Source organism: Mauremys mutica, chromosome 6 (assembly GCF_020497125.1).
Source record: "Mauremys mutica isolate MM-2020 ecotype Southern chromosome 6, ASM2049712v1, whole genome shotgun sequence".
Lineage (NCBI taxonomy): Eukaryota > Metazoa > Chordata > Testudines > Geoemydidae > Mauremys > Mauremys mutica.
This window is the reverse complement of record NC_059077.1, coordinates 5,764,352-6,917,784: the sequence shown is the minus strand read 5'-3', so window position 1 is coordinate 6,917,784 and position 1,153,433 is coordinate 5,764,352. Positions and strand designations below refer to the sequence as shown.

Here is a 1,153,433-nt window from a genome sequence, read left to right as displayed (position 1 = left end):
AATACAAAGTGTACGGTGCTCACTTTATATTTATTTTTGATTGCAGATATTTGCACTGTAAAAACAAAAGAAATAGGTTTTTCAATTCATTAATAAGTACTGTAATGTAATCTCTTTATCATGAAAGTTAAACTTACAAATTTAGAATTATGTACAAAAATAACTGCATTCAAAAATAAAACAATGTGAAACTTTAGAGCCTACAAGTCCACTCAGTCCTACTTCTTGTTCAGCCAATCACTCAGGCAAACAATTTTCTTTACATTTGCAGGAGACAATGCTGCCCACTTTTTGTTTACAGTGTCACCTAAAAGTGAGAACAGGCATTCACCTGGCACTGTTGTAGCTAGTGTTGCAAGATGTTTAAGTGTCAGATGCGCTAAAGATTCATATGTCCATTCATGCTTCAACCATCTTTTCAGAGGACATGCATCCATTCTGATGATGCTCATTAAAAATAATGTGTTAATTAAATTTGTGACTGAATTCCTTGGGGGAGAATTGTTTGTCTCCTGCTCTGTGTTTTACCAGCCCCATTCCAGAGCCTGGCAGCTGTGACACAATGCCATCCGAGATTGCCTGGTAGAGCCGTCCCGCCACCTGTGGGGAAGGTGGCTGTAAACTCTGCCATGTCCCTTAAAGAAAACTTGTTAAGCAAGCAGTTCCAATGGGCAAGCATGAGGCTCCTTCTGATTATTGATTAACCAGGTGTGGGTTTTTCCAGAGTTTGCAGCCTTGAGACCCCAATAGACATTCCTGGGGTACATCCTGTTCTTCTAAAATGCATTTATCAGTAACGTCAACACAATTTGTATCAGGAAGGACATGGGGTCAACCTGCCGTTTCTGAGGCACCCAAAACTTCCCCCGCTCCCCCGCCTTGGTCAAGCTGAGACTGCTGAATGGCCAATTTACAGCTTGCTGACTAGGCTGCCCTTAACAATACGCCATAGTGATTTCTGGCACTTTACCGGTTTGCCAAAGTCTCCCCGTACACAGGGACAATCTTCACTCTTTTATATATTTTGCTTTCCACCACTAACTGTCTGTGTAACTTTTTTCATGAGTAATGTACCCGAATACTTAGATGCTAAATATCTAAACTATATTCTTAAATTCATTCACCTAAATTTGGGTTAATGCTGATTATGCACTATATGTATCTTATGACTTTAAAAACAAACTTTGTAGTTGTGGATTTAAGCACTATACCCAGATATACAAACACTCTTTTTTCAACCTGTATATTATATAATTTTAACATTAGCTTTAATAATTTGTTTATATCTGGCATATAAATACCTTGCAATGCCAGCTACAAAAATGCCATGTGACTTTCAGGTGACATTGTAAATAAGAAGTGGGCAGCATTATCACCCGTAAATGTAAACAAACTTGTTTCTCTTAGTGATCAGCTGAACAAGAAATAGGACTGAGTGGACTTGTAGGCTCTAAAATTTTACATTGTTTTGGTTTTGAGTGCAGTTATGTTAAAAAAAATCTACATTTGTAAGTTGCACTTTCACGACGAAGAGATTGCACTACAGTACTTGTATGAGGTGCATTAAAAATATGATTTCTTTTTATCATTTTTACAGTGCAAATATTTGTAATAAAATAATATAAAGTGAGCAGATGACACTTTGTATTCTGTGTTGTAATAGAAATCAATATATTTGAAAATGTAGAAAAACATCCAAAATATTTAATAAATTTCAATTGGTATTCTATTGTTTAACAGTGTGATTAAAACTGAGATTAATAGTGATTAATTTTTTTAATCACAGTTAATTTTTTGAGTTAATCGCGTGAGTTAACTGCAGTTAATCAACAGCCCTTTATTTCAAGGGGACCAGTTGCTGAGTAAATTATTATTCACTGTAAGATTGGCAGAATCTAGTGTGAGAATACTTTCAGACTCAGAATTTCTTGTGATTTGGCCAAAAATTCATGGTTTCAGTACAGCCAAAGGTACTACATGAGCAAAGGAGCCTTCTTTATTCACAACTGCACCTCCTAACAGCATCTTGGACTGAAAGAAATTCTTCAAGAAAGCCTAAGACATACTGTCAAGTATCAGAGGGGTAGCCGTGTTAGTCTGGATCTGTAAAAGCAGCAAAGAATCCTGTGGCACCTTATAGACTAACAGACGTTTTGGAGCATGAGCTTTCGTGGGTGAATACCCACTTTGTCGGATGCATGTAGTGGAAATTTAGTATTCACCCACGAAAGCTCATGCTCCAAAACGTCTGTTAGTCTATAAGGTGCCACAGGATTCTTTGCTGCTAAGACATACTGGGCTATGGTCCCAACTCACCATCTTGGGAGTTTGCCTTTATTTCCAATTAATGTATCAAAGCCCTGAGACAGGATGGTACTTCTTACAAATACAAACATTAGCCTGAGCTTGGTTGAGCTAGGATTTCTCTCAACACGTCTTCTTGTCTCTCCCCTTGGCCCTCTCTTGCCTCAGAGAGACAAGAGACTCCTGAATTAACATGAATGTGACACCCACCTCATCTGGCTGTCAGTGTGAGGCAGCAGTATAGCTCTGCACAGGCACCTGGAGCCGGGTGATTAGGTATGTAACAAAGTTATTAGTGCTTCTCAGGACTGAACAGAATTTTTAAGCCTTTCCTGTTCACCCATCACTAGTTCTTGTAGGACATATGCTAAACAGAAGGAAAAATGAGTAAAATTGTGGGCTTGATCCTGAACTCAGTATAACTCTGGAGTAACTCCACTGAAATCCGTAGAATTATTCTGGATTTACTCTGGTATAACTGGATGCAGAATTCAGCGTCTTATCTGGGTCATCATAGTCAATACTTTCCAAGTGCTAGTGCCACCAGATTGCTACTGAGGCTAGAAATCTTGGAGTGAAATGAATTTCCTCAGAATTTATTACATAATCCCTGCTGAAATATCTCTGCCCAGTAAAGAGTCTACACTTCCTTTCAGAGCAGTGCACCTGGACTGTGGAAGAGTGGCCTCTGGATTTTCATCCAACTCAATTATTTGATATGAATTAATTACTCCCACCAGAAGGCCCAGCAGTTATTATAACTCTGCTTAGGAAAAAAAGGAGAGGAAAAACTCAGTGCTTTGTTTACTTACAATGTTGCTCCTGATGCATGAAGACACACCAAAATAACTGCTGTTTATTTTACAAGATGGAAAAAATATTGAACGCCCTCTGGTCACAGAAGCCATTTTCTTTTGGGATTACAAGTGCAGAGATGAATTAGGTACACTTAGGATCAATATCTGTTTCTCTTCTCGGCTCAAGATGGGATTTGTCAAAATTCCAGAGCAGCTTCTATTGAGTGTCAGCTACAAATCCTACCAGTACTGAGTCAGACACTCATTGAAAGTTGAAATATAAATGGCAAAGGGCTTTTTCAGCTACAATATCTGAGGTCAGAATGCTAGATCACCTTTCTTCTTTCCTTTTAATGAGCTTTAGTTTGATGAAGTGACCTTGCAGGTCTGGAATGTGAGGAAGTAAAGTGTCTTTACACGCTTTGGCCATGTTAGGTTTTGCCTAGTGTGACTCCTGCAAACCGAAAGCCCCACACATTGTAATGGGGTTTTCAGGACCTGGTCATTATTGTTGATCGGTGAAAGATGCAGCAAATGCTGAGGAGATTTTAATTAAACCGTGAATGTGGCTTGAATATGAGTGGAGGCATTAGCAATCGCTACATGGTTTCTACGCTGCCAACGAGTGTTAATCAACTGCATGACCATTGCTGGGTGCTGCATATGAGAAATGAGTGAATATCACCAATTTTAATGTCTTCCAGACAAATTCTGGCCACCGAAGACCGCAGAATAGTGACATCCCACTGCACAGATTGGGGACTGGGAAGCCAAGACCCCACAAGTGTGTCATCACTAGGGTGACCAGATGTCCCGATTTTATAGGGACAGTCCCAATTTTTGGGTCTTTTTCTTATATAGGCTCCTATTACCCCCCATCCCCTGTACTGATTTTTTAATTTTGCTGTCTGGTCACTCTAGTCATCACTGTTCTGCTTCCTGGAACACACCGCTCCAGGGACTTCCTAAGAAGGTTGAGGCCAGTGGATATATGACCACTGAATCTACCAGCTGATAGCAAAACTTAAACTGGTCAGTTCCTCTTTATGTTTCTTCTCTGTTTCTCTACAATCGCCAATGGAGCTAGAAAGTGTCTGTCTAGCTAGGCTGGTGGGCAAGCTCACAGATGCAGAGTAGACATAGTCTAACATACCTGTCCATGGCCTATAGGGTATGGGCCATCAGGAGAATTTTCCCCATGGCTGGACTCTGCCTTCATCGCTCTGAATTTCTCTTTCATTGCAGGGAGGGTGCAGAGAGAGCTGTGACATATAATAATGTCAAAGGTTTCATCCATTTTCCTCTTGTATCAGGAAAACACTGTATCCCCAAGTGAACTGGCCAGTGGTGGGGTTTAAGAGTTGGAGAGTGCACCAGTATTTTCTGTAGCTCATTTTCACTTTCTGGGACCCCTGTGATATCTACAGCAATGCCCTGGCACTATGGAAGTATCTGAGATTTGGGGTGCAGTCATGGGGGTTTGAGAAATGTTGCAAAAATTTACATCTCATGCTAAAATCTGGAGGTTTCTCAGTACACGAGGCTGCAAGAGATAGTTGAGAGGCAGTTTAAACCCAGTCCAATTTTTTTCTCAATTTTCGATGAAATTTCAAATACAAAAATTGACAAATTGGCACAAATTTTTAATAGTCATGGACGTGGTGGATTCAGTTTCCCTTGACGTCATCAGATCAAGATGGATACCTTTCTGGAAGCTACTGTTTAGCCAAACACAAACAGAAGTTACTGAGCTCAATACAGGGGTAATGAGATTAAACATAATGGCCTATTATGGAGGTCAGACGAGGTGTTCTAAAGGTCCCTTCTGGCCTTAAACTCTATGAATCCATGAATATAAGACTGTGTTAGTATTTGTAAAGAATTGTGATTGAAGACTTTGAGTAAGTTAGAATCCCGCTATTGATTTCGCATCATAGACTTATATACACTAATGCTCCAGCCCCTCATTGTGCACAGTCTGTATGAAACATGATCATGTGCCTGTCTCTCTTCCTCCTTGACCACTCGATTGTTTCATCCGCCCATTCCGACTTGTCTTTAACTGAGATTGTCAGCCATAGTGGGCAGGAATGTCTTCCATTATGCATATACACAGCACCTAACACAATGGGGCTCTGGCCTGAATGGTGTTTCTAGGTGCTACTGTAGTACAAATAATAGTAATAAGTAAAATGAGTCAGATGATATTTTCTGGGGAAAACAAAGAGAGGGTTCCCTCCCCCCAATTTTTCAAATAAAAAAATGCACAGATGTTTGAAATCCAAAAATATTGTTATGAGCTGGGTGAAACCTTGTTACGGGTTAAGTCAAACTGATGTGTGAATGTGCCCTTCATTTAAGATAGTTGTAAGAAACACATAAGGAGCACACATAACACAAGGGGGCCACACTTATAACAAAGCCTAATAGAATCTGCCCAAAACTAGCACCGGGTTGAGGGAGGAGTTTCACTGTGTATTGTAACCAGGGGTCGTGTGTGGATGGGTGTGTGTCTGAAAGAGACAGAGAGAGAGAGAGCGCACAAACTGAGAACAGACAAGAACAGAAAGAGAATCAAAGGCAACAAGGCAAGGAAGCCAAGTGATAGTCTGTGAGCACTGTGTGACTCTTAAAAGAGCTGGAGAGAAAGCTGTTGGGTCTGAAGTTGGCTGAAGAGGCTTGAGGCTACACGGTAAGAAAATTCTCCTTTTGTGTTTGGTTCCTCCTGTGTTCGGAGAAGCAGGACTTTCTACCTTCCTTGTAAATCAGCAAGGTTGCATCAAAGAAAATACCAGACTCTGTCTATTGCTGCTTCCACTTCACCCATACCAAGGTCCCCAAACTTTGACTAGCCACTCAGGTCAAAAAGGGGCGACAATATTCAGTCATTCAATTCATTCATTTCAGTTTTGCCAAACTGCAAATGGTTTGATTTTCAATTTATACATATAATGTTTTCGGTGTCTTCACTGGAAAATCTTAACATTTCTAATTTTTCCTTGAAACATTCTGAGCAAACAGATTTTTTCCAAACATTTTGCACAAAACATACTGGCAGTTTTTCATCCTGTTCTGCCATAGTGTATTGCTATGGACACAGTCTTGTTTCCCAGTAGTTCCTGTCTTCGGGACCATCTGTCCCTGTCTTCATATCATCCACCTTCAGGGTTAAAACATCTGACTTTGAAGCCACTCAGATACCACTCTGATGGGTGAACTTATGAAAACCTAGATTGATAGTTAGACTGATAATTTGTAATGCCAGAAGGACCATTACATCATCTGGTCTGACTTCCTGTATAGTACAGGCCATAGAATATTACTAGATAGATAGATAGAGGGGGTTTATGGGGATAGATAGATAGATAGATAGATAGATAGATAGATAGATAGATAGATAGATAGATAGATAGATAGATAGATAGATAGAGGGGGTGTATGGGGATAGATAGATAGATAGATAGATAGATAGATGGGGTGTATGGGGATAAATAGATAGATAGATAGATCTCTGTAGAGCACATTGCGTTATCAGAACGAACATTTTAATTACCTTTTCCTATTCACAGGGGATAGAATTCATACCTGAGCTACCTATGGGTCACTAGGCACTCTATTTCCAGAGGCAGTTAAATCTTCTACAAGTACTGTAGGCCAGTGCACCTCTAATTGGCGAATGCATTGCGTCTGTGTCATATGCATACATTATCATCTTACAGAAATTAACTGGGGAATTTGGATTGAAGGAACTGAGTCTTTCTGTTAAGTGGAAAAATACTGTATAATTAATATTAAAGGCAATAACAATGCACAAACTAGGCTTCTTATCCTTGAAATTTCAGTGACTGGAAAAATTAGCCTCCTGTTTCCTTTTTTTTTTTTTAATTATAACTTGCCGAGGCACTAGATAATACCCTTTAATCTCTTTTAATAACTACCCTATACCAGATTCCTCTAAGCATCCCTTTGCACAGCAGCCACAAATCCAAGAATGAATTGCTCTTAAGATTGACTGACTGACTCTGATCTCTGCTGATTTACTGAGCCATGGTTCATTCCTGCAGCTCGAAAGATTCAGGATAAACTGAAGGAGGGGGGAAGAAAAAGACTTTATAGACCAGCCACGTGTATTCAACCTAAATGGCTAAGCCATGTGACTTGATGATAGAACTTGAGGCAGTCAACTGAACTGAGATTCAAATTGACCTTGAAATTTCCAGACTTAGCAGAAACATGGTTTTGTACGTCCATGGAGAAGGAGAAGGGGAGAGAACAATAAATGGACTGACTTGACAGCCTTGCTGTACAGCTGGTTGTGTTTTACCTCCCCAAGTTTCCATGGAGGGTTTGACTGGTAACAGTAATTGTCTTCACTTCCTGTCCTAAATCATCAGAACATGTTACTGAGCACTGTTAAAGGGCTGTCAAATTCCACTCCAAAGGAGTTGCTTTCTTGTAGTACTTGAAGTGATTCCTGCTGGTTAAGACTCTTACTATTCAATGGGCTATTATATATATTGTGATTTTTATTGTACATTTGCACAGCTTTATTTTGACTACCGTGCATTGGAATCTAGCGTTCCTCATTCTCCAGTATTTCCATACTGCTGACATCTCCTCTATCTAACTCTCAAATTCTAAGAATACATTTGAATGATTAAAGATGCCTTGATTCCTTGATAATAACAGAGTGGCATTAAAAGTGTTGCGTGCAGATCAAAATGTCAAATGTTGACTTTCTGACGTTAGTGCTGAGAGACAAAATGAATCACCATCTACTTCGCATACTGGTGCAATTTTGCAAATTTTTTCACATAAAACGAAAGGTCAGTTTCATTTGCAAACAGGTACACTAGTCATGACTTAGCCTTAGCCATCGACTTCAGTGGGAGGTTCCTTACCCAAGACTCAGTAAACACAGATTATACCAAGTAAGGTAAAAATATAACATAAAACCCACCCTGCAGAAAGATCATGGAACTAACATGATTGCAAACCATCACATTGTGCACTCGGCTTTTCTGGGATAGCCCTTCTCACTACTCTTTGTCTTCCTTACCCATTTAGAGCATAAGCTCTTACAAGCAGAGACTGTCTACTATTGTGTTCGCAATGTTCCTAGAAGACTGGGGCCCCATGCTTCGCTGGCCCCTGTGTGCTATCAAAAAACAAATAATAAATAATAATGATTGATGACCTCAAGATTAGGCCTGATGTCTGGAAATGATATTGTACGGCCATAGCTTCCAAATGAGAGCTGAACATTAGGGAAATGGCAACCGTCCCTAGAAAATAGCAGCTTATTGCTCATGAAAGAAGGCAGAGCAGATAGGAGGGCTGCATTGGCAATGTTCCTAAGTTTCTCAAAGAAGATATGATAGGTCTGACAGCCACAACCGAGATGAGGCCAGGTCTATAATACAGTCCCGGAAGACTCAATTGGATGGGACCTAGGTCTGAGAATAACCCAACTACAGGACCAATTTACGACAAAAGATGTTTTGCCCAAGGATAGGATATGTGTCCAGACATTGAAAAGAGGAAATGCAACTAGTCACAAATAGGCTCTGCAAAGAATATACGTTTCAAGGTAGCTATATCATAGAACCATAGAAATGCAGAGATCTCAAGATGTCATTTTGTCTCACGCCTTGTGCTGAGGCAGGACTAAGTATCCCGAAGCCATCCCTGACAGCTGTTTGTCCCTGACGGGTGATATTGTATGTAGAAAAAGGAGAAAGATTTGGAGGTGCAAGTTGCTTAGTAAATGAAGAGAGCTTATTTACAGAAGTGTAGGGGAATCTCAATGTTCTGAGGTTAAGGATTAATTCATATTCACATGAAAGCAACCCTTTTTGCTCTGCAGCATTGGGCTGGAAATCTCCAAAAACAGTTTCATTTTACATCAATCAATTCTGTCTCTTCTCCTAGCTGTAGACAGGATGTGGGAAAATATCATCAAATCATTTCAGACCTTGAACAATATTTGGTTTAAATTTACTTAAAAAATGATGAAGGTCCAGGTGTGGGTAGAGATGGGCTGTTCAAATCAATAATGTCCACCGGATAGTCCTGCATGAGGTGGTGTCATGAAATTAGTCTAAGCTGAAGGTCCAGTTTGACAACTAGAAGGAAATTGAATGACTCAGATAATTGAGATAGGAACATTTTGAGGATGGAGAGAGAGTGTGATCCAGTGGATAGAATTCTGGACCAGGAGACCTGGGTTCTCAGCTGGTCAGCTCTACCACTGATCAGCTGTGTGACCTTGGGCAAATTGCTGCACCTCTTTTTGCCCCTGTTCCTCTTATGTTTCTCTGTCTTGTGTATTTAGATTGACATCTTTTCAGGGACTGTCTCACACTATATTTTGGTACAGTGCTTTGTACCATGGCACCATCGTCTTGGTTTGGGGGCCCTAGAAATCACTGAAATTCAACTAACAATAAGAGGAAAGAAGACTTAAACCTCAGCCGTGCAGAGTGAAATCGGCAAGTGCAGTACTCTCCATTGCAATGCTTGACTGCCTTATTATTAATTAACAAACAGCAGTGCTACATTTTTTCTTTCTTTTCCCTCCTTGAGATGAGTTGCAGCATCAAGTCAGCTCCTGCTGACAACACTTTTTAATTTCATGGTATAAATTGGGATTTTTACGCTTGTTAGCAATAAATAAACAAAGACTTTCTGAATGATTAAAATGGAGTTTCTGAAGGAAAGAGCAATAAATAATTAGACTTCTCTATCAGTAATTGTTATTGGTGGTTTGAGTAAAAATATATTTCTGGCCTATTGAATTTCTAACGTGCAGTGTCAGAGCATCATAATACAATGTCTTCAAGCAGATTTATTTTAGTTGATTTGTTCCCAGCCACCAGATGGAGTCTCCCATCAAGTTTGAAATACCAGTATGTGGTTGGCAATGCTCATCCATCAAACTTCTGATACTGGGTATCTGTGATCCCTATCTTTAACTATATTAATTAATTATTAATTATTATTATTATTATTTAGTGTTATTTTATTCATTGTCCGTACTGCAATAGTGCCTAGAAGCTTCAGCTGTGCCCCAGAACCCCATTGTGCTAGGGGCTGTACAAACACAGAAGAACAATCGCTTCTAAGAGCTTGCAACATAAGTAAAAAATTCCAGCCAATTGATTGATTATGAGCCTCTGTGGTTGGCTGTAGGGGATCGCTGCTGCTTCTCTCCCATTCTGTTGTACGTGCTAATTGGCAATAGATTTATAATCATATGACTGGGGTTTGGTTCAACTGTAGGGCAGAGCACACCAACTGGAACGGGAGAAGATGGTCATAGCATGGTATAGCTGATGACTTAGTCTGATAAGCATGGAAAAGTTACTTAGCGTGTTGGGAACCACTAGGTGATTGCTTGAACTCTAAAGGCCAAACGCTGCTCTCAGTTGCCCGCGTGTCCACATGGAGAAACTCTGATAGATTCCCATGAAAAGAAGTAAATCTTTACACTAGAAACTGATCCAAACCACAAAAGTTGGACAAAGTTCTGAACTGCCCCAGAGTTCAGTGGATTGAGACCCAGGCTTTCAGATCAGTCCATTACTGAGAGAAGACAGCGCCCAACCTCAGATTCGCCTCTGAATTTCACTGATGTTGAAAGGTGCATGGATCTGGAGGTTTAGTTTAGGCCTCTCTCTTGTGTACCATTTGTAGGCAACCAGTGGAGTTCAGTGTCTCAGGAGACAGACAAACACTGGAGCTGGACTTTTTAGAAAGGTCACTTCTATGGTGAATGATTAAAAAAAACTGTGTAGTGATGTTAGCTACTGCTAGCTAATTATATTGGTAATCTATGTTATTTACAACATCTTAGTACCTGAATGCCTCATACTCTTCACTGTATATATTTGTATAGCACTCCTGTGAGGTAGGGCAGTGCTATTAATCCCATTTTACAGTTGGGAAGCTGAGGGAGAAAGAAACTAACGACTTGACCAATCTGGGTAGGAGCAGTGCAGAGTTTCCCTCTCCCCCCACCTCCCACAGAGACTCTGATTGGCAGAGGGAAGAAGAGGCCGCCAACCCTCCTGAGTCCCCTCTCCTCCATTTTAATTCTATTATGGATGCAAGATGGCTGCAAGTGCTTGGGATGGCTGCAAGCGATTGTCTATGGAAAGCCCAAGCCCCGTTGGACTAGACAGGCATAACTCTGGAAGAGAGACAAGTGACGGGCAATGGGAGGACTGGGTCCCTTTGGCCAGTGAGGTTGTCACCCCAAAACAACAGCAAGGTATTAACTGTGACCTAGGTGGATGCTGAACCAATGATTACCAGAGAGATGGGCACTGGGTGGAAGCCCCTGCTTGGAAGTGGGAGTTTTGGTTGGAGCAGCAGCACTCAGGCTGGAGGAGGAGAGAGAGCCCAGCTGAGGACAGCCAGCACAGCCAGGCAGACTGACCACAGCTAGCCCAGGTCCAAGCAGCAGAACCAAGGAGCAACATCCTGAGCTTGTGGCAAACCCAGAACTCACCGAGGCTGGGGACCTGGAGCAGAAAGCGGGGAAGCTGGACTGCTAGGGACTCAGTTCAGGCTAGAGAGCACTGGCTTGTCTAGCCAGGCGTGCAGTACTTGGTGCGTTGTATTACTGGGGTGTGTCTGGGGGATTGCCCCTTGCAGGACCAGGGCCTGTTGTAAGTCGCAGTAGGGCTCTGCCACTGGGGTTTCTCTGGTAATGATAGATAGAAGTCTTGTCCTATTGCTAAGTGTGGTGTCTGTACCTTCTCTTCCCCAAAAGGGGATTGGTGTGCAGTCAGCGCTTGGAGCCCTGGGATTCAGGTTCACCAATCCATAGGGGCCCCCTCCTCACATCTATGACAGAGCAGGCTTTTGAACCTGGGCTCCCCCCAGGTCCTAGGTTAGTGCCCTACCCCCTGTACCATCCTACCTCTCTCTGTCACTGAACCTCATGCTTCAAAGGCATAAATGAACCACTTATGGGAATCAGAACGATCCCGCTCATCTTCCGCCATGCACATCATGGGAAGCATGGCACAATGGGGTAGGCGCATTATGGGAGGCTTTTATGGACCTCAGCACCCTCAGATGCTGGAAATGGGGTCCCAATAGACACGAAGGGCCAATATTCTGAGCCAGTGTAACAGTGGCATGTGGTGACATTTTTCGGGAGACATGCAACATTTTTTTCATGACAGATAAAGAGAGATTTTTTTCTAGTGTACACATAGGAATTAATAAACCAAATACATTTGTTTTGGCAAATACTAGTAGTCACATGTGTACACCGCTTCACTGAAATGGCATTTCAGCTCTTTCCCTGTAAGTCCTCACTAATTGCAGTTTCAGTTTTACCCTTCTAGTTCTTATAATTTATGATTTTGTTGCATAGTCTTGTGCACTAAATAAATTAATGAACAAATTTCGCACTAAACTTTCCCTCTTGATGAAGGGTTCGTGCCGCTAGCTCTGTTCAATCACAGACGATTCCATTCTACACTTGCATGCCTTTTTAGTTCGCCATGCAGAAATGCATTAGATTAACTCACCGCAAGAACTTAACAATGTTTCCATATAGGTGCATTCTAATTGATCGTATCTGCATGTGGGAAGTTTCGGCAGAGGCATGGTATCAGAATGCAAAGAGCGATGTTAAACATCTATGGTGCACTTAATCTAATCATCTGCCAGAAATGTACAGAGGCATGCGTCTTATTAACAATTATTGAATCACTGTGTGATGCAGAGAGAAATGTTCCTTCTTTTTGTACAGAATTGCAAAGCCCAGTTAAAACCTTGGGTGTTCAATTCAACACTTGCATGCCGTTTTAGTGACGTTCTAGAAAATGACATCCTCCCTTTGAGGTGAGCTCGCACCTACACTGGTCACGCTGTGCAAAGGACTCCATTTTGTTTTACAAAATGGTGTCCTCCATGCACATTCGAGGGCCAGATGGAATCACCCCATGGGCTGGACATGGCCTAGGGCTGCCAGTTGGACTAGGTTTTAATTCTGGGGCCTGTAATGCATTCATTGCATACACAGAGAACATGCTCCTGGAGTGCAGCACATCCTATTTTCTTTTGGAAGAGAGAATTTATTCTGAGTACATTTCAGGGACTTTAGGAGAGATCCCAAAGACAGCAGCATTCCTACAGAGAAAGCCACCTCAGGATAGAGGCTAATACTGTCAGACCAATCCCACACAAATGACCGTGCCTGGCTCTGCTACAGTGTACTAAACAACTGTAGAAGGTAACAAATCACCATGGTGTTTGTCAGGCCAACCCAGCTAAATCAAGTTGTCATTTATTTTTGACTTGTTTTTGCCCCAGGATCAGCAGCTGTTGCTTTCAGGTTGAGAATGGAGCAATTTGAAAGCGCAAAAGCCTATTAGAAAAAATGGCATGAAGGGTTAGTTATAGTGTTGGTGGTTGCACTTTGTCATCTGTTGTTAACCCTTTTGCCCCAGGGCGTGGGAGGCTTTCTGCATGGCTCACGGGTCACGCAAACGCTCGGCTGCGAGAAAGCACTTCAAGGAGAGCCCCAAGATCAGAACGGCTATGGAGTCTTGGCCTGCCGTCCCAGGCAGCATTTTTAATGCAAGGCAACGCAGCAACAAAAGCAAAGCAGATTTGTTTCTTAAATATGGAAGTGCTAACATGACGACTCTCAGGGAGGAAGAAATGTAGATTCATAGAAACACTTTGACATGTAGAATTGCCATAATGCATTCTTCCTCTTTGCATTCCCATAGCCACCAGGGCCCCAACCAAAATCAGGACCCCATTGTGTTAGGGGCTGTGCAAACACACGGTTAGAGATAATCCCTGCCCTGAGGAGCTTATAGTCTACACAGACAAGAGGTGTGGAGGGCAAAGACCAATGAAATGAGTTGCCCAAGGCCACACAGCAGAGTCAGAAATAGAGCCTACTGCTCTATCCACTTGACCACCCTGCTTCTCAGTATCTCATATGGTATCAAACCAGGATCCTGCTCTGGTCTCACATGATAGCAGGTGATTCAGAAGAAGGTGAGAGTTGGGACCCGATTTTCTCTACGGTGCCCCCTTGTGGCCCATTGGGGCACAACTCACCCAGCTGCAGGTCACCACTGGTAGGAGGTCTGAGGTAACTGTGCTTCGGCCCTCCAGCCAAAGGACACTGCAGTTACCCCTTCGGGGAGTTAGGGCCCCAAGGGAAATCAGGAACAAAAACAAATGGAGAAAAACACCACAGCTCAAAACCGTTTGATGACTCTTTAGTGGGACCCCATGATGCTGTTCAGGGCTTGACTCCAAACAATCCACTGATCCTCCTGGGTCGGATCATCCCTTCTAGGAGAGGCTCATCGAGCCAGCAAACTAGCTCAATCTCTGGGCAGCAATCTGGGTTCCCTCTCATCAAGAGAAGCCCTGCTCTGCTCTCCTTCCTAGTCAGCCCTGACCTAGGGTAATTCTCCTTCTTTTCACACCCCTCCATGCCTGACATTTGCTGCTGGTGTGACCAGTTCAGCCCACAGACTCTCCTTAACCCTCTCATTGCCATTGTGGGCCTATCTGCCTCATCACAAAACCATATATTGGAGAGTTATGGAATAAACATCCCAGAGTAGAAGTTTCTTCCTGACCCCTTTCAATTAGTGGTTGGCTTTTGCCATGAAGCATGTGGGTTTATATCCTTTTAAAAAAGACGTGTATCCCGTCTACTGTAACTGTGGACATTCTCATTACAGCATAAATGCTCAGTCCTAAGCAATTTGCCATAGTGACTTTTGTGGCTATGAGTTCCACTGGTTAACTTCCTAGTATGGAAGGAAGAGAAACAGGTGCTCAGCCATTTGAAGTACACCCACCTGAGAGAGGAGAGGAGAGGAGGGGAGCACCCCCCCACACACACACACATTTGTTGCACACCTGCCGAGTTCCCACATCCTGCCAAACTCCAGGCTGAGAAGCTCCAAACTTTCCCCAGTTGGGTGGGTGGGAGTGGGCGAGGCAAGGAGGGCTGCAGGCTGTGATTGGCTGGGGGGGTCAGGGTGCTGAGCTTGATTGGCTGGGCTCCATCTCCTTCCTCACGAGAGTGGCGAGCGTTTACTGGGTAAAAGTCTCTCAGTGGGTTGACTTCAAACTGGCAGTGAGCAGTTTCCAAGTTAAAATTTTTCGGGTGGAAACCCTATGTAGAGCTGGTCATTGCTGGGCTGGCTGCCATCCTCAATGCTTTATAGCTAGATTGTGTCTGTGCCCTGCTTGTGTGCATTAGTGTGTGTGTGGTGCAGGGGAAGGTTCCCTGCTCTTCTTTACTCTCTGGTGTCCATGTTAGGATTTTCACCCAGACAGTTCAGGTTTCGGCTTGTGTGTCCAGAGGCCATTTGGACGAGCACCTGTTTCTCTTCCTCCCACACTCCCACTGTGTGTGCAAGCGGGTGGGATCTTCTTCCCTCTCCGATACTAGTGCAAATAAGGGGAGTCTCTCCCCCTAGCTGGGCATCCATGCAAATGTAGGGGGATTCCTCCCTTTCACCCCAGCTGACCATGCAAAAGGGGGAGCTCCCTTGCCCTGCTCCGCAGTACAGTGCTAATGAAGCAAACCTCCCACTCTGTCTGTGCGTGTGTTTGTGTAAATGGAGAAGTTCAAATGAGCATCTGTAAATGAAAATCCCCCTGTGTGTGTGTAAATTGTGCTTATTACCCCTAGGATATATGGGCAGATGTACCCTACTGACTGGGAGGGGAGGAGAGGAGTGAATGATGGAGGAGGGGAGGAGGTAGAGCAGGGGTGGGCCCTTGGCGGGGAGAAGAGGGGTAGGGAGTGGGACCTCGGGGGTCTGGTTACCAACCATTGGAAAGGTGGCAATCCTAGCCCACGTGGAAAGCGCACCATAGTCTGCTCTTGGGAGCTTCCAATGTGGGGGTTGTTAGCATACAGAAGATTTGGGGGAAATGGCATCCCTCATCATTGTGTTGTATCAGGCGCTGGGCTGGTATAAACAGCATGTGTCTATGAGGCCAGCGTGTGAGAGGACGAAGAGGAATGTTTTGCATTTTGCTCATGCTTGTCAAGCTGATCTCTGTAACCGAGATGTGTATTAAGAGTGAATAAAGTGGCTCCAACTACTACACGGCTTGTTTATTCAAACATTTGTGCAAGAGCACACGTCAGAAGGGCTTACCTTAACGGCACCAGCATGTTATTCTCCGTTAGGGGACGTGCCCTTTCCAAGAGGCTGCATGGCAGTAATCGCTAACAGTGTCAGTGTAATTACAAAATCGTCCGTGAGCAGTGGTGTGGGCCTTTTTCCAGGCCTCTCTTCTCTGCATAAACATGTCGGAATCTGCGTCTCACTCTGCAAACCTGGGACGGGGGTAGCACCGGCTGTCCTGGTGACCAGAAGGAGAACAGGTTTCACTTTCCTTTCCCCAAGGCTCAGCTCCCCGGTGCCTTTAGCGTGACAGTCCAAGTGTCTGCCTCATCCCTTCTTTGCTCTCCTTGCAGGTGTTGTCATCTCTTTTCTCTTCTTTTTAAATCCACCCCTTCCAAAGCTCCTGAGGCGGGCTGCTTTTGCTTTTAAAACACAACCAAACAAACGCATTTTGACTCATCCCTGGTATCATGAGGGCAGGGGGAGGGGGCCAAACAAAAACCCAGAACAAGCGTCATTTTGTGTCAGTGCAATTTGGAGACGGTATGAGCTGCAGTTTAGTATCAGTTGAATTCTTGGAGCTGGCATTATTATCAAGTATGAATTAGAGCCAAGAAGGCTAACGGCATGTTGGGCTGTATAAGTAGGGGCATTGCCAGCAGATCGAGGGATGTGATCATTCCCCTCTATTCGACATTGGTGAGGCCTCAGCTGGAGTACTGTGTCCAGTTTTGGGCCCCACACTACAAGAAGGATGTGGAAAAATTGGAAAGAGTCCAGCGGAGGGCAACAAAAATGATTAGGGTGCTGAGCTTGATTGGCTGGGCTCCATCTCCTTCCTCACGAGAGTGGCGAGCGTTTACTGGGTAAAAGTCTCTCAGTGGGTTGAATTCAAACTGGCAGTGAGCAGTTTCCAAGTTAAAATTTTTGAGGAGAGGCTGAGGGAACTGGGCTTGTTTAGTCTGCAGAAGAGAAGAATGAGAGGTGGATTTGATAGCAGCCTTCAACTACCTGAAGGGAGGTTCCAAAGAGGATGGAGCTCGGCTGTTCTCAGATGACAGAACAAGGAGCAATGGTCTCAAGTTGCAGTGGGGGAGGTTTAGGTTGGATATTAGGAAAAACTTTTTCACTAGGAGGGTGGTGAAGCACTGGAATGGGTTACCTAGGGAGGTGGTGGAATCTCCTTCCTGAAAGGTTTTTAAGGTCAGGCTTGACAAAGCCCTGGCTGGGATGATTTAGCTGGGGATTGGCCCTGCTCTGAGCAGGGGGTTGGACTAGATCCCTCCTGAGGTCCCTTCCAACCCTGAGATTCTACGATACATGCCCGTTAAGCTGCTAACTCCAGAGATGAGGGGTGATCTAAAGTTTCCCATAGTTCAGGTTTGCTAGTTCAAGCCTTTTCCGGTTAAAATTTCATCATTACAAACATCTGCAATTAATAGAGCAGATAATATAAAATCCAGTTGTTTTGCTATTCTTTGAAGCATTGAAACCTGTACATGAGAGGCAGGGACTTGCAGGTCAAATGTCAAAGCAGATACCATTGCTTACTAGAGCATGTTCTATCAAGCGAAGGCAGTGCCCAACCCAAGCAGCTGCAGTGACACTCACAGCAGGGAAAACGTTGGCTTGTTAACAGCATCACCAGAAGTGCTGGGGAAAGCAACAGAGAAACATTTCCGGATCGGGGGAGCTTCACTGCCTGTGCTGAAGCTGGATAGAAGGCAGCAGCAGAGAGAGGGCATCAGTAGACATGAACGTTGCAACTGTGGTAGCAGTGGAGGCAGACAGCAGAGGCTACAGCCAAGGGGCCTATACCGGCAATGGCTGCAGCCATGGTAGTGGGAAAGATAGAAGGCAGATACTGAAATCAGAGCAATTGGAGAGGTTATAGCAGCTGAACAGGCACAGGCTGTGCCCACAGCAGTAATGGAGGCTGAGCTGAGGCAGAGGCGGCTGTAATTAGAACGGCAGAGGGCAGTGGATTGCAGCCCTGGAGCAGGGAAAGAAGTTGCATCCATGAAGGCAGCGGAAGCAGAAGCTGCAGTGCTAGAGGCAGAAGACAGGCCATAGCCATGGGAGCAGTAACGGACGAGGCCATGAATATGCATGAGGATCTCAGATATTAAAGTGATGGGGGCCATATAAGAGTCTAGACAGACACGCTGCTAAAATCTGGTACCACATCTGTGCTCATCGCACTCCTTTCTACTTTTAACTTTTTCATTGCAGGGAGTCACGGGTTTTGTTTGAGGGATAAGCAAAGCTTCAGGCAGTTTTTGTTCCAAACCAACCCAATCCCTGAATACTTCTCATACATCTCAATAGCATTTCTTTTTATTTTTCTTTCAGAGCAAGATTGCAGCTCTGTTGTGTGAAGTGCTGTACAATAGAAGGGGTTATGGAGTTAATGTAAGGGGTATGTGGAACAGATATGCCTTGAATGATTAATAACTACTGACTCAGTTGCAGCTGAAGAAGTGAGGTTTTTTACCCATGAAAGCTTATGCCCAAATAAATCTCTTAGTCTTTAAGGCGCCACTGGACTCCTCATTGTTTTTGCGGATACAGATGAACACGGCTACCCCCTGATACCGACTCATTCTGGCCCTCAAAAATTAAAAGAACTATCGACCTCTGTTTATCCCAGAATAGGATCCAAATATGAAAACAACAAGAAAATGGTTCACATTATGTGAGACACTTTGTCTAAGGGTCCAGAGATCAGGCAACTATAGAAACTAAAATGGATGAAAAAGAGCAATGTTAATCATCTTGGCAAGAATCTTTCATAATACGGATAAAAGCTTTTCTCCCTCGCAACCTAGCTAGAAAGACCTCCAAGCTACCACACAAGAGTCTAACCCTACTTTCCTATGCAAAGTGATCCACTGAACATTGATGGCTCAAGAAATGGGTTGGGGAATCTGCAAGCTCAAAAAACCAGCAATGTGGTTGTAAGATTGAAAGTCAAATTGGGCAAAGTGTTACCCCAAGAAATCCAAGCCACATGTTTTCACCCCAAATTATAAACTATCTATTGTTTCCTTGTAAATCTAATAAACTGTGAATAATTTGTCGTACACCCCAAATTAGAATCTGCATGTCAGTCAGATCTACATTCTTCTACATCCGGAAAATGTCTTTTGTTCCCAAGTTCTAAATAATGTGAAATGCTGATGTGCAATCAACGAATGTATGGAGTATGTCCTCCAGATTTAGAAGTCTCTAAGGATTTTGTTGATTCTCACTGTAAATAGTTGTTGCACTCTAGAAGTAAGAGAAATTGGCATAAAGAAGAAAAAATGTTAAAAAAAATATTAACCAGCATATAACTTTGGCACATTAAGAGGAATTGCTTACAAGTGGGGCTTCCAATTGGTGGTAGGGGCTAATATTGAAATGCAGGCCTTGAAATGAAACAAACCTAAAAAGCCTTCGACCAGAAAAGGATTGAAAGAATTTGTCACATACTGCCGCCATCTACTGAATACCAGTGGAAGCATCAAAGAAACTGAAAAAGCTAAAGCCTAAGCACTCCCTTGGCATATGTCCAATAGGAATAAGAGGGTAGTCCACTTTTATGAGCCCTGAAACTAGGGTATTGTAATGTATTGCAAACTCCATATTAAGCAGAGATAAGAGATAAGAGTCTTCTGGGTGACCATAAGCAATCAGGCTGACCACACCCCGACACAGCCAGTCGTGGAGACATGCACCCATGACTGTGACTAATTAAGAAAACAAGCCCAGCTATAAAGGGGGGAGAATAGAGAGGGGAAAGAGGGTAGAAAGGCCTGGGATAGAAGAAGGTCAACAGTCCCATGCTAGGCTGCCTCTAAAAAAGTGACAGGGAGACCAAAGCAAACCTGGAGTTTAAAGGCTGATAACTTAGACCAGTCTATAACCACTTGGACTCAATTTAACCGTAGATGAATTGAAGGGGACCAGTTAGGAGAAAGCTGGGACTCTGCGAGGTTACACCAAGAGCAGCAGACAGTATGTAAACTGAGGTCAACGTGAGCTCAAGGGAGTTGACTGAACCCAACACAAGAAACTGCAGAATCCTAAGTGCAACTGACGTCTGGACCAGCCGCGAGGAAAAGGTTCTTCCTCCATCCCAGGGTTCAGAGGATAAGAAGAATTGGTAAGATTTCATTTAAAAGATTGTATTTCCCCTTCTATTCTTTAATATGAATAACTCTAGGTTATCTTGCTGAGTCTACACTCTCTAGTGAGACTTCAAGTAACCATATTGTAGAATTTAATTCCTTTATGAATCCAAGCAAACTGAGCTAAGAGAGAGTGAAAAGAATTGTTTTAAGCAATTGCTTTTAATATTCTAAATTTGTCCCTTTTGGACCAATGTAGTCAAAGAGAAGTAACCATACTCTTCAAAGTTCCTTAAAGACAAGTGCACCCTGGGAAGGGTGATAAATGTGTTAGGTACTAAAGAATTCAGAATTGTTGATCATTAATCAAATTAAGAAGAAATTTTGTATGCAGTGTTGTTGTAGCTGTTTCAGTCCCAGGAGTTAAAGGGACAAGGTGGGTAAGGTAATATCTTTTATTGGACCAACTTTTATTGGTGAGAGAGACAAGCTTTCCACCTTACACAGGGTGACCTGAAGAGGAAAGCTATATAATCTTGAAAGCGTGTTTCTCTCACCAACAGAAGTTGGTCCAACAGAAGAGATTACCTCACCCATAAGAAATATTGGTAATTTCCACTGTACTTTGATATAACTGCTGAGGTAAGTGTGATAAGTGCTTGCAGGAATGGATTGTGGTGTGTGTCGTACGTACAATTGGTTGCGTCTACATTTGAGGGCTAAACTTTCAATTATCTATGAGTGTGGTTCTGGATGAATTAATAAATGGTTGGTTAAGAATAGGTAAGTGTGCTGGTTTGAGAAATTCTGTTCAAGTTAAACATTGACCTGAGAAGAATCCAGCATTACACTAGCCAGCTAATGCTCCCTGGACTCGATAAAAAGGGGTTATCCTATTGGACTTCATTATGTATCGGCAAAGTAATGGCCCCAAGGTAATGGACAGAACCAGGAATGGAATCCCTGATTCCAATGCAGTATACTATCCACTGGACAACATTGTCTCTCTCAGCAGGCTTCAACTCCCCTCACCCTCCTCATGTCTCCCACGTTTCACACCGGTGGTGGAGCAAAGTCATGGGTTAACCCCAGCTTGCTGGTTCTGAGATACTTTCTTTCTCTAATGCAGCATTAACAAGCCACGGTCATGCAACATAACACCTCACTCTTACAGAGCCCCTTTTCAACAGCTGATCTCAATGCACTTTACGAAGGAAGTCAGTATCCTTGTGCTCATTTTGCTGATGAGGAAACTGAGGCACAGAGCGATGAAGTCATTTGCTAAGGGCAGCAAGCAGAACCAGGAATAGAACTCAGCTCACCTGAGCCCCACTCAAATTTGCTGCCATGTAATGGATAGCACATTGATCTGGAGAAACATACTACAGATTCACATAAGAAAAAAAATGTCCTTTAAACTATTGCACATAACCCATTTTAATAGGGTAAAGTTAATGGTTATTAATTGCCCAGGTTTTCTCCTTAGAGAGTTTCATTGTCTGGGCTTTAAAATATAGAGCTTGACAAGAAAAGATGGTGGCAATACACTTGTATATCTGAAATGTAACTCGAGATCTTTGGCACGAGGAGGCCAGACTGTGCCTGGATATTCAGTGCTGTACAAAATAATTTAGTGGCTTCGTCTACCATCTCAAGTTGGTCTTATTCACTGAGTGCTGACACTTCACCGTCATTCTGCATGATTTCTGCACTGCACAGTTATGTCAAATATCACATTTCATTACATTCCTTGCAGCCAGTCACTCTCCATAAATGTAAGCATTTTTATCAGGTGAATGCCAGTGTACAGCAGACTCCTTACCTGCAGGAGGATTTGGGATAGTCAGGGGGGAGGTTCAAGGTTGGGTGAATCAGCCCTGGCTCACTGCAAAACAAAAGCTTATGTTTATGCTAGAGCAATGTCATTGTATCAGCTCCATTTTACTCTTGCACATCTGTCTGACCCTAAAGATGTGATCCTGGATTTTTAAAGGTGTTGCGGCGCACAGTACCACAATGCCTAACTGATTTAGGAGATGTGGCTTTTCAATTGGCTTGTGAATCAGCTAGGTGTTGCAATACAATGCCTAAATACCTTTACGATTCTTAGATTAGGTGGGTGAGGTGATATCTTTTATTAGACCATAAAAGAGCAAATGCAAAAACAGAACATCCTCCCCAGAGGACTCACCATCTGTAACCCTCTTACAACTCTGTACGACTGCAGATATGCTGAACAGCTTTGCAGAAGAAGTTCAGAAAAACTGAGAAACCATCTCCTGCACCTCACATTCCAGAAGAGATCACCTCAAACAAGAAATCATCACATGCTCTCACACACTGGAAGAAAAAAAAATCCAGAAAACTACCTGGATATCATGCAGGTAACCCAAAACAATATTTAAAAAATATATACCCTGAAGACAGTTACCCAACACAAAAAGTAGAAACATACTACAGATTCACATAAGAAAAAAAAATGTCCTTTAAACTATTGCACATAACCCATTTTAATAGGGTAAAGTTAATGGTTATTAATTGCCCAGGTTTTCTCCTTAGAGAGTTTCATTGTCTGGGCTTTAAAATATAGAGCTTGACAAGAAAAGATGGTGGCAATACACAAAAAGTAGAAACAGCTACAACAACTTCACAATCAACAGAACACCACCTCCAGGAGAAACCATGACACCAGGACCCACCACATAGGCCATCAACAACAACCCAACATCATCCAACTATCAAGACAACCCCTAAACAGAACTGAATTATCTGTGCCCTCCAAGAGACTAAACTTCTGCACCACCACAGAACCTGATGGCCCAATAAAAGATATTACCTAACCCTCCTTGTCTGCCTCATATCCTGCCACCAGCACAGCTACAACAACATTTAAAAAAAAGTGGGCCTTTGTGCACTCAGTCACACCTGGTAGTGCCTGGATGCACACACACACTGAGTTACTTCCTAGAGGTGTGAATCAGCAAGATGCTTAAGCACACAAGCAGTCAATGGGAGTACTTACATGCTTCCAGTTAGGCATATGTTCAAGTGCCTTGATTAATCAGGGCTACTGGCCTATTCTCATATTTCTTAGGGCTGATTTACACTGAAATTCACTTTGGCACAGCTACATCTCCCAGGGGTGAGAAATCCCCATCCCTGAAAGATGTAGGCCATGTCTACAGTACAAACTTATGCTGATTCAAGTTACGCTGGCATACCGCTGCCACAGTTAGTATATCACTTGTGCGTGTGTGTCCTTGGCTCCTTGTGTCAGCAGTGCACGTACTCACGAGAAGTGCTTGTGTCAATACAGAGTCAGGTGCATCGTGGGTATGTATCCCAGTGCGCAACTCACCACTGTCCACTTCTTTTGGGAAGTTTTGGCAACGCAGGCATGGGGCCAAAACAAGTCATGATTGGGAGCATAGAGTCAACTTCCCAATTTGCAACTGTCTCCATCCCATAATGTTACCTGTGTCCCACAATCTTCACGCCTTTTTTTTCAAAATCCCACAACCCACATGTCCACCATCTCTGTCAGAAGCATGGAGTCTGCACAACTCTACACTATTGTCCTGAGCATTGCAAGCACACAGTGCATGGTTTTGCAGTATCCGCAGAGCCACACGAAGAACCGAATGAGTGGGGAATATGATGATTTCTCGGAGGGCAGATTGCTGTGGAACATTGTGAGAACCGATTTGAAGTTGCTGATGGCATTCACAGAGCAGCTGCAGATGGTAGACCACCACTTCTAGGCCCAAGAAATGAGCTCTAACTGATGGGATCGCATCATAATGCAGGTTTGGGATGATGAGCAGTAGCTGCAGAACATTCAGATATGCAAGGCCACATTCCTGGATCTGTGTGCAGAGCTCATCCCTGCCAGGTATCGCAGGGACACCAAAATGAGTGCTGCACTGACAGTGGAGAAGCAACTGGTGATCACATTGTGGAAACTTGAAATGCTGGATTTCTACAGGTCAGTTGGGAATCTATTCGGAATCAGGAAATCCATTGTGGGAACTGTTGTCCGGCAAGTGTGCTCGGACATTAATCTCCTCCTGTTTCACAGGAGTGTGACACTCAGCGATGTCCAGGACATAGTGGATGGATCAACAGCAATGGGGTTCCTGAACGGGGTGCAGGGAGTGTGGTAACAGACAGCACGGATATCCCAGTTTTGGCACTGGAGCACCTTACCATGGATATAGCAACAGAAAGGGTTACTTTTCTATGTTTATGCAAGCGCTGTGCTTCTCTGACACCAGTGTGAGCAGGTCAGGGAAGATGCATGATACTTGCATCTTTAAGAATGCAGAACTGTTCAGAAAGCTGTAAACAGGGACTTTCTTTCCCAACCAGCAGATTACCATTGGCAATGTTGAGATGCCAATAGTGATCCTGGCAATTTTTGAGATTCCAGTGATGATCATGGCAATTTTTAAGGCCGAGTTTGACAAAGCCCTGGCTGGGATGATTTAGTTGGTGTTGGTCCTGCTTTGAGCAGGGGGTTGGACTAGATGACCTCCTGTGGTCACTTCCAACCTTAATCTTCTATGATTCTATGGGGGATCCAGCCTATCCTTTAATCCCCTGGCTCATGATCCAAACACCAGCCACCTTGGCAGCATGAAGGAAAGATTCAACTACCAGCTCAGCAGGTGCAGAATAAGAATTGAATGTGCTTTCGGTCATTTGAAGGGACACTGGGATTGTTTACTCACAAGATTGGACCTCAGTGAGAAAAAAATCCCAATGGTTATAGCTACCTGTTGTGTCCTGCCTAATATCTGTGAAGCGTAATGGGGGGAAAGTTCCCACTGGGGTGGCGGGTGGAGGTGGAGTGGCTGTCTGCTGAATTTGAATAGTCGGACACAAGAGCTAATAGAAGAGTTCAGCGCAGAGCTATATGAGTTAGGGAGGCTTTGAAAGAACATTTTAACAGTGAGCCGGAATAACATATTGTTATAGTTTGCTTTACCTGGCACTGCTCTTTTGTGGCCCGATAAGAATTGCGTGGTGATAGCTGTATATGTTGGAATATAACATTGTCAATGCACCTATTAATTTTATTTGTGACCAAGCCTATGAGCTGTGTGACACTGTGCAGTAATAGGTAACTGGTCGCTTTTAGAACTGCTGAGAACTTGGCAGCATATGTTTGGAACTAATACAGTTGAATTATGTTCCAAGGAATAGAATTTTATTTTGTAACAAAACCAGTGCAAAAAAACCCATGCAATTTTACAACAAGTACATTAAAACTTAATATATTCATAGAACAGAATTTATTAAAAGGGAAAGAACATTTGTGTCCATTTCAGTTACACAAATTATTTCCATTTCTTGGAAAGCTGCATTTGTTTGTTTGTTTTAAACCATTTTTTTCAGTTTTTGATTGTTGAAAATTATTTATTATTTAAATTTGTTTGTTTGTTTGTTTTTGACAAAAAATAAAAGTTCTTTGAATTTTTTTTAATGCAAAAATATTTCCCTCAAACGTCTATGGATTTTCCCAACCAACTGTAGTTAGCAGAAACACACATATACTCCCTGAATCTTCTCCCACTTTTAGACTCAACCCTTTTTTGAAATGATTTGATATTTTTCTTTTTTATTTCCCACTTTTAGTTTTTGTCAGAGATGGGATAACAGGGGAAATATTTTGTGATATTCCTAATCAGGAGAAGTGAAAGTGTCTTAATTTTCCCAAGAAAACCTGTGAACATAAGATCTCTATGCCACTTTTAAAGGCTGGAGAAGTTTGGATGGGAAACGGTAGATAAGCATCCAAGCCTTTGAATGCCTGTATAAGGAGAGGCAAAGTTCTGATTCTTTTCAGGGTCACCCAATCACTAACTCACACATAACTGTAGATACATGCATAATTGTGGACACATGCTCATAAAAACAAAAAACCTGTAGCTCAGTGTACAAGCGCACATACACGGTATGCAACAGCTGCCACTTACAAATTGTCATCACCGTTCTCATTAGAGTGCACTGGAAAAAAGTTTTCCATACCATAAGACTTTTCAAGATTTCAAACTTTTTACCCATTCCAGACTGGAATGGAAAGTTGAAATCTCAAAATTGTTGGTGAATGGATAATCAGGGGGAAAAAATGTATTGGGGCAGTCAAAACATTTCATTGTGATCATGTTGAAATATTTTGTGTTCAACTCTTTTTTTTAGTATAAATTAACTAATATTTTTTTTAAAAACATAATGTCATTTTGAACCAAAATCAACAACTTTTCTTTCTAAAATATAGAAACAGGACCCTTAGGGGCCAGGAGGCCTGGAGCTAGTGAGCCCTGATCAATTAGCCTCACCAGGCTACACTGGTATGGGGTGCTGGATTTAAGAGGGAGAAAGCCCAGCACTGAGGGTAGGAGGGGGGACAGACAGGCTGCTCATATGTGAGTCAAGAAACCTGGCTCAGGCTAGGAACTGTCTGAAGGCCTGGCCTGCTTGGTACCTTGGGTAGGAAAGTAGATCTGACAGTAAGACAGACTGTTTCCACTGAGGCCCACATGCAAGGGAGTGAGCTGGAGGCTGAGTCCAGCAAGGCAAAGATTCTTTCATTTGGGTGTTGTTCTCGGACTTAAACTAAGGGATCTGTTACCCCAGAAGGGGTGAGAACATCAATGTGACTAGGCTAGAGAGCCAAGTCACCTCCCTAGACCACGGGAGCCCCACTGAAGAGAGCCAGGTGGAGAGACTGCCATGATAGGTTTCACCACATCTCACACAGACATTTTGATAATTTGGGGGGGGATTTTTTTTTTAATTGGGAGCGTCATCGAAACCGACCCTTTCCTGTAAAGTTTTGGTTTTGACAAATCAATATTTTCTGAGAAGAAAAACGTTTTGTCAGAAAACCCCCAACCAGCCCTAATCCCAACCCACCACCTTCAGCTGGTGCTCCAGTAATAGAGCTAAATGAACAATTCCATTGTTATTAATAATAGGCTGTACGTCTAATAGCGGGCCAGCCACTAAAGGGGGACATGACACTTTGCCAATGGGTTCGCAATCACACAGGCATTGGAACAGCATTGTTTTCAAAATAATACAATGCCAGAAAACATCTCCTTGGAGAGCTGGCCATTAGAGCTTATGAGGAATTTTTCGATGAAGGGTTTCTTTATCAGAAAATGCCGATTTGTTGAAACCAGAACTTTTTGCAGAAATGTAGTGGTTTTGATAAAAGCTGTATGGGGAACATATCTCAGGTCCGAGATGGAATTTCAGGTGAAAAGGAACATGACAAAGAGTGCCCCTCCTGCATACCCAATTGCCCAGTGGTTAGGGCACTCACTTGGGATGAAGGAGATGTGGAAACTACAGAACCCAAACCACCAAAACAGAAAATCAACCTTCTGCTGGTGGCATTTGACTCAGATGATGAAAATGAACAAGTGTTGGTCTACACTGCTTTGGATAGTTATCAAGCAGAACCCGTCATTGGCATGGACACATGTCTTCTGGAATGGTGGTTGAAGCATGAAGCATGAACATTTGTAAGTTCAACTTTCATGATAAAAATATTTCATTACAGTACTTGTATTAAGTGAATTGGAAAATACTATTTCTTTTGTTTTTTACAATGCAAATATTTGTAATAAAAATAAATACAAAGTGAGCCCTGTTCACTTTGAATTCTGTGTTGTAATTGGAATCAGTATATTTGAAAATGTAGAAAACATCCAAAATATTTAATACATTTCAATTGGTATTCTATTGTTTAACAGTGTGACTAATCACCATAAACTTTTTAAATCATGATTAATTTTTTGGAGTTATTCACGAGTTAACTGCGATTAATCGACAGCCCTAGTTTTTATTTTAATGAAAAAGTTCAATTTTGTTCTTCACTGGATCGAAAACAAATTTGGAAACTTCCATTTTTTTCACAAAATGGAATTCGCTTTAAACAGCTCTCCCTATTGACCCCAGAGCCCTTTGACTCCATTCATTCTGGAGACAAGCAGCTGTTACAATTTTCCAGAGGATCTATAGGCAGCAACTCACTCCTTGTCATGAATCACCCTAGGTGAACTGACGCAAGGGGCTCAGACACCCACATCGGCACCTCCTATTTGCAGTCCAGTGACTCTCTCTCCTCCACACCCCTAATGTTGCCCTATGAGATATAAATATGTGACCTTATTTTGAAAGGGAAATCCTTCCTTGCGTGCAGCTCCATCACTTATGCATTATAGACTTTCTACTGAATTGCAGCATAATCTCGTAGAAATTTATTATGCATCCTGTATATAAAACAGTATGTACCCTCTACAGAGACCATCAAAAGGTAGTTAATAGAGATGTTAAATTATTATTGGTTGAAAGGCGCTGATGCCCCAGAGTAATCAGATTCCCTCTTTCTCGCGCTTGCTTCATATACTGTATATAACGTATACAATTAATAGCGCACATATATCAGTCTCTAAATATATCTCTATGAAGCCTGCTTGCATGTTAGAGAAACTGATGCATAAAACACGTGGAGTCAAGCAAAGATGTCACACTAGGGCACATTACAAGTGCTAGCAAAAGAGTTGATGGATATGGTAATGGAGGCACTGAAGAGCCCTGAAAAAAAGGTTATTTTACAGTTTCCTCCTCCCACCATTTATTTGTGCGGGAAACCAGTCGAAGAGTTGAAAGTGGCTGAGCAGGGTAAATAGTTGCTTTGCAGTTTATTAATGGTCCTTTAAAGGTGTAAAAGGAGACCTGCCCCAAGCTGCCTGGACATTGGGAAGGCAAAGAGTGTGTTATTAGATTAGGCTCAAGGGTCTGATGATTAGACTAGATAAACCTCGTGGTCCATTGGACAGGGTGCTCGGCTGGAACTCAGGGAACATATATTCTCCTCTCAGCTCTGTCACTGACCTGCTGTGTGACCTTGGCAAAATTACTTCATCTCTATTATTTTCTATTCTGCTTAGATTTCTAAGCTCCTCAGGTCCATTACTATGTGCAACAAATAGGTCCCAAACTTATCTGGGACTTCCACACTATTGTAATACAAGTAAATATTACTACTACTAATAATTATAACAACTCATACATATAAATAGTAACTATGGAAAGTAAAAACAAAATATCCTAGATGTAACAATGTCTGATATATTGTAGGGGCAAAATGATTCAAAGAAATCCATCCAATAGCAAATATAACATGGCAACAGGGGGAAGTGGCATAGCTGCCAGAGAAGAGAGAAAATGTCAGTGTATAAAAAGCACTGCAAACCAGAGGAACACATCTCAGCAGCAACCGTGCCCATAATCATGCACAATTCTACATGGTGCTGCGAATTCAGACTTTAGATTTCATGTATTTAGTGTTTTGTCTCCACTCTGCTTGGAGGGAAACATGATGGGGTCCATTTTTGATATGTCTCTGCCATTCTGCCAGATCCCTTTCATTCTCAGGACACACCCACAGGAGTATGGCATTGGAGGAATCAAAGAGGAGAGTCAGGGTAATGTGCATTTTGTAAGTTGTTACATAATGTATGAAAGGAGGGTTTATGCTCATTGTGGTCTCCAGAAGCAGCCTTGGATTAGGCTTTTCTCAGGTGCAAAAAACTCAGGCCAGAAGAAGCAAAACCGGTGTTAAGCAATGGTAGGATTGGTGCAAGAGTCAACGGCAGGCCAGCTGTTTCTGTGGACAGGTCACTGGTGCCTGATCCAAGCTTTCTGAAAAGGGAAATTGTCTGTGAGAAGTTTCTTGCCCACCTGTGATCATGGGTACAGGACTCGTGTACATTAAATAAATAAACAAATTGAGACCAGACTGAGTCCCATCTAACAATGGAAGGCAAGTGCAAATGGAAAAGAAAATACATAGATGAAAATCGAGGCTTCCAACAGGAGTGGGAGAATAAGTTCTTTTCCGTTGAACGCAATAGTAAGGCCATGTGTCTTCTTTGCCAGACGTGAATCTCTCAGTTCAAATCTTCAAACTTGCAGCGTCATTTCACTTCTAGGCATGCACATATGGATCAAGAATTCCCATGAGGATCTGAATGCCGCACTTTAAAACTGAAAACTTTGAAAAAAACCACACAGATATAGAAGCCCAGTTCTTCACCAGATTTGCCAACCGATCGCAGACTGTAGCATTAGCCTCCTATTATGTGGCCTGGCACATAGCCCATGCAAAAAAGCCCTACTCTGAAGGTGAGTTTATAAAAATATGCTTCACTGATGCGGTTTCAGTCCTGTCACCAGAGAACAAGAATCTACAGAAGAAAATTTTTGGCCTGCAGCTTTCACCCCACACAACAGAATGCAGAATCTCCAACCTGAGCAGTGGCATCAAATCGCAACTGCACTCACTTCAGCAGTGTGAGTATTTGAGCACAACTTTGGATGAGTCGTGTGATGTACAGGATAAACCTCAATTATCGGTATTTGTACAGACCGTGTCTAACGACTGTGTTGTAAGGGAAGAACTCCTTGATATCGTGCCACTAAAGGACAGAACTCGCGGACGAGATGTAAAGGAGGCATTGATGTTGTTAGTTGTGAAACATCACTTCCCTTTACCGAAGCTCGCTGCCATTGCAACAGAAGGGTCTCCGTCCATGTGGGGATCTGTGAATGGATCAGTAGGGCTTTGTACGTCTGACAAGAGCTTTCCCAAATATTGGACATTTCATTGTATTATTCATCAGGAGCAACTGGTATCTAAAAATCTCAAATTTCATCATATCATAAAACCTGTCTTGCACATTGTGAATTTCATTCACTCAAATGCACTCAATCACAGACAATTTCAAAATTGATTCAAAGAACTGGATGAAGACGACTCCCCTGCCGATTTGCCATTTCACTGTGCAGTTCGATGGCTCTCGAGTAGTAAAGTTATTTCCCATTTTTTCAAGCTCCTGGAACCAGTGAAATTGTTTATGGAAGAGAAGCACAGAATACACCCTGAGCTTACAGATCCTGGGAGGGTTCTAGACTTGGCCTTTCTTTCAGACATGCTGCTGCATTTGGATAAACTAAACGTGGACTTACAAGGAAAATTCTAGTTGCTGTCTGATCTAGTGCAAAGCATATTTGCATTCATGAACAAACTGCAGTTGTTCCACAGACAAATGCTTGAGGGACAGCTGACACACTTTCCCTCAATGTCACAACTTCCAGCCAGATCAAAAGAAGATGCAGCAGAACCCCTAAAACGGAGCACAACTAGATATGCGAGCGTGATTAAAGATCTTAAGGACAGTTTTCAGGAAAGATTCCAAGATTTGCAGTGGAAAATACCTCAAATCAGATTTCTAATTGACCCTTTTAGTGGTGAAGCTGATTGTCTGAATCCGCCTTTAGTCACTGACGAAGCAACATCTCAGATGGAAATAGTAGAACTTTTGGAAGATGACAGATTGAAATCTGTTCAGCAGACAGAGAGGACCCTTACTTTCTATAAATCTGTACCAAAGGATAAATGCCCCAACATCAGAGGTGCAGCTCTAAAATTAATCTCGATGTTTGCCTTGACCTATCTTTGTGAGTCTGTTTTCTTGACACTCAAACATGTGAAATCCAGGCACTGATCCATTTTGACAGATAGCCACTTAAGAGAACTGCTGCATGTGAGCACAACTGAACACAAACCAAACTTCAAGGGAATTGTTGAAAGGAAAGGTTGCCAGAAGTCCGACTAGGTAAAAGGTTAAGATAAGTTGTTATTATTATCATTAACTATACATTATAAATGCATAATAAATATACATTATCAAATTATATAATGAGACTCAAAGAGCTTGGCTTGATTTGCCTAACCAAAAGTAGGCTGAGGGGAGATATGATTGCTCTCTATAAATATATCAGAGGGAAAAATACCAGGGAAGGAGAGGAATTATTTAAGCTCAGTACCAATGTGGACACAAGAACAAATAGATATAAACTGGCCATCAGGAAGTTTAGACTTGAAATTAGACGAAGGTTTCTAACCATCAGAGGAGTGAAGTTCTGGAACAGCCTTCCAAGGGGAGCAGTGGAGGCAAAAGACATATCTGGCTTCAAGACTAAGCTTGACAAGTTTATGGAGGAGATGGTATGATGGGATAGCCTAATTTTGGCAATTAATTGATCTTTGACTATTAGCGGTAAATATGCCCAATGGCCTATAATGGGACACTAGAGAGGGTGGGGTCTGAGTTACTACAGATAATTCTTTCCTGGGTGTCTAGCTGGTGAGTCTTTCCCACATGCTCAGGGCTTAGCTGATCGCCATATTTGGGGTCGGGAAGGAATTTTCCTCCAGGGCAGATTGGCAGAGGCCCGGGGGGGGGCAGGGTTTGTTGCCTTCCTCTGCGGCATGGGTCACTTGCTGGAGGATTCTCTGCACCTTGAAGTCTTTAAACCACAAGCTGAGGACTTCAATAGCTCAGACATAGATCAGGAGTTTGTTACAGGAGTTGGCTGGTGAGATTCTGTGGCTGCGTTGTGCAGGAGGTCAGACTGGAAGATCATAATGGTCCCTTCTGACCTTAAAGTCTATGAGTCTATATACGTATATAATCATTACATAATACTGTGGCTTTTTGGCAATGTACATCGGTAAATTCTGGCTCCTTTTCAGGCTCAGGTTGGCCACCTCTACTCTATAGAGTGAGTAACACTGAACCCTGCTAACAACCAATGAGTAGGGTCATTAACCTTGTGACAAGGGCTCATTCAAATGATTTTGTCCAGGACCCCAGCAATGGTTGGAGTAATCTCTTGAAAATAGTTCCATTGACTTCAATTTAGCATCATGTCACTTTCAAAACACGCTCTGAGATTAAAGAGTTGCCAAGACTTCTGAATCATATTACAACTCTATGGGTTTTGGGGTTTTTTTTTGTATATATAACATATGCTTGGTGTCTTTAAACACAATTACTTTTGTATAATAAAAGTGTTGATTTGATGATGCGACATTTTCTGCAAGTGTGTTTAACTCAGTTTATGTTTTCATAAGTTGCAATGAAACTCAATTATGTATGTGTAATAAGGCTCTTGATTGTTACACTTCTACTTTTCTGTATAATGAAGCCAGCAATTAGAATTTGGTTGCTCTATGGCTTAGGAAAACATACTTGTTTTGTAGACAAAAGACTCTTAATGAGCATGCCTTTTTTGAAAGTGTTTGAGAAAAGGTCAATAACTCAAACATATAATTAGAATTCTTTTTAAAAAAATGTTTCCAGACAATACAATATTTTTTGAGGACAAACAGTCCAGATTACATAAATGTATGCCTTAAAGTGGACACAGAAATAAATCAGAACACATTTCAGTGTCAAGGTTATGCACACACAGAGCTATATTGCTTAACTTGCACCTGTAAAATATTCATGTCTGGGTGCATGCTAAATATGGTAATGGGCCCAGAAAGGGTGTCTCCAGGAGGGGAGATTTAGGACTGATCAGAGACTGGCACAGTGGTAGACAGCTGAGTACCTCTCTCCTAGCAAATCAACTCTCTTTGCATAAGAGAGTGGATTTGCTAGGGGAGGGGTGGAACTAGTGACAGGAGTAATCTTGGAAGGTCAGAGAGGGTGGCAGAACAGAGCAGGAAAAGCAATAGGAGTTTGGCTTATCACCTGGGAGAACTGGAGTCTTGATTAGGGAAAGGTCTAAATCAGGAAGCCTCAGCTGGATAGACTGAAGAATCCTTGTTTGGGGAAGATATAGGGTGAAATCCTGGCTCAGTGAGAAGAACAGGAGGACTTGTGGCACCTTAGAGACTAACACATTTATTTGAGCATAAGCTTTCGTGGGCTACAGCTCACTTCATCGGATGCATGCAGTGGAAAATACAGTAGGAAGATATATATATCTTCCTACTGTATTCATATATATTCATATATATATACACAGAGATCATGAAACAATGGGTGTTACCATACACACTCTAGATTAACATGGCTCAGTGAGGTCAGTGATAAAACTCCCATTGATTTCAATGGGGCCAGATTACACCTGTAGGCTACATCTACACCATGAGTAAAGGGTGTGATTGCCCTGGCCGTGTACACATTCTCCTACTAGCTCTCATCAAGCCAGCACAAGCACAAATAGTAGTGGAGCTGTGGTACCTTGGGTAGCAGCAGTGGTGGCACAGCTGAACCAATGCCAAGTACCTACTGACCAGTTTGAGGCAAGTTTGCACTCAACACAACTCAGCCAGAGTTCTCCTACTGCAAGCATTGCTACCATGGGTGCCCTGCCACTTATACTCATGTTCGTTCCCTGAGAGAAGGGGAATCGCACTCCTAGCTTGTAGTGTAAACATATCCTTAGTTTTTAGCTGTGTTCCTCTCACTCACATCCCTGGGCCTGGAGCAATAGACTCTCAGTGTTATTCATAAAGCTGGTCAGAATATTTTCATTGAAAGAGTTTTTCTATTGGAATTTGCCATTTTGACAAATCATTTTTTTTTTTTTACAAAATTTTATCTTGGGGGGAGGTAAAGGAAAAATTAATTGAAATGTCCCATTTTGACATTTTCAGAATGAAAAGTTTGGGGGTTTTTTTAACTTGGAAGTGACTTTGTTTTGAAAATTATTTTCTATATAAAAAAACTAAAAGACCCCCAAAAGGGTTGAAACTGAAACAAAATGTTGCAGATTTATCAAAATGAAATAATGTGACCTGAAGGGTTTTTTTTTTCATAATTTTGTTTTTTGAACAATTTAAAATTTTGGATTTTTATTCCAAGTTGGAATGATTTTTTTTTTAAATCTTGAAACTTTTTATGGGATGGACAGTTGGAAATTAGATTTGCTCTAGTTAGTCACTATTATGTGAGTCATTCATTGGGTTTAGGGCTCATTGAAATCTTTTCAAGAGAAGTATTTATGGTGAAAAATGGCCCTTTGTGAAAAACCATTTTTTGCCAAAAACAAAATTTCAGTGAATGTCATTGATATTTTTCATTAAAAATGTAACTATTTTCTAGCAACATTTTTATTGAAATTGTTTTTAAAGTGTTACACTTGTTTCATAAAAAAAATTACTTTTTCTTTCTGAAACCTATGTTTTCAGTAAGTATTTTTTCAAAATAAATTTCAATAAAATCATTGGTAAAATAGATTCCCAGAACTTAATGAAAAATGTGTTTATTTAGGACCTAGTGAAATGGAAAAAAACCCTCACAATTTCATGTTTGAAACTTCTTTTCCCCATTTTCTGACCAGCTCTCCATTGTGTTTGTTTCTATTATTTAAGAGGAATTTATTTTTAATTATTCAATTTTATCCAAAAATATTTAAACCTAATTTTAATCTGAATAGGCAAAATGCCTCTTTTTTAAATTCCTGGGCTTATCTTTGTAATAGCGCACTATGCTGAATTTCTCTTCATAGGGGATGGTAGGATGTCACTAGAGTTGTGTGACATTTTTTTGGCAAAGTCTTTTTCCAATAAAAAATGTAGATTTGGTACCACAAACACTTCTTGAATTTGTGTTGATTCTGATGAATTGTTTCAACTGGGAAAAAAACCCCTAAAAGCCAAAAAAACAAAATGAAACACTTTGATTCAAAAGAACTTTTCATTTCAAAATTTCCTTCTTTTTTTTTTTTAATAAAAATGTAGAAGAAACAGTTTGAAATCAAAATGAAACATTTTGTTCGGCTCACAATGACACTTTTTTTTCAACTTTTTAATTGGTCAGAAATTTTAAAAGGATTAATTTTTTGGATTGATTCTCCCCGCCCTTTTTTTTTTTTTTGTAATTTCCGGTGAACTGGAAAATCTGTTATTTGCACAGCCCTAGATGTGACTTGCGTATACAGATGTGAATTTTAAAAAGTCTCATCACTTCCTGAAAACTCTTTGTACTGAAAGGCTTTAAACTATAACAACTTTCATATTATATTGATGTTATTGCTTACTTTATCTATTTATTTAGAGTCTATATTCACTTGCCTTACATTTTCGGTGCATTGCCGACAATCAAATTACAAATTCTAATAAAATAGAAAATACCTCCTTTAATCCATAAATCCTAAAAGACAGACCTTCTGAAGTCTTTTCTGACAAATAACGTGATTAGAAAACTTGACCTATGAGGAAAAGTTACAAAAACTGGGATCTTTAGTCTTGAGAAAAGAAGAGTGAAGGGGGATCTGATAACTGTCTTCAAATATTTTAAGGTCTGTTGTAAAAAGAAAAGGGATCAATTGTTTTCCACGTCCATGGAAGGACAAGAATTAATGGGCTTAATCTACAGCAAAGTACATTTAGGTTAGATACTAGGAAGAACTTTCTAACTATAAGGGTAGTTAAGCTGTGAAATAGGCTTCCAAGGGAGGTTGTGGAATCCCCATCACTGGAAGTTTTTAAAAGCAGGTTGGCCAAACACCTGTCTGGGATGGTCTAGGTTTCCTTGGTCCTGCCTTGGCGACTTCTCGAGGTCTCTTCCAAACCTACATTTCCACGATAATGTACCTCATGTTGTCTCTCAGAATACCCCCACAGGTGGTTTACTCTTGTGAATAAAGTTACTCATGATTAAGTCTTTGCATACACAGTCTTAACTCTGCCCCAGAATGCTTATGTACTGCAACTCAGGGTGCGAACCTTAACCCCAATTCCAACCCCTTTATACTGGGCAAAGGGCCAGCACATCATAATGGAACCTTAAAAACGTTGTATAAAGCCAAGGTGGATTCCTCCAATGCAGGCACTCCTAGGACAGACAGAAGGCCCGCCTTCTCAGCCCACTTTGCTAGTTAGGCAGAGAGGTGTGTTGAGGACATGCCCCTGCTGCCTCCATCCCTCCTAGCATGCCATCAGAAGTGTCTCTTCATCACACAGCACCGCCGTGCTTCAGGGCGGTGCTGCGGCCCACGGAGCAGCCCTGGGAAGCTGTTGCAATTTAGATGGGCTCTTAGGTCTGTCTACATTATACAGGGTCTCTCCAACCTGGATTTGGTGGGGGACTAAAGGTGGCTTAAAGCTTCCTTAGCCCCCCTGCACTGTGAGTTCTGTCCTCTGCCTTTTAGGGGTGTAGCACAGCATCTTACCTGCAGTCACTGATTACACGATCATATACAGCTTCTCAAATACATACCATACACATAATACAGTTTCTTCTACACATGGGTACCCAAGACCGTAGAATCTAATGATCTATGTATGTCAGACCCAGGCCATGAAAGTGATCTGTATGAAAGGTACATAGTCCATAGACTTACTATGAAAGATTTACAACAGACTGTAATAGGGGGAATGTATTGATAAATACAGAGATTAGAAAGAAATTACCAGATTAATTATCAGCTACTACCATACTCTCTATGGTGCCTCAGCAATACAATTACACAGAAGCGAGCTTAATACAATTAAATACTTTGAATCCCAAGAAACATACATGCTTTTTATGTCATTTTATGGGAAAAAAATCCATTTTCCATTTCCTTGTACTTGTACAATTAGAGATACATTGATAGTAGCATGCAAGTATAAATTCTGTACACAGATTCTCATTAAAGAGAATTCAGAACAATATATTTTTTGAAGAAATTACATACAATGGTTCAAAAAGGATAATATTTTATTCAGACAAGTTTGAGGGTAGAATATATATACTGTATATATGTTCCTTGTTAAAATTACTCTGTTTCTGCAAAATAGTTTCTGAAATAATAAATTGCTGTTCAGAGGGGTATCTGTCTTTAAAAAAAAATCCTTTTAAATGTCCTTGGCACTTGTATACTATGCATTATTAAATTATGCACAAAAATATTACATTAAAAGAACATTATTAAGGTTGCAAAGTCAAGTACTCAAAAGCCGGAAAATGCCATAATTAAGGTTGCCAGTGTGACCTTAATTGAGCCCATTTGTGTGTATATGCATTATGATATAGTCTTCAGTTACACGATCACGTATTATGCCTCCCCCACCCACAAAAAATCAATGAGAGTTAGACACGTAGGCACTTTTGAAAATTCCACTAGGCATCTACCTGCATCTTTATTTTTTTAAAATGTTTACAAATCTGACCCCAAGCACCCAAGTCCCATTGACTTTCAATGGGAGTTAGGCACCTAACCTGCTTAAGTGATTTCGTTTAAATCCTTCTAGGTCCCCAATCCTCGAAGGAATTTAGGCATATAACTCCCTCTGATTTTGAACTTTTGAGGATCTGGACTTAGGTGCCTATCTGTATCTTTACTCACCTAAATATCTTTGTAAATCTGCCCCAAAGGCTCTGAATCAGCAAAGAACTTAAGCACACACTTACCTTTAAATACCATTAACATTCACTGGGACTTGAGTACATACTTGAAGTCAAATATGCGTGTAAACACTTTCCAGAATAGGGATGCTTTCCTGAGTCAGGAGTTTGCCCTAATTATCTCAATGTGTTGATAACTCTGAATACTAATGCTAAGCGGTAGAGCGGATTGAAAAATTCCCATTCTTTTTCTTTTCCCAACGGAAAATGGCTTTTCTACTAAATGGACATTTTTTAAAAAGCCATTTTCATTCCCCAAACCTGGGTTTTCATTGAAAAACCAACCCTCCCTCCCACAACCCGAATATTGCATCAGCCTTTCGCACTAGTTAAAATAAATGTGTTTGAAAGTCACATCTCAGAGTTAAACCGCTGCTACTTTCTCATGCAGATATGCCCTTAAAGTAGTTTTTGTCTGCTGCTTCGGATTCATGCATGAAAGAAGGTTGGTCTCCTGATTAATGCACCGGGTTGCACTCATGAGATCTGCGTTCAGTTCCTAACTCGACCACAGACTTCCTGTGTGGTCTTGGGCAAGTCACTTCACCTCTCTATTCCTCAGTTCTCCATCTGGGAATGGGAGTAATAATACTTGGGACTAATTGACTGGGAAGCATGGGACTAATTGACTGGGAAGCATTCAGATGTTACAGTCAGAGGAGCCCTGTAAAAAGATACACAGGTTTACAATTTAGTTGTCCCGTTAGAGTACCGTTCTTGATGGCCATCCCATGAACTGTTTTCCAACTCTTCGCATGTGTAGCCAAGTAGAAAGTGTGGGATCATCTAGTACCAGCAAACAACCCTGAATATTTAGACTGTAAGCTCTTATTTAGATGGTAAGCTCTTTGGGGCATAGATTGTGTGCTATTCTGGGTTTTGACAGCACCTACACACAATGTGGCCCCACTCTTGGTTGGTCCTGAGGCACTACTGTCATAAACACGGTTATTAATAATATGATTGCTCGGCATGACAGTCATCAGCTTCCTTTGCTTAAGGTATAAAAAAGAAACGAACGCCTGGGGAGAAGTTCCATTTACAGCAACATTTTACATTTTATAAGCACTTGTCCCCAAATGAATGGATAAATGACCCCCCAAAAATATGAACAAAAACTCCTAGTGCATCTGCATCTCCAGCACTGGGCTGTGTAAATTAAATATACCCTCAAATAAATAAACAGTCTTCTAAATCTTATTATAACAAGTGACTGCACCATTAAATAAAGGGCAGATGCTCCTTAAGGAATCATTTCAGGAGGGGCTGTGTCTTCTCCTATGTGTTTTATCTCTTTATCCATTAGCCGACATTACAGAGAAGGTGGTTTGTGTTTCGAGCCCTGACTTTCTTTGTTAAATACTTGGCATAGCACAGAAGTGATAGGATGTATTTTTAAAAGGCTGTCTAGGGTTTTTTTAGCTTGTAACTTAGCCCTCCTGGGATGTGGCTGCTCTTATGGGCCAGTTCAGCAAAGCACTTAAACGTGTGCTTAACTTTAAGTGCATGCTCAAATCCTATTGAAGTCAATGGGACTGAAGCACATGTGTAAGTGCAGGGTCCTACTCAAGCCTGCAAGTTGCTGAGCATCTCCTGAGAGGTTCTGAGCACCTCAACTCCTTTTCATTTTAAGGGGAGTTAATGATGCTCAGCAGTGCACCTTGCAGAATCAAGATGGGTTGAGCTGACACAGCTCTAGAATGAAAGATCTCCATGGGAAAAAGCCCAGGGAGCTATAAGAAGCTAGGCACCCAGAAGCTGTTATTTTTTCCTCTGAAGCACCACTGACTCAATGCCCCAGCAATGAGTCAACAAAGCTTGACCCATACCCATGAAGTGACGCTGCACCAGTTTTGCTCCATCTGGGCCCAGAGGTGGCAAGCAGGATTAGATGTATGTGCATTGTCATGTCTCTTAACCATGAAACTCATCTGCATAACTGACCCCAAGAGAAGCCCATCAAGAAAGGAGAGCATCGGCAGACCTGGTGGGGGGACTTGTCAAGGTTCTATGCTACCTGCCTTCAGAGTTTTATTTTTATAACTAGTATCTGGTTTTCAAGAGCGCTGAATTTATTCAGAAGAATTGTAAAGAGTGAAATCCAGTACAAAGCACTGAAGACATTTACAGTGGAAATGACCTTGGCTCACACAAGGACTAAACAGCTGCATGAGGTGTTATTTTATAATGATTTCAGACAAACATTAATGTTTAAAAGTTAATGTTAAAATGTTTAAAAGTTAGTATTTTAATGGATGTGCATGATCCTGATGATGCAGAGAAATTGGATGTGGCTTTTAAATTGCTTTGCTCGCACACCTCACATACAGAAAGCAGACAGGCAGCATAATCCTCTTTTGAGCTTTGGGTACAAAACAAATCATTATAGTTTTTCATGTATGCTAAGTTTAAACAAACACCTGTAATGCTTAGTGATTTAAGTGGCTCCATATACTATATCAGTGTCAGCTTCCCTTAAGGACTTGACGAAGTGAGCTAGTTTTGAGTGTATGGGGGAGGTCATGAATCCCCCCAATACATACTCATAGTGCATGGACTACCATGTTTTTAGTGGCATGATCTTTCCGCTATTGATATCAGTAGCAAAGCTCTCAAACTTCAGTTGTGTAAAGTCAGGGCTTAGCTGAATAACACCTCCCAGTGTGTATTTCCAGAGGGACAGGAAATTAAGAGTCTTGTTTATACAAAAATTCATGGAATCTGCAGGAGAGGGATGTGGTTTTATCAGATGATGGTGCAGAACATTGTTATCAGTAGGACTGGCTGAAATTTTTTCATCAAAAAACACTTTTGACAGAAAATGGCCTTATTCGTTCCACGTAACATGTTCATGGGCTTTTTTTTAATTATTATTTTTAATTTTAAACATAAAAAACAAAAAAATAAAATGAAAACCCAATTTGTTTGGCTTTAATTTTTAAACGTCCACTTTTTTGGATTCTGCTACTGGGAAAGAAAGGGGAGGAAAATGGGTGAGAGAAAAAGAAAAAAAACCAAATAAGTTCATATTTCAGTTTATCTCCAAACACCATGAAAAAACCATTAAAAAACCCCCTAAGATTTCCCGTGTAAAACAACTGTTATTTATTACCAGCTCTAATTCTGATTATTTATGTTACTTTAGAACAGAGTCCTCTACTTAAATAGGAGGCCTATTTTGCACTAGGAACTTGCAAACATAGACTAGGAGACAGCCCCTTTTCATTCATAAATGAGCCTCATCGCAGGCTGGCTGGCTCTTTATGGGGAATTGGTCTCAGCTTTTCCTGTAACACAGCAAGTATCTCCCAGCTGACCCTGATCAGATGCAATCATTGGACACAGCTGGGAAAGGGTCAGGAAGGCCTGCTGAGTTGGGAAGAGAGAGATCCAGGAGAGACAAGCCTAGGTGTTCCCTCTCTTGGGGAACGGCATGATAGGAGTCAGGAAGAAGGAGAACTGGGGAGAGCTCACGGGGAAGGATGTTCCCTACTGGCTTTTTCCCACCTGTTTGAGCCTCCACAGTTTCCCTACCTGGTTGATGACTCTGTTCACTGGCTAAATGCAAATTAAGCAGAGCACACATTCCTTTGTTTGCCAATTTCTGTTTGGACGGGTGTCATAAACATACAGCTAAGGGTAACATAAAATCCCTCTTTACCATGTAAGGGGTTAATCCCTCTTTTCCCTGTAAAAGGTTAAGAAGCTCAGGTGACCTAGCTGACACTTGACCACAAGGACCAATAAGGGAACAAGATACTTTCAAATTTGGGAGGGGCAGGCTTTGTCTGTCTGTGTGTGGGCTTTTGCCAGACACAGATCAAGGAAGCAAGCAAGCAATCCAGCTCCTATAAAGTTAGTAAATATTTAGCAAGGAAATGTGTTAGTTTACTTTTATTTTGGTTTGTGTTTTCCTTTGCGTAAGAGGGAGGTTTATGCCTGGTTTTGCAACTTTAAGGTTTTGCCTAGAGGGGAGATCCTCTGTGTTCTTAAGTCTTTTGTTATTCTGTAAAAGCAGCAAAGAATCCTGTGGCACCTTATAGACTAACAGACATTTTAGAGCATGAGCTTTCGTGGGTGAATACCCACTTCGTCAGATGCAACAGCAAAGATTATTTATTTTTATGATTGACACCCCCCCCGTAAGAGAGGATCACTCTTGGGTGAAACGGCTAAGTGCTAGACAAGGATAACTGAGGAGGCATCATGGTCTAATGAGTCAGATATGGTGTGGAGAGGGAGCGTGGTCCAGCAGATAGGACACTGGGCCTGCCATCACCAATGATTCTGCCATTGACCAGCTGTGCCACCTCTGGCAAGTCATTTAATCTCTCTGTGCCTCTGTGTTCTTCTCCACCCTTTATCTGCCTTATCTGTTTAGACTGTTAGCTATTTGGAGTAGGGACTGTTGGTGTGTGTACAGTGCCTGGCACAATGGGCGCTGATCTCAGCTGAGGTCTATAGGTACTACGAACAGAAAAACAGTAATCATGGTTTGCCGTGTGTTTGTATTGCTCCGTGTAAACTTGGCATGCTCTAAGAGGGCTATCTAATCTACTGATAGGGATACTCTGCCACTCACCCTAGTATCTGAGCACCTGACAAGCTGTTATTCATGTAATCAGTCCTTCCTTGTGTGAGCCGTCCCACTGAAGTAAACGGGGCCTCTTAAATTGCAGGATTGTGCCTCGAGTGATATGTATGACCTGAACCTGTTCCCACTGAGTTCAATGGAAAACCTCCCATTGGCTTTGGTCAGAGCAGTATTGGTCTTGCAATAACAAAGCGCCTGCTCCTGCTCCCTTTGGACTCTGTGAAAATTCGGCCTCTCCCTGGAAATCTGGCGTGGGTGCTGCGTAACTATGGAACGTTGCCACCGTCTCAGGCACAGGATTAGGTGTGCATGAGGCAAGAGAGGGCCAGCAGCTACAATGGGGTGAAGGCAACGAAGCAGTATGAGAACAAACAAATCCAGACATGCCTTAAGCAGCAACTAGAGAACTCCCTGGCCAGGAAGTTCCTATATTTATTAAGCTCCCCCTGCAACACATCCTGACTAACTGGGGGGGCCCAGGAATTGTATAACCCCTCCACACAGAGGGGAAAGAAGGTTCTCTGCTAAATTATGTTTCCTCAGCCTCCTATTCCAGCCTTACACCCTATGTCATGTAGACAGATAGGTTTTAAGGCCAGAAAGGACCATTACAATCATCTGGTCCGATTTCCTGCATTACACAGGTGATAGAATTTCACCAAGTGGCTCCCTGAATCAACCTTTTGATGGAGTTAGCGTATAGTTTGTAGAAAGACAGAAGACAGATTGCGAGCAACTTAGAGGAGGAACTGGTTTCTTTGTTACTTACCTGTATAGCGCCTCGTGCAATGGGATCTGATCCTGGAGTGAGGTCCTATGCACTATCATGATAATAAATAAGAAAAATCAGTTACAACAAAAATCACTTGCCCAGATCCTCATCTGATATAAACAGACACTGCTTCATGGACTATATGGGAGCTCCTCCAATTTACATCAGCTGAGGATCTGACTTAGTGGGAAAACAACTGTTTAGCGATTCCTGCTTTCTTCTCCTTTTATTTTGGGCTGCACTGATCAGTATCCACATTTTATCTGCTACTTTTTTATTTACCTCAGTGCTGGTAGCGTTCCCTAATTTAATGATCAAGTTGTTAAATTTTCCTGATTGGGCTGTGTCTTCCCTTGATTTAGCGACGCCTTTCTGGAGTGCGGTTGTTGCACACTTTGCTGATTGAGATGCATAATTTAATTTAATAAATGGAGTGAGTTTACTATCATTTTTGCATATTTTATTATTAGGGAAGATTCATATTTTGCAGCTCTAGCTTATTCATTCCCCTTATTTATTTATTTTTGGCAAAGCCAGCTGCGTAGACAACACTTGTTCAGCTGCAAAACTCCGCTGACCAAGCTGTGCAATTCAGGCACTGAACTTTTTAATCTTTTCCTTATTAAGGTGCATAGACTAGCAGTGGAAATTCCAGATGCTTTTACTTCAGCTGCCTGAGCTTATGTGCTAAGCTGTCGACAAATCTGTTGAGGATATCATTTGTTTTAAGACCATTAAAGTGCATTTTCTGTAGTTTTAGCTATGATTTTAGATTCTTTGATAAAGCAAATAAAGATGCAATCAGTTGCTTTGTAAATCTCTCTATTTTGCATATAGTAAGTGGCACAAGCTCTCCATAACCAGTGGCATCAATCTTTGGAGAAACGTTTATCCTACTGTTTGAAAGAAAACCTAAGCATTTTGCTATCTGAGATTCTGAAGACACAGCAGGTTGGAAATACTCTAATTCCTGTTCAGTTTATTTTGCATAATATATTGGGGTAAGGGGAGGGGGAAACCAGCCAGAAACTGGACTAGCAAGCACAGAATGTAATAGCTATATAAACAGTGATAACAGGCAGCTCAATCAGCAAAGAATGCAGCATGATTATGTATAAAATTTCATCCACTAAAGTTCACAGCATGATCAGAAAAAGTAGGCAGCCCAATCAACAGAGCATAGAGCTCCGCTGGTGATGAATATGTTTTGAAAACTCAGCTATCCAAAGTATTCAACAGGATCAGCAAAGTTCTAAAAGGTGCACTTGGAGACTTGGTGGATACAGTTGGATAAAGGCGGTAGAATGTTACCCTGTCTGTGATGTCCTGCTTCCAACTCTATGTCCAGCACAGAACAGTCAATGGGTTCCTGTCTCAGTCATTTTGTGGATACAGTAGTAAATGCTAAGGTCGCATTCAGGGTGGAACTTTCCACCTTGCAAAATTGTTGCGGAAACTGGTTACTGCAGCTTTTCGGGCACACAAAATCCTGTGTTGGGGCATACAGCTACACATGCATGAATCAGGTATCACTATTACTATTTATTATTACTACAAGCTTTTATCATTACCCGTCATACCTGAATGGCTTCCAACACATTCAAGATTTCACTAAGTGAGCCCCAAAACCCTGCTGCCTGCAACTTTATTCCTCAGCTAAGGAAATCAGGCTTTAGGTCCCAAATCAGCCAGGTGTATGCAAGCATATGCCTAATTTTAAGCCAATAGGAATATTTGCATGCTTAAAGTTAGGCACATGCTCAAGTCCCTTGCTGAATCAGGATCTTTATTGTTTGGGAAAGCTTGGGCAGAGAGGTGAAGTCTCACAGCACCATGATCTAGAAGTGACTGAGTATGTGTCTAATGACATTTTGTTGAGGGAGCTATTTAGAGATGTGGGCCTGCTGCTAAAAATATCTGGTGAACACCCAGCTGCCCCATTTGACGGCTTCAACTGAGACCACCTTTTGGAAATGTGATTTTGTAAGGTGACACTTCTCACGCAATGAACAAGGCAACTAACTAAGGCAATGGTTCTCAAACTTGGGTCGGGACCCCAAAGTGGGTCGGGACCCCATTTTAAAGGGGTCGCCAGGGCTGGCTTAGACTTGCTGGGGTCTAGGGCCAAAGCTGAAGCCTCAGGGCTTCAGCCCTGGGTGGTGAGGCTCAGGTTACAGGCCCCCTGCCTGGGGTTGAAACCCTTGGGCATCGGCTTTGCCCCCTCCCCCCTGACTTGGGGCAGTGAAGATTGGGCAGGCTCAGGCTTCAGTCTCCCCTCCTTGGATGGTGTAGTAATTTTTGTTGTCAGAAGGGGGTCATGGTACAATGAAGTTTGAGACCCCCTGAACTAAGGACTAGATTCTGTTACCTTTATTCCTGTTGGGTGGAAAAAAAATACTTGCCAGCATGAATGAGGGTATCAGGATTGAACCCTGACTGAATATCCGACAAGGGCTCTAACCAAAACCCCAGCTAGAGCACCCAAAGGCAAATCTAGATCTGAATGTTGTGGTCTCTCCCCACTTCTATTAAATATCCTAAACTTGGACAATAAGCAGTGCAGTCAGATATAAATAAGTAGTGACTCAAGCTCAGGATTCAGACCAATCCTGACAGAGGCTGCCCTACCTTTGGGATACCTGGGAGACTGGCTCACCACCAAAATGAAATGAAAGCAAAACAAATTTCCCTTGATCCTCCTCCCACTTTGTGGGCCAGCTTACCTCTATTGTATTCACTGCTTTGCATTATATTTGGCTTTTTCAGATTTAGCAGTAATGCCAGGAACCTACAGACTTGTATCCTGGAAGACATTGGCTTCAGAAATTAGCGTGATACTTTAGGCCTACAATCTTTGGCATAGATAAACTTAGGTAACCCATGAGTTTTGGGGAACTGGAAGTAGCGTGTAGGAAGGAATGTTGTCCATAATGACATCAGCCAACCACAGAGACATGACCTAACACCAGCTTCTGGAAGGTTTTGGACAGAACATCCAACAGCAAGAGTCCCATGGCAACGAATTCATGTATATGACAATGGGGTTAAATCATAAATATACTAACCTATAGAAATACACCTTAACATTGGTAAGGGGAGAAAATACAAATAAGGAAGAGGTGAGAAACCTCTACTGAATATGCATTAGACACGGTAACATCAGCGTAACATATTATAAAAATGGTATCCCAGCCTTTGGGCAGTAGGAGAGAGGGGCCAGAATGATGGCCAATGGTGAAGATGAGGAAGGTGATGGTGATGAGGAAGATAATGGCTAACATTGCGGGTTGTTCTGCAAGGGATGGTGTGACTATGAATGTTCAGACGTACTTTCTGCATTATCTCTATCTACATATGAGTTAGTGTGTGTAACTTTGCCAAATGTATTAATAGATTATTTATTTGTAAATATAAAAGAGTTCCTATCGTGTGAGTGTTGCAACTGTGCACATTGGGATTCCCAACTATATAATAATTTTAATAATACTGGACCTGATCTTGGAACAAGAACCTGTCAACCCTCAGAGTGATAACTGGGAATTCTTATTCATAATCTATAGATCAGGCTATAGATGAGTTAAGACTGTTTTCTGTCTGTTTACTTGCCTGTTTTAAGAAAATAAAGAGTCTTTAAGGAGATTTGGTGTGGCAGTGTGTTCTGGGAAGCTGGGGAGAAGCCCTTCTCTGTACTAGCTTCATTCTCCAGGGTGCTCGTACCAGCATTTTTTTTGAACAGTGCTTTTTCGCATTCACACCCGTGTGACTGTGACATAGTAAGATTGTTTCTGTTTTCGAGAGTACAGAAAAAACCTGTTATAATCAGTCTCGTTAGGACATCTCTTTTCATCATATTCCCGCTGTCTCTCCCACCATGTGCAATGGCCACCCTCTTGGCTGACACAGCTGGGATTGAACCAGGGACCTCTAGAACTAAGAGCATAATGTGCTACAGCATAAGTGAGAATGCCCTAGGTGAGGCTGTGATGGACTCATCACTTCTGAGCCAGGGGCATGGCAGAGGGCCTATAACACACCTCAACTTGGACACACATGAAAGATTGGCAGTACTGAAAACTGAGATCTTTACTTACCTATAGACCAAGTGCCTCATGGCAGCTGCTTATGCAAAACTTTCCACCCCTTGCCTGCTAACAGGAGAGAGATTAGTTCAATGTCTGTACCCAGTGCCTCCTAGACATTTCTGCTGAGACTGTTACCAGGATGGCAAATGTGCCATATATGCCTGTCTATTAGGAAATAGACAGAGACCCCCAGCACATTTCATGTAGGCTCCTGACCAGTCAGCTGATATAGGAATGACTTTCAGAGCCCTAAAGGGTAAAAGGTCTTTATTTCCAGTCTCCAAAGCCTTCCACTCCCCTTACACCAAATAAGCTAGATGGAAGCAACTCTGAAGAGGGAAACTCTCAATGTTGCAAGTCACTGCGGCTCTGCAAGATCAGATATTGATCTGCAAGATCAAATATTTTCCATCCAGGTTTGTGTCTGTACAGATTGTGTACTGGCCAGCTCTACCTTCCTCTCTGTGGCATGCTAAAGCTGATGGTGGCTGAAAAACGGTTGCTGGGGAGCATGTCTTCTAGTACGGACTACATCATGATGGAGAAACAGAGGAAAGAAGCAGCAGAAAAGAAAGAAATTAGACATGACAGTAAGGAACAGAAAAAAAATTAGCAGAGGGAATATAAAACTGTGGCTCAGCAAGTGGCGGCGTGTCTGTACTTGAAAATCTGGCATGTTTGACACTCAGTGTGAAACACAATGTGTGTGCTCTCACAATATTCCTCACCTCTATCGCTTCCAAACTGATGTTGAAAACAGATGTCCCTCTAATGCAGGCAGGGTCAAAGAAGGCCAACACTCACGCTAGTAACGCCTGTTATGCATCACGGGTTACTGGGCTTGAGGCAGGAATTGCTGGGTAAAATTATATAGCTGGCACTACGCAAGAGGTCAGAGCAGAAAATCATAATGGTCCTTTCCAGCCTTAAAATCTACAATTCTACAGATTTGCTTCTATCAAGCAAAAAGCACAATTTGCTACAATGAATTCTGAATTCAACTGACCTTGTCCACACCAGTTAAACAACCATGTTGAACACTAGCTCAGGAACAATGAGGGAATTGCTATATTTTATGGAGGATGTCAAACATGGCACCTTGTCTAAAAAAGAGACACACCAACATTTTCAAAAAACATTTCCTAGTAACAACCTGATTTTCAAAATTCCTGAGCCTGCAGCAGCTACCACTGACTAGAAGGACTTGAAACTCTTGAAAATCAGGCCACATATTTAAATAGCTATGAACTTAGGATTCTAACTTTATACACCCATTTTTGGTTTGCTGTCAAACAGAAAAAGCACATATAGTGGGGTCCAGCAAGTGTCAGATTGTGGGTCTGGGAACCGCAGCAAATGGGAGCTGTAGAGGTGGTGCCTGTGGATAGGGCAGCATGCAGAGCTGCCTGGCCATGCCCCCGTGTAGGAGCCGGAGTAGGGACATGCCACTGCATCCGGAAGCCGCTTGAGGTAAGTGGTGCCCAGAGCATGCACCCCCAAGCCTCTCCCCGAGCCCCAACCCTGATCCCTCTCCCACACTCCAAACACTCAATCCCAGCCCAGATCACCCTTCTGCACCCCAAACCTCTCATCCCCAGCCACACCCCAGAGCCCGCACCCCCAGCCAGAACCTGCACCCCTTCCTGCACCCCAACCCCTGCCCCAGCCCTGATTCCCCTCCTGCCCTCTGAACCCCTCAGTCCCAGCACAGAACTTCCTCCTACACCCCAAACGACTCATTCCCAGTCCCACCCCAGAACCCGCACCCCCAGCCAGAGCTCTCACCCCCCTGCATTCCCCCACCTGCCCAGAGTCCCCTCCTGCACCCTGAACTCCTCATTTCTGGCCCCACCCCAGAGCCTGTACCCCCAACCAGAGCCCTCTCCCACCCCCCACCCCCAATTTTGTGAGCATTCATGGCTCGCCATACATTTTCTATTCCCAGATGTGGCCCTTGGGCCAAAAAGTTTGCCCACCCCTGAACCAGGTGGTAGTACTGCTGAAAAGGATCTGGGTTTTATAGTGGATCACAAATTAAATATGAGTCAACAATGTGATGAAGTTATGAAAAAGGCTAATATTCTGGGGTATATTAAGAGGAGTGTCATATGGTCAGACACAGGAGGTAATTGTCCCACTCTGCTTGGCTCGGGTGAGGCCTCAGATGGAGCACAGTATCCAATTATGGGCACCACATTTTAGGAAAGACGTGGACAAATCGTGAGACTCCATGAGGAGAGCAACAAAGATGATAAAAGATTTAGAAAACCTGACCAATGAGAAAAGGTTAAAAAAACTGGGCATGTTTAGCCTTGAGAAACGAAGAGTGAAGGGAGCCTGATAAGTCTTCACATATGTGAAGGGCTGTTATAAACAGAACAGAGCGATTGCTGTCAATGTCTACTCAAGGTAGGACAAGTAGTAATGGGCTTAATCTGCAGCAAGGAAAAAACTTCCTAACTACCGTGATGGGTTTCCCCCACCCTCCTGGGTTCCACCTGATGTGCTGGGGTACCATTGAGCCCGCCAGTTCCACCCGTCTGGGTTCCCTTACACTGCCCTTCTGAGCCAGGCCCTCAAGCCGCCTCCAGCACACACACAGGTAGGGCCACACCCGGCTGCAGAAAGAAACAGACACTGAGATCAGCTCTGTGGGGGAAGACTCAGCTTGGGGATTGCTCAGCACTCAAGTGCATAACCCCTCTGGAGTGTAAACCCCAAATTATATTTTCTTGCACTGCATGGAAAACTGTCCAGCATAAGCTCATGAAATTCGCTCCCTCCCTCAAGGTGGAGGAAGAGATGCACAGCTCTTTGGGGCCCCCCCCTCCCAGTTATGAATTGCACAAACTGGTTTAGAGAAAACAAAAACTAGTTTATTAACTACAAAGGAGAGATTTTAAGTGATAACAAATAGATCAAAGTAGATTACTGAGCAAATAAAGCAAACACACACACTCATCTTAATACACTAAAGAAACTGGCTACAAGGAGTAATTTCTTACCCTAAATGTTGTTTAATGGCAGATTGCAGAGTTTCTTGAAGACAAACTATTCTTGCTTGCAGTTTAGAACTCCAGGTTTTCCTTTCACAGGCCAGTCATCTTCTAGCCTGGGTCCAGTGTTTTCTTCCCGAAATCAGTCTAAGGTGTTTTCAGCAGTCATCTTGGGTGGGGGAAAAACTGACCCTCATTAACTCACTTCCTTGCCTTCAATAGGATTTACATATGTCGGGAATCCTTTGTTTCCCAGTTTGCTCCCCACTCCCTTCGTCAAAAAATATTAGTCGTCCCAGATGGAATCCAGTACCAGGTGACATGATCACATGACCCTGCAGTGTCAAAGCAGGCATAAGTCCTCAGGAAGACTTCTCAGGAAGGCGGGAGATTAGCATCTTCAAAGTCCTATTGTTCTCCCTTATGGCCAATCCAGACTGATTGCATTCTGTCTGGTGGGCGTTCCCCAGATGGAAACCCAATTGTAATTGTTACATAGTCAATATTACTCACTTTCCATAAAAAAAAAAGATACATGCATATAAATAGGAAAATCATAGTCAGTACATCATAACCTTTCCACTGATATCTCACATGAACCATCGGGCATCAAACATATCTTAGTTATGCCATATTCATATTATAACAATATTTTTATGAAGAATATGGGACGTCATGTCACAACTACAAGTGTAGTTAAGCTCTGGAACAGGTTTCCAAGGGAGGTTGTGGAATCCCCATCATTGGCGGTTTTTAAGTTGGGCAAACACCTATCAGGGATGGTCTAGGTTTACTTGGGCCTGCCTCAGCATGGGGGGCTGGACTTGATGACTTCTCAAGGTCCCTTCCAGCCCTACATTTCTATGATTGGTTAAGAAAGCTTAGCCACAGCCCGGATAGTGTAATAAAACTTAAGATCCCTTTGTTCCCATGAAAGCAAGTACCTTCATCTTTAGAGGTGTTTGACTTTGTATCACAGGATATTGTGATAAAACTTGGCGCTGTATAATATCAGTACAGCATATGATTAAGCACATATGATTAAGCACAAATTAAGAACTGGCCAACAGTGAGCTCAAAAAGCAGTTCTGAATGGTGAACCATCATCAAATGGGGGTTTGTTTCCAGTGGGGATCTAAAAGGACTGATAGTAGGCCTGACGGTATTGAACATTTTAATCAATGAGCTGGAAATAAATATCAAATCACTGCTGGTAAAATTTGTGGATGACACAAAAATTGCCAGAATGATTAATGATGAGAACAGGCAGTCACAGAAAGAGATCTGGATTGCTTGGAAAGCTAATCACTTTCAAATGAGATGTGTTTCAATACAGCCCAATGAAAGGTCTATGAACAAAGAGTAGGATCAGGAACCTACAGCTACAGAATGAGAACTGTATCCTGGAAAGCAGTGACTCAAAAGGATTTAGGGGTCATAATAGACATTCAAATCAATATGAGATCCCCATGTGATACAGTGGTAAAAAGGAATAATGTGATCCTTGTATGTATAAACACGAGAGGTGATTTTATCTCGGCATTCACCAGTGATGAAAATGATACTAGAATGAATACTGCCTACACTTCTAGTGTCCACATTTTTTAAAGGATGTTGAAAACTTGGAGAGGGTGCAGAAAAGAGCTACAGAAATGATTTGAGAGCAGGAGAAAATGCCTTACAGTGAGAGACTCAGAGCTCAATCTGTTTTGATCATCAAAAAGAAATTGAGGGATGACTTGATTACAGTGTATAAGTACCATCATGGGGAGAAAATACCCTGTATTAAAGGGCTCTTTAATCTAGCAGAGAATGACATAACAAGAAGCAATAGCTGGAAAGTGAAGGCAGATAACTTCAAATTAGAAATAAGACACATTTTGTTTTGTTTTATTTTAAACGGTGAGAGTGATTAACCATTGGCACGAATTATGAAGGGAAGCGATGGATTCTCTATCTCTTGATGTCTTCAGATCAAGGTTGGATACATTTCAGGAAAATATGCTTCATACAAACACAAGTTATTGGACTCAGTACAAAGGAAACTGGGAGAAATGTAATGGCCTGTCATATAAGAAGTCAGACCAGATGTTGTAATGAATGGTCCCTTCTGGTTTTATAATGTGTATTCCAGATTATGATAGATTTCCCATAGGATTATTGGATGGAATCCTACCCTGCTTTTACTGGCAGAAGGACACTTCACAGGCTAACTTTCTAAGTTTGAGGTCCCTTTTCCCCTCCCTCTTTGCAGCCATAATGAGACACATCTAGGTGTGTGTTACCACAAGATAACTCTCATCCTGGGTCATTGAAGGCGCTCCTCCTTGCCTTATTCTTCACAAATCCCCTAAGGCATGTGTTATCTCACAGCAACACATGCCTTGTCGCGTCTTAGTTCTTCACTCCGAAACAGGAAAAACAGTATGGGAGAAAATGAAAGATATTTTCCCCATGGGTTTGTGCATGTGTGTGTGAGCGCGCTTTTTGGGGGAAAGCATTTGAGAGATACAGAGAATTAAGAACTGAAAGAGCACAGAGATAAAGCAAAGAAAGATGTAGGAACAGCAGCACAGCTTCGTTACATAGCAACAACACGGCTGGGATAATGGACTGTGATGAAAGAATTCCAAGAAAATTACATACACACACACAAGAAAAACGATGGTAACAAAACATAGGCAGAAGAAAATAAATAAATGGTGTATAAAGAGCCAGGGTATGCAAGGAAACTAGGAAGAGGAAGTAAATTGGCAATAAATCACACAAAAGCACAACATAGTGGTGCTGTGTGTTCAAGGAGTGACTTTCCCCCCCCCCCCTTTCGTGTGTGATGTCTTAATTATTGCACTGAGGCCAGACGATGGAGCCTAGAGATGTCCTACCTCATAAGTAAAAAGGAGGCCATGCAGTTAAGTACTAAATGAGAAGACTTGGAATCTGGAGGCCAATATTGGGGGTTGAGGGAGAAATGTGACTAGTGGTTTTGGGTTCCTCATTTCTTGGCTGCCTGGTTTCTTCGTTGTCCAGCTTTAGACGTCTTAAAGGGGCCTGGTTTTCATAGGGTGGGTGTGCAACTCCCCTTTGGAGTATTTAGGTACCCGAATATCTTTGAGAATCAGAGCCCGGTTGCTTTTGAAAATATTGGCACTGGTTTTTATCTCTGACTCAGCCACCGCCTCCCTCTGAGTCATTAGCCAAGTGACCTCACCTCTGTGTCTGAGTATCCTTGACTGTAAAAAGTAAATGATGTCATTGACTTGCCTTTGTAAAGCTCTTAGGGATGACCAACTGGTAGGTGTTATATAGTGCATTGGAAAGGGTCATGCCTTGAGTGTAAGCAGCTAGTGGTTCAAATTTCCTCTAAACCATTGCAGGCAAAGAGACAAGAACATTGACCTTTCGAGGTCAGACTCCATGATCTGATGGCCCTGCCCGCCCTTAAAATCTATGAAAGTAAGTGTGAAGTATTATTGTAGGACAATAACATTTATAAAGTGTCCTAACCAGCCGCATGCATACATACAGCTCTTTAGAATCCCTGGGTTACATGGTTCCTACCTCCAATGGTGGAGACGAGGTTTGTCCAGCCCTTGCATAGCTGCATTATGGCTTCATGGTAATTGCAGCTCCTGGAGCATTGCAGATTCTTCTCCCTGGACACAAGTGAGCAGGGAGTGGTCATGGATCAATAGGTCTTTCCTCTTTCCCCACTTGTGTGCTGCGCCTCATAAAATATGTGGCACAAAGTACTTCCCTCCCTAGAGGAGCACTGGGAGCAATTGTGGGCCTAAGAGGGGACCGTGAGGCAATCCACGGGACAGTGAGTCTCCTCATCAGCCCTTTCTCAGGCATAGCCTAGCTTTTTATAGACAGGATTCACTTAATCTACTGCTGAATACAGCCTGCTCTGGAGCACAAGGCAGCAGTGGCCCACAGCTATACACCAGTGGGGCAAAGGACTGGCCAAAAATACCGTGGGACGCCTACCACACACACTTTGATTAAAAGTGATCTAGGAGACTAAATTCATCCCTAAAAGACTGTGCCATGCCACCATGGAAGAATTTGGTCCAGGAACAATAACAATCATTCAGTGTAGACATGATGATTCAGGGTTGAAGGTCTCCTCCAATTGACCATCACACAGGAAAGTGCATGGGAATCTTTTTTTTTTCTGTTGCAGCAATGTGCATGGCTGAGAAGACCCTGTTATATTCCAACTGTTATGCTTGGACCACTCAGACATTCCTCTCTAACAAGCACCATGATTCTCTAGTTACAATGGTCCTCCAGAAGAAAATGTAGCATAACACTGTGTATTCATAGAAATGTAGGACTGGAAGGGACCTTGAAAGATAATTTAGTCCCATACACCCCAAGCTGAAACAGGACCAAATAAACCTAGATCATCTCTGACAGATATTTGACTAACCTGTTCTTAAAACAAATCTCCAGTGAGGGGGATTCCATAACCTCACTCGGTTGCCTGCTAACTGCAGACTGGAGCTTTTAAGATGTAATGTTTGTTATCCATTTGGGGACCGATGAAAAGCTCATTGAAGTCAATGAGAATCTTTTCACTGGTCTCAGTGAACTCTGGATTGGTCCCTTGCTGCAGACACATTGTCTGAATATTGGCAAAGAGTCCTGTGGCACCTTATAGACTAACAGGCGTATTGGAGCATGAGCTTTCGTGGGTGAATACCTACTTAGTCGGATATGTGTAGTGGGCAATGTAGTCTGAATATTATATGCCACATCTTCTGTATGCAGACAGCAACTGTCACGATGTCTAAATTTCAGTGCACAGTTTAGTTTTATTTTCTAGGTCTTGGTGGCATGTACAGAACTTGAAAATAATGTGTGTAGGATTCATGTGGTGCCTCCAGCAAGCATAAGTTCTACAGAGGGAATGTCATCTCATCTGTTTCAGGCTTCTTGTGAGCTGCCATGAAAGAAAGAACTGGAAACTCAGGGGGTCGGGGGAAAGGTTGCAGTCTGGGATATTTCCTAGCATTGGTGGAAAAGATCTCGCTTCGGGCCATTGTGGACCAATAAACTGTTCATTTTTATATTGTTCTAATTAATTTAATTAAGTTAACTTCCAAGGTGTGTTAAGAAGCAATGCCTTGGATGATTAACTGTTCCCATATCAAGGTGTTTTCACAAACACATTTACCTTGATTAGTGTACACATTATTATGTAATTAAATACCTCACACAGAGGAATTTATTAGTGCCTCCTTGTCTCCTAACAAATAAAGCAGCCCTTGAATTCTCTCTGAAAAGAAGCTTTCATAAACTAGGTGAGAAGGACAAACAGAAACTCAGAGACAAACGATAGTCATAGCATCATCATGCGCCCAGGCTCATAGTCATGTATGAAATGATGATTCTGAGCACTCTTGACTTTGTAACATCACAAAGAATAGGAGATTCCTTCAGGGGCCTTTGACTCCTAGAAAACTCTGGCTAATTAAACCCCTTTCTGCACACTTGGCTGTTAATGTCCATCCATCAGAACCTCCTGATCACCAGCTAGTCACTACAATCTCAGAAACAATCTGGCTCAAGTACTGACTCAGCAAAGCACATATTTAACTTGAAGTATTCCTATTGACTTCAAGCATTTGCTCAAGTGCTTTGCTGAGTAGGGTTGGACCATGCTGCAGTGCTTTGCTGAATTGGGTCCAAAGCTAGTCCCACTGGCTTTAGCAAAGCAGTGCCCATGCAATTGAGAGCAGCCTTTGCCCCTATCTCCATACTGAATCTGGTATTTATTAGGCGTGACCACAGTATTTCAGCATTCTCTGCTGGGTTTGTCAGTAGATCATAAATTGCATTCACCATCTGATGAAGCAATGAGGTTTGCTTTATGCCTCATTGATCACTTTTCCAGGCATTAAAGCCTGGAATGTGCAAAACTCAGATGGTTCAGAGGTTCAGTTTGGAGACTCGACCAAACTTTATAAGAATGTATCATGACTGCCTTGTGTCTGGAACGGCTTTTGCTGGGCCATGATTTGTCATTTAGTTCCCTGTAACTAATTACTTATTCAGGGTGAGTTTGAAACACAATGGGCATGAAAGTGGTTCTAAATGGGCCTCAAATACTAATCCCTGAGTCCACATAGGCTTGAAATTCAGTACAGTGTAATTCAGATTGACTTCAATGGGAGTTGCACCAGTTTATTCATGGAAGGTGACATTCAGTTCTGTGCAAACAGGCCACACAAGGTCCTATTAGGAAGACCTTTGAACTGTTCAGGTCTTCTGCTGGCCAATCTTCACCTCGGTGGATTTCACCCAGCCTGAATCGGACCGTATGAATCAAGAATTTCTAGTGATATTTCAGTACCCCTCACGCTTGAACAGCAGCAACAACCCCAACATGGGTTCTTTTCAATATGTGAGCAAGTGTGTTCAGTTATTTTTAAACTTCTCTATTTGCCCATTGTTCATCTCAAGCAGGAAAGACAACAGAATCTAGATCTACCGGGTTTAATACAGAACTCAAACAACTTTATGGAAGATGGGAACAACATAGGATTTGGTAGACTGGATCAGACCAGTCTTCTTGCTGGAAGTTGCAATGTAACACTACTTTTAATCTTAGAATCCACACACAACACACACTAACCAAGACCAGTCTCAGTCTGGGTCCATTTCTCTGGTAAACCATCTCCAGTAGTAGTAAGAACCAGATGCTTCAGAGGACAATGCAAGAAACCTCTCTCTCTCTATTTTGTAAAGATTGATTTAAGCCCTGAAACATAAGGTTTAATCTCTCTTCGAAATACATTTTAGCATTAATTATTCTAACTGTGGACATTCTTGATATCAATAGACGTGTCCAATCCCTCTGAGCCTTACAATGTTCTCGGTCTCCCTAACATCCTGTGACAATGAGTTCCACAGTCTAGTAACACATTTTGTGAAAAGGAGTACCCTTTTACCAGGTTTGAGTTTGCCACCTTTCTATTACATCCACTGTCCCTTTTCTTCTGGTGCTGGGAGAAGGGGAAAAGAGAAGCTGCTGATCTTTCACATAATCTCTCTGTCCCTCAGTTCACGGTCTGCTAAAAACACTTCTTTGGTCTGTCTTGCCCAGTCTGATTTAAACTGTGTAGGGCAGGGACTCTCCTACTATGTGTCTATACAGCACCTAGCACAATAGGGTCCTGACCTTAGTTCTGGCCTCTAGGTGCTACTCAGACTGGGCCCCTTTCCCTCTCTTATATTCCAGGGAGCACAGTGGTATGTCATCAATTGCTGTGTGGACTATCATTGCAGTACCAGTCTTACATGCCTTTAGGGGAAGTGAGAGAATTGATTAGGCAGGGGTATCAGTTTCTTTAATTGCCTTCCCTGTACCAGTAGGGTTCTGTGGCTCATTTCCACTCATTTCACCTCTTCCACCTTCTTCCTATTCAATTAAAACAAAACACATGGGTTTCCTGCCACTCCCTGTCCTTCCCCCCCCCCCCCCCCAATCAATGGAGCATCAGGAGCAACTGCACTGTGAGCAGAGCCTTAGGACCTGCTGTGAATTTGCCTGCACTGTTTACCTAACCTCCAGTAACAGTTTCAGGATTTCCATTATTTCAAGAGTACCTGAACATTTCATTGAGCTAGGCACTGCATGTTATGTTCACAGCACAGACACATCAAAGTTATATAAAAACACCAAATTCTTGCTGGAAGGTTGCAATGTAACACTACTTTTAATCTTAGAATCCGTACACATAACATACTGTAACCAAAACCAGGGAGAGACAAACAGGCTGCTCCCTAAGGCAGAGAGGCACAACTCACCCCATCTTGCTGTATGAGGACTCTTTGTACATTGACTCTGATTGCCTATTTGCCTACAGAGCCCTGTGGCCTGAGAACAAGACAAGGAAAACCTCACTCTTAAAGTAATAGCTTACAATTTAGACACAGTCCTCAGTATGCCACACTATATATACACATAGTAGCATAGCCTTTGTCCTGAAGAGTTTACAGTCTAAAGAGACAAAGGGTGGGAGGGAGGAAATATTATTTATCCTCAGTTTTCAGATGGGAAACTGAGTCACACAGATATTAAGAGAGATTACTGAGGGCAGGTCTACACTATGGCAGGGATTGACACTCTGAGATTGAGCCACTGGCAGTCGATTTAGCGGATCTAGGAAAGACCCACCAAATTGGCTGCAGATTGCTCTCCAGTTGACCTCTGTACTTTACCCCTGATGAGAAGAGTAAGGTAAGTTGATGGGAGATTTTCTCCTGTCGACCCCCAGCAGTCGAGACCCCACAGTAACTTGACCTAAAGTACGTCGATTCCAGCTATGTGAGTAACATAGCTGGAGTTGCATAGCGTAGGTCGACTTACTGCGATAGTGTAGACATAGCCTTAGATTGTAAACTGTTTGGAACAGGAATAATCTTTTTGCTATGTTTGCACATTCCCCAGCGCAATGGAGTCCTGGCCCATGACTGGAGCTTCAAGATGCAACCACAACAATAAACAATTAAATGCCTTGCCCAAAGTCCCACAGGAAACCCATTGGTAGAGCAAAGTTTGAGCCCTGGAAATCCAAATGCCAGGCCAGAGTCTTAACCACGAGACTTTCTCTCTCTTTGCAAAGATTCTAGGTTACCTAAGGCCCTATGTAAACTAGCTTGATGCTGTTTCCCCCCATCAACTTGTAGTGACCTATACACTTGCTTTCCCTATGTATTTACACTATTATATAGAGACATCACCTTCCCCTGTAGAGAGAATAAATTAGGTGATATTTTGGAAAATACTCCTGAATGCCAAGTGAATCAATGTTGAAATAAGAACAAATACAGTCCCTTCAAATGGGACAAGAGCTTTTCAGTACGGTGGCAGTGAGAGAGAATTATGTTTGCCTGGGGCCAGCTCCTCAGGGAGCAAAGATTGATTCTTTTATGATTGATGACTCAGTATGTGAATGCCAAGTCATCAGTTTCCTGTGTTCATGGCATTGACTGCATAAAGATAACTTTTCCCTCGTTCCTAAGCTTGGATATGGTCCTCACCTGGAGTGCAGGTACAAAATGTGAATCAGTTCCTTTAAATAAGAGACAGGTGTAAACGTGGAGTTGGAGCAAGAACCCTGCCCAGCTTTCAGGAATAGACTATATTAGAAAGAGTAAGGGGAAATGCAATGCTTAGGCCTTGGAACATCCACTAGATGCACTGAATGCAAAAAAATCACATCTTCAAAGGAAAGATCACATGTCACTTGCCCTATCATGGTTACATATTCTTAGTGCAAAGTAAATACATACATTTCACATTGATTTTGTTGTCTAAAGCTTTTGTCTAAGAACACTGGATGGCAATTTAATGTTCATTCCACTACATCATCATAAGCCACACAGCTCTATGATACAAAGCCGGTTAAATTGGAAAGCAAAAATATTTAGCTTTAATTCTGTTTATTTTCAAGCATCAAAAACACAATACTCAATACAGTATAGCATTAGGGGCTTGGTTCTTCCTCCACTAAGAAAATTCCACAACTAGAAAAAGAAATTGTTATTCCACCCTCTGAAAATACCTGCCCTCATCCCTCAAACCAGAACCAATAGATGGATATATGGACATCTTCTGTCTGCTAAATTTGGGACTGATCTTAAGTCCTTTCTGCATCTCCATTGGTACCATGGGCACCTAAAGCTGCTTTGTATAGTTGGATCAGTACTCCCCCAGCAGGGAGGAATACTCACTTGGCAAATCTCTTGTCAGCTGCTCCTGCTCATCCAGTGTACGGGACATGTCAGAGATATGGAGAGAAGGGAAGATGTGTTGGGATGCAGAGGAAGTAGAGAAGGAGTATAATGCCCCTATGGTGACCTGGGCTGGCAGAAATGTTCCAATCAGCATTATATTAAAGCAGCCTTGTTGGGTGCTCTACCTTGGACTGGATGAATAGTTTGGCCTTGGTCGGCCACAAGATCAAGGGAGGGAGAGAGCGCATAGTGCGATAACTGGAGCTACAAATGTATCCTAATTGTGATCTCAACTGCGAAAAGGGAGTGAACGTTCATAAGGTGTCACAGAAACCTACAACACTAAATGTTCATGGGAAAAGCCGCAAAAAGGTGGACACACCGAATTAGTCTAAACAAAAAGATCTACTCATATAACTCAAAATCAGTGTTAAGATCATGCCTGGTAAACAAGAGAAGTGCGGGACTGGAAATCAATGGACCAAGATTGATGTGTCAGATATTAGGCCTAATTGTTACAAAATAATGAGGGAGTGGGTTTTCCCACCCGCTATTCCCCTTTTGGGGACCTCAAAAAGATTTTTTTGGGGGAAAATAGACCAGCAGAAGATGCAAGGGGGAAACGTAAGTGCAACAATGGCTGACTGAAACAGGAAAGGGCAAGCTTCACAATCATGGCTGCCACCTCCACCATTTCCTGGGACCCTGGGATCTACTGTGACATTGTTGGGTCTTTGTTGTCCTGATACTGAGAAATGTCTTGATCAGACTGGGCCAAGAGAGGGATCCAGCTGACTTCTCCACCTCCACTGTCTACATCAGAATACCAAATGCCACCTGGGAATGTGAGACTTTTTGCATGTGTCTCCCCAGTCCCAACCCCTTGGTGTACTTTTCCTTCCCCATCTTATATCTTCTCTTTCCTAACCATCACCTTTTCCCTTCTATTTAATAAGAATCTGGCTTAGCCTGCCAAGATTATGTTTCATAGCATTGCTAAGCCTGTTACCAGAGGCTGGTAAAAACAATCCCTAAATAGCCCAATGCTGGTACAAATTTGTTAGGGCTCAGAGTGGTTGGCAAGACCAGTTGCTGTGCCTGTGTTTACTAGCAGTGAGAGCCAATACCAGAGACAGAAGCTGCCTTTTCTATCATGGGTTTTCTTTTCCCTGCCCTTTTGTATGTGTTTGTCATATTTTGTCTTTTAAGCAATGGGCGTGGACTTTAGCAATAACAGCAATTCCAGCCCATCTAAATGAACATTTTCTCTTGTTCCCCAAAAGGACAGTTATTGCCATCTAAAAGACTGCCAGATGGGGGAGGTTTCCTTTTATAAGCTTCCTCCAGCTAGAGGGAACAGGAAAAACAGGATGTTATTAAAAAGACAGCACCAACACATTGCAAACGTAAAGGATTCTTTTTTTGGTATCGTTAATATAAGCTTAAAAATGGCTTTCTAATATGTGTTTGCAGTGGTGCTAAGCCAGCGGAGGTCTCTGTGTACCAAATCCTGAACCTTGTTGAAAACTGTTTAATGTTGCACAGTGACAGGGTCAAGTCAACACCTTTCAATCGTCAGGTGCTGTCATGGATCCACAGGATCAGTGCTACCCCCACCCCCAGCTTTGGAACAGTTTCTTGGAAGAACCCTTTTGATGTGCCAGACCCCTAATGGGTCACATTCTTCCTTCACAGTAGGCTATGCAGGCCTCACCACCTCCTGAGATTGAACCCCTGGGACTTCAGCATTCCTGCTTCACACCATGATTCTGTTCAGTCAGACAGACTCCTGGTAGAGACCTGTCCACTCTTCAGGGACTAATGCACCTCCCTAATTATTTACAGGGACACTCAAGCAGCGTCTTCAAAACAGTTGGGTTAATTAGTCAACTGGAACTAAACACAGGAAGTCAGTCGGTTAGTACAGAGAACTGAAGGTTAAAGCATAGACCAGTCTGGTCACTCCAGAGCCCTAGCCAAGCTCTCATGACTCCATTTTCAGGCATCTCAGTCTGACACCCCTCAGTCAGTTCCCAGGTGAGATCTTCCAACTTCCTCCAGAACTCACTTGTCCCTCACCTTAAAGTCCTTTCTATCCAAGCTGGGGTCTCTGCTCAGCTTACCTGCTGAGAATGTTGATCCATGAATCATTGGAGGTTGCATTGTCTCTCTGGCTCATGTGTTGATCAGGGTCAGTTTCAGCCAGTTCCTTAATGACTATGCATTCGGCCCAGGAATGGGACGGACGGACATACACACACCCCTACCCCTACCTCTTAGCTGCCCCAAGAGCAAACAGTTTTTTCCCCTACTGGGTAGCAATGCACCATATATAGGAAACTGAGGAATACATAGGATTCACAAAAATTAGAAAAATTCCCACTTTGTCACAAGTTCATATATTCTATCTAAATTAATACAACAGTAGTTTAGAGGCATCTTAGCCTCCCTGCCTCCTTAGTTATGCTGAATGCAATTGTAGAGCCAGCCCTTTGTAAACTGGAGTGAATAATGGATTTTTTGGTTCACCTGAAATGTTGAAAAGTCAAAATAATTCAGGGTGGGTGGAGGGATCAGTCCATACACCCCCCACCTCATTAAAATGTTCAATGAATCAAAAACTAGGGGAAAATAGTTTGGGATTGATTGAAATGTTTCATTTCGATTTTGATTTTTTTTTTTACTTTTTTTGTAAATAAAATTGAAGGACATTTTGAAGTGAAAATTTGTTTCAAACCAAAATATTTCATTTTGAAAATGTCAAAATGTTTCTATTATTACTAATTATATTATTTATTATTATGGAACAGTTCAACAAAATTGACCCAAATTTGCAAAACATTTGGTGTTGCCAAACCTTCATTTTTCACTGAAGGAACATGTTGGCTCAAATTTCAGTCAACTCTAAATATAGCAAAAAGAGGTTTCTTGGGGAGGAGCGGGGGGTCTCTTCATTCTTAGCCAGGCCAGCTGTACAGTGAGAATGACCTTTTTGCTGATATTTTTCATCTTAGTTCAGCTATTTTTAGTCTAATTATCAGATGAATTCAAAGCTGGAACTCAAAGCATGACTCCAGCCTGCACAAAACAAAACTAAGGCAAAAGAAGATCCCCAAATCCCCAGTGCAATGAAACAATCAACCACACATATATATCTTATAACAATAAAGACCTTAGAAATGAGTGCTCTTCAGACTAAAGTTCTTTATCCACCTGTGAGGGTGTGTGAATGTTTGGCTCCATGTTTACTAACAATCTGTGCTTAATGTTTATCTGGTGATTCCACTTCCTTGATTAACATTTAATAATGCTGATGTCAAAAATGGTTACCTGGGAGCATTTATAATGCCAGCTTATTAATGTTACAGGAGATGCAATATTACAATCATCCTTTTAATCACATCGCATTGCATTTGTCCTACTCAAAGGCAAGGAGTTATCCCATACCTCATGCTAATATTTTTCTTCACTCAAAGATAATGTGCCATGTGCTATGAAATCTGTATAGAAATAGCTTTGGGTTATTTCTCCCTGCCTGCCCCATCCCTCCCACACTGCTTGATTTCTTTTCCTGGCTTATAAATATATGATGGCTTGTGCATTTAAGTTGCTTTCTAGATTGTTTTTAAGTGGCAAATGCTTGAGGATGAAAGGGTGAGAGGTACATAGTGTATTATCCTCCATGTCAGACTAAAAGGGGTGATACCTTTTGAAGATTCTGAAACCGCTAATGATTTTCCGTGAACTTTTGATGTAAGGCGAGAAGAAAAAAAGATTATACTGAAGAGGGGTGACCCAGTTCAGAACACACCGCAACCAACTCTCCACAACTACACCACATCCTTGCCAAATCAACCCGTTATGTAGGGTCTGAAAGTCCCCCACAAAGGATTGGAACACATGTCTTATAGTGACAGATCCACAACAAACTGCAATCAACGAACTCTCCTTAACCCATGCTGTACCGTGGCCAATTAACCCAACCCAAACTTGCCCTTCAAATCCCCAAATACTGGGAAACATGCTTTATAGTGATAGATTTAAGGAGTTCAGTTTATTTATCTTTAGCAAAAAGAAGGCTAAGGGGGAAGGGGGTGACATGATTAGTCTATAAGTACCTAATGGAGAAATATTTGATACTGGGTTCTTCAATCAGACTAAGATAGAAAATCCAATGTCTGGAAGAGGAAGCTAGACAAATTCAGACTGGAAATAAGACTGCACATTTTTGACCGTAGGTTGGAGCAACTTACCAAAGATTGTGGTAGATCCTCCATCGTTGACAGTGTTGGAATTAAGATTGGATGTTTTTCTGAAAGGAAATTCTCCCATTCAAACAAGGATTATTCCTGAGAAGTTCTCTGGCCTCTGCTATACAGGAGGTCACACTAGATGATCACACTGGTCCCTTCTGGCCTTGGAATCTGAAATTGGTACATTCCTAGGGCTAGATCTTCAGCTGGTATAAATCACTGGAGCTCTGTTACTTCAGTGGAGCTACCCTAATTTACACCACCTCAGGCTCTGTTGGAGATTAAGGCCATTATCATTTAGTATAATCTCTTACATAATAAAGGCCAGCGAATTCCACCCAGTGATTCGTGCAACGGAGTCAATAATTCTTCCCCTTGTACGAACATTGTTACCTGGTTAGGAATATTCTCATTGTTTCTTATTACAACAACTCTAGTCCAAACTGGGTTAGTTGCTTTCTGGGTCAAAAGTTGCTTTTCTCACTCCTTTACCCCCGTATTGTCCACACACACACACGTTTGGAGCACGGTCTTTGTTCCCTAATTGCGGCTTGTCTGAGTGGGAGCAGGGAGGTGCTCCTTGGGGCACAAACCTTGTTTTATAGCTACAGAGCTACGTAAATCAGAAATAACGTCCTAACCTATTAGTGCACTGCTAGGCTCAGAGACTTTGAAGGTCATCTTGTGGATTCTTCAGTTAATAGCTGTAGTTTAAGGCTGAGGTAATAGCATCATTATTATTGTTGTTATCTGACCATCCTGAAGGATCCTGAAGAACTTTACAGACATGAAGGATTATGCACAGGAATCACCCCAGTATTTAGACACATTCTCACCTAGGGTGAGCTGCAGCAGCTATTTAAGTGCACCGATTTTGGACACAAAGCAAAAAAGAAAGTCATGTGCAGTAAATAGCAGTCAGGTGCTTTAGTGATGCGGAGTGAAAAGTGAAGAGCTCCTTTAGAGGATGCCATGCACCAACCGAGGTGGCGGCATGTGAGTAGAAAGCCCCATGCACTAAGAGTTCCAAGATAAACAAAATCCCAAAAGAAGAAAATGCTTAGGATAATGGCTCTCCTATGCAGATAGATGCTCCACTGTTGTAGTTGTGTTGGTTCCAAGATATTAGAGAGACAAAGTGGTGATGTAATAGCAGCAGAAGTCGGTCCAATAAAAGATATTACCTCACCCACCTTGTCTCTCAATAGGTGCTTCCACATTCCAGAATTTCCTACTGCTTTCAGTATTTGCTAAGAGTCCTTGTCAATTTGTTGACAATTTTAATTACAACAAGGCCTGATTGTAACGACTTTACAGACTCCATTGAGTGTTTCCTTCCATTAACATCTTATCTAACTGCTGGCTGGAGTGAACTAGCATCACCTTTTACCTGCCACCATGCTTCATTCAAAATGCAGAGACCACCTCCACTTTAGCCTTGAAATATTCAAGTGGACACAGGCCTTCAAATGCTTCAGTTAACTGTCAAACAGCAAAACCAAAAGAAGAGCCACTGGTCTGCTGATCTTGAACTACTCCCATCATATATAAGGCTGTTCTGGTACAGACCCTTTCTGATTTAAGTCGCGAGCTCCCTTTTAGGGATTATAATGGCATGTCTACCTGGAGAATTAGAGTGCAGCAAGCCAGGCTGTGAATCTACAATGAACCAACTTGCTGCACAGTAACATTCCTTGTGATCACTGGTACAGCACACTGGTAATGCCTATGTCACTTATACTATGCTCATGACTATAGCATTGTAGACCCTTCCAGTAATGCATTAAGCAACATGACTCACATCTGTCTCGTGTTGTCTGTCCTCCCATCCACTTCCCAGGGGGAGACATGCATGTGTAGCAGAGTGTCTTGTTTTGGTGCAAGCTTTTTGTTGCTATTCACCTGTCTGCCTAGATTCACATGTAAATTATGCACTGTCTGCCAACACAACAGAAGTCCTGTTTACATACAAAGTCAACCTGAGGATGTGAAGTCCACATAAAGTAAGCACCCCAGGGAATAAACCACTGGGGACAAAGTTTGTGGTATATGTGGAAAAGGCAAAAGGACGCCTTTTTTATCCTGTACTTGAGGAAGTAATTGAGCAGTACGATTACATTTGTGAAAATAGGATCCCAACCAAGCTGGGTCAGAAGTGCTGCAAGAAGACTTTGGGTGGGATAAGACTTCTTCAGACAGGAGGGTAGCCTGTTACATTTAATTTCTAGAAAGCATGTTATGATTTTGTTTTATATGCAACTTTGCTGTTTCCATCATTATCCTTACTCACTATCTTGTAAATCTTAATCTTTGATAATACTTATAGGATTGATTTCACTATAAATATATCTCAGTGCTGTGATTTTATATCGGCTCTGATCCTCAGCTGAATCAAGGTAGTGTGTGCGCTGTCCCATTGGGGATAGCAAACCAGCTATTTCTGTCAGCATCCAGTGACAGGGGCTGGATATCACAGGGGAAGGCTTCCAAAGGGACTGGGATGCACCTATTGTTTACCTGCAAAGGATAGAGAGGGTTAGCATTGCCCTCAGAGAATTGTTTGGGTGGCTAACAGACTGCTGCTGGTGGTTAAGCACAAACAGTTCTTCCTCTAGCTGGAGGCAGTGGGGAACAAAGTGACTCAGTTCTGGATACTCCGAGAAGCATCACAGCCTCAAAAGCACAATCCCTCCCTGCTATTTAGAGACAGTGAAGTCTTCCCTTCTTTCTAAGTCTGACCAGCTCCATGGGCTTGTGTATGGGTGGCCATGGCCCCACCTCCTTTTCAGTTCCTGGCAGTGGATTGTATCCCAGGACTCATGGAAGGACACAGTCTCTGTTCTACCCTGAGTTCAGGGACTTACGTTCTCCCTAGCCCTTGCAATAAGATCACAAAGGGTGGGGGGAAACCAAGTGTCTTTGCTCATCCCCCATGCACCTATTCAATGGACAATCCAACTCCACTGAGTCTCTGGATATTAGGACAGCAGCATGGTCCCCTTGCGATTGAATGGGGGGTAATGTGGGGTGAGAACCTTGGAGATTTTTGGGGGGGTGTCCCCATTGTAAGGAAATGATGCCCCAACTGTCTTTTCAGTTTGGGGACAGAATTTTAACATGGGGCTCCCATGAGGCCCTCTGAGATTCCACTGATTAAATATGAAGAGTTCTAGCAGGGTGAGAAATAGCCAGCCCCACACTTTAAGCAAAGTTCACCTTGCATAGTTGCACCAGCTTTTCCAGGATAGGCATTGCAATAACCACCCCTTCCATGGAGAAGCCAGAATCTGGCTCTCGGAGTTTATCAATCATATAATGATTAACCTATTAAAACTAAAATAAATGCCTAGTTAACTGTGTTTAGGCCACTTCTCTGCAATTTAATTACAAAGCAAAGTTAATCAGATTTAGGAAGGCAGGAGTCAGCTTTTTTTTCCCTACTCTAATGATAATTTCATTTAGGTTTTTTTCACTCCTTTTTCAAAAGTTAATTTAGCGCTGAAAAAAGGTACTGGGAGGACAGCATGGAGTCTGATATCCTTGATCTCTCCACAGAGCAGATCCAGCATGAGTAGGACAAACTTCCCTCACATATTTCCACCAGTGCCACACACAATATTCTTCAATCCTGACCTAGGACCAACTATAAGGGCAAATATTTTAAAGCCAGAAGGCTCCAGTATTGCCATTCAAAAATCATGTCAGGTCCCCCAGAATCATGAGATCTTAAAAATCATGTGATTTAAAAGTATGTGGCAGCTGTTCACACCACCCTCCCCTAGGTATCTTTTCATTTCCCTTCTGGTTTTAGAACCTTTGTGTCACATTCTCAAGCTTTTCTCTGCAACCACAAGGGCTAGAAATGTTCCTCTTTTCTTAATGAAACTGAGAGTTTCTCCTAATCACATGCCTCCAAACCTATCCAGCATGTGATAAAGTTGATGTGATTAAAGGCTGGAGTTTTAAGAAAAAAAACCAACCACCCAATACCATGATAAAACTGTGAAAGCTGGCAACACTAAATCTACTTGGCTCTCCTTCCATAGCACAGGCAGTGGAATTAAACCCAGTAATCCATGCATCATGCACAGTGACTTGTGGTTGAACAAGTCCTGCATGAGTGAGGGTATCATCCAGTTATCATGGATTCTAATTCCGAGATCTCACCTTCTCTCCCCTCCCCCCAACACACGTCATTCCAGTCCTCGAGTCATGCCAGAATGCTTCGGAATATTGTTCCTGCACTTCATTTTAGGCCAGGGGTTCTCAAACATCATAGCATCACGACCCCCTTCTGACTACAAAAATTACTACACGACCCCTGCAGGGGGGATTGAAGCCTGCGCCCGCCTGATTCCCACTGCCCAGTTTGGCAGAGCCAAAGCCTGAGCCCCACTGTCTTGGGAAGGGAAGGGTGCAAAGATGATGCCCAAAGGCTTCAGCCCCAGCCAGAGGACCTGTAACCTGAGCCCCACCCCAAAGCAAGTCTACGCCAGCTCTGGCAACCCCATTAAAATGGAGTCCCAACCCACAGTTTGACAACCGCTGTTTTAGGAGATGGAACAGCATTCTGGTACTTCTGCCACTCCTGGGCCAGGCATCTCCTTTCCCTTCTGGCTGCAGAGCATCCTCCCAGCTGGCAGGTGCTGGTGCCAGGGCTGGGCGGGGCTTAGTGGCAGGTCAGCAGAGAGCGCCAGGGATGCTTCAGCCAAGACTGGGTGGGGAAGTGCAGAGCCCCGAGCCAGGCAGTAAAGGGAGCCTGGTAGTGGGGATGCCTGGACAGTGAAATGTCTTGTGGGGAACAGGATTAGGGCACAAGTAGTAGGGAGGTGGGGACAGGACAGGTGCTGCAGATTCATCCCCTGCTCCCTGTGTTACCCGGGGTTCTTTCAACCCAAAGCTCTTGGTCACTTTACTCTGTGCGAGGTGGTGTCAGGAAATAAATCAGGGGAGACACGGCCGTCTGACCGATAGATGGCTGGCACAAACAGGACAACGCAAGAGTGCTTTCACTTAAAGCTAAAATTTACTTAGTCTCAAGCACTTACACAGATCCGCAACAACACCCCCAACCCTTGATAATTACCAAAGCTGAGTGTGGCTTTCGAGTGATACAGCGGCAGCCCATCTGCTGCTGGGGAACAGAAGATGCATCCAGAGGGAGAGGCCAGTCCCGAAATGAATCCCACCTGTCTCAAGCTTTTTCCCCTTCTTTATACATTAGTAATTAAAGAAGCCTTGTTAAGTAAGCAGTTTCAAGCAAGAGGTTCCTTCTGATTATTGATTAACCAGGTGTGGGTTTTTCCAGAACTTGCAGCCTTGAGACCTCAATAGACATTCCTGGGGCATATCCTACTCTTTGAAAATGCATGTATCAGCAATTTCAACCCAATTCTTATCAGGAAGGACACAGGGTCAAGCTGCCCTTTCAGTGGCACCCTAAACCCCCCTCCCCTCCTGCCTTGGTCAAGCTGAGACTTGCTTTTAACAGCTTGCTGACTAGGCTGTCTTTAACAATAAGCCATAGTGGTTTCAGGCACTTTACTGGTTTGCCAAAGTCTCCCCGTACACCTGAGGCTTTACCCATCTTCCCCCCCAGCTCTCCCCACTCCCCCCCAGGACCTCCCAATGCCCTGTATTCTGTCACTTCCTGTGTTAGAACGTCAGCATTGTGTAACTCCATCACCTTCCCCAGACCTTATTCACATTGGTGCATGCCAGAGGAGAATCAGATCCTTCCGTTCCTTTCCATCCTCCCCCCCTCAGCTGGGACTGGTTGTGGGAATGCCTGCTGAGATGGCGTTTTTTTCACACCTTGGACATCTGCCTACAGGAAAGGAAAGCACAGACCCTCCGTTCATTTCACAGAGGCTGCTGAACTCCAGTGCACTTTTTAAAGGTGATGTTTCCTGAGCACAATGCATTTGCCTGTTGTTCTGTTTCCCTTCCCCCCCCCCAGTGCCTTGAATTTGTGCTAGCTTTAACAGGCTGCTTCACAACTGCTTTGATCAAACCAAATACTTTCAGCTTCCTGATTCGTGAACAAACAAGAGGCAAATAAAGCTTTCAAACACACACACACGCACGCATTTCCCATTCTCCCCAGTGCATAGTGTGTGAAGGTGAGAAAACACCTCTTTCAAGCTGGCCCACATGGGGCTTTTGTTCTTCCTATTCAAGGGATCTAAACATAGAAGAAAAAAATCTAGCGCTGGGGCGGGGGAAGGTACATTTTGGAAATACTCTCTGAAAGGCCCTTAAAATGATATAAGTTCCCATCTCAGACAAGTTGCTTTTAACACAAAGATACAACAAAGTCATTGCTGCCTTTAATCACATCAACTTTATCACATAACTGGATAGGTTTGTTCAGTCTATATTGTAACACCTGGCACTTATTTAGCTAATGGATAACCTATCCACAGCCACACTAAGATCCTTCACATCCAAAGCTTTCCCAGTAACAGTGGCAACAGGTGTGCATCTTTATAGCTCCTCTGAACACTGTGGATGAAAAGAAAAGGAAAAAAAGAACAGCATTTTGGAGGCTGTATAGCAGAGACTTCATCTTAATGCTACATACCTGGATCCTAGATAATGCAGAAATTACAGATACAAAAGACCTATAGGGATATTCTTTTTAAGTAAAGCTTTTTTATTATGATATTTCAGACCACCAAAACAAGAAGAGGCGCATGAGCCTTTAAAAAAAAAAAACCAACCAAATCCAAAGCATAGGACTTAGTGGTAATGGGGGACTTCAACTACCCAGACAACAGTTGGGAAAATAATTCAGCACATCAGATTATCCAACAAATTCTTGGAATGTATTGGAGATTTTTTTTTATTTCAGAAGGTGGAGAAAGCTACTAGGGGAGAGGCTGCTCTTAATTTGATTTTGACAAATAAGGAGGAACTGGTTGAGAATTTGAAAGTGGAAGGCAGCTTAGGTGAAAGTGACGATTAAATGGTAGAGTTCATGATTCTAAGGAATGGTAGGAGGGAAAACAGAACAATAAAGATAATGGATTTCCAGAAGGCAGACTTCAGCAAACTCATGGAGTTGGTAGGTAAGATCCCAGGGGAAGCAAGTCTAAAGGGAAGAACAGTTCAAGAGAGCTGGCAGTTTTTCAAGGAGACATTATTAAGGGCACAAATCCAAACTATCCCACTGCGTAGCAAAGATAGAAAGTATGGCAAGAGACCACCCTGGTTTAACCAGGAGATCTTCAATGACCTGAAACTCAAAAAAGAGTCCTACAAAAAGTGGAAACTAGGTCAAATTACAAAGAATGAATATATACAAATAACACAAGTATGTTGGGACAAAATTAGAAAGGCCAAGGAATAAAAAAAGAGAGATTAAACTAGCTAGAGACATAAAAGGTAACAAGAAAATATTCTACAAATATGTTAGAAACAAGAGGAAGTTCAAGGACAGGGTAGGCCTGTTACTCAATGGGGGGGGGGAGACAACAGAAAATGTAGGAATGGCAGAAGTTTTAAATGCCTTTTTTGTTTTTGTTTTCATCAAAAAAAGTTAGTAGTGATTTGACATTTAACATAGTGAATTCCAGTAAAAAATGAGGTAGGATCAGAAGCTAAAATAGGGAGGGGACAAGTTAAAAATTATTAGGCAAGTTAGATGTCTTCAAGTCACCAGGGCCAGATGAAATACATCCTAGGATACTAAAGGAGCTGACTGAGAAGATCTGAGCCATTAGTGATTATTTTCAAAAAGTCATGGAAGATGAGAGAGATTCCAGAGGACTTGAAAAGGGAAAATATAGTGCCCATCAATAAAAAGGGAAATAAGGACAGCCCAGGGAATTATAGACCAGTCATTTTAACTTCAGTATCCGGAAAGATTACGGAGCAAATAATTAAGCAACGAATTGTTAAATAGCTACAAGATAATAAGGAGGTAAGTAATAGCATGGATTTGTCAAGATGAAATTGTGTCAAACCAACCTATTAGCTTTCCTGAGACAGGGTGACAAGCATTGTCAATGGGGGGAAGTGGTAGATGTGGTACATCTTGGATTGAGTAAGGCTTTTGATACTGTCTCAGATTACCTTGTCATAAACAAACTAGGTAAATACAACCTGGGTGGAGCTTCTATAAGGTGGGTGCATAACTCTTTGAAAAACCACTCCCAGAGAGTAGTTATCAGTGGTTCATGTCAAGCTGGAGGACATATCCAGTGGGGTCCCACAGGGATCAATTCTTTGTCTGGTTCTGTTCAATATCTTCATCAATAATTTAGATAATGACAGAGAGTACAATTATAAAGTGTGTGGTCAATACCAAGATCGGAAGGATTGCAAATACTTTGGAGGATAGGATTAAAAATCAAAATGATCTGGACAAACTGGAGAAATGGTCTGAAGAAAATAGGATGAAATTCAATAAAGACAAATGCAAAGTACAATCACTTACATGCATATAAAATGGGAAATGACTGTCTAGGAGTACTGCAGAAAGGGATCTGGGGGTCACAGTGGATCACAAGCTAAATATGAGTCAACACTTGTAACACTGTTTCAAAAAAGCAAATGTAATTCCAGGATGTATTAGCAAGAGTATTATAAGGAAGACAGGAAAAGTACAGTAATTCTTTCACTACACTAGGCACTGATTAGACCTCAACTGGAGTATTGTGTCCAGTTCCAGGCACCACATCTTTCCTGAAATGTGGACCAACTGGAGAAAGTCAGAGAAGAGCAACAAAAATCATTAAAGGTCTCAAAAATATGACCTATGAGGGAAGATTGAAAAAAAAATTGAGTTTGTTTAGTCTGGAGATGAGAAGATTGAGGAGGGACATGATAATTTTTCCCTACTCCTTGTAACAACCTTTTATGTACTTGAAAATTGTTCTCATTAACCTTTGAGGATAGGACCGGAAGCAACGGGCTTAAGTTGCAGCAAGGGCAGTTTAGGTTGGACATTAGGAAAAACTTCCTAACTGTCAGGGTGGTTAAGCACTGGAATAAATTGCCTAGGGAGGTTGTGGAATCTCCATCATTGGAGATTTTAAAGAACAGGTTAGAGAACCACCTGCCAGGGATGGTCTAGATAATACTTACTCCTGCCATGAGTGCAGGGGACTGGAGTAGATGATCTCTCAAGTGTCCTTCTTGTCCTACATTTCTGTGATTCTATATTGGAATTAGTGAAGACAGGAATATAATAGGTAAAATGAACACAAGTCTGGACATAAGCAAAGGATTGGATCCTATCTTAGAGCACCTCCTCCTAATGGACCAGGTTTTGCTCTTGCTCAGCCAGCTCACTCCCTGGGGTAATTCTCTCAGAGCTCTCCCACAGAATCCAGGAGAGCTGTTTTCAGCAGGGTTAGATGTTTTAGTTTAAGCCTTCTTAACAAAACTCATCAAAACCTCAGCCTTTTCCCTCAAAAGTCTGTGCAAGCCAAGTAATCTCTTCCCCAAATCTGTCTCTCAAAGCAGTAAATTCAGAAACCCCAAATATCCTGGCTCTTACCTCAGAGCCATAGTAATAAAGGTCTTCATTCAATCTCCCTTCTGTCCACTTGGTTTCTGGTGTAATTCCTCTCTGCTGTAGCTTCCAGTAGCAATCCAATAGGAGCATGGCTCTAGGCCCCTTCCACTTTCTGGAAGTTGTTGTAGTTAGAGTGTGTCCCTCCCTTCCCCTGCAATTTCCTGCTACCCTATTTTATAAGAATCAGCTAATGCAGGTCCAACTCTTTTCTCAGGTGCAGGGGGTGGAGCTAATCAATCAATCAGCCAGCCAGCTGCAGTATTTATTCCAGATTATTGTATCTATATTGTTGTAGCCATGTTGGTCCCAGGATATTACAGACACAAGGTGGGTGTGGTAACGTCTCTGATGAATAGTTTGATGAAAAATTGTTCTTGGCAACTTTTTATTTATATTTTCCTTTAAACACTAGGATTTTTGGCTGAAAATTTGATTTGGTTCCATCCAATGAAAAATCCTTTTTTTAAATGATTTTTAGCTGCAGAAATAATTTTGCCCTGAAAACTCCTGATTAAAAAAGGGAAGCATTTTGTCAAACAATTTTTTGGATCTATTCAATCAAAAATAGATACTTTGAGTGTTTTTCCAAAGGAAAATGATTTAAAAAAAAAGACATTTACTTGGAAAATCAATTTTTAGGAGAAAATGATTCAGTCACTTTTTTTGATGAGGCTTATTATAAAAACATAGTTCTTTTAATTAAAAATGCTTTTCCAATGAGAAATAATATTATTGAAAGGGGAAAAAATCAACTTTTGGCAGGAAAAATAATCTTTTTTGTTTGAAAAACTGATTTTCTGTGCCAAAAGAGTTTGTTGACTTTTTGATAACAAAAAATATAGTTTTGACTAAAATCTGGTTTTCTTCAAATGAAAAATCTTTTTTTCCAAGCTTTCTATTTGCACAATGATTTCTTTTAAGAAAAAAAAATTGATGAAATATTATTTTTCTTTGGAATAGTTTGATGAAATGGGACAAACAAATGGAATTTCCTGCAAAACAGAAATTCCTAAATTTATTTTGAAAAAGTGAAAATGACATTTTGTTTTGATGCCTAGGACTTCCAGGCACCCGGCTCCCTGTCAGCCCATCAGGTGAGCAAGCTGTCAGGAAAACAGGCGGGTTTCAAGGTTCGGTCCGAATTTCACTGAAATCAGCACGTTCCTGCAGAATGTTTTCATTGCGATGAACTGGCATTTTCTGTTGGAAAAAGGTTCCATTTGCAAATTGCCAACCATCTCCTCTCCCTATGTGCTTGTACAGCATAATGAGGAGATGTTAACTGGGGCCTCTTGACCTGATCACAGTGCAAATAACTATAGCATTAAACTGTGCTGGATTTGAACCAGCCATCTAAAGGTGAAATGCTCTATAGTGCAGTCATAATTTCTGGAAACCTCCATTTACTTCAGGAAGCCATTCACGGTGTTGTGCCTAAATAAAATGGTTGATATGGGATAACCCTTCCCTGAGGACTGCTCCTTGACCCATTGGGAAGATTTGTGTGTTCCAGTGACCCAAACCATCTATTCCTGGTAGGGTTGTCAAAGCCGGATAGGTCAAAGGGTAGGACACAGATGAAACGCAGCCCACTAGCCCTCAAGGTTGGGGATTGAGTGTAATAGGCTAGCAACCTATCATCGTAGAACTTTAGGTCAGAGAGACACAACAAGGTAGCCATTCTAGCAAACAGCCATGGGTCAGCCTGCAGCAAGCCAACCTCCTGGCAACCTAATGAGCGTGGCTGGCTCTGATAGACGCTGCCCGATTGACTCCGCTATCTGATTGGCAGGAGAAGTCATCAGGCTGCTACGTAAAGTCAGCAGCTGCACCATCCAGTGGTTGCTTAATGTATTCCTAGCCTGTAGCCACACTTGGTCCTATCCTAGCCTCCGCTGTTTCTAGCCTTCTTCTAGCCCCCATCTTCTTCCTGACTTCTGACTCCTGGCTTAGACCCTCAGCTCTGCCTTCTCACTAAAACTCCGGTTAACACTTCAGTTTGGGCTTTGGTTTCTGCCATTGGCTATGACCCTTGACTTTGCTCCTGGACTTTGCTCCTGTCTGGAGTCATCTCTAACCGGTAGGCCAGACTTTTGCTCCAACCATTAGGCCAGACTACCCATGACTCAGTCATTGACACAAACAGCGTAAAAGCCAGGCAGAGCGGAGCCTTGCTCATGCCTCAAGTGATATCTGACAGAGTGGGAAGGACTCACATTCATGAATGGTGAAAAGCAGTTAACTCCCCATGTATTCTTTAGTTGATCCCAACAACAGTAGTGTTGAAAGCAAAGTACTGTGTAGGAAATTAATCCATTTTTTTAAAATGAAAATAAGGGTCAATGAACCAAGTTTGGAGGTGAAACTAAGGAAGACTTAGACCTCATTCCAGCTTCCTTAGTATATAGGCTATACCAACTTTGGAGCGGATGCTTTGCCCCTCTTCATTCCTTTTGTGCCACTCAGGCAGTGTAAAGGGAGAAGAGATACAGGCCACAACAAGCTTTCTGAGGCAACCCCTTGCAGACAGACTCCCCACCAGGCACAAAGCCAGCAGGACCAGCTCCTATTCCTTCTCCCATCAGTCCTTGGCACATGGGCTGTGGTGGAGGCAAGCTAGGCTATCCTTAGTTGATGCATTGAGACTGTTGTCAGCTGGCACAAATTAAAGTGGTTTAGGGGATGCTCTAACCTATGCCTACAGCAGCTATTGGGCAGAGAATCAGGGAAGTCTAACTAGCAGCTTGATGCACTCCCTCCATCCCCTGGCGTGCCCAGTGCTGGGTGGTGTTAGGTCTATCCAATGTGTGCTAGTTTACACATCATCTCTGAGTATGGCCCAATAGTTCCTATTTCCAGACAATTCTTTTCCCTTCTCCTGGGTAAGAACAGGTAACCAAACCTACCAGCAAATATCTGCCTCTCACCCCCCAGAAAATGTTGTGGTTCAGCTGCCTACATTAGGTTGGAGTGAAGACTTTCTTGATAACATTCAGCATCCTACTTGGCCATACGGAAAGAAAGCCGCCTCGAGACGACACAATGTGATAATGACTCACCAGCTGGTGCACCCCTTCATGGGATGGTTTGGTGTAGCGGGGTCTCCTCTTTAAGCACCTTCCCTGCCAACAGCTGCTTTGGGCCTACTCCTTCTCGTGACTTGGCCCTCCACTCGGCTCACTTGCAGTCCCCTCCCTTCCGGGGTAAGCCAAGTTGTCCTTACGAGTCCAACTTCAGACTTACGAGTCCTTTGCAATCCTTGTCATTGCTGGGCCTTCCCTTTGCTCTGGGTTCTAGCCCAGAGACCCTGTAATAAACAGCTAAGGTCCATCAACTCGGACCTACCACTTCCTCCCTGGGATACTTCCTAATCTGGCCTGTCTCTGGGCCTTTCCACCAGCCTCTTCTCAGGCTCACTCTTCTGCAGATCCCAAAAGGAAATGTACCATAGTCCTAGGGAACCAAGTACCTATAAAAGTCCGGTTCCAGATCTACCTCCCACTAGGGAGGCTCTGGCATCTAGAAGTATCTGGTTCTCTTTCTGGCCCCTGCCAGGACTTCTTTCAAAGGGATAGAACAAGAGATTCCCTCCCTCTCAGTCAGCCCACGACTGAGCTGAGCTTTTCCCCTTTCAGTCCATCCCTCCAGACTCGAGACTTCTCACAATTGAAGCAGGGCAGGGCTAACTGAGCCCACAGGCTCACATTAACTCCTTCCTGCCCAATGCAGGGTGTGTACACCCCATCGCACCCATAAAGCTCGTGTGATGACCACCACCTCGGATGATTCCAGGGGTAGAAACAGGCTCCTCTAGATCTAAAACACCGGTTGCTACCGCTTAAGCTAAAGAAGCAGCCACTGATACCAACCTCTGTAACATACTCACGTGCTCTTTGCACTCAAAGGCATGAATAATGCACACTGACCAATGGGTTACACTAGCAGATTTCACAACGTGAGGCTAGTGCATGTGAACCAGAAAGTGGAAAAAAAACTACCAAGAAAAAGTGAAACTCACTCATTGCATTGTCAGTTTTAGATAAAGTAAACAAACAACAAAAATGGGGCCTGTTTTCCAAAGTCTTCATTTTCTCTTTATCTAAGATTATATTAGTTAACATAGGGAAACTATTTACGTTTTCTAAAAATATATTGGGCCAGAACCTCAAAAATCAGGATAACTCAGCTTAGGCCAATGAGATACCACTGACTTACCCCCACTGAGGATTTACCATTTATATTTAACCTAACAAAAACATTGTTGCTTTATTTCCATATTCAAAGAAAAATATAATATACTGATGCAATCTTCTCTACGTTTCTCTCCTGAGAACAAACACAGTTGAAATAATGATCTTTACGATTTTCAGGGCTCACAAGCCTGAGTCTAGCAGTTTGTACTGTTGTGTCCCAGGATACCCAGAGCTCCTTAGCAGACTCAGTAGTGAGGTATATAACTAGGAGCTTTATTGATCATGTCTGGCTTGCCTGAGCATTCACAAAACATTAACTAAACTCACATAGACCTGTTCCAAAACACACTGGACTCATTGAAAAACCTTGAATGGATTTCTGGAGGGGAGTTTCTTTGGTAGCTATGAAGTCTTGCTCAGGAGCCTGGAGGGATGTTCCCAGGAGAACATTATAGGAATAGCCTATTATTAAGGTTGCCCAACACTTCCCATTATAAGACCATGCATTCAGTTGCTTATACCGTTGCCCAACGTAAACAATTCAGGCTGAAATTTTCTGCTGCAGGCTGAAATATTTTTAGAACACTTCAGCCAAAATGGTTCTGCTGTTTCTGAGAATGAGGCGAGGCATAAATACATTGTTTTGTCCATGTTAAAAATGATGGAGATTTCTTTTTGAAAGCTTTAATGCTCCCATGTTTTGGAGCAGGGGCTTAAAATCTGGCAGGAGAGTACCCTTTTGGCCAGGGATGTGTCTTTTGCTGTCCACCTGAAAACCTGCCCAAATTTGGCCAAGTTATGAGCCTCTGAAACATCATCATCGCACACACTCAGTAGAGACTTCTTAGATTTTAGCAGCTACATTCCCTGAAGATTCTGTCCACACTGAGCATGCTCCATCCCGGAGCTGAGCTTTACTTCTCCTGAAATTGCCACTCTGGGCTGATGCAAGGTCCAGGTCTGGGCACTTGAACTGAGAGTAGGGAGATGGTTTCCTCAGTTAGCTCTCTGCTGAGTTCAGGTGATGTAGAGAAGGAAGCTGCCTAATTCAGAAGCAGAGAGGTCAAGAGCCAGACTGGGGATGGGGAGTAGATTGGAACATGAAGAGACTGGGACTGGCTGTTCAGGAAGACTCAGACTGAACAGGAGTGGGACAGCGGAAGGAAGGGAAGCATGAGGGAGGACAGGTATGACAAGGAACCAGTGTGTGGGGAGAGAAATGGGACCAGTTGGGAAAAGACTCTGGGACAAAGATCTGCAGGGGGACAGTAAGATTAAATGAGAAGCCCCAGGAGGGAGGTTGGGGCTGAGTGCTAGCAGAGATGGGGAATTTAATGGTGGAATGACTGGAGGTGGTGGGGGAATGGATGAGGAACAAGATGGGGGTGGGGAAACTGGGACTGAATGGGCAAAGAGACTGGGTCTGGGAATAGGAAGGAGAGTGGGGCTGGAACAGAGTGTCCAGAGGGGCAGATTTGGACTTGCTGGGCCAGGAGATAGGGGCTAGGATGAGAATCCTAAAGAGGAGAGGCTGTTTCTGGCTAGGTGAGGAGAATGGGACTGGGGCCAGGGATGGTGAAGCAACAAGACTGGGACAGGGTGGAGGAGAGGGAGTAGATGTGGTCGTGTTTTGGGGGAATGGGCAGAAGAGTCTGTGCTGGCCAGAACCGAAATAGAACTCAAGATTCCTGAGTCGCCCTATTCCTCTAGTGCCAGCAAATATCTGTGAAACCTACTTGCAAAGCATGTGTCTCATCCCCGCTAATATTGGTTCAAATAAATCATGCCAACCTACTGTTGCTATCAGTTACTCTGCAAGCTAAAGTAGCAGCAATCTGTTTGGTGGATCTGTTTTCCCCGCTGACCCCCCCGGCCTCATTCAATGCACAGAATAGAGCAGCCCTAGGGACAAACCAGGGCTGCGCAGCGAAAGAGACTTTGGTCTGTAGGACCCCTGCTTCGTTCCTTGCAGAAGTTGGAAGGTGTGTGTGAAAGAGGCAGGGCCACAGAGTCTTGAACGAAGACGAGGGATGGCCCTCCTGATGAAGGCAATTGAATGCTGCCCTGGAGAACTGAATTCTCTCCCTGGAGTTCCTAGGTGATGCTTATCAAGTCACTTTAACCAAACTGCTCACACGTGGTCACTCATTTTCCATGGTTCATTTTTTTTCTGGTGCCTGACTTGAGACCCTGGGGTCTGATTTTTCAGAAGTGCTGAGCACTCACAGCTGCAACCGACGTCAATGAAAGCCGTGCGTTGAACATCTAAAGTGCTTTATAATCTTAAGTATTCTTTAAAATCAAGTCCGAGACGGCTTAAATTGGGCACCCAAAATTAGTGGATATTTTTGGTGCCTCGGTTCCCCAGCTGTAAAATGGGGATGATATCCCCTCATCTCACAGAGCTGTTGTGAGAATAAATTCATGAATGTTTGTGAAATACTCACAGAAAAACCCGGACGGAATGAATAACTCTATCTTGAGAGCAGGGTTTGACTAGTACACAGTAAATAAGACCTGGCACCGCACATTGACCAATGAGGAGAACACAATATTTAATAGCTACTCATTAAGTGAGCACAGTCCATCCCGTGCACTGAATGAGGCAGGGATCCTGTGGAGAAAACAATACGTGATCATGTAATTAAAGACTATATCACACAAGGAGAGGGGAACAAATTCGAGTTGCACAGGCTACCTTATTTCAGGTATTTCCTAACTTCTGTGTGCTTGACTTTTCAGCTTTCAGAATGTTCTTCTAAAAAAATGTGTGTGTGTGTGTGTGTGTATGATAGATGTAAATGTTTTAGTCCACATCTCTTACTCTCTCTCTATATATCATATGCCAGATCCTCAGCTGGTGTAAACTAAAGTAACTCTATGGTCTTCTGTATTGCTATGTCACTCCACACCAGCTGGGGATGGTTCTATCTATATTGTCTGTCTTTTTTCACTCAGACACACACTGCCATATACAGTGAATTGATATGGAGGCTGTAGCTTTCTGCTGCTATACTGGCACAACTCCACTGATAATCCCTGGCATGACTGATCCAGAACTCTTCTAGCTAAGTGGCCTGTACTCAGAGGGTTAACCTCAGTTTGAGCCATTAGTCTGCTGTCTACTATGTGACTTAATAATAAGTTCAAATTATGGAGTACAGTAAGGTCTAGTTCCATTTGCGTCAAACAGCTGACTCTAGCTATGCACAGTTCAATTACAGGATAAGAGATCCTGTAGTTAATGTTATTTTGGGAAACCAAGGAATTTTCGTGCCAAAGAATTCAGAGAGATGGATACCATGACGGACCAACTGTTTGGTACAGCTGTCTAGCTGGTCCACCACACACCCTGCAATTCAAAATCTATAGCTATGCCTATATCCCTGTCTTTACAGAGTGCTAAGCAAAAGGGAACAAAGTTGCACAGGGTTTTCAAAGGGGATGATATATTTGAAGGAGACCCTGCCTTGACACCTGATTTCGAGCGGGGCCTTCTAGAGAGCAGAGGCTCATGTTTAAAGATCCCTCTGGAGGACTTCATATGGCATTTTTCCTTTGTAGATTTCAGAGCCTGTGACAGAGCAAGGGATTTTATAGATGGGTAAAGGGACTTGCTCAATGTTCTTCGAAAGGTCAGTGGCAGAATGGGGAAGAACACCCAAGTCTCTTGGCTTCTACACGATAGCCCAACACAGCCTACCAAGTCACATCACTGTGCGTACAGAGTTACAATATGTTTTCCATTCTTTCCCATGGACTAGAGAATTGTCTTAAGTATGCAACAGAGCTGTGCTGTATTGGGCTTAGAGTACAGGAGAGGCATTCAGGACTCTGGGGTTCATTTCCCAATACAGCATCCAACACCGGGAAAAGCATTTAACCTTTTATCAACTTCTGTATTCGCATCCTCTAAATGATGTTGTTCCACAAACATGCTGTGCAAATGAATTCATATCTGTAGATCCCTTTGGGAACCTCTGGGTTTACTAGGCTATAGAAAGATGAAGCATTGTAATAGCTCTACCAGAGCAAAGTGAACACGGCTCAGGGATTTGAATCCAGAAATTTTAGCCTTATAAGTGAGGTGCACTAACCACTGGACTATAGGCTTATTTTGGGCATAGTTTTCTCAGGGCTCGTCTACACTAAGTGCTACAGCAGCACAGCTGTACAGATGTAGTGCAGACACTCTATGCAGAGAGTAGAGAGCTCTCTTGTTGGCATAATTACTCCACCTCCCCAAGCAGTGGATATCTCTCTTACCAATATAGCGCTGTCCACACTGGGGCTTAGATCGGTGTAACTTACGTCACTCGGGGGGTGGAGGGGAGAGGCATTTCCCATCTCTGAGCGACTTAAGTTATACCGAAGTATGCACTAGTGTGTACAAGCCCTCAGTCTCTCCTGTCTGTATTAAATAATTAAATATTCTTGCACCAAAGGAGACAGATTAACTGACTCTATAGCCAGTGGTTAGGACACTCGCCTGGGAAACTCAAATTCAAGTCCCTGCTCCAATGGTTGTCCCAGGGAAGTTATGTGTTTGAGAATGGGAGGAGTAGCAGAGAGGAGACAATTTTCCTAGGAGGATGTGGTCCATCTCTAAAATGGGAACAACAGCACTTCCCTACCTGACAGGGATGCTGTGAGGTTAAACACAATAAAGGTTGTGAGGTGCTTATGTGCTACGGTAATGGGCTGAATATAGATTCTAAAGCAGGGGTTCCCAAACTGTGGTAATGTACCCCTAGGGGTATACGAGACATCTCTGGGCGGGTACATGGGAGAAACTGTATAACAGTGGATTGTATTTGGTAATTATTTTATTTATTGCATTTTCATGATAGGCTACTCAGATGAAGTTTTAAAACTCGTTAAGAATTTGTTATATAAAATAGAGTCATTAATTTACTTCAAGATGTACCAATGAGAACACCGATACACAGAGACGCTGAGTACAGAGCCCTGACCTCCAATCACCGTACTGCCCAGGCTCATTTCCCAGCGTCTGCCAGTCTAACTGAGCTCAGAACTTAGGGATTTTTTTCAGTTGTATACGTAGCACTATAACTATATTTGTACGTAACAGTGAAATACGGACAGGTGGCTAAGACAGGTGGTGTTCAGAAGAATACACAAAGTATCATCGGTGAGAAGGGTAAGGTACATGGACAGCTGGAAGATCTGGAAGGGGTACGCAACAAGAAAAGTTTGAGAACCTCTGTTCTAAGGAGACTGTCCTCACGGAATTCAGTACATGCTGAGTTTACAAACCAAGTATGTATTTGTCTTATCTGGGGACTCATCCACCCATACCCATTTCTCAGAAACCACCAACAAAAGTGGCTCTTGTTGGCAGCCTCGGAAGCAGAGCAAAGGACTAAACAGGCCTAGGGACTAAAATACCCTGTCATCCTCCGGCTGCAGGGCTTCTGTAACAGCGCAAGGACACTGTGGGGAGGAGTGGCTGATACAGCCTCTGCTGTGCTGTTCTGGGAGCGCATAGACTGGGACAGATCCTCATCTAGCATAAATCAGTGTTGCTCCATTTGTCAGTGTGGCCATGCTGATTTACACCAGCTGAAGATCTGGCCCTGAGAATTTCAACCTGACACCACTCGCCAGCACCAACATCTATTTTAAAACAAAAGAGTCCCGCTCCCCTCATTCCGTAATCTGTAATGCATGGCTGCAGGCTGTATCCTACTCACAGTTGACCTATGGTCTGTGTCTATCCTATAGTAAATAAACTTTCTTTGTCTCCAATCCCAGGCCAGTTAATGTCAAAGAAAAACAGAATCCATTATGGTCACACTGCCCATTCAGCAGGTCTCTGCAAGACACATCAACTGACCCCAACCCCACCCCCAAAAATCTACTGCCTGTAACTTATTTTTGTTCCTTTTCATAAAACAAAGGGGGGGGAAACAGCTGTTCACTCTCCCAAGAGCTCCATTGAAGTTATCTTCCCAAATGCATTTGATTTTCTTTTTTCAAAAATCAGTTTGAGTCTGATTGGTGTAAAGCCTGACTACCCTCCTGCCTTGTCCCTGAAGATCTCTGCTGGCGTGCTAACAAGGGGGCGAGGCACAGCTGTGCTAAGAAACTGCCAACAATTAACAAGTAATTGTTTTTAAAAAAAATCTAACTCAGCGTCGTCTTCTTTAAAACATAGATGTGGAAGATAGGAGGCCTCCTGATGCCTTTCAGGGTATGTCTACAAAGCAGCTGGGAGGTGTAATTCCTACCTTGGGTAGACAGACATGAACTCACTCTGCTTGAGCTACCATGCTAAAATTACCAGTGTGGTCACAGTGCCCGGGGCAGCGGCTTGGGATAGACAGCCAACTACGTCCCCAGGGGTTGGGGTGGGGTTGTACTTGGACAGATAGCTCGAGGCACTGCCCGTGTAGCTCCGGTTACACTGGTAATGTTACTATGCTAGATGGAGCAGCGGTAGCCCATCTCCTACCAGACTCTTCACTCTGGTACCTGAGCACCTGAAGTTGGGTATCCAACCCAGCGTTAAAATCTTGGGGTGCAATCCTGGCCCCGTTGAAACCACTGGTGAAATTCTCATTGCTTTCATTGGGGATGGCCACTTGGCAATTAGACACCCCGGGCCAGGTGACTTGGGCTTGGTCCGCGGGGCTGTTTAATTGCAGTGTGGACAAGCCAGGCCGGGATCTGGGACTCTGCAAGGTGGGAGGCTCCCAGAACTCGAGCGTCTACACTGCTATTGCGCAGCCCGAGCCCAGCGAGCCTGAGTCAGCTGGCACAGACCAGCCAGGGGTGTCTAATTGACATAAAACTGATAGGGGGAGGAGGGATAGCTCAGTGGTTTGAGCATATTGGCCTGCTAAACCCAGGGTTCTGAGTTCAATCCTTGAGGGGGCCATTTAGGGATCTGGGGCAAAAATCTGCCTGGGGATTGATCCTGCTTTGAGCAAGAAGTAGGACTAGATGACCTTCTGAGGTCCTTTCCAACCCTGAGATTCTATGAATTGCAGTGTAGACATACCCATTAAGACTAGGGTGACCAGATAGCAAGCATAAAAATCACAGCAGCAGGATAATAGGAGTCTACATAGGAAAATATCAGGACATCTAGTCACCCTCACTGGGGCTCAATTTTTACCCTAGGCCTGTTGGGTGTAAGGCCAATGCTCAGTGCACTAGCTTGAAATTCTTCTGCTTATTCTCCTCTAGCCCATCAAAGAAGTGGTGAATGAGAGTGCACAAGACAGGCAATCAGTTTGGGGTGGGTGGGGGATGGGGTTTTTGAGGTTGTCAATTGTCAACAAAACTCTGTGTTAGATCATAAAAGATGATGATCACCTACACTGAAGCAAACAGGACATATAGGTGCCCAGCTGAGAGCTAATACCTCCCAGAACTTGATCCTTTGTTGGGGTGTCACCTCTTCACTAGTTTAGAGCCTCTGCCAGTTGTGTGAGCCTGTATTCCATGGTGCTAGAAAAGGAGGCTGGCCCAGGAGGCTGGTTAAGTCACTAACCTAGGACTTGGGAGACCTGGGTCCAAGTCATTGCTCTGCTACAGACATCCTGTATGACCTTGGGCAAGTCTTTCAGTTTCTCTATGCCTTAGTTTCCCCATCTGTACAATGGGGATAATAGCACTGCCCTACCTCATAAGGGTGTTGTAAAGATAAATATATTAAAGACTGTGAGGTGCTCAGTGATTATGGAAATGAGGCCATATAAATATCTAAAATAGACAGATTACTTTTATTTCATTCAGCTTGCTTGTTTCTTGCCTGCCTGATCCAGCTAGTGTCCTCTGAATAACCAATACGCTTCTATCAGGGGATTGCTTCCTGCTCAGGTCTTTTCCATCTCTTCCTGCTATCAGCCTAACTGTAATGTTCACTGTACGTCTGTGAATGCTGATTTCCTTATCAATGGTTGGATTTGCCCAGCAAGAAGGTTTTCTCCAAGTGCTTTTCAGCAGTGCACCCTGGCAGTCTTTACCTAAGCAGTTAATCTAGATTCCAAAACATTGGGCAGAAAAGTGGAACCCTGGCAATTCACTAGTAGACGTCTCCTGCCCCATCCCACCCCCACAAACCTTTTAGAGCAGGGGTTCTCCAACTTCACCGCGACCCGCTTCTGACAGCAAAATATACTACCTGACCCCAAGAGAGGGACCCTAATCCTGAGCCTGCTTGAGCACCACCACCCGAGGTGTGGGTGCCAAAGCCTGATCCCCACCACTCTGGGCAGGGCAGGCCGGGCACAACTGAAGCCCAGGGCTTTTGCCCCAGACAAAGGGCCTGTAACCTGATCCCTGGCATCCAAGGCTTCAGCCCCAGGCAGTGGGGCTCGGGCTTTAGGTTTGGCCTCAGACCCCAGGAAGTCTAATCCAGCCCTGGTGACCCCGTTAAAACAGGATCATGACACACTTTGGGGTCCTGACCCCTAGTTTTAGAGCTAAGTTGGCTATGGCAGCTGGAGAGCCAATCTTTCAGATGGGAACTGCCGTATTTGAACAGAAGTACTGTAAAGAAGGAGAAAATACAAATTCAGGGGATGCGGCTCTGATGGTACATCGGATATCAGTGGCTGAATGGATCTCGGTAGCTGTGCAAAAGTTGTGCGCTCCTCGTTCACCAGGTCGGTGAATGCAATGCTGTAATGTTTGGCTCGTGAGATCAAGACAGGAGAGCTCTCAGGCTTACATTAAGAACCTAAGGGTATAGGTGGATTAAAGACAGAACCAGATGCTGAAGAGGATTTTCAGCATTCACCTTCCAAAGTGTGCTGTGATAACAGTGTACATGACGCACCAGCAAATTGCCTCTCATATGCTTAACCCATCTCCGAGTGCTACATGCTTGATAAGGAAGCTACATCAAACTCCACAAGGACTCCAGTTTATTTATAATGTTTCATCAAGGAAACCACATGAAACTCACGCAGCATCTTTCCAAGGAAGACCTGGGGCTAAAAAGACATGATCAGCATTACATGCAACACAGAAGGTTTACAAGGCAGTCTAATGGCAACAGCCGATAAAAGTGAAGTTGGATAGTGGATTGTAGTGTGAGGGGTAGAGAGCCATTTCTCCCCTCCCGCTTCATTTTTAAATTCTTTCTAAAACACTCTTGATGCCAGCAAGGAGCACACCATATGAGCGAGGGCTAGCCAGTGTGGTGCACCGCTCAGTCCACTAGGTGGCAGCTGGGAGAGCGGGCAGTCTCAGGGGCACCTTCTCGCTCAAATTTGGGACTGGGCCTTTAAAACTTCGTGCTTCTAAAAGAAAAAATAATAAACAAACAATGAAAAAAGAAATTGATACAAACTCCATTACAAAGGGTGATGAGATGAGATTTTTTTATCAAGAAGGCAGGTGCTTCAAGAGTTATGGTCAAAATGTTGAAGAACAAACCCTGTTGTTTCCTGTTGGTACGGAAAAGCAGCCACCGGTCAGGGTGATCTTCTGCCGAAGGGAAACTCAATGGGATCTTATGAATGGTGTTTGGAGTTTGCTCCAAACTTTGTGGCTAACAGTCAGCCTGAGTCAGACATTCAGTGAAATGTTGTTTCTAATATTTTTAGCACAGAATAGTAATAAGGCAGGTGCTTTTCATTAGTGTTCACAAAAGGTAAGTGACTACCAAGCCTGTTATTTCCAACAAAGTTGCCATGTGATCTGAGTTCATGTAGCACCTCAATGGCAGGACTGGATGGCAGGCTGCTGAAACCCAGGATACACATAACTTACTCATCTATGTGTAACCCTTTTGCCAGGTGGAGCCGGCAGCAGCCAGGGCTGGGTTCAATATCTAGGGGTTCCTGTCCATTGACACAACACAGAATTGGCTCAAGCCCTCATCCAGTAACCTGGGAAATTTACACAGCACCCCTGGGAGCCTCTGAGAGGCAATACTTCCCCTCTCGCAAGCACAGAGTCTGAACATAGAAAAGAAACTTTTAATGAAAGGAGGGAAATAACCGGGTGTTAATTTGGGAAAATGCCACAAACGGGGTTCATAAAAATAAACCATGAATAAAAGATCGACCCCCAAGTAAGTTGGGCAGTGTCCTTTTCCCCTCAGGTTCTTAATTCCAGCAAACCAAAAGTCCCTTTCACATGCCCATCCCTTCTCTGCACCCCACTCACAGTTGCTGTCCTTGGTCAGTGCAGACCCAGAGTTCAGAGGTGCATCTGCAGAGTTCACTTCCCACCCTGGGTGGGGTAAAGAGGTATCTAATTTGCTCCACTGCTCAGGCAGTTACTCGCTGTCCCATTCTGCCAGACACCCTGCTGGCTGCTCACCAGCCGTCTGCTCACTGCTCTCGCCACACCTCTCCACCAGCCGCCCTGCTGGCCACTCATCGCACCTCTCTGCCACACCAGCCACTCGTCACCAGCTGACTGCCAGTCACCTTGTGCTGCCACCTGCCTCTCTGCTGTGACCCCTGCACATCAGTCGCTTAGTGATTTTCAGCTCTTTGGAGGCTGGGCAGAAACACTGCCCCATCTCAGATGACTTCAGCTCTCAGCGATTTTTAGCTCTTTGCAGGCTAGGTAGGGGGAGGGATAGCTCGGTGGTTTGAGCATTGGCCTGCTAAATCCAGGGTTGTGAATTCAATCCTTGAGGGGGCCACTTAGAGATCTGGGGCAAAAATTGGTTCTGCTAGTGAAGGCAGGGGACTGGACTCAATGATCTTTCAAGGTCCCTTCCACTTCTAGGAGATTGGTATATCTCCAATTTTTTTTTTTTTTTGGGTAGAAACACAGTCTTACCACAACTGATTTCAGCTCTGATTGGGCATTTAACATAACAAAGAGGCTTCTAATGAAGCCTATTTAGTTCTATTATTTGAACAGTGGAAAGGAACAGGTTAAACCAGTCTAGGGAGAAGTCTTGAGGGTGTGCAGTCTGTCCCCACCCCCCATGCTTTTACAGGGCTCTGACATTCAAGCCCCTGGCTTAACGAGGTTCTTCCAGCTGAGGATGCCCCCTCATTTGGGACAGGTTAAGCACAATCCTGCTTTCCTGTACTCCTACAATAATTACAACCTTAGTAACCATATTTCACTACCCCTGCGTTCAGTACTAAGGTGATTTGTACCCAACACCAGCCAAAGTTGATCACTTAGACACTGCCGTATCTGTTGAATATGTAAGCAAAGCAGGAGCAAACCGTATTTACATAAACACACCCAAGTCTCTTCCCCTCCCAGCTAGCTGTCAAGGAAGCCTTTATTCAGACCCTGTTTACATATGGATAGTACAGTCTGTGCCCTACAGCTGTATGTGACAGCTGCTGTCTTGGCTGACCCTGTGGGACTGAACCTCCATAACTAAATACGAGTGGCTACAACTTGAGCTAAAGAGCCCCACCTCTGTAGCTGTCAACTCACATCCTCTGCAGGTTGGCACAGAGTGGGACCAGTCACTCTCACTCACCGGTGGGTTACATGTACTCAGAAACTTCCTGCATCATAGCATAGTGGAGAGTTATCGTGTCACCTTCTTGGTACTTTTATCTCTAACGTTGTGACTGTCATAAATAAACAGATCAGGGTTAAGGTCCCTTTTTACCTGTAAAGGGTTAACATGTAGTACCTGGTGACCACCTGACCAGAGGACCAATCAGAGACGAGATAATTTCAAATCTCTGTGGAGGGAAGCCTTTGTCTGTGTTCTTTGTGAGAGCTCTTTTTGGATCTAAAAGAGACCAGTCATGTCTCCAAGTTCTCCTGGAGTAGTTTCTACTATTCAATAGTGAGTATTAATTAGAAAGGCGAATTAGTCTTTTGAGTTGCTTTCTATATTTGCAATTGTGTGTTTGCTAAAGGAAATTCTTTATTCCTGTTTGCTGTTATATTGCTTTTACTGAGAAAGAAAGGAGGGGGGATTCTCTCCAGAGATTGATAAGTTTAGACCCTGTATTGTTCTATCTTGAATTACAGAGACAAGTTACTTTCTTTTTATTCTTTAATAAATTCTTTTCTATTAAGGACTTGTTTGGTCTTTCCTTGGGTGGATTCTCAGGGAAAGAGAAGGGGGAGGTATCCCTCTGTAGTTAGATCCCGGTATCTCTCCTAGGAAAAGGGAGGGGGGAGGAAGCAGGGGGAATGGTTTATTTCTCCTGGGTGTAAGAACTCCATGGATTTGGGGCTCTTGGAATCCCCTAGGATTTTGGGGAAGGACTGTGTCTCAATCCACATATCTGATTGAGTAGTGGCAGCTTACTAGATCTAAACTAGGATTTTAGTTTAGAGGGAAACCAAGTCAGGTCCCCACATTGGAGCCCAACAGCTCCAAGTGGGGGTGAGACCTATGACAGTGACCAGGAGTGATACCCCTACGGGGACTGCACTGTACCTGAATGAGTCTTTTACACAGATCCCTTTCTCCCTCCACTGCTATCTCGTTTGTTCATTGAAGGCTTGATCCTGCCGGGTGCTGAGTGCTCTGGCCCTGATCCAGCAAAGAGCAACTACTCACGTGCTGAAAGTTAAGCCCCTGCTGAAGTGCTTTGCTGAATCAGGACCGAAGTGTGTTGATGATGTGAAATGGAGATCTGAACAGAACAGTGCTTAACTAACACAAGCAAGGGACAGAACTATTGAAATATTCTTCAGATCCCTGATCAGAATGTTGACTCAGCAGCTATTACAAAGATCTGATTGCACTCTACTCAGCTAGGGCCATTCAGGTCCTGCCCTACCACAGCTGCTAATCTAGCTGAAGTGAAGAAAATAACGGCAGCGAGTGAGGCAAATACAATCAGTGGATCTGATCCTTTTCCTACTTCTAGCACTGCACTTATGCGATTCCACTGATTTCAATTTGGTTACTACTAAGTTGCACAGGAGGAGCACCAGGCCCAAAGAGAACTGGTTTCTATTCCTTTCCCAGCCACGTACTCGATGTGTGGCCTTCGGTAATTTACTTAGCCTCCTTGTGCCTCAGCTTTCCGAGATGCAAATATTTGTGAGGCTTAGCTCATCAGGGCCAAACTCTACTCTCTCTTACAGTGGTTTCAGTGGAGTGCAGAATTTGGTCCTTGCTGACTGCAAAGTGACAGATCCTTGGATGGAAGGTGAGATAGAATCTGCAACTGCTTTAGCCTTGATCCAGCAAAATACATAGGCATAGACGTCAATGGAACTACCAATATGCTTCAAGTTAAGCATGTTCTTATGTGTGTTGCTGGATGGGGAGCTTAGGCACAATATGAAGGCTGGCCTAGTGAATGTATCTTGTAGAAAGGATGTCTCTAGTTGGCATAGGAGGGGACTCAAGAAATCTACATTCAAATCCTAGTCAGCCACAGACTTCCTGTGTAACTTAGAGCAAGTTACTTAATAGAGCCTGTTCCACATGTGTAAAATTGGTACTTCTTAGGGGTGTTTCCAGGATAAAATCCTGTAATGACTAAGGGGATATGTGCACTTTGAGCTGGGGTTGTGATTCCCAGCTCTCGGAAACATATCCCCGCTAGCTCTCATCACGATAGCTCGCTAACCACAGGGCGTAGCTGCAGCTGTGCGAGCGGCAAGCCAGACTAGTCTCCCCAGGTATGTGTCCGTGGCGGGGATCTGTCATGGATGGGTACATAGGGTGGCCACTCCATGTGCAATGTGCTAGTTGGAGGAGAGCGAGTGTGATTATGTCTCCTCGGGCTGGGAATTACATGCCCAGCTCAAAGCTCAGAGTTACCCTAACAGGTGCTCAGGTGCACCGTGATGACAGCAACATAAGCACATAGGTAAATATCTGGTCTCTGGCTTCCTTTCGGCCCATGAGTCAATGTTATTTCCTCCCTCCCTGCACAGACACGCACCTTTTAAAGCAGAAAACTCCTGTCAACATTCCTTCATTTAGGTTTTTTTGAGGTTTTTTTTAAGTTCTTTAAATTGTAGCCTTTGTGCAAATCAAAAAAAAACCTACTCCGCATTCAATTTGTAAATTGTTTCCATTTACATCATGTTCCAAATATAATGAATGGCGCATTCTGAGTTTCAAAGACTCTGCTTTTAAATGTAATATTTTAGGTTAGTAATCAGAGTCTATTTTGAATATGTGGCGCCTACAGTACATATGAATATGCTAATCAGCTGAACTTAATAGTTCTCATTTGTATTAATGCAAATTAGGTGGCTGTTCTTTCCACCAAATATTTTCCTTGGTATTTATTGGAGAAATCGAAATCCCCCCATAATAAGGTCTAATATTTCATCTTAACACTTTAAAGGGTGTATTTTATTTTAGCTTCATCTAATTTCATTGAACAAAATTGCATCTAACGGCAATATAAAGTTACAATTTGTTCCACATCAAATAATAAAAATGGCCATTAAATTTTACATGAATTTGACCTTTTGGGTTTTTGCATTTCAATTAAACTTCTTTCATAGTGCTGTGGATATAGCCCTGTTTGTAGGTATCTGGCTGGATTCTTGGTACCTCCTCCCATGTGGTATCCACTGACTTCATTGATCATTAGTCTGATCTTGCTTCCACTGAAGTTTGATGTGAGTTTTGCTGTTGACTGTAAGCAGAGCAAGTTCGGGTCCTGTATTTGTACACCTCCACATGAATGGCATCAGGCATCAGAAATGAAAACAAGTATAATTGGACAGTGCTAGAATTGCAAGACATATACAGTCAGAATTTTAAAAGAGCTCAGCGTACTGTGAATCTGAGTTACTTTAGTGCCTATCTAGGAGTCGAGCTCTTCTGAAAATCTGGCTCTTGTTGTTGGGTGCTGAGCACCCAAAAATCTGGCCTTGAACATCTTTGCAAACCTGGCCCAAGCAACCTGAGCTGGCAATTCAGGTGAGCTAGCTTTTTGAACTCCATCAGAAAGGCTAGAGCTAAGCCAGAGGACAATTCAGAAGCAGAGATGATAAAAAGACTATAAGCATCTTGGGGCAGGGACTGTCTCATTGTTCTGAGTTTGTACAGCACCTAGCGCCATGGGGTCCTGGTCCATGACTGAGTCGCCTAGGTTTTGTGGTAATAATAAAAATATCAACATCCAGATAGATGTCCCTGACCTCTAGTGGCTCCATGGAGGTCCCAGAGGATCACAGAAGAATCATGGGACAGATCTCCAGAAGATCTAGCCCCATGTGTTCTCTTAGAGGATGAGGCATTTCCAGCATGGGAATAATCCATGTAAAATAGGGGATAACTTGGCCCCTGGTAAGTGCCTTCTTCAGAACAAGGTTGAGCTAGCGATCCGTTGACCGTAGCACTGCCGCTAAAAGTAGGGTGACCAGATGTCCCGATTGTATAGAGACAATCCCGATTTTGGGGTCTTTTTCTTATATAGGCTTCTATTAAGCCTCCCACACCCCATCCCGATTTTTCACATTTGCTTTCTGGTCACCCTAGCTAAAAGTGGACCTGCTCTATAGCTGATAGTAGTCTCCAGGGCAGGGAAACTGGAACTTTTCTGCAGCCCTAAATGCAGTTTTTGAATAAACTGCTGAAAAAGAAGAAGAGAGTTCATGCCGTTTTTTGTCAGCTAACTAAACCCTGTGCTTCCACAAAGAGCAGCCCCCAGCTCTGACCCAGAGAGCAGGCGGTTCCTGGGTATAACCAGGGGGATTGTTCTCCAGCAGAAATCTATCTCCAGCCTTCTAATGACAAATGCTTGTTTTAAAAGGGCTGGGCGGGGGACTGTCAGAGCAGCTCAGGATCTCCATTAGAATGCAGAGTGCTCCAGAGTAATTACAAAACAGCTGTAATGGAAAATTGGTAGTCAAACCCATTTTCCACCAACTAGAACGGTGAATGGGCTCCATTATGTTCCTAATTCTCATTAACGTAATTTGCATAGGAAACAATGAAGGAATGCCTAATGAGTTAGTCGCTCACAGCGGCTTGATACCCCTGGAGCTGGGGTTTGACCCCTAATTACAGGACAGGTGACAAAGCAGGGGGAGGTTTTTACCCTTACATGGGGGAGAGAAAAAGGTTGGCCCTGATGTTGTCCACTGATGTTTCACTGGAAAGAGAGAGAGAGAGAGAGAGTGACTATAGGCTACTCTCTTAATGTCTCTGTGCCTTAAATCCTCATCTGTAAAAAAGGGATCATAGCACTTCCTTTCTTCATTGTCTCTGTTCAAACTGGAGGCTCTTTCAGAGAGGGTTCATCTGGTACAAGAGGGGTAGATTCTAAGAGAAGACATAACTCTCACTTCCCCGCCCCTGGGGAGGATGAGCTGTGGCTGAGTGCTACCTCCCCAAACCAGGTGAGAACAGGGGGGCTCCTTCTTATATTGGGAGGGAAGAGAAATAGTTCTGCTCCTGACACCCCTCACTACTTTAACCCCTGTCTGTGTCAATGTGTGAAGGGGTGCATGCCCTGACGCTGCTTGGGGCTGCCCCAGAGATGGGTGGCTTTGCAGGATTGAGCCAGACCTGCAAACTTCACTACCCAATGCCTGGTGTGATGCCATCAGCTGTGGTCACTCTTGCTGGGGCAGCAGTCCGCAGTAGACTGTGCCTGGATCATTATGATGATCTTGTTTCGTGTCTGTACAGCGCCTAGCGTAATGGGCCCTAATCTCTCCTGGGGCTTCCGGGCAATGCTGCAATACAAATCATGTCTTTTTTTTAGAATGGTTGAATGCAATGCAGGTAATGCCTTACACTGAAAATGCATCTTAATTGTGGGCTCTATTGTGCTTTTCAGGTGAAATCAGCCCTGTGCATAGAACCTGCACAGGAACTATGCTTCACTCAACACAGGATTTCACTTGCCATTACGGTTTGCTATTTGAATGACAGTTGTGTCTATAGGCTGAGATCAGAGACCTCCTGTGCTAAATGTGAAACAAACATACAGTAAGTTAAAGCCCCCGACCCAAACAGTTTACAAGCTAAATAGATAAGACAAAGACAGTATCATGATGTCCACTTCTGCAGCACAGAATGTTCAGATAGTTTCCCCAGGGTCATACAGGTAGGGTTACCATGTTTCAGGTTCATAAAAAGAGGATACTGCTGGAGAGGGGGGAAAGGGAGCCTGAAGGTACAGTTTGGGGGTGCTGGAGGGGTGTGTGTGTACTGGGGGATATTTGGGGGTGCTGGAGGGGAAATTTGGGGGTGCTGGAGAGGTGTATGTATACTGGGTTTTGGGGGGGTTGGAGAGGCTTGTATACCGGGAGAGGGTATTGGGGGTTTGAGGGAGGATTTGGGGGTGCTGGAGGGTATTTGGAGATGCTGGAGGGGCCTGTGTAGTGGGATAGGGTATTTGAGGGGTGCTGGAGGGGGTACCTGGAGGGTTCTGGAGGGGTCTGTGTACTGGGAAGGGTTATTTGGGGGTGCTGGAGGGGTGTGTGTAGTGGGAGAGAGTATTTGGGGGGTCCTGGGGGTATGTGTGTGTACTGGTAGAAGTACTTGGGGTGTGTTGGAGGGGATACCTGGCATCTCTCTTGAGGTGGGATGTAGGGTCACTCTGTAACTGTGGCAGGGTGGCTGGCGCAGACCCAGAACGTGGCAACAGCTGTCAGTCAGCACCCCCATGCAGGGCTTTTCCCGTCCCCAGGGAGCCAGGACCTGGGTGGGCAGGATCTGGCAGCTGCGAGGCACCAATCAGATGCAGGTTCAAGGGAGGACCCTATCGGGGCTCTCTCTGAGATGCACTGTCTACTCTGCAATTAAAACCCAGACGTTGGCTCTTATTTGCAAAACCTGCCCCAACAGAGGGCGGAGGATCAAAAAAAGAGGCAAGGTCTGGGAAACCCTGGATGTTTGGTAACCCTGCACCCAGGAAATCTGTGGCAGGAACTCTTGGGTTCCTGATTCCAGTGCTTTCCCCCCAAAATCATCCTTCCTCTCTCTTATCTGAGATGTAAATGGTGCATGGGCCTTTTGTGACCCTCATGCTCAGGGGTGAATTTTGTTCATAAGGGAAACCCTTGGTAGAGAGCAATGCAGAGTCACCTCATTGCAGAGAGAGCTCCAGCAGGCATTGTGCTTCCAGCTCCTGCAAAAATCCTCAGTGCCCAGGAAACCCCAGCAACAGGGGCATGATTATTTGACACATATACAACCAAGAACAAACCCCATATTGCTACAATATTTATCCCGCAAGCTGTGTCGCTTATGACACGGAACTGAACAGAACGGCCGGTGTGAGAGTTGCAGTCTGATCCCAAACCCATCAGATACAAACACTCCCATTGATTTCAATGGGCTTTGGATCAGGCTTTTAGTCTGATAAGTGGTTGTAGCAAGGATCATGTTTCTGTCTGTACAGCACTGAGCGTGCTGAATGAACCATAGATAAGACGGAAAATGTTGTTTCATATGACGTTGGCTTCGTATGTGTCTATGGAAAGATAACGGGTTTATCCCCTCCCTCCTGGTGGGGAAGTGGGAGCGGGCTGGATGTGGGGCAGAGAGAGAGAAGCAGGAAGCTGGGCTGGGCAGGGCTGGATGGAGGGCGGAGAGGGTGGAAGAAGGAGGATTGGATGGAGGGCACAGAGGGAGGTGGGGAGCAGGAATGGATGTGGTATAGGGCACCTATTGATTGGGAGGCTCCATTTGCCCCACTGCGAGCCCAGTAAAAGGTTGTGGGAAGGGCCCAAGACAGATCATGGTAAGAAGTGGTCCGAGGAGGAAGCAATGGATCTGTGTAGTCAGGCCTCGTCTGTTTATTAAAGGGTCTCTGGACCAGAACGCAGAGGAGAGGGAGGGTCTGGGACTGGGTTCCTCAGCCACCCACTAAGGAAAGTGGAGCAAAAGGCACCATGGCTACTGAACCCCCCGACCCCAGCGTCAGATCAGAGGCCCAAAGCGAGGGGGAGGGGCTATTGTTTCTTGAACTCTTGGTTTGCCCCAGAAGGGGTGGGACTATTTGTGATGTGGCCGCAGGGCCAAGTCGTAAGAGGGCCGGAGCAGCCGTCAGCAAGGGGCACAAAGGAAGGAGAGCCTGCTATACCATGCCCAGCCACCAGGGGACATGGCCACAGCTGAGTGACACTCATACAGGCCACTATTAAAGCTTTAGGAGCTTTGCTGGGGAAAGACCTGAGTGGCATGAAAGGGGTTGGGCTGAGAGGATGGAGGTAGACATATCTAGCTCAAAGAGGGAGGATAATGAGAGAAGACCGCACAACATTTGGATGGACTGTTTCTTCCCACCCATACTTGATGGCTGTATCAATATCCTCCGAGGCATCCCAGGACTAATGGGGTACCTCTGTCTGAGTCCAAAGCATGCAAAGAGCTAAATCTGACCGACAGCTAGAGCCCATCAGGAGCAGGCTATGCTGCCCAGAGTGCTAACACTCCTAGCTAGTAGACTTGCTGTCACTATCACACAGAGCCTGCTTTGAACTGATGATCCTGAGCTGAAAGGCTCTGTAGCTGCTTCCCATTATCCTGAGCCACCCAGTGACCTTTAGCAACATGAAAACTATTAATGAGCTAATAAGTTCAGTGCTATATTGACACAGAGAAAAACATCCGCTTGTGTCCATCCTAGGGTACAAGTTTTAACCCGCAAAGTCAATCAAGCCCCGTAAAAGCCATTACACATTGTTGCAAAGAGATATTGTCATTGTCCAGATCCTCAGCTGGTGTAAATTGGACTAACTCCATTAAAATGAATAAAGCTTTGATAAATCACTGTGCATTTGGTGTAACTTTTTAGCTTGGTCCAGTAGATAAGTCACTGAGCTGGGACTGAGGAAATCTGGATTCTCTTTCCTGCTCTTCCACTGACTAGCTATGTGACTTTGGGAAAGTCACTTCACTTCTCTTTGTCACTGTTTTCCCTCCCACCCTTTGTCTGTCTTCTGGAAGCTCTCTGGGGCAAGGACTTTCTCCTGTTATGGGTTGGTACTGCACCATGTATTAAATTAATCATATCAGGGCCTCCTGGTACTTCTGCAATACAAATATAACAGGACCACCATAAAGATGGCATTTTAAAATGACATCTGTTAAGGCCAGTCTTTTCAAAAGCAGTCATCGATTGTCAGTTCCCAACCTGATAACCTTGGCCTTGATTTTCAGATGCACAGAGCACTCAGAACTCCAGTAGAAGCTGATAGGTCCTGCAGGTGCTCAGAAGCACTGAAAAATCAGACCCAAGGTGTCTCATATTGGCCAACAAATATTGAGGCCCTCAAAGTCAATGGGCATTTCTTTTTTTTGAAAAATTTGGCCCAAATAAACACGGCTCCGTGTGGTTAATCATATTTGTTTAATTAAGGTAACACATCTGCGGAGTAAATAGCCTGTTCGGTCAGTAACATAACTTTGTACAAGTGCAGCGATAATTGGATAATGTAATGAAATGCATGGTGGATTTTTTTTAAAGGAAATATAATGAGATTTCATCATTTTATATGTGCAGGTAATTAGTTCTTTAGAAATAAGAGGAGAGCAAATTATCTGCAGATTTGAACTAGCAGGAATCAATTCAAATGACGCAGCTGAAGTGGTAAAAATGATCTGCTTTAAATCACTTGAAATTCAAACCAAAACCGTTCCTGGAGGAAATCAGATCAGGGACAGGAGCTGACAGGGTTTGTTTTAGAAAACAGAAGCTATTAGGCCTTCAGAGAATATGGCCTTCATTTGCTTTTGCCCAAACCTCACATAGACAAAACACCCATTGAAGTCCATGGCCCTGATTCTGCACTCACTAAAACTCCTAGCCGTACCCTGTGCCTTTCTAAATGACCTCTCTGAATCAGATTCTAGCTGCATGTGGTGACATGAATATCCTCTTGTGTGCTTAATTTGAGTGCACAGATATCTAATGTGCCTGTGTCGGTCAAGCATAGGCCCCATGCTCCCTCAGATACCTAATTGGCCATGTGCACAACCATAAAGGTGCATGCAGCTACTCGCACCTTGCTTTGAAAGCCTACCCCTCTCTCTGCTCAGGGCGACCCAATATTTTATTGATACACTTCCACCTCTCCTCATCTTTAATATTTAAGCAGGCTCTCAAAGCAGGCAGCACGCAGCTCACGGTATGCAGGTGGCCCTGCCAGCGGTATGCTGGGATAAATGCCTCCTGTGGAATTTGCATTGCTTTTGTTCTTCTCCTCTGAATTCTCACAAACAGTCCCAATTTGAAAATGCAAACAAACAAGAAGAGATCTAAACTTTCTCTGAAGGAAGCCTAACCCCCTTGAAGAAAGTTCCCCTGGGCCACTGCTGATTTGGTTTGGTTGGCTTCACTCTTATTTCTCGCTATTGTTTTCTTTCCTTTGTACTTTGATGTTTCTTTGGGGACTCAAGTTTGAAAAAAATAAAAAAGAAGAACAAACACAAAGGCATTTACAATATATTTTTGCTTGGAACAGGCCTGTCAACAGAGTCAGGGGAAAACAAGGGGGATGAAGGATTAGTGAGAAAGCAGGCGAGAGGGAGGCTGGGATGCTAGCTTCCTTGAGCTAGTCTTCCCCAGGGTTTCCACTCTAGGAATGCATCTCCAAATCCATCCAGCGCTACAGTGGAAACTCCCTGCCTGACACAGACACTCATCCATTGTCCCATCGCCTTGCAGACCCTGCCCCTAGACAGGAGAGTTCTGCCCACCACACCAGCCAGGCCCCCCAGAGGAGCAGGGTTGCAAGCAGCTTGTATAACTGACTTCATTTAGGCCCATAGTGCGGTTTGAACATAGGAGCTTCAGTGTTACAATTTCTACTGCTTGAGCTGAAAGACTAAGGACCAGATCCTCAAAGATATTTAGACACTTAACTCCAACTGGCAACTAGACACCTAAATACCTTCAAGGATCTGGGTCTTAGTCCTTTAGATGAAGGGCTTTCCACTCCTGGGAAGCTATATTCTGAGGTCTTCTAGCATGCAGCAAAGGGCAAAAGCAAGAATGGTCCAGCAGTTGAGGGCTACTTCAGGAAACCCAGATTCAGTTCCATGTTCTGCATCACCTCATCAGTGGTGTAAATATTTCTAGCCCCACTGAAGTGAAAGGATTTCACTTATTGTCTTTGTGATCACATGCAACTTCTCATTTAACTATGCAAATAATAAAGTTGCTTACTGAATATGATATAAGGTGCAGCTTGGGCTGTGTGACTGTGTATTCTGATACTGTGTTCTTGCATTGCTTTACTTTGCAATTTAGGTTTGCCCTAGAATCTGCGGATCCACACTTCTGAACTGAGCTCTCATATTGCTCTTAAATAATATTGACTGTAGCAATTGAAACAATCATCCAGGTAATTGTAAACCCCCAGCTGGTCTTTTGTGGTCCGTGAGTCTGTGGACAAGACCAGTGGTAATTCAGAACATAGGCGGTCTTGCTGGACATAGGCTTGAACTATAATAAAGTTAGATCTTATTTGCTTTAGAGGATGTGGTGACTTCTTCCTAGCTAGAAAGTCATCTCATTTAGTCAGTCTAATTTGTTCTGAGTGTCCTCAGGACCAGATATTGGGCCCCATTCTCCAACTTTGTGCCACCTTGTGTCATTATTTATACTTATGCAAAGTGGACGGTGAATGCTACCAATCACTACGCTTTAGCCTCATTTTGGGCTAGATTGTGGCTCTGCCCAATACAGGGGAGACTCAGGGAGTCATGGCCTGCCCGACCACCACTTAAAGGGCTGGGGAAATAGAAGGTTCCATGAAGAAGTGGGTGGGGCATGGATGGACGGGGCTAGGGAGTGGCTGAGTGGGGTGGGGAGAAAAGAAGGAAAGGGGAATACAGCTGCCTGGAAATTGATTGTTTTCCCCATAGAGATTTTTGACTGAAATAAAAATATTTTTTTCCTAAGAAAGCAGCCATTTACTGTGAAAATTTCCATTTAGTCGAAAGCCCAATTTTTCGACCAGCCCTAATAGTGAATCTCTGAGTCACAATTCCCTCCCAGGGCTCCTCCTGGAGCATTGCAGCTAGTATTATTTTTGTCTTTTGATAACACCTAGGAGTCCTGGTCCTGGTACAGGAGCCCTTCATGGTAGCCATTGTACAAACCCAGAACCGAAAGATGGTCCCTCCCCCAAAAAATTTACAATCTGCAATGCATCATTCCTTACACTGGGCATTGAGGCTCCATATAGCCCTTTCCACAGCTGCATGTGGCTACACCAGGCAATTAAGCCTCATGTGCATTCATCTCATTGCCCTTGGGGTTGCCATCGGTAACATTGAGAGGTTGTTTACATGGCAACAATTGCCATGAAAAAGCATCTTTTCCCTTTCTTTGCTTGGGCCAGAGAAGACATGGTGATGACCCCAGTTCAGTCACAAACAAAGAAAAGTAGTAATAAACACCAAGTGATTTATTTGTGTGGACACAATGATTTGATGTTGTTCCTTGTTGACAGAATGATCTGGCCAGAATTACATTCTATTGATAAAACTGTGAAGAAATGCCATTCATCGACCACATCATGTTAGGGGTTGGGGAAAAAAGCATTTGTCCACAGAATATTATTTTTCCTGAGTTGTCAGTCGTTTCTAGGGATTTGAACAACCTCATGTTTGCAATCACACTCACTTCCACTCTGTCTTCCTTTTATTCATTTAACCATTTAGTTCTTTGCCTATCAGTCTAATCTAATTTGGCCATGCATTTCTAGTACCTGGGCACCCAAGGCGGTGATTAGAGGTCTTAGAATGGTGTCACATTAACTAACAGCTGACATGATGACCTTTGCTTTATACCAAAACATGACCTCTCTTATTAGGGGAGAAAACAATTGAGTTAACTACAAATAAAAGTCACATGCTTCTGTATTCCTGCTTTCCCCCTAAAGCTATTCCAGACCCTGCCAGAACCAGGAAGCCCTGGGGAATTTTTGGAAGAATCTGATCTTGTGAAAAGCCAGCCCAGTGAAGTTTGCCAGGATCCAAAGACGTTTGTATTAAGAAATCCCATATTTTGAATGCTTAGGCCCCTGGATCTCCAGGAAATGTAGCAGTTCCACCATTGCAATCATCAAGACCCTTGAAGATATATTAGTTGTTTTGTGAAATTATCCCAAAACTCCCCTTTCTAATGCACCAGGACCCTAGCCTGAAATAATTGTTCTGAGCTTCTGCTGCACTTGCTACCTCATTCGGAATGTGCCAGCATTCCTCTTCACTTGTATGTGGCTTATGGTTACACTGCTGATGTCTAATAAAGGCTAACCTGCAAAAATATCTGCAGCACAGAGTGGTGGGGGTGGTCAAATTTCAACACTTTGGGCGATTCAGAGAAGAATTTGTAACCAGAAATACCTGATTTATATATATATATATATATATATATATCTTCTGCCTTGGGGGCCTGTCCATGATCTTTTGGTAACATACACACGTTCACACTCACACATGATCTATCGCCCTCAAGTAAGGCGCTGGAAGGGAGAGGAAAGGCGTTCTGATCTGGACCAGTCTTCACCAGAATTAGAAATTGGCTCTAGATCTAAGTAGACGGTGAAGGTTTGATGTTTGCTTCTTATTTTTCCCCATGCTAGTGATCATTAATATGCTAGTTCTATAAAGTAACAAAAAAACCTAATATTGAATACACTGTATATACGCATTCAGTAGCCCGTTCATTTATAAGCCGACCCTCCAAAATGGATAGGTAAAAATAGCAAAAACTGCATGACCATTTCATAAGCCGACCCTATATTTTAGGGGTTGGAAAACTTTGGCTTCTGGCCCGTCAGGGTAAGCAGCTGGTGGGTCTGGACGTTTTGTTTACCTGGAGTGTCTGCAGGCATAGAGCCCCTCAGCTCCCTGCGGCCGTGGTTCGCTGTTCCCAGACAATGGGAGCTGCGGGAAGGGCTCCATGCCTGCAGACACTCCAGGTAAACAAAACGACAGTGTATTAGATATTAAATTCAATGATTCCATTGAGTTTAAAATCATCAAATTTTGGTGTAGACCCATTTATAAGCCGACCCCTGCTCTTTGATACGTCATTTTTTTTACCAAAAATATTCGGCTTATGAATGAGTAAATACGGTAATTAAAATAAGATGAAGTAATATTAAAGGAAAAAATGTAGTCCATAATGTAATCATTAACCCCAGTGTCCTGGCCAAATTTAAATTTGAGTGACTGCTCAATGATTTGCCTATTTATAATTTCCACTCTAGTTTTATCTGGATATTGTAGTCTTCTCTCAATAAAATACTGTGTACCATGATTTTGCAGCTGCTTGCCACCCCAAATGGGGTGCTTTGCAGTGGTGGAGGGAATTATTCTTAGTCATAGAAGGTGAAATCTTGAACCATTTGAAGTCACTGGCAGTTTTGCTATTGTCTTCACTGGGGCCAGAATTTCCCCCATAATATCTATTTTATGCTAGAGATTAGCCTGGGGCACTGAATTCAAATTCCCCTGGAGTCTGGGGGAGTTCAGGTCCAGACTGGAATCCAAATTTTGAAGCTGGTGCTTCTCTTTATAATGACTCTGTGATAAGAAGCTCAGAGGGCAGGCTAGTGGTTAGTGCACAGGAATTCCTGCCCTTGCCTCTCTATAAGGGTGGTAGAGATACCCGTTCTTGACCTTAAGCTGGGGATCTTCAACTTTCCAACCCCTTCTGGATTTAGGCCCTTAAAGGGGTTTTGTAGGGGGACCTAGGCCCTCTGTCTCCACCAGGTCTCAGCCCCGGGCCCTGTGGGAAGCGGTATCAGCAGGGACCTCCCTGCAGTGGGTCTAAGTCACTTTCCTGGACTTCTTCCTACCTATAGAACCCTTCAGTTTGCGCTATGGCCCCTATAGTCCAAACAGTCAATAACCTTTCAACAAAAGAGTCTAAAGGAGCACGGACCTGCAAGTTCTTCAAGGAGGTGATGGTTAGAGAAGGCTCTGCCTGAGGGCCTTACCCACTCTGTGGTCCCTTCTCAAGCGCCATCTTCTGCCTGGCTTCCTAGGTAAGGATTGCTCTCTCCTACAGACCATCCACCACCCTTTGCCTGGGCCTCTGAGCTCCTTTTAACCCACTCCTCCAGTCAGAGCATACTCAGCAGGTCTGGAGGGGCAGGGCTACCTGGGCCCAGTATTGCCTTTTAATCTCTTCAGGCCCAGTGTGGGGCTTATAGGCCCCATCACAGGGTCAAAATCACAGAATCTGAATATCCTGATATTCTGGGTGTTTCATGGTTCTGATCCAAATCTGGCCCTTCTGTATTATATATCACATAGCAAAGCATCCTAGGACACTGTACGGTCCTTAGTAACATATAATCATAAGATATGATGAATAAAAATTCCTAGTAGTGAAAACAATTGGACTGCAGTAAGTAGATTATTGAAGGAATCAGCTGATGTACCATCTCTGCAGATACCCAAGAGCATAGGGGAGTGACATAGTAAACTGTCCTACAAGATGCAGAGTTTCAGAATGGATAAAACAAGTGGTTTAAATGCACAGAACATCAACAATTTAGGACAGGGAATGAGGAATAATATTGTAGCCAATTAAAACTGCAGAAGGAATTTGAATGGTAGAATAAAATGACACTTGTCAGCATATGACCAAGACAAGAGAATGGAGACCCCTCTTCTTGTGAAAAGTAGAATTGGCTTTTTAATTGTTAGAAGTATCCAGGACCTTGATTTTAAGTCTCATCTGAAGGACAGCACCCCCAAAAGAACTTTGGTCCCACATATGATGTCGGGATCTCGCTTTAAAGTGGATTGAGAGCTGAACATACTGAATGGGGGCTCAGGATGATAACTGGTTGGGACATTTCAGAAAAAAACATGTTTTGGTCAGAAAATGTTGATTCATCAAAACCAAAATTGTTCTTGAGAAAGGGTCAATTTTGATGAATCTCCCAATTCCAGAATGTCCCAATTTTATTTTATTTTTTTGGGGGGGGAGAAGCTTTTAAATTGTTGAAACATCCCATTTTTACATTTTTGAAACAAAAATTGTATGGGTTTGATTCAAAATGGCTTTTTGTTTTGAAATAATTATTCTGAAAAGGGTTATTTTTTAAAAAGGTCAAAATTGAAATGCAAATTTTCAAAATTATCAAAATAAAACATTTCAAGTGACCCCATTTTATTTATTTATTTTTAGATTATCAGTTCATGAAAATTTGCATGATTTTGACTTTTAAGCCCATTTTAAGATGAGGAAATATGTCAAACTCTCAAAAACACTCAGAGGACATGAAAACTGACTGCTGCACTGCTCTACTCAGCAGTAGCTATTGGAAGGGAAATGGGAATCTGTTGTAATTATTGGGTCTACAAATATATCTTAATTGTGAGCCCAATTGTAAAAAAATAAGTGAAAGTTCATAAGATGTGAGAACAACCTGTAATAATAGGTGTCAATGGAAAACGGTACAAAAGACAGACAGAAAGACTGAATTAATCCCCCCCAAAAAAGGGCTACTGATATAACTCAAGCGTAACCCACACATCTCCTGGGTGTGGTGTTCTGTCCCGTCTGGTGGCACTGAGATCCCTTAGAAAGAGTTAAATGAGTCTGCTCTACAGCCTAGAGAGGTAGAAGCTCATACACTAAGCTCCAGAAGTTCCCCGGTTTGATCCTGCCTGACAATAACTGGGCTCTGTTAGCGTTACACAAGGACTGTGTTAAGATCATGCCTAGTAAACCAGAAAAGCGAGGAACCAAAAATTAGTGAACCCAAAATCGGTGTGTCAGAAACTAGGCCTAATAGGTAGAAAAAATAATGAGGGGATGGGCTATTCCACTCCCTTTTGAGTTTCTTAAAGAAAGTGACTTCCGGGGGGAAATGGCTACCGAAGTGAGCTTCACCATCATGGCTGCCACCCCTGCCGTCTCCTAGGACCCCAGGCCTTCATCCTCCTGATCGTGAGAAATGCCCTGACCAGAGAAAGGGACCCAGGTGACATCCCCAATGCAACCAGCTCTGGCTGAATCCCAGACACCACCTGGGATGTCAGACTTTGTCTCTCTCTTCCCCGGCCCCCATGTGTACTTTTCTTTCCCCACCTTATGTCTGCTCCTTCCTATCCCTCTCCTTTTTCCTTTTTTCTAATAAGAGTCTGGCTTAGCAGGCCAACAGTGCTGTAAACCCGTGGTCAGGTAGAGATAACTAAGAGCAGTGCCCTAAGCAGCCTGATGCTGGTACAAGTTTTCAAGGTCTCCGTATGGCTGATCAGACCGTGTGCTGTGCCTGTGTTTCTCCAGCTGTGAGGTTGCAAGTGAGAGTCCATGCCAGAGACAGAAGCTGAATTTTCTATCTTTGTTGTTCTTTTCTTCCCCCTTTGTGCGTTTGTCCTGTTTTGCCTTCTAGGAAACGGGAACAGATTCAAACAAAAACAGTTCCAGCCCATCTCAACCCACTTCTCTTTTCCCCAAAAGGATAGTTATTAAAATCTTTAATGCCATCTAACAGACTGTCAAACAAGTGGGGGTAGAAAGGTTCCTTCTAAAATCTCTTTCCAGCTAATGGGAATAATGTTGATAAACTGAAAGTCTGACTTAATACTTTACATTTCAAAGGCTTTAACTCTTTTCTCTTCTTTTCTGGATCTTTAATGGAAGGTTAACATGCTGTTTAATGGTGTGCTTGCCATGGTATTAAGCAGGCTGAGGTTTCTGTATACCAAACCTGAAACTTTGTTTAATGCTGTTTTATGTTGGACAGGGACAGGGGCTTGTTAACCCCTTTAACTCTTTGGGCCCATATATTCCATCTAAATATAACAAATGCCAAGGATGTGTCTGACAATCCAGGAATTCAAGTCAACTGAGTTATTTTATTATCCTAGTAAATTCTTGAATCTATGCATACATTTATGCTCCTGCGTTGGTCCGTAGACTATAGAACCACTGCCATGCCACTCATAGATTTGCAGAAAAACCACCCCTTTTTCAGTTAGTGTGCTTTTTATTAATAATTATTTGTATCTCAGTCACATCTAGAGGCCCTAACCAAAGTCAGGGCCACATGGTTCTAGGAGTAAGAATCTGTCCTTTTCCTGAAGAATTTAGAATCTAAATAGACAAGACAGAGAGACAAAGGATTATTATCCCTGTTTTACAGATGGTGAACTAAGGCACAGAGAGATTAAGTAATTTGCCTGTGGTCACAGAACTACCTAGTGGTAGAGCTGGGCATTAAACTCAGATTTTCTGTATCTCAATTCAATGCCTTAGACAAGGGACCATCCTTCCCCCAGTGATGTGTCATACACAAGGGGGCTCGACTGATTAAGTCCTTACAGATCCAGTAAGAGAGCAGAAAGTGGTTTGATTTTGGTAGATGAGAGAGGCGTAATCTGACCCTCAGACTTCTGAGTTCCTATTTTGGCTTGGATGTTTTTATTTTTATTACAGATGCCCCCTGGGTTACGCAAACCCAACTTATGCAAATCCGCAGTTACGGAAAAAGTTCCGTAAACTAAGAATAGGAGGGTTTGGGGTTTTTTTTGAGTAATTACTGGGTATACGTTTCCGACTAATGCAAAATTCGAGTTACGCAAGGCATTCCGGAATGGAACGCTTGCGTAAATCGGGAAGCATCTGTATTATTTGTACAGCAACACCTAAAGGTTCCAACCATATTGTGCTAGGCGCTGTACAGATATACAATAAAAGACAGTGCCTGCCCAACAGAGCTTACAACTCTACATAGACAAGACAGACACAGCGTGAGAGATGAAACTGGCAAAAGGATTTGCCTAAGGTCACATCAGTGAGAAAACTGGAAATAGAACCCCAATGTCCTGAGACCTACCCACTAGACCATGCTGCCTGATGTTTGGTCTATACAAGGGGCAAGATCTTTTCTTCCAGCCTGTTTAATGGGACAATGCCATCCTTCCCCTCCTCCTTCCCCCCTTCTTCTTTCATTTCATATCCAATCAATATTATCTGACAACACACAGGTCAGCAACGATAGCAGTAATATCAGCAGCATGGAAATTACAAAAGAAACTATTGTTTGCCTTGAAATTAAGGGCTACTGAAATCAATAGTACATTTGAAAATTGATATCGATCACAGTATGTGTGTGTGGTGGAGGGATGCTGGGGGTTAAGTCCCCTCCCAGCTACATAATTTCTGTTTCATTTTGACAAAGCCAATGAAATCAACCTAAAAATTATACACATACAAATCTTTTTGAAGCAATTGAAAGGAAAGAAAAAATATTGACATCTCATAATTGGATTTCCCCACTTACAACAATACCAGAGACTGTTTTTGTGATTATTTTCCAGGGTTGTTGGGTTATTGTTTTTGAAGTTTGTCTGGGTTTGCTTTATTTATTTAAAGGTTTCTACTCAACTCATATGGAGAAGAAGGGAGGAATAAAGTCTGCAAATGCCAGTCAGATCAAACAAGCCAGGAATCTAATAGTTTTTGTTTGGCGTGTTTGAGAGCTATTGTGTGACAAATTGATTTGAAGTCATCATTTGCTTAAAAAGGCAGTAAATGAAACTTTATGAGATGGGGACAAAGTAACAACACAAAATTGCCCATCCAGAACTTCTGATGGCGATCAGTTAAATGAAATAGATTAACTGTTTTTTCCCCCTCTCCGGCAAATGTCGGCAAAAATCAGATGCAGCCAAAAATATTCTTTATCCTTGATCCTGAGTGAACCAACAGCTCATATGCTAGTGGCTAGTGATGCCAGAGTCTGATGGTTAATGACTGAGTGACTGTAAGTAGCTGAGAATACTACAAAATGCCAAACAAATAGTGTCACGGCTTTAATGCTACCTATTCTTTTATTTTAAATTTAGTGCTGGTGAAAGGTGCTGGAGTGACAGCCCTGGACACTGCAATCCTCCATCAAAAAAACAGGTATAGTCCAGGCACTTGGTTCTCCATACTGCCCCAGCATGTGCTTCATGACCTGAAGCTATCTAAGGATAGTTCAGTCTCCATGTTCATTCAGTCCTTGACCTTTCCACTGGGAAGGGTGCTACACTGGGACGGTGGATTTCATGATGTGGACCATTGTTCATTAGGAACTGGACTGAAGATCGCAACTCTATCATCTACTTTCTTACATGCACAAAACAAGTCTAGCTATTTTTAGAGGCAGTGGATAGAAGCATCTGAAACAATTGGGAAGGGATGAAGGCTGTTTTCCAACTTCTTTCTTCACTCTGTTCCAAGGTAAAATGTCTGTCAAGACTGAGAGATGTTCTCAGCGATCAGTTCATAGAGTGGAAAAAAATGGGTAATATTCTTAACCACAGTAATTCCTGATTGGTTAAATACTAAGGAGCACTAAACATCAGATGATAGGCTCTTCCCAAAGGAGAATGCATTACATCCATGGTGTTCCAAGTCAGGGCATGTCTACACTTACCTCCAGAGCGATCAATCCATCTAATGAAGACATGATAAATCGACCGCCGAGCGAGAGGTGCAGGTGGAGTCGATGGGGGAGCATCAGCAGTCAACTTACCACAGTGAAAACAATGCAGTAAGTAGATCTAAGTACTTTGACTTCAGCTACGTTATTCGTGTAGCTGAAGTTGCATAACTTAGGGCAGGTCTACACTAAGGGCGGGGGTCGAACTAGGGTACGCAAGTTCAGCTACGTGAATAGCGTAGCTGAACTCGAAGTACCCTAGTTCGAACTACTCACCCGTCCAGACGCCACGGGATCAAAGTCCGTGGCTCCAAGGTCGACTCCACCACCGCCTTTTGCAGTGGGGGAGTACCGGAGTCGACCGCGGCGCTTCCGGAGTTCGAACTATCACGTCTAGATCAGACGCGATAGTTCGAACTCCGAGAAGTCGAACTCACCGCGTCGACCCGGACGGTAAGTGTAGACTAGCCCTTAGATAGATTCCCCCAGTGTAGACCAGGCCATAGTGTTGGCCTGATGTGGTTTGTTTGTTTTGTTTTGTTTTGTTTTTTTCCCCTAAAGTACCTTTCATGGAATGGAGTTGCTGGAACCCAGTTATTTCTCCTGCTGATTCCATCACTGCCAATTTGTTACATGACAAAAAACCCTGAAACAATGGACAATATGACTATAGTTCATGTGCCAGGCATGACATCCAAAACTGTGTGGTGACTTATGTTCTGATTAAGAAAGAGCCTACACTCACAGGTGTTGTAGATATTATTATTTATTGATATATAGTAGCTATCACAAGCTTTACAGCAACTTTTCCTGAACTATAAACTGCCCAAATTTTGTTCTCTGCTACATCTCAGAATTACAGATCCACAGATGGAAGGCATGGTAGAAGATTGCAAAGTTTAAACAATATTCTTTTGAACATTTAATGTCAGCAAGATGAATCTTATCTATGCAGTGGGACAGACTGTAATGTGAGTTACAGGCTTGTTGGTCTAGAATGACACCACTTACCCATCTCCTACTCTCAGGCCTTCCCAACTCTCAGGCTGCTCTCCACAAGTCTTCTGCTTCCCCAGCCCTGCATTGGCTTCTATTCACCTCACAGACTCTCAAATTCCAATTCTTCATCCTTGCCTGCCAGGCTTTGCACGTATGTCATGATAGAAAGAACAGACTAGCTCCTCATCTGGTGTGAAATGTCATAGTTCCATTGAAGTAAATGGAGATCAATCAATTTACACCAGATAAAGATCTGGCCCACTAATACTAATAATAAGCTCGGAAACCTAAATTCAGACCATGGTATTAACAGAGAGGGACTGATCTTTAATTATCCTGTTTCAAACTGTATTTATATGTCATTTTAAGCCTGCTTATTTCAGCAATTCAGCATTAGGATCTTTTTTTTTTGTATTTCTATATTCTTTTTCTACAAAGTGTTTGTGTTCACCCTTAAGTTATTTATGTATTTATTCTAGAAATCTCAGCTGAGAAGCATATGATTTTCCCTGAGGCTTCTGCTTTTTAGGCAGCATGGTCATAAATATGAAGCTGTGAATACAAGTTGCCTTCAGTCAGTCACCTGAACTGGGTTTGAAGTAGGAAGTGACTTCCAAGACAACTTTTCTTTTTAATGGGGGAGTCTAAAGTTAATTCCTTAAATCCACATTTAGTCACCTCTGTGCTGAATTACAGAAAAGCTGATTAACCGCCAGCTCCTAATGAAGCCAGTTGGATCTGCAACTTTGAAAATCAGGCCACTGGAGGTTAATATCAGGTGCCAAGCACTGACCTAAGTGGCTAGCCCAATGAAGGTCATTCAGCAAAGCAATGGCCCCGCTAAGATTAAAACTCTTAAACCCAGTGATTAATTCGTACCAGGGGTTGCCAGGGCTGAGATCTGGCACCTCTGGGCTTGGCAGTTCATAGCCACGGCACCTCTGGGCTTGCTGCATCACTTGTGAAAGTAAAAAAAAAAAATTACTTGAGCCCCAGCACCTCTTTCATTACAAACGAAGCACTGCTTAAGCCCTAACTGCCATTTTCATACATTCTCCAGTAGAAACATTCCTGCCCAAATCAGAGGTGTAAACTATCCAAATATGCTAGTCAATTCTGGATTTTCATACCAGTAAGATCTGATGCAACTTTTGTATTCTATATATGTGGGTTTGTTATGACACATTTTACTTATCATTGTACCCAAAGAGTGGATTGGGGAAACCTAACCGCTTAAGGAATCTGTCTTAATGGCATCTGAAAGAAAAAATCAAGCAGAGTACGGCATTTGGGGTGGAAGCGAGGGTTGCCTGGATGATTAAAAGCTATGAAAATGTAATGGAACAAGATCCAACTCAATTAAAAATAATAATAATGATAAAAATAACAATTGTGTGGGAGATGGGGAAAAAATGTTCAGTGATGAGTGACTAGCAGAATGGAAGTACACCCAAAGCTGTCCCATGCTAGAGCATGCCAATTTCTTGAAGATTACAGATGATAGAGTTTTCTTTTAGTGCATTCCATAGAAATGCAGTACAGCTCCTTCTCCATTCTCCCAGCTGAATAATGCTGAGTAGGACATTAGTAGATTTCTCAGATATTATTCCCCTGCCATCATTTTTCACCCTCTCCTTCTTTTCCTCTTCTCTTCTCTATCCTTTCCATCATCTGGATCACCCATCACTCCAATGTCAAAAAAACCCAACAACATATTTCCATGCCAATCTGTTGGTGGTACTGATTTTTGTGTCCATTAGAGTTAGTCGATTTTTTTAATGCTGATTTTTCTATGAACGCTTTAATCAAAATTTTGAACTTCAGCAAAAAAGAGAAAAATGTTGATGCAAATTCTGCAATGTTCCTTCTCCCCATTTTTTAGCCAGTTCTTCTCTCTATAGTTGTTGTCCTGTCACCATGGTATTTTAAGTAATGGACAACTAAGATCTGTATAGCATTGTCCATATTGGACTTCATATTAGATTTTTCTCTTCCAAGTATTAGGAATTTTTATAAAATATTTTTCTAGTTTTTATGGCTTCCATATCCACATATTCCTCTCCTATGTGGTGGGAGATCTATAGGAAATAACATGTTCGGAAGCTGGCCAGGTTTGACTTAGTCTTATCTCTTTCAAGTACTCATTCCAAAGTTGGGCACGCTTGACTAAAAATGCTTTAACGCCAGTAATCACAAGCATCACACTAGATCAGTGGTTTTCAATCTTTTCTCATTTGTGAACCCCTAAATAAATGACTGGAGGTGTGGACCCCTTTGGAAATCTCAGACATAGTCTGCAGACCCCCAGGGGTCTGCGGATCACCAGGTGAAAACCACTGCACTAGATCTTGGGGTTTTTTTCAGAAATGGACAGCTCTCTCACAAAGTGGTAGATGGAGATAGTATGATTGTAGTGCACAGGAGTTGGGGAAAATCCCTTTACATAGATTGGAAGCCCTCTCTGTCTCCCATTCAGAACCCTGCCACAGCAGCAGTGCGCATAGATAGCTAGGCCTTTTATATTTCTACATCGATAATAAATAGGGTTACTTAGAATCCAGCTGTGCCAGTCTGGTTTCCTCATATTCTTAATGTTGTGTAGACAGCAAAGACACAACAACTGGCAATGAGGATGGAATCCTAATCCAGGAATAGAATGCACTAAACAGTGTTGTGGTACAACATGGGACTAAAAATGATCCAGTCCTGGCTGAAATGTATGACATTACAATGTGCGGATGCAGTCATGGACACAAACAATGGTGTCTAGCTTCCTTTGCTCAACAGTTAAGCGTATCTCAAGATGACCCCATGTGTGGCACCAGACTGATTATTCCTGTGAAGCTCAGGTCCGACGTACTCCAGTATTTACCAGAAGGCAATTTGGGAATTGTAAAAATAAAAGTCCTGGCCAGGGATTAATACACAAATAGAGGAAATGGCAAAACAATGCCAAGCTTGTCAACAAACGCAACGCTTGCCTGCCTAAACATGTTGCATCCTTGGGAGTGGCCAGCTACCCCAGGGCAGCAAATCCACATAAGCTATGCTGGACCATTTATGGGGCATAGGTTTTGGATTGCAGTAGCTACACATCACATGAGGTGGCACCGTGCTCTGGGAGTCTCCGACAAACCCATCACATACAGCCTAAGCACAGATCCCACTGTAGCTCTGTCTCTCTGCCCTTCCTCTGCCATTTTTTTTGTGTGCACCCAAATCTCTTTCTTTCTTTCTTTCTTTCTCCTGCCTTGGGTTGCTTGGTTGTTCCCCCACGCCCCGCAAGATAAAGTTTTACACCTCTGTCTAACGACAAGCACTTTTGACTTATCTCTAATCTTTTCCTGGGTCAGGATTAATAGCCTAATTTGGGATCAATACGTACAGAAAGGGAAAGACAGAGCGTGGGGAGGAAAAGCCAAAGGTTGGTGGAATAAAAATGAATTGATACGGATCAGTCCATATTTTATGGCTCTTAAATTGTTAAATGGCCTGAACTTTTCTGCATGAACACAACTAGTTCAGCACAGATGGTGGATGTGTTAAGACCCTTCCACCATCAGATTTTAAGCGACAATGGAACACAATTTACATCTGAAGAGTTCTAGTACTTTGTTAAAAGAAATAATATCAGACATTAGAGAGACAGGTGGGTGAGGTAATATCTTTTACTGGGCCAACTCTGTTGGTAAGAGAGACAAGCTTTCGAGCTACACAAATCTCTTCTTCAGGACTTTCTTGAAAGCTTGTCTCTCTCATCAGCAGAAGCTGGTCTAATAAAAGATATTACCTCACCCAACTTGTCTCTTTAATACCCCAGGACCAGCACAGCTACAACCACACCGCCTACAACGATAGTATCAGGCATGTCACATCAGCTTCTTACCATCCTCCCGCAAATGGATAAGTGGAAAAATTTATTCAGACATTCAAGCAAGTGATTCAAGCTATAACCTCAGATGAAGAGAGCTTACAAGACAATGTTGCCAATTTTTTTTTATTGCCCTATAGGAATGCAGTTCATGCTACCCCAAATCATGATTATGGGATGTAATTTAAGGTCTCACTGTGTACATAGGTAGATTGGCCTTGTATATCTATATATAGTTAGTAAACATGGTTACTTAGAATCCTGCGATGCCAGGCTGGTTTCCCCATATTCTTAATGTTGTGTAAGGCGCAAAGACAAAACAGTAATACTGATTTTCTTTTTTTTTTAAGCATATTTTAGGAATTTAGAGCCAATGCATGGAAGTGGAGGCAGTAAAAGATAGTGACACACTCTGGAGATCTGGGTTCCGGTTTTGGACCGGTTGTGTGACTGTGGGCCGACCGCTCCCTCTCTGCCTCTGTTTCCCCTCCTGGTGTTGCCTATGTAGAGTTCTTCTGGGAAGGGACTATTGTTCATTATGCATATGAACAGCACCTAGCAGAAAGGGACCCTGCTCTTGGCCTTTAGTTGCCACTGCAAAACAAATATTAATAAAAATGAAATATTTTGTTCAAAGAAGTCTAGGGCAGAGCTTGGGATACAACCCAGATCTTTCGACTCCCAGTCCTGGGCAGTAACCAAAATATCATCCTTCTCCAAACGAACAGTCGGCCATTGCTACTCTGTGCCTCTCCCAAACTCCAATAGATGATGAACTAACTCTTCATGCCTAAGTGCCAGCTACGTTCTCAGGTTCTTCATGCAGTGAACCAGCTATTGCCAAAGAAAAATGCAGGGGGAGAGAGAGAAACATATTTGTGCTGCATTATTTCCCAGCCACATAATACAGGCAAACGAGTTTGGAAGTACTCAATAAAAGCCACTTGGATACAAACACATGAAAAAGTTGCCACACAAAGAAAGATATTTTTGCGCCCCTCTCTCTTGTCTCACCCGCAGCCTGTCTAGAGGCAGAGAGAGTGACAGTTGTAATATCCTCCCTCTGAAGTTGTCTGCCGGCCGAGGACTAATGAAAGGAATTGGGCTTGTTTCTTGGCTTCCTCAGGAGAGATCAAGGTTCCAAAAGGGAAACTGGTGATGGCGATTGTCTGAACGCTTGTGCCCTGAGCACGGATGAGTTAGTCAATGTCAAAACATGAACCTTCACTCATGAAGCATAGGTAAGCTTGTTTTGCTCCACAACAGCACGCCGTGCTGGGAAAGCTCTTTCGTGTGCTTTTGATACAGGGAGGGCTGTGCTTTTGTAAACAAAAATGTCTGGAGGCAAAACTTGCCCGCCATGTGCAGAAGACATTGCCACTGTACTGGGGGAAGATGGACAATCTTGTAAATAGCACATAGGAGATGTAGGCACTAAGGGGATATGGCTTCATTTCCTGCCTCCACTACAGACTCTTTGTGTGACCTGGACCACGTCACTTAAGGTGTGAATTTCACAAACACTCACGATTGAGCTAACACTACTCCCACTGAAGTCAAAAGGAGTTTTCCCATTGGCAACAGTAGGAGCAGAGTAGGCCAATACTAAGAGTTTTGATCTTAATCTCTCTGTGCCTCAGTTCTCCATCTGTAAAATGAGGGAAATGATACTTCCTTTCTCCCACCCTTTGTGGGTCTTGTCTATTCAGACTGTAAGCTCTTTGGGGCACAGATTGGCTCTTGCTATGTGTTTGTAGAGTGCCAGTCTGGGCTGTGCCCTTGAGAGGCGTGTCTACACTTCATTTGGGGCACGCCTCCCAACCCAGATAGAGAGACTCACCCTAGTTTCCCTGGAGCTAGCGTGCTGACCATAGCAGTGTGGACATTGCGGTTCTGGCACAGACTCAGGCTAGTCACCCACGCTCAGATGCAGGGGGTCAGGTGAGCCAGAGGGCCTGAGCTGTAATGTCCGCAGTGCTCTTTTTAACGCATTAGCTTGAGCACAGCTGGAGCAAGTCCGTCCACTTACTCCCATCTGCAACCTAGACATACTCTACCTGCCATCATAATGTATGCAATAAAATGGTGCCCCTAGCCTCTGTTTGCTGGAAGCTGGGAATGAGTGACAGGGGATGGATCACTTGATGATTACCTGTTCTGTTCATTCCCTCTGGGGCACCTGGCATTGGCCACTGTCAGAAGACAGGATACTTTGCTAGAGGAACCCTGGTCTGACCCAGTAGAGCTGTTCTTATGTTCTTAAAATAAATACATAACAGATAATTTGCAGAAATGAAGTCATTTGGGACCCAGAGCTTAACCCGCCCCCTCCCCGCCCAGAGAGTGGAGATATTTGATCCAGGGTTTTGGTTGGGCCCAGAGGAAAGACAGTTGTGATCCCGGCTGATTGTAAACAATTCCCACGTCGAGATTTCCATCTCATTCTATTCCCAGAAGTTGCTCAGGCTCAGCCTTTTGGATCTGGTCAGTCTCCAGTCGTGCATGGGTTATTATTCTGTAGAACATGGTCTATATATAAAAATCACTTCCTGCATAGTGGCAGGGATGTGAAGTGTAATGAAGTGACTAGGTGGGGCTTGTGTGCACCAGTTCCTCCGCATGGACAAAATCAGAACTGCTAAGGCCAGGATACTCAACCTTAACACACCTAAAACCACCTAGAAGGCTAACGGAATGTTGGACTGTATAAGTGGGGCATTGCCAGCAGATGGAGGGACGTGATCATTCCCCTCTATTCGACATTGGTGAGGCCTCAGCTGGAGTACTGTGCCCAGTTGTGGACCCCCACACTACAAGAAGGATGTGGAAAAATTGGAAAGAGTGCAGAGGAGGGCAACAAAAATGATGAGGGGGCTGGAGCACATGACTTATGAGGAGAGGCTGAGGGAACTGGGATTGTTTAGTCTGCAGAAGAGCAGAATGAGGGGGGATTTGATAGCTGCTTTCAACTACCTGAAAGGGGGTTCCAAAGAGGATGGATCTTGGCTTCTCTCAGTGGTACCTGATAACAGAACAATGAGTAATGGTCTCAAGTTGCAGTTGGGGAGGTTTAGGTTGGATATTAAGTAAAACTTTTTCACTAGGAGGGTGGTGAAGCACTGGAATGAGTTACCTAGGGAGGTGGTGGAATCTCCTTCCTTAGAGGCTTTTAAGGTCAGGTTTGACAAAGCCCCGTTGGGATGATTTAGTTGGGGATTGGTCCTGCTTTGAGCAGGGGGTGGGACTAGATGACCTCCTGAGATCCCTTCCAACCCTGATAGTTTATGATTCTATGATTCACCAAACAAGGACACTCCATCAGAGAAGTAGATTGCATCATAGAATGGGCCACACAAATACCCTGAGAGAAACTGCTTTAAAACAGGACACAAAATACCCCTCCAACCGCATACGCCTAATTATCACCTACCTTCCCACATTGGAATCAAGAGAGGGTATCATTAAATAATTACAATCCATACTCGATAGGGATTACATGCTAAAATAAATCTTTCCCTAACCCCCTCTTCTGGCCTTCAAACAACTCCCAATCTCGCCAAGCTCATTATCAAAAGCAAACTCCTCACAGACCAGGACCTGCCAACTCAAAGCAGCACCGCAATTGCCATAACAACAGATGCAAAACCTGAAGACATATCTCCACTGCTACAATGATCAATACTCCCTGCAACACAACTTTCAAGAGCCTGGATCCTACACATGCCTATCAGAACATGTGGTATAGCTCATCCCGTGAAGTAAATGCCCCAATAACAACCATGTGGGAGAAACCAGACTATCACTGTGCTAAACGAAGTGACACAGAAAAATGATAAATGAAAAACACACCATATCACTTGTAGGTGAAAACTTTTCACAGACTGATAACTCCATTTCTGACTTCTTAATCCTGGTCCTCAAAGGAAACCGGTTCAACAGACACACCTAGGAACATACATTCATAACTTTACTAGACACTAAAAATCATGGTCTTAATAAAGACACTGGATTTGTGGCCTATTACAACAATCTGTAACTCACTAACTCCTGCTTATGTGTCCTATGACTGCAGAGGTGTTAACTGGCCACTTCATCTTACAAGAATGGTATCTTACAATAAGTGTTAACCACTTATGCTAAACAATCCGTTTCATCTGGTATTTAGCTGTGACACTCTTAATACCTGCCCCAGACCTGAAGAAGAGCTCTGTCTAACTCGAAAGCTCATTCACTCACAGAAGTTAGTCCAATAAAAGATATTACCTCACCCACCTTGTTGTTCTAATATCTTGGGACCAACAGAGCTACAACACCACTGCCTAGATTAACTGCCTCAAGATGCTAACACAGCTGCTAGGATTACGGCTACAGCTAGTCAGGAATTTTTCAGTGAAACTATTTTTGCATCGGAAAATGCAGATTTGGCTAAACCAGAACTTTTCAAAAGCTCAACTAGATGGGATTCCCTCTTCAGTTACAGGAATAGAATAGACCCAACTCACATCCTTCTAGCCATCCCAGACACTCTTGGGACCTAGCCGCGGCTCCGTTTCCCTTCCAGAGAGCGTGTCCATCTCTGGAGAACTCCCTTATCTCAAATCTACACCCTGCCTCTGAGCCTTAGCCTAAAGACCATTTGCTCAGTGGCTGTTATTAAAGGACCCAGGTTTGAAGTCTTCTTTTTGCCTCAAACTGGTTTTCCCTAAACGGCCCTCCAAGGGCATGGCACTCTGATGGTGGCTCCATTGTTTGGCCGTTAGACTCATTCAGCCTTCCTGGCTTGCACTCATAGGACTTGTGTCAGTGGCAGGGGCATGCACTGAAAGCATCTGCTTCCCCAACATTGCAACACCCACCACCTCAGAAATTCTAGACATAAAACCCAGTTTGGGATGCAGGTTTGGGATCCACGACCCTGCACCCCTGAAATCTTCATAACCACCCTCTCTCATGGCCTCCTGTGGAGCATCTGCTTTGATTTCGGTGGCAGACGAAGGAACTCGTTGTCATCAGAAACTGATCAGCACTCTGCAGGACTGAGCTGTGGAGGATACGTCTTCTGCCAGCCCCACCAATATTAACCCTCCTGAGAAACTGACATCAGGTTAATTTCTCTCTCCGTTTATGAGCTGGTTTTGTGAGTCACCAAATGCCGTCAACCTTCATCCTCTGCATTCTCACAGGATCTGGAAGTTGAACTGAAAGCCCCATGGGACAGGGTTTGTCTCTTCTTCTGTGCTTTGTGCACGGGTGAAAGCTCTCTCATCCCTCAACTACTAATAAATAATCGTAATAATTAGTACTATTAATAATGCAAGATCTCAGAGGGTATAAACGTTGGTAAAATGGAGCATCTTCAGACTTCTGCGAGCACATAGAGGCCCCCCAAGGAAATAAAATGATCCAATCAGAGGGAAACATCTCGCAGCCAGTGTAACTTTGGGCGAAACTTTATGTATCTAATCGGGTTTTGGTTCTCTCTCAGGAAACACTCATTATTGTGTATTATTGTTAGGCAGGAAGAGTGCACTCGGGGCTGATGGATGATTTTTAATTATCAAAGCCTGTGGTGACCTATGTGAGATGAGTTTGGTGGGTCTCAATCAACTACTGAGTGGACAGGGGTACAGAAAGAACATAATAGCGCCCTGCCCCCACACATACACACACTTAGCACTAGTCAGCCCTCCTGTTGGCAGTCTTAGCAGAGAGACTCTGGACCAAGCAGGTCCTAAGGACTAAACTTCCCTCAGTTGCTGCCTGCATTGCACTTACTTGGGGTGAAATTCCGCCCTGTGCAAAGGGTCAGGGCAAGGACTATGCACCATCTAAGCTCGATTTCAAAGGCTTAAATGAGGCCTACGCCTTTTGCTGGCCCTTTGCACAGAGTGAACTTCATTGTCTGGGACCGGATACAAGCTTTCAGCCTTCAGGGTCAACCCAGCACTTTTCTCAAGGCACTAAAGGGATGGAGAAGCTGTATTGTGTAACCACAGAGATGAGGCCCAGTGGCTGCTGCAAGCAGTTAATACTTACGGGGCCTTTGCCCACTCCGTAGCTAGACTTCTGCCAATAGGGTGAAATTCAGCTCAGTGCAGAAAAGCCACAGGAGGCCTATGCACCCCTTAAGCTCTATTTGGAGGGTGCAGTGTTAGCCCGCTGTGGGGTGGGCACTATCTTAGCCAATACTGGGGGCTTGAGCTGGGGACTTCCAGAGGGGAAACACAGGAGTTGCTCCAGCATGAGCTAAAGAACCAACTTTCTTTAGCTGGGGCTGTAACGGATTCCTATCTTCTGCAGTTCAGCACACGGGAACCCTGGAACACATGCTCACCAGAGAGTTAAATCTGCCCAGCAGTGAAATTTACCACTAGGGTCCTTCACTCCTCATGCCTACCCCCCGTCCTCTTCCTCTCTCCTCCACTTCCCCAGCCTGGTAGATGGGGCTTTATTACAATATGAACTCCTGTTTGCACTGGGAAAGTGGTAACCCTGGGGCTGACTGTCAGTCTCGCAGTGGCTGGTGAGGTTTTTATGAAATTAGACATATTTGTCTTGATGTTTAGTAGAGAGCATAAAATTCAAATCCCTGTGTTTGGCATTCTGCGGGCCAGCGTTTTTAATATTCAATGACATAACTTCATTGCGGTTTTGACAACACTATATAGGAGTTGTGCTTACCATTGAAAATTAAAGCCACTGAAAGAGTTGACAACAGCAGAATTCTGAATGCTTCCAGGCTCCTGAAGTGATTGTTATTCCAGTTTGTCTAGAAGTGCTTATTGTGTTTGTAATACCGTCAGTTCCACTTAAGGGCTACTTGAAGTCAAAGCAATACAGGTAAGTACTCGAGAAACCTTTCATTCTTTCTTCCTGAACCATTTATATCGCTGTGGTTTATTTGCATTTTTATTTTGCCTATTGTTTGATTGAGTAGATTATTTCTTGATATCTCACCAGGCTGACCATTCCTTGCTATCTACCTAGGTACTTATCTAGCTCTCAGCACCACACTATCTGAGCACCTAAGAATCATTAGAATCATAGAATATCAGGGTTGGAAGGGACCTCAGGTGATCATCTAGTCCCACCCCCTGCTTAAAGCCCCAACTAAATCATCCCAGCCAGGGCTTTGTCAAGCCTGACCTTAAAAACCTCTAAAGAAGGAGATTCCACCACCTCTCTAGGTAACCCATTCCAATGCTTCACCACGCTTCTAGTGAAATAGTTTTTCCTAATATCCAACCTAAACTTCCCCCACTGCAACTTGAGATTAACAGATTTTTATCTTCACAAAGCCCTTTGGAGGCAGGGAACTCCTATCCCCATTTTACAGATGAGGGAATCTGTGTGTATGCACATGTGAAATCTCGCTATATTGATTTCCTGAACCTATCCTCCACGGATAATGGTCATGCCACCATGCCTGAGCTGATTATGTGTGTATTACACTTGGAGACCAAACTTAGAGTTAAAAGTTAATTCAAAATATAAAAACCAAACATGTTCAGTCCCCAAATCAAGCAACACTGTAGGTCTGATTTAATATGCACAAAAAGCAAGAACCCAGAGGTCCCCCAGAACTGTAACATCATATCTCAAAGCAAAGTTCTTTGCTGAGATCTGCCCAGCCAATCTCTGTCCTTGTTATTACTGTAGCATTGAGAGACTCCAGTAATGATTAACTGTGTTGTTAAGTGAGGAGGAGCCAGCAGGCACTTACGGTCAAAATAGAAAAAGGGTAGGAGAGGAAATAGAGGCCCAGCTATTTTTCTAAGGTCACCAGCTAAGAACTCATGTTTCCTGTTACCACGCAAGAAAGGTATAAAGCCGCGCACAAGCGACCAGGGAGCTTTGCGAACAGGGAGTTTCGCAAGGGAGTTTAGAAGGGAGTGGGAGTCCCTCGCCGGCCGTAACCCCTTCCCTGTAGCCCCCCCCTAAAATCCTAAAACCTATAAACCAAACTACATTCCAAAACTACTTTCCGTAAACCACCCTTTCACTAACTAGGAGACAATGCAGGCAGAAGCCCAGCAGCAGAGTGGGGGCTATCCAGTTTATTGCACTGACTGTCGCATGTATGATTACCTGCCCTGGGGGCGGGTGGCGTATGTGTGCAGTCGGTGCAAGGAGCTCCTGGCCCTCAGAGACCATGTACGGACTTTGGAGGCCAGGGTGGCAGAACTGGAGGAGCTGAGAGAGGCAGAGAGGTATGTTGATGAGGCTTTCCGGGACACTGTAGAATTGTCCCACCTCCGCTTAGACAGCTCCTGTGCTGTTGAGGAGGAAGAAGGGCCCAGGGAAGTAGAGCAGTCAATGGGAGCAGAGGGAAACCTTCCCGTAGTTGGGACCCTCCTTCCAGATGGTGCTGGGGTTGCCTCTCGCACTGAGGTTGCCTCTCCGGGGGAGGGAACTCCAGTTTCTAGGAAAAGGCAGGTGTTATTAATGGGAGATTCGATTATTAGAAATGTAGATAGCTGGGTCTGTGATGACCGGGAGAACCGTATGGTGACTTGCCTGCCTGGTGCGAAGGTTGCGGATCTCTCGAGGCATCTAGATAGACTTATGTGTAGTGCTGGGGAGGAGCCGGTGGTCGTGGTACATGTAGGTACCAATGACATAGGGAAGGGTAGGAGAGATGTCCTGGAAGCCAAATTTAGGCTGCTAGGGAAGAGACTGAAATCCAGGACCTCTATGGTGGCATTTTCACCAGTTCCACGCGCAGGGCCAGGTAGGCAGGCAGAGCTTCAGAGTCTCAATGCGTGGATGAGACGATGGTGTAGAGAGGAGGGGTTCACGTTCATTAGGAACTGGGGAAACTTCTGGGATGGGAGGAGCCTATACAGGAGAGATGGGCTCCACCTAAACCAAAGTGGAACCAGACTGCTGGCACTAAACATTAAAAAGGTTGTAGAGCAGTTTTTAAACTAGGAGATGAGGGAAAGCCGACTGCTGCAGAGGAGCGTGTGGATCGGACACAGACTTCTCTTAGGGGAGAGTCTGATGATAGAGAATCTCCAGGTTATAGTCAGGAGCAGAGGAATGAGAAGTATAATGTAAGGGCCGGATCAGATGATAAACAGTCACATAAAAAAGAATCTGGCACATTAGAAAAAGGCAGGCTAATAAACAGGGACAAGTTTTTAAAGTGCTTGTACACAAATGCCAGAAGTCTAAATAATAAGATGGGTGAACTAGAGTGCCTTGTGATAAAGGAGGATATAGATATAATAGGCATCACAGAAACCTGGTGGACTGAGAGCAATCAATGGGACACAATCATTCCGGGGAACAAAATATATCGGAAGGACAGAACAGGCCGTGCAGGGGGAGGAGTGGCACTATATGTTAAAGAAAGTGTAGATTCAAATGAAGTTAAAATCTTAAGCGAATCCACAGGTTCCATAGAGTCTCTATGGATAGAAATTTCATGCTCTAGTAAAAATATAACAGTAGGGATCTATTATCGACCACCTGACCAGGATAGTAATAGTGATGATGAAATGCTAAGGGAAATTAGAGAGGCTATCAAAATTAAGAACCCAATAATAGTGGGGGATTTCAATTATCCCCATATTGACTGGGAACATTTCACTTCAGGACAAAATGCAGAGATAAAATTTCTCGATACTTTAAATGACTGCTTCATGGAGCAGCTGGTACGGGAACCCACAAGGGGAGAGGCGACTCTAGATTTAATCCTGAGTGGAGCGCAGGAGCTGGTCCAAGAGATAACTATAGCAGGACCGCTTGGAAATAGTGACCATAATACAATAGCATTCAACATCCCTGTGGTGGGAAGAACATCTCAACTGCCCAACACTGTGGCCTTTAATTTCAAAAGGGGGAACTATACAAAAATGAGGGGGTTAGTTAGACAAAAGTTAAAAGGTACAGTGACTAAAGTGAAATCCCTGCAAGTTGCGTGGGCCCTTTTTAAAGACACCATAATAGAGGCCCAACTTCAATGTATACCCCAAATTAAGAAAAACAGTAAAAGAACTAAAAAAGAGCCACCGTGGCTTAACAACCATGTAAAAGAAGCAGTGAGAGATAAAAAGACTTCTTTTAAAAAGTGGAAGTCAAATCCTAGTGAGGCAAATAGAAAGGAGCACAAACACTGCCAACTTAAGTGCAAGAGTGTAATAAGAAAAGCCAAAGAGGAGTTTGAAGAACGGCTAGCCAAAAACTCCAAAGGTAATAACAAAATGTTTTTTAAGTACATCAGAAGCAGGAAGCCTGCTAAACAACCAGTGGGGCCCCTTGATGATCAAAATTCAAAAGGAGCGCTTAAAGATGATAAAGTCATTGCGGAGAAACTAAATGGATTCTTTGCTTCAGTCTTCACGGCTGAGGATGTTAGGGAGATTCCCAAACCTGAGCTGGCTTTTGTAGGTGACAAATCTGAGGAACTGTCACAGATTGAAGTGTCACTAGAGGAGGTTTTGGAATTAATTGATAAACTCGACATTAACAAGTCACCGGGACCAGATGGCATTCACCCAAGAGTTCTGAAAGAACTCAAATGTGAAGTTGTGGAACTATTAACTAAGGTTTGTAACCTGTCCTTTAAATCGGCTTCGGTACCCAATGACTGGAAGTTAGCTAATGTAACGCCAATATTTAAAAAGGGCTCTAGGGGTGATCCCGGCAATTACAGACCGGTAAGTCTAACGTCGATACCAGGCAAATTAGTTGAAACAATAGTAAAGAATAAAATTGTCAGACACATAGAAAAACATAAACTGTTGAGCAATAGTCAACATGGTTTCTGTAAAGGGAAATCGTGTCTTACTAATCTATTAGAGTTCTTTGAAGGGGTCAACAAACATGTGGACAAGGGGGATCCGGTGGACATAGTGTACTTAGATTTCCAGAAAGCCTTTGACAAGGTCCCTCACCAAAGGCTCTTATGTAAATTAAGCTGTCATGGGATAAAAGGAAAGGTCCTTTCATGGATTGAGAACTGGTTAAAGGACAGGGAACAAAGGGTAGGAATTAATGGTAAATTCTCAGAATGGAGAGGGGTAACTAGTGGTGTTCCCCAAGGGTCAGTCCTAGGACCAATCCTATTCAATTTATTCATAAATGATCTGGAGAAAGGGGTAAACAGTGAGGTGGCAAAGTTTGCAGATGATACTAAACTACTCAAGATAGTTAAGACCAAAGCAGATTGTGAAGAACTTCAAAAAGATCTCACAAAACTAAGTGAGTGGGCAACAAAATGGCAAATGAAATTTAATGTGGATAAATGTAAAGTAATGCACATTGGAAAAAATAACCCCAACTATACATACAACATGATGGGGGCTAATTTAGCTACAACGAGTCAGGAAAAAGATCTTGGAGTTATCGTGGATAGTTCTCTAAAGATGTCCACGCAGTGTGCAGAGGCGGTCAAAAAAGCAAACAGGATGTTAGGAATCATTAAAAAGGGGATAGAGAATAAGACTGAGAATATATTATTGCCCTTATATAAATCCATGGTACGCCCACATCTCGATACTGTGTACAGATGTGGTCTCCTCACCTGAAAAAAGATATTCTAGCACTAGAAAAGGTTCAGAAAAGAGCAACTAAAATGATTAGGGGTTTAGAGAGGGTCCCATATGAGGAAAGATTAAAGAGGCTAGGACTCTTCAGTTTGGAAAAGAGAAGACTAAGGGGGGACATGATAGAGGTATATAAAATCATGAGTGATGTTGAGAAAGTGGATAAGGAAAAGTTATTTACTTATTCCCATAATACAAGAACTAGGGGTCACCAAATGAAATTAATAGGCAGCAGGTTTAAAACAAATAAAAGGAAGTTCTTCTTCACACAGCGCACAGTCAACTTGTGGAACTCCTTACCTGAGGAGGTTGTGAAGGCTAGGACTATAACAATGTTTAAAAGGGGACTGGATAAATTCATGGTAGCTAAGTCCATAAATGGCTATTAGCCAGGATGGGTAAGAATGGTGTCCCTAGCCTCTGTTCGTCAGAGGATGGAGATGGATGGCAGGAGAGAGATCACATGATCATTGCCTGTTAGGTTCACTCCCTCTGGGGCACCTGGCATTGGCCACTGTCGGTAGACAGATACTGGGCTAGATGGACCTTTGGTCTGACCCGGTACGGCCTTTCTTATGTTCTTATGTTCTTATGTATCTTGAAGTCATTGTGGATAGTTCTCTGAAAACATCCACTCAATGAGCAGTGGCAGTCCAAGTGCTAACAGAACATAGGCACCAACTCCATGAGTGCTCCAGTGATGGAGCACCCATGGAAAAAAAATAGTGGGTGCTCAGCACCCACTGGCAGCCCCATGGGTCAGAGCCTCCCCCCCACCCAGTGCCTCCCTCCCAATGGCAGCCCTGATGATCAGCTCCTCCCCCTCCCTCCCAGCGCCTCTGGCCCGCTGTGATCAGCTGTTCTGCGGTATGCATGGGGCGCTGGAGGAGCGGGAAGGAAGAGGCGGAAGGAGGGGCAGAAAGAGGCAGGGTGGGGGTGAGGAAGTATTATTTATTCCTTCTCATAACACAAGAACTAGGGGGTCACCAAATGAAATTAATAGGCACCTGGTTTAAAATAAATAAAAGAAAATATTTCTTCACACAACACACAGCCAACCTGTGGAACTCCTTGCCAAAGGATGTTGTGAAGGTCAAGACTATAGAAGGGTTCAAAAAAGAACTAGATAAATCTAGATAAGCTAGCTAATATGTCCATCAATGGCTATTAGCCAGGATGGCCAGAGATGGTGTCCCTAGCCTCTGTTTGCCAGAAACTGGGTATAGGTGACAGAGGATGAATCACTTGATGTTTTCCCTGTTCTGTTCATTCCCTCTGAAGTACCTGTCGTTGGCCACTGTCGGAAGACAGATTATTTGGCTAGATGGATCTTTGTCCCAGTATGGCTGCTCTTATGTTTTTATGTTCCAAGAGCAGAATTTTGCCACCAATTTGTAAAGAGGATTTGGTTTTAGAGCCTGATCCTGCAAGCACTTGTAACCATGAATAATTTTACTAACCACTTGAGTAACCTTATTGAAATAAATGGAACTAGCCATTAATGTAAAGTTACTTCCCTTTGTAAAAACAACGAGGAGTGTGGTGGCCTTAAGAAGTGGTTTTTTACCCACGAAAGCTTATGCCCAAATAAATCTGTTAGTCTTTAAGGTGCCACTGGACTCCTCATTGTTTTTGTGGATACAGACTAACACGGCTACCCCTCTGCTACTTGTTCCCTTTGTAAGTATTTGCAGGATCAGTACCATTGTGATCACCTCTTCACCTCTTAGACATTCTATCAGGTTGATATCCACCCCTTTGAAAAAGGCCAGAAAAAGGCCTGTGTACCAGGATTAGTTGAAACGTAATGGTGCACAGGCCTGGTGCTGGATTTCTGCTTAGATGTGAATTTCATCCTCAGTGACTATATCATACTGTATAGGTCAAAATCAAAAGGGCAGAATCTGCTCTGGTGCAGAGGTGGAAATCAGCTGCAGTGGAAAAATCCCCAGTAGTGGAACTGGGTGGAAAAGCTGACTCCTATGCCTCTCTGCTTGCAGTCCCTGGTCCAGGGGTTGGGCAGAAGGAGAAGCTGGAACTACTTCATAGAATCCACTAGGAACTTTTCTCTTACTATTGATTGTACGTGGAGGGCGCTCAGAAACAACAGTGGTGGGCAGCAGTGTAAGTCTTAAGATTAGATAGATAGCTTTCTGTGCTCTGCTTATCCCCTGAAGACAAATGGTCCCTCAGGGCCCATAGCCAGGTGGCATAAAATAAAACAGTCCTTCAGATTGCTCTAACCTGCCCCAGGGCAGAGAACCACACAGCTGTATCACCTGTCTGACAGCCACCCCACACAAAGATTCAGGCCCATACTATCTCAGTGGTGTCCTTGGACAAAGCTCTCCTTGACATCATTGAACCTTTGAAGGCTTCAGTGAGAATTTTGCCTTGCGTGAGGGCTGCAAGATGTAGCCACTTTTTGTGTGTGTGTGTGTGTTAAATAGACACAGTGAAATCAAGACCGTATGCGGCTCACAGAGATGAGATTCAAATAAGCATCACACACTGAGCAGGACAGCATGCATTTATCCCTATGAACGATGAGAGACACAAAGGATCACATGCTGAAACCAACACCTATGGGCAAAATTCTGCTTTCACGTCTACCTACACATGCTCTCTGCATTCATTCCAGTGTAGAGTTCACACAGGCTTCAGGCAATAAAAAATGTGCCACAACCCACCTGCAAGGCTTAGGCTAGATTGCACGACCATTGGTTTAACTGGGGCCGCTCACCAACCTGAAGGCTGCACAATAGGAAAACATAGGAGTTGCCATACTGGATCAAACGAGTGGTCCACCCAATCCAGTATCCTATCACTAATAGCAACCAGATCCAGCTGCCTCAGAGGAAAAAACCTTGCAGTAATCAATTATGATGTAACCTGCCCCCAAGGAACACACTCTCCTAGCCTCTAAGAGATGGAGGCTGGCAAATGACTATTGTAACTCTGGATATCCATATCAGGATATCCATAAATGGCTAATTCTCCTTTGGATCTGCTAAATTATTGGCCTGAATGAGATCCTGTGGCACTAGCAATGGATTGCTGTACAGCAATCTACTACCAAGGTGTAAATAAAAACTTACACTTTTGTTGCTAGGGTTGTTGTAGCCAGGCTGGTCCCAGGATATTAAAGAGACGAGGTAGGTTAGGTAACATCCTTTATTAGTTGATCCAATAAAATATAATTACCTCGCCCATCCTGTTACACATAGACCTTTGTTATTTCTAAACCATTTGACCCTACTCCTAAAAAGCAAATTGCTCTCTCCTCAATGAGGACTATCTCCATGTCAAGTCTGAGGGGTTTTCTGGTTTTTTTGGGGGGGTCGGTTTTTTTAAGGGGAGTAATTTCTGCAAAATGAAAGCCTCTGAAAGATGTCTTCAGGCATGAAAAGTACTTTCAATTCCCCGCTGGCAGATATCATAACACTGGGGGGTTGAAACTTGCCACACACAAAAATCTGCTTTGGGCTGAGAGCAAGTGAATCAAATTTGAGTCACCGAAAGTGATTTCCCATTATCACTCCAGAAAGTTTAATAAGCATCTATAACTGCTGGGCCACAGTCCTAAGGGTCTTAGTTTTCACTTACACAAAATTCCCATGAAAGGCAATGGGATTCTTGCCTATGTAGAGAGTGCAATAAAGTGTTCATGACAGGGTTAACTTGAATATCCAGCATATGATGGGTTAGAGCCATGTTCCACTCATCCACCCGCCCACCCCACCCCTGACATACACACTGTTGTGATGCAGTTAAATAAAGCAGCCAGTTCCCAGCCTGCAGTTCCCAGGCAGCAGGCAGTTCCCAGCCTGTGAGTAGAGTTTTTGTTGCACTGAGCAGTCTCTTTACAAACCAGATGGTGAAATTCACCCCAGTGTGGAGAGTCGGCTCACAGCCCAGGCACCACTCATGTCTGACTTAAGACTCCAGAATATATAAGGGTGCATAGGCCTTGCTCTGACACATCAACCTGAGTGCATTGGTAAGGCACAAAGCTCCTCCCCTTTCCCATCATGCTTTGCCAAGAGATTGACAGCCAGGCTTTCCTTCCTCTTCTTTGTTATGAGAGTGGCTCAGATAGCATCCCACAGCTTCCTCCCATGCTCTTTCCAGTTGAGCAAGCCTGCTGTGCACTTGACTTGAAACCAACATATTAAAAGCATGGAAATTTCCCAGTTCCTTCTTCCTGGTCTTGTCATCTCCTGAAACCTAATGTGCTAGTCCTTGAGAAAAGAGGAGCTCTGAGCCACGCTCCTCTGAGACATCCAGCATTGGGGTCCTAACAAGCATACACAGGAAGAATAAGTTTAGCTCATTATCAAGCATAGACATCTGTTCCCTGACATTCTTTCCTTTTTCCCCAATGACAGCTTGCCCCATCACAGGTCCATCTTCCTCCTCCCCACACTGTGCAGCTGTGTCAGGGCCACCAAGAATCTGGCCCTGAGCAAAAAATGGTCAAAAATGTTCATATCTCAAAATTTCAGCAATTTTAATTGTTGATATTTTGAACTTTGACCAAAAAAGGGAGGGGGGGGATATCAGCCAAGTTTTCATGATGTTTTTACTCTATCTTTCAACTAACTTCAGGATTTGGTTCCTACTGCAGCCTTATTCATGTCAGTAACTTTTGATCCTGCAAGTCATCCCATTGGCTTCAATCGTTCCTTCAGGGATGACTCATCTGAGGCATGCAGGGGCGGACCCTATATTAGCACTAAGAAACTAATTCTGAGGTCCTTAGGTAAGAGCCCCCATTGACTTTAATGGGAGTTTTGAATGAGTAAGGGTTGAGTCAACAATGAGAGTCAATCAGAGAAATAGCCCTGTGGTGTATTGAGGGCTATGCTGGAATTGCAAGCTGTCACTTTAAGATTGTTGCAGGCTACAGGCCTCTTTAGTGAAACATGCCATTGGGAGCAGCAGACAGTCTGGAAAGACTTACCCTAGAACAAGGTGGGGTGAGCAATGCCTCGCTGCCTTAGGGGGCAGCCTGTTTTGTCTCTCTCGGGTTTTAGTTACTACATGGTATTGTTCTAGAGTCTCAGGCCTGATCTACACTAGGGGTGGGGATCGATCTAAGTTACGCAACTTCAGCTACATGAATAACGTAGCTGAAGTCGATGTACTTAGATCTACTTACCGCGGTGTCTTCACTGCGGTAAGTCGACGGCTGGTGCTCTCCCGTCAACTCCTCCTGCGCATCTCACCCTGGTGGAGTACCGGAGTCGACGGGAGAGAGGTCGCTGGTCGATTTATTACGTCTAGACTAGACTCAATAAATCGACCCCTGCTGGATCGATCGCAGCCTGTCGATCCAGCGGGTAATGTAGACAAGCCCTAAGAATAAGAGCAGTGTTACATTGCAACCTTTCAGCAAGATGCTTTTATCTACCATCTTTATGTATTTGCCATGAACACAGCAAGCCCTGAGGCTTTTGGGAAGATGTGAATAGTCTCATTGATTTCAGTATGTCAAAGGGGCTACTTACATGAGTCACAATTTGCAGGATTGGGCTCATATTTTTCATTGGTGCTGGAAAAAATATCCCCAGGCTAACACCAGTCTCCATGGGCTTAGTTTCCTGTACAAACTCTTGCAGGCGGACGGACATAAAGCTCACCATTCTCATACAATATTATTCAGATCATGAGGGTTTTGATGAAATTCCTGCTTTGTCCCCAGTCCATTTTATTTTTATCATGGTGATTGCTTACTAGTTTCCCTCAGATTACTTAGGAGCTCAGCATCAATAGATAGCAGTGCTAAAGGGAATAAACTTAAGTGCTTGTACATAGACCATCCATCATGGAGAGATGGGTTTGGGTATTTTTATATGATTCTCCTTGGTGGTCAGCTGAGTGTAGTTCTGTTGCTGTCAACACTGGGGGATTATAGGTGTCTCTCTGCTGCTTTCACATCGCAAAGCAGGGGGTTATTGATGGCATTTCTTTTCCTCATCTCTGAGCCTCTAAGGCTTGCAGTGCCAGGGCAGTGGTTTGTAACTTATATGGGGAAGCACAAATGCATAGGAGGGCTTACTGTGTGTGTGACTTTGCGCCCCTCTGCTGCCTCCATTTCCCCTCCTTCCCCAGTTAATCAGACTTCACACAGTGAGTGTTTTCTCCATAGTTCTTCCCTCTTGCCAGTCTGGTTTATTAACATAAAGTTCAAAACACCGCAGATCTTCCCCCTAGCTTTCATAGCTGGCTCATGACCTTGGGGCACGAGTCTAAGGGCTAGTCTACACTTACCAGCCGGGCCGACGCGGTGAGTTCGACTTCTCAGAGTTCAAACTATCGCGTCTAATCTGGACGCGATAGTTCGAACTCCGGAAGCGCCGCGGTCGACTCCGGTACTCCACCACTGCAAAAGGCGGTGGCGGAGTCGACCTTGGAACTGCGGACTTCGATTCCGCGGCGTCTGGACGGGTGAGTAGTTCGAACTAGGGTACTTCGAATTCAGCTACGCTATTCACGTAGCTGAATTTGCGTACCCTAGTTCGACCCCGCTTCTTAGTGTGGACCAGCCCTGAGTCTTGTCCCAGCTAAGGCTTTCCTCCTGTCAGGCTCCTGCTCCCTCTCACCCCACTATTCTAGTTAAGAGCTCTGGATAGTTACTCAGCCTAGGCCTCCTCACTGGCCTTTTTCTGGCTACCGCCCTGCACTTTAATGGAGCACTCGCGCCCAGGTAGAGCAGTTTGGGAACTTTTCAACCAAACTGTTTTTCACTGGAAAATGCTGATTAGTCAACCCCCCCCCAACTTTTCCTGCGAAAGGGTCTGTTTCGATAAAACTTGTGTCAAGCCGCTTCCTTAGATCCATGGTCAAGTTTCTGAGAGAGAGCCTCTTTGGTATGGCTGATTATCATTAGAGCTGTATAGATTGTTATAGCTGAGCTAGACAGTGGCCTCAGAGGCAGGAAACCGCAGTGAACCCAGTCCTAGTCCCTCCTCTGCTCATTCATATCATGGAGTTGAATGGTATTCTTCCATAGCCCAGCTGAGTGCTTTGGCCACTGAGGGGTGGGACTCCATCAGACCCTCCTCTTGGAGCTGTTGGCTATTTTATAAATAATTAAATACTTATGGGGTCAGAGAGAAAGGTCTTGGCTTTGGCCTGGTGGGGAACAGGATTTTTTTTTTTTTCAAAATTTTCCTCAGGAAAACCGTTTCCAACCCTGGAACCTCTCCTCTGGCTGAATTCAGGCTGCACTCATATCCCCCAGTAATCCTGGCTCTTAGTATCATGCTCTCCATCACATGAGAGTTGTATTTATTCCTTCCACCTGCAGAGCTGGGCTAAGCCCGGCACAGATGTGGCTTGTCTCGTGTACTGTGTTCTGGGTAATACCACGAGAGGATCTAAACTGGATCTTTATTAAAAGAACCGTTTACAGAGGTGCTGTAACTACTGCTAACATTCTAGCCATGTGCACACAGACTGATTTCCTGGTCCGCCTCCAAACTTTCTATCCTGCAACGTGTGCTCCTCCCTCTGAGTTCCATGCAGGTTGTTCCAAAGCTGATCCCAACCCCCTTCTAAATGGCCAGCTCACCCTGTAACTGCTTACAGAAAAATGCAGACTGGGAAAATCGATCTTTCCCTTATATGGGTGCACAGTTAGGGTATGAAGGACCCCCTTTATGCAGCCTGTATAAGGACTACGCAGGATTACAGTCCATGGGGAACTCAGGGACTGATTCCTTCCCAACCCCATTAATGGCACAGAGATGGATGAGTAGGACACAGAACTATGGATCCCCCCACCCCTAACAGAGCTGACTGACTGCATGTCAGAGGGGAATCTGCATCCCATAGGGAGGGGTCAAACCCAGAGCTAATCATAGACTCATAGAACCACACAGTCAGAAGGGACTGCGAGGGTCATAGAATCATAGAATCTCAGGGTTGGAAGGGACCTCAGGAGGTCATCTAGTCGCACCCCCCTGCTCAAAGCAGGACCAATCCCCAATCATCTAGTCTAACGCCTTGGCCACGATGCAAGATTGCTGGTGTCTAAACCATCTAGCCTCCTTTTGAGCTTCCACACCCTCCCTAGGCAGTCTGCGCCACTGTCCTACTCTTACAGTTAGGAAGTTTTGTTCCTGACTATCAAGCTTCCTCTAAAAGAAGAGGTTAGTATGAGCACGGGGGAACTGCCCTGAGTCCTAGGTTAGCGCCCGAACCACCTTTTCTCTGAGCACAACCAAACTGTGCTTGCTGTTTGTGAAACTGGAGGGCTCGTCAATTATTTTTGGTCCTCAGTTGTCAATTATTATCATTCAAAATATCCATTTAGCTCATGCTTTTGGGCATCCATACCTGGCCCTGCTTTGGGTGGTCTCTAGCCCAGAGTAAAGCAAACAATGTGACAGTATGTGTACCGTGTGATGGGGATGGGAGGCATCGGCCATATGTAATAGCATCAGGTGCCAGGCAACAGCTTGAGAATTAACACTAATTCCTCTCAAAGGTTCGGCTGAGGAATTCCAAGCAAGCTCAAGAAGGGAGGGGGATGGGTGGCGGAGAGGGGAAAGGTGAGGTGTTTTGTCATTAACAATATAGCCTCACTTATCACTTACAACTGGAAGTGCAGATAGCAGTTATTACAAGATGTACCATTAGTACAAAAGCTCATTACCGTGCTGTAATCCTTGTAAGCATTTGTTACTGATACCAGTGGAGTTGGCAGCATGGTTTTTTTTTTATAACTGGCATTGAAAAGAGAGCCAGACAATCAAAGCTTGAAACATTTTCAATGAGCATCACACTTTCATCCCTGTTAAATGGGACTGTCGTAAAGTGCTTTAAGCTCAAAAAGTAGGTGTTTTCCCTCCCTCCCAGCCCACAAAATTATTTTATTACATCTCAGAGAAAGAAGTGTGTCCTAGTGAACAGCACAATTGATTTGGGTCTCTGGAGACCTTTGTTCTATTCCTGGCTCTGTTAGGTGACCCGGGACAAGTCATTTTGCCTCTCTCTGCCTCAGTTTTCCCCTCTACAAAATGGGGATAATAATCCTGGCATCCTTTGTAAAGGGCTTTGAAATCTACTGATAAAAACACTGTATAAGATCTAGGCATTAATAACAATAGAGACTGAATGGTTCTGTATTCCAAATTAGAATGATTATACCTTTTTATCATCTATATAAATGAAAATATAATAATAAATAATAAATATCTAGCTCTGTATATTTCCTGCCCAAACCTTAAAGTTTAAATTTAAACTTTGGATAAAGGACCCCGTAGATGAGTTTGTTCAAAGAGGAATTAATTCAGGGATGTTCTACTGTCTGCATTGGGTCCCTTCTTGTCAGGAACAGATGCAGCCACATCAGTAGTGGCTGTTGCAACAGGACTAGAAATGTCTCCAAAATCAGGCATTGTCATCAAGCCCCTTACAGGGACTGAATCCTAGGTGCTGCCGCATAATTTATTCTGCTCTGCCCCCAGACCACAGGGAGCTGTCAGATAATGTCCTACCTTCCCATCACAGTTGGCTCAGTGGCTCTTTCCGCCTTATCACCGGATACTGCAGCTCACACTCATAATTCTTATGAAACTTCCCCCTCCCCGCTGTCCTTTGAATGATTCATGTTGAAGTTGGAAGGATTAAACAATATGTTATCTCATACACTGGTAATCGCTGCGGGTTAAAATCTCACCGTTTGCAAGAGAAATCTTGTTGCTTAAGTTATGCAGAGACCAGGGGCTGGAAAGCAATAGAATCTTTTTTGTAGACTTTTATCATGCCCACTCCTATAATGTATTATAAATCATTACCTTCTTAGTCAGCATCCCAGAGCCACCAGTAGTCTAAAGCATGCTTTTCTGTTCCTAAAAAATCTGTGGGTAAATTGACTGCTCAAAAAAGAGAGGGGTTGATAAGTACCATGGATGGATGTTGCACAAGATTCCCACACACTAGGGTGACCAGATGTCCCTATTTTATAGGGACAGTCCCGATTTTTGGGTCTTTTTCTTATATAGGCTCCTATTACCCCCCACCCCCGTCCCGCTTTTTCACACTTGCTGTCTGATCACCCTACCACACACACAGCTCAGCTCTTGCACTACAGTACAAACTCCCTGTGTTCCAGTGCTGACTAGCTGTGGCCTGTCACCATGGGAGTGTTAAATTCCCTGCTATTCCAGTCTTCTTTCAGCCCCTCCCAGAAGCTTTTTCACTTGAGTTCAGACTTGCAGCACGGCATCTGATTCAAAGCCTGTTGAAGTCAACGGGAGCCTTGCCATTGACTTCAGTGAACTATGGATGAGGGCTACAGTGCTGATGCCCTGTCCAGTTTTGCCAGGGCCCCTCAATTCTGATCCACAACACTCCTTACTACTCCAGTCCTGGCTCACCAAAAAGTTCTGTCAATACTTGGTGTTAAAGCCCCAGCTCCTGGAGTCAGGAGAACCTCAGCTTTCATTTTCAAAGAAAATAAGTTTCTAACTCTCATGGTTATGGAGAAAAGCTTGAATGTGACCCAAGTACACTGTCAACCGGAAAGCAAAGAAAAAGAACCACATAGTTATTATTGTAAAAATATATATATAATTTTAAGAAAATCTTGGGATATTTTTTGGCCTGATGTCTGGGTTTTGAATGCTTGGAGTAGGCAATATTGTGCCAGGCTACCCCTTGCTTTTCTGGTCTTGCCACTTCAACCCAGTGCTGAGCCTGTTATGAGGTTCAAAAATCTTGGCCCAACTTTTTCAATAAACTATTTTCGCTGGTCTTTGTTGATGAAAGCCGTTCCCAGGGTACAATAGACCTTGCCAAACCTACTAGAAATCTCTCAATAAATTATTCCTAGAATAGATTTTCAACAAAGGAAGTTTGGATAATCTCTGGATACAGGCTGCTTGCCTGGTCTATTAATTGTGCATGAGGTATAGCGCTCAATCAGAAATACCAATTAGCACTCTGTAGTTTGGTAGGGTCTTGCCTCGTGATCAGACCCAGAAATATCAGCGTTACTATGAGGACCCCAGTGTTTTTGAGGGAGATAATCACACTTAGGAAAGAAGTTTTTGCCTCGTGATATTTTTATTAGCACAATTAGCAAAAGCACAAATTCTCCAATCCAGCAAAGTAGGGAGAGAGAATACTGAATGGTCAAAACATCCAGCCTCTGAGCATCCATATACTCACACCATCCCCCGCAGAGACATTAAAAGTGGTGAGACAGGTGATCCATAAGTGGTCCTATCTCTGGCATGCCAAGAAGATCAATGGATAGCACTATTTTAGGGCTCTGTGGCTGCCATGAATATTCATAAGGATGTTCAGCCTCCTTCGTCCCTATCTAAACTTTCTCACCCTAATAAAGTTGGGGCCCTCTTTCCTTTCAGGCTAATATAACATTTACCTCAAGGTCATTATCATATACTTCAATGGGTTACCAGAGCACTCTCGCGATTGAACTTCTGAGGATGTTCCTATCCTAAAAGATCCAAAACTAGCACTAATGTAGTTTGTGGTTACCTGTCAGAAGATTCGCCAGACTCGTTTCTGACAGCAGTCTGTCTTATGATACCTTATGACCAGGGCTACTCCCAGTCAGCTGCTTATGCTAAATGTGTGTTAACACTTTTGGGCCTCATGCTTCAACATTGGCTAAGCTGTTGTCTTACAGGCCTTGAACCTTGTAGGTTTCTTGACTTACTGCTTTCACTCATATCTATACCTTACTTATGCCTTACTTAGCAAATACTTATACCTACAGGCGACAGGTTGTTCCTCTGGTGCAAAGTCTGACTGAATCCTTATTAGGATTAATGAGGATGAGAGGGAGTTTCTTTCCACATATTTATTTTCCTGTTCCCTGCTTGTTTGCTTCAGAGAGAGCTTTACCCTGGGATGCTAAATTCAACCCTTCTGAAACCCTACTGGCTTCAAAAGAGTTGCTGACAGTTTCATTGGGGCTGAATTTGGCCTGAGGTGTCTGTCTTTGTGGCATAGGGAAATAAATAACGGGCCAGATCCTCAAGTGCACTGAAGTGAGGCTCAGCATTAACGAAGGGATAACTCTCCATCTCCTCTCTGTCCAGTGATATTTGGGATACCAGGGCACTTGCTGGGCTGCTGATTCAAGTTAGGGCAGCCTCTGGGACAGATGAGGTTAGACAGATTAGAATAGTCCTGTCTGCTCTAATTTATGCCAATCTGGCTCAGCCCATTAGGGGCCATTTTTTAATCCCAAGAGTTTCAGAAGCACAGTATTCTCTGGCCAGTCCCCAACAGGGCGGGAACCTGGGGCATAACACTACCTATGGTGGCTTTACACTCTTTAGAGGTTCCCCTGTGCCAGGTGGATCTCCATCTAGCTTGGTCAACCAGTTTTTTTGTCTCCTTTATGTCCTAAGAGACTGGGTGGGGGAGGGAGGGAGCAGGAGCCAGAGAGGAAGGACGCTCCAGTGGTAAGGGCACTAGTACAGATCTGGGTCCAATTCCATGTTCCACCAAAGTCATCCTCCGTGACCTTGGGGAATTCACTTAGCCTCCTTGTGCCTCAGTTTCCCATCTGTACTGCTCTGGCCTACCTCACAGAGGTGTTGTGAGGATAAATGCATTACAGATAGTGAGCTGCTCAAATGCTGCGGTGATGGGGGCCATCCTGTTACTAAGAGCTATAGTCCATAGTGGGTTAGTGCCTTCTGTAATATCCTCTGGTTCTATATTCCCATCCAATGTTTCCACAGGCTTTTTTAAGAGTAGTTGCATGCAACAGCGATACTGGATTATTGTTTGTTAGGGACTGTTGTGGTGCCCTGAGGGGTCCTTTTATTTGTGCTATAGGGCATCTCGTGGATCGTTCTCATTCTGGACCATAATGCCATGACGGAAAGCTGGTTAGTTCGGTCTATCCTAAATGAACTGTGAATGAGACTCTCTCTATTTCATAGGGTGGCAGACGGATGGCTGAGCTGGAGAGCGCTCACGTGAGACATCCCTTAACCGAGCCAGCCCATAAAGGAGAACCTCAGGTTAAAAAATAATAATAATAAGTGTGTTTGCAGCCCTTCTCCTTGAGAAGGTAGCCTAGAAATGCCAGGCAACCTGATCAGTAGAGCTGATAAGAACATGAAGCTGGGCTATAAACATCTGCTGCAGGAGCCTGGGATGGGGAACACCTAATGATTTTCCTACCACTTAATTATTATTAATTAAGTATTAATTATTATAACTACCATAGCATCTAGGAGCCCTCACCATGGACCATAATCTCATTGTCTTAATAACATGCAATCAGACTGTTCAGATTCGCTTGTGTCCTCAAACGTCCATAGCTGGCCCTCCGCTTAGTGTGCTGGTACAGTGATATACACTGAACCTGGGAGTCAGGAGGGCCTAGCAGGAAGCACTCTGCACTGGAGTCAGGAAATCTGCTGTGTGACAGTGGGCCAGTCCTCCTACCCTTTGTCTCAGTTGTCTATATGCAGAGTAAGTGCTCAGGGCAGGGACTGTCTCTCATTGGGTGCTTGAGCCATGGGCTCTGATCTCAGCTGACCCCTCCATGTGCTACTCTCTGCAAATAATAAGCATGTAGGTATCATCAGTGCTACTGTAAAATTAAGAGAAGATTGTTCCCTTTCGGCATTCCCTATTCATGCTGTTCTATTGCCACTAGATGACTATCTCGGAATACCTATCCAATATAAGGACAGACATTGTTAGTGGTCATTTTAAGGTAGAATATCATGGACAGAGCTGCATGGAATCAGAGCTGCAAAAGAATCAGAAAGAACTGCTCCAACTGCACTACACACCAAGGAGGATCCTCTGAAATTATTTGCTGAACCCAACTGAATAAGATAAATTGGAAGGAACTGTGATCTATACACAGAGAAGGCACAAACAGTAATGTGTGAAATTCACCTAACAAAGGAGCAATTAGAAATAGTCATTCCTCACTGATTATGTAGTTCTATCTCCCCATCCCCTACTGTTTATGCTAGAAAAGAAATAGGCATATTTCTGTAGCTATCTATATTAGGTAATTATGTGCCCCCATTCTCTGGGCATGTCACACTCTTTAATCATAGAATCATAGAATATCAGGGTTGGAAGAGACCTCAGGAGGTCATCTAGTCCAACCCCCTGCTCAAAGCAAGACCAATCCCCAACTAAATCAATGCGTTTATCCTCAGAACACCTCTGTGAGGTAGGGCACTGTTATTATCCCCATTGTACAGATGGTGAAAAGAGGCATAAGGAGACTCCATCACTAGCCTGGGGTCACACAGGAAGCGGGGGGAGAGGACTGAACCTCATGCTCAGATGGCCACTAGGCCATCACCTGACCATGGAAGAAAGGAGTGAGATGGCCTGATGCTATTTACCAACCAGCCATCAGCTTAGGAATGGACTTTACTGGTGAATAGACATAGGAGATCAAACCCAAAACAGAGTGTGGTTGGATCAGATCCATTTCGTACAGGGACTGGTCTCTCTCTCTCTCTTATACTTCCTCAAGCTTGTCTTGCTGATAAAGTCTCACTGAACTGAAGTGCAGGGCTGGGGGTGGGGAATAGCTTTCTCTAAGAGTCTATAACCTTGAATTTCCTTGTGCGCTACCCCCCAAGGGTGGCTGCAATGAGAGCTCCAGGTTTGTGCTTCAGAAATGGCCTATGATGTATGCCAGGGAGCTTAAAGGAAAGAAAGATTATCCTGGCGATGCATTAGAATGAAAGTGTCAGGCCCATGCGTTGAATATATTCTGGCACAACTATTATCCTCACTAATGATGTTTCCATGAAAACATAAAGATCAAGGAAAGAAAAAGGAATAACAACAACATCTTTCATTGTGTTGCTGCATGTCTGATAAAGTCATTAGGGAAAACAAGAAAATGGCTTTTTGATGCTGATGCTGCATAAACATGTTTTCTAGAGGAAAATGTTTTCACATTATCTTAAGAGATGAAAAAGGGGAGAGATTAAACTCCCAGGCCTCCTGTACGCCTCCTGTTTCCCCTCAACCCCCTTTACAGGGGCTGTGTGGTACTGAGAAGTGATGACAAAGGTTGAGGTCATCATCTGAAGGATGTAAACACCAAGGGGAAAAATGAATTCAGGCACCAGATTCTCCAAGGGTACAAACCGACAAAGCTCCATGGAAATGAAAGGAGCGACAACAATATATACATCAGCTGTAGATCTGGTTTGTACTTGTTCAGGGTGGGCAGGAGAGGAAGGATAGTCTTGTTGTGGAATGCTGAATTGGCGCCCAAGAGATATGGGGCCAGGTCCTGCCACAGATCCCTGGCATGTCCGTTGGCAAATCACTTTAATGCTCTGTGCCACAGGTTGTCTATTTCGACGGCATGCTCTTCTATACAGGGATTGCCTCTCTCTGTGTGACGTTGCAATGCTTTCCACAATGGGCTCCTGGTCTGGCTTTAGGGATTACAGCAATGCAAATAATTAGAGCTGGTTGAAAGTTTTAGAAATTTGATATTTAAGGGGGGGAGGGGATTGCTGAAAGTCAGAAGTAAACAAAAAAGGATGGGGTGTGGGGGGTGTCGAGGAAAACCAGCCCCATCACATCAACAGGATGACACAAGCCTGCAGCATCGGATAAGCTTATGTGCAATAGCAAATGCTGGCTATCTTAGCACTGTTGGCCAGTTAAACTCAAAGAACTACTTTTTGGTTGAGAGAATAAGAGTGTGTGTGTGTGTGTGTGTGTGTGTGTGTGTGTGTGTGTGTGTGTGTGTGTGTGTGTGTGTGTGTGTGTGTGTGTGTTTGTGTGCAAATCCGCAGAGAGTTAATCTCATTAATTTTTCACAGGGACGGAAGTTTCCTGAGCTATCTTCTCAAACGCCCATGGTCTGTGCCAAATGTACCCTCAATGCCACCTGCCTCACCAGACCTTTGAAGACACTAATTAGCTCTTCCACTTTATAGGGACTCTAGAAGCAATTTTGCTTTCCTGCTGTCCGTTTCTTTAATTCCAGCCTGCCTATTTTTTCCCTTTCCTTTTCTTTTTTTCTCTTCAACCTCATTTCGAAGGTCTGGCAGCTCAGATCCATAATGGTCTCTCCTGCTGGATGGCATTATAATTGGGACTGCAAAGTTCTAACGGTGTTCTGGATGTGTCGTCATCAAACAGCAAAGCCCTCGTTAGAGCCCAACTTGTGTGTGTGTGTGTGTGTCTTTTTTCAGTGAAACTTTTACATTAATGGCTGGTAGGCGTGTGGGAGCAAAGATCATAGGCTCTTTGTTAGTCAGCCTTTAAATAAAGGTTTTACCCACTGAAGTGAAATAGTTCACTTTGTCCCACTGTGTTTTCCATTGTAAAAGGGATGTGTCGATTTCTCTAAGCTTCAGAAGTAGTGCTTGATATGACAAGGAAGCACTCTCCAAACTCTAATTGTCCTGAGGTTGCATTATTTATGCAGGAGAAGCATAAATGGGCTATTTTAGCATAAAGTTTTCTTCACTGAATTATCAATTTGATCCTTACACATGATAGAGCCACCTTCTCCCTGCTCACGACAGAGCTGCAGCATTTAGTCACAAGAAGTGCACTTCACTAAAAGAGGGTAGTGTAGTCTAATGGTTAGTGTGCCAGACTGGGAGACAGAGCACCTGGTTCTATTCCAGATTCTGCTGCTGATTTGCCTGTGCAAAGCTTCTGTACCTCAATACACCTCTCAGGAAACGGTAATGGGTATATTTCCCTGCCTTACAATGGTACTGTGAGAACTAATGTTTGCACAGTGTTTTGAGATCCTTGGATAAAAGAGTCCTGTGGCACCTTATAGACTAATAGACGTATTGGAGCATGAGCTTTCATGGGTGAATACCCACTTCGTCGATGAAGTGGGTATTCACCTACGAAAGCTCATGCTCCAATACGTCTGTTAGTCTATAAGGTGCCACAGGACTCTTCGCTGCTTTTACAGATCCAGACTAACACGGCTACCCCTGTGATACTTGGATAAAAGAGGCTGCATAAGTGCAAACTAAGTTACCTCTAATATTACCTTCATATTACTGAGCAAGACTGAGGAACAACCCCCTCATTGGGCCCCGCATCACTGTGCGGGGCCCTCATCACTGTGATTTCCGAATAAAGATGGTAGAAAGTTTTCTGACAAAATGTTTCGCCATCAGAAAACGTCAGCTCTTTGAAAGCAAAATGTTTCACAGAAATTTTGTTTCGGGGAAGGGGTGGGGGGAGATAGAACATTCCAAAATGAAACAGAATGTTTTCATTTGTCATTTCAAAATGACTTTTCATTTCATTTTCTAAAACAATATATAAAGTAAAATGTTCAAAATCAAAACTGTTCTATCAAAATGAAAGGTTTTGTTTGACCCCAGATATTTTTTTACAGCATTTTGTTTCATGGTAAATTTAGATTTTTTTTTTCATTTTGTTTCTTTTTAGAACAGGAAAAAGTTCTGGAATTTCCTATGAAATAGGAAATCCAGTTCCCATCCAGCTCTACTAGCAAAGGCAGACCGGACAACAATACTAGTAAATATATAATGGGGAACAATCATCTGTTTGCATGGAAATAGACAATTGTTTTGTTTTGTTTTCTTGTTTTGTGTTCCATCCCTATATTATCTGAGTGTCCAATATATAAAACAGTATAAATATTCAGCTGCTTGGTTACATGTCTGTAGTAGATGTGTAGACATCACCATTCCATGATTTAAAGGACAGCCCTATTATGTTGCTCACAGTAATTAAAATCACGCTGTATTTAGGGGCTCTTAGGCAAGACTCCTGATCTAAGTCACATCAGTCTAAATCCACAGAAGCTCCACAGAAGTCAATGGAACTACACCAATGTGAAGCGGGTGTGAGATCAGATGGTTTAGGGGTTCGAACTGGTCAGCAAAGAAGATGCAAGAGAGAGCAGATGGTTCCCAAGCACCAGTGTCAATTAAAGAAGCCTCAGAAAGGTATAGCTCTACCATGTTGCACTCAATTTGCACAGGTGCAATTGATTGCACAAGGTGCAGGACAAAGAAAAATGAGGCTCTGGGTCTGTGTGAGGGCATGAGTTTCTCCCACTTTTTCCTGCAGGGCAAGATTCTGATTTCAGTTATGCTGATGCAAATCTGCCGTGGAGTTACTCTGATTTACATCACTACAAATGAGATCAGATATCAAAGGAGTGAATAGAAGAAACAGAGAAAAGGGACCCAATGGCGATACACTGATCACACCAGATTAGGCCCATTTTCTCTCTCTCTCCTGCTCATTCCCCTTTTCTATTCTTCTCTCCCAGCCATTCTTAGTCTTTCTTCACCAGTTCCATCTACACCGTTACAATTATTTGGTGCCTTCCTGCCTCTAATAATTCCAATGACGTAAACAACACCAAACATTATCACCTGTAAAATGATACACCTCTACCTCGATATAACGCTGTCCTCAGGAGCCAAACAATCTTACTGCATTATAGATGAAACCGCGTTATATCGAACTTGCTTTGATCCACCAGAGTGCGCAGTCCCCACCCCGGAGTGCTGCTTTATCACATTATATCTGAATATGTGTTATATCAGGTCGCATTATATCGGGTAGAGGTGTATCATTATACAGGTGATAATGTTTGGTGTTGTTTTATTTTAAGTACTGATCTGAGTGCAACTTTTAAGGGGCTGTCTTGGTGATTACACCTATGCCTGGACCCATGAAGGGAACTAACAAAAAAGAGAGAGCCAAATGTCCGCATAAAGGAGGAATAAAAATCAAGAGAGAAAATCAAATGCTGTATATTAACACAGGGAGAAAGTCAATGAGCAAAGTGCTGAGTGTACCACTGACTGGAGTGAAAGAGATTAAAGGACAAATTCATCCCTGGCATTAGTCCAGTGGCTTCCATAGAGTTACACCAGAGATGGCTCTGGCCCTAAAAATTCACTTTCATGGAAAGAAAAGGAAGAAAAGACTCCAGGATGGGATTTTTTTTGCCACATTTGCAGTTGGGTTAAATCCCTCCCAGGAGGTTAGCTGCTGGCATTCACTGGCCATGGAAAGATGCCCTTCACCATTACTGATTATCATTGTTATTATATATTAGTTATAGAAGATTTTTTCCAGTGATATCAGCACCCATCATGCCCCCAGAATGCTCAGCCCCATGGAAAATCTGGCCCTGGTTGTGGGTGCTGAGCATTTTGAAAATTCTAGCCAGAGTGCCCTAAGTGCATATGTCTAGCTATGGACTTCTGGGGCCCATTGTAATGGGGTTTATAGGCCCCACACTAAGACTGAGACAGGGGAAGGGTGGGAACAGTACTGGGCCAGGAAAGCTCCACCCTTCAGGCACAGCCAAGCATGCTCCTGGGGGAAAAACCACTATAGAGCAGCTCAGGCAAGGAGAGGAAGAGAGAATCCATTTTCTGGAGCAACACTGCTCTATAGCAAGAGGGGAAGAAGCCCCTCCGAGGAAGTCTGGCTGGGAACCTCCACCCTGCTTTTGACTTGACCTTAGTGGGAGAGAGAACTGCACACGGGGTCACCTGCATCCACCCACAGACTGTGGGGTTTTGAAGCAAAGGCCTTTAACCCAACGGCAGCCATGCCCCAAACAGTGGTATCAGGGGTGTGGGAAGTGATCAAGAGATGAGCCAACTCCAGGCCATCCCAGGCTGTGACACTTTTATGCCCTGGGCTGGGACCCAATGGAGTCCCCCTAAATTACCCTACTCCTAGGCCTGGATTTGGCAGGACAAGGGGTCACTAGTAAGGAAGCAGATCTAGCTGGGATCCCATCCAGGAGGTCCAGGACACATTGAACTGAAAAAGAGTCTAGAGTTGGAAACCCATATTACTAGGCCTGCTGACTAACCAAACAACCCCACTACACCCCTTTCTCAGTGATAGAGGTGCAATAAGAACACAAGAGGCAAAATCCAGACTCCATTGAAGTCAATGGAAAAAACTCCCCTTGACTTCAGCGGAGCTCTGATTTCATTCAAGTTCTTACCCCCAAACAATTTACAGTCCATGGCCTGATTCTGCAAACACTTGCTGCTGGGGCTAGAGGAAGGATATCTTCCTACTGACTTCATTGTGCTGTGGATCAGGTCAGAAAATGTCCTACTGATAGCACCCCCAGTGACTTCATGAAGGCTATAGACAGAAGAAAGCACTATGGGAAAGAATGGGTTTTGCATTAGCAATAAGCAGACAAGAGCTGAGGAGAAGAGGTTACAGCAAAACAAGACACTGGTCAAGGGGTGGTTTGTGCTTCCAGTTTGTTTCTCAACTCACTTTTTCAGCTAGCAGTTGGGAGTGGAGGATGGGATAGGGATGAATAGGCCACATGCCGCACTCAGGAGGTACCAGGAGTATTATTAATCCCCAGTTCATAACTATGAATAATTTGCCTGTTCTGGGATTGTCCCCAGATAATGAGAAGTGCTTCTGAGATTAGGAGATTAAATCCTGATCCAAAGGATCCCAAAACATTAGGGAAACTGAGATACAAATGCTGGTCCCAATCCTGCATCAAGATACAGCAGTACAGACCCCTGTACTCATGAAGTGTTCCATTCATTTCAATGGTCTGTATGGGCAGATCTCAATGTACATAGCCCCACAGAGAAAATCCTCCATGAGGCAAAGTTAAGGTTGAGAAGGTAAATATGAAAATGTCAGGAGATTCTCTGAATAGAAGCTAGACAAATCTAAACTCCTCTCTGTTGTGTATTTGGTTGTCATGGGTTTTGTTACTATGGCAACTGAGTTAGACTATTAAGGGATAGCTCAGCCGGTTTCAACCGGCTGAGTGAGCTCTCTGTGTCTGTAAATAAAATGGAGGTTTTGGTTAGCTGTCTGCTCTCTGGCCTCAAGTGATTGCTTCCTACACCGGCTGCCCCTAGGACATAACACTCTCCACCCCTCCTTGTTGCCCACGCCAACTTTAAGACTGCATCCCATCATAGGGACTGGAGACCATCTTGCCTCCCTAGGGACCATGAGGTTTTTAGATACTTCCAGCTCCTCCTCTTTGTCTTGCTTGAAAATGTATCCTTCTCATCCTGGTCAGAATTTCCCTTAAGTTAACTCAATGCAAACAATAAATTTAGTCTCTTGATATTTTAGAAAACAAATGGACATATATTTTGCTGGGGGAAGGGGAGAGATGTGTGTGTGTGGGGTCAGAATCCTGTAAAATAGATCAGCCAAAAATCTAATATTTTGGGGGAAAAATGCAGTCAATAATTAATAAAGAAGAAAATATTGTACTGTGCAATACAACTGGGGGGGGAGGTAATAGGGTGATAGCTGGTGTAAATCAATGTAGCTCCATAGCCTTAAGGTGTTCAGATGCCATGGTGATGGGCACAGTATAATAACACAGATAGATTGGATTTGATCCAAGGATGTAGCATTCTTTGAATTGCACGTTTCCCATCTCTTCACCTCTGGCTTCACTGGCATCTTTGCAGAGCTGAGTCTGTTGGGCTGCCTGCTAAAGTCTACAGATTTGACTGGCTCACTGCTCACACCTGAGCTCCAATGTGGGTTAAGTCAGGAGGGCTCTAGAGACCTTTCTATTTAGACAACCCACTTGGCAGTGGGGAAAGAGAGTGAGGTCTTCCTCTGGAGAATATCAAAACTAGGTCAGGCTGTCTGACTGAGTTAAAGGGATCATATGTTACCACAGGTTCTTTCTTCTAGCTCTTTTCTCCTGCTCAAACCCACTACACACCAACACAAGCACCAACAACAATAATTTCCAACTTCTGGCGCATCATTCATTTCAAGACTTTAATGCAATTTTCAAGCAGTAAGTAAACTTCTCAACATGCCTATTCAATACAGAGGTTAGGTCCAAGGGGACAGACTAATTTACTCACTGTGGCCCCTATATATCACTCCAGCGATGTATAGATTCTGTACTGGAGCTGCAATGGCTATGGGGGGTTGGGGTGGGAGATAGCACTTTCTATGCTCCATCTGCGAGAAGACTTGCTGCAATCCCTTTGGAACTCAAGTCAGCTGGATTCAGGAAAGTGCTCTTTGTATTCCTGATATTGCTGCCTCTTTGCCCCAAGCAGTCAGCCAATATTTGGGGGCCTTGCAGGGTTCTTTTTGTAAGGATGAGAAATCAGCCAGAAGAGTCATTTCTATTATCAGTGTAATCTTGTTTGTTTACAACAAATGTGCACACAATCCTCTTTCCCTGAACACAGTAGGCAAAAACATCAGCAGAACATTTCCATGTTCAGAAATCCCCAAGCCTGCCACTCCAGTGAACTCTGTGCCCAAGGCCTTGTCTACACCAGCACTTTTGTCAGTATAACTTATGTCACTTAGGGGTGTGAACCTCCCCTCCCCCGAGCGACGTAAGTTACACCAACAGTAGTGCCGGTGAGGACAGCACTGTCTGCAGGAGAGCTTCTCCCACTGACATAGAATCATGGACATTTAGGGTTGGAAGGGACCTCAGGAGGTCATCTAGTCCAACCCCCTGCTCAAAGCAGGACCAATCCCCAACTAAATCATCCCAGCCAGGGCTTTGTCAAGCCGGGCCTCAGAAACCGCTAAGGATGGAAATTCTACCACCTCTCTAGGTAACCCATTCCAGTGTTTCACCACCCACCTGACATAGCTACTGCTGCTCGTTAGGGGTGGTGTAATTGTGTCGATGGAGAGCTCTGTCCCGTCGGCGTAGCGCGGCTACACAGGAGATCTTACAGTGGCGCAGCTGCATCGATACAGCCGTGCTGCAATAAGCTCTCTCATGTAGACGTGACTCAAGAAGCCCTTTTCTCTCTCTCTGCTTCTTCTCAGGGTGACGCTCCCAACTCCCACTTCAGGCTTTTTGCTCCAACATATACAGGTGGCAATGCAGTCTCACAGCCCTACCTCTGCAATCAGGGAAACCTCTTAGTCCACATGCCTCGGTCCTGAGCTGCCAGGTGATCTAATGCCTGGGTAGTAGCCCCACAGCCACAAGTTATTTTTTACTACACAAAGGGGCACGATTGCTTCTTCAGAAAGAGGGGGCTTGGCACAGCGATTGGCTTTAACAAGATCTGTGATTGTCGGTGGATCTAAGTCACCTGCTGGCAGCCTTTGCCAGTTTTCAGCATAGCTGTACATATGCGGGGGGCCTCTCAAGGCAGGGGGACAGCCTGGTTGGGGCAGACATTCGAGACAAGATTTTGTCCATTAGGCTCTAGCCCTCTTTGGCAACTGAAGAGCTGTGTCAACCCAGGTGGGGCAATTGGGCCTTAGGTTAGTGCATTACCTGCACAAAAGAGTGCGCGTGCAACATCTACCGTCTTAGCCAGCACCACAGACCTCCAGAACAAGAAACATGAGTCTATACAGCTTGAGTTAAAGAGCAAGCTCTGTAGATGGGGCAATGAAGACTCAAATCCTCTGTGGACGGGGGAACACGTAACTGGCCAATGGGTTGCACATACACTCTTCACCATGCCTACAGCATGGGCTCCTCTTTGCAGCCAGCCATTTCTCATGGCCAGTGTGGAGAGTTGTGCTGGCTCATGTCACCCACTTCTCCCTGTCTCCAGTCCCTGTGCTCAAGGGGAAAAAAAGGAGTGCAAATATCCCTGGTCCCTTGAAGCCTCCCCCACCCGCCCTTTCCTGCACTCCCATGCAAGAAGCAGGCACAGATTTGTCCCTAAAGATCCACTGGCACTTTCTGGAAGAGCTGGGGTTTGCCATGTAGTCTATAGTCACCATTTCCTCACCAGTCACATGTTCTGTGCAATTTCTTGTCTGCCTGATTCCTACCCTTGCACCCCCAAAATGGCTCCATTTCAATAGCAGAGGTGAATTAATTTTTTGCATCTGTACAGTTTGTAAAGCACTTTGGGATCATTCCCGGAGAAAGGCTCCATATAACTATATTAGCTTGTAAAGCAAACATGGAGAAATAGCCTGTTGGTCATAAACAAGCTGTCTGCAATTTGTCCTGTGCAATATATGCACTGGATCTTATTCAGAAAACAAGATATGGTTTTTGTTTTTATACTGATGGGCATCGCTCCCAGGGATTCAGTCCTAATATAAATATTGGTAATAGACATTGTATGTCACTCTTTTCAGTAATAGAGTTTGAAAGGCATATAGTGGCAGTATAAATACACATGGTATATCTGAGTACTCTATTAGTTACTGGCAGACTGGTCCCAACTGCTGCTGCTTTTATATTCTTCCACATCATCCAGCACACAGGGCATCCACCAGTTTCTACCATTTATTTCGGTCTTGTGCTGGTCTGTTCAGGCTTCTGAGTGTCACGTTGATGGGTTTGGCATTTTTTTCTGTTGGTCGGTGTCATGTTTCTCTAGGTCATGCTCTTCATTTTTTTCCAGATGGCGTTGTCCATATTGTCATGGAAGTTGTGTCAGTGGCATCCTTAAAGCATATCCTAAATATCTTCTTCTTCTTCTTCGTACCATATTTGATGCTTTAGATTGGTTTGCTCTACTTAGAATTTCTTATGTGGCAAGAAATTCTTTCCAATGAGCTCTGAAGATCTTCCACGGGCATTTACTTTGAATGAATTGATTTTCTGATCAATCTGTTATAGATTTCCATGACTCTGCTCTACAAAGGAGAACAGACATGATGACTAAAAATTCATATCTTTGTGTCAGTGCCAGACATGCTACTTTTCCAAATCTTTTAACGTTATGTAAGCTGTTGGCAGCCTTTGATATTTTTTGCTTGACATATGGCATGGTATCACCATCCTTGCACAGCTCACTCACTTGATAGTTTGTTTATCCATGCTTGTGGTCACTTTGGGAACATTGGTAGCCATATATTTTGTCCTCCTTGTTAAATGAACATACTCGCTTGTTTTGCAGTATCTGCAAAATGCAAGTCTTTGCTTCTATTGAGCAATGTGTTGAACTAAGCTGGAAAATGTCATCAGCAAAAATGAGGTAATCCAAATGTGCTCTATCATTTGCCCAGAAAATTTCTCAGTTGCCCTCTGCAGTTACTTTCCTCATGACGTAGTCAATGAGCAGGCCAAACAATAGTAGGGACATAATACACTCTTGCCTTACTACAATTGCCACTGCAAACCATTGGCTGACGTCGTCAGCATCTCTGGGCTTGTCTACATTACCCACTGGTAAAGCCCACAGGAAGTGTTTTCTCCAACCCCCATTGAGAACTGACAAGCCCTGAGGGGCTCTACTCATCCTTGAACTGGCAAGCTCCTGATCATGTGGCCAATAGGGGCTATGGCCCAAACTGAAGGAGAGTACAAATAGGAAGTGTCTCAAGGTAGCAGATGAGGAGCTTCTGTGTGGAGGGCTCTGTCAATGCTACTCCCCAAGAGAGTCCTGAACTGGGACCCAGAGGAGAGGGAGAATCCAAGTCCCCCTATCCTTCCTAGTTGACAGCAAGGCCCCAACGCAGACCAAGACTGTGATGCCTTCAGTTTAAGATTAGGGGCCAGGCAGCTCTATCCCTTTTGCTTAGGAGATGTGAGACTGGAATCCAGTTGTACTAGCCACTAGGCCCCCTGGGAACTGTACCACAGGCTGGTCAAAAAAAAAAATTCTGTCAAAATGTTTTGGGTGGACATTTTGGTTTTCAGCTAAATGGAGGAAATACAACTGAGTGAATTTCAATTAACGGAAGAGATACAGCATGCTGGGGAAGTTGGCAGTAAGAGTATAATAGAAGAATAAGTGCTAACGCTATACTGATAGCTTCAACTGACTGGGGAAAGGGCCAATGGTAGAATGTTGGCATTTTCAAAGAACCGTGTAAGCGTTGAGATTGCTAATACTTGGTTTGGTTCTGTTTAAATTGTAATGCTCTGATTGGAAAAGTCTCTGGAATTTAGTAGAGTCCAAACCAACAGGGGTTTAATCTGTCTTTCTACTGTATTTATATGGGCATTATTAGCATAGTTTCTGAACATCTCAGTCCTTAATATATTTATTATAACAAACCCCCCCTGAGGGAGAGAAGGGAATTAGTCCCATTTTAGAGGAATTGAGGCACAGAGAGATGAAGTGACTTGCCCAGGGTCGCACAGGAAGTGCCTGGATCCCTGAATAGCACTTTAACCACATTTTTATTCCATAGAAATGTACTAGGGGTCTATAAAAATACTCTAAAAAAATTCCAAATGGAGCTGAGAATGGGTTCCTCCTCTAGATAGGACGAACCATCCCTCAGAATTCTTCCAGGTTTCTAATAGTCTATTAAATGGCATAGAGGGGCACAAAACCTATAGAACGCGCTCAGCGGCTATCAAATTCTATACAACTTTCCCATAAAGGGAGTGGAGGCTCACGTAGAAGGTTAAAGCTAGAGTGCAGTGGTCTGAAATTAAAGCTGTTGCAGGTATATAATTTAATGTGACATTAATTGGATAGTGGGGGAGCATAAATGAGAATCACAGAGTGTGTGTGCTGGAATGTTTTGTTAAAGGAGGAACCTTGCAAACGCTAACCTCGGCAACCCGAAATAAAAAACGGTCGAGTCTCATTCCTCTGGGCAGCCGTTACTGTCAAATGAGTTGTCAAAAAGCATGAGTCTTGGCTGATGTAGATCAGCACAGCTTCAGTGACATTACACATCGTCAATGTCGCTATACCAATTGACGCCAGCTGAGAATCTAGCCAGACTTCACCCTTAGCGGATGGCTCTCAAGGTATGTCTGCACTGCACATTTAATCCAGACTCTTACCAGGGTTTTAGACCAACCTCTCCCATCTGACATGGATTTGGAGATGCTTGAAGCCCAAGTTAGCCCACTGGAGGTGTGGCGTAAGCCTGGGGTCTGGTTTAACTTAGGATGGAACCCGTCCACCTCGTAATGAGGATGCCGACAAAAACACTCTGATGCTGATAGTCCTCCTATGTCCTTCTCACAATTCCCTCTAAAGAACCAACAAGTTCTCTCGCAATTGTCACAATTGACTAGGAAAGAATCCCAGGGAAAAAACCTGCATGATCTGCACCCATAGTTCAACTGTGCTGTAAAGACATACCCAAAGGAACTCAGCTATTGCTGTGTGAAATCCTTGGATGGTTAGCATGAGATCAGGCACTTGAAACTCTCTTCCTTGCTTACTACAAAACAGACCAATGATGCTGAGCTCCTCCTTTGCCCATGAGGAGATGGGAGATAGTTAGCAGGGTGTGTGACTGATGTTCCCATCACAATTGCATATATCTATTTTCTAGCTGGGGAGTTTTGATCTTGGGATGGTTGCTTTGTCTGTTAACTTGGTGGTGCATTTTATAAAAGGCTAATGGATAGAGCTCTGGGCTAGGACTCACAAAACGAGTGTGCTCTCCCACTGAGCTGCTATATGAACTTGGGCAAATCACTTCACCTAACGATGCTGCTGTTTCCCCTCACAAGCAAGCAAACCTGACAAAGACTGGAAGTTCTTTGGGGGCAGAAACGCTCTCTGACTGTGCCTTCCACAACAGAATCCTGCTGTCTTCTGGGGCCTCCATTGGGAGGAATCATGTGCCTCAAACACAAGACCGGGGGTGCCCAGGAACTGCTCAGACTGGCAGCTCACCCAGATCAGTGGAGAAGGAGGCTAGCAAAGCTCTAACTTGCAACGGGCCCTGCCCACAATGGGGGAGACATCCAGCCTCACCATATGGCTGTGACGCACTACCTAAGCCACACAGGAAGTTGTCTGAGCAGCTACATGAATGCCTGTCTGGCTGCTACTATGAATCCTGCTTACTTGTCTAACGCGAGCCCAGCCTCCCACCCCGCTTCCTATCGTCCTTACCCCAGATCCCGATCTGTTCCCGGTTCCTGCTTTCCTGCCTCGCTCCAGGTCCCCGTTCCTATGCCCTTCCTCTGATCCTGACTCCGGCTTCGACGCCTCACTCTGTTTCCAGCTCTGACCTTTGGCTGGGCTCCCGACTGTGACTCCAGCTCTGGTGCCAGGTTCCTGGCCCTAATCATTGGGCCTGACTGCCCGCAGCTTGGTGCTTACATCTGGGTACTATCATAATACAAATAATAGGGATGCCCAAAGCTTTGGAAGGATATTCTTATTGTGCAGTGTAGTAAAAATCAGACTAAAATATAAGTACATTTCTACACTATTTACATTTTCTGGGATCAGTCTCAAATAATGTTGAGTTATTAATCTGATCGTGGCTAGTGTTCCATGGTGCACCATTGAATTGTATAAGGTGAAATTCTTCCATGGACTGTACACAATAGGGCTAGACTGGGTAAAAGTCAGAACAGAACTTGGCCCTATTTATATATGAGAATAAACACACACACACACACACAGATTTTGACTTCATCCCCCCTTCTCACAGTACAGATCTGTTCTACTTTTTTTTTTCTCCATGCAGGGTATCACAGGCTCTGTGATTTGCTGAAAGAAAGCTGTAGAGTATGTTAATTTCTGTGGGACTTAGGCGGACTCATAACTCTTGGAGATTTATAAGAATCCAGGAAGTATCTATCTTCTGGTGATGCTTTCATTTGCGCAGTAATAAAGCTCGCCTTTCTTGTTTAATAAAAACAATGAGGAAACAAATGGGTGTGCAGGTACTGGACTTTTGAGGAATTAATTCAAAAGCACGGAGGAATGCTTTTTATCATGCTGTAAGAACCCAAAAGGTGAAAATCACTCTTCTCTGGAGCTGTTGCCCCAGATGTTACCCCAAACTTAAGGCACGATCCTGCGAGGGTGCTGTGCAACTATTGGAAAGTACAGAATGAGTGTTCTCCTGCAGGTTGCTGAGCACTCAGCATTCCTGCAAGATGCTGAGTCATAATATAGTTGCTATGGTTAGGAAGGGCTGCATCGGCAGTGCCAGCACTGCTCCTCTCACCTCCACCTGTATCCAGACAAAGAACCTGACCATGGATGCCTCTACCCAGATCCTGGTGTGGATTTGCAGAGACTGTGGCCTGCATTTCCCACTCTCAGAGATGGGGGTACCATCCAGTGTGAAAGGTGCCTGCTGGTGGCATCTCTCAGGATGCAGGTGGGAGAGCTACAGGAGGAAGTGTATAGGCAGAGGAACATTTATGCCCATGAGGAATTCCTCTAGAGTATTCACATGGAGACGTCCAAGGCTGAGGAAGCTGTCCAGCTAGAAAGAACTGCTTTCATGCCACTGGGGGAGGTGGATATGGCTCTGTCACAGGGAGGACAATGGCTGTTGATTATGTCTGACAGCAGGTAGTGCTCCACCCCTACTCCCAATCCACCCACCATAGTGATGAAGAATCGTTATCCTACCCTGGCAAACTAGGGACCCCAGGTGGAGGAAGACAAGCTCTGTATTCCCAAAGCTGGGAGGATCTCAGCCACAACTCTCAGGATCAAATGTAGGGTAGAAGTGGTTGGTGACTTTCTTCTGAGGGGGCCAGAGGAGCCCATCTGTTGGCCTGACATGGCATCCCAGGAGGTATGTTGCCTGCCAGGGGCCCATAACCAGATGTTATCAAAGGACTGTTGAGGATCATCCGGCCTTCTGATTACTACCCCATGCTCTTCATCCATGTGGGCACTAATGACACTTCAAGATCTGACCCCAAGCTGATCAGAAGTGACTACAGAGCTCTGGGAGTAAGGGTGAAGGAGTTGCGGGTGTGCTCTATGATCCTTCTCTTCAAAGGTAGGGGCCAAGGCAGAGATAGATGCATCCTGGAGATGAATGCCTGGCTGTGAGGATGGTGTTGCCAGGAGGGCTTTGGCTTCCTCGATCACTGGATGCTGTTCCAGGAGGAAGGATTGCTAAACAGAGATGGGGTCCAACTATTCAGGAAAAGGAAGAGCATATTTGGATACAAACTGGCTAACCTAGTAGGAGGGCTTTAAATTAAGTTCGAAGGGGGCAGGTGACAAAATACCACAAGTAAGTGCAAAACATGGAAACCTGGGAGAAGGGCAGAGTCTCAGCAGAGCATTGGCTGTTATAGCAGGGATAAGGGAGAGGCGAGGGGTGGGGAATCAAATCAATATCTTAGATGTCAGTGAGCGAGTGCAAGAAGTGGGGAATGAGGAGGAAGAATTGAAATGCTAGTAAATAAACAGACTATGATATAGTTGGCATTATGGGTACACATGATTGGAATATTGGTATAGAAGGGTACAGCTCTCTCAATAAGGACAGGCAGGGGAAAATGGAGGAGGTATTGCCTTCTATATTAAAAGTGCATAAACTTGGATCAAGGTTAACATGTAAATGGGAGACAGACTGGGTAAGGATAAAAGGGCTTTAAAAAGGGTGATGCTACAGACCACCTAACCGGGAAGAAGAGGTGGATGAGGCTTTTTTTAAACAACTATCAAAATCATCCAGATCACAGGACTTGGTGGTGATGGGGGACTTCAACTATCCTGATATCAGTTGGGAAAATAACACAGCAGAGCACAGATTATCCAACACGTGCTTGGAATGTATTGGAGATGATTTTTTAGTTCAGAAGGTGGCAAAAGCTACTAGGGGAGAGCCTGTTCTTAATTTGATTTTGACAAATAAGGAGGAACTGGCTGAGAATTTGAAAGTGGAAGGCAGCTTAGGTAAAAGTGATCATGAAATGGTAAGAGTTCATGATTTTAAGGAATGGTAGGAGGGAAAATAGCACAATAAAGATAATGGATTTCCAGAAGGAAGACTTTAGCAAACGCAGGAAGTTGGTAGGTAAGATCCCATGGGAAGCAAGTCTAAAGGGAAGAACAGTTCAAGAGAGTTGGCAGTTTTTCAAAGAGACATTATTAAGGCCACAAGACCAAACTATCCCACTGCGTAGGAGAGATAGAAAGTATGGCAAGAGACCACCCTGGTTTAACCAGGAGATCTTCAGTGACCTGAAAGTCAAAAAAGAGTCCTACAAAAAGTGGAAACTAGGTCAAATTACAAAGGATGAATATAAACAATTAACACAAGTATGTAGGGACAAAATTAGAAAGGCCAAGGAACAAAAAAGAGATTAAACTAGCTAGAGACTTAAACGGTAACAAGAAAATATTCTACAGATATGTTAGAAACAAAAGAAAGACCAAGGACAGAGTAGGCCTGTAACAAAATGAGGATGCGGGGAACGGACAATAACAGAAAATGTGGAAATGTCAGAAGTTTTAAATGCCAGTTTTCACTGAAAAGGTTGGTGGTGATTGGACGTCTAACATAGTGAATGCCAGTGAAAATAAGGTAAGACCAGAGGCTAAAATAGGGAAAGAACAAATTAAAAATTACTTAGACAAGTTAGATGTCTTCAAGTCACCAGGGCCGGATGAAATACATCCTGGAATCCTCAAGGAGCTGACTGAGCAGAAATCTGAGCCATTAGTGATTGCTTTCAAAAAAAGTCATGGAAGATGAGAGAAATTCCAGAGGATTCGAAAAGAGCAAATATAGTGCCTATCTATAAAAAGGGAAATAAGGACAAGCCAGGGAATTATAGACCAGTCAGCTTAACTTCAGTATCCGAAAAGATAATGGAGCAAATAATTAAGCAATGAATTTGCAAATAGCTACAAGATAATAAGGTGATAAGTAACAGTCAACATGGATTTGTCAAGAACAAATTGTGTCAAACCAATGTAATAGTTTTATTTGACAGGGTAACAAGCCTTGTGGATAGGGCCAGGGGGAAGCTGTTGATGTGGTATACCTTGACTTTAGTAAGGCTTTTTTTACTGTCTCACATGACCAACTCATAAACAAACTATAAGTAAATACAACATAGATGGAGCTACTCTAAAGTGGGTGCACAAATGGTTGGAAAACTGTTACCAGAGATAGTTATCAATGGTTCAGTCAACCTGGAAGGGCATATTGAGAGAGGTCCTGCAGTTCTGGGTCCGACTCTGTTCAATATCTTCATCAATAATTTAGATAATGGCATATAGAGAGTACACTTATAAAGTTTGCAGATGATACCATGCAGGGAGGGGTTGCACGTGCTTTGGAGGATAGGATTAAAATTCAGAATGATCCAGAGAAATGGTCTGAAGAAAATAGGATCAAATTCAATAAGGACAAATGCAAAGTACTACACTTAGGAAGGAACAATCAGCTATACACGTACAAACTGGGAAATGACTGCCTAGGAAGGAGTGCAGCAGGAGAGGATCTGGGGGTCATAGTGGGTCTATATATGAGTCAACAGTGTAACATTGTTGCAAAAAAAGAAAACATCATTCTGGGCTGTATTAGCAGGAGTGTTGTAAACAAGACACAAGAAGTAATTCTGCTCTAATCCATTCTGATTAGGCCTCAAGTGGAGTATTGTTTCCAGTTCTGGGAGCCACACTTAGGATAGATGTAGACAAATTGGAGAAAGTCCATGGAAGATTGAAAAAACTGGGTTTGTTCAATCTGGAGAAGAGAAGACTGAGATGGGACATGATCACAGTTTTCAAGTACATAGAAGGCTGTTATAAGGAGGAGAGAAAAAAGTTATTTTCCACCTCTGAGTATAAGACTAGAAGCAATGGGCTTAAATTGCAACAAGGGCAGTTTAGGCTGGACATTAGGAAAAACTTCCTAACTGTCAGGGTGGTTAAATACTGGAATCAATTGCCCATGGACACTGTGGAAACTCCATCAATGGAGATTTTTAAGAGCAGGTTTGACAAACAAACACCTGTCAGTGATGGTCTAGATCAGTGGTTCTCAAACTAGGGCCGCCACGTTCAGGGAAATCCCCTGGCGGGCCAGGCCGGTTTGTTTACCTGCCATGTCTGCAGGTTCGGCTGATTGCGGTTCCCATTGGCCGTGGTTCACCATTCCAGGCCAAGGGGGGCTGCAGGAAGCTTCGTTGGCCGAGGGACGTGCTGGCCGCCCTTCCTGAGGATGCGGCAGGTAAACAAACCGTCCTGGACTGCCAGGAGCTTTCCCTGAACAAGCAGCAGCCCTAGTTTGAGAACCACTGGTCTAGATTAAATTTAGTCCTGTTCTGAGTGCGGGGGATTGGACTAGGTGACCTCATGAGGTCCCTTCCAGTTCTACGGTTATCTGCTGAGCAGCTTTCAGGATCAGATCCCATTGCTTTACCCTGGTGTGTTAAATGTGCTTCATTATTTGTATTATTGCAGCACTGAAGGGCTTAGCTGTGCTAGATGTACACAGAGCAAGAGACAGTCCCTGCTCTGAGAAACTTACAATCTAAATAGGCAACATAGACAATACAGATTAGCAAACCACCTGTGATATATGTTAATCATGGTGTGGAATGCACTGCTGGGGGACGCTCAGATGCGCCCATGATGGGGGCAGTATAAGAACTTCCACAGCATAGAGTACTGGAATTGGTGGGAACCGAATCCAGGTCTACTTGCTCCCGATAAACACATTTTCACCAGTTCCTTTTGCTTAGCTTCATTCCCCTGCCCCAAAATATATTTGTTTGATTGGGGACTGCTGCTGGACTGCCTTTTCCTCTAGTGAAACAAATGAAAACCCCAAAAGCAAATTTCTTGCAAATATGTCACATGACATTATTGCCGTTTAAAATGGTAATTTATGTTTTTTTCTAGAGAAAAGCGATGTTAGGGTTTTCTTTGTTTAGATTTTAAAATACGCCTCTCCCCTTTCTTTAAGTGCATGTATAAGTGGTCAGTGTGTGCTACAGTTCTACCCCCAGGCCTGCTCCACAGAAGAAATTAGTCTGATCCATGCCCTGGCAGCTGGCTATTCAGGTTAAGCTGTGCAAATACGTGTTTATAAGTCTCTCTGGTTCGACCCCTGGTATCAGCAAAGATGGTGGCTCTCACACACATGCAAAGTAGAGTGAGAGTGGATCTGTGCATGGATGGGAGACTTAGCTGGGAAACCAAGGGAACTATAAAAAGTGACAATAGTGGTTTAGTAGGTGTTTCTTCCCCTTCTGAGTCAGTATCAGGCTACTTCTCTAGGAGTGATGCTGTTGTGCTAAATTTCAAAGGCAACATCCTATGGTCATTAATGATTCTTTTCATTGGCACAGGGGGATTAACCCCAGCATGCTGGCCAGATTCCAGCTTGGATCAGCACATTCTCCCTTCTGATATACACTTTGCACTTTCAGTTTGATACCATATTTCCCTTGTCCCTTTTTCAGTTTTACTCTGTGGTGTTAAACAGCTTCCCCCCTCTAGAGGCATTTCAGTGATGGATGGGGTGATTCCATCATGCCTGGAGCAGAAAGGCTTTGGGATCTTTGTAAGCTAGAGTAGCTATCAGTGGCTATAGACAGGAATGACTTTACATAATAATATGCTATTTACTATGGCTGCAGTTGTGACATTTCATTGCACCCCAGGTAAGGGTCGGCCCATGCTTTCGTGACCCACTAGTGATGGCGTGTTCCTGGCCCTCCACTCTGTGCCGCTCCGAAGAGGAGATCAGTTGTTGCACCACCCAACTATAGAGCAGTGGCATTTTTGCAGCTTGTGCTTTTAGTTCTGAAGGTTCCCCAATTCTTTCCCTGCTCATTGGCCAAGATGGCGGCTGTCACACTTTCACGGTCCTGAGAGTACAGCAGGAACCAGGCAGTGAGTCTGGCTTCCCCCGTGTCTCTGAATGGAAAAGCAATGTCAGCTGACCTATGCCTCAAGCTCACACAAGCCTGAGAGTTTCACCCACTTACTGGGTGTTGAGACCAATAGCCTTTCTGTAGCTAAAGCCTATCTTCTAGAAAGGCATCCAGTTTTGACCCGAAGAAAGCAGGAGCTGGAGAAGCCACCACTTCCTCGGCTAGTTTGTTCCAATGGCTAATCACCCTCACCGTAAAAAAATTGTGCCTTGGTTCTTGTTCTGCCTTTCTCTGCTAGATGGAAGGGACCAAAAGATGCACTACTTCACCTACCCCACCAAAGCTGCCTATGGGCTGCTTAGCAGCCGGCATCACCAGAGAATCTCTCTAGCTATCAGTTTTCAACCTTTTTTTCATTTGCAGACCCCTAGAAAATTCTGAATGGAGGTGTAGATGCCTTTGGAACTCTGAGAGATGGTCTGCAGGACCCCAGGTTAATATATGGAGATATACTTATCTCATAGAGCTGGAAAGGACCTTGAAAGGTCAGCAAGTCCAGCTCCCTGCCTTCGCTAGAGGGATCAAGTACTACCCCTGACAGATTTTTGCCCCAGATCCCTAAATAGCCCCCTCCAGGATTGAAATCACAACCCTGGGCTTAGCAGAACAATGCTCAAGCCACTGAGCTATCCCTCCTCCACCAATGTGCTATAGGGAAGCCCCAAAGTAGCCTATTGCAGCTGTACTCAGTATCTGCAAGACAGAGGAATTCTCTACTGGCCAGCAAAGGGGCCTTTGTGGACCCCTTCTGCTGCTACAGTGGCATAGAGATCCTGTAGCGGGGCCTGGGATACCACCCTCCTTAAGGCTTCCACAAATGGATTTTTTCTTGCAATGACCCTGATTCAACAAACACCAATAGCCTAGCTTCCGACAGTCATTTATTTTGGGGCTTATATGCCACAATGATGAGGATGACAGATCATAGAATCATAGAATATTAGGGTTGGCAGGGACCTCAGGAGGTCATCTAGTCCAACCCCCTGCTCAAAGCAGGACCAATCCCCAACTAAATCATCCCAGCCAGGGCTTTGTCAAGCTTGACCTTAAAAACCTCAAAGGAAGGCAATTCCACCTCCTCCCTAGGTAACCCATTCCAGTGCTTCACCACCATCCTAGTGAAAAAGTTTTTCCTAATATCCAACCTAAACCTCCCCCACTTGAGACCATTATTCCTCGTTCTGTCATCTGGTACCACTGAGAACAGTCTTGATCCATCCTCTTTGGAACCCCCTGTCATGAAGTTGAAAGCAGCTATCAAATCCCCGCTCATTCTTCTCTTCTGCACACTAAACAATCCCAGTTCCCTCAGCTTGTCCTCATAAATCATGTGCTCCAGCCCCCTAATCATTTGTGTTGCCCTCCGCTGGACTCTCTCCAATTTATCCACATCCTTCTTGTAGTGTGGGGCCCAAAACTGGACACAGTACTCCAGATGAGGCCTCACCAATGCTGAATAGAGGGGAATGATCACGTCCCTCGATCTGCTGGCAATGCTCCTACTAGTACATCCCAAAATGCCATTAGCTTTCTTGGCAAGAAGGGCACCCTGTTGACTCATATCCAGCTTCTCGTCGACTGTATCCCCTAGGTCCTTCTCTGTAGAACTGCTGCCCAGCTATTCGGTCCCTAGTCTGTAGCAATTCATGGGATTCTTCTGTCCAAAGTGCAGGACTCGGCACTCGTCCTTGTTGAACCTCATCAGATTTCTTTTGGCCCAATCCTCTAATTTGTCTAGGTCCGTCTGTATCCTATCCCTACCTTCCAGCGTATCTACCACTCCTCCCTGTTTAGTGTCATCTGCAAACTTGCTGAGACTGCAATCCACGCCATCCTCCAGATTGTTAATGAAGATATTGAACAAAATCGGCCCCAGAACCGTCCCTTTGGGCACTCCACTTGATACCGGCTGCCAACTAGACATTGAGCCACTGATCACTACCTGTTGAGCCCAGCGATCTAATCAGCTTTCTATCCACCTTATAGTCCATTTATCCAGTCCATATTTCTTTAACTTACTGGCAAGTTTCTTGCTTGCTCGCTAGACAGAAGTTGGTTAATTAGGCCCAGTATTGAATACCAGAATGGACATGTTTCCAATAAAGGGATGGATTGGGTTCCTGGGTTCTATACTCGACTCACAGGGTGATTAAGGGTAAATGACTGAACCTCGATACTGGCCCCTATGTAAAATGGGGCTCCTAATACATCCCTATTTTGGAGTGGCATAGCAAATATTAAAGGTCTTTGAAAGCTGTGGACAAAAGGTGTTCAACGCAAATGGCATGACACATACAATTAATTGGTGGCTTTCATTTTTTGCATCTTTTTTTTCCCTCTAGACTATCCGTAATGCTTACACATCATTTCCATAATAGTGCTTTTAATGATGCTTCTGAGTGGGACACACAAAGGAATTGTTCGGCTAGGTGGAGCAAAGTGCAGTCAAGGTGGAAGTTCTATCCTCTTAAGCCTTTTGGAGCTGACACTACACTTAGCTATGGGTTAGGATATCACCTAAGTAACTGTATTACACTGAGTCTGCTTCTCCTCCTACCAATTTCACTGCTCCTGACTCTAACCTTCACTTAATAAAAATGTGTTCTAGCCACAGGCTATGGGTATTTCAGAGTCCTCGTGACTAGTAAAGCCAGGGACCTTTGCTATACAATAAAAAGGGGAGGAAATATTGTGATAAATAGCACTGCCTATGATTTCTCTTCCCTCCCCCTCCCCAACACAACTCAAATCTCTACTTTGAAAAAGAAATACCTTGTATTTTAAACCACTTGCTTCTTAAATCAAGGACACTGTTAAATATTCTTAAATAAAATACTACTTAAAATGGGTAATATTACACAAAGTGGAAGAGAGATAGCGCAGGCTCATACAGTATATCAGACAGAATTAGTTTTTCATGCTACAAGATGTAAACAAATCTATTTAATTAGAACACCTTGTTGTTATTACATCTAGAGTCATTTTTCATTAAGGCAGGGGGTGGGGGGAAACTGTCTGCAGTGTTCCACCAAAGATCTAAAACTGGGTTATTTTTAAGTTGCCTTTATTTTCTGATTTCCATGTGTATTGCTGTTGTGCCAGGAGGCCCCAAATGCAATACGGGCTCCATTGTGCTAGGTGCTGTATATACATATAGTGAGAGACAGTCCTTATCCTGAAGACCTTACACTCTGAAGAATCAAGATAGAGGCACAGGTAAGTAAAGTGGCTTGCTCAAGGTTATATAGCAGGTCAGTGGCAGAACAAGAACCAAAACCCAAGTCTCCTGACTCCCAGTCCTGTCCCCTAGCCACTAGAAAACACTGCCTCCATAGTTCTAGTGCTGTCTATAGATCGCCTATCACCTTCTTACCTGAGCATATCACAGACATTTAAGTTCATGAAAATATTCTGTGCTAGGGAAGTGTGGTGGGGTGCATAAACCTCACACTGGGACAGAAGGGTTAAGGAACAGTTCTAGTCCCATGTAGTTCCATCCTTCCACACTTACAGAGCTTGCTGCAGCTAGCGGAGGAGCTTAAAGAGAGCCAGACAGCTCAAAAGGGGAGCAGACAGGATAGGAGGAGATACCTATCTTGGGAGCTCCTGAGTAAAGGTACAGCAGCAGTCTTGGCTGAAGAGGAGAGGTCTGCAAGTAGTAGCTACTCCAGGACCTAGGGGTATTTTCTTAGCCCTAAGGAACCCTTCATGCGAACGTTGGGTAGATTATTTGCGAGGTTTTGACCACGTCTTGGACTGGGAGTGTAAGTGGTAGGAAGTGACCCAGGAAAGAAGCCGCAAAGTACACTGGAGTGTTTGCTACCACGGCCTCTCATAGTGCCATGGGTTGGGCCTGGTGGACTGAGCTCCCCTCCCAACTTCAACCCCTAAGAGGGGGCACAAAGCCCCTTCCCCTGGAGATAAGAGTGAGGCGGGACAGAGACATTGTAAATCCTAATGCAAGGGTGTGCAACCATAAGGCCCAGAGGTGGGCTGAAGAATCTTTCTTTTATGGAGACACTGGACTCTATATATTGTGTTGGACTCTTTCCCCCCAGAACTGGGATGCACTCAATTGCTGATCTGGCTGGGGGACCAAGTCGCTACATACTGAAAGGCACACTACCTCAGCGTCAGAGTGACGGTTGGGAAGGGTTGTCGGAGACAGGGCAGAGTTGGGACCCAGTGACCCAGCCACTAGCTGGCACCACCAGTAAGCCCAGCCTCATCACAGGAGATATAATTATCCCTGTTGAATAGAGTGAGGAAGTGACTTGCCCAGACTCACACAACAAGACTATAGCCACACCAGGAATTCAATCCAAATCTCCATACTCCCTAGTCAACTGTCTTGACCATAACACTATCCTTCCTCCATCTCCTTTAGTATCCATGAATGGTGTTCAATTAACAGTCCTGGCATGGCTTGTTAGCCACAACATGAGGAGCAGCACAAGCTTCCCCACCAATGTGCCTCAGCTTGACCTAGACAAGCAATGTCTAGGCAATGAAAAGGGGGGATAATTCTTGATGGCTTATTTAGTTCTTGACTTCTCTCTTCCAGGATTCTAAATTCTCAGTTTGGGCTCTGCTTCTCTTTCTTGACAGCACAAGACCAGCCATTGTACAAACCGGATCATCTTGCTTGCTGATGCCTCCAAGTAAACTAAACGAGGAGTCCTTGTGTCACTTTAGAGACTAATAAATGTATTTGTGCATAAGCTTTCGTGGACTAGAACCCACTTCATCAGATGTATGAAGTAAAAGATACAGGAGCAGGTATAAATACATGAAAGGATGGGGGTTGCTTTACCAATTGTTAGGTCAGTCTAATGAGATGAAACAATTAACATCAGGATACCAAGGGAGGAAAAATAACTATTGAAATGGTAAGAGAGTGGCCTGTTACAGACAGTTGACAAGAAGGTGTGAGTAACAGTAGGGAGAAATTAGTATTGAGGAAATTAAATTTAGGTTTTGTAATGACCCAACTACTCCCAGTCTTTACTCAGGCCTAATCTGATGGTATCTAGTGTGCAAATTAATTCCAGTTCTGCAGATTCACGTTGGAGTCTGTTTCTGAAGATTTTTTTGTTGAAGAATTGCCACTTTGAGGTCTGTTATTGAGTGACCAGAGAGATTGAAGTGTTCTCCTACTGGTTTTTTAATGTTATGATTCCTGACGTCAGATTTGCGTCCATTTCTTCTTTTGCATAGAGACTGTCCAGTTTGGCCAATGTTCATGGCAAAAGGGCATTGCTGGTACATGATGGCATATGTCACTTTGGTAGATGTGCAGGTGGATGAGCCCCAGATGGTGTGGCTAATATACAATCCATTGTCTACAACCAAGCTCTAAGATACAACCGCATTTGCTCTGATCCCTCAGACAGAGACAAACATCTACAGAATCTCTATCAAGCATTCTTAAAACTGCAATACCCACCTGGTGAATTGAAGAAACAGATTGACAGAGCGAGATGGGTACCCAGAAGTCACCTACTACAGGACAGGCCCAACAAAGAAAGTAACAGACATCACTAGCCATCACCTACAGCCCCCAACTAAAACCTCTCCAGCGCATCATCAAGGATCTACAACCTATCCTGAAGGATGATCCCTCTCTCTCACATACCTTGAGAGACAGGCCAGTCCTAGCTTACAGACAGCCTCCTAACCTGAAGCAAATACTCACCAGCAACTACACACCACACAACAAAAACACTAACCCAAGAACCAAACCCTTCTACAAACCCCGGTGCCAACTCTATCCACATATCTATTCAAGGGACATAATCATAGTACCTAAACACATCAGCCACACAGTCCAGGGCTCATTCACCTGCACATCTACCAATGTGATATATGCCATCATGTGCCAGCAATGCCCCTCTGCCATGTACATTGGCCAAACTGGACAGTCTCTATGCAAAAGAATAAATGGAAACAAATCAGACATCAAGAATTATAACATTCAAAAACTAGTAGGAGAACACTTCAGTCTCTCTGGTCCCTCAATAACAGACCTCAAAGTGGCAATTCTTCAACAAAAAAACTTTAAAAACAGACTCCAACGTGAATCTGCAGAACTGGAATTAATTTGCAAACTAGATACCATCAGATTAGGCTACCGCTGAAACCTGTCTCCAAGTAAACTATTACTCAGGTAAAATTAATTGAAAATCAAAGGACTATTCAACTGGCTAGATAGCATTGACACTGAGTAAAACTAGTTCGGGTTCACTCATCTCTAGCAGATATCCTGCCCTTTCTCATGAGAATGCTTGCATACAGTCTAAGTCTACAAATAGTAATAATGGGCCAGAGCTAAAGAGCTTAGAAGCCTTAATATGGTGAAATAGTGGTGGCATGTCCCACACAGGAACAGCTATTAGTACTGCTACACTTTCTCTGTAGACTAGGTTGTATCTGTTAACCTGTCTCAGCTATCCTGCATAGGTTCTAATACCATGCTCATCATTGTAGTATCTCAGTGCCTTCCAGTAGTGCAATAAGCAACATCCCTAGCATATGTCCTGTGTATGTGTATAGAAAGGGATCTACCCTCTTATAGGAATTTTTTTCCCAGCATGCCTTTCTGTTAGCTGGCCCTTTAAATCTCACAGAGACACACGGTTGAAACCCTAAAGTGCCATTTTGCACCTGACTTCTGCTCTCTTTCTTTTCTAGCTGCCGTGAATATTCTTAGCGCCTGTTGTGTTTTCTTTTCTTCTTCCTTTGCCACAGTGCACTTCCATAGGTGCCTTTAGCTCTGGGATCTTGGTGCTGATCCATCTCTGGTTTATATTTGTCAATAACAAGAATATGGACTGTAAAGTAATTCTGAGCCAAATAACAGGCAAAGCACCCTCTGTAAAACTGGCAGACCCCAGAGCACAATTCTTCTCCTGTAAGACTACGCATGAAACCTCTGTAATAAGGCAATTTGTTTAACAGAATTGCCTTGATCACTAATAGTTTTCCTAGCTGCTGTATCTTTTTATAAAAAAAATAGATTGAAATGAATGAATGAAGTCAAGATTTGATAGCTGGCAATAAGGAATCTTTCCAGCATCCTATTATTTAAGGGGAAAGAATGACCGTGCCATTCAAAAATAGTTTTATTTATAATGTTGTGTTTTTATGTAATAGTTCTGTTCTGTTATTGCCCAAAAAGCCTCAGTCAGGACAGGGAACCCATTGGGCCAGATTTTTGAATGTGCTTAGAACCCAGAAGCTCCTGTGGGCCCCCAATCTCAGCTGAGGCATCTAGTCACTACTGTAATATGAATAATAATGACTCTGCACTGGAAATGTCTATCTGGTGTACCGATACGAGGCCTGTTTTGTATTCCTCTGGCTCTGTCATCTTCATTAGCAATGCTTAGATGCAAAACAAAGAGCTGATCATCTTATCGTAATTAAACATTAGGAATGATATTTTAAAGAATGGTGAGTGAACTTCAGTGCTCATGAAAGTGAGGGATGAATAGCACCAGCCCAGTAAATATCCCTAGCAGGGGCTCATGCTATATCTGGACATGCTGTCAGCGGCAGGCTGGCCTTTCAAGGCTCTGCCTCCAGAAGTTGTCAAGCAATAAGCAATCAGATTCTTATCTGAACATTCATGCCCACCCCCTGCTTCTCTCTTCTGACCCGTCTTCTCTTTAGGTTGTTTCCCCTTCTTTTCCTCTAACAGTCTGTCTTCTCTTCAGGGGTCCCTTCTACTAATGGTCCTATTTAAGGGCATTTGGGAAACCTACCTCACCTCTCCAATGCCAGTGGGATCTTTTAGTCTGCTGAGTCTCACTTATGTACCCTGGGGCTTCCCAGGGATTCATTGCCCAGCTTTCAGCATGGGATCATAACATCTGGACGCTTGCCTCTATGCAGAACTGCTGACCTGGCCTGGGAGCTTCCATGCTCTGGAGTTTTGTTGTGTCTCACTGGGCCGTCAATGTACGTGGGTGTATAAATAAGTGGGACGTCCCAAGGTGCTGCTATAATTTCAAGAGGCACTTTCAGCAGAGCCCAATGGAAGGATTATCTATGAATGTATAATACTTATATGGCCCTCAGCATAATAGTGCCTCATAGTCTTTGATGTATTTATCCTCACAACACCCCTCTGAGGCCAGTGAGTACTATTATCCCCATTTTACAAATGAGGAAACTGAGGCAGCGAGAAGGTCTTGGTGGAAGAGGTGCATAGAAGAGCTACTACAATAATGCCAGGAATGGAAAACCCACCTTATGAGAGGAGACTCAAAGAGCTTGGCTTGTTTAGTGAATCCTTGATAGCTCTTCTTTGAGTATGGTTTCACAACAAGTTGTGCACCCACCCAATTTATAGTAATTGCATCTAGACCACAATTCCCTAGTTTGAGTATGAGAATGACATGTGGGACTGTGTCAAAATCTTTATTAAAATCAGGATCTATCACATCTACATCTTCTCCCCTATTCACTAGGCCAGTAACCCTGTCAAAGAAGGCAACAAGGTTGGTTTGGCATGATTGTATTCACTGCTTTGCATTATATTCTGCCTTTCTTGTATTCAGCAGTAATGCAAGGAACCTACGAGCCTATATCCTATAAGACATTAGCTTCAGCAAGTTAGCATAAAGCTGGAGGCCTATGAATTTTGGCACAGATAAATAGCCCAACAGAAACCTCAAGTATTGGGAAGCAGAAAATAGAGTGTTTAAGGGGAATTTTTGGCCACGGGAACATGAATTCAACCACCAGAGGGCCATGGCAACAAATTGACATAGATGATAATAAGTTGAGATCATTGATATACTAACTTATAAGAGCAGGACACTCAACATTAGTAAGGAGGAAGTAGTGAGGAAATGCAAATAAGGAAGAGGGGAGAAACCCCTCTTGACTATTCATCAGACATAGTGGCATCAGCGTAACATATTATAAAAGTGGCATCCCAGCCTATGGGCAGGAGGGGAGAGCTGTAGCCCTGGGGAGGTGCCAGAACGTTGGCCACTAGCGATGATGGGGAAGGTAATGGTTATGAGGAAGATGGTGGCTAACATTTCAGGTTGTTCTGCAAGGGATGACGTGAGTATATGGATGTTCAAGTACATAAAAGGTTGTTACAAGGAGAAGGAAGAAAAATTGTTCTTCTTGACCTCTGAGGATAGGACAAGAAACAATGGGCTTAAGTTGCAGCAAGGGCAGTTTAAGTTGGACATTAGGAAAACTTCCTAACTGTCAGAGTGGTTAAGCACTGGAATAAATTGCCTAGGGAGGTTGTAGAATCTCCATCATTGGAGATTTTAAAGAAGAAGTTGGACAAACACCTGTCAGGGATGGTCTAGATCAGGGGTCCCCAACCTTTTCAGGACCAGGGACCGGTCGGGAGCGCTCGTCCCGCGGCTCAGCTGGACCGCCCGCAGGCGTGCCTGCGGGAGGTCCACCGGCTCCGGTTGAGCTGCCGCAGGCATGACTGCGGACGGTTCGCTGGTCGCGCGGCTCAGCTGGACCGCCCGCAGGCACGCCTGCGGCAGCTCAACCGGAGCCGGTGGACCTCCCGCAGGCACGCCTGCGGGTGGTCCAGCTGAGCCGCGCGACCAGCGAACCGTCCGCAGTCATGCCTGTGGGAGGTCCACCGGAGCCCCGGGAGCAGCGGACCTCCCGCAGGCATGACTGCGGAGGGAGCGCTCGTCCCGCGGCTCGGGTAGACCTCCCGCAGGCACGCCTGCGGGAGGTCCACTGGGTCGGTTCGCGGCCCAGTTTCTAAGAGGCCGCGGCCCGGTACCGGGCCGCGGACTGGGGGTTGGGGACCCCTGGTCTAGATAATACTTAGTCCTGCCTTGAGTGCAGAGGCCTGGACTAGATGACCTCTCGAGGTCCCTTCCAGTTCTACGATTCTATGTTCCGATGTCTGTTCTGTAGCATCTCTACTTACCTTACTGATTTGGAGTGTTTGTCACTGGGTTCAATGTATTAAATTATTTGTAAATATAGAAGTGTTCCTATAGTGTGTGTGTTGCAGCTCTGGGGTTCTCCAGTATATAATAATTTGAATAATACTGGATCCAATCTTTGGACAAGAACCTGTCAACCCTCAAAGTGATAACTGGGAATTCTTAAGTAATTAATGCAATTAATACATAATCTATAGATCAGGCTACAATATATACAATGTAAACCCTGGGCTACACTAATGTGCTACTGACTCACTAGGCTAGATTTTCCACTCGTGTGCATTGAAGAAGCTCCACTAAAGTCAATAGAGCTGGCCCGATTTACATTAACTGGGAATCTGAGTATATTATCCAGGAAAAAATTATAAATATTTTTCAGCAAATGCAATTCAAGGAAGTCTGTTTTCCCAGGGGTTTTGCTTCTTTCCTTAGCCATGGCCCTGAATAATTTTTTTGTTCAAGTGGGAAATCAAAGGCCTAGATTCCAGTCCCTTTCCCTTCTTTCTGTCAGAGCACACACCTCTACTGGATTTGTCTAAGGTACACCGTTCTTGTGGGACATTGGGAGCCCATCGTTAAAATCCGTCTTATTTCCAGATTTTGGTGAAAGCCTTGGGTCGATTCTTACCTAAACGAAAGTTGATTCTCCTTCTACAATGCTTAAAACATGGTGTTTGTGTTTTCCCCAATTCTCTTGGTAATCTGAGGCTGGAACATGATTGCAACCAGGAAAAAAAAATGTTTAAGAATAAGAAATTAAAATCAGGTGTCTCTAGAGGCGATGAGAATTAATAGGGAAGAAGTTTGCTTAAAAGTAAACATTTCTTCTGTATCTGCAATTCATGTACTATGTGTTCTGCACAGAGTTTTTTTTTTAAAAAAGATTGTTGTTTGTATGTATTTGCACTCAAAAATTAGTACAGGATTATCTATAGCCATCTGGAAACACTATTTTCTGTTTGTCTCAAGGGTAAGGGCAGCAAACAGGTTTTCAGAAAATAAGATCTTCCTGGAATCACTGTACCTCTCTAGAATGGAATGTGACTCAAATTGTGTAAGGTTCTGAAATGTTAATAAACTCACAGATTCATAGATTTTGAGGCCCAAAAGGACCATTAGATCATCTAGTCTGACCTCCCGTATAACACAGGCCAGAGAATTTCAACCAGTTATCTCTATATTGAGCCCAATAACTTGTTTGAATAAAGCATGTAGCTATATGCTTTCTACTTCTGTGTTACAGATAGAACTGCAAGCGCAAATGCCAGCATAATGATAAAAGCTGATCTGCTAAAGTTTCAAGACAATTTTTGAGATTTCAGAGGCTTGGGGAAAAGGAAGGATAATCTTGTAGTTTAGGCACTGGAGTAAGTCTCAGGAGATCTGGATTATCTTCCTAGCTCTGCCTTATGTGCACCAATGTAGATGTAACCTGTTCTGGTACTTACCCATGTATATGCACATTCAAGTACCCCATACTCATTCTAAGTGTCACATATGCTGTGCTGGACACGGATACAAGCTGTATGTATGGGTTTAAATGCATCCGCACTGCCACTTTTTGGTACATGTGTTTGGCGTTAGCATTTCAGGGCTGGTGTGCAAGGGTTCTGTGCATCACAGAAGACACTCTTGGAACCACCTTGCTGTGTTTTGTTAGTACTGGCCGCCACCTTCACGCATTTATCGATGTCAATTCTCGCTCATCCCTCTCTCCCTCCCAACTTGGTGGAAGAAATGGAACGAGTGACTGACAATGTGTTTGTGTGTTGCAGTACGCAACCGGTGAGAAGCTTGGGTGAATAGATTTGGACTTGACTCACAAGCTGAAGATTAATGACCGTGATGATGGCTGTTCCACTGCCTCACCATGACCCAGAGATGCAGAAGACTGCCAATGTTGTGACTGTATGTCCATGGGTGGGTTGCCACTTCTAGACAGGAGAACCTGCACAATGAGCTGGGATCACAGTGTCTTGGAAACCTGGAATTCAGACATGACAAACCCATGAAAAAAAGCAGAAATTGGGCTTGTTATTGGCTTACTTGGCTTGTGAGTTGCTTGTTGGCTAGTTTTTGGCTTGTAGCTTGTTGCTTGTTTGGCTTCTGGCTTGTTGCTTCATTTTTTGATTGGCTCCCAGCAAGCAGAGGTGCAGGGGGGCAAGCAGGGTCAAGGGGAAAGCAGGGACAAAGAAGGGAGTCAGTCAGGAGTGCACAGTGGGCCCACCACAGTCCCAGAGTGCACAGCGGGCGGTGGGGGATAGGTAGCATGATATATATATATATATATTTAATTATGTTTAAGTGTGTGATTGGGCTGGAGGGTGCATTTATTTGAGAGGCAATGCTAACAGTTCCCAATGTCTTCTTTTAAAGGCAGGCCATCAGTTGAAGAACATAGCAGTTTTGAAAGTACTAGACTGGAAATGGGAAGTGACTTTCCATTCCTGTGGTGGGGAATCTGGCAATCAGTGCCAGAGAGATATTTATGTTGCTTGTCACCCTCTACATATCACTGGAGGGAGGGTTTGGTGAACTGTGGAGGAGGACCAAGCACATTTTTGCTGCCAAGAGCCTTAAGAACCAGCTGGAGTTTCTGCTGCATTAGAAATTTGCAGACACATGTTTATGAGAAGGGGAGGCAATCCAAATGGAAATGGGCTATATCCTAAGTCAGTGCATGGGACCTGCATGGAATGGGAGAAGAAAACCATTGTAAATAGCCACCAGTCCCCAAACCAGCCCCTGCAGAATCAGGAAAATTCTGGCCCCTTCATCCAATGAAGGGCAAAGAAAGGAACAGGGGAAGAGAGTCACATAGCAACTGTACTTTTTTCCATTAACTTTAAGATCAAGACCCCAAACCATTTGCCTCCCAAATGCAAAAAAACCCACCCACTTTGATTTGCATAGGTTCCAGAACAGATCCACCACTCACTCCCTTTTCTCCTGGCTTCTGCAGCATGGCTTCGAGTAGCGAGATCCTAGACTTCTGGGACAGGGAATGCTTGAGAAGCAAAGGCCCTTCTTCCTGTACATAACCGGCCCTGATATTACCCCTTTCCCACACCTTCCGCACAGCTCCCGTTTATAAAGGTGGGCCGGTGGAGGTACTGTACTGAAAGTTTGTGATCCTGAAAGGAGTAGCAAGCAACTGTAACTTTGCAGACGCATTAATCTAATACAAATGTCTTGTCCCCAAACCAGACCTTTCCACCCCCGCCCTTGCTGTCAGCCTGTTGGCCATCAAACACAGACTCAAGGGAAATATGATAGTTCACTGAAAATCTCTTCTGTAGTTTCTGTCGCCTATAATAAATTGCTGCGGGCTCTGTTGATGTCCAGCTTGCCAAGATAACAAGTATCGTCTTTCTTGTCCCTGGATCTGTTGGAAATCTTGGAGGGTTTTCTGTAACTCCTGTTATTCCACTATCCATCACATGAGTGCCTCCATGCTGTCCCGTCCACCATGCTTTCGTGTTGTCTCTTGTCTCCAACCCTTCTCCTACACCAGAGAGTGGAAGCCCCTGGACAAGCCCCCACTTGTCACAGGGAGGGGTTCCCTCACCCAGGATTTCTTTCTGCAAGCAGTCCTCACACAGCACTCCTGGCAAGTTCAACACCTAGTGTTTTATTTACAGTGTGACTAACACAGAACAAGTTCCCCAGAGCTCAAGGTTCTGACATTCTCCCTAGTCACAAGGTGAGAGATTTCATATCCCTGAGACATTGGGTTTGTCTGGCCCTTCCTTCCAGCCTACCCCTCTCTTCTCTTCCTCTGCCTGTCTCTCTTCTAGCAATCCCCAGCTTAAGAGCTGAGCCACCTGGTTAATCTTTGACCAATTATCTCCCTCATTTGCCCCATGTGGAGTCACTGACCAATTTTCCAGAGTGATGGGTCAGCCTAAGGCTCCTCATTCTTTCACAAAGACCATTTGAGTGAGGGGAGGATGGCCTTAATCATAGAATATCAGGTTTGGAAGGGACCTCAGGAGGTCACCTAGTCCAACCCCCTGCTCAAAGCAGGACCAATCCCCTGACAGATTTTTGCTCCAGATCCCTAAATGGCCCCCTCAAGGACTGAACTCACAACTCTGGGTTTAGCAGGCCAATGCTCGAACCACTGAGCTATCCCTTCCCCCATTTCAGTACTGCATTTAGCCCTGGAGAAAGAGGGAGGGGACATTAGCAGGGAAGGTGGGGATTAATTTAGCAGCCTCAGGTCCTGGTTCCTGCTGAGTCTCAGGGTCATCAAGAAGGGGCTTGCAGAGTTGACTCCTCTGGGTAGCTGTGCAGGATAACTTGCTTCTCTTCCTCTGGGTCTACCAGGGCCACCTCATCCATGTTCCCCACTCCCTCTCTGCCTTGGCCTTCATCACCAGCCTGTCAGATAAGGAGACCAGTAGGCTTGAGGAGCAGGTCATGAGTTACCTCAGGAAAGTACTGGAAGCCCTGGAGATCATTGGGAATGGGCAACTGGGGTGGATCACTTGATGATGACCAGTTCTGTTCATTTCCTGTGGGGCACCTGGCATTGGGCATTGTTGGAAGACAGTATCTGGGCTAGATCGACCTTTGGTCTGACCCAGTATGGCTGTCTTTATGTTCTTATGCAGTCCAGATCTTTGATTCTTCCTGAAGGATTCCTCCTGCAGCTGGAGTCTTTTGCCTTCTGGTACCAGAGCTTGAGGTGCTTTATCCCTTCCCACCACTGGGCCGGAGTTCAGTGAATGTCTGCCTGTGCCATCCTCCCCAAAACTACTCGGTACAGGAACTTACACCTGATGCTGTGACAGAAGTTGTAGAGGCCAGTGTACTCCAACCACACACTGGTAAGCACCCACGGCAGCCCTCAGACCATGTTCCATGTTCATGTGTGCCTGTGAAAAGAGGGCAGTGCAAAACTGTTCTAACGGGGTCAGTGCAGCTCGCTGCTACCGGTGAAGACTGGGACCTTTTAGAGATTTGAGTAAAGGTCAGACAGGAAAGGATCAGTGTGTTGGGGGGATGGGGCTGGAGGACTGTTGAACTCGGGACCTGGTACATGCCATTTAGCCCCATCCACTGTACAAACTGGCATGGGTAGGGGGCCATGCCACTGCCCGAGGCATGTTGATACACACAACCCTCAGGCGTGCTAGCCTTCTTCCCCCATACACACCTTGAAACCTGTGTTTCTGGGATTTAATGTGGACAGTCAGGGGTTTGTGGCACAACCACATGCATGGACCCATGTCCAGTCGCCCAGGTGGATGTAGCCTTGGACACCATGTGCAAGCTTGGGACAGTTGCTTAATCTGTACAGCAGTTCCCTATCTGTAAAGTGGGGATAACAATACTGTACTTCCTTCCTCTCTCACCCCTGGGCTGTCCTCCCTATTTAGATTGTAAGCAATTTGGACCATCATTTCACCATGTGTTTGCACAGCATCTAGCACCATGTGAGAGTCTAGTACCATGAGCACATGCCAAGTGAACCGTGAGTAATGCCTGACCGGGGATATGGGAGGTGTTGGACTATCTGTCTGATGTGCTCCGTAAGCTGCTTGATATGTTTGCCTTTCCCTTTGTCTCCTTTCTCCAAGAAACTTCCTCCTTCAGTGCTTTGCACGAGCAGTTGTTAGGGTTTGTATTCAGGCTGAATAGGGCAGTACAAGCACCTCTGAGGAAGAGTGAGCCCCATTGGGTCCATGCCATGTCAACTGGAGTCATCACACAACTCAGCCACCACATGAGAGTCTGTTGCTGGGGAAAGGATAGTATCACAGACATGGTTGGTATCTCCTGAATCATCGTATCACCCAGCCCTTTGTACCTTTTGCCTAACACAACCTAGCCGAATGCCATTTCTATACAGAGCTTAAAATCTCCTCCTGAAGAGACCATTATTGTCCCATTGGAGAGAGTCCAGCATCCAAGGAGACTGCAGTTGATAAGCTCAGTCTTTACCGCTCCACTCAAAGTGTCTGGACAGCCAGTGGGACTAACGGACATGAGAAAGCTCCCAAAACTTGATGTTAAACCGACAGTAGCACTTGGGTCAGTGAAACTCTCAAAACTGAGAGACAGCCAAAGAAAACCAGTCAATATAGTTTGCGGATGTCTTTTATCATGGAGCTGCACCAAGTCATGACTGGAGAGAGGTGCACATTCGCTGCAGCCTAGGAATAGAGGGAGACAGGTAAAAACAATCACACTCAGATCTCTTTACTCTGCAGTGATTGTGGGAGGCTGTCATTATATACCAAGACTTGCATTCCAGACGGTTAGGGAGCTGGATGGGGATTTGGGGATCTATGTTCTATTCTTACCTGTGCCACTGATCTGCTATCTCACCTTGGCCAACTCATTTCCCCTTTGTTTCCCCTCCCACCCTTTATCTATTCTGCCTACTTGGATTGTAAACTTGATGGAGCAAGGACTGTCTCTCTCTGTGTGATTGTACAGCCCCTGGCACTGAAAATAATAATATCTTATTCTTCTGCAGCGCTCATATAGGATCTCTAGGTGCCGATAAGAATCTTGTAGTACAGTGTGAGATCATGGTTTTTTTTTTTCAAATATTGCATAAATAGAGTCTAGCAGAATAGAATAAAATATAAAGTAAAAATAAATGGCTCAGTCAACTCATCTTTAATGCTTTGCAGCATGACATCTATTTTGTCTAATGGGATGCGACTTTCATACACCAACTGGAAATTTAAACTTGGCCACAAGTTATGATGTCCATTACAATACACTTTTATTATGTTACGCTGTATTGTTGTTGTTTCTTTAATCTATTGCTAAGACCCTAACAGTATGTCTGCGTCGATGAAAGCCATCTGTCAAAAGCACAGTGGGGACATTATTATGTAAATGTTTCTAGGTCCTCCTTTTGGGGGGAGGAATTTAATATACTGTCCTAATATTCCAGCCAGAGGGGAAAATGTTTATGAAAAATTCTTTTTTTTTCCTTGTAGGAAAAAGAGAAAGTCAAGTTGAATTTGTTGTTGGGTTTTTTTTAAATCAGCTCTCTCTCCCCACCCTTTGCAATAATACCTTTAAAGCTAATGATTCTTTCTAATATTTTTTTTCACAAACCAGGAGCTAGGTAGCACAGCTATCTCGTCTATATTACACTCATATTTCAATAACCTAAGTATTTTTTAGCAGGTGCCACCTTGGATTATTTCTCTATTAGATTATGTTGTAAAATATGCAGAAAGGTCTGTAGATTTTTGGGGGGATGGAAGAGGGGAATATTTATGGCAGGCTTTAAAGCACAGCCAAAATCCATACATCTAAATTTTCTTGCCTTGGAGGTTCATTGCCATTAGTTAAAAGAAGTTGTCTAGGTGCTAAAATAAAAACAGACACTGTTTAAAGGAAGTTCCTGGAGAGGCAAAACTCCTGCCCAGAGGAGCAAGGACTGCAGGATTTGTCACAATGTGATCAACAGAATCATGTGTCGCTCTCTCAAAAGGCAACTGTTCTTGATGTCATTGATCTAGTTAAAGTACTTACATGCCCCCTCATCATAGTAGCTCAGCACCTCACCAATCTTTAATCTATTTATCCTCGCCAGACCCTTCTCAGGGAGGGCAGTGCCAATTATTATCCCTATTTTACAGGCTGGGAACCAATGCACAGAGCAACGAAGTGATTTGACCAAGGCCATTCAGAAAGCAGGGATTTGAACACTGGTCTCCTAAGTGCCCTACCCAGGAAGCCATCCTTCTAGACAATCTAGCTGCTCATTTCAGGGGAGCTGGATCAGGCTGCTAGATACCATTCACCAGCAACATTTCATCTGATCTTGCAAATCTTCACTCATTTGAATAATCCATCTTCGGGCAAGTCGAGTAACATTTATATGTCCTATGTATGGTCATCGATTAAGTGTTATCAAGACTGAGCCCCTAGCATAGGGCAGCTAGATTTCTGCTCCTGTCGAAGTCATGTTTGTTTTATGATTGACATCTACAGATAGCCAAAAGTGGTATTCCTGATGAAGTCATGTGGGACTGATGGTAGTAGCTGCCTACCCTCGTATTTGACTCAGCGTTAGGAAGTTATACAAATATGTGATGGGAGAGGTGCAGAGTAAATTCAAAGGGAAGGATAATAGAGGAGAAACTGGAACAGGTTCATAGGTTTGGTTTAGACCAGCACCCAAAAGTTCAGGGAGGGGAGATCTTCAATCTTCAGATTGTCAGGTGGGCAGATACTACAATACTTTGTAATTATCAACATTGAATTTTATCTGCCATTTTGGTGCCCAGTCACCCAGTTTTGTGAGAGCCGTTGTGACTCTTTGCCCCTTATTCCAGATCATTTTTGAATATGTTGAACAGCACAGGTCCCAGTAAAGATCCCAGGGAACTCTGCTATTTACCTTTCTCCACTTTGAAAATTAACCATTTATTTCTACCCTTTGTTTCCTATTTTCTAATCATCTATTGATCCATGAGAGGACCTTCCTTCTTATCCAATGACAGCTGACTTTGCTTCAGAGCCTTTGGTGAGGGACCTTGTCAAAAGTTTTCTAAAATCTAAGGGTAGACTATATCCACTGGATCACCCTTGTCCACATGTTTGTTGACCCCCCTCAAGGAATTCTACTAGATTGGTGAGGCATGATTTCCCTTTACAAAAGCCATGTTGACTGTTCCCCGACATATCATGTTCATCTATGTGTCTGATAATTCTGTTCTTTACTATAATTTCAAATATTTTTCCTAGTACTGAGGTTGGTGTTACCAGCCTGTAATTGTCAAGATCACCTCTGAAGCCTTTTTAAAAAATCAGTGTTACATTAGCTATCCTCCAGTCATCTGGTATAGAGGCTGATTTAAGTGACAGGTAAAATGCCACAGCTCTGCAATTTCATATTTGAGTTCATTCAGAACTCTTGGGTGAATGTCATCTGGTCCTGCTGACCTATTACTGTTTAATTTTATCAGATTGTTCCACAACTTTCTCTACTGACACCTCAATTTGGAACAGTTCCTCACATTTGTCACCTAAAAAGAATGGCTCAGGTGGGGGATTCTCCTTTATATCCTCTGCAGTGAAGCCCAATTGCAAGAATTCATCTCGCTTCGTCACAGCAGCCTGGTCTTCCTTGAGTGCTCCTTTAGCAGCTTGATCATCCAGTGGCCCCACTGATTGTTTGGGCGGCTTCCTGATTCTGATGTACTTTTAAAAATGCTGTTAGTTTTTTGTGTCTTTTGTGAGTTGCTCTTCAAATTCTTTTTTGGCCTGCCTAATTATGCTTTTACTTTTAACTTCCCACAGTTTATGCTCCTTTCTATTCTCCTCAGTAGGCTTTGACTTCCAATTTTTAAATGATGTCTATTTGCCCCTAACTGCCTCTTTTACTCTGTTGTTTAGCCATAGTGTCATTTTTGATCCTCTTACTGTTTATTATTTATGTGTTTATTATTTACGTTATACATTTAGTTTGAGTCTCTATTATGTTTTTTTAACGTTTCCATGCAGCTTGCAGGCATTTCACTCTTGTTACTGTTCCTTTCAATTTCTGTTTAACTAGATACTTCCTCAGTTTTGTGTAGTTTTCCTTTATGAAGTTAAAATGCTCTTGTGGTAGGTTTCTTTGGTATTTCACCCCCTACAAGGACATTAAATTTAATTACATTATGGTTGTTATTACTAGTGGTTTAACTATATTAACCTCTTGCACCACTTAGGATGAAATCAAGAATTGCCTTTCCCCTTGTGATTTCCAAGAAGTAGTCACTTATGGTGCCTATAAATTTTATGTCTTCATCCCATCCTGAGATGACATATAAACAGTCAATATGGAGATAGTTGAAATCCCCCCTTATTATAGAGTTTTCCATTTTTGTAGCCTCTCTAATCTGCCTGGGGTATTCCACTATCGCTGTCATCATCCTGGTCAGGTTTTTCACACAAAGCACAGTCAAACTGTGGAATGCCTTCCCAGAGGATGTTGTGAAGGAGAAGACTGTAACAGGATTAAAAAAAAACTAGATAAGTTCATGGAGGATAGGTCCATCAGTGGTTATTATCCAGGATGGGCAGGAATGGTGTCCCTAGCCTCTGTTTGCCAGAAGCTGAGAATGGGTGACAGGGGATGGATCACTTGATGATAGGGTGAACAGACAGCAAGTGTGAAAAATCGGGACAGGGAGTGGGGAGTAATAGGAGCCTATGTAAGAAAAAGACCCAGAAATCGGGACTATCCCTATAAAATCGGGAATCTGGTCACCCTACTTAATGATAACCTGTTCTGTTCTTTCCCTCTGGGGCACCTGGCATTGGTCACTGTCGGAAGACAGAATACTGGGCTACATGGACCTTTGGTCTGACCCAGCATGGCCATTCTTATGTTCTTATAGTCAGTAGTATATTCCTACTCTACAGTGTTATTATTCAAGCATGGAATTTCTATCGTGGAATATCTCTATCTATCTAGAGATTCTATGTTACAGTTTGATTCATTTAAGAGTTTTACTATAATTTGACTCTATGCTTTCTTTCATAATATTTCCACTCCTCCACTAGCACAACCTACTCTGTCATTCTTATATATTTTGTACCCTGGTATTACCATGTCCCAGGGATTATCCTCATTCAACCAACTTTCTGTGATGCCTATGATATCAATATCCTCATTTAATAGCAAACACTCAAATTCAGCCATCTTAGTATTTAGACTTCTAGCATTTGTATACAAGCATTTATAAAATTTGTTAATATTTAGTTGTCTGCTTTAGATTATGGTGACACCTTATGTCCCACTCAGGGTCCCATTGTGCGAGGAGCTGTACATGCACAAAGCAAGAGATATGCCCATCCCCAAAGAGTTTGCAGTCTATATGGACAAGATGGATACTCGGGGAAGAAAGGAAGAGTGAGGTACAGAGAAATGAATGACTTGTCCACATTCATACAGGAAATCTGTGGGGTGAAGAGATGATGCAAAGAGCAGCCAGAGAAAGCCGTTTGCAGAGCATAGCAAGTCTGATTGGTCCAACAAAAGTCAGGAACTATGTTACATAGTCTTGAGAGCCATCTACTGGTACCTTTTCTATTAACTACATATTTACATATGTAAGTAAGAACACTGCTGTAACTAAGCTCGGAACTGAACCTACCTCTTCTATACCTTAGTCCAGGAACTTAGCCACAAAACAAGTCTTTCTCTCATTTAACACATCACCCTGAAACAGCCTTCAGGTGGACTTACTGCTTGCACCTGGTTTTCCACATACTGACAGCGCTTCACCAGTGCCTCACCAGTGTGATATATATATGACCGAGTGCATAAGGGCTCTAGTTTAGATTAATGAGATACCAAAGACAGAATCAGCCAATCTCTTCTCCTAGATGTTTTTCCTAGGCTCAATCAATAGCATGCCTGGCTTGAAGCATTGCATCATCAGAACAAATGTTCATTGGCTGATTGTATCATGAGTGCCTGGCACTATTTCTAGCAGCTTCCTCTGTTTTCAAACTGGCCCTGTTGGCTGTATACGGTGCCTATAACCCTACAAGGTGCTGAGCTGATGGGGGCCCTTGGCTCCCCTTGAACTTAGATAGAATCAGGGACAGCTAAATATTTTCTGGATCTGGCCCTATAACTGTCCCATGCACCTATCCTCTCTTTTCCCCCTACCCTTGGTCACCTGCTCCTTTAGGAATTTATTAGTCTTGGTAGGGGATGATCAGACATTCCTTTAATCTCCAAAGCCATATGTGATGTGGATGCTTCTGGATGGACTGGCTGTGGGGACTGAACTTTGGACTGCTGGCTAGAAAAAAATACAACGCTTTACTGCCTGAGTTGAAATATGCCACTGCTGTTAGAACAAAGGCTATAACTGACTCATAAACTGCCACAAGATCTATCCTCCAGTGGGGGACAGAGCCACCCCATAAGCAGGTAAAGTAGATTGGCAACCCCATTTTATGCCACTTGTGCTAAGCTTCAGAGAAGAAATGCATACGTCAGAGGAGAAGAGAAGGGGTGTCAGCTCTTTAGCCTGAGGCCTTTCCATTTCAACCCAAGATCCTGTTAAACCTCACAGGTAAACAGGTTGGACCTATTCAGGACTTGGGTGGGAGATTTCCAAAGATAAAAACAAAGTATTTCAGGAAGCACTGTTAGTGAATGAAAAGGTGGAGAGGGCGTTCCCTGTGAGCCATACTAAAGCATGTCAGAAAATTAATATTTTTTTCCTGAGAGTTTTGATGTTTCAATGAACACTCAGATATTGAAAATTCCAGCCCCCCAGAGAAACAAATTAATTCACAAATCCTGCCTTGGTGCCTCCTAGGGGCTGTTGTCCTGGTGCCTCATGATCCCATTCTCCTGTCGGTGGGGATCTCTGGTTGGGCTACATCCCCCAGGATGCAGCACGGTCTCCCCTCTTGGAGAGGGAGGCAATGCATCATGCGAATCTCTGACCATGGTTCATCGAGGGAAATGCAGCCTGTGGAGAAATAAGAACCTTCTGATTTGTTTTATGACAAACGTGACTCAGTTTCACCTCTCACCTTGTATGGCTACCTGTTGAGTATGAAGAGGTAACTGAGGAGGAGTCACCTAGCATGGATGAACTATGCGGAACTAATGTCACTGAGGGTAATGAATCCAAATCCCTAGGTAGGTAAATATGCCTGGAGAAATACCGTCCCCTAGGAGGAATTACATAGGCAGGTTTTGACCAGGTTCAGAGACCCAGAAAACAAAAACTGAGAGCTGTATGAAGTGATCAGCCTGAAACAGAGGCCATTGGATCCAAGAACTGATAAGAGACTGCAACCAAGAGGGACAGACCCAGCAGAGAGGGGTTGGAGGACTTTGAAACCTACCAGGGTCTCCCTGTGGAAAATGATAAGGCGGGAATGCATACAGGCTGGTTATTGGTTTCAGTCTGTGCATTCTCTGTAATGCTTTTGTTCTGAATAAATTGAAGGAACAAAATGGACACCGTGTAGAATCAAGCATGTGGGTTTATTACTCACAGCGCTGGTGGAGTGTCACTTTGCTTATTAGGCTCAGAGACACTGCCAAACAATTGATTACAATGGATTATATGGAATTTTCACGGGTGGAAGGAAGTGACGGGGTGGGAGGTCCTGAGCCCCTGGAAAGGTCTAGCAGCAAGACAAGCACAGTAGCCAATAGTCTAAAGATTACATAATGTCTCCGCCCATGGTTTTAGGTTAACATATAACATATTGTTAATACACAGGTATTTTTCTTTAAACAATGTATAAAGTGTATTAGTATAAAATATATATGTTGAATTCTTATTTGGAGTCCATAGGAATGAGGTAGCCCTTCTGATTGTCCAACAGGTACATTCCTGGGGGTTAAAGAAAAAAGACATTGAAAAGTATATGGCAATATAAATCGTTTTTCACGTTTCTCATTTGTGTTTCTAAAGGCAGACACTGGTATCTGGAGGGAGGATGTCATATCTCCTACTGACTTGCTTGAACCTCTTCCATGAACTCAAGGTTGGTATGTGGGGAGAACATGGCTAACTTTTCTTGCAGAGGAGTGGACAAAGACAGACAAAGGGCCCCTTTCAATTCTTTGGTCTGTTTGCAGCTTCCGATAAGAGTGCCAATTATTGCTCCCCATCTGCCATTTTTCTGACCATGCTTATCTTAGTAAAAAGCAAGGTTGTCTCTTGTTTGTTCTGCTTCTCTTAGCTAATATTGTTCACTGTTTGCTAGGCCTCCCAGCCTCTTGACTAAACTCTGGACTTTGGGCTTGTAAAAGTTGCTGACATAGCCTGTGTCAGGATTTTACATACACAGCACATAGATTTTGGCCCTTCATAAATACTACACTTTATGAAGCTGGCTGGTCACTGGTTAACACTATCGTTCTCCTGAGAGAACAGGACAGCAGGTGCTGATCTAGACTCAACCTTGCTAAGGTTATCACAGTGAGTTGCAGAGGCAACTGGAGCCTAAATCTCCAACCTGAAGGGAGAGGAGTTCTGGCTGCCTCACTGAGAAAGGTGACTGCTTGAGACCTGAGTGGGATGCTGGCAAAGAGGCCACAGAGGCAGTTGTCTCCAGAACTGGGACATACTCCTATCAGGGAGCCTGGCCCATAGAGGAGAACGAGGCAACTGGACTACAACTCCCATGATGCATTGCAGCCCCACTCCCAAATTAAATAGTTTCCAGTTTCAGAGAAAATATTTCATTTTTCAGGCATTTGATTTTCTTTTTGACAAAACAAACAAACAAAAAACAAACTTACCACAGCAAATCCTTTTTTGTGAAAAATGTCATGTAGACGAAAACCCAATTTCCAATGGAAAATTTTGAACCAGTCCTCATCAATACCTTACCCTGTGTCCTGCATCATGTCCTGAGACCCTGAGGTGCTTCCTTTCAGATGAGATATAAAACCAAGGCAATAATAGCACTTCCCTACCTCACAGAGGTGCTGTGAGGCGAAATACATTAAAGACTGTGAGGCTTTCAGATACTGTAGTCAGGGCCGGTTTTAGGACGTGCGGGGCCTGATTTGAAAGAGCTGCCGCTGAAATGCTTCAGCAATTGAGCTGCCGCCGAAGATAGCGGCAGCAATTCGTCAGCAGCTCAATCGGTTGCTGCTGTTTCCAGCGGCACTTCGGTGGAGGGTGTGGGGCCCCTCTTCCGGATGCTGCAGGGCCCTCTTAGGCGCAGAGCCCGATTTCCAGGAATCAGGGGAATTGCCCTAAAGCCGGCCCGTGACAGGAGCTATGTAAGTACCTCAGATAGAATAAACCTGTGGTGACAATGTCCTTTGGTCTTCTCAGGATTCTGCTGTGTGTGAGGATAGCCAGACACCCCTGGGCTCCCAGTAAACCCTCTGTCATAGCAGACCTGCGTGGTGAATGATGCCTCCTATGCATCCTGTTAGACAACTTTGCTGTGTGTAAGCTATTAAAGATGCTGCAGGACAACACACAGCAGGGGGATCAGCTTTTAGTAAGGTCAGCTGTGCTCTGTGATTGGCAGGGCAGCATTTGCTGATCAATAGCTGCAAGAGATTATTGATCCTCCCACCAATCTGAACTCTTAATTACTGACATTTAAATGTCAGAAAATTTAAGATAGTTTATGTCACCTGACTTTAATTTCTTATTCCAGAAGCCTGCACTGGCAAGTTCTCATCTGGGAGGATCAAAACTTCATACTGCTCGGCCCTGATCTCTGCTTTGCCGATGTAAATCTGGAGTAAGTCTACTGACTTCACTGCATTTTCTCTGTATTTGCACTGGTGGAATAGAGATTACAATCTGGTCCACTGTGTCCTTATACCGTGTGTCACTTAAAACTCTGGAAGAATAAAAAAGAAGAGCTTTTTTTCTCCCTATTCATATTCCCTATTCATCATAAGTAAAGTCACCAGGTTTGTCTACACCAGGGGTAGGCAACCTATGGCACAGGTGCCGAAGGCGGCACGCGAGCTGATTTTCAGTGGCACTTACACTGCCCGGGTCCTGGCCACCATTCTGGGGGGCTCTGCATTTTAATTTCATTTTAAATGAAGCTTCTTAAACATTTAAAAAACCTTATTTACTTTACATACAATAATAGTTTAGCTATATATTATAGACTTATAGAAAGAGATCTTCTAAAAATGTTAAAATGTATTACTGGCACGTGAAACCTTAAATTAGAGTGAATAAATGAAGACCTGGCACCCCACTTCTGAAAGGTTGCCGACCTGTGGTCTACACCGTGCGGCCATGTGTACTAGAAGGGTGTGAGTTTTAAAACATCCCAATGTGTTCCACATACCTGCCCCATGCAGACCCTGCTGGCATGCACTAAAAGTTCCCTAGTGCACATTACCATAGTACTTCTGGGCTTTAGGGTTCTAAGTGAGTAAATCACTTTTGAAAATGATATTTATGCTCTAACATGAGATGTTGCAACACTGAGCACTGCAGCACCTAAATACTTCTGAAAATTCGGGCCTAAATGACTTACCCCAGGTCACACAGGAGGTCTGTGACCAGGGGCGGCTCCAGGCACCAGCACGCCAAGCGCGTGCCTGGGGCGGCAAGCCACGGGGGGCGCTCTGCCGGTCGCCGCGAGGGCGGCAGGCAGGTTGCCTTTGGCGGCATGCCTGCGGAGGGTCTGCTGGTCCCGCGGTTTCAAAGGACCTCCCGCAGGCGTGCTGCTGAATCTGCGGGACCGGGGACCTCCCGCAGGCAAGCCGCCGAAGGCAGCCTGCCTGCCGTGCTTGGGGCGGCAAAATACCTAGAGCTGCCCCTGTCTGTGACAGAACTGGGAACGGATCTCAGGTGTCCTGAGTCAGAGCCTGAACCACATCTATCTTTCTTTTCTGTGTGTGTAAGCTGGTGGAGTTCTTCAACGTGGCCCCACAGCAAAATCACAGCAAAAGAAGAACTGTTTCCAGGTTGCAAGAGAAAGAAACCACCACAAATTTGTTTATTAAGCTGCGAGGCAGCTCAGCACTCTCATAATGGATTGTACTCCTCTTATACTGAGTTTAACATATCCTAGAACTACCAGAGACCATGATTTGAAGAGCTGAAGGCAATTAATGGGTGGAGAGGGCAGGAATACTGATTTTAATTTAAAAAAAAAAGAATGTCCGTTCACAAAAATCAAATCTATTTCTGATATTTTAAATGTCCAGCTGGAAGAGGGAACCCTCAACGTGTGTGGTGGCTTAGACAGATATGGAACCAGTAAAGATATTCTTGGAAATACCATTTTCCCCCTTGTATATATGTACCTGATGCTATCTGGAGCATCCAAAAATGTGTTTGTGTATGAAGCCACCATAATAGGATTCTGTGAATTGTTCTTATCTAGGCATTATATATGCATCCAGTGGGAAAACTTTACTTTAACCAGGTACATTATCAGAAAATAACAATCTGGGGCATAAACATCCCAAGTGTGCATCTTTTTTATGAGGTTGAACAGTTCAAACAAAATGCATTTTTCCATTATTTGATTATTATATTTTTCATTATTATGATGATGTTCAGCTGCCAGTGTTGGATTTGTACATGGGCTATGTCTGTTACATTAGAGCGTTCCTCTACTCAAACAAGTATGTTCTGATAATAGTGCCCAACGGTGGAAGAAAGAAAGGGTATAAGTCAGTCACAGTGGTTCTTGGAAAGGACTGTCTCTGTTATTTACACCTCTCAGGTGAGCACTGTGGTGCTGCTGAGCTCTGGGGACAGCAAGGCCCAGTGGGGCAGCATGAACGATGTCTTGTGGCACACAATGTCGAGAACTGAGGTGATAAAATAACTGTGAAGCTCCCACCAGTAGCAATTCCTTCTGCTAAACACCATGGTCCTATGAGAGTAGAATTCCAAGGAAGAGGAGAAAGGGGCACCAGCCGTGTGAATGTACCGAGAGCTGCAGGTTCTGGTACTGTTAAGTAACCTTTTTTTTTCTCCTCTGAGGTGGCCTCCATATACTCCCTATTGTGGTGACAGGAAGATGGGCTGAGTGAGTTCTTATTAAACAAAGTGTGTAGAACTGCTCTCCCAAATCAAGCACTGGAGCTGGAAGCCAAGGTGAGAGATAGCAATTCTGTGTCCATCGTGTATAGAGAGTGGGACGCTCTCTGCATTACTCATATGGCCCTGGATTAAGGATAGACAGACAGGAGAGCTCAACTGATGGATGTTTACAAAGAGCATGGAGTTCTCAGATTACAGAAACTGGGACCCCCTCAGTGCAGACTGGATACATCTGTGATAGCTACAGTCGAAGGAGATTGAGGGATGTGAAGTATGACAGAAGTAGAGGGGGCCATTGGACCCATCTGGCCAGGAAAATCTTGCTGTTCTGAAGGAGTTCGGCTCAGCAAATATCCACAAACCCATGGGAAGGAAAGTGTTGGCTTGTACAGAGATCAGAATTGCCTTGATGAAGGATATCTTCTGGCTGAGGGTCAAGACGGATTCTCCATAGTTTATCTTTAGACCAAGGGACAACAACAGGGCGCATATTCCCTCCATGGACTCTAAACCCTGAGATATCCATGGCCAAACCATCCAGTCTTCCAGATTTGAATATACATGGGTTCACTAATGACTTTGAGATACAGCCACTATGTCCAAGGACTTGATAAACATGCTGGTGCTTGGATTTTGTGGTAGTTAGATGAGGTATAAAATGCTGAATAGAATAAGACACTCAGTGCTGTAGGAAGACTTTTGTCTTGTACCAGCAGAAACATGGAAGACCCAAATTCCCATACACTTCACAAACTACGCTCACGAATGATAGCAGGTGGAGACTCTGTGGCAAAGCCTCGGTCAGTACATATCTCATAGCATGTCAATGGTCTCCCTGGAATATTGCATCCATGTGCATTTATGTAGATTAACACAGATTGCTTCAAAATCCCAAAGGCATCTAAGAAGTATCTGTTGGAAATTTTGAATTAGGAGAAAATCATTGGGTTCAGAGATTCTCTGCTTTGAATGATGGATTTTTCTGTCTACAAATATTTTTCACACTTAAGTGGCAATGGATTGTGTGCCCATTTGCAATGTAATACTTAATGGAGAATAACTCAGGCAGACTCCATCAGCTGTCACACAACAGGGCTTTACAATGGCCTGATTTTCAAAGGTACCCGCACCTGTAGCTTCCATTCAAGTTGGCTGCAGTTGTGAGCATTGCATCTATGAAAATCCTGCACTAAGTACAATCACATCTAACAAAGGCCAATAGTTAGTGTATTGATGTGCATCATTTACTGTCTTTTTGTTACATTTTGTTGTGAGTGTGTGTGTTCTGAAAACCATAATTGATGCATCATAATCAACCATTCCATTTCTCAGCTCTCTCTAGAGTGTGAGTCCCAGCAGGCCTTTCCTAGAGTCCAACTGGTGAATTTGTGTATTCGAGCTTCACTTCCAGCAGTTATGCCTGTAGGTAAATAAGCTGCACAATCAAAGCAATTCTCATTCCAAGGAGTGACTACTACACAAAGGAAGGTAAGAAGGTAGGCCACTAGGGATATGTCTACACTACTGGCCAGATCGGTGGTCAGCGATCGATCCAGCAGGGATCAATTTATCATATCTAGTCTAGACACGATAAATTGACCCCAGAGCGATCTCCTGTCAACTCCTGTACTCCATCGCCATGAGAGGCGCAGGCGGAGTCCATGCGGGAGGAGCAGCAATTGACTCACCACGGTGAAGACACCACGGTAAGTCGGTCTAAGAACGTCGACTTCAACTACAGGTTTCAGAGTAGCAGCTGTGTTAGCCTGTATCTGCAAAAAGAACAGGTGTACTTGTGGCACCTTAGAGACTAACAAAATTATTTGAGCATAAGCTTTCGTGGGCTACAGCCCAGTTCATGCATGCAGTGGAAAATACAGTAGGAAGATATATATATATATATATATATATATATATATACATACACAGAGAACATGAAACAATGGGTGTTACCATACACACTCTAACGAGAGTGATCAGTTAAGGTGAGCTATTACCAGTAGGAGAGAAAAAAAACTTTGTAGTAGTAATCAAAATGGTTCATTTGCAGCAGTTGACAAGAAGTTGTGAGGAACAGTGGGGGGGAATAAACATGGGGAAATAGTTTTACTTTGTATAATGAACCATCCACTCCCAGTCTTTATTTAAGCCTAATTTAATGGTGTCCATTTTGCAAATTAATTCCAATTCAGCAGTCTCTTGTTAGAGTCTCTTTTTGAAGATTTTTCTTGTAATATTGCAACTTTTAGGTCTGTAATCGGGTGACCAGGGAGATTGAAGTGTTCTCCGAGTGGTTTTTGAATGTTATAATTCTTGACGTCTGATTTGTGTCCATTTATTCTTTTATGTAGAGACTGTCCGGTTTGGCCAATGTTATTCATGTAGCTGAAGTTGTGTAATTTAGATCGATCCCCCTGTCCCCCGCAGTGTAGACCAGGGTAGGTTTAAAACTCCTAGAACAGTGTCGTATTTGGGATGCACCGTGAAGCCAGTTCATACAGACAGTTGAGCAGCACCGTATCCTCTCCACACAACAACACAGAACACTGTACAAGCTAGGCGATAACTGAAACCTAGTTCTTCAGGTCCCCGTGATCATCTAGTCCTGAGGCAAAGGAAAATGAAGGTCATTTATTTCTTCTTGTTGCTTTCCTTTTCGTAAGGGGAACTCTTATTCCCACACACCAATTTCAGGCATCTACCACTTTTGCCTGCCCAAAACAAGAGTTAACTTATCGTGTGGTGCTACACAGAGGTCCTGCAGTGATGGTGATACATGGTATGTATCTCTAGGCCAGGAGAGTAAAACCACCTTGAGTTTTTCCAATGAATGTTAATGAGTCAATAAAGCAGTTCTACTACCACAAGATTAGATTCTGCAACCCTTGCATCTGGTGGGGTGGCATTTACTCACTCATCTCATTGATTTCAATGCCTGCCTACATGGTACTCAGCGTGAATGAGGATTGTAGAATCTGATCCATAGACTTTGGAGCTACAGCATCCAGTGGCATTGGAACACTTTTTCAAGTGTTGCATGCCCCCTTACCCCGGCCTGCATCCCCTGCCGCCCCCTAGAACTGGGGACTGGAGCAGGGACCTTGCTCTGGGATGGAGGATGTAGAAGGGCAATGGGGAAGGGCAAGGTTCAGGCCACAGCTGAGGGTGGGTGCAGAGACCCGGGCGTGGGGCTGGTATCGGGGTGCAGAGACCTGGGCGCAGGGCCAGCAGATGGGACCCTGCATTTGGGGCCAGGAGCAGAGACCTGGGCACAGGGCTGGCAGCTGGGGCTCCACATGCGAGGCCAGGAACAGAGCCCTAGGTGCAGGGCTGGCAGGTGGGACCTGGGTGCAGGGCCAGGAGCGGAGCCCCATGTAAAACCTGGGGGTGCTCCAGCACTCCCCACCCCAGTTCCCACACCTATGACAGCATCTGATCTCTGGTAAAATTCCAGGAGGAGGAAGAAAAAAAGTAAGAAAGACTCTTCCTTATTCCTGACATAATTTAAATAAAATTTATTTCACCATTATTGTTCTTATATAGCACTTTTCATCAATAGCTCTCAAAGCACTTTGCGATCTTTAATATATTTTTCCTCACAGCACCCTGTGAAGTAACATGTAGTTGAGTTGGGGCAGTGTGGCAAATAATCAGTTGTCTTGGTTAAGGGTGGGATTTCAACTTCCTTAGGTGTTTTTGGAAGTCCCATCCTAAATGACTTTCTCAATTAAGAGACTTTAATTTTTTTCAGTCCAAAAAATAAACATATTGTTTAGAAAATACTGCCCTGAATAAAATAAAATAAAATAAAAATGAGTTTTACTGTATTTCTTCCTTTGTTTGACTTTTCTTTTCTTCCACTTATTCTTTGACAACTTCTTTATTAAAAGTCCAGAACTCAGAATTTCAGCCTGGCTAATCACCACTTAATCACTTGGCATCTGCAAAATGTATACCCCTGCTACATAGATTCTGCCCCAGACCCCATGCCATAATACGGTTCTGATTAAGCAGCAGGCATTACTGCTCCTTAGTGCTGGCAACATTGGTTTTCTGAGAGATGTCACAGAAAGGCATCCAACCTGACTGACGTTTATCTCACTTCAGTGAAGTACATTGTACAACAAAACCTTCTTTAAAAAAAAAAAACTAATTTTTTGGTGGAGGGGAGATGATTTCTGTCCAACAGTCCCAATAAGGAAATTGCACTGTTTTAATTCTGTCATGAATAATAACACTTTGCACTTCCACACACAGGGCCAGATTGCTAGTATTTATGGACCCGCAGCATTTTGACCTCCGTAATCTTGCTCAAAGCAATTCTGGATGTCATGATGCTAAAAATCATAGAATTATAGAATTGGAAGGGACCTCAAGAGGTCATCTAGTCCACTCCCCTGCACTCATGGGAGGACTAGGTATTATTCTAGACCATCCCTGACAGGTGTTTGTTTAACCTGCTTTTAAAAATCTCCCAGGATGGCAGCAGCTGGACAATGCTATCAGCCCCATAGGCATTAGCACTTTTTCTATACTGAGGATTTTCTCCAATTCACCCATCGGTGCTATTTGGGATTTTGAGGTGCTTTACAAATATTAACTAATTAAGCCTTTGAGACAAGTAGTTACTAGTAACCATAGTTTATAGATGGGTATTGCGAGTCACAAAGAGATTATGCAACTTGTCTATAGACCTAGATGCAGAGATTAGAACACAGCCCCCCTGGATGACTATTGTGCCTTCTTTATGAGCCACTTCCTTCCTCTGTGAGTTGCAAAATCAAGTACAACACAGATTGTAGTGCAGATTTTTCATGGCCATGCTGAGATGCAGAAATTCTGCAAGCAAAGATGGATGCTTGGCATACTGATTTGCAGGGCAACACCCAGAATGCTCTTCCATCTGACAAGTGTGGTCATTGCCTGAGCTCTGGGAGCAAACTGAAAGTTTGGGGCATTGCTTGTGAATGCACTTAGTTATTTTCTATCTGTTTTGCAGCCCCTTATTGCAGAAGGCTTTTCACGCTTTTAGCCTTCAAACTTTTATTGAGTGTGGAAGCACAGTTTATAAATAGGCTAGTTGGTTTTTTTTAATGCCACTTAGATCTAGCATTACTGGAGTTTATAAACATGCTATGTTCAATTTTTATCTCTCTTTTTTTATTGGCTCAAGAAGGCAGTTTGTCTGTCAGCTACTGCTGTTTACCCAGATTGTTTTATGGTAGGTTGTGCTCAGAGACCCACTGTAGAGTAAAATAACTGTTATATAAACAATAGTGTTTTAAGCCAAATATATTTTTCCCCAAATTTGCTTATTTCATATAAAATGCAGCTTACACTTGTGGAGTGGTCCAGCATGAGGCCTGTGCACCTTTTAAAAGCCACCTACTTCCTATTTTAAGGGTGTAGGTTGGATTTTCCTGTCTATAGCTAAGGTGTAGAGGTCATATGTTTGTAAATTTCAGCCATACCAAATTAAGTGATTTCTTTCTTTGAAGAGCAGGAGACATTTGACTTAACTGTTAGCAAATAAAAAAAAACAGGCTACAAAACTGTTCTAAGGAATTGTGTGCTATTTGATGGAGGTAGGTATCAGATTGACAGAGCTGGATACCTAAATCTTCTCTGCACCAATAGGAAAAACAGAGTTGGAGTGACATCATGTAGTAGATGCACTGGCATTATAAACACTAATGTGTTTTAGCCTGGACATGGAGACACCAACTTCAGAGATAAGAGGAAAGTTTATCTCCCATGCCATCCTCTGCTTCAGAGACTGGTGGTTATTTCCTAATGTGGACGTTTGCATACTAGAACCTGGCCTGAAATGGTGTAACAGGGTCTGCTGCTCACCACTCAACTGTGCCTCCTCATGGCTCATCTGGGGATTAGCTCTCCACTGGCCGCGCCCTGTCCTGTGGTCGCTCAGCCTGTTGCCCGAGCCCCTCACTCTGTGAGGAGCAGCACTGCCTCTCCTTCCAGCCACGTCACAATCCTTTTCCGTTTCTGGGGTCTCATCAGAGTCTCCTCCCACAAAGTCCCAGGCAGTCTCCATCTCTGCGCTGACTGCACCACTCCTGCAGGGGCTGGTCAGGGAACCCAGGCCTGCCTCTACTCCAGGTTTCACTCCAGGGACCCTCGACCCAGCAGTTCAAGTCTATACTCCCTCACGTTTTACTGCTCCTCTCTGGGCTGCTTCCTACACTGCCTTCTTCACACTCCTACTCTCCCCCTTGTATCAGGGGGTGTGGCTGCAAGCTCACCTCACTGCAGCCCCCTCTCTAGCCTCAACTCCTGGGCTTCAGAGAAGCCCCTGACCAGGTGAGCTTCATTCGCAATGAGTATCGTTGCCCTTAACGATTGCTGCCTTAACCCCTTCGGTGCTGGTGTGGGATGAACACCGCATCACAGATATTTGTTTCATTTACACCGCCCCGCAGCAATGACAATTTGGGCCTGACTGGTCTGGATTCCAAGTCTTTGACTCCTACTTTGGCAAGGTCACTGATTCCTTCACCAGAGCTTCCCCAATTCACATACATTATGACAAGCGCTTAAGCACGGGTTTAAATCCATCCCTCTTCAGGACAATCACCAAGCACCTGCTTGAGCGCCATTGCCCCAAGCGCAGGTAGGCACTTGTTTAAGTGCTGCCCTGAGCAGGGAGAGGGTCCTTTATTGAGTCCTAAGGGAGTGGGTGGAATCCTGACCCCCTTGGAAACAAGGGCAAAACTCCCACTGACTTCATGGGGCCAGGAGTTTACTCCATTTTTTTTTTAATAATAATTGTTCAGACCTAGGATTATTTGAGAAACAAAGTGAGTGTGGAAAGGCCCCCTCGACTCAGCCCTCTAACGCCTTAGAAATAACATGTCTATATTTACCCCATCCGTGGGCTTGTGCTAGGGATGTATTTGGCCCAGTGTTCTAATGATTAATATATATGTAGTGGAGAAGGGGAGCAAAAACCATTTTCCTTCAGAAGATGAACATACAATATTAAGAAAACTGAAAACTACATTTCTAAAATTGTTTCCATTTCAGCTTCCTCCTGACTACGGAGAATCAATACGCCAGAAGAGCATAGCCTTAAACGTTAATATTACAGAATAAAATTCATTTTTGATGGATTGATGGGCAGATTTTCTTAAGGCCAAGCCATAATGAACATAAACTTTTTCTGATACTCTCTCGCCTTTTTCCTCTCCCCCACAGAGAACTTAGTGAATAATAGGACAGCACTAGCCTGTGCACAGAACCATCTATTATTAGGCACCAAGAGGTTTTGCCAGGACTCATGCCCTCACCCCTGTATATTCACTCATAATCACAAGGGGGAATCAGAATAAGAGAAAGTGCTGTTGTTTGCTCTGCAGTCCTGGCTCCCTAGTCAATCAAGAGAGGCTTGGCTGACGCGATGCTGGCTAATAATTCCCTGGGGAATTTCGCAGCCCGAACTACACAGCCCCTAAATGTGCTGTGCTTAAAAGCAAATCCATGTACACCCTAATTTCGACATGAAGTTTTACATCATGTCACACTTGCTTTTCTTTCCGAATCAGCAATAACCAGCTAGTGCTTCACTAGTAATTCTGTTCAGACACACGGGCTGGGTTTGAAAAATAATAATTCACTCTGCCACCTCCTGCAGCTCTCCTGGCATTTGATGCTTTTATTCGCAGGAGTGGGGCATGATCCCCTTGTTCTTGTGAGCCCCAAAGTCTCATTGACTCTAATGGGAGTTATGGATGTGAAAAGCCTTCAAGATCTTCCCAGTGTCTCTGGGACGGGCTCTGAATTGTTTGCATTGGTTTTCCTCCCCCCTTCACTCCTCCCCACCCCCCTTTTATAGTTAGCAAGGCCCAAATCCTGATTCCACTGGTGCCAGTGACAAAACTCCCATTGAGTTCAGTGAGAGCAGGATCTGGCATACTAGGTTTGTGAGGGATGGCAGCTGATTGGTCAGCAAGATGGGCTACAATGCTATTGAAAAGGGTTGAATGGCCCACAACAGATGCTTCTGTTTTTTCTTTATTTTCTTTTCCCTGTCTTTTTTTAAATTATTTTTTCATCTTATCAATTATACATACAACACCGGGAGCCAAATTCCAATGAACCCTTGAGAAAAAAAGTCATAATGCTCCAATACACTGCATTTGCCCAGCAAAATATTTCAAGATTTTACCTTTTTGTCTCAAATCAGAATGGGAAATTTTTCAAAATCTTGACAAGTCTCATGGGATGCGAAAACAATTTTTTGCCCAACCATAGTTTTTACATGTCTCAGATTTATTCCACATTGGAGAGTTTTTAATACTTCTTCCAATCAGACTTACTACAACTGCTAGATTTCTTAATTCCTCAACATTTCCTTTCCTAATACCAAAGGCTCCATCGAGCAAAGTCCTTAACCTCATGCTTAATTTTAAACATGTGTAGTCCTTGAACTCAATGGTCCTGCACCGCATGGTGAAAATTGAGCATGTGCTTAAGTGTTTTGCTAAATCTGTACTGAAGACCTACATCCTGCTGCATTACTTACCCTGGGGAATTCAAAAGGCAATTCTCCCCTAATACTCTCAATTTTCTCACTTTTTCTTTACCTGGTGTCCACACGTTTCCAGTCATAAAGGGATCTGGGTGGCACACAAGAAAGCTCTTTGTTGAGCCATATTTGTTTGTAGTCATACCAAGCAATACATAGATCTCAGTAGCTAAATTTCTCCCCAGGAGCATGGTATCATGCAGTTTACACCAGCATTTCTTTTTTTGTTTGTTTGCTTTAGTCGCAGCAGCAATTTTTAACAAAGCTCTTCAAGATGCATGCAAAAGAAGAAAGGGAAAAGAAAAATAGGTCCAACCACATATAAGCTTGAAAATCTGTCCTGCACGTGGGAGGGGAAGAAGAGCATGGGTCTCAGATAACCTTACAAAATCCAGGACTCATATTGCCCTTAAATAAAACCTCAAAGTCGAATCTCCTTTGACCTCATCATTTAATGGAATCTTGTTTGGTCACTAAAGAATTCAGCTGACTATCCTGAAGTCAGGCTCGATATTTTCCCTGGCATGAAGCTAATTAAAGGTCAAGGAATATTGTATGTTACACAGTTCCAGTTTGGCTAAGCCTTATGCATAATGCTTCTGTGTCTCTTTCTTGCCGACAGATACAAATCCTTTCTTAAAGCTCACTTCTTCTAGGAGGCTTCTAAAGTGCAGCCTGTTATGTATTTGAACATCAATTAATTCAAATAATTACTAAATAAAAAATGTGTTCAAGTTGCATGCATTAGCCATGCAAGTCAACACGGCCAAGTTCCTAAAAGGTATCTAGATTCCTCCAAGGGAATTAGGCACCTAAATACCTTTGAGGATATTCCCTATGTAAATATATAGGACCAGATCCTCAACTGGTGTAAAGGAACACAGTTCCATTGACTTCAATGTAGCTGCTCCTGTTTACACCAGCTGAGGAGTTGAACTACAGTCCTCTCCTTTCTCTTTCCACTCTCCTCCTCTTCCTTCCCCGTGTTGTCCTCTCTCCATGTTTGCCAGTAGGAGGAGTTGACAGAAAGGGAATGGTTCTGTGATTTGAGCAGAAGGAAGGGGCCCAATGAGAAGTGGGTCTCTGGCCCACAGGTGGTGGAAGGAAAGCAGCTGTGGGAGAAGTTGATAGGAGGAAGATGAGCTTGGGTTACAAACAGGAGAGACTCAAGAAAGTAGTAGTGGAATGGAGCTGGGTACATGACTCAGATTCAGAAGAAGCTTAGAGAAGGCAGCTCAGGCCCTGCAATGAGGACAAGGGGGGAGTTTCAGAGCCTGAGTCTAGCCCCAGTGGAAACATCTACACTGCTATTTTTAGACCTGGGAGCCTGAGTCAGTTGACTCAGCTCTCACGCTTTGGATTTTTTTTGCAGTGTGTGCCACTCACGCTCACAGAATCAGCTTCAGGAAGCTCAAGGCATGTTTTAGTAAAGACAGAAAATGGCTGAAGAGAAGGAACCAGCTGGCACACAGCACTACAGGGATGTGGAATTTTGGCTAAGTAAACCAGGCTGAACCCCTCCTCTTATGGAAAATGATCTGGGATCGTTAATGTCCATAAATGGCCACCAAGGCCTCGGGTTTTATAGTCTCATCTGAAAAACTCAACTACAGGAAAGTGCATGGGACATACACAAACATGCAGGGCTGACACATTGGGAAAAGCTGAACCTGGGATTCCAGAGAGTCGAGATCTCTCATGCTTAAAGCTTCAGCCAGTAAGCCATGAAAACTCATCCATAGTCTGTCAGAATTTTCAGAGACTAGATTTTATTATATTTATAATTGTATTTAATTTTCTAATTCTGTTGTACAGAGAGACCTGGGAGTGAGGGGGAAGAGGATGGTGGCAGAGGGCAAAATGATTAATTACTATTAGTCTAATTTTATTTCTTTTATGATTGATTTGTTTAATGCCTATAGATGGTAATTGCATGATGGATAAAGAGAGATGACTAGCCGTGATTGGCAGGAATAAAACAGTCCTCCTGCACAGGGAAAGCAAACATTTTATTTAAGGAAATGGCAGTGAAACCCATCTTAATAAATAACTGAGCCAAGTTGACTTAAGCACTTATAATGCCACTGTCTGTGATAAGCAATGGAAACATTAATATAAAATGCTTCACCGTAAGCGAGTACAGTCGAGTTCAGGATGATGTATTGCAGCACAGTGGGCTCTAGCATGGCATGCTTTTAAAGTGATGTTTATGATCATTATTATTTTGGTAACAATGGGGGGAAAAAGAACAGAACAGCAAAAATTGTTATCAGCTAAAAAGGAACTGCAATAGCAAGGTTTCCTGATAAGACCCTACATAAAGCTCTGGCCCCAGTGGGAGAACATCTGCGCTAAACTACAAATGCGGTAGCTACCACTGTGGTTGTTCCTAGTGCATTTCCAATCCATAGTGGACAGAGTCTCATGGGCAAATTCAGGTTAGAAATTAGAAGATTTCCAACCATCAGAGGGGTGAGGTTCTGGTACAGCTGCCTAATAGGAGCTGTGGGAGCAAACAACTTTGCTAGTTTGAAGAGAACTGGATATATTTCTGAGTGCAACTGTATGACGGTGTTGCTTGTGATAGTTGGGGGCAGGTCTCAACGGTTTATGTCTTGTGTTCCTAAACTTCAGAATTTCAGCCGGCCACCAGCAGGGGTCAGGAAGGGACTTTTCTCCCAGGGTATTCTGGGAGTTTTTTTTTTTTAATCTCCTTCTTACGAAGCAGCAGGGATAACCATAGCTGGAGATGGGATTATGGGCGGTGATGGCCAGGGCTCTAAAGTGGCATGGGCCATTCTCTCTCTCAGGTGCTTGGATGGCCGGGTCTTGCCCACATGCTCAAAGTCTAATTGATCACCATAGGTAGGGTCTGGAAGGAATTTCACCCCAGATCATATTGGCACTGACCTTGGATGGGAGGAGTTCCACTCTCCTCTGCAGTGTGTGGATGTCGGTCATTTGCCAGGATTATCTGGATCTATCTCACTGAATCCTTTCCCTGCCATTGTGGGGGCCCCAAGCACTGGTGCACCTGGGTCCCTCCTTTCTCTGCCTGTGTCACAGAACAGTCTAGTCTCGTGCAGGCTGCCATATTTTGGTTAATTTCACTTGCGAGGTTTAGTGCGCGGGTGCTGGGTGGAGCTGGTGGCCCGTGATACACACAAAGTCGGACTGATGAGCTAGCAGGCCCTTCTGGCATTAAACTCTAAGACTCAGATATAAATTCCCAAGTGCTGGATCTCTGCCCAGCCTTCCTGGGCTGTAACATGGTAAATGGGGTATAACATCAGACCTCCCAACATTTCAAGTGGCTAAAGCAGGCAGCCCATCCATTCAAGTTTTGCCCTTCTGCCCCCAACCTCGCTCCCCCTTCATTGATGGAAATGGAGGGGTGGATGGGCCAACATGGATTGGGAGCTTGGAGCAGTATGCTCCTCCTCCCCCTCAATTTCAGTGCCTCTTGTCTCCTTATACTGTAACCAAAGGGAGAAGCGGGGAGAGCAACAGGCAGAGTGATTGACTGCTATGTGTTGCCAGTCATCTCCTGCAACAGCAAAGGAATTGGGTAGAGTGGCTAGAATAGCAGTAATAGGCCAAGCATCATGGGAATGGGAGTGGGTATAATATAATATAATATTATGAGGAGTCACTAGACAGAGGTATCACCAAATCTTACAAGTTCTGCTTCACTGAACGTATAGGCAGCTAGATCTTGGAAGAAATGGTGTTAGCGGTGCAGATGTTATTTTTTGTTTGTTTTATGTCATTGTTTTGTAAGCTACTGGACATCACCAGTAAAATACATTCAGTGCCTGAAATATGTTATAGTTGTGGCCTACAGGATATGCTGATGTAAGAAAAGATTACAGAGGTCCTAGGCCTCAGCAGCTGAGTCTGCATGTGGAGCACATTGCTAGACCCTGTCTCACAGGCTAGTTGGCCCTTTAAGTGGAGTTGGGTCCTCACCTGTGGTGGATTAGCTACCCCTGCCTCTCAGCTGATCCTGGTGGACTGGGGAGCAGATGGCTTGGTTCAATTATCTGACACAGCTGGGAAGGAGATGGGTGATTTTTCTAAAAGGCTGGGAGGGCTGAGTTGGGGAGGAGTGCTGCAGGAGGGAGGTTGTCCTCTGGAACTGGTCCTGAAGGGAATGGGCAGCAGGAGAGAAGAAAGTGTCTGTGGCAGGCCCTGGAGAAGTCCAACCCCCAGGCATTCAGCCTAGTGGTAGACTCAGAATAAGGATCCATCCTGAGGAGAACACATGGGGGAAAGGACTCCAGGCAGGAGGCCCTGATGGTCAGTGGTTTGAGTAGGAACTGGGCCTCCAGGGAGAAAGTCCAGAGGGCCAGTACTTGGTATGAGAGTGAGGCGAAAGGGTGGTCCAGCCTTGGTGAGGAGCCCCCAGGAGCAGAGAAGCCTTTATGCATGAGTGACTAAAGATCCCTGTGAGAGTTGGCAGAAACAGAGTTCTCAGTTCATTATACTTCTTTGAGAACTTTGATATTCTAAAGGGGGTGGAACTCTGGTGTGACTCAACTATGGGGGCTGAGCTAGCACATCACTGGACCACTTTGGAGGGGGAAGATGGCCATTCTGAAGCGAAACTGAGGGAGAGTGAGTAATGCCCTGGTGGGCCACAAAGGGGTGCAGTAGAGACTGACCTTGCCTCAGGAGGGAGGGAGCGTGCCCACAGATGACTGATCAACATAAAGGAGGGCACAACAGCCCTCAGACACCATAATTTCCAGAAACAGAGCAAATCCTGTCATTAGCGAGCTCATTCTCCTGACAAAGGGAGTGAGCATGCAGCTATGTACTGAGCTGGGGGTAGGAGCTGCCAACAAGAAATTAAATTAATCGACCAAAAAGGCTGGATCCTGCACCTGCGGAAGTCGATGGAAGCTTTGCCACTGTCTTCCAAATCTGACCAGCTGGTTTTGGTGTCTGAGGATATTGGAGGAAGGGAGTGATTTTCAAGGGCACAAAGGGGAGTGAGGCACCCAGATCCCAAGGATTTTCAAAGAATCCTTTGAAAATCTCCTGCAGGCCCCATGTGTGCTTCTCAGGGTGTATTTTCCTTGCTCTGGGGGAAAGCTCAGGAGCTTACTTTCCACAAGCCTGCCTGTTAAACAATAGATGTTCTAAGCTTTCCACCATTTCTCACCTCAGTTCAGTTTTCACTGGGTGGTGACTAATTAAGCTGGCAGAGGGTCTCACCAACCAGGGAATGTAAATAAAGGTCCAAACCTCAGTCCTCTAAAGGTCTTTCCTCAGGGCTTGTTTGTTAGCCACCAAACAATCGCAAAATCAAAACCAAATCAATCGGAAAATTATGGACAATATTTTCCCCAAGACTTCCACTGCTGTAGCCATTCAGAAAGGGAGCAAACACTCCCTTCCTTTTGACCAGCTTCCCTTTCCTTTTATGCTCTGCCCTGAGCAATCGCATATCCGCCAGGAACCCGTTGACCCTTTACAGGCTACAGTGCTTTTAGCTTGTCACAGAGTAAAGGAGGAAGGATTTTCAGATGGTGGGAACTGTTTAGATGTGGTATGGTGTTGGGCAGATAGAGGGAGCTGAGTTTCTGGGGAGGAAATGGGAATGTATTTCCAGACTGGTTCGGATGCGTGCACTACTTTGCTGTCTGGCTTGGGTCTCGAGGAGGTGTGAGGAGTAGAATTAGCTTGCTAGCTTCCATGCAGACAGTCCAAACAATACATGCCATCCAAGCCTTGTTTCAGTTCAGATCTGAAGTAAAATTGTATAGATTGTTTTGGGGAAAGAGATTAAACTGTAAATGTATATAAGTCCTTTCCTCCTGATTTGCTTATTAATTATTTTGTACTTGACTTCTACTCATTTGAATGCTGTGTTGAATGCTGATAATGCTATTATTTAACATTTACATTATGGTAACCAAAGAAGGGCGTGTAATGGCTCCAGTCCTCTTTGCCATGGTCTTTCCAGCCATGCTCTCCTTTCCATTCCAGGACTTTCAAAGAGGTGTAAACGTCCTGTTTAGATTGGATAGGGGTCTATTCAATTAACAGTGAATTAGGGCCTGCACCAAGGTAATCAAACAGCTATTAAGAGAGTTCCTCTTTGTTTATGACTGTGTCCTCTTTGCACACATGCTCCAGGACATTCAGCTTATCGTGGAGTGCTTTGCTTATTCCTCAAAATGTTTCAGTTTCACAGTCAGCCAGAAAAAGCATCAGATACCAGCATTATGAGTGTCATGATCCCATCGTCACAATTAACTTTATGCCCCTCAGGTCGGTCAGGAAATTCTGCTACCCGAGTAGCATACTTTCCAGCAATGCCATGTTGAATGATGAGATCATTCAGTGCCTATATTCACCCACAGGTTCTGGAGCAAGTGTGGAGTCTGCCTCAGAACAAAGATACAAATCTATTGCAGGGTTGTACTCACCTCACTCCTCTACAGCTGTGAGACATGGACGCTCTACTGACGCCACATCAGACAACTGAAGAGCTTCCACCTTCGCTACCTAAGACCCATATGCAACATCAAGTGGCAGGACAGGATCTCCAACACTGACAGGTACCAAATCCCTAGTAATGAAAGCATGCTCATCAGGGCTCAACTTCACTAGGTCGGACACTGGGTCAGTCCATATGGAGGCTTCCCCTATACCAAAAGCGGTGTTTTACAATCAATTGAGCATGGAAACCAACTCTAAAGGTCAACCCATCCTCAGATATGAAGACACCTTCAAGGCCAACCTCACAGCATGCAAGATAGATATTAAAACCTGGGAACTCGTTGTACTGGACACACCCAGGTGGAGAGGTCTGTGCCATGAGGCCATGCCCACTTTTAAGAAATGGTGTGTGAGGTCTTTCCAGGAGAAGAGAGCCCATCATAAGGCCAACTCCTCAAGCGCTCCCCTCAACAATGACTACACTTGCAAATCCAGGATTGGACTCGCTTCCTATGTGAGAAACCATAAAAACAAATAAACCAACAACTTAGGTCAATACTAGCTGAACACTCATCCGTTGAAATGATAGGAGAATCCATCATTGTTATCCTCATCTTATTATGGCAACGTGTAAAGCCTTAATCAGGTTGGGGCTCAGTTGTACTCAATACAAACACGAGGGACCATTCTTGCCCCAGTGAATCCTAGTTGGGCACATGGGACTTCACACCCAAAGCTCATTGCACAATGAGGACCATAGTTTATTTCATGGGACATGGGGATTATCTACAGGACCAGTAAATTCCCCCATGTGAACACTCTGGGCAAAAACTAAAAGGTACCTAGTTTGTACTCATGTAGGCCTATATTAATGTAAATGAGGCACCTTTTAATTCTCACCTGCAGTGTCTACACGAGGGAGTTACTGCACAGAATTCTAGTGCACCCTGCAATTCACCCGTCCCTAATCTAAATTCTGGGGCCATGTGGACATAGTCTTAAAGTGAAGCACCATAGGAAGATAAGAATTGCCAGACTGGGTCAGACCCATGATCCATTTAAGCCAGTGTCTTGTCTCAGGCAGTGGCCAACACCAGAAGCTTGTGTAAGAATTCCACAGCAGCAGATGTGCAATAATCTTCTCCCCACATTAGGACTCGCCCTGATCTCTAGTAGCTAGAGATTGGCCGAAGCCTTGAAGCGTTAAGTTTATTATCCCTTGAACAGTAAATGTAATGATCAATTATGATAACTGTGGATGTTCTCCTTGTGTTACCCTGGCCTCGAGCTATGTTCTTTTACCCTGTGACTCTGAGATCATTCCACAGCAGGGATAGAATGATAACAACGGCTAACCCCAGAGGAGGTAAACATGGCTGGTGGTAGTGGGAGATCTTCATTTGAGCTGGGTAACTTAGAGAAAGTGGGAACTGCATCCAAATTATTGGATCATCTTCAATCTGCAAAAAGAAGTAGGCTAAGGATTGCATGAGAACCCATGTCAGGTTGCAGTTTCCAAAGGGCCTACAGGTTTGTTGAGAATTGGCCACTTAACTCCCTTACTCTCTTCAGAGAGTTTGCCAGCCTCTAAAATCACCTTGTCTCAGACTGAGCTCCTCAGTCAGAACCCACACATAGGAGTGGGAAAATTAAAGAAAAGGCAAAGGAAGTTTTATTTTTCCCAACTCTCAGAATCAGTGTAGTTTGTTCTTGGTCCTTAAGTATTAGGTTGGTGTTTATTTTGTTTGAATCAGTTAATCCAAACTTAGGGTAAGCAACCTCCCTTCAAGTTAATTCCTTAATCAACCAAATGAGTAAAACTGACAAACTGACCCTATATCTGTGGGGTCGATCAATTAAACATGTTTTGGATTATTACCTTCTTTGGGGGTGGCAGAGGGAGTAGCATGGGTTGTGGAGGATGTTCCCAGAATCCATTTTCATCAGTGGTATTTATATGACCATCTTACCATAACATTTATCCTTACAACTTCCCCATGAAGTAGGGCAGTGCTATTATGCCCATTTTACAGATGGCAAACTGAGGCACAGAGCAATTAGTTGACTTGCCCATGTCGCTCAGGAAGTCTGAGACAAAGGAGAGCTCTGAAGATAGGTCTCCTGAGCTCCAAGTAGTACCCTAACATGCTGGGCACTTGAATATAGATACAGCACAACTTTAAACTGAGAGGCAGAAGGAGAAAAAAATTGTGTTAGAACTTTTAAATGGAAAGATGATGTGCCTCAAAATAAAGTAAAAATCTGACAACACAGAGTGCATGTTATCTGACAGTCATTATGTGTATTCCCAGCCTGCAGTAAAATGTAATTATAAATTTGAACTGAACAGATGTATTATATGGAAGTGCTTAAAAAAATTATTAGGAACAGCTTTTAAATTAGTGGTAATAAAGCGATACCTGCAGTCCCAGCTTGTTTTTCCCAAGTTCAATAGCAAAAAAAACTCTGTTTATGTTGGTTTTATTATATATATGTCCATCTGTCTATCTATATCATCTATCTCTAATTTATTTTCATGTATACCTATATATCCCTCAGTGAGTAGAAAAAAAACCTACAATTCAAAGTTCTTAAATTTGCATTCTAGATAATCACAAAGCAGGAAATCACAGTATTGTGATTACTGGCACAACTTTACTTCTGTTTGTGCATCAAAATCATGATCATATATCCCTTCTCAAATAACACAAGCTGCTGGAAGTGAACCTGGCACCTCTAGAGGTAAACATATATGCCTCTAAAACTTGAGCTAAAGGACTAATTCCCTTCAAGGGGAGCTTCAATAGAATTGTAGCCTTTGTGCATGAGGCAGACAAAAGGGACATGTAACACACACTGAACTGGGAATCACAATTAGAGCTGTTGAGCGAATGGAACCATATTCTATTGGACTATGCAGTACTATGGAATTCAAAATGCTTCATGAAATTAGGTCGATTTCATTTTGGAAGAAAACTGAAAAAAAATATCCTTGCCACTGTCAAAATTGGACATTCTGATGACTATGGAATAAGACATTTTGAATGTTCATTTTGTAATGTCTTTGTTTTGAAACCTTTCTATTTTGGATTATAATACACAATTTTTTTATTTTTTTTAAAGTCAGCCTAGAAAAAAAAAACATTGCAACTGACACACAACAAAACAGACAGTTGAAGTATTTCTTCATGGAGAATTTTGAATTTTTTCATTTTCACTCTGATTCAGAATGAAGCCAAATTTTAAAATCTTGAAATCCTTTCTGAAATGAACCTCTCCCCTCTGCGTGGCTCTAGTTACAACAGCATACATTTGTTTGCTAAAACTTCACACTGATTTGTATAACACCTTATAATGATACTTGAATTGGGATTTTAAACTAATTTTATTGTCATGCTTGTTTATTTCTGCCAGTCAGTGTTACTGATCTGTCTTTGTCCAACATGAAACTACATATGCTGTATGTATCGCTCATTATTATACTTCTTATTCCTGTTATGTATAAAGTACAATCCATAAGAAAAATGTGGGGAATTATCTATGGTACTTAAGTGGCCCGCATTCCTGTAGTGTTTGAGTGCCTGACACTCTTTGTTCTTGCCACCACTTTTTGAGGTAGGGCAGCAGTAGTATCCCCGTGCTACAGAGCGGGAACTGAGGCACAGAAAGGCTAAATGACTTGCCCGTGATCACTTAGGAAGTCTGCCGCAGAGCAGAGACATTAAGTCAAGTCTTCTTAGGCTACTGCTGTAACCACTGAAAAGTTCTTCTCTAGAAGCAGAAGACCCATTGGACTTGTGGGAAGAGGACAGACTGTTCAGGACTAGGAGTCTTGTCTCAACAAATTGACCTAGGCCAGTACTTGAGTGAAATCCAGCTACAAAACCCCAAAGTACTGCAGTGTCACAACTGGGCCAACTGTGGTGCTACAATCACTCCCGGCCTTACTCCACCAGCTGTGGCTGCCTCCTTGGAGCACGGCGACCTGTGCTGTAACCCTGGTGACAATCACCATACAATTAACTAAGGATAACAAGGCTCAGAATTTGGCTGCCTGCACCTTAAACAAGCAAACAAAATCCAAAGGCAAGCAAATCGCTGCAGCACTTGAGGGTAAGGCTCTCAGCTAGCATTTAGGTACTCCATCGCCATCACACTGCCCTGAGGAGAAGCAGGGAAGCCTTCTTAACTGGTCTACTGTCCCCTGATTGGTCAGTTTCTCCTCCTGGCCCTTCTAAGCCTCTGGAGGACTAAGGGTTTTTTTTTGTTTTGTTTTGGGTTTTTTTGTTTTGTTTTGGGTTTTCTGGTCTGAGTGGGTTTTCGTTGACCAGAGAGGTGTCAGGGCAGTAACAGCTCCAGTTGGGGGCAGGTGGGGGGAGTGGCAGAGAAGGCCTGATAGACCCTATCACATGCCGAAAGGGAAGACTGAAAAACATTGGGCTTGTTTAGTCTGGAGAATAGAAGACTGAGAGGGGACATGATAATTTTCAAGGAAGAGGGAGAAAAATTGTTCTTCTTAACCTTTGAGGATAGGACAAGAAGCAATGGGCTTAAATTGCAGCAAAGGAGATTTAGGTTGGACATTAGAAAAAGCTTCCTAACTGTCAGGGTGGTTAAGCACTGGCATAAATTGCCTAGGGAGGTTGTGGAATCTCCATCATTGGAGATTTTTAAGAGCAGGTTGGACAAACACCTATCAAGGATGGTCTAGATAATACTTAGTCCTGCCTTGAGTGCAGAGGACTAGACTAAATGACCTCTTGAGGTCCCTTCCAGTCCTATGATTCTATGAAAATAATGTTGGTGGAACCATTTCCAGAGGGAGTAAGCCAAATCCCATGGAAGTTAATGGGAGTCTTTCAACTGACATCGGTCTATGCATTGCCCCCTTAGTAACTGAAGAGAATAAAAGTTTACTTCCCTTTCCGTGGTGCTCTGGATATGTTGTCCCTGTAAGAGAGAAAATAAAAGGTGCTTTTAAAGAGAGTCATTGTCAGAAATAAATAAGTGACATGTATTGGCATATCTAAGGAATGGCATTCAGTGGAAAAATGAGGAGATATTTATCTGATCTTTATTGCAAAGAGGGTTTATTTCCTGAGAGACTGCTTAGGAGTTAAGTGTCCATGAAACAGCCTTGGAGTAAATAAAAAGACATATTAACTGCAGCCTGGAAAGCAAAGGCTGTGTTAACCCTGGCTGAGTTAGGGTGCTGATTTCAACATAGGGTTTGGTTTTCACTCTCTCTTAAATTGAACTTAGGGGGTGAGTTTGATGCTGATGATAGAGATATACCAGAGGCTAGGGGTAGGTGCAAACTGCACTGCTTGCTTCCTAAGGTGCACCTCTCTTCTTTAATTATTTGTAATGCAGGTGAAAGGTGTTGAACTGGAAGCATCAGCTTCCTCAAGTTTCTATTTATTTAGGGTGGAATTCACTCCACGCACCTAAAGCTCGAGTGTCCAGGTGGAACATGGGATGGTGGTGTAGGTCAGATCTAGCCCTCAAATCAGGGACAGCATGAGGGATGCCCTCTCCTAACTACAGCTGGTAAACAACTGGTTGATTGGTTTTGTTTTTTTGGTCACTAGCAGTCCCAAAAAAACAAAAATAAGTTTGGATTTAACTGAATCTGGACATTATGCAAAATGTTGGCAAATCTGAAAAATCTGTCGTGGGTCAAATGAAACACAATGTTTGATGTGCAACAAAACATTCTGGGGATTTCTGAGGTACATTCGCAAAATGGCCAGGAGGAGGAGGCAGTGCTGGCTTGTAACTTTTAGCCCTGTGGTTAGGGCACTCACTCTGGCTGCCTGAAATGAAGGTTCAGTTCTCCCCTCTGCCTGCTGTGGAGAAGGGGTTTTAAACTGAGAGAATAGGGTACATTGCAGGAGAGTAGAAATGGGAGATATTGGATTTTTCAGTTCACTCACAATTCCTAAAAATGGGGAAAAACACTATTTCAAGTCAGACTAAAATGGAAACATTTCTAAATGTTCAGTGAATCAAAAAAAGGGGGTTGTAATAAAAGATTTCATTTTGATCTTGACCCAACTCAATGTTTTGTTTGTTTTGAGTTTAGGCATTTTGACAAAAGCACAGGAGGATCAGATCCCCAAAACAGGAGTGGGAGCAGAAGCAAGCCACTTCTCTTTAGCCCAGTGGTCAGGGTACTCTTCTGAGAAGTCAGGGTTCCTGGTACAATTACCCCTCTGCCTGGTGCAGAGAAGAGATTTGAACTTGGGTGGTCCATACTGCAGGAAAATAGTTTAGCTACTAAGCTATACGGGAGTCTCTGGGGTGGGTCTTTGTCTGAAACTCCCATGTTAAAGCTATTCTATTGTTAGGGCCCTACCAAATTCGTGGCCATGAGAAAATGCATCACAGACCGTGAAATCTGGTCTCCCTCCAGGAAATCTGGTCTTTTGTGTGCTTTTACCCTATACTATACAGATTTCATAGGGGAGACCAGTGTTTCTCAAACAGGGGTCCTGACTCAAAAGGGAGTTGCAGAGGTGTGACAAGGCTATTTTAGGAGGGTCACAGTATCGCCACCCTTACTTCTGCGCTGTCTTCAGAGCTGGGCAGCCAGAGAGTGGTGGCTGTTAGCCGGGCACCCAGCTCTGAAGGCAGCGCCGTGCCAGCAGCAGCGCAGAAGTAAGGGTGGCAATACCATACCATGCCATCCTTATTTCTGTGCTGCTGCCTTCAGGGCTGGGTAGCCGGAGAGTGGCAGCTACTGACTGGGGGGCCCAGCTCTGCAGGCAGCCGTGCAGATGTAAAGGTGGCAACACCATACCGTGCCACCCTTACATCTGCGCTGCTGCTGGCAACATCTCTGCCTTCAGAGCTGGGCTCCCGGCTGTAGCTGCCTCTCTTCTGCTGCCCAGCTCTGAAGGCAGCGCCGCCACCAGCGGCAGCATAGAAATAAGTAACACCCCCCCCACACACACACACAATAACCTTGTGACCCCTCCACAACTCCTTTATGGGTGTTATATAATTATAACACCATGACCTTTCAGATTTAAATAGCTGAAATCATGAAATTTACGATTTTTAAAATTCTGTGACCAAGAAGTTGACCATTATTGACCATGAATTTGGTAGGCCCTACCACTTGCACCTAAGTCTCCCACATTGTAGGTGAGTGCCCTACTTACAAAACTAGAAAGTCATCTGCATTTTTCCCTAGCCCCTGATTCTTTGTTGCCATTCATGGTGGCAATTCATGGTGCCAGTGACTAGTCGTCTATAGCACCTCATTGCATTTGAACATCCTTAGATATATTTGCCACAGCTAGACCTTATATTTCTAAAGCACCTTTCTGTCTGAAAGATTCTAAAAAAAATCTTTATAAACTGGGGGGGCGGGTTTGGGGGGAGGGGAGCTATATACAGGAATTGTTTCACCTATCACTGAAATGTACCCACCTCTAGGGTGGGTTATAGCAGCTTTTTAACTACTCAAAGCAACTTCACTCAACAATATAAAACTTGAAGTTAAACAATTGGAGTTGATATCTAGTAATTAGATAGTATAAGGCCATTTGAAACTGCAGGATTAATGTACATAGGCAGAATATAATCACCGAAACCAGACTTTGGCTGGGATCCCAGGGTTAACAACATAACCCTTGGAAAAAGATCCCTGGGACTTATGTTGACCAAAAGGGAACTATTCCACTTATTTAATGACTTGTATATCATTAGCACTGAGATGCCCCATTTAGGATCAGGGCACTGTACAAACACCTTGTAAAATACAGTCCTTGCTACCAAAGAACTTACACCCACTCCTTGTATTAAGTTAACCTGTAACCAAGAAGTGGAGTGAATGATGGCAGGAGGCCTGGGTCAGTCTGCACAAATTTTCAAAAACCAGGATGGGAATGGTCAGAGCTAGAATCAACAGTCCAGAGCAGGGGTGAAAGGAGACCAGAGTGAGAGCAAGGCTGGAGCAGGCTAAGGCTTGGGGAAGCTCTGTTGCCACTATCAGGCAGGAGAGAGTTCCAAGTCATGGGACGACCCTGAACAGACTGGGCTTCTGTTCCTACTGTGAGGTTTATATGCCTGCCCTGGTAGTCACCTGACTAGTTCCTGTCTTGGGGATTGGCTAGAGCATAGTACAGGAGTGATTCATCACCTTACGTCTAATATGTACTCATTTCGGCAGGACTCTGCACCACACAGCTCTTGCTGCAAAAGTTGCTGGATGAGGGTCTGGTGTTAGCCCATTACAAAGGGAGAGATTTTGACTCCAACTCAACAGAATATTTAAGCACATGATTTAATCTCCATGTAGTCAATGGGGCAACTCACATGCTTCAAACTAGCTACAAGCTTAGATACTTGGCTGTCAGGGCCACAAAGGAAAAGTGCCTGACATCTTATAAATCTCCCTGAGTCAGTAGCAACTTTTTTACTTGTGAAAGAAGATGATTTAAAATCCCAGCAGAAAAGCATCATGACTCTACCAGAGACCCCAACCTTACAGCTGCGTGGGGCTGCTGTGCTAACCAATACTGTTGCATCTTTCCTTTGGAATTTACTGCAGACTAGCAGTGAGAGTTCCTGATCATAATCAGTTACACGAAAAATGGTTTCTTACAAAAAAATCACTTAAACGAAGGGAATTATAAAATCATTTTACAGTAGTCTTTGGATAATAAATTGCCGCGTCTTAAATATGAGTAGATTCTTTTATCTGAGTTTATCTTGTCGAGATGGATCAGAATGCTTTAATCAATCACTCAGCTTAGCCATAAAATGGTTCCCTCATACATGTGTAGTCTCTTAGAAATAAAGTTGTAACATTTACAAATAACAACTTATTGGGTTTCAAGGTTAGCCTGGCTCCACGTTCAATATTATCTGACATTTTATTGGCTACTGCACAAACTTTTGCCTAATGCAGTCATTTTACTTAGAAAAATTAATTGAAGGGTTGACTGTAATAAAGTAAATTTAGGGCGGGGAATAGCAGGAAGACAGAGAGAAAAATATGGTACAGTGAAGAAATGGCTGAGGAAACAAGCTGTGGAAGGAGAGGGAGGAAAAAGGAAACACTGTTAATCTAAAGAGAAGTGTCACAGGGTGAGCTGATCTTTTAAAGGTTCAACTATGCCCTGTTTGATCAACCTTCCCAGGTGAAGGGAATAAATCCTGGGGTCACATGGTAGATGATGGCAACTCAGAGCCAGGGCAGCTGGGATGGAGCGGACAGTCTGAGTCCAGAATGTAGGCTAAAGACAGGGAGCAAGCAAAGGTGCTTTCCTTAAGCTCTGAGGCAGACAGCTGGCCTGGGAGCATGGGTGCTATCATACCCTGTGGCTTGAAGGGGTTTCTATTATCGACAGGGTTTACAGGGGTCACTGGCTCTCAGCACCCTCCCCCCCACACACACACATTTTTCTAGCACCCCTGCCTGGGAGTGCAAGGCTGCAGGGAGCAGGCTAGAAGACAATCCGTTGGAGGAGAGCCTCAGCAGAAGGGAAGAGAAGCCCTCTCTAACTCCCAGATACAGGGCCTGGGGAGTGAGCTAGGCAGAGAGTAGACAGGAGACCCCCAGGTCAGGGGAAAGGACAAAGGTTATGTGGGGAGCTTGTGCTGAACTGCCTCACTGTGAAGAAATAAAATTCAGGTCCTGAAGAAAAGGGGATGCAATGTTGGGGCTACTGAGATTTCCTTGAGGTGCTTGCCAGGAACTATAGGCTTGACTCCCCACAGCTGAGCCTGGGGCTCGCTGGCTCAGCCCTCAGGCTGCTTACTGAGCTCAGCTGGGCTGGGGAAGAATTGCCTGATTGCCCAGCTCACCTGACTGACTGCAAGCAGGCAACATGTTTGCATTTAAGGTCAGGTCACCAGCAGATCAGTGTCTAGGCCTGTGGTTGCTGTCTCATCTGCCTCATTCCAGCCCTGTTCTGAATTGTTCCAGCCCTGCTCCCTTGCCTGGTTTCTGAATCCAGATCTGACTACTGGTGCTGGCTGCTGTCTTTAACCACTAGGTCAGACTGCCTATGTACCAGTTCTTGACAGCACTGGCTGGTGAGTGGGCTCACAGGGGAATACATAATAATTTAGCAAATGGGCATCAGAATAGCCAATGTTTTGACAAGGGACTAGTGATTGTGAAAGTCTCAATCTATGTGTGTCCAAGGTAAGAAACTTTAAAGGAGCCTTATTTTCAGAAACTGCTGAGCACCTGAAATAGGAGGCAATGCAAATTGCTAGGTAATTGTGGGAAATGTAGGCCTAGAACATTGATTCAAAGCTACTGACCCAACTTGGGAGCACTTAGGACACATTTGCCAATAAAGGATTCTAGAAGAAAATGAAGTACTGAGTGTTCTGAAAAGTAATGAATATGGCCGAGAGTTTCAAAAAATGGGTCCCCGAAGTTAGGCTCCTGAGCCCATATTTAGGCACCCAAGTTCCACAGGTGCCGAGTATCCTGCAGAGCTGATCAGAAATTCCCCAGAAGAATTCTGCTTTTCTGTTGGAGAATACTGGATGGTTGAAGTGTCTTACTGAGATGGTTTGATTTTTTGACAAAGTTGCAATAGAACCTTGCCTAGTTTTCTGCCAGCTTTCCCAGATGCTCAGCAACCACCTGGCAAATTGTTGGGGAGCTTGGAAGCCCAGGTCTTCCATGCTCCTAGCTCCTCTACAGCTTGCCTGACTGCATGGTCAAGCTGCTGCTCCCCATTAGCCTGCCAGGGGGACTGTTGAGGAGCTGGGTGCATGGGACCACTGGCTTCCGAGCGCCGAAACTCCTCGATCAGCTGGGATTGCAGATCCCAGGTTCATGGCAGTTTGGGCTTGCAGCATCCACAGCTCTGGAGCAGCCATCTGCAGACTTCCTCTGAATTGGGGACCCCGGGGTTTCCTGGGCCTCTGGCTCCAAGGTGGAATTCCCTGGAGCCAGGGCTCAGTTTCCTTTCCCAGAGAAGTTAGACATTTTGGGGGCTTTATTCCAAAGCAGAAACAACACCAAATGTCCAAATCTTCCAAAATGAAACTTTGTGCACAGCTCTAGTCCCCGACAGTGGGTGCTCTGAAGCCAGATTGACGGCTCCAGAAACTTAAGTCATCTCTCACAGAAAAGGTGGTGGGAGTGAAAGCTTCCTTCAAAAGGTGCTTTGCCTGACCTCCAGGAGCCAATCCCAGGCATGAGTAGAGCGGCCTCCACAGTCTATTTAATCATTGTCCTCTTTAGTGAGACTGCCAACAAGGCAGGGGGGCAACGGTTATGATGGACATTCTCCACTAGAATTTGAACCTGCTGATTCAGGTAGTACAAACATCTCTGGAAGATGACACTGACCTTCAGTCACTGGCATCGTGGACTGGTTGCAAACCAGTGACCTGCTAGTGACAGTCTCGCTCTATCATTACCAGTCCCTTGTGTCATCAGATCTTCATGCAGCATACAATTCTAGAGCTACGTTCTGTCTTCACGCAAGCGTGTGGATTGGAATGAGTGTCTGCAGTGATAGCTGGATGTATCCCCGTGAGTGTAAATTTTGGCCTTTAACAAGTAGATGGTAATTAGAGATGGGTGAATAACTTTCCTTTCTTTCTTTCTTTTTCTTTTTCCTGACTGTTCTCAAAGAAACAAATGTGTTTCAGGGTGACCACAAATGAATATTAAAAACAAACAAACAAAATAAGTTAACTGAAAAGTTGTTGTTGTTTTTTTAAGAGAAAGAGTGGGAAGAAGAGGATTGAACAAAACATTTCATTTTGATTTTGAGGTTTCTTATTCTATTAATGAAATTGTCTTCAATTTTAAAACAATGTACTTTTGAACTGAAACATTTGGAAAATGTCAATGTTATGTTTGGCGAATTTGCAAAATGCTTTGGTTGACTTGAATCTGCAATTTTTACCAGAAAAAGAAACAGTCAATTTTCCCCCCAGCTCTAGTGGTAATATTTTTCACTTACATTCTTCCTTTTGAGGATCTCAAAGCACTTCATCAAGGCAGCTACGATCTATTAAAGATGTGATTTTTTTAAAAAGTGATCACCATTGACCTGGCTCCGGTCCCATTGAAATGAGGAGTAGATTTATCATTAACTTTAATATGAGTAGAGCTAGGCCAATGCTGACAGCTTTTGCCAATCCTATCCTGTGTGACTTAGTATCTATGCAATAGCTGAGCTGGGAATATAATACAGGTCTCTGGAATTCCCCCATACCCTTGCCCACAAATCACAGATCACTACTCTCAGATACGTATACATACAAAACAAAAGATGATGTAAAGGAATGTATGAGAGAGGAAAGGAATAAAGTGAAATTAAAAGAAAGAGGCAAGAAGAAAAAGGGTTAATAACTTTTATCTATCTTGATTTTTAACACATCCAATGAGATGTTGCCCTGAAAAATTGCTACCTAATTTATTTAATCATTATCATTTTTTAATCTTAATTAGTAAACAAGAAAAATGAATTGCAGAACCCAGTTCTGGTCATGTTCAATTTCTATGCTGTTTGAGGTTTTGTCCCCTTTTAATTTGAGGGGTGCAGGGGACAATGGTCTTAAAGTAACACTAGTAAGCATTGCAACTTTGAAAACTCTAAGTTTATTAAAAGGAGTCTATGATGGGACTTCCTATGAGAGCAGAGACTCATAAAATATCAGAGATGGAAGGGACCTCAGGAGGTATCTAGTCCAACCCCCCCTGCTCAAAGCAGGACCAATCCCCCAACTAAATCATCCCAGCCAGCCAACTAAATCATCCCAGCCTGAGGATGAGTTGATACTCAGGAGGTTCTTTCCAGTCATATGTATCAGAGGGGTAGCCATGTTAGTCTGGATCTGTAAAAGCAGCAAAGAATCCTGTGGCACCTTATAGACTAACAGACGTTTTGGAGCATGAGCTTTCGTGGGTGAATACCCACTTCACCCTTGCATCCAACGAAGTGGGTATTCACCCACGAAAGTTCATGCTCCAAAACGTCTGTTAGTCTATAAGGTGCCACAGGATTCTTTGCTGCTTTTCCAGTCATATGTTCCGCTGTGTGTGTGGTTTAGGTTATTATTGTATATTAATAGTCTTACAGTAGCACCTAGTAAAGAACCCAGATTGAGACCTCGTTGAACTAGGCAAGAATGAAACATAGCCCCTACCCCAAAAAGTTTACAATTGAAATAGACAAGACATTCAGAGGATGAGGAGAAAGGAATATAACATACATGTAGAGTGAACAATGTGGTGACTTGTAAATGTTTTACTAGTTCCACATTTCTTTCCTAGGTGTCTAGCTGGTGGGTCTGGCCCACATGCTCAGTGTCTAACTGATCACCATATCTGGGGTCAGGAAGGAGTCTTCCCCCATGTCATATTAGCAGAGACCCTGAAGTGTGGGGCATGGGTCACTTGCTGGTTTGAACTGGAGTAAATGGTGATTCTCTGTAACTCAAAGTCTTTAAATCAAGATTTAAGGACTTCAGTAACTCAGCCAGAGGTTATGGGCTTATTGCTAGAGTGGGTAGATGAGGTTCTGTGGCCTGCAAAGCACAGGTGATGAGACTAGGTGATCACGATTGTCCCTTCTGGCCTAAAATTGTATGAGTCTTCCAGTTCTACATTTGTGTTTAATTTATTTTATTTTATTTTTACTTTCTGGGTGGGAGTGTGTGTTAGATGGTGGTTAGAAAACCCAGGAAGAGAGAGGAGACATTATATGCAGTGGATTTGTTTGTGTATGTGTATTACATACACATAATATAGATGCTGCATATTAACCATGTGATAGCTCTGTAAAGTAAGAAAGGGCTTTGTCCCAGTGGTTATCATATATCTTCCATTTGAGTGGCTACACTAAAAATATAGTGATTTGTGAAAAATATCCATTGATCTCAGTGACTATTTATTCAATTGGCAATATGTACAGTTATAGGTACTACGATGGACCGAGTGGAGGAAACAGCTTTATCTTCATTCAGTGGGAACCTGCTGCTGCAGGGGTAAATACATGGGCTTTGAGTTCGAACTGTGAGGGCCAAATGTTTGCCGTTTGGTTTCATTCAGGAAATCACTGACACATCCAGGAGGGGCCGGGAAATACCAGCTGCTTCCTATGAGGCATAAATGTCCTATAAAGTGCAAGAGCCAGCTTTGCAACTTAGAGTGGAAAACACAGTTGATTCTGTGAAGCTCTTTGCACCAACCGAAGCTGCTGACTGCTGTTCCTGAGTGAAATCCTGGCCTCATTGGGTATGTCCACACAGCAAAGGAAGACCTGAAGCTGGCCAGTGCCAGCTGATGAGCTAACAGGGCTTGGGCTGCAGGGCTGTTTCATTGCTATGTAGACTTCTGGGCTCAGGATCCTGTGTGGTGGAAGGGTCCCAGAGCTTGGGCTGCAGCCCAAGCCCAGAAGTCTACACAGCAATGAAACAGATCAAGCCCCAAGTTGGCTGTCACAGGCCAGCCACGGGTATCTAGTTGCTGTGTACACGCACTCATTGCAGGCAATGGCAAAACTGTCATTGATTTCGGTAGTCAGGACTTCAGCCCAAGTGTTTGCAGCAGACAATGTTGGTAATGGTTAAAAGACATTAAACAGGCATGTTTTTGCCAGCAGTGAAGTCTTGTAAACAACTGCATGTGTTGTCATTATAATCAACACGTTGGTAATGTTACACTTTTCATTTAGATTTGCAGGTGCAGCAAGAATTCAGAGCTGATTAATTTTTATTTTATTTGTATTTTTTGTAACCTATTCAATACATTTTCCATCTAAATAGACACAAGGGCAGTGAACCAAGGAACGTTTTGGAAGTGATGTCACTGAAACTCATATATGCATAGGCAGACTTAATACATTTTTATCTGGCCCATATTCCTATAACATATCTCTGCAAATGTCATTGCAGGATTGGTGGTGTGGGTCCTAATTCAGAAAAGCATTTAAACAGTTACTTTAAGCATATGCTTAAGTCCTGCACACTTAAGTACCTTGCTGAAATGAGGCAATAGGAACTGATTCTGTAAATATTTACATATATGCTTAGCTTTATGCACTGGGAGTTGTTCCAATTGACTTTAGTGAGGCTACTCATGTACACATGCATGAGTCTTTCCCAGATCAAAGACTAAGTGAACAGGCTGTGCGTTAAAGCAACCTATATTGTTTTGTTTGATCTAATCCAATAGATCCCCCCCACGCAAGCTAATCCATTTCTCATCCTGTCATGGCATATATATATTTTTTTCTCTGATGCTTGACCAAAAGAACATGAAACTAATTCATTTCCATAACAATGACTTTCACTAAATACAAATGGTGCTTTGTTCCAGAGAGTTCAAAGCAAATACGATATTTTTTAATGCCACTTCATCCTCAGAGAGACAAAAATAGGACATCCTGTCAATTAAAACACAGATTTCTCCCCTGGAATCATACTTGGCTCTCTAGTACTATCATCTGTCTATCTCCAGACTTCCCTCCAAAGATCTTAAAGCCCTGACCAACATCAGGTGGTGAGGTGTGATTACAGACTGCTGATTGGCTAACAGTTTGTACATGCTGTGATTTTTATTGCTCCATCTCAAGCCCAGCTCTTCCACCACTCCACTTTTTATACATTTGACACACATTTGGAGCAGGGATGCTCACATATTGTATGTTTGTGCAGGACCTAGTGCAAACTGGGCTCCAAATTTGTTGACTTGTAAGTGCCACTGCAATGTAAATGTTAAACCACAACATCCTGGTAAGGTAGGTAAGTGTTACACCTACTTTACACCCAGCAAGTTAAAGAAGTATGGGCTGGATGAATGGACTATAAGGTGGATAGAAAGCTGGCTAGATCATTGGGCTCAACAGGTAGTGATCAATGGCTCCATGTCTAGTTGGAAGCTGGTATCAAGTGGAGTGCCCCAAGCAGGGGCGGCTCCAGGCCTCAGCATGCCAAGCACGTGCTTGGGGCGGCATGCTGCGGGGGGCGCTCTGCCGGTCACCGGGAGGGTGGCAGTCGGCCCCGGTGGACCTCCCGCAGGCCTGCCTGCAGAGGGTCCGCTAGTCCTGCGGCTTCAGTGGAGCATCTGCAGGCAAGAGTGCCCCCCGTGGCGTGCCGCCGTGCTTGGGGCGGCGAAATGGCTAGAGCCGCCCCTGGCCCCAAGGGTCGGACCTGGGGCTGGTTTTGTTCAATATCTTCATTAATGATCTGGAGGATGGTGTGGATTGCACCCTCAGCAAGTTTGCATATGACACTAAACTGGGAGGAGCAGTAGATATGCTGGAGGGTAGGGATAGGATACAGAGGGACTTAGACAAATTAGAGGATTGGGCCAAAAGAAATTCGATCAGGTTCAACAAGGACAAGTGTAGAGTCCTGTATTCAGGACAGAGAAATCCCACGCACTACTACAGTCTAGGGACCAAGTGGCTAGGCATCAGTTCTGCAGAAAATGACCTAGGGGTTGCAGTGGATGAGAAGCTGGATATGAGTCAACAATGTGCCCTTATTGCCAAGAAGACTAACAGCATATTGGGCTGTATAAGTAGGAGCATTGCCATCAGCTCAAGGGACATGAGCTCAAGGGACATCATTCCCCTCTATTCGGCATTGGTGAGGCCTCATCTGGAGTACTGTGTCCAGTTTTGGGCCCCACACTACAAGAAGGATGTGGAAAAATTGGAAAGAGTCCAGTGGAGGGCAACAAAAATGATTAGGGTGCTGGAGTACATGACTTATGAGGAGACTGGGATTGTTTAGTCTGCAGAAAAGAAGAATGAGGGGGGGGGATTTGATAGCTGCTTTCAACTACCTGAAAGTGGATTCCAAAGAGGATGGATCTAGACTGTTCTCAGTGGTAGCAGATGACAGAACAAGGAGTAACGGTCTCAAGTTGCAGTGGGGGAGGTTTAGGTTGAATAGTAGGAAAAACTTTTTCATTTGGAGGGTGGTGAAGCACTGGAATGGGTTACCCAGGGAGGTGGTAGAATCTCCTTCCTTGGAGGCTTTTAAGGTCAGGCTTGACAAAGCCCTGGCTGGGGTGATTATGTTGGGGATTGGTCCTGCTTTGAGCAGGAGGTTGGACTAGATGACCTCCTGAGGTCCCTTCCAACCCTGATATTCTATGATTCTACATAGAGAGAAACTGGGGTATATAGAAGTTAAGCAACTAGCCCAAGATCACCTGGGTTAGTGGTGAAAAATAAATCTCCACTCTCCTGATTCCCATTCCTCTGCTCTTGCCCTTCAGGCACAGGCCTCTATCAGACACAGGGTTCTGGGCAAGATGGATAATGGTCTGATCCCCTATGGCAGCTCTTACGTTCATCTTCCAAATCTAAGTTTCATTCTCCTGGGACAAGAGGAAAAGTGTGGATGTGATAGGATCACCAAAGTGTCCTCAGGGAATGGTTGTCCTTGTCCCAAAGACCCCAAAGAATTTCTGGAAATTTGGCAGTGTCTGCTCAAAAGTATTTCAGGGCTGCATTATGAGGAGGACACTGCCAAAGATCAGGAGTGAGTCATACAGACATATTGGTGTGGGCTCCAAATTGGACTAATAAAGAGTCATGCACGTTAAGGTGCCCCCAGTCTGTCTGAAGAAAATGCTATTGTTAGTATAAAAAATAATGTATAAAAATAATATAGCACCAGGAACAGGCAAGGAAATAGAGCTGGTGGAATCTTCCCAGATTTTTAATTGGATGAAAAAAATTGTCACAAATCTTAATCAAAAACTGTAAACTTGAGGGAATTTCTACCAGCTCTAGCAAGGAACTTTTTATGCATAAAGAAACAAATGGTCCCTAACAAGCTTGCAATCTCCATAAAACAAGGCACAAGTAAGAGAAGACACAGGGCAACCATTCAGCAGAGGGAGAGTACATAAGACCAACACAGAAGTAATTGCTTGAAGAGAGAATTTTTGAGGAGAACAGAGAGGGGTGCTCAGCAGGTCAGGAAATGAAGACATTGTATAGCTGGGCAACATTTCTGGGGCAAAACTTTTTCTCTGCAAACTGCAGATTTGGTGACACAACCATTTTATGAATTCATGTCTATTTTGCTGACTTGCTTGTTTAGGAAAAAGGCTCTGAACTATTCAAACATTTTTGTTTTGACACTTTTGAAATGAAACTTTTGACTTTTCAGCTGAACCAAATCTTTGTCTCCAATTTCCTTCCATTTTTTTTAAAGTCAAAAGTGGCCAAAATTAACAAAAAACAAGCAATCTTCTTGAAGGAAAAAAACCATTTAGTTCAACTCAAACCAAACTTTGTTTGACTTATTAATTTACCCAAAATGTTTTTCAGTCTTAACCAAAATAATTGTTTTTTCCCGAATTTTTGAAAATGCCAACACACCACACAACCTCTTATTCACCCAGCTCGCTCTCCATGTGTAGGTGGTAACCTCATGGACTTTGCAGAGGCAAGAGGGAGAAGTCATAAGGAACAGAAAGGCAGGGAAGTAAGAGTGGAATAGGAGGAAATAAAAGCAGAGATGTAGGCAGTGGAAAGGTGTTTTTGGGATGAGGAGCTACAGGAGGTCTATGACTCCACCTGAAGGGTGGGCTGGTGTGGCCTGGAAGGGAGAGGATGAGGAAATAAGGTTTTTACTACAAGCTACTCGCATTTTTTAGCAACAAAAGTTTGACTCCAGCTGACCTAAGAAAATGGAAAAAAAGTTTAAAATATGCAGGAGTATTCTTAAAAATGTTACTTTAAAAAAATGCCAATATTTGACATTTCATCCATCTTTTATCTTTGTGGGTGTGGTTTTCAAAAAATCCCACTTTTTTTTTGTTTTGGTGGGGAGAGGCATTTCCAACTAAAAAATTCACTGAGATAGCTAAATATGGTAAAATTTAACCGTCTTTAATTTTGAGCCTGTTTTGTGATTGCAGAGCAATAATGGGGAAACCCTCATGTTCTCTAGGGTTTTCTAGTTTTATTTTGAATATTTTGAACAGGCTCAGCAATCCCCTTCAAGACAAACAGACACAAAAGCTATAGGCCTGATTTCTCAGCTGGTCTAAATCATTGTAGCTCTACTGATGCCAATGAAGATGTGCTGATTGACGCAGCTGAAGATCTAACCCAAGTGAAACTAGAAGCCAACCTGTCTGTGCTCCCCCTCCCCCCATCCTCAGTAGACTATAGAGCATAGCTCCTGTATTTTGTGGCTGAGTACTACGGTGATTGTCACAGTGCAGATTATATTGGGGAAAATAATAGGAAAGAGGGAAAGGAGATGACGACAGGCAGACAGATATGAAAACAGTGTCTCTCTACTACGAGGCTTAATTAATGCTCAAAAAGATTTTTGAGATCCCTGGATAAAAGAGGCTGTCTGTGGCCAGAGCATTCTTTCACCTGTTTTATCATTATAACTTATGTGTATTATTGTGGCATCTAAGAACCCTAGTTTTGACCAGGGCTGCATTGTGTCAGGCGCTGTATAAATGTAGATGATCCCTGCCACAAAGAGCTGACCAGATAGACCAGGCAGGCACAGGTTGGGCGGAATGAACAATGTAACTGAGGCAAGTGTCTTGCTAGTTCCCTGATTTTTTTTATTTTTTTTTTGGTGAGGGTGAAGTGTGGTGGGAAGGGTCAGCTAAATGGGAAGCAGCCAAAAGGGACAGGGCAGTGGAGAAGAAGGTTAGAGGGCCAGACATAGTGTGAATCTGGGGTGTATTAACTGAACAGCAGTTTCCTAAACGTTTGAAGGAACAAAAGTTTGGTTTTCATAATACTGGTGATTGTTTTCCCCCATCAAATACAATTTAAATAATAATGAAGGAGCCTTTTTTTTTTTCCTCCACCTGCAATTGTTTCTTCTTTCCGGCAACAAATAGAAATGTCTCCGGGTGATAAGAAGATTGAACCCTGCGCGGTGTTTTCCTTCGTTAGAATGTTCCCCAAAATGACTTCCATGGGCAATGGGAAAGTGTAAATGAATGTTGCAGTAAGTTGGTTCCTGTAGTGGGGCTAACAACAGAGCAGGCAATCCTTTGACTGTGGAGCATGACCGCTGTGTGTGTGTGTCATCTGGCAAAATGATTCAGTCCCCTTTGGTCTCTGTAGGGATACAGTGTGTTGGCTGATTTTTCAGGGGCCCGAATCCTATGTTTAATACGGTATCCTGAGATCAAGTGAAAAGAAAGACCCTAGCTATCCCTGAATGCCATTAAGGAAATAAGAGGAGGAAGAGGTTGGAGGTGGTATATGGAGACTTGTAGGTCCATAGTTATAGTCCTTCAGTTGGATTATAACTATGGACCTACAAGGTTGTACCTTTCCCCACAGCAGCCTTGAGCAAGCCCACGTAGCATCATGCTTCGGAGGCACCATTCCTTCCCTACTTGCTCCAGTAGGAGGGGGATTAATTTGCTGCTGGCCTACAGCAGCTACGCTGGCCAGTGGATGAAGATGTTGGAGCTAGGACTCCGCCCGTTCCCTGTCCACCTGCTCTGAATGAGGTGTAAATGATCAGTCAGGGCCTTCTTATTCCGGTGCACTAGTTGCAAGCTTTAGGTAGCCCAAGCATAGGATGTAAGAGGAGTTCTTAGCCTACATGCCCATTCAAGGAGGAGTAAGTCGCTATCTAGCCCTAAGTCAAGTTATTAGAAGTCATTGCCATATCCTCCTTTTTAGGAGTTGAACTGGGGACACCAATCACCCATCCAAAGTGGGCACCCAGCCCCCTTGATGGGAGTCTCAGCAGAGGAAAAACCCAGGACCAAGAATTATAATCCTTCTCATTTTATTATTTGTATTGCAAGGGAAAAATCATGTCTCAGGGCCACAGGGCGCTTGACGCTGTATAGAGAAGTAACAAAGAAGAGAGTCCCCGCCCCCGAGAGCTCACAGTCTAGATATCAGACAGGTGGACAAAGCAGAGGGGGAGAGAAAACAGTGCCTAGAGTTCAGCAGAAAAATGGGCTTAGATAGCTGCTTGCTCAGCCAATGGGGCTGCAGATACCAACTCATCATCATCTGAGGCCATTTGAGCTGATGGCACGGCAGGGAAGAATCTCGTGCTGTAGATAAATAGATAAGTTCAGTTACCAGGGCTGTCAATCTGGTGCATTTCATCAACACTAAATTTACCCGAAAGAAAGAAAGGGAGGGAAAACCCCCCACAAAATGTATTGTAGTGGGGGGGTTGTTCTTTGAGGGATGGAAATGCAAGCAGCTTGAATTTAAGCCTAAAGCATATGAGATAATTTCCAGCATGAACAAACAGAAGATTTACAGCTGAGGTGCATTGTCAAAGTGACTTTACAAAAGCTTTCTCCGCCCCCCCATCCCTCTCCCCCTCTCTGCAGCCTCCTTGAGATCTCATGTATCATTGTTTTGTGCACACCACTTTCCATGAGAGGAGTTTAATGGCATTATAAAAGTCACATTGTGCACAAATTGGGAACTTCAGCGCCTCAGAACTGCTCTGATGCATACACACTTTCAAAGTTTTCAAAGCAGAAATGTAGAAGGCACTTCAAGGCACAAAAACAGCCTTGGCTAAATTACTTCCTATTAGTATGTCACATATTTCTTATATACGACTGTGGTTTCATGAAGTGACAGCCGTGCTTGACAATAAAACTTTGCACTCTTTTTTATTTATATTTTTCCTGATTTTTTTTATTCCTTCCTACATTATATAATGTCTGATGCTAACCCACACATATTTCTGCTACCAGTGAGACCAGTGGTGCTTGCTTTGCTTACCAATAAGCTGTGCAGTTCTCTCAACTCAACCTAAGAAATCAGATGCCTGAAATGTTAAATAGTTATAACAGTTGACAGTTATCACAGAGAGCAGAAGGAATCAAGAACAATGTAACACGCATGGAGGTTCTAACTGCCATGACCTGTTTAACGTTAAAGGTGGAGACCCCTGAGAGAGAATTTTTTTATCCAAAACCACATTTGCAGGCCTGTGTAAATTACACCTTAGATCAGTGAGTCTCAATCTTTTTCCTAACATGACCACCCCAATGCAACAGAAAAAAATTCACAACTTTTCTCCCATCTATATGGAAATAGAAGGTAGTTTTGACCCCTGAAACCTCTTTTCAATTTTCCCCGCTCCCCCCTTCATCATGATCCCAAGCTGAGAACCCATGCTTTAGTTTATTGAAAGGAAGAATCCAATTTGCTTTTCACTATCGTTTTACTTCCTGTGTGCTGGCTGGACTTTGAAATTAGAATGGTCAGGTTTTACTTTGTGTTTACAGTCAGTTTCCACTTCCTGGTTCTCAGTTATGTACACAGTGCTCTGTGGTTGAGTTCAAGACATTTTACGGAGGTATTTAAATTCTCAAACCCTGTGTGCTTTTAAATGCTCTCTCTCTAGCTCTGTTTCATGGAGTGGGGAAATTATTTACATTGTTAGAGAACATTTTTGTATCATACTTATATTTTGAACCTAAATTAAGGCTGAAGGGCCTATATCCTTATATGTTAGCATATAAAAAGCTAATGAGCCTATCACAAGGAAACTATGCGTACACCATCACCCTTTCGAATAACGAGTTAAACCTAGAAATTAGCCAACTTGCAGTGGTCTAAAACTGTAAAAAATGTACTATATTTCCAGAAAAAAAAAAAGACACTTGTACAAATCCTGATCTTTATCATCCTCAGAAGCTTTATTTCTCCAGGGTTTTTTTTGACAGCATATGCAATAAAGAACACAACATTTGCGACGAACATAAATTGCTAGAAGCATCCTATTATAATATGGTCGTGTCAGCTAATACAAAGTTCATGGGGAAAAGGAATACATTCAATAAAGGACATGGTGGAAAGTGGTGTTCCGAAATACCACAACTGTAAATCCTTGCTGACTTGTGTGGGTAGGTGCAGCCTGCCATGCCTGATCCAAAGGATATAGGTCTGTTGATGCATTTCTTATATAGTCTGTCTCTTTAGCTCAATCTGTAACTCCTGATGCCTTTAGTTTTGGACATCCCTAGTTCAATTCTGGTATCAACCAAGCTGTTATAAAAGCTCTGTTTCTTTTATCCCTGAAGGCACAGATGAATCCAGCAGGACCACAATGGAACCTGTAGCTCAACCTGACCACAGCAAACGTTGTATCCAAAAGGGGAGCTCCATTGGAAGGGTATAACCCATCCATAGTCTTTGAAGTCAAATCAAATTCCTCATCCTGCAAACTACACATCGCAGACCAGGGGCACCTCTCTGTGGCCCAGTGTTCAGTTCAATGAAGTAGCACTGGCACATATAAGAGGAGAATCTCACCTCAGAGATTTAATTATTAAATCAAGAAAAACAGGAACATTCTCCCATGCTCTGGTTATTCTGTTTCTTTTTACTTTAGTAAATCTGTTTGTGGTGATTCCTAAACTTTCTCATCCATAATATTCAGGTTTTCATGCCATCCTTGTCACATACAATCTTCGCAACTTCCAATAACAAAGTGACTAGCAACAGTCGTTTGGTTCTTTTGTCTTCCTCCCCCTCAGGTGAAAGTTGTATAGAGGATTTATTTTTTTAATTTAAAGCACAATTTGTACACTGTGCTACATGTCTATATGAAAGAGTGAAGAATTGTGCCTTTGGAGATGAAGGTGGTGAGGTTTGTGATGGTCTTTAGTTCCTCCAGGAATTTGTTCCATGCTCTCGGACTGGCTCCCGAGAAAGCTGTGTCTCCTCCACCAATGAGCTTTACCCTTGTAGTGGACAATTTTACTCGCCTGAGGTGTGGAGCTGTTGACTGCAGTCCTCAACCTGAAGCTTTTGGTGATTCTTTAGGTACCTTCATCTGAAACCTTTGAGCGCCTTGAGTAGAAGGATCAAGACCTTGAACTTCACTTCATATTCTATGGGAAACTAGAGTACAGAGCGGAAGATAGGTTGGCAGGGGAATGGATGGTTTGATGGAAGTCTTTATGCAGAGGAAGTAACTGATCAAAAAGGATCTGGATTTTTGCTCTAGAAACACAGAGCTGGGTTCTGACACCCTTCCTTATGGTGCACCATCTTCCACAAAGGGGACCACTGACTCATGGAGTAAGGGACTACTCACTGTGAGTAGGGGCATCAAAATCTATGCCATGATCTCCTAGCAAAAGTGAATGGAAATAAAGCTGTCCTTAATCCATAGCATGCCATATTCCAGCACAAACAACTTCTGAATGTCATCCAGCCACATCCTTGGGCCTAGGGGAATTCAGCCCTTTGCTCTTCTAACTGCCTGGACTCTACCAATGTAGGTTTACCCTTTTAATGGCATTTCCCAGCATGCTCTTCAAGTAGCTGCTCCTTTAAATCTGGACAAGACAACTAGCTGAAGCTCTAGGGTAACCTTATTTTTGGGTTTCCTAGTGGGTTCCCTAGTGGTAGAGAGTTAGAATTATTGTAACAACCTGGATAAGTCACTTGCTCCTTTCTAGTTAGCAAGTATTTTAATCTTGTGGTTATCCTGGTTTTCCCTTTTCTCTTATTCCTGCAGAGGTAGTACATCCTAACACAGAAAACAATGCAGGCCAGACATCCAAGTTTTACCTTTGTAAGTATTAGGTGAAGTAGCATAATCATAGAATGGAATAAGGAGTGATTTGATCAGAAAAAAGACTTATGTTGGTCATCTTAGTTATTATGGAAAAATATACCATAAACATAAAACAATAATATCAGTCTTGTTTTTATGTTCACACACACACACACACACACACACACACACACACACACACACAAAGAAAAGGAAACAAGGTAAATTTGGGCTCGGTTTTTGTAGATGGATAATAAGACTTTCAATTATTATTGCATTATTTGTAAGTACGTGGATGAAAAATCGGGTGACAATATGCAAAATATATTTTCTGCATATTATAATATTTAGTAATGTCATTTGATTTTTTATATGTTTCATTAAATTGTTTTGTGGCTTTATTATCTACCCAGATGCACAGCTCAGAAATACAATTATTCAGATTTAGAAGCAATAAAATTTGGCATGCATTTACTTGTATTCAGAATTCCTGCATGTTAAAGAGAAATTACTGCATTCTCCCCACATAGCTCTATTCTCATGCCTTTGCTGAACCATTCATTAGATGGAGCACATTATAGAAAATACACCATTTATGTTAAGGAGCCCTCTGATAACAGATGTATTTGTACAAAGCAAATATTTCAATATATCATAGCCTTTTGATCATGACTGTAATAGAGGCAAACCTATACACATTTTCTGTAATGCATATCACTGTTATATGGCTATTGAGGAAAAAAATGAGTGCTATATATTATGTGTTGTAAGGAAAGGTACCTGCAGCCATAGTTGCAGCTGTTGACAATGTTTTGAAGACATTATTGAAAGCAATACAAATTGTTCTGCTTTATAATGAATGTCTCAAATCTGCTTTTAAAAGCATGTCTCCCAGTCAAAGCGCAGGGAGTTTTCTGATGGACGTCTTCAGCATGTCCTTTCAGCTGGTTCTGTGAATCAAGTTCTCAAACATATACCCACAAAGGGGCCAATCCTGTCCCAACCCTCTGTAGTTATGACTAGTCAGTGACGACAAGGCCCAGTGTAGGGAATGTGTATGTCCCGGGAGAGCGAAGAACATGCAGAGCTTGAACAGAGATGTATGTGGATATATTCGCGTGGAGGACTGCACTGTGGCCAACAGATCCAGACCAGGCCCTGCAGTAATGGCCACAGGTTGTGGTCTGGGGGAAAAGGATCACACCTGGTGTGCGGTATCTTTGCTCAAAGCCCACTTGGGCTGTGTAGCAGGGATGGGATTTAGCCCCTAAATATTTGCAAGCACTCACACAAATCCTGCAAACACACAGAAGTTCCTACAGTTCACTTTTCTCCCTGCTGGCATGATCTGAGTGCATCCCACTCGCTAACACGTTCATCCTTGATGTATGGAGATATACCGATCTCAGAGAACTGGAAAGGACCCTGAAAGGTCATTGAGTCCAGCCCCCTGCCTCCACTACAAGTACTGATTTTGCCCCAGATCCCTAAGTGGCCTCCTCAAGGATTGAGCTCACAATCCTGAGTTGAACAGCCCGATGCTCAAGCCACTGAGCAATCCCTCTCCCCTCCTTACAACACCCCTGTGACATAGGGCAGTGCCACTATCCCTATTTTGCAGACAGGGTCCTGAGGCACAGAGGAACTTGCCACAATTGATCGGGGAAGTCAGTGGCAGAATTGGGGGTTGAACTCATGTGACTTGGGTACCACATTACTTCCTTAACCATAAGCCCATCTTTCCAGAAGAGTTGACTGGGCCTAAATTCTACTCTGCTTTACACTAGTGGCACACCACTGAATAATGCCAGTTTAAGGAAGAACAGAATTTTGGTCTCTGAGCAACAGCATGAATTATTTAAACATGTCCTAGCAATTTCTTCAAAATGAATAATTCTTCTGCATCTGGTGTAAGTCCATTGACTTCAACAGTGTTCCTTCTTATTTACCCCAGTTTGAGGGCAGCATGTGTGGGCCTTAATATTTGAATGAACAAGTTTATATGAAGTTTTGGGGTCTTTTTTTTTTTAATAAAAAGAAAAGCTCTGAGCTCACATTCAGTAGATTCAGACCAACTTCATGTTGCAGTGTGACATTTAAACAGATTGTAGTGGAATAAGAGCTTCCAGATTTTCAATGTAAGCACTTCTCTACTGATGTATTCTGTCTTTCAGGGACCGCAGCTGCCTTTTGAGGTAACTGTTCACCGCGTTCCATCCACCCTATTTTATTCTCCATTGGGAAAGAAATGTTAGTCATCCACCCTATCAGCTACATAAAAAATGGCTAAAATAAATACAGGGCCTAGTATACATCAGCTGGTGTTATTCTTGGTGTTAGTCAAAAGAATACCATTTCCACAAAGTTTGCTCCAACCTATGCTGTAATATTGCTTGCGTGCTGAGCGCTACAGTTGGGATTTTCAAAGAGGGAGAGGGGCTTAAACACAGAGTCATGCCCCATCACTTGGAATAGAATGGGGTCTAAGAGTGCATACGGCATTTTCAGGCCTACTCACTGGTTCTTGCCCTGTGCCACGTTTGTACTCCCCCAACCCTCGAAGGGGTGGTGTGACAGTTGTAATTTAAATGAAGACTGGCTGCCTTTCCAAAAGGCATGCATTAATTCAACCATGAGTTGTTGGGACTAGGCTGGGTGCAATTCTTTGGCCTCTGTTGTTCAAGAGGTCAGACTAGATGATCATTATGGTCACTTCTGGCCTGAAAATGTTGGTCCAACCAGCATCATTTTCCACATTGGAAATGACTGCTCCCCCTTTCCACTAATTGCTTCTCCACCCAAAGCCCATGGAGCCATTGCCTCTGCTCTTCCTTTCCATGCATTTCAGAGCTTTTCCCCATGTGTTTTGCTCCTGCAGGGGTAGTAGTAGGACCCATGGATGTATCCATCCTCCCATGTGCATAGGTCTTCTATAACTCCTAGGAGGAGTCACAGATAAAAGATGCAAATGGAACCCCAAATGACCAATGGCCAAATTTTACTCTTGAGCACGTGTGCAGCTGCCCTTAGCTTCAATGTGACTGCCCCTGTGCATCTGATGGGAGAAAGTCTGCCCTTGGGAGCCAGAGGCAGGATGTCCTTCCTGGGGTGCTCCAACCTATCCCTTACACAGACCAATGTGAGGGAATAAGACCCCCCAGGTGTTCCCCATACCCTGCTGTGGAAGCTCCAGCTTCCCCAGATGTCAGTGTGCCTCCTGAGCCCTAGGACATCAGCACTGTCCTTGGGCTCCTGTAAAGGGAATTGACTGACTCTGGGAGCAATGACAGTATTTGGACATAGGGAGAAGGGCAAGGGGTAAATCAGGAGCTTCCTGTGTTCCTTTTTTTTATTATATTAAAACCAGCATGGATTGTATTACATAAGAACAGCCATAATGGGTCAGACCAATGGTCTAGCTAGGCCAGTATCTAGCCTACTGACAGTGGCCAGTGCTGGATGCTTCAGAAATAATGAACAGAACACACAAATTTCAGGTGATCCATCCCATCATCCAGGCCCAGCTTCTGGCAGTTGGAGGGTTAAGGATACCCAAAACATGGGGTTGCATCCCAGACCATCTTGACTAATAGCCACTGATGGACCTATTCTCCATGAATTTATTTAATTCTTTTTTAACCTAGTTACACTTTTGGTCTTCACAATAACCCCTGGCAATGAGTTCCACAGGTTGGCTGCATTGTCTGAAGTACTGCCTAATGTTTGTTTTAAACCTGCTGCCTATTAATTGCAACAGATGACCCCTAGTTCAGGTGTTCTAGCATCTACTGAAGGATGGCCTGGTAGCTGGGGCTTAATCTAGGTTTCTAGAAACCTAGGTTCATTTCCTTACTGTGCCATGGACTCCCTGTGGGATGTTGGAAAAAAATGAAGAAAAAAATAAACAGGGATGAAAACTTTGCAAATACCTCCTACACACACACACACACACACACACACACACACTTACTTTTCCTCTCATTAACTCCAATTCTTTATCTGGTAAACAGTGTTACAGCAGTGTCATGGGAAGGTGGGGCTGCATACTGCTCTGAAAATGCTCCATCAGAGCATTATCCTCACTTCTTCAGCTAGGAATTCCATAGGCTGTTTCACCTCGATCACTCTGCTCTAGGCTCTGTCACCTGCACCATCTGTGGAGCACAGCTGTCTTCTGTATTGGCTAGGAATGGAGAGTCAGTCTCAACCACAAACAGGTCATAGCCTTCTCTGGCTCTTATAGACTAGAACTTTTAATTGGATCTGGAAACATATGGGAAGGCAGTGGAGAGTACACATTCCCAAGTGTATTTTAAACTCATCAGGTCTGTTCTTGTCTTGTCCCTCTAGGAGGTGTGATCTAGAAGGAAGAGCCCAGGTAGCTGAGGGTCAATGGTAGATTGAGGCATCTTTGTACTTTCTGGTTTTGGGGCTGTTCTGATGCTTAAATGACATAAATTAGAGCAGCCAGTAATTAGTGTTCAAGCACTACTGCCACTCCCAGCATGATCCGGTGCCTAGGCTTGGAAGTTGACCAGCTGAGGCCCAAAGCTGTGTGCTCAATGGAGGAATATCCTAGTACTAAACTAATGGCCCCTATGTGCTACTGGAATTTCCTATTACTTTTTTGCAGCTGTAGATGGATTTCCCTAAAAAATAAAATACAGTTGGACTCAGAGTTCCAAATTTCTATTTTATTTCCCCCACCCTCTGGACTTTTGACATCTCTTAAAAGTTCTTCCCCGTATGTGCAGCAAGCCAAAGTAGAGAGACAAAACAGTGACAGGGCAGCTACATTCCCCTTGTTTTATCTGTCTGCTCATGTACACAGGCATTGACTACAACTCTGTGCATCTCAGAGAGGATTGTTTTGCAGTTTCCGGAGCTACCACACCGTTATTAGCATTGAGCTTTGAAGCTTTAGAGTCCTCACAATTGCTAATGTCAAAGCACTGTGGACAGGAAACAGGGTGGCTCTGGGGATTTGGGAGATTTGTTCTCTGAGTTCCCCGTTTGAAGCTAGTCCCTGGTAGGTAGCAACCAAACATTATTACTATTTCATAGTTGCTTGGTGCTCTACACATTATAGGCCTCAGATATATAAAAGATTGTTATAAAGAGGACAGAGATCAATTCTTCTCCATGTCTATCAAGAGTAGGACAAGAAGGAATCAGCTGCATTTCCAGCAATGGAGATTTAGGTTAATATTAGGAAAAAACTTTCTAACTCTATGGACTGTTAAGCACTGGAACCTAGGGAAATTGTGGCATTCTCATCATTGGAGGTTCATAAGAACAAATTAGACAGACACCCAGGTATACCCAATCCTGCTTCAGCAGGGGAGTGTGGAGCTGGTCTAGATGACCTCTTGAGGTCCCTTCCAGCCTTACATTTCTATGATTCTATGTCAGGACAATCGGTTGCACCAATGGGTGCTCTGTTGGCAGTCTCGTCATTTAAGACTGAGGGGCCACTGCCCAGATCTAAACTCTACTTCTTGCTCTTCTCATGTGACTTCAGGGGAAACAATCAGGGAAGGTAACAAAATCCAATGCCAGGGTACTTTTGTGCCATGAATAGAACTGGGAGAAATTTTGTTCAACTAATTCACCAAAAATGCATTTGGGTGGCACTGAAACACTTCGTGAATTTGGTGAATAATTTTGGCTGAAAAAAACCCTGAACACAAAACTTTTGGAAATGTCCTCACAGTTCATTTAGAAAGTGCCAAAATAAAGGAAATCTTTATTCAGCCATGTCCTGATTTGTGAGTGGTCAACTTGGCAGCCTTCATAATATCGTCTTAATGTAGGCTTTCCCCCCTCAAGTATCATTTCCTAAACTTATTAAAAAGTAACCTGATATTGACAGATGTGGCATCAAATTGACACCCACTTGGGTCCTTAGCAGAGTTGGAACCTTTAGATTCACCTCAGTACAGCAGTAGTAGGTAGAGCTTATCCTTTTAGGGGATTACTGTAGGGGGATGGGATACTTTGCCAGTGGGTTTTCCATATATTTGCTGACATCAGAGCACTGGTGAGACGTATGCTCTAGTGGGCACAGACTCTTCTGCCTCTCTGCTCCCCTAAGCATAACACTTTGTGCTTCATCCCCATCTGTCCCTGTCCTGGTCCCAATCCTGCCTCTTCCCCTTCCTAAGCTCCTCACCCCAGTCTCACTCTCTTCATCTTGCAAGTCCCAGCCTCTGCTCATCCCAACTCCAGTCTCCTCGCCCAACACATTCTGCTCTGATCCCTCCTGACCCCATGTCCTAATTCCAAGTCTCAACCCCAGTCCCAGTCTCCTTGGCCAGCATTCCCAGTCTCCAGCCTTGGCTCATAGTTATCATCTCCTCACCCAGCCAGTCCGAGTCTCCCCACCCCACCACCCAGTCACAATTTCCCTCTCCCCTTGCCCCCTCCAGGTCCAGTCTCCCCACATCCGAGTCTCCTTGTTCCAATCTGTTCCCACCACCCCCATAAGTTTGGCTCTTGTCCCCTCTGTATTTGAATCAGGCAGCGTTCTCCTCTGTGCTGCCTGGGCCCAGGAGGCGGGTCATGAAGAAGACAGAGGGTATGTCCACCCTGCAATTAAAAACCTGTGGCTGGCCCATGCCAGCTGAGTCAGGCTAAGAGGCTTGGGCTAAGGGGCTGTTTAATTATGGTGTAGAGTTCGGGCTTGGCCTGCAGCCTGAGCTCTGGGACCCGTCCACCTCTCTGGTTCCTAGAGCCCGGGCTCCAGCCCAAGCCCAAATGTCTACACCACAATTAAACAGCCCCATAGCCCAAGCCCGGCAAGCCTGAGTCAGCTGGCACAGGCCAGCTGCCAGCGTCTAATGACAATGTAGACGCACCCACAGAGAGAGTCCCTCAGCTTTCACTTCAGGTTTCCAGCTGCAGCATGGCCTGCAGCAGCACAGAGCTGCAATCGCAGGGAATGTCCCACTTAGCCCTGGGCTAGGCAACGCCCACTATGGATGGAATCTTTGAGGAATTCAGGAGACGGTTTCCTGTGCCTTCTGGCGCTGACTAAATGAACCGTTAGGGATGTGCCTTTTGCTGTCCCTGGGAAAATCTGTCCACATTTTGCCAAGTTATAAGCTGTTGAGTAACAGTTTGCACATGCTCAGTAGAGACTTCTTAGATTTCCATGTCACCAATGGGCAGCCATGTAGTGCCCCGTCCAAGAAACACCGTGGAGATTAGATACCACAGGAAGTACTGCCCAAAGGATCCAGAGTGACAGTACCCTCTAGCCTTCTGATTGGCCCATGCTCACTCTTTAAAATGCGGTTGGCCCAGGAAGTTGTCTGGGCAATGATGCAGACTTCTGGTTTGCTGTGATGCCAGACCTCACCTTGCTTGGTCTCTGACCCCAGTCTGACCCTGGCTCTTGCCTATTGATCCTGGCTCTAGCGATTATGCTGATCCCTGCATGCTGACTGCCACCCCATGACTGTCCTCAACTTAGTGAGATCAGGGCAGCTGTGGCTGCTAGGCCAGACTGCCTACTCCCCAATCCCTTACAGAGGGGGGTGCGAACTAAAATGTTCCTAGTTCACATTAACATAGTGTGATGGAGTAGGGAGTATTAACCTGGTGATGTTGCATGGGAGTTATACTAGTTTATTGTCTGCATTAATACTAGACGGTGGTGGGATATAAGGGTACGACTTCACTGAGGGATGATACTTCACCGCCAACATATAACTTGAGCCCAGGAGGGGGTTGGGGCCAGGTGACACCTTCTGCCCAGAAAACTGGACAAAAGCTAGAGGAGGAACCGGGGGTGGGGCTGGGTGAGGCTGCTTGAGGGAGTTTCAGTTTGGATCTGGCTGTGGAAATAGAGGGAGGCCCAGGGGCTGGGGCTGGGCTCCCCCCCTCCCCAAGATGGACCTGGCGGAGGGGTCCTGTTTTCTGTACCTACAAGCTCTGTTTTAGACAGTGTTCCTGTTATCTAATAAACCTTCTGTTTTACTGGCTGGCTGAGAGTCACGGTGAATCACAGGAAGTGGGGGGGTGCAGGGCCCTGAATCCCCCACACTCCATGACACACAGACTCCTTCAAACAGGACTACATTAATGCAAACTAGGAACCTTTTAGTTTGTGCCCACATGGGGGAGTTACAGCCCTTGGGTGTGCACTGCTATTCACAGCCCTGTAGTGCAAACCGCAGGGCAGCAAAGTCATAGGCTGCATCACTCACCCACAGAGCATGGGATTTAACCCATTTTTTCTCAGTTGCTGGCTAGCACCATAACCACTAGCGCCTCTCCATCCACTAATCTACAGGTGCACTCAGACTGAGGCACCCATGCAGAGCCCAAATGCAGTCAGTGGAGCTCCATGTGGATGCAGCAGTCAGCTTGCCGGTTGGACAAGGTAAGACTGGGGCCCACGGTTGCCATCTCTATCATGGGGAGGCTACTACCTCTGCATTGTAAAGACAAATATCTGCAGAGCTAGGTCTAGATTCCTGAACGCACAGCTCCAAAACGCAAGCTTCTGCTAGCTCAAGAATTAAAGGAAGGACTATGCGCTGTCACCTAAGCAAAGACCATTACGATAAATAATTAATAATAGTAAAGAATGTCTAGTCTAAGCTGCAACCAGCCAGTAGAGGGCAACATAGTCATGCGCGAATAGGTACTGCTTGGTCTTGCTCCCACTGAAATCAATGGTAACATGGCTCCCAGTGGCATCAGTAAGTGCAGGATTGGGCTAGTAATTTCAATTAGAATGAGAGGTGTTTGAAACATTTCAACTTCTGGGATGTCAACCATCTTTCAGATTTCAATCTTTTTATTATTTTTAATTGACAAAACATTCAGTGTTTCCCCCCACGTTTTTGACTTTTTGAAACTTTGAACTGTTAATTTCAGAAATAGAAAAGGGATGTTTGTCCCTTCAAATGGTTAGCAAAATGTTGTTTGCTAACTACCTCTAATTGAAATCAATGCGAACACGATTGGACCCAAATTATCCACAACAAAAATCATTAATTACTTTGTTTAATTATAATCTATGCTCCTCAAATGTAGTGCGTGAGTTTTCAAGGAGACTTAGTTGTCTGTAAAGTTTGAAGGGATAGTAACAAGCTGTTTTTTAACCAGAAAGAGACAAAGAAAGTCAAAATTTCAAATCAGGGTCATTTTCTTTAATGAATCATAGAATATCAGGGTTGGAAGGGACCTCAGGCGGTCATCTAGTCCAACCCCCTGCTCAAAGCATGTTACTGAAAAAATGCATTGGTGAATTTTCTTCTAATTGTATTAGAAGTTCAGAATGCTTTGAGAATAAATCTGGCATATTTTCGACCAAACAAAATTTTCAAGGCAAAATTATGCTGAAAGCGGGCTTTAAATGATTTCAGTTAAACTTTGGTGAAACTGTTGAAGATACAACTTCACTAAGAAAAATGTTTTTTTTAATCTGAACTCAAGTTAACCAACATGTGGCAACTAACAAAAGGTAAACATCTAGTGAGGAAAAGGCAGCTGGCAGTTTGAACGTGATATAGTAGGTCGAGGTAAAGACTATGAGTAGTCTGTGCAGAATTTTATTTTTATGTTTATGTTTATTTTTAGGCATTTTTTTCAATTTTTATCTATTTAAATTTTCACAGTTGCAGGAAATGTATGGATCAGGTCAGAAAATGGAGGGTCAGACAATTATTTAATGACTGTAGATGCTCAGTTGCAAAAAGCTGAAGCTTTATAGCTCTTAAAACACAAATTGTCAAGATCACATGTCAAAATATATAAAGTAAACACCCTTAACTCAAACTCTAATAAGTTCTCCAGCAACATTTTTCTTACTTTGCCTATCTGAAATGTAGATTATTGTGGATGGAAATATTTATTATCAGCTCATGTGTGCACAGTGAATTAGAGGTGTACTTGGATTTACAAATTCAGATTGAGTCCTTTCAGGTCTAACTAGGGGGAAACCTAGGGCTTATGTTGATCTGCCTAGAGTTGACTAGGAATTTACCTTGTTTTAGTTCTTAGCTAATGTGAGTTCAGAACACCCCTTTTCCTTCTAGTGAAGACAAGGCCTATCTCACCATAATATGCAGCCCCAGGGGATGGGAATATTGAGGAAACCAGAAGAGATAGTTGCTCTGCAACAAATGTGAAGGACATTAGCTAGTTACATGATGAGCCCTTTTAGGGGGAGGGCGGTTAGAAGCTATTATTCACCAGAGTATGGGCAGGGAAAGAAAATAAAACAGCCTGTTGGAAATGATAAAATAGCCTGCTAAAGTGGAGGCCTAATTTGGAAAATATTCATAAGACTTCCTAGGCTGGGATATTTGAGACAAAAATAGCACTCTTCTCGTCAATGATGTATAAGATTGCTTTAGAGAGACAAGACAGAACATACCTAGTGAGACAGTGAGCGAAAACACTCTTAATTTTAGACGTGTTGCAATTTAGGGAGTAGCAACACTACTTGCGCTGCTGAATTGTGTATCAACGCTTCCATGATCAGTACAGACCTGGCCTTTGGGGGCTGGTGAAAGTATATAGCCCCAGGTCCTCCCTGAACGGTGAAAGCTAGAAATGCCAGGGTTAATCTCAGCTTCCATTTATAAAGTAGATTTCGAGCCCTTCTTGCAAAAGTAACCTTGAAAATATACACTGACCAATGGGACTGACAATTAGTCGTCCATTTCCCCATACTCCTAAATGGTTAGGATTTCCAAAAGGGATTTGAGTCACACAAGTCCCACTAAAAGTCAATGGGATTTGTGCTTTTAAGTTCACCTAACCCCTTTTGAAAATCCTACCCAATGAGTTATTCAGAGTCTCCTCCCACACACCCCCAGAGAGAGGAAGCTGTCTGTAAATTGTCTTTGCCATGAGGCTTCTAGTTTTTGATAAGACAGCAGATCAGACTGTAAGTGTAGAAGGCAATGCCCTCTAGGCTTCTATAGACGGTACTATGGGCACCACAATCACCCCTCATTTGGCTGTTTCCAGCTAAGCCAGGTCTTCTGCTAGCAGCCAATATGACCTCAAGCTAGAGAGACAGATAGTGATAGAGACAGCGGTCTATGGAGCTGACTGTGGTATTGGAAACAAGTGATTTTGGCAAGCTCTGACACTGACATTTGAATTGGTCTTTGTCAAGCCATTAAACCATTCTCACTTCAGGCCCATCCAACCTCTAATGAAGTCAACAGGTATCTTTGGGAGTCAGGTTAGGCCCAGAGTTTTCCCATCTCTACAATGGCAACAATAATGGATGCCTCTGCGGGGGCAGGGTGGTGCACAGCTGTGGTGATTAACTAAATTTTGAAAATACTCAAATTCACCTTTCGTTAGCTGGAGGCTCAGCAGCTCTCAGAATCCTGCCTCATGTGTTTAATTGCTCCTTTCTTCTAGATATGAAATGAGTCAGCTGCATTCTGCTGTAACCCAGGGTCACCTTGCTAACCCTCCCCAGAATCCTCCAGCATGCTCAACGTAGGACAATGTGATCAGCTTCTGTTGTGCCTGTGGAGCAATCAGCTGATTGGGGTCTCTGAGTCCCAACTCACTGCTCCCCAGGCTGGATCTGAGAGAGGTAGAAGTAGCCAGGGAGAGCAGAGCAGGTGGTGGCAACTTAACAGCAGCAGTGGGGAAAGATGAAGGGGATCAAGACTGGTCTGTGACAGAACCCCTGGGTGGGTTGCCTCAGGGGCTGGAGAGACTGGTGCTGAGCCAACCTGGTTACAGATGAGCCCCGGCTGAAGGGAATTAGGCAAATCCCCCAGAAAGAACAGAAGGTGGCTGTAGTACAGGGAATGAGAGCCAAGCTTAAGTGGTGATAAACACCAGCTGGGCAAAGCTCTGGCGACAGAGAGGGGCCAGGGCCAGGGCCAGGGCCAGGGAGCTAGCTCGCTCAGAAAGTAAGGCAAGCTCTCCAGGCAGGGAGAGACCCTGATTAAGCAGGGAAGAGCTGGAGAGACCCAGAATGGAACTTAAGAGGTTGGGTAGGATGTAGCACAGGGAAAACTATAGCACAAGGAAAGCCACAGACCTAGTTGTTCAGTTCAAGGGCTTGGGACGGAGCCCAGAGTAGAGGGTTGTATTGGGTTTCCCTACTGGCCCCAAAGAGGGCTTACAAGCCTTACAAGCTCACCAGAAGAGTTACTGAGTCCAGCGAGAGGACTACAGGCTGAGCAGAAGACAGGATAAGGCAGAAGTGGGCAAACTACGGCCCGTGGGCCACATCCTGAGCTCCTGGCCAGGGAGGCTGGCTCCTGGCCTCTCCCCGACTGTTCCCCGTCCCCCGCAGCCTCAGCTCGCTGCACCACGGGCGCAATACTCTGGGCAGCGAGGCTCTTGCAGAGTGGTGGCCTGTCCCGGTGCTCTGGGCGGCACGGCTATAGCGCCGCCAGCCACTGGTGCTCCAGGCAGTGCGGTAAGGGGGCAGGGAGCAGCAGGGGTTGTATAGAAGGCAGGGGAGTTCAGAGTGGTGGTCAGGGGGCAGGGATGTGTATAAAGGGCACAGCGGTCAGAGGGCTGGGAACTGGGTGTTGAATTGGGGCAGGGGTCCCGGGGGAGCAATCAGGAAGGGGAGTTAGATGGGGTGGCAGGGGGCCATCAGGGAACAGGGGGGTTGGATGGGGCAGGCATCCCGGGGGGGCCGTCAGGGGGCGAGAAGCAGAGGGGGTTGGATAGGGGGTGGGAGCCAGGCCAGGCCAGGCCTGGCTGTTTGGGGAGGCACAGCCTCCCCTAACTGGCCCTCTGTACAATTTCAGAAACCCGATGTGGCCCTCAGGCCAAAACGTTTGCCCGCCCCAGGATAAGGAGTAGCCCCAGAGAGAGGGGGAAGGATTTTGTTTGTGTTAAAAATGTTTTGGGACTTTTAGTTTGGGTAGGGTGACCCCCGAAGGGGTGGAGCTAAGATGATGACCTGGCCGGAGGGCCGAGTCGCTGACAGGGAAAATGCCGCAGTGTTGGCGTGACCATCGTGGGGGGTGCTAGCCCAGCAAGAAAGAGCTGCCACGCCTCGCCTGGCCATGGGGGGCACCTAGCAGTGAGTGAACTCACGCTTCTTAGCGTGTGCACAACGTGTCTCAGGTGGCAAGTAACAAGGATTCATCACTGAATTTGGTCGGTTGGTTGGATCATTCGCTTCCCCAGCCTGGGCACGAGTGTGACGTGAACCCTGATCTGTGTCCCACAGTGAACTCACTGATATTGTCCAAATCACAACCCTAGCCCCCATCTTCTTCTCCCAGATTCCTCCACTCAGTCCCCTGTTTCACTGCCAGCACCCTAAAGTGACTCAAGCTACCTAGTCATACATGGACATTTCCATGCAGGGGTCTCACCACAGAAGAAATATATTTCAAGCCCTCTCCCCTAACCCTGTCAAAAATAAAACAGTGATTTTCATTGACTGATTATTTGTATTCTTGCCTGTAGGCCCCAGCCAAGGTCCAGGCTTCATTGTGCTAGGTGCTGTACAAACACCTAGCAAGAGTGTCAGGAGTCAGGGCCTGCCACTGAGCCTGGTACCAGCTAGTTGACCTATAGCTGAGGACCCCCATTCAGCAGGCCCCCTGACTAGCTGAAAGACATCACCAGACCTGCTCTTAAGTCTGGCAGCAGCATCAGGCCAGCGGTGCTGGAACAATATTTATAGGGGGGAGGGAGTGCTGAGAGCCATTGAAACAAGCTGTAAACCCTGTATATGATGGAAACCACTTCAAGCCAGGGTGCAGCATCAGCCCCTAGTTCCAGCACCTATGCATCAGGCCTGTAGCTACTCAATGTTTATGTCTGCAGCTGCAATTGCGACTCTGCTCCCAGCCTTGCTTCTGCTTTGCTGCAGTCTGCGCCAGCCCTGCTTGGTCCCTAACCCTCAGCTCTGACACCTGGCTCCTGACTTTGCTGCTCCAGCCACTAGGCTTGACTACCCATACCCTGGACCATGACAAAGAGTCCCTGTCACCAACAGCTGACACTGAATAAATGCAGAATGTAGGAATGTTTATTATCCCCATTTTATTGATGGTGAGTCGAGGCTCAGAGCAACTTGTTTGTGGTAGCTCAGGAGTTCTGCAGCAGAGCCAGGCTCTTCTGGATCCTAGGTCAGAGGCCTTAACTACACGATCATTGTTTTCCTCTTACAAATTGTACTGAGTTATGGAATGGTTAAAACGCATAGGAGACACAAGCTTCAGATGATGCTCTCCATTCCTCCCTTTTAGCTCCAGCCAGATTAATCTTGCTTTACTATGGTCATGATAACTTGCATTGATTTTATGATGTAACCAATCCATGGTTGCAAAGGCATAGAAATCCTATTGGTCAGCTAATTCAGCTTTGTGTGCCAGCCACAAGAGGGCACAGAACCACAACCGTGAAAGCAGGTCTGATTCTCCCTGGGAGGGAACAACGGCATCACACACAAGCCTGCCGTGGTGCTACAATGGCCATGTGTACAAAGGACTGGTGGGAGAATAAAGGCCCACGCCCATTAAATTCGACAGCAAAACTGCTGCTGAAGTCTGCAGAGTTGGACTGAGGATGAGTTTTGCTCATTGGTCTCACTGGGAACAGGACTGAACGCTGCAACGACATGTGGCATTGACAAAATATTGTTTTTTGAATGATCTGTGAAAGTATGTTGAACCCCTTGAGCAACACCCATTTTGTACCTGATCAACAGCCCCCTGAAGTCAAGGGGAGTCGTTCCATTAACTTCAGTGGGCTCTGGAATAGGCCGTAGGTGAACTCAAAGGACACGGCATTCCATTGCGTTCCATATCTCTGTTTTGCAGCCAATGTTATCCCAGTCACTCAGCTATGGAAACATACCAGGCCAAATTCTTCTATGGCTGTAACTCCATGGATTTGCAGAGCATTATGCCAGCAAAGAATATGACCGACTATCACCATCATTATTCCCTTCCTCAAAGGGAAAAAAATAACTTACAAGAAATTTCCAGGACAGCTTCCCCCTACCTCCCCCGCCACCGCCACATTTTTTTTTAGCATAGTGTAAAAATAAATAAATAATTTAACACAAACAAAACCAAGATGAACTAAGGAAGTGAAAAGACAAACAAAAAAAAATTGAATTTGTATTTAAGATTGTGGCACAATTTGACTGCCAAGCCGGGATACCCTGAGTTAAGTCCAGCACTCCTTCCTTCACGCTCACCATTAGCTACTACTAGTAGTAGTATCATTCATATTGGGTCAAATTTTCAAAATCATTTAAGGGCCTTAGGAACCTAAATGCCATTTTCAAAAAGGGATTTAGGCACTTAAACTCTTAAGTCCAACTAATTTCCAGTGAGACTTAGACTTCTACGACTCATAGCTTCCAAGGACAGAAGGGACCACGGTGATTGCCTAGCCTGACCTTTTCTGTAACACAGGCTGTAGATCTTCCCCAAAATAATTCTTAGAGCAGATCTTTCGGGGGGGGGGGGGGGCGGGGGAAACTTGCTTTACAGTGTTTGCCAGTGATGGAGAAACTACCATGATTCTTGGCAAATTGTTAATTACCTTCTCTGCTAAAAAATGATGCATTATCTCCAATCTGAATTTGTCTGGCTCCAACTTCCAGCCATGGGATTGTGTTATACCTGTCTCTGCTACACTAAAGAGCCCATTATCAAACATGTGTTCCCCTTGTATGTATTTATAGACTGTAATCATCACCCCTTAACCTTCTCTTTGTAAAGCTGAATAGATAGATTCAAAGAGATCATTCACTATACGGCATGTTTTCTAAGCCTTTAATTGTTCTTGTGGCTTCTCTGAACCCTCTCCAATTTATCAACATTATTTTTAAATGGTGGACACCAGAACTCAACACAGTATTCCAAGAGCAGTCATAACAGAGCCAAAAACAAAGGTAAAATAACCTCTCTACTTCTACTTAAGGCTCTCCTGTTTGTGTAGCCAAGTTATGCCCAATTCCTAAGTTGCTTCTCAAAATGGGATCTTCCTGACACAATACAGGATTCAAGTTGCCCTAATTGTCCTGAACAGCGGGGAGAATGTCCTCACTTTTCCACTAGGAAAACCAAGAGGGTAAAAATGTAGCTTGGTTATATATGAGGATTGACCAGTGAACAAAATATACATTGGGACTTTAGTATAGAATGCAGCTGCAAACTCAAGGAGTTGTCACAGGATGCAACAGCTGAGGAAGGCCTGTTATAAAGTGATTTTTATGAAGTCTCTGCAGTAGGCCATAGAACTTTTTTTTAAAAAGAAATACAGCAGATGGGGAAATTATAATAGCAGGTTCTACATCAGCAGTGATTTTTTTTTCTGTCTCATCAGCAATGAATCTGGTAGTAAAATCAGCAGAAAGGCAGTGCACAGGTCCAGTGCTGGCAAGAATAAAGTGGGCCGTAGGGAAAGTCTAAATGGACAATAACTGTAGGTTATTATATACTATGCTACAGTACAGTGGAAAGCTGGTCAGCTATTAGCAAGGTTGGAAGGACCAATCAAGAGGACAAGGATAAAGTTTAACATCTTCAAGGTACAGCTACTCGATGGCAAAACTGTGGAGCTGTGGGATGAGAACAGAGACCGAAGACGTGGGCAGGGAATGGTATCCTATACCAGAAAAGGGATTCACTGCTGAGGGAGGAAGGCCACTGGAATTCTCTGAACACATGTTTGTGAGAGGCTGAGATACTATGAGGCCATAAAAGCACCTAAATAGATAGTGTGATGGTGGATCAGAGTTTTTGCCAATGTAAATCAGCAGTAGCCCCATGGAGCTGATGGGAATGACACTGATTTGCCCCAAGTGGAGATCTGGCCTATTGCTTCCCCAAAGCTTGCTATGGTAATCACAAATGAGCAGCAAACGGGGGTTGTGTGCGGCAGTTGTACCAGGGGAAGGAGTTGTACCATGCTGCTTGATGGGTAGTCTTTGATCCCTAATCCCTTTAGGATCCATTAAAGATTAACCAAGGGGCGGGGCTATTCAGGGACAACGGGAGTTTAAAAGGCTAGCTCCAAAACAACCAGAGGAGCTAGCAAATAGGAGCCGCAAACAGGAGTGTTGGTGGGGGAGGAGAGAGAGACAGAAACAGACACACCTAAAACATTCTCTAACATAGGCCAATGACCTCTTGCCCCCACATAAAAACCTCAAACAACAATACCAAACAAAAAAGCTGTGGGAGTAAAATCAATGCAGGCCGAAGTCCAGCAATAGATGGGGGCTCTTCAGATTGTTGCGTTGGGTGAAGCATTTATGATTCCCTGCCTTGTGGGCAAGTGGCATCTTTGTGCATTCCGTGCAAGGAGCTCCTGGCCCTCAGAGACCAAGTAGGGGCTCTGGTGATCAGAGTGGCTGAACTGGAGGAGCTAGGGGAGGCAGAGAGGTACATAGAGGAGACATACTGGGACAAAGTTGGGTGCTTCCATCCCCCATCTGACAGCCTGTGTGCTGCTGAGGAGGATGAAAGCCTCAAGGAAGGACAACATCAAACTGGAGCAGAGGGAAACAATCCCATAGTTGGGACCCTCCCTCCAAACAATGGCATGACATCCTCTCACACTGAGGATACCTCTCTGGAGGAGGAACTCCCACATATTAGGAAGAGCCAGGTTACAGTAATGAGGGGTTTGAACATTAGAAATATAGATAGCTGGGTTTGTGATGACTGGGAGAACCACATGGTGAATTGCCTCCTGAGTGAGAAGGTTGCAGATCTCTCTCAAGACATCTAGACAGACTCATGTGCAGTGCTGGGGAGGAGCCAGTGGTCATGGTACATGTAGGTACCAATGAGATTCGGAAAGAGGTCCCAGAGGCCAAAATTAGGCTGCTAGATAAGAGATTGAAGTCCAACCTCCATGGTAGCATTCTCTGTTCCAGTTCCATGCAGAGGCCAGTTAGAGAGACTCCAGGGTCTCAAGAAGATGGTGTAAGGAAGAGGGGTTTAGGTTTATTTGGAAAGGAGGAGCCTAAACAGGAAGGCAAGTATCAGAGGGGGAGCCGTGTTAGTCTGGATCTGTAAAAGCAGCAAAGAGTCCTGTGGCACCTTATGGACTAACAGATGTATTGGAGCGTGAGCTTTCGTGGGTGAATACCCACTTTGTCATGCATCCGAAGAAGTGGGTATTCACCCACGAAAGCTCATGCTCCAATACATCTGTTAGTCTATAAGGTGCCACAGGACTCTTTGCTGCTTAAACAAGAAGGATGGACTCTACCTAAACCAAAATGGAACCAGACTGTTAGCATGCAAATGTAGAACGGTTTTCAGAGGAGTTTTTAACCTAAGGGCTCATATAAAGGCAACAGGTCCAGAGGAGCACACATTTGAGACAGAGACATCCCGTTGGGGAGGGTCTATTAATGGGGCTGTTGTATAGTAAAGAGGCAAAGATAGAAGTTAATAAAGTACAGGTAGGAATTGAAGAGAAACAGTCAAATGAAAGAGTCTCATCCAATTACATCACATGAGGGCAGACAACTAAAACGTGACAGATTTTGTAAGCATTGTATACAAATGCTGGAAGTTTAAACACTTAAGATGGGTGAACTTGAATGCCTGGTATTAAATGAGGATATTGATATAATAGGCATAACAGAAACTTGGTGTAATGATGACAATCCAAAGGGACATTGTAATACCAGGGTACAAAGTATATAGTAATGACAGAATAGGTCGTGCTGATGGGAGAGTGGCATTACAATGTGAAAGAAAGCATAGAGTCAAATTTAGAAAAAAATCAAATTATAACATAGATCTCTATGCATAAATATGTGTATAGCACTCAGAATACACTACTGACCACCTGACCAAGATGGTGATGGGGATTGTGAAATGCTCAAGGAGATTAGAGAGTCTAGAAAAACAGAAAACTCAGTAATAATGGGGGATTTCAGCTATCCTAATATTGACTAGGCATTGTCACCTCAGGACAGGATGCAGAAGTAAAGTTTCTAGGCACCATTAATGACTGCTTCTGGGACCAGCTTGTCCTGGAACCCACAAGGTGAGAGGCACTTCTTGATTTAGTCCTAAATGGTGCATAGGATCTGGTTATAGCTAAACCAATTAGTAGTAGCGACCGTAATATAATTAAATTTAACATCGTTGTGGGAGGGGGGGAACACCAAAGTCCACCACAGTAGTATTTTAACTTCAGAAAGGGGAACTACACATGAAAGAGAAAGCTAATTAAACAGAATTTAAAAGGAACAGTCACAATAGTGAAATGCCTGCAAGCTGCATGGAAACTTTTTAAAAACACCATAACAGAGGCTCAAATTAAATGTATACCCCCAAATTAAAAAAAAAATAGAAAGAGAACCAAAAAAACCCCCACCCATGGCTAATCAGAGTAAAAGAAGCAGTTAGAGGCAACAAGGCATCCTTTAAAAATTCTTAAATCAAAGCCTCCTGAGGAAAATAGAAAGTAGCATAAACTCTGGCAAGTCAAATGTAAGAGTATAATTAGGCAGGCCAAAAAAGAATTTGAAGAGCTATTATCAAAAGATCAAAAAATAACATTAAAAAAAAAGTACATCAGAAGCAGGAAACTTGCCAGATGACCAGTGGGCCACAGGATGATTGAGGTGCTAAAGGAGCACTCAAGGAAGACAAGGATATGGTGGGAAAGCTACATGAATTCTTTGCATTGATCTTCATTGCAGAGAATGTGAGGGAGAGTTCCACCCATGAGCCATTCCTTTTGGGTGACAAATCTGAGGAACTGTCCCAGAGAGAAGTGTCAATAGAGGCAGTTTTTAAACAAATTGATAAATTAAGCAGTAATAGGTCACCAGGACCAGATACTATTCACCCAAGAGTTATGAAGAAAATCAGATATGGAATTGCAGAACTATTAACTGTGGTACGTAACCTATCAGTTAAATCAGCTTCTTTACCAGATGGCTGGAGAATAGCTATTGTGGCTCCAATTTAAAAAAAAAAGGATCCAGATGTGATCCTGGCAATTAAAGACTAGTAGCCTAACTTTAGTACCAGGCAAATTGTTTGAAACTATAGTAAAGAACAGGATTGTCAGAGACATAGATGAACATGATTTGTTGAAGAGTCAACACTGCTTTTGTAAATGGAAAATCATACCTCACCAGTCTACTAGAATTCTGTGAGAGGGAGGTCAACAAATATGTGGACAAGGATGATGCAGTGCATATAGTGTACGTGGACTTTCAGAAAGCATTTGACAAGCTCCCTCATGAAAGGCTCTGAAGCAAAGTAAGCAGTCAGGGGATAAGAGGGATGGTCCTCTTATGGGTCAGTAACTGTTAAAAGACAAAAAAACAAAGGATAGGAATAAATGGTCAGTTTGCAGAATGGAGGGAGGTAAATAGCAGTGTCCCCCTAGGTATCTGTATGGGGACCATGTTATTCAACATATTCATAAGTGAGCTGGAAAAGGGGGTAAGCTGTGAGGTGGCAAAGTTTGCAGATAATCAAGTCCAAAGCTGCAGAGTTACAAAGGGATCTCACAAAACTAGGTGACTGGGAACAAAATGGCAGATGAAATTCAATGTTGATAAATTCAAAGTAACACACATTGACAAACATAATCCCAACAATACATACAAAATGAGGAGGTCTTAATAAGCGGTTACCACTCAAGAAAAAGATCTGGGAGTCATCATGGATAGTTCTCTGAAAACATCAGCTCAATGTGCAGTGGCAGTCAAAAAAGCTAACAAATGTTAGGAACCGTTAAGAAAGGGATAGATAATAAGACAGAAAATATCACAACTCCACTATATAAACCCATGATACACCCACACCTTGAACGCTGCAGTCAGTTCTGATCACTCCATCTCAAATAAGATATGTTAGATTTGGAAAAGGTACAGAGAAGGGCAACAAAAATGATTAGGGATATGGAACAGCTTCCATACTAGGAGAGATTTAAAAGAATGGGAAAAGAGGCAGCTAAGAGGGGATATGATAGAGGTCTGTAAAATCCTGAATGGAGTGCAGATAGTGAATAAGGAAATGTTATTTACCCCTTCGTATATCACAAGAACCAAGAGTCACCCAATGAGATTAATAAGCAGCAGATTTAAAACAAACAAAAGTAAGTACTTCTTCACACAATGCACAGTCAACTATGGAACTCGTTGCCAGGGGATGTTGTGAAGATGAAAACTATAACTGAATTCAAAAAATAATTAGATAATTTCATGGGGGATAGGTCCATCAGTGACTATTCAACAAGATGGTCAGGGGTAAAACCCCATACTCTGGGTGACCCTAAGCATCTGACTGCCAGATGCTGAGACTGGATGACAGGGGATGGATCACTTGATGCCTGCCCTGTTCTGCTCATTTCTTTTGAACCATCTGGCATTGGCCACTCTCAGAAGACAGCAACAAAGAGTCCTGTGGCACCTTATAGACTAACAGATATATGTTAGTCTATAAGGAGCCACAGGAGTCTTTGTTGCTTTTTACAGATCCAGACTAAGACGGCTACCCCTCTGATACTTGTCAGAAGACAGGATACTGGGCTAGGTGGGCCATTGGTCTGACCAAGTACAGTCATTAAGCCAGAGTGGTCTCTTGCCATACTTCCTATCTTTGCAATGCAGTGACATCTAATTAATATCTGTAGAGAGGTTTGAGATTCTTGGATAAATGTCCATATAAGTACCAAATCTTAGGAGGTTGAATTGTCTTTTGCCTGCTGTCAAATACAAGTAAGAAGTGGCACATGAGTGGGGGTTCGAAAGATAAGCTGGTAAAGAGACAAGATAACCAGATTAGGGCAAATAGGATATAGCTGATAATGAGAGTAATTGAGAGGCCTGAAAAGCAGACAGAGATAACAGGATTTATTGGGGATGGTAAATGTTGGTTGACAAGGTTTGGGGATACTCAGTGGGAAAGAAAAAAAAAAGCAGTCGGAAAAATAATAATCCAAGGACCTGGGAGAAGAAAGAGGAATGATTGTAAGTGAATATAACACAATAGAAAAGACAAATTACCTAGAAGTGGACTGGGAACAGGAGCAATGGATGAAATGAGATAAGGTAAAATGACAGGAGCTGAGGGCTGGGAATGAAACCGTATATATTTTCTTATCCAGGGACCTGAAGAATAAAGTCTAGATCTGTGGTGAATTCAACTCCTTTTCCTGTAAAATCTATTTTGTTGTTCCTGCTTTTATTCCTGCTAATAAATGCCAGAAATGCAACACATGCAGGCTTTACGTCTGAAGAACATGTCCAGCCTTTCAGCTATTCGGCCCGGCACCAGGGAATTCTACTTGGATCAACCATGTCCAATGGCTCTGAAAAGAGAATTACAGGTACCTCACCAATTCCAACTTAAATGCACCATGTAACTTAGGGGCTGAGAGAAGATGGCAGATGCAGTGTAAATGTGTGTGTGTATGTAACCCACAAAAGGGAAAGCCTCATTTATCTTTATGGTGGTTGTTCAGGGTCGTCTCCCCGCCCAGTGTGATAGTGGATCAGGAAAGACCGGTTAATATGGGACTCAATGGGAGCTTTGCTATTGACATCAACAGGTGCAGGTTCAAGCCTGTGGTGAGATAGTAAATGGCCTATATTTGGGGGCTCAAAGAGATTGGAGAGGCAGGATGGTTCAATGGTTAGAGCACTGACTTGGGAGATGTGAAATCAGTTCCCCGCTCCACCACAGACTACCTGAGTGACCATGAGCCTCTCTAGGCCTCAGTTCCCCATCTGTAGAATGGGGTCACAGCACTTTCCACCCTGACAAGGGTGTTGTGAGGATAAATATATTAAAGAACTGTGGGAGGGTCCGATACTACTGTGGTGAGAGCCATGTAAGTATAGATAGACAGTGGAGGAAAAGATTTTCTACTCCCTTGTGCATGTGAGAGAGAGATGGACAGTTGATGGGGAGAGGGAGTGTTAGAGTGGATACTGGGACCATGTTCACTCTTCCAGCACAAATATACACCTGTAATCTGAGCTCTTACAGTGCATTGTGGTCCATGAATAATGAGTAGGGTATTTTGAATGGTAGAACTAATGCTGTTCTCAGGGTTGGGCAAGTTTCAGAGGCAGGACAGATGTCGTGGCTGGAGAGGGACTGTGACTATAAGGGGGTGCAGGCCTAACTACACAGACGCCAGTGCAGAATGCGTTGAGAGGTGAAATACTGGGCAAATGCAAATGATCTTTGCCCCTGATTAGCCAAGGAATTGATTCCTCCTCTCTCCACAGCAGAGCAGGGGAGGCTGGGATAGTTGAGACACACAGTCAAGTTGTGCTGACCACAAATTTAAACTGGGAGGCAGGGAGACCAAAAATGAGTAGAAATGTTTCCCTGATTTAAAAAAAAAGAAGAAATTTCCATTCAAAGAATAGTTTGTGGTCTGATTCTCCTCTCAGCTTTACACCAGCGTGTGTCTACATTAATTTCAGCGGAGTCACTCCTGATTTACACAAAGCAAGAAGAGAAGCTGGCCAATAATCACACCTCAGAAGTGTTACAAACCTAGGCCCCAAAGTATCCACCACCAGGAAGCGAAATGTCTAAAAACAAGGGTGAAACTGACCAGGCCAGTTTAGAATAGAATCATAGAATATCAGGGTTGGAAGAGACCTCAGAAGGTCATCTAGTCCAACCCCCTGCTCAAAGCAGAACCTGTCGCCAATTAAATCATCCCAGCCGGGGCTTTGTCAAGTTTCAGCATTTGTGCTCAGTGAAATGCAAAGTAAACTACTGGCACCACTCTAAGTCATCAGACTGAATCCAACGGTGGCTGCAGTGGTTTGGTGGCCTTCGGGACACAGGTCTGGTGGTCTCTGTCCAGATCCTAGTGTCCGCACTAGTAAAAGCTCTCCCCGGACTGGTACTAAATAGCATTCTTCACTGCCAGTCTCTCCACTAAAGGTGGTCTCTGCTTGTCAATGTAAATTGATGGAGACAGTTTTAGGAGGCTTGAACTACTCCTGTCATGCTGTGGGTGGCGCTAACCTGTAGCTCTCAAAGCGCTAAGGAAGGTAAGTATTGTGATCCCCATTTTACAGAGCTTGAAACTGAGGCACAGAAAAGTGACATGATCTTGGCTCAAGGTCATAGCCGAGAAGAGAACCCACATCCGTTAACACCGTGTGCCCAATCCGCTGGACCATGCTGCCTTTCACAAAGGAAGGACTTCAGCCCGCAGGGCTGTTCATGTGGTATATTTCACCAGCACTACAGTCACAGGAAAAAGGGTGACAGCATAAATGGTGGGAATAAAAACAAGATTTTGAAGGTTTTGCTCAGATTTAATAATCTAACGTGTTTATTAATAGGAGTGCGTGTGTGTGAGAGAGAGTCAAACACTGACAATGTCTCTTTAATTATCTAGGGAGAAGGTGTTCATTACACATACAGTGGAGGGGAACCATTCAGCAGGATGGCAATAGAAAATTTCAAGAGAAGAAAGACATGAATGGATTTTTTTATTCTTTCTTTCGTCTTCTATTATGAACCATTTCTGAAGAATCCTTTTATAGATAGATAATCACGTATGTACTTACTGGGTAACCCAGAAGGGAAGCAGGAACTGTATACACAGAAGAGAGGAACAAAATGAATGCAGCGCTGACCTAGCTCAGGGTGCAGCACCTGGGCATAGAGAAGAATTTGGTTTTATAAATTGAACTCCTTTTCATACCCAATGGGTCCCAAATGCTTTACATACAGTACAATGAGCATGGTGCTGGTAGTGCAGAGGCTGTGTAAGCAAACACAGCAGTCATTGTATGCTCAGAAATAGCTTGCATGTAGCAGTATGTATTAGAATCTGCTTTAATGAGAAAGAGAGAGAATGCTGGCCTTGAGATCGACGTGAACCCTGCCTCCTTTCTGAAAGTGCCAGGGGATCCTGAACTCTCATCTGGGCTGTCACCGGAGAGGAGCACAAAGGGAATGACTCAGTGTAACAGAATCTTGTCTTTCACCCTCATTAGCAAGACACCGCTGTAATCTGGCCCTGGCCTACATTCTTCCCTCCTGCTGCCTAAATAAGTCCCAGGCCTCCCTTCTGTCTAGACCAGGGATCGTCGACCTTTGGCACGCAGCCCACCAGGGTAAGCATGCTGGCGGGACGGGATGGTTTGTTTACCTGCTGTGTCCACAGGTTCAGCCAATCATGGCTCCCACTGGCCGCAATTTATCGCTGCAGGCCAATGGGGGCTGAGGGAAGTGGCGCGGGCCGAGGGAACCACAGCCAGTGGGAGCCACAATCGGCTGAACCTGCCGACACGGCAGGTAAACAAACCGTCCCGTCCCGCCAAGGAGCTTACCCTGGCGGGCCGCGGGCCAAAGGTTGCCGATCTCTGGTCTGGACTGTTCCCAGGCTCTACTTCCCTTATTCTTGGCTTTGGGACAATCCTATGCTCATTGGAGTCAATGGCTTTGTGTGCATTGAAAGTTTTTACAAGCAAAAGTTCTGCCAGCAGAGTGCCACTGAAATAATTATTCCAGCAGAGCATGCTCACGCTCAGCTGCTTGGGCTGGGGCAGTGCGTCTGCACCTCACCAAGCTGCACCAGAAGAATCATGATGCACTGTGTGGGTTATTTATTATCTGTATGATCGTAGTGCTTGGGCCCCGGTCCTGGCTCAAGACACCATCATAGAATCATAGAAGATTAGGGTTGGAAGAGACCTCAGGAGGTCATCTAGTCCAACCTCCTGCTCAAAGCAGGACCAACACCAATCACCATGCTAGGATAGCCCCTGCCTGCCAGCTAAGTAGGCATCCCAGTGTCCTCTGCACCACGTTCGGGGCACTACCTTCTGGGAAATTGTTGCTGTGTGTTGTGGAATGTCTGCATGCCTCTGATGGAATTGTAAGGGGCCGGGGTTTAATGCCCACAATTGCTTATGTTCTAGCCTGAAATCATCCATTCTTACACACCATTCATGAATTTACTGCGGGAGTCTTTCTACTGACTGACATAAATGTTGGATCAGCATCTGCTTCTGCTTGTCTGTACAACAGCCTTCCTTCTCTTCCTCCAGAGTCCATCTTCAACCACCACTTCTTCCGTGGATCCTTCCTCGCTTGATCTCACCTTAACCTGTCCTTGTTTGTTATGTCCGTTTTAGGCTGTCATCCTTTTAGACAGAGAACTGGTCTTACCCCATGTCTGTAACACAGCATGTTACACAGACTGGTATAAAGGATTATTAATAATAAATAACTGGCTATAATATTTTATCCATTTCTCATTCTAAGCCCTTGTGCAGCATTGCTGTGTACTGTTAAACAGATGCTCTGTGCCTCTTCAGAGGTGACTGCATTTCCATGGAGGATGAAGTGACTTTTGTATGGATAAATCAGAAAATATCAGAATGTAAAGATACTTGAGGCTTTGAAAGCTACACCATAAAGTGACCAAAAACTGTGGGTGTTGGTAGAGTTTTTAATTACATTTGGCATTTCCAAGTTTAACTGGCAAGCATCATCTGGCTGGAGTGTGATTGCACTGGCTGCACAGTGCTGGGGGAGCCGTGTAGGAAATTATAACCCCATTTCCTTCTTGCATTGATATGGTCATAAAACAAGAAGATTTGATGAAACATTAAGAGCCTGATGTTCTCATTCAAGTCAACAGCAAGTCTCCCTTGAGTTCAATGGGAACAGAGTCACACCCTCTATTAAAAAAATGCACAGCCAGTGTTCAACCTAACTGGACCTTGGGTTGCCACCTGGGATGTAATAGATTTCCTTACAATTTGTGTCACAAGTGATGCCAGAAGACAAAGGAATGGAATTGAGGCTGTGTTCTCCACTCTTCCCGTGGTTTTACAATGATGCAGCTCCATTGGGATTACTCCTCCATTTACCCTGGTATCAGAATTAGGACCATCATGTTTAAAAAATTAATTTGGAATAGAAGGAATGACTCACACACATCGGTGAGTGCTCACTCACATAAGCATGGCTGCATGAGGAAGTGTTCATCAGAGGGTGTAAAGGTTTTACAGTTGTACCCCAGGGACAAATCCTGAAAAGCTGGGATGCTCAAAAAAGCGCCTGTGAAGTCTGAACATTTTGAGCACATGACAACCATTGGAGAAGGATGACCTTGCACATAAAGCACTGGTGTAGGACTCAGGAGAGCTGAGTTAAATTCCCAGCTTTGCCACAGACTCTCTGTGTAGACTTGGGCATGTCACTTCATCTCTTTCTGCAGGTGCTGTTCTGGAAGTAAGTGTAATGTTGCAGTTGGTCTAAATCTGTGGTGTCACTTGAAGACAGCTTTCAAGACCATTACTTCCAAAATAGTTATGTTATTATCTTGTTTCTCCCATGCCTTCCATCATAGTATCTCAGAATATTTTACACATAACACTATATTAAGGGTGTTAATTGGAGCTGGTTGGGAATTTTCAAAAGAAAAGGGTTAAGGGTTTTTTTTGTGGGGGCGGGGGGTATCTGTCTTGTCAAGAAAATGCTGACTCATCAGAACCAGAATTTTTCACAAGAAAGGACTGATTCTGATTGCATTTTTGTTGGGAAGGGTTTGCAGGCCCAGGTTAGAAGGTCTTTCTAAAAGCAGAGCAAAGCAGACCACAAAATAACCAGGTGATTAAGACTCTCACATGAGATGTGGGAAGACCCAGGTTCAAGTCTTTGGTGGTGGGCATCTTGTTACCTGGGTTCTTTCAGAACCCAAAGCAGTGGAAACTTAAGTGTCGGTGTCAGGAATAAATCAATGGGAACACAGCGCTTCCATCTGATAAATGATCGATACGGGCAAGCATGCTCTTATCTAAAGCTACTGTTTATGAGTTATTAAGCACATACACACATATGCAATAGTTTAGGACATCCCAGATACCCACATTTTGAGATGGTTTCAAGTGATCACCAACCGGGCTTCCAGGGGCCCTCTTTCCATACAGCTGATGGGGAGTTTAAATGTCAGCTCCTTGCCTGAAGAACTGCTCCCTCAGAATGCTCCGAGGTATTTACTTTACCTACTCGTTTATAGCTAACTCTAACAAAGCACGTAACCTATAGTGACTCTACTGAGTCACCGATTCTCCTAATTTCAACAAACTACTCATTACCTCAGAACATCTCTAGTGTTTCTAACCATAACAACACTATGTCAGGCGGCACCTAAAACAAAGGTCGCTATTCACTCACTCCCCTCCATAACTTTCTGTGCCATCCTCCCATTCTGATTAACAAACTGCAAGTATGCAGCTGTCTGACCTTGTCTCACAAAGGCCTAAGATTATTCCTAGCGATGTGATGTTTGGTTTTCAGCTGGCAGTGGCTGACTGCATACAAAATGGCTGACTACAGTACTGTCAAGTTCTGTGGGACATGCAGAGATGTCACATTGCAGGGTAACAGTCTGTCCAATTGTATCTGTCCCGCACTGTATTAAATATTTAAATATTCATTGGGCCGGAGAGAGAGAAACAGTGTGTGTGATCGTACAGTCCTGTGGTTAGGGTTATTCTGTGGTCTTTCTCTCTCTCTGGTTCCCCCCACCTCCCCCCAAAAAATCAAAAGGTATCAGTTTGTGCCTGCTGCAGAAATGGAAAAAAAATAAATCTCAAACATTTTTGTGAGATGGGAAGACTGTTTCCTGCCCAGTTCTATTACCAATACCACTGCACTGAGTACTACTCAGTCCAGTTCACAGAGAGGGAAACTGAGGCATTGAATGCATAAGTGACCTGCCCATGGCCACCTGGTGAATCAGTGGCAGACCTGGGAATGGGAATCCAGTTCTCCTGATTCACAGCCCTGTGTTTTTGCCACATGATCATCCTTCCCCTTTCGACAAAATAACAAATCCAGGTTCAGGACTTTTTTGGGGTTACTCAGACCAAAGCAAAAATTACCCAACCTAGGAATAATACCCAACCCAACTCACCTAGGTGCTGATCGGCAACCAATCAAAGTCAATAAAAGGACCCTCGATTGACTCCAGTGGGGTTTAGAGAGGCCCAAATACAACTGGCTGGTCTGTTCTGAAATAAGTGTTGGGCCTAACTAAGTTTAGGTGTTTCTGGGCCTAACGCTGAGCTGGGTTACCCAGGGGTAAACCCATTGATCATAACAGAGCTACTCCCAGGTTTAAGTAAGACAAAAATCTGTTCCTTCCAATCTAGGTTTAGAAAAATGGAAAGTCAAAAGCAGCATGTGGCAAAAATATGTCCCAGACTATTAAGGCCATTCCCAGGCTATTGGGAAATAAGCGGAGACTGTTAAATTGATGAATTGGTTCATGCAGCGGCGCACTGCCCTCCCAACCTCCCTTCCCTTATTGACTTCTGATTTTCAAAACTACAAAGTGCTATATTGCAAGAATAGCAAAATCAATGAGACACGATAACTGGGGATAATGTGGTGTATAATCTATCATTGACCGAGTCAAGCACTTTGAAAAGGGGTCGAGGGGAGCTGCACCAACTGGTTAAACTCTGTCTTTCTTTTTTTTTTAAATAAAATAAAAATGTCTCGGGGAGACTTTAATAAAAAAAAAACTCATTGGAAAACTTTCAACACCTGTAAACATTTGAAGGGAACTTTATGAATCAAAACAAAGGTTTGTGCGGTGAGATAAGTTCACCGAAGAGGATTGTGTGTTTTGAGGTTTGGGCTGTGTGTTTTTTCCCCCATGGTCCTAATAAAATTATAACCGGGGAAGTGACTGGCTGTGGGGTTTATTAAACAGTAGTTGTTTGGAATGCAAGGGCAAATCCTCAGCTGGTGTAAGTGAGGACAGTTTACAGCTGCAGAGGATCTGCCTTCTTAGCTGCTGTAAAGAGCTGTTCTCTTCAGCTTAGTGTATGCTGTAATCACAGCTGGCCTCTCCGTCCCACTCAGGAGGCACAAATGGCTGGGGAACTGACCGCAGCTGCATAGAAGAAGATTCTCCTCTCAGAGAGGAAAGGCAAGTGTGCCAGCATTGAGCCCTGCGCCTGCTCATCCTTCATCTCGGCTTATTGAGGTGAGACTGGACAGAGAGAGGCATGGTATAGGCTATGCTCTATGCACATAGAGTCCGTTAAGGACCCTGTGTTCATGAGTTGGTGGCTCCTGAAAGCCTAGGCTGGCCTGAGATAGGTAACTGTCTCATGCAGGCTTTTCAGATTGTGAAATTTGATTTTTAGTTTGACAGTGGAAAAAATACAAATACTCTGCCAAAGGAAATGGAGCTGCAGCTCTGAGGCAGCCCGCGTAGTGGGCTGCTCCTGAACTCTGGACCCTGGAAGCCCTGGGGTCTGTGATGCTGAGGCAGTTTGCCTGGATGGCTGCCCCAGAGCTGCACAGGTGACCTGCAGGAAAGGAGGAAGGTTTCAGAATAGGCCTGGCAGACAGGATTCCTGGGGTCTGTTGGACCTTTATTGAAATCCAACTGACTCCACAAAACAGTCTGATTCTGACAAATTGAAAAAATTGCTAAAGGGATAAAAAATGAATATTGACAGAATTTTTTTGACCAGCTCCAGTCAGACCTGAGAATCAATATGGGACTGATCCCCTGACAGTCATCCCGGCTGCACTGATCTCAAGCACAGGAGAGAAACAATCCCTTCAACTCCAAAATCAGACCCCTCTCTTGCTCCTGCAAACCCAGGCCTGATTCTTTCACATTCATGCTGAATCATACTTACATGTGCCAATTGTCCCATACAACTCAGGCCTATGCCGAAGCAGAATCACAGCATGTGCTTGTGGATAGAGCATCAGACGGGGATCCAGGAGCTCATTAGTTATGAGTCTGACCCTGCAACTGACTCCATCTATGGACTTGGGGAAGATATCTGATTTCTCCATAGGCTTGACCCTTTTTGCCATTGAAATCAATAGCAGTTTTTCCAGTGATTTCAATGGGAGGACATTTAAGGCCCTGTCTCTCATTTCCCTCAGACAATGGGCTGAATTAAAGTTGTACAGGTTACCTTAATATTGGCTTTTCCTAACTTTTGAGAGCTTGATTTTACAACATTAATAATATTCTTTTAACATAGGGGTGTGTGTGAGTAATTGAATGTGGTTGGGGTTTGTTTTTTTTAAATCATATGGCATTGCATGGTCACCCACTTGGGTCCTGGAGCCCTTAGGACTGCCTCACTGACCTCTGCCCCTTGATCCAATGGAATAACAAATACCCCTAGTAGTTTGTCATCCTCGATGCAGTCGAGCACTAGAGGGAGATGTGACACTTTGCCAGTGGGTTTCATAGATATTTGCTGACAGCAGAGGAATGGTAAGACTTAGGATTCTTCAGTTCCATACTGAGCTCTGGAGAGGAATGTGCTCTCACAGGCCCAAGTAGTGACCCCTTCTGCTCTGTCCCTCCCAAACGGTCCCAGTCCTGCAACTTCCTGACGCCTGGCCCAGTGTCCTCATCTAGACGCCCTATGTTCTAATCAAGCCGCTCTCCCCTGGGCCCAGCATGCAGTTCACTGAGAATGAAGGAGAGATTCTTTCCTTGCTCTCAGCCCCTGGGCCAGACTCTAGGCACACCTCATGGCATCCCAGATCTGTCATTGCAGGGAAAATCCTGTTCAGCCCCCGGTGGAGCATGACCAGGGACAAAATGTAATTTAGGCCTGGTCTACACTGGGGGGGGGGGCGAACTAAGGTACGCAAGTTCAGCTACGTGAATAGCGTAGCTGAACTCGAACTACCTTAGTTCGAACTACTCACCCGTCCATATGCCGCGGGATCGAAGTCCGCGGCTCCCCCGTCGACTCCGCCACCGCCGTTCGCGGTGGTGGAGTTCCGGAGTCGACGGGAGCGCGTTCGGAGTTCGATATATCGCGTCTAGATGAGACGCGATATATCAAACTCCGAGAAGTCGAACGCTACCCGCCGACCCGGGCGGGTAGTATAGACGTAGCCCCAGTTGCTAAAATCTAAGTCTTTACTGATCATGTGTGAACCGCAATGTTTCAATGGCTTATAAATAGGCCCAATTTGAGCAAATTTTCAGAGGAGTCGGTAGGTACATTCCTGACACAAAGGTCACCCCCCTTTCTCAGAAAGAGCTGAACGATTTTTGCTGAAAGTTTCCCCCAGACTGCAGCCTGAGCGAGACACCTGGCATACAAAATGTTAGCATTTGGCAAAGCTCTAAGCAACTGGAAAAGGGCCTTAAAATGGGAAGTGTTGGCCAACCTTAATAATAGGTGGTGCTTCCAGCCCTGCCTATAACAGAGAGGTAGGAAGGGTGTCGAGCAGAACAGAATTGGTTTTGCACAGAGATATAGAAATATATCAAAATTATCTATTCGATATATATTCACTGATGGTAAGTGGTGTCTAATTTAATCTCTGCACTGGGGTGAAGTTTACCCTTAACTCCTTGGGGCAATGATCTGTTATATTGTCAGCACATTTTACTTCTTCCACAGCATTGCATTAGTTAATGGCACCATATACCGTATATACTCCCTCATAAGCCAAATTTTTTTAGTAAAAAAGTAAAGCTTCAAAGAGCAAGGTTCGGCTTATCAACAGGTCTACACCAAAATGTGATGATTTTAAACTCTATGGAATTATTGAATTGAATATCTAATACATTGTCATTTTGTTTACCTGGAGCGTTCACAGGCATGGAGCCCCTCAGCGCCCAGTGGCTGCAGTTAGCTGTTCCCAGCCAATGGGGGCTGAAGGAAGTGGCGGCCAGCACGTCCTTCGGCCCGTGCCACTTCCTGCAGTTCCCATTGGCTGGGAACAGCAAACCGCAGCCACTGTGAGCTAAGGGGCTCCGTGCCTGTGGACACTCCAAGTAAACAAAATGACAATGTATTAGATATTCAATTCAATAATTCCATAGAGTTTAAAGTGGACACTCCAGGTAAACAAAACATCCTGGCCCACCAGCAGCTTACCCTGACAGGCTGGGAGCCAAAGTTTGTCAACCCCTTAAATATAGGGTCAGCTTATGAAAGGGTCATACAGTTCTTGCTATTTTTACTTATCCATCTTGAGGGGCCAGCTTATAAATGAACAAGCTAATGAACGAGTATATATGAGTGATTGTTCCACATGTAGAATTTGGGTTGGATATTGAGTGCCCCACTGGGAACATTTACATTCATGGTTTGGATTTGATTTGTTATAAGGAGGGGAGCCATTTCCAAATTTATTCTCTGGCTTGTGATATATAGATCAGACTAAATCATCTGATGGTTCCTTCTGGCCTTAAAATTATGACTCTGGGTCGGGGTTTGGATTTTAAACATCTGTAAAGATGGTGAGTGTTCAGGTCTGAGCGTGTGGTTTGGTCAAATAATAATAATAGTGATGAATCATCAAGAGTAATCATGAACAGTTGGTTGTCAAACTGGGGGGATTTATTTAGTGAGGTCCCACAGAGGTCTGGCCTACAGTCAGTATTTTCATTAATGACTTGGATAATGGAGTGCAGCGTGTGCTTATGTGGATGAAACCAAGCTGGGTGGGGTTGCCAGCACTTCAGAGGGCAGCATTACAATTCAAAATGAGAATTGGTCTGAAATCAACCAAATGAAATGCAATAAAGACAAGTTCAAAGTACTGCACTTAGAAAGAAAAAAACAAATGCACCAATACACCCTGGTGAACAACAAGCTAGGCAGTAGTATTGCAGCAAAGGAGCTAGGGTGACAGTGGATCATAAACTGAATATGAGTCAACAGTGTGATGCAGTTCCAGAAAAGACTAATACCATTCTAGGATGTAACAGCAGTGTCACATTTAAGACAAGTTGGACAAACACCTGTCATGGATGTGTGATATTCCCCTGGTGTTATCTGGACCGGTGATCTGCTAAGTCACTCCATTCCTTGACTCTGGGAGCCAGCCTTACCCTGCTCTGCTGTGAGAACCCCCACTCATGAGCCTTCCGAAGACACCCGACATGACAAACTTTGTATTGGATACCACATAATCATATTATAAGGATGAACATGGGGGTGCATGGTGTTCCCCCGAGGTACAGAACATCACAGGATGTTCTAGGTATACTTGAACCTGCTTCAATTGCGGGGGAGCAGGGTAAACTAGATGATTTCCTGAGGTCCCTTCCAGCCCTACATTTCTATGATTCAGTAAAAATGAATAAATACTAAAGAACTGAGATCTTCTTATGTATTTTTCTTCCCTCAATATTACCTGTTGCCAGCATACTGTTTCAGTTTCCATACTGATAAACACAGGGAACTAGCTATCTGTATGTCCCCTATATCAATAAGGCCCCTTTCCCACAAGAGTGCTTCCCAAATATTTAAACATACAGGAACAAGTGCTGTAAAAAGATCAGCCTGAACCAACTCAAAAGTGCAGTTTCCCAAAGATCTGGGGATGCCGGAGCTGAGAACAGCCCAAAATTTTAAAACACTGTAATGAGACTAAGGGCACGTCTACACTTACCTCTGGAGCTATCGATTCAGCGGGGTTGATTTATCACATCTAGTGAAGACACGATAAATCGACCACCGAGCGCTCTCCCATCGACTCCGGTACTCTGCCCGAGCGAGAAGCGCAGGCAGAGTCGACGACTGACGATTCTGCAGTAAGTAGATCTAAGTACGTCAACTTCAGCTACGCTATTCACATAGCTGAAGTTGCGTAACTTAGATCAATTTCCCCCTCCCCCCCCCAGTGTAGACCAGGCCTAAGACTCTACTCTCTCCCAACAATCGCACACACACAGTTATAGCAGCTAAACAGTCTCCTGCCCCCGCTTAATAGGAGTGTGATATTTCCCTGACCATATGCTTGGGTGAGAATCCTCAATGGTCTATTACATTGCTCCTGTGGTCTTGACCATTTTGTAAATCCATGCGTTACACCTTTCCTTTGCTTACCAGTCTCCATCTGCCTTCAAAAGACTCACCCAAAGATCATTCACATTTCTTATGTTGGAGGGGAATGGACAGGATCCCTGGGGAGTGAAAAGTAAAGATATAAGGCTTGATCCAAAGTCCATTAAAGTCAAAGGAAAGACTCTTATGAGTTTCAAAGGGCTTTGGATCGGGCCCATAAATATTAGGAGGGATTGGGCCAGAACTCATTTGTAATACTGGATAAACTAATGCAGTGGTCAGACAATGTGGTGCTAAGTCTGATGATAGATGATCAGGGAAACAAATTTTAAAAAGCAAATAGTTTAACTTTTCTTTAACAATGTAACTAGATTTTAAAATAAAACTCAGTTTGTAGGAAACATTTTTGAAGCTTGGCTGTAGCTTCTCTTTTCATCTCTGTCTACAGTATTTATATACACACAAACATGCACTTTCAACACTTAGTAATCTGCCATACAACTGCACTAGAATGAGGATATATGAAGCCAACGGTGTTAATATCCATCTTTACTTGATATCACAACCCACAAGCAGAAGAGCAAAGCAGAAACATGAATGGGTCTTGCAAGGTGAGCATTGAACTCATGCAAATATACCCGCTATTGAGGTTGTGCTCATTACATTGATAAAGGAATGTCAGAGGCAGATGGCCTAGTAGCTGAAGCAATGCATGGGATATTGGGAAGTCCTGAGTATTCACAGTGGCTCTTCTGCTTCACCTCTTGAGCCAACATTTTCAAAAGTGTCCACTGATCTTTGGAGGACACCTTGAGACATTTAGGGTCTAACTTTTAAAGCTATTGAATACCAAGAGGGACCATTGACATTATAACCTAATTTAAGTGGGCATCCAAAAATGGACTCATTCTCAAGCAGTGAAATGTGTCCCTTTGTATTTCTGTGCCTCAGTTTCCCCACCTGTAAAATAAAGATCATTATACACACACACACACACACACACAAAATACATTAAAAGACCATTATTAAGGTTGCAGAATCAAGCACTGAAAAGCTAGGAAATGCCAGCATGAAGGTTGCCTGTGCAATCTCCATTCAGCCCCTTTCTGCATATGCATTACGATTAGAGCTGAGCAATTAATTAATTTTCAGGTGAGGAGCTAAACTAAAAAATTTGAAGAACAACATGCTCAGTTCAAAATGAAACTGATTTTTTTTCCTTATCAAAACAAAAAAATGCATTTTGGATCAAGCAAAAGGTTTTGTTGAACCCAAAATTATTTTCCCCCAATTTTTAATTTTATTTTTTGTTGTTTTAGGTTGTTGTTCACCTTTTCTTTTTTTTTAATTGGCCAAATGGCTAAGCTAAATACTGGCTTGTAATGACAAGCCAAAACAAAATATTTCAAAATGGCTGAAACAAACATTTAGACTTTTCACATTTTTTTTCAGCCAAAACTATTTGCCAAATTTGATCCAAATTCATGAATAGTTTCAGCCACCCCCAATTCAAGTTTCTGCCCACTTACTATTTGCTGAAAAAAGTTGCCCAGTCCTAATTATCATACAGTCTTTAATTATATGATCACACTTTTTTTCACAGAACCCAGGCCTCATTCTGTGCATACAATGGATGATGCTCACTTAATAATATTTGCTAACAGCAGAGGAATGATGAGGCTTTGGAATCTCAGGTTCCATTTCAGGCTCTGGAGGGAGATGTGCTCTAATGGACATAGACTCTTCTGCCCATCCACCCCCCAAGCATGACCCCTTTTGACCTGTCCCCTCCAACTTGTCCTTATCCTAATACTGCAAATTCCCCATATCTGACTCCTTGCCCCAGTCTCCTCATCTAGCCAGTCCCAATCTCCTATACTCAGGCTTCTCCACTGAGCCTTTGCCCAGCAAAGCCTAGCCTTACCACCCTGGACTTTTCCTCATCCCAGTCTCAGTCTCTCCCCCATTCACAGTCAGTGTCCTTGCCCAGCCAGTCTCGGTTCTCCCCTTTCTGGATTTAATTTCTGGTGGCCAGACCTGGACTCTGATATGTCCTTCTGCAGTCCAGAGCTCTTCTTGCTAGGATTGTTCTGGATTGTTCTGGATAGTGTGGATTGTGCCTAGTGTGGATGGAATATTTGGGGAATGTAGCTGCTGAAATGGATTTACACAGGGAAACAAAAGGCACATCCTTGACACAAAGGCCACTGCCCTGCCAAATGTCAGTTTCCAGCCCCAAAGCACAGAGGCACTAGAACTTTTCAAAAAGCAAGGTCACCACATTTTTTTTTAACATGAGCAAAACAACACATTTTTCCATAGCCTTATTCTCATAAATAGCTCAACAATTTTACTGCAAATTAAAGAAAAAAATCACCTGAGGCAGATACTCACCATGGAAGATTTCAAAGCAAGCGGTTAAAGTATGATGAAATTATTATAAGTAACTGAAAACAGGGTCTTATAATGGGCAATAACATGCAACCTTAATAGCAGGCTCCTACTACACTATTTTTCCCTACCTCACTGAGGTACTGTGAGCATTAATTTGCTAAAGATTGCACACTGATTTGGTGATGAAAAGTGCAGTAGGAATGTGAAGTATCATTGTTCTTGCAATGCAGCCTTGCCTGCTTTCATTACTGATTATGTACAGAGAAATTGTGGCAGAACATATGATGGAAACAGGATGAGGAGATAATCTACTTGATAGCCACTTTCAAAGGGCTAAAACAACATGTTTACAGTGGATACAGCATAGATAATGGGAGTACCTGGGAGATGGTTGTTTAATAGAATTCACCGAGTGGAATTTAGTTTGTGTGCGTGTGTGTAAACAAGTGCCTATGCGGGTGCACACACACACACACAAACTCCCAGTTTTCAACCACTAATAAGAGATTAACACAGTTTTATCGGCTAAAAATCACCATTCCTAGTTTAATAAGAAAAGGCTGAGCTAAGAAATGCTCCCTTTGATTGTGATGAGAATTTTTGCTGCCTGCCTTTGGACTGAGCCCTATCCAAAGTCCGTTCAGCCACAGATATTTCTTGTTCCTCCCCTCAGCCACTCTTTGCTATCCTTCCTACTGCCCGAAAAGCACTGATTCCCGTATTCATTCAGGGCTCCGCCTTGCAAACGCTCATGTGAGTAATCCTTCCTCACATGAATAATCTGTCTGATCTCAATGGACCACTCCCAAGAATGCAGATTACTGCCATGAGTAAGGGGTTTCATGACGGGGCCCATAACCAGGTGCACACATTCTTGCCTGACTTAAGAAGACACAAGCTCTTCTCATTTTGTTGCATGTATCAAGGGCCCAGATGCAGCTAGCATTGATTTTATTTTAATGAGAATACGGCTGGACATTCCTTACCAAGTGTAGTGAATGTATTCCCACTTAGTTTGGTAGACACTGCAGGATTGGGCCCTTCCATAATAACCAGGGGTGTATAGGTTTGGTCTGAGATTTGAACTTGATTTTTTTTTTAAATGATCGCATAGTTTGTTTGGAAATAGATCAGGAAAATAATCAAGTAAACAATCCGTGAATATGTGTGTTGAATTATCAGCCCTGATCTCTAGCTGGGTGAAGATTTTTTTTTTTTTAAATATGTGTATTTTTGAAATGATTTATCTGACATTGTTAAATGTGTCAGATAAATTATTTGACCAATACCAGTTCTATTTATAAATCCTCCCTTCATTAACCCTTAATTGCTATTCATTTATTTCTTCTCTACCTGCTTGTGTGAGTTTTTATATGGGATACAGGTGGTGGGGACTGGGATTTTACCTTTTCTTCGTCAGATGTTGTGCTATGATAACATGTTCACTTCAAGGGCCTGAAATAGTCCTCCCTCCCCACAAAGTCAATGGAAAGCCTCCCACTGACTTCATGAATATTAGGATTATCCTTGGCTGCCCACCACACAATGTACTTTAAGGCTTAATGCCGCAAAAATACTTATGTGTGTCAGTACCTTTACTTATCTGAGTAATCTTATTACCATCAATGGGTCTTCTCACGTGATTAAAGTACCATCCTGGCCCAAGAGTTTGCAGAATTGGGCCCATTGAAAGGAAAATAAAAAATGAAGTAGCATTCCCAAACAAAGTCTTGATCCTGCAAACCTTTTGCACACATGAGTAGTGCTCACCCGTGCGAGTGGTTCCATTGATTTTGCTTCTCCACTGACTTCAGTGGCACTGCATTATGGGTCAGATTCGGTCACCCTTCGGTTGAGCAGAGCCTTACTCTGTGAGGAACCATATTGAAACAAATGGGGCTACTTGCAGAGTAAGATGCTACTGACCAGGAGAAAGGGGGGACAACTGGACCATAGATGTTTGTTTGAAAGTAGACAGCAGAAACTTTAATAAGTAATAATACTTGGATTTAGTTTTTATTTATTCCTTTTATTTCTATGTTCTGAGCAGGAACTGCTTTCCCCTCCCTATGAGCAATAGTAGCTTGTTATTGAAGACTGTAGTCAGACCAAACTCTCATGGACTGCAGAGGTAATCTTGCCTGGTTAAGGGCTAGAGAAGCAGGATTACCTGGGAACAGGTCTCACCTAGGCTCAGTCTATACCTACTTTTTTCCCCCCTTTAACTATAATGGTTTAAAAACCAATGTAGTTAAAGTAATACAACCCTTTATACTGTATAAAGGTGCTTATGGGGGTATTGATTATTTCCATATATTTAATATGCTATATTGCTATAAGCACCTTTTCACCGGTATATCGGCAGCAACAGCATTTTAGGATACCATAGTATCTGAACAGGAGACGGGTCTATCACTTTATATCTGCTTCTAAGCCACAACAGGTATAGACATACAAAAACTGTATGGGAACCAGCCCTAGGTAGAAAATTGTCAAAGGGACACCCTGGCTAAGCAGTAAAATTATTCTTTCCACCAGCCTGTTGTGTGTTTGTTTGTTTGTTTGTTTTGTTTTGTTTTAAATTGACATGCATTTGCAATAGCAGTTGTATGCACAGGGGTTTGCCACATGTAAAATGTGTTAACAGATCTGTCCCTTTTGAACAGGTCACTGTTGGAATCTGTGTCACCTTTTGAGTTCGGTGAATGTTTATTCTTTTAACAAGGCTTAACAAGTATTAATTCAAAGGGCCTTCCTGGCTCCTTGGCATATATTTGATTTAAATCACAGTCTTTCCCCAGATCTCTTCCTTCAGGTATTCTTTTCAGCGAGCTCTTCTGTGTGGTTATACATAGCCTCAGATATGGGCCCCAGTCAGCATTTGAAGGCAAGCAGTGCTTAATTTGTAATGAAAAAGGTGCCAGGGCTCAAGCAAATTTTTTTTTTTTACATTCATAACTGATGCAGCCAGCGCAGGGGCTATGAACTGCCAAGCCCAGAGGTGCTGGGGCTATGAACTGCTGAGCCTAGAGGTGTCAGAGGCTGGCACAAATTAAACACGGAAGGTGAGTAATTCAACAGAAATGAAGATGGGGGGGAGGAGGATTCTTAGCCCGGTCAGTTTCCCAAAGTGTTGGATGCAGCACTTGTGTACACATTGCATTTTGTTGTGAAATTCTCTAGGAAAGGAACGCAAACTTTCACACACACACACACACACACACACACACACACACACACACACACACAAAAATAGCACTACATAATTTAAGTGAGGCACTAAAATAGGATGCCATCCGTCAGAGCTTTGGAGTTCTCTGAAAGAAAGCTCCTTCTCATGACCAGAGTGAGATATTTAAAGAGCAATAAAGAGAAGGACCTGGCACAGGCAGGGCTTTGTAATGTATGTCTGAGTTACCGGGAGAAGGATGATGCAAGGGAAAGGCTCTCCAATGCGGCTCCCACCCTCTCCTGCACCTGCTACCCACGGCGAGGTGCTTGTGTGGACAATGCATTGGCATGTTGACCAGCTGAAGAGCTGAGTGTAGGAGCAAGCAGGATTTCAGGGGATTTTAGGAAGAAAGGAACTGATCCCTGCCTACCCCCCAAGTGAATAAGAGCTGAGGCTGAGCCCGGCTTCACTACTCATTGGCTGGCCCTGAGTTTAGTTTATTTGCAGAAAAATTCTGACCGGATCCTGCAACCTTTTTCCCAATCCCAAATCGAGGGGATCGCCCAGGAATGCAGGATCGGGTCCCTTCCTCACACCCCCAGGGCGGGCTATGCAGCCTCGGCTCATTGAATGCATCACACGAACCTAAGGACTGTTTAATTTAACGTTGTTGTTTTTTTCCCTCCTGCCTTTAATAAAAAAAAAAAGTTTAACCAAAAAACAATCCCTCTACCACACTGGGAGACCAGCTCTGTCAATAGCCATTTAGAAACGCGAATTTTTTTTAAAGGAATAGCCTTTTTACTCCTCTCCCTTCCGTTTACAATAACACGTGTTACACACACACACCCGCACACACACCCCTCCAGAGACCCTGTCTCCCGACTGGAGCTGATGCACAATGCGGTTGCCTCACTGGTGTGGTTTTCTGCGCCCCTCACTGTTGCTCCCTGAAATGATGGGGTGGCGGGGGGGGGGAGATCATGTAAAACCATGACAGCTCCCTCCTCTGCTTCAAATTTGAGTCAAGGCAAGATGAAGATTAGATGACTGATGAATCGATTTGTGGCCCCGTTCTGAGAGGAACGAATAATAGTTTTGAGTGTGTACACACACAGAAAGAGACAGAGAGAGAGAGACACAGAGAGAGACAGAGACACATACAGAGAGAGCGAGAGAGACGCAGAGAGAGAGCGAGAGAGAAACACAGAGAGAGAGAGAAAGAGAGAGAGAGAGAGAGAGACACACACAGAGAGAGAAACACACAGAGACACAGAGAGAGCAAGAGAGACACAAAGAGAGAGAGAGAGAGACAGAAACAGAGTGAGAGAGAAACACACACAAACACAGAGAGCGAGAGACACACACACAGAGAAACACACAGAGACACAGAGAGAGCAAGAGAGACACAAAGAGAGAGAGAGAGAGAAACACACACAGAGACACACAGAGAGAGAGAGTGCGAGACAGAAACAGAGAGAGAGAGAAACACACACAAACACAGAGAGAGAGAGACATAAACACAGAGAGTCAGAGAGAGAGACAGACAGACAGAAACACACACAGAGAAACACATACACAGAGAGACACACACAGAGAGAGAAAGAAACACACACAGAGAGAGAAAGAAACAGAGAGAGGGAGAGAGAAACACACACACACACAGAGAAACACATAGAGAGAGAGAGAGAGATCAGCCAAGAAGGTGCTTTTCTTTTTCGGACCAGGTAACTTGAAGTCTGCAAAGCAGCTTTCATCTCTCCTCCTAATGTTTCCCCTTCTGTGCTGCTAGCAGCAGCCCCCCTCCGCCCCCCCCCAGCAAGCCTCAACAGATTTCACTGAAAAAAATGCTTTGAACGCTGGTAATACCCTTATTTAAACAAAACAAAACAAAACAAAAACCCTTCTGCTTATGGGGGTTTGGTCTTTTTTTTTCCCCCTCCGAACGACAGGAAATGAGATCGTATTTATTTAATAGAGTCCAATTTAATTGTCTATAATGCATTGCTCGGACAAGCATCTCTCAGCCCTGATGAGAACAAAATACGTTTAATGTTTCCATCGCAGAGCTAGAGACAGACGAGTCTGATGGCTTGGGAGCCGAAGAAGGAAATCTTATCTCAGCCGTCTCTTCCCCGGCCCATCCACTCCCTTACAGCCCACTCCCGGCACGGATGGTATGTAAAATCAGTATCCTCCTCCTCAACAGTCCTACAGCTTTCCCCTTCCTCTCCCGAGAGCTACAGGAATACACTCCCCCCCTTCCCGGCTTGGTGGCATAATTACATAACTAAAGAGCAAGCCGGGTATTATTATTTTTTTTCAGCTGCAACAAGATCAGGCAGAGTAAGAGAGAGAGAGAAATTATCCAACCACCACAGTGAGAGCAGCCTGTGATGCTGAGGCTTCCTCCTTCTCTGAACTGCTTTTATGATCAATTTCATCATCATCATCATCATCATATTTAATAGAAGAATAAAGCCAGAACACCTGGGGTCCCCCCTCCCCCCGCACCTCAAATAAAAGGCAGTTTTCCGGGTGATGATTGAGATTAAAACACGACAGCGATTGATCGAAAGGCTTTGCAAAGGAAAAGGGAGGGGGGGGGGAATCATCATCATTGCTCCTAAAAATGCAATCGCTCCCCTTTGCTCACTTGGCACAATAGAAATTGACTCTCTCTCTCTCCAATAGCCATGCGCCTAATGCTATTTATAGCCAGGGGCTGGGCTGGAAGGTACCATTGAGCTTCTCCCAGGCAGGCAGACGGGGGGGGGGAAGGTGGTGGTGGGGAGGGTTGGCTGGATGGGAGGAGGGGGTTTAACCAGGGTGGTGGTGGGGGATCTGCTTTTGCCAAGTCCCTACCCTGCTCATCCACACGCGCACCAACCCCCTAGTCTGGCTGGGCATTTGAACCGCTCCAGCCTGTTTAAACGGAAAGGACACAGATCCTCAATGTAAAAAAAAAAAAAAAAAAAAAAAAAGCAGCCGCCGCCAGCCCAGAGCCGGGGAGCGAGGCGGAGAGGGAGGAGTGTGTGTGTGTGAGTGTGTATGTATGTGTGTGTGAACGCGGGAGAGAGAGAGAGAGAGCGAGAGAAGAGAAGCGAGGGTGGGGGGAACAGGGAAAGAAGATTTTCTCTATGTATATAAAGATGGCCACGTTAGCAAACGGCCAGGCAGACAATAGCAGCCTGAGTAGCAATCACACCAACCCCAGCACCAACGGGCACATGAACGGATTAACCCACAGTCCCGGAAACCCGGCCACCATCCCCATGAAGGACCACGATGCCATTAAGCTCTTCATTGGGCAGATCCCCCGCAACTTGGACGAGAAGGACCTCAAGCCGCTCTTCGAGGAGTTCGGCAAGATCTACGAGCTGACGGTGCTGAAGGACAGGTTCACCGGCATGCACAAAGGTGAGCTCCCCGCCAACTTTCCCGGGGAGTTTGGGGGGCGCAGGGGCCGCCAGAGCCTGGGAAGAGAAGCAGAGAGGGAGAAAAAGGGGGTGGCGGGGGGGTGGGGGACACACACACACATCGCACGCGGGTTATTTATTTTTTTGTTCCTGCTTTTGCTTTTGCTTTCCGCGGCGATGAGCCCGCCGGGGTTGGCCAGAGGCAGCTGTCCCCAGACCGGTGGTGCTGAAAAGACGGAGAGGGCTTATTTATTTCCCTTTCGTGGCGGCACATTTCCACACACGGAGGGGTGTATTCGACAGCGATTCCTTATGAGAGATCCGGGATCTTAACATAAAGGGATGGGGGAGGCTGAGTTCTTTTTTTTTTAAGGGTGGGAGAAAAAAAAAGCAATAAAAGAAATCGCAGGCAGGGTCCGAGACCATTGCAAAGTAGACAGCAGCGGAGCTCATTAAAAAGGAGCATCCCGAGCAAACACAGCATGCACACACCCGGAGACACTTTCCTTAGCGCGGATGGTCAATTCCCCGCGCACGCTGGACGAGATCGGGAACTTTGGGGGGTTTATGTGAATGGTCTGGAGCCGCCTTCATGTAGGGTTTCCTCCCCCCCGGTCTTAGTTGTAGCGGCCGAGTGGGGTCTGCAAATGTTTCATCCCCCGGGCTGGGATGCTGGGACGTGTAGCTGAGATTAGCCGGAGTTTAGTGCTTGCCACCCGATGGATCGCCAGGCACGAAAGTAGGACTAAACTGAGTAACTTGGAGGTAATTTACATAGAAGACCCGCTTACAAACAGGATGCGTTGGTAGCCCAAATGAACGACCTTCTTAACTCCTGATATTATTATTATTATTAATAATTATTATTCTTGTTTATTAATGATTATTTTAGTGTATGGAGTATTGCTTTTAAAAGAGGACGCAGCCTCGATCAAACAGAGCACAAATACGACTCTGTGGTCACTTTAGATCCAGGGCTGGGGGAAGTCAGATTTATGAAATTAGGGGTTTAAATATCAACTTCTGTTAACCCAGCAGACTCCTAGTGGACAGGGTCGCAGGGAACAATTTCATTGGGTTCATATCTATTCAGCTTGCTTGAGGAGTTGTAAATCTTAAAGTTAACGGCATGTTTAGCAGTCAGCTCTCTCCCACCCCCCGCAAAGAATGCAAATATAATCCTATATCCAAGAAAGCAGTATCTAGAGCAAAGAGACTGAGGAGGGCATATAAATTACAGGGCATTTTCCCTCTCCCCAAATAGTCAGTATAACCTAGGAGCTTTTTCACCTTTCAGTCAAGCTTCCTAGAAACCCCATCAAGGTTAGTGTTTGGTGTTTATCGTTTAACCAAGTCGTCGATAAAAATAAGCACCAGGAAGGCGAGGTCCTAGGAGATTGTTTCCAGCAGATGAGGGGTAGTTCCAGTGGGCGGTGTGAGTGAATGATGCGGGTTTCTTTCTTAAGAAAGCGGAAACAATAATAATGAATAATACAAACTTTACGACATAGCTTCGCCTGGATGCAAAACCCAGGCTACCAGGGCATGTGGCGATGGGATCTGGCCAGAGGTTTCTTCTTGTATTTAGTCTGTAATTATTTCTAGCTCTGGGCCAACTTTAATGCCTTCCTCTTTTATATAATATGTATCTCGCCCTGTGGATCAGCCATGGTCCGCAGAGATGTGTGTTTGTGAGCACACGCATAGAGAGAGCGAGCGCTTCTCTTGCTGCCTGAATCATGTGGAGCAAACAGTCCTGAAATCAGCAAGCCGCCTGACTTCATTTTCCTCCAACTCCAGCTGAAGCTGCCACCTAGGATGGGGAATCGGTCAGGGTGGATCAGACCCGGCTGCTCTAGAAACCAAGCTCATTTTCAGCCTCTTCGAACTTCTGCACTTCGGAGTGTGTGTGTGTGTGTGTGGCTGGGGGGGAGGCGGGGATGCTGATGGTTATTGTCAGGGAGCGGGGCTGGGCGCCGAGATCCCAGCGTTTGAGAGATCGGTTTTCTGTAGTCCGTCCGAGAAGTGTTGAACTCCTTTCGGGTGAGGCTGCTGATTTATTAGCTAATCCCGATCAAAATGTGCCTCTGGCTACCTGAAAAAAAATTACTTTCGTGCCACGGGTGATTAATTACTATTAAGTCAAAAAGCATGGCGGGGCTTTGAAAAATTAGGGTTGGGTTTTGCTTCTAGGTTTTTTGTATTTCTTTCTCACTCCCTCTCCCCCCTTTTATTTTCTTCTCATCTAAGTCAGCAACATAAAGTTGACTATTAACTCAGATCCCCCTTTGTGTTCTCGGCATGGTTGAAGAATGGCATAAAGATCCTCTAACTTAGATCCAAGAGCATAGGGTGACGGTATAAAAACCCCAGACGCTTTCCACAACTGCTGCATAAGAGTGTGCATGAACTGATCTCTCACCCTTAGTAGATTTCACGCGCAGACCTAGCCATGGGGGTATCCCAGGGAAGGATGTCAAGGGATAATGGTAGCTCTGGTTTATTCAACCGTGTGGAAAGCGATCCCTTTAATAAATCAATTGGATTATTTAAAAAACAAACAAACAAAAAAAACCCCAAGAACCCGTGGAGTAAAAACATGGAGACAAGTAATCTCAGGTGTAAATCCACTGAAATGAATGGAGTGGAGGTGTGATTCTCAGCAACAGTAAAGAGATCTCTGTAGGGTGTTTCTGGATGACAGGGGAAATTGAGAAGAATAGATCTAAAGGTAAAGTCAGAGATTTGCCCCCCCCCTCAAAAAAAATCCACCTCAAAAGCTTATGAGCTCCCAGGCTCTGTCACAGTGATTCAGCCTCTGACATCCAGCCCAGATACTTGAAAGAAATACATTTGTTTTGCAGGCACATGTGTGTAAGTGTAAGGATCGCCTTATCCCTGCACAGAAAGGCTTTCATGGCATGATCTTAACCCCTCCATCCCCCAATCCACCCTTGCCCACCCTCCTCAATGGGGCAGGAGCACACATTCATATCCTCTGCTACTTTATTGGGAGAGGTTTGTGCGGATGTTTCGCCAGCAGAAATCTAGGCAGCTTTGACCCACCCACACTGATATATACACACACAAAGAGAGAGAGAGAGTCAACTAATCACAGTTGAACAATTTAGCAAGCCATCCATTCATAACTTCCCCCCCCCCCCCTTGTCTAGTAGCAGAGTATGCTTAAAGGTTGAGTTACTGGGAGACATAAAGGTTAGTGCTCTCAGGACAGCCATATTACAATGCATTATTTGAAGTCATTTAAGACCAATTTTAGTGGTATTTAGTATAATATTTATGAATTAATGTAATCAAAATATAGAACTGTCCCAACAGACTGAAGCAGCCTTTCCTACCGATGCATACTTGTACCCAAAGCCTGGAGTGGGTTTTAATTCGAAGCACAGAGGCCTGCATAATATTCTATTTAGGAAGTCAGAATAGATCTGTGTATCCCACTCTCAACTGCGATTCAGTGAAACACAGGCAGGTTAGTGCACTTAAAGAGAGAGGCTGTGGGGGCTGGTAGGTACAGCATTGTCCTGAAAGCTACAATGTCCTCTTAAATCGCCTCTGGAAAAAAAAAAAGAACTCAGATAAAACCACCGTGGCAGTCACATTGTTAGGATGATGTACTCAAATGACCCAAATCTTACTCAACAAATCAGGAAAGGCAGCTAGCAAGATGCAGTACCAAAATAACAGTTTATTTCCCCTGTTTGCTATACCCTCTTCTCAAAAGCATGACTAATTTTGGAATTTCCGACACCTGGGGTAAAGGTATGTAAGGCTTATTTATATTCTCCCATGAGAGAGAGAGAGAGAGAGAGAGATTGCTCAGCATGATGTTAGTTTTTAGGATACCTCAGAAATTCAAAATAATAACAATGACTATTAAATTAAAAGGCACGATAGACAGATAGATTATAAAGATTTTGGGGAATGAACAAAAAGGAACACAACTAAATACAGGTGCTGAATAAACACTTCCATAATTGAAACATAAGGTTTGCCCGGTTGAACACAATGCACGTAGTATTTAGTGCGGTAGTAAAGCAGACAAGTTTTAGGGAGGAGAATGCACAAACTGGAACAAAAGAGTGGAGGCTTTATGCCTGCTGTCTGAAGAACAATCCCTGAAAACAGGCGAAAGACAATTGGCTAGCTTGAGCTAAGAGAGGAAAACAAAACAAGCAAAAGACAGACGAACAAAAAACCTCAAACACAAGCCTCTATACATTAACAACACGCCATATAGATGTATCTAGATCTAAGTACATTTTATGTCAAACAAATAGCCCAGGTTGCTAGATTTTAAGTCTTTTTTTTTTCCAGTGGCCTGGACATGAATTCTGGTTTTGCATAGCATCTGCACCCGGTCCTGTTATGGTTGTTACCGTTGCATCAGCATTTCCAATACAACCGCCAATTTTCAGGGGTCTCTCACTTGGCTGCTAAGTTTTGCACTTAGCTGCAAACTTGTTTTCCTCTCCGTTCCCTTATCAAATGAAATAATAATAATTAACATAACATGCTTAGTTTATAGTTATATAACTGGGGGTGGGGGGGGGGTGAGAAGAAAAAAATTTGTAGTTCAAGGTGCTTTTTTTTTTTGCATTTCTACAGATTAAACCTACATTTCACATATATTTATAAACTGACATTCTTCATGGCAGTCAATAATAACACATATTACTGGGAAGAAAAAGTTTTTTAAGGCACTGACTTATTTTTAAAGTGAGGCCAACAGAGTAACATATATGGGCATCATGAAAGGAAGGCCGTAAAGGCTGTAATCGCTTCCAAATACGTGAAGGATTATTGAGCGTGGTCATTGGAGGAACTGACCAGAAATGACAGTCCTGACGGTAGAAAACACTAGAAACATTGTCGCAGTGAGGACCAAGCCTGTGATCCATCTAGTCCACTCTACGGTCTCTGACAGTGGCCAGTGCCAGATGCTTCAGAGGCAGGTGCAGGGCACCCCATGGGGGATGATTCAAACTGGATATTAGCAGAGTCAGGCAGGCAATGGAACAGTCTCGTTAGGAAAGTTGACAGAGTCACGGGGAATTTTGCCTAAGTGAAGAGGGAGTAAAGCAGCAGGAGCTTTGTCGCATTCAACAGGAATTTGGATGCAACCCTTCGAGAGGGAACTTCTGAGTGTGTTGCAGGTGGGCTCAGGGCGAAGGGGCTGAAAGATCGAGAAAGGGCCCTTCTGGCCTTGAGAGCTGCAAATATGCAGCAACCTTTTTCAGCCAGGCGTAAGAGGGTTTTTTATCATGCGTACCGTATGCGCATGCAGGCCCGCCGCATTGACCTGGCAGACCATGACGACTCTGAAGGAGCTGTTACGGTCCCTCACGTCAATCGAGTGTGACTAACGGAGGGTTTATGCGACAGACAGTTATGGTTTCAAAGGAGAAATGATTGGGGGAGATGATATCTGCATTGGAAAAAAAAACCCCAACAATTCCAGCAACTTAAATATGTCTTGGCTGTGAAGTTACAGTAATAGTCCAGAACAGCAGAAGGCCACGAATTTCATAGTGGCTCACCTGCCAACTCCTTTGCCCTACAATACTTTGTCCCTGTGTTTATCCAAAGCAGGTGAACATGAGCTAAGCTGAGCACAGTCCTCACAGAGAACAGGACGATGAATCTAAGCATCCTCCTCTCTTTAGTACCAAGGCCTGGCCCTCTCGTCCCACCATTGAAGTCAATAGGAGTTTTACCATCTGCTTCAGTGGGAGCAGGATTGGGCCCCAGGTTTGCATGCAGTCAGGTACCTCCCCACACGAGCCCTGCGCTAGCTGTATGGGCCGCATGATTTTTAAAAGCTGTGGGTGGTGGATTTACATCATAAACCACAATATCTCCGGTCGATGTTATCAGCTGTCCTACACTTCCAGGGCTGAGCTTGTCTCTTTTCCTCAATTCCCTTCAATGGAACAAAGTAATACTCAAAGGGAGAAGGGAAACCAACAAGAGAAACAACTCCTATTACAAGTCTCTTCCCTCCTTTCTCACTCACTGACGCCACAGGGAGTTGGGCCAGAGATAGTTGTGAAGGACTGAGCCTTATCTATTAAAAACTGCAGTGGGGATAGGGAGGGGAAGGAATCATGGCAGGTAGAAACCCCACCCTTGCTCTGTGGACTGAGCTGTGGTCTGTATAATAGGGATCTTTTTCTTCCTGAGTCCTCTGTGGCATAACTGAGATCTCATGATCTCAGGGAATTATATTCTGCACGCTCGGTGCTGCAATACTTGGTGTGAGCTGAAGTCAGGGTGTCATCGTGGGATTTGCGTTTGTTTGCTTTTGTCACTTTGAGCCCCAGCTCGGATGCAACATGCAGGTGAATGCAGCTTTTAATACGCATTCATTAGACACAACTGACATCTTCTCTAAGGAAGAGAAGGCTTATTATTGTGGCTGCTTAACATAAAGATGGATGGGAACACTAAGCCGCTCAAATAAAGTGCCTGACCATATGCAGTGGCTAAAAATAAATAATATACAGGCATCTATTCCATGGAAATGAATGGAAAGACATATAGATATAGACATTGTGTTAAGTTTGTCAAGCAGGAGCAGCCAAAAATATTGATCAAGGCAAGGGGAAAAAATTGATAATGAACTGGACTCCAACAAGATTTTAATTGACAGTGACTTCCATGAGCCAGCTTTGGACAGTGTATATAAACTGACCACAATGGAACTTTATTGCAAGGCACTCTCCTTTAATTAATTGTCACCTTTGTTAAGACTGGCTACAGATCAAAGGTTTAAAGATACTTAACAGGTTCTTAGTAACAAACCCTTAACATGCATTAGAAATATCCGACAGCTGAGCCAATGAGGCATACAGATTTCGATCTCCCTCGCCCTTATCTGTTTATTTCTCCCTCCTTTATTCGAACAGGGTCAATCATTGCTTAACATTAACCATTTCATAGGACGGGAATGTTGTTGATGCTCTTGTCACTGGGAGTCTGTTGTTGTCCGGAGAGATGGGCTGTAAAGATATAAGTTAGAGTATTTTGCAGATAGTGGATCACACCAATGTGCATTGCAGATAGACAGACAGACAGACATTTTCTCTTTTGCTTATGCCACACAATCCCTTTTTTCCCTCACTGCTGTTTAAATCTATAATTCTGTTCTTTAACTCTGGAAAACATAATGGGATATCATTTGTATAGAAGGTGCTGTACTGAATAGAATTGTCTATATAATGTTTATAGAGAGAGATATACTAGTGCATATATATACACACACATATGTCTCTATATATACACAATCATACATACATATTCATGAAAACACACGTTCAGTATACACATGGATAAGTATTTATATGTGTGTGTGTACAATATGCACATAGTTGCATATCTCTCTAAATATTTTACTTCTCAAATGTAGCATTACAGAAAGCTTATTCTTAGGTGAAAGTGACAGGTGACTTGACTTCTGGAATCAGTATATGAAGAGTTGACTGTGATATGAAGCTGTTTGTTCATTGTGCTAATTTAATGATACGGTCACACCTAATTAATCCATGTCTTGTTTATGCGTAGCGTGTCTGGGTCTCAAAAATATTTAAAGATAACCAGGCTGAACGTGTGGCTCCTGACATGAGTTTTCTTCAGACAGAAGAAAAATGGAGCTTTGCAGACAATGTTGGTCTGATTAGAACTGACTGCATACTTGGACAGTTTCTAATACAAATATCTACACATATAGTGCACACACAGAGTATGCATGCGCACGTACGTAAAGGACAGACTTCTCTTTGCACATAGTTCCTCTTTGTTTCAATCTCTAAGGGTAGGGTCACGTCATACAATAGGCATCACTCACTGCAAACACACAAATATCTTTGTTGGAGTCGACAGCTTCTTGCAGGTAGATGAATAAAGCAGCATCAGCCTAATAATATCCCTATAAAACAGTGCTTCCTTACCAGGATCCAGAGGGATGAAGGCTTTCAAAAGATCAAAATATATATCACAGAATGCTTGTAGAGCTCCCATGATTATGTTTCCTTTACATAACGTTCTAATTCACCATTTGATTAATTCTAAGGGGACCAGTGTTTTAGGAGGAGCGGGAAGAGCATTACTTTACTATCCTAAGATGCTTGAGGCTGAGTGAAAATCACACCTAAATTATATGTAGCAATACAGTAATGAGCTTATCAATACTTCTTTAAGGAAACTGACAGCCTTATAGGAGAGATTCCGTTCTCTGAGCAAAGGTCACAATGTAGATATTCTTCATTAATAATATCGATAGCTTGGTTGACCAATCTAACCAGAGACTGTATAAAGTAACTGCTGTAACAGTCAGGGGAGGAGGACACTGCAGAATTTACAAAATTGTCCTGTAATGTTAATAACATGGATTGATTCTAATAATATACTAAGGTACCGATGTTTTGAAGCACTTCTTTGAAACATTGCATGCGAGACAGATCCCATTCCTGGGCAGATTGAGTTGGCTTGAAACTCTTTGAAAGCTAACACAGTGAAAACTCTGCTTCACTGCCTATTAAAAGCAGGGCTCATCTCTTCCCCGTTATTCAGAGAAAGGAATTTTCACCCTGTCCAAACAGAAAGTAACCCACTTCTCTGCTATCACACGTCTATCTGTATCTTTCTTTCACATAAGATCTTTGCATGACTGTATCACAGTAGCAAGGGGATCAGAAACATTAGAAAGAGCAAAAACTCTTTGGGCCACCTAGTCTAGCCCTTACCAGTGAAGGATTGATCCCTAAGAGCAATTTTGCTTTGTTATCCTATGTGGTGATGCAGAAAAAAAGTGTCTGGTTATTTTCTTGTTATTTTACTTTATTTTTTTCTTATTTTTAAAATATTTTAATTTAATTATTATGAAAAGAATCAAGGGGGAAGGAATGCTCTCTCTCTCTCTCTCTCTCTCTCTCTCTCTCTCTCTCTCTCTCTTTTTAAAAAGCAGAAAAGGGCCTGATCCCAATCCCATTGAAATCAACAGAAAGACCCCCCCTGATTTCAAGGGGCTTTGGATCAGGCCTCAAGTTAGAAACAATTTTGCAGGATACTGCTCATGAGACAGGAACTCCCAGTAATATGGAATCTGACTGCCTTAAGATTGTTAATCGTATAAATCTAGACACGCAGACCGGCTTGCTTCAGAATCTCCTAACTACTCCCTCTTCAGCTATATGCTGTCTTACCTAGGTTTGCTAGTTCATTCACTCAGTTATACCATTCAGCTCGAAGTGTCTCATTCCAGTCGCCGTACGGTAGTTTCAGAGTGGCTTTGCCTTGCATTATTCCTTGTTTCAGTTTAAAGGGCAAGAATTTTCCTTTTGCAGGGGTTTAATTGCTTTTGAAAGCTATTTATTTGATCACATTCAGTCAGGGAGGTGTCTGATTTTTCACTCTCTTCTGTCACATGTGCAGTTCCTCATTTATGCAACCCCCTCCCTACATCAGAATGTTTTTGCGTTTTGTTTTTTTAAAAGAAGACGAAGCAATGTAGGTCTCATTCAATAGGCTGGCAGTAAAAATAAAATAAAAAAAGTACTTTGGTGGGAAAGTATCTTACAAATGATTTCATTCCAAGTCCATCATGAGCATAAGGGATAAAAAAAACAAAACAACCCAAACCAACCAACCCATCAATACATTGCCGGGGAATTTGCACATAAAGATGTTGCTGGAGATAATGGTGATATAGTGGTGACAGTTTTTACTTTCTACTCGTGGGGATACTAAAAGTTAATGCCATATTAAACAAAACAAAGGAAAACATTGGTGTTCATTCTTTACTATTCACTACTGGCTAATACATGGCAGGGCTGCCCTCTTCAAAATGTTGCCAGTGCTTTCTGTTGTTTTCCAGCTAGGGACCGAGTATGATCTAGAGGTTATGGGCTCACAATGGGCAACCAGAACTCCTGGGTTCTAATCTTAGCTTTGAGAAAGACTCACCAGTACATCCTGAGCAGGTCGTTAAACTCCGAGGCCTGATCCGAAGCTGTGGAAAGACTTCACTGGGTTTTGGATCATAGCCTTAGCTTCTTCATCTGTCAAATGGGAAGGATCGGACTGCTGAGGGATGCTGGGGTGTGATGTGTGGCTTAATCAGGACTGGTAAATGATTGTGAGGATCTTAGATGAAAGATGCAAAATCAGGGCAAATTATTGGGAGCAGAGGAAACGCCCACACCCGAGTTCAGGCTTTCAAACGTGGGGACAGGAGGAAGAAATGGTTCTCAAACGTTTTGTCTGAGCGTCTGTTTGGGCCTGCTGAAGCCAATGGGAGATTTGCCATTAATTTCAGCAGGAAGCAGGAGCAGGCCCTTTCTTTGTAATGTCGGTGCCTACAGAGAAGTCCTCATTCACTAACTCCGGATCTTGAATGGAATATTTTAAAAGGAATCATATAGGAGCTATGTATTGTCATTATTATTGCTCCTTAGGGAACTGTCTGGCTCCGGGCTTTGAGAAAGAGCTATGCCAGGCCTTTCTACTCTATGGGCTTGGTGCAACACCTGTTGATTTCAATGAGCTTTGGATCAGGCTTAAGCCACTGGGTCCATAGCGAGCATGGGTCAGTGGTGACAGGAAGTTGCTCCCGTCTGATGGCTCCTCAGTGGTTTAGGTTAATAATGTTGGTGCTCTCTGTCCATTGGCTAGGACATGACCCAAAGCCCATTGAAGTCAACGGGAATTCTCCCACCTGGCTTCAGTGGGCTTTGGATCAGGTGCCTAGAGAACAGAGGTCCACTTCACAAAACACTACCACCACTATGGGCATGAGAGGACAGGAAAGGAGGCCATGGAGTGTGAACTCCCATTATCCTTCCATGGCAGAGTGGTCCAGTGCAGGGGCAGGGTGGAGGGGGCTTTCGGGGGTTCGCTATGTGGATAAACAGAGGGTTCCAGTGGCCAGTCTGTCAAATCAGCCTGAAACTCATTTGAAAATCATTTCAGTGAAAAGGGGTTTTTCAGGGTATCTCCGACACTAACCAGCTGGCAACCAATAGTAGCAAATAAAACAGGCGGGTTTGGGTTTGGTTTGGTTTTGGGGTGGGATTTTTTTTATTTTTACTTTTTGTTGTTGTTACTACATCAATAGCATGTTTATCATTTCTCATCGTTTGGACAGCCCAATGCAGAGGCAGTGGGGTTGGTGGAAGGGTGGCTCTGAATCGCGGGTGGCATAAACCCGCCCGTCCTGCTTTTTCAGCCTCTGCTTGCTTGCAGTCAGGATGGTCCGCTTTTGTTGCTGATATTCTGCCGAAGGTGGGAAGGCAGGTTTTGTGTGTGTGTGTGTGTGTGCAACATGATGTTGTCTGACGGCCTGAAATCCAACTTAGAGTCTCCGTTTCGCAGGCCCTGGGGCAGCAGGGAAAGTCGGGGTTTAATTATTTATATATTTACTTAGCTTTACCAGCAGCATGAAGGGGAAGAATGGCGGGTTCTTGTTTGAAAAGAGGGGCTCTGTGTTCTCTCCAGTCTGGTCTCCCCAGCAGTGACCACTCGCTCCTGACCGGTTTATAGGCGGGGGGCTGCGAAGGTGCTGATAGAATTTGGACTCAATCTGACTATTCAGAAAAGGATTCATCCCTGCACCCTCGCTTCCCCACCCCCCCTCATACTCTCCCCACTTAGATCCAGTGGCAGGATTCCTGGCAGCAAGTTTATCATTCAAACAACGAGCAACTGGCGCAGTGACCCTGCTATGCTAGAGAACGAGTTTTCATTGCTGGGCGAGCGGCTCGCTCCCCCGGTTCAGTTCTCAGACTCAGGCCTACGCTTTCCCTTCCCAGCCTCTTCCTCACCAGGTTTGGGTCCAAGGCCTGGCTCTTTAAGCTTCGTTCTCAGGCCCAGTCTTTGCCCCCCAAGTGCCAGCTCTCGCTCCAGGAGCTCAGTTCTCAGGCTCGCTCTGCCGAACTCCAGGCTCAATTTCCCAGGGCCCCACGCTTGCCTCTGAGACCCAGTTCTCATGGCTACCTGCTCGTTTGTCCCTTCCCGGGCCTGTGCTCCCCTTTCCCAGGCTCTCATTGTCCTGACCAGATTCCAGGTTCCCTGATCCATGCTAAGGTCTCGCCTCGTGCTCTTGTCAGCCGCTGCGCATGCTCCGTGTCCATTCCTTGGATCTCCAGTTTAACCCCCATCATTCTAGCCTTGCTTCTCTGCCCTCCGCCAAACAGGCAGGGCTGGACGCGTGCTCAGTATTCGTGCAGAAGACACGCCACTCTGGCCAGGTGAAGTAAAAGCCATGGCAAGCATTAGGAAGGATCAGACTCTGTCCATCCGAGGGTGACCAGATGTCCCGATTTTATAGGGACAGTCCCAATATTTGGGGCTTTTTCTTATATATGCTCCTATTACCCCCCACCCCCGTCCCAATTTTTCACACTTGCTGTCTGGTCACCCTAGTCCATCCAAGCCAAAGAAAGCCGTCCCAACGAAGGAGGGAAGGGGTGTAGAGAGAGGATCAAGGCTCTGCGTCCTCCTTTGAAGATCAAAACACAATACAATATATCAAAGGCTATATCATTTCACCATTTTTTTAGTCAAATCAACACCAGATTTCTCCCACCAGAGCAATGATCCCTCACGTACCGGTATTTTCCACAGGATTATGTTTTCCCTGCAGGGCAAGAATGCTGCTTCTTACAAGCAGATTTTCCTGTAGTTCTGAAGCTTTTTCATATCTTAAATCCTTTATTTCCCCTCCTCACCCCCAAAATAAACAAAGAAAACGTCTCAGAGAAGGGATGCAGCATAGTCTGAGACGATGGGGACTGGGAGCCAGGAAAGCTGCGTTCTGTTCCCAGCTAGCATCCTGTGTCGTCTTGAGCACAGTCTTTAAACCAATCTGCGCCTCAATTTCTCTGTGTGTAAGAAAGAGAACCATGATGCTCAGCTTTGCACCGATCGTTGTGTGGAAAGCATCTGTCTGGGTTCAAAGTGTTTATTATTAGTAGTAGGTCTGGCTTATGTCTGTGCTGAAGGACTGGGCATTTCTTGATCTAGCAGGCCGGTGCACAGAACACCGAAGCTAAAATCACCTTTCTTACTATCCACTCTGAAAGCATCAGTGGCTGTTTCATAAGCCATGGCAGTCAATGCGCTCTGAGCCTCAGCTCTGCTTGCTGTTCTCTGCCACCCTTATCTATGTTCCCTTGCAAACACTTGCTTGCCCATCTCCTGCCCCTGCCAGCATGGGTAGTTTGTAAAATTGCTGGCTGTGTGCATATGTGTGTGTATTTGTGTGGGCAACCGCACAAACATCTCCAAGCTGCCGAGCAAGGTGTGGAGCACGTTGTAATGCAAAGGATAATGCAAACCACAGGCAAAAAGTACAGAGAGGAGGAGAGGAAAAATACTTAGAGCCAGGGAAGGTTGTGTGTTTGGAAGGAGGGGGATTTCTCCCCCATTACTAATAAATCACTGCCCCACCTTTGTCTGGGGCAAATGAATACGTTTCCTGGTGTGTTGCTTGTTTGTTTTCGTAGAGGCCGGCTGAAAACACAGAGCAATTGAAAGGAATCCAGAAACATTTAGCAGCTTCTTTAGAGAGGGCAAAATTCAAGTTGCATGCACACGGCAGCGCTAGTCAGAGGATGGCTATTACTTATGCTTGGCTTTACTACCAGGGAAAGTGTCGGATCATCTATTCAGATCAGGATAGTCAGCTATGCCAAAGGTTTAATCAAATATTAAACATGGTCAGTAAACTTGAACCAACGCTGGATGTGCAGCGGCACCGCTCTCTTTCAAGCAAGCACTCTGGAGGAGAAAGTTTTCTCTCGTCGCCATCCGACTGGGGTTTGCTGCGGGCAAAGGGAGCTTGTTTTAGACATGCACACATCTATCTATCTATCTATCTCCTTGTGAGTCTGTGTGCATAAGGTATATTCCTAAATGTGGGATATATGCCCATACATACACATGCAGAAAGAAATAGTGTGTGTATATGTGTTATGCACAAACACATAGGTAGATAGAAGTGTGTGTGTATATTCTATATATACACATATTTACCTACAGGTGTACGTATACACACACAAATCTACCCATATTCTGTGTGAGTGTGTATGTGTACATATGGATGGTATCTATATGTTCCGACATTTATTTATTCTGATTGAAGGGGTACTCTGGGATGGAGTGCTTTGCAGGGAGTTATGGTTTATGACTTTCCGTCTCCCTTCTATTATTCATTCTCTCTGATTTTTATCTAATCTCTCTCTGATTGTCCTGGTGCTGCTTAATAGCCAAAGTGAATTTTTATTACATCATCAATATAATCTCCAGATAATCAGCATCTGTGTGCGCTGCAGTGTACCCGTTAGCTTTTCATCTGTGTTCATAAATAATAAGAATGATAATTTGGGCCTTTTTTTGTTTTGGTTTTTGGTATCAGGCTAAGAGCTCCAGATGTACTGCTTCACTCCAAACAGGTTGTTGTTGCAATTTTATAACCCACTATGTCAGATCAGCCTGACTGTTTCCCAGATTAATTTTTTGGTGCCTAACGTTTAAATCACAGGTGAATTTATATGTGTATTTTCCATGCAATAGAGATCTATGTTAATTGAACTAGAGCATTACGCTGTAAATACACACATGGATCCCTTCATATACAATTTGTTCATCACAAGAATGTGCTGAACTGTTTGCATGTGCGCGCGTGCACACGCACACACACACACACACAATCTAATCTATAGCTTTCTAGAGTACACTTGTACCTATCCCTTTTCTTTGATTTCGTAACCTCTAGTTGTGGAGACTGGGAGGCAGGATTCCTCGGTTCTATTCGTGGTTTTTTTCACTAGCTGGCTGTGTAACATTCATCAAGTCACCAAGTGCTGAGAGTTTTGCAGGCCAAGTCCTTAAAATTCTTTGTACTTCAGTTTCCACTTCTGGAGCCTGAGCTCCAAATAAATGATCAATGCAAAGTAATGAACATTGGAAAGCATAATGCCAGCTGTCCATATAAAACGAGGGGGTCTACATTAGATGCTACCTCTCAAGAAAGAGATCTTGGAGTCATCCTGGATAGTTCTGTGAAAACATCTGCTCAATGTGCAGCAACAGTCAAAAAAGCCAACAGAATGTTAGGAACCTTTAGGGAAGGGCTAGAAAATAGGACAGCAAATATCATAATGCCACTATATAAATCCATGGTTCACCCACACCTTGAATACTGCAGGCAGTTCTGGTTGCCCCATCTCAAAAAAAGACATATTAGAATTGGGAAAAGTACAGAGAAGGGCAACACAAATGATTAGGGGTATGGAACAGCTTCCATATGAGGAGAAAATGAATAAGGAAGTGATATTCACCCATTCATGTAACACCCAGTGAAAATAGGCAGCAGGTTTGAAACAAACATAAGAAAGTATTTCTTCACACAACACAGATTCAACCTGTGGAACTCATTGCCAGGGGATGTTGTGAAGGCCAAAAGCACAATTGTGTTAAAAAAGAATTAGCTATGTTCCTGGAGGCTAGGTCCATCAATGGCTATTAGCGAAGATGGTCAAAGATGCAACCCCATGCTCTGGGGGTCCCTAAACCTCCAACTGACAGAACAATTTATAGACATATCAATCCCTGCTTTCTCCTGAGAGCACACTTATTGTGCAAAGCCCGACAGTGATAATGCATACAAGTTAAATACTGTATTTAAAAATTGGCATCCTGGTTCTTTAAGATTGGACATTCATCCAGCACATAAACTGTAATATCTGTGACTGAACCAACGGGGCTGGGATTGGTTCTTCTGTGTTTGCCCTGCACTGAACATGAGCACATAGCCAGAGCTCAATCAACTAAAATACAATCAAGAAATACAAATTACATACACCTGTGCACACACGGAGTACTTTCAGATCAATGTCCTATACACCAATGTACCCAGGGAGATGGATACTTGTCTTTTTAAGATGAAATGGAGTTGTAGCACATTGGCCTCCATCCAGCAAAGCACATGCTTAATTTAGTCATGTGAGTAGCCGCTCTGAAATCAGGGGGTGTTTTGCTGGATCAGAGACCTTGAGGCCTACCTAAGGTATCTAAGGAAGATCTAAACTAGTAGAAGTTTTCTGAGATCTGGTGAGAAAGCATCAGAAACGATGCACTTTAGACTGCAAGCTATTGGGATTGTAAAGGAAGGCCTCAGCACTGGGACTGCGTGATATGGCTCATCCTACAGTCTCCACAGTGCTTCCTACCTCTTAATAGACCTTCTTTCTGGCTTTCCTTAGAGAGAGTGACAGGTCAGAGCAGATCGGGCAGCGGTTTTGGTTCCTGCAAAAATGTGGCAATGAAAACAACAAAACAGTTGTCAGTCTCATCCAAAGTTTTCATTTTGTCAAGCAACGCCCCTTCCCAAAGTCCATCAAAATCAGACATTTTATCTGGAAGAAAAAGCCCTGTATCATAGAGGGAAGAAAAATTTTTGCATTATAAAATTTTGACCAGTTCTATTGAAGATTAAATAACCTCCCCCCATTCTCCTCCTCCTCCTTCTGCCCACAAAAATCCTTAAATAGGGACTCAGTCCTGTAATCGGGGGGAGTTAGAGGGGCTCAGCACCTTTCAGGCCTGGCCCTTGGCTCCCCGTAGCGCAGGAGAGGGACTCTCTGCATTCCACCTGAGCGAGGATGACACACTGTATAACGTCTCCCAGCTGATTTGCATGTCTTTCTGACTTGTTTGCTTTTTAATTTATTGCATGTGTATTGCCATGGTTTATTTATTTATCCCCCCAACCAACCATCCCCGAATCTACCAGCTAAATCCCCTGGGGTGGTACGAATGCAGCCTCATCCTTGACAAAAAATCTACCTTGAAGAATGAAGAGCATTCCCTGTTTGTAACTGGAAGACATGAAAAAGAACGCCTCACTTATCTGAATTTGCTGTTCATCCAAGCATTGTTTATGGAGATTTACAATACCTCGCCTCTGCAAAGAGCTCCATTGCGCAGCGAGCGCTAGGGGATTTTAGGTGGCGGTATTAGCCGTGGTATTAAAAATGCATTGGAAGGCACGAGGTGGGAGATTAGTTGGATAGAAAGACCCATGAATGAAGGGTTAATTACATTCAAAGAGGCCATAGTAGGGAGCAGAAGAGGCAATAGGTTTCTTTTCTTCAAAATTTACTAAATAGCTGGAAACATGGTTTAATGAATTTTAATGGGATCATTCTGAATCCCATGCATATTGCATCTGCTGACTGTAGGAAGTCAAGGTATTGTTGAAGGGAAGGATATTGCCCTACTTTAGGTTTCACAGTTTGGTTTTTTTTTTTTAAATCCCACAACAAGCACTTTATTCAGAAAATATACATTTCTATACTGATTAAAAAATGCCCTTGCAAATGGAAAATCTTTCACTGTCTGGGAGTCCACAATACCATAGATTATTCTACTGTTCCATAGCGCATGTGCTTTACATTTATTGAATCAAAAAGTGCCATCAAGATAAAGGTGCCTTTAGCATCTCTCCCTACTCAGGAGCCCTCTGTCAGGAGTTCCGCTCTCGGTTACATCGTGTAAATCCGGGGTAACTGATGTCTTCTGGGATTAGACTCATACATAAGAACATAAGAAAGGCCGTACCGGGTCAGACCAAAGGTCCATCTAGCCCAGTATCTGTCTACCGACAGTGGCCAATGCCAGGTGCCCCTGAGGGAGTGAACCTAACAGGCAATGATCAAGTGATCTCTCTCCTGCCATCCATCTCCATCCTCTGACGAACAGAGGCTAGGGACACCATTCTTACCCATCCTGGCTAATAGCCATTTATGGACTTAGCCACCATGAATTTATCCAGTCCCCTTTTAAACATTGTTATAGTCCTAGCCTTCACAACCTCCTCAGGTAAGGAGTTCCACAAGTTGACTGTGCGCTGCGTGAAGAAGAATTTCCTTTTATTTGTTTTAAACCTGCTGCCTATTAATTTCATTTGGTGACCCCTAGTTCTTGTATTATGGGAATAAGTAAATAACTTTTCCTTATCCACTTTCTCAACATCACTCATGATTTTATATACCTCTATCATGTCCCCCCTTAGTCTTCTCTTTTCCAAACTGAAGAGTCCTAGCCTCTTTAATCTTTCCTCATATGGGACCCTCTCTAAACCCCTAATCATTTTAGTTGCTCTTTTCTGAACCTTTTCTAGTGCTAGAATATCTTTTTTGAGGTGAGGAGACCACATCTGTACACAGTATTCGAGATGTGGGCGTACCATGGATTTATATAAGGGCAATAATATATTCTCAGTCTTATTCTCTATCCCCTTTTTAATGATTCCTAACATCCTGTTTGCTTTTTTGACCGCCTCTGCGCACTGCGTGGACATCTTCAGAGAATTATCCACGATAACTCCAAGATCTTTTTCCTGACTCGTTGTAGCTAAATTAGCCCCCATCATGTTGTATGTATAGTTGGGGTTATTTTTTCCAATGTGCATTACTTTACATTTATCCACATTAAATTTCATTTGCCATTTTGTTGCCCAATCACTTAGTTTTGTGAGATCTTTTTGAAGTTCTTCACAATCTGCTTTGGTCTTAACTATCTTGAGTAGTTTAGTATCATCTGCAAACTTTGCCACCTCACTGTTTACCCCTTTCTCCAGATCATTTATGAATAAATTGAATAGGATTGGTCCTAGGACTGACCCTTGGGGAACACCACTAGTTACCCCTCTCCATTCTGAGAATTTACCATTAATTCCTACCCTTTGTTCCCTGTCCTTTAACCAGTTCTCAGTCCATGAAAGGACCTTCCCTTTTATCCCATGACAGCTTAATTTACGTAAGAGCCTTTGGTGAGGGACCTTGTCAAAGGCTTTCTGGAAATCTAAGTACACTATGTCCACCGGATCCCCCTTGTCCACATGTTTGTTGACCCTTCAAAGAACTCTAATAGATTAGTAAGACACGATTTCCCTTTACAGAAACCATGTTGACTATTGCTCAAGAGTTTATGTTTTTCTATGTGTCTGACAATTTTATTCTTTACTATTGTTTCAACTAATTTGCCCGGTACCGACGTTAGACTTACCGGTCTGTAATTGCCGGGATCACCCCTAGAGCCCTTTTTAAATATTGGCGTTACATTAGCTAACTTCCAGTCATTGGGTACCGAAGCCGATTTAAAGGACAGGTTACAAACCTTAGTTAATAGTTCCGCAACTTCACATTTGAGTTCTTTCAGAACTCTTGGGTGAATGCCATCTGGTCCCGGTGACTTGTTAATGTTGAGTTTATCAATTAATTCCAAAACCTCCTCTAGTGATACTTCAATCTGTGACAGTTCCTCAGATTTGTCACCTACAAAAGCCAGCTCAGGTTTGGGAATCTCCCTAACATCCTCAGCCGTGAAGACTGAAGCAAAGAATCCATTTAGTTTCTCCGCAATGACTTTATCATCTTTAAGCGCTCCTTTTGTATTTTCATCGTCAAGGGGCCCCACTGGTTGTTTAGCAGGCTTCCTGCTTCTGATGTACTTAAAAAACATTTTGTTATTACCTTTGGAGTTTTTGGCTAGCCGTTCTTCAAATTCCTCTTTGGCTTTTCTTATTACACTCTTGCACTTAAGTTGGCAGTGTTTGTGCTCCTTTCTATTTGCCTCACTAGGATTTGACTTCCACTTTTTAAAGGAAGTCTTTTTATCTCTCACTGCTTCTTTTACATGGTTGTTAAGCCACGGTGGCTCTTTTTTAGTTCTTTTACTGTTTTTCTTAATTTGGGGTATACATTGAAGTTGGGCCTCTATTATGGTGTCTTTAAAAAGGGCCCACGCGACTTGCAGGGATTTCACTTTAGTCACTGTACCTTTTAACTTTTGTCTAACTAACCCCCTCATTTTTGTATAGTTCCCCCTTTTGAAATTAAAGGCCACAGTGTTGGGCAGTTGAGATGTTCTTCCCACCACAGGGATGTTGAATGCTATTGTATTATGGTCACTATTTCCAAGTGAAATGAAATACAAATGAGAGCAGAATCGGGCCCCTTCTGGGGGGGATGGAAAGAGAGAGATGGAAGAAAGTTTGCTTTTATTGAAAACATAGGTTGTCTGGGCCAGCATCGGGAGCTGCCCGTTCATTTCCATGAGGGCTCCGGCAGGGGCATCGAAAAGACAAGCTGACTCCGGTCCAACACAGCCAACACGATTGTACTATAGGGAGAGCATCCGCTGTAGCAGCTCGTCGTGAACATTGACGGGTTCAGCTTTGTAGTGCCCATTTGAGGTAAGTCAGTAGCACCCTCCCCCCTTTGACACAGAGGGAAACTGAGGCAGGAAAGTTAAAATGACTCGCTCTGGGGTGCATCAGCGTCAGGGTCAAAGCACAGATTAGAACTGAGGAGCATCTGGCTTCCAGTCTTAACTATTTGTCTGTTTCAGATACAACTAGGCTGCCCATTCCCCCGGTATCTGGGCACCAACCTGTGTTCTGCACATAAGGCAGGACACCGTCTCAGATAGCAGATAAAATGAAACAGCCACAATTTCTGATCACTACAGGGCCAGTCCTGAACAGCTGAGACCCCTCATCTCCCATTGAGGTCCTAGTTTCTATTCCCACTGGAGTTGATGGGGATCAGCACCTTTCAGGATTGAGCCCTTTACGGTCAGGGCTTGTCTACACAAAATATACACCGCTTTAACTGGATCAGTATCATTAAAGTGATATAGAGCCCTAGTGTGCATGCAGTTTTACTGGCATACAGATGCTTATAGTGGTCTAGCTTATTCCCATAGGGAAGGGACATGAAACTGGTATAATTGCATACTGGTCTAACTATTTTGATTTAAAAAAAACCCCACCCCTAACTGATATAGTTATACGGGATCAAAAACTGTCTGTAGATGAAACGTCCCAGAGCCTCTTGAGATACGTGACCAAAAACTTCTGAAGAACAGAGCCTGCCTCATGCCGCAAAGCTGGGATCTAGATGTGGGTTCACGCTGCTTGCGAAGCCCAGCAGGCTTGTTTGGATCTGGGATTTTGGTTTGGCATTTTATGGAGACAGAGGCCAGCTACCAAATTCAGATTTGGATCTTCTTCCCCTGTGTTCAGGGTGCACAGATCCATGTTGCTTTTTTCAGACTTGTCTACTTACAAGCAGGCAGCAGAGTGCCTGTTTTAATGGCACCAATATGTTACCCAGGCAGCTAAATGCCAGACAAAATGCCAAACATGTTACCCTAAATGCCAGCGTTCCGGGACCTGAAATCAAACTGAAATACTTGGTCATCAAAGTGATCCTTCACCAGGCCGTTTACTTTGTCTATACTGTCTTAATTCAGCCGGAAGGAACCCCTGTCCCTTTACGTTTTTCCCAGATATATGCTCCTCTTAAGACATTATTAGCTTGCCAGCAGGGTGCTTCCACACTGGCCACAGCTGTTCTGAAGCTGTCAGCGTTCTCCAGTAAAGTGTTAAACAATACTTCAGATGAGATCAGGTTGTTGTTTCTCCCCCCAGCCCACCCCCCAGATGCTGCAGCAAGTGTTTTATGCTTCCTGTGTGCTAAAAATTACACAACGACAATACTTTTTTCTCCTCATGCTCATTTCTGGGGGACTGTTCTCTCCTGGGGAGGAAAACTCAGACAATTGGGCTTCTTCTACAGAATCAGAAAGAACTATGAGTCTTATGAGAAACTGCCTTTTCTGACAGATTGTTCTGTTCATATCAGATGAGCATCCCAACTTACTGGTGCTTAGGCAACCCCTGACCCATCTGGGGACCCTTGTGGAATTTCTCTCATCACTGGTTTCTTCTATTTTACCCACTCCTCTCTACATTCCCAGTGCCGCAGCAATGTACCCTCAGGAGCTGCAAGTCAGCAGATGTGCGTTCTATTCCTAGCCCTGCCTCTGGCTCACTATGTCAGCCTGGGGCACGTCACTTCCAGAGAAAGTTTTCAGATGTGGCCACTAACATTTTTGGTGCCTCTGTGTTTTGGATGCCTAGCTTGAGATGGGTAGGCATCTCCAGTTAGGCTCTCAAAATGAGCAGACACTTTTGCAAATTTGGCTGGTTTAAAAAAAAAAATCATTCTGTGCCTCAGTTTCCCTCTCTGCAAAATGGGGACAATCATACTTCCTCCTTTGTAAAGAGGCCATGGGGGTTTTTCACCTTCCTCTGCAACATAGGGCCCGGGTCACTTTCTGGAGGATTCTCTGCACCTTGAAGTCTTTAAACCACAAGTTGAGGACTTCAGTAGCTCAGACATAGGTTGGGGTTTGTTACAGGAGTGGGTGGGTGAGATTCTGTGGCCTGCATTGTGCAGGAGGTCAGAGTAGACGATCATAATGGTCCCTTCTGATCTTAAAGTCTATGAGTGCTGAGCTCCTCTAGGTGTGCTAGGAGTTATATTACTATATCATCCAAGCACAGGGAACAGACGTGTCTTCTCAGTACTGTAGATATTGAATGAATAGATATTCCCTAGTATCCAGAACTGGTCCTGGGCTGTTGCATCAAGAGGAGGACTGGTCTAGCTTGGAGAATGACCTGTGAAATCACCAAACTCCTTTCCTATTTCAGTCTTATGCTGGGGATAACGATTGAACAACTGATGCCTGAGAATAAACTTTTCTCCTAGGATGTCTATTTGAGCACTGACCCTGTTATTAATCAGCCTGGATTTGCTATAGGAAGGACAGAGGTCAGCACAGCTTGACTCGCTGTGTCTCTCCGACACACCAGATACAATGCTGCCACATTGTGGCTTGTTCCTATCGGTTCTGCCGCACACGATGCACACACCTTATGCTTGCCTCCTGGAATGGAGCATTTTCACTGTCTCTCCAGGGAGGATGCGTCGCTTGATGACTCACACGCCTCTCATTTGCACACGCCACCCAGCCTGATGTTTCTGCGCACACGCCAACAAAAAGACCCTGCACCAATGACTGTAAATTACAAACAGGTTGCATGTTTCAAGAGCTTTTTTTAAGCATGTCTGTTTGGGCTTCATCCCAAGTCAAACAGAATTGTGTGGGATCGGGGCAGGCAGGATTTGACTTCGGTCAGTTTCAGATACAAAGCCGCTCATTGTAACCATTAATGCCGCTTGGGACTCAATCCTCCAAACTCCTGTTCAGGTAAGGAGTTGCTTTCAAGGGGTCTACATGTCCAACGAAATGCTCGCTGGATCAGGCCTCTGCTCTTCCTAAAAAAAATCAACCTCTTGTCTCTTAATCTACTGCCATGTTCCCAATTTTTTCTCCTTCCCTTCCCCACTTCCTTCCTTCCTCTGAAAAATCCCAGAGCAGGGCAGGAAATTAAACCTCTCCATAAAGAAGCTTTGGTGTCACACTGGCTTGTCATTCATTTATTGTACAGTGGTTATTTTGTGGGGGAGGATGGAGAGGGCTGGGCAGGGAGAAGAAAGTTACTTTATTAATTTTGTAGGAATCTTTTTCCCCCCCCTTGCACACAAGGAAGTTCCATTTCAGATGAGCCTTTAAGCAACCGGCAGCGCTCACATGAAATAAACTTGTCGGGTGGGAACTGCTACCATCTGTCTGTGTACCATCAACTTCATAGCTTCCGCCTCGTATTAATATGCTCATTGTGCTGCCTCAGGGCTGGTTCTGGGTGCCCATTACTGGGGGGCCAGGAGGGTATTCTGGGGGGCCTGGATGTCACTATTTTAAAAAAACAATCTTCCAGGGGTTCAGGGGCTAGTTAGATCCCTGGAAAACCTTGGATTTTAAGAGTTTAGAAAAGTAACATTTGGCTACTGTGTCAGTATTTTGTCATTGTCACGTCCACTGCTTAACACTGGATAACTCTGTACATATGTTGGCCTTTCTTACAATAATCGGGGGCATCTTGAAGATCATTTGAAGAGGCGATGTCCCTTTTGTCCCCTTCCCTACTAGCGCTGGGCCTATGTCTGATGTTACCGACTGCTAGGTGCGCTGGAGTATCATCAATGTGTTTGGAGGCTGCTCTAAATCTAGGGAGTAAATGAATGAGCTGTCCAGGAAGGCTGTCTCCAAGCCACGCAGAGCCATTCCCTCGGCTGCTCAAAGCTTTCTCACTTTGCCAGGCCAGAGACATTCCACTACAGCCTGGATGTCTCTGTTCCCTGCTTATTTTCAGATCCTCGGTGTTCTCTGCTGGGAATCCATTTGCCTGTATGTATTGAAATATCTGACGAGTCTGACCTTTTGGGAAACTGCATCCCACTGAGCTCACGGCTGCACTACAGGGCCTGTGCTGGCGTATCTGTGTAGACACAGACTATGCTGACAGAAGGTGCTTTTCTGCTGCTACAGTAATGCCACCTCCGCAAAGGATGTTAGCTAAGCGGACAGCAGCACTTGTCTGTCAGGTGTGTCTACCCTGAGGGTTTTGTCAGCACAGCTGCACTGGGTAGGGGGTGTGATTTTTTCACATTCCTACCTGACATAGCTATGCCAGCACAATTTTGCAGTATACAGAGCCACTGTGCAGTGCGGATTAGTGTGCTTTTAAAAATCCCATGCATATTGAGGCCAGGTAATATTTCAGAGGTGAATACCCCACCAGCTCCTGACAGAGTCAACCAAGAAGACCCCAATACTCCTATATAGGGCTGTCTTGCCATTCTTGGAGCACGGCTATAGGCTCAGTTCTGGGCTGTTACACATTCATGCTCATGAGAGGTGTCACTTGACAGCCTCACTGGCCTCTGACTAGCGGACCACTGCCAGAATCAACACAAGCGCCTCACATCGTGCACTGCAATCAGGTCTGTGGTGTGGACACTTGGGCTGAGAGCCAACAAGTCACTTCACACAGGTCACCACACAACCATCAGGTCATAACAACTTTGGGTAGGTGATGAATGGGACCGGAGTTTATCCAGTTCTTGAATAGAGGCTCTCTATCTCAGCACTAATCACATGAGCTGTCCCGTCTCCGCTGCTGCTTGGTTTCCTGTCCTGCATTGCATAAAACCACATGGAGCACCTCTCACCATGAGATCTTCTGGAGCGATTTTGATAGCTTTGGAATTATTAATGCTCTTATGAAAGAAAGACAGGAGAAAAAACCAGGAGAGAAGAAGTGTGGTTCAGTAATTAGCTCAGAGGAATGGGGACTCAGACTCCAATCCAGGAAAGCCCATAGTGGGAAGGACAGAATAAAAAAAGTCACTTTACCTGACTGGAACACCAGTGTCATTCTGCCAACCTGCCCATTCAGGCCCATGCAAATAACACAGGAAAACGACTGACGAAAGCCATGATCCTGCAAACATGCATGTGCTTGACTGTCGGCCCATTGATGTCATTTGTGTATATCGATGATTGCCCCAGCAGGGTGTGAATACACAGGGGGAAAGGTGAGACATGATACACACAGTGCTGTCACGCATACAAGATAAACATTCTCAAAATATTAGAGACTTTTTTTCCTTCTCTTTCTTTATTATAACAGGCCAGATCCTCAGTGGGTGGGACTTGGGACTACTCCATTGAGTGGAGCTACAGTGATTTTCATCAGCTGACAATCTAGCCAACTGCATGTAGGTGTAGCTCGTAACAACAGGAGGCACAAATGTGACTTTGAAGTTGATGATGTCCCTTCATCACCAACTCTTGTTAATTAAAGGCCAAAATATGAACCCTTTACGCCTACTGATCAGCCGCTACTCATGGGAGTAGCCCCATTGAAGTCAATTTCCATGAGTAACTGCAAGTAAACTGTTCACAATCTGACCCTACCTATCCTATGGTTGCAGTGCACTTGAAGTAGACATGAAAAACAAGTTTGCTCCGGCATCATTGGTTTCAGCGTAGTGAACAATATGTGCATCATACTTACTTTATCATGAATGGCAACGTAAACGAGAGAAGGCATAATATTCGCATACAGTGGTTTTTACTGCTTGGGTTAAGACTGCATTTTTCAGAGTCAATTTTCTAGTTGGAGAATGCACCATTACACATTATGAAGAATTATTATTTAGGGGCAGTCTTAACTGGGATTTCTAAACTATTGTACATTTGACTTTCTTAACTATAACTCTTTCTTAACAACTGTTGTTGTTGTTGTTGTTTCCCAGGTGAGGAATGACTTGTTGATATGCAGCAAACAGTAATAAAGTGTGATTTCCATCCAGTTACAGATATTGGAGCAAAGTGCACGTAATGGATGTATTTTTACATTGTAGAGGTTACATCTGTGTACAAAAACAAAGCCATTTTGGCAGTTACATTACAGATTAAGGGCTGGATTTTGCACCAGCTAAATCAATGGGACTTTTGCCACTGATTTCAGTGAGAGCAGCATTGGGAGCTGAATTGCCATTGTAATGAGTAACTAAGGAATAAATATTGACATAACTAGGTCAATAATGGTGGTGTCTTTTAAGTGCTAAAACTGTGCATTATAACAATAGTGGGTTTTTTCATGCTCATTGTCACTGCAGCTGTAGCTGTAGCTACGGTACCATGAAAGTATAATAATTTATTCCCATTGTTTGTGTTACAGTAGCGCCCGCAGGTCACAACCAAGATCAGGGCCTCGTTGTGCCAGGGGCTGTACGTGCATATAATAAGAAAGAGTTCCTGCCCCAGAGAATGTACAATCTAAATAGACAAGCCATAAAAAGGATGGGAGGGAAAACAAAGCCATGAAGAGACGTGCCCAAGGTCACAAGACAGCTCAGTGACAGAGATGGGACTAGAACGTAATGTTTGCTAACTCCCAGTCCAGAGCCTTAGCCAGAGGGAAATGAGGAGTTATATAACAGTTACCCTCACTCCCCCCCATGCCCAAAAATGAACAGAAATCAGGGAAAATCGAACTAGAAAGGCTTAAGCAAACTCCCAGGAAGGAAAGTCAGCATAATAGGGAAAGGGATTTGTTCTCACAAAAGGGTATTCTTGGTTAAAGCAGCAGCCAGGAATGCTGGGATATGCCTCCAAGAGACACACGCTGGCGTGGACCAGAAATGGAGCCATCCCCACATGAACAGAGAGAGAGAGAGTTGTGCTCTGCCTCCGTGTGATACGTGAAATGTGTAAGTAGTTATGGTCCCTGGAGGCACTCGGGCATATTACTATATATAGGACTGTTCCCAGATTACAGTACATCTTCTCATGGCTGTAGCATTATCAGAGTACAGGGATTTTTAAACCAGCCCACTCCAAGCTATTTTCCTTTGTTCACTATGTAGCCAAGTGTTAATCATTGCATGGAAATGAGATAAAAATCCACGGTGGAAGTAATCAAAGGCAAAACGTGTATATAAATAGAGAGGTTTCTGGGAACTAACCACTGTGTTTTGTTTTTCAAAGCATCATAGTAAAATTATATCTACTTTGAAGAGGGTTAGTTCACCAAAACTCCGTATTTAACCGGTAGTGGATAGAAATAGGTGCTGGTCATCCAATGAACTCTATGGGGCTAACCCATTGACTTTAGTGAGGCTCTATGGTAATGCAATAAAACACCAGTGGTTAGCCCGTGTCAGCTGACTTGGCCTGCGGGGCTGGGGCTGCAGGGCTAAAAAATTGCACTGGAGACATTTGGGCCCAGGCTGGAACCCGGGCTCTGGGACCGTGCAAGGACAGAGGGTCCGAAAGCCTGGGCTCCAGCCCAGACCCAAATGTCTACAGTGCAATTTTATAGCCTCACAGCCCGAGCCCTGCAAGCTTGAGTCAGCTGATGTGGGCCAGCCACTGGTGTTTCATTGCAGTGTAAACATACCCTTAGCGACCCCAGCTTAGGGGCTGGCTGGCTAGCTCAGGAGGTACCTGGGTCAATTCCAGGTATTGGCCAAGATGGCAGCTATCACCCTTGAAGAATGGCAAACAGGAAATTGGCCCTTGCCTGTCAGTGTGTGGACAAAGAACGAGCATTTATAAATGTTTCTTTGGGGGACTGATTCTGCAAGGATGCAGAGAGCCTTCTGGGTATACTTACACCTGCCTCAGGGCGGGGAGGGGGAGGGTAGGACTAGATGACTTCTTGTGGTTCCTTCCAGACTTCCATTTCTATGATTTTATTATTCTGGTAGGTACTGATTTTCATCTTCTTTTGACCTGTAGGGAAGTTGATGCGCCTGGGTTTATTCTCCCTCGTCTTTACATCTGCAATTGATTTCACACGGTACTAGTTCCAAATATTTCCCCCCTATACGTTAGTTGTTTTTTAATGGCTTCCTTCCTTTTCATTATTTTTGTCCAACAGCTATTTGTTCAGTAATCTCCCCTTAGGGATTAGCACACTAATAGGCAGTCAACAGAACAAGAAAGAAAGAAACTTAAAGGATGAATACTTGGGAGAAGAGCATTAATCTTTTCATGTCCTGATTCTAGTCTGGTATATTTGCTATATATATGTCGATTCTACCTGACACATCTACAGCATCATTCAAGCAAAGATTTCGGAGTGCTTTGTAAGCATTAAGGGCACATCTACACTTACAACGCTGCAGGGCACAGCTGTATCCATCCAGCTGTGCTACTGCAGTGAGTGTAGTGAAGACGTTCTAGTCCGACAGGACAGAGCTCTCCTCTCGACATAAAAAAACCACGCCCATGAGCGGCGCAAGCTAATTCTGCATACCAGCGCTTATGTCGGTGTCATTTATATCCCTTGGGGGGGCGGGGGAATGGTTATTCACACTCCTGAGCGATCTAATTTTTGCTGCCATAGGTAGTAGTGTAGACGTAACCTCAGTCTCCCAATGTTCATGTGAGTTAGGGAAGTAGGATCATCCCTATTTTGCAGATGGGCAAATGAAGGTAAGGGGAGATTGACTTTTGCAAGTTTGTTCAATGATTCAGTGACACAGCTGTTCTGACCATTCCACCCACCCTTTTACATCTGTGGCCCCAATCCTGAAAACACTCACTTATACATGTGTTTAGTTTTAACCACATTAATGCTTCCATTAAACTCAATGGGTCTGCTTGCGTGTTGGACTTAAGCACATGTGTAAAAGTTGGCAGGATTGAGGTCTATATTGCTATACTGTTGTTGTTTTCTCCTCCTCAATTTGGACTGGATAAAATACCATCAGATAATCATGCTCTAGTGTCTGAAAAACAGGGCACATGTGCAAATGCACAAGGGAATTCAAGAAAACAAGATGGCTGACAACGGACACCTCAGATTGTGGAGGATTTTCCAAAAAATACACCTCTGCTGCTCTTTTGAAGAAAGTTTACTTTTACATATATGGTCCTTAGTCAGGTTTTATGCTTTTCACTCAGTTCTTTCCCAGAAAAACTATCTATCTAATTTGTCATTTAGGAGTGTATTAAAAGCTTTTGTAAAAGACATTTTTCCTGAAAATTGCTACAACACATTTTGGTAGGAATCTGTTAAAAGCATTCTTCCTCCCTGCCCTCTCGTGACTGCGTATTAAACACTTTTTCAGACTAATTCTTCTCACTTCTACCAAGCAGACAATGGAACTACTCATATGGATACAATTAAGCACAAGGAAAAACAGCTCAATAATTGTGTTTGAAAAACCTTGCATGCTGTTAATATTCCTAAATAACTAATGCCTGTGAATAAATTTACAAAAAGTTGTGCATGCCTTTAGCAGTGTTTTAAAATACCCACAAAACACAGGAGTGTATGAAAGCAAATAATTTTAAAGTCCCTAAAATGATCACACAATCTGTCTTCAGTTACGGGTGTAACTCAGGGCAGAATTTGTGCTCTAATATAGCTCTGATTATAATACTCCTTAGTAGACCTGGTTGGGATTTCTTTACTGAAGATTTTTTCACCAAAAAAATTCAGTTCATTGAAGCAGAAACTGTTCATGAAACAGGGTCAGTTTGGACATATCTCCTGACAAAAAGGTTTTGGAAGAGAAAGTTTTGAAATTATGAAAATGTCCTGTTGTCATAGTTTCAAACCGATTTTTTGTCGAAACTACCTTTGTTTTGAATTTTTAGTACATCTAGACTAAAGAAAGGTTAAAAAAAGAAAGAAAAAGGTCAACATGGAAACAAAATGTTTCCAAATTATTTCAACAAAAAAGTCTTCTGTTGACCTGAGCCAAATGATTGTTTTGGTTTCTCAGTTTGTGAACATTTTTGAGATTTTTGACTTTTTGTCCTGATTCCGAAAAGGAATTTCTGTTGAAATCTCTACAGTTCTCACAGGATGGGAAAATTGTGCCCAGCCTTACATCTTGGTACAGGAAATGCCTGTCAGATGCACTACCCAGAATCCTTCTCAGGAATGTAAGTGTGTTTGTGTTTGGACAGAGAAAATAAAACAAGGTGGATTATTAGCAGCAAATCTCAAGGTACCCAATTAACTATTGGTAATGATCTGGGACTCCTCCTCAGGTCTCATGGTAGCACCTTGCTATGTTAGATACATACAACAGAGGGCGCTAGTATTATTATTCAAAAGGCCATAGAGTTGCTAGATTTGCTCCGGAAAGGTGTATGTGGGTTGCAGGAAACTGCAGTTCAAAGGTTTAATAATGCAGTATTACTAGCCCCTCCCCCCCAAGCATTCAAAAATTGTGACTCAGACTGTGCCAAAATCATGAGTTTAAAAAAAATAACTTTGGGGGTCTTTTTTTTTGCCTTCTGGAGTTCGATCCATGTTAGGGTTCATGTTTTCCAGCTTTTCTAAGCCAGCACAAGAGCTAGAAAATTACTGTTTTTCATGAAAGCCGAAATTCTCACTCATTCACATGCTCCCAAGAACTGGAGCTACCCTAAACCACACCATATTACACGAGACTCCCAGTTGGATCCCAAGAGTTGGAAATACTGGTGAAGGAACAGCAAAAGGAGCCGACTATTTGTTCAATGTATGGAGGTATTCTGAAGCTGACCTCTCATGATTTCACTGCCTCTCTCCTGATTTATTTGCTCTTTATCTTAAAGCCTCAGCTCCTGGAGTCATGTGACTATGAATCTCAGCTTTTTTTTTTTAAGTAATTTTCTAGCCTTCACACTTGTGGAGAAAAGCTTGAGAACACTACTCCTAAAGGCTTGAGAAAGCAGAAGGTAAATAAAAAGAACCCCAAATGTAGTTATTAAAAAAACCCTCATGAATTTGAAGCCAGTCTCAGGATTTTGGTTCCCAGAATGATGATTTTTGAGCAGCTGGAGTTGGTAATAGTGCCATCTACCCCCCTACAGGTAAAGAGAAATATGACATATGCAGCTCCTTGGAGACCTTTAGCAGCTGGAGCTGTGTGAAATGTCTGCCACACAAATAAAACTGATGTATAACTCACCCTGGTTTCATGTTACCTCAGCGACTGGCAACTCAGGCCCAGGTTAGTTTTAAAGCCCATCCATTCCTTCAGCTGAGCCCAGACCCTCATTCAAATGAAACTGTCCTGATGTTTGGTTTTACAACATGTAAAACTTGGGGTCTTGCAGAGAGCTGACAGTGATGGTTCCGTCTGAGAGCAGCTATCAAGGCTTATGTCTCCATTTTATTTGGATTTTTAGAAAAGTTCCTATTCACCGAAATGTGCTGCTGTGTAGGGAGCCCCTTCAGGCTAAGTGGAGTATCGGCTTTGTCCAGGCTTCACTGCTAGGCGATTAACAATAACCACCAATCTTTTCAATACAGCAACAGCCAGCTATTTACTCTGCTCATGCTAACAGCCTGTCGGGAATGATCAATCCCTATCCCTGCCTTCCGGAACCCGCCTCCCTCTTGAAAGCCTGGGAAAGAAGACAGGCCACGACGGATGACCAGAAAGGCAACAAACTTTGGTCTTGCTCCGGGGCAGATTTAAAGACAAAATGCCCCATGGGGCAAATGAAGGGGTAGAGCCCAGAGCCCAGGATTTGGAGTAGGCAGTAGGAGGCAATGAAACAAATCCGGCCCTTGAATTGGTGCAGCATTTCTTACTCCCTTTTTGTTTGTTATTTCTACCTTTTGCCCCTTCAAACTCTCACTTTTATTGTTCTGTTCCTTCCTGGTCTTCTACTATTTTCTCCCTTTATGTACCACTTCCCAGCTAGGTGGCTGGACAGGAATCCTGAGTTCTAGTCCCATCTCTGCGACTAGCTTGGCTGGTGGGCTTGGGCAAGTCACGGCACTGCTCTGTTCCTCAGTTTCCCCATCTGTAAAATGGCAATAATGATCCTGGTCTCTTTTGTAAAGCACTTTGAGATCTAATCTAGCTACACAAACACACACCGGACCTAGTCCTACAGTCATTCTGCACATGGGGTTTCCCACTGAAGCTACACAAGGTGTTACATTTGGAAGGACTGCAGGATAGGCTAGTAGCTTGAGGTGCAGGGATAGCTCAGTGGTTTGAGCATGTTACCTGGGGTTCTTTCAACCCAAAGCTCTTGGCAACTTTTACTCTGTGCGAGGAGGTGTCAGGAAATAAATCAGGGGAGACACGGCCGTCCGACCGATCGATGGCTGGCACAAACAGGACAACGCAAGAGTGCTTTCACTTAAAGCTAAACTTTACTTAGTCTCAAGCACTTACACACGTCCGCAACAAGTTAGTAAAACACCCCCAACCCTTGATAATTACCAAAGCTGAGTGTGGCTTTCGAGTGATACAGCAGCAGCCCGTCTGCCGCTGGGGAACACAAGATGCATCCAGAGGGAGAGGCCAGTCCCGAAATGAGTCCCACCTGTCTCAAGCTTTTTCTCCTTATTTATACATTAGTAATTAAAGAAACCTTGTCAAGTAAGCAGTTTCAAGCAAGAGGTTCCTTCTGATTATTGATTAACCAGGTGTGGGTTTTTCCAGAACTTGCAGCCTTGAGACCTCAATAGACATTCCTGGGGCATATCCTACTCTTTGAAAACGCATGTATCAGCAATTTTAACCCAATTCTTATCAGGAAGGACGTGGGGTCAAGCTGCCCTTTCTGTGGCACCCAAACCCCCCCTCCCCTCCTGCCTTGGTCAAGCTGAGACTTGCTTTTAACAGCTTGCTGACTAGGCTGTCTTTAACAATATGCCATAGTGGTTTCAGGCACTTCACTGGTTTGCCAAAGTCTCCCCGTACAAGCATTGGCCTGTTAAACCCACAGCTGTAAGCTCAATCCCTGAGGGGCCATTTAGGGATCTGGGGCAAAAATCTGTCTGGGGATTGGTCCTGCTTTGAGTAGGGGGTGGGACTAGATGACCTCCTGAGGTCCCTTCCAACCCTGAGATTCTATGATTCTAAGTGCCCTGCATGTAATACACAGAGGCCTGATCCAAAACCCATTGAAGACAGTGGGAATCTTTCTACTGGGTTTGGGCTCAGGCCAACACTGAGCAATTGAAAAGACATTTATTCATCACTATCTCTATGGTCCTCTTAAAGCTACAAAAGGAGTCAGTTTCCCCCCCCCCTGTACCTGGGGTTGCTGTAATATTATGACTGTCTTATTTATGCCCATCAAAGGCACCCAGGCAAAGTTATGGGCTAGTTTAGGTTTATATTCAAACCATTCTTCATCCCCAATCCCCCCCACCACATTGCCTCTTCCCCATCTCCCCCCAGAATACATTTGCATCCTTTAAATGATCTTGTTTATTCTACATGTTGGAATATAGTTATCTGAATATTAATTATGGCTTTAGTGAAGTTCATCGGTTGAATGCAGGAATTGAGAATTCTTCCTCAGTTGCAGCCACCTGCTTAGATTTCTGTGTTTATCTGCTTCACTGAGTTTAAATCAGTTTCTGTAAGTGAAAGTCTGTTGCTTTGAGCAGATGTTAATGCTCAGAAATAGTGTACAGTCTGCTATTAGCATATGTACCGTAATGCTAATAAATAGAGGCATGTAGCACCCTTGAAGGTGATTCTGATTTCGATAACTCTCCCCTCCCTCCACCCAACCCGCCTCCCTTTGGAGAACCTTTGGATTACGTGATGACTGTGAGTAAGCGACCCTTCCTCACCCCAGCTCCCACCCCTGGCGAGACTTTAGGAAATGGTCTGGTCTGTTTATACTACAGTGGGATGATTAATGATATTGTATATTGTAACTAAATTGTACTGCTATTATCATCAGGTCACTGCTGACAACTAGATATATCATCTCTGGGGTTTATATACAGATAACAAATTTAACTATGTGAATAAGTGAAGGCTCGCTGGTCTGCTAACGCTAATGCAAATGTTTCCACCTACTGGACGTCGGTAATGCACCGTAGATGGGGATTTCATTACAGCGGCTGCCATTGGGTTCCCACAGCCAGAGTGGCTGGGGCATCGGTGGTATTCCTATGATCGTCCTTGGTTTTGGGTACCGCTACACGACAAGAGCTAAGCTGCATGTATCAGAGGGGGAGCCGTGTTAGTCTGGATCTGTAAAAGCGGCAAAGAGTTCTGCGGCACCTTATAGACTAACAAACGTATTGGAACATGCGCCTTCGTGGGTGAATACCCACTTCGTCGGATGCATGTAGTGTAGACGCTTACTACAGCGATGGAGGGGGTTTCCCATCACTGTAGGAAATCCACCTCCTTGAGAGGCGGTTGCTAAGTCAACAGAAGAGTTAGTCTGTCAGTCTAGCTGTGTCTACAGTGAGAGAAAGGTTGACCTAACTACAGCACCCAGAATGTGAGATTTTTCACAGCCCTGAGTGATGTAGCTAAGTCAGCCTACATTTTAGGTGTAGACCAGGCCGTTGTTTTTGTTTTCCCCCAAGGATTTGGAATAATCCATCTCTGAAAATAGACAATTGTTTAGAATAAAAGGGGCACAGAGAACAGCCTTCTGCCAAATCTCAAATTAAAATGACTGGGTTTTTGATAAGGTCTGGTTATTTATTTCTAGCTCCCTGCATACCCTCTGCCTTTAAGGGTAGGTCATGAAGCAGTTCCACCAAAAGAAAATCTGATTTCATGTTTTGTTCAGCCCAGTCAGAGTCAGGAGGGTTGAAAACCTCAGGAGAAAGCCAGGTCCTTTGAGATTCCTAGCCTCATTTCTAGAGACCAGTGCTGCAAACCTTACTCCCGCAAGTAGTCGTTCACGTGAGTCTTCCCCCCGCCTGCAACTGGAAGACTTGCACGAGTAAGGACTAGTCGTGTAAGGAAGGGTTTGCAATATCAGGCCTAAAAATTAGTTGGGAAAGCTTTGGCTAAGCAATAATTCACACTGAATGGAGCCTCTGCCCTTTTTGCTACTCATCCATCTGCCAACTGACACCTGCCATGCTAGGTTTCAGCCTAGAAATTAATTACTACTGTTAATATCTAGGAGCATCTTTGGGCCAGACTCTGTCCTCATATGCACCAATATAAATTACGTGCATCTGCAGCGAACTCACTGGTATTACACCAGTGTAATCAGAATCAGGTGTGTGACTTACAAATAATGGGCGTGATTCTCCTCTCCTGGTGGTGTAAACCTGTGCTGACACAGGTCTAGGGAAGTGAAGAGCAGGTTCAGGCTCATTAATTAATACTCACAGCAGCCTTGTGCAATACACTGGCTGCTATTAAAAGTCAATGTTTACCCACAATCCTCCCACCACAGTACAATACTGGAGAGATTGCAGTATCTTCCTCATACTTAGAAAAGGAAATAACGGGTCCCAGATACTGTGATGCAATAGCTATTGGCTTTCTCGTGGCAATCACTGTAGGAAAGTATTCATCCCATTTTCCGCATAGGAAAAGTGAGGCAGAAAACAAGTGATTTCCCCAAGAAGAAAGTGGAAGCAATTCAGTGTCAGAACTGTGGCGTTCCCAGCATGCAGTTCAGTGATCAGACCATACCTTTGCCAGATAATTATATTAGCTCTGATACACCATGCTGCCCATCTTAAAGACACAGTTACATTAATTCTGCCAGCAGGAGATTTCACAATAGTCAGGATTTAAATCAATGGGAATTAGACACCTAAACACCCCTGAGGGCCTGGCCCAGAGTGTGAAAGCTGCTCCAAAGCCAGGGTGGCAAACCAGTTCTAATGGTGTAAGAAACTGACCTGGCCCAGCTCAGTCCGAACTGGTTTCTCAAAAAATTAGAAAGCTTTGTAACATCTCAGCCTTCACAGGACTCTGCCATCTGAATGCTGGGGCCTGATCTAACTGAGCTTCTTGATATCGCCTCATCACTAACCATCACACCAGCCCGCCTGATCATTTAACTTGACAGCATGCACCTTATATCCAGGATATCCATCATCAAGACAGCTCTTCAGCATCTGATCAGAAGCAACAGGCAACTGGTATCTGCGGGGCTTAAAACAAAGAGGAAAGCTGTCCCCTTTTTAAAACCAGCCCATTCAACAATTTAAGAGTCATAAAATACGGACTGATCCGTATCAATTCATTTATATTCCACCGACCTTTGGCTTTTCCTCCCCCCGCTCTATCTTTCCCTTTCTGTACGTATTGATCCCACACTAGGCTATTAATCCTGACCCAGGAAAAGATTAGAGATAAGTCAAAAAGTGCTTGTCGTTAGACAGAGGTGTAAAACTTTATCTTGCGGGCGTGGGGGAAACAACCAAGCAACTCAAGGCAGGAGAGGAAGGGAAAGAAAGAAAGAAAGAAAGATTTAGAGACAGTGCAAATGAGATTTGGGTGCACACACAAAAAAATGGCAGAGGAAGGGCAGAGCGACAGAGCTGCAGTGGGATCTGTGCTTAGGCTGCATGTGGTGGGTTTGTCGGAGACTCTCAGAGCACGGTGCCACCTCCTGTGATGTGTAGCTTTAATGAAAGATGAAGGGGAGGAAAAAGCAGCTGAGACTCGCCGTCTCTTCCTCAGTCTTCCTTTGCAGGGACCTATGGGCCATAACTCTTCCAGGGCAAATAACAAGCGTTCCCCATCCAAACGTAAGCACATTGGCACTTAATCCTATTTTATAAAGGTTATAGTTTTACATAAATCACTCGCTCTAAATGCACTTTAGTCATCCGCCTCGCGTTAAGTTTCTCTTTAAGCCTAACCAGGCAAGGAAGATTTCTCCCACTGGCCCTTTGGACATGACCCCGCTGAGATTGAACTACCCCTGGCCCCAGCTAATATCCCGGGAGGAATTCATACTGATGCCAGAGTCTAAGCAGATTCCCTCGCTGGGGTGGGGGAATTAGAATCTCAGGGTTGGAAGGGACCTCAGGAGGTCATCTAGTCCAACCCCCTGCTCAAAGCAGGACCAAACCCAACTAAGTCATCCCAGCCAGGGCTTTGTCAAGCCTGACCTTAAAAACCTCTAAGGAAGGAGATTCCACTACCTCCCTAGGTAACCCATTCCATTAACTTCATCCTTCCCCCATCTCAGTCAGGTCCAACAACCCACCAGCTTGATTGCCTTAAGGGGCCTTTACGTGTCTCATTCTGGCCTCCGTCGTTAATATTGTGTTGAGGGAGGTGTGATGAAGCCACACACTCTTTCCTTGACCAGCAGAATACAGCCCTTATGGGGCGTGCAAGGAGCCCCTGTAAGCCGAAGGATCAGGCACCAAAAGGGTTGTGCAGCTCTGGACGTGGGAAATCGTAAAGCAGTGGGGCACTCCACTATGGCTGCTTTTGGTTTCTTAATTAGTCTGTCACGCATCCCCAGCGGAGAAAGCAGAGACTCCAGTGCAAACACTGAAGTCTCACATTATAACTTGGAACAAGAGAATGAATTTAAATACCACAACACCACCACAAGAGAAGGGAATAAAAGCCATGTGCTATGCAGGGAGCAGCAGAGGGTTGGAGAAAGCCTGGAGCGGAATCCAAGGAGCAGGGATTTTTTATTGAGGCTGGACACAGAGGCTTAGCACACAGCCGCACCCTGTTAGGAGTGCACAGCAGGATGCTGTCACAGACAAGTGAGGATAATGCGAAGTTTAAATTCCCATGAGTGGTACAACTCGGCGCTTTGCAAGCTGCCTCCTCTCCTGTTCCTGGTGCTCTTGGGCAGTCAAGGGCTACGAGAAAGCTGTTCCAAAGGCCATGCTTGCTTCCGACAGGCTCAGACGCCCACCGGTGCAGGTGAATATACCAGGCGAGGTGGTGAATCTGATGAAATAAGAGTTTTTCTTCTCACTGGGGATAGAAGGGGGAGGTATAGAGCTGCGGGACATTTTCGGGACCAAACTTTTTTTTTTCCCCATCAAAAAATGCAGATTCGGGTCAACCAAATTTGTGTCGAATTCTCCAAATTGTTTGAGTTAAAAAAAAAAAAATCCGGACAAACCAAAACGATGACATTTTCAAGATGAAACATGTTGACACCAAATGACTGCTTGTTTCAAGTTTTCCAATTTCATTATTTTTTCTGAAAAAAAAAGACTTAAAAAAACCCCTTAAAACCAAAATAAAACATTTTGTTTGACCCAAAAATGTTTTTCTGTTCAGCCACAAAACCGAAACAATGGTTATTCACACAGCTGTATGGAGGGGTAATGCCAGATGGAAATTAGGTAAATCCTTTCCATGCAAGGCTTTCTAGTCGTCCCCTCCGTCTCCACGGCAGGACATGCTGTTTCTGATTGTTGTCAGGAAATACAGCGCACTGAATGGAGGATGTTTTCTGCTGTTGCACTGGCACAGTGATGGGTGGTCTTGTGATGTGAGCACTGGACTGTTCACGAAGAGAGGTGACGTCTGTTCCTCCCTTCAGTGCTGGCATGCTGAGGGATGCTGGACAAGCCACATCACTTCTTTGTGCCTCAATTTCCCCTCCCACCTCTTGCCTATTTAGACTGGAAGCTGTATGGGGGAGGGACTGGCTCTGTGTTTGTAAGTACCTAGCATGATGAGGCTGAAATCTTGACTGGGTTTTCTAGGCACTACTGCAACATAAATAATAGTCTTAGTGTCAAACGGTAGGGGTGAACCAAACTCAGAACATTTTCTCCCCATTCCTTCTGAACTTGAGTGAGTCAGCTAGGGTCCAAACCACCTCGCTCTGTGTTTTTGCAAAACCCAGCCGAAAAGGCCTTCCAGACTGAACCCCAAATACCGCTGCCTCAGGCTCTGGCTGCCTGGAATCTCCAAATATGCTCTGCCCTGCTGCTTGTTTTAACTGTTGTGCTGACTCTGTGTTTCTCAGCTCTAAAATGGAAAGCAATGGGGACAAAATGCTGCAAGGGAAAAATGGCCTCTTGATATTGGCATCCTGGCAGCAAAGAGGAAAAACGAGGAGATTCCCATTCAGACTTTCCAGAATTAATAGGTTTGACATAAGCTTCTGGGGCCTATTTCAGAGCCAGTCCAAGCAGACAGAGCCCCATTGAGGTCAGCAATGTTGCAACTCTTTACATCAAGTCTGTGTTTGGCCTTGGACTTTTGGAATATTACCTGAACAGCATTGTCTTGCATCACCAATACACTCTCCACCTTGAGGGACCCAGGACAGTAACAGAACAGAGATGATGAAAGTCACTCCAGTGCAAATGGGCAGTTTAAGTGCTATGTGCCACTTAAGTCCCTGAAAATAGACACTGTGTAGAGGAAGTAGTTTTGTCTAGTGGATAGAGCACTAGGCTAGAACCCCAAAGAGTTAGGCTCAATTCCTATTGGTAGCTTGTGTGAGCTTGGGCAAGTAACTTCATCAGCTCCATGCCTCGGTTTTCCTATCTGTGAAATGGGCATAATGATACTGACCTCCTTATAAAGTGCAGTGAGATCTAGACTTTTTTCCACAAGGTGACTTTGGCACCTAAGACCTCTTAATTTAAATTAAAGTTAGGAATGTGAATACCTTTGAGGATCTAGGCCCTACTATATGAAGCACAGTGTGATTTCCTGATCAAAAGAGCTGTAAAAGAGCACAGTATTATTTTTAACCTTTATAGAGGTGTGACTTGATTTCAGTCTCTAAGGGTCTACATGGGGAACAAATATTTAATAGTGTGCTCTCAATCGAACAGAGAAAGGTACAAAGTGATCCAATGGCTGGAAGTTGAAGCTGGACAGATTCAGACTGGAAATAAGGGGTACATTTTTGACAGTGAGGGTAATTAATCAGGAGAAAAGTTTACCAAAGGTCATGGTCCATCACTGCTCTAGGAATTATTTCAGGGAATTCTCTGGCCTGTGTCATACAGAATTTTATGTGTCATAAAATTGAAGCCAAATTCAAAATGTAAAATGTAAATTTGTTTCAAGTCAAAAAATAATAATTTTTAATGTATTTTGTTGTATTTTTAAATGTATTTCTGTCTGACACAGGCCTATTATTTTTAAGAAGGTTAAAAAAACTCAAAACCAGAATATTTCATCTGACTTTTTTTTTCAACTTTTTTGGTTCAGTGGAAAGTTGACCCAAAACATTTTTTCCTGTTTTTGTTTGTTTGTTTTTGTGATTAATCAGTTAACTGAAAAAAAAATCAGTTCTTTGCATAGGTCTACTCTGAAGTCCTAAGCTCCTAACCACCTTCCTCTCTAACATACATTGGAAAGAAACCATTGTGACAATTTGCTCCTGGGTCGAATTTGCAATGAGACGGAAAAGAAAAGAAATTTCCTTGCACAAAGAGAAGCAAAATGAATTAAAACGGTTGCTTGGCTCAAAGCCCTGATTTCAGAATCAAGACATTAGAGACAGCAATAGCCATGGCTTGTTTCCCTTGCCAATGCAGAATCGCCGAAACACTGGTTGGGTTTCTCTTTGGTGCACGTTGTTTATTTTGGGATCTGTAGTAGTTGTCTGGTCAAATCAGTCGCATGTGCTCAGTGGTGTATGCAGTTACCCAGATTGTTCCAAAGAGCCATCCCTCCATGCTAAGCACATCCACATCAGCAAGTCAGCTGCTTTCCCTCAGCTATGCCCGTGATTCCTAACCAGCCACCCTTTGCACACATATACACGCGCACAGAAGGGATACAGAAATACATTTACATTTTAAAGTCTCTTCCTCTAGGGTTTCTTGTTAAAGCTACGATGGAAATAAAGTTGTGCTAGGTCATGGAAGCACACAGCCTGTGCTTTCTTTAACAGAAAGAGTGAATGCTGTCTTTTTGACAGGGGAGGGATAGCTCAGTGGTTTGAGCATTAGCCTGCTAAACGCAGGGTTGTGAGCTCAATCCATGATGGGATTTAGGGATCTGGGGCAAAAATCTCTCTGGGGTTTGGTCCTGCTTTGAGTAGGGGGTTGGACTAGATGACCTTCTAAGATCCCTTCCAACCCTAATATTCTATGAAATGGAAACTTCCAGCTTGGCCTTGAAGTCATTCCAAGCACTCTAAAAAGGAGTGAGACACTACTTTAAACAAATAACTGATTGAGATCTAAGAAAGAATGAATAGCAAACAGGATTTCCCCTGTCTTAATAGTGTTTCAATGCAGGTTTGGATCTAATTTTCAAACATATGCATGGTAGATTGCTCACGCAAAAAAGCATGCACAGTTGCCATGATTGTGCATGCCAGCTGGGGTTTTGTACATGCAAATGAACAAGTGATTATGTGATACATGACAAGCCAATGACAAGCCAATTCCAAGCTCACATACCCAATGTGAGTGCACAGTCATGGTAACCGCACACACCAGTTTAGGGTTACCAGAGAGCAAGTGTGAAAAATCAGGACAGGGGGAGGGAGAGTAATAGGCACCCATAGAAGGCAAAGCCTCAAATATCAGGACTGTCCCTATGAAATTGGGACATCTGGTCACCCTACACCAGTTAGGCATGCGGCTGGGCACACTTTGGGCACAGGCAGGCGCATGCAGTTTTGAAAATGCAGCACGGGAAATGCAACTCAGTATCTGAATGTTTGAGACAGGCAGGAGGCTTTTAGTGTGGCTGAAAGATAAGTCACAGCTGGCGTAGTTCTCACTGCGTCAAGCCTGCTTTGTGCCACTCCACTGGCCCAAAACAGCACTAAAGCTGGCATAACCAGTTCCCGCGTCAACACATAGCTCCATCTGGGATGGAGGTATAAAGTCACTGTGCAGCAACTGCATTGGAGGCCTGGCCAGAGCAACCCCTTCCGCTTATATCTATCCCTTTGGGCTGTTGGCAGCTGACTGGGCATATCCGTGGCATGTAGACAGCCCAGGGCTGGGACTGAGGAATGCATGCTAGTATAATCTCTTTACCATCCCAGCTATGCCAGCCACCGCTCAGGTGCAACCAAGGATGGGACCATTTTATTTTTTAATAACTGGTTAACTTCATTTCACTTGCTGGAGCATATCAATAAAATGACAGCTCTCACGGAGGGAAACGGAAGCATGACCCACAGTTACAGAGAGATCAGAAAAGCACAAAATATTTTCTAAATGTTGCTTTTAGGTGTATCAAAAGTAGCCGGCAGAAGACAGTGGGGTGGGGTTAAGATTGGAGATTTAATTGCACATACTGTAGGGATTTAGAAAGTAATATGCTTTTCATAATAGCCCAGGACCTGGTCTTGCAATGAGCTCTTTGAAAACAGACTCCTGGAACTACTCAGAGCCCCCAGTGAAGCTGAAGTGGCTTCCCATGGATGCAGCAGCTCAGTGCAGGATTTGGGCTCAATTTCCCCACCTTGCATTTATAAAGCTACCTACTCAAGTGGTATAAATTAGTGTCACTTCGCTGAAGTCAATGGAGCTGCACAGATTCATAGCAGTTGAAGATCTGGCCATATAGTGTATTTTATTACTAGGCAGACTATTAAGTGTCTGTTTACACAGACTAAAGAAGATACACTAAAAGAAAGTTAATGTTACTATGAGAACAATAGCTTTTCTACTTCCTGACTTTTATCAGTTTAAATTTATAACTTCATTACATTTAATTTCCTTGATTTTCCCCTCTAAGATAAGGAGAAAGGCTCAGATCTTCAAAGATATGTAATTTCCACTTATTTCGGTGGAAGTTAGGAGCCTAAATTCCTCTGACCATCTGGCTCAAATTGCCTCTGCTTAATAAAGTTAGTCCACTTAAAGACCGCAGGCTTCAAAGTTTGCATTTCATTGAGATGAAAGAGACAGAGGAGGTATAAACATCCCTTTGCTCTGGCTGTTTGGTGAGCAGCGACCTGGGCTAATGGGGCAGAAACATGCTGGCTTAAAATGCAACAACTCTATGTACATAGTGGAAAGATCCTTTTATTTTTTAAGATTTACAATCTGAAGCAGTTTTATAAAACTGTGAAATCCAGAACATTGTAGTGGCACCGAATCACCATGTGTGCAGGGGATCTTTGGACCAGGATATCAAAGCAGCAATTTGTATTTCATTTAGACATTTACAATCTTCTCCACACAGATTGTCCCAGCTGTACCAGGCAGGCTAGGTCAGGCAAATGAGAAGTTCTCACACCCACTTTGGGGATATCACACATGGGATGAGGCATCATTAGATACTGCTAAGAATCTTAGCCCATGCCTACTGAGCATGCTCAGGATCATTTTTTTTTACATGCTTATGAGTTGTTTATAAATGTCTCCATAGAAAAGAAGCTCCTAGGCCAGAGCAGTTATATTTTCAGCTATAACTGACAAGTGCAAGATTCAAAGCAGCATATAATCAACACCTTCCTTTGCAACTACTTAATTTCCACTAAATTTTACCTAGCTACAGCTGCCCCTTTATAGGACCTTTTTCCCAGCATGCTTTTCTGGGGATGGCCCTTTATATTTGGCAGAGAGCGCTGGCTGCAGCCCTAAGGGCCTAGTTTGCAAATGGTGGTTGCTTCCTGCATCTCTCTGTCCTAGCTGGTGAGTAGTCATAACTTCTGTAATGTTTCTTCTCCTTGAGGTGGATTCCATGTGCTAAAAGGAAGCAAGGTCCAGCTCTACAAAGGTAGACTGAAATCAGTAGAAGTTAGCAGACTAAATACCTTTCTGATTCTGGGCCCAAATTGTATCTTTCTCCTTCTTTAAAGCTTCATAGTTTGGTTTCTCTTCCATATGCATCTGAAGAGATTTTCCTGGAACCGCACCAGACCCCAGATTCACTTCTGACCTGAGATTAAAGCCTGGGCAATTTCAAGTGAATAGGAGAATTGTTCAGAAAGCTGCAAACATGTAAAAAACTGAAGTCCTGTTCTCCCACAGCAGGATACAAGTAATGCTCATTAGTAAAGTGTTAGAATACACTGAACCCTGAACCTGCAGACACTTACATGGACTTAATTTTAGATTGTAAGTGCTTTAGGACTGGGACTGTGTTATACTAAGTGTTTGTACAGCTCCTGGCACAGTAATCTCAACTGGGGAGTTTTTTGATCCCCATAATAAAATAGGATTCTGCATGTGTAAATGTCAGCACATGCACCTATCTTTGCAGTATTGGTGCTTCGGTACCTACATAAGTATTTGATAGATATATTCCTTTCTGTCCTACAGTTCTTGAGCACTGTTCTTTCATTGTAGCATGGTAATAAAACCTCACTGGAAAAAAACTAGAGCATCAGCATTTGATAGGTGGGTAGCTAAGATATGCAAACATAACAGTAAATATTTATTTAGGTTTCTGAGCTACTCTGATGAATGGCTGCATTTTTCCTTTAAAAGTTCCAAGTACTTTTTAATGGCAATTAATGGGTCTGGATGGCATGATTGTTTGATTTATTGTTCTCTCCTTTGCTGCTCACAGTTCCACAGAAACTGGAAACACTGTCATTTCTTTCCCCCTTTGCAATGTCCCAATTTTGCAGCTACATAGAGCTGGTTTCCCTTGTCTGTTTCTTGGGCTGTGCAAACCAACTTGTCTCTGTTCTGTTTATTTCCTTGCATTTATTTTACCACCATCACAATCTCCAACCGGGGAAAATAGGCCCTGATCCTGCAAACACTTAAATGAGTTTTTTAACTTTAAGCACATGACGGGGATTGGTCCTGCTTTGAGCAGGGGGTGGGACTAGATACCTCCTGAGGTCCCTTCCAACCCTGATATTCTATGATTCTATGGTAGGCCATTGAAGTCAATGGGGCTACTCCAGAGCTGAATGTTAAGTGTGTGCCTAAGTGTTTGCAGGAGCTGGGCCTTAGGTGGCTAGCTGACTCTAGCTGCCAGAGATGACTAGCTTGGTTTGCAGTGTCAAGAGGGCTGTTCTTGGACTTCAGTATAATTTGCAATGGTCCAATTTGTCCATGTAGGCCCTACATAAACAGAGGTGATACATTTCTTCCTTTCTTTCTTTTTTAAATGTCTTTGTGCTGTGTGGATTGAAAACGAATAGATGGTTCCAGTGTAAAGTACGCGCCAGATGTTAGGTGTGTAGAACTGAGAGACTCAATGCTAATGGGATGCAGCAGCCCTGTGAACTGGAGAGGGGGGAAATGGTAAAAGCCTTCCTTTGCTTTAGGGCTTGTGCTCTGTGGTCAGTTGTAGTGACTGCAGGTCATCCCACCCCCTGCTGTGGCCCTGAATACACATTTCCAGACCTGGGTAATCCTGTTCTATGCAGAGACCACTTTAAGTCCACAGAAAGGTCCCTCCAACGTGTCTTTAGGTACTTCTGTGGCTCCTGTTACTGTAGTATCTGAGCACACTCTTTAAAGTATTTAGCCTCACAACACCCCTGGGAAAAGGTCAGGCTGTGCTGTTATTCCCATGGTAGAAAAGGGGGACTGAGGCAGAGAGAGGCTAAGTGACTTGGCCAAGGTTGTGGAGGAAGTCTGTGACAGAGCAGGGAATTGCACCCAGGTCTCCCAAATCTCAGGCTAAAATCTTCCCCCTGTTTGAGAGATAGGGATTTATAACAGAGCCCAACCCTGGGACTGTACTTTGTAGCTGTAAAGAGTGGAGCAGCCGCAAATCCGTCTGATCTCAGTGGCAGCTCAGCGAACTCAGGGCTTCACAGAATCAGGGCCGGACAAAGGGGCTGATTATGCAAAGAGCTGAGCAGCCCCAGGGGATTCTCATCTCTTTCTGAATCTGACAAGAATCCAGGGGTGAGGGTGCTCAGCACCCTGCAGGAGCGGGCCCAGATTGAGGATTGCATATGGAAAGCTGGGTTGGGGGGATTATGCCAATCAAAGGAGCAGCCTGAACAATCAATGCCAAGGGACAATCTCACACACAGGCTCTCTCCCTCGTTCACCCGCTGACAGTCCTGATTCAAAGAAACGCAAACAGATGGGAAAATACGATTACTTGCAGAGTCACCAGAAATCCAAACAATATTCCATCACGGGTGCTAGGCCAGAGCGCTAATTCATCGCGTGCACCGTGTTATTGGAAGTGGCCTGGCACGCTAGCAAGGCAATAGATCATGATAAAAAATGTAAGTGCTCTGTTATCACCGGGTTAACGTGCTTTGCTATGCAACCCTGCCGGCTGGACAGAAACATCCTTACATAATGACACACAAATCGGAAGAGGGAGGGAGGGAAGGGAACCCAGCCATTTGCTCCAAGAAGCAAAATCAAATCTTCCTAGCATTTTGTGTGTGTGTGTGTGTGTGTGTGTACACACACACACACACACTTATTTATATATCTATCTATATCTATATATCTATATCTACATATGTTAACATATATATACATCTATATATGTTAACCACTACATATATAGGAAGAAACCCCAGGGAACTCAAGACTAGAAAGCAAAGATGTTAAAGAGTCATTAGCTTTTTGCTATTCTTCCCAGTTCATCTGCATGATTAGGAGTGTTGATAACCATGAAATTCACCAGATATTTGCTATTGTTTCATTTCTCAAGAGCTGACAAGGCTGTTCAGATCCGGATAATCAGGATGCACTTTGTTGATAATGTGGATGAATCAAAAGCCATCTTCCTGGCTGGCAGATGGGCTCTCACAGGCGGAGAGGGAGAGAGAGGGGGGACAGACAAACCCTGTGTGAGAGAGCTGGAGAGCATGGGGGGTGGACTGAGAGAGCGCGAAACGGTGCATCATACACCGTGTGTGTGAGAGAGAAGGCACTGCACGGTGACAGTGAGCATCACGCACAGCCTGCGACGTGCAGAGCATGACACGGATTGAGAGAGTGTCATACCCAGCGCACGTGGGAGTGCGCGACCAGGTGTGAGAGAGACTGAGGCTGAACGTGGTGCCATGGGGGTGTGACACACACATCAGTGTGGCACCTGGGATGGAGGTGTGTCAAAGGGCATAACCCCTGGTGCCTGGTATATATGGGGGAGAGAGTGTGTGTCATGCTCGGCTGTGTGGTTGAGAGGGAAAAGGCATGACTGTGCGTGTGAGCATGTGAATGTGATGCCCAGGGAGAGGCAGTCATGCAAACAGAAACAAACACAGGGAGGCCCCCCTCCATCTGTTGTTCTTGCACGTCTCTCCCCTCCTGTTCCCAAGTGTCCCCTCCCACACCCTGCTAGTTGTGGGGGTGGTGGGGAGAGACCCACCTCGCTCCGCAAGCCAGGAGTGCCATGTCATGGTTCTCTCTTGCCTTGCGGAAGGCATTTGTCTGGGTATTTTTAGCAGGTCCTTTGCAGTGATGAGTTGCCAAATTTTTAACAACGGGTTCCCTCCTCCCTCCAAAATTTTAACAACGGGTTCCCTCCTTCCCCCCCCTCCGTGGGGGGGGGGTCGTGCCCCATCCAACCCCTCATGTTCCTTAACACACACACTCCGAGACCCCTGACCCATCCCCCCCTTCCCTGTCCCCTGACTGCCCCTTGCCACCCCACCCAATCCCTCCTCTCATTCTCAATGGCCCCCCAGAACCCCTACCCCATACAACTACCCCTTCTCTCTGTCCCTGAGTGCCCCCACCACCTCATCCAACCCTGCTCTTTCCTGACTTCTCCCCAGGACCCTTGCCCCCATTCAATCCCCCTGTTCCCTGCCCTCTGACTGCCCTGACCCCTATCCACCCCCCCACAACCCACCCCCTCCCTGCCCCCTTACCACACTGCCTGGGGACCGGGTCCACTCTGCCAGGACCACGACCGGCGCCGTGGGGCCCGACTCCCCGGGCCGGCGCTGGGCTGGAGGGAGCCGTGGTCTGGGACTGGGAGCTGCTGAGCCAGCCGCACCTCCCCTCCCCCTCTGCGCCCCAGCTTACCTGCTGGCTGCCTCCATGCTGCTTGTTCAGGCTTCCCGCGAACATCTGATTCGCGGGAAGCAGGGGAAGGGGAGGAGAAGGGGGCGGAGCAGGAGAGGAGTGGGCGGGAACTTTTGTTAAATTTAGCAGCCCTTAACAAGCGGTTCTAAAATGGCTGCTAAATTTAACAACGGGTTCCCGCGAACCCGTGCGAACCCGCTGCAGCTCACCCCTGGTCCTTTGCGTTCTAAATGCTGCAGGCTTAGCGCTGCCGGGTACGCTCGGTATAATTTACCTTCAGTGTAACAAGAAATAGGAGCTGACTCAGGGATTAAGGCACATCAAGTCAACACAAATAAAAAGTCGGGGAGGATTAGTCAGAGATGAATGCAACACACGGGCTGGGTGTTAACTGCGAGGGAAGAAGACACCTGTTCTCTCTCCTCTGGCTAGTAGTTGGGTAGCGTGCACCATATATGCCGTGGTGTTATGAGGGTGCCATTCCCTAGAGTGATGGCAGCTTCTCAAGACACCCAGCTAGAGGATTCTGCATCTCACTGCCCCCTTCACACCAGTGATCGCTCGAGCTGCGCGTTCCCCTCTTCAACCCAATGGAGAGTTGAGAGGGGGAATGGTGGTCCGTCTGGAGAGGGGGGAGCCATCCTGCCCCACTGAGTAGCAACCATAAGTTCCTCCAAGTGTAGCCCACTGGTCTATGTGTGTTGTGTCCCCCTGTGTACCTCATCCTGTGACGTGAGCCCATGACACCACCTGGCTCGTTAGCTCAAGCAGTAGATTGGTTTTAGTGCTGGAGGCATTGACTGGGCGGGGGTATGTCTGCACTGGAATCTGAGGTGCGATGGTAGCAGGTGTAGACATACCCATGCCAGCTTTCCCAACACTAGTGAGATTCTGCATCAAGCATGTGGAGGAAGATGCAGGAGAGGAAGCATGGTCTAGTGGTTATGGCGCTGCGCTCACAGGGGATCTGCATTCAATTTCCAGTTCTAACACAAACCGCTTTGACAAATCACTTTGTGTCCCTGTGTCTCAGCTCCCCAGCTATAACAAGGGGCTAATAATGCTTCCTTCCTTCACACCCTTTGTCTGCCTTGCTGGCTTAGATGATCAGCCCTTCGGGGCAGAGATGGGCTTTTAGTAGGTGTTTATGCAGCACCTCACGCAGTGGGGCTGCCGTCTTGTTTGGAGCAGCTCGGTGCTGCCGTAATACCAACGCTATGTGCACTACCAATAACAGGACAGACTTTTCAACATGGGGATGCTCGACCCAGATGGAAGATATTTGGAGCTGTGGGTCTTGTGCTACTGTGAACATCGCGATTTTTAGGGCCTGACTTTCAGCCCCCTCCACACACACTCCTCCCGTTTGAGGAGGCTGAAAGCAGGTGGCCTGATTGCGGCCGCCTTTGGGCTGTAGAGAGGCGATGACAGAAATAAAGATGGCTCAGCGTTATTGACCTTCCACCTCTGTTCTGCCTACACTTCGGCCTTGTCAGGAGTAAATGGCCATAATGGGCCATGATACAATACATGTGATAGCCTCTGGTCAGTGTCCCAGGAATTATGTCCTCAATGAAAATGGCTCTTTTCATTTTTTTCCTTTCAACCTTCTACATCCACTGTCAAAAGGATGCAAGGATGAATTGAGAAAGAAAGCCAGTACTGCTGCCTCAATTCCTCTTTCCATCAACCCTGCTGGAGAGACCGGTGTAAGTGCTATTGTCTAATCCCCACCTGGGCTGCGATTTGGACTGGAGGAAAAATAGCTGGTGACGACTTTCTGTTAAATCATGTTCAGGTCTGACCCTGCCCCACCTCCTAGCTAATTCCATTCCGTCCCCAATGCAGGGAATCCAGGCTAACCTCCCACTCTGTTTTATGTAACGTCAATTCACTAGAATGGGTTTTTAACTTAAAAATGGGTGAAGTTGGTGCATAGGACTGGAGAGTTTTATTTATATATTTATTCATCCTTATGTATGTATTCCGTGTTTTTGGAAAGCACCAGATTCAGAGGCAGTTTGATTCAGGAGGCAGGACAGAGGCAGGATCTCTGCTTTCTATTCCCAGCCGTGCCATTGACCTGCTACACAATGTTGGTTAACACATCCCATCTCTCTGCTTCTATTGCCTCTTCCATTCTTTGTCTGTCTTGTCTATTTAAAGTGCAAGCTTTCGAGGGCGGGGACGGTCGCTCGCTAAGTCTTTGTACAGTACCTGGCACAATGGGGCCTTGATATCGACGGTAGCCTGTAGATGCTCCTGTAATCCAAATAAGAAATAATCATAAATTTGAAATTAACTGGCTACACAATAAACCAGCAGCAGAAGCAGTGGCCATATGAGCTTCTCCATGCTTCTGTTTCTTCCCAAAATATAGTTCAACCAGAGCGGTGTGCTAGGGGCCAATATGGTCTCCAAGGCACAGGAATTAGGGGTCTGGAGTTTTATAGGGTCATGAGGTCCTCAGTTCTATGGCTGTCTCAGACAGTGATATACACACGTTAAACATTATGTGGGTGAGTAGTCCAGCGCAGAAGTCTCTGTAGGATGATACAAGTCACTTGTCTGATGTAGTGTAAGGTATATGGTTCGGTATTATTTAGAGTAAATTTGGGCCTGGAGTTCCCAGGCAGGATCAAGGCCCCCTTTATGCTAGGTGCAGTACAAACACATAGTGAGAGTGCCTGTCCTGATGAGATGGCTGAGAAAGAATGGTAAGTGACATGCTGGAGGTCACGCAGTGGGACAGTGGCAGAGCTGGTAATAGGACCCAGGGCTTCTGACTCTCAGCCCAGTGTTCCAGCCACTTAGGGTGTGTCTACAGAGTGAGCGGCAGCCCATGAAAGTGAGTCTCAGAGCTCAGGCCCCTGGGGACTCACGTAACAGTGCTAAAAATTGGTGCCGTGTAGACTTTCCGGCTGGAGCTCGGGATCTGAAACCCACCACCCTCTCTAGGCTTCAGAGCCTGAGCTCCGGCCCAAGGTACGATGACTACACAGCTATTTGAGTGCTGTAGTGTGAGCCCTGTGATCTGATCCTGAGTCTGCCAACTGATCCTGAGTCTGCCAATCCAAGCTTTGAAACTTACTGCCTGCCACTCAGTCTGTAGATACACTGTGTCCCACGTTGTTTAATTATACACACCCAAGCGCGCACACAAATACAAACCGTTCCCATCCACTTGCTCCTTCCTCTTGTCATTAGAGCTCTGTGAATAACCAATTTCTCACTTTGATGGCTAACAGAAAAATTGGGTGGGAGAGGGGCAATTGTTGTGGGTTAATCCAAAGTGGAATTTTTTTTTAAATGTTTTGGCAAAATAAAAAAGTCAACGATATTTTATTTTGGGTTGAAAAACATGTTTTTGACCAGAAATTAAGTATTTTTAAATTTTCACCTTTTTAAAATAAAATCAAGGTAAAAGTTGAAATAGAAAGAGATTTTGAATAGAAAAATTGAAATGTTTCAGAGTGGTAGTCGTGTTAATCTGTATCAGGAAAAAGAACAGGAGTACTTGTGGCACCTTAGAGACTAACACATTTCTTTAAGCATAAGCTTTCGTGGGCTAAAACCCACTTCATCGGATGCATGCAGTGGAAAATACAGTCGGAAGATATATACACACACACACAGAACATGAAAAAATGAGTGTTGCCATACCAACTATACCGAATGTAATCAGTTAAGGTGGGCTATTGTTTCACTTAGAAAATGTTGAAACAGAAGGTTTTGACTTTTTCACTTTCTTGTTGTTGTTTTTTTTTTCCTGGCCAAAACAATTTGATGAATTTGACACAAATTTGCAAAATGGTTCAGTTGACCTGAATCTGGATTTTTTTTTGGTGAAAAACAGTTTTGTCTGAAAAACTTCACCTAGCTTTACTTGTCATGGGTGCTGGTGTTCCCAACAGTCAGCTGGGTTGAAGTGAGGGAACACAGAGATGACCTTTTTGGGTAGATTATTTGGCACAGTCCACAGTCAGTTCATTGTCTGTCCTTGTTTTGACAATATTTAACTAAGGGGAAAGTCTTCACCAATTCTACAGGCTGCATCCTCCTTTGGTATATCTCAAGGTAGCTCCATTGAAGCCAGTGAAGTTATGCCAATTTACACCTGCTGAGGGTGTGCCCTTTGTGAGTATTTCCAATGTTAAATTCCTGCTAGGAAAAGAAGTGGGGGCAGGAAAGGAGTGCATTTATTTCCTTTACTTGTAGTACCATGAAGAGGAGATGTGGAGGGGGTGTGTGCTTGGGCATGGAATATGAAACCAATATCATGGCATCTGAAGACTAAACCAATGAAAATCTCATTCACACAAAATGCTTGATATCTGATCTTTCATTGTAAATGTCATATGAAGAAAGGATCTCTCTGATATTTCAAGGAGCAGCAAAGTCTGTGATGACATGCCAGTATCAAGATTTGCATATTTATTATAGATAAGCTGTCAAAATATATGTTGTCAATTTCACCTTATACTCAGAATTTAATGATGCACATAAAGGACAGAAAATCTTTAATATTAATATTAATATGATTTTAGATTATAAGACTTCATTGTGGATATCAATCACCCAATCCTTAAGGACATGTCCCTCAGGTTGATATAGTTTATAGAAAATGAATGTAATCCATTCTGTATGATCTATTACAGGGGGTGGAGGTTAGACGAGGGTGTGGGGAAGTAGGGGAGTCCATTACTACACTTCTTCACATGTTAACTTCTGCCAGAGCTTAATCCTTGGTGAACTCCGGCATCTGAGAACTTGTTTGTAAGTGGCACTGCTTAGACTCTCACTTCACTGATGGATGTACATTGTCATGTCAATGTTTGCATAAGCAGCTTGTGTTTTATAAACAAGAAATGCTGTAGCAGAACAATTTCAATCCCACCTGCTGTATAATAGCATCATGGAGGTGAGTATAGCAACCTCCATGCACTTGAAGGGTGTAAATACCGAGGAGGAGGGAAAATGTGTAGAGAGCCCCGGTGATTGAGATGACTAGAAGTGTAGCAGGATGCAAATGAGCCCAGGAAAACGGCCTGGAATCAAGGAAAGTTTCCTAAACTTGAGATGTATTAGGCAGCGGAATAATATCCCCAGGGGGAGTGAGGCGAATGCTTGTAGAGTGGCTCCTTTATAACAGAACTGGGCCAAGTGCCGGCGAATGTTCTGTAGGTGCACCTCACTGACCTAGGCAAGAAACAAAGGGCTTCATTCTCCCACTGCATTGGATCTTGGCCCGTCCTTTTCATCTGTACAAAGGGCAATCAAATCAGCATTTTACACTCACTCAGCACAAGTGTAGACGACGACACAAGGCACCCGGCACTGGTAAGTCAGGTCCTAGATGGTTCTTCTCTGACTCTTACGTCTAGCATAGTTAACTTCAGCTATTACAGGGGAGTTTATAGTCAGACTAGGAAGGATGGTTTTGTGGATTAAGCACCGGGCTGCGATTTAGGAGATCTGGGTGCAGTTTCCAGCTCTCCTACAATCTTTCTGTGAGACCACAGTCAAGTCGCTTAATCATTTTCAGTGCCTCAGTTACCCATCTGTTAAAATGGACATAATGATACTTCCTTTCTGCCACCTTTGCTCTGCCCTATCTATTTAGACAGTAAACTGTTTGGAGGCGGGGACTGTCTTTTAATAGGTGTTCATACAGTACCTAGCACAAAGGGGTGCCCACCTTGGTTGGGCCCTCTAGGTGCTATCAAAATAAAAATAATTTCTTCATTGATGCCTGCTCCGACACTCACTTCCTACATGGCCTTGGGTGAGTCACTTTACTTCTTGTTGCCTGTTTTACCTCCCACCCTTTGTATTGTCCGTATAGATTGTAAACTCTTTGGGGAAGGCATTCTCTCTCACTATGTGTTTGTGCAGCGCCTAGCACGATGGGGCTGTGATCTCAGTTGGAGGCCTCCAAGTGCTACCATAATGCCACTACCACAGCAGAACAGCGTCGTAGTCAGGCATGTGGGAAAACATCTCAAAGGTCTTCTCGTTACAGCTCATGGCAACAGATGTGCATGAGAGCACTTTATAATACCAGAAATAGACAGGCTGGGGAGCTCTTATAAATATATAACAAATGAAAGTCAGAGCAGGGAGAGCCCAGACTCTCAGCAATGAAATCATGAAGACTGGATCAATGTAGTTAGTTACTGCTGGAGTTTATATACATACATACTTTTCTTATCTATGAAAAAGACAAAGTCAGAACAGGCTCAATAAATCAAAAACTGGGAACGGGGGAGGGAAATGAAAGAACTGTACCAGCACTGCTTCGACAATCTCCCTTCACTGTGACTTTTAACAGAGCCGAATTGGTGTGGATTTTGTATTAGCGGCTCGGATGGTGGGGCGGGGGGAGGAATCGCCTTCCATCTTATTTACATCCATAAGCTGATGGATGAACACCTTGAACGTTTTTTCATTCTGGTGAGATTACGAAGCATTTCCTGGATCTCTTTGCACAATGGCAAAATACTGAATCAGGAGAATTCTTTATCTGATGCCCATGTCTTTAGAGCAGCTGTGAAATTGACCAAAAAACCCCTAACCCATTTATGAATCTTATCTATCCCCCCACCCTTGTTAACATATCTAGGGCAATTGTTCCCTTGCATACCTGTCTCTCATCTGTTTCCTGTAGTTGTCTTGGTTAGTAATATAAGCAATGAAGTAAGCCTGGCAAACTGTTCCTTCCCTTGCACGTTTGGTCCTAGTTGTATCTGTTTATCTCTTGTCTCCAATATCTGCCTCTATCTATTAGTGTGTCCTCTTTCCCATGTTTTATCCGTTAATACCTCCTGTTCAGCTGAGGATAAACTCAGTAATAATTGCACTATAAAATGAAGAGTACACTACATGTCTCTTATTGCTCAGGGGTCTGTTAATTGGAATTTATAAAGTTCAATAAACTGTAATCCAATAAGACCTAAACTCTTATTCATTTATCTTAGAGGTAATATCCATGCTGCCAGCAGTACACTGGGAGAGCTGAGACATGAGCACTCACATGCAGAATATGTGTGTATTCTGCAGCCCCGCAGTAGGTACCTGTGTTTCTGACTACCTGCGGCCATGCTAGCTTGTCAAAGCTAAGTAGCATTGGGCTGGGTCAGTGCCTGCATGGGAGACTTGTAAGGGATGCTGTGGGAAGTGGTGATGGAAAAGATAGCACTTTTCCCTCCATATCCCAGCGTGGCACTCACTGGCGCAGTGCTCCTGGAAGTGCCCTTCTCTGGGTGATATGTTAAACAAGGCCATGCCAATCAATGGCCACTAAAGAAGCGATGGCACTTTGTCTCAGAATGTTAGTCCTGAACGAATTCCATCTCATGTTTTTAGATGTTGCCTACCTAAATTCCCCTAGCTGGGTCAGTGGGATAAGACTCTTCAGATCCTGGACTAAAATACTTTATTATTTGTGCTGGGTACCATTGCCGTGTTTCAACTCATGAATGCCCACAATTCAGTGACGGGTGGAGTCATCCATTTGTACTTCAGTTTTGTTCCTGTGGGATCTTTCAAGTTGAAGGCTGCTATACAGATGTTATCCACTGTCCTTGCAGTACATTGCGTTTTACAGATGGTCTATGAGTCCAAAAGTCACTGGCGTGCTGCTTGAGAAAGAAAGAAAAGCAGTGGTGGTGTACTCCTAGCCTATATTATATTTCAAGTCCTTAAAATAAACAGCCTCCAGTTGTCTGATATAGGGGCAGATTGAATGCCATGTATTTCAGTATCAAACAATTAAGCATTATGTAACATGATCTTGGCTGCAATTTCACCCAATGTATCTCAGTGGTAATGTAGCTTAGACAGCAATGTATCAAGCAGACAAGCTAAATAGACAGTATGATAACCACTTATTGGATTACTGTATATGTTTGGAAATAGGAATTTTGGATCCCAATCCTTTTTTTTCCTCCAAGAAGCCCCTGAAGTTACAGGTAGATCCATGGGCATGGTATCCAGCTAACTAGCTATAATCCTTGTCCAGTTTTGAAGATAAATATGATTATGAATGTCAAGCTGATTGTTTTATTGAAAACAAAATTGTCATGCATGTGTTTCATTTTCAAATAGTATATTTGAGGTTTAGTCAAAACAAATTTGGGAAAAAAAAGTAATTGAAAATGAAAAGTTGGTGTTTCATCTTAATTTACATGAAGGGGTGAAAATCATTTCCCAACCAGAGCTATGTGAATGCCTGGGGTATGCAGTACAATGTACCTTTGCATTTAATTTGTAGTTATTGTAGGTCCTACTTTTCTTGTTAGTTGTTTTTTTATTAGTGTGGAGGTGAACCTCGAGAGAGGCTGAAGCATGAAGTTTCAACCCAGTCTTTACTCAAGTGAAAATCCAGTAGGGTCAATGGGATCAATGTCTCAGCAGAGACCGTGAGAGTACAATATGTCTACACTGGAAAACAAAAAAACAAATAAAAACCAAGGGTGTTCTTAACTCAGGTTACCTAACTCGAGTTAAAATAGCAGTGAAGACATGACCGCTTGGCTTTTAACTTGGGTTAGCAGCTAGATTTCAAGCTTCTAGGGCAACCTGGGGTTGACTTGAGCTACTAACCTGGGTTAAAAGCAGAGTTTCTATGTTTTCACTGCTATTTTAACTCAAGTTGGCAAAGCCGTGTTAAGAACTCAGTTTTGTTCCACAGTGGGCCAAAAGAAACCTGATGAGGTTCGACAAGGACAAGTGCAGAGTTCTGCACTTAGGACGGAAGAATCCCATGCACTGCTACAGACTAGGGATCAAATGGCTGGGCAGCAGTTCTGCAGAAAAGGACCTAGGGGTTACAGTGGATGAGAAGCTGGATATGAGTCAGCAGTGTGCCCTTGTTGCCAAGAAGGCTAATGGCATTTTGGGCTGTATAAGTAGGGGCATTGCTAGCAGATTGAGGGACGTGATCATTCCCCTCTATTCAACATTGGTGAGGCCTCATCTGAAGTATTGTGTCCAGTTTTGGGCCCCACACTACAAGAAGGATGTGGAAAAATTGGAAAGAGTCTAGCGGAGGGCAACAAAAATGATTAGGGGGCTGGAGCACATGACTTATGAGGAGAGGCTGAGGGAACTGGGATTGTTTTAGTCTGCAGAAGAGAAGAGTGAGGGCGGATTTGATAGCTGCGTTCAACTACCTGAAAGGGGGTTCCAGAGACGATGGAACTAGACTGTTCTCAGTGGTACCTGATGACAGAACAAGGAGTAATGGTCTCAAGTTGCAGTGAGGGAGGTTTAGGTTGGATATTAGGAAAAACTTTTTCACTAGGAGGGTGGTGAAGCACTGGAATGGGTTACCTAGGGAGGTGGTGGAATCTCCTTCCTTAGAGGTTTTTAAGGTCAGGCTTGACAAAGCCCTGGCTGGGATGATTTAGTTGGGGATTGGTCCTGCTTTGAGCAGAGGGTGGGACTAGATACCTCCTGAGTTCCCTTCCAATCCTGATATTCTATGATTCTATAATCCTGAATGAGAATTTAAGATTTCTGACCAAGATTTGGATTAGTACTGACAGTCTAAGGGTTTGTTTACACAGCAAAAACCACAACAACAAATAACCAGCAACAACAAAAAACTGAAAGAAAAACAACAACATGGCAGCAAGTCTCAGCGCCTGGGACAAATGATTCAGGTTCATGGTACAGAGATAAAAAGCAGCAATGTAGACGTTCCCACTTGGGCCTCTGAAACCCAACTCAGCCGGAGAGGAAAATCTATACTGCTGTTTTTAGCCCCATAACGCAAGCCCGAGCCAGTTGACTCATGGTCTGAGCCTTGCTGTTGCAGGCTTTTTTTTGGGCTGTGTAGACATACCCTAAGGTGTGTAAAATGGTTTGGGAATTTTAAGAGAACGGATGGTCTTCTGATTGACACTCACTCACTTACTGGATTGAGACTCCGGAGATTTGTACAGTGTTCAGTTACTATTGTGTCAGGTCCCAAAGAAGTGGTTAATTGGTAGTTCAGTAATTAGAATGCAACTAATATCTTTTGGTTCCAGTGATACCTGCTGGTATCCTGCTGTGGGATGGTATCCAGATGCAATGTGAAAATCTAGAATCCTTTTCACAGAGTTACCCATGCAATTCTGAACCTCAGAGTGAACTTAATTTGGGCATGTTTCGGATGGGTTCTTATTTCACATCAGCTGGCTTGTCAATGTCTACTCTTTATTCAAGGCAGGTGAGGACTGCAGTATAAATGATGAAGATCCAGGATGGCAAATGCTGTAAAGTAACCAATGGTGCCATGAGATAAGGCAGTATATATGTAGCTCCTGCCCCCTGCCTCATCGGTAATGGAAAGCCAAATACCTAAGAAAACTGGACACTTTAATTAAACCACCCCAGGTTGTCCATCAAGTAGAGTATCAACTCTAGTAATATCTTCAATGCCTTCTGCTGCTGCATTGCAGTATTGGACTTTAGAGCAGCCAAACCTCTCAACAAGGCCCCGATTCAGGAAAATCCTTCATGATGTTCTTGGTTTCCACTGAATGAGATTTAAGCATGTGCCTGAAGTGAAGCACGTGCTTATGTGCTGTGCTGAATAGGGATGGTTTCCTGAGCTGGAGTGGGGCTCAGTTCTGCCCTTGTTTACAATGAGGTTAGTGAGATTGCATGCGGGTAAATGAAGGCTGATTGGAACCTCTTTTGTCAAATAATGCACCACGCTTGTTTGGAAATACTTATCACCGAATGTGACGATGTCTTAAATAACACAATGCAATTAATTCGCTATTATTATTATTAATTTTATGTATTCCTTGCATAGCACCCATAGTGCGATAGGCGATTCTCAATCAGATAATGTCAGTCGTTAACATATTTAAATCACTTAGAAGATGGGGTGGAAGTGCTATGTGAGTGCTAAGTAGTAATATAATCTGACATTTCCAGGATTCCTTTCATCTGGAAGGATCTAAAATATATACCAGATAAATTCACCTAGTACTGAAATGCATCTACCTCTGGGGTGGAAAGTAGCAGCTCTTTAACAATGCATTGTGACACGCTCATTAGTTTAGTGCTGGGAATAAAGATGAATGCCAGACCGGATTGAAAATGCAGTGGGAATAAATTATGATTTAATATTTAGCATCGCTGTATGAATATTAATATTTCAGTAATACCTATAGGCTCCAGTTTCTGATTGGGGCCCCACTGTGCTAGGCCCTAGACACACATGAGATGCTGTACAAATATTAATAGATAAAAGGTATAAAGTGAGGCCTTCGGGGTTAATAAGCTACTATTGCAAAGAATGCAATGGGATCTTTGATGGCAGAGGCAATCTGGACCTCTGGGTTTTACATCTCATCTGAAAGGAATAGAGGCCAAGATACTAAAAAAACAACCAGGTACCTAAAGTTAGACTCTTAGGTCTATATTTAGGCATTTCAATATGAAGCACCCAGCAACTCCCATTAAAATCAATAGGGACGTCTCATTGCTCAGCAGTTTTGAAAATCATGCTGCTTATTTTTTCTGTTGAAGCATTGATTTCTAGTTCCGCGGTGTGTCATGGTAAGATGTGTGTCGGTTAGGGTCACATAGGGCTTTGTGTTTTAAGTAGGAGAGTTCTCTCCCTTTTTTTCCTTAGTGTGTAGTGGTTCATTTTTCTTCCCTTTTTTCCTCTTTGAGTTGCAATCCTGTGTTGCTGGTGGAGTGGGTAGGAATTGCTTTGCTGCTCTGCTGTGAACTCTATGGAAGTCTTTTATAGCACTGTTAATGTCATTTGCTGTTTGGTCATAGTATTTAGAAACATATTCATTAGATTTTTCAATGACTGCTGTTTGATGGTCTTTCTTGTATTGTCCCTCTGGATCTTGTGTCCAGATATGTTTCTTGGGTAATGTTTAGAGATTTTTAATAGTGCGATGGCGTTTGCTGAAACACAAGACAAGTTGGCTATGGTCTGGTAAGTAAACTAACTATTAGTTAGGGCTGGGTGGAAAATAGTAAGTATTTTCAGTGAAAATTTTTGCAAGAAACAAAACAAAAAATTACACCATTAAATGATTTTCTTGGAATTTTGAGTTTTTCAATAAAGAAAATATGTTCATTTCAATTTGAACCAAAACCAGCAGTTGTTCAGTTTTCATATTTATTTTTTACACAAAGCTGAAACATATTGATCAAAATGATTTTTTTTCCACAGAGAAAAAATGTGTTGGTCAAAAAGCTTTTTTTCCCCTCCAAAAAAAGATTTGTCAGCATTTTTGGATCAGTTTTACAAGAGCATTTTTCAGTGAAATCTAGGTTCAGTATGCAACAGTCCGTCATCCAGTCACCCTTTGCGTAGTTATGCATAAACCAGCCTAAGGACTCTTTTCCCACTGAGAATGTATATCCCCAGGCTTTTGTACCAACTTAGTATCATCTTTCCATTTGAGTTGAGGATGATGATGATGTCAAAGCTGTGGCTCTGCTTTTGTGGTCTACGTCATCTCCATAGTATGTTTATTTCTGTCAGCGGGGATGAAGTCTGGTTCTCAGCCTGTGTGGGCCTTCGTCTTCATGAGTAAGAATTCTACTCAGTTCTTGAAAGCTGTTGATTTCTGACTGGATGCTTGGGAAATAATCTTGGTCATAATAGCAGAATAGGTGGGTGGTGTATTAAGAGCACAATGGTACACGTCAGAGTGCAGGTGTAGGATGTCTCTGAATATTTTGACTCGCAGGTGTCTTTGGCCTTTCTTTGCAGGACCAATGTGTTTTGCAAAATCTTTGAGAGAAATTAAAGAACACCAAAGTATTGACATTTTACTGTGTCTTTAGTGACCTAGTAGCCCCACTGAGGCAATATGGAAGGGCACCTCTGCCTTACCGGTGCTTCATATAATATGATCATGTCACATCATGATATTTTCTGAACAAAGTCTGAAATTTGGGGCTTGTTTCTAAAGACTGAGGAGAATAAACCTTGTGTGGTCCAGCTGTGTTAGAATAAAAGAGGTCATGTTCCTAATGTTATAAATACTGATTTCCGGTATGTCCAGAATTCAGATTTGGGTGTTACCTATCTGTTACATTTAGTAGCTTTTTCACATTCGTTATGTTGTCCTCCTGTTGATCTGTGTAAATTGGGTGGTGTGTCTCTGCTTTCATAGGCAACGGACCATCACTGATGGTGGGACTGGGGTGATGTTCTGGAACCAATAGTTCTGGTGTTTTTCTGTGTAGGTGACATTCTGCTAGGGATTCTTGAGACCTTCTGTTCACTTGGGTGGGTGAGTGGTGTGATTGGCTTGCTGTCCAGGACTATGTCTTTGATTCGAGTAGTGAATATTCCTACTCCTGAGTTGTTCAGATGTATCTTATCACAGAGGTGTTGGTCTGGGAGGTATTTAATTGACGTGCAAACTGTGTGCCCACTGTTCAGTATGGAGCAGCTATTTTGTGAATGATCCCCTTTTATAATTGCAAGCAGTTTTTCTTCTGGTTAGGAGAGAATCTGTCTGCTATAATTTAATTGGCTGGATGCTGCACAAAAGGGAAACAGGAGAGGAAAGACATGATTCAAATTCTTTCTCCTGCCACCAACCAGGTTTAGTGGGACAGGTGTTTTAAGCTGTTGTCAGTGGGATTAAACTAGGTATTTTAATCGCTCTTTCCCATGTCATTTTCCAGTCGTCGTCTTCTCTGATTCCTTTCTGAAGCTCCTTCTAGTGTCTCTAAGTATGTATTGCATCTGCTCTCCCCTGTTCTGCTTAGTTAACGTTTGCTACAATGGAACAGCATGTAAATGGAGTTTAAACTTCATGGGGTTCAGTTACTGGAAGAAATTCCAATGGGTTGATTTCTGAGCATTCTGTGAATATACTTTCCCCTCCCAGTTCTGCACACCTGCATGAGTCGCACCCTATATATACCCAGATAATCTGCAACTCAAATCTCTTTTGTGTATCTGGAACAAATTATGCTGGCCCTTTGCCATGCAATGAAATCACACAGTTTTGCATTACACTCTCCGAAGCCTTAATTAGTGAAGAAGGCAGCTGTATTCGCTCAAAAATACAGCTATACAAACTGCTGCATGATGGTATGAAAGAAAACATGCCAATGTTTATCTCTGCACTTCCAAGGCTCACGGAGTTGACGTGCAGGTAATTTGGGCTGGAACTGGTTACCTTTGGGCTGTACATTTTCTCCCAATGATAAGAATAGGTGAAATGTTTTTTGTTTGTTTTTTTAAACCAACTGTCTGTAGTACATTCAGATGATTAGAATGAAATGTATTTATGTGGAAATGGCATGTTCTTTTCTATCCTATCTAGTTACCCCTATGGCCCTTATCACTACAGAAGTTAGTCAGAAATCATTTTATTTTCAAAGTGGGGGACAACCCAAGATTTTGTATTTGGCCAAACATTTCCTTCTAAGGTTTTTTGTTTTGTTTTTTAATGAAAATATGAAAACCGTTTTTTGGGGGGGCGGGAGGTTGGTCTTGGCTGGGAAACCCCCAGAATAAAAGGTTCAAAGATGAGCAAAGCAGTGAAGCTGGTACAAGACAGAAAGCGGTGGAAAGACTTAATTTGGCTGCATCGTTGCTGCTGAGCTGATGCACAGGAATAAAAAACAGTAAGTTTTGGGGGGTTGTTGAAAATTTGAAACCCAGCTTTCTTTGGTTTTGGCTGGAAAATGTTTGGTTTTCAGATGTGGAAAACTGTGGTGGGTGGGAATTGGTTTTATCATGAAAACCTAAGAAAACTTGGAGGAAAATGGACATTTTCCAGGAGGATTTTTTTTAAAGCCACTTTTCATAAAAAAAAACAAACAAAAAAGCGCATCATCACTTTTTGCAATAGGACATTTCAACCCTTTCTGTGTCTGAGCAGCTCACAGACACTGATGGATTTTTATCCTCACAAAACTGCTGTGAGGAGGGAAAGTTTTATCCCCATTTTACAGACGGAGAGGTGATAAAGCAAGTTGGGTCACACAAGAAGATTGCGGCTGGGGCAGGAACTGAACTCAGTTCTGCTGCATCCCCGATCAGTGCGGGATCCATTACAGTATCCATTTAGTATGGAGGTAGCATTGCCTACTGGATTGAGCACTGGAGGGAAACCAGGAGCTCTGGGTTCTATTACCAATGTTGTCACTTCTTGCTAGGTTACCTTGGTCAAGTTACTTCCCCTCTCTATGCCTCATTTTCACCATCTGTAAAACGAAGATGATGATATTGACCTCATTTGTAAGGTGCTTTGAGATCCGCTGATGAAGAGCACTATATAAAAGTGAAGTATTTATTTACATTGTTCTTCCATCCTACCATCCCCATAAATTGCCTTCTACATGCATTTGATTAGTGTAAGAGAGGAATTGGTTAGGGCGATCCATAAATGAGAGGAAATCAAGGCAATGAAAATTTAGACTGAATATTAGTGGTGGTCTTGTGGGGGGCGAGGGGGGAAGGGGATTACCTAGTGATGAAATCTGTGCAATGCTTTCTCATGGACAGTGCCGAAAGATCAGTGGAAAGGGCTGGAGCTAGTTTAAATTTTTGAAAAGTTTGAATTTCCCCCAAATAATTAGGGGGAAACATTGACAATATTTGTAACCAACTATAGAGCTGGCTGACATTTTGAAATTCTGTTCAGGGAAAAAATATGACTATTTTATGGAAAAACAGCATGAAATTTAGGGTGGTGGGTGAAATTTGTGAAACTTCTCTCACTTCTTTTTTCTGACCAGCTTTAGAGCAGTTGCATGTTTTCATCAATATCCTTCCTCATACACCCACTGTGAAGTAATGTTACCCATAATCAGTTTCCGGCTCTTTTAGATGGTCTCTGTCTATTCCTTTACAACGTCCTGACTCAAGCATGGGTTTCCTTTTGATGGTGACCCTCCAGGTTGAGGCAGGGAGTCCTAGGGTATGTCCCTGTTGCAGTGTTAACTCGGCTGATTAGCACTCACGTTTGAGGACCTGGGTTCATAGAGTCATAGATTCCAAGGCCAGAAGGGACCATTCTGATCATCTCGTCTGACCGCCTGTATAGCCCTGGCCAGAGACCTGCCCCACAATAATCCCTAGAGAAGCTCTTTTAAGAAAAAAAAAATCCAGTCTTGATTTAAAAATGGAAAACCCACTATGATCCTTGGTAAATTGTTCCAGTAGTTAATTACCCTCACTGCCAATAATTTACGCCTTATTTCCAGTCTGAATTTGTCTAGCTTCAGCATCCATTCATTGGCTCATGTTATACCTTTCTCTGCTGGATCGAAGAGCCCGTGATCAAACATTTGTACCCCGGCTAGCTGCTTATAAACTGTCATCAAATCACCCCACATCCTTCTCTTTCTTAAACTAAATACATGGAGCTCCTTGAGTCTATCACCAGAAGGCGTGTTTTTCTAATCCTAGTCAGCGTGTGATCAGCCAGACTGCAAAGCCCTATCTGAGTTATTGGATCCTCCCTGGTGCCATGCCCATTGGTGTGTCACTAGGACTTCTGGGGCTCTGTCCCATGTGCTCTGTGCTAAAGTCAGCTGAGCTGCTCTGTGATTCTTTCCCAGTGGATTGTGTGGGTACCTGTCTGTTCTTCTGAGCGCACAGGTGGAATTGTGGGAAAGCGTTGGAGGACCCATCAGCAGCTCAGGATTTAGCCTACATCCGCACTGTAAAGCGGGTGGGTTACCAGCCTGGGAGAAAGCCTCACTCGACTTCAGTCTGTAGCCCCAGATGGATCAGCGAGCCTGAGTTAAATGCTCCATTAAACTTGGGTGAGAGCGTTTTGTGTGTGGAAGGGAGGAGAGGTTAGGGGCAACCTCTGAGTAGGAGCTCTGGTTATCTGTGCAGTGAAGACAAACCCTTTGGTTCTGTCTACACTGTACACTTAAGATGGACACTGGGTTTTAGTCTTTAGCCCCCCGACTCACTTTTTTCCATAGAGAAAAAACCTCTGACCTGGGTTTGGAGGTGTTTTAAGCCTGGCCTAGATGACCTGCCTGGAGGTGTGGGTAACACCCCGGCCTCCTCTTTAACTTGGGTTGGAATTTCACTTTGCAGTGAGAGCACAAGTTAGATCACTCAAAAGCTGATAGTCCTCTGATATCCTTCCCACTGTTTCCCTCGAAGACAGTCCAAGCTCTCCTGTAGTTGATGTAAATAACTGGGAACGAATCCTAGAGTGTCTCAGCACAAAGAACCATGGGGTAGGCTCCCAGGTGTATGCGGAAACACAGGAATGTGGGTAGGGCTTTGCAGTGTGGCTATTCAAACCCAGGCGAGGCTAACCCAACCGCTGATCACCAGAGTTAACAACTTTAATGCTACTGCCTAGAATGTTGATTTGCTGAGAGATTCAGGGTTTAACCTACACAGTTTAAAAACCGATGTAATTAACTCACTGTACCCACCTACTGTGCATACACGTCTATTGATTTCAATTGACTGAAGTAAGCTAGTCCAAAATAAACTCTTTAAAATCAATAGAAGTGTGTCCTTATGAGGGGATTGCACCTATTTAGATCATTGCGCAAACTCTGTGTAGACCAGCCCTGACTAGTTATGGGTGCATCTGCTTTAAGAAAAAAAGGTGTGTTCTGGCCTCATGTTAGCGAACACATGGTAATTAACACTAGGCGCTTGTCTGCATGTCCACCACTACAGGGCTGCTATAGTCCGTTAGTGACGGCACTAATGTGCCGACAGAAGAGCCTCTGCCATTGGCGTAGTTATTTTTTGGGAACTGCCAGCGAACTGAAAAAGAGAGACAAGGTGGGTGAGGTAACGTCTTTAATTGGACCAACTTCGGCTGGCAGAAGTGACGTGCTTTCGAGCTCTTTCACCAACGGAAGTTGGTCCAATAAAAGATGGACCCACTTTGTCTCTCTCATATCCTGGAACCAACCTGGCTACAACCACACTGCAGTGAACTGAAAAATCAGTTATCCACGCTGTTCTGCTCAGAACAACTGAGTTCTATTCCTGGCTGTGCCACCAGCCTCCTGGGTGTGATCTTGGGCAAGTCACTTCTCCCCTCTGGGTCTCTATTTCTTCACTTGTAAAATAGAGACCATGATGCCGACCTCCTTTGTAAAATGGTTTGAGAGCTGCTGATGAAAAGTGCTGTATAATAAGCAGGTATTACTGTTATGGTAGCTTGCTCTATGAGTGCCTAGACTGTATCTAGTCTCTGGAGAAATACGACACCATTCTCCCGGGCTGTCAATCCAACCTCTGTCACTTGTCAGGAGCACTAAACTCCGAAGTAAAATTTAAGACTTTTTTTTTCCCACAAAACATGTAAATGTGCAATGGTCAAAGGCAGCGAGGTGGGTGAGACAGGAGAAAAATCTTCTGTGGTGAAAAGATCTTTGGATGAGCTGTACAGACCACATCTTTGCAGTTTCATGACTGATCTAATTGCTTTGCATACGGATGAAAACCTCCAGTTCTCCAACAATAAGAATTCACAGTGAGAGAGGCCGCAAAATGCAGCTGTAATGTCTGTGTTTTTTGAGTTCTAGAAGATGGAAATTTGTAAACATCTCTAAAATTAGAGCTCAGCGCTGGAACAATGAATGCATCGTGTGGGCTCAGAAAGATATTTCTGATGTCTTTTTCTCTGGACCGTAACATAGAAAATTTATTTATATGCTTTTAAAAGGCACTTTCTTTGTTTCCACATGGTCCAATTAAACAGAACTGAACAGCTTTTTTAAGTGAAATAAAAATCACGGGGCAATGGTTTACAATCCCAAACCTGGGACTGAGGGTTGACACGTATTTGTCACCCTGGGCTGAGATTAAAAATATTGCGCACTTCAACCTTAGGATCGTAAAGGAAATAATCGTTAACTCCCCCTAGTAGCTCTTTAGGGTACTGCGAAGGAATTCTGCAAATAGATTAAATATCAGATCCATACAATCGTGATTTAGGCTTGAATCGGTGTTGCCCAATAGCCTCTTTGTGGCTCCTAGACCCCTCTCAACCACATCAGGCCCCACGGTGCAGGGTGCATTCTGGGATAGGTTGGGGCAGATCAAGGACAGGGGGAGGCATGACCAGGATACCCCTGTGATCTTGCAGCCCCATGATGACCCACAGAGGCCATTGCAGCAGAGGGGGCAAGATAGGGCAGGCCTCCGAAATTGAATAGGAGTCGTGCAAGCCACGTCCCCTGTTTCTTGATGAAAGTGTCTGTGCTGAAGCCAGGGGCCAAGTGATCAGAAAGCATCTAAACCCATGGCCAGGGGTGATGTACCAAGTTTTGGCCAGCCCAGCTCAGAGATGAAACCTAGGGCAGGTTGAAAAATCGCCAGTGGTATAGTTTTTTCCATTGGAAAATGCTGATTTGAGGGAATTGAAATGTTCCTGCCAGCTTTCCCACCTCCCCTGTTGCCCAGCTCCGTAGCCGTCCAGCTGGGTACTCCCACTGGGATAGAGAGTGAAAGGTCACAGAGCTGGAGAGACGCTGCCTGGGCTTTGCCCTTTGCAGATGGGAAAATGTAATGTGTTATACAGGGGAGCCACTGATGGTCTGTGGAGCCTTTTAGAGCTCTAGGTGAGTAGCTAGAATCCAGCTGCAGTGAATTCATGTCTTACCGTGCGATGACTGGTCAGAGGCCTGCGTGCAATGAGTTTGGTGGGTCTCCGTCTGGAATCTGGTGGATGAGATGTCCAGGCCACACAGCCAGCCACTCACCTTTCACCATAACAGGCTGTCAAGCACTTGCCTGTGTCCCTTTGACAGCCAAGCAAAGCATGTAGGTGGGAACTTGTGCACTTTTTAGTCCTGGTCTTTCCCTCCCTCCCCCCCAATGTCCCTGCTTTGTTGCTATGGAGATGGTAATTACTCCAGGAGGTTTCTAGAATCTGATGAAGCTCCCCTTAGTCTCACCTCCCACCTGCGGAGATGCTGATATTGAGCTAAGGGTCAAGTTCTCATCTGAATGTTTTCCTCTGCAGAATGACATTTTCCCCTTCTAAGGGGGAAGGTGGCAGCAGCACAGAAAACATTTTGTCAAGATTACCTACAAAACCGGGGCTGGGAGACTTACATTCTGTTTCCTTCTGGGTACATAGGAGCTGGATGGAAACGAGAAGCCTGAGAAGTCACCTTTTAGTCAGAGTCAGAACGTTTGTTTTTTTCTGACTGGATTTTCTGGGATTTCTCAGAGCGTCTCACTCTCATCATTTTCTTATTTGGTCCCCAGCCTCCTGCCTATATTTAAAAGCTGGGAGGCTGTGATTTTTATTAACGTTAGTCAACTCCCTAATAAGAGCCCACAGAATCTCGTTTGTGCTGGTGGAAGAAAACTCTGTGGTGCCCTGAGGAAGAAGTTGGAAGGAGAAATGTTGTTAGAACAGTTAAAATAAGAGCCTAGGACATGGGGCTCTGAGTTCACTCCCACTCCCTGCCCACTGACAGATTTAACAAACTGTGGCCACATATGTACAGACACCATGGCCCTCAGTGGAGCTTGAACCCAGGGCCTTTGGTGACAAAAGGGCAGGCCTCACCCGGGAGGAAGGCTGGTCTAGTGGACTGAGATTCAGGTGGCCAGGTTCTATGCCTCACTTAGCCACAGATTTTCTGAGTAACCTTTGATATGTCGCTTAATATACCCTATGCCTGTATCACCAGTCCACCCATCCTGCAACATACCTGCAGCCTCTCAGGGGAGGGGAACATAGAAGCAAGCAAGTGGCAAAACTTTCAGAAGGAAAAGCTCCAGTGAACATGCCTTCATCCAAACCTCCGCCTGTGCCCCGGGTTCTGGCTTGAGCAAGAGCTGAGGTCGACTGGGTTCTCTTCAGATTGGAAAGTGGCAAGTATCATTTATAAAGGCTTAGTGTTCAGTTACGTGTAAAGTGATGGAAGGTGTGGTGGATCGCTGCATTGGTGCACTTGCACCTCCGTCCCATATCTATGCAAGTTCACGTCCAGCCCTGAAAAGATAAATAATAAGAACAGCATTGCCAGTGTCAGACCATGCCATGAGGTTCTGCTCTGGGCACCTTTCAGATTTTCTCAGAAGAGCACAGAGATGTAATTAGACAGGGAGTGATCTTTGAGGAAATGCTTGGCTTTCATAATAGCCAGACATTTTACTGGCACCTTTGATCTCAAAGTGCATTACAAAACTGTATGTATACACAAAGGAAATTTCTGGCCCACTACTGACATTCAGCCACCGCTGGGGTGATGGGCTATAGCTGTTTAGCAGCAAACCGCAACATTACCCAGCAGTTTGGAAAGAGCACTGAAAAGGGGTGCTGTATCCCATTGAAACCACAGGAGGAATTTAGGTAGGCAAACTCAAATTAGAATTTGGCTGGGTTATCTAGACTAATGTCCTTTATTCTTGAGAAAATATCCTTTATTATTGTGGGGGTGCCCAGAGTGTCCTAAGCACTTTCTTCCCAAACACGTAATTTAAAGAGCATATAGATTTAAAGACCTAGGCAGGATGGGGTAAAGAGATCTATCGTACGTGCAAAATTTCCTTGAGATGGTGACTTCAAGATTTAAGTATGGGACTGTTTTAGCTGCCAAAGCAGAGGGCATAAAATATCTATGGATGAGACGCAAAAGATCCAAGCAAGCCATGGAATTGATTAAGAGACTGCTCTCAAACAAGCCCACCATGAGCTATGCAGGTAACTGATCATTTTAGCAATCAATGAAGTTTTAAGAAGTTGTACAATCCCCCCCCACAACTGCCCATTTATGGGGAAGTTATTTCCCATAACCCCCTTTCAGTCCCAGTATCTAGTTCCTATTGTTTAGCATGAAACACAAGACTCCACCGCCCAGGATTGTCTTCCTTTTCGGCATCCTACATTCAGATACAGTTCAGCTCTTCAGACCACGTATTTCCAAGGTGAATGCTTCCCTGATTGTATAGCCACCTTCAGCGGTATCAGTGCCAGCTAGACCTTCCAAGGTGGTGCATATATACTCAGACCCATCAATCCACCCACTTTGCACCTTGCCTATTTAATTTGATATCTGTGCAAAGAGGTGTTGAATAAAGTCCAAGATCTTTACTTGGTATCACAACCTGGTTTGAGTATATATGAGTGAGTCACCTTTAGGTCTATCTGCCCAATCCAGCAGCTTTCGGACTGTGGTACGTGAACCATTGGTGGTCAGCAGAGAACTGGCTGGTCACATGGTGCTGGCTTTTCCTCCTTGTTTTCAGCTATGAAAAGAAACTGTGAAAATACAGAAATACTTCCCCCGTGTTTCTCTTCCATGTGAGCAGTTGCTGCAGTTGCCTCAGGAAAACTAGAACACTGTGAAGGAGTTGGGGGGAGATGGTCCATACCATTCCCTTGTGGACCCCTCCATGCCCATTCACAGACACCATTAAGACAGTTTTTGCTACCAAAAAGCTTCAGAAGCCCTGATGTAATCTATCCAAGTTCTTATACAATGCCCTTCATTGTAGTACCCAAGCATCAGCCAAGACTGCAAGTTCTCTTCTGTTGGACATCTGTGTCGCACATGATTCCTCTTTGCCATGCCTTGTGGACGTGGTTACCACGCTTGCTGACAGAATGATGGTGCCTCTCGGCATTTGTGGTCATGCATGATTACAACATACTTCACCTCCCAGCTTGTCAAGTTCACGATCTATAGCCCTCACAGCCGTCCTTCAGCGCAGGCTACACATTTGGCTTCGTGGGCTACTGGAGAGCACCAACTGTCCAGTGCAAGCTCTGACTGTCACTAGCCAACCCCTTATCTCCTCCTCCAGATTCGAAAAGGTGAGAGAACTCTGCGGGATCTTCCCCTCTGGCAGTGCAAATAAAATGCAGCTCAGCAAATGGTTGTCTTTGTACCACAGTGAAGAAGTGCCCAGGAGGTGTCTGATCATGAGCAATGTCATAAAAATGTGTAGGCATTGTATGCTGGGCTGGGGGAGGGTTGACTTCATAACCGTGCTGCAGGAATACATCTTATTAATACACACAGTAGTGTGTCTATGCACTGCTGACTTCTGTTGGATAGAAGCAGACATCCTCTGCAAGGATTTTGGTAGGGTAGGAAGCAGGCCCAGTGGATAGGGCAGTGACAAGACCTGTGGTCAATTCCTAGCTCAGCTCCAGACCTGCTAGGTGACTTTTAGCAAGTCGTTTAATCTAGAGCAGTGGCCAGAGCACTGGACTGGGACTCTGGGGACTTGGGATCTATTCCAGTCTGCCACAGGCCAGCTGGGTGATCTTGGGCAAGTCACTTCGCCTCTTTGTGCCTCAGTTTCCCCATCTGTAAAATGGGGAAATAGTATCTTCTTTGTAAAGTCCTTTGAGATCTACTAATGAAAAGCACTCTGTAAGTGCTCGGTATTATGACCCTGTGCCTCAGTTCCCCCTCTGTACAATGCAGGCAATAATGACCTACTTTGCAGGGGGGCTCTGAGGATAAAATCTATTAAAGATTGTGAGCTGCTCGGGTACTCTGGTAATGAAGGCCTTATATGTACATAGATGTTTCATAGTATTGCTAATGGAGAGCGTCCAAGTGGTCGAGTCCTGTGCTTTAGAAGCAGGAGGATATTAATTTGGTCCCAACTATTTGTGACTGGCTACAGTGTCCAGCAGAGCAACAGTTGTGGAGGCCTAACTTGCTAAGGGTTTGTTAGAACACTTACATAGTGCTTCTGCAAAGAAATAGCCCTCAATGGTAATAGCCCTCAATGGTTAATAATAGTAGGGAACGGGAAACTGGGGCAGAAAGGTTGTGATTCACCCAAGGACACCGAAATCAGTCGGTAACAGAGCTGGGATTCGGGTTTTCAGACTCCCCTTCCAGCACTATGAAAGCTCTCCCTCTCCCCAAACACGGGGCAAAGTCATTGGACTGGATCCCGTGTTAAACTCTGCCGCTTGACAAAGCGTGATCCTGGCGTTTCCACAGAGCCATGGCGCTCTGCAACAGCAGGCTGCTGTGCAGTAAATTCATTGTGTATTGTGCAGGGGACCATTAGTTAGCTTATTATTAATACATGTGTGGGCTTTAATATACCAGTGTTGTATCTGTCAGCATCTCTACCAGGTTTGCTTTTGTCCTTTGTGTTTTCCCCAAACAAGCTTATACAATTAGTTTCTTCTTGTTTCCTAAATTATTTTTGCTGCTCCTAATTATTTCACACTCCATATAAAAGAGTTATTGGGGTAGATAATGGGAGGCGAGGGATCACATTGCCAGAGCATTGCAGGCAGCGGGATGGCAAGGCAACTTTGATTTGTTTTATTTATTTATTTGCTCAGCAGTGTTAAGAAGAACTGAAGACACCTAGGGATCGGGGGAAGCTTCGATCCAGCTCTGGTGGATCATAATTCGGGGGTCTTACAAATGGAATAGAGAGCAGTTTGGCCCTGCCACCCAAGAAAGAGGCGTGCTTAGACCAGCATGTAATAGAGTTCATTCCCAGATCCTCAGATGAATGCTCCTGTCTAGAAGAGCAGAGTAATACTGTCCCCATTTGTGTTTCTAGCCTATAGCTCCCATTCCCACCTCTTATGTCCCCTCCTTTGATGCATGGGCTTAACTCCCTCTAAAACATCAGTTATGGTTTTGCATGTGTCTGGGGAGGAGACTGGACTTGTACTTTTGGAGCTGAAGATCACCCGCTCTCCTCCCCATGCCTTGTGTATATATGGCTAGCTGAAGACCGTGGGGGGCATGTGTGCGAGAGACCATCCTGCATTGTTACAGCAGGCTCCCATTCCCTGGCCATTGCGAAAAGAATCTGCCCTTCACGTGCTGTGTTTGGCCCAGCAGTCTCGTAGGGCCTAGATCCTTCTGAGGGTCCCTGTGGGTCCAGTAAGAGTTCACGGGCCCTATCCACCTACCTGGCCCTGGTACTTTCAACTCCTGTGTGCCACTGAAGTTGTGTAAACCTCCCTGTCCTGTCCATGGTAGGGTTACTCACTGGAAAAATTACTGCAGTATTACAGCAGCAGCTGGACTTGTGCTAAACTGCTAGTGTAAGCAGGACTCCGATGTATTTACTACTGTGTCATGCTCAGATGGTCGTGGTCAAGCGCTCGAGCACTGGCTGCTCACACTATGTTGCTGCACTTCTGCTGGCATTTGCTGTAGTACAGGTACTAATTTTTCTAGCATATGCAAGGCCATAGAGTGGAACCAGGAGCAGGCTCCCCCTTCCCAGGTGAGGGCAGATCAGCTTGCTTGTCGCAAAGACCACTGGTGTCATGGAGGTTCTTTCTGGCTTAAGGTTCCAGCTGCTCCCAGGGGATTATTCCCATCTGTGTAAGCCCCCGCCTCTGTTTGTGACATTCTGACTGTCTTTCCCAGCAATGATTGGAGTGTCGTCAGGGTCGTGGCTGGAAGAAATGGGCTTGTGGTTAAGTACCAGGACAAAGAGAAGAACTGGGTTCAACTCCTGGCTCTGCCGTAGACTTCCTCAGCTGCCTTATGCAATTCATGTATCCCTCCAAGTCTCGGTTTCCCCATCTGCAAAATAGAGGCGCTGTGAGGCTGAATCAATTAATTTTCCTACGGTGCTTTGAGATCCTTGGACAGAAGGTGCTATCTCTGAGTGCAAAGTACTGTTATTTATCACAAGCAGCAAGAGCTGCTTCACCCTCATCTACAGCAAAGGTCAAAAACTTCCTGTGTTGGAGGGAGTTCAGAGAAGGGCAACCAAAATAATGAAGAGCTGGAGAAGACTGATTTTATAATGAATGGATAGGCAGAGCTGGGCCATGCAGTGACAAAAGGATAGTTTGAGGTGGACAAAGATATGGTCACTGTTTTAGTGTTTGAAGGGTGTAAATACTGAGAAAGGAAAGGATTTGCTTATATTGTTCGATACGGGAGTGGGCTGAAATTAGACAAAGGAGAACTTGGGCTGAATATGAGGGCAAAGCTTCCTAATGGCATGGTCTGTGGAATAGCCTCCCAAGGGAAAGCTCTCTCTCTCTCTCTCTCTCGGGATGCTTATTACTAGACTGTTCTAAGCACTGGTGAAAGGACTGCACTGAAATGGATTGCATGACCCAGCGGGCCTTTTCCATCTCCAGCTGCATTGATTCTACGATCCCCAGTAGTGAACAAACACATACTGAGCAGGGGAAAGGGAAAACCACAGAAAATATATGAAAAAGCAGCCAAAATTCCTCTAAATAGAACATTTGTCAGTTTTCCATGAGGCACCGGTGGGTCTTTAAGCTCTTCCCGGCTTTGAACAAATTGAGAATGAGTGCAGTGTGTGTGTATATTTGTTCGGTTTCTTCGGGGTGAGTTGGGGGAAGGAGGAGGGGCAGGGGAAGACTCCTCCATTTGGCGCATGTTCCATTACAAACTTCTTGGGAATAGATCAAATTAATGAAAGGAAAAAATGTGGCTTTGACAGTGTGTTTGGTTTTACGGGACTGTATTGTTTTATGGTGTTTTATGAGAAGCACTTATACGACTCTTTAAGTGAGAGATTATTGTGCCTTTTATAAAAACTAAAAGAAAACTCACTTCTCTGTCTTTTTCTTTCTCTTGCTAAGTAGACGCTATGGTTGTCTGCGGTCATCATTTCCCAGTAGAAATGTTACGTTCTGGAGCGCTGCCTGGAATGGCGTCAGAGCATAGATTTCACAGGCAAAAGACCAAACAAACAAAAAAGCAAAAACCCAACACAACAGTTATTAGGGAGGAGATGAACTAATCGTTTCCCAAACATCACCCCAACATTGTGCTTTAAATCCTGAGGACCCCGTCAAATTCCATTCTACTATATCGCTCTGACACTAATACTGGTCACTTCTTTAGCCCTGTAGGATCTCAAAGAGCTTTGCAAGCATTAATTGAGTATCATGACACATGCCCCTTTTTTGGTAGGTAAAGTAACATAAATTCTTATTTTACAGATAGGTAAACTGAGGCACAGAGGGGCCAAGGTCAACATTTTCAGACATTGCCATTGATTTGGGGGTGTCCTATTTAAAATGCTTAAGAGCTGATTTTCAGTGCTTCTGAGTACCTTCAACTCTAACCAAAGTCCGTGGGAGCTTCATGTGCCCACTGTGTCAATTTATAGCTGCTAGTGTCCTAGACCCTTGTAACTGAGGCTAGGGAGTAATAAAGAAACAATGTTTGGTGTCTTGGCGGATGAGGTTCTCCTGTCTAGAGCAGAGCAGGGACCTGATTTTCCATTTATTCTGGTTTTTTGTTTTTGTTTTGTTTTTTTTCCATTGCCAAATGGAATAGAAAAAAATTCAAAATTTGCCATGAAATAATATTCTCCTGTCCCCCAAAAGTGTTTTGGGTTGATGAAAACATTTCATTGTGATTAAAATCAAAACATTTCATGCTGACTTTGATTCTCTTTATTTTTTTAAAAAAGTATATAAAAACAAAAAAATTAATTTTCCCAAAGTCCCTTTGAAACAGAAAATCAAAGGTTTTCATTCTGAAAATGTTGAAGGGGGACATTTTAATGCTTTATTTTGTTTTTTTTCACCACAAAATTTTACCAAAATGACACGTTTTTCAAATTTTCAGAAAAAAAAAACCTTTTTTTTTTTGCTCTCTCCCTCAAAATAAGTTTAATTGAAAAATTCCCAACCAGCTCTACTCCTGTTCATAGACAAGGGAATTCCATCCAGCCTCACCCTGCTGGGCCTCCCTGTACCATTGGATATCGGTGATCATCAAATACATTTGTCCAGCCTCCAAAAATTTGCTTGTGTGAACACACATGCCTTAAAATGGCTCAAACCAAACACCAAGGGTCGTGATGATTATGGTGGCTCTTCCATCGCCAAAGACCCACTATGGAGGGCCACAAGGGTCAGTCTTTCCCATGTATTGTTCGACATCTATGTGAAACTGTTGGGAGAGCTTGTGAGACCCCAGGTGTGCAAGCAGTCTATAGTGGGCACCAAGCCTCTATAGCTCATAGACACCCACTGGAAACAGCACATCACTCTGCTCTCTCAGTTCCTACTCACAATCAGCACCTGTGGAAAGAGCTGGCTGAACTGCTGGTAAGAAGAGGGAAGTGCATTTTGGAGATGGATCTGAGGGAGAATAGGTGGATAAGCAAGTTGCTTTCAACAGCAGCAAAGTCCTGCCCTACAACATGACAGCCCTGCCCTGGCCTCAAGTTCTGTCAGTGCACCTCAGTCCTGGACTGCAACACGTCTTGCTGCTTCATTCCCGTACCCTCATGTAGCTCCGCCAGTGCACCTCAGTCCTGATCGACAATGCCACCTGTTATGCCAGTGTTAGTTCTTTCAAATTACAGCCAGTGCCCTTTACACCCAATTGTATCTTGGTATCTAAGGTCCCCAGTTACCAGAGTATCTGAGCACCTCTCAGTCCTTCATGTATCCTCATAACACCCATGTGAGGTTGGGCTGTGCCGTTCTCCCCCATTTTACTGGTGGGGAACAGAGACCCAGAGAGGATAAGGGACTTGCCAAGGACAGGAAGTCTGTGGTGGTGCTGAGAATTTAACACAAGTTTCCCAAGATCTAGGTGCCATCCCTAAATATGGGACCAGCCTTCCAATGGTGTCAGTGATTTCGTGATGTGGGCAAATGTTCACTAGATCCATCCAACCCATCTATACTTCTGACCTAAGGCATCCTGGAGGGGGAAAACTGCAGCAGATTAACCCCTGAAGTACCTCTCCACCCTCCCGTTTGCCTCTAATATTTTGTTGTTAATGGATTAAACTAAAAGGGATTAGCCATTTCAATTTCTGTTCTGCTGCTTTCTGCATTTAACAAGCTCCCTGTAAGTGATGAATTATTGACTATTTAAATGGGAATCCAAACAGTCTGAAAGAGGAAGACTGCCTTATCACTAGCAATGCTAAATCTTGGGCTATAGGTCGAGATATTCTTTTCTCTTTTCAGTTAACCAGCAGGGTGCCGGTCTCCGAGCGCACACCTGCTAACCCAGCACCTCAGGCTTTTGTCTGGCTGGTGTCTAATGGTCCCAGAGGGTTAAATGTTGTTAAGCGTGTGCAATTTAACCTATATTATTGATATTGGGTTCAGACCAAAGTGTCTGCAAAGTGGCTTAAACAGAAGAGTTCATTATAGAATAAAGCACATTGGCAGGAGGCCAGTTCCACCTGCCCTTAAAATTGTTCCTATTTTTTTCCTCTTTTTAAAAAATTGCGTAGATTTAAATATAAAGTCTACAGCCTTTGGGGCTCAGGGATCTTCCCAATGAAAACAAATGGGGTCTCTCCAGGTGCCCTAGGGAGAGAGGGGCTTGGAGCATCATCAGTGCTGGATAGTCGCCTAGGAGAGGGCCAGCAGTGCAACAGGGCTGGAAGCTCCACTGGGGCTGGAGAAGTGTCGATAGCAGCTGTGGATTGCTATAGGGGTAGCGGTAGGAGAGATCTGCAAGTGGGGGCACCCCCTTGGCAGCCTTGCGAAGAGGAAGGAGTAACCCTCAACTTGTGCCCCATAAGTGACTCATGGTCAATCCAACATGGGGCAAGGATGGGCAAGGAGGATAAAACAGGCAGGGGCTGATTCTGCAGCATGCTAAGTTCCGTCAACTTGAGAGGAAGGAGAGTTTTGTAGAGAAGGCCCTGGACTGGGATGCAGGAGGCCTGTCTTTACCACAGACTCCCAGCAAGACCTTGGACAAATGGCCAGAAGGGACCTTCATGATCATCTAGCCTGACCTCCTGCCCATCGCAGGCCACAGAACCTCACCCACCCACTCCTGTAATAGACCCAGAATCTCTAGCTGCATTGCTGAAGTCCTCAAATGATGATTGAAAGACTTCAAGTAGCAGAGAGTCCACCATTTTCTCTAGTTTAAACCAGGAAGTGACCTATGCCCCATGCTGCAGAGGAAAGTGAAAAACCCCTCTGCCAATCTGATGTGGGAGATTGGGGAAGAGCACATCAGTATTTCATGTCAATGTCTTGTTTTACTTTCTGACGGCCTTGTAAAAGGAATGGTGACTATACACATGCCTGAGACGTTAGATGGTTTTATAAGCCTCATTCTGAGCATTGGTTGAAGTAAGGTGTTTGGGGGCAGGAATGTGAGGAGAGTGAGTGTGTGTGTCTGTCACAAGCAGAGCCATGAGACAGCTGTTTTGGTAGAAGTTTGATTAACTCTTAGAGCATTAGTCTTTAGTAATAATAATAATTTAATAATACCTCCCTTTTATATAATGGGAACCATTGTCATCTATCATAGACCCTAAGTATTTGAATTCTTCCCCTCTTTCAAGTTCTTTGCGTGTGATACCCTTTATGGTCTGTCCTCCTGCCTTAGTTGTCTTATCTTCAGTCTAAAGAAATAGCCAGCATTCACTCTAAGCCCAGTCCACTCAAAACTATGTTGCCACTGTTCAAAGCTGTTTTGCAGGATCCCGCAGTCTTCCACACACATCACTAAGTCATTAGTGAATGGCATGTTCCCTGATTGCTCCCTTCATATAGTCTCACTTATCACATCCATGATAACCACAAACAAAAAGGGACTCAGCCCTCTGACTCCCGATGAAGGCCAGTGTTTACTGGATGGTGTAGCAAGGCGGGATAGTTTTATTGGCAGGACTTTGGAATGGCTGGATTTCATGTGTGGCAAAGCCACTCTTGAGTTACAAAAATAACCCCAAACGAACACCGTGTGATCGCATATTCCACAAGCAACAAAATCTATTACAGGACAATATTTAAAAAGGTTTTATATTTTTTTTTTAGTTTAAAAATGTTATGGTATTTTTGTATATTAATTGGTGGACCCCATTGGGCTAGGTGCTGTACAAAAACCTAGGCCAGGTCTACCCTACAAACTTACATCAGTGTAACTATGTCTCACTGGGGTGTGGATTTTTCACACCCCTGAGCAACATAGTCATACTGACCAGTGGCATCACAACAGGGCTCTCCCACTTTTTGCCAGGGTGGACCCTGCCCCTTTCCTTTCTCCTCTCCCTGAGGCACCACCACCAGTGTGGAGCCTGGGCAGCTGTAGGCGCAGGCCCTCCACCAGCCCGCAGGGGACCCAAGCACCCCTTGGGCGATATCCCTATCCTCTGGGCTCTCCGCCCGGCCAAGGGCAGGTGGAGGGGCCGTGACTCCATGCTGGCTCCCGACAGCTGCCTGCTAAAAGAAGTTGGGGAGGGGGAGGAATTCAGGTGCATCCATAATTATTTTCTTTTCAATTTGTTTAGCAAACTGGAAACATCAAAAAATTGTTTCAGATCAAAGGGAATGTTCTGTTTGACCCAAAATGAAATGTTTTGTTTGTTTTAGATTTTGTTTTACCTTTTTGGAAAATGAACTTGCAGTAAGATTTGAAATGAAAAGTCACTTTGAATTAAAACATCAAAATGTTTTGTTTTGATTTGTTTGGAATTTTCTTTAACCAAAACCACTTGTCAAATTCAACATGAATATGTGAAATATTTTGCTTGACCTGAAATCCACATTTTGGGACACACACACAAAAGAGGGTTTGTCTGAAAAATTATTGCCCAACTCTATGTACAATTTAACCACATGAGACAGACAAAGGGAAGGATGAGGAAAGGGAGCCCCAGAGAGGTGAAGTGTGTTGCCTACTCAGCAGGTTAGTGACAGAGCTAGATTAGAACCCACATCTAGTGCAGTCCCTTAGCCACTGGACCACACACAATGCTCTTGCTATGAGAAGTCTAAACCTTCAGATCTCAGAGGGAGATTAAAAATCATCATAAACATTTAGACACCTGTGAAGCTAAGGTAGAAGAGCTGTTCCGCAGGGGAAAATGTCATGATTTGGAGGGTCTGATATCTGCTGCTATTTTGCTGAAGACATTTGTGTGTGTTTTGAAGGCTGGAATGCCAAAATGTGACCCTTGGTCGACTCCATGATTTTGCACTTTGCAGACTATCCCCATCTTGCTAGCAACGGCAACAAGGAAACAACAAAAGAAGAGGACAACTGCATGTAGTGTTTTCTGGTGGGAAATGGCAGATGGAACTTATTCTGAGTGAATTTCTCCCAATTGCAGGAGGGGGAAAAATTCTCAGGCTTTTCAGGCAAATGCCATTTAGAACCAGGATAGATATGCTATGCACAGTTACCTTTCCTGGGCAGTGGGCAGAGCAGAGTGGTAGAACATTCTTCAGTGGGATCTCTATGGAGGTTTCTGATTCTGCCAGCAGTGCTCCGCTGCTGCTAACTACAATAATGCTGCAGCATGCTTCTGAGCATGGCCATGAAGCACAGGGGAGATAGGAAAAACATGGGCACGAATAATATATGCAGCATGGGTGTGAGCCAGGGAGCAAAGCACAGGAAGAGGCGGGGTAATGTGGGAACTCGTGTGATGGGAGCAAATCTCCGGGTAAGGCAGAGCAGGATGTTTGCTCCCATAATGGTGTTGGGCAGGCCTGTGTTGGAAGCAGAGTGCTGCAAGATAAGCCCACCTGGGCTTTGGGATTAACTCTTTCCTTTCATTCTCCATCACAACCATCTCATCTTCTTGTCTCACTCAAGTCCAACAACGAGCAACTGGCCACGAGAGTCAAAAGTCAGTGCTCGCCTTCCTGGGGGGAGGGTGGGGAGACATGTGAACATGCCTGCCCGATGATCGTGAGCCCTGACTGACAATTCCTGTGCCCCACAACATGGCTGCCCTTCTCCTCTGCCGCTGACTCCAGTCCACATGCTCTAGACATGTAGCATAAGGCAGGTTTTTCAATTGGAGGGTTTACTCCAGCCACCGCCAGACGTATAGCTGAAACAAGAGTGGGTGGCAGGCTGGTAGCATGGCAGAGGGCTGCGTTTCGCCATTCTCTTCCTAACGCAGAGTGGCTATAGTTTAAAAAAAGAGAGAGATGAAGAGTCTTAAAAGCAAAGTAATGTTGCCACTAAGCATGAGGGGTAATGATATGCAAACGAAGGACAGGCAGTACAATTGCTGGAGTAGCCATTTGGTCAGGATGACCCTTACGTTAAGGAATTGGCCTTTAAGACTTAACCTGAAGAAAATAAATCTAATTGATGGATGGGGATGGGGGAGTGAAGCAAGGTTTGAAAAGATGTTTAAAATAAGTCAAAAAGATTTGCTTTTTGTCTGTTTGTAAGCAGTGAGGGAGGGGAGGAGAGGGCAGGGTTTGTTCAGAGACATGGTGCTTGAAGGAAAGCCTGGCTTGGAGCTCTGGAAAGGAAGGATTAAAGGGGGCAGTGTGGTGTGTTGGGCCAGATGGTATGAGACTAGTCCTGAGCCGCGGTGATTGACATCAAGTGCACTTGCTGTTCCTAAACTCTTGTCTGTCTTGGGCCTGTTTGACAGCTGAGCAAGGGGCCAGAGAGAAATTAATCTGCTGTAAATGAACCTAAATGGATTGCAGGGTGCTGTTTGTGACAAGAGTAAGTGGCGGAGGAGTTCAGCATGCAAAGGGCTGTAATTTAGGCCACACTGGGTCACTCATCTTCCCCACATAAAATGAGAGGAACCTAATCCTGCTGTCGAAACAAGGAGAGCCAGGTGGGGGAAGGGTGTTTTTAGCAATGTAACACCAGGGCAGCCGCCTTTGGAATAACTAACTATTAAAGTGCCACTCGTGCCCCTGCCAAAGGAAAGGAAAGGGAAGAATTAAAAAAAAAAAAGTTAATGGTTGCAATTCTGGTGGTTTCAGTCCTAATTTAACCCTGGTGACCTGCTGCCTGGCTCCAAACGAGATTGAAAATGTTGCATTCAACTGATGCTGGAGCGGCAGTTAATTCTGAGGTGGATGAGACAGCATGATCTAGTGGACTGTGCTCTCGAGGGGAGTCAGGACACCTGGGTTCTGCTCCGAGCTCAGCAAGTCCACTTGGGCAAGTCGCTCCATCTCCCTGTGGCCCTTCCTATGCTTTGTCTGTTTAGGTTGGAAACTCTTTGGGCCAGAGGCTGGCTGTCACTTGTGCGTGTACTGCACCTTGTACAGAGGGAGCTCAATTTCGGTTGGGGCCCCTCGGTTACAATCTTAAAAGTAAGGTGCTTTCATGAGGTATCCAGATCTAGCTCCCTGCCTAGATGCTTATAACGATCCCCACTGCTGTTGTAGCTGAGCCAAAACGTGTATACATAAATGAATTGATATCTCAGTGCTTAGATAGTCTAGTGATGGATGCTATAGAAGAACCTAAATGTAAACAGAGGGGCTTGAATTAATGTCTCACTGGTGCCTATCAATAGCCAATGGCTGCTGCTGACATGGAGTGTCTCAGTGGGCTAACAGTGAAGTCTTTAATTAAAAACAATTATTGAATGTATAATGTCTAAGTCCATTAGTCGTGTCCTAGTATTGACTGACGTTAAATTAAAAAGCATGTCCTTATTGCTCTCTCCTGTCATGGATCTGCCAGGAAAGGTCAGTCAAGAAGTATAACTGAACCATAGACTCATGCACCCATAGCTGCGGCAGCAGTAATGGGGCCACCAAGGAGGAGAACCAGGCTTTGGGGAAAGTCCAAATCCAAGTTTCATGTCTGTCCCCTAACCTGTAACCAGTGAACCACCCCCCGTCCCCATCCAGTCACTGCCAGCTAGTCTGGATCCAGTTCTGCAAACACCAGAGCTTGGTCCTGTGAGATGGGACATTGGTAAAAAAAATTTCCAAAGTGCGTAAATGACCTAGGAGCCTAAGGATACGTCTACACAGCAAAAGCTCTGCTCAGGCTAGCCTGAATCCAGCTAGTGTGGGCACCAGTGCAGTGTGGGTTTCAGAACTGGCCAGCTGGACTTGAACAACCTGAACTGCGCTGTCTCCACTGCTATTGTTACCTGCACTGGTTGGATGGAATCTAGTTCGGATAAGCTACTGCTTCCACATACCCTAAGTGCCAATGGGACTTGGACTCCTCAGTGAATTAGATGCTTTGGAGATTTTTAACCAATATGTCTACCTGCCAGTAAGGCATGAAACAGAGATTTTGCTTTTTAGGGCTTTTGCACAAACTTTCCCTCTGGGTTTGATTTGTGTGAGGTTCATACTCCTGTGTGCCCCCCACCCCCAATTTCCTTTGCACTTTTAGGTCCGCTCAGCCACAGAATTGAAACCGCTGTGTCTCGCGTGGTATCTTGATGGAAAACATATTTGGGGTCAGGAATTTTCCCCCAGGTCAGGTTGGCAGAGATGGGGGCGGGGGAGGGCCTCATCTTCCTCTGCAGCCTGGGGCATGGGTCACTAGAGTAAATGGTGGATTCTCTATAACTTGAAGTCTTTAATTCAGTATTCAAGAACTTCGGTAATTCAGCCAGAGGTTAGGGGCCTACGACAGGCGTGGGTGGGGGAGTTTTTGTGGCCTGCGATGTGCAGGAGGTCAGACTAGATGATCATGCTGGTCTCTTCTGGCCTTAGAGTCTAAGAGACCTGGGGTTTTCTGCTGAGTAAGTGCTGCTCATGCATTCTGAAAATGTTGGGGGCAGTTTTTAAATTAGCTGCCCTTCCCCACCCCGGAAAACAAAACAATCCTACAGCCAGGATTTCACTAGCTGTAAGTTGATTGTTTTGGCTATTTTCCTTTTCCCCGCAGCATTTTTCCGTTGTCCCTTCCGGTGCATCTGCATTTCCTCTAGAGATGGGCCTGAATCAAAACCCTGCCTCCAAACAACCCTCAACTTTGGGAAAGTTTGGCTTCCAAGCTGAACTTTGTGATTTAGAGCCACCTCTGGTTCTTTTTCCTCCTTCTTCCTTTGTGTGCCTGCTGCATTCCTCAGAGGTTCGCGCCAAACTGCAAAGCTGAGACTATCGTCTTTCCATAACGTTGATGCCCTGGAGGGTTGCCTACCAGGCTGCGTCCCATAACAGCTTGTCACTGTGTAGATCCTTTCCTCCCAAAAGATCCCAAAGCACTTTATGAACTGATTTTGGAGGAAGGAAAATGTACTGTCTATAACAGGGGTAGGCAACCTATGGCAGAGGTGCTGAAGGCGGCACGTGAGCTGATTTTCAGTGGCACTCACACTGCCCAGGTTCTGGCCACCAGTCCGGGGGGCTCTGCATTTAATTTTAAATGAAGCTTCTTCAACATTTTTAAAACCTTATTTACTTTACATACAACAATAGTTTAGTTTTATATTATAGACTTATAGAAAGAGACCTTCTAAAAATGTTAAAATGTATTACTGGCACGCGGAACCTTAAATTAGAGTGAATAAATGAAGACTCGGCACACCACTTCTGAAAGGTTGCCAACCCCTGGTCTATAACTTGGGAACAGCCAAAACAGGCTCTGTACTGGCATGGAGTCAGAATCTAGATTAAATAACCCTGAGCGACTAACCACAGAAGAGGTGTAGAGAAAACAGATGATCTTGTGGCTAAGCCACTGAGTTGCAACTCGAGACGATCTGGGTAGTTCCCCATCTGCAAAATGGGAATAATAGCATTGCCCTACCTCACAGGGGTGTCGTGAGGATAAGTACGCTCATGCTTGTGAGACACTCAGCTGTTACGGTAATGGAGCCATGTTAAGTACCTTACATTCCTCTCACTTTTTGTCTGCTCTCATCTATCTAGAATGTAAACAGGGCAGGGACTGTCACTTACTGTATGTGTATGGTGTGTCCATGTATAAAGGCCCTGATCTTCATTGGAGACCCTCTAGGCACACTACCATAATACAAATAAATGAAAATAATATACAGACTACCATTAGGCAATCCTTCCATTGGGCAGGTTTTGAGTTTGCAAAAGCCGAGTGGTCAGGGTTTTGCTGTGCGAAATCAGGAGTGGTTTGGTCCAGGTTCAGTGTTATCCAAAGACCAGGGTTCAGATTAAGGCTTGATACATACTACATACAGTTGTCTCTTTACCCCCCACGGTAGCCCAGCCAATAGAGTTGGTTGAAATTTTTAGTGGAGAAAATATTTCCACCTAAAAATATGGTTTTGTCAAAACCGATTTGGGCAAGAAAATGTCAATTCCATCAAAAAGAAAAAAAATCAATTTACCTGCAAGAAATGTCAAAGCAAATATATATTTTTGAGTCAACATTTTGAAACAAAACAATTTGTTTCATTTTGACATAAAAAGGCATGTAATTTTTACTCTTTGGCTTAAAATCCGCCAAATAAAATGATGTTTTATGTCAATATGAAGCAATAATTTTCATTTCAAACAACAATTTTGAAATTTTTCATTTTGACATTTCCAATTTGAAACTTTAAAGAAAAATTTTGGTCCTGCAAAATATTTTGACTTTCTGTTCTAATTTGGAATGTCAGTATTTCTCACAGGATGAAATATCCATTTTCCAAACAGCTCTAGCAGCCAACTCGGAGTTGGAATGTGGCAGATTCTTTCAGTGTCCTGCTCTATTAGTACAGGAAGTGGAGAGCAACATATCAAATTGAAACTATATGAATTTAGGTAGGTAGGAATCTGGGACTGGACCATGGGATAGATCACTCTAAATTGATCTGTTTTGTTCATTCCCTCTGAAGCATCTGGCTCTGGCCATGGTCAGAAGACAGGATATTGGGCTAAATGGGCCATTGGTCTGATCCTGTATAGCTGTTCTTTTGTTCGTATGGATACAATTGTCAGAGATGGAATTGGAGCAGAGCCCTGTGATAAACTAACCCTTCAGCTTTCCCGATCCTCTCTTGGCACATGGAAAAAAACAATGTTGTGGGATCTTTAATGACTGCACTTGGAGTAGTTAGATCCTTGGTTTTATGTCCCAATGTGGAGTAGCACATCTTGTAGCATAGTGCTCCCAGTAGTAGCTCACCTTTTGAGTCATCAACACCTCATGGTTGTTGCTTGAATGTCGCTCATCTAAATGATTTAGTTGGGGGTTGGTCCTGCTTTGAGCAGGGGGTTGGACTAGATGACCTCCTGAGGTCCCTTCCAACCCTGATAGTCTGTGATTCTATGATACGATTCTAAATGCTGCTCTGGCCTAACCATGCTTGGCTTGTGAAAGCTGACCCAAACCTGGACTAAGAAGGAATGGTTGGACGTGGTTTTATGCTGCTTGCTGCTGTGGAAGTAAGAGTGACGAGACGCACTGATGGTATGTTACCCTTCCAGGTTGGGAATCGGAACTGAGTGTCGACACTGTGTGAGTGGAGTTCTTCTGAGGACATAGAGTTTTGCCAGTTCTCTCAGAAGCAAAGGGGTATTCGCTCAAAACCTGCTACGGCCTTAGACATGGCAATGCACGGCAGAAGCCAGGCTTTGGGAATACTTGCTGCATCACAGAGGAGAAATGGGGGGAGATGGAATTTCAAAGGAATTATCTGAAGCAGACACCCCAAAATGAGTGTGCGGTATGGCCACCACCGAAGAGAGCTCGTCTGCTGGACTGACTTGTGCATGAGGGCATTTATTGTGCCACTGTGTTGTGATATGATGTGCTTGTGTTGTAACACAATGTGCTGATGGGCCCTGGAAATTGTTTCTTGACCCTTTAGTGGCCAGCAAATTAGATATTTAGACTGTTAGATAATAGAGTGGATGGTTCAAAAAGTGGATCGCCTCATCTGCTTTTTTGGACATGAAGCTATTGTAAGATTGATCCTTGAGGTCTTCACCTCTGGTTAAGTATCAGAGGGGTAGCCGTGTTAATCTGTATCTACAAAAACAATGAGGAGTCCGGCGACACCTTAAAGACTAACAGATTTATTTGGGCATAAGCTTTCATGGGTAAAAGACCCTTCTTCTTCAGATCTGGTTAAAAGTCTTTGAAAATACCAGGTACTAGTGTGCAATCCAGTGATGCCTAAAGGTAGGGGGAAATGGCCAGGGATGAAATTCCTCTCTGGCAATAGGATGGTTTAGCCATGTCTACAGGAGGAGATCTTTTCAGCAGGAGATGTCCCCATCGAGGGCCTGGGAACCTTCCTCCATCTGCAAGTTGGATGCTCTCCTTGTAACAGTAGAAACACGATCTCTTGCAACTAAATGAAATGGCAATACAAATAAAATGAATAATGTTTGGTTCCTGTCAGAAATGGCACCAGTTGTATTAAGAGATTGGCAGGCAAGGCTGTGAAAAGAGGATCAGGGAGTAACTGGTAAGTCACTGGGAGATTTAGAAAGAAGGGGAGGTGCTGAGAGACAGAGCAATACTTTTTGCTTCTAGTGCAGGAGATATCTTCATTATTTGTAATAGTGCCTCATGGCCCCAGTCATTGATCAAGGCCAGTTGTGCTAGGCGCTGTACAAAACCACAACAAAGAGAGAGTCTATTGAATGAGGCTGGGATCCTGTGGGGGAAAGATAGTATGTGATCATGTAATTGAAGACGATTATAATTTACATACACAAAGGGCTAAACTGAGGGTGAATTGGCAACATTTATACAGATGCTCCCCGGGTTACACAAACCCGACTGACGCAAATCCGCACTTATGGAAAAAGTTCTGTATGCTTTTTTTTTTTGCATAATTGTCGGATTGTCGGGTATAAGTTCCTGACTTAAGTAAAATTTGACTTACGCAAGGCATTCCAGAATGGAACACTTGCGTGAGTCAGGGAGCGTCTGTACTGGCATTTCCTAACTTCTGAGTGTTTGACTTTGCAATCTTAACTTACTTTTATGATTTGTTTTAGATGTAATTTCCTAATTTAAAAAGGAAAAAAAACTGGAAAAGCAGAAATTCTATCATGTGGAATTTTATTGACACCGCTCCTGCCTCCAGCATGGGTCATCAGAACGGTTCAGACTAGAGCTGGTCTGAAGTTCCAGGGCAGAATGTCTTTCCATCAGACAATACCAGTTCATCAAAATCTAACACTACCTCTACATTACACACCGGTGGTGGTGGCATGTAGGGTTCGTGTATCTACACACTGCAGTGAAAAGCAGGCTGCGTCCACACTGTGGCACGTAGCTACATGTGTCAGTGAAAGGGTCTGGAAGAGGGGAGACAGCAGGGGAGGTCCTCAGCAGTTCCCTTAGGCCAGAGCCTTTCACTGCAGCTAAACAAGGCTCTGGCCGGGGGGTGGGGAGGAAGTGGGGAAAGGTGGTGCCTTTCCCAGCGGCTTCCCACCTCCCAGAGACTTTCCCAGCAGCCGGAGTCTTTCCCTGCGGTGGAGAGAGGAAGCGAAACACTACACTGCTAAAAACAGCAGGGTAACTGGAGAGGGCGAATAGACACACCCTCCAGGCATGTCTTTATTCTCCTAAATCGTGCCCCACTGGCTACACTGCTTTTTATACCTGAGTTATGGGGGCTACCCAAGTATGTACGCTATGTGCCGCCTAAAGAAGCCTGCAGTGTGGCTGTATCCTCAGTGTTCTGCGGGGCCAGTTTTCTTATGACAAAGAAACCTCCATGCTTTCCTGCCGGTTTGCCCACTGAGCTTCTCAGTAGCCCACCTAAGCTTCCAAGGTGCCAGCCTAGCTGGGGTTTCCAGGATCTGGGCTCATCTCCAGCCTACCAGGTGGGACGAGGAGGCGCCTGGAAGACATGAGAGCATGGGCTCCCAGATCTGTGGCAAACCACGGGGGGAACTGGCCCTGGGCCAGGCACTTGAGGGCTGCCACGGTAGCTTGGAGCTGGGGCTCCATTCCCTTTCACAGAGAAGCTGGCAAAGTTTGATTTGGGTTCCACATTGGAACTGATGATATGAACCTGAATAGAATCCTTAAGGGGGGTGGTGGAAGCTCCCTGTGAATGGAGGATGGAGGGATACAAGAGGTACCAAGAGGAGCTATTAAGACTAGGGAGGGGAGGGGAGGGGCTTCCTCGTAGTTTTGTCTGCCATTCCCACTTCTTCTGTGCCTGGTGCCCTGCCCCCACCCTATCCCCTGGACTGAAGGCTGTGAGCTGACTCCTTGCCCAGATGCCAGTGCCCTGTACCCCACCCTACCACAGCAACTCACAGACATGCTCCTACCCCTCCTTCACGCCAGGTGTCTCCACCGGGACCACTGCAAAGCAAATGTGAGCTGGGCCAGGGAGTCCCACCTGCTTCCCAAAGGCCGGCCCTATCCCTTGTGCTGCAGCGAATATAAGAATGGCCGCGGTGGGTCGGACCAATGGCTCCTGTATCCTGTCTTCGTACAGCGGCCAAAGCTAGGTGCCTCAGAGGGAATGAACAGCACAGGCAACCACTGAGTGATCCATCCCTTCTTGTCCACTTCCAGCTTCTGCCAGTCAGAGGCTAGGGATACTCAGAGCATCGGGTTGCATCCCTGACATCTTGCCTAATAGCCATTGATGGACCTATCCTCCAGGAACTTAGCTAGTTCTTTTTCAAACCCAGTTATTCTTTTAGCCTTCACATCTGCTGACAAGAAGTTCCAAAGGTTGATTGTGTGTTGTGTGAAGAAATGCTTCCTTTTGTTTGTTCTAAACTGGCTGCCTATTAATTTCATTTAGTGACCCCTAGTTCTTGTGTTATGTGAGGGAGTAAATTACACTTTCACTTTCTTCACACCAGTCAAGATTTTATAGACCTCTATCATATCTCCTCTTAGTTGTCTCTTTTCCAAGCTGGAAAATCCCAATCTTTTAAATCTCTCCTTGCATGGAAGCTGTTTCATACCCCTAATCGTTTGTGTTGCCCTTCTCTGTACTGTTTCCAATTCTAATATATCTTATCTGAGATGGGGTGATCAGAACTGCATGCAGCGTTCAAGGTGTGGGTGTATCATGGGTTTATATGGTGGCATTATGATATTTTCTGTCTTATTATCTATCCCTTTGCTTATGGTTCTTGACATTCTGTTAGCTTTTTTGACTGTCACTGCACACTGAGTGAATGTTTTCAGAGAACTATCTACAATGACTCCCAAGATCTTTCTTGAGTGGTAACAGCTAATTTAAAGCCCATCATTTTGTACGTATAGTCGGGATTATGTTTTTCCAATGTGCATTACTTCGCATTTATCAACATCCAATTTCATTTGCCGTTTTGTTGCCCAGTCTCCCAGTTTTGTGAGATCCCTTTGTAAATCTTTGCAGTCTGCTTTGGACTTAACTATCTTCAGAAATTTTGTATCATCTGCAAATTTTTCAATGTCACTGTTTACACCTGTTTCCAGATCATTTGTGAGTATGTTGGACAGCACTGGTCTCAGTACAGATCCACCAGGGAGCCACTATTTACCTCTCTCCAGTCTAAAAACTGATCATTTATTTTTACCATTTGTTTCCTGTCTTTTAAACAGTTACTGATCCATAAAAGGACCTTCCCTCTTATTCCATGACTTCTTACTTTGCTTAAGAGCCTTTGTGAGGGACATTATCAAAAGCTTTCTGAAAGTCCAAATACACTATATCCACTGGATCCCCCTTGTCCACATGTTTGTTGACCCCCTCAAAGAATTCTAATTGGTCCAGCCCCTCCTCCTCTCCCTCTCTCATTTCTGTCTCTCCGTCTCCGTGAGTGTGGAACCATAGCTGGGTCCCACTCTTGCCTTGATGAGATGACATAGATCCTCCCTCCAAAAAATATTTCCGTTGTGCCCTATCCCCTGCTTAAAATGCTATGCATAACTGGCTGTTTCTCAGAATCACTATCAATATCCTTACCAAAAAGCTTTGGATTGATTAAGGTTAAATTCAGAGAAGCACCTGAACGTATAGCTCTGACTCAACCTAACCATTTGAGATGCAGTTTTCGCTAGTTGCAGATCACTATCATGGCCCAGAATTCTTATCTTGTTTGTTCTAAACAGGCTAAGCTCTGCTCTCCTACTTTCTGACGTCAGCTGGGGTTCTCCAGTGAATTTCAGCCTCTGTCACTCAGCAGCTGTTTGCTATTTTTATCCTCACCAATGGAACAAAATAAAAGAAAACTGCATCATTAATGTGTGTTTGTTTATGTTTCCAAGCATTCACTAGCCAGTGATTCAGGCATTTGTTCATTTTAGAGATGGAAGGATAAGACCTGCTAGGTCATTCTGTCCGTCTCCAAGCCAGTAAAATATTGTTCCCTGTGGTAGGCTTATCACTGCTTTGTCCAGTCCAATTTTGACTGACTCAAGCAAAAGGGTTTCCACCAGACCTATTGGGAAGACTAACCACATTCCTATAGATCTCAGCCATTAAGAAATATTTGCTGGCATTCAGCCTATAGCTTTATTTATTTGCTTTCATGCCCTTCTTCCTAGTTTATGTCCCCTTGGACCACCCTGAATGACAGTGAAGGAGGAGAAAACATGACCAATCAGGATGCCTTATTAGCCATTCTGGTGCACTAGTGAGATTATCCTAACGTGTCAGCCATGTCATTGAAATCACTTCCTGTCTGCTGGAATCAATCTCAGTCAGAAAAGGACTCAATGGCCAGCTGCCTGAGTATGACGATACCAGAAACGGAGTAGAAGATTGACCAGTCAGCCTTTGATGGATTGTCACTTAAGATCTCTTTCCGCTCCAGTCACTTGACGCGGTGATTGTTCAGAGGAGGGCTGTTCTTTTTAGAGAGGTGCTTTTGTATTTAAAGTCAAAATGTCTCTCTGTGTGGATGGAGGGGTGTGTTGAAGTTGCAGCAAGAGGGAATCATGAAAATCAGACATGGGTAAAGGACGATTAGGTCACTAGGTCCAGCGTCAGCCTGTGCAGGATTGCTCTCTGCCTTATAGACCCCATGGCTTGGCATAGTGCCGTTTTCAGTGTCTCTGGGAGTGGAACGTCCATTCCTTCCCTTATTGATTCATTGACTTTAAGGTTGGGAGGGGCCATTATGGGAATCTAGTCTGATGTCCTACATGGGTCACAAAGTTTCACCCAGTAATTCCTGCATGGAGCCCAATAACTGAAGCCTGAACAACGTAGGTTCTGAATCAGGGAGGTCGTGACCCCCAGCGAGGTTGAGAATAGGTTCAGACAGTTGCCACCATACTCCCTTTTATATGGCTAGAGGGCAGAGAAGGGGTGCGGGAGGGATAGCTCAGTGGTTTGAGCATTGGCTTGCTAAACCCAGGGTTGTGAATTCAATCCTTGAGGGGGCCACTTAGGGATCTGGGGCAAAAATTGGTGCTGCTAGTGAAGGCAGGAGGCTGGACTCAATGACCTTTCAAGGTCCCTTCCAGTTCTAGGAGATTGGTATATCTCCAATTACCACCTTTTTTTATTACCTTTCTCTTCCTGTTGTAAATATGGGGTTGTAGCGGGGTAGACACCTGCTCCTGCCCTGAGGGGCTTAGAACAGCCCAGGAGAGGGCTGAGGCTGGGGCAAGAAGCCTGGGCTGACTGGGGGAAGCAGGCTCAGCTGTGGCCATGTCCCAGTCAGGCCCAGCTGGCCCCTATAAGAAGCTGTGAGCCAGAAGCCCAGACAATCTCCCTCTGCTTGGAGAGGGAGAAGGGCCTGGCTGCAGGGACCTAAGCAAGACACCTAGATTGGGAGCGGGGCTGGGGAAGGGCCAGAGGAGCTGGGAGCTCCAGCCTGGAAAGCCCCAGGCCGCAGGCCTGACTGTAGGCCGAATAGGTTCAGGGTTGCAACGGGGCAGCCCATGGGTAGGCAGAGGCAGCAGGTCCAAACCCCTTTGCCTGTGATGAGTGGCTGATACTGCAGCCTGCCCCAGTGAACAGGGGCTAGATGGAGACTGGGCAGTAGCCAAGACTGAAGTGAAGTGGGGATAGTGGGAGGGAGAGACCCAGAACTGTGGGGGTACTGCCAGGGTGCAGCACCCAGTAAAAGGGGCACTGGGGTCCTGGAAGGGACACGGGGGGCCAGCAGTGGCGACGAGACACCGGACTGAAGAGGGCGCTCCGGAGGCTGGATGCTAATTCCCGAGGACAACCAGCAGGAGGTGCCGCAGGGGTGAGTCTGCGCATCTCTACAGGGGTCATGATACCGGGAAATTGAGAACTATTGAACTAGGGGATATTATGTAGAAAGACATCCAGCCGTGATGTAAAGACTCCATGGGATGAGAAATTTCCTTTGTAAGACTCTTCTACTGTTATAATTGCTTATTATGGCCCTAGAGGCCCTGATCAGGAAATAGGGCTACGTTGTGCTATATACCATACAAATGTACACACATCCAGTATGATCACTGCCTCCAAAAGATTAAAGACTCACCAGAGAGAGAACAGCTTACATCAAAAAACAGACACTGAAATCACCACTTCATAGACGCTAGGCTAGGAAGCTTTGCTGATGTTCAGCCTAAATATTCATTTGTTGAATTTCACGTCATTACTCTAATTATTATTCCCTAGAACCACCCCAAAGAATTCCTCTCCATATGTGGTGTTTGCACCCTTCAAAGCTTTGTAGCTGGCTAGCATCTATCCCCCTGAGTCATCATTTAGCCACGTTAGATGTGTTTAGTTCTATTGACCTTACTTATAATTGGAAAGGTGCAGAGAAGGGCAACAAAATGATCAGGGGTATGGAACAGCTTCCGTATGATGACAGATTAAAAAGACTGGGACTGTTCAGTTTAGGAAAGAGACGAGGAAGGGTTGATATGAGGGAGTTTATAGAATGATGAATGGAGTGGAGAAATTGAATAGGGAAGCGTTCGTTACCCCTTCAGATAACGCCAGAAGTGGGGGGTCACCTGTTGAAATGAATAGGCAGCCGGTTTAGAACAAACAAAAGGCCGTACTTCACAACATCCACAGCCAACCGGTGGAAGCCATTGCCACGGGATGCTGCGAAGGTCAAAAGTAGAACAGGATTCAAAAAGGAATTGGATACGTTCATGGGGGATAGGTCCATCAGTGGCTATTAGGGAAGACTGTCAGGGATGCCGCCCATGCTCTCGGTGTCCCTAAATCTCCGACGACTAGAAGCTGGGACTGGGTGACAGGGGCTGGCTCACCCAGTAGTTGCCCTGTTCTGTTCATTCCCTCCAAAGCGTCTGGCAGGGGCCACTCTCAGAGACAGACTAGTGAGTTAAATGGGCCATTGGACTGGCCCAGTGTGGTGGTGGTTATGTAGAAATCAGTCCTTCCGGCCGCCAACCATGTTTATTGCTCTTCTCTACATTCCCTTTTTCCCCTCAGTGTCTTTCTGGTGCCCAGGTGCTCAGAACTGAAGGCTGCCTCTGCTCCATGATGTGATGCCTCTTTCTAGACTCCCCCACAGCCCCCCGACTACATTTGCAAGATCATGCTGGGCTACTGTCACCTATAGGTGTCTTTCGACATTACTGCTTTTCAAGTTCCTTCCTCCCATTGAATTTCCAGATGTTTTATCCTTGGGTATTTCCTGTCTGGATTTCTAACCTCTCTAAGGGCTGAATCCTTTAAGGTGCTGAGAGCTGTCAGCCCCCCACCCTATAGCTTAAAGGCGCTGAATATGCTGCTGCAGTGCTCAGCCCCTTACAGGATACAGCCTGTGGTTCCTTTGCATCACTGGGGTTTGCAACACCACCCAGTTTTGTCTCATCTGCGTATCTCATTAATGTGCTATTTAATCCCTGTCCCAGATCATGAATGTTAAATAAGAGCAGACCTATTGCCCCGCTAGCTACCTTTCCCACCTCAATGCATTGCCATTTATCACAGGTAGTCCTCCAGCCAGAGCATGTGCAACTCTTCTCAGCAGCCAACCCAGTTTGTTTTGTTTTGCGCTGTATCAAATGCTTGACTACAGTCTAGCTGCGTCCCATGTACTCCATTCCGTTCATTCACTAATTTCATAATTCAATAAAAAATAAGCGCCATTCAGCTCTCTCCATAACATTCAAAAACCAGTAGGAGAACACTTCAGTCTCTCTGGTCACTCAATAACAGACCTAAAAGTGGCAATTCTTCAAAACAAAACAAAAACAAAAAACCAACAACTTCAAAAACAGACTCCAACGTGAAGCTGCAGATCTGGAATTAATTTGGAAACTGGATACCACCAGATTAGGCCTGAATAAAGACTGGGAGTTCTTGGGTCATTACAAAACCTAAACTTAATTTTCCCAATACTAATTTCTCCCTACTGTTACTCACACCTTCTTGTCAACTGTCTGTAATGGGCTCTCTTACCACTTCAAAAGTTATTTCTCCTCCCTGGGTATCCTGCTGTTAATTGATTTATCTCGTTAGACTGACCTCACACTTGGTAAAGCAACCCCCCATCCCTTCATGTAGTTATACCTGCAAACTACTGTTATCTTTGCTCTTGGTTTGGGGACTAAAATGCCAGGCTAGGAGGAAGCCAGACGTGGCAGAGAGGGATTAAAGTTTTGGTGGTGTTTAGAAAGGGCCATTTGATTTGGGCTGTTTGAAAAGGCAGCTGGAGGACCCAAGAGATGGAAAGTGCCAATTTTTTGAACTCCAAGTCACTGCTAATGAGACTGCTGATGGATTATTTGAGAATTCTGGAAACATAGGAAGCAAAATTGGAAAGAGTCCCTGAAAAGCAAGTGGGCCTGATGATCAGTAATAAGGGGAGAGGAGGGGAAAAACAGTCTGAGAAGCATCTAGGAATGTTTCAGAATCCACCGAGTGATTCATATGCCATTAACAGCCGAGAGGACTCCAAAGGCAGGACCCAGAGCAGACGGTTCAGAGCCTAATTAATTTGTGCACACACTTAGAGAAGGATTTAACACATGATGAGCTGAACAGCGATGGATGAGAGACAAGGGTGTAGCTGGAAGCAGGAGTACAAAAATCTGCAAGCAAAGCTCTTGCAGAGAAGTTCTTACCCCACTAGAAGCAGGAAGTACTGTTGATAGCATGGGAGACACTCTCCTTGTGAGGTTTCAGGCCAAATTTCTCAGGCTGGCAGTCTAAATAATAACTTTTGCATATACATCTGGGCAATTGGATGCTTCTTCAAAGTGAAGCCAAACTGACACTAAGGCAGTTCACTTATTACTGATCAGAGTACAACTTCATTATTAAGAGAGGAGCCGCTCATTGGGGCTACCGATAGAAGTTAGGTGTTGCTGACCTGAGGAAGGATTTTGCATGATTGCACTTTGTCTATTAATGTGTAATTTAAAGGACAATACGTGCAATGTTAGGTGAGTTAATGATCTCATAGAAATGTTAACTTTTGTGTTTTCTGACTCTTTGATTCTTAATGTGGTGCATTAATGTAAATTTTGGCATGTGTGTGTATAAATGTAAAATAATATATATACCATATATACTTGTTCATTAGCCCGTTCATTTATAAGATGGTTAGGTAAAAATAGCAAAAACTGTATGACCCTTTCGTAAGCCGACCCTATATTATTTAAGGGGTTGGCAAACTTTGGCTCCTGGCTCGTCAGGGTAAGCTGCTGGTGGGTCAGGACGTTTTGTTTACCTGGAGTGTCTGCAGGCATGGAGTCCCTCAGTTCCCTGTGGCCGCGGTTCGCCGGGAACGGCGAACCGTGGCCATAGGGAGCTGAGGGGGCTCCATGTCTGCAGGGGCTCCAGGTAAACAAAATGACAATGTATTAGATATTCAATTCAATGATTCCATAGAGTTTAAAATCATCAAATTTTGGTGTAGACCTATTTATAAGCTGACCCCTGCTCTTTGATGCGTCACTTTTTTACCAAAAATATTCAGCTTATGAACGAGTATATATGGTATTATATAAATTCAATTGAATGGGAAATGCTAGCCTTCTAAGACTCGATGGCAAATAATTTCAAGAGGAAAAAATCATCATTCCACATAACAGGGCCTTTCAAATGTTAATCTGCCTTGTGAGGAATCTGACAGAGAAGATGATGTCCAAGAAGATTTATATGCCTGTATTTCCTCCAAACAGTTAGCACTCAGTGGTTGTGGCGGGGTGGAAATAGGCAGAGGAGGTGACAGATAAAGAAATTAGATACGTTATTTCCGATCCCAGGAACACTCCGGTGATCAACGCTTGGAGGATACACTCTAGACTGAGCAAATTAGAATAGTTTTAAACACAGAGACAAAGATCCAGGATAGCTCAGAGGAAAAAGGTCCTTTCTCTCTTTGCATTCCCAGACTGGAGACATCATCTGAGGCATCAACTTTGATAAGTTACCTAACTGGTAACATCTTTTTTCTCTGTGTTGCTAGTTGAAATCTATTTATTTTTTGACAGAGGAAGGACTGGGCACTAGCCTGGATTTTGGGATTCCTGGTTTAAGTCCCTGCTCTTCCACAGAATCTGAGTGTGACCTTGAGCAAGTCATTTAGTCTCCCTAGGCCTCAGTTCCCCATGTGTCCAATGGATGTAATAACACTGCCCCGCCTCTCAAGGGTGCTGCGAGGAAGATAAAAGATTGCAAGGTGCCCAGATACTATGGGGGCCATTTAAGTACCTAAGACAGATAGACTTTTCCTTATTTGCTTGTTTGTACAACACCTGCCATGATAAGGCTCTGATTCTTGCTTGGGGCCTGTAGGAGATATCAATATATACATCAAATAGGGACACTCAGGGATGCTTGAGTAATGTGGTTTTTTTCATTATTATTATTATTTATTATTAGTTTATTTAAATAGAAACATGACAACTTTAGTGTGTGTGTATATATATACATACACACACAAATAATTTATGCAGTTTTCACAAACTGATATAGGACATAAATAGGTTAAATTTGTGACCCTCCCTTTGATATGAAATCCTTGAAGAAGCAGTGCAAACAGCATATGCTTCAGGAGAAATTAATCAGCCTCAAATACAATGATGCATCACAGGAAAAGGTCTGACCTGATAGAAACTGCTTCAGCAAGTCTGCTGGTTAGTCGGCCTCGGTCGGTGCTGCTTTTAAAAGTTCTGTTAATAAATTTTTTCCCTTACCGAGGCTCCAGTTCTGATCTGAGTTAATCTGAAGTAACCCCAGGAAGGTGAAAATGGTGGTTTTGGTTTAACATTGATGTAACTGAGATCAGAATCAGACCCATAGAATCTCAGGTGTGAGGCAAGATATTATGAACTCAGTTACACCAGCATATCTTCAGAGTAATGGCACTGACTGCTATGGGGCTTCTCTGGATTTACACCGGTGTCGCTGAGATCAGAATCTGGTTTTTAGTGTCGTGGTTTTCATCTGAGGATCTTAAAGCCCCTCACAGTACCAGTGTACACACGGAAGCACAGAACGATTAAGGGCCTGAGCCAAAGCCCACTGAAGTCAATGAGCGTCTTTCCATTGGCTGGGAGCCACACGTTAAGTGACTTGTTCACAGGCACACAGCAAATAAGTAGAAGAGCTGTGATGCTGGGTTGTGTTCTAGCCACTAGGCAGCACTTCCTCATCCAGAAATAAAGGTGTGACAAGCATGTATATAGCATCAGGTGTATAGTTACAAGCATGTTCTGTATGAGGTTATGTACAGAGAGAGAAAATCATATAAGATGTCGTCAAACATACATCAGGCAAAGAAACGGTCTGGAGTTGCTAAGTGCTTGTCCTTTGGTTTAAACAGTGGGCAAAGGAGAGAGAGACTGTGCCAGGATACTTGTGGCTCTTTGCCAAAATAAAGCAAGAAAAGGGGGAAAAAAGCCCTTAATTACAACTATTAATAGTTGGCCAGTATGCGTCATCTTCATCCCGCAGATATATCACTGCATTATTACTAGAGGTCCAGATAATGCATAATCCCTGGGGTGGCTGAAGAAGAACAGAGAAAATAGAAAAGAGATCCCTGCCTATATATAGCTGAACACTACTGGCTATGTGAGCAAACTAATTCAGTTCAGTCCGCGGTGAGATGTCAGGCAAAATGGATTTAGATTCTGTGGGCCAGATTCTGATTTCAGTGACACAGGCATAAATCAAGCATAATTCAGGTGGAGGGTAACTCTGGGTTTCCATGGACATCACTCAGATCAGAATCTGTGCCCATGACCGTGTTTCACCCTCAATTTCTGCAAATTCTTCAGGGAATTTATTATAGGGTTGGAGTCCCCATCACTGCCACTATTATCTACATATATTCCATGCAATTATTATTTTATTGAATTCTCTGGAGGTAAAATTAAAATAGAGCTTTTCTTTTTCCATCTCCACTTCTGTTTTTGTTTCCCCTTCTCTTTAACAACCCAGTCTCCCAGGAGAACACTTGATACATCCTCATGGTTCCCAGAGACTGCAGTTCAATAGGCTGAGTTAATTAACATCTGGGAGTTTCCAGATGTTTATGTACTATCCCAAAGAGCTGGCCATTGGTAGCAAATGAAAAGCCAGAAAAAGGTGATCCAAACAGAGCATCCTTCAGTTAATTCATATCTGCCTGGAAAATTCAGCATGGTCCAGAGAAACTAAATTCAAATTAGGAATAACTAAGAAAAAACCCTTCATTATCAACAAATAGTCATTTTTTTCAGACCCAGATATAATTCTTACGCACTGTAGTTGTGTATTCTCATTGTCACCCATACAGTTAGCTGACAGAAAAAGGCACAGCCTTCAGCCTTCCTTTGTTTATAAGATGTGCTTCAAAAATACCATTAAGTGAGGCTGCTGGATGGCTCAAGTGGTGTTATAGGGTATGAAGCCTTTATCTATAAGTCAGGTACACGTCCAGCCCAGGTTGCTGAAGGCAAGTTGTTCTGTGAAGTAAGTTGTTGAGTAGAGTGGCTCCAGAACTTTTCATCAAAATGATTTTTCCGCAGAATGTAGTTTCTGCAAAATTGAAATTTTCCTATGGAAAATTTTGTTTTTGTCTTTTCTTCAATTTTTCTGTCTGGAAAAAAAATGTTTAGCTTCAGAAACATTTGTTGAACTGAACCTTAATGTTTCATTTTGAATCAGTTCAACATTAGACCACACCTGCCTATGTTTCCACAACATTTCATATGTGTTTGACTATCTAATGCTGCCGTTGTCGCCGATGGGCTGTACTCTTTGGCCAGACTACATGGGTGTATTCACATGACTGTGAGTGCATTGTGGGAGACGTAGTCTGGCCAAGAAGCAAAACCCATAGGAGAGAATGGTGGTAAGAGACACCAGAACTGCAACTCCCCTGAGGCGACACAGTGCCATTGGTAGATGTCGTGTGATGTTGAACTGATTGTTCTGACATTTCTGGTTTGACATTTTTCATAGCTTTTAATTCCATGAAAAAAAATATTTTGATATTTCATCCCAATTTGGGATGAAAACAAATGTCGAGATGTCAAAATTACCTCTAAGTGGGAAATTCCTTTTTTGCGCATCTCTACTTTTGAATCTCAGTCTAGTTCCTTAACACATTTAAAAAATGTCCTCACAATTGGCACTGATTTAGAAGCCAAGGCCTACAGACAGAGTGGGATGACTCCTTCAACTTCGAGTCAGGTTTGTGGCACATTGGCAACCAGTATGGGGAAGTTTGCATTGCTGCTGCCTGCTCTCTTTCATTGTTTGGTGGGAATGGGATAACCCTCTCTGGTGCTGTTAATCTGGCAACACTAAATTCACTTAAATATTTGTTTCTGAAAAAGGTACCACTGAGGCTGTGCCATCAATTTCCCTAATGAGAGGCTGTCGACATAAATTATAACTCTCAGGCACGCTGCGTATTATGGAGTGTACTGAAAAGTTACTTCAACAAAAGTCTTTTTTTTGTTTTTTGTTTTGCCTGAAACATTTGTTCCCTTTCTTCCCTGGTGCCGCGCCACGTGCGAGTCACTGATTAAATTTCCTCCTTCCATTTCAAAATCTTTATGCCCTGACTGCCTTGTTTGGGGAGCCGGTGACATTTTGATGCCCTCTGTTATATACAGCATACCTGGGAGTTCTTTGCAATTCCAGCGCAGGCACATACAGCTGTGGAAGGGATTTCATTTTGGTTGCTTCCTCCTGATAACTCATCACATCCTGGCTGGATCTCTGAAGGAAACGCTGCTTTTATAATGAAAGGAGGAGCCTTCTGCCTGAGATATCTGAATTATGGCCACAGTGTGGCCAGCATTGCAGGGCTTCATTATTCTAAGCTGTCGTCATGGCCATCACAATAAGAGGAAATATATAACTACCATTATGGGAGCTTTACACTCTATAGTTTATCTCTATAACAGTGTGCTATCATGTGCCTAATTAGACTGTATCAACTGGTCCAGTTCTGCTACCAAAGGGAGATTTTCTTATTGTGTCTGGTCAGAGAGCTCTCTGCTTATGATTTATCACTGAAATTAAATTTAGGCATTGTTTCCCATTTGATTATCAAGCTACAAGCGACTTTTAAAAACCCTTTTCAATCCATTAACCCCCCATTCTCTACCCTTGAGCCTTCACTGCTACTGTCCCCACTCCTCCCCATGCAAAAATAAATAAAATTACACACACGCGCACGCACACACAGAGCCACTGAAAGTTGAAAGAAGAATTGAATGGTACCAATTAGAGAGAATAAAATCATTGCTGCTCAGAGTTGCTTACCTCACTGTTGATTTGCTTCTGATGTGCACAGTCACTGATGCATGATACATGTGAACAGTCGGAATATACTAAAAGGAGCCACCCCCACCCCCCCCACACACACACATTAGATCAGATGATCCAGCTGGTCTTTTCCATCTCCTGATTCTAATGATCATCCAGTTTGTGGGTGGTAGTGGGGTGAGTCCTTCAAGAAAATACTTAGAAAAGGACCTTTTAACTTATTCCATCCTCTAACCCAGTGGTTCTCAACCCGTGGCCCAGGGGATGCTTGCAGCCAATTAGCACACAGCTGCAACCCATGTGACATCCTCAGGGTCATACGGGTAGTATTGGATGCGGCGCACATAATATATCATGGGTCACATATGCAGCCCGCAATAGTAAGTAGGTTGAGAGTCTCTGCTCTAACGTATTCTACTTAGAACTTCTTAAAAGAGAGAAGTGACCTATTTTATTTCTTCTGGGTTAGCACCTAAGGACCCCAGTCAAAGATCAGGGCCCCGTAGTGTTAAACACCACACAAATAATACAAAGGCAATTTGTGTCCCGGGGAGCTCACAATCTAAGATTTAAACAAAGTGTGACAGGTGAATAAACAAAGAAAGAGGAGCTGGTGGGTCTATGTATACTTAATCCTTCCTCAGCACAGGGGGATAGACAAAATGGGCTCTTTAGGGTCCTTCCAGCCCTATATTTATGTGATTCTAAGGCAAGGTAATGGAACACAAATAGACAGTTGTTGAGGAGACTCCCTTTTCCTTCTTCCCAGCTTTGGAAGAAGCTCACGGTTTGATGAACAAACCATCTAAAGCTTGACTGGTCAGATATCTCCAGTCAAAGAAGCTGTGTGTGTGTGTGGGCGGGGGGAGACAGGTTGTAGTTGTTTTGTAGTAACTTACTGGGAAAGTGACCTGTGCATAATAAGCAGTTCTTGTGCCGCAGTGACTGGCAGCCTTTCTGTATACTCCAGTAAGGGGGAATAATCAGGTCACATCGCATGCACAACTAGGGTATTGCAACATTGGCCTGTTGTGTAATGAGGTTTTTTACTTTCCTTTACCATTCTACCATGGCAGGCAATGGCCCTTGCAGTTGATAGGCTGTCCTACTAGATGGACCAGTGATCTGATTGACTGTGGCAGCTCTGAATTTCTAATGATTTCTAAAGTGATATGATGTTTGGATTGTTCATCTGGGCCTCAGTGTAATTTCCTTCATGTGCCTGGCTTTGAGCAGGCAGGGAGTGCAAGGTGGTTATTCTCCAGTGTGAATGCAAACGGGGTGCTACGCGGGGATGCGAGTCAGGTTAAGTGCTGTGTGTCATCCTCTGCAGTTGGAAATCCCAAGTCCTTGTGCTCTCCTTACTCTGGGTGTGTGGTACAAAAGGGGAGCATGAGGATTTAATCATGGTCCTCAGTGTGCTGAGGCGATCTTGGTTCCACACTCCACTCCTTGTCCGCATTGCTGCAATTTGGTAGGAATAAAATGTCAGTCCCATATCAACAGCCTCATTAGTGTGGGAGTGGGTTCCTCTCTGCTCCCCATCCTGCTCTGCGCTTTTTACCCAGCACTGATAAATGCAGTGAGGCAGAATCACCCTCCGATGAGCACACGCTGGACAGTTTCCTGTTATCACGAAAGCCTGGGGAAAGGGATTCATTCTATTCTTGGGAGAGTATCCCACTAGGGAAAGGGAGTTTGCAGCTCCCTCGCTGGAAAAGGAAGAAGCTTAGCATTGTTCTGCATCCTGCTCCTAAGCTGATCCGCACCGAAGCTCTGTACTTAACGCAGGGTTGTCTTTCATTTGCAGGCTGTGCCTTCCTAACATACTGCGAAAGGGAGTCTGCCCTGAAGGCCCAGAGCGCGCTGCATGAACAGAAGACACTGCCAGGGGTGAGTCCAGATTGCTGTTTTCATCTGCACTGGGTTGTATATTATATTCCCATTCGGGGGTAGGATGATTAATGACTGTTGTTGCTCGGATGAGTCCATATTTGCATCAAGCTAATAAAATCAAGGTGCCACAATCCAGCTTAGACGTTTCCAGACATACCAAACCCCAGCTGCTTGTTATACCCAGAAGCCCGCAATAGAATATAACCCATTTGGGGCTGGATTCTGCCACCCTTTGAGAAAGGAGCTTTAGGGCTGTGCCTTCTGATTGGTACATGGACGTGTGTATGAGGTAACACCTCCACTTCCCCCCCCCTCAACAAAGCAAGTCATGACGGCAAAAAGAAACGGATTGAATTATTGAGTTATCACAGACTGAAAACATATTCCTGATGACAAAGTGGTTTGACTCAATTGCTTTAGTATTCAAGCAGCTGTAGCAGATTGGAAAGGCAGTGAGACAAGGAGAAAAAAGAGAGAGAGAGAAGAGAAGAACATGAGATAATGAGGAAAATTATTCACATGAGCAAGATCTAAGGTTCAGACAACACAAGCAGAACTAAAAATAGAAACATCACTCTGAGGGGAAGACCTGCCCCGCAGGGACGGATTGAGACAGGTCCTTGGGTTTCTCAGGCCAGTGGTAAGGGGTGGGCGGTGGGAGATATGGGTGTAGTTGATGTACAGGGACAGGAAGCAACACAGTACAGATCTGATTGCAGCTGGAGGGAGCATCTCTGCCTGCTCTGTCTCATGTGGATAAAGGATCAAGGACTCAGGAGGGAGAGGGAGATGCGTCCATAAAGGTTAGGGGGGCAAAGGGTATGTGTGGAATGAAAAGGCTGTGAGGAAAGGTTTGCCCATAAGTCTAGTTTTGAACAAGGCCCTGCATGACTTTAAATCTACCCCTGTATGCAAGTTGGGAGTTGCTATCACTATACTCAAGTTACTCTCAACTGCTGAGAAATTGTTGCGTCTCCTGATATTCCCATGGTCCTATATCACTCTCTGCTTACTTATCTTTTCATCCCCTTAAGATGCCTACGCACTTACACATTTGGTGTGATCTTTGTCATAAAGGGCATGCTTTGTGTGTGTGCATTGTTCACCAAGAATACCTTCATACCTGGTGACAGCTCCACCAAACTAGTTCTTCTAAAAAATATGAGTGGCTCCGGTTGCATTGTTGCTACTAAGGGGTGATTCCTTCCTGTTTGTTTGGTTTTTTTAAATCCATGCCCTCTCTGTGCCTGGGCTGCCAACTAAAGAGTGGGTGTGCACACACTAACAAAAGGCAGATACTTAGCATAGGGATGTTTCAAATAACAGCTTCCTAGTTTATATTTTATTGAGCATGTTTTAGAGGCATACACCTGTGAAAACACAAGGATTTTCAAACCCAAATCCATAATTAAGTGGCTAAATGGGGGCTCTGATTCTCAAAAATGTTATTTATTTAGTGGAGCCGTTCACTAGGAGTTGTTGGACACTCAGGAATAGAAAAGCAGGCTACTTTACTCAGGCCCAGACTCATGTCATTCCCATGAGATCAAAGTCATGGCTCAGTGAGGCTGGTGTAAAACTGGAATAACTCTGCTGAAGTCCATGAGAGTTGCTGGGTGCTCGGCGCTTTTGAAAATCAGGTAAAAAATGATTTGCCTAAATATGGAGTTTGAGAGCCTTATTTTAGACACCCAGATTTGTAGTGGCCAAGGTATATGTCTGTCTGTTTTTATAAACAACATAGCTCTGAGGGTGAAATCCTGGCCCCATTGAAGTCAATGGCAAAGCTTGTGTTGTCTGCAACAGGAGTAGGAGTTTACCCTTAAGGTTTTATATCTGACTTTTTTATCAATTCAAATTCTGACCTCATTTGCAATACTCTAACTATATTGACTTCAGAAGAGTTATTCATGTTTAACACTGGCTGTAACAGTGAGCAGAATCTGACCCAGAGGGCAATGATGAAGGCTCTGTGCTGAAATAAGTGACCAGAATTTCAAATAGACTGAGCACCCATCAGAGCCCTTTGGCTTAATGCGAATTAGTCCTCTCAGGATCAAGCCCTTCTTTCTCCCACCCGACCTGGCTGCAGACATCAAGTTCCCGAACTCATCCTCTAGGTGATGTTTCTCTAGTTTGTTTCAGGGAACCAGTCTTTTTGATAAGCTCTCATGCCTGGGTATTGTTTTATGGCTCCTATGCAAGTAGCAGGGGAGTATTTATGACATATCTAACTGTGCTTGATGACATGCACCGGCAATATCAAGCATAGTTCATCACCATAAAATAAGAAGCACCCTTAGGTCAAGGGTCTAAGTCCTCTCTCACATGAGTTCACAAACAATATATATATAACACATCCCCTTCACCTGCTAGTTTCTGTGACACAAACAATACTACTGAGGAAGCATGAAAATAATTAACAAGCCAGGTATAGAAAGAGGAAAGTAATACATACAGTAGATCACTGAATCGAGGCTTTCCCCCCCAGTAAATTATACAGTACTTGCCCTTGTATTACTACTGCATGCATATTTGCTATTATAAAACACAGAACTGAGTCATTTGTAATAATATGCACATAAATGCAAATGTATGGAAATGATGAGACACCAGTATTTTGTGCATAGATCCAAGCTTCTGCCTCTCAGCTATGTATCACTGTGTTTTTAGTGGAGTAGTTACATGCACATATTTTACAGTAATTACTTTCTGGATATGCTTTGTAAGATGACAGAAATATGTTTCACATATTTTCTTGTTAGATGTGAGATATAAAGTCATCTTGTGGAATAATCAAAACACTTCTAAGCAGGTGTGTGTTGATTAATAAAGTCTTTATGGTACTACTTTTAGGGGAGAATTGTGATAAATATTTTGCAGGAAGTTGAACGTAATGTAAAATATCAAATTGCTTGTTGAATCTTCTTCAGCCGACTGCTTGGGACAGTTTGAAAGTGTCTCCTGCCTAAAGTGGAAGGACTGGGTGTGCGTGCGTGTGTGCATTAGAACACTATTGTGAGTGCCAGGCGATTCAAATTCTAACATTTACTTGTGATTGTTTATTTTACATATAATAGAATAGCTGAATGATGAAGTATATTAGTTCTTTAATAATTTATAGAAATGCTTTGATGTTGCAGTAATTACATTAAAGGTCACATATCAAAGGTAATTTGGGTGAGCAGCTGTGATGGTTTCTCAGAAGCAATCAATATTGCTGTCCGTGGTGCTGATTTCACCAAGGGGACTGCCAGATTAAAGGAGGCTTATTACCAGCCAGACAGACACAAGGGAAATCAAGAACAGATTGGAGAGATGCACTATTCTCTTTCCCCACCTATAATTAACACTGTTCACCATAATCTGTGCTAATCCTTCATGCTGGGAAAACCACTGGCATTTTTAGACATCTCAAAGGCAAATTAGGCAAGGCGGGGTGTTTTAATGGGAGGGGGATGGGAGAGAGTACAAAAAAAGTAAAAGTTGATTCCCCTTTGGGAATTCTGAGCCTGGTAAATCTCCCCATGATGAAAGTGCAATATCAGAAATGCAGTCCATAATCTAGGAGAAAGCAAAAATATGACCCCAACAACGGCAGTGCAGGGGACATGAGAATTATGTCCCTGCCCGTTCGGTTTAATATTATTTATTGGCCCCACAAAGCTCCATAAGAAATGAAATCAGGGAAATAAAATTGTTTTAAGTGTAGTCATTTTGATTACAAATTATAGTGAAGCCAACTTTTTCCCCTTTTCTTTCTTTCTGAGGCTAACGTCAGAGGATAATGCTGAGAAATGTAATTAGGCTATCGAGATCGACTTTTATTTATGACACAAATAAACTGAGCTCATGTATGATAAGCACAGTCGCATTTTTTCTCAGTTTCTTTGTGGTCTCTCAGACACAGGGACTGAATGGGCTGTTGGTTGCAGGGTGCTGCCTGTTTTGTATGAAATCAGAACTCACCAGCACGGCTCCAAAGAATAAAAATGAGTAGCTGGCAAACTGTTAACCTCCGAAATTTTAGCTGCCTTTCCAGACTTTGAAATCCGTCAAAAATTATTTTGTCGTCTTATTGAGAGGGGGGAAATAGTACTACAGCTGTATCATATTTCTCAGCAAGCTATAGAATTACTATTTGCTAGTGGCACCCAATATCTCTTATGCTGCCCAAACCAACATATGCCACCCTGTATTGCATCTAATTGAGTGTTTCTGTAAAAGAAAAGGAGAGTAAATATGTGTTGCAATAATATCAGCAAACAGGAGGGATGTCTAGGTGCTCTGAAGCTCCTTTAAAATTGGAAGGAAACAACAGCTATTGAATCCATAGGCCTGGTTCCTCTTTCATAATTTCCTAAAATTCTCATGCGTGTTACCAATCATGCCTTGATGAAATGCATGTGCATGTTACCAATCACGGCTCAGTGAAATTCATCATGTATAAGGAGTGAAATTCAGCCCTTCGTTACTGAAATCCTCACAACAGGGCTTATGCGAGACTCAAGTGGTGCATAGACCTCACAAGGGCCCTGTGCACAGGGCATGAATTTCACCCAGTCTAGTAGGCTGTGCTGTAATTTTACAATATTAATTCACTTTTTAACGCTTCAGTGGGTTTCCTAGAAGCTTATTAGGAAACCATAAAGTCACATATTGCCCTGCATACTGCGTTAAGCCAAAAGCTGGATTTAGATCCCCCCCCACACCCCCTCCGAAAAGTTTTCACTACCAATGTAAATTGTAATTTGGTCAGCAGTGGCAGGCTGGAAGGAGTCCATTGATTAAAGTAGCCCTCTGAACATACAAGCTGCTCACCATGCCCTTTAGATTGTGAAAGAAAACAAATTTAATTGTTCCCCTGGGAGAAACATGCCTGTTTCCAAAGTTAAAAAATGAAGATGAAAAGGAGCAAAAACAGATTTGAGGGAAGAGACTTGCAAACACTGAGCCTGTAGCAATTCTCCTTGAAATCTTTGGGCATCCACGTCATGGTTAAAAAAGATTCTTCCCCTCCCTCCCCCAGGCTGATCAGAAAGTCAAAGGCTTTTTGGATCTTACTTCAGGGAAAGGAGAGGTGTGGGGGAGTAAAGCCACTTTCCATTTACTAAAAACCCCTGTAGTTTGGCAGTGCTGTGCTATTCACCAGATGAGATGAAACACCTGGGTCCTATCTGCTTTGTAAACATTAAAGTTCCATTTCACTAGTTAAAGATTGGCTTCTGCAGCCCCACTCCTGCAACCACAGGAATACAAAGTAAACTCACTCTCTATGTTCCAGTCCAAAGAGCTTTGGAGGAAAAGGCTACAGTGTAAGTGTTGTGTCAGAACCAGTGTGTTTGTGTGCTGCCATCTCACCTCAGACCAGCACACTCATTGCATCTGTAGCTTCCGAATAGCTCCCTTTTAGATTTGCAAAATTCGAGAAATGAGATCTTGCTTGTCTTTGAGCTTTAGAGGAAATTAATATATACAAGAATATATAACATATATATATATATATATAGTTATATATTATTACATATGTGTTGTATATAATACACACACATACAATTTATATATATTATATTATACACACACACACATATCTACATGAAAATTAAAATTAAATTCCAAAGATTGTATTATCTCTTTTTTTTTTATTTGACACCTTTTCATTTGGATCTCAAAGGACAATTGCTGAGCAATTCAACAAAAGCTGTTGGACCTTCATTTGCTTTATGTGTTACTCAATGACAACTTTTCTCTTTCTGACATGTATGCCATAGGAGGATCAATCTAATTTTATGTACAACTGTAAAGATGAATGATAAGTAGAAAGGATTCAGGCAAGTACAAGCTGAATAAATTATAAAGGGCAAATGATGACAAGGCTGGGGATCCCAGGAGACAGTGATATGATAACAGAAACTAAAGACGAATTCATGATGGATGTAGTTAGCATGTACTGAGGCTGTTAATTCTTCAGGGTAGTTTTACAACTTTTTGTGATTGGAGCAATCAAAGTATTTCATTTTAAAGAGATGCTATATATTTTCACTTGTCTGCTGTGCATATTTGTATGTATGGCCTCATTTATATGCATAACAGTAAACTCCCATAGGCTAGTCAAGCTTACCTCCCATCAAAGGGTCCCTATTCTCCAAACCATAATGCCACTGTTTATGCATAAATAAATAGATAATGTGTAACAATTTGAGGCCAAACCTGGATCTCAGCAAAACCGTTTCCATTTTCTTAGCGGCACAGGAATCAAATCAGCTCGGGGACTCATCCAGTGAGAGGTTGGGTGCCCTCAGCTTCTGTCAAAGCCAGGCCTGGAGATTGAGTTAGGCTCTCAGATCCCTGGTGCGTGTGTGTGTGTGTGTGTGTCTGTCACACACACACACATTTTAAGATAGGTCCTATTTTGGGCTTAAGCTACTGAAAGAGAAGCTGATGCAACATCTAAGGTTGGAAACAAATCTGACCTCTTGGTTGCATTCCATACATGCTCTTATTTTACATCATCGTTTATTATTATTAAGAGAATTAACATGAAAATTCTTTTTTCACTCTAAAAAGTTTTCTCATTTCGATGAGCTACCTTCACCCTGACCTATGTTTGTACACACCAAGGCCTTGATTCTCTCCTCACTTGCACCAGTGTAAATCAGCAGTAATCTGACTGAGAGATCAGTGGAGCTACACGGTGTGGGAAAGAGGGAAATCAGCCCTGTATCTGTTGCTGTTAAAACGATGGTGAACCAGAGACCAAGACTTGCAGTGAGGACATAAAGCCTTACTAAGAATTCTACAACCAGGAGGTCTGATCCTGCAAAATGCTGAGCTTCCTCAAGACCTGCTGGGCCATATCATGCGGTCCTTACACTTTAATCAGGCAAGCTCCAGTTGAAGATCATGGGTGCTGAGGGCACTTGGTATCTTGGGGAAGTTGATATGCACCTTTCAGGGTCAGGCCTTTACTCAATAATGGGCCCATAACCCTAAGGCTGCCAATTGCAATACCCTAGAGTTTTAGCCATGACTCTTCTGTGGAGCATGCATTTTTCAAGGGAAAAGCAGGACCATCTGTATTAGTAAGCAATCATGCAATCATCTCTCAATAATAAAGAACAAGGGAGGAAAAATGCAGAGAACCTTGGATATTTTTCTCTCCCTGTGTATCTAGACAGATAGGTAATTCTGAGTAGCTGGAGGCATAGAGCCAAAATTGGCGGTCATTATTTTATTCTTAGTGTGAAATTTTCAAAAGCACCTATGTGACTTAGTCCCATTTTCAAAGGTGAACGTTGGAGTTTCAGTGAGACTTAAGTTACTTTTGAAAATGGGATTTAGGTTCCTAAATCACTTACGCCTTTTGAAGATTTTACCCTTAGGGCTTGTCTACACTTGAAATCCTGCAGTGGGTGCAGCTGTAATGCTCCAGTGAAGGCATTACCTATGTCAACAGGAGTGGTTCTCCCATTGGTATAGGTATGCCCACCTCCCCAAGAGGCAGTAGCTTGGTGTATCGGACAATTTTCCCATTGACTTAGCACCGTCTACACTGAGGGTTAGGTCAATTTAACTGCATCGTTCAGGTGTGGCTTTTTCACACTCCTGAGCAACATAGTTATAATTTTGTAGGCTAGCCCAGGCCTTTGTCTTTACTCTGGCAAAATCCCATTTGTGTAAACAGGTTCAAGGGAGTAACTTATTTTGTATTAAACACTCTCCCATCTGAGGCTGCAATTCAGCAAGGTAGTTAAACGTGTGACTGGCTTTGAGCATTGGAGCAGTACCTTTGAAGTCAATGGAATTACTCAGGTGCTCAAAGATAGGCATGTGTTTAAATACTTTGCTGAATCGGGGCCTTTTAGTGCTAATAGATAGTGTAATGTCCCATCATAGTCCTCCGGTTCAAAACAACTTCTAATGTGACTTGGCATAACATGACCTATATAATATCTATACTTAACTTCAGAGGCTCTTTTCTTCTTTTGGTGGGGGTGGGGGAGGAGAGGTGGGGAATGACTGGACTTGGATCTGTGCTATCAGTTCAGGCAAGTAGGTATCCGAAGTGACTTTGTTCTGCTGAGTAGCTGCAGTGCAAACCTTAAAGTGGCACTGCATGTACGAGCGGCTGCACTTGGCAGATTCCCAGCAATGTCAAAGCTTTCTGATTAGTTTCTGTAAGTACAAGGACAAAATTAAGCCTAACCTATTTTTCAAAGAAGAAATGTGCCTTTTTCTCTTTAATGGAAACGTGCTTGTATCTTGTTTCCCATACTTCCCCCCTCCCCCTTTAAAAGTCTAGTCTTATTAATGTATATTTTAAAAAGCATTTTTGAACTCGGGTGAATTTTGTGCGTTGAATTCTGACCTTGGATACACACTCCAAATCAGCTCCTTGGTGGTATGAGAATGAAGTCAAATTCCTTCCTTGCCCCATTATGCATGGGAAGCTAAACCCCCATAAGCCTTTGCTGCTTCTGTCTGCTTTCCACCACTGTTAATTTGTTCTTCAGCATGCCACCTGGATGGTGGTGTTGCATATTTGTTTCCTGGCCAGGCACTGGCAAAACAAATTTTGTCCAGCTGTAACAAAGCTCTTCCAAGCTGATGCTCAGGTTGTTGCTTAACTCGCGTATTGATGTGCTGGGTTTATTTATGCCTTGTTCTGTGCATGGCTTGATCAACTCTGCTCTGCAGCTATGAAACCATTTCTGGTAAATTGGTGTATTTTAAAACATGTTGGGATCAGCTTCTGATGTCCCTTACACTGCCCCAGTTTGTTCAATGGAATCATTCCTGACTTACATTAGAATAAGCGAGATTGGAATCAGGTAAATTCTTCGTACTTTTTTGTTGTTGTTGTTAAAGTAACTTTGTTGAGTAACAATAGCCCCAAAATTTAGGGTTTAGTATGTAGATAGTATTTCACAAAAACTAATATCGATAGAGTTTTTAAATGTTAGATTAAAAAAAAACGAACAAAAAGATCTCAATTATATCATTGTAAAACTGGCGTGAGATCAGAATCAAGGCCATTGATACTTATATGTATATAGACAGACACATCTGTCTATCTAATATTCACAAACTACTCACCTTTTCTTTAAGCCACTTCCTAACTATCCCTTTCCCACCGATCCTTTGTTGTTTGCTGTTGAGTTGTCCACTCCAACCCCATCCCTGCCAATGATGTCAGCCTTCTTCAACCATTTGTTACATTTCCCTGCTTCCCTTTTGCACTTATAGGAGCTCCCCAACATCCACAAGGGCCACTTCAGTGTCCTCCTTCACAACTCCTCCTTAATACTCACCTTTGGACACTGGCTAAGCACCTGGCAGTCTGTGACCATTGCTCGCCTGGCTAGCCAGCATTTTCACATCCTTTCCATATGCTCCCTTCTCCCCCCATCTGTTTGTTATATTCGCTGGTTGTCTCTTCTCTTATACTTAGATTATAATTTGTCAGGGTAGGGACCATTTTGTTGCAAGTTTGTGTAGTACCTTGCACGGTGATCCATGATTGTGATCCATAGACATTACTGTAAAATAAATAATATACAATGAGATAAATCATATAAAATGAGGGAAACTGGAAAGTTCCACCCTACAATCCAGATCTGAACATCTTCAAAGGGATCTTTCAAATCTGGAGCTTTGGTTTGGGTCCCTCTGTATTTCTGGTATTAAGCTTTAAACATTTTCCCTCAGTGCTGTGAACCCAAACACCAGAGACTAGAGCTAATGCCTTCGAAGTGAGTCTGTCCAACCTCATCCCATTGTCCCTGTTGAGTGAAGTGCAACAGTTAAACAAACTCAGATCGGGTATATTTACGATTATTTCAGTTTGGATAATCTAATGTGATGTTCATTATGCAGCTAAGAAATATGGTTTTCAATAGAGTGGGCCTAATTCTGCGCTCTGTTTACTTGATGTAAACCCAGAGACATTTAATTGCCTTAAGTCAGATTTACATTGCTGTAACTCCGGTCAGAATCAGATAGGCTTATCCTGGCAGTGTCCCTTTAAGATGCCCTGAAAAGCCACCTCCCTTCAGTAGGGCTTGCGCTTTAGAGAGTCAGCTAGGGGAACTGGAAGGTCATTTATTTCTTTTCCTGGACCAAGGCTGTGCTGTTGAACATACTTGCTTTGGGGAATCCATTGCTGTTTGAGCATCTCTTTACTCTCCAGCACGGAAAGCCTGACTGACAACTCAAGTTACTCCCTGGGTCTTGGCCTTGCTGCTGATTCTCTGGACAGCACTCCAGTCAGACTCCCTCATAATACCCGTCTTTCCCATTCTTAGCCGCTCAGGGCCACATTCGTGCTCTCAGTGGACACTGATGTAAACCCAGAATGATCCCAGTGGATTTACACAAGTGCTGGAATTTGTCTTTTTGTTTTAAAGCTCCATAGCTTTCATTTATCTTTGTTTCTTCCCTTTCTTTGCAATATGTACTCTGTTTCCCTCCTCCCCTCCACAGACCCCCGCAGCAGCGCGCTGTATTGTCGGGCAATCTTCACCAACGTAATCACATTTGGGCCCAGTGTTTTTCCTACAGACCCTGGAGTGCACAGTGCTTAGGCCTCCATTATTAGTTTACACAATAAATGAAGCCCATTAGAAGAGGATAATCAGGGCTCCGAGAAGGCCACCTCACTCGTTATCCGAGGAGGTTATGTTAAGCCTCTGTAGTTATTAATCAAACTTTCCCGTGCAGATAGCTGAAGATTAAGAGCCACATTTATCCTCTTTATTCCTCATTCTTTTGCATTGATGTGCAAACACTCTTTATTATCGTTATTGTTATTATTATTCACGGCCTGGCCAGTTGGCCACAACTGCTTCTCTGGTGTCCTTTGAAGTCTAGGCCTATCCAGAATGGTGTGGTGATGGAGTCGAGCCACTGGAGGGCTCTCCGGTTAGATTCTGAGAGGAATTACTGGGTGTCCTAGAAAGTCTCTGCTGGCCATGCCTGCATTGCTATATCTTACCCAGAAGGCATCTCTCCTGAGTCGAAGCCCATTTTATTTGGTGAATGAGATTCAGAGCTAGTGTAAAACGGCTGCAACTCCCCCCACATCAGTTACACCCACTGACACCAAATCTGAATTTGGCCCCCAGGCTGGGAGGAGGCGTTGCTGCTCTACCTTGTCCTGCCCTTACGGACCTGCTCGATGACTCCTTTGGGCACAAGATTTAGGGAATAAAAGCTCCTGGTTGTGAATAAAATCTGATCCTTGTTGGGTCCTCCCAGCAGGGCCGAAGGAGGATGACTAACAAATCGAGCTGGTTAGAAAATGGGAAGCATTTTTTGGTGAACATTTTCAAAAGAAACTGTCTCAGCCATGTCACTTGTGGAATTTGTGCATCCTCTTAAGTTGCCTCCTTGGGTAGGTTCCAAGTTCCGCCCTAGGGCAAAACATGGGGAAGGGAAAGTGTGGTAGTAAACCACTGGCCAATCCAGCCTGAGAGAAAGGATTGTCCTGTGGGCTAAGGCAGTGGCTCTCAGCCTTTTCAGACCACTGTACCCCTTTCAGGAGTCTGGTTTGTTTTGCGTACCCCCAAGTTTCACTTCATTTAAAAACTATTTGCTTACAAAATCAGACACAAAATACAAAAGTGTCCCAGCACACTATTACTGAAAAATTAGTGACTTTCTCATTTTACCATATACAGGAGCGCCTCACTTAACATTGTAGTTATGTTCCTGAAAAATGCGACTTTAAGCAAAACAATGTTAAGCTAATCCAATTTACCCATAACAATTAATGTAAATGAGGGGGTTAAGTTCCAGGGAAATTTTTTTCACCAGACAAAAGACTATACACACACACACACACACACACACACACACACACACACTGAGTTTTAAACAAACAATTTAATACTGGTACACAGTGATGATGATTGTGAAGCTTGGTGGAGGTGGAGGAGTCAGAGGGTGGGATATTTCCCAGGGAATGCCTTACTGCTAAATGAACTAGCAATTGACTGAGCCCTCAAGGGTTAACTCTCACAACACAGTAGAAGGCAGCAGGAAAGGAGAGAGGGCAGACAGAGACACACACCCTGTGTGAGAGAGAAAATATGCACATTTCCCTTTAAGTAGCTGACCCCAGGCTTCAGTACACTGCCTTGTTCATTAAATCAGCTTGCTGAGACCTGAGACCCGCAGCTACTGCCTAGAAGCTCCCTCCCTCCATTGTGTGTCCCTCCCTGCTCTATGGAAGGTGGGGTAAGGGGGCACAGGAGCAGGGGGGAGGGGGAGACATCCTGACATTAGCCCCCCTTTCCCACCCGCCCCCGTACAGCAAGCAGGAGTCTCTGGGAGCAGCTCCAAGGCAGAGGGCAGGAGCAGCACATGGCAGTGGGCGGAGGGACCACTGCTGCACAGGGAATTTAGGGGAGTGGGGGGCTGATTGATAGGGGGGCTGCTGGTCCACCCTGGTTCCAACCACCCACCAGCTGGCTGCAACGGGCTGTTCTTCCTGCAAGCAGCAGACAAAACAGGCGGCTGCCAAATGGCGTCAGAAGGGAGCATTTCACAACTTTAAACGAGCATGTTGCCTAATTGGTCAGCAACTTAACATCAAAACAATGTTAACCGGGACGACTTTAAGTGAGGAGTTCCTGTAATTATAAAATAAATCAATTGGAATATAAATATTGTACTTGCATTTCAGTGAATAGTGTATAGAGTTTGTACTGACATCACTAGTGCTTTTTATCTAGCCTGTTGTAAAAGTAGGCAAATAATTGTTGTACCCCCAGAAGATCTCAATGTACCCCCAGGGGTATGTGTACCCATGGTTGAAAATCACTGGGCTAAGGCACTAAACTACCACTACGAGAGCTGGGTTCAATTCCTGCCACAGATGTCTTGTATGACGGTGGGCAAGTCATTTCATCTCTCTGTGCCTTGGTTCCCTGACTGTAAAATGGGGATATATATAATCTTCCTCCCTTGCACCCTTTGTCTGCCATGTTGATTTTGATTGTAGTCCTTCAGGGCCAGGACTGTCTCTCACTCTGTGTTTGTACAACACCTAGAATGGACGGACCATGATCTCAGTTGAGGTTTCTAGACGATATCATGGTATAAAAAAAATAAAAATGGTTGGTGGGGCGCACCTTTCCCTGAACATAAGGTGAAGTCTCAGGGTGATGTTTGCCGTTCAGAAAGGAGCTCTGTCTCCTTTCCCTTCCCCATGACAGATCTGAAAATAAATAAATAAGGTAAGAGTGACATTCTTAGTATTACTTTAAAAAAAAAAGAGAGAAGGAGAATTTCTTGTAGACTCCTACTACACTTCCATACACTGTATTTGACATCTGTAATAAAACTCGGGTCAGATATATCTTTCAATAAAAAGAGGCATCCCACAAACAACTCTGCACTAGTACTAGGGTCATGTCAAGAATAATAAAGAGAACTATTGTCACTGCATTCAGCCTCCTGCTTTGTACTGTTCCCTCCACCCCTCCCTTTCTGCTCCTCTCCCAGACATCATGCAAGATGTTTATCGGGTTCTTCTGCATCTTGCCAAGGGGCAGGGAGCGGAGGCTGGTTAGCAGCGGTGAGGGCTTGTCAATGTCGTTCTGCTTGCTACCTTCTTCAGCAGCCCCAGGTGAAGAAAAATATGGGGAGGTGGATTGCTTTGTTGGGTCACCTCTGTCCTTTCTCCCTGTTTGGCTGGATGGTTGTGGGGGGGGAGGAGGCATCTTCCAGGTGGAATCTGGCTTCTCCTAACGTTGCTCTCTCTAGAGATGCTATGTTTTTGTTTTCTGTGATTGAATTTGACAGTGATGGGGTAACATGGCATTATCCTGTACTAGGAATAATGTGAACAGGGGCTACTCTGCCAATCTGTCTCGCTCCTGACCACGTTTCTTGCTATTCCATCCCTGTGGCCCTTTACGCAGATCTGCCAATTCAACTTGATCCTGACCTGCTTCACTTCCTGCTATTCCAGTCTCGTGGCCTGGCTTACATTATTTATTATTACTGTGCATTATTTGTATTGCATTAGCATTAAGTAGCAGGGCCCCGTTGTGCTAAACACTGTAAACACACACCGCACAAAGACAGCCGACTTAGCTCTTTTCTGCATAACGCCTCGGTGGCAGACGTGCATGCTGCTCTGCCCAGGCACCTCTGACCTGGCCTGCACGCTCTCTGCTATTCTCCTCACGCTCTTTGCGCTGCACACATCTAGCAACACCCTGCCTTTACCCCACACGCCGGTACTCTCGTTTTGGAACTCTGCCCGCAGCAATGCCAGTGCACCTGAGTCCTGAACTTCGGCTCCCTTTGCTAATCGATACCTTTTGCTATTCTGGTCCTTGAGTGTGTCTCGAGCATAGGCTTTCAATCACACCAAGTTCTGTATTGTGTGATCTAGACAAATGGAAGCTGGGAGGGGGAGACCAGCAAACTCATTTTCACTTGTGATCCAAGGCAGGCTTTGAAGCCAGGTTACCATAGGTGAAGGGCTCATGCTCTCGCTTCCTTAACGTCTGCCAAGTAGCTTCTGCTGCTGCTTATTGAATCTTCCCTGTCCTGAGTGATTGTATTTTTTTTTTTGCTGTAGGTGAAAAATTGACATCACGTCCCGTCAGGGTTGCAGTACTTGCTCTCCTCCGTCTGAAACATGGTTACACTTGCTGGCTCACACATCCAGAATTCAGCCGCTTCCGTTTGATGCCTCACACCTGTATATATTTTTTCCCCTTTTCCTTTCAATTTCCAAAGCCTAGTGACATTTGTTGCTGTATTTCAGGTGCTGGCGCAGATCAAAGTCCTCACAGGATCAAACAATCTGCCGTGTGCAATCCATACGGTAACAAACAAGGTCTTTCACTGACAGAAACGCACTGCTCTGCTGCATTTTCAGCAGCCTATCAGGCTTGACTCAGAGGAAGCTTTTGATTCCACAAGGAAACTTTCTCTCTCGCCCTCCCCTTCAGAGAAGGCAGAGGATGCTCTCTTTGGATGCAGGGAACAGGGAGAATACTTTTTTGCTCAGTGACTTTGGAGAGAGACTTTTGTTAATACAGCCGTGCAACTGGTTTGCGCGGAAGCTGTGGACATTATTTTATAGAGGATGGGGAGGGGAGAAGTGTATCTAGTGGTTAGGAGCAGGAGACTAGGAGTCCAGTATCTTGCCTTCTGTTCTCAGCTGCTGCGATGGTTTGTTCTGTGAGCTTGGTCCACGTCACTTCTTATCTCGTTTCCTCCATTTCCCTATCTAGAAAATGGATCCTGAGCTGAATTGAACTGGATCCTGAGCTAGGCAGGCAGAGTAGCCTTTGCCAGCTCAGAGGGGGAATGGGCGGGGCCAGGATTTGAACCTGGGATCTGCGCCTGGCAGAACAGAGCTGGCTAAGTAACAAGTTTTTGTTTGATTTGCAACTCTTTTCTCTATTTTACTCCCTCCCTCCTTATATTTACCACGGAAGAAATTTTAAAAAGGAAAAAAAACGAGTGAGATTCCCTCCCCCAGTATTTCAAACCAAAAATGTCATTTGTTCATTATTTTGTCACAATTTTTTTGCCAAATGCTAATTTTTTGTGTGTGCCTCTTCATGTGCATACGCACAAAGATTAGCATTAAACCCCCTATATTCATCATAAAAATTGTGACCAGCTTTCTTGTTGACAACTAAGTGCAGCCATGTTACAATTTAATAGACGAGGCCTTAAGTCTATTGTTCCTGAACCTATGCTGATTTATACTGATATACTTCAAGTGACTATTGAGATCACTTATGTTGCTTGAGTTTATCGCTGGTGTAGGTGAAATCGAAGTCAAGTACATTACTTCTAGAAGGAAAATTAGAGATAAAAATGCACCCCCAATCCTCACTCCTGCAGTGTTTGGTTATGTGTTCAAGGAACTAGAGTTTTTGGTGGAAGAGTCTTGTGAATTTCATTTCCGTATCAGCTCTAGTATTCACAGGTATTTGGCACCTTGTCTTTGAAGGTGGAAAAATAAGGCTCCAAATTCATGCTATCTATCACATTGGCCACATGGTCAGCAGATTTGGGGAGACAGTACCATTTCCCATTGGCTTTGCTAACACCCATGGATCACTCTGTTGAGATCTTGTCCCCATGCTCTCTTCTGCAAGGTTCCATGCAGAGTAAATAACTCCCCTTCTGCCTGCTAGATAATATTTATTCTCTTTCATTTTGACTAAAGGGAAGAAGAGCGGTTTTCTGCATTAATGGATCTTCAATATTTCTAGGCTCCGAGTCTTATAATCAACATTCGCTCATCTTCTGACGGGTAGCGGGGGAGGGATGCTGTCCTCAACTGATTTTAATTCCTTCAATTCATTCAGGCCCTTATTTTTCCAGGAAACTTCACTGGGGATTAAATTTATCTTCCCCAAGAAGGCCCCCTCCTCCCATTGCAAGAAGCTGAGGCAGGAACAGTCGCAAATTATGATAAAAATCATTAAAATAATTGTGCATTAGTGCCCTTGGCTCAAGGAGACCAAACTTCCACTGGGGAATAAATTGGTTAAATTAAATGAATCTTGATAGTGACTTTGGCATGGGAGACTGCATGTGGTAGGCAGGAGATTGAGGGGAGATTTGACAGCAGATGAGCCCCAAAAAGTTTATCAAGATTTAAAAAATGCTTTGTAAGCCATTCATTGGAAAACTCTTTCAGATAATAATATCAGACAGTTGTCGAGCATCAAATGGTCACAGTTAGAGCTGGTCAAAACCCAGGAAACCAGTTTTATAAGAAATCCCATTATTGTTAATGTTTCACAGGGATAGAAATGAACCTTTTTTTCCCCATAACACTTCAATCACCTTTTTGTTGTTCTTGTTAAAATATGTATCAAAGTTGTGTTCCAAAGCATATTTGGCCAGCTCCAATCAAAAGATGCTGTCTAAATTATGACCCAGATTCTCTGAGCCAGCTGAGCAGTGCTTGGTACCCATTCAGAGAGGCCGAATGAGATCTCACCTACACCTCTTCATGCAAAACCTTTGTGTTTGGTAGAGGTCTCCTATCCATGTGGTGAAGCTCAATGCTGCCTAGCTGGTGAGATTTGATGACTTAATGGCATGAAGCAGTGTGGGTGCATGGATGGAAAACAAGCTTTTTCTCGAGCTTGGATCAAAACAGAATTTCAGAGAGGGAGCAGTTCCTCCTGAAACAAGGTGAAGTGTATCCTCAAGAGTTTTGTATAGTGGCTCTGTAGATTAGTCATTTAGAAAAGGCTCTTTTTAGTGCAGAAAAACCATCTTAGTCACTACCAGAAAAAAAATAAAGGGTAGTTTGGGCTTTTGACAGTAGGAAAGAGAGTTGGTAAGAAGTTGACAGTGTGAAGAAGAGACAGCTTGCACCAGGCAGTCAGGGCTCACTACTCCCTGATGGAACGGGATTTTCAAAAGTGCCCCCTTCCAGGCAAACTAAATAGTGGTCAGCTTGTCAAAAGTGCTCCATCCCCAGCTGCTCCCATTGTGACAACATGCGGAGCTGTTTCGAAATCCTGGCCACTCACTTTGAGGCCTAGATAGGAGGAACAGAGCTCTTCTGAAAATCTGGCCCGTGCTGTCCCTGGGAGTGTGGCCTAGAAGATAGCATGCTGTTCTGACACTCAGAAGAGTTGGGCTCTACTCCTGGATCAGCCAATGGGTGACCTTGGGTAAGTCATTTCATTTTCTGTGCCTTAGTTTCCCTATCTTTAAATGGGGATAATGGTACTTACCACCCTTTGCAAAGCTATCTAAGAGCTAGATATTGTTGTTAGTGATTTAAAAAAAAATCACTATCACCATGCACAAGAAGGCTCATGCATTCTGCTTTGCCACTCCACGGTGGTCAGATCCTGCTACTGAGCAAACACCAATCGACTTCCACCCCTTTCTTTTTAAAACACCAAATAATATATCTAAAAAGCTAATTTGTCACAGCCAGATCTGAAGTGTAGGATATTCATGGGAACAAGCCAAAGGCCTTCACCCTGGCTTTCCAGCCTACTTTGATGCAATTCTAATCTGATTATTAAACTTGTAGCAGGCACCATGCCGGCAGAAACTGTTTTTTACTGGGGGATTTGCTTTTTGGTTGATGTATGTGTTCCCTGTCATAAATACTCACCTGAGAAGCAAAGGTTATTTGGTGGCTGCTTAGCTGCTTCACTTTATGAAATGAAACTCAGGGCCAGGGAGTGGGATCAGCAGCAGAAGAATACAGGGGGTTGTACAATAGGAGGATCAGTTGGCTAGGATTGAAGCAGTCCTGATGTTTTCTGTCTGGTTATTTTCTCTGTTTCCCTAAGTGCTTTTAGCTCTAATAAAAGGTGTTGGCTTCACAGGCCCAGAAACGGGAAGTACTAAGTTTTTTCACAGGAGAGGTATGGTCCTGGCTGGTGGCAGTAGGAGCTACTATCCACAATAGCTTGACCCTATTCTGGAGCAGTCCAGCTCTGGGAGTGAGAAATAAGAGTTGATTTCCCAAGGCCCATTCAATCCTTGTCTCTCTGATACAGGAGATCAAACTAGTTCTAATGATGTCTTCTGGTCTCAAACCCTGTGACTCTATGCTGTGGATGCATGCTCACTAGGATCTGGACATAGGGTGCCAGATTATATCATTAATGCCACCAGACAGCTTTCAGATAGGGAAGATATTAGGGCATATTTGCCCAGAGCTAGAATTCTCTACCCTATCTTACTCATTATCAGTGCCAGTGCTGATGAGGAAGTTGCCAGCTAACTTAATTTTACCCTATGTCAAATTCTTCTCTGTTACAGGGGGACAATTGTCATAGACTTCAGCATGCGTGTGACTGAAGAGGAGACTTAGGCCATTAATTTACGGCACTGACTCCCAGCATTATTATACTGTGATTACATATGTGACCCACTCTGCATTTATGAGACCGGCAGATTAGTTTCGGTTCCTTGGCCAAGTTAGGACAAAAAAGTGGCTTTTAAAACAAAGACATAGTGAACTTTGTAGGTGGAGCTAGCTGAAAACATTTTGACATCACTTTTTTTCCCCATAAAAAAAAAATGCTGCTTTGTGGAAAACGAAATGTTTCTTAAAATCATGTTGGTTCCAATGAAATTTTTATCAGGAAGTTCTCTCCCCAGGATGACATTTTCCATCCAAATGGGGGAGAACCTCTCTACTGCCTGATTTGGAGTGAGCTGGTATGAAAAACTCAGCTTTGAATCAGGCAGAGTGGGGACTTTCTAGGCATTGTCCTGTCCACTAGGCTACAGAGGAAGTCCCCTGTACTTTTTCTCTGTTTCCATTGAAAAAAAAAATAAAAATAGAAAAGTCTCATTTGTGGAACAAAAACAAATTTTGAAACCTCACTCCTTTGTAAAGCAAAACTTTTGCTTTCCAGCCAGCCTTATTTACAGGGAGATGTCTGTTGTCTATCAGATTGGGGCTAGTATGCCAATTACATTGTACTAATGTGGTTTGCTCGTGTGCCATATACATGAGCTGTTCAACGTTAGGAGAAAAGCACAAAGAATCTAGCTGTCCTTCCATGACTCTAGGTTGGGAACACTGCTGTTAATGGATATCTGGCAATAACCAGCTGCTAAACCTAAACCTCTCTTCTCTGTGGTCTAAGTGGGCCATATATGGCTTTCAAGCTACACGAGAAACTCCCTCTTCTTTGAAGTGAAGGCTGTATTTAACTCCAGAAGAAGAAGGTAGAATCCTATTTCACACTTCTCAGTATAGGATGATCTTTATATTAGAGCTGAATCTGCCCCCTAATGATATTAGAAACCAGAAGTAACTTCACTGATTGCAGTGAAGTTCCACCAGTGTAAAACGGATCAGAATCAGACCCTCATGCTATTAGCCTATATACTCTGAGGACTTAATATTACGATGCTCACGTGTGCTCCTCACTCTCTTTATTAAACTATTTATCTGAGAGAACTTCATATTTTCTTTTAGGATAAACTGGAGATAATACAATGTGCTTGTTTTAATTTGCAAGGTTAACTGATCTAATTATCTGTGTGTGTTTATTTAAATCCTTTCGAGCACTATGCAATTGCAGGTGGCTGCTTCGTATTCCACCAACAGGAAATCTCTTAAAATGAGATGATATAGCTCAGCGGGTCTTCTCATATAGAGGATTTTCTAATAATGTGTGAATTTATTAACAGCCAAAGATAAATAGAGGGTTTATTTACATTAAACAAATTCATGAGGAACTCCCCCACCCCCCAACCATAGCCTTACACTGATGTTATAAGAATTATCCCAATGTAATAGAAAACTTGTAGTTAAGCCATGGGGGTTTGGTTCCCAGCTCTGCCATAGACTGTCTATGTGATGTTGGGCAAGTCACTTAATCTCGCTAGGGTTGGTTTCCATCCAAAATGTTTTACTGGTGTAGCTATGTCATTTGGGGTGGGAGTTTTTACTAACATAGTTATACTGGTGAAAGCTCTAGAGTGGATAATTCAGTTATACCAGTGTGGCTTGTTTTACCTCCCCAACAGGAATAAGATATTCCCATAGGAGAACTTTTGTACCAGTTTAACTGCAATCCAAAACGGGGGAATCAGCTACTTTAACTATACCAGTATAGTTAAAGCAGGAAAACTTTCTTATGTAGACAGGCCTTAGCAATCAAAGTCCCCTTTTCAAAAGGAGCCCAAGTGTATTTGAAAGTGAACAGGACTTAGGTTTATAAGTGCTTAAATCACTTTTGAAAAGGGAACTTTAGTATTTTGGAAAACATTGCCTCTCTGCCTCTGTTCCTCACACATACAGTGGAGCTAGCCAGGGTTACAGTGTGGTGTAATGGCAGAGCACTAGGATCCAGAAAAGCTTGGTTCTGTTCTTGGTTCTGCTACTGCTGGGTTACCCTGGGCAAGTCACTCCACCTCTCTGTAAAATGGGGATAATTATACCGACATGACAATTATAAAGCTCTTTGAGATCCACCAATGAGGAGCACTGCATAAGAGCTAGGTATTCAGGGCCGGCTCCAGTATTTTTGCCGCCTCAAGCGGCGGGAAAAAAAAGAAGAAGCTGCGATTGGTGGTACTTCGGCGGCAGCTCTACTGCTGCCGCCTCATTGTTCGGTGGCAATTCAGCAGCAGGTCCTTCCCTCCGAGAGGGACTGAGGGACCCACCGCCAAAGAGCGCTGGTGCCTGGAGCCGGCTCTGTAGGTGGTGGTGGTATTATTATTATTATATTAATATTGTTTTTTCCACCGTTGTCAGTCTTGTCTAAAGAACTTGTGGTCCATCTTTAACTATGTTTGCATAATACTTAGCACTGTTGGTGCTTCTAGGTGCTTCCATAATACAAATGACGATAATTTCAGAGGTTTCTTGGATAAACCTGAATCTGCTGTTTTATTGAAGGTATCCAGCACCTTGTGCTTATGTGAGATGATGAATAACTTCTACAAGGGAGCTGTATGTTTGTGTATATGTAACTAACTGGTTAATGGAGAAGGAGCTGGTAGGTGGTATTCAAGACTGTGTAGCACGGACTTTGGGTTTGGTAGGGCCAATAAAACTTGTTATGTCGCTGCAAATGGCTTCCTCTAGGCAACACTTTGTTAGCTCTTAATTCTGACCATATTAATGGGCTAATACATTTCCCTATTAGCTGTTGTTTGCAAAGCAAACAGAATCATGTGCTCCTGTTTTCTGAATGCAGGTTGGCTCAGTGGCCAAATACATTCATCTTATCTTTTGGGAGCTTACTTCTCCTTGGAAAAGCTGATATCTCACTTCCCTTAAGCACCTGCCAGTGATAAATAGAAGAGAGAGACAGGTGTTAATCTCTTCTGATCTGCCACCCCCCCCAGGGAAAGAAGCTTCTTGATCCTGGCTGTGATCTGAAGGTGATCACCCTAAAATGAGATGAAACATCAGTGAATATTTGAAGGCAAAGTGATCTGTTTGGCTGTGCAATTCTCTTTTAGGGGAAGTGGCAGCCATTTAAACTTAGATTGGACAGAAGAATGACACAGATGCTGCAAGGTACAATCCTGCTTTTGCCACGGTGTGAAATACCTTTGGTTTCGATGGAAGTTCAGGCTTACTTTGCTGATCCTGCTTACTCTTCAGCCACCCTTTGATATGCTGTCAAATGCAGAGCCAGCCCCTGAAGTCTTCACTCCGGTGACGCACAGTGGTTACTTGAGCAAAACTCCAGCGAGCGAGCCAAATCTAAATAAGGATGTCAGAGCTTTGGCCTAACATATTTATTCACCTGAGTCCCAGGGAGAATTCCAGGCTTAATACTAAAATACAAATATGAGCATTTCACCTGTTGTCCTGTGCACTGACAAAGTTAATTGCCTAATCTCAAAGCCAAGTGCCCTATAGTTTTAAGAGGCTTATGCATCCGACTAATTAAGCACTGCCAATTTGGTAGCTAGCAGTTTTCTGCATTTAACAGTCATTGATCTGGGGACTGTTCTGAGTGGTATTTCCATTTAGCTGTAAGCCAGTTGCTCAGGGTGTATGGGGTTGTGAAGAGGTGCAGAAACCAAGTGCAGACTGGACATCTTTGTGGGGACTTGGTTCTCCAAACCCTGGCCTTAATGACTAGAGAGCTGAATGCACGCACTTGGTGCATGGAGCACCATTACCTGCCATGGGACACTGTTCTGGCAGAAGTGCATTGTGGGAGGTGCTAGTACCATAAACGAGCGAGAGCAATAGTACATCAAAGGGAAGCTAATTAGTGGGGCAGGATGGTCCCTTCAGCATACAAGGGAATCTGGGTTTAAAATGTCTCAGATGGGTGGGGAGGGGGTAACCTATAATGAGCTAGTTATAAAGTTTAGCAGTACAGAGATACATGAGTTGCACAGTCACCTTGCCTGGGTATCCCTCTGAAATCTGGGCAGCATGCTGGTGGACCAGGGCTAGGCTAAATTCTGTCCTAGGTGTGCATCCATAGCTCATAACAACATCAGTGGGAAGCACACACTTGCCTGAACTGAAATCAGTGCCGCTTAAAAATTAAAGGTAATAATTGGAGATATACCAATCTCCTAGAACTGGAAGGGACCTTGAAAGGTCATCTAGTCTAGCCCCCTGCCTTCACTAGCAGGACCAATTTTTGCCCCAGATCCCTAAGTGGCCTCCTCAAGGATTGAACTCACAACCCTGGGTTTAGCAGGCCAATGCTCAAACCACTGAGCTATCCCTCTTTGTTTCTTTGTGGAGTTCTCGACACTGAGGGGTGCTATTTCCCAGAAGCAACAATTTGCAACAAAGATACTATAGAAATGGCTGCTCCCCTGGCTGGTTAAGGTGAGCTAGATAAAGAAAATGACTGTCTGCCTCCTGTGGGTTTCCAAACTAGCCTAGAGTTACAGATAACTGAAGGAACCACTTTTACCCATCTCCAATATTAACCAGTTTGATATTAGATACTGTACTAGAGAGGCTCTAGTTGTGTTGGTCATATCATTATTAGCCCTAGTTTTGGGTTGGAGGCTTTAATATAATGTTTTTGAACCTTGTGTGGGGCTGAGAAAAACTGGACCTTAAGGTACTTTAATTAATAGGGGATTTAGCTAGAACACCATCACAGAGCAGGTAAAGAACATCACTGAATCATGATGAAAATTAGCAAGCCTGGACTGATTAATAGTGTCAGATGGAAATGGAACAAAGTTCTGTGGTTACAACATAAAATCAACATAAAAGTTCTTTGGACTGGGCTGTTTGTCTCATCCAAACCTGGGGCTAGTGATGGGGCTTGAATTGGAGCTTCAGACTTCAGTCCTCTGGGACTCTAGAAAAGTTCAGATTTGGATCCAAATCTGAACTTTTCTGCTCACATCCTTTGCCGTGATTTCTAAATTATGGATCCCAGGAGATGGTTCTAGATGGTTCAGCCCTTCTTAGCACAACCCCTTCTCTACCTGAAGTACAAAGTAAGACAAAAGAGATGTGATCCACCCCCCAGGAAACCAGAAGAAATGTTTTGCACAAACCCTTGAAAATTGCGGGCCTAGTGTTAAGTGATGAGCACTCCCAGCTCCTGTTCTATTCAGTCGGATACTCAGTAGCACTGATAATCAAACCCTGAAATTATTAAGATTAATGGAACCATTTCCCGATGGCTATGCAAGTCAGTCAGGCTGGCTCTCAACTGAATGTTTGTGTAAACTCAAGAACAGGCCAGGAATGAATTAGGAAAGTTGATTTTTGTTATAATTCCAGGGGAAAAATAAAGAAAAATCTTCTTTTTGACAAATCTGTTGTGGTTTCTTAAATCAGAAATGTGCTCACTGGGTTTCTGGGCTATTCTAGCCTGAGACTGTGTGTGCAGCTCTACCTGTGCATGGAAATAGAATAAAGAAATATGGTAGGGTTTTCGGAGCTTGTGGTTATTAATAGGACAGGTACTGCATGAATTAGGGAAGCGACGAAGAAAGGAGACTGGCTCCTGGAGTTAGCTCTTCAGAGGTGGAGAGGGAAGGGGTGTGTGTGTGAGAGAGAGAGAGAGAGCTGTTCAGTAACCAGCAGTGAAAGGAAGAATCAAGAGCTCCATTGCATAATAACAGGGAGTCACTGAGCCTGCTTGAGCTGAACAGGAGACAGCATGAGGAGAAAAGTTCACTGGCTGCTTAATTGCAGGGGGTGCGCTTGTCCCACTGTGTACACAAACCCTTGTCAATAGTGCTGTGGTGCTGCCTGTTAATTAATGATTTACTTACACTGACCCTTGACCCTGAGGCAAATAAAGGGGATTTGTTTTGCTTCTATTAACTCCTCCGCTCACTCAGCAGAGGCCCTGCAGTCTCCAGGTTTCCCAGCATTGCCTGGCCAGCTGGGAAGCTGGGTGTGTCCTTCCTGCCAGGTTCTGGTGCGGTGTGGATTAGTTTAATCGAGTTTCTCCTGATTTACACCGGTGTAAGTGGGCAACAGGCTCAGGCCCAACATCCCCTCACCCTGGCTGGACTCCATGGATCGCAGGGGAGTCAGTGTACAGGAGATCAGAATCAAGCCCCTTGTGTGTGCACATTTCTAATGATCTTTTCATTTCTTGTATCGATTGAATCCCAATGCCCCCAGTTCTGCCTTCCGTGAAAGCATGGCCCAGTGGTTAGGGTGTTAGCCTGGGGCTCTGGAGACATGGGTACAGATCCCTGCTTTGCCTGGAACTTCCCCCCGTGAAGACGAGGCCTTAGTCTCTGTGTGCCTCACATCCGCCTCTGAGGAAAGCAGCACTTCCATGCCTCCAAGGGGGCGTGCGAGGATACATACATTAGTGATGGTGAGGTGCTCAGATACTATGGAAAAAGGGATCATATAAGTAACTTAAATAGCTCACACATAGGTGTTAGTTGGATTCTTCAGTTTTTGTTTTTTGTTTTAATGTTGTTGCTTTGGGCATGACATGTGGAAATGCCAGATGTAGTTAAATCAGTGTGGAGGAGCTTCTCAATAGTAACATTGCTTTCTCATGGGGCGTCTTGGTCTGTTTCAATTTCTCATTAACAGATACAGGATGACTCAGAGTGGATTGAAAGGCAGACGGACTCCTCTCTATCTGAGGATTACATTGTTATTAAAGTGGCTGGCAGTTACGTTGGTGGAAGGGTCACCGGCTAGTGCTCTAATCAATAGAACAATGCTTTTTATGTAAGATTTACTCCCAATCTGTTTCAGTTTTGCAAAGAATGTTCGTACACCAATCGATAATGAGCTGTGATGACAAATGAGCTCGTTTCAGTGGAATTTGGTGTCATTAAAACCTTTAAAAATGTTGTCTTCATACCTTTTTTTTTTAAAGATGGAATCTTTTTGATGAGCAAATTTGGTGCTGGAATTGCAAACCCTGAAGAACAAGGGCAAGATTCTGATCTCACCCTGGTCAACCTGGAGTGAGGTAGCTGAATTCAGTGACAAGTTTCAGCTCAAGATCCGATTGAATCTAAGGCTTTTTATGCCCAGAAGCCGGTTTATTGCAGGTGTTGATCTGGAAAGCTTCCTCAGCATTGCTCACTCCTTGACCCTACAGCTGCTCAAAACATTTTTGTTCAAACATTTTTTTTTTCAACAAGAAAATTACCTTTTTCTCTAAAAGAAAGTTGTCACTGAAAATAAAGCCTTGGTTTTTCATTTCTTTTGAATTGTTTTGCATTTTTTTTTTCAGCCAGAATTTTTGGTTTATGGTTTTCAAAACTTGAAAATACTTTAGCTTTTTTTTTTTTTCGGAGGGTGGGGTGGCAAAAATGGAAAATTTAGACAAAATGGAAAATAAAATTATTTTCATAGAATCGTAAAGAAATTTATCATAGTCATAGAAGGGACCACTAGATGATCTAGTCTGACCTGTGTATCATAGGCCACCAACAACACCCAGCCATCCACATACGAACACAATAACCAGAACGAGACCGAAGTATTACAGCCCTCAGGAGACTAAGTTGTTGTGTGCCACAGGCGGAGAACAGGGAGGGAGGGAAGTGCACCAGTGCATGAGGCCCCTGTAGTGGCAGGGAGTGTCTTGAGTGGGTGGGTGAGATTCTGTGGCTGCATTGTGCAGGAGGTCAGACTAGATGACCATAATGGTCCCTTCTGACCTTAAGTCTATGAATCTATGAGTGGAAAACACCCAGATGACAAAGTCTACTTGACCTTTTTCTGGAAGGACCCTTCTATGAATGAGAAAGGAGTTCAGCTTCAACATCAACCTCTGAGACATAGGAACATGGGAATTGGCATGTTAGGCTGGATGAGACAAACAGCGCACCTAGTCTAGCAGCCTGTTTCAGAAAGAGGCCAGTGCCAGACACTTCTAAAGCAAGTGTAAAACCATCGGAAAGAACAACTGTGCAACAAGATACCCAGCGGGGTAGGAGATGGAGAGGAGTGGAGTTTCTAATCCCGGGCAGTTAATCTGGTCCAGCTCCCATTAAAGCTAATGGAACGTTTTCTATTGACTTCAAAGAACGTTTGGACCTTGGGCAGCTTGGCTTATGTCTTGGAGCATGAGGTGGAAATCTCCCTTAATATTTTGTCCTGGGCGTAGTATAAATTGAAAACAGTCTTTTTATTCAAGTGCATGTCTGTCTAGGGCTTGATTCCATCCTGCACCCAAGCTCTGAGAGTGGTGGGGTTATCAGGGAGCCGATTGTCCTATAGGAAGGTCTGTGTCAGACCAATGTAAGTTAGAGGTTACTCTAACTTCCACCATTGGTGTGTGATCCTTAAGGGACGATACACTGGCTGAAGATCAGTGTAGCGGTGCTCCTGGCTTGTCCCCAAGTTGGGATTGGGGCTGGCGGAGGGGGCAGCTTTCTGTCAGTTCAGAATTCCCCTCTGCCAGGGGAATTCTAAGTTGGCCAGTTACTGCCACTTGCCCCCACATTTGAGACTCTGGCCCATAATAATACTAGATAATACTTAGTCCTGCCATGAGTGCAGGGGATTGGGCTAAATGACCGTTCTAGGTCCCTTCCAGTCCTATGATTCTATAATCAGATCCTAACCAAAGTAGGATCGGATAACTTGGTTAAGAGGGGAAAGGTATCTGCTATTAGATGCTTCTTGTAAATTTCATAATCCTTCCATTTCTGACATCAAAATACATGATGTATTTGCTGCCTACAATGGACAATTATCTCCAGCTCCAATTCTGAGCATCCCCGGATGCACAGACTAACTTACCTCACCTTTTGGAACACTGCCAGTCAATCTAATGCTGACTGGAGCAGAACTGTGTTTATGGATTTTTAGATTCCTTAATATCCTAATAATTCCCTTTCTTGGGCCAGCAGCAGTGTGGCTTCTTGCTATACCAGTAAGCAATATCAGCCCATTCCCAGTGAGTCCAGATCATGGAGTGATACAGCATGGCAGGGAGCCAGCGTCAACTTTTGTCAGCAACAGGCAAAGTGGCTGCAGAGCCGTAGTCCATATTCTTCTCCGACAAACCTGGGAAATATTTTGAAATGTAGCTTTCCCTTTTCTCCCCCAAACCTGCCATCTGTGATGTTACTTTTGAATTTACTGAATCTGATTGAAGGGGAGGAAATGAAGAAACCTTGAAAAATAAATATCCCCTAGCAATCAGCTTCCTTTTTCTTTCTTTTTTTATCCCCTTCTCCCCTGTCCTCAAATCCTGTTCCCAGCTATATGTTGTGCAACCACGTGTGTGTCTATGGGCAGGACTGGATCTCTTCAGGTCAATGCCAGTACACAGACAGGAAGGGATATGCCACATCTCCTGTCGTTACTGCATATTTAGGGTGTTACCCAGGCTGACCTGGATGCTTTCCAGATGTGCAAGAAGAGGATGGTCCCTGCTGTAAGGTGCTCAGAGTGTAGGGACAGAGAAGTAGGCAGAGGATGGGGGAACAGAATAGGCAATTGATGTATTAGTTGTATTGTCTTAGTGCCTAGCAGCCCCAGCCATGGAGCAGGACCCCGTTGTGCTAGGCATGGTACAAATACAGAACAAATACGGCCCCAATTTAAGTCCCAAGGTACCATGCTTCCCTGTAGCCAGCATGGGTGAAATGGGTCTGTAAGAGGAGCTTGCATGTGGAAAGGGCAGAAACCTGGTGAATAAGCTCAGGGGCGTCGTACCATGCATTGATGTCTGCTGACGGAAAAGCTCTATATAAGATTCATAAATCCTAAGGCCAGAAGGGATCACTGTGATCATCTAGTCTGACATCCTGTATAACACAGGCCCTAGAACTGCTCCAAAGTAATTCCCAGAGCAGATCTTTCAGAAAAAAACATCCAGTCCTGATTTTAAAGTGGTCAATGATAGAGAATCCACCGCAGCACTGGGTAAGTTGTTCCAATTGTTAATTACTATCAGCATTAAAATTATGTGCCTTAATTCCAACTGAATTTGTCTAGCTTCAACTTCCAGCCAGTGGATTGTGTTAGATTAAACTGCCCATTATTACATATTTGTTCCCCATGTAGGTACAGACTGCAACCTTTTCCTTGTTTGAGCTCCTCGAATCTCTCACCATAATGCAGGTTTTCTAATCCTTGAATCATTGTTGTGGCTCTTCTCTGAACCTTCTCTAATTTTTCAACGTTTCTCAACGGTGGACACCAAAACGGACACAGGATTCCAGCAGTGATTGAACCAGTGCCAAATACAGAGGTTAAATAACCTCTTTGCTCCTACTTAAGATTCCCTGTTTTTGTATCCAAGAATTGCATTGGCCCTCCTTGCGACAGCGGCGTCACATCGGGAGCTCATGTTCAGCTGATTATCCACCGCAATGAACCCCCACACATTTTTCAGAGTTGCTGTTTCCCAGGATAGAGACCCCCATCATGTAAATGTAACCTACATTCTTTGTTCCTTTTTGTACGCTATTGGTTCCTATTTAGCCATATTAAAACCCCACACTGTTTGCTTGCACACAGTTTACCAAGCAATCCAGACTGCTCTGTATCCGTGACCTGTAATTTTCATTGTTTACCACTCCCCCTATTTATTTATTTTTTGTCTTCTGCAAACTTGATCAGTGATGATTGTATGGTTTCTTTCAGATTATTAGTAAAAATGTTAAATAGCATAGGGCCTAGAACGGATCTCTGAGGGACCCCACAGGAAACGCATCCACTGATGATAATTCCCTGTTACAATGACAATTTGAAACCTATCAATTAGCCAGCTTTTAATCTATTTAATATGTGCCATATTGATTTTTATATTCTATTTTTTAATCAAAATGTTGTACAGCACCAAATCAAACACCTTCCAGAAGCCTAAGTATATTGCATCAACTCTATTACCTTTATCAACCAAACTTGTAATTTCATCAAAAAAAAATTCTCAAATTAAGTTTGACTATTTTCCATAAACTCATGTTGATTGGCATTAATTATATTACCGTCCTTTAGTTCTGTATTAATTGAGTCCCATATAAGGTGTGCCTGGAATCGATGTCAGACTGACAGACCTATAATTCCTGAGTCATCCTGTTTATTTTTTTTAAATATTGGAACAACATTAGCTTTCTTCTAGTCTTCCAGAACTTCCCTGGTGTTGCAAGACTTATTGAAAATCAACATTAGTGGTCCAGAGATCTCCTCAGCCTTCTCTTTTAAAACCTTTGGATGAAAGTTATACAGACCTGGTGCTTTAAAAATGTCTAAATTTAGTAGCTGCTGTTTAACATCCTCTAGAGATAGTAGTGGAAAGAGTTTTATCATATAAGATATGACTACATTGTCTGTTTGCTTTCAAAATATAGAACAAAAATATTTATTGAACATGTATGCCTTTTCTGCATTATTACTGATAATTCTACCATTTCCATTTACTAGTGGAACAATACCATTGTTCGGATTCTTTTTGTTCCTAATATACTTTAAAACAAACAAACAAAAAAAGCCCTCCTTCTAATTGTCCTTAACTTACCTGGCCATACATTTCCATTTAGCGTCCCCTGTAATTTTCTACAATTCCTAGCTTCAGATTTATATTCATTACTATCAATTTCCCCTTTCTTCCATTTGTTATATGTGTTATTTTTTATTTTATTTTGTATAGCAGCCTTCACTTCCCTTCTAAACCAGGTCTTTTTTTTTTTTTTAATAAGAGCTAGGTATTGTATATTACACAGGGGAGAAGGAAGCACAGAGGTGATTGTGGAAAATACTGACAGACGGATTTCACACTGGTAGCAAGGCAAAATTAACTTTCACCTGAGCCACCATTCCAAAGCGCCTCCCAAGAACTGAAGGCTATAGATGAAGGCTGATTCTGTTCCGGCATCTAGGATTGATGCTTTGTTTCTGCTAAAGCACAGCCTCGTTTCAGCTGCCGTGACATTGCTGTCATGCAGGTGAGGTTAACTCCACCATGTGTGGGGTGGTTTCCTTGCTGCCATTTCATTTGGATCTTTCTTCTCGTTTTGTAATTTCATAACCTCGGCAACAAACTTCTCCCCACCACTCCCCCGTTACCCGTAGTGGTTTATGAGTTCTGTGCTCCGCAGTCTATTAAGGTTCAGTTCCCGGCCAGTAAAAATGAGGAATTAGCTCCTGCCATTCCACAAAAGGCGTTTTAATGCACTCGGCCGCCTGGAAGCCGAAACGCAATAGTTCTGTATCGCCGGTAGTTGTGTAACATAAAGCCTTAATAAAGGTTTATAAGGGAAGGCTGTGAAATGGAGGGGACGCAGCTGTGCAGCTGTGATGGGGAGTCAAACAAAAGAGAATGTGTTGGTGGAGGAGGGCAAATCATTGTATTCCATTGAGATGGCGGCTGTTCTAACGAATCTCTTAAGGCCTGGTCCTCTGGTTTGCAAGGCAAAACTTCTATCAACTTCAAGCCCCTCCATAGGGCTTCAGGATAAAGCTTGTGGAATGTCATGCTACATTAATATGAATGTCTTTTGACAGGGGCTTCTTACACACGGAGGGAAACTGCTGTATGTAGTGTCCTGAAGCATTCGTCTGTTCCTCTGCTGCCCGTTGTAAGGGTGATCTGTGTTTCATGAAGGCATCATCACCCCTGCACTCCATCGCCTTCTGCTGCAACACCGACAGACCCCGGCCATTGGCGGGCGGGATTGAACCTGGGGCCTCTGGCACTTAGTGCATGAGTCTCTACTGCATGAGCTAAAAACCATATGCCAGTTAGCTAAGGCTGTAGAGCAGACTCATTAATCTCTCTCTAAGGCTATGTCTATACTACCACAGTAAGTCGACCTACGCTACGCAACTCCAGCTACATGAATAACATAGCTGGAGTCGGCGTACCTTAAGTTGAGTTACTGCGGGGGGGTCGCCGGGAGAAAAGTCGCCTTAACTTACTCTTCTCGTCGGGAGTAGAGTACAGAGCTTGACTGGAGAGCGATCTGTAGTCCATTTAGCAGGTCTTTACTAGTACTGCCAAATCAACTGCCGGCGGATCGATCTCAGAACGTCGATCCCTGCGATAGTGTAGACCTACCGTCAGTGGTCTCAGTGTCTCTAGATGGGATGTAACACCACACCCTGAAGGTGTGTGGGTTACACAGCCTCTCTGGAAGCAGGATTGCATTCTGGGGTTAGGGCCAGGCCTGACCGATGTCGTTTTGGATATGTCTACACTGCAATCGGGGCAGCATATGTAGGTGATCCCCGCTAGATCATGAAAAAGAGCAGCATGAATGGTGGCACTGTTAGCCACCTGAGTATGTACTGAGGAAGCTAGCCCATGTGACCCTGACTACACAACTATTTTTAGTGAGCTAGTACGATCAAAGCTAACTGGAGTATGTTGACATGCTGCAATCATGCCTCTTGGTAGCAGCGTAGACATACCCTTAACTGGTCACTTGGAATAATTAGATTCTGCAGAATTTCAACTTTCATTTTAAAAAAAATCAAAAAGTAGCTGGTCTAATTTTTTTTTTACCAGTGGCTTTTTTTGCCTAAAAATGAAGTTTTTGTTTTTCTACATTTTCCACATATTCAATGAAAAAAATTGCTGCTTCAATTTTCAGGTTTTTGGTTTTTTTGTTTCTGCCTCCCTCCCTTTTCCCACTCCCATTTTTTCACTAGAGAAATGGTGGCGTGGGAGGATTTTTTCAGTATTTTTAATGCTTTTTTTTTTAAATCTGTGGAACAAAAATTGGTTGGAATTTTTTTAATGAAAAATCTTTTCCATTTTTCAATCCCCTCCAACTAAAATGAGTTTCTAGCTAGAGATGTAAAGACAACATTGAGCATGTAACCAGAATTTAAGTGTTCTAATGATCTCTGCCTGTGTCTTCAGAGAGCCTGAAACAGTGACTCTGGGAAGTGTGAGTTTTGAAACCTCCATTAATCTCATTTGTTCACTGTAAAGCCTAATGTTGACATGGGGAAGTCAGCATTAACTCTTTCATTGCTGCTTTCCCCAATTTGTGGAAGAGGTAGAAAGGGATTTCTAAACATCTCTCACTCCATTATTGACTTGCTAGTATGCCATGATTAGCTGGTCATCCATTTGTGCCATAAAAAGCAACATCGCACACAAAAAACATTGAACATGGTCAAGGTCAACCTCCAGTCTTGTAATGTTGCCCTCAACACCTGGGAGCTCTTAACCTGTGACAAGATCTGATGGCAGCAGCTCTGTCATCTTGGACTGAAAGACTTTGAGAGCTTGTGGATTGTTGTAGTCCGGGAGAGATGTGCAAGATATAAAGCTAAAAGCAGTGCATGTTCATCTACAATTGTCTCAACTGTGGCACTTGCGGATAGGACTGGAGGTCCAAAATTGGTCCCTGGTCTCCCAATAAGTGACTGTAGCCCATCTGTCAAATTCAACAGGAGACTCCATGGGTGTTAGGAGGATAAATACATTAAAGACTGCAAGACACTCAGATGCTATGGTAATGGGTGTCCTATAAGTAAGAAGTTGCAAATGCTACCGACCCAAATGCCGGCAGGAAGAAAACTTTAGCATTGGAAGTAAATCATCAGGGGAAAGAAAAGTGCTTGAAAGAATACCCTGAACAAATTAAATCTCGGGGCCTAAAGACAAAAGGAGGGGAAATTAATTTTATACAGATATGAAATACTCTGAATCAGATAAGTCTTGTCATTAGAAAAGGCACTAAGCAGCAAACGTCTCAGTAATACTGCCAGTTCTGTGCTGCTCTTGGAACCTCTAAATACATTAAATCCATAAAACTAAATGAAAGCAGCTGCAGTTTTATAGAAATAAAAGGCTCTCATATTAAAAAGCTGAAAGCTTATGAAATGAAAGAAATAATAATAATAAAATTAGAGGGAGGGAGCGGGGAGGATAGTAGCACATGGAAACAGGCTGCCAGGAAAGGCATCATGCAAAAGACTCCCCATCAATATGTGTAAGGCCTAGGGAGTCGAAGCACAAATCTTACCCTCTGCTTCCCAGTACTTTGTTTGTTGCAGAGGATCAGGACTGAAGGTGAAACTGAAGATGGGAAATGATTGCAGATAAAAAAGAATCATTTTAATTTGTAGACAAGTTTGCTTTGATGAGGAGCCTGAGTCTTAGTGATGTTACAGTGGCACTCGGAGGCCCTGGCCATGATTGGCTGGACAATCACATACTGATAGCCCCTGCCCCGGAGAGCTTATTGTCCGAATACACGACAGACAAAGTGATGGGATAAAGGGAAGCAATACAGATCAGGGACCAGTGGCAGAGAAGATCACACAGGGAGTCTGTGGGAATTGAACCCAGATCTCCTATTGCCCACTCCTACCCGTGTCACAAACTTAGTGTAGACATGCTTCAGTTTGCATCGCTGCAAGGTGGAGTGTGGTAATAGCCACATCTCAGGGATACCACTGAGGCATCACTAACTCAGTGTTGCCAAGTGCTTTGAGATCCGGGCATGAAAGGTGCTGAGTAAGTGCCAAGTGCATGCACGCAGCCATGTCTGAGCCATTTAAGCAAAGCAGACACTGACAGCGGTTGATGCTTCCTGTGCTTTGATTTTTCTACCGTCTTCTTGATTAAGGAATAACGGCCCAGACACTTGGAGATGGATGGATGTCTCATTACAATGCGGTTGGACAGTCTGTGGCTCTTACATCCTCAACCCAGGCATTCCTTTCCTTTCTCCACCATAGGCCTCGAGTTCTGAGCACCCTTGCTACGGCATTACCTATGTTTCAAAGGGAAACAGGTCTTTAGATTACAAAGCAGCCTGGTCTGTTTTCTTAGCTGTGCTATTGCCTATGAATAGGTCTTTTCATGTGCTGTTTGGAGGGGTGTGTGTTTGTTTTTGTTTCCTGATCACAACTCTAACGGGTTTGTCTGGGGGCAAGGCAGATATATTTTTTTTCAGCTAAAAGAGAGTAGTGTGTTTGTGTCTGATAGAGACAGAAGTCCCCCTCCCCCATATATTTCCCAAGTAACTCTCCATGGCACTACTTTTTTCACCTATTCAGGAAACTTGTGTACAAACCAGAGAAATTAAATCAGTGTTATTAATGAAATCCTCTCTAGAAAAGGTTAAGAAAAATCCATATTAAGAAAAATAAAGAACCTAACAAACAGGAAAAGCCACCGCCTGTCTCATTGCTCAGAGAGAGAATTAATTTCTGCAGACTTAGAAAACTAAATAAAAATATTTGCTTTAAATGCCAAAGTTTTGCATTACTGCATCACCTGCAACTTTCAGCCCAAGGGGATTTTGCCATTCTCATCCATAGTAGACAGAAAAGGCTTACACTCTCTCCGCCTTCTCCAGCAACCTGTCAGTCAAAATAAGCAAACAGTCGAAAACAAAATTCTTTCTTTTAAGAAGGACCAATTGTCATTTTTATTTGTCACTCTCCCTCAAACTGCCACCCATAAAAATATATATATATAAAAGCCAAAATCACCGTGAGCAATCAAAGATGGCAAAACTTCCAGAACACACACACACGAAAGCAGCTGCATTTAAACAGGATGTAGGGGCTAGTATTGCAGATTATGTATTCCCTATGCCACCCGATCTTAAACCAAATTTTGCACCCTCGATAATCTGTATGTCATTCCCTGATAACCAGAAACTTCTATGCTTAAACTCTGTACCATCCACTTTTTCTTAACATCATCTTAATAAATTTTTTAGACCAGATCTCTTGGGTTTTCTTCCTGGCTCTGTCACTCCACCTGGATGAATGGACAGACAGAAAAATTTACCTACCTCTCAGGAGTGTTAATGAATCTTAGTAAAATGCTTTGAGATCCCTGGCTCAAATTCCTGATAGGCTGAAATACGAGCCATTAGAAACTCATTTTGGTGCCCTGTTTGTTCCTGTATTTATCTTACCATTGCCTTGTTCTACTCGTGGTCAATGAGGGTCTGAAACGTTTTTGCCTTGCTGTATGGATGCAAAGGTGGAGTGAAGTTGTGCGATTATTTTTACTTTCTCTAATTCCTCTCACTTTGCTCTAAGAAAACTCCAAGAGGGCAAGTATTCTAGTCCAGCAACACAGCGCTTGTCAAGTGTTACCATGGCAACCTGGGTGTAATTAAGGCCTGCTTCAGCTGCTAACAGCTGTGTGCATTTTATCTGCTGTGGATATATGTTTGTGTGAATCTATATCTCTGCATATATCCCTATACCTAAAATTGCTGCTTCTTTATATCAGTAGATATATAGATGCAGTCATTTTCAGAGTTCGTCCTGTTATAGGAGTGACCGTGAAGGCACCAGAGTTCTTAATCACCTCTCCTTTTCTGTAACTATGAAGTGTGAAGAAATGCACATAGCCAGAGAAGGAGCCCTCTTCAGGGGTTCGAGTTCAAACACCTCTTTGAATTGCTCTTAGCCCTGCAAGCTTCCTTCCCATTACGAATGGCAAATAGAAGGCTCTAGGGAATGTGTAGAGTTCTGAAATACGTCACTTAACTTCTTTGTGTCTTCCGATGGCATCCCCATGCTGAAAAAACCCTCCATCCAACAGCCCCCCACCCACTTGGCTCATGTACTTGAAATGTGTAAGGTATGTGAGTTGTGGTTGATCTTGTAACAACACCCTCCTGGGAAGGTCACCTGTGAGGACTGAGGCTGGGACCTCTGGTGTTAAAAGAAGAGCCTCTGCTAAAGAACCAGAACCCTCACTTGACAGGCACTAGCACCGCTAAACCATTATATGTGGTCTAGCCACTAGAAGGGAACCAAAGACGTACATTGTGTTAGTGTGGGTTACACAAATGCATCCGACGAAGTGGGTATTCACCCCCGAAAGCTCATGCTCCAATACGTCTGTTAGTCTATAAGGTGCCACAGGACTCTCTGCTGCTTTTACAGATCCAGACTAACACTGTTACACAAATGTCACTTAACTGGCAACGGTCTTGTTTTTTTAATGATTGCGGTGAAAGGAAATACACTGGCCACTACTTTTGATTCTTAGTGATCAGAATTTTTTTGTGTGGGCATATATAATGTGTGTGTCTCGACAGATGTGTGTATATTTGGCATGAGCACACACAAATATAGACACGTACCATTTCTAGCACAAGGTGTTAACTTTTCTTTGAGCGGGGGGGTAATGCAGCGAAGCTCAGAAAGCGAAATCGTTAATATCTATTCTCATTGTATAGTTGTTCAAAGCAGCATAGATTATTAGGGTTCTGGTATGAACCAGCACTCAAGATCTTAAGCCTCTGATCTGTGTGAAAGGGAAAGCCAAGGCGGCAATGGAGTTAAGAGCAGCTCTTGGGGAAGATGACTCACAAAGGGAATGCCGTGCAATCAAGGCAATGATGTTGTTCCAAAGAAACTTAGCTGTAGATAGACCTTTTACAGGTCAGATTTTTTTTTTTAAATGGCCTCTAGGTTTGCACCTGCAATAATTTGTACGCATATGCACATTCAGGCAGTGTTTCTGTGTGCCAGTTGGATTGCTAGATATGTAACAACCAAAATGCATGCAGGCCTAAAGGGCTATATTTTGAAAGATGTTTCTACATGGCCTTCCTTCCTGCCAGCCTATGTCGTGTGTGCAAAATCACCTGTTTTGACTCGTGCACTCTCACCACCTATTTGTGCAAGAAATCCTGTAAATTCTATATTTGCATAAGCAAGAGCGTGTGCACAAGCAAAAGCCATGGTTTGAAAAATTGACCCTATGTGGGAATGAGTGTTTTCCAGTAGTTAGAGAATGGAGGGTGGGAGACATGAGATCTCTTCTCAGCTCTGCTTCTGACTGCATTTCTTTCCAGAAGCAAGTCACTTAACCTTAGTTGGCAGTTCTGTAATATGATATTTTCTTTAGAGCCATATTGTGAGGCCTCAGTTACATTTGCATAGCACTTTGAGATCTTCAGTTGAAAGATATATTTGTGCTGATTGTTGCCATCGATCCCTGATAGGCATTTGGCTAAGGAAAACTGCAGTGCACACTTGGTGACACATTTTGAATGACAGTGCAGCAAGTGCCAGAATTAATTCACAGGCAACTATTGCAACCCAGAGGCCAGGCTGTATATTATTTTGAGGGCTGAAGGAATCTAGGGAGAAACAGTACTTGGAGATATTTGTGACAAGGGAATCATTTTTTGTGGGGAGAGGATTTAACCTATTATTATTATAGAGTTGGATCTGGAATTCCATGGAACAGTATTAAAAATTAAGGGTGATTAAAAATGAGGAAACATTGTGAACACTCTTTTTGAAAAAAAAAGTGTCCTTTTTATGGGTGAAAACACTGATTTTTTTGATTTTTTTTTATTTATTCATTTGTCTTTTTACCAGGTCTATAGCTTGTCAGAAAATGATAATGTATTTTTTTGCCTAAATAGATGTGAAAAATTTGTCCTTTTCTGTCCAAATATTTTGAAATTCAAGAATGTTTGAAACTAAAAATGCTTTTTAGTCTGAAGGACTATCAACACTTTAAAGGCTTGGTATTTCATGCAGTCACAATATTCCAGGTGTACTTAACATGAATCTCTAATTCCAGTAGTATATAATTTGTTCACTGGGATTATTTAGTCTGAAAAAGAGAAGAATGAAGCTGGATTTGATAGCTGCTTTCAACTACCTGAAAGAGGGTTCCAAAGAGGCTGGAGCTCGGCTGTTCTCAGTGGTAACAGATGACAGAACAAGGAGCAATGGTCTCAAGTTGCAGTGGGGGAGGTTTAGGTTGGATATTAGGAAAAACTTTTTCACTAGGAGGGTGGTGAAGACCTGGAATGGGTTACCTAGGGAGGTGGTGGAATCTCCTTCCTTAGAGGTTTTATAAGGTCAGGCTTGACAAAGCCCTGCCTGGGATGATTTAGTTGGGGATTGGCCCTGCTTTGAGCAGGGGGTTGGACTAGATGACCTCCTGAGGTCCCTTCCAACCCTGATATCCTATGATTCACTGGTAAAATCCTCTCAGAATCAAAGTGGGATAATGGAAATAAAAAATAACCAGGGTACTCAGAAGGATAGGATATTGAGGTCAGAATTCTAGTGAGCTGTGAGAGTTGGAAACATTTGGGTTGGGACTGTAATGGATTTAACTATGTAGCTGTTTCACCATTTGTCTTCTATATGTTGCATATTTAAATCTCTCAGGACTGTGATAACTATAGACCAGGGTTGCCATTTTGTCTACTGTTCTTTGCAGACTCTCCCAGAGGAAAATGCACCCACGGTGCTCTCAAGGAGACCTTTCTTGTTTTGTTGTTCTAATCTACAACTCGTGCCATCTGAAAAGACATGCTTGCTCATCATGTGTAGGGAAACATAACAGGGGGAGCAAGACCAATATTTGCAGGACCAGTAGATTTATCCAAACATTGTACCTGGAAAAAGTGATCAGAAAGAAAATAAATGAGACTTTTTAGAAGGTAGGAGTGCTGTGTGTGATTAGGAAAGGGTAGGTGGGAAAAAGGAATTCACAGACCCAGAGTTCAGACAATTACAGGCTCTGGGATGGCGTACAGATTCAGCAGCTTAAAAGTTCCATTTGGCTGTGAATAGATGCCAAGGAACATCGACCAATCAAACAGACTCCAGTCCTCTTTAACACAAGATTTGCTTTAATTATGAAAAGTATATAATAATTCCTCATCACACTCTAATCCCTAACCAAACTTCTCCTTAGCCTCTCTTATCCAGTAACTAGTCTACCTTAACTGATATAAATCCCCATATCCATATCAAACATATTCATGAACCTCTCTCTCTATATGTAAAATCTTTTAAGTGTAGGTTTAAGCTAATGGCTATGTGTCTGTTATTTAATACTCAGCCTTTCTTGTGCGGCTCCCATTGTAACCTGACACAGATGCCTCAGTCCCTTACAATCGGGGACTGTCTCTCTGCAGTGTTTCGTGAATCCATGCCAGCCCATAAATCTCTCAGATTACTGTGGAGGTGTTTGGTGCAACTGTGCTTTGCTCACCCTCCTTGGTCCCTTGCTGAAGAAGCTTTAGGTTGGCTGCGAGGGATCAGGAGTTTTGATGTTGGTTTTCCTGTCTGTACGCTTTGCTAATTAGAATATCAAAACTGGTAGCAAATCTTCAGGCATCAACCCTGCTTTGCATCAATTAAAAACATCAAAAACAAAGTCTCTCCTGGTTCCTCTTCTTGCCACTTGATCTCTTACTCCACTAGATGCTGTAACTCTTTTCCTAGTTCTGACTCCTAATTCCCGTGTTCCTTCTTTTCTTTTGGATTCTCCCCTCCCCGCGGTCTCCCCTAACCTTTTTTTTCCCTTTCCTTTCTTTCACTCTTCCCTAGCGGGGAACCATACCCTTGCTGAGTTTTGTCACCTAAGATAAATGGTAGGGTAAGATTCTTGAACTAAAACTTCCTTTGTATCTAATTCAGCCCTGGTTTATTTTTAAGACCCATTTCTATAACAGGATTCAGAGTAGCAGCCGTGTTAGTCTGTATCCGCAAAAAAAACAGGAGTACTTGTGGCACCTTAAAGACTAACAAATTTATTGTAGCATGAGCTTTCGTGAGCTAAAGCTCACTTCTTCGGATGCATAGAATGGAACACACAGACAGGAGATATTTATACATACAGAGAACATGAAAAGGTGGAAGTATGCATACCAACAGGCAGAGTCTAATCAATTGAGATGAGCTATCGTTAGCAGGAGGAAAAAAAACTTTTTGAAGTGATAATTAAGATGGCCCATAGAAGGTGTGAGGAGAACTTAACATAGGGAAATAGATTCAATTGGTGTAATGACCCAACCATTCCCAGTCTTTATTTAGACCACAGTTAATGGTATCTAGTTTGCATATTAATTCAAGTTCAGCAGTCTCTCTTTGGAGTCTGTTTTTGAAGTTTTTTTGTTGCAAAATTGCCACCTTCAAGTCTGTCACTGAGTGGTTAGGAAGGTTGAAGTGTTCTCCCACTGGTTTTTGAATGTTATGATTCCTGATGTCAGATTTGTGTCCATTTATTCTTTTGCGTAGAGACTGTCCGGTTTGGCCAATGTACATAGCAGAGGGGCATTGCTGGCACATGATGGCATATATCACGTTGGTAGATGTGCAGGTGTACGAGCCCCTGATGGTGTGTCTGATGTGATTAGGTCCTGTGATGGTGTCACTTGAATGGATATGTGGACAGAGCTGGCATCGGGCTTTATTGCAAGGATAGGTTCCTGGGTTAGTGTTTATGTTGTATGGTGTGCGGTTGCTGGTGAGTATTTGCTTCAGGTTGGGAGGCTGTCTATAAGCAAGGACTGGCCTGTCTCCCAAGATCTGTGAGAGTGAGGGATCATCTTTAAGGATAGGTTGTAAATCTTTGATGATGCGCTGGAGAGGTTTTAGTTGGGGGCTGTAGGTGATGGCTAGTGGTGTTCTGTTATTTTCTTTTTTAGGCCTGTCCTGTAGTAGGTGGCTTCTGGGTACTCTTCTGGCTCTGTCAATCTGTTTTTTCACTTCAGCAGGTGGGTATTGTAGGTTTAAGAATGCTTGATAGAGATCTTGTAGGTGTTTATCTCTGTCCGAGGGATTGGAGCAAATACGGTTGTATCTTAGAGCTTGGGTGTAGACAATGGATCGTGTGGTGTGTCCGGGATGGAAGCTGGAGGCATGTAAGTAAGTATAGCGGTCAGTAGGTTTCCGGTATAGGGTGGTATTTATGTTTCAAATCACTTTATGATGGTGGGTAAATATCTTCATTCCCAGTTTACAGATGGTGAATTGAACCATACAGCAGTTTGGTAACCTCTCCAAGGTCACACAGCAAGTCAGCAGCAGAGCAAGGAACAGAACCCAGGTCTCGTGATTCCTAGTCTTGCGTCTAAGCTTGTTGGATAAATCACTATTATTTAGACTTTGGATCAAAACCAAACCCTAAATCTAAATTTGGAGGAGGATCAGCTAGAGAGCTAAATTTTTTGGTCTAGACCTACCTCTTTTTGTCTACTTTCTATAAATGCCATGGGGACACATTGCACTTGGGAAAAGACAGGAAACCAGCTCTATGTTGTGTACAGTCCAACTTAGATGAATACAGTCAAAGTGCATGAAAGCAGCTCAGGCACAAGAAGGTATGCTCTTTGAGGAATTAATATGAGTGTCTCTTTGTAATCCCATGGGCCATTTGGCATTAAGATTCTGAAAAAAATAGGACTGTCATATACAGAAGTATCTCCTACTTTGACCACATCACTAATGAAGAGGTCCGTAACATCATCACCCAATGCCCTGGGTCATATGAAGACCTCCTGACGACCCTGAAGAAGCACAAGCTGAGGTGGTATATCAATGTAACAAGATCATCTGGCCCTATCCAAGATCATCCTCCAGGAGACAGTACAGGGGAAGAGAAGAGGTAGACTGAAGAAGAGATGGATTGACAACATAATTTTGTTGACAGGAATGGACTTTGCGGAGACTCAAGCACTGACACACAATCATCGAGGGTGGAGACAATTGGTTGATTGCTCATCAATGATGGTGCCCCAACGACCAATGGGAGTGATAATGAGTATACTGAAGATACTTCCATATTTATGAAAATCCCCATCTACACACAAAATGTACTGATTATTTTTGTTTGGATTAGTGAAAAAGGGCATTGCATAGATTTTAAGGTCAAAAGGGACTATAGTGCTCATCTAATCTGACCTCCCCTATCAAAGGAATTATTTGGGGGAAGTTCTCCAACCGGTGTTACACAGGTGGTCAGATTACATTTTCACAATGGTCCCTTTCTGCCTTGGAATCTATGAATCACACAGGCCATAGGATTTCCCTGAATTAATTCCTGTTTGAACTAGACCAATATCTTTCAGGAAAAAAACATCCAATCTGGATTTAAAAATTAATGGTGATTGAGAATCCACCACGAACCTTGGTAAATTGTTCCAGTGTTTAATGACCATTGGAATTACTATTTTAATGTCATATATTGAGAAGAACAGTAATGCACATATGTTCTATTGTAGACCTAAATGACCCTGTCTTAGTCAGCTGAACCCTGCTGAGTAGTCCAAATCCGAAAATAAACCAAATGAACAGGCTCTTGTTTGTGTGTGTGTGTGTATCACTGCCACCTCTTGGATGGAAGAAGAATTTCTAAACTATCTTGCACAAGTGAGGTATTGTTAATTAATATTCTTTTTTGGCCTGGGGACTCTTGGTGCTGGTGTAAAAAAAAATGATTCACCGCAGGGTAAGTACAAGTCACTTCTTACCCCTGTGTAACACATCTAGCCATTGTTGAGTGTGTGTTGCCTTTCCTCGATCCACGGAGCCCAGCAATTGAACTCGAGCTGTGAAGGCTCACAAAGTACCTGATTCAGTGCCTAACGTTGGCCAAAATGGTGGCTGTCATATCTACACTAGTGTCAGAACATTCCTGTAGAAGAGCCGTTGGCATAATAGGGGAAAGGGGATTGGTGGGGTAAAGAACAGAGACGTACCATTTTTGTTCCTAAATTAACCATCTTGAGATTTCTGACCAGACTACAGGTAACATAAAGGACCGACTGATAATATCTTGACTAGAGTTTAGGCCTCTACTGTGCTGAGACCGCTGTCTATCATGCTGACCAAGCCTGTTTTATTGTTTCCTGTATTCCCCTCTTGGTCTCTCTGTATCCGTTTCCTATTATCTTATGCTTAGGATTGTAAGATCTTTGTCCTTGTCTTTTTATTTATTTATTTCCCCTCTTTGTCCTGAAGGTCCTACTATGCTCAGTTTGACCTCAGTCCCCGGGAAGCCAAGGGAAGAATTCAGCCTCCATTCCAAGGGGATTTTAGCCTGTAAAGCGGGAAGGTGGGAGGGAGGGAAAGGGTTGGAAAAACATTCTGCTTGGGATATTAACACTCCCCAAAGCATTCTGTACTGCTGCACTGTGTGCAAGTCCCAGATATCTCTTCCTTTACTTTCCTCCTCCTTTTTTCCCTGGCAGCTAATTGCCTCATTAATGTAAACACTATCCCTCCATCCAGCCAATTAACTTGCTAATTTTTAAGCTAACAAAAAAAAAGTTAGCTTGAGAGAAGGTAAAAATTATAATTGGTTGCATGTTCAGGTTTTTCTTCAGCCTTTTGGGGGGATCAGACATGCCTTTTTGGTGTTGGCTGCCTGCATCAGGTGAGCTGAAAGGGGTTGTGGTGTGGAACGGAAATTCTGTGTTTTTATACATCCCGTCTTCCCCTTCTGCACTATATGGAGTGAACAGGTGCCTCAAAATCACAGATTTACATGGCGTTTGCAGTATTCCCTGTGAACACGGTCTTAGCAACAGGACACTGGGCTGGGAGTCTGGCTTTGGGTTGCGGGGAGGGATCCTTCCTCTCACTCAATGACTGAGCTTTGGGCAAGCCAGGTGCTTTAGCAAGGAAGGCCCTTCTATTCAAATGGGTCTGTGTGGCACAAAAGGGTCACCGTGCAGCTATCAATCAGGCTCTGTCATACAAAGAGACTTGTCTTTATAACCACTGAGCAGTCGACATGCATTGGACTCCCTACGTGCTTCTAACAGGTCCCTCCAGATGTGCTCATTTGAGCTGAATCCATTAATTACATATAAGGGTGACTGAACCTCCTGGAGAATGAGGGTTTACAAATCTCTCATGCCACCTTTTGGACTTGCAGAATGAGTTGGCGTTTGGGAACTGTTAGAGTGGTGTTTGCTCCTTTTCCCTAGGACTGGCAGTTGACATGACAAGTGAAAAGTCAAGGGTGGCAGGTTCACCTACAATTTAGGCTGGCACTACAAGTTTTTTCTCTCCTGCTGTTAATAGCTCATCTTAATTAATTAGCCTCCTAGAATCGATAGGGCAACTCCCACCTTTTCAGGTTCTCTGTAGGTATATCTATCTCCTCACTATATGTTCCATTCTATGCATCCGATGATTTCGGCTGTAGCCCACGAAAGCTTATGCTCAAATAAATTTGTTAGTCTCTAAGGTGCCACAAGTACTCCTGTTCTTTTTGCAGATACAGACTAACACGCCTGCTACTCTGACACCTACATAAAGTATGTAGACTATATTTATTTTTTCATTTGAATTTTTCACTTCCTTTCTCTGTACTCTTTTCTCCCCAGTCTCTCTGTCTCGTTGATTTTTCCTCTGACCTCTTTCTCCATTGGCTTTTTGTTTTCCTCACTGCTCCTTTTTCTTTGCAATTCCTCCAAAGCATATGGCAAACCCAGTAACACTGACACCACAGTGGAGTTTTTAACCCAGTATGTTTGAGTGGGCTTGAAATTAAGCGCCATGGGGCAGCCATTCTTCATTCTGTGTGCAGGCCTGAAGGAGGAGACCTAAGTAACTAAGGTATGAGCTCATCTCTAGGTAGGTTTCTTAAGGTTCACCCTCCTTGTCCCCCTTGCCTGGCAGTAGACGGTTGCCTTTAACTTCACCCTCTGGAATCATATCTCAGTTTAGAAGTATATGTGTACTCTGTGGCTTGCAGGTCAGTTCAATGAATCAGAGCCACCAAAGGTACTTTTATTCTCTCCTGAAAAGAATTGAAGTCCATAGGATTTAATGAAGAGTGAGCACATGGGCTTGGAAATAAAACAAATTTACCTGAGTCTTCTGTTAACACCTCTGCCCTTTCACCTGTATTGATGAGAAGATGGAGAACGTTGCGACCTCATGCTAAGAACTGACCTTCCATTTAGGCAGGAAGCAAGGTCCAGTGCTTAGGGCCCTAGCCTGGGACTGGGGAAACATGGGTTCAATTCCCTGCTCTGCTGCAGGTTTCCCATGCAGCCTTGGGCATGTCACTTAAAGTGGAAATTTGTAAAGGTATTTAAGCACCTAAAGTTGCAGATAGGCACCTAGTGGGATGGCTTTTAAAAATCCACCTAGGTGCCTATCTACACTGTTAGGTACCTAAATGCCTTAAAAAAACTGGTCTTTAATCTCTTTGTGCCTCAGTTCCCCATATGTAAAATGGAGATCGTAGCACTCCTCTAGCTCACAGGGCTGCCATGAGGGTAAATGCAGGAAAGATTGTGAGGCACTCAGATACTACAGTACTGGGGCAGGCAGGCCATTCGTCCAGCTTTAAGCCGGACAGTCCTGCTTTTCTACATTTATCCCCCGTCTGGTACTGAGACAAAACCTGATGTGGTTTTGTCCCAGATCAGATGGGTAGGCCCCGAAGTACCGGTGTCCTGGGGAGGTGCGAGTGCCCACCTATGTGGGGGCTAGATATGTACTGGTAGCTAGATCGAGTGCAAAGTGCTCTTAGTAAGCCCCATACCTTGTGTGACCCACTCAGCCCCAGTGTCCCCTGGCATTTTTGGCAGGTGACCAGGGAGTCATGCCTGGAGTGTGAAATCTAAAGGGGCGGCAGTGGGTTGTAGTGCACCTGCCGTCTCCAGCTAGGCAGGAAGGCCAAGGACCTTCTCAAGAGACAGAAGGGAGGGCAGAGTTCTGCCCAGTAGGATCCCCCCTCCAGAGGCCTGGATAGATCAGATATACTTTTGGGTGCCCGTCCGGACTGAAGCTGTGTCCCTTTGGAGCATTCGGCCACGGCTGTACTTAACAGATCACAGTCATGCCTCTGTACTCACTACACAGGGTGGAAGTCAAATACATGCTGCATGCTTCAGTGCCCCTCAAACACTTGTTTAGCATCTTAACTTTATTTCTTGGTTTCCATTTCTCCAGAACACACAGGGCTTGATGTTTTCATTGTTATACACAAGAGCATAATTTTTTTCCCTTGTACCCTCTGGCTGTTGCACCACGGTTACAAGATTCCTCCTAGGAACAGCAGGGCTGAGACATTCCTCTTTATTATGTGCTTTCTCTTGTTCTCTTTTCCCCCTCCTCCCCTAGTTCCCCGTGCCTCTTTGGTTCCAATTAACCTCGCTTCTCTAATTAGCATCCCGATCTGGTGCATTGAGACCAAAGAAGGGAACCAGAAAGCCACGACAGAACCTCTGATGACACCAAAAGAGCACCGTGGCTCTGAGAAGCTGGCCTCTCCCAAGCTGGAGTTCGTTGAGTGACTCTTAATGAGAAGCAGAATCAGAAGAGTCAGTGTAACGGAGGGGTCATACTAGGTATCATTGCTTGGGAGGAATACCTTGTTTTGGACTAAGGCTGGTACAGAGGGCATTCCCCCTCAGCTTCTATTTAGGGTGGCCCTGAACAGCTCACCATCTTCCATCTACTTGTATACCCATGACCCCTGTGAGGTAGGAAATACTGTTAGACCCATTTTACCCATAGTTTCTCTGTGCCTCAGTTCCCCATGGGACATTCCCTAGCTCACAGAGGAAGTCTGTAGTGGAGTAAGGAAGTGACTCCTAGTTTCCTCCCTGTCTTCTGAGGGTGAGAGTGGACTCAAGTAGAGCTGTGGAAAGTAAAGTTGTTATTTTGAGGCATCATGCCTGAGAATTTTCACTGCGTAGACGTGTGCTTTGTGACCAGTGCGCTGCATGGTGTGAATGACACTCGGGTGCTGTTACACTGTATTTGCCCCCCGGTGGAATGCCTATGTAATGGGCAGTGCCAATCAAATGAGTTCCCGGGGCAAGCTGTGGTAGCAGATAGCAGCGGAGAGAAGGGGAACGGGTCGTGCACGTCTCAGAATGAAGAAATGGGGGAAAGCCAGCAATAGTGGTGTAGCTACGGTGGGTGAGTAAGAGAGCAACGGCTTCAGTTTCCTTTTGCTAAGCCAGTGTCCGTGGTGGAGTGAAATGTGATATGGCCTGGGGGAAGGACCCAGTCCTGCGTCCAGGGGGCAGAAATGACAAAACCACCATTGACTTCCATAGTTGTGTGCTCCAGCTCATTAATTAGAATCCTCTTCAGGTCACAGGCCTAGTCCTGCTCCCATTGGTGTCAATAGGAGCACTGCCCTAGAGATCAGTGGGGGGCAGCGCAGGCCCTTGTATTTTCACAGTATGCTAATGAATACTTTTTGCAGCCCGTCTAATCTTCACCTTTCCCCATTGTGATATCCCAGCTGAACTTGCTTCACTGTGGGGTGCAACCTGGGGATTCTATTTCACTTCTAGATACACGTATTATTTCATTTCAGTCCAAAGACAACAGGCCAATTACTGAAGTCCTTTCTCAGCCATTATTCAGGCAAAACACCCATTAGAGCCAACAGAAGTTACTGGGTTTTTGCACTCCTCCCACCCCCAGTAATATCTGGATCAAACTATCAGGACTTGGCTGGATATATTCAAGTCACTGTGGCTAATTTTGCAGAGCTCTCTTGGGTTAATAGGGAAAATTAGTCTGTTGGTTCTACAGGAGGATAAAATAGTGAATGGGGATCTAGTAGGTGAGGTGGTCATCTGTGTCAAGGTGTGCTTGGAGCTGCGGAGAGGGGGATGGTCTGACTCTGGCACTGGCTTCCTGACTCTCTGCTCTTTTGCAGTTCTAGTCCTGATGTAGGGGGACTGGGGCACATGACTTACAAGGAGAGGCTGAGGGAACTGGGGTTATTTAGTCTGCAGAAGAGAAGAGTGAGGGGGGATTTGATAGCAACCATCAACTACCTGAAGGGCAGTTCCAAAGAGGATGGAGCTCGACTGTTTTCAGTGGTGGCAGATGACAGAACAAGGAGTAATGGTCTCAAGTTACATTGTGGGAGGTCTAGGTTGGATATTAGGAAACACTATTTCACTAGGAGGGTGGTGAAGCACTGGAATGGGTTACCTTGGGAGGTGGTGGAATCTCCCTCCTTAGAGGCCTTTAAGGTCAGGCTTGACAAAGCCCTGGCTGGGATGATTTAGTTGGGATTGGTCCTGCTTTGAGCAAGGGTTTGGACTAGATGATTCTGAGGTCTCTTCCAACCCTAATCTTCTATGATTCTATGTAGCTTAGAGTAGTGGCTTTCAATCTGTGGTTTGCGGACCCCTGGGGGTCTGCAGACTGTGTCTAAGAGGTCTGAGAAGGTTGTCATTACCATAGAACAGTGGTTTTCAACATGTGGTCCATGGAACCCTGAGGGTCCACAGACTATGTCTAAGATTTCCAAAGAGATCTGCACCTCCACTGGAAATTTTTTAGGGGTCCACAAATAAAAAAAAAAAAGTTTGAAAACCAGTAGCTTAGAGCGACCCTTGGCTGCTGTAACCTGTATCAGCTGTCAGTCTTTCAGATGAGAATCACAAAAGCACATGGATGCTATGGCCATGCCTAGGGCCCAACCTCTGCACTGGAGACAAGGTCTGCAGTGGTGCAGAACCCACCTTTATACCCACTATGAGTTTCCTTCGTGCCAGAGGAATTTCCATCCAGACAGTAATTTTCATCCCTGGCTGGTATCAGTCCCTTTGCACTGCCTGAATGATGAAGTGGCTGGATCAGGGAAGAGCATCTGGCCCAGTAAGGACATATTAATGTACATTATGAAATATTCTCCTCAACATGCTCCCATATGGTCTAACCCAACAAGGAAATGCTTCTGTTTTCTCCCTCTGTCTCTGTTCATGTTGCTAGATCGGATCTCAAATCTTTAATTCTATTCAGATGTTTTTTTCCTCTGAGAAGACAAGACAAGAAATTGTTCTGCCAATAATATGAAAGGATGTAGCCAATAAGTAAAGTACCTGGAGATTTATCACATTACTGAAGAAATTAATAATTACAGCAATATTAATTTCATTGCTCAGCCATTACTCCTCACAACCCAAAAATAAACAGATCTTTCCACCTGCAAATAAGCACCTCATTTTAATCTGTCAGGAATACAGTTTTGTTGCTTTTGGGATATTCTTTTAAATGCCGAAACAACAACAAAAATAAAAATACCCCCCTTTAATTATATAGATTTCAGACCTAAATCTTTGATCATATTATCAGCTGCTGGGGTTTGTTTCTTCCTCACTTTTCTTCTGTCATTCCCTCTTCACTCCCCGTAGCTTGCCTTCTTTTTTCCTGCTAGGATGCTCTCCGCATAGACATCTCTGTGTTAGCCCCTGGATTTCAAACCCTGGAAGGGTTTTATTAATAGCAGCAGTAATGTTGCCTCACCATGGTGGCTCTAGCCACAATTGGTTAGAAAACTCTGCTGGGAAACCTGCAAGGGACACCTTGGGGTCTAATGTACTTGCATCTAATTGGCAAATCTGTTCGGGCCCCCATGTTAATATAAAACTGTTTTGTTAGTTGTAAAGTAGGTATAAAGTACTGCTAATAATGGCTTCAAAACTGAGCTCAGATGGGCCTCGGTGGTCACTGAAAAATAGAAATTCAATGCTGTCTTAAAGCTTCCATGTTTTTAATGAGTAAAATTGTATTAATGTTTCCATAAGTAGGTTCCCAAAATATCTCTGTTTCCATAAGGGAAAGTATGACATTTTTGAACGAATTGAATGCATTTAGGGTTGGGGAAAGGGGCTCCTTTGAAAGCAATGGAGATAAGCCAGAGTTTATTGAATGTTTGAGCCAGAGTTTATTGAAGTCAGCAAAAAGACTCAAGTTGATTTGACTGGGACCCTACAGAAGAGCTACAGCACAGGCAGTAACACCGAGTTTCACCAGCGCTGTTCAGCCAATGTGCCCTAAACTTTTCTGCAGAAACGCTTGGTGCTGAGATCTGCAAAAGGTTACGCTAAAAAAAAAAATCATGCAAAAATGTATATCACGTCTGTCAGGCCATTTTGCACCATTCAAACTTGACTTGCCCGAGAATTGTTTTGGTTTTTTTTCACTTTGGAAAAATGCCCAAATTCCAAATTTTCAGTGTAGACTTGTGAATTTTGAATGCCAAAACCATCATCTTGTCAGGATTGGGGTAATTGGTGGAGGGGTTTGAAAAAATGGTTTCATTTTCACTGGGAAAATTGGTCCTATTTGTGAAAACAACGTGGCAAAATATTCCACAAAATGGGCCCATTTTGAATCTTTGTAAAAAAAAAAAAATGTGAAAAACCTTGCACTTCAAATCATTGTTTCCTCTTGTGGACATTTCACACTCCTCTACTTAAGTAAATAAGAGAGATATCAGCCTCCTTTGGCTGAAACTCTCAGTTGTGGGAACAGTTCTTGTATGAAGGACACTGGTCCTCTGTGAACTGGGAATTCAACATACAGCATAGCCATGCTGTGATATGTTGGCATGTGCATTGGAAGTAACTTCTTGCTTTGGTTGAAATGATGGAACATCTAGATTTAAGAGAACAAACCAAGACAGAAAGAGAGAGGCAAGGTGGAGAAGAATTAAGCAAGAAACAATAGGAAGGGTAATGGACCATTATCTATTTTTTGTAATGTTTCTGTTATTTTTGGGTGTGTCTGTCTGTAGTGGATACCGTCTATTGGCTTCTGTGATGGGGTGTACAAAACCCAAACTGGGAAGGGGAAGTGGTTAAGGAAGAGCTCTGGGCCCAGGTGGCAATGCCTGCACAGGCTGGAGGAAGAGCTTTGAAAGAGGAACAGAGTAGCTCAGCAGCTGGAAGACAGTATTGGTGAGCTGACCTGTGCTCAGAGCTCCTGGGAAGAACATCCACAGGAGCATTTGCTGCCTGAGGCCTGGCTATAGTGACCTGACCAAGCCAACAAAGAAGGGACCCGTGATTCTCTGAAGGTAGAGAGTTTATCTTGGTGTTTAACTCTTTACTTTACCCTGTGGGAAGAGAGGAGACTGGTAGGAAGAGATCCAGGGAGGTGGCCTCATTGTACTCCAGGGTGCAGGACTTAGCTGCCTACCATTGGGCCGTGGATTGGAGCCAGGTGGAGAGAGTGGGCCTGGATTCTCCTACCTCCCCTTAAAGAGAGACAACAACAGAATCCTGTCCCACATGCGGGGAACCTAGTTGGGGGTGACACCAAAGATACAGGGCTCCAGATCACTAAACCCCCTGACCCAACAGGTAAGTCCTGTGCCCCTCACTTGATCCCAAAGACTTCCGCATTATGGGACTCTCTCTATATACCCAGAAAGGGGAGCCTGGCCAGAGAGCTTGTGTCAGTGAAGGGACAGACCACTGCAGGGCAGAGTGGTACTCTGAAAGGTGAATGCCCAGGAGGAAGACAACCTGCCTCACCCCACCCAACCACCAGGCAGCATTGGCAGAGAGTGTTCCCCTTCCCAGCCTCGTTTCCCCCAAGAAAGCCATGTAAACTCATTCCTTTGTATCACCATGAAAGCATAAGAAGACAGTTTGAATTTCTTTTTCAATGGCAGAGATCAGCACTGTTGCTTTTGTTTATGTGGTGCATGTAGATCTTCTCACATCTGACAGGTGCGCCTCTCCAGGGACCTTTTTGTTAGCATGGAATTCTCTCTCCCAACCATAGCGAAGGAAAATACGATGACCTGATTAGCATGAGGACTGCTGATTCGCCAGGTGGGAAATGAGAGAAGATTGCCTATTTGCTAATGTCAGGCATCAGTTCAAGGTAACTGTTGACCCTTGGTCAGGTCTCAAGGAATGAAGTTAAGTGGTACTTTGGTCGTTCTGCCTTGACAGAAGAGACAAAATATGATTACAAACCATACTTAGTAAAACAAAACACCCTCCCACCCAGAGACAATTGGTAGTGAGGCTCTCCAGTGTATTATCCATTTGAAAATATCTTCATCCATCTTTTTGACTTTCTGCTTAAAACACTAACCTAATCCTAACCTAATCCCTTTCAATTTTTGAGGAGAATTGGAGAGTGAAGAAAAACAAAAGCATGCAACAGAAAGCTTTATGCTAACAGCTGGGTAAAAAAAATGTATAAATTACACTGCCAACAGTCTCTACTGATGTCAAGTCACTCTTTCCCCAATAAAATCACGTGAAAGGTGTTTCATTTATAGGAGAAATTAATTGCTGTCTGTATGATTGAGCTGTGTGAAAAATCCATTGTGTGTGTCCCATGTCTTTTTTTTCTCCAGTTGGGTACAATACCACTTGTTTATGATGAACAAAAATTCCCTGGGTTTAGAGATATGGATCACTTGATGATTACCTGTTCTGTTCATTCCCTCTGAAGCACCAGGCATTGGCCACTGTCAGAAGACAGGATAATGGGCTAGATGGACCATTGGTCTGACCCAGTATGGCTGTTCTTATGTTTATATGTTCTTATTGGCAATAAAAATGTTGCATTGAACCTATCAAATCTTGCATGATGTTTGCGCTTATTTAAATGATTTGGTATGACTGGATATTGATTTAAGCCTCCAATCCAGGAAAGTTCTTCACCATGTGCTTGAGTCACATTGACGTCAATGCATGTATTGAATTGGTTTCCTGAATTGGGGCCATAATGCATCATTGGTGCCCAGAGTGGGTGAGCACCTAAGGGCTAGATCCAAAGCCCATTGAAATCAATTGGGATTTTTCGATTCATGTCAGTGGATTTGGATCCAAGCCCCCTGAGTCTTCATTCACCCAAAAAATGTTGGTAGATCTTTTAAAGCTGTAGAGAACCTTATTGCTATGAATTAATATGATGGAAAATAATTCTCTAAGGAGAGAGTTTGTTGCCCAGGTAGATTTTCTTTTTCAACTCAAGAGGTTTTTTTGGTTCTGCAAACAAATGTTTCATTCTCTGGCCAGTTCACAATCCAGAAACCCACCAAAACAGCTGGCACTGTTGGCAGTTTCAGCAAAGGGATAGAGAGTTTGAATGGACCAGGGAGAATGTATGGTCTGGGCCACCCCTTCCCAAAGAAACACCTGCAGAAAGGGAGTAGGGAAGGCAAGCTCTGTGAGGTTCCCTTTGTGGCGTTTCTCCTGGGCGGAGGCAAGGGCTTCCTGAGGTTTGGACTAAGCTGTCTCAAACCCCAGCATTTGTTCATATGGAGGATTTGTGCCTTTTCACCCTATAATTCATTGCTAGGGCAACTTTGCAGGGCCTCCATGGGGTCCTCCCTTAAACACAGGGTATGCTCACTTCACAGAGGGGGACTCTACTGCCTCATGTTCTGACCCTGTTGTGGAAGTAGGAACGTAAACCAGGCCCTGTTTGATTTACTATGTTCTTTCACTAAACTTGCTGGGGAGTGGAGCCTCTGTTTGCAGGTGGACGATAGAAACGGATTGTCTATTAAGAGCTCCATTGGTGGGAATGCTACTCCCCTGCCTTCTGACAATGGACTTCAGTAACTGACAGGCAATTAGCAGGAGCAGCTGTTCATACCAACAGGCCTATGTCCAGTTTTTCCCTCCTCACCTGTTACACTCCTTGGTAACCAAGAAGGATGACACGCCAGAGTGCAGGCCACTTTGTGTCTTGTTCTTGGTCTCTCCCCCATCATTCAACCTTGTTCCCAGTCCCCAGGATCCTTTGATCTGTTCCTGGCTGTGTTTAAGGCCGAGTCCCAAGCAACTAAAGTTAATGGGAGTTTTACTCCTGGCTTCAGAGGCACCAGGACTGGCCCTTATATTAAACTCAATGCTATGGCATCTGAACATGTGTTGGGCTGTTCCTCTGCATCTGGTAATTAAAAGCCTCAGCATGCAATGTAAGCAGTGTGATCTTTTAATCCTTAGAGTGTGAGCAGCAACTCAGTAGCTGTCTACGTGTGGGAGTGTGTTGGTGGAGAGTGGGGGGAATGCAGAACGGGGGGCTTGAAATATCCCATTGGGGTCATTCTGGATTTCTTTATTCTAGATCAACATGCTTTGGAAATATTAGAAATAACATACTGGCTGTTTCACTGAATGTTAAGACTATTTCAAAAACACAAAGAGGAAAAGCTAACATTTAAATGATGATTGTATCTACATTAGAAAGATGAAATCCCAGGCACTTCTCTTTATTTATCCTGGCTTGCTGCCTTGTAGAACTGAAGTCAGTAGGTAACTCAGTCTATTAGATTGTAAAATGACTCTTTTACTGTAGTGCCTAGAGGTCCGGACTGAGATCAGGTCCCCGTTATGCTAGGTGCTGTGTCAGCACATGTTAAGAGACAGTCCTTGCCCTGGAGAGCTGGCAGTGTAAATGGATAAGACAAAGGGAGGGAGGGGAAACAGAAGCACCAAGAGGCGAAGTGGCTTGCCCAAGTCACACGACAGGTCAGCAGTCGCACCATGTGTCCTGAGCCCCAGTCCCATGATCTGTCCATTGCCTCTGGAAGTCGCTGTCCATTGGCATGATTTAAGCTCTCTGATCCCAGAGTGGCTGGTGCAGTATAAACTAGTTAGGATTTAGGCTTACGCTTTGTATAGAAGGTGCTACCCTGGTCCTGCCAGTTGCTCCATGTGCAGCCCCATTGGTAGCCCCGGAAAATCGAATCTACACAACTAATGAAGAGACTATATTGGAAACTCTGTATAGAAATGTAGACAAGAGTCTAAAACCATCATTAAATCAGGGGCAAAAGCTGGAGATGAGCCAGAGATCGGCGCACCTGTCTGCTTCTCTCACTACACGGCACCTTTGCAGCTGCACAATATTGTTTTTCCCAGTAATTCCTAGTAAACCTGATAACAGAGTAAATGAAATTATGCACATGCTACAGTGACTCCTCTGGCCCCTCTGCACAGACAATGTGATTCAGTGTCATGATTAGATGTGCGCTCACTAGAAATAATAAAGGAGCTGTGTTTGCTTTATCTCTTCATCCCACCTTTGCTGGAAACCAACAAACAGCCGCCACGTTGGGGGCGGGGGGAGACAGTGAATGTGGAGGTGGAAAAACCTGCCTTCCGGAATGAGAGCTGAGCACATTTATTTTAAAGAAAATAATCTTCCATGTTTGGTATTTGGTTAGCCCTGGTCTACACTGGGGGGTCGGGGTGGGGATCGATCTAAGTTATGCAACTTCAGCTCCGTAAATAATGTAGCTGAAGTCGACGTACTTAGATCGATTTACCGTGGTGTCTTCACCACAGTGAGTCGACTGCTGCCGCTCCGCCCGCACCTCTCGCGGCGGTGGAGTACAGAAGTCGAAGGAAGAGTGCTTGGAGGTCGATTTATCACGTCTAGACTAGACGCGATAAATCGATCCCCACTGGATCAATCGCTGCCCACCGAACCGGAGGGTAGTGAAGACATACCCTTAGAGTGCCTTTAACCCCTTGCTTGCCAGGCCAAAAACAAGTCAGGTCAGTATCATCAAACTATATTTTCCAGCGTTGTCGGAGCTAGGTTGGTCTTGGGATATTAGAGAGACCAGGTGGGTGTTGGACCAACTTTTGTTGGTGAGAGAGACAAGCTTTTGAGCTTACGTGGATCTCTGTTCTTCAGGACTTGAACCAAGCTTTCCTACATCCCAGGGCAGTGCTTGAATCCCAAGACCGTTCTTCTAACCCGTAGTTTTGTTTCAGTACCAACGTAGGGGATCTCAGTCCAACCCTAGAGGGCTTGGTGTCCATCTGGCTGAATTATCAGCCTGTTTGGCACCATGTGGCCCCGTCTCAGCAGCTAGGAATGGCTATGCTACCTGCAACAGAAGGAGATTCTTCTGCAGATCAAGTGGTCGGGGGCAAGCTTTTGGATCAGTTCTAAGCTCTGTGCCCAATATCGCTCTGAAGTCCTGAGTGGCCATAGCATGCCACAGAGTTAACGACAACAGGGAACTTTCTAGGCAGCTGTGGATTTCGTTACACTGTGTGGGAAATCACAATGTTTTACCCAAAGGCTTCTATTGAGGGAGGACAAGTATATATATTTTTCCTGTCCACTGTATGAAAAATAGAGTGATTTATGCTTTCAGTTTGGTGAGAAACACCGATGGGCCCAATTCCTCCCTCCTGTATCTTCACTGAGACTAGGGACTGGTTTGACCTAACAGAGTTAAGCCTTGTTTGGCATGGTAGGTGTGTACGCTCCACTTTGAACTAACTACTCATTGCATATGGCCAGAGGCTGTTCCATCTTGAAAGTAGGGAAGTTTTGAGCATAGGGCCATACTCTGCCCTTGCTTCAGTGATGCATCGACTCCTCTTGTTGCCCTGTGCCTAGACTAACAGTGTTGCTCCCCATCCTTCTTTACTTAAGGGCAGGAAGTTTTGGCCTTTCTGACTGCCTAGAATATTGGCATTGGGTGTGACCAACAGACAAAGCTTCAAGTATCCACGAATGGGCTGTGGACCCAGAGTGTTAAATGATTAAAGTGAGTCATGGAGAAATACACTAATAAGAAACAAAATCAAAATAGAAATATTATCTCAGAAACTAGCTCTGAATCCCTTCTTTCTTTCTTACTCTGGACCATTGGATGATAATCCTGATTTCTAGTAATCACAGGCCTTTTTCCATCTGACTCACAGGCTACTTAATATATTACTACCTCACTTATATCATTCTCAGTGAGGCTGCATGGTTGTAGTTGAAGGCCTAATATGATGATGATTAGCCAAGGTTTTCAAAAGTGACTAGCTGTCTTGAATGCTAAAATGTATAGATGCCTAGCGAGAGATACCTTCAAAGGGCCAGATTTTCAAAAGGTGGTTGCTAAGCACTTTCTGAAAAACAGGCTCCTTAAAGGTGCATCAAGTTGGGCCTTCAAACACTGAGGCACTTGTCACATTTGCAAATCTTCATCATAGCACTAGAGTGTACCATCTAAGCCACCATTCTAGGGATCAGAACTGGGCCATATGCAAGCAGAGCACCATTCACTTCAATGGAGTTCCACATGGATTGATTACATAGAGTATCTTGTAATCAACCAGCCGCATGGGTGGAATTACAAGATCATAGTCTAAATTAACATGACATATGACAAAGGATGTGGACAAAGACAGGGATAAGTGAGTTGGCAGGAGGCTGAAGGCTACAGCAACAAGATTCTGTGGCTGCCAGTGCACACATCTTGAAACCAGATTCATTGTTTTATTTTTCTTCCTTCTTTCCTCCTCTTTGTTTTCCTTCTGTCTTTATTCTCACACTCAGAATGTTGCCTAGTTTAAAGGGCAGGAACATTTTATTTGATCTACTGAACAAAAAAAAAATCCAGCAATAAGTGCAGTATGTATTCAGCAAGCAAGATAAGGGCTACAGTGGGAAGGTTGCATATATTGTTTGATTTCAGAAATCTTCCCCTTGAAAAGCCCAGAATCAAACTTTTTATTATTATTGGACAATCAGCTGGTGAAAAGTGGAAATATCACTTGGAGGAAAAATTGGAGAGACTGCAAATAAAGCATATTCAGGGTAAGGACAACAGTCTTACACATTCATAGTAATCTGGAAGTGTCCCAGGTGGCATTACAAACATTACCAAAGGGTTTAGAAACTTGGATGCTGCAAGCTATTCTATATACACAAGCTGCATGCCCACAGAGCCATCGAAGTCAGCAGGGTTCCCCGCAGGTGCAAAGGCCAGCTGCATGGATGGCCTGCAGCGTCAGAAGTTTTGGGTGAAATATTGGACCCATTGGAGTTAATGGGAGCTTTGCCACTGATTTTGGTGGGGCTGGGATTTCACCCTTAGGGTACGTCTACACAGGGATAAAAGCCCCGCCGTATGGCCATGGCTGGCCTGGGTCAGCTGACTTGGGCTTGCAGAGCTCCGGTTGCAGTGCAAAAAATTGTTGTGTAGACATTTGGGCTCGGGCTGGAGCCTGCACTGTTGGGCCCTCCACCCTCATGAGGTCCCAGTGCTCGAGCTCCAGTCTGAGCACGAACACCTATGTAACCCACATTCCTCCTGGATGTGGTGCTCTGTCCCTTCTAGTGGCACCGAGACCACTTAGAGATTAATGAGTCTGCTACAGCCTTAGCTAAGAGCTCTGTTGCTTTTAGCTCATGCAGTAGAGGCTCATGCACTAAGCTCCAGAGGCCCCAGGTTCGATCCCGCCCGCTGACAATGGGGGTATGTTGGTGTTTCACCTACACAGCAATTTTTCAATCCCGGAACCCAAGTCAGCTGACCTGAGTTAGCCGTGGGTGGTTTATTCCAGTGTAGACATACCCTTAGAGTATAACCCTGGAGTGGAACATGGCAGCTGTGTTAACAGCACCAGCAACATGACACAACAGTGTAGGCCAGAACAGTGTGACCCCAGCTGGAGCTGGAAGAGAGGGAACGTTAAGGGATGCAGAAAATAATTACCCTTCAAGGGGACAGACTTGCAGATAAAGGTTCTCTGCATCCAAAGTGCCTCTCCACCGTCCGTACAATAAATGAGCCTTTCTGCAGGCGTCACTCATCTCCTGCACATCCCCAGCCTTAACAGGGAAAAGATCTGCTGATCCAGACTGAGTGGAAGATGCCCTTCATTGTTCCTGTAGCACAGCTGCCAGGATATCACTACCTTCAACAGAGCCATCCATCCAACCCTTACTGGTAAATTGGAGTGCACATCACATGTTCTCTCAGTCTAATGATGATATAAGGGAATAGTATCTGTTGGTTGCCTTTGTAGCAGCTGCAGGCAGCCTGAGCTATTCCGCAGAAGAGGGAAAAAAGTTTCAGAAGCTCACTAGCTATTGTCAATCACAGATGAACTGTCTCCTCTATTGGCTTAAAAAAAAATCCACAGAGCCAAATTCTGATCTTAGTTATACTAGTGTTAATCAGGTGCAAATCCATTCAGTTTGATGGAGTTACCAGATTTGCATTGCTGTAACTGAGATCAGAATCTGACCCCATTTCTCTGGAGATCCCCTTTCTCCTTCAGTTTTTACCCATGAATGCAGCAAGAGAAGTGGCATCGCATTGCTACAAAAAAAAAAATAAAAGTAGCATTACAGATTCTGCTCCTATCAAAGTCAATGGGAGTTTTGCTGTTGGCTCCAATGGAGCAGGATTCTAGTCTTGCTCTCAGAAAATCAGCCTTTAAAGCAGAAAAAGTGACAAAAGGTGTGTGCTGATTTCTTGTCTCATCAGTGCATGCCATCTAGAGAAAAAATAATATCTGAAGTATGGAAATGAATGACATTTTCAAATGCAGTTCTTTAAATAGACATTTTGTTCTGATTTCAAAAGAACATTGTTATGCGTTAAAGAAACCACAATTCATTAGTAAAAATGTATTTACTAAGGTGCAAGAACTCGTGTAAGATAAACAATGCACAGCCATTGTACAGAGTCCCCGGTTAATATCATATTAACAATTGATTGAGTCTCTGTTTTATTTTATTCTTGTCCTATTAATTATTGCCTATTTCATCTGAAGCATCTTTCTAACTATTGTTCCTAAATAGATAATTTCTGATATTGACGTCATTGGCCACCTTGTTAGGGACAATCACATATGAACAACAAATCAAAATAGTTATTTTTCTAATAATTAATGAGTGTTTTATTGAGCTTTATTGGCCATAAAATAAATATGCAGGACCAAATTCTGCTCAAAGGTGCACCAGTGAAAATCAGGTGCAACTCGACTTAAGTGACTCCTGATTTAGGTCCCAATCCCACTGACCCTTATTAATATGAATGGCCCTATTAACTTCAATGGAACTGTCCATGTGTCCATCTAGAACTGGGGCTTGACACTGGTCTAACTGAAGGCAGAACCACTCTCCTTAACATAATATCCAAATAATTAACCTAATCTGGCACACGGAGCTCAATAAAGTCAGTGGAGCTATACCTGTTTACACCAGCTGAGGATCTGCACCATAATATCTCAATAAAACCAAGACACCACAAAATAAATTTAAAAACATACGAAATAACGTGCTTAATACTTGCTATTTAAATAACATGCCATATGTTTTTAATTCAATCTATACAAGATACTGTATACATTTATACTTTTTAAGGACAATGCAGAGAATTGATTTCACTGTCGTCAAAGCCAAAAACTGTCTCAGGCATAACTTCCATCGTTGTTATCATCATGTAAGATTTAGTTAGTTAGTTATAGAGTTTTGTCTAAACAAGCATTGCTGAATTAGACCGGTATCCCATAATGGGTGTTAGTTTCGATTTAGATGAACATCTGTACAAATAGCTGACCTGTTCTAAACTTGGTCCCAGGAGATTAGAGAGAGAAGGTGGATGAGGTAATATCTTTTATTGGCCCAACTTCTATCAGTGAAAGAGACAAGCTTTCAAGCTTACACAGAGCTCTTCTTCAGGTCCTTCACCAACAGAAGTAGGCCTAATAAAAGATACTACCTCCGTCACCTTGTCTGTTTAAAAATATCACTCCGATGCACCAGACTTGATGCAAAAATGTTTTAAAAATTGTTTCAAAATGATTCACAGGGCAGCAATGACACTCCAAGGAAATTAGGAGAAAAATGTAAATCTTATTTTTTGCAATTTTGTGTGGAAATGAAATTGGCTTTTCTGCAGACATTTCGTCTCTGAATCTCCCTCTTTCCTTTGTAGTCCATTTTACCTTACTGCCTTGCTTTTCTTTGTCCCCGCCCTTCAGAAAATAATCCAGAGGATGTTCCATCGCTGAAGGGAAATCTTTTGGGGGTGACACTATGCTAATGCCAAATAAATAACACAATCAAACCCAAACTCGTTAGTGGGTAGGTCACCCAGCCAACCCTTTTAAGACTCTTCCCGATGCTAAAGGGAAAAAAAATATGAATCAACAGGCAGGACAGGGGGACCTTGTTGCTGAATGACACATCCTGGGAGTGAATTGTCCTCATTAGCATAGTGTCACCCATTTGTTTTCCTTTGTTGAAGGAAAGGACTTCAGATGACCTTCTTGAAAGTTAGTTTAGAAGTCCTCTTTGCTAGTCTTGAGAAGCTGGTTTACCTCTCTGTTTCTGTAGCTCGACTGCATGTTGTTGTTTTTTAAGGGCAACAGTAAATGCTCCTTGAAAAGCAACCTCCTGATGTTTATTGGCTTCTTATTCTATCCTGTTTAGATTCTTATATCAGTCCCGAGCTATGATATTCTAGTCAGGTTCCTATACAGTGTGCTTCACTGCTGAATCTGAGCAGCCATCTGTCACATTTTTCCCCTCCTATTTTTCTCCCTCAGGTGTGTTGTCTCTTGTTATTCCTCATAAGAATGAAACAGGACTTGTTTGAATAGAAGGTGAAGTGGTATTTTACTTTAAGGACAGTATAGTATTGCACATCTCAAATTCTCACAGAACATGTCCACAGCCAGGGTTGGACGTCTCATGAGGATAGACTTCTGTTATGGTTTCCCATTGTCTCCTGGAAATGCCTTACAAAATACCCTGTCTTAATGGGGCTTGGGCTCCAGTTCTAATGGAAAACAAGAAGCTCAGACTCGTGTGTCCAGTTAAAACAACAAACAACAAGGGAAGAAAGTTCAATTGACTTCAAGATTCAAAGTTGAGGGTTGGTTGGAGGTTTTGAGGCAAAGGTCTTAGGTTGGTCCTCATCTAAACTCAACATGTGCATTCTCACTGATGGCAATAGTTCTAAAGTGAAAAGTACATAAAGCAAGAGTAGGACTGTTTAATCTAATTTTATCTATCTGTGTGTCCAGGAGATAGGAGGACAATGTGTGTGTCTAGTAATATTACAATTGTAGTTGAGGAAGGGAAGATATATTTTTCTCTCTCTCAAGTGTTTAGGAGAAGAAATAGATTAATGGGGTGGAAGATATTGAGGTCATTATAATATGGGTTGTTCATCTTAGGTTTTTTATGCATGAGGAGGCCAGTACATTTACTATAGATTAAAAAAAAACAACTTCATTCTAAACACTGTAAAATATCCAGAGTTTGAGAGAGGTGCTAATAGAATGAAATAACTAATAAATAAAAATCAATAACCAGAGTGCTAGTGTAACCCACACACCTCCTGGGTGTGGTGTTCTGTCCCCTCTAGTGACACTGTCATAAACAGATAGTTAAGGGTTAATGTCTCTTTTACCTGTAAAGGGTTAAGAAGCTCAGTAAACCTGGCTGACACCTGACCAGAGGACCAATAGGGGGACAAGATACTTTCAAATCTTGGGGGAGGGAAGTCTTTGTTTTGTACTCTTTGTTTTGGGGGTTGTTCATTCTCGGGACTGAGAGGGACCAAACGTCAATCCAGGCTCTCCAACTCTTTCTGAATCAGTCTCTCATGTTTCAAATTTGTAAGTAACTAACCAGGAAAGGCGTGTTAGTCTTATTTTTGTTTTCTCAACCTGTAAATGTTTCTTTTTGCTGGAAGGACTTTTACCTCTGTTTGCTGTAACTTTGAATCTGAGGCTAGAGGGGGTTTTCTCTGGGCTATATAAATTTAAGTACCCTGTAAAGCATTTTCCATCCTGATTTTACAGAGATGATTTTTACCTTTCTTTTTCTTTAATTAAAAGCTTTCTTTTTAAGAACCTGATTGATTTTTCTTTGTTTTAAGATCCAGGGAATTGGGTCTGGACTCACCAGGAGTTGGTGGGGGAAAGGAGGGCGGATGGTTAATTTCCCCTTGTGATAAGATCTAAGGGGTTTGGATCTGTGTTCCCCAGGGAAGGTTTTGGGAGGACAGAAAGTGTGCCAGACACTGACTTTTGGCTGGTGGCAGCTTTACCAGATCTAAGCTAGTAAATTAAGCTTAGAAGTGTCCATGCAGGTCCCCACATTTGTACTCTAAAGTTCAAAGTGGGGAAAGAAACCTTGACAGACACCAAGATCACTTACAGGTTAATGAGTCTGCTACAGCCTTAGCCAAGAGCTGTGTGGCTTTTAGCTCATGCAGTTGAGGCTCATGCACTAAGCTCCAGAGGCCCCAGGATCCATCCTGCATGCTGATGACTGGCGTCTGTCGATGTTACACTAGTATTTGGAGGGTGCATAAAGGTGGAATTTGTTAGGGTCGTTTTAAACATTATAACTAGGAATGATGGGTGGAACTATGCTAAGGGATATTTAACTAGCAGGGAGAAAGTATCCTATCATAAAAATTCTTAGGCTATAGATAAAGTGGTGGAAGTCCCCTTGCTTTGAACTATAAGTACCTACACAAGCAGAAGATATTTGGTATTAGGGGCTCTTTAATCTAGCTGACAAATGCATAACAAGATCAATGGCTGGAAGTTGAAGTTAGAAAAAAATTAAACTGGAGAGCACATGAAACGTTCAGCCTTAATGGTAACTAACTTTGGAAACAGCTTACCAAGGCATGTGATAAATTCTCCATTGCTTGCAGTCTTTAAATCTGATATCTTTCTAAAAGATGCACTCTAGATCAACCTCAATTTCTTGGGCTCAATACTGGTCACTTAGGAAGTAGGAAAGAATACGTTTCTCTACTGCAGGAATTACTGGGTGACATTTTATGGCCTTTGGTATAGAAGGAGTGTAGCCTAGATGATTGTAGGGTCCCTTCTGGTCTTGAAATCTGGAAGTTGATGACTAGACAAAGCACTGGGGGATAACGCTGTGATGGAACCTTTCAGCACTGACCAAGTGGGATGGACTAGATGATCTAATAGACCTTCTTAATCACTAATGTCTACTTGGTTATGGTCATCAAGGTTATCCCGCTATGGTCACAGAGTGATCTTTCCAGTGGACACGCTTTGCAATGAAGCACAGCTCCCAAAGCAAAAGGAAGCGTGGTGTTCACTCTGTTTTGAAATACACCTTAGCATTGCTCTGCACCCAGATATCTAACCTTAACACCAAGTGTTTGCAATTAGATGGCCGTATTGCAGAAGTTCAGCATTTCCTTGAATCTGCAGCAGGAAATGGCTATGCTGTGATGGAATGGATGATCCTCCGTAGGAGAGCTCCCAGGCTCAGTGACATGCCAACTTCATTCTCTGTTTTACAGCTGCCATACAGAAAAACCATGCCTGATTTCAACAGAGAGCTGGCTGTTTGACTCTCAGTGCAGCCTGCATTGTGGCAAAGTGTTTGTCCTTATTCCCTTCCTTTCCTCTTATAATGATGCATCTCGCTGGGTAGGTTCGTTAATTTGGGTAGGGAGCTTGCCTGCCTGGGTGTCTGTAATGAGCCTTGGCTTAATGAGGCCAGCAGATTTGCCTCATCTGTAAAGAAAGAATGGAAGTGTTTAGTATGTGATAAATACATGCAGCTTTGTGGACAGAAAGGAGGAATGAGGGAAAAGCAGCCATTTTGTAATTCATGGCAAGGGGTAGCATCCAGCAGGCATATTAGCATCACTGCACTCCCATGACCAGCCCTTTATTATCTGTGTTATGGCAATGCCTGGAGAGGCAGGATGGGCCAATGGTTAGGACACTGTCCCGGGACTTATAATTCCCTACTCCAGGACAGACTTCCTATATGGCCTTGGGCCAGTCACTCTCTGTGCCTCAGTTTTCTGTCTATAAAATGTGCCTCAGTTTCCCATCTGTGCTATAAGGATAACAACAATACCCTGCCTCACAGGAGGATAAATATTTTAAAGATGGTGAGGCGCTCAGATACAACGGGGATGGGGCCTATGTAAACACTTCTGATTACCATATCACAGCTGAGTTTAAGACAAAGCCAGGAATAGAATCCAATTGCTCCAGTGCCATTTCCTTTTGACTAGAACCTTCTGCTTCCCTCACTGCTCTGCTGGGGCGATGCTTATTTGCAGAAGGATTAGGAGGCCAACTCTATTCTGGAACTCACTTGGAGATCCTTTATCGCTCAGGCATGGGCCTAATCCCGCAAGGTGTTGAGTGCTTTCCTCTCTCACTGTCTTCACTGGGATTTCAGTGTGCTCAGCACCTCACAGGATCCAGTTCATATCTGGGCCTCCGCCTACACATTCCTTAAAGGGGGATACTACTTGCCACCCACCCTCCAGACTTAATGAAGTGAGAGAATTCAAGCGCCTCTCATGAAAGATACTGCACAGAGTAAGTGCCAGGTATTCTGTACCTCTCAAGAGGTGTAAGATATAGTCTGTACCTCTCAAGAGGTGGAAGGTAATCCACTGAAGACCACGTTAAACTCCGATTGATTTCAGTGGGAGGAGGGAGGCCCAGAGGGAAAACACCAAGGGGGCCTAGTCAATGTTGGGTTCATGTAAGCTTTGATCCTTCACCAGAATTAAAGATTCCTCTATTCCTTAGTCATTTAGGCCTTCCAGCAGAGAAATGGAAGGAGAAGGGGAAAAAAAACCCCATGGAACATGTAAGGTAAAATTAATTAAGTATGCTGCTGGCGGTGTGCTGCTACCCTCAGTGGAAAGCTCACTGCTTAGAGCCATAGAACGATCAGGCAATGAAAAGTAAAATAAAATAAAAAGCTTTAGATTGACGATTCCCCCTCTCATGTGTTCTCACCGTGGTTCATATGGATTAGGACTTAAGTTCAAACATTCCCTGTGGAAACTGGGGCTTGCTGACTCAGAGCAAACAGCATTAGAAATACAGGTTAAGCAAACTCAGAACTATTCAGGTTCCATTCAAGTTTCAGCCAGAGTTTGGTTGGAGTGTGTGTGTGGGGGTGCAATTTTTGACTCTGCTGCAGCAGCATTAATAGGCTAAATGGAAGTCCAGGGTGCCCTGCGGTGGACAATTTTTTCTAGCCCTTGCCCTTGGAGAGGGGACATCCTAGTCCTGAGGTTTGCAACTTTCGTATAACTCTTTCCCCAGCCCCCCCCCCCCCCCCCCCAAACAACGGGACCCTTACCTCTGGCATGATTCTTGCTACCCTTTAAATTATGATATATTTGAGGACAATTTAGGAACCTGGAAAATGCCCCCACCCCGACAAGTGAACTGCCTGGAAAAATAAGGGAGAAATAGAGGGAGTCGATGAGTGTTTTGACCCCTGCAGAATTCAGCCCATCCATTATAATTAGTAATACTAATACTTCGCACTTTCATAAAGCTACTCAGGTGAGCTATTCAAAGCCACAAATGGCAAGTTCCCCTTGAATGTTAATGTGAGTGGGACATTTGGGCTGCCATTTGAATCTCTGGTCTCCATCATTAACAACAATTTATTTATCATGGTTGTGCCTAGACATCAGGATGGGGACTCCACCCTATTAGTCAGAGTACAACACACAGGGAAAGATCTGCCCTGAAGATCTTACAGTCTAAACAGGCAGACGGAGGGAATCAAGCTTTTACTTGTTCCGAGTCACAGATGAATGGTAGAGGAAACTAGAGCCCAGGGTGCGTAACTCCTAGGCCAGCATTCTGCTCACTATACTATGGTACCTCTTCACCAATCATGCAAGCGGCTGACCAGCCTGGTATCTATTATATTGAATGAAGGTGCGATCTAGGTACATTAGCACATCTGTAGGCAATATACAAGTTCCAGGGTGGGCATTTCAGAGCTGCCTGTGAGTTTCAGGTGCACAGTTATATTGATCGTAGCCCTAATCTTAGAAGAGAGGACTCAATGAAAAGCAGGGCGGATCTTTTGTTCAGGTTAGCATTTTGCTTCAGTGCCTTCTCGAGATGAGCCTGAACCAATGCACCAGATCCAAGAGCCTGTGAACACCAAGGAAGCTGGGACCTAGAATTGAACTCCACATCTGGCTCCTATCTCTGCAATGAGCTGAACCCATCCCTGCTCTCCAACCAAAGTTTGGGAAGGCCTCTTCCCAGATCTCTATCCAATCGTGGGCCTATCTCTGGCAACTTTCATATTCCAGAGGGTAATGCAGTAGCTCTCATGTTTCATAAAACCCTACTTTATTTTAGATTGATCTGTCCATTCAACCATACTGTAAATGGCCGGGTATTCAACGGAACACTATTCAGCCCTGGAAACCACACAGGGTGGCTTTGGTAGAACCAAGACATGAAGAAGCAGTTTCCTCACCCACACAACCTGCATGCATTGGGGTCATTAAACAGGAGTTTCTTTCCATGGTTTTGCTCCTCTGCAAAGAGTCATCTGATTTCTGCTTTGGGAAATGCATTACAGATGCTGAGAGAGAACTCACTTGCAGGTTGCTTTGCACAGTGTATCAGGATTTTACTCTATCAAAGAGATTTATTTCTGTGTCTTTGGACCTGCTCTAATCCATGGACCTGGTTCTCATCTAACTTCTATATTGGTGTAACTCCATTGACCTGACAAGAACTACTCCAGGTTCGTACCACTGTAAGCAAGATTAGAATCAGGACCTCTGAACTGATAGCTGTCTCCCATCTGTCCGTCTTTGGAGCCAAATGGGATCAGATCCTGATCTCAGTAATACCAGGGTCAGTCTGGAGTAACTCCATTAATGACAGGCTGTTGAATCTGCATATTGAGAGAGAGTGAATTCCAGTTGTGTGAAAGTGAGGGGACTCACTAGAAGGTGTGGAGGGTCAATCACGTGTCCAGGGCGAGGAATGGTCCTTCAGAGGCTCAGCTAGCCTGTTCTTAGGGTTCAGCAGCTCAGTTTCTTCAAGTGGCTAGTTTGCAAGGAGTTACAGAAACTAGGCCGAAATGATTGATTGTGTGTGGATGGGTATAAATCCACCACATCCACTGGAGCAGGTCCTGAAAGGGAAATTACCTTATGCTGCCCTTGCACTAGATCCCTAAATACTTCCCCCATCCCAGTATAACACAACTGTAAAAACTCCTGTGCATCCAAGACCTTCCCTGGCTATGCAAGTTGATTTGCCCCTAAATAATATTTGTTTATATGAGTCTTTGCACCCACTGATTGAGTGCATGGAATCCCTGCCCCAAAGAGCTTCACTGCTAAGACAATGGTCAGGATGCCTGGGGTTCGGTTCCTGGTGATGCCTCCAGACTGTTCCATGACCTTAAGCAAGTTTCTTAATATCCCTGTGCCTCAGATTGCCCATCTGTAAAATGGGGATAATGTTACTTCTTTTCCTGTGTAATCTGCTTCGAGAACTATGGATGTAAAACACTGTATAAGACCAGAGTAGTAGTAGTAAAACCTGAATGGTTTTGAAGCAATACACCCAAGAACCATATAGACAAATCCATAGTGGAAAGTGTGGAAGTGGGCAAAAATTTTCAGGTGACTTTTTTTGTGGAGGGGCAAAAAATGCAGATTCAATTACACCAACACATTTTGCAACTTTGTGTTGTTTTTGCTGGATTGTTTCAGTTGGGAAAAAAAACCAAAAAAAATCCAGAAAAATCTAAACATGTTGTGACATTTTTTCAGTGAAGTGTTTCGATTTTTCAGCTCAACGTTTCCTTGATATTTACTTTTAAAGAATCCAAAACATTAAAAAATGGTGAAAACCAAAACAAAACATTTCTATATTGTCAAAACAGAATATTTTGTTCCACCTCAAACTGTTTTTTCCTTCTTTTCAATTTGCTGAAAAATTGAAAATTGTTGTTTGACCCCAAACAATTTTTGTGTGTGTTTGCTAGTGATCTGACACATCTATTATTTGCACAGCTCCAGGTATGTCTGGATTGTAGCTGAGTTGGAAAGGGGAGTATTAATGAGTCATTTGAAGGATGCGAGAAAGGCACTTAGTCCCAAATTGAAGTTACACCATCATGAGCATAAGAGTTGTCTTGAATTGAATGACAGAATTGTGGGTGTGTTTATTTGAAGAAGTAAATGTAGAACATCTGTTAGACTAGTGTATTTAATCCGTCTGGGAGTGGCTTTGAAAATGTACCTCTAGGTGTCTGAGTTTTTTCAGGTTGCCAGCTAAAGATGAAAAGAAATGCAAACACACCTACACAATTACATATGCCTATCAGGCAGCGTTATCACAGGCTTCTAGTGGCATGCACAGATCGTAAGATTTTTCTCATGGCTTATGTCACCAGCAATCTCCAGTAAAAATCTGGCATTTTATCGTACATTTGGTTCTTGTTATGTCGTAGCTAATTAGACAGCAGATCCAAGTATCGAACACGTATTCTTTCACTAGCTATCTGAAATTAAAGCTAATCATAAAGACATTACAGCACATATAGAGATTTCCTTTATTACAGCATTAATGTAACCTTATGTAGTGCACCCCATCTGATTAGCATGCAATACCTTGGAGCAAATCAGTTAACACTCATGCATCTACTGAAGTGTCAAAGCAATACCATGCGTCCCCTAAATGATGCACAATAAATATTCCATTCCACCTTTTCCAGCATCCGGCTTCCTTGGTAGGATGCATCTATAAATCGACGTGGGCACCCTGCTGATGCAATGCTGTGATGCCATAGCACAAATCGGAAGTTCCTTGCCTGATTAAGACCTAGGGGGTCAGATCTTCAGCTAGTGTAAACTGACATAGTTCCAATAGCTTCCAGGGCCAGATCCTCAGCTGGAGTTATTCAGCTTTAATGGATCTCTGGGTTTTTACCCCAGCTGGGAAGCTGACATTTTCCATATAATGAACGTGTGTGTGTAATATAAATAGGTTATGATTATTAAAGTCACATTAAAGCTACAATAAAGGAAATATCTACTTTTTTGGGGGGGGAAGTGCCTGTCAATTTAGGAACACGGTTTTCAGTGGGGTGTGTGCCGATAAATCCATTGGCTGCATTCTGATGATCTTTAATTTATGTATGTCCATATACGTGTGTATAGGGGGGTGACTTCCTTGCCCCAAATACCTTTCCAATCAAATAGCCTGATTCTGATTTCTGTCACACCAGTGTAAATCCAGCAATACCCTTCTGAAGCCAAGTTAAGCATGTCATAAGAACATAAGAATGGTCATACTGGATCAGAACAAAGGTCCATCTAACCCAGTATCCTGTCTTCTGACAGTGGCCAATTCCAGGTGCCCCAGAGGGAATGAACAGAACGGAATCATCAAGTGATCCATCCCCTGTCTCCATTCCCAGCTTCTGGCAAAGTGTCCTTAAGTGCTTTGCTCGATCAGGGCCTAAGAAAGGATGTGCATGCTAGAGCCATCTCTTTACTCTTCCCAATATCCATTGTCAGGGCAGGACCATAAATTCAAGGTAGAAATCCCAGCTGTGTGCTGTGTTAGGATCCACCGTTTGCTCTGAAGTTTTTCAGGAGATTTCATTGTGACATTGATAGCCGTTTTATGGCTTGGTAAATTTGAGGTTTGCTAGTGACACGGTGGCTGGGATCTCACCCACTAGATTTAGACTGCCCTTCCTTCCTCCTCCTGGAGTAGAACAGTTATAGTATAATTCTGTACCTCAATTATTTATTATTATCTATTTTTCATTATCCCCTTATTTATAATTTAATTCTCTAACCCTGTGATGCAATTCGGAACCTCCATTATTAATTCCGTGAAACACTGGAGATAGATTTGCAGGCAGGGAGAAGCATTATATAAAATGAAGTGTATTTTTTATTGTTGTTATGAGAGAAAAGAAAACCAATGACACTTGACTTTTTCTTAAGAAATTCAGGGATTTTCAGACATGCTGCATACCCAAAACCACTGAGCAATCTGAAAAAAGGGCTAAATTTGTAAAAGTCCTTTATCTTTCTATGAATTTGTACATACTTCAGTATTTTAGCAACTTCTAATCATCATTGGGTTTTATCCTCACAACCCCCCTGTGGGATAGGGCATTATTAGCCTCACTTTACAGATGGGGAAACTGAGGCACTAGATAGCTTGAATGACTTTTCCTCGGTTACATTGGAAGTCTCCATTTGAGCCTAGGATTGAGCTCAGGTCTTCTGAGTCCTAAACTAGTGCACTATCCACCAGACCAATCTCCTTGCATCTTGTCTATTTGACAGCAGCGGCCATTGTTCTGGATTTTCCAGGGTCTGAGTGCTTTTGCCAATCTGGTCTCTTGATTTCAGTCCAAAATAAGAGCTAAGCACTTTGAAAGACTGTTCCTCTATTCTCAAGATGTGCCAATGCTCCCAAACCCTAAGGGCATTCAGTTATAGTTGTGAGTTTGGAATATCCTCTTTCTATATGGACCAGACCAAAACCCCTGAGACTAAGTGAATTTCACAGCTGGATGCTGTGGGCCTGACTTTTCTCACCCTGGAGCAAATCAGAAGTAAGCCTCCTGAAGCCGATGGAGTTAGACCAGTGAAAACAAAATCACCACCAGGACTTGATTCTCTTATGGGCTAAATGAACAAAAACAACGAAACAGGTCTGGACACTGCATCCTTTGAGATTTGGGTATGTTGGTGCCTCTTGCTTGATCATTCCAGATCCTCCTATAAAATAGCTACAGTGGGTAGCCAGGCTTTTCTGCACAGGTCCTATCTGCTTATTTTAAGTGGCTTAATGCACTAGGGTTTGGTTTGTTTTTATATCTGGCTACTAACTCTGGAGGGGTTGGTTATGCGCTCCTACCAGCTTTTTGAGAACAGAGGGGTCCAGCGGCAGGCAATGCCCCCCGAATTAGCAGTAACCGCTGCTCTATTCTGATCCTGTGGTGAAATATAAAAGGGAGTGGGGTAATGGGAACTGACTACCTGTTTTGGTTTCTGAAATGGCTCAATTGTCTGAGGTTACGTCTTCATTGCAGAGTGAACTGTTGTCCTCGACCCTCATTTCCACCCACACAACCCTCTCAGCTGACTTTTGTGAATCTTTAAATCCAGGCTACCTGGCTCAGCATGGGGCGTGGGTTAGAGCCCGGGGGCCACGTTCACTTGGGCTGGTAACCCACCCACTTTGCAGTGAAGATGCCGGCTAAATCGCTCAGGTGCTGATGATTCTCTAGTGCCATCCCACAATTTTCCCCCATATGCCCAGGACAGATGAGTTTTCCTCCAGTTAATTGGGAAAGAATCATAGAGCAGCTCAGGAGAATGCAGCACAAAGAACCCTGGGACGTGCCCCCCATGACTCCTAGCGACACACACGGGGGAGCAAGCGCAGCACCAGTGTGGACCCAGTAACTCAGGTAAGGCTTTGCTCAGATCTGGCTGCTGATCACCTGGGCCAGCTCTGCAGTGAAGATGTGGACTCAGAATAGCACTCTTACTTAGCACTCTTCAAAGCACTTTCCAGCCGTGACGGTTTCCCATGATCCCCACTGCGTATAGACGGGAGTCCGTGTGGAGACCTTGGCCTCTGTGCATGCTGCCCCCTCACAAAGGCAGTCAGAACCAGGATTCGAACTCAGAGAGCTCCTGGCTCCCAGCCCTACCCTCTGACCGCTAGAGAACCCTTCTCTCAGAGTCATGGTAACGGACTTATTGCAGCTGTTCGCTTTATGTCAGAGAGAGATTCTTATAAAGGGAGAGCTCATCTTGCCATGAGAGCATGGTGCTCCCTTTGCTGCTTGACTGTCCTCACGTCCAGAGCTGACGCCGATGTCGGGGTTATTCCATTCTGGGAAGTCATCTGTCCGTCTTCATCCAGGGCAGCTGTGTGGCATTCAAACAAAAACATTAGTCTCCGCCGCGGTGCTAAGTTGGGAAGATCTCTGCCAGCCAGCCTGTTGTCCGGGAGAATGACAGCAAATGCTATAGCGGCCTGCTTGGGGGGTGGGGAAGGGGGCAGAGCGAGAAGGGTGAGGATGGAGAGCAGTATATTGAAGGTGGGGGGTGAAAGGAGCAGATCAGTTTGTCTGATGAAGAGACAGATCTGAGCTCCTCTTGACTTCCCTGCATTTTTGTCTTCTAACCGTGTCTTTCATCCAGCAAGCACAGGGTTAGGGCTGTCATGCACTCTTCGAGTTGCAGATCCATCTGGAAATGTTTAGTATGTGGCACAGACTTACGGAAGGCAGCAAATGTGGAGCTGATGCCGGCACATACTTCTCCTCAAGTCATGATATAAAACACACACACAGCATTCCTTGGGCTCATCAACCCCCTCTGTATATTACAACGTACAGCGGAGAGTGTGTGTTGTGTGTTTACTTCATTGTGCGGGGAAAATAGAGAACAGAAAACACTTTTTTTATAGAAGGTTGTAAACTGAAATGTATTCAAGAGACTAGTGTATTTCCCAAGAGCTATTTCAGGTGCTTTCTCTCTCCTTTTAGTCAGGCACAAATATTTTAATTGTGGTCCCTTTTTCTTTTTAAATTTGAAGTAAGACGATTTGGTGGCAGACCCAGATCTGGCTGCTCAGGTCACGTGATCGTTCCCCTCTATTTGGCACTGGTGAGGCCTTATCTGGGGTATTGTGTCCAGTTTTGGGCCCCCCACTACAAGAAGGATGTGGAAAAATTGGAAATAGTCCAGCGGAGGGCAACAAAAATGATTAGAGGGCTGGAGCACATGACTTATGAGGAGAGGCTGAGGGAACTGGGATTGTTTAGTCTGCAGAAGAGAAGGGTGAGGAGGGATTTGATAGCTGCTTTCAACTACCTGAAAGGGGGTTCCAAAGAGGATGGATCTAGACTGTTCTCAGTGGTAGAAGACGACAGAACAAGGAGCAATGGTCTCAAGTTGCAGTGGGGGAGGTCTAGGTTGGATATTAGGAAACACTATTTCACTAGGAGGGTGGTGAAGCACTGGAATGGGTTACCTAAGGAGGTGGTGGAACCTCCATCCATAGAGGTTTTTAAGGTCAGGCTTGACAAAGCCCTGGCTGGGATGATTTAGTTGGGGATTGGTCCTTCTTTGAGCAGGGGGTTGGACTAGATACCTCCTGAGGTCCCTTCCAACCCTGATAGAATAGACTATCTCTGCTTACATGAGACCCAATAGAAAGGGTCTCAGAGAGATCAATAGAATTTAGCAGCGTAGTTCATGGAATTGGTAAGCTCGCTCTGCGAAGCACTATTATAAAAGTGCTATTGGTTGTGGCTGAGATTTTCAAAGCCTGTGACATCTCAGCCCATCGGTCATATTTCCAATATGAAATTTAGAGGTGTCTTTACACTCAACATTGCAATGTGCACACTGCAATGCTGGGACATAATGAGGGGTTTGGGTTCTGATTTATTTGTATCTGAATCCTCAGCAGGAGGCGGCAGCGTGGTCTAGTGGTTATATCAAGGGACTGGCACTCAAGACCTGGATTCTAGTCGCAGTTGTGTCACTGGATTGGTAGGTGTCTCTGGGCAATTTACTCCTCATGCCACCGCTGACCTGTTCCGTGAAATGAAGATAATGTACCAACGTTCACTTTTGTGAAGCACTTAAAGATCTACAGAAGGGCAAAGACTTGTAGAAAGGTGAAGTCTTATTAAAGTCATGGGGGGAAGTGAGAAATACTGGCTTTTTATAATGCCATCACTAAGATCCCCCAAGAGATGGGGCTGCTGTGATCAGCACAAACCAAGCTGTTTCACTGGCCGGGTTGGTGCAGCAGGCCCGGGTACCAGCTGAACCAAACCCAAGTGTGAGTGTATTAAGCTAATAGGCAGCTCCTCTCTGAGCTCTCCTGTCCTGTGCCGCTTCCCTGGCTCACACAGTAGACACAGAGAGAGAAATAGACTAGCCTCGTGCTTGGGATTTTATGATGGAGCGTAAATCAGGTCTGCCTGTACTTGACCAAGGTTGAAACCCACAGTGCTGCATGGTAATTAGATTTTTAAAAGATTTTTTTCCTCTGGTTTATTTATATAGCAGTAATTACCTCCAGCACACAGTCGGAGGGACTGCTTGTCTTTCACAACCACACTTTTACCCTTTCATTTGACTGTCCTGGGCTTCTGTGGTTAATACAGAGATTCGTTCATTATACCCTGGCCCTCATCCCTGCCAGTCCTTGCATCGTCGCACAGCAGGATTGGGGCACGCCAGCTTCAGCGTGGGTGGAGGTTATAAGCCAGGCTGAGCCCTGGGCGTTAGCCCTCTGCACGGAGTGCCCGGATGGCTCACTCTCCCCCCCCTTCTGTGCCCACTCCCTTAGTCTGAGCACAGGGTATAGTGAGTGGGCCAGCTGGGGGCTGTTTGTGAGGTGCTCAGCTCCCTGCTCCCCTCTTTCACCCTGTTCCTGTCACCAGGCAGGAGTAATTAGGCAATGGCACCGCAGCACAGAAGAGCCAGGTTCCCCACCCAACACTCCACACCAGAGAGGCGTGAGAGGGAGGGATAGCTCAGTGGTTTGAGCATTGGCCTGCTAAACCCAGGGTTGTGAGTTCAATCCTGGAGGAGGCCATTTAGGGATCTGGGGCAAAAATCTGTCAGGGACAGTATTTGGTCCTCCTGTGAAGGCAGGGGACTGGACTCAATGACCTTTCCAGGTCCCTTCCAGCTCTATGAGATAGGTACACCTCTGACCCAATATAACACAATTTGGATGTAAAGCAGTGCTCCAGCGGGGCAGCTGCACACTCCGGTAGATCAAAGCAAGTTCAATATAACAATTTCACCTATAAATCAGGAAGATTTTTTGGCTCCTGAGGACAGCGTTATATCGAGGTAGAGGTGTATATCTCCATATATTTATATTTATTTACTGCTAAAGATTGAGAGGCTTCAGCTAACATTTTGATCTTGCTCCCGCTTGTCTTGGGACACCTTTCTTGTAATGATCCCCTTGTGCTGAAATGGTCTGGGGTTACTCCAGTCTTACTCTAGTGAGGCCTAAGCATCTTCCCTGTGCCCGCCTTCAACTCTGGCAGTAGCTCCTTAGCTCTGTCTGTCTCTTAGAATTAAATACTTATCTGGCTCCAATCACTATCTGAGCACCTCACAACACCCCTGGGATGTAAAGCAGGACTATTATTCCCATTGTACAGATGGGAAACTGAGGCACGGAGCGACTAAGTGACTTGCCCCAGGTCACACGGGAAGTCGGAAGCCAGCTGCACCGCATTCCAGGCTGGCACCCTCACCACCACTGGCCCATCTTTCCTTTGAGGGTCAGAGAAACAATCAGCGGCTTCCACACACTAGCAGAAACATCATCTTGATCTCTGGGGCAACTGGAACTAGAAGCCGCTGCCGCCCCTTTAAGTATCCCAGATTCTGGGTGCCTCTCAGTTCAGGTACTCAGCACGGAGCAAGATTTACCCTCTTACCCCTCAGGTTTGGAATTACTCTGGGGCTTGCCAAGGGATGAGATATACAGTTAAAGGGACAGGCTCAGAGGTGAAATGGAGCAGCATCCGTGGCAGGGAGCAGGGGAACAGAAAGGCAGCAGGCTCCATGTGCAGCAGGCAGCGTGTCATGTCCGTGCAGCCAGATGAATAAATAGGTGTCTCCTTGCAGCGAGACTGAGATGAACAAGAGGCATTAAACCTTCCCTGGCCGCCCCAAAAGCAAACACCATTGGCGAGTCAATAAATGGTGGAGTTCATAAAGTGGCATTTACCTTCCCGGCGCCGGCTGCAATAAATTCCGATCAGGCGCTCGCTGACTGTCTCGGCTCAGCGGGGCTTTGGTTTCCTTTTGAGCCCCCCGGGTCCTGCTCATCCCTCTCCCACAGGGCCGCTTCGTGGGACAGTCCAGCTGAGGCCCAACCAGCGTCAGCTTGTCAGTGCATGCTGGGATGCGTTCTCGTAGAATGTACAGGGGGGGAGCCACACGCTAGGTCCATCTCCACCTGCTGCTGGCCGCTGCCTCGAATGTGCAGATCGGGCACACCTCTGAGTCCCTGCTCTCGCCCGCTGCAGGTACATCTGTTAGCGTGTCTTTCAGACTAGCGTCTGAAGCAGAGGTCCCCAAACTTTGGGCCACGCCCCCTAGGGGGGCACTGAGCAAAGTTCGGGGAGGTGCAGCTGGGGCCTGGGCCAGCCCCCGTGCGGGGCACCACCCAGCTCCGTTCCCAACCCCAGGTGCCAGCCCCGTGCTTGGGGCTCCACTCCTGCCACCCCACAGCCTAGCCTCCCCTCCCTCCCCCGCATCCTCCCCACCCCGAAGCTGCAGTCCTGCTCCTGGACCTGGTTCCGGTAGGTGGGGAGGGCAAGGTAAAAATTTTGGGGACCACTGCTTTCAGGTAACAAGGTGCTGACATTAGTAAGAGACAGTCCCTGCCAGGAAGATATTGCAATGGTCTGACAGAGAAAAGATGGAGGAAAACATGCTTTAGCTTTATTTTGCAGATGGGAAACTGAGGCACTGAGATGAAGTGATTTGTCTGAGGTCACACAGGTAGCTTGTGGCAAAGCTGGACAGTGCTCCTGAGTCCCATGCCGGTGTTTTATCTACCAGACCATCCTTCCCTGCATTCGTCTCCTGCATTCAGACTTTTCCCTTGCTCTGTGCTATCCCATTTTTCAAATGTATTAACGTTATTTAAAAGCTGCTGGTGTGGTTAACTCATTTGCCTCCTCCAGCGCTGCCAGGATAAGATTTCTCTCTTTCCATTGTGTTTGTAACCTTCAAACACTCATAGGGGACTCTCCATCTCCACTAAGCAATGTTAACCCAAACAGCTTGTGCTTAGTTCTTCTCCTGTCGCTCTCTCCAGCTACCTTACGTTTTATTTCCCTTCTCTGAATTCCCTCCACTGTGCAGAACATCATCTGGTACCCAGGTGTCCAGCATGCTCCTTAGTAAGCATGTGTGCATAGCACCCATTAGCATCAATGGGGAGTTACTGATGCATGCGGAGAGGCTAATGTGTATGTGTAATGCAGCCTCCTACTGGATAGAATCAGAGGTGCTCAGGTGTGTCTCCTAGGCCCTGTAATGTAATAGGGCATGGAGGTTGTTTTTGAAGCAAGAGTCAAGTTCCAACCCCACTGTTGCTGTGAACAAAATGAGCCCCAGAACACATCACGGATAGGTTTTGATACTGCTGTTCTGGCAGTGAATTCTGGGCTGCATGCAGTTTGCAGGAGGCAAAGACGGGGAGAAGGGTATTTTTTTAAATTAAGGTGTTTATTAATGTTCACTGTTTAATCTAAAACATCACAAATGAAAAAAAAATATATAAACTTAAAATGGCCATGTACAACTTACAGCAGAGCATCTACGTACACACACTGAATGCATTTACAACAACCACAGATGGGGATTTTATGTTTCCTTCCCAAGTCCAGTATAAAGAGATTTCCATGCCATGTTCATTCCTTTTTGTCTTAGAGCCATGCACATCTTTTAGTGGTACACAAACCAGGGTCAATTGCTTTCTTCTACCAAGCCGTATCCTAAACATCAGAAGCAAACCTCTTCAGGCTGGTTCTCTTTCTGAGAGAGGAAGGAAGCATTTTATTTCTCCATTTTCCTAGCCTGCTTCCTTCTTCCAAAGTTTGAGATACCAAAATACCACGAGAAAAGGCAGTCACTGGAATAAGGTAATACTGGGCGTCTCTTGAGAGAGGTATCAGAGGGGTGGCCGTGTTAGTCTGAATCTGTAAAAGCAGCAGAGTCCTGTGGCACCTTATAGACTAACAGACGTATTGGAGCATGAGCTTTCGTGGGTGAATACCCACTTTGTCGGATGCATGTCATGCCATGCCATGTCTCAAGTAGACCCTAGCTCCCTTCACATCCCTGCGAGCCATGCTTGTCCCTATTTCTCTCCCCTCTCACCCTGCCGCTCCGCCAGTCACTGACCTGTCCCAATTAGCCAGAGGAGGCGAATCTCTTGTGACAAATGAACAACAGAGTCGCACCTCCACACCCGTCCTGGCAAGTCCGCGTCTGGCATGATAGGGTCTCATAGGACACGCCGAGTTGGAGTGATGGCAAAATGTACGGATCCTCCCCCACTCACGCTCACTCAGACACGGTTCCTTATTAGGTCATCGAGTCCCTCTTGCTGCCAGTGCTGCGTTTCCCGACAGTGTGTCATTTTCTCAGGCTTTGTCCAGTTTCTCTTCCACTCGACTCAAATGCACCTTGCCAGCAGCATCTTTGTTCTTCAGCCTCAGTTCTCTTTTTCCCCAGCTCGCGCGCGCTCGTGTCTTTTTTTTCTTTTCCATCCATTTTTTCTTCCCCTCCCCAGGAATTTTAATATGATCAAGCCCTGGATGGGATGGTTTAGTTGGGAATTGGTCCTGCTTTGAGCAGGGGGTTGGTCTAGATGACCTCCTGAGGCCCCTTCCAACCCTGATATTTTATGATTCTATAGCCTGTGCTCATATACAGCTTTCATCCTGAATGGGGCTGGATCCAAAGCACCCTGCCCCCACACCTCCCACCCACTCAGCTGCCTAGACAGTAATGAGGTGCATCATGCCTTGTCTTGAAATGTCCTGCAACAAGACAGAATTACTGCTCTGCATCGCTATCACTATGTAGCACAAGGCAAAGCTGACCCTTCACCTCCTGGGCTGGGGCAGATCGGCCTCTCTCCATAACACACCCACTGCCCCCTCTCTGGAAGCATAAGATGAGCCTTCCCTGAGGTTGATAGAAAACCCTGCTTCATGGATTAAGACCCAAAGGTCCTAAGTGAATTAAAATGCTGGGTCTGAGCTCATTCACTCGTGGTGAGAGATTCCAGAGGACAAAAGCCTCTCTAGGTTTTTTTTTCATACAGTTCAGCACAATTCGGGGCTTCTGCTCTGAACAAAAGAGACGTGTGGCTGAAGGGAAATGATAGGTTTTCTTCCCTCTGCTTTAAGTGCGGAGGAGAGGACACTGCTGGGATGGGAGAGGAGTCTCTGTTGCACCTGGACTGTGTCTACAGAGGGGGCCCAACCTCTCCAGTGCCCTCCTGTCACTTGCATTTAAAACAGATGATTCTCACATTGTTCCTATCCTGGCAATGCTAATCTGAGGTGGCTCTCAAAGCTTGAGACTCCCATGAGGGATAGAAATGTTTATCCAGCCCAGTCTCAACGTTCTGGTCTCCCCTGCCTCCTAGCTAGTGTCAGCCAAGTTGGCAAGATCTCAGCCTATCAAATACACTAAGCAAGCTGCAGCTTTGCCATCTTCATGAGATTTAGGGTCAGGCTTCAGCGATGGAGGTTGTGTAGGGGTTTTTTGGGTTTGTTTTTGTCCTTTTAGGCTTGTGTAAGCCACATTTTCCACGAGCAGCTTCTCCTTCCCCCTTCCTCATGGAGCTGCGTTATTTGATGATCGGATAGCGTCTCTCTGGTCTATGGAGGAGTTAATCGTATGGCTAAAGATTGTGTGTGGTGGGACTATTTCAGTTTCTAAAGCATGGAGTGACACTCTTGAGAACAACTTCCAAGAACTGCCCTCCCCCTTCCAAAAAGCGTCCCAAAGAGCGAGTGAGCTGGAGATACTGACAGAACAATGGCATGTTCATAGGACAAACCGTAGAGAAATATCTGGGGATACCCTGAAGAGGAAGTGATGATGGAGTTGCATACACTAGCAGTGGGCTGGACTCGATGACCCAGAAGGCCCCTTCGTGTCCTCTCTTATGTTCCTAAGAAAGCTGGTCTAGTGGTTAAGTCCCTGGACTGAGACGCAGGAGATCAGTTGCTAGCTGTGCCACAGCCTCCCTGAGTGACCTTGGAAAAATCATGTGATCTTTCAGTGCTACCGTTCTCCAGGTGTCAAACGGGGCCGTTAAGACCCCCTTTTTCCCATCTGTTGCTCTTCTTCTCTACTGAGATTGCAGGCTCTTGGGAGCAATGCCTGTGTGTGTGTGTACAGAACTCTGTGTGCGCGGGTGTGTACAGAACCTAACACGATGGGTTGGTTGAGGTCTCTAGGCACTACCTAATCCCAGCCATAAATAACTTGCTGCACTCGTGCGCTGAGCCCAGCCAGTAGCATCTTTATAATTGCCGTCTTTTCCCCCTCACTGACTTTCCTGGAAAGGACAATGTCAAGATAAAACATCAAATATTTACTCCCGTGAGCGTGCACACAAATCTGTCCTGTGTTACGTCTAACCCCTCCGATTATTAATTTGGACAGGATTTCAATCATCTAATTGACCTCTCGCCATTGAGGCTGTTTACGTTTGTTCTTGGCCTGCTCTCAGCTTGGGCAGTGAGAGTTGGGGGTAGGAGAGGAGGCACTTCGGATCATCATCCGCTTGCCCTTTGGGCCTCTTCTACTGTTGTATTTTGTGTCTCCAGCCTTAGAGGACTGCAGATTTTTTTTAAGATGGATTAATGATTTAGGGCCCGACCTTTTAAATGTTACTGACTGAGGGGCTTGCTTCCATGAGTCATGCTATGGAAACCATCCAGCAGTAAGCACTATATTTGGTAGAAAGTGTTTGTAGGATTGGGCTCTTAAAGCCTCATTGGAATCTCAGTGAGGTCAATAAGAAGGCTCCTAATGACTTCAATGGGCTTTGAATACTTTCTGTGGAAGGGCCGTATTCTGATCTCCATTCCAGAATAACTCCTTACTTGAATGGAGTCACTCCAGGTGTTTGCCGGTGCAGCTGAGATCAGAATCTGGCCCCAAATGTCAGAGGGCTTGGCTACACTTGCAGGTGTGCAGCGCTGGGAGTTACAGCTGTCTTCGTACAGCTGTGTAGGGAAGGCGCTGGAGTGTGGCCACACTGACAGCTACCAGCGCTGCAGTGTGGCCACATTTGCAGCATTTGCAGCGGTGTTGGGAGCGGTGCATTATGGGCAGCTATCCCAGCGTTCAAGTGGCTGCAACGTGCTTTTCAAAAGAGGGGGGTGGGGTGGAGTGTGACAGGGAGCGTGGGGGAGAGAGAGAGAGAGAGAGGATTTTTGGAGCTGACACTGTCAGCTCCCTGCCTTGCAAATTCTGACCACTTCCCCGACTCCTCATTCACTCTTAAATGCAAACAGCCTGCAGACCAGATAAGCAGCTGCTCCGAGGGACTCCCTTCCCCCCCCCCGCCCGCCGTGTTGTTTCTCTCCTCAAGCAAACACTAGCTGTGGACATTCATCCCCCTGCCTGCCTCATTCACAGCAAACAGGAGCTGTGTTTGTTTTTTAGATAAGCAGCTCCGGGAGCCCTGAGTTCACAACAAAACAAAGAGAGTTCTTTAGTTAAAAGCATTATGGGAAAATTCCGGAGGTCAGTTACAGCGTAGTAAGATTAATCACTGTTTACACTGGCACCCCAGTGCTGCAGTCGTTATTCCCCAGGCCGAGGTGGAGTACAGCTAGCGCTGTAGCCAGGGAGATACAGCGCTGTATGTGCCTTGCCAGTGTGGACGGTGAGTGAGTTGCAGCGCTGTAAAGCCACCACCAGCGCTGCAACTCTCCAGTGTAGCCAAGCCCAGAGTTGCAATACTTTACCTACACCTCCTGCAAATGCCCCCATGAATCCCATGGAAGTCAGTGCAGTCTTTCATTGGCAGTTCCACACAATTTGCTCTGTAGAGTCTTCAGAAGAAACCCCAAATAATCCAATGTCCTTTCTACTCTGCATGGAACCAAAGCATTTTGCCTGCAAGAAGTGTGTCCTGATGTCCCTTCATCACGATTTCCTTTGCCGCAGCCTCCTCTAGCATGGTGTGCACCTGTTGTCTGCCTGCCACTCCAGAAATAACTGCAGTACATGTCTGCTGTTTGCATGTGCACCTGTGAGATGCATGGTGCTATGGAAACCAAAGATGAAGATAGTATTGCTAAATTGCAAACCAAAAATAAATGCTCTTTTCCTGAAGTCAGAACAACTCTGTCTTTGCAAAACCAGAGAAGCTTAAGATCCTGATTTTCAAAAGTAACTAATGATTTTGGGTGCCCAACTTGAACCACTTGAAAGTGCAGAGCACCCATGGTCTGAAAATCAGGCTCTATTAAGGCATCTCAGATAGAGTACCCAAAACCAATAGTCACTTTGAGAACCTTGGCCTGGGTCTGAAGCCTAAACTTGCATTCTCTTTCGAAGCAAACCCTAGTGCCAGTGACACTACCTCATGGGGCTTTAAAGAAACAGAGGGGTGGAGCATCCCCAGCTGGAGTTTTCCTCTGCTGACATTGCCCAGGGCCCACAGCAATTCACTCCTGGGCGCTGGATCGTGAAAGCTAGATTTTCTCTAGGCAAAGCCAATAATCTCCCATGGTTACCGCAGCTCAGAGAGGTGGATTGCTTAGGAGCAGAATTTGTACTTTATAACCTCCAAACATGCGTGGGAGGCAGTTACACTGCCAGATGGAGAGCTTTGGGTGGTTTATGCCCTCCTGGAGTTCCAGGAAGTACATGCACCAAAAGGTCCTTAGGATGGTGCAGCATGCTCATATCTCTGCAGCTGGACAGTGCTGCTGACTGGCTCAAAGGAAGGGCAGGACCATGTTCTCATCCTCTTTGAGGTGGCTTGTATGTCTGCCACCATCTTAGCCAACTCAAGGGATTGAATCAGGGACTGCGAGCTAAAAGCATGTGCTTCTACAGCTTGAGCTGTAGGGCCCAATTCTGCAGCTGGGGGCTGTAACACACCCCTGTCCCCTGTGGATTGGGGGGAGAAGGCAGTGGGGTGCATTTGTTCTCCTGGAGGTGCTAGGAGAGATTGTGATTATGCCTAGTCCTTGCCAGGAGGTAGATTCCTCCTTGCAGTCTCCCATCTGCCACATGTAGGGACAATGCACAATCTAGTCCTTAACCACAATATATTTCACTTACAGTCATCGTGATTGAAACGGTGACACCTTCACCCTCTGCCTAAGGAATGTTGATATTCATGCTATTCTCTGTACTTTACTCAGAGAACATGACTGTGATTTTAACAGCTTGTAAACGGTTAATGGAAAGATTTTAATGAGTGACCAGCGTACTCCTTTTAACTGGAGAGCTCAGTATTGTTCCTGGAACAATGTGGGCGGCATAATCCCCATTTTACAAAATTTGTCCAAGACGCCATTTAATGAATCAGTGGCAGAAGTGGGGTTAGAACCCAGGCCTCCAGATTCCTAGCCCTGTGATCTAACCACTAGACAGGAAAATACACAATGGTTCAGTGCATGAGGAGCTCCAGTGCAAGCAGCAGAAGATTTGGGACCAGTAAACCTACCTTCAGTTCCTATCTTTGCCACTGACCCGCTGTGTGACCTCAAGCAAATCGCTTAACCTCTCCATGCCTCAGTGTCTCCATCTGTAAAATGGACATAATCACGCTTTTAACCCATTTTTGTAGTGTGCTTTGAGATTTACTCACAGACGAGCTAAGTCTCTCCATTTGTGAGGACAGGGTGGGACAAGTAAAATAGTGTTTATTTTCCTGATTCTTTTTATATAACCCACGTCTGATCCAATTTGACTTGTGATATCCCAAACAACCTTCTGGATGCAGAGCCACTGTGTTTCGGTGGCCCGGAGTTCATGGTTTCCAAAGGGCTGGGCATTGGGGAAATATCTTTTCGAAAATTAATCTTTGTTGAACTGCTTAATAAAATGGAGAGCTACCCTCTCCCCCACCATTAGTATTTGGAGTGAAGGGAACAAGAGTATAATACAGGGCTAGCAGAAAGCAGAGAGTTAAAAATGCAGTCAGCAAATGGTGAGAAGAGCTCACCGAAGAGTTAAGTGACAGAGCCTTATTCACTCATATGAATTAATAATTGATTCAGTAACAAATCACTAATGTTGCAGTAGTCATGGTGAATAAGATAATAAATGTGTCCTGTCCAGGGAATGCAATGTTGTTAGAATTCAGCTGAAATTATTCATAAATGTGCTACTTTTCCTCATCTCCAACTACTGCTAGTTTAGCTTTTCTGTTTAATCTTCCTAAGCTGTCACATTAGATGGTGGAGCCAGTCACATTCATATACAGAGGAATATTAAGGGGAACTGCAGAGACATTATGTCAAATTTCCATAGATAATAGACACAAATTGGGAAACAAAGTGCCTCCATCCCTTCTCCCACTTCCCTTCTGGCTTAAGTAAAACACACACACACACACTCTCTCTCTCTTAAAAAAACCTGCAGATGTGATCTACCCGGAAGAATGTCTCATCCCTTTTGGTACCCCTGTCCACACACAAGCCTTGATGGAAAGGATATTAAACTCAATGCGGCAGTGTTTCCATTGACTTCAGTAGACTTTGGATCAGATCTATAGGCCAGAATCAATGGGAGTCTTTCCAGTGTCTTCAATAGTTGTTGGATCAAGCCTGTAGAGTGGTATTGACCCATGTATAAATCCTATGCACCGCTGTTATCCCTGAGGTTCACCAAGGGGAACATGGATGCTAAATGGGAGGCCTGGTGCAGTATCTATGAGGAAAAGCAGCGGCAGAAGTCTGGAGAACATGTAGGTTGTATAGGCAGGGAATTATTGAACAGCCAGTCATTAAACACTAGAGAGGGCCAGAGGAAGATGGTGGATTGTTGGAAAGGATAGAAGAGTATTGAAATACTGGGCACTAAAATGTCATTAATCTATCAGAGAAAAGCATCACAAGAACTAGTGGCTTTAATAGTAAAGGTGATTAGCCTTTGGAACAACCTACCAAAGTGAGTGGTGGAGTCTCCATCTCTTTGTGTCTTCAGACCAATCCTGGATGTGCTTCTGGGAGATGTACTTTATTGGTGAAATTCTATGGCCTGGGTTCTGCAGGAGATCAGATTGGATGATCTAATGGTCCCTTTTGGCCTTAAAATCTCGGCTGAAGGTGACTGAGGAACAATGGTGGATGAAAGCAGAATGGAAAAGGGCTGGCGAACCTAGGGAAGCAGTCAGAATCGCCGTAGGGATTAAACCGAGTCAGTGGGGAAGCCAAGAAAGAATCAAGGGCAGGTGAAAAATGATGGGTTAGAAACCAAGAGGGCAGGTGGGCTACCTGAGGGAAAGGTAGAATGAAAGGAAGCTGCCTCAGCCTGGACTTGTAAGGAAGAAGGATACTGAGCTGGGGAAGCAACATCCCTCCTCTGTCTAGGGTTGGATTGAGAAGGTTGAAGGGGCTGGGGGCTTTCTCACCCTGAGCCAGACAGCAGCTTAATTCCAGAGGTGTGGGCCCACACACACACTTCCAGTATTCAGTAGAGGACTCGTTACAACCAGGGGATGTCACACTGAGGGCGGGGGCGTGCGTTTATACCAGGATTGAGGGCTTTTGCAGCCCTCCCCAACTCTCTAGTAGTCATACTTTCCACTGCTCTAGTGATTTCCTCCAAGGACCTCAAAGCCCTTTACAAACATGATGCATGGGTGTTCCCATGATGTACATGGGGACTCGCCTCACCCACCCACTGAAATGCAGCCTTCTCTGGGGTGGAACACTGCAGCTACTTAACAGCCTGCAGTCCAATATTTAAGCCTAGGAAGTGGAGAAGAACGCTGCAGCCAATTGAAACTGCAGGGAGAGTTTAGCCAAGACGTACATAATTTCCTGAGCTGGAATTTGGCCCAGAGAGCATTGTCACGCCTTCATCCTTAAGAAAGGAGCCATGGGGTCTGCAGTGGTCACAAAGGATTGGGACTTTGGCTTTCTCTCCTATCCGGAAGGTCCTGGTGTCTGGAATGTAACACCTAAGCCCGGTGTTGTGAAGAAGAACTGCTCCTTTGTAATCATAGTAGAGAAGCCTGCCATCCCTGCCTCCATCTGAATAATCCACTCAACTTGCTGCGGGGAGCAAGGGGATGGCATGTTTCTCTGATGGGCAATGATGTCAGGTTGCTACCACGTGGCAAGGCACATGCAGCAGGGTTGCCTTAATCTGCTCCTCCTAAAGGCTCTGTGTTTACTCACACTCCACTGCATACTTCCCCTCTGTGTAAATAAAACACACCTCCCTTGGACAGCTCAGGACCAGGAGGTTGGGGAAAAGCAAAATGCAGCATGTTAAAGAGACCATACTCCTTCCCTTTGCTCCCCCACTTTTATTATTTGGCAATGGTCATTCTCTACCATGCAAGGTCCCTTTAAGTGAATCCTGAGTCCTTATTCCTATAAGGAAGGGAACAGATAAAGTGGAAGTTAAATGAGAGGAAGGTTCATGGATGGAGCCTTAGGCTGGTCATTTGGCACTGTCCACTCCTCCTGGGTCTCCACCACCCTGCTCCCACTTTCTCCCCATATGCACATACTCCTCTTTTATTCTCAGTAAGTTATTAAAAACATGGCCATCACTGGCTCCCAGGGTCAATATGTTGTTTTTAAATTTAAACATGAATTTCCATTTCATTGAGCCTTCAGGCCTAATGAGATGTGCTTTGACAGGAGCAGCTAGCTGGAAAAGGCATGATTGAGGAGCAAGCCAATAATATTAACGCACAGCAGAGTGTGCACACAGAACGCCGGAGCCACGAGCCTTTATTCGCTCCTATCCGGGGCTCCGGCAGGCAAGGGTTTGTGCTGCAGGCCCTGCAGTGAAATGTCAAATGCATTTAACCATCTGTGAGCTCTGCTAGGCCTCGCCCAGTGTGGAGTATCTACAAGAAATGCCTCTGGATCGGGATGGGGAAAGAAGGCAGGGAGGATTTTGGGAATGGTTCTGCCCAGCTTACAGCTGTGTTCTGAGGCTGGACACATTACTGGTTTGGAAGTGATCTGATCCTATGGCTGTGGGGCTATAAAAATATCTAGATCAGTGGTTCTAAACCTGTGGTCCATGGCCCCCTGGGGGTCTGCAGACGACCTCTGTGAAAAACTTGGACTGAAAACAGACTCAGACTCAGAATTCAACTACATGTACAAACAATAGGTTTTCAATGGGGTCTGCACCTCCATTCAAAAATGTTTAGGGGTCCACTGATCTAGATAATAATAGTACCCAGCTCGTATGTCGCACTTGGCCTGCTAGGTGAGGGATCTGTGCCCCAGTCCCGTAGGGGACTCCAAAGCAGCTGTAAGAACAGCAGAGCTCTGCAAGGGATTTTGAAAAGTATGAGAGGGCACAAGCGACTCAGGCGAGTTCAACCTGAAATGTTGTACATGTTAGAGAGTGTCATGGGGATGCAGACTGGGCCTGGCTAAACCGGGGGCTTGAAGTCCCTTCTGGAAGGATCCATCCTCTCCTTAGGTCTAAGGTGTTACGAAGCGGCCCATGTTTCTGAGGGTACATCTAGACTACCCGCCGTATCGGCAGGTAGCGATCGATTTCTCGGGGATCGATATATCGTGTCTCATCTAGACGCGATATATCGATCCCCGAAAGCGCTCCCGTGGACTCCGGAACTCCACCAGTGCGAACGGTGGTAGCGGAGTCGACAGGGGGAGCCGCGGACGTCGATCCCGCACCGTGAGGACGAGAGATAAGTCGATCTAAGATACTTCGACTTCAGCTACGCTATTCATGTAACTGAAGTTGCGTATCTTAGATCGATTCCCACCCCCCCCTCCCCAGTGTAGACCAGCCCTGAGTCTTTGCAGCTGAAAGGCACTGCCATGATACTGACAGAGGGATTTCAGGAGGGGCGCAGATGATTGCTTGCAAATTGAGAGGTCTGTCCACATTAGGGCCGGTCGGATGTTTTCTGTTAAAACTGCTTGCTGATGGAAAATTGAGGTTCCAACAACATGAACGTGTTTGAAGAAAGTGCTTGTTTATTAAATACCAATTAATTATCAAAACTCAAAAAAAAAAAGGGGGGGGTGAGAACCAAACATTTTCAATTTGTGTGCAAAAAAGTTTTGGATTTTAAAACAATAGTCAAAAAGTTCTAGGGGAAAATGTCAGAGAAAACTATTTCCTTTTCACGTTTTTTGAGGGAGAGGGAATTACAACCATCTCTAATCCAAACCTCCTGAGGCTGCAAGCCCTGTAGAAAATGACTCTCTTGTGCCATTTGTGGTCTTTCTTGCTCCTGGTTGGGCCAGGACTATAATACGAGAATAGCCTTCCTCACGGTATTTCAGTGCTTTTGCTCCAGGCTGGAATCCTGAAGGGCAAATTCAGCATCAGAAAAAAATAATAAATACATTAGCCTAATAGTAAAATTGAAAACTACATCAGAATGATAGTGACTAACAAAGAGTGCTGAATATTCAGAACTTTTGAAACGGGCTAGTTATGGAGCTAGGCAACGCTTTGGGGGGATCCTTGGGAATTTTTTTTTCTGGAACTGTTTGCTCTGGGTCTCGACCCAGCAAGCACTCAATCGCATGAATAACATCGCCCATGTGAGTAACCTCTTTGAGCTCAATGAGAGTACAGTGAAGCATGTGCAGAAGTGCTTGCGGGAGCCAGCCATTCTTCTGAGCTGGTGTTTGGGACCACGGCTGGTAACATATTGTACTGATGAAGCTGCACATCATATCAGGAGGCTGGATTCTATGACCTTCCAGTCATGTGTTGCTAGGTATTGTGAGCCAGGGGGTTCTATGCTAGTGCTGCTTAATTTTCAGAGTAAAGACCATACACTGGATGCTCACAGTAGAGCCATCCCTGTTCTGTTATATCCCATTCAGGTTCCTCTGTCACACCCATAAGGGAGCCCTACAGACTTTGTTGTGCACCCCTGGACTTTAAAATGTGACACGGAGCTTTCAGATTCCAAGCAACCACCCCGCTGTGCTTTTTCCACACCTTCCCTCCGAAGTTCTCCAGAGCACTTTTATAGCTAGGAAGTAATTAAGCCTGACAGCTCTTCTGTGGGGCCACGTATTCAGCATTGCTGACTCTCGTAATTTGTTCACAAGTCTAGTGATATTTGATGTTTTCCTTAAAGCTCCAACCCCTGGAATTTTGTGATTTATTTAAAACAAACAAAAAAAGTGTCTAGGCTTCACGATTGCAAAGCTGACTGAAAATGTGAACCTGCCAGGCTCAAAAGCCAGAAGGCAACTAAAAGGAACTTAAGACAATATTAAAAGTTTCATGATTTTTCAGCCAATCTTGTCATTTTTGGGGGGTGGCTCACGCAAGATGTGTAAATGCTTGGGGTTGAGAGGGCTAGGGATTTCAATTCTCATTTTACACATAGAAAACCAGAGAGGCCTAGATGTTAAAGAATTTACCCAAGTTCATGCCAACCATCAGTGGTAGAGCCAGGAATTGGAACTCAGGTGTCCAAGCTCCCACTTCCTTGTTTTCGCTGCTAGACGAAACGCCCTCCCAGTGGAAGAGACGTGAGCCAGGCATCATGGTGGCGATGCAGCGGTTTGCTGCTTTCACAGGTAGAACATTTTCCATAAGCTCAGTTTCATGAGTCAGCGTTTCTGAGGGCAGTAACTTACAGTAATATACAGCGAGCGAACGCTGAGTTTGCTCGGGTAAATTTGGTTCTAAAGTGAGTGATGTGCTTTGTGGTAATCAGGCACAGTTGTGATTTGAACACTTTAAAACCTGTGAAATATGTTCTCCGTCAGTTGGGGCTGACTCGATTGTTTTCCCCCGTAGCTTTAGCTGTCTTTAAAGACAGGATCCTTTATGAGGCGTTCTCTATTGTCACTACAGAAGAGCAAATAGCGAATGTGGTGGTGGTGGGCGAATACAAATCTCCCAGTTTTATTGATTTTGGGGAATTGCAAAGGGAAGCTTGGAGACCTGTGTGTAGAGGGTGTGGGTAAATCGGATTGAAGTACATCCTGGCCATGCACAGTTTTTTTTCCAGCGTGCTTTTCTGTTCAGCAGAATCTTGGAGAAGACTCAAACTTTTTCATGTTCCCTGCGAATTGGAGGCTTAGATCTCTGACCTTTAAAAAATCCATTTAGAATCTCATCTTTCAGAGATTTAAACAAAAGATTTTGACCTCGAGGGCTCTCCTTTTACACTTGATGAGAAAGAAAGGCTAGGAAAGAGGGTACGGCAGAAAGAAAGGAGACAGAAATTGAACGGCTGAAATCGGGCGGTAATTTTCCAGGCAGGAGGAGAGGAAAGAAGGAGCCTGAAGGGATATGTGCATTGTGTCTTTAAATGAGTAGTGAGAAGTCGGGCTGGGAAAGATGCTAGGAGGAAGCTCTGCTGGGAAGCAAAGGGAGAGGCAGAGTAGCTTTAGAGATAACGCTGTTATCCTCATTCAAATAAAGCTGCCTGTTCAGTGGTAGAGGAGAGGGATTCTTCCCGTTTTTCCTTCCCATTGGTCCCCCAGCCAGCTGCTTCCATGCATTTTGAACACATTAAATAGAAATGCTACCGTAATAGCCCAATGCGTCTTAGGGGGGCGAGTCCTGTAAGATGCTGGTTGCCACCATCTCCCACAAAGTGCCATGCCATTCTGCACCTCTCTGCTTCAGGCTCCATAGCAAAGTGAGTTCCTGTCTACAATGTTAGAGTTGGCTGAAAACGAGTATTTTGACACCCCGCTCAAGACACCTTTTCTAACCAGATGGAATTTACTGCAATATAATATCTAATTTTGTCTAAATGTTTTGGGATTTCAGCAAAAACCCCGGACCTCAAACTTTTTTGGGGGGAAGGGGGAGCATGGATGGCTGACAACCCCAAAATCTTGGGAAAATCAAAAAATGGTGGTGGGGGGGGGAAATGTTTTCTTTGAAATTATTGATGAGAAATCAGTACATTTCCCAACTGGCTCTGAGTGGAGTTTCTCCACAACAAGGAGAGGGGATAATAGCAATCCCCTCAGCCCAGGAATGCTGACAGGCCCTCTCTTCTGGTGGGAGGAAGCAAAAACAGCTGTAATTAATGGAAGGAACATCTGTCAAGCCAGATTGCCAGTGAGAAACAACCATTGCAAGATGGAGAGCTCAGGATTCTCTACGGCCCCTCTTCCTCTGCTCAACTAGACATTAAGTGATGTGCCCATGGCCAGACAGGAAGCCAGTGGCTTACCAGATTGGACGTCAGAGGTTCTTGCCTCTCAGCCTCTTGTTCAGGTCTTGTTACCTCATGTGACCAACATTTTTCCAACCTCAGTAAACACTTGGGTTGATTCACATCTGGGGAGGAGGTTTGGTGAGGGAGGAAGATCCTTCTGAATGTAAAAGCACTTTCTCCACCCTTAATCTGAGCTCTTCTTTGAGCCGAGTTTTAGGTCAATCATTGGCTCACTGTAAATAATAATGGAGTACGTAACCTGCACTATACCTCAGAAAAATATCAACTCCCAGAATCGAGCAGCTTACAGTTCAAAGACCCTAGTCCTGATGTGAACAGATGCTGTCTGGGATGCATCCGAGGAGGGAGGCTCTGCAGTGTTTTTGGAGGAAGTAAGGGTGAGGATTTGGCATATAAGCGGGAAGATGTTCTGAGTGACACAATAAAAGGCATGAGGTTTGGCGGCAAAAGGCATAATCAGAAGGGGAGCCCGGGCTGACAGACAGAACTAGGGTGAGTTGGAGGAAGTGGAGAGTGGTGTAGGCTGGGGGAAGCTTATGGTGAGCTTTGCAAGTGGAGAGCAGAACGTTGAGTGCAGTGGGGAAGCTATACGTGATCACAAACCATCCCCTCTTTGCAGAGGTTAAAAACAACATTACTGCGCACTTCTAAGCCTTGCTAAGCTTCCCTCTTCGCCCCTTCCCTTCCTTGTGGTCTGGTTTGAAAAGCTGTGGAGTTTAGGCTCCAAATAAGAGCTCAAGTGTGCGGCGAAAGGAGCAGATTTCACACGTAAGAAAAGCAGGACAACATTCCATCTGGGAGGCAGAGATGGGCATCCCTGAAGGATCTGCGGAGGTGTGTTTAAAACAAAAATAACAAGGGAGGTTAAAGGAAAGTGGCAGTGATTAGCTATAAGGGGCCAGATCCTCAGCTGGTGTAGTCCGGCATAGCGCCATTGAAGTCACTGGAGTGATGCTGAGTTATATACATCTGAAGATCTATCCCAATGGTTTATATGACCTTCACCTGGTGAAATTGAGGCCAAATGCAGTCTGAATAGCCAGCAGAACCACCTGCCAGCTAGATATTCTGTTAGAAAACTTTGCATTTCTATAATACTGTCCAGCTGAAGATCTCAAAGCACTTTATAAACATTAAGTCTGCAACTTTTTAAGGGAGACAAGCACCAACTCAATGGGAGTTGGCAGTCTAACTCCTTTAGGCTCCCTTAAAAATGTCAACTTTAATGTACTAAGCCTCAAAACACCCAGTAAGTATTATTCTCCCCTCCATACTGAGCTACAGAAGGACGATGGGACTTGTTGGAAGATCATGGAGGGAGTCTGTGGCAGAGCAGAGCTTTTGTCTTTGGGCACCTGATTGTGTCCTTTAACCGCTAGGTTCTCTCTCTCTCTGCTGCTGCTGTGTGGGGTAGTCTCCTAAAAGAAGTGATGGAAACCACAGTCTGGGGGATGCACAAATAGATTGTACAAGATAATGGAGGGATTTGGAGGTGGGGGATACCCTGCGGATTGGTGGAAACAGACTAGAGGACCAAATACATCTTTTCTGTGACTCTCTTCCATGATAGAATCCCTAGGTATTACGCAAGTAGGCGTGCGGATCCCAGGGTGGTTGGGTGGCCGATGAATACAGTTGTTACCGTCCCCATAACCATCTGTGACCCTGGAGTTTGTGAGCGTGTCAGCTGCCATTTGGGACATAGGCGAGGCACTGTGATTTAGTGGATAGAGCATTGAACAGTGAATCAGGAGACCCAGGTTCTGCTCCCAGTTCTGCTACTGACCTGGGGTGACCTTTGGAAAATCATGTAACCATTCTGTGCCTCAGTTTCCCCAATCTGCCGAGTGGTGATCATGACCCTGACCACCTTTGTTTCAAGCGCTATGAGATCTGCCTTGGATGCACGAGAGAGGCAGCCAGGTTTTGAAATGATGGTTTTATGTGTTCAGAAGACTCCTTTAACCCGTGCTCCTGCGTCGGTGTGACTGCAGCTAGTCTCTTCTGTAGGAGACAGGCAGTTGTGTTGGAAGGAGAAAGTCCTGCCATTTCTTCCTCCGTCCCCAAGCCCCCACCCCTGAATCGATCCTATTATATCAAAGGATGCGTGAGGCATAGGCACAGTGCTGCCCCCAGATGAGACAGGAGGCTGGCGGAGAGCAGGGCCTTTCCTCCGCCTCAGCCTCACTCACCAACACAGCTCCTTCTGCACGTGGCTTGTTCTCCGGCTAGCCCTCCCTTCAGGCCCGTGGACTGCGAGGTACTGTCACGGCAATGCCCTTCACACAGCGAGCCAATAGGCTGGGACCCCCATGTTCCAAAAGGGAGCTTGTCATGAACACGAAATGAAAGCAGACACCCGCTTCATTTTCATTTCAGAGGGTTTTTTCCTCTCCCACCCACCCTGCTCTTTTCTTTTGGCTGAAGAAAAGGTTTGGAGCAATCTGTTCGTGCCAGTTGCTAGCACCCACAGCGCAGACTGTCTGCTCAGATCCCTGAGTGGTACAGTCACTGTTCTTTATCACCTGCCTCCTGGTTTATTCCAGGAAGGGGTCTGCTGCTGCTGAGCTTTGGGGTGGTGTTCGTTTTCCAGGCCGGGGCAGGGGAGGAATCTCAGCCAAGCTGTTGGCTCAAGATTTGGAAGAAGAAAGGGCAGGGAAACTCCTATCCCTCTCCTTTCCCCCCGTCTCCATCCTGTGTTTATTCTTGTCTGTCCCTCTGTGCCTGTTTGTCTGTCTTCTCGCTGTAAAGGTCAGCCCACCATCCTGGGTGATGAGAGAGGAGTTAGGGATCTATGGAGAATGGATACTCACCCCACTCTGATGCTCATATGTTTGTCTGTCAAGGGAAGCAGGTTACCAGAGGCTGCTCCTAATGATGTAAATCTACTGGAAATGAGCCCTTTAGCAAGGGCTGTTTGATTCTCCTGGTCCTAGTTACTCCACTGGGATGCCATCCCTGCAAATGTAAGGCCCTCTGGGTAATGCAAAGACGTGGTTGCACAACAGGCAGTGTAATGTAACATGCTCATAAAATATGTCGTATCTCCCTCTAGTGGTTGGTCCACATAGAGGATAACAGCCTACTACTGCTACCCTCTAGTGGGGTTAGACCTGTGGCTCAATTGGCAGAGGTCTGGGCTTTGGTGCTGAAGGGACTTCACCACTAGTTGTTGTGGTATTCTGGCTTTTATCAACTAAGAGCCAGTGTCTAGAGGCTGACATGAGCACATGAATGGCAAGGGATGGCGTTCTGCATGGCAGAGAGCAGTAGCATTCAATCCTGTGAAGGCAAATACCGTAAACTTGTTTAGCTCTGGCTTCTGACACAGGAACTTCCCCCGTTTTGTGGGATTTCTTGCTGAATGTGCCTGCCACCTGCTCCAGCCCTGTAGGGGGAGGGGATAGCGGCAGAGGGAAAACAGATAATATTACTTATTTTCTCCTGCAGGTCCCAAACAGTATGTAACTGAGCCTCACAACCCTCCTGTGAAGGAAACAAGTATCATGATGTGGTTGCTTTGGATATGGAAACTATAGCAGAGAGAGGTGAAATGGTTTGCCCCAAGTCACGCAGTGACAGAGTCAGGAAAGGATCCCAGGAATCCCTCATGCTGTTCCCCAGCTCAAACCACTAGACAACTTGCTCTCCTCATCACTCTGTGTAACTTTGAGAGGAGGGGTCCTTCTCTGCCCCAAAATGTAGGAATGTCTGACATGCTTTCAGTTTTACTCTGTAAAACTAACTTCCAAAGCCGGGGCTGGCTGGTAGCTCCTCTTTTGACTCCTTGGGATTTACTGTTCCTCCCCTTCATATTTAATTGTGTCTGTGAAGAACCAACATATCATATGGAGGGCAAATAAAATCCAGAAAGACCCGTTGCAGGATGGGCTCATAAACCAAACATCACTGCTGGAAAAAGCAGAGGAAGAAAAAGGCTTGTGATTTTTTTCTTTCTTGTGCAATTAAAAAAAAAAGCTTTCAAACAGCTGTAAATCCAACTCTAGCACACTTTGTAGGGATGAGAAATAACTACACTGCTGATTGCACCTGTTGTTTGGACAGCCTGGGAGAAGCCAGCATCCGAATTGCCAAGAAAAGCTTTGCACTTCTGTCACGCCTGCATACCAGGATCTCGGCACTTTACGCATGGTAGTGAGCGCAGCCCGGAACACCCCAGGAGGCAGGGTAGTTCAGTAACCTAGGACTCATTTGTCACTACGCTGCTGCGAGCCCCAGCCTACAGAACTAGTAGGTCTCGAATACACATCCCCTGGCTACAGAAAGAGAGCCTGACAGCTAGACTTGGTTGGGAAATGATTTACCTCTTTCCCCCATGAAAAAATGTTGACAAAACTGCACTTCGTTTTTCATTTTCATCCACTTATTTCAAGTTTGTGTTGAAAACCTAAATGGTTTCAATTGCTGAAAACTGAAAAAAGTTTGTTTGCTCTTATGAAAACCTGAAATATTTTGATTAAAATGGTTTGATAACAAATTTCCAGGTAGTCAAAAAGCCATTTTCCATTGAAAAAAATGTTTTGATGGGAAATTTTCAACCAGCTCAACTGAAACCTACTTGGAGAATCTTCAGTCATTGTCAGCAGCATGAAGTCTGTGACACACAGCTGAGCAATTCTAATTCTGTGTTCAGATCTTGCACTGCTTTGCTGGGAAGATGTCAGCAAATTGAAGAGCTCACATAAGAGCAACAAATATGATGTAGGGCTGGAGAGGACTGATTTATGAGGAGAGATTAAAAGAACAAAATATGTATAGCTTGGCCAAAATATGGTTAAAGAGGAGAGGATATTTATATACACATATTCTACAAGAGCATAAATTCCAAGGAAGGAAATGAGCCACTCATACTGGTACAAGGGGAGATTTACAAGGACTTGTAGGTAATTAAACAAAGGAAAATTTCAGTTGAACCTCAAGAGAACTTTGCTAAGGGGTAAGATAATGAAAATAAATAATTACCCCATAACATGTTCAAAGTGCTGTAATAAACAAAAGCTAACTAATCTTCACACACAACATTTCTGGGTAGTTAGGGCAATGTTCTTGTTTATTCCCTTTTGCAGATGGCAAACTTAAGTCACAGACAGCCTGAATTTTCTCTTGCTTATGTTGGTTTCAGTAGGGTATCTCCTGAATTATAAGCAAAAGGAGAATTGGGCCCGTTAAGGGGCTTGCCCAACGTTCACTACCATGGGACGCTTTCTGCTCCCTTTGACCCTTGTCTTCACTAGAAAATCAAGTTTAACTTGATTTTTATCACCCGAGTTCACCGAAGTGATGATGCCTGGTCAGTGCAGAGAAGGACGAGTTGTCTTCTGTATCGTGTCAGCTAGTCCTGGGTGAACCTTATTGGGAACACCGTTTCACCAGGAGTAGTTCACCTAATGCTGAACATGACTGGTCCATTTCTGCACAGACTGGTCAGTTGAGAAGAACATTCGGTCACCTGACTCAGTTGTGACCAATCAAACTCTGTGACATTTCCGAGGGAAGGTAAGCCCATTGCCGCTAAAGGGGCCGATTTTCTCCTTCTTTGCAGCTTGTGCTCAGTCACCTGCTCTGCAAGGTAAGGATGAGATACTGCCATTCAACTTTGCACAGGTGTGAGCGATGTTACCAGGCATGTGGAGAATCCTTTTCCTCAGGAGTTTTACAGTGAGCCAGGAGCAAATCTGGGATTAGAGACCCTGATTTGTAGCACAGTGACCAATTCAATGCACCACTCTGCCTCCCACTCCGTTGGGCTGTGGGCTTGTCTTTAAGGGAAGAGGCAGAAGTCTTGTTGCTTGGGACACCTAATTCCCTAGTAGCCTCGACAGAACCCTAGCAAACAGCTTGTAAGGAACAATCCCATATCAACCTAGTGGGACTGGACAAGGTGAGCCAATACTAGGTGTTTTCCATCTCCTGATACGTCTACACTGAAGCTCGAGAGTTAATTTCCAGTTTGTGTTGGATGGGCGTGCGCTAGCTTTGCTCAAATTGGCACACTAAAAATAGCAGTGGAACTGTGGATGACAGCACAGGGTAGCCTCCCTCGCCCCACCAGTATACACCTAGCATCTTGGACAGAATTGCATTCATGTGGGTAGCCTAAGCTTCTGCCCATGTCACTGTGGTTACCCTGCTAGCATGCATACCTGTGCTGGAAATTATACCTTCCAGTTTCACTGCAGACATAGCCGCTAACATCTATGAACCTCATCCAATTCCGAATCAAGTCAAGAGGAGTCTTTTAGTTGACTTGATCAGGCCAGGATCCTTCTCGCTGTGCCTGGAAAGCGTTTCACACCCGTCAAGAGGAAATCAGTCTCTTTTATGCCATGCATGGTGTCTTGGACAAAAAGTATCATCAGACGTGTAAATGAAAATTTCATAAGCGGTTTATAAAAAAAAAAAAAAAGAGGGGGAAAAATCCCTTCAAATCAATGCAAAAATATTCCACCGTGGAGTAATTTTGATTATTAAAAAAAAAAAGGAGGTTGCCTGAAATAAGCAAAATTTCAAGCTAATGGGAATCTCATTCATTATTAATCCGCTTCTTATCTGAAATGTACAAAAAAATGGAATCTAATATGGCGTATGTATGTTGTTGTCTTAGTGAAGAGACAGGGGGCAAAGGCCTGCAATTTCACTTAATATATTAAATCCAACTGTAGGCTTTGAGCCAGATTAATAACTCTAGCGAGCTAGAAAATCCCAATATATATTTTTTTCTAGCTCCATGCATGATGTGGCTTGATTCATAAGCAGCCCCACTGCTGGGCTTTATTAAATACAAATAAAATATCTCTTCTATTGCAAAAGCCCACAAGGTGACAGAAAGAGGGGCGGGGAGAGGGTCTGTCTTTGCTAGCTAGGATATATTTTCTTTGGTTTCTTTCTCCCACCCTTCTCCTCCAAAAATATGTATATATACTCAGACATCATAATGTGTGTGCAATTTTTTCCTGATGACTGAGGAGTACTCGTGAAAAGGGATCTGGGATCTTCTTACCCTCAAGTGGTCACGTCTCAATTTTATAGCTCGATCAAAAGAAAACACCTTCAGTAGCACAATGATCCATAGCACCAGACTGGGCAGTTGGTTGGTTGCTGATGCCAGTGGGCTACAGAATGTCATGAGATTGGCTTAAAAATCCCAGGATTAAAAATAAGAATACTAAACTTTAGATCCCTTTTCCTTCAGGGTTCTGTGCCTTCAAGGGTACACTCAGCTCATGTTTTCAGGCATTTGTCTGGTTTTTCGGCCTTCCAGGATTAGGGCTTTTTGAAAAGCCCCAAATATTGTGAAACCATGATAGGATCCCCAGAGTGGGCAGCACTGGTGGTGTTTACAAATTCTGGAAGGCAGTCCTGTTTAGGGCGTCACTTAAACAGACGCTTTATGTAAAGTTAAGTGTGTGCTTAAGAGCTTTGCTGAACTAGGGCCTCCATGGGCACCATACGCAAAAAGTTATTGGACTCAGTACAGGAGTAACTGGATGAAATTCTATGGGCTGTGACATACAGGAAACGAGACTAGGTGATTTAATGGTTGCTTCAGGCCTTCAAGTGTCTAAATCTATGCAGATATACCATGTTGGGGTCTGAGCTCCTGAGCAGAGCTAGGTCTGTGGTGAGTACTTGGATGGGGGACCACCAAAGAGAAGTAGAAATGCCCAACTTCTGCAAGAAGGTGGTGTCATATTCCAGGCTGCTCAGCCCTTAATTATATTACAGTAGCACTTAGCGGCCCAGCTTCAGCCAGGTGTGGGAACCTGCTGTGCTAGGGACTGTACAAACACATAGTAAGAGATGTTTCCTGCTCCAAAGAGCTTATAATCAAACAGACAAGACCGACGAAGGGAGGTGTTATCACCATTCTGCAGCTGGAGAAGTGAGGTGTGCAAAAACCAAAATCCCACAAGAAATTAAGTGATCCCTGCCATTTACAGCATGTCTCAGGGATGGTGCTAAGTCAAAGTAAGGCTCTTGCCATGTTCTGATCTTTGTGTTCAAAGCCAGTGGCTCGATTAAAAAAAAACCAAACAAAAGGATCAATTTCATTTCATCTACATCTCCTAAGAAAATTGAGTTTGAATTCTACTGGGAAAAGGTAGAGTAACCTCGCAGAGGTAGTACACCCAGTGGCTTTTATCTTGGGTGACTGAAAAGATTTATAGAGTACTTTTATTATATGAAAAAAAGAAGGCAAGCTAGGACTGCAGATTATCAGATATTAGACACACACAAAAATAGGAGAGTAGTGAGGTTTTGTTGTTGTTGGCTTTTTTTAAATTGTGTGTGGAAGTTATTTAAAAAACACATTAGTTGCTTGATGGATTTTTCCACTCACTCTTGGAGTGGGTCCAGGGATTCCAATCCGGAGTGCACTGAGCTGATGGAAATTATGTGTGAAAGGACTGAGGAAATGGATGTGATGCAGGAGGAAGGAATGTTTTCAGTTTGTGCCCGCCAGACGCATTTTCATGTTTCAGGCTGGGGGTTGCCCGTCGAGATGATCTATATCGTCGCTGCGTCTGTCTCATCCTCCTGGCAACAAGTGAGAGTATAAGGAGTGTCAGGTGTCTGTGGAGATGAACAGGGAAATGGGGCCAGGCCTATGGCAGGGTCTAAAACGGACGTGGAATGCAGGGTAGTTAGTTATTTGTATTATGAGAGTGCTGAGAGGCCCAGATCAGGGATCGAGCCCAATTGCGCTAGCTGCTGTACGCACATAAATTGATGATCCCTGCCTCCAAAGGGCCTATGTCCAAGCATGTGATGGGAGGCAACAGGTGGATACAATGAATGAAGGGAGCACATTGTCAGCCGATTACAATTGGGTTGGTAAGGAGCAGTGCTAACACCTCAGCTGCCTTGTGATTGTTGCATGGTTTGTAGATGTCATGACGAAGGTGAGTTTCAAGGAGGGAATTTAGGGAAGATGCTATACCAACCTGCTACAGCCTCTGTCACATGCTGAGTAAGCTCAGGTGTTGGAATATTAGAAACACCCGCAAGATATATAGGGGGTCGAGACATCATCATTGGCAAGATATTTGTCTGGACTAGACTTCAGGGAGGTTCTCCCAAACCTACCTCAGTCCAATAATCATCATCATCATCATCATCATAAGGAAAGGTTCAGTGATTTTAAGGCCACAAGGGATCGTGTGGTCTGACTATCTGCATAACAGAGAGGGGAGAATTTCATGCAGAGATTCCTGCATTGAGCCCCAATACTATGTGGTTGAGCAAGAGCAGGTCTCTTCTCAATTTAAAAAGTGATGGAGAATCTGAGCTGGTGTCTTTAGTTTGTAGGGTTTATGTACGTCTGTGTGTCATATAACATAGACAGTGTGTTTTTCATTAAGTCTGCTAAGAAGGACACTTTGAAAAGCTCAGGCTTTCTAAACGTGGTCATGTATACTGCAGAGGCAGCAACTGAAAGCTAATTTGAAAAATTCATGCTGGACAGTGGGACAAGATATGCCCTTTAAATGATGGTCAGTGACCTGTGAAGAATTTCCTGAGTGCAGGGGGACTCAGTGGAATTGTTTTATGCCTAGGCGTGTGTGGCTCAGCAGTTCCTTTTGGAGTGGTAGTAAGGGGTATATTGCTTTCCTTTGATTCCTACTGTAAGGGATGGTTCTAGACCCAAAAATATAGTTTTGTAAAAAATCTAAGTTCAATAGAAACATTCCTTTGACTTATAAGAAAAATCCTGTTTTACTTGGCACATTCCCTGGCACTGTTTGTAACTCAACCATTGGAACTTCCTTCTTTGGGTCCCTCCGTATGGGACAAAGGCCTGCAAATGCCAGAAGTTAACCGACTGAGGAAGGGATGGTCTTGTGGTTATGGCACTAGCATTCATGAGAACTAGGTTCAATTCTTGGCTTTGCCATGGACTCCCTCTCGGGCCTTCAGCGACTGAGATCCCTGAGTTCATCAGTACCCCTTCTGAAAACAAACGGGAGCAACATTTGCTTTCTCCCACCTTTTGTCTGTCTTGTCTGTTCAGATTGTAATATCTGGTGTGGCCCGTCTCTAGGAGTGTGTGTGCAGTGCCTAGCACAATGAAGCACTGAACTTCTTTGGGTGCTACTGTAATATAAATAATACATTGAAAAGCACAAGAGCAAACATAACCCAAAGAGGGGGAAAGCACAGAAGTAATGGTATTAACAAAACATGAGGTCTTCTTCCCCATTAATCCACACATGGCTTTTCCTCGCATCAGATTCCCCTTTCTTAATTTGTACCTTGTCTATTTGGATGGCAAGTTCTCTGCTCACAGGACACCATTGCAGGTGTTTATTCATAAATAAACAACAACAATGATCGTGCTAGCGGTCTAGCACTTTGAAGTGAAATTGATGAAAAGCAAAAGTGAAATTGATCAGTCTGTTTTCCTGGTGCAAGGGGGAAGAACTGAAAGTTGGGGGGTATTGACGATATGGAGGAGCAGCGTAATATCAGACAAGGAGATCTGGATGATCTTGAAAGCTGGAGTAATAGAAATGAGATTAAATTTAATAGTGCAAATTGCAAGGTCAGGCATTTAGGGACTAACAACAAGAATTTTTGCTATAAGCTGGGACTTATCAGTTGGAAATGACAGAGGAGGAGAAAGACCTGTGTTTACTGGTTGATCACAGGCTGACTAGGAGCTGCCAATGTGATGTTGCTGTGAAAAAGGCTAATGCAATCCTAGAATGCATCAGGTGAGGTATTTCCAGTAGAGAGAGGAAGTGTCATTGCTCTTGTACAAGGCACTTGTGGGACCTCACCTGGAATATTGTATGCAATTCTGGTCTCCCATGTTAAGAAAGATGAATACAAACTGGAACAGGTGAGGAGAAGGGCTATTAGGATATCAGTGAAAGGGAGAATTTACCTTATGAAAGGAAAATCAAGGAGTTTGCTTGGTTAACCTAATAAAATGAAAGCTGAGGAGAGATATGATTGCCCTCTATAAATATATCAGAAGGATAAACACCAGGGAGAGAGAGAAGTTATTTAAGTTAAGGGCCAATGTTGGCACAAGAACAAATGGATGTAAACTGGCCATCAACAAGTTTAGGCTGGAAATTAGTTGAAGGTTTATAACTGTCATAGAGGTGAAGTTCTGGAACAGCCTTCCTAGGGGAGTAGTGCGGGCAAAAAACCTAACTTGTTTCACACTAAGCTTGATAAGTTTGTAATGGGGATGGTATGATGAGGTTGCCTACAATGGCATATGCCCCATCCACAACTGTTGTTAGCAAATATCTTCAATGGCCGGAGACAGGACACTGCACGGGGAGGGCTCTGAGTTACTACAGAGAATTCTTTCCCAGGTGTTTGGCTGGTGGGTCTGGCCTACATGCTCAGAGTCTATCTTATCGCTATATTTGGGGTTGGGAAGGAATTTTCCCACAGGTCATACACAGAGACCCTGGGCGGGGTTCACCTTTCTGTTCAGCATGGCGTGTGGGTCACTTGCTGGTTTGATTTAGAGTAAATGGTGGATTCGCTGTCACCTGAAGTCTTTAAATCATGATCTGAGGACTTCAGTAACTCAGCCACAAGTTATGGCCTATTATAGGAGTGCGTGAGTGAGGTTCTGTGGCCTCCAATGTGCAGGAGGTTGGACTAGATGATCATCATGGTCTCTTCTGGCCTTAAAGTCTGAGTCTATGAAGTAAACAGTATTAATGGAAAAGTGAATTATATTTTTCACATTCTTTCAGTTTTAATAATAATAGTTCTTATCTAGCACTTTTCATCCATATATCTTAAAGCACTTTACGAGGAGGTTGGTATTATTATCCCCATTTTACAGATGGGGACATTGAGGCACAAAGAGGGGACGTGACTTGCCCAAGGACACCAAATGGACCAATGGTAGAACAGAGACTAGAACCCCAGCCTCCGGAGTCTACATTTGTGCTCTATCTACTACACCGCACTGCCTCTCTAATAGCCTGTGATGTGCGTAGAGACTGTACTTCAGTAATGGGAGGCTTTTACCTGACAACATCCCTTTTAAATAGCAGGTTACAGCTCATGAACTAGTTGTCAGTTCCGTGCTTGTTTTGTTTCTTTGGGTAAACTAAACATGTCCTTGTGCATAATTTCCCCTTTTGGGGGAGGGGGTCTTTCAACCAAATAAAACAGTGGAGCCCACTTTCAGTTCGAGTTGAATGCTGCTTTAAAATCAAAACCCCAGCTCCACATTTGGAAAAAAAACCCATACCCGGACTGAAACCATTCTGAGTATCTCACTCTTCAGGGCTCTGAGTTGTGTGGAAAGGCACAACTGCCCCTTGAACTCTCGGGACAATTCTCATCCCAATCTCAATCTGCACTCTGGTTGCCAGGCCCAGCTCTGCTTTTTACCATTTGTAAAGCCATCATCTACTCAGAGGAGGAAGGAGGAACAAGAACCAATGGCTGAAACCAGACAAATTCCAATTAGAAATTAGGCACAAAGGTTTAATGGTGAGAGTGACGAACCAAGGGAAGTGATGGATTCTCCATGTCTTGGTGGCTTCTAATCCAGACCGGATGCCTTTCTGGACTGTGTTTTAGCCACACACAAGTTATTGGGCTCAATGCAAGGGTTACTGGGTGAAATGCAATAGCCTGTGTTATATGGAAGGACGGGCAGACTAGGTGATCTACTGATCTTTTTCTGGCCCTAAACCCTTTGAATCTATAAATCATATCTTCTTTTAAATCCTGCTTTAAAACTTACCTCTTCCCAAAGGACTTTTCATTTGTGAAAAAAATCGAAATTTTGTCTTTTCATTCTGATTTGGAATGAGAAAAGTTTTTGAAATCTTACCGATTCCCCCAAGATGGAAAAATCATTTCCTGCTCAGCTCTAGTTCCCCTCCCCTTCTCTCAAAATTCCATCCCTTGCCCGTCTGAAGCACCCTTTGTCCTTCCACTCTTCTCCAGACTAAATCCCAGGTTACCCTGTGGAACTCATTACCACATGATATCACCTGTGGCCAAGGACTTAGCAGGATTCAACACAAGCCTTTATATAAATAACAAAACTATACAGAGATAGAATGGTAAATATTAAATATAGAGCAGAAACAAAGACTTTAGGAAAGGATCTAAACTTGCATGCTTCAGGGCATATGTCAACCTGTATCTTTTAGGGGTTAGGAGGAAATTTTCCATGGAAACAGATTATCCCATCACTGCCTACTGCCAAGTTTCTTGTACATTCATCTGAAGCAGTTTGGACTGACCAGAGACAGGATACTGAACTAGATGGACCATGGGTCTGATCCATTTTGGCAATTTCCATGTTCCCAGAGAAGAGTATCCAATTGTTTTAGGTTAGGTGATGTTGAGGCTATCCTAGTTTTGAAATAAATATCAGCCTTTTAGGCCTTGATATTTACCAGGAGGGGGGAAAAAATAATGAACCTCTCATAAATAATTCAGGCTTCTCCATCTGTGAAAATGTTGGGTTTGGCTTGATGTCTCTCATAAACAAAGATAATCATCTGCTCTGGAAAATAAAATCAGTAGAATCTGGGTTGTGGAGGAGGAGGAGGATGTTTCCCCAAGATCTGGTTTTATTTCACCAGTCCAGAGTTAAAAAGCCCATAAACTCTCCCGTACATCAGTTAAACTCACTACTCTGCATCCCTGTCCTTTAGAAATGAAAGTAGCTTCAGGCTGCTATCCTGAAACACAGGTAAACATGAAGAGACTTGCTCAGACCTGCCAAGCTCTGCCTCATCGGAGCCAAATCCCATCGGCAGCATTTGGTGGATGCTGGTAGCCGATCAAAAAAAAAAGGAGGCACCTGGCTTCGAGGTATGAGATGGAGCTCTGAAGCATCACAAAAACAACTCCTCTTCTGGCTTCATGTAAGAATTACTGGGTGAATGTTGTATGGCTTCTACTGTCCAGGCGGGCAGAGAAGATAATGGTCCCTTTTGGCCTTAAAACCCATTGATGGAAGGTTTTGCCTGATGTGAAGATTTACATTGGAAGTGAATTGGGGTTTCTTTGAAAGCCTTTTGTGTGTAGATTGCAGGGGAGGGAGAGGGTTAGGGGAGAAAGGAGCGTTCAGGGATGTTATAGCCTTCAAAGCTATCGGGAGGCTGGGATCTAAGCAGAGCTGTTTTTATACACTCACCTGAAATCATGAATGCACCTGGCCCAGCTGCGTCATTTCATGATGGCTGGGGCCAGGGAGCTGGGCTGGGCTGAGAGTGATGTGAAGTGGATTTGAATCCTGGTTTGGTGTGTGACCTTGGACAAATTACTTGCTATCTCTGGGTCTCAGTTTCTCCATCTATGAAATGGGGACCATGATGCTCAGCTACCTCAAAAGGGCTTTGTGTGACCTACGTGAAATCAGGTTTGTAAAGTTTTCTATAAATGTTAGGCGGCAGCAGCAGAGGTAGGAACAGAATATAGAAATCCTGGGCTACCACTCCCATGTTTATGCTTCTAGACCATGCCTGGTCTAAGAGACATTCCTGTGCCACAGACTTCCAAACTGTGGAAGGTTTGGCAGGCTTTAAAAGCCCTTTGGAAGTTTTAAACAAGCTGCAGCTCTAGTTTAGTAAGTTATAGATCAAGTTAAAAAAGAACCTACCAACTGCTCTGACGGGATGGGTGAAAAACACTTCTGCTGCTAGTAAGTATTTAAAAACAAAGTACCCAATTTCCTCCCTCAGCTTGCTCCTTTGATCACAATGAGATCTACTGAACAAGCCAAATATGATCACATTGGATTAACGTATCCAGGAGATTTCTATGAGGTCAAGTATGCTGTTTGTTTGTTTTTGCCAGTTTCCTAAAACTCCAAATATGTTCATGAGATTTTGCTCAAATAGGCCTGTTTGAATATACCTCTGACCATGCAAACTTTTAGCCCAAAAGGAATTTCTTTCTCAAAGTTAGGAGCCCCTGAAAAAGTCGGTTTATAATGGAAACCTCATTATAACCTTAACTATAATCCGCTCCATCGTGCTTACTATAGTATCTAAATCATATGTAGCTACAGTATATAACTGGCTCTGTCCTGTCTAACTACTCACCCACCCAGCTCTTTCTCTCTTTCACATTTGTTCTTTCACTAGTTGCGATTAAACGCTGGGGCAATTAGTTGATGACAAGGAAGATCCCATTACGAATTCTTGAAAATTAAGCCAAATTCAAGACTTGCTGACTCGGTGCACTTTTGCTGGATTCAAGTCCAAGAGATGGCTGCATTATCATCTGAAACATATTGGGATTCTGACAAGTTTCAGATGACCTGCTTGTGGAAATCTCCTCAGAAAGTTGTGCTGAGTTGATATTGCTTCCTTAGAGAAAGGAACCAAGTTACTTGTTTCTGAGACTGTTTCAATCTCTCCTTTGAAGAAACCGTTTCAGCATAAAATGGACAAGGAGTGATTGTTCAGTGCTGTTCCGCTGATGGCTAGTTCCCGGCAATCTATTCCTGGGGTCATAGTATGCTAGAGAAATGTGGTTTGATTGCTTTCCACTGGGACAGTCAAAGGAACGAGATGTGTATAGCATCGTGCCACCCCAAAGAACAAAGTAATGAGTATTCCAACTAGTCCAATGTGTGGTGTTAACCTGGTCCTGGAGATGCACCAACTGATGAGGCTCCGAGAGCAATGGAAAGAGGAGGTGGTGTTGTGCGGAGTCAGGGAGGGAAGATCTGGTTTTCAGGTTTTGACAGGTCTGCCTGGTCTTTAGGTTAGTCTCCGCACCCCTCTTCTGCTCTGTGGAGTTGCCATGCAAGCTTATGGAGCTGGGGTATCATAAGAGGAAAGCATTTGTATCACGTGGGTTGTTAGAGAAACAAACCTGATTGATTTCCCCCAGGGGGATCAGTGAGTTCAGAAGCTTTCAAGCCCGCGTTTGAAGGATTTCCACCCCCATATTCCCTGCAATCTGAACAGCATTTCACAGAGCGCTGCGCAGAATTTGCAGAAGACAGAGCTGGGGGAGAACTTATTTGGGTCATCCCATTTGGCTAGGCCAGGACTGTTCACTACACCATATTCTACATAGGGTGACCAGACAACAAATGTTTAAAATCGGGACAGGTGGTGGGGGGTAATAGGAGCTCATATAAGAAAAAGACCCAAAAATCGGGACTGTCCCTATAAAATCGGGACATCTGGTCACCCTAATTCTACAGCAGGAGGAATGGTGCATTGTACCAAGCAATACCCACCTCTCCTCTCACGTACCAAAGGCTGACATTGCAGGGAAGGAGAATAGAAAAAGAAAATATCCTCCTGGGGAGAAAACATGCTCCTCCTTGCAGTTCTTCCTAGCTCCGATTTTAGTTGATCTTTAGGAGAGTTGATGCACTGCAAGGCAGTTGGGGAATGGTCTATCCAGCCGAGAACTGCCTGTAAAACAACCCTTTCACAGGGATCAGCCTATTTTTAGGACATTGGCGCCTGAGTTCTGGAGAGCAGGGGTATGTGTGTGTGAGAGAGAGATGGTTATGAAAGCCCTGGCTCCGACCTCCTCAATTTCAGCAGGTTATTGTCTTAAATAGAACATCCAGCTTGCAATTCCCTGTTTGATCCTTTGAAACTCCGGCTCAGCCACCTGATATATAATTTTCATTCCCCCCTTCATGTGCCCCCCCCCAACACTCTAACACATTATAGCAGGAACTAATTTTGTCTGGACTATTATTAGATCATGAGATCAGGGCAACATAGAGGTCGTAAAATGTTTCATTCTCTCTGAATGGCTATCGTGCCCCTATCAGGTACCATAACGTTAGGTTTGCTTATTGTGCAGATTGCTTGAGTTGCAAATTGCACATTATCCAGCTTAAACACCTGGCATTTACATTCATTACAACCCCAACGCCCCCCCCCTTTATGGCCTCCCTCGAGGGCCTTCCAATTGGTCAGGAGCGCAAATGAATGTTTTATGATTATGATGACTAATGTGAGGGGCTCTGGAGAAAGAGAGGCCGAGACAGGACTTTATGGAACACTTGGACATGACATCCCTGTATGCCAGAGAAGTGGATGTTTCAGTCGTGACTTTGATTTATGTAGCAGTCATCATTAAACCAAATAAGGAAGGCTTTAATTATAGAACAAGGGGGCATGCCCCAGTTGAAGGAAGGAGTGGTTTTGTGGACTGCAGGTTGGGAATGATGGGACGCATCCCCCGCTCTGTCACTGATTCACTGAAGGACCTCAGGCAAGTCCATCACTCCATGACTCGGTTTTCCCATCTGTAATGCGATACCAGCCTGCCTTAAACAGAGAGACAAGGTGGGGGAGGCAATATAGTTTATTGGGCCAACTTCTGTTGGTGAGAGAAACAAGCTTTCGAGCTAAAGCAGGATGAATTTATTATGGGGAGGGAGAGCTTAGAGGTTATCCCACTGGTAACCTTAGAAATACACCGATTTTTAGCTACACCTTATTTGGTCTTTCAAAAGAGATAAGGCCAGATTTTTAAAGGTATTTAAGCACATAACCCCCATTGATTTCAGCGGGAGCTAGTCACCTGACTAAAGACTAAGGGCCAGGTTTTAAATGTATTTAGGTTCTTAACTTCCTTTGAAATAATGGGAGGTAGGCACCTAAATCACTTTTAACGCCTGGCCCTTAAGTCTGTTTGGGGGAGGCTTGGCCTGGAGATAAACCAGACGATGAACCTTGGGTGTGCAGCAGGGGTCTGGAGTTCAGATTTTGTTATTAATGTTACAGTAACACCTCAAGGCCCTGCCTGAGAGCTGGGCCCGTTGTGCTAGGAGCTGTCCGACCCCAGAGTGAAAGGTAGTCCCTGCCCCAGAGGGTTACAATGTAAACGGACCAACAGAGAATGGATAAGAGGGGGAATAGAGACACAGACGGGTCACGTGGAATGCAGCGTCTCCCCCGACTTCTAGCCACAGCTCTCATCTACGCGGTGTGAGAACAAGGAATGGGTTTTTATTAATAACTAGACATCTAGGGCCTGAGGCAGAACGCCCCTGGAGCCAAGCAGCCTCCGCACGCCGGGGTGCGGCTTTGAGTCTGAATTGCACACAGGGCCCTATCTTTATAATGGGCTGCACTATTAACCCAGATCCTACCCCTGAAAACAGGGCAAGCCTGGAATGTTCCTGATGATTCAGACCTGACTTCTGCAATGTGGGGCCCGTGTTTATTCAGAGCCCAGTAAGCTCTGGTCATTGAAATTCGTGGCTGTACCTAGAGCCCACTGAAGTGAATGGTACAATTCCCATTGGCTTGGTTGGGAAGGAGGGGGACCCATAGTTGCTGCTGCTGAGGTAGACTGAAAGGGCCAGAGCCTCAGCTGGTGTAAATCAGCATAGTCCCACTGAATTGAAAAGAAGAGGACCTATTTATACCAGCTGGGGATCTGACCCAATGAGCTGAACCACATTTTTGAATGGTATCTGTGCATGTGGTGGGGTGAGGGGTGCGTTAGTTTGATCTGTGTATGTGTCAGGCTGTATTGTTTTGATGTATGGAGTTGGGTAGTGTGTTATCTAGGAGGGGGTAGGGGTGGTGTTAGTGTGTTATTTTTGGGTAGATGTTGAAGTGAGGGATGTATTATTCTAGTGTGTATGTGTGATGGGATGGGGGGTATGACTGTGGAGGGGGGTGTATACAGGTGGGGGTGAGTTTTGAAGTGTGTGGTTGTGTGTTGGGGTGGGGGGTGAGCTTGTGTAGAGTGTGCACGATTTTTGGGGTGTGTACATGCGTGTATGTGTTGGGATAGGGATTTGCTATTTTGGTGTGCATGTATTTAAGAAAAAAAAGTGAATTCTCTTCCTTAACTGGACAGAAGCCAGAGTGGCAGAGCAGGCTCTCTCTGCTGGGAATACCACCCAATAAAAAGCTTTCATTAATGCGCATTACTCCCAAAAGACCCATTCCTCACACACTGACAGAGAGCGGAGGACACAGCTAGGAACCAGGAAGCTGCAAGCTAAACATTAACAGTCATATATGCCCTAGATCTTGAGTCCTTTGGCATCTGGTGTGTTTTACTGTCTCCTTCCTTGTATTTGAATTACCTTGTCTCCTCTCCATGGCAGCCTGTCCAGCTCTAGCTTCAGAGAAGGAGCATCACAGGAATTTAGCTACTTGGCTTCGCTACCATGCCCTTCAGCCAAAACCTCTCACTGTTTCCACCAACCTAATTCCAGCATGTCTAAGAATTATTTTATGATGGGGGAGCTGGGCTTAGGACAAGTTTGACGTTCTTTTGATTCCTTATCAGGAACAGGGAGAGCAAGGCTATGGTTTTGCCGGTGGTTTCATTCAGGCCAGGACTCCATTTCTGGCATTGAGCTCAGATGCCGCCACCTCCAGTCCCATGACCAGAGGAAGAGATTGAGAAGAGGGTCTTTCTATTAGGCCTGAACTCAGGATTGGCAGACCAAACAGGTGCCCCTAAGCAGCCTCTAACTTTGCTTGGGTTTTTTTCCAACCATTCCAGGTATCGCTAATGCTGTGTTTTCCCTCGGGATGCACATGGAGATCATAAGAACAGCCATGCTGCGTCAGACCAATGGCCCATCTAGCCCAGTATCCTGTCTTCCAACAGTGGCCAATGCTAGGTGCCCCAGAGGGAATGAATAGAACAGGTACTCATCAAATGATCCATCCCCTGTCTCCCATTCCCACCTTCTGGCAAACAGAGGCTTGGGACATCATCCTTGCCCATCTTGGCTAATAGCCATTGACGGACCTAGCCTCCATGAACTTATATAGTTCTTTTTGAACCTTGTTATTGTCTTGGCCTTCACAACATCCTCTGGCAAGGAGTTCCACAGGTTGGCTGTGTGTTGTGTGAAAAAATACTTAATTTTGTTTGTTTTAAAACCTCCTGCCTATCATTCCAGGATACCCTGAGAAGATAAAGATACACAAATGAGATGCTGCATCTCCAGAGATTGTTTCCTGGCTTAAATAATTTTAATTAGTAAATACATAAATGAGACTGAAAATTGTCCAAAAGAGAGAGGCTGAGGCACTGAGATATTTTTAACTCCTGCTTGCCTTATTTTTTGTTTTGTTTCATTCTCTCTAAACATTTTGCTGGTCCTGGGTGGTTTTCCTTTGTCTCAGTCTGGACTAATGAGATGCTCCAGTGGTAGATGACTGAGGCAAGGGTGAGGACAGGTTGGCTGATGGCTATGGAAGCAGGAAGGGGAGAAGGTATACACCATTTTTGCTGAAAAAAAGTCTATTTAGGAAATAATCAGGTGGTTAGGAAAGAAAATTAAGCTTTTGAATACAGTCTTGTGAGGTGCACATCGTCTATCTATCTATCTATCTATCTATCTATCTATCTATCTATCTATCTATCTATCCTGCAATACTACTCTATTTATTATGTATCATTTGTATTACATTCATGCCTAGAGGCCAGGGTCCCAGGGTGCTAGGCTCCATACAAACATGTAAGAAAAGGTTGGTCCCTTCCTCAAAGAATTTACAATCTAAGTGTAAGACTATAGACAAGAGGTGGATACAACACAAGGAAACAATGTAAGGATGATGGTTGGCATACACAATGCACAGTCAACCTCTGGAACTTGTTGCCTGGGGATGTTGTGAAGGCCAAATGTATAACTGGGTTCAAAAGCTAATTGGATTACTTCATGGAGGATAGGTCCATCAATGTCTATTAGTCAGGATGATCAGGAATACCACCCATGCTCTGGGTGTCCCTAAACCTCTAATTGCTGGGACTAGATTGCCCTGTTCTGTTCATTCTGTCTGAAGCATCTGGCATTGGCCACTGTCAAAAGACAGGATATGGGCTAGATGGACCTTTGATCTGACCCAATATGACCATTCTTATGTTATGTCAAAACAGTGACCATAGAAAGTCAGCTCCCTAACCATAGTCAAGTGCGTTTTGTAGGCATCACAGCAGAAGAAAAGTTTTAAAGAAGACAGTGGGTTGGCTTTGCAGATCGCCTGCCCAGTACGGACTATAGAATTTATAAAGACGAGGTGGGTGAGGTAATATCTTTTATTGGATCACCTTCTGTTGGTGAGAGAGACAAGCTTTTGAGCCACACAGAACTCTCCTTCAGGTCTGGGAAAGGTACTGCCAGCATCACAGCAACATGTGCGGTGGAACAGATTGTTTAGTATAAGTAGTTAGCACATATTGTAAGGGACCATTGCATTTTGCTGTGACCCTGGAAGTACTTTTCCCAGACTTGAAGCAGAGCTCTGTGCGTCTCAAAAGCTTGTCTCTCACATCAACGGAAGCTGGTCCAATAAAAGATATTACCTCATCCGCCTTGTCTCTCTCATATCCTGGGACTGACCCGGCTACAACTACACTGCATACATAGAATTTATGTCAGTTATGATACCCTGGATTGAGTCATCTGCTGGGACTGAACCCAAGACCTTTATGTCTAAAAACATAAATATCAGTTGCTTGAGCTAAGGGATTAAGTTCATTAGCTGCAGGCAACAATAGACTCACCAACCTCTTTTTGTGGGCTAGCCAGCAGACGCAGTGGAAGCCCTACACTGAGTTAATGTGGGCCGCCTGTGTATTGCAGATGGTTGAAATTATTCACATTTTGATTTTTCAGCAAGAAAGAAAAATAAAATTTTGACTAAAAAACAAATACCATCTTAGACTCCTAAAGGCCTAACAGAATGGATTCATAGGCAATGCGCGGTGGCTGGAAGTTTATCTGTCAGTCCTATAGACTATGGGAGAGATTAAACCCCTAGGATTTGATAGAAATGATTTTAAAATGTACAGGATTTAGTAGAAAAGAATATCCATTTAAGGGGTGCTTTGAACCATCCTAAAGAATCCTACAGTTGATTATAATTGTTCGTTCAATCCTGTACATGAGTGTGTGTGTGTGTGTGTATATATCATCTGTGTCTATACATCCATATTGTGCGTGTTTGTATAAAATAAAGTGTGTGTATGACAAAGAGACCTAGATTTTGGTAGATCTACTGGTTTGAACATTATTACCCATTCTGGAGGAATTCCAGAGGAACATAGGAATTGTTAGTTTACTTTTCTGCCTCCATTACCAGATGCCACAGAAGAAATACTAAAATCCACATAAATAACAGTTATGGAATAACCTGTCAAGTTTTTTTCCTAAGCATTGCCATTCATTACTGACGTATACCTTGAAGCATGGGGGTTATTTCCCTAGCAATTTTTATTCTACTTAGCGTAACTCTGTATGTTTTCATTATGCATATGAATGTCTTCTCCTTTTTGGAATTGTGCTGACATCGTGGCTTTGATGGTACCTTGTGGCAATCAGTTGCACAGGTTAATATATGCACAAAATATGCAATTTTTTTGGCAAATTTAAATGTGTTCTTTAAATTTATAGGGACTATATCTCAAGCTGGTAATAGCTTTTAAAAATGAGGGAAATTTTTCAGATATTTCCACTGTACATGTGTGCATATGTGTTTGGCCATATATTCCCTAGATATATTTAATCTTGCTCAGTGCAGGGGAGTGGATTAGATGATCTCTTGAGGTCTCTTCCAAGCCCACACTGCTAAAATTCTATGACATGTATGTTTATACATAATATGCACCGTCTAGCACTAAAAGTCTTAACAAGATACTGTAGCTGGAAGCTGAAGCTCAACAAATTCAGACTAGAAATAAGGTGCAAATTAGTCATTAACCATTGGAGCAACTTGCCTTGATACCTAGTGGATTCTCCATCACTTGAAGTCTTTAAATGAAAACTGGATGTTTTTCTATGAGAGATGCTCTATGGGCTTAATGCAGAAACGCTGGGTGAGGTTCTCTGGCCTGTGTTAAGCAGGAGGTCAGACTAGATGATCATAATGGTCCTTTCTGGCCCTAAAAACTGTGAATCTATGTTCCTGTCAGCCACAAACAGGGCTGGAAGGATTTTTTGTTGTCGTTGTTGTTAATGTTGACAGATGTTTTGATGTTACTGGCCTAGTGGATTGGGGGGAGGCTGTAGATGTGCCATATCATGATTTTAGCAAGGCTGTTGACAAAGTCTCACATGACAGTCTTGTAAGCAAATTAGGGAAATGTATTCTAGGTGACATTAGTATCAATTGGATGCAAAACTGGTTGAAAGACTGTACTCAAAATAGTTATCAATGGTTTGCTATCAAACTGGGAGGAGATATCTAGTGGGTCCTATGGGTATCAGTCCTGGGTCCAGTAGTAGTCAACGGTTTTATGGATGACTTGGATAACGGAGTGGAGGTTATGCTTATAAAATTTGTGGATGACACCAAGCTGGGAAGGGTTGCTAGCACTTTGGAGGACAGGATTAGAATTCAAAACAACTTTGACAAATTGGAGAATTGGTGCAAAATCAAACAAGATGAAACTTAGTAAAGGCAAGCACAAAGTACTACACTTAAGAAAAAAATCAACTGCACAACTACAAAATGGGGAATAACTGGCTAGGCAGGGGGATATAGGGGATCACAAATTGCATATGAGTCAGCAATAGGATGCAGTTGTAAAAAAGGCTAATATCATTTTGTCCAAAGAGATGGACACATTGGAGAGAGTCCAGAGGAGAGCAACAAAAATGATAAAAAGTTTTGAAAACCTGATCTCTGAAGAAAGGTTTGGGGAAAAAAACCCCAAACCTGGACATGTTGGGGATTGGTCCTGCTTTGAGCAGGGGGTTGGACTAGATGACCTCCTGAGGTCCCTTCCAACCCTGATATTCTATGATTCTATGTTTAATCTTGAGGAAAAAAAAGACTGAGCGGGGGACCTGATAGTCTTTAAATGTGTTAAGGGCTGTTATAAAGAAGTCTGGTGATTGTTCCCCATGTGTGCTAAAGGTAGGACAAGGAATAATGGGCTTAATCTGCAGCAAAGGAGATTTAGGTTAGATATTAGGAAAAACTTCCTAATTCTAAGGATCATTAAGCACTGGAATAAGCTTCCAATGGAGGTTGCATAATCCCTGTCATTAGACGTTTTTGAAGAACAGGTTAGATAAACATCTCTCAGGGATGGTCTGTGTATACTTGGTACTTCCTCAGTGCAGGGGACTGGAGTAGATGACCTCTTGAGGTTCCTTCCTGCCCTATGTTTCTATGATTCTATCTTTATTTCTAGTTCTAAATTGCTGTGGGGTTTGTATCCCAATTGTTAGTGGCTCAGTTGTTGTTGTTGTTGTTTTTTAATAGTGCAGGATATTTGAATTTTTTTTTTAAATGGGGTCTTGAATCACGATTTAATGATTACAGCAGTTGCAATTCAGGATTGATTCCCCTTGTGAAGTGTAATAGGGATGTACCCAATAATATTTTATTAAAATTTAAAAGTGTCCATTAGAAAATCCTATAGAATCGAAAAGCAAAACCAGATCCTTTCTGTAGGTTTTTTGAAACCACCTTATAGAATTGTATAAAATAGATTCTGATCTCGACTGAGTTTTGTTAGATAGTTCTAAAGAATTATAGAGAGATTATTTTGTCCTATAAAATAATATAGGATTTTCCCACAAGGGTAAGAAATGAGACAGATCCTCAACTGGTGGTGATTTTTATAATAGAGCTACTCCAATATACACTGGCTGAGGATCTGGCCCATAATATCTCATCATAATTGATACTAGCAATTTCCTATTTATTTCCTGCTAGATTTGTCAGCCCCAGGGCACCCTTCTTCGCTACAAGTTAGGTGCTTCTCTGAACCCAGCTCTCTTTTGAGGCTCACTCCCCGTTAGCCATAATCCTTTTCCCCCAGCACCCATCTGCGCTCCCATATAGTGACCGAAAACTTCTACGCTTGTGTGAAACAGCAGCAGCACTGCAATGCTGCCGCTCATAAAACTTCTTTCAAACCTGGCAAATGAAGCACTTAATTTCCCTGTCCCGAGTCACATCCTTAAATTGATGTTGACGGATTTGCTCCTGGCTGGTGTGTGTAAAAGCCCAAAGAGGTCCCCAGAACCGCTCGAATTAGCTCTTTCCTTTGACATTTTAGCATATGGGCCTGATCCCCAGCTGGTATAAATCAGCCGTGTGCCAGTGAAGTCAGTGGAGCGGTGCCAGTTTACACCGGCTGAGGAACAAGGTTTTTTGGGGGGTCGCGGGAAATGATGGGACTCAGCCATTCTATGAACGTGCATCCTAATCCTCTACCTTCTGATTTCCTCCTACCACCCGAAAAGCCTGTCTGTGGTCCCCACTGCCCCCTCCTCCTTCCCCAACCCAGAGTGTGCGTCTGCAAAAGTTCCGCAATAATTAGTGCCGACCTCTGGCTGCTCACTTCTCGCTCCGAATCCTGGTTGTCAGCTCCACCTGTCAGAGGGCTGCGAGGAAATGAAGCATTTGGAGGCACGGAGACGTGGGAAGGAGGAGGAGAGATGTCCCCGCGCTACAAAGCACATTGCTATTAAAGTGTCAGTTTTTTGGTTTACTGTTGCAGTTTGTGTGAAGAGTTTATGGATCAGCAGATAACAGTAATTATCACACAGACTTTTCAGCTAAAGTCTAATCTAACCTTTTATAGTTTTGTACCACTAGGCCTTTTTTATTTATTTATTTTTTTTGTAAGGCTAATCTGGTTACTGTCCTCCCTCCCTCCAGCCACTAAATCATCAAAGCAGACATCAGACATCTTCCTGCAAAAAAAGATGCATAGATTAATTGAGAGAGAGGGCGGGCAATGAGGTTTTACTAATCAGGGGAATTTATTGTGGTGAAAACCAGGGATACATTAGCAGTGCTAGAAAGAAAAAGGGAGCTTGGATGAGTTGAGAGGCCATCAGCAGACCAGAAGCATGGGACCTGTGCAGAAGAATGTATAGAACCGTGTTTAGCTTTTGCATACACCAGTCCTGATTAACCATAACTTTGTTAAAGTCAGTGGAGTTCCTCTGGATTTGAGGACAGAATTGGAGGCTGTCTCTAGAGTACTCTTTGAACTACAGTGGAAAATTAGGGGAAAAAATTAGTTCCCATCATCGTTAGAAGTGTCTGAAAAAAAATGGATTTCTTTTTAAAGAAAGAAAAGAAAAAAAATATGCCTTTTGGACCAAAATGAAAATGTTTATGCAACATTTTTATTTTGGTCAAAATATAGTTTTTCTATGAAAATAATAGATTTTTTAAAACATGTCCTTTCGATTTAGTGGGGAAACAAAATACACATCATCATCATTTATTTCTGTTACCGTAGAATTTAGTCTGTGTGCTACGTGCTTTGCAAACAGAAAAAAAAAAGATGATCCCTGCCCCAAAGTGTTTACAATCATTCTCATTTGATATTTTTAATCAGGGGGTGGGGAAAGAAGATGCACAGAATTTGAACATTTTATTTTAGATATGCGAAATATATTTTTTTTACAGATGGGAAACTGAGGCAGAGACCTACTGAATGATTTGCTCGTGGGCTCACAAGTAGTCTGTGGTAAACCAGGGAATTGAACTTGGGGATTCTGGGTTTGAGACAAACACCCTGGCCTTAGGACCATCCTTCCTCTCAACCCTTATGCTATTGGAGGATTTTTTTCCCTATAGCTTATTTTCTAGTGCTTTAACCAGACCTCCCTTAAATGACTAACGTGTTGGGGCTTTTGGCACTTCCCCAAGAGAGATTTTTAGCTAAATCAGCTTCATCATTAGGTACTCTAGGGCCTAACACCTAGGTACCTCTGAACTGGCTTCAAAAGATTTGTCAGTCCTGATGAGAATTTTGCAATCCCAAGATGCTTGGAGGCGCTTTGAATCCCTTGTGTGATGCGGGAAACCCCCACATTTATGCTGTCAAATTGCAAAGAGTGGCCACTACCTCTGTACACTAAAGAGCGGATCCTGCCACAGTCCATTGTGTTGGGGTGGCTTAGGATACATGGGCTTTTTGGTTTCCAAGGGAATATTAAAATTTGGTAGAAGGCTTCAGGATGTGATGGAAAGACAGGTCTGAGAAAAAGATGGGTTCCCTGGAATTAGAGCAAAATAGCCCCCTCAACTGTCCCGTCCTGTCTCCCCCGCCCCCACACATATACCAAATTTAGTCTGAACCCAAACTGACCCTTGTTTGGAGCGCAAGCAGCATGTTTTCATTATTATTTCATTTCCCTTCTCACTTTGCCTCTGTGCTTCCTGGTTCCTGAAGCAGATGTGCTAAAATACTGTGACAAATGTTCTTCTGGTGGTTTTTGGCCTCACTAGAAGCAGGCAGTGCTGATAAGTTCCAAGAAGCCTTTTTTTTTTTTCATGAGAAATCCATCCTAACTTAGCAAATCCAAAAGGTTTGATGACTATAAGCACACAGCATTCCCACAGTGCACCCATGTGCTGAATGTTGTCTAAACAGAACCTCTTCCTGGGGTTTTCCATGGTTTTTAAATTAAAAACAAAAAAAAGATAAAGAATAATAAGAAAAAGAAACTACAGCTTGAGCTGCTTCCTAAGGCTGGTTGTTTCAAGTGTTTCTCCCTGTTGGACCACTGGTATCCCTGTCCTGAGTTCCTTCTTCCTTCAGAGAGACATTTAACTCCTTGTTTGTATCTAAGAGGTCCCAGCTGGTCTCTCTGATAGGGTGAGTCGGCAGCGTCCTATAACCTGACCCAGTTGGGATAATTCCAAACTTTTGGAGGTTTGTCTCTCGTGATATATCTACGCACACATGCCATGGTCCTGAATAAGAGCTTTGTGGGAATTGGCATTGTGTCTTTCCTGAATAGTTGGTGGATAATATTTAGCTCCTGCATTCACATTGAATTTTAATGTCCTTCTGCTATGTAATCAATACACGTGTTGCATCTGGTGACCTTGGGCCATGGTCAATTTGGGTAGGAGGAGAGTGGGGGAAACCAGTTTGGAACTGATCAGTTATTATCTCTTGATAGAGAAAAACTGAGTTAATGAATTATGCCAAAAGAATTGAGAGACTGAGGGAGTCTCGTGTGACAGCAAGGGAGACTTTCTTAGCTAATACTTTCCATCTGCACCAGTCAGAAATAAATCTCTTTGCCATCCCCATCCCCCCGCCCCCAAATACTGGGACTGAGGTTGCTTAGAGGAGAAACTAAAGCCAAACTAAAGTGTTATTAAGACATCTGTGTGTCTAATGAAAAGTTACTAGGCAGGAGAGAGGCACAAATCATTATGAATCAATTTAACCCTGGCCAAAACTGTGCAGCGTAATTCATACTGGAGTTTGAGTTAAACAGTGGCATTTTAAATATAGTGGAGTGTCAGGGCTGTCTCCTGATGGGGCTGGCCTATAAGGCATTACAATATTTCATCTGCCAGTCCACAATGCATTTAGAGCAGAGGAGCCACACAGTGTCTGGCTCCATATATTCAGATTTACCATCGATGACTGGTGGTGGTGGTGATATTTTTTACTCCTCCTGAAACTTTGCTTCTGTTAATGACAGAGGGAACGTCTCACGGGGCTTGTGTCACTGGTATATCAGGAGTTAGAATCCCGGTAGGGTTAGATGAGTCTTTCAGCCTTCTAAGTTAGGCGTTCCATGTGGTTTACTCTATGGGTGCTTTTAGCCATGGCCTCAAATCCCAAAGAGGCAGGATGGTTCAATGGTTAGGGTACTAGTGTAGGGCTGGAGTGACCTGAGTTTAAGTCCCTGCTCTGCCACAGACTTCCTGTGTGACCTTGGCCAACTCATAAGAACATAAGAACGCCCGTACCGGGTCAGACCAAAGGTCCATCTAGCCCGGTATCTGTCTACCGACAGTGGCCAAGTCAGCCTCTCTGTGCCTCAGTTCCCCATCTGTACAATGGGGATAATAGCACCACCCTACCTCACAGGAGGGTTGTGAGGATAACTGCATTAAAAGTGTGAGATGCTCAGATAATGGGGACAGATAAGTATCTCAGACAGCTTCTTTCTGTTACCCAAGGGTACAGTAAATTCCCTCCCCTCAGCAATTTGCATAATGGTCCTGATTTGCCTTGGTGTCCTTAGCCAAATTTCCCTGCCCTCCACTGCCCTAGAGGTGACTGCACTCCAGTGGGTATTTTGTATCTGTGCAGCCTTGGAGACTTAAAATACCACCTGTCCCGCATGTAGGAAGAGTCCTATTTTTTGCAGGAACTCAGTGTCATTCAACGGATTTTTCCTGGCAGGGCAGAAAACACACAAATGAACATGGCTGCTGGGACTGCAGTGTATGTGGCATGCTGGGATGGAAAGCACAGTGGGTACAATTCATCTTTGTGCATAAAGCCAACATGAGGGCTGTGCACCACCTATCTCCCACTCCAACCCTGTTTTAAGGGAAATTTCAGAAGTGCATAGGCAGGCGTTTGGCTGGCTTTCTGCACAGGCATGAAATTCACTCTATACGAATGTAAGGTGCTTCATGTGTGAATGTAAAATTTTATTTGACTCAAGGCATGCTGCCTGTGCTGTATCTGTAGCTAGTCCTTCAGAAACTTGAGGTTCAGCAAAAGCCCTAATGTTCTATCTGAAGGGACACAGAACCCAGCTCTGCCTAACCTAAAACCACAAGCCAACATCAGCAGTGGCAAAAGGGAAAAGCCACAACCCACTTCATCCTGACGTTTGAGGTCTGGACCAACCGGCACAGGATTTAATACAGTCAGACTGGGATTTGGACAGTCCCGGTCAACGGAAAAAGCCAAGTTGCTATTTTTGTTTTGGTCTGAATCAGAGAAATAGTAATGTTTCCAACCTCCCATTAACCTGGAGGATTTTTCTTATTACCTCAGCTTCGGAAATATTTGTATACTGGTAAATATGCCATTTCTCCCAGACAGCACTTTGTGGTTCTAAAATTATTTCTCTGCCTCAAACTTTGAGATCGTGTTTTCATATTAAGCCCTTACACCTCCTTTCTTTGGCCCTCATTTGTCTTCAGTGTTAAGGTAAGACCTTCTCAGTTACCCGAAAATATTCTTTTGTTTAAATTGCTTCCCTAAAAGTACTTCCATCTTCTTTTCTCCTGAAACTGGAAGGAAATTGCTTTAGCAAGGACATGTGATTGCTTGCATTGCAAAGGCCAGCACATTGTCTTCTCTACTGAACTCCAGTCCACCTATCCAGTGAGGACCTTGCTGCTACCAGTCTGTTTATTGCTGAACTGGATAACGTAACCAAATTCAGCAGCTAGTTTGACTATGAGAAAAAGCCAATGAGCGAAAAATAGGCCTTTTGAGTTTGGTTGTAAATTGATTCTAGGTCTTGCTGTGGAAATTGCAGCTGGGTCTTTGACATGTAGGGTAAAATTCACTCCTCTGGAGGGATTCCAGGACATGGCCTGTGCACCACTTGAGGCCTTTAGAGACTGCTATGATGTCCAGCTCCTTTAAATGGTTGAGCACTCTGTCCTCAGTGCAGATCCTCAGTTCCATTTGTTCCTGTTTGTTGCCAGAACAATGCCACCACAGCAAGCAAACAGCTGTGTTTAAATCAGTTCCCCCTGTGTCTGGCTCCTTCACTTTTGCGTGGAAATATAGCAGCCTTGCCTTGGGCTTCTCTGCGCAGAGGTGAATTGCTCACAGAGTGAATACAAACTGTTAAATGTTTTAGCTCTAGTAATACTTTGCACTTACATTGCACCTTTCATGCATGGATTTGAAAGCCCTTTGCGAGCATTGAAGCTGCACAACTGTCCTTGTGGGTAAGCAGTATCATTTACAGCTAGGCAAGACTAAGCTACAGAGAGGTTAAGGTGTCAACCCTGGGTGCTTAAAGACAGATTCTTAAAATCATATTTAGACACCAAAATAAGTGGCCTCATATTTGAGGTTTCAGACCTCCCAAAACCCAGGAGATTTAGGTCCCAGACCTCCCAAAACCCAGGAGATTTAGGTCCCTGACTTTTCAAACACTCAAGATTGAATATTTTAGCCTCAAGTAACTTGACAAAGGTCACACTACAGGTCATTAGCAGAGCCAGGAACAGAACCTGGGAGTCCTGAAACCCAGTCCGGATACCCACTCCCCCGCACTAAGCACATTCTCTCTCTTCCATTAATAAACCTGTGCATGACTGTTGACAATATTGGCATGTTAAAAGGCACAGACATTTGCAGTTATTACTGAATTTGACCAACAGCAAAAGTTCACGGTGAACCCCCAGAATTAATAATGCCATTTTTCCATATTTGTTTCTCTCAACATTTTATATTGAGCGATTGGAGGTTGTTGTTGTTTTTTCCACTGTAGATGTGAAAGCAGTTTTGTGGTCATAGCAAAGAACTGCCATTGGCCATTTTTGCCAGGGGGAAGCTGGAGAGAGATGAAACATTTTTCAACCGTAATGTGGCCTCTAGATTCCAAACCAGGGCTGAAGAGTGCTGGCAGGGTGCAGTGTGATGGAGAAGCTTGAGGTGGAACTGCCCATGTTATTCCAGCTCAGCAGATAAATGATGGATAACTAGAGGACTTTCAGACCCCACGTCTGTCAAGCTGGTGTTTCATGGAGACTCAATTCACTTAACTAACTAAAAAAAGGGAAACACCTGCTTAATTCCTCACCCATATATATTTTGTAACAACAGCACCCACCAGCGAGAGGTTTTCCATCTCTCCACACCCATTGATTAGTGTGGATTGTCAAGACATCCTGACTGTCTTCACTGTGTTGCTTCAAGAACCATCAGAGGTGACATTATATTGATTAATTCAGTAAAACTTCTCTTGCAAAGAGGTGCATCCCCTTTCAAATTACCCCAGTTCCTTCATGCACATTTCCATGGAAGGGACGGTGTCGGTTAGATGTTCTTGTCTGTCTGAGACTCTGTCCTGTTCCAGCAGAATCATATTTCTGAAAGCAGGCACTCACATGTAACTGTTCTCTCTCTGAGGTAGAGAGAACAATGCTCTGCTTACGGAGCCCTCGAGAATGGAACAAAGAAAGTACGAGAGGGAGAGAAGTATTTATTTTAGGGTTCTGGAACATAGTCCTGGAATGAAAAGGACTTCTTAGCTCAACTAGTCCATCTTCTGACATGTGCAGGACTATTGCCTGCAATATACAGTGCTGTCAAGTGCTTTGTGTGGAGTATTCTTCAAATGACTTCTCCAGTACTTACCACTGGCAAGCACAGGGGTCTCTGGAGCACAGTTCTTGATTCGGCCATTGTCTGTTTGAAGACTTGAGCAAGTCATTGGAGCTAGAGAGGATGCTTGGTTTTATGGTTCACACACTGGATTTTAGGATTCAGCAGATCTAGGGCTCTTCCACGGACATCCTGTGTGTGACCTTGGGCAAATCATTTAATCACTTTCTGCCTCAGTTTCTCCCATCTGTAAAGTGAGGATACTATCACTCCTACTTGTCTTGCACTCAATAGACTTGTCTTTTTGGACTATAAGACCTTTGACTTCATTGGAGCTATGCTGATTTACACCAGCTGAGACTTGGCCCTGAAAGCCTATCTGACTGTATTACAAGCCTGGTGCCCAGTCCTATGAGGTGGGTTGTGCCCTCAAGTCTCATTGAAGTTATTGGGAAGTTGAGGGTGATCAGAATCTTCTGAGGAACTGGCCCCTTGTGAGGTTGGCCCATCTCTGCTGAGGCTAGCTAGTTGTTTTGCCAAAGCCCCACACTGTGCCTGGCTCCTGTCTAACGAGACGGCAGAGTGTGATGCTTATGAGATGAATTGAAAGAAGAGGAAAAGCAAAGGAATCTGCAGGAGGGAAATTTCACAGCAGCTTAAAAAATGCATTTGAAATGTAATGAAAAGTCTCTTTGGACTCCAAAAAAAGGCTGCTGCATTGTCTTGTTCACAGTTTGAGAGCATCGCTGAATATAGCTGAGGGAAGCTCTCCCCATCTTCTCTAGCACAGGTGTGACTATCAGAACCTTCTGAACTTCTGAGTGGAGCTTTGATCCTCTCCAGCTTTGCCCCGATCCTGAGTTGTAAACAAAGAAAGGCAGTGGAGAGGAGATTACCTGGCAGATCTCTGGTGACATGATGGATGCCCATTGCCGAGGCAGGGTTAATTGCCATGATGACAGCGCTTCCCAAGCATTCTTCCTTTCTCCGTTAGCCCCCTTGCTGCATGTGTTGTGTTGATCTAATTTGTTCAACTGAGTGGCTAAACAAATAACTGCAAACCCACTGCTTATTCAGACGTGCGGCAAAGGGGGCAGCTCACGGAAATTATATTTCCTTGAATGTCTGATGATGAACAGGGTTGTGGAAGAAAGGACTGGGCAGGGAGCAAGAGAGGTGAGGTAAAAGAAAGGGAACTTTATCAATGGTACCTGACTATTACGGTGTCCTCTGGCAATAACCCAGGTCATGGTGAATTCTGTTATTCACAGAGTCGTGCTATGCAATGACATAGGAATTCAACTACAACTGATCCTCTGTTAATGTCCCCAAAGTGCACAGGAGCCACTGGGTGAAGGAGAAGAGTGAATTTCTACCCCATGGATGGGAGTTTGTATTTACTTCTTACAGGCAGCTCGTGCAACCGGATCTGCGCGGGCAAACCCCTGAGCCCACGCTCAGCCTTAGTGTAGTCAGATGCAGGGTTTGGCCCTTTGATTTTTATCCTGTGGCGTAGTAATTCCACCCGTATTAGGCACCCAGTGAATCCCATCTCACAGTTTTCATTGCTTGACTTCCACCTCAGTTTGCATAAGCCACCAAATATCCCTCTGGTAGGAAGGCCCAGGTGTCACTACCAAGGTGGGCTGGGCTTGAATTTGGGAGATTCCAATGAGAGGCGCTGTTGCCCTTCGTTGTTGTTGTTGTTAAGTATTTGTGGTAACTCCTATGACATGCTAGGTATTTTCCAGGCAGAATAGGAACTCCCCAAAGCACCTGCAGTCTCAATCCAGACAATGGGAGTTTGGACAGATGGGATACGACTTATGAGTAGTCAAGGCGGTGTTTGGTCAGGCCTTGGCAACGTAAGGTCCTGTAGTCTCCCCTCCCCACACCCCACCCCTTTAATGTGTTTGTTATTCTTCAGGATAAAGTCAGTGGGGTTCCCTGTAGGGAGCATGGGAGAGGTTGGTTTTCAGGAAGGACTTAAATGCTGAGGGGGTAGGGAAGGGCATGCATTCCATGTGGGCCTGTGTGGAGGAAGGCATGGAGACGTTTACAGGGCATTGAAGTTGGCATCTTCCATGATACTCCACCAGGTCCCTGGCGTTTCCACACACCCACATGTCAGGTGGCCAGCCTCTTTCCATTCAAATTCTGCCTCAGCACCCATTTCCGCCTTGAGCGCTAACCACCATCGCCCAGCCGAATGAGTCTCCTGGTGCGTTTGCGGGTCTTTTGTGCATTTACGTGTCTTATTGCAGGAGTCAGCATGGGTCAGAGTTCTGTTCCCACATCTGCCACTGACCTGCTGTGTGACCCTGGACACACTTCTCCTCTCACCCTTGGTCTGTTTAGTCTGTAAACTCTTTGTGGCAGGGACTGTCTCCTACTGTGTGTTTGTACCGTTGGGCCCTGATGTTTACTGAGATTTCAAAGTACTACTGTAATGCAAACAATAAATAATAATATTTGGGTAGTGTATTTAGGGCCCGATCCTGCAAGGTGCTGAGCATTCTCGTCTCCCATAGAGCATTGAATGGGCTCGTCACTAGAGTAGGGCAGAAAATATTTTTTCCTGTCCCATGAGAGGGTTTGAGACTTTGAACATTTTCCTGTCCCAAACTGGACCAATGGCTGAAATCGCCATTTTTTTAGCAAATTGATTAAAAAAAAAAAAAATCTTGGAGCAGGTAAATTTAAATATTTCATTTTGATTTTGACCTTATTAGGTTTTTTTTAAAGCTTTTAGTTTATATTAACTTAAATTTCACAATGGAAAGTCTCTTCAAACCAAATAAACAAGGGTTTTTTTATTTCAAAAATGTCAAAATAGGATATTTGCCCAATTTTGAAACTTTTTTTCAAAATATTTTTGAATCGAGAGGTTTGTCAAAGCCAACACTTTCAATTTTGGTTTTGACAAATTGGTTTGCCTTTTTTAATTTGTATTTATTATTTTTTTTGGACAAAACACATTTTGTTGGAAAATCCCCAATTAGCTCTATTCATCATCTCTCAGGACCAGGCACCTTGACTGGTGAGTTCTTTGGAGCAGGCACTCTTTGTCCTCAGGGACCTGAACTCCAATAAACTATGTTGCCAATAACCAAGTAATGATATGATGGATGAAATTCACCCCCACCCTGAGGGCCAACATGAGCCCTCGGCTCTACTTAAACACTCCAAATAGTACTGGCATACATAGACGCTAAGGGTGTATCTACACTGCAATGAGAAGCGTGCTCTGGAGACACACACCAAGCTAGCTTTGATGTACATTGGAACCTCTGAGTCACGAACACCAAAGTTAAGAACTGACCAGTTAACCAGACACCTCATTTGGAACCAGAAGAACACAATCAGGCAGCAGCAGAGATGAAAAAAACACAAACAAATACACTACAGCCCTTTGTTAAATGTAAACAACTGAAAAATAAAGGTAAAGATTAAAAAAAAATGATATAGTAAGGTAACTTTTGCTGTGTTAGTTTCATTTAAATTAAGAGGGTAAAAGCAGCATTTTTGTTCTGGATAGTAAAGTTTCAAAGCTGTATTAAGTCAATGTTCAGTTGGAAACTTTTGAAAGAACAACCATAATGTTTTGTTCAGAGTTATGAATGTTTCAGAATCACGAACAACCTCCATTCCCGAGGGGTTCATAATGCTCAGGTTCTACTGTAGTTAGCAAATAATAATCAGTGAAATCGCAGTGGCGTGGGCTTGCCACTAGCGTACAAACCCAGGATCCCGGCAGGCTTGTACAGTTGTGTTGCCCTGACATCACTGCTATTGTTATTGGTGTTAGCTAGATCAAAACTGGCTTGGATAATTCTATGCACGTTCCAGGCACACTCCTGATTGCAATGCAGATATGCCCTAATCTTGTGCTGGCCAGCTGAACGGCCATTGATTTCACCCTTAGGTGATTTCATTTTGTAATGGAAACTTCTGTAGAAAACGTTCTCGCTCCAGGAAACAATTTTGTAACCCACCTCTGGGTTGCCACCCCGAGCCGGAGAAATGACTGATCTGAGTGCAAAGGAAATCCTCAGAATCCGGGAACCACAATCTGCTGAAGTGTATAAAAATATGGGCATCAAATTGTGCCCACACATGGAATCAGTGGAGTTAGACCCAGTTTACCCAAGAACAGAATCAGCCCGGGTGTCATTCGCAGTGTAACTTGATTGCCACTTTTTTTCTGTTAGATTTGCAATCTAGTTTCACAAGCTGTCTGCTTGGCTTCAGTGGGTATGGAGGGATATATCTCAGGTGATATTTCAGTAGGCTGAGAAGCTGCCTTCGTTTTCTCTGAACTCCATCCACTTCTTTGTTCCATAGCACGTTTTCCCTTCACCCTTTCCATCCGACTCATCTTCAGACATTCCTGGCACTCTGAGCGAAAGATCCTCTCTGTAGGGCAAAAAAATCCTTTAAAAATTTCCCCGTCTCTTCCCCCCGTTCCTCTCTACTCGCTGTGGGATACTGCCTTCTCCTGCTTAATACAGACAGACCTGTGACTAGCGACCAAAACATCAACACACTGAGCTCAGAGCTGCAGGCTGTTTTTCTTACTGTTGCTAGAGAACACAGCCCCCACTAGCTCTGCCCTGAAGCTCTTCTACCAGGGAACTGAATTCTGGTTCCTTCTTCCTTCTCCTCCCTTTCCTTCTTATTTTATAATTATATTTATTTGAAATTGAATTTTAAAGGTTCAGTCCCTAAAGGCAGCGAGATGTAATTTCTGGTGGATATTAAAACTGTATAAAACCGCTCATATATCCCCCATGAAAAACAGCTGGTACTCAGAGGGAGACTGACTCTTACCTTCTTGCCAGCTATGGCAAAAAAAAATCTATTCTATTTTTCTTTACAAAATAAAATAGGAATTATATAATGCACAAGTGACCGTTACTAGTGGGCTATAAACTGGAGGTCGGGCCAGAACCTTCTCTGGTGTTATTTATCATAGCTCCCTTGATTTCAGTGACACTCAGACCAGTTTACACCAATTGAGGATCTGGCCTGGAACGTCTTGAGTTCTTGCTGCTGTTTGTACTGCCGTGAGATCCCGAAGACGATCAGGACCCCTTTGTGCTAGTGTTACAATCTAAGGTCCGGATTCAGATCCCTTTACTCTCCTTGAGGGTCTTAGCTCTCAAATAGAGCCACTGAAATCAATGGGGTAGGAAGGCTAGTTAGTGGAGGAAGGGTGGCCTAGCAGATAGGTGCTTGGACTCGGATTCGGAAGATCTAAATTCAATTCCAGGCTCAACCACAAGACTCCCTGTGTGACCTTAGTCAAATCACTTGATCTACTGGGTGCCTCCGTTGTCTACCTATAAAGCAGAGATAATAATACTCCCTTTCTTTGATGCCGTCCCTATTTCAGGCCAAACTTTGCCATGCCTACTACATACTTAGGTGACTTTCATTGCTGTCGTACCTGGGTGCTGCACTGCTATTGAAGGGTTTTATCCTCACAGCCTCAAGCGGAGGCACACCAAGTTTAAGAGACTTCCCCAAGGTCTCACAGGGAGTCAGTGGCAAAGCCAGAATTGAGCACAGAACTTCTGGGTTCTTACTAAGTGCCTGGAGCCACCTGCCTCTTTTGATATATCCAGGACAGTGTTCTCCCAATACATAGCTACGGAAACTGATTGCCACAAAGCAACAAAAAAACTCCCTCTAGACTCTCCATCTCTTTTCGTTCTCCTCAGGAAATCTAGCCCTGGCTGACGGGGCTAAATGTGAACCTGGTCCTGTCTGTGTATGAGGACGTGAGAGCTACAGGGAGGGGGAAATTCCTAGGAATGGGATGTGCTGGGCTCTGAGCCTGATCAGTAATTTGTTGGCTGCTATTTGGAAATATCCTGCGAGGGGAAATCGTCCTTTATTCTTTTTAATCGTGCCAGCAAATCTGCTGATCCAGAGAACAGACAGTGCACCAAGGAATTTTATCTCAAGCTCCCGGTGCGGAGAAGGAAACATTCAAGACTCTTTCTCCACCCCTACTCCCACTCCCACCCTCACCCTCCCGCTCTGGGCTGATTTGTTCCAGGAGGTGTTCCCCGAGTCATTCATTTCCCTCTCCCCACAGCCCCTCTCCGCCTGACAGATCGCCCCTGCATTCTGCCGTGTGTCCTTAGAATCATAGAATCAGAATATCAGCGTTGGAAGGGACCTCAGGAGGTCATCTAGTCCAACCCCCTGCTCAAAGCAGGGCCAATCCCCAACTAAATCATCCCAGCCAGGGCTTTGTCAAGCCTGACCGTAAAAACCTCTAAGGAAGGAGATTCCACCACCTCCCCAGGTGACCCATTCCAGTGCTTCACCACCCTACTAGTGAAAAAAGTTTTTCCTAATATCCAACCTAAACCTGCCCCACTGCAACTTGAAACCATTGCTCCTTGTCCTTCCGCATGCCTGAGCCCTTCACTCTTGCATGGCGCTGTTGTGACATTAATTATTCCATCCAGCTCCGCCATGGGGTCAGCAGGATCAGCCCTGTTGAAGAGATGGGGAAACTGAAAGACAGAGAGGGAAGAAGCCGCATAGTCCAGTGGGTCAGGGACTCAGGAGATCTAGGTTCTATTCCCTACACTCCCACCAATTTCATGTGGGACCTTGGGCGAGTCCCTTACCCTTTGTCTGCCTCGTCTCATTAGGCTGTAATCTCCTCGGGGTTGGACTGTCCTTTGGGAGCTATTGTCACAGCACAAGCCCCAATCTCAGGTGTGGCCTGTGTGTAATGCTGCCTAGTCAGTGACTCGCACAGCAAGGACGTGGGAGTTCCTGCCTCCCAGTCCTGTGCTCACACCAATTGGCAACACGTCCCTGTCTGGACTGGGGGTGCCGGGGCCCAGGGGTGAGCTGAGGCTGAGTGTTCAAGCTCCGCTTCCTGGCCCGATTGTCCAGCTGTGGCTGCCGTATCATGGATCCCAAGTTGCCTCTCTTTCATTCCATCATTTGCCTATACAGGTGACTCTGTTTTTTCTCCGTTTGATGTAACTGTGGTAGCCTGAATCCACTTCATGCAGCGCTGAGGTGATACGTCGCCCCTAACCCGGCACGGCTTAACCAGCAGCCTGTGATGTCCTACAGTTTTGAGGTCCTGATTTCCACCCCACATCCACCCTTTGTCTTCAGGACTGGAGAGGGAGATGATAAGTAGTATGATTCCTCTGCTCTCACCTCCACAGCTGAGCAGTGAGAACAGCAGAGGAAGCAACCACAAGTTCCCAGCGGGATAGAATACCTGGCCGAATTCTTATCTGAGCCTTACTTTGTCCTTAGACCTCACTCTCAGCTCCTCTTTTTCTCTGTTCCCTGAACCCACAAACACTAAATGTTCCCAGAGTAAGGAGGGGTGTGTGGGGGGAGGAGGGGGGTTGTCAGCACCTCATCCCACGCCACCCCCAAAATCAGCATGCTTCTTTCTTCCCTTTGATTTGTTAACCAAGTTAAGCAGTAAATTAAAGCCCATCTTGCATTTCCAGGAGATCTTGTCGGGATGCAGAGCTTAGAGGGATATAAAGAAGCTCAAGTTGGCTGAACCCTGCAGCCCCCTGATAGATAATGTTTGATTACCTTTATTTCACCAGAGCTGGTCTGTTTATCTTGTAGTTCATGGGGGTTTCGTGGGCTCCCTCTGCTGGCTAATAAACCACATGAGTTGGAGGAGAGGAAAAACTAAACAAAACCATTTGAAGGCTCTGTGTGGTAGGGGTATGTGCATAGGGTCTGGTGTCTGTGTTGCACGTGTTTGTGTTAATTTGTGTCTGTTTCTCTTTTGATTAGTCCTGGATGCTTTTTGGTTGAAATAATGGGAGGACCTGCTCTGCTCAAGGTGTTTCGGTATCATGATTTTATACCAGCTTCATCCATGACTCCCAAGGCGTGAAAGAAACAAGCAAACTGAACAACACACACATACAGAGTAATGCCCAGATATTTGCCTTATTCCCACTCTTTGTGGATCCCGACTGTGCAATCGGGTTGTGGGGGAGTTAGAATAACACTTAGGTATTGCTCACCTTCATAGTGCTGGTGAATAGACACACTCTACGTTTTAAGGTTCAAATCCTGAGCGGTTCGTGTTCTGAGTAGCTGAGGTGATGGCAGTGGGATTCCTCTCGCTGGTGTACTGGCAAATACATTCTTGTCATTTCATTGCTTTTCTAAACAACCCTGCCCAAACCTGCTCCAATCAGAACATGTTGCTTGTGTGTGTTGCATTTCCCTGGGGAGGTTCTACTTTGATTTTGGGTTTTTTTTTAAGATACAAGTTTTGCTGGGTTAGTTTCTCTTGAAACTTGGTCTATGTGTGTGTGTGTGTTTGTTTTCCCCAAAACTTGACCATGGGTGGCCTAATGGTCTGGTCTTGCTTTACAGTGCCAAAGGTTCAAATCCCAAAGCAGCCCTGGTGGCACATATGAAAAATCATAGGACTCTTAGCTTTTGGTATACAGAAGTCGAAACTAGATGATTTAATGGTACCTTATGTCCTTAAAATCTATTAATTTGACTCAAATCCACTGAGGGCTCCCTGTTTCAGGAGGGAGTAAAGGAAACCTGCATATTGATGGAGAAATGTCCAGTCTTTTTCACTTTGCACCTGCAGCAGTAGAGACCTGAGTTCCTGGGCCTCTGAGTGTGTGTTTTGTGCCTGAATTCAGTTACAATTTGGCCTGCAATGGAGAGGGCAAATTGGATCTATCAAAAGGGAGGCTGCCCTGAGGAAAACTGACCCCCTAATGTCAAATTCAGGCAAACGTATGTCTGTGCGTGCCAATGAAACAGCACAAACCAATGCAGAAGTTGCAGGAGCATGCAGAGGAACTGGGATACCCATAATGTGGTTCTCTTGCAAATCCATCATGATCCCTGTCTGCAGCATCACAACAAGAATGATGGAGGGGTGTGGTGAGTGGATCTGGGGGTGTGGTCTGCATATTAATATACACATGCAAATTAATGTACCCTCAGCAGACAGCAACAGTCCCAGCCAAGCCATTGTCTAGTGCACTTTTATATGTTTATACTGAGAGGAGAAGACACTATCCAAAGGGAGCATCTTTCTGGCTATTCATGGCCTGAATACCAGCACCTGTAATGTTGCTTTTGTAGCAGTTTCATGTGCTCATTTGGAGGAGATGAGAATTCCTTCTGTTAGACAAAATAGCCAGTTTCATCCCAGGAAGCCTGATCCTATCAATGGGTGTTACTCTTCATGTACTTTGATGTGTGAAAGACAGAAGGATCACGCCCACACCTATGTGCATTGATAGCCTTTATTTATGTTATTTTCTTGCATGCTGAAGTTTGCTAGGTACATCCCAGAAGACCTGGGAAGACACAGCCATGGCTCAAAAGAAGTTACAATCTAACGGGCCCAAATCTGCCACTGTTACACTTGAGTATTGGTTACAGGTGGTCCCATCGGAACAGATCCCTCAGCTGGCATAAATCATAAATTGATTGCGCTCTGCTGATTTGCACTAGCTGAGGATCTGGCCAATTTCATTGGAGTCTTCTCATTGATTTGCCCAATCCAGTGCCTCTGAAGTTAGTGGGAGTCTTTCCATTGACTTCAATGGGATGTGAGTTAAGCGCTAGGTCAGGTACAACTCATCAAGCATCAGGGTTGGAAGCATCTAGCTCAAAGTCAGGTCCCACCCAGTGTGACTGTGGGTCGTGGGATCAAGCCCTCAGTTAATAAGGATGATCTTGCATTCCCCTCTACGGTCGCAGTAAGTCGTGCCACAAGGTGTCTTCATCGGGAGAGAAACAAGTCAAGGACATAATCAAATGCGGGCCAGGGGAGGGGAATGAGGCGTCAGTCTGTGATCTTGAGACAGAGAAATGCATTTCTGTTTAAGCCAGAGCACACAATTAAAGTGTCAGAGTCAGCTGGAATGCTGCTTGCTGCGGCTCCTGGTATCTGGCCACTTTGTGGATTGCTAATAGTCTACGCAGTGTGCTGTTTACCAACTACAGTGAGACCTCGCTCACCAAAGAGGAGGAGGGGGACAGGAGCAGGGGAGCAAACTCAGTGCCCTGGACCTAACAGCTGCATAACAATTGTCAAAATATATGGAAATGCCGAAATTGCACATGCAGATGCAATCCCTGGGAGCCAGTGTGTGGAGCACCCCCGTGCCATACAGAACAGCTCCCCTCTCCACCCTGCTGCCTGCTTCACCACAGACCTCAGCTGGTGAATTTTAAAGAATCCGCTGTGTTCGGAGAGGAAGACGTGAGGGGATTTTTCTTCCTTTCTTTTGCCTTTCCTTTCCTTTGAATGTAGCGAAAAGGCCGGCTCCATAGTCAGAGTAGAGACCTTACAACATAACGTGTGTCTGTGAATGTATGACTTTGTGTTCTTTTCTGTGTGCTAGATCCAAGACATCCCTGCTGTAGATGCACAGGGAGAGGGTGCAAGCAGGAATAAGGAACTCCTCCCCTCCCTCATTCAGATTGCAAAAATTCTGGGCAAAATCCCAGTTGCTGTGGTCGGGGGCACTGGGCTCCTACTGAGACAGTCCCCTGGGACATGGGAAGGGATGCAGAGAAACGTAAGGCTTAGTTCAACTGTAAACTGTTGGGCTTGATGCAGGAATCACCGTGTCTGTGCCAGGCAGATGATCAGAGTAGCTGATTGTAAGTGGTCCCTTCTGGTCTTAAAAATCAAGGAAGTAGAGAACACCGGGATGCCTAGACGTTAGAGCTTGGGAATGCTCTTGCCAAACGGCGAGGGCACGATTTGGTTTCTCTGCAGAAGGCTGCTATGAACATTCTGTTCCAGATGCTGATCACATGGTTCGCACCCCTCCAAGTGTCGCTTTCAGTTTGGGGGTTCAAATGAACCTCCCCCCACCCAAATTCAGCTAAATAGTCAGATTTTCACCTGGTTTAATCATGCAACCATCAGTCAGGGCAGCTTCACTGGAAACATTCCCACCTCTTTCAGCAGGGCCTGGTGTTTCCAGTCTGCAACAAAATCCCCAAACCGGGTGCATCTGGCATCGGCTCAGGTTTCATTGGGAACATGTCATCTACCTCTGCACCTGGCGCCAGATTAAAAAAGATATTTAGGCACCTAAAGATGAATGTCAATGGGAGTTAGGTGCCTAACTCATTTAGGCATGTTTTAAAATCCCACTATGCCCTTATCTGCATCTTTAGTTACCTTTCTAAATCAGGCCTTTAGTATCCATCCCACCCACCTTCAGCTGAGACAGGATTTTCCCCTGCAGTCTGTTTTCCAGCCTAGGAATAAATGTCTCAAATGATGGAGTTAACACATTAAAGGACATGCTGTCTGGCTCAAACCAATGGTCCATGAGGGTCTGATCTCTTGCCTTTGCATCAAACAATATTTGATGTTCAGGAAGACCTTAAAAAATCCCATAATGCACCTTGGCAGGGAGAGAGAAAACAGGAAGTCTTTCTTGACTTCTTTGCGGTGGGGGAAGAAGGAAGGAAGGAACATTCAATAGAGCTGTTTGCAAAATGTTCAGTGAACCTCTTTTTAGATGGTCCAAAATGCTGTTTTGTTGGGAAGGATTCTCTGTTCCAGGATGTGGGGGTGGAGGGCAGGAGTGTTCACCCTGGAATAGCCAACAGCCTGCTAGTTAGGGGACAGACCTAGGAGACCGAACACCCAGGTTTGAGCGTCAGGTCTGACACTAACGGAGCAGACACTTGAACTGGTGTCTTCCACGTTCCAGGTCTGTGCCCTAAGCACCACATGACTGGCTCTGCCACAGTGGGGAACATCTCATGTGGTTTTTTTCTGAACACTTTTGAATGGTCTCATTTTCATTCCAATGAGGAATGAAACCAAATTTCCAAACCTCCTCATTTTTTTTTTGGGCCAGCCCTGCACAACTCTCTCCTAGTACATGCATGCAAATGCAAGCATGTTCACCCACTGCAGAATCCTTCTCATACATGTACGCCTATGTGTCGACATGTATGCACTTACATGCTGTCCATTCCTCTATCCTCTAACAGTTTCTCCCCACCACACACACACACACACACTCTACCGAAATCCGCCTCTGAAACAGTCAGCGTAAGGTGACTTTTTCTTGCCATCTGGGTGTTCAGTGGCACAGATCCCTGGTCTGCCTACGTACGCATGTTCCCCCCCTCTCTCCCAAAGCTGGCAGCTAAAACAAAAGGCAAAGCTTCAAAAGCACAGTGTCAGCTGCCTGTGTCAGTGTGGGTTGAAAGTACAGATCACAGCGAGCTCATCTCCCAGTAGGAAAAGGGGACTTGCATTTCAATAAATTTACATACTACAGAAGAGTGCAGAATAGATTGCTTTGGGGAACTCTCTGCATAGTTGGTTGAGCCCTTGACTCTCACAGGAATGGTTTGATGCCACCTGCTCTAACACTGTCATGCTCTCCACGTCTTCTTAATTCAAAACCCGCGTCTCTAGTTCGCTTCATTGTGTGGTTAAGTTTTCTCCTAGATTGAATGAAAGGTGCCGGATTAACGGATCTCACGAATGGAGAATTTAATTTCTCACAGGACAGGTATAGCACAGGCAGTAGCAGTGGTAACTTCACCTGTGTTGCCACTAACATGCCTTGGTCTTGATGTAGAGGGAATCCAGCTAGGAAGTGTGATGCTAATCCAGCCTTTATACCCTTTTGATCCTTGTCATTTCTCCTGCTCGGAGCCTGTGGAAATGTTCCCAACTGATACAAAAATTCCTGGGGGTTACTGAAATCAATATTTTTGGTGTCAATTTTGATGAAAAATTGTCTGATTTTTCAATGGGAACATTTGAGACAAAACATTTTTGTTCGAAGTCAAGATTTCCACATTTTGAACGTTGACATTGTGAAAAGGAACATTTTATTTTGATCAAAAAAGGTGGGTTGCAATTTTCCTTTCGACATTTCAAATTGAAATTTTTCAGAACTTTTCATTCCATGAAAATGTTCAATATTGCAAATGTTTGCCCCATTTGAGAATGGAAACAGATGTAGAAATATCAGAATGGCCTGCAGGACAGAAATTCCAGTTTCCAGATGGCTCTACTCCAGATTAAGTGATGTGTTGTCTAGAAACTTAAAAAAGCTTGTCATTGATACAAATCCCAGCACCAATCAGTAGTGAAATAAAACGGGTGCCATCCAGTTGATTGTTTGCTATAACTTATGGATAGATCTGTATGATTCCCAGCTGGTGGTTTTCTGCATCACAGTTTTAATGGCATTCTGAGATGAGGCCAAGGATTGGTGGAGGCACAGGATCGGAATGACTGTCTCATAACCAGTGGTAACTTCTCCATGATGCTGATAAGGCAGTTTGGTGGGATGGAGAGGTATCCTTTCCTGTGGACAAAGACAGGACTTTATTCCCTAGAACAGTCCGTGCAGTGCTTTACAATAGGAGTAAAAGGATGCTCCAGTGTTTAGGGCACTAGCTTAGGTTATAGAAGACCTGGCTCCAAATCCCTGTGCCACCACAGACATTCTGTGTGGCTTTGGGCACATCAGTTAGCCTCTCTGTGCCTCAATTCTCCATCTATAAAATGGGGATCAAAGCACTTACAATGGGGGGATTGTCCAGGTATAATACTTTAAGACTGAGAGGTTCACAGGTAGTACAGCGATGGTGGCCACATAAGCACCAAAGACAGATAAAATGGAGATGGTGAAGGATCAGCTGAAATACACCAGCAAGCGAAAGTCGTGACCTGCTACTTGGGAATTTTTCCTCCGTGCTGCAGGGTGCTGAGAAATACAGCTCGCACGCAGTCCATGAAAGGCCAAAGGCTTGAGCAAAAGGCTCCAAACAGGGTCATTTTAGCACTTCCTGACAGAGGCACGTTCATTTAATGCAGAGAGGGAACAGCAGAGCAGCGGTGACATTAAGAAAGAAACATTGTAATCTATTACAAGGCTGGGCCGCCATTGATCAGTATGGCAAAGTCAATAATAGCTTCTGAGTCGCGCATATTAGGCGGACTGTCAGATTCATGTTTATTGGAAGTTTTTACAGATAAGTGAAGCATGTGACTCGAAGGAAAGGGACTGTGGAGTTGAAAATCCCGGGTGGAGGGGTGATTTCGTCCTACAGTCACATCTGGAATGCTACACTATGGAGAGCTTTTCCAGGAGAAAAGGACCCTTTTGTATAGTTATTGAAATGCAGATAAATTGTGTCTATTGCTAGAACAACATCTATGAGGCTCAGAGCCATGAAGGATGCAAGGGTGAGCAAGGATGGTTTTGTGCAGTTTGTTGCCAATTCTTGTGATTTTATCAGACGTCGTACAATATTAGGAGTGTTTTCTTAAATCCCCACCTCCTGGAGCCAATGGATTTCATGAGAATCTGAGTTTTCTCCTTAGAAAAGCTACATTTCTAGCCCTTGTGTTTGTGCCAGCAATCATACAAACTTCACTCAAGCGCACCTGAAAGGTTCAGAAACCAGCAGGCAAAGAAAAAGTACCCATTCATTCTTTTAAAAAAAAATCATGGTTTTTTGAGGTCTAATTCATGGTTTTGAACTCTTGGCATTGACAGTACTGGAGTCGGGATATTGGGTTGAGCAGAGAGGCTTCTGGAAGAATAACTCCATTGATACTTGAGGGGCAGATGGATATTACAGTGATGGGGAAACACAGAACTGCCTAGATCGAAATACAGTATGTGGCTGGTGCTATACTACCAATGTCTTTCCTACCAAGCATATCTCCAAGTAGTTCCTGGAGTTTAGTAACTCAGGTGCACAGTGAATAAATAGAGATAGAGGAAATGATGGTACATACAAAGTAGGAAAAAAAAGAGATGTTTCCAGATGGGATAGAAAGTCATTGTGGTGGAGAGAAAAAAAACAGGGATGTGAAGAGATGCAGAAGAGACGGGTCTTTAAGGATCAGTGGCAAGTTTGTGCTGGAAGCAGGAGGAGAAGGAAGACCAATGTCGGAGGAATACTGAGTGATAAGAGAGAGCTGAGATGATGGACTGGCAAGTGTCCCTAGAAGGTTTTAAAAATTGTGGAGGGTGATTCTGAACTGGCTCCTGCGTGACGGGGGCGTGAGTGGAGGTGCTGTAGCACTGGAGTGATGGGGCCGTGCTTCACTCGACTAAAGTGCAGCTACAGAGGGATGTACAAGAAAAAGTGACTCAGGTCCTTATCTGATCCTCCTTGGAGATGTGTTTTGTTCCCTTTTAGATATTCGGTGAATCTGATACATTCTAAATGTCTATGGATTTTTCTGGGCTTGCCCTGACGTTCCCCTTGCATCAACCCTTTGTTGCCTGAGGTTGGGTTTGTGTGACATTGCTAGGGCCAAACTTGTGGGGCATGATGTCAGAGGATGACCCAAAAGGAGGGATGCAAGGAAAATTATTAGTGAAATGATATTTCCAATGGGATTTATGTGTAATGTAGAGTCACGGAGCTTCTCTGGCATGGTATTTCCTTCCCTGCAGTGAAGATTCCATTCGATTCCAGCATTTGGATGCTACATTAATAGGAATGTAGATAGACTGAATAGACTGTAAAAACAAGGCGCACCCTTCCTACAGGAAGCAGTTATGTTGAGATTCCAGGACTGTACAGAAAATAATATTTTCTAGGTCTTCCATTCCTCAGTTCCTCGAGGTTGCCTGTCCCAATCCAGTTCGGTTGACTGGAAGCTGAGAACCATCTGGTGGCAGCTCGGTAGCTTTTGTGAAACAAACCAAGTGATATTAGTCCAATAATGTCCGCATCACAATAAACAGCCCCACAGCTGGCCCCTAATTGAAAGTCTAAGCTGAAAAGGCCCAGGCCGGACTGAGCCTGCAACGACTATTATCCTCTCACCACTAACAGTGGGTTCCTGCATGACACGGTTCAGATGTAACCCACTGATCTGTACGTATGGCACATCCCTCTCTATGCCTGATTCACACAGGCTATGAATCTGCTGTAGGGCTCAGTTGCTGATCCTGGTTCTCTACCTCAAGCTGAAGAGGCAGATGGTTTTAGTTCTGGAGCTCTCTGGTTCAAGCTTCATTGTTGGCCAGGACTGTGGTCATCCCATTGGCAAGGCGGCATGGAGAAGCTTTTGCTGCATGTGTTCTGTTCGTTACTTAGGCTGCCATCCTAGCACCATTCTCCAGCAATAAATGAGCTATCAAACCTTTTTTAACACAGAGAAGTGTCTAAGTTTCTGGCCTGCTAAATGTGTGGGCTGAAGAATGGAGAGAACAAATTCAGAACCTTGCAATATATGACAGTCGCCCCAAAACATTTACACCCCAATATTAGAGATTATCTTCCACCCAAACTCCAGGCCTGATCCTGAATTATGATCTGAATATCATGACCCAGATACGCTAGTGTAAACCTGTGTAGCTCCCCTGTAGCCAATGGAGCAATGCCTTTACACCAGCTGAGAATCTGGCCCCTTGTTTCTTTCATGAGCCAAACCAAACTTCCCCAAACTTGAGGGTTCAAATTTGGCTCTGAATCCAAAAATCTTCCTGTATTCTGGAGGGGATGTTTCAGCTGTATGTAGATATTCAGTCCAGATTCAAATTTGAGCTGTGAATTAGGATCTGGATTGGGGTTGTTTGGGTTGAATGCACCTCTACCTAATATTTGAAGATGAAAGTAAGTTTAAATGTTCCAAATAGTTCCTGTGATATTGTTCTTGTTTGATTTTGTAACTTGTGCATAGCCCTTTCTCTCTCTGTCATTCGCATCCTCCTGCACACGCAATCAATGGCATTTTCAGGAACATTTTGGTTGTCTTTAGCATCTGAGCATCTCATAACAAGGTCTCAGACTGTGGGAAGGAGGGTGAAAGAGCGAGAGTTTGGCCAGGGTAACTAACTCTCTCTATAATGAGCCCCTTGCAAATTCTCCTTGCATACTTACAGACACCCCCGCAGTTACTTAAATGGGTCTTATTGGTCACCGGGTCTGGAGGTCACCCAACAGAATGGGTTTGTTAAAAATAGGAATGAGGGTTCAAGACATGGGGTCAAGAGAGATTAATTGAAAAATCTTCTGCAGGCCCGACATCATCTGTGGAATCTGCAGTGCCCAGACACTTCCAGCTGCTCCTGGGTTCCTTGCGAATGTAAATGAATGGCTCTCTTTGTGACAGCTTGGTGGTTTCTGGTCTGGGTTTTCTTTTCCTTTGTCTTTTTTTTTTTCTACAGCAGAATGGAGGGTGGTGGAGTGACAAGTGTTGAGTGTGTGGGTGTGTGTCCATCCAACTACCCATTTTGCAGGTGGCCGTGCATTCAAAGCAGGGTCGCATGGAATCAAAGCACAACACAACCACTTACAGCGATGCAAAGTTGTAGCTGCTGATAGGTGCTGAGCTGGCTTTCTACAAGCCATGATGAATATAATTGCTGGGAATTCACCTTGGGCACAGCTGTGCAAGCAAACAGCCAGCCTCATCTTGGGAGGTTCTCCTCCATATGGGCAATCAGAGTTCCAATGGCCCCTGAAGAATCTAACTGGGGCTAGTTATCTGGTGGTGCCTAGAGGCAAACGAGATCAAGGCCCCATTGTGCTAGGTGCTGTACAAATGCATAGTATTTGTCTCTGTCCCAGTGTTCTTATGATTTAAATAAGCAAGAAAGACAAAGGGGGTCTTATCATCTCTGTTGGACACATTTAACGGACCGATGAAGTGACTTGCCCAAGATCACACAGCCGGTCTGTGGCAGAGCTGGGAACTGAACTGAGACCTCTTGAATGCTAGTCTAGTGCCCTAATGACAATCCAGCCTTCTTCAGTCTGTGCTGGGCCATGCCACTTGGGGAGTGTTTAGCTGGGTGTATATCATTTGGCTCCGGGCTCATCTCTGCTATTGGGGTGAAAATGTGGGCAAACGTATATATACACTGGGGTCCCATATGCAAGAGTATGAATTTATTCTCTCCCCTTTCTTCAGCATGTGCGTTTGGCAGGACAGGAACTTCCATATCAACAATGTCATTAATTCAAAGCCTCTATCAGTCCAGGGCACGGAGCTAAGCCCCAACGTTCAGCTGCCTGCTCCATCCCCAATCTCCGGGGCTGCTGCAGCAGATCATTTATTTATTAAAAAAATTATTAGGCGTTGAGGACCTAAAATTGTTGCTGCCTGCACAGCTCTAAAAATAATATAAATCGGTACCCGGGGACCACTTTGATTTCGGCTGCATGAGGAAGTTTAGCAACAAAAGAGAAAGGAGAGGCCGTGTCGGCGCATAGATCTCCATAACTAGGATGCTGTGTCTGCAGCCTCCCGGAAAGTTTAGAAACCTATTTGAAAGTTTAGTTCTCATTGTACCGCTCTGGCTGTTTCCTTGGTGTAAGCATCTCTGCCTTACTACAGCTCCTACCCAGCAAGCTCTCTTTGGCTACTTAGTGTCGTGTCGTCACAAGGACTATGCCAAAGGGGCGGTAAGGTGGTAATGATTGGTGAGTGGTTCCATCTTGCTCCGCTGGAAGAGCAGTGATACTATGGAAGCCGCTGTGGTCTGAGTACTGGGGGCCGGGAGTTTGAATTCTGACCTGAACTCTGGAACTCACCCCTCTTCTCTTGGGATTTTAGCCCAGTGAAAGCAGCCAGTCTGTGTGCACCACCACCAGCAGGGCAGTATATCAGCTGGGAAGGATGTGATGTGGCCATCAGAGCAGTTGCACCAGACAGTGGTCTAAGGGTTTGGTGGAGAGGCTAAGAGAGGGGAGTGGTTTGGAGAAAAGCAGGTGTGGTTGGGATCTAGCGAGTTAGGAAGAGCCCAGATGCATCTGGACTTGACCCTTCAAGTGTTGGGAAATTTGCATGTGACCATTGAAGCCCACTCAGCAATGTGATAGGTTGAAAATTTGGGGGGGTTTACAGACACCTTTTCTGGGGTATAAATACATGTTTGGAATTACTTGGTGCCTGCTCTTTCTGCTCATAGGCTGGTTTCCTCCGTTCTGTCTGTAGAATGCGTCCGGGACATCTTCATCTTCAATCTAAATTCCTTGAGTCCAGGGATGAACCTAACCCTCTGTGGCTTTGCGTTCGGCATTTACTATAATGGCCAATTTTCAGAGTAGCAGCCGTGTTAGTCTGTGTCCGCAAAAAGAACAGGAGTACTTGTGGCACCTTAAAGACTAACAAAGAAGTGAGCTGCAGCTCACGAAAGCTCATGCTAAAATAAATTTGTTAGTCTTTAAGGTGCCACAAGTACTCCTGTTCTTATAATGGCCAAGACTTCAACCAAGAGTCTCATGGTCCTTGGACAGCTGCTGTAACAGCTGAATCAAGAGACTATGATGGTAACGCTTAACTCTTATATACCATCCAGCCAGTTGCCAGTGAACTTTACAAAGGAGGTTAAGTAGCGTCATCTTCATATTAGAGTTGGAGAAATTGAAGCCCAGAGCGGTGATGTGATTTTCCCAGGATCGCACAGCCGGATAGTACCAGAGCTAGAGACAAAATCAAGGCCCTCCCGACTCCCAGTTATGTGTCCTATCTACACACAGGGCTTTTCCGCCCTGACCTAGAGAGCAAGCCTCTGGCTCAGCTGCTCGGGGAGGTGCCAAGAGTTGTCTAAGCAGGAAGTCACTCTTCTTGCATATCTTATCATGCCTCCTTGAGCATCCCCCTTTGTCCTTTTCCATTCAAATGGAGATACTGTAAATCTGTTTAAGTAACATGATAATGACCGACAGAATGGTTATGATGTCACTAAAATGAGCTATATATAACCAACCTAGTGTATTAGCGGGAGCGGACGAGACAAGGAGATGGGTGAGGAGAAGGGGGGTGGAGTGCTTTGAGTTAAATACAGATGTTTATTAACTACCAACTCTCAGGCAGTACTTAAGGGAAAACAGCTCAAGGGGCCACTGGCTCGGTTGCAGCAATACCCCCCCCTTTTTTTTGCTGATGTATAAGAAGTTTAATTTTAATATTGAAGGGTTTTTTTTTTCAGTCTAGGCACAAGGGGCCTAAGCCGTCTGATCGGTTTCACTGACATAGCACAATGGAGATGCTGCTCAGAGATATTAAAGCCTGGTATTATCAGCTCAGTGGTGTAATATTATTTTCATCTCATCCTCAATAGATTGTCCCTGCAGTGACACGCTGCCAAAGTTAAATGAATGAACGGACCCAGAGAGACTCCCTGAACGCCGGGCCAGGGGAATGAAATAAATAAAGGAGAGAGAGAGCGCACCAATGTCAAACGCTAACAGGCACACAGGACGCGGGAGGTTGTTGGCTCTCTCCTCTTGGCCCTTCACAGGTGCCACAGTCAGTCAATAGGAGGTGGGTTTGTGGCTTTGGCCAGGCCGGAGCTAAATTGCCCCAGAACTGGCAGGATAGTGCTGTTAGCTGGGTGAACTAGCGAGTAAACAACATGGCCCTAATAGGCCACCCACTGCTGTAAATTATCACTTCAGTGTGTCCTTACGTGGTTGCCAGGAGAATGGCCCTCAGAAAAGAATCCTGTGGAGCTGTAACATAATGACGCAAGCGAAGGAGGTAGAAGATGGACTTGTTAAGGCACTGGACTGGAACTCAGAAGACTTGGCTTCAGCTCCTGGCTCTGCCATAGGAATCCCACGTGACCTTGGGGGAGAGACAAAGGGTATGTCTACACTGCAAATGGAGGTGAGACTGCAGCATGTGTGGACGTACCCGAGCTAGCTTTGATCTAGCCAGCTTCAACAACTACAACAGTGATGCTACAATAACATGGATAGTGCACACCTGGGACCCTGGGTATATGCTCAAGTAGCTAAACCGTGCTGCCATGGTTTCACTGCTATTATAAGTGGAGTGAGCTAGATCAAAGCTAGCTCAGATAGGTCTACACATGCTGTAGTCACACCTCTGCTTGTTTCATAGATGTATTCTTAATCTCCCTGTTCCTCAGTTCGTCACCTGCAAAATGGGGCTAATACTATTTACCTCCCTTGCAGGGTAGTTGTGGTGAGACTAAATTTATTAACGTTTATGAGGCACACAGATGACACTCTGGCGGGGCCCATATGGATCTATAAACAGACAGACATCGTTACTCTGTCCAACTTCAGTGGGAGTTTTTTGCTGTGTAGGTACTGAGTTAAACACTGAGGAAGGACCTCTAGGTTTGCCCCTATAGCAAAAGTACTGGAAATTGCAATGTTTTGGTCCATTGCTGCTATATACTACTTTGACCTTTTTAAAAGACCAACTCTATAGGCAACTGATTTTGCTGAGCCTGTAGGTGGTCCCTTAAGACAAGCTTTACTTACATACTTGATTACTCATTGTGATGAATCTAACCCAGGGACACTCATTTCAAAGTGCTTCCAGATTCTTCTCATCGGCCCCTTTCTCAAACACTGAGCACCTCCTGCAGCCCATTAGAGAGGGCTGTCCCCATTTCAGATTTCATCAGTCCCAGCTGAACTAAGCAAACCAGCCTCTTTTTCCTTTCAGTTGCATAGTCCAAGCTGTGTGCCTGCTGCCCTCAGCTGGAGGAATCATCTGCCTGAAGATTCCAGCCTCATTGCTACAGCCAGAACCTGGCAGGCATAACTCATTAAAGATGCATCTAACAAAACCCAGACCCAGAGAGGTGCTTGTTTGGTGTTTCATCCATTGCAAACAGGTCTTGCACCTCATCAGCCAGTCAGGAAAACCAGCAGAGAAAGGGCCCACTTACCTAATTAAGTCTTCATGAGCCACTCTACAGGCTGCAAACAACAATCTGCTGTTCTGACAGTCCATCCCAAACAAAAAGCAAAACAAAGAAAAACCCTTGAACTCTTCCTTCCTGCACTCTGGCTTCTTTAGAAACAATTCAAATACATATTATTAATTGGTATCTCAGCTGTAGAACCAATACATATCTCAGACTGTGCCCAGGGTCCCATGAGAAACAGGTCTCTATTTCGCTTTCATGTGGCAATGACTGATATCATGCGATAGCTACCACCGTGCTCCAGACAGAGCAGTGACATCAGCAGACCCATCATCTTTGCTGCCTTGTGAGTGATGCTCTTCGAGGGCCTGTTGGGTAAATTCTCTTTGCTTCTGGGAGTGGGCATTGATTAAGTTCCCTCTTGAGCTCAGGGTATTTGAGGCAGGATGGAGGCCAGTCTTTCAAATGCACGAGTCTCTCCAAAAACTCTCCAAAGATGACCTATAAGCCGGTACTCGTAGATGTTAGTATATTTTTGGGTCAATGAATATCTGCCCTGTCCTTGCCAGTGCACCCCCCAAATGCTTTTTTGGAGTTAGATAATGTAGTTACTGTGCTAAATAATACATAACAGCAAAGGGAGACAGAGCTCAAGGTACATGGGACGGGAGGAGGGGTAGATGTTTTTAGATGAGATTTGAAAAGTGAGGCAGAATCAATGTGGTACGGAAATAGTAAGAGGCTGTTTCAGGGGGGAGGGGCTGCAGATAGAAAAGGTCTAATCCCAAGACTGGCCAGAGTCTATTAAAGGACACACTGGAGCCTTGTTCCATAAAGGGGCAGTCTTTTCATTATGTGCATACAGTCCCTAGCACAATGGGACTCTGATCCCTGATGGAGGCCTCGAGGTGCTACCATAACACAACTAAATAATAATGAGCAGAAATCCATGAAGTTGGTTGAGTCCAGGGGTGGTCCTAAATAGAAGGAGGGTAATGCTGATCTTTAGCAACCCACCAGGCAGCCAAGGTATGAGCTACACCCAGGAGAAGTTATAGAGACAAGGGGGGTGAGGCAACTTCTTTTATTGGACCGACGTCTGTTGAGGAGAGAGTCAAGCTTATACAGAGCTCTTCTTTAAATCCGTGTACGATCAAAAGCTTGTCCTCTAACCAGCAGAAGTTGGTCCAATAAAAGATATCACCTTATGCCTCTTGTCTCTCTGCTATCCTAGGGACCAGCATGGCTACAACAACACTGCATACAGAAGACCGTAGTAAGGGAATAGTGCTCATTAGGTCTGCAAAGCAATTTGATCAACCCAGTGTTCAAATGGGATACTTGACACAAGCCTGTATTGCAGGCTTTAGATATCTATAGATATAGACAGCCAGCAGCTATTTGGTAAGATTAGCGATTCAAAGGCCCAGACAGATCTCATGGAAAGCATGAGGAACATGGAATCTTTTTCTGATAAATTCATACTTCTGCCCCCCTCCAAATTACCCTGGCATCACTTCATCACTTGTTCAAAAGAAGGGATAGCCTGAAGAAGCTGACCCGCCTTGTGAAGTGTGTATGCTAGTAATCTGGACGGCATATTTTTGCCATCTCCTACACTCTCTCGTTCCTGCCCCATCCCCTCCAAAGAGGAGAAAAAGTGAGAAGGCCTTATAGAATTTAAAAGAGCAGTGCTAATTTTTAGGTAGGATTTTTATTGTTTAGTTTTGTGTGGTTTGGTTTGGTTTGGTTTTTGTTTTTTTTAACCAACCCGTAGAATTTGATAGAAAAATTATTCTTCTGATATAAAATTCCATAGGAGAGATTAAAAATAAACTGTCTAGACGGGTTCTCCTTCTCTATTAAAGTCGTTAGTAATTTAAATGTAATTTCTATAGAACCCTATTGTTCTCATCACAGTTAAACTCTGTAGGACTCTTCCAAACGGAAACCAGACAAATCCAGCATTTTAAACCCTGGAGCATATGGAGAGGTTCTTGCCAATGAGAACTATTTTTGTTTCACTGATTCTTGTCCTAAAATAATAGCATCTCTGTGATTCAGTTTGGTTTCCATTGGCTACGGCAGAATTAATGCAGACCTTGGAAGGGAGAAGTAGGGAGGTAAACGGGGATGTAATAGAATCATTGGCTGGTCCCAATCTCCAAAAGTGCCCACCCCGCAATGTTTTGGCGGCAGCCGGCTTCTTTCTAACCACTCTAGAAGATTTTGTCAGGGATCTCTCGTCCATTGGGGTCTTAATGGAGTAATAATGCTTAGCCTTTTGTAGCACTTGTTCAAAGCTCTCTGCAGGGATTAACTGATCCTCATGAGTCAGAACACCCCAAGAATGTAGTTTAGTAACTACTATTATCCCCATTTCGCAGATGAGGAAACTGCGACAGGAAAGCAAAATGACTTGTGCAAGGCCTCACAGCAAGTGAGTGGCAGGGCTGGGGATAGGACACACAGCCTGTTAATAGCCAATCCAGCGCACAGTCCTCCAGGCAGGGGTTCTCAACCTGGGATTTATGAGACCAACAGGTGTCAATAGGTTGCGACTCCACCGCTGTCTCCATATTGCTAAATGGGAGAGGGATCCTGGCAGGATGGGAGGGACTGTCTTGATGTGTGAATGGTTGAGGCCGGCTGCTCCAGACCTTGCTGTCCATAAATAGCCCAGAGGCAGACACGCCTAAGGGGATGGTGGGATTCAGAGGAGGTGCAAAGCACACAGTGTAGGAGGAGAATTGTGATGTGCAGAAAGACGCTTGTTGAGAGGGCGGGTGGGTGGTATCGATGGTGATTAGAACAGATGCTGCTGTTTTGTTGATCATCTGGTAGGGTTGATCTGGACCTCTCTGCCCTCGTTGTCTTCATTCTCATTCAGACCAGGAAGCAGCCACCCCCCTTTCACCGAAGACATTTCCTGAGCTTGCTAATCCTCCATGAAAGCAAGTGGGGTCACTCTCCACCTTTTTTCCTCATCTCGACAAGGCTTGTCCCCTAGAGAGCCAAGAAGAAAGGCACTTTCTTGTTGTCATCTGTGCAATTATCAGCTTTGAACAAGATGGCAATTTGTTGTTGTTGTTGATTTCCTTTGTTATGCAAATATGCCGGCTCATTCTCCGAGCGCTTTTTTTTCCCCCTCACGCAGCATAAAAAGGAATATTACACATTTAATTTCATGTTATCGTTTGTTTCCCTCTGAGATTTCCTCCAGCCATTTTTCGGTCTCCTTCAGGCCAGAGGGAGCTGAGCAACAGTATTTTGAATTCTGACTTTGTCACTTCTATTTACTTTTTATCATAAAGGGGTATTGTCAATAGGTCTTATGTGGCTCCTATAAAACCCATTTAGGAATTTAAACCACCACTAAAGCACAGAATTTATGCTCCTTTTATGATTTACGAGTCTAGTTTCTTAAACTCTACTTTTAATAGTCTAGGCATTTATATTCAAGGCAATCAGCTAACATTCTGCAGGAGCCTTAAAGTTACCAGTGCAAAAGTAAAGAGAATAAAAAGAGTATAATTGAGAGACATGGGCCCAAGCCACAACCTTCAGAATAGGGACTTCTCCAGAGTTTTGTGGTACTGTGGTCTCTCGCTTGGTTTATTGTCCACATCTCAAATGGTCCCAGGTCCCAAGGCACCCAGGAAGCTTAACCCTTCTCTTTCCTTGTGAGTCCACAAAACTGAGCTGGAAATGGATTGAGAACAGGCTTTCTTATGATTTCTGCTCTTTTCAGCTTCCAGCCAAGTGTTAAATGCAGTAGGACCAGTCTTCGTACTGGCATAATAAACAAATAAAAGAAAAAGAAGAAAGGAAATCAAGGGGAAAAAATAAATCACTTAGGCACTATGATAACCTAGAAAAACATAAAACAGACATTTTTCTGAACCTCAGGACAGGTTTTGAGTGTGATGAGGCAGCATTCTCATTTTATCTGACCCATAAGCTAGGTCCTAGTGGGTTCAGACTCGTACATTTGTTGTGGTGGAAAGGGATCCAAAGGAGCTCAGCTTAATTCAGTTCCCTCTTTTATTATAGATCGAGGCCAGATTCCGCTTTCCGTTACACCAGCATAAATCTGATGTTGTTTCATTGGGTCAGTAGAGTTATTCTGGATTTAAACTGACACAACAGCAGAATCTGGTCCACTGCATAAAAATCATGCACCCAAAGGGTTAAAAATTCCTCAACATTGCTCCCATGGCCAAACTCCTATGGTCTAACATTGGCAATACACAGAGGCAACCTGGCAGATCACGCGGGACAAATGGGACCCAAAGACTTAAATCATAGCACATACATTCCTGCCTGAGCACAGCTGCAGGGCGTTCAGCTCTATCGTGGTCCTCATACAGGCCTCATCCCGGGACTATAGATGAAAGCACAGCGTAGGTTAAGAGACTTGCCCGGCATCAGACATAAAACTGGTGGCAGAGCTGGGAATTAAATGTGGGCCTGGTCCAGTGCCCTATCTGCTAGACCATCCTTCTGACCTGTAATTTGCCATGTTGGCAACATTAGCCTGCTCAAGCTGCCCGTTCATAATCAAGTGAAAGGTCACTGCAACGTGCTTCATTGCACAACAACTCTGGGGCTTGTGATAAGTTGCCCATGCAGCTGTCATGTGAGTAGAGTCTAGGTGCCCTTGTGCTATTTACTGTTTATTGTGCCATTCACCGTGTCTGTTGTTCTTAGCAGTGAGCAATACAATCTGTAGGGAAATGAATAAATTGTTTTGTTTAGATCCTTTAATCCCTTTGTTTGCACTGTGTGTCCTTTTAACTGTGTGTTGCTGGGTTTATTTGACCGTCTGCTCTGGACAAAAGTTACCGTAATGTGAAGGTTTACCGAGGTCTGTGCCTACGGATCTGTTAAACCTGTGAATTCTAAAATGAGGAAGGCTTTGATGTCTCCTCAGTGCTAGGAGGTAGGGATTGGCCCAGGCCAGAACTTAGCATCTTGGGAAGTTCAGAGCTGGCTCCAAATATTGCAGCTGCCCCCATCTCCATGTAAGCGCCTGATTCAAAACTCCAGTTATGACCAAACCCAAGGGGAAGTTTGGATCTAAACTGGGCACTGTGGGTTTGTCTCTAGTTGGGCATAGAGTGATTCTTAGTGTTTCAGGGAAGTGACATGAAAATCAGATCCACCTGAGACCTGCAGTTGTGGTCACCTTCTACCATCACAAGCTCAGGCTTTTTGTGTTTTCCACCCCGTCACATATGCCCCCAAGAGATTTCACAATCTGACCTTCAGCTGGCCAGGATAAACAAGCGACGTCGCCAGAAGACCGTGCCCAACTTGTCCCTAGTGTGAATCCATTGATCTCAGTGTCTCCACTCGATTAACGTCATTTCGCTTACACCGGGTACGGCTTTGGGTCAGTGTGTGCAAAGTGGGACCAGGAATTCTAACCATTCCTGTCTGTGCCTTTAAAGGAGTCAAGCCATTCTCTAGATCTCAGGTCCCCTAGTATGGGGACTGAGCTGGTTCTTTCTAGTACTTTTAATGAATAAGCAGAGGTGTAAGTCCAGGATTTGCCTTCACTTCCAGCTCTGTGCACAGTACACACATGGCCAGTGCTGCTTACCAAAAATAGGTCACAAATGCCAGTGCATGTACAACAATGAGGCTGTTGTTTGCCATATCCAGGGCTCCCTTGGTGAATCCCTAATTCAGATCTTGCACCGCCAACCACAAGCACTACAGAGAAATGCCTTCACCAGGGACTAGCCATTGCCTTCCCTCCAGAGTCAGAATCATTTAGGTTCTGAGGCCTTCACCAGCTAGTTTTCCAAGAGTGACTGGTGCAGATCAGCCTTGTCTCTTGGAAGCTCCGATGAGAAGCAGCAACTGCAGCTTACAGGGGAGGGGCAGCTTTCCTCTTACAACGTTCAGAATTATAAACCAAGCCGCATTTGAAATGCCACTGACTCACCTGGGGTAGACAGGGATCAAAAGCAAATGAGCAGCTAATATCCATGTGGTATTTCCTGAGCAGGAAGCCATTTAGATCACATTAGTTTCTGACATATTGAAAGTAATAATAATAAAAAAAAGTTGAATTTTCTTAGCTCTGTGAGACACACAAGTGCATGGTGAGCCAGAGATTTGCGTTCCGAGGAGGAGAGCACAAGTGAGGTCTCAGACTGAAACTAGGTGACATCAGTGCAAGATATGTACTTGAGGGTGCTGGCTGTTACTTTAGGTAGCTCCCTTCTGCTGACCTCTACCTCCACAGGGTGGACAATTGAAATTCCTCCTGAGAGGCAACATCATGAGTGGAAGACGGCACCCTCTGGTCTCATGGCTTTACAGAACTCATTAGAGTTTTCTGGAGCCCTTTCTGCCTGAGACACCTCTCAGCTGGGGCATTAAACAACAACTCACACAAGTCCTTGTGATAGCAAATCCATTGGAAACCATGTTTGAATCCTCGTGAATTGATTCTCTCATTGCAACTTCTTGAACTGTAGTCCGGAGAGGCAGGGAGAAAGAGAGACATATTGTTTTCCATTTACCTGTGGGATAAATTGCCAAGACCTCTGAGATCTATGGTCCTTTGGTTAAGACATTGGACTGGACCTCAGGAGACCTCTTCAATTCCTGGCTCTCCCATGGGCTGCCTAAGTGGCCTTGGACACATTGCTCGGTTTCTCTGTACCTGGGTTCCCCATCTATAAAACTGAGATAACACTTTCTTTCTTCTAGCTTTATTTCTATTTATATTGGAAGCCTTTCGGAGGAGGAGCTCTCTCTTGCTATGTGTGCTTTGGGCCCCTGAACTTGGTTGGGGAATTATGCAAATGCATAATAATAGTAACTGGTCAGCATGCAGCACCCCCTAGTGCTTTGATTGTTAAGTTGTAGGGGTGAAGCTTGATGAGCTTGTGCCTCTGATGTTTACATTGTTACAAAGTGATGTGCCACAGCACAATAATATTGCATTGTAACGTGGCAAGACAATATCATGTGACTGCGGTGGGCGGGTTTGGTCCTGCGTGACAAGCCTTTTTAGGCGAAAACATTACTTCTAGTTTGTAATTCCACTCTCATAAGGATTGTGGAGATGTGGCACCCGACTCTGCCCCCAGTTGCTTTGAACCAGTTAAAATTCCCAGTAGATCTTCTTAACCGCGAAAACCGAGTGAACCAGATACATCTTTGACTTCCTGAGGTCCCTTCCAACCCTGATATTCTGTGATTCTGTGATCTTCACTCTGCAAAATGGCATTCAGTAAAGAGCTATCCTGACATGGAGCATCACTGAAGAAGACCTCCCCTAGTCTAATTGCTCTACAGAGCTCCTCAGAGTTTTCTGGAGCCCTTGCTGCCTTAAGGCATGTGTTGCCATCCACGGTGTGATTGCAGCATGCATAGACGTTGCAGAACTAGCTTTGGTCTAGCTAGCTCAGATAAGAGCAGTGAAGCTGCAGCAGCATAGACTAGCTAATTGAGGGTTCTGGGCAGGCTTGGACAGCCTGTGCTGCTGTGGTTTCACTGCTATTGTCATTGGAGCTAGCTAGATCAAAGTTAGCTCGAGTACGTCTACACATAGTCTATGACTCTATCAGGGTTGGAAGGGACCTCAGGAGGTCATCTAGTCCCACCCCCTGCTCAAAGCAGGACCAATCCCCAGCTAAATCACATCTCTCACTGCAGTGTCAACATACACTTAGAAACATCTAAACTGGGACAAAGAGACACTAACACGGTCCAATCCCTGTGGTGGCTAATTCATTGTAAACCAGAGCTGAGCCTTCCTTCATTGACTTTCTCCATGCAACTTCTTCCTGGCCATAAGCTGAGTGAGGCGCAAAGGTGCAACAGCAAGGTTAGGACTTAGTAGTTCTGGTTCCTTGGCCCTGGCCAAGCATTGCATTTTGCTGACTCAAATACTGCTATTTTCAGGGTTTTATGAACAGACTCAAATTCACTTGTAATGAACCATGTGCTAATGCCCTAGTCTATTTCCCCCTTTCTCTTCACATTAATTTCCGAAAAAGCATGTCTGATTTTGTAATGAGCTACACAACTGTCTCTCAATTAAACCAAATTTTACTGCTCCTCAGTTGAGGTTGAGTGGCGTGATGGCTTGATTTTAATGAAGGACCAGCACACTATAAAATCTACAATAAATTCTTCACCAGTTTCATAAAACCCTGGTTCCCAAACTGCTATCTGTGAAGGAGTTGCTGCCACAGAGCTCTTAAGGGTGTTAATGAAGCTGCATAGGCCTGTTGAAATAAAACCAGTCTTGAGGTTGTAGAGATTTGGGATTTCCAAGCAGGGGCGGCTCTAGGGATTTTGCCACCCCAAGCACGGCAGGCAGGCTGCCTTCGGCGGCTTGCCTGCAGAATGGTCCGCTGGTCCCACGGCTTCGGCGGACCCTCCACAGGCAAGCCGCTGAAGGCAGCCTGCCTGCCGCCCTCGCGGCAACCGGCAGAGCTCCCCCCGTGGCTTGCTGCCCCAAGCACGCGCTTGGCCTGCTGGGGCCTGGAGCCGCCCCTGTTTCCAAGCCAAGCATGAGGGTCACCTTTTAATCACAACACATGTCTAACCTCTGCCATTGTTCTCGGGGCTTATCTTTTGTCTGAGGCTGTATCTTCCTCATTTTATACAATCGTGTGCCCGGGTGAATGCCTATGAATATGCAAGTAGCTGGCTGGTGCAGAAGGGAGATTGGTTTAACTACATGACAGGTCTGCCATGAGTATGGAAGTGGAGGTCTCAAGAATCCTGCAGTAGGAGCTACTTTGTTTAAGGAGATGTCTGAATGCAAAAATCAAAACTGTATTTCTAACTTTTTTTGAGTCTCATCCACCTATATTAACATTGCTTCAGAGCATTCTACTGTCCACATCCGTCCAGTCATTCTCTGTGTCTTACCCAAACAGATCATTCCCTCTCCTAAATCTCTCTCTGTAGTGATCTCTCCATAGGTACAAGGGGCCTCTCCTCATTTTATTCCCAACTGCGCTGTGCTCCTTTCTGGTTCCATTAGGGGATCCCAATATCTCATCACTTCATAGGGCCAGTTATAATCATCTCGTCTGACCTCCTCTGTAACACAGGCCAGAGAATTTCACCCAGTGACTCCTTCATTTGTCCTCACTGCATCCAGTCCCCATGGAGCCCTTTGTAAAGTTGGCTGAGCATTTAGGCATTGCGACAGTGGCACCAAGTGATGACAATTAAAGGCTCCTTTCTGTCCTCCTCTTTCCAGAAAAATCTCTCCTGCTTCCATTATACCTGAACTGGGTAACAAAAGTCACCCTCCTCCGTGAGTCACAAAACCCTCTGAACTTTCCTGGATAGGATCAAAACGTGTTGGGGTGTTTGATCCTCTCCCAGCACATCATGGATATTTTATATCTTTGGGACCTTCATGCCTATTGGCCATGAGTGTTTCAGAGACTCCCCCAGCAGCTTATATATGTTCCATCTCTGTTAATACTAGGCAAGCCCAAACCTTTCTCCTTCCTTCCCCTTCTCTTATTCTCTCTCTCCTAATATGAAGCAACCATTGCTATGCTTTAAATCAAAGAAACTGACAGCAGGCGCCATGCACGCTGTCGTAAAATGTCGTGGTGAGGAGCCGTCCCGGGTCAAGCCAAGATGTTCTGAATTGTGAAATCGTCCCGAAGCGCTGCTGACCATTACTCATTACTCATCCATCACGTGGTGGCAGCGGCAGGGGTGCACACAGCTGGCTGAATGTCACATGCTCCGAATCTTAAATTCACTGAAAAAAAAAATCCTCCAGGAACCCTGGGAGAGTAGAAAAGCCTTGTGCTGGAGATGTAAATGCAAGCAAACACAGGCTGGAAACCAAGGCTTGGAGCAAAGCATGAGACTTTGGAGGTAGTAGGAACCCAGAAACCAGTGGGATCAAGTGGCCCTGGGGCTTACTGAGTTAGCCTCTGAGCTGGGAAGGAGTCACAACCTCCTTCTCTCTAGGTGAAACATAGGAGGCTAGTGAAACCCCCAAACTGGGGGGCCATGGGATGGTAAAAGTACAATCTGAGAAGACTGTAGCTACCTGCTGCCCTGTGAAGTGAACCCCCACTGGGTTGCCAGGGCTGTTAGCTGGTGCAGTGAGGTGGGGACCACGTTCCTTTCTACAACCATCCTCAGTGAATTCCTGACAGTGCTGCATGATATGAGAGCTAGTGGCATCTGTTCTTAGCTCACCATGGTTTTTCCAATGCATTTGAGGTCATTCAGGTTGTCCTGACCCTTCAGCCTTGGGGTTCTCTCCAGACTGGGACAGGGACTAGGTCCTTCTGAGTTTAGGTATCTTATTTAACGAACTCCTTCTCTGTAACACCCTCTGTAGCCATCTAGGCACTGTTTAAGGCCTTTTTATTCATGCCAGAGCCTCTTTGGTCACTTGGCCTCCCTGAAGTCACTGGTTCTTCCTTTAGAAAGTATTTCTTCTGCCCAAGTTTTCTTGGAGCAGCTGGTCTTTTGCTTTAATTATTTTAATGTCGTGTGGCGTGTTTGTTGCTTAGAGTTGGCCCCTTTAGAGAATGATCTATACAGTGCAGGGAGAGAGTCTGCAGAGAAATTATTCATTGCACAAGTGGATACGGGATTCCAAGCACTCACCCGAGGGAGCTGGCAATGTGACAATTTTCACTTCCTTTATGGCCATAAAGAAGGCATCAGCCTCTCTGTACAGTAAAGGCTAGAGGAACTGTGACTTTCTGACGCCCTTCTTCTCTTGACTAGTCAAATAACCAGTGGAAGATGATCTTCAAAACAGAAGAAGCAAAGTGGTTTATAAGCAAAACACATAATTTAAGGGGAAAATGAAAAAGTTGTAAAATCTTCCTAAGCTCTTCTTTGCCTTTCGCCTGGAAAGGTACAGAGGGAGAGAGAAGCACTAGTGGCTGAATCTTAAATAATGCAGAGGATTGCGGTGAACAAAGTATCTCAGAGCTTCTTAATTGCTTGGATTTGCACAGCTGGCCTGGAGATCTCACCAGGGTTTCTGGTGAGATTTCCCGTATTTCAAACTTCTAGCCAGGTTGTATCAATATTGTGGCATTTCTCATTCAGGATGGAGCCAGGGGGTGTGAAGATGGCTGTGAAAACAAAACATAATGTGGTGCCGCAGATTTGACTGGGAAACCAAACTCCTTCAGATATAAACACACAAGTTTTGGGCTCCCTGTGAGTTTGAAGGGAAGGTTCTGGCTGGTGGTTCTTCAATCTGAACTGTTTTTCATCATCCTTGGGTATTTCTGTTCACTGCCGATGCCTGTTGATCTTTCTCCCTTCTCATTTGGGGCCAGTTCTTCAGCTGCGCCGGTATCATGTGCTGTACAGCTGAGGAAGCAATAGCGGGAGGACAAAGGTATTTTTAGGTCACCTTTACACCTCTCCCCTGTCCTGGAGCCATTCAAAAGCTTGTTCAGCATCTGGGGTAACCTAAAGCCAGCCCTAACAGCATGTGGGTATTGCTGGAGCCCTCAGAACACAGGTCATAACCCCTTTCCCCTGATCTCATCCCTGATGAACTCCCTACACAGCGAGCCACAAGGAAGGCCCATTACTCTGGTTGTACACCACCCAGGGATTCATTTATACCAGGGAGTCGTCAAGTAGCTGGTTCCGCTGCCTTTCCAGCTGCTTTGCATCAACAAAACAATGCAGTGCATCGAGAGAGGGGCCAAGTGACCTTTAAGGGACCCTGAGCTGCAGTGGCTTTGGGTGTAACTCCCACAGGAGCTCGGCTCCGGAATCAAGCTATGCACAGTTAGAGGGGTACAAGAAAGAGCCTTTTGAAGGAGGGGACTTTGACAGTGGGATAAGCCTGAAATAAAGTGTATGTTTATATTAGAGATTGTCCTAAAGCAAAACCCTGAGCCGGAGCACTCCCTGAGGTTTGTTTACGTTCCTCCCAAGATCCAAATTTTGCAGCTAAAGTCCATCACTACAAGCAAATCTTTTTGGCCATTAAATGCACTAGTCTCAGTGAGAGCATTTATGCTAAGCATGTGAAAGTTGGGCAAACATATTTAAATCTGTTAGGCCAGGGTCTGGCCTCAGTTACCCCAGGGTTAACGTAGACTAAACTTCTCTGAAACCAATGGGATTGCACCAGATTAACGCCAGTGTAACTTTGATGAGCATCTGGCCCAGCAAATTGTGTTTTGCTTGGGCTGGAAGTCCCTCTTACATCAACACAGCAATAACTTCTCAAGGGGAAGCCCTGGTTAACTCAGCATTTCTAGAGAAGGCTTGCAACTCTTCAAAGGAAATTCTGATCGGAAACTCAAGCTATGTCTACACTAGAGAACTTACAGAGGCACCCCTGTACTGATGCAACTGTGCTTCTGTATGATCTCTCGTGTAGCCGCTTTATGCCGACAGAGAGCTCTCCCACTGACATAACCAAGCCACCCCTAATGAGCGGCAGGAGAAGCTCTCCTGCCGACCTAACACTGTGTACTACCACTTGTGCTGGCAAAACTTATGTCACTCGGGGGTGTGTGTGTGTTTTTTCACACCCCTGAGCGACATAAGTTTTGCTGCAATAAGTGGTAGCATAGACATGGCTTCAGGGTTAGAATGAGGAGTCCTTGTGGGACCTTAGAGACTAACACATGTATTTGAGCATAAGCTTTTGTGGGCTATAACCCACTTCACCAGATTTATGGAGTGGAAAATACAGTAAGCAGGTATAAATATGCAGCACATGAAAAGAGGGGAGTTGCCTTATCAAGTGGGAGGTCAGTGCTAATGAGGCCAATTCAATCAGGGTGGATGTGGCCCATTCCCAACAGTTGACAAGAAGGTGTGAGTGTCAACAGAGGGGAAATTACTTTTTGTAGTGCCCCAGCCACTCCCAGTCTTTATTCAGGCCTAATTTGATGGTGTCCAGTTTGCAAATTAATTTGAATTCTGCCGTTTCTCATTGAAGTCTGTTTTTGAAGTTTTTTTGTTGAAGAACGACCACTTTTAAGTCTGTTATTGAGTGTCCAGGGAGATCGAAGTGCTCTCCTACTGGTTTTTGAATGTTACAATTCGTGATGTCAGATTTGTGTCCATTTATTCTCTTGCATAGAGACTGTCTGGTTTGGCCAATGTACATGGCAGAGGGGCATTGCTGGCACATGATGGCATATATCACATCGGTAGATGTGCAGGTGAATGAGCTCCTGATGGTGTGGCTGATGTGGTTAGGTCCTATGATGGTGTCTCTCGAATAGATATGCAGGCAGAGTTGGCACCGGGGTTTGTTGCAAGCATTGGTTCCTGGGTTAGAGTTTCTGTGGTGTGGTGTGCAGTTGCTGGTGAGTATTTGCATCAGGTTGGGGGGCTGTCCATAAGCGAGGACTGAGTTAGAGTCCCTATTGCCCTGCAGCTTGGGTAACTCTTTACCCGTATGCAAAGCAGGGTCTTTAAAAGGCCTCCTCTCCGCTTTGGCAGTGTTTGATACTTATCTTGCAGTGGGGCAAATGAAGAGGGGAAAGGCAGTGGAGAGTCATGCCCCGAGCTCATTAAGAGGCATATCCTGAGGTCTTTATTCAGTCAGTACCCAGGCAAAATTCCTATTTACCTTGTTGGCTGACTCATTGACTTCAGTAGGCATTTGCCTGAATACGGTCTGAGTTCAGGAAATGGCCCTAGAATAACCCCCCCCACACCCCCGAAAAAAAAATTACAAACAAAACCCTTCAACCCTTAAAACAATCTCCTTTATGAGGAAAAAAGTCCCAAGGTAGCCAGAAGCACCCCTTTCCATCCTCATAATGCCGGAATGTTTTCTGACAGCTGACAAACTAAAAAAGACGGGGCTGTCAAAAGCAAAGAATGGGTCTCCTCCTTTTGGCTGGTGTCCCTCTGCTCTATTCAATTAGGATTGATCAAGTTGTGTCAAAGGTCCCTCCTGTGTTTCAGTGGTCACCAGGAGCTTTCATGATGACTAATGACAGGCAAGCCTTTAAAAGAAAGGGGAAAAATACCAAGGGCTATATAGGTTTTTTTGTTTGTTTTTTCTTTTTCCCCTTATGTTCCCACCAGGTGCGTTAACTTTATAACTCACCAAATGAAATTCATTCATCAGTATCACTTCAACTCTCTTTTCCTCCCAACCTCCACCGCTCAATCTAGGAGCAAAATAGTTGCAAGCAGCAAAACCTTCCCTTTTTCTGCAGACAGTCTGGAGATAGGAGCACCTAGGTGCAGATATAGGTGGGGAAGGGGAAATGAGCAGGATTGGCCCAGAGCAACGGAAGACACTCTTGGGGTCTCGCCTAGATTTGACGTCTGATGGACTGGCTCAACGTCCCCTTCTGGTTCCAGAAAAGATATGGGCAACTCATCACCTGGCCTCTCTTCTGGCAAGTCATGGCCTCATCCAGACAAGTCTTGAAGATAAGCTTCATGTCCAGCCTAATTGTATAATGATAAAGTGCTGGGTATCCCTCTCCCTTCAAGGCATAAGCCATCTGCTAACTATTGGGAGTTAGAAAGAAACTTTCCCTGGGGGTAGATTATCCCCCCCGCATAGTTTCTTACATCTTCCTCTGATGCAGCTGGTATTGGCCACTGGAAAGGATACAGGATTCAGTGGATCACTGGCCTGATTCATTATGGCAATTCCTATGTTTCTATGTGTCTGCTCAATCCTGAGGTCAGATCTGCTCTGTGATGGGCAAAACTCAAAGGGTTCCTGAACCCTAAAAGTTCGATTGAATCAGCAGCCAAAAGCTCGGATCTGGACTACCCCCGAAGTATGCCTGGACGTTGGGGCATCCACGGGATGGGTTCAGGAATCTCTCTAGAACAGCCTGTTCTCTGAGAACTTTGTCACCTGGTTTTGTCTGGTCTGGGTGGGGTCAAAAGCAGAACTTGAAACTTTTGAGGTTCGAGATCTGTCAAAATGTGCATTCTGAACTGTTGTGTGGTGGGGACTGGGGAATTGTAATGCTTAGCTCTTAATGCTTTTCAGTAGTAGATCTCAAAGTGCTTTACAAATAGGGTCAGTATTATTATCTCTGTTTTATGGATGGGAGTCATGGAGCCATGAAGTGATTCCCCAGTGCTAACCCCAGCAAGCCAAGAACAGTCCTGGGACTAGAACCCAGATTTCCTGAGTCCCAGTCTAAGACTCTATCCACTAGGGATCACTGTCTCCTGATGGAATTGCTAGACTGGAGCAAACCCAAAGGCCCATTTCATCCAGTATCCTGTCTCTGACAGCGGCCAGTGCCAGATGCTTCCGAGGAAGGTGTAAGAATCCTGCAGCAGGCAGATTTGGAGGTTCTTTATTGTATTCATCTCATCATCCTAGAAGCAGGACAAGAATTTCCACACTTTCAAACAGGAATTAGTTACATGCAGAGCTCAGGTGTCTATCTAGTTCTAAACACATTTTCTGGACTTACAGTGCCCCTTGAAAATTAGTCATTTCCTTTAGGAGAGGAGGGTTTAGAGCAGCTTGAAAAGATTCTGTAAATCCCTAATATTTAAAAAGAGAGAGAGAAGCTCTGGAGGTTTGTTTGTTTGGGGGGCGGGGGAGGGTAGAGAGAGGTTGGTTTATTTTTTTGCAAGACCTCAAAATACCGCCACGTTCTCCCAACCCTAATTCTTATTCTGACTGGGTCTCTCCTGCATGTATCTTTTGAATACTTGGCAATTTCTGCCTGACCAGGATGCCCAGTTTAAGAATGAACTGTCAGCTCCGGCACTCAAGAGAACGTCAATCACTGTGTGCTAGAGATGAACCTTAACGAAAACCACAGATCTGAGCACCCCCTGAACTTTGAAGAGTTCAAAATCTGGAACCAATATTTGTGTCTTGAGCCCTCTCCCTGCTATAAATGAGAAAATAAGCTAGTGAGGCCCTTGATGCAGTTTATTTTTAAGCTGTATGAGGATCGGAACCTGAGCTTATGTGAAACTCAGCTGTTTCATTTCACAGGGGGTGACACCACCTGGCTTTAGCTGTCAGTTTCAGGCTCAAACAAGCCAACAAAACTCAAAAGCAATACTTAGTTGAAACCAGCAAGTTACACCTGAGTTCACATAGCTCTGTTCATAAGCAGGAAGCAGATTTCCAAAGAGACAAAGTTAGATTCCCCAGTGGAATCAATGGAAATTGGGCACCTAATTCTCATTTGTGTCTTTGAAAATCTCCCCTTCGATGCAAAAGTCCCTTAGTGGTGGGACCTTATGGCTGCAATGCATGCGATAACTACATGAGGGGAAAACACATGGTAGCATGGAGCAGAGTGAAGATTGTAAAGCTACAGCATCCGGTTATGAAACACCAACACATTGCATTTATTCAGAGCCTGAACATTGAAGGATCTCAAAGCACTTGAAACCCACTGGTGCATTAATTCTCACACAGGCCTCGATGCTATGATTTATTATGCACGTTTTACACATCAATAAACTGAGGCATAGAGCGGTTACGCGAGTTAGTCAAAGTCACACAGAGAACCAGGACTAGATCCAAGGGATTTTGAGTCCCAGTCAGCAGCCACTGTCTCTATGGTGACGGGTGCTACATAATTACTTAGACAGATACTTGGCTGTTCCTAAAAACCCCAACCAAGATGAGGACCCCCTGATGCTAAGTGTTATATCTACACATAGTAAGGGACAGACCTTATAATCTACATAGACCGTATAGACAAAGGAGGGGAGAATATACCAGGTCCTAAAAGGCTCTTCAATCTAGCAAAAACAACGAGGAGTCCTTGTGGCACCTTAGAGACTAAAACCCACTTCATCAGATGCATGGAGCGAAAAATACAGTAAGCAGCATATATATTACAGCACATGAAAAGATGGGAGTTGCCTTACCAAGTGGGGGGGGTCGGTGCTAACCAGGCCAATTCAATCAAGGTGGAAGTGGCCTATTCTCAACAGTTGACAAGAAGGGGTGAATATCAACAGAGGGAAAATTACTTTTTGTAAAAACACACATAGCTAGAACCAACTGCTGGAAGCCGAAGCCAGACAAATTTGAATCAGAAATAAGGCACAGATTTTGAGCAGTGATGATGATGAACTATTGGAACAAATTACCAAGGGGTGTGGTGGATTCCCCAGCTCTGGATGTGTTACAGTCCTGGCTAGATGTCTTTCAGGAAGAAACACAAGTTGTTGGGCACAGTATAGGGGTAACTGGGTGATATTCTATGGCTTTGTGATATGCAGGAGGTCAAACTTGAAGATTTAATGGTCCCAGAATGTATGAATCCGTGAATGAATGAAGTGACTTGATGGGATAGAGCCTTGTTCTTCTGCCTCTCAGTTCAACGTCCTAGACACTAGACCAACCCAAACACCATCCCTTCTCATTTGTAATTTAAGATGATCTATTTTGTACTAAGAATATGTTTAGGGCCGTGTTCCTGAGAGACTTTTATATGGGAATCTGGAGAGATTAATGTCCATCTGTGGTGTGTACTGTCAAGCAACTCTGGAGCTTAGCTTTCCAGAAAAAGCTCCATTGCTTTTATGGCAGATAAGACTTTCACTGGGCAAAACCTTTTCTGTTTCTAAGTGCCTGGGATTTGCACTTTGAAAACCGTCAAATGTCACTGAAATATACATCAGAAAACCGTGCAGATCTGTTAAGATTTCTAATCTTTGTTGGAGGAAATCAACTTTTCAGCACCTACAGAGATACTAATTCCTGTCTCCTCTCCTTTCAGAAAATCAGACTGTACAGTGGAAACGCTCCAAGTCGTTGCTATTTAATGGCAAATTGATTTGGAGTAACAGTAGCACTAGTTCTGAAGTCATTAAGCGAGGCTCCATCATTCCATCTTGCACAGACGAGCTGTAAATAAATGGATGGAGCTGTCACTGCTGATGGGGGGGACACATGGTTGTCAATGAGACCCCTGCCCATTTCCTTCCCACCTTTCCTTTTGAAACTAATAGTCATTGCTTTTCATCCAATCGGTTGCTTTTAATCCAATAGTTGGAGGTTTGGAGGTGTAAGTTTTAGTGGATCAAAAAGCCAGCAGAGACAGGGAGAAAGAAGAATAGCACAATACCATATCAAGCTTTTAATATGTATTGCCGTAGCGGGTGGAGGAGAGTTCAAACATGGTGAGAATTTTAGCAGCCCCTGGCGTGAGAGACTCGGCCTGAAAGAAAGAAAACAGAGAAGCGTTGTTTGGGCACATGATGCCCATTGTGGTCCGGATTGTCTCAGGATCAGTGGTATTGATCTCTAGGTTCAGGTAGGCTTCAAATGACCATGTCTTCCCCCATCATGACCATGTCTTCCCCCACTCATTGAAAGCAGCTGGAGATTGTTCTCTCTCTTCCTGAATCGTGGTACTGCTACCACTGTAGGTCACCAAATACACACTCCGACTAAGGGATTACAGGCAACCTTCCTGATAGATTTGTGCCTATGTTTAGATGACTCCCTGCTGCTGGCATGGGGGAGGAGGGAAGGTGGTGTGGTCATTTTGCTAGCTGCAGAGACGGTGTGAATGGGATACAGAATCTGTATCCAAGACTAATAGATTTATTTGGGCATAAGGTTTCGTGAGTGGAAAAACCCACTTCTTCACATGCATCTGAAGAAGTGAGGTTTTTTACCCACGAAAGCTTATGCCCAAATAAATCTGTTAGGGCTGGTCTACACTGGGGGTGGGGGAATCAATCTAAGATACGCAACTTCAGCTACACTATTCGCGTAGCTGAAGTCGAAGTATCTTAGTTCAACTTACCTGGCCGTCCTCAGGGCGGCAAGTCAACTTCCGTGGCTCCCCCGTCGACTCCGCTTACTCCTCCTGCCGAGGTGGAGTATGGACGTCGATTCGGGGATCGATTTATCGCATCTAGACAAGACACAATAAATTGATCCCTGATAGATCGATTACTACCCACCAATCCGTAGGGTAGTGTAGACGTGGCCTTAGTCTTTAAGGTGCCACCGGACTTCTCATTGTTTTTGAGTATCTGCTGGGTCACCCAGTTAATCCAGAGCATGCTGCTGGTGGTTGCTGTTTGTTTGTGATGTGCTAACACTGTGCTTGGTGCTGTACAATGCACATAATAAGGTAACTCTTACCCTGGGGAGCTGATAGTCTATCAGACAAATACTAGGACTCATTGAGAGACCCAGAGGAAAGTGCTGGCCTAAGTGGATCTTTATTATCCAAAGTGAAACAAATTGATGGGTCTTGGTCTACATCTGCTGGTTATATAGACAAAAGGCCGATTGCTTTACTTGGCTGCCCGGGAGGGAGTCTGAGGAGCAGGGTCCCCAAGGACAGTGTGGACCCCACCTACTAACCCCACTGAAGGAGGGAATGGTTTCTTGTTTGTTGCATTAACTCACAAGCAGCCATGAATTTTGCAATCTTTTCTGTTTTTGTCCCTTGCAAATTTCTTATAGTCTCTTGCATGAGAAAACTGCACAGGATTTCACGGATGCCATATACGCCTACTTTCTGTACGGCTCTTGCTTGTCGCCTGACTTGGGCTACTTCAATGTATTTATCCCAGTAGATTCTTTTCTTTTTTTTAAACACCCCCTTTATACATTCTTTATTACAGCATGATCCCGTTAGAGTTGCAAATTCCTCCATTCCCTTCTTAGTCAATTCAGCTCTTGTCAAGGGGATGAACTACTTTCTTCTTCAAGAAGATCAGATTATGATGGATGAAATATAGGGGATAATTAAATTAGCAGCGTAATGGCAGTGTAAACCTCAATTAGAAAAATATTTCCATTGTAGTAAAGTTGGCCATAAATTTTAGAAATCATACGTTTTTGTGGCCTTATAATTCTCAGCCTGTGGAATGCCTATCACTCAATGTTCATGCTTGTGGTTTTGTGGGTGAAAGAATGTTTCCATTGCTAGGAGAACTAATAGGAAAAAATACTCCTCACCTAACCAAGAGATTTGATATTACAGTCAACTAAAGTGAAAGGATACAGACTTTATTCTGCCCTCATTCACACTTATCTGATCCTATTAAAGTCAATATGGTTGTTTTGGTGTAATTGAGGGTGGAGCATTATCCTATATACAGTACCTATCTTTCCTACAGCCCATCTGCATAATCTCCATTAGATTAAACCAGGTCTATGCACATCACAAAAACAGAGAATAAAGCAGAGATGGGCAATTTTTGAAAGATTCAGCCTGCATAAGCATTCACCTTCTTCAGATCCCTGCTCTGAAAACCACGTAACAGGCTTTTCCATGAGGATTCCAGTATTTTCTGTCTTCGGCTGGGCTGGAACTAAGTACATGAGTGAACTTTTCTGGTGGTGGGCTGAGGTTTCCACTGCCAACTTCAGCGAAAATCAGGAAGTCAAGACATGTATGGAAAAAATTGCAAAGAAACTTGACCTCTGGAAAATGAGTAGATGAAGGCTTGAGTCTGCTCTTACCAAATCTAAGTAATGTAATGCTCCCCAAGAATAATACCCCTTAACTTTCAGTGGATATGATAGGCTTTGTACAGGACCTTAGAAACATGCAGTGAGGCGTTGAGAAAATGCACCAACTTTGGGGGAACCATTTGCACTACTCAGCCATGAATGGTTATAGGAATCCCTGGTGTTCACTGAGAATTTGGTAGGCTGGCTTCTGTGGTCACAAAGGGTCTGTCTACACTGCAATATAAGCCCAGGGTTCGAACTCAGGATCAAGTCCAACTCCCCTTCTGTCTACACACAAATTCACTAACCCAGGCTCGGACTCAGGGTCCCAGGACCTCTCAGGGGTGGGGGGTCCAAGCCTGAGTCAAGCCAGGACCCAGGGTTTAAGCCCTATTGCTTTGCAGTGTAGACCTGGCCCCACTAGCCTCAAGCTCTGGGAGTCTGCCAAAAGTATCCCACAATCACGTGGCCCAACTTTCTTTGCCTTCTGGATAGTGATGTTTGGGGGACAGTCAACTTTTCCCACACTGCAGCACAAACAAAGGGTTAGAGCAGCGACATTTTGGGAGGGCATGAGAACATCTGGGATATGTATGGTTGGATGTGGGCTGCATCATCCAGAGTAGAAACGGAAGCCCCTGGTTGGGACCCAGGATTCAACAATTCCTAACCTGGGGTTACAAATGAGTGTAGATGCTCAAGCCCTAGGTTAACAAACCTGGGTCTGCTCACTCAAGTTCTGCAATGCTGGGCTTACATTGCAGTGTGGACATCCCCAAAGTGGGCTTTTTCAGATTACCCTGTTTTCCTTTTGCGAGCACCAAGGTTCCCTCCATCTCCGGCAGCAAGAGCTCAGACCTGAACTCTTGTGCAACAGCGAAGGGCACCAACCTACAGTCATTGAGCTGTGACGGCAAACTTCTAAAAAACTGTTCCATGAAGAGCAGCATTCCTCTTGGCTATGAACAATCAAGCCACAGGTCATTGAAATCTCAGTACATGGAATACCAGCTCTGGAGGGTTTAGGATTTTTTTGCTTTCAAATCCATGGAGGACAAGCCATGCAATAATGATGCTTTGCACCTGTTGGCCATCTGGGGTCACAAAGTGCTTCGTAAATGTGCTGACGCTGCTGTGGAATGAAGTATTATCATCAATATTTTGCATAAGGGGAACTGAAGCAAAGGGAGGGTGCATGACTCAAGTAGGTCCCACGGCCAGGGGTCAGCAGCAGATCCAAGGGTCCTGAGCCCCAGTCCTGTGCTTTAGCCACTAGACACCACTCCTTCGTTATGCATCATGGGACGTTCTACAGTGGGGAGAAGCAGGTGAATGGGAGCCACTGCCCTTTCTCACATGAGCTCAGTGGTGAGATACCTGTTAATATCATAGGGGGAGATCTCAGAAAAGATTCTGATTCAATGGCCGAAAAAGATCATCTAGTCTGACCTCCTGCAAAACACAGGCCAGAGAACTTCCCCGAAAGGACTCCCTGACCCTTTTTGCCATCCCTGCAGCCTGTGTGATCATACACCGTATGGCCTGGCATTGCTGGGGATAAGTGTCGCACGTTCCTCTTATTAGTGTTTGTTATCATAACTGCTCATCGTATTGCCCATTATGCTAATGAATTAGAACAACAGCCCTAAATGTTTGTTGTTATATAAAGCTCATTAGTCTCCGAGAGGGGCTCAGTGCAACATGAAGGTTGAGGATCTCAATTGCAGGAATGTTACCAATTAAGCCCTATATGAACGTGCAATTAGATCGGATGGCATGCTTGATTTACATTGCTTTATGGCTAAGCAGGAGAAGCAGCATTGCACTGGCGAGGAGCGACCTGCTCTCCGCTCACCCCATCCACCATGGCCGGTGCTACCGCAACCGGGTGGGCAGATGGAAAACAGGCAACGTTAGCAAGGCTGTGGTTCAGCTGCTTGAATTCTCCAGCCGCTGAGACTGAAGCAGCGCTACGGTGAGTACATGGTGTGGGGTATTTGAGCTGCTAATTTTTTAATACTTGGAGATATACCAATCTCCTAGAACTGGAAGGGACCTCGAAAGGTCATCGAGTCCAGCCCCCTGCCTTCACTAGCAGGACCAATTTTTGCCTCAGATCCCTAATTGGCCCCCTCAAGGATTGAACTCACAACCCTGGGTTTAGCAGGCCAATTCTCAAACCACTGAGCTATCCCTCCCCCAATAGGGATAGCTGCGCTGAACTCCTGCTCCTGAGTCTTCCACTATGGAGCAGCCCTGGCCCCTCTTCTCTGTGTCCATCTGTCCGCCTCTCTCTCTTTGGCTCTGTGTGATGCCTCTCCTCAGGGCTGCAGGCCTGGCAGGTCCACCCCCACGTGCCTTGACCCACCACGACAGCTGGAAAATGAGACCCGCCCAGCGATGGTTCAGTTTACAGCCAAATCTGCATCCGCCTCCTTGTTTGTTCACTTGAGGGAATCTCATTCCCTCTTCCCCTGTAACAGGAGCCTCTCAGGAGGAGAGAGGACGAGGAGGAGCTCTCCCCTTCGGCAGGATTTCAGGGACACCGAGGCAAACGGGCATTCTACAGCCATGAGCACACCCCAGTGGTTCTCTCTACTCCCATCTGCCTTTTGGTCCTCATTTTCACATAGTGCAATGAGGGCCCAAGTAGGCTGGGTCCTTTAGGCTCTGTCAGAATATAAATAACAACAGAAAGACTATTGGATCAGAGAATGTGTTGCTGTATTTTAGATGCTCGGCTCTAAGCACTACCACTTGCAGAGTTGTACTACAGTAACGGGCAGCTACAACTGATAGAGGTTTCCATTACAAGGCATTGTTAGATTTTTGGATAGGAGATTCAAATTCCTTCCCCTATCTTTATACTAACAGGATGATCTATGTTACACTCTTGTTCTGGACTTTCTTCTCAGATTACCATTGTACTGCCCCCACCGGGATTTCTTTTTCCAATGCAAAAGTTTTGACATCTCTGCTGAAATAGCAAAAGCTCAGAAAGCTAGATGGAGAGGAGTATAGCGGCTCCTGGAGAAACAAAGGCGTGAAATAGCTTGGAGATGAGTTAAAGGCTTTAAAAGATCTGTCTGAGTGAAAGGCACAGTATGACGGTCTCCAATGAAAGGGAGTAGTGGGGGTAGTCAGACATCAGAAGCAGCCTCTTTTGTTTTGAAGAAAATATTCTTAAGAAAAGCTGTCTGGGAAGGGGAGGGGGATAAACTCAGCGGGAAGAGTAAAAAGGGAAGAGTTGTAGAGAGGGAAAGAGAGAGAGAGACCTATGCAAGCATGTGTGTGTTTGAGAGTCTCGTCCAATATGGTGCATGGTTGGTTGCATCCCAAAGTGTGGGACAGAGAAAGAGGGACACACACAACTTGTGGTCAGGCAACAGTGCAAAGTTTACCCATATATGGTGCCAATAACATGTTTGCTGCACCGATGGTTTGTCAAGAGACAGACCATTACCTATCTACCTACCAACCTTTCTTTCGTTCTTTCTTTCTTGTCAATGAAAGAGGCTGATGTCCCCGCCTCCATCAAACAAGCGTAGCATGGACAGTAACCATGCCAAGCTTCCCCTGCTGCCCTGGGCAATGTCTCAATCCTGTCTTGGTGGGGCCACGTGTAGCACGGACAGTATATCAATCTGCTTCTCCACACCAATTCAACCCGTCTCTGCTGTGACTCCCAACAAGGTGGCCAGTTACTTAGAACTGTTGTGGGTGGTTGGGGCGTGCAGTCCGCTCTCCATTAGAAACTGCACTGAGACTCACCAACTCATTCTGGATAGGCCACCTGAACAGCCGTCAGGTCTCTTGCCGTATTTACCGATCTAGGCTGCAGTTCAACCAGTGACATACAGGTGAAAGGTTCAACAGGGAGTCCGAGGTATCTCAAGTTGAAGACCCGTTGTCCCTGGCCCACTTGCTGTGTTTCACTTGGTTCTTTTCTTCTAGATTTTATAGAGTTAAGGCCACCATTAGGTCATCTGACTCTGACATCTTGTGTAACACAGGCCATTAAATTTCACCCAGTCACCCCTGTGGTGAGCCCAGTAACTTGGGTTAGGCCCAAGCATTTTCAGTCCTCAAGAGACTACGCTTTTGTGTGCCACAGGCAGAGAACAGGAGAAACGGGTGCAAGAAGACAAGAGTGGACATCCCACCTTCTTCCTCAGCACAAACGCTGTGCGTGGATGATGGGGGAGGATTGGGTGGTTATTAGTGAGGATGCCTCTTCTTTTTCTTCCCCTGTGGATTAATTAAAAAAGAACTCTCCCTTTCGGTGCTGTGGCTACTGGGTAGTCTGTGCTGCTAGCCCTGCATGCCCTGCTGTCTCTTGACGGAATGAGAGGAGGAGGAGAGGATTCTAACGCAGGCTGTTGAGGCAGGAATTGGCTCTGCAGCACTATGGGAGAACCCTGGCCATTCTGATTTTTCATATTTGTCCGAGAATGCCGTTCCACCGCGTCTCGGCTTTAACCTTCAGTTTAAAAGACAGGGGTGTGGGGGGAGAATAAAGATGTTTAATGGCTAATTTTGCTACAGTGATCTTCATAAGCATAAACTCTGTGGAGGTCATTTACTGTTAGGCAGGTTTTAAATCAAAGTTCTGTCGCCTGCACTTCTGCATGCGGATGAGGGAGGAGGAAAGCGTAACCAAACGGCGCCCTCAAGTGCATGCTGTGGGAATCACAACGAGCTCTGCAAAAGAGTCAGGAAAACTGTCATGTCCAAGACCACTAGGATCTTGGAATAAGTACGCTGTGGCCAATATTTCGAAAGTGGTCTGATTTCAATCCTGGCTGCTCACCAGGAGACACCTTGGGCCAGGTTTTTTTTCCCCTAAAGTGCTGAGTCTTGTTGTCTTGATTTGGCGTTGTGCATCTCCCAGCACTTTGGAAAAGCCCAGGCCTGAGGGGTCAAGGATTCAGAATCAATGACTGGGCTGCAGGCATCTCCATCCTTTTCGGTGACCCTGGTGCAGAGACAGCCAAAATGCTGCTGCTGCTGCCATTCCGGGATGAGAGAGTCCAGTAGAGACATGTCCGTCATCACTCCTGACTTGGCTGAAACTTGTTGGTATTTGAAAAGTTCGGTTAACTTAAGGGAGGGGAACGGGGAAAGTTATTTTTCATTTTCACATGTACCTTCAGGTCTGATTTCTTCGCGATACTGGTGCAAGAAGGGGAGAGAATTAGTAGAAAACACCAGAGGTCTGCTTGCTGTATTTCCAGCTGTTCTGCAAATATCGCAAGACATGGGATTGCTATGATTTCATGTCTTGTAGGAGGTTTGCATCGTTTGGGCTACAGAGGGACCCAAACTGGAACTTTGAGTCCAAACCTATTGGGACCATGCAGCATTCAGATTTGGAGCCTCTGAATCCACTTATACCATTCTAGTTCTTGGTCCGATCCCAAACTGGAAAGCTCCAATTTCTTCTGGTTCTGAATCAGATGCATGAGACCCGCTGTTATCCTCAGATGCTGTCTTGAGATGAGAGGTGGTCTGGCCTCTGTGGTGATTTTTGCAAGTTTGACCCCCAGTATGTCATGAGAATAGCTTGCTAGAGTTTGGTGCTATCTAATCCAGATCCTTCCTCTCATTCAACCTTGAAACCAGTTCCTGAATCCCACCTTGACCTTAATTCAGATCCAAATCCTACCTCCTTGCCACATTTTTATTAAGGTCGCACCTCCAGGACTTCGGGTGCAGATGTTAGCTGGGCCAAACTGCAAGATACTCTCCCTCCTGTAATCGCAATTGAAGTGATTGGCTAATGCATCAGGGGCAGAGGAGGAAAACAGTCAAAAAGCGGGTTAAGTGATTTTTTTTAATTCAGCCTAATGACAGCGTAATAGCAGACAAGCTCATCATCAGAAAGAGTTCTTATTAAATTGAAAGTGTACAGCGTAATTAACTCTGCTCTTGGTGTTTGTGCATTTCTCTTTGCCTTCACTAGGTTTCCTGAGCTTGCTCACCATTTGGTACTTAAGATGTTAAATGATGATTTAGACGATTTAGTTAAAAGGTGACGTTAAAAAAAAATCTCCTCTTGCACACTCATGCTCTCACACACAGTCTGTTGCACAATCTTTAAGTGAAACTCGCATCAACCATAAAGCTGGGCATCTTTTGAGGTTCTTGGTTCACAAGCTATTAGCCAAGGAATATGACTCAGACCACATCACTGGAGGACAAGGACATTATATTATCAGCATCACTAGTGCTGCTCCTTTAAATCCTCCCATCTGTACATTACACTTTCAGCTAATCTGTTCTCTGTTTGTTTTTTGAACATGGTCCTTTCACGTCCTACTCAGCACTCCATCTGACCAACCTACTCTTCCCCTCCCCCTCTTCCAAAGAAACCAGCGCATTCCGATCGAACCAGATCGACAGCTGTGTGACAGATGGATGGACAGAAAGCTGGATCGGACCAAACTCGTTCACACTTTAGAAATTGACAATGTGACCAAAGTAGCAGAACGGGGAGAGAGAGATTGGCAAATGGAATAAATGGTCCCTGGAAAGTTTGCGATTAATCTTTGCTCTGTCAGGTAATGGCCTGATAATGCAGGAATTTAATGGGAATGACTTCTACTAGTTCACAGGCATCCATTAGTGTGGAGTAAGGCAGGAGACAGTAATGGGCATTGTTCCTTTCTTTGCAAATTGGGAGCATGTTGTTTAAGGTGCACCAACTTCCTCCTTATTCTTTCCTCCCACATGACAGGTTCACACCTCCCAGCTCAAACTGATCATAAGGGATACCACTCATTAGAGACTCAAGTTCCCTTCTCCCAAAGCACTACCACATAAACCTGCTTTTGGGCCCATTAAAAAATTCTCCTGTCCAGCACTATCTATACAAAAAAATAGGAACTTAGTGTTATCCACTGGAGTTCACCCTAAAAGAAAGGATGACTTTTAAAGGGTCAGCAGCACTCTCTCCTGCTGTCCCATTGCTGGTAATGGGTGTGAAAAGTTTGGAGGTTTGATTTGGATCCTTCCCTGAACTCTCCAAAATCCATTGGTTCTAGTATAGTTGAGCTGAAAAACTCATGCGAACAGATTGTCTCATGAAATACTTCCTGCCTCCAGACCCTGAATTTCTTAACAAAAGGAGAGTTTATAAACCCCATCAAGAAAACCTAATCTTGTGATGTATCTAGCCTGACCAAATGAGTCCTGAGATACATTTGACCTTTGGGGAAATTTATTCAGAACCTCCCAAACGTAGAAGTTTCTCCCCTGGCTACTCAAAGTGCAGTTAATTGCTATGTAGACCATGACGCATGTGATCCGGTGTTGCCTCCCCCTCAGTTAAAAGTGCCATGAAAGAAGGAGAGGGAGAAGCATTCTCAATGATAGTCTCAGGTAGCAGCATCTAAATGGCAGAACTGGTGGAATTAGTAGGCGTTTTAAAACCAGTGTTTGTCATATCTGTGGAGTCTTGTCTAGTATTTAAAGGAGAGGACAGGGACCAGGACTTACACTTTCCAAAGTGGCTAATTAAGGGTACCCGACTTGAATTGCTTGATTTTCAGAAAGTGCTGAGCACCCACGTTCTGAAAACAACCCTTGATATGTCTCAGGCTTGGCATCCAAAATCACTGGTCACTTTAAGGCTCAAGATTCTCTGCTGCTGACCTTTGCCAAGTCATGTAAATACTCTGTGTGTCAGTTTTCCCAGCCATAACATGGGGATAATGCGACAACAGGGTAATTGTGAAGGTTAAGTTATGTTCACCAAGGGTTTTGGAGACCTTTGGGTGAAAGGAGCTACAGCAAATGCAAAGGCCAGGCATCGGAAAGAACTAGAGTTGGTTGAAAATAAGAATTTCCATCCTGTGGGAAGTTCCAATATTTTGATAATCGTCTTGAATCGGTACAAAAAGCCTAAATACCATTTTTCCCCCCAGAATGCAAGTTGGGAGTTGTAGTTCGAGTGCCTCCTACTTCCAGATTAATGTTGAACTGATCAAAAATGAAACATTTCCTTTCAGTTTCCCCAACAGAAAATTGAAAATTTTCAGCCAAATTGAAATTTCCGATTGAAAATTTTGATTTTGCAAAAACCACATTTTCCATGGGGAGGGGGGGAACATGACAGAAAACTCCTGACCCATTCGAGAGACACTCTTTACTCGTTGGCAAATGGACTCTCCTCTCTAATCTCTTTAGGAATCTCTGTCACGCACATTCATTCGGAGAGACAGGCCTATTAGAATTGTCCATTCCCTGAGATTTATCCATTCCCTGTGTGAAAAGGAGGACAGAATTTGGAGGGTGGATTTTGTGCATTGCCACAGCTGAGAACCAGGACTCTTGAGGTCTGCAGAAAAGAGATCCACACAAAGTCCTTCCACGGGCTCACCTGGTGGTAGGAGCCATGCTGGGCTTGTCTCAGATTGAAGGCCCTGATTTGCATACCTTGTATTCTTGTATTGCATAAAGAGCCGAAAGTGTCAGGTCGCTCAGTGGTTAGTTTCCAGTGCTGGAGCAAGTCATTGTGCTTTTTGCTCTGTATGTCCCGTCTCTTGCTGAGGGGCTGATTGCAAAGCATGCTGGGATGGAGAGGAAGAGGAGGAAGGAGATGTTTAGTGCAAAATCAGGAGTGAAGCGATGAGCAGAAGTGATGCATTGGCGGAGCGCTGCGTGTTGTAATACCAGCCTGGTACAGACTGAAGCACCCCAGGACTAAATGGCGCTAAATGATTGAGTCACCTTCATGTCAGCAGGAAGGGGGGCTGACTGGGGAGGGTGGAGGGGCTGGGAGAGGGTAGCCCAGTGCTCAGTCACATCAGTGCAGCTGCCGTGCTGGGGGAGGGAGGAAGGAAGCTCATTATGACTGATAAATAGAGGGCTCCCGTCGTCAGCAATGTCATTGCGTTCACCTTTTTCACGGTCCCCTCTTTCCAGCTGTGTAATTAATTAATGGATTGGAAGTGCTTAGTTTTCAGTGATCTACAGGTTGACCTTGCACCTTCCTCGGCTTGTCTGCGATTGTTATCAAGAGGCCCAGCTTGAAGTGTCTTGTCGGGCTTTCCACCTCGGCACCCTGCCCCGGAGATGGAGAGAATGGGCTGGATTCTTCATTGCCCTGTGACTTGTGCAGCCCCGTTGCAGAGTGGTTGTAAGCTACCAGTCCGATTGACTTTGCACTGATGTCTGTATCGACCCCAGGTGCAGGGGGGTGGATAAGCTGGCCCTGTATGGGCAGAGAACAACATGAGGATGACTCTCAGATTGCTTACTTGGCTGGATGAAGCTTACTTCCAAGCTACTTTCTCCATTGCCGCAGTATAGTTTTCCCTGCGACTCATGCACACACCCACATAATCACTGGAGTGAAAGGGTGATCCAGAGGTGGAAGAATTGCCTTGTGGGTTAGGCACTGGCCTGGGACTCAGGGACCTGGGTTTACTCCCACCTCTACTACAGACTTACTCTGTGATCCTGGCCTCAGTTTCCCCGCCTGTAAAATGGGGGGAAACAATATTTCTCTGCCTCCCAGAATAAACTCGTTGATGACGGATACTGTTGGGATGGGGCTACATAAATACTTTGAGAAAATTGTAGCTATTTAACAGAATTCCAGATAGTCCTGGAGAGTGCAAACCCCCAGCCAGGAGGTAGCGCCCTGTGCAGGATTGTTCTTCAATCCCACTCCCACCTGCTCCTGCTAATATGGCAGTGGGTCCAATGGGACCCACAGGATCCCAGTCCCATGCAGGGCTCTGCCAGGAGCGGCTTAATGGCATCAGGCAGCTTTGCAAAATTCTCATCCACTCACCACCCTTTGTAATCAGTAAATAAAATATCATTATTTTTTTTACAATCACCATAGGTAAAAGGCTAGGGACACAAACGTGGTGGCCTGGCTGGGAAATCTCCATGACAATTTTGAAACCAGGCTTAGAACATTGAGAAAAACAGGATAGAAACAGTTCTTTTGCCTCTGGTTCGCTGGTCTGAATCTGACACAAGTCAGTAGAGACCAGAACTGCACCTTGGCTGCTGAGCTGTTTTGAAAATCTGACCTGACCATAAGTGTCACAATGGGAGCTGCTGGGTGCTGGGAGCTTTTGACAAACCAGCCACAATCTAGATGCCCAAATGGAAGCGGAACAATTTTGGAAAATCTGTCCCCCAGGTTGGGGGTGGTGAGCACATGAAAACCTGACCTTTGTCGTCTCCAGTCTTGTCTGTGAGGCTGCTAGAACAAGCTCTACATACAAAAATTCCCAGCACCAACTACCCCAAGGCTGCCGGATGCCTTAATAAAATGACATAAACAAACTACAGCCAAGGCCTGCAACCAACCCTTCCTTGCACAAGGGATCCAGGAATAGGAAGCCAGATTTTCAATCCAGGGCTCATCTCTAATGATTGGGGTTAACTTTTCAAAAGGCCTCAGTTGTCATTTAGCCCCTGAAATAAAGGCCAGATTTTCAAGAAGAGGAGCAGCTGTCCCTGGGAAATGGCCGGGTTCTCTAAAGACCGCAGCCTGTGTTCTCTGTGGCCTAACCGGAACCTAAGATCTATGGAGAATCCAGCCCCTCAGGCGATTCTGACCATAGCAAGAACCAATCAGCCTAGAAAAGGGAAGCAACCGAAACGCCAAAGCCGTTTAGGAGAGTGATTTCCTTCTGGTTCTGTCTTAGCTGCTTGCAATTACGGAGCTCAGGTATCTTGAGGGAAAGCATTTGACAGACACAATCTCTCCCTCCCCCCGTTTCCATTCAGTCTCCTTGCGCGGTTCTTCATAGCCCCGTTAGATACGTTCTTATTCCTCCGCTCCAAATCCGCATCAGCATTTCAGATCAAACTTTGGGCCACCGTCGTGGCAGCCTTTAAAGGGATGTGGCACGCTGTTCCTTCGTCTCCTCTCCTCCTCTGGAGAGCAAAGGCAAACCAGAAGAAGGATATTAATGTGCAAATTAGCGCAACCTGACTGGCTCCAGATTGCTACTTAGAATTTGCATATTAATAAATGTTTTTTGTGACAGCATTTAGCAAATCAAGAAAGGCAGAGATTTAAAAAAAAAAAGACAAGAAGATTTTTAAGCTTTTCCCTTATATTTCCCTCTGTTCCCACTCCCACCCTCCCAAATCTATCCATATCTGCTTATACCATATCCATATGTGCTTAAGCTGCATATGTATAGGTCAATGCATGTAAATCTGCCCAGCGCTTGACAGATGTGAGCTTTTGCAGAACAGCCCTGCATGAAGACGGACGAAGAGCTCTGTGCTGGCAGGAGTTCAGCAGATTTGATTTTGTGTGTGTGCATTTGAGTGAGGGGTGTGTGTGTGGAGGGAGGGGGTGTATAGGAACCGGACATTTTCCCCCCTCTTTCAAATCTTTTCCAACAGGCGCTTTTATCCTGTTCAACTGAATAAACTGGGACTCTTGGAACTGTGATCTTGACAGATGTGAGCCTTTTCCGAGCTGCGCTGGAAAAAGGGAGATAGTGTAAACCTCCAGGGCATTTGGGCTTAGCAGAGCCAGTGAAAAGGGTTATTTCCCAGTGTGCTGGATAATGCATTCCTCTGAATTCCTTACTTCTCCCTTTCTGTCTTTCTCTTTTCCTCCTTTTTCTTCAGATGCGTAGAGTGTCAAATGCAGATGGCCTTCCAGGCTCTTCGCCATCCCGGGAAAGTTGCGATCCAAACCTTTCCCAGCTGATGGACTTTCTAACTGCCTCACGGGCACGTGGTCAGAAAATGAAAAAGTCAGATACATAAACAGGGCAACTCATACATAACCGCTGCACTAAGGATATATTCCCCTTCTCGGTTAATTACTTGTCACATCTGTCTTGGGGGAGAGCAGGCTGGCTGATCGCCAGACGCTTTTATTTCAGGAATCTCTGCCGTGCATGTTCGTTCAGAAGGACTCAGCCCTAGGAGATTTGTCTTCCCGATTAACTTTCATGTATCTGTGATTTAAAAACAACAGCAGCTAAGAAACAAGTTGGAATTCTCTCCCGTTCCTCTAATGCAAACCACTAGAGCCCTCACTGCCTCCTGCACATTGCAGGTGCTTTTATCTGGAGATTCAGGTGTTTACCTGGTCTCAGAGATGCCAGGTACCCACAGCTCCAGCGGAAGCCGATGGGAGCAGTGAGTGCTCTCTGCACCGTTGCAAATCCAGCTGCGGATGTCTCCATTAAGACACCGAATACAAATGAAAAGCCCCTTTTGGAATTTGTTCCCCCATCCCGCTTGTCTCAGGTTGGTGCGATCAGTCAGGATTTGTATCACCATTTAGCACCAGAGGATATCACTGAGCTGCATTCTCAGGTCCTCACGCTCTCTGATTCTCCTCAGCGCCTCGCTGGTGGCACTGGCGTGTGGAAGGGGAGGAGATTGGCTGAGATACGTTATTCAATGAGCCATAATAGGATGGAACCGTTTTTAACCCCAGGTCACTGTTTGGAATCAAGAACAAGCTGGACCTAAACCGCAGAGTTTGGGTCGGGATCCCAGCTGCTTCAAATCTCCGGGGGGTGTTAATGTGGAAATTGTGGTTCAACTTATTACACCAATAGGAGGCATCCATGGGCTGAGCCACTACAAAGGTCAGGGGGACTTGTGGCCTACATTTTGATGCAAACCCATCTCTAAGTGATGATCAAAAGTTGTTCGGTGTCCCACGTGGAATAAATGTGGTGCTCTCAGTCCATTTCCCAGGGAACTTTCCCAGTGTCACAACCAGCATTGTAACAACGGGCACTAATCGATGATGTGGTTGGCAGCGCCAGGCATCACTGAGACTCTGTTACATTGACCATTCACTCCGAAATGTCCATTCCACCGTAAAATTGGTCCATCAAGCCACTGCTGAGACGGGCACAGCCCATGGGCAGCTCTTGCTGCCGGTGTACAAATCCTGTGAATAAATGGCTGCCATTGGTCTCCAGGGCTGTCAGTCTGGCTTCATCTTTCACTACCACTAAATTCACCCTAAAATCATTGTTTAAAAAGTGCTATGCAGGGGAGCGGGAAAGCCACAACCCCCCATGATTTCTCAACCAAAGAAATCTCTTTGCATATGAAACGCTGCAGTGGGGGCTCAAGACCAGCTTCCACCTATTGTGGGGATTTAATTAGGTGTTGGGCACTGACCCATTCACTAACTTGGATCCAGATCACACTCCATAGATCCACAGGATGGGTGGAACCATGTCCCCTGGCCCTAGAAACCTTATGGTGGATCCACACGTGTAAGAAGTGGGCGAGCAGTGAAACTGGCAAGGACACAAGCATTCTCTCTCTCCAAGGTCCTCATGTGGCCTGTCTTATCCGTGGCGTATTGAAAACTGCATTAAAATATGAAGCTATCGCTTAATCTGTAAGGGGTTCCCTGGTGCGGCATTTAGGCTAGGGAGCTCTGCATTGAAGCATCAGATCTGTGTCTTTCAGCAGGCAGTCTGCAAAGAGGCAGCCTAGAGTAAGGTGGGATGAGTTGTGTTTCTCTGTGTTAGGGCACAGCCTGCTCGGTGTGGCTCTTAGGGACTGGGCCGTGGATGGTCTGACCTAGAGGTCAGAGCTGGAGCCAGCAGCTGGGACATGGAGCCGAGGGTCAGAACCAGAGTCAGAGGCTGGATGCCAGGGCCAAGGGTCAGGACTGAAGTTGGAGGCAGGGGTCAGGAAGCCAGGAACCAGGACCAGGCAGGGGAGCAGGGCTCAGGAGTCAGGCAAACAGGCCGGGTCTGATGTAACAGCCAGCAGCTCACCCACTTTTATGGACAACTTCCTGTGTCTCTTTCTGGCTTAAATTGCGCAGCCGGACCAATCAATGGGGCCGGGCGCTGCTCCGGCGTGGGGCTGGGGTTTCATAACCCACTCAGCTCACTCCATACTAGACAGCAGCTGGAACAGAATGGTAGCCTGCAGACACGGGTTAAAGACCTGTGGATCCTCACCGTGTCCCTTCTTTGGGGGGTTTGCATGTTAGGACTGTGAATTAGTTCCATTGCAACCTCCCAGTAAGAGTATTTTCACCTGACTTCTCTGTGCGTATGCCGTGATCGTAATACTCACCATCTGCCGTGTGTTGATCCTCCCAACTCCCCTGGCATAGGGGGCTATTATCCCCATTTGACAGATGGCGCACAGAGAGACTAACTGAGCTGCCCAAGGTCACGCAAGGAATTGAACTGAGGTCTTCTGGGTCTTTAGCTACTTAGACCCTCCTTCCTCCAAGCAACCTATAGGAAATCTGTAATAACACTGAATAGAGACTGAGGCTACGTTTACACTACAGCTTATGCTGTCCTAACTTATGTCACTCAGGGGTATGAATAAACCACACCCCGAGCGACATACGTTACGCTAGCATAAGCACTCGTGTGCACAATGCTACATCAGTGGGAGAACTTCTCAGCTTCTCTCACTCGCGGGGGTGGGTTTTTTATGCTGACAGGAGAGCTCTCTGCCATCAGCATGCAGCGTCTTCACCACACGCGCTGCAGCGTTGTACCTGCAGACATGGCCTGGGAGTGTAAACAGCAACCACGGGGATGGTGCTACTTTCCAGGGGGTTCCTAGAAGAGAGAACCTCATTTTCTTGCGGACACCGAGGGCAGGAGGGACAGAGGGGAGTTAGCTGGCCCCTGGGTAAGCATTAGTGCAGCGTGTCTTTTCTCTCCCTCCACTAACAAAACAGAGATTTAAAAGAAGCACAGCGGAAGCACAGACACCACTGGGGCCATACATCAGTGAGTTTGCTGGCAAGAGCGAAGCCGCCGTGTCTCTGCAATGTTTGTGTCAGGATTATCTGACTCCCAGTCAAGCTGCAAACAAGCCTGATGTCTTCTGTCAATAGCAGCAGCGTGAGCTGAGAATCACAATTTCTTCTGGAAGGAAGTTTGGGAGCTCGTCCAGTAAAAGAAGGGATGGGGAGGCTGAATTCATAGACTCATTGAAGTTGGGGAATGGGACAGCCTAAACTATGATCCAATCCTAGTGCCTATCCCTGGGGCCAATGCAAGATTGTCCCCTAACATCCATTTTCTAGTGCTTTGTTCCGTCTAATTTTTAATGTCCCAACTGAAGGAGCATCCATGATGTTCCTTGGGAGGCTATTTACAACCGGATTCAACTCACTGTCTATATTTTACCTTTCTTAATTTCATCCCATTTCTTCCAGTTGTAGTCTCACATTAGCCTAATTGATTCTATAGCCGCTCAGTTCTGAGCATCTCCTTGAGAGACAGCTTTTGATGTCAGTATGTGCGATGACACTGCTTCCATCCTAGGATCTGAGGCATTTCCCCCTGCTTGAGAGGCAGATCCGTAGCATTGTCCCCAAGTAGAGCAGTTGAATTGCTGCTGCCCACTTCTCATCTTCTTCCCCATTGTTGGAGTATCCCCAGATGGTGTTGAAGTCACCTATAATGACAGCCTAGGGAGGTTGTGGAATCTCCATCATTGGAGATTTTTTAAGAGCAGGTTAGACAAGCACCTGTCAGGGATGGTCTAGATCATAGAATCATAGTATATCAGGGTTGGAAGGGACCTCAGGAGGTCATCTAGTCCAACCCCGTGCTCAAAGCAGGACCAATCTCCAACTAAATCAAGATAATACTTAGTCCTGCCGTGAGTGCAGGGGACTGGACTAGATGACCCCTCGAGGCTCCTTCCAGTTCTGCGATTCTATAATAAGGCAGTTTTTCCTGGCAGGGAAAAGTTGGTTGGCCATGCAAACTGTTCACCCAGTGGTTTGTAAACAGAAACTACTACTATTTGAGTTCAACCACTCTAAGTTCCATTGCACCGGGGTGTTTCACAGCAGTGTTTTTCACCAGTCTTTTGTCACATACAAGTGTCATGCAGCCATAGATATTACTTTTAATGTCTGCAACAATATGCACGTGCTAGGGATGTTTGGTGCTGTTCTCTCTGCATGTGTCCATTGAAAGCACATGATGTCTGCTTTCATGCCAGATAGACTGTCCAACTTCTTTGCAGAAAATCCCTCCACAATGAAACTAACAATTTTTAGTGTCATCTTTGGCTGAGCCTCTTAAAGGGGCTCTTTATGTCAACATGTATATCTGTCTTCTGTTGCGGTCTTGGTGTGTATTGTCAGATTTGTTCTGTCCCATGGCTAGGTACAATGGCAGATTAACAAGGGTCACACCAGGAATGAATCTGACACAACCCTGATGAACGACTTCAAGGACAAATGTTCCTTCCAATGTGCGTGGTGGAACAAAGGGTATAAACCCAACATAGTCTCTGTCACCTCCGAAAATGCAGGCAGCTTCAGAAGGGAGGTCATGGCAGTAATCCCAAGATCACACCATTGGCCACTATCGGATGACAGGATATTGGGCTTGACAGACCTTTGGTCTGACTCAGTATGGCCATTCTTATAGACAGTATAAAGGACCAGAAGCGAATAGGGTGCAACCCAGTCTTGCATTGGGCTTACTTTTTGGAAGCTGACATTGCCTGGCAAACTCATGTCTCGTTCGCCCCCTGCACATATCCCTCAGCGGGAGGGGAGATGGAGTAGGCTACCATGGACCGTGGTCATGTTTGCAGTGCATCCCATTGGGGGACGTTCTTCCTGGATTTGCTGAAAGCAGTATTCAAGCAACTAAAGTCCCTCACAGCAAGAGCTTGTGGTTTCTATCTCTGCACGGCAGGGCCTGAGCTCTCTTATTTGTTATGTCTTCTGAGTTGTCCTGCCTGCAGAAGGTTCTTGATGAGAGAAGAGAAGCTCTCTGTATTCATTAATTCATTTTTTCTGTGATTTAATGCATGATTACAGTGGGGGCGAATGAGGAAACCAGCAAGGGCGATCTATAGCTACAGCAACAGTACAAACCCGCAGTCACCATCTTCCCAACTTCCCTCCTCCCACCCCCACCCAGTGTGCATCTCTCTCTTGCCTCTCTCTAGTGTTCGTCAATAAATATTCAATTAATGTTTTCATATGATAAAGATCTATGGGTGCCAGATAAGCACATCCTAGCAGGATGAATGGTGCTGCTCAGTCTTGCGGCTAATTCTATGCAGATGCAGAAAGTCTGCTGGAAGTGACTTTACAAAATGGAGTGTTCAGGGATCCCTGTTTTATTTTTTAATGCAGATGAGACTTTAAAAGCCTCTATTTTCGACAATTAATTTTATGTACTATTCTTCTCAATTATTTATGTTCCCTGGATGATAAATGTGCAGGAGGGGTGGGGGGGAAAAGCAGGTCTTTTCCTCTTTATTTATTAATTTTAGACCCGACTCATGTGGTAAGCGGATTAAAGCCCTCTATCAAGTGGCAGGAGATTGGTTTATTACCAACATGGTTCAGTGGATAGAGAGCAAGATGGGCAGATTGAGTTCTAGTCCTGGCTTTGTCACTGATTTCTTGTGTGTCCTTTGGCAAACCACTTAATTCCTTGCATCTCGCTTTCCCTGCCTGCAGGATGAGAATGCTTATTTGCCTTAGAGAAATGCAGATGAAAAATTCACATGGGCCCAAGTTCTCTGCCTCCAGCTCACCTGTCTTGAGTTAAGTGTGGTTTCACCCACTTGTATCAGCCCACGTAGAAGCAGCATTCACCATTCTCACAGACTGTGCAGCCAGCCAGCTGACCGATCGGCTAGAAAAAAAGCAATTTATTTTTAAGTGTGTGCATGGGGGTGGAGAGTGTTAAATTTCATGCCGCTTTGGTGTTGCCCTGAAATGCACCCCAGGAGAAGAACCAACTTTCCCAGTAACTCTGAGCCAGCCTAAATCAGTGAGTACTTGACACCAAAGCTGGGTGAATATTTTTTGGCTGAAAACTTTTAAAATTTTTTGCAAAACATGCAAATTCAGTTCAGCTGCAACATTTTGCAAATTTGTGTCAAATTTACCAAATTGCTTCAACTGGAAAAAGCCTCCAAAAATTCTGAAAAAAAAAAAGAAAAAAAAAGAATTTTAAGATTTGAAAAAAAACCTTTTTGTTTCAAATTTTCATTCCATTTTATTTCAAGAAATATATTTTTTAAGAAACAGTCCCATATCAAAACAGAAACATGAAGTGTTTCATTCAATTCAGAGCAATTTTTTTTCAACTTCTCGGGGGTCTGAGAATTTAAAAAAAAATCATTTTGGGTTGATCCAAAATAATTTTCAAAAGATTTTTTGGGACTGCCAGTGGACCAAAAAAACAGTTATTCATATAACTCTCCTTGAAACCACTTGAGGAAGTCTGACCCTCTGGGATTTCCATCCCACTGCTGAGACTTTTGGAGATGAAACTGGGATGGATCCTTGGGGCCTTTGAGAAATTGATTCTAAAGATGGATTGTAACTTCCTTGGTCTGCCATAAACATTTGACTGTAAAAGTCACAAGAACAGGCTTGTTTGGCTGGAAATATCAAAAGAACAGCCACCACGGTTAAGATATGTCGGCGTTGCCGGGAAAAGGAAGGTCGGAGGGATGTACAAGTGAAAAAATAATGAAAGGATGGGAAGGGAGGCAAAATATCAGCTTGGGTTTGAAGTTTGATGGGTTCTTATAGCTTCATAAGGCTAGTAAGGACTGTTGGGATCATCTGGTCTGACTTTATGCATAATACAGGCCATCACATTTTATCCCATCATTCCTGCCTCAAGCCAATAACTTGAAGTTGAAGGAGAGCATCTTGTTTTCTCCCAGCTGGTTTGCTGAGCCCTAGTTTGCTTTCTTAGGAATCCTGTAGCCAGAAGGAATGTGTGAACCTGCTGAGTACAGCAACAAGCTGTAGTGTGGACACACAGAATCTTTTCTATAAATGGCAAAAGGTTTCTTTCAGCCCCTAATTTGCAGTGTCAGAGTAACCCATTATCAAGACGATTAAATTTAAAGAGACTGCAGTAAATGCTAGCGTACAGAAGACATCAAGAATCATTAAAATGTAATTGGAAGCAAAGCTTAATGAGGTAAAAGGAAAAAAATACCCAGCATCCTTTTAGGTTCCTTTCCTCCCTTCCCCTACTCACTTTGTCTGAGCTAGCAGCTACTGTATTAAACAATAATCATACTCATAATTTGTAAGACCATTTGATTAGCTGTTCTTTGCAACGGCTGGAAGGCCTACCAAGACTCGGGGAAGTTTTGATGTGAGGGGTCAACAACACCCACAGACTGTAAAGGAAAAGTGTGAATTCCCTGCCTTAATCCAGTCTCAGAGTTTACCATTGAGGGGGAGGGATAGCTCAGTGGTTTAAGCATTGGCCTGCTAAACCCAGGCTTGTGAGTTCAATCCTTGAGGGGGCCACTTTGGGATCTGGGGCAAAGATTGGTCCTGCTAGTGAAGGCAGGGGGCTGGACTCAATGACCTTTCAAGGTCCCTTCCAGTTCTAGGAGATTGGTATATCTCCAATTATTACCTATTGGAGGTGACCAGGTCTCCCTTTGTTCATCCAGAGTCGACAGATGGAACAAGATGAAAACAGCTTCCTTCAGCAGCTTTGTGCTGGTGGCGAGACTGTGCCAGACCTGGAAGAGTAAATTCCTCTGTTCCCCTCTGCTGAGAAACTCAAACACAACGAGGGCAAAAAGCAGAGAGGCCCGTAGGCTGGCAGAATCCGCTTGTACCTCAGGGCCAAGGAAGTAATAGCCGGGTCTCTGTTAGGAATGTGGTTGGTAAATGTAATGTTTACAGAATAGGTAATGGCTCAATAAGCAGGTGGGCTGGCTTCCCAGATCCTTGAGGGATGTTCACTGCAGAGCGTCTGCAGCTTGGTTGATACCACTGTGATGTGAACTGCCGGCGCTCCTTGGAGAGGGAGCTGTTCTGTTCATTTCTCTGGTGGGGAGTTTGACGAGACCAAGCTTGGATTCAACTTCTGTTTTGCCTGAGTCACTAGACCTTGTTGGGGGAGGGTCGGGGAAAAGGTACATACCATTAAGTCTGAGCACTCCATGCTCTCAGCCACATACTGCTATGCAGAGCTGCATCTTTCAGATGTGCAGAGTTGTTCTCATTAAAGACCCAGGCAGAGCGAGGCAAAAATTCATGGCCAAACCCCGTCAAAGGCTCTGGTCTTGCTGGAGACTCCATGCTCAGCCCAGATGCACTCGGGGTGGCCAATCTGTACCAGCCTTGAGCAAAAGTGGGACAGATTCCTGGTGTTGTTTCAAAACTAAGGTTAAAACTCTTTGGGTCTCAATCTGTATCTTCCCAATGAGCAGACCAAACCCGGGCTCAAAACATGCCTTGAATTTTGGCTTCAAAATCAAGATCTGAATCCAAATGATCCCAAACTTCAGAATGTTCAGATTCATCCTATTACATAGTCTTGAGATGCAAATGCAGAGCGGAACCTACTAAGAGATGGTTCAGATCCATCCCCAGTGAAAACCATGCAAAGCTCATGGCTTTGCCACAAAATGAAGTCAAATATGGCAGTTTTGAGTGAGACTGGTTTTAGTGTGTGGTCTGGTAGCTAGGGCATTAGTCTGGAGCTGAAGAGAGCTGGGTTCTAATCTTGTCTTGGACTGTGACCTTTGGTGATCATTCTGGGTAAAATTTTCAAAAGCACCTAAGTGACTTAGGAGCCCAAATCCTATTCTCAGAAATGATTCAGGCCCTTTGCAGCCCAAGTCTTATGGGAAGTCAATGGGGCGTAGGCTCTTAAACATCTAAGGGTATGTCTACACTGCAAAAAACCCCAGAGCAGTGAGTCTCAGAGCCAAGGTCTACAGACGGGCTGGTGGTGTGGGGCTGAAAATAGCAGGGTGGGAGGGGCTCAGAGCCCAAGCGGGAACATCTACCCTGCTATTTTCAGCCGTGTAGCACAAGCCCAAGTCTGTAGAACCAGGCTCTGAGACTCACTGTTGCAGACCTTTGTTTGCAGTCTTGATGTACTCCCTGTCCTTTTTAAAAATTGAACTTAGGTAATTTATCCTTCACCTCTCTGTGGCTCATTTTCCCCTGCCACTCTCTGGCTGTCTTGTCTATTTAGGTTTTAAGCTCCCCGGCGCAGGCACTGTTTCTTACTATGGGTTTGTCCAGTGCCTAACACAACGGGGCCCTGATCTCAGTCGAGATGCTCTATGCATTCCCATAATACAAATAATAATAGAAAAGGGACCTGGGCAAATCATTTCCAAAGAACTGCTGTTCTCATGTATAAAGCAGATGTGCCTGACATGGAGGAATTCTGGGATACCTACTGATCATAGAATATCAGGGTTGGAAGGGACCTCAGAAGGTCATCTAGTCCCACCCCCTGCTCAAAGCAGGACCAATCCCCAGACAGATTTTTGCCCCAAATGGCCCCTCAAGGATTGAGCTCACAACCCTGGGTTTAGCAGGTCAATGCTCAAACCACTGAGCGATCCCCCTTTTTAAAGAACCACAAGTTCCTCTGTAGTTGACAGGATTCAAATCTGTGCAGGGGGCCCCCAGTTGATCTCTAGTCCAGCACCTTAACCACTTGGCTACAACTACTCCCCAATAGTTCCTTTTGTTTCCTTTGTCCATGTTTTTTTTTAATGCAAGTGGAATCTGAGTTTCATTCGATATGGGGAATGATTAGTGGAGTACAATCTGCAACAGCTGACCAGGTACAAGCCTCTAGTTGGCCGCAATGAGACCAAAACAGGTCAATTTCACAAGGTTAAAAAGAATCACTGCTGTCCTTAGCAGAGGCCAAGGATTTGAACAGGCTTGGAGGCTGAAATCTCCTCTCACCTTTAGAGTGGATCCCATTGGCAAGGGGGCGAGTTCTCCTGTTCTGTGGATAGACACAAAATTCCAGACTCCACAGGTGCTAAACCAGCCCCCTCTCCATATTCCCGTTAAAGAAAGGAAATAACGATCAAGTTTAAAGGGCTGTGGTATTTAGAATTTAGTATCCAATTTTCCAGATGCACCAAGAAGAAATGACTCCCTTCTAGGTATAGGAAATCTAGACTGCAATTTTAGTTAGAGAAGTGACTAAGAATAACCCTTTCCGATCTCTACCTGTCTGAGTCACATCTGAGCACTTTACTGACCCAAGAAAGTTTTTACGGCTGTCAGCTCCGCAGCGCCAACATAGCAACAGGAGAGTGAGGTGGGTTCTTTTTAGCTTGCTCCTTTAGTGGCAGCCTTGTCAGCTGCCCTGTCATTGCAGGATCTTTCTTATTAGTGTGATGGAGAAGCCAGAAGAGAGAGAGACTCCCCCCAGATTCCAGGTTGAACTTGTTATGCCAACCCTTGATTCATCAATAACCGAGCTGCTTTGATATGAACTATGTTGAGTGCAAACACCATTTCTCACTAACAGAAGTCATGGGGCTAACGTTCTGTGCCAGCATTCTGAAGATTTAGGGTTTATCATCTCTTTCGATATAGTTTCATGGGGGTAACTGAAGACAGAATCAGACTATTACTGCATGGAGTTGAGATCTTTAATGTCTCTGATAGCTTCTGTACTGTGAGGCTTTTGTTTCTTTTGGATGTTTTGATTATTTATCCTCAATCATCTCCAGCTTTACTGGGAAATTCTCCCTCTGATAGGTACTCTGCTGAAGTCAGTGGAATTGTACAGTATTAGAGCTGGTCAGATGTTGTTTCTTGTTTTTCTCCCAGAAAAAAAGTTCGGACTTTTTCTTTAAAAAAATACTTTTTTTTTTGGTAGAGGGTTGTATAGAAACATTTCCAGGTTTTCTGTTCTTTTGACAAAAAATGAACAATATTGAGGAAAGTGCGATCATTTAATTGAAACTGCAATTTTCAATCAGGAGGAAAAATTTGGATGGAAAGTTTTTGACCAGCATAGAAGCCAGCATAGAGTTAAGCCCTGTAGATATATACATTGGAACCCCATGAGGGCAAAGTATCAGGGGGTAGCCATGTTAGCCTGTAGCCACAAAACCAACGAGGAGTCCGGCGGCACCTTAAAGACTAACAGATTTATTTGGGCATAAGCTTTTGTGGGCAAAGTCATTTTCTCCTTAGTACCTAGGATCAGGATTTCATTGCAACTGGACAATGCTTTGAAATGACTTTCTACGAGCAGCAATTCCCTACAAGCAGCTTCCATTGCCTGTAAACCGTATTTATGTTTAAAAGCCGCCAGAGAAGCACTGACTCTGATGAAGGCAGAGTCTTGGCCCTCAGAAGCTGGCAATCTAAACAGTTGTATTGTCCCATCTGGAGCACCGGGAAGACCTTATGGAAGAATTTAGGGGAGAAGTGTGTCGGGGGCGGGGGGAGGCAAGGATAGCAGTTAGGCATCAAAAAAAAAGGACAATAAAAACTCTGTAGGCACATTATCATAGAAATAGGTTGCCCTGCAGCTGCTCCACTCTAGGTATATTAACAGCTCTGGGATTCCAAGAAACTACTGGACAAGAATAAACTTAGAGTTGGCAGAATGACCGCAATGGACTTTTTCATTAACGACGGTCTCGCAAAGAAAGGGCTTGCTCAGGCGGAACAATTAAAAAGCACGGGGCTGCAATCAAAGGCGATTGAGATTCCCATTCTCTCTTTCTTCGAGGGCTCTTTCTCCCTTTCTGTCTCTTTTCCCACTCTCTTGTGCTGGTGGTGGTGGTGTTTTAATGCGAGGGCTTCCCGTGGGCTGGCGTTAAATCTTCCTCTGAATTAGCATCCCCATTCCCCAGGGAGGGCAGCGGCGGTGATGACTAAGGGAAAGGGTGATAAATGTTAACAGAAACACTTTTGCAGAGTGCTGATGTTGTGTTTTTAAAACGCGCACCTGCACAAAAGATGCAGAGCGAGGGAAATCGCTCCATCTTTATTGGAGACAAACGCACACGGAGACACGGACATTACAGGGATGACCCAGTGTAGCTTCGCCGGGGAGTTGCATGGAAAGCCACGGGGAAAGGAACTGAATGAGTTAGAGAGGAAGATCGGTCTGTGGTTAAGACACTCGACTGGCTTCAATTTCCAGCTCTGCCACAGGTCTCCTGTGTGACCTTGGGCAAGTCACTTAGGCCCAAATATTTAAAAATATTTAGTGCCTAATTCCTATTGAAATCAATGGGAGTCAGGCACCTAAACATCTTTAAAAATCTGGGCCTCTGTCTCTCTGTGTCCAAGTTCTCCATCCCTGCTGGGGATAAACATTTGGGAGGCAGGGATTCTCTTCTCCTGCTCCCGTGTACAGCACCAGCACAATGGTCCCTTGATCTCTACTGTAATAAAAATGATAAATACTAGCAATATAGCCAAATGTGGGTTTGTCTACAGGTTGCATTGGTCTGCACAAGCTGAGGTGTAAATTTTAATGCACAGCCACATGTGGTGCACCAAGGGGTGTGTCTACACTGCACACTAAGTGCGGGCCTGTGCGGGATCAGGGCTTGTGGGCTTGGTGTTCCCATGGCTGTGCTTGAGCATCCACACTGCAACGGAAACAGGTTTACAGTCACTGGACCGGGTCTCACAGCCATCTTAGCAGATCCAGTTTGTGATACTCAGCCCTTCTGACTTGGGGAAGCAGCTTGACCTGTATTCATGCTGCAAAATGATGGAGCTTGGACCTGAGTCACAGTGGGACGAGGCTCTGATCCACTCCCGCTAGCAGAGTCCTAGGACCCAGCTGCTGAGTGCTTGCTGACCTGAGTCAGACTGACTCGTGGGTGGGTGGAAGCGGGGCTTGGGCTTAAGCCTGAGTCAGACCCTGAGCTTAGTGTTCATTGTGGGCCCTGCTGGTGTGCATGAATGTGGCACTATTTGAAATGGGACTACAGTAATGGGCACTAGGGAACTTCCAGTGCACGCCTGCAGTTGGTGTCCATCCCTGCTGGTGTGGAATATGGCACCAGGCAGAGACGCGCCTAGTTTGGATGGTAGGCCAATGCTGGAGTGTGACGCCGGATCGGAGCTGAAATTATGTGCAAGTGGATCTTGTCATCCGTCAGACATCCTGAATGGTGGAAATCTCATGAGATCAGCTCTTCCCAGGAGCTTTCCAGAATGTTGGGCTGAAATCTCATGAAAATCCAGCTGTGTTCTCATGCACAGCCAAAGCAGAGCAGGGCTAGAGGCTCCTTCCATTTCTGGATGAAACTTGACATGAAAAACAGTGTCTGGGGACAGGTCAGTGTCTGAGGACTCAGATCCCACCGTCCCTCCTCTCCTCCTCCCCTGAAATCCAAAGGGGGTGGAGTCAGGAGTTCTCCGTTTGGCTTGTCTCTAGTGATAATGCAGAGTACGTAAAAGGTTGCCCTGAAACTGACACATCATTTCCCTTTGCTCCGCCTCTTCCTGGGTCTGGCTTTTAATGGTCTTCCACGACAAGGCCTTTCTCTGGCATTGTTTCTTGGGTGTCTTTATTCCTTTATTAAATCTTTACGATGAGATCTTACGTTCTTTCATCCGTCGGGGATCCCAAAGTGCTGTACAAGTTATAGGCTACACGGTCCCCTCCAGGTGCTGCCTGGCTTCGTGGGGCGGGCCTGAGGAGATGCACAAGGAAGTGGGGCAGCTGTAGCTGACTCAGCTAGAATTCCTTTGGGGGGCTTCCCAGGGAGTGCGATGATAGCTCTGCCACCCTTTAAATGGGTACCGCATGCAGGGCCGGCTCCAGACCCCAGCGCGCCAAGCACGTGCTTGGGGCGGCATGCCGCAGGGGGCGCTCTGCCTGTCGCCGGGAGGGCGGCAGGCAGCTCTGGTGGACCTCCCGCAGATGTGCCTGCGGATGCTCCACCGGAGCCGCGGGACCAGCAGACCCTCCGCAGGCACGTCTGCAGGAGGTCCACCAGAGCCGCGGGACCGGCGACCGCCAGAGCGCCCCCCGCGGCGTGCCGCCGTGCTTGGGGCGGCGAAATAGCTAGAGCCGCCCCTGACCGCATGTGCTCCCCCACTGTATCTGACCTCTGCTTTGCTGCCTCGCTTGGAGTGGGGCAGAGGCACCGGCCCCTGGTCCAAGAAGGAAAGTACTGTTAACCCTCCCCTCCTCTTTACAATGGGCTGTGGTTTTATGATGACGACAATGGTACAATGAGAGGAAAGACAACAGCGTGTTGTGTTAATAGAGGCGGGCTCAAGTGCCAGATTGGGCGAATGACTTGCATCCGACGAAGTGGGTATTCACCCACGAAAGCTCATGCTGCAAAACGTCTGTTAGTCTGTAAAGTGCCACAGGATTCTTTGCTGCTTTCACAGATCCAGACTAACACGGCTACCCCTCTGTTAAATTGGGCTCTGGCTCTTGATTTAGTTGGGGATTGGTCCTGCTTTGAGCAAGGGGTTGGACTAGATGACCTCCTGTGGTCCCTTCCAACCCTGATAGTCTATGATTCTGTGTTCTCAAGTCCAGGGCTGTTTGTTATCTGGTGTGTTGGCTCTGCCCAAAAGGCAGGACCCATTTGCAAATTTGGGATGCAAGTTCAGATCTGAAACCCCCTCCCCCCGCCACACACACAATAGTTTTGACGTGTGCAGCTCACGGAGCTTGCTTCACGCCCCCTCGGTGGTTGCATGTACATAGATCCCACCCTGTGAAGATCTCAAAATGCTTTGCAAGGGTGAGGCAGTATTCACCGTCTTCCAGGTATTGAGAGGTAAACCTCCTGCTGTAGGCTCTCACAGCAAGAGAAGCCAGGTCGCCTGACCCCTGGCTGCCACCACAGAACAAGCTGCTGCCGACGTGCTGGCACAGCCTTATAACACACAACTCCGAAGAAGTTGCAACCCTCTGCAAACAGCAGTGCACTGAGCCAGCAAAGCCACGGACTTCATCCAGAGAGGAAGGGAGGGGCCGAGGCAGAGAGACGGAGTCAGAGGCAATGTTTAATTAGGATGCTAATTTCATGACATCGTGCCTCTTGGCCTTTATTCCATTAATGAAGCTGAAAGTAGGCCACAAACTACAGGGATTTACTCTTCCCTGTTGGGGCCGTGTTATATTTGTCTGTCTGCTTGCATGGAAAATGCAGCATCATTCCCAGTTGTTAAGTTATTCCATAAACATTCACCATCCACTCTCCCCTTCCTGTAGCCTCATTTATACTGCATGCTTAATGCCCTGTATAATTTGGCTTTCTTTGCATACTGATGTGAGGATAGAGAGATATTTTTAAAGAGAGATGGGCAAAGTGAGTTCATGCACAGCCACCCCTGAGTATGTCTCTATGGGTTAAACTCACAGTGTAAGACCTGGATCCCAGGTTCCTGCGAGCTCCTTAAATAGAAGCATTGAATCAGGATAACGGGGAATTAATGTTAGCTTGATAGATTATATCTGCACTGTGAGACGAGTACTGAGATTCTTTTAACTCAGACCTTACTTGGACCAAACTTCCATGAAAATAAATGGGAACTTTTTCTGGGTAAGGACTGATTAATAACAGCGCTTATATAACAAATTTCATCCGTCGCTCTCAATGTGTTTTACAAAGGAGGTAGCATTGTCCTCGTTTGGCAGATGGGGAAACTGAGGCAGAGAGGGATGAAGGGACTTGCCCAAGGTCACCTAATGGATCAGTGTGAGATGAATAGAACAGAGGCCTCCTCCAGTGCTCTAACCACTAGGCAGCAGTGCTTTTGCACTGCATTGCTGTCTCCTCACAATGAGGCTGAGCTGAATACCCCTGGATGGGTCATCTGCAGCTAACATTGATCCTGGAAAGTCCTGGGTCTAAAAGCATGAATCTCTAATGCTTGAGCTAAAATGTCCCAGCTGTGTGAACTCAAAGCCGCTGGCGGACTCAGAAATGTGGTCCAGCCATTAAACCAGGACCTAGAGCCACACTGTGCAAGTGTGCAGGACAGCTAGTCATTTAAAGCAGAGCTCAGGGCTCTTGCGGTGTCTTCATAGATGTTAAGGTCAGGGGAATCACTATGATGATCTAGTCTGATCTCCTCCATAACACAAACCAGAGCATTTCACCCAGCCATTTCTATAATGGAAGGGATTGTTGTTCATTAACACTAGAACTGAGCAAATATTATTTTGGTGACTTTTCTCTGGCTTCTTTTAATAGGCTTTTAAGTTCATTCTGTCTCCCGTGTTAATAACCCTTTTATGTTCACGTTCCATGAACATTTATGCCCTTGGGGATTACTGGCAGGAATATTCACAGGAAGCAAATTGCAAAGCCACGTGCCTGACCATTTGTGGAAACTGACTTGGAGATTCTCATGCAAAAATGTGTGCCACTCACCCAACCCGAGCGCAGAAACAATACCATGTGACTTAATGTGACCAGTCGCAATTAAACAATGTAGTTTCAATTTCAAATATTTGCCATCTGTCCATAGGGTGGAGAATTTGAAAATTGGTCAACTAGATGTTGATGTTCTTCCACACCTGCACACTCAGAGACTGCAGCTAGCGTATGCAAAACGTGGTCAGGGCCGGCTCTACTGTTTTTGCCGCCCCAAGCAGCGCGCCGAATTGCCGCTGCGGAGGGCGGGGGCAGTCCGTGTGCCGTTAGGGTGGCTCGTGTGTTTCCGCGGTGGCGGCAATTCGGCGGCAGCTTCTATCTTCAGCCAGCTGAACAGGACAGGTGAACATAGACGCTGACGCCGAATTGCGCCGCCACGGACACGTGCGAGCCACCCTAACGGCACATGGACTGTCCCCGCCGTCCGCTGCGGCAATTCGGCACGCTGCTTGGGGGCAAAAACACAGGGACAGCTGCCCCTTGCAGATTGCCACCCCAACCACCTGCTTGGGATGCTGGTGCCTGGAGCCGGCCCTGAATGTGGTGATACTTCTCACCTAGCGTATGTTATACTTGTGCTCCAGAGATTCTACATACTTCCAGCAGGCTTCTCCATGCAATTCAAGGCATTGGTTTAGATCTATAGATCCCTTTATGGTTTGGGGTTTGTGTATCTTAGAGCTGGCCCCTTTCTCTACAGACCTCGCTCTGATAGTTGGGCTCAGCTGGGACGTTTGGGCTAGCCGCCCCGAGGTCGGTATGCAGGAGTCAGGGTAAAGGCTTTGACTCAGGAAATCACCGTGCCCCTTAGGCCAACAGAGGCCGTGTATGCAGGGGCGGCTCCAGGCCCCAGCATGCCAAGCGCGTGCTTGGGACGGCATGCCACGGGGGGTGCTGTGCTGGTCGCCGGGAGGGCGGCAAGCAGGCTGCCTTCGGCGGCGTGCCTGCGGAGGGTCCGCTGGTCCCGCGGCTCCGCTGGACCTCCCGCAGGTGGAGACACGGGACCAGCGGACGCCTGCGGGAGGTCCACCGGAGCCGTGGGACCGGGCGACCGGCGGAGCGCCCCCCGCGGCATGACGCCCTGCTTGGGGCGGCGAAATGTCTAGAGCCGCCCCTGCGTGTATGCAAATGTAGGTGCTGCTGAAGAAGGTCTCTGTTTGGTCACACTTTTACCGGGGAGGTTGTACGAGGGATGGCGGGAAGCTTTCGTTGGTTTGGTGGGGAAGGGGGAGTTGTTTTGTTTGCAAGAGCTAATGCAGTTTTAACTGATGGCTGGAACGACCAGCAAACTGTCTGCAGATCGAAACTAAAATCCCAAACCTCTTGTGTTGGGCTAGTTTGGGGGAAGCAGCACAGGGTTTTCTCCTGCTCCCTTTCACCCGTGTTCTCGCAGCGCCTGTGCTAGCTCTGCGTGCTCCTGCAAGCCCGGAGTAATGTTTATGTGGCTCGTCTACTCTAACAACTCCTCCGGTCGGAGAGGCACCCAGCCCCCTCCTTGTCAGCGCTCACCCCTGCTCAGAGGCATGGGAACTAGGGGCATGCGGGGGTGCTGCAGTAACCCCAGGTTTTGCACAGGGTCCCGGCCCCGCACCCAGGGGCTCTGCTGCCAGCCCTGCACCCGTGTCCTGGCTGCCAGCCTTGGCCTCAGGCTCCCACCCGCCCCCAGCTCTGGCCACAGCCTAGGACACCTCGCCCCTGCCCTTGTCCCCCCCCTCCCGCAGCCACAGGCCTGCTCCTGGCCCCAGCTCTAGGGGGTGGAGGGGTCACGCACGGTGGGGGGCGGGGGATGCACAGCTCAGCACCCCCACTCTGAAAACTGTTCCAGCGCCACTGTCCCTGCTCCCTTCCTCTGCACGGGGCACCCCACCTCCCGCTCACATCCAGGCAGGAATGGTCTTCTGCCCCACAGCCGTTCACTGGGCTGAGCCGTCACGCGGGCGCCTCTGGCTAGCAGCAGGGGTCAACAAGCCAGCCCTTGTGTGTTGTTTTATAAATACGTCCTCCAGTCACTGGGTCAGCAGCATAAAGACTCGTCTCTGAAATACGGGAGCCTGACAAGTGCTTAGCAGACGCCCCGACATCCGGAATCGGGTCTCTGCGAGAGGCTCCTCTCAGCCACGGCAGCACATACTGTTCTAATGGGGCTGTGCCAAGTGACTTCTGGGTCAGTGCTGATCTTTGGAAATAAGTCTCAGTGGGGGCTTGATGACAGAGCTCCTCTGACCTGAGGGAAATCGGCAGGAGGAAAGCTCCAGACGGGGAGACAGTGGTGGGGAGGGGAGACGCTGGCAGACATGAATATCAAACCCTCTTGAGCCACAGAGTGTCGAGAAGTTCGGGAGCCTTTAAACTCTCCTCACAGGCTGTTTTCCAGGGAAGGAAAACAGCTTTAATCTGCGAGAAGAATCCCAATTTGTGTTTGAAAGCATATGTTTGCATTGGGAATCAAGCAGCCGGCTCTGCGGTGCTTAACTAGTAGGTCAATGGGGCGGCCTGGGAATTCAGCTCTGCCGTCAGTGCGGAGAGTTTATCTGCACAGACTTATGCTGTCATGGCAGTCACCAGGAGTGGCATTTGCGCCGGGGAAGGAGCTGGGAATGCGGGTGCTCTTAAGAAAGCCTACAAAGCCCCTTTCTGAAGGCAGACTGGCTCTCAGGAAGCATTAGAGGCCTGACTGACCGTCACTTTGTGCTCTCATGCTGGTGCAAATTCAAATGCTTCCATAAGGATTTGGTGGCATTTTAGATCCGCTTTGCACTGGCAGAATCAGCTACACTAAGGGCTGGACAACAATGAATGAGACCCTACACCTCTGCCAATGCTGAAGGCAGGATCCATAGACTGGTGACCCTATTGTCTATTTTGTTACGGAGGAGCCTATGGTTTTGATGCGGGCCTGATCCTGTAATGTGCTGAATACCCTCAGCTCGCATTGACTTCAGCGGGAGCGTAGGGATGGGATGGGATCCTGTGTGTTATGGTGACCATTTACCAGTAACCAATTACTTGCTTTGCGTCTCACTGATTTTTACTCTGATTAAGAAAAAGCAAGAAATCAAGAAAGAACCAATGTAAGGCCTTGTCCACATGAGAAAGTAGCACTGCTTTAAACCTAAGCTATGAACTCAAACTGGTTCAGTTAAATTGATGCAATTGTGCCATGTAGATGAGACCAAGTCCCAAGGAGAAAAATCATAGTGTGTTTGTTACTCAGTCATTACCAGACATCTAGAACTGATGCTCAGAAATCCACTCCACACCCTGCTCTGAACCATCGTATATTTAAAGGTGCAGTACACAGGAAACAGCATCAGAACGTGCCCCTGCACTTACATTGAGTAGGTCACACCTCCTGCCACTACCACTTTCTGACTACTATTGGTAGAGCAATTGGTTATTTGTTCTTTATCTCATCTCTCTACACAAAACAAAGCCAAAGGGGATTACTGTTTGCCATATGCAGATGGGGAAAGGGCATCCAGCCCTTTGGACATTTCAGATCCAATCCACCTCTGACACCCCTTTCTTTCCTTTTCCCTCATGTAAAGGGATGCTGTGGAAACTCCAGTAGAGTGATGTCTCCTGGATGGAGGGAGACTTTAGATCTGCTCACCTTCTTCTCAGATTTTCTTAATATATGGAGATATACCTACCTCACAGAACTGGAAGGGACGTTGAGTCCAGCCCCCTGCCGTCACTAGCAGGACCAAGTACTGATTTTGCCCCAGATCCCTAAGTGGCCCCCTCATGGATTGAACTCACAACCCTGGGTTTAGCAGGCCAATGCTCAAACCACTGAGCAATCCCTCCTCCCCTCACAGAACTGGAAGAGGGGGGAACCTAAGGGAGGGAGAGGGGAGTTGACCATCTGAGAGCGGGTTGGATGTTCTCTGGTGGAGTGCGTGATTTGTATGATGGGACCTCCCTGAGGAGATCAGGTCAGGTGCGTGTATTCATTTCTGCCAGGATTCTAGCTCAGCTGGCTGGAGGCTGGAGAGTTCAAGTTAATCTGCTAAATCTCCCGAGGTTGGTTTTAAAGAGCCTAGGCCAAGTCCCACAATCCCATGGGGAGCAGCTAGGTGACAGCAAGGGGCAGAGGATTAATTCCAAACCTCTAAAGTCCAGTCGTGTTTCCTACTGAGCTTATTAATGGGTGTTGGGAGTTGTTTGTGTTCAGCATTACGAAGAACAGAGTGAGACTTAATCTGTTCCTCCTTCTTACTGCATCCAGTAATGGGGGAACAAGGGAAGACTTGATGAAATTAATGACTGGTAAAAGTAGAACAGGGGTAGGCAACCTTTCCGAAGTGCTGTGCCGAGTCTTCATTTATTCACTCTGATTTAAGGTTTCGCGTGCCAGTAATACATGTTAACGTTTTTAGAAGGTCTCTTTCTATAAGTCTATAATATATAACTGAACGATTGTTGTATGTAAAGTAAATAAGGTTTTTAAAATGTTTAAGAAGCTTCATTTAAAATGAAATTAAAATGCAGAGCCCCCCCCCGGACCGGTGGCCAGGACCCAGCCGGTGTGAGTGCCACTGAAAATCAGCTCGCGTGCCGCCTTCGGCACCCGTGCCAGAGGTTGCCTACCCCTGAGGTAGAATGAATGGAAAGATACACTACGCCATGTGCCAGTGCCCTGTGGGATTCATAGCCACAGGAGGTCATTGGGGGAAAACTGTGGCTGGATTATTAAAACAGGTTAGATAATTTTAGTACCATCAATAACATGTACAGTTATATAAAATGAGATGATGAGGCTAATCAAATTTCATGCTTCAGGGCACAAGCCGATTGCCTTCAGGGGTCAGGAAGACCATTCTTTTCCTCATGCACAGCACTGTACACTTGGCTAAATGCTGTGTGTAGGGGCTTTTCACCTTTCTCTGGAGCATCAGAGCACTGACAACTGGTGGGGCAGGCTACCAGATCTTGAGGGAGCAGTGATCTAATGAGGCAGAAGAGAAAGAAGCAGAACTCAAGCCTTCTGATTAGAGCTGGGTGAGAAATGGGTTTCCGATCGCCCCCAGAATTGTGAAGATTTCAAAACCTTTTCCTATTCCAACTCAGGATGAAATGCTCAAAAGCTTTCACAAACCAAGCAGCAAAGAATCCTGTGGCACCTTATAGACTAACAGACGTTTTGCAGCATGAGCTTTCGTGGGTGAATACCCACTTCTTCGGATGCAAGAACTTCGGATGCAAAAACGGACTTGCATCCGAAGAAGTGGGTATTCACCCACGAAAGCTCATGCTGCAAAATGTCTGTTAGTCTATAAGGTGCCACAGGATTCTTTGCTGCTTCTACAGAACCAGACTAACACGGCTACCCCTCTGATACTTCACAAACCAAAAATCTGAAATAAATATGGAATGGGTCGCTCCAAACCTTTCATTCTGAAATATTTCTTTTTTGATTTTGACCACTTATTGATACACCTCTACCCTGATATAACGCCACCCGATATAACACGAATTTGGATATAATGCGGTAAAGCAGTGCTCCGGGGGGACAGGGCTGTGCGCTCCGGCAGATCAAATCAAGTTTGATATAACACAGTTTCACCTATAACGCGGTAAGATTTTTTGGCTCCCGAGGACAGCGTTATATCAAGGTAGAGGTGTATATATTTTACTAAATATTAACTTTCATTTAAAAAAGAATAGCCCTTTGGAACCGATAGAACTTTTCATTTAAAAAATGTTGAAATGGGATGTTTTGACCATTTTCAAACTTCTTGTCCCCATAATTATTTCCAAACTGGAAATCAGGTGAAACTGTCCCTATCTTGAGAAGTTTCATTTTTGATAAACTGGCATTTTTGGACCTGAAAAGTTGTGTCGAGAGATTCCCAACCAGCTCAGTTTCTGCTGCTTATTACTGCTCCTCATTCTGAAGAGGGACCTTTCTTGAGCCTAATGACGAGTACTGGTCTGCTGCCTCTGCTTTAAATGGGCTGGAGAAGAGAAATGGGCTGGAGAAGAGATGGGCTGGAGAAGAGAAATGGGCTGGAGAAGAGAAATGGGCTGGAGAAGAGAAATGGGCTGGAGAAGAGAAAAATCGGGATAACTTTTTAAGTGAGTTTGGATTTATTACTTTGATCCAGACTATTTCTGCTTGTAGGCTACAGAAGGAGCATCCTTAATTGTGCCACTGCCAGGGATGACACACCCATCTCTCTCTCGCCCTCAGATGGTCTTTCCTCATCCCCTACCTGTTAAGTGTCAGGAGTCAGGGGCTGCAGCAGAGTTGGTGTCCGGACACCCTAACAAGTGTAGCTGGTGTATAGTCACTTGCCTGATTGGAGGGAAGAGGCAGCAGACCAGCTCTGAAGCCCCATAGCAGCAGTTGCTCAAATGTTCAAAGCATTTGCCCATGGCTCCGATTGCTCCTGTGCTTTGCTTGTTCCCAGCCTTGCTCCTGCATTGGCCTCACTCCAGGTAACCTGGCTCTGATCCTCCACTCCAATTCCTGGCTTGTGACTCCATATCTGGCCCTTGGCTCTGGTATGTGGCCTCTGATCCTGGGTTCCAATCCGTGATGATTGACTCCCGCTCTAACCACTGGGGATGACCAGCCACATCCTGGTCTCTGACACTGGGACCTGGTAATTTCCCCCTGTCCTATGGTAGCCTATCATCCACACCGCTAACACCTCCATTTGGATTTGCCCTGGTTTCCCGCTCTCCCCCCAGAAGCGTGCACGGTACGACGACGAGACAAACACGTTCCTCCCCTCTCTCGCCTCTGGAATCTGTATCAAACTCAGACAAATTGGGAAGCTCCGTGGAGACCTGTGCTTGATGTCGCAGAACAACCTGTGGTGTGCGCTTTGAAAGGCACAACCTGGGAGTGACCTCTTCACCGGCGGAGCCTTTTACTGAACCTCTCTTTATTCATGTAGACAGATGCAGAACGCCCCTTCCAATACTCTTTCTACCCGAATGCACGGGAAATCCCCAGTGCTTTTTGTGACCCCGCTGGGGGCCACAGAGATTTCTGTCTTGCAATTAGCTGCTATAATTCTTTCGAAAAAAATATTGTGGGGATGGGTTTTTTGGGGGGTAAGGTTCCCTTCCTTAATTAATCCCTGCTTCCTTCCCCTTCCTTGGACTCCTCCCCACTCCCTCGCCACCATTTGCATGGCCCCATGCCCGCTTGTCTGGCAGTGCAGCACTGCGTCGAGTGCCCACATTGTAAATTCAGGCAGCGGTGTGGGACACTGCGTACTGAGAAAAGGGGTTGGAGGTGTCGCCTCTCAGTGTATCACTTCTTCAGTCAGACAGTTCCATGGGGTGCATCTTTATTCTTTTTATCCAGCTCCAGGCAAAGCTAGGATTGTCCCCCCAGTCTAAGAGCCTATGGGCCGACCCGCCACACTGAAGTTCTTAGTGCGTGCGTGTTCCTAAGACCTATGTTTGCCCAACATGGCTCGATGAGTCATTCCCGCTTGGGGCTGGGAAAGGGCGAGAGGGACCCTTCTGCTGTCTGGTTAGAGACGTGTATGGCCCCCGACCTCAGGATAGTGGTACCCAAGCACCTCACGGACATCCCTGAATAGCTCCTCCCTGTGCCCCTATGATCATCCCCATTTTAAAGACGAACTGAGGCAATGTGACTTGCCCAAAATTGTAGGAAATGTGTGACAGGCCCAGGAACCCCAAACCATAGCTGTAAGCACAAAGGCTCCAATAGAGCAGGGAATATCCTTCATTTAATAATACCTAGCTCTTATCCATTAATGCTTTGTCCATTAATGCAATTTCCAAAGCTCTCTCACCAACAGAAGTTGGTTCAATAAAAGCAATTATGGTATGTCATCCACCTTGTAGCTTTTTATCTATACATCTCAAAGTGCTTCACAAAGGTGGACAGTATCATTATCCCTTTTTACAGCTGGGGAAACTGAGGCACAAAGAGGGGACGTGACTTGCCCAAGGGTGCCCAGCAGCCAAGCTGGGAATAGGCCCATAGTCTCCTGAATCCCAGTCAAGTGCTCAATCCACTAGGCCACACTACCTCCACTTATTACATTGGCTGCTTTGTCCATTAATGCGATTTCCCAAGTCATCCAATCAGGGCTTTGTCAACTCCAGCAGGCAGGGGCAAAGATAAACACCAAGAGACTTGGCTGGCACCCCTGAATGTATTGGGGTTCACTCTGAGGGCAACCATGCCTTGAAACTATTTTCAGAAGGATCATCTCCGGAGAAGCAGTGATCCTGAGGCATGAGCTCAGGAAACTAGTTTCAGACCATGCCGTAGTGTCATTCCTCAAAGCACCACACTCAGGCCAGACTGAGGTGGCTGTTTGGAGAAATGATCAAACAAATAGTTGGTGCACGCTCCGCCCACTAGCCAAGAGCTCATTCTAAAGGAGTAGACCGCATCACAATAGACAGACACTTTAAAAGCCTTGCGTAGACTGGGGACTTGCCCCGATCAGTCATCGGTGTAACTGCATCATTGCAACCCTAGGTAGACAGGCAGCACCGCTCTTTGCATTGGTGGTGCTCACTCCCATTTTCAGCTCCACCGGTTCAAATTGCAGCGTAGCCTGTCTACACTAGGGATTTGCAGCTATGGTGGTGGTTGTAGGGCTGGTATCCGCATCTAGACATGTACCAGCAAGGGCTCTTTTCTTTTCTTGGAAAACTATCAAGATGTTCTCCGGAAGATTAATACCTCCTTCTGCTCCCGTCCTCCCCTCTTTACATTTTTATCGCTCTGGATGGCCCAGCCTTTCCCTCTTAACGCTGTGCTCGATGGTGATATAAAACCCAGACGGAAGCGCAGAAGGCAGCAGCCAGGTTAGAATTTAGGTTATGTCCTCTGAGTTCTTTCTCGAAATACTGCAGGCTTACTTTGTTGTTGGAGCATCTCCCATATTTATTATAATGCCTTCTATTAAACAACATGCCATTCGCCATCATTTCCAAAGTTATTTACGTATTTATGAGTTGTATTTTATGCATATATAAAGAGAGAGCGATTTCTTTGTCTCAGAATCAACCATGCTCGTATGCCTGAGTTGGTGTGTGTGTGTGTGTGTGTTTACTGTCCCCCTTTATGAGCAATTATCGGTAGACTGAGTTTTCTCTCTTTTTTCAGAGGGTGGCCTCACAAAAGATGGGTAGGGTGAAAATGGGTGCAATGCAGTAAACCTGGAATCGATGCAAGGAACCCAGAAGGTTTGCTATACCCTTGCCTCATTAAGAACTCCATATCTGCTCACTGACTAACCTTGCAAATCAGTTCATGCTCAGTAAAGGAAATTGATTACTTTCCATTGCAATTAACATCTGGTCCTGGGTCAGATCATTAGGATAATTTGTTATAGAAAAAAAAAAACCAAGGGAGCTAGCTACAGGGTAATAAAGTTTCTTCTGGACCCAATTAAAGATGCACTCTGTGGCTTGTTCTGCAGGACTTTAGCCGTCTCTTGGGGATTCTTCAGGGTAAAAGAGAAGCATAAGGTGTGGTGGGTGCGGTGTAGATGCTATGTGAGTAATGTACCCCTGATGGCAGGAAGTGATCATTCTCAACTCGGTATTCCTGGTTGCTTTCTGGATTTCTGGTGTGATGTATGGAATCTGTTTGGTGAGGAACAAGGAGATGAAGGGATGGTGGTGACAGGGTGAACCTTAGTGGGGAGACAGGCGGATATTTTGTTTGGATCCATTCTCAGAAGAAGATTCACGTTGCATTTTGCATTCTGATTGTCTCCAAAACTTGAAGCGAAACTCAGCCAAATCAACAGAGTTTAGCCGGGTTCGAAATGGAATGATGAATCCGTCCCTTTAAACAAGCTGGGCCCGAATCTCAGATTTGTAGCATGACCAGCCAAAACAACTAAACACAACCAAGCCTCTGAACATTGTCTTTGCAAACAGGTTTGTATGGTGTCAGGGAAAGCCTCTTTAGGAACTCTGCTGTAGGTGGAAATAGAGACCATTGTGTTTATGTGCTTAACAACAAATCATATTGCTACATATGCTACATATTGCTACAAATCCATGGCTGCCTAGCGCTTCATGAGTATGGGTATGCTGCATTCTGTGGCCGCGTAGAATTTCATGGTGACAGCAAGGAAAGAAATTGGATCTTCCTGCTCCACAAAGACAGGCCCCTGCTTCACAAACATAGGCCCCTAGCATTTGAGCTCAAGGAGAATCACCTTTAGCAGTAGAGGGTCTATGAAACACAGTTGGACAGTTCTGATTCCTTTCAGTAGCAGGCAGCCTCACACATCCACACTTCCCAGTCTATTACAATATGTTTCCAGTTAGGAAATACCATGTTCAACTATAATTAGGTCTCTGACATACACCATGCTTAAACTAAGGATGAGCAAACAGGCACAGGTAAAATAAGAGCTGTTTCTCTCCAAACTTTTGTCCAAATCGCGAACAAAACTTTTTTGGCTGTTTTGGGAAAAAACAGTTAACTCCACCTTCCCCTGCCCCAACTATGATTATATTTCATTTTCATGCAAAAACAGCGAGGAGTCCAGTGGCACCACAAAGACTAACTGATTTATTTGGGCATAAGCTTTCGCGGGTAAAAACCCCACTTCTTCAGATGCATGGAGTGAAAATTAGTGATACAAGCATAAATATATACTGGCACATGAAGAGAAGGGAATTACCTTACAAGGGGAGAACCAGTATTGACAAGGCCAATTCAGTCAGGATGGATTTGGTCTACTCCCAATAATTGATGAGGAGGTGTCAATACCAAGAGAGGGAAAATTGCTTTTGTAGTGAGCCAGCCATTCCCAGTCCCTATTCAAGCCATCAGTATTAGAAATGCTGGGATAATGTGAGGGTCCCCATCATACTCCCAGCCTGATTGGAATCAGGAAGCTCTGCACAACTCTTCAGATATTTAACCCAATTTTGTAGACTTAATAGTTTGGATAAACTTTGCATAATCATCCAAGTTTCTGGGTGATCACTCAAACCTAAAGCCAGGACCTTTTGAGGTTTACTCATTGTGCACTCTAATCTCTTTGCTTTGGCAATGAGAGGGGCCCTACCGGGAGTTTGCAGAGGACTTTGGGCTAGCTCTGTGCATAGGCGTAAATTTCACCCTCAAAGAATTTGATTTATATGGCTGCAAATCCATAAACCCACTAGTTCCAGTATTCTTTTGTTCCATGTAGTCACGTCAGTGGAGGTTGGAAACAGCGCATACATTTTCTAGTGATGGAGAAACATCAGGTAGTTCTGGATAAGTTTGATTCTTATGAAAGATGCACCTACCTCGGAGCTGGAAACCTCCTCACAGCAGGGAAGTTTGGACCTGGATCCAAATTTCACAGCTGGCCGCTATTTTTATCACAGATCTGAAATCTGGAGGGCGCTGGAAGCAGATTTCAAGATCCATCTTTGGATCTGAATTGTGCAGCTTGACCACTGCTTTGTTCGGAATGAACGTGAAGCTATACACTGTGCTGAAATCAGGCCATGCCTCCCAGGGCAAGGCCCTGCTTGTTCAATGTTAAGGGTCCACAGTATTTCTCATGAGGGTTGCCTACATTCAGTGGGATATTATATGCAGTAGCAGCCGCTGTGTCCTAAGCACTTTCCAAACAAGGCGTTGGGTTCATTCTTCTGAGGAGCTCTCCATATAGGGACAGACAAGCAGACAGGCTAAAGGAAAGGGAAAACAACAGGCAACATATGTCAAAGTCAGCAGAAGGCACTGTAAGCACAATGGCAGAAGTGTTGAGAGGGATTTAAATGCTGGGGAATGAGAAAAAGGTGACTGTATCATGCAGCGGACAGGGTGCAACATTTAAGAAGGCATAGAAGTGGCGTGGTGGTCCATGAGGCCTCCAGAATAAATAAAAGTAGCCCTCTAGTAAATGCCTGCACTCGTTGTGGTCCTAATGAATAGGATCTCAGCCGTTCTTCTGACTCTTGGGGTGCTCTGAGAGAGTCCTTTTCCTTGCTGTTTTCTGATGCTATTTCCTTTTAAAGAAAGGTCCATTTAATATTTTTTTAAAAGTATTTGGAATTAATTCTTGTCAAGGCCAACAGCTGATTTTTAAGATTGCTTCTAAATTGGTAATTAATTAACCTATTACCGAAGCAGGAGGGGAGCCCTATTTGTCGAGAAGTTAGAGCTGATATGTAATATGTGGGGGGGGTTATATCAGGACCTTGGCTCCACTCTTCGATCACTTTGGATGTTACCTAACCATGCATTATATTTGAACATGAATCACAGCTCCTTGGTCTTTATATTTCCTAAGCCAGAGCTTGACACAGGGAACTATGGGTAGATCTCATTTATTATTGCTTAATTAAAGGCTCCATGCACAAAGAGATGCCTCTCACTTCACTTTAGCTAGCCAGCATGATCATAATTGTACTGACGTCGGGGCCAGCTTTCTAAGTAGCTAATGGAAGACACTGTGAGGAAGATCTCAGCTATTCTGCTGGGAATTCTGCACAACAAAAGTCACATTCATAATTTTAATTAAGAAATGGGATATTTTTTTCCATTGGGCTGCACGGGAGGGTTTGTTTGTTTTCCTGGTAAAGTGCCAGTCCCGAGCATTACAAGGTTGCAACAGGAAGATGCAGGGACAGACCGTCCACTAGGATTTGATGAAGGGGGTATGGTGGCCTAGTGGAGTGATAACAGGACAGCTAAGTTCTGACTGAGGAATCTTTACAACTGGTGATGATACAAGAGGCAGGTAACATAAAACGTGTCCCGGGGGCATTTGCTGGGGTTAGCAGTTAGGAAAAACATTCTTCTAGACTTGAACAAATTTGACCTGGAGTTGTCGAGAGAGTGAGCGAGTAAAATATCAAAACCCCACGATGGCATTTTAGACTGAGTGGCTTTCCTGACCGCAAGTGCATCTTAAGGAAGCGTCCTGCATTTCCGGGATGTGGTCAATTCTGCCTGATGCAGAGCTGCACTGCGCAATAGCTGGCTGAAAAACGCCTCTTCTGCTTTTGTTTGTTGGCTTCCACTGTAACGAAAGAGGAGCAGTTTGCGCAGAGCGAAGAGCAGCTCGCATTGTCGAACCCGTGTGAGGCTAGCTGTACTCCAGCTGGCTTGCTGAAGACAGAAGTGAGGTGTTGGCAGCGCAGGCACTACCTGACCCCCCTGGATACAGACTCACTCGTGAAACAGACACTGAACAAGCACTGCGGTATCCTGGCTTGGATTTTTAGCAAGCTAGCTAGACTACAGCTAGTGTGGGTCTGTCTCCATGAGCTGCCATTCCCACCCCTGGCTGCAGTGTGGAGAGACAGAACAGGAGTGTGCAGGGACGTTGCCACTATTTCAAAGAAGTTAGAAATTGCCGATGTGCAAATAACGAGAGGCTGATTATCCCCAAGGAAAAAGGGAGTGGGGTTTGATGAATAGTAAACAAAAGTTGCTTCCTACCTGGGAATACTGCCGAATGCTCCGGTGCCCTTTAGACACAGTTATTGCAGCTAGATGCTCCGAACAAGATCGGGGCCACATTGTGCTTGGCGCTGTACAAAGTGTAGCGGGTACATCTACACTGCAGTAGTATCGCCAGGGCAGGGCAACCTGAGTACATATGTAGGATTGCGGCCACACTTCTATTCTTAGCAGGTCTACCCAACGTAGGATTACACCTTCCAGCTGCAGGGTAGACCTACCCTGCATGAGAAAGGCCCTGCCACAAGAGCTCACTGTTTAACTAGACAAAGGGTGGGATGGGAACAGAAACGTGATACTTACAAACATGTAAAAAAGTCCAGCAGGGCAGACAGGAAGGTAGGATTTGGTCTTCGAATTCAATTTATGTTGCTACATGAGTTTCCCCCATCACCAGATCCTTGGATAGCGGATATTGTTCTCATTTATACTGGTGTAAACCCATTGTCTGTGGTAGGGCAGAGAAGGCCAGTGACGCATCCTCCTGAAAGGCCAAAGTTGTTCTGAGCTCATTCTGGAGGGGTGCAGGAGATATGAGTCACTGCTAAGACTAGAGTGAGAGTCCGTCTGACTTCTGAAACGAAAAGCTCTTCTGTTGCTGCGGGAGAGATGAGGTTGCTCTCCAGCTTCTCTGGCCGGCCGCTGTATCTGTAGATTATATTAAATTAACCCCTTCCTTATAGCAGGTAACCATTTCACCCAACCCAGAACCTCTGCTTCAGTTTTAAATCCCGGCACTGAAATTTAGGAGTCCTATTTCTCTATTTTCAAAGTGATGACATACAAGGCAGAGCCTAAATAATTAAACTTAACCTCCAGAGTGTTTAGGACTCTTTTCCTTTTAACATATTCAAACACAAGTCCATGTCCGTGCACACGCGTGTGCGCTCACACACATTCTTGCGCTTTAACATACACATGCAGACTGTTAAACACACATTACACATATATTACACATCCACATGCACCAGACCCACAGAGAGAGACACCCAAGCCATAACAGACATACATGCAACTTTAAGACGCACATCTAGACTCTCAAATGAACCAGCACAAACATCACCTCCCACAAACATACGCAGGCAGTCAGGCCAGAACACAGACACACTCTGAAGCAAGCATGTACACACCTTTATAATCCCAGTAACACATGCTGCCTTCCACAAAGACCGTCCAATAATCTAGCACAGGGGTCAGCAACCTTTCAGAAGTGGTGTGCCGAGTCTTCATTTATTCACGCTAATTTAAGGTTTCGCGTGCCAGTATTACATTTTATCATTTGTAGAAGATCTCTTTCTATAAGTCTATAATATATAACTAAACTATTGTTGTATATAAAATAAATAAGGTTTTTAAAATGTTTAAAAAGCTCCATTTAAAATTGAATGAAAATGCAGAGCCCCCACGGACCGGTGGCTGGAAGTGACTGGAAGGTAAATGAAGAGGAGAATGTCTTCAAAACAGGAAGTGGCCTATAAACTTGTATTTCAAAATGGGAGTTTGGTTTGAATATGAAATAGCTTAAGAAAAAATGGAAAGAAGAAGAGATGCAAATTGACTTAAATTTAATTACACCTGTGAAATTATATAGTTCTAAACTTGTGTGTAACCAAACTCTGTCTACACTATGGAGTTGTCCCGGCACAGCTACATTGGCGTTACCAGATAGTGTAGATGTAGCCTATAGTGATGGAAGCAGTTTATGTATTGCTGTAGGAGCACCACTCCCCGAGTGACAGTGGCTAGATTGATGGAAGTATTTTCTGTTGCCCTAGCTGTATCTGCACCATGGGATAGATCAGCATAGCTAGAGTGCTCAAGAAGTATGGATTTTTCACATCCCTGAGTGCCATAATTATGTTGCCATCACTTTAAGTGTAGGCTGTAGACTTCACTAGACCTGCTAAATCGACCCCCGGTGGCTCGATCGCCGCAGTGTCGATCCATGTTAAGTGGAGACAAGCCCTCAGGTGAAGTGACAATTTCCACTCAGTCCCAGCATGTGAATGGGACTGACTCTGGCTTTACATGTGTGTAACTCAGATATCTCCACATAGTCCAGAAGAGCTACTTATTTGCGCTAATGCGACTGAGATCAAAGTGGTGTGTATGTTCCTTTAAGCCAGGCTCAGTTAGAAATGACATCATCCACTGTGCCACATTTAAAGGGACACTGGCACGTTTCGCAAGCCCAACATGTGACTCAGTTTTGTTCTTTGTCAGATCCATCCGACTCATTCTTTCTGTGGATGTTTTTCGGTTCAAAGCAAATAACTGGTTTTTGTTGGGAAGCAAATAAACCACCAAACCCTGGAAGCCCGTCACATACGAGCAACCCTAAATTAACAAAACAGAGCATGCAGCCCACCGCCCCTTTGTAGCCCTCGCTGGTAAAGTGCTGTATGCATCTCAGGGCTTGTGAACAACCCTACAAAAACAAAACCGTGCTTGCCACTTAGCGCTCATAAGCAGCCAGTGCTAATAAACCAGAGCATGTCGTGTAGTGCCTGTGAGCAACCCTGCAATAACAAACCAGTGGGTAAAGCCCAGGATGCAAGAGCAACCCTGCAATAATAAATCACTTGGTGTTACCCGCATAAACGACTGCACTAAGAAAACCAGGGCATGCCTTCTGGTCCCCGTCACCAGCTCTACAGTCAGGAACCAGCGTGCACTCTGATTCCCCAGAAAACTAGGACTAGAAGGGAGATCCTGGATCACTGAGTCCAGCCCACTGCTACTGCTGGCAACCTCATCATATAATCCCATTGCTAAAGCTGTTAAGCTCCATCTTAGCCCTACAATAACAAACTGGAGCGTGCAATCCAGTGCACCCTACAATAACAAACCTGCTTGTGCACAGTTGAAAGGGGGGGGACATCTCACTGAGGGAACTGGTTTTCATTTCAAGAGGGCAATTATAAGCTGTCACTTGGAAAATTCTGAAGTTTTTTAGCATCAACCAAAGCCACACAGTGTAAGTCAGGACTTCAGTAGGCAGCCTCCCAGTGCTGACTGCCCAGGGAGCATATTGACCCGCTATCCTGATTCCGTTTTAATCAGAGTATTAAGCTTTAAGTGAGTCTGGCATACTTAAGCTACACCTACATTGGCCAACATTCTGTCTGTTTCATTTTCTGAAACTCGGGATAACTAACTTTATGATAGTGATGCTGAGTAGCCATTAATTCTCATTTCTTTCAGCTATTCCTCAACTCCAGCTTATGAGTTCTTCAATAAAAATCTCCCAAAGTTACCTTGGCGACTCATACGTTTGCCAAGCTGACAGATTTATGACAGTTACATATATAAATATTTATATGCTGCGGCAATGCAATTTTTAAGGGCAGATATACACACTCACACGGAGCCTCTTCAACTGAGGCTCTTGCACGCCTTTTAACATATTCAAACACAAGTCCATGTCCGTGCACACGCGTGTGCGCTCACACACATTCTTGCGCTTTAACATACACATGCAGACTGTTAAACACACATTACACATATATTACACATCCACATGCACCAGACCCACAGAGAGAGACACCCAAGCCATAACAGACATACATGCAACTTTAAGACGCACATCTAGACTCTCAAATGAACTAGCACAAACATCACCTCCCACAAACATACGCAGGCAGTCAGGCCAGAACACAGACACGCTCTGAAGCAAGCATGTACACACCTTTATAATCCCAGTAACACATGCTGCCTTCCACAAAGACCGTCCAATAATCTAGCACAGGGGTCAGCAACCTTTCAGAAGTGGTGTGCCGAGTCTTCATTTATTCACGCTAATTTAAGGTTTCGCGTGCCAGTATTACATTTTATCATTTGTAGAAGATCTCTTTCTATAAGTCTATAATATATAACTAAACTATTGTTGTATATAAAATAAATAAGGTTTTTAAAATGTTTAAAAAGCTCCATTTAAAATTGAATGAAAATGCAGAGCCCCCACGGACCGGTGGCCAGGACCCGGGCAGTGCGAGTGCCACTGAAAATCAGCTCGCGTGCCGCCTTCGGCACTTGTGCCATAGGTTGCCTACCCCTGATCTAGCACATACAAGCAGACCTTTATGTCTACAATGAACACACACACACACACTCAGTCAAACAAGCCATTGCTTACATACACACATTCTCATGCAATCTCTCAAGCAAGCTAGAATCACTCCCACACTCACGCAAGGCAGGATTGAGTCATACCTCATACAGTCAGATACAGATTTTTATTAATCACATACAGGCAAACTTACAAACGCACATGGACAGATTCTCACACAAGACGAGAGAGTTTCTCTGCCCTCGCCCTTCCTCGCCCCACCACACACACACACACACAGCCCTACTTCCTCTCTTTCGATTTTACTTTTCCCCTTTTGTAGCATCGGCCCAGACTGATGACCAGCGCAAATACTTGGCCTATAAATTCTGCTGATGAGTTCAGCTGTTTTGTTGTCTGGCAGAATAGATGGCAATGATACAAAGTCCAAAGGGAAGGAGAAGGGGGGCAGGGGTCATTTATATGTTAACGACAGGAGCAATTTATTGGAGGAGCATGGATCTTTTATTTTCCCGAGGCCCAGGACGTGCTTTCTCAGCAGTCATTAACCCAAACCACGCTTGTAAGGTACACATACCGCTAGCTCTCTTTCCTCTGGTTTTGTTTGAAAGTCTAAAAATAAAATCATTCTTTTGGCCTTAAAAATAGAACTGAGATGAAATCTTCTCCTCCACCCCTCCCCTGCTAGCGGATGCCTTCGCCTTCCGTGTTGATGGGGAGTCTCGGTGTCTGTTTAGATTTTGTATGTGTGCGTTAATAAAACATCACAAGGAAGTTGTGGGAAAGAGACCAAAAACCTCAGCTGTGACAACAAAGTGCTTTTCCGTTCCACACTTGCCACTTGAATTCACTGCGGCTCTTCCTGATCTTGACGCGCGCTGGCTTGAACAGCATACACGGAGGAAAGAAAGCAGCAAAGAGGTCATGTGAGCACGTAGGGTGTATTTTTTCTCCAGTGAAAGGACCGATGTGATGCAGGAATCCCATCCTACCTGTTGCCAAGCCAAATTGTTGCCACTAGGATGACCAGATATCCTGATTTTACAGGGACAGTCCTGATATTTGGGGCTTTTTCTTATATAGAGGCCTCTAACCCCCCACCCCCATCCCGATTTTTCACACTTGCTGTCGGGTCACCCTAGTTGCCACATCCCTAAATGATGCCTGATCATCCAGGAAGCTGCATGCAACTGGAGTGTTGAGGTGAGAGTCAGGAAGTTCTGAGTTCTAATCCGAGTTTTGCCACAGACTCAAGAGGTGGCCGGGGTAAGTTACTTATGGCGAAGTCTCTCCAAGTGGCTTCTGATTTTAGGTGCCTCAGTTTGGAAGTGCTTTGACCTGACACACCAAGTGTTGGATTTTGGGAGGTGATGAGCATCCCAAACTCCAAACAAAAGTCAGTGCAGATTGCGGCTTCTGAAAATTCAGATCCAGCATGGATTGAGTGGGGTAGCCACAGCCCCTGGCTCTCTTGAAAATGTTGGCTTTAACTTTTCAGGCTGTTTTCCCATCTATACAATGGGAATACACCCCACACCTCCTTCCCAGAGGCCGTGTGAGGAGTTCGTTAATGTGTGTGCAGCCCTGTGAACATGGAAAGTCCAAAGTGGTGTTATTTATTTACTGTTGTTAAGAGTCATGATGTCTGGGGAATCCCTCGAGAACATCAGAACCAGTCCAGTTCTCTGGCTGGTCTTTGAACCTGAGTCAAACCTTCTCTAAGACTGACAATATCTGGATATTTTTGCAACCTTTCATTCTCACCTGCCTATGCATTTCTGGGCTATTAAAGGATCGGGAAGTGTTGTATAATCTGAGCTCTTGTATAATCTGTATTTCTACCCTACTTGGAAGCGGGAGGTACCATGGAATTCTTACGAGAGTTTCATGCCACTATTGCAAACTCAGCAGATTGAACAAGTGCCGGATCTAAACCTTTAAAGAGTTTGATGTTCAACCCTCACTGATTTTTGGTTGCTTAGGATCGGGTTCAGAGCCCTTTGAAGTCAATAGAAAGGCTTCTGTTGACTTTAGTGAGCGTTGGACCACGCCTTATTGTGTACAACCCTCCAGCTATCTGATCTGTCTGTCTAATTACAGCCAGTTGTAACACTGCATCTCTTTCCTTATTTCTCTCTCCCTTTTCCTTTAGAGATGACCCCATAGATCACTCATCTTTTCTATTATTGCAATGTTATGTAGCATATTTTTACTCTAAACGATCACAAGAACCTTCAATCGTTTTAATTTTTTTTCTCTCTGTTAAGAAGAAAGGGATCTCATAAAGAGACAGAAAATGTAGCCTGTCTGGCATCTGAATTATCAAAGTCTGTTCAGGTTTAGGTTTTTGTTTCAGATCACTATGGATCTGGAGGCTAACTTTACCAAAGTTCTGGGCACGGGCTGGATCTAGGGATCTGATTTAGGCCCATCTCGAAGAGAGAAATCTGGTGGACCCAGAGTCTTTCTAGTGGCTGCAAGCCTGAGAGTAAAACTGGGTTTGGCATTATATTAAGTGTGCCGTTCTCTTCGGAGCGTCCACATTTGAAATCAATTTCTAGGTATTAAAAATGAGGATGCGCCATAAATGTCCGTCTGTGCTGCTTGAGTGTGAAGTTAAAGAAGTAAAATAAATTTGCTGAGTAAGCTTTCTTGCGCCTCTTTTCCTTTCTTCAAAATAGTGGGTCTTCAAATACACCGACAACCACGTTCAAAGAATCTGTGTGTGTGTGTGTGTAGCCATTTTGAAGTAGGAACAGAAGTGAGTAGAATCCTTTAGGAATTTACTGCAACTCGGTAATGGATTTTGCTTGTTTTCAGGCCTAGTTTTAAAATGTCTTGTAAAAAAAATATCCCCAATGCATACTGTGTAGGAATTAATGTGAAGCTGGAGGAAAATTACTCTGCCTCTTATGCATTAAAAATTCCCAGTGACAGGAGGCTCAAAACATTGCAAAAATGTGTTCTCTCTCTCTCTAATATTTTAGCAGCTCAGTGTAATTCTTGATTATTGTGGCTTTTGATATATTGGAAAGGGGACCTTGAGTATGGGATAAGTGCTCCTAGTATGGCTGTAAGATATGCAGCCCAGAACACACAATATTATATAAGTATAACAGAGTCTGCTGCATAGAAACCTCAGGCCAAAGCAGACCTAGCACTGGGCTGGGTTAAGCCAGATTCAAGCCCTATAGCAGGTGGGCACAATTCCCTGGTGTAGCCTCACCGGTACCAATATGTAGGGTTGCCAGCTTTCTAATCGCAAAAAAACGGACACGCCTGCCCTGCCCCTTCCCTGAGGTCCCACCCCCGCTCACTCTTCCCCACCCTCATTTTCAATGGGCTGGGGTAGGGGCTTGGGGTGTGGGCTCCAGCTGGGGGGGAGGGCTCTGGGGTGGGGCTGGGGATGAGGGGCTTGGAGTGCAGCAGTGGGCTCCAGGCTGAAGCAGAGGGTTCGGAGTGCGGGATGGGGCTCAGGGATGGGCCGGGGGTTGGGTGTGGGATCAGGTGCAGGGTGCGGGCTCTGGGAGGGAGCTCCAACCTGGGGCAGAAGGTTGGGGGGCAGGAGGGGGTGGAGGCTCTGAATGGGGGTGCAGGCTCTGGGGTGGGGCTGGGGATGAAGGGTTTGGGGTGGAGGAGGGGGCTCGGGGATGGGGCAGGGGTTGGGGGGCAGGAGGGGGTGGGGGCTCTGAATGGGGGTGCAGGCTCTGGGGTGGGGCTGGGGATGAAGGGTTTGGGGTGGAGGAGGGGGCTCGGGGATGGGGCAGGGGTTGGGGGGAAGGAGGGGGTGGGGGCTCTGAATTGGGGTGCAGGCTCTGGGGTGGGGCGGGGGATGAAGGGGGGTGGAGGAGGGGGCTCGGGGATGGGGCAGGGGTTGGGGGGCAGGAGGGGGTGGGAGCTCTGAATGGGGGTGCAGGCTCTGGGGTGGGGCTGGGGATGAAGGGTTTGGGGTGGAGGAGGGGGCTCGGGGATGGGGCAGGGGTTGGGGGGCAGGAGGGTGTGGGGGCTCTGAATGGGGGTGCAGGCTCTGGGGTGGGGCTGGGGATGAAGGGTTTGGGGTGGAGGAGGGGGCTCGGGGATGGGGCAGGGGTTGGGGCATGGGAAGGGGTGCAGAGTGCAGGATCCGGGAGGGAATTTGGGTGTAGGAGGGGGCTCAGGGCTGGGGCAGGGGGTTGGGGTGCAGGAGGGAGTTAGGGTGCAGGAGGATTTTTGACCTGGGGCAGTGGGTTGGGGTGCAGGAGGGGATGAGAGCTCTGGCTGGTCACCTCAGTGCTCTGTGCCTCGGTTTCCCCATCTGTAAAATGGGCATAATGATCCTTGTCTTCCTTGTAAAGCACTTTGCAATCTACTGATAACTTCCTTTCTTTGTCCCCTCCCAGGCTTGTGGAACACTGGACACTTACACTAACCTTTAAATTTCCACACACTCTGGGGGGAAGCAGAATAGAATTTCCCCCCTTCCTTGCTTGTGCTCGCTCCGAGTTCTTCATGCAGCATTAAGACACTTACTGGCAATGCAGCGATTGTGTTAGGAAAACACAGCGGCAGCTTTATGATGCAGCAGGAAATTATGTTCAGGGTGGGACTATGACTAAGAGAAATGTGATTAAGTTAAGCAAAGAAAAAAATTAGGCTGACTACCAAGAGAAATTTCTTCCTCATATTGAGAACAGTTACTCTGTGAATGTCAATGGCCATTCGGAGGGCAGTGGTGGAACCACGTTGCTTGTGGTATTTAAAACAAGAGGGAGAAAATAGGCTTTCAGTGCTGTGTCCTGTACCTTCAAGTATACCACAATTGTGCACTGATATGAACTGGATATTGGAATTGGAACGGGCCAGATTTACAAAGCAGTTTGCCGCAGGAGTGCTAGTGCAAAACACAGTGCGATTGCACTAATTTGCATACTCAGTTACTGTAGTTGGGGCTAGGAACTGGTTGCACAAATAGCTGATTGGGTATTTACCCTGCAGAGTTACCTGCTTTGTTAACTGCATGTGCAAATTAGGTGTGCAACAGTGCTCCCGTTTCGTGTAATTGTGCCTATAAATTGCCTGGAAATCTGTCCCCAAAGATCTCTCCCATCTCTAGCGTAGATCATTCCATTTGCTGAGTAATAGATCACCCAGCGTTGGACAATAAAAACAGCTTGGTTTTGAGAGGAAATATCAATTAAATGGGTAAATAAAGTGCTGCTAAGGATGGTTTTTTGTTTGTTTGTTTGTTTTTCACCTAAATCTCCTTTTGTGTAGCCACCAGAGCCGAAAACCTGGAGTTTGTTTAGGGTCTTTCTCAGGGTGTGAATGATAATTAGTTCCTTCAGTCACACTCTTTCTTGCTGTTCAAAAGAAAATTTCCCTTATAGTTTTTAGTATAATGTATTAGTAGTATTAGGAAAATAGACACCTGAGTCAAATTCGGCTCTCCCTTCAAACCGTGAAATTCCCATTGAATTCCATAGGATAAAGGTTTAGCTGTGGCCAGAATCTGCCTTTATGTGAATGCCTGAGCAGAAAAAGGATGGTCGACGGGATCCCCAAACTAGCTTCGTATCTGAGGGAAATAGTATAGTCCAATGATTAAATTCCAGGCTGAGGATTCAGAAGGTCAGTGTTTCCAGTCCCAGCTCTGCCCATGATTTGCATGACAAAAATAGATAGGTCTCGCTTTACAAAGTGCTTTACAAAGGAGGTAGCGTTATCCCCATTTCACAGATGGGGAAACTGAGGCACGGCAAAGTGAAGTGACTTGGCTGAGGTCACCCAGCAGGCCAGTGTCAGAGTCGGGAATAGTATGTGGATCTCCTGAGGCCAGTGCTCATTCTGCTATGCCACTCTGCCTCCCTTAGGAAAGTTACTTCCCCTCTTTGCACCTCTGTTTCCCCACCTGTAAAATGTGTCTAATGATTTTTCCTTTGTAATGTGCATTGAGACCTATGGATCAAAAGGCCTATATATATATATATATATATATATATATATATATATATATATATATATATATATATATATATATATATATATATATATATATGTCTACTATCACAATCACATTTGTTTATCCTTTGTGTTCGCACAGCACCTCACCCAGCAAGTGCTCTGATTTGAGTGCTAGAGCGATACAAAGAATGATGCTGTCTTCTTCCAGCAGAATCTTGAGAGAAGGGGACTGTGCCTAAAACAAGATTGGGGGTGGGGGTGGGGGGAGGAGAGAAAATCTTTTAAAGGTAGCAACACATCAAAGGTTTGATTCTAGTTTACAAACGCACACCCTGCCTGCCAGATGCAATCAGCTCCATCCACTTCCCTTCCAGCCCATGGAAACCTGTCTGTACAAACGATCTCTAATCTCCTTACCTGAACTTTACAGCTTTACGGGAGAGAAAGAGAGAGCATTTTTTGCTTTCTGAGGGCTCAGATCCATCTCAGAATCTGCGGGTGTGGGCTGGGTGGGTGGACCTGTTGGTATTGAAATACCTGATGCATTAGTGTGTCACCTTTGCTCTCCTTCGGGGGAGATTCCAGCAGCGAGGAGCAGCTGGATGGGCCGGGCGTTCTCTCCCGTTCAGCTCCCCCCTGGCTTCAGAAGGGAGTTGATTCTCATTTGGATGCCTGAATGGACACCAAGTGAGTGTCTTGTAATTGCACCACTTAGATCTTCTCTGGCAAGCCCAGACACGAAGCTTTCAACCCAGTTCCTTGGGGGCCAGCCTGGGAGGAGCTAATACGGTCTATTTTTGGACCCGTAATCCACGTACTGGACTTTAAAATCAGATGTCGGCGGCTTTGAGAGAGTCCTGAGAAAACTCCATGGAAACATTTTGTAAGGGAGATTCCAGACAGCTTGGTATGGTGGGCCTGATTCTGGCCTTCTTACACCATTGACCTTCATCCGCCCGGTTCTTGGTTCCTCCATTCCTGTGCTTGGGACAGGGACGAGGGGGAGGGCAGGATTTCAGCCACCTTTGTGTTCCCTGAGTTCGGAGTCTGTGTATTTTAGAGACACCTCGGGTCTGCTCTAACTTGTGCTCTGCTTCCTACGCCCCCCAGGGCAGCAGAGAAATAGCTGTAGAGCAGAACAGTCTGGTCAGGCCCCCAGTGCCCCCTGCTCTATCCCTACCCTGGGGGATGGGGGCAGGGCTGACGTAAATCCCGGACACTGGAGAACTATTCCTGGGCGGATGTTTCCACTCAGTTTAAGGCCCCTATGTGCTCTCGAAGTGGCATTAAAAGGCCTGAGTGTCACTAATAATTGAGCCCAGTCGATTCACTTCAGTGTACCTGAGATCAGAATCTGGCTACAGAATGGGACCTGATTTGGGAGAGAGCCATTCTAATGCGCCATACTTTGTACAGGGCCTTGCACTAATACAGCACCCGCAAATAATTAACAGAGTTCAAACGTCTGCAGAGTCAAGTGTCAATGTCCTTCTGTGTTAAACCTGGTGGGCTGAACAGAGGACCCAGCCCCAGGAACACTTGCTCCCGCCCCACTGCCTACTTGTCTATTGTTTGAGAGGTGTGTGCAAGAGTGAAAAGAGCATATTGGTCAGGGGAGGTTTTAGAAGACAGTCTCTGAGATGAAGAGAGGGGGGAGATCTGCTGCGGAGGAGAAGGCTCTCTCACCATCAATGCCGGCAGAGAGCTGGACTTAGACTCATAGACTTTAAGGTCAGAAGGGACCATTATGATCATCTAGTCTGACCTCCTGCACAATGCAGGCCACAGAATCTCACCCATCCACTTCTATAACAAACCCCTAGCCTATGTCTGAGTTATTGAAGTCCCCAAATTGCGGTTTGAAGACCTCAAGCTGCAGAGAATCCTCCAGCAAGTGACCCGTGCCCCATGCTGCAGAGGAAGGCGAAAAACCGCCAGGGCCTCTGCCAATCTGCCCTGGAGGAAAATTCCTTCCCGACCCCAAATATGGCGATCAGTTAAATCCTGAGCATGTGGGCAAGACTCACCAGCCAGCACCCAGGAAAGAATTCTCCGCAGTAACTCAGATCCCAACCCATCTAACATCCCATCACAGACCACTGGGCATACTTACCAGACCACTGGGCATACTTACTTGGTGCTAGAGGAGAAGGAGGAGAGATGGTAGAAATAAGCAGCAGCAGGCTGGTGGCAAATGTGGAATGCAAAACAGCCCCATCCTGAGATCTGAAGAGGGGAGTCAGTGGGGGTGGCTGATGGGGACGAGCCTTGTACTTTTCAGAGGACATAGACAAAGGCAGGGCAGCCAATTTTTAGGCAAGGGGAAGGACTAGACCAGGAGCAGAGCTGGGCCTGAACTTCCCCTCTTCTTCCCACTCCCAGCCAGGAAGGAGCCCATCATTTCAGCACCCGCCTGGCTCCCTGCTACAAAAGAGGCATCAACTCCACAATCTCTCTTTAAGTATCGCGTAAGGGTGGTAGGGCACTGCAGTGGGACTCAGGAGAGCGCCACTCAGTTCAGAGCTCTGCCACTGGCCTGCTATGTCACCTTGGGCAAGTCACTTCCCGCCCTATGCCTCGGTTTTCTTGTCTGTTAAAGGGGGTGATGGCATTGACTGCCGTCATAAAGTTTTGTGATCTAGATTGAAAAGTGCCGTGGTAGTGTAACCCACGTACCTACTGGGTGTGGTGTCCTGTCCCCTCTAGTGGCACTGAGACCACTTAAAGAGAGAGAGAAAATGAGTCTGCTCTACAGCCTTATCTAACAGCCAGTTGGCTTTTAGCTCATGCAGTAGAGACTCGTGCACTAAGCTTCAGAGGCCCCAGGTTCAATCCTGCCCACCAATGATAGCGCTGTCGGCATTACAACAGCATTAACTCCTGCCTTCCAGGTGCACATCTTTGGGCCCAACCCTGTGAAATGAACCCTGGGTGAAGAAGAGAAAGGAAGCAGCAACCCAACCAAACCTAGGCAGCTTCCTAAGGTGCTTGACCGCCCAGGAACAGCTAGTAAAGTGTGGAAAGCATCATTATGATTATAATTAGCAGTTGCCAGGGGAACGTGGAACAATGAGATTAGATCTTGGCAGGAAAGTGACAGCTTTTCAATTCCCCTTTAAGGAACTTTAGACGCTTTGCCCTGCATTCCGCTCGGAAGAAAGTGCTAGTGTTAACTTCCATAGTCTGTCTTGGTCTCACTTACTCCTGCATTAGTATGTGCTGCAGTAATAACCGTAATCATTCTCAAAGGCCAAGTCATCAGACGACAGTTTTCCAGAGAGAGAGACCAGAGAAAGGAAGTGCCTTGATCTCCTGCTTAAGATAATGCCATACCTGGCAAACACATCCCTTGATCACATCAAAGGGGTTCATTCGGGTAAAATTACAAAGGCATGAAAATGAGCAGGGACCCCTTTGAAGTCAAGACAATTGGCATCATCTTGCTGGTCATTTCTTATGGAAGTGACTCCATCTTTATTAATAATAAAATGGAGCACTTGGATGGTTCCTTTCATCGTGAAAGTGGCACTTAAACAGTAACTGATGTATAGCTGATGGGGGGAGGGATAGCTCAGTGGTTTGAGCATTGGCCTGCTAAACCCAGGGTTGTGAGTTCAATCCTTGAGGAGGCCACTTAGGGATCTGGGGCAAAAAATTGGTCCTGCTAGTGAAGGCAGGGGGCTGGACTCAATGACCTTTCAAGGTCCCTTCCAGTTCTAGGAGATTGGTATATCTCCAATTATTATTTTATTATTTTATTAGAACCCCTATGCGGTCAGTCAGTAGCATTATCCATACTTTAAAGATGGGGAAACTGAGGAAGGGAAGTTATGTAACTTGCCCCAGGCCACAGAGCAAGTCACTATCGGAGATGTAATTAGAAATATCGGTGCAGATCCTCCCCTGGTGTAAATTGTCATAGTTCCACAACAGAGATGTGCCCCGAGGTGTTCTTGGATTCCAGTCCTGTGTTTTAACCACTAGGCAAATGTGCTTTTTAGTCTCCTACGTATTCCTTCCTGGAGGAGGGGAGGATGATTGTAATGTGGTCTGTAACAGAGCAGGTTGGAACATTTTTGTCAAAACAGTTTTGTACCAGAAAATGCCATTTCGATGAAGCCAAAATTTTCCATGAAAGCATATTGATTTCCACAGCATTTGGGTTAGGGAGCAAAAAAATGAAAAATGGTTTTAAAAAATGCTGAAACTTCCCATGTCGGCATTTTCGGAACGAAACGTTTTGATTTTTCATTTCGAAATGTATTTTATGTTAAAAATCAAAAAGCTCAAAAGCAAAACATAGTTGATTAACCCCAAACAATTTTTTCCCCCCAAGTTTTGTTTTTATGACAAATTTCAAAGTTTTGGCTTTTTGTCCCGGTTCAGGTTAGGCTTTACAAAGGAGTCCCAAACTCAGGAGGGTTGTCAAGGGTATGATGCCAAATTTAAAAAAACGTGCTCAGAGCACTCAGAATACAAAGTTCTGTATGACTCTCCCCAGGAGTTCCCTGCTCTAACCTCCTTCCGAGACAAGAACCCAGTTATCCTTCCTCCCAGTCCTTTCCTGCTCTAGCCACTAGACCCCACTCCTTTTTAAAGCTACGAGTAGAACCCAGGCGTCCTGACTACCAGCCCAACCTGCTCTAAGCACTAGAGAACACTTCCTTCCAGAATTAGCAATTCACTCTAGGAAGCCCTGATTCCCGGTTTCCCTGCCTAAGCGTGAAACTAAACTGCCTTCCTTCATGCTGACTCCCACTCCCCCGCACACACACACTCTAAATCTGACCCCACACACTCTAGTTTTCCCCTCTTGGTGCCAGGTATAATTATATCCCTGGTAGAAGGCTACTGAACGAGATTACCAGTCCATAGGCTGGCTTCTAGCAAAAATGTGCCACCCACCAATGAAGTGGGTTTGAATTGTCATGAGCACCGACTGGAACGTAGGTGGACAATCACACAGGACAATTAAGTTAAGTCCAACAGAAAACAGCGCACGTGCTGATGTAGTATATATTGGAAGATAGATGAACTTTACCATTTCATCTGAGCATTGTATGCTACAGTAAATATCAGAGGTAATGATATTGACTTTAAGGTTTTACAGCTCCAAATGTCACTTCTGCTCTATCTAGAACTCCTTTTGATTTGATTTACATTTCCCCCTCCATCCCCGCCTCTTACGCTGAGAGCTGCAGAAAGAGGCTGCTGGAAAGCGGGTCTCTCTCTCTCGTTGGTTTTCATGTCACTGATCCCTGGCCCGGGCTTCAGAACTAACTCGCTGGCCCTTTGTCTGCTGCTTTCATTCTGATTGTAAATAACCCTGCTCCAGGCTTGGGGTGGGTCAAAGGGATCAAGTAGCAGCAGCCTGCAAAGGGAGGTCAGTTGCTAAAAGTTGCTGTGCAGAAAGATCAAAAAAGCGCTAGCAACAATTTCAGCCGACCGACACCAGCCCAAGGAATTGGAAAGGCTCATAAGCATAACATTTATACCGTTCTCCCAAGCCCTTACCAAGTAATCTGCGTGGTGCCCTGATGGCATAGGCAGCATGGTCTCTGTTTGGCTATAGGTGGGTCAGAACTGAACCCACTGACTTCAATGTTCCTGTGTTATGAAGCTGGCTCCTTCCTCTATAATGGGCTGAACTGAAACCCTGGATTTGAACAATCCCAGATCTTTAGAACGTTTGGCCTAGGTCTATCATTTAGACTGGCGCTGAATAGGAACAGGAAATGGTTTTCCCATCCCAGGAGAGTTTTGGAGATTTTGACATTTTCCCCCATCCCAGAATGGGATAGAAAGTTAATGTTGAAAATGTTCACCGGCCGATAATCCAGTACTTGAATAAGTAAATAATAAACAAAGGGGAAAGGATGAGGCCAGTCAAAACATTTTGCTCTGATTCGGACCATTTGGAATTGTTTGAATGTTTTCTTTAGTATAACTTAACAAAGTTTTCAAAACAAAAGGTCATTGCGAATCAAAAAGCAGAGCTGTTTTTTTGTTTTGAATGTGTCAAAACGAGACATGGACAATTTTGAAACCGTTTCTTCACAAAAGGTTGCAAAACAGGAGGGTTGAAAAAACCAGTTTCATGCCAACCGTTTTGGTTTGGACAAATCAACATTTTCCAGTTAAAAATAAACATCAGCAAAATCCCAGCCGGATCTAGCTCAGACTTATCTCTACATCCAGGAAGGCTGCAGACCTGGCCCTTTAAAATGTGTCATAGTCCCTATGAAAGGAGGTGTCTTTTTTCCTTTCTTTATTGTAAGTGTTGCTGAATGAAAGTCACTCTCCAGAGCAGAAGGAATTTGAAAGGGCCTGTTCTGTAAGGCAGAGAATTTAATTTACTAGCTCACGATCAAACAAAGAATCAATGACAGAGCCAGGTGTAGAAGTCTGGAGACTCCAGCTCTCAAGCCATTAAAGGGGAGGGTTCAAAGAGGGAAGATATGAGGACTCATTTAGCTCAGAATCACGAAGTTGAGAACAAAATTTTAATCAATGAAACAAAGGAGGTCTTTTTAAAGTATATTAAGAACAAAAATAATCCTGACAATGGTATTGGTCCATTGGTAGATAAAAATGGAATATTATTAATAATAATAATAATAATAGAAAAAGCAGAAGTGTTTGATAAATATTTCTGTTCTGTATTTGGGGGAAAAAACAGATGATGGAGTCTCATAACACTTTTTCCATTTCACTAGTATCTCAGGAAGCTGTAAAACAGCAGCTACTAAAGTTCAGCATTTTTAAATTAGTAGGTCTAGATACCTTGCATCCAAGAGTTTTAAAAGAGCTGGCTAAGGAGATAGCTGAACTGCTAATGTCAATTTTCAAGGAGTCTTGGACCATTAGGGAAGTTCTAGAAGATTGGAAGAAAGTTAAAGCTGTGCCACTCTTTAAAAAGGGTAAATGGGATGAACTGAGTAATTATAGTCCTGTCAGGCTGACATCAATCTCAGCAAGATAATGGAGCAGTTGATAGTGTACTTGAATAATAAGAATTAAAGTAGGGTAATATAATTAATGCCAATCAACATGGGTTTATGGTAAATAGATGCTGTCAAACTAATTTGCTATATTTTTGATGAGATTACAAGTTTTGTTATTAAAGGTAATAATGTTGATATAATACACTTAGAATTCTGTAAGATGTTTGACTTGGTGCTGCATGACATTTTGATTAAAAAACTATAATGATATAAAATTAACGTGGCATGCAGTAAGTGGATCGAAAGCTGGCTAACTGATAGATCTCAAAATGTAATTGCAAATGGGGAATCATCATTGATCCGGTGTGTTTCAGTGGGGTACCCCAAGGATCTGTTCTTGGCCCTACACTAATTAACATTTTTACCAATGATGTTGAAGAAAACATAAAATCACCCCTGAAAAAATCTGCATATGATGCACAGTCTGGGGGAGTGGTAAATAACAAAGAGGACGGGCCAGTGATTCAGAGCGATCCAGATAACATGGCAAACTGGGGACAAGCAAGCAACATGCATTTTAATAGGGCTAAATATAAATGTATACATCTAGGAACAAAGAATACAGGCCATGCTTTCAGGGCAGGGTACTATATCCTGGGAAGCAGTGACTCTGAAAAAGATTTGGGGGTCATGATGGAAAGTTAGGGGAATATGAGTTCCCTGTAGGAGTAGGGAGGTTATCTTACCTCTGTATATTCAGCACTGGATATTGGAGACCACTGCTGGAATACTGGGTCCAGTTCTGGTGCCCAGAATTCAAGCAGGATGTTGAGAAATGGGAGGGGAATCAGAGAAGAGACACAAGAATGATAAAAGGATTAGAAAACCTGCCTTATCATGAGAGACTCAAAGAGCACAATCTATTTAGCCTAACAAAGAGAATGTTAAGGGGTGACTTGATCACGGTCTATAAGTGCCTACCTAGGGAACAAACATTTAATAATGGACTCTAGTCTAGCAGGGAAGGTCTAGCTGCATGATCCCATGGCTGGAAGTTGAAGCTAGATCAATTCAGATGCAAATAAGCCATACATTTTTAATGGTGAGATTAATTAACCATTGGAACAATTTAGCAAGGGACATGGTGGATTCTTCATTACTGACCATTTTAAAATCAAGATTGGATGTTCTACACACACACACACACACACACACACACTTTATAAGGTACTTAAACACACATGGAACTTTAAGAATGTGAATAATCTCATTGACTTCAATGGCAGTGTCCGTGTTCTTTGAAGACCCATGTGTACAAGTACTTTGCTGAATCAGGATCTCAATAAAAGGTCTTTGTTTGGCTGAGAGATGACTAAGGGGCTGAGAATTAAACACACCATGTGAGGAGTATGGGCATCAATGACGGAGGGGACTTCTTTAATGCAGGGATGCCCAGAGGATTCAGGGGGCCTGGGGCAAAGCAATTTTGGGGGCCATTTCCATAAAAAAAAAGTTGCAATACTATAGAATACTATATTCTCATGGGGGCCCCTGCAGGGCCTGGGGCAAATTGCCCCACTTGCTTCCCTCCCCCCACCCCCCCGGGCAGCCCTGCTTTAACGTGATCTATGGGGACATGTCTAAGAGGAATGGGCTACAATTAAACAAAGGAAATATTAAGATGAAGATCAGCAATAAAGAGCTACTTGTTACTGAAGTATATAAGACCATAGAACAATCTTCCAGTTGTGGAAGAGCCACAGTTTGGTCTATTCACAAGTATATTAGACAAAATAGTAAAAAATATACAGGGAGGAAAGTTCAGGCATCGGTGAGAAAAATGACTGGATAACCTGCAAAAATAGATCATTTTTGTTTCTAATTTCTGATCCTGTCAACTACTGTCCTATAAATCTAACTTCTATCAAAGTCAAATAATGGAATATAAAGAGAGACAAAATCCCTAAACTTCTAGTGGTCAATAGAATTATGAGCCATCAACAGGATGGTCTTAACCACGATCCGATAAGTGGATGAAGGAATGCAGGAAAGATAATCCATTGCGATTTGAGTAAAAAATTTGATGTGCGGCGTCTCAAAATCTTTCCCTCAAAAGGACATTTAAATTGACTTAGATACTGTCACTTCCATTGAAGGACCAGAAACAAAGGTAATGATCAACCACTGAGTATCCAACTGAGAGGAAGTGTCTACAGAAAGACTGCAGTGATCTTATCTGTCTTCATGTCTTCATCCATGATGTGCAAGAGGGAGTAAACAGACAGGTTATGACATTTGTAGTTGATACTATTGATAGTTGATACTACTAGAAAACACTATTTCACTAGTAGGGTGGTGAAGCACTGGAATGGGTTACCTTGGGAGGTGGTGGAATCTCCTTCCTTAGAGGTTTTAAGGTCAGGCTTGACAAAGCCCTGGCTGGAATGGTTTAGTTGGGGATTGGCCCTGCTTTGAGCAGGGGGTTGGACTAGATACCTCCTGAGGTCCCTTCCAACCCTGATATTCTATGATTCTATACTAAATTAAGCAGAGTTCTGAACACTTGCTAAGACACGATCTAGCTCACAGGAACCTAGAAAGATTATTATAATGGCAGAGCATTTCTTTAAGGGCAGGTTATTTCATAACTGTCCATTAGGGAGTTCCTTGCATCTTCTGGTACTGGACACATCTGGTGTCAGCAGAATGCAGCAGATTAGAAGGGCCACTGTTCTAGTCCAGTATGGTAATTCCTATGTTGCTATTATAATGGAGGAGAGGAGGCACTAAGAGGTTTGATCATTTGCCAAAGGTGCCACAGTGAGCCCATGACAGAGTTGGGAATTAAAGGCCTGATTCTCATTTCCACTGAAATTCCTTTACCACAGTGTAAAGGGGCCTTAATGTGGGTGTCAGTCACACTACATTTTAAGGCCCCTCTCCACTATTAGGATGGTGTAAATGTACCAAAGTTTAAATGAGAATCTGGCCCATTATCTCAGAGTCCTGACCACCAGTCCCTTGCTTTACCCGGGAGACAACACTTCCGTTACTAGGGTCCCTTGAACAGTAATTAACATATTTGGCAAGGAAAGGCATAAAGAATAAGAGACATTTAATTGAGATTTTGTTTTTCATTCAGATGTATTGTGGAGCTTCCCTATATGCAAGTCTCACTTTCAGCCTGGATCTCCACAGATTGTCGCCTACTGTACTTTATCATTACACCCCTGAACCTGCTGCCCTATTGATCACCCAGTGCCGCCTCACGCAGAGTTTGTGGGAGTTACACGGGCCTATTGTAGCCCCAAGTCTGGGGTAATTATTTCCGATCAGAACACGGATGCCTCCCAGAGCTGACGTTTAACAGCATATGCTAAAGTTGTGCTTTAAAGGTGATGTAAGTAATACACACAGAATATCCTGTAGATGCTGGAACTGGGAGAAGACCAAGATGTAACCTTCAATCTAATTGGTGTGTGGATTGTCTGATTATTTCGGTGTGGGGGGAAGGAGGAACAGAGCAGTTCCCTACCTCACCACCCGACCCTGAGAACCAAGCAGCTTAAACCTATTCAAAATCAAAGTTACTCTAAAAAGGAAGGATGGTCTTGTGGTTAAGGCATTGGGTTCTGACTCGGGAGACCTGGGTTTAATTCCTTTGTGTGCTACAAGCACCTAATGTGTCCTCCTTGTACCTCAGTTCCCCATCTGTAAAACAACAACCACCCCTGTCTCCCAGCCTTTGTCTGTGAATTCTCTGGGGGTGGAGACTCTCCCTTACTATATGTCTGCACGGTGCCAAGCACAATGGGTGCTGATTGTTCGCGGGGCCTTTGTTTGCCACCATATAAATATAGTTTCCTTAGGAACAGCTTAGGTTCTATTTAAAGACTAAACAAATGCCACATGTTCCTCCTCTGGATTCGGACTCTGTTTCAAACATAGAGTGACCTGGCAGACTGCAGCCTCCGCTGGTCTATGCTGCCCCAAAGGGACGGGGATGGGGGAATGCGTTTTAATTTACTCAGACCTGCCCTCCTTTGTTGTGTTGTGCTGCAGCACTAGCCATTTCCCGGCTTCCGTGGTCCGTGCCGGATTCAGCCAGAGGGGGAGGCCAGGTCACTGCGAAGACCTGGCCTGTCGGGACACTGTGTTTAATTACACACCCATTTACTGCCACGCGTCAGGAGGCAGGGAGCTTGTCCCATGGAAAGGTCGCGCTTTGTGTGGTGATTTTACCCACATTGCACAAGGAGGAACGGAAACGAATAATATAATGAATATACGGCCAGACCCCGGCATGCACAGTGCATTCGTGTGCTTGGTTCATCTGAACTGTAACTCCTTCCCTGGCCTTTCCAGAGAGACGGGGCAGAAATGAATGCTCTTCCACGTCAATGGAAGGGCCATTGTATTTTGCTTCTCTGGTGAATGGTATAGTTTCAATTCATGTTGTTGCACAGCAGGGGACTCAAAAAAATGCATAAACCACAAAAGGCAATGGATGGATGCTTATCCAGTGGTTACCCAAACTCAACCGAGCATCTTTCGTCAGGTTGGAATTCTAATGGCCAATATTTCTTGCTTATGGATAGGTTGGAAATCTTTCTGTCTTTGGGTTTTCTATGGGTGTCCATCCCCACAATACCTGAACAAGTCCCACGTCAAAAAGCCTTTTGTAGAGCAGGCTGAAAAACTTTCAACAAACCTCTCCCCCACCCCCTTTGGAAAATTCCATTTCACGGAAACCAAAACATTTAGTGGAAACATGTCCGTTGCAACAACATTTCCTTTGGGAAGTTTTCTCAGGTCTAATGTGGAATTGGCTAGACAGATCAACAGACCCACCCACCACAGTACAGCCTGGTGGTGAGGGCATTACCCTGGGATGGAGTAGACCCAGGTTCAGCTCATTCCACATCAGAGTGGAAATAAATTCCAAAACCTTGAAATCTTTCACAAAATGGAGATGTTGTTTTCCAGCCAGCCCCAGTCTTTGGATCTTCTGCAGCAATAAGAAGCTGTGCTTGGGGTGGTTTTTTGTTTGTTTGTTTTTGGTTTCTATTGGGAGGGGACAACTGTTATTGCTATTATTATTTATTAGTATTGCAGTAGTACCTAGAGGCCACAATCAAGACCGTGGCCCCATTATGTCCATTGTGTGCCAGTCACTGTGTTATGTTAACCAAATGTCATCAAACCTAAAAGTTTAGATTTGTTTCCAGTCTGAAGGTTTGGGGCTATTTTTCCCATTCCCAATTAATCACAGAATTTGGTGCCATTCGTTGGAAGGTTGGCCTTATGGGATACTCTTCTGTAATCAACTCGGTCTGTTCTGGTAGGTTAAAAAAAAGTTACTATGTTGCATACCCGCTCTGTATCAATTTCGCGCTATCACACCCGCTGTGACACTGTAAGGAAATCCAGCTGTCTGCCACAGAGAGATCAAATGACCATTCAGGACCAGCAGAGAGAGAGAGAGAGAGAGTGTGTGTATGTGAGAGAGAGAGAGAGAGAGAAAATGAGAAAGAGGCTTAGGCTGAATCGCAGGAAAAATTCCCGATCATTGGAGTCAATTTGACTCTGAAACCATCTCCCAAGGAAAGTATCAAAGCTCTATCGCTTGACTCACTGTAGAACTATAGAGGGCCCCAAGCTGGAAAATACACAGTAGCGAACATTGTGTACTAGGAAAGGGCTGGACTAGCTAACTTAGCAGGTATCTGCTGTCTCTTATTTCTATGATTCTTTATGACTTGATTTACTTGACCTTACAAGGTCTGTGGGATGCTTAGTACCTTCACTGAATCAGTGGCAGTTATATGGATGTTCAGCATCACACAGTCTTAAATGACATCATTTTATATTGCCCTACAGAGTGCTGCTAATGTACGGTTTGATCATTAAAATGGCATGTGTCTGTTCTGTGGTGGTGGAGAAGTGTGAATGGAACACCCGCCTCTGTTGAAGATGCTGGTTTCTGATCAAATTAGTAGTAGTAGCATGTCGAGGCTCCGGTTCTGGGTCAAGGGCCATTGTGCCGGGGCTGTAGTTTCTTTCCCCAGAAGCTAACAATCTCAGACTCCAGTCCTGCAAACACTATGGTACGTACAGGGGACTTATCACCAGAGTACCTGAGCACCTCACAGTCTTTAAATATATTTATCCTCACCACGCCCCTATGCCGGGCTGTGCTATTATTCCTTTTTACATGGGGAACCGAGGCACAGAGACACTACGTGGCTTGTATAAGGTCACACGGGAAGTCTCTGATGGAGCTGGGAATTGGACCCCAGTTCCCCAAGTCCTACATTAGTGCTTTGACCATGAGAACACCCTTCCTTTGTTACTAATCTGCTCAACTGTACTGCCAGGAGTGGTCCCAGTGATGTCCCACTGGGGCCTAACTAATAAACCCTTTTCTATTTATCTTACATGGTCATCTTTTGGAGGTAGGGACTTTGTTTTCCTGCATATTTGTACAGCACCTAGCGCAATGGCGCCTCTACCCTGCCCGGGGCTTCTGGGAGTCACCAGAATATAAATTATGCAGCTCAAGGCCATCTCTAGTTACCTGGGTTATCCCTGTGGATATAGACACTGATTCATAACAAAGCTAGGTTTAACTTCTACCTTTCTTATAGGCGTATGTCTATCCTTAATCTGTTCTGCACTACAGGGGAGTTTGACACAGCACATGGAACAGTGGACCTGTTAGAATCTAAAATCCTGGCTTGGTCTGGATTCTGCTCTCCTTATTCCCATTTTCTCCTGCCTTCCCCCACCTCCAGGGTTAGCATGCTCTAAAGCCAGTGTTAAAGTAGAGTATGTCTAAATGCGGACGTCTGTGTGGCTTCAATGACGTGCTCTGAACTGAGGGTTCACTGACACTTTGATTATCTGTCAAAGTGCTTTCAGGGGAGAGGTTAGGATCGGGAACCTTCTTGAACTAGTGTTTGCTAGTGCTTGGAGATCTCAGATGAAAGACTGTAACGATCAATGTAGAGTTCTTATAACTGTGATTAGCCTTTTTAAAATGTTATCTTCTCTTATTATGAAGGGTAACAATTCATTAAAATTAAACGGTAACATAGGTCTATTTTATTCTCTCTCTCTCACACACACACACACACACACACACACACAAAACCATGGGGTAGATTGTAATTCTACAATCTGCTCTGAGTAAGGGACAGAACATAACTGCACTGATCTAGGAGCAGATCAGAAGCACAGTTCTTTCTTACCTCTCCCATAACTCTGTGGAGAGAGTAAATTACTTCGCTCCTTAATATTTGTCCGGTTGGCCACTTTGGCTTCTTTCCATCCCTCTTCACCCCTTCCTTATCCAGATACTTGCAATAACGATTATCAGGTGAGCAGCCCCTGCTCTCCCTTCCATGCTTCAAATCACACAATCTCCACAAGCGAGTAAAGGGCAGCCTTCCTGACTGCGTAAGGACTGGGACAGCCTAGTCCCTTGTGCGTATGTGTGTATATATGTACACACACACATATATATGTTAATGACAATTTCATTCGGTGCACTGCTAGCTGATGCATAGAGATCTATCTTCTCTTTGGTTCATGAGTTTGGAATAAAGGCATTGAAAGATCACAGGTTCCTTATCCCGTTTCTAAGACAGACTCTGAAGGTTAAAAAGAAACGTATCAAAGGAGCTGAAAGAAACACACACACAAAATGTTCCTCCAGCACTAAAAGTCAAAGCTGAATTCGATATTCAGAACTTTTTTTTTTTAACTGAAACCTCCAATAATTGCCTAACGTTTGTGGGAATGTAAATTACTCTTTTTTGGTCTCTATATGGGTAGAAAGGAGATGAATAGGAGTCTAAATTGGTTTTGCTTCCTGTTCCCTGTAGTGGATGCAGGATTAGTCCACTGTGCCTCTTTGCCCTTCCATTTCCTTGAAGACATGGGAAACCTTCATTTTGCCAGTAGTTACTTACTCATTAAAATGAATCTAACAAGCCAGATTGTAGCAGGCATTTGAAAACCTGCTATCTGTCAAGAATTTTAAATTTAAAATTAACATTGAGTCCTCCTTTAAGACAAAAACCTTGACCTTAAGTTGCGTAGTGATTGGCAAGCGCTCCCCATCCCCTGACTCGATTAACATTTAAATGCCATTTTGTGTGAATATGAGTGGTGCCTTTGGAACAAACAAATTACTAATGTCTTCCTGCAGGAATGGAGCATCAGAAGTGCCTTATTAATTTGATGCCTAATTGAAAATCCTTCCCTTATTCCTGGGAGGTCAAAGGGGGCTGTGGGGTGTGTGTGTGTGTGTGTGTGTGTGTGTGTGTGCGTGGGTGGGTGGAGAGATTGGGAAGTGGTAACTCATGGCCCTTACAGGTGATATCACAATTAAGACAAGCTTCCTTTATTTTATTTCAGGGTCAATGATACAGGAGTGAGTGGGAGGGAAAGGTATTGTTAAAGGGATGAGTGTGCCTAGGAAAGAAAAATGTTTAGGATTTGCACTTCTAGAGAACCGTCTATGAAGCAAAACTTGAGTAGTAATCTGCAAACGTTAATTAAGCCTCATGGCATGATGTACAGTAGATTCACAGAATCCAGATGGGTAAACTGAGGCATTAAGTACATTTCCTGTTCACGCACCAGATCAGAGCCAGAGCCAGGAACAGAACCCAGGAGTCCTCAGCCATCAGGGACCATGCAGAAAGCATCATGGTCACCAAGGAGAGCAATGTATTTGTATCTGAATTTGGAAACAGTTAAGATTCAGATCAAAATTTGGTTCCAAACTTCCCCCCCCTTGGCCCAGTCTTTCATTATGAACCCTCCACCCAAATGTGGCTATTTCACCAGGCCCCAGCCCAGCACGTGATAGCTAGTGCCTGATCAAACAAAGCACTTGATCATGTGCATAATTCTAAGCCCGTGAGTAATCCTGCTGATTTCATTTGAGCTATTACTGCTGAAAGTTCTGCATGTGCTTAAATGCTTTGCCATATCAGGGCCTTTATATAAATAAATAAAGAAATCCAGTTCATTTAGTGGAAATAATAATCCCCAAATCTCCATGATCATCACGAACCCGAACCCCAAATAGTGAAAAGATAGCATTAATTAGTAATGGCTGAACCTTCAAAATGTCTGTATGTTCAAGCTTGATACATTTCTGATGAGTTTATAGGAGGGGGTTGCTTGTGAAAGCAGGAAAGCTAGACTCAGTGGCGGAGGGCGTCCCTCCCAGTCCTCCGTTCTTACGTTTGGGTCCGAGACGTGTCCACAGTAACGTTATGAGTTTAGCGTGAAAGCTTTTATCCTTGCCCCAAAGAGTTCACGATCTAAACTGACAAGACAGACAACGTGGTTAAGCCTCCAATTCTGCAAACGCTTATGCATGTGCTATCGTTGGAGTCCACGCAAAAGCCAAACATATGCATAGAGTTTGCAAGATCAGGACGAAAGCGTTTCCCAGGGTTAAACAGAAGTGTAACAGAACCCAGATTTTCTAAATCCTCATCCTTTTCCAAAGCCGTCCCCCCACCCCCTCCAAACAATGATGCTAATGCACTTGTATCTTCTTTCCTAATGTGTTTCTTTTACATCCCCACCATTTGGGGGAATAGCATTCAGTGTATCGTGCAGTTTTGAGCCCGTGGAGACCCTTGAACTTCAAGGATGTTTGAAATCCCGAACCAGATCTGAGTTTTGCAGGCAAACCCATCTCTAATATTTCCCTGCTTTGCGTCCCAGGGAGAGAGCTTGGCAGGGGAGAGGATAAAAGAGAATGCTGTGCCAACCCAGGCATTTCTCAGCCAGCACTAATTGTGCAAATGGGGAGGAATTTGTAAGTTGCAAAGGTGCTGCTCAGAGAACAGCAGAATTTTCTGCTATATCTGATAAATAAATATGAATATGCAAATTACAAATGGGCTTCTTTCCTCCCCCCCCCCCGGATAATGCCCACTGTCTCCTTCAAATTATGTCAATTTGACATTGCACATTTTACACAGCGGAATCCTTATACACTGGACCCAGGACTTGTGTTCAGAGCAGGGTTGTTTTGTTTTGTTTTTTACTGTCTCGTTAATTCTGTTGCTCAGTCACTTTACAAAGTTACAGTATTCAGTTTCTGAGCAAAGGTCGATGAGATGTATTATGTTTTCAGCTACTCCATTGTCTCGCCTCTTCCAAGTGGGTTTCCCAATAGCTATTTCTCTCCCTCCCCTTCCTGCTGGGAGGGGACAGTGGGCATTCCCCTCTCTTAGAAACACTGTCTGGCAGAGCACGCTTCCGTTCTGTGTTGCACTTGCTCTGCCTTAGGATTCCTCTTCTTCAGACCTTTACGTTATAGCCTGAGGAAAGGCTGCTTCTGACCCGGACGCAAGCACGCAGCTTGCAGGGAACTCTGTGCTTGCAAGATTTCCAGCTCAGTGGGACTAAAAGGTTTGGGTCTCTTGGGTGGCTCTGCAGACTTTGGTCTATCTAAGGCAGCGTTTCTCAAACTTTAGCAACCCGAGGACCCCCATTTTATTTTATTTTTTCACGGACCCTCCAGCCCCCTGCTCAGCCCCAGCCCCCGCTCCACCTCTTCCCCGGCTTTTTCTGCCCCTTCCCCGGAGCGTGCCCCAGCTGTTCTGCGGTGTGCAGGAGGCCCTGGGAGGGAGGGGGAAGAGTTGATCAGTGGGGCTGGCAGCCCTGGACATGACTTGCGGACCCCCTGGAGTACCCTGGTGGGCCCCCATTTGAGAAACCCTGATCTAAGGTATTTGTATGGTCTCCCTCACTGTACTATATGAGCTCTTGACCGTCTAGAAATGTATTTATCCTCACACACCCCTGTGGGGGAGGGCAGTGTACTCTCTCCATTTGCAGCTGGGGAACCGAGGCACAGATGTTTAAAGGCATTTAGGTCCTAACTGCCACTGGTTGCATGGAATTAGGTGCCTATATACCTTTAAACACACTTCCGTGATCACACAGGCCAGCTATGGGAACCAAGCCCAGGCATCCCGGGTTAGTACCTTAACCACTTTTCCTCGGCACTTTCAGGTGTTCAGCTGAATCAAATCCCTGGCTGCTCATCACTATAGTGCCTTTCAGTCTATTTATGTTGGAGTCATGTGTGTGACGTCTGTGTGTTATCGACGTCGACCTGGAACACATGATGGGGGAAGATGGTGTAAGGGTTTAATCTGCATACGTTTGGTATGTGCACCTTCATCACAACGTGCTGAATGAAGTATTCATTTCTGAATATACTGTCAGTTAGCCCACCAGCAATTATATTACTCTCTTGTGATCTCAGCCTTGTTTTTTCCATCTAGAGGAGATGGATCAGTGGGCAGAGTGCAGGTGACGTAGTCAAAGGCACATGATAGATGCAATTTATCACATCATTCTGCTGTTTATCATGTGGGGCTGCAATTTATCACGTCACCACCATAAATCTATACACAAACATCCACACACTCGGGGTAATAAGGTCAGAAACCTGAAAAGCATGTTCGTTTTTTGTTCGGGTGTTTGAGTTGGATATACACATATATACACATATACTTCCTGCCAAGTAATGTTGACTTAACCTTTTAAGCAAAATCCAAACATAAGGAGATTCCTTTATTTCTAAGCTGGATGATCTCGAATAATGATCATTTTGTGGGAGGCAGGGGGCTTGCGGTAAGTAAAAGTCCGATACTGTAGCTAAATCGGTATCCATGCATGGGAGAACTCCATGATCTCAACATCATTGAAGACAGAGCTGGAAAGGACAATCTAGCTCATGAGCCTGCCAATGCAAGAGAATCCTCTGATGTACATTTTCCGTTGTTCTGTATGATCTAATATTCAAAGCAATGAAGTTTTCCCATTTCCTTTGGTAGGTGCTAGCTAATGTATTTTTCTTCTTAGAAAAATTCTCCCTGATATTAAGCATACAATTTACTTTGCTTATTTCCATATAGATATAACATGATCAGCATGTGGACATTTTGTACAAGAGCTGAGGGCAAATTGTACTCTACATAAAATTATCCTCCTGTATCATTCTTACCTAATAGTAATGGGTCCTTTAGCACATCCATAACTTCCATCAGCTTTCTACCTTTCATGGAGGTTTAGGTTGGATATTAGGAAACACTATTTCACTAGGAGGGTGGTGAAGCACTGGATTGGGTTACTTAGGGAGGTGGTGGAATCTCCATCCTTAGAGGTTTTTAAGGTCAGGCTTGACAAAGCCCTGGCTAGGATGATTTAATTGGGGATATGTCCTGCTTTGAGCAGGGGGTTGGACTAGATGACCTCCTGAGGTCCCTTCCAACCCTGATATTCTATGATTCTATGAATCTGCCATAGCTAAAAGGGGGGAGGAGGGTAGACCATATCCCACTAATGTGAATGTGGAGTTACACTGTTGACTTGGTTGGAGTTACTTCGGATTCACAACAAGGGAAAGGGACCATATTGGCCCCATGCTGTGACACAGGGGATCATACAGGAAAATATAATGCTAACTAGAAAAGTGTACATATTTTCCATATTTTTTTAAACTTTTTATGTGTGTGTGTTGGATTGGAGTTTTTTTAAGTGTAATTTTTTAGGGTTTTTGACAAAAAGTAAACATGTGTCAGTAAAATTATTCAGCATTTTGTTTTTGAAAATCAATATATTGAAAATGTTTTGTTTTTCAAAACAAACAGAATGTTGGGTTTCAGTTTTTACCAAATAAAGGGAATTTTGAATGAAACAAAAATAAAATCCATGAAATGTTCATTTAGGGGGGGGAAAAAGGCTGTTTTTTATCGAAAACCAGTTTTGATGGAAAATTTTCAAACAGCTCTAGGAAAAATGAGGGGCCTTACAAGATTCTGTAGGATTCCTTCAAAACAGCATTGCTGGAACCTCTAGCTCATGCTTCTGCCTTTTTGAGGTTTCTAATTCATGAAAACAGAACAAGAACCTCTGGTTGTCCAGGGACAGCGGAAACATTTTGGGGCATGTCACGTAACGGAGAGCAAAGGTTTGTGGGTGCTCATGTTGGGATCCAGGGAAAGCGTGCGGTCAGTGAGGGATTTCAAAATGAGTTTGCTTTTATTTAATCACACACCCAGCATCCTTCACGGTGCTTCAAAAAGCTTTCCATACAAACCAAATAAAATGCATGATAAAATATGGACTCACAACAAAAATTCAAATAACCATCCCGGTACAAGCCCATAAATAAAGATCTAGCTAGTGAGACACCCGCAAAATACATTTTCAAAAGGCTTTTAAACTGATTAAGGGAGCCTACTTCATGTATATTGAAATTGCACTGGTACATTTTCCTACACAGAGCAGCCAGCCGGCCAAGGAAGAGTAGGTAAATGGTAGTCCAGACTATTAGTTTGCAAGAACTATAAAGCAAGATCTTGTAACAGGTTGCTCCAAGAAATAAGTCATTGTTAAATCTTAGAGGGAAGGTTTGCTTGTTTATCCTTTTTTTAATAAAACAAAGCGTTACAAGCCTCAGCAATAGCCCATCCATCTATACGGCGAAAAAGCAACATTGTCATTTCAAACTTCTGCTGTGTGCTTCACTTCAGCAGCCTAGCTTATGTAATAGAGCTGGGAAGAATCTGGTGTCTTCTACAAGCCAGGCAGAAAAAATATGGGACGACTTTCACTAGAAACATTCCGGAGGGAAATCCCTGGTCTGTATCTCTGTTCACATGTAAATTTGCAGTTTGAATTACCCCTAAATCTCAGGCAGTCTAGTTTGGGATCTGGATAGCTGAAATCCCAAATCTGAGCATTTGGGGTTTTCTTTGTGATCTAAGCCATGTCCTTCCTCGTTATTGTAATATTGAGGGGCTAGATGGTAGTTTTGCATTCCATCCTGAGTCAGGAGGAACATGAGGGTGGGCTGCCCCAGGAGCAGACCGTGCTTTAGAGAATCACTGTTATATTTTACTCTGAAAGGAGGAATACATTCTTTCTCCTTTTGTGGGAAGCCATTTACTCTCCTCCTTGTGCACTTGGCCTGCCACTCAAGCTGTCAGATGAGGGAGCAGAGCCAGTGTTTTACAACGCTCTGTCCTGCCCCAGTCTGGGAATTTGGGGAAAAGCGCCCTGCACTCCCTGTTCAGCAGGTGGAGTTATAGTCTGAGCACACCTGAGCAGGGGGCTAAGGGGAGCTGTATTCCTTTATGCAGCCAAGTAAAGCCTTCGACAGTGTAGGTCCAAGCAACCCAGTAGTGATGAGACCTTTAGATCTGACACTCGAATCCAGGGTTTAGCTTTGGGCTCTACCACACGGGCCTGCAGATCTTCTTTTGAAAAAAATGCACCCCAGTTTGAGTTATGGATTTAGATAATACAAGGAGCAAAACGTGATTTTTGCTATTTATTTAGGGCGAGGTTGTGTGCAGCCCAGCCCTGAATGAAGGGCAGTGCGTAGCTTGGAGAGGCACAGCTCCTGCCATGGCTACCTGGTTGTTCAAAAGGCGTATATACATGGAGGGTTGTCTACACTGCAACTGAACACCCGCAGCTGGCCTGTGTCAGCTGATGCAGACTCTCAAGGCTCAGTCTGCGGGGCTATAAAACTGCAGTGTAGACACCCAAGCTCGGGCTGGAGCCAGGGTTCTGGGACCCTGCAAGGGGGGAGGGTCTCCGAGCTGAGGCTCCAACCCGAGCCTGAATGTCTGCACTTAGCCTGCAGCCGGAGCAGGGGTGGCTCTAGAAATCAGGCTGCCCCAAGCAGCGCGGTGCGCTGCGCCGCCCTTCCCCGGTCCCGCGGCTCCGGTTGAGCTCCCGCAGGCATGCCTGCGGGAGCTCAACCGGAGCCGCGGGAAGAGGGGACCCGCCGCAGTCATGCCTGCGGCAGGTCCACCGGAGCCAAATGCCGCCCCCCCCGGGAAAGGGCCGCCCCACGCGCCTGCTTGGCGCGCTGGGGTCTAGAGCCGCCCCTGAGCCGGAGCATGAATCAGCTGATCCGGGCCAGCCACAGCCGTGCTGCAGGTCCTTTATCCCTGTGTAGACATACCCTTGGGGGGCAGGAGGAATCTGTTTGTTGGGTTTATGTTCCCCTGCGGGATGAGAAATTTCCCAAATCGCTGCATCATTTTGTCAAGAGAGACAGATATCATTCTCGTTCTTTTTTCTCTGCACCCTGCTCTCCCATTAGCCAATCCAATTATAGAAAATCAAATAACTTGCTAGAGCCGGCCAAATTCAATTACACAGGTACTTCTGGGCAGATTTTGGCAGTGACTAGTTTGCTGGCTTTACCCAGGCTTTTGTCCTTAATAGAATGCGCTCGCTTATTCGGTAGATCTTGTTAAAACAAAACCACACATAGGTAAGTAGAGAAGAACTGTGGTTCAGAGACCTGTTGGACGTAAAGTATTCAACTCCCTCCTAATGCCTTCATGCCAGTATGGAGAGGTACTAAACCCCCCCCACACACTTTTATGACTGCCCAGGAAATACAACCTCCAGAAGCTGGGACTTAGCATGCTAACATTATAAGAAGAGCCTAATGGAAAACAGTTATTTTTTTCCCCATGGAAAACAATGACTTTTGGGTGAAATATCAAAAAGAGGAGTATTACAATTGAAAACTGAAAGATTCTTATTCGGAAATGCCTCTGTGGTGCCTCATGGGTGTTGTAGTTCAGGTGCTGCATGCTCTGTGCTCAGACTAGTTACTTATGATGCATCATAGCTTCCTGGTGAAGGGCAGTGGTGTATCATGGGAGTTGAAGTCCATCTGGGGAGCACAGCCCATAGAGGACTATGGGAACATGATGCAACCAAACTACAATTCCCAGGGGGTGCCTCGGTGGCATACCTGAATTACCATATTTATATTTTTGGTTGACAGACATTCCAAGTCAAAGTTTCCCATGGAAAAATGCTTTTTCGGGAAAACAATGTCAAAAATCCAGTGATGTATTATACCCATTTTACAGAAGGGCAAACCAAGGCCTAGAGAGGTTAAATGACTTGCCCACAGCCACATGTTGACTCAGTGCCAGAGTTGGGAATGCCATATGATAGTTCTGATTCTTCATCCCTTGCACCAATCACTAAATACCCCATTGCATGGATCTGATGCAGTGCAAACAGCAAATGAAGAAACAGAAATCATGAAGCCTATCTATCTTATCTATCTATCCATCCCCAGACACCCCCTCTATCTATCTGTCTGTCTGTCTGTCACACCTAAACTGGGGGGGAAGGGATAGCTCAGTGGTTTGAGCATTGGCCTGCTAAACCCAGGGTTGTGAGTTCAATCCTTGAAGAACCCAGTTTGGGGCAAAAATCTGTCTGGGGATTGGTCCTGCTTTAAGAAGCAGGTTGGACTAGATGATCTCCTGAGGTCCCTTCCAACCCTGATTATAAAAAAGAACCAACATAATCTGAACCTCCCTGCAGTTATCATAGAATATCAGGGTTGGAAGGAACCTCAGGAGGTATCTAGTCCAACCCCCTGCTCAAAGCAGGACCAATTCCCAACTGAATCATCCCAGCCAGGGCTTTGTCAAGCCTGACCTTAAAAACCTCTAAGGAAGGAGATTCCTCCACCTCCCCAGGTAACCCATTCCAGTGCTTCACCAACCTCCTAGTGAAATAGTGTTTCCTGATATCCAACCTAGACCTCCCCCACTGCAACTTGAGACCATTACCCCTTGTTCTGTCATCTGGTACCCCTGAGAACAGTTGTGGAAGTATTACCAGCGTTCTGTGCTCCCTTAGTCCTGAGGTTGTATTCGTGACCTGGTACAACTTATCCAGTAAAAGGGGAAAGCAATCTGCATTGGAAATGAGCCGGAACTGGAATCTTTCTTTCCCCACATGGATAATGCCTGTTCCTCATCCTCCTAATAAACCCCTACACCATTCAAACAAGACATAAAACTGATGTCCCAGCCACTCGTCATTAAAGAAGCTTTGGTTACATAATACATCTCAGAAGCAGGGAGTTAGCCTCCATGCCCTGGGCAATAACTAGAACTATTTGTGAAAATTGGTGCGGGGATCCAGTTTTTCCTTGAAATATATGGCAAGAGATGAGGAGTTTCCAGTCTGTTTTGGTCATTACATTCTGCCTACTGAAAATGTGACACCTCCCTTTACCTTACTTTCAATTGCTTATGCCATTTGTCTTCACTTTTCCTAAATGTTTGTGCCGTGTTGCTGTTGATCAGTTCCCATGTTCTGCCCCAGGTGTGAATACACTTTGATCCTAATGTAGCCTTATCTAGACCAAGAACTGAGCAGAATCCAGGGGTGGGGTAAGGGAAAGAATAGGTTAGACCTTTATTGGGTTACAAGAACATCCAGTGTTACAGTAATAAGAATTAAAAAAAAATCAGCTCTTTGCAAGGGGTATAAGCTTTCCTGCTTCAGCACATAGAGCTGGGGTTTAAGAAGATGATGCCCTATGAGTATGTTATCTCAGATCTTCCAACTTGAAGGGTGTCTTGCAAATTCCAGAGAATGAGCTGGTAGGTTACTGGGCTAGACAAACTGCTGGTCTAATCCAATATCCATCTATCTATCTAATGCATTTTTCAAATGCTTCTCGCATCCGGTAGTCATATGCATAAAGTCCTGGAAAAAGCGCCAATCCCATTTTAAAGGATCCTTCCGTCCTTTGGAATCGTCTCGAATGAAAAGCGCTATATTACTATGACATTGTCATATCCACTGTGCTGCCCTGCACAGCTCTGCTCATTCAAAAGCTCAACTGCCCTGCCAGGGCTAAGGCTGGCAGAGAATTATTAATTTCAGCATTTTTCTTGTGTTTTGGGAGAGCGTCCTCACTCAGGGAAAGTTTGTCTGGGGAAGCTGCAAGGTGGGAATGAGCGGCAGCTTGTATTTCAATGTTAGAAAGTCAAGATGAGCCATCTGTGAACAAAGGAGACTCTAGACAAGCTGCTTGAGGACACTGCAGACAGCGGTTGAGCGATCATTCCTTGGACACAAAATATAGAGGCTAGCCCGTGACTTGTGCAGCCGAATATAAATCACGACACTTTTTTTTCCCTCCCACCAGTCAAACAGTCAGTGTTTTAAAGAAGACTTTGTCATATTTAATAGTGCTGTCAACCTTGCAGTTTTGCTGGCCTGTTAATAAGAAGCCCCAAAATGACATGTTTAACCACTCTCCTCCTGGAGCTGAGCTAAGCAATACAAATCCGAAGCGCTACCATAGGCAGGACAGAGGCTGAAATTAATGCCGATGGAATGTTGAAACAATGGGCTAAAATCATCCCCGGGCTAAGGCCAGTGTCTCACGCGATGCTGTTGGAGAACCATAAAAGTGCCTAGGCTGACTGCAGTGGAGTTCCAATGGGCCCATCGTGTGCTGAAATTGATTATGAAGCACACCCTGGGCCAAGGCAATGCCTTATGGCTCACATCACCATAGTAGGGGAGTGGGCGGAGTTGACATTAACGATCCTTCCAAGGGCAGGGTGGGGGGAGCTTTTGGGAGGCACAGCTTGATTTTTTTTTTCTCCAGCTTATTCTGTGACCTGAAATCGGGTTTCCTGCTTTCCCTTTGAGCCCTAACCATCCCAGCACCACTATCTATATCCTAAGCAGCGCCACATTCTTTTCACAACCCTCAGGTTAGGTGAATTAGCCATGAGCTACATTGATGCATGAAGTGGGGAAGAGAGGATGTAGATACAAGCCCATAGAGTAAAGGAGCCCCTGAGCTCAGTACTGTAATTCAAGAATTTAATCATTACAATTTAAAACCTTCTATTTACTGTCACTCCTTATTACAGAAACATTTACTAGACTCAAACCTGGTAGTTGGCAGCAGGGTCCAGTGATCATAGCAGTAGTAATAGTCAACCTTTCTGGGAGTGCCCCAAAAGCTTCAACTGGGATTGGTGTCCCATTGTGCTCGGTACTGTATGGTCATCAAAAAAATCTCCTGCTCTGAAGAGTTTACAATTTAAAGACACACACAAAGGGAGGGTAGGCGAGAGGGTACGACGCACAAGCAAATGAATATAGTGATGGAGTGGCTCAGCTTTGGTAGGTACGGACGTTATAACTGGGTTTTGTTTGTTGATTTTATTGGAGGCAGAGGTAGGGACTAGGATGAAGAAGGGAAGAGTAACAATTACAGCTTGTCACCTGCTTAACTAGGATTGGCAGGCTGGGTTCTGTCGACATCATGGCAGAGTCATCGAGTTTAAAGCCAGGAGGGACTCCCAGATCATCCAGTCTGACTGTGTGTATCACAGGCCGCCAGCACCCACACCCGAAACCCAACAACCAAAAAGAGATGAGAATATTACTGCCCACTTGACGCTAGACTATTAGGTGCCACAGGTAGAGAAGATGAAGGGTCGAGATGTACCAATGCCTGAGGCCCCTGCAGTGGCAAAGAAATGACCCAGTGAGATATACCCAGCTAATCCCAGCAAGTGACCCGCACACTGCAGAGGAAAGCAAAAAATCCCCAAGGTCACTGCCAGTGTTACTGGGGGGGAGATTCCTTCCTGGTGATCAGTTAGACCCAAGCATGTGAGCAAGAACCAGCCAGCCAAGTGCCTGAGAGAGGGAGAGAGAATGCTCCATCCCATCTCAGAGTCCTGGCCCTCTCCGTTCAGAGGTAAGCTTTAAGGAGGGCTTTGGAGGAGGATAAATTAGTGGCTGTCTGGATTTATCACAGAGTGTTTCCCCTGTGAAAGGGGCAGAACAGGGGAAAGCATGCATGTGTTGCAGTGATAAGCTGGGCTGGGAATGGTGACAAAGTGAAGATGAGGCCTGAGGTTGCTGTAGGTTACTAGGTTAGCTATATTGGGTGGGGCTAAGATGCGAAGGACCTGGAAGGTCTGGTTTCAATGGAGAGCAAAGGGTGGAAGCCAGATTGGAGAGGGCCAAGAACAGAAGTGGAAGAAAGGGACTCCAGCCAGTGGCTGTAGAGGGTTCACTCCAGGTCTTTGGAAGAGAAGTGAGATTGGGCAGTAGCTTAACCGGGAGCTAGGGTCAGGGCCGCCCAGAGGATTCCGGGGGCCCGGGGTCTTCGGCGGCGGGGGGGCCCTTCCGTTCCAGGACCGGCCGCCAAAGTGCCCCGAAGACCCGCGGCGGGAGCCCCCCGCCGCCGAATTACCGCCGAAGCGGGACCCGCCGCCGAAGCGCAGCCCGGTCTTCGGCAGTAATTCGGTGGCGGGTGGGGGGGGTCCCCGCCGCGGGCCTTCCGGGCCCTTAGGCGGCGGGTCCCGGAACAGAAGGGGCCCCCCCGCCGCCGCCGAAGACCCCGGGCGGCGCTTCGGCGGCGGCGGCGGGTCCCGCTCCCCCCAGTCCCAGTCCCGGTCCCGGCCCCGGCCCCGCCCCCGGCAGGTCCCGCTCCTCCCCCCCGCCCCCGGTCCCGGTCCCGCCCTGGCCCCAGCCTCTTACCGAGCGCGTCTCCGGCGGGGCCTGAGCTCCGTCCCGCTCAGAGCCGCGTGGTGAGGGGGCGGGGCTGGGAGCTCCACGCCGAGTGGAGGCAGCTGCCCCGCCCCCTCCCCATGCCGCTCTGTGCGGGGCGGGGCTCAGGGGCCCCGCCGGAGACGCCGAGGCTCCAGGAGAGGGGCGGAGGCGGGAGCCTCCGCTCTTCTCTTGGGGGCCCCTGCGGAGCCCGGGGCCCGGGGCAAATTGCCCCCTTTGCCCCCCCCTCTGGGCGGCCCTGGCTAGGGTAAAGGGTGGGGTTCTTTAAACAGATGGGTAATATGCTGATAAAGAATGTTGATTCCTCTAGAGATTCAATGCAACGTGTTTGTCCAGGGGGCAGAGGGTCGGGGGAGGGAATTGGATCCCTTGATAGACAGTCTATGTTGTTGCGATCCATTGGCCCATTTAAGCACAGGAATAGATCAGTGATGAGCAAAGTTGATATGGTAGCTCAGGCCATCTCTCATTAAAGGAAAGGGAGGAAATCTGTCTGTCTGTCCATCAGTCATACGTGGTCATCACAGATACAGCATATTTCCCTGCTGTAGCAGCTCATCAAAACAGATGATTTGCATAGCTGGAATCCTCCTCCCATCTTGCGGGGAATGGCCATAGTAGCAACAGATGACTGGTCTTTATATATATATTAAGAAGCAGCAGCAAAGAATTGGAGATATTTGCAGTCGTGTGTGTGTGTGAGAGAGAGAGAGAGAGAGAGAGAGATTTCTCTCAGCACACTAGACCATCCTGCAGAAAAATCAAAAGCAAACTCACAACCGGTTGGAGTGAGGGTGGGTTTTTGTTTGTTTGCTTGATTGTCGTGTGTGTGTGTGTGTGTTGTGGTTTTGCCTTATTTAAAACTGCTCACACTCCTGCAGCAGCGTTTCCTTCTTCAAACTCTCTCTTCTGCTTCAGCCTTTTGATCCAGGTCATTTCATCTCCTGTGAAGAAGTGGGGTTGTCAAGACTATTTGGAAATCAGCCCGTTTGGGGGATGACGGATCCCTACCTGATTGATTTGTGGGGTTCCCCCCACCTATGCTGGTTTTATTTTTTTATTCATGGAGGCGCTGAATTTGTTAATTATTCATGCAAAGTGGCACCATTTGCACCACTGAAGTTTGGCTCGTCTGTCATATAAAAAGATGCACGTGGCTCAAATAGATGTGATGCACCTTGCAACTGAAACTTGCCATCTGAGTCCGAAATAGACCTTTCCACCCCATGGTCTGAAGAAGAAAGAATTGGTTTCCCCACTCTGTAAAGTGACAGCAGCCCAAAATATCAATAGTAAGTGTTCATGTAACTCAACGAGTGCCTGATCCAACATACATTGAATGCAATAGGAGTCTTTTTGTTGATTTCAATGGGCATTTCATCAAACCCCTAAGTACGCAGGATTTGTCATATTGGTTTAGACCATTTATCATCTGCCCCAACATCTTCCTTTCAGTAGTGGCAAATAACAACAGAAGATGAAATATCTCATAATGCAGCCAAGTATTTGCATAATGCTATGTGACAATGTGGTGGGGTGGAATTTCTGCCTGACCCACACAAGCAATTACATTTCTGCCCAGAAGCATGAGATTTTGATTACTTTTATCACAGACCACAGAGTGGTTTTTGCTGCAAAATATCTGCTCAGTTATGTTGTGAAACATTTAACTTAATATGCACGAGGCACAATGTGTCTGCATTAGCGTCACAACTGAAACCTTAACCTTTGCATTTCCTGGCATGTTGTGGCTTCGGATTTGCAACATTAACATTGCATTAACGTAGGGCTCCGCATTTAATATGGATATGCAGTCGTTTGTAAATCAGTTTGCAAAGCACTTTGGGATCCTTCTGGCTGAAAGGCACTATATGAATGTCAGTCATTATTACTATCATTATTATCATTATAAGTTCATGAGGAGACAAACAGCTACATTAGAATAACATCGGGGGTAAATTTTCAAAGTAGTGAACAGGGATTTAGCTGTGCACAGGGGTACATGAATGCCCGGTAAATGGAGGTACACACGGGTTAACCAGCATGCACCACTTTGGAAACAAATGCTTCAGGGTCTGATCCAGACCTATTTAAAAAACCAGAGAGCAAGTTCAGAGCTAAGACTTCAGTCCTTAACATGCACCTTAGTGTGACTGAGCAATGTGCTACAGCTGCTCTTATATGCACGAGAGTCGCCCATTGGCCAAACAGGATGAGTTAAGCATGGACCGACACCCTCAAGTTCTGACCTTCCTTGTATGTAGCTACCTTTTCGCTTTAACGATTACAATTTAATGACGCACTCTTTCTCCCATTTAGCAATGCTAAAAGCACAGAGATTTTCTAAAATCAGGCGCAGGCACACACATTGAAAAACACAATTATAAAGTAATTGACTGAAAAAGTAAGTTGTCGTTAGCTAGTTTCATGACTGAAATAGAAATTATTGTAAATGGCAAAGATTACCTACCTGTAGAAACTTGGATCGAGAGCGCCGGTTTTATAACATTTCACACAGCATACTCTCAATAGGCATATATTTAGTCAGTTGTGCACGCTCATGTAGGAAAATAAATATAAAAATGGTGCTTGAATACATATGCATGGCTTACAGTATGTGTGCCCAGATATTTTTATACAAGCTACTTGGCCAAACGATGTTATTAGTTAGTCATAATCTAGCAGTCTGCACATAGGACCTGATAGTGGGAATTCCTGCATTCTAATCCCAGTTCTTCTGTGTCCTCTCTGGCCCAGAGCAAGTCACAAAGGCCAATGCTTTCAGGAGTGATCTCACATTTTGGGTGCCGAGTTTAAGACACCGTGGGCCTGATTTTCAGAGTGGCTGAGCATCTGCAACTCCAAGTGAAGTGTAATGGGAACACTGCATGCTCAGCACCTCTGAAAAATCAGGTCCAAAGCATCTCAAATTGAACATTAAAAATTGACGATCAGGACCAAAGTAGACAACCTATAATCAAAGGACCAAATGGGGTGGATCAAAGCAACAAGGTCACGTTTGAAAATGTGGGCCTAATTAACCTATCTGTGTCTTGGTTTTCCCATCTGTAAAATGGGTTAATAACAGTCCCTGGTTTGCAGAGAAATTAGTTAATATATACATCATTGTTTTAAATAAAGAAAAGCACTGTAGAAATGCAAAGTAATTATTGAGGATGCTTTGACAGATTCATGTTGATAGACAACTGTATATGGAAATCCAGCTGCAAATCCTAAATGCACCAATTGAGCAATAACATACTTCTGTAGTAAGCTTTCTGGATTAAGAGACCAAAAGGGATTTGGATTTGGAATAGAACAAGCCCCTCCAAGTTCCCTGTCGGCCATGTATTCCCATTATAATCCTGCTATCTTTACTGTATTTTCATGTTGAGCTTGAAAAACAACATTCATTTTCCTGTCTGTCTGAGGATCCCTCAGCTGCATTGTGCTTGATTATAATTCAGACATTAATTGAGGAACAGGGGGATGAGTCACTGTTTCTTGCAGTGGCATTTCTACTGGGGACTTTCTGATGAGGAGATGACAATGGAATGCTCACACTCACGTTGTCCCAGCTTTCTCATGGGGTGTCCTCCTTAAACAATCCCATGATGTATTAGGTTTTCTCATCACTTACTGTGTTTCACTCAGCCAACAGCCCCATTCCCAAGTAAATTATGACAGGTCGGCAGGTGGGATGTCTCCGATGTGTTCTCCTTTCCATGCTCCCGCTTATTCATGGGAGGTCTTCCCCAAATCCATTAGTAAGCCCTCGCTCAATTAGATCTCTCTAGACCCACTTCTGCTATGATGACCATAAACCAACCCAGTCAGTTAATATTGGCTTCCAAGGTAGATGAGGTTAGTTGGTGCTTACTTTGTTATTAAATAAAACTTGTATATTTGATTGCATTCTGCTCCCTTCACCCATCATGTCACTTGTCTTTTTAGACTGTAAAATCTTTGGGACTGTGATTACATTTATGTTTGTACTGCCCCTAGCACAATGGGACCCTACTCCCCCCCGCTTCTCCAAGCCTGTTTTTCTTCTCATATGCAGACATCACCGCGTAATGTCCCCGGCCCGTAACCATAGGATAGCCTCTGTAGTAAGGAAGGCTAGGCATTGTAAACCATCCTCCAGATGGCAAGTTAAGCACTCTTCCATTACATAACTTATCGTCTGAAATGCTGCTTCTGCTGTTTTCCCTTATCTTCCAGATTCAGTTCTAGAGCATCACTTTTAGAAAGACACCCAGTCTTGATTCAAAGACTTCAAGTCACAGAAGTTCCTTCTTCCTGTGGTGTTTTTTTTTTTTTTTTGCTTTATTTCTAGTCTGAGTTTGTCTAGTTTGAGCCATGGGGTCCTGTTCTGCCTTTGCTTCCTATACTAAAGAACCCTCTGCTATCATAATTCTTCTCTCCATTGAGGTATACACTGTGATCAAGACATCTCTTAACTTTCTCTTTGACAAGCTTCCTAAGTCTTTCTCTGTGAGACAGGCCTCAAATCATTCTTGTAGCTCTCTTCTGAACGTTCCAATTTTTCAACATCCTTTCTGAAGTATGGACACCAGCACTCAGACAAACCTTTCTGTGATGAGATGTCTACCCCACAAAGGATTGGAAGGGGGTTAAGATAGCCTGGCAGGCTGCACCTGGGGGAAGAGCCAGGGAGCAGAGAACTAACTGGAAGCATGTACGGCTGTGCAGGAACAAGCAGGGTGTGTATGAAGCAAGGTAGCTGGCAGTAGACTGGGGCTGTTTGGAAAGGCTTCAGGAATGCAGGCAGCAGTTACTCCCTTGGAAAAGGGAGGAGGGTTTGAGAGCTGGTACACCCAGAGAGAGAAGGAGAACCAGGTGTGGTAGGAAGCAGCAGTGAGAGCTAAGGCAGGAAAGCCCAGAATTGCTGAGTTGAGGGTCCCTGGACTGGATCCTGGAATAGAGGGCAGGCCCGTGTTCCACTGGCAGCCACTCAAGGAGTGGTATCATGGGGCAGCGAGAGGGAAGACTGCCTAGGACTGCTAGGGAGGAAGGGATTTTGCGACCTGGAAGTGGGGAGAACAATGAGTGACCCAGTCGGAGGGCTGAGTCAGAAAGAGGGTGCTGTGGTTCCTGGAGCCAGAGGGGGACCGCAGACCAGAGAGAGAATGACGGCATGCAAGGCGTGGACATGGGGGCAGTGAACTCAAGAGCTAATCCCCAGAGTGACCAGGAGGAGGCACCAGACCCGTGATGAGTGGTGCACCCTGTGACATCCACATTTCTATGATTCTATGAACGGGACATCCCTGTTCCTCTAACAATCTCACTAATGCTGTATATATAGGTATAGGCATATATACCACCTCTTCACGACGCGACATTCCCCTGCTTATACGTCCCAGGGCAGCGCTGGCCCTCTGAGCCACAACGTTGCACTGGGAGCTCGTGTTCGGTCGGTTATCCACTATGGCCATGACGTCCTTTTCAGAGTCCTTGTTTCCCCGCCCCGTAAGTGTGATCTGAAGTCTTTGTGCATTTTGTTGTTTTTGGGTTTTGATTTCCTGGTCTCTGAGTCTCATTCTCCTCACTTCATTCACGTGTACAGCTGGGATGGAAAAGCCTTATAGAAGAGGAGGTATTTCAAAGAGAAAGAGGGTGGAGGCAGATTAAAGATATTCCAGGCCCAGTTGCCTATGGGGGAGAAAGCATGAATTTTGGGCCGGAGGAAAGAAGGAGTGAAAAAGAAAAAAATCTATGAGCAGTTGGCAGGAGCTAAATCAACTGGGGCCTTGAAGCCAAAGACAATGCCGTATTTTGTAGCTATAAAACTAGTGGCAGTCCCAGGTTTAGTTTTTTGCTTTAACAGCAACATTAATACTGGCAGAGATCAATGCTTAGATTAGGGATGTCCAAGTCAATGTGCTTTTAAGCAAATTATTTCCACCGGCACTGTCCCTCCCATAATCTGTACCATGAACCGCTGGTGGTGTCTGCAGCTCCATCAGATGATGCCTCCTCCAGGGTTCTGTCTCTTTAATTTAGTCATCTTAACATAAACCGCACTTCGACAGGAAGCAAGAATACCAGGTCAACAGAACCATCCAATGATGTCTCATGCATCCCGGGGACTGCCAGAAGGAAGAGGTTTCTTTTATTGTACTGTTTATGAGAAATATTTGCACGTCTTCTTTTTTTTTAAACTCCTCTGTCACTTTGATTTGATTTGCTGTTTTCTTTGTCATCATGATGATACTGCTGCCCAGGAGAACCATACATAAATAAATAAGCCCCACCATAAACACCCCGCCACTGCTACCGGTGTATCATGTTATGCAGCCAAATCAATCAGCCAGTGACTGTTGTTAGCGGCTCCATGATACGAGGAGACACTGCTTCAGATGATGATCTTGCTGCTTAGAGGGGCCTCAGATCCTACAGCCCTCAGGATCCACTTTGCAAAAGTGCCTCCGGTTGGAATGTGGTGAGAATCACGCTGAATCAGACTCGTCTCAAAGCGGCCCAAAAAATTGTCATGGAAATGTCCATAATGGACCTGATCCAAAGCATGCTGAAGTCAATGGAAGGGTTCCCACTGACTTCGGATCTAGCCCATAGTGAAGATTATTATAATATCACCTACTATATCTAGACATATCTTCATTTGCCTATTTTATATTGCTACATATTCCAGCCAGAGATCCTCCTTGATTTTGATCCCTATTAGAAATCAGAAGTCCTTCTCATTGGCTTCTATTGGTTATTAAGCTTTGGACTCACCTGATTGATGGATTGGCTGACTGACATCCCAGAAACGTCTTGTGGAGGTTTGAGCAGATGTGATGAAGAGTGATAGTTCTTCTCTGGACAGATGTGGTGAGACCAGAGCTAGAATGCGGTGTGTAACTATGGGGACATTTGGTATCGGAAAAATGTTAATAAGAGCTGGTGGAAAAAATTAGGCAAAACTTTTTTTTTTCTCAAATGAAAAATTCCATCTCTTCAAAATAAAAACATTTCCAAGAAACGTATCGATTCTGATGAAGATTTCATTTGGAAGTTTCCTCAGGTCCTGGATAAAATTTCTGGTCAAAGCCAGGAAGCAGTCAGAGACATGTAGAAGAGCTTAGCAGTTAGGCTGTTCACATGGCATGTACAAGACCGAGGTTCAATTCCCTTTGTGGTTCAGATCAGGGACTTGAATCTTTGTCTCCAACATCCCTGCAGAAAACCCTAAACACTTGGTTATTGTAGGGTGTCTCTCTCAGTTTTGGAAGGGTTTTCATTGTGCATCAAATCAGAAGCAAATTTAGAAACCTCGGTCTTTTCATGGAACGGGATTGTTGTTTTTGACCAACCCCGGTATTGACAAACTGGACAGAATTCACAGAAGAGTAAGAAAAAAGACTTGATTTAAAGAGAGCAAAACAAAAAAACAAGCTTGCCTTTAATGTATGCCGGTGCTGAAAACACCACGAACCAGAGAATATGATGGGGGTGGCCAAAGGGACCATTTAGAAATGGCTCTATTTGGTGCTTAAGTACAGCAGCAATGAGTGTTATGTGGAACCTTAAGACAAATGGGATGTAGGGACTTCCTAATGGCGAGATTTATTTCCTTGTGGAATAGTCTCCCAAAGGAAAATGATGGAAACTCAGTCCCTTGGGTCATTTATTAGCGTGCATTTGGCATGAGGATGAACAGTGTGTCCTAGTAGGGCTTCTCTATCTCTGATGTTGATGAATTCTAGGATCTCCAGGGAACGAGTGCAAACTCTTTTTTCCCAACACCTTTCCCTGTAGAGACATGACACAGAGGAGCAGAATGCTCCCCTGCAAACCCTTTGTTCTGCTGGGCCATCAGCAATGCTAGCCTTTTTACAAAAGCCAGACGGGGGAGCGGGGAGAGAAAGTCTTTGGGCTTTGGTTTAATTCAGAGCACCTGCTGTCTTCCTGGGTGCCAGAATTGTATAGCCTTGTTGGGAGCCAAGATGTAATAGCGTTGTGTGTGATAAATAGCAGCACTAAACGTGCTACAGCAAAGCTTTTCTGTACTATAATAATTGTAGGTGCTGACTTGGTGCAATATATCTTCGCCAGCATGTAGTGATAGCATAAATAGCTGTTTTTAACTATGGGATCAGGACAAGCTAATGCAGTGATTGAGGGAACGTATCCAGCTAAGTGTAGTCTGACTTTGACGTGCCTCCTTTCCATCCTAGCTGTGCTGTAGGCATGACTGATGAATTCCTACTCCATCAATGTCAGAATGTTGCAACGGGTAATGTGGGGGCAGATTCTTAATTGTCATAGTTCTGCTGAAATCGAAAGGGTTAGGACAATTTACCCAAGTTGAGGATCTGCCACAACTTCATCAGGCAAGTCACCAAAGAAAGGGGAGAAGACAAGCCTGGGAAATCAAATGGTTCGGAGGTTTGTTGACCGGCTACAAAGACACAATTGTCTAGGTCATCAGTTCTGACTCATTGCCATCTGGTGGCTGTTCAATGGCCCCTAGCAATGGTGATCACAGTCTGGTTCCTATGAGATGTCAATACCTCAAAACTCCAGCATAATTGGCCTTGTTAATAGTCTTTGCAGAGAAGCTGCGGCTGAAGGGGCCACAGAATCTAAGGTAATCTTAACAACTCTTTCCCTCTAGAGATGTTCCCTTGGACGGGTATGACAGAGTTTGTGCTGTAACTGCCTTTCCTCTCCATTTGAATACATTTGTTCTGAACAAACACAAACTGAAAAGGTGGCCTGGTAAACGTGGTATTTTGGTACATTGTGGTACCACCCCGATACTTCAGCTGAGGACTGGTAGAGTAATTCCAGGCGGGAAATCAGTGAATTTAGGAGCACGGTTAAGGGCAGAAGCTTCCTTCCCAACACTATTTTAGGGATTAAGGGGAAAATACTCCTCTTCCAAAGCTGTTGAGTTTAAAGTGGAGTCAGCTTCATATATGAGAGCATGGTTATTAATTATTTCTTTGACGGTTGCACCTGTAGGCCCCAGCTGAAATCAAGGCCCTCTCCTGCTAGGCACCATAGAAACACATTAACAGGCCCTGCCCTCAGAGAACTTACAATCAAAATAGACAAAGGGTAGGATGCAAAGCAGAGGCACAAGAACCCACTTCCCTTGACTCTAATGTTGATGGCCTATTCGCTGAACCGCACGGCCTATTTAGAAAGGAGCCTATTTGTATTTCTGTGTCTCTCTCTCCCTTTGGCTCAGTTGGCTTTCTGCATACCTTATCCATTTCCTAACCAGCAGAGGAAGACATGGATGCAGCCAGGGGCGGCTCTATGTATTTTGCCGCCCCAAGCACGGCAGTCAGGCGGCTTTTGGTGGCATCCCTGTGGGAGGTCCGCCGGTGCCACGCCTTTGGCGCACCCGCTGCCGAATTGCCGCCGAAGCCACGGGACCGGCGGACCACCCGCAGGCATGCCGCCGAAGGCAGCCTGACTGCCGCCCTCACAGCGACCGGCAGGCCGTCCCCCGTGGCTTCCTGCCCCTGGCTGCAGCTTGCAATCTAAGCACTGGAGTTCTTTTGCAAAAGACTTTTTGAGTGTGACGTGTTTGATGACAACCCTGCCATAAAGACTCTGTATCTGCATATTAGCCATATCCGACAATGGGTCGATGGCGTGTGCCATCAAGACTTGATGTATTTCGCTTCAAGGGTTTAATTAACACGACGAAACACACACACACACACAATGCTGACACCAAGAAAAAAGCCAGAAGAACTGAGCCTGCATTAGGTCAGATTAGGGTGAGCACCAGAGGACCTGGTTCTGTCATCAGGAAAATATTCAAACGCAAGTACAGAGGGGGGATTATATTCCACTAGGAAATATAGTCCTGGAATTTTAAATGTCTCCCTGTTCTTTGCTGGATTCTTGCTCTTTGGGTGGGTTCCATTGAGGACTATTTGGGGGGCGGGAAATCCCACTCACCTAGAGCTGCAGGAATATGGAGCCTGGAGCGATATGTGTTTATGTGAGCGGCCCAAGTCCCTTCCTTTTTGTGACATCATTTTCCTTTTGTGAACTGAACCAGGGCTCGGCAGGTCCGAGGGCTGCCCTTGGCATGAAGGGGATTGTGAAAGGCATCAGTGAAACACACACAGCATAGAACTGACCTGATCTGGAGGATGCAAGAAAATCAGGAGTGTGGGAGAAAAAAAGGCAGATCTCACAAGTTCAACTTAGTTGTGCTGCACCCTAGAAGTTCTGCAAATCCTAAAGTGTCTCTTTTGCCTTTGCCCAAATACAATCATCCCAAGGGTAAAATATGTGCTACCCCTTTCAGTAAACTGTCCTACAGAAACCTTTCCCGGCAAAGGCCCTGATTCAGCATAGCACTTAAGTGCATGTTGCCTCAATGGGACTTAAGCATCTGCTTAAGTGCTTTGCTGTGTAGGGACTGGATAATTATTTATTATTATTTATGCTTAATGCTTTGCTGAACTGGGGCCAAAAGCCACAGCTAAATTTGGCATTTGCGCCATTCTCACCCTTTTTGCTCCCCTCTTTGAGGAGAGAACATCGAGGACTAACTGGGAGGTTTTAAATAATATAACCTTTTTTTTTTAAAAAAAAAAAAAGTAAATTAATTGCAAATCATTCTATTGTATGAGCAATAGGATACGGTTGCACAGTGCACAACCCAAAAAGGTGAGGAAATCCATACATTCCAGGTGCAAGTTTAGCTCAGCCATACTGCACAGCCCGTCTAGTATATGCTACGCACATGGCAACATAAACAGTGATATTTTAAACTGCACATTTAAGCCCAAATCCTGTTGAAGTTTAGTATGCAAGGAATCATACTGACTGCAGTGAAACTACTCACATTGGGAAAGTGGGCAGGATGAGGCCCTTAATTGTATAAACAGGGTTAGAAAATCTGACCATACGGTATTTTTGAAAATGGTCAACACCCAGCATCTTGCATTGTCAAAATCCAGCCACTTGCGTTAGGTGTGTTCATGGGTGCAGCAGGTTTCAAATATGGCTTTACCGGTGCCTCAAGCCTGAGTTAATGTCACTATCAAACTTTATTTTTCCATTGTTTGTTTTTGTTATGCTGTGCAACAAGACTGGATTTTCTTTCTAAATGATACGCTATGGCTCAAACACAAGTTAAAGACTTGATGTAGAAATTAGTGGGTCAGATTCTCTAGCCTATTCTACACAGAAGGTCAGACTAGAGAATCTAATAGTCCTTTCTGGTTTGAAATCTATTAATCTATTGACACTCCATTAAAATAGTTTACATTTACAACATACATACATATATGAGTTTATGTATATTGCTATATATGTACGTGTGTGCATGTCTGAAATATATATTTGTATAGCTATTTTTATGGGTGTGTATATTAGTGCTGGGAAAACAATTTCCAAAAAACAGTTGGGTTTTTTTTGGCTGGAAAATGCATTTTCCAGGGCTCTGGAACTATTTGAATTTGACAAATAGTTTCATTTGAAAAAAAAATCCAAAAAAGTTGAAATATTTCAAGTTTTAATTTCAAAACAGCATTTCTTTTTCAAATTTGGCCAAACTAAACAAACAAAAACAAAAATCCAACACACAAAAATGGTTAAATCAAATAAAAAAAACTCAGAAAACCTCAAAGATAAATTTGTTTTGAGTTGACCTGAAATGTTTTGGAAGATTAGAAATGAAACTTTCTCAATTTATTCGCTTTGATGAACAATTAAAAAAAAATTGTTTAAAATCAAACCATATTTTACCCGGATTTTTTTATTCAGCCTGAATAAATAAATCCATTGAATAAAAAAATCCATTATTTGCTCAGCTGTAGCATATGTATGTGTCTATGCACATGCACACACACACGCACAAATGTATGTTGTGTGTGTTTGATTGTATATAATATAATTTACAAATGCCCCTTCTAAATTGAGAAATATAGTGGAGCAGCACTGTATAAGCAGATTGCATTGAGAGCAAGTGACCAAAATATGCTGCAAACAAACTGCCACATGCTTAAAATATTTCTAGAGCATGAACAAATCTCTGAGTAAATGGGCTTTATTTACACAGTGTCTCCACTTCATATACATGAGTTCAGTGGCTCTCGGCATGGGTCTAGTTTTCTCTTTCCCGCTCTCTTTCCAAGGCTAGCTAACTGCAGGTGTTCAGAAATCACAGATTTCTATTTATTCACAAGCTCGAAAGAAAATGTTGGAAAACAGAAGCTGTTTCTGGCTGTGGATGGTCTCTCTGGTTGTTTGTGTTTTTGAATATCTCCCCACCTCCCTTTTTGTTGGCAGTGAAATCTTGAAACACACAGGCAAAAAAAAATGCTGGAAATCAGCAATTGGGCCCTTTCTCTCTGAATTTCACATGCTGATGCAGTTCTGTGTTAGCCAAAAATAGCATCAACAACAACAACAAAAGAAGAAGAAGAGAAAAATGTTTAATGCAAATCACTTGCCAGTGATTTTTTTCCCCCCAACGCAATAGCATTTACTCGATACTGTAGTGCAGCTGGCTGTTGATCCCCCGTGGAGAACTCTGACTAAGGTACCATTTAGAAACAATTTGGCTGATCCATCATACAGATTTCTGGCAATCTTGTGCCTTGTTTCTTCTTTACTAAGAAATTGTGATGGATGCGCCTCAGATTCAGAGATTCACCACTAGAAAGCATCTACTGGGGCTTATCTGAGGCTTAGACCCCTTGTGGAGATCTTATTCAGCCTTTGGGTGCCATCCCAAACTAGACACCCTGCAGTGGCCAAAGTGCCAACATCCAAAGCTTAGACATTCTGCAGAAAAGCTTGGCTCCATTGAAGTAAATGGCAAAAAATCCCATACTTCAGTGGACCAGCATTTCACCCCCTGTATTTGGTTCTATCCATCCACTGGATGGTTATGCTAAGCTTAGCCAGCCTGTGAAAATATCCATCTACCTATCATGTTCTCTCAGTGTCAGATTCAATCCAGTGCTGTGCACAACTGTCCCGCTCTCCAATCCACCATTGACTGCTCAGTTGTCCACTATTGAAAGTATCTCATTTCTCATATATCTTAAATGTCTATGATTCTATTGTAAGTCTCTTTCCCCACTCTCATCACTCACATATTTATCTTCTGCACCTGAGAATTTTGAGGACGGATTGTGAGGTGCACTCGCTTCTGTGCTAAACCCAGGCACTTCCTCCTTGATTTTTTTCTGGTGCTTAATTAGGCTAGTGCACACTGAAGTCTGCAGCTCACAACTCCAAGAAGCAGCCTTGGAGTGCGAGGCAGATGTGGTTGCCCAAAACTTATTTAGAAAAGATGCGGACAGGGAGTCTGATGTCACCAAAGAGGATCACAATGAGCGACAGGAAAGTCAGGATGGATGGGGCAGAAGCAATCAGATTTCAGTGGATGCTTAAATGCTTTCCTGAATTAGGATCTTTATTCGCACTAGAGATGGGCCTGGACCAGCATCCCTGAGCCAAATGCCCTTGGTCTTTGGGAAAGTTCAGCTCCATACCCGTGGCTTTGTGGGATCAGACGCATGTCTGCCTTGCATATCATGTTACAAGACATGGATCTTTGTAAGTGCTTAACAAGGGAAGGACTCAGTGGTGGCAGATGACATAACAAGGAGTAATGGTCTCAAGTTGCAGTGGGGGAGGTCTAGGTTGGATATCAGGAAACACTATTTCACTAGGAGGGTGGTGAAGCACTGGAATGGGTTACCTAAGGAGGTGGTGGAATCTCCATCCTTAGAGGTTTTTAAGGTCCAGTTTGACAAAGCCCTGGCTGGGATGATTTGGTCGGGGTTGGTCCTGCTTTGAGCAGGGGGTTGGACTAGCTGACCTCCTGAAGTCTCTTCCAACCCTAAACTTCTATGATTCTATGACTCATTAACCCCATATGCAGATGTGAAAATGGAGGCATGGAGAGATGAAGTGGCTTCCATACTGTGCTGTTAATATTGCAAATCTGATGTACCAGTTGCAAAGCAAGGGACACAACCCAGCTGAATGCTCTAATCACTCCACCACTCTGCCTCCCAGGTAGCCTTCTATGTGGACTGTGTCCCCAAATGCTTTAAGGAGATCGATAAAATGAGACAGCAGATTACAAATTAAATTCCAGCCTGCAAGAATGGTTCCTTGTCAGAATGGGCTTCATACTCTTCTACTGGGTGACGGGTGCTCTTTATTTGGGCAAAGTCTCGCCTGTTCTCGAGCGTACCTTATTACTATGAAACGTATGCCTAGAGGGCCTTGTTATTAGGAAGCTAACCTGTCACTTGGCAGCCAAAGACGTTTCTCTGGTGACATGTTTTACCACAGTAGCAAAGAAGGTTGCAGTGCAGTGCAGCTGTCTCAAGGTGAAGATCCAGACAAGGAAGATGTAGGCAAGTAAATCAGTATTGCCATTGATAGGGGGAGGCAGCAATCTGTACATTACCTTTATATCGCTCTCCTTATTATACACCCCAGTAGCTCTCCCAATTAGTCCCAAGATCACCCCGCAGTACAGACATCCTGTCTGACCTTAGACAAGTGACCTAATGTCTCTGCACTTCGGGTCCCCCTCTGCAAATGGGACCTTTTAATTTTCAGAAACATCCCTGTTTCCTTTATCTATTTACACCTTCCACTTCAGGCTGAGATCTCATCTTGCCTCTTAGCGGCTGGTCTTTGCTTGGATAGGAGACCTCCAAGGAAGATTCAGATGCTGTATGAAGTGTTGTTGGTGACTCAGTCAGAATCATAGAATCATAGAATCTCAGGGTTGGAAGGGACCTCAGGAGGTCATCTAGTCCAACCCCCTGCTCAAAGCAGGACCAAACCCAACTAAATCATCCCAGCCAGGGCTTTGTCAAGCCTGACCTTAAAAACCTCTAAGGAAGGAGATTCCACTACCTCCCTAGGTAACCCATTCCAGTTCTTCACCACCCTACTAGTGAAAAAGTTTTTCCTAATATCGAGCCTAAACCTCCCCCTCTGCAACTTGAGACCATTACTCCTTGTTCTGTCATCTGCCACCACTGAGAACAGTCTAGATCCATCCTCTTTGGAACCCCCTTTCAGGTAGTTGAAAGCAGCTATCAAATCCCCCCTCATTCTTCTCTTCTGCAGACTAAACAATCCCAGTTCCCTCAGCCTCTCCTCATAAGTCATGTGCTCCAGCCCCCTAATCATTTTTGTTGCCCTCCGCTGGACTCTCCCCAATTTATCCACATCCTTCTTGTAGTGTGGGGCCCAAAACTGGACACAGTACTCCAAATGAGGCCTCACCAGTGCTGAGTAGAGGGGAATGATCACATCCCTCGATCTGCTGGAAGCGCTCTTCTAACTGAGCCAGTTTTCCATCTCAATACAAGAGGCGAGAGCTATGTGGCTAAAGATTGTGTTTTAGATAAGGCATGAAACCTGGTGATGTTGACTCAAGTGGTCATAAAATATCCTATGCCACTTTGTGCAACAGTAAGTATATCAACCCAGGGTCCTGGCAATAGCCTAACTCAGATGATTGCATTCTGCTTACCTAAAGATCCCTTTACAGAGGTCGTATAGTTAATTATATGTTTCTTGTGCAAGCAAAGTAGATGGTCTTATGGTGAATAGGAATCAGGAGACTGGTTCTAGTCCTGGCCAAACCACAGATTTCACGTGTGGCCTTGAACAAATTTCTTCCTTGTGTTAATTTTCCCCTGCAAAGAGGCCCAGCAACACTTTCCTCCCTCACAGGGGTGTTATGAGGTTAAATTCATTAGTGTGCATTAAATACATTAAAATTCAATTGATGGGAAGTATCACAGGACGTGACAGAATGATTGTCATCATCCTAAAAAGCAGTGTGTTGCTGACAGACAACATCATCTGTTTTCCACCCGAGAAGTAGCTGCATTTCATTGGTTGGTTCATAATTCTATATCTGCACTCTATAAAATACTTTGGACTAATTCAAAAAGAAGCCAGACTGGACAAAGCTCTGGAGAATATACTGTAGGGAATGATCCTGCATTGGACAGTTTGGATGACCTGTGCTGGCAGATAACTCCAGCTCTGTTTCTATGAAGCTGTGAAAAGGATGTATGTAAAAAAGTATGTGATTGTCATTCTCTCTCTGTCTGTTACAGTGAGCGGAAAGAGGTGCCCAGAAAAGTTCATGGATCTGATCCAAAGTCAATTGGGAGTCTTTCCGCTGCAAGTCATAGAATCATAGAATATCAGGGTTGGAAGAGACCTCAGGAGGTCATCTAGTCCAACCCCCTGCTCAAAGCAGGACCAACCCCAACTAACTTCAATGGACTTTGGATCAGGCCTCATTGATGCAACATTTATCTCTGAGATTTGCTCTTCTCCTCTTTCTCATCCTAATTCATGACTGTACAAGATTTACTATTTTTTTTATTATTGTTGTTTTCTGTTAACTTATTGGTCAGAGATAACCCACATGATAAATTCCAAACATAAACCACGCCAAACTCCACAAACACAATGGATCACCGCTTGGGACAAATGAAAAACAGAGAGCTGTTACTTAGCGGTGGCAAGTGTCTCCCTAGCAATCCAAAGCTCTGGCCCGATGGCCTTTGGCTTTATAATATCTATGGTAAAAAATAGATCCTTTGAAAAGCACGGGGCAGGGGGTATGAGGGAATTGCATTTACTTAGGGTCGTAAATGATGTTTAGTGCCACAATGTAACCGTAATGAAAATATTCCGAGTATAATTGAAGTTTACTAGGCACCTAGAAAATATCCTGCTTTTTCCTGTCACAAAGCACTCAAGGATGAGCAGCAGCCAGTTAGATTCCTGGGCTGCCTGCACATTTCTAATGCATCATCATTTTTGCATAGTCCCTTTGATACTCTAAGTTGTAGATGTGAGTGATTCTGTCCACGCTGCAGTTGTGAGGTGCGTGGCTGCACAAGTATGCACTCAGGGGCCTGGGAGAGTGGGGCTGGCCAGTGCAGCCTCCAGTGCTGCTGTAGCTTCACTGCTCTTGTTACTTGAGCTACATCAAAGCTAGCTTGAGTACATCTGCCCATGCTGTCTGCAGTCACACATCTCCGAGCCAAGCTATACCATCTAAGTGCCTGACTCCTCCAAAGTTGCAAGCAGCTGGCTGCAGAAGGGTTAACTTCTGGCCTCCGTGACCTGTCCCACTGGCCACCAGCGGAAACAGCACAAGCATCCACAATGAGGGAAAAGCAGATCGATCCAAAGTGCTTTAGGGCGGGGGGACATGGAGAAGGAGGAGCCACCTCTGGATAGGGCAAAGTAAAGCAGAACCAATTCAGCGAGGCTTGTTTGATGCTATTCTTTGCCAACCTTTCCTTAATTTTTGTGCTGTTCTACAATGGCAAGTGAGTTATGGCTTTTCCTAGAACTGTTGTGTCCTTTCTCTGCTGCGGGGCGGGGGGGTGTCTGTGTTTTAAAGAAGAATGAACTGAGACCAACCAGTGCTGCCTTGCCCAAAGCAGAATTTATGATGGCCTTGCTGGTAGAGCTAGAAATGGGAGGGCACGGGGAGGGTAGCAGGGCGGGAAGGGGCCAAAGATAGCATGCTTTGGTGTCCAGACTGTTTCAGCTATATCATAAACGGAGGGATTTACTACACGTTCTTTGTGTCAGGCTGTCCCATGGGTTGCATCCTTGCCACCTGTCAGGATCATATATTGCCTACGTGTTTTATTTTATTCCAGCGCAATCTGTCACCTGCTCCAAAATACATGCATGCTTGTGGGCTGCATTCTTCGAGAGCTTGGGTATGGTTAAACAATATGCTTCCCCCGTCCTTATTCTGAGGAGGTAGTTTGTGTTCTGTTATGAAGAAGGATAGTCTAGTGGTTAGGGAGCTGATGTGGGATTTATAGATTTGGGTTCAATTCCCTACTCCACTACTGACTTCCAGTGTGACCCCGGGCAAATCAGAGCTCCTCATCTGTACAAAGGGATACAGACATTTCCTTTATCTCCCAGGGAATGTTTGAGGATAAATGCATTGAAATGCACTATAAGGTGCTCAGATTCAACCATAATGAGGCCTTAATGAGACATAAGAAGGGCCATACTGGGTCAGACCAATGGTCCATCCAGCCCAGTATCCTGTGTTCCGACAGTGGCCAATGCCAGGTGCTTCAGAGGGAATGAACAGAACAGGGAATCATCAAGTGATCCATGCCCCATCACCCATTCCCAGCTTCTGGCAAATAGAGGCTAGGAAGACTTCAGAGCATGGTTTTGCATCCCTGCCCATCCTGGCTAATAGCCATTGGCTCCTCCATGAACTTATCTAGTTCTTTTTTGAATCTTGTTATAGTCTTGGCCTTCACAACGTCCTCTGGCAAAGAGTTCCACAGGTTGACGTTGTGTGAAGAAATACTGCCTTTTATTTGTTTTAAACCTGCTGCCTATCTTTTTATACTCAGAAAGAGAAGTCCCCTCAAATGCCACCCTCCAGACACACACAGTTAATTTTACAGCTTGGGTAGTGACCACTGGCTTCCCTCGAAATCCATTCACCGACCTAATCACACCCAATATTTTACACCCATAAACATATTCACACTCTGTGCTCAGTAGGGCAAAGTTTCTTTGGAAATAATGTTCTCCTCCTGCCCTCTTTAGCTACTACTTTCTTGCTACCCATTGTAGAAGCCACATGGCCTCTGGGATGCTGCTTTCTAGATATGACTCTGCAAATCAAGAATTGACTCAGTAAGCATCAGTATCCACTGATCGGTCAGTAAACATCAAAGACAATCAATGAACTAAAATCTCAGTTCATAGAGGTGTTTTGACTCTCAGTAGATACTACCCTCTCTATGTGAAGAGTAAGGAGCCTCTGTGCTCCTGGATTTTTATCTGGTTTCCAGGTATTATTATTGTTTTGTGTTCCTGTAGACCCCACACCAAGATCAGGGCCCATTGTACGTACATGTAAGAGATTATTGTTTAAATCGATAGGACAGAGGCAAGGGAAACAAATGAATTGATTTACCCAAAGTCACGCAGCAGATGAGTGGCAGGACTGTGTGTATAACCCACACCTTCTAAATTCCAGCCTGGTAGCCTAGCTCCCAGATCACACTGGCTCCCAGATAGTTAGAAGACAAAATATGACCGAAAAGGAAGGCTGAGCTGTCTTTTGTAGGGTGGGTAGGTATGTTCATCAGATCCCAGGGAACACTGACTTTAGTTTTGTTTAGCATCACATTTTATTTCTATGAAAAAAATAAATAAGCAGGTGATGAATTTCACTTTCCCATAGAATAAAAATGCCAGCACTTGTTGAGCTGCATCTTCATCGCTGCCTTGGGGGTATTTGATTTCATGAATCTGATTAAATTATTTGGCTCTGAGTATTTCTTTAATATTGTGTTATAAAATATATTTCTAGTGGCTTCAGTGGTGAAAGCGCTTGCTGTACTTTCTTTAAAGCTTGCCTCTTGGGGCTGGGGGAAGAGCCCTTATTAAAGAGTTCAGTGTTAAAAGCCTATTGCTGCCAGAGAATTACTCTGAAACAACGGAAACACACACATATACTTTTCATAATGACTATAGAGGCCTGCATACCAGTGCCTTTCAGGGTTAGAAAGGGTCATCAGTAGCGTTGATCGGGAATTTCACGGTGAAATATTTTTCAGTTGGAAAACGGTGATTTATTGAAACCAAAACTTTTTGCAGGAACATACCTGGTTCGATGCAACTTTCATTGGGAAAAGGCTTCCCAGGTCCAGTATGGATTTTCTGGTGAAGGCCACAGAAAGAGAATAGTATTCGCCCCAAAACAGACAATAGCCCTATGGGTTGGGCACACATTTAGGTTGTGGGTAATGCAGGTTCAAGTCCCTGCTCTGTCTGATTCAGGCTAGCAAGCTGAGACTCAGTTGCTCCATTAAGAACTGCTCTACTTGATAAGCCCAATGGTCCATTGAGTCCAGCAGCCTGTCTCTGACAGTGGTCAGTACCAGAGCTTCAGGGGGAGAGTCCAGGGTAGCTAGAGTGATCCACCCCTGTATTCTCCTTCTGTCAATCAGAGGTTTATGGTCACCCTGAGCATGAAGTTGCATCTCTGACCACCTTGGCTAACACCACTGATGCATCTATGAACCTGCCTAGTTCTTTTTTGAACCCAGTTATACCTTTGGCAATCACGACATCCCATGGTAATGAGTTCCACAGGTGAATTGTGCATTGTGTGGAAAAAGTTCTTCTTGTGTGTTAAACCTATTACCCATCAATTTCATTTAGTGACTCCCTGGTTTTTGTGTTGTGGGAAAAAGTAAATAAAACTTCTTTATTCACGTTTTCCTTATAGACCTTTATCATATTCTCCCCCCGTGATCTGTTGTTGTTTTTTAAGTTGAATAACGCTCATCTTTTTTGTCTCTCCTTATATGGGAGCCATTCCATATCCTTGATCATCTTTGTTGCCCTTCTCTGAACCTTTTCCAATTCCGCTCTATCCTTATAGAGAAGGGGCGACCGGAACCGGACACCGTATTCAAGGTGTTGGTGCACCATCAGTTTAAATAGTGGCATTAGTGGTTTTTCTTCTCTTATTTTCTATTCCTTTCCCAATAGTTCTTAGCATTCTGTTAGCCTTGTTGACCACTGATGCATATTGAGATGAAGTTTGCAGAGAACTGGCCATGGTGACTCCAACATCTGTTTCTTATGTGGTGACACAGAGATGGGCAAAGTACAGCCCATGGGACCCTCCTGCCCGGCCCCTGCGCTCCTGGCCCAGAAGACTCGCCCCCTCCCCCGCAGCCTGAGCTCGTCATGCCGCCGGCGCGATGCTCTGGGTGGCGGGGCAGCGAGCTCCTGGGGCAGCGCAGCTGCACCCGGTGCTCTGTGCTGCGCGGTGGCGTGGCTGGCTCCAGCCGGACAGCACGGCTGTAGTGTCGCCAGCCACCAGGGCTCCAGGAAGCGCGATAAAGGGGAGCAGGGGGGTTGGACAGAGGGCAGGGGAGTTTGCGGGGTGGTCAGGGTCGGGGGGTGTGGATAGGGGGCAGTCAGAGGGCAGGGAACGGGGGATTGAATGGGGGCAGGGGTCCCGGGGAGGCAGTCAGGAATGAGAGGGGGAGTTGGATGGGGTGGAGGGTCCGGGGGCAGTGAGGGGACAGAGAGCAGGGGCGGGTGGATGGGGCAGGAGTCCCGGAGGGGGCCATCAGGGGGCAAGAAGCAGGTGGGGTCGGATAGAGGGCGAGGTCCGGGCCACGCCTGGCTGTTTGGGGAGGCACAGCCTCCCCTAACCAGCCCTCCATACAATTTCGGAAACCCGATGCGGCCCTCAGGCCAAAAAGTTTGCCCGCCCCTGTGGTAACAGCTAATTTAGAACCCATCATTATATTTGTGGAGTTGGGATTATTTTTTCCAAAGTGCTTTACCTTGCAGTTATCGGTGCTGAATTTCCTTTGCCCTTTTTTTTTTTTGTCCAGTTCATCCAGTTTTGTGACTCTTTGCAGGCAGCTTTGTACTTAACTGTCTTGAATAATTTCATATCATCTGCAAACTTTGTCACTTCACTATTCACTCTCTTTTCCAGATCCTTCATGAATATGTTGAACAGCACAGGTCCCAGTGCAGATCCTTGGGGGACCCTGTTGTTTACCTCTCTCCATTGTGAAAACTGACCATTTCCTTTGGTTCCTTCTTTTAATCAGTTACTGAGCCACAAGAGAACCTTCCCTCTTTATCATTGTTTACTTTCCTTAAGAGCCTGTGGTGAGGGACCTTGTCAAAGGTCCCACATGAGTGTTCTAACCACTGGTCTATTCTGGATGGATGAGTCTCTCTCATCATCTCCTTCCCTCCCCTTCCCACCATGAAAAGCTTCAAAAGGTCTCGGTTTTATCCTGATGCAGAATGAGAAAATATTTGAAATCCCAAAAATTTTTCACAGGATGGGAAAACCATTTCCTGCCCAGCTTTCTCGCCATCGGCGATTTCATCAATAACAAACCCCTACCTGCAAAGGTTTAGCATATGATCTGATCTGATCATAGCCAATCTCAGAGTGGGTCTGATTTAAATCCATCTTCTCCAATATCCCGTAGTGACAAATACCTAGAATTTGGTCTCAGTTGAAACTTTATTATGCATATTATGGTAGGACCTAGAGGCCTGAGCTGAGATCAGGGCCTCGTTGTGCTAAACAGTGTGTAGACACATAGGAAGAGAGAACCCTTGCCCCCATGGGCCCTACAGTCTTAATAACAAGACAGAGAAAGGATGAGAAGGGAAGCAGAAGCACAGAGAAATAAAGTGATTTGCCAAAGGTCACGTGACAGACGAGTGGCAAAACTGAACATAAAACCCAAGTCCCTTGGGTCATATGACTTCTCATTCAGGGCTCTCTATTTTTAATATGAAATCAACACTCGTAGCCCTCTGTATTTATGTGGCTCCTTCCAGTACTTATGAAGCTGTCCTGGAGGACTTGAGGGTAGGGTATTCAGAATTGCCTAAGTGACTTAGGAACACAGGTCTCATCAAAAGGCCCCACAGACTTGTGCTTCTAGGTCATTCAGGCACTTCTGCAACTTCCACCACAAATCCCTAGTGATGGCCACCGAACAGGTGACGCATGAGCAGAGACTGTTCTGGCAACAGGCTAGATCAAGATACAGCATTGTCCTTCCATGACCCGAAGCCCACCAGAGTCAATGAAAAGGCTCCAGCCCCAGTGCCTCTTAGATCAGCCCCGTGCCTCTTAGATCAGCCCCGGTGCCTCTTTCTGAAAAGCCAGGCCACACCCTCTAGAGCGACACCCACGCTGTTAGCGAGGGGTGTGATTCCCTTGCTTGGGTACGCATCGTGGTAGGTGCTGAGAACTAGCATGAGTTTAAATAGCAGTGGAGCTGCAGCGAGGCCAAGTACCAACCCGCCTGAACCCTAGGGGTGCGTAGCTGTGCCCCCACTGTTGCAGCCTGTGTTATTGTGGCTGCGCTGCTATTTATGCTTGTGCTAGCTCCCACTACAAGCAGGGAATCGCACCCCTTACCTCGTGGTGTAGACATAGCCTCTAAAAGGTCCGCCTAGGGTGACCAGATGTCCCGGTTTTATAGAGACAGTCCCGATTTTTGGGTCTTTTTCTTATATAGGATCCTATTACCTTATCCCGATTTTTCACATTTGCTGTCTGGTCACCCTAGGTCCGCCCATAATGCTTCTGTCTTTGGGGGAAAGAGAAAAAGGCACCTGTCTCTCTAACACATTTCATCCTTGGTCAGGAAGTGGTCCTCCTTCTGTCTGTGTACGTGTTGAAGCTCTTTCTTGCTTGTCAAGTCTTGCAGGTAACTCAAACTGAATCACTTCTCCAAGAGTGATACATAATGTGTATAAAGGTATACAATAATCGTTAGGAGCGACTCAGCCGTCTGCTGCCGGTTTGCAAGATAAATGACGTTAATCAACAGGATGCCTTCAGAACTTTTGGTGAATCATTTGTTATGCTAATTGGGCCACTTAAAGTAAACTGTCAATGAGCAGAAATCTTTGACAGTTTGGAGGAGATGATGGGCTAATTATTCAGCATATGCCAACACCTCTCCCCTTTCCCAATTTTGATAATATAATATTAATGAGAGGAGATAATGGTAATCGCCTGACCAGACCCCAAAATAAAGGGAAAGGTAGCAAAAGATAGAACCAGTTGTGGAGCTGAAGTTTCTCACTGTGACAGGTGCAACACCCCAATTGAGAAGGTCGATCACACAGAGATCTTGCAAGAATTTTGTTGTATCCCTTAGGTTACTGGGACCTTTTTAATTAATACAAGAAAATCCAATATCTGCTCTTGGTTATATATGCAAATTGAGAGCAACTCCAGTGACTTCAGTCAAGGTACTCTGAATTCATACTAGCAAAACTGAAATCAGAATTTGGCTCTGAGCTTTGGTATTAACATACAGATCAAATCGGTCGATTGGATACACCCTCTGCCTGAAACGAACTACAACTTCTAAAGTTCCTAGATTGCATGAGGGGCTCATTGAAAAACCTGGGCAGGATTATGGAAGGGACTATGTTTTGGTCCGAAGCATAGAATGGATCATTCTAGGATATGACATCTCTCCCTGCCTGTTTACTTAAGAAGCACATGATTAGTTATATTACTTAACAGTAGTGCCACTTGTGCTCTTGAAACCATGCCAGTGATGGAGACCATCTGCTCTTGGGAGTGTCCAATGCAGCAGACTGTAAGGTTTTTTAGTCTTATGACACACCATGAAATTACTGCTATTTATTTACAGTTACACCTTGTACGTAGTAGGCCTTACCAACGGAGCCCTGTGGAATTGACCAACTTATACTCCGCCAGGATTTGCGTGCAGAATTTGTCATATTTGGAGGTGTTCCCTATCTTGTTTCCAGGCTGAGCTATTTGCCTTAGATAAAACAAAAACATTCACTCCGCGCATGAACTGAATTGAACCCTGAACTTTGATTGGGTTTGCAAAAGTGAGTAGAACTTTTTTTTTTAATTCAAGTTTTTAAATTTCAAGCACCTTTCTCCATTCCATTTTTTTCAGTCAGGACACGAATTAGAAATCCTAAAATAATGAGAGAGAGACTGTTCTTCACTTCCTGTCGTAAACTGTTCTGTGCAAGGTTAGGAACCAATCTTGCTCCCATTCATTTCAATTAGAGCAGTTTAACTTCACTCTGAAGCAGTTGCATTTTGGTGGGGAATGAGAACTGATTCCAATATTATAGCAAGTGTCAGTAGCAATCACTATTGCAGAGGTTGAATTCTAGCATCCATCATACAATCTCCCTTTTACACTTACCCAAAACTTTCTCAATTTTCCTTTTTACTGAATATTTCCATTCTTGGTGTCCTCCAGGAGGATTGAGCAAATTCTGGTCTGCCACATTTGAACTATGCAAGTCCGGGGAAGAAAACAATACACTCTTCTCCAATGTTACATATTTGCAAAACAATCTGAAGAGTTTCTAAGGTGCCACAAGGACTTGTCATTGTTTTTGCTGGTACAGACTAACATGGCTACCACTCTGAAACCTGCTGCTTTTAGGTTATACACTGCAGTCCCCGGGTGTGATTTCAGTTTGCGTGGACATACCCAAGCTAGTTTTCATCTCGTTAGCTCGGGTACTGATAGCCGTGAAGCTGCAGCAGCTTGCGCTTCGGTGTGGGCGAACATCCAGAATAATTCCCCAGAGTTCCTTGTGGGCTTCTTCAGCCTGTTCTGAAGCCCATGCCGCTGCTTCAACTTTGCTGCTACTGGTCCCCGAGTGTGATGGAGCACAGGACTCGCTGCCGTGGTGCCTCCTGCTGGCTGCACTGGAATTAGCTCAAGTCCTCCCGCAGGGCGCCCTCCTTCGGTGGTGTCTCGTGCGCCGTTACTCCCGCTTTGCTGTCTCCACCACTCTGGGACCGGCATCAAAGCCCGGACCACGACGTCCTCTTTTGAGCACTGCTGTCTCTCCCACTTTTGGGGGAACCAGTAGTCTTTAGTCCAGCCACTCATCTCAGTGGACTGCTGCAGTCACCAGTCTAGTCCCATGCTCCAGGGCAAACTGCAGTCTGTGTTGGCCACTTCTCTCAGGGCAAGTGCGGGCAGCCCTAGCATTTTATCTGCCTTTCCTCCAGGGCCTCGGTCTGGCAGCGGTCAGCCAGAAGCTCCTTCTATTCTGTTACCCCACCCCATACTGCTCTAGCTCTGGTGCTTCTAGGCAGCTAGTCCTTCTCCCTAGCAGGCCAGGGAGAGACTGCCCTCTGCTCTGTTGAGCAGCCCTTTATATATGGCCCCTGCTGTCTCTGATTGGCCACTGCAACAAGCCACCTCCGGATTGGCTCGCTTAGTGAGCCCTCCTCTAATTGGAGGGTTCTGCGCAGGCTCCCTCTGGCCTGCTTTAACCCTTCCTCTTCCTGGTGTGGGGCAACCACCTCACTACACTGAGCTAGCTAGATGAAAGCAGGAGCTGCCATTGCTCCCCATGGTTGCAGTTTAGACATATCTTTAGAAGAGACACTTGTGGAACTGGTTTCTGTTTGAGCTCTGTGAAACTTTTGTAGCAAAACCAGGGTTCAGATTTTGTCACAAACTTGCAAATCGGGCCAGCATCGCCAGAAGTTCCACGGAGGCTTCCTTTGCCGCTGGACTTGAAAGAGCCTGTGGCATGAACTTTGATGGAACGTGGGCTGATGTGATTTTGGGTCAACACCAGGCATAACTCAGCACCGGGGGTGGGATGGAGAAAATCCACGTGCAATGAAAACAGAAATAAGGGTTTGCATCAATGCTTGTGAGCCTGTTAGTCCCTCCCCGGATTAGCCCAGGTCTAGTTTCTGCTGCACCCTGCTCATTGTCAGAAAACTAACCTGTTATTCGATTGCATAAGAAAGCCTTTGTCCTAGGTCCCAACCAGCTGGTTTAGAGACACCCGGATCTTCCTGCTGTGGCCAGTCTGGGAAGCTCAACGTGTTTGGCCAATAAACATGCAGAAACTGTAAACTACAATCAGATAAAGAGAGAGCGTGATTTGAAAATGTTGATTGAACAAAATACCACCTTGTACACCGGCTGTCAATTAGAAAGGGGACTGGGCAGGGGAGCTGAATATTGAGGAGGCCGTTGGATTTTCAAGCACAGGCAGCTGCAGAATGTAGTAATGTTGCCAGAATCTCCAGACCAGCAAGTAGCCAATGAGCTCTGCCTTGAATAAAATCACCTTGTGCACCCACACTCCAAGAAGGATGTGGATAAATTGGAGAGAGTCCAGCGGAGGGCAACAAAAATGATTAGGGGGCTGGAGCACATGACGTGTGAGGAGAGGCTGAGAGAACTGGGATTGGTTAGTCTGCAGAAGAGAAGAATGAGGGGGGATTTGATAGCTGCTTTCAACTACCTGAAAGGGGGTTCGGTTCCAAAGAGGATGGATCTAGACTGTTCTCAGTGGTAGCAGATGACAGAACAAGGAGCAATGGTCTCAAGTTGCAGTGGGGGAGGTTTAGGTTGGACATTAAGAAAAACTTTTTCACTAGGAGGGCAGTGAAGCACTGGAATGGGTTCCCTAGGGAGGTGGTGGAATCTCCTTCCTTAGAGGTTTTTAAGGCCCGGCTTGACAAAGCCCTGGCTGGGATGCTTTAGTTGGGGATTGGCCCTGCTTTGAGCAGGGGATTGGACTAGATGACCTCCTGAGGTCCCTTCCAACCCTGATATTCTATGATTCTATGAACTCTTTAAATTGGTTCAAAAAACTGAGTGGGCTTGGGGGAAGGACAATACGAAAAGGGATGATTTCAGACCCAAGGCTAATCCTCTTTGCTGAGTAACTCACTTGCCGATGTCAATCTGTTATAGTCTGTCATGGGTGTAGAGGCTGCTTCTTTGGTTCAAGCTCTACAGCTTCGTGCATTTAGCTGTGGAGGTCCTCAGCTGAGTCTCTGATGGCAGTCAAAATGGCATCCATCACATAAGTGGAGGCTTGGCTGGGTTTCAAATTGATATAGACCTCAGGTGCTTAGGGCAAGCTTCCTTTGTCCAGAGGAAGCATGGAAGCCACTGGTCAGTGAGCATTACAGGTACCCCTTTGTGCCTGATCAATAGAGGATGTGAGTCTGTGTAGATTTAGCTCTGGAGATACCCAGTTCAATCTCTGGTGTATAGGCCAAAATGGTAGCCATCACAAGAGTAATGTCAAAGTGTCCTGGCATACTCAGGTCCTCTGTGAAATGGATGGTAGCTTAACAGCATCATGCAGTACTGTCTCCTTAGGTGGATCTGACTTGGGAACCTGTATTTGAGCTGGTACAAAGAGAGATCCTAATCCAAACTTTTTTGAACTACTGCAAAAAAGTTGTTTCACGACTGAGGCGGAACCAGTTCTTACTATAACTGACCCATTTGATGCGTCCATACTCAAAACTGTCGGCCACAACTTTTATTTTGTAAGCAAACTTCCCATATTCAGGGTCTTCGGTTGATTCATGTTTGCCGGAGGGGAAATGAAGTGGGTATTCACCCACGAAAGCTCATGCTGCAAAACGTCTGTTAGTCTATAAGGTGCCACAGGATTCTTTGCTGCTTGTACAAGGTAGGGTTTTCTTGATGTTTTCACGTGGCGCAAAGATTTTAGAGTCAAACACTGGAGACAAAAGAGGTTGGAATGTCTGTGTGTTGTGGAATATCGGTCTAGGGATATTTTCCCAGTACACGTCTTTACCTAGATTCCCTTTAATCTCCAGACTGATGACATATCAATTAGAGATGGTGCCTTAAACTTTGAATGAGTTTGGAATCCAAATCCAGATTTCACCACTAACCCTTACCTCTGTAACAGCCCAAATCAACACCCTCCCAAGCTTTGTGGGGGGAGAAGGAGAGGGGACTTGAAATCCAGAGCCCAGTTTTGCAGCCCTGCCTTGTCTTTGTTTCCTGTGCTGGTTGCAAGCTACTGGGCTCCCTTCCAAACAGACTGTTTGCATTCGGGGTAGTTTCTCTCGATCCAGATTAAAATTCCAGACAGTTTGCTTCACTCCTATAGACCATAACCCCGAACGGGGCTTAGTAAACCTTTTACACAGAATATAGATTCCTGAGATGATCTGAGTAACAAATTGGAACCAGATTTATTTAGGAGGTGCTCACATGCACACGCAAAGATACATGTGAGCACTCATACACCCACATATGTACACACTCATCGCCCTGCAAACATGCCCCCATGAATTCGCACACACTGACCTGTTCACTCGACCTCCACCTATGCAATGCACATATCGAGTAAACAATTACACACACACACACACACACCTGTCATAAGGCAACTGAAATGCCAGCTGCCTTTGAAGTTTCCCGAAGAGCAGGCAAACGAGTCAACAGTGCTGGCCAAGATCACATCATTAATCATCTATTAGCCGAGCTTGTGTGCGCCTGTCACCTGTCACTTCGTAATGCATGCAAATCACTCCAAGAGTAACATTTCCAGCCTGACATTTCCAGGGCCAAAGCTGGGATCAACCCGGTCTTTGTGTTAGAGACGAAAAGGAAGCAAAGGAACAAGCACAGAGAATGCTGGCGAGCGGCTGAGAAAATAAAGGAGGAAATAGTAAAATGACCGGTAAAAGTCCATGAGGGTTGCATAGAGAATGTTAGGGATGCTTCTTTGTTTTTAAGTCCTCCTATAACATTTGTTAAGAATTAGATCCCTGCTGTAGAAAAATATCCCTGTTACGTTTTTTTTAAAAATGGTGTGTGTGTGTTTCTGTTAAATTGTATTTTATTATTTATTATTTGTATTGCCATAGTGGCCCTGCTTTGAGCAGGGGGTAGGACTAGATGACCTCCTGAGGTCTCTTCTGACCCTAGTATGCTGATTCTATGATTCTAAAAGCTTCAGACCTGGACCAGGACCGCATTTTGTTAGGTGCTGCACAAACACAGAACAAAAAGAACGAGGAGTACTTGTGTTAGTCTCTAAGGTGCCACACGGACTCCTCGTTCTTTTTGCTGATACAGACTAACACGGCTACCACTCTGAAAGCAGAACAAAAAGACCACCCCTGCCCAGAGACTTACCAGTATAAGACAAGAGACTAGAGATGGATAGGCAGACAGACAGATGGAGAAGTACCAGGAGACAGTAGTGGTCAGCAGCAAAGCTCCAGCAGCCCAACTGCACCATTCCATATATTCTGTTGGATTTTACAGGGATGTCTATTGCACCCAATCAAATTCTATAGAAGCCGAATGATTTTTCCTCTCACCTTAGATTCTATAGGACTTTTCCAGTAGACCAAGAAATTATAAGAAAACCAAACCCATGTACTGCTTGGTATTTCCCAGTCTGCAATGGAAACGATCCCTTTAAGGAAAACAAGGGCAGGAAGATTAGAAGAGGGTCACGTCTCTCCATCCATCCATCGGTTTACATCCATCACTGTTTTATCTGAACATCCCCCATGGACGTAAGGATTGCATGGCAGGGTTCTAGTGGAATTTATACATCTTGTGCTCACTTTCCTTCCCAGTTGTAGAGCGGCTCTGCATGGGGTGTGTTGGGATGGGAAGTATCGTTTACGTTTTCTTCCACCCCATCTCTTTTTTCTTCTTCCTGCTTTTTCTCTCCTCCCACTTCCTGCCCACTGTTCCCCTCCCTTCCTTTGGGCCCCAATTCATCAACGCTATTATGCCCATGTTTACGTCCATGTCTAGTCAAGTGGTTAAGTCCATACGTAAATCCAATTGAAGTCAGTGGAATTTAGGCACGTGCCGGAAGTTGAACAGGTGATTGCTGAAAGGGTCATTTGGTTCTGCTGGAAAGGTTCCTCAACAGGGGAGAGGGATTATGTCCATGCAACCCTACGGGGTGGAAGGGGGGGTCACCGTCTGTAAATGAAGGTAGGATTTTACCCCAGTTACACTGGAAGAGAGAGAATATTGAGGAATCAGGGGCTGCTGCAGACAATCAGCACAATATTTCGATTCCTGGCAGTCCTTTCAATGGAAGGAGAGGGTAGAAATAGCCTTTCAGATTCTCTTCCCCACCCCCCTCGCTTATAATGCAGAGATGAATCAGCTTTATTCCTTAATTCCTTTGCTGTTCGGTGTCTGAAATGGGTTAGGTCTGGATAGGGATTAACCCTGAGAGATCCCATCTCTGGATTTCAAATTAAGGCTGGGATAGAAGTGGGGGAAGGGAGTCATTCCACCAGTCAATCCACAGGCTATTTATTTTTCAGAAGAATTTGATTATTATTTATTTATATAAACAAACTCTAGATCATGGAGGCAATTAACCCTGCTTCCGATTTGGGAGCCCTCATGATATTATCTATCTGGGAGAGCTTAGCAGCTGCATTCAAGCTACATGGAGAGGCAGATAATGTCTGCTTTAAATCTCAAGTTTTTCCCCCTTCAAGGGGTCTGAACTTAGTCTTTGCCGAGTAGTAAATCCTATCTTGGAGCGTAGAAGGAAAAAATGTGTCCTTGTAACCCGGGTCCTGTTCTGAGATGTTGGTCATGAGCATCTAGAATTTAAAAAACCATTAAGACATCCTGGATGAAAATTAAATCTTGTACGGGACCAGAAAGAGAGAGAGAGAGATGAAAAGAAGACCTGGAGAAAAGACCAGGAAAAGAAAAAGGAGAGAAAGCAGAGACAGAGAGGGGAAGAAGAATGATAAGAGAAAATGGGGGGACGCTAAAAGGAGAAAGAAAGGGAGGAATGAAGATGAGAAAGAGAAGGAAGGAAGGATGCCTGGATGTGCTTATTTTTCTAGAACAGGCCATTTCTAACAGAAAGATGAGAGAGACTTTTTGTGGTGGTGTCCTTACGTGAGTTCCACCACCAGCCAGCATCTCATTTTTTGACAGGTAAATAAGACTAGCTAATTGGTCCCTGGTTTAAGAATGGGATAGCGAGCAGAGCCTGTGCCTTATGAATTGGGATCTTGTCCAATTTCTGGTCCTAGCAGATGTGATCTCTTCAGGGTTCCACTGTAATGATAAATTGAAACATCTGAACGTTGCGTTCCCAAGTCCCAGCGCCTGGTTTTGTGAGTGGAGAAAGAGGATCTGATCAAGTTTCCTTCCGAAATGACAAATTGTGATTTCCAAAAACATGATTTAGTCCATTTGCAAGCCTAACAGGCGCAGAAGCCTGGGGAGGTGAGGGCGAAAGGGGGGTGTACCAAGGTCACCAGCTCCTGAAGGACTCAGCTCTGGAAGTCGTGCTCTCCTCCCTGCGTAACATCTGAGCGCACCTCGAGTCAGAAACACTTTAAATCAAGGTGACACTTACAAACACTTTATTAATAATTAATACGTGATTAATGAAAATTGCTTTTTAGCAGATAAGTTGCTCTAAGACACATTAGAGCCTGTTTTAGGGCGACGTGGATAAATATTTGCATGCACTCTACTTTATAAATGCTTAGTAATGGACTCTCAACTTTCAGGTGCCTCCGCGTCTTTTATCCCCACGCAGGTGAGCGAGGCATCTTATCGTCATTTATTTTCAGAATCCATTTCTATCAGCCACGTCTTCATTATTATTAAGAAAATATTTGCACGTGTTGCCCTTAATCCCGGGTCTTGGCTGAGTACTGGAAAGGAAGTGAGGAAAACGAGGAAAGAGATCTGTGCCTGCTTACCTCTTTTTATCTTAGAATCGGGGGGACCAGATTCTCAGCTGTTGTAAATGATCAGATCTCCATGGATTACACTGATTTACACCAGCTGAGATTCTGGCCTGGGCAGCTTGGCCCCTCTGTGAGTTTTGTCTCATGGGGCAGGGAGGATGATCTGTAATAGAAACTTTTGATGGCTACCCTAGTGAGCAGCTCACAATCACTGGATCCTTACCACCCCTGTGGGAGGAAGGGTAGTGCTTGTATCCACATTGCAGAGAGCAGAAACTGAGGCACAGAGAGATTTAGGGTATATATAAGCTGGATGCATCATTTCTGATGGCCCTAACATGCTAAAAAGAGCAATGTAGCTGCAGCAGGATGTCCGAGCCACCCAAAGTATGATCCTATCTGAAACCCTAGGTACATACTCAGGGCAGCAAGCCTGTCCCAGCCCGGGTGCACTACTATTTTTAGCCCACTAGTTGGATCAGAGCTAGTGTGAATATTTCTACTCAAGCTGGAAATTACACCTCCAGCTGCAGTGAAGACGTGCCCTCAAATGACTTGTCTGTGATCAGCGTAGGAATCTGAACCTGGGTTTTCTAAGTCACAGGCCAGCACCCTGACCACTGAACTAGCCCATTTTGTGGCTGAGGGGTGCACTGAATTTCTCTGGGGGGTGTGGTGAGGGAGGAGATGCCAACTATAGCTTGTACCAGGAACAAACGGCCATCGGATCAGCATGGTGCAGGGATAGCAAGGGCATGGGGGGTGGTATAGGAAATACATTATTGTAGGATTCCCCAAGGTTGGCTAATGATCCCATGGCTGGTTAACTTCAGTTTAGGGCCACAATTGGATGAGAGCACAATGCAAAATCTCAGCATTGCAGGAGAGGACCATGAGCTGAGGTTTTCAAATCAGACTAGGGTATTTAGACACACATTCACCATTAAACCAAATGGAAGATGTATGTCTAAATCCCCTGGCTTGACCGGACCATCTCAATGTATTCATAACTATTTTATTTGACATTGGGAGGGGGAAGCGACCATAAACTCCATCCACTTACCCAGGAAAGCTTAAGAGAAAAAAAGAAAAGACTAATCATTTTGTAGACACCTGCCCGTGTGTCTGAATGTTGTGCAGAGCTCTGTGAAAAGGGAACTGTGCGCGTCATGGAAATGCTGTGACTCTTGGATTGAACTTGCTTTCACTGTCTTGATGCCCATTTTGCATTCACTTTCCATGGCTATTGCAGTGAACGTGCTGGCCGTCAGGAGCAGTCACAGAAATAGTGAACGATTATGGAATATACACAGATCGGTGAATTTTTGAATTCCTAATCACAAGCATTCACACTGGAAACACGACTTCAGAGCTTGCGCTCATTCAGTCAGGGAACAGAAACAATTGATCTATGTAGATATTTGCATGGCCCTCCTCCTCATGCTGTGTGAGTGTCTCACCATCATGATTAAATATATCCTCTCAACACCCACCTCTCCCCCCGGGAAGGAGGGAAATATTTCCATTGCAAAGAGGCAGGACTAAGCTTACGGCGAGATTAGATGCCTTGACCAAGGTCACACATGGATTACGTGGCTGAGCTGGAAATCAAACCTGGGTCTGATCCCCAATCCATCTTTCCAACCAAATACTACTAGAATAGCATAAGTCTTGGGTTCGATCAACACTAGCCAATGCAACTTGAAGTTGGGACATGGGATCCTCTGAAGGCCAGAAATCATTCCCATATATTGCTCAGTGCATAATTTCAAATAATAATACATTTGGGAGAATTAGAAGCTGCTCAAGGATGATTCATGAATAACATATGGATATATTTAAAAGCAGCAAAATATTCCAATAAATGATTCTCTGGATGATTTGTTCAGTTTGAATACCCGCCAGCCTCCTGAACCAGCATCATGGAAGGCAGTGTGTCTTAGTGGATAGAGCACTGGACTGGGTCTCAGGGGAACTCGGTTCTATTCCCTAGCTCTGCCACTGGCTTGCTGGATAACCTTGGGCAAGTCACTTACCTCAGCGCCACCCCCTCCCCTCCGGCGCACAAAATCACAACAATGACACTGATCTCCTTTGCAAGTGGTTTGAGATTTACTGAGGAAAAGTGCTTTGTAAAACTAGGTGGTGGTGTCATCCCCTGTGCATAGTGGGTGTAAAATGCTACACCAAAAAATACACCGCACAAACAAACAGTCACACAAATCCAGACATACCCCCATGCTGCCTGTGCAGTGTATGTGGCAGGTGTGTGATTCTGGGGTTTGCTTTTGTGTATGAATTGTGGAGAGCAAGCGCTGTTCAGGTGACAGCAGTCAGTTTTCGAGTTCTCTTACTGCTCAGTCATGCCACCACTACAAACACTGTGTGATCCTCTTCCAGTAGAGTGGGCATCACATGTTCCCTCTCTGAGTGACTCCTGCCAGGGGCTGGGTCGGGTTGATCTCTGCTGCCTTGTCCAACACCACCTGAACACCGGCCACTGAACAGTTCTCTATGAGATGCGCTGGGGCAGGGATGTAATGTCAAAGGAAACAGAGCCCCGGGTGATTACAAATAGATTATGAAATACAGGATCCCCTTGCCTCTTTGGTATTTAGCTATTTCTAAATAAACAAGTCATCTTTAATGCTGTGTCTTTTCTTAAAAATGATCTCTGCTGACCAACCTACTTATATGGCCACTCTGCCCTTATATCAAAGTCATCCCCAGTATTTAAAGGTAAAAATGACAGTAACAATCTCTCTACTTCTCAGACTGTAAGAAGAGAAGTCTGGTGAGCTTCTAGGTTTTGTCATGGTGGGATGTGTGTGTTGGGGGGGGGTGATACTTGTGTTAGTGAGAGGATGGCCCAGTGGTTATGATGCTAGTCTGGGACTCTAGACATCTGGATTCAATTCCAAACTCTTCTACAGACGTTCTGTGTGATCATGTGTCTCAGTTTCCCGCTCTGGAATGTGGGGAATAATAGAACTGTTTCATCTCCTAGGTGAAGATTGGGGGTGCTCAGATACTAGGATGGGAGACATATAAGTGCCTTAGATAGAGTGGCAGTGTCTTTGTGGAGTGACAGGGGGTGGTTCTCTAGCTCTTTCTCTGTGAAGGATTTATTGAGGGAAAGCTACGCCCAGACGTGAGTTTTGCATTTAGTCATAAGCATGCTGAGAGGAGCAGAGAAAAGGACACAGAAAAGGCTACGTGGTTTCGTAACAGGGTAGCGTCTAAGATGCCACAAAGAGCCCAGTGTGTCCAAAAAGGACAAGTATGGACACCTGAGCACGCTTTACTGCCCACGGAAAACAAATAGAAATGCACGCCACCTTGTAGCTGTGTCCCCTTAACCTCTGACCTTTTGCTAAAAACATGTATGTAGTATTAGTCCTGCAGCAGGCCTGATCTTCAATCTCTCTCTCTCTCTCTCAAACACACACACACGCACACAGAGTATGTTTAGGGACATGGGCATGCATTTTCCAGTGCTAGAGGGGTGTGGAGTGTGAAAAATTGGCTATGCTGTTGTGAATAAGTCTTTCTCGACCTCTCTTTCCTTGTCAGTTCTTTTGTATGGCAGTGGGAAATGCCATTTCCCTGCAGGATCGCGCGCGCTCTCTCTCTCTCTCTCTGTCTATCCCCATACACCCCCTCTATCTATCTATCTATGTGGGGCAGAGCTCAGTGAGCCATCTTAGATGAGACTATGTGAGAGCCACTCTGATGTAGGGACAAGGGAAGGCACTGTGGGGCCTAGAGGGAGGCGCTGTGGTGGGGAGCCAGAGGGAGGCGCTGTGGTGCGGAGCCAGAGGGAGGCGCTGTGGTGGGGAGCCAGAGGGAGGCGCTGTGGTGCGGAGCCAGAGGGAGGCGCTGTGGTACGGGTCAGCAGGGCACTGTGGTACCCTGGGAAGCCGGGCTTAGTCTGAAATGTTCTCTAGTGAAATTCCGCTTATCGCAGGCTTTTCTACTGCCCCATCATAGACTGTTCATAATGGCAGCTCCTGTTATAATTAAACTCTTCTTTTAATGAGATACTAAATCCAGCCTACAAGGAAGGCTCAATGAGGATTTTTATCTGTGCCAGGAGACATTTGCACCCTCGTCTTCCCCTGTCTCCCGCCCCCTCCTGAAGCCTTGGTGTGGGGGTGTCTTTCACTAGCCTTCAGTGTCTTCACAGGGAGACTTAATCTGCATCTCCGACGATTAGTTAGATGTATTTTTAGCCTAGTGGAATCAGGGAAGGATGAATGAGGATGGGAAGGGGGTCGTTTCTATGGCTGGCGAGGATGTGCTATCCTGATAATCGCCAAAAAGGAGCTGATGGCCAGATCTGTGAGTGGACATAACCCTTTTGTGGACTTCCCCATGAGGATCTTCAAGTGCTTTTCGGACAACAGGGCCTCCCCCTGTGATGGCTTTGGAAAGCCAGTATTCTGCTGCAGGCCATGCCAGCGGGCAGCTCCCATGGAGGGGCCTATGACAGATGGAGTCCCTCCGGGGATGCTGGAGGAGTGCGCACAGGATGGCGATCAGCAGGAGGTGCTCCCCCTTGTCCCAGCCTCGTCCCTGCTCCACTCGCACTGCAGGCATGAATAATCCCCAGACGCTGGCAAACGAGGGACTGCATCCCCAGCTGGTGTAAATCAGCATTGCTTCATTGGGGTGCTGCTATTTGACACCAGCTGAGGATCTGGCCCAGACAGTGAGTTCTAATCCCATCTGTGTCAGTGACTCACCTTAGCCAGAGCCTCGGATCCCCATGTGTGAAACCTGCCTCACCCGACAGCTGTGGGGTTTCTCAAGGGTCTGGGCAGCACTTCGAAGAGGCAGGGCACTGTATATTAGTGTGAATAATTCTTCTTACATGACAAGCCCTGCCAGGGAAATTAACCAAGGGTAACAGTTTTAAAAATCCCATTTTCAAAAGTGACCTGGTCACTTAGGAGTCTAAGTCTCACTGAAAGTCAGTGAAACCCAGGTTCAGAAAAATCTGCTTTCAAATAGGTTACCACGGAAACCATTCTTTTAGTATTAGGGAACATTTTCCAAAAGCATCTTAGTGACTCAGGAGACAGAAATTCTACTCCAATAGACTATGGGGTAATCACCCAAGGGAAAAGATAGCAGCTCTGTTGTTTCGAACTAGGCAGTAGACGTTATACAGACGGAAACAAGCCTAGGCAGGCTTAAGGGGGAGAAATGTGTGATGAAATGGTGGGGTTTTGTCCTGAGTCTTTAGCTCCTTCCAACAATGGGCTCAGACCTGGAGCCTGTACTGAGTGCAACATCAAGAGGGGTCAGGGGGATTGCCTGGGTGTAACTAGGGGAAGAATTAGATCTCTGGTCTCAGGTGGGAAATCAGTGGGAGTTTTGCCTGAGCAAGGAGTTGCTCAGCACAACTTTATAAATGTTAATGAATTAAGACTTCACAACTTCTCCCAGCTCTGGGAGGTGATCGTTATTATGGTCGCTTTACAGGATGAGAAACTGAGGCTCAGAGAAACTAAGGCCCAAAATGTCAACCTTGGATGTTTAAAATTATCTCTGTAAATCCAAAATGAATCTCTCAATAAGGCCTACTTTTGATGGTTTCTGAACATCTCTCATTGCTTTTGAAATGTTGGCCTGTGCAATTGCGCAGGTATATGGCGGAGTACTTAATCAAAAGTACTTAATCATTTTGGATGCCTCCATTTTTGGAGGCCCAGACTGAGGCAATTTAGAGAGGACCCAAATTTCAGAGAACGGGTGCTCAGCCCTTTTCTGAAAATCAGGACCCTTTTGGGTACCTCGTGTTGGGCACCCACAAGCAAGTCCTTTTTGAAAATGGAGCTAAACCCATGATAATTGTAAATCACCCCAATTAGATCTGGATGTGCCTAGCATTGCTGACTCCCACAACTCAGGCCTGTCCATTGCACCACAATCCCTCATGACGATGTCCACTCTGGGTCTATGATTAAACCCACATGTCACCTCCAGCCCCCAAGAATGATCTTCATTTAACCATCATAATTTTGTGGCACAGTTTTACCACCTCAGTAATGAAATTCAGGCACCCCATGCTCCCCAAATGTTTTCATCAGTGGACGCGCTTGTCTGTCATTTACACCCCTCTCCCAAAACTGCCTCCTCGCATGGCTGAGTGTGTTCTCTGTCAAGTTCAAGCTGAATTTCAAGCTCCAAGGCCTGGCTCCAATGTTTCGGTTCTTCAGCTATGTGCTACATCTGGAGTGTTTGCACAAGCAGTGCATCATGGAGAGGGAAAGGGGAGGGGGGTTGTCAGCAAAAGGCCCCATGCTAATCTTCTCCTTCAAGATGGGGCCCTTTCGGAAACCTGTTTTAATATTCATGGTCTTTAGGTAAATAGTCTCTGAGTTAGGCTGTCAGTTTCTGCAAATGTGCCTGTCTCGCTGAGCTACTGCACATTTATCAGTGAGTAAACAGTGACAGGAGTAGGGGGATTAGGGAATTAAATTAGTGTGTAACCACTCTCCTTCTCAAGTTTTTGGCATTGCCTTGTGTGTGTTTTGTTCCAAGAAGTTTAGAAAAATAGCTCTCTCGCTCTCTCTCTCACTCACACACGCGCACACACGCTTGAAATCTCTGGTCTCCTTTCTAAGGATGTGATCTCATCCAAATGAGATCATTACAATCAGAATCAAGGAAGCAATAGATAAGGCCTGGGAGAAACTTGCAGATGCCAACCCAGGTCTTCTGTCTCCCTCCTGATCCTTTGAAGATTCTCCAGCTGGGTTTCCCAACTAATCTACACTTTTCCAGTGGGATGAGCTATCACTTCCCTTCTGTGCCAGTTTTTTTTCTTTTCCTTCCCCTTCCACTTCCCATGAGGCATAGATTCTGCCATCTGCCTGACAATGATCAGGTTGCAACCCTGGCAGTGCCAGTTCCTTACTGTATTTGTTACCATACCCTGACACACATCCACACACTCCATGGTCCCCTCGGTTCTTATTCAAAAGAAGGTGACACTTTAGGCAACTTTTGGAGCTAAACCCATGATAATTGTAAATCACCCCAATTAGATCTGGATGTGGCTAGGTTCCATCTTTCATCATTCAACACCACGGACAGTCTGTGCACGCCAGCTGTAGCTTTTTGGTTATTCAGCACCATGGACAGAGCATGCCTCACTTGTCCTTCAGGAGGATTTCACATGCAGAGAGCATAAAATGGGGCAAGTGGAAAGAACATTACCATAACTCTATCTTAGCTTAGTATTTCTCAGCCTGTGCTAAACCAATCCACTGGCTTGTATGCTACTACAGATGGATTAGCAGCACCTTTCTGTCTCTCCAGTCTACAGGGTTTGACTTGTATGTGCTGCTGCTGTTTTCCAGTGCTCTATTGCCTCAGCCTCATTACCATCACTGAGTCCTGCAGAACTGTGCAGACCACTCCCACCAACCTCTGTAACTCTCTCTGGGTTCTCAGTGTCTCACGCTCCAACCTTAGGGGATGACCCTGCTGAGGGTACTGCTCAAAACTAGGTCTAAAGTCCAAATCAACAGGAGTAGGTCCAGTAATAGTCACTACATAGGGTAGTGTTTGAAAAGTCTGGACTCCACTTGTTTTCAGGAGCTGGAGTATTTTAAGGTCTCCCAGTGGGCATGGGTAGCAGATGGGGCTATTCAATTATCCCTCCCCTGGTTGGTTGCAGGCATGGAGGCAGCAGAGGTCTCCATGTGTCCCCTGAACTTCCTTGCAGGGATGACGTGGTGGGAACTCTGCCCACTGCACCATCCCGCCCAGAAGACATAGGAACCAGGGCAACTCTTAAGGATAATGGTGTGGGAGGATCCCATAACAAGTTGTGGGGAATGGGTATCTGGGAGGTATCAGGAGTAGGGGGTATTTATGAACTCCAAGCTGGATAATGTGCTGTGAAACCCACTGAAACCCAGTGTTGGCCAGTGCTGTTCAGCTCTGATTTCCAGATTCTTGTGGGAAAAGAAGAATACCATAAAATCGAAAATGCCACTTTATGCCCCCACAAACTCCCATTACATTGTATTCACATTTTAGGACCGAATGCATTTGGGATTTCCACAGAAGGTGAAAAATGAAGCAACCACCCTGGAGCAACTGCTAGGGCTGAACAAATCGCCATGCAAAAGCTAAAGCTGCTGCTGCCGATGTGGTGTAAAGTCCTCTGAGCCATGCACTGTGCTCCCTGCCTAGCCTGCCTTCCTCCCCATGGCACATCTCAACTCAGCAAACGCACATAGATGCCACCCGGCTGGGAAAGGAGCCAGAGCACATGCTCCCATGAAAAGGCCGACAGGTTCAGTAGCCCCTGTTCCCAGGGATGTGTTCAAAGGGAAAGTCCAAAACAGCTCATACAAACCCAGTCCCTTATCCTTCTTCCCTGTCATCTCTTTTCCTTCTTCCCTGTCCTCCCCTCCCATGTTGGGTGGAATAATCAGGCTTCCCTAGACGGTTCTGTTCCCTGTTTAGTTTGTGTTTTATGGGACATTCTTTATAGTCGCCAGAGCTGTCTGCGTCTCTGTAACTGTCCTGTAGACTGGCAGCATTTCCCATGCAGGTGGGATTATTTTATTTGGTTGTTTGGCCGGGGAGGGTGTGAGGATCTTTTCACAGAAGCTCAGCGGCGAGACCCACTTTGCAGCCCCGCAGAGCATAAGGAGGGCATAAGAAGACTCCCTGGGGCGCTGGGGGAAATCAAGTGCCAATGGTGCTACTGCTGTTGCCATGCAGAGGGTTTGGGAGTAGGAGATTCTGTTTTCACACACACAGGCTTTCCCTGTGTAGAGACACATTCAGCAGGAGGGCAGAGTTTGTCCTGGCCTCCCTCTGGACACATGTTCCCTGGGGAAGGATGTTTGGATTCCAGAACCTGCAGCTCCCCTGAGCTAAGACCGTGTGTGGGGAGCCATGCTGCCCATGCCTACCACGGGCTCCCTGCCCTTAGGCAGTTTCTTAGTGCAGTGGAGTGAGGAGAGGTAACATACATTAATGATCACATGGTCAGAGTTAAACCGTGTCCCTGAAGGGCTTGGAGGAGCATGATGCTGCTGAGAACAACCATCTCCAGCAGCGGGGCATCTTTTGCTGGGCAGGGGTAGAACAGGGGACCATGTATCCCCAGCTCTCCTCTCCATCCTGCAACTGTGATCTGCCGGTCTTCTCTCAGAAGGTGTCAATGGCTCTTTGAAGGTTAATTACAGCTGGGCTGGAGACCAGACACTAACAACCGAACCAAACCACCCACGTGCAGTGCTGTGACCCAAACAATAATGCGGGATGACGCTGGAGCTCAGGGATTGCTCTTAATGGGATGTACTGGAGAGAAAACAGACCACTGGCCTAATCAGCGCTATGATGAAGGGGTTTCTTTGCTTCCAGCAATGTAATATTGTAGCCTAACGCACGCAGGATGAATCAGCCACCTCCTGTATGTTTGGAGCCAGGTGTGTGTGAGGAGTGGAAGCACCCGTTTCAAACTAAACTGCAGTGGGTTTTGTGGTTGGAGCTGGGTGAGGAGAGCCCGGTGCCTCTCCTGGAAATGGCACTTCTGTGGTTTATGTCAGGAGGAACAATGCTGCATAATGCATTATGGGCCCGGCTGCTTCTTATTTAGAGATCATGAGCTAATGAAGGCACAATAGAGATATTGATGCGGCTGCTAAAATTTCAGCTATGGATTGCAACTTACTAAACAGAGCAGAGGCGCTAGGGAGAAAGGGACGGTTTAACTCCTTCCTGCCACCCCAGCCACACATCCACAGAGCCAAAAATGAGCTAAGCAGAGGGTCAGTGCCTGGGACATTGCAAAGACACTAAAAGAATGCCCTGGGTTCTGGATTTCTAATTTCATTGTAAGTGTCCTATATTGGTCTTGATGAAATCAAAGCTTTTACCACATAGGCAGGCCTTGATCCTACAACTGAATCTCCTGTAACTAGACCATTGAAGGAGGTGAAGACTATGAGCTTGCGTCACTGCACCAGTGAGTTGCTGCACTGCAGCTAAGCTAGGAGTAGAGCGGGACAACTTTTTTTCCTGCAAATAGTACATTTGCCAAAACTGGCATTTTCCAGGGCCCTGAAACGATTCACAAATTTGGGTTGAATTCAGTGGCTAGTTTCAGCCAGGAAAAAGCCTGAAAACAAACATTTTGGAAATGTGCACACGGTTTTATTGAGAAAATGTTGTTCTCAGGTGGATACTTTGTGTTGGAAATGTCATTGTGAAGGGACTTTTGAACCATTTTGTCCAACCCAAGCGAAAATGTTCCCGTTTTACCTTTCATCGAGGAAAAAAAAACAGAAAAAAGAAAGAAAGAAGTTTGGGTTCCAAATGATCGCCTGCCCTTGGATTTTTTAGTTCAGTCATCGAACCGGAAAAAGCATTTGTTCTCTCAGCTCTGTGAGGCAGCGAGAGTGGATTTGGGGTACATCTACACCACAGATGAAGGCTACTTCTACACATGGAGCTAGGGGTCCGATTCCCCAATCACATGGACACACACACCCCCCAGCTCTGATTGAGGTAGCTTATAGCATAGTGATGTCGCCATGGTAGCACAGGCAGAGACTTGTGGTGGTACAGGTTAGCCACCTTGAGTACAACCCTGTCTGGGTGGTGTGGGTACATGCCCAGGGTGGCCAGCCCATGCCCCTCCTCAATGCTGCCTGTTACTGCAGCTGCACGATTGTTCCTAGCACAATGGCCCGATGAGAGCTAGCATGAACACATCACACCCCCAGCTCCAAACGTAGATGTAACTTTAGGTATAACAATAGCATGGACAGGCATATTCACGCTACCTATAATCTAGCTAGTGCGGGTAATGGCAGTGAAGACGCGGTGGCACAGGACTCAGCCTAGGCTAGCCACCCAAGTGCAAGCCCGACAGGTTCGTACTCAGGTTGCTGGCCCGTGCCAGGATCCATTCTGCTGTGTCTTCACTGCTATTGTGACCCACGCTAGGTAGATTAAAGCTAGCGTGCCCGCAACGCAAGCACCCCTTCACACGCAAGGCAGTTATACCTGAGAGTACGTCCAGACTACCCGCCGGATCGGCGGGTACCGATCGATCTATCGGGGATCGATATAGCGCGTCTCATCTAGATGTGATATATCGATCCCCAAACGCGCTCCCGTTGACTCCGGAACTCCACCAGGGCTAGCGGCGGAAGCAGAGTCGACAGGGGAGCCATGGCCGTCGATCCTGCGCCGTGAGGACGGGAGGTGAGTCGAAATAAGATACGTCGACTTCAGCCACGCTATTCCCGTAGCTGAAGTTGTGTGTCTTACATCGACCCCCACCCCCAGTATAGACCAGGCCTGAGTGTGGCCACGCTGTGACACAACACTGGAGCCACACAGAGTGGCTGGGTTAGCAGACTGATTGGATTAGCAGTTGATGAGTTGGAACTCAAATTGCTGCATTCCCATTGTTCAAACACAACCACCCCCTACAGGCCGAGACACATGAGCCAGTCAGCGCGAGCTTAAAGCACCACGTAACTTGAGCTGGAGAGTTGTGTGTGTGGATGGGTGTCGGGTTAGGGACAACACCCAAGTTATAGCTCAAGCTAATGATGCAGTGAAGGTAAACCCTTCATGTGGGGGCAGGGGGCTTAGTAAGCACAAATCAGGATTTTGCAGACATTGCCCAGAGTTCTAGGGTTTGGGGAATCTTTTCTGTTTTTTTCTCAAAAACCAGATGGAGTTTGCCAACCTTTCTTTCCTGCAATTTAGCTCATTCTGAGGTTGCTGAAATTGAAAAATATGTTTCCCCAGCTAAAGAGGGAACTCTGTGTGCTGTATGTGGATTGGCAAAACCCCTACCTCTTCGTATAATTTATAGACACCAAGCGCTGGTAATTGGTAGGCTAGATAAGATTTGGATGGATGGATAGGTAAGTACTGTGGGTATTTTTTCATTAGGATTTTTCTCTCTCCACTCTGGCACCTTTCACAGTCTCTGTTTTTCACCCTGTTGTTTTTGTCTCCCCCCCCCACACACACACACACTTCTCTGTTCCTTTGTTCACTACCTCTCTGAATCGGAACATGAACTCAATAACATGAGAGTTGAAATTTTCGAGTCCGTGATGTTCTGGTGACTCTGAAATTAGGCAGAAGAATTTCCCCCGCCAGCTCAGCTCCTGAATAGGTCTTGCAGATTTCATCGGATAACAAGCCATAAAGCTTTCTTCCCCCGGAATCGTCCTGACTCAGAATTTGTAGGAGACGGGGCTGCTTTCGCCTGTGTTGTTCCTGTTACAGCATCGTCACTACAGAGATAAAACACAGTTACAATGCAAGGAGCATGTTCTTTTACTGCAAGGCATAGTCTGACAAGTGGCCGTATAATGACAATCGGCACCTAGACACCTGGAGCCTAAGGTGCCTCGATACCATGGTGGAGCTCTAACAACAGGCAGAAGGCTGGAGGGGGCCGGAACCCTTCTGACTGTGCTAATTCCTGTGACTGTGCTTGGGAAAAAAACATGCTCTCACCCTACTTCTCAGCTGGGATGGAACAGGCAGGGGCTGGAGTGAGGGGCTCCCCTGGATATGGGATGGAGAGTGACTTCGGGCACAGCCCGGGGTAATGGATGAGGGGTAAATAGCACTATCCCAGGAGCAGTCCCAGTTCTTTCTCTGCTTCCTCCTTGCTCCAAGGAATGGCGGGGGGAGGTGGTAATTCGCTCCTGGTTTATTCCTGTGGCAGATGATGATGATGCACTCCCCTGCCCTCCTCTGATGGCTCAGCAACCAAGGTCAGTGAGTTCAGGGTTGGAGCTGAGCCAAGACACCGCCCACCCGCTGTGGAGAGGGAGTCAGTGGGCACCCGTCACACACTCACTCCATCATGCCTGAGCCCACGATCCAGGTAGCCCAGGCAGAGGTGTAGTGACAGGTTCTTCCTCCCATGCCTGGATGCTTATCTCAACTCATAGGCTAACTCTAAGTCTGCCATCCTCTCACAAAGCATGGGCCCTGTCCTGCAACCCTCCCTTAGTAATCTGCACTCCACCTAGCCCAACCGGCTTCAGCAGCACACCTGGAGTGAGTGAGGATTACTCATGCAAGCAAGGACTGCCGGGGAAGAGATCAGCACCCCAAACACCGACTAGCAGCCCAGGAGGAATTGCCTCTAATTCACCTGGCACGGCACTTGAAGCAGCACAGTACATTTTGCAACTTCTTTTTTTTATTCATATTCATTTGAAAATTCCAAATTTCCTTCTCTAATCATGGGCGGTTAGTGTGAGGATTGGATCGCATCAGGGGTTGGGGGTAGGGGCGACGAGAAAAGGCCGGGGTTGAACATAAACAAAGTGGGTCCTGTTTCTGAAGCACTATTTGCCCAGATTAATACAATTTATGAAATAACAACCCCTGCAGTGCCTTTGTCCCAGCAAACATTTGCTTTTTGGATTAAGCCTCGTTTCATTTTATTTTTCCATTTCATTTCTTTCCCTGACCCGTCTTCGAGCCCCGCGGGCTGCAGACGGACATGGGGAACCTCCGCCATCCCTCCTCACTGAAGTGGAACGGTGAGAATTGCATTTCTTTCATTCTCCTCCTGCTGTCCCGAAGGGAGGGGGTGGACCACAGGGTCTTCCTCGCTGAGCAGAGCAGTCATTCTAACACCCCATCTCATTCCACTGCCTGCGATAAATTGTGTTCGGGGTGAGGAGAATTTGAAGTTATAGCCCCCAAAGTCTCTCTCTCCCCCTTCCCCTCCATTCTCTTTTAAGTATTATTTTTAATATCACTAGGACACAATATGGGAATTTCAACCCAGGTATCAGCTTCAGGAGCTAGTTGAAACTATAAGAATATCCATAGTCAACCATCTCCTTAGGGAATCAATGCCTTAAGAACATAAGAACAGCCATACTGAGTCAGACCAAAGGTCCATCCAGCCCAGTATCCTGTCTACCGACAGTGGCCAATGCCAGGTACCCCAGAGGAAGTGCTTGCCTTTTTGTTGTTGTTTCTGTTTCCTTTCCTTTCCTACAATATTTTTTAGTGTTACAAGAGAGGTTCTGGTTTTATTCTGGACTTCTGGTCTTGTACAAGAAATCTATCTGTCCTTTAGTCTAATATAATCTAATCTCCCTACCTTCCTACCCACCTACCCTTTCTCTCTCTCTCTCTCTCTCTTATATCCATTTGGGTGCCTAGGCTCTGAATATATCATTTAAGTGCAGTCACTATCACTGTCCAAGAACAGGGTATTTTCTCCATCTTCCTACCCCCCTCTCTACACGGCTTCTTTAAGGAAGGGGATAATCTTGCTGACCGTTCATTAGCCGCCTTTATCTTGCAAAGAGCTGTGCCTTTTTTTGTGCTCTGAAAGAGGGGGACGGGGGTAGGGGACACAAACTCCTTCTGGTCTCCTGTGGTAGGGAATTTACATCCCAGGACTGTGGTAGGATCTTCCCGCACCCTCCCTGCATTTAAATCTCTGGATTCCAGAAGGGATAGTCCTTTCTAGTGGCACGGCTTTATTTGTCGCTTGGGGTAGGCACGGGGCTGATTATGTTTCATTCAAATAAGCATCACTTAGTGGAACTGTCCTCACAAGTGCATTCCACTGTCGAGCAGTCCCTGTACTGCTGAATGCGAGACAGGCTGTCACAGGCAGCAAGCCGTGGATTTCACTCCCGCCGTTAGGATGTAGATCAGAACAAGTAAACCCTGATCTGTGCGTCGTGCTATAAAGGCCGTCAGGGCGCTGACAATGTGGCAGTTAAGCAGTGTGGCAATTAGGAGGGCTTAATTTCTGCCCCATTAATTCCCATCTCCCCGCAGTGACGAAGTTTACATAATAGCGCCAGGCTGTGAAGGGTTTATTTTTTCAGTCTGCATTGTTTCTAACAACGTAACCAGGTAAATGCCTTGATGGACTCGAGCACATAGCCAAGGTAGCATTACTAATTTGATTATGTCGCTGTGACATTATTAACCCACTCAACCATCCTTTGGATGCTTGGCTGCATCCTGAATTATATAGTATGTTTCCTTCCTCACACCTATCTCAGGATTTTCCATCTCTCTAATCTGTCCTCCTCTAGTACTACAGTATTCCACAACAATCGCCTGCAATACTCTGCCTTCCGACCAGCTGGCTAAGTGTCTTTCCATCTCTCTCTCTCTAGTCAAGTCACACACCTCACAATGGTACGGTGTGTGTTCTTTGCTTTTTGGATCGCTCAAGGGAAGTGTTAGAAGCTTCTTGCCCAACACCCACTAAGGTCTACCAAGCAATCATTTCACTGTGACTGTGCCACCCTACCTTTGCTGATTTGCTCTGTCTGTCGCTCATCGTTACATTATTATTACTTCTTATTATTTGGGGATGGTACTGTAGGTACGGTACTGTATTTGGGGATGGTACTGTAGGTGCGGTACTGTATTTAGGGATGGTACTGTAGGTGTGTGGTACTGTATTTAGGGATGGTACTGTAGGTGCGGTACTGTATTTGGGGATGGTACTGTAGGTACGGTACTGTATTTGGGGATGGTACTGTTGTTTTTCCTAGTACCTAGGAGCCCCTTGGACCTAGGCCCCATTGCGATGGGTACGGTAGAAACACAAAACAAAAAGATGGACCCTGCCTCAAGGAGCTTGCAATCAAAATGTAAGACAAGAGACAACAGGCGCTGGAATAATGTATATAGTGGGGGCGCTCAGAGCCATTAAACCAAACTGTAAACCCTGTCTATGATGGAAACCACTTCAAGCCAGGGGGTGTGGCAGCACCCCCGGCCCCCTAATTCCAGAACCTATGACAACATATCGAGATACACAGAGGGGTACAAGGAATCAGTGACACAACAGTCAGTGGTCTCAGCGGCCTAATCATAGTCACGTTTATTGCAATGATTTTAAGTGTTCTTGGAGAAGGGCAGCTTTTTACTTGAAGGTGTGTACAGCTCCTAGCACAGTGGGGTGCTGATCCTTTATTGGGCCCTGTAAGTGCTACCACAATACAAAGAATACATAATAATATTAAAATGATACAGCACTAGAAACTATCTGATAGGGAGCAATCTTGGGGGCATGGATGAAGTGACTTAATATGTCTTTTCCATTTCAAAAACCTGTGATTCTCTAATTCCATTATACTAAACTAATAATAATAATAAATTAATAAAGATGGCTTCTTCCACACACACCTTGCAATGACCAACGCAAAATAAATAGCACATTAGCAGTTTTTCATGTCTTTGTTCAGTAGCAACCCACAAGGAGCGGCTCAGATGATTAGAAAGAGAAAAGATGTGTACGTTTAAGAGAGAGATGGTGATCCGCAGCCTTTATTTCAAAGCAATCGGATTCTAAAGTGCACTTGGTCTGTGTTTTGTCTCATTTGCAGGAAGCCGAGGAATCAGTCTTGATTCATTCCCTGCACTAGTTTGTAACAATGTGAGGTGTTAAATGAAGAGGCCTGATTATACTATTTACCAAAATGCACCAGCATATGTCACATTTCAGTAGTGGCCCAGTGATGTTGGTGAGTGCAGCCGGCTCTTCAGAGCTTCAGGGAAAGTCAAGTAGGGGGTTGATTTTTCCTTATTTTTTTCCCCTTTAGGCCATTAGTTGCCATAACAACCGAATGCATTTTGTTGTTGTTTTTCCTCACTGTCGCAGTGTCCCATGATTTTGCAAATAGAGTGCTTAAAAAAACCGTAGCCTGCCCCACAATCACTGCAACATGTGCACAAGCATACACACCACAGACGCTTGGAAAAAACACACACTCACGTTGACACACACATGCCCCCCACCATGTCACAGACACAGGCACACGGCTTACCACACAAAAGATTGAAACACAGACGCACCCCACCCCATCACAGGCCCAGATACCACCCCACCACAGACACACACAGAGTACACACATCTGCCCTGACACACACGGCCAACCACAACACAGGAACACTTACATATTTGTGAGTCACCACACGAGAGACAAAATAATACATTGTACACATTCCTAAACCACAGTACACCACACACAGCTTTCCACTGACAGTTTGTTTACTAGATCCCTTCCCCACCCTCACACAGACACACTTACACACAGTACTTGTTGCACACACCTGTATTATACACATGAACTATACACACTTGCCGTTTACACTAACACACCACACACACACCTTACCACATGCAGGGCTTAACTATCCCATGCATGTGTATACATTACACAGCTGATCCACTCATCAGGTGGCAGCTGCACAACACCCCCCACACACACACACAATAAGCTTATACGCAACACACACAAAGAAGGAAAGAAGAGGGATGGATTTAAAGAAAACAAAGCTCAAGATGAAACAGTGTGTTCCCTCTTCAGTGTCCTGATGGGCTCTGAAATCTTGGAAATGTTAAATAACAGTTAACAGGTGAGACCATCAACAGAAGGGATAGTGGATGTGCTGAAATCTGCTCCAAAGCACCTGTCCCCTTTGCTAGGGAGCACAAATCAGCTTCTAGGGTTCTCTCCTTTATTCTTGGGGGGTGAAAAAAAAATTACAGCACAGGCTCTGAGTTTAATTGCTCTATAATGCCATCTTGTGGCTTCTAGACTCATGCATCTAATCTTTCCCTCTTTGTCACATTACTCTCCAAATGAGGCAATTATCATGCAATCTGCACAGGAAAGAAATCAGATAAGGAGCAGAGCGAGGGGGATATCGGAGGAGGGGTGGAGTTTCTCCTTAGCTGCCCTTGCTAAGCTCTGGATAGGTGCTGGCAATGACATGCATCTACTGGGATTCACCAGCCAGAAAGCAGAGCTTACCACAGCTGGGCAGGAAACAGCTTTCCCATCCCCTGAACAGTTTTGAAAATTTGAAAAAAGAAATTCCCATCCCAAATTGGGATGAAAAGTCCAAATCTTGAGAATTTTCACAAACTGAAAATCTCCCCCCCTCCCAAAAAAAAACTGGGTTCATTATTGAAAAGTTTTGTTTTGTTTCAGAATGAAGTATTTCTATTTTGGTTTTTGTTCACTTATAATTAGCTTAAATTTCAAAAGTCATTCTGAACCAGTAAACTGTATTTTTTTCACTTTCAAAATATCAAAAACCCTACCTGTTTTGACAATTTCGAACCCTTTTTTCTTTCCCTACACTTTTTTGAGTCCAAAAACGTGTCAAAATCAGCCTTTTTCCATGATGTTTCAGTTTTGATGGCTTGGCATCTTCTGATGAAGAAAAAGTTTTGTTGGAAAAATTCCTGACCAGTTCTAGTACCAGCCTCATCAGACCCTCCAAAAGAAATTGTGGGGTCATCAGGAATCCAACCCCAGACACATGAGTTTGTGGTTGTATTTTATGAAAGATCGGGCCTTGGAATATTATCTGCTTTCTGGCAGTGGATTAGCTCTCATGTCAGATGAAAAAGCAGAGCAATTGTTTTCTACGGGCTTGTCTATGAGAGAGTGATTGCATGGCACGCCACGGTGTTAATCTACAGCACACCAGCTTCCAGTGTAGAAACATCCTATGTGGACACTGCTACAGCGCAGCGAAAGTGCCGCTTCGCATACTACTACTTCTTGAAAATGCACTATGCTAAGCTGAGCTGGAGCAGTGTCCACATGGAATGTCAGTGCACGCCAAGCTGGTGCACTCTAGATTCACACCCTGGCTGTGTAGACATGGCCTCAGGAATTGAAGAGGTAGCAACCTGATTCTGGTTTCACTCGCACTGCTATAAATCAGGAGCAGCTCAGTTGAAGCCAGTGTGATGTCACCTGTGTAACCCAGGTGGCAGTGAGAGGTGAACCAGGCTCAGAATCTCCTGGCCCTTTGTTGTAGGTAGAGCCGTGCGAATAATGGATTGTGGTTGTTTGTATTTCACATAGGTTCAAGCCCTGGATCCACACCTGCCCCTCTCCTTTCTGCAGAGGGTCAGCTCCAAAACTAGAAGCCCCCCCCCCTACCCATTTCCCATTTGGAAGTGACTGAGATCTCACAAGAAAAGCTTTTCTCATGAGATGTCAGCTGAGTCTCATGAGCACAGCTGACCTGCTGAGATGTCTCCTATCTGAGCTGGTGGGACTCTTGAAAGACACCGTTCAGGGCCAAAACCTTGTGAGAACAGTTTGGGAAGAATCCTCAGTCCTCATTCATCCTCAGCGCTGAACCCCAGCTAACCTAAGTCTATATCTCTAATTAATAATAATACATTAAATCATTAAATAAAAATGATGCAACTAGGAAGTATAAATAAACAAACAGGGCCCAGTCATGCAGTCCTTACTCAGGCAGGACTCCCATCCAAATCACTGGGGTACATTCTGCTCTCCATTACACCAGCAGATGCTCAAAGATACTCTAATAACTTCAGTGGAGTGGCTCTGGGTTTAACCACTGGAGCTGTGAGCAGAGTCTATCCTTCAGGAAGGGCTGCAGGAATGGGCCCAGATGTGATCAGCCAGAAGCATAGGACCGACCCAAAGCCAGTTGAAGTCCATTGACCTCAGCTGGCTCTGGACCATGTCTTTGTTCCACATATCAGCAAACGCTGTTGAATGAAAGAAATGCAACTGATTGCACTGGGAAGCACACAGGGAGGTTCCAGGTGTCGCCCCGACCCTGATGCAAGTGGATGCAATGTAGCCCCGGTCCACGCTTAAAGAAACACTTCTTTTTGTTGTTGTTCAACAGAAAGCAATGAAATATTTTGGAGGCATCAAATGTGTCTCGAATGAGGAACATAGCTCATTTGTCCACTTTGCATCGTAATCAAACATACCCAGCCACTGACCATTTTTTTAGAGCAGTTTTGTTTTCTCCATGGGTAGAAACCTGGCATGAGCAGCAAATTACCTGTGAATTACCTGCACAGTGGCCAAGAAGCCTATTTACCACCTGTACCTAAATTCGTTGCAGGGAATTTGGCACCTCTCCAGTGAGAACAAACATCAAGGACAAAATCATTTATAGGGGATTGCTAGTCATAGCTGTCCTGCTCTCTTGTTTGCAGCTGGGAGATTATATGGCAGGGGAACCAAACACAGGCTGCGAACCAGTAGGGCGTGTTAGCAGCAGCGGCAACGGAAGAAAGTTTTTAGTGCGTCTTGTGTCGATCTTGGTGTGGCATTTATTGGGAGCCTGTTCAGTCCCTTGAATGAAATGCAGAAGAACCCAAAACACTCTTAAAAAGAAGAAAAAGAACCTTGACGCTAGGCACAAAGGCAGAGGGGTAGGACAAAAAATGATGCCGGTAAGGGACGGCTCGACTAGACAGGACCAGTCAGAGACCTAGACCTCTTCGTGTCAGTAAGGAAATGCTGGGATGGGCAGAGCTCTGCCCTTTACTGCCCCGCTGTCATTAGCCAGCCACACGGCCATGCACTCAAACACACTCAGAATGCGGGCGGGCCTAGACACGTGCACGCCCCCGAGGGATTCAAAACCCAGCATCGCCATCCAGTTCAGATCCTGGTTGACAACCCAAACCTTTGTTTTACCATGGGCCGAATCCAACCCCTCTGAATTGAGATCGAGTGCAATGAATTGGCGGGTGGGTGTGCCTATGGGCACTTGATGCCTCCGGCTGGATGGTTTCAGAATGGCTACATTGTGTCATAGCCCCTCTATTGACTATGGAGATCCTCCTGCTCCTAAAACGTTAGGGACTTGTGCTTCTAAAGCAGAGGTGTCTGAGCTGTATCCCTGCTGCCCCTGGGATGTTTCATGTGTATGAAAGAGCAGCAGCCACAAAGTCCGGCATGGCCACAGATTTCTTATGATACAATATTTCTTAATTTTTTGTACTGTGTCTTTCCCCATCTAGTCTATTTTATACTACAGTAGGATGCCCTCCAAAGTCACTTAATGACACAGCTCTGCTTCACATAAAATCCTCTAGGAAACCCTGTATCCCAAAGTACAGCCCACAGATAAAATTGATGCTAGTGTGGAATCCAAAAGAAATAAGAGTGGGGGAAGGGGGGAAAGGGAGGTTTCCCAAGGGGGGCTGAAATGAGCTGGAGACCATCGTTCTCCCTTTGCCTTGCCTTTCTGTGGTCATTTGCCCCCGTGCAAAGCAGGTCTAAACGGCAGGCTTTGTAGGCGCTTACATCCACTCTGCCCATGGGGGAGTAACCTAATGCGATGGAAACACTGATCGGGAGAGCTGAGAAGCTGGAGGGGTCGAAGTCTGCAGCCACAGAGCTGGCACTAGCTGCAAAGGAGGGGAAAAAATTGGAGATATACTAATCTCCTAGAACTGGAAGGGACCTCAAAAGGTCATTGAGTCCAGCCCCCTGCCTTCACTAGCAGGACTAAGTACTGATTTTTGCCCCAGATCCCTAAGTGGCCCCCTCAAGGATTGAACTCACAACTCTGGGTTTAGCAGCCAATGCTCAAACCACTGAGCTATCCCTCCCCCAAGAGGATGTGGAAGGATGGAGAGGAAGGTGATGCTGAGGGAGTGGGGAGGAAAATGGAGAAGGTAGGGACAAGATGCAGACGATGGTCCAGGGAGGGTTTGCAAACAAGCCAGGGGTTTTTTCACTGGATCCAGCAAAGAACAGGGAGCACAGCAGCTACCGCTAGGGGAAGGCAGGGTTACAAGAAGCAGGTGTGGGAATAGGAGAAGGCGGTTGAGATGAAGAGGAGAAGCAGGAAGGGTTGGTAATTGTCAGGAGCGGTCTAAGGAGACAGTGAGCTGGTTACAGGCAGCAGAGGAGAGGTGGGATTGACTGAGCTGTGTTCAAAAGGGGGCAATCAATGCAAGAGAAAGACGTGCATCTGTCCAAGTCTCACCATCTGCCGTCATCTCGCCTGCCACAGTGGCATGGGGAGAATGAGTTAAACAGGCCGAATATGGAGAAAGGAGGAGAATATATCGATTCAGTCCCCTGGAGTGGCTGTCCTGTGGCCTCTCCTCCTCCTTCCCACCCTGTCCCGGGTCCAGAATTCACTGAGTATGGCACAGGAATGCTCTCACTCCATCGCCCAAGATGACATGCTAGGGGGTTAAGTATCAGGGGTAGCCGTGTTAGTCTGTATCCACAAAAACAAGGAGTCTGGTGGCACCTTAAAGACTAACAGATTTATTTGGGCATAAGCTTTCTTCAGATGCATGGAGTGAAAGTTACAGATGCAGGCATTATACAGTGACACATGAAGAGAAGGGAGTACCTCACTTGTGAGTACCTGACTTGTGTACTCTCTTCATGTGTCATTATATAACGTCTGTATCTGTAACTTTCACTCCACGCATCTGAAGAAGTGAGGGATTTTACCCACGAAAGCTTATGCCCAAATAAATATTAGTCTTTAAGGTGCCACCGGGCTCCTTGTTGTTTTTATGCTGGGGGTTGTGCTGCTGAGGAGAGGGGAATCCATGACTCAGACACATGCAGCTGTAGAGCTGCATGTGTTCATGCGTGTCTGGTACATGTGCTTGTCCTCAGATAGCTCCAAGCCTCCTTAGAGACACACGCTGCTGGCTGGATCCAGCAAACAAATACTCTGCTGTGCTCTGCTACCCTGCCCTCTCTCTTCATTCTTTCACTTGCTGCCTTTCTCGGATTTTGGTCTCTTCTTTTGCTTTCTCTTTCCTCTCTCTTCCCTTAGTCCATCCATTCTTCTTGTCTTTTTTCTTTTGTTCTGCTTTGTGTCCTCCCCCCGCTGAGTTTGTTTGTTCATTTTTCTTTTCTTTCATTCATTCGTTCTTCCCTCTTCTCCTGTATTTGTTTAGAGCAAATTTTCAAATCTATAAACCCATTACAGCAAAGAGCCGGTGCTCCGAGCCTGCAGATGTGGCCGGTCCCAGAGTCCAATAACAGGACTTATTTGGAAATAAACATTATCAGTAATGTGGAAATGGGTTGGCTTGAGGGTAAAATTTATCATCATTACCCTAATATCATCTCAAGCCTCAGCTGGAGCAGCAGCTAAAGAAGACACCAAGGCTTAATTCAGTCAGTGCGGGGAAAGAGACAGAGGATGGGAAGTATGATTTATGACAGAAATCAATGCAATCATAATACTTTATGCTTGTAAAATTGGGCTGTTCCAACAGCGTTCGTGGATCGCGTAGGTGACTTTCCGCCAAAAAATTGTGGCAAGATATGTGGGGGGGGCCCTGCAGTGAGATTGGGCCCCAATTTGGGAGGTGGATGGGGGCACATTTTGGTTGCTGTGGCCTGTCTACCCTCAGGTCCCTGCAGGGTGACATCATGCATGTCTTGAAGTCTGAGTCTACAGGACAATTTGGGAATGTTCTCCCACCCGCTGCTGAACGATGGTGGAACAGTAAGAGAGGGAAGGAAGAGAGAGGATAGGAAAGCCAAAATTGGTTGCAGTGAGAAGAGCAAGTTCCTGCAGGGAGCAGTATTCCCAGTGGAAAGGTGAAAGAAACAATGGAAGTGGTTCTCTTCTAATTGACTCAGGTTTAAATCTGGAGTATCACACTGAAGTCAGTGGAGTTATACCAGTTAAGATTCAAATTTGCCCATCATTCTAATTTAGTGATGGGCAAACATCAGAAGGCTGGGAGGTTTGGGTTCTGGTCCCTGAAAGCTGAGATGTTCTTCTAATGTAACAGGATCTCTGGTCCTGCAAAATCGGGCTGCTTGCACTAGCAAAAGTGCGAAGCCCATGCATGCATGATGCAAGACTCCATGCACAGATTGATCATTTGAGCTTTCATGCAAGAAGCATGACTTTTGACGTTTCTCTTACATTTTTCATGCATGATCCTTGACGCACACAGATGTGTATCTTGCACTTCTGCTGGTATGGATGGGAATGTCACCACAGTTCTTCCTATAGCTGACGAGGGAGGAGATGCTGGCAAATACCCTTCCATATGGTGCAGTCTCTCTTAGGGGAAATGAAGAAGAATATTTAGTTATTATTTGTATCACACCACAGCATGTGAGGTACTTTAAAGACAGAGCTTGTGATTCAATGAAGGGCAGGGAGGGGAATTAGCTCATTCAAACATAGAAATGGCCAAAAAATGATCACAGAGACTTTTTTTTATTAAAAATGTCTTTTCAAGCTGAAAATATTTTCACTGGAAATTTTTTGTTTCCTTTGAAATTGTCTGATTGTCCAATGAAAAAATCAAAATCTGAAAACTGAAAACCAGTGTTGAGTTTTGTCTTTTCATGAAAAAACAAACAAAAACATCATAGGATGATTTGGGGAAGGGGTCTTCTCAAATTTCCAGGGGAAAAGGGCATTTTTCAACCAGCTCCATCTAAACTTCAAAATAATTTTTAACAAAAATTAGTTTGGTCCAGTTGGAGTTTTGGGCAACAGCGTGTGAGGGGAATAATGAGTGAGAAGGTAATTCACACAGAATCAGGTCACTAAACTCAAACCTCTTAATAAAAATCACCTCCGTTTTCTTATAGCCACATGTAGGGTTAGGTTGAAAAGCCACATATTGAGAACTGCTTGATTGTGTCAATTGCCTTTTGCTCTTCCATGGCTGGGGTAAGGCAGGATACCCATATACATTCTTCCTTTCCACTATAAGACAGGACTGTCTTGCTCTCTGGATTCATATACAACGTTCAACCAACACCTTAGGATTTGAGCTCCAAGCCCATGTGGATCAATGTGCTCTAATACATTCATTGAGTCATAGATTTTAAGGCTGGTAGGGACCAGTATGATCATCTCATCTGACCTCCGGCATAAGATGGCCCATACAACCGCACCCAGTAATTTCTGCATCAAATCTATAGGGACCTAAGAAGAAGAGAGCTCCCCAATCAATTATAAAGTAGCTACACAAAGATGTCTCTCACTTTCTCTCCCGCCTCCCTACCAGTCTTCATGGACTGGATTTGAGGTGTGTGTTTTCAGTTGCCCTTGAACAAAAAAGGAGAGAAATATCTTGGGAAAGAGTGATTACGTGGCTGCTGTAGTACAGGGCAGATAGTTCAGAAGCAAGCGGGGTTATTTTCATGTTGTTCTGCCTGAATCTGAATTGATCTGAATGGCTGCGTCAAAAGCCCCAGTCTGCTTTCATGTTGGATGGCTTTTCAGCACTACACGATGCAGCCGAGTGATCAGCCTGGGGACTATAGTGTAAAGAACAATCCAGCGCAGGCAGGATGGACCAGATGGAATTGAGCAAGTCTCCTCTTCTCACTCCATCCGTGAATAACTCCACCTGGATTGCATTGTTTCCACCAATGCTTCCAGCTTAGAACTAGCAGAGCAGAAAATATTTGTGAGATGCTTTTGCCCCCGTCCTCATGTTAGGCCAGGGGGGACCCAAAGGGAGAGGCTCCCCTTGTCTCAGTGGGATCTCAGAACGTTCAGCAACTTGCTGGGTTGGGCCCTCATGATGGGGCTTCCCAAGAAGGGAGGAGCAGTGCTCAAAAATGTACAACGGAGCCTGTGCTAGTCGTGCAAGGGTGGGGCTTATCTCCAAGGTCTTTGTGTTCAGCTAGCAGGAATGCCCCTTGCTGCAATACTCAACTTATAAAGGATCCCTACATTGCGCTAGCTGCAAGGATGGTTAAAGAGGTAAAAGAAAGGGGGAGATGCCACATCATTCCTCTCCACTGTATCCCCCAGGTCCTCACAGGACAGTGATGGATGAGGCTCAGTGATTGTGAAAAACCTGTTTCCCTCTCTGATTCGGCATTTTCACCTGAATTCTGCAGGAGGTGGGTCTTGGTCAGTCATTGGGTCTTTCTCTTTAGGACTCTCTGTGATCTCATGTCAGGGGCTGGGTGGCATTTTCAGTCCTCCAAAGCTTCCTCTCCCCTCGCCCCCCAATACACGCAAGACTCTCCCTCCCCCCAAAAATAAAATCCCAGCCACCACCACAAGAGAATACCTGGAAAATTCAAAGCATTTTGGCCTGACTTAGTAGAGGTCTATGATTAATGTAGACCCTGACGATAGATACGTCGCTTCCCCTCCCCTTCCTTTATTCTAACCGTCTTTATTTACTTTGAGTGCTGTGATGAAGCGGGTATTTTGATATATTCATTGTATTTGGAAAAATTAATAAACAATATCAATGGAATAAAAACAAAGCACCCATTTCCCAGAGAGATTTCCTCTGTGCACTTGGATGTTGCTTAGACTTGCCAGATGCATTCACAAACGGCGCCGTCACCGTAAGGAACTCCAGCACCGTGTCACCGTTCTGTCAGTCAGCTTGCATCTAGAAAAGTTTAACAGTGGCTCCGGGCAGGCTGGGGAGAAAGAGGTCTAATGAACAAATCCAGAATGAAAAGTCTCAGACGCTGGGGATGCACACCACACCCATACATACATGTACCATTTGCCACACCACATGCAACCCCAAACTACCTCACCTAGAAGGCAAACAAGTACATATTCCCCAGACACGTCACCACATTTAAACACCACACAAATGTACAAACCCCACATACAAACACACATGACTACAACCTCAGTCCTCCTGTCATGCACGCTTGTGTGTGAACACACACAAGTTACCAAAAGTTCCTTAGCAGGGGGAAAAAAATCCTATTATATAGCCTGACTGATGCTAACTTTTTAAGTACAGTCCATAGCTGCCACTTGAGAGCTCAGGGAATAGGCCTCTGTGGATCTAATAGTTAATCAGCAATGCATGGACAGGGGATGAAAACCTCTGCTGTTAAGGATCAAATCTCAGCAGTAATTTCTTAATTTAGCAAGAGAAATATTCCAGGCAGCTGAATGGCATTTCATTTACTGTCCTGTAACTTTACATTGACTGAACAGCCATTGTGAGTCTTACTTGCTCTATAGTACCTTTGCCATGAGTTGGTTTGATTCAGGTTCAGAAAGAACCACATGTTTGTAATCCACGTGAGGGATTTGAAACATCAGATTCTCTCTGCCGGTGATCTTGAGAGCTGTCTCTTGTTCAGACAGCTGGTGATTCGTGATATTATTTCTTATGTGTATTACCATAGCATCCAGAAGCTTGTGGTCTAGGCACCGCACAAACAAAGAACAAAAAGACACCGTTCCTTCCCCTTAGAGTTTACCATCTAAGTATAAGATGAGACAACAGATGGATGCAGACAGTCAGATAGTATTGGTCAGTGTGATAGATGGGGGTCTCTGCACACCAGCAGCCCAGTTATTGTCAAGTTGTGGGGGTTTTTGGTAGGCATCATGGCAAAGGAAAGTTTTGAGAAGGGTTTTGAAGATAGATAATGAGGTAGCTTTGCTGATGTTTATGAGGAGCACCTCCCAAGTGGAGGAGCAGCATTCACAAAGTGGCACCAGCAGAAACACTTTCAATATTGCCAGACTGGGAGACTGCATGGCCGGGAAATTGGTACTGGGTTTCTGAGCCTTTCACTTTTAGGTCACCAGTTTTCTTCCAAGAGGACAGACTCTAATTCAACAAAACAATTGGGCATATTGCAGGAATTTACCGTGGAAGGTCTCTGACCTGTGTTGTGCAGACTAGATGATCATAATGGTCCCTTCTGCCTGAAAAGATGTGAATCCAGCCAGGTTGATAAGCCACTGCCATCCAATTGCTCTTTGTTCCTATATGTCAAATTAACCAATGGTTTCAACCTGGTTCCTAGTTATCAAGTGTCCACAGCACAAAACCACCACCACAAGTGGCACCGATTGGTGACTCTTCTTGGCATCTCAGCAAAAAGGTGAAGCCAAAGCAGCCATGAAAGCCAGACTATTGTTCCATAGTTGGAGGTTAATGTTGAGATCTGCCAACAAGGAGAAGTCTGGGGAGACTTGTAGCGTCTGTTGATTAATAGAGGCCTTCAGTCTTCAGTGCTATCAATCCAGCACCTTTCACTAATAAGAAAGTCATTACAACCGTACCCAATAAATCCAGGTTATTAATTGCTGGCTCCTATTCAGCATGTGGCACAAAGATTTTAAAAGTTGTTTTCAAGCAACTGGGGCCTGTCTGATCTACCGCATCTATGCCAACATAGTCCATAGACCAAACATACACAGACAGGAGGATTTGTTCTGCCCTGTGTAGGAACGTTCTGAGCAATGTTAGCTAAACCAGCGGAAACCCTCTCTTGTTGGCGTACATCTGTGATGCCCTCAAGACAAGGTGGCCTCTGATTTGCAATCTCCCAGTGCCACCTTTGTTTTCGCAGGGACCAATTGGGGAGCAGGCCGTGGTTGTGACATGGCCAAAGAGCGTGATGAGGGACAACCTTGTATTTTTTTTTCTTTTTTAAATGCTTGAAGCTTAAGATGTTATCTGCAGGCTACGTTGTGTGCCATTTTTAAAGACAGTGCTCTTAATAAACACCGACAGCAAATCAGGACAAGAACAGACGCAAGTTGTTTCAGGCGACTTCTGTCAAGCGAACAGTAATGCAACAGGATTAGTGGCAATCCTCTCCATATTGCAGGGAGCAAGTCGCCCGCAGATGAAGTGCTCCAGGCATTGCAGAGGGTCCTTCACAGTCCAGAGCAGACGTGCGGAATGCAACATTATCAACAGCTTTCCTGTCTGCCCATCCATCTCCAGCCGAGGGTTTGGTGGCGGTGGTGGCATGCTGTTGATTTTCATTCTGGAGGCATCTAAATGAGCCCAAAGCTGAGTGGTTCCTTCCCCAAGCTGCACCACTCACCTCCTTTATTCTTCCAATGAAACTGGATGCGCCTTTAATGTTGGAAGTGCTAATAGTGCACCGGTGGGCAGGCAACGTTTTGAGCCAGTGAGCCATTAACATCATGAGTCCCATCAAGTGCAATCAAGTCAAGGCGCGACGCAGACTTAAAAGGGCAGGAGATACTGTCCCTGTAGACAACACGTTTATTTATATCGGCGCAACCGCTGAAACTGTCAGCTCCCATCATAGCCCCTCTTCCCCGGCGCTGTTATTCTGACAGGCGTGGCTGCTGCTTGCTGCCCATGGTTCATCTCCCCTCCCTGTTAGAGGGAATGGCTGTACGGCTCTGGTCTGGGACAACTACTCTGGGTAACATCAGCCCTCCTCCCCTGCAGACTTACACTCCAAAATTGGACCAGTTTGGACCGGCCGCGCTGAAATGGCATCCGGGCCTGGCCAGGAGTTCTTTATCCCAGTTTGCCAGAACAAACCGTATGGGCCGCTGGGGGCAACCAGTGTAACTCAGAGCACCCATTTATGGTGTAGGCTGGCTCGGCCCCAGAGCTGGGGATTGCAAAAATGGCTTAAAGGCACCACTGCTCCCCTCCTCCTGAACTGCACTGGATGCTCCTGGGCCACAGCTAAGGATCCAGTGTTCCCAGCCTGACTGGGAAATGCAACATCTTGAGCAAAAGCCTCTCCCTGTGATACTTCCAGTCAATGTTGTCGATTCCAGTGATTGGGGCACTAACCTGAGAGTCAGGAACCCTGGGTTCTATTCCCAGCTCTGCCACTGGCCTGCCAGGTGACCTTGGGCAAGTCACTTCCCCTCTTTTTCTCCTCATCCCTTATCTATTTGGACTGTAGACTCTTTGGGCCCATGTCCCCAGTATGTTGCACTATAGGCACGGCCGGGGGAGGGAAGGGGGTGGCAGCACAGTGCCTAGCATAATGGGTCCTTGATTCCAGCTGAAGTATTTTGATCCTACCGTGATAATCATAATAGCATGGCAGGGGTTTCTCTTCCCTTCAGTCTGCTGTGTGTCTCCAAGAGCCTTGGCATTCCTCACCAGCCAGGCACAGTGCCAGCAGGAGCAGTGCAATCTTGACATACACCCCTCTGCCTGACAGTCCCAGATCCAGGCACATGAGTCCTGACCCCATCCGTTTTTAGCCAGTGCTCCCCAATTCTGACCTACGTCCTCCCCTGCTATTCCAGTCACAACTCCGCCAAAGTGCTTCAGTCCAGACTTGTAGTAGCCCTCGCTCTATTCCTTCCCCGGACCCTCTCCCGGCTCTGCCAGGAGTCTCTTGGAAGAAGTGCATGGTGCTCCTTCTAATGCTTTTCGTCTCTCCAGCTGGTTCTCTCAGCAGAACCCAGCTGATTAAATTCCTCAAAGGACCCGTTTTTTCATACATGCTGCAGTCTCCTCATAAACTTGGGGCAGTCGGTGTGAGGACAGCTTTTTAAAGCTGTATGGCAGGCCGCTGGCCTGATTATGAGTTTCATGAAGCAGTCGGTCACCTCCCAAGGTCGTCATCTCCTCCCACCTCCAGCCTGAACCCACAGCTCAGAAGGAAAGGAAGCCAGTGTGGAGCCATCTCCCAAAGCAAACAAACCTCCAGCAAGAACAAAAGGATCCACATGAAATCTCCAGCTTTTCTCCCTGGCTCGTTCTCATTTCAGGCCCTGCTTTAGCTTTCCCTGAGTTTCTCTTTGCTCTGTCAATGAAAACGCTGCATTAAACAGGAGTCTGAAATAGGCTTTCTCCTCCATGCTGTTTTTATGAAGTGTATAAAATAACTTAATCAGACACATACCGAGAATCACACACGCACACCTGAGATGAAAGTGCCTCATGTTCATAAAGAAAGATATAGTGCTAGTGGCATTTCACACTGAGGTACCCTGGGACCATCACATGTCTTGATGAGACCAAGAGAGCTCAATAGACTTTCCAAACCTAATTAGTACTTAATGATCTGGAGAGACACGGATGTCCATCACCTCTGCTTCAGCCCCTCCGTTCTCCCTCAAATTCTTAATTAACCTTTAAGGATATGATGTGCTGATGAGTTTCCTAGGATATCTCATTGATTTCTTTCACTCACACCCGCTCGCGCACACACACATAAAAGAGTGTCTTGTAAAACTCACAGCCCTGGTGCATTCCATGCAAAGGCCCTGCTGATCAATGTTTATTAATGAAGCGGTACCTCGAAAATTGTTAATTGATGGCCATGTACAGAACGCTGTCTGGAATTTAACCTTATTCATCATTTAAGTATGTTGGAGGCTAGAGCGTGATGTTAATTAATAGCTCAAGAACAAAGTTGGATCGTTCTGCTGTGGATTTGGGGGAGAAAAATCGTAGGAGCGAAGGCAAAAAAAAAAAAGGGGGGGTGATTAAATTTAAAAAGAGAACAAAAAAGTAAGAGAAAATAGAGCCCAAGTCAGTGTTGTTTTCAAGACGACTCACTTTGTGCTGATAATGAAATAAAAATGTGCTCGTGAGCTTATGTAATATTTTACTATCGTGTCATATTTAATCAACTCTGAGTTTTAACAAGCCAAGAAGAAGGTGGAGGGGAAGTTGCTAGGAATGGAGTGAAAACAGATTAATAAGTTTTGAAAAGTTAATAGCCAAGTTTTCAGATTAAAAAAAAAATCAATGTTGGTAGCTGAATTCACCAGGGGGAAGATGACAAATGGAGAATGCCTTACTTAAAGTTCATTTAATAACAATCTAAATACGTGGCGGCAATGTAGGATGTGAGGCGAACAGCTGCATTTTTCTGGGGTTTCTTGCATTCTCTCTCTATTTCCAGTGGTTGTTTGTTCTAAGAGCTAGATCCTCAAACCTCTCTAGGTCATTTAATCCATTACCATAGTATCACCCAATTTCTAATGTATTTATCCTCGTAAGGGGCCCTATCCCCATTGTACAGATGGAGAACTGAGGCACAGAACGACTACATGATGTGGCTCACGGACTGATTTTGTTCTGTGCTTGTACAATGAGGTCCTGGTCCAGGACTGGGGTTTCCACTGCTGACACTACGATGAGACAAATAAGAAGTAATGGTCTTCATGTAGACCCAATGCAGCAGCCCGTCCCTATGCAGCAAAGCACTTCTGCAGGTGCTTAAATCCCATTCACTTCAATGGGACCTAAGCACCTGAACTTAAGCGTGTGCTTAAGTGCTTTGTTAAATGGGGATGGAGTTAAGCATATGCTGAGGTGGAGCCGTGGGGAACACAGTGGGAAATCAAGCCCTGAGAAAAACATGTGTGTTCTGCTGAGCAGTTCCTGAGAGGGACTGAATGCCGTCAACGCTCCATACTGCACTGGCAATTGACTGCATTCGGCACCTCGCAGGATCCGGTTCTTACTTGGACACATGCTGCACAAGGCACAACTCTCCAGGTGTTTGGAGCTGCAGAAGCTTTGTCAGTGAGGAGATCAGCATAGGGAGGCTTTATGAAAGCAGGGGAGAGAAGGCAATTGTACGTGGCACATGGTGGAGGACGGCTGGTCCTGTGGTTAAGGCACTGGACTGGGACTCAGGAGAACTGGATTCACTTTCCATTGCTGCTAGTAACCCACAAGGCAAGTCATTTAAACACTCTGTGCCTCAGTTTCCTTCTTTGCAAAGTAGGCATAATAGTGCTTCCCCACTGGACAGGGAGGGTAAATGCATGACCGCCTGTGATGTGCTCCGCTACTGCAGTGGTGGGAGCCAGATAAGAACCTAGGTAGGAAGGAATAAGAAATAGGAAGCTTTTCCCAGTAGAGGGTACAGAAGAGAGAAGGGGATAAAGGGAACAGTAAGGAAAGGTAATATGGAGGAGTACAGGGAATGGCAGGGGAGCAAAGGACTGGAAGGACCCCCTGGGCCATCGAGCTATTGCAAGGGGTGTCAGGTGAGATGAGAAAGCAGACATGTGGACAGGGATTGTGCTGTCCAGAGTTCTGACAGGAAGGAAAAGGAGCTTGGAACTGCACCTCTAGTTTGAATTACATTCAGAATTATGATGTCAGCAAATTCTTGCCTGTTAACCTATTGGTGACTGTGCAGTCCATATATAATGCACCCCTGTTTACTTGCAGGTTTCCTGGAGTTATCCAAAGCTTCTAGACAATCTGAATATGCTCAGAATCCCGCATTCGGTAGCCCAGGCTTTGCATCTGGGGCCTGGTCCCCTGCTATCACACTGGCAGGCTTTTGCATCGGGGAATCCAGTACGCAGAATTTAAAAGCCAAACATCTAACTGAAAGCTTCTTTCCCTTCCACTGCATGGGACAACTGCAGCTGCAGCATCTGACAGCAGCTAAACAAATTGGAGACAAGCTGTTTCCAGGCAGTGTTCCCTTCCCCTGCCTCCTATTATGGTCCCAACAGAGTAGGACACGGAGCTCAGAATCTGAGCTCCATATTGTTTCTTAACCATTAGCATGCTGGTCTATTTCAGCCAACACAATATTTAGGAAGAGGTGTGTATTGCATGGCTCCTGGGCATTAGGGGTTAATTTGCGTTTATTTATTTATTGAATGAGCTTGGTGGCATGATGTTTGTGGAGGTGATCAATGTCAGGCAGGTTTTCACCCTGGAAAGATTCACATCTGTAAAAAGAAGCATTGGAATATTACAGTCTAGGACGGGGCTTCTGAATCGCCCAGGGCAATGCAGAGCAATGAGTGAGAGGCTGGTAGCTAAGTGACTACGCCCTGAGTGGCAGCTCATGTCCAGCCATTAAAATCTGTTTGAGTAAAATAACACGTTGACTTTGTCCGGGGGGATTCGCTTGTAGTCTGTTCTGAAAGAGCCGCAGGGTCTGTAGCCGCAAGAGGTGTTAGGAGAGTGCTCTGCAAGAGCGATGTCTGTATATAGGTTGATCGTTAATAGATGATGTGCCAGTAGATGGCGCTCAAAAATCTGCAGCATTTCCCATAGGTGTTCTAGCAGCAGGGTTGTTGCGCTCTGCGAATGGCTTCCATTGCCCAGCTCTTTATGGGGTGTGCTTAACAAGCGGCAGCATGTCTTAAAGGATAGAGCACTGGCTGGGGAGTCGGGAGACATGGGTTCAATTCCTGGCTCTGCCGCTGAGCTGCTGTGTGACTCTGAACAAGTCATGTCACCTCTCTGTGCCTCTATTCCCACCACACACACGACTGTACGTTCTTTGGGGCAGGGACTGTCTCTTGCGGTGTGTGGAGACACCTAGCACAATGGGGACCTGATCGTGGTTGTCTTATCCACCACTGTCATGCAAATCATAGTAATGCAGAAGGGATGCCAGTGACAATGCCCTGTGTAGGACGGTTCTTGGTGGGGGCCCAGGCACTGTCCACATCTGGGGATGTGGGATTCTAACCTGCGCTCTCCTAGCCTGAGTGCAAAAGGGCAGCCTGTGAGTGTCTGGAAGTCAATGGGCATGCCTCGCAGGAGGGACCACTTGGGGCTAGGTTCTCTCCTATGCCTAGGATAGGTCCAGGGCCACCTGGGAGAGCAAGTGGGGCAATTTGCCCCGGGCCCTGCAGGGACCCCATGAGTCTTGGCCTGGCAGCGGTCCAGGTCCTTGGCAGCATTTCGGCGGTGGGGGGCCCTTCGGTCACTCCATGTATTCGGCAGCACTGAACAGCCCCCCGTCGCCGAAATACCGCCGAAGACCCAGACCACCACCGGGTGAGTACAAGCGCTGCAGCTCCCCTGTTTTGCCCCAGGCCCCCAGTTTCCTCTGGGCGGCCCTGCATAGGTCAATGCAAGAGAGGAGAAAAAGCAGGAAGGAACAGATCCAACGAACTGATGCTCGAAGCAATTTAGCCCACTCTGCCATGCCCCAAAACACCCACTTCTTCCCCTTTGCATTGGGGCCAGGACCAGGACATCTGCATCCGCAGGGAGTCCCCCTCTGACGGGGAAATTCCTTTCTGCTCAGTTGCAACCAAATTCCAGGCCTCTTTCTACTGGAGTGGCTCAAAGAGGCCAGAATCTGATCCGAGAATCTGTCCCTTCAAGGAGCCATTCTCAATCATTCTGCCCGGGCATGTGGCAACCTGTGACTTCCCCTCCTCCCCTTCTTTCCTTTCCCCATTCCTTAGTACCTGTCCCATTCCTGCTACCCTCTCACCCCACCGCCATCCCTAGTAAGCACATTGCTACAGCCAGCACCACTGTGTCCATTGGCCATCTACTATATCCCCACCCCCAAACCACAGTCTGTCCTTCAGTCCCCAACTCAGCAAACTAACCGTATTCAGCCAGTCGAGCATGTGCTTCAGTGGTTTGCTGAATCAGGGTCATAGGCTGTAAGTTATGTGGGGCAAGGGCTGTCTCCGCACCTGTGGTTTACGTAGAGCCTTGCACGCCAGGGATCAGACTGTGATTAATAATTGTGATACTAACAGAGCGTATGCTGTATCCTTAGAAAGAGCAGCATTAAGGAGCTGGTTAATGATAATGCAGAAGGGGGTCTCTTCTCGATCTTCCTGTGACTAAGCTAAAGGCTGCTGGCTTGTAGGAGCCCAAAATGGATGTTGATTCAATCCCCCTGTCCTCGTCTCAGGGCTCCTCTGGAACCAGAGCATTTGTTGAAATGGAGTAGAACAGTCATTACAAATGCTAGTCATTAACGGTATGAACTTCGGTAGCCATTCAACAATGTCATTCCCCAAGCACTGACTGTTGGGTTTTAATGACATTGTTCTATTAAAGCTGTTCGAATCCACCACTTGAGAGCCGCCTGGCTGCTGTTGTCAAAAAAATAATCATACGTTGACCTTGATGTCCTCGTCCATCTCTCCGTCCTAGTCCTGTTTGGAGGCAATTGCTGATACAGTAGACATCCTGTATATAGGCTGCCACTCCCCCTCCTGCTTGCAGCAGTTAGGGGAGCAATATAACCTCACCGGGTTTTGCCATCTCCTGTAAGGGACCACAGATAGGGTTGCCAACCCTCCAGGATTGGCCGGGAGTCTCCAGGAATTAGAAATGAATCTTTAATTTTAAATGATCTGATATGATTAAATCTCCAGGAATACATCCAACCAAAATTGGCAACCCTACCACCAGATCATCTAGTCTGGTCATCTGTAGGTCATAGGCCACTAATCACCCCACACCAAGCCCATCAACCAAAATTGGATCAAAATATTGCAGCCCTCAGGAGACTAAACTGTTGTCTGTGACCAGGGGCGGCTCTAGGTATTTTGCCGACCCAAGCACGGCAGGCAGGCCACCTTCAGTGGCTTGCCTGCGGGAGGTCCCTGGTCCCGCGGATTCAGCGGCATGCCTGCGGGAGGTCCGCTGAAGCCGTGGGACCAGCGGACCCTCTGCAGGCATGCCGCCGAAAGCAACCTGCCCGCCGCCCTCACGGCAACCGGCAGAGCACCCCGTGGCTTGCCGCCCCAGGCACGCGCTTGGCATGCTGGTGCCTGGAGCCGCCCCTGTCTGTGACTGGCAGAAAACAGGAGGGACTGAGGTTTCACCAATGCCTGAGTCCCCTGCAATGGCAGGGAATTGATTCAGTGAGATAAGGCCAGATGATCCCAGCAGGTGAGCCAGGCTACAGAAGAAGGTGAAAAAACCCAAGTTCTCTGCCCATCTAACCAAGGAGGACAATTCCTTCCTGCTCCTGACCAAGGTGATGAGTTAGATACTGAGGACATGAGCCAGACCTGCTGGCCAAGCAGCTGAAAGAGAATTCTCCCTGGCCCATCCGATGGGATTGTGGGCAAAATCAGTCATACTTGTAGCTACCCACTCCCCATCTACCATTTCATTACCTAGAGCAAATGCATCTACACCACTAGAATAATGAAATGGGCCAAATCTCACTCCCATTGGTATCTGGCTGCCAAGCATGGGACCTATAAGTCTCAGCATTGACCCAGCAGGACCGTGTTCTCTCCTCCACCCTCAGGGGACTTATAACCCCTTCTCCCTCTCCCCACTCACTGGTAAGGAAAGAGAAATGGATAGCTCTTAAGGAGGCAAGGGATCCGTTCATCCTGGTCTCCCCTGGTGGTGAGTTCCATACCCACAAACTCTTCAGGGTTTCATCCAGGGTTCTGGGGGCTGCCTCATACTGTTGATTATAGTATTCTAGGGGTGCTTGGGGCAGAAGGTGATGCTTTAAGCAGATTGGTCCTACCTCTTCAGGAGGGCTTTAGAATTGAGGACCAAGTCCTTAATCAGTGCCTAGGTCCAGTGTGAATGGGAGGTCAGCCTGAGTAAGGAAGGACTTATTCCAATAATATCTATTAACCAGGACTTGAAACTCAATAGCAGCATAAAGGCAGAGTATTTGGTTTTGTTAAAAAAAAAAAGTGTAAGTTATTCCACGTAGAACTGATTTTTTCCCATGGAAAATTTTGACAAAAAAGATTTTTTTTTTCCAATTTTTTCCATGGACTATTTTTACTTTCCAGTGAAAAATCAAAATGGATATTTCAGTTTGGAAATTCCACCCTAGTGTCTCATGGGCATTGCAGTTTGGAATATTCATGCTCCCACTGTCCTCCGTTAGCTGGGCTCCTTGAGTGGACTGTGTCTCCGTGATGCATCATGGTCTCCCTTTTTGAGGAAGGGAGACTGTGCATCATGGGAGGCTCTGGGCATGATGTAGCCTGGGAGATGTAGTACAGCTCATGAAGGAGAATGGAAATGTGAAGATCCAGAACTGAACCTCCTTTGAGGCACCCAGGTGGAACATATCACTGGAAATATTTCGATTTGGGGGCATTTGATTTTTAACCCAAAAAAAAACCCACCTGTTTTCCCCCCTAGAAAGCAGACACTTCCCCCCCCCCCAAAATCATTTAGTCAAAAATTCAGTTTTCTGCCAAAAAACTATTCCAGTGGAAAATGTATGAACCATCCTAACTCTAGTGCTCATGACTGAAGTTACTGATTAGTAAGAAAATAGGTACAGCTGCAAGGTAACCTTCCCTCAGAGTGTCCCACTGCTCCTCAAGAAGGACTGTCTCATTAGCAACAAGCAAGGCTCTAAGACAGGGGTTCAGTACCCAAACTGAGCCATTGCATGCTGGGGTTTTGCGTTTAATCTCCAGCCTCAGCCAGGCTTTCATTCCTGAGCCTCTAGTCCCACCCCCATATATGTCCCTTCTGAAACTTGATCCTCTTTCTCCAGTTCCACCCTTTGTACTACAAGGGATCATCAAACCGCCTTGCAGCTGAGGCTACCAAGAAAGGGACATTTGTTAGCAGTGAAGATATTGGGTTTTGTAAAGTGGACATCTACCTCAGCAGACTCTGGACTGAGTCTCACCAACTCAGTTCACACACAGACTCACATCAGCACTAGAAGAAGGTAATAATTTTTCACCAGTTCCAACCAGCATCCTACCCCACTCTGTCACTCCTGTTGTTATCCTCTTGGCAAGCCAATCCGTTACAGTTTCAAGACCTGTCTCTAGTGTGTTCCTAACCACTCGTTTGTGTCAGGGTCTGGAAAGCACCCTTGTTCACACATGTCAAAACCAGCAACTTCATCAGTTGAACTGTTGCAGACTTTTCCTCCCTGCCTGCAAATGGGGATGTACTGTGCAAGTGAAAGCCGAAAGCTCCTCCACTGCATGTAAAAGAGTTGGGATAAAATATCCACTGAAGCATATATTTTATGTATTTTCTTTTACTTTAGCTGTCCATCCAGAATGTGATGAGTGATACTGTTAGGATGGACTCATAATGATCTTCCATTTATATAGCACTCTCCATCCAGAAGGACCCCACTCCAAAGTACTTTGTAACTTCAATAGCTGAGCGTTCAAACTCTATATATCACCTGTATCTATCCATCCGTTCGTATCTATCGCGAGCTTTAGAGCACTGTCCTTACTGCTGACGAGCAGCTAACTCTGAGCTGGGACATAGCAGGTGTTTAACAGCACACATCAGTGCTAACTAACAGCATCATAAATCATTTCCCCACTTTGACTGATGTGAGAGCTCTTTGAGGTAGGGATTTTTATTGTTTACTATGCCCATGTACAATACCTAACACAATGGGGCACTGATCTTGCTTGGGACTTTGATATGATCCCGTAATATAAATAAATAATAGCCAGAGGATTGGTTTCCTAGTGGTGATGATAAACAACGGGGAGTCACTTGACATGGGTTCTGAATCCGCCTTTGCCATTGACTAGCTATGTGTCATTGGGTAAGTAACTGGGCTGCCTTTTTCATTCATTTGTTTGTATTGTAGTAGTTCCTAGCCACCCCAGTCAGGGAATCAGGGCCCCATTGTGCTAGGCATTACTTGAGCTGACTAGCTTACAATCGGGCTTGGCTACACTTGAGAGTTGCAGCGCTGGTGGAGGCTTTCCAGCGCTGCAATTAGTAACTGTCCACACCTGCAAGGCACATCCAGCGCTGCAACTCCCTGGCTGCAGCGCTGGCTGAACACCTGGTCTGCTTGAGGTGTAACGAGTGCAGCACTGGTGATGCAGCTCTGCTCGTCAGGTGTGGCCACACACCAGCACTGTTATTGGCCTCCAGGGTATTAGGAGATATCCCAGAATGCTTTTAACTAAATACTCTCCTTGTTTTGTTATGCAGCCTCTCTTTGTTTTGTTGTGAACAGGGGGCTCCGGGAGCTGCTTATCTAAAAAACAAACACAGCTCCCGTTTGCTATGATCAATCTGTAACTCAGTGAACAATCAAATGAGATAAAGAGGCAGGCAGGGGGATGAGTGAGTGTTTGCTTGACGAGAGAAACAGCGGGGGCGGGGCGGAGAAAGGGAGTCCGTTGGAGCAGCTGCTTATCTGGTCTGCAGGCTGTTTGCAGTTAAGCGTAAGGGGTCGGGAAATTTTTCTGATTTTGCAAGGCAGGGAGCTGATACACAGTGTCGGCTCCAAAAATCGACTCTCTCTCTCTCTCTATCTCTCCCCCGCTCCCTGTCACACTAGACCCCACTCCACCCCCCTCTTTTGAAACGCACGTTGCTGCCACTTGAACGCTGGGATAGCTGCCCATAATGCATCACTCCCAACAGTGCTGCAAATGCTGCAAATGTGGCCACACTGCAGCGCCTGTAGCTGTGAGTGTGGCCACACACCAGCGCTTTCCCTACACAGCTGTACGACCAGCGCTGTAACTCCCAGCGCTGCAACTCTCAAGTGTAGCCAAGCCCTAAATATAAGTATGTGACAAGAGACAACAAGTAGATGTTTGCAGTGTTGTGGTAGCCATGTTGGTCCCAGGATGTTAGAGAAATAAGGTGGATGAAGTAATATTTTGCATTGGACCAACTTCTGTTGATGGGAGAGACCAGGTTTTGAGCGACACAGAGCTCTTTTTCAGATCTGGGCCTCAAGATCTTTGTGGCGTTCGAAAGCAAGTCCCTCTCACCAACAGAACTTGGTCCAGTGAAAAATATTACCTCATCCACCTTGTTTCTCTAACAGGCAGATATGACAGACAGACAGAAGGAGCACAAGGTGACAAGGGACTAGTCACTGCCCCACCCGTCTAGCTACATTAGTGTGAACTAGGAACTCCTTAGTTCATGCTCACAGCATCGTAATGGGCAATTACCCCACTATTCACAACTACATAGTTCTACATGCAGGGCAATCAGACCATTATGAACAGTGTGATAAGCATCAGTCTTCCACCTCTCCTTGGTAAGATAGGGATCACCCTTCCTAGCATCTGAAAATCCTTAAATGAAGCATGCTAGGCAGGTGAGATTTTAGGCAGGTAACCTGAAGTTGGAATTTACATAGACTAGCTCCTACTCCTTGATAATGAGTTAGAAGATCTTTAATGACCCTGTGTTGTAAGGACTACAGCTGGGTGAATCATCCGTGTTTAAGTTCACTGGGGGTTCTGAAAAGTCAAAACGAAATGGTTTCAGGGTGAACTGAAAACACTTTTATGATTTTTTTTGGCAAATTGAAAAGAAAAAAAATAGCTTCGGGTCAATCAAAACATTTTTATTTTGAGCATTTTAAAACGTGATTTTAAAAAAAATATTAAAGGGAATTTTTAAATGAAAAGTCATTTTGAACTGAAAAGTATAAACATTTCATTTCAAAAAGGTCAAAACAAAACATTTTGAGTCCCCCCCCCGTCTCCCTCAACTGAGACCAGTTTAGCAAAACTGACATGAATTTGCGAAACGTTTTGGTGCGGTGAATCTACATTTTTTGCTCAACAAAAATGTTTTGGATGAAAAATTTCACCAGCTCTAGCCTGGGCTACGATTTTCCCTCTCATCCATAAGATACAGCAGGTCAGAAATGTCTTGTCTCTGATCCGTAAATGACACACCACTCCAAATCCATCCAAGCTGCCCCTTTTGAAAAACAAACAAACAAACCCTAAAATAAAAGATGCATTATTAGTAATAATTACCATATGATTTGCTGTTATTGTGCAGTATGTTTTGGAACAGATGGAAATCCAATTAGCTTATTTATTCCTTCAGCCATTAGATGAAACATTCATTTCAGGGCCGCTCTTTGCCTAGGCTGAATAGGTTGTGATAAAGAAATATTTTCATGGGACTTTGTGTTTGAGATGGTTTGTCACATAACTTTTTTTTCCCCCTCCTCATGAAAGGACATTGCCGGCTGCTAAGCAACAGAGTAGCTGTGTTTTCTATCCAGGGACAACAGTCCTCATCAGACAGGCTTTCAGCTGAGAGTAATTCTATTAATTAGGGCTGCTGCAAACTTCCCCCTTCAGCTTTCCCCTCCCCTTCTTTCTTCTGTTGCAGCTATTACTATTTTTAATTAATGTGCCAAAATGTTGGCTCCTAACTACAGCACGAAGTGAGAAAGACAAAAGAGTAGCAGTGGGGAAAGGGGAGAGGGTCACCTGCCAAAGAGGTGATTTGTTTGGCTAACTCTTTAAGAGAAAGGCAGATTTGTCTGTCACTTTCCTTCAGGATAGTTGCTCCTAACCTGGGGCGGGAGCCAGGGATGCTTTTCTATGGAGCCATGGCTATGGTGCTAGCAATAGGCAGACCCACTGCGAATCTGAGGGCATGGCTACTCTTGCAGATGTAGAGCGCGAGTCAATTTAAAACTGATTTTTTAATTTTTTTTTTGTCTGGTGTCAGACTTTTGTTGAAAATCGGAGAATTAAAAACAAACAAAAAAAACACAACATAAATTTACCCAAAAAATTATTAGCATTTTTCAAACAGCTCTAGTTCTTAACTCCCATTCATGTGCATTAGATAATGCCTTCTTTTTAAATGGGATCCACTTATTTTATTTTGAGATGAGGGAAATAAGCATAATGAACAGATAATCAAAATATCTTGGTCCAATCTTTTGCCACATATTTAGCGAGAAACCCATTCCCTACCGAGCAGTGTCACTCAAGTAGTAAAGGCCTATGCTTTTAGGGTGACCAGACAGCAAATGTGAAAAATCGGGACGGGGGTGGGGGGTAATAGGAGCCTATATAAGAAAAAGACCCCAAAAATCGGGACTGTCCCTATAAAATCGGGACATCTGGTCACCCTATATGCTTTTCCTAATTAAGCTAACAGGTTCTAACCCTGCTAACAATCTATGATGGGACTCATTATATTTTCATGAGAATTTTTCATCCTCCCTCTTCCAGCTCCATTATTCATCCACTTTCTGATTTTTACTCTCTTGTTTTCATTCCAGGTTTTGCCTTATTTCCTCTCTCTGCAATTTTTTTTCTACAGTCTCTTCTAAGTGTAACAGGAACACAATTGTGTTTGGGTCACACTTTCAAATCCACGGTGCTCAAGCAGATTTGCAATAAATCTAGACGTGTGCTACACACACATACACACACTATTCCCTCAATGCAATATGGATCTCCAGAACTAGCACCATTAACTACCATAAACCAGTTTAATCTCAATCCCTAATCACAAAGCAAACTTCTTTCTGGTGAGTTGGCAGTGGCTGGCCTGTTATCTTAGAGGTGCGGTAAATAAAGATTCATGGGGCCCTTATATATGTCACACACAAGCCTTCCTGTTATTGATGTGTGACTTAAAGGGCTGTCTAGCAGTGAAAAAGTCATGGTGATGATAAGCTCACCTCTGCTTCAGTAATTCCTAGCTGGTTCATTAGTGTGCATCCCTGGCTGGAATTCTATTTTTGATTGTGGCTGGTTGAATCATATCACCAACCCCCTAAACAAGAGACAGAGGCAGAGGGGGATGACCATATACAGCCACTTTCTCTTGCCGTTTCTCTTGTTGCTTGTTTTTCATGGACAAACTCCCCCCTGCTGCCATCTCTGTTTTGATTTTGGGTTAATAAGTGGGCTGATTTTTATCAGATCAAGGCAAATGACAGGGGGGTAAAAAACAAAGGAAGAATTATCAGAAGCAGCAAGTTTTGTCATTTAGAAGGAGACTTGACTATGGAGAAGCGGGAGGCAGGTGGGAGGTGTAAGTCAGGAAACCAGATTGGTTGGCCGAGAGCTCCACTTACTGGACCTGGTTTGCGCTATAGGAAGGAAGGGATGTGTGAAGAGGTCAGAACAGAGCAGAGCAACATCCCCAAATACACTTAAAATAAAAAATGAAGCTCAGAAAAGCTTCCTCCTTATTCATAAGCTAATTGCGTGCTGCCATTCGTTACTGAGTGCTAGCAGTGTTCTCTGTGCTCTACAAAATGCAGAGGAAGTTACCTGGCTGCATATATGGAGGATCTGGAGTAATGATGCCATCTCGTGCAGTGGACTTCACACTGTCACTGCTAGCTCTCTAGACACTGAGTCTGCCTGCATTGGGGCGGAGGTATTTGAGACGGCCCTGAATTCGTAAACATTTACCCATGTGCTCCACTTCGCACACATGAGTAGTTCACTTCAGTTCAATGTGTGTCAGGGTTTGCAGGGTTGGAGCTTATGGCGTATGTCTGCATTGCAAAAAAAAAAAATGTGTCTTTAACTGGTGTTAGCTATTATCCCTCATAAGCTAATTTGGCTTCAAATAGCAGTGAAGATGCTGCAACTTGGCTTTTGACTCTGATTTGCAGCTCGAGTTCAACCCCAACCATAGCCTGGATGAGAGTTTTAGCTGGGTGGATGGATAGGACAGGTCATATCTTAGCCATGTTGTGCAGAAAGAAGCTGCAGGACTTAGACACAGCCTGGCTGTGAGGATCTAGCAAGAGGTCCCAGGTTACGGGGAGCTGAGTCGCAGGTAGAATCATGGGATTGTCCACAGTGATTGAGAAAGGAGATGAGGGGGAGGACTTGGGGGCAGGGGGGAAGATTAAGAGCTCTGTTTTATCCACCTTGAGTGTGAGCTGATGGCTAGACATACTTCCTAGTTCTATCCAGAAGTGCTAGAATTCGACGGGGTGTGGAGGGAGCGCTTGTGAATTCTGAAAGCTTACAATTAAAACCAAAAAATTTGCTGTTTTATCCCAGTTTGCAATAGACTCAAAGGTATAAACTTAAAGTTCAACCTGAACTCCTCCAAAGCCAAAATATAGTTGTAAGAGTCATAAAACTTTCATGGCCATAATTCTTCCCCATCTCTATGCAGTCTGGATGTGATAGGACTAAAGAACTGCCAATCACTAGCATTAAAAAATTGAGTTGGACTCCAAAAATCATAATATTGGTTTAAAACTCATGAGAGTTTACAATATAGTAAATTTGGAGAGTCTTTTTATTTGCCTTTTCATTTTTAAGCCTTTAGGAGCAGGGGCTTATTTTCTAACTTTTATCTGCAACTATGAGGGCTAGAAACCTATTCCTTTTTTTTAACTGAGATTTTCATCACATGACTCCAGGAGCTGATGCTTTAAGAAACACCAAATAATGGGTTAGTGGTGCAGTTCTTCCCAGGACACCTCTAGCCCTTTCTCTCTTTAGGGCAGTGAGACAAGTTAAGGCCAGTTTGTCACCTGGAATTGATTATGGGTTTGGGGTTTTTTTGTTTTGTTTTTTGTCACTTTGGGCTTGTCTACAGTACTGAGCCTTTGCCAGTATATCTGTGCCGGCAGAGCACCCTAGTGGAGATGCAGTGTAAGCTGCCAGAAGGAGTTCTACTGGCATAGCTTCACCACCTTCCCAAATCACGTTAGCGAAGCCACCAGAAGTACTCTTCCATCTGCATCTTTGTGTCTACACTAGGGGTTTTGCCAACATAGACATGTCGGCTAGGGGGTGTGATTTTTTTTCCGGCAAACTTTGTAGTGTAGGCTAAGCCTTTGTGTCCAAACCTCACCCCCCAACCCTCCAGCATGTACTTTGTGGAGCTGCTGTTAATCTTTCATGAGAGATTATATAAAACAGACACTCAATGAACCAGATGACGTTTATTGGGAATATGATGGCAACGTCTTAAAAGGCAATAAACTGAAGAAGCTCTGAACTGTTATTCCCAGCCTATAGCTGTAATAAGTGCTCTGTGCATTGAGGAAAGATACCATGTAGTAATCAGCTTGCACACTAATGCAAGTCTTAAGAAAAGTACGTTTAAAACCACAGCTGTTACTATTGTTGTTTTAAAGCAATTTCCTTTTGTAAATCACGTCTGAGTTACACCGACAATGGCCAGAACTAGCCACCGAAACCCTTTGTGTGCCACAGCTGGGGCATTATGTTTGCAGGCTGTGAAGTTTATGTTATACACCTTTGGAATGATTTATTAATCATTAGTATTGCTTCTGTTAGGGCAGCCCGAGCTGAAATCAGGCTTCTGTTCTGGTCGAGGCCTTAGAGAGAGATGATCCTGAAGAGTTTACAATTAGAGCTAGTCGGGAATCTTCCATCAAAATACTGTTTCGATGGAAAATGTGGTTTCCACAAAATGGAAATTTTCTGCAGGAAAATTTTTGATTTTTGTCAACCATTTTCGATTTGCCATTGGGAAACTGACACGAAAGAGTTTAGTTTCTGGTCAGGTTACCCCAAATTGAAATATTTCAGTTGGCTGAAACGTTTTGTTTTGAGTTAGTTCAACATTAATCTGTGTCTGCCGCATCTGCTGTATCTACCCCCATCCCTGGACGGTGGTGGGGGTTTTTCTTTTCATTACTTTCTCTCCTGTCATTAGTTTTATTCTGGGATATATGGCTTCCCCCTTCATCTGACGTGGGAGGCCTGTTTTTGGTATCAATCCAGAACTCAAATAACTGAATTGTTATGATGCCTCATGGGGAGTTGTAGTTCTCCCTGTTCTCTCCTATTGGCTGGGCTCCCTGGCTGAACTACATTTCCCATGTTACACCATGGCCTCCCCTCAGGCTGAACTACCATAGCACATCTTTGGAGTCGCAACACTGCAGTGCATCCTGGGAGATAGAATCTAGTCAAGTTGCCTGGTCAATAGAGGAGAAAACATGAACTCAGTTTTCCCCATCTGTAAAATAGGCCTGTGCCATATGAACAGTTAAGACCCTCACCTGGGCATTATTCATTAACTCTGAGATCCTTAAATACGTGGATGCCGTCTCAGTGCAACATGTCATTATTAGCAGGTCAAAGCACCTTTCTGGGGCAATAAAGAGTGTGAAGTCCTAAAGAGCACTGAGTAAAGAACTTGCCTGACACTGGCTTTGTCTCTGCTGGGCAGCCGCTGCTGAGAGCCAGCATTTCCCTGTTTGCACAGGTGGAGAACTGAGGAACAGCCAGATTAAGTGCCTTGCCCATGGTCATACAGGGAATCTGTAGCAGAGCTGCCTGCTGAATTCTGATCTCCAGAATCCCTATCCAGTGCTTTAACCACAGTGCTATCCTTTCTTCCATGCAGAGTTGCAAGGGCAATACACGTGCCATGCTGATCCAGCCATCCATAGGGCAGTGGCAGAGTTAGAGCCCTGTTGCTGGGCCTCTATTTTTCCTGCTGGGCAGTGGCTTTCCATTGCACAATCCAAGGCACAGTTTACGGCTTTGCTCAGGTGGCTGCTGCTGCTGCGTTATGCAGAATTCCAGTGTGCTTCTGTGTGTTCGGTTCCATTTAATGGCTCTGGGGGACCCCAAACTCGGAGGGTGGATGAGTTAGTGCAGGAAGTTTTTTTTTTTCCTGTTACCAAGCAAGCACTGTCTTCCTCCCTCAATGAAACCTTGCAGAGGGAAGTCCTGGGCATCGGGTTCCTAATGATGATACCTTTTGTCTCTTGTGGACCGTCTGTGACTGAATAGCATGTACCTGCCCAAACAAAAGGAGATCAGACACATACTAGCTATACTATCCTCTCCATCCCTATAGGTAATGGCATATGAGCTAGAGGTGTTATTGGGGATGGGGCAGATAGATCCTGCCTCGTTCCATCAGCATCACCAGAGCTCTCTGACTATTTGATTAGACCGTACGCTCTTCAGGACAGGCGGTGTATCAGATTACATGTATGTACAGCACCCAGCACTTCGGGTCCCCAATTCAGGTGTGCAATAGCCATTGTTCCACAAGAGCTAGCAGCCCTGGCCATCCTCACAAGCTGCAGTAGCCTCCCAAGCTATGCTGAAGGGGCGAGTGGCAGCAGGGGCGGCTCTAGTTTTTTGGCCGCCCCAAGCAGTCATGCGCGGGAGGCGCCCCGGAGCCGCGGGAGCAGCGGACCTCCCGCGGGCATGACTGCGGAGGGTTCGCTGGTCGCGCGGCTCGGCTGGACCTCCCGCAGCTGCGGACGGCTCGCGGGTCCGGCGGCTCCGCTTGAGCTGCCGCAGTCATGCCTGCGGGAGGTCCAGCCGAGCCGCGGGACGAGTGCCCCCTCCGCAGTCATGCCTGCGGCAGGTCCGGTCGTCCCGGGGCTCCGGTGGACCTCCCGCAGGCATGACTGCGGCAGGTCCGCCGGCCCAGCCTCCCGCCCTCCACGGCAGCAGGGGACGCCCCCTACATTTTGCCGCCCTAGGCACCAGCTTGTTTTGCTGGTGCCTAGAGCCGCCCCTGAGTGGCAGGGATGTCTAGTGATTAGTGCGGGTAACTGAACCACAGAACACCCGCTTCCGTTTGCCAGCTTTGCCTCTCCCCGGCTGTGTGAATTTGAATCATTTAGTCTTGTTGTGCCTCGGTTTCCTTTTCTGTAAAACTGGCCTGTGCTATATCGTTACCACCATCACCTGGGCTTTATTACTTAACTCTGAAATCCGTGAACATTATCATTACCAGATTGTGCAACGTGTCATTATCACAACCATTCCTTAGCAGAACGTAGCACATTCCCAGGGCAATGAAGAGTGGGGCACCCTAGTAAGTGCTAAGTATGGTCTTTGCTTGGCACTGGCTTTGTCACTGTTGGGCAGCCACTGCTGAGGGCCGGTGTCACCCTCGTAGAACTCCTGTCCGGTGGGCAAGCCTTGTCAATCCATCATTTGTCCCAGTGTATTCTTGGGAGTTTTCCCATTCAGACTAAATCAGGCCATCTTAATTGCAAGTTTAACACCCTGCATATTATCCATCCCCTTCCAATGTGATTTATCTTGATTAAATGCTAATTTGTAACTCATACTACATACGACAAAGTTACTTACTACCGAGGCACCTTGGTGACAATGCTGTGTTTGGACAGAGGAGGAGGAAGTGATATGCATGCAGATAGTATTTTACCTGTGTGTACGTATCAGACTAATGGGTGAGATTTTCAAACATGTTCAGCATAGGCCTAAGTTTGATCCCACTGAAGTCAATGGGAAATTGCCATTAACTCCAATAAGAGCAGAGGTCCAGATCCCCAAAAGTATTTAAGTGCCTAACTGTCGTAATTAATGGAAGTCAAGTGCCTAAATACGTTGAGGATCGAGCCCTCAGTGAAAATCCAACCCTGTATAAGATATTAGCTATATCGATGGCCTGATTTTCAGAGGCGGTATGGCTGCTCAGCACCTCTGAAAATAGGGCAAGTGTGTGTATATACAATGCAATATAATGCCAAGTGTGTGTGTAGTATAATGTATATAATAAAAGCTTTTTATTATATACAGTATTTTGTAAATAAGAACTTGATCCTATAGCACACTTCCCCTCAAGGATCTTAAAGCAGACCTGAGTGGGAAAAGGTTTTTTCAAGCCCATGAGAATTTTTTAGATTTCAATTTTTTTTTCTTGTTTTCAATGAGGATGAAACCTCATAGTCTCAAAAAAAAATTGCTAACCAAAAATCTCCAAAACATGCGGATTGGGTCAATTGAAACATTTTGTTTTGATAATTTGACATTTTTTATTCATTGAATTTTATAATAAATTAACTTAAATTTCTAAATGAAAAGTTGTTTCAAACAAACAAAAATGCCTTTTTCCTTTAGCAAATGTCAAAACAGGGGAATTGTGACAATTTCAAAACTTTTTTGAAAAAAAGTTTTGAAATGAGAAATTTGTTGAAACCAACCATTTCCAGAGAACCATTTTGTTTTCAACAAAACAGCATTTTCTGAGGAGAAAACACTTCATCAGAAAATTCCCAACCCACTGTATCTTTAAGCACTTCCAGATATATATTAATGAAGTCTTGCAATCCCTGTGAGGGAGATGAATATTATTTTTATTCCCATTTTACAGAGGGATAGCAAGCAAGTTCTCAGAGTAAGCAAGTAAACCCAAGGATGAAACCCAGGAGCCCTGATTCTCAGTACATTGCTCTAACCATTAGCCCATACTTCCGCTCGATGACATACAGGACTGTTGTGTATTACTGGTATGTTCTCCTTTGGACTCTTTTGATAAGCTTCCTAGTTAATGGGAAATGCTCCTTTTTACTTGAGGAACTAATGACAGTGGTGAGGATTGGTTGGGGGTGGGGGGTTCGAGGCGAGTTAATTAATTTCAGGTTTTTTAATCTCTTTTCTTTTGTACAAAACCATAAAACAAAAATTCTGTGTTAGCCACATGTACCTCCAGTAATCGAAAGAGAGGCAAGGATCTGACTAATAGATATTACGTTCCATTATATGGTCTTGAAGTCAATAAACATTAGGTTACCTTCATGCAGTGAAAAAAGACCAGATTTATTAAAAAATCTTATCTGGAGGGTTTGCATTTCAATAGGATGTGAATTTGCATATTTTAACAATAACCTCCCATCATTCTGTCTGATCTGTGCTCAGTTGGCCATACAGATCACTTTATCTTGAATAGATTATCACTGGTTTAATAAACCCTTCATAATATGCAGGTATAACAATGGTACTTCATTGGATAAAGGAGGTATTAAAGTTCTTTTTCTGGAAATAGGGGTGGCCCAGCTAGTGATTAACTTTATACCTTTGTACATTCTTGTGCTGAATACACGATTAAAGGCGAGCGTTCCCATTCCCATTCAAAACCCACTGGCTCTTCAGAACTCCTTTTAACTCCTTATTGCCCACAGTGGCTAAAGAGACCAGACGGAACGCAGGAACTGATCAAGCCAAGTCTGACACGGCAGTAGCCAATAGCTGATGCTGCAGAAGAAGGCAACATCTCTCTCCCCTCTTCTTGATCTCACTCATGTAGTGAATTGTGCAGTGCTACTCCATGGCGAGTGGATTGGAATCCTACCTAGTTCCCCATGAGGGGTAATATCTAATGCTCTTCCCAGCAGAGGGTGGAAAGGTTTTCTTGCAGATGACTCAGTGGGTTTGTTGGTTACTGTTCCTTCAGATATTTAACCACACGATTATATTTTTTGTTCCTCACTCACTTTTGTTTCTTTGAGAGGTTCCATTTTCCAGTGACTGTAGATTATAAGAGATTAGATGAGCTATGCTTCCCCTAATGATAATCCTACTCAGCTACCATAACTTCTTGATCTCTTTCTTCCTTTCTCTGGACAAGCTGTGTTCGTGCTTGCTTTTCCAAAGCTCCCTTCATGAACTGTTCGCTCCTTGAAGACCAGCTGACTGATGTACTGCGTGACGTAAGAAATAATTGAATAATAATAAGTGAATAACTGAAAGTTATTGGCATACAATAACCTGGTATTATTGACTATAAATGGTTTGGTTAAACACACACACAGCATCTCAAGTGAATGAACTGAATCTTGAATTCCCATTGTCAAGCATCAGTCAGATGGGGAGATGGGCATTATGCCCAGGTGGGGCGTTTTAGAGTTCATCAAGGCAACATTTGTGTTGATGCCCAGGTAAGGTTCTTTTGGGGAAATAAGCAAACTATTTGGAGTAAGTGGCCTGAACCTTTAGCTGGCAGCCTACGTGAGCTCAAGCCTTCTCTAAACTTTGGAAGAGCTCATCGAGTCATAGATTTGTAAAGCCACAGGGGACCATTGTGATCATCTAATCTGACTTCCTATTTCACACACGCCATAGAACCATGAATTCCTTCATCTGGTCCAATAAGTGGTAGTTGAATTTAGAGTGTCTTTTAGAAAAAGATCCAAACTTGACCCCTTTACCCCTGTTATTTTTCATGTCAGCTCAGCCAGCTCATCACTTCCTGGTTCCACTCACAAGTGGAAATGCTGCCTTCACCTTTCTGGAAGCAGGAAATAGTGGTTCCCATGCCAAAAGCCTTTTCTCATCATATAGCCAGTGTAAGGCCCGTATCCCCTGATTGGATCTGCTAACATGGGCATCCATAGATCCAGGTGGAACCCTGGTGACTGATTATTTCAGTGGCGCTCTGCACAGGTGCGTTGGTCGGGGCTAGTAAGCTTGGCTGGTTTAGATAAGCATCCAAATGCGTAGCTCTTCAGCTGAGCCGGACTTCTGAATTCAAGATGAGCCCAACCACAAATCCAGGTGCTATATGCCCCCATCCTTTGGCAGCTGGAACCTTTGGGTCCATCTTTCAACAGATCTGAACTTTGCAGCTTAGGCTCATTGCTATTCATCTATCAGCACTCGACAAATAGCGGTATGGCCTCTCATTTGCTTGTATTTGTTTGCTCTTAATCAGGCACAACGCTAGGTTAGGTATGTCTGGCTTCTTTCTAGCAGCATTCAGCATCTGTTCCTGCTGCTGTGGAGCCCAGTGGACAGTGTTGACATAGAGTTCAATGGCTGCCTAACCTCAGGGATATCACAGGACTGGTGCTTCTAAAATGTCCGAGCTTCCATTGGTGCTGGGCCATGGGTGCTGAAGAAGGTAAAGTACCCATGAATATGGCATTTATACAACAGAGATTGGGTGCTGCGCAAGAAGGCTACAGGTCTCTCTCCAATGCACACTGAAGTCAGCAGCTGTCTTTGCACTGACCTCAGTGGATGTTAGATCAGGCCCATAGTTCTTGAGCCACCATCAGTGTCCACATTAATTGCAGAAAGGTGATGTGTTATTTCTCTGGTGTTAGGTTTCTTTTCCCCTTCAAGTGCCAGAGAGAAACCCCAGACATAGGGTCAGTTGCAAGGAACTTCTCTGGCTTTTCTCACTATAGTAGGTGATAACCTTTACACGGTAGCTTCCTTTGTTCTGAGGAATTGCAGGGCACTGTGGGCAGTGCAGTGGCTGGTGTGTATATAATACACTCCTCAGTCCAGTCCATCATATCCAACTACAGCTGTAGGTGACACACATTCCCCAAATGAATCCTCACTTAATCCTTTCTTCCACTCTGTACAATGGACTCTCATACTGGCATTATCTGCATCTAGATACCTTGGATTTATAGCGCTTCTAATTAATATCAATTCCCCTTTGCACACACCCCATTTAATCAAAACCTTGCTTGTTTAAGCAGTCTGTTTTATTACATTACCAACCTATGGAACCATTAACTCACTTAGAAGAAGCAACTCTGTAGTCTTGAACACCTGAGGTGTAATATTCCAGCAGTATACGTTATGCAGAGTATGTTACATTATAACAACACTCAGTGCTTATATAGCGCTTGACAACTTCAAAATCCTATACAAATGCTGTCGAACTAATCCTTGCAACACCCCTGTGAGGTAAGGATTAGTATCCCCAGTTTACAGCTGGGGAAATTGAGGCAGGGAGGTGACTTTATAGCCCAGATTTAAAAATAAAACAGACCATGGCCAGATTTTTAAATACTTAAAACCCACAGTCCGGGGCAAATTTTCAAAAGATTTCAGGTAAACTAGAACCAGATTTTAAGGAGTGCTCAGAACTGAGCAACTCCCACCCAGCACGCTGAGCTTTTCTTAAAATCTGGCCACATGTTTTGGTCCCTAAATGGGAACTAAACTTATAGAATTCTCATAGAATCAAGCAACTGGTGCCTCATGTTGGGTGCCCATAAATGGCTCTTTTAACAATTCGGGCCTAACCCTTCTACCTCAATTTCTCTCATTGGTAGAATAGTGATAAACATCCTTCCCACAAGGCTTGCAGGGTTTAATTGGTTACTATTTGAAAAGCCCTCTTATAAATGCTAAGCATTATTGTTAAAAGTATTTTGGTAACAAAAAATAACTGTCTGGAATGCCATAGTCCATTACCGAGCCTTATGCTGATCTGTCTCCATCAAATTAGTGTAACTTAGCAACACTGAGTTCACTTCTTTTGTTTGTTTCCTGGGCAAATAAGGCACCGCGAACAACTACGGCAGTGACTACATAATATTAAAACAAGGAGAGAGGATATCATAAAATATCACATTTACTTTCATTTGCAGCATCTGGCTTTTAGGCTCCTACCAAATTTTAGCATCAGTGAGTTGATGTCAAGTAGATTGGACCCTACATTTAGGGGGAGTTGATTTAAAAACAAACAAACGTATTTTATCAAACAATATGAGTCAAAATATTTCCATACTATTGGTTTTTTTTATCTTCAGTGAAAACAGGTTTTGGGGCAAGTTTAAACCTTTTCTTGAGCAGTCAGAGCCCATAAACTCTAGGATCTTGTGAGGTCAGACACAGGAAATGGAAAATGAAACTGGCCAGCCTAGACTCCCTGGCCAAGCTAAGCAAAGTCCAAAGAGGAAACAAACCACATAAAGAGTGAAAAGCTAATTAGATTTTCAGAATTAATTTTACCAACTCCAAGCATGCAAAACTCACAAAAGTGTCTTAAAAATCAGGGGAATTTTAAAATATAACCTTCGAGGGTCTTTTATTTGCCTTGTGGGGTTGAATTTGTGTGTCACAATAAAATCATAAGAGTTGGCAGCACTGAAAATGCTAATAAATATGCCCTGGTCAGGACAGCTTTTAAATACACATCAACCCCTGTTAATTATTCAAGAGCTTGACAAGCATTGTTGGCTAAAAGGAGGTGGTCTCCCAAAATATAATTGTACTCAGTGAGTCTGGTTCTGATCTCTTTCATCCCAGTTTTAACCGAGCTACCCCTAATCTACATTGGCATATGTAGAATCAGGCCCAGATTTTCAAAAGCACACAGTGTACTAAGCTGCTTTGAAAATCTCACTGTATGTTTGGGATTCACTGGGATTGAGACAGAGGTCATTTTAAAAGGGTGAGCTCTTGCATAGGGTTTCCTGTAAGTGGTGTTTATCCTGCCAGCACCTCTTTCAAACATCACACTGTGTGTTTTTCATCAAGCCATCTTTGCTGCTGTTTAGAATAAATGTTGCTGTTCTGTGGGCTTCATTCACCCCTATGCTGGTTCAGACTCATTGACTTCAGCTGGAGTTACTTCTGGTTCATGTGAGAGGAGAATCAGACCCTGTGAGTTCAGACATGTACCATTAAAAGGTTAATGGCTGATACTGCCTGAAAGTTTATTGCTGAACTTCTACTGGCTCTGATCTTCGATCAAATGCTATGGCAAAATATACATATATATGCTGCCAATGAGTTTTCTATTCTTGATGAGATCTCGCCCATTCATTTACCCCAGCATTACTCTGGGGCATCACTGGAGATGAAAATGTTACACAAGCAAGCTAATGGTTTGAGCCAGTGACCTAGCGAAAAGCCAGTGGGAGTTAGGAAGAAGGGAGTAAATAACTCTGAGCTCTCGGCTGTGATGCTAGGGTGTCTGGTGGATTCCGGCCATTAGCCGACGTGGACAGGTGAACCTTTACACCAAATCAATCATCATATTTATTCTAATTGTGTCGTAATAGTCCCCCAGGAGCTCAGTTCAAATGAGCTTGACATTATTAAAATTTTAATGCCCAGTTTTCATAGCTGAATGAATATTTAAAGGGTATGTCCTGGGTTTAAGTTATGATGATGAAGAAATTAATGGAATGTCTTGTTTAATGCATTGGTACATGTTGATGCAAGGGGGGGAAAAAACGTGGTGTTCAGAAAAAAGAAAGAAAGGCAATGTTTGGGTATAATTAGACAGAAGAGGGAAACATCAGGGATGCATTAATCTTGGGGATAAGAGCATGCTGGATGGCTCTCAGTGGAGTTCCTAAACGAAATATTTCTTATTTGGGGGGTGGAGGCGGGGGAATGGGGCGTGGCCTCAAACCAGCAGCAGAGCCAGCCCTGCAAATGGCAGATCAGAAAAAAATCCCCATTAGCCTTGAAATATCGTCCTATCTGTCCATTTGTTTGGCACAACAAAATCTTTAGCCTGCAACAGTAAACCCTTTGCTGTCTGGGGCAGGATCAAAGAGCCTCCTTTGTTCCTCACCCAGGTGTTTGTTTACTCAGATCAGCTTCGAAGGATGGTATAATCTGTCGGGGGTACTCGTCACTGTAGTCATTCTGGTCTTGTTCATTATCAAAACATAGGACCTGATGTTACACAGTGGTGCAAATGGGGAATAGCTCCTTGCAGATCAGTGGGTCTGATCCTCAGCTGATGTAAATCGACATCACTCTATTGACTTTACTGGAACTGTACCAGTCTACCCTAGCTGAAGATTAGGCCTAGCATCGACTGAGATCAGGATAGATGCTCTTTTACACTGGACTTTGCAGAGCTTTTTAAAACCTTCCCCCCTTACTCCCTCGCCAACCGAAGAAAGAAGCACTTGGGTTGCTTTGGTAACATTCATTTGACAAAGGCTCTTATAATTATATAAAAGTAGACGCAAACATTACCTGGTGGGCGAGAGTGGGCCATTCTCTGGACACGTGATGGGTTTCAATAAGCCCTTCCATCCTGCAAGAGATGAGGAAATTTGAGTTAGTGCTCAGAGTCCTTCCACTAAAGGGATACCATCAAGAGCGGATAATTTATAAGAATAAGATTTTCTTGTTTTACTGCTCACACCTTCAGTAATCAGAGGCCCGATGCTGTGCTTTGCCAAGGGGTTTGTCTATGTGCAGTTCCACTGGTTTAATTTAAGGTGTGATTTGAAATCGCAGAGTAATGGGCTGTGAGGAGGCTTATTTCAGTTCAAACCAGGCCTATTTCAGTTTAGCTGACATCAGTTAGGCCTTGTACACATGAGAAAGTTCCCCAGGTTTAACTAAAGGTGTGGTTTTAAGTGTGGCTTTGTACTGGTACAGCTTGCATCTACTCCTTGTTCTGTGGGTGGGAATTACTGGAATGCAGTGTGCCCAGCCATGCCATCTATGCCAGGAGGTGGTATACATCAGCCAAGGATTCCTTTGTGTCATGGGAATGGTCAGCTGCCCACTTGTGGTGCCCCCTCTTCTGGCCTTCAAACCACCACCCACCCTGGCCAAGCTCATTCTCAGAAGCAAGCACCCCGCACACCAGGACACAACAACTCAAAGTGGCACCAGACCCGGCCAGAACAACAGATGCAAAACCTGCAGACATCTCTCCACTGCTATGGTGATCAATTTCCACTGCAACACACCTTTCAAGATCCATGAATCTTACACATGCCTCTCACAAAATGTGATGTGCCTCATCCGGTGCGTTAAATGCCTCAACAGCAACTATGTGGGTGAAACCAGACACTCGTTATGCTCTCGAATGAAAGACAAAAACATCTTCGCACCCGTGGGCAACTATTTTTCACAAATCACTCCATATCTGACCTGACAGTCGTCATCCTCAAAGGAAACGTACACAACAACCTGGCGAGCCTGGGAGTTTCAATTCGTAGCTCTGCTAGATGCTAAAAACCATGGACTACCATGGACTCAAGAGAGATATTGGCTTGATGACTCATAATAACACTCTGTAACCCACTAACCCTCCTATGTCTTATGACTGCAGAGGTGTTAATTGGCCACTTCATCTTAAATGGTCTCCTAGAACATGTGCCTTTACCCTCATGCTGAACAGTCTGTCCCACCTTGTAATTAGCTCTGACACTCTGCTTACCTTTTCCAGACCTGAAGCAGAGCTCCTTGTAGCTCGAACGCTTCTCTCATTCACCAACAGAAGTTGGTCGAATAAAAGATATTACCTCCCCCACCGTGGTTTGCTCACTTATGGTCCGTTGGCATTGCAGCCGAGCGTGTGAATGGCAGCTCCCGTAGATGTACCTGTGCTAGCTGTACTCTAGCTAGCTTGCTAAAAATAGAAGTGAGGATGGGGTGACGTGGGCATCAGCACCCAAACCTGCCTGATGCCCCTGGGTATGCACTCACTTGTGCACCACAGTGTCTTCCCCTCTCTTCTGACTATGGCCAGCACAGGGCCGCCCAGAGGGGGGGGCAAAGGGGGCAATTTGCCCCGGGCCCCGGGCTCTGCAGGGGCCCCCAAGAGAAGAGCGGAGGCTCCCGCCTCCGCCCCTCTCCTGGAGCCTCAGCGTCTCCGGCGGGGCCCCCGAGCCCCGCCCCGCTCAGAGACGCGTGGTGAGGGGGCGGGGCTGGGAGCTCCAACGGGGCCTGAGCCCCGCCCCACTCAGAGCGGCGTGGGGAGGGGGCGGGGCAGCTGCCTCCGCTCGGCGTGGAGCTCACAGCCCCGCCCCCCAACCACGCGGCTCTGAGCGGGACGGAGCTCAGGCCCCGCCGGAGACGCGCTCGGTAAGAGGCTGGGGCCGGGACCGGGGCGGGGGCGGGACCGGTGGCGGGGGGGAGGAGCGGGACCCGCCGCCGCCGCCGCCGCCGAAGTGCAGCCCGGTCTTCGGCGGCGGGGGGCCCCTTCTGTTCCGGGACCCGCCGCCTAAGGGCCCGGAAGGCCCGCGGCGGGGATCCCCCCCCCGCCGCCGAATTACCGCCGAAGACCGGGCTGCGCTTCGGCGGCGGGTCCCGCTTCGGCGGTAATTCGGCGGCGGGGGGCTCCCGCCGCGGGTCTTCGGGGCACTTTGGCGGCGGGTCCCGGAATGGAAGGGCCCCCCGCCGCCGAAGACCCCGGGCCCCCGGAATCCTCTGGGCGGCCCTGGGCCAGCATGAGTACATCTACACAAGCTGCCGTTCGCCACCATCCCCGCCCCCTTAGGGTGGCCTTACGTCCCCTTTGTTCTGCCAGAGCGGTGCAAAGGGGACTTTGCAGGACCAATGACCTGGCCCGTTATCTTCTAGCTGTAAATCGAGCAAAGATGGGTCCAGGTTTTGCTTGGCCCTGCAGAGGGGCACGACGCGGCAGAAGTAAGAGAATGCAAACACGCTCAGGGCAATGGCACTACCAGCAGTGTTAGCCTCCCAAAGGAGAGTGGGAAGGCACAGGAGGAGTCCTAGGGCATGGCTTGCAATGGAGTTGTCCTGGCATAAAGGAGAGCACATCTTGCAAATGGGACACGGGCATAGAATGCGCTCCAAGAAGGATGTTCTCCAATCGGAGAACAGAATTTTACCTGCTGAGTCTGGCACTGGGTGAAATTGACTAAATAATTTACACTACTCGAATTGCACGGCTGATTGTTAAGCAGTGTGGCCATGCAAAATACTTACATGTGGGCGAGGGGTGTGCCAGTGGTTCTGCACAGGGTCACAGGTGCAAACTATGGATCTGAATAGAATAGCATAGAACACAATTGCCATTTAACTGCTGTACAGTTGGAATCCTAAAACGAATGGGATTTTGTAATTGACCATTAAGAGCCTGATCCTGCAGTCCCTGACTCTGCCGGAGTAGCTTCATCGGCCTCCAAGGGACTGCTGGCGTGAGAGCGCGTTTTCAGGCGCAGCCCCCAAGTCATTTGTGCCAGGTAACTGCACAGTGCTGTGAGGCTGTTTCACAGAATGAGCTGATCCTTGGCTCTTTCAGAGGCGGATTTGCATATAAACTAGCGGCGTGTTCGGTGACCAGCTCTTGCAAAGCAAAGCTGGTGATGTCCCTCTCGCTCTGAAAAATCGGACTCTATTGTTCCAGGCCTGCGGCGATACAGGGCTTAATCCTGCCAGGCACTGAGCGCTCCAGTGAGGTGCTGAAAGCCTTCCAATGCCCATTGGCTTCATTTAGGTGCTGATGCGCTCAATGGTTGAGCCCCGGCAGCTTAACATTCCAAGGAGCAAATCGTAGTACGTTTTGAATTGTAAAGACTTTATATTGGTATGAACCAGATCAGCAAGTGCTTCCAACCCAGCCCAAAACGCTTCTCAGCTGAGAAATTGGGATTTCAAGCCAAAGGTTTCTGTGCATGAACCCGCACTGAACCTAAAGCCCCTCTAGGTTCATCTATATATACAAGACAGGTGGGAAGATGAATCAATAGTTAGATGGATGGATTATAATGTGTTTTATATGATATATAGAAAATACTCTTGGAGTGCAGGGATGGCCAGTAGCAATCATTCTCGGAGGTAGGCGCCAGAGCAGTGAGTGATTTGTAAAGGTCAGACCCTTCAAGATATTTTTTTTCATATCTCATGCAATCCCATTTCAGATCTTCTCATCTATTTGTGTACACGGCTCTGACACACGTCTCATCTGGGAGGGGGAAAATGGAATTAAGAGTCCATGCTAGACAGATAAGGTTTGGGCTAGAATAATCTCAGAAACATTCTTCATTACCAGCACTTACCCCCTGGATGCTGCCATGGTGTTTTCCATAACTTTTTTATCACGTTGCCTTTCACTGTTGTTTAATTAACCGGGGCAGCTCGAACTGTTTTACTCAAGCGAGTATCCGCACACTCGCCAGTTTGTCGTAAGGCTGCTGATGCAGTCAGGCCAATTTCTTCCAGTACCGTTGGAGTTGTTATTTTTTTCACTGAGTTGTAGCTGAAAGATCAGAATGTTGAGGGTCAGATCCCAGCTGGTGGAAATCAATGTAGCTCTGACGATTTTAAGAGAGCAACAGCAATTCACACCTGCTGAAGATCTGATCCTAAATCTGGTTTTGGTAAAAGGATAAAAGGGTTGGCTTGAATCTGCTGGCACTGACAGCAGGTTCACACTACTGTAATTCTAGTCACGTCAATGGAGTTACTAGTGTAAGTCAGAATCAGGCCCAGTACTTTGCAATCAGATATGAAATATAGTAAAATTGTAAGTTAATTTCCAGTCCTTTCCAACCTTGACATTAATATAGTTTACATTGGTGCCTTTAATCCTGAAAGATCACACAGTAGCTATGGGCCCAAAGCTACAAACACTTAGCAATGTGAGTAACATTGCTCACCTGAGTAGCCTTGTTGATTTTAATGGGACTATCCATGGGAGTAAAGTTACTCACATATACAAGTGCAACGTTGGTCCCTGAATCCCCAAATGCTTTGCAGGCTATGGGCTCGCTCGTTAATCCTTAGAGGTGCTGAACACGCTGGCCCAGATCCAGCAAAGCACTTAGGCACGTGCTTAACTTTAAGCACATGAGTAGTCCCCTGGGCTTCATTCCTGCTGACCGCTGGAGAGCTGCCATTTGCCCACTAGTGAAATGAAGCCGACTCTGTGGGGTGATGTAGTCGCGGTTGAATTGCACCCACCAGCACCATACAACCCTTTGGAACAGGAAGTGAAGGTGAATAATGCAGCTGGTGGAAACGCAGGGTAGTTACCCAAACATTGGAATTGGTCTTTGGCTCTCAGTTAACACCCCAGTTCTTGCAAAATGCCGTGAGACCTTTAATAACCACAAGTGATTTTTATAGTAATGACACCGACCTCTTATATAGCCATTTTCTTCAGTAGATCTCAAAGCGCTTCACAATCGTTATTATATTTCTCCTTGCAACACCCCTGCGAGGTAGGGCTGTGCCATTATCCCCATTTTGCAGATGGGGCACTGAGGCACAAAGAGACTAAGTGACTTGCCCGTGGTCACACAGAATGTCTGTGGCAGAACATGGCATTCAACCTGGGCCTCACTATTAGCAATGAACATACACCCATAAAGCATCTGACAATACAGTGTTTCCAAAGGCAAGTGCCTCTTGCCTTATTAACGGCTGGGGCATTGGTTCAGTGCTGTCTAAGAAGGCAGAGGGCTACCTGCTGACCCATCAGCTCCACTTCATACAGCATGGGAGTGCGTCTGGGGGTCTCTTGAAAAGGCAGGATCCAGAGCCCACTGGAATCAATGGGAAACTTTCCATCAATTTCAGTGGGCTCAGAATCAGATACCAAGCACTGACCTGGCTTGACCCTACTCTGCTGTGGGGTCCATGCTGTTTGCTGTGCAACTTTCTGCCTCAGTCTGTCTGTCTTGTACCCTCCCGATTAGTCTTTACCATGACATTGTGTGTTCACATAACTCCAAGTCTCCATTCGATGGATACCTCAAGCTGCAAGTTCTCCTAATTGTTCCCCAGTCAGAAGTGGTTGGAGAGGACAGCGCTAGCTGTATTGAGGTGATCTATTGTGTGCTAACTGAGGCAATGTTGGGGGAATTGAGGCTTTGCTTGGACTTGAGCAGGGAAAGCTGCTAATTTCCACTTTGTGAATCTACTTCAGGGATGGAAATGACTAGTTGTTCACAACTCTCAGAGGGGTAGCTGTGTTCATCTGTATCCACAAAAACAACGAGGAGTCCAGTGGCACCTTAAAGACTAACAGATTTATTTGGGCATAAGCTTTCGTGGGTAAAAAAAAACCCTAGTTCTTCAGATGCATGGAGTGAAAATTACAGATGCAGGCTTGTTACTTGTTCACAGGAAACTATAATAATTATTATAATCATCATCATACCTATTACCTCTTATATAGCACTTTTCATCAGCAGATCTCAAAGGGCTGTTCCATGGAGGTCAGTAGCATTATACCCATTTTACGTTTAGAGACACTGAGGCACAGAGCAGTAAGAAGTGGCTTGCCCAGCAGACTAGTTGGAGAGCTGGGAGTTTCCTGAGCCCCGGGTTAGTACTCTGCCCACTAGGACACACTGCCTTCCTCTAAGCCTAACGGGATGTGGAGAATGAAGGCTTTTCCTCCTCCTAGGTTTAAAAGTGAAGCTTTGGGCAGAAAAGTGACTAGATAGAAACGGCACCTTCTTACTTGGCCGAGCCACTCTCCCTTTGCCTTCAAAGCTCTAACTAGTGTCTATAAATCTTTGATTGATTTTGAAGCTCAAAAGGGACCCCTGAGATCATCTGCTCTGATGTCCTGCACAATTCAGGCCATAGGATTCCACCCAGAGATTTCTGCATTGAGTCCAACAACTTGGCCCTATACTGCTAGTTATCAGGCTGGCTGCAGCCCAGCTCTGGGTGAGGGAGCTGGATTCTGTCCTGGCTTGTGCATCATCAACGTAATTATTAATCAAATTCCAATAATCTTCTTGTCCTCCCCTTCCTTTCCTGGCGCTTGTCACTCTCGCTCTTTGCGTCCTGTCTCAAATCAGTTTGCCAGCTGCTTGGGGCAGGGTCTGAATTTTTTTCTGTTGTGTCTGTACAGCACCTTGCACAATGGAGCCTCCGTCCCAACTGAGGCCTCTGGACACCATGGCAATAGAAATACGAATGAATGAGGCTGGGGAAGAAGACAGTGGAAGAGACAGAGAGGGAAAGAGAAAATGGAGAGAGATGGAGTCAGTGAGAAATCAGCCGTCTCTCTTTTCCACCTTCCATTCCCAGGCGATCCTTCTACCTGCTCTAAATTAATTTCAAAGCCAGAGGGAGCAGAAAGGGGAGTGGGATGGGGGAAAGAACCTTAAAAAAAGAAATCACAATGCAGAGAAGCGTCTGTCCCCTGTCTAATTCCTGCGCTGGCCTGTAGCCGATGGTGCTGTGAAATATACAGCAGCAAGCTCTGACATTTCATTTCTGCAGAGAATTGAAAAAGGGCTTGCTGTAATTCATCGCTTCTTGTAACTCAAACCCTTTCTGACAGGAGTACCTGCACTGTCTTTTAACAGTGGCACCGCTGCTGCTGTAATTGGACATGAAAAATGATGTCGTGTTTGTACGTGCGGGGAAGATTCAGCTGGGGGCTGGGTGGGGCGAGTTGTGGGCTAAAGTGGGATGGCGGTTCTGGCTGGTATTTAAGGTGTCAGTATTAGCAATGCGGGGGATGGGGATGGCTGGGGGGCATCCGCCTGTGGACCCAGATATGCAGAAGTGTTAGTAGCACCTGCAGTGCAATCTCTCAGGTGGGGCTGAAGCTGCAAGGTGCAAAGGATCATGGGAGACAGAAAGCTTTACTCCGAGTTGTACCATGGGAGGTTATTTGTATGAGCAAGGTAAAAACTCCCAAATCACCCGTCTGCCTGTTTACATGTTTTATTTATTAGAGGGCCGAATGTTCCCCTCCTGTAATGGAGCCAGATCAAATGGGCATGGGAGTCAGAAAACAGCAGCACCCACAGAAGTCCCAACTCAGGTGGGGAAACTGAGGCCCGGGGCACTGACGTGACTTGCCTGAGGACGGGGCAGAGCTGGGAATACGCCTTGGGTCTCCTGCCTGGAGAAAGAGTTAGGAATAAAGCCTGCAATAACGAGGATTGCATGGTGTGAGATATGTCGGCCTGTACTATGCAAGTGTTCAGGTGCAATGTTTCTGGATGAGGAAAGATGGCCCAGTGGTTAGAGCGATCGCTTCAGGCCTGGGTTCAATTCTCTTTCCTCCCACAGACTTCTTGTGTGACCTTAGGCAAGTCACTTAGTGTCTCTGCACCGCAGTCCCCACCTACAACAAAGCCCTGTCATGACAGCCCCGCAGAGTGGGAGCCCAGAGCAGCCAGTGTGGTCAGACTAGGCGATCGCTAGGGTCCCTTCTGGCCTTACACTCGATGCATCTGTGAAAGGGGCATAAAAGCCCTGCCCTCATTCACAGGGATTGGGCGAGGAGAAGTACACTGAAGATTGCGAGACACGCAGATGCTGCTTATTTGGGGCCATATAAGTACCCCAAACAGGTGGATTGTAAGAGGTCCTTTCTCAATGAATCGGATCAAAGGGCGCCATTCTGTCTTTGAAACATGTCGCTGAATGAGTTTGGTATAAATCCATGTGTTTACTAGTCTGTGGTGAGTTCACTGGTGAGATTAAATCATTTCTTTCACTAGTGTCAGCCCAACAAGGATCATCTAGAATAAAGAGCCACAAACATTGCGGTAAACTAACACATGGGCAAAGGCGAATTGGACTCGTAGTATGAATAGGTCATTCCCATCCCTAATTCTTGTGGTCCAGTGATTCTATAAATGCTGCTGCTCTGTGTTATTAGAACATATGAACGGCCACACTGGGTCAGACCAATGGACCATCTGGCCCAGGATCCTGTCTTCTGACAGTGGCTGGTGTCAGATGCTTCAGAGGGAATGAACAGAACAGGGCAATTTAGATCCATCCTCTGTCATCTAGCTTCCTCATTTTATGTAATTCCCTTTTTGAAGTTAAATGCTACTGTGATGGGTTTCTTTGGTACCCCCCCCCTCCCCGAGATGTTACACTTAATTACGTCCTGGTCACTAGTACTGAGCAGTTCAGCTGTATCACCTCTTGGACCAGATCCTGTGCTCCACTTAGGACTAAATCAAGAATTGTCCCTCCCCTTATGTGTTCCAGGACTCGCTGCTCCAAGGAACAGTCATTTATGGTGTCTAGACATTGTATCTCTGCATCCCGTCCTCAGGTGACATGTACCCAGTCAATATGAGGCTGTTGAAATCTCCCATTATTGTGTTTTCTGCCTTGGTGGCCTCTCTAATCTCCCCAAGCATTTCACAATCACTGTCACCATCCTGGTCAGGTGGTTGGTAGGATATTCCTGCTACTATACACCGATTGTTCAGGCATGAAATTTCCATCCATTGAGGTTCTGTGGTACAATTGGAGTAATCAGTATGCTTCCTTTCACATATAGCGCCACTCCCCAACAAGTGCAACCTACTCTGTCATCCCCCTATAGTTGGTACCCTAGTATTATCGTCCCCATGGATTAGCCTCATTCCACCAAGTTTACATAATGCCTTTTCTATCAGTATCCTCATTTCATGCCAGGCACTCTAGTTCATCCATCTTAGTATTTAGACTTCTAGTGTTTGTATATAAGCACTTGTACATGTTGTCAATGTTCAGCTGTTTGCCTTTGTGTGTTATACTTAAATGGGACTTTTACATTTGATTGTTCCTCACTAGCTCCTATCAGTTCTTTACCAACTTCTTTCCTTTAGTCAGAGAAGGCAACTGTTAATTGGATTAACAACATTACGGTTTCATTTTCTCCTGTGCTGGAGGTTTCTTTTCCTGCTCAGCACCACGATCCCTCTGCTGTTCACATGGCAAATCCCAGTTGAAATCTCATGTTTGATTAGGAGACAAAATTCCCCTGCCACTGTGCCCACTTCTGGCGCAGATCGGTTAGGAAGCAGGTTGCATCTCAAAGGACTTTTGCCTTGGAGGTGGGCGTTATCAGTAAACACAGTAGCAACTGCCCAGGATGTTCTGGGGCAGATGGAGGGGGGTGAAATGGAACCTGAATCTCATCTGTATCTTTGAAGGGAAATGTGACGGGCTAGTGAGCTGTCCGTGGAAAACTCTCTGGGTAACTCATCTGTGCTGTCGGATGGCTTCTGGCAGTCCCGTGGTTACATGAATGTTGTAGTGATGTCCTGCTGGCGCTTTATTCCTACATCCAATTTTACACTGATTATGCCTGGGCATCATTCCATTAACTTCAGTGGAGTTACTCCCCGCTCACGCTAGTATAAGTGGGTGGAAAACCAGACCCATTTGGATCCTGTTGGATTCAGATCTCAACTGGAGGTTCCCAGCTCATGCCCGTCTCTGTCATAGGCTAAATGGAAATGTCCGATCTGATCATCTACAAACTTTGGAGAATCTGAGATCCAGGCTTCGAGGCACATTGTCTCTCCAGCTGTAACCCGAGTACACTGGGATGTGAGCTTAGAGGGCCACAAGATCCCCCCTGAAAAGCAGCCCACACGTTCCAGGCCCATGGTCACCTCTGCACATGGAGTGAAGCCACTTGACCCCCATGGAAGATGCTCCCGGAGGGCCCCCCAGGGTGACCTGGGGGGATGGGAGTCAAAGGACCCAGGCTGCCACCCCTGGATCCCAACCCCTCCCAGTGCTCGGGGGGAGGCAGCTGATTATAAGTTAATAAAGCTGATTTAATATACTCTTCCCCTTCCATTCCATGGGCTCTCCTCCTTTAGAGGCTGTTTCCTGTACCCCGTGTGCTAGCTGTGAGTGGACTCCATGTTTCTAAAACTAAACTGGCTCTCTAGTAAAACAGCTCATGGCAGAGGTGCTGCAGCTGCAGCTAGCATTCCAGCCATGTGCACACAGACTGGCTTCCTGGGGCCCCCTCCAAACTCTTCCCTCCTGCAACCTGTGCTCCTTCCTCTGAGTTCATTGCAGGTTGTTACAACACAGAGAGCCATGGAAGTATATCTCCTGAAGGCACCATGCTCTCCAGGGGTCAACAAAGCCAACCAATAGGTGCAGAGACAAGGGGGCTCCATGAAGATGCCTCTTGCCACCGGCAGACCCCCTCTGAGATCCCTGGATTAGGATCTGCATCCTGGCTTCCTCCCTAGAAAAGCCTGTCTGCATCTCTCTCCCCACATAGACGCTGCATAGGAAACTCTGAGTGGTGCAGCTCTCTGAATTCCCTTTCCTCTAGGTAGGTTATTCCCCCATTAGGGAAGAGCCCCTCTGCCTGTATCTCCCCTCCTCTTTCCCTAAGCTGCCTCCCTGCTCCCAGACTTTCTCCATGAGAAGAAAGTTTTATGGATGGAGAGAGGAAACTCAATTATTTCCCTCTCAATGTGTCTCCCTATAATTGGTGTCTTTCATGTCAAGATGATCTCAATTTGTATTATGGGCTCCATGCACACAGCACTTTCTCTTTGGTCTATAAAGAAATTGTCAAGTGCATAAATCATAGTGCACATTAAATTACACTAGCCTTTTACTTATTAATTTCCCCAGTTTTTTCCCCTCCACTGGATGCTTCTTCCCTCTCTCTTTCTCTCCTGTGCTCACCGCCTCTTCTCTCTCCCTTCCTTCCCCCCTCTCTCCATCCCGCCTGATTGCCCATTTTCAGAAAGTAGTGACCAGTGGGGTCAGTTTCCTTCGCCATTGTCCGGGACTCTGGCTACTTCCCTACACCCCTTGCAGTTGATCACATCAGACCCTTCTCCCAGAGCGATAGGAAGGAGTTTTCACTCCAGCTGTCATGGCTCTCTGAGAGCCCACAGTTGAATTGACCAGGTGTCTTTACGTTGATTTCAATGGGCTTTGGATCAGCCCCCACTGATGTTCGATCAGGTCTTCCTCCAGTGGCTAGCCGCACCGACCGCAACGACTTACTCCCCTTAAAGCCAGTCTTGTACAGCTGACGTAGTAGAGGCCTGTGATTTGGCTGTTGAAGATCCTGGGCTCAGTCCCAGCTCATGTGTCAGTATATAGACGTGGCCAAGGTTACTCACAGCTCCAAAACCAGAGAATGGCGAATGACCGAGTAAACCCCCCATGGCCAAATTCTGCTGCTAGGTTTGCTGGTTCAAATCCCCTGACTTCACTGGCCTTGCAGGGGCATAAGAGTGGGCAGATATTGTCCTCTAGGGTCTGGAGGCACTGAGCTGCAAGACAGACCTCTCTTCTGCTGAATGTGAGTGTGATAATAACTGTAGTCTCTTTATGTCTAAGTACATTTCCCCCTCGGGACAACAATGCGGCAGGATCCTGTAGGCCCTCCATCATGTTAACTTACTTGTCAGCCACTTTGATAGCTTTTTAATACTAAATATGTTTGCGGAGCAATTAGAATAAATCTAGACAGTTATGAAATACTTTCCGAAAGCGGGGGGAATGGGGCCACCTTTGCTATTCAACCGAGATGAACCAAAAATAACGGGGGAGGGAATCAGCCCGGCTGGACCGCAGGGTAAAAGGAGACCAGGGCGGGTTAGAGGAAAGGGCTATGGAGGTCCTAAATCTATAACTACTCAAGCCACTGGTGGGTGGAGTGACAAGAATGGGGCGCGCTGGCCATACAAGATACAAACAAAGGCGCATGCTGTATGTCCCTCTTGCAAGGTCAGATGATTTAGCATTAACCTGTTTGATGCTAGCATTCTCTCTCTCTCTCTGTGCGCCACAGTCTGTGCAAGAGAGGAAGGGAGTAGCAGTGGCTCTTCTTTGCAGCAGAGCCTTTAGGAGGAATTCTGGCTATCTCAGAACTCGTCCTTTGTTCTCCCTGGGAGCAAAAAGCGACAATAGCAGTCCTGCTACTATGACAGCAGGTTCTTCTCTGGGCCTGCCTGGGGACCTCTGCTGGCCAGGTGCAGGGTGTGCAGGGCTCACCTCCGCCCCCCTTGGGCCTCCACCAGCACTGCACCCCTCAGCCACATGGTTGTTGGCCCCTGGTCGGGAAATAAGGGGGCGAGGGTTCCTTGCTCCATGTCCCCACCCCACCCCTATTACTTCCTTCTCTTAACTGTTCTGCATGCTTGTTGCCTGCTCTTAAATAGCTACTGTGTTCTGCACATGCAGAAAACCCTGCTGCTGAAAGGTGCACGCTAAAAACCCAGCGGCACAAGTAGGGGATCTGTGGGCTCCGTTGTTAATTGCGCTTCTCTCTTTGTTTTTCCTTGCAGATGAACAGACCAATCCAGGTGAAGCCAGCGGACAGCGAAAGCCGAGGAGGTAGTTGACTACATTGCTCTCAGCCACTGCGCTAAGTTTAATTGTTGTCTCTGGCTTCTCTCAGGCAATGCGCTGATCAATTAGCAGCGTAATCACTGCCAAAGAAATTCCCTCTGCAGCAAAGATTCTCTTTATTAAATCTCCTTTCCTTCGTCTCACTTTCCTCATATTCAATTATTATTTGATTTTAAAAGGCAGGCAGGTGCCAGCGATTGCCTGGGAAACAAATAACTGCCTTGTTAAGAAATGAAGCATCAGGCACTGACTTGTCAAAGTTTAACGGCATTGACAGCACCTTGTCTCTTGCAGACCATGTGCCGCCAGTAGGCCAAATGGCAGTGATGGTTCAGTTGGGTTAGAACTCGGGGTGGGGGGGTGGGAGGGGTGTTTTACTGTGTCTCCAGCCCTCATGTTTCACTGCGGTGACTAAACGTGGATTGAAGCTTCTCTGCCTTTGGAGAAAGCAAACTGGCTCTAGGATATTTCCTGCACCTGTACCCGTATAGCCCGATGAACATACCATATTAACTAGATTCTCATCTCAGCAACACGAGTTACTCTGGCTTTGCACACAACTGAGATCAGAATCTGCACCCCGCACCCCCGTATCCATATGCCTAGAGAGACAGATGTTGAAGCCCCTTATTTAGAGACCACTCAATGGGTCATCCCAAGTGGGCTGCCTCCATTAGGTGGTTTTCAAACAAAATTGTGTTGGAAAGCGTGGAGATGCTTCACTGGGCTTCCCTGAAACAGGACATTGTCTGTCAGATGTGGTCCCTATACTGGAGGTTTATGTAGGCCAAGGACTCTGTTATCCAGTATAATTTATTTATCAGATTCTATGGTGTGGCTACATCTGTATATTTCTATCTACATGGTGGTTTCTTCGTACTCCAGTGAAATCCCTTCCTATTCCTTTGATTGAAATAAGAGGTTGGTATTGTTGATCACACTACCAATAAGTGTGTCCAGGACAGCTTGCACAGTGCGTGCTCGTGATTATAGAATCAGTATCAGTGTCTGAACAGGCCAGAGTTTTCTGTTAATAATAATCTGGTTCTTCTCTGGGTAAAAACTCTTTGGGCTTTTTTTCATTAATGCGAATTGCATCTTTCTATGGGCAACGGCTGAATTATCCAACAACAGTTGTCTTGAGTGAATGAAGCAAATCACAGTAAAAGAACAGAGGTTGTATTCTTTTTAGTCAAAAGTTTGGGAGATCCAGTGGTTTGATCAAATATAACCAGCGGCTGAAATTCACTGGTGTCTGGATTCAATTGGAAGGTATAGATGAAGACCTGGCATTATGAAAGGGTGGAACTGGTGGGTTGACAGAGATTCCATAAGGTTGGTTATTAGGTGTAATTGTGTAGGACGGGGGTCTCTGAAATAGCTCCTCTACTATGTAATCAAATTCAGGGATCAACCTTGCACTATTGAAGTCTGAGGGGCTCCTCATATGAACAAAGCAAGATTTGGGAATGGCATGTTCCGATGGTATCAATTAGGAATGATCGTGTCACGTTTCTTTCATTCAGCAAAGGCAAATTTCAAACCCATGGCTCAGATCCTCAGCTAGTGTAGCACAATGGAATTCCATGGTTTTCAACGGCGACATGTCGATTTATGCCCCAGCTGACGATCTGGGCCCATATCTCCGTGTGAATCGGCTTGCCCAGGGCACTTGTTAAATGATGACCCCATAGGTCTGCCTCGCAGACAGCTGGGGCCAGACGCACATACCGGCAGAGCCCATGATGACAGCATGCATGAAGGGGTGGTCTTTTGTCTGCTTAATTAGACACACCAACAAATAATAATTAGGCCAGCCAGTTTGCTTAGTGCCTCCAAATCACTCCCTTTTATGCAGATCGCTAATAGCAGACACGTGCCTGGCTTTCTAGAATGGGTTTTAAGCCTCTCTTGCCAGCAGCTGCTTTCAGGAAGGTGGGTTTGAACTGGAAAACGCATCGGTGGCTGTTTAAATCATCTTTCCCCAGCACACCGACACTCACCTCCCCGCTGCATTTTAGCTAATTATCTCCCCTCTCCCACCCACTATCCTTGTTTATTGCGTCTCTCTGCCAGGATCATAAGACGAGGCCCAAGCGTTTGGCATTAAAATGAAAGCCACGTTGTCCCAATTCCCCACTGAGGAGCTGCTTCTGGGCTAGGGAAGTTGCAGGGCAGCATGACTCAAGGGCAACTATGGGAAAAAAGAACAATTGGCACCCAGGGGAGGCATTGTGTGAAAACTTACCCTCCTCGGGAGCCCACTGGTTAAAGCAGGCACAGCAAGCAGAATGCTAAAGAGGAGGTCCTGTATCTTAGGAGCACATCAAAAGACATCATTAGGGCTGCAAGATAAAGGTCAACTTCAACAACAAAGAAACTTAAGTTGTAGCTATTATACATAGCACGTGTGTCCTATTTGAGGAGGAGGGACTGGTTCTAACCCACAGCTGTATATCTAAAGCCCCTGGCTTTCCCAAAGTCCACCAGATACAGGACACTCCCTCTTCCCCTGCCTCTGGCGAAGTGTTTGGTGCCCTGTCACAGCATTACAGGGAGAACTAAGTGTTGGGGGGAGGGATCGCTCAGTGGTTTGAGCATTGGCCTGCTAAACCCAGGGTTGTGAGTTCAATCCTTGAGGAGGCCACTTAGGGATTAGGGGCAAAAATTGGCCCTGCTAGTGAAGGCAGGGGGCTGGACTCAATGACCTTTCAAGGTCCCTTCCAGTTCTAGGAGATTGGTATATCTCCAATTATTACCTTTATTACCAGGTAGTTGAAGGCGATCCCTGTGAAATGAGATCTTGTCCTTTGTAGTGATGGACACACAAGTTCAGATCAAATATAAGAAGCCCCAGATTTCCCCCAAACCTTCACCCCAAAATTGAAACAAATCTGAACCCAGAATCTGCTCTGAGAGGGGAAGATGTCTGGTTCGTATCATATTGCATCCGTTTTGCATTTTTCATTCCAACCTCTGTGCCTCTTTGTTTCATGTTCCTTTATTTGGCTGGGTTAAAAAAAAACTCCCACTAAAATATTTTGGTGTCTGGTTTGGAAGATCACAGCACTTTTCAGTACTATTTGTTATTTTTATTAGCCTAAGTGCCCATTGAATTAGAAATACGTGCGTTTTTTAAATTCTATTTTTCTGGGGAAAGTAATGGTTTACATTACAGGGGGAAAGTGTTTTGCAAATTTCACGTGAGTTTTAAGAAATTCCTGCCATTCAGAATTTAACAGAGTGGAATCCTTTCTATAGAATTCTTAATGAGGGGTCAAATAACTAATTGAAAGGTTATCATTTTTATTACATCCTCTATCAGGTTTTATCCAGGGTAAAATCAATAGATCTCTGTAGGAAATTAGTCGGGCTAGACATTATTGTAAAAACTTAGCACAAAACTCTAGTTTCATAGAAGTCAATTGCAAAACTCACCTTTACAGCTGTGATGTCATGATTTCACCCCTATAGTAGAGATTGTAATAGGAGATCATCACCATAGCTTAAGTAATTCTCCAGAGAAAAGGTATAATTACTTGCTAAGTTCTGTCATTGTGAAAACATCCCTATTGAAGTGTTAGCATTTTCTATTCATTTCTATGGGACTTTTCTGTTAAAACAGGAGATTGTGGCTCAAGTGGCAAAGTTAACCAGAGTTTTCCAAATCTCAGGAAAGGTTTTAGGTTTGGTAAGTGATTTGGGGCAAACATTTTGAATCAGTTCTTATTGTATCCTGACCACTCCCCCTCCCCCATCTCTAGCACTGACTAGACACTTTGGCTGCAGCATTTGTTGTTAACTTGGAATAAACCCAGCCTCTAGATTTCCCTGGCTTGTATTGGGCAAAAGATTTTTAAACACAAAGGACTCTTCTTCCACTCCAGTTGTTCTGTTAGTGAGGTTTAGATGGATTGTTCCCTCCCAGAGCTAACAGAGAAGATCCATATAGGAAGATGTGCGAAGAGATAGATACACAATGGGATACACTGACCCAATGTTAATCTCTGAATGAAAAGACCCTGGGAGTGAAGTCAGGAGATCTCCCGGGCCTTATGTAAGATTCACAGGAAATTGCTAGACTAAACAAAACGAAAAGCATGTTAAATAAAGTCCAAAGGTGGTTGAGAGTTGAAAGGTAGCAATGCCCTGCAGAGAGGGATTAGAGGGTTTTGCAAGAGAGTCTCCATTTAATTCCATTACAGTGTTTTCTGCACGCAAGGCATCACAGAACAAACACCCCTCTCTCTCTCTTTCTGGCTTTCCTAGGTGAAAGATGTGATGGCAGCTGCTGTAAAGTTTTGTTTGTCATGAATTTCCAATGACTTGCATGATTTCATTATTTGGGGAGGTAAATGCCCTTCTAATCAGAATGGTTTTCCTATAAACAGCGGCTGGAAAATAGAGGATGGGGGGTAGATTCCTTTCCATAAACTAGTTTTGAAGCAGCCTGGTTATGAACTATTTAGTTTTCCTTATCCTTGGCTCGGATTCATCCTAGTTCTTAGGTGAGATGTCTTTACAGCTACCCACGTTCGTTCAAGGTAAGCAGTACAGTTTTGAGCACGCGGGTGGAATATTACCGTAACGTTGAAGAATAATTTGCACTTGTCCGTGCAATTTCACCCATGGATCTCAAAGCGCTCGGCAAAACTTATGGACCTGATTGCCCCATGCCATGGGAAACCCAGTGAAATGGGGGATAAAGAGGAGGAAATCTCAGGGCAAATCTTCTCTTCTGTTGAGGGTGGGTGGTGCCTATGTGCATCTTCCCACTGGACTTCCTTAAAGAGAAGCCACCTTGCAAACTGGGTAGGAGGCTGTGGAAGTGTCAGCACTGTCCCATAATGCCAGTGGACACAGAGGGACAAGCCTTCCAATTCTGGCACTTGGCCTGCAGACTCCTTTCCTAGTCTGACCACTCCCTCCTCTCGCACTGATCCCCAGACTCTCGCAGAGCCATCTGGGGGAAGAGAGGAAGCTCTGATGCGGGAGCCAGCTACCCCCCCTTCTCATGCATGCTGAGGGAGATCCATGCTGAGCAGATCTCATGACACCCCCATGAGCTCAGTAAGAGTCATCACAGTCCTTTTACACCTAGAGAAACTAAGGCACAGTGTGACTTGCCTATGGTCATCCAGTGAGTTAGGGCCTCCCTGTCTCTTGCTCTAACCACTAGACATGACTTTCATTGAGGACCAATATTACCATCAGCTTTGTACATGTATGAAGAACTGGTAATAGCTCCGGGACTGGTAATCAGGACTCCTGGGTTCCACGCCTGCTTTTGTCACCCACTTGCTGTCTGACCTTGGACATGTAACATCCCTTGGCCCATAATGTGCCCTAGATCCTCATCACAGGCTATAGCAGTTTAAACAAAATCTAATTGACTCTCTTACGCTCACTGCTTTGAAAGATGATTTCCAGCTCTTTGCAAACAACATCTACTTTTTCCCATATATCCCCTCCTCCTGACATTTGCCCCAAACAAGACTTTCTTACAGGAGGAAGCAAAAAAAAAAGAAAAGTCCAAACCCAAACATCTATTAATTGCTGTCAAGGTTCCTCCCCCACTCTGAACTTTAGGATACAGATGTGGGGATCTGCATGGACACTTCTAAGCTTAATTACTAGCTTAGATCTGGTAACACTGCCATCATCCAGAAATTTCAGTGTCTGGATCACTTTCTGTTCCCCCAAAACCTTCCCCTCCCTGGGCAGCCTTGAGAGGCTTTTTCACCAAGTTCCTGGTGAACACCAACCCAACCCCTTGGATCTTAACACAGGGAGAATTTAACCATCCCTCCCTCCTTTCCCCCACCAATTCCTGGTGAGTCCAGATTCAATCCCCTTGGATCTTAACACAAGGGAAAAAAATCAATCAGGTTCTTAAAAAGAAAGCTTTTAATTAAAGAAAGAAAGGTAAAAATTATCTCTGTAAAATCAGGATGGAAAATACTTTACAGGGTAATCAGATTCATATAGCCCAGAGGAACCCCCTCTAGCCTTAGGTTCAAAGTTACAGCAAACAGAGGTAAAATCCTCTCAGCAAAAAGGAACATTTACAAGTTGAGAAAACAAAAATAAGACTAACACGCCTTGCCTGGTTGTTACTTACAAGTTTGAAACATGAGAGACTGATTCAGAAAGATTTGGAGAGCCTGGATTGATGTCTGGTCCCTCTTAGTCCCAAGAGCGAACAACCCCCAAACAAAGAGCACAAACAAAAGACTTCCCTCCACCAAGATTTGAAAGTATCTTGTCCCCTTATTGGTCCTCTGGTCAGGTGTCAGCCAGGTTTACTGAGCTTCTTAACCCTTTACAGGTAAAAGAGACATTAACCCTTAACTATCTGTTTATGACAATTGCATATTCAATATTAAACAATAGCATGGTGCTGAGTTGCAGTATCACTGCATAATGGGGAGAAAACAAGACAAAGAAAAGGCTATTTAAAAATAATCTAATAAGCTGCTTAAAGAAATCCAGTGGGATGAAGGGAGAAGATAAAATAATGAGTCACAGGGGAAAAGGAGCCTGATACTAGGCTCTGGGTGCAATTGCGTGGGCAGCAATCTGGTCTCTAGCATAGGGCATGAGCCAAACCCCATTTGCAGGGTGGGGACAGTGGAGACAGCACTAATGGGGATTGTGGCAGTGCGGAGGTGTCACTCTGCAGAGAGTTTAAACCAAGGTCTCGGCCCTCAGTGTTTGGCCGCTGTTGAGTGCTGTGACGGGCCATCGAGTTTTTCAGCCACATTATCCCATAGTGAGAGAGGCTAAGTGACTCCCCCCAGGCTCTGTGGACACTGCAGTTGGGAGGTGTGAGGACATAGCGTGTAGACACACCCAAACTAGTTTAATTTAGTGAGATCAAAGCTAGCTCAATTAACAACAGTAGTGAAACTACGGTGGCATGTGTCTATGTACCCACAACCCTGAGTGAGCGGGGCTAGCCCATGCTGCCACCCATGCTGCCGTGGTTTCACTGCTATTGCTACTAGATCAGAATTAGCTGGAGATATGTCTACATGTGCCACAATCAGTCCTCCCAGTTGCAATGTAGACATAGCCAAAGGTAGAACCAGGATTAGACCCTAGATTGCTTGATCATGCCACTAAAAATGACTGAACCTTCTGGATCTGAAACTCACTGAAATCAAAGGGGATCTTTCCTTTGATGTCATTGAGCTATGGAGGAGACTCGCTTTGCCTAAGAGAAGTTAGAGATTCTGTGGTATTTTCCCTGTAGAGTTAGGATAGCCCAGACCCAGCATCCCATTTTGCACAGAAATTGTTTCTAGTGGCATGTGGCTTTCCGTGGGACTTTGATTAAGGTCCCTGGGCAACAAACATCTCCCTTCTTGCTGTAGAAACCTAAGAGTAGGTCCTCATGGCCAGGGGCGGCTCTAGCAATTTCGCCGCCCCAAGCACGGCGGTACGCTGCGGGGGGCACTCTGGCGGTCACCGGTCCCGTGGCTCCGGTGGACCTCCTGCAGACGTGCCTGCGGAGGGTCCGCCGGTCCCGCGGGAGCAGCAGACCCTCCGCAGGCATGCCTGCGGGAGTCCACCGGAGCCGCCTGCTGCCCTTCCGGCGACAGGCAGAGCGCCCCCTGCAGCATGCCGCCCCAAGCACGTGCGTGGCGCGCTGGAGTCTGGAGCCAGCCCTGCTCATGGCTGAGAGGGAGCTATTGCTAAACACACAGGACCGAATTCTCAAAACCGGGCTAAACACAGGAGCAAACAGGTACCTTTGTATGCATATTATTCAGCTGGCTCAGGATGCCTCTGGATGATTCTTTTCGGTGCCTCCACAGTCACCTCTCTGCTAGTTAAAACATAAGAACGGCCGTACTGGGTCAGACCAAAGGTCCATCTAGCCCAGTATCCTATCTACCAACAGTGGCCAATGCCAGGTGCCCCAGAGGGAGTGAACATAACAGGTAATGATCAAGTGATCTCTCTCCTGCCATCCATCTCCACCCTCTGACAAACAGAGGCTAGGGACACCATTCCTTACCCATCCTGGCTAATAGCCATTAATGGACTTAACCTCCATGAATTTATCTAGTTCTCTTTTAAACGCTGTTATAGTCCTAGCCAGGGCGGGCTCCAGACCCCAGCGCGCCAAGCGTGCGCTTGGGGCGGCGTCCCGCGGGAGGGCGGCAGGCGGCTCCGGTGGACCTCCTGCAGACGTGCCTGCGGAGGGGCCGCTGGTCCCGGGGCTTCGGTGGAGCATCCACAGGCATGCCTGCGGGAGGTCCACCAGAGCCACGGGACCAGCGGCCCCTCCGCAGGCACGTCTGCAGGAGGTCCACCGGAGCCGCGGGACCGGCGACCACCAGAGCGCGCCCCGCGGCACGCCGCCCTGCTTGGGGCGGCGCAAATCCTAGAGCCACCCCTGGTCCTAGCCTTCACAACCTCCTCAACGTCACATGCGTGTCTGAGATAGTGGGCCCTGAAAAGCGTTATATGCAGAGCTCTTATATTTTGATGCAGTTTGGATTATTGTAATGGTCAGTGCGTTGCATTCTACCCTCACCTATCAAGCTATGTCTTGGGGACACAGCAGTTTTGTTCATATGGGGGCATTCTATCACCACGGAAATTGATAGATCGATTCCTACCAATGGTAACAGGTTTCAGAGTGGTAGCCGTGTTAGTCTGTATCAGAAAAAATAATGAGGAGTACTTGTGGCACCTTAGAGACCAACAAATTTATTTGGGCATAGGCTTTTGTGGGCTGTATTTTTCACTCCATGCATCTGATGAAGTGGGTTTTAGCCCACAAAAGCTTATGCCCAAATAAATGTGTTAGTCTCTAAGGTGCCAAAAGAACTCCTTGTTGTTTTTACCAATGGTGACTGAATCAGACCCATAGCACATACATTTCTGTACATTAAAGTTGTGTGTACTAAGGAGTGTATTTTTTAACCAAATGTTAAAGGAATAAAGGAATAAAAACATTTTTCATGAATTTTAAGTAGCTTTATAAGAGGGCACATAGGGTATGTCTACATTGCAATTATACACCCGTGGCTGGCCCATGTCAGCTGAGGGGCTCCGGCTAAGGGACTGTTTAACTGCAGTGTAGACGTTTGAGATCAATCTGCAGCCCAAACTCTGGGACCCTCCGACCTCCCAGGGTCTTAGAGCCTCAGCTCCAGCCCAAGCCTGAACATCTAGACTGCAATTAAAAAGCCCCCCTTAACCCGAGCCCTGTGAGCTCGAGTCAGCTGGCACGGGTCAGCAGTGGGTTTTTAATTGCAGTGTAGACATACCCTCAGTCTGCATAAGAGAACTTATGGAGGCAGCATGGTCCAGGGTATTACATGCTCAAGAGACCAGGCTCCTATTCCTGGCTCTGCCACTGACTTGCTGAGTGACCTTCAGCAAGTCACGTAACCTCCTACCCTGTGGATTTCTTGTCTATTTTTATTATAATGTTTTGAAGGGTAGGGACTGCCTCATACTTCATGGATGCATAGCTCCCAGCACCATGGGGTTGACGGAAGCATTTAGGTGTTACCATAATACAAATAATATTGAAAATAATGGGCATGGGACTAGGATTTACGGACTGTGAATGGCCAGCTTTTCAGATGTGTGGAGCAATGCGGGCCAGCAATTCATACAGTGACATTTGAGGCCTTTTTAACAATAGGACAATAACAAACTACCGAGGGTGGCGAAAACAAAGGTTCAAGTGAAAAAAAATGTAACCTTATAAAATTCCACCTCTGTAAACACAACTCAACACCACAGTTGAACTTGGGGACACATTACAATCCTGGTAACTTTGTAATGTAAAGGTTGCTTGTCAATGAGTTATTATACGGCATTAATAATGCATTTATAGACATGTTCCACAATTAATTTGCAAAGTATTTATGGCACAGAACAGTTAGAATGCATTAGTATAATCACTCCGAGTGCATTGGCTTTATTGCAAGGGCTTTGCTCATCATTCTAATTGGCTTGTTATTACACAGAGATGTAATAACCCCTCTCTGCATAGTTGTTTATAGCACATCAATAGCAAATGCATTCCCTTTATTGGAAGTGATGTGTGTTTTATTATAATATAGCCAAATAAGTGCAATCCTTGTAGATGAATGAGGTTGCTAATGAATTGGCTCCCTAAACAGTTGAAAAAGCAAACCTGTTATTATATATTTTGCTATCTGAGGTATAATTGTAGTTATGGTTACAGCAGTCTTCCTTTAAAAATTAAAAGGCACAATGGAGGGTGTTGGTTTTTTTTCTTTTCAGTGCCCAAGAGAGAGGGTTTGTTTGGCTCTTCCTTGTAATTTACAAATACAAGACTAGGGTTGAAATTTTCAAAGCATCTTCATAGGAACTGGGTCATTTAGGCATATATGTATATCTACCATTAATGTATTCTTTTATACCTGCACAAGAGGTGGTGATCCACAGTGAGAGATAGAATCCAGGCTCTCTAATCTCCAAAATACAACTTTGACACTTGAGCTGAAGGCGAATCTCTGTTACCTTTAGTAGCGTTGGGGCTCATAGCCTTTGTGGTTCACCAGCCACTAGGAGGTGATACAACCACGAACACTACAGCAGACCTGGCATTCCACTTAATAAGGGGCAGAAATGCAGATACACGCTTCCTGTGTTATACTTTCTCACATACAGTCTCTTTCATTACCATGGTATAAACCACAACTGTAGAACTAGTAGAAAAATGCTATACATTTTCCATTAACAAAAATGAATTACATGAAAACTTCTGCATCCAAAACTTCTGCAGTATTTTTTGATTTGTCAACTAAATGAAAACTGAAACATTCAGTTTTCTGTTTTGAAAACTGAAAAAAATCTGGAAAAAAATTGCTTTTTCATGAATCAGTTTCAGTTTTATTTTTTCATCAAAAAACTGGAAAATGTTTACTTTGAACATCTTCTGCAAGAATTTTTTTACAGTTTAAGAAAAAAGCCATTTTTCATCCACAAAATATTTTGGTAAATATAATTTTCACCAGCAGCATGAAGCTATCATCTCCAATGGGTGGTCATATTAAAACTTTTGAAAACAAAGTTCAGAAAAGAGAGGGTTTTTAAAAAAAAACTTTTTAAAAGATGACCAAATGTTGTTTTACTTTTGTATATTATTTATTTTGGAGGTAGCTTTTTAAAGTAAATCTTTAATTTACCTGAGAGTTAATTTCTTTTTTTCTGAGCATGAATATGGAATACGTAGCACTCTCCCCTCTAGACATGAGCTGAATACATTAATTAAAACAGGAACAATTTGGAAACAGTAGCATATTCACTGAAAAAGTCAGCTTTTTGCGCTGAAGGATTTTTAGGTAATGAATGCCCCATATTTGCCCTCAGAGGCTATGTTCATGCCTAACCCATTCACTAATCAATGTGGATAATATTGTTGAACTCTGTGCAAAGCAAACTTTGTGCACCATCTTGGAGAACAAACCAGTTTGATGGTGGGCTGATTTCTTGTAGATGACACAGCAGAGGGTGTGGTGTAGTTCTACGCATGCAAATCCAAAGGTAACGCAAGCAGTTCCATCATCTGGTTTTTCTCCCAAGAAGATATCTTAGCTCTCAAAATGACAATCCATTTTGACTTTGGATCCATGTTTTTAAAAAGTACCCACTAAGCGAAGCATTAATTATGGGGCTCTAATTCCTTCAGGAAGCTCTAGTGAAGCACTCATGCTTCTCTCTCACAGTTGATAGCACCAGGCCCCCACAACTGAATTATAGCCCCTGTCATTCATAGCTGCTTGGTTTTGACTGTATATGTAATCCATGTTTCCTCTTTGGCATATATATGGCTTCCCCTAACTCATCAGGGAAACTGACCTTATCTAGGTACAGAACCTTTGTCAGTATAGCTTTGCCAGCAGAGCCCCCTAGTGGCCATGCCGTGTAAGCTGACAGTAGCAGTTCTGTTGCCATAGCTACACCACCTCTTCAGTCGGCCTAGTTGTGTCCACAGTAGGGGTTCTGCTGGTATCACTATGTTGGAGAAGGTGTGTGGTTTTTTTCCCGACACAGCAAAATGTTGTAGTGCAGTCTGCGCCTCAGACCCAGTATCTGACTAAGCTAAGTAGCCAGCACTTTGTGCATGCTCTGGAAGCACCAGCCTGTTCCTTGCTAGGTAGGTTTGACAATGATGTGAGTTTAACATGGACATCGTTAAAGAAGGGCCTGAACCCAGATCCCAAGTCTGAAAGTAACACCCTGGCTTAGCACACACGGTTATGTCTCCCTCTAGTGTCTTGCTCCTACAACTCTAAAAGTCTGATGCTCACTGCTAATAAAGTTAAAGTCAAGTACTAAGGAGCATGTGCTTTTCGACCCTGATTCAGTAAGGTACTTAAGCACAGGCCTGCCTTTAAGCACCTGAGTAGTCTCACTGAAGTCAATGGGACCACTCACATGCTTACAGTTAGGCTCGTGCCTAAGAACTTTGCAGAAGTGGGGCCTTGATGAGGAGGACTTGGGTCCTCTCCATGGTGACAACTTGTAGTGCCTGGTCACAAGTCTGTTAGATGGAAACCAGGGAGATGTGCGTGCTTGAACCTGGACGGTGCTGTGATTTCCATGCTTCTGTCTTCCAGTGCAGCTGAGCTGTGGGAAGGACCCAGAATTGTTTTACTGAGCCTTAAATAAACATAACCTTGTAGAATCTGGCACTTTACAGATATTCAAGCCTTCATTCAAGCTGTGTATAGACAGTTCTGAAATTCAGGCCATTGTACCAGGTGCTGAGCTCTTCCTGGAGCCATTTGCTTGGGGGCAAACCCTTCACTTTCCTGGGTAATCCACATTCTTTTTTAAAAGTGCATTTTAATATGGTGCAGACACCAGGAAATATCTGAACAGTACTTGGTGCCCTCTGTTGTTTGCAAAGAGATTTAGAATTGAGCAATTTAAAATAAGACTGTCTCAGTCCTGCAATCTTAAAGCGGGCTAAACTGTCATTGATTTGAGTGAGGGTTTTACTGTGTGATGACTGAAGAGTCTTTCCCCTTCGCTACAAATGACAGATACCTGTTCAGATCCTAGATTACAGGATCAGGATTTATAACAAATTTTGAGACTCACAAGGTGCCATAGAGCAAAAATACTCCCCCTCTTCCACCCACCCCCATGGTCTGCACTGCAGATCTCAGTTGCTCTATAATCTGCAGAGTGTATGTGAACTCATTTTGGGGCAGATTTTTAGAATTTATCCCTCCTAACTCCTTGATAAATTGGATAGCTTTATGAGCAACATGTGTTACTTTTACCCAAAGACAGTCTGGGCTTTACAGATCCCTAATGCACTGGGATTCATGAAACTGGGTTCTTATTCCTGCTTCTGTCACAGGCCTGCTGGGTGCCTCTGGACAAGGGATTTCTTTCTGTGCCTCAGTATCCCCACCTGTAGAATGAAGATAATGATACTGATCTGTGTGAAGTGATTTGAGATCTGCAGATGGTCCACAGCTTTAAAAAGCAGGTAGGGAATAAGTTAGGTTAGCCTTAACTAAGGGGTGATCTTACCCGTTCTTACTGCCAATACAAATTCATTGAGTATCATTAGAGACATTGAGTTCTTGACACAAAGAATCACGTTGTTTATAAGAAATGCTCAGCCATGTTACTTACAAAGCACCTTGCATTATCCAAGCTGAAAAAATCATAATAATCATATTTATTTTCACTATCAATGCTTTTGTTTAGTGATGTGTAATTTTTGCATCCCATTCAGCTTGAGCAATGAAAGTAAACTGGTCAGTTTCCCTTTAAAGTCAGTTGCAATTTCTATTTTTTTTTCTGTTCCATTATTTTTAATGTCTTACACCACGTTGTCACGTTGGAAATGTAAAATCACAGTAAGTCCAGTGGGAGCTGCTGCTGGCATAGCTGAGACTAGAATATAGCCCAGTGGAACTACTCAGATAAGTAAAGTTACTCACATGCATCAGGACTGAGCCCTTAGTGGGGTTTTTTTTGTAGCGCTGAATGGTTTTTGTAGGAATGCACGACCTGCACAGTTCCTCCTGCCCATGAAAATGTTGTCTAACTGGTAATTAATTCCCCAAATCTTTATTTTATCCATCTCATGAGTCACTGAAGAACGGCCAGATGCATTGATTATAAACCACAAACACTGAAGCTTGCAAGTAGCCATTCAATTAAGTTGAAATTACGCTGCCACAATGTAAGACACATTTGATTTGTTTCTCTTGATGCTCATTATTTTATTTTATTTTAAGTATGGATAACAAGGACAAGGGGTGGGAGACCAGCCCAGGTATCCCAGCCAGATGGAATGAAAATGATGTGATTTAAATAAGGCCTCATTAGAGATGGGTCTAAACCAGGCTACTATCCCCATGCTCTGCATCAGAATTATTGTTCGATATTATTTGTATTGCAGTAATGCCTAGCAGCCCCAGACATGGAGCAGGACCCTATTGTGCAAGGCTCTGTACAGACACAGAACAAAAAGATGGTCTTTGCCTTAAAGAGTTTACAATCTAAGCCTAAGAAAAGAAACAATAGGTGGAGACGGACAGATGAGGGAACACAAGGAGACAGTGAGTCAGGAACGGTCAGTGGGAGAGGCAGTGGTCTCAACACACCATGTACCTAGCCTTTGTCATGTTTGTGTACGTGTCATGGCAAAGGAGGGTTTTAAGAAGGGCTGTGAAGGGGGATACTGAGGCAGTGTAGTGGATATTTACAGGGAGCTCCACTCAAGTGTGAGGACTGAAGCAGCTTGGGCGAAGGCACAAAATACAAGAACACCTTAGAACTATGGCGAAGTTCAAATCTTGATCCAAATGTGGTTGTTTTCTCCATGTCTGTGATGACCTGAATTTATCCCTTTCCCCTGGAATATTTTTCTTGAGATCTTGAACTAAACCTGGGATCAAGGACATGTCTCTAGACATTATAGGAAACCAGATTTTTGATTAGGGAGGATCGAGAGATGGTTTGGCTCAGGCAAGAACTGATTGGGAACTTCTACCACCAGCAGGCCGGAACAAAAACGTTTCTTGAAGTTCAAAGCAGTTTGGTTTCCTCCACATTTGTGTTCACGTGACTCTGTGCTTTCTGCTCTTGGCCAGTACTATAAGTGGATGGAATCTCCATCCTTAGAGGTTTTTAAGGCCCGGCTTGACAAAGCGTTGGCTGGGATGATTTAGTTGGGTCCTGCTTTGAGCAGGGGGGTTGGACTAGATGACCTCCTGAGGTCCCTTCCAACCCTAATCGTCTATGATTCTAAATGGAAGGGCCAGAACATTGCTATTCTCTGGACTGGAGGAACACGAAATTCCTAATTAATAGTTTTTAAGGCCAGAAGGAATCTGTAGATCAGTGTTTCTCCACTGGTCCCTGAGATCTCCCTGAGACAGTTTAGGAAGGCAGCAAACTGGTTCCTGGTATCAAAAATGTTAAGAAACACTGTTGTAGATCATCTAGTCAGACTTCCTGCATTACATAGTCAAATTTGCATTTGCATAAAGAAATCTAGCTAGAAATCTACACTTCTGAGGTTTCCTGCTCAACTAGGAGATCACATAGTTTGAAATAAGTTTGGATGAACTTCAGCTAAAGTTTAGTTGCTTCTCTGAACCATCTCTCGAAAGCTTTTCCTCACACTCATCGCACCTAGCACACATTTTGATTAACCACGAGCCATTTTAGTGATGAAAGCTGAATAACAATTAGAGCCGGTAGCATTTTTCCCTCCAAATCTTTATTTTGGTCAAAATTTATCCAGGTTTTCATAAAACAAACAAACAAACAAAAAGCCCAGAAAGTGAAAACAGGAATATGTTTTCAGTGAAAATTGTGAGTTTCCAGTGTAAATATTCAGGTTTGGGGTTCAGCCATCATTCAAAATGTTTGGTCTTCAGTTTTCAAAACCTGAACATTTTATAAAAAATGGTTCTCAAAAACAAACATTATTTTTTCAGTTTCAGTTTTTAATCAAATAAGCAAAGGGGAAATTTAGAACCCAACATTTTCCAGAAGTTCCTGTGAAAAATAATTGGTATTTTTCTACCAGCCCTAAAAATAATCCTTTGTCCTTCCCATCTGATGATCTCAAAGGGCTTTACAGACACTGGTGAATTAAACTCAACAATATGCTTATATGCTAGGGAAGGGAAGTATTATTCCCATTTTATAGATAGGAAAAGTAAGGCACAAACATATTAAGGGACTTCTCTATGGTTACACAGGAAGCCTGTGGGCAGAGCAGAAAATACAACCCAGATCTCATCTCCCACTCTTCTGCCGTAAACATAGAACCATTCTTTTGTCCCCTTCCTTCCCCTCCATAGAATGGCACTGTTACTGTATTAAGAGAACTGACACCTTCTTGACACCACCAGAGTATTTAAAATTGGTGAACAGACAATGTAGGGGCAATTCTATTTGCTAAGCAAACCAGCAGGTCTTTTTGATCTCTAATTTCTATGATTCTTGTGATTCCAGCCATAGAAAGTGATGGAAATGTATGAATAATGGCTGACATGCTCCACCACTATAAATGATCTTGGCTTTGTAGCGCTATAGCGGGTCAACACAGATGAAGAATAGGGCTAGGTAGCAGGAGGGGTATCCGGTGTGGGCGGCTGTGTTAAAGCTAACCTGGACAAAGCACCAGAAAATGTACTGTAGGGGAATAATCCTGGGACAGACCGAGGATGATTTTTCCATATCTAATATCTGTGATTTTTATGAATTTCCATGAATACAGCAACTCCACTGAACCCTGATCTCTATATCTGCATGCATCAGTTTACACAGTTTGTTCTGCATCCTCAAAAGCTAATGACACAGATGTGCTCACCCTCACTCCACTTGCCAATGATAACATCTGGGCAGTGCTTTTCCTGCCTTCCAGACAGTTCATTTACAAACTCAGCTGAGACAGGTGTGCTGTCTCCATCACTTCCCACTGCAATTTCTGGCCAAGGTTAGCCTGGCCCCACAGAGGCAAAAAGGAACCATGATGAAGAAATCCTGCATCGCACTGAGCTCTACCTGGCCATCTAACCAGGAAAGGCTTCATTTCTCAGACATTAGTAACACATTGACCTTTAACAACATCACAAGCTTTCACTCTCTTTAAAGCATTATATTTTTCCTTGGGGAAAAAGCACGTCGCTAAGGGTTGACATCAGCAGTGGCTCATAAGGCTGGCTATGCTATTCAATTGCCCTGACTGATTTAGGATCCATTTATGTCTAGCCTTTTTTTAAAAAAAAAAATCTCAAATCTAAAAAAAGAAGTGACCAGGCTGGCAGTGACATGTGATTAACAGATTGCACCTTTCAAAAGGAGGGAGCAGAAGAGGATTAGCTTTGCAGCCTATTATTTATTAATTAAAGGCAGACACCTTATTTATATCAATGCTGATGACATTAATCCATGCCCGTGCTTTGGGAGTGCATTATCCATCCGGTCTCCTAGCGTCGTCATGATTTTGATTAAGCTGTTGCATGACTTGGTGCTATTCTTACCTTTCTACCTCACCTTCCCTTCACCATGACTCACGAAGGAGGATGGCCTAGTGTTTTGAGAACTTACCTTGGACTTTACCTCATGCTTCTTGTGTGACTGAGAAAGGGGAAACTTCCCTACCTCACAGGGGTGTTGTCAGGATAAGGACTCTGAGATGCTGTGGAAATGGGAGCCATCTAAGTACCTTAGACAGACAAGAGCTACCAATACTTATCCCTGTCCACTTCTCTACTTTGTATACAGACGAGGTAGCCTCCCTGATTCATGGCAGATGGCTCTATCAGAGATGTACCCAAAATCCATTTCATCCGGGACATGGAAACCCAGCTCAGGATTCATAAGAATAGTTATTTTTGGCTTGCGTGCCAAGAAGCACGCTAGGCAGCTCAGAAACCATGTCAAAATGCACTTCCTGGCCTGTGATCTAAATCGAACCCAGTGCAACAAGCGTGAGTCACAAGCAATCAAGTGGAGAGAGGAGGGACCAGAGAAATTGACCCAATTTGGCCAAGAACCCAACCCGTCGGTGTGAATGTGCCTTGTGTTGGGACGCGTTGGGACATTGGTGAAGGACCGTGTGTCACTAGTGTCTGCAGAATGATGCATGGGGATTACTGCAATAGCAGGAGGCTGGACTTGATGGCCCAGCAGCTCTCTTCTCGTGCTATGTACTTATGAAGCGTTTTCTGTACATTCGTACAGCACCGAGAGCAATAGTGCTCTGGTGCTAGTTGGGGACTCTAGGCGCGATTGTAATACACATAATAACAATAAGGGGGAAAAGAAGGGGAAGAGAACAATATTACGGCCAAGTCCTTGTTGTCTTATCAAGTGACTCAGAAGGCATGGATGCAGCTTGATGGGTCTGTTAGAAGAGGGACGGGTCTATTGAAAATGGATCCACAAAACTTGGATTTGGTTCTGAGCTGGGACTTTGGACACCCCAAGTTTCAGAGACCTGAGATTTTGGTTCAGCGTGTATAAAACAAGAACCAGCAAACTGGCCATAGAGCATGTGGTACTTATGGGCTGCTATTCGAATGTGACTACACCTCAGTTATGTATGTTGGTTAGAAATTCCTGGAATAATGGAGATTTATTATTATTGTTGTTGTTGTTGTTGCTCCTACCCAGGTCTAATGCTCAGGTATAATAGAAAAAGTGGCTGCTTTTTTCTCCAAAGCCATTTCATCCATCCCTGATTCTATTGTACTATAATTATGTAAAGAACTTGAGATGGGACACAGCTGCCAATTTAGGATCCAGGCCCGGCTGCAAACTTTCCCCAAGTTTGAGGATGTTTAGATCTGGCCTTTTCTTTCAGTCAGTTGTAAAATGGGAAATGGAGGTCAGGAGCAATTTCTCAGTATTCAGAGGCTATTCAGATCAAAAAATTTCTTTCTGGCCCTTCTCTAGTCAACACGTTGGTTTCTGAAGATTAAAAGAGAGAGTCATTTTCCTTGGCATATTCTTCCCTGGATTGGAATGTTTTGATACTATGGTAACGCTGCAGTACAAATATTGTATTGTGTTGTATTAATGGATTGATACGCCGATGTAGCTACCATTAGCATCAGTATCCCTTGATGAATAGGAAGGGGAATGCAGGTGCCAAGGTGTGCACATTTCTGCTTCTTGGATGTTTGTTAGTTAAGGGCTTTTATAAACAATTATGATTGAAAATCCATTGCTGTCGTTTGTAAATAAGAGAGAAATAAAATAGCTCACGGGCTTTGCTGTAATTAACTTTGTTCCCACTGTTTATTAGTGAAAAGACAGGATGCTAAAATGTACTGGCTCTGAACACAGCCCACATTGTGATAAGCTGGTCCTTCTAATTCACTGGTGTGGCCTATTAGCCAATTGCATCCTGCAGATTTCTAAGAGTTCCCTTATCTATAGTGTACAGACACAACCCACGGAGAGCCAGATTTTCCTCTGCATCTGAGCCACAGTCATTGCAGAGCAGGGGAGTGTCAACAAGCTGGTTATGGGTCCTTGATCCTGGTCTATGCTGGCTCCAGCCCCAGGATGAGTTAGAGCAGCCTTGGGACTGCTCTAACATATGTTAGGTTGGTGATCAGCAGGTTTAACTGAGTTGCCACACAACCTCATCCTGCCTTAATAGTGCCCTTTGCTAGGGAGGGAGGTGTTTGCACAGGAGGCAGCTCTGTTGGCTTTATGTCAACACATAATTCCCAATTGCTGAATGGAATTTTCTGGGGCTAGTTACAGTCAGATCATAACATAAGAACAGCCGCACTGAGTCCATCTAGCCCAGTATCCGGTCTTCCAACAGTGGCCAATACCAGGTGCCCCAGAGGGAGTGAACCTAACAGGTCATCATTAGGTGATCCATCCCCTGTCACCCCTTCCCAGCTTCAGGGAATGAGAATCTTGCCATGCAGACTACAGACCATGTTTCATGTTGATCCAACCATCATTGTATTAGACATTGTAGCCTGCAGTCTGCATGGGCTGCACATTTGTATCGAAGATGGAAGCTGCTGCCATTTGCCAGTTAAATGCTGCGAAAGGAAGTCATGCCAAGTTGGACAAACTTTGGGCACCCTGATAGCTCAGTGGTTTGAGCATTGGCCTACTAACCCCAGGGTTGTGAGTTCAATCCTGGAGGTGGCCACTTAAAGATCTGGGACAAAAATCAGTACTTGGTCCTGCTAGTAAAGGCAGGGGGCTGGACTCAATAACCTTTCAAGGTCCCTTCCAGTTCTAGGAGATAGGTCTATCTCCAATTATTTATTTATAACCACAGTGATGAGCGTACTATACACGCCTAGATGGATTAGATTGGACCCGGGGTTCTCAAACCATGGAACACTTGCTGGTGACCAGCAGAGAGCCCTGTGACCATCTGGTCATGGCTCGTCATCCTTCCATGACAAATAGCTGAACTACATTCAATAGTCTCCTAACGCAGTGGTCCCCAACCTTTTCGTGTGGTGGGCGCCAGACAAAGGACCGTGGTGGCAGTGGAGCATCTCGATGACGCCGGCCAGGCACCGCGTTGGGGACCCCTGTAATTACCTAGGGAACATTTTGTGATCACGAATGGCAGGGGAAAGTACTCTGCATGCCCATGAATGGAATGGGTACAGAGATGAGCTGGGGGTAGAACTGAAAACAATCTCGGCACATGAAACCATTGAGAGTCAATGTAGAGCCTCCCAGTGACTTTAATGGAGGCTGGATCTGGCCCCCTACTGAAGATTTGCTTTGGAGAAACACAACGAAAGGACCCTTCAAATATCCATCAGCGTGATACAGATTTGCTTATAGTCACTTTGCCGGGTGTCAAGCCAAATGTTTAAAAAGCCTGAGGCACCGTCTGCAATGTGAAACCACCGAAACAACACAAAGGGATTCAAAATGGTTACAAAGTGAGCAAACGGGAAGATTTATTCTAGACAGTTTTTCCGGGCACAAAGGCTGTCACGCGTGCCTTAGCAGGGCCAGCTGAGATGTACAGACAATCAGCACGTTTTACCGTTGAATGTATCCATTCGTTTCACCGGGGAACCTGCCGCCTGCTAATTTATTTGGAGCTGAGATGTGAGCTGAGGCAGATGACCCTCTGAAAGCATGGCCAATGCCTACGCAAACCAGGAGTCATTTTGGTGACTCGGTGTTAACAAGCCTGTCTGAAGAATTAGCCCAGGGCTGCGGAGGGCTGAGTGCAGGCGTTACAAAAGGAATCCACCCTGCCCGTTCCTTTGAGAGAGATGCAATGCCCACCAGGTGCTACTTGTTTATTTTAAATTTTGAAGTCATGGTGATCTCCACAGCGAGAGACTCCCAGCTTCAAATGTTAAACCATAGCGGCAAACCCGACCTTCCGATCCCTTGCCGGGCCCCTGGCAAAGGGCAGAAGAGAGGCTGATTTCATACAATGCATCTGGTCTGGTGTACAATATAGAAAACCAGGGTCTTTCTACCATCACAGCGGTGCGCCACTGGTTCAGAAGGGTCACAAATATTTTTTAAATGGCCTGTAAAAGGAGACTAGTCCAACCCAACCTTTGTGGGGGTTTATTTGGAATGAGCTGCATGCTGAGCATTTTACTGTGCATTTCCAGGGCTGCAGTTAGGATAGAATATAACTGATCAGCTAGCCATGACACTGCCATATGGGAGATGATAATACCTAGCACTTATCCAGCATATGTCATTGGTAGATCTCAATCTGCCTTATAAAGGAGGATCACTATCATTATCCCCCATTTTAGAGATGGGAAAACTGAGGCACAAAGACTTGTCCACGGTTAGTCAGAAGCTAGTAGCAGATCAGGACTAGAACCCAGGTTTTTTGAGTCTCAGGTCATTGCTTTAGCCACTAGGGCATGCTGCCTTTGACTTCCAGTGCTGCTCAATTGTAGTCCTTTCTCCCCTACCCCTGGGCTTGTGGTTCTAATAGGAACATGGCAAAGAGAGCGCACTCAGCCTCTCTTCATGCATTAGAATATGCCTCATATTGCTCAGTAGCTGCTCCTTTGGACGAACGGGGAACAGCCCTGATGGGCGCAGAAAGGTGTCCCATCTAGCCTGACCTCTCCTGACCTTTAGGACATTGTCACTGTGGCAGAGGAACACTTCTCCGCTGCCTCTGCTAGGGAAAAGACCTCCTTATAATGTTGAACAGGCGCTGGTCCCAATCCTGACCTCCATGCCAACTCTGTGCGACGAGACGCTGTGCCGCTAGCCCGTCAGTTACATTCTCTCCTAAAGAGGGACTGGGAGTGGCTGGCTCATTACAAAAGCAGCTTTGCCTCTCCTGGCATTGACACCTCCTCATCTATTATTGGGAGTGGACTACATCCACCCTGATCCAATTGGCCCTGTCAACACTGGTTCTCCACTTGTGAGGTAACTCCTTTCTCTTCATGTGTCAGTATAACAGTGCCTGCATCTGTCACTTTCACTCCATGCATCTGAAGAAGTGGGTTTTTTACCCACAAAACTTATGCCTAAATAAATGTTAGGCTTTACGGTGCAACCGGACTCCTTGTTGTTTTTTAGGATACAGACTAACACGGCTACCCCCGATACTATTCTCTCCTAAATGCTGCCGTGGAAATGCCTCATAAAACGCTTACAGCTGCCTGGTAGTCACAGAAGTCTCAGCATTAGCTCAGGCCAGCTCAGATCCCACAAACAAACGTTGGGTCGGGATATCGTCCTTTCAAAGCTCCTTTGAAGGCTTGGGTTTTCCTTTTTACCTCCAGCACCAAAATGCCAGCAAGCCTCAGAACAGAGAATACCCCTGCAGCGCAAACACACACTTGCACCTTGAAGCCTCAGCCTTGTCCGTTACAATGAAGGGCATACTTAGGAAAAGCACTTTTCCGCTTCTAGGCCTTTGCTATCAACACCCTGGGCAGTGATGACATCAGGTCAGCAGGGCCAGTTTTTGGAAGGGAGTCCTGTAAATTTAAACCAATGAAAACTGAAAAAAAGTCTTAAAAATAAAGCAGTATTAATCTGGTGCTCTGCCTTGTCAGATGTCATTGGAGTATTACTTCCACATGGTGCTAGGGGGTGTTGGGCCAGCAGAGGTGCTGACTATCTGGTGCAACATCCCACCTGTGAAGATCCGATGGCACTTTTTGAGTAGAGGTGGTTAATCCTGATGCCAGGGCAGAATCCCACTGTCAGTTTCCTTCTGATTTCTCGTCGTTTTAACTGGATATTGGACTAAAGTCTCAGCTGTTGTAAATAGACTCATCTCCAGTGGCTTTGACAGCGCCTCACCCATCAGGGAATTTGGCCCACTTGTTTTCTTCTTCACTTCCTGTCCAGAACCAAGGGGAAGTGTCGCTGCATACCGTGGGTGAAGAGATGAATCTGTTGGAGGGTGGAAGTGATATCTATAGCGTGTGTAAAGTGCGTTTGGAGCCTGGAGTATGAAAGGTGCTACTAACTATAAGATATTATTCATCTTTATGTCATGTTATCAGCAGTGCTTTGCAGTGAATAGAAAAAGTTGGCCTCCTTAATTACTATATAAGCCAGTGCTAAGATGTCTTCATTCTGTTCACATGATCCAGCATCTACCATGAAACTTCATACTCCAACTGGCCTTTTGCCATGGTAGTTCAGAGGCTTGTCATGTGGAACCAGAGCATTTCTGCCATTATTCTAAGAGTGTGGGCAGCACGTTCTGAAGTGGCTTTTAAAAATCCAAATACGTGGCAGTATCTCTAGACATCAGAGGAATGGAGTTTCATCTTTAATTCTGAAATCCCTTTGCTGTTCCGCACAGAAGTCAAATCCTGTGCATGGGTGTGGGTGTGTACAGTGTAGGGTTTCATATATGAGCGAAGCTTTCTGTCAGAGCTCTTTGATAGAGAGCTGATATACCTTGGCTACAAACCTCAGAGAATCAGTGGAGTTAAAAAAAACAAACAAAAAAACCCTATTCTTTCAAGGACGGCATGGAATGACAACTGGAATACGCCCACCAATTGGCACCGATGCTACTGCAGCCAGTATTTCAGAGAGTGGCTACTAGAAACCAAGGTCAAGTCAGTGTTATTGCTTTTCATGGATATCAGAAAATGTTAGGGTTTTTTTACTCTTTATTTCTTTCGGGTATTTTTTAAAAATATGTGCGGTTACAGTTTGGAATCTCACTATGAGCTGTTCTGAATAAAAAGTCAGTTTTATTCCCCTCGTCATATAAAACCCGTATTGTGTGTGTGTGCGTGTGTGTGTTCTTGACCTCCATACTTCTGTGCTGCTGTTAAAAAATCAATGACAATTTTTCCAGATTCCTATTTCCAACTTACTGGTTAATCCAGCTTTCTTTCTTTCTTTCTTTCTTTCTTTCTTTCTTTCTTTCTTTCTTTCTTTCTTTCTTTCTTTCTTTCTTTCTTTCAACTGTCATCTAGACACTATTATATCAAGCAAGTGAAGGAACAGTCAGGTTTTGTTGTTCTCAGTTAAATTAACGTATCTGACCAATAAGTTTTAAAAAGTCATTCTGGATTGACCCTAGGGTAAATGAGAGCAGAATCTAGTATAAAGGCTCCAGCCAGAGAAGTTTACTTATGTAAGACCTCTGGCCTGAAGCTGTAGAGGGTAAGGAGTTTGCTACTGCCATCTGTTCATGAACCAGGAAAAAAAAAAAGACAGAAGCTCCATAGGGGAAGGAGATCTCTGCTATCATCTATAAGTGAAATGGCTAAAGAGAGAGTTCATTTGCATAAGCTTTCTATCCAGAAATCCCCCCGGTGACATTCTGGGGAGTCACCAGAACTCCAAACTGGTGAGGGTAGTGGAACTGAACTAAAAATGGAAGCAGGGAAAAGGGTTTCCTCTGTAGTGTCAAGAAACGTAGCCCTAGTGGCAGGGACTCTGCTCAAGGGTCTTATATGCCATTGATCCCTCTCCACTGAAGACCTTGCAAAGAGATGATGATGAAAAAGTGAGTCTAGGATGAGAGATGACACAGAGATCCCTGTCTGGATCATTCTGCAGCACACAGAGACATGTAGTGATTTAATTATATACTACAAGTGAACATATCATTGCCAGGATATTGCCAAACGATCTGGTAGAACCTGCTCCAGGAAGAGGTTCCTTTCCCCCAAATAGCAGGGGTTGTGCTAGTGTGTAAAGGGGAGAGTCAGACCCCGAGAGACACATTAGTCAGTGAAATGGCTTCATAGGAGAAGGGATGGAACCCCTAGTGTTCGAGTCATTTAAAAATTGGACGATGCACTGCAAAATATCGTGGATAATTTTGCACTGGCCTAGAAGAGAGAGCATATGGACTAGATGAACTAATGTGTCTTTTCTATCTCTAATTGCTTTCATTCCATGAAAGAAAATGGGATAAGGCCAGTGCAGCAGGAGAGCTGGGAAACCCACTGACGGGGAGGGTTAACACTTGTCATTCTTAATCATACTGTTAGAATCCTCTGACACTTGGGCTATAAAGGATACCGACACAGATAGCTCGTGTGAATCTATTTCTCCCCGTTGGCACAATCTCTTTATGACTTTTTGTGTTAATTAGCTCTCCTGCTCCACTCAGCAGAGCTAAATCTGTGATGATTGTCATCGAAGGAGCAGAGACTGGCCCCAGTGACTTTGCTGTTCTTCAAAAGACTCTGGCTTTCTAGGCAGCAGCCTTCTAGTTATCCTTGGGCAAACGGAGGCTGCACTGCACATGGGACAGAAGGATTCTCTCTTTGGACTACTTGTGGCACCTTAGAGACTAACAAATTTGTTTAGTCTCTAAGGTGCCACAAGTACTCCTGTTCTTTTTATGGATACAGACTAACACGGCTGCTACTCTGAAACCTGTCTCTTTGGGACGGAGCTCGAAAGTACTGAATACAACAGAAACTGATTGAATAAGGGCCTCTGCCTCTTTATGTTGAAGTATGAAAAGTTGGCCCAATATTTATAATAATCCAAATAGGTAAATAAAATGAACACTATAAAAATAGACAAGACAGGGGTCAGTTATTTCCAGTGCTGTTCCAGCTCTTCAGGCCACTAAGCACAAGAGCAATGAGCTTAAACTAGGGCTTTCAAGTGATTAAAAAAATTAATTGTGATTAATCGTGCGATTAAAAAAATTAATGGCAATTAACCGCACTGTTAAACAATAATAGAATACCATTTATTTAAATATTTTGGATGTTTTCTACATTTTTAAATATATTGATTTAAATTACAACACAGAATTCAAAGTGTACTGTGTTCACTTTATATTTATTTTTATTACAAATATTCACACTGTAAAAAACCAAAAGAAATAGTATTTTTCAATTCACCTAATACAAGCACTGCAGTGTGATCTCTTTATCATGAAAGTTGAACTTACAAATGTAGAATTATATTTAAAAATAACTGCATTCAAAAATAAAACAATGTAAAACTTTAGCGCCTACAAGTCCACTCAGTCCTATTTCTTGTTAAGCCAGTCACTCAGACAAACAAGTTTGTTTACATTTGCAGGAGATAATGCTGCCCGCTTCTAATTTACAATGTCCTCTGAAAGTGAGAACAAGCATTCGCATGACACTGTTGTAGCCCGAGTCGCAAGGTATTTACATGTCAGATATGCTAAAGATTCATATGTCCCTTCATGCTTCAACCACCATTCCAGAGGACATGTGTCCATGCTGATGACGGATTCTGCTCGATAACAGTTCAAAGCAGTGCAAACTGACTCATGTTCATTTTCATCATCTGAGTCAGATGCCAGCAGCAGAAGGTTGATTTTCTTTTTTGGTGGTTTGGGTTATGTAGTTTCTGCATCGGAGTGTTGCTCTTTTAAGACTTCTGAAAGCGTACTCCACACCTCATCTCTCTCAGATTTTGGAATGCACTTCAGATTCTTAAACCTTGGGTCAAGTGCTGTAGCTATCTTTGGAAATCTCACATTGGTACCTTCTTTGTGTTTTGTCAAATCTGCAGTGAAAGTGTTCTTAAAATGAACAACATGTGCTGGGTCATCATCCGAGACTTCTATAACATGGAATATATGACAGAATGCAGGTAAAACAGAGCAGGAGACATACAATTCTCCCTGAAGGAGTTCAGTCACAAATTTAAATAAAGCATTTTTTTAATGAATGTCATCAGCATGGAAACATATCCTCTGGAATGGTGACTGAAGCATGAAGGATCATACGAATGTTTAGCATATCTGGCACGTAAATACCTTACAATGCTGGCTACAAAAGTCCCATGCGAACGCCCGTTCTTGCTTTCCAGTGACATTGTAAATAAGAAGTGTGCAGCATTATTTCCTGTAAATGTAAACAAATTTGTTTGTCTTAGTGATTGGCTGAACAAGAAGTAGGACTGAGTGGACTTGTAGGTCTAAAGTTTTGTATTGTTTTGTTTTTGAGTGCAGTTATGTAACAAAAACGTGTACAATCGTAAGTTGCACTTTCTAAATAAAGAGATTGAACTACAGTACTTGTATGAGGTGTATTGAAAAATACTATTTCTTTTGTTTATCATTTTTACAGTGCAAATATTTGTAATAAAAAATAATATAAAGTGAGCAGTGTACACTTTGTATTCTGTGTTGTAATTGAAATCAATATATTTGAAAATGTAGAAAAACATCCAAAAATATTTCATAAATTTCAATTGGTAGTCTATGTTTAACAGTGCGATGAAAACTGAGATTAATCACGATTAATTTTTTAATCACAATTAATTTTTTTTAGTTAATCATGTGAGTTAGCTGTGATTAATCGACAGCCCTACATTAAACCATAGCAAAATTCAGGGTAACTATTCAGAAAAAAAATGTTATCGCTGTTAGAAGAATATGTGCAACAAGACAAGCTCCCATGGAGAAATGTGGAATCACTTTCTCTGACAATACTCTATTTTGGACTGGACAGCTATACATCATGGCTATGTAGACATATAGAAATTAATACCAACATAATAGGATCACGGGTCCTGGCCTTTTAACATATTCCTAAGGAAGATGTTACTTTCCTAAGGAAACCGTGTCATTTTTCATTGAAAAATTTAAAAAATGTCACCCCACACCCATTTTTACCATCTTTTCTAAACTTGTTATGAAATATACACCTCTACCCTGATATAACATGACCCGATATAACACGAATTCGGATATAATGCGGAAAAGCAGCGCTCCAGGGGGGCAGGGCTGCGCATTCTGGTGGAGCAAAGCAAGTTCGATATAACGCGGTTCCACCTCTAATGCAGTAAGATTTTTTGGCTTCCGAGGACAGCGTTATATCAGGGTGGAGGTGTACTTCCCTTTTGTTGAGTAGCTCTGGAAAGCACTTCTGCAAATCTCTAGGTCAAAGGAGTTCACATAGAGTCACAATGGGAGGCGGTGGTGGAACAAGGAAGTGAACCCAGGTCCTCAGTCCAGTCCAGTCCTTACCCACAAACGCATCCCTGCTCACTAACAAGTCTATTATGAAACCACAGGGCTCAGTTTACCTTGCTTTAACTACGCTTTTAAAAAAGAAAGAAGTCATAATGATATAATGAAGTAACAGCCACAATAAAACTATAAGCAGAGAATAAAAACAACCTACAGCAACTTCTCCCAGTCCCAAACCAACCCTATTACAAGGAAATGGGACACTCAGGCAAAGATTATTAAAAAATAATCCATTGTGTAATAATGACAAACGTTTCACACCTCACGTGGCAGGAGTAATGCATCCCATTGATTCCTCCAAGGCAATTTACAATTAAACACTGATTTGCAAAAAATAAATAAATAAAAGTGGAATTCATTGTGCCCCCTTACACTGGCGAATCAAAGCAATTGGAGCGGAATTGAGAATAATTACCAGATGTGTTGCTTTGTGCTCAAACCGGCGCCGGTTATTTACAACCGCCAATGATGTTCCTTATTTATTCCTCCTACTGGCCTAATGTCTGTTGCTTTTCAGTTTTCTGTTATTTAATCATCACCATCCAAAAAAAAGGAGTCTCCCTTTTTTTTGGAGGGAGAGTGGGGAAAGCAATGTTTTTTAAGCCCAAACATAGCCCATCGCTCCATAGTGACATGTTATTTTGGGGCACATCTCACAATATCAATATGAGCATTGCCTTCAATTTATTGGCCTTTTACACATGTGCAATCGATTTGACGCTCTTTTAACTCCCAGTACAATGAATATATGTTTTCCCCTTTCCTCTTGTGCATCTCTTCTGTGGCAGATATTTCTGGATGGAAATTGACCTGCTGTCTTAAGCACGAAGAGGGTTTGACACTCCCAGGGGGGACCCAGAACGGTCATAAAGTTGCAGCGCATGTAGCCGTGTACAAACACAAAGAAGAGTTTCCAGGTGAAAGGACCCATGGAGGCTGATTTTTTTGGTTGGGTTTTTCTTTTCAGTCCCATTTGTGCTCTCTGCTTTCACTGAAGAAAAGGACAAAGGGGGGAATATTACCAGAGGAACTGGTTTTAGAAGTGGGATAGACATATTAGGATGTCTAACCCGTCCCCTAGACTAGTATATTATATTGTGTATTTTAGTGTTTAAATGTGCCACCCAGTGGAACTTCCACTACTTTCCTTATTGCATGTGCTGGTAAATCTCACTGTTGAAAAGTTTTTCCTGATATCCATCCTAAGGAACAGAGGAGGAGATATAGTGATTTACATCAGCTGAGGATCTGGCTCTTTAATTTTCCGCCTCTTTCAGTGTCATCCCAATACTCCTAGTTGTAACCTCCTTGGACCACCCTAAGCAATTCCTCTCACTTCTTGGTGTTGCTCCCTTCAAAGATTTGCCATCAGTTCTTTTTACCATTCTGTGCTGATTACTGTGGTATAGAAGGGAAAAGATCCTCATGCCGTAATGTCCTGAGTGAAGATGCCAAGTGGGAAAGAGATGGAAGATCAGGAGTGTGGATAAGACGGGGACACGGAACATGAAGCTTTTCGAGATGAAATGTGTGCACCTCTTCTTCCTGGAGACTCAGTCAAAAGCAATGTACCCAACCCCACAAAATGGGCCAGCTCTCCCCCTCCCCCAGCTTGTGTAAATTGGCATATTGACCTCAGTGGCGCCACACCGCATTATACTGGCTAAGCATCTGACCCAACTCTCGGGAATGTTGGTATCACGGCAGTCAGCGAATCTGCACGTACGTAGCCTTAGGGAAAGAAACCAGAAATTCTGGCCCCTGTGAAGTCAGTGGATGCTTTGCCACTGCCTACAATGGAGCTAGGATCTCACTTCAGCTCCAGCAGCACCGAACTAAGGGAGAATCTTGGAGAGAGTTAGGGGTTACAAGCCAACTACTAGAGGGTGACATAGCAACACATGCTTGAGCAGCTCGCACGTACTCCAATACATGACTGCACTGCGGTTGGATTTCTTAAGAGCTGAAGGCACTCCATGCCTCACTGGATCAGTGCCCTTTGCCAGTCTGTTACACACACGTGCAGGGAGAAATGCGTGCAGATGATGCCTAACAACTGCAGCACAGCTTTCAGCAAACACACAGCATACAACTCCCAGAATACCTCAGGCCCAACTCACCACCATGTTCCCGCAACAAACTAGGCTGCTCAGCTCCTTCTACCACTTAAATCGCTTGTTTCATTCATTCTGCTCTTTCAGTATTAGGTGTTTCATGACAGTAAACAGGCTGGCTTCCTGGTCACGCAGTAAGAAAGGTATCCTGGGCGTGGCAGAGTTTATTTGGGGCATAGTGGTTATTACCTCCTAAAAGGGAACAGTTCTCAAGTTATCTGCATATCTCTAGGAGTTATTCTCCATTTGTCCCAGACATTAAAAATCCCATGCTTCTTTTCATAAGTGTGTTAACCACACTGTCTTGGCCAAACCCTAATTCCATTCACTGCATGCTCCCACCTCAATTTACCCTTTGTGTTTTCAGTTGGAGAGAGCATTTATTTATTTCAAATCCTCAATCGGTGTGCAGAAGTATGGCAGTGTGTTGTTAAACAGGTGGCCCCGCTCCACTCCAGAGATGGCTGCATTTCCATGGTGGACAAGTGATTCTTAGCTCTCCAGTCCACAGTGCCATGCATTGGAGTTGGAGGACAGAAGTGGTGTTATTTTGCTGGTTAATTATTTGCACATTCGGTCAAGCGACCTTCACTATTTTTAGTTACTCATCAAAACCAAAAACTGAAATGAAATGGACTGGAATGGAAAGGTGGTCTCTGGGTCACTCTCCGGATTCTGTTTCACAAGATGCAATCTTCCTCGATTTCCAAAACCAATTTTCTCCCATCATCTTATAAAAGCAGAGGTCATCCTGTGAAATGTGATATCTCTCCAGCATGTATAAAGGAATGGGGCCTTCCCCAGGAAAAAAGGGTTCATTAAATTATACAGCTGATCAGATTGCTGAAGCCTTGATTGGCTGACAGCCAAAGCCAAGAAATCCATGGGGAAGGGGTGAGTGCCACTACTGAAATAATACTCTGTAACGTCTGGGGCTGAGAGAGGGCATTTCAGTCACAATGTGATCTGATGGTAACAGGAATCTGAGATGTGGGGTGTCTGGGTGCGTTATTTTTTCATCAGGGGGAACAGGAGAAAGGAAACATTCAGCACGCTAGCCCTGAATTTCCTTATTTTGCACCCGTTCCAGGCAGTGATGAGCTCCCAAAATCCTAATAACCGGTTCACTACTGGGTTTTCGGCGGCGAGAGGTCTTCACTCGCTCTGGGTTTTTGGCGGCACTTCGGCAGCGGGTCCTTCAGTGCTGCCCGAAGACCCAGAGTGAGTGAAGGACTCGCTGCCAAAGTGCCGACGACGACCCACTAGGGAACCGCCCGGTGAGTACAAGCCCCACATGCCTTCCCAACTGCCTGTCCTCCCCCCCACGTCCTGCCCCCGACTGCCCCCCTCAGAACCCGCAACCCAACCCCCCCTGCTCCTTGTCCACTGACTACCCCCTCCCGAGACCCCCCCCGCTCCTTGTCCCCTGACCACCCCCTCCTGAGACCCCCGCACCCCTAACTGCCCCCCAGGACCCTACCCCCTACCCAACTTGCCCCGCTCCCTGACCCCTGACTGCCTCGACCCCATCCACCACCACCCCAACAGACCTCCAGAACTCCCATGCCTACCCAACCCGCCCCGTTCCCCGTCCCCTGACCGCCTCCCCAGAACCTCTGCCCTCTCCAACCACTCCCTGCCCCTTATCCAACCCCTCCTCCCAGCCCCGGCCCGGCCCCCTTACCATGCTGCTCAGGGCAGCGGGTATGGATGCCGTGCGGCCCGCTGGAGCTCACAGCCCCACCCCCTTACCATGCTACTCAAAGCTCTGCAAGAGAGGGAAGGCAGGGGAGGGGCCGGGGGAGCCTCCTCAGGCAAGAGCTCAGGTGGGCCGGACAGGACAGTCCCGCGGGCCTTTAACAACTGGTTCTAAACCGGCTTCTAAATTTAACAACCAGTTCGCATGAACCGGTGCGAACCGGCTCCAGCTCACCACTGGTTCCGGGGCACCACTTCATCATTAATCATCACTCACAGTATTATTTAATGATATACCTTTGCACTTGCATAACTCCTTCCTACCCCCACATGATCCCAAAGCACTTTGCAAACTACTTCCGAATTGCAGCCTGCTATGAGGTGGAACACAGCAGCTGTGTGAAACATTTGCAAAAGAAAGTAAAGTCCGTTGAGTACTGTTTCAAACCCCAATTGCAGACAAGGTCCATGATCTGGACCAAAAGGCAAGGGCACTCGGCTTTAGGGACAAGCTACGACTTTCCTATGATTTCTAGGGAGAGATTTTAAATTTTGGGTTGGAGCCACGTAAAATGTGGTAGTTACACTTGGTTTCATGTTCTGCCCCCAGATCAGGCAAAGCTTGGTGACTTTGATGCATACGTTTTGCTTTGGGACTGTGGGTTCATGAAACCCCAAGCTCAGTATGGGGAGCATGTGTGAGTGGGAGTCGAAGATTGAACCATTGCTGCCTAGCCCACTGGGACCCAAACCTGCTGTTTCCCGTAGCTTCAGATTCTGGAAACACTTAAATACGTGGATAACTTGACTAATGCAAACATAACCATTGGCTTCAATGGGGCTACACACATGAGTAAAGTTAAGTACGTGCACACGCATGTGAGGCCTTAGCAGTAATTTGCTCCTGGCACTGAGGGGAGCACCCCAACAGATGCATCAGCACTAGGCTCATTCTCCAAGCCCAGGCAGGTCTGGTTTCAAACCTTTCCCTTCTACTCTCGAATGGGTAGGCTTGGCAGAATTTGATGATCTTTTATCATTCGAATGGATAATACTGCTTTATTTTTAAGAATTTTTTTCAGTTTTCATTGGTTTAAATTTTCAGTTTCAGAAATTATGGGGGGCATCAGACATGGGGGAATCACACAATAATTATTTAATGACCACAGATGTTGAGATCCAAAAAGGCAAAGCTCTATAACTGATCAAACACAAATTGTCAACATCACGTCAAAACATGTATCCTTAAATCAGACTCTCATAAGTTCTCAAGCAGCATTTTTCTTAGTTTGCCTGTCTACAATTTTCCATTATCATCCATGGGAATATTTTTTTCATCGGTTTGTATGTGTGCAGTGAAATCGCTGTTTACCGACATTCAGCAATACAAATCTAACCCTTCCAAGCCTATAAACAGGCCATTCCCCTGCGGGGTTGATTTTGCCTATTTGGTAAAAAGTGAGAATAAATCCAGGTTTTGGGAATCTGAAACCTCATACCAGTGTAGCTTAGTATCCAAGTGCAGCATCTCAGTGCTTGGAGAAAGAATCTAATATACTCTGGGTAGCATACACATATATTAAGCATTAAGTAGCTATATAAAGGATTAATATAGCAGTTCTGTATCCCAAATGAGCCTATACCTTTATTATAATCCTGTTCACATATGCTGAGTATCCCAAAACACCTGGCAGTAGCTGAAGTAAGCTTTGGTTTCAGTAGATAGGAAAACTGTCTTATCTGGACATAATTGTATCCTCCTAGCAACAGAAAAAGAGTTACTCTCACAATCCTGTTTATTCGAGTACAGGCCTAGGACGTGTCTTCATGCCTCTTAGTATCTGGAATTCATGTACCCAGAGTTAAGATAAGGAAAAGAACAAGAAGTTAGGGAACTGGGACAAATTGATGGGTTGGATTTTAGTGCCGTGTAAAGAGATGCGTAACTTGTAAAATCGTACCAATAATACCGGCTGAAATGTGGAACGAGGAGCACAGCTCCTGCATGAGGTGAATGTAATGGGACTGCTTGTAGGAGACGGGTGTTGACTAGAACCCTTTCCCTGCACCATATTAATGAACCTGATGGACGTTGGTTATTTGGCCTCTTGAGTATATTTCATAACAAACCAAAGTGTGGTCAAGTAATTGATTATACTATTTATCAGCAGCTTTCTCATGAGATTCCCTAGCCTGAGTGAAAGCAGGAAGTTTCTAGGGCAACCTAGACTCAGAGACTCTCATTCCAGTTCTGCAGATCCCAGAGGTTTGGCTATTTCAGATGAGCAGCCTAACGTTTGGCTGCTTATATGAAGCAAACCCATGGTACTGCATCCATTTTCCCTTCCTCGTGGGCTGTCGTGGCAGTTGGCTCTGGCAAGGAGCTGGCTGAATAATCTCATAGTTCTCATCCTTCTCTGCCTGCCACGACTTTAGGGTAGAATAACTTTATGAAACTAGCCAGTTTGAAATCACTCACACGTTTGGGAGAAGGGGTCTTGAGTCTCACTTTCTTTAATCATCTCCAAAGATACAGCCTCTTGGAAAGGTGGGGGAAAAGCCCCCACTAGGTTACACATGCACTGACATTTTCTGCCCAGTTCACTCTATGACAGCGGACATGGGCTGAAGGACACTATTTCAACAGCTAAAACAAGGACTTGCTGAAGTGCAATTTATATTCCTTTGTTTTGATTCTGCTAATCCGTTTAAACCAGTGTCTTGAGCTTCCACTTTATAAACGCCCTGGCGAGCGGAGCACAGATAGTGACTCACCTCCATCAGGAATAGCAAGAGCAGCCGTGCGCATTTTGTTCTGCGTTGCTTTTTTCCCTTTATGTTTTTCGTTGGACGTTGTAGGCTGTGCTGTGTTTGTTACCCTCAACAGGAAGAGTTCAGAAAGGGCATCTGACCTTACAAAGGGCACTGGGCTTTCCACCCAAAGAACTTAAATTCCTTCACAAAAATTGTGCAGAATCTTCCAAACGTGCACACCTAAATTCCTTCCAAACTTGCACATCCATATCTAGGCACTTCAGTCAATGCTGGGACACTTGCTGAGTGGATGTTGCATCCCTCCCCTAGTGGCTGGTTTACTGAGGATAACAGTCTCTTGCTGCTACCAGCCGGTGGAGTTACCCTTCTAGGTCAAGGAGTAGAAGTCGGCGCTACAGGCCCAAGGTTCAAACCTAATGACGACTTGGTGTGGGAGGTTGTTATCCACCCACAGATCCTGTTGACTTCAGGCTCTCTCTCATTAGTTTAAATGGGACCAGTGGGTGTCAGCGTTTGAGTCAGGCCATTCACTCTGGTGCTTACGTATGTATTTAGGCCCCTAACTTTAAGCAACCAAGTTTGAAAACATTAGCGGAATGAATTAAACTTCATTAACCAATGAATTCATCATTTACAGGTGGGAAACTGAGGCACAGAAAGGCTAACTGGCCTGAGATGGCATTTGCGGCATCTTTACTGGGAATGAGAAGCAGTTGTATCGCCTTATCTTCATGACCTATCCAGGACTTTCCCTAGCTGGGTTACTGGTCATGGCTAATTGTGCCAGACACATCCCTGAGCTAGGTGAGTGGAGAACGCTAAACTCAGTCTCCGAATAGCCGAGCATAAACATGCAGTTCCAGATTGGGTGTGGGTTTGGGAATCTTGTTCCTACATCCACCCTGTTGAGTAACTCAAGTCACACACCCGTCTCCTGCTCTTCAGGCAGTTGGGAGAATATTGATTGTGGAAAACAAGAGTTAATCTGGAGAGACAGACAAACACATACAAATAAAGTGCATTTGAGTTTAAAAAGAAAAAGTTAGCATCCTCCCATGGAACTATTGACAAGGCTGTCACAAATATCTCCTTGTCTCACTGTAAATAAACAAGCTTAGTGCTGTTATTTTAGAATAAAAGGCCAGAATAGGTTTTGTATTGACTTTCTAATACCCACTCCAGAGCTGAAAGAAGAAAATTAAAGATAATAAAGTAAACGTGCAAACCATAAAAGCGGAGACAGCCGGCGCATGGTAAACCGCAAGCCCTGGTCCTCTCTGGTCAGCGCTGGGAGCCAGTAGCATAATGTGGCAAAGGTTAGCATCGGAGATAAGAATTTTAGGCTGCCAGTGAATCCCAGTCTATATTTGGAATGACGACAGCCTCAGGATGATACCACCTCAGTCGGGGATGATTCAAAGCTCAGTGCTCATGTCCTGTCCTCGCTGAGTGCACTTGACAGCTGGATGGTGTTAGTAGCTGTTTAAAGGGATGTTGTTGACTTAGTTTAAGATCCACAGCCCATGGGGTGTACCTCTTGTTGTAGTAAATTGGGCCTTTCCTGCCTTCCCCAAGTGTCCACCTCGGGCAGAGGTGTAGCTAGCAGTGTGAGGTCTGTGCAGTGCCCATGTCTATCTCCATATAATGGCACCAGGTCTGGTCCCAAACTCTCCTTGTTTCTCTTCCCAAAGAGTGCATCCTCTGGCTCTGCTGCAATCAATCTACTTGCCTCTCAGGACTGGTCTGGCTGGCTCTTGGCCAAAAGACACCCCCTCCTTAAGGTGCATTAGCAAGCCACCCAGCTGTATTTATACGCCTCTCCCAAAAGTTCTTCCTCCAGCATCTTCTAAATGCCTCTCAGGCACTTTCAGGGCCCTTGGTTTCCTTCCAGTGACCTCACTAGAAAGGCCTACTAGTTCCTTCCAAGCTTGTCCCACACTGAGGAAAGGAAGCTGCTAATATCCTTGTCCCATTTCCCGGCTTGCTTACCCCTGTGTTACCATGCCCAGGCACTTGGAGCCTTTCAATCCCGACTCAGTTCCATCTCTTTTACTGCACGTTGGAGAGACAGGTCCCTCCATTTAAGCAGGATGGGTTCAGCGTCATGTCAGCTCGTGGGGTAAGTAAGTGCTGGCACAGTGGTGAGTAACACAAAGAATAGGTTCCCCCACCCACGAAAGGCACCTCACGTTGAAATAGGCAGGCGCTGCAAATCAGATGCATGGAGAGATTGTGTTTTAGAGCATCTTTAAAAAATAAATAGTGATGAGTAGGGACAGAAAAGAAGGTGGGTGCCTGGTGCACTAGGATCAGGAGAGACTTCCAGGAACAAAGAGCATCATGGCCATAATTCCAGGCAGGCACCTGAGGACAGAATGTGGCTTAACATCTCTGAAAAGCCACCTCTCACCAGTGCTGTAGTAATTTAATAGTTGGTCAAAATAAGTTTCATTGGTGTATGTGCAAAAAGATGCATAGATTATAAGGCTGGAAGGAACCACTGACCTCCTGAAGTATACATCTATACTCGATAAAGGTAACTGTTTGACCTGATATTTTCAAAGGCACCTCTGAGACTTAGGCACCCCACTCCTGTTGGAAGTACATGGGATTTGGGCAGCTCATTCCCTTAAACTCCCAGGCTTCATGTATCTCTATTGTTGGTAGACCGGACACACGTGCCCTGACTGTGACATTGCCTATGAAGCAATGTAAGCCCATTATCCCTGCAGCACTGGGCTAAAAGTGCTAAATCATATCAACAAAGGATTATCTGAGGACAGTAATAATAATAATAAACCAAAAGGCGGGGGATTGGAACCGTTCACAGCAGGTCATTTTTCCTGGCCTGAAATCACACACCAGGGTTGATAAGATGGGTACTTGAAAGAGTATTGATTTGACTCTTTTAGTTTACACTTAAGGCTTAATGAGCTTCTTGCTTCTGGCCTGCCTTTTGTACTCAGCCCCCATCACGTGTAGTTGCTACCAGTTTGCAAGTCCAAGATATTTTGTCCCAAGTCCCGTGACTACTTGGAATGGTATTTGCTTCCCAGTAGGAGGCAAGGGCGGTTGTTTGGGCTTTTTTTTGCCGCTCTCCCCTTCTCCAGGTTGATGTACCTGGTCTTATTCCCTCCACCAAACGTGGATCTTTGAAATTAAGCTCAGTGAAATTCCTCTAAAAGAGATTTTGTTTTGTTTTTATTTGATCAAAAGTAAAACATAAATTAGTCTTGTGGCTTCCATGTTCACATGTAATACACACGCCCATGGAAATATTTGGCATTATTGTTTGTGTTCTAGTATCACTAGAGGCTGAAACTGAGGTTGGGGAGCCATTGTGCTAGGTGCTGCATATATGCATAGTGAGAGATAGCTCCTGTTCCTTTGAAAACAAAAGCAGAGAGATGTGAAGTGACTTGCCCAGGAACATAGTGTAGATCAGTGGCAGGGTCACAAAAAGAATCCTCAGTCTCCATCTAGTGCACTATTCACTAGATCACACTTCCTCCCTTAAGAACAAAAGAATGGCCATACTGGGTCAGACCAAAGGTCCATCCAGCCCAGTATCCTGTCTGCCGACCGTGGCCAATGCCAGGTGCCCCAGAGGGAATGAGCCTAACAGGTAATGATCGAGTGACCTTAGCACAAATAAATCTAAAAATATATTATTTTAATCAGCCTCATGGACTAGCTTTCTTACCAACCACTTTCTTTCCAACCAGTGGCAAAGCGTGCACCAATACTTGTTCTTCAAGTTTCTATGACTGATACCTGGAGTTTCCTACCCATAACCCAACCCCTTCAATGCATTTTTATTTTGTATAACATCTGTTATATAAACTGAATCCCCCAAATCCTAGGATTAAACTAGAAAAGATGAGATCCAAAAACAGATGGAAATTTGACCACGTTGAGAGCTCAGGTAGGCCCTTCATCTGCATCTGGTTCCACACTGTCCCAGAGTTCAGGATTTGGGCCTCACAGACATAGGCTGGGGCCCTGAACTCAACTGTGAATGCAGAATCTGGGTTTGGATCCAGGTTTTTGGTCTGGAGCCAGTGTCTAGTAAAGAGCAGTTGCACAGCAGGGCTGTTCCAGATGGCAGGAGATGCAGAGGGAAAACATTTTTTTAAAATTGGGATGAGGGAAGGAGAGGAGGTTGGCGTTAAATAAGGGGGAAAGGGCTGGCAGAGGAATGGGGGAGAGACAGGGTGCCTGAATGTGAGACATCCTGGAGGAAGTCCATGCTGTGAAAACAGACTTGTAGTTTGAAGTGAAGGCAAGGTGGCTCTAAAATTGGTGGCCTTCCACAGTTTTTGTAGCTTCTGCTGGACTGAATCTAGTTAACCCAAAAGTTTCCATGATTGGGCTGGGGAACTGGCTATTTCTAGGGTTTGCAGCTGGCTCTGTTGGTGGCATTAGTCTGGGGAGAAAAGAGAAGTTATGTCAGCAGGTCGGGTCACGATTCTTACATGGAGGATTCCCAACCCATCCTGCATGCTCACTGCCAAAAATTTCCCTGTTCCTGGCATGTTCTCCCTAGGCCATTGGCAGACCTTAGCATAACTTGGGTTAGAAACTAGCAAGGGGCAGGGAGTCGATGCCACTTTGATTCAATATACGCATGTAGCAATGGAAGAGTCCAGGAATTAAGCAGGAAAGATTACCCCAGCGTGCACCACTCATAGGGTGACCAGATGTCCAGATTTTATAGGGACAGTTCTGATATTTGGGGCTTTTTTATATATATAGGCTCCTATTACTCCCCACCCCAGTCCCGATTTTCCACACTTGCTGTCTGGTCACCCTAACCACTCCTAATGCACCAACGTTCACTGCACGCATAGGCCAGGCCACCCCTCGCGCTGGACCAATACAGCCCCTCAGGCACGAAACATGGTGAATTTACACTGCAGAGCCTTCGCTCTGACAGTCTGGGCTCCTGACGGCACCAGATCCCTGAATGCTTTTGAAGTTTCGCTGTCCCCTCCTCACTCCAACCACTAAATCTCTACCTCCTGCGTTTGTTTAATCAGTCGGATGGGGTGATTAAAAGCCAGGATAAAGGACAAGGTTGTTCTGCCTTAAAAAAAAATAAAAGTTTCTCATAGCCTGAGTTGGAAGGGGTGAGGTTAGTGGAATGTATCAATTTCTGTGTGAAGTCAAGTGTCTCTTTTGGGTAAGAAGATATCCGCAAATGCTATTTTAAAACAAAATATTACTAATTGAACTGGCCTCCTCTTGTCATCAGTATTTTACATATGAATTGGAGTAAAATCTTGATCAGACTGTCTGTAAGGGGAAAGCACAAGGAGCTGGGATTTTAAATACCCAATGAGTTTTTTATCAGTGCAAAGCCATCTTCTCTAAAAAGCAGTGATGTGCGTTATCTGCCTCACATCGCCGTCTGTCCTTTCCAGAACAGGTGGTTATCAGGAGGAATTTTATTCCGGACTCCTGTTTTGATAACACTTAAAACTATTAAAAAAGAATCCCAAACGAGGAGAGCTGCTAAGTAAGTGATTAACCACTTACGAAGGGCGAATCTGTGGCTGGCTGGGTTACGGAGGAGCTCCACTGACATAAGCTCTTTAGAAGCAGGCTGTGCTGAGATGCTGTGGCATTTGCACATTCATTGACATCAGACAAACAGCCCCAGATATTTAAAATCTTTGTGAGCCCTTGTCTGAGAATGGAATGTTCTGGAGCTGCAAAGCATGAAAGCGTTGCTAGTAATAATTCATGTCAACAGCAATATACTGGAGGCTAAAGTCTTGAAACAGGATTTGGCCAGGTGTGTGCGTGGGGGTGGGAGGCAGGAATGCGGAATTTTTGTCGCTATGCAATAAACTCCCATTTATCCAAAATCCTAGTATCCGAACCTCTGCATTAGCCAAAGCCTTCCTTGTCCCCCAGCATGAGATAGATACATGCCCTCTGCAGCATGTGTCTCATGCTGGGAGGTGGGGGGCAAGGATGTCGTTTGGATCATGCAGAGGCTAGCATAATAGAGCAGAGACCCCCCAGCCTGGACTGCGAGGAGGAGGCGAGCCCCTGGCTGTGTGGCAGGCCACCCTGCCGCTGTCTGGCTCGTGTAGCAGCACAGGGAGCCCGCTGTCACGGGAGCGAGCAGGACCGGAGTGAGGATGGCTGTGACAGCCAGGCTGCCCAGGGCTCCGTGCCGGCCAGCGCAAGGTGCAGGGAAGGCTGCGGCCTTGGCAGGGCAAAGCAGAGTCCTGGTTGAGGGTCTCTGCTCTGCCCCACCAGGACCAGGGCCTCCTCCTCTCTGCACTTTGCGCTGCCGCAGGAGTGAGCGAGCGGGGCTGAGCAGAGACGGGGCTGCGAGGCAGAGGAGGCTGAACCCCTGCCGTGGAGGAGACCATCCCAGTGCTGAATGGCTCCTGCTCTCCTGATTATCCAAACTCCCGATTATCCGAATAAAATCCACATCCCCCCTGCTATTCGGATAATGGGGAGTGCACCGTATGTGTATTTACCTGTACGTATATACACACAGACATCTATTACACAAACAGAGATACATAATCATATGCATAAATGTATATGTACATACACACACACACTTGCACACACACAATAAGTGAGTCTGTCTCTCCTTGCAGCAAGAATTGCTCAGTTCCAGACACTCCCTGGTGGCTTTTCAGACCCCAGCTGAATATCTGCAGTTTTGTATGCAAAATGGAAACTTGGCGCAGTCCAAGTCTTCCGATCCAGGCATTGGTGCCGGCCTGCAGCCGCTTCTCTGGTTGGGAGAAGAAAGGCCTGTAGGCATCACGGCAGCATGGAAAGTGGCTACATCGAAATACTTCAGCACATGATTTCTTTCCCCTGACATTGATTCAAATCTCCTCTAAACCTCAGAAGCATTAATACGGTTAGTGGGCTTGTGTGTGTGCCGCATGTGGGTGCCACCAGATTTGATTCCTTCTCACAATTGACTGGTAAATAATTTAGCACCAGTTTTGCTTTGAATGGGATTGGAAAGAACCACACTGAAAACACCTAGTCTGCTTACGGCTTCCAGGAGGGGCCTGCTTTCTCGCTCCCTCTTTCATGGGCTGGGGAAGATTTTAAACAGGGAAGGGAGTGGGTGTGTGTTTGTGCAAACCGCAAGGCCTGGTGGAAGCTGCCCTTTGACGTGCAGCAATTTCATACCCTCTCTGCTCATCAAAAGGACACTTTTTATAACCTGAGAAAGGATCTTCGTGTGGGGTGGGAAATGACTGGAGGCCAGGAAGCATGGACAGTATACAATCTCCTTCATGGGCCTGAGTGGGAATGGGGCTAGAATAAGAATTTACCCCAAATCAGACCCTCCTCCCCACCATTTCAAATCTATCAGACTAAAATTGTGTATTTATTTATTTCCAGCATTGCAGGTCTCGGCACTTGTTGGGTTCAGCCAGATCCGGAGACAGCAAGCAAAGGCATTTTTTTCTGTGGGGTCGGGAGCAGTATGGGGTACACAAAGAGGAAGCCAGAACTTCGGCCAACTGGGTTGGATATGGGTCCAAGCTTTAAGATGGGTCTTTGAATGGGCCCAGAATTCTGAGCCTTTGGAGGTTCATATGCTGCTGGTCATATGGGGTCTGTTGTTAGCTTCTCCAGTGTAGATTTATGCAGCTAGGGTAATATAGGGATGAAATTGATCAAGACGCAGATGGCAAGCACCAGGTCATGTGCACCATGAGTTCCATCATAAGGTCTAGGAGCTTCATAAACCACATGCTGGCCCTCTGCACAGGGATCAGTTTCACCCACCAAAGAAACGTTAGTGGTCAAACCACACGACTGAGAATCTGCAGCTCCGGATTCTGATCCCGGCTTTGCTGAGCTTGGGCTGAGCACTGAGCCATCCTGAGACCATTTCCCCACCTGTGAAATGGTTCTTGTGAGAGTTAACAACCTCGCGGGAGAAGGGGGTGGGGTTGGGAGGCTCAATTCAGCAGTGTCTGTAACAGCACTTTGGGATCGTCAGATGGAAGGTGCTATGGGCACAGGGTTGCCAACTCTGTAGTATTTAAAAACCGGACACTCCAGCAGGAGTGCTGGAACCTCCCAACCCCGCCTCTGCCCCGTCTCTTCCCCCGTCACTCTGCCCCCTGTTTGCTCCTTTTCCCTCCTGCCCCTTTCACTTGCTGCTCCCCCCGCACCAGGACAGGAGGGACTTGCCTGTGGAACCGGGGCTGAGATCTGCAGCTGCCTGACGCAGGTAGGAGGTGGCTCTGGCTCTGTAGGAGCTGGCACGGGTGATGACCTGCTGCCTCCCCGCCCCGAGCAACTGGACTTTTAGTGTCTAGTCAGTAAATCAGGTCCCCTTTTTGACCAGACTTTCCAGTTGAAAACCGGGCACCTAGCCACCTTCTGTGAGCAGACGCCAGATCAGTCAGGACTGGAGCTCTTGCTCAAGGAGATGCACTTGAATAGATCGAACAGAAGTTATGGGCTTGATACAGAAATTACTCAGTGAAGTTCTGCGATCTGGGTGATTCCAGAGGTCAGACTAGATTATCACAATGGTCCTTTTTGGCCTTAAATCATGAATCAGTGCATGGCACCGGCTGTGCCTGGCCTTTCAAATGCACTGCATGGCTAGACTGTATTATCTTTGCTCTGCCGGGGTGGTGTCATTTCCTATTATTAGAATTCAATTCTATGTTTGTAGTCCTATAAGAGGAAACCAACGTATGCCCTGCGAGGGCCTGGCACCATACAAGATGTATGTTATGGTGTAACACTTTTAATTTCATTGCTCTCCTTGACCTTTGCACTCCTGTAGCACCTTTCAGCAGAGCTGTCCAGATGTTTTATAGACGTGAATGCATTAAAGATTCATGGTCCCCTGTGACACAATGCCCATTTCACGGAAGGGTAAAACAAGGCACAGATCAGGGCAAAACGTTCACACTTAGGAACCTAAAGATAGGCCCCTACATCAATATTTAGGTGTCTAAGTAAGGGTGCTGACACTTAAGGTAGGACAAGAAAGATTTTAAGGCTTGCCTGGGAGCAAGACTCCCACGTGCTTTGCAGTTAAGCTAAAGATGTCTAACGAAGAATGGAATTGTAATGTGCAGTGACCCTTAATGTGAGTACCGACTCCAGGCATGCAGGGCTTGGAGGGAGTAAAACATGCTAATGAACAACATTTGAGAAACCTGTAGAAATGACCTCAAATAGCTTTTCCACACACAACAACATCACCATTTTAAGGTTCACTAACTCAAGACCCTCCAGGGGAAGAAGCAAATGTTGGATGTTCTACTGGGAAACTGGGAATCTACCTTTCCAGTTATGTACTCCCTGATCCCTGCAGGGTCTCAAGGTATTATTATGATTGTAGGACCTTAATCCCATCAATGGTCCTGAGCAGAATGTTGTCCATCCTGCATTTCACACCAAAGTTATTTCAATGGAATTAGAGGAATTGCAGAAACACTTATCTGACGACTGGTATTTATTTATTTATTAAAAGGTGGCTAGTCAAGGCTGCTAAGGAGGGTCGGAGGTTTGCAAGTGTCCAGGTGAAAGGGGACTATTCAGGCATAGGGTAGGTGAGATGTACGAAGTATATAATTTATCATGTCCATGTAATTTCTCACACGGCTGGGTTCAAATCTGAATACAGCTCTGTATTCAGGTTCTCAATGCCTGGGTATGTTACAACCTCAAGGTTTTGTTTGGGATTATTTTTTTGCTGGGTTGTGTGTATGGGTTTGAGAGAGAGACAGACTTGGGAACACACACCTGTTCAACTGTCCAGAAATGGGTGCTATTTATGGGCAGGTCTACCCTAGAAGTGGTACATCAATGCAGCTGTGCCACTGTAGTGCATCTGGTGAAGACACTCTGTGCCAACGGGAGAGCACTCTTCTGTCAGCATAATTACTCCACCTCCTCGAGCGGCGGAAGCTGTCCCCGCAAGAGAGTGTCTCCCCCTGACATAGCAGCAGTGTGGACAGTGCTTAGGTTCCTGTAACTTCTGTCGCTCAGGGGGTGTCTTTTTCATACTCCTGAGTGATGTAAGTTAGATCGACTTAAGCAGTAGTGTAGGACTGCCCTGAAATACTCTCAGTAAGATGAATCTCTTGCCATCTAGGTACTTAGATGCCCCTATCTGTCTCCATAGTAGCCAAGTACCTATAAGAGTTCATGAACTCAACTGGCCAGATTCAAACTTGGTGTAAGTGAGAGACAATGGAACGGCACTTACATTTGATCCTTTGGATAAAGCACTGGACTGGGACTCAGAAGCTTTGGGTACTATTCCTGGCTCTGCCATTGGCAGGCTGCATGACCTCAATCAAGTTCTTCACTGCTCTGTGCCTGTTTCCTGTCACGCCCTTTGTCTTGTCAATTTAGACTGAATCTGCATTACAGCAGGAACTATCCCTCTCTGTATGTACAGCACCTAACACAAAGAGGCGCCGATCCTGTGCTGTAACTGTAATAATAATGTGTATGATAGCAAGAGGATTAATGAGATTCAAAAGGAAGGATCTCACCATTAAAGTCTCAGGGAGGTTGCTGGATGGGGCTTAACCCCAGTCTCCTGCAAGGCTTGCAAATGCACCCAATTACTCATACCTGCATCTGTAGCTAATTGGCTCCTAGCCAAAGGCGATGGAACTAAGCCCTAACAAGCAGACTAAAGAAGCTCAGTTTGGGGAGATACTGCAGAGGAAACAGGTCTCTGTGACTGTGAGAAGCCCAGGGTTAGGGTAAGAGACAGAGCGAAGTGGGGCAGCGCACTACAGGGGCAGCATAGGGGAAGCCCCGAGATAGGGTTTTGCAAGTACAAGGAGAGGATTTGTACTTGTACGGCTTGACAGAGCCTTGGCTGGGATGATTTAGTTGGTATTGGTCCTCCTTTGAGCAGGGAGTTGGACTAGATGACCTCCTGAGGTCTCTTCCAACCCTGATCTTCTATGATTCTATGACTTCAGTAGCCCAAAGGGGAAGCCGAATTATGCAGACTCATTTGGATTGTTCATCATACCACAAACTTTGTGACTTGGCTGGAGGGCTGAGCTACAGAAGCCTTGGAGCCAGAGGCAGCCACCCAGCAGAAGGCACTGAAGCCGAAGGTACCGGCAACGTTAGGCCTGGCTACAAGGGGACACTCCAGGGTGAGTGTGCCCTGCCATAATGGCTCTTGAAAGCTTGAAAGAAAACTCAACACACAACTTCAGGCAGCGCCCCAGCTCTGCGGTGCACTGAAATCCCTCCAAAGAAGCCAGCCAGCCTGAACACTAAAATATCAGCTCACCAACTGGAGTAACCAAAGAGAGCGAATGAAACGAGTGCTCTGCAGAACGAAGAGAAAGGAGAAGAGGGAAGCAAAATTCATGGATGAAGGCCTTATAAATGTCCCTGGCTTGGGAGAAAAGGTTTAACAGCCACATGTAGAAGATTGCACTTGGTGCACCATGGTGCTGATGTTGGAAATTACAGCTCTGGAGCCTTCTCAAACCGGTCCCTGTGTTTGCTTTTTCAATCAGCAAATGTCAGGTTGTCTCTTTCTATCTCTGCATTCGGCTGTGCCAGAGCTTAAATGAGACCTCAGAGAGAGCAGTGCTCCAGACCTTTGAAACTGTTCATCTCTCACGCCCCTACCACTATTAACTATCAATTCCCCCCCGCTCCGTTTTTTCCCCAGTAATTCCCACCCACCCTCTTTTTTTTTTTAATACATCCAGTAAGTCAATCAGTTTCAAATTATTGGTCCCAGAGACAGATGTTTGGTGAGTCATTTAGCTGCACGAAGTTCTTCAGACAGTTTGCTTTTCCACCTCCTGTTCGGTTAAAGGATCTTTTGAGGCTTATTTTTCCTTTTCAAAATGTCTTTAACTGCCGAGCGCTCACTCCCACTGGGCAGACTAATGATGTTGGACACAATATGTGTGAACATCTCTTTAGAGGCTATCTCCCGTCGGCAACATTCTTGCCTATAAAATCATTGTTTATTTAGTCCTTAGGCCCAGGAACCATCTGCAGTCCCCTTGGCTCCTGTTGTTTTTAAAGTCCTATTAAGTTTCTCCCCTTCTCCTCAGAGCATTATTTTATTTCTAAACAGCCACAGACAACTTCCTGTCAACGCAGCTTCTGCTAGGCAAATTAGAGATGACAGTTTCATTCTTTTGACTGTGGCAGGCTTGCCTCCGATGTTATTTAATGTGAAAACAACTGTTATTTATTTTAAAAATAAAATAAAAAGAAGAAGAACTGGGAGGATAGCCCAGGGACCCACGCAACGTTAAAGCATGAAGGGTTGGAAGGACCTACTTTATGGCCATGACAGAAGACAATCAATGAATGGTCACTCTGTGTCATTCCCAATCTGTCTTCCTCTGACAGGGGCTGAACATTAGAGAGGGAGGGGGTTGCTTTTTTTCCCCGCCCCTTTTTCTGTTGAATATGCATGTACCGAATTCACAGCACCACATCAAGGAGGGAAACAGATTGTGCCATGGTTTATGCCAGCATAAATCCGGAGTGAATCTGTTTATTCCCGTGGAGTTACTCTGAATTGACGTTGGTATAACTGAGGTCAGAATGCAGTCCCGTTCAGGGGCTCCTGCAATGTGAAGCAGCCAGAACGCCAGTTTAACTGGCCTCCCTGGCACGACGGGAAGCTCCTGGTAGCCCAGAGATGACAGAAAGGCTTGCAACCCTGCAGCTCCACCCGAGAGGAGAATGCCACAGCATCCCTGGGCTGTGGCTATTCTCTGCTGCTGGAACAGCCTCTTGAGACGATGGGAAACTGGGCACGACTTTACCAGGAACCAGAGCAGTCCCTGGCCAGGGCTAACATACAAGGGCCGCAAAGGTAACCTGCCACCACCTTTGCTCTTCCCAGCCCTCCTGACCTGCACCGTGGCCCCAGGCAGGCCTGAGTGAAGGCAGAGATGCCCTGTGGGGAGTTATTCTCCCCACGGGGCTCTCAGCCAGTACCAAGCACTGGAGCCATGAGGGAGTCAGAGCCCTGCCAGCTTCTGAGACACTTCCCACCACTGTGAAAAGGGAGCCCCTGGGAATCCGGGTTTGGCGGCTGGGTCTGGATGGGCCCAGTGCAGCGTTCTCCGTGTCTGGCTGGGGAAAAGGGGCAGCTTGCTGCAGGTGTTCTCTTCCGCTGCATCCCCTTGGGCTGGGCAGGGGTGGAGGAGCCAGTCCCAGCCTGGAAGCCATGATGTCCGTGGGGGAGAGGAGGCCGGGCGGCGCTGCGGAGAGGTTTAGTGCTTTGTCCCCCCAGGTTCCAGGACATGTAAGTGTGTCTAGACTGCACACCAAGCCCAGGCTCTGACTCTGGTTTGAGCCCAAGCCCCCTACCGTGCACACACAAAACAGTCTGACTCGGGTCAGCAAGCACTCGGGATCTGGGTTTTTAGGGCCCTGCTAGGTGGGTCAGAGCCGAGTCCCACCACGACTTTGGTCCAAGCCCTGTCATTTTGTAGTGTGGACACAGCTCAAGCCGCAGACCTGAGTCAGAGGGTCTGCTTAGTGCAGTATGGACATGTTAGCATGGCTGCGAGACCCGGGTTTACAATGCAGTGTCGATGCTCACACATGGGCTTGGAAACACCGAGCCCACGAACCCGGGTCCCACAGACCCAGATTTACAATGCAGTGTAGACACATCCATGGAGGCCTCATCCCCAACTTGGCTGCAGCTCCCAAGCTCTCCTGCTGAGCAAAGGAAACTGGGGAAGATCAACTCTCTGTCTTTTCCCAGGGCCCATGCTTCCCCCACTGATTTGTTTTTATTCTGAGAGATGGTCCCCACTGCCCAGTCTTCTGGAAAGCATTCAGGCCCGGTGTATGCTTGGCGCTCACAAACGACAGTCATTAAAATCCACTGAACGCACTGAGCATCTGGGCTGGAGGTGCTTATCTGAAAGCACGTGCAAGAGAATATTGTCACCGCTCAGGCCGCTCCACTTCCAAGGGGAGACAGACTAGAGGAATGACAGGCAGGCAGAGGTCAAGATTCAGAGACCTGGTTTCTCTTCCCGGCTCTGCCATTGACCTTCGGTGTGACTCTGAGCATTGCCCTTCTGTGTGCACCTCTTTCTCCTCCCACCCTGTGCCTAGCAAAACGGGCTCCTGATCTCAGATGGGGCCTGTAGATGCTGTTGTGTTACTATAACAACCTGTGCATAGTGAAAGAGACCCAGTGTGCCCCCATCAGATACTGACAAGGGGTGTTAAAATATATATTGGAGGCTGAAATATTGTCTGATATCAGCAAAACTGAATTTCACGGAGGGGATACAAAGTGCATTAACAAAACCCGGTAAAGGAGCAGAGGTCATGCCTTGGGAAAGCTTTCTTCTGGATGCAACAGCATGTAGGAAAGAATTTGGTGACCCCCCCAAATCAATATCCAAACTTTTTGCATTTCTGCGTGAGCTTCTTTAGCAGCTCCGAGCACAGGGAAGGACTGTGGGAACAGAAAGGCCATGGGCAGAGAGGAAGGGTGGTTAATTGAGCGGGGTGAATAATTTCACTTCATTGACAGTTTCAAAAAGTAAAACTAAAGAATTGTTTGGGGTCAGACTGAAAATGAACATTTTGAAATGTTTGGTGAGTCAGGAAGTTGAAAAAAGTTGTTTTGGTTGGAATTATACATTTCATTTTGACAAAGTGCAAACACTTTGGTTTGATTTCAAACATTTCAAAACGGTTTGGGATCTTTTTTTAAATTAAAAAATTAAAGGCAACTTTGAAACAAAAAGTCATTTCAAATCAACAACTGAGATATTTTCACTCTTTCAGGGTGTGTTTTCCCCCTGTAATGAGCAATTTGACAAAACAAAGCAAATTTGCAAAATGTTTCTCTGTCGTCGATTTTGGCATTTTTCAGTAAACAAAGTTTTGGATGAAAAATTTCACCCAGCACTAGTGGTTAAGGCTGAGGACTGGGAATCAGAAAATCTGGATTCTAGGCTTGGGTTTTTGACACAAGGCCTGAATAGAATAGAAGAAGCAACCTGTATGATCTTAGGCAAGTCACTCACCCTCTCTGTGCCTCTGTTTCCCCACCTGTAAACTGGCCATAACAACACTTCCCTAACTCACAGAGGTGTTCTGGGGCTTAATTTATTAATGTTTGTTAAGCCTTTTCAGATCTTGGGTGGAAGACAGTTATCAAGTGGAAAGTACATTTTTATGAATTCTAGGAAGAAAAAAACCACTTTGGAATAAGCTTGTGGCAGTTAAACACCCAAGTGGCAGGACATGAGGGTAAGGCTTTGTAACTTTAACTGTACCCTCTTCTTAGTATGCATCACAATGAAGAGTTTAGAGCAGATAGATACCAGCTGGGGAGCTGACCCCAGACAGTCTCTTAGATAATACAGTATAACTTCATATAATTGTCTCTACAAACTTTGATACGCATGCCTTCTGTACTTACATTATTTTACTGTGGTATTCGTCCAGTTGGTTGTCATTAACTTAGACAGTTTATCTTCTTCCTATGGTTTGTATTTTAATAATCTGGGCTGCTACCATGTAGGTTGTGTTTACTGTTTTAACTAGCAGGGCAACTTTACTTAGGGGAATATGGCAGCTCCGTTACTTCAAAGCTCATATAGCTGCACATTTAGGTGGCCTATGTACACCCGTAAATTTTCAGTATCATTTTATGTTGCTGCTCTATGTAATCTGTTGTGCACTGTTCTATTCTGTATAGGGTCTTATGGCATCCTCATTACTGTAGTATCTGAGCACCGTCCAGTAGTTTATTTAGTTATATGACTAACTTCAGTCATGTATGATTCATTCTCTCCTCTTTGGGGGGAGAATTGTGTGCGCCGTGGAGTGTTTGGGGAGAGTTTTGTTTTGCACACGCTGCTCTGTGTTTATATGAAAGAAGGCGGGTTGGAGAAGTGTTTGAATGGAAGGTGGTGAGGTTTGTGATGCTCCCTGGTTCCAGCCAAGGGAGTGTTCCACATACCCAGACGATCCCCAGAGAAAGCCCCAGCTCCTGTTATGAACCTTAGTTGCTACAGAGTTTGACAAGGTGATTCAGAGCCTCTAACTCGACCGGAGGAAAGCACCTGCTCCCATAGATCACAGGAGATCTGCAGGGCAGTCATCTATGCCAAACGCACGCTGGCCAAGGAGTACAGGAGCCAGGCTCCTCTCCTGTGCTTCTTAGCAGACCTGGAGACTCCTGGCCCAGTCAGGCGCCCAGAAACGGAAGGAGCTTTGGGTGAGATGAAGGGGAGCCACTGGAACTGAAACCAGATTGCTGTGGGAAACTTTAGGCACCAAGATGCTAAGAATGGGCCCATCACATTCAGTATTTTCAGTAGACCAGTTGTAAATCATGTAGGGGCACTGCAATTTTTATTATCAGAGTATCCACAGGCCTCAGCTGATATCAGGGCCTTCTTATGCTAAGGGCTCTACACACGCATACGGAAAGAGAGTTCTTGCCCTGAAGAGCTTACAATTAGAAGGGCAAATAACGGATTTTTTTTTTTGGCTCACTAGCCGTTCTGAAAAAAATCATTAAAAAATACCATTTGCTGTCTAAGCCGACAAAAATTAGGAGGGGAAGTAGAGGTGAAGCAAGATACCAACGCAGCCCAGCAGGTCAGTGGCAAAGGTGAGAAGATAGGACTTTGGACTCCTTAGCCAGCGCCTGTAGCTCGTATACCATACGGCCTCTCCAGCAGTTCTGACAGGCAAGCTGCCTGATGCAGGTGTGTTTTTTTCTTATCTGTTCATGCACTGCATAGCCTCAGCCCGTGCTGGACAGGCTGCCGGGAAGAATCTGCCTGTTGGGGCCCAAAAGCATCATCCTTTGGGGTAATGCTTCGCTTCTGTGTTTCCTTTTTTACAACCCACGTTTGGTAATAGACAAAGCTGTATCCTCTTTGGTTATTGAAAAACCATTGCTGTGCTACTGAGGGGAGGGGTCCTGCTTCGCTTACTCATTTTGTGTAACCTTGACACGAATAATTAAGAGGACCCTACATGTGGACAGGATAGGGGCCTTGCGCATTAGATCAGGATATACAGAGCTGTGTGGCAGAGGTAGGGAGAAGAGATACAGTAGGGCAGGAGGGGGCATTTTCATCATGAAATTGCACAGTGAATCAGAGTTGCATCAAAAATAAGATCATTTTTCTTTAGGGTGCCTCCCAGAAGAGTGGGGTACAGTGGATAGGGTGCTAGTCTAGGACATGGGAGACCTTGGTTAAATCCTCTGCTTTCCCATCAGCTCCTTGTGGAACCTTGGTCAACCTCACTGTGCCTCAGTTCCCCATCTGTAAAATGGGGATAATTAGCCTTACCTCAAAGGGGCCAGGATAAACCCATTCAAATTGTGAGGTTGTCAGCTACTACGGTAACAGGGGACAAGTATGTATCTAAGAGAGAGCAATGCTACATTTTTTTAAGCAGTGGATGCTGCACTTGCCATTGGGCAGGGCGCCCTGTGGGGACATTGCACTGCAAAGTGGTGTCATGCTGATGGGATCAGTGAAGTGAGACTGTTCCACCAGGCCGCCGACTGGTTGGCGTGCCCTCGAACAAGCTTCCCTGGATGTGAAAGATGCCTCCATGCACCACAACCAGTTGTTTCTTTTATACAGAGTGCGGGGGGGGAGGAGGGGGAAATTACTTTGAGCCAGCACAATTGAACCGAGACAGTATTTGGATGTGACTGCAATTAAAACAGAAGGTCTTGTAGATGTAGGAAAGAAATTCCAGCTCACGGAGTCCATGGAGAATGCAGCATTTTGTATCCACAGAGGCAGGCGTACATTATAAATACATCTGTAGCTACTGGGATAGGTGTGAAAATGTAATTAACTAAAAACCTGTGGAGTTTAAATGGACTTTTAGTTGTTTCTTTTTTTTTTCTTTCTTTTTTTTTTTTCTCCAAACACCCCTCTCCCCCCCTATTAAGTTAAGTTTAGACTTGTGGTTCTTCCAACTCCCACTGGCACAGTGTAATTTAGCAAAGGTTGTTCCAGTAGAATTTGAAATTAATAATTTCAAATAGGCAAATCAATGATATTTAAAAGCTCCCTCTTGTGTGTTTGCACAATCTGCACAGGTATAAAAGCTAATCACTTCTTGCCAGGGAAGAACATTTCTCATAGGTTTTAAGTAGAGCTTGGCAGATTTGGGGTGGAGGGGAGCATCAGGTTTCATTTGAAGTAGATGTGTGTGATTTAATATTTCTCATTAATTTAGGGCCCATGAAAAGTAACGATCTGTTTAACCAGAGAGAGGAATCGGCAACCCTCTCAAGAGGTCTCGTGCTTTTGTGTAACTATGACAACACCCTCGATTAGAGTAGAGGAGCCTGAAAGGAAATGCGGTCAACGGAGGGCGAAAAGGGGCATGGTCAATAAGAAGGATCGAAAGGAGAGTGCCGGTGGGAGGGCCAGTGCAGTGAAAGGTGCTGGACTGGCTGTTGGGTAGGGTGACAGTCTCTGTTTATCCACCAAGCAGGTAGAATATGTACAGCAGCACTGTAGGTTTCCTTCACACTGTCCTTGCCCACCATCCCCCACCCATGACCCACCTCTATGGGCTCAGAGAGCAGTTCAGTCTCGGTGGCCTTTCTCCTGCCAACAGCAGCACCCAGAGATGAGATGGCTGCATGTGGTAGATTGCCAGCCATTGGAAACTGACCGGAGAGCATCCCCTCATTCCCAGCATGCCACTGTACACCCTTCAGATAATAATGGCTTTTGGCTTCTAACCACATGGGTCCCATTCTTGCAAACACATGCCCTGATGGGCAATTTTGTGCATATGAGGAGCCCCATTGAAGTCAATGGGACTGCTGATGTGTATAAAGTTACCAGCTGGCATAGTTACCCCATGGCTGGGCTGGATCGAAAAAACTTACCTAGGGCAACAAGCCTCCATAGACCCTTGCCAATTCCTTTAGCCTTCCAGTGGAAACCAATAACACAATAACCAATAACATTGACACAAATAAAAGGCCCAGATCCTTAGCTGGTGTAAATCGACAGACTATCCCTTGACTTCAGGGAAGCTCTGCCAATTTAAACTAGCTGAGGGATTTGGCCCCAAACCCCTGTGTGTGTGGTGTCATCAAATCTTTGTTTCATTTTATTTTTAAAATAAGCAAACTAGGAAATGGCTGTTTGGAATTTCTGCAGAAGACACAATCCTTGCACCTTTCATTTGGCCCTCATTTGGGGTCTGATCCTGCACCCACTGAAATCTTGACTTCTGTGGGTCCAAGTTTAACCCTCTAGATGTATAATAAATTCCATCCCACAGAGGCCTTGGTGTTATCTCGCTTTAAAACCACTGTCAAGTACAGTAGACCCGATTTACGGTGACTTTGGCTGAAAGTTACTTCTATGCTTCGTCGTGTGAATATTTTAGTTCCTCTTTTCATCCTCCATCCAGCAGAGCACATTGACATCAACGTGACTACTCATGTGCTCGAAGCTGTGGTTAAAGTGCTTTGCTGGATTGGCGCCATACGAAAGCCACTGACATTGGTTTTGGGCCTCATTGGAGCCTCTGTTTATAGTATTGATGTTTTCTTTTTTCTGTGGAAAGGAATGACTTTTGCTACAGAAGGGTTCCGTTCATCCTGACATCAGGAATATGGGGTAATTAAAAATGTTAGTCCTGCTAGAAAAGTGGGGACTCCCTTACCATTCTCACTTTTTTGCAATATTCTTTTTCTAGCGTCCTTCATTTTGGATCACACATCCCCTCTTTTGGATCTTTGGAACTATAACGGGATTCTTGATCACCAAGACAAAGTATATTCGTAGTCTTTTGTTTTGATGGTTTGTAAGCAGTTCCAGAGGCTGGCTCTGATGTCTGGAACAGAGCATAAGAACTAGAACAGTCACTATGGTCCACAAAGTCCATTCTCCCAATATTGTCCAGGACTAAATGCTTCAAGAAGATGGAAGAAACCTGCAGAGGGTAACTTGCTCAGAGGAGGAGTTTCTTTCTAGCCCCCTTAGTTAGTGGCTGGCTTCTATTGTGTGGCTTGAGGGTTTCTTTCCTAAATCCTGCTGAGCTCTTGGCCTCAATTTCTTGTGGCAATGAGTTCCACAACTTGATTGTGCAGCAGGTAAAAAGGTATTCTGCCATAAACTACAGGGCACCATTTATTTGCTAGATGAGTATTTTTTCCCGTGCTTCTGCATGAAAAGATCCTGTTCAGCCAGCCCTGCCTTATCAGTAGAAGAAAGGACAGCTGTTTGTGCTGCAATACTCTTTCAAAAAAGTTCCAAGAAGGAGGAAGTCTCTGACATTTGTATTCTCCTTGCAGCATCTCTTAATAATTTAATTCCCATTAGAAGTGCCTGTGTTGTAGGGGGAAAAGATTTATAGAGAGATTTCACTCCAGGTTGGGTTTTTGTCTTTCTGTGTTTTCTTGGCATTTATCATGCATGTTTTAATTTGGATCTGAGTCTTTCTACCATCTGGTCATTATTGCAAAGAAATATTAATTTTCTCTGAGTGACATGGGCTTCATTCATCATGGAACTAGCTGATTGCCCCTTGGTTTTTTTTCCTTTACTTCAAATGAAGTCTAAAGTTACTTAGCACTGAGTGGAAGGAACATGGTTCAGTGAAGTTTCCGAAGTTAATAGCATCCAGTACTTGAGCTTTGCAAAAATGGTAGCCCTGATCTTTTCACTAGCTCTGGGTGGAGAGATCCCTGTGCCTGCACACAGCTGCTTCTGCAGCACCAGTTGCAGCGTTGAGGAGTGAAGCAAACAGAAAGGGCTAGAGATCATCTAATGATCAAATTCACTTTCCAATATTTAGCCACAAAATGCTGCCAAAGGCCAAATGAAACCCAGAGGATCAAGCCAAATGCTGTTCTCACCTGCACCTGTTTAAACCAACAGGGGGACAGAAGTTGGCCCAGAGAGCTGTATGAAAATTCCCGGCAGCTGGTGTTTGTTGCACAAATGAACCATCCTACAAGCCCCCCATCCTTGAAGTTAGTGGGAGTTCATCATTCAGGGTCAAGCCAGGACCTTTGGGGTAAATTAGATGGCATTGCTCTCTGACCGTTTTAGCCCAGTCCCCTTCTCTATATAAGAACCTTTGTTTTATGCACGCTGTTACCCAGAGGACGGTGCTAGAGAGTCGAGAATGGGTGTGGGGGTCAGAACTACCCTTAGGACCATGGGATGTGTGCAGCTGCACAGGAATACATCTTTTGTATCCCTCATCATCAAATTGCTTTCAGCTGCTCTCTTCTCCCAAGGTGATTATTCCAAATCCTTGGACAAAGTTGTTTCTGCTTGACAGTTCTATGGACTGATCCATTTGGCAGGGTTATGTTCATTGTTTGCAGGCAATCCTTGCGACACCAGGGAAAGGGAAAAAAGATTCTGTGGTGTGTCAGTGCAATGAATGTTGGATGCAGATGGAGGGCCAGCTTCAGAAGTCCTGCATAAGATGGTACAAGTTTCACCAGTGGTTCTCAACCAGGGGTGGGTACAAAGAGGTTTTCCAGGGGGGTACATCAGCTCATCTAGATATTTGCCTAATTTTACAACAGGCTACATAAAAAGCACGAGCAAAGTCAGTACAAGCTAAAATGTCATACAGACAATAGCTTGTTTACACTGCTCTGTATGCTATACACTGAAATGTAAGTACAATATTTATTTATTCATAATGCTGTGGTAAAAATGTGTGATTGATTTTGTGAGCAAGTAGTTTTTAATGGAGGTGAATCTTGGGGGTACGCAAGGCAAACCGGATTCCTAAAAGGGGTACAGTAGTCTGGAAAGATTGAGAGCCAATGAGTTAAATCACCAGCCTAGACCCTCTTCCATTCATGCAGAGTCCCTTGACCTCCTTACACCCTCATTGTTGATATATCAGGGAGGCTACTCTCACTTAGACTCTCTTATCTATCAGCAGAGCAGTAGCAGGTAGATCTGTGGGAAGCCAAGTGAAAGCAAAGGGGCAGGGCTTGACCTACAGTACTATGTATATCACCTCTGAATTTGGTTCTTGACCTCAGGCTTCTTAGCTGGGGTTAAAGATGGAGAGAGGTAGACTTTTGCCTTCACCAGCAGGAGACACTGTGGCCATGGCAATGTGCTTATACAGTCTGGTGCACTCCCGTATTGAGCAAACAGAGAGGATGACATAACAATTCGGTTCGTTTCTGAGCTTCAGTTCCAGTGCCGTTTTTGAAGTCAGAAAGCCCATTCTTCTTCCAGCACGGCAAAGGTTTTGGAAGAGATAGAGTAAGAGAGAGAATGCGTGTCTCTTTGCTGAAAGGGAATGCTAAGTACTCTTTGGTGGAGAGTTCAAAATATAGAAGCAGCTTAAGGAATTGATTGTCGATCAAAAATTACCTCCACACCAATCCCTCCTCACAAAACCCTTGAGCTGGAGTTTCCTCTCATTCACAGTGGTTCTACCTCAGTGTAATTTCATTGAAGTCAGTGGAGCCACTCCTGATTTACGCTAATGTAAGGAGGACCAGAACCAGGGCCTTGGGTTTTTTGACATCCAAGCAAAGGGAAGAGCACCAGAATCATCCAGTGCAGCAGTTGACAGAGAGAAGAGGCTGGACAGTAAAGATAGAGGAAGCCTCAGGTGTTGACAGTGTGTAAGGAAAGGCTGCCTTTCCTCTTTAATGATGTTTTTCTGGAATTCATTTCATGACAGTGTCTGCCTGAAGAACATCTGCTCCCTCAAATCCAGCCCTACCACTGGAATAAATTATCCATATCTGGCAGCAGCCCATTATTAATGGCTGGAATTTTTTAAGATTCTCCAGTTTAATAATCCCGAAGCTAGCGGCTAGCATTCCTCAAAGGAAGCCATGTATTTGTCCCGTCTATTTGTTTATTACAATTATTATTATTATTATTATTATTCTTTTCTGTTTTCTCTTCAGATCTGAGTATCATCACATGATTTTGCCATGGCTCCAGAAAAAAAAAGCCATTAGTATCCTATAAATCAAAAAGAAAAATTACATCCTCAAACTTAAAAGACTCCCCTGAGTGTTTTGCTATTATTACCTGTGCAAGGTTGCACATGTGGCTTCAGAAACATCTTCTTCCATCAGGAATCATCAGGTAGCAAGATTGCTCACTTCCATGCAGGAGACAAGTTTTATTAACTTCCTTTTCAGCATATACCCTCATAGTTAATGATGCAGCACACCTTTGAGGTGTCTTAATGTAGGCCGTTTATCAAAAACTGCAACTGCGTATAAATAGGACTATGTTCTTTCAATATGATAAATCCCAGCCAGTGTTGGGATGTTCTACATCTCTCTCTTACGTATAGTAGCTTCCTCTAATTGCACAGTTTGACTTTCATAGCAAGTTCTGACAAATGCCCTTCCACTACAGGTCCCCTCCCCTATGCATATACGCACACATATGCACAAGAGCAAAGTAAGTGCTAATTATGTCCTTGTTAATTCTCAAGTTCAACACTCCATCACTGTTCAGCAAAGCTTGTAAGCATGTTCTAAAGTCCCATTGAATTCAACAGGACATAAGCAGGTTCTTAAAGTTAAGCACATGCTTTAAATGTTTTCCTGAATTTGAGCCTATGGACTCGATCAGGGCAGCCCAGAGGGGGGGGCAAGAGGGGCAATTTGCCCCAGGCCCCGAGCCCCACAGGGGCCCCCACGAGAGTTTTTCGGGGCCCCTAGAGCGGGGTCCCTCACTCGCTCCAGGGAGCCCGGAAAACTCTTGTGGGGCCGGGCGCAGGAGCTTCTTCGCTCCTGGTCTTCGCCAGCGGGGGGTCCTTCCGCTCCGGGGCGGAAGGACCCCCCACTGGCGAATTACCACTGAAGACGGAGCGGGACCCGCCGCCGAAGTTCAGCTCGGTCTTCGGCGGTAATTCGGCGGCGGGGGGCCCTTCCGTTCCGGGACCCGCCGAAGACTGGGCTGCACTTTGGCGGCGGGTCCCGCTTCGGCAGTAATTCGCCAGTGGGGGGGTCCCTACCGCGGGTCTTTGGGGCACTTCGGCGGCGGGTCCCGGAACGGAAGGGCCCCCCGCTGCCGAAGACCCCAGGCCCCCGGAATCCTCTGGGCGGCCCTGGACTGGATTAAAGTAAGAGGGAAAACTGCCATCAGTATGTATGGTAGAGCATAAGCCCCTCAGGGCCTTTATTCCACCTGAGTACCATTTATGTGTAGAGCTGGTCAGGAATTTTTCAATGAAACATTTTTCACCCCAAAATGCCAGTTGTTCCAAGCCAAAACTGTTTATGCATTAGCAGCAGGTTAGATGAAACATCCTACTTGAAAAATTGTTCTTAAGTAATAGTTCTGAGAGTGTCAAAATGGCCCGTTTCAACAGAGTTGAACCAGAAAGCTTCCTATGTTTAAGTCAAAATGAAATTTAGAAATTTTAGTAAAATTTACACCAAAAATAGGTTTAAAAAGGAAGTGGGGAGAGGAGGTCAAAATCAAAATGAAACATTTTGGAATTATCAGAATGAAATGTTTTGATTGACCCAAACCAAAATATCATTTATTTTTTTAATTTTCAGCTTGTGAAAATAGGAGACATTGACTTTTTTTAACTGAGATGGAAAAAAACTCTTATGGGATGGAAAAAGGTTTCCCACCCAGCCCTGCTTATGTATCAAACCCTTTGTCTTGAATGGGACTGTTCAGCTCAGTAAGTGTATTTCAGGCAGAGATGGGGTGGTTACATTGGGCCCTTAAGACTGGATTGGAGACAGCAGAAAGCCCCTCTGATCAAAGTCGGCTTTGGATCAGGCCCTGAGGAAATGCAAAGTTTCCTTGTTCCCCAGGAAAAAGAAATCATGTCAGGAAATACGGTTGCTAACTAAACCCACTGATTTCCCATTGTCACTCTTGTGATTTGTTAAGCATTGGAAAGATGCTTGGTGCTGTGTGAAATACACAATGGAGACAGTCGTTGCAAGGGGCTATCTAAGGCCTTGATCCTTCAGTCAGATCCATGCAGACAGGAAAGTCAGTGGGGGGCCTTCACTGTAAGGAGCCATGGATGCGGAGGCAATTGCAGGACTGGCCCCTTAGAGCTTACCATCTCAGCAAGGTAGATACAGAGTGCACAGGACACATCAACAAATAAATCTGTTAGTCTTTAAGGTGCCACCAGACTCCTCGTTGTTTTAACAGGACACACTGGGAAGCCCAGAGGAGAGGGTTGTGATGGGTTGCCCCCCCACCCCACCCCAGGATGCCACTACAGTACCACTGAGCCCATCTCTTCCACCAGCCTGGGCTCCCTTACACTGTCCCACTGAGCCAAATCCTCAAGCCTCCTCCAGCCCACACCTTCTGTTCAAGGTATTTGTGTGGCTGAACAGGAATTATGTGCTTAAAGCTGAGCATGCACTTAAGTCTGGGATTTACAACAAAGCCTAACAGAGATAAGTGCCAATCTCCCATTGGACTTCAACAGGAATGGGATGCTTAATTCTTCTGGGTTTCTTTGAAAAATTCCTGGCTAACTGCTTTGTAGAATCATGGCCAATATAATGAAAGAAAAGCACAAGAATGGGGTCACTAGTTATACCAAGAAAAGTCTTGACTAAATTTAGTTTAAGGCTGCACTGATTTTTAGGATAATATTGTTAAATCCTTGATGAATCTCTTAGGATCTGATCCAAAGTTGAATGAAATCTATGGAAAGGCTTACATGGCTCTGGCTCAAGTCCTTACCAAAGTGAAATGCGTTAAAAATATCATAACCAAAAGATTCCTGAAGTGGTCTGTGAAACAGCCAATGAATTCTGAGCTCTGCTATAGGAATTCAGCCCTTCATTAAAAAAAAAAGTACACAGAATGTTCAAGTGATATCAAAACTGAAATTAACAGGAGTTCTGAAAAATTCCCCAAGCTGTACATGGGTAAGATTATTTTTTTTTACAGGGGAGAGGATGTTCTCTGTGTGCTATTTATTCCATGCTAAATTTAACACATCTTGAGAATGAAGCAGTTTGTTAGAATACAAGTTTCTCTTTCTTTCTTTCTTTCTTTCTTTCTTTCTTTCTTTCTTTCTTTCTTTCTTTCTTTCTTTCTTTCTTTCTTTCACCAACTTAGGAGGCTTTAGTGTAAAAATGGCTCATAGGAATACCACAGTTTTATTTATGGTAAATTTATAATAAGGATGTTCTTTGTCAATGTCTGAGAGATTTATTTATTGTATCTCACTTTTGAAACTGCTGATATTGATTGTTTCAAGAGATTGCCTTAAAGGAAGAGGGGAAAAAAACCAAGCAAACCAAGAATGAAAAGAAATGCCCATGCTGTTATCAATTACTTCATAATGAGATGTGAGTGGAGAATTTTAAACATTATTCCTAGCATTACTGTGGAATAAACAATATATTTACTGGAAATTATACTCCAGTGATGAATGGTATGGTTTCAAATGTAGTCTGCACTAATGGGGAGTCTCTCGAAATGGCTAAAGCACACATTCCAAACCACGTTTTTTTAAAAATGAAAACCGAATTCGCTGTTTATGCCACAGACTGAAATTAATGAATCGCCTTTGCAGGTATGAAACAAGAAAAATCCCAAACCCTCCAAAAATATTTCAAGCATAACATTATTTGTTGTCATTTTGTCCCATCGCCTCCCACTCGATCCCCTTTTCAGTCTTTGGCTTTCGATGCCCCTGATCTTCCTACAACGTGGGTTCTGTGGAAATTATTCTGACATTAGCTTTCCCTTCATTCATTCACCCACCCACACCCCCACACTCTCTCCCCCCTCCAACACACACCCTCATGTAGAATAGGGAATTGAACATTAGTCACAGCAGTTTCTAGCAATGACAGACAGTAATTTACCATTTTATTGTGATTCAGTGCCTTGGACAGAGGCACACATTGCCTGTCATGCTGTGTTCATCACCGACTGTGGGAACAAGCATTGCTGTCAAATAGTAGAGCCCATATAATGAGGACACCTAGGTATAACATAAAAGATTCACAGGCAAAGGACTTCTTTTGTAGGGCTTAAAACCTCTAAAGCAGTATGAGCTTGTTAGAGAATGAAAAACTTTAGAAGTGATGCAGTCAGATATTTTTGTCTTACATCTATTTCGTGTACCAGTAATGGTATCAATAGAACAATATGTAAAGCTTTGTATGGAAAAGACTAAGTGATCTATTTGCATTATCTAGTTGTGTTGCAGAGAAAAGCTAAAATGGTGTTGGGATGACAGGGGAGAGGAAACCCTTCTACCTATCAGCAACGCTGTTGGATCATCTCTAATGAGATTTTGGATTATTTTCATTTGTCTTCATTTCTAGCCAGCGTGGCTCTGCAGGGCATTATTTCATGAAGAGAAATCTAGAGGTGGGCCAGCAGGTTATTTCATGCCCTTCATGCCACAAACAGCTGTCATGGGGAAGAAAATTGACACCCGAGTTCAGATTAATCCTCCCATCAAACTTAATTGGAAATAATGGACCTGATCCTCAATTGGTGTAAACTGACATAGAACTATTATCTTCAGTGATGCTAAACCAATTTATATCCAGTGAGGATCTAGCCCACTATATATTGTATACACATATTTCAACTTCAGATCTATCTATCTATCTATCTATCTATCTATCTATCTATCTATCTATCTATCTATCTATCTATCTATCTATCATCCCTACGGGTATCTAAGTGTACCACAGTATCACCCCGATATCTGCTGGGAGAGCAATACAGCAGTGCACAGGCAATCCAGGAAGTTTCTGGAAAGTGTAGGGGACAATTTCCTGGTGCAAGTGCTGGAGGAACCAACTAGGGGAAAAGCTCTTCTTGACCTGCTGCTCACAAACAGGGAAGAAATAGTAGAGGAAGCAATAGTGGATGGGAACCTGGGAGGCAGTGACCATGAGATGGTCGAGTTCAGGATCCTGACACAAGGAAGAAAGGAGAGCAGTAGAACAGAGACTTTGACTCCCTCAGGGAACTGATGGGCAAGGTCCCCTGGGAGAATAACATGACGGGGAAAGGAGTCGAGGAAAGCTGGCTGTATTTTAAAGAAACCTTATTGAGGTTGCAGGAACAAACCATCCTGATGTGTAGGAAGAAAAGTAAATATGGCAGGCGACCAGCTTGGCTCAAAAGTGAAATCCTTGCTCGTCTTAAACACAAAAAAACAGCTTACAAGAAGTGGAAGATTGGACAAATAACCAGGGAGGAGTATAAAAGTATTGCTCAGGCATGCAGGTGTGAAATTAGGAAGGCCAAATCACGCTTGGAGTTGCAGCTAGCCGGAGATGTTAGGAGTAACAAGAAGGGTTTCTTCAGATATGTTAGCAACAAGAAGAAAGTCAAGGAAAGTGTGGGCCCCTTGCTGAATGAGGGAGGGAACCTAGTGACAGAGGATGTGGAGAAAGCTAGTGTACTCAATGCTTTTTTTGCCTCTGTCTTCACAGACAAGGTCAGCTCCCAGACAGCTGCACTCTGCAGCACGGTATGGGGAGGAGGTGACCAGCTCTCTGTGGGGAAAGAAGTAGTTCGGGACTATTTAGAAAAGCTGGATGAGCACAAGTCCATGGGGCCGGATGCGCTGCATCCAAGGGTGCTAAAGGAGTTGGCCGATGAGATTGCAGAGCCATTGGCCATTATCTTTGAAAAATCATGGCGATCAGGGAAGGTCCCGGATGACTGGAAAAAGGCTAATGTAGTGCCCATCTTTAAAAAAGGGAAGAAGGAAGATCCAGGGAACTACAGGCCAGTTAGTCTCACCTCAGTCCCTGGAAAAATCATGGAACAGGTCCTCAAGGAATCAATTCTGAACCACTTAAAGGAGGGGAAAGTGATCAGGAACAGTCAGCATGGATTCACCAAGGGCAAGTCATGCCTGACTAACCTAATTGCCTTCTATGATGAGATAACCGGCTCTGTGGATGAGGGGAAAGCAGTGGATGTGCTATTTCTGGACTTTAGCAAAGCTTTTGATACAGTCTCCCACAGTATTCTTGCCAGCAAGTTAAAGAAGTCTGGGCTGGATGAATGGACGGTAAGGTGGATAGAAAACTGGCTAGATGGTCGGGCTCAACGGGTAGTGATCAATGGTTCCATGTCTAGTTGGCAGCCGGTATCAAGTGGGGTGCCCCAAGGGTCAGTGCTGGGGCTGGTTTTATTCAATATCTTCATTAACGATCTGGAGGATGGTGTGGACTGCACCCTTAGCAAGTTTGCAGATGACACTAAACTGGGAGGAGTGGTTGATATGCTGGAGGGTAGGGATAGGATACAGAGGGACCTAGACAAATTAGAGGATTGGACCAAAAGAAATATGATAAGGTTCAACAAGGACAAGTGCAGAGTCCTGCACTTAGGACAGAAGAATCCCATGCACTGCTACAGACTAGGGACCGAATGGCTGGGCAGCAGTTCTGCAGAAAAGGACCTACGGGTTACGGTGGACGAAAAGCTGAATATGAGTCAACAGTGTGCCCTTGTAGCCAAGAAGGCTAATGGCATTTTGGGTTGTATAAGTAGGGGCATTTCCAGCAGATCGAGGGATGTGATCATTCCCCTCTATTCAGCACTGGTGAGGCCTCATCTGGAGTACTGTGTCCAGTTTTGGGCCCCACACTACAAGAAGGATGTGGATAAATTGGAGAGAGTCCAGCGGAGGGCAACAAAAATGATTAGGGGGCTGGAGCACATGACTTATGAGGAGAGGCTGAGGGAACTGAGATTGTTTAGCCTGCAGAAGAGAAGAATGAGGGGGGATTTGATAGCTGCTTTCAACTACCTGAAAGGGGGTTCCAAAGAGGATGGATCTAGACTGTTCTCAGTGGTAGAAGATGACAGAACAAGGAGTAATGGTCTCAAGTTGCAGAGGGGGAGGTTTAGGTTGGATATTAGGAAAAACTTTTTCACTTGTAGAGTGGTGAAGAACAGGAATGGGTTACCTAGGGAGGTGGTGGAATCTCCTTCCTTTGAGGTTTTTAAGGTCAGGCTTGACAAAGCCCTGGCTGGGATGATTTAGTTGGGTTTGGTCCTGCTTTGAGCAGGGAGTTGGACTAGATGACCTCCTGAGGTCCCTTCCAACCCTGAGATTTTATGATTCTATGATTCTATGATCTGAGTTCACCCTCTAAAATATTTTGTCTTCAATGTTAAGGTTCTTTTAGGTATGTAGCCTGCATTCAGTAAAGGTCTGAAGACTAAACACAAGGAAAGATTTGAGAGCATACATGAAAAAACTCATCTAATCTGCCAACACTGGCCAAACCTCTCACATTGTTCATGGAATTCAGACAGCAGCGCTGCTATGAAGGAGCTGCGATCTGCTAGCACATTCTGGCTGTTGAGCTGTAAAATGTAGAGACAAAGCTTTACTTGGCTTCAAATTCCTGGTCCATTGCTGGCACACAATCTAGCTTTCAAAGTGTAGTAGGGCTTACCCAGACCAATTGCAACCAGAGACACAGTTCATCCTGTTAGGGCTTATCAGCATGGGATTGCCGACTGGCATGATATAACTCTGTGTGTGTGTGTGTGTGTGTGTGTGTGTGTGTGTGTGTGTGTGTGTGTGTGTGTGTGTGTGCATGTGCGTGAATGCATGCATATAGGTCATACTCTTCCGTGTGTGTGTGTGTGAGGGAGGAGGATAGACATAAATGACCTAACAGGTCTTTTCCATCTCAAATTTCCATGGTAAAAACACATATATAATAAATGTCTCTAGGCTCTATGAATAAACCATTGCACAGTTTTCACTGACCAAACAAAGTGGAAAGACCCCAGTGTATGCTACATATAACCTTTCCCAAACCTTTTGGTTTCTCGCCAGAAATCAGAGCATTTACACGATATCATGTGGTAAAGAACAGTGCTTTTAGTGCCTGCCATTTCAGCACCATGGACAGCAGAACTGCATTATTAGGTGGCTGAAAGTATTTCTGGATGGAAGTTATACCACATGCTTTTATGCTTCCTGATTTGCACAATAATGTAAGTATGCACAAGATCATCTGTTTATTATATCAACATTTATGCAGTCTTAGACATAGTGAGATAGAAATCTGTCTCCCAACACAGTTTGACATCTCATTTGCAGGCAAGGTTATGTTTTCTTTTAAGAGGAGTTGGAAACACAAGCCAGTTAATGGTCCCAATGTAAATTTAGAGAAGTGAATGTTCTAATAAATGTGACTGAAATTTATTTGGAAGCTGAGGAGCTTATTTAGAATCATAGAATATCAGGGTTGGAAGGGACCTCAGGAGGTCATCTAGTCCAACCCGCTGCTCAAAGCAGGACCAATCCCCAGACAGATTTTCACCCCAGTTTCCTAAATGGCCCCCTCAAGGATTGAGCTCACAACCTTGGGTTTAGGAAACCAATGCTCAAACCACTGAGCTATCCCTCCTAATATTTGAGTATTAGTGAACCTAAATGGATTGATTGAGTTAGTTTGAGGAAGTGTGAGACAACTGCAACCCTTCAGTTACTTTTATTACACTTTCATTTACCTTACTAGAAACTGTTACTGCGTGATGGTTGGCGTTTAAGATACAGTTAGCAATATTTTGCTTTATCATTACTTGAACCTATTAACCAGTCATTTTGTTAATTTCTCTCCCTATCTTTCCCACACATAAGAAAGAAAGAAAAAACAATATGTGAAATTGAAAAATGGTGCTCACTGAGGGGTTTAAAGACACTGAAATTTGAAATATATAGTTAAAGGTCAATTTCAACAGTAATTATGTTATAATGGTTAAGCTCTTTGAGAATGCGAAACACAAGATTAATATGTTACCAGATGGAAAGTGGCAGAAGCCTCCATCTTTGTGTGTGTGCACGCGCGCGCGTGCCATAGTGTTTGTAAGTGAAACTTCAGAGCACCCATCATTGTATTAGAACAGTTTTCACAAGTCCAGAGGCGATCTGCTATCCTTTACACATGGATAGAACTTCCACTGATATCAATGGGTGTGTGCATTAAGTATGCTCTAGTGTTGTTAGCCTATGATAGGGATTTCATGATTGTTGTTATTTTTTTTAATATGATTACTTTGAATTACAGAACTCTTAGAGGCTTCACTGAAGACCATGTGCTAGGTACTGTAGGGACACAAAGTAAGGCCAATGGGACTACTCATGCTTAAAGTTAAACAAATGCTTACGTGCTTTGCCAGATCAGACCTATGCAGACAAGACAAAGGGAGGAGTATTGTCACCATTTTACAGATGGGAACAGAGGTGTAGTGAGATTAAATTACTTGCTCAAGGCCACATGGGGAGTCTGTGGAAGAGCGGGAAACTGATTGTGAATGTTTTGATTCTCAGTCCGGAGCCTTAGCCACAAGATCATCTTTTATCTATTGGTTTTATTTCCAGCTCATCCAAGGTCTCATGGGGCCCTCAAAATGTCATTTAACCTTTCTGTGCCTCAGTTTACCCATCCATAAAACTGAAGATAATACTATTGCTCTGCTCCCTCATCTGGGTGTTTTAAGGCTGAATTAATGTTTTCAAAGTGCCTTTTGATCCTTGGATAAATATCATTGGGTGACTGGCTGCTGTAATCTTTCTTCTCGTATGAAGTCCAGCGTGTGACATAAACCCACCACCCAAATGAGATTATTTGGAAGATGTAGGTGGGGATTTTCAGCAGTACCCAATGACGATAGGCACTACCATCCAGTCAAAGTTCTTAACTCCTTTAGGTTCCTTTGAGAAGCCCAACAGCACCGCACGAGACAGCTCCCATCTTGAGCATTTAGCCTGTGCTATCACTGTAATGGATTCTGTAAGATACCTGGCCACAAGAGCCAATCCAAAGTACAATAATAAACCAAAACATGATTTTTATTTAGAAAATATCATCACTTCCCATACTATCTCACCAATATTGTACCTATACTATTCATTAAATGTCTGCAACTGAAATCATTTATAATAGAGATGCAAGAACTCAATAGACTATTAGTGAAGTCAGCGTGTTTCATTCCAGAAGGATTAGACAAAGACTTATTACCTTATGAAAGACTTAAACAGTTGCTGGATTAGAAATTTTTCTTGCCAGGATGACTGTGCAGTGCTAATAAACATGTTATACAGTATAGATTATGAGAAGAAGTACAGTTTGTCTCCACTCTTTTCTGACATATTTCCCATACAAATTAGAATAAAAGCTCTTACTTGTATCCTAATGAAATAATAATACACAACTTCGCAATGATCTCCCCAAACCTCACATTTGAAAAATTCTAGCTACTTGTCCCATTGGGTTTTCAGCTGAATTTAGTTCTGATGAAAACTGCTGGATGTATAGCCAATGATCTGGATCCTCAGCTGACATAAATCAGTGTAGCTCCATTGACTTCAATGGACCGTTTCCACTGACAATCCGGCACCATCTCTGTTAATATCCGTAGAACAGGTCACTGCAAGCTTTCCCCTGACGCCTCCAACTACATGCCTCAACCCCACACTGGAGGAATCCCCCCATTGGGGTTGGACAAATCATCAGTTCCATGGGCCCTTCACAACTTGGCCTCTCAACTATGATAGCCAACAAGGGCTGAAGCTGTTGCCAATGACCTTAGTAATGTGGACACCATTTTCACTGGTACCCTGGCTAAGACGGCCGGCACATCCCACACAGGCTACCAAACAGACACCAGGTAATGACGACTTTTGGTCACTGCCAACTTCAGTTTCTTTCTCTCTTTGAAGGCCTTCTGGGAAGCATTCCTGCCTCCTGATTTCTCCTCCTTCCACACCTTTCTCAAGGCCATATATCAGGGCTATTATTCTTTATCCAACAGATTGAAGGGAGCTTCCTTCAGAACCCATCAACTTTGCTGCTAAATTGGCCAGAAGGGTCTCATCAGAACAAGGTTTGCCTTTTAGCTACTGCTACTGCCAGTAGCTAAGGAATCTGCCCTCCATTTTCCCCAGGTCCTGTTATTTTGTTGTGGTGGTTTTAATAAGCATCATAGCAGGGCATTGCCTCTCCACCATCTCCCGTTCAGATTCAAAGGATATCCCTGTGTTGTGCATTAAAGGTTTGCAGCCCCAGGGTGAGCCTAAAGCTGGGTCATATGTTTTGTTATGACGTTCCCACTACTTCAATTTTGTCTACAAGGGGCAAATGGTAAATCATCTTCTTGAGAGTTAATGGAGCATTTCTGCAGCAAGGGAGGGAAAAGAGTGAGAGAGTTTAAAAAGTGTCATCTTATCTTAGCCAGTTGAAATTCTCCTTCCACTCAGTTACCTGGCATTCTTCATTGTCTTGCCTTTATTCCTCCAGCTCCATCTGTATTTCATTTTATTGGATCATTTGTGCTTTTGCTAGTTCAATTTCGGATCCAGGCTTCTGCTTATTACAATGTTTTGCACTTCTCTATGTGCACCTATGAGCTCTTTACAGACATTAAATAACTAAGCCTCACAGCACCCATGTGGTTTTAGGTCATCTGAGGCACAGGGTGGCCAAGTGGTTGCATGTCAACTCAGTACCAGGCATAGAACCCAGGAGTCCTGACTTTCAGTTCCCTGCGCTAAACCTTTGACTCTACTGAATCACCTGCCAGGTGGAAGAGCACTGAAGTAGAGTGTTTATAATCTAATCTCATTTCATTTAATCTAACACTAGTCATCCGTAGCTTCTCCCAGGTTAATACACTGCTTTAGTGAGCTCCCCAGTAGACTTCATGGAGTCTTCTGCTCTTTATCTTTCCCTGTTTCTAGGAATTGCTGTTTGGTGGACTCAGAGGATGGAAGTGGGTTGCAGAGGTTGTAGATGTCATTCTGACAATGATGGAAAAGGGCTCTTTCATTTCACTTGCAAGGACCCTTTGTCCAGGCGCTGGTTTAATGGGTAACATTTGGGATGCTCTCCGACTGGTGCTGAACAACGGAGCTCAGCACTCTTTTCCTTTGCTGCACTTTGAGGTTATAGACCCAGAGGGGCACCTGTGTCCAGCGGATGATCAGCATTAGTCATTCTCTGCCCATAGGTTCCAGCAGAACCTCTTTTCCCAAAATAAAAAAAAAACTGGTGGAGAATTACTGTGTGTGGACATCACTCCTGTCTAGAGCTGTATGTGAGATAAGATGCTTAATCACGCTGATTCTCACTCACAATGTTGAACTGCTTTCCAGATCAGCATCAGCAAGCAATTTCCCCCCATGGACTCTGAGTTTCTTAAACCTTCCTTTGACGCTATGAGCGGGGCTAATGTATTGGGATTAGCTGCATATATGCCGCATCCCTATCTATTTTAGGTATTTACATGACCCCCGATACCGTGGTATCTGTGCACCTCACAGCCTCAAATGTGTTTATCCTCAGGAAGTGCTATTCTCTCCATTTTCAGGATGAGGAACAGAGAAACTAAGGGTATGTCTACACAGCTCTCTAAGCCCAGGCTCTGACTCAGGTTTTAGCTGAAGCCCCACATCTGCCCACACACAAATCAGTCTGCAGCAGGTCAGCAAGGACTCAAGACCTGGGTCCTAGGACCCTGCTAATGGGTTGGGTCACAGCCTGAGCCCTGCTGAGACTTGGGTCCAAGCCCTGTCATTTGGCAGTGTGGACACATGGCAAGCTGCAGACCTGAGGCAAAATCTTTGCATAGCACGATATGGATGTGTTAGCGCAGCTATAAGACCTGGGTCTAGAAAATGTAAACCCAGGTTTTCGATACAGTGTGAGTTCGATCAAGCATGGGCGTGGTAACCCTGAGCCCAGAAGATCTCGTCCGACTTACCTGGGCTTAGGCTGTGTCTGCACTGCACACTGTATGACTTCTCCAAGGAAGTCTGTGGCAGAGCAAAGGGTTGAAGCCAGATTTCTCAAATCACAGGACCATCCTTCATGGTGATTTCTTGGGATTGCAGGGGGGCAGTGATTAATGCATCTCAGACCATCCCAGATTTGTTTCTATATTATCCATTTACCTCCAATTTCTGTCCTTTCCCCTTCAGCTCCTCACCTAATTAATAAGAGTATCATCCTCTCCGATGGCCGCTAAGTGCGTTCAAATTGTCAGTGGGTTTTTTAATTTTTTTTTGGCATGGTTAAAGGTCTACTCTTCCAAACAATAAAAGATAAATAAAATCAACCCAGACAAGGTTATTTCACATCCCTCATTTCCAACACACTTTTTTAAAGCCCTAAGATGCTTGATCATGTTTTTCTCTCTTCCTTCTCTCACCGTTAACAAAAATAAAATACATTGTCGAATCAAGATAAAGCCATCAAAGAACTAACTAAACATGATTAGAAAGGACCTCTCCTTAATGGGAAAAAAATCATGATTTAGACCTGGCTGCTTTCCAGATATCCCTGTGCAATCAACCAAAGAAACACATTTTAGAAAACAGAATTGTAAAAGTAACTTTGAAAAATTGGTTGCCATAGAAACAGATCTGTAAATACTTAACTGCAAACATTAAGTGACACAGTGATATTCCAGAACCCAGAATGCCTTAAAAGGATGTTAAATTTTACCCGGCTCTTTAAATAATCAACTCGGCTGTGCTTTGATTTTTTTTTTCTTTTTTTGTCTTTTCACACCATTCAGTACAATCGCATCCCTGTTCTCAGGCGTATGTGATAATAGAAATGCCAGAACTGTTTTATAAGAGAGAGACCTGATCTTTTATAGCATGGGGGAGCACCGAGTGTGGGCTAAATGCAACCTGTGAAGTCTGAAAAATATAACCTAGTCACCCTCTCTCCCTGTAGCTGCAGGATCAGGAGAAAGCTTGATTGACTGTGGCTTTTCATTGCAAGTAACACCCAAACCACCAGCAATTTCTTGTCAGCTGCCATGGACAAATCAGGTTTGAGGCAATAATAGGGTGTGATGGGGTGCACCAGGCATTTGCTGCTCCCTGTTAGAGGCCCCACTGCCTCGGCACATCCCGCCCTATGAAGCTCTCCTTTTGAAAGAGAAGAGCAGTGAGGTCAGACCAAGCAAGGGCTGCCGGCATCAGCTGCCCTTCTCTTCCAGGACAGCTTCATAGGGTGGGGTGCACCAAGGCAGCATATCCTCCAGTAGGGGGCAGCAAATGCCCGCTGCATCCCATCACGTAGGGTTATGGGCCATTGGAAATTAAACAACTGTGCGCATTCGTATGGGTCCCAATCCGGATACTCTCTGTTAACGGGGTCCTTGCACGGCCTATATTCTCATTGGCTTCCATGTGAATTTAATCTGCGATAATGATGGAGCAAGGCCCAATGCGAGGATTTGGGCCAGATGCATTGAATGCATCTCCTCAGGCCTCCAGTACGGCCCTTGGTGTCAGAGCATTTGGGTACCTCTGTAGGCCCAGTACTGACGTCCTCCTTCAGGCACAACCGTTACTGAGTGGATGTGGAGTGGTACATCATGTAGGCAGCATATAGCACCCTTATCCAGAGAGCTGCACTGGCTTTTGATAAAATGGGCGGAGCTCAAGGTGCTGGTGTTAGCCCCCAAAAGCGTAAGTCGTGCAGGACATGGCTACCCAAAAGATACTTCTCTCCCCAGGTGGCATAGCCACAGCTGTGATCAGCGAAGACACTTGAAATGGTGTCCCCACTGGATACAAGTGTGCTGCCTGCAGGGCCTTATCTGCGAGGAGTCCTTGATTCTGGAATTCTCATCCATCCCTGCACTGCCAAGAGTCCAGATTTGCTAACCTTCTGGGCACACTGCAAACATACACATTTTTTCCCCAGGCATTAAGGGAGGCTGAGATGGCATAGGCAGAGGGGTGGGAGTGTGAAGGCTATTTTAGGTGATATGGTGATCAACTCCACCTTGTGCATGTCATCAGGAATTGCTGTGGTTAAATATCTAATCCCATAACTGCACCAAAATAGTGGTGTCCATCAAACTGCCTTCATCATCTTCCTCGCCTTGAATTTTACTAATGTGGATTTTGCCACAGATTGAACTCATCATGTAACTGAGCTGTCTGGAGGTTGTTACTTCATTTGCAGGGGCCTTTGGAGAAGGACAGGTGTTCTTGAATGGTATCTAGATGCGCTTGTGCAAAGGGGGATGATCATTCCATTGGAATCTCTGCTGTGAACCAGTGCTTGGATTTGCACCGCGAATCCCTGCTGCTGAGCAACGACCTGCTTGTTTTCATCGTATTGGTGGGTTTTGAGGGTTTCTCTTCCCTGTGGGCTGGCTGTGTTATCCCACTGAAAGCTGAGCAGTATTATCCTTTAAGCTGATTTTTCTGCCCAGCTTAGGAAGAGAAGGGAAGAGGGGGAAAAAAGTAGTAGAAGCCAGGGAGGCAAAAGGGAAGAGGAGGGTAAAAGAAGAAATAGAATAATAGTCCCCCTGATCTCTAGAGTTATCATCTGTGACTTACACATTCTATTCTGCAAAAGTCCAGCCAGGTGCAAGAAATTCTATTCTCTCTCTCTAGTCTTTGGGGTTACTGGACTGAGCAGAAAAACATAGATAGAGGGATAAACTGAGCCTTAGATAAGTTAGCGATCAATTTTTTTAAGCGGCACATTTATCTGGGATGGCTGAAAAGTTCTAAGCATCAGTACTCCTTCCCCCATCTCTCTCTCTCTCTCTCTCTCTCTCTCTCTCTCTCTCTCTCACACACACACACACACACACACACACACACACAGAGCATGGAAGCTGTTATACGACTGGGCACCCTTTGACAGAACTCTGTCTGATCTGAAGGAATGCATTCTTTATCCCTTTAAGCGGCTTGGGAAATAGACAAGTATATAGTGAGAGTAAGGAGGGGAAAATCATCCCCACATACACACAAACATACTACCCTTTTATTATTATGACAGGCAGATCAAGTGTAGGGGGTATGGGCTGAGGAGGTAGATATCATTTATGAAATCAAGTGTTGTCATCCTTGGTATGGTGGTGAAGTGTGTGTGGTAGGGGTTGGTATAGCATGTCAGTTCACTTTATCACAGCCCGGGCTCTCGCCTTGTCACTCGGCACTTGCCATGAATCTAAAAAGAGGCTGGCCTTAATAACTTCACACAAGTACTGCATTGCCAGTGACTTTAGAGACGGGTGACAGCAAGCAAGGAATTATAATGAGTTGCTGCAAATGCCTTCTTCGCACAAATTACAGCTATTTTCCTCTGAGCCCATGTGCCTTGCAACACTTGTGGTATTTCAGTTCAGGAGCTGACGGGATGAAAGAAAAAGCCTCTGTGCTCTGGCTCTGCATCCTTCTCCCTGTTTTGTCAATGAGAGAACTGATTTTCCTAGTGGGAACAATATACATTCAACCAAGAATGTATCTGGCTTCTCTGCAACTTGGGGAAGAGAGAGAAAGAAAGAGGTGTTGATGGGCACCCGGGTCTCTCTAAAACTCTTTCTTTTTTTCCCCCAACATATATCTAGCCATTTCCATCTTCAGGTAGAATGTAGACCCCATTCTTTGCTTCAAGGGTTACTTTTAAAGTTAGTGAAGCTTCATCCTCCATGGGGTCTCTCAGGAGAAGTTAACCAAAGGTTCTTCCAAAGTATACGTGACTGGGCAGAATGCCCACAAGTCCTATTTAAATGCAGTCTAGTTGAAGTATGGTTGCCCTCCATACACTACCTGTGGCATGAGGACAAGGTTGATCCACTTGTATGCTTTTAGGTTACTGTTTAATTCAACCCATGAGCCATTTAAGTTCAAGGAGGAGTTAATATCTCAAGCCAAGTGTAAGCAAATAGGTTGGTCATGTGATGGTGTTCATGTTCAAGCAAATCAGCAGTGGTCGTGATAGCCTCATGAGAAGTTGCCAATGTGTAGTTCTCATAGTGATGCCACTGGGTAAGGGGAGGAAGTGCCATAAGTTCTGTCAATTACATTGAACATGTCTCTGTGGATACTTTCTCATAAAAAGAACTTCCCACCATTGATGTGAGATTAATCTGGTGGTCTTGTTTGAGCTAGCCTATCCTGCAGATTGCAGCTGGATCCAGCTGACAATTCTTGCCTCTTAGACATATGGTGTTTCAAACAATAGGATAGGTATAATAAATAGTGCCAGTGTACTGAGATCAGCACAATGTGAAAGGAGAACTAGTGCTGTAACCTCAAGTTCTATGAAGTACACTTTTTGCTCTTCACCATGGGCCTGATCCAAATTCTCCTGAAGTAAATGGGAAGACTCCCTTTGACTTCAGTGGCTTTTACATCAATCCACATATGGGCAAGAGGGATTTGTCACATGAGTCAAGGGATCAGGAGTTCTAATCCCAGTCTCTGATATTGACTTGTTGTGTGACTCTGACAACATAGCTGTCCCTGAGTTTGACCATCTGTAGGATGGGGACAGTCTTAGGGCTAGTCTACACTTACGAGCCGGGTCGACGCGGTGAGTTCGACTTCTCGGAGTTCGAACTATCGTGTCTAATCTGGACACGATAGTTCGAACTCCGGAAGCGATAGTTCGAACTCCGGTACTCCACCACTGCAAAAGGCGGTGGCGGAGTCGACCTTGGAGCCGCGGACTTCGATTCCGCGGCGTCTGGACGGGTGAGTAGTTCGAACTAGGGTACTTCGAATTCAGCTATGCTATTCACGTAGCTGAATTTGCGTACCCTAGTTCGACCCCGCTTCTTAGTGTGGACCAGACCTTACACACCTGCCTTAAATAGTCTATTCCACATTGGTGTTTTAAAACCCTATCAATGTTAGTTCTCTCGCTGTTTGCTTATTGAGCAGCTCTCGTCTGTCAGGATCAACTAAAAGAGTTGGTCACACAAGGTGGAATGACTTCAGTTGTAATGGGGATGTTCTTAAATGAGAGGAAGAATGCTTGTGTAGTTTAGGTCCTGGTTAAATCAGGTGATCTGGGTTGTATTCCTGTTGGTGCCACAGGTATCTTTGTGACTGTGGGTAAATCTCTCTGCTTTAGTTTCCCCATTTGGAAATGGGGCAGTACTTCCCTACTTCTGAGGGGGGCTGTGAGGTGAAAATGACTGATGTTTAGAAAGTGATCTGAGATGTAAGGCGCCATAGAAGTGCAAGGTATTATTAAAGTGGAGGAATGCTCAGAAAAGGAATGTACATTCTTACTCAACACAGTCTGATCCCTGTGCATCTTGGTGTCACAGCTGATTATTTACTGGTGGGAAAAGGTTGTTATCCCTGTTAGCACTGCAGAGTCAATGCAGCTAAATGGGCATGGCCACACTTCCAATTTAGTCAGTTACAAAATATGAATTACAAGTAGTTTCAGGCACTATGCCTGCCCTTGAGTCTCTCTGCTGACTTTTGTTGTCCTACAAGCACATTTTCCTAACATTTTCATGTTTGTTCTCCTCTGTCGCCACGTGAAAAACTGACAGAAGTATGGTTGTTAAATTTGATGCTTTCCCTTTAAGAAAAATGGAAGTGGATTCCATTCTGCTGAGCGCAACATCAACACAATAATCAGGAAAGTTCCCAACACAGCACCTTTATTATTACGGATGATGTAAAAGGCAGCAAGAGCCCAGGTTAGCCCAGATCAGAGGTGGGTTTTGCAGGGTTGGCAGTTAGAAAAATCATCATTGATTGACTGTAACTAAGAAGCCCACAATTTCACTGTAATAGAGGCACTTTTCTGGCTGTTATTGCACATCGGGCCAAATTCAGAGGTGAAACTAAGAACTTGTCCCCAAGAAACTTGCACTGGTTAGTTAGACTGGTTTAGTTAAACCAGTGCAAACCCCTCCCCAGACACTCTTATTGCCATGTGAGTGGTTTAGTTCCATTTAGCTTAAATCTGTTCCTAAATAACATAAGCTAAACAGAAATCAGAGCATCCACAAGGCCCTTTGCTTTGTTTTGACTCAATCCATTTTTAATAGAGCTGAGCTACAATACGAATTTCAAGCCAATATTTCAACATTTCTTTTTTTTTATCATGAATCAGAAGTTAAAAGTCAAAATATGGAAACTTTTCATAGAAAGAAAAAGTTCCAAAAAATGTCGATTCGGAAATGTTTTAAACATTTCATTTTGATATTTTCCAGTTGAGCCAAAAATGTTTAATCATTCCCAATTGAACCATTTAATTTGACATTAAACAAAAACTGCCTGATTATAGAATCATAGAACTGGAAGGGACCTCGAGAGGTCTTCTAGTCCAATCCCCTGCATTCATGGCAGGACTAAGTATTATCTAGACCAGCCCTGACAGGTGTTTGTCTAACCTGCTCTTAAAAATCTCCAATGATGGAGATTCCACAACCTCCTAGGCAACTTATTCCAGTGCTTAACCACCCTGACAGGAAGTTTTTCGTAATGTCCAACCTATCACAGTGCTTCAGATGCACTTCGGGCAGGAAGCCCAGCCTATAGAAAAGAATGTGGGCATAATGCAGCTCAACTATAACTCCCATGAGAAATGAAAGATAACCATGAATTTTTTGTGGGAAAATTTCATTTTCATTGAAAATTTTAATTTTTGATGACATTTTAAAATGGAAAGTTTTGACCAAAAGTGTCCATTTTTTAAAATATATTCATACTTTTCAAACTGTAGGAAAAATGTAAAGGGGAATGGGGTCCTTCGCAGCAAAACAAGACTATTTTTGAAGTTAAAAACAAAGTATTTTGTGCAAATTTTTGGACAAAACAAAACTTCTTTTGTGAAAAGTATATGCCTTTTTTCAACCAGCTCTACGATTATGCTTCCATTCAAAAGCTGCTGTCTGTTTTGTCCAGCCTGTGTTACATTATGAGCAGTGCCTGGCAGGGAGCATGACTTATTTAGTGCTACTGAATTTATTATTATTATTAATTAAATGCTGAAATAATTATTAATGCAGTCTTCAGGCTGGAGTGAATTCAATGACTAGCCGCTCTGGTTACTTGGGTTAGAGTCCCTGTATAAATCTTGTAAAAAACTCATTTAGGATTCAGAAATAGCTTTTGGGGTGAGGTGGGAAAAAGGAAGGAAGGGGAGTAGACCACCTCACTCCACACGAATCAAGTGCAGATGAGAACAGAGATGACGGTGCTTTCCCAAAACTGTCCCTTCTCAGTTGCATATGTAAATTACACACAATCAGCTGGCCTTGAAATCCATTAGTCACCCCTGAACTTCATTTCACATTCCACTTCAGGAAAAACAGAGAGGCTAAACTTTATGAGTGGGGAGTCCTTGAATCCCTCTCAGAAGAGGAACCCCAGCTGTTTAGCTTAGCAGGACCTGATTTCTTGAGCATGAAGAACCTTTCTCCATCCTTCCTTTCTCCCTTCCTCCCCGTTCATTTTCCTTTGCTGACCCAGGGCTCTGGTGATGCACTGGCGGAGAAGTGACAATGGTCCCAAACTGGTAGTCATGGCTTGGGGACGGGGGGTATACAGTTCCTGGTTTCTGTTACAGGCTGGCTCCATCTAGACTTCAAAGCAAACCCTAGCAGCAGTGTAGGGGAGCTGGCTGAGGGAGTGGGGGAAAAAAGAGGGGGTGCACAGTCACAGGGCATGTGGGTGTAATGGTAGGGGTGTGTTGTGACTCAGAAGAGTTACATGGTAGATCTGCCGGGGGAGGGCTGATTGTGGAGGTGAGTTGTGTGTGGGGAAGGCTGTGGGATGTGTCTGTGTGTTTTAAGGAGGAGCATGCAGATGACATGTGTGAGGTGTCTAGAGCGAGAGATGTGGTGTCTGAGGGGCTGTGTGGCAAAGGAAGATGTTGGGAGGGAGGAGTAGGTAGTGTGTATGTTTATATGGGTGTGTCTGGGGAGAGGTGTGTGTGTAAAGGGTTGATGTGGGAAGGTGTCGTCTGTATAGGAGCGGGATGTTGGAAGGAGCATGACTCTGAGTGGCATGAGGTGCAGGTGGTGTGTGAGTGTGTCTATGTCTGTGTCTAAGCAGCATCTCGAATAGGTGTGAGTGAGTCCCCCGTACCCCCTCAGATCCTGCCCCACCCCCAATACCCTAGTGGCAGTGGGTGAACATGCTCTGAGGCAGGTAGATGGTGCACTCCAACCTTGGGTGAAAACCGCCCAGAGCTAAGCCCTGGTCAGGCTCGGCTTTGAGAGGGAAAGGCACCTGTGGGGGATGGGGACTGGGTAGCCACCAAAATGCCCACCCTCATGCCGCAGGGCAAGGCCAAGAAATAGCGAAAGCAGAGTTCTTTGATTCTGTGCTAATTTGACAGTGCAGCGGCTTCAGCCCAGTACAGCACAGCCCATACTTGATGTCACAGATATGAATTCAGGGATTTTCCTTCTCGGAGAGCAAAAAGGAAGGAAACAAGAAAGACTTTGGTGACATCTAACCTCCCGCTCCCTAAAGAGCAGAGGGAGAGAGTTGTCAGATGCAAGGAGGTCAAGGACCCTCAGACTGCTCCCACCCTCCCCTTGGAGAATGTCTCACTCCAGCTTGTGTTTTGTGCAGAACAAAGAGACCTTGCTGTAAAGAAAACCCATTAAATTCTCGCTGTAGTGGATTTATAACACTTTGATTTACCAGCAATGATAATTGCTTCTGGTCCATATTGATGCCATTGTTAGCTAACAGCAAAGGGATCATGCTTCAAGGCATAAACTGTTCATTCATGGGGCCAGGAGGGAATTTCTAGCTACATTTATATATAGCTTTGTGCAACTGGCCAGATTATAGGGGTAGGGAGTTGTCCAGACAGGATGTCAGACATGCTGGACCAATGTCATCTGATCTGGCACTGCAAATCCTATTCTCTTATTTTACTACTGACATCTCTTTCACTGCAATAGAGTGGGGCACTGAGTTAGCAACCTAAAACAAACCTCTGGGATAAAATGCCCTGTCCATTTAATTTTAATATCTTTTCTCCTTTGATGGACTGTTTCTCACCCTAGTAGAGGGCCAGACAGAGTGGGCCAGATTCTAATTGCATTTACACTGGTGTAAATCCAGGCTCAGTAATGGAATTCCTTCAGATTTTACACCAGTGGGCGACAGTAGACTCTGGCCCAATACGTCTTTTTCATCTTTAGCTATTATGTTACTACAAGCCATATTTGCAGCATGCTGTGAGATATGCTCAGTGGGCTACATCTGGATGTTGTTTGTTTTTTTTCTCCTGAGCTCCTACAGACAATGCAAAGGGTCAATTATTATGGGGGTGTGTCTTTGATGTCAAAGATAAACCACCATAACTAGGGTACTGAAACCTAGTTACGCTTACCCATTTTGGTTTGCAGCTTGGTATCGTATTGGCTTCAACGTCTCATATCCCACAGCACGTTGAGGTAGCTTTAGAATAGGCTAGCTCTAAAAAGAAAAAAAATAAATGCTCCCTCTGCTACCTCATCCCTTGCATGAATGCTTCTCAGATTGGAAGTGGCAGATGGCAGTGAAATGAATGGATTTGACATTGAAGTAGTCTGTCTTTTTTTCCAAGAGGAGCTCAGGGAATGCAAAGTCCCAATGATGGTATTCAAGTCTGGCCTGCAGAGATCCTCCTGCAACTGGACATGATGCCTTTTGGCTCTGATTGAGTGGAGTATGGACTGGGGCAGAGCACGGATCTGGGGGTCATAGGGGATCACATACTAAGTATGAGCCAACAGTGTAACACTGTTGCAAAAAAAGCAAATGTAATTCTGGGATGTATTAGTAGGAGTGTTGTAAGCTAGACAGGAGAAACATAGAATTCAACTACTTGAAAGGGGGTTCCAAAGAGGATGGAGCTCGGCTGTTCTCAGTGGTGGCAGATGACAGAACAAGGAGCAATGGTCTCAAGTTACAGTGTGGGAGGTCTAGGTCGGATATTAGGAAACACTATTTCACTAGGAAGATGGTGAAGCACTGGAATGGGTTACCTAGGGAGGTGGAATTTCCTTTCTTAGAGGTTTTTAAGGTCCGGCTTGACAAAGCCCTGGCTGGGATGATTTAGTTGTTGTTGGTCCTGCCTTGAGCAGGGGATTGGACTAGATGATCTCCTGAGGTCTCTTCCAAAACATTATTAGGGGGCTGGAGCACATGATTTATGAGGAGAGGCTGAGGGAACTGGGATTGTTTAATCTGCAGAAGAGACAAATGAGGGGGGAGGGATAGCTCAGTGGTTTGAGCATTGGCCTGCTAAACCCAGAGTTATGAGTTCAATCCTTGAGAAGGCCATTTAGGAATCTGGGGCAAAAATTGGTACCTGATGACAGAACAAGGAGCAATGATCTCAAGTTTCAGTGTGGGAGGTTTAGGTTGGATATTAGGAAAAACTTTTTCACTAGGAGGGTGGTGATGCACTGGAATGGGTTACCTTGGGCGGTGGTGGAATCTCCTTTCTTAGAAGTTTTTAAGGGCAGGCTTGACAAAGCCCTGGCTGGGATGATTTAGTTGGGGATTGGTCCTGCTTTGAGCAGGGGGTTGGACTAGCTGACCTCCTGATATTCTTTCAACCCTGATATTCTATTATTCTAACCCTAATCTTCTCTGATTCTAAAAATCGTGAGATTTTAAAAAAGAATACATTTGGATTTCATTGTCTTTGCGTCTTGGTTTTTGAGCCATTGGGGTGCACTCAGTTCACATTTTCAATATTATCTCTGCACACCACAGCGCACCAACTTTTTTTTCCCTTCTTTAACTGAAAGCTGGGATTCTCACCCATAATGGCAGTGCTCCACAAGATGGCATAACTCCCCAATAGCCAGAGACTCATGATGAGGTCATCAGGGTTACACCACCATCCGTACCTACTGTTTTGTTGGCTTCTTTGAAACAAACAGGAAGATTTAAAAAATAAAAAATAAAGTCAGAGGAGATGCAAAAATGAACCAATCACTGCAAAAGGGAAAAATAGAGAGAACTGGTGAACAGTGTCAGAGATCACGTGGGAACAAGAGGTGGTCTGGTCTGCGCAAGTAGTCATGGAAGATTTTTGGAGAACATATGACCCGATGATCACTCCAGTTGCTCTCAGAGGTCAGGTCTTGCAGCATAAAGGCTCCTGGAGCTCAGCTTTGGGGTCAGGAATAGTCACAAAGAGATGAGCATGACTTCAGGTAGCTTTACACAACATGTAAAACTTATTTCGTTGGCATTCTAAGTAGCATGAAAAGCAGCAGCAGCTGAATGAACCCTGTGCTCTTCCCAAACAGAAGGACTTTTTCATTTACAAGAGTGAGAAAGACGGTAAGGGAGAAAAGGGGCCCTGAAGTAAAGAACCATCCTAAAGGGCCCCATGGCTTAAGAAAGACCTTTTGAATGATCAATTCCCTGACGTTGTTCATTGATTTTTTTCCCTGGTTCTCCCTTATCTTTCCTTCCCTGTTGATATCTCTTTAATTGATTCCTGATTACAGATTACACAAGTTACAAACTCTTATTTGTTGAACAATGGAGCAGGCGTCCTCCCTGCCGCCCCGGGAAATGCATGGCAGTCTTGATAATTTAAGACGGTTCCAAATGAACAAGCCATCGAGAGCTTAAGATGATACTCGTGATAATTAGTTAAAAAAAAAAGGAGTCTGTACAGATGTTTTCTCCCAGAAAATACCTTGTTTACATTCCCCTTCCTTTATAGTCCTACGAAACCCTGTATCCTGTAAGAATTACAATACCGTTGAAGTTGCAACTGAGTTCAGAATGTGCTTTTTGGACTCATTATCAACTCCAGCTCTGTTTGCAATGCTTAGCACATAAATTATTTAAATTAAACTAACTGCATAAATTATTCAATTTTTTTCTTATCTCCAACAGACACCACAGAAAATTCAGTACTAGCCAGGTTATGCCTCACTGCCAGTGCAAGTCTGGTCAGAGAGGAGCTCCAGATATATCCCAGGAACCTATAAAACATTACCCCATTAAATGCCAAATATTCTTCCTTTGGATGCACACGATTCTGCTCTCACATGTAGGGGAAATCAGGAGTGACTCCACTGAAGTTGATGGAGTTATAATGGTGTAAGTGAGATCATACAGAGGATGATTAACTTAGAACCTTTGCCAAATTACCCCATTAAATGCCAAATATGCTTCCTTTGGATGCATCCACTGAAATCACTTGGAATCCCAGGCCAGGCATCTGACAGCAGAGTTTATTCCCACGTAGCGAATGAGCCAGAGAAGAATTTCAGGGATTCTTTCTAGCATCCTAGCTCCATTGTCACTTGACCTGTGTAAGCTGACAATGGTAAAGGTTGATCCCCAGGTCTTTTCTGGAGGAGATATTACTAGGAGCACAAGCAAGGCCTGTTCTCTATTGGCTTCTTCCTGATCATCAGTTGCCTTTCCAGCCCTCGGATCTGAAGGCACCTTTATGGAAGTGCCTGATTGTGACTGGGAGAGATTGGTTCAAAGACATGTGCAAGCAGAATTTTCATTTAGATGCTATTGAACCTTTGTCGATTACTCTTAGTACCTGAAACCCTTTCTTTCATCAAGAGAAAAATGTTGCCACATGGTTTTTAATTTCATATAAGAACATCAGAATAGCCATGCTGAATGAGACCATCTAGCCCAGTGGCCTGTTCCAGGTGCTTTAGAGGGAATTAACAGAACAGGGCAATTTATCAAGTGCTCCATCCCCTGTGGTCCAGTCCTATGTTTTGGACTTCTTTAATATCATAAATAAAACAGTCTTCTGGTCTCCTGATCATGTCTTTGTTTACTTCCATTGTTTGTGAAGTGCCCAAAATAGGTCTCCTTTAGAACTCTTGCCAGACTCAGCCATCAGGCCACGCCTTCTTTACGTTCTTGATGGCATTGTTTTGACATTGGGGGAGCAATTAAGTTTGCAGTTCTTCAGGCTCACCCTAGGTCATCCATACAAGCCCAGGGAAAGCTAACAAATAAGGGAGGCAAAATCAGAACTCGGTGTTTCCGTGTTGTTATAGTTATCAGGGACAGATACTAATCCGGGGTAAAGAGAGAACAAGGTATCTGGGTAGTAAGTGAATGCACACAGTGTAGTTTGCAGGATAAAAGGAGTGTGAAAAAGGTTATTATGGACCTAATGGAGAAAGAGGTCACAGTTCAGGTGATTTAAACCAGACAATGTGAACAGTGTGGCCAGTTCTCTCAATTTTTTTGAAAGTCTTGCAATAGTTGATGCTTTTTTCTGATAGTCCCAGCTCCTGGAATCATGTGAATATGTGAGAACATTCTTTTTTTTTTTTTAAGTAAGTTTCCAGGCCTCATGTTTGTGGTGAAAAGCTAGAAAACGTGAACCTATAAATCTCAAACAGCAGAAGGCAAATCAAACAACCCAAAATTTATTGTTTTTTAAAAATCTGATGATTTTTAAGCCAGTCCTATGATTTTGCGGTTGGGGCTGACTCCTATTTTTTAACATTGTGAGGTTGGCAATAACATGAGATGGTGCAAGCTATGTTGTTATAATCATTAAGAATGGATGCTGGATCCTGTTTTCTTCCTATACCATGAGCAGGGTGTGTGTGTGTGTGTGTGTGTGTGTGTGTGTGTGTGTGTGTGTGTGTGTGTGTGTGTGTGTGTGTGTGTGTGTGTGTGTGATAAGGCTATACTTCCACTGGCTTTCGCACTGGCCTGTATTGGACAGATAAACATAGTCACCCTGGTGGTATTGTATTTACTTCTTCCTTATTTACTTTGTTTCTTTTATTTCACTTTAGGGGACCAAGCTGAAATTGACATTTTTTCCCTTCACAAGCCGCCTCCTCTCTCAATGCTGGGTCTCTGGGCGCTCAGTTAAGCCAGACAGTGGAATGGACTGGCTGTAAATAGAGTGTTGATAAATTGGGTAGATAACGCAGCCTTGGTCTGGCTTACCCCAGTGCACAGAGTAATAAAAAGGCTCTTCCGCCTCTGAAAGGTCATCGTATTGACAAGGGGAACGATCATGAGGATGTGTCTTTTGCAAGATGCCTGTCACCAAACACTGCTTACCCGGGAGGTCTGAAGTGAATGTTCTGGACATCACATTCATGCCTCCTGCTCCCTGCCCCTGCCCCCTTGGGTGTCTTGATTTAATTGCTGCTAAGGCCTGTCCAAGCTGCTGAGACTCCCTGGCATAAGAGAAGCCTGAGTAACGATGCAGCCACTCTCTGACCTGATAAAAAGCCTCCTGAGCAGCTTGAGTTGAAACTGAAATCAGCCCAGGCTGGAGGTGTTTTTCTGGGTCAAACTGAGAATCAGGGCATAACGGTGCTGAGTTCTGAGTCCTCATTTTGGACCCTGTTCAGTGAATACTGAATTAGCCGCTGCCTCGTTCTGCTTGGCTCGGAAGCTGTTGTGGGAATCAAGAGAAGGCATGGGACTGCCAAGGGTGCATGACTCTGCCTGACTTTTTTAGACCTCAGAGGCAGGGCAAGAAGTCTAAGAGATGGTAAATAATCCTCCCTACAGGCATACTCACAGAATGCTTTTACGTATATGTTCATTGCATATGGGACATCAGGTGACAAAAGCCTCCTGCGCTGCCCCATTCACTTGATGCATCACCTTGGAGGTGCCAATGTGTTAATGGAACATCAAAACTTAGAAGAATATTACAACTTGTTTCTGCCACACAGAAGACATGGCAGAAACCAGCAGCAGAGGGATTAGCCTAAACGAGTAATTAGAGAGGTCTCCACGCTCCAGAATCCCTGCCCCATTGCCTCTTCTAAGCAATTAAAGAAGACACATGATATCATACGAACTGCCGAGCCAGTGAAGGGCAGGACACCAAGGGCGGGGGGTTTGGAAGTTTCCCAAAATAAAAGGCTGATTTTAAAATCCGTCAGGCCTTGCCTAGACTTGAATTTTAATTCTTGATGTGACACTTGTTAATTGATTGCCAGTTACCACGTGTTACACCAAGAGTGACAATTCAAGTTTTGACAAGGCCTAAATGAAAATGTGGGTGTGACTTCTCTCTGCTAAATTAAGTGACAGATCCTTTGGAATTAGAGGGGTAGCGTGGGACTGAACAGAAAACCAGGGTATGAACTAACCCTGGGGTGACGCCATGGCTGGTTGGTTAGCAGCAACCTCTCCCACAAAGAGGTTAAAGGAGTGTGACCGATCTGTCCGTCTGCTTATCTGTATGATGCCCACAAGTTATAGAATATGAGAACAAGGAGCACATCAAGAATTCCAGTTAAGTAATGTCCTTATTGCGTGCCCTGGCAATACTGCACAAGTCTAAAATGCTGACGCTTTGGATGGGGTATCAATGTATTGTCGCAATTTCTCTCTGAGTTGCTGGGTTGATTAGCTGTAATGCTAGTTTCATAGCTGTTAACAGCAGCGGTGTTGGCCTGTTACCAACAAAACTGTAAAGCTCTCTGATGATTTCTTGATAAATCAAGGGGGGATTCTGGGAACGTTACTGCTTCACATTAAGAACTGGCATGTGCTGGATCATCAGTTCAGCGCCTTGCGTCGTTTTCTGTAGCTCCAAATTTGAACTGACACAGATTTGGAAACCTCGGCTAGATGGGAATTGCAGGGAGCCTGCCTGAAATGAAATGGTTTGTTGGATTTAATGCGGAAATGGGATGCCTTGGGATGGTGAGAACGTGCTGGCTGTGGGGGGCTCCAAGCAAGCACGATTGCCCTAGGCGGAGGCGATCTATGCATTTATGCTACTGCTGGAAGGTGGTGACACAAATCCCAGGTCTGCAGCCTTTGCCTTGGCCAGTGCCCCACAGAGTCTCTGACGACAAGCTCATTATGTGGCAAGATTGATGCTCCTTACAAGATGCTGATCCCCGTCCAGTTCTGACTTGGCTCAGCCAGCGTGTGCCATCTGGTTGGAATCTCTCTCCAGGCCCACAACAGAGCCTTTCCTGAAGTCTGCAGAGCCCCACAGTGACGGAGCCCGGCATTGCCGGCAGACATTTCATAACAGCCAGCCAGGAGAGAAAGCAACCATGGTGCTATTTGCTCTGTGCGCTGAAGTGAGGCGAGAATCCAGGTCAGTCGAGGCCTCTAGGCACTACTGTAATACAAAGAATGGCTCGGCACATCCCCTCAGCAGCCTCCCCAGCCACAGAATAACAGCTGCCTTCTCTCAGGAGATCCTCAGGTTGGGTTGCAGTGGAAACATCACTTGCCCTCCTCCTAGAGTAAGAATTCCCCCCACCCCCACTCAGCGACCTAGCCCATGAGATCCCCATAAGTAAATGATTTCACTTAAGCTTTCCAGGAGTCACCGAGCTCTAAATGACTATGGGAAGAAAGGTAATAGGGCCCTCAGCGCCTGACCCTCACCTCAGCCTTGTCCAGTGGGCAGGCCTGGGTAATGCATTCGGCTCCTGTTGCAAAGCTAGTCGGGGTTATAACCATGATTTTCATAATTGGGTTTTAACATACATAGAAACCACCCAGCAGTGATAATAGCTTTGCACCAGAAGTGCCTTAAGATGGAGGAGAACAGCTCCTCTGAAGTGTTAAGAATCCCAGCACATTTATCTTAATAACTTTTATTACTGCCTGCCAGTTTAAACCTAATGACTAATTTATTGTATAAAATACCAGCAATATATTTTTTGATTTTGCTAATTAATTATCTCAGACAAAGGTGATATTTATAAAACTGCCCAGAAATGGTATGTGCATTAAAATTGCCTTGCAGCAGGAGATGAAATTATTACTAATATGGGATCAAATTATTACTGTATTGACTTAGTTACTTTATTACTTTGTAATGGATTTCTTCATTATTTTCCCCAGGATTGGAGCATTCGTGATTGCATTAAAGTCTGTTAATCTATGCAAATATCATTAAGAGCTACTAATAACCACGGCAACTTTCCTCAATTTCAAGGAATGTACTAAGTACTTTCTACGCGCATTGTTATGTTCTGTTAGTGTGATGAGATTAGCTCAGCATCTGAATCCTTGGGACAGTGGGTAGGTCCAAATTCCTTATGAGGATGTTATCCTTTGAGGGTTGGTTAATTAGGGATTAAGGGTGGTCTTGTGGTTCAGATGCTGGTATGGGATGCAGCAGATTGGGGCTTAATTTGTGGCTTCCTCTGTGTGACCTGGGACAAGCTAAATTTTCAAAAGTGGTCACTGATTTTGAATGGCCAACTTGATACACTTGGGTGCTCCATTCCAGAGATGCTGAGAAACCCCGGTCATGAATGCTTGACAGAACAAGCCCAGAGTGTCTCACTTTGGGCACCTAAAATCAGTGGCCACTTTTGAAAATGTTGGCCTTCATCTCTCTGTGCCTTGGTTCCCCATCTGTGAAATGGGTCTAATAAAACCTCCCTCCTTCACAGAGGGCTTTGTGGGGATATACACTTTGGAGGTGCTTGTATATTATAGCAGTAGGGCCATAGAGACAAAAAAGGTTGGGGGTGAACCTATATGGTTAAATTATTATCTTCACCCAAAACACAAACTCAAGTCTGAAACTTTGTGGAGGTTTTTTTATTTATATATCTATATAATGTTACTTTTTTTAAAATCTCATTCTTTAGCACTTTTGGATTTGTCCAGGAACAGAAAGAGAAGCATTAAAATGGAAAGGTTAGAATCATAGAATATTAGGGTTGGAAGGGACCTCGGGAGGTCATGTAGTCCAATCCCCTGCTCAAAGCAGGACCAACACTAGGTAAATCATCCCAGTCTCAGGAGAATTTCAAGGCTGAACAAAAAAATCCCCAGAAAGGGTTGGAATTCTCACTAAGAAAACCTATTTTCATCAGATCTCCAGAGCAAGCCTGAGAACAAAGGATCTTTACTTGAGGTTCAAGATAAAAACCCATCTAGTTTTTTTCTGTTTCAAATTCAGAAGAGGCTGGCAGCACATGAAATCAGTGTTATTTGATGGTCATTTGCTCACCAACCTGTATTTTTATAAGAAACAGGATACTGGACAAGATGGACCATGATCTTCCCCAGTATGGCAGCTCTTATGTTCTTATATTAAATTGGGTGATGGGTCGCCTCTGTCCAGTTTGCAGAGAAATCTTCGTACCACAAAAAGCCACCTTCATTGACATCTTCAGTAGCAGGCCAAGAACTGAATGAGCATGAAGACTCAGGATTTAGAGATACTAGTGAGGACAGTGAATGAGAGAAGCTTGAACTAATACTAGCAATGCTGTGCACGTTGTCTGGGTACAGGACTCCAATTTCTATCTGCCAAATTTCACCATCACTAAATTCCCTAAGATTGATAGATAGCTAGAGGTATGGGTAGAGAGACAAAAATAGTATCTATCTATCTATCTATCTATCTATCTATCTATCTATCTATCTCTATTATTTGAGATTAGTCTAATTTCTGGTTTCCAGTATTTAGAGAACAAAGTTATAGACAACTTTGTAGCTAGACACACACAAATAAGAGAAAACCAGACAAAATGGAAAATTGTTCAAATGGATGTAATTGTATCTGAAATGGAATTCTGCACCCTTGCTCACATCTATCTAGAGGGTTCGGGTCTCCCTGTCTTTTATTTATGATCTAGATCAATCATTTATTCTAGAGCTACGCAATCCAGAATGCACATTTCAGCTATCAAAGCTGCCTGATCATTGCTACATTATTGCTCTTTATCTCTGCAATGTTACATGCTCCCAAAGAGTCACCATGTCATTCCTGAGTGGCACCTGCCGCCTAATATTCAAATTGACCTTAAAAAAATTGATTAGGTCCAATTATGAGAACAACCTGAACTCTGGGTGCCCTTGTTTTCTCTGTCGGTGTACGCACCAAAGCCGAGAGGTAGGCAGGCTTTGAAAATGCTAAAGGCTTCAGTTTTTGACGGAAAACCGTGTTCTGAACTATAAACAGTCACGGCAGGGTTGAGGTGCTGACGAGCGATTCCACAGCTTCGGGGGGTTACTGAAATTTTTATTGTATTTTTTTTTGTGTTAGCAATGAATATATCTTTCCAAAGTCTGTATAAAAACCAACTGGTGTGAAATTCAGAGCTGCTGCGGCATCAGAACAAGCCGGCACCGGCAATGGAGTTGGATTAGCCATTTGCACCTCTGTAAATGGATTAACAAAATGTGATTGTTTGGTGTTTGGCTGTCAATCTGCATTTGGCTCCGAGAGGGTAATTTTAACTCGCAACGTGTTAAAAAGTAATTCCATAGATTGCGGCAGTCTTGGACCCTGTGAAACTTTCTGATTTTGCTGATGAGCTGACCTTGTTTTGTTATAGAAAACACTCCCTGAACAGTGCTTTGGAAGCAAAAGCGTCGTTCTAATAGTGGGTCCTTCTAATAGTGGGTAGAGGAGAAACCTGTCTTTTGGAAGATGAATGGCTATCATTCAGGATTACAAACAGGGGGAAGATGTTGACAATAAATTACAATAGTTGGTCCAAGTTGTTATTTATTATTTATATTACCATAGCACTGAAGAGCTCTAGCCCAGAACCCCAGTGTGGTAGGTGCCGTGAACGAAAAGATGGCTTATAATTTATGATGCTGATACCGAGAGCTTATATCTCTGTTGTTATCCTCAAAACACTTTACAAAAATATCAACTAATTAATCTTTTGCATTTATAGGGGCTCTCTTATCCAAAGATCTCCAAGCACTTTGCACAAACAATTAATTATGCGCCCCTCCCATCTTATTCTTCCATTTTATAGATGGGGAAAATTGGGAGGGGTTAGGGTTAATTGTGTGGGAAAGTGCTTTGAGATCCTAGGATGATAGAGCCCCTATAAATGCAAAGTATTGGTTAATTGAGGTTAAGAGGTTCAGTTCCCTTCTCCACCACAGACTTCCTGTGTGATCTTGGGTATGTCACTTAACCTTTCTGTGCTTCAGTTCCCCACCTGTCCAATGGGGTAACAGCACTGCCCTGCCTCACAGTCGTGTTGGGAGGATAAATGCATTAGAAATTGTGAAGCGCTTTGATAACTGCTGGTGAAAACTGGTTTTAGAGCTAGGTATTGTTATTAAGGAGTATATTCATGATATCATGGTGCGTCAGCTGCAGACCCAGGAGGGAAAAAAAAACAGGACTCCAACCTCCCTGTGTCTTGATCTATCTATTTACCTATCTTATGGTTTTCCATAGCACCCATCACTGTCATAGCTAGGTGCTCTGTCTCCTAGACAGCACTTCCTTTTCTGCCACGAGGGAAAGACGGTTCAGTTGATAGGTGCAGCCATTTCTTTGCCATATGACAGGGGTGACCAGGTTGGGGCTTGCAAGCTGCCTGGGGCTCTTTTATCGATAAAGTGTGGCTCATGGAGCCCCCAATACCCCTCACTCTCCACCTACCAGACTGGGGGGAGCTCGGGAGCTCTGCCTTGCAGCAGGGTGGTGGGGTAGGGGCTCGTGCCAGGGCTTGGGGGTTCGGCAGGAGTGGGGCTGGAGCCCCGAGCCTCAGCAGATGCCTCCTACGGGGCTGAAGCCCCAAGCCTCGGCTCTTGAACTTCTGAAGATTGTCATACGCGGCTCCAAGGGTAGGTCAGTTTGCCCACACCTGCTCTATGTTTGCAAGCCAGGGCTTCAATCCTGCAATCAGATTGGCCAGCGCTGGCCCCTGCACTCTTTGACTTCAACAGGGCTTCTCATGGGCCCGGGAGGGGGCGGGGACCGGCAAAGGCGCAGGAGTGGCTCCAACTACAGGATGAGATCCAGGGAAGGGCTTTGCAAGCCAGAAGTCTTTGCCTACCAATCCATATTGACTGCAAAGTCCCACCGCCTGCTGCTTAACAGGAGAGTTGATGGTGCTTCTGCTGTTCATTCAGTGTAGGGTACCAAGTATCAACTCAGGTTAGTAAATAGAGAACATGCATGTTCCTTTCTATAAAAGCACGGGACACTTGGAGCCCCATGCTCCGAGTGTCCCTAGCCTCTGTTTGCCAGGGGATGGATCACTCGATAATTGCCCTGTTCTGTTCATTCCCTCTGAAGCACCTGCACTGGCCACTGTTGGAAGACAGGATCCTGGTCTAGATGGACCATTGGTGTGACCCAGTATGGCCTTTCTTATGTTCTTAAAACAGTTAATTGGCGTCCATCGTCCATTGGCATTGAAAAGTGCAAATGACGTAGAGAACAAACACGTTTCAACGATCTACAAGGAAATCACCTGATTTGGGGCCATCTCAGCCCCTTTGCCATCAGGGGCAGGAGGGACAGAAACTGCATGTGGTAGCACCTCCGTCATCCCCAGGCATTACAGTAAGGAGGAGTGGGGAGAAGCACAGGTCCCACAGCTCCATTTCTCCTGTGGAGAGAGCGCTCCCTCCTCTTCCAGTCTCCTTCCTCCAGTTATCCTACCTCATCTGACTCAGAGGACACCATACAATACAATAACGTGTGAAGGGTGCAGCTGTTCTGTGTAGCGCCACCTCTAGCCCCTGAGATTTTAATTCAGGGCTCTGCTGTGTTTAAGATCTTCCACACTTGGGAGTTGGGGAAAACATTTAACCCCAAATTAGGGGCCACCCAGGGCTTCTGGTAAAGTGTGACGTCTAGGCACCAGGTGACCTTTTTGGCATAACGGGTCTGTCCTCATGCAGAGTTTACATCTAACCTGTGGTTTTAAACCAGTTTAGTTAATCTGCTGCAAAAGGCGGCGGAGACACTCACACCAGTTTAAACCTGGCTTATTTTGCTTTACCTGCAGTCGATTCGGAGTAGGTTCAAACTAAGCCAAAGGCCTGGGCTACGCTAGCGGGGGGGTTGAACTAAGATACGCGTAGCTGAAGTCGAAGTATCTTAGTTTGACTTACCTGGCCGTCCTCACAGTGGCGAGTCGACTGCCGCGGCTCCCCCATCGACTCTGCTTACTCCTCCTGCCGAGGTGGAGTACAGGCGTCGATTAGTGGATCGATTTATCACGTCCAGACGAGACGCGATAAATTGATCCCCGATACATCGAACACTACCCAACGATCCCGGCAGGTAGTATAGACGTACCCAAAGTAAGTGTCCGCACAGGGGTTTGCAGAGGTTTCACTAACCCAATTTAACTGAACCAGTTACATTAAACTGAGTGCAAGTCAGTGCATAGACGAGGCCTGATTTTCTTATGCTGATACCTGTTCAGTCATCTCAATTCCAAGCATGGAGGCTGAGCCAGATCCTCAATGGGTATAAATCAGCGTATCTCCATTTGAAGTCAGTGGAGCTACACTAATTTACACCAGCTGAGGACTTGGCTGGGTTGTGCTCGGTGGTGATCTGCTTTGCTGAATCCCTTGCCTGGAATGTACACATGGCTTAACTTCATGCCAGACTTCTTTGCATTGTATGAATACTAATTGCGCTTCTAGGCAGAAACTTATATTAAAATTAATACATAATATAAAAAAATACAGAGATAATTGAACTGACCCAAAATAACCTCTCTCCTTCTGTCTTGAGCACTGGCGTTTTAGCACAAATCTCTTTTACTGCAGTGGCTTATGTTGTGCCACAAGCAAATGCAAAGAGCAATTAAACATTTAACATGATTGTAAGGAAAAGAGAAAAGCTGCTGTTTAAGTGCATCAAGGAAAAAGAGAATCAGCCCACAGGATCTAATGACAGACCAAGGGAAATCATGCTAGGGATGGATCAGTTCAGTTCAAGAGCTTTGTTTACCCAGGATCTGGTAAAACATTTTGAAAAGCAAAATATTCGCTTTGCTGAGCTTCTTAACAGGATTTTCAAACAATCCTAATGTCATGAAGCTGCTGGGTGGATGCAGATGCTGCTTCTGGAGGCCAAACAATGTGAGTTTCACACTTCCTTTGTGCTCCTTACTGTAGAGGGTTACCTGGAGACATTTGAAATCCGCCTCTGAAAGAACTTACGCTTTCATAAGCTCCGGTTTCCCCTTAAGAAAAAAAATCTTCAGTCCATAGCAATTCTTTAATGAAATTCTTTTTCCTTCTCTCTGTCTGCTTTCTTTCCTTCCTGACACATGATTTCGCCTCCATTTAAAAGAAATAAATAACCCAACCCGTGAGTGATTTCAATGAGCACAAATGTTTACAGCAAAAACAAATTGTGGCATGTTGCTTTTCTTTCTTTCTTTCTTTCTTTCTTTCTTTCTTTCTTTCTTTCTTTCTTTCTTTCTTTCTTTCTTCACTATATTTACACTGCAGATCCTGCCACCATAGCTATGTCGGGCAGGGGTGTGAAGAGGTGTGATCCCTGACTGACATATGCGTCTTGACAGAAACCCCCCGGTATAGACACGGTTATACTGGTAACACTGCACTGTTACTGGTATAACTTGTTTCTCTCTTTGGAGGTGGGTTTCAGAAGACTGCTGCAAAGCACAGCTTTACCAGGATAGCTGCAACTGAGTGCTCTGCCGGTATATTATGCCAGTTTTTCTGGATGGTACAGGGGTCCTATGCAGACATAGCCTGAGAGTGATAGATGTAAGCTTAGATAGACAGATTGTATTTCTTTACTGAGGCTTGTTCAGAATCTCTGGACAATCAGCTGTTACTATCCCCCACAAGCCTTTAAGGTCTTTAAAAATCATTTTTCTTTGCACATCACTTTTAAACCTCATGTATCAACTTATCGTCAACTAATTCCTTACCAACTGAAGCCAGATTTAAATTGATTGAAGAGCATCCACACAGGGCTTTGCATAGGTTTAATTATATTATTATTACTATTTTATTACCGTAGTTCCTAGGAGCCCTATGCATAGACCAGAACCCGTTTGTGCCAGGCACTATACAACACAGAACAGAAAGACGGTCCCTGCCCCGAAGAGTTTGCAGTCAAGTATGTGACAGGAGATGACAGATGGATAGAGACAGACCAGGGAGGACAAGGAACCAATGAGGCTCTGTTGGTCAGCGTGGCTGGCCGTTGTCACATTGATTCAAACCCACAACTTTAGCTAAGCTGGTGCATCTTTTGTGTGCAGACGAATCCCAAAGTAGAATGGTGACATCACAAGAGTGCAAGTTGAGTGACTGAGTGGGACAGAGCTTCTGAGACAGGTGGCCCCAAATTCTTTGTGTCTTACAAATACCTATTGACTTCACTGGCTAACAAGCATTTTGGAGACAGGGAGCCTTCATTTTAAAATTGCAGCACTTCCAACCCCATAAAAAAAAAAGGTGCGGTAGCTCACAATATACATTTTCTGAAACCATTTTCTCGCAGAACCAAGACACGGGCAGCGGGTGAATCCCCCACTTGGGAAGCCTAGCCCACTGGCCCTACCCCTTCTGCACAAGGCCCCGCCCCCACCTGCTGGAGCCCTGAGCCTCCCCCAACCCCCCGTGGCCGGAGGAGCCCCAGCCCACTGGCCTCAGCCGCGCCTTGCAGGCCCCAGCGCTGATCTGCTGGCCGGCCCCAGCACCGGGCCGAGCTGCTGGCCCCAGATCACCCCGGACTAGCCCAATCGCCGCCCCGCTCGCCAGTAGGCCCAAGCTCCAGGCCGCCGGCTGGAGCTGAGCACCTGAAGGCTTCAGAGGAGAGGGGGAGGGAGGGTGGGGCCTGGGGCCAGTATATGGACCGGTCCATGGCCTGGGTTAGAGGAGGCTTAACCTGCCCTGGCCGCCACCCATGGCCCCAGAGTGAGAAGCAGTTCCTGCTATGAACAACATACAGTCTAACCAGACAAAGGATGGGAGGAAAAATGACAGCTCAGCAGGTCCGATCCAATAAGAGAACTCAGCTCTCCTGAGGTCCAGTCCAGCCTCCTATCGATAGGCCACGCTGCCTCCACTACAACACAACGGAGCAAAATCTAGGCAGAGTCCCATTTTCCTTAAAAATTCCTTCACAGGCCACCTTTAAGGACCAAGGTCTCTAATGTTTGCTCAAATCTTATTTAGACAGAACTCCCGCTGAAATCAATGGGAAATGTGTCCATATAAGAACTGTTGGCATTCATAACAACAGAACCCATACAGGCCGATGGCACAATTAGTCTCTCAATTTGCCAGCTAGTGTTTATTCTTAGACTGCAATATCAGACACAAAGCTGCATTTTGTCTGCTAGATTGTGCCACTAATACAATAAGGGTCTAATATATTAATGAATAAGGATCTGTAATATGCTAATATTTCTGCATCGCATTAATATTCTATTCGACTAATGCATTATTATGCTAATACGGTCTATTAAAAATGCAAAATATAATTATGCTCTCGGTATGGATCTTGTACTGAAATCCCATTCTTGCCCTAGCCCACATTTATTTGTGTGTGTGTGTGTGTGTTTTCCTCGAAATTGTTTTAGCTGCTGTGGAAAGCTCTGGAGTATTCACTGGACATGGACACCTGATACTTTCCACACTATGGACCAAACCCAGACAACGCCACTCCATTGTCCACGTGAAATGGGTTAAGTGAGCCCAGTGGATAAGTGCCCCATCTCTTAAAGTCTTTGGAGCCCACTGCTATTCCACTTAAGACCCAGACCCTGCACTTCCTTGCATGCAAAAGGAGTTTTGCCATTGACTTTGATGGGCACAAAGTCACCAGCCAAACTTCCACTGACCAAAGTCAGTACAGCATTGGCCCCATACCTATTAATGCTAATTGATCCCCCTGCTGGCAGGTGCAACAGGGAGGACAAGGATTGAACTGGACACATGGCTAGAACCACCCTCTCACTCTTAGCCCTGGTCTACACTAGGGGGGGTGGATCGATCTAAGTTACGCAACTTCAGCTACGTACTTAGATCGACTTACCATGGTGTCTTCACCATGGTGAGTCGACTGCTGCCGCTCCCCCATCGACTCTGCCTGTGCCTCTCGCGGCGCTAGAGTACAGGAGTCGTCGGGAGAGCACTCGGGTTGATTTATCGTGTCTAGACTAGACACGATAAATCAGTCCCCGCTGGATTGATTGCTGCCCGCTGATCCAGCGAGTAGTGTAGCCATACCCTTAGAGGTGGAAGGTTGCGGCCCATTGGCGGTATCCCCTTGTGCTAGCCATACTGCCCTTACTCAATGGATAAACAGAGCTTCAGCCTCCGGGGTTGTCAGTCCATGTCTTTGATAAGCAATTAAAATTAAAAATTTAAATATGGGGGGGAGTCCAAGAGAATTTCAAACCCACACAAATGGCCAGGGGATGAAGCCAGAACAGTCCAGTGCCAGTTAACCTTCTTGGTTCAGATCCTCAGCAGGGGTAAATTGTCCTGAGTTCCGTTGATTTCAGTGGTGGTGAGCCAGCTGAGTCCCAGCCCCCTTGATCCTGCAGCCCTCATCTCCCACTGATGTCAAGAGGAGTGAAGGGCACTCAGCACCTTGCAGGATTGAGCCCTCACCAAATCCTGCGAGGTCATTCGCAAAGTGCCTCCCGCCCTTACGCACACCCCTGTGAGCTCCTGAATAATGGAGTCTGAATGAGAGGTCTCCCGGAGTTCTTTACATTGCAGCTAAATGTGCACTTGATTGCTTTTAGATGGGCCAATTAAGAATGAAAAGAGAAAGTGAACAGCATGGTTTAAAAAAAAAATAGCCTGGTCTGCCAAGTTTATGAGCAGGGGCTCAAAACGAATGTTGAATATTCCCCTTTTGACGCTCAGAAAACGTTTGCAGGTGGGAGGCCTACGTGTTGTTTTGTGCTCTACTCATCATCCTGACTTTGCACCTTGGTCTTGTTTCTGTGTATTGTGGTCGTAGGACACCAGTTGTTTGGCTGGTAGAGTGCCGTACTTAACAAGTGACTCCGTTTATGAGATGACATGGAATTTGGGCTCAAAATGTCTCCACTGATGGTGATCGTGCACAATGTTTTATTAAAGGAGCTAGTTACTCATGTAGTTTTGGGGGCTTGCTTCATATTCAAAGAGCAAAGGAGACAGAGCTGCATAAAACTTCCATTAATGAAACCAGGGACCAGATGAAACTTGCCATATTTCTGTTTTCATTATAAAACTGGAATTTGGGCCTTGCTTATTAAGGTTTGTGAATCTGATGCCCCTTGGAAAGTTTCAGGCAACCAGGGGCGGCTCTAGACATTTTGCCTCCCCAAGCATGGCGGCATGCTGCGGGGGGCGCTCTGCCGGTCGCCGGTCCCGCGGCTCCGGTGGACCTCCCGCAGGCGTGCCTGCGACGGGTCCACTGGTCCCGCGGCTCCACCGAAGCCACGGGACCAGCGGACCCTCTGCAGGCATGCCTGCGGGAGGTCCACCGGAGCCGCGGGACCAGCAGACCCTCCGCAGGCATGCCGCCGAAGGCACCCTGCCTGCCGCCCTCCCGGCAACCGGCAGAGCGCCCCCTGCGGCATGCTGCCCCAAGCACGCGCTTGACGTGCTGGGGCCTGGAGCCGCCCCTGCAGGCAACGCTGGTGAAACGTACTGATTTTGTGAATTGGTGTGTGAGTGACATCATCCGCCAGTGGCTGTCCCACAGAAAAGATAAAGAAATGTTAGTACAGTACCTACAGACACGCTCCTTGAACTGAACTAGTAGAAGCCTGGGATTTGAGAATTGACGAACAAGAGTCCCAGAGCACCAGTTCCCCATGGGGTGGGTTGTGATTGTTACATTCATTCTCTTTGTTATCTGTGCAATGTGGATTTGCCAGATCAGGCTGAGTCCTGAGTGAGTCTGCAGCCATGTTTCAAGCAGAGTTGTCCAAAATCTGAAATGTTCATTTCAGGGAATTTCGTGGGAACATTTCTGTTATTTCCCTTCAATGGAACGTCCAGTTTAACCCAACCCCAAATTATGTGTGTGTATATATATATATATATTTGCAAAATGGCACGGAAATGGCTATTTGCTCAGAGAAAATGTGAGCCTTTGACTTTCCTTCTCGTTTTAATGAAGAGTTTGCTTTGCTCTGAAACAAGTCTCTTTTTTTAATTCCAAAAATGTGAAACTAGTGATGTATTTTTCACAGAAAGGAGCCCACTTTTGAATGTGCAAAACCCCTAGATTTTCCAATAGCACTTGGCTTTCAAACAGCCCTTTAGCAAACTCTATTGGTATTTAAAAAGAAATCCACAGCCTTGTAGTGTAAAGTTTCCCATTGAAATGGTGGATTGAACCTCGGTGTAAATCAGATTAGCACCATTGAAGTTCAGTGGAGCTGGGTGAATTTACATCAGTTGGGGATCTAGCCCCAAATCTGTATTAAAAATGAGAGAAAGCTTTTCCTGGGCTTGCTTTTGGAAAGATAACACTTTTCACAGCAGTGCTGTTGCCCAGCAGGTTGTTTTTCTTATGTAACGGCACTGTTAGCAAAGCACAGAGACCAGAAAAGATGAGGAAGCTAATGCAAAGGGAAAGGTTCAGGGTGCTGAATTGAGCAATCTCCCCATAACACTAGACTGTGCTGTTATTGAATAAGTCCATGCAAATAAAGGGAAATCTGTCCTCGGGTTTCTGTAGAGACTCTCAGATTCCATTTGCATGGAATGAAGGTTTGAAAAATAAAGATGAGGCTGATTTCATTTTTAGACCAGCCATGCAAACTACTACCCACCCAGTCATCTCGGCAATAAACTCTTTTGATGGGCAAGCAAAATATGCCCTTGTTTTATTCAAAAGCATCAGAGTCAGAGATGGGTGAGCAGACTTTGTGCCTGGGCTGGTAAAATAACAGGACGATTTTATAACACTGTGCGAGCCCCTGCTTGCTTTCCACTTGAGCCACCTATAGACGGTATGTGCTTTTTGCAAGTACGGGTGGGAAAAGATTGGCCAGCTCAGATTAACTCCTTCCAAGCTACTGCATTTGTGGCATTGTATGTTAGTGCCCAGGGCTCCTTTGGTGATCTAGACATATGAAACATAACCAGTAATGATGCTGTCGATCACAAATGATTATTATTTCTCACAGGAGCTCCACTCCGTTCAGTATAATGGAGCTAGGGGCGCCTATCTTGCTATGCTATGATTTGCAGTGGCATTCTGCTTCCTCTCTTTTGGTACCCTGTGCTATATCTTGACGTACTTTCTGTCCTCGCCTGCTATTCTGGGTTCTGACATGACATCCTGTGTGAACTCTCATGCCATCTTGTCCCAGAGCATGATGGGAGACGGACACAGCTACCCCTACCTGCCTTGGGGTTCAGTTATGAACATGCCACAGCTCTTTCCCATCCGTTTAAGTGAGGATTTTACGTTGTTGAGGTTTGCTGTGAGACTTAGTATCCCTTCAGAAGTGCCTGGGCTAGAACGTAGGAGACGCACCCATCATCTGGGCAATAGAAATGCTTGGGTCATGTTATGACCTTTTGTCTTAAAGTCTGAGGCAAGTGAGTCTGATTTCCCTGGCAGGGACTATCCCCAGTGTAGTATGCTGCAAACACTGTGATCAGAAGTCTGGCCTTCAGGCAACTTCCTGTTATTATTATTGATCTATTCATTTATTCATCTATCTTTATTTGGTTTGTTGCATGCCAATGATGGGCTTAATGCCATGAGCAAGGCACAAGGGGAAGACAGTCAGTGACCCAAAGAATTTAAAGCCCAATCCAAAAGCTCTTGTGAAATATACTGTGCTCCCTGTGACAATCTGAGTATGCTGCTGCATCCCCCTTTCAACCGAGGGTGTGAAAAGACATAACCTCCATGCGATGAAGAAAGCTGGATTTGTAATTACAGGGCATCTTGGGAAAGCTTCACAGACCACAATTCCCTCCCCATAACGCTCTGTCTTTTCATGGAGAAGCACTTTTCATCTCTTTCTCTCGCTTGTTCTTTCTTCCTCCTCTGCCCGAGTGCAGGCATGTGTAAAAAAATCAGGCAAAGAAGGACGCATAGATCTCTTCAGGCAAACAAAGAACTGGAGGTTAATTAAAAACAAAAGGCAGAATCGCAAACTGCTATCCTGACACACAGGCATACCCCTTTCTCCCCACGGGTTCATGTATGAGTGAAGCTAGCCAGGGCCAGCGTGGCGCAAAAGGCTTCAGAGGAGAAAGTGTTTTGCAGTCTGAAAGAAAGACGGACGGACGGACGGACGGACAGACGGTTGGTGTAATCCCTAGCAGCAGTTTTGACTAAACCTGTTGCTTCCTAATTAGTTTTTATTCATCTTTAATTTGACGGGTCTTCTTTCCCAAGTGAGGGTAAAGGTTTGTGTTCCTGAGGCTGGGATGGCACCTGGGGGTGGAGACAGAGCTATATGGCATAGACCAGGGATTACTGAGCAGGGTCCCTCCTTGTCTTGATGTTCCTTTGTCCATCACACGTTGTCCCTCTTCCTTTCTTTCCTGCTGTCTAAACGGGTTGCCAACATCTTTCTCATTCTGTTCTTTCTATTCTTTCATTCGTTTACTGATCTTTCTCTGCTCTTCTCTGTCTCTTTCTTACTCTCCACCTCCTTCGGTTTCCTTTCTTCTCTCATTTACATGCTCTTTCTTTCTGTCCCTCCTGCTTTTACCGATTGCCTTCTTTCTCTCTTCCATCCTCTGTGGATCGCCCTACCATGCAAGAAGCTGACCCAGACCATATCTGTCTGGTGAGGGAGCAGTTGGCACCATCAGCATTGTGTAGGGGGGAGACTCAAACCCTCTGACAACCTTGCCAAGGTCCATCCCAGAGCTGCTGGCCACTGGGACGTGCACAAGAAGCACTTTTAAACAGGAAGAAAGATTAGGGGCCAAAAAAATGATCGCTGGGAAATGAGAGTCTCAGCAACAGGAGTAAACCACCTGCTCAGCTGGCCTTTCTCTCTTGGCCCCAATCCATCTGATATCACTCCGACCACGGTATTATTCAAAGGGAAAGATCACAGGGCGGCTATGGGGTAGCGCAGGGATGGGCAAACTATGGCCCGCGGGCCGGATCCGGGATTACCCCTGGTGGTGCTGCGGGCCCGGCGCTGCTCTCAGAAGCAGCCCCCGGGCCGGGAGGCAAAGGGCTCCATGTGCGCACGCAGAGCCCTCTGCCCCCCCCCCCCACCCAGGGGCCGCAGCACTTCCTGGAGTGGCGTGGGGACAGGGCAGGCATGCAGGGAGCCTGCCCTGGCCCTGGTGTGCGCCACTGCCACCCCGGAGCCACTTTAGGTAAGCGGCACCGGGCTGGAGCTCAAACCCCTCCTGCCCCCCGCCCCCCAACTTCCTGCCCTAAGCCCTCTGCCTGTACCTCGCACCCCTCCTGCACCCAACTCCCTGCCCTGAGCCCCTTTCTGCACTCCTGTGCTTTCCAACCACCTGCCCTGAGCTCCCTGCTGCACCCTGCACCCCGTGCACCCCAACTCCCTGCCCTGAGCCCCTTTCTGCTCTCCTGTGCATTCCAACCACCTGCCCTGAGCTCCCTGCTGCACCCTGCACCCCAACTCCCTGCCCTGAGCCCCATCCTGCACTCCGCACCCCTCCTGTACCCCAACCCCCTTCCCTGAGCCCCCTCTTACACTCTGCACCCCTTCTCTGCCCCAATCCCTTGTCCTGAGCCCCTTCCTCCACATCCCGCACTCCACCACCACCCCCGCCCCGGCCCTGCATACAATTTCCTCACCCAGATGTGGCCCTCGCCCCAAAAAGTTTGCCCACCCCTGGGGTAGCGTGTGCTTTTCTGCAGCCAGGCAGTAGTGGAGAAATTGTTCCATCTTGGAGGCAGTATTTATCAGTGCTTCAAAACCCCCGCGCAATCCCCCCTGGTTGTGACAAGTGTCTCTCCGCTGAGTTTCTTATTGCAAACCCAGCTCAAGGCAGAAGATCCTTAGAACCACCGTCTCCATTCCAGGTAGCTGAAGTTTTATGCCTCTGCTCAGATCACCCATACACCACCCGCCCATTAGAGGAGTTAACTTCTAATGAAATATTTTGCACATCCCTACTGCTGCATTACATCCCACTAGCCATGCTTTGACAGGCTGCATCAGTCAATAACGATGCAATATTAAAGGGTAATGACACAGCCACGCGGAGTAATGAGAGAAAGCAATTTCTCTCACTATTTAGCCATTTACCGATCGATTGGATTTGAAGCCGTCAAGTCGAAAACACGGGGAGTGGGCTGAGACCGAGCGGGCCGACGCTCATCCCTGGAATGCCGTGCGTTCTGCTCGGCTGGCTGACGAAAACAGTATAAGCAAACACACTGCGTTAAATACCACTCAGAGTCTGAAGACAGATGAGGGCAGATGGAAAAACTTGGAGTGAGAACTATGGGGATGGTGAAGAATCTGGGGTAATGGGCCAGTGGGTAGGAGAAGGAGGAAATAAGGCAGAAGCACTGACTTTCTGAGTTTCCGGGGGGGGGGGGCTGCTCTGCCTCCACCCCCACCCGCCTCTTCCCACCCCCTGCTTTGCATCCACCCCCCACCTCTTCCTGCCTCTGCTCCTCACCTCTTCCCCCAGCACCTCCTGCACACCACTGAACAGCTCATCACCGGTGGGAGGGATGGAGAGGAGCTGATGGGCGGGGCCCACCAACAGGTAGGAGGTGTTGAGGAGGGAGCTGATTGGCAGAGCTGCCAATGGGTGCTGACCGCGCACTATTTTTTTGGTGGGTGCTCCAGCCCCGGAGCATCCATGGAGTCGGCACCTACGAAATAAGGTAGATTTCACTCCAGTCCACAAAGATGGGCCAGCCGAGGAAAACCACGGTGAGATTTCTTTCTGTAGTGTGACTAAGGTTGTCGCATCCATTTAAATAATTGACCATAGCAGAAATAAAAAGGAAGTTCCACCCCGTGCGTCGAAAGTCCTTCTCTCCTCCGTGGATCTCAAGAACTTTGCCAACATTCATTAAATCTCACCAGCCACCCCGTGCATAGATAAGCGCTGTCTGTCCGAATTTTACAGAGAGAGAAACGGAGGCACAGAGCAAACGTAAGTGATTTGCCCAGGAACAGAGTCCTAACCAGGAGACTGTATTGCCTTCTGTGACTGGAAGCAGCAATCTTCACACTCCGAATGTGAACGCTTCACCATTTGGAAAGCAGCGGGGCCTTGAGGCGAGAGGACTAAACGGGGGTTCATGAGACCTAAATTTTGTCACTGGCTCTGCTGTTGGGTGACCTGGGGCAAGTTGCTGCACTGATCTGTGCCTCAGTTTGATGAGTCTTCCCTTGTAAAGTGCGGTGAGACCTACTGATGACAAGTGCTATATAAGAACTGGTGCTTATTATTATTGGAGGTGTTTGGATCTGGGGAAACTGGGTCAATCCATCATAAAAGAAAGAAGTCACTGGCAATATGTGTATCTGGCGGATTATTATATTGTTATTTTTTTACCTCTGTTTGTTAAGCACGGACATGCCCAGCCTGTATATAAGCACACACAGCCAAGTACAGTCTCTCCCTGAGACACTTGCAGTTGAAATGATCTGGCTTTGTATTTTGAATCCACCCAGAATTTGGATCTGGGGTTTCAGGCTGAAAGAGATCCCCCAAGATGGAAAATGGTTTGAAATGGAAATATAGAGGTAAAGGATGTAGGGGAGGGCAGGAATGGGGGGGACACCAGAGCAGGCCCGGTGCAAAGTGTCAAACCAGGACAGTTCCAGACGGCACAGAGCACCATTGCTAAATGGAATGAGTGGCACTCGGCAGGGGGCGAGACGGCAGGAGGGTTAGTGGGATGCTGGAGATTAGGAACAGATGAGTGGTCCAGGAGGAAGTAGAGTGGCAACAGGGGAGTGAAACGCGAGAGCATGGGGAGAAGGAAGGGAAAACGCCTGTTTGTTTTTATTTTATTTTCTCTGAGCTGATTATAGGAGTAATCCAGCAACTGCCGAGTGTAAATCCTGCACAAGTGGCAGAGATTATTGTAGCTGGAAGGTTTCTGATCTATTTTAACCTCTTGGTTTCACTTCAGCTGCAGAAGGAAAGCTGCCCAGAAAGGACCTTCCCAAAGCCTTTGAAGTCAGTGGGACTCTTTCCACTGATTTCAGTGAGCTATGGGTCAGGTCCTAGCTGTGCAACATCTGCAGAGGCAGATGGCCCAACCGTCTGGCCTCTCTGGAATGGGGGAAGGGGCAGTCACTAACTCTGACCTCCCATCACACGAGATGTTAGGACAGCTCCTTAACAAACCAACCCCCTAGGCCGACTGTTGTGCCATTGCAGGTGGTGGGGAGCATCCCTGTATGTAAGCTCCCAGTGGAGCCAATGGAAAGACTCCCTTGCTTTGGGTGGGAGTTGGATGGGGCCCTTATGGGAATGCATGACCAGTTTATGGTGATCCTCCACGCAGGCCAGACCAGCTGTTCAGGACCTCCGTTCAGCTGACCGTAAGCCTCAGTCACCTTGGGTATCTCGTCGCTGCAGAGTTAGCCCGGGTGTTGCCCCTAACCGCTCTCCTAACTACACACAAAAACTTCTGATCCACATTTGGTGTCGCTTTCAGACCTGGCGAGCTAGCCCGGCTGGGAGTATAGGTTAGAGCCCCAGCTCTCCTTTCCCTCAGGCTGATGCCCATCTATTTTGCAATGAGGACACAGGCTAAACCACCTGCATGCTGATAATCCTCCAGTGCCGTCCCACAATTCCCCCCATCTGTGCCCAGAAAGGCCGACAAAGTTCTCCCATAATTCCATGGGAAACCATCCTAGAGTGGCAGCATAAAGAACCATGGGATGTTCCCTCAGAAGCACCAGCACCACACACACAGGACTGCAGCACCAGTGAGGACACAATAAACTCAGGTAGGGCTTAGCTCAAACCTAGACTGGGCTAACCTGCGTGCCAATCACCTGCACTAACTCTTCAGTGAAGATGGACCCCTGGAGACTAGGTTATTCTATTGCTCTCTTCTTGGGGTTACATCGCAAAACCATCCTAGTGCAAAATGGTCACCTAGTGCGTGGCATTTCATTCCAGAAGAACACACCACCAGCTCTTATGTCATCCACACCGGCTACCCCTGTTGGTTTATGGGAAGAGTTTTCGAGCATTGGTTTTAACTCCTACGGTCATATGTGTTTTAAACCTATAAAGCAGGGGTGGCCAACCTGAGCCTGAGAAGGAACCAGACTTTACCAATGTACATTTCCAAAGAGCCACAGTAATATGTCAACAGCCCCACCGATCAGCGCCTCCTGCCCACCACAATCAGCTGTTTCACAGCATGCAGGAGGCTCTGGGAGGGGGGAGGGAGAAGCGAGGGCACGGCAGGCTCGGGGGAAGTGGCAGCCCATTTAGGAGCAGATCCTCAGCCGGTGGAAATTGTCAAACTCCACTCGACTCAAAAGTGCTATTACAGTTCACACCAGCTGAGGGTCTGTCTCCGGACCCCTCTGAGCTTCAGTGTCCCATCTGTAAAATGGAAGAAATAATGCTTGATTGTGAACTCTTTGGGGGCAGGGACTGTCCCTTAGTCTATGTGAAGCACCTGGCACCCTGGTCATAGATATGATCAGTATGATGGTGCATCCAGGTACCACCATTATATTGATCACGTGGCAGAACCTGTCCAGGATAATTTCACCTCCGGGCTGAGTGAGATGGGAAGTGGAACAAAGAGCCCCAAAGTGATATTTAAATTGCTTTCATTTCCTAATCACTGGAGGGGTTATTAGCAGCACAGATAAGGAAAATTTAAAATGTAATATTTTTGGCTCCTTTTCAGACTTTCCTGTATGGCTCAGGCATTTGAGCATCACCAATATATCTTAGGCTGAAGCAAAGCATTCAACCAAGTTACACACTGAATAGGACAAATTCTGCTCTTTTTTATTTTTCTTTATTTATTTTGCTCTGGGCAGACTTTTTAGTCCTGTAAATGGATTTCCTTTACCTGCTAATGGTGCTTGTAATCATTCTCCCTTCCCCCGCTCCCCACTCTGCTGTTTCTCTCAATACATTGGGAGCTTCCTTTCTTTTTTTTGCAGCCCTAGATTGTCTCCTTGAGAGCTAAGGACAAACTGGCAATAATTTATGTTATAGCGCGATACGAAAAAAATACATTACACTATAAATTATAATATGAAGGGTGAAATGCCAGGAAATATGCCAAATGCTGGTGGAAATCCCATTAGACAACAGAGTTCTATTGCAGAAGCATTCCCCACAGAAATCGTCGGGGGCTTGCATAAAGCTGTTGGGTGGAGGGGGGAGAATATAATGTAACAGATAAAATGTATAATCAGTCAACTGGAGATATGAAATTTTTACAAATGCCTAAAAAGAAAGGTGACTTCCATTTAGAGCTACAGCAATTTCAGATTTGGTCACTTGGGATATTTTAATGCCGGCTCCAACTTGAATGGGAAAAAAAAAGTCTGCAATGTAAAGGCAGGGGGAAGCAAGTGTTGCATACGGAACTGGATGGCCTCTGGGATTTCATCCTGATGGGAGATTCCATTGCCACCTGCGTGGCTGTCTTGCACGACCCAACCCATTGCTTCAGGGCCTAAAGCAATGGCAAGCTTGGTGGATCCTACATGAGAACAGGGGCCGGGGGATGGGAGGCATTGCACAGGAAAATGCCACAAACTGGTTCAAAATGTGTCCCAGCTGTAAAGCTTGGGTTAAGATCTTGGTATGTGTGGAGCCAAAAATTTGGCTTGGATCATTTTAGAAAGAAGAGCCCAATGGGAAGCTTGGGTCTAAACTGGAACTTTTTGGATGGGCTTGAGCTGATGTTTCGTCATCAGTATTTTTTATTAATTTCCCGGTGGTGCCCACAGTTAATTTAATTCACTTGTATAAAAGTCTGCACCTGCTGTTCCCTTTCACCCAACCTCTGGCCGCCTGTCTGTCCTTATTTCTGAGCTCCTTGTGTAATGTCTATGCTGCAGCTAGGAGAGTGCGTCCCAGCCTGGCTAGGCAGACGCATTCTGTTTCCACTGGAGCTAGCGCACTGAAAACAGCAGTGTGGACATTAAGACACAGGTGGCAGTTTGGGCTAGTCACCTGAGTACAAGCCCAGCCGACCCCTCGGTCTGAGCTCAGGTAGCTAGTCCGAGATACCACGCGTGCTGCTCATGCTGTAAAATCCACACCGCTATTTTTAGCACGCTAGCTTAAGTCTGTGTAGCCAGAATGTGTGCTCCCAGCTGCAGTGTAGGCACACCCTGAATGTCTGGAAGCATCCAGGGTATTATAGGTGCTACCATAAGCTAAGAATAAGTCATAGTAATAAAACAGCAACTGCAATGTGCATGGAGAATTCCAAACACAAAAGAAGCATGAACCCTCCTCTAAGGAGCTCACAATCTGAAAACAAACAAAACAATAAGCCAAAAGAGAAGAGGTAGAACAACTGACAGATGTCAGACATGTAAATTCTACTCAAGTTTACCCCTCACGTGTAACTTTGTCAGTAAGCACGTTTCTCATTGATACCACAACTAAGATGAAATATTCACCCAAAACTTTACCCCAGTCCAATCTAAGTTTACTGGCGAAGATGGGACCAGTTCTGGATATAGCTGTTTTATTTATTTGTATTATGTTAAATTATGCAACAGACTGGATCCTGTGTAAGAGAGAGCATTCTCCTGATGGACTCAGAATGAGACCATTTCTATTTTCTCTTAAATAAATAATTGTGTGTGTATGTATAATTTTTGCTACCAAAAAAAAAATCCCCAAAAACCCAATCAAGGGGGGAGAAAAGCAGCTTTGAGCACCTTATTGAACTGACCTACAGAAAAAGCTATGGAGCTTCAAGCCCAAACAAGTCCTCGATAAGATGTGAAATGCAATGGAAAAATCATTTAGAGAGAACAACAGAGAAGCTGATTTTGCTCTAGTTTTACAGGCTGGTTCAATAAAGGTGCCTGAACTCGCCTTTCTATGTAATTCTAAAGAAGGGTCGTTTAATTAATACATATATCTGGAGGAATAAAAACAGAACAAACTTAAAACAAAGTTCATGTTCAGCATTCCAGATCTATCTATCTATCTATCTATCCTTCCCACCCACATATTTGCTTTCTTACTCTCTTTCTAGTGGTGTATGTAATGAATAATAATGGCAAAAAATATGGAATCAGAGAGAAAAGAGACACATTCAAGACACTGCTTACACTCTCTCTTTCTGTTTTTTTCTCCTTGAGCTCCTGTTATTCCCATACTGTATGTGTTTCTAACTTGGTCCTCATAATTTTATGGGATGATCATGTATGGTACAAACACATCTGTGCAAGCATCATATGCTCTTTTCCGTCAGCATGTTTAGACCATATCCAGGACACATTCCAAGGTCACTTTTGGATTTTTACTGGCTTCACTGTGTTTTACACATCTCTGTTTCTTACCCATGGGTCAACTAATGACAGAACCCGGAAGAGGGAGGGGAAGTCACAGGACCAATGGCCTGCTTTCACCATGGTTTTACGTCACTACAATTCCACTGACTTCACTGGAGTTACTCCTGATTTACACTGGTGTCAGAGCAGAATCAGCCTCTGGGGGTATGTCTACATGGTAATCGGAAGTGGGATTGTAGGTTGGACCCCAGTGAAAGCTAGTAACACCAGGATTCCAGACCGGCTTGTACAGCCTGCACTGAAGCCTGTGCCACCAGGCCTTCTCTGCTATTTTTAGTCATACTCGCTAAATTAAAGCTAGCACAACTTTGCCTACCTGAGCTGCAGTCCCACCTCCAAGGGCAGGGTAGCCTCTCAGTTTCCCCACTCTACAATTAAAAGTCAGGATAGCAGTTTGAGACGCTCAGGTGGAAGGCACCACAAAAGTGCAAAGGATCATTTTCATGCAAGCCAGAGGAAGGTACTGTAGGAATGGGTACACAATAAATAAGATAAATAGAGCACCGGGACATAGATTGTAAGATGTATGGCACAAGACCTGTATCTTCTGGGTCTTGGCACAACAGTGGAGCCTTGGATTATGGATGATTCCTCCGAGTGCTACAATAGAAAGACATGAATACTTTCTTCTCCTTATGTGGCATCTCCATTACCGGAGTTTTGCAACCATGACCGGAGGTTTGCAACTGTGCAATCCTCAGCTAACTACTCCTTCTGATCCACCCAGGATACCCCGTCATTCATCCAAGATCATCTTTTTCAGCCCACAACTTTCCCTTCCAGTGTCCGTGAACATGTGTTGCTCACTGAATCTCTTAAAATGTGCCCTGCACATGCAATCTTTCCTTTCATACGATCTCTGACTATCATTTGCTGAGTTCCAGTCACCTCCAGTACTTATTTCTTGGTTACGTGATCTATCCATAGTATTTGCAGAATTCTTCTATACTTTCTTTGAGAGTAATTGGGGGTAAGATACTGGCCTGAGGTCCATTACCAGCTCTGCCAGATGCTGGGACTGGACAACAGGACGGATCCCTCTATGTTTGCCCTGTTCTGTTCATTCCCTCTGAAGCATCTGCCATTGGCCACTGTCAGAAAAACAAGATCCTGGGTTAGATGGACCGTTGGTCTGACCTAGTGTGGTCATTCTGATGTTCACTGAGTGACCTTGGGTTGCTTTGGGCCTGGTTTTCAAAAGTGCATTAGGTGATGAGTTCTTATGAAAATCTGCCTGTGATGGCTGAGAACTTGAAAATCTGGTCCTTGACCTCTTAGTGCCTCAGTTTCTCATCCATATAATGGGAGGATAACATTTCCCTGTCTGGTCTATTTACATTAAAAGTAGTTAGTGGGAAGTTTGTCTCATACTTATGGCTCCATACTGTGCTTAGCATAATGGGACCCTGATTTTAACTGGTGCTTCTAACGGCTAATGTAATGCACATAATAATAACAATGCACTGTAGTATATCAGAATAGGGTAGCATCACTTTTAAACAGTTTGTGAACCCTCTAGTAGCGCTCACTGTGTTCTATGAGTCAGAAGCCAACAGAAACCAGTGAGAGCAGCAATATATATGTAGCTAGGCATGGAGTGATTTTATATATTTAGTAACATGGTTATTTGGGACCCAGCTGTGCTCCTGTCGGTTTTTTCGTGTTATTTGGTATGTAAAGAGCAAAAGGCACCACACTAGAGAGAGGGTATTTTTGTTTTCTCTTCCTAAAAGTGAATTTCAGGGCAGGAATTTCACTGGCAGAGAAAAGAAGGGTTAATAGGAAACTTTTCCGTGTGCGAGAGAGCGGAATAAGCTTTCGTTCTCCCTGTAGCGAAGCAGGGGAGAAAAGCTTTTTTTCCCTTCAAATGCAGCCTGGCTCAAAGAAACGGGAAGAATATATCTTCTTTTTTGTTCATGTTTTTCCAAATATCACTCCTGCTTGTCACAATATTTATAAAAACCCTCTTGCTATCGCAAGCTCCGCAGCCTTTGGCTCAGACTCCTGCTTATGCAAAACAGGGTCATAAACATGTCACTGTGTATTTGATAAATCCATCTTCCTCTTGTCATTGTCACAGAGAAGCTGAGATGACAGGAGATTACGCCGTCAAATCGCCGTGGAAACGCCTGCAGAGTTTATGAATTTTCATAGGCTATAAGTCCTCTGAAATAGAAAGTGGCGCCCAGAAAAAAGCTCACTGTTTTTAAAGACGTGTGTGTTTGTGTGTGTGTGTGTGTGTGTGTGTGTGTGTACGCGTGCCACAGGCATACGGTGGCTACATTGTCTTCAGTGGAATTATACCAATTTACACCAGCTGAGGATCTGGACTTAACTGTGTGTGTGCACATACATGCATAGGCCCAATTCTCATGTACACTAAGGCCCCTTTATACCATTCTAACAGGATAAAGGGACCATTCAATGAGTGTAAATGCCTTTTTAGTGTACATTTATTGCTCTAACATGCATTTCCTGAGCAAGCTCCATATACAATTTTGAAATGCTTGTAAGTTAGTTAAATCAACCCTCTCCTCTGCTCCTTTGTTTTTGGCTACCAAAGGCACTAGCTAGGCCTCAGTGAGAAATATATCCATGCCAAGTTTCAAAGAGCAGTTGTGTAGTGTATTGAACACGTGTTAAAACTGTAGACTGTCCCATTACATTTCAGGGTGTTTTCCTGGTCCTGCTTGCAGACTAGGGGTCTAGGGGAAATGTGTGATCTGGGCCAAGCAACCATCAGTCAGTAGACAGCCAGCCTATTGTAAGGTGAGGTGAGTTGTGCTTCTCTCTGTCTTAGAGAGCAGCCTGCTTTGTCTCTCACTGTTTTGGGGTTCTTGTGTGTTATCATTCTGAATGCTAAGAAATAAAGTTGTGTTACGTTGGAAGCTTCAGACAAGAGTATTTATGTATTTATCAAACTTATTTGTGCGAATGCAGTGAAAATAACAAGTTGTTTTCTCTGTATCCATGTCTAAAAATAATGGTTAGCCGTTTTCAAATAACCCCTCATTATACTCGAAACAACCACCACCCTTGGAGAGAACCTATGAGCTCAATCCTGCAAGATGCTGAACACTACATGTTCTCTTCATTTAAATTGATGAGAGTCAAAGGTGGTCAGCACTGAAGCTGGTCAGGAATTTTTCAATGAAACATTTTTTCCTGGAAAATGCCCATTTGTCCAGACCAAAGCTTTGAGTGGGAAAGTCTCTGTTTCAACAAATTTTCAATGTGGATTCCTCCCCCCCCACCGAAAAAAAAAAGTCAAAATGTTTTGTTTCAGCATTTTTTAAATGAAAATTTCTGTTTTTTCCAATTCAAAATGATTTTTTGTTTTGAAACTTAAATTATATTAAAAAAGTAAAATGATTGAAATCAAAATGAAATGTTTTAAAATTTTTGGAAAAAAATGTTTCAATTGATTCAAGCCTCAAAAAATTCAGATTTTCAGTTCACAAAAATGTTTGTCGCCATTTGGGGCAGGAACGTTTTCTGAAATCTCAAAAGAAATTTGCAATATGGGAAAACTCTTTCTCACCCAGCTCTACTCAGTACCGCACTGAAATACTCAGGACCTTTCAGGATCGAGCTCCAAGCAAGGAAAATAATTACGCAAAACATGACTGTTTGGAATGTTTTGTATGTATCAGACCAGGGAGTTAGAATGGAAACTGTTCTAAGTCTTAACAGAGCTAGTAGGCTACAAATATACATGGGTGTAATTTTTACAAGTGCCTATGTGATTTAGGAGTACAGCTTTGACTTCCAGTTAGCATTGTGCAACTAAGTCACTATGGCCCTGTCTACTCATAAAAGTTGTGTTGCCTTACCAGGCATAGTTAAAGCAGTACAACCCCTAGGGTGGACATAGTTATACCAGTATAAATGTGCTTAATATGCTGTAGCTTATTCCCATAAGTGATGGGAAATAAGTTGTACCAGTATAAGGAACTTTGATACCCATGTAACAATATCGGTGCATTATATATAAGGCACCTATATAACTATATTGTCAAAAAAATCACATTCCTAACCAACACAGTTACCCTGGTATAAGAAAAGCGTGCGTAGACTGTGCAGTAGGCATTTTAAAATATCCTATGTGTGTCTACACATACACACACATACACCTTAAAAAGGGAGTGTAAAGTGAAAGTTAGAAGTCAGGCTTGAATATAGCAGCTAGTACGGTGCTTACAGGTTCTGTATGTGTGTGCGTGTTTGTTTGTATTTTTAAGCAATGCTGTGTTCAAAGAAACCAGACGTCAATGCAGTGTTTAACCAAGCGATCTCATGAGGGGGTCAGTTTCAAGCCCCCAGTCAGTTTTTATGGCCCTCTTCTGCTGTCTCCCCTCAAATCAGAGCACGGTTTATTATTTCTCTGCTCTCCTTTTGTTCTTTCCCCCATATTTAATTTGAAGCCAGCTCCCTGTTATCGAACTGAAAGTGAAGCTGACTGTAATTATATGAGTCTTCAGCCACCTAGTTATCAAAACTCAGGGTATGTCTACACTGCAATAAAAGCCCCGTGGCACAGCCGTGGCTGGTCCGGGGCAGCTGACTTGGGCTTGCGGGTCTCAGGCTGCGGGGCTGAAAAATGCAGTGTAGACAGTCGGGTTCGGGAGTGGAACCAGGCTCTGAAACCCCCGTGAAGCAGGGGGACTCTCAAAGCCCAGGCTCCAGCCTGAGCCCAAACATCTATGCTGCTATTTTTAGCCCTGCAGCCCAAGGTTCCATGTCTAGTTGGCAGCCGGTATCAAGTGGAGTGCCCCAAAGGTCGGTGCTGGGGCCGGTTTTATTCAATATCTTCATTAACGATCTGGAGGATGGTGTGGACTGCACCCTTAGCAAGTTTGCAGATGACACTAAACTGGGAGGAGTGGTTGATACGCTGGAGGGTAGGGCTAGGATACAGAGGGACCTAGACAAATTAGAAGATTGGGCCAAAAGAAATATGATGAGGTTCAACAAGGACAAGTGCAGAGTCCTGCACTTAGGACGGAAGAATCCCATGCACTGCTACAGACTAGGGACCGAATGGCTGGGCAGCAGTTCTGCAGAAAAGGACCTAGGGGTTACAGTGGACGAAAAGCTGAATATGAGTCAACAGTGTGCCCTTGTTGCCAAGAAGGCTAATGGCATTTTGGGTTGTATAAGTAGGGGCATTTCCAGCAGATCGAGGGATGTGATCATTCCCCTCTACTCAGCACTGGTGAGGCCTCATTTGGAGTAGTGTGTCCAGTTTTGGGTCCCACACTACAAGAAGGATGTGGATGAATTGGAGAGAGTCCAGCGGAGGGCAACAAAAATGATTAGGGGGCTGGAGCACATGACTTATGAGGAGAGGCTGAGGGAACTGGGATTGTTTAGTCTGCAGAAGAGAAGAATGAGGGGGGATTTGATAGCTGCTTTCAACTACCTGAAAGGGGGTTCCAAAGAGGATGGATCTAGACTGTTCTCAGTGGTAGAAGATGACAGAACAAGGAGTAATGGTCTCAAGTTGCAGAGGGGGAGGTTTAGGCTGGATATTAGGAAAAACTTTTTCACTAGTAGGGTGGTGAAGAACTGGAATGGGTTACCTAGGGAGGTAGTGGAATCTCCTTCCTTAGAGGTTTTTAAGGTCAGGCTTGACAAAGCCCTGGCTGGGATGATTTAGTTGGGTTTGGTCCTGCTTTGAGCAGGGGGTTGGACTAGATGACCTCCTGAGGTCCCTTCCAACCCTGAGATTCTATGATTCTATGAAGGCCTGCAAAGCTGAGTCAGCTGCCCCAGGCTCTGAGACTCAGTGCCATGGGTTATTTACTGCAGTGTAGACACCTCCTCAGAGACCCTATCAGGCTGTCGCAAACAGGCAGTGAAGGGATGTAAAGCTAGCTGCGTGCGTGTGTGTGTGCGGAGACTTATCCAGTTAGGACCAGTTTGCCAGGTCCTGAATTCTAGTGACCCAGTTTGTGCATATAATAGTAGCCAGGGTCAGTGCTAGATGTGCCAGAGATTGTATTACCAATAGCTGGGTGCCTATGCCTGTAGGACTAATTTAGTACAAGTCTGCCATAGATCTGTACTCAGGGCAGCTAGCCCCTGCCACCACACATTGTAGCCCACGCTCCCGTACCCACACTATGTTTAGGGCAGTAGTTCAGTGACAGGTAGTGTGAGTGCGTCTGCCCAAGCCGGGAATCACACCCATAGCCCCAGGTGTAGCCATTGCCTTTGAGCACAGAAGGAATTTTCTGAGCGTTTACAAGGACAGCAGTTAATTAGGTTGAGTTTAAATGAATTTTAAACGGTCTTTTAAGAAATGTAGTGTCTGTGCTCGCCTTTCCTTTGTCCCAAATGATCGTAATAACAGAGTAATACAGACTTCAAACTTTCCATATAGTTAACATTACTTTCCTTCCTCTGCATAGGCTGCACGTGAAGAAGTTAGGATATAATTAAGCTAACTTATTAACAATTGTTATATCTAATTGCCATGATTATATAAGCTACAAACGTGAGGTCAACAGCTCATTTAACTCTTAAATAGGGTTGTGGTGACATCAGAGGTAACTCTACAAACCATAATCTTTCCTCTTAAGCTAATTTGCATGCAACTGTTCAAATGACTGTAATGCCTTGATAGTATGAGATAGACTGGACATGTTTCAAGAGTTCTCATTGGTACATTACCTGATCCAACATCACTGTTCTTTAAACACTGCTGGGCTGCCTGTTAGCTTGGCCATCAGTCCCCATACTGTTGCTGCCTCAGCTCCACTGTGCATTGAGGTAGCATTACCAGAAAAGTTAAGACAAGAGTATCTTAAAGCAGAAAGACACTGGGGTTCATGGACTGGACTCTCCCTACCCTTTACGTAACACTGGTCTCACAATCATCGCTCTCCAAATCAATCAATCAACTGCAAATTAAGGACCAGGTTTACCAGGACAGGTCAGCTTCTTTGCACTACTCCGATAATGAAAAGCAGCTGTAAACCCAGCCTAAAGGGGCAGGGCCGGCTCCAGGCACCAGCTTATCAAGCAGGTGCTTGGGGCGACCACTCTGGAGCAGGGCGGCACTTCCAGGTATTCGGCGGCGGGTCCCTCACTTCCGCTCGGAGCGAAGGACCTCCCGCTGAATTGCCGCAGATCGCGATCGCGGCTTTTTTTTTTTTTTTTGGCAGCTTGGGGCGGCAAAACCCCTGGAGCCGGCCCTGTAAAGGGGTGGTGTACTCTAGCTGCTTTGTGGTGATCTGGTGTACCAGCAAATTTGTCCTGAAAAGGTGAAATCATTGGCAAAACTCACCTGGGCTTCAAGAGAGCCAGGATTTCACCCTGCATAGCTTCAAAACATTAGAAATGGTGTACAGGAGCATTCTCTTTAAGTTTCTTGATAGGTGTTAATGGGCAAAAATTTTACTTTAAAAAACAAAGAAGGAAATTCCAAGACAAAACAAATTTGTTAAAGAGGAGAGTCTATATCAGTAACTTCATGGTAAAAACATTGCAGGAATGTTGTCAGTATTCCAAACCCAAACATTACATATCCGGGACTAGATCACAAGTGGTCCCTTCTGATCTTGGAATTTATGAATCTATTAAATTCAGAGTTACAATTACACTTAAAAGAAATTCAAACATGTTAAGACATAGAAATACTTAGTTAAGGTACCCAAACAACATTAACACTGCCTTGTAACTCAAACAACCTTAGTTTTGTCTCATGGTGTCACCACGAGGGGCAAAATGATGTGGAAAAAGAAAACAAATATATTTTAAAGAATTAGTTTAATCTAATCTGGGATTACACACATTCCACAGATTGTAATCCTACAGTTATTGTGCATTGTCATTATCGAAAATTAATATTGTTTGGCGCCTTTAATGTGCACGTCCAATTGAGTTATAACATCCCTGTAATGATTTTAACCTTTGTTCCTGATAGGTATTCTCACCTTTAACTCCATTTTAAAGCTCTCTCTGTGTGCCATTCTTTGTTGCATGCTGTGAATTGTTAGACAGTTGCTGATATCCACCTGTGAGGTAGCTGCATGTCAGTGGTGAGGCAGTGATGTCATGTTTACCCACTTCTGAAATGCAGCTATCTCTGGGGCGACAACCAGCTTTTTAACACCCCACAGCAAGGAAGAATAGCTTCCCCAACTGAAACTGAGTCCCAGTTATCTCGGCCAGGGGAAGGGGGAAGCAAACACCATGAATTATAGATGGCAACCTGTCTGTGTTTTATCATCACACATACACAGCCAGAGTAGATTCATCCCTCTTGTCCCTCCCATTGTGGCGTCCGCTTCATTGTACATTCATTTCCACTGTGCCTCTCCCTTCGTATATTTTACATGCAGGGCCTGTCTCAATTGTATATTCAGGCTCTGTTTTTAGGAGATCCATCCATGGGCTCAGCTGTTCCACAAACAGATCTAATAGCAGTAGTGTGCTCAGATGTGCATGATGGGTAATAGCAGAGCAGATTGAGCTATATTGTCCCGGGAGTTCATATATTTTTATACACTCATAGGGTACACATCATCCTGCTATGATAATGAGGCTAAGTCAGGCATCTCGGGAATGCAATAAGAGGGATTACAATACTGTTCCTTAACTCATTTTCAGTACACTTTTTTCTTTCTTTTAACCAGGCTAATCAGTGACACAATCTACTTTGCACTAAATTCCCAAATTGTGCCTTCCATTCCCCCCTCCCCATTCACTGCTCTCCCTCCTTCCCAAGACAGACGTTCACAGAGATAAAACTAAGGAGTGTGTTAAGCATCAAGGAAAGTTAAGGACATGCATTTCAGGAGCAACATTCACATTCATAGCAACTGAAGTTTAAAAATGGCAAGGTTAATCATTTTTTCTCCCAAAGCCGTGTCACGTTATCAAGTGAAATAAAACTGACAAAGAATGTCAGATGCGAGCAGAAGGCTTTCTTGTTTCCTGCTTTACTATTAACCTTCTCCTTTCTTTTTCCTCCGGTGCTAGAAAATGAGTGTCAAATTCTGCCCTCAGATGCATCCATGAGGCTGCCAACCATTTCAGCAGAAGCTGTGCATGCTCATCTGGAGAGAGAATTTGGGTTTTTATGTTTGTTTCACATTTTGCACCTGAAAGAAGAAAGATAACACTAGTTTTCTCCCTCCAATCTGCATCCATTTAATGACACTATGGCAGTATTATATGAGAACATAAGAATGGCCCTATTGGGTCAGACCAAGGGTCCATCTAGCTCAGTGTCCTGTCTTCCAACAGTGGCCAGTGCCAGGTGCCCCAGAAGGAATGAACAGAACAGGTCATCATCAAGTGATCTATCCGCTGTCGCTCATTCCCAGCTTCTGTGGGAATTCTTCAAGTGTTCAAATATCAGGAGTCAGGCTGTGTAGGTTCATAAGACTGGCTTAAAAATCATGAGGTATTTTTAAATAATATGTTTGGGATTCTTTTTTATTTGCCTTCTGTTTTTCTAAACACTCCCGACCACCAGCAGGCTTCACATTTTCAAATGTTCTCTGCAGTTACGAGGGCTAGTAACTTACTCAGAAAAAAAAAAGAAACTGAGATTCTCACATAATCACATGACTCTGGGAGCTGGGGCTGTAAGAAATAACATCGAATATTATAAGACATGGTTTAAGAGAGTTGGCCAGTGGACAATCGGCAGCATACTTCCTGATGTCTGACTTAATATTACATTCATGTAGCATCTTACACATGGAAGATTCCTATAGTGTATTGGGATTGTATAGAAAGGGATAAGTTTTCCCAACTCTGAAATACAACCACTCTGAGAGAGTAGCCAGCAGCAATTTTAATGATTCAAAACAACACTAGGCAACAGTCTCTAATCAGCTGATGTAGATCGGTGTAGCTGCATTGAACATACTAGAACAATACTGATCTACACCAGCTGAGGATTTAGCCCAGGGACATTACTGTGTCTGGTTGAAACTAAATTCATAAATTCATATGAATTCCTGCTTTGAATTTGAGTTTCTTTAATACTAATATAGATGAAGGACTAGAAAATGTGTTGTAAGGCAAAATCATAATAATATTGATTGTCTTCAGAAGCGTGTTGTGAAGCTTCATGTGGTCATATCTGTAATGCAGTGGAAGGCACTTAGTTATTATACAAGTGCAAGGCTGAAAAGAATCCTCAGTTCATACAAAGGGCCAAGAAAACTGTGTCTTGGTCTAGATTAGACATTGGTACAGGGTTCAGGATCGAAGCTGAACCTGGATTTAAGGAAAGGGTTTCACGGCAGGGTTTGGCATCACTGAAATCTTAAAGTTGCAGAGATCTCTCCAGATCATGGTGGCAACTTCCTGAGATCAGCTCTTCTTATCAGATTTATGCCACCTTGGGGCAAACTGGAACCAGAATATAGTCCTCTTGGTCATTTTTGTTTCTCTGATTCATATATTTTAGGCCCCATCTTAGGCTCTGGGTGCTTTGTTCTACCATTGACCCAAACCATAAGGGTGAGTATGGCTCAGGGTATGTGAATGCAAATTCCCTTCCACCCCACTCACCGCAAAATGTAGTTTGTTTCACTAGCAGTAAGTGAAGGGGCAGGCCAGCCAGAGTTGTAGGAAAGAGATCTTTATTAAGAATGGTGAGAGGCCAATGTTACGTGGAATAAGACAGAACCCTGGCTTGCGGATCTGAGCCCTTGGCACTACACAAAACTAACCCCCTCCTTAAACCTGACCCTCTTTCCCCAGTTCCACTCATCAAGCTGCACAGTTCAGATTTGCCGTTCCAGATTGGCACCTGATTTGGCTCTCTATAGTCAGGGTGAGTCTGTCTCACCCACCTCTAGGTATTTAGACTTCTTGTATCTGCTGGCTGTGGATTTCCATTTGGTCTGATGCGGCAAAGATTGATGTGCATTCTGTACAGCTTCAGTACTTTCCCCTGACTGCTAATGCCTCAGCTACAGCACGGCGGCATGGGGATGAATTAAAGCACCCGTTACGCTAACTTGTTTTTCTTTTTTGTAAGATCATCCGACTTCATTTACTAAATCAGAAGTGACAGGCAGGGATTGCATCATGGGTTTATTCACTCGCTCCCTTCCTTTCGGAATGTTTGGTTGTGCTGAACGGAGACCACATGAGCTAGATCCCCTTCCCCTATGACTCCAAACCCTCCAAGCAAATAACTGGGCCCTTTTCAAACACACCGTGGAAATGGCAGGGTTCAAACGAGAAATGATGTATTATAGCTGCAGGACCTGTTGACTGGGTTCGAGATGGGAGAGGAGGGTGGAGGGTGCAGGATATTTGCAGTCTTACTGAAGAGGCCATTAGCAGGATAATCACGTGGGGCAGATATATCCCTTCTCTACCCCCACAGTGTTATGGCTGCATACCCTCTGGGTACAGTAGTTGACACACAATTGACTCTGACCCCCAAAGACACACTCGGGATTTTATTGCTCATTACGCCCTCTAAAATGCCCCTAGGGCCAATCTCACAGGATGGGAAAGCAATGAAAGCCCTCCTCTGGTTACATCCTCACCACCCCAGAAGACAGTCCTAAATTGGGGAGGAGCCCAGAAGTTATGGGATGACATTTTGATGATGGGAAATGATTTGAGTTATACTTTGGGTGGGGGGAGCTGAATATTAAGAGCAGAGCTGGTCCCCAATACCCAAATTCAGATACAGATTTTGAAACCCAACAGCTGCACAGAAGCTGGGTTTCAGTTCAGACTTTGGTAGAGGAAGGAGCTGACCCTGGACTGGGGGTCTGTGTTCTGAAGTGTAGGCTCATCTCTAACCAAGCCCACCAAGTGTGAACAGCATCTGGATCTGAATATCGGGCTGTTTCTCAGTCCCTGGTGAAAGGATGTTATAAAGAGAGCAATTCGTGGGTCATTGGTCTTAGAACAGGTAGTGATGGGCAGGGATACATGCACATTCAGAATCAGAGAAAACTTTGTCACCGTAACAGCAATCCCAGCAATGGAATAAAATGCCCAGGGAAGTGGTAGAATCACAGTCAGTGGAGGTGTTCAAGGCTGGCCAAGGCACCAATTTATCAGAAGAGGTTTGAGGATAATGACGTAAATTATGCCACTGCATAGAGGAAGGGCTATAGGCTAGATGCTGTACTAGCAGATCCATCTTACTTGATAAGCCTCTAACTTTGCCTAATCCCCTCCCAGACACAGGTCTCCCTGCCTCCTTGTGCATCTGTCCATAGCCAAAAAACTCTGAATTTACTACAAGGGGAAAAAAATGGAACCCAAGTGCCATTAATAGGATCTATGGCAGCGTTCTGCAATACATCAGTCCTACTTATAACATAATAGCCATATAACTCATACAAGACTCCGGCTCATGTGAAGCATGGAGGTCTACATTACGCAGGGGAGGAATAAGCAACACAGTCACATATCCTGTAGCTGGACAAGATTACAACACAAGCAGCAAGCTTGTCATGCCTTAACTGCTAAAGGAAAGTGCGGGGTGGGTGAGGTAATATCTTTTATTGGACCAACTTCTGATGGTGAAAGAGAAGCTTTCGAGCTACACAGAGCTCTTCTTCAGGGAAGTACAAGGCACAGAAAGAGTTCAATATGTGTGTTTTATGAAAGATGGGCCATATTCTTCATAGGAGAGCTTCAGAGATTCTGTAAGTGTGTGTGTGTGTAACTGGCAATCATTGTTGCCCCTGAATATGGTCCCATCAAGTGAAGGGAGAGGTGAATGGAGCCAGATCCTCAACTGGTGTAAATTGGCACAGTTTTACTGAACTCAGTGGAGCTCTGCTATGAAGTTGAAAACCACATTCTATAAAACCCACTAAGTATAATTAACAGTTACCGGTCTACACCACGATATTCAAATCTGGATCAATGGTTGGACTTCCCCATGGCTCGGAAGGCTTTCAGATTAGGGATTCTGCTTCCCAGCAGTATAGAGATAGGTATAAACCTTGGAGTTTGAATTAATATCCAAGCTCTTGTCCAGCTTGATGAGTTTGGATTCAGGGTTCCATTTCATGTCACTTATAGAGCTGGGACCAAGTTGTAAAGTTTGGGTCAGGATCTGGAAACAAATTTAATGCCCTCAATTGTTGGGTCCAGCATTCAAGTTTGAATCTGATTATCATTGTTGCTGTTGTTCTTCTTATTGTTATATTTGAATAATTACTTTGGGCCAGGCTGCCTCTCCCCACTTAGTCACACTCCTGTGGAGTTACTCATTCAGTTAGTTCCAGGAAAGTCAATGGAACCAGCTGCTTAGTTAAGTACTCACCAATGTGAGTGAGGGGTTCACAGTCTGGCCCTTTATTTGTAAGAGTTGAATTCAGAGTCTTTTGTTTCTTCTGTCAAAGGTGATCGACCCTGCAAGTAGTTGTGAACCTTCTAAAACTTGGCCCTCAGTTCAGACATGCTGCAAGAGTCACGGAGGTTTAGTGTCTGGACTCTTAGATTCACAGATTCTAAGGCCAGAAGGAACCACCATGGTCACCTTGCCTGGCCTCCTGTGTAACTCTAGCCATAGAATTCCCTGAGTTAATTCCTTATTCAAATCCAATAGCTGGAGCTGAAATGGAGCAGATCTGTTAGAACAACATCTATTCTTGATTTTAAAATTTCCAGTAATGGAAAACCCACCACAGCTCTTGGTAAGTTGTTTCATTGGTTAATGACCCTCTCTGTTAAACAGTGGGTTCCTTATTTCTAGCCTGAATTTGTCTAGCTTCAACTTTCAGCCATTGGAATCCTGTTATATAGCTTTGTCTGCTAGATTGAAGAGCCCATTATCAAATATTAGTCCCCCCTGTAGGTACTTATAGACTAAACCATCCTTTAACTTTCTCTTTGATAAGTGAAATACATTGAGGTCCATGAGTCTCTCGCTATAAGGCAGGTTTTCCAATCTTTTAATCGTTCTCATGGCTCTTCTCTGACCCATTTCCAATTTTTCAGTCTTTCTTGAAGTTTGAACACCAGAACTTGACACAGTATTCCAGCAGCAGTTTCACCATTGCCAGATACAGATGTAATATAACTTCCCTAATCCTGCTCACCTAAACTCTGAATGCTGGAGATCTCATGAGCAGGTTGCCACTTGAGTTTTCTGGTAATCCCTGCTTCCAGGTTCAATAGAGGTAACTGGGTTAAATTCTCTGGTCTGAGCTATACAGGAGGTCAGATCAAATAATCTAATGGCCCCTTCTCACCTTGGAATCTGTGAAATGCCCTGAGCCATTTCCCCCCAGGTTTAGGCATCTTTCACTCTGGTCCAAGGCTGGATCCAAGAAGCACAGAAGTGCGCAAAAACAATAAATAATTGTTTAAACAAAGGATCAGAACATTTGGAAAGGTTTAGTTCTAGCTTTCACTGAATACTCAAAGGTGTACAAGGAGCATGGCATGGATTCTAGTCTATAACCATGTCGGGTATCACTGGATATTCAGAGCGCGCTCAGATGATGTGCAGAGTGGTAGTTGCCATGGGTACTCTTGATTCTATTCAATATCTTCATGAACAATTTGGATAATGGCATAGCCATAGAGAGTACACTTATAAAGTTTGCAGATGATAAAGGCAGGGAGGGGTTGCAAGCATTTTGGAGGACAGGATTAGAATTCAAAATGATCTTGACAAAGTGGAGAAATGGTCTGAAATAAATAGAATGAAATTCAATAAGGACAAATGCAAAGTACTACACTTAGGCAGGAACAATCAATTACACATTGCACACATACAAAATGGGAAATGACTGCCTAGGAAGGAGTACCCCAGAAAAGGATCTAGGGGTGATGGTGGATCACAAGCTAAATATGAGTCAACAGTGTAATACTGTTGCAAAAAAAAGTGATCATTCTGGGATGTATTGGTCAGAGTGTTGTAAGCAAGGGCTTGTCTTCACTACCAGGGTAAATCGACCTAAGTTACTCTACTCCAGCTATGTGAATAATGTAGCTGGAGCTGACGTAGCTTAGGTCGACTTACCCCGGTGTCTTCACTGTGCTGCGTCGACAGGAGATGCTCTCTGGTCGATTTACCTTACTCTTCTCAGGGAGCTGGCGTACCAGAGTCAACTGGAGAGCGCTCTGCTGTCAATTTAGAGGGTCTTCACTAGATGATCTGGTAGTGAAGACAAGCCCTAAGACACGAGAAGTAATTCTTCCACTCTAATTAGCACTGATAAGGCCTCAACTGGAGTGCTGTGTCCAGTTCTGGGCACTACACTTCGGGAAAGATGTGGACAAATTGGGGAAAGTCCAGAGAAGAGCAACAAAAATTATTAAAGTGCTAGAAAACATGACCTACCAGGAAAGATTGAAAAAATTGAGTTTGCTTAGTCTGAAGAAGAGAAGACCGAGGCGGGACATGATAACAGTCTTCAAGTACATAAAGGTTGCTGTAAAGAGGGTGATAAATTGTTATCCTTGTCCACTGAGGGCAGGATAGGAAAAAATGAGCTTAACTTGCAGCAAGGGAGATTTAGTTCAGACATTAGGAAAAGCTTCCTAACTGTAAGGGTAATTAAACACTGGAACAAATTATCTAGGGAAGTTGTGGAATCTCCATCATTGGAGGTTTTAAAAACAGGTTAGACAAACACCCGTCAAAGATGGTCTAGATAATACTTAGTCCTACCTCTGTGTAGGGGACTGAATTAGATGACTTATCAAGGTCCCTTCCGGTTCTACATTTCTAAGATTTCTATGACCCTTGTGTGTGTACAGTGTGTGCATTCACGTGCAGAGGAGTTAAAGAGTCCACTGCAGAATCACCCTCTGCAGCCAGTCCATATGAATGAATACATAGGAAAAAATGTTCAGTCTCTCTTATTGTTGTATACGCCCAACCTGAAATGTGGAGGGGAAAAATATCTTTAGGATATTGCGGAGAGAATTGAAGGAGAAAAAAGCCCAGGAAGTATGCTGTTCAGTTACACTGTAAGGGATGGGTGGATGGGAGAAGATGGGGAAGAAAGGAGGGGTCATGGTTATCAGGGGATAATTGCACCCATAGGGAAATTAGGAGGTACAAGGAGCCGCAGATCTCCTTTGCTCTCCCAGGAGAGCGATTAATTGGTGATAACTACACCCCTGCAGTTGCCTTATTGCCATTATGAAATCCTTAGTTTTTTTATTTATAAATGAAATATTTAAGTGCCTGACTTTGATCGCCAGGATCTGCTAGTTAGTGCCGGCTTCAGCCACAAGGTGCTGAGATTAAAGATTAATCAAAGGCAGAGGATTAGCCCGCCCCTTTGGAATGCGGAGTGGCCAATCATGGAGCTGCTCCCGAGACCGGGGTGTTTCGCTCTTTGCTTAGCTTGCATGGGTTGTCTTGTGGATTTAGTCTCACTCCGTTGCCCTATAGCTTGCCTACACACCTTCATGGGTGGCCTGCACAGGCGTAAGAGCATGATTCTGGTATGAAACAAACTGCTGGAGTGGAGGGAAACTGCACTGCTTTTAACTGAAGTTAGCATACGGGTGTTGATGCAGTGTTACCCAGTGGTTGGATGTATAGACCATACTTCATATTTGTATATTTAGAACCCAGCACAAGCTCTTATAAATGCAGGGAAAGGTTATCTATGTAAAAATGGGCCCAGGATTATTTTAGGGCCTGATCCAGTCCCCCCTGAGGTGAGTGGAAAGACTCCCGTTTTCTTCAAAGTGTTTAGGATCAGACCCTTCATAAACAACCTCTTGAAGCCTTGCAGCTACAGTACACACAGTACCAGACTGGTCCTCGATGAGATGCTCATTTTCTTTCTCTTATGAAAGAAGACTGGTCCAAAAGACTCCAGCTTGCAATAGCTGTGGATAGGTTGAGATCCACTGATTAGTGCCGTGAGTTTTAGTCAGGACTCCTATTTCCCGTTCAGATGCTGACTTGATGGGCCACCTCATGCAAATCCCTTGAGACCAGTTTTTCAAAGGTAGGTAGGCATGTAAAGATGGAGATAGGTGCCTTGTGGGATTTTCAGATCTGCAGTTGTAGGCACCTAAATAACTTTGAAAATCCGGCTCTTAGCCTCTGTTTGCCCATCTCTAAAATGGGAATGATGACAATCCCCAAGAGCACAGGGTGGGAGTTTGAGGCTTAGGCCAAGATTTCCAAAAGTGACGAGTGATTTGGGGTGTCAAGTTTGAGATGCTGTAAAGGGGCCTGCTTCTCTGAAGGAGAGATCTCGTCACGTCAAGAGACCCGAGCCCCTTCATGGCATCTCAAGTGGGGCGTATGAAATCACTTGCCACTTTTGAGCATCTCGGCCTGTCATTTCCTTGCTGATTGCAAAAGTATTCTGAGATGCCCAGAAAGAAGGTGCTATAAGAAAGCAAATGATCATTATTGGCCGCTCCCTCTGCAAACCAGTTAGCTCTCCGTTCGGCTTAATGGGAACTGTCAAGAGATGCAACAAACAATGTAGGGACAGGAGCTGCTTTGGAAACCTACAAGTTCATTCCAATGAGCTCGCTATCTCTCTCCTGCCTGGATTTCCCTCCCTGCACCTCTGATGCTCACTTTGGAAGGTAGGTAAATGCATTCGCTCCTTGCCCTGCTACACGTGCGTTGGGAGCTTTGTTTGGGTTCTGTTTAATCACAAGTGTATTTTCTCTCTTTTCCGATGCCAAAAGAAAATAATCAACCGGGGCTAGGAAAGACTTGAAATCTTGTGGTGTCTGGTTAGATAAGGTTTCCTTCTCCCTTGCTCTTTCTCCCTTACTCTCTTTCTCCTATGATACAGTTAAGAAGCCTAATAACCTCTTTTCCCTGCCAGATACCATCATGCAATTGGAAATACTATTGTTTTCTTTAGGCAGATGGTGATTCTGGTCTTTTAATCCTCTCTCTAAACTCATTAGAAAACCTGGCCTCAGCTCAAGCCTTAGAAAGAAAAAAAGCACACAGAGAGAGCGGGAGAGAGGGAGATGGATACCAAGGTGATGAGGCTGATATAGGATCCTGAATAGGAACTCTATTATTCTCTATTTGTTTTTGTAACTGGCATTTTTCACTCTGAGGTCTGCATCCTTTCCCACTGCTAGTCAGCTCTCACTGTCCTTTGTTTAAATATATACGTGTGGGTGGGTGCATGTAATCAAAGGCATCTCTGCTTGTTTCACACTCTGCCTGGCATGTCATAACAGCCCAGTACGGGACTGGCTGGAGTCAAAGCCCGTGCTCCTAGGATCTGGCTTTGCTGTACGTTGATAAGGGCTGCACGGCGTGTCTCTCTCTGTGCAGTGGGAAGGGCTCTGCAGGGTGGTTCCAAGTAGGATGAATTACAGAAGGGTGATGGGAGGCACTTGCTCAGCGTTTATCACCCTGGCTCCAAGCCACCCACCCACGCTTGGCAGCACCGCAAAAAGGGGCCATAGACCCACAGGCCAGTACAGGGACAGTCCTAGTGTGTCTCAGAGCTGTAGTCATGGCCCTATGCCACCTCCCGATGTAGGGGGCATGTATGGGGCGTGTCCGGGTGTGATTGGTCTGGCGCTGTGCGCTGGCTTTTCTTGACCGCTGGAGCAGCCCTTCATGGCCATAGGCAGCCAGACACAAGTTCTTGTGGTCCTGAGGTTACTGCAATCAGTGTCAGGGTCAAATCAGTCCCCAGCTAGCCCCAGAATAGGAGAGAGACAAAGATGCTTGGATGTGCCCAAGAGGCAGGTACTGTAACACCAGAGCACTCCCAACCCTGGCTATAGCCCGTGAGTCACGGCCGGCGATTTCATTCCAATTCTCAGACGGGGCATCATTTGCTCTGGAGCAAGGGGGGCAGTTGCACCCCACCGAAGACCATGGTTTGCCCCCCCAGCCGCCACAGACTTTTCATGGGTCTAATTTCCCTACTTCCCACCTCCACCCCACCGTGACTTTTCAGGCTATGATATAATCACATACAATATTCTATATTCTGACTCAACTTTGCCCCCCTTGTCCTCAGATCTAACAGTTTGTGTAACTTCAGTATGTCAAAAGTTTAGGGGTGTTGAGTCTCCCAAGCCCTATTGTTAAGGAAGGGGTGTCTCAGAAAGAACCAGCTGCTTTGTAGGCAGTACTTATGCAGCTCCACAGTACCCCTCGTTCACAGCCTGATCCACTAAGGCACTGAGCACCCTCACTTCCCATCAGTACCAGAGGGAGTTGAGGGTTTGCCACTCCCTGCAGGAGCTGACTCATTGGGAGTCTTGCCTGAGCAAGGACTATAGCATTGGGTTGGTAGTGGACCGTCATTTTGTGCAATTGAGTCGAATACTGTGACTGGGCTTTTTAAATGGACTGTATAATTTTATGACTGTGGCAAATAATTGGGAATGAATAATTCATCCGAGAGGTTTTGATTCTTTTCAGGCTTGCTGAATATCCATGAGCAAATCCTGATTTCCTCTGGTTTATTTATTATTTGAATTTATTTGATACATTTCCCCCTCACTCCCTCATATTTTTTCACTCCATTGATTGATCGGAGACAGTTCTGTGAGAGAGTTCAATAGCCAGCATTCAAAATCTCTAGTAGTAGCAGTATATCAGAGATGGATGGGCCAGTATTTAGGCCACTAGACTAGGCCTTGGAAGACCTGGGTTCAAGTCCCTGCTCTGCCACAGACTTCCTATGCTATCTTGGGCAAGTCACTTAGCTGCTCTGTGCCTCAGTTCCCCTTCTATACAATTGGGCTAACTGCCCTGCCTCCTAGGGTGTTGAGAGGATGAATGCATTAAAAGGTATGAGGTGCTCCAATGCTGTGGTAATGAGTGGGATCATATCAGTTCCTTAGGTTATTAGGGTAGTGTGGAGGAGCACCATTCAGGACCCCATTGTGCTGGTGGCTGTCCAGACAGGTAATAAAGAAGACAGTCCTTTCCACAGAGAGTGTACACAAACGGGATGGATAAAATAACTCAATGAACAAAGTTTAGGAAGAAAATGGAATCTTGTGTCCTCACTTCCCTTGCCAACGCCAGACAGCAGTGATTTGCAGGCATCAAAGCAGAGGTAGGTTTTAATTCAGGCTCTGTTGCATAAGTAGGCTATCTGCAGAGGTCAGGGGGGATTTTAATTCCCTTGTGTGCAGCACTATCAAATTGACTAGGTAGTTTCCACTGTCACAGCCAGGATATCTTACTTGATGGACCAAAGGTCTGAGCCACTGCAGTAAATCCTCTCTTCCTTCACCGACACATTTGGCTTTGCATCTTTATGAAGGGCAGATTTATGAACAGACGGTCTTAAAATTCGACCTGCCGTACTGGGGTAAGTTCTACTTTGTAAGCTGGGTGCCATTGAATAACACTGAGTTCATGCCAGAAGACATTCCTTTCCTGCAGGGTAACTGCATGGTAAGTAGGGTGGTATTTTCAATAGAGCTGAGCCGTGGCCTAATTCCGCCCTGACTGAAGTCAATGGGAGTGTTAACCATTCACTCCAAGGGGAGCAGATTTAGGTTAATGTGGGGAAATCCTGCTGTAAAGGCCCCAAGGCTGTAAGGTCGTCTCTATCTGAGTCCTGCTTAGGGTGACCAGATGCCCTGTTTTTAAAGGGACAGTCCCATTTTTTGGAACTTTTTCTTATATAGGCGCCTATTACCCCCCCACCCCCTGTCCTGTTTTTTCACAGTTCCTATCTGGTAACCCTAGTCATAGAATCATAGAATTCAAGATCAGAAGGGACCATTATGATCATCTAGTCTGACCTCCTGCAAGATGCAGGCCACATAAGCCGATCCACCCACTCCTGAATTAATTCTCTCCCTTGACTCTGCTGTTGAATGCTCCAAATCGTGATTTAGAGACTTCAAGTAGCAGATAATCCACCAGCAAGCGACCCCTGTCCCATGCTTCGGAGGAAGGTGAAAAACCTCCAGGGCCACTGCCAATCTACCCTGGAGGAAAATTCCTTCCCGACCCCAAATATGGCGATCAGCTGAACCCCGAGCATGCGGGCAAGACTCTCCAGCCAGACCCTCTGGAAAGGGCTAACAATATCCCAATATTCACCCTTTGTACTAATTACCAGTGGCACGTTATTGACCTATTGACTAAACCCGTTATCCTATCGTACCATCCCCTCCATAAACTTATCCAGCTTAATCTTAAAGTCATGGAGGTCCTTTGCCCCCACTATTTCCCTCGGTAGGCTGTTCCAGAATTGCACTCCTCTGATGGTTAGAAACCTTCATCTAATTTCAAGCCTAAATTTCCTAACTGACAATTTATATCCGTTTGTCCTCGTGTTCACATTAGCACTGAGCTGAAATAATTCCTCTCCTTCCCTGGTATTTATCCCTCTGATATATTTAAAGAGTGCAATCATATCTCCTCTTCTCCTTCTTTTGGTTAAGGAAAACAAACCGAGCTCCTCAAGTCTCCTTTCATACGACAGGCCTTCCATTCCTTGGATCATTCTAGTGGCCCTTCTTTGTACTCGTTCCAGTTTGAATTCATCCTTCTTAAACATGGGAGACCAAAACTGCACACAATACTCCAAATGAGGTCTTACCAACGCCTTATATAATGGGACTAGCACCTCCTTATCTCTACTAGAAATACCTCGCCTAATGCATCCCAAGACCGCATTAGCTTTTTTAACGGCCACATCACATTGCTTACTCATAGTCATCCTACGATCAACCAGGACTCCTAGGTCCTTCTCCTCCTCCGTTACTTCCAACTGGTGCGTCCCCAGCTTATAACTAAAATTCTTGTTAGTCATCCCTAAATGCATAACCTTACACTTCTCATTATTGAATTTCATCTTGTTACTAATACTCCAGTTTACAAGGTCATCCAAATCTCCCTGGAGGATATCCCGATCCTTTTCCGAATCGGCAATACCTCCCAACTTGGTGTCATCCGCAAACTTTATCAGCCCACTCCTACTTTTGGTTCCGAGGTCAGCGATAAATAGATTAAATAAAATCGGACCCAAAACCGAACCTTGAGGAACTCCACTGGTAACCCCCCCTCCAACCCGACAGATCACCCTTTAATACGACCCTCTGCAGTCTCCCCTTTAACCAGCTCCTTATCCACCTCTGGATTTTCATTTCGATCCCCATCTTTTCCAATTTAACCAGTAATTCCTCATGCGGTACCGTATCAAACGCCTTACTGAAATCAAGATATATTAGGTCCACCGCATTTCTCTTGTCTAAAAAATCTGTTACTTTCTCAAAGAAGGAGATCAGGTTGGTTTGACATGATCTACCTTTCGTAAAACCATGCTGTAATTTGTCCCAGTTGCCATTGGCCTCAAGGTCCGTAACCACTCTCTCCTTTATAATTTTTTCCATGACTTTGCATACTACAGATGTTAAACTAACAGGCCTGTAGTTACCCTGCTAGAAATGAATGATTCTAAAGCTACAGAATATCCAAGCTGAAGGGGAGAGAGATTAAGCATTTTACTATTGTGTGCAGGAGGAAGAGGATATTTTGGAGAAGTAAAACAAGGGGGTGAAAACACCAATCATACTATCAGGGCTGATGCAGCCCATTAGGTGACCTAGGCAGTCACCTAGGGCACTAGCATTTGAGGGGGCGGCATTTCGGGTCCTTCGGCGGTGACGGCGGCTACCCCGGTCATCGTTGTCATTTAGGCGGAGGGACCTGGGGTAGGGGGGCGTGGGGAGGGCCGCCTGCAGCAAGTAACGGGGGTGCGGCACACAGGGGAACTCCCCGCCCCAGCTCACCTCTGCTCCGCCTCCTCCCCGAGCACGCCGCCCCGCTCTGCTTCTCTCCCTCCCAGGCTTGCAGTGCCAAACAGCTGATTGGCGCCGCAAGCCTGGGAGGCGGGAGAAGTGGAGCGGCGATGGCGTGCTCGGGGAGGAGGCGGAGCAGAGGTGAGCTGGGGCGGGGAGCTGCCGCACAGCTCCCTGGGCCAGGGGGAGCTGCCGCGGGGTGGGGGGCCTCAGGGCGGAGGGAGGGGAGCGGGCGCAGGGGGGGCGCCTTAGGATGCGGAGGGCAGAGAGCTGCCACAGGGCTCGGGGGCGGGGCGCAAGGTGGAAGTTTCTTCTAGGGCGCGAAACATCCTTGCACCTGCCCTGCATACTATTCTTCCTTCTCTGCCCTGCAGTATGGGATAGGGGGAGATCTGGAAATATCCAGTCTTCAGTCAGCCTTCAGAATCTTCTCATAAGACCAATGAGCTGAGTTCAGTGAGGTCAAACTCAATGTGTTTTATGAGCTCTTCCCTCGTCTTTCTGAACATCTGCTCCGTTTTCCTTTAAGATCTCAGTATCCTAGGATAACTCAGATATCCCTGTCTCACCTCCCACCCACCCCCAACCATGAAACATCTCTCTTGTTATCCAAGCCATACATATTTCTACCCATAATGCTTACTGCTATACTCAGCCACCCAATCAACCTCCAGTCAGAGAAGGTGCTTTTCTTCAAGGCTGGTGTTTTTATTTACAAGGCTGTCTCAATTCAGGCGAAAGTGTTTGCAGCACTCAGCACTGTTCAAATTACTTTCAAAAATGTAATTTTTGCAGATCCCTGTACCCAAAAAGTCACTGTCAGTTGCATGTTCTTGCTCACTGTCTCAGGAAGAGATGGACACTAACCAGAACCCTGTGCAAATTCACAGGGAATAAATTGTGGTGATAAAAAAGAGATTTTCAGAGTCAAATGTTTTGATGATTTGGTGATACCCTCTAGGGAAAAGGGATGAACTAGATGGCCTAATAATGGAGCCAGTCAGGAATCTTCTGACAAAGTTTTTTCATCAGAAAATGCTGATTTATTGAAAACAAAACTGTTTGCAAGGAAGTGTTGGTTTGGATGAATCTCCCAATTTGAAAATTTTTTTGACAAAAATGTTTTGAAATTGTCAAAGCATCCCGTTTTGACATTTTCAAAATGAACATTTTAATTTTCTTATTCAAAATAACTTTTTGTTTTAAATTGTAGGTAGATTACAATTATTGTTTTCTAAATAACAATAACAAGGGTTAACAAATTACAAAGATCAAAATCAAAGCAAACTCATTTGAAATTATCAAAACAGAACTTTTTGATTGACCCAATCCAAGAAGTTTTGGACTTATCAGTTCATGAGCATTTACAAGATTTCTACTTGTTCTGATTTGAGAGAGAAAATTTCCCACACAGCTTTATCTAATGCGTCTCTTTCATGCCTAATGTCTATGGATCTATTTGGCAGTTCCCAGTAAAACCTCATAGCATGATCAGATCACTGATATTTAGAATACTTCCTATGATCCGCCCCTTTGATGGATATTCTGCTTTCCCAGGTGATAAAAGTTTTCATTAAATGAATGACTTAGCAGTTTCATTGAAAAAAAAGCCATTTGCTGAAAAATGCCTTTTCAAGTACATCTCATTGTTTTCTGCTAGCAAATGTTTACATTAAAATGGTGGGCTTCTATTGTGGAACATAAGTGAAAATGACAAAAGCATGTACTGTGTATGAGAGTTGTGCTTGGGGAACTGCAACAGCTAAATATGGAGCTGGACCACTGTAGGACAAAGCCCCTGTGCTCTTGCTTGACTTATGATCATGGCGAGCAGGAGGCTTTTAGATGTAACATAGAGAACAACATAGGAAACATCTGCCCGTCTTCCTCACTCAAAGACCCTACAGTCCAATCTTTCTCCTCCTCCAGTCAGTGCTGAGTCTGTGAACTGAGCTGCCAGTGAGTCTTGATTTATTCTCTCTTACCCCTGAGGAACTATCTTTGTCACTTGAGAGTCATCGGTATTAGATACACCACCCAAAACACAGGAAACACCACTTCCTACAATCCCAAATAGTCTGAGGTTAATGGCTTTGGTGGTCTTGATATCATTGTTATCTCAGTGAAGAGCCTCTGGCTAGTTAAAAAATAAAGACATTTCTCATTTACAACGTAGCAGTTAAATTGTGGACAGGGAACAATAGAGTCCTAGGCAAATGCTGGCACTAAACTTTTAGATCAGGATGACTAATTTTATGATAAAACACGTTTGCCCTTCTCCATGAGCATGCCAGGCATTGAGTGGATCATGCCACCTCTTGGGTGTTGAGTGCCTTCAACTCCCATGGAAGTCAATAGCAGTCAAAGACACTCAGCATCTTGCAGGAAGCTCTGAACACTTCACAGGATCATGCCCCCTAAGAGAGACATAAGTAAATCTCCTTGCTTTGAATCATCAGGTAGTGATATGCCAGAGGCAGGATATGCCGTGTTTGATGACCAAAGGGTCGGAACCAGCAGATCCTTCTCTTTGTTCCTCTCTCTGACTTTAATAAGAAATTTTGTAGTACCATTATCCAGGCCTCTCAACCTGCCGTGGCCCAAATATGGGACATAGTATGTGATAGAGACTTAAAATGAGGGGGGCACACTCAAAAATTATTCATGCAAGAAACTTAAAATTCCTGTGGGTTTCCTTCCTCTAGCATAAGTCACTCTCCCTGTAACCTCAACTCCATGATGCTGCATTTCTCTTGTCAATAATTTTGAACAATAAAAGTGTGTGTGGAGGGGCGGTGTTAAAATTTGTGTAGAACACAGGTTACTCTGAGACAGAAAAATGAATGTTATCTTTCAAAATGAAGGACAGTTGAGATCCGTGCCACTAGCTATGTCCCTAGCAACCTCAGCCTCCCATAATTTTTACAAGTGCAAGGTCATGCATTTAGGGATTAATAACAAGAATTTTTGTTATAAGCTGGGGACTCATCAGTTGGAAGTAACAAAGGAGGAGAAGGACCTCGGAATATTGGTTGATCACAGGATGACTATAAGCCGCCAATATGATATTGCCGTGAAAAAAGCTAATGCAGTCTTGGGATGCATCAGGTAAGGCATTTCCAGTAGAGATAAGGAGGTGTTGGTACCGTTATACGAGGCACTGGTGAGACCTCATCTGGAATGCTGTGTGCAGTTCTGGTCTCCCATGTTTAAGAAGGATGAATTCAAACTGGAACAGGTACAGAGAAGGGCTACTAGGATGATCCGAGAAATGGAAAACCTGTCTTATGAAAGGAGACTCAAAGAGCCTGGCTTGTTTAGCCTAACCAAAGAAGGCTGAGGGGGAGATATGATTGCTCTATATAAATATATCAGAGGGATAAATACCAAGGAGGGAGAGGAATTATTTAAGCTCAGTATCAATGTGGACACAAGAACAAATGGATATAAACTGGCCATCAGGAAGTTTAGACTTGAAATTAGATGAAGGTTTCTAGCCATCAGAGGAGTGAAGTTATTTAGTTGGGTTTGGTCCTGCTTTGAGCAGGGGGTTGGACTAGATGACCTCCTGAGGTCCCTTCCAACCCAGATATTCTATGATTCTATGATTCTAAGTCCTGGAACAGCCTTCCAAAGGGAGCAGTGAGGGCAAAAGACATATCTGGCTTCAAGACTAAGCTTGATAAGTTTATGGAGGGGATGGTATGATGGGATAGCCTAATTTTGGCAATTAATTGATCTTTGACTATTAGCAGTAAATATGCCCAATGGTCTGTGACGGGATGTTAGATGGGGTGGTGTGTGTTACTACAGAGAATTATTTCCTGGATGTCTGGCTGGTGAGTCTTGCCCACATGCTCAGGGTTTAGCTGATCACCATATTTGGGGTCAGGAAGGAATTGTCCTCCATGGTAGATTGGCAGAGGCCCTGGGTTTTCTTTTGCCTTCCTCTGCAGCATGGGGCACGGGTGACTTGCTGGACGATTCTCTGCACCTTGAAGTCTTTAAACCATGATTTGAGGACTTCAATAGCTCAGACATAGGTTAGGGGTTTATTACAGGAGTGGAGGGTGAGATTCTCTGGCTGCGTTGTGCAGGAGGTCAGACTAGATGATCATAATGGTCCCTTCTGACCTTAAAGTCTATGAGTCTATGACTCTAATAATAACCCCCTTTGACTTTTCTTATAATTGTGCAGAAAAAGCGACCACCTCTCTTGGGGGCTTGGAATCATGGTGGTCTATTTAACCACAAGTACATTACTAAATAAAAAAAACCTCCTCTCCTTTGAGTTGCTCGGGTCTGTCAAATGTTGGGTTTTCTGGATGAAAATTGTGTGTGTGTGTGTGTGTATATACCCACGTGCGTGCACCCTTTTTAAAAAAAAAAATGGAAGAAGCAGCATAACGTTGGCCATGCTCCAAATCATGTTGAACATGCCACCTGGAAGAAACAGAGACATCTGGAAAATCATTCCACAATCTCTGAGGAAATTACAGGAGAAATATAGGATGATTGGAAGACCAGCCCTTTGTGGAACCCTTTCTTTATCAGCCAATTTCACTTTAAATTCGTTTTTCATTTTTTTTCCTAAGTAGCATATGTTCAGGACTTTAATAAGAACTCTTTGGGTTCTGGGGGTTTGTTTATTTATTTTCTTTGCAAAGGGGAAGAGTTTTGAAAATTTTTGAAGGAAATGAGAGAATGCCAGGCAGAAAAAAACCCAGAAGAAATATCCTATAGTGCTATAGCTAGACAGAGAGAGAGAGAGAGAGAGAGAGTACTTCAGGAGATTTCTTCCGATTTTTTTTATTATGTGACATTCTCTCATTTTACAGATATCTGTATATATGAAAATCATAGACCAGATTGTTCCCTCATGCCACATAGCGATACAGGGCGATAAGGCCCTCCCCACTGCATGGCTGCATAAGACCAACCTGGACTGCAGCAGCTCTGGGCACAGCAGAAGGGCTACTTGGCTGATACTCTCCACTACAAGCAAGTGAGCAGGGACAAGATGGGGAGTAGGCAGAGATATGCTAGGTAGGAACCTGTCAGTAGAACCACGGCTCCTGTCTCTTGCAAAAGGCTGGCTGTCTCAGGGCTGTGTGGGGCTAGTGGGAAAGCAGACCTCTGGAGGAAGTGGGCTTTGGCTGGATGCCTCATACTCAGGGCTATTCTGTTCTGTTTGGGTTCTTATGCTGTGCCCATCCCCACTGCATCTGAGCTCCTAGAGCCTCAGTCTAGCCCTCTATAATTGCTTTTGGGAAAGGAAAGCAAGATCGTGATACTTACATGATAGGCCCTGATCTTTCTGTCATGCCAGCAGAAATCTGGAATAACTCCCCTAGAGTGAATGGTGTAACAGTGAGAGCAGGGCAGGCCCTGTAGCGTCGTCCAAATGCAGTGCTCTTTGATGGTTTGTTTTCTTAGTTGAGGGACTGGGTGCAGCAGTGTGGGTGGTGGTGGTGGGGAGATGGATATTTTCCCTGGTTCGTAAACATCTTGAGCTTTTGGAAGCTTTTCAGCAGATCCTATTCTGGCAGAGTATTTATGAGCCAGCCACCTGCATCTGTTTTCTTTGTTTATTAGCGTAAGCTCCAAAGATGAGAAGATACAGGTGGAAGCTTAAAGCCCCCCTTCCTGCCCGCCTCCCCTTGTGTGTTTTAATCCTAATCTGTATCAACAAAGATGAGTCGCTTCTTTAACACACACACAAAATGATATTGAGGCCCACTGAGGAGAAACGATGAGCTTGGATTCCATAATCAATCGCTGAGAAATTCATTAGCGCCAGCACAGACCTTATGAGCAGGAGGAGCCGTCCCCATGGCCCTGCCTGATTCAGACGAGCTTCATGAACAGCCGTTCTCTTCCATTACACAGGGCTCTTTGCTTTGCCTAGGAACATACCATTATAAGCCTCTGTCTCAAGGAAGAAAAAACCCAGGGGCTCAAAGTCTGAAAATTTCTCTTCACTGCTTACTGCCTTTCTCCCATTGTCTTTCAGCTGAGACATAAACCAGACATCCTGACCACTCTGTGGTCATTAAAGATCCCATGGCCTTTTTCATGAAAGTGTAGCTTCAACCTCCTGCCATTGGCTTGTGTTATACCTTTCTCTGGTAGACTGAAAAACTTATTGTTAAATATTTGTTGCCCATGTAGATACTGATTGACTGTAACAGGAGTGAAAGTAACTTAAAAGTCTTACTGGTACGGGGGCCTGGCTCCGGGCCCCTGGAAGGGGCGGGGCATCGGGCAGAAGGGGCGGGGCTGAGGGCCAGCCTCCCCCAGCCAGCTCTTCAGCACTACCCGGGGCTCCGGCGGCAATTTAAAGGGCCCGGGGCCCCGGCTGCTGCTGTGGTATTGGCGGGAGCCCTGGGCCCTTTTAAATCACCGGGCCCCACAGCAGCTTCCCCTTCCCCCCACCTCCCGCAGCGGCCCTGGGGGTGGGGCTAAAGGGTCAGCAACGTTAAAGCGCTGTCGTGGCTGCAGCAGCGCTTCAGCATCAGCTGTGTGCGGGCCTGTACCGGCGGCCAGTTCTTACCGGTACGCCGTGCCAGCCCACTTTCACCTCCGGACTGTAATCAAGTCCCCCTTAACCGTCTCTTTGTTAAGCTCAATAGATTGAACTCCTTACGTCTATCACGATAAGGTATGTTTTCTAAGGCCTGGTCTACACTAAGAAGGGAGGTTGAACTAGGGTACGCAAATTCAGCTACGTGAATAGCGTAGCTGAATTCGAAGTACCCTAGTTCGACCTACTCACCCATCCAGACGCGGCGGGGTTGAACTCCGCGGCTCCCCCGTCGACTCTGCCACCGCCGTTTGCAGTGGTGGAGTACCGGAGTCGACCGCAGCGCTAGATCAGACGTGATAGTTCGAACTCCGAGAAGTCGAACTCACCGCGTCGACCCGGAAGGTAAGTGTAAACCTACCCTAAGCCTTTAAGCATTCTCGTGTGTCTTCTCTGAACCCGCTCCAGTTTCTTAATACCCCTCTTGAATTGTGGACACCAAAACCGAACACAGTATTTCAGCAGTGATAACAGCAGTGCCAAATATAGAGGTAAAATAACCTCTCCACTCCTATTGGAGATTCCTCTGTTTATGCATCCCAGGATGACATTAACTCTTTTGAGCATGGCATCATATTGGGAGCTCATCATGCTTAGGAATCTCTAAGTTCTACAAAATAGCATTGGGGTGCCTTCACCACGCACACAGTTTTTCGGGAGTATCTTTTGCCTACATTAAGCATCGAGGTCTAATCTGAGATACATTTGAATTTGTTCCTGTGCAGCTTCTTTCCTTAAAATATCTCAAAGCTCTATATAAAGTCTGGCTGCTGGACGGGCGGTGACTAGGTTGGGAAAATATGCCAATCACTATATGCTGAAACATTCGTCTACACACCACCTTGAACACTGGAAGCTGCTTTACTGAACTAGGGAATAATGACTGGGACAATAGGGCTCTGAGTCCTTTTGAAAAGTGCCGTGGGACGTTTTATCTTCCGGCTGGAGAGCCTACAGAGACAAGCAGAAGGATACTGGCTTGCCTTTGGTCTGAGCCCATTTAACATAATTCTGGCCACCAAGGTACTAATTCCTTTTGATAAAGCTCTTTTCTTCTCTTCCTCTTCCTTGACCTTGCCATTCAGCTCCCTGTGAAGTAATGTGAAAGCATCTGTTGTCTCTTTTGTTTAATTTGTAAATACGCTCCCAGAGGGCTGGAAAAGCACATGTAAGGCTGAGAGTCTACCACAATGTCGGTCATCAGAACCTAAGTCATAAACGCCTGTTCATGCCCTGTGGGAAAGGCCCTTCATCCTTAGAGAAATGTACCCACTTGTACACCCTTTGGCCTGTGGCCAAACCTAGAGAGAAAAATGGGCTTATGACATTTCTCCAGATGTGGAGAGTGTGTGTGTGTTTCCTGCGATGCCCATGGCAATCCAGCCACAGTGGGCCCAGTGTATCTCCACATAGCTTGAATGAGGTCAGGAGAGTTACAGCGGGGACAAATTTGACTCAGTACATTTTACATGAGATAGGCATCTCATGTGTATCTAATCTATTTGCTCAGGTCTTTGCAGATGAATAATGTATGCAATTGATAATATTGAGCCAGATCCTGAGGTTATTGTTTGGTTTTTTTACTCAGTTCTTGCAGAGGCAAAATTCTCTCTAATTTAAAAGGGAGTTTTGCCCAAGTAAAAGGGAGTTTTGCCTTGAGTAAAGGCCTCACAATTTGACCCATTATTATTAATTGTCATTCAGCCAGATTCTGAGAAGCTAAGCACCCCCAAAATCCCACTGACTTCAGCAGCAATTGCAGATTCTCAGCACCTTTCAGGATTTAGCCCACAACTTCTCTCTCCCTGCTGAAGAGATGGCTCATCCAGCCATCCAGCGACTGTGTAACTTGTGACTCAACTTCTCTGCTCTCTGCGTGCCTTCAAGCCTAACAAAAAAAAACCACACAAAAAAACAAGTCTTCAGCTGGCAGTGCATAGACACTGAAACTATGGGAGCATGTGACGGAGTGTATTATATTGCCTGCGTCACCACTCACCAGCAGAATTCCAGATCCAGGGTCTTCCCTGCTAGTGGTAGCCTAAGAGGCAGAGAGAGCAGAGTTTGCTTTTCAACTCTTAGGCTGAGTGTGAGGCATTAGAAGTTAGACAACAAGTCTAAAATGACCCTATTTCTTTGCAAGTCATCAGTAGGAAATCAGTGTAGAACCTCAGAGATATTTTTCTGGCTATACCAGACTTTATTAAGAACACTTAGCACTGATAGGTCTTTACACACAGTGAGTTCCTCCCAGGTACAACGTTTTTATGTCTATCGGGTTGTGGGGATAAACGTGGTCCCTTCGTTAATTAACCCTCACGCTACCATTTTGAGTCAGGTATTATATTATTATTCCTATTTTGCGGACAGGGAAGCTGAGACAAAGAGATGGGAAGCAACTTGCCCAAGGTCAGACAGCAGCCTTGTGGCGGGAGCTGGTCTTCGAACCCTGGAGTTCTAGCCCCAAACTCAATCCATTCGATCCCCTTGCCTCTGACTTTCATTACCCATCTCTCTCCCAAAATATGTCACCTGCCAGTCTCCCTGTGCCAGTGCAAACTGGGGCATCACTACTGACTTCAGAGGAGCTACACCGAACTACCCTGGCTGAAAGTTGTGGCCTGAAACCTCCATGTCCTCTCATGCCAGCAACACATGGAAATTGTGCCACGATGATCGGCCCTTCTATGAATGCATTGATAGACCAAGATAAAGATTCCGTTATGTCCTACTTCTCTAAATGGGCTGAGTGACCTAACGGAGGTTAACCCTTATTCCCTGTTTAACAACATTGTAGAATGATCCAGGAGGCTTCAAACGCCCCTGATTCTTCTTGATAGAAATTTCTGAACCCCTCTGAATTCTTCCAGCTGGCTTTGTGCATGGCTATTTACACTTTACTTCCACCCTTCCCCACCCCCAACGCCCCTGGCCCCTGCCTCTGCCTTGCCAAGAATTTCCTCCACTGTTGTTATTTGTGAAGCATGAAGAGAGTGATGACAAGCGAGGGATGTCATTAAACCATGCCGAGAGGAGATGTCATCCTCCATGCAAACATCTTCCTGACACTCCACTTTCAAACGATTTCAAAAACTGCACTCAGATGATTTCAGGTTGGGTAGGCCTGTCAGTTCTGATGGGGCCCATGCGTGTTCCTGGGTGCAGGAGACAGCTCCGTTGCTCTTCATCTGGCTGCTACATGCATACACACACACACACACTCACTCACTCACAACCACACCTGACTATTTCCGTGCCAGCCCAAGACAGATATCCTTGAAACGAGGTTGGGAGACTCAAACTTTAGCTGGGAGTGAAAGCTTTAACATTTAGAGGTTTCTTATGTAATGCAAATGAACCAGAGAAGTGGAAGGCATCCCAAATGCCACTCAATGCATTTATAAAAAGATAAGGTGAATGTGTCCTACGCTACCATATCAATTCATTACCAAGTGTCAAGTAAGAGCCTGGAAGCTTGATTGGTTGATGAAATCACATGACCTAAATGTTATCTTGCAAGAACACATGAAATTATTAAGCCTGAGCAGCCAGAATGTATAAATATACTGACAATTTCTGCTAATAACCAATCAAAGTCCAGGATTTCTTTGTTTTCCTTTATAATAAAAGCATTTTTATCTAATTTCTAATTCAAGGGATTTTGCCACTTAATATATTTATATTATTTACTCCAATATCTCTTTGAAGTGCTTTGTTTATGTATTATTCATTTGATCTTTGTTTTCAGTCTCCATTGTTAACCTCAAATGCAATTTTAATAGCCTCCAGGTCAGAGATCAGGGAAGCAGGCACTTTGATGCTGTGTTAATTCACTGACAAAAGGACGTGACGTTTGCATGAATAAGGAAGCTTTTAAAAACACAATTTCAAATCAGCACCCCCAGGACTGAGCTGCATAAGAGCTGGTGTATGCAAAAATGTAATGTAGACAAAAAATTCCCTAATGCTTTTGAACAGCATTGGAGAAGAAAATGTATTGATATTGATAGCCTATGCCTAGGGCATAAGCCAGCATCCACTGAGATCCGTGGAAAGATTCCCAGTGACTTCAGTGGGCATCAGATAAGGTATTTAGGGCACGTTCCATTTGAGAATCTCAACAGGACTATTTCCATGAGTAAAGGTAAGCAGTGCATAGATGCTTGTAGGATCATGGACTTGATAAGTACATGGGACACAGGACACTGGCCACTACAATGGGTATTTTCTACCAGGCTTCTCTGGTACATTGAGCAGTGCAGGACAACCAGGACCTTATGCAAGGTTTATGTAACACATAGCTTTTGTGTGTCCTGTCAGGTTCATCACATCATAACAACCTTGTTCTGTGACCAACTAATGGATTTACTGCAAAATCAGAGACCTAGGGGTTTGGTGCGGATGGAAAGGACCCAGGTTCAGTCCCCACAATAGATATTTTATTTTAGCTAGAGTCACCTAGTATGTTTTGCAGCAGTTGAGCAGTTTAAAAAGTGTAGGGATTTTTATTTCAGCCTTGTAAAATCCTTGTGGCTATTACTGGTGTTTCTAGATAACCGCACAGCTGCAGCTCTCTGACCAATGAAGAAATATGCTTGGCCATGAGGAAAGCTCATGTAGTCTGTGTAGGAGGGAGTAATGCGGCAAACAATGCTAACTTGAGCGTACAACTGCTGCCCACTGGGAAGTTGGCCTGGGCAGTTAGTGGAAGTATAAAGTGATCAAAGGAGAAGAGCATTGAAAGTGACAAGCAGCAGATGTAAATAGAGTTAATTTTGTGTGATAACTCACAACATTCCATTTTAATGAATGTCGCTCTCTGTTCTCCATGAGATGAGGCACTGCTAAACGAGAGAGAGTGAGATGGAGGGTCCAAAAATAGCGAGGTGAAGACAGAGGCTGCTGAGAAGCAGCAGCCGCAGCAATCACACAGAGAGCATATTTATAACAACAGACCCATGAGCTAACCATCCAACATCAGGTTACACAGGTGACTGGCATTCCAATAATACCTAAGATACTTGTGGAAGTCTGTACAGAATTTTTTAAAAAAAGGAAGGACATGAGAAGTAAATTATGGGTCTCGCATTTCAAAAAGAACCCTAGCAGAGGCCAGGTGAAATAAATAGATTTATGGTGCTGGTACGTAACAGTGGGTACCACTGTGGCTTGCTTTTTTCTTTTCTTTCTTTCTCCTTCTCCTGCCCCTGCTTCTCGCTCTTGTATCTATTCCCCTGCAGTTCAAAATTCAGTTTTTTCATTAGCTTGGAACCAAAACTTCAGTGGAGAGGGTGTGTATTTTCCCTAAATTAATCACTGGCACAGGACTAGGGTTATACTTCAGATGACACTGTTTATCATAAGTTTTTCTGTCTGGTGGCATAAAACTTTCCTCAGGAAAATCCCTGGCGGTTTTTGTGATTATTCTCTGCCCAGAAGTGAATTGTTCTCAGAAATTTGAAGTATATCTATTGAGTTGTTTTGGAGTTTCTCATTGAACTCAAACTGTGGATTCCTGTGTCTTCAGAGCCAAAGGTCCAGACTTCTGTTCCCTTTGCTGTATATGTGCAGCCTGGCTGATGGTTATCTCTGTTTAAGTCTGTGACCAGCGATTCATTACCTACCTGAAAGAGAAATAGGAATGTAGGAAACCCATGGTCCAGCTATTCCAGTATCCCATCTTTGAGAATAGTCAGTTCCAGATCCTTCAGAGGTCCATGGATAACTTTGAAACAACATGTCTCTGGGGGGAAGTATCTTACTGACCCTATTGGAGAATTCTGGCTAAAAAATATGAATTATATTCAAGCCATGTTGCGTAAACCTCCAGAGATATTGCTTAAATATCCATAATTGGCTGCCAGCTGGTTTAACTTAGTGCAGAGACCCACAAAGAGGCAATAAGTAGCTGAAGTTTGTCTCCATTGACTTCTGGAGTTAAGGTCTTCTGAACAGATGGACAAAGCTCAAAAGGCTGAGGGGAGAGAGGGTGCAGAAACAATCTATTTGTATTCAGACACCCTCAGACTACAGAATCTGAATTCAAACCTGGATAGCAACGCCCATCCTGGGTTCAGAATTCAAGTCCTGTTCAGATAACCATATAGAGGTTTAGAAGTGAAATCCAGGCCCTGTCCAAGTCAAAAGGAGTTTTTCCATTGTCACTGAGACCTGGACTTCCCACAGATGTATAGCTAAACTACTGTATTAGAAATCTTTCAAATTGGGATGGAAACAATGTGAGAAATAGCTTCTTCGCTAGATTTCCAATACTTCCTGTCCCATTAGCAAAAACATGGGAAGATTTTCTCATGCAACAGTGGTCACCATCCCAGAGTCATCTTTTGTCCGCAGTGGTATCGAAATTACCACGCTTTCCCCCCACCTATAGTTAGGACAGGAGGAGTCTGTGTCCTATACAGGCAAATGTCATATTAAGGGAATCTGATGTATCTCAGCTATTTTAGTTCCAGTGGTGGTATGAAATTTCGGAACCTCAAGAAAATATCTGGTTCGGAAAATGTGCAGGGAGCAGAACTGGTCAGAAAATGGTGGTGGAGGGTGTGAAACATCAACAATTTTGGAGTAAAGCAGACACTTCCCTCAAAAAAAAATTATTGTCAAAAACCTAATGTTCCATTACAAAAAATTAAAAGTTCACTCAGTCCTAGGAGGAGAGGTTAGATTATTTTAATGGGTTCAGTCAACCCTCTAGTTGTGGCCAGTCGTCAATTCTATTAACAGGAGTGAGACACATTCTTCTGCAAGATGAAAGGAAAAAGGGAAATCAGCAGATTTTTGAGGCACTGAATGAATGGGTAGCTTCTTCCCTTCCCCCTGTATCTGCCCCTTGCCCAGGTTTGAAAAGTGTGTGACTGCATGTAGTGAAGGTATCCTGCTGAGTTGGAAGGGAGATGCAGGAGGGGGAAGGAGAAACAGAAAGAAAAAGAAAATTCCACTTGATTAGCCTGTTAGCGCTGGTTGGATGTGACAACTCTTTGAATATGGATGAAGCCTACAAGAGGGATGATCTGCCAGCAGTAGTTTTTACCAAGGAAGTAAGTGATACGGGAGGTTAAAGGTCACCTGCCTTGCAGGCTAATGAAGGAATTCTAGGAGACAGAGCATTTCCATCTGATTAATACAAGGCTGTAATTCATGCCCTTCCCACCCTCACATCTTAACCATTCTCATTTTCAAAATCAGACCGAGGCCATGGTTGTTATTGCAAGTGGGATGTGAATGAGAACATCCTAAGAAGAGATTCTCCCTTTGTAGATATTATTTTGCCCAGTAACTTGTGCCACTTTTACCCTCCAGCACAGAGTCTGAAGGAAAAACAACCCAACATCTTCTGTCCCTGCGGACACTCTTCCAATTGTGCTGTTCGTTCAAAGTCAACTCTGATTTTCAGCATGTCAGGGAAATAAATGTTGTTGTGGTTAGAATGGGTTGATCAAACAGGCACGTATAAGCATACATCTGCAGAGGGGGGCAGCAGGAAATGCTTTATCCTTAAAGGTAAAGATGGGTTGGTGAACACACAGAAAATAACCCAAGAATTCTCGGTACACTCTCTGTAGACAGGGACCACTGGGAGCATGCCGTCAGGAAGGCAGGTTCTATGTTGAGCATGGTGTCTCGTGTTTGCTATTGAACAGCTCATGAAGAGGACAGTCATCTAGTCCAGTCTCCTGCACTCATGGTTGCCCTTTAGGACTCCATCCTGCTCCCATTGAAGTCAATGAAGGCAAGAATGGCTCTCTAATTGGCAGTATGGGCAGAGGCTTGAAAGCAGAACCAGAGGGTAGGGAGTGGCAGTTTGGGGTCTGCCGACTGATGGCCAGACACTAGAGTGGAATGGAACATGTGACAGTATACCCCATCCAGTAGGCAATATCGGCCCCACCCTGCAATCTTTTAGACAGACACAACTCCCACTGAAGTTGGTGCACAACAGCAAAATGAGGCCTGAAGCACAAGCGTGTGACTGCACATTAGTGAATCTAAGAGCTGAACTGGTGACCCAATGAAGCATGGACATCAGGACTTTCCGCTGAGCCAAAAGGGACTTAGCCTGTCTCAGCTGGAAATCACTCTTTGTAAGAGCAGACCCTCGGTTGGTGTAAATCGGTGCAATTCCACTGACTTCAATGGACCTACATGTAGTATCTATGTGAAGATCAGGTCCAGATATTTTACAGGAGGGCCAAAGGCTTTGACTGACTTCTGTGCAGTAAGTATGAGTATTTACCCAGCATTTCTGAATGTGATACAGATACAATCAATGAGGGGCTATGAAGGGTGGAATTTGGTGAATGAGTCTGATGCTGCATGGATTTCATTGCAGGCTCATGCTCAATATATTTCGACTGGAGATGAGAATAAAATGTTTTCCCCTGTACTGAAACAGAGAGATGCTGGAACTTTTCCAGTGTGGAGCTATCGCTCAAAAACTTTGCTAGACCATCAATTGAAACTCCACAACTGAGAAAAGATGCATACACTGAGCACAGTATTCCCAGGGTGACAACTGCACATGGATAGTTAAGGGGTTGTAGTGATGTGATGCATCTATCCCAGGGTGCTGTGGATAAAGCGTTCTTCCCCGGCTCCCTTTGAAAGGGGAAGAAAGATGCCTAAAATTCCTTATCCTAGCCAAAGTTGACTGAAAGGAGCTCTGTGCTTTTCTGCTGAAACTGGGTATAATTTAGTCTCCTTGTATAACATTTTATCTGGCCTGCACTTTCAAAGATACTGTAGCAGAATTTATTAACAGAATTTACACTCCACTGGCGTGAAGACTTTACTCACCATCTGATAAAGGCAAAAGCTGGAACAGGGTTATATACTAGCTTTTTAATTGATTTGATCTTTTGTATTTTTTAACCTCTTTTCAGTGTGTGTGCTTATGTAAGTAAGCATGTGGCTATGCATACTGCAATTGTTCTAATTTATCACTGTATTTCAAGGGCCTGATTATTAAAAAAAAATCAGGTGTACAATTGTGTGTGGAAAAACTGTGCTCACAATTGCACATCTAATTGGAGGTGACATGATTCTGTGTGCAAAGTGGGAATTTGCATGTTTAAATTTTAAATGACAATGGTTTAAATTTGTGTGTACAGTTGAGGTCCTCTGCTTGCAGAAATTACATGTGCAATGTGCTGCCGTGGACCTAACACTTAGAAAATCAGGTCCTAATTTCCTGTGTAGTGTCCCGAGAACTTTGAGGAAAGAACTTTACAAAACAATTGGTATTATTAATACCAAAACCAAATCCAAATCCCTAGATCTCAAACATTCTAGGACACTGGGATTCTGGCATGAAGTACTGAACCCATTTTTGTTTTTACTTGTGTATGTGCGTAATATGTAGACACAGACACAGGACTAGATTCTGCCACCCTTTCTCACATTGAGTAGTACCTTACCCTGTGAATGGTTCTATTGAAATCAGTGGGATCGCCTGATAACTAAAGTACTGCTCAGTAGATGAGTATGGGTATCAGAATGTGGTCTGTGGGTTTTCAAATGTGCTCAGCACCTACAGCTCCCACTGAAGTCAATGAAAGTTGTGGATGCTCAGCACCTTTTAAAACTAGGCATGTCGATTGATCAGGCATGTAGGTAGATGATAGATGGACATGCATAAGATGAAGAACACTATGAACAGTTCTATTTATCAGTTTCTTTCCACATACAAGCCTACAATTTGTCATAACGGATGGGACCAATGATCCATCCAATCCAGTATCTTGCCTCCAGCAGTGGTCTGTGCCCGGTGCTTAAGAGGAATGAGAGAACCCACCCATATAGCACCTGGACAACTGTGCAGTGATGAAGTTGGGTGGGGAATTCCATCCCAGACCCGGCGGTGGTCCTCTCATGTCCTGAGGGGAAGAACACCTGGGCCTGGCTCTCGGCTGGTGTAAATCATCGTGTTCCATTGAAGTCAATGTAGTAATGTTGATTTACACCAGCCGAGGATTCGTCCCTCTTTTAGTTTTTAGGGAGCATAAACTGCAGGACATCCTTGGTCTGTAATGCAGAATGAGGCCCTGCTCCTCACCCCAGCACATCCAGAGCAAACTTGTTTGTCTTGATGACTCATAACTAAACCCTTTGATCTCCACACAGTTGTGAAGGGAGGCAGGGACACGGCGAGTCAGTTCTCTTGGATTAGGCAGAGGGTCGAATGCTTTACATTTGGATTTTCTCGGCTGTTGCCTCAGACTCCTAAATTGGCTCTTTCTTTGGAAGACAAGCTGGCCATTCAGTGGTTCAATTCCACGGCTCCATAGTGCTTTCACATGAAGGCATTTCCGCACCGCACATTTCATTCCCCAAGACGCTCTTGAGCCCCAGCGTTGGGGATTTGCATCTGTAACAAGGACAGCGAGAAGGAGACAGCCAGGCTAAGCTTTTGTAGCTGTCACCGGTGCTGTATTTGTTGACCCTCACCTGCGTAGCAATGCAGCCTGAGACGAAACAAAAGCGCTTTCCTCTTGACAACCTGTCCCCTCCCCCTTGCTCCCCTTATTCTAGCCGGGAAATCAAAGCCATGCTCTCCCACTGTTCGCGATACAAATCCTAGATTAGATAACCACAACCAAAAAATATTTAACAGCGCTAGGGCTGGGGATGGATCAGCATCTGCTTTAATTAAAAATCTACTTCCATTGATTTTTTTTTTAAAGGAACACGTTTGAAAGAAAATGAAGAAAATGATTCCCCCCGCCCCAGTTCATTGCATGGCATGTGTGTGGGCTCTTAGCTCCAAATAAGCCTTTGATCATCTGATTGCTGTCTAGGAAAATAAAATAATGGACTAGGTTTTGTCTTTTTGCAAACATGGGAGTTGGGAGGAGGGCTGGACTTCTGGGCGGCAAAGCACAAGAGAAACGTCAGAAAAACGAGGGGAGGGCGAGAGAGAGGAGAAAATAAATACAAAATCACAGCTGGTGAAAAAACCAGACTATCGGTGCCCACAGGCTGTAAGGACCACGTGCACAGGCCCAAGCCTGGGAAAAAAATCCCGTACAAGCTGCTCCCAGCCATACTGAATTCCCCTCCGAACATGTGTAACAATTACAAGCATTTTACCCTATTAAAATTGCACTAAAGCACATGCACACCCGCGAACTAGTATTCACCAGGAGCGTGTACTTCTCCTCTCCTCCTCCAGTGGTAGAATAATATACAGCGCAATACAGAAAGAGAAGGATGGCCCAGTGGGATCAAGTCCCTCCTCTGCCACAGGCTTCCTACTTAACCGCAGAAATGACTTGGATTCTCGGTGCCTCAGTTCCCCATCAGTAAAATGGAGATAACAGAACTGCCCTCTTCCCAGGGGCATTGTGAGGTTCTCAGGTACTCTGATAACGGGGCCCAGATCTGTAGCTATGATTGATAGCATGCGCTGGATATTCAGCTGATGTCATTTGCTGTACATCGGTTGACTTAAACGGTGCTATGCTGATTTGCACCTGCTGAGGACCTGGCCTTCTAGATTATAAGTAATTAAACTTTCAGACACCCTGAGAAGTATTGCAGATGGTGACACTGAGGCAAAGAAAATCACCTTTCCAGGCCATAGAGAACTAGGTCAGAACGAGGCCCAGAGCCCAATTCAGAAACGCACTTAACCATGTACTGAAATCTTACCATGTGCTTAAGACCCAATTGATATCAATGGGACTCATGAATGTGCTTGCATACTTTGCTAAGTAAAGATGGACTAAGCATATACTTCAGGGCTTTCCTGAATCAGAGATTAAGTATTCACAGGGTTCAGTCCACCATATCACGTTTCCTCTATCACCCACTATTCCATGAGAGAAAGACATCTATCGCCTCAGTTTCACCTTGTGCATGTCAGCGCAGGGTAATTTAGCAGCAGCCAGGAGAGGTCAGGAAATGTGTCTCTCAAACGATGCTTTTAGTAAAACTCTGTGATTAGGTCCTGTTAAGCTCACGTAAACAGCAGCCCAAAGCCTCTCATCTTTGCTCAGGCACAACTCTCATTGATCTCGACAGAGGTTTTGCCTGGGGTAAAAGGGAGGTGCCTCTTCACAGCTCAGCCCCTTTCTCTATCATGAAACAAACCCGACATCTCAGGTGTGAATACCCATGAGCCTTTGGGGAAGCTTGGATCCAGGAGGGGAGGGATAGCTCAGTGGTTTGAGCATTGGCCTACTAAACCCAGTGAGTTCAATCCTTGAGGAGGCCACTTAGGGATCTGGGGCAAAAATTGGTCCTGCTAGTGAAGGCAGCGGGCTGGACTCAATGACCTTTCAAGGTCCTTTCCAGTTCTAGGAGATTGGTATGTCTCCTTTTATTACCAGATCCGAATCCAAACTTTGCAGCTCAGAAAAGCCTCCTTCTAGAAAGGTGCAGACTTCACAGTTTGTGATATAAGCTGCAAATGAGGATGAACAAGGACATTCAAAATGTTGTTGTTTGTATCCTCGATGTGTCTCCCAGAATAGCTTGTGCTCCAGGAATGGAGCTGGAGGTAGCCAAAGAGAGACAGCCACCTGTGGAAGAGGCTGACCACCTCTTATCCTCCAAGAAGATGGTCTCCCAGAAGTTATGGAGTCTTCCCAGCTGGCTATCTCTTCAGACAACCAGCCCTTTGCTGCTAGCTATGCCTTAGGTATGGAAATTTGGAGCATGGACTGTCCTGGGTGGCATCTATTCACTCATGTCAACTGCGCATTGACCTATATACGTACACATGGTTTTATATCAGAATTCCCAATAGCTCATGGTTTAAGGGTGAAATCCAATTTGGTAGTTTCAGGATGAGTTTTGCTTTGAGTTTGGGGGGGTCAATTAAAAAACCCAGTTCCAAGCTAATCTTGTTAACCCCTATCAATGAAACTCTGTGAAAATTGTTTCATGATCCCTGTCAAACCAAATCTGGCATTCCCACCACTTGATCACTCTTTGCAATAGTTCAGTCGGTGCACTCTGTTCTATTCTATAATTGGTTCTTATACCACACTCACCATTGTTGTATCACAGTACCTTCCAGTAGTGCATTGAGTGATGTGACTAGCATCTTCAGATGAGTAAATAGTGTCTGCCTCTGTACACTTAGCGTTCTAAAGAGGAAAAGAAGTTGCAAAACCAGAGACAAATCAACACAGTGTTGTGGCTTTCAAGAAAAAGTGTTTTCATTCTCTCCAACAAATTAGTTTTTTAATTAAAAAAGGTAATTTTTGCAATGAAAAAGCAGCCAAGCTCCTTGGGATGAATTAATGAAAATTCACAGTATTTGAATAAGGGTCGGAATCTGAGGTGTGCTGTGTCCTAGGACACCATGAGATTTGATGTTATCCACTACAGCTTGTTCAAAATAATCAGAATTGCTTGAAAATGTTTTACTGGCTTTTTTGAAATTTTGAAAAATTTTGAAAAATGTCAACAGCTCTGGGGTAAACTTTCCAAAAGTGCTTAAGTGACCTAAGCACCTGTGACCCACTTTCATAAGTCACTTTGATGCTTAGATACCTAAGTCCAGTGGGTCTGAGGCTCCTAAATTACTTAGGTACTTTTTAAAGTTTTATCTTTAACTCTCCACTATTTACACCTCTTCCCTTCTGTATAATTTCCTTCTAAATAAGGCTGCTCCACTTTCTGGATAGCCGTGTGAAGGAGGTGCATTCAGTTCCCACATATATGCCTGGAATCCTTCTCACCAGTTGGACAGTGCTTTGGAAGAGGTGATGCAATTGATCTGGGGTAGACTTGAGATCTGGAAGCAGCTGCTGCACCTGGCTGAGCAGAAACAGGGATAGTTGTTGTTGTTGTTGTTTTTTAATGGGGGGCAGATGTTGAGAAACAGCCACAGAGAGCACCTCCCTCCCTGCGGTGCTGGGGCCGGTTTTATTCAATATCTTCATTAACAATCTGGAGGATGGTGTGGACTGCACCCTTAGCAAGTTTGCAGATGACACTAAACTGGGAGGAGTGGTTGATACGCTGGAGGGTAGGGCTAGGATACAGAGGGACCTAGACAAATTAGAGGATTGGGCCAAAAGAAATATGATGAGGTTCAACAAGGACAAGTGCAGAGTCCTGCACTTAGGACGGAAGAATCCCATGCACTGCTACAGACTAGGGACCAAATGGCTGGGCAGCAGTTCTGCAGAAAAGGACCTAGGGGTTACGGTGGACGAAAAGCTGAATATGAGTCAACAGTGTGCCCTTGTTGCCAAGAAGGCTAATGGCATTTTGGGTTGTATAAGTAGGGGCATTTCCAGCAGATCGAGGGATGTGATCATTCCCCTCTACTCAGCACTGGTGAGGCCTCATTTGGAGTACTGTGTCCAGTTTTGGGCCCCACACTACAAGAAGGATGTGGATAAATTGGAGAGAGTCCAGCGGAGGGCAACAAAAATGATTAGGGGGCTGGAGCACATGACTTATGAGGAGAGGCTGAGGGAACTGGGATTGTTTAGTCTGCAGAAGAGAAGAATGAGGGGGGATTTGATAACTGCTTTCAACTACCTGAAAGGGGATTCCAAAGAGGATGGATCTAGACTGTTCTCAGTGGTAGAAGATGACAGAACAAGGAGTAATGGTCTCAAGTTGCAGAGGGGGAGGTTTAGGTTGGATATTAGGAAAAACTTTTTCACTAGTAGGGTGGTGAAGAACTGGAATGGGTTACCTAGGGAGGTAGTGGAATCTCCTTCCTTAAAGGTTTTTAAGGTCAGGCTTGACAAAGCCATGGCTGGGATGATTTAGTTGGGTTTGGTCCTGCTTTGAGCAGGGGGTTGGACTAGATGACCTCCTGAGGTCCCTTCCAACCCTGAGATTCTATGATTCTATGATTCTATTCTATGATTCTATGATTCTATACATCACTCCTGTCTGGCATTGGTTAGGCCAGAGATTAACTCTGCCTTCTGCATTTCTGCCAAATTTTGTTCATTTTGTTGTTGTTTTGTGCTCCTAATCCACTCTCATTGGATTTGTTTGTTTCATGCACCTGTTGCATCCTGTAATGTGCATTGTGAGTTCTCTGAGGCAATGCCTGTCTACACAGTGCCCCGATCCTTCATTGGGGTCAGTATCTGCTACTGCTGTAGAAATCATATTAATATCGGGGTCTAATCCAAAGCTCACTGAAGGGAGTTGGATCTCTTTCATGGACTCCAGGGCCTTTGGAACAGGCTTTCAGGGAACAACCAGCCACATTTGTGATGTCCACAGAAGTCTTAAGTCTATTCTTAGAGGTGATGTCGTAGGTGGAACCCCCAAGAAGTTGTATTTGCTGGTGGACAGAGCAGCATTTTGTCCCAGCTCATATTTGCACATTCTTCTGAAGGCATCTTTTTTAAAAGGTAAATTTACACAAAGCCAAAGCTGGTAGTTGGGGAGAGATTGAGGGGACAGCTTGTTTAAAGAAGCAATTTGGACATAAGCCTTGATGGAAAATGAATGCATACCTTCAGTGCTGGAAACAACAGTATTTATGTGTTACATTTATTTCCTACTACTGAATGGATGGGTGGATGGGTGCTATCAGTTTGAATCTGTCCAGGTCAATAGTAACCAATGGCCATTTAGCAGCCTATGTCAAATGTGTTAGTGAGCATAGTCCATTTCCTATTGGCTACGTGTCAACATCACAAATACCCACCGACCATGAAGCTAATGGTCTGCACTCAAAGAGACTGAGCTTACCTGCCACGCCCATCCCAGGTGGCACATTGACAAAGGGTAGCATTGAGGATTCTTATGTTGCTGCTCCCAGTGCCGTATCTGTTCTGTGGGTTAGTAGAGGACTTTGGTCTTCAGGATTGTCAATCTAGGCGTTTTCAAGAGCCCCAGTCTCTGAAGGGACACAAAGATATATGACAGGGATGAAGCAGAGAGGGGAAAAAAGACATCTTTACTTGTGAGATATTAAAACCTTTAGTTTCCCAATTCAGAATCCCCAGCAACACCTTTGGAACATTTTGTGACTCATCGCAAGAATTTTGCCATCAGAATAATTTATTCTCTCACTCCCGCTATGGGGGCTTCTTGTTAACTAGTAACACGAAAGCAGCCAAAGTTTAGTTTAGCAACCAGAGCGAGGAAATCCGTCCTTTGTGATGCTGCCTCTCTACTGGTTCATTACCTCCCCTTTGTAGCCGGCTAGCACATCCATGCGTGAGCGCACGTGTGTGCCATCTGTGTTAATACATATGTATGTGTATTTTTACATATCAGTTCTATAGGGCTCAGCAACATCAAAAGGAACCTGGATAATCAGAGCAGAAGATAGAAAAGATCAAACAGAATATCTTTTAAACAGATCTGAGAAGCTTAATTTTCATCCAATGTTACTGCAGGAGCTTTTCCTTCTCCCCCCTCCTTAACTTCCATGAGTTTCTTTGATCTGTTTTGATGTCTCTTTCAGCTCCTCTTTCAAAAATAATTCTTTTAAAATATTTTTCCCCTTTCCTTTCCCCCAAAGTCATGAAGGCTTCCACGGGTAAGAAACTATCTCTATGCAATACCTCAGCCCCCTCCCCCAATACCTTCATACTCCCTGTCCAGCTGAGAACCTTTGACTTCAGGGGATCTGGATGAAATGAAAAGGGCACCAAATGCAATGTTATTGCCTTCGTGTCCGCGATTTTCCTCTTCGGCACTGTGGAGTCCTCTTCAGCTTTTGTACACGGCTTCCTTTGAGGCGATTGTTCTTCTGTCAGCCATTAAACTATTTGTTTCCCAAATAGACACAGGGCAGGTTTGATTTTAAACCTCAGTCGCCTTTTCTCATTGACCACAAGGTGGGAGTTGGCGTCGGGAGACCTGGGTTTGAATCATGATTCTGCTGCTGCCTCGCCATGTCCCCTAACCTCTCTGTGTCTCCATTTCTCCCTTTTTACACCTGGTACATTTACACTGTCTTGGGTGACATTCAGAGGGCCCCCCAGAAGACTCTGTGCACTGTTTGCACCACACTTCCAGTCCTGAGGCCTTCAAATACCTGCAGGAAGGAAGGGTTCTTCTTTTTACAGGGAATCAGTGTAACTCAAGGGAAGTCAGCCTCTAGGGCAGGAAAGCTCGGGCCAGAATTGTAAAGGCTCCAGTCCCATGTTAAGGTTCTAAGTAGGGTTTGGTTGTGGGTGGGGCCTTGTGCATCAGGGCTGAATTTCAGCTGGCGTGGAAATGGGTTTTCATCACACATTTGTTCTCCTCGGGCTGGGAAACAGCCGGTCTGACAGCATCCTGGCCCTTCCCTCTGCCCTTCCGGGGTTTTAAGAGGGTTCAGGATTGTGGATGGAACGGTGCCCATAAACCCACGCTGACTCGACTCCAGAACCAGTCTCCTTTACCCCAGATGCCAGCAGTCACTGCAGTCACCCTCTGCCGACCCTGCTGCGCCACCCCATCCCCTCGCTCTTCTGCCCCGGCCTTAGTCCATCCATTACACTTGGTTAGAGGGGGGAGAGTGAACTGACATTCACGCTCCTTTCTCCCATCAAAACCAGTTTTAAAGAGCAACAACTATATGGATGGCAGCAGGTCGGATTCCACTGGGAAGTACCAAAGCCTGTAAATCCCCCTCCTCCCCCATTCTCTCCTCCCACGTCTCCCGGTTGCAAACTGTGGTTTAAACCTGCTTTTACTATCATCATCGTAAAAGGCAGCGGGCTTGCAAGAGCCTCTCTGCCTGCAAAAAGCAGGTCTGCAGCACCACAAGGCACATTTTCTGCAGTATACAGCAGCTGCAAGAGAAAGCCAAACAAAATCGATTGGGCAAAATTGGGTTGAATTTATGTGGTGGTTTGTTAGAGGGCATGACAGTCAGCTGGGGACTGAGTAGAGGATGCCAGAATCATTTTCCTCTGGACCTCGAGTGGGCTCCAGGCATGGTCTGATGGACTGCAAGGCTCTTGTTTCCTCCATTAAGCTCCCTCCGCACTCCTCCATCTTCCCATCTCCAAACGAGTAGCGCCTTAGCAATTTTAGCTCTGGCCCTGTGTTCCCAATTAATATGATTTCAGCCTCCCTGAGTATTCTCGGAGCTGAGATAAAATGTGGGAAGTGTAAATACCGTATACACAGACACACAGTACTCACGAGAGTGGCTAGTCTTTGACGCCACAGTTCTAGCAGCAAGTCGGTGAGTTTGTAGGTAATAAAGAGGAGAAAAACTGAACTATTAAAGCACAAGTTTTTCACAAAACTGAAACTGCCCTGCAGATTGCAGATCTATTTTCAGTCATTCCAACGCCAACCAAAACACTACTAATAATAATTGCAGTTCTCAGGCTTTTCAAGTAATTTTTCATCCAGCAGCCTCCTACAAAGTACAAAGCCATCTCACGCCTGTCAGCCCAGCTGGGCTGTGCTCAGTCCGAGACACGGGGTGCCGGAAATTTAATCCTGAATTTCCCAAATCTAATCGAAATGGCACAAGCCATGATTAATAATTCACCACTTTATTACTGATCCGATGCCTTGGACTATCACAGCGCCTGAATAATTGATTCGCCAAGAGGGGCGATATATCCTTTCCTAAAGTGGGGAAAGTTTGACCGGAGAGTTGCCGAGTAAAGCTGTCTAAATGCTTTTAAATAGTTTGAGCCTACATTTCTGGCATTCAGTCTGTTTCTGAGGGGACAATCCAGGAAGAGGGAGCTAGAGAAGTTTTATACCCACCCACCGCAGTACATGTGGAATAAGGCCAGAAACATACCTAGAGAGAAAGCTTTATATTTAAACACTGCCGCACATGTAGTATAGCTATTGAAATGTACATCAAAAGAAAAATTTACACTCAACCCCAGCTGTACTAATAGAAGAGGGAGGGAAGGAAAGGCAGAAAACAAAGACAATAAACAGAAAGAGACACAGCAAAAGAAAGTTGTCTATCCTAGAATCATAGAATATTAGGGTTGGAAGAGACCTCAGGAGGTCATCTAGTCCATCCCCTGCTCAAAGCAGGACCAACACCGACTAAATCATGCCAGCCAGGGCTTTGTCAAGCCAGGCCTTAAAAACCTCTAAGGATGAAGATTCCATCACCTCCCTAGGGAACCCATTCCAGTGCTTCACCACCCTCCTGGTGAAATAGTGTTTCCTAATATCCAACCTAGACCTCCCGCGCTGTAACCCCCACTCCTACCACAAGAGTATGGATATGTGTTGATGTAGGGTCCAGTCAAACTACTGCTAAAGTTAACTGAAAACATTTGATTGATACTAACAGGAGTTGGCTCCCCTCAAATCCCACAGGGTACAAATAATTCCCATTGACTTCAGTGGGGCATGTCTACACGTCAAGCTGGAGGCATAATTCCAGCTTGAAGAGACATACCCACACTCGCTCTGCTGTCTGCTCAAACTAGCATGCTAAAAATAGAGCGTAGCTGTAGTGATGCAAGCAATGGGAGGGGCTAGTCACCCAATTACAATCCTGTCTGAGACGTTGGGTACATAGTCAAGAGGCTAGCCCGCCCACTGCTCACGTCATTGCAGCCACACTCTATTTTTAGCATGCCAGCCGGCTCGAGCACAGCTGGCATGGGTATGTCTGCTCAAGCTGGAATTCATACCTCCATGTCAAAGTGTAGACATACCCTGAGAGATCCTGAGTGATGGGGAAGAGTTGGGCTCTGTGGCTTTTATTCCAAGGGAGCCATGGAAATGCTTTGTTTCTGGCTTTGACTCATGAGCATCCCTGCTTCCCTGAGTCTTACTTAGAGTTTGGAAAATCAAAGCAAAACGCTAAGTTTTTCCTTGTCTCAGGCTGCAAAATAGACACGAGTCTGTTCTGCAAAGTTCAGGTCCCAATCCTAAAGTCCCCAAAGTTCAGAGGAATGTTTGGATGAGAGATGGGCAGTTTAGACCATTGTGGAGTCCATGGAACCAGATCCGAACCTTCGTGTTTAAGGTCAGAAGGAACCATCAGCTCATCTAGTCTGACTTGCTGTATATCGCTGGCCACTAAATCCTACACCTGGAAGGTGTTTGGATCCAGGATTTCAGGCTGGACAAGAAGCAATGGGCTTAAATTGCGGCAAGTGTGGTTTAAGTTGGACGTTAGGAAAAACTTCCTAACTGCCAGGGTGGTTAAGTGCTGGAATAAATTGCCTCAGGAGGTTGTGGAATCTCCATCATTGGGGATTTTTAAGAGCAGGTTAGACAAACACCTGTCGGGGATGGTCTAGATAATACATAGTCCTGCCATGAATGCAGGGGACTGGACTAGAAGATCCCTCAAGGTCCCTTCCAGTCCTACACTTCTTTGATTGTATGAAAAATCTTCCTAGTTTTGCATGATTTTCAACCAGAACCATAATTCTCCTTTGTGTGTCATTTCATCTCTCTATGCTTCACTTCCTCTATCTGTAAAGGGGTGCCAAGAACTATAAATATTATCATCACCTGAATGTGGGGATGGATTTATGATAGCCCCCCACAAGTATATTTTTGCAGCATTAATGGAAGCTTAGCCATGTCATTTTAATGGAAACCATGACACTAATAACACAAGCAATGCTTTGAAAATTATACAGGAGGGCTAACATTTCTTAAACCCTTTAACTTCTGCCAAATGTGCGATATGGACACAGGTTAACCAGCAATCAGCCTAGTTCCTGTCTAGTTTTGAAAAGTTTCATGGGACATGGAGACAACTTCTGCAGATTTTACACATCCAACACCTGGAATTTGTCAGGGAAAGACCACACCTCTGAGGCTATCCAGAAACCATGCTTTTTTCACTAGTGTCCAGTTTATTTAAATATGATTGACTGTACCCATACGATAGCAGCAAAGCAGTTAAGGGGTTAACATAATTGGAGTGGGTTTATTTATTTATTTACTTTACTTTGGGTGGTTAAATAGAAAGCAAGCCTTACTGCCTTATTACTATCATTGTGCTGAGATATTACATTAAAGGAGTTCAGGGTTTCAAATTGAATGTCAAATATAATATCGCACTGGAAGCTTGAAGTGTGCAGCTGAGCTGCTCAGCTCCGGAGGGTTCAGGCAGTTAATGTGACTGTCCAATAGCATGCAAACCAAGCGATCTCCAATTCAGCCCAGTGAGTTTTCTTCAGATGCTCGCTGAAACTTACGAGGGGGAAAGAGAAGAACTGATGGCTGTCAGGCAGCTGAGGACGTAGAAAAAGGGAGTTCAGTGTAACAAATTGATTGTAGAGAAATTGATCGGAGCAGTCTATCGCTTCAGCTTTAGCAGCCAATCATAACTAATCAACCCATTGTCACTTCAGACTGCAGCAAGCATTGCTGTGGGGTGGGGGAAGAGAGAGAATATCTTTCATTTTCTTTGGTGGAAAAGAGCCGTGGGAGTTGCCTTTGGAGTAGATAAGACATGATCACGACTTACCTTGAATTCTTCATTATTTTCCTCTTCTGGCCTGATGGCCTGATTTTTTCCCCTCTGTAAACACCTGATAGAGTATCTCAGATGAAAGGGAAGGTCCCTGACTCAATTACTTCCAAAGGATGCTACAGGGTAGGACCAAATTTCAGTGTGTTTTTCACTTCATAGAATCATAGAATAACAGGGTTGGAAGGGACCTCAGAAGGTCATCTAGTCCCTCCCCCTGTTCAAAGCAGGACCAATCCCCAGACAGATTTTTGTCCCAGATCCCTAAATGGCCCCCTCAAGGATTGAACTCACAACCCTGGATTTAGTAGGCCAATGCTCAAACCACTGAGCTATCCCTCGAAAGAGCCTGTGAGCGACCTCCAGATGAGACCAGTTTGGCCCAGTGTAAAGAGTAGTTATAACGAGGCACTCAAGAGTTAACCCTTCATTCTTCTGATTTTTCCAAGGTTCTGGGTGGGGGAAAACTAGGTGATATTCAGCTCCCATAACTCCATTGACTTCAGCAGAGTTGTGCCCATTTTTATCAAAGTCGAATTTGTGCTTAGCTCTCCAGCAAGACACAAACACAATCACGCTTCAAATGGCAGGATAGGGTTGTCAGCTTGACCCATGCTGCTGTTCACTACAAACCCTGCTCTCAGGTTGCCCTTGAATTGTAGATCACAGGTTCAGAACATGTCTGCTCCTCTTGTGGCCAGTCGGGTGAAAAGGGAGTCACATGTTCTCAGATCTCTCAAGTACCCTTAGCTTATGTGATAAATCCTGGCTTACCAAGAGGTCCCCAGTCCAAGTCTCAGCTGAGGCTAATGTGGAAGACCTATGCTGAAAAGTGAGTCCAGCCACCAGTTGGGGTTGAGGTCTAAAGAGATTCCCCGTGTCTGGCCACCGGCTGGCAAACAGAACATCACAGACTTCTTCCAATTCACCAGCTCACTCATGGTACGCCTCCTCCCCAAGGCCACAATTCAGCAGATCATTTGAGTGCATACTGAGGTACAGCAAAGCACTTACGCATGTTGTTAAGTCACATGCACTTAAGTGCTTCACTGTATGGGTATGGACTGCCAAATCAGGCCCATACTGGGACAAATGACAATGGAATCACTGAAAGAGAATCCTGGAATTCAAGGAGGTGTTTTGCCTGTGTAAGTAAGACAGGAGTGTGTTCAAAGCAGGTGGATAAAAATACAACCCAGTGATATAATTAAACGATTTCCAATGGGCAGCTCATTGGGTGTGACAGGAACGCCATGAAACAGCTCCGGAAATACGTCTTTTGTTCTTCTACCTCAACCATGTCCTTGCAGGTCAATGAAGGAAGGTGGCAACTTTAGCTGATGCCGTGTTTGCTTACTGTGTTGCATGTTATGCTGGAAACAAATTAAAAACAAAAAAACAACCCAGTAGGGTTAAGTTTGCATTTTATAGCCCTGTTGGGAAATAACATGGCAGGAGCAGCTCACTTATCTACAGATGCATTATATTTCGTGACAAACTATGGTGCGTTCAGAACATCCATCAATCATAGAGATAATTTTCCATCTCATCAATTATGCAAATTAAACCACAAAAACTATGTTCAAATCACGGTAAGGCCCTGACATAAACCCAGGAAAGCGAGGCAACTCAGAGTTCAGTTTGAAATCTCATCCTCTCTCCCTGTGCCCTGGTGTGCACTGGTATTGCAGTAGATGTGGCATGCACATCTGGTTTTCACAGTCCTGCACCCACACTGGTTTTCAGCAAAATTGCACACAAAGCGAACTGCATGCACAGCGGCACAGGAACACAACTGAAGATGTTTTGCTCCGAAACCTCCACCAACTGAATTCTCCATTCACTGCCAATAGTAGCATTAGGCCTTTTATCCTTTTTGTAGGCCAGAGATTAATATAATTGCAAACATTTTGGCAGATGCGTAGCAGAAGGCAGAGTCCAGCTTATACAAAGGTCAGCTAATACTTCTAGCTCCCTCTGGCTAATGACCAGTGGACAGTCTCATTCTTTCAGAAAGTCCTCTACAACAGCTGGACACAATGGTGTGAATTAAATAGTTCAGAACGCAGAGGTCAAGATGACAGGAAGGTCTATGGGCAAGATAAGGGTTGGGATTTCAGGATTTTGGATCACTTTTGCTATCAAAGCCATTGGCTTTTAACCATTAATATGTAGTCATGGTAAAACCCATTCAAGATATAATCCATTTGGCTTCAGATTACAAACCAATCACTAATTGATGGGGTTAGCATGAAACTTCTCCATATGCATAAATATCCACTTCGGGTTTCTCGCACCTTCCTCTGAAGTATCTGGTCTGGTCACTGTCAGAGACAGGATATTGGACTAGCAGAAGCAGGAACCTGATCCAATATGGCAATTCGTATTTTCGTATACAGTTTTGCTCAGTGATACTTGAAAAGTATCCTAGTATTTGCAGGAATTTGTCAATTCGGTCACTGGCAGAATGCAGTCATTTCAACCAGCAAGTACAGTTTTTCACAGCAAAAATCGGCAGAGGCTGAAATTTCACCCAGTGAAAAAGGAAGTTTATTGACAGAAAGAAACAAATATTTTCCATTAGCCAATGGGATAGGCAGCTTTTCACTTAAGATACAGGATTTCAAGAGAACAATTTTCCCTTTGCTAAAATCTATCTATCTAGTAGAATTTAGGCACCATGTAACAGGAACAATATAGATATATATATAGATATCCCTAAAGATTGTTTACACACACCCACACACCACAAAACTGACTTTCATCTGATTTACTACCAGTGGCACTGTTTCTCTACTGCTTTGATCACAAGTGGGTTGATTGTTCTTCCTGTCAGTTTGGTGGCCAAGCCTAAAAGTCTGGTACATGACCACAGGCTGTTAAGTGTAAGAGAAGAACCATGGTGCACTGAAACATGTCAATGAAGAAGTATTCTAGAGATAATTGACCGGTGCATTTATGTATTGCAATCGCTATCACAGTGCGGTCACAGCAACCCCCTGCAAATAAAGCAAAATTAATTGTATAAATAAATCGAGTACATTAACTCAACGTGAGGATGGTTAGCACCGAGATCGCCAGCGTAACATACTAGTGAAAGTGACAGGACATTCTGTAGTCAGTGTAACATGCTAATGAAGGTAACAAAAACTGTTTTTTCCATACAATGAGTGAACATCACAAGGAAATATGGGAAGTTCGAGCCACATCCTACTTACCTTACCCATGCCACTTAACTAGGACTGCTTCTGCTAGGCAAGCCAGGCTGAACCCAAAATAGATAGATTCCTCTACATACTAACCTATTAGATATCAGAGGGGTAGCCGTGCTAGTCTGGTTCTGTAGAAGCAGCAAAGAATCCTGTGGCTATTAGATACATTATAGAGAGCTTTAAAAACAGAATTGATCTATCCTGTAGCTGTCTATTAGAGTTGATCGAATAATGTGAATCAAACCCACAGTGCAATGGTTTTGGGACATGAATCACTTGCAAAGCAGTCCCATTAACTGTGAATGCATCCTGTGTCCATGAGCATTTGCAGAATAGTTCAAGTGAACTTTATTTTCCCTTCACTAAATCCTTGGCTCTTTGCAAATGGTCCATCTTAGCCATTGAGTGACTATTAGTTGTGGTGCGTGATTGGCCACATGGTATTGGTTTTGCTCCCTGGTGCAGGATCCATACTTTTTAACAGGAGACTATCGAAAGGTGAATGATGCGTATTTCAATATGTATTCTTGAAATGTGCAGGGGGATTTGTTAATATTTCCACCCAAACCATGTGGGAATCCCAGTATGCTCAAATAACAAATAGCACACGCCCTTGAATAGGCCTCCGGTAATTCAGTTGCGAATATTATTTATATTATCTTAGTTCCTCGGAGCCCTACTCATGGACTGGCGCGACACAAACATGGAACAAAAGACAGACCCTGCCCCAAAGAGCTTACAGTCTAAGTACAAGACACAAGCGACAGATACAGACAGACAGGGGAGTACAAGGCAATCTACTAAGTCACAGGAACTTGTACTATTGGTGGGTAATGTTTTGCTGTTAATGGCCTCGAGAGTAGTCCTTGTCACATGCACAACAGAGTAGCATGCAGTCAAAGTTCTGCGTGACATTCAACAGTCAAGGCTTTGACCATCCCTTAGGGTATGTCTACGTTTATGTGGGCGTGTAGCGTACCGACACTGCACACTCAGCAAGCATGGATAAAAATAGCAGTGTACATGGCAAATAGAGTAATGTTCCCTACACCTCTGACCCCTAGGGTATATACCCTATACAGGCTCTCCGCACACCCAAGCCGTGCCTCCCATGTCTACACCGTTACTTTTAGCAGTGTAGCCTCCCTGCTGCTGGAGCCTTTCCCCGCCACCCACCGGAAAAACTCCAGTAGCATGGAAAGGCTCTGGCAGGAAGAGGCAGTGTGGAAAGGGTCCGGAGCCTTCCCCCTCTGCTCCCTGCCAGCGGAGCCTTTCGCCATTGCCTCCCCCCTACCAGAGCCTTTCCCCTCTGTGCCACGTGACAAGCGCGGATGCAGCCTGCCGTTCATCGCGGCGTGTAGCAACGTGGGTAGCGCCAGTTCTCGACACATCGCTGTAAGGGTCCACGTAGCCTTAGCCGGGTATGTACGTGGGAACAAAGAGCCTTCCTGCTCCTGGCATGGCCTTCACAGAGCCAGTCACAATTGCAGACCTTGTACAGCATCCCCGAGGAGGAGGAGGAGGAAGGACTGTGGTCCAATACTTCCCATTGGACCAGCCTGCTGCAGCATCCTAGAGGGAGTCTACGAGGAATACAATCCTTCCCCGATCTACCCTCTGGGGCGAGGTAGCTACTCATCACCTCACAAGGTGTGTGACAAGCACTTGGCTCCAACTAGGGAGAGGATAAAGTTCAAACTGTCATCAAAGTGTCTCTCCCCTACAAGTGACACCTTCAAGTCAGGAACGGGGTGGGAAGCTGGAAAGCGTCCACTGCTGCTGGTGGTGCATTACTCTAGCATTTTCCTTCAGTCCGGCACCATTCAGTAGGGTCCTGCACTCCCCCAGCAGTGAAGACTCCCTTTGGTTTGGAGAGCAAGGGGTAGCTTAAAGAAAAACGTCTTGCCATGACCTCTTGTGCTCATCTCAGCTCCCATCAGTAAGGCATTTTATCATCAATCAGTGGCCCATCATCTCAATAGTTGTGATGATTGTCTACGCAACAGAAATATTGTCTAGACCCAAAAGGTGCCAAGACTTGAACAGCGAGGAGTCAGACAGAACATGGTATTCAATGAAAACAGCCAACCCAGAATGGTTTGCTAGGGCTGCATTCACATTTCATGGCTGTTAGGCTGGCCCATGGACATCACACTGGGCTCTTGATTTTCAGAGGGGGGACCAAATGTCTTTGAAAAAAAGTATTCCTCTGTCCCTGCTACTCCTACTCCTACTCCTTCTCCCCTCCCATTTTCTTCTGTCCTCAGGAGAGGTTTTCTCTCAGACCCATGTGGACTCTGGTCTCCTGATCTACTTGTATGTCAGGATTGCTCAGCAGAATATGTGCCTGGAGAGAGAACAGACGATGAGAGCTGAGATTCGTTGTGCAGATCGGAGGAGATTTTTACCATCTTAAAGATGCTGCATTAATAGCATGGGAATAGATAACACTTAATGCTTGCATTAGCAAAGTCCTGCTTCTCCCTGCGATCCGTTCCCCCTTTGCCTTCCGCTAACAGCAGTGTGCGGTCAGAAAGATGTCACTGCTCCCCAGCAGTGATGGGGTTCCTCAAGGTTTGGCCTGCTACATGGAAATGGCTGTTACATCTGCAGTGACTCTGCTGCTTATTTAATGTGTACGTGCAGCTGTAGCAACCTGTTCTGTGTTGGGGGTTATGCCACAGTCTGGATTGCAGGAAGCCTGGCTGCTGTTGAACTGGAAGAGGGACATTTGAGTTCCTCACTTCTTTCCACCTTTGATCCAAAGGGTCTCCACTGCTGTTGGTGGGCGCTGTACTGTGATTTGGGTTTGCGCCCAGCTTATTGGGGACATCCAGGCATCAGGATCTGCATGGCAGCATGCACAGGTATCTTTTGTGTCAGGGAAATTGCTTATGTTCTTTACCTACAGCATTGCTACCCCTCACCTGTGGTTTGATCATTGGCTAGGTTCCCACTGACTTAAGTGGGCTTTGGGTCAGGCCTCAGATGCACAGCCTGAGCCCTGGCCAGGATCCCAGCTTTTGCATAGCCTCTGGGATGCGACAGCCCCACATGATGAGGTTAGAAAGATAACCGCTTGTGAAGTGATTTGGGGCCGGCTCCGGCTAGTTCCCAGTTGACAAGGGTCCAAAACAAAAGAACCACCACTCGTTGGCAGCTTTGCCTGCAGTCCCAATGCAGTGGCTAAGGTGTGAATGGCCACGCAGAAAGATGATGATCCTTCATGTTTGGAAGTGAACCTTCCAGGCCCAGATCAGTCGATCTGTCTATCTAACTGTCCGTCGAGGTTCATATATTTCTCCCCTCAGCATAGCACCCTGAGGCACATTGTTTGAGCAATGTGAGGACGTTCTCTCTGCCTCAGCAGAAAATGGCAGTCATCAGTCTCATTCACGAGCCGTAACCTCAGACACATGCAAAAATTAAACAGGAAGGGAAGTTGGTTGCTGCATAAATATCCCAGAAATACTGGAGGACCAGTGAAGTTTAGCTAGTAGGCCATAAAAGGGACATTTACAGCCTTTCCATTCTCCCTCTTCATACACCGCTCGGTACTTTCAACTGCTTGTTTTAATTAGGCAAAAGCTTTATTTGGGCTGTTTCCAGGCTGTGAAAATCCTGCCTGGAGTTCATTTAATGCAAGAGGCAGAATTGTTTCCACGGGACACATTGATTAAAAAGCATTAGTTCCCCCTTCCTTCCCTTTTCTCATACACATTCCTCCCATTTAAAAGTGATATTCTTCTTAATGACTTCCCCCCATAGATTCATAGATTTTAAGGTCAGAAGAAATGATTCGGATCATCTAGTCTCACCTGCTGAGGGACACAGGCCATAGAATCTCACCCAGTGAGTGCTGTGTCAAGCCGAATTCCTTGTGCTGGAGCTAGAGCGTATCTTTTCTAAAGTCATCCAAAGTCATCCAAACATCTTCCCTAGGCAGCGCAAAGGGTCAAATTACCCCTGGCTTTAAATCCACTGATGTCACTGGTCTGACAGCTTGGTGGAATTTGCGAAACTGGCCAAAGCAGGTTTGGTAGAGGAACAGAAAAACTCAGTCGATGAAGCTGTGGTTAATGCACCAGACTTTGGATTCAGAGGTAGATGGGTTCCATCTTCTAGCTTTCTAGGCCATTTTTAGTATTAACACTGCCACTGAGATTAACATCTTTCAACCCGTTGCATCTGTCAGGTACCAATGATGCAGCCGTACAAGCAGGACTCCTGATGGGTAGATATAATATACTAAAGGATCAAGGCTAGTTTTTCTTTTTCCTCTTTCCAATATTAGATGAATAATTCCCCATCAAAAAACCCAACGTGCTTTGTTGATAGCAGCCAAATACACGGCTTCACATGCCTGAGTTATGTCCAAAGGGATGTAGGAGAGCAGAGGGAATAAAGATATAGTCTTTCACAGAATCTCAGCTTCCCTGCTTTTCTAGATTCCCATAAATCTGCTTGTCTCTGTCTTGGTTTATTTAGAGATTATTGCTCTGATGACACGTGCAGCTTGCCAGACCCAACTGCGTTAAATTCACCCCGCGGTTCTGCTCCGTTGTCACTCTTTTTGCTTGGCTTTATAGTACTCACTACAATGGCAGCAGATATGGCTCGAGAGTTCAGGGTTTTTTAATCAATTTATGGCCCCGATGTTAAGATCTAAAATTCAGATGTATGCAAACGTAATCTACAGAAATGTAATTTGTCGAAAGTTCATTTCTAAGACCTCTTGCGAGGCGCGCAAGGAGGAGATGAAGCAGCTGGTAGCAAGGCCTGTAGGCGGCTCAGATTAAAAGGAAAAGATGTAGATCTTATTTTGTTCTGGTTTAGTTTTGAGGGTTGCTTTGCACACCACTCCTTATGCTGGGGTCAGTTGTAGCACTTGAATGTAAAAGTGGCAGTGGTTTCAAGTTTAACATCCCCCTGCAAGAGGCAACAGGCCATAGAACTGTTAAGTGTTGGTGCATCTATATATTGGTGTGGTGAGGCCATACTTAGAAGACTATATTTTTGTCTGGGCATCTGAAAAAGATGGAAGCAACTCAGCGAAAAGCAGCAAACATAATCAAAGGGAAAGAGTAGGAAGGATGCAAAGACTTAAGTGTTTATCACTTGAGCAAACAATGACTAATGCGGGTACATGATAAGTGTCCAAGTATTTCAAGGGTATATAAATCGAAGGTGTAACATTATTAAGGGACCAGCAGACTATAATAAGGAGAAATCAGAAAGCAAAGGAAACTTTAGGATAAGTATCAGGAAAGGTGAGATCTTTCTGATGATAGTAGAATGATCCTTCAAATGATGTGGCAGAAACCTCATTGATTGTGTTCTCTGATTTAAAACATGGCTGGACAAAAACCCCAGCTAATTTCCTTTAAGAACAATCTTGCATTGCAGTTTCAGGTGGGACTAGTAATTCTAATGGGTTTTAGGAATGGATCGAGGGGGTGGACAGCAGGAATGATAACAGTGGTTTAGTTTGGACTTCACTGTATGCTCTGTTTTGCATGACACCAACAGCTTGTATTTAGTAACGATGTGATTTTTATTTAAGCCTTGCATAGCCCTGGTGGAGGAGGCAGCCTGCCATTGTCTGTTCTGTCCCCTGCAGTCCAAAACCCCATCTTCCAAAAGGGAAGATAACCTGGGGTCTCTGCAGCTCCAGTGTGCCTCCTAACATAGCAGCTGCTTCACACATACTGTGCTCTTATGAAACCACAGCTGGTCTGAGCAAAGGCTGCTGGCGTGGCTGGGTCATAGATTCATAGATTCTAGGACTGGAAGGGACCTCAAGAGGTCATCGAGTCCAGTCCCCTGCCCTCATGGCAGGACCAAATACTGTCTAGACCATCCCGGATAGACATTTATCTAACCTACTCTTAAATATCTCCAGAGATGGAGATTCCATCACTTGCCATGGAACATGGAAAATATCTCCAGAGATGGAGAATCATCACTTGCCATGGAACAAATCAGTGTTTTTGAGCAGTGTTAAGGAAAAAAGAAAACATGCGTGACACTGATGAAGCAATAATGATAATGAACTTCCCCTAACACCGTTCGCTCAAGGATCTCAAAGCACTTGGCAAATATTAAAGCACCACAGTCTGATATTATACATACTGCACACTTGATGGGCTTTGATAATATGTGCTGCCAGGACTTGTCTTGTGTATTGCGTACCACGGATCCAACTGTTGTTATTGCAATTGCAACTGCCCCTCCTCCCATTGTGCTAAGTTCTGTACACTCAAAACAATAGTCCCCGATCCAAAGCCTTGCAAATAATTTATATGGTGAGACAGGAAGCACAAAGTTGCGAGATGATTCTGATCAGCATGATAAGCAGCATACAAAATATGCTTTAATCAGACATAAGGTATTAAACTCAGTGCAGGAGTAACTGGGTAAAATCTACTGGCCTGTGATATAGAGGAAGTAAGACTAGATGATCTAATGGTCCCTTCTGGCCTTAAACTCTATGAATCTATGAAAAGCAGCAGTCACATCATATTAGCTGCCTAACCATTAGAGTGAGTGACTGAGTGAGTGTGTATGTGTGTGTGTGAGACTCATTTCTATGTCCCCTCTCCTTAGTGGATGGTATTTGCTTTCCTCAAAGCCGTCGCTGGATATTGTATCAATCCATATTATGTAGACATCATTGAGAGAGGCATAACAAGAAGCAATGGCTTGAATCTTAAAAAAGAAACATTTTGGTTAGACATTAGTTTAAAAAAAACATCTTAATGGTAAGACCAATTAGGCATCAGAATGATCTGTTTAAGGGGGTGGTTGAGGTGCTGTCACTAGAGGTGTTTTCAAAGGACATTTTAAAAAGTACTTGTGGGAGAAGTATAAAAGAAAATCCTGCTTGCCACCCAGGTATTTTATAGATACACACATATACATAATACATACACATGAGCTATATGATTATGTATAGCCCTAGAGATGTTTTCAGTCTCCCGTTGTCTGGCCATTTCAGAGATCTTTTATGCTGCATGAAAATTTACGTTAATGTACTTTGCATTGAGTATACACTGCATTGTATTTGACTTGTTTGACGTGAGTCATTGGCCATGAGTGAGGTCTCATTTCTTGGGAGACAGGGTGAGTGGGGGTAAATGGATCAGCAGGCTGGAGACAGAATGTCTGTATTAGCTAAGCTAAGGGAGAACACCCAGGGAATAATTGACAATGGACAGGATAACAATAGGTAGGAGAAGCCTGGAACGTAAGATGAGGTAACGAGTAAGTCATGGATGGACAGTACGTGCTGTACTGGGATTGGTTCCTACAAAGTGACAAAGCCAATCCCAAAATGTGTGATGCAATGTATAGTAAATGCAGTGTAATATGTAAACGTATATAAAAGAAGAGGTTTGCTGTGTAACTTTGGATGTGAGGTACACCCTATACCCATCCCCTAGGCTTGAGTCTGATCAACTCAGCATAGCTTTGCTTTATGCCAAATAAAGCAACCTGTATGACAAGATTGGACTTGAACTGAGTTCTTGGAGAACCAAGTGGAAGAGATCTCAGGGGAACCCCAACACATTCTTAGTGATAGAGTTGTAGGGCCCAGTCCTTCAACCCTTGTTCGCTTGAGTCCTGCAACAGTCTCATTAAAATGAATAGTAAGCAAGGACTACTTGTGTGAGCGCATGAGTATATTGAAAGCCGAGACTATTATATTTCATTTCCTAGGGAAACTCTGCTGTACTAAATTTTGAGCAAGTTCTTCTTTCTGAAATAGTTGCAAACAAACATGACTTCTCCATTCATCAGCTGCTGGTAGGCCATTGCTAACTGAAGGTTTGTCTACCCCACAGTTGGAAGATGTGATTGCAGCATGGGCTGGCAAATCCTCTCTAGCTTTAATCTAGCTAGCACAGCTGACAAGATGACACAGATCCCAGCACGGGCTAAAAGAAATAAAGTACATACCCAGGGTTTCAACTGGGCTTGTACTGCCTGCACTGAAGCCCATGCCGCCATGTCTTCATTGCTATTTTTTCACACCTACAACTGCAGTGCAAGACTGCAAGATGTTGAGCTCTCTAGTCCCTGATCCATCAAAGCTCTTAAGCCCATGCTTAACTTTAAATGTGAGTTCTCCCATTGACTTCAAAGTGAAAGTAACCTTTTGTTTTATCAGGCCCTAATTCGTTAATCAAGATGTGTTGGGGGTTGGACTAGATGACCTCCTGAGGTCCCTTCCAACCCTGAGATTCTATGATTCTATGTGGCTAAACGAAGATGTCAAGTCCAATTGTATCCCAAATCTTTTGGCTTCTGGAATTTCCCCACTTGCTCCACACATATCAGTCCAGGAAGGAAGATATTTTTCATATCAAAATTGCTATTCATAGGAGCCATCATTAAACCTCAGGCACTGTTACCTCTGGAGTTGTTGGCTAAGCCCAAAATAGATTGATTTGTCTATGGCTCGGTATTTGGGTCTTACTCCTATGACAAGATGGTTGGAGGAACAGGATACATGGGTCCAAGTTACAGTGATTGGGTGTGGATATGAATTGCTTTTTGTCTTGCCCGTCTTCAATAGACAGGAGAGGGAAAGGTACAATGGGACATTCATTGTGAAAGCAGGCCGGATTTTCAACAGCACTCAGCAATGCTGGCCTAACTCTGCTCCCATTGACGTTCACAAGAGTTTTACTATTGACTTCAAAGGGATCAGCGTCAGGGTTTTGAAAATCCCACTCAGTGATAGCATTGAAAGGACAGATCACAGAGAAGACGGAGACAGAGACAAACATTGGCCTATCTACCATTGCCTCTCCCAAGCAAAATCAACCTCTTTCCCAGGACACTAGATGGACAATGCAGATGCTAATCCCCTTCCTAGTCATATTTCCCAACAAGCCAGTCCCAGAATGTAGGAGGAGTCTGAGGCCAGGATCTGACAAGCTGTTTTACTTTGACTTTCTTGGAATGGGGGAAAAGAACAAGCCAAAAATATCTGGATGATGGCCACTGGCACTCAGCTTTCTGCTCTCTCTTCCTCTCTCTCTCTCTTCCTTTTGGAATATAAAATTGATTCACACAAAAGTAGCTGCCACTGGATGAGAGAAAAAACCTATGTATGTTTTTGCTTTGCAATGAGAGCGAGTGGAATTAGCAGGATCTGAATCTCCTTCCCCTGTTGGCAGGAACAATGGGGGGACATTTTATAGCCTGCACTTTTTCTTTCCATACATTTTTGATCAGTGAATTCAGAGTTAGTGGAAAGTGTTGGACGGACAGTCCCGGAGACAGAAGACCTCTACTGAGCTACAGCCTGGGCAGCGGCAGTGCAAGCTCCCCCATGCTGCTGCCTGTCACCCTAACTTTGACAATCTCCTCTGGATAAGTAAATTTTCTGGCCATTCAGCCCTTGGCCTCTACACTGAGAATGTCCATTATGATGATGGGTCTTTTGGGAATGTGGTTTCATCTAAGAGCTGAATTCTTCTTGCGGAGGCATTTACACAGCCCCACTGGACTGAAGTCAGTAAGATAGTGTATGTTTGTCATTAGTCCATTATTCCCATTCCCTCTATTACAAGCTCCCTATGCACTGTCAAAGGAGGTCAGAGTAGACCCACGTTGTTCTCTGTGCTCTCCTGCATGGAGGTAGCTGGCAGGGTTTGGCACTGCCTTGTGCAGCTGTCACCTGCCTAATTAACTAGGTGACATTATGGAAAATGCATTTTTAAATAGCACAAAATTGGCTCTTTAAAAGAGCTTCGCTCCATGGAACATGTCGGCTGCGCCGGTGTAAATCCAGGGGAACACTGCTGAGGTCAGTGGGGTTGCTCTGCATTTCCACTGGTGCACCTAAGCTCAGAATTTGGCTCTGAGGTGACATATGAGAAGCTGTGGATGGGGTTTTAGTGTCTTTATAGCCTCATATATGAGCTTAGATACTCTGGCGACAGGCACCATAGATAGAAATGTGTAGGACAGATGGAGAGATTTCACTCTGTCTCTGTTACTCCATCTGTAAAACCTGGAGGAAGAAAATATTGCCCTTCCTCGACGGGTGTTGTGAGGATAATTTAATGTTTGTGAGACACTCACGTGCTGTATCGACAGAGCCAAGCAATTGTATAGATCGATACCTCGATATGATGGACAAAGATGACCATTAACTAGGGTCTGACTACGCTGCAACTGGGAGGTGTGATTGCAATACATGTAGACAGACTCAAGCTGGCTTTGATCTAGCTAGATTAAAGCTGGCTTGAGTAACAATAGCAGTGAAGCTATGGCAGCATGGAAGGCTGCACAGGCTAGCTCTGGCTGTCCGGGACCCTGGGGATATATCCAAGCAGCTGCTAGCTCATTTATGTCTACATATGCTGCAATTACTTCTCCCATTTACAGTGTAGACATACCAGTAGTGTTATTGTAATGGTTAGGGCCTGATAGGATGCTTGCATCAAAATGTGACATTACAGTCTCAAGCTGCTGCAGCCTACCTCTCAGGTCCAAGAGACTACAGCTCAGAAGACACTGACCCTGTTTAGATCACACTGTGCTTCGTACAGGCTCAACTCTTGTTTTTCCTTTTTCTTCCTCTCCCAAATTCAGATGACGAAAGCCAAACTAAGAAAACATCACAAAACTCCCCAAAGCTTTGCAACACCTTTAACAGTTCACCTCCGATTAAATGCATCTTTCCAGCATCCAGTCTGGTGTTTCATTGGCAATTGCCCCATAGTTAAATAAACTAAAATTATTCCTCCTCTTCTTCTCCTGCCTGGCTCTGTAGGACATAGAGGTCCTTCGCTGCTCTCACAATTTGCACCTACCTCTTTCTGCCAGAGGCATATTTTTCCCAGAGATGGTAATTCAAATGGAAATCTCTTAAATCCTGCTCAGTACTATCCCTCCTTCATTTCCTTGGTCAGCCGTGACATCAGACACCATAAAGGATGTCCTATCAGGAGATGCTTAGCTGGTCTGTCTTCCGTCATCCTAAACACCTATCTGCCTACTGAAATTGTTGGGATTTACTCTTCTTGGTTCTTCATAGATCTCCTGTAGTTCCTTATTAGATGATCTTCTCCACACATCATTCTGCTTTACTGGTCCCAAAATTCATCTCAGCACTTTTTTTGGAGGTATTTTGCTGTCTTTCTTCTTTTCATTCCAGCGCTTCTCAAAGAGTTTTACAAAGCCAGTTCCCTGGTTTTATTCTGTTCTTATTCAGGCAAAACTCTGACTGACTGCAATGGGATTTTTGCCTGAGTTAGGTCTTCTCCAAAATATGACCCTATGTATCTACAGAATTTATGTTATTCCATACTCAGAGGTGATTTCTTCTGGGTTGAAATGCATCAGCAGTTTAAGTGAGCATGGCAATGCTACACATCAGGTCAAGGACCTGATATAATGTCCGCTGAAGTCAATGGAGATATTCCCATTGACTTCACTAGGCAATAGATTTATCCCTTGGACAGGAAGTGAAGAACATTGAAGTGGGCAAGTCTTTCCAACCAGACTAATTACATTCTTTTAGGCTATTTTATGTTGGCTGACAATCCACCAACCTTGAAGACCAATCAGAAGGCCTTTAGTCATTCAGCCATCCATCTGCTTCCTTGTGAACTTACTCTTTCACGTTGGGGGTCTCTCTTGAGTAGGGCTGGTAGAAAAGTTTCAAAATTTGGATGAAATTTTTCATCAGCATTTTGAATTTTAAAGAAAAAAAAGTTGATGACATTTTGGAGGAAACGTTCACAAAAATGTTGACCCTTTTTTAACCAGCTATGTGCTTGGGCTGAGAAAAAAAGCAGGCCCATGAAGAGTTAACTTTTATCCTCCCGTCTTTCCATCCCACACACCCAGTTCAAGTCTCTCTGTGCACACAAGCAGTCGGTGGGAAAACAAATTTTATTGTTGTAAACCAGCATCAGACATAAGAAGAAGCTGCAAGAAAAAAAGGGAAGGGGTCCTGAATTAATCCTGTTTCCCGCTTCCCTTTAGTGTTCTTTGTTTTTTCCAAATAATATCTTTTTAAAATGCTAATGCAACAAGTTTCCTCTGCCGCCCGTGCTGATGGAAACAATGGCTTGACCCTAACGTGCAAATCAGCTTCTTTTGGAAGGGAAAGAGAATTTTTAAAAGGATATCTCCCTGCACAGTGTGTTCCCATGAGTCTCCTGGGATGGTTGCTTAATTGACATGTCTCTCTGTCTTCAAGGCTCTGTGTCAATTCAGAAGATACTGTACTGAATAGTGTGTGTATAATATACACATCCACAGAGACTGAGAGAGGGGATGTGACGGGGCAGATGGATAGACAGACAAGATTAAGTGAAATTCTTTTTTCTGTTCTTTTCTTTGCTATTCTAACCCATTCCACTCACAGATAAGAAGATACCCTACACCTTGTGCAGGTGTTGGCAGGGGTGTCTCTCCACTGGCCCCAATAAGAGATGACACATTTTCTGTCTCGTGCATGTTTTCTCAAGGGCCAATATGGCTACAAATGTTTCCTGCTGTCGCACTGACTCAAACTGTCACCCTGCTCAGCTCGGAAATGCAAATCATTCCAAACCCAAGAGCTGACTTGTCACTCTCCTGATATACTGGGGAGCAAATGACATGGACATCTGCATCCTTGCCTGCTGCTGCCTCTGCCACCATTTGCTGGGCGGGGGATGAGGGGGGAATATAGAATATAGATCTTGTTTATAGTTCTCCTCCCCACCATTTTTTCATCCTGTGGCTTTGGCACGTCTGTAGAATCTCTGAACTCTGTGGTTACTGGTCGCATTGAGCAAACTTCAAACAAAGCAAACTTCCTCCAGATGTTCAGATGCTTTCGCTGAACTAGACACAGGCCCGAGCTGCAAAGTTGGGATGCAGCGCTCACCTCTTCTACAGTTCAGGGGAGGTTACATCCAGGATTTTGGTGCTGTCCAGTGTGGACAGAGGGGCCAACCATGAAACTCAAATTCGGATTCACAGTTAGGTCATAGTTGGAGCCAAAATGCACAGAAAGCTAGAACCTCATGCTAATAAGGTGTCTAGCTGTGTCCTCCTCCCTTAGGTGTTGCTCTTGCTGCTAGGAAAGTGTAACAGGTTGGCAAGTTCTCATTAAAGCAGGGTTGAGATTGCCCCGATACTTCCCATTCAGCTCATCTTTCTTTACCCTCCACTTGTATACGGAACATTCCACAGGTCTACTGGACAAGATCAGTGATGGACAGGTGAGAACTATGGTACAAATGGAGGAACCAGGACTAAATTCCTTGGAAACAAATATAACTGATGACGGTAAGATGTCCCCCGAGCCATCAGGTATTCACCACCGCTGGGAAATGAGACTCGCAGGACCAGTGTGGTTTGCTCTCGTAGACATTGCTTGACATTCCGAAGACATTTCCTGTTGCATTGACATGAAATTCTTTCCATGTGAAATGGAATATTGGGGCCAGGGGTCCTAGCCAGCCTTAGCAATGGCAGATATCCAGTCCTGATATCTATTGAACTATAGGGTATATTTCTTGCTGAAAGTTGATTTGGAAATCAAGAAAATCTTAGGTCTAATTTTAGGTCTATGATGTGTATGGAAGTGCCAAATCCTGGCTTTTCCATGGCACAGTTTCACAAGCTCTGAGCCAGTCAGATCTCATCAGCTTAAGCAATGTCAAGTCAGGCCAGGCCTGGAATGGGAGAGTTGCAGGGGAAAACCAGGTTGCTGCTGAAACCTGTGTTGGTGATTCATTAGTCACCTCTGGGGTACTCAGCTAGTGCTCCGGTGTGGTGTTAGGAGGCGCTGTGCAGCTAGAGATGCTATCTCTCCGATGAGATGTAAAACAGAAGTCCTGACTCTGTGTGTGCATTAAAAAAATACCGTTACAGTTCCGCATCAGTTGTTTGGTTTTTTTACAGTACTGGCTATAATCCAATTTGAGCCATTATGTTCTGTCAACCCAAGTTCCAGTTGGATGCACATACTGTCCTAATCTGTGGTGCAGTGATACTGTGCACTGCCAACACTGTTGGTCTTGTTATACCCCAGAGGCAGCTGCACTTCAGAACATAACATAAGAATGGCTATACTGGGTCAGTCCAATGGTCCAGTGGCCTGTCTTCTAATGGTGGCCAGTGCCAGGTGCTTCAGAGGGAATGGCCAGAACCAGGCAATTATCGAATGCTCAGGGATTCCTCAGTATATAATGTGTACAAACAGCGAGTAAAGGATGTAAAGGTCTATGGGGACAATACCAATGTATATTCATCATGATTAACGATCACTCCCAATGGAACATTAACTTGGAATAGTTTGATTTCATACAGCTAAAACTTTCCCCCTCCTCTGCTTACAGCCAAGGAGGCCCCATGTGTAGTAGAACCATTCCAGTTCTGTTACCTAGGGTCCCCATACCAGCTGTGCGCTGGGCAACCCTGTTCCAAGGGGGCTTCCAGCACTTCCCCATGGGGTTTGAGAGGCAGAACCAGGGATGTGTAGTGGCAGGTTCAGGCATCTTTCTTGACATCAACCCCTTGGCCATTTACCCCCCATAGAGCAAGGAGACACAACAGCACTAAGACACTACCGCAGCCTCGATACTTGCTTCCCTGCAATCTAAACCTGCGTGGGGAGCGAGTGTGTCTTTGTCTCCCTGTAGTGGCTGGTCTACAGTGATTTTAGGAGGGCCTGGTGCTGCAGGGGAAGTTGCGGAGGCTCGCGCTGATACTAATATAGGTCCCAAGTTCAGACTTGATTATTGTCCCAAGCATGGGGTGAATTGCCCCAGCAGGCCTGGATTTGTGCCTTCCCTCCCTCTGCAGAACCCCGTGTTTGTTGCAGAGAGTGGGAGTGGGCCGTCCAATCCAGCATTCTGAGACACCAGCCAAAGAGTTACTTTAAATTGCAAAGCTCTTCCTCTCAAGCACCAAGCCACTGATGGGAAGATCTCGATGTTTATTCATCAGAATCACTGTAGATATTTTCTTCAGAGGGAGACTCAGGACTTTAAGCAAAAACCATCCATCATGACTGGGAAGAGTGTGGGGGAGCTCTTCACCTTCATGGATTTTTCCCCCTCCCTCCATCTCACCTTATTCACGTTTAAATGGATAGAAATTCATCTTTCTCTCCGAAGAGCCGGTTGGCTGCAAAGCTCTCCGTGCTTAACCAAGCCGCTCGTGTTGGGAGCATTTTTCAGGCTCTGTCTCTCCCGTCCCCCAGGGCCCCCGACTGACATCTCTTCTCATTTTTATGTTTGACACCTCAAAAACCAGCCTAAACGAATGGGCCCTATTTGTAAAAGAAAAGCAACTTTTCTCAATGCCAAAACCGACTTCTCGCCAGGAGAGAAATGAATCCCTCACAAAACTTTCTTTCCCACCACTTTCTGTGGAAGGGCTGTATGGCAACTACCGTGTTAGTATGTGGGGATGTTTACACGGATGTATAGATAAATGGGCCTGGGTCGATACGTGGGTGTGCGCAGCTTGTATTCTGTTTAATGGCGCTTCCCTTTGCAGACTGCAAAGGAAGGGATGCAACTTGTAAAAGTGGTCAGCTTTGAAGTGACACCGTGTGATGTGCGTATTGCAAACATGTTGTGTGTGTGACACCGTCCCCTATTGGAGGGGGAAAGAGCTGCTGAGCTGCATGTCATAGAATCTAGTCTGCTAACAGTCAGTGGAGGTTCTGACCAGGAGCAAGGGACAGAGTTGTATACAAGTGAGGTTTCTCCTTAGGTCCAGCTTTAATCACTTCAGCTTTAATCTCAGATAGCTACAGATCTTTCCTATTAAAAGAGAAATCCTCCATTACCAGATCTGACCTGCCTGCAGCAGTGTTCTGGGTTGCAGCAGAACCTGTCTGTAGCATTGTGCTGCATTGGTATCCTGGTCCCACCCTCATCTCAAGCGCACACACACCCAGGCATCCGGGCTGGCAGTTTGCACTTAGCACCTATGTCATTCTCTAGCTGACTGCTTCGCAGACTGACATCAGTGGGTTAGGAGCGGGAGAAACCAACATGTGGCAGCGGTAAAGAATCACAGACAGAGTTCTGCTCTTCTCACACTGAACAAGGAGTTTTATTAGCGGGCGGAAAACAGTGTGATTGTCAGGGCCGCCCCGAGGGGGGGGCAAGTGGGGCAATTTGCCCCGGGCTCCGCAGGGGCCCCCACGAGCATGGCTGAGGCTCCCTCCCCGGTCCCGTCTCCTCCCATCCCCTCTCCCGGAGCCTCAGCCCATCCAGCAGCGTCCTGGACAGCTCCGGCGGGGCCCCTGAGCCCCGCCCCGCTCAGAGCCGCGTGGTGAGGGGGCGGGGCTGCGAGCTCCGGGCTGAGCTCGGCGTGGAGCTCCCAGCCCCGCCCCCGACCACACGGCTTTGAGCGGGGAGGGGCTTAGGCCCTGCCCCCTGGCCACACGGCTCTGAGCGGGGAGGGGCTCAAGCCCCGCCAGAGACGCGCTGCCTCTGTCGAGCGAAGCTCCTGGATGCGCTGAGGCTCCGGGTGAGGGGGGAGCCAGGAGTAAGGGGCCAGGGCCGGGCGGCAGGGAGTCCCGGGGACAGGGAGGGCGCAGAGGTTGGGGGGGCGATCAGGGGACAGGGAACGGGGGGGTTGGATTGTGGGCGTTCTGGGGGGTCTGTCAGGACTCAGCAGGGGGGTGGATAGGGGTCGGGGCAGTCAGGGGACAGGGAACAGGGGTTGGGGGGTCTCTGGGGGATGGTGAGGGGGGCAAGGAGCAGGATGGGTCGGGGATTCTGAGGGGGGGCAGTTGGGGGCAGGAAATGGGTGGGGGTCAGATAGGGGGCAGGGCCAGGCTGTTTGGGAGGCACAGCCTTCCCTACCCTAAAGCTCATTCAGCAGTTTGAGGCATGCAGAAGAGCCAAGCTGTTCGCTTTTCCATTAGGGCTCCCATCCCTTTCACTTCTCAAATGCCAAATTATAGTGTACATGTAATTTCAGTGCCATAGGGAGATTCATGTCAGGGGAGGGTAGCTTCATTTAAAATTAGTCACTGGGGGAGGGATCACATGAGAAGAGCAATATCCTACACCACCTACCTCCTTCCCAACCCTACCAAGGGAGACCACCCCCCACCACATTCCCTGAGGCTCCAGAGGGGTTAATTCAGTGGTTCTCAAACTTTTGTACTGGTGACCCTTTCACATAGCAAACCTGTGAGTGTGACCCCCCCTTATAAATTAAAAACACTTTTTTATATATTTAACACTATTATAAATGCTGGTGGCAAAGCAGGGTTTGAGTTGGAGGCTGACAGCTCGCAGCCCCCAGTAATAACCTCGTGACCCCCTGAGGGGTCCCGACCCCCAGTTTGAGAACCCCTGGGTTAATTTAATTTTGGCACCCTGTGTCCATTCACATGCATGTGCTATTTTGAGCATTTCAGTTTTCACAACATAGGCTCATCCCAGATTCTGGAACAAGCTCAAATGCTCAGTTCGTGGAGTATGTACATAGTCTATACTAAAGACAAACCCACAGTAACCGTCTCCAGTTTGTGAGGGACCCCTTGGAGCCAATCTCTAGGAAACAGCTAAATGCATGGAGGTTAAGTCCATTAATGGCTATTAGCCAGGATGGGTAAGGAATGGTGTCCCTAGCCTCTGTTTGTCAGAGGGTGGAGATGGATGGCAGGAGCGAGATCACTTGATCATTACGTGTTAGGTTCACTCCCTCTGGGGCACTTGGCATTGGCCATTGTCAGTAGACAGGATACTGGGCTGGATGGACCTTTGGTTTGACCCAGTATGGCTGTTCTTATGTTCTAACCTAAATGAACCCAAAGTTATGGAGACAGATCTGAGTCAAGGAAGCCAGCAGAGTATCAGAAACCTGGAAAAATCTCTGACTGGATGGGCTCAGGCGTTTGGTCACAAGCTGAGGTGGTTCAAAAAATTTTGGATTTTTTTTAAGCAGAATTTTTTTATTATTTCTTTAAACAATCAAACACAGCAAGCAGCAGATATTTGGCCACACACTTCTGAAACCTCAAACCATATTCAGGTTTTGGCAGACTAATTTCAGCTTTTCAATTAAAAAAACCACAACAAATTTTGAAGGAAAGCAGACGTTGTCCGTGATTTTTTTCTGCTTTTTAAAAACCCCTAGTTTTCGATCCAGAAACAGTTTTGACGGCACATATTTGTCCAACCCTTTTAATGAGCTTTAGTGCCATTTAGCACTAGCTGATGCTGAGAATCAGTGATACCTTGTAAAGAAGTTTTCTCAAAATTGGGTTTGTGCCGAGATGCAGAAGGTTTATTTTTCCCAGGGCCGCTCGTGGGGGGGGAGCAAGTGGGACAATTTGCACCGGGCACCGCAGGGGCCGCCACGAGAATATAGTATTGTAAATTTTTTTTATGGAAGGGGCCCCCGAAATTGCTTTGCCCCAGGCCCCCTGAATCCTCTGGGCGGCCCTGGTGATTGTTAAAGCTACTCTGTCTCGCTCTCTTTGCTTCGCTCGGTTAGAACCTTCCCCAGGCAGCTTCCTGCTTTGCAGTTTTAAAGAGATCATAGGCATCTCGTCACGCACACAGCCAAGAGACCTGATCTCTGTACCTTGTAGTAAACTCTCCAGGGCAGGGCTCGTCTCCAGCGCAATGGGCCCTGGTTCTGGCCTTTGGGTGTTACAAGAAGTAGGAGGAGTTCAATGATGGGAATATACATGAACCGCAACAAACTAATGAGCTATTCTGTCTGTTGTAATCCATTCTTCCCAATAGATAAGTGAGCAGGAGAGCTCAGAGGAGATAATCAACTGATTCTTCTTCATACATGGTGATGAGCATGGTATAAAAGGGATGGGTTGGTTTTCTCGTAGAATCATACTTTAGGAGGAATCAGCCATTAACACTTCCTTATTCCATAGACCCCTCCCTTTTCATGTAACTATTCAGGGTAAGATTTTCAGAGGCACAATGGGAAGTTGATCCTCGAACTCCTCTTTAGCTTTTATTAAAATACAATTGCTTTTGTTTCCTTCCGTTCAGTTTGACCGTTGAACCCTCAGCCTCCAAACCGCTGACCGTCCCTTTGAATTGCAGGCGGATAGAAAATGAAGACAGTCAGGGTTTTTTTTTAAAACCAGCTATTACCCCGAACAATCTGTGGCCTCAGGGTCTATGTGTTGCCACTGGACAATATTCAGAGGTAGCTTTTAGAGGTGGCTGGAACAGAGAAGTTTCAGTTTGCAGAGATTCGTGTGAACAAGTTTCGCTGACGTGTTTCTTCTTCAGTCTCCGATTCGCCTGTGCATCTGCTGGAATGAGTTACTGAGGCTGGAGCGGTGACGTTCAGCACCAGTTGGCTTTTCTAGTTCATGACAGAGGGTTTCTAAATCAGTCATTCATTCATTTACCCAGGGTTGCATTGCTCCCGATGAGCTGTTTGCACACATCACCAGAAAGAGACAAACCGATCTATTAGAATAAAACGCTCTCGTTCTCCAAAGACAGCGAGAAGCAATAACAACTCATCTTCTGTCTTTTTAATCTCAAATGGTGGCAACAAATGAAGCTTCCAACTTTGTAGAAGGCAGTTTTCAGAGATACCGTGTAACAGCTCAATCCCCAACTTGTTGGAATGGACTATAGCACATAAACAGGGGCTTGTGGCCATTAAAAATACCATAGCACTTTGGGGAACTGTAAGAGAGTTAGCTCCCGTGTCCTGGCCAAATTCCAGTTTGATGAGTCTATCCTGCCAGCCTATATTTCCCTTTTTGTCATGTGGCCATGGCAACTGGATACAGAATCCTGCCTTGCTTGTTGCCCTAAGCTCTCGTGTCTTGTTAGTGTGAGGTGGTAAACAGCTGCCACAATCCACCCCAGAAGTGGCTGAATTTTAGTGGTGGGTAATTAATTCTAAAAGAAAGACAGTCAGTCAGTTGGACAGTATGCCAGCAGCTATGTAAATCATCTGCCCCACCTCTCCCTAATGCAGTATTGCACATTTACAAAGGTCCCCACTGCAAAGCAAGCAGGTGCCATGTGGTACCTCAGACATGGCAAATATGTAGAAACACTGGGGAATCTCAGCTCTCACTGTTAAAAGTGAAGGTCTTAATAATAGTGCATTTTGTGGAATCTTACACATTCCTCTGATGCATTAATTTCTGCTAGAGATATAAGAATACTGTACTCGAAGGGCCATTGTTCTGCTGATATTCTAGCTTCATATACAAAACAAATCTTTGAGGCTTGCGTCTCACTACTTATCCGTGCTAACATGACATGAACCCACTTAACAGTAGAGAGGATCCCAGAACAAAATCCCAAATCCCCAAACCCTCTGGACTCTGAGGGTGCTCAGATGTGTTTCCAGATCTGAAGTTCGGAAGCGGGGCATTTCTTTATAATGGGCTGAACAAAAAACCTAGACCCAAACACACTCCAAATTCTGGGGGGAAGGGAGGCGTTCAACATCTGGATTTGCATCCCGATTTAAACACTATGGCTGGACCTCCGGACCAGCCCCTTTACTCAACTCTTCGATGAGTATGGAGCGTAGCGGAGACAATGCAGAAAGCTGAGTGAGGTGAATGTTTCACCAGAGCTCCCTTCTATTTTAGAGCTGAACGCGAGGGACAGATCCGCAGCTGGTATAAATCGGCATTCTTTGGAGTGACAGTCCTTTGTACCAGCTGAGGCTCTGGCTGTGACTCTCTCTTTAACTGCTTGGCAGTTTAATAAGCTGAGCCTCTGACCTGGGCGTAGCTTGCATGTGCAGTACTAATCCATACTCGTTCATGTGGGCCTTTTAACATCAAAGAGATGTGCATACAAACAGCCCTGTGGAATGCCCAAGCTGCGCTATGTAAATGCTGTAAACTGAGAGCAAATGTCTTTGTTAAGTCCAGGAGGAAGTGCAAGAAAATCCTATTTGCTGACGTGCAAAAGGCTTTGTAAGCCAGAGCCCTCAGCCTGAAATCGCTTGATTTGTGGATCCTTGCGATTAAGTTGAACTGAATGACATGCAAAGCTGGCAATTGAGATAAAGAATAACTCCAGGCCAGGGAATGGAGGCCGCTAAGATCTGAAAACAAAGGCTGCTAATCTTGCGCTCATCATCTTTGAACAGCTAATGCTAAAGTCCAGGTAAGACTTAGTCGATACCTTCTGATTGCTGGACTCCATGTTGTCTTTTGTCTCTGTGGCTCGCAGCCTGCCCCTCCTCCAGCATTCCCCTCCGTGATCCATTTCTGTCCCCTTAGGCTTAGAGAGAGTGTTTCAGCCCAGCAGAGTGGTTTTGCCTGTACAGGAATTGCTTAGATAGGTAGAGAATTCCTTTCGAACCGCTGAGAGTTTCCTGGTGGATCCCACTAGAGAGGGTTGTCTCCTCATGTCTCCTCTGCCCTGGGTTGAACCCAGAAGGATTCAAAACTCACATTGCACTTCGGCTGCAAAATATCTGGAGTTGCCTGCCCAAACCACGAGATGGCTGCGCCCAAAGGAAAGGCCCTATCACAGTTGGGCCGACACAGCAGCCATGTTCACCTCTCCAGCAAAGGATTGTGCTTGTGGCTAAGTTGCTAGTCTGGGAGTTCGGGGAAATGGATTTCATTCCTGATTGTGCTTGTGTGGTCTTGGGCGAGCTGCTTAATCTCTTTTTTCAATTCCCAACCTGTAGGGTGGGAATAATAATACTTCCTTTCTCCCACCATTTATCTTTCTTGTCTATTTAGACTGTAAGCTATTCGGGGTAGGGGCTATCTCCCACTGTGTCTTTGGATTGCCCTTAGTGCAATGGGGCCCTGAATTCGGTAAAAGGTCCCATCTAAGTCGTCATCAGCTTGGGTAGGATTGTCCCCTACAGACCAAGAGCTTTGTTCAGATTCCCATATTGGGCATTCAGAAGCACTCACTTTGCTAGGCAAGCAGGCAATGCTGGCTTACACCCATGAGTCATGCCGGAAGTTGTGTCCACGGTCATTCCCTCTGCTCAGGTTGCATCAAGTTTCAGGGCAGCGGCCAAAGCTTGCAGTGTTTTAAAGCAAAGCATCAGGACTGGCCAGTTTCCAAAGGACTGGAGAAGCACATGGAGGTAAGGAAGGAGGAGTCTATCTGAGCCTACCTTGCTGCCTCCTCAGCCATAAAGCCCCGTTTCTTCAACTTGCATCCTCCAGCTGCAACCTTTTGCCTGGCATCAGGAATAAACAGGGGAGGGCATCTCTGAGCCAAGGCAGAACCAGTATGGAGCCCAGAGACGCACCATGCTAAAAGGCATGTAGGACACTGTGGAGAGTCCACCCAAAGAACTGGGCCCCACAGTGAGCTCTTCAGGGGGCTGCGTGAGGAAGTGGAGATGGGGAAGTTAAGGACATCTAAGAATTAAGAGCTGGAACCTTAGCAGTATTTCCATTGTTGCCTGTCCTCAGCTGACCCATAGAAAAGAGTTGGTAATCATCAGCCTGTCCCCTGAGCATTGGGTATATCAGGCTTTCAGTAAAACCCTTGATGGTCAAACCACTTGCCAGCCTCATACTCGTGCATCCCTGTAGGAAAACATGGGAAGCCCAAGACCCCATTTCTAGTCGTCAGCTGAGAACGCAAGGCAGTTTTAGAACTGAACCGTGACCACAGGGGAGGTGGCCTCCGGCTGGCATAGCCTTTCTCCCTCAGTACCAACATGTAGGTCTGTGTGGTATGGGTAGTGGTGCCATGTGACTTTGCAGGGAGTCGTGTGTGGACTGTGCTGCCTTTAAGTGGCATCTGAGGAGCTTGAAACGTTCAGATGTTGCATGTTTCAAACTGTTCCAGGATTGCAAGTTTGGCATGTTAAGGATCAGTGGGAGATTTCTCTGGGGATTTGGAGCAATTGAAAAGATCGTCTTCCCCTCAATAGACAAGTTTTAATAAGGCTGAAAATAAAATGCGCGCTCTCTCTCTCTCCCCTGCCCCGCCTTTTACAGAGAGAGATCCAAAGCGCCCCCCTGTAGTTTCAATAATTCAAACTTCAGCTTTGTTCCGCCGAATCGGCCTGAAATTCACCGGCAAAAGTTCACGAGGCTAAATGGAATTCAGAGCAGACTCCTCCTGTTTCCAAACTCATGTATAATGCAGCAAGGGGACTTTGCTCAAAGGCAGCTGCAGCTGGGACCTTCCAAAAGGGAAGAGCAACGGCCAGGGGAAAACTGACAGTGCAGTAGAGAGAGGCTGGGGTAGGAGGGAACAGAACACAGACGCCAAAGTTTATTTTTTATTTATTATTATTATTATTATTATCCATTTGTGTAGGGTCGTGTTAGAAGCCTCAGTCATGACCAGGACCCCATTGTGGTAAGCGTTGTGCAGACTCAGACTGAAAGACAGTCCATGTCCCCAAGAGCTGACAGTCTAAACCAGGGATGGGCAAACTACAGCCCGCGGGCCGCGTCCAGCCCATCCGACGCTTTTATCTGGCCCTCAAGCTCCCACGGGAGAGCAGACTCGGGGGCTTGCCTCGCTCCGGTGCTCCGGCCGGGGTGCGGGGTCGGGGGCTTGCCCCGCTCCGGTGCTCCGGCCGGGGTGCGGGGTCGGGGGCTTGCCCCGCTCCGGTGCTCCGGCCGGGGAGCGGGCTCGGGGGCTTGCCCCGCTCCGGTGCTCCGGCCGGGGTGCGGGGTCGGGGGCTTGCCCCGCTCCGGTGCTCCGGCCGGGGCGCGGGCTCGGGGGCTTGCCCCGCTCCACCCGCCCAGCACTCCCCAGCCCCTGACTCACAATTCCCTTGATGGGCACCATCTTCCGGCACGCAGAGCCACACTGCGCAGGCACGACTTCACTGCGCTGTTTCTAGGATCAGGACCCCACCCAGAGGCAGCAGCCCCACCCCCCCATACGCGGCAGCCACGCCCAATCCCCTCCCAGTCTCTTATGGCCCCACCCTCGAGAGCCTGGAAGCCACCCAGGGGCCGCACCCGTCCCAGCTAGGGTGCCTTTGCCCGTGGCAGCGCCGAGTACGGCTGTCTTGGTGTCACTGCCGGCAGGGCCCCTAGGAGTCCCCAGTACCACCACTGTAGAGCTCAACCACCCCCACACCACACCCTATGAGTCTCCCCTCCCCACACCTCAGTAGCATCCCTTATAGAGCCCCCCTCCCCATGCTACACCCCATAGAATCCCCCCCCCCACCGAGCATTCATGGCCCGCCATACAATTTTCATACCCAGATGTGGCCCTCAGGCCAAACAGTTTGCCCAACCCAGTCTAAATCAATTGGTAACATGGGAACAGAGGCACAGGGAGGGGAAGTGACACGCTAAAGATAACAGTCAGTCTAGAGAGAATCAACACTTCTTGCAGCCCTCTCAGCAAACATTTCACACCAGCAAGGTATCCTCTAGACTCACTTAAACTTCCTTAGAGTCCCCCAGACTTACTTAGACTCTCACCCACTTACCAACATGTCACTTACACGCCCTCCAACACAGCTACACCACTGCAAACTCCAGCCATCCATATCTGGTCCAGATTCTGCAGTCCCACTGTAACTCAGGCAGAATGCCAAGCGGTTTCACTGGGATTTTGACCTGAGAAAGGACGGGGTAAGGACTGTGGGATTTGTCCCTCTGGAATCTGCAAATCATGAAGACATTCATAATATAAATTATTATGGCCAGATCCTGCCCAATCACCTTCCTACTCACTATGGTCCCTTTGCACCACTCCACAACACTGCCAAAAATGGAGGGTGTTGCCAGAACATGACAACTACGTTAGTACTTCTAGAGCAGGAGCAGTGAGTGCATTTAAGGTCTGATCCAAATTACAGCAGGAGACCGTCCTATGTTTTCATGCTCCCAGTGGGAATCTTTCTACTGACTTCAGGGGGTATTGGGTCAGACTCATAGAGCTTAGAACATACCTGACAGGATGCTGCTGTTGTGTGCAACAACACATCAGCAGCCTCCATATAATATTCGTCACACTTTACAGCCCCACGTACAGCTATACCCATCCTCTCTTATCTACTGGCCCATTTGTCTTAGGAGTCAGACACTAACAAACACTAGGTTGTTATTGATTCCCTACTGAACATGTTGAATTGTTAAACCTACTCATGAATTCCACTACTGATCTGAGATTTCAAACAGCTTTTCTTTCTTTCTTTCTTTCTTTCTTTCTTTCTTTCTTTCAGTGGTGTCATTTTTTTTAAGCATTTGATTTCATCTTTCAGTTTTCTGGAACAAAAGTAGCTCAAAAGCATTGAATGCCCATTTCTAAGGGCTAGTCTACACTTACCAGCCGGGTCAACGCGGTGAGTTCGACTTCTCGGAGTTCGAACTATCGCGTCTAATCTGGACGCGATAGTTCGAACTCCGGAAGCGCCGCGGTCGACTCCGGTACTCCACCACGGCAAAAGGCGGTGGCGGAGTCGACCTTGGAGCCGCGGACTTCAATTCCGCAGCGTCTGGACGGGTGAGTAGTTCGAACTAGGGTACTTCGAATTCAGCTACGCTATTCACGTAGCTGAATTTGTGTACCCTAGTTCGACCCCGCTTCTTAGTGTGGACCAGCCCCTAAATGATAACTGCTTAGAGAGAAATTATATCTGTTATTTGAAGGATCCCAAAGAACCTTATTACACAGATACATATTTTGTTAAAGAAAGAAAGAAAGAAAGATAATATTGCAAAGTCACGGTGGAAAAATTAGGCAATGCCAGAACTAAGGTGACTCAGGCAATTTTGCCCAGTTGTATGTATGTATGTGTTATGATACAGTCTTTAATTACATGGCCACATAACATTTTCCCATACTGATTAGACTATTGGTTACAGACAAAAAGGCAAGCGCCAAGATTTGGCACATTCATTCTGAAAGGCATAGGTGTCTCAAACTGGGCACCCAAAACCAGTGATCAACGTCTGAAAGTCTTGCTGGATTACATGGTCTGCTGGTGGCAGGCTTCAGTATTAGAACCTATAGAAATGCAGCTTGTGGGGGTTTTTTCCCCACTCATTCTTTGAGGTAGGCAGTGTGTTGTCATTGTAGTCTTGGTCTAGGGTCTCAACCACTAATCACATTTGCGAGTTTGGTAAGTAGGTTGGGGTTGGCGAATGAGAGAATATGTTTAGCAATATAAGGCGGCTGAACAGCGAAGACAAACATGGCAGAGTTCGTTTTAATGTAAACTTGTGAGAACCCAGAATGCTTCATTTATGCTTCTTCATGGAACATTCTCTCTGTGTGTGTGTGTGTGTCTCTCTATTTCCTGCAACATTTGCTGCATTACAGTTAATGGAATTTATGAGAACGACTTGTAATTCTCCAAAACTGCCGTGTGCGGTCATTTTAGCTGGCACAATGTGAATTATGCAATAACCCATTGCCTTAATTAAAACAAATTGCGTTTACTGTATCAGTCTGTACTATAAATCACTCCCCAGGGCCCCTCTTCTAGGTTTCTACGTGGCCTGTTCTTGAGAAATGTTGACAGCAGCCTCCATTACCACAAACATTTTTGAGCATTTTTTTTAATCTCCTTCCCCGCTTTACAATCTTTGAGCTCCCTGCCCTGATATACAAAACAAATCCCATCCAAGGGGTAGCAGCAGAGTGGCGTGAAATAGATAAAATGCACCATTCCCCTTTACTCTCCTTTTTCTTGTAACACGCACGTCTGTAGAGTGTCACGATGGGGAGGCAAAGTTTATTAATTGCAGTAATGATAACAATAAAAGGACAAACAGAAACCTGTGGACTAATTGTTTTCAATCCAAGCTAGGAGGTACCAGGGATGCCTCACACCAGACACCATAATTAGAATGGACAACAAGACAACCAGATGATTAGTCCTTTGTGTAGATCCTGTTTAATAAAGAGAATGACCACTGGGTATTTATATTCATTTGAGCTCAGAGCCTCTTAAAAGGAAGCGTTAAATATACCATATCGTACTACAGGATGGAGTAAGCTGGCATCTAATTTAGAACCTAATCCAAAGCCCACTGAAGTTAGTAGAAAGACTTTCTGTACTTCACTCACTGGGATTTGGAAAAGCCCCTTATGACCCCAGTTCAGCAAACACCTCTGTTCAGCCAAGCATTTAAGTTCCATAGATTTAAAATGAAAAATGTACACCTCTCTACTGTATTTTCCACTCCGTGCATCTGATGAAGTGGGTTTTAGCCCACAAAAGCTTATGCCCAAATAAATGTGTTCGTCTCTAAGGTGCCACAAGCACTCCTCGTTCTTTTTGCACATTCTTAGGTGATTTGTTGAAGAGGGATATAGTTAAGTGCATGTTCAAGTACCTTGCTTAGGGTGACCATATTTTCCCAAAGGGAAAATGGGACCCCCCCTGGGCCAGCCTGAACCACACCCTCTCCCCCTTCACACACACAGCCAGCCCAAGTACGGTTGCCAATTTTGGTTGGATGTATTCCTGGAGGTTTCATCACAGGACATAATATTTAATTAAAGATTAATCTGTAATTCCTAGAGACTCCAGGACAATTCTGGAGAGTTGCCAAACCTAGGCCCAAGCCCTCCCTGCCTTCCGCTGGCGCAGAGCTGGACTGAGGTCCTCCTTCCCTCAGGGCTGGCCCCAGCCCCCCCACCATCCCCCCGTGTGGGGGGCTGGTGCTCAAAGCCCTCCCGCTGCCCCCGTGACCCTCCCTCCCTCCATCCCACATGGCCCTCTTTCCCCCCTGCACACAGGGCTGGTCCTCCGAGTCCCCCTGCTGCCCGCCTGCACACAGGGCTGGTCATCCAAGGCCGCCTGCTCGTCTGCGGGACTAGTCATCTGAGCCCCCTGCCCGTGCGTGGGGCCTCCCGAGGTCCCCCTCTCTCTTCTGCACACCGGGTGGGCCGGCTGGCCAGAGCCGCTCTCCCTAGCCCTCCCTCCAGCACAGGGCTGGCGTTGCCACTCGCTCCTCCCCCTGCATGTTCCTCCATGCCCCGCTAGGGGTCCCACCCTACCCCATCAGCTGGCAAGAGCAAATGGGACAAATGCCCAGTTTTGTCAAAAAAGTCAGGGCGGCCAGGACAGGACCTTAAAAAAAGGGACCGTCCTGCCCAAAACGGGACATCTGGTCACCCTAACCTTGCTGAACTCAGGTCTTGATCCCCAGTATGTAGGTTTAGGGCTTCATCCTTGTCTCATTTATGCTGTTGTAAATCAGGAGGGGCCTCCACTGAATGCAGCATAAAACTAAAGGCTTGTCTATGTGGAGGTTTCATGCACAGCAAGCCGGGCTGTGAATCTGTAGCACACCAGCAGATCCTGCTTCCGCACACTGAAGGTCTGCAGTGCACTTTGGTGTATTTGCTTTTCACCCAGCAAAGTACAGTACAGAACTTTTAGTGTCCGCATAGCCGGTTAGCGCATGGCAATCTAGATTACAGAGGCTTGCCACGCATTAGCTCTCCATGTAGACAAAGCCCTTAGGATGGGCTAAAGAAAATCCATTTAGAAGTTTCAAGGGAATGTGCAACATCTTTGGAAGGATCCACTTAACTCTAGCCATTATTTTGGAGGCTGAATGTTTTATAAAAGTTTATGAGCCAAGGTGATCATTTTGTGTCTTAAAGGATTTGGCAACTCAAGGTACTTGAAAGTGTCTGAAACCTTGTCATCAATAACCTAAGCAGCAGGGTCACTGAACATAAAATCAGCCCCTAGCGCCTGATTGAAAGTCCACTGAAGCTAACAGAAAGAGATCCAATCAATGGGCTTTGCATCAGGCTCATAGAGACTAACCTAAACTGAATTAATCTGCATGTTTATTTTCCTCTTGATAGGTACAAAATCATAAACCAGACAGGATTTTCGGCCGGCATGATAATGCCTGCACACTTGTTGTGAAGATTAACTGGCTTAACTACTGAGATGATAAACATGTCAATATGTGTTTTCTTTGCTTAAAAATTAAATGAAGAGGTGATTGGAAATGTCATAGTTTCAGCTATTCCTGTAGTCAATCAGCCAAAATAAACTGGGTGATTATTAGTATTGAATATATTATTTGAAAGCAGACAAGCTGAAAAACTCTGAAACATGTTTAGTACATTTCAGAAATATCTGTATTACTTTTGCCTACATATTTGATTATTCTTGTGTTGTACTTGATTACTTAGTTTGTTAAATACCAAAAAAAAAAAAAACATTGGTTGATGCAGTATTACGGATGGAATGTTAAGTGCAGAAAAGTCAGGAAATTCAAAACAACAGAGCCAACAGCAAGTGTGATGTGTTTGCACATTCATATCTCGAAGGATATTTTCCATCTCTGACTAATATGATCCCATTGTGCATGGCCAGTCTGTTGGTTCCCATCATGTCTAACATTTTCATTTCTCAACCAATTTGTATCACATTTAGCAGGCATATCTCACTGAGGCCTGTGTACATGGTAAGCACACAGTTTTCCAACCAAACAATGTTTGAATGATCTGAGCATGAAAATAAGCAGCTGATTCTCTTTTTAATGGCAAAACCCCAGTGGTTTTTCAAACTCAGAGAACTCAAAAATGGTCAAAGAGATTATCTTCCAACTTTCCAAATAAATTCACTTTTGGACTGTGAATAAGAAAGTGTGAGAAAATTTCAGCCCCCAAAGGTAATTTTGGGGGAAAGTGATAAACCACTGAAAATAGCCGCGGATAATGAAAGTGTCATCTCAACCATAAACGGTACCTCAATGCACTGAACAGCCACCGGAAAACATGATTGAAAGGGAGTTTAGAGATATTGCTAATGGCTTCAACATAAGGAGTGTGGCTATAAAAGATGAGAGGATGCCTGGCTAAAACTGCCCACTGCAAATCTTTGAAAAGCATCTAACTATCCAGGCATGCAGGAAATGTGTGATTGCTACCCAGACTGCCCATGCAAATCTGCTAAGACAGAGAGACCTTCAAATACTTCAGGATTTTACTCCCTTTGACCATAGAGCAGTTTTTTCAGGTTGGAGAAGCATTGTGTCCGATGCACGTGGGGAGGGGGTGTTGGCTAGTAGTTTGAGTAGGAGACTTGATTTCTGGGAGCCAGGACCACTGGGTACTATCCCTGGTTCTGAAGGATAATGTGGTTTACAGGGACTAGGAGTCAGGACTCCTGGATTCTATTCCAGGCTCTACAGCTGACTTTCTATGTTACTGTAGGCAAGACTCTTTGCATCTCAATCTACCCTTTTCTAAAATGGGTATAAATAATGCTATACCCGACTTAGCTGAGGTATTTTGTGGCTTAATTAACATTTGTGAAATACTCAGAGAACCTCTGAAAGACACTGCATAATTGTAAGGTAACAGTGGCAGCTGTACAAAATGACTTGCGTCTGTTTTACAATATCTGCCCCTTATGACATGTGCAGGGAGAGGAATGGGAGTCATTTTATTCAGGGCCAGTCCAGAAGCTTTCCTTGAGCACGTTTAGTTAGCACTAGAGAGGCTAAGTTCTGATCTGGAGCTACCTTTTGAATGTCTTACGGTTCAGAGGATGTTCCAGCCATGTGATAATGGGAGAGTATCACAGAAAGAGTGGCTTTCTTCTACCTCTCTCCAAGGAGCTTTATTAAAATAAGAATAATAATATGGAAAACAGTCTGATTCCTAAAGCTACTCTCTCTGCTTCACTGTAGAACTTCTCCCTAGGACCTTCCTCAGCCTCTCCTCCTCACTGGCTGCTTTGTATAGATTTAAAGAAACAGTACATACATCCCTGTTTTGGATTTGCAAACCCTACCCAAAGTTGGTCAAATCTGGGAGTTTGGATGGGTTCAGCACTATCTAATAGTAGCCTGAGAAACACTCTTCTTCCTGAGCATGTTTCTTAAATATCGTCGTGCAGAACCAATCCCGTCCTGTGCTCAGACTCCTGTGATCATGCAGTCAGTATGGCCAGTCTCAAACATTCAAAACTCATGAGGCAGACCTCAGAAAATCATGTTTGTTTGTGTTTTAACAATGGATTTTGGGGGAGGAGAGGTATCTGTTTTCTGCTTTCAGAGCCTTTAGGGCATCCTTGGGTCAGGTTTACAACCTTTCCTCTGGCAACTGCTAGGGCTAGAAACCTATATTTCTTTTTACTGAGAGCTGAGATTCTCATGTAATCCTATGACTCCAGAAGCTGGGACTTTAAGAAACATCAAATATCACAAGGCATTTAATAAAACCGTGAGAGCCAACAACACTGTGTATTTCATGCATCCCCATCAAATGCTCTACCCAGCTATACCACTCATTTTGGTGCTGGTCTTTGTGAGGAGGCAGGGCGTAACACACACTACTGTGGTTGGTGTGTTCCATTGGCTGGCTTAGGCAGCTCCCCATCTAGTATGCTGGCTTTTGTGACTTGCAGGCTAAGGCACCTATCTCTCACCATTCGTTGTAGCCGAGGCACCTAACTTGGGCTTTGTGAATCACCGTGGTCTTCTAGGCGCCTAAAGGTTAGGTGTTCCGACCCTCAGCGTCACAATGCCCAACTCCTTTTGTGCATCCAGGCCTAGAGAGATAGGTAACAGAGGAGATGCATAGGAAGCATGTGGCAGACTTTTATTTCACACCCTCTCTTCCTTGTTTCCCATAAGCATCCCCCGGGAACTTCCACTTTGCTAATGCTCCAGCACCCGGAACTCAATCCACTTTCAAAGACTGTCCTGCTGCCATCGTGACTTACCCCACGTTCGCAAGCAGCTCTCATGGGGTGCAGGTGGGAGACTATTGAGCGCATAGAATTCCACGCCAAGAAATAAGTGGTGTTAACCACCAGAGAGACTCTAGTTGGGGATTTTCTGATAACGGCTCAACTTAAGGTCAGTCCTTAACAAAAATAAACTGGAAGAAATCGATCTGACTCATTTGCTTTACTGCTCCCACAATTTCTGATTTTTGAGCTCGCACCCCACGACTGCCTCCCTTTCCTCTCATGCTCTCCTTCCTGTGATCTGATAATGTCACTAATGGGAAGATGCTGTATAAGGTGGTATTCCCAGACTGGATTCAGAGCAAGGGGAGTTCTTTTCTTGCTAAAAAGAAAGTCTCAGAATAAAGTAGAAAAGGTTCTTTAGGCACAGGGAGTGTTAAGCTACTGGTTAGCGCAGGGCACCCAGGGTTCTGGAATCCTATTCCCACTGATCTGGAGCATATGATAATAATTATTAATTGCTGGCGTCTATATAATACTTCTTCATTGGTAGATCACATAATACCTGCCTAAGATGGGCGTTGGAAGAACTGTTGAGTCTTTATCAAGTGAAGCAACTTTACCAAGGGTTGTGGTGCATTCTCCATAACTGGCAGATATGCTGTACTTAGCAAATGTCTAACTTAACACAGATGCTGTAGTTCAAACATGAATTATTTTGGGGAAGTCCTATGGGCTGTTATAGACTAGATGATCACACTGGTCCCTTCTGGCCTTGGAATCTGTGAGTCTATGGTTTGACCAGCTAGATGAAACACACTTGCTAAGGGCAAAGGGTTGATCTGAAAGATCAGGAAAAAAAGTCTGGTATGATTTGAACCAGAAACAAATGTTTACATTGAATTGAAAAACACAGAAAAAGTAATAGTTTCTAACCAACCTAAGTGGATTGAGTCAACTCAAAATGATTTGGGGGGGGGTTCAACTTGTTTTGAGTCAAACAAAATGATTCCATTGACTCAAAACATTTTTTTTCATTTCGTGTTGGCTGTTTAAGATGCATTTTACTCTTTTTCTGTTATTTGTTTCAATTGGCCTAATCTGAATAAGCGTCTTGAATAAAAAAATTGAAACGCAACATTTTGGCCCTTTCAAAAACCAAACATTTCCAACTGAAACTAATTGCCAAATTTAACCCAAATTCAGCTAATAATTTTGGTCCCCGAAAAATGCATTTTTTGGACAAAAAACATAATTAGTTGCAAAAGTTTTGCCCAGCTCTACCAACAGCCTTTCCTCAATTACTGTTAAGGGGTAAAAAGAACAAAAACAGCTTTGACAGGCTCCAGGCAAACTCACGTCCCTCTGCTTAAAGCAGGGCAAGGTGTAAAAGCAGAGGAGACAACAGCTGCTCTTTCTTTGCTGATTGTCAGTCAAGGTGAAGAGGGGAGTAAGCAAGCCATGACCACATTAAAGGTGAGAGCCAGGGCTGCAGCTCAGTGGCACTGTGGAATGATCGAGGGCTTGATTCACCCACCAAGTTCCTTGGGTGACTCCCATTAAAGCCAGCTCAAGCGATCCGCACTGAATCCCCTGCACGCCAAAGGGAAAATAAAGGCCACTGAGGATTAATGGGAAACCTCTTGAGTGCAGACATGCTGAGTGTTTATTCTAAAGATGAGTCTGAGCCTCAAACTTCAGATCTAGGTGGACGTATAAACTTTCCCAAAGTGCAACTCTGCTGAGCTGCTGGAGTTCTGTTGTGGATTATCTCCAGCTTCCATCATCAAGACTATCGTTTTCTTTCCATTGTTCTTTATTACCAGGGAAAGAGAATCTCATGACACAGGAATCTTTGACATGGAAGGTCCATTTATTATTATTTATATTTAGATAGAGGCCCCAACCAAGATCAGGGCCCATTGTGCTAGGAGCTGTACATACACATATAAGAGAGAGTCCTGTCCCCAAAGGACCTACAATCTAAATAGATAAGGCAGACAAAGGGTGGGAGAAAGGAAGGGCAAGGGATCATCTTGTGTTCTGTGTTTGCACAACTCCTAGCACAACGGGGTCTGGTCCATGACTATGTCTCTAGGTGCTATGGTAATATAAATAATTAATACTGTCCCCAATTTATGAGAGAGATATTAAGCAACTTTCCAGGACCACAGAGTCTATGGAAGGACAGAGAGTTGAGCCTACATTTCCTGAGAGCCAGTTCCAGAGATTACTCTTCCATTGGCTTCTACTGCCTTGTCCACTCCATGCAGCCATAACTGCCTCTTTGTATCACAGTGATTCACACAGCAGCCAGTTTTGACATCACAAACAGGATTACAGCTCCTGGCCAAGGTCAAGCAGCAGGGGCAGGGGAACTGATGTGGGTGGCCAAGATCCAGTTTTCTAGCAGGTATCTATGATACTGCTGATAAAAAACAGTGAAACTGGAATCAAAGCTAGAAATACGGGACCGAACTCCGCTCCTGCTGAGAAGCCGCAACCCACACTGCAGTCAGCAGAAGTGGTATTTCTAGTGGGCCAAATTTGACCCATTTTACAACAGAATTGTCTTGAAATAGAAAGTCTGGCAAAGTTTCTTGGGTTTTGTAATGAGCCATCAGTAGATTTTATAAATTTCCCCACCAAAATCTGGGTCTATGAGATCTTTCTTTTTCTTCTCTCATCTGCCAGCTAGACACAGCACAAGCTGGTACATTCAGCAAGCGAGATGTCCAGAAGGTGTCTCCTGGATCTCTTCCGGTCTGAGACGCAGCTTCTCTTTTCTCATACTCTCATGTCTAATAACTCTCAGCCTCCATCCTCCAGCCCCAACCTCTGAACCAGCAACTCTCAGATGTGACCCTCAACCTCTTCACAGCTCTCTCTGTCTCTGAGATGTCCAGAGATCATCCCCTCACTGCCTTCTGGAGGGTCCTTATTCTGAAGATTATATGCTTGTATCAGCCCCAGTTTCATGTCTCTGTCTTCGCCCATCATATTACTGTGTTGAAGGGGACAGTAGGAGTTTAGATGATGTCTTCCACTGACACACAGACTCATTGCCTCACTATTTGGGGGATGGCAGCCGTGCACTGTTCATGGAAAAGGAGCCTCAAATGACTTACTAAAAATTGGAAGTGACCTAGATGTATGACTTACTGCCCAGGAACAATGTGACAAACTTCATCTTTCTTTACTGCCAACGTCTGAGGTTAGGGAGGGTTATTAGCTGAAGGAATAACAGTTGTATGAAGTGGCCTGTGTGCCTTTTTTTTTTTTTGTATTCTTAGTCTTTCTTTCCGACTTAGTCCTACTGAATTTCAGGGCTCACACGCATGGAACACCATAGGGGAGAGATTGCCTTCTACTCTGGCTAGTACACAGTGCCCATAATTTTATTCTGGATTAGGAAAATCGGTGCTTAAAATGTAAAGTGGTTAGGGAGGAGGAATGCCATATTTTAGGAAAGTCCAGCAGGAGATTCATATCATATTATACCTTCCTGCTACATTTAATTTTAGACTCCAATGCGCATCTCTCTCTCTCTCTCTCTCTCTCTCACACACACACACACACACACACACACACCCCTCTCTAACATGGGTTAAATCCAATCTGCTCTATCCTGGCAATATTTCAAGCAGAGCATAGTAAAATATTCAACTCACAGTCTAAATGAATTTACAGCAGGGGTCAAAGGCTATAAACTATAGGAAATTGAGATTAAGCCCAGGGAAGTCAATGGGTCTGTCTACACTGCAATTAAAGACCTGCAGCTGGCCAGTGCCAGCTAACTCGCGCACACGCTCCAGGACCCTGTGAGGTGGGTTTGAGAAATACACCCTCTGAGGGAGACCGGCCCAGTGATTTATGAGCACACGCAGGCTAATGTACCGAGGGAAGGCATCACAAAAGCAGTTACATGTAGAGGCGCTTCCATGCACAGGCTGGCCCGTAAAGTTGTGCTTCTTCCTTCCAAAGCTGATGAAGTTTTTCCAACATGTAAGAGCAGCATTAAAGGTGAGGATTTATTTGTGAGCAGATTCATAGCAAGAGCCTTGATTTTGGCTTAATGGAAAATTGACCTGCGTAGTTCAGAGAGACCCACAAAGGCCTACATTATTATCCACACTGCACTCATGCAAAAAAAATACAATAATTAATCAGCGACCGCATAGGATCTCATAGTTGTTGCTATATCACGAGCCATGCTACCCTGAACTTCACAGCAACAGCAGGAATAGAACCTCCCACCCACACAGCACAGCCTCCCTGCCACTTGAGCTTAAGGAAAATCTCCATTAGACAATAGCAATATAGATCCCATGACACACACAGTTGAACAGTTTATATTCCATGCAGTAGAGTGGTGCACATACATACCAGGTCTGGTCCCGATTGGGACCTCTGACAGTATTGTTATTAGAGCTGGGTGAATAAATGAGTTTTGGTTCTGTGGCCAAAACAAAAAACAAAATTCATGTCGGGACGAGCCAAAACAAAAATGTTTCGACTTTTTCAATGAACCTGAATTGGTTGCCGCCGATTGAATTGCGGAGTAGGCAGCGGAGTAGGCAGTGTAGCACATCCCTCTCCTGCTTCTCGGTCACACACAGAATTGACATTTACCAGCAGTGACAAGCCCAGTCACGTGCCACCGACACGCTGAAAGCTGGCAAACCAGACACGCTATTAGCAACTTCAGCATTCCAAAAGAAAGCCCCAGAGACGAATGACAAGTAACGGCTGTGACTCACGCCAAATGTGTGTGATTTAGGAAATCTGTGCTGTGGGCTGGCTCTGCTGAAAGGAGAGTCTGACAAAAGGTAGGCAGAGAGGCATGCAGCCATATCAATGGATGGCTGGGTAGGACACAGAAGACATCTTAGAGCAGTGGTCCCCAAACTGTGGGGCATGCGCCCCTGCAGGGATGTGGAGGAAAGTTCGGGCGGGCACGTGGGGCCCAGATCAGCCCCCATGGTTGAACCATCCAGCCCCAGTCTGCCCCCTGCTCTGCTCCTGGCCTCGGCCCTGACCATGATCCCAGCCCCAGCTCCAGCTGCAGCTCTGGCTTTGGCCCCAACCACAGCCCGGTTCCCGGTCACAGCCTCACTCCCAGGCCCAGCTCCCCACCGCGGCTCTGGCCCTGGGGGACGCAGCCGAGGTAAGGGGGGGTGGGTGCGAGCGAAAAAGTTTGGGAATCACTGTCTTCAAGAGTCCGTGTGTGTAAGCAATCATGCCACTGCAATCTTGCCCAGTCACTGCTAGCAAGAGAGAATGCTGCCCGCTTCTTGTTTACAAATGTCACCTGAAAGTGAAAACAGGCATTCGCATGGCACTGTTGCAGCTAGCGGAGCAAGATAATTACATGCCAGATGCACTAAAGTTTCATATGTCCCTTCATCTTCAACCACCATTCCAGAGGACATACATCCATGCTGATGATGGGTTCTGCTCCATAACAATCCAAAGCAGTGCACACCAACGCATGTTCACTTTCATCATCTGAGTCAGATGCCACCGGCAGAAGGTTGATTTTCTTTTTTGGTGGTTCGGATTCTGTAGTTTCCGCATCAGAATGTTGCTCTCTTAAAATTTTTGAAAGCATGCTACACGCCTTGTCCCTCTCAGATTTTGGAAGGCACTTCGGATTCTTAAACCTTGGGTCAAGTGCTGTAGCTATCTTTAGAAATCTCACATTGGTACCTTCTTTGCATTTTGTCAAATCTGAAGTGAACGTTTTCTTAAAATGAACAACATGTGCTGGGTCATCATCCGATACTGCTATAACATGAATATATGTCAGAATGCAGGTAAAACAGAGCAGGAGATATACTACTTTCCTGCAAGGAGTTCAGTCAAAATTTAATTAATGCATTCTTTTTAATGAGCATCATCAGCATGGAAGCATGTCCTCCGGAATGGTGGCCAAAGCATGAAGGGGCATATGAATGTTTAGCATATCTGGCACGTAAATACCTTGCAATGCTGGCTACAAAAGTGCTATATGAACTCCTGTTCTCACTTTCTGGTGACATTGTAAATAAAAAGTGGGCAGCATTATCTCCCATAAATGTAAACAAACTTGTTTGTCTTAGCGATTGGCTGAATAAGAAGTAGGACTGAGTGGACTTGTAGGCTCTAAAGTTTTACATTGCTTTGTTTTTGAGTGCAGTTATGTAACAAAAAAAATCTACATTTGTAAGTTGCACTATCACGATAAAGAGATTGCATTATAGTACCTGTATGAGGTGAATTGAAAAATACTGTTTCTTTTGATTATCATTTTTACAGTGCAAATATTTGTCATAAAAATAATAATATAAAGTGAGCACTGTACCCTTTGTATTCTGTGTTGTAATTTAAATCAATATATTTGAAAATGTAGAAAAACATCCAAAAATATGTAATAAATTTCAATTGGTATTCTATCTTTTAACAGTGCGATTAAAGCTGCGATTAATCGTGATAATTTTTTTTGAGTTAATTGCATGAGTTAACTGCAATTAATTGACAGCCCTAATTTAAACCTTTTCCAGGTGCCCTGTTTGAGGACACAGGTGCTCATAGTCAGCCGAGTGTCACCAACACAGCTTTCTAGACTTTCAAATAGACTTTACAGGATAATCCCCAAGTACCTCTCACTCTGGCTGCTTTTAGCAGGGATTCAAATTTTTTCTCAGTGCTACTGTTCCTCTGCCTCTGTCTCCGTCTCAGCAGTTATGCCCCCACCTCACTGTAGTATAATCTCTTGGGCCTAATTTTCCATACCAGCCCATCTCTTTTAGGACACTCAATGCTATTATGCAGTAAGCAACACTTTCTAACAATGACCTATTGATTATATGCTTCATTAACAATGATGAAATCCCTATGAGAGGTTTATTATTCATGTATTGTATTTTATTATTTCATTGTATCATTAATAATTACCTCTACGCTTCATTTCGGCATCACTCACTTTCTTGAAAGGAATGACTGGTCTCATTCCAAAGGTTCATGAACAATGTCAGCAAAGATAAAATAGTAGTCCAGCGTCATAAAATCATCATTGTAAAATGTGGGGAAAGTGGCTGTTGATTCTGTAAACACTCTGGTTCTACAAACACTGTGTAGCTTTACTCACCTGTGTAAATTTATTCACACAAGTAGTCCCATTGGGGTTAACAGTGAGTAGTGTTACACATATACTCCAGGATCAGGGCCTAAATCAAGGACTCATGTTTTTCCTAAGCCTCTGCCCTTCAAGTGCCTGCACAGACAAGAGCATCCAGATACCAGCTGAACATGAGCTCCCGATATGACGCTGTTGCCAAAAGAGCTAAAGCCATATGCATAAAGAGGAGAATCTCAGGTAGGAGTAAAGAGGTTATTTTACCTCTTTATTTGTCATTGGTGCAACCGTGGCTGGAATGCATCCAGTTCTGGTGCCTACAGTTCAAAAAGGACGGTAGTAAATTAGAGAGGGTTCGGAGAAGAGCAACAAGAATTAATAAAGGATTAGAAACCCTGCCTTATAGTGATAGACGCAAAGAGCTCGATCTATTGAGCTAAACAAAGAGAAGGTAACTGATTTGGTGGATGGGGGAATGCGGCGGACATAATATATCTGGACTTCAACAAGGCTTTTGACACAGTCCCACATGACATTCTGGTAAGTAGGCTGGAGAAATGTGGGCTCAACAGAACTACCATGAAGTGGATACATAATTGGTTAAAAAATCGCAAAGAGTAACTATTAATGGAATGATGTCCAATTGGAGGGATGTTTCATGTGGGGTTCCACAGGGATCTGTTTGGGGTCTGGTGTTATTTAACATCTTTATGAATTACCTGTTCTCAGTGGTAGAAGATGACAGAACAAGGAGTAATGGTCTCAAGTTGCAGAGGGGGAGGTTTAGGTTGGATATTAGGAAAAACTTTTTCACTAGTAGGGTGGTGAAGAACTGGAATGGGTTCCCTAGGGAGGTAGTGGAATCTCCTTCCTTAGAGGTTTTTAAGGTCAGGCTTGACAAAGCCCTGGCTGGGATGATTTAGTTGGGTTTGGTCCTGCTTTGAGCAGGGGGTTGGACTAGATGACCTCCTGAGGTCCCTTCCAACCCTGAGATTCTATGATTCTATGATACCTGGATGTAGGAATAGAGAGTATACTGATCAAGTTTGCAGATGAGACAAAGCTGGAGGAGTGGCCAACACTTTGGAGGATAGAGCTAAAATTCAGAGGGATCTTGATAAATTGGAGAACAGGGCTATAGATAACTAAATGAAATTCAGCAAAGACAAACGGAAGGTGCCATGTTTAGGGAAGGAAAACCAATTGCACAAATACAGAATGAGGGAAAACTGGCTTGGCAGCAGCAGCACTGCCAAGAAAGGATCTGGAAGTTGTGGTGGATCACAACGTCAACATGAGTCAGCAATGCGATGCTATTACAAAAAAAACAAATGCAATTTTAGGTTGCATTAACAAAGGTGATAGTACCATTCTACTCAGTGCTGGTTAGGCTTCAGCTGCAGTACTCTGTCCAGTTTTGGTCACCAATGTATAGAAAGATGTAGACACACTGGAAGGGACCCAGAGGCGAGCGACAATGGAATGCAGCCATATGAGCAAGGCTGGAGGAACTGGATATGTTTACTTTGGAAAAGAGGAGAGGGACATGATAGCAGTCTTCAAATATTTGAAAGGCTGCCATACAAAAGATGGAGGGAAGTTGTTCTCTTTTGCCACAAAGGGCAGGACAAGAGGCAATGGGTTCAAGCTACAGCAGAGCAGATTTAGATTAATTCTCAGGAAAAACTTCCTAACAGTAAGAATGGAAGGACAATGGAACAGACTGCCTAGGGAGATTGTGGAAGCTCCTTCAACTGGAGGTTTTCAAATGGAGGCTGGATAACCATCTGTCTTGGATGATTTAGACACAAGAAATCTTGCATCTTGGCAGAAGGTTAGACTAAATGCCCTTTGCGGTCCCTTCTAACCTTATGATTCTATGATTCTAAGGTTAAGAGGTGACTTGTTTACAGTCCATAAATAGCTACATAGGGAACAATATTTAATAATGGGCTCTTCAGTCTAGCAGAGAAAGGTATAATATGATCCAGTTGCTGGAAGTTGAAGCTAGACAAATTCAGACTGGAAATACGGCATAAATTTTTAATGATGAGAGTAATTAACCATTGGAACAATTCACCAAGGCTTGTGGAAGGTTCTCCATCACTGACAATTTTTAAACCAAGATTGGATGTTTTTTTGAAAGGTCTGCTCTGGGAATTAGTTTGGGGAAGTTCTATGGCCTGTGTTATGCAGGAGGTCGGACCAGATGATCACAAATGATCCCTTCTGGCTTTGGAATGTATGAACCTGTGAGCCATGGAAGATCCAATTCTCTTGGGTAATATTTGTTAAGAGTTCCCTTTACTTACTGGGGAATAAAACAAATCTAACTACATGGGAAAGACTTAACTAGGTTTCAGTGACTATTGTATCAGGCCTTCGGTGATAATCCTGGTGTTTCTGGTTGAGAAAAGGCTTTAGACAGCACTGGGTTGTGTGTAGTGGGCAGGTATGAATTATGTTCATGAGAATTTAGGCCTACATCCACAAAAGTGTTTAGGCTGCTAGCTTCTATTGATTTCAGCGGATCAGGGCCTTAGCGCTAGTGACAAGTGTCAGATTGGCAATCGTGAAGACTGACGGCCATTCCAAAGAATAGCCCCACTTAATCACAATGGACCCATAGGACAGAGAACAAGGCCAAGCTATCTCTTCTCTGCTGCTTTGGTGGGATACAGGGCGAGAGTTAGTCAAAGTATCTCCAGTGTAAATGACTGAGGGATTGCACTTGTATTCCAGTTAAAGTGAATCTCTGCATGCAGGGAAAACAAAAGACATACCTGGTCCCATGCACATACTATATGAAGTAGGTCCTGTGGCAAATGGAGGTTACAAGGAAAGTGAAGTACGGGACAGAACCTTGTACACAGAGAGGGTGTAAATCATGAGACTCTTGGTCACCTACTCCCTTCTACACAAGAGCACAAGGTGAAGGAGATGTGTGGTACAAGCAGAGGATGGGATCACCTGAAGACATGTGCTAAGTGTGTTATGTCAGTGGTTCTCAACCAGAGGTACACATATCCTTGGGGATATGCAGGGGTCTTCCATGGGGTACATCAACTCATCTAGATATTTGCCTAGTTTTACAACAGGCTACATAAAAAGCACTGCTAAGTCAGTACAGACTAAAATTTCATACAATGACTTGTTGCTCTATATATTATACGCTGAAATGTAAATACAATATTTATATTCCAATTGATTTATTTTATAAATATATCATAGAATCATAGAATCTCAGGGTTAGAAGGGGCCTCAGGAGGTCATCTAGTCCAACCCCCTGCTCAAAGCAGGACCAAACCCAACTAAATCATCCCAGCCAGGGCTTTGTCAAGCCTGACCTTAAAAACCTCTAAGGAAGGAGATTCCACCACCTCCCTAGGTAACCCATTCCAGTTCTTCACCACCCTACTAGTGAAAAAGTTTTTCCTAATGTCCAATCTAAACCTCCCCCTCTGCAACTTGAGACCATTACTCCTTGTTCTGTCATCTTCTACCACTGAGAACAGTCTAGATCCATCCTCTTTGGAACCCCCTTTCAGGTAGTTGAAAGCAGCTATCAAATCCCCCCTCATTCTTCTCTTCTGCAGGCTAAACAATCTCAGTTCCCTCAGCCTCTCCTCATAAGTCATGTGCTCCAGCCCCCTAATCATTTTTGTTGCCCTCCGCTGGACTTTCTCTAATCTATCCACATCCTTCTTGTAGTGTGGGGCCCAAAACTGGACACAGTACTCCAGATGAGGCCTCACCAGTGCTGAATAGAGGGGAATGATCGCGTCCCTCGATCTGCTGGAAATGCCCCTACTTATACAACCCAAAATGCCATTAGCCTTCTTGGCAACAAGGGCACACTGTTGACTCATATTCAGCTTTTCGTTCACCGTAACCCCTACGTCCTTTTCTGCAGAACTGCTGCCCTGCCATTTGGTCCCTAGTCTGTAGCAGTGCATGGGATTCTTCCGTCCTAAGTGCAGGACTCTGCACTTGTCCTTGTTGAACCTCATCATATTTCTTTTGGCCCAATCCTCTAATTTGTCTAGGTCCCTCTGTATCCTATCCCTACCCTCCAGCGTATCAACCACTCCTCCCAGTTTAGTGTCATCTGCAAATGATAACAATGAGAAAATAAGTATTTTTTCAGTGATAGTGTGCTATGACACTTTTGTATTTTCATGTCTGATTTTGTAAGCAAGTCATTTTTAAGTGAGTTGAAACTCGAGGGTATGCAAAACAAATCAGACTGGACAGGTTGAGAGCCACCATGTTACATCAAGCATCTGCTTTCCCTGTACCCCATGTCCTCTCTCCACTCTGGTTGGACCTAATCCAAAGCCTAATTAAGTCAATGGGAGTCATTCCATTGACTTCACTCATCTGTGATCAGGACCTTTATGCTTGGAACTCAACACACTTGCACGCCAAAGGATCAAGTCGTGTGTGTATTGAGCAGTGGTTCTCAATCTGCGGCCCACAGGCCGCTTGCAGCCCAATTAACACACAGCTGCGGCTCATGTGACATCCTCAGGGCCATACAGGTAGTATATATCTTGTGTGGATGCAGCCCACATGACTCTCAGAGAGCTGCATATGCAGCCCACAATGGTAAATAGGTTGAGAACCACTGGTATAAAGGGAGAGAAAAAGAGAATGTGCAAATGTGTGTGTATGTATAGATTGGTGGATGGATATATAATTTATACAGTACCATAACTACAAATACTAACCTTTTTTTCCTATCTCTCCCCCCCATGTACCCTAAGTATGAATAATGCAAAGATATAGCGAGCTTCATTTTTATGGACACGGTTGATAGCAGCAGTTAGGAATAATGGTTGTCTAATTGTAGTGCTTTATTGTATTCTGTGTCAAAGCGTGGGCGAGTAATTGCAATCATCAAAACCCTTTCAGAGTGTGTGCAAGACCCTGACCCTTGATCACCTGCCATCAAACCTATCTTATCCGCCATACACAAGCATTTTCTGGGCAGAGGAACTGGCTGAATGTTTTTTCAAGGTTGGGGCTGGAGTGTGGGGGGCGTTTTTATGTAGAGATGTGCACACAATCGCTTTCCTGAGAGCTAATTTTGGTGCCAAACATACAAAAAAAAATTATACAAAATAATATGTTAACCAGCAACTGAAGAAAAAAATATAATTGATTCTCATGGGCTGCTGAGTGTTACAATTTGAATGTCTTTCCATTAAAATCCTTGTAAGAGACACGGGAAGGAAGAAACAAAAACTGCGGTGGGATGGAAATCAGGTTTTTTTCAACTGCTACCGTTGAGATGAAGGAGAAGATCATTTCAGAGTGCGAGCAGGATTGATAATCCTATTTCTATTTTTATATATTAATATAAGCATCTTGACTCACTGAGTGCTTACGGAATAATACAAACTGACTGTTAGCTCAGGTGTTTTGAGTGGGGTTCACTGAGGAATCCAGGATATGCCTTAAGAAAATAGTTGCTTTGTTTCTTGTATTGCTCTGAATTCTCAGCCTGACAGTGTCTGAGTGGACCTGTGTTTACACTCCCTCAGTCCTGTTAATGTCGGTATGTAAGTGCTAACTGTATATATCTGTCTAGAAGAGAGGGAGAATGGGTGGTGATGTGGTGGGCAAGCTTTAGCAATGCATCAGAGAGGACCTGCGCAACTCACTCATGGCTGCACCTTTCGGGAGTAATGCAATCATCCCCACTTAGCAATAAATCTATTTCTATAGAGCATTATCTATGTTGTCCATAGAGGCAGATCAGAGGGTGTGTGGATGTGTAGTTAGACAGGCCCAAGCTGGGACTTTGGGTCCTGATTTAAACTCTTGCAAAGCCTGGACTTGGGCTTTTGTTTAGGTCAGATTTTATCACATGCTACCGTAGAAGAATATGGTGCCATTAAAGACCCACAAGTGGACCATCCCACCCCAGATTCAACATCTGCCTTTCTTTTGCATTTGCTTAAAGAAATGCCTGATGTTCACGGCTGGCAAATGCAGGTGGGCCAGGACATATGTGATGTTCAGATTTTTGTAATGAGGAGCTCTGTTAGACTGTATAATTAGTCTCTCAAGGGAAGTGGTAGAAGCCCTATCATGTGCTTGAAATCAAGCAAAAAGCAATTTAGGCTGGGATATTGGGAATAATGTCCTAATGGTGAAATCTATCAGACTGTGGAAGAGTATCCCAAGGGAAGTGGCAGTAACTCCATTATTTGAATTACTTAAAATGAGAATGGACAAAACACTTATGAATGCTCAGTAGGAAACAATCCTACCTTGGCAGGGAGAGGACTGCATATCCTAATAGTTCTTTTCCATCTCTGGTGTCTATGATTTACTTTGACACTTCTCTCCCATAACCCAGCCTCCTCCCCACCCTGAATCTGACACCTCTTCTATCTTTGTGCATTAAAAAGAAGAATATAGATGCATTTTACAAGGCCTCAGCATAATGCCATAGAGAGATGCCATCACAGGGAAGTGGCTGCAAAATGCCAGATTGAAAACACATAGACAGTCCAGATTTCCCGAGGGAAACTTAGCACAGCCACTGAGGGTGTCAGCTAGCCAGACATCTGTGGGGTAGTGAATCAGCATGGGACTGAGAGGCGGGGGATCAGAGTTCTAGTCTTGATTCTGCCACTGCCAGGGATGGAATATGCCAACCGTGTTCTCAGGAAGAGCAGCTCTTGGTTTGTAATCCCGTCACTCACCATCTTCCTAAAACGCCCCGTCTGCATGTATCCAGCATGCTGCCAGAAGACTTGTGCCTTCACTATTTTTCCTACCCTCCCCCATGGACTAGGACCTCATTGTGCCAGGTGCTGTACAAACACAACAAAAAAGCCCCCACCACAAAGCGCTCGCCCTTTGTATAGAAGACCAGAGACACCAGATGGATGCAGACAGATGTGGAAGTGCAAGGAAACAATGAGCCAATATCGGTCAGCACAATCAGTGGTCCCAGTACACCATTAGCCAAAGCGTCGCCATGTTGTATGTCGGCAGCATGGCAAAGGAGAGTGTCTGAAGGAGGCTAATGTGTGAGATTTGTGGATGTTTGCCAGGGCGCGCTTCAGAAGTGCAAGCGAGCCGCAGGGGAGGAAGCGGGTGCTTGGAGCTGGCACCATGCCCGGGTCAGAGGTGGGCGTTGACACTCTGACAGTGAAAGAGAGACAACAGGTTGGGATAGGTTGTGAAGGGCCTTTCTGAGCTCCTCTCTGGACACTGAACCACGACAGCGACCGCTCTGGGTTATAAAATCATGCTGACTGTTACCAGCATCCCCAGGTAGGGAAGGTCTCCCCTTGGCTGTTTGTTTCCCTCTCCCTGCCATCAGATGGGACCCAGCCTATTGAAAACTCAACCCCTCCGAGCTCCCTGAAACAGCAGCAGCTGGAAAGGAAATAACAGTAAAATTCTATGGCTGTAATAAAACGCATTAGCCATCTGAACACTCGTTTCAATCAAATAATGCAGCCCATTCATATTTAAACAGGAAATATTGTTTAATGTTTATGGTAATGATCAAATCAAATTTTAAAAATTAAACATGGAATTAAACATTAAAGCAAGGGTCCAGCATTTGGCACGTGGGCAGCCAATGCCAACAGGCCCGCACCGGGCTGCGGGAGCTGAGGCCTGCAATGATTGGTGGCTGGCAACATATCTAATCTGACCGCTTTGTCATCCATCACTGCAGTGTGTCTGGGGATCTACAGGACAGGGGCATGGGGGGTCGGGGTGGAGGCTTTTGGTATTGCAAAAACTGAACAGTCAGAGTAGCCAAGGCTGGGCAGTGGGTCAACAGTTATCCAGAGCCATGGTGGTCCCTCTGAGCCAACCTTCCCGGCCTGTGCCTACACTCCTGGGCAGAGATGAAGGAAAGGAATGGTGAAGCCCTGGGATGTGTGATGTATGGAGGGATGGCAGCCCAAACTATTTCTGAGGTGGAAGATGCATTAAAATTTGGAAGCAGCTAAATGGGATATGTCTTTTGTCTCAATGAAAGGCAGCAGCGGGTGTCTTTAGTCATCAAAATACAGGGGACTCCCACTTCTTGAAAAGTCAAAGTGGGGGGGAAACTCTCTCTTTCATAATGTTTGGGGCCAGAAGGGACAATCATATCATCTAGTCTGACCTCCTGTATGTCCCAGGCCATTACATTTCACGAGGGTGACCAGATAGCATATGTGAAAAATCAGGATGGGGGTGGCGGTAATAGGCGTTTATATAAGAAAAAGCCCTGAATATCAGGCCTGTCCCTATAAAATCAGGACCTCTGGTCACCCTAAATTTCACCCAGATTACCCCTATGTTGAGCCCAAGGACTTGGTTAAACTAAAGCATTTTAGTCCTCAGGAAAACAAACTGTTGTGTGCCACAGGCAGACAACAGGAGACTGAAGTGCCACCAATCCCCGAGTCCCTTGCAATGGCAGGGAATTGATAAGGTAGGATATGTCCAGATGATCCTAGCAAGCAACTCATGCCCTATGCTGCAAAGGAAGGCAAAAAACCTCCAAGGTCCCTACCAATCTGATTTGGGGGAGGGGGGGATTCTTTCCTGAGCTTAAATCTGGAGATCAGTTAGACCATGAGCACATGAGACAGACACACCAACCACGCTACTGAGAAAGAGGATTCTCTGTACTACTTCAGAGCACTGGTCCACCCCAACCGGTAACCCGTTTCTGGGCATGGCTATCTCTGGTGCTCTGGGGAAGGTGAATTCCTCCACAAGCCCCAAATCACAAATATTCATCAGGGAAAAAATGACTTCCTGACTCTTGCAGGAAACTGGGGCCATTTCTTTAAGCTGTGTTGACCTCAATGAAGCTATGCTAATTTACACCATTAGTGGATTTGGCCAAGAGATTTTCCAGGTACTTAAACCCTTGTGATGTTCACCCAATCATTGTTTATAAGAAAGATGAGCTGGAGCCAGGGCCAGTGCAACCATTTAGGCGACCTAGGCTGGCACTAGGATTTGGGAGGCGGCATTTTCTTCGGCAGCAACCGTGGCTGCCGGATCTTCGGCCGCCCTGGTCGCTGCCAACATTTAGGTGGAGGGAGCTGGGGCAGGGGAGCGCGGGGAGGGCCTGCAGCAAGTAAGGGGGTGAGCGGCATGCGGGAACTCCCCACCCCAGCTCACCCCTGCTCCACCTCCACCCCGAGCACGCCGTCACTGCTTCACTTCTCCCGCCTCCCAGGCTTGTGGCGCCAATCAGCTTAGGCGCCACAAGCCTGGGAAGTGGGAGAAGTAAAGCAGCAATGACATGCTTGGGGTGGAGGCGGAGCAGGGGTGAGCTGGGGCAGGGGGGGTGCCTCAGGGTGGGGGGGGAAGCTGCCGCGGGGGGGGTGCCTCAGGGCAGAGGGGGGGAGCTGCCGTGGGGGGAGTGCCTCAGGGTGGGGGCTCAGGGACTGGGGAGGGCGCAAGGTGGAAGTTTTGCCTAGGGCATGTAACATCCTTGCACTGGCCCTGGCTGGAGCTGCAGCCTATAAGCTTGTAGCTGAACTTCCCCAGGGTTCTGAGATGCTTGGGTCCAAGTCATATTGCAGGTGGAAGCTCTGGGGACAGAATGGAGTTACCCATTTGGCATTTGTTAAAGATATGAGGACTAACACCCTGATGCTTGCCCTAGGTTCCACCATCTGGCATGATCACAAGCATCAGAGCCTGGGGTTTATACCAGGCTAAATTCTGATCTCATTTCAGTGTGAAACCAGACTCAGAGGGCTTCCTCCTTCTTTCACTTACACCAATGTAAATCTGGAGTGACTCCATTGACACAAGACCTGGTTATCCTCCCATTGCACCTAAGCAACTTCACTTGAAGTCAGTGGAATTCCTCCAGGTTTACATTTCTATATGTAATGTTGGAATCAGGCCCAAGTTTACACCAGCATGAGATGAGAATTTAGCTTACCCCTGATTATGCTGTATGTCCACGTCTAGGACCTCATCACTGGGCAGCATTGGTCATCTCCCAGAGGCATGTACAAATTCACCAGTACTAGCAGCCTGTCCAGGCGGGCTGCCCTTTGCTCAAATAATTTGATCTTTCCAGAGATCATGTTACTGGTGGATATTAATTTAAAATTAGCAATGCTTCGGCACTCCACCAAATCATGTTTTGATCTTAAAAACTCTCCCCCAAAAGTAGAACCAGTTCTTTCCTCTGTTATAGCCTGCCTGCCTGCCTGGGCTTATGGTTGAAGCAGCACACACAGAAACTCTTTCCTTTTTCTTTTTTCTGTATTTTTCCCCCAACAAGACAGAATAAATTAGCTGGGAGACTACAGCAAAATGGTGAGATTTATCTTAACCTGTGGCTACCGCGCTCATCCTTGTACCATGCACTTTAAATTGGATTGGGATCCTGTAAGAGGCTGTCAGGGATTTCGTTTGTTCTGCTTGACATACAGATGTACAATTGGTAAAACTGCATCTTATCTTAGTAATTGTCTACAGTGCTAAGTCTGTACCTAGTTATTGACTTCAAAAGTCAGGTTTCATCTGTGCTGCTCCTTGATCCCGCATCATCCCACCAGCCCCAGCGCTATAGACACATCTTTCAGTTCACCTCCCTTTGCTGACCCATCCCCCCATGCTTAAATGTTTAGTTCGTGCTTGGATTTTTTAAATCGAATCCATTTATTTTATTACACATTTACTTATTTATTCTGTTGGGTGATTGTTTTAACTGATTTCCTTGTGGTGCTGCTGCAGTTCAATGTAGGATTTGGTTTGTCTGGAAGATCTGTCTCGAGCATTAGAACGGCCTACCATTGTCTGAAATTTGCTAGAAAATAAATGAAATGGGATTTTCTTTTAATTTTATTTTGGGGGCCAAAATAAATACATATAGGGCTAGGATATTAATCTACTTTAAAAGGTTGCTGTATAAAATACACAAAGAATGAAATTCCTATCTATGTACTTATCTAATTTATAAAACGTCATAGTAGCGCAGCATCTTTTAATATATGTATAGGCTAACAATGGTGAACCTCAACATTTTTCACTCAGATGCTTATCTGAAGTCTTGACATTCTTTGGTATTCAAACATGGGCTGTGAGTAGAACGGGTCAGAAAATGGCGTTTTTTTCCCACAGAAAATTTAGGAGAAAACAAACACATACATTTTCAGAAGAAAAGTTTTGAGGTTTTGGTCAAAAAAATCAAACTTTTCTGTGAAAAGCAGATACTTTCCATGAAATATTTAGCTTAATCTAAAATCCAATTTTCTGTTAAAAATCAGTTTTGATGACAATTTTTGGACCAGCCATAGCTGAGTCTCCTGAGAAGAGACTAGGACGGGTATTTTGGGGACTTCCTTCTCTTCTGGTACTTCTTTTCAGATAGGCTGGGAACACCACAAGAACCAACTTATTCAAAGTATTGCCACTTTTCTGTTCCTTGTTCCCTTTGGAAATGGGGCAAGCAAAGACCCATGGATGTGAAAAATAATGAAAAACATTTCAAGAATCTTGAAAAAAAGGTTTGATTTGCATTTACGTTGAGTCTTGGGAAGAAGTTTGCAGCATTTCTCTTCATCCTTATTTGAAGTGGTTCGGGTGTCTTGGGGACGAACTATAAACTAAAATGTAAAGTGTCTGACGGAATACAGTGGCTGTAGGGATCTGTGGTGGGCCCAGTCCTGCTCCTACTGAACCCACCAGCAAAACTCCTTTTGGAGTTTAATGGAAGCAGAATTGTACCCTTTATATCCTTCAGAAACAGCAGCGAAAGATACTTAGCCATCCAACTGGTTTCTCAGTAGAGTTATGCAGGACCCAGTCCACTTGCCATTGAAGACATTGGCAAACCTACCATTGAGTTCAATGAAATCAGGATATAACAAAAATTAAGAAATTACTTGTATATGTATTTATCCTAAAGACAAGAAAAGTCATTTCACCTCTAGGGACATATTATAAGTTGTGCTGACAGCCCATAACAGTGTTGAAAAGAACCTTGGGGGTTGGATCCATTATCAACCAATCAAAGGTTAAGATTACACTTAAAGGGGCTTGATATGATAGCTCCATTATTCATGCCCAGAACGATTGGACACTATGGACCATGGCATTGGCTGGAATGGCAGGATGGAGCCATAATTCCATTCAAAATGCTGAAAGATATGGCTAAGACACCAGCCCTATTTTAGCAAAAAAGTCCAGTGGTATCTTAGATGGCTATCAATGGTCAGCCTCTCTGATTTTGTCTCATCCAAAACAGAGCATCTCTGAAACGCATACTATAGGTGGTCTGTGTGCTTCCTGTACTGTATTTGTTCTGATCTATCACTAGGAAAGTGATGCTGTCTTTTCAGGGTTAAATAGATCTTTTCCCATGGTCAGATTTCAGATTATCACCATTTGTCCTAAAATGAAATGACGCTAAAGTGGTTGGAAGGATCTGCACAGCTACAGAACCAAATGCCTGGTACATAAAGGTGGTTATTGGAATATGATGCAGGTCTGGGGTTGTCTGCTCGAACAAGAGTTGTGTTTGTGTGTCAAGTTTACCCCTGTGCTTTTTCTCAGAGGCAGTCTTACATCAGGGCTTTCTGGGAAATACAATATGGCTTTTGTTGTTTGCAATTTATTTTTTATTTTTGCAATTTTTTTTATTCTTTGTGGGCCCCCGGGGTTCCTATAACAATGTAGCAAGCAACACAGATCCGCACTGTAGCACTGTTTTCCCTTTGCAAGTAAATCCATGCAAATACCGCAAATCCACCTCCGGGCATTGGCAGCTTTCTAACCTAAGGAAGAAATGGCAGGAAAGGAATTTCATTATGCTGCAAACGGTGCTGCTGGAGATCTCTTGCTTGACTTTTGAGGATATATGTTTCCCTTCACTTGGCTTCTTTCCCTCACCTCACCTTTAGAGATATGTACAAAAAGGGCATGTGCTGCATGCAGGGACCCTGAATGACAGCCTAGCAGCAGAGGGACAGGGTACAGGAGGGAGATAAGGGACAAGTTCTGCTTTCAGATGTTCATCCACATCTGTTATTGGCTTCGGTAGGGATCTCCCTGAAAGTGCATCTGAGAGCTGAATTTGAAAATGTCTATATTTAAAAAGTACCATTTCTGGAACTACAGCGGTCCTGGAGTTACACAACTTTAAGGGAGCTGGATGGGTATAACCCAAGGCCGGGTCTGGCCCCTCAGTGCCTGTCGCAGTCTCTCTGTGTCTGTCCCTCGATTCCAGCCACATTCGAGTAGACTTTGTAACTATAAGGGAGAGTGCAGGAGTCATTGCAGAAGACGGAGATTAAGACCTGAAAGAGGCACCCCAAAGAGAGTCTCAAGGGTCTCTTCTCTTTGCCCCAGCAAGCCTAAATCAAAAGACAAATTCTGCCCTCAGTACAACCCCACGGACTTCCAAACGAAGGGCCAATGAAGAATGTCAACACCAGATGTCCCAATTTTATAGGGACCGTCCCGATTTTGGGGTCTTTTTCTTATATAGGCTCCTATTACCCCCCACCCAATCCCGATTTTTCACATTTGCTGTCTGGTCACCCTAGTGGGGTTGTATGGGCCTAACTGAGAACAGAATTGGCCTATTGTGATCTCCAGGCATCCAATCCACCTGTGAACTAGGGCTGAGCCGTTGGGCTGGGGTGAAATAAGAACTGACTCGTAGCCTGAAATGAACCTTTAAGGTTCTGAAAGTTTCCATTATCTTTGAGTTTGTTTAGTGGAATTCATGTTCACCACTGTCCTTCCTGTTCTCAGCCAAGGGAGGAAGCAGCGGTACCAACATTATTCTCATACAGCCTGAAAAGCCCATTGAAGACAACAGATTAGGCCCATAGTATTTCCAGCCTGCCCGGATGGGGATACACTGTGTATCTCCTGAGACAGCCTGAACTCGTGGGCTTCCCTGACAGAATTCCAGCTCCAGCAAGACTAACCATAGAGCCTAGGTCACGTTTCCCAGCTGAAGTCTATCCAGGCCAAGTTCATGGCAGAATTGGGGGGTCTTAGTCAGTATCCTCCTTGGTTAAAATACCCTAGTGAACCCCAAGGGAGCAAAACAAATAGGAAGGAAGGAAGATTTATTAAATACAAATGAAAAAATCAGGACATAATGTTAAAGAATTATCTGAAACTCATGTATACAGATACCATGCTGATTGTACTTGGTATAAGTACTAGAATAGGATAGAATAGAATAGAAACTGGAATCATCTGAGTAGTTAATTTAAATAAAAAAAAATAAAAATAATTTAATTCAAATTGACAGTGTCCCTTTAAATCTTTAGATACTATAGTGATGTGTAGGCATGCTAGAAAACACTGAGAGAAAGAGAGAGAGAGAGAGAGAGAGAGATGTTCGTAAAATGCTTTGAGATCCTCAGATGAAAGGTACCACCATATAAACATGATGCTTTATTATTCCTTTGGGGGGCGGTGGGGAGGCAGGCATTCCTCATGAAACTCTCAGCTCTGATAATACAAGCTACTCTACTGTACATAAACATTTCCTCTGAATATTGCCCATGTTTGTCAGATGTCATTCCCTATTGTTCATTGCCATTTACATGTTGGCAAGTTGACTTTTACGAAGGTAAGAGTAGGTTAAAGATTTCAGATTTAATACCGGAGGCAGCTTCCCCCCTCACTCCAGGCTCAGCTTTCTCAATTTCATCCTGCGCTGACATTATATCAAACTGTGTTTCTACCCAGTGGGGACAGCCTCAGATTATTTACAAAATACAACACAGACGTCAGACTAAATGAAGACGAAAGATGTGCAGGCAGCGTGATTGCTGTCTGCACCTTTCTAAGAACTGCTGATTAAGGAAACACTCCTTTTAATCTTAGCCATGAGAATTAGATACTAGTGATATGATCTGACCTGACAACTAACTTCATCTATTGATCAGATTTCTCCAGTAATAACAATGCTAATACCAATTAACAATTAATAACAAATAATAGTGTGCACATACATCATGTCATCTATTCAAGGAGTTCAAAATCCTTTATAAAAATTCATTAATTAGGCCCCAAACCACTCCATTCCTCATTGTGCAGCTTACTATTAGATTTTACGAAGGGACTGTTGTCTGGGGGATTAGACCAGGGGAGTGGCAGTCAGGACAACTGGGTTCTCATCCCACCACTGCATTGATTCACCAGGTGAATACAGGGAAATGTTTTCCCTGCTCTGTGACTTAGGCTCCCCAACTGTAAAATGGGCATAATGATACTTACACTTAGAAGTGATTTTGGAACGTTTTTGGCAACAGAGTTTTTCGTCGGAAAAAGCTGTTTTGAAGACACTCTAATGCTTTGTGAATTCCTATTGAATTTGATTCAATTTCCCACAAAAGAAAAACTTACTGAAATGGGGGAAAAATGGAAGTTCCATTGCATAGGAAATTTTGAAGATATTTGTTTTTGTTCTGAGTCACAACTGAAATGTTGACATTTCCCGTGAAATGGAAATTCTGTATTTCAACCCGTGCTATGAACAGTACCCATCTCAAAGAGTTGTGAGGCATAATTAACCTGTATATATATTTACAAAGTGTTTGGAGCTTATCAGGTGGCAGCTTCTGTATCAGTGAAAAGTATTATTACCATCAAGTAGGCTGATGTTGAAAACTCCAGAGCTGCAGAATTATCTAGAATGTCACCATGTTTAGAATCATTCAGGCCTCAAGCTAGGAATTTTCTTTGTTGGCTAACAGCAGAATACAGCATTAAGAGTAGAATATTTTGCCATTAATATTTCGTTCTGATTAGCTTTGCCTCATTTTTCTCCTTATGCATTACCTGCAAGCAGACTGGAGTGTTCTCAAATGTATTAATGTTCAGATGTTTATTATTTGATGCATGTTGGGGTGGAGGACAATTTTTTTTTAAACCTCTATAAATTTTATCTTGCATAAAGGACCATAGTTATCTGCTGTTGGCTACTCAAGCTGTGTTGGCTCACAGTGATCAGTTAGTTAAGACACAAACTATTTTATCTGTACCCTGACTTAGTGAACGCGCAAGCAACCACCTCCAGCCAGAATACATATACAGGCAAATGTAGGCCCAATCCTGCAAATGATTACACATGCGCTTTAGCTTTACGCATCGTGGGTAGTTCCTTTGAAGTCAACGGTGTAAATCAGCTGAAGATTGCTGCCAAGAATGGAACCTTGAAATTCCCTTTCTGTGAACATTCATGCCAGTAAAACACCATCACATGAATGTTTGCCGGTAGTGAACTCAAACAGACTGTGATATAATAACGATACCCAGTTTTATAGAGCACATTACATCTATAGATCTCAAAACACATTATAAAGCAGGTCAGTAGTATTATCCCATTTTACAGATGGAGAATCTGAGGCACAGAGAGACAAAGTGACTTGTCCATGGTCACCCAGTGGTGGAGCCAAAAATAGAACCCATCTCTACTGAGTCCCAGTTTAGTATACGATCCTCTAAGCCAGATCTTTTTCTAAATCCTTGAAATATTCAACCAAGTATCCATACGTCATTTTTTGACCCATATACTCACCTCTGCTTAAGAGGCTGGATCCCATCCTGGTGACGCTTCTTGCCCTGGCAGGAGAAGTAATCCTGCAATGAAGCAGCAAATGGTTCATTTGTGGGCTAAATCTAATTTCATGTAGAAGATGAATATTGACCTATTTGAAATCAGAAAGGCTCACGAGTTCTCACTGTTTGTGTCCCGTTGCACCCACATGGCTCCTGCAAGCCAACATTAACTAATCTAGTCTAACAATGGGAGCTTCACAGTATTTGTACTAGCTTCAAAGAATCACAAGAGTTAGAGATGGAAAACATTATTAGCAGCCTATCCAATCCATCTCTCTGGTGATGTAGGGTTGTTCCTTACTGTACATTGTTGAGTGTAGTCATGTCTAATTCTAAAAGTCTCAGACAATGGGGCTGCCACCTCTTCCTTTCTGGGACAATTCCATAGTGTAACACATCTCGCTGTCAGGAACTCTTTCAGCCTAAGTTTTTCCTTTGTTAAGTTCATCCCATGATCCCTAACTGTAGACATATGACTGACACCAGTCAATTCCTCCACCTCCTTGGTGCTTGTACCATTCAGGTAGCTGCAGAGGGTTACCACATTCCTACCTGGATGCTTCTTTACTACAGTTCTTGTTCCTTATAATTGTTCTTCCCAATCACTTATTGGTACTTTTATTATACATATATTTCTGCGCACACGTGTACATGACACGTATATATTGTGACAAAGTTCCTCCTCTACCTTGGTGGGTCCTGCGCTTATTGGCGGATTTCCTCACCTCAGTGATCTTCACCTCTGGTGGAACCCACAGTCTGGGTCAACTCCTCCTGTGTCTGATCAGGAGTTGGGAGGTTTGGGGGGAACCCGGGCCCGCCCTCTACTCTGGGTTCCAGCCCAGGGCCCTGTGGATCGCAGCTGTCTATAGTGCCTCCTGTAACAGCTGCATGACAGCTACAACTCCCTGGGCTACTTCCCCATGGCCTCCTCCCAACACCTTCTTTATCCTCACCACAGGACCTTTCTCCTGGTGTCTGATAACGCTTGTACTCCTCAATCCTCCAGCAGTACACCCTCTCCCTCTCCCTCTCCCTCTCAGCTCCTTGCGCCTCTTGCTCCCAGCTCATCACACGCGAATCTCACTGACTAACTGGGAGGCTTTTAACTAGTTCCAGCCAGCCCTTGATTGGCTTCAGGTGGCCCAATCAATGTAGCTATCTCCACTGCCTTCTAGAAAGATCTTAATTGGCCCCAGGTGTCTTGATTAACCTGGAGCAACTGCCATTTGGTTACCATGGTACTAGGGATTTGGTTAGCCTGGGGCTAACATACCTGTTCCTTACTACTTCACTGTAGCCATCTGGCCTTGCCCCATCACAATATGTATAATATATACATCTATGAAAGCATGGAATGCATGTGTGTAGTGTGTGAGTTTATGCACGTACACACACACAGGGCCATAAACTCTATTTACTTTCAATGGAATTTCATCAATGTACACCAGCTGAGGATCTGGTCCATTATATATATACACACATGTATACAGAGAGAGAGAGAGAGAATTTACATTGGGGACTAGGTGGAAAGAATTCTCTTGGTTCTCTCTAGACATCTGATGGTCCTTAAGGCAGTTGTCATCATGCATTAATTTGCCTCAGCTCATTCCTTGTTGTCTTAAATGCCATATTACAAAATGTTACGAGGCCCCCTGTCTCTTGGCATACCCACATTTCACCTGGGCATGTAGGGAAGCATGCCATGATCCATCCTGACAGACGTCAACAAGCATCTCATCAGGGGCTCAGCTGTGTCACCCCCAATGCTATTGCATGGCAAGATCACTCCTTGTCTACATTACACTCCTTCCTGCCCTCGGGGGGCGGGGGGGATGGGCAGGGCTATGCTAATTGCTTCTGACCCTCCAAGATCTGGGGGGGAAATCACCATCATGTCGCACAATGTGCCAGATCTGTCAAATCTAAACCCGAACGCTGCAACGTACTTAATTCCTTCCAGTGCATTTACAGGATGGCAGAAGTCTTGGGGTGGGTCTTCCTCAGACTGTATCTTGGACCAACTGGGATAGATTTGTAACCCTGCAGTGAGTGGCAAATTTCAGCTTATTTCTAATGAGAGTATTTTCAATATGATTGCTGTTGGTTTTCTTTAAAAAAAACAAACAAACAAACAAACAAACCTTTTCCTTCTGGTCCATGCTGTGCCATTTCTTTCTATTCCATTCAGTGTGACATTTTGGGATATGCAGCTGTGTTTTTACTGGAGGCATCAGAGTGTTCCAGACATTCTGGGAACACTGAGCAGCGCTAGGGGTGCAGTCTACTTGGGTGCACCTGGACTGTTCAGCAGTCCTGCAGGAGCATAATACCTACATACACCTGGAGAACTCAGCAGCTCTGCAGGTGAATTCTACACGGATGCACCCAGAATGCTCAGCAGTTCTGCAGATTAGGGCTGTCAAGCAATTAAAAAAATTAATTGTGATTAATCGCACTTGTTAAACAATAATAGAATATCAGCTATTTAAATATTTGGGGTGTTTTCTACATTTTCAAATATATCAATTTCACAGACAACAAAGTGTACAATGCTTACTTTATATTTATTTTTGATTACATGTATTTGCACTGTAAAAAAACAAAAGAAATAGTATTTTTCAATTCACCTAATACAAGTACTGTAGTGTGATCTCTTTATCATGAAAGTTGACTTACACATGTAGAATTATGTACAAAATAACTGCATTCAAAAATAAAACAATGTAAAATTTTAGAGCCTGCAAGTCCACTCAGTCCTACTTCTTGTTCAGCCAATCATTCAGATAAACAAGTTTGTTTATATTTGCAGGAGATAATGCTGCTGGCTTCTTGTTTACAATGTCACCTGAAAGTGAGAACAGGAATTTACATGGCACTTTTGTAGCCAGCGTTGCAAGATATTTACATGCCAGATGTGCTAAAGATTCATATGTCCCTTCATTCTCCAACCACCATTCCAGGGGACATGCATCCATGCTGATGACAGGTTCTGCTCGATAACAATCCAAAGCAGTGTGGACCAATGCATGTTCATTTTCATTATCTGAGTCAGATGCCACCAGCAGAAGGTCGATTTTCTTTTTTGGTGGTTCGGGTTCTGTGGTTTCCACATCGGAGTTGCTCTTTTACATTTTCATCCCTCAGATTTTGGAAGGATTCTTAAACCTTGGGTCCAGTGCTGTAGCTATCTTTAGATATCTCACATTGGTACCTTCTTTGAGTTTTGTCAAATCTTCAGTGAAACTGTTCTTAAAACAAACATGTGCTGGGTCATCATCCAAGACTGCTATAACATGAAATATATGGCAGAATATGAGTAAAACAGAGCAAAGGCATACAATCCTCCCCCAAGGAGTTCAGCCACAAATTTAATTAATGCGTGCTTTTTTTAAACGAGTGTCATCAGTATGGAAGCATGTCCTCTGGAATGGTGACTGAAGCATGAAGGGGCATATGAATGTTTAGCATATCTGACATGTAAATACCTTGTAATGCCAGCTACAAAAGTGTCATGTAAATGCCTGTTCTCATTTTCTGGTGACATTGTAAATAAAAAGAGGGCAGCATTATCTCCTGTAAATGTAAACAAACTTGTTTGTCTTAGTGACTGGCTGAACAAGAAGTAGGACTAAGTGGACTTGTAGGCTCTGAAGATTTACATTATTTTGTTTTTGAGTGCAGTTCTGTAACAAAAAAATCTACATTTGTAAGTTGCACATTCACTACAAAGAAATTGCACTATGGTACTTGTATGAGGTGAATTGAAAAATACTATTTCTTTTGTTTATCATTTTTACAGTGCAAATATTTGTAATAAAAAATAATATACACTGATTTCAATTACAACACAGAATACAATGTATATGAAAATGTAGGAAAAACATCAAAAATATTTAATACATTTCAATTGGTATTCTATTGTTTAACAGGGGGTTAAAACTGCAATTGTGATTAATTTTTTTTATCACAATTAATTTTTTTGAGTTAATCGCATGAGTTAACTACAATGAATCGACAGCCCTACTGCAGACATGTTCTGTCTAGGTGCCCCAGGAATGCTTATGTGAACCACGTGGCTCAGACAGGAAAATGAAAACTCGAATCTTTTAAACATTTACGATATTTTACATTGGTGGATGTGAATTCCCCGCATTGTCAGCAGCACACCAAATATAGGTGGAAGTATTCGCTCTTTTTTAGGACTTACTGTTAGTCACCAAAATAGATACAATGTCTAAAAGTTCACATTCCAAATCAAAGAGCAATTAGAGAACCCAGGTTGTCTGAAATCATTAACGCACCTATGAAGCATCAGTTCAAGATGTCCCACCCATACCGACAATCCCAGCTTTCTAAGTAGCTGCAGGATATACTGCTATGAATTAGGCATGAGTGAACTGTCAAACCTGTCTGGATAAATTCAGAGTTGATATGAACCTTCACCTGAAACTCAAACTGAACCTTTCCTGAGGTTTGAAAGAGTTCTGATGGCACTTCCCTTACAATAACCACTTTCCGTTTACTTCTGTATCTGCACTTCCTGCTTCCAGCCAGCAGTATATTGTGTAAGAGGCTCTTTGCATAATAATTTCAGGAAAAATCTTGTGGTAGCAAGATGTCCACCTCTGTTTTGCATACTTTGCTAGTTATGGGTAATTTGGCCTCACTCTTAATTGCTTATCTGAACCTGAATCTCCAGCTCTCCATTACTATCATCACCATGGATGATGTGTAAATTAATGTGGACCAATATGGTGCCAACACCATATCCTAGGTGCTGTCTGGTCTCATCTAAACCTTAGGAGAGAGGAACTGTACGAGCCTGTTCCTGTCTATGTTGCCCCAGTATCTACAGCCCAAAATCGTTCTGGTTTACTGGAAAAGCAGGAGTGAAAAAAGCAGAACAGGTCTCATCTGCCAACCGCTGCATTCAGTTGTTTCTTTCTTTCTACTTTTGTGCCAGTTCTTTGGCTGCTCTAGTGAATTTGCATGAAACGCTTTGTTTGTTTCCTCTTCACTCTTGGAGAAGTGCAGCTTGGGAGGTCCTCCTGCTCACCTGGCGCATTGCCCTCTTCCTTGCTTGACTGGACCGAGATCAAAACACTTTGCGGTCGGGTAATGTAATTAGGTCCCTTTTCAAACCATGTGTGTTCTATTGGACTGTGGGAAAACCTTGCAAGAAAAATGGTGGTGGCCCCATTACCTGAGACAGTTAAGACTCTACTGGATGAAACACTGGAGCAGAGGAATTGCCAGAGTGGATCAGACCTGTGCTCCATCTAATCCAGTTACTTGTCTCTGACAGTAGCCAGTACCAAATGCTTTGGAGGAAGGTGCAAGAAATCCAGCAGCAGGCAATGAGGGAATAACCTGACCATAAAGGAAGCTCCTTGCTAGGCTCCATTAATTACAGATTGGTTTTTGTCCTGATGCAACAGGATTTATCTCTCTTCCCAAACGCGTATCCTTTTATCACTGAGTATTGTAATTTTGGTTGTCCTCGTTATCCATCTAAATTCCTGGTCCTTTTTAAAATCAGATCCTGTAGGAAGCCATCACACACAGGGTCCCCAGGGGACTCGTTTAGATTTATCAGGTGTTTTGCATTCCTATGTTCCATGAGTCTATTGGAGCAAATGGGGGTCGGTTTTTGTGATATGATTAACGAAAGGGACCAGAGTAAATAGTGCCAGATTGCCTTTGAGCAGCCCGGATTTACACACACACATTCAAGAGCTTCAGTGCTGGGAGAGAGAAGAGCTGTCATGGCTATGTCATGGTGAAGGCATCCCATCAGCTGGAGGGGGAGCTTCCCTGGGACTAGGCTTGTAAATCAGACAGATGACTGACAGGGGTTAAAAGCTTCCTGCTTGCTTTCCCGCATTGCCTCCTGCATGGTGAAGAGATCCCTGTCCCTCACGCAGAAGGTGTTCTGAGATTTCAAAGCATTTTGATGGAAACAGCATACTGACTACACTGGGCTATCATGGCCTTTGGCAGCAACGTCCAGCTGAGCCTCACTCCCCATGTCCTCGGCTGATCAGACTGATCGTAAAGCAGGTTCAGTCTTAAAGGACCATCTGCTAAAAATACCCAAAGTCCCCATTAGTTGACATCACAATGGTGAGAGGTGTCAGATGGAGCTCGGGGCCTCTGCTTAGTCACAGAACAGCCTACCCCAGCCCTGACTATGGGGTGAAAGAGAGCTCAGTTCCCTTGACCCATCCCATCTTTGGCTTCTCAGCTGAAGCCTGCAACAAGGCGGCCCCTCTGTGCTGACTTGGGTGGTGTCTTCTGCAACAGGCACACCTGTCCACTTGGAACTGGACTGAAACCTCTCATTCTTATCCAGTAGGCCACACTGCCGTAATAGTAATAAGAGGGTTGGATTTTCAAAGAAGCCAAAGGCAGTTAGGATCACAAAGTCCCACTGAAAGTCACTCGTGTTCCTAAGTCACTTAGGCACTTTTGAAAATTTCACCCTTCATTAATAATAAAGGCTGGTATTTTCAAAGGGGCCTAGGAGAGTTAGATGACCAACTTCTATTGACACTGAGCACATCATTCCCTTATTGTTCCTGTGGAAATTGTAAGCATTAACAACAATTTTGTTCACTGCTGGCCTGGCTGGCTTTTAATCAGTTTGGTATCCAGATGGGATAAAAATTTGTTCCATTCGCCGCTTCGCTCCTGGCAGCACCCTGATCCTGCATATCTCCAGGGGTAGAACAATCCCCAGACTGGATCAGGCCCATTGTCCAGCTAGTGCAGTATCCTGCATACAAATGCCTAGCATCAGCTGCTTCAGAGCAAAATGCAAGAAACCTCCCCGTGGGGCAGACATGGAATAACCTGCCCTCACGAAGGTCTCATGGGTGCACTGATCCACAAACAGCTATCACAGTGATGAGCATGGTATAAACACCTAGATAGGGAGATCAGACCCCATTCCCGATCCCCTGAGCTTTCCATTTTCCCAGCTTCATTATTTAAATGTCTCTATGTCTGAAAATAATTGCTCCGAAGGAACGGCCTTGAAATAACTTTGTTTCTCCACGAACATGGCCTGATTCCCTTTATCAGATAAGCAGTAAATTAACGGCAGCATGGGCTAGCCACCAAGTCCAGTTGGGAGCCTCCGGTCGAAATGTTCCATTAACGATTGCCATTTCCGAGGCGGGGGTGGCACAGCTTCGTTTTGTCGCTCTGTCTCCAGTAACTGCGGGCTGAGCTTCGCTAGCTAATGATGCATTTGCCAGGGGAATACAGGTGCCGCTCAATAGCGCGTGACCTAATGTTGAGTATGACCCGTTGAGTGTGATTAAATGGGTTTCACTTGGCTACAACACAACATTAGAAACATTTTCACACTTTGCAAGGCAAAACATTCAATTAAGGGAGCAGAAACAGGAGATGAATAAACATTATATTTCCATGTTTTATTGGACTGACTCATTCAATTGGTTCCCTCTAATAAGTAAGATCCGGCCAGACTCAACAGGTCCCAGCACTGATTTTCTTTTATTACTGTAGAGCTGGGTTGTTGTGGGTTTTTTTTTAACCTTTCCATTTATTTAAAATGCTCTGGATTTCGGATTCAATTTCTCTGCTTCCTATTTATTATTGTTTCCTTGAAATAGGAACTTCAAGTACGTTGATAAATGGATTGAAAGGTTGTCTCGTTTCACTGTCGCATCTGCTGCTGTGCCCTTTGCAGCAAAGCTCTTTTGTAATCCTAAAGCACTGGATTGCAGTAGATATTAATCAGACTAAAGGGCTGGGACACAGAGGAGGACATAACAGATTACAGATATTCCAAATGTGGGGTCACCTATGAGGCAGTTTAGGGGTGCGGCTAGTAGTAATGAGCTGCTATAAAGACATGGGGAAATTAGGCTGACTATCAGACATTTCTTCCTGTCAGTGAGATCTGTTGAATTAGAAAGTGCTCCCCCTAAGGATTCATAGATTCTAAAGCCAGAAGGGACCATTGTGACCATCAAGCATGACCTCCTGTAGAACACAGGCCAGAGAACTTTCCTGAATTAATTCCTGTTCGAACTAGAGCAGATCTTTTAGAGAAACATCTAGTCTTGATTTAACAATCTCCAGTGATGGAGAATCCACCACAACCCTTGGTAAATTGTTCCAGTGGTTAACTACTCTCACTGTTAAAAACTTGCCCCTTATTTCCTCTCTGAATTTGTCTAGCTTCACCTTCCCGCCATTGATTCTAGTTAGACTTTTTGCTGCTAGACTGAAGAGCTCAAACCATATTACTGGGGATATTTAATACTCACATGGACAATGCACTGTAGGGAACAATCTTGCACTGGCAGGGAAATGGACTAGATAAATCACAGCTAAAAGATCTTTCCCGTATCTAATCTCTGTGGTTCCCTACTCCACATGCAAGACCAGTAGATCAGGAGTTCCGTCCTGTGACTTGCAGACCTCCCTCAATTCCTTGTGAACTCAGCAGGACTTGAGACTGTTCAGCACATGGCATCTCCTGGAGTCAAGACTCTTCTCTCTTTTTCCAGTGGTGGGAGCATATTGTTGTCACAGATGTCTGTGCCACGATACAGAATGATCAATCCTCTATTAATACTAACCCACTAACTAGCTACAGCAAATGACATCTATGAATAGCCCTGTTTAATACATCGCTACAAATATTCACTGGTGATAATTTTTTTATTTGAAGACGATCATTGCTGTGCTTGATGCGTCACAGAGCCAGGAGCAAGAAACAGCCCCTCTCCAATGCAGTTTACACCCCAAAGAGCTGAGGTGAAACCCTGGCCCCATTGAAGTCAATGGGAATTTTGCCATTCACCTGAATAGAACCAGGATTTCACGCCTGATCCTTCTCCCATTCAGCTCAATGGCAAAAATTGCCATTGGTTTGAGTAAAGCAGGATTGTACCCTAAAGCCCAAACCCTGCAAAAAGTCATGCTCAGGCTTATGAGATTGTGGTCCAAAGGCGTAACTGGATGACTTTTTGCAAGTGTAACTCTGCGAAGTGGGGCTGCTTTCACCCCCTCAGAAGATGTCCAAAGATCCTGCCGGCTGTGCTGCAATCTAGCGTTGCGCCTGGTGCAACATCATCTGGGGTCCTTGACAATCCTGTCATTCCTGTCCCTGCCTTACCACAGAGAGCACCACTGTGCAGCTCACATGGACGCACCCCTGAAAAGCCGAGGTAATCTGAAAGTGAGCAGGGCGTGACCTGCTAGTTGTCTAACTCCATAATCAGGAGCTGGCAGAGATTTGCAAGGAATTGCTTTCTCAAAGTATCTCTACCAGCACTGCCCCTTCTACCCCCACTATGAACGTCTCCTGCTTTGAGAGTAAAGACATTACAAATGGCTCAAATGTGAGATTATCTGAAGCTTGCCCCCTTGCGCAGCTCCATAAAGGCTGCTACAAAACAGGTTTCCTCTGGTTTGTCTCTTATCACTTCCAGGCACCGCGTCGTCGTATCAAATGAGAAAATGGCTTCCATTTCCAGTTCTCTGACCACTGCAGCCTTCCCAGACATAAATGTGCCTCTGGAATTCTCTTTCAAAGGAGCACCTCACACAGCACCTGGGATTCGCCAATGCTTCCTGGGGTCCTACAGCATTGTGACCTGCAGGATGAACTCAAAATACTATTAATAGCTTCTGTTTATGTGAGTTCCTTTCAGTCTGAAAGTCCCAGAAGCATCTGTCACATTTTACAAACCACACATGTAGCAAACCCTTGGCCACCAAGGAATTTCACAGCTGTGTGCTACACGGGTTGCAACTTCATAGCAACAGCAGGGACAGAACTCAGATCCTCCTGCCCCAAAAGCACAAGTCCCTTTACTGCTTAAGCTAAAGGAGAATCTCCATTAGAGTTTTCCTGTGTAGGTTCTATGACACACCATTGAGCCATTTGAGACTATCCAGAAGAGGGCAGCAGAGCACATGCTTGCTAGCCAGAGCATTACTTATAACATATAAACTCCTGTATCCTGGGAGCATTTCACCCAGCACCAAAACACGGCCGCTATTTAGATGAATCATGGCAGCTGTTCAATAAGACTCAGTAATGCTACATAATAGCTCAGATTAATACTGTATCCAGCTAAAACTGCACAAAAGGAATTTCAGGAAGGCCAAATCACCCTGTTGGCATTTGGTCAAGTACTTGGGCTACCACCATTTGTCTGTCTGTCTAGTCATCAGTCCATCCAGGCGTTTATATCATACGTGTCACCATAAACAGCATTTGAACACCCCTACTCTTTGGAAAAGTGCAATGGGTCTTTGACCACATGCATTCAGGACCTTGAATTTTCACTTCATTTAAAAGACAGGCTCTGTTCTGTGTAGTGTCATATACAGCCCCCACCACCCTGGCACTGGTGCCCACTAGTTGCCCATGACCTGCTATTTTCTCTTCTGCCAAATGCCCCATCTGGAAGGACCAACTTGGAAAAACCGTCTCCTGGCATAACAGATAACGATGTCCCACCCCGGGGTTTTGCTTGCCTGGCTTGGGGGATGATGCCCAAACTCTGAGAATGAAAGTTGGAAGGGGAGTTTCACTGCTCAGGGTTATGGAGAGATAGCCGTGGGGCGGGATCGAGCACTGTGCCTCACTTCCACTACGCAAGAGGAGGGAGGGAAAGAAACAGATCCCCGACTGCCCATTAATTTAAATCTAGGCCCAGGAAGAAGTCAACGAACTGTAATTTATGAGGTGTCAAAGCCTGAAAAATTCCTTCTGACACTGTGTTTTCAGTTATTACAATCTGTCTTACAAAGCAACACCACGATTCTGTTCGGGAGCCTTGCAGCGAGCAGCACAATAGCAGAGGGCAGCAGGGGCTTTCTGACTGTCTTTTTTCCCCTCTTCTCTCCCCTCTCCTCTCAATCATTCCATCTTCCCCACCCCATGCGGCTGCGGGGAGGAAAACCAGCCTCACCCAGGGGCACCGGTCCCGCGAGCTGCTTAGCATTCTTGCGAGGCACTCAGCACCGGGCAGGATCGGGCTGTGTCAGGATGGACGGATGATGTGAATGGAGACGAGACGGTGAACCTTGAACTCCACTAAACTGTGTTAAATACCCAGGAAAGGGGGAGAAGTCGCTCTGTGTCATGTTAAATACTTTGGTTGGTTCATGCTACCCATACTGGACACCCACCGCTGTGGCAACGTACCTCATTGATGGCACTGTTTCGATCCATGCAACATCTATTTGATGAGGTTCAGCTACCCCTGGGTTCTAGCTGATGACCCTCTCCTCCCGCTTTGTCCCCTTGGTCTGCTGCAAAACAAATCAGAGCATCTGCTGGCTCCTAGGGGCCTTCACTGAGAGAAGCACATGCTTTCCTATTTCTGATCATTTCTCTTCTCTGTTAAACTCTTCTACCAGTTTGTTCTGCAGACAGCAGCTCCGGGTTCTCGGGGGATGAAATTAACCAGCATTAAGATCTCAGGGTCTGGCTCTGATTTAGGGTGCTGCATTTTGGGATGGGGGGGTGCCATTTTGATGGTGAATCTTAAGGATAGCCGGTCGGCCCCCGCCTAGTGCCCCACTGGCTGCCATGGGTCTCTGACCTGCTGTGGAGCAGCATCAGGGCTGTTCTCCAGTGTCGCTTAATGAGGGGTAATCATGCCGCTGCCAAGTCAAGCTTGAACTGAAAATGTTTCGGCTGCCTCAATCCAACTCCGAGTTCATGCCGAGTCCAACTCGTTTTCTAATCACTTGGGGGAGGGGGAGTTCTCTAAAAACAAATGTCATTTAGCCCTTTATTGCCAAAGCTTTATTTTCCTTACACGCACAATTGCTCTGTAATTTTGGCGGTTGTTGGGGGTGGGGGAGGATTGTCCTAGTCTTGATTTCTTTCTTACAGCCCATAAACCTGTTTACTGTCTATTCACTGCACCACACACTTTGCACTGCATTCAGGTAGTCCCAGCCTGGCACGGCATGCACGCACAGGCATATATATTCCCCTCCCACACAAATCTCAGCCTAGGCTGAACCCTGAGCCCCAGAGCCCCTTTTTTGTTTGACTGACCAACCCTGCACTTCATGCAATCAGCTGAGGGCAGATGCAGACAGGCCAAAAGCCACCACATTCTCTATCACCTCACGGAATGTCAGAAATCTCAGGCAAAACCACGTTCCCGTGGGAATTCCAGAGTAACTGATTTCCGTGATCCAAGTGTGTCCCAAAAAGTGTCAAATAAGCAGCTGAAATGTTGGCAGTTTGTATGCAGCCAGCAGTTAGAGTAATTCTTTCCGTACTGCATGTTGGCCCTCAAGGGATGTTTACAGTTAGGATGGCATCTAGCTCAGGAATCAATAGCAGTGTAGATGGTGAGGTGCGGCTTAGACAAGAACATCAGAGTGATCTACATGCCTGAACTCCAGAGTATATACCCAGCCAGAATGGTGGGCTATATCCTGGAAAGGAGTGACTCTGCAAAGTATTAGGGGACAAAGTGGACAAGCAGCTGAGCATGAGCTCCTGAACATAAGTACCATCATGGGGAGAACATACCAGGAGCTATAATCTAGCATAGAAAGGCACAACAAGAGCCATTGCCTGGAAACTGAAGCCAGACAAATTCAAATTAGAAATTAGGCATAGTTGGAACAAACTATCAAGGGAAGTGTTGGATTCACCTTCTTTTGATGTCTTCAGATCAAGACTGGATCCTTTGCCAGAGGATGTTGTGAAGGCCAAGATTATAACAGGGTTCAAAAAAAGAACTAGATAAATTCATGGAGGTTAGGTCTATCAATGGCTATTAGCCAGGATGGGCAGGGATGGTGTCTCTAGCCTCTGTTTGCCAGAAGCTGGGAATGGGTGACAGGGGATGGATCACTTGATTCCCTGCTCTGTTCATTCCCTCTGGGGCACCTGGCACTTGCCACTGTTGGAAGACAGGATACTGGGCTAGATGGACCTTTGGTCTGACCCACTATGGCCATTCTTATGACTCCTTTCTGGAAGGTCTGCTTCAGTCAAAGAGGTTATTGGGTTCAGTACAGGGATAATTGGGGGAAATGTAATGGCCTGTGATATACAGGGGGTCAGACTAGATGGTCTAATGATCCATGTAGGCCTTAAAATCTATTAGTCCTTATCAGTTTTTATGGGCGATGCTCATTTTTACCTGCCTCCTGATATGGCAGATCAGTAGAGAGGGTCTTTCCCAGATGGAGCGTGCCAAGACCATGGCCTGGCTCTCTGCGTCAATGTTACCACTCACTGTCCCGTTTCACGAAGAGACGCACACTGCTGCCATGCATACAAAGAAGAGTCAGTTACAATCTACACATCTCTCAAACTGCCCAGGACCAAAAAGGCCCAAAAGGTGGGAAATGGGGAAAATAATAGCACAGAAAAGAGGCTCTGTGGATTGGGAAGCTCTGGCAGATAGAAACAGGCAGTTTCAGATTCTGATCTGGGGCAGGCAAAAAAAGTGACTTTGATCAGACACCTCCCGGAGGCAGGGTGAATGTGGTTGTTTTTACACTTGCTGGTCTGGTTGGGGACCTATTGGGGGAGGAAATAATTTCACCAGTACAAGGTTCATTAGGCCACATCCCCAGAAGGTAATATTGGTGCTTCTCTGATTTGCACCGGCAGAATATCTAACCTATTGACTTCAGCGGAGCTCCACTGATTTACACCAGCTGAGGATCTGGCCAATTGATGTCAATGGAGTGCCACTGATTTACACCAGCTGGGGAGCTGGCCCATTTCCTTCAATGGGAACGATACCAATTTATACCCGTTGAGGGTTTGGCCCATTGGCTGTTAGATCAATTTCAGCATTTCTAGAGTGAATAATTTGCCATAGTAAATGCCAGATACCAGCATGTTCCCATGGGAGCGGGGGCAAGAGGGTTAAAATGGGAGATCTCTGCTTGTAACAAGGGCAGGATGAGAAGTATACATGCAGGCCACATGGAGCAAATCAGCCGAGAACAGGAGAGTGAAATTCTTCCCTAACACACACAGTCACATCCTGCTGCGACAATGGTAGCTGCTGCTAATGCAGTTGATAACAGGAGATTCATTCTGCAGGTTCCCTGGGACCCAACTGTAAAATTAAATTTGGCCTTTGAGGATGAGATCTGATGTCAGGGCATCCTCTCCTCGTCCGAACATTTGCTCTGCTCTCATGACTTCTTCTGAGCCTGAGCCTGAGCCTGTGAGATGCTGAGCTCCCGCCAGCTGCTCTCTGTCCTTTCTGTCAGGGGTCCCTCTCCCTGCGATTGCTGCAAGAAACCGCAACCTAATTCCTTGCTCCCAGCTCTTCTTTTCTCCTACGCATGTCACCAGTCAGGCACACTATACAAAACCTGAGCATATGAGCCGCACTAGGGGGCGCTGTCCTGATGGAGCATAGTTTATTCAGATTCCGAGACCAGAAGGGACCAATGTGATCATCTAATCTGACCTATATACCTAATCTACACAGGCCATAGAACTTCCCCCAAATAATTCCTAGAGCGGATCTTTCCTGTGCTCCCCGGATCTTAGTCTCACCGGGGGATTAGTGGAGACCTTTGAAAATTAAACTCTATCCCACTCCATAGAGCTGGTCCGAAAAGGGATTGTTCATCTCACCAAGGAATTGTGAGACTTGGACATTTTTCACGAAACAAACATTTTAAAAAGTAGTTTCATGTCAATTGAACTGTTTCGTTTAGATTTTAACTTTTAATGTAAAATAAAGTAACTTGGGAAAAAGAAGTCATTTGCAAACCAAACATTCAAAGCTTTTTTGTTCCAAAAATGTGAAACCAGGACATGTTGACACTGTCGGGATTTTTGTTTGTTTTCAGTTTTTGTTCCCTACACAAAATTGGATCAAAACCGCTATGCTGCAGCAAAAAGAAAGAAAGACAATTTTGTCAAAACAGCGTTTTCCAACAGAAAACAGTTTTGACCAATATTTTCCGACCACTTAGCCATTAACTAACAATGTGCCTATAGACATCTTTTTTTGTAGAGCACTCTCATAACAGCTCTTGCTTCTCCCTCTCAAAACTGGCCTGTGAAAAGCTGCACACTCGGCTATCAGGAACAGCAGCACCCGGGCTAAGCTGTCTTGGCAGCGAGAGGCCTGTTTATGAACTCTTCTTTACTGCCAGACTAGCACCCCGCTCATCTTCACCTTTCTTAAAGGTTAACCTCATTTCCCTCTATTAGTTGGTTTTAGCGAATGCCATTCGGCGCGGCAGTTAGAGAGCTCTGTCAGCGGCTGGAAATGACAGTGGCATTTAAAGCTGGTTGGGGAGGGGAGAAGAAGGAAATCATCTTTAATAAAATGGTCGCGGGGTGAGGGGGATGATAAGTAGCATCAAAGAAATCTTGCCTTTCCTAGCCCCCAAAAAAAAAAAAAAGTACAGTGGGAAAGGTCTGCCCTGATTTTAGGATCACTTCCAATCCTGGTGGGGCGTGGAATGGGCACAGCAGGCCCTCAGAGACATTGGCCTGATCCAAAATCCACTGCAGTATGTATGTGTTTCCACTGACTTCACTTGGCTTTGGATGAGGGCCCCACGTGTGATTTCGCTATAGGGGGATTCCATTGTGTCTGTGTGTGTGATTTCTATACATAGAATATAGCAGGGTTCAAAAAAGAGCTAGATAACTTCATGGAGGACAGGTCCATCAATGGCTATTAGCTAGGATGAGCAGGGATGGCGTCCCTGGCCTCTGTTTGCCAGAAGCTGGGAATGGGCGACAGGGGATGGATCACTTGATGATTCCCTGTTCTGTTAATTCCCTGTGGGGCACCTGACATTGGCTGCTATCAGAAGACAGGATGCTGGGCTAGATGGACCTTTGGTCTGACCCAGTATGGCCGTTCTTATGTTCTTATGTTTTCTCTCTCATTAAAATCCCACGATGCTGTCCCTGGCTTACGACGCCTTGCTAGTTGTGCTTGTGTTTGAGGGTCCAAAGCCTTTTATTCTTGCTTTGGGTTCATTTGTTTGTGACATTTGTGAAGCTAAATAATGACAGCTGGGTGGGTGGGTGCTTGGGGTTGATCCAGCCTCCCGGACCTGAGGCACCGAGGGTAAGAATAGAGCTGTTATTCTGTCTGGTTCCTTAACACATTAACAAAGTCCATGAAAGAGGCAAGCACACGCCCCACTCCAGAACCCGTGCACCATTGCTCGTAGGGGGGAAAAAGCCCCCTGCCATCCTTCCCCTCACTGCTCTGTGACCTCAACAAACACCCCTGGCATAGGTGTGATAGAGCATTCTGCAGGAGGGAGGCAATCAGAGTGGTGAAGGGTGCAGAGACGCAGTATCAGCTACAAGTAATATACCAAATAGCAACACACGTAAGCTAAGAGTCTAATCCATAGCACATGGGAGCTAGTGGGAGTCTTTCCATTGACTTCAGTGCATTTTGGATCCAGCCCTGAGTCCCTGGTGTTATTTCAAGTACTGGTATAACGTCCCTTGGATAGAACGTTGCTTTTCATATGTAATCTCTGGGCGTGTGGATATGTTGGGCCAGGTTCTTCCTTCATGCCATCCCACTTATTTCGTGGGTCATTTGCAGAGTTGGTCCAAACATTTTTGACAAAACAGTTTTCCATCAGAAAGAAAAAAAGACCCAAAGAAATAGCTCTGTGTGGCTCGGGAGCTTCTCTCTTTCACCAACAAAGTTGGTCTGATGACAGATATTACCTCATCCACCTTGTCTTTCTATTATATGGCCACGGCACCGTAAACTTCCATCAGAAAATGCACTTTCATCAAAATCTAAACATATTTGTGGGAACGTGTGGAGTTCCACGAAACTTCTGCCAGAAAAAAAATTCAAAATAAATAATTTTGACTTTCTCATTTTGTTTTGAAAATGTCAAAATATTCTGTTTTCATGAGGTAAAACTGTTTAGTGTCGACTTTATTGTTTCGATTCATTTAGTTCTGACTTTATTATTGTACTAAAATATGAATTTTAATAATATGTTATATATTTATTGTTATATATTACGTTTAATAGTTTACATTATATTACCATGTTTCTAGGTTAACAAAAATAAATGGTTTTGCCTTGTTGAAACAAAATGCGTTGACACTCTTGAAATGAAATGATTCAACATTATAAAAAGAAAACATTACTGATGTTTCCAAATTGAAATCTTCTGGAATTTCTATGCCACAATAAATGTTGTAAATTTGATGTTTTGTTCCCATTCAGAGTGAAAACAAATTTAGAAATGTTGGAATTTCCCATGGAACAGAAATTCTGTTTTCTGACCAGCTGTAGGTATTTGATTGCACCAGTGTAACTGAGAGCAACAAAAGCAAGGGATGCAGGGTGAAAAATGGACAGCGAGGCAGTAGACAGATAGTTTAGATTATGTAACAAGCAAACCAATATAGTGTTAGGAAGGAGGCTAGCAGCCCAAGTCTGGCCTCATTTACAAATAGACAATTCCAATGGATTTCCAAGAGCTGAGAGGAAGAATGGGTGAGACATTGGACCAGTTCTCTGGATTCTATTCCCAGCTTTGCCACTGACCTGTTGTGTTACCAGGTCTTTTAATCTCCCTTTGTGTCAGCTCCCCATCTATAAAATGGGGGTGAAAATAAAACTTCTTTTGTGTGTCTTGTTTCTACTTACAGTGCAAGCTCTTTGGAGCAGCATCTGTCTCTCTCTGTGGGCTTGTCTACACTACCACATGGGGTCGATCTAAGATACGGAACTTCAGCTGCGTGAACAGCGTAGCTGAAGTCGACGTACTTAGATCTACTTACCGCGGTGTCTCCACTGCAGTAAGTCGACAGCTGGCGCTCTCCCATCAACTGCGCTTGCACTTCTCATTCTGGTGGAGTACCAGGGTCAACGGGAGAGCGCTCAGTGGTCGATTTATCGTGTCTAGACTAGATGCGATAAATCGACCCCCCACTGGATCGATGGCTGCCCGCCAATCTGGCGGGTAGTGTAGACAAGCCCTATCTGTATGTACAGAGCCTAGCACAATGGAGGCCTGATCTCAGTTGGTCCATCTAGGTGCTACCCTGATACAAATAATGCTGATCACTTTAGTAGGAGTTGCACTTTTGTTTGTGAAATCAGCGCTGGGTCCTCAGCCATTTTATGCAGGAAAGATGTTACTTAAAATGATGAGATGTGCTGCTGTGTTTGTTTTGTTTTCTTCTTTTCCTTCTTCTCCTCCTTCTTCTTCTTTGTTTGTAGATGTAGCGAGAGAGAGGAAGCCGGCGAGTTTATGAAAGCGAGGGAGAAAGGAGTTGAGGCATTTTCTGGAGCTCTTTAATGACATTCTGTATAATTTGAAAGTGGGGAGGGGGGAGAAAAAGGGAATTAGCAAAAAAACTGGCAAAAGAAAAGTGGAATGTGGAGAGAAGCGTGTGGATGAATTTTAATGCAATCAGAAAGCTGTAATAATGGTAATAAAGGAATATATTCAGACGTCAAGAGAGGGAGAAGGGAACAGGACCCGCGACGCCAGAATTTAAATTAGACATAGGCGTATAATTCTCTTTTTTTTCCTCCCCTTTCTTCAAATGAAGGAAATGGAATTTTTAAGCACGGCGAAAGAGGGATTAACAATTGGCAGGTTTTCAGCCCTTTGTCTTTTGGCGAATCCCATTTAATCACCGTCTTTAATATTAAGGAGGCTGCAGCCAGGCAGGGCTGTCTCAGGCTTGGGGGAAAAGGGATGATATACAGAGGAAAAGAGAGATAACACTTAGGTTCAGGCGATTGTGAGGAAGTGTTTCAATTACCTCCACTGAAGTCTTTAAAAACTGAAGTTTAATTTGATCTGAAATGCCGTCACAGCTCCTGCAAGAGAAAATATGTCCTTTCCCCCCACCCCCCAGCTTTCTACGTCCATGCTGTTACAGCAATTCAAGGCTTGAGTGGTGCAATGGATTAATATCCTGGCTCTTAGGCTTCTGGAGAGGGTTTCAAACCCTACAGGTTACCTGAGAGATGAGTTTAGAGATTTAAACTTATTTTCTTGATCTACCAGCCTTCACACCACTGACCCTGCAAAGTTTGTCAAGAATCTTTTAAGATTTGCACTGAACAAGCGTGAAAACTGAACTGCCCTGTAGGCTCAGTCCATGCTACATCAGTGCAGAAGAGTGTAAGAGTTAAAATGTGCTAAATTCATCGCATCCAAGTTCTATATCAGAACTGGATCACAGGAGCAGAACTCAGTATTTGAGCTCTCTCTCCAAGCCGCACTTACGTGGACTGATGCAGTCCAGAGGTAACTGGATCCGATGTTAATTTCATAGTTAAAGCTGTGATGGCTTTATCTCTCTGATTGGGAAATCTGCTCTGTTATATTTGGGATTGGTGAACAGATTCCGATAAATAAAAATACTGACCCCACAACTTTTTTAGAGAGTCATAAAAAGTTCAGTAGTGAAAAAAATATATCTACTTGCACACAGCACTTCTACAGTGTTCACACCTCTTTTTGTGTTTGCTTCCCATGAATAGTCTAGTGAACTGGTTTACCAGCGGGGATGGTCATGGAATAGTGAATTGTAGGCAAATACTGCTGACTATTCAAAAAACGAAAATTGGTTTTAAAAATCAGAAACCTGATTCAAAGTGTGATGGTAGGAAGAAAAATAGGCCACATGATCTGCACATTGAATCGAAAATCAGATCAGATTTTGAATACTCACCAAAAAGCTACACACCAAGAGCCATTCACAGAAATTTTCTAGCGAAGAATTTCAGATAATGAATAAACTGGGGAGAATCCTGATTTGTTTGTGGACAATTCAGACAAGGGGAAACTGTGTGGTACTCTATTGTGAAGGAACCGATGGGGAATAGGATTGAAATTCATCTTAGAAAATATTTGTTGTGAACTATTTTTCCCAGCTCTATACTGAACACCCGGATGGCCATAAAGAAACTTGTCATTTAAAACGTAAGTGTGGAATTGCCCCTCTTTGCTGCCCTAAAGCCATGGTTCAACTAGCCAGAACGACTGGTATTTGCCTTGAAGCTATAACTAGAGCTGGGCAAAATTTGTCGGAAAAATAGTTTATTTGCTAAAAAATGCAGTTTCGACCGGAAACTATCTGCGAATTTGACATGAATAGTTTCGGCCGTTCACAAAATGGCCAGAGGAGGAAGTGCCGGGGTGTCTTTCTGCTTCTTCTCTCCCCACCCAAGAATCTTTAGCCCAATGCTTAGGGAACTCACCAGGGATGTGGGAAATTAAGTTCAAATCCCTGCTCTGGATCAGACCTGAACTGGGCTTTTTTGATTCAGTAAGAAACGCCCCCAAACATTCAGATATGGTTCAACTTGAACTAATGTTTTTCTCTGATTTTTCAGGGCTGCCACCAAACTGAGAAGTCAGTTATCCCCCCAGCTCTGTTTAGTACCTTAGGACAGGGGAGTTGATAGTCCTGTTAAAAGGGTATTTCAGTGATTGCAGGAGTGATGAAAGGTGCTAGGCCTGAAAGCTCTGGAGGTCAAAGACTTCTCCTGATCCCAAAAATGGCAGAGTGTAGCCGGGTGAGAGCACTTCTGGGCGTGAGAGCGGAACTCTTTCTCCATTGCCCACCCAATCCGTGTCCCTCTCTTGTGACACTTCCAAGAAAGGCACCACCTAAGGTCAGCAGTGGCAGAGTTGCTTTGGGAGACAGACATCTGCCGAACAGGAGGTGAACTGAAACTACCTCTTGTTTCGCCGAGGCCAGACTTGTGATAAGCACTGAGATGGTCCAGTGGGGGCCATGGTGGGTTAAACTTACTGTGGGCAAGGAAAGGGTTATTGACATTAAAGCGACTAATTAGATTACCAATTCCAGGCATGCAATTAAAATAGCACTGTGATGTACTAGTGAGGGGTCATATTGATATGATTCAAGTGCTGAAAGAAATGACAGCTGTATTCCCAGGGCAGAGCAGGATTGCTGGGGAGATTGTCGGCTGTGTTTATTACAGACGGGTCGGGGGGCTGATTTTACGAGGCTGTTTCTGATGAAGGTTGCTCAGAGATGAGAAGCTGCACCTCTAACATAGCCTGCCCAGAGGATGATAAGGAGTGAACAAATGGCTGTTACTAGAGGACAACTGGAACCTCACCCAGCCCCCTAAGTCCTGAAGGTCCCCGGACTTAAATTCCCAGTTCCAAAATCACTTGCTAGGTTTTGGACTGAAGTGAATACAAAGCTAGAAAAGGGCCTGTTTTGCAGTTTGGCTTGAACTCATGATCTTGCCCAGAGGAACACACTTGAGTTTTGGCTTGGGTCCTGATCCATCTTCCATTGCAGTCACTGGGTGTTTTTCCATCATCAGCATTGGGAGCTGGATCAAGCCTTTAGCACCAGATTGTGACACCCTTACTCACACAGCAGTGCCGTACTCCAAAGTAGCTCCGCTGACTAAAGCGGGTACTGAAGGTGAGCTACTGCGGGGAGTTACTTGTCGATATGGGTAAGGGTATCATAGCTGTGACGGGTTCGGTCACAGAGACCCCCTTGGCATTGTCACCTGATGTGCTGAAACTACCTCTGAGCTCGTTTTCTTTGCCAGCTTGGGGCTCCAGAACCCTGTCTTGCTGAGCCAGCCATGCCAGCCTGCTGCAACACAGACCCAGGGTCTGAACCACACCCCCAGAGCTGCAGACTAAACTGAAAACAGCTCAGCAAGTGCTCCTGTCTCCAGCACCCACTCCCAATGGGATCCAAACCCCAACTAAATCTCTTTTACTCTATATAAAACTTAAACAGGGTAAACTCATAAATTGTCTGCCCTCTCTAACACTGATAGAGAGATGTGCACAGCTGTTTGCTCCCCCAGGTATTAATCACTTACCTTGGGTTAATAAATGAACAAACGTGATTGTATTAAGTATAAAAAGTAGGATTTAAGTGGTTTCAAGTAATAACAAACAGCACAAAAAAAAACAGGAGTACTTGTGGCACCTTAAAGACTAACAAATTTATTTTAGTATGAGCTTTCGTGAGCTGCAGCTCACTTCTTGGGTTGCATAGAATGGAACACACAGACAGGGGATATTTATACATACAGAGAACATGAAAAGGTGGAAGTATGCATACCAACAGGCAGAGTCTAATCAATTGAGATGAGCTATCGTTAGCAGGAGGAAAAAAAACTTTTTGAAGTGATAATTAAGATGGCCCATAGAAGGTGTGAGGAGAACTTAACATAGGGAAATAGATTCAATTACATTACACCAATGTAATGACACCAATTGAATCTATTTCCCTATGTTAAGTTCTCCTCACACCTTCTATGGGCCATCTTAATTATCACTTCAAAAAGTTTTTTTTCCTCCTGCTAACGATAGCTCATCTCAATTGATTAGACTCTGCCTGTTGGTATGCATACTTCCACCTTTTCATGTTCTCTGTATGTATAAATATCCCCTGTCTGTGTGTTCCATTCTATGCATCCGAAGAAGTGAGCTGCAGCTCACGAAAGCTCATGCTAAAATAAATTTGTTAGTCTTTAAGGTGCCACAAGTACTCCTGGTTTTTTTTGCGGATACAGACTAACACGGCTGCTACTCTGAAAACAGCACAAAGTAAGTTACCAAGCAAAATAAAACAAAACACACAAGTCTAAGCCTAATACATTAAGAAACTGATTACAGATAAAATCTCACCCTCAGAGATGTTTCAATAAGCCTCTTTCACTAGAATTCTTCCTAGTCTGGGCCCAATCCATTCCCCAGTACAGTCCTTGTTAGTTCCAGGAGGCATCTTAGGTGGAAACTAGGGGTTTTCTCACGACTGGAAACTCCCTTTGTTCTGTTCCACCCCCTTTTATAGCTTTGGCACAAGGCGGGAATCCTTTGTCTCTCTCTGGGTCCCCATCCCTCCTTCTTACTGAAAAAGCACCAAGTTTAAGATGGTGCTTTGGGTTACTTGCTTTGGGTTACTTACTTTGGGTTACTTACTTTGGGTTAATAAATGAACAAACGTGATTTTATTAAGTATAAAAAGTAGGATTTAAGTGGTTTCAAGTAATAACAAACAAATCCTTTGTCTCTCTCTGGGTCCCCATCCCTCCTTCTAACTGAAAAAGCACCAAGTTTAAGATGGATTCCAGTATCATGTGACATGTTCACATATGCTGTGAGACTTCATTACTCCCTGGCTGGCACACACATATACAGGAAGGCTTACAAGTAAATAGAATCATTTACAACCAATTGTCCTGGTTAATGGGAGCCATCAAGATTCTAAACCACCATTAATGGCCCACACTTTGCATAACTACAGTAGGACCTCTGAATTATATTTCATATTCCTAATTTCAGATACAAGAATGATACATTCATACAAATAGGATGAACACACTCAGTAGATTAGAGGCTTTGTAATGATACCTTACAAGAGACCTTTTGCATAAAGCATATTCCAGTTACATCATATTCACACTTATAAACCTATTTTTAGAAAGCATATGGAGTGCAACGTCACAATAGCCTGCTCTGAGTGATCCAGGCCTTGACCTCAAGGTGAGATCACTGTGTTTGCAGTTATCCTTGTGTACCACTGGTAGGCTGCGGGTAGTGAAGGATGCAGAAGCACAACCACTCCAAGACCTTTTCCCAAGAGTCATGCTGAAGTCAGTACTTGGTCCCAGCCCTCTCAGGGGAGTTAATCACCTTTGAGAAGCTGGGCGTTGCTGCCTATTATTCAACAAGGCTTTACACAAGGAGCCAGAGTCTTCCTTGACTCACCTCTGTTATCATCCTTTGACTCCGCTGGGGTAGCACGTGGCATTGAAAGCTTTAATAACAGCATGGAGCTCTGAACTTCTCAGCTTCTGAGGGCTTTGTCAGTGCTGTTGTTGTTGCTCCATAGGTGCCCATGATCTTTACAGAAAGAGATGGGTCTCTTTGCCCCAGGAGCAAGGACATGAATAGATCCTCAGCACGTCCCTGTCAGACTGGCTGAAGCACCGCCATCTTCATTTTACAATGGGGAAACAGAGCCTCTCTCTTTTATTCCATTGCTTGTAGGGTGCTTAGCAGAATGGGGCCCTGATCCTTGACTGGGGCCCCTCAGTGGTACTGTAAGAGTAATGGTAAATAGCTCACCAAAAGACCATCCCTCCTCCTCAATAAGAATAATGAAACACACAGAGGTTACGTGAATTTGCCTGATAGCACACAGCAAGTCTGCGGCAAAACTCAGGATAGAACCCTGACTCCCCGACCTAAAAGAAGAGAAGGGAGTTCATAGGCTCAGGTGAAGATGAGAGGCATTTCATTTCTTGTTTCTTTCCTTTGGCATCTCCGATGGTGATTACTTTATAGGAACTCTCTGACTTTGTACAGCATGGCCAGGATCCCTTTAAAATTCAGGACTTGGAGTGCATAGTACAGTTTAAAAAAAAACTTGCAAAAGAAGTTTTTCAAGGGGGTAACTGGGGAGTAGCATGCTTACAGGAAGATGGATCTACCCTGCCCTCCATGGGAGAATTAAAGCCCACACCTAGGCTTATGCTCATTTGCAGTTGTCCCCATCACACAGCTGTTCGGATTTGCTGGTATTTTCTCTAGCCCAGGTGTCTCTGAAGCTTCTGTCTCCAGCACCAGGAGACTGGCATCTGTGCAATCATAACTCCTAATGTATGGGATATAAAGAATCTGTTAAACAGAACAAAAAAGGGAGAAAGGGGAGAGTTACACCCAAGGAAACTGCTCCAGCTGAGATGTGATTAGGGCTCCCAAAAGCTACCGGGTTGTGATGAGCAGGTGAACTCAGCAAACATTTTGAAGCCTGCAGCAGAATTAGCCCCTGAGGATGTGTTGTTTGAAGGGGGCTATGCAGGAGGAGGATAGATTTTGTTCTTGTTGTTTTGAGTTAAGTTGTTGGGGGCGATTGGGGTTTTCTGTCCTAATTTCCAAAACCGCTCCATTTTACAAGGTTCATGTGTTTTTCAGCAAGGTACCACGGAGAAGTTAATTAGCTAATTTACAATTAGCTACCACAGAATTCGTAATTGCTTCCCCTGTGGAAAGGGACATAATCATCATCACGCAGCCGTAGGACTGCTGTGAAAATGGCAGTAGGAGCATGCGGCTCGGACCACAGGAAATGCCCTGCTTTTAGCCTACTGAGCTGCCTGATTAGCAAATGTGAGGAGGGGGAGAGTTGTAGGGGGGAGCAGAGACTCAGGATGAGGGATGTAGCCTGAGCCGGCAAATTGAGATTCAGACCTGGAGCTGGTTCCAAACTTCCCCAGAGTTCAGTAGCTCAGATCTGGAGTTCCCTCTCTATGCTTTGGATATTAGGAAAAACTTTTTCACTCAGAGTGGTGATGCACTGGAATGGGTTACCTAGGGAGGTGGTGGAATCTCCTTCCTTCGAGGTTTTTAAGGTCAGGATTGACAAAGCCCTGGCTGGGATGATTTAGTTGGGAATTGGTCCTGCTTTGAACAGGGGGTTGGACTAGATGACCTCCTGAGGTCCCTTCCAACCCTGATATTTGATGAGTCTATGATTCTAAGGTAGACACTGCCTCTGTTCTGAAAGCTAACACAGCTTGAGGGCTATTTTTGCTTCCTGTGATGTAATCCAGAGGTTCCCAAACTGGCATGTGGGTCACCCATGATCTGCGGGGAACTTTGCAGCGAGCTGGCTGGTCACATAACACTAGCTTCCTCCCACACACACGCCCTTCCAGCTGCTGCCATTGGCCTGTAGGCTGCTCACTGCAGAGAAGAACCTGGAGGCCTGTGCAACCCTCTGGGAACAAAGAGGAGAAAATGGCCCTTGGTGCCTGAGTTAGTGGCTGCTGAGGAGAGCAAAACAGGAGCTGACTTCCCAGGACACACTGAATGCAGCAGGACCCCTCCTCGCTGCCGAGTGCATAGCCTGCTGCAGTGGGTAGCAGATAGCCAGGGAGAGCCACTCTATCTCTTGCGCCCTCTCTGCTCATTGTGACACACCAAGTTTAACAGGCGGTCATCATCTGTTTAGCTAAGCATGGGTGCAGGAGTGTCTTTCCATGGTGCTGGAGGACACAGGCTCACACACCCTGCAGATAGATCTGAGCTCTGAAGCCAGTCACTAGTGGTATGTGCAATCCCTGTCACAACTGGTGACATTTGGAAGCAGAAAAGAATAGTAGTGAGTCAAACAGGGATGAATAATACTAATAAGGAATTAATTAATATGTGGATTCATTGCTAAAATGAAGGTATGCAGCAGGCTGAGGCCTAAATGTTAGAAAGTCAGCAGTTGCCTTATCGCATTTCCTCATGCATTTGCCTTTGGCAGGATCTGAAAAGGTGTATATTGTGCCTGCCTATAGAATGTACACACATCTGGATTGTGCCTGCTATTGCATACACACACATCTGTATTGTACCTGACCACCGACTGTACACACATCTGTATTGGACCTGCCTATAGAATACACGCTCATAATCTATCCACTTATATCATATGCCACGGCAATGAGCTTGTTACACAGATACACAAACTCATAGCTTTTAAGGCCCAAAGGCATGGTTGTGATCATCTCTGTCTTCCTACATGACACAGGCCACAGAAGACAGCCAGATCTCTCTCTGTATTATGGAGGTACTAGTTGCGACGTCACAGGTATGTTCGGAGTCTGTTTTTCTGCTAGAGCAGGGATTCTACCTCTTTGTTTAGTATGAAGAATGCATACAGAGAGAGAGAGAGAGCTACACATATATGTGTGTGTGACCCTGATTTTTCCCCTAGGCCCTTCACAGTCTCGGCGAGTATCATACACATCCTTTGCCCTGCAGAGGGTCAGGCATCCTGTATCTCATTGTCCCTTCTGTCTCTTGAATTAGCACTTCCCCTCACTTGACATTCTATTATTGCACCTCTCTTGCCTGCCGTCTCCTTCCCTAGGCCCGTCTGACACCTCTGCCTTACGCTTATCATGGAAACATAACATTTAAATACAAATAGAACAGGGAATAATTTAACCCCTATTCACACCAAGGGAGGTGCCAGGCCTTCATATAAACACAGTCCGGGAGATTTATAGACACCATATATTTAGCTAACAAGATACATTTCTTCACCCGTGTGGCTTGTAGCCAGTGCCACTGACTCAAGCGAGCCCTAGCAGGGTTGGCAGAGGAGCCTGCGGGTGGGAACCCTTGTTACATTGTAATATCAGAGGTGTCATTAAGGGTACATCTTCTATATTATTTTTTTGGTTTCGTTTCTCCAGCTTTTGATGTCCCAGCAGAGACCCAGGTACCTTGCACTGTTGCTGGAATGGATGGGAAATGTAGGCTACATACGGTTACTCTACAGAGAGGCCTTGTGGTTAATTTATATTTTAATTTATTTGTCATGTTTATTACTGTAATGCCTAGGGACCAACCAAGATTGGGGCCCCATTGTGCTAGGTGCTGTACGAACACAAAGCCCTAGACAGTCCCTGCCCCAAAGACTTGCAATCTAAATAGGCAAGGCAGACACAGAATAGGGGAAAGGACGAATCAACACGCTAGCTGCAGCTGGTCGAGTAGAGCAATCAATGTGGTGGCTGAAAATGACCTGTTAGGGAAGAGTGTTAGATAGAAGGGGATCAGCAAAGGCAGGGGTCGGCAGCCTTTCAGAAGTGCTGTGCCGAGTCTTCATTTATTCACGCTAATTTAAGGTGTCGTGTGCCGGTCATACATTTTAACATTTTTACAAGGTCTCTTTCTATAAGTCTATAATATATAACTAAACTATTGTTGTATGTAAAGGAAATAAGGTTTTTAAAATGTTTAAGAAGCTTCATTTAAAATTAAATTAAAATGCAGAGCCCCCAGACTGCTGGCCAGGACCCGGGCAGTGTGAGTGCCCCTGAAAATCAGCTCGAGTGCCGCCTTCGGCACGTGTGCCATAGGTTGCCTACCCCGAGCTAAGCAGAAAGACAAAGGGAAGGGAGAGGGGTAAGGGTGACATAAAACAAGCAAAAAGAGGGAGGGAGGAATGTCTGAGAGTCAGGCGTAGAATGAGGCTGAGGTAATGAGACTGCAAGACTGAGGGCAGGAAAAGGAGGCTGGAGCAAACAGCCAATCAGCACTGGGTGGAGAAATCACAGTCAAAATTGTAGAAAATATTACCAATGTCCATCAGTGCCAGCTTTATTTCTGTTGAGGGCACCGAAGAAGGAAAGGAACCAGCTTGACTCTCAGATTCCAAGTTTGGGTTTTTTCTACTGGCAGCTTTTACTCATAAACTGAGCTTAATTGATCTGGAATCACTGAGACATCATAACCGTGGGGCTCAGTGGAGCTGTTTGTAGGGAGTCACTTTTAGGGAGCCAGCTCTGTCAATCGGGATGATGATATCTATCTTCTTCAAAGGGCTGTTCTGAGAATGACCTAGCCCATGGTTGCAAAGCGCTCTGAATGGGACAAGTTCAGAGTTTGGGGTATTCTGACCCAGAGTCTTGCATGGTCCAGTCCAGAAACAGATGCCAGCATGGAATTGAGATGCAAGTTTGGAAACTAACACACACACAATGTTCCGGAATGGTTTGATCCAGGGGATTGGTTTAAGTCCATGCCCAGACTTGAACGTTTGATGTCTCTCCCTTTCTGTTAAACTTCCACTGTGCAGACATTGCCTTTCACTTGGCAGCAGCAAAATCAGCGTGCTCTGCATGATGGGACAGTAACCCAGTGCAGTGAGTCTCATAACAGGCTGCTCTGGAAGCGTCGCCGATAGAGAGAGTATATAGCGTACATTCATCCCCGTGCACAACACACCGTGTCCAATGCAATCCTTCTCCATTTTGCTCTGGTGGCCTAATGGCCTTACTCATGCTCTCTCAGACATATTTGATGAGGTTGAGCCAAGTTACCGTGGCGCTCGGCATGTCAGCCTTTTGTTTGGGACTTGACAAAGCATCTGGGGGCACTGGTGGTGGGAAAGGTTCAGTGTAAGCTCATTAGTGGATTATGGTGCTGTAATTTCAGTCGCATGCAAATGAATCCAGGTGCACGTCGAGATCGGGAACCCACTGAATGTTCCCAGCTGCTGCCGTGTACCTCCGCTCTTCCCATTCTGTGCACGGGATACATTATTATAATGTCGCAATGAGCTTTCTTGCAGGTCTGGAATGCAAAGACTGCCTGGGAGCCGTTGGTTGTTAAAGCGACTCATATCACCAGCCATTTGTGTGAACATTTAGGTGTCTGAGACAGCAGTTGCCATAAATAACGGTTATAAAAAACACTAGGCAAAGATTTTCAAAAGTGATTTGCAGTGCCCAAATTGGAGTCACCTTAAAGGGGCCTGATTTTCAGCGGGGCGAGTGCTCAGCCCTTTCTGAAAATCAGGCCATGTTAAGGTGGGTCGACTTGGGCCCCAAAGTCACAAGCCACTTTTGAAAATCTTGGCCCTAAAGCCATGGGCAAGTGAGCAGAGGGTCTCAGTCCAGTGGCTGGTGGTCACGTGGCCATCTGGTGGACATGTCACAAAACTGGCGGTGATGGGCACCTTTTGCTCGCAGTCTTCAGTGAGACGCGGATGACTGAATGTCGGGGAAAAGGGAGTAAAACCAAAAAATTAAAGGTTTGTGTAACATACCTAGATTTATGCTTTGCATAAACTAAACTAGGCAAGGCAGGATCAGGCCAGGTCCACACTAGGAACTTTTGCTGGTATTATAACATTGATTAAGAGTGTCAATTTTGTCTGACACATCGATACCGGTAAAAACCCTAGAGCAGACACAGTTATACCAGCATAAAAGTGTTTTTCTTGGTAAAAGTGCTTTCCTAGGGAGGCAGTATAGGCTTTACTGGCAAAAGCACTTTTTTACCAGTATTAGCTATGTCAGCACCGGGAAGGTTTGCTTGCATACCCATACCAGTGTAGTTATACCAGCAAGTTTTCTTCTAGTGGAGACTTGGCTTCAGTTGTGCTCAAAGATCTTTCTTTCCCCTGCACCTCACCTCCATCTGGGGCAGCCAACCCTCCTTCTCCAAACCAGTTTTCCCCAGACACTTACACACACAGTAGGGTTTTGGACTTACTGCTTTCTCTAAGACTGTCTAGCCAAGGCCTAAAAAGATGCTTCATTGAGGATATGACTAGCGTTAATAGCTACCTTTCAAAGGTTTAACACCCCATCACAGAGATTCCATTGAACAGAGCAATTTGCCCATGGAGTATAGTGGTTTCTGATGGGCCATACACATTGTATCTCCAAGAAGATGGTTTCATCTGTTGTGGGGGAGACTTTTCTACAGTTAGATGTGACCAAGGAAGATGCTGGAAGCTCCTCGGACTCATAGAGCTATAGAGAACATTTATAATATTTAGTCCATTCCTTGCCAGTGGAGTATTAAATGACTCAATTACTTGAAAAAATATTCTAAACAAAGCACTGAAAAATGTACAGTGGGGAAGTCTGACACTGCACTAAACAATCTTCCTAGCTCCTATTTCCAGGGTTCACAGTAGATCTGGTTAAGACAGTCATCAAAGCTATCACTTTCCTTACGCGTTCCTCTAGAAAACAAGCCTTCGCGCTGTCCATTACTTTAGCTACTTCAGCTGAGATGGGGGAAAAGAAAGCGTGGGGATAACCCAGTGTGTTGTGTTCCTACTATTTCAGCACTGGCTACACAGCTAAAGGTGATGTAAAGGTTGGTCATCTTCCTACTCTAGCCATGTGTGCATTTTGTATACACAGAGTGCTCTTGGTTCATCAGGATCACCCTAATGGGGTAGGGGTAGGGTTCTAATCCACTGCATGAAAAATTACTTTTAGCTCCATTTCTAAGGCAATTTGCTAATTTACAGATGACCCTTGGGTATGTGAACATTGATCAAACCAGTTTAAGCGGAGCAGTTTGCCTAAATCACCACTTTCTCAATGAGTAAAACTGGTGCAAATCACCCATGTTCTCAGCCAGAAAAGGGGTTTTGTAAACGGGCATTCTGTTCAGGTTCAGGTTATTAACATGCACATTTTTAAAAAAGTCAAAGTATTTCTTTATTTACTAACATGCATTTATTCAAATTGGTTGCATCTGTTCTGTAAACTGCTTGGAGAAAAAAACCCATCTTGGTTCACACACATTTACATAGTATTTAATGAATGATGAGTTACACATTTATGAAGCATGTGTAAATGGCCTATTTACATACACAATGTACACCATGTAAATTTCCGTTTTTCCCCTTCATGCAGTGATATTGTCTAGCGCGGCCAGTCACAATGCTATGAATAGAAATCCATTCTAACAGTGGCTCCGGTGCCCACTCAAGTCCATGAGTGTCTTTCTGCTGACTTTGGTGGCCATTGGATTGGGCCCTGTCTTTGGGTGCTTTGTCAAAGTTTGTTCCTTTTAACAGCCGGGTCTACATTAGGAGCTGTTTACCGATATAGGTATAACAGTATAGTATAATGACAAAATGTTTTTAGGGTGGACGCTGCTTATCCTGGGAAAGCTGGGTTGTCACTGTTTATTCATATTCCACACCCAAGCTATACCAGTAAAAGTGCAGTTCTTCCAATATAACTGCGTCTACACTAGGGGGTTATGCAGGCACAGCTGTGTTGATCAGGGATCAGACCTTTTCACACCCCTGATTGACATGCCTGTAGTGTAAACATTGCCTTATCGTAAGCCCAAAGGTAAATACAATGCTTGCCATTAAACAACCAACATCTACCAACAGAGCACAGTGGTATCAGATGCTAGCGGGTCTCCCATTAGTTGAAATAGGATGGACCTGTCCTATCTCAGATACTTGTATTAGTAAATTTTGGCTTTAAATGGTGACCACTGCAAGTTTGGGAAAGTTTGGGCAAAATCCATTCAGTTGGCTTCAATCAGCTGACCTCCAAAAATAGTCAGAATACATATTTGTCTGTGTGTATATGTAGAGATCTGTGTGGGTACATAAATGTGTTTATATGTATAATGTGTATGTGAGCGTTTATATATATTTATATAAGACCAAAACTTTCATTTACAAGTCAGGGCTTCCATTTCGTTTAATTACTTCCCTCGCTGCTTTAAATCAAAGACCAATTCAAAACAGAGCCGCTTCTGTTAAACTTAATTATTTTCTCCTGCAGCTTATAGGGTAAAGTGGTGGCTACTAGAAAGGGCACTTCCTAATTGAAGGTTGGTTCTAAATGCCATCCTTGTATGTATTCCCTTTGAATGGCAGTCTGGAAAATACCAGTGTTTTATTTCCGGGGACTCGCCTCCAAAGACTGAGCAGAGAGAACTGACTCGTGAGGCTTGGGGCATCAATTTTCAGAGGTGACTAATTGGTTTTAGGTGCTTCGGTTTTCCAGGGCTCAACGTGGTACTTGGCACTTTCTGAAAACCAGACCCCTTTAAGGCATTTCCAGCTTGGCATCCAAAATCCGTAGCCACTTCTGAAAATGTTTGCCTTGGTGGGGAGAGGAGAGGGGCAGCTCCCTCCCACCTCTTTCTTTTGCACGTTATGTGGAGTCATATTGGCTTTCGCACTCCTCCTGAATATGGTAAGCATCTCTTTATTTTGTTCCAGAAGACAGAAAACTCTTTGTGGGGATGCTCAACAAGCAGCAGTCAGAAGACGACGTGCGCAGGCTATTCGAGGCGTTCGGGAACATCGAGGAGTGCACGATCCTCCGGGGACCCGATGGCAACAGCAAAGGTAAGACGGCTCGTGATGCACGGTGCGTGGCCCCTCCAGCCAGTCCCAACCTCTGTACAACAGTATCCATTAGACCAAGGTGACTCGGTGGCTAGATGAATGTCACCCCTTGGATTGGTTAGGGCCAAACTTTCAAATTCAGGTCCCTAAGGAGTGGGTCAGACTCTCTGCTGCTGTAAATGGGCCAAGGTCCATTGAAGAACATGTGGACCAGCCGAGATTGGCCCAGTCTCTGCAGGATATGTGTGCCTGAGCACAAAGGGCCAGCTGCATGCATAAAATACATGCCCACAAATGATTATGTGCGTACACTTCTTTGCCTGCATACCAGCTTGCATGCATCACGACCCACCTTGTAAGTGCATGCTTTGTGGGCACCACCTAAGTACTTATTTTTGAAAATGTGCCCACCCATATCCCGTAAAGTTTGCTTCCATAATCCGCCCTGAGGCAATCCAGAGCCACGTTTTCCTTTGTCTGCGTTTGAGTGTCTTCGGGTGAAATGTGCTCATTCATTCTCTTAACAGAACCAAGTGTTCCACTTGCCATCTTCAGCCACTAGCTCTTCCCAAGTCCCAAATGATTTTATTATGTGTATTACAGGCCCCAATCCATATTGAGACCCCATTATTCTGGGTGATGTACAAACAATAAGAGAAAGTCTCTCTCCTATACAGCTAATAGTTAAAGAGACCAGACAAAGAATAGGAGGGGAAAAAAGAAGTCCATGGAGAGAAAAGGCCCCTCTAAGCCCACACAGCTGCCCAGCAACAGAGCCAAGAATGGAAGCCAGGGCCCCTTTCTCTTCTCTCTCGCCTCCAACACAAGAGTTCCTCTTCATTATCATGTGGAATTCTCACTGTGGCCACTCCAGGCTATCAATACTCCCACCAATACTACAGGAATAGTGTTTTAGGGTTTGCTGCTGCACCCAATGAAGTCAATGGGAGTTTGACCAATTCCATTGGGAGCATAAGCAAAAGTAACGAAACACCAAAAGAAAGGCCATTTTTGTAGCATGTTCAGCAGAGCTGGTCAGAAAATCCCCATTATTCTTCATGAAAAACATGTTTTTAAAATGGTTCTTTTCCCCTACATTTCCAAAGAAATCAAAAACGGAAAAGATGTCAATTTTCACAAAAGAGGTTTGGTTGAAATGTTAAATTTGGGGGTGTCACTCTTGGCTGGACCTTTAATGGGAAATGGCTCTCAGCCTCCTCTGCGAGACGATTAACTCCTCTACCCACGTGGGGAATATAAAGACGGGTCATGTGATTCCATCAGGCTTCCTGGATAAATAAGGGAGAGGCCTGGGAGAGGGAGCGAGAAAGGTCGGCAAAGGTCTGGAGAAGGTTACTGAGGGCTGCAGAGAGCACCCTGAAATAGCCAGGACCAGGCGTGGAGCAGATGTGCACCTGCTGGTCTCTGAGCCAGAGAGAGCTGGGGAAGGCTGAGTCAAAAGAGCAAAGCAGCCGAAGAGGTTTGCCTGCTGGTCTCTCTGAATGATAGAGAAGCCTCGAGAAGAGTTTTGGATCCTTTTCTTGGGAAAGGAAGGACTCCAGGTAGGTAGGCCTGTGAGTGGCTGCTTGGAGATCAGGGAAGGACTCCAGCTAGAAACGCTTGGGACTGGCTGCTTGATGAAGAGCAGACTGGACCCGAAGAAGAGCTAGAGCTGTGAATGAACTGTTGTGTTGTGGGTCGATGGACTTTACTGTGGAATTTTGAGCCTTGTTTCAACTTGTTCATTATTAGACCAGCCCCAAATAGGGGTGTTATTAGCCAGGGGAAAGCCTTTGTGGATTAGTTCCAGGAACCTCAGAGGGAAACTGAGGCAAAGCCGCCCTTGGCCACAAAGAGGCAATCTGGAGACAGAGATTCAGTTACAGAGGGAAATAAAATTTCAAAACCCAAAATCTTTTACTCAAAAAATTGGGGGGAGAGTGCTTGCTTGTGCCCTGCACTTCCCTGAGAAAAGCCAGGTAATTTTGACCAAAATAAAAATTCTCTATGATCAAAAAGCCAAATGTTTCAACTAGCTGTAATATGCAGACCAGTATTGCAGGTTCCAGGAAGCATGCTGACTTCTGAGTATGGAGATGAACTTCTGAACTTGTTTCCTTATTTGATTTTGGGACATTTAAAAATAAAATTTACTCCGCCATTAGCAGAGTCTAAAATCAGTGAAGCCAGCAGTGTCCAAGGAGGCAGACTGGTGCAGCTGAACTGAGAAACCAGATTTCTCAACTCCCTGTACTGAGCTTTTCCTCACTGGAAATGGTAGAAGCCCCATCACTTAAAGATGGCCTGGGCAAGGTGGTGAAGAATGTATAGGACGAAGGAAATGATCTTGCATTTTTCCCCAGAAGAATGGACTGGATAATCACATGAACCTAACTTTCGCAGCAAGGCATAACGGGTGTGCACAATGCAAAGACCCACAATTGCATACAAATAGGAACCTGCACTTGTAAGATAGGTAAATACACACAGAAGGGCCATTTTGCATGTGCATATACCCACTAGCTTGCACAAACTGCAGGGAAACAAATGCACATACGTTTTTGAGTGTGCACCTGTCGCGCCCTGATTTAAACAGTGTGCCTCGTCCGTATTTGCCATCCCCAATTTAAAAGCTCTTATATCAGGTTTCACAGACAAATACTTAAAATTTGAAAATTGGTCTCATTGGATTGACTAGCCAGTTGTTGGCCCTTTTGAGACAGTACTTATCACCTGGACGCATGGAGCTGGGGGAGTTCTGTCCTTGAAGCATGGCACATCACAGCCTTTTTTCGAGCATCAGCATTTGAACAAGAATTTTCCATCTAATATCAGGGTCATTCTTCCAACCGTTTCCTAGAAAAGTATCTTCAATTTAAACAGGAAGCCCTTCTCTCTTGACAGTGAAATGCATCCATTAAATATTGATCGGCATGTAATATTTCATCAAATGTGCTGGCGTCTGTGAAGAAGACACCAGTCCTGTTGTTGCAGTTCATATGTCACCAGATATTTTGACATGTGACAACATTGACGGGCATATTTCTGCAACACGAAGACAGAGGATCCTAACCACAGTGACATATTTGAGAAAGACACTGCTATGCCTATAAAGTCATTCTCAGCCAGCAAAGATTCTTCATCTTCAGACAGACCTCAGCTTGTCAAGGTGGTAGGAAACAGCCAGGGGAAAGGGAGTGTGCCATCCGATATACACTCTGCTCTGGGGGGGGGTGTCTGGGAAAGTCTAACACCAAGAGCGGAAATTGGATGCTAACGCCGTGCAGGGAGGTAGCAATCACAGCAGAATGGGAGGGTTGTTCCACACCAGAGGATCTCAGCTTTCTCCCAGCCACGATTCCTTCCAAGCCACCTACTTTTTAAGGGTTTAATCCAATGCACATTGAAATTAATGGGATACTATCCACTGATCTGAATGTCTGTTGACTCCAGCTCTTATTCCATAGGGCTCACTTTTCAGCTTTTTCACAGTCCCATGTGATGCATCATTGCTCCCCCTGTTACTCATTAAGTATTAGCCTGATGATAGCTAGAGAAGAAGACACACACACACTCACAAATGCCAGCCTGTGTCTTGATGGACTTTTTCCACCCCTTTTTCCACCCCACTGTGAGCTGGAGAGGTTTGCCTGTAAGTTACAGCTTCATCTCCTGAACGGCTGGGACTTAAGAACATAATAGCTGCCATAATGAGTCAGACTAATGGTCCATCTAGCCCAGTGTCCTGTCTCCCACAAAGGCCAGTACCAGAGCTTCCAGGGGAATGTACAGAACAGGGCAATATTGGAGAGATCCATCCCATCTTCCCCTCCTGGCTTCTGGCAGTTAGAGGTTTGAGGTCACCCCAAGTATGGTTTTGCATCCCTTCCCATCCAGGCTAATAGCCATTGATGGATCTATCCTCCATGAATTTACCTAGTTCTTTTTTGGAACTCAGTTATATTTTCAGCCATCACAACATGCCATGGCAATGAGTTCCCTGGATTAATTTTGTGTTGTGCGATAAAGTATTTCCTTGGTCTCCCTCTGTCCTTGTAGCTCCTCCTACTGTTCTGTTTGATCCTGCTGTTGCTCCATCGCTGTAAAGCCAATTAAACGAGTGTAGTGCCGGTGAATGGGGCTGGACTGACAGAACACTAATCTCCCCCACTGCACGCCCACCTCCCTGCCATTCTGCCAGTATCTTCCCAGAGAGGGCCAGTCTCTAGGGCAGTGGTTCTTAACCTTTACTGCAGCCTGCACCCCTTTGGTTCTCAAAATACGTTTTCACGCCCCTTATCAAAAATCATTGAAGTAGGTCAGTTCTTTAAACCTAGATATATCATAACTATCGAATGAAAGAGAGAGAATTATATATTTATTTTAATTTTGCAGTAAAATTAAGAATACATGAAAAATTACACACTTTTTATAAGTTTACCGGCTCAGTGATTCTTCTGCTGTTGCTTTTGTTCAATGATGTTCAAAAAACGAGGCACTTTTTTTGAAATAACCACAAGCATGTCATCGCTCACATTTAGGCAGCTTCTGGCCTTTGTTTTGATGTGTAAGAGTGATGAAAATCCTATCTCACACAAGTATGTAGTTGCAAATGGCACCAGTTGTAGAAATGGCGCTACGTGAGCACCCCAGACATTCTCAAGTGTCATGGTCTCAAACTCCATTCGGATACGGCCATTGGCTCATAATTCAATGAGATCATCTTTCATCAAATCACTATCGCTGTTGGAATCCAGGTCAAAAAGAAATGGATCCAGTCTGCTGTGGAAGTAAACTGTAGCCGACGCGCTAATAGTTAGCAGCTAACTGAATTCAAACAAAGCCGCGATGCTACCACATCATCATCTGCGCATGTGTCAAGAAATACCCCGCAACATGGTGATACCCTGTATTTTCTAGTGAGATAATTTCACTACAATTAGCTTAAAAACTTGAAAATAAATTTTTTTGTTTGTATATTACAGTAATAGTTAAAAATGTATAATGTTAATAGATACACAGGTTTGATTAAACAAAGTAGTTGTACTTACATGCCTGTGCTTAATTTGTGTTTTTGATGATTTACCTTCTAAAAAATCTGGCATGTCTTGCACCCCCAGAAAGGGCATCTCGCACCCCCGGGGGGTGGGGGTGCACCCCAGGTTAAGAACCACTGCTCTAGGAGTTAGAGGTAATTCAGTCCAGCCATGGGTTGTGGATGTTTGTCCATTAGAATTAACTTGAGACCTATCCATTTATTTCTCAGAGTTCGCCAAACGGCAGTCAGATGGCCACGAGCCCCCAGCATTTTAGGCTCCTGTTTAGAAATCCATCTCTAACCAGGAATGCACTTAAATACGTGAGGTCAGATTTTTAAAGGTGTTTAGGGGCTTAACTCCTATTGAAATCAATGAGAATTGGGCACCTAAATACCTTTTAAAAATCTGGCCCCATGGTTAACTTTAAGCGCTTGCTTAAGCACATTGGCAAGAACAAGAGGCACCAGACTCCTGAAGGTCCTAATGAAAAAAGAAGTGATGAGCCTGTCTCTTCTAGCCTTTTTCTGTGTGTATGAAGTGAATCACTTCATTTGAGGAAGAAACAAGAACGTTCTCACCCTTTCTCTCAGTTGCTCCCCATTCCTAGTCCTGCTTCATGGAGCAGCTGGTACGGGAACCCACAAGGGGAGAGGCAACTCTAGATTTAATCCTGAGTGGAGCGCAGGAGCTGGTCCAAGAGATAACTATAGCAGGACCGCTTGGAAATAGTGACCATAATACAATAGCATTCAACATCCCTGTGGTGGGAAGAACACAACTGCCCAACACTGTGGCATTTAATTTCAAAAGGGGGAACTATACAAAAATGAGGGGGTTAGTTAGACAAAAGTTAAAAGGTACAGTGACTAAGGTGAAATCCCTGCAAGTTGCATGGGCCCTTTTTAAAGACACCATAATAGAGGCCCAACTTCAATGTATACCCCAAATTAAGAAACACAGTAGAAGAACTAAAAAAGAGCCACCATGGCTTAACAACCATGTAAAAGAAGCAGTGAGAGATAAAAAGACTTCTTTTAAAAAGTGGAAGTCAAATCCTAGTGAGGCAAATAGAAAGGAGCACAAACATTGCCAACTTAAGTGCAAGAGTGTAATAAGAAAAGCCAAAGAGGAGTTTGAAGAATGGCTAGCCAAAAACTCCAAAGGTAATAACAAAATGTTTTTTAAGTACATCAGAAGCAGGAAGCCTGCTAAACAACCAGTGGGGCCCCTTGACGATCGAAATACAAAAGGAGCGCTTAAAGATGATAAAGTCATTGCGGAGAAACTAAATGGATTCTTTGATTCAGTCTTCATGGCTGAGGATGTTAGGGAGATTCCCAAACCTGAGCTGGCTTTTGTAGGTGACAAATCTGAGGAACTGTCACAGATTGAAGTGTCACTAGAGGAGGTTTTGGAATTAATTGATAAACTCAACATTAACAAGTCACCAGGACCAGATGGCATTCACCCAAGAGTTCTGAAAGAACTCAAATATGAAGTTGCGGAACTATTAACTAAGGTTTGTAACCTGTCCTTTAAATCGGCATCGGTACCCAATGACTGGAAGTTAGCTAATGTAATGCCAATATTTAAAAAGGGCTCTAGAGGTGATCCCGGCAACTACAGACCGGTAAGTCTAACGTCGGTACTGGGCAAATTAGTCGAAACAATAGTTAAGAATAAAATTGTCAGACACACAGAAAAACAAACTGTTGAGCAATAGTCAACATGGTTTCTGTAAAGGGAAATCGTGTCTTACTAATCTATTAGAGTTCTTTGAAGGGGTCAACAAACATGTGGACAAGGGGGATCCGGTGGACATAGTGTACTTAGATTTCCAGAAAGCCTTTGACAAGGTCCCTCACCAAAGGCTCTTACGTAAATTAAGCTGTCATGGGATAAAAGGGAAGGTCCTTTCATGGACTGAGAACTGGTTAAAGGACAGGGAACAAAGGGTAGGAATTAATGGTAAATTCTCAGAATGGAGAGGGGTAACTAGTGGTGTTCCCCAAGGGTCAGTCCTAGGACCAATCCTATTCAATTTATTCATAAATGATCTGGAGAAAGGGGTAAACAGTGAGGTGGCAAAGTTTGCAGATGATACTAAACTACTCAAGATAGTTAAGACCAAAGCAGATTGTGAAGAACTTCAAAAAGATCTCACAAAACTAAGTGATTGGGCAACAAAATGGCAAATGAAATTTAATGTGGATAAATGTAAAGTAATGCACATTGGAAAAAATAACCCCAACTATACATACAACATGATGGGGGCTAATTTAGCTACAACGAGTCAGGAAAAAGATCTTGGAGTCATCGTGGATAGTTCTCTGAAGATGTCCACACAGTGTGCAGAGGCGGTCAAAAAAGCAAACAGGATGTTAGGAATCATTAAAAAGGAGATAGAGAATAAGACTGAGACTATATTATTGCCCTTGTATAAATCCATGGTACGCCCACATCTCGAATACTGTGTACAGATGTGGTCTCCTCATCTCAAAAAAGATATTCTAGCACTAGAAAAGGTTCAGAAAAGGGCAACTAAAATGATTAGGGGTTTGGAGAGGGTCCCATACGAGGAAAGATTAAAGAGGCTAGGACTCTTCAGCTTGGAAAAGAGAAGACTAAGGGGGGATATGATAGAGATCTATAAAATCATGAGTGATGTTGAGAAAGTGGATAAGGAAAAGTTATTTACTTATTCCCATAATACAAGAACTAGGGGTCACCAAATGAAATTAATAGGCAGCAGGTTTAAAACAAATAAAAGGAAGTTCTTCTTCACGCAGCGCACAGTCAACTTGTGGAACTCCTTACCTGAGGAGGTTTTGAAGGCTAGGACTATAACAATGTTTAAAAGGGGACCGGATAAATTCATGGTAGCTAAGTCCATAAATGGCTATTAGCCAGAATGGGTAAGAATGGTGTCCCTAGCCTCTGTTCGTCAGAGGATGGAGATGGATGGCAGGAGAGAGATCACTTGATCATTGCCTGTTGGGTTCACTCCCTCTGGGGCACCTGGCATTGGCCACTGTCGGTAGACAGATACTGGGCTAGATGGACCCTTGGTCTGACCCGGTACGGCCGTTCTTATGTTCTTATGGAGACTCACCTGGCATAATAAGAACAGCAGGAAGACTGAGGCGGATTCTCTCATACATAGCTTTTCTGCCCTTAACCACAGCGGCATTCCAATATTTTAATCATATAAGACCATAGAATTGGGGTGGGGGGTGGTGAGGGGGAAGACAGAGTAAATATATATCTGAGAGTGTTGCCAGCTCTCATAATTTGAGTCTTGGAAAGTTTGGTGCTTCTCTTAAAGTCCTGGCTCCTGGAGTCGTGAGGATCTCCACTTTCGCTTTTTTAAAAAGCAAGTTTGCTTCTGGTCCTCACAATTACAGGGAAAGGCTGGAAAACATGACTCAGCTGTAATCTAGATGCTCAAAACCCAGAAAGCAAAAAGAACCGCACATTTATTATTTTTAAATACTATGATTTTAGCCAGTCTTATGAATTTTTAGGGCCGATTCATGAGTTTTTCAAATGTGTGGGATTGGCAGTACTGCACTGACTTGTGATAGATACCCCCTTCCTGAGAAAGTGCCACAGGTTTTCAATGTCTCATGAAATGTCAGAACTAATCAATAATATGTGATTACATCACCCTCTCATGGCTGGAGGTCCACAAAGCACAGAACACGAATACAGCTGAAATAATTTCCCGTTTGCTCAGACAGTGGGAGCCTGTGGTTGCAGAATGGAAGGTTCCTTCTAAGTTCTTTCCCTCCTGATGATGTCCAAGCAGCCATGCGACGTGGTATGTCTGATGTCTGCAAAGTTAATTATACACGGTGATCACTGGTGATAAATATCCAAAGAATGCCAAACAGCAGAACTGGTTGGACATTTTCATAAGTTTGAAATAAATTGGCTTGAAATTCTGCAAGTCAAAATTTTTGTTTCCATTTTTTTGACCCACTGTAGTTGACAGTCTGTATATGGCAGAAGTTTTTAGGGTGAGTTAGTTGAGGAACTTGGCGATGAAATGGAACAAAGAGGAAATTTCTTCTGGAAGTCAGGAAAACACTTCCTGGCAATAAGGTCAATGAGGAAAGTCCTCTGAAGAAAGGACTAGAAGCCCCACTGGCGGATCTATTGAAATCTGGGGCAGAGGCAGCCTACGAGGCTATACAGTAAGGCATGTAGTAGTTTCTTGTGATAATAGGGGACTGGACTCAGGCCTTTGTCTCTGCATCATAACACCCTTGTGAGGCAGGGTAGTGCTGTCACCCCCATTTTACAGATGAGGAACTGAGGCAGAGAGAAGCTACGTGACATGCCCATGGTCACACAGGGAGTCTGGCCAGAGCAGGGGATTGAACCCAGGTATCCCAAGAATGACAGTGCTTTTCTTCAGTGCACGGTTTGTTTTGCTGACAGACGGAAAATGAGTGCTTTCTTGTCTATTGCTTTAGTAAACAGAGTTGGTTAGTGTAGGTGGAGAAAGCTGAAAAATCACCTCAGTCACTGCACGCTTGGAGACGCCAAAGGACAAGGCCAGCGAAGTGCCGACAATCCCATTGATCAGTTTTTTACGGGGGGTTGACAAATACAGACGCTCAAAATTTTCTGAATTTCAGTTTTCTAATTCGATTTTTCATTGAAGTTTTGACCAAAACAGAAAGTTTGGGAGTCCTTTTTCACATAAATATTCATGGACAAACTCCACCCTGTTATATGACCCGCTCTAGTGGCAGCTGAAAAATTTTGAAATTTCAATGAAAAATGTCATCAACATTTTGAATTTCAATAGGGAAAAAATGGGAATATATTTTTCAACTAACTATGTTCTATAAAGTGGGGAGGAAAAGCCAGCCGGACTGGAAGGGGATAGACTTAGCTAACCTGGAAGGGTGCCACCCCTACTGATCTTATGAGGTTAAACACCATTAATTGGGAAAAACAGTTGGGATAAGGGAAAGCAGGAAATTCGAGTGCCCCTCTGCACTCACCCAAAGCTGTCAAGCATAAAAGATAACCACAAAGGAATCAAACCTCAGCAATAATAAAGGCAATAATCACTGAGATCTGTCAGCAGCTGGTTCCAAGGAGGACACAGCCCTAGAGACTTAGTCTCTCCTGCTCTCTCTCTCTCTCTCTTTTTACAACCTGAACTTGAGTGGCAGCTCCATATTGCTAACCAGTTTAATTATTAGCACGAGTGAGCTGAAGTCTCAGCCTTGCTTTTCAAAAAGCTATTCGGGATCAATACTGAGCCTTGACAGAGTTAATATTACCAGGTTCCATTTGCGGGTGCTATTTACGGAAGCTCCTGATTTGCACACACAGAGCAGCCAGCCAACAGGGAAGCGAAGGGTAGCTGTCTTATCTTATGAGACAGTTAGATGTGGGGAAGAGCTAGCAGGAACTCCAGGTAAGCTGCTACTCCCCGTGCCAGCTGCCAATGTGGCACATCTCCCTGGAAGAACTAATTATTTCAGGACACAGTGTTTTCTTCTTCTACGGCCTTGTCTAGAGTAGGATTTTGGCCATGTTACCCTAGGGAAAAACGGGGCTAGACAAGGCAGCTGTAGTTTTAACACATGTTAGCAGGTCAAGGTCATCAAGAGAACCAGGCCTCCATCTCAACCAGCTCAGCACATGTCAAAGAATACACGGCCCTGGTCACGCTAGACTTGTGGTTAGCACATGTGAGCTAAAACATGCCAACATGCCTTCTAGCCTAGCCCAGGCAAGGGCTCACAGCAGAATGTCAATGTGCACAGTGAACTCTTAATGTGCAGTAGCAGGATCCACATGGACAGTTCTGTGCAGTGAGCTAGTGTGCCAGAGATTTACACCCCCGCTTGCTTCATACTAAGGGTACGTCTGTACCCATAGCGTTCGATGTATCGGGGATCGATTGATCGCATCTCGTCTGGACGCGATCAGTCGATCCGCTAATCGACGCCCGTACTCCACCTCGGCAGGAGGAGTAAGCGGAGTTGATGGGGGAGCCGCCGCAGTCAACTCGCCGCCGTGAGGACAGCCAGGCAAGTCGAACTAAGATACTACGCTATTTGCGTAGCTGAAGTTGCGTATTTTAGTTCAAAACCCTCCCACCCCCCAGTGTAGACCAGCCCTTAGTAACAGACAAGGCCTAAGAGTAGAAGGATGAGCTTGTAATTAAGGCATTTGGCTCAGACTCAGGAGATCTGGCTTCAGTTTATCACTGTGTGACCTTGAGCGTGACCCTTAATTTCTCTGGGCCTCAGGGTCCCATCTGTAAACAATATTTGTAAATGCAGTTGATGATACTGCCTTTCTCCCACCTGTTGCTTGTCCCATCTATTTAGAGTGCACCCCTTCGGGGGAGGGACTGAGTCTTCCTAGGTGTTCGTACGGTGTCTAGCAATCATCTCATTGGCCCTGATCTTCTCTGGACTCTCGAGGTGCTACGGGAAGACAAATAATCAATACGCTGGGCCTTTTTCTTCGTTCCATTTTTATGCATTTAATCATCTTATTTATTTGATTTTATGTTTTTAAACACCACCACATATAAGGTCTATTGTGTTGTTGCATTTTTTTGCACACTGCATATTTCACCCCATTTGGCAAAGAGCATATAATATCCTCCCCCCCAACCCCCCAATTCCTGCATGTTGTTCCATTTCTTCCCCACTAGCATATCAGGGTGAGCTGTCCCAGCAGAGACCTCCAGTGGTGATACCCATGGGACGTGCTGCTGCTGCTGCTGACACCCATCTGACGATGCCTATAGTGTACTTTTGGCTTTGGCTGTTTTTCTGTTCTAGTCTAGTCTAGTCTATGCAGTTTCTTATACTGCTTAGATATTAGGAACCAAATCCTCAGCTGGATTAAATCAGTGTAGCCCCTGCTGAGTAGCTGGCCCTACATTTTCAAGTGTTTAATGGTATTGGGTGCCTCTGTTTGAGGGACTTGCAGAGGATCTCAACACCTTTGAGGGAGACCTTGATTTTTCAGGAAGTGATAAACTAAAAACTAGGCACCTTTTAAGACGTTTGGGCACCTGAATTTGCAGGCAGCAAATTTCAAAAGCGCCTTCGGTGCCTAACTCTTATTTATTTCAATGGGAGGCGGGTGCAGAGCTGCTTTTTGAAAATTCATGTAGACGTCTGTCTGCATTCCAGGTGCCTAACTACCACTGGTCCGTTGTCCAGAGCAAGAATTTCAGCTAACCCTTACCTCAAAACCCAACAGGGAATGACGGTGGCACAGGGGTTGTGTTGACACCCTGTGGGTTGAACAGGGTAAATTCCATCTCCTCCAACCCGTGCATAGCTCCCACTGATTGAGGCTTCATGCAGAGAGGGTGGATTTCACTCTAAGAGACAAAGGAACACAGTTTGATAGCTGCAGCCAAAATTCGGGGCTATTGGACCTGGAAAGCTTTTGTATGCTTGCTAATCATCCTCCTTTTAGAGGCAGAAAGTGCAAAAGAATCTCTGCAAATACTTAAACACCCTGATTCTGGATTATCTCTGATTAGTGAAAAGGAAGGTGAAGTATCTCAGGAGTCCAGGAATGCTGGTCTGTGATTATTTGATAATCGATCCTTATTGTTTCCAGCTGAGGTTTATCTATCTCACTTTCTCATGGTGGTCTCCCCTTAGCCCCTTATAAGTTAGATCCCTCTAATAACAGTTGCTACACTTCCCCGAGAGGCAGTCTGAGCTTTTGGGGGGAAATGTACAGGTTCCCAATTACATTTTAGGGTTGGGCTTGTTTCCCCCTTCCCCCCCCAAAAAACCAGTGTTTTTAACTCCCGTGCTTTCAATAGCCTTGTTTGTAATCCTCAGGGGTAGGTGTGGGAGGATAGCCAGGTAGTATGAGAAAGGGCTGAAAGCCAGGACTTCTGGGGGTTTTCTCACCTCGGCCACTGCTTATGTGAAAGTCAGCACATCTCTTATCTTCTTCTGTGTCAGTTCAAATAGTTATAGTGATACCTTCTCTATACTGATGATGTGAGACTCCCTGCCCCTGACACACGGCTTACTCCTGGGTAAAGTTATGATATGGTGCTCATCACACTAAAACCTGATGTGCCTACATACAAATTCACCACTCAGCCCCCAAACCTGGCTAGAAGAGGCTAAGAGAAATGACCTCTGAATGCCTAAATGTAACCCCCAGACCTGTGTGTGTTGTGTGTCCTTGCTGTGTCTGACACAGAGGGGATATGACTCGGTTGCAGCCCACAGCTCCAAGGAATGGCTCTCCAGCTCAAGTTGTCATGACACTTGCTGTTTAGAGCTGGAAGTCCATGGTTCTATAGCTGGCCTTGGCCAAGGTGGTGGCCGTTCCATAAATACAATTCCTGTTCTCACCTCTCGTGCCAAAAGTCATCACGGCAAGCTCTTTGGGGCAGAGATGAGCCATTGTGGACTGTAATGGGTGATTCCCATCTGTGGCACTCTACAAATAGCAAACAATTTATGTAGCTAGGAGAGCCATGTGGGTTTTCAATAGACTAAATCCCTTTCACGTGGCTGGCTGCGGTTGCCCATGTTAGCCGCCTGCTGCTTTCGGATCTCTGTTTTTAAAAACCCTTCTCTTTCCTCTCCCTCCTCTTGCAGGGTGTGCATTTGTGAAATACTCCTCGCATGCAGAGGCCCAAGCAGCCATCAACGCCTTGCATGGCAGCCAGACAATGCCGGTGAGTAGCAGGCTAATGGAGGAGAACGCCTTGTGGGTCTATTCTGCCCACGCTGCCCAGAGGCCTGATGAAGGGGTGAGGGGAGGAAGGGCTGATGATTTATTAGTGCTTTCTGAATCTTCTTCCAGGAAAAATGGATAGCAGCTGAGGCGTGTGGGGCCTCAGGTTTGTTTAGCTACTCAATTAAAAGGCCAGGGTGGCACTGTATCGTTTCACATCCGTGTGAGCTGAAGAGGCACAGTGTCCCGTGACCAGTAATGATAGAGTTTTGATTGTCTGCAAAGACACACAGTCACAAATGCTGTACCAGCTGGGCCAGATTTATCCTTGGGGTAACCCCACTGGTTGCACAGGGATGATTCAGGCTTGTTGCCAGTGTCTAAATGCTTTTTCTTTGCCAAGGAATAACGGTCTATATGGGAACAATGAGGAACCTTTTTGGTGTTCAGCAGAGAAAAGCACACAAATATGATGGAAGCAGAATTTAGAGCCAAGCAGTACTGTGATTTGCACCTCCGTGCAACCACCGAAAAGTGCAAAATGCAGTTCTTATCCTCATCTGTACAGCTTAGAATTAAAAAAGCTGTGAAGATATTTAGAGAGTCTTCCTGGCCATCAACCTCAGCTCATTCCATTTGGACAAATGCCTGGTAGGGTTGAGGTTCAAGCCTGATATTTGGGGAAAATTTGGAAGGCTTATTTTGCTCGTTCTCTCTCTCTCTCTCTCTCTCTCACACACACACACACACTCACACACATCTGCCTTACACAGAGGAGGATGCACAATTTAGTAACCTTAGGGAGAGATAATGTGTCCTAACATTTTTTGCTTTATTGTTATTGGTTTGTGACTTTTATTATACTACAAGGATAAAAAAGTATATTGACAAATTGGAAAGGGTTCAGGAAAGAGCGACAAGAATGATTTGAGGTCTAGAAAACCTGCCTTAGAATAAGAGTCTTGAAAAGCTCGATCTCTTTTGTCTATCCAAGAGAATGTTAAGAAGTGGCTGGATCATGGTCTACAAGTATCTACGAGGAGAGAAGATTTTAGATAGTAGAGAGCTCTTCCGTGTAGTAGACAAAGGCAGAACAAGATCCGATAGCTGGAGGCTGAAGCTCGACAACTTCAGAAAAGAAATTAAGTGCACATTTTTAACAGTGAGGGTAATTAATCATTGGAACAACTTGGCCAGGGATGTGGTGGATTCTCCATCATTTGAAGTCTTTAAATCAAGATTGGCCGTCTCTTTCTAAAAGCCCTGCTATAGCTCAACCAAAAGTTATGGGCTTGATGAAAGAACCACTGGATGAAATTCTCTGATCTGTGTTATGCAGAAGGTCAGACTAGTTGATCATAATGGCCCCTTCTGGCCTTAAAATCTACGAATCTCTCAAGATAGCACTCCCCCACCCCAGTCAGGGATCAGGGCCTCACCGGGCTCGGAATTGTACAGACATGTAGCAAAGAGGCAGTCCCCAAGGGATTTACAATCTTTGTTAAAGACAAGATGCGAGAGGTGGGCGGGGGGAACCACAGGTGAGGGCTGGGGGAAAGGAGGAGGGTGAAGTAAGGGTAATACGAACAAGTTGTCATGTAGACGAGCTGTGCACAAAATATAGTTCACCACCAGTCCAGCTGTTATCCTGCCATCTTCCTTTTTCCTCACCGTCCCTCACCACTCAGATCTATCTCCTGTGCATTGGGGTCAGAATTTGCACTGAATTGCTCCTCTGCCACTCCAGTGAATCAGCTGAGTTTCTCAGGGTGAAGGGCAGTGCAGAATTTGGACCGTTGCCTCAATCGTTTTTCCTGTTCGCTTATACCGGATGGTTATTACCATTTCTGTTAACTACTGGTGCCTGAAATATCCTTGAATAACCAAACCTGTGGCTACGTAGAAGGCTTCATAACTTTAGCTTGACCATGTACAATGCCTTGCATCCACAAGGACTCCAAAGTGCTTTGTAAGTCCCACAAGCAAACGCACAATCCCACAGGACCAAGCCTACAAGCAACCTCAGCACCCATCCATTTCAATTGAGTTGAAGGACACTCAGTGTCTTTCAGGATTGGGCCATAGAGAGAGAGCGAATACAGCCACCTCAGGGGTAGAACGTAGCAGCTGTTGAACAGCACACAGCAATACTACACTGACAAATTGGACAGGAAGTGGAGACGTATACTGCAACCTCTTGAAAGGGGAGGAAAAATGAGCATTTATTATTTGTATGGCATTTATTATTTGTATGGGAGTGAGGATAATGTGGTTTTCAGGCAAATGAGACCATCAAGGGTTCGATCCTGGCCCCATTGTAGTCCATGGGAGTTTTGCCATTGATTTCAGTGGATGCAGGATTTCACCCCACTAAGCTTAGTCAGAATGAGATGGGTAACACAATGAGAAAGGAAAGCGGACCGCGGGGGAAGGTGAACAGAGAGCAAAGGGTCAGCAGAAAGCATTCCTGGGAGAACGATATGGATCAAAGACCAGATCCCCTGCTGGTGTTAATGAGCATAGATCCCTTGGAGACAGCTCATCTGTTTTCTTGCTGTGTCCTGTTTTTTCTCTGAATCTTTCTTTTGAGGTAGGAAGCAAGGAACGATACATTTCCAAATGACCAGACTGCAATTTGACCAGCGCCACAGAACTATCACTCCTGCTCTTACCAAAGGTGCAGAATAGTCATTAATGACCCAAACGGCTAGAGCCTTGGGCCTTGTTCTTTGCGAGAGCAGTGCCAATGAAACTAATCAGCTGCGTAATGGCTGCAGGTCCAGTTGTGACACTCTGCTCGGGACACTCAGAACCATCAGCCTCTGTGCTACCCCTCTGCCTCAGCACCATTAGCACTAGGCCAGCTTGTCCGGCTGCAATGCCAACTCAAAGTTGTCCCTGTGGTTCAGCCAGTTTAAATGGCTCTTGCCTCATCCTCGTGTACAACCAACGGCGCATCCATCATCATTCTTGTCAGGTCTCGAGCCATTCATTCTTGCAGCAGGCTCCTGTTTCTCCACAGCTGCCAGGATTATTGCTCTGCTGTGACTTCCTGTTCACACAACATATGCTACCAAATAGTTTCAAAAAGCAACTTCCTTTTGTGAAAGTTTTTTTTTAAAACCCTTTCCTCGGATAGATGCCTGGCTGCCATTCATCACACACCCTGTACCTCTGCAAGAATTTGTTTTCTTCCTTAGAGAGACCAGCAACAGTGCAAGCAATGGTGGTACAAAAGAGCCATTCTTTGTTCCAAAGCAGCTGATCGGGGCATTACTGCCCGTAAGTCCTTTGCTTCTGTATTAGGTCAACTGTTTCATCCACAGCTGTTGACTGATGGTGTTTTTACGGCCTCTTTTACCTTAGTATCTAAGCACCTCACAATCTTTTCCTGAGTTTATTTTACTGACTCTAAATCCTTTCATTCTATATGAGGCCAACAGTTTCATCCACATTTCTCTGTCTGTGGTACTTATATGGCCCCCTTTAGCCTGGGTTCCATGGCTCCTGTCACTCTGTCCTTTCCTGGTTCTCCTCCTACCTCTCTGCTTGCTCCCTCAGCATCCCTTCAGAGGATGTACAGAGAACAAGTGACATGCTCAAGGTCACACAGTTAGTTTGTTTTTTACTATACTATTAAAACCAGAGTGTCTAGGAGCCCCAGTCACAGCCTCATTGTGCTAGGTGCTGTACAAAGACAGAACAAAAAGACAGTCCCTGCCCCAAGGAGCTTAGAAGGAGAGAAAACATTGGCTTTTCAGCTACACTTTGAGGAAAGTGTCTCCTCTCCACAGAAGCAGTCAACTTTTCCTGGCAAAGCTGACAATGGAATTGTTTAAAGCTTGAAAACTTTTGAGTTTGGGGGGGTGTTGACAGAGTCATTTTTTTTCTGCTGAAAATAAAAGCAGTTTTCAACCAGCTTTAGTCAGCACCCTGTCTTCCTCCAGATCCTTTCTCAATATCCCCTCTCTCCCAGGAAGGCAATGGGAAATTCCCAGTTGCTTATGACTAGCTTGACAGCCAGTTGAGACTTCTGCAATGGGTTTTATTTACTTGAGTTTTTTAAACAACCAGAAAAGTATTGATTCAGCACCATCAGCCATGTGTCCTATTGCTCTTTACCCCAGCCATGACCCTGAAAATTCTGAGGTCTTCCTAGCTTTTACTGAATTTAATAGCCCAGAGAAGCAGCTGTTTTGCTGCCTGCACTCAACGTGGAAATTCTCTCTTCAGGCTGGAACAGATTTTGTCGTTCACTAGATTGGTGGGACGAAAACTCTGGATCGGATCACATAGGTCACTGGATCGGAGTTACTAAAATATTTATTAGTGTAACAAACAAATTCATGCCGCACCTGGGGCCATCCTGGTTGTCATGCTCCTGCAGTCAGTAGCCACCTGGCACTTGATGGTCAGAGTGGCGATAAAACTCAGATCCCCACTCCCAAGCACAGGTCCCTACCATGTAAACTCCTGGAGACGCTGCATTAACATGCCGGAGCTGATGACACACAGCTGAGTGATTCTGCATCCAACCAGTAGAGGGCAGTGATACCAAAAAATACTAACCTGTAAGCTACAGTATTAGTACTATTGTTTTTATTATTATTATTATTATTATTATTATTATACATTCCTATAGTGCAGATAACCTGTACAGTATCAGATGCTTCTACAGAACCAGACTAACACGGCTACCCCTCTGATACTTCCTTTACAGTGTGATGGGGAGGAGAGGGGGACAGACAGCTGTGGTCATTCCACCATAGCATAGCAGAGGAACATTCAGCCAAGTTCGGGATGGGGGTAAATGCAGAGACAGACTACAGGAGAGGTGGAAGGAAAGTGGGAGGAGATGGGCAAGTAGAGGGAGGAGAGGAAACAAGCTACTGTGGTCCTGATGAAGTTGTATCTTGCGCAACTCGCATGCACAGCGGTGGGGAAGCTACTTTTATTGTGCCAAAGTGCTGGGTAGGCAGAAGCTCCCCAGGAGGAGGAGCGTGGTGGCTGCGGTGAGCAGAGGCCCACAATGCCATACATCAGCTGAGGTATTTTTAACAATTATTTTGATATAAACAGCTCTGAACTTGAGAAGCTCCATGTAAATGGGAAGCAGTGGGGCTTGTAATTAGGTTTGTGTACACTTTCATAAATTGCTGGGAAACATCAAAGCCGTGATAGAAGGCTGTGGTGCACTTTATTTCTTTCTTCTGTTCTTCTGTTAATTGAACGGTTGATGTGTGGATAGGAAGTGCTGGCTTCATGGAGTACTATTTACAGACCCGCTGACAGCTGCACTGTGAAAATTAACAGGAACAGAGCAGCCTCTGTCACAGCTTTTCCCATAAGGGACTTACTTCAAATTGGATCATTTCTTTCATAGGAGAAACTTTCCTTGTCTCTTCCCTCCCCAGCCCCCCCCCTCCACACACACACACACACACACACACTCCACTTCTCATTGCGGGATCCTGGCAGCTACCTGGTTTTTAATTTTTTTAAAGGCAGTTGTGTCATTTTCTGCAAAGTTGGGGAGCATTTGACCCAAACCCAAATCCTGCCATATTCCAGTCATGCCAGGAAGACTCACCTGTGGGAAGTCAGCAGAGCTCCTCACTTGAGTAGGTTTGGCAGGTGTAAGTCCCAAGTGCATGCAGCCTCAAGGGATGTGGCCTGCTCCTTTAGATGCCGAGAGATGTTCTGACTTCAGTGGGAGCAGGGTTGGATTCACCCTAGCAGATTCCTTCTCCACAACCAGGCTCCAATGGTTTCTACTGACTGTTTGTATTGCGGTAGCCACAAGAGGCCTCAGCTAAGCTGCTCCCTCTTTGTGCTGGGCACTGGGTAGACACCATAAAAGAGAGTCCCTGTCCCCTAAGCTTACAGGCTAAAAGGCAAGACATAGCATGTAGGTGAAACAAACAGGTGGGCGGGAGGATGGCAGTGAGAACAGCATGGTTTGACCTAGAGGAACATTGTGCACAATTCACAGACGTAATAAGCCAATCGATAGAAATGGTCACAGCAGCTGCACACCCTAGCCCCAGCAGAGAAGAGTTAACTCAAGGACCCTTGAATGTCTAAAATATTAAGGTTAACAACACAGTGAGGGTGATTAGAAAGAAATCATGGCATTAACAAGAGACAAGTTGAATGGCACCACCCTTCCACCCCCTTGCCTTCCAGTGCTTATGTGCATATGTCATCTCTCTGGATTGCAAGCTCTTCAGGGCTGGCATCTTGTCGTTACCCCTGTCAGTAGAGGACTTAGTGGGCTGCTGGTGCCGGATGAGTAAATCATCAGCATCATCAAGTGTTTCAAGGGAACCATTTGCACTTCATATTCTTTGCTGAATGCCAACAGTGGGCTTGACACTGTGCTGTCCCAAAGAGCTTGGGGCTAAATCCACAAAGGGACTTAGGTGCGTCAGAATTCAGCATCATAGCCCCTTGCAGCTTGTGGAATCCACAGCTCTGAGTGAGGCACCTAAGAATGGGAGCCGCAAAAGCCAGCGTGCAGAGAGGGGAGCCACCTAAGCTAGTCAATGGGAGATGCTGAAGACAGGGGTGAGGCCTCAGCCCCACCTCTCTCCAGGAGTGAGGCACCTATCTCCAGTTGGGATTCTCAGCCAGGAATTGTGGGTAGGCACCTAAGCCATTTTTTTGCAAGAAAGGTGGTAGCACATGCCTAACTCCAAACAAAAAGGGAGAGAGAAGGAGGTGGGCCTCGTACCCTTTAGTCCAGTGGTTAGGGTACTTACCCGTGCATGTAGGAGACCCTGGTTCAATTCTCCTCTGTATCTGATGTAAAGAAGGGATTTGAACTTGGATTTCCCATCTCTCAGTAGTTGACCAAGCCACTGGACTATTGGGTATTTGGGAGGAGTTGGTCTCATTCTCTCACTCTCAAACTCCTGAGAAATCTTTCCCAATTGAAGTTTTGTCGAAACTGATATGTTCCCACAAAAAGTTTCCGTTTTGAAGAATCGGCATTTTCCTACAATAGCATTTGGTCGAAAATCCCATCCAAAGACTCATGTGTTCCCCAGTCTCTGTTTGCTATCAAAAGTTACCACAACCTAAAACTTAGGGGTCAGTTTTTCCTCAGTCACCAGGTCCCCCAAGAGAGGATACACCTTCAGAGTTTGGCCCACCCCACTCCTGCCACCACCACCACTTGTTTCACTTCCTTAGCCAGAGGTTCCAGTAGCCCCCGGCAATAATATCCCTTATGTCCTGCAATAAAATAAAATAAAATCCCAGGGCAACGTTCCCTTCCTTCCCCATTGTTTCATAAATGAACTAATAAATCAGATGTTTCCAGGCCCCGGAATAGAATGCCAGGCAGCCCGGCTGCCTGACAGGGGGTATGAATCATACCGGCACCGAAGATGGCCTTTTGGGGCCGAAGCACTCAACTGAGCTGCATTTCCTCTCTAGTCACATCTCTGTAGCAGTGCAGGCATCTGGCAGGACAGCTAAGAGGCCCAGGGGAGTTGATAGGCTTCAGTTGCCGTCTTTCTCTCTCTTTCTTCCCTTCAAACTGTTCTGCGCTGCAGAATTCATTACCTCCAAATGGGCTAAGAGGGATAAGCGATAGTGAGCCTCACATCTTTGCTTTAGACAAAAGGAGCTAATTGGCGCTATAATGTCCTTTTATGGCTCCAAAGGGAGGAAGGAACTAAATCAACAACAGGAGGAGGTGGCCGGGGGGTTGGGGAAGAAAGACGCGGCAGCGGAACGTTGTAGAGGTCTCAATGCCATCAGAAGCATCCCCCACAGGGTATTCCACGCTCAACGCCTGTCTCTTTTGGATGAAATTAGAACCTAGGAGGCCTAAAATAATTTCCAAGCACTGACCTTTCCTGAGGGACCACAGCCATTTATAAACCTATGGTCCTGGAGACAAACATTCCCTCTCTCACAGGGGGATTTCTAGCCCAATAGAGGGAATTCCATTGGATAACACAGAGATCCTGTATTAAGAACACCTTCTTCCTGTAGAAGAGGAGGAATTACAGTCCCAGGACTGGATCTTTATCACTTTGATGGTTTTCTTTTCCTTTCTTGCACCTCTTTCTCACTAGGATCCTGCTCCAAAGCCCAGTGAAGTCAGTGGGACCTTTCCATGGGCTTTTGACCAGGTTTGAATCACTCGAGATGCTTCCACCTATTTTCCTTGAATCCCTGTCTTCCAGCCAGCTCACCCTTAAAGCACGATATCATCACTGGATGGAACGAAGAAGTTCCCATGAAGTCTCTTCAGGAATGAACGAACCCCTTTCCCATAGCCTACACAGATACTCCTCAGGAATCTGCATGTGTTTACTCATTCCAGAACGGCCTTTAGTTGTAGGTGACTTGATTGGTTTCGGTCAAAGCGGTCAAATGGTGACCAAGATTGTTTTTAAAGGTCAAGATCATAATACCAACTTTCAGATGAGATATTAAGCCGAGACCTTTGCAATTTGTGGTTGTGAAAGATCCCACAGTATTTTTGGCAAAATTAGATTTATTAACCCAGGTGTCCCAGCCAAATGCCAATGAGTAATTACATTCTGGGTTCCTAAAATCCCCTGGCAGTTTCAATCAGATATGATATTCTGCTTCATTTCCTGCCCTAAACTCTTGCATGGTGCTGTGGTGCATGGTTCAACAGTTACCATGTTTCACTCATAGATTCCAAGGCCAGAAGGGACCAGCGTGATTATCTAGTCTGACCTTCTGTATAGCCCAGGCTAGAGACCTGCCCCCAAAATAATTCCTAGAGCAGGTCTTTTAGAAAAACATTCAATCTTGATTTAAAAATTGTCAGTGATGGAGAATCCACCACAACCCTGGGTAAATTGTTCCAGTGGTTAATTACTCTCCCCATTAAAAATGTATGCCTCATTCCCATTGGTTTCAGTCCAAATGGAAGCGGATTCTTTGGCATATAAAGGGCCAGATCCTCAGCTAATATAAATCAGCATCACTCCATTGAAGTAAATGGAGCTACACTTGAGATGGAACGTGCTGTGTAAGTCCAAAGACATTATTATTTAGGCTTTCATAGTGAAATGTGTTAATACAGAATGGATACAGTATCGAAGTGATTTGTAACATGCTTTAATGGGCAGTATATTTCTAACTAAATAATATTATTGCAGTATTCCTTAGCCTGTGCACTATTCCAATTTTAAAACAAGCTATTTAAAAATTGTATATCTCCCTAATTTGCTGGCCCTTCTTTAACTTTTGTTTCTTTTTAAAATCATTCCAGTCTAGTCTACTGAAATTCTTAAACCAAACCATCATTTCGGTATCTGAGCAGAAGTATCATCCCAGGGGTAGGGTGCTGGAGTGATCTAGGGTCTATTCCCAGCTGAGCTTTTGACCTGCTGTTTACGTTTAGACAATTCACTTCTCCTATCAGTGACTATGTCCCTTCCCATTTTTTGTCCATCTCGCCTATTTAGATTGTACGTCAGGGACTGTCTCTACTATGTGTTTGTACCATGCCTAGTGCAAAGGGTCCTGATCTTAGCTGGGTCTCCCATAAAATAAATAATTGAGCTGCTCATGAAAAATGGTTTTTTCACAGTAACAAGGTTTATTTTCAGACAATATCCATTTTCCAAAAAAAAAGTTCATTGAAAAAATAAAACCTTAAAAAAAAAACCCTAACAAAAAGAAAAAATGTTTGGGGGTTTTCAGTTTTTCTATGAAAACCCAATAAAATTAAATGAAAACCTTTTTTTTTCTTTTTTGTCAAAATTTTTCATGGAAAAAAATACATTTTGACCATTACTAAACAATAACAATCACCTTCCAGTAGCACATGAAGCAATGGGAATAGCTCTGGCGTGTGTGAATTTATTATAAATAGATTGAACCACAAAATCCAGCTCTGGATTGGGATCCAGCCTTTCCCACAGTGTTGAGTTATTTGGACCTGGGGTTTTGATTCGGGGGCCTTTTCTAATATGTGAGGTATGTATCTACTTATTCCTTGTTAAAATCAGGTGCAGTTTCTCCACTAATTAATACTTCAGTTACCCTGCAGGAAGCAATTACTTTAGCTCAGAGTGATACCAACTCACAAGTGTGTGGGGGAGTAAGACCTAAATCAAGCATCTACTCCAAATAAATTACAACTCAGGAGACCTGTAGATGGAAGTACCTGCAGCTACTATCTCTGCTTAGACATTCCCTTACCAAGGGAGTAGCATTATCAAAGGCCTCTGTCGCTCAAGCGCTGGATGAATGTCTCCTATCTCCTTCCGTCTCTGTCACCCACGGCTTGAGCGTGTCTAAACTGGCTCTCAGGACTCTAAAGTTAAATCGCTCCTTGTGGCTGCCTTCCCACTCATCTTTCAGATGAGACATGAAATTGAAGCCCTGAGTATGAAAAAAACATGGCATCTTTCACAAGAGCAGGGTAGTTCATCCTGATGTCCTGGCCTAATTCCAGCTTGTGTAATTACATTCTGCCTATCTAACGTTCCCTGTCCTCTGCAAGGTCTAATTGGGTACACTGTTCTTTTTCACTTCCTGTCCTAAACTTCAAGGATACCCAAGTTTCTTTACAAACTGGGGCCAGATCCTCAGCTGATGTTATACAGCAGCCTTGATTTCAGTGGAGCTACACAGATTTACATCAGCCGATGTAGCTCTGTTTTCAGTCTTGGCAACCAGCTTCTCCCATTGATGCTCAGTGCCTAACTTCAGCCATGCTGATTTGGAAATATTGCCCTTCATGGCTTGCCCAAGGGCACCTATCCAAATCAGTTTCACAGCTGGGAATAAAACTGCAGGCCAAGATTTTCAAACTTGGGCACCTAAATTCATATTGTGGCAACTAAATAAGTAGCCTGATTTTCAAAAGTGCTGAACACCCAGCAGTTTCCACTGACGTAGGTGCCTCGATATGGACACACGGCTGCGATTTCAAAAGGACCCTAATTGAACTTGGGCACCTAAATCTCTTGGACACATTTAAATCCCAGCCTCGCAGACTAACTTTCAGCAGCCAAAAACTTTTGACTCCCCAGCCCTTGATCTACCCAGTGAGCTGACCCCACTCATACAGATATAGGCCCCAATTCGGCAAAGCGCTATCACCCATGCTTAACTCCGATGGGGCCACTCAGATAATTAACATTAAGCATGTGCTTAAATGCTTTGCTGAATCAGGGCTGTAATTCATGAGTTTATAAAATAATCTAAATATTACTAGGGCGAGTTGCCTCACTGAGCCCAGAGGTCCTAATACTTATAGGCTCCACTAAATATATATATATACGGCATTGTACTTCTCAGTGACATAATTTATCAAGACTTTTTCATTGAAAATTGTGCTAGAAGACATAGGTTTACCTGGGGTAGTACAGTATTATTTAGTCTTCTGTAAAGTTTATGCTTAATTTGTGTATACGCTCCATTTGAAGGGCCATAACTAATGGGAAGCACTCCAGACATCCAGGGAAAAGATTTGTTTTCGTGCCCTTTTAATGAAATATCAATGGATGGATATTTTATTTTTAGTTGAATATGAAATTTCACAAGCGACCTGTCAAGCACCCGTTTTCAAGTATGACTTTATTTCACACGTCAAGACAGGCTGGGAAATTAGTTTTTTCCCACAGAGGACTCTGATTAGGGATTACAAAGTGAGTGTAGTGGAGGGGTATTTTTACCTCCATTTTTTCTTTCCCTCAGAGCGCCAGGCTGCAGAATGTCTGCCGGTGCTGACTAAGGGGAGTAATATATTACCAGCTGCACCAGAGGAACAAACAAGGATAGTCATGTTAAGTAGACTTGCCAGCCTAGGAGCGAATGGGAAATAATATCTACCTCTTATATAGTGCTTCTCGGCAGTAGATCTCATAGCACTTAATAAAGGAGGTCAGGAAGAAAGGAGATCAGCTCCAATTTTAGCCAGGTTGTTGCAAAGGAATTATATGGCACTGCCTCGTGTTCATTAAGGGCCTGATTCAAAACCAGTGGAAGTCAGTGACTTCCATGAGATTTGGATGAGGCCCACATGTGGTCCTTCGTGGTCCAACATTCTCCTCTCCGAACGGCACTAGGACGCACCTATAATAATGCTTTGTGTGGAATAATCAGACAGGGAGATGAGGAGGTCAGGCTAGATCTTCATCATGGTCCTTCTGGCTTTAAAAGCAATGAATCCATGAGATGGAGACATAAATAACCCTTCTCCATCCAAGGTGTGCAGCAGCTTTCACCCATGGATCTCAAAGCACTTTTCACAGATTAGTGATTTAAGCCTCATAACACCCTGTGGGCTCAGGAAGTACTGAGGGGGCCCAATCCCATGGAGTCCAATGGGAGCCTGTCCGTAGATAACAGTAGGCAGGGGGCCAATTCTATTATCCTCATTTTGCAGAAGACTAAGGCCAGATTCTCAGCTGGTAGCTACACCAGTTTACACCAACTCGGGTTTTAACTGCCTTGGGAAGTGATATATATTTCACACGAACGCCCTACATAATTCCCCACCCATGTCCATTGGGAATCTGGCCCATTTAATCATAGAATCACTTGAGAATCACCTGTTCTGTTCATTCCCTCTGGGGCACCTGGCATTGGCAACTGTCAGAAGACAGAATATTGGGCTAGATGGACCTTTGGTCTGACCCAGTAGGGCCATTCTTATGTTCTTATGTTCTTAAGATTAGGGTTGGAAGAGACCTCAGGAGATCATCTAGTCCAACCCTCTGCTCAGAGCAGGACCAACCCCAACTAAATCAATGGCCTTTAATTTAATGACCTTCATGATCCCACATGATGAATTAGTGGCAGATGCTGGAGATGAAGTGTGGTCTTATGCTTAGTGTATAAGCCTGTAATTTAGAATAGCTGCGTTCAGTTCCTGACTCTGCCACACATAAACTGTAGGTGGTCCAGTTATTCTGGGCCTCAGTTCCTTAGCTATAAAATGGAGATAACAACAGTGACTCTCAGTTCTCTCTCTGTCTTGTTGGGGTCTTTTTTAATGTAAACTCTGAAGGGCAGGGGCTGTCTCTTGCTGGTGCACGTACAGCATCTAGCGCACTGGGGTGCTGATGTCATTTGAGGCTTCTAAGCACTACTTGTAATACTGCTACTAATAATGTCACCCAGGAATCCAGACTTCCAGGCCTTTGCTCTAACCACTTGTCCAACACCCTCCCTTTCACACAGTAGTCATCTATTACTTGTGACACAGTGGGATCCTTGTGGAAAATTCCCATTGGCATTAATTTTGTTCTTCTGAGGATTAAAGGCAAAATCTAGCTGTGGTGGAGGAAAACATCTGCCAACTAACCATCCGTTGCTGTCAAGGTCTTACCTGCCTTGGCAAGCCTTAGATATGTCAGATGAAGGCCTCATTTTTCCGCGCCAGCCACATCAATTCACAACGACACTCAGTTCTCAGAATTAACAGAATTCTAAATGTCTGAATAAACAGAGGTGTAGATGCCAAGTTACTCTGTGTTGCAAATGAAGCAACAACCATGGAGGATAAGTCTCCTTTACATTGCATGGCATTTTTTCCTGATAATCCTCAGATTAAAGCCCTGCTTGATTCCACCACTATGTTTGTTCAGCACTGCATGTGAAGAGTTGCACCAGTTGCAGTGCACAGCGATCAATTTGATTGGTCCTATAAAACCAACTGTACTGCATATTGGTGAGCGCCATCTACTGGCACTTTATCTGTTAACTATATTTGCATATATACTGTATATATTTGCATATATACAGACATCTCTGTTTTATAAAGCAATCTTGTAACATGCTTCTTCTGTTTGGCGGCAGCCAGTAGACGTCCTTCTTCCTCCTCCTTCAAAATTTGGATAACATTTGCTATACCAAATCCCCCACTATTTGTAGATTGGGGTATTTCTACCTCTGTATTATGGTAGTACCTAAAACACAGTGAGACAGTCCCAAAGGCTGAACAGACAAGACAAGCAAAGGACTGGAGGTGGGGGAAAAAGGTGTCCGGAGAGGTGAAGTGACTTGCTCAAGGTCTCATCCTGGCTTCTGCTTCTTCCCAGCTTAGTACCCTCTCCACTAGACCACTCTGCATCTTTGAAACACCTCCCAGGAGATGACAATAATTCCCTTTACTCAGCTTCAAAATCTTGTGTCCTTTAAACTGTGTTCCTCCTTGGCTAACCCAGCTCTGCCGTGTTAGGCTTCAAAGCTGCACTGAGCCACCCAGTCTACCCTGGCCCAAAGCCTCTCTCCAGCACGGCTGCAAATAGGTTCAGATCATTAGATCCAGGTTACCAAACAGCCTCTTGGATCAGGGTTAATTAAATGAGTGTTGAAATCTAATTAAGGACCGGTCTGGGCGATAATTAGCAGGAAATGTATGCATTAAAATATTCATTTGTCGATGAGCTGCAATTAAGAATGTGATTTGGGGAAGGATCAATAGCTACCTCATGTGATTAAAAAAAAATGAGAAGTTGCCCAGCCTTGAGCAGAAACCCTGGTGAATGTGGATTTTATTCCACTTTGCTCTCTTAATAACTCCTGGATCCCACTCTACATCCTTGAATAGGGCATTCATCTCTCCCTCCCTTTGTTTTGCTAAGCCATTTGTTTCACTCCCTTGTTCTTCACCACATTGTTCAAGCGGGTTATAGATTTATTAGAAAGAGGGAGAGAGAGAGAGTGACAGGTCAAAAAGAAAGATTCCTCACCAATGAAAATCGCTTCCTGTGCTGCTAATCCAGGGGAACATCGCTCATTGTGTGGCCTCAGACTGTTTCTTTACCAAGTTAATTCCTCAGCTCTTTATTCCTTACGAGGATCTGCAGAAGGTGCTGCATATGCATATGCTGGGACTCCTACAGACTTATCTATTATTGTTATTATTAATTTATTTGTATTATCGTCGTGCCCAGGAGTCATAGACCAGGACCCTGTGGTGCTAGGCATTGTATGTGCATTAAAGTATTTTATTAAGATATTCCTAACTAGCAGCAAAGCACTCTGCCTTCAATGGAATGGATATTATTCCCCAATTGAGGGGGAGGGGCGGAATGAGAGCCAGTTAATTATACTCCCCGTCTCCGTAAGGGTGCATCTATACTGGAACAATTAGTGCCCATGTTGCAGCAATAGCCAGCAACAGTGCAACTGTTCTGGTGCTAAACTGAGGCCACAGCGTGGCTCCCACTGGAGCGGTTCAGACATTTCTGGATGGAATGGTTTTCTCTGGCTAAAGACTGATTTGACAAAACTGACCTTTCCATGGGAATGGGTCCATTCGGATGGAAACTGGGCAGGTGGCCCATGGAGACCTGCCTGGTTTCCTGACAGCTCACCCGCCTTCCCAGGCTCCCAGGCTGGCTCAGCAGCAGCTGGGCTCTCCAAACAGAAGGCTGTCCAGGCTGCCAAACGGCCTGACTACTTGGACAGCTGGCTCCCCAGTTACCTGGGCTGCCTGACTCCTTGGAAAAATTCTGCTTTGCTTTGCCCATAACTGGATTTTTTTAACCTTTCTTTCCCACCAAACATCCCAAGCCAGGATGAATATTTTTTCAAACTTTTCCATGGGAGGGAAATGGGACCACCTGGGCATCTGCAGCAATGCTGTGTTGCTAGTGGAGACAGGGGCCCGAGCAGGTTGGCAGTGCTGCTACCATGGACATCGCTGCAGATTGCTGGCTGTTGCTGGACTAATAGTACCAAGGCTCAAGTGTCAAGGTCAATGAAAGCCAGGCTCTTGTCCCACTGAGCCTAAGACACAAGAGTGAGTGAGAGGGAGACCCGTGCACCTTGTCCCATTTCACAGCTGATTGCTACCTACCAGTCACCTGCTAGGGTGATCTGGGTTTCCTCATTTGGATAGAAGATCAAGGCCTTAGAAGTGAGAAGAAAACATAGTTCCATCAAGGGAGCAAGTGGAAGAAAGTCTAGCTGCATGATTAGTTTGAGTTTGCATGTGTTAAAAAGGCATATTAATTACCAGCTGTAGTTATGACTCATATATTACATGTGCTTACCAGAAAATCCCATATGTTAACCGCACTGTGGTTCTGTTACAATGTGCATGAAAAATATCAATGTGCCTACCATGTCCTCTCTCCTAAGTGGGAAATAAGCCCAACTAGGTGAGATTTTCCAAAGTGCTCAGAGTTGGTTTATCTCTGCTCTTACTGAAAACTTCCCCTGGGGTCAGCGGGAGCACATAAAAAAAGCACCTCTGAGTGTTTTGGAAAATCCCTACCCAACAACAATCAAGTCAATGTGTCTTCAATTTGAATCCAAGTGGGTTCAAAGTTTGGCACAAAGAGTTTGCCCATCCCTAATTATTTCATTTCCACTGTCATTAGAGCATGCCATCTGTGCCAGCTTACACAAAAGGGCAGTGATCTTGTTTTCCTTGCTGAGAAATTCCAGTGCTCCAAATGAGTAGAGCTTTCCTAACTGCAGCTAACAAACTCTGCATTCACAGCAGGGCTCATCTCCCCGTGACCGCTCCTGAGGTCACCTCTCAACTTCTTACAGTTCTCGAGATAGAGGAGGAAACTCTGATCCACTTATCTCCACTTTCCCTTCCCTGACTTAGCTGGAGATGCTGCAGGATGCTTAAACATCTTCAGAGTGTGGGGGGCTAAGTTCTGGAGCCAAAGCTGACCAGTGTGTTCTCACCAGACACAAGCGTAAAAATAGTGAGTGCCGGGGAGGCAGGGGTCCCACAGGCAGGATCTGGCAGGGATAGAACTAACCCATTGCACTGTCCAAAAAATAAATCAGGCCAAATGGAGTGCAGAAGTTACTAGCTTGCAGTGCAATGGCACCAGCTCTCAGTTTAAATCCCTAACAGACCAGCAGTTTTGCTAGGTGGAAAAGAACAAGGCCCACCTCTTTGCAGAGAGAATTTAAACCAAAGCAAAGAAAGGAGGAGCTTGGAGAAGAATGAGAGTTGGCCAGATGGCCCACTCACCCCACCCTCGTGGTAGAGATTCCTTTTCCTCTTTGCTGCTGCTCTCTCCAGCCTGCCGCAGGCTGAGAACAGTGTGGAATTTAAAGATCACGGGAGGATGCCCAGGGTTGTCTTCAAAGCCCAATGGAGCCGAATCTCAGCCAGTCTCTGGTATATGTGTGGATGCAGAGTGGTCCCACTGGGCACTAATGGGAAAATACCCCGGTTGTGTTCTCTCTTTTTATTTCCCTACCTCCAGGGGGCCTCCTCGAGCCTGGTGGTGAAGTTTGCAGACACGGACAAGGAGCGTACAATGAGGCGCATGCAGCAAATGGCAGGACAGATGGGCATGTTCAACCCCATGGCTATCCAGTTTGGAGCGTACGGCGCCTACGCACAGGCAGTAAGTATAGGTACTGTTCTCTGCATTTTAAGGAGAATTGCGTTGCCAGACCCCAGCCAGCCGATGGCACAGCACACAGGGAGGAAAGGAAAGGAGGACTGCATGATTCCTTCATTAAACCAGCTCTGCAGAGATATATCAGAGACAAGTCTGAGCCACTAAGCCACTCAGCTTGCTGTAGGCTGGGATATTTCCCGGACAGCACAGAAGGCAAAACAGAGGCTTCCAGTTATGACCAAACCATAGCCACGCATCCAGCCACCACTAAACTACGATCAGTTGGTCCAAACCATAACCCCCAAAGCCAGACACCACCAAGCATCAAGGATTTGGATAAAATGGGACCCGAATCCAATTCCACACCAGTTTTTAGTTTTCTGTCACCAACATCCAACCCCAGATTGGTTTCAGGAAATGGAAACCATCCTGGTTTAGCCCTCTGGCCTTCCCAGGCTCTCACCCCTAAACTGCATCGGATTGGCCGGTAAGATGGCTCTCAAATCTATTCAGCCAGGCCCATATTTTCAACACACTGTGAGCCCCCATATTCAGGAACCCCAAATCAGTGGTCAGTGTAGAAAACGGCAGCCTTTGTCTTTGCATCTTCAGGGTCGTCAAAAGATGCCGGGTAACACACACATGTACACGCGCAGCCTCACACGTGGTCCCTGCCCCAAGGAGCTTAAATCTGGGTCACAAAGAGGCAAAACAGTTGAGACGCATCTACGCAGGAACACAGGCGCTGCCCTGCTGAATTGGACTCATTGTCCATCTAGTCCAGTATTGCATCGCTGAGAGTGGCTGTTACCAAATGCTTCAGAGGAAGGTGTAAGAACCCTGCTGTAGGCAGATGTAAAAGTGACTAGTGATTCTGGGTGCCTCGACATTGGGTGAACCCAGGCACGACATGTAGACACAACAGCACAATCCCACTAGCCACATAGCTGGCCCTCAGTGCCATTGCATGGGAGCACCTCACAGTCGTTAATGGCTTTGATCCTCACATTCCGTGAGGTGGGGCGAGGCTACTCTTTCCATTTTCTAGATGGGAACTTGAGGTAGATGTGCCCAAGGTTATATCCGGAGGCTGTTGCTGAGCCAGCAGTTGAAATCAGGTGTATTTGTGTACTACCCTGGTACCCCATTCACTAACTGAAGGCCCTGGAGAATCATGCATACCCCGGTCTATCTCAAATCGCCTGTTCCTTTGGAGAACTCCCTCCCCCGCATGCATGGAGCTATGAGTTTGTGAGGACACATCCTATCATGTACTTCTGGACCAGATATGGATTGGTTACAGAGCTTGCTTTAGGATCATCATAAGATCCTTTAATAAAGTATTTTACACAGTGCCACCTCGTGGCAGAACACTATAATACAGTTTAGCGTTCCATCACATCTCCTCGTTTTACGTTCTACTTTCCTGCCATTTACAATATTTATATGATCATGCTATCATTGAAGTTCAGTATGTATCAGTGTATTAAGTGTCTCTGAATCATACTGGCTTTCTAATTACACATCCCAAACACATAACAACTTGGTCATCTGGCTGTGCATTAGTTGCAACGACTGGGTGTAGTCAGTCTGGAATCCCTGAGTCTTCTTCTTGGTCTGCATCTGACATTTGTAGCGTTTGCTCTGTTGATCCTTCTTTCTGATGAACAAACTGTAGATGTTGATGGTTTCTGTTGAATTCTCCACTGTCGGTCTCAGTCACATATGATCTGGGTGCTGAATTCCTTTTCTTTATGACAGCTGGAGTTGTCTATCCTTTTTCTCCATCCATTTGACATGTACACGGTCACCAGATTTTAGACCCAACAGTTCTCTGAGTGATGTCTGTTGTAAAAGTGTTCATACTCTTTTAGCTTTTTTGGCTGCATTCTAAATGTCTGGCCACTTTGGAGATAGATTCTTTTCCAAAGCTGCAATGGTAGTTCTGAGTTGTCTTCCCATCAAGAGTTGTTTAGAACTATATTCATTAGCTTGTATTGGTGCTGATCTGTAATTGAGAAAAGCAAAGAATGGATTTTCCTGCTGTAAGATTTTCTTGGCTGTCTGGATAGCTCTTTCAGCCTCTTCATTAACTTGTGGGTTATGTGGGCTGCTAGGAATATGATCAAAATCATATTTCATTCAGAATGACTTAAATTCTGCTGCAGTAAATTGTGGTCTGTTGTCTGTCACTAGTTGGTCTGAAATATTGAAATGAGCAAAAGTGAACTTGAGTTTCTCAATTACACTTCAACATGTTATGTCTTCCAAGCACATTATTTCTATACACCTGGAAAAACAGTCCATTGTGACTAGGTAATGATGTCCTCTGAATTTGCATAAAACTACAGCTTGTCTCTTCCAAGGTCTGTCTGGTAGAGGTGTTGTTATTAAAGTTACTTCATGTTGTGTTGGTCTGTTAGTTCTGCAATGTTCACATGCAGATATTTACTCTTTATGTCCTTGCTGACGCCCGACCACCGCACTGACTGGTTGGCCCCTTCACCGCATTTAGTTAAGCCCTTAATGTCTTTCATGGAAGAGATTTAGGATTTCTCCTCTCATTTCATTTGGAATTATGATGCAGTTGCCTTTAATCATGAGTCCATATGAACTGCTTAATTTTTCATGCACCACAAAATAGTGTCCTGTCACTTCCTCAGTGTCTATTAGATACTTGGGCCAGCCACCCCAATGTAACTTAAACATTCCTGAAGTTGTATGTCTGTCAAGGTTGCTTTTTGTAGCTGGTGTAGTCTCTGTTCTGACACTGGGCTGTGTGTGTCCACAGCATCCCACATATGCTTTTATGTCGTCTTGGAGCTCCTAGGTAATTGAGTGTGATGTTGGGCTCCATGACACAGTGCCTGCTACTACTACATTTTCCCCTGGAACATGTTTAGTAATTGGGTTAGTCACATTAACCTTAACAATAGATGTTGGCATCTCTGCATTGCTTGATCCAGGTCTTTTCCACTGATGAGGGTTACAAGCCGTTTATGGTCTATTACCAGTGTAAATGAATCCAGTCCACCCAGATAGTGGTAAAAGTTCTCACGTGCCAAGCACTCCTTTTCACCGTGTGCATGTCATTTTTCTGCTTCAGTGAATGTGCGAGAGCAAAATGCAGCTGGCTTCCACTCGGAGCCATGTTGTTGCAACAATCCATCACCCAGGCTATAGCTGCTTGCTCCACGTTGACCTTTGGAGGTTTGTTCACATTGTCGTATTTCAGAACTGGTGCTGTTGAGGTCATTTCCTTTACCTTTAGAACTTAAGAACGGCCATACTGGGTCAGACCAAAGGTCCATCAAGTCCAGCATCCGGTCTACTGACAGTGGCCAGTGCCAGGTGCCCCAGAGGGAATGAACAGATGGGTTATCATCAAGTGATCCAAGCCCTGCCACACAATCCCAGCTTCTGGCAAGCAGAGGCTAGGGACACCATCCCTGCCCATCCTGGCTAATAGCCATTGGTGGCCCTATCTTCCATGAATCTATCTAGCTCCCTTTTGATCCCTGTTATAGTATTGGCCTTCACAACACCCTCTGGCAAGGAGTTCCATAGGTTGACAGTGCATTGCATGAAAAAATACTTTCTTGTGTTTATTTTAAACCTGCTATTTACCTATTAATTTCATTCGGTGGCCCCTTGTTCTTGTATTACAAGAAGAAGTAAATAACACTTCTTTATTTACTTTCTCTATACCACTCATGATTTTATAGACCTCTGTCATATCACCCCTTACTTGCCTCTTTTCAAGCTGAAAAGTCCCAGTTTTATTAATCTCTCCTCATACGGAAGCCGTTCTATACCCTTAATATTTTTATTGCCCTTTTCTGAACTTTTTCCAACATCTGCACGCAGTATTCAAGATGTGGGCGTTACCATGGATTTATATAGAGGCAATATGATATTTTCTGTCTTATGATCTATCCCTTTCTGGATGATTCCGAACATTATTCTGATCACTTTTTTGACTGCCGCTGCACATTGAGTGGATGATTTCAGAGAACTATCCACACTGACTCCAAGATCTCTTTCCTGAATGGTAACAGCTAATTTAGACCCCATCATTGTATATGTATAGTTGGGATTATGTTTTCCAATATGCATTATTTTGCATTTATCAACATTAAATTTCATCTGCCATTTTGTTGCCCCGTCACCCAGTTTTGTGAGATCCTTTTATAGCTCTTCACAGTCTACCTGGGACTTAACTATCTTTAGAAGTTTTGTATCATCTGCAAATTTTGCCACCTCACTGTTTACCCCTTTTTCCAGATCGTTTATGAATATGTTAAATAGGACTGGGCCCAGTACAGACCCCTGGGGGACACCACTATTTACCTCTCTCCATTCTGAAAACTGATCGTTTATTCCTACCCTTTATTTCCTTTTACCCAGTTACCAATCCATGAGAGAACCTTCCCTTTTATCCCATGACTGCTTATTTTGCTTAAGAGCCTTTGGTGAGGGACCTTGTCAAAGGCTTTCTGAAAATCTAAATACACTATATCCACTGGCTCTCCTTTGTCCGCATGCTTGTTGACCCCCTCAAAGAAGTCTAGTAGATTGATGAGGCATGATTTCCCTTTACAAAAACCATGTTGACTATTTCCCAACAAATTATGTTCATCTATGTGTCTGACAATTTTGTTCTTTATGATAGTTTCAACCAATTTTCCCGGTACTAAAGTGAGGCTTACTGGCCTGTAGTTGCCAGGGTCACCTCTGGAGCCCTTTTTAAAAATTGGCATCACATTAGCTATCCTCCAGTCATTTGGTACAGAAGCTGGTTTAAATGATAGGTTACAGATGACAGTTAGTAGTCCTGCAATTTCTCATTTGAGTTCCTTCAGAACTCTTGGGTGAATACCATCAGGTCCTGGAGACTTATTACTGTTTAGTTTATCAATTTGTTCCAAAACCTCTTCTAATGACACCTCAATTTGAGACAGTTCCTCAGATCTGTCACCCCAAGAGAATGGCTCAGGTTTGGGAATCTCCCTCACATCCTCAACAGTGAAGAGAGATGCAAAGAATTCGTTTAGTTTCTCCGCAATGGCCTTATTGTCTTTGAGTGCTCCTTTAGCATCTCGATCGTCCAATGGCCCCACTGGTTGTTTAGCAGGCTTTCTGCTTCTGATGTATTTAAAAAAAAAATTTGCTATTACTTTTGGAGTCTTTGGCTAGCTGTTCTTCAAATTCATTTTTGGTCTTTCTAATTATATTTTGTACTTCCTTTGCCAGAGTTTATGCTCTTTTCTATTTTCCTCATTAGGATTTATCATCCACTTTTTAAAGGATGCCTTTTTGCTTCTCACTGCTTCTTTTACTTTGTTGTTTAACCACAGTGGCTCTTTTTTGGTTCTCTTACTATGTTTTTTAAATTGGGTTATACAGTTAAATTGAGCCTCTATTATGGTGTCCATAAAAAGTTTCCACGCACCTTGCAGGGATTTCACTTTTGGTACTGTACCTTTTACTGTGCCTTTCTGAAGGCAATGTCTTGATTTGGCCTCTATAGCCAAGATGTTTTGGACATTAACAGTTCATTCAGCGGTTTTCTCACTGTGGAAAGGTCTTGTAGGTATCAACCAAGATAATTTACCTTCCCCAGCATACATCTCTGTTCTTGTACATTAGTTGGTACATTCAATTCTCAAATTGCTTGTACTTTCTCAGGGCTAGGACTGATTCCATCTTTGTTTATTGTCTCTCCCAAAAAATCAGTTTGGGGTAGGTGGAAAATGCATTTTTCCTTGTGTTGCTTCAATCCAGAATGACTGATTAGGCTTAGGACTTCCCTCGTTGAGGGTTTTCTTGTGTTCTTCCATTGAAGATCCATATATCAGAATATTGTCCATGAAAACTACAACTCCATCTGTGTTTGTTAACAATACTGCCATCCTTCTTTGGAAATTTTCAGGCGCATTAGCAAACCCAAAGGGTAATCTTCAAAAGCAAAACCTCTCCAGGGGTGTGATAAATATAGTCAGTTTAGCACTTTCTTTGGCTAAAACAATTTGCCAGAATCCACTTGAGTCATCTTGGAGAATATTGTACTTCCTTTCACTTTAGAAAGGAAATCATCTGGAGTTGGGAGGATATATTTTTCTCTCACAAGTGTTTCATTAAGTCTTTTAAGATCCACACATATTCGTATTTTCCCATTTTTCGTTTTTTCACCAGTATCACTGGGGCACACCATGCTGTGGGCGTTGAGATTTTCTCGAATATGTCAATCCCATTACATTTTCCTAAACTCAGTTTCCACTTTGTGAAGTAATGGGATAAGAATCCTGCGAGGTGTATGTATGTGGTATGGTTCAGCATTGTCTCTTAAGGTGATTTGTACTGGATCTCCTTTCAAAAGTCCTATTTCACCCAATATTCCATTGAGTTCTTCCACTTTTCTCACCAGACCCATCATGGCTACCACACTGTGTCTGAGGAGGCTGTTGATCTGTGGTCCTTTCATCACACGCACTCTGGATGCAAAGCTTTTGTCTTTGTAAGTTGTTTCTGTGGTGAGCTGGCCCATGCAGTTCAGAATCCCTCCAGGAATAGTCAAAGCTGTGTCAGGTGACTTCAGTGCTGGGAGAGGTTGAAGATGATTGTAAGTCCCTTCTGAGATGACTGTGATGTAAGCTCCTGTCTCAGTTTTAAAGTCAATAGTCTTACCATGCACAGTCAATTTCACTCTCCAGGCAGGCTCTATGTCATCACAAGTGATAGATCCCAGAAAAAAATGGCTCTTGATTGTAATTTGAGTTAACTCCCTGCCTGCTTTGGTGCGGCAAACAACTGCAAAATGTCCATATTCCATGCATTAGTTATGCTGTGTGCCTCTGGCTGAACATGCATCATCTCTTGGGATAGGACTTTTTCCACACCTTGTGCGTGTAGGCTGGAATTTGTCCCTCTTAGCCTGAGAGTTCTCTCTCCTTGCCTCGGGGATTTTATGATAATGACTTTTAACATTCAAGTGTCTGTTTACAGTTTCTAAGCTGTATTCGGGTTTTTCAAGTGTGTCAAGTTGCTGGTGTTGCTGTCTCACTAGTCAGACTGCTTTGCGCACTTTATACCCATGGCTAGGGTTAAATCTCTCTTCAGTTGTAGCTGCTGTGAACAGGTTTATCTGGGTTATTTGAGTTTATCTGTTGACCCAATAACCAGTCTATCACTGCTATTTTCATGTTTTGCATTCCCAAAATCACAGTTTTCAGCTAATGTATGTAGTATTCTTATAAAACATTCTACTTTACCCCCTGGTTATTGAATTCTCTGGTGGAAACATGCTCTTTCTTAAACTACATTTCTCCAAGGTCTAAGGTATGCATCAAACATAGCCAGAACCCTTTCATAGTCATCTTTTTTCCTATCTATAGTAAAGTCAAAGGATTTAAAGATATGCTCTGCTTGCTTCCCCATAGCATAAATTAAAGAAGATACCTGTATATCCACAGTTTCTTTGTGCAACTTGGTAGCAATGTGAAATCCTGCAAAGTACTGTTTCCAGTCTGTCCACGCCGAAGCTTTATCTAAGCTGAAATTCTCTGGGGCATTGAAGAATGACATGTTGATGAGATCTTGCAACCTTTGTTGCCTTGTTCCTTCTGTCTGCAACCTTTGTTACTTTCTTTATTCCTTCTGTTTCTGTTCTTAGGCCAGGTCAACATCCCTGAACAATGCAATTAGACCAATCTAACCCCCTGGTGTAGACAGTGCTATAGCATAGTTACCACCTCTCACGGTGGTGAATTAACTATGCTGCCGGGAGAAGGTGTCCCATTGGTGTAGGAGCATCTTCAGTGAAGCACTACTGTGTCACAGCTGCACCAGTGCAGATGTGCTGCTACAATGTTTTAAGTGTAGACCTGCCCTTAGTTTATTCCTGACACCATGTCATGTACTTCTGTATCAGATATGGAATGGTTACAGCACTTGCTTGTACAGACCAGATGCATTCATCATAAGATCCTTTAGTGCTCTGCCAGGTAAGGTTAAGGTTAGCTTTAAATAAGGTATTTTACATACAGTGCGACCTAAGGGCAGAATAGTATAATACAGTTTAGCATTCTATAAACATCCTGGGAGCCCCAAGAAATTACCCCCCTCGCCCCAGAACCACACAGCTGCGCTTTTTCATTCCTTCCCCATCAAGCAAGCTCATCTTTTTTTCCCAGCCTCCTGTTTGTTTTACTCCCTAGTTGATAGGAGAGGAGCCCTCAGCCACCCTTCCCAACGCTTCTCCCCACGTGATGAATGAAACATCCTTCCCCCAGCCTGGCTGTGTTTATCCAGCGTCCCCAGCAGTCAGCAGGGGAGCAGGCTGACACTCCATGCTGCCAGTCCACAGGGAGGCCAAGCTGCACCCAGCACCTCAGGGGCATCCCAGCTGGGAGATGCTGCCTTAATGCCCCCTTGTGTAGAGGTATCAACTGTGGAACATGCAGGACCACAAGAAATGTGGGCAGGAGAGGAGCATCTCTAAGAGCTGACAGGCAGAGAGATTCAATTGTTACTTCCCAGGCAGAAATCCTGCCAGGAAAGTCAAAGCAGAACCTATTCTCTGCTCTCCCTGTTTACACACGTTTTCTTTCTTTCTTTCTTTCCTAATACCCACACTTTCTTTCTCTCCCTCTCTGAAAACGTTCCAATGCCTTGTATTGCACAAAACACGCCAAGCAGAAGTGCGGCCAGTTTGGGAGGTGCTCACTCTGCTGCACCGACCCTCTAGACCAAATCCTGCTGTAACTCTATTGACTGCAGCAGCAGTGGAGTCTATATTTACACCAGTGTCAGTGGAACTGATGAGTTCCATGGTCCTGGGGTCACACTAAATTTGCCCTGCCATAGCTGTAAAGGCACTGACTGCAGTGGTGATTGAATCCCTCTGGATTTACAGCGATGTTACTGACAGCAGCAGATTCTGGCCCTTTACTTTTAACCGCAAAAGTTCCCCTAAATCTGTTTTCCCCTGTAGTAAGCAAAGGAAATCAGGGTGGGAAGACGCTTGAGTGAGGATTCATCTCTGAAGAAAGAGGACGAACCATTACTGAGCCTGCTCCTGCTTCCAGTGACCCCAGTGGGTATTTTTCCATCTACTTTAGTGGAAGTTGGATTTGGTCCCACCATCTTTGGCTGATAAATATGTTAATGGAGGTGGGGATAAGTTTTAGAACTCAAGCCCTCTGATATGACAGGCTGGTGACACCAATTACCCTGGAGACTTCAGAGCTGTCTAAGTGACGGGATCACATGTCTGTGCGGCGTCTGCATATCCAAGCCGGGCTCGGAGCCTGTCTCTCAATCAGCTGAGGTATCTGTGCCTCTTCCTATCTGTTTCATCTCCGAATCGCACACAAAAGAAAGGGAGTGAAGCGCTCAGGCTGTGCGGTGTCCCGTCGGTCCCGGCTAATCCACCTTGGACTGCCAGCTCTTAGATACCAGGGTGATTGGCACCTTAGAAATACCAGAGAGAGATGAAGAGAAGGATAAAGAAAAAAGCGGGGGGAGGCATTTTCTTTTGACATGAAGATGCAATGTACATTTAAGAGCTCAGCCTGCTGCCTGGATGTAAGGCCCCAGCTAAAGGGAAAAGAAGCTTGGCCTAAAGTGTCCAGCACTCAGGGGACAGGGGTTCATTTTCCAGCTCTGCCACCAACTCCCTGTGTGACCTTTGGCACATCACTTAATCTCCCTCTAGTCCTCATTTCCCCCCTCTACAAAATGGCGATAATCCTTATTCAGACCGAAAGGCCCCTGGGGTAGGGACAGTGCAGTGGGGCCGCCATCTTGGTTGGGACCTCAAGATGCTACCATTAAACAGACAATATGAATGGCTCAATGACTAATACCCAGCTAGAGCATGACCCACATAAGGGACTCGACACAGCCTTGCCTCCTAGCTATTCCATTGCAGGTCTGTTTTGGCCTGTGCATGCTCCAAGAGGCCAGACCAATTCATGCAGCAGTCCTACACCTCTACACTGTCTCCTGGCTGCCCATCCCCTGGCTGATCAGAGAGAAGGCAGAGAAACAGGGCCAATCCCTCAGCCCCACCCTTTCCCACTGGCAGTGTCCAACCCCCATAGCGAACCCAGGGCCTCATTCTGCACTGTTGAAGTCAATGGGAGATTTTCCACTGGCTTCAAGGGAGTTGGCTTAAGCCCCTACGGAGAGTCTTCTGAAGGGTCAGAGGAAGTGGGACACATTATTGAGTCAACATGTCTCCTTTCTATGCCCTCTGGGCTGGGACGTGAAGGTTCAAGCTCTCTTCTACACCTGGCCTTTGCATCTCAACCCACGTGGGGCACCAGGCATGCGCATGACAGTGGATCTGGCCCTCATGACATACATGTTGCCGCTGTCACTCAAGAGGCAGAAGGTTGTATCAGCCCCTCTTTGCTCTCAATATAGTGAGAGCCAAGTTTCACAGCTTGATAAAATCTCTTACTCCAGAGACCTAAGGGGTGTTTGTCTCCCAACTGACTCTTCTCACCACATTTAACCCCCCTCCCACAAATTAATGGGAAATTATTTATTTTATGTAATACACTCGGAAGCATACATAACAAGCAGCATCTAAGCCATGTGTGATAAAAACCAGCACAGAATATTAAACTCACTACTAGAGATCAGGTCCAGGCAAGCCACCGTAACAAAGTTTGTTTAGCTCCTATTTTTCTTCATGAAGAGGCAACTGAGTCCTTAGCGATCCCCTTATATTGCTGCCGCCCGCCAGGCAGAATGGAAATCATTTGAGGGTAAACCAGAGGAGGTAGGAAAATACAGACAAGAAAAGCAAGCCACAAGGAAGGAGCCCCTGGAAAGTAACAGCCATGGAATACATTATTTAATTATTTAAGATGAGATCAAAGCCATCTATCAAGTTTGCATAAAAACGACATGCGAGTGTTAGCCACGGTGTCCTGGCTTAATTCCAGATGGGGGTAGTAACTAGATTCTGCAGCACAAAGCATGGGATTGCAGGCCAAGGAAGGGGCTGGGGGTTAGGAGTGGTACTTTGACTTTGCTGTTTGGCCTTGGGTGAGTCATTTACTGTCAGTGACTCACCGTTCCCCTGGCTGTGCTATGGCGATAATAATGGCAATTATTGAATTGCAACAAATCTCTGGTCACCCAGGACTACCTGGATCTCGACAGGCTGTGGGCAGTGCAGTGTTAGGGCAGAAGCAGAGCTGGAACTTTTATCCCTTTGCTCTAGAAGCTCCATCCCAACCCAGTTGATCTGCAGGAGAATCATGGTTAAGGGTGTCGGATCCATGACATGAACTAGGTGAATAACGAGGGGCAAATTACTCCACCAAGAGTAGATTTTGTGAAATTATTCAAGCACAATATTCACTCATTATCCTGCTAGCTCTATGGAATGGGGGAAATTCTCTAATCTATATATATATATATATATATATATATATATATATAAATCACAAAAATGGGTCAAATTATTTGATTAATTTTATTTGTCCAGAGTTGCCCATGTCGCACAGTTCTGCTGTTCTGATTCCCTCCAGCAGGGGGTGCCGATCTTTAGCCATAAACATAGCTAGATCCTGATATTACTGCCTCCCTGGCTCTCCCATAGGGGGCGCTGTGTGGATTAATTAGCGAAGTGTTTGGTAGCGCTTTGGAGGTGGAAAGCACTAGCTGGTATTATTGTTAGCAAAAGAATAAGAGGACAAAGCAAGCAAAATGTTAGGCTGTGCAAAGACTGGGATAGACAATAATATGTTTATTTCATGAGCCTGTGCTATGTTTTTCTATAGCATCCTTCCCTCAGTCAATTCCCGCGTTGGCTAGGAAGGACTTTTTGTGTGACCTTGGGCCAGGCATTCATCTTCTCTGTGTCTCGGTTCCCAATCTGGAAAACAGGAATAATATACTTCCTTTCTCTCACTCTTTGTCTCTCTTGTCTGTTTTGTAAGCTCTTTGGGTCAGGCACTGTCTCTCACCATGGGCTTATCCAATGCTTAGTATAATAAAGCCCTGATCTCAGCTCCGGCCTGTAGGTGCTATTGTAATACAAATAATAGTACTCACACAGATTCAGCCATATTTACACAGTGCATTAGTGAGGGGTTCTGTGCACGCCCTACTAGAACCCTGGTGAACTGTTAGCAGAATGTATTACAAAATCCAGCTGGCATCTGCAAAATACATCTTTTAACTCAGACAAATCGCAAGCAATTTTCACCAGAACACCTGAAAGGTGCATCTGCGACCAAAGGAATCTCTCGCTGTCCAATTTCAAGTGTCTCCCATCTACCACTGTCAAGCTAGGGGAGTTCAAAATAAGTTGTGAGTCATTATGGCATAGAATCATAGGACTGGAAGGGACCTCGAGAGGTCATCTAGTCCAGTCCCCTGCACTCATGGCAGGACTAAGTATTATCTAGACCATCCCTGACAGGTGTTTGTCCAACCTACTCTTAAAAGTCTCCAGTGATGGTCATTCCACAACCTCCCTGGGCAATTTATTCCAGTGCTTAACCACCCTGACATTTAGTTTTTCCTAATGTCCAACCTAAACCTCCCTTGCTCCAATTTTAGCCCATTGCTTCTTGTCCTATACTCAGAGGTTCAGAAGAACAATTTTTCTCCTTCCTCCTTATAACAGCCTTTTATGTACTTGAAAACTGTTATCATGTCCCCTCTCAGTCTTCTCTTCCCCAGACTAAACAAACCCAATTTTTTCAATCTTCCCTCACAGGGAAGAGTGTATATATATTCCACAGAATGGAAGAGTGTATTATTGTTGCCTCTTTCACTCTTGAAAATGTCTGAACCCTCCTGGTATATGCAGTGTTGTGGTAGCTGTGTCGGGCCCAGGATATTAGAGAGACAAGGTGGGTGAAGTAATATCTTTTATTGGGCCAACTTCTGTTGGTGAGAGGATATTACCTCACCTGCTTTGTCCCTCTCAACCATTTTGGCTTAGACGTACTTGGAAATTGTGCTCCTGGGTGGAGAACAAATCTGCCCACAGCCAGGAAAGTAAAAAACAAAAAGTTATAAACAAGTGACTAGAAGAGAAAATTCTGTTGCTCCTCCTCTGTAAGGGTTGCTTCACCCATAATAATTCACTGGGCAGAGGAATGGTTTCAACCAGCGTATGATGTCGCCATTGCTGAACTGGAACCACAGAAGCTGTTTAACAGCAGCCAGTCACACTACACAACGGTTTAGGACAGGAAGTGAAGAGTGAAGTGAATCATGCAGGAAATTCAACTTATTAATTATTATTATTATTTAGTTGCATGATCATAGTGCCTAGGAGCTCCAGTCATGGCCCAGGCCCTGTTGTTCCAGGGGCTGTACAAACAGATAACAAAAAGAGAGCCCCTGCCCCAAAGAGCTTACAGTCTACGTGTAAGAGAGGAGATAGCTGACGGATACATACAGACAGCAGAATGCAAGGAAACGACAAGCCGATATTGGTCAGCATGGTAGATAGTTGTCTCAGCACACCAGCAGCCTGGCCATTGTCAAGCTTTCTGTAGGCATCAGAGCAAAGGAGAGTTTTGAGGCGGGGTTTGAAGGAGGACAAGGACTTTGTTTTGCGGCTGTTGATGGGGAGTTTCTCCCATGAGGGGCAGCGTGGGGGAGCTTTCCTGGGTCTGCTCGCTGCTGGCTGTAGTATTTTTGATGCCCAAAGCAAACTGGCATGAAATGGTCTGTATGAGGTTGAACTCTAGAGCTGTGGGCTTGAGTGAAACGAAGTGGAAGCAAAGGTTCCTGGGAGACTCTGCATTTCACCTCTGTCCAGAAGACACATTCTGCCCTCATTTAGGAGCCGGGCCCAAATGCTTCATGTCTGACTGCAAGGGCCCGCTCCCCTGCCACTGAAGTCAGTGGGTGATGAGGCATGCTCGGCCCCTTGAGGAACCTTCAGTGGGTTCACAGGATCAGCGGTTTCAGAGGAAAGGATGGGTGGCCGGTCTCCACTGCCCAACCATCTACCTCCCTTCCCCCACCATCCATCTCTCTTGCCCCACCCCATCCCAATCACTTTGCTTTCCTCCTGGCAGGTATTTGCCACCAACCCTTCCCCGTGGTTCATTTCTGTGTAAGCGACTCTTTAGCAGATCCTCCTGCTCAGGGACTGGGAGCTAGGGCTCAGCAGATAGGAGATAGCTCAGCAGATGCTCTCCATGGGCATACACCAGCCTGGAACCATCCGCCGGTTGCCATAACCCCAGGCTTTGAATACTGACAATGACAGGGCTGGGAGAGGAGGGAATTGTCTATCAAATAAGGATAGAGTCATAGACTTTAAGGTCAGAAGGGACCATTATAATCATCTAGTCTGACCTCCTGCACAACGCAGGCCACAGAATCTCACCCACCCACTCCTGTAATAAACCCCTGATCTATGTCTGAGCTATTGAAGTCCTCAAATCATGGTTTAAAGACTTCAAGGTGCAGAGAATCCTCCAGCAAATGACCCATGCCCCACACTGCAGAGGAAGGCGAAAAAAACCCAGGGCCTCTGCCAATCTGCCCGGAAGGAAAATTCCTTTCCGACCCCAAATATGGAGATCAGCTAAACCCTGAGCATGTGGGCAAGACTCACCAGCCAGACACCCAGGAAAGAATTCTCTGTAGTAACTCAGTTCCCACCCCATCTAACATCCCATCTCAGGCCATTGGGCATATTTACCACTAATAGTCAAAGATCAATTAATTGCCAAAATTAGGCTATCCCATCATACCATCCCCTCCATAAACTTGTCAAGCTTAGTCTTGAAGCCAGATATGTCTTTTGCCCCCACTGCTCCCCTTGGAAGGTTGTTCCAGAACTTCACTCCTCTGATGGTTAGAAACCTTCATCTAATTTCAAGTCTCAACTTCCTGATGGCCAGTTTATATCCATTTGTTCTTGTCCACATTGGTACTGAGCTTAAAAATTCCTCTCCCTCCCTGGTATTTATCCCTCTGATATATTTATAAAAAAGCAATCATATCTCCCCTCAGCCTTCTTTTGGTTAGGCTAAACAAGCCAAGCTCTTTGAGGCTCCTTTCATAAGACAGGTTTTCCATTTCTCGGATCATTCTAATAGCCCTTCTCTGTACCTGTTCCAGTTTGAATTCATCCTTCTTAAACATGGGAGACCAGAACTGCACACAGCATTCCAGATGAGGTCTCACCAGTGCCTTGTATAACGGTACTAACACCTCCTTATCTCTACTGGAAATAGGATGGGATAAAGCTCCTTAATTGCTCAGGCAGAGATTGTTCCAAGGAAGGAACAATAGAAAAAAGAAATGCCTCCTTTGGCCAAGAAAGGAAAAAGCTCACTCACACATTGGGCTTCTTTTAAATGAAAGGAGGGTGGATGGGACATTTGTCTTCAGGAGGTGGCTGGGAAGGAGTGGGAAGACTTATTTGAATGCCCCAGGCAATGCTCCAGGGATTTTATAAGACAGACTGATGACCCTTGCAGCACTTGCCCTCCTTTCATAAATCTCTCTTGACTCACCATAGGGGAGGGGACATGGGTCTATTCTATTCGCTTGTTTCAAGGTTACCGAGTTCCCTTTCCGATGGTATAGTTTTACTCTTACAGTGCTGTGACTTTCTAAGAAAGCCTCCATTGCCATAGGATCAGAGCTGCTCCGAGATTTTCGACAGAGAAGGCAGATTCATCGAATTCAAAATACGACAAAAAGTCCTGTGGCACCTTGTAGACTAACAGACGTATTGGAGCATGAGCTTTCGTGGGTGAATACCCACTTCGTCAGACACATGGGGCGGAAATTTCCAGAGGCAGGTATAAATATGCAGGCAGGAATCAGTCTAGAGATAACAAGGTTAGTTCAATCAGGGAGGATGAGGCCCTCTGCTAGCAGTTGAGGTGTGAACACCAAGAAAGGAGAAACTGCTTTTGTAGTTGGCTAGCATTCACAGTCTTTGTTTAATCCTGAGCCGATGGTGTCAAATTTGCAAATGAACTGAAGTTCAGCAGTTTCTCTTTGGAGCCTGGTCCTGAAGGTTTTTTTTGCTGCAGGATGGCTACCTTTAAATCTGCTATTGTGTGTCCAGGGAGGTTGAAGTGTTCTCCTACAGGTTTTTGTATATTGCCATTCCTAATATCTGACTTGTGTCCATTTATCCTTTTACGTAGGGATTGTCCAGTTTGGCTGATGTACATTTCGATTTTTTCTTCTGACATGGAACTTTTTTTTCCTCCAAAATTTCTCAGGAAGGAAAATTCCCACTGTCCACATGTTCTAATCTGAGCGTGTGACGCTCTTCAGTGCATTTCCCCCACAACCACCCCTCTGAGGTAGAGCAGTGCTATGATCTCCATTGTACAGGTGGGGAACTAAGGCACAGATAGACTTGGGTCTAGTCTGCACTTACAAATTAGACCAACCTAGCTATGTCACTCTCCGCCTGAGCGCTGTAGTCAGGGCTACCCATGTAGCCGCAGCTAGGTCGACAGAAGAATTCTTTCGTTGACCTAGCTACTGCCTCTCGGAGAGGTGGATTACCTACCTCAACGGAAAAAACCCTTCCATCAATATTGGCCATGTCTGCACAGCTGCAGAGCCAAAGATCAACCCCTGTACCGTAGCCATGTCCTAAGTGACTTGCTCAAGGCCACCTAGGCAGTCTGTGGCAGAGCAGAACCTTGAACACAGCCCTTCTGAGTGCTAGACTAGTGCTCTAACTCCCGGGCCACCCTTCCTGTCTAAATGTAAGTTAAATGTAACCTACTCTCTTCCCAGCCTACTCCACTCCCACTACCAGCCGTACAGGCAATTTTACATGGCCATTCCACTGAAATCAGTGGGACTTTAGGATGTCTACAGTGCATTCAACCATAATCGGCAGGTTAGAAGCAGCCTCGGTTTTTGCACAAACACAGAGAGGAAAATGCCATTTGTGTCTCTGGACAAGTGTAACAGATGGAATAATGACAGTATGTTGCAAAACTCTGCATGCCTCAACCCCGGGCTGTATCAGGCCACCACTTCATGTGCATTTCCCACTGCATACTTGTTGACAGACCAAGAGCCTATTCCAAGCATGATTCGGCAGATCATTTTGAACACCCGATATGTCTGAAACAATTGCAAACAGCTCCCAGATGTGTCATGAGCAGGACAAGAGGTTACATCATCCAGTCAGTTAAATGCTACACACAATTTTCTGGGCTCTGATAATTAATGTGCAGCATGCATAATAGAGATTGTCTTTGGAACAGCATGACTATTAATTGTATTATGGTATCAGTGAGTTACCCCAGCCAAGATCAGGGCCCCATTGTGTATAGTCCTTGGCCTGAAAGTCGTACAGTCTAGATAATAAGAAAAGGAAGAATTATCATTCCCATTTTACACGTGGGGAACCGCTGCCCAAAGAAATTAAATGACTTGACCAAGGTTATCCATGGTGTCTGTGGCAGAGTTCCAGTGCAGAGCACAACTGCAGAGTCACAGTCCAGTGTCTTAACTACTGTTATAAGCAAATGTTATGCTATCCCCATCATAAGTCATGAGTAGTGTCTGAACCAGAAACTCTTCAGCACGAAAACACAAAGCTGTATCACTTGAGCAGAAGGATCAGCTCCAGTAGCTGAAACCAGTAGTAGACTGTTAGCCTCTCTGCAGACTAACCACCATAAACTCTTTACAAGCAGATCACAAAAGTGTTTCCATCTCTGACATACTTTGGAGGAATAAGAGGAAAGTCTAACTCAGTCAGCCTAGACTCAGCTCCCTCCCAGCCCTTGAAGCACTCCTTACCTCCGAGAAATACTAATTTGATCAGCAGTATTAAGCAGATCCTGGACCTCAGCCATCACTTACATAACCAGCCATGGAGCAAGCTCTGTCCTCAGCCAGCCAGAAGTATAAATATCTGGCACAGGAAATGAGCTATGAGTCAGTAGACACCCAAATGTAGAGTCAATCCCTGTTTAAAGATGGATGCATTCCCTCTCCCTTCCTCACTTTATTGGAATACTTAATAAAATCACCTGCTCAGTACCTGATCTGGAGAATAAATCCAATTGATGCCTACTAACAAATTTGCTCCTTAAAGGGGACCGGCATTGTGCTGTAATATAAAAAGCTCATCTAATCACTCCATCAGTAATTACAAAGAAGAGTAAATCACTAATTAAAATGTGAAAGTGTCTTACGCAGTATATAATAAGGAAGGGTAATTAACAGTCAAAAGGGAAGCCTCCGCCTTGGCACTGAGATGCTGTGTGTTAAGATGCAAGAAATAATAATATTCAGGTTCTCTACAGCATTTTTAATCCATAGATCTCAGGCACTTTTATCAAGGAAGGCAAATATTATTATCCCCATTTTACAGCAGGGGAAACTAAGGCACAGAGAATTGAAATGGTTTGCCAAGGTCACATAGCACATCAGTAGCAGAGCTGAGACTGTCTAGCTCCTAGGTCACTGTTTGTCCATTGGTCCAGACTGCCTCTGCGTTTGAATGCCTGGGGAGGACGCTTGAAGCATTGTAAAGTGGTTGCTATTTTTTTTATGTTTGTGGTTAATTTAGCAGCGACTTAACTGTTAAATTTAACCAGTAAACAACAATAAACCTTCCCTGGCAATGGCTTTGAAAGTGTCCTTCCGTTCTTATGCTGAGATGCATGGCCGACATGCTAACCTACATCAGCAGGCTGTCATGTTCTGATGGAGAAGGCAACAAAATATCAGCTTGAGTCAGTAGCACCCCCCACAGCTCTGGAGTGAGTGAAGCAGCGAGAGACATTTCTTAATGCAAGAGGTGCTGGTTTTGCCCTGCCCTGCTCCTTGTGTTCTCATTTACATCTGTGAAGAGAGAAAGTAAAATGCTGCCCAATGAAAATTCTCCTCTTACTCGCCTGAACGGTAGCATTTGACATGCATTTTGCACTCCTGCTGCATGAGAGTTCGTCAACAGCAGAAGTGGAGAACCAGCTCATTGCGAGAAGCAATGACTAGACCTGGTTGGGAACTGGAATTTCTGACATTTTGGGGGCAAAAATCATTCTGAATCAGAATGAAAAGGTAAAATTTTCCATGAAATGAAAAATTAAAAAAAAAACTGATTTGGGACCATTGAAGCATTTCATTTTGTTTAGACTTCTATATTATACAAAAACATTAAATAATGTTATGTAGGTAACATTAACTATAATGCACATCATAGACTATCAAATTAACAATTTGCTATGGCATAGAAGTCTAAACAAAATGAATCAAAATGATAAAGCCAAACGAAACATTTAGACACTGTCGAAACTAAATATTTTGACTTTGGCCTATCAGAAATTCATCTAAATTGACACGTTCCCATGATACATATCAATTTCAATTAGACTGAATTTTTCAATGGAAAACTGTCCATCACAAAATTATTGATATAGGTCGAATAATGACCATGTAGAGTCTTAGCATTAGAGACAGAGCGAGAGATGTCCTATGACATGTAACTTAATCACTGCAGGTTTCCTTTAAAATGACTAGCCCATGCTCGCAGAGTGACTGAGTGGTGGAGCGGAGACTGGAGTACTTGGCTCCTCATCCTGTGGTTTTCCTAGGACAGCGCTTCTCAAACTGTGGGCCGGGATCCCAAAGTGGGTCGCGACTCCATTTTAATGGGGTCGCCAGGGCTGGTGTTAGACTGGCCAAAGCCCAAGCCCCACCGCCTGGGCTCAGGCTTCAGCTTCAGCCCAGGGTGGCGGGGCTCAGGTTACAGGCCCCATGCCTGGGGGTGAAGCCCTTCGGCTTTGGCCCCTCCACCCAGAGCGGCGGGGCTCGGGTGGGCGCACGCTTCAGTTCCCCCTCCGGGGGTTGTATAGTAATTTTTGTTGTCAGAACAGGGTCGCAGTGCAATGAAGTTTGAGAACCCCTGTCCTAGGCCATACATGTATTAACTTCAGTGACTTAAGACCAATGGAAATCACCCCATCTCACGCATATAGCAAGGTGTGGCTGATCCAGAGCCCACAGATACTGACTAAAGACCTGCAAATTGGGCTGTCTGGTAGGTTGCCAGTGGCTTTTTCTGGCTTTGGACCAAAAAAAAGTCTAGCACAGAACCACGCTGGCAACAGAGAGAAGCCGCCCCCTTAGACTATGGGCTGCATTACAGAGCTCCACAGGTAGCACTGGCCCTGTGGACAGCAGCATCGCTGCCTCTGGTCGAGCCGGCACCGTGGAAGAGCCCCAGTGACCGCTCTGTGACCGCAGCATCTCCTCACCGGAGTTGCCCTGCTGGTGAATGCGTGATATTTTTTCCCTGTTCTCTTTGTTCCAGCTGATGCAGCAGCAGGCGGCTATCATGGCATCCGTGGCGCAAGGGGGCTACCTGAATCCCATGGCAGCCTTCGCCGCGGCCCAGATGCAGCAGATGGCAGCGCTGAACATGAACGGCCTTGCTGCTGCTCCCATGACGCCAACCTCAGGTAAGGAGCCCGCAGGGCAGCAAGGGGGAGTCGGACGCAGAGGGCTAGGGAGGGAGTTTCCCAGGCAGAGGTAGCTGTGCTAGAGAGCAGAGAAAGGGGGGAATGTCACAGGGGGCGCCCAGAGGGTAGCAGGAAAACACGGGAAGGCATTCTTCATGGATTGTCCTGTCATCTGCAGGGAGTCACCCCGCTCAGGCCAACCTAAATCTGAGGGCAGTGAGGGGGAACCCGGGTGAGATTGGGTGGCAGAGGTCCCAGATCTGGAGTCGCAGTCAATTCTGAACTTGCCCAAAGTTTTGCACTCCCTCTCGTGTGGTGTTCCAGTCTGAGAGGGTCTAGAGAGAGACCGGAGCCGTGGTGTTCGGTTCTGGAGCTGAACCAATCCAGGGAGAGAGAGGGGGCTTCGGTTTGAGGCCCTTCTCTGCCAGCAAAGTCCACGCCGTCCTTTGTTGTGCCATAGGGAAGGAGGCACCCTCTTGCTCCCCGGAAGCCGCAGCTTCTCTTTTAAGATGTCAGGGAAGAGCTGCAGCAGGAACCCTGCAACTGTGACTGCTGGAAACACAACAGGATGCATTTGGCCTGGCCTAGCGAAAACCATAAGCAGTGTCAGCACATGGGGTAGACTGGGGCAAACCAGAGAAAACACCCCCCTGTACCCCACATTCCCTGCTCCTCTATGCTCCAGGAGAACGGATGAGTGGAAAAATATGCCAGAGGGTGGCACTGATTTGCAGGGGAGGCCTGACAACAGAGGGGATAACACCGCAAGGAAGCATGCTCTTCCACACCAGCAGAGCCTGTAGGAGCAGACACCTCAGCCCCCAGCACCTCACCCGCACCCCTCTGTGGGGTTTTTTGATACCCTGGCCTTAATGGTGAGAAAAGCCTTGAATGCAGCAGGCCAGATCCTGAGCAGTGCTAGGCGCTTTTCATTTCCCATTGACTTTAGCAGGGGCTGTGGGTGGTCAGTGCCTCTCGGAGGCAGGTCGCGTGTTTAGATGCTTGTAGCTGAGCTTGACAATATTGGCCTCAATCTGGCCTTTCTGTGCCTCAGTTCCCCGGTAGTGTGAATGGGGATAAGACTCAGTGTGGCTTGTCGGGGGTGTTGCGAGTCTGGATGTGTGTTTGTAAAGGGCATCGGGGGAGAGATGCTAATGATAGCACAGTGTGATAGGGCAAAGGAAGAAAGGGAGGAGATCGAAGAACAAAGAACCGTCCGCTACTGTCCATTTCAGAGCAGGGGCCAGACTGGAGCAGGAGGGAGGGGGTTGGCCCAGGGCAGAGAGGCCAGGTGACATCATCACAAAATAATAACTGCTGCGGTGACATCAGACCAGGACACGTGCAGGTTACAGCTGCAAGGCAGGGTTATCAGGGAGGAACTGGGAACAAACGATGCTCAGTAGGGAGCTCACAGGGGGCACAGTTCCTGCCATAGGCATCTCTGTTATTTGGCAGATCACTGGGCTGTGGGAGTGCAGGGCTCTCCTGGCCTTCAGCACACACACGTTTTAACAAAGAGCATTCCTGCCCCAGGCCCTTCGGCCAGCAACACTACACTGAAGCACTTCTGGCTGCCCAGCAAAGAGAACGAGAGCTCTCTGGCTCAGGGGAACAAGCCAAGTGCTGTGAGTTGTGTAAGGAGGGGTGGTGAGCAGGACGGGGAGATGATGGACATGAGCCACTTTGTGTTGAGTGCAGCTGCCTTATTGAGAGGGTGTTGGGGAATACGTGTACAATTTGGATCTAGATTTTGCACACTCAGTGGTGTGAGATTGCTCCCCTGCGGAGGTTGGTGAGGCTCATCTCTGGTCAAACTTTTCCCGTTTAAAGTGCTGAGCAAATATTAGTCAATCTGGTCTCACGACTGCTGTGGAAGAGAGGGGAAACTGGGGCAGGGGGATTAAGGAGGTATATGGAGGCTTTCAGCTGCTGCCCATGTTGAGTGAGGAGTGTGCAGGGGTGCAGCTGCAGAAGGCTGCTACCTAGCAGGAAGTCTGGCTAAGGCGGTCACAGTTCTTCTGAGAAGCACATGGCAGAGCAGCCTGGAGGCTGTTCTAAGTTACACCTGCTGCGAGTACAACAGTGGAGGATTACTAGGGCACAGTGGAATCCCAGCCATGACCCTCTTTTCTTGGCCACATGGCATATGATACTTATACCCACTCTGTGTCACCAGAGAATCTAGACCTCAGATAGATGTGAGATATAGGTGTATGGATGGTCCATGGGAAGCCAGTGGAGAGTTATTCACACTCCCTTTCCATTACCACTGACTATTCATTGTCATTCATAGTGGCAAGTCATAGTCATTCATGATGACAGTGAATAGCCATTGAGTCCAGGGAAAAGGGTGAGAATGATTCTATAGCCTGTAGTTAGGATACTCCCTTGAGAGGGAGTGGCTTGAGTTCAAGTCCCTGCGCCAATGATGTATTATACAAAGTGGAACAACTTTAACAGGAGACACTGGGATATGCAGCTATGGGTTTTCACATCACCCAGGGTGTAGGGCATGCGCCTACAATTTTCGGAGACCCACATTAGAATCCCTTCTCTGCATCAGGTAGAGGGGAGAATTGAACTCAGATCTCCCAAATCCCGGATGAGCGCCTACCCAGTGGGCTAACGCTCCTAAGGGCGATGGTATCACCACCACCACTGGTTGGTTTGTGAAGCTAGCCATCCTTTGCTTTTGTCACATTGGCTGAAATCAAAATGACATTTATAAAGTCGAGTCAAAATAAAACCTTTCATTTCAACCTGACCCAGACTTCCATTTGGTTTTTTTTACATTTGATGAAAATTTTCATGTTTGTTTCAACCCCCAAAATGGAATTAAAAAAAGTTGGAATTGCCAGTGAACCAACAAATCTATTATTCACCCAACTCCATTTGACAGGACCCACTATGTTCCCAGCAATACCATGTGTGCACTTGTTAAGCCCATTCTTGCATCTTTTTTAATTTGACTTCAGAATCATCCTCTTCATTTTTTAAAATGTCCCATGAACCTGACTCCAACCTATCTTCCAGAGTTTGGGCTGAATTAGGAGGTGTGTGAAATGCATTTGAGGGAAGGGGCTGCAAAAAGGTGTCAGGTAGGACTTGTCTACACGGTGGTTTTAAAATGGGTCAGATTGAGTTAATCTGGTTTGAACATGCTTGCATGCACACAACACAACCCACCACTGTGTACTAACTCCACATTTACACGGAACTCAGGACTCCTCTTTTAGACTCGCTTCTGAATCTGGCGTTTTGCCTCTGCTCACCACTCTGCCACCTCCACTGGCTTTTCCTTTGTCTTGGGCCCACATTGTCCTTTAGTTTAGTTTAGCACCTACCCCACCCTGGTATTTACCCGGTGTGTATTTATAGAGGGCAATCAGACCCCCTCTCAGTCTTCTTTTTGCTACAAGCCCTAGTCTTTGTCTTCTCTTGTCAGATAGGCCCTCCATCGCCCTGGTTTTCCTATTAGTCCTTCTCTGCACCTGTTCCAGTCTGAATTTGTCTTCCCAGACATCTCCGGTGGAGATCAATATCTGTCATAGTCTCCATTTGCCTCCTCGCAGGCTGTCGTCGTCCAGAATAGATCTGGTTGGCAAACAGTAATGACATTCCCTGGAAAGTTTGGAGAGAAGTGACACCCGTTTTTTTTAGGTCTGTAATTTTCCGGGTTTTTCACTGAAATTACAATTTTCATTTTTGTTCAACTTGATTTGAATCAAAACAAAAAATGTTTTTTTTTGTCTTTTTGGGCTTTTTTGGTTTCCGCTCCCTTCATTCCCTTTTTTTCCTCCGGAAAGAAGGCGAGGGAAAGGAAACTGAAACCCGAACATCTTTCATTTAGATGTTTTTTTTTTCATTTTGATGAAAAATGTGATCATTCTGAACTCTACCCTGGTGGAGAGGAAGGATTGTCTAGTGGCTAGGGCACTACCACAGGACTTGAGAGACCAGGGGCCAATTCCTTGCTCTACCACAGGCTTCTTGTGTGAATTTGGTCAAGTCACTTAGTCTCTTTGTGCCTCAGTTTCCAATCTGTACTATGGTCACACTAGCACTGTCCTCCTGTTAGGAGTATTGTGAGTAAAATATACATTAAAGATTGAGCGGTGCTCAGATACTATGGTCATGGCAGCCAGATAAGTATCTAGATAGACCCAAAAAAATGCTCAGAGATTTTCATATAATTTGAAAAGCCACTTTTAAATGTAAACTTTTGACCATCTATAGTTATAACAGGACTAGCCAGAGGCACCTTAGCTTATTAGATCCTCTGGTTCATGGGAGCATCATCCTTGGACGGCATTTACTCTACCAGATCTGTCATACCAGCCTAATGTACCCACAGCAATCACGGTCTTGGGAGCATGAGGTCTGACTTGTTCACTGAGAGCTCCAGCTCGTATTAGCAAAAGTGCCTTATGTTTTCAAAGTACCAATGCCATTCAGCTCCCATTGACTTCAGTGGGAACTGCAGGTGCTGTTTGAAATCCGGGCCGAAGCACAATATCGGTTTAATGTTCTCCATAGTTCTCCTGAAGAGGTGGGCGATGGGGACAGGTGGAAGGAGGTGAGATAATGAATTCAGTATTGTCTGGTGTCCTGCATCTGGCCTGCCTGGTTTTGCTCATGGCCAAAGTACACAGAGCACCCCCCAAGAGAGGGAATCTTGGCTTGTGAATTGTGGTGGCCAAGAGGGTTGAGACCTTCCTTCCATTTCCAGTAACTCAGACACCAGGAGTGACCTGCAAACCATTGTATCAATTCCCCCAGAGTCATCGTCAAGGCACCAAACAACCCAGCGCTGCCCTGAAAGCGCTGCGCAAAGGATTCTGGGATGCGCCCAATTCTGAATGACCGATTGGCACTGGAAAGGCTGGGAAGCCCAGCCATGATCTATGACAGTCTCACTGTGTGAATGCAAAGGAAAAGCAGTAAAGCTGGGACTGTCGGTGGGCGAGCTAGGGTTGAGAATGACATGGGGTGACAAGGCCCTGACCCGGCCTCAAAGAAGCAGCCGGTCACAGGGTGAACTGGCCCTTAAAGAGACATGAGGGCTCAGCTGCACCTGTGCCAGTTTTGGCCTGCCTCTCCCAATGGAGGCAATGAGCAAAGTCACCTAATGAGGAGTCAAGTGACCTGTAGCCAGGCCAGCCTGCTGGGGGATAAAATTGGGGAAAGAAGAGAGGGAGCTGGAGGCTAATGGTGGTTGGTGAACCTGTGCCCCCTTCCTGGCTGGAGCAGGAAGGGACATGCTGTTTAAGACCTAAGCCTGGGTGTGCTGTCTTGGAAGTGCGGAGGCAAGGAGAAGACAAGATACCCAAGAAGGGTAGATCTTTGGGGCTTAGCGGAGAGCTAAGTCACCTTAGCATGTGTCTGCTGAACTCCCTGGGCCTGAGAGAATCCACTGCCACAAACCCTAACATCTCCTTGCAGCTGCATCTGGGGACAATGTCAGCGGTTATTGATTCAGCCAAGGGCCTTCTCACCTAGCTCTCCCCTTGCTTCTCTTGTTATAGAAAAACAAATCTCATTCCAAGCTGACTTACGGAAAGCCAAGGAAATGCTTGACTTGGAAATCTTACCCCATACATTTCAAAATATGTGTTTACACAATGGTAAATATATAAACGACAAGTCAATGGAGCTACTGCAAAACCAAATAGAAAAGTGGCTTAATTATATCTGCACCCTTTAAACCCGCTGCTGACAAGATTATCATATTTGCATTAGCTAGATTTGTTTTGTGTTGGTGGGAGCGGAGAGAGCGTCAAACAGCAAACGCCTGGAATTCAAATGCTCTCAGGGCCTGAAAAGCACTGAATCCATCCAGTGTGGTGCTTGGTGGCCCTGACACAAAAGAGCACAAGCTCTTTTGCATATAAATAAGGCTTGAAACTGAATGAGTTCTGCAACTTAGTTGTGTATATACCAATATAACAGTTAAATGCTTTGGCTGCCATGATATACAGTGTATGAAATATATCCCTGCATCACTTCTGTGCAAGCATCTGTAATACAGTATACCCTTGGGAAGACATTTCCAACTCTAGGGCCTAGTCCACTATGGCGTTACTCCAATTTCACACTGATTATGTCTCTCCGTTCATGAAAATCCTATACAGCCATTCATAGAATCATAGCAATGGAGGGCTGGAAGGGACCTCAAGAGGTCATCAAGTCCAGCCCCTTGTGCTGAGGCAAGACCAAGTAAACCTAGACCATCCCATGAAAATATCCATTCATGAATAGCCAATTAATATTCATTTACGACAAGCCTAGCTTTGGAAATGTCCCCACCCAGTAACGCAGCATTGCGTAACAAGCCACAAAACTTGCTAGGAAGAAATGTAGAGGATGACTTTCACATCCAAGCCACCACATCCAGGAGGTACTGCAGACCCAACATGCGTTATCGGTGCAGCTGGGCTGCTGTTATTAGGAGAAGAATGGGGATTCTGCTTCAGGGAGGATTTTGAAATTATAATATTTTATTTTCTTTCTGATTTGTAACAACCCGTCCCATCCCACCCGCAAATTTTGAAACAGAAACCTGGAGAAAAATGGTTTTGAAAAACCAAAAGTTTTCATTTTGATAAATTCTAAGCAAAATTCTACCGGGTGGGCTAATGGGGAGCTGGATCTTCAGGCTATAGGCAGCCCAGGGAACAGTTGTATCAATTTAGATGGAATAAATTAGCCCAGAGACTCAAAGGTGTTAACATGACTCTGAAGCTGTCCAACATTAAATAGTTTTAAACAAGATTTGGAGTTTGGTACACATAGACCTCAGCCTGCTTAGTACTATGGCAAACACATCATTAAACAGCCTTTTAGCTTTTTCTTAAAGATACAGAAAAGAAGGGGAAACAGTTAATGCATTTGAAATATAAAGCATTAAGTAAGGCTTTCTTTTTAACACCATCCCTTGTTCCCTTTCTCTTTAGCCGGAGAGAGTCTATAAAGGCAAAAGCTCTTGTTTGACAGTCTGTTAGATGTTTGTGGTGTTGTAGCCATGTTGGTCCCAGGATATTAGAGAGACAAGGTGGATGAGGTAATATCTTCTATTGGACCAACTTCTGTTGGCGAAAGAGACAAGTTTTTGAGCAGGGCCGGCTCCAGGGTTTTTGTCGCCGCAAGCGGCGGAAAGAAAAAAAAAGCCGCGATCGGCAGCAGCTCCACCGTGCCGCTTTCTTCTTCGGCAGCAATTCGGTGGCAGGTCCTTCCCTCCGAATTGCCACCGAAGAGCCCAACATGCTGCCCCTTCCCCTTGGCTGCCGGGTGCCTGGAGCCGGCCCTGCTTTTGAGCTACACAGAAACCTGCTCGGAAGCATGTCTCTTTCATCAACAGAAGTTGGTCCAATAAAAGGGATCACCTCCCCTACCTTGTCTGTCTCATCTCTTAGAGGATAATACCTGTCCTTTTTGGCAAAAAGGGAAAAGTTTAGTTGAGATGGGCTGGAGCTATGTTGTAACTGCCGCTGTTCAATCCCGTTTCCAAGGAGACAAAGCAAGACAAACGCACGCAAAAGGGAAAAGAAGAGAACAGCAAGGAGAGAAAATGCACCTTCTGTCTCTGGTGTTGGCTTTCATTTGCAACCTCACTGCTGGAAAACACAAGCACACCACATGGTCTTATCAGCCACTCAGAGTCCTGGCAAACTTGTACCAGCAGCAGGCTTAGGACATTCCATTTAACTTCCTCTTCCTGGTCACAGGCTTGCAGCAGGGTTGCAAAATCTACAGTCTTGACCAGCTAAGCCAGATTCTTATTAGCGAGAGGGCAAAAGGAGGCTAGGAAAGAGAAGAAATAAGGAAAATTACACACGGAAAGTGGGGGTGAGAAAGTCTCATGTTCAGGAATCAGCTGGAGCCGGTGGAGGTGGTGATGCCATCTGGGTCCCTCTCTCTGGTCTAGTCTGGTCAGGTCCATTTTCAGGATTAGGATGAAGAAGGACGTGGGTCCCAGGAGACGGTGGGGATGGCAGCCAGAACATTTCTGACCCGCTCTAATTATCATCATTTATTATCTGCATTCGACTTCCCAACTGAGCTCAAGGTCCCACTGTTCTAGGTGCTGTGTAGACACATAGTCCTGACCCCACACAGGTTGCTGTCTGAATAGGTAAGACAGACAAAGGCTGGGAGGGAAAACAGAGACGTACATCTATCCATCTACTGCCATATGTGCCCCTCCATCTAGTTTTCTGTCTGTCAACGGTACTGCTAATGTGGCTACTGTAACCCATGCACCTCCTGGGTGTGGTGCTCTGGCCCTCGGGTGGTACCAAGACCACTTAGAGAGAGATTAAGGAGTCTGCTACAGGCTTAGCTAACAGCCATGTGGCCTTTAGCTCATGCAGAAGAGCAGGGTTTCTCAAACAGGGGTCGCTGCTTCTGTAGGGAAAGCTCCTGGCGGGCCGGGCCGGTGTGTTTACCTGCCCCGTCCACAGGTCCGGCCGATCACGGCTCCCCCTGACCACGGATCGCTGCTTCGGGCCAATGGGAGCTGCTGGAAGTGGCGCAGGCCGAGGGACTTACTGCCCACCACTTCCAGCAGCTCCCATTGGCCCGGAGCAGCGATCCGTGGCCAGTGGGAGCCACGATCGGCCAGACCTGCGGACGGGCAGATAAACACACCGGCCCGGCCCGGCCCAGCCCAGCCCACCAGGGGCTTTCCCTGCAGAAGCGGTGTCCCCAGTTTGAGAAACCTTGCAGTAGAGGCTCATGCATTTAGCTCCAGAGCTCCCAGGTTCGATCCCATCCACCGACAACTGAGGTCTGTCAGTGTTATACTAGCATGGTAGATAACTAGATAGTAGTGCTCCATCTTGATCCTTGTGGCCTTGGACTTACAGGCCACACCTTGATCACCCTGCTATACAGAATTTGCCATTTATTCCTTCCCACCCCCCAACCTTTCTATGGTTTGCTCTATGCGAGTTTTGCGTCTCTCACCATCTGTATAATCGCATTAAAATATTTCCACATATAGGACCAAATCCTCCGCTGGTTTAAAGTGGTTTCCTTCCACTCGCTTCAGCGGCGCTACGCCGACTTTCTCCAGCTCGGGATCCGGCCCCCACTGGGTTTATGCAAAGGAAAATTAAAGAATTGAGGGAAATAAACCTCAACCCAAAAAAAAATCCTCACTGCAATTTTAAGTAAAGAAATCGCATTTCCTATGCAAATAGAGGGGAGATCAGGGAAAGCGACTGAAATGCTAACTAGGCTCTGTGACATTCAGACTGATGATGTGTGCAAAGGGTATTGCCCTTGAACCTCAGGATGTCACCTCTGGTTCCCTGGGCCCCGCATCCTGCATAGAGGGAATTTCTTCAGGCCAGCGACATCTGAAGCAAAGGGGAAGAAGCAACATGTCTGTTCTGGGCAGCGGGAAGGCACTGAAATAGCATCCACTGTGATATAGCGAAAGCGGAGTGTCTGTGTAACCTTTGGGTGGACTAGAGTTCACTTCATTTCCCATCTCCAGTGCCTTAAAAAAAACCCCAACTCCCATAGAAAGTCGCTGGAGACCCAGAGTTCAGTCTCTATGGATTTTCAGCAAGGATTGCACAGGGTCAGCCTCCCCACATTCAAGTCCCAGAAGGAACTAAAGACATGAATTTAATTAAATAACTTTATAAAATCTTATGATAAAGAAACAAATAATAATCTAATTTTTACAGCTTGACATGACTATTTTATAACGCACAGACATTACCTTCACAGTTATAAACATAAATAAAGGAAACAAATTAAAATCTGAACAGTTCAGTCCCCACAGAAATACAATAAGAAGAAACTGAGAGTTCCCAAAAGCTTAGATTTTGTCGTCTCGGTTAGAGTCTTTGATCACCAAATCTATGCAGTCTGCTGAGTCTAAAACAACATCTTCCCTCCATTTGCTTGTAGGAATCTTCAGCTGAAATTCATGCAGACTCTTCCTCTGCTGAAATCACTGCTAGCCAGCCAGCTAACTAATTAACCAATCTCTCTTGCCCCGGGAAATATTATGAAAATACCTGCCACCCGGACAAGCTGATCCCTTCCAAAAGCAAAAAGAAAATTGCTTTTCAGAAATATTTGTAATGAGCCACCTCTGGCAGGGGTGTGATGATGTCTCTGAGGATGTCTCTGTCAGAAGCAGGGAGCCCATCCCAACTTTCACCACACTTTGGTGGTGGAATTGTACCTAAGGTCTCCTGAGAACATGCAAGGAGCCTCCGTCAGAGTATGGCTGCTGGGTGGATGGTTATCACTTAGCTAGGTATTGCTATTGGAGATCAGCTTCCCAGAGGCAGGGTTCTCTAGTGATTACGGCCCTGGATTGCAGCTCTGGGGAGATGAGTGTTGTTCCTGTCTCTGCTGCATGACCGTGGGCAAGTCGTATTGTCTCTCTGTGCCTCAGTTTCCCCTCTCACCCTTTGTCTATTTATTTTGTAAAATCTTTGGGTCTTCTTACTATGTGTCTATGCCATGACTAGCACTACTGGGTGCTGGTCTCAGATCAGACCTCTAAGCGTTGCCTTAATAAAATACCATGATAATAAATTCAGACGTGATGTGTGAGGCAGAGGGAACTAGACTCAATTATACTCTGTTAGCCTTACTTATTCCCACCTACTGTTGTGTAAGAATGTCTACATTGGTGCAAATTCCATGTGGTGCATGAGTTAAAGCCTCTTACGTGCCATTAGAGTCAATGGCCTAATTCAGATATTATATATTTAATAAAAAATATATGCTCTAGTTCAAAAGGAAGTAGTTTGGGGAAGTTCTATGGCACGTGCTATACAGGAGGTCAGACGTGATAATCTAATAGTCCCTCCTGGCCTTGGAATCTATACAAAAGGAGGGGTGAATGACACATTAAGTGGGTACGCAGTATAGCAGTAGCCATGTCGGTCCCAGGATATTCGAGAGACAAGGTGGGTGAGGGAATATCTTTTATTGGACCAACTTCTGTTGGTGAAAACAACGAGGAGTCCTTGTGGCACCTTAGAGACTAACACATTTATTTGGGCATAAGCTTTCGTGGGCTAGAACCCCTTTCATCGTCTGCATGCAGTGGAAAATTCAGGAGCAGGTATCAATACATGAAAGGATGGGGGTTGCTTTACCAAGTGTTAGGTCAGTCTTATGAGATAAATCAATTAATAGCAGGATACCAAGGGAGGAAAAAAAAATTTTGAAGTGGTAAGAGAGTGGCCCATTACAGACAGTTGACAAGAAGGTGTGAGTAACAGTAGGGAGATATTAGTATTGGGGAAATTAAGTTTAGGTTTTGTAATGACCCAACCACTCCCAGTCTTTATTCAGGCCTAATCTGGTGGTATCCAGTTTGCAAATTAATTCCAGTTCTGCAGCTTCATGTTGTTATTGAGTGACCAGGGAGCCTGAAGTGTTCTCCTACTGGTTTTTGAATATTTTGATTCCTGATGTCAGATTTGTGTCCATTTATTCTTTTGTGTAGAGACTGTCTGGTTTGGCCAATGTACATGGCAGAGAGCGAGACAAGCTTTCAAGCCACACAGAGCTCTTTTTCAGAGGTAAAAGATATTACCTCACCCACCTGGTCACATTAAGTGGGTGTGAGTCTTGCTAAGTCTGGAAGGCATCTGCTGGAGTAATTTACATGTTGGGGGGGCTGCTGAGATTTAAACTCCCCCTAGACTTCCTTAGGTCCTGTCTCCATTAGCAAAACTTAATCTGGTGCAAATACACTGATGCACTGATGTCAAGAAGAGATGAGAACCATGCATCTTATTCTGTTAAATTATGAGATTAAATCTTAGCAGTGCTGAATTTGTTTTACATAGGTGCCGCATACCCACATTGGGCTCATCACTGGTGCACCTATTTCTCTAATGTAGGCAGCATGCAAGACTTACCCCTGAATTTAGCCATTGGTCTGTCTGCCGCTCTCAGTGCAGCCAGAACTGCAAGGTGCATGGCAGGGTTGGGTGAAACTGCACCAATGAAACGCTGTCCTTGTGGGGGTAACTGTTATAATGCTACAAATTGTAGCTGTTCTTTTTTCCTTCTTGGACTAGCCATCTACCCAGCGTGTTCTGAAACTGGAGAGCCTACTAGTTCAGAGGCAGGTCATATGATAGCCATGCCCATAGGCCAGTCATTGGATTCCATAAGATCAGAAGGCTGACATCTCCAAGATTAAACCAAAATGACATGAGTTGCTCTATGAAGGTGGGACCCAGAATTCTCCTCTGAGGCCAAACAATGGTTCGAAAAAAATGCCTTGATAGTTTGCCAATAAATTAGGCCAGACTTAGCATCATTGGAGCTATGCCAGTTGACACCAGCTGAGGATCTAGTTTAAAGGTTGTGATCACTGGAGGAAAAGCCCACTCCTGGGGTTAAACAAGCTCGGGCAAACCTTTCTCATGTTAATCGCTCCCCAACATGAGTAACTGTTGCACAGTCTTACCTGTGATGGTGCAAACTGTCCATTGCATTGTGAGACTATTTTGACCTTTATTCATTTTGTTATCTATAGGCGTCCCTCTGGTGTTCGTCACCGTAGTATCTGGGTTTGCTGTGTGTGGTCACCACCTGTAGAATTCATCACCCTAAGGCTGTCTTTTCTGTTTACTTCCTTCCTGTAGGTGGGAGCACACCTCCTGGCATCACTGCACCGGCTGTGCCTAGCATCCCGTCCCCAATCGGGGTGAATGGTTTCACTGGCCTCCCACCGCAGGCTAATGGGCAGCCCACCGCAGAAGCTGTGTTCGCTAATGGCATCCACCCTTACCCAGGTAAGCCAAACCATCCCGATTCTCAGACCCAGTTGGTTTCCGTCCTATTAAGACGCTCCCGTCCTGAGAACTTTATCTGATACGTCCTCTCTCTCTGAGCGACGAGATCCTGCTCCAGTGTGTTTCTCTCTGCCATGGGAGCTACCTTGTAGCTGGACACTAAGGTCAGGAGACCTTACCTGGTGAGCCGGCCCCAGGCACGTGTGTCCACCCTGCACATACGTGTGGCCAGGTCAAGCTGAAACCAACATGGTGCACGTGTGGTAGTTCTCCCAGGTGCACCAAAAGGGGGCTTGTTCCTGGCTGATCTTGTAGGAGCTGTGCTGAGCCTAACTCAGCTGAAGGTCATCAGCTACGTCTCTTACCGCTCCCACTTCTGGATCTCCTCCCCGAATTCAGTTATGGGCAGAAGAGTGACGGTGGAAGGAGGACACTGTAGGAGTCTGTCTTGATGGGATGGGGTGTGATCAGCACTCAGCTAGCCTGCCCTGTCCATCTTGTGTTGAAACCCATGTGCTGTAGCAGTAGCCTACACAAGGCCTTTCACTTGGGGGATCAGTGCTGTTCACTGATCCACCAGCGGTATCCCTGCTCAACTCACTTAACAGCCCTGGAGACAGAAATCCTTTATGTATCCACAGAACAGGTCCAGCTCCACACCACAAATATGCCTCAACCCTGCACTGCAGAAGAGAAGAATGAGGGGGGATTTGATAGCTGCTTTCAACTACCTGAAAGGGGGTTCCAAAGAGGATGGATCTAGACTGTTCTCAGTGGTAGAAGATGACAGAACAAGGAGTAATGGTCTCAAGTTGCAGAGGGGGAGGTTTAGGTTGGACATTAGGAAAAACTTTTTCACTAGTAGGGTGGTGAAGAACTGGAATGGGTTACCTAGGGAGGTAGTGGAATCTCCTTCCTTAGAGGTTTTTAAGGTCAGGCTTGAGAAAGCCCTGGCTGGGATGATTTAGTTGGGTTTGGTCCTGCTTTGAGCAGGGGGTTGGACTAGATACCTCCTGAGGTCCCTTCCAACCCTGAGATTCTATGATTCTATGATTCTAAACCGCCCTTAGGGTTGAGGCATTAGACCAGTTTCCATAGGCATTCAGCATATGGCCTGGGTGCTATGGCTGGCACAAAGGGCGCCAGATGTGAGGTGGTGTTTTACTAGGCACATCCAACCAAGGATGCAGCAACATCTCACGAGGCCCACCTGTGCACCTAGATTTCTCTGAGGTGCGGTTATCTTGGCATAACCATCCATTCCTCTTCACGCTGCATATTTCTTGCCATTTTATACACAATAAAAAAAAGATTTAAATAAATGTTACTAATTAACGCTAAGCACCAGCTGGTGTAGGAATGTTTTACCCTGCAGTGTGTGGCGATGAATGTATCCCGTTAGAAAGTTGAACACTGAGTCAGTACTTCAGCCAATGAGTTTGCCTCATGTGATGCAAAAAGCACTCCTTCCATTTTGGCGATTCCCTTGGACTAGGTGAGCTTATCCTTGCAGGGAACTTTACCAATGTGCTGGAGAGAGGAGAAGACTTAGGTGATATAAGCAGAGCTGAGCAAATAATCAGTTATTTCAGTTCGGTGGCTGAACTGAAAAATCCAAAAAATGTTTTTATTTGGGGTCAAATGAAAACATTTGGGGCTTCATTTTGTTCCTTTTTCTGGTTTTTCTATCACACACACACACGCTTTTTGTTGGGTTTTTTTGGCTTTCTCAAATTTAGCTAAATGTCAAAACAAAATGTCATTTTGAAATAGTTTGGTGAGGTGATCTAGCTATCTAACTGCTCATTTTAGCTAGTTTGTGTATTTATGTAGTCCCGTCACTGTCATGTCTGGAGCAGTTGAAACCTTTCTGTACGCACGTACATGAAATCTGCCTGCCTCCAGATCTCGTTCCCAACTCCAGTCTCAGCCCAAGCCCCAGGAAAGGTTCTAAAGGTCTCCAAGCTTGGTTATGGTTTTGATGTGAGACTGGGTAAAAGTTGGTGGCATCTGTCCATTTTTGTGTAAGTTTGGGGGCTTATTCAAACCCTCAAACTGAAGCTCAAGGTATGTGAATCCAGGCAAAGGGAATGTTTGCACAAACACCTAAGATCTGAGGCAGTGCATGCCACTCACTTTTAGTTACGATTCCTAGTAGTACTGGGTGAAATTCACCTTCGTTTAACTTCAATAATTGGACTAATGATTTGATTAGGCCTTTTGAGTTATTAATACTAAGGGGTCCAATCTACCACCATTCCCCATGTTAGTCCAACTGGACTAACAAGGAAGGTTTTCAGGATCAGGCCCTTGTGATCAACCCTGGCAGAACTGCTTCATGGCGGATTTTTATTAATATTGTTTTATTCCCTGGTAAGAATTCCTTTCAAATCAGAATCTTTACTGTTTGCCTAGCCCAGGCCTCTAGCTACCTAGAGAAATAGATTTCTAATTTATTTTACCTGGGAAAACCCAGGGCTTACATTAAGGGAAAATAGTTTTCTGGAACTCAACCAAGTTTCACAAAATCCAAAGCTTAAAGCTAGATCTAGCCAGGAATTTTTCGACAAAACATTTTGCATCAGAAAATGCATTTATCAAAACCGAAATGTTTCACAGAAACATGTCAGTGTCCGTGAAACTTTCATTGGGAAGGATTTCTCAGCTCCAGGTTGGAATTTCTGGTCAAATCAGGAGACAGCGAGCAAGAGAGAGTTATTTTTTGTTTGTTTGTTTGTTTTTTACTAAAATATTTCAAAAGGGTCTCAGTTTCATTCCAATGGGGAAAGAAATCACATTCCACAACCTGCACATTTTTCACAAAACTGACTTCTTGTTTTCCCACCAGCCCTATTTAAAAGATGAAAATATTTTCGGCTGGAGATATTGTAGAAACCAAAATTGCTCCCAGGCTGGCCAATCCCAGCTAGTGAGGAGCGACATGCAAACAATATGATTTGGAAAAACTTTGATCACTATCTGTGCTCTGTGGATCTCTTTGCTATGGAAATTGCAGCATATTACCAATCAGCCTTTGCCTAACCCTGCTCTCACTGAAGTCAATCAGACGTTTCTCCAGAGATCTCAATGGGTCAAATCCTAGCCTACTGTTTCAGTGCTTCTTGTCCCAGCTTGAGATGGCCCAGAGAACAAGCCTGGATCTGAGCATTCCCAAAATAGGATTGATTTATTTTATTGTGTGTATCGCTTCCAACTTCCTCTCTGTACCTGTCTCAGGCTCTGTGCAATTTCCAAAACTTTAGTCATTGCCATGAGGTATTATTGAGGCCAAGAGCTTAGCAGGACTCAAAAGAGGATTAGACACTTATATGGATAATGAGAACATCTACGGTTATATTAGACTGGATAAAAACGTATGAAGGACACAAACCCTCATGCTAGAAGCCAAATGCCTAGGCTAGGAAGAAACTTTCAGTGTTCAGCAGTTTATTCTATCATTGTCCATTAAGAGATAACTTGCACCCTCCTCTGAAATATCTGATATTGGCATTGTGGTTCTAGGGTTCCATATATAACAATTGTAATAACATTTTAAAACAGCGTATGTAACCACCTCTACACCCATAGATTGCACAGGAAACAAACACAATCTCCCCTGATACGTATGTTCACAGCCCCAAACAACCAGCCTCTGGTTTACAGTATAAGTCTGGCACAAAAATGTCCAGGAACATTTATTATTATTTATTTATTTAGCAGCATATATAGCACTTTGTGACCCAATTCAGCTCTCAGTTACTCTTCTGTAAACGCTGAACAATTCCGTTGTGGGTTTATACCATTGTAACATCTGGCAGAATTTGACCCACTGCCTTCCTTGCATGAAAGTAGCAAAACAGAGAACAACCGCTATCTTTAGATACATATGGTCCGGAGTGTCAGAATCAATGTAAATTCCATTAATCATGAAGCCTATCTATCTATCCCCAGACACCTCCTCTATCTATCCATCCATCCCTAGACACCCCCTCTATCTATCCATCCATCCCCAGACACCCCCTCTATCTATCTATCCCCAGACACCCCCTCTATCTATCTATCCCCAGACATTCCCTCTATCTATCTATCCCCAGACATTCCCTCTATCTATCTATCCCCAGACACCCCCTCTATCTATCTATCTATCCATCCATCCCCAGACACCCCCTCTATCTATCTATCTATCTATCTATCCCCAGACACCCCTCTATCTATCTATCTATCTATCTATCTATCTATCCCCAGACACCCCCTCTATCTATCTATCTATCTATCTATCCCCAGACACCCCCTCTATCTACCTATCTATCCATCCATCCCCAGACACCCCCTCTATCTATCTATCCCCAGACACCCCCTCTATCTATCCATCCATCCCCAGACACCCCCTCTATCTATCTGTCTGTCACACATAAACTAGGGGGAGGGGTAGCTCAGTGGTTTGAGCATTCACTTGCTAAACCTAGAGTGGTGAGTTCAATTCCTGAGGGGGTTGTTTAGGGATTTGAGGCAAAAATCTGTCTGGGGATCAGTCCTACATTGAAGAGGGGGTTGGACTAGATACCTCCTGAGGGCCCTTCCAACCCTGATAGTCTATGATTCCACCAAAAAACCACTGTCTTTGAAACACAAAGGCATCATGTAATTCCCTTCCTTTTATTTTTATTGGATTTTTTCTCTGTTCATTTTTATTAAATAAAAACTTAAAAACAAAACCCAGAGAGTGCAGTCACAGTAGGTGCAGCCCACACATCTGAAAAGAAAACCTCTTTCTTTTTCTCTCTCCTCCCTTGCTCCTTTTTACCATTCTCTCCTCCCGGGCAGGCAGAGGACAGAAACCCAGTATCATTCAAGTTCAGGTCGAACTTTTGAACCCATCGTGTTTGAGATGGTTTTGAAATTAGACAACATGAGTGCACCTATCCCTGCTTGTCAAGGGTGTGTTCTCAGCCTCCGTGCCTGCAGCTGCACTGCACTGTGCTGTTGTGACCTACCAACGGATCCCATGCAATACCGCTGCAGATCTGTCAGCTGCAGGCAAGCTTGCCCTGCTCTCACACCTGCCAAGCCTGGCCAGAATTCACTGTTCTGAGATTCTCTCACAGTTAGGGATTCCGTCCAGGGAACTAATATTTTCCTTCCCTTTATGCTAACCTCAGGCCATTTGGGGAGTTGCGCTAGTTTATCTGACAGCCCTTTGGCCTTTCGGCATCTCAGTTCAGAGTGCCACTGAACACGGCGGTGTGTCATAACATATAGCAGGAGCAAAAGCCTAATCCTTTTTGCCACAACGTTGTGAGCAACGTCACAGCAACCGCAGCGTGTTCACCGGCTCCGGGTTAACAGTGGTGACAGGGACTGCAGTCGGCCGGCAAGGCCTTACCAGCTGAGATGAGAGCTGAGGGCTCAATGCTTCATTTACAGGCGTGTAAGAAATGTAATGAGAAAGATACTGACCACTTTATGGGCTAGATTCTGTTCTCCGTTGCACCACTAACAGCCTGTGACCCTAGTGGAATTACTCTGGATTTATACCTTGTAATGGACAGCAGAAGTTGGCCTCGGGTAGTGACCATTAATCCCTTTCCTCTGTTACTAATAGCTCTGCTGTATAAAGTAAATCCAGACGGGTCACGTTCTGTCACTAGTTCTCATGCACAAATACGGTGTCACTTTGGAAAATGGGACCGAGGCTCCTGACTCACAAAGCTGCTTTGGAAAATTTTATCACAGGCCTCTTGCCCTGCATCTTAGTGATCAAGTTGCTGCCTACCCCCTTTTTGGGCTAGATAGTGTTTATACTCAAGGACAATACGGGGGGGGGGGGGACGACCGGGGGGACCCATGAATTATTCAAATGAGCCCTTCAAACCTTCTTTAGGCAGCCATTCTGATACATTGCTACTGAACCACGTAGATGGTTACACTACAGCTGAATGGATGACAATGGGGCTAGAAATCAGGCACTTTGTCTCTCAAAACCCATGCTTTCCCCAGATGAGGCAAAGGAGTCTCCATGCGTGAGGTTTGGGGGTTCACCCAGGCCTGTAAGGGGGTCAGTCGCCATCTGCCTTGTAACCCTGGGTGTCTTGTAGCTCTGCAGCTTTGGTCCAGAGCTCTGACCCCAGCAGTCTGCCAGCAACCCACAAGCCTCACCCTGGCTTTGCCCAACCTGGTTACTCCTGGCAGGCTGCTCCTAGTACCCTTCCAGCTCTGAATCCACCCCAAAAGCGTCCTACTGCAGGGACCAGGCCCTCTCACTGGGCCCTCACAGAGAAAGTTGCTGCCTCTCCACAGGGCCGGCTTTAGACTGATTCCCTGGAATCGGGCCCCACGCCTAAGAGGGCCCCGCTCCGGGGGGGTCTTCAGTGGCATTTCGGTGGCAGGGGTCCTTCGGAGCCACGGAAGCCCCGGAGCGGACCCCCCACTGCCAAAGTGCCGCCGAAGCCCCGGACCGCCGCTGGGTATTCGAATTGGGCCCTGCGGCTCATAAAGCCGGCCCTGCCTCTCCAGAGATCAAACATTCCAACCCATCAGCTTCCTGGAAGGACACACAGGTTACTCAACTTACCCAGCACTGGTGATTTCTAATGAAAGCAATACAAGTTTATTGACAAAAGAGCATGGATTAAGTGATACCAGGTAAAAGGGATAACGGTAGAGATGGTTACAAATAAATGAAAACACGCCCCCTAAAAGTCTAAAACATAATCTAGCAAGATAGAGGCTTTGTTCAAGATGGTTTCTCTCACCCACAGTATCCTTTCTGGCTTTTTACTGACCAGGACCCATCACAGTGATCAAATCACTTGGTTTCTTTGTCTCCTTAAAGTGTAGGAAAAAGATGACATCTCCCTCCGGCCCTTATATTTCCAAAGGAATTATCATTGTCCTAAAAGTCAGGAAGACCTCCTGGGTCTTCAGTCTCCCGTCTCTCTGTTGGCTGCAGGAGCCATGTTAATTCGTTGTCTTTCCAGTGCATTCTCAGGATAGCCCCCTCTGCTTTAGCTTGATGGCTTTGTTTACTGCTAATATGTAAATTGAAGGAAACCCCCATTCCTTTGTCTAAGACAAACCTGTTTATCCCCTTTATCTAGGCTAGGCTGTCTGGTCTTAAACACATTCTAGTAACAACACAGAGATCAGAGGGGTAGCTGTGTTAGTCTGTATCCACCAAAACAATGAGGAGTCCGGAGGCACTTTAAAGACTAACAGATTTATTTGGGCATAAGCTTTTGTGGGTTTGATGCCATGCTGGAAGTTGAAAAGAGACAGATTTAGACTGGAAATAAGGCCCACATTTTTGACAGAGGGGATAATTAACCTTGGAACAATTTACCAAGGGTCATGGTGGATTCTCCATGACTGACACATTTTGAAACAGGATTGGATGTTTTTTTTAAAACGATCTGCTCTGGGAATTATTTTGGGGAAGTTCTATGGCCTGTGTTATATAGGAGGCCAGATGATCCCAGTGATCCCTTCTGGCCTCGGAATCTGTCAATCTATGAATGCATGAAAGCCGCATGGCAGAATGAAATCAACATAAAAAGCTTTGAGGGCAAGCCTTGGAGGGGTGGGATTAAACACACAGGCAAGATGGTCACCAGCTACACGGGACACCCTGTGGCATGGGGGAAAAAGCATGGAGATTCAGCGTGTGACTCCAGCGGGATTTCTTTGGGGGCGTGTTGTGAACCTGGCAGGATCACCATGCAGGGAAAGGATGTCAAAGCTTGTACCCTTCGCGGTTCCTTCACCCACACAGTTGATAAGAGGGCACTTTTAAACCTTTCCCAGGAGAATGCAGCCCAAATCTGCTCACACTGCCAAAATTGTCACCCAAGATCATCTTGTACCTTGGCTACAGCCACACATATCCACCCTCATATCTCACTGCCAGGTTGATTCCCCACTGTGCTCTGCCTAGGGTGTCAGCCTGGCTCGCTTGATTCTCTCCTTTTCCACTGGGTTCTCTGGCATTCTCTCCTACCCCACCTCTTACACTTGGGAAAAGCTCCCAGTCAGAATCTGGAAAAAGCCCTCACCTTGTCCTCCTTCCAGTCCCTCGTCAGCGCTCTCCTCTACAGGAAACTGCAGCCTAATAATGGTTAGGCAGGTGGCAAGCTGGGCTCACTGCGCCTGATTGGTTCAGATCTGCCCCCATTCTGGGATGTCTCTGACCCTGTCTCTCCCGCCCTGTGGCCAGGCCTGCCCGTGTCTCTCATCCGCCAGTCGAGGCCTGTCTTTTAGACTCCTCAGGGATGTCAGCACACCCAGTAGTAGTGGGACCAGATGTCCCCATTTTATAGGGACAGTCCCGGTTTTGGGGTCTTTTTCTTATATAGGCTCCTATTACCCCCCGCCACCGTCCCGATTTTTCACACTTGCTGTCTGGTCACCCTAGCCAGTAGCCGCCTGCCGCAGTGGGTTTCCGAGCCCAGGTCGACTCGCGGGGACTCATGCGAAAAACAGCTGCATGGACAGTGCTTTTAAGTTGTGTCTCAGGCTGAATGTGGGGCTCTGAAGCACCCCCCTCTCCCCCTTCGCCTTCAGAACCCGAGCTCCAGCCCGAGCCACACTGTCATTTTTAGCCTTGTAGCGCAAGCCCCGCCTACCCAAATCTGTCGACCCACGGTCAGAGGCTCCTGCCGCGGGCTGGGTAGACAGACCCTGTAGGGCTGAGACTGCCGTTTGCTCTCTATTTGCACAGCACCTAGCACAACAGGGACTCAAACTGGCTAGCCTCTGGGCGCTACCACAATAGATGTATATTTTAAACAAATAATAATATATTAGGAGACTTGGGCTCTGTCCCTGGCTTTGCTATTGACCTGCTGCGTGACCTTGGGCACATCACTTCAACTGTCCATGCCTCTGTTTCCCCTGTGTCTGTGTAGCGTGGGGCTCATGGTGTGTTTGAAAAGCGGGGCCCTGATCTCAGTTGGGGCACACAGGCTTTGCCATAAGTCAAACAGCGAGTAAAGATAAGAATTCCCAGAGACAAGTTATTAATTTAGAGCAGGTGGGGGCCTCTTCCCCCTTCGTTTTTCTATTCTGAACATACATGAACATACTCTGAACTTGCCATGTGAATAGTGACAGGGATTCTCAGCCCTGCAGGAGAGAAGCCAAAAGAACAGGTCCCCTGGGTCTCGTGAGGAGTTTTGTGGTGTAGAGGGCATGGAGGATGGGATAGCATGCCTTTGACAGCACGGCATCCTGCCCCTGTAAGGCGAAACAAGACCAGAGAGCACAGGATCAGTCACTGTTTTCTGCCGGATCAGCACATTCTTTCTGTTATTGCAGTTATTGTTGTGTCTGAATACCTAATTAATTACAACAGTAAACGCTGGCTTCTTTAATCACAGCATCAGCTGTCCTAATCAATCTTAATAATATGGAATCCGTACTATGGCACCCATGAATTTTAATCTACATAAATTTCTTAAGACCTCTCGCAAGCTTGTTGTACGAAATGATATAATTATGGATATAGATTAGGGCTGTAGAGAGTGATTTAAATTGGATTTAAGGAGAAGGTGACTAGAGTCCTCCCACTCGTTTATTTATTTATTTATTTAGATCCTGACCTTGCAGAGGGTTTTCTTTTTGTGATTATTTTATTTCCTTCTAAACTGAAAAGCGGGTAACAGTGTGGCCTGCTCTTCTGACCCTACCCGCATGCTTCCCCATACTCAACCCCAAATACACACTTTCAGTAGCCACCCCTCTAGAACCCTGTGAGAGGTGACACTGTCTTAGCTCCGCTCGCTGAGTTATTTGACAAGTTTCGACAAGGCTGTACGAAAGGTCCCAAAGCCGCAGACGGCGGCGATAGCACCTCATAATAGAGATAAGGAATGAGAGTGCAAAGCACAGAAAAACAGACTGAATGAAATGAATTCCTGGTGCTTGACTGTTGTTGGCCATTTTGAGGCAGAGAACGGCGAGATCAGAGAAAGTTGCCCTAGGGCCATGGAAGTGAAATCACTGGCTCTGTTAGGGCAACCTAACAGGGTGCTCAGCAATACAACTGGGGGAATTATTTTTTTTTTGGAGAAATAGTAAATTCATTGTAAAATGAATTTTTGGGGGCAGAAAAACTATTCAGCAGTTCAGGTCAAATTCAGCAAATAGTTTCAGACAAAAACAGAACAGGATTTTTTTTTTTAAGTCAAAATGATTCATTTTAGCCCCATTGAAATTAAACATTTTGACTTTTCGTTTGGCAAGGGCATGTCATATACATATGTAGCTAATTTATAACAATCCCCCAAAAAAGTGTGGGAAAAAACCCCAAAAAATCTCAAAATGAAACAAAGGGGGGGAAATCATTTGGGGTGAAACAAAATGTTTCATTCCACTCAAAACCTTTTTTTTTTTCATTTTGGGGGAAAACAAAAAAAACCTCAGTTTCATTTTGAACTAAACCAATTTTTTTTTCTTCAGATATTTCAATTCAGTCCCTGAACTGAGAAATCAGTTCTTTGCTGAGTTCTGCTCCGCACCTCACAGGAGCAAAGCCCTCGCTTAAAGCAAACTGAATGGATTTCAGCAATAACATTTGCTTGGCAGCCTGTATGCTACATGTGTTTAAACCTGAGCTGGGACAGTGAAACTACAATACTCTGGATACTTTGGACCTCAGGGCCCAATCCGAATCCCACCGAAGATGGGAGCTGGAGAGACTCCTATTGACTTCAATGGGAGCTGGATCAGGCCCTAATCTTCATCATCTCATCTACCCCAGTGTAACTCTATTGACTTCAGTTCAGCTCCTGCTGATTTACCCTGATATATAAGAGAGCAGAATCCAGCCCTTTTTGTATGTAGTCGGTTTCACCTTTTGGTTACCCAGACACTGGCTAACTTGCAGCTGTTGTGTTTGAGTTACTGATGTCCCGGGAGGAATGGGATATTTATTACATCTTTTTCAAAGCACTATTTTCACTGAATTTCTTTTTAAAAAAACATTTTAGATTCTGTAACCATCATCCCCGAATGTTCCTAGGGAAGCTAAATATTGGGTCTAAAAGCAGCTGGGTGTCCCTTTAAAAAGCAGATAAACGTTACACTGGTATGAAAGCTTCCTGGCCTTTATTTTAAAGTGCTGGGATTTCATGCTGACTTTGGGAAGTCATCCTTGGGTTTTTTTTGGCATTGGGCAGAGGATTCAGAAAGTGACATTAACGGATCTACTTCTTTGAAGGACTTGGGAGTCGTTTCTTGACTTCTGCCTAATGAGTAAGTGCTGCCTTCGTTAAATTTATATTTATGGTCGTAAAGTAGGTCATTGGCTTGCTTTATGTCTCCAGGTTTATGGAAGGTTATCTGCTGTGGTCACCTTGTGTCATCTTGGCCAGGGTCATCTTGCAAAGAGATGATTGTATCTGAGCAGGACTTTTCCCGTAGAGATATGGAAATGATCAAATTAATATCGAGGCAATCTTCTTCCCGCAGTCTCTTGTCCAGGGATAAGGCTCTTGCCCTAAGCTGCCAGCCAAAGTTACTACTAACATCTGTTTGCACAGTGCACCTTTCTCTTGCATTGACTGGGCCGGATCCTCAGCCGCTGTACATCAGCGTAGCTCTAGAGGCTTCAGCAGAACTAAAGCGACCTCCGCCAGCAATCTAGCCTTTTGAGATCAGCTGTAAACAGTAGCCTCTCTCCTGTTCTGACACCATCTTCCAGATCCTCAGCGTGTAAGTGACACCACCTTAGTTGCCCTGGCACATCGGCAGAATGGGTGTAAGAGCCATGCGAGTCTGACAGCAAGGGAGTTTGTTTGCAAGGGTGTCTAACTTACACTTTTGTGTGCCACATCTCTGAATTTGGCCTCTCGTTTTCCAGTGCTGTCAGTCCAACGCCTTGCACCAGGCTCACTTCAGCTTAAGTTTGGTTTTAAAGGAGAGGCTAGCGCTACAGAAAAGAGAAGAGGCTCATGCAGAAAGGGAAGGGGAAATGCCACGAATTACCACAGCTGAACCCTGCCAGTACGAAAGGATGCTGGATGCCCTGGGACTAGCCCCTGTAAAATGTGGATCATGTGTTAATGGGCATGTATGTGGTGAGTGATCAAACAAATCCCTGCACCCGCTTCTATGTTAGGACACAGAGAATTAATTCAGACATCCCCTTCACTTTGAATTTTAACTAGAGATATGAACCCCAGCCAAAACCCAGGATCCAAACACAACCAAACTTTGGGAAAGTTTGGATCTGGATCTCAACTGTGTCGCTCGGGCCCATCTTAAATCCTAACTCCTGTTTCATTTCACTTATAGGTAAATTGAGATACAAGCTGGCTGCAACACACATTAACACAGCATGGCTCTGTCTCCCTCTAGTGCCTAGTCTGTGCTGAGAGCTTTATGAATCTGCTACAGCTTTTGAGCTAAGGAAGCTGAGTCCTTTAGCTCAAGCAGTAGAAGCTTTCAGATCCACCAGTCAGAGGTTCAACCCCACAGATTAGGATTCAGCAAGGGGAATCATTAAACTACCGATCTTCAGCCTCATCATCTTTTCCCAGGGGTCTGGGCAAGGAATGAGGTACAGAATGAAGCTGGTTTTATGGTTCCCAGAGCCCCAAGCTTTGCTAGTGTGGAGATACAGGGCACTGGCTCTCACCGTGAAACCACTCTCTGCCTGGCAGGTCCGTACAGAATGGCTGGAGATGAGCTTATGCCCAGGTGCCAGCAGTAAGGCGAAAGCATTAGAATCCTGTATCTTCCTTACCCGTCAGTAACGTTCCAGGGCCTGATCCAAAGCCTACTGAAATCGATAGGGAAACTTCCCATGGGCCAGGGGCAATTCTCCACGTGATCCGTGGAGAGATCAGAATCAAGTGAGAAACCCACAGCTTTATGGTTAGATAACGCCCATGTGACAAGTCTCCTAAAGGCAGAAGGAAATTAGAAGCTCTAAAAGCTTTGCGTGGGAGGGCCCAGAGCTACATTTAGGGGCCTGTTGTTCCAAACCCTTTAAATAAAACATGTTGCCGTTTTTTAATATTTAATCTTAAGAGGTTAAAAGTAATTTAAAATTAAATTTCCTAAGTGGATTGCCTTGGCCCTCATGATGAGAATGTGGCTTATAGGCTAGGTGGGCTTCCCACGGATGCTGGAGACAGACCAAGGGACCTAGGAGTCCGGAAGCCTGCTTCCGTTCCTAGCTCTGCCACTGAGCGGTTGTGGACAAAGTCGGATTGTCAGAGATGAGGATGAGATTCCGTAAGGCTGCCAGAGTTTGTCATCTCTGCAAGAGCCAGTCATCATGAGCCTCTCTGTGCCTTAGTACGTTTATAAAAGGAGGCTCCAGATTAGAGTAGGGCAGAGAAAGATAATTCCATAGAGATGAGGATTTAGGTAGCTCGAAATCTGGTTTTGTTCCGATTAGGAACGAAAACTACAAATTTCAAAGTTCTCCGTGAAAGGGAATGGAGATGTAAGGTCCCTGGCCAGCTGCCCTGGATCCACAGACCCTGGAAGCTCTGGGGTCCCCAACACAGGGAAGCCCATATAAACGGAAGCCTATGCCCCCCAGCAGCCTGCTGGGCAAGACGGCAGGTTGTATCAGAGCTTTGCCTGGTGTCTGAAGGAATGTTGTCAGAACTGAACCATCTCTGCAAAGTGTTTCTATTTTGATTCATTAGCAAATTCCGACCAAAAAAATGTTTCTCTGGAATGTTTCCAGCTAGCTGTACTCCAAATATTTATCCAGCACATAGAAGGGGAGACGGTGTTGTAATTGGCACCTTGAGATCATCTGGTGGTCACAAGGCTTTGTTATTACTGGGAGGATTCACCTAGCACTCAAGGCATGGACTAAACTATATTTGGAAGGGGAAATGAATGTTATGATAACACAGTACTTACCCATTTTACGTATAGATAAACTCAGGCGTGTATAAGTTAAGGGTACTTCTGCACTGCACCGCTAGCCTGGGTGATCGAAACCTGCAGCTGAGCACTCAGGTTAACTTAGCCCAGGTGTGAGCGTCCCCACAGCTAGGCATAGTCCCACAACTGTGTCCTCTGTACTCGCCCAGGGCATACCAGGGGGCATAGCACTGGGTTCTTTACGCTGAAACACTCTGGGATTCTTTCCCAGGCAATTCTGTCAATTACAGGAGAGCTTGTCTGTTCCCTCAGGGGGAATTGTGGGAAAGCAGTGGAGGACCATCAGCACTGGCGTGATCTTGCCTGTGTCCTCACTGCAAAATGGGATGGTTCCAGCCCAAGCGTAAGCACAGCTCAGGCTTTAACCCTACCTTCAGCCGTGTAGTTGAGCATGGGGTCAAAGCACAAACTAGCATGTTCTTGAAGGTTGTGTGTGGATGGTAGGAGGGTTGGGCAAAACCATGTGCAGAAGCATAGTCTAAGACTACAGTGCACTGTGTGCACTTACTGCGATGTAAGCCCCGGATTTCAATTTAGCCTCAAGCCTAACCCCCATTCTGTCTACACACAAATCGTGCTAACCTGGGGCTTGGACTCAGGGTCCCAAGGGCCCCACGGGCCTGAGCCTGAGTCAATCGGGGATCCAGGGTTCCAGCCCTATTGCTTTGCAGTGTAGACACAGCCCCACTGGACTCATGCTCTGGGAGTCCACCAAAAGAATCCCACAGGCCGACTTTCTTTGTCCTCTGGACAGTCAAGTTTGGTGGGCAGTCAAGAAGTTTTCCTACACTGCACCACGAACAAAGGGCTGAAGTGGCCACATTTTGGGAGGGCGCGAGGACGTCTGCTACATGGATGGTTGGAGTTGGGCCCCCATAATGCACTGTAGACACTGGAGCCCGCAGTTGGGACCCAGGGTTCAGCAATTCCTAAGATGGGGTTATAAATGAGTGTAGATGCTCAAGCCCTCGGTTATCAAACCTGGGTCTGCTAACTCAAGCTATGCTAACCCTGGCCTTACATCTCAGTGTAGACCCATCCTAGAAACTTGTCCTCAATCAGTCTGCGGCAAAGCTGGCTCCCGTAAATCTTGACACCGGTCCCTGCTCTAAGCCCTTACCCACGTGACCCATTCTTGCAGCCCACCCAGTCAAAGAAATCCTTCAAACTCACTCTGAGAGCTGGCCAGAGTCGGTTTCTACCCTCTAAGATATGTGCAACTTGCCTCTGCCCTTGTCCCAAGCCCTGGTGAGGCGAGTCAAATAGTAAGACCTCCATTATGGTTAATATTGTTCTTCGACACTTTGGCTCAAATCAGATGGCAAGGGCGACACACGGGGCAGCTTCACCACTCTCCCAAAATTCAGTGGGCCGATAAGAGCCGGCCCGTACTCCTCCCTATCACACATTCAGTGTCTCTCCTTAGCCTTCGCAAGGGCAACCAGACTTTCTTGCGAGACCTCCACGTCGACTGCGCCATCTGAGCCCTTGCCTGCAGCCACACCTCCATTCTCAGCGAAAGGAGACAGGGGAGGGGGGAAGTCGCTGCTCCCTAAGGGATTGTCTTAAAAGTACAAAGCCTGGAGGGGCCACATAAATGTAAAACTGTGCAGCACCAATAAATACAAATTAATCTCATAACAAGAAGTGAAATATTAGGGCCAAGGTGACATTTGGACTGGAGGTTCAGTCAAGCTTTGCTTTAAATATTTTATGGCTGCAGATAAAGAAAGAGCTTATCCAACATTTTTTTTCATCAACCAGAGGGGAAAGGGAGAAGAAAAAAAACCTACCAGCTCTGGCTGTACTTGAACTAAACTTCAAAGTTTCACAAAAACAAACACTTTTAGGAAAGCATGAGGGAGGTTTGTGTAGAAAGAAAATGCCCTTTGAAGCCAGGAAGGGGACTAGTTGGCTTACCCAGAGACTGGCTGCTTCCTCTCCTAAAACTGTTGGCCAGCCTTGCTGTGCCTTTTGAAACAGCCGCCGTATTCTGCCGTATTGCATTTCTGCAGCGGGTTAAGCAAAATTTTGTAAAGGGCGCTGGGAGGCTTCAGAGAGCAAATGAGTTTTTGTTTCTCTCTGCTCCGTGTCCAGCAGTTATCTCTTGTTCTATGCTAAGATTATAAGCTTGTTGGGCCAGGGACTTTTTGTGCAGTGCTTGTACAGCTCCTGGCACAGTGAGGTCCTGAGGTGCTAAATAACACAAATAAATAGTAGTAATAAGAAGTTGGATAAATGGTATAGTTAGAGAAGGGCACAAATTCCAGGACTCTAAATTTGTCTCCCAAGTTTGGGATTGGTTCAGGGCTATCTCGAGTGCTGACTATTAGAAGGAAAATAATGACGTGTCCTCCAAATCCAGGCTCTTCCTTTCATTTCACACCTTCCGTCTCCCACGTACAGCTCCTCACCCTGACACGTGCATTGTATGTAAGAAAAAGTAGAGACTCATCAAGTCCTTGGTTCTTGTCTCAGTGCACTACCCCCCCACCCCCCGGGTGTCTGTCTTGTGACCCTTATGGTTGAGTAACATTAAAGCTAGAGGCCACAAATTAAGGAGAGGCCTGGTTGTGAAAGGATTCTCTTCCTTTCTTTGTTTTTTCTTTTATTATTGTGCCTCTCTCCACTTCCGGGAGAGGAATGAGAGGCGTTCCAGAGGGGAATGTAGAAAGGTTTGTCTCTTGAGGATCAGGGAGTGGGGCTGAGCCTAAGAACCATTGATGTGTGCAGCGTTGCTGCGAACTAGATACATCGTGTGTACCTGCACGTACCTGGAGTCACGTTTTGCCAGGCAGCACAAGGTAGAAGTCCCAAAATCCCACAAGATGGGTTCTCATGGTAGGAATGGATAAATAGCAGAACTCTCTGGAGAAACGTCTCTTATGAAAAGTCCATCCCACTTTCAGGACCAAAAGCAATGTAGCTCTGTTTCGTTTCAGATCCCCATTCCCTTTCCCCCCACGAAAGGCTGACAAAACCCTTTTTCTTTCATGAGTAGGTAAAACAAACGTGGTGCAATTTGTTGTGTGGGGTGCACATGCCGCACCTGTTCTGTGGGTTTCTCTCTCCTGGGTCATCCATCCTGCATCCAAAACACTTGAGCAGAGAGAAAGCCAATGTGAACGTGATATTTTAATGCCTTTATTCTCTCTCTCTCTTCTGTCTCCACAGCACAGAGCCCCACTGCAGCAGACCCCTTGCAACAAGCCTACGCTGGAGTGCAGCAGTACGCAGGTCGTTAGTATTAACACTTTCTCCCAATAAACCTTTCACTTCCCCAAAGCCTTTAACCTCTGAACGTGCCTGAGGGGGTTGGGTGCAGGGAGCCATTCCCAGGGGCAGCACCAGGCTGGGGCAGAGGGGTCTGAGATTGCATTCCTCCCAAAACAAAACATACAGGCCTCGCTTCACTTCTACGGCCCAATCCAGCTCCCCTCGAAAGGCCAGGAAAGACTTCTGTTGACTTCAGTGGGAGACGAATCAGGCCCTTACATTAGTGTGGTGGAATCATTGCAGATTTACACTGCTGTTAGCGAGAGGAAAATCAGGCCTGTAAGCCCCTCCGCTTCCCACTTTCTGTGGTCACTGTGCAAATTTCTCCCTTGTGTCACGGCCGGAAGAGGATGCTAATGGCAGAGCCCCACACAACCTCTCCCAGCCTTTCCCCCGCTGAGAAATTGGTTTACATTTCCCAGCAGCTTCCCAAGGCCAGCCTCTGCTCCCCGTCACACCAGTGTCAATGCAGAGTCACTCCTTTGAAACTGATGGACTGACACCAGCCGGGATGACTGGGCGCAGAGCGTGTTCAACATCCCCTCATGAGGTGACCCAAGCTAACACCATGAGGAAGCCGCAACCCCGAAGTCATTATTTCCTGTGGTAACTAGGGCAGCCGCGGGCTCCCGCTGAGGAATGGCTATTATCTCATGTCAGGGCTGTATCTGGGAACTTAATTTAATTCTCCATGTAAAGCTTCATTTGCTGGTGTTTTAGTTATTATCATTTATTGCTCGTCAAGTTTGATGGATGGGCGGCAGCTCAACCCTTTGAGCTGTTAATTAACCCCTATGCACACACGTATACCCTTTCCCCCTCTCTCTGGGACTCAGGCAGCCCTTACGCTGTGTTTCCAAGAGCCAGGCATGTAATCCTCCGACTGTAGTGCCAAATGGCTCCCCTTGCCCTCTCGGGGGGGGAGCTGAGCGTGGCAAAATTGTTCCTCGGCTAGGCACTGCTTACACACTGTGGAGCTAGAGGGGAGTAGGTGTGAGCTAGTCTTCCATCTGAGCGTGTAAAAGGATCCGAGTGAGTGTGCGAGAGACCATCTGGGGGTGGGGTGAGCGTGTAGCGGCATGAGAGTCAACGTGCTGGGCTAGTGAATGTGTTTGTGTGAAAAAGCTGGTGGAGGGGGAGTGTCTGCATGTGTGTGAGTCAATGCATGAGTCTCTCTCTTTGTAGAAAGGGTGTTTGAGTGGCCCCATCCTGCCACCTTTATGCCCTTAGAATGCCAAGGGGAGTTTGGGGAATGCAGCATCAGCCAGTCCATGAGGCTTAGCCAGACGGGGGCCCCATCACCATGGCAGCGTAATGTGCGAAAGGACAAACTGAGGCCCCAAAAGCCTGAGCAGTGGTTGTGCTGTGTGAGGTCAGTCTGGGCTCCCAGCAGGAGGGACCTCTTTGTGTCCGAACCTTTCCCTGGCTGAGCTGCTCTCGTCCGCTTAGGCAACAAACCCCATCCTGCAATCACCTTCCCTGTGTTAGGAAGCCCACAGCCCCAGATCCTCACCCCAGATCCTCCCCACAAGTGTCTGAACCAACCCCTTCCCTTTCAGTGGCTGGAGTCAGATGGTAGGAAGAGCTTGAAGTGATGAGATAACATGGCCGACAATAGAGGGCACATTCTTCAAAGTCCCATAGCCAATCTGCCTCCTCACTGCCAGGAATCCAACAAATCCATGTGATAGGTTCAGGCTCCTTTTCCAAGCTACTCCTCATGGGCCAGTCTCAAACAGCTTGTCCTCGACCCATCCATTCTCTCTCGCGTGCAGAGCATGTCATGGCAAAGGAACAGTAGATGAGGGCATGCCTGTTGTCTGGGCAAACGGGATTTGCATCCCCCCATCCTGGACCGGAAACTCAAAGTAAAATATAGGGAGAGCAAAGCAGAACTTTGTGGTGGGAGATGTCAGCCACCGGAACCAGCTGTAGTGGGAGATGGGTCATATCAGGAGGGCAGGCCAGGTAGAGAGAAGATGGGGCTGACTCCTGCTAATAATCCCGACCTGTCTCCACCTCCTGATGTCTAGACGTTGTCCCTCCTCCCCAGCCTAGCGTTCTCCAGCTGGTCCCCTGCCATCCAACCCTAGAAAATCCTCTGCTACATGGCACTATCTACCTGAAATTCACTGACGCTTAAACCGGTGTTTTGGTTAATATCATTAACAACTGATTCCTTCAGGCTTGAACAATGAAATGGGATCCATCCTTGATGCTTCTTAATATACATCCCCCTCTGCAGTGCGCCAATGTGGGGCAATTTCTTCCTTCATATCTGCCCCACAGACACACACACACACATGTGCACACAGCTCCTGATGGAGTCAGCAGGCTCAGTGTAGGTCAGAATTCAGAGGCATCTTCATGTGTATCTTGTCCCACTGTCCAGGGGTCTAAGGTGTCAAACATGGGCTGTAGTGCAAGATTGTCCCATCCATGTGATCCCACAGGAGACACCTCGAGTTTAGCCTGTTTGTGCTTTAGTCTCTCCATCTGGAAAACGAGAGGACACACAATACCTACCGGTGCTTGAGTCAGGATGAATTAGCTCATGTTTGTAATGTGCGTTAGAAGCATCACGTTAAAGGTGCTGCAGAAGTGCCTCGTTTTCTTGTGAGCTCTTCAGAGCAGGTTGTTTTGAGACTCTCTGTTGTAAATCCAGAACTTCACCAGTCCACTCCTGAATCAAACAAGAGGCCGGATCTCTAACTGGGGGGAGCTCCATTGACCTTTACAGGGTTCCACCTGTTTATACAAGCTGAGGATCTGGCCTGAAGTGTTTCAGTTGATTAAGTCCAAGTGACTGTCAGTGCCCAAAGCAAAGGATTCCCAGACCTGCCAAAGCCTGACATTTTAACCTGCCCTGTGATATCCCTGCCATTTGGGTACGTGCTTCTCCCCCATATGGCTATTGCAGCCAAAGTGAATGGGCTGAGCATAAATACAGCTTGGTGTGGTTATTGGGATGAAAGGTCTTGACTCCCCATTGCTGAAATCTTTCGATCTTTCTTCTCTCCCCTTCTTTCTCCTATAGCTGCTTATCCTGCTGCTTATGGCCAGATTAGCCAAGCGTTTCCACAGCCGCCTCCCATGATCCCACAGCAACAGAGAGAAGGTAAGTAAGCAGGCTGTTCCCTGTTCCATACCTAGCAAGTCACCCCTATTGCATTGTGTTCCACCAACCCCCCAGTTACATAGAGCCCAGAAAATGCCTCATCACTTTGAACCCTCTCCTCATCCACTCTCCATCTGTTGTGTAACATCATCAGGCGTTACTGGTAACCTATGGAAATGTTCACGCTTGTGGGATATGTGTTTAGGTCCTGTCTGGGCTGCAGCCACTAGAGGGCAGCATAATGCATAAGGTTTGATTACGTTGTGTACAGTAGAGGCCAGCAGTGGCGGGTCGAGTAAAGTGTTCCTTGAAAAGTCCCGTTTCATCCAAATCAAAAACATTTCATGGGAATGTGCCAATTCTGACAAAATTTGAAACATTTCATTTCAATAGTGTCAAAACATTTGGTATCAATGATCTCATTCTGCTTCATTCCGTGTCAACGTGCATTCTGCATTAAAATGTTAATTTTAATCTTTCATTTTATATATTACATTTAACATTGTCTATAACATACACCGGTAAATATTTTAACGTAATATGAAAGTCAAGACAAAACTAATCGAAATGACAATATCAAAATGAAACATTTTGATGGCCTCAAATGTAAGTTCTTTGGCATTTTCATTTCATGAGAACATTTGACATAGATGCATTTTGGGGGAGCATTGCAATCAGGCAGTTCTAAACTCTATGCAATTTCCACTGCTGCATGCCCTACAAGTGGAATTTATATGAGAAGAGGAGGTTTCCATACTGAAGAAAATATTGGCATATAATATGGAATCCATTCATCTCCCACTATGTCCTATTGCTTTCCCTTTTGCCTGGATCATGGATATTTCTGCTTAAAGTGCATTGATGGTCATAACAGTGACTGTGTAGAAATGTCAGCATCTCTACTCCCTGAGGGGTTGATTCGCCTCTCACTTACGCAGAGGTAAATTAAGAACTTTGAAGTCCCTGGAGTTATGCCAATGTGAGATCAGAATCACACCCTCTGTGTCTTTGAGTCACATCGGCTCATTTAGGCTTTAGTACAGCAGAGCCAGGGCAGCTACGGGAGAGTGAACTAGGTTCTGTCCTGCTTTGTAAAATATCATTAACACTGCCAGGAAAGAGCTAGTCATTGAACTGACTTGCAACCTCACTGAATTGAATAGGAACGACTGGGGTGTAAGGTCTTAGATAGTATTCATAGAATCATAGACATAAAGGGCTGGAAGGGACTTCAAGACAGGGCCAGCTCCAGGCACCAGCTGAGCAAGCTCGTGCTTGGGGCGGCAGATTCTACGGGGCGGCTTCCGCCCAATGCTAGGGCGGCACAGCTGCTTTTTTTTTGGTTCACCGCTCTGGCCGCCCTGTAGGGGGTGGCAGCGCGGAGGAGGGGAGCGCCCTGCTGGGAGCCGGCTGCACTCTCCGTCTGCCCCAGCCGGTGCCAGGTCTGCAGCAAGCCTGGCAGCCCATGTCCTTCCCTCCCGCTGACCAGAGCGGCGCGGAGCCTGCCAAGCAGGCAGCGCTGCAGTCAGGGCCGCGGGGCGAGCGCCCTGCTGAAGCCCTGGATCCTCCTCTTCTCTCTCTCCCCCCAGCTCCCTTCCCCTCCCCTCCACTAGCCGGGGCATGTCTGCAGCACAGGGAGTCCCCCTGCACCCTGGCTCTGGCCGTGCCGCAGGGTTTTTTTGTTTTGTTTTTTTCCTCCTGCTTTGCCGCTCCGGCTGCGCCTTTTTTTTCCCCTGCTTTGCCGCTTCAGCCACGCCGCAGGGGGGGATTGTTTTTTTTTCCTGCTTTGCCGCTCCGGCCACACTGCAGGGTTTTTTTGTTGTTGTTTTTTTGCCTGGGGCAGCAAAAAAGCCAGAGGAATGACTGGAAATCCACAGCCTCCCTTGGAAGCTTATTCCAGAGCTTAACTACGCTTTACCATTAGAAAGTTTTCTTAATGTTTAACCTAAATCTCGCTCGCTGCAGATTAAGCCCATTACTTCTTGTCCTACCTTCAGTGGACACGAAGAACAATTAATCACTGTTCTCTTTATAACAGCCCTGAACAGATTTGAAGACTGTTATCAGATTGTCCCCTCCGTCTGCTTTTCTCAAGACTAAACATACCCAGTTTTTTTTAACTTTTCCTCATAGATCAGGTTTTCTAAACCTTTTATTATTTTTGTTGCCCTCTTCTGGACTCTCTCCAAATTATCCACATCTTTCCTAGCAGCCCAGAGCTAGACACAGCACTCCAGCTGAGACCTCATCAGTGCTGAGTGGAGCCGGACAATTACCTCCCATGACTTACGTACGACACTCCTGTTAATACACCCAGAATGATATTCGTCTTTTTTGCAACCCATTGTTGGCTCCTGTGCAATTTGTATTCTACTGTCTCCCTCAAGCCCTTTTCAGCAGTGCTACTGCCTAGCCAGTTGTTCCCCATTTTGCATCTGTGCACTTGTTTTTTCCTTCCTAAGTGTAATACTTTGCACTTATGTTTACTGAATTTCATCTTGTTGATTTCAGACTAATCATCCAATTTGTCGAGGTAATTTTGAATTCTAATCCTGTCCTCCAAAGTAATTGCAACCCATCCCATCTTGGTATTATCTGCAAATGTTACAAGCATACTCTTCAAGCCATTATCCAAGTCATTAATGAAAATATTGGCTAGTACAGGACCCAGGAGGGATTCCATCAGATTTACCCTCCCAGTATGACAGTGAGTCATTGACAGCTACTCTGTGGCCCTAAACTCTCAGTGCAACTACACAGGTCTCCAGGTACACAACAACCCAGTGTCTCTCCACACTAGTTCTCCACTGAATACAAAGTCCATCTCAAGCTCTTTGTCCTGATATTCAAAGCTCTCCATGAGAGTGGCCTTAACGAATGGAGAGATCTCCAATCTCTCTCTCTCTCTTTCTCCATGGCCCTGATTTCCCATGGCAGCTACCTTCCATAGAAACCATGAAACTCTTGACTAGTAAGAAGGAAACTCATGATTATGGGAGACACAACTTCCCAAGTGGCTGGGCCTAGACTGTGGAACTCATTGCCACAAGAGATGAGAAAGACCATGGGCTTAACAGCATTCAGAAATAAACATATAACTCATTTCTTTGATTTAGCTTGCTCTCAGTACGTTCCCCTCTCTCTCTCTCTCTCTCTCTCTCACACACACACACACACACACACACACACACACACACACACACACACTTCGGTTTTACTCCTGCAGATAAGGCAAAGGAGAGAGGGGTTGTTTTGTTATCTCTTTAACAACAAGGGGGCGGTTAATTACTACTTGTGATGGAAGACATATAGATAAATGGGTAGATAGACAGACAGGCGGATAAAAAATGGCTTGTCACCTGAATTCTGATTGCCACATCGTTATTGCTGGTGATGGTATAACAAGCCAAACGATCCCAGCTGAATTTTTTTCAGTTTGCAGGGCTGGCAATTAGAAAAGACTCTTTTGACTTGAGAACTGGGCAAATTGGATTTGGATCACTGAGATAGAATCAGTGAGGGCAGGGGACTGGACTAGAAGACTTCTCAAGGTCCCTTCCAGTCCTATGATTCTATGTGGACCTCCACAGTGTCACAGTCACAGTCGCAGTTCAGAACATGGCTGCACTTTAAGCAGGGGTTTTGCTTTCTTCCATCTTCCTCTTTTGTGCTTGATCCCACAGTAGAATCAGACAATGCCGATTTCAGGCCTAACTTACAAAGGTTTCCACACCATGGGTCCAACTTTCAAACTTGGGGAAGTTTAATATTCAGGACCACATTCCCTGTTTCTACCAACTATTTCAAAGACTTCATAGGTTTCGCTAGGTACATCCCAGGTCAGATTACAACAGGATAGGATTCCCGCTCAGGTACAATATAGCCAAGACTTCAGGAAATGCATCTGTCCATATCTCTCTCCTGGGAGGTCTCACCCACCTCTAGCAGGTACCCAAGAGGTCTGTCTTCATCTCATGCTTTGGCGACATTTATATATTCCTGAGCAAATAAAGCTCAAAAAAATCCGATTCAGTTTAAACCAAAATAATTTTTTTAAATGTTTTCATCAAATAAAATAATATATATTTCCAGTGGGCTGAAACATGTCACGTTGAACTGAAATGAGTTTTCATTTTTGTTTTTGTTTTTTTAGGTTTTTAAATTGATTTCAAGTTGACATTTTTGGTTGACTCCAAATGAATTTTTTTGTTGTTGTTTTTCATTTTGATTCAGCCATTTTGGGTGTTTTTTACCCTCTTTTGGGGGCATGCATGGGCTTTTTAAAATTGGTCATATTTGAAACCAAAATGACGTTTCGAAACAAAAAGTTAAAACTAAATGTTTCAAAACGAAAAACTTAAAACGTGGTTTCGACTCTTTCAAAAAACAAATTTCAACCAAAGCTATTTGTCGAATGTGACCCAGTTTCAAGCCTTAAAAAATGCATTTTTCAACAAAACTGAATTGAATTTTTTGTTTTTGGTTTGTTGCCCACCTCTACAATAAAGTCTCATTGAACTGAACTGAATTGCATCTCTCTTTCCTGGAGATTGAACAGCAGTCACTACAGAAGGGAGGGGATAACCCTGAAGAAGGGACAGATGTAGGGTAAATCTTTGTATGAATTAGGGTGGCCACTCAGGTTCAAAAGTAATTTAGCTAAGCAGACGACCGGGTGCCTAATTAGTTAATTACCCTGGTGCACTGGCATCCCCCCATATGGAATAAACTCTGCAGCAACCTCGCCACCTCTAGGAAATGCACGAAATGCAAAGGATCAGCTGTTCCTTCCTGACAGTCCTTTTAGCAAATTAGTGGGGAAAATTGTGCTTAGCAAATATTCATTAGGGCTTCATTTTCCATTAATCCAAAAGGAAATGTGGAGAGCCTGTGACTTCAATCATGCTGAGGCCCAGGAATTTTAATGAGCTTTAAATGGGCATCTGTCAGAATCCTGACTTCACCGTACTTATCCTGCCAGCCAAGGGAATGAGTAATGGCCAATAAAAGGTGGGAGCGCCTAGGCGAACTCCCCTCCCTAACAGGAAAGGCAAAGTTGTAATTTGCTGTGTTATGACACTATAATTATGCCCTGATGAAGAAAGTGAGAGCATTAAAATCCTTTTCTTTCCCCACTTGCACTGTGCTCCAGCAATAAATGACAGAAGCCCTGCTTTGCTGGGTCAGATAGGTGTATAGCGGTGGTAAAGGGAGACACACGGATCTTCCCCCTCACCCTTTGTGTCTTTCTCACAATCAGGATTGAGAGCACAGCTGGGTGCTAGGCAAGCATCCCCAAAAGCATGCAAAGGAATTGGCCCTCCCATACACTGGTTAGCAAAACTGAACTACCTTTGGGGTTAAGGTCAAAAGTATAACAGGGTTCAAATAAGAACTAGATAAGTTCATGGAGGATAGGCCCATCAATAGCTTTAGCAGATGGTCAGGGATGCAACCCCGTGCTCTTGCTGTCCTTAAACTTCTGATTGCCAGAAGCTGGGCCTGGACAACAGGAGGTGGTTCACTCAGTTATTGCCCTGTTATGGTCATTCCCTCTGAAGCACCTGGCATTGGCCACTGTTGGAAGACAGAAAACAGGGCTTGATGGACAATCGGTCTGAATCGATATGGCTGTTCTTATGTTCTTAAGAGTAGAACAGGGGAGAAACAAGAAATTCCATTTCATGGAGGAGTTTGGGATTGCGACATTTTAGTTCCAAATCAGGACGAAACTTGAACATTTCAGAATGATCCACGAAAGAAAATACCAAAATACTCAATTCATTTGAGATCAATTGAAACTTTCCATTTTGACAAAACTGAAAAGTCTTGATCGATCCAAAATGAAAATTTCTGTTTCGTTTCCATTTTGATTTCTTTAATTTTATCATATAAATAACAATACGTTACATAACTTGAAATGAAAAGTCATTTTGAAGAGAAAAATCAAAATGTTTCATTCCAAAAATGTCAAAAACATGAAGTTTCGACACTGTTGGAGCTTTTCCACCCCATCCCTCCTTTTTTTCTGAAACAAAATTTCAGCAAAATCGATGTGATTTTTCAAAGCATTTTCATTTTGACCAAACTGCGTTTTTCCAATGGAAAACTGCTCTATCACTATTTTCCCAAGCAGCTCCATGTTAGAGTCTACTGCATGCTGCAAAAGGCTGCCGGAATTCTTGCTCTAGCATCTACTGCAGTCCCAGGAAGAGAATGGCAGGTCCCTGCCTGGAACCAATGTGTAGAATATGAATTTCTGTATTGGGCGGGGGGGTCATTCTTCAGGGTGGGCTTCAGAGTTTCAGCCTTGGCCAGGTTCTGTCTGAGTTTGGGCAGAGAGTCAGGTGGCTGAATATAGAATTCCATGTGTTTGTGTGTCTGTTCCCACTCATCATCACCGATCGCCTCAATAGCTGTTTGAGAATGATGACTGACCTTCCGCCTATGAACACCAGGGAGGGAGGGAGGGGGACCATTCAGAGTGGTCCAAAGAGATGGATGCAGGGGGGAGGTAAAACTAAGATTAATGAGAACGAATGAAGCAAAGAAAAATTCTGAACGCAATACCAGGAAAAGCTTCTTTCTTTCCATCTCCATACATGCCACTCTGTCTAGCTACCTAGCTATCAGTTCTGTGCTAATGCCATGGCTGTAGTATTTGATCACCTGGCAGGTTGCTTAGATTGGCATAGCAAGGTCCCCGTGGGGTCTCCTGGTCTCCTCCCTTCTCTGGTCATAAAAATCTTGGCTTGGGGTGAGGGTTTTTTTGGAGGGAGGGTAGGCAGCTGTTGTAAATATCACTTTGGTCATTTGGTGGGTCAGAGCCTGGATTAGCCAAAACACCTGTGGAAGTTGATCCCCACTGCCAGATCCCCTCTGCTGAGGAAGTCTAGTGGCAAGATCTTAGCAGTCTGCCAAAGGAAGGGGTGGAAGCATTTAAACCACAGACTGTACAGAAGTACTGCTAGAGAACATGCTGCTGTGGAGCATTCCACCCCAGCAGAGGGGAGGTGAGAGGCGAGAGAGAGGCGTGTCCAGTCCAGGTACTCTTTATTCAGATCTCCTCCCTTCTTCTCTTTCCCATCTCACCTGCAGGACCAGAGGGCTGTAACCTGTTTATCTACCATCTGCCCCAGGAGTTTGGGGATGCTGAGCTGATGCAGATGTTCCTGCCTTTCGGTAATGTCATCTCCTCGAAAGTGTTTGTGGATCGGGCGACAAACCAAAGTAAATGCTTTGGTGGGTAAAGATAACAAAACAATTAGATTCATCCAGGAAAGGGCTTTCTCTGAACACTTTGCCTTTCGAACTGCTTTCTCTTTGCTTCCGTTTTTTGATTTCTCGATTTACTCCTGTCGATACTATTTTCTCCCTTTCCCCTCCCCTTAATCGTCTCATGCTCAGAACTGTGTGCACGGCTCAGAGACAAAGGTTTGGAAGGTGGCTAGCAGGTGGATGCTTCGGCTGCCGGCTACAGGGGGGAAAAAATCCCATCCACCGGGTGGCATCGGGAAAAAAAACAAGCGTTTGGAGAGAAGCTGGTGGGGTCGGGGGATGGGTTTGTGGCAGCGGGGTTGGTTGTGGGAGAAAGTACAGTGCCTTAAGGGGAGGAAAATCAGGCACTGGGAGGAAAGAAAGGCTCTCTGGGCCAGATCCCCAGCTGGTGTAATGCATTAGACTGTGGGGGAGCCATGCTTATTTCTCTTAGCTAAAGATCTGACCTTCTGAGTGTAAGCCACTAAGAGAGGTCTGCTTCAGGGCCCTGCCAGCAGGCAGACATGTGATATCTGTTTGAATTCTCGGCAGGATCTCCCCTCCCCATCTCAAATTGTTATCATGCTGCTGTAAATGTCACACTCCGGTGCTGTTGTGGGGCAGAGAGGGACCCTGTCCACGTTCATCCATGTACCTCTCCTCACCAGTTCCCCTCCCTCCGAACCGCAGTTTCCAGGGGTGGTGGGTGTCTCTCGGGGTGCACTTTCTCTCTGATGTCCCCGCGCTCACCACTGGTATCTGCCCTGCTGTCCCTTGCTCTTTGTCCCTTTGAGAGGTGCAATGGGGCAAACTATTTTTTTTTAATTGCCCTGACTCAGAGGATTCTCTGCCTGCCGCTGGTCTGGAGCCAGCTTCTGGGGGATCCTTCCACGTGTCAGATTTTATTTTCTTTTGGTTTTGATGCTGCTGTCAATCTCCACACCATGCCTCCCTTGCCCGTTCCCTCCCGTGTCTCCTCCACCTTTCCCCCTCAGACAATCCTGCCAACTTCTCTTGGCCGGTTTCCCACTGGAAATCAGCGCCATGGTGATAGCAGTCAGATGGCTTGGACTGACTAGCTACCAGGAGTTCGTGGCCCCAACATCCGCTGGTCTATACAGTTCTTCCTGGCCATCCAGAGAGCATCTGAATGCGACTTTGGACAGACCATTGAGCGCCTCATAATGGGAGGGAACATAGTGTTCATCTCAGCCAGCAGTTGTTAGCTTCACGCTCTTCTGCTCTCATGAACTCTTGGGCACGGAGCGTGGAGAGGCCCAGTATGAGGATTCGTCTTGGGGGATTTCAAATAAGCATTACACTTGTGACTCAGTCCCAGTTCCTTCTCGTTTTACAGCCCCAGTGGTGTCCTGCCCAAATGGGAGGACCAGCCTACTTCTAGGAGTCAACGATAGATAACGCGCTGATGGTATCCATCGCATGGGACAGTCAAGTTGGAGCCTCTGGCAGTGAGATGGCTGTCTCCATGCTCTTCTATATAGAGAAATAATGGACCTGGTTCTCCTCCTACTGACAGAAGTGTAGAGCAGAGGGAACTCAGCTGATGTTAATGGAAACGTGGCAGTGGAGTAAGTGAGATGAGAATCAGGCCCAGTGAGGTGGGAGGATCATCGAGGGGTCTAGAGTGCAGGGTTCAGATTTCTCTCTGTTCTCTTCTCATCTCTAACCAGTCCTGGCACTGTGATTTAGTCACTAACCTGTAACATGGGGATAGTCACACACACCTAGCTCATGTGCCGTTATTCACTGATATTTATGCAGTGCTTGGAGATCGCTGGATGAAAAAGATGATAGCCGCAATGTAATAGGAGGAGAATGCAAATATTTATTTACTGTATGTTATAGAGAGAATGAAACCTAAAACCACAACCCACTTAGCAATCCACTGGCGCAGGAACCACCAAAATACTTGTGGGTAACGAGGTTCTCCCAGCCTATAAGTAAAAAGGTTCCACTCGGGTGTTTAGTCCCCAAGTCCAGCAAAAAACAAGGAGAGACGCTTGGTAACTTCATTTAGGCTCTCAGGACCCGATTCTCAGCTCCAGACAATGCGGGGACCCTTGGCATAAGTTAGAACATCCTCTCTGAATTAAGCTTGGCTGCTTAGGTAGCCAAGAGGGGCCATTCTAGTAGCCAGTGATAGCCAAACCAGAGGGATTTTCACCATTCCCTGCGCCTTGCCCCTGAGCCCAGAACTAGGGGTATGGCGGTGGCATACAGCAGTTGCATTTGGTCTGTACCACACAAAGTTTGCCCCTACATATCGGGAATTTCCAGCTTGCCAAATCTGCCAGTTTTACAGCAATGCAAAAGTCCAGAGAATCAGGTCCTCAGTCTATTTGCTGCTTTCAGTGGACCTAGAGCTGGACCATGTTTTTCATGCAACATTTTTTTTCAACGGAACATTGCTTTTCCTACAGGAAATGTCCAGTTTTGACTACATTTGATTGAAAAATTCATGGTTTTCTGACAGAACATTTCACTTTTCAGATCCCAAAAACAAGAGCAAAACAAATCAACGGATGCATTTTGGTTTGCTTGTTTTTCCCAACAAAAGCCCCAAAACTTTGGTTGAAAAAAATTCATCTAAGTGTTGTCATGGGAACAAAACCCACTTCCCAAACAGCCCAGCTTAGCGCTTACTTACTGGGAGCTGGCCCTTTTGCCGGTTTTACATATGGTGAGTACACAGCAAGTCACCAAGCCTTTTCTCCTTTAATTCCCCCTCTTATGGGCCTGGGGGGAGGAAAGACGCCCTGCCGGGTCTCCTGAAACCACCTGCAGTGATGGAGAAAATCTTCGTAGCCACACGAGACACAGTGGATTGGGCCCGTGGCATCAAACCTTTGGTCTTCACCTTTTGGGACTGAAAGTTTTGAATTCTCCAACTTGTTGCCTAGAGCAGCTGAAGGCAGTTGCAGTATCTGATTTGTCCAGTGATGACAGCGCAGGGTGTGCAAGGTACTTTTGTGCATGTCATGAAGAACAGGGCATCAGTTGCCACCCTTTCTGCTGATTTCCTGGCCTAGCACCCAAATGAGAGAGAGAGAGAACAAGAAAACAATGTGCTGCCTGTAGAGTCATGCTCAGAAAAGAGCAGGTTATGGTCTTGAGGCTTTTCACATTCACCATTCAGAAATGGCCTCTAAATTTAACAGCACATCTAGGTGATAAGGGATGTAGGAAACAACAGCCACCATGGCTGGGCTGTTCAGACTCCACCCCTGCTGCAGGCTTCATGCAGGCCAAGTTTTTTTGGTTTTGGTTTTTGGTTCTTCTTGCTACACCCAGCTCTGGAGGCCAGAGGTCACTGGGCTAAGGAGAGGGATAGGTTTACCTTAAAGTTATACACACGTACAGGGCAATTTCATTACAGCCCAACTGCATGAAAGACTCAACAGCCCCATCCCAGATCCTCCTGTGCTGTACCCACAGGACATGATATCAGGGCAGTTTACTTGGAAAGCTAGTAGTGAAAATTTGCCTTAGATCATCTACCCTGATCCTTTTGATAGTATGTGAACACAATGTGTAGAAAGAGAGCAACAAAATCAACCTGCATAGGTATGCCTGGATGAAAGAAGCAATGTGGAGAAACATCCCTGGAGCAAGTTGTCAGCCCGCTAACATTTGCGAGGTGGGTAGTGATAAAGAGGGGTGTACAGCAGCGAATGTTACCAAGACGGTAAATCAGGCACTAACTGGAAAGGGATTTCTTTGATTTCCTTTGTTGCTGTAAGGGTGGGAAAGAATGTTAATCTTTTGTGGGAGCCAGTGGTATACAGGTGAGGAAAACTGCAGCATGAAGAGTGCTGGTCAGAAACAGTTGGTACATGGTGATAAATACCTAGTACCCCCCACACTGTCTTTGCAAGATGGAGAATTTGCTTCCATGCTCATAGTGTTGCCAAACCTGGTGATTTAATTGTGAGTCTCAGAATATTGGGTGATTTTCTTAAAGTTCCAGCTCCTGGAGGCATGTGATTAGGAATGTCTCCACTTTCTTTTTTTTAAAGTAAGTTTTTGTCCTCATCGTTGCAGAGAAAAGCTTGAAAACATGACCACAGCAGACATAATAAAAAAAGAATTCAAAAGTTATTTTTAAAAGTCTCATGATTTTAAGCAAACCTCTTGATTTTTGAATGTTTGCAGTTGGCAGTTTTGCTGGTCTCTGATTTGCAGTTTGTTGTTACACAGATATGGGAGTAGTGAGTATTTAGATACGATAATTAGAAATGGTTGGAAAATGACAATTATTTTGCACTGAATTCTTTTTGTTTTGTATACTTCCTGAGAATTTTCTTTCTTTTTTACTTTTTCAAATGAAACATTTTTGGTTTTCAAAAACTGTTTCCAAAGAAAGAAAGAAAGAAAGAAAGATCCTTTTTAGGTTAAATAAAAGTTTGGTTTTCGGTAAACATCTTTGATTTTTTGATGCCAAAAACTGATTTTTTTAAATTAAAATCAAAATGAAAAATTAAAATTTCCATTGAATTTGCATGCTGGTATGTTGATTTATCTCCATATCTCAGCAACAGCCACTCCATGCCCCGTTTTTTAGCCTGTGTTTTTACAAGCCGTAGAGTGGCTGTGGAGAGGGTTTAACTTTATAGTTCAGGATGCTATGCCTAGCACTCAGCGTTTCTCCCATAGTATCCACTTGCATTGGATTGCAGCAGCTTTGTGCTCTTTACCATGTACCCTGCAAAAACAGGCCTGCTCAAATCTCAGTTGTGTTTTTCCAGCAGGACTCTAGAGTTCTATATGGGATCATTCATCCATCCCTTTTTACCTTGACCCTCCATACTTCTTATGGTGCAATGAACAAGAAGAGACCTTTCCCTGTGAATGAAGAGGTTCTCATATCTCCACTTATAATAAAAATATGATTCTGCTGGGACCAGATCAAACAAATAATAATAAATACTCAGTGCTTATATGACAAAAATGTCATTCCTCAATCTGGTCAAAAAAATTGAAATTGAGACCAATGGGTTTGTTTTTTTAATTTATTTTATTTTGCATGAAAAAATGTCCTGCTTAACCAGTTTATAGAATGGTTAAATTTATCAAAAAAAACAAAATTGTGATTACATTTTTTATGAAAAGTTTTTAAAAAAAGCAACATTTTTTTTTCATTTCTCAACCAGTTCTAGTTATTGTTGCTGTAAGATCATTCAGTATTTTTCACAAGGTTTGGCATAGAAGAGGCAAATCTGTCATCATCTCTATGATTATTATAGGTATGTTGCCGTATACAGATGCGCAGTGATGCGCAGGACGTAAATGAACTGAACAAAGAGCAGACATCCTGCCCCGAGTAGCTTAGAACTTCACAGAGCACTGCGCAGCAGGAGGGATATAAGGTGGGAGGAGATCCCCGTGATGGCTGAAATGCTGCATGCAACATTTGAGACATCAGGAGCTTCTTTTTTTTTCAAGGGCAATTGGTGAAAATTAGTTGAGAGGCTGATCCGAGTGTTAGATGTGGGCTGGCAGAAGGGACAATGTTGGGAATAGGGAGAGGAGACAAAGTGAGAAGCGGGGAACGTTTATCAAACAACTGAAATGCATCTTAGCAGATCAGAGGTGAGGCAAGATTTGTTCAGCCCATTGGATCTTTTTCTAAAAGCTGTGCATTAGTTCAAAGAAGAATTAATTCAGGGTTTGTGTTATAGAAGAGGTCAGACTAGGTGATCACAGTGGACCCGTCTGGCCTTATACTCTATGAATAAGAAACACTAGACAGCAGTTTACATCTTTTTCATAGATTCACCGAAGCTAGCAAAGAGTCCTGTGGCACCTTATAGACTAACAGACAGGACTCTTTGCTGCTTTTACAGATCCAGACTAACACGGCTCCCCCTCTGGTACTTGTCACCGAAGCTAGAGATTGACGCCCTTAGGTTACCTCCCCTGTCACCCAGGGTAACCAGTGCACAGTGTACATTCCTCAGTACTTAGGCCTGAATGCACAACGTTCCCGTTTCAGGACCATGGTGGTACAACAAAACTCCCACTGAAATCCTGTAGGTGCCTAAACTCAATTGCCACCTACGTTTTTGCAGTAAAAGTTCCCTAGGCACCAAAGTTTCTGTTTCTGAGCACGCACACAGCAGCATCCTTGTCGATCTCCAGGGGCCTAACTCCCACCTAAGAGCAATTCACAAACCAGGGGGAAATAGACATTGAGCCGCTTACCAAGTCAGGCCCCTCGGGTGAGGTCCCACAAAACAGCTGGGGCGAATTACAGGGGAAGGAGGAGGACTTCCCTTATATAAACTTCCCTCTAGGGTGACCAGATGACCCGATTTTATAGGGACAGTCCCGATTTTTGGGTCTTTTTCTTATATAGGCTCCTATTACCCTTCAGCCCCATCCTGATTTTTCACACTTGCTATCTGGTCACCCTACTTCCCTTATAAAATTTGCAGATGATATCAGGCAGTGGGGATTGCAAGCGCTTTGGAGGACAGGATTAGAACTCAAAATGATCTGGAGAAATGGTCTGAAATAAATAGGAGGAATTCAATTAGGACAAATGCGAAGTACTCCACTTAGGAAGGAACAATCAATTGCACAAATACAAAATGGGAAATGAGTGTCTAGGAAGGAGTATTGCCGAAAAGGATCAGGGTATCATAGTGGATCATAAACTAAATGACTCAAGAGTGTGACACTGTTTCAAAAAATGCAAACATCATTCTGGGCTGGATTAGCAGGAGTGTTGTAAGCAAGCCACAAGAAATAATTCTTCTACTCTATGCCACGCTGATAAATCCTCATCTGGAGTATTGTGTCCACTTCTGGGCACCACACTTTGGAAAAGATGTGGACAAATTGAAGTCCAGAGGAGAGAAACAAAAATGATTAAAGATCTAAATTGAAAAAATTGTTTTTTTGTTTTTTTTTAGTCTGAAGAAGAGAAGACTGAGGGGGGCATGATAGCAGTCTTCAAGTATGTAAAAGGTTGTTATAACGAGGAGCGTGATAAATTGTTCTTCTTATCCACTGAGCTCAGGACAAGAAGTAATGGGCTTAAATTGCAGCAAGGGAGATTTAGGTTAGACATGAGGAAAAACTTCCTAACTGTCAGGGTGGTTAAACACTGGAACAAATTACCTAGGGGAGGTTGTCGAATCTCCATCATTGGAGGTTTTAAAGAACAGGTTAGACAAACACCTGTCAAGGATAATCTAGATTGTATGTAGTCCTGCCTCAGAGCAGGGAACTGGATTAGACGACCTACTAAGTTCACTTCCAATCCTACATTTCTATAACATTTAGCCTAGTGGTTAGTTTATTCACTTAGGATGTGAAAGACCCCCGGTTCAAATGCCCCCTCCACCTAAGCAGGAAAAAGGGATTTGAACAGGGATCTGTTATATTTCAGGTGAGTGCCTAACTCTGAGCTATTGGATATTCTGATGGGGGAGGGCCTCTCTCAATCTCTCCTGATGAAGCTTTTCCATTGTGGATAAATAGAGTCATTGGAGCGGGGGTGGGGGGGGGGAAGAAGGATGCTGGGGTCTCTCATATCAAAATGCATTTTAATACAGCTAAATGTAAATGTATACATTGAGGAACAAAGACTGTAGGCCACACTTACAGGTTGGGGACTCTATCCGAGGAAGCAGTGACTCTGAAAAAGCTTTGGAAGTCATGTCATGGAGTTTCAGAGTAGCAGCCGTGTTAGTCTGTATCTGCAAAAAGAACAGGAGTACTCGTGAGGTGCCACAAGAACTCCTGTTCATTATGTCGTGGAGTGTAAGGCCAGAAGGGACCAGCAGCTCACCGAGTGTGACCTCTTGCATATCACAGGCCACCAACCCCACCCGGCACCCACGCACTAAACCCAGCAACCAAAGGTGGCTAATCAGTCGTGGTGGACAATCAGCTGAACATGAGCTCCCAGGGTGATGCTATGGGCAAAAGGGCTAATGCAAATCCTTGGATGCTTAAAGAGGGAAATCTCAAGAAGAAGTAGATAGGTTATTTTACCTCTATACTTGGCACTTGTGCTGGCATCCTGTGTCCAGCTCTGGTGCCTACAATTCAAGAAGGATGTTAATAAATTTGAGAGGTTCAGAGAAGAGCCACAAGAATGATTAAAGGATTAGAAAACAAACCTTTATAGTGATAGACTCAAGGAGCGCCATCTATTGACCTTAACAAAGAGAAGGATAAGGGGTGACTTGATTACAATCTATAAGCAGGGCCGGCTCCAGGCACCAGCATTCCAAGCAGGTGCTTGGGGCAGCAATCTGCAAAGGGCGGCAGTCCCTGTGTTTTTGCCGCCCCAAGCAGTGCGCCGAATTGCCGCTACGGATGGCGGGGCAGTCCGTGTGCCATTAGGGCAGCACACACATTTCCGCGGTGGTGGCAATTCAGTGGCACCTTCTATGTTCAGCTGCCTGCGGCAGCAATTCAGCAGCTTCTGTCTTCCAGCTGAAGACAGAAGCTGCCGCCGAATTGCCGCCGCCGCACAAACGCGCGTGCTGTCCTAACAGCACACAGACTGCCCCCGCCATCTGCCATGAGAGAATCCTATGTGAAACCTCAGTTTATAAATTATTTATAGGTGTAGAATCATAGGACTGGAAGGGACCTTGAGCGGTCATCTAGTCCAGTCCCCTGCACTCATGACAGGACTAAGTATTATCTAGACCATCCCTGACAAGTGTTTGTCTAACCTGCTCTTAAAAACCTCCAATGATGGAGATTCCACAGCCCCCCTAGGCAATTTATTCCCATGCTTAACTACCCTGACAGTTAGGAAGTTTTTCCTAATGTCCAACCTAAACCTCCCTTGCTGAAATTTAAGCCCATTGCTTCTTGTCCTATCCTCAGAGGTTAAGAAAAACTATTTTTCTCCCTCCTCCTTGTAACAACCTTTTATGTACTTGAAAATTGTCAACAGGTCCCCTCTCAGTCTTCTCTTTTCCAGACTAAACAAACCCAATTTTTTCAATCTTCCCTCATAGGTCATGTTTTCTAGACCTTAAATAATTTTTGTTGCTCTTCTCTGGACTTTCTCCAATTTGTCCACATCTTTCCTGAAATGTGGCGCCCAGAAATGGACACAATACTCCAGTTGAGGCCTAATCAGTGCGGAGTAAAGTGGAAGAATTACTTCTCGTGTCTTGTTTACAACACTCCTGCTAACACATCCCAGAATGATGTTTGCCTTTTTTGCAACAGTGTTACACTATTGACTCATATTTAGTTTATGGTCCACTATGACCCCCAGATCCCTTTCTGCAGTGCTCCTTCCTAGGCAGTCATTGCCCATTTTGTATGTGTGCAACTGATTGTTCCTTCCTAAGTGGAGCACTTTGCATTTGTCCTTATTGAATTTCATCCTATTTACTTCAGACCATTGCTCCGGTTTGTCCAGATCATTTTGAATTCTAAACCTATCCTCCAAAGTACTTGCAACCTCTCCCAGCTTGGTATCATCCACAAACTTTATAAGTGCACTCTCTACGCCATTATCTAAATCAGGGGCGGGCAAACTTTTTGGCCTGAGGGCCGCATTGGGTTTCGTAAATTGTATGGAGGGCTGGTTAGGGGAAGGGGTCGTGGCCCGGCCCCCACCTCCTGTCTGCCCTCCCCAGGACTCCTGCCCCATCCAACCCCCCCACCCCACCCCCGTTCTCTGATGGCCCCTCTGGGATCCCTGCCCCATCCACACACACAAATTCCCTGTCCCCTGAGCACCCCCAGACCCTTGCCACCCCATCCAAACCCTCCTCTAATTCCTGACAGCCCCCCCGGAACCCCTGCCCCATCCAACCACCCCTTCTCCCTGTCCCCTGACTGCCCCCAGAACCCCTGCCCCTGACTGCTCCCTGCCACCCCAGCCAACCCCCCCTTCCTGACTGCCCCCCAGGACCCCTGCCCCCATTCAACCCCCTGTTCCCCCCGACCACCCAACCCTTACCCACATCCCCGACCCCTGACCACCCCCCCAAACTCCCCTGCCCTCTATCCAACCTCCCCTGATCCCTGCCCCCTTACTGCACTGCCTGGAGCACCGGTGGCTGGTGGCCAGGGGCGGCTCCAGGCCCCAGCACGCCAAGCGCGTGCTTGGGGCGGCATGCCACGGGGGGCGCTCTGCCGGTCGCTGGGAGGGCAGCAGACAGGGTGCCTTCAGCGGCGTGCCTGCGGAGGGTCCGCTGGTCCTGCAGCTTCAGTGGACCTGCCTGCGGGACGTCCACCGGAGCCGCGGGACCGGCAACCGGCAGAGTGCCCCCTGCGGCATGACACCGTGCTTAGGGCGGCAAAATGTCTAGAGCCGCCCCTGCTGGTGGCACTACAGCCGGGCCACCTGGCTGGAGCCGGGCCACGCTGCCGCCACCACGCAGCACAGAGCATCAGATCAGGCCGGGCTCTGCAGCTGCACTGCCCCAGGAACTCATAGCCCCACCACCCAGAGCATTGCGCCGGCAGTGGAGCGAGCAAGGCTGAGGCTGTGGGGTAGAAGGGACAGCAGGGGAGGGGCCAGGAGCTCTGGGGCTGGGCAGGATGGTCCCGTGGGTTGGATGTGGCCCGCGGGCCGTAGTTTGCCCACCTCTGATCTAAATCATTGATGAAGACATTGAACAGCTTCATGTAGTTTCATAACCTCCTGGAGAAGGAGGAGAATGTACTATGGACCAGGTTATACACAGAGTTCAAAATGCGGAAGCAGAAGTTGGGGTTTCCTAAAAGGTATCAGCTGTTAATTCCCAGCCTCAGGGTGATTCCTTTATACCAGATGCAGCACTTCAAAAAATGATAGCTAGTGAAGTGGGTAAAAAATTGGAGGAGACCCAAGTTATTCGCAGGTGACCAATGGGTCAGAAGCGAGAGACTGTTTCCTGAGTGGGTCCCAAGCCAGGTGACACCTGGGGGGAGGGATAGCTCAGTGGTTTGAGCATTGGCCTGCTAAACCCAGGGTTTTAGGTCAATCCTTGAGGAGGCCATTTAGAGATCTGGGGCAAAAGTCTGACTGGGGATTGGTCCTGCTTTGAGCAGGGGGTGGGACTAGATGACCTCCTGAGGTCCCTTCCAACCCTGGTAGTCTATGATTCTATGACATTTGGGGGCATGATGCTGAGGGGAGCGGTCAATGGAGACAGATTTGCCTGAGGAGAGGGAAGCCACACCTGGGAAACTAGAAGTTGCTGAAGCAGTAGGGCCACCATCAGCAACTATTAGAATGGCCAATATGAAGAGCTACTGGTTTGTCTGGGTCTGGGGACATCAACAGCTAGGAAAAACCACAATGCTGTTGGACTCGGGATCTGAGATGAGTCTGATCCATGGGAACACCCAGTGCTGAAGGGAAGAAAATTTGTACTGCAGGAGTTAAATTAGTGACTATTAATAATCAGCCACCGCTGATATCAGAAGAAACTCAACTCTCTCTGAATTTGGGGTCTCTGAATCCTAAAAGGTTTTTTTGTTGTGGTGACCAATATTTCTAGTGATGTTGTACTGGGAGTAGATTTCATTTGAGAGCATCACAAGAAGTCCTGGGATGTCATGATGGGGCGTGTGCCCCACACTGGCCCATACGGGGTTATTAGAGCCCTAGGGAGGCTGCACAGGAGGCAGCCAATTAGAGAGGGGCTGCGAGGAGCAGCCAATCAGAGCTGGAATGGTCCATATAAGAAGGGCTACAGAGCAGAGCAGCTTCAGTCACTCCCCTCCCACCTGCCGCCTGCACTTGCCACTGAGGAAGTGGCTGGACTAAGGGACTGTGACATTCCTCTGGAAGCGGGGAGCACAGAGTACAGCACAGATGGAGGGTTGTGTCACTGCGGTCCTGGGAACCACATGGCTCCTAGAGGAGAAGTGATGGCAGCAAGGCACCACCGGAAGAGGATGTACTGGCAAGATGAGCTAATTCCCATGACAGGCACCAGAGTGATGAGTTCCACCCTGTCACAGCTGTCAGTAGAACACACTTGTCCCTGGACAATATTCAGATACCCCTGCAGGAGGTGAGTAGGAGGAAGTGTGGACTCTGGGGAGCAACTTTTGCGGCCTTAGAGGTGTCCCACCATGCCTTCAGGATGACAGAGATGAACTGCTCCTGGTGGTCTCTCAGAGTAAATTTGTGGTGAAGCCGGGTCATCATGCAATAATAACCCTAAGGATAAAGGACTGCTGTGGTGAACCTATAGAAGTGTTTGAAGCTACAAATATGCAGTCAGGATGGCTGTGTAGCGGAACTTTGTTTCAAGCTGGACCAAAGAGGGAGTTCTGGAGTAAGACCAATTAATGTGACTGACCAGGAAGTTCAATTAGTGAAAGATCAGACCATGGGGAGAGTGAAACTGGTGTCTCAAAGCCTTTCAGAGGGGCAGAGATCAAGAGCTGTGAAGCAGCCCAATCAGTAAAAGAGCTGGGAAATGACTTGACAGAAGCAGCCACAGAAGTCAATTAAAGTAAGCAATTAGAACAGCCGCTCTTCCAGGAATAATGACGAGCTTGGCAGATCTGATAGGGTGCAACATCAGATTGTGTTTAGGCCAGAGAGTGTTCCTGTGAGGTAGCCCCCACATTGGATTCCCCTGGTGTACTAGGCCACAGTGAAAGAGAAGCTAAATTTGCATGCTGGAGGATAGCCTGACAGTTGTAACTGTGAAAAAGCCAAACGGAGACTTGAGGATATGCACTGGCTGCAGGAGACTTAATACACAGATGGTTCCAGATAGCTACCCACATCTGCACATAGCAGACCCACTAGATAAAATGTTAGGAGAAAAATATTTTAGTAGTTTTGATGTGATATCTGGATACCATCAGGTTAAACTGACACTTGAGGATGAAGAAAAAAACTGCCTTTGTGACACCCTATGAACTGTTTCAATTCTGCAGAATGTCTTTTGTATGCATGGAGGTGCCAGGCATGTTTCAGAGGGTCATACATCACCGAACCCAAATTTTGGGAATTGAAGACATCCCCACATATTTAGATGACTTAATTTGTGTCCATAAAACACAAGAGGAATCTCTGGTAGGAGTGGTTTAAAGCTTTTTAAGAAGTCAGGATTTAAATGTGCAGGAAACCAATGTCAGTTTGCAAGGAGTCGCATCACTTTCCTAGGACATATAGTCAGTGAGAACGGGTTGAAACTGAATGTTATAAAGGACTGGGAGGTTCCTACAGACTTGAAGGACATACAGTGGTTTGTAGTCCACTGCAGAGTCTTCAAGAAATTTGTAAAAAAAAACAAAAAAACTTTTGTCTGGACAGAGAAATACTAGAAAGCATTTGAGTCACTGAAGGAAGGACTTCTTCACTATGCTGTGCTTAAATTCCCAGAAATGCCCTAGCCATTCATGATAACCTGTGATGCCTCAAAGGCTGCTATCAAATTTGCACTGGAACAAATTGATGAGCTTGATAGGTGCAGACTGGAAGCTTGTGGAGGTCACAGGTTATATAAGAGGGAAACCAACTATTCAGCTGCAGAACTGGAGTGCCTGGCTATCGCAGAGGCCTTGAGGCCTATCATCCCTAGTCACTAGGTACAGAATTCACAGTGTACACAGATCACAGTGCCGTGTAATGGCTCCTTATGAAGCACCACCCAGAAGGACACCTGGGGAAGTGGATTTGCAAACTGTCTGAATAAATGTTCACCAGTCACCATAAGCCTGGCAAGCAAAGTGTGGTTGTGGATGCTCTCAGCTGCGTGAGGGCAGTGAGAATAGACTCAGCCTGCTCTTGTGAGAACAACTGGAAAGAACAGTCCAAGGAACCTGAGTTGTGTTCAGGGTGGCAACAGATCTACTGAAGGAGATCCACACTGGGAAGATGCAACACAGTTCAGGAACAATTATCCATTGATCTGACTGCCAACTTGCTAGTGTATGAAAGTAACAGGATTGTCTTGCCAGCAAGATTATATCGAATGGCATTGGAGTGTCTTCATGATAACAAAGTGGCAGACTACCAGGGAAGACACTGAGCTGGGTATCTGACAGATGTTTTTGATTGGGCATGACTGCAGAAGTTAAGGACTGGATTCTTTACTGTCTTACCCGTCAAGAAAGGAAACTGCCAGCAAGAAGAGGAACTCTTTTAGGGGAAATGCCCAACCCAGTAAGCCCTGGGAATTCATACAGATTCACTTGGAATGTCCACTCCCAGAAACATCAGCTAGAAATCAGTATTTGACGGTAGTGTATGACGACATCTCAAAATATGTGGCGGGACAACCATTGAAGGATAAAAAGACTGGCTACATTGATTAAACATCTTGTGTGTGTGTATTATGATACAGCCCTTAATTCCATGATGACATGCTATTTGTTGCACAGAACTCCTGCCTCCTTCAGTGCACAGACGAGGAGGTTACAGTAACAAAATTGAGAGATGGTCATGTTCTAGATGAATGTTTTAGCAGTGGAGACTGTGAAAAACAGATAGATTTTGGCAATATTAATGAGGAAGACATGACAATGGATACAGATGGATCAGCAAAGAAAGCATTAGTGTTTTGGGGTGTAAAATAAAACACGGACAAATGAGGAACGTATGAACTGCCATAGCAGGTGCAACCAGGGATCCATTTAGTCCAGTAGCCTGCCTCTGATAATGGCCCACCCCGGACACTCCATCCCATAGAGGAACTACCTTCCTAATGCCTTTCTTTTATTATCTATTTGTATTTCTGTAGTGCCTAGGAGTCCCATTCATGGCCCAGGACCTCACCGTGCTAGATGCTGTACAAACACAGGACAAAAAGACAGTCCCTGCCCCAAAGAAGTTAGGTGTAGACTTGTGCTCTGAAATATGAGGGTTTATCTCTGTCGATTTTTATTCGATTCTATATATCGATGGAGTCTGTTATTATCCATAGGAATGGCTAATGCTGTTTTGAATCCTAAACTCAATATCCTGTGGCAATGAGTTTTGTGGGTTTGATAATGCATTGTGAAAGTTTCCTAGATTGTAAAGGGACCATTATGACCATCTAGTCTGACCCTCTGTAAAACACAGGCCTGAAAATCTCACCAAGTGATTCCTGTGAGTAGCCCCTCTTCTGGTCGAACGGAAGCATATAATTTACAGAGACATCCAGTCTTCATTTGGTGGAATCCATCACATCCCTTGGTAATCTGTTTCAGTGGTTAGTCATCCTCACTGCTAAACATCTGCATCTTATTTCCAATTTGAAATTTGGTGGCTTCCATTTCCACACATTGGATCTTATTATGCCTTTGTCTGTTAGATTCAAAAGCCCCTAAGTGATGTAGGAACCTTAGTCCTCTTGTCAAAAGTGAACTCAAGTCTCATTGAAAGTCAATGAACTGTAGACTCCAGGACCCTAAGTTGCTTTTGAAAATGGGCTCACGTCACATAGGTGCATTTGAAAATTTTACCGCATATTTACACCATCTCTAGATAGGTAAAGCTCCTTTAGTTTATCATTTTAAGGCATGTTTTCCATGCCACGAATCATCCTTGTAGCTTTTCTTTGAACCCCTTCCCTGAAACTATGGGAGCTGATGAGGAGAGGAGAGGGATTGCAGATGGAAATCCAATTTCTGGAGCAGGAGAGGAGGATGACGAGCCATCAATGGAAATATGGAAGGACCAAGTCAGCGAGGTGGGAGGCACACCAGGAGCACACCGAATCATGGATGCCAAAAGAGGAGAGAAAGCGAAGGAGATGAGACTGATTGGCTATGTTGAAGGTGCCAGAGAAAACAAGGAGAGTAAGAACAGTGATGTGCTGCTTTGCTGTATCTAGGAAAATCACATCTGTCATTGGTGACTGGTGAGGACAGTTATGGAGGAGTGGAGGTGGTGCACGCCAGATTGCAGGGGATCAAGGAAAGAGCGGGAGAAGGGAGTGGACAGCATTCTGGAATACCTGGGAGAAAAGGGAAGGCAGCAAGATGATAAGCAGACAAGAGGGGGTGGCTCAAGAGATGCTGGAGCAGGTTTGTGAGCAGACAGAAAGTAGCCAGAGGAAAGAGATCAGTTAAAGATAAAGGAGAGAAAGGGAGTTAAAGGTGAGAACAAGAGGCTCTGGATCCCAGGGGACAGTTTGAGGGATGCTAAGTGCTAGTATATTATTTAAGAGCAGGTTAGACAATCACCTGTCAAGGATGGTCTAGGTAATACTTAGGCCTGCCCTGAGTGCAAGGGACTGGGCTAGATGACCTCTCGAGAGCCCTTCCAGTTCTATGATTCTATGATTCAGTGGTTCTATTTACAAAATGTTATTGCAGCGTTGTGGGCTGGAACCAGGGCTGGAACAGCAGGGGGAGATGCAGGGCATGGCTGAGATGTATTGGCAAAGTTTCAGCAGGGGAATTGGAGAGGCCAGAACCGAAATAGCAGTGAGTGCAGCATATCAAGATGGGGGGTGCGCAAGCAGAACTATGTGGGGGCCCAGAACGGGGGCATTGTAGGTCAGGACTGACGCACATTGGCAGAGCTCCATGAGACCTAGGACTGGAAAAACAGGGGCAGAGCTGCGTGGAAAAATTTTGCTCAGCACCTGTTTGCACTGTGCTGCCACCCAGGCGCTCCATTTAAGCAGAATCCAGCTCTGCCTGCACATACTGACAAAGGAAATTGAGAGCTGGCACAGGCAGTGCGGTCTAGGGGAATGGCGATTTCTCATCCCCCCTCCCACACTGGCTTGGGCGAGTCGCTTCATCTCTCCTCAGGTCCCGCACATGTGAAACAACCCCCCACCCCACTCACTCTTATTAAGCTTATCATACTTTACCTTGCTTTCAGATTTCATTGGTAAAGTCCCAACCCACCCCTTTCACCCCTTCTCTCTTTAGCCCAAACCTCCCAGTGTCAGCAGACTGGGCTTTGGCTGCAGAGGTGATCCAAGTTCAGGTCCTGACCAGACTCCCAGACCAACAGGGAATCAGAGTGCCTATGGGCAGGGACCTAATGAAGGTGGAGACCCAGGGACCCCAACCAACCCCTGCTTTGCCACAGACTGATGCCACTACAAATTCATGGTCCTGATCTCTCTGGCGGGAGAAGTGGGGAGAGAGGTCCCAGACCCAGCTCCTTGCATCCCAAAACCCTGGGCCACCATCTCCTCATGCTGTCTCCTCCACCTCTTCCGCTTCTGGGCCCCCTCTGGAAGGAGAGGTGGCAGCTTGGCAAGGACACATTTGACAAGGTGAAGGGAGGGGGGCAAGGCAGCTCCATACGCACACAGATGCCTCTCAGAATATAACACATGCATAAAGCAGGATCCCACCAACAGGGAAATTGGGAATGAAGCACATGCTGTGACCTCAGCTACTTGGCAGGTCACCTCCTTAGGAAAATTCTCATTGTGCCCCTGCCTGTGGGCTTACATTTTTAAGCACCCACTCCTCTGGAGCATGTTGGAGTTTGAACCTCCAACCTGAGATGCTTCAGGCCTGATTTTCAGGGATGCTGAGCACCCACTGCTCCAGCTGACATTAGCATGAGTTGCAAGCGCCAAGCGCCTCTGCAGATCAGCTTCTCAGCATATCAAGTCAGATCCCCAAAATCAAGACACCTAGAATGACAGGACACATCTGAAAATGTAGGCCAGGGAATCAGCAGACAGCCCCACTGAGCAAGGTGCACCCCATGTGACGCCCTGGCCAGATGGAAGAATGTCACGGATGCTCAGAGGAAGGGTGCCCAAGAGACCTATTTTATGGAAGGTAGTAAACAAGGTGAGGCAGGAACAGAATGCTCTGAGAGGAGCTCAGGGGCCTGCCCAAGGGGACTGAAGGGAAAGGAAGGATTCTGATGTCATGTGGGCTGCAGCAGGTGACACAAGCCTGCGGAAATGCAGCACCAGCAGCTTTGAAGGGAAAGATCTTGCAGGTCAGATCTGAGGAGGATTTTTTTGTCACCCACTCAAAATTTGAATTCAGGTTCCATCACAGAGCACTGGGTTGTGGTGTGCTTAGAACGCCCTCCAGCTGATAGGGAGTGGACTGTGTGAATGAGAGAGTCGCACGGAAAGCGTATTGTACCCCACTGACATCCCCAGCCATTGCAGTTGGTCAGGGGAGGTTTCGGAAGGAGGGGGCGGTTAGGGAGAGGAGCAGTAGAAGTGTTAGGGCTGTGAGCCACTTTTCATTTACAAACTATAATTAATGTGATGTTTAGATTAATTTCTGATGCACTCTCAAAGGTGCACTGAAAGCATTTTTCCTTTATTATAATGTTGATTGCTTATTGGGGAGATAAATCTAACTGTCAGTTATGCACTGACTTACCAAAACTTTCAGACCAAGCAAGCATGTATGCACAAGGAACAGCTGTTTGCAGCTCCCCAGTTAAAGGGACAGCTCTATCTTTCCACAATAACTCCTATTAAGGAAAATCTATGTACTATAAGCCGCGACTTTTTCTTTCTTGTGTAGTTTAAGAATCTATTAAAAGAGAATTCGCAAACAATCTGTTTCTCTTTGTCTGTTTCTATCTCTGTCGAGACAGACAAATGACAGACACGTTAATCTATATGGAAAATCCATATACAAAATAACTGTAGATGCCATTTATATATTTGTGCACACAGAGATACATACACATGTATATACATACCTTAAAAATGTTTTCACTTAATATGTTATTACACTAAGGCAGTGGTTCTCAAGCAGGGGTACGTAGAGGTCTTCCAGGGGGTACATCAACTCATCTAGAGAGTTGACTAGTTTTACAACGGGCGACATAAAAAGCAGTAGCGAAGTCAGAACAAACTAAAATTTCATACAGACAATGACTTGTTTATACTGCTCTCTATACTATACACTGAAATGTAAGTACAATATTTATATTCCGTGCATCTGACAAAGTGGGTATTCACCCACGAAAGCTCATGCTCCAATACGTCTGTTAGTCTATAAGGTGCCACAGGACTCTTTGCTGCTTTTACAGATCCAGACTAACACGGCTACCCCTTTGATACTATATTCCAATTGTTTTATTTTATAACTATATGGTAGAAATGAGAAAGTCAGCAATTTCCCAGTAATAATGTGCTGTGACACTTTTGTATTTTTATATCTGATTTTTGTAAGCAAGTAGTTTTTAAGTGAGATGAAACTTGGGGGTACACAGGACAAATCAGACTCCTGAAAGGGGTACAGTAGTCTGGATAGATTGAGAGCCACTGCACTAGGGGACTCATTGCCACATGGAAACTTTGGAGCCACAAGAATTCAGGGAGAGTGAAAAGGTCATTTATGTGGATAACAAAAATTCCAGCGTTAGAATCAACTAATGTAAAAAAGAGGTTTTCCCACAGAACCCCCATTTCATCCCATGCACAGGAGGGTTTGTGCTCAGTTAATGAGCAGTTATTAAATACTTGGTTTTATCCTTATTGTTCACTGTGGGGCCCTTGGCCTCATTAACTGCCCACTATTCAAACCCTGCTCTGAAGACAAAACTCTTAATGTCCTCATGGGTTTTTCTGTGGCCCCCATCCGTACAGGATCTGATTGCTTCACGGACATTAATGAATGTATCTCCACAGCACCTCTGTGAAGCGAGGGGATTTCCTCCTCTTTTTACACACGAGGAACTGAGGCACGGGGACATTAAAGTAAAAAATATCCACCAATTTTGAATGCCCAATTCCGGGTGCCTAGGGCCTCATTTTTCAGAGTCTTTAGCATTATATAGCACTTCACGTGTTCAAAGCACAGTTTCCATTGACTTCAGTTGCAATTGTGAATGCTCAGCACATCTGCAAATTGGACCCCAGAACCCCAGGTTGGGCACCCAGAAAATGAGGAACGAAATGATTAGCGACAACCTGTGAAAAGTTTGGTTTAAGTGGCTTACCCAGAATCACACAGGAACTCTGCCAGAGGCAAGGATAGGTTCCAGTTCTCCAGGGTGACAGAGCCTTGAGACCTTTTCTCTTCCTGCAGTCCCCTGCCTCATTCACTACACATCTTCCAACTTCCTACCGACCGGAGTCTCCTCCACTACACAATCCTAATTCACTCACAGAGCTGGTCCTTTGTGGGCCCTGAATGAATCAAAACTAATATGTGATAATGTAATTAAACACCGTATCATACTGCATACAAAGAAGGGAACCAAACCTTAACTCTGGCATTTCCTGAATTTGGAGTGCATGACTTTGCAACCTTACTGTTCTTTTCATGTGGGGGCGGGGGGGGGGTGAGTTCTTAGGTTTTTTAAAAAGTAAACTGAAAAAAACCCAGAAACTCCATCATGGGGCATCCTATTGGCACCTGCGGCAGGGTAGACTAGGTCTGAAGGCCCCCTGGGCCTGCATCACCCTGCCCCAGAATAGAACTGTGAAAAGTCCTCCAAGCACTAGAGTATTTTGCTGCAGCCTTGTTCTCAGAATGTGAGTGTTTTAGTGGAAGGCTGTTACCTCGCAATTGTGACTAGTGGCTATAGCCGTGAGTTAAAGGCATTATTGCCTACTGGCCAGCAGGGCCGGTGCAAGGATGTTTCGTGCCCTAGGCGAAACATCCACCTTGCGACCTCCCCCACCTCCCATGCCCCCACCCTGAGGCGCCCCACTCCCTGCGGCAGCTCTCCCTCCCCCCCCCCCCCGCCAATCAAGCGCCACAAGCCTGGGAGGTGGGAGAAGTGAAGCAGCCACGGCGTGCTCAGGGAGGAGGTGGGGCAGGAGTGAGCTGGGGTGGGGAGTTCCCCTGCATGCCGCCCCCCCCCTTACTTGCTGCAGGCGGCCCTCCCCGCGCTCCCCTGCCCCAGCTCCCTCCGCCTAAATGCCGGCGGTGACCAGGGTGGCCGCAGATCCGGCCGCCGCGGTTGCTGCCGAGAAAATGCCGCCCCCCAATCCTAGCGCCCTAGACGACTGCCTAGGTCGCCTAAATGGTTGCACCGGCCCTGCTGGCCAGTATTTCTCCGTATACAGTTAGGGCTAGATCCTCAACTGGTATAAATTGGCCTAGCACGACTGAAGACAATAGAACTCTAGTGTCTTGCATCAACTGAGGATCTGGCCCGTAGAACCTTAGCCCAGGTGTGTTTATCATTACAAAAGGAGAGAGGAAAGAGGACCCTGTTTCTCTCACCTGCTCGCCAGTCAATAGCTGCCGCAACTGACTAGCTCTGGGACAATAGGACTAAGCTAAGTTTTGGTCAAGTGATCCTGATTTGACTAATCAGATCATGTACGGGTGCATTTACATGGGTGATAATTATTAGTCATGTTGTGGATGAAGTTCCCTAGAACCCCATATACCATTCTGCCACCCTTTTCCAGAGGGCGTTAGGGGACTTTCGGTGCCTCTTATGGAATCCCCCTACGAGGTCATCTCCATCCCGTCCCCTTGGATCAGAATCTCTATGCTATACTACCAATAGACACAGTACGTTCCTTGGCTACTAAGTATCAACATTTTGAGCAAAGGGAGCATCCTATAATTCCCTTTGCCCAGTGGTGTTTCCGCTGTCCTTGGCTCTGGGTCTAAGAAAATATTTATGTTTAAAAGGCACAACAAACGAACATATTCCCAGTCTGTCAACGATGACCTGACCCGAAGCCCACTGCAATGGATAGATGCCCATTGACGGCAATGGGCTTTTAGGCAGGTCCTGGGCTCACGGTCACCACTGGTATTCAGGCTTTATCACACAGGAGACATTTGTGGACAGCACATGATTGTCTGATCCATGTATGTGTATCCGCAGCTATGTCATGACATAAGAGAAGTTAAGCTTCAGTTGACGTTCACTATGGAAGAAGTAAACAGATCATTTTTCTGTCCATTGCAGCTCTTTGAAAGCACAGGGGTATCAATCAGCACTAAAAGGATGGAATCTAACTACAGCAGGTTGGATCAGGGATCGGTGTGGATTATTTGGGGATTTTTCCATTTGGGGTTCTGTTTGTTCCCCTCTTCCCATCTTTCCCATTGGTACTAAATGAAGTTCAGTGCCAACAGGGAACCTCTTGATCCCAAAACCAAGATCATTTTTTAATTTTGTAATGGTTCATTACATGTTACAGGGATTTTTATTCTCATCAATTACACTGTTAGCATTAATTGCTGTGTTTCACACAGTGACCTACATGTAGAATTATTTATTGGGCTGGAAAGTTTCACCAAAAGCTATTAATCAATATTTCTAGCTTCTGAGAAGAAACTTTTCGACTACCCCTCACAAGCAACTTCGAGTCTTTTAATCCATTTATTAAGAGATGCCCCAACCTGGCAGTAATGAAGCACAAGGCAATAGGATAACAATGGGGAGCTTTCAGATAGCCAGTGATCAGCATCTAGTGTAGCAGTATGATGGGAATTTGTTTATTTTTCACTGGCTTTTTAATGCCCACAAACTATTTAAGAGTCTCTCTGGAGCATTAAGGAGCCAGTGAAAACTAGACACCATTTTTTAACCTAGGCCTTACTGCATCCTTAGTTCATGTTCTCTTGCTTTTGTTTATTAATTCATTTTATTTATTAATCAGAAAGCAATGCCCCACCCCTTGGTATCTTCTTGCACTTTTGGGTGCACCATTATTATGATTTGGTGCATTGGGTCCAGTACTGGCCATTGACAGAGACACTATAGTTGGCCTATTGATCTGTTTGGACATGGAAATGATGATGATCTTATTTAGACTCTTCTCCAATTATCCAGAAATCCAGTAGCACTGGTGAGAAACTAACAGTGGCATAGATGAAGCTAGGAGTTTGATCAGGAGGCTGAAGATAGGTGGTGGGAGTTACAGAAGCTATTGGCATCTTGATAATATTACGCTACTCCTACAAAGCAAACTCAGCCATGGATTTGGCAAAGCCCTTATGCACAGCCTTAATTTTAAGCATGTGCTTACATGCCATTTGCATTAAAGTTAGCCTTGTGCCAAAATGCTGTGCTGAATAAGGGCGGATTCATGCACATTTTGAGCAATTTATTGAATCACAGCCTCAAGCACTAGCCACAGCTCGTGAAAAGACCCGCAGAAGAGCCATGCTTTCAGATGGCAAGTCAAACTCCCTCTGTTGATCTTAGTATAGACTGATATGAGTATAGACTTGGACCTCCACAGGAACCACCAAGCTCCTCTCTTGTGAGCATAAATGATTCCTGATTGGTGAGTTTTCTCAAAGAAGGGCACTAGACATCAGCTATCTTGGGCATGCTGAACCATGTGATGCTCCATGTTCAATGCAAACATGCATATTAGTCAGGGGTAGGGGGAACGTTGGTAATCTGAACACCACAGCTAGGATGAGACCTCTTTGTTATAATCATCCATATCAGATTTCTAGTTCTTCTGTTTCTTGTTATATTCAAGATGATCCTGACCAAGAACCCTGTTTCCAAACTTCACAGCTGAGGGCTTGCTCTGTAATCTGAACATGCCCAAATTTAGTGAATGTTCAGGTTCTGATCCAATGTTGAATCCAAATCTTAAGACTTGTACATGAGTCTGAATGGCTTCTCCTACTTGCCAAGCTGTCAGTTCCAACATAGCAGAGTTTGTCCTGAAAGAGAAGAATAAGATGCTGTAGGAGGAAAAATTCCTCCTCACTTGTGCCCTCAAAATTCAGGTCATCTGCCTCAAGCAGGGTTCTCTAACTTCTTCCTAAGAGGACCACTTCTTAGAGAGAGTGTCTGGTGAACATCTACTCTGTACGGACCACTTCCCCTCTATTTTGTGATCACACTGTGTCCATGTGGCAACCAGAGCAATTGCTGACATGGGAAAGTGACATTAGGAAGATGTTCATCCAATTTTAGCTGCCCCCTTGTGCACTAAGCATTTTGACCTTTTGAAGAAAGTTGATCATACTGTCTATTTTTACTCTTCATTCAGTCTCCCCTTTCTATCTGTCTCAGCTTCTACAAGATGAAAAGCCGTTATCATGTGACAAGTCAGCTCTCTCAGTAGTCCCCAGCCCACACATTAGGACCTTCTGTTCTGAGGCACTGACATCAGTTGTCAGTGACACCCTGAATACTACACCAACTTATGCCACATCAATAGGCAAGAGCTATTATGCTAGATACCTCCGTGACCATGTGCTGTATCTGAATGAATGATAGACAGGCAGATAGACTGAGTGTCAGGGCAAAGGGGACCGTTTTGATCATTGAGTCTGACAAAAGAACTCAATAGGCCAAAAAAATCAATATTTTCTATATCCAGCCCATAACCTCTGTTTGAGCCGTAGCATACCTTTTAGAAAGACACAGACTTCAAGTGACGGAGATGCCACCTCATCCCGAAAGAAGTTGTTCCAATGGATAATTACCCTCACGGTTATGAAATTGTGCCTCATTTGTAGTCCAAATTTGTCTGACTTCAGCTTCCAAGCATTGGAGTAGGCTTCCACTATTAGAAATCTCTTCCCCGTGTAGGTGCTTGTAGATTGTGGGCCAGTCCCACTTAACCTTTCCATGGATAAAATAAATAGATTGTGCATCTTACCTCTTTTTCAGAGTCACTGCTTTCCTGGATACAGTCCCTCACTTTATAAGTATGACCAACGCCCTTTGTTCCTAGATGTATGACCTTGAATTTGGCTGTGTTCAAATGCATATTGTTCAAATGGCACATACCTTACCAAGCGATCCAGATTGGCCTTTATAGCTCACCTGTCCCCATCATTATTTACCACTCTGCCAATTTTTGTATCATCTGCAAATTTTATCAGCATTGATTTTATATTTTTTTCCAGATCATTGATAAAGGTATTGAATAGCATCGGACCTAGAATAGATCCTTTCAGGACCCTACTACAAATACCCTTATTGGATGGCAATTCCTCATTTATAATTACTTTTTGTGGTCTCTCGGTTAACTGGGTTTTAATAAGAACATAATAATGGCCATACTAGGTCAGAGCAAGTGTCCATCTAGTTCAGTATCCTGTCTTTCAACAGTGGGTGGTGCCAGATGCTTCAGAGGGAAGAACAGAACATGGTAATTATTGATTGATCCATCCCCTGCCGTCCAATACCAGCTTCTGGCAGTCAGAAGTTTAAGGACACCCATAACATGGGTTTTGTCCCTGACCATCTTGGCCAATAGCCATTGATGGACCTATCCTCCAGGAACTTATCTAGTTCTTTTGTTAATCCTGTTAACACTTTTGGCCTTCACAACATCCCATGGCAATGAGTTCTGCAGGTTGATTGTGTGTTGTGTCTACTGCCTGTTAATTTAATTGGGTGACTCCTGGTTCTTGTGTTATGTGAAAGAGGAAATAATGCTTCCCTAGTCACTTTCTCCACACCATTTGTGACTTTATAGACCTCTATCATATGCCCTGTTAGCATATAGGATTGTCTGTCAGCTTGTCATAGAATTTTGGGTTTGACTTTTTGTTACTTTATATCTTATACCAGGGGTCAGCAATCTTTCAGAAGTGGTGTGCCGAGTCTTCATTTATTCACTCTAATTTAAGGTTTTGCGTGCCAGTAATACATTTTAATGTTTTTAGAATGCCTAAATCCTTTTGTGCATTCAGGCCTTAGTCCAGTCACATGTGTCCGTTCTCAAGTGATGGGGACCGCTACTGCTTTCCCTAGGATGTAGGTAGGGATTATTAAATAGAGCAAGATGGATACCCTATCACAAAAAGCTTGCAATCTAGCAAGAGAAAGGATAGTTTAGTGCAAGGGTTGGCAATCTTTCAGAAGTGCTGTGCCGAGTTTTTATTTATTCACTCTAATTTAAGGATTTGCGTGCCAGTAATACATTTTAACGTTTTTAGAAGGTCTCTTTCTATAAGTCTATAATATATAACTAAACTATTGTATTTAAAGTAAATAAAGTTTTTAAATTGTTTAAGAAGCTTCATTTAAAATTAAATTAAACTGCAGAGTCCCCCAGACTGGTGGCCAGGACCTGGACAGTGTGCGTGCCACTAAAACTCAGCTCGCGTGCCATAGGTTGCCTACCCATGTCTTATACTAATATGTGTGAATAACAATGAACAAAGACACTGTGTGTTGCATTTCCCACAACCAGATGAGGCTTTCCGTACAATGGGAAGAGATATGAGATAGACCAGTTAAAGTGTTACTGGGCATAGTGGGAATGTAATAGATGAGCGCAAACTCAACTCCTTATCTGAAAGGAAGGTCAGGCAACCAATTTGGAGGGGCAAGGTGGGGGCGGGTTGGGGGGGAAGTAAAACACTAGAAGACTAGAGAAATGCCTGCCCCTGACCAGAGCACAACCTCACTCCTTCTCCCACCCATCCCAAAAGAGGTGGGATGAAGACCCAACTCATGACCCTCCAGAATGGAACGTGACCATAAGTTATAAGGGGTGTGACTAGGGGTGTGCATTGCAGGGATATTTGGGCCTGTTAAAGAGGAGGAATGGGAGTGGGAAGAGGAATGATAATGGGAATGGGAAAATGGGGGACTGGGAATAGGGACACAGGCAAGGCTCTGCAGCATCAGAGCTGGGAAGGTGGACATGGGTAAATGCTCTGCGGCATCAGAGCTGGGAACAGAACACTGGGAAGACGGGGCTCCATTGGTGTGCGGAGCTAGGGGGTTGGCGTATAGAACTGTAGTTGGGAGAAGGGAAGGTGAAAACTCTATCGGCGTATAAAGATAAGCCCGACTGGTGTGAAGATCTTCAGAATATGTTTGCTTGGATCTAAACCCCAATAAACATCGCAGTGCCTGCACTTTGGACTTCTGGCCTTTTGCTCTCTGTCTGCATGACAAGTACCAGGGGAGAGCATGAAGGGAAAACCCTCTAACAGGCCCCGTTATGTCTCTTTCATATAGGCTGCATTGACTTTCTATAGTGCTCTTTTTTATCAGAGTGTCATGTGGGACTAATGCCTTACCGACGTCTACGTGTATTATGTCAATACAGTTACCTTTATCAACCAGACTTGTGAGCTCATGAAAAAAATCGAGTTTGTTTGACAAGACCCGTTTTCCATAAAGCTGTGTTGATTGGCATTAATTATGCTATTATCGCTTCATTCTTTACTGACTGCATTCCATATCAGCCTTTCCATAACATTGCCCCACATGACTGTCCAACTAACCAGCCTATAGTTTCCTACGTCATCCTGTTATTCTTTTTCAATCTTGGCACAACGTTAGCTTTTTCTCAGTCTTCGGAAACTTCCCCAGTGTACCAAGATTTGTTAAAAATCAAAGTTAATGGTTCAGAGAACTCCTTGGCCACTTCTTTTAATACTCTTGGATGAAAATGCGCTGGTCCTGCAGATTTAAACATGTTTAACTTTAATCGTTGCTGTACATCCTCCCTAGTAACTGATGGAATAGAGATGTATTTTATTATCACTTTAAGATATGAATACATCATCCTGCTTCTTTCCAAATGCAGAGCAGAAATATTTCTTACCTATATATCTATTGCACCAAGACATGGTAAAACTCCAGCACAAGGTTAAATATTCCAAAAGTCATCCAACTCCATTAGACACTGGAAAATAGCCGAAATGATGTCCTTGGTCTTCAGACATACTCCATTACTGAGGATTTCAGTAGCCATAAATCACATTATAATACAATGCCTTCAAATACACATGTACATTATAGAGCTACTTTCATACAAAGTGTATCCTGAAATTCTTTACAGTGCTAAAAAATTGCAAGACGGCAACTAGTGCACGGTTTAAGGAACATGGCCGGGTAAAGACCTTGCAGAATAATTAAATGAAACCCTCCATTCATCAATAGGACTAATTAACGAGGGCAGAGGGAAATTAAGGGGCATCAGTAAATAGAAGAGATGAGAAAGGAAAGGGGCTGAGGTAATGCGGAGGCGGAGGGGACAGGCAGCAGAGGGGCAGGCTCTGACACTGACACGAGAAGCTGTTTTGAGGCAGACTATTTCTTCCCCCACAGAAAATTCTTCCCACTTTGGTGCCTCACAATTTGGTGGCTTTAGCAATCAAAGTGAGGCACGTTCTGAGACAGACCAAGGGCAAAGCGACGCACTTTTCCCCCAGCAGGTGGGCCAGCAGCCAGACAATTGCAGGTTATTATTCTTCATTATTATTTACTTTTTGTAAAGAGCTGTCAGCACGTTAGGAGCAGTATATCTTCACTCAGGGCACATTGTCCCCTAAGCAGGGTTTTCTCATGCAGGGCACGGGGAACTCCCTGAGTTTGTACTGCAGGGAGAGCCCACCTAATGATTCTGTGGGCAGGCAAGGATTGATGTGCTCTCCCCCTGGGGAACGGGGAGGGTTTATCCCCCTAAACCCATGGATCTCCTGAAATCCAGGTGGACTTGCAGAGATGCAGCAGAGGGCCAGTGATGGAAGGATGGGCCAGTGATTGGAGTGTTACCCTGGTTCATTTCCCTGCTTTGCCACAGACTTCCTGTGTGACCTTGGGCAAGTCACTTAGTTGCTCTCTGACCCCTCAGTTCCTCATACGTAACATGAGGATAACCGTACTTTCCTCCTTCACGGGGGTGCTGTGTGGATAATACAATGACAATTGTGAGGTTCTCAGATACTAGAGTAATGGGGACCATATAAGGACTTAAGATAGGTAGGGTACCCTGCTACCTGTGCCAGCCCCTACAGTGCAGGAGATATGCTTCTCTGGGTCTCCCCTTCGCTGAATGGTGGGGAGCTGGCTCTAGTTAACACTGGCATGGTCAGCATGACATAGGTTATTGTGTTTTTAAAAGTGAGCGCCTAATTTTCATGTGCAATTACCACCACAGCATGCACAAGTCAGGCAGTTGCTCATGTAAACGGGCAGTTATGTGTCCAATAGGCCACTTGTGTGTGCAATATACACAAATCATGCAGTCAGTGATGTTAACTGCATGTGCAAATAAAGCACCCAATTACATGCACATTTTTGCCTGCAGTTTTAAAAGTCCTTGTGCAGCTGGCTCAATCTACCCTCCACCTGGGTCAGGGAAAGGTACGCAGTAGCCATGCACTGTCCTTAACCCTCCCTCATTTTTTACATCTAGTTTCCTTGACCCCTGACCTGTTATTTTCTCAGAGCAAATCTAGACACATGGAATGGCAGCCTATATATATCTTTCCTTATTATTCTTAATTAATTATCAATAAATAACATTCAGCCATACCTTTTGGATGGTACACAATAGACCCTAAATAACACACAGGCCTAATTTTTCAAAAGTGACTAGTGATTTTCATTGCCTCATTTTGCTGCATGCCCAGCTTAAGAGACGAAAAAGTGGCCTGATTTTTCAATGGCTCAGCATCTTTGTGAAAATCAGGAGCCTGTCAGGTGTCTTAAGTTGAGCACCCAAAATCACTCATCACTTCTGAAATCTGGGCCACTGTAAAGAGGTTACAGTCTGGTCAGATGCAGAACATGAAGACAAAAAATGAAAGGAGAAAGGAAGAAAGAAGCAAAAGGGAAGAACCACAAAAATCAAAAACAAAAAATTATGTGACTATCTGGGTTTTTTTTTCTAAACAAAAGTACTTGTCTGGCCTATGGTAGTCATTCTGTGCTGATGAAATATACAACTGTTGGACCTCATGATTCAACCATGTGAGTTGAAGCTGCAAGGTTTCTGAGTGTGGATTTCCTGTGAGTATTCCGTTAGAAGGACAATAGATGTGCATCTGCTCAGTGGCAGAGAGAGTGGTCGTTTGCTCAGCTAGGATTGATGTAGAACACTATTTGAACAGTCCTGACTATGGTAGCTCTATGCTTTTAGTCATCTAGATGATGCCGTCCATTTAGCACTGATGGAAGGAATTTAGCATGGGACCCTCCAACAAACGATTGGATTTTGTGGACAGTATGCAGTTACTTGATCATTTTCTAGTGACCGACAGAGGAGCTTTGAGCTGATTGGTTATGGGATGCATGGTCAGGAGACCTGGGTTGTGTTCCTGGTTCTGTCACTGGCCTGCTGTATGCTGTTGGGCAAGTCACTGCCACTGTGTTCCAGTCTGTCTTGTCTATTTAGACTGTAAGCCCTTGGGGGCAGGAACGGTTTATGATTACGGGTATGTACAGCACCCCACAGAGTGGGGCCCTGGTCTCAGTTGGGGTATCTAGGTGCTACTGTGATAAATATCCAATCCCACACTTTCCTCAACTACCAGAGTTGCTTCCCACTTCCATTGAGGCTGCTACCTCCTCACCTGCGAATCAAACATATTATTAGGGAGAGGCAACAAAAGAGGACAACGGGTTCCAGTTCCCATTTACTTCTGACGACCACCTACAATAAGTTAACAGCCATTGTTTGCTGGCGTGGCTGTCAGAAAAGTGTGGGGGATGAATTATCTACATATTGGGCATTATTTCAACCCAAAGAGCTTTTGACTTTAGCTGGACTCAGCCAGTTCAAGTTAGCCACTGATGTCACATGAGAAAAGTCAGAACATACTCAACAGGGGACTGGAGTGAAGAGAAGTGTCACCAAGATCAGTCTGAAGCTGTGGGCCACCCCATAACAAAACAGGGACACTCCTTGGGAAAGAAAGAACATGGAGCTGGAGAACAGGAGGGTTAAATTTTTTCCCCATGCACAAAGTGCAGCCAGGTGCTTTCAGTCTAAAACCACTTTGAGCTGAGGCTAAAGGCTGCTGCCTCTGTCTCTGCACACAGAGTTCTTAAAAATGCTTGGTTGTGATACATGGAAAACAAAGGGATGTAAATCGAATTGGGGTCACTATTTTTTTATAGTGACTCGTTCATGGTTTGGTTTTTAAAGCACTTTTAACCATGAGATAAACAATTTCTTAGACACAAGATGTTCTTCTGACAGAGAACAGCTAAGGGCTGCTGCTTTCCGGCCCCCATCCCAACAGTACATTGTGACTAAGCTTTCTCCAGAGGCCATCCCAGCACCAAGAAATTAAGGACAACAGAATATTTCCCGAGCTGCCCAGACTTGGATTAGATTCTTGGCAGTGCCCAGCTCAGTGGTAGTATGTGCAGGACTTGCATCTGCTGATGGAAGATGCTTCCAGTGCTGGGAAGGAAAAAAGGACAAACACTGGTCATTGGCTCATCGGTATGACAAACCCAGGAATAACAGTAAATGAAGATGGAAAAGGCCTGCTAAGAAATCCAGTCCATTCCTCAGCCAGTGTAGCACGAGCCCTTGCAGTATGTTTCCTTCACAACTTTGGTTCTCATTTTAGCTTCCTGTTTCTCTTTGCTGGAAATATTAAGGTAACACAAGCATGCTCCAGAAATCACTGGAGTTCCTGCCTACAGAGTGCGAGAAAGTGAAGGTCTTAAGGGAGCGGCCATCCCTGGAGCGATACGCTTACAAAGAACTGCAGAAACCTCCTGGAAGTTATCCATGCTGAATGAATCAGCTCTGCTGAGAGAGTGGATATGTTCTGTATTTTTCTTTCCCACTCAGCTCATTAAAGCGAATTCAGTGTGGTTGACAAGAGTGCCAAGCCCGAGAGACTGAAGTCCTCTCTTAGCCACAGAACAGACACAGCTTGAGCAATGAGAAGTACACGCCCTCACCCACCCACCCTCCGCCACCCCAAATGTCACCCTGACGACGTTACAACTATGTCCTGGAAGGTTCATCTGTAGGCATGAGTTTGGTCACTCTCCATATCCATTCCATCCTCAGCTTCTCTGCTGAGATCTCTAGCAATGGGACTGGTTTGGGTTTGGGCCTATCTCTAATAGCAACTGAGCGATGTCTCATTGTTTGCATGGCAACATACATGTTGGACTTGATCCTGCCATGTGCAGTCACTAACAGGGACGGCTCCAGGCACCAGCATGCCAAGCGCGTGTCTGGGGCAGCAAGCCACAGGGGGGCGCTCTGCCGGTCACCGCGAGGGCAGCAGGCAGGTTGCCTTCGGCGGCATGCCTGTGGAGGGTCCGCTGGTCCTGTGGCTTTGGCGGACCTCTTGCAGGCATGCCGCCGAATCCGCTGGACCGGGGACCTCCCGCAGGCAAGCCGCTGAAGGCAGCCTGCCTGCCGTGCTTGGGGCGGCAAAATACCTAGAGCCGCCCCTGGTCACTAAGCCTGGTGCTGAGCAGGAAGCCCGGAGGAGCGTGTGCTGAAGAGAGCCTGCTGCAATGGCCGCCATGGTATTCCAGACTAGCAGAAGGAGTGAAACCTAGGAGTGGCCATAGGTAGGCAAGAGGCTCATTTGCGGGTTGACGATTATGCCTGAGGCTGTATCTCCTCACACCACCCATTCTCCTTGCACCCTGCCACTAAGGGAGTGGGCACACAAGACTTTGAGACTTACCATACAACCACTGAGGACGAGGCTGAATGCTTAGCCTAACTCATCCCCACACATGGCCACCATCCACTCTGGTGCTTGTCAGCACCTTGCAAGGACCTGCAGGATCAAAGCTGAAATTTTTGGGGGTGCCAAGCAGCCTTCAAGTACACCTCTGACGTAGACATGTGATCTGCTCTTCCCCATTCTCCCCACTCCCCATCTGGGGTGGTTTAAATGGAAGAGCAGTCAGGAAGCAACCTTCTTAGCACCCCACGGTGACGCAACCCATCCAAAACCATGTTTCTGTGGTGGGAAAGGCATGCTGTGCCCTGAGAGCGCCTAAGAGTCTCAGCTTTCTGCAGCCTGAAGCAGCAGCCAGGGGAAGAAATGGGGGACTGGGAAAATCCAGCTCCCCGTTATTCTGTCCTTGTTGCTGCCCACTGTTCATGTCACAGTCAGGGCGGGAGAGGTGGGTCAGGAGAAGCCCTGGACTTTGTAGTTGACAACTTTTTGGAAGTGCAGTGCAAAACAGGGAGGCATGGATCAGCGTTCACATCACACTCCCTGTCAGTACCCAGTCTGGGCCGGGCTAATGATCCAACCAGCGGATCAAATTCAGTGATGAATCCTGGTCACGTGCCACTTGAGGCACCTTGCACATATGCTAAGAAGTAGTGCAGAACAAGGGAGATTAAACGCCCCAAGCTGCAGTCCTAGCAAATTTCTTGATCCTTCACTACCTTGGTAAATCATATATGAGAGCAGCCTTCTTACATAATCCCTGAAAAAAAACATAAAATAGATTTATCACAAAATCCTGTCCTCCTACCAACCATCTACGGACTGGTACATATATTTCTCTGATTATTAATTAACTGATGCACAGAAACTGCTTTAAGCTTTTTTAATCTCTCCCTCTCTTTCTTTGTCCTTCAAGAGTGGAGACCACAATGCAGGGGAGATGTTAAAAATAGGGGGTGTTACCAGAATGGGTGGTGCATTAAAGTTGTGCTTTAAAGTCAATAGCAGAAGACCCCGGAATTAAAGACATTCGGTAAAATGTTTAAGTTGTATTTTTGTGCCAAATTCTCCTCTTAGTGATGCCAGTATAAAACTGGAGTAGATCTGCTGAAGTTGGTGGAGTGACTCTGGATTCACCCTTGAATAACGGAGAGCAAAATGTTGCTCATTGTCATTATCCTGCTTGCAAAGTCTCCTTAGAAGAAAAATGGCACGGGTGGCAGTTATCTAATCCACTAGCAGGCATCTGACCTGAAAAGAGAAAAGGATTTGACACTGTAGTCACTGCTGTCTAACAATCGATTGCCTAGCACTGTGGCATCTCAGTTTTCAGGTTGAACCAGAGCATCTCTGCTATTTGGAGTCCGGGTAACTGGCTTACCAGCCTGCAAAGCATCCCCCAGGAATAATACAGGGTGTGTAGAGCTGAGTGTATCAGAGCCTCCAAGGCACATCAGGCCACTCACGGCCAAAACGATCACCTTCAGACTGGAGACGCTGGCTCTCTGCTCCTGGGAAATACCACACCAGCTGCTGGCTAGCAGAGCATTTTTCGCGCCATGATGAAAGAAGTCTGAAAAAAGGACATTCTAAAGAACCTAAGCCTGGCCCAGGGTACATACCCAATACCAAAGAACATCCAGGTATCTCTCCCTGCTTTTCTTCCCTAAGCTCTCTGTGCAACATGGTGGGTGACCACCTTTTCTATCATCTTTGGAAGTGCCACCTGTTTGGTATTCCGTGGGGTGTTGCACAGAACAGTCACCCTTAGATGTCTCCCGTAAAAGCTATGGCTTAGTAGCACCATCATAAGTCTTTGAGCTTGTCCAGAACAGAAAAACTGTCAATGGAGTAACTAAATCAGTGTCGTTACTCCAGTGTAAAGCCCTAACATAGATGTACTGGTACAAAACAAATCCCACTAAATCCCGCTGCCTCTGTAGAAAAGCAGCACAATAGAGCATCTTGCTGACACGCAGCTGGAGTTTCTTGTCTTTGAGAATTTAAGTTCCCACCTGTGGCGCCACCTTCAGGAGTGCCCAACCAGACACCCACTAATTAGCACCCTTGTAACATCATGTAAGTCCTAGACAGATGGGTCCTGGGCTGTGGAAACGGTGGGCACACAGTATTTTGCAAGGGAGACAGCTGAGGGGATGGAACCCCACATTCAGAGGCAGGTCAACACATGACTGTTGGTAGTTACCCAGCTGAAACCAGCCCATCTCTGAAGGAGGCATGTTTTTCTCATGTCTGGAGTAAGAGCATTGACAGTCTAGAAGAGAGTTAGGGGGCGAAACAGCTCTTATTAAGAGCTACATTCAAAGACATGGGCCAGGTGAATAGCAATTTCAACTTATGGATCTTGGGAAATACACCCACTGGAGCTCCCAGGGTCTGCTCCTGCTCCACTGAAGTCCATGGGAGCTTTGCTAGCTCCTTCATTGGCAGCAGGATCAGAGCCCTATTGAGTGACAAGTCAGTCAACCAATCAAACACAACCTAGGATCATCACATTATCAGACCTCTTATTGGCTGATCCATGAGCCCAGGGGCAGGATAATTATCTAACAACATCCAAGATCTGATTGACTCTTTCATGAGTTTCACCTACCATTGCGCTCCAGTTTTCTGCCAAGAAAATGAGACCTAGCATGCGGGGCAAGCAAAGGTCTTTGCTCTCATCTTCCCCACTGCAATACCAGAACCCCCCTCATCTGTGCTGTGTTCTAAGGACAACTCCACAAAGACCTGATTACTGACTTCGGTGCAGGGGAAGAGAGCCCAGGTTACTTCCATGTGCTGACCCAGCATTACCACTTGAAGATGTGACTACGACACTCACTTAGGATATCGTCTCACCTTGATGTAACCCGTAACTTCATTTCCCGGCCTCTCACAGAGCTGCATTAACAGCCAAAGGCAGAGCATGCAGGTTTAAGACTGGTTTGTGTGTGTGCGTCTGTATGTGATTCGTGAAAGACTTCAGTCCTGTAGCATGTGAGACTTGCTGATAACCTGGGATTAGATCAGAGATGAGACACTGATGAGGACTCTGAGCATATGGAGGTGCAGGGCTGTGAACCAAGTTCCATTCCATTGTCAGGGGCAGGTATGTGTCTGTCAGAAGGGCTCACCCTTAGCTTTTGGGGGTTCTAAAACTGCCTCTTTGCTCACCCTGTTTGTCAGCAGCCCCTGGACTCCGAGGGATGGTTGTGCTGCCAGAGCCCTGTGTAGGAGGATGACCACAGAGGGCTAAAAGGTTTTGTCTGAAGCACAGGCTGTTGTTCCACAGCATCCATGCACAGACCCAATGTGAGGATGCTCACTGCTGGAGCATGAGGGGCATTTCTTGCATGTTGCGGTGGCCTCATGCTGCTCTGAACACTACAGTCACCAGCTAAATGCACACTCGGAAGGGAGGGCAGAACTCCCAGCAATCTTCAGAAGCACGGGTTTCTATTGCTAGATCTAAAGTAGGACCCCAAGTAGTAGCTAATCCCGTTAGCATCCATGTCGTTATAATGGCCTCCAGCCATTGGGGGCGAGGCCACAATGACAAGCTCCGCTCTCCACCATTAAAAAATAATAAATAAGACTCAGTTCCAAGTATGCAAACTAAGCCGGCTTCTCCAGCACACCATGGACTTGTGCTAGCTGCAGCTCCATTCGGACTCTGTCTCAACATGCTGGGAACTGACCTCCCCTCGCTCGTCTGGTCCCAAAGTGGTCCCCTTAGCCCATTATAATTGCCCCATTTACATGTCCAGTCACTAAGGGGGATCCCATCCCAGCGAGCTCTACATGCCTGCTCGCAAAGCGCAGTGCTGTCTAGATGCCATGCAAAGTAACCCGAGCTCTGCATGTAACCCCCATTAGGGAGGTGGGGGTGTTTGCCTCCCTCAAAGGTGTGAATAAGAGTCTGCTACTGCTAGCAGTTAATGGAGCTGCTCCTTCACTTCAAGTGGTAACTGTTCAAGTTTTTAGTGCTGATGGTCTAGGGTATGAGCCAGCTCAGGTTGGTCTGGGAAGGACATTGGGTTGCCCCCATATTTAATTTGTCATCATAAGCAAGTAGTTATGGATATATCACGTTCCCATGCCGCGGGGAGAGGAGAAGGCGCTGCAGAGCAGATAAGAGGGAAACATCAAGGGTGGTAGAAGCAGATTTACCCCAGCCTTGGGAGAGAGACACACAGAATAAGCGCCTTGAAAACGACTCATAACAAGTGCCAACTCGCAGTTAGAGCTGGCCTGGCCTCAGAGCTGCGGGCATTAATGCTGAGGCGCAAACACTCAGGACCCTGGACGTTGTGTGGTGTAATGTCTGGAACTGCTTTCGGCTCCGACACTGTGACCTGTAACAACCCACCCCATTGGCAACCATCTTCCCCTCACCCTCCCTCCCACCCACCTCCCCAAGCCTTTCCTCGCCCCCACCCCATGTTCATTCTAAGTGGTCTTGCATGTAGTTCTGCAGCCCCCTTCAGTTCGTTAAACCCCCTGCCTTGCCTCGTGTTTTGACAGGGTTTGTGAGTTTTGACAACCCCGCCAGTGCCCAGGCTGCCATCCAGGCTATGAATGGTTTCCAGATTGGCATGAAGAGGCTGAAGGTGCAGCTGAAGAGGCCGAAGGATGCTAACCGCCCCTACTGAAGAGTTGTGGGAACCGCTGGATACACATGACTAGCACAGGTAACTGCACGGGCAAGGGGACGTCACTTGTTGTCGTACAGAGTCTGTGTTGTGGACCCTAAAGATTAGTTCTGCGATTCTCTGGCTTCTATCTTTTCCACCCGATCTCTGGCTAGAGCCACACCACCACACACACAGACACACACACACAAAATAGGAACTGGTTGTGTGCGCACTTTGGTAGAAAGAGAGGCAGAAAGAGGCTAAATGTGGGAAGGGTCACGTGACTGTGATGAGTCTTCCTGACCACTAGGGAGGATAGCAGTTGTTCTGGTCACCTGCTCAGCCATAGAAAGGATTCTGAGGCCAAAGAAGACCAGTAATTAAGAGTTGGGAATCAGGCTGCAGCTTAATTCCAGGCAGTTGGACCAGTCCGGCGTATAGAGCAGTAGCTCCGTGTTACAAACGTTCCAAAGCATTCTTCATATGGTATAGTTCATACCCAGTTTCATCTCAGCATGACAAGTTCCTGTAAATAAGTCTCCTTGACACCTAAATATCCCCTAATATCCTCCTTGCTAAACTAGAGAAATGGATAAAGGAATTCATGCTCATGTCCTCACTCAGCTTCTGTTAATTCCTTACTCGGCTAAAACTCCCACTGAAGCCAACAGGAGCTTTGCTGGAGTGAGGACTTGGTTAAAAACGGAATAATGACCTCAAGCTTAGCCTCATGGACAGTAAATTGTTTGCTGTTGGGGGGCAGCAAACTTGGTACTCTAAGGGAATTTCTAAGTACATACAGCAGTGCCCAAAATATCAGCACAACTCACTTGTTTTGGTGGAATTTAAGCCTGCCCCTTGCAGCAAAATGGAGTCTAGGCTTTGGGTAAACTTTTCAAAAGATCCTAAGTGTCCCATTTTCAAAAGTCATGTAGGGTATGTCTACATTGCATCGTAAACATGGATCGATGGGACCCAGGCTAGTGGACTGTCCTCTTCCAAGCCTGCACGTGGTCATCCGCTTTGCATTGTAAATTGGATTTACAACTGCTGGACCCGGGGGTCTCACAACCATGTTAACACCTCCACACTGCCCTAAGCAGACCTTCTGGCTTGAGCTGTGTCCACTCAGGCATGGACCTAAGTCACAGCAGGACTTGGGTTCTGAACCACCCCCTCAGTGGAGGTTATATGACTTGGGTCCTGAGTGCTTGCTGACCTGAGTTAGACTGGTTTGTGTGTGTATGGATGCGGGGCTTGGGTTCAAACCTGAATTAGAACCCAGGCTTACGTTTCATCTACACAGGGATTAAAAAAAACCGGCTGGCCTGGGTCAGCTGACATGGGGATTGGGCTCTGGGGCTAAAAATTGCTGTGTAGACATTCAGGCTCGGCCTGGAGACTGAGCTCTGGGACCCTGTGAGAGTGGGGAGTCCCAGAGCTTGGGATCCAGCCTGAGCCCAGATGTCTGCCCAGCAATTTTTAGCCTCACAGCCCAATCCCCATGAGCCTGAGTCAGCTGATCTGAGTCAATGGTGGCCATGCTGCAGGGCTCTTATCCCTGTATCACCATACCCCAGTGTGCAGTGTAGCTATACCCATAGGTGCTGAGAATTTTCAGTGGGACGGAGGCTTCTAAGACCAAGACCCTCCAGGGTGTTTAGGCACCTAATTCCCATTGATTTATTTCAGTGGGAGTTAAGCACCTAAATACGGGAGGATCTGGGCCATATGTGGTTTTTGAAAATGGGAAGTAGGATCCTAAGTCACTTAGGTGCTTTTGAAAATTTATACATTTCTGTCCCTGCAACAGCTGGTTCTCGTCTCCAACTCAAAGTGATGCCATTACTACACTAATAGTGCCCTACCATTTAGCTACCGAAAATGAAACGCATGCTGATAGGTGGTGCAGAAGCAGCCAGCCTGGTGCTGCATTGGTAGAACACTGGTATTTCTGATGGTGACTGCATAGCATGGTGGCATTAAGGCATCACTGATGATAGTTCAGCTCCTATCTTCAAAGGCCAGAGGCATCCCTTTCCAAAAAGGGCATGGCATGGTGTATGGTTTGGCAAGTTACAGTGTGACAGCACACGGTAAGGTAGAAACCATTGTCCTCGATCTGGTGAGTGGATATTGCTCTTCTTCCTGATGACCGTCCATAACTCCACTCAGCCCCCATCCCGCTAGTCCCAAAATGTTATGCATTGGCTGGTTTCCCAGTTCCTAGGAAAATATATATGGATGAATGGTTTATTATGGAGATGGGGTAGCCAGCCATTCCATAGTTAAAGCTATATGCAAGTTCTGTTAGAAGGCCAGTACCAGAGATGTACCTGGACTGCAAAGATTCGTTTTGGATTTCCAAACTTTTCCAACATTTGGGGGTTGGGGGATCTAAGATTTTGATTCAGGCCATCACAGAATTAGGGGTCATCCATCATTTGCCCAGATTTGACCTTCCCCAACCTTCCAGGGTGTTCTAGTCCCAGGTTCCCATCTTTAATTGATAGGTAGAGTATCACTGAAAGTACCCGATTCTAATCTTCGCAGCAAAACTCTGTTCCCTCTAGAATCAATGCACTGGAGGCAAGACATGAAGTGGATTAAGGAACTCCCTCTCCACAAATGCATTAGTTGAACATGTTAATTTCACACAGGTCATTTGAATCTCTCCGGGCGATAATGGCTCAAGAAAGATGCAGTCTCAGTAATCTAGGATGTCCTTTGTATACGATTATACAAAGATGATTGCCAAAGTATTCTTCCACCCTTTTTAAAATACCTTTTCTTTTCCTTGCTTATGACAAGGCCTCTTGGAAGCTTGAAACTGAAATATGTTTCCATATCCAAATGCTTTTTTGCTTCATCATCCTGTGCACATGCTGGCTTCTTATTGCAGGTGCTGGAGGCATGCAGGCTAATTTCTTAACACAGTACACCCGTGCTCCTAAGAGATTTTCCGTTGCATCTAAGAGATTTAGGAGTGCAAGTGCCGCTGAGTTTTGAAAATCTCACCCTGAATACTGAGCGCTGCACACTGACTTAGAATTGTGGGGTAGCTCTGAGTGCTGAGCTGTACACACTTCTTTGTTGTTATAGGTGAATCATGAGCCCTGGGCTGTACACGCTGGCTCGTTATTGTAGGGTGGCTCTTAAGCATGGGGCTGCACACACTGGTTTGTCGTGATAAGGCTAATCATGAGCGCTGAGCTGCATACACTGACTTATTATAAGAGGGCTGCTCCTGGGTATGGCAAGTGGTTTTTACTAATAAATTATACAAAAAGTAATTGTCTGGTCATGAGAAACAAGCTAGTGTCAGAAATCTGCTTGTCCTTCAGAGCTTATTTTCTGCCCTGGCTTCTGTGGAGCAGAAGCAACTATTCTGCACAGAGTATTCTAATTGTTGAGTACCTTAGCCTCCCACGCAGTCCGGGTTTTAACTGAGCTTCTCTCAGGTTTTTCAGTAAAACAGAGTCAGCTGTTAGAATCATGGAATATCAGGGTTGGAAGGGACCTCAGGAGGTATCTAGTCCAGCCCCCTGCTCAAAGCAGGACCAATCCCCAACTAAATCATCCCAGCTAGGGCTTGGTCAAGCCTGACCTTAAAAACCTCTAAGGATGGAGATTCCACCACCTCCCTCAGTAACCCATTCCAGTGCCATCCAATCTGCTCCACCCTCTGCCTATAGTGCCTGTAATTATAGGGGGGGGTGTGGTGCCCAGCACAGTGGGGTCCTCATCCTGATTGGATGCCTCCTAAATAAACAAACAACCATTATTTTCTAATTGCCTCATTCCTTGGTGTAAATGTTGACAGAGCTGAGGGCCAGCTCCCTTGTAGCAGGAGAAGTTTGCGCTGGCACAATTTAGGTGTAAAATTGCAAGTGTAACAGAAGGAAAAGCAGGTGCAGATATGAGTGACTTGCGCCTGTGTCTGCCTCATATGCAGCTGTGGCTGAATTGCAGGTGGGCACAGGTGGAAAGGAAGGCTGCCTTTCTGAGCATGGGGCCCCTTGTGCATCTTGGGGAGGGGTTGGAATGAAATGAAGGTGGTAGTCTGGCAAGCTAGAATGGGGAAGACCAGGAGGTTTCGTGGAGATTCAGCGGCATTCAGATCCTGTTTTCGGCCCATCTCTGCTACAGCGGGAATAAGAGATACCATCAGTTAAGCATACTCATTGGAGGTCGAGCCGTACGTAGAAACAAGGTTCCTAAAGAGATCCATGATGGGGACCAAAAGCCAGGGAGGCAAAGCTAGATAGATACTGCAAAGTTGTGAGGTAACCAACACACTGAACTGACAGAACATTATATAATAGCCTGGGTAATGGGTTTTTTCAGACTCAGTTCATTAAGATACTTAATTTTACACCTAGCTTAAAGCACATAAGTCAGCTCATTGACTTCAGTGCAGCTACACGTGCTTTAAATTGGGCATGTGCTTAAGACCCTTTCTGAATTGGCGCCTTTCCAGGGGAAACATTTGTTTTATTGGATTCCTTTATGAAATTAGGAGGTTTCTAGCAGACATGTGAGCTAAATCCAGCCTGATAGGATAACACAAGAATCTTTTCTTTTTTCCCCCTCCCCTCCAAAAAAAAATCCTCTCTTTCATTCTGGATTCATGTTTTATCTAATCTCCCTTTTATGACCCAATTTGGTTTAGGCCACATTGATTTAAAGTCCTTGGTTTTCCTCACTAATGCTCTAAAGTAGCTGTCAAACACTAAAAAAAAAAAAAAAATTGCTGTGATGTGGCAGATAAAATCACAAACTGCAGTGAGCAAAACCCAGGAGGATTCATATGGCAGAATACTTCCAAAATGGCTGCCTTCTGTTCTCTCGTTTCTTTCTAATTACAAAAGGGTGGACCAAGAGGAAGGGGGGAAAGAAAGCAAAAGAAATAAAAGAGGATCATTTGAGGCCAAAATCAATATATTCTATTACAAACCTCCCCTTAGGAATGGGAGGCTGAGATACTTTATGTGTCTGTCAGATAGTAAATGCATGAAATAATGAAAAAAATAAGTAGTAGAATCTGCTACTCACATGGATGCCCATTCTTAGGAGCACCAGTGTACTGTAGATTACTGCAAAATTATAGGTGCAAATTACAGTACCTAAGGGACAAGTGTATGAGCCAGAATATAACTCTACATAGCCACTGCTGGCACATTGCTAACAGTGAGAGCAGTGTCTGCTCCATATTATCCAGCCACGGACATGTGGACACAGACTAGCCTCACCTGCACCTCCCATTGCCCTAGCCCTGCCATAGTATAAACTGGACACTAGGAAGTTTAGACTTGAAATTAGACGAAGGTTTCTAACCATTAGAGGAGTGAAGTTCTGGAACAGCCTTCCAAGGGGAGTAGTGGGGGCAAAAGACATATCTGGCTTTAAGACTAAGCTTGATAAGTTTATGGAAGGGATGGTATGATGGGATAGCCTAATTTTGGCAATTAATTTTGGCAATTGATCTTTGATTATCAGCAGGTAAGTATACCCAGTGGTCTGTGATGGGATGTTAGATGGGTTGGGATCTGAGTGACTGCAGAGAATTCTTTCCTGGGTGCTGGCGGGTGAGTCTTGCCCACATGCTCAGGGTTTAACTGATCGCCATATTTGGGGTCAAGAAGGAATTTTCCTCCAGGGCAGATTGGCAGAGGCCCTGGAGGTTTTTCACCTTCCTCTGCAGCGTGGGGCATGAGTCACTTGCTGGAGGATTCTCTGCAGCTTGAGGTCTTCAAACCACAATTTGAAGACTTCAGTAACTCAGACATAGGTTAGGGGTTTGTTATAGAAGTGGATGGGTAGGATTCTGTGGCCTGCGTTGTGCAGGAGGTCAGACTAGATGATCATAATGGTCCCTTCTGACCTTAGAGTCTAGGAGTCTATAGTAAGTTAGGAGAAATAGTAACAGTTCAACACTGCCTAGAGGCCTGATCCTCAAGGTTACCATTGCTCATAATTGTATCACAAATCTCACAATATTTGATGTTAGGTAAAGCCCCAGCTCCGGGAGTCCTGTGATTATATGAGAAACTCCATTTTGGGGGATGGAGATTGTTCATTTGTTTGTTTGTGTGTTGGGGGGGTTGTATTGTTTTTAAGTACATTTCTAGCCCTCATAGTTGCAGAGAAAAGCTAGGAAACTTGAGCAGAGTGTACCCTACAGGCTTAGAAACCTGAAGGCAAAGAAAAAGTACCCAAAATGTGTCATTGTAAAAAAAATCTTATGATTTTTGAGGCCTGAGTTGCAATTTTTAATCACTTGAAGTTGGCAATACAGGAGACCCCAACTGAGATCAGGGCCCAGTTGTGCTAGGCTCTTTACAAATACATAGTAAGAGACCATTCCTGCCCCTAAGAGCTTACAGTCTAAATAGACAAGACAGACAAAGGGTGGGGAGAAAGGAAGTCTTGATATCCCCCGTATTATACCCATCACACTACAAGGTGAACCCATCAGACCTGCCATGTCTCCCTTGTATGGACAGGGACTGTCTCACTTAATTCACAGGCAGTTTTTAAAGTACAGCATCTCCCTCTTGTGAAGCAGGATTTTGCTCTCTGTTTTTTTTCTATGGGATATTTTATATGTCACCAAGCTTTGGGTTTTTTGTAAGTCTCCCTCATGCATACAGCCCTAGTGTAGCAGCCCTGTCGGGTCGCTAGTGATGATACTGAGCTCTGTGTAAAGAGCTAACATGCAGCCATTTTACCTCTTAAGTCCCAAATAAGACCAGGGTTGGTTAATTGGTGCATAGGACTCATGCTGGCCCTCTGTGCGGGGGTGAATTTCACCCTAACTCAGCAAAGCAGTTATCCAGAGCCGTACATATGACTGGAGAACCTGCCCATTACCACAGCGTGGCTTCATTGTGGTGATTAATCATCAGCAAAGTGTTATTGACCATCTTGTAGCCTCCTCTGCTGGGAATATTATTAACGCCCAAGATGAAAAGGGTTTGATTAGAGTGGGCCAGCCAGGAGTAACGCAGTGAAACTGAGCAAAAGTAAGTGTAGATGGAGTAGCAAGAAAAAACTTACTGATGCTGATACTGTGTTGGCAGTGGAGTAGTCTCCAGAGGGAAGTGAAGAAGAACCCCGTCAGCAAAGCATTGGTGAATGCACTGTTGGGATCATTCTGCCCCATCTGATATACCAGGGGAAATACAGATGGCTGGGACGGTTCAGACTCGCAAACTGTCTAGTTTGATGCTTGTGCAGAAAAGGGGGGCATTCTGCAGGAAATTTCAACTTTTTATCAAAAAACCAACACACACACACCCCAACAAAATATTTTGGTGTCCAGACAAAACTGTTCAGTTTTCACTTCTCCAGGGGAAAAAAACAGTTTGAGGAAAGCAGACGCTATCTGCAGAAATGTTTGTTTACTCAAAAACCCAATTTTTCCATTGAAAAAAAGTTTTGATGGAAAATTTTTGACCAACTCTGTTTATCACTTCAGATTACTTCAGTTGTAAAGAGGAGAGTGATAAATTGTTCTTCTTAACCCCTGAGGACAGGCTAAGAAGCAATGGGTTTAAATTGCGACAAGGGCAATTTAGGTTAGACATTAGGAAAACTTCCTAACTGTCAGGATAGTTAAGCACCAGAACAAATTACCTAGGGAGGTTGTGGAATCTCCATCATTGGAGGTTTTTAAGAGCAGGTTGGACAAACACCTGTAAGGGATGGTCTAAATAATATTAAATCCTGCCTCAGTGCTGGCGACTGGATCAGATGATCTCTTGAGTTTCCTTCCAGTCCTACGATTCTATGATTCCATGAAACTGCAGTTTTGACTGAATTTTCATTTGTCCAATCTACCTTTAAATGTCCCAAGTGATGAGGCTTGTACCACTTCCTTTAAGAGAGTATTCCACACTCTCATTGATCCTACTGTTGTTTATTGGGATGTTAGTTGTGATAATCCACCTAAATGTTCCTTAGTACAATCTAATCCCATTACTTGTAGTTATACCTCCTAGGCCCATAATAACCAATTCCTTTCCCTCCTGTACAGACTGTTATCTTATCCATCCCTTAGTCATCATTTAAGATTTGCCTAAATTACATAAAGTTGCACTGGTGTGATTATGTTGATGCAATAACTCCAATCTTAACGCAGTTGAGCAAAGCTTATTTCAGTGAAGCTTCATTCAGAAAGGCCTAACATTGGACATTGGAAAAACCTTAGATCAATGAAAATGTTTCCAGGAATTCCTTCCTTTTTCTAATTCCAGTGATGACTGGGATTAAACATTCCCTCCCAGTGTGTTTGCAAGCCAGGCTTTGTGTTAACACATGAGAGCCTGAAAGTGAAATTGACTAAGAGGGACTAATTCTCTCTGTTTTAATTATCTAAGGTGCTAGTAAAACTGGTAAAGAAATATGTTTTCTTTTTTGACCTATCATTTTTTAACCCAACTGTCCTTTCAAATTACTAATCACTTTATTATTTTAAAATACTAATTTCTGTTTTGCAAGCTGCAAATTCAATACCAATCTTATACTAAAATTGGCACACAATATAATGCACTGATGGAAAGCTACAATAATTAATTGCTGCATTCGCTCAAAAATTACAATCAGTAATTACAGCGTCAAGGCTAAATTCCATTCAGCAATATTTGGAACTGGTTCCTCTTAAAAACAGGGCAGCTATTCAGAAGCATTGCTGTGTTTGCACCTAAATGAGCCCAGGTAGGTTGCTAAAGCATCTATGTTGTTTGTCTTGGGAGTGCTACAACAACAAACAATACAACAATACAACAAACATTTTATTTTATAGAGAGTTCCTCATTAAAAACTGTGTCTTTCAATGTGTCCATATTAGATAATACAGAGGTAAACAATAGATATGAAAGCAGCTTCCCAGTTCTCACCCTCTTGTGATCCAGTTGGCACTGATACACTGAAATAACCTCTCTGAGGCTCGTTAGTACATTTCACAACTGGTCACCCCAAGCGAAATTGGGCAAGGGTCTTGCTATAGACATGAATACCTCTTAACAAACGTTCAAGAACAGCCACAAAACCCCAATGGTGGTGGCTCTCCAAGGGGGTTTAGTCACAGCCAAGAGACTGAGGAAATTCTCATATGGGCCAAAACTTGTAACATTGCCTCTGATTGGAGGGATCATCTGCATGAATTGAACCCAGAGCCACTAGATCTAAAAAACATGAGCTTCTACTGCCTCAGATTAGATCCATTAGCTTGAAGGCAAAGCAAATTCCTATGTGGTCCAGCCACTAGAGGGCATAAGCATGAAAAGGGGGGTCAATTTATGAATTTGCCAGGGTGCCCATTAGATTTTAAAGCTGAAATCTAACAACCTAGGCTTGCTGATCTATAACAAAATCTAATAGGATAGCCCCTTTTTATTGAGTCCAGGAAGCATCCGCTTACCAGTCTAACACTGGGTTCTTTCCAGATCATCTTTCAACCTGAACAGTATTGCTCAAATCAGGGCACTTGCTTATTCTTAACCAACCAACAATTTATTAATTCACCCAGAACCACATTAACAAATAATCAACAGACAAACATTAAGTGACGCCCTGCATGACTGATTAGTCTAGGATTATGCAATGATCAGGTCCAGAAGAAGTTACTGACTGTATCAGTGCTTACATTCAAGAAGGCTGCTGAAGTGGCGGTTGCGATGGAGACCACAGAGAAGGATTCTCTGGAATTTAGTGTGAACTGAGTTTACCTCCTACATCAATGAGCCAGAAGACCATGGAAATGTGGGGAATTTCTATGTGGCTGTTGTGTGCAAACTACACACTCTGAGGAGAATCGCTGGGCATGTCAGATTATTTGAAGAAAGTGCCCGAAGAAAGGACACGTCACCATGACCTGTCACACAGTTCAGCAACCAGCAACACGGAATAACCATATATCCAAGACAACACCTGTGATGACTGAACCTAAGAAAGGATCAAAGTCAGGAATTCATAATGTGGGAAAGTACAAGTGCTCTAGTGACACTGACCAAGTCAAAAGAACAGGAGTACTTGTGGCACCTTAGAGACTAACACATTTATTTGAGCATAAGCTTTCGTGAAAGCTTATGTTCAAATAAATGTGTTAGTTTCTAAGGTGCCACAAGTACTCCTCATTCTTTTTGCTGATATAGGCTAACACAGCTACCACTCTGAAAATTCACCAAGTCCTAACACTACACATGTTATCAGAAGCTGGAGTCAGAGATAGCATCTGGGCTATACCCATGATCGAAGAATGTCCTACAAGCATGAAGCTTGATACTGGAGCTGCTGGTTCATTGATTTCTTCATCTACCTATCACTAGACTTTGTCACAAGTTCACCTAGAACTTCACAGTTTTGAAGACTTATACCGAAGAAAAGTTAGTCCCAAAAGGAATACTGCAGGTGAAACTTCAGCTAGATGGACAGTCAGTTGTTTTATCCTTGCATATGATTGAAGGGAAGTATCCACTATTATTTGGCAGATCTTAGCCTGAGAAGGTCAAGGTGAAGTGGACCTAGATCAAGGCAATCATGAAAGCACTGCCAACTCTTCAAGAAATACTGTACATCCAAAGTTTTTGAAAAAGGATATGAACAGATGAGCAACATGTCAGCAAAACTCACTGTTCTCTGACAGCCAGCCAAAGTATTGCAAGCCTAGAGTTGTGCCTTATGCTCTGAAGCCTCTGGTGGAAGCTGCTTTCGACCTCTTAGTGAACATTGAAGTCTTGTCACTGGGTTCACACAGTGAGTGGGCTATACACATCATACCAGTGATCAAGAAGGATGAGTCATTCCGAAATTGTGGAGATTTAAAGTGACACTGAATCCAGTTTTATGTGCAGATCAGAATCCACCACCTAATATTGAAGATTTGTTTGCTATTCTTTGCTGTGGACAGTGTTCCAGTAAAGTGGATTTGCTCAATGCATAACTACAAATGGAGATTGATTCAGCATCTCACAAATATCTCAAATCAACAGACAAAAAGGTGTATTTTGTTTCAACAGGTTGCCTTTCAGTATTGCATCAGCACCTGCCATGTTCCAGAAAGTCATGGGTGAGATTCTGAAGGGACTGAATGGAGTTCAAAGTGCAATTTGGATGACATCCTTGCTAAAGGGAATGATCAAGAGGATCATCTTCAAAATTTGTATCCTGTCTTGCAGCATTTGGGAGACCATAGACAGAGTACGTCAGACAAATGTGACATTTTCCAAACCTTTAGTTGAACACCTTGTACATGTAATGGATGCATTGGGTTTAAGAGAAAGAGAAGGTTGTTTTTTAAGTGCCATCACCAGATACATTCATTCTTAGGACTACTTAACTACTATCGTGATTTTCTGCCTGATCCGGTGACGGTATTTACACCTTTACATGAACTCCTACAACCAAAGAAAAAATGGAAATGGACTGAAGAGCAAGGCTGGATTGCCATTTAGGTACAGTAAGCACATGCCTAGGGGCACCTAAAAGTTAAAAGTGGCTTAAAAGTTTTCATTTTTTACAGAAAACACAAAGGTCAACTGTAGGCGGGGGTGGGAGCGCTAAAGTTGATGTGCCTTGGTGTAAATCCAGTTGCTAAAGTTGCTGTGTAAGGTGTAAATCCAGCCCTGCTGAAGAGTGTGAGTATACATTTAAGGAAGCCAAGAAACTGTTGACATCAGCTGAAGTTCTTATGCATGTTGATGCTTCTCTACCATTGGAATTGGCTTGTGGTGCTTCACCATATGGAGTGGGTGTGATTCTTTCCCACATTTTTTCTAATGACATGGAGAAATCAATTGCCTTTACATCATGAACACTCACTATTCCAGAGAAGAACTATGCACAAATAGAGCAAGAAGCTGTCTCAGCATTAGCTTCAGAATTTGGAAGTTGCATAGCTATCTGTGTGGTAGACATTTTACCTTGCTGATGGAGCATCGTCCATTACTTTCAATTTTTGAACCGAAACATGGAATTTTATCATTAGCTGCTGCTCATATGCAACAATGGGCACCACTATTTTCAGCTCATTCCTATAGTCTTCAGTTCCATAAAAGGATTCAGCATGGGAATGTTTATGGGCTTTCATGCCGACCATGGTAAAGTTCTCGTTGACCCAAAGAAACTTCAGAAAAAGTGTTCTATCTCAATTTGATGGGTAGGTTACCCATCACTAGTACTGACATCAACAATGAAACTACTATGTATGATGTACTTTCTCTTGTGAAGGAGATGGTACTACAGAGTACAATATTGGATCAAAAATCCCCAGTTTACACAATTAATGTCATGTCAACATGAATTATCAGTGAATCGCGGTTGCATCTTACGGGGAATGTGAGTGATCATTCCAAAATCACTTCAATCTCAGGTTTTCGAAGCTCTTCACTAAGGTCATCTTGGCATTATGCCAATGAAGGCCATAGCCCAGAGTCATGTCTGGTAGCTGGAGATTGACAAAGAGACTGAGAGGAAGGTGAAGTGCTATGCTACGTGTCAGCAAATTCAGCATGATCATGGCCCAGCTCAGGGTCGTGGCCTCAGTCTCCTTAGACACATATTCACTTGGACTTTGCTGGACCTTTGGAAGGTTATATGGTTTTGGTCATAGTCAAAATGGCCAGAAGTTTTCAGAATAACTTCTACTACAGCTACTACTGGACATCTTCAGACCTTGTTTGGCCAGTTTGGCTTAGTGTTACAGTTGGTGAGTGACAATGGACCTCAACTGTGTTCTGAAGAATTGTAGAGGGTCCTAGCTTCAAATGGAATTCAGCACATATGCTCAGCTCCTTTCCATCCTGCTGCAAACAGACTAGTGGAATTCTTTGTACAAACACTTAAACATGCCTTAAAAGTTAACAAGTCTATTCTGAGTCATCAGCAGAAATTGGACAATTTCTTGCTTGTCTACACAAACACACCACATACTACCATCCATTAGTCACCTGCAACTCTTTTCTTGGAGCAATCTTTGTGTACCTGTTGAAACCTGCTACATCCTGATGTTGCCTCAAGGGTAGCCAAATCCTAAGCTATGCAAACTGATTGTCAACATGTGACTCGTCATTGTTCTTTTCAAGTTGGAGACTTAGTGTGGACTCGCAGCTATCGTTGTGGAGTAAACTGGGTACTTGGAAAACTTGTAAAATGAACAGGACCTGGTACTTTCTGGAAATAACATATGGACTAGTTGCAGCCTCAACTAGTACCGGACTCTGGGGATGTTCCAGTAGGACTTTCTCTTCCTCCAATTGAGCCTCCTTCCATTACAACTCCTAATTTTGATGAGTTTCTGGAAGAAACATTGATATCAGATCCAGTTAATTCTATACCAGCTCCAGCTGATTTCTTGCCACCAACTTGTCCAGTTGTTCATAACACTGTTGCACCACCATCACCATATTTAGCCCAAAAGAATGAGAAAATCAGTTGTGTGCCTGAAATTAAAAATGGTTTAGTTAGTGAGTTGCTATTCCAGGGCAGAATAATACCTTGCAATTTAAGAGTCTGCAGTAGTCCATGCAACTTTCAGTTGGGTTATATAGTGTTCCATGTTAGCCATGTAAACGATAATGTATATGTGTTTGGAAAGTTTTTTAAAGTAAGGTTTAGGAATATGATGTCCTGTCCCTTTAAGAGTTTGAGCCCCTCCCCAGTGCAAAGCCTCACTTTCCTGTTAGTGTTGCAGCCGGAACAATAAATCCACCTCAGCAGACAGCTGTATGTCTATCAGTTCCCTCTGCCTGTCTATCTCCTTCTCTGCTGGTTCCAGAAATATAACAGTATCTCCATCACAAACATTATTTTTGTCAGCTAACGTGTGATATTGACAATACATGCCAAGGTCATGGCACTGTGCGCTGATCCTAAAGAAAAGTGAGTTAGCAGGGACAGTAATGCGGACAACCCGAAACTCATAATAAAGTCAACGTTTAAAGGATTCCAGGTCCACTTGTGACTTACATCGCTCCGGTCAATTCACAGCACATTTTGGCAGGCTGAAAATGGCCAGTTCTTATTATGGCCGTCAGGAAGTTCTTCAGAGTTACTGCAGAAACAGACTGTGAAACAGTATATGGTGGGTGCTAGGAGAGCCCTGCATGGGACTATTTTTTAAATTCTGTCCCTGTCCCACCTGCTCCCGCATTCTTTCTTGCACTTTTATCCCTCTCCCAGCCACAAAAATCAGAGATCCCACCAATCCCACAAGACAGAAAAATTCCCCCATGCTACTAAAAAAATACCACAGTCAGTTAATATATTATATATATAAACAGAATACAGACACAATTTTACCACAAATCTTGTTAAATCATGTAAAAAAATGTTTAAACTCCTGTTATAATAGACATTAAATCGCTTTCTATCCCTTGCTTACACTAAAAATAGTTGCTTGACACCACTGAAATTCTATTGGGGGGGATAACTCAGTGGTTCGAGTAGTGGGTTTCTAAACCCAGCATTGTGAGTTCAATCCTTAAAGGGGCCATTTAGGGATCTCGGGCAAAAATCTGTCTGGGGATTGGTCCTTCTTTGAGCAGCGGGTTGGACTAGATGACCTCCTGAGGTCCCTTCCAACCCTGAGATTCTGTGAAGACAAGCAATTTAGCAAATTACTGCAGTCTGGTGGTTTTGCCCACTGATCCTACCTACAACAATGTACATTTTACCCAGTCCCACTATAATGGCAGTGGGTCCTGCCAGACCCACAGGTCCCGTCCCGCTGCAGAGCTGTAGTTGCTAGTGTTTAAAAAGTAGCTACAAAGGAAAGGAGGGTAACAAACTCCATGAAATTTACTCTGCTCTGGGAACTGGAAAGAATCTTAATAAGATGATGCAGCGAAGCCTCCTCCAACATGAGCATCTTCAACTGATGCCCTTATGGTTTTGGAAGGCACATACAATCAGCTGCACTAGAACCGTTTCTCATTTGCACAGTGGCTTCCAGTGGTATATCAAATACAATAATTGCATATTTGAATTATTCATGAGGGTGGTAACTTTGGCAGGTTACAACTGAATATCAATATTCCAGGCTCTGAAGTATTTGATTCAGCAGTAGCACACACCTGAAGACTTCAGGTGTGAACAGGGTCTCCCAGATATCGTTCCTCCTATAGTTGGGGAAAAGGTAGCTTTTATTTCAAGTGGTTAGAATCATAGAATCATAGAATCTTAGGGTTGGAAGGGACCTCAGGAGGTCATCTAGTCCAACCCCCTACTCAAAGCAGGACCAATCCCCAGATTTTTACCCCAGTTCCCCAAATGGCCCCCTCAAGGATTGAACTCCCCCTAAAAAAAAAAAAGGAAGGGACATTGAGTCTAGCCCACTGCCTTCACTAGCAGGACCAATTTTTGCCCCAGATCCCTAAGTGGCCTCCTCAAGAATTGAACTCTCAACCCTGGGTTTAGCAGGCCAATGCTCAAACCACTGAGCGATCCCTCCCCACAAGGTTGGAAGGGACCTCAGGAGGTATCTAGTCCCACCCCCTGTTCCGTTCTTATACTCAGCAGAGCTTCACCCAACCCTCCTGTAAGACTGGATCGAACAGTAAACAAGAGGGGGGAACTGGAATGGCAGCTGATAAGTAGTTCCCAACTGAGCAGCACAATGAATAAGAACAGAGTGCACGTGCCCCAGAAAGTTAATAGCCATTTCAATAATGGAACCATCTCCTCAGCTAGAGTAAATTGGCAGCTCCACTACGTCAATGGGGGGGTGAAGTCAATGGAGCTACACCAGTTGAGGCCCAGTTTGGCCCAATTATCATTTCAATTCTAAATTACGCCAAAGGGCATTTTAGTTATTTACTAAAGTTCACTGGGCTGTAACATCAGGGTTCTGGCCATTCTATGGGCTTTCCAAGAACGTCTCTGCATTGACATTTTTACATCCCACTGGATTCTTGTGATTAAGTGAAACACACTTTTAACAGAGCTGAGATACCCATTTCTGAAGTGTGAGCTCAGTCCTTGGCCATCCCTGGAGCTGCTCCAGACACTCAGGTCGCAATTGCTGGAAATCAGGTTCCCTGTTCATTGCTGGGGCGGGGTTCCCCCTCCTATTGCAAGTATAGGACCAAACCAATAAAATTAGAGATTTTCCCCACCACACACATGACATAAACTCACCACAGGGCCTGGCAAAGTTGTGGTGGACATTTACCAGCTACCTTGTGTTTTACCCCAGCAATGAAAAACAAATGATATTTAAATTGCTCATTAAAAAAAAAACCTTCTCCCATAGAGAGTTCAGGCACAGAATTTTTCAAGGCTGTCCCACCCTTATTAAAATCACTACAGCAATAATGTGATCACTGCTGTGATCTTTAAGGCCTGATTCATTGCCCCGTTAAGCCAACAGACATCATGTCATTGAGTTCAGTGAGTGTTGGATCAGGTCATCAGATGATGGCTGTAGAATTCTGTAAAAAAAAAAAAAAACTTTTTAAAAAGGCTGCATTCCCCCCACAAAAGACGGAGACTAGACTATTCCTGATTTTTAAGCACTGTCAAACAGAGTGGGCCAGATTGTTTTGTAGCCCATGCAAACCATGGGCTGTAAGTCAGCTAAAATTTAACTCAGGTTGCTGGATGAAACTTTTTTTTCACCCATCTCTGAGGAAGCGCTCCACTCATGTTCAAACTTTGCATTTCATTGTTGTCTGCGAAATACAATAAGTATGTGCTTTTCATGCTTTGTTTTCTCCTCTGTGCTTCCTCCTTGCGTGTCACACGTTGCTGTTTCATAGCGGACTGTATGTTGGGGTGGGAGGAAGCCGGGGGGAAAAGCCTTTTTTTCCCCCTTTTTTTTCAAATGTTTTGGAAATTAGCTTTTGGGGAGTAAATTCTTGAAATGTCTGTAACATTCCAAACAGGGTTCCTATTATATGATGGAGGTTGCCTGTGCTAGCAGGGAACTAGACTGTATAACCAGGAGGGCCCTTCCATTTCTGTAGTCAAATCTAGGGATTTTAATTTCTTTTGGTTTGGCTTTAGAGCCTTTTATTAGAGGGGTAGCCATGTTAGTCTGGATCTGTAAAAGCAGCAAAGAGTCCTATGGTACCTTATAGACTAACAGACGTATTGGAGCATGAGCTTTTGTGGGTGAATAGCCACTTCGTCAGATGTATGCTCATGCTCCAATACATCTGTTAATCTATAAGGTGCCACAGGACTCTTTGCTGCTTTTAGAGCCTTTGTAATTGAGCATCCTTGTGATTTATTTTTTTTAAGTTCCTCTTTTGAAAGTTTGGTGACACCACGCTTGTATGTGGTACCTTTCCTCTCTCAAGACTGCTCAACTTAATTATATTGTGGTCACTGTTACCTAGGCACTCCACTGTGGTGACTTCTTGAACCAACTCCTGTGTGTAACTGAGAACTAAACTGAGGAGAATCTCTCCACCCGTGTGCACTAGAATTTGCTGGTCTGAATAGCAACCATTGAAGGTGTCAGTATATGTTGGGCCAGATCATCAACGAGTATAAATCAGCCCTTAATGGAGCTATGCTGATTTACACCAGCTGATTACCTGGCCCGGTGTATTTCTAAACCTTTCCTGTTGCATCATTTGACCCGTTTATATGCAGGTAGTTGAAGTCACACATGGTTATGCATTAGTATACCTTATTGCCTGTCTGATTTCTGTCAACATGCATGATACATCCTTTGGTGGATTGGAGACTGGTAATGTAACCCCACTGGCTTGTTTGTTCTTTATAAATTGGGTTGTGTGTTTAGATTAGATAGATAGATAGATCGATCCCTGAACATAAACTATTATTCTAAAGTTTAAAAAGTTCTTAGCACTAAAATCCTGAAACAAAGGCTGGGAGCATCTCCATGTGGAAGATTTCAGAGGGATTTTATCTCTGTTTCCTTTTATTAAAATAGCACCGAATGCCTTTACAACATGTAGCTGTTGTAAACAATGTCCCTTTACCTTCACCAATTAATTTGACCAGGAATAGGGGAGATGTAAGGCCACTCACCAAATAAGCTTGCCTGTCTTCTCTGGGGTCAGTGTGAAGGAGAATGGGAGGGGGGATATTTATTTTGATTGCTTTGTTACACATTAGAATAAGTGCTATTTGCAGCGACAAAGGAGAAGACTAATCTGGTTGACTGTGCGTCTGTTAAGCACACGAAAGACAGTGATGATGCATGTCCCCCTGCTGAACCCCGGGGTGAGCCAGGCATTTACTCTCCATCTAAACAATCAGGAACAAAATGAGTTGTGCGCCTTTATTATTATTTTTACCTGAGATAGCAGAAAGGAAGCGATAGCAACACCATGATGCCACCTCGAATGCAGGCAACAAAGCTGCCGCCGAACGAGCACCAACTGAGTATGGTCACGACCGGAGGCAAGGCATCCGTGTTTGTTTGTGTTGTGTTCCACAGAGTGGCAGGGATCCGTTCCCTATCAGAATAATCCAATTGACCAAAATGATTCATATTAGCGAGCCCATCTGTCTGAGGCCAGAGCAGAACCCCGGTGTTAGTTTAATAAATGACGTTCATTAAACGCAGCTGAAAATATAATCTGCAGAGACTGATGGGGTGAACAGAGCAAAGAATGAGCAAAAGGAGTTAGCAATTATCAGATGTCATTTGTTCTCCTGGTACAGTGGAATTGGGGCTTGTTTGCTGAAATCTTAATTTCATTTAGCTGAGGCGGAATCCATCAGAGAGGCACAGGCTGCCGCTCTGACTGCTGTTTCTCAGGCCCCAGTGGAGAACAGGGCATTTTTCTTTTTTCTAATTTCAGAAAGATGACCTCCAGGTTAGGATGGACAGAAGAGGGCTGTTTGAAGATGCAAGCTACATCTTCACTGCAGAGTCAAGCCAGGTGCTTAGCCAGGTTTTAGCCCAGACCCCCTCCCGTCCACACACAAAAACCTGTGACTTGAGATTAGAGATGCCTTAAACCCTGGCTAGCTTATCAGGCTGGAGATATGGGTTAGAACCCAGGCTCTGCTTTCACACGGGCAAGAACTTATCCACTTAGCAGTGAGAACACAGGCTAAATCACTCAGTCTTCCAATGCCTTCCCACAGTTCCCCCCACTCGATGGACAAGTTCGTTCACAATTGAGAGCATTGACTGGGAAAGAAGCCTAGAGCGTCTCAGCATGAAAAACGGTGGGATATGCCCCCACATGGAGGAGAGCAGAAATAGTGAGGACACTGTAATGCAGGTAGGGCTTTGCTGGAGGGACAGTCACTCCCAGATTAGGCTACCCAGGTGCCATACCCATGACTAACACTGCAGGGGAGCCATATCCTCACGACCGTGAAATCCAGACAAAGATCCCAAGATCTGGACAGATGGATTAAATGAATGGTCTCTCTGCCACTAAAAATCTGCTTCGCAACGTTGCATGTGCTAAAGCACAGATAGCAGGGCCAGTGCATTATCATGGAGACTCTAGTCCGCTCCTGCAGCTCAGTAACCAGCCTTCATGGGTAGGTAGAACCTGATTCCTTGTCAATCATTTACATCAATGCAAAGTGGGTGTGAAAGGCTCCCATTTTGACTTGGTCATGTTGCAGATGCAATTGCATTGGTCCAAACTCTGAGCAGCACAATGGCTACACCAGCCTATAATGTTCACCATTCAGGAGGCATCAGAAGTTATTTATCCTCTCAGCACCTTGGCCCTCCCTCTTTACCTCTCCAGGATACCTGTGCACAGCAGGATTCTGATTTGCACACAGAGCTCGGGGTGCAAATCCTTGACCTCGTCTCAGCTGTGGGTCAAGGGGCAAGTTTTCGGCCCTTTTCTGGGTCATGAACCCAAACAGATTGAGAGCCATTTCTCTAAGCAAGTGGAGGGATGGAGGCAGCTGAAGCTGTCGGGCCGGCCCTGAAGGAAGGTAGTGCATACTTGGCAAGTAACTTAACATTCTCGCCCATAACCTTTCTCTGAAATGGCGAAACCCGATGCTCTTAGCGGAGACCAATGCCTCACCCACTGCTGGCCAGCTGGAGGTGAGCTTTCCAGGAGGACGGATGGGCCACACTTGAGCATGCCCATAGCTCTGTGAATGTTCTTCGGTGTGTTCTAGAGAAGTGCAGTGCAGGCTTTTATAGAGGAAGGAGGAGCCGATGACTGCCTTGCGGTAGGTCTAGTAATGGAGCGAATAAGCTTGTACGCCATGAGTGAGGCTCTTTGTTCTGCAGCTTGTCCCTGTAACAGTAGCAGGAGAGCACTCCCGAATTCCCCAGGAATGGCCGAGGAGCCTTGCAGGCGCAAGCCCTTTCCGAGACCAATCAGTTCTCTGACACAAGCGGTTCCTGTCTGAGTGTAGATGAAATTCGTTGTGGTGACAAAGAAGTAAAATTGTACCTCTGTACAGTTACTGTGGGACTTCATCCGCAGTAGCCGATAAGCTCACAGACCCATGGAGTGATTTCACTCTCTGGGAACTCCACTAGACAGTGAAAGTGTATGAGAAACACACAACCACCAGCCTTGGGAAAACACATAGTCCGCGACTCACGGGATAATTATAGAGTTAGGCCCAGATCCTCTTTAGGTGCCTAATGCCCATTGAAACCAATGGGTGTTAGGTGCCTACCTAGCTTTACAACTCTAGTTTCTTTCGGCCTCAAAATAGTAGCACCGTCATACCTCACAGGGAGGTTGAGAGGGCAAATACAGTAAAGATCATGAGGCTTTCAGAGACAACGGTCATGGGGGCCAGATAAGTACCATAGAGAGATCTAGGGTGACCAGCTGTCCCGATTTTATAGGGACAGTCCCAATTTTGGGGTCGTCTTCTTATATAGGTACCTATTACCCCCCCACCCCTGTCCTGATTTTTCACATGGATACTGCATAGGAGAGCTTGGAGGCGAGGCACAAGGTCGGGGGTAGGTTTAGGGCAGGAACTGCAGACAAAGCTGCTGCTCTTCTTCATTGTGGACTTGTACATCCAACGCCGTGTGTAGACCCACCAGCAACACCCATGACACGTCCACATGTCCCTTCCACTACCTCAGCAGTGTGAGCCACAGAGAGCTCCTCCCCTGCAAGCTTGGAGGATGGGGGTCCCCTTGTGTAAATCACTTCCCCTTTCACGCCTGGCAAGCTGCTTTGGGCCATTGTATTCCATGTAACTGAACGAGAGCCAGAGTGCCCCAGTTTGTCCATGGACCACACCCGTGGCCACACATCCCTAGCTGGGGTTCCTGCGGTCAGCGAACGGATCTGTATCAAGTGCCTTGAAATCCTCGGAGCGGTAAAACTGGGGGTGCGGCATCTCTGCCTCTCCCTTAGCAACGACAATAGAATATTAAAGCATCAGGATTTGCAGCATTTCGTGTCAATCCAGAACAAACAAATCGAGAGCAGGTGCTGAGCCGCACGTCCAGCTTCCCAATTAGAACTGCTTTCCAAGCGTGTGCAGCTTTTTAAAATTAAAATGTTGTCATGGTGCTTGGGAGCTAATGAACTCCCCGATGCCACCTTGATCTAACACCCCGGCAGAATAAAGAACCCTTATTAGGTGTGGCAGAGCAGCTTCTACATTTCATCGCCTGCCTAGCACTCAGCAGCCATGAAGGGAGGCGTTGCCCTGGGACCAAACTCTCTGTTTGCCGTGAGACACAAAAGCAGGACCCTTTCTACCTGTCCCCGCCAGGCTACCCGGGTGGACGTTCAAGATCTGTGTCACGTTGCAAAAAGAGGAGCGGTCCCAGCCCACATGACTAAGGCTGGGTGAGGCCAGCTGCTGAGTGCTGCCTGCTTCCCAGTCCCTCCAGTACCATTCACCTAGGCAGTCCAGGCAGCCGCTGCACTTCCTTTTGCCTGTACAGTCACTGCTGACATGCTGGCGCGTACAATTGCGACAGTCTCTGTGGGCCATGCGGAAGTAGCATCTGTGGGGCACTTGGGGAAACCATGAGTGAGGAAACATGCACTGCCTTCCACACCGACTGATTTTGCACGAGATGAGGAATGCTGGCTGTGGGCCGGGACGTTGTTCCCACTGCTGGGCCGTTCCACAGGGGAGTGACTGGGGTACGTGGCACTCCTAAGCTCCTGCTTCCTCATCTGGCAGTGCCCGCCCGTGGCATGACACTCATACATTGGACAGGCCTGTCGGGCCTGCATGGAGCTTAGCTGAGGGCTCGCACAGCCAGCCTTCTTCAGCCTGTCCTGGCTCTGCGTTCAGGAGACTGTAGCCCTATTGGGGGAGGGTGTACATAGATAATTTGCATACATAAATGTACACACACACACACACACCCCATCTTTATTGTAGCCTTGTCCTTAATTTGTTAAAAATGAATCTTATGTAAAAAAAAAACCGATTGTGTTTTTAAATAACAAAGCTCTCACCTTGCACACAAGACCAGGTGAGGCGCTAACATCCATTATTGTCTGGTGGAAATGGCCAGTCGCCATGAAATGGTGACCCAGGACTTAACACTGGGATTGGGACCCCTCAGCCACACCGGCCTACCCCCCAATCAGACACACCTGCTCTGGCCCACGCTGTGCGATGGCCATGCAAAAGCTTGTGGCAAGCGTGTAACACCTCGGCTGCTTTGCCGGTGGCGAGACAGGGAGTAGCGCACAGCTAGCCTGGTCAAGCCGAGGTTGGGGGATGGGAGGGTGACGATAGGGCGCCAGCACCAGAAAGAAACGGCCCAGGAGAGCGAAATTGCTACAGGAAATCAGAGAAAAGACAAAACAGGTGTAGCGATAGGCCAGGAGAGTGCGAGATCTTGGGGTGTAATCAAACAAATATTGCCTCCCCCCCTCCACCCCGAAGCAACAGCTATAAAGAACCGTCACTCAGGAGAAACATGTAATTTTCCCCTGCTTGAACGTGCAACACACCAGCGCTTGGGTTGTTGGTTTGTCTCCCCCCACCCCCAACCCTACCCCGGACAATATTTTATAGCTACAGCCTCACAGGCAGTCAATATTTGCATATATTTTATTTACACGTATAGCATGTACGTCTCTCTCTCGCTCTCTCGTACACACACTCACAGCTCTCATTTCCAAAAGCTACGGGCTTGCATTGCAGGCTTGGGACCCTGTATGTCTGAATGGGGCTGTGTAGCTGGGTGTATGATGTTTAGCTGTGTGCATATGGTGTGGTGTAAAAGTTGTAGCAGCAGTGCTCGGGATGGGCCCAGTGCTAATAAAGCAGCGTGGTGCCAGCCATAGGCTGTTGTCTGTTTGGTAGAGGAGATGCTAGCAGCCTGTGCGTCAGTGCAGGGAAGGGGCCCTTTGCAGACGGGATAGTGCAAAAGCAGCAGGTGGAGAGGTTTGTCTGAGGCGATGACCAAAGGGGGCCGGCTGGCCTCTCCGGCATAGCAAAAGCAAGAGCTTGTGGGGGGCAGGAGCAGACAAGAATGGAAAGGCAGCGTTATGAAAGACACTGGACGCACAAAGCGATGAAATGAGAGGAGTGAGGGAAGGGCCAGCGCAACAGTTTAGCTGCACCAGCCCCAAGCAGGAACTGAGTCTGAGTTGCGTAGTGTAAAGCCTGACCTTCCTTAGATGGTAAACGCTGTGGGGGCAAAGACCATGTCTACCTCTCTGTTTGTACAGCACCTAGCGTAATAGGGCCCCCACCTCGGTCATAAATATTCAATACTGACAAGAACGGGCCTCCTCCATTGAACTCAGTGGGCGTTTTGCCCTTGACTCCGATGGGAGCAAGTCAAACCTGGATTTAACAGCAGTCCATAGGAGATGGCATAGTCCTAAGCACGGGCATAGTCCTAAGCACTCACATCCAGGCCGATATGAGTCTGCCATGGCAAGAAACCCACGTGCATTGTGTGGAGTAAAAGTGTTTGACCATCCCTGAGAGTAAGAACTGCAGAGTGCTTTTGTGTTACTACTAGGTTGAAGGAATCTGCATAAAAAGCGAGGGAGGAGAGGGGGCTGTTCAGACACAAGAGACTTCCTCCATCAACTTTAACATCTTGCAGTCTTTACTCAGGCAAAACTCCCACTGAGTTGAACATAACTCCCACCATGACTTCCCCTCACTAGCAGGACCGACGGGTGCAGCTTCAGAGCCTCCTTCGCAGGTTGCACACTGAGCCCCGTGCATGCTGGGACAGGACTTGGGGCATTTCATGTGGGCTGCGTGAGGACTCAGCCCAGGTGAGATTCTCCCAGTGCAGAGGGCATGCACCATGTCAGTGGGAAACTGGACTTTTAAACCCCCTTTCTGCCCCCCACCCTGCTGCCCCTGTGATCTGCTGCAGAAACACCCACTCGGATCTCAAGTCTACCCTAGCCATCACCTCTCTCTGGGCAGGGACCTACCCTCCAATGACAGTGCTGTGCCAGGGCCCATGCAGCTCTTCCAAAGCAGCGCATATGTATTCAAGGATATCAAGGAAACATGTAAAACAATAACGGGGTCTAAATGCTCCTTGAGCCCTCATACCAGAAGTTGTCCGTCATTCCTATGGGAATCCTGATCGGTTCTAGTCCTTCCAACCCTCCTGTAGGGTTGGGTCCCCCCAGGATCAAAGGTAAGGGCCATTTGCTGTATCAAAAGTAAGCTGTGGTAACTCCTTCATGGAGTAGAACTCAACCCCCTAACCCACAATGCTACACAGAACATTCCCACATACAGTACAACGTAGTCTCCAAAGACACCGCCTGGGGTTGGAATCGCTGTCACACCGTCTTGTGCTGGGCATGAATTTCACCTAATAGTGCGGCTGTGGGCAATAAAGCGTAGCCAGTGGCCACCCTCGAAAGTTCGCCAGTGGTGCCTTTAATGTGCTGTGTCCTCTCCCGCAGCAGAGTCCAGGCAATACCGGGGGGAAGCTGCCGTAACAAAGAGACCTGGAAATGTTTTTAGGGTCACCGCTGTAATCACGCACAGTCCAGCTGTGGCTCAGGGCCCTGATTAAAGACATCCTCGTAACTAGGGACTCAACAGTCGATGAGAATATTGCCAAAGGGCTGCTGTAAAAGACCTCACAGTAGAGGCTTGGCAGGTGTGAGATTACAGGGCATCGTTGGCCTTAGTCTGTTGCGTGGAGGCACACTCCGACTCGGCGATCTAGCTCTCAGAGATGCGTTGCACCATCACTCCTTGTAGCCAGTCTCCAAGGACGCAAGGCGTGCGCTCCCTCTCGCTTTGTAACTACGTCTCACAAGTCCCAAAGGCCCCATTTCCGTATCAGGCTGTATCCCTGTCTTCATAACCCTAACATCTTTATACATGAATGGGATGGCTTATCTCTGAGCCATACCCAATGCTTCTATCGGCTCCCAGAGAAGTGAACTGCTTATTAAATAGATTTGGTTGATTTTTATTTGAATGCATTTGTTTGTTTTTTCAGTGAGTTTTAATCATTTATACATGTATAGGTGTGTGTATACATATATATGTATAGGTATGTGTATATATATATATATATATATATGTATATATTTGTTGTCACATTCACAATGTCTGAAATTTTAGTCTAAAGGCAGAGGTACTGTGCTTGCCATTCCAAAGTTGACACACAGTTGCTGCCTTTTCCATGCATTAGGGTAGGTTGGTGAGGTCATGTGGGGCCCAGGTTACTCGAGACACAACACGGGAGAGGTACTAGCTTTGATTGGCTCAACTTCTGTTGGTAAACGAGACAAGCTTTTGAGCATACACAGAGCTTGTCTTTGGGTCTGGCACTCCGAGTACCTATCCCAGACCTGAAGCTGCACCCTGTATAAGCTCGAATGCTTGGCTCTTTCACCAACAGACACTGGGCCAATAAAAGATATTACCTCACCCACCAGGTCTCGCTGTGTATCAGGGGAAACTTCTCAGCTAACATGCTGGACTAGAGTAGCCCTGCAAAGAGGGCAGGCCAATCCCAGGCGTTGACCGGCTTCTCAGAGTCCCGATCCAGCCCCTGCTGCTGCGTGTGGGGTGTGTTGGGTCAGCCTTTCCCCTCTTCTCCAGCTTAGCCACAAGGGTATGGCTTCACTACCCGCCAGGTCGGCAGGCAGCGATCTATCCAGCAGGGATCAATTTATCGTGTCTAGTCTAGATGCAATAAATTGACCCCCGAGCGCTCTCCCGGCGACTCCTGTACTCCAGGACCGCGAGAGGCGCAGACGACGGGGGAGCGGCAGCAGTCGACTCACCGCGGTGAAGACACCACGGTAAGTCGATCTAAGTACGTTGACTTCAGCTACGTTATTCACGGAGCTGAAGTTGCGTAACTTAGATCGATCCTCCCCCACCCCAGTGTAGACCAGGGCTAAGCCTCAGTTCAGCACCCCTGACCTTGCAGTACCTGCTCTCCCCTACTGGTGTTACTCACAATACAGGTGCAAGCCCTAAGAGATACGGTGCCTCCTTACAGCTTTTTATTCTGCTGCACGTCTGTCAGAATTCACCAGCTGGCCCAGTGCGACTAGCGCTGACTTTTCAATGGTGACTATGGAGCGTGAGATCCAGCAGCCATACTACAATCCTCTCAGGGTGAGGTCTCATGCACCAGCACTAACGGGAGGTTTATTATAGTGCTACACTCTCTTTCTGTAGCACAAATGGAGCTGAACCACAATCCTGTCTGGGTGCACACATTCACCTCTGTACCAGGCATCATCCAAACACAAGTTCAGATTCAAATTTTGAGCATGCAAGATCCAGGGGTTTTGGTCGGCCGATGGTAGTGACACAGACCAGGTAAATCCAGTGTAACAGCAGCAATCCATGCAGTTACTCCAGATTTACCTTGCTGTAAAAGAGAGCAAAGTCCGGCTGCTGGAGCCAAATCCAGAGTTCGGATCCTGGGTTTTGTTCAGAGCCATCTCTCTGCTGGATAACATAAACCCTTCCCCTGGCTAGCGCACACAGTTTGACTTTGAACAAAAGCCAATGGAAAGAAGCCTCTCTGGCCTGCTTGCGTGATTTCAGAACTAGAGTCTAACACAATATCCTTGTGACAAACCAATGTGCAGTGAAATTTCAATGATGTGCAGTGACTTTTCAGGACTAGGCATGCTGGTGAGAAATCAACCCACTGATGGGATGGGAAGCAAACACCTGAAATACAGTAGTTCTAGCTGTTGGCTGAGCCCAGTACTTTATGTTTCATTGCGTGCAGTGACTTTTAGGGACTTGATCCTTGCAGTGCTCATTCAGGCAAAACTCCCAGAGCAAGTTAAAGGCAGTTTTGCCTGGTGAGGGCTGCACGGTCAGGAGGATATGGGCAGTCCAGGAGCATTTTGCCTGAGGGAGGATGGGGGATCAGGCCTGTAGGTAGAATTTTGGATTTTTTTAGGCCATATCAAAACAACAGGGAAGTAAATTCACATACCACACCAGCTGGGCTGCTGTCCTGAGCGTCTCACCTACGAGCCCTTAAAGGGACAGACACTAGTTACTTTTTCTCAATAACCAAAGCAGTGCCTCTTCTTTTACTCCAGCACTCCTTCAGCTTTTCAGATGCAAACAGAGCAGCTGAGAACCTGATCCAGAGCCCATTGAAGTCAACAGAAAGGCTCCAATGTTCTTTGAATCAACCCCTTACTGAAGAGCCACCTCCCAGGAGTTTGCGGGGAGGGGTGGCATGGGGAAAGAACAAAACCACTGCGGTTGGCAGCAAATGTATTTTCCAGACGCAAACCGATCTGTGTGTGCTCTCATCCATTCAGTGCATGCTCTCTTCAGCAGCCACTGCATAACATTTTGTTACTGTTCACTGTTGTTCATGTGTCCACATAAACTGTGTGTAGTATGTCTTTGTCCCCTGCTAGGCCTCCGCCATGATTTTTTTTCCTCTTTCGTTCGTTTCATTTTCCTTCTTCTTTCGTTTTTATCGTTTAATTGCAAGTATTTTCACTAGAGCTTTTTGACTGATGCTGTTTGGTACTTTTTATTATTATTACTATTATTATTTATATATATATCTTCTTCCCCCACCTTTCCCTTTTTCCACACTATATATAAATATATATATATATATAAAAAAAATCTTTTCTTCTTTTGTCATTCAATCAAATTCCAACAAAACCAACCAAGAGCCAGTCAAATCCACCACAGTCTCGAGCTGAGCTAGGAAAAAAGTTCACGTAATGACATGAAAGTGGAGAATACAGTCCCCCAGTCCGTAAGTTCAAATCAACTCGAAGTTGAAAGTGTGACATGATGGCGTCATGTAACAAGCTAAGAATTGGTTGCATGACATGCCGTCAAGTTTCGTGCAGGTGCCGTGATTGAAGCATTTTTCTTGGATGTTGTATCAGTTGATGATTGGCCAGTCATGATCACATGTGCCTTTTTTGACTTTGTGCTGCCACAATTTTTTGCTGTGCTCATTTTCGTTTTGTTTGGTGCTTGCAGTGGTTTCTTTATTTGTCATTTAATTTCTCGTCAGCGTTTTATGCTTCTTTAGATGTCACATAGAAGGAAAAAAAAGATGGATTCCTAATTCTTTAGAAAATGGGATTGTTATAACTGTACAAATATTTTACAAAAAAAAATGAAAATAGAAAATGCGTGGTTGATTTTTTTGCACTTGAAAAATATTGTGATTTTATTTATTTTTTTCCGGAGAATTGGGGGCCTTTTTCAATTGATGCTTTTTTTTTCCCTTAGGATATTTCAAATCACTCTCCAAAATTAAAAAAAAAAAGTAATAATAGTAACAGTAGTTTAAAAACTATCCAAACAAAACGCAACCCAGAGAAAAGCCTGCGGCCTCTTGTGTGCCTTTTCAAGAATTCCTAATTCTAAGGTTCCACATTACAGCCACTCCTGACAAATTATTTGTTTGGGGTAAGGGAGGGATTGTTTTGAGGGGAAAAAAATAATCCTGATCAAAAAGCAAAATGCATCTTTTTGTTTACAACTGAAAAAGGGTCCTTGACGAGTGTTTTTTTATTTTTTTTATTCTATTATTCTTATTATTTTTGGTGTTGTAATTGTTTAGACTGCTGTGTACGGTTTGCTGTTTGTTGAACCAACAGTGTGAAAAACCTGCCAGCATGGATTGATATTCCGCATGACACTTTTCCACCAGAGTGGACCTTTTGCAGTTTCTAAGTTTCTTGATGTAATAAATCACCGAGTGTATAAGAAGAACCTGCTTGCTAGAAAGAGATAAGAGCTAATCCGTAATGATTAAGCATCCTACTTAAATGTCAAGTCTAGTCGGATCATGATTAAATTTTTTTAAATAACTTTTTTATTTAAGAAATGTTAGGTTTACTAGCTTTTTCAAAAAGTTCATTCCAACTGATTTTTTTTTCTTTTACCTCCCATGAATTGCCTGTTCAAAGTGTTACTTTCTGACATTCACAAAGGAATATACATTAATGACAGCTATTTCTCCACGGATCGTCCTATACAGCACACGGTTAAAATTTAGAGCAATTTTTCCTAGAGGCTTCACACGCTAGAAAGTCCAGCCAAGCAAGATTGTGATCTGGCTTTTTCTTTTAAGTGCCACTTTACAAAGTATATATCTGCACATAGATATAGATGTGAGTATATATATTTATATGGCTATAGATCACTATTCTTAAAAATGCAGAAGGAGCAATTGTATTTTTCTTTATCATGATCTTGACTGCCTGGCTCGCTTTGGGTCTGAGCCAATTCCCAGTGAAGTCCATGAGAATTTTGCATTGACTTTAGTGGGAGCACACCTCAAAAACCAACTCCAGAGGAAGAGTTCAGTTCTGTTTCCATTGAATCTGAGAACAAAACACATTCACTTTCAACGGGAGCAGGACTAGGCCCAAAAGAACAGGCTTTTATATGTGTTTATTTTTTTTAAAAAGGGCCTTTTTTATTCGTTTACTTCGCCTTTTTAGTTTAATTTGCAATGATCTTCTTCATTTTTTTAGGGCAGCAGCTGAATGGGCCACACTTAGAAAAATATATATATATATATTTTAAAAAAACAGGAACTGTTGGATTACACCTTTGACATATCAGCAAATATCAATCAAGCTGAAGACTTCAGACTTATTCTCTCTTTGATTGTTTAGACTGTAACATTTCTTCAAGAAAAGTATCACGTCTGCTGACTTCGAAGGACACGGGCTGGAAACAAACAAAAATTAATAAATAAATCAAAACAGGAACAAGATCAACCAGGATTTCTGAAGAGACATTGATATCACCACAGCGGCTTTTCTCCAAACAGGAAATGCAAACCTGGATACGGACAAAGGAGTGCCTGTTTGCCACCAAGGATGCGGCTACCATGTTGACCCCATGGTAATGGTCACTGAGCATCTTTATCTGTCATTCCTTAGCTATATAGGGACCAAAGGACAAAACTTTTTATCGCAGACTTGTAGCTGTATGTAAAATATGGAAGTTCTTTGCTTTTCTCTGAGCTGTTCCTAAAACAGTTTTTGAGAGCAATTATATGAAATATGTAAAAATTAAAAAAAAATGCTTAAATGCTTTTAAAATGGCAAGATAATAGTTCTTTGATACTTTGGGAGGTTCTTTGGTTATACATTAATTAGAATCTATGAAACTTTCATATGGTTTTCTGTATAATACGTAAGGATCGCGCTGCTCAAAGCAGGTAAGATGATGTCTGTGAAAAGCAAAAAAAAGTAAAGTAAATAAATAAAAAGGCATAGCCAAGAGAAAAGAAAGATGGTTGACAGTAAAAAAACAAAAACAAAAAAGGTTTGTAAATGCTTCTAACTCTCCCTGTTTAAAATCCTAATAGTTGTACAGAATTTAAAAAAAGAAAAAACCTTTAAAATACCTATATAATAGAAAAAAAATTAGACAACAAAAAGCAAAAAAAAAATACTACATAGAAGTTAGCGTTAATGCTAAAAACAAAGATGTTGTAGAATTGTAATTTTTGTAGAGTTTAGACTGAGCATAAATTCCTACTCTCTGCCAATTGCTGTTGGATGCTGTTATTTATCGAGGAGAAAAAGAAGAGAAATGGCTATTTTGGCAGCTTTTTTAACTGCAAGCATTCCAGCTATTAACAAAAATAAACAAACAAAACTCGATTCTTGTAGACAATGCAAACGGGAAACAAAACAGCTGTCTTTTTATCAGATGTAGTTCTAACTTGAACAACAAAACACAGCTATACGCTTCATGTCTTCATGATCTGCTGTCCGCAAATTCCCATCATCCTATGCTTCAGTAGCTTCCATATTTGCTCTAGAAACCTTCAGAGCAAGGGGTTAGCCTAGAACCTTAATCTTAAAAAAGAAAAATAATATAAAAAAAAATAAAAATAAAAAATAACATAAAAAACAATCTCTTTGAAGAATTTCTGAAACTGTTTACAAGGAATTTTGAAAAACAGGGGGATGTTTAAAAAAAAAAGATGCTGGCTCTGTTTTTCTGTAAATAAATTTGCATATTTTGTAGGACTTTTAATTGTAATGATAGAGAAAAAAAACAAGGAAAACTATTTAATGAAAGCACGATATTTATCTTTGGTAAATGACTTTAGAGCAGTTAAAAAATAAGACATTGCTTTAAAAAACTGAATCAGAAAAAACAATGAATTATTTAAGAACACATATATTTTAAAGTATATCATATTTATTATAATTTATTTCCACTGTATTCAGACTTGATTTGCATCATTCTCGCTCGTTTTAGTTGAACTAAGAAGAGTGTGATGATTATTTCTGATTCTTCTTTTGAATCTTACTTTGTTTTAATTGGTTTTGGGTTGGTTTTTGTTTGTTTTTTAAATAACAATGTTATTGTTATCTTGGCTTTTTTTAACACCTTATTGGGTCTGATCTTACTGCCCTTACTCTGGCAAAACTCCCATTGGGTGACAGCGGGTGTTTCATCTGAGTAAGGACAGCAGAAACGAGCCCACAGCCAGGACGTACAGATGTGTAATGCAGCTGCAGTTCCATACAACTGCTCTTTCACTCTCAATTCCCTAAAACTCCTTGTAATCTTCTGTAATTATTGAATGACGCTTTCCAGCTTAGCCCTAAATAAAGCACAGTTTAAAAAAAAAGCCATGTTCTTTACTTCTTGATGGCTTTCCTTAATGTGTTTGCTTTGAGAACAAAATGAATCTATTTCGACTTTTTCATTAATATACATTGTTTGAGTATCAGAACAAATCCCTTTGTTATATAAAACATATCTCATTGGATTGAATTAATGACATGGTTTCATTTAATGTCTGCTTGATATTCCACGGTGGTTTACCTTAAACCTGGTAGGTTAGAACATCAAATAATGGTACATACAAATTAGAGGCATCGCCGTTCCTATTTGAAGCCTGTTGTTTGATTCACACTTATGGTTTTTTCATGCTGATGAGGACAGGGGTTAAAGCTCAGGACTTTGCTCCTTTTGCTGCCTTGGGATAACGGTGTGAAACTTACCAGGCTCTGGGAATGAGGCTCAGTTTTTCTCAGAGCAGCCCTCACGTCTCTGCTTTTGAATGATTTTTAATGCTAGTTGCAGAGTCTCGGGAAATCTGCATTCTTTTCCCGGCTCTCCCAGCGGCCTGTGGACTTGGACATGTTGCACCCTGATGGCTCCATTTATAAATGGGACTCGTGCGGCTTACCCAGGCTTTGTGCTCTATGGAGGCAATGAGAATGTGTAAGTAGAAAGTGGTGTTTTTCGCCACTAATAGCTATTGATGAGTCCAGTTATTTACAGGAAAGAAACAAATGAAACTGGAGGGAGATGAGAGATCTATTCAGGGATGTGGAAAGGGTTGGTTATTTTCTCCTCAGATGAAGATGAATGCACAGCACATTAGAACACACACAGGTTCCAGCTCTGCCTCCTGGTGCAGAGGACATGCTACGACAGGCTGGGTCGGGGTAATGAGCTATGAAGCCTTTCACCACCCTGATCACTGGCACAAAACCAATTCAGGTGGGAAGTACGTGGGTGGGACTCAGTCTCTAGTGAGACAGTGGCTGCATTAGAGAGCCCATCAGTGCAACCGGCAGGCTTGACACAGAGAGAGAGAGAGAGAAGATCCCAGCCTGGGCTCGATGATATAAGTCCTTGTGTGATGGCCCCCAGAGCCAAGGCTCTGCAACTGAGGCTGTGACAATTCATATCCTCTGTGGCTCGGCTCAGAGTGGGACTTGTAAGACACACTCACCAGTAGGTGACACTTGCGTGTGAGTGGCCCTAGTGCAGGACACTCAAGGAAGGGCCCCTTGGCAATCAGCTTCTTCTCCCTCTTCCTGCTTAAAGGCCTGCACCCGGTTGTCTTCACTGCTGCACAGCTGTGAGGATGCAGATGGCAAATGGACGCAGGTTCCTATCCATAATCAGCAGCTGGCCGCCTCGCCTTCAGACACTGACCAGTCTGAGAATGGGAGGGGGGAATCGCACGGTCTCTGAAACATGCTATTATCAAACGCGGGGAAACTTTAGTTCAGCTGGTGAGCCCTGGAACAACAAAGGAGGAGCTACAGATCATTGCCCCTCTTCCATCCCTTTTTCCCCAGGGGAGGGATAGCCAGGGCCGGCTCCAGGCACCAGCCAAGCAAGCTCGCGCTTGGGGCGGCAGATTCTAAGGAGCGGCTTCCACCCAATCCTAGGGTGGCACGGACGCCCTTTTTTTTTTTTTTGGTTCGCCGCTCTGGCCGCCCTGTAGGGGGCGGTGGCACGGAGGAGGGGAGCGCCCTGCTGGGAGCCGGCTGCGCGCTCCATCTGCAGCAAGCCCGGCAGCCCACGTCCTTCCCTCCCCGCCACCCGGAGCAGCCCAGAGCCCGCCCGGCAGGCGGCATGGCAGGAGGGGCCGAGTGGTGAGCGCCCTGGCTGAAGGAAGCCCTGGCCGCCCCCCTTCTCTCTCTCCCCCCACCTCCCCCCTGCTAGCCGGGGCACATCTGCAGCGCAGGGAGTCCGGCTAGCCAAAAGTTTGCACCCTGGTTCCGGACGCCCTGCAGGTTTATTTATTTAATTTTTTTGCTTCGCCGCTCCAGCCGCCCCGCAGGTGTGGGGTTTTTGTTTTGGGGGGTTTTTTTTGCTTGCTTGGGGCAGCAAAAAAGCTAGAGCTGGCCCTGGGGATAGCTCAGTGGTTTGAGCATTGGCCTGCTGAACCCAGGGTTGTGAGTTCAATCCTTGAAGGGGCCATTTAGGGATCTGGGGCAAAAATCTGTCTGGGGATTGGTCCTGCTTTGAGCAGGAGGTTGGACTAGATGACCTCCTGAGGTCCCTTCCAACCCTGATGTTCCATGATCTTTCCAATGCTATGGATCACCTCTGCCCCCAACCCCACCTCTCTGACTTCCCAGTCTCCTACTCCCTCTTACCCGCACACACACACCCCTCGTGTCACTTGGACCCCCTTTGGGCGCTGCATGTTATAATTATATAACAGCTCCATCCAAGTCACTCAGTCTCTTTATCCCAGAGGTGGACAAACTACAGCCCATGGGCCGGATCCGGCCTGCCAGCCATTTTAATCCGGCCCTCGAGCTCCCACTTGGAAGTGGGGTCTGGGGCTTGCCATGCTCCAGCTGGGGAGCACGGTTGGGGGGGCGCGCCACGCAGTTCCCAGAAGCAGCAGCATGGCCCCGCTTCAGCTCCTACACATAGGGGCGGCCAGGGGGCTCCGCTCTGCACGCTGCACCTGCCCTAAGCACTGCCCCCGGGAACCACAGCCAATGTGAGCTGCAGGGGCGGTGTCTGCAGAAGGGGCAGCGTGCAGAGCCACCTGGCCGCACTGCCACACAGGAGCCCAAGAAGAGACGTGCCACTGCTTCCGGAGACGCTTGAGGTAAGCGCTGTCCAGAGCCTGCACCCCCAAGCCTCTCCCCATGCCCCAAACCCCTGCCCCAGCCCTGATCCCCCCTCGCCCTCCGAACCCCTCGATCCCAGACCGGAGCACCCTCCTACACCCCACACCTCTCATCCCCAGGCCCACCCCAGAGCCCACAACCCCAGCTGGATCCTGCACCCCTTCCCGCACCCCAACCCCCGCCCCAGCCCTGATTCCCTTCCCGCCCTCCAAACCCCTAAGTCCCAGCCCAGAGCACCCTCCTACACCCCAAACTACTCATTCCCAGCCCCATCCCAGAGCCCACACCCCCAGCCGGAGACCTCACCCCCCCCACACACACCCTAGTCCCCTGCCCCAGCCCAGAGCCCCCTTCCACACCCTGAACTCCTCTTTTCTGGCCCCTCGCTGGAGCCCGCACCCCCAACCAGAGCCCTCACCCCCTCCCACACGCCAACCCCAACTTTGTGAGCATTCATGGCCCGCCATACAATGTCTATTCCCCGATGTGGCCTTCGGGCCAAAAAGTTTGTCCACCCCTGGTCTAACCCACAACAAGAATTGGCCTTTGGGACAAAGTGAGTAAATTCATTGTCATTTGGGCGTGAAACGACCTCTGATTCCTGTGTCCTGTCTGAGGCATGCCGCGAAGAGCGGGAGGAAGATTGATCACCGCTAGAGATGGAGACGTTGGGCAATGGACCAGAGCCATAAAACAATACCAAGACCACTCACTTTGATGGCCCAGACTGAAACTCTGGAAGACACTTGAGAGAGATGTAACTGAGACGATGACTATGTTAATGGAATCATGTCCAGAATGGCCATGCAGGAAGGGCTTCTTTGGCGAGAGAAATGGGGGTGGGGGGAGTGAGGAGGGCAGCAGGAAGACAGGCTGAGACTGACCAGGAGAGGCCTTTACATTTTTGCAGGGCAGGTGAGTCGGTTCCGTTCTTGTCCTGCAATTGAAGAGAACACGGCCCATCTAAGATAGCGTGGAGGGAAGCACCAAAATAGCTACATGTTTCTTGGGTCAATTGCTTTTTTCTCTCTCTATGCTTTCTAAATCTACTAAATAAAACTTCTTGTCAACTGCTCGTTGCTTAGAGAATCAACACAGGGACCATCAGAAAGGATCCTGTACGTGAAAAGGAGTCTGTTCACTTAAGGCAGCATAATCTGGTCTCGGCCTAAGAGCAGGAGAATCACAGGATTCCACTGCAGTGAAAAGTGAGTGGCAAAAGGTCCCTGCACCTGCATGGATCTGAGAGACCAAGAGAGAAGACAGAGGCCTAGCTTGACTGTAAGGGTGTCACACGCTTCAAACATTCACATTAATAAAGCAACAGGGAGCATACAACGCGCCTGAAGGGTCCAAACTTATGTTCTGCGGAGAGCTGGTTGCACATGGTGCTAGCGCCTTCTCCTTAGGTGCAGCTGCTAAATCACACTGAAAGAAGCGAAGAATGCCCTAACCGCATGCCGAATGTTACTCGTCCAAGTGAGCACTTGCTAAAGTTGCTAACTGCTTGCAAATGAAAGGGGAAGTGATCTTGGCCAGGGAGGTGTCCATGAGATGAGCTGTCTCTTAAGATGTGCTCTGTGCCATGAACAAGCCTACGCTCTGGTACCTCACACTGTGAGACTGCGTCACCTCGCCGGAGCTCAGTAGGCAGGCAGAACGTCATTCCCTCCCACGCTGGAATTTGGGAAGGACGGCAAACATTCCCACAGGACGTTTAATAACCACTGCAACTCCTGACAGCACACTGGGTCAGAGGGAAGAACGGCACTTACTCATCCATCATCTCTAACATCACTGCCTCTCCCACCTGACTCCCATCACAAGTCTCCCAACCCTGCTCAGCACGAACTATGACAAGATCACACACTAAGGTGCTGTTGTGCTGGTAGCTTTGGCACTGCATTGCTTTTCTGGCCATCCCAGCTAACAGCACCTCCGAATCCAGGTTACCCTTTTCATAGCGGCTTCCTATTATTGAGTATCAGAGGGGTAGCCGTGTTAGTCTGGTTCTGTAGAAGCAGCAAAGAATCCTGTGGCACCTTATAGACTAACAGACGTTTTGCAGCATGAGCTTTCGTGGGTGAATACCCACTTCTTGGGCTTGCATCCGAAGAAGTGGGTATTCACCCACGAAAGCTCATGCTGCAAAACGTCTGTTAGTCTATAAGGTGCCACAGGATTCTTTGCTGTTCCTATTATTGACCATCCTTAAGCATTTGCAAACCAGAAAACAAATTCAGCTGACAGGGACCAAAACCAAGAAAGCATGAGCATAAAGTAGATGGCAACACTCAGTGAATCACAGCACACGCTCCTGGGTTTGAAAGGATTGTCAGAAAGTACCTTGTATCTAGTTCCTCCTGATGGCTCCTAAAGAAAAGGTCCCCTGTATCCAATTCTAACAAAGGGACACTACAGGGAGCCAATGAGCATGGTGGCACTGGGGCAGCATCTGAGTTACCTTTAACAACAAGCTAGTGGTTGGTTTTTTTCCCAGATCAAGACCTTGGGAGCCACCAACATCTGAGGAGTAAAACTGTTACTGTGTCACTCCACTGACAGTGTAGATGGTCACTAGGAACCAAACTCAGCCCCAGTCTAACTCCATGTTGCGACCCTTGGGGTCTATTTTCCCATCGTTCCTGGCAGTCGGGACAGGATTGCCTCTATTGGCTCCTGGGGGCCGAGTAGAGCTCTGCAAATAATGGATTTTTCAGTGTACTGGGAAGTCCCAAAAACTGGAGGGGTGCGGGGCGGGAAAGGGAATTGCTTCAAATCAAATCAAAACCGGCCCTTTTTTTTTAAATTTTCATCAAAACAAATTATCTGAGGGTCAAACAAAATGTTTCGTTTCAATTTAGACCGTTTTTAAATGCTTGGGGATTTTTTAAAAATAAAATCAAAGGAAATTTTGAAACAAAAAAGTCATTTTGAATGGAAAAATTGAAACATTTCATTCAGAAAATATGAAAATGAAAAGTTTCCATTTTTTTAAAAGTTTTTTATTCTTTATTTATTTATTTAAACAATTCAGCAAACTGAGACAAATTCACAAAAATGTTTTGGTGTTGCCAAATTTGCACTTTTCACCCAAAAATATTTCATATGAAGAATTTCTAGTCCTGCACACTTCTCAAAATCAGGGTAAATATGAATTTAAGCGGCTAACTTGGGTACTTTTTCATCTAGTTTCATATTGATAGTGTTCAGATTTAATCTACGTCACCCAGAAAGTCGCCTTGTTCTGCATTCTTTCCTGTGAAAGCCAAGCTATACTGTTCATGGAGAAAAAGCCCAAAGACTCAGAGAGGGTCAGGTTTTAGAATCACCTGTCCATATTGGCTTGCATTTGCGGAAATGGTATCGGGACACAAAGCCTTTCCCCAGTAGGTCACAGTTTTGCTTCTAACCCAAGTTGGTAGTGATGAAGTTGTCATCTGATTGCACTTAGGTAAACGGCTGTACATGCAATCATTTGATGGTCTCACTATAGTTCCTCGGGCAGAGGGATCCTTATAACAAATGGATGAGCCCATTTGGCCCCCTTGTTGATACTGTAAACGGAGACACTGAGGAATGAGTGAGACCTTGCGAGAACTTCCCAACTCCCAGAGATAATCCATCAGGGCTGGATTATATTAGTTTGGGAATATTAGGCAACTTTACATGGCCCCTGCTGGGCCTATTCCCTGGCTATATAGAAGACCATAGATTCATTGAAACTAGACTGGAGGACTCTCAATCTGGCCACTTTCACTAGTACGACACTGCACTCTAAAAAAGGAACTGAGGGATCATGATCAATAAGGCAAAATTTGCCTAAAAGACAGACAAGCAGTGGTTGGTATGTGATCATGAGAATTCCTGCTGATGAGAACGGAAATCATTCCAAACAAGGACTTCAAGAACATTATGTGTGCAAGTGCATGACTAAATTGTACAGCGCGTCAGAGTGATTGATGTGCAGACCAAGTAAGTATGAAGATGGAATGGATAGCTGTGTATGCAAAACAGGCAACCAAGCTCATAAATGACCTCAATTGGCCGTTGCACAGTTACTCAATTTACATGGTAACTACAAGTGCGAATTAAGTGTGTGCCTGTACACCTAACATTTTTCAATTGCTGGCTCTTAGTAAGTATCTTTCTTAACAATTAAAGGTGGGATTTTTAAGAGAGCTCCACATTGGTCTAATTCTGTACCCAAGAAGTCAATGGGAGTTTTACGATTGTCTGCAGTGGGCACTAGTGAAACGCTAACCCACAAACTCGGCACTCCCATAATTTCCTTCCTCCCAAAAGGTCCTTTAAATCCTGGAAACAGACATCTCAGTGCATCAGGGAAGGCAGAAAACATGCCCATCCTTTACCGAAGAACTCCATGCATGGTATGACACATTGTAATAGACAATCAGCCATGTTCTATCATTCTTCTGTGTGAAATCCCCTTCAACCTCTCACTTTATCAGACATATTGTTAGTTCCTCCTTCGGCAATAAGATCAACTGAAGCCTCCACATTTTTCTTCCAACAGTTGCCGTACATTATTTATGAGCCTAGAAAATAATCCCGCTTTGTCTTCTAACCCTAGTTTTGCATATGTACATGTGTTTTTTCCATGGCGACCCGTGTGAATTCTTCAGCTCAAATATGCATTCGTTAGAAAAACATTTCAGGGTGGGTTTTTTTTCTCTCCTCTTTATCTATTCATTTGAATATGTTGTAAACTTGATTAATGTTGCCTCCTAATCTCTTTTTTCTAGAGAGAACACCTGGAGCTCCTTTAACCCAACTCTAATACAGGGGAGGAAAAACTAAGCTTCAGTTTCATGCCTTCTTCTCTCTCACTTTTTCCCTCTCCCAAGCTATTGCTCTCTTCTTGAAGAGAAAGGACACACGTGTAATATTTATGCTGAAGGGCCAACCAAAGATGTGGATGCCTTCTATACCCCTTTGATTTTCTTATGCTCCCCAGTAACCTACTTCCTTGCCATCCTCTATATGATGGGAATAGCTGGGTAGATTTATTATGGCAATTCTTCTGCTTCTATTCACAATATGTTTTTTCAGTCTCCCACCCTTCTTACCTACAGTTCTGCCAACATGCATCATTCATTTAATACCATTGAGTGGCTACATTAAATCCTCTTTCTTCCATGCCTTATTTTTTTCAAGCCATTTCTTTCCATATCTAGGGGAACTCATGGAGGTAAATGAAGTCTGAGCCAATGTTCCTGGACTCTCTTCTCGTGCCTCCATCCAAATCCTTCCATGGGGCATCAATCATCTTTGAACTAGAAGATTCTTCTCGTTGTAATTACACTAATCTCTCCATAATTTCACTGTCATTAACTGCAATTGAGTTTCTTTCTCGGCAGATGCTGGAACTGGAGAGTTACCGAGCCGCATACCATCTTGAGAAAAGCATGTATTCTATTGCTGAGTTTCTGGGTTCTGTCCCCACCTGTGCCTTGGGTCACTTCAACATGCCCATCTATAAAATGAGAAAAATGATGCTTACCTACCTCCTGGGAGGTTTTGAGGTTTAGGGGAGAGGTTTTTCTAAGGCTCAAAAGGAAATTAGGTTCCCAACTCCCATCCCTTTGTGCCTTTCAAATCTTGCCCTGTGTAGTTTTAAGAACCTTAAGTGAAAGATGCTAATGTATGTGCAAAATACATTATTGGTTACTACATCAAATCTGTGGATGTCATTATATTGCACCCCAGAGCTACACAGAGCTTCCAAGTGACAGCAGGCGTAGAACCCAGGTCTTCCTGCTTCAAAATCACAGGTCCCCTGTTACTTGGCCTACAGGAGAAAGAGCTGTTAGCAGTATAGGTAGCACAACACACACACTTGAGCAGTTCTGAGTCAGTCCAGCAGAGGGAAGTTTTGCACATGCATGCTACCCGGTTCACTAGCTAGTGCCCTCATTCGGCAATTCTCACCCGCTCGTGCCTGTGGTCAGACTGATGGCACATGGGGTCCCAGCACTAACGGTCACCGTTAAGATAAGCAGGGGAACTCTAGACTAGCGGTCACAACACCCTGAATTGTAAGTGCTAATATGCCTCAGAACCTCTGGCTGCAAGGCAACAAGCAACACAGTGTGGATCAACCTGCACGCTTGAGCACAACATCCCAGGCAAGGCCTAAGAAATGGAAAAACGTGAGGGACAATCAGCGCCTTCCTGGATGAAAACAGACCTAAACACAAATCTCACCCACCTTCAGGAGATGACACATGAACTACTTCCCCCAGCTCCACTTGAGCTTCATTTACACGAGCAGCTGATTCCCAGCTCGCGCACATATGCTCGAGCCTCGCACTAGCGTTTACCGAGCTAGTGCACTAAAAATCATAGTGTCGCCGCAGTAGCTTGGGCAGCCGTGAGCAGAGGCATGGGCTAGCCTCCCTGCGTCTAAGCCCACCTGTTGCCCCCTGGCTATGTAGACGGCATAACTGCTCCGACTCCTGCAGGTACACGACTAGCACTTTGCTTGCTGATTAAGAAAACATTTATGCCAATATTTATGCTGATGGCCATTTCTCTCGCCAGTTTCACTTCCTGAGAACACTAACATTTCCCCTCTGCGTGCTATTTGACTCACTACATGCCGACAGAGGTTGAATAAGATGGTGCCTGCACACTACGTTACAAAGTACTGACACTTACTAAATTATGCTGTTAAATACTGTAGTACAGCTATAAAATACATTGAAGGGCCATGGAAAGCTGCCAGCCCTTTTCTGAGAAAGACAGAGCACTTTTTGGAACCTTGCCTGTGGCCCATAATTTTCACTTCCTCCCGCTGTGGTGCAAACCGACAAGAAAGGACTTGTAAAGTCAAATTTAAAGAGCGGGGCTAAGGTTAAGTTGCTGGTTTCAGGCTGTCGATAGTAACGTCTGGCCTACTTGAGCATCTCAGGAGGCACTGAGATCCCACCATCCAACACACCATTATTACTATTATGTACTGGAGCTCATCAAAAAAATGGAATTTCTGGCTCTTGGGAAGTTCCAATATTACCATTAGTTTTTATCCAAAATTAGGACAAAAACTTTTCATGGGACAAAAATTTCCAAAAAAGTTCAATAGGGAAATGTCAAAACTTTTCATGCACTACAGTATCTCAGCCAGAGGCAGGGGCGGCTCTAGGTATTTTGCCGCCCCAAGCACGGTGGGCAGGCTGCCTTCGGCGGCTTGCCTGCGGGAGGTCCCTGGTCCCGTGGATTCGGCGGCAGCCTGTGGGATGTCTGCCGAAGCCACGGGACCAGCGGACCCTCCGCAGGCATGCCGCCGAAGGCAACCTGCCTGACACCCTCACAGCAACCGGAAGAGCGCCCCCCGTGGCTTGCCGCCAAAGGCACGTGCTTGGCATGCTGGTGCCTGGAGCCGCCCTTGGCCAGAGGGAAGACTGCAGTGCGTCTTAGTAGATGTCATCCAGCCAAGGAGCCTGGTGCTTAAGGGAGAATGGAGGTGTGAGATACCCAAACTACAACTCCCATGAGGCCTTGCAGCAGCTCAGATGGAGTCAAATGGAAGTCAAAAGACCTGAAACAAAATGTTTCGATTCAGGGCAACCTGACCCAAAATAAAATATTTTTATTTCAATTTGCTCAATGGAAAATCAGTTTTGGGGGTGCAAAGTCGACTTTTTTCCTCTGGAAAACTTAGACAGAAACTTCCCAACCAGCTCTGGTATTTCTTACTTGTGTTGCAGTAACATCTAAAAGTCCCAGCTCATGGATCAGGACCATATTGTGCCAAGCGCTGTACAAAGATAAAACAAAAAGTTTGTCCCTGCTCCAATGAGCTCACAATCTAGGCATGAGACAAGAGACAACAGGTGGCTACAGACAGGGGTAGTACAAGGATACGACGAGACAGTATCAGTCAACACAATAGTCAGTGGGCTCAGAATACCAGCGGCCTAATCATGGTCAGGTTTCGAGAGGAATATGAAGTTCCCAGTGGAGTGGGGATAAGCAAGGTGAACGGACATAAAGGGATGTGGATGAAGTGGCGTGGGGATCTTGAAACGGCTAACGCTATTCACGCCCTTGTGCATCACAGAGCAGTTTGCCGACATGGGGTCACCAAATTGTGCGTCTGCTCTGCATCCCACATCGAACCATAATCCCCCAGCTTGGCTAGTGCTGGTCAGCTGTAGCGCTCAAAGCCCTTTGCAAAGGAGAGCAGTGTCATTTTACAGATAGGGAAACTGAGGCACAGAGAGGCGCTGCAACTTGCTCAAGGTCACAGAGCAGCAGAGCCGGGAAGTGAACCTTAGTTCCCTACACTCAGGCTACTTGGCCCCCTAAACTATAACAGCGCTTGCTTACAGTCTAACGGAGCAAGACAAAGGGTGGAAGAAAAGAAGGCTCATTGTCCTTACTGTATGGCTGAAGAACTGAGACACCGAGAAAAAAGTGACTTTCCCAAGGTCATGCAGGGAGCCCGTGGCACAGTCAGGAAGTGAACCCTACACTCCTAGGCCCGAGTCCAGTTTACTCTCCTATTAGACGTAGGCTCAAGATGCAAAGTTGACATCTGGAGCTGAACTTCCCCGAAGGTGAGAGGCTCAGAATCAAGCATCAACTTACTGCTCTACACGTTGCAGCCGGGTCTTTCATTCAACGGGATCCCAATCACAGCAGAAGAGAGAGTCTCTGCCCCCAACAGACAGCAGGCAGTGGAAATGGAGACAGCATACAAACAAGGAGGAAGGATGGTCTTGCAGACGAGGCACTGGCCTGGAACTGAGTAGAATTCTTCCAGGTTCGAGCTGATGCTGATCAAATTACAGACTTCAATTGGTGGTCACGGTAAAACTGATTTGCTTGTAAAACTGAACTGATTTGCTTCAGACTTAGGCCTGTCCTACACTTAAAACTTAGAGCGACCTAGCTACAGTGTTCAGGGCACCCTGACCTAATCCTGGTGTAGATGCAGCTGGGCCAGGGATAGGCAACCTATGGCATGCGTGCCGAAGGCGGCACCCGAGCTGATTTTTAGTGGCACGCACACTGCCCAGGTCCTGGCCACCAGTCCAGGGGGCTCTGAATTTAATTTAATTTTAAATGAAGCTTCTTAAACATTTTAAAAACTTTATTTACTTTACATACAACAATAGTTTAGTTATATATTATAGACTTATAAAAAGAGACCTTCTAAAAACATTAAAATGTATTACCGGCACGCGAAACCTTAAATTAGAGTGAGTGAATGAAGACTCGGCACAGCACTTCTGAAAGGTTGGCGACCCCTGAGCTAGGCCAATGGAAAAATTCTTCTATCAACCTGGCTACCGTCTCTCAGAGAAGTGGTTTACCTACCCCTATAGAAAACCCACTTCTGTTACGGCAGGAAGCGGTTACATTATGGTACTACACTACAGTTGTGCCGTGGTAGCACAGAGACCTTGCCTTAGACTTTCTTGTAGCGCTCAGTGAGATTTAAAAACCACACTAAGCGTGAAGACGGTATGTTTTGACGATTTGCTAGACCAGTGTTTCTCAACCTTTTTGATACCGGGGACCAGCTTGCTGCCTTCCCAGACTTTGTCAGGGAGATCTCAGGGACTGGCACTGGTCCCCAGACCGGTCATTGAGAATCACTGTGCCAGACTGTCTAAAAATCCCAGTTATTAAATATATCGGGCATCAAGCACAAGGGGACAGATTTAAGGTCCAAAGCTCAGATAGTTACATATTCCACTCTGAGCTGAGAACAAGCATGTAAAATGTTAGTCCAATTTGTTGGCCAAAGTTATGACGCTTGAAAAAGGAAAAGTGCAATTCAACCTTAATCATAGCATGTGATGCTATGCACATTATAACTCATCCGTTCAAGTATTCTATTTTATAGCCTGGATTTCTTACGAAGGTCATCAGCTCACTGGAGTTCTCCCAACAATGGTAGCCGAATAACAAACGTTAAAGGAGTTGATTGTATGTTAAGAATGTAACAACAGACACACAAGGACCTTATAGCAAAAAGAGAACTCCCGATTTAGGACTACCGGGTGTTTGAGATTTAAAAGAACTAAACGCTAAAAGATGCCGACAGCAGCTTTTCGGGGTCCTTAACCTTGATGAATAAATGAATAAAATCCCTTTCAAAATTGCAGTGTTTCTTTCAAGTGATTTCCAGCATGTTAATGATCAAGAGAAGCAGAGAAAATTACCGGGAAAGGAGATGACTTTCCTCAGTATCGCTCTCACCACAGAGACTGCCAGACAGACCTGAGCTGTAAGCACATAATATGCAAGCAACATATGATGGGGTAAGGGGAGATCAGAGTTTTTTTAGCTGTCCATGGTACATTTTGAACACAGGTAAATTGACATAGCAACTCTGGAATGTTACCAAATTAGAGCTTTGGCTGCAGATCTGGAGCCTTATACAGAGCTCATCACCACAGTATCCTGGCTACCTCACAACCACAGATGGATCATCCCTGTGAAGTGGGGGGAGGGAAGGTTATCCCCATTTTACAGATGGAGAACTGACAAACCGAGCAATTAAGGATAACATTTTCAAAAGTGTCTACGTGATTTAGGAGCCTAGGTCTTATTAACTTTCAGTAAAACTTAGACCTTGTCTACACTACATAGTTTTGTCAGCATAACTTAGCTTTCATTGACAAAACAGTGGAGATGTACCTTCTGAAACGCTCCTCCTGCCGAGGTAATTCCATTGCTACGCCGACAAAATAAAACCACCTCGACGAGAGAAATACAGCTTTTTGCGATGTAGTTAGAGCGACGCAGCGACAGTGTAGACAGTGTTTGCTTATGTCACCCTAATTGGCTTCCAGGAGGTGTCCCACAATGCCCATCATGACCGCTCTGGTCAGCAGTTTGAACTCCGCTGCTCTGCAGGTACATAGGTATGTGCTGTGCTTAGATGCTGATAGATGTTTGGCTGCGTGTGTGTGTTCCTTCTGTGTGCCGCCCCAGCCCTGTGCAGACAGCTGGCACAGCAGCCCTCGAGAGAACTGCCCAATGACCACAAGATCCGTTAAGGAACTCAGGTGGGCTCAGGCTTCGGTCCCCCGCTGGGGTCATGTAGTAATTTTTGTTGTGAGAAGGAGGTCATAGTGCAATGAAGTTTGAGAACCCCTGGCCTAGAAGGTGCCTGGCTTAGGCACTGCCTGCCATGCACGTTTTAGAACGTATTTCCAGCAGACACCTAGAATTCTTTATACATCATCCGTACATACATCATCCAATAATGTTAATGGCCAGCGTGTTACCAGTTTTACAGTCTTCAAATGTGTTAAGAACTTCCATAAAGAGGACTGTGGCCAATTGTTTGCCCTGTCTGCTGAAGGTAGGACAAGGAGTAATGAGCTTAATCTGCAGCAAAGGAGATTTAGGGTAGATATTAGGAAAAGTTTTGTAAAAAACTATAAGGGAGTTAAGCTCTGGAACAGGCTTCCAAGGCAGGTTGGGGATTCCTCACCATTGGAGGTTTCTAAGAACAAGTGGGACAAACACCAGTCAGGAATGGTCTAGGTTTATGTGGTCCTGCCTCAGTGCAGAGGCTGGATGTGATGACTTCTCAATGTCCCTTCCAGCCTGACGTTTCTATGAACACTGTCAGAATTATTTCTTCCCGTTTTCTTCCAGAACAAAATTCCAGCGAAATCAACCCGATTTCACTCAGCATTTCAATTTCAACCGAACCACATTGCCTGACCGTGTAGAGTTCTGTCCAAGTTTCTCCGAGCAGCTCTGCTCACCGACCAATTCCATGGCTGCTCCATGCATGAGGGCACTATGGAAGAAAGCATGGAGATGTCTGCAGGAGAAGTGGTCAAGCAGCTGGCCGAGGTTGCAACCACTGGGAGCAGAAGGGGTGGAGGGTGTGACTCGATAAGAGAGAAGAATAAGTAGGGAGCAGCAGAGTTGTACAGGGCCCTGAAGACAAGACAGTCGTTTTTTTCTTATTTCTCTGCCATCACAGGTACCATCTATGCTTGGATTATTTTGGACTCTCAACTCTGCTCCATTCACGTGCTCCTCCTTCCAACCTCTTCCTTTCTGCTATTCTACTCCATCATTACACCAACCTCTTCCCCTCCCTCCATCCCACCCCCATCACCTCTTTCAACCATATAGCTCAGATATCCCATATTCTGCCCCAAAAAAATCACCTGAAGCTAACAAGACATGTGCCTAACCGTCACCCTTACGTGTATGCTGTGCTCATCTTGTCTCGTCTGCTTAGGCAGTGAGCTCTCTGTGACAGGGACTGTCTATTTCTACATGTTCATACAGTGCACTGCATAATGAGCCCCAGTCCTTACTGATCTGCTAGCTCAGAGGTGGGCAAACTATGGGCCGCGGGCCACATCCAGCCCGCAGGACCATCCTGCCCGGCCCCCGAGCTCCTGGCCTAGGAGGCTAGCCCCGGCCCCTCCCCGCTGCCTCAGCTCACTCGCTCTGCTCTGCTCCCGGTGCCATGCTCTGGGCGGCGGGGCTGTGAGCTCCTGGGGCAGCGCAGCTGCAGAGCCGGCCTGACCCGGTGCTCTGAGCTGTGTGGTGGCAGTGGCGTGGCCTAGCTCCAGCCAGGCTGCGCGGATGTAGCACTGCCAGCCACCAGTGCTCCAGGCAGCGCGGTAAGGGGGCAGGGAGCGGGGGCTGGATAGAGAGTAGGGGAGTTTGGGGTGGTGGTCAGGGGTGGGGGTGTGGATGGGGGTCAGGCAGTCAGTGGGGAACAGGGGGTTGAATGGGGGCAGAGGTCCCGGGGGGGAGTCAGGAAGGAGGGGGGTTGGATGGGGTGGCGGGGGGCAGTCAGGGGCAGGGGTTCCGGGGGTAGTCAGGAAGGAGGGGGGTTGTATGGAGCAGCAGGGGGCACTCACGGGACAGGGAGAAGGGGTGGTTGGATGGGACAGAGGTCCCAGGGGCACCATCAGGAATGAGAGAAGGGGTTGATGGGGTGGTGGGAGTCTGGGGGTGGTCAGGGGACAGGGAGCGGTGGTGTGTGGATGGAGCAGGAGTCCCGGGGGGCGGCGGGGCAGATAGGAGGTGGGGACTGGGCCATGACCCCCTCCTCTAATTGGCCCTCCATACAATTTACGAAACCCGATGCAGCCCTCAGGCCAAAAAGTTTGCCCACCTCTGTGCTAGGTGCTACCTGAATATAACAAACGACAGGAAGAAAGCTGGTCTATACAGCCTAGTAATTCCATAAAATTCCACTAGGGGGCTTCTTGCACCTCCTTTTGCATCATCTGGTACTGGACTTGTCAGAGACGCGGCACTGGGCTGGTTGGACCACAGATTTGCAAATCCTAAATTCTCAACCAGTTTTCCCCCCAAAAGGCGGCTTGGACAGAGAGGCTCAGCACCACAAGATGGTTTCTTGAGCAGAGGCCTAATAATACATTCCTTACAGACAACTGATATCTCGTCCCACCCTCCCCCTGGCTGGGACTGAAGGAGAAATGATGATGCAGTGGTGGTTCTCTTGAGACACCATTCTGTCGCCATAGAGGCAGACAGCTCCCTCCCAAAGAGTTTATCTGCAAAGTAACATGAACATTCCTCACAGCAGGAGAGAGTTGGCGAGATGTGCCTGAAAAAATTAAAAAGCAGATTCCCTCAAACACTTCCAAACCTTTTTCTTCCTTTATCATCCCCCTTTACCATCTTCCCTTTTATTTACGCCTCCACTAGACACATGTATCAACATCAAAGCACTGTCATATAGCAGAGCTGTTCTTGGAACCCACTATTTGTTTACGTCCTGCTCCGACAAGAAGTGGAGTCACTCCTGTGAGCTGACGAGCAACCTGAGTTCCCATCACGTTAGCGCCTCAGATTGGGTGAAACTCACCCCTCTACACAGGCCCTACCCAAGACTTAAGTCCGATTTTGAGGTTTTATGTGATACTTAAGGCTCTCTACGGGGGTGAACGTCACCCAGAATAAAGCCTTTATCTTTGATAGTCTTGTGCAGAAAGGGTCAAATTAATAATAATAATAATAGGAGATATACCAAACTCCTAGAACTGGAAGGGACCTTGCAAGGTCATTGAGTCCAGCCCCCTGTTTCACTAGCAGGACCAAGTACTGATTTTTGCCCCAGATCCCTAAGTAGCCCCCTCAAGGATTGAACTCAACCCTGGGTTTAGCAAGCCAATGCTCAAACCACTGAGCTATCCCTCCCCTTATTGACCTACTGCAAGAGTTAAAGATTCTCACCTGATTCTATCTCCTCCTCTGCTCTACCAGTTCAGGACACTCACTCTTCCCAGTCCTCCTTTTCCTCCATTGGTGGTTGAACATTTGCCTGTCAGAATAACCTGCCTGCCCATCTCCAGCTCACTGATTTTCCTACATCCTTTTGTAAGGCGCGTCTCAGAACGAAAGGAAACCAAAACCCCCTCATCTGAGCACCCCAAACTGTGTGTGTAGGAAGTTTTCTAAATGCAAATGCTGCTCTGTAACAGTAGCCCACAGCCAGCCCTTAATCCTGACTTGTGCCTATTGCTTAATGGGCTGAAACAATAACCTCGAGATCTTTATGCTGCATTCAAATTCCAGAACCAGAGCCAGGTTTTAAGGTAAGGCTAATCTCTACTCCAAACACACCTCTTCCACACTGCCTACAATCCAGGAGTTCGACCCATTCCCCATAACATCCTTTACTACTGCCAGATTTTCACAGCTGCTTTTTCCTCTTCCTCTGATTCTCACCCCAGCATCCTAAGACCTTCTTCTTGTTGTGTTCCCACTGTCCTAATCACTGCTGGACTGGAACCAGGCAAGCCCTGGATTTTAATAGCCCCAAACTTTGAGCCAGTTCCTAGCTGGATCCAAATGGCACGTCTCCAACCCTGTAACTTGCTGCATGTTGGGAAAATGGTGCAACATCAAATGTCTTGCACCATAATTAGTAAAGAAATATTGGCCAGGGAAATGAGTAAAATGCACAAAAGGTGCATGGCTGGATGTTTAAGTGTAATGTATATTCATTCCTCTCCTCCCCCCGCGAAGAGTGTGGAAAGGGCTCTGCATGTGTGGAAGAGGACGGGGGTGGGGGAGGTGAAAGGGGAGTTGGAATCATGATGTTTGAAGGTGAAAAGAGTCTTTATATCTGGATTAGTGGAGTCCTGGGGCCTTCAAAAATAGTTAAAATTCCCTTTTTTTGAGTAATGGAGAAGTAGTTTGCATTGATCTTAAGAATTTGCTTATAGTTTTCCCTCGAGTTCAATGTACTGGGGAGTGCAAAGCTGACACAGCTCAAAAGTTTTATGAACCTCAGGTAACAGCGTGAAAGGAAATTTTAATAAATATTACATTTATTTAAATTTAATTTTTTTCCTTGTTAATAATAAAAGCCACCCTTGGTCTTCTGGGCTTTTCTCATATGCCTGCTTAATACAGCAGCTGAATTGTGGAATTATTTATATTTTAACTTCGTTTTCAGTAAATCGTCAATCATCCACCTTTCAAGAGCATTAAATTCAGAGACGAATGACAAGGGAGAAGGAGATTGGGAAATAAATATTGACTTTTAGGGTTTTTTTTTTTTAAACAGCGGGTAAGAAATAGCAGCTGTTGCGGGTGGGGGAAAAAAAGAAAGTAGTTTGTACCTATAGATTTCTTGCCACTGCAGACCAGCATTCCTGCTTCTGTTTTATATGCGAGAAGCCACGTCCAGATTTCAGAGGTCTCAATATTACAGGAGAACTCAGTTCCCGGTGGCATAGGCCAACAACCTCAAAGATATTTATTCACCAATGGGAGTTAGGTGCCTAAATATCTGAGGATCTAGGCCTTAGTTGTTTACAGGGGTAACTGGGTAAAAGTCTCTGGCCTGTGACATGCAGGAGGTCAGAGCAGATGATCTCCTGGCCCTTTCTTGTCTTAAAACCCAGGAGTCTAGTCCCTTCTGTTGAGAGGTTTGTGTTGTGGACCTCGTCATTTAAAACATCCCGTAGTGCTGCAGGCAATAGCTGGTTCCCTGCACCAAATCCAGGGAAAGCGGGGCTGGCACAGACAGGAAACCCATCACGTTAGGTTTCCCCAATGACATCATCTCCATCCCAACTCCTATGAGCAGGTTCTCCCCCACCCAAAGCATATGAGAAGCCCCCAATTGTCCCCCTCACTCTCTCTCTCCCAAAGGATAGATTGAGACGCTCCTCATGGCCCCGTTTCTTCTTTCCCAGGACAGGGCAGCCTTCCTTGGCTGGCAATCTCACTCGGTCTTTCTTCCAACGCCCTCTCCTTCCTGAATTAGCCACTTCCTGTTCTCACCCACCAGAAGCAGCGAGCGCAAAGAGTCACGTGCAAATTAAACAAAAAGGCCCCAGAGTGTCTGTAAGACAACCAGGGTGGGCATGGGGGCCTTCTATGCAAGGGATGGTACATACCACATCAGCCTGACCCCAGGAGAATGAGACTCAAGGATTCCTCGTTGTGTGGGATAGCTGCCTTCCTGCTCACCTAAACACACATGGGGACGCACTGCCCCACGCCCAGGGAATATGCTCCCCGACTGCCACCCAGCCCCATGCCCAGGAAATAAGGTCCTTTATAGATTCACAGACCATTCATTACAACATCTAGTCTGCCTGCCTGCCTATCACAGGCCACTGAATTTCACCTCGTTACCCCTGTATTGAGCCCAATACCTAGCGTTGGTGCTTGCTAAAGCATATCTTTCGGAGAGGCATCCCGTCTGGATTTGAAGACATCAAGAGATGAAGAACCCACTGCTTCCTTTGGGAGTTTGTTCCCATGATTAATGGGCCTCACTGTTGAAAACCTGTGCCTAATTTCTAATTCGAATTTGTCTGGCTGCAGCTTCCAGCCATTGGTTCTTGATCTGCCTTTCTTGGTGAGGTTAGAAAGCCTTTGAGTTTCTGCTATTGCCTTCTAGTGAAGGTACTTTTACAACATAAGCAAGTCACCTCTCAATCTTCTTTTTGATAAGCTAAACGGAGTGACCTTTCTAAGTCTCCCACTGTAATGTATTACCTTTTTTCTCAAGCCCTCAGATCATTTTTGTGGCTGTTTTCTGCGCGGCCTCCAATTTTTCAACAACCTTCCTAAACGTGGAGAACCCAACTGGACACCGGATTCCAGTATCGGTCTCACCAAGACTGTGGTGGTACTAAGTCCAACACCTTACAAAAGTCTAAGTATTGACACAATTACCTTTAGCCACCAAACTTGTAATTTCATCAAGGAATGAAATCAGGTTTGTTTGACAAGACCTATTTTCCATGTTGAGTGGGATTAATTATATTACTAGCCTTTAATTGGTTATCACTTGAATCTCATATCAGTTATCCACTTGTTCTCTTTGAATATTGACACAACATTATTTCTCTTCCAGTCGTCTGGAATTTCCCTGGTATTCTAAGATTTATTAATGATTAAAAGCAGTGGGCCAGAGATCTCCTCAGCCAACTCTTTTAGGACTCTTGGAGGCAAGTAATTGGGCCAGACCTTTGACATATGTTTATCCCTAGCAGATGTTGTCTACCATCCTCCTCTGTTATTAATGGACTGGAAAGTACATCATCATCCTCATGCGATATGAGTAAACCGTCCTGCTTCTCTCCAAATGCAGAACAGAAATATTTACTAAACACTTGCCTTTCCCCTCAGCCTCACTCTCCTACAGACCCACGTCCAGGGAATAAGATCCCTGTTCCCCCCATTCTCAGTCTCCCCCAGCCCTACATTCAGGAAATAACCGTCCACACTTCCCAGCCCCACCCCTGAAAAACAAGGTCTCTGCTCTCAGTGCTCTTTTCTGTGAGGTCTGTCACCTTGCGCCACGGCCTTTCCAATTTCAGGAGCTTTAGTCATTACATTGCCCTCCGGCACAACTAGCATCCCCAGAGCTGGGGCAAAGCGCCTCCTCCAAGGGGCCAGAGACAGAACGTCCATGGCTAGCGGAGAAGTCAAGCAGCTGAAGTTACGAGCCACTCCCCTTTGCAGAGAGCCATCCTCCCCCCGGCTGGCAGGCAGCAGCGAGCCAAGTGAGGGAGCAGGCAAAAGGGGAGATACAAGTTAAATAGAGATTAAAGAAACAAACAAACAAACAAACAAAGTGACGCCCTCTTGGCCTTCCGGAATCTGGTGCTGACACTTTCTGAGCAGGCGGAGCAGGGGGAGACATGGCAATCTAGGCCCCTGTGCCCAAGCTGACCCCATTGCCTTCCAGGTCCCAGGAGGGTGCCTTGTACATTTTACAAAAAGAACAAACAGCTGAAAATTGGTGGCATTTAAAAGTATATTGAGAGACTTTGCATGTTGTTCCCTTTTGTGCAGTGATGGCATTTATCCACCGGGCTTCTCGGAGGCGCTGCCTCTCCGAGCACTTTACACAGTCCTTAATTACACGCTAGTGGTGGAGTGACTGTCTACTGGCAACCGCATGAACCATTAACCACTCAGCAATATCCAGCCTACAGCTGTGAACATTTACATGAGCGGCAAGTCATCTGGGCTGCCATTAACGGAGCGCAGGAATGTTGGCGGGGCCGTGGGGGTCATCTCACCCCCGAGTCCTTCCCAAAAAGCCTCCAATCACTAGTGGCACTGCCTCCCTCCAGAATCAAACACACAAGAGAACACCCACCTTGGGGCTAAGCCTCTATCTCTGCTGCCCTGTCAGTTCAGCACACAGGCAGCAAGCCAGCCCCTTGTCCAAAAGAACGGCCAGACGGGGTCAGGCCAATGGTCCATCTAGCCGAGGATCCCGTCTTCCGAGAATGAGCAAGGGCGGGTGCTTCAGAGAGAATCAACAAAACAGGCAATCACCAAGTGATCCAAGCCCTATCGTCATGCAGAGCTGGAAATTCTCACTCGTTCTAACATCAGGACGGCTGGCTGCATGGTTGCTATTGGTGATTCAACGTAGTCTGTCGTGGGGGAGGGAGTGGCTCCTCTCCCTCCGGGTCTGTAGGCGGCCAATCCACCCCACTACAACGTATTACATATTATTTGCATTACCATAGAACTTGGGAGCTCCAGGCGTGGGCCAGCACTCTGTAGCGCTAGGTGCTGTACAAATGCAGCACAAAAAGATGCTTCCTGTCCCAAAAGCACAGCTAAAGAGCAGCTATGCTCTCTGCTTTTGTATTTCCAGAGCCTTCATGTCCCTGCAGTCATACCGCCTGGTGTGCTGACCCTGCTAGTGGTACAAACTCAGCAGCACTGGGCTAGGTCTGTAC

The 1,153,433-nt window shown here is 44.9% G+C and overlaps 1 protein-coding gene and 2 long non-coding RNA genes across 16 annotated transcripts; 1 reads left to right on the top strand and 2 right to left on the bottom strand.

The window, feature by feature from the left end:
* Window positions 1–271,285: 271,285 nt before the first annotated feature.
* On the top strand, window positions 271,286–1,131,446 carry CELF4 (CUGBP Elav-like family member 4). 11 transcript variants are annotated; one of them, XM_045021207.1, is made up of 13 exons: window positions 271,286–271,704; window positions 374,586–374,668; window positions 719,910–719,958; window positions 970,635–970,760; window positions 984,424–984,503; window positions 1,001,695–1,001,838; window positions 1,022,141–1,022,288; window positions 1,034,927–1,035,076; window positions 1,052,153–1,052,215; window positions 1,055,292–1,055,372; window positions 1,062,471–1,062,554; window positions 1,099,362–1,099,528; window positions 1,129,327–1,131,446. In XM_045021207.1, exons 1-12 carry the CDS (start codon window positions 271,425–271,427, stop codon window positions 1,099,487–1,099,489), a joined length of 1,416 nt encoding a protein of 471 aa, XP_044877142.1. In that variant the 5' UTR covers window positions 271,286–271,424; the 3' UTR covers window positions 1,099,490–1,099,528; window positions 1,129,327–1,131,446. The 11 variants fall into 11 exon arrangements, with proteins under 11 accessions (XP_044877142.1, XP_044877138.1, XP_044877141.1 ...); XM_045021203.1 differs by having other exon boundaries at window positions 1,062,471–1,062,614; XM_045021206.1 differs by having other exon boundaries at window positions 1,052,153–1,052,218.
* LOC123372768 lies at window positions 663,429–722,325 on the bottom strand. Of its 4 annotated transcripts, none has more exons than XR_006580442.1 (5): window positions 722,222–722,325; window positions 710,928–711,127; window positions 707,140–707,200; window positions 675,424–675,564; window positions 663,429–663,986 (listed from the first exon to the last, which is right to left on the bottom strand). It is a non-coding gene; the product is annotated as an uncharacterized LOC123372768 (long non-coding RNA). The 4 variants fall into 4 exon arrangements; XR_006580443.1 differs by lacking the exons at window positions 663,429–663,986; window positions 675,424–675,564 and adding exons at window positions 697,858–698,425; window positions 701,889–702,095; XR_006580440.1 differs by lacking the exon at window positions 675,424–675,564.
* On the bottom strand, window positions 868,058–874,056 carry LOC123372770. The gene is made up of 3 exons (XR_006580444.1): window positions 873,913–874,056; window positions 871,230–871,325; window positions 868,058–868,600 (listed from the first exon to the last, which is right to left on the bottom strand). It is a non-coding gene; the product is annotated as an uncharacterized LOC123372770 (long non-coding RNA).
* Window positions 1,131,447–1,153,433: the final 21,987 nt, after the last annotated feature.

Coding starts and splice junctions, on each gene's coding strand:
- CELF4 (XM_045021199.1), top strand. CDS start 271,425: ATGTATATAAAGATGGCCACGTTAGCAAACGGCCAGGCAGACAATAGC. Junction 374,669..719,909: donor AACAGAAGACACTGCCAGGG/GTGAGTCCAGAT, acceptor TTTTCCTTGCAG/ATGAACAGACCAATCCAGGT. Junction 1,035,077..1,052,152: donor TGGCATCCACCCTTACCCAG/GTAAGCCAAACC, acceptor CTGTCTCCACAG/CACAGAGCCCCACTGCAGCA.